General features: G+C 39.0%; 3 protein-coding genes across 5 annotated transcripts in view; 1 reads left to right on the top strand and 2 right to left on the bottom strand.

Annotated features, from left to right (window-relative positions):
• The window catches only part of PGR (progesterone receptor), a 93,568-nt gene extending 88,942 nt beyond the window's left edge, over nt 1–4,626 (top strand). For both annotated transcript variants that reach the window (XM_026675603.2, XM_087966178.1), the window contains exons 7-8: nt 219–376; nt 3,596–4,626. In XM_026675603.2, the coding sequence (XP_026531388.2) occupies nt 219–376; nt 3,596–3,751 (314 nt within the window). In that variant the 3' untranslated portion in view covers nt 3,752–4,626. The remainder of the gene's footprint in view (nt 1–218; nt 377–3,595) is intronic.
• A 25,536-nt stretch (nt 4,627–30,162) lies between these two features.
• Nucleotides 30,163–189,913, bottom strand: ARHGAP42 (Rho GTPase activating protein 42). Of its 2 annotated transcripts, XM_026675601.2 has the most exons (24): nt 189,386–189,913; nt 162,527–162,622; nt 138,465–138,526; nt 117,592–117,663; nt 98,434–98,535; nt 95,647–95,757; nt 83,055–83,159; nt 77,893–78,022; nt 72,492–72,592; nt 69,586–69,695; nt 67,345–67,423; nt 63,718–63,757; nt 59,731–59,793; nt 57,939–58,013; nt 54,242–54,326; nt 52,800–52,858; nt 50,985–51,090; nt 44,458–44,617; nt 42,221–42,365; nt 39,491–39,874; nt 37,382–37,538; nt 37,235–37,288; nt 32,025–32,104; nt 30,163–31,492 (listed from the first exon to the last, which is right to left on the bottom strand). In XM_026675601.2, exons 1-24 carry the CDS (start codon nt 189,537–189,539, stop codon nt 31,404–31,406), a joined length of 2,619 nt encoding a protein of 872 aa, XP_026531386.1. In that variant the 5' UTR covers nt 189,540–189,913; the 3' UTR covers nt 30,163–31,403. The 2 variants fall into 2 exon arrangements, with proteins under 2 accessions (XP_026531386.1, XP_087822303.1); XM_087966177.1 differs by lacking the exon at nt 162,527–162,622 and having other exon boundaries at nt 189,386–189,677.
• Nucleotides 189,914–253,737: 63,824 nt separating this feature from the next.
• CNTN5 (contactin 5) lies at nt 253,738–1,016,772 on the bottom strand. Its single transcript, XM_087966176.1, has 26 exons — nt 1,016,643–1,016,772; nt 1,016,189–1,016,375; nt 773,671–773,805; nt 641,516–641,647; nt 541,862–542,086; nt 533,572–533,695; nt 529,168–529,343; nt 467,582–467,677; nt 443,122–443,325; nt 432,057–432,159; nt 417,570–417,751; nt 398,064–398,200; nt 395,218–395,347; nt 394,361–394,511; nt 345,207–345,334; nt 343,500–343,675; nt 328,447–328,567; nt 316,866–317,024; nt 314,960–315,109; nt 297,561–297,631; nt 290,681–290,915; nt 275,302–275,411; nt 270,801–270,987; nt 269,780–269,889; nt 258,165–258,333; nt 253,738–255,137 (listed from the first exon to the last, which is right to left on the bottom strand). The coding sequence occupies exons 4-26, from the start codon at nt 641,568–641,570 to the stop codon at nt 255,034–255,036; spliced, it is 3,303 nt and encodes a 1,100-aa protein (XP_087822302.1). The 5' UTR covers nt 641,571–641,647; nt 773,671–773,805; nt 1,016,189–1,016,375; nt 1,016,643–1,016,772; the 3' UTR covers nt 253,738–255,033.
• Between the last annotated feature and the right edge of the window lie 136,661 nt (nt 1,016,773–1,153,433).

The following is a 1,153,433-nucleotide window of genomic DNA, read 5'->3' as shown; positions in this document are numbered from 1 at the left end:
GAGCATTAAAGTCTGAAAACCTGGCTAATGAAGAATACATGTTTCAAAATGGTTGAATCAAAATGGTTGAATGCATGTTTCAAAATGGTTGAATCAAAATGGTTGAATGCATGTTTCAAAATTGTTGAATCTGAATATACTGAATATAAGACAGTATATTTCTGTTGCTTGAAATTTGATCCTGAGGTAAAATATCCTTTTTTCCTCCCAAAACACAGTTCCTTTGGAAGGACTCAGAAGTCAAAATCAGTTTGATGATATGAGATCCAGTTATATCAGAGAGCTGGTCAAAGCAATTGGGCTGCGACAGAAAGGGGTTGTAGCCAGTTCTCAACGTTTCTACCAGCTCACAAAGCTTATGGACTCTATGCATGATGTAAGTTTTGTTTTATCATTATATTATAATGATGTAATATAATTTTGTACTATCTTGGGAGCTGTTGATATTACTCTTGTTTTGTGCCAGATTATCTGATACTCTAGAAAGTGGAGAAGCATATTTTCCTTCTATTTAATTTTTGTTTTGCTTTTATCAATTGGAAAAAAAACCAACAAAAAGGAACAAAAGGTAAACAATGCTTGGAGTTACAAATAAAAAATAAAAATGCAAAAAATACTAGAAAAAGAAACAAAAACATGCAGAGCATAAAAGTGTACACATATAAGAAAATTCCACATCAGCATAATAATAATATTTCATTATAATCATCCACAGTTAAATTTCAGAATCGCCTTTCTAAATTATTCTTTTGACCTGTCAATTGTAAATCTATTTTCAATCCTATTTCCATCTTGTTAGATAAAATTTGTTCTTCATCTGCCATTTCTTTAAGAGCATATTTTGAACATAGTCTATCCATAGAAGCAGACTTTATTACCGACATTGCTATTATTGTGACTACTATTTTCTGATTCCATTTTTAAAAAATTTCCCTTCAGTATTTTTACTCTTATAATATTTTGCAACATTTTGTAGGCTTGTAAATGTTTTTTTTTACTGTAAACTTTAGTCTCCTCTCCTGTCCAATTTTTGAAAGTCATGAAATTGCTTATTTCTGTTATCTTTTGTAAAAATCAAAACAGGATCTATGTCCCACAAGAAAGGGTTTTTATTCTAACAACTAATTCCAAAATCTCATTGTAAAAGTTTCGATGTTCCAATTTTAACCAGACCCCTTTGTTCATTTATAACTGTCTAAAATCAAAATCTTATTTAGCTTTTTGCTATTTCTTTCAAACCTTTTAAATTCTTAAGTTTATTATTAAAAATTTCTTTTGTTCAGGATTGAAAGCAGACTCACCCAGCATTTTCAAATTTTCAAACCAAAGGTCTTTAGTAGCTTAGAATTAGCTCATAAGCAATTTCCAACAGCTATTAGAAAATGAGATTTGGGAACTTAATTTCCTTTAAAAGTCTCTGTCACAGTTGCAAGCAAGATTGTTGCTTCTGTAATCTTCTAGAGCTCAAACCCACAGAAAACCAATGTCCTGCAGTCTCTTGCAAGGAGCAGATGTCTGGAGCACATGTGGGCAATATCACATCCTCTTTTTATCCAGAGAGATTTCAGGGAATCTCTTTACTCATTGGTTCCTTGATCTAAGCAGTCATCAGCTCTCCTTTCACAGAGTCATATCTTTAGTTCACCATATCTCTCCTGGAAGCGTCAATCAATTGAAACTTTTGGATACTCTTCATGGGCAGGCCAATGTAGAACACATTGCAATAATGCTATCTAGAGGTAGGTAAGGTGTGAGCAACTATGAACAGGACACCCTGGTCCCGGGACAGATGCAACCGGTGTGTACAAGATGAATTTTTGCAAAGGACCTCCCAACCACAGCTATTCTTCTAAGAGAAGCTGCAAGACTGTATACTTTTGCTATAGTGCAACACTTCTCAACATTCTACACTCAACACTTCTCAACACTGTCTGGACTTCAACTTCCAGAAGTTCCCAGCCAGCATGTTTCAATTCTGGAAGTTGCTGAGGTTGAAAACACTGTTATGGAGAAGGCCATACAATCTGAGACCAGACTAGAGAGCTACACAAAACTACAAATGCCTTAGATGCGGCTCATTTCCACAATTACCTTCAGATTGCAATGTTTAATGTGACCGAATTCGGGAATTCCCTAATCAGTGATTTCATGAGGGAGTTCTTCAGTATAAGCAAAGTAAACTGTAGTTACTTTTTTTTAACTGAATGTTTTTAAAAGGTAAAGAATCCCTTGAGTTAAAACTCAACACCTGGTAATCACCTGGAGACCTCATGCAATTTTCTTAACAGCAATGCAAAAGTAATTCACAGTGGCATTCTTTTGAGAGTGTATATTCAACTTCTCAATTTAGCCCGCAGCTCTGAGAATTCCTTCTTGTCTGTCATTTAAGGATTAATTAGACTATTTTTTTTTCCTGAGCTAGGCAGATTGTAATCATTTCAGCTGGATTTAATTGCATGGCATTAATTAATGTTAAATGGAATAATTAACAGAGTAGAGTATTTAGCATTTATTCTGGCCTTATTCCATTTCTGGAGCATGGCCCTTGACTTCCCCTGATCTTCCCTTTGCCAAAAACAAGTGTTAGGATGAATAATATTGTACCCATACGTTGTTCTTGCTCCAAGTGGAGTTGTATTCAATGATTTCAGTAAGCCAAAGTGGCTAGTTCTGCTTGCATTCCTATATAATTCAACTATAATTTGTGGGAGGTTTTCTGGATTCATATGGCACACTGAATTGGAAATCGACCATATGGGTTTAGTTCACACAAATCCCTAAACCAGTGTTTCTCAACCTTGGCAACTTTAAAATATATGGGTTTCAAATCCCTGAATTCTCCAGCCATCTGGGAATTGAAGTCCACACATCTTAAAGCTACCAAGTTTAAGAAACGCTTCCCTAAACTATGCTGTGGTTGGTTAAATTGTGATTCAGTATTATAAGCTTCAATTTTCATCAGCGTTTAGTCAGGTTGTATCAGATAACTGAGATTTAGTAACAAATAATCAGAGTTGGAAGGGACCTTGTAGGTCATTTAGTCCAACCCCCCTCCTAAGCAGGAGATCCTACACCATTTCTGACAAATGGCAGTCCAATCTCTTCTTGAAAGTCTCAAGTGATTTAAAGCAAAATAGCAAGAATAAAGGACACTAAGTTTTGTAACAAGCCATTACAACTTCAGACTGATAACATAATATTGAACAAATGATTTTATTAAGTAATTACCCAGTTGTCAGTTTGGACTGAGTCAGCTCTAACACATTTTTGTTAAGAAACTGCCACTTGTCAATCAATGATTAACAATATCGAAAAGTCCTTCAGGTCACACCAGCTATCTTCACACAACCTCTCTAAGTCATCCTTTGCTAAATAAAAATAAAAATAAAAATAAACCATGGTTTACAGATTACAAACATGGCATTAATCGACAGCAAGCAATCATATATTTGGCTCCGCATCATGTTTGCCCAGTATATATGCCAAAACAATAATGTAGGTTACGGGGCCATTTGAGTCAGGGACCATTTGACCCGATGTGATGTAATTTCCATCTCATTCCCTCTGCCCTCCTCTCCCTCTTATTTTAATATAGCTTGTGAAGCAACTTCACTTATACTGTCTCAACACATTTCTTCAGTCCCGGACTCTGAGTGTTGAATTCCCGGAGATGATGTCAGAAGTGATAGCTGCCCAGCTTCCGAAGATACTGGCCGGAATGGTGAAACCGCTTCTTTTTCACAAAAAGTGACCTGCCTCTCCATCTGTCTATCCCAGGGGGTCTTCAAATTTGACAGCTTTAAGACTTGTGGACTTCAACTCCCAGAATTCCTCCTCCAGTCATGTTAGCTCAGGAATTCTGGGAGTTGAAGTCCACAAATCTTAAACTTGCCAACATTGAAGACCCTTGGTCTATCCACAAGCCTTCTCACCCCCTTAATATCTGGTCTCTCTCTCTCTCTCTCTCTCTCTCTCTCTCTCTCTCCCCTCCCCTCCTCCCTCCCCCTCTCTCTTACTCCTTTTCATCATTTGTAGAGATAACATACAGAAATTGTGTATTTTTAAAAATCGTTGGATAATATTTTGGGCGGGTAAGATTTAGCAATGTTGGGATATCCCCAGTTCTGTGTCATTTTTGTATGCCTACATTTTATGGATTAGACCTGGATTAGGTCATACTTAGAAGAGACACATTGAATCAGAGAGATGTCAAACATGGATCAATAATTGACATTGATTTCATGAACCTCTTTGGTGTCTGGCCAAATATCTAGGGCCAGTGTACTTAGTTTGCAAACCTTTACTTGCTGAGCCTGTTTCACACATCATGAACTTTTTAAATTCCTTTGCAAGTATTTTTGGCCCAAGGAATGACCAATACTTTTCATGAGAAGTGTTTTATAATAAGCCTGATTAAATTTCTGCCCAGATTTGAGATAAGGATTTTTTTTAAGAACAGGAAGTCACCTTGTACATTTTCCCTTCATATTATTCATTTTAAAATTGCTATAATGGAGTAAAACTTCAGCTTTTATTACGTTTCTGTCTCTCTGTATGTGGTTATATGTGTATATGTATATAAATATGCCAGAACATGGTAAAATTAAAATAGAAATAATCTTCTAAGCTTGGAATATATTCCCTTTACTTTTCAATTTGTCTTACTTTTCAACACCTGAGAAAATTGGATTCAAAATTGGATTCTCATTTCTATTGCATTTGTAATGTCACAAATTACATTTATTGCCTGGAATCAATGATCACAACACAGGTTGGCATGGGCAAAGTGAATTTCTGACTTTGTTCTTTATTTCAGATCTCCAAAACAAAGATCACAATATAGGAATTATCCTGCCTTAAAAGCACTTTCTCTGAAAGTGCATTGATTTTGATGGAGCTAATTGACTGACTTCACACATTGTACTGAGCCATATTGTGAGTTGTTCAGTTTTATTTTAACCATTTAGTACATTGTTCAACTTAGCCATGGTTCCTAGCTTAACATGTTTTGTGAAGCCAGCCAATACTAGCTAATTCAATAAGCAATCCATAGATAACTGGAACATATGAATTCAGTGATTGATCTTCCTTCTTGATTTGTTTTATAGTCTGCCTTTCCTCAAGGAGCTGAAGATGGCTTACACAGGGATCATTAACATTTTATCTCTACAACAACACCCAATGTAGAATATAGGCTGAGACAGTCACCCAGTGAATTGTCATGATTCAGCTGGACCTGAATTTGGGTCTCTTCATCTTAACCCAACACACAAGCATTGGGTCACCAACCAGTGATGGCAATTTCAATCACATGATTTTAATGGCCATCTTGACTTTGTTGATACCTTCATGAATGCAGCTGCCTATGAAACAATTTCAGCACTAAAATCTCCTATAGAGGCAGTATGTTATGCATGTTTAAGATAGCAGCCTTTAATTTCTAGCATGAAGTGAAAAGTGAGCATTATCTCAATAATCATCACCCGCAAAATGTGAGAATATGTCTTCATTGGAGAGTAGGATTCTTTTTCCTCCACCATTCCCTCTAGTAGGGCACAAAGGCCAACTCATACTAATCTTAATCTTTTTTAAGTGTAAAGTCTCTTTACAGTGCGATATTGACAGAGTTATTTTTTTTTATTTTTGCATTATGCATGGATTTCATCTTTCCTTCAAGTAATGTCAATGTATTACATTTATATCTCACTTTGCTACTTGGAGCCGAAGGCAAGATGCTCAGGTATCTGTATAATAAAGCAAAGGCTGTCATAATTTCCATAATCTCCAAATAGCATGGTTGACCATGCTTCCTAAGGAGGAAAAGATTTTTTGTTTTTGGTTCTTCTAGACCACATTGGATTGAGAAAGTGGCAATTGAGTAAAAGGGGCTTAATAACTTTTAATTGGAAGGAGTATTTCACAAAATGGGTGCCATTAGCACAAAGGCACTGCTGCAGAGAGTGTATTGCAGTCAGTGGTGGGATTCAAATATTTTACTATGGTTCTGTGGGCGTGGCTTGGTGGGTGTGGCTTGGTGGGCGTGGCAGGGGAAGTATAGGGCAAAACCTTCATTCCCACCCCACCCCAGGGGAAGAATACTGTAAAATCTCCATTCCCTCCCCATTCCTGGGGGAAGGTTACTGCAAAATCCCATTCCCTCCCCACCCTACTAACCTGCTTTCCAGCTCCGTTCTCCTGTGCAGGACAACAAAAGAAGACCCAGCCGATCAGCTGGGACTTGGGAGGCAGAGAATAGATGGGGGTGTGGCCAGTCAGAGGTGGTATTTTGCCGGTTCTATGAACTACTCAAAATTTCCACTAGCGGTTCTCCGGAACTGGTCAGAACCTGCTGAATACCCCCTCTGATTGCAGTGCTTCGCAATGTTGAAATAAAGCAATTTTAATGTAGTTAAAAGTTCTCGGTTTGAAGGGCTGATCCTGCCACCATCTGTTAGGGTGTTAGGGGTTTCTCCCTTGTTTTGTATGCTGAAAGAGCCTCCCAAGATAGATGAAGGAGAAGGACTGAATAATTCTAGGCAACCTGTTGAAGCCCAGCATGATTCAGGATGTCACCTCTACTACATCTCACCCAGTAAACTTCTGGTTTTGTTATCGAGTGGTGCTTTCTTCTCTGGCAAAGAGCTAATTTCTTGCTCTGGCTCAAAGGAGACTTTGCAGCTGACCTCGGGGCCAAAAACCATTCCCAGCTTTGCTCACAACTCTGTGGAAACACTGTCCAAATAAGCCTGATCTGTCAGCCTTATTATATGTGTATTGAGCTTTTTTGTTTCGTGTCAAGATGACCTTGTATCCAGCACAGTGTTTGTTTCTAATTTAATTCCTCTTTTCCTCTCCTACTCAGGAAGGGAGAGGGATGGACATTCTTTTAAGAGAACTTAAAACTTGAGTCATTTATCTGCAGCCTTTAAAAATATGACTATTATTATATTTTTATCCTGCCTTTTCAAATATAATTTTGGACCAGATTGGGTGGGGAAGCCTTTATAATACTTCTTCTATTTTCCCTACAATAACCCTATGAAATGCATTGGAGTAAGAGAGAGTGACTAGCTCAAAGTCACCCAACCAGGTTTCATGCTTAAGAGAAGACTAGAATTCACACGGCCCTGGTTCTAAATTAGTACTTTTACCACTACAACAAACTGGTTCTGTTTACTTGAAGCACTTCCTTGGGGTATGTTGTGGTTTGAGTAGTAATAGCAATAGCACTTGGACTTATATACTGCTTCACTGTGCTTTACAGCCCTCTCTAAGCAGTTTACAGAGTCAGCATATTCAGGGGTGGGCTGGTGGGGGCTGGCAGGGGTTCAGGACAGCCCCTAAGATTCTGTGCAGGTCAGAGAACCCCCAAATCCCATTCCAGGCTGGCCCCACCTACCTCTTCCCTCCCCTCCCAGGAGTCCCTATGTGGCCTGTTTTGGATGCAGGTAAGTGCAGGGCATGTGAGGAGGGTGAAAAACAGGCCTTCAGGAAGGCCAGAAATGGGCCCATTTCTGGCTTCCAGAGAGTCTTTGGAGTCCGGGAGGCTGTTTTCGCTCTCCCTGGAGGCTCGAGAAAAGCCTCCGGAGCCCGGGAGGGCAAAATCCCCCTGCCATAGTGCAGGAGGCCGACTAGGGGATGTCCATCATTGCCACGCCCCCCAGCAACCAGGCAGAGAACCTTTGCTATAATTTTTGAAGCCCACCCCTGAGCATATTGCCCCAACAATCTGGGTCCTCATTTTACCCACCTCGGAAAGATGGAAGGCTGAGAACCATGTGCCTGGTGAGATTCGAACTGTCAAATTTCAGGCAGCCAGCAGAAGTAACCTGTAATACTGCATTCTAACACTGCACCACCGCGGCTCTGGAAATAGCTTGAAAAAAGAACTGGAAACCACCGAGTTATTAACAAGAAGCATTTCAGAGGACTGAAATTCTTCAAGATTGAAACCAGAATCCTATAGGATTGTTCAAAAAGAGATACGGGAAGCACTGCAATTGTGTAAAATTGAATGAAGATGGGGATTGAAACAGATTCTTATAATTCAACATCGAAATTTCATTAGTTGGTTAAAAAGAGATGAAAAAGAGACAACAGACTCTTTTAAGAAGAGGTAGTGTAAATTACAACAATCACAATAATTCTTTTAACAGGCTGTCTTTCTCTTTTTTTAATATCTCTTGCTTGACCCAAATAATCTTGCAAGGGTTTTCAACTGCATGAGGAAATTGGACTCTGAAGTTGCCAGCTAATATATACCTTTTCACTGACATCAGACCATGCCATGCTGGCTGGCATTGTACTCCTATCTCTTCAACAGAGGTGAGGAATATGGAATTTAATCTGCTGTCTGAGACCCTGCAAAATACAGAATTCAGAATTTCCTAGGCAAATATGCCAGCCAGAAACATGGTTTAGTTAATGACGGACCTTCCAAACAGGAGAAATAATGCAAGAAATATTTCAGTATTTTTACATTTATTTTTATTTAGACTTTGTTGTTGATGGTCATTGCCTAGTATTTTCTCTGCAAGTTACCAGTGAGCCATGACTGTGGAATCGGCTACATACAAAGAGTTAAGCTTAAAAATATTCTTTAGTTTAGGAAAAGTTCATAACATAAGTTATTTTATTATCCTGCAATCAGACAAGTATTACAGAGGCCATTTCCAGGATTTATTGTAGGCTAAACAATACTTATGATGAACAAATAAGACCTCATATAATATTCCAGTAGTGCTTTAAGTTTGTTTATTTGGATTGCATAATAATCACCATTTCAGCCTTTGCAGTTCTTGGCATTCTGTGGGCTCTACAATACAATGATCTTTGGCTAATTGCATTATAATTTAGTGTTACATACTCAGGCTGGTATGGATTCCCAAGCAATCATTCTTAAATTGCTTGAACCCAATCACTGTAAGTGTGGTACACTTCATGAAATATCCTCTGATAATTTGCATAGTACTCAACATTTGTTTTGGATACACAAACAAGAGATACTGTCTTTAAGACACAGATCTAAATTCGTTTTGTGGCTTACAGAGATGGAAGGGACTTTGTAGGTTATCCAGTCCAAATCCCCACCCAAGCAGACCTTACACCATTTTTGACAGATGGCAGTCTAGTCTCTTCTTGAAAGCTTCCAGCGATGAAGCTCCCACAACTTCTGAAGACAAGCTGTTCCATTGGTTGATTGTTCTCACTGTCAGAACATTTCTTCTTATTTCCAGGTTGAATCTCTTCTTGTTCAGTTTCCATCCATTATTCCTTGTCTAGCCTATGGGTGCTTTGGAAAATAACATGACCCCCTCCTCTCTGTGGCAGCCCCTCAAATATTGAAACACTGCTATCATGTCTCCCCTGGTCGTTCTCTTCACTAGATTAGCCAGGCCCAGTTCCTGTAACTGTTCATGTTTTTGTTTCCAGTCCCATAATCATCTCTGTTGCTCTTCTCTGCACTTTCTAGAGTCTCAACATCTTTTTTATAGCATGGTGACCAAAATTGGATGCAGTACTCTAGTGTGGTCTTACTAAGGCTTTATAGAGTGGTATTAGTACTTCCCATGATCTTGCTTATATCCCTCTGTTAATGCAATTTAGGACTGAATTGGCTTTTTTGGCTGCCACCGCATACTGTTGGCTCCTATTTAACTGGTAGTCCACTAAGACTGCAAGATCCCTCTCACAATTACTGCTATTATGTTTGGTTTCACCCAGTCTATATGTGTACTTTTGGTTTTTCTTGCCTAAGTGTAAGACTTTGCTTTTCTCTACATTGAATTTCAGTGTAGGGACAGGAGAAATTGAACTGGCATTTGCACAGGGAGAAGCTGACAGGCTAACTGAGTTAAAGATTTTGAGGTGACTGATGTGAGATAGCTGCTCCATCAAGGTGCAATTATCCATACAGCTGCAACCTTTGAAATGAATGGCATGGCCGTCAGTCACCTGTAACCGTTCTTCATATGTCTCCAGTCCCCTAATCATCCTGGTTGCTCTTCTCTGTACTTTTTCTAGAGTCTCAACATCTTTTTTATAATGTGGTGACCAAAACTGGATGCAGTACTCTAGGTGTGGTCTTACTAAGGCTTTATAGGGTGGTATTAGTACTTCCCTTGATCTTGATTGTATCCCTCTGTTAATACAATTTAGGATTGCATTAGCTTTTTTGACTGCTGCTGCACACTGCTGGCTCATATTTAGCTGGTTGTCCACTAAGACTCCAAGATCCTTCTCACAACTAATAGTTACAACTATTAAGCCAGGTTTCACCCAGTCTATATGTGTACTTTTGGTTTTTCTTGTCTAAGTGTAGGTTGCAATGTCCCAGGGTCACATGATCACCTTTTGCAACCTTCTGACAACCTAAGTCAATGGGGGAAATCCAGATTCACTTAACAACCATCTTATTAGTTTAACAACTGCAGTGATTCACTTAACAAATGTGGCAAGAAAACTCACTTAACAATTTTCTCACAGCAACCTAAATTCTAGGGTCAATTGTGGTCTTAAGTCGAGGACTACCTGTAGTAAACTAATTTCATTAGTCCAACTATTAAACGTATTGGACAGCAAGAAAACTAGCATCAGTCTAATGTTTCTGCCATGCACTTTGGAGAAACGCAATCATAATTCTTGGGATTGAGAAGGAAAGTCCTTTATTGTAGAATTATTCTGTACTGAAGATTATAATTTTATGATTCGATTTTTTGTTTTCATTTACTGTAAACCACAGTGCATGCCAAAAGGGTTTTTCTTCAGTTAAATTACAAAAATATTAATATTAATAGGATGGCCATCCTGATTTTCACACTGTGAATATAATGCTGAAATATTTATAAGATAGCATTGGCTATTTAAATGTCTATGGAGATTCAGTCATCCAGATCATGGTTTTCCTGAAAATTGTTTTTTCAAGAGGCAACTGGACTTTCTGGTTTTTCTTTGAAGATGTTTCACTTCTCATCCAAGAAGCTTCTTCAGCTCTGAATGGATGAGAATGAAATGTCTTCAAACAAAAACCAGAAAGTCCAGTTACCTCTTGAAAAAGCACCTTTGGAACATTGTACTTCTGTTGATGCAGCCTATAATTTTGTTTGTCTTTCTGTAGCCATATTACAGATTTATAGATATAAATCTATATCTAGGAATCTAGGGCAACACCATTATTAAGTGATGTGGCTGTTAAGTGAAATTGCACATAATTCTGTTGATCTATGCTGTTAGTTCTGGCTGCAATTAAGTGCATCTCTGCAGGTTGTTAAGCGTGATGTCAGATTTCCTGCTGGCTACCCCATTGACTTTGCTTGCAGGAAGCTTATTGTGGGGATCTCAAATTGTAATCACTTGGCTGCAGGAAGTTGTGTTGGCAACAGTTTTGAGGGTCAGGCAAAAGTCTTGTTTTTCAGAGCCAGTATAGCTTTGAAGGGCTGCTGAAAGAGTCATCAGTAAGCGAGGACTACATGTGTGCTATCCAAGTCAAGGTATGACATCGTTCAAGGCTACATTGGTCAGATTCCATCACAGCTATTATTCCCAGTTCTGGGCTCTACATTTTAAGAAAGAACAAGTTTATAGAAAGGCAATCAGACTGATTAAGGGAACTACAATCTAAACCTCATTTAAGGATCTTGAAGGAACTGGTAAAATTCGGACTTGAGGGGGGGGAGATAAGGATATGATAGCACTAGGTATTTGAGAGGATGTCATAAAACCATGTCATATTCTTTCTCAAACAAATAAATGATAAAGGTAAAGGTTCCCCTCACACATAAGTGCTAGTCATTTCCGGCTCCAGAGTGTGGTGCTCATCTCCATTACAAAGCCGAAGAGCCTGTGTTGTCTGAAGATGTCTCCCTGGTCATGTGGCCGACATGACTAAAAGCTGAAGGTGCATGGAATGCTGTTATCTTCCCACCAATGTGGTCCCTATTTTTCTACTTGCATCTTTACATGCTTTCGAACTGCTAGGTTGGCAGAAGCTAGGACAAATAACAGGAGCTCACTCTGTTACATGGCACCAGGGATTCGAACCGCCGAACTGCCAACCCTTCTGATTGACAAACTCAGCGTCTTAGCCACTGCGTCCCTTCTTACACAAATACATGCACACAAATACACATGCTTGTTGTGCTAGATTCTGTTTGAATATTAAAAGAAACTTCATAATAGGGCACTCTGATGGTGGAATCAAATACCCATAGAAAGGAGAGATTCAAGTCACCTCATTTATTAGTAGGGGATAAGATCTGATTGCCTAAGTGGCAATTTCTAATTCTGTCATTTTAGGAACAGATGATCTTGGGCCTGGAAATCTTGTTCATGGTCAATCATGCCTTGGTCACTTCCTGTTTGGATTACTGCAGTGCATTCTACATGGGGCTCCCCTCAGTGCTGGGATTCAAAAAAATTTACTACCGGTTTTGTGGCCATGGTGTGGCTTGGTGGGCATGGCAGGGGAAGGATACTGCAAAATGCTATTCCCTCCCCATCCCACCAACCTGCTTTCCAGCTCCGTTCTCCTGTGCAGGGCAACAAAAGAAGACCCAGCCGATCATCTAGGACTCAGGAGGCAGAGAATAGATGGGGGCGGGGCCAGTCAGAGGTGGTATTTGCCGGTTCTCCAAACTACTCAAAATTTCTACTACCGGTTCTCCAAAACTGGTCAGAACCTGCTGAATACCACCTCTGGCTCCCCAGAAGACTACATACAACTGGTCCAGAATGTAGAGGCTAGGTTTGCCCATATTACACCCCTGCTGGGCAAACTACATAGGCTCTTAGTTTCCTTCCTGTTGCAATTCAAGATGGTGGTTATTCTCTTTAAAGCCCTATAGGGCACAGGATTAGATTATTTGTAGGGGCGCCTCTTTCTTAGAACACCAATACCATCAGATTGGACAGAGTAGGCACAGTCCAGATCCTTCTCTTAATGATGTCCTCTGGTGCAACCTAGGAAGTTGTCCATTTCCATAGCAGCCTCTGCCCAATGGAACACCTTTCCCCTTGAGATATGGGAGCTCCCTTGTAATCTTCCAAAAAGCACTTACAACCTGTATTTCTCCCCAAGCACTGGGATAGTGTGAGGTTGGTATGGGGCAAATTGTTTTTATCCTTGGGTTGTGAATTTGATTTAAGATGAATGAATGAATGAATGAATGAATGAATGAATGAATGAATGAATGAATGAATGATCAGAGGTTCATAAATACAGGTAGATGTATACTAGAGTACTGAGTATGTGTATCCTTTGGAAGAGCCTAGGAAAAGATATGATGGCATGCTTCAGATATCTGGAGCAGCACTACACAGAAAAAAGGGCCTTGACCTTTTTGTTTTGTCTTTTTAAATTATCACAAAGACCAAACAACTGCTAAGCTACTGAAAGGCAGATTCTGGCTGAAGGAATAGGAAAGTGTATCCTTATTGTAAAGGCAGTTCAACACTTGAATCACCAAAAAAAAAAAAAAAAAAAGAGGTAGGCTCCCATTCCTAGGTCTTTTCCACATTTGTCATTGATGCTTTGGATTTGGACATTCATCAGAAGATGATCTAAGGTTTCCTCATGGATTTTACAAACCTTGTAAGGCAGTTTACTGTGACTGATTATGTCTGCAAAGATCTTCCTGAACAAGCTAAATCTGAACTATTATACCAATAGAATAGAATAACAGAGTTGGAAGGGACTGGAGGTCTTCTAGTCCATCCCCCTGCTTAGGCAGGAAACTTTACACCACATCAGACAAATGGTTATCCAATCTCTTCTTAAAAACTTTCAGTGTTGGAGCATTTTCAACTTCTGGAGGCAAGTTGTTCCACTGATTGTTTTAAGTGTCAGGAAATTTCTCCTTAGTTCTAAGTTGCTTCTCTCCTTGATTAGTTTCCACCCATCATCGCTTCTTGTTCTACCCTCAGGTGCTTTGGAGAATAGTTTGACTCCCTCTTCTTTGTGGCAGCCCCTGGGATATCAGAGCACTGCTATCAAGTCTCCCCTAGTCCTTCTTTTCATCAAACTAGAGATACCCAGTTCCAGCAACTGTTCTTTATATGTTTTAGCCTCCAGTCCCCTAATCATCTTTGTTGCTCTTCTCTGCACTCTTTCTAGAGTCTCAACATCTTTTTTACCTCATGGCGACCAAAATTGGATGCAATATTCCACATGTATACCATGCTGTCTCACTGTATACAGGCATCCATCCATCCACCCACACCAGTGTAAAAAAAAAACTTTAGCAAGTTTTCTTTGCAACTTTTATGGGAAAGAGTACAGTGTGGTATCAGCTTTGTATTATACCAGTTAGTTCCTCATTATATTCTCTATCAGGTAGCCTCTTTCAAAAGCCTAGTTCTTTAATGAAAGTTTTTATATCAAAAAGAAGAATTCACTTGGAAATTACTCCATCTTCTTATCATAGCTTTGCTTCCACTTATGAGGTAGCACAAACGCCTGGAAAAATACAGAAATGTAGTTCTCCAACCACTGTTCACAATTAAGTACGTCATATATAACAAAAGGTGAAACTCTGAATATCTTTCCTGTCTTCTATACTAGAATGGGAAAAAAATCAACCCCATCTGTGCTATGTAGGGATTCTCAACATTTGCATTATGGTAACCCTCCCCCCTAAAGGATACTGAAAATGAATTTGTACAGGAAATACATATGCTGTTTTTAATCATGAAATGTTAATCTAGCTATGGAATAAAGTAATATGGACCCTTAACAATTCTGTAAAATAAAATAGCTTTATTGGAAATGATCCACACTCCAATTTAAAATCATTTCATTTGACATAATCAACACAACTGCTTCCCTCAACTTTAAAATCATTATCTTAATAAAAAGCTTGCTTGCTTACAGCTATATTAACTCCTAGAACCTAGGTTTCAAATTGAAAATGAATTATCTTGTTCACGAAAGTCAGGGAGGAAAATGCTACTGAATTTTCAAATGGCGGCCAGACTCCTTGAGAATCATCCCAAAGGTGCTTCTTCAAAGAGACAAATGGACTTTCTGGTTTTTCTTTGAAGACATTTTGCTTCTCATCCAAGAAGCTTCTTCAGCAGGGGTGGGATGCAAATATTTTTACTACCGGTTCTGTGGGTGTGGCTAGTGGAGTGGCTAGGTGGGTATGGCCAGGGGTGGGATTCCACAGGTTCGTATCTATTCGCTAGAACCGGTTGTTAACATTCTAAGCAGTTCGGAGAACCAGTTGTTAGAAGAAATGACTGGCCTAATCCTGTAAGGAAGGCAGGAAGGAAACATTCTGGTGTTGCTTACAGAAACTGCCTCTCCGTTAACCCTTATTACATTCTTGGCAGGACTAGACTTCTTGACTCAGGAACATCTCTGGAGTTTTTTTTCCTCCTTTGCTGATACTTTGCTTGTGTGGAGTGACCTTTCAAAGTTACAATGGAACTGAAAAAAGTGACGTATGACCATTTTTCACACTTACAACTGTTGCAGCATTCCCCACAGTCATAAGGCCAGGCGTGGAGATGCGTACCTCGATGTGAGTGATATTGAGCTGGCCACACCCAGCCAATAACATGACCACCAAGCCACGCCCACCAACTAAGCCACGCCCACAGAACCGGTTGTTAAAAAAATTGAATCCTACCCCTGGGTATGGCCATGTGACTGAGTGGACGTGGCTTTTTTTGGTGCAGCACACACCCCTGCGCTCCATTTTTTGGCCTCCTGTGCCTCAGGGAAGCCTCCTGGGGGAGGGTGTCTTAGGGGCACGCGTGCGCATGATCAATCACACACCAAACCTGTAGTGGCACAGGTAGGATCCCACTACTGAATAGGCCACATCTGAAGCAACAGAATCTGAAAAACAATTGACTTTGGCTTTCAGGTGTCATGTGAACTCATCATACCCTGTCAGAATTGCAAACTGAATGTTTTATCGATTATACACGTTCTGGTACTCCAAATTCAGTGGGGATTTGCCAGTATATGTTCTCACTGGTGCCACTTGCAATTTGCAGATGACACCAGAACAAAGGCTCCTGGAAAATTGGGGTAGGGAGGGGGAAAAAAAAGCCAATCTAGTTTTTAAAAAAGGAAATAGTTGTATATGTAGTATTGAAATATTTATTGCCATTTTTAAACAAATATTAATGCCTTTTGGTTCTCTTTGCTTCTTAACGCTCAACTGTTCTTGGAGTTCAGCTCTGCCACATTAATCTGTCTGTCCTCTCAAATTAATTTGTATATCTGCAATCTAGACATACTTTTAAACTGCCTCTACTTTGGAGTAGTGCCGCTCATCCATTCCACTTACCTTAATCATGTGCATTTTTTTTGCCAAAGGAAATATTTCCCCTGCCTAAACTAATTTATCATTCACATCCACAAGATAGATGCCTTTTATTGCGCAAGACGTAAGCTTGGATTATACTTACTATGATGTCTCTTTCTCATGAAAAAAGAATTCCCTGCAGAGGTTTTCCATCCTATGTAATAACTGAGTAACTGCTGACCAAATGTAGCCATGTAAAATACTCTGTAACTAGAATTATATTTTCAGTAGTTCAAAAGTATGGCTTTATGAACCAGTCAAACTCTTTCAACATATCTTCCATTTTGGCTCTGCTCCCTACTTGACATACTTGAGTTGCTGACAATCTCTAAGGGGTGGCAGGGAGGAATAATATCTAAACTTTGTACTTATTTGGAATTTTCTTCTTGAAAAACATTCCAATTCAAAATCTTCAATTTAGGAGGGTTTTTTTCTTTGAGAAAATAAAAAGATGCCATGAGAAGAGCCAGATGAGGAGTGGGGAAAATATGATTTGCAGGGACAGAAAGACAGGGAAGATAGCCAACTTCTTAGTGGACAGCATCTTGCCAAATTTGAACAGAGGGAAGCCACCAGAAGGATAATTTTAATGAAAAAATGCAAAGTCCTACATGTGGGTAAAAAATAAATAAAAGACAAGAATATAGGATGGAGGGACAATACGGGACAGTTAGTATCTGCAAAAGGCGCTGGGTATCTTGGTGTGAACTCAAGCTCAACATGAGCCAATCGTGTGATCCAGCTTCAGGAAATCCAAATACAATCTTAGACCGCACTGAGCAAAAAATAGTATCAAGATCAAGAATTTTTTTTTTCTCTCCCTCTCTGTTCCTCACTTAGAATATTACAACTAATTCTAGGCCCTGCATTTTACGAAGGACACTGAAAAACTGCAATAGGAGCACATCTAAGATGATACAGGCTGGAAAAAGAAATGTAGGAGTAAAGTTAGAATTATTGCTTATGAACATTTAAGTTCTCCTGGTCAGTCTGTACGCTTAATCCTTAAGTTGAATCTTTAAGTGAACAAAAGCTGACACAGCCTCGAAATGCAGCATAGTTAAATATGCACCATTCTGCAAGCCTGAATGAATACTGACTAGATATACGTAGCTGTTTGATTCAAAATAATAAAATAGCAAATATGGCAGGTTCAGAAGTTTGGTTACATTTCCAGTTGATTCTTTGCTTTTTCTCCCTCTTCTTTGTTATTGCATCATTCCTAATAAGATGCCAAAATGTTGGGCCTACCATTAAATAAATTCACAAGATAACAAATACTCTAATGTTCCTAACAATTTCAGGTTATGATTGTCTACTTTCAACTTGCCATGAGGAGCTCTAAATGGCAAGATGAGCATTTGAAAAGTGTAAATCCCTTTTACAAAACAGAGGGATGTCAATTTGATATCAAACCACTTTTCAATCTAAAGGTTTCCAGCCAGCATTTTCAACTGAGAGAAACATAAAAAAAAAGGAAGTGGCATGCAACTGTGGAAGTCAAGGCAAGACCTGAAGATCAAGAAAAATCTTTGCTCAAACTGCTCCAAAAACTGCAAAACAGTTGACAGCAAAGAAAAATTCAGCTGATCCTAAAGTCCAATGTTGCTTACACAGACCCACATGGGAGGCTATCACAAAAAAACCCTTTTCTCCAACTTCATCACTAAAGGCCCTGTTTAAAATATGTGAAAGAAAACCCTGATAACCCTATTCAGCTTTGGAACAAAGTGCTTTGAACTGGAAACAACCATGCAAGATAAATTTGGAGGAAAAAAATGCATGAAGCATCAAGAGAACATTTGCCAATGGTTAAGGAAGGGATGGGTAGGCTTGTATATCAACCAGTAACTGCAAATACAAGAAAGAACGAATTCAATTGATATCACCGTATCCAAGAAGCTGATATCAATGAAGAAAATGAAATTGAAGAGAGCTTGTCTATTTTATCAATGGAACAAAATATGCTTCCAAACCAACCCTGGAAAACTTATAAAGAAATACGTTTTTGGAATGAATTTTACAGTTCCCAGATTTTAGAATAACTGAAGATCTGTGAGGAACTCTCAAACATGGAGTGCATGTAAGAAGAGCTAAAGGATAGTTATTAGCTAGAATTGTGCAAGGAGGTATAAAAATCAAGAACAGAAAAAGCTGTTAGCTGGGGATAAAAAAATATTTAGAAGTTTCATTTCTTCCAAAGAAGGTGTAACAAAGTATTGATTAAAAACCTGTCCTAACTTGCATCCATCACATTCACTGTGTATATTATGAATCGGGGAAAAATTCTACATCAAGAGTAAATATGTATTCAAATGTACAAAAAAAGAGAGATCTTTAATTTTGCACTGTTGCAAAAGACTGAGTTGGTCTTTGTTCACTTAAAGAGTTTCATGGGAATATACAGTCTGACCAATTAAACTGGTGTTTGTAATTGTTTGTTTAGCCTAGAAAAGAGAAGACTGCAGACAGATGAGATGTTGTGATGACCTGGGGCATGGCACAAAGGCAACACAGTCAAATAAGCAAGAATAGTCCCTTTATTATCTCCAACTTTGCCCCTAATATCCCAGGTACCTTTGGCTGGAGAAAAACTCTCCCAGGAACAGTTTTTACGTGAAGGAAATTCAGTCCGAAAACAAAATATATACAAACTGTAACAAACAAACCACGCTGTAGTAATTAACTTGACAGGGCAGGAGAAGGAATTGCAGACTTGAAAGCACAGCAAAACACACACAGTTGGGAAGACACCAGGAAAATAGATAAGCCTTGACGATACCAGATAATTCACGATTTGCTCCCAACAGTTTGCTGTGTGCAGCTTCCCTTTTTAAACATTGTGTTCCCAACTGCAGCTAATGAAGGGAATCAGGGCCCTTTCCTCCCCTGTAAGCCATGCAACTCATGTTGCTCCCTTCTCTGTTCCTCCCTGTGCGCCCTAGGATGAAGAGGGGGTGGGCCTGGGTCTTCCTCTGAATTCCCTTTCCCTTGCTCTACCTCTCCCCTACTCTGCCCAGCCGGACTTTTCCCTTCCCCAGTTTCTTCCACAGCCAATGGAGCCACACACTCACTCCCTGTCAGCTGTTCGGCCTCCCCCTTGGAATCAGATTCTGACAGGGGCATGACAGATGTCATCAGAAATCAAAATGTCTGTCATGCAGAAGAGGTAGCAGAATTGTTCAAAGTTGTTCCAGAAGAAAGGACGAGAAAGAACTTACTTAAAGAATATTTTCCCTGGTCATCAGGAAAAACGTTCCCAATTGTAACAACTATTTCGCAAGGAAAATACACTGTTTTGGGAGGTAGAATCTTCTTCATTGAGGGTGCTTATATGGTCATCTGTGAATTATGATGTGGTGCACCCATGTTGGCAGGGAATTGAAATTCATCTATCTTAAAGTTGCCAAGATTGAGAAACATTGGTATAGTGAATCCCTGTATGAAGCAGGAAGTTAGATTGCAAGGTCTCTTCATACATTATGTATTTCTATGAGATGGTGTACCACAAATCTTTCTATATTCCCTCTCCCCCATTCCTTTATAAGGAGAAGTCAAATAGATTTACAATGACAGCGTAGGAAATATACCACAACGGAGTAAAACTAACCAATATTCCTCTTAGTTACGTTGGTGGATTTTTCTCAAATTGCTTTCAAAGAGAAGTAAAAAGTCTTTCTGTATAGACAGTGAATCAGTAAAGACTCTTATGAATTTCTTTGCATGGTGTACTAAAAGGTACACCATGAACTTTGGCAAGCAGACTCCTGCTAAGTTAGTTATGCATCCTTACAAACTATAAAGACAATGGAAAGGCAGCACTCTTGACACTGCATTAAAGAATATAAAGCAATATTTCAGTTAAAAGACAATCGAACTGCCAGTTAAGTATCTGGATGCAAATTTTGAAGCCCCCCAAGAAGATGGTAACTTTTACATGACTCAAGAAACTTCCTGCAAAGTCCCAAGGACTATTCGTTAATTCAACCTTAAAGACAGTTGGATTCCCTTTCGTCCAGGGCTCTCCAAAGTTAGCAAACTTAATACTTGTGAACTTCAACTCCCAGAATTCCCCAGCCAGCCATGGTGGCTCTGTTACACCTTTACTGAAATAGTATTTAGCAGCACAAGGGCTTCTGCTTATATATGCTTCATTCTCAAGTAGGCAGGTATTGCAATTTGGTGTGAGAACAATGCTCAAGCAGCCAAACTCAGTTGTGAAGAATATCTCCAGTTTTTTGCATATCATAGACTAGACTCATCAACCCTGTCCATGTAGCAAAAATGGGAAGGACACAAGATGGGGAAGATAACTTTAGGTCCCGGTAGCAGATGACAAAGATGCTAATTTAAATAATGGAGGGTTAGGCCCAATAAAAGCAGGACAAAGTTCTTTGACAAGTTGACTTTTTCTAGGCCAACATTTTATACTTCTCAACACCTCACAGAAGAAAAATACTTCTTCTCAATTAATGCTTGGGTAGCACAGAAGGAATATTTGGATGAATAATGAGTGGAATTCTATATAAATCTGTAGAAACTATCATAATGAAATCTCTAAAAGTAAACAGAAGTTCAGGAGTTCACTTCCACTTTTTTTCCAAGGAGAGAATCTCATCACTAACATGCAGCAAACAAGTTATTATCTGATTTACTATTCGAGAGCAGGCATACAATCCTAATGTTGAGCCGAAGCACCCAACGCCAATGGTGCCCAATACTCTGCTGAATGTCTTTAAAAAAAATAAATCAACATTTTTGCAAATAATGTAGTGCAAGTGGACATTTTTCTTGGATTGGTATTTCCCAATCTTATAAAACACTGAATTGCAGCCAAAATGTACAGCCAAATTGCAGTACCTGTCTCAAACATCTTTGCTAACCATAAATTCAGCACCAATATTTCCTAACAAGGCTCGGTTCCAACCTTGTTGGGTGTTTCCTTTAGTAAAAACTTCAGGGCCAAGCATTTTTCAGTGATGCTTTTCAACAATTCTCAAGAAGGAGCAATGGATCATCAACTCAATCATAAGAAACCAAGAGTGTGGGGTTTTCTGCAGTTAAATAATACATGATTACAAGGAAGAGAACAATAAGTCATTTTAATTCCTTTGCGTACTTCATTACTGCAGACTGTAGAGGCAGAATTCACCAGGAATTTATTATATGCTGGTTGATAGTGAGTTAGTTGGTTAGTTATGTATAATTTATGTATAATTTTTCCCTCCCCTTTCAAGCACACTATGAAATAAAACAAAAATGTTTATTTACTTGCAATTTAACTTATTACTGGATACAGAATCCAGTGATCAATATAAATATAAAATATTAAAAATATGGAGGAGAAAAATCTGTTAATTTAGGTGGAAATAATATTTGTTAAGCCTTACTATATTTTGAAAATTTTAAAAATCTGGGAGTAATTTGAAATCTTGGTCAGAAGGGTTTCTTAACTCCTCCACAGATTAAAATGGTTATAATAAAGAACATAAAAAGTGCCATAGTTCAGAGTTACAGCATATAAGCTATTAAATGCTGCAATTTTCAGCACATTATTTATGGTTTGTTTATGGCTACCGACAACAATATTACACTGGAGTTCAGATAATGGAATTGAAGTCTTGGGTAAAGAAAAGCTAAATCTTGTCATTATTTTAAATCAAAAGCATACTTATTCCATGGTTACACTATTGCAGGGAAAAAAACCCAACCTGGGAATCAATTAATTTTGTTCAGGCCTGCAAGAAACATATTCACAAAAGGTTTGTATGTGTATACTTTTGCAACCACAAATACAACACATTCAAAAACATGCTATTCTAAACAACTATGTCTAGCTGAATAAATGTAGTTCATTACCTCTGCAAAGCTTTGGCTTATGCTTTGAAAGCCAACTGTTCTATTAATCAGCTTAAGGCTGCTGTTTACCTAGTCTATTGCCCCCACCCCCTTAGTAAAAATGCATAGTTGATTTGTTTAGTTTATCCAGAACGGCACTGCCTTGATCCAGCATTAATAGAATAAGGCTGATTTATGTGGCTTTTGTGTCACTGCCAGTAAGAATGCTCAATGTATCTTAATAAAGAAACAGAAAGCACACAGAATTTAATGTCCTTCTACATACAATATTTCATTTTCTCTGTATGCATTCACTATTTTTTTATACTGCTACACTCCTAAGACTCCTGGCAGTTTACAACAGAAATACACATACTCACATGGCACAACATATAACCACAGTGAATATGACATCATCATAAGCAAGATGACTCTACAGAGAACAGTGGATGGTACCCCACTGACAAAAGCCACATGAAATTTAGGCACTTTTCTCAATATTGGAAAGGAGGGCACCATATGGAATTTGGGGGAGGGAAGCTGTCCCCAAAGGATATTATGGCCTGTCGGTCACCAGCCCCTCCAACAGCTGAATCAGAGGAGGAATTCAGGCGAGGGTGGGATGCTATTGGTTCTGTCTGTAGCTCTGAAAAGCAGGAGACACTGAACAGTTCTGTGTTTGCTGCTGTTTGGCCCACCTACCCACCCGGGCTCTTACCTGTCCTTTATTTCCTGCTTTTTTCAACCTCAGCTGCTTTGCATGGCACAGCTGAGGTTGAAAAAGCAGGAAAAAAGAGGCTTTTCAAACACGGTGCACCTGCACGCAGCACTTTTCAGCTGTCCGGGCGGCACAGTTGATGTTTTTTTTTTTTACACGTGTGCACAAAACATAGTCACCGAAATGGTAGTACCACCAGTTGAATCCCACCCCTGAATTCAGGGTCAGCATCAAGGCAACCTGAGAGCTCTGAGGGGGAAGAGGGAATGGAGTTGGCAGAGACAGAGGCGGAGCCTGGGCAGTCCATCAGCACTCAGATGGAGAGTCAACAGCCCCCAGGTCTGGAGATGGCTGATGAGGAAGAGGAGGAACAGCTGGGTTCAGTGCCTGATGCAGTGGGGAGGAGAGCAGTGGAAATCTATGGGCTGATCCTTGGGAAGGAAGAGCCACTGCTGCTAGCGAAGCCCCACCTTAGCTCTGGGGATAAAAGGCAGGGGGGCGGAGATGAATAGGTGTGGCAGGCAACTATTCATCTCCCCTGCTGGACAGACTTGTTAGCCCACGATGAGAGAGTAACTTTTTGCTGGGGCTGTTGACCCTCCTAATAAAGGAATCATTGATTTAATTTCAGAGGGTTTGTCTTGTTTGGGGAGCTGAATCAGAACAGATAACCAAAGTGTTCTCCTCAAATATCATCACGTAGCTTTAGCTTCCTAAGAATATACGTTATCACTCCAAATTTGTCTTTTCACGTAACAAGCGATCCAAAACAGCGGCCATCGGTTGGGATGAGTGTAATCCAGGGATGGGAAACTTAGGACATGCGTGTCAAAAGTGACTCACCGTGTTGTAGGTGACACACCAGTATTCCCCAACACCTAACAACTGTTCTTGAAAGCACGATCCATGTGATTTTTTTGGGAAGCTGCAGAGGTCACGTAAGAATGTGGTGTGCTGTTGCGTGGCCTGTGGATCCTTTAGAGATGGAAACAGGGCTCTCATACAGCCTTCAGGGCGTCCAGAAATGGTTCAAGAATGGGGTAAACTTTCACATGGTTTTACAAGGCTGCGAGGCCACATAGGAGCATTTTCTGAAGCTGCTTCAAGAACGAAGGCCTCGGGTGATCCAGAGCTGCCTCAGGTAGACCATAATAGCTTGTCAACAGAAAGTGAACATCGCTTTAAGGTAAGTGACAGGTGGCAGATTGTGGAGAATCACACATAATTGGACTAAATATGTAAAGAATGGTTTCTCTTTTGTTCAGGGCGGAGATGCGATATGCCAGCAGATTTCCCCAATTTTTGACATGCCAAACTCACAAGGTTCCCCCGTCTCTTGATCTAATCGTTCCAATTTTATATTTAATAAACTGAATCAGATGGTGCTTCAAAGCCCTGAAAAGGCTCTTTGACCAAAACAAATTGCAAATATGTGCGCGTCATAAAAGGAGGGCTTTCTTGAAGCACATTCATTTCTTTACAGCTAGTCCTTGACTTACAATGGTTCATTTAGTAGACTGTTCAGATACAACAGCACTGAAATGTGTGGCTTATTCATAGTCACGACCTTTGAAGCATCCCCATGATCATGTGATCAAAATTCAGATGCTTGTATTGATGACCTTTGCTGTGTCCCAGGGTCATGGGATTCCCTTTTGCAACTTTCTGACAAGCAAAGTCAATGAGGAAAACCAGATTCATTTAACAATATAAACTTAATGTAAAACACTCCAAACTTGATTGCAGGAAGAACGATTTCAGCAACATAGTGGTCAATGTCTGGAACTCACTACCTGATTCTGTTGTCACCTGCTCAAACCCCCACTCCTTTAACCTCAAACTAACCTCTACTGACCTCACCCCATTCCTAAGAGGTCTGTAAGGGGCGTGCATAAACGTACAATCATGCCTACCGTCCCTGTCCTATTGTCCCCAATTATTAGTTCCTGTTTCTTATATTTAAACTTGTTTATTCTTATTTCTATTGTATTGTAAGCTTTTGACAAATAAATAAAATAAATAATTAAAATAAACAACCTGGGTTACCAGCTTATCAACTGCAATGATTCATTCAACAACTGCGGCAAAAAAAGTCGTAAAACGGGGCAAAACTCAACAAATGTCTCAGTTAACAACAGAAATTTTGAGCCCAGTTGTGGTCACAAGTCGATGGCTACTTTTATTGCCTTCTTTATCTTTAAACGTTGCGTTGTATTGCGTGAAGTACCAACGAATGAAACTAAGACACTGATTGGATCCAAAGCAATTCATGATTAGAGATCAACTGATTCAATTAAATCTTAATTGATTTCAGTGAATCTGTTCTGAGCATGACTAAACCTAAAAATCTCAATCCTAGTTTTGTTTTGTTTTTTGCTTATTTTTTAAAGAAAAAAACAAAACTCTCCAGCTTGTGGAAGAGGTAATTGAGATTGGAGAACTCATTTCTTATTCCATGGTTCTCTTTCTTTTCTCTTATTCTCCCTCTTTCTCTTCCAGACACAGAAATATAGGTTTGGTACAGTGATTTGGCAATTTTCTTTTCATCTAAAAATAAATTAGCAGTGCATCATTATATTAGAAAGGTAGAGATGTCCCTCAGCTGAGCTTGAGCTATAATTACATGAACATAATCAAATTTTCTTGGCATCAATAAAAAAGTCACATCGCATTTTTTTAAAAAAATGTTTCTTCAATTTCCTAACAGTACAGTAATTCTCCATGGTTTTCCATCCAAGGATCAATCAAGCCTGATCTCATTTAGCCAAAGCTGCTGAGAGGTTCCTCATAGTAGATGTACAAAAACAATTATAGAGGGTGGGACATGTTAAGGGCTTGCATTGTTTGACCCTTTTCAAAGTGTTTCAATTAAGTTATGGCAAGAACATTTGGTGTTACACGTGCTGAAAAGTGTTGTTGGAATTAGTTATATGTCACACAATAAAGTAATTCTTTAAATAATTTAGAAAGTCAGGATAACTGGCTCAGATTTGGTCATAAAACATCATAAAAAAAATTAAGAAACAGAGATGATTGAACAGAAAAAAAGGACTAAAATAAAAGGCAGAGGACATCATATATACCATAAAGCACCAGCACTGTTAATTTGTTGGGCCTCTTAATCTGTAAACGTCTGCCATATTAAATGAGAGCTGGTTTCTATATGGGAGATGTATTAAATAGAATTAAGTATGAGTACCTGAAATGATTCATTACGATATACCAAACATATACAAAGCATGTACATATATACCAAGGATGTACTAAAAGTGTGTCCATATAGACAATAAATGAGAACACGAGCTATCGATTTGTAGTACCAACACACCTGGGCATAATCTGTCCATGGAATTTTCTTGAATTTCCCTTCCATGATTGATGTAAGAAGGATATTAATCTGGGCTAATGTTCATGCCATTCTGAATTTAGGATTTATGGTATTGGGCTAGTTTGATTTTTCCAAAAAGACCATTTGCAAACATGTATCTTAGAAGGGTGGCTGGGTGGCTCAGCGGTTGAGATGTTGGGCTTGTTGGCTGGAAGGTTGACAGGTTCGAGACCCGAGCACCATGCGATGGGGTGAGCACCTGTTATTTACCCCAACTCCTGCCAACCTGGCAGTTCGAAAGCATGCAAATGTGAGTAGATAAATAGGCACCACTATGGTGGGAAGGTAATAGCACTGTTGTTGATGTCATGATAGCTACGACCACGGAAATGTCTTTAGACAGCATTGGCTCAATGGCCTTGAAATAGAGATGAGCATGTGTAACAGACTTGCCCTATAGTCAGCAAGGACTAGCAGAGTAAAATTTACATGGACTCCTTAACTTGAACATCTCAAAAGGAGAAACTTGCTTGTTTTTGCCTTCTATGAACTTTAGAATACATTGATGGCGGTTTCACTAAGCACTGAGTGGATTTCATTTTCTGCAGCTTGGGGGGAAAACACACACATTGATTTGAAGGTATGGATTCACATAAACATGGGTCATCTGAATCGTCCTGACAAAATAATTTAATCAGTTGTTTTTGTTATCTTACTATTAAGACTGGAGACAGAGATACTTGTGCGGTTTTTTTCCCCCTCCTTGTATGCACCTTGAATTACTCTGCTTTAGACAGCATGATTCCCAAGTCTACGGTTGTAGTAGTCTTTTATCACTTGAAATTCCTTGTTCTGTATGCCCCTTTTTCTAAATCAGGGGTCTCCAAACTTGGCAACTTTAAGACTTGTGGACTTCAACTCCCAGAATTCTCCAGCCAGCTATGCTGGCTGGAGAATTCTAGGAGTTGAAGTCCACAAGTCTTAAAGTTGCCAAGTTTGGAGACCTCTGTTCTAAATGATGCACACAACACCCCCAGTGGTGGTGTCATAAAATGATTCTGAATTTCTTGTTAGCTTCAACCCAAGTAAGTAATATGTGTATAAATGTCAGCCTGGTATATTATAAAAGGAGCACCAGCTCAGTTTTACTGTCTCCGAAACATTTCAGTAACAACATACTGTGTAATCAGAGAAGTTTAACTTTAGTCTGATATAACAAGTAATGAATTTTCACTACTGCTTGCTTATTCAAGATTATTCAAATTCCCTCCCCCCGCAAAGAATTCAGAGCCCGAAGTACAACAGTGCCTATTACATTTGAGGTACCATATCTAAAAAAAAAAATCTTACAAGTGGAGAGAATATATACACATACACACGTTGTTGTTCAGTTGCCAAATTGTGTCCAACTCTTCGCAACCCCAGGGAGCACACCAAACTCTCTTGTCCTCCATTGTCTCCTGGAGTTTGATCAAATTCATGTTCATTGGGTAGATAACACTAGAAACCAACCATCTCATTTTCACTCATTCCCTTTTCTGAAGGATAGAATCAAGATCACGTGAAGTGTTAATGCCACTTTATAATGCCTTGATAGGGCCACACTTGGAATACTGCATCCACTTATGATATATCGCCTTCATTGCCTTAATAAATCTGTCTCCAAAGCCCATCTCCTCCAATTGCAACAGCATAAATTGCCAATTCACATTGTCAAAAGCTTTCTGTGCATCTAAGAAAAGCAATGCCATTTGTTTCTCTGGATGTACTTCGTAGTATTCCAGTGTATTCAATACTATCCTCACATTATTTTTTATCTGTCTCTTAGGCAAAAATCCATTTTGATCTGGATGCATAAAATGATTTAAATATCTTTTAAGTCTTTCTGCCATTGTTGAGGTGAATATTTTATAGTCAGCGTTTAGCAGGGATATTGGTCTATAATTGGTCACCATGATGTAAAAAAGACGTTGAGACTCTAGAAAGAGTGCAGAGAAGAGCAACAAAGATGATTTGGGGACTGGAGGCTAAAACATACGAAGAACGGTTGCAGGAACTGGACATGTCTAGTCTTACAAAAAGAAGGACTAGGGGAGACATGATAGCAGTGTTCCAATATATCAGGGGCTGCCACAAAGAAGAGGGAGTCAAGCTATTCTCCGAAGCACCTGAAGGCAGGACAAGCAGCAATGGGTGGAAACTAATCAAGGAGAGAAGCAACCTAGAACTAAGAAGAAATTTCCTGACAGTGAGAACAATTAACCATTGAAACAACTTGCCTTCAGAAGTTGTGAATTTTCCAACACTGAAAGTTTTTAAGAAGAGATTAGTCAACCAATTGTCTGAAATGGTATAGGGTTTCCTGCCTGAGCAGGGGGTTGGACTAGAAGACCTCCAAGGTCCGTTCCAACACCTCTCGTCTCCTCTATTCGTCTTCCATCTTTCTCAACATCAGGGTCCTTTCCTATGAGGCCTCTCTTCTCATTTGGTGACCAAAGTATTTGAGCTTCAGCTTTACTATCTGTCCCCAAAGAATAGTCAGGGTTGATTTCCTTTAGGATCGACTGATTTGATCTCCTTGCAGTCCAAGGGACTCTTATTAAGAGTCTTCTCCAGCACCACAATTTGAAAGCAATAATATAGAAACGTTATACTAAGCATCCAATATTATCTAAATTACACTTTGCAAAGCATTGTCAAGCTTACAAGATAAAATTCAAGAGCTTAATTAGTTTCATGTATCAAGCCAGTGTCATGAACTTTATTTGACATTCAAAATGACTGATTTTCACTTCTTGCTTTATTTCTTTTTGAAATTTGAAAATGAACGCCAGGTTCTTTTACTTGTATCCATCCATTTCTCAGTTAATTTTGGTCCTTAATTTTAAGCTATCTCAAGTAAAATAATGGTAAATAATAACACCTAACAACATTAGATCAGCATAACACTGTGCTCATACGTTACATCATTCCTCGTTTTGACCAAAAACTCGAGGTGTATAAAGGTAGATCATCAGCTAAGTACTGGAAGCTGTGATTTCACTTTGTTTTGTATGCAAGAACAATGCTCAAGACCGAGCCTTAAGAGCAAATGCATACAGAATTGAAAAAAACAGCAACAGATGGCAAGTGCCACATCTGCAAGGTCGAAGAAACAGTGGATCACCTGGTTAGCTGCTGCAAAATAATTGCACAGACTGATTACAAGCAACAGTGTAAAAAAGTAGCAACAATGGTGGATTGGAAGATCTGCAAGACATATCATTTGCCTGCAATCAAGAACCATAAAAATAAGTAATAGAAAATGGTGGAAACATAAAAGTAAGTAATATAAAATGAAGAAGCTAAAGTGCTCTAGGACTTTAGAATTCAAACCAACCAACGCCTCCCATGTAACATCCAGACTTAAGAATTGTTGATAAGAAAGACAAAAAACTCTGGATAGTGGATGTGGCAGTACCTGGAGACAGGAAAATAGACGAGAAAGAAATGGAGGAAAAATCAATACAAAGCAAATAGAAATAGAACGAGAGAGGCAGAAGAAGGCAAATGTAGTACCAATAGTAATAGACTCTTTAGGGGCATTCCCAAAGCAACAGGAACACCATTTGAATATTGACAAAATCACCATTGGTCAATTGCAATTACATCCTGCAACAATACCTTTAAACATATCAAACATCTACATCTTCCTATCCAATGTTCTTGAGAAGGACTCAATAGGTGGATAAAAATGTCAAATCCAGTCTGAACATCTGGCTGATTATGTGAATAATAATAATAGCAACAACAACAAAACAATAACAATTATAATAATGATGATGATGATGTTCTACCTTAACAGTTCCTAGGTCTTTGGTTAGGACTCGAGCTGTTGAGCTATCAACCAGCCCCAAAGGGTGTGAATCTTACTGAAGATTAACTAATAATAATAACAATAATAATAAACAACACACCAGATATTATAGTTGTTGAGAGCTGAAGCAAACAATTTATTGATATCGCTGTACCAGGAGATGAAGAAAAAGGACTGGAAAAAAATCATGAAATATTGCGACCTGGTCATCGAAACTACACGGTTATGGATGAAACATGTAACAGTGATACCCATTGTCATCGGGGCACTTGGTACCATGTCCAAAAATTTTACAAAACACAACAAGAAATTGCAGCTTCCTGCAATAACATCAGCGGAACGGAAAAAAAGTGCGCTACTCGGAACATCGTACATCTTAAGGTACTTGACTGATACTTAGGACGATGACAGCAACCTGTATCAACCATTAGCACCAGTCAATGGTATTTGTGATGCATTTTTAAATGTTCGGTTGACTGAGTTTCATGTTTAATGAATAAAAGAGATGATAATAATAATAATAATACAGCTTCCATCCTGTGACAATATCTGTAACACCATCAAACATCCAGATTTGCCTATCCCAGGTCCTTGATAAGGACTTGATAGGTAGACAAAAATGCCAAACCTAGTCTGAACATCTGACTGACTGTGCAATGATCAATAATAATAACAATAATAATAATTTATGTAATTGTCATTCCAATGTATCTTTACAACAGCAGTGAGATTTTATAAATATAATTTATTAATAATTATAGGATAAAACAGAAGTGAAGGAAGAAAAAACAAAAACACACATATACTGCTTTAAAATGCCGTTGAAACAAAAATATCACTTTCATGAAGTGTTGCTCCAATTATCGATTTATATCCCTATCAAACATCCATGTTGCTTTTACAAACAGTGACATCTGTGAACTTTTATTAACAATTTAAATACAAATCTTTTCTTGAAATGATAGGGACCAACTGAGAATCAGTCGCTCAGATTTTTTTTTTTTTAAAAAAAAGTCTCTTCATTTTCAGGTGATTTGATTTTGTGCATTAAGGATATAAAAATAAAGTGATTTTTCTCAGTGGAAGACAGAGAAAGTACCATGTTCAGTTTTAAAACACAGACTGAAACAAAACAACAAAACAAAACCCATCCTCTCAACTGTTTTCGTTAAATTCTGTTCTACTTATACAAAGCTAATAATCTGCAGATGCAGAAACGGAAGGTAGTCAACCATACATGGGGATAGCTGGCAGACCCTCCATATCTGTGTCAGATTTAAAAAAAAAAATCACAGTGCTTATTGCTTGTTACCATGGATACCATGAAGAAACTGCTGTCCATTACTATCTCTAGAGAAAGACAACATAGTTTTCTGGAACAAGTCCTGTTTTGCCTTCATATGTCGCGGTTAGCCATCCGGGTTCCACAGATGGATATACTGTTAAGAAAGAAGGACAATGTATGACTTATATTGATTATGATCTTCTCTCTTAGACACAGTTTAATGTTTAACATAAATAATAATAATATTCGCATGCCTACACACACACACACGTTTGTGGTGCAGTGGCCTAGTGGTGGAGCTCTTGCCTCACAATCAGGAGGCTGTGAGTTCACTCCTAGGTAAAGGCAGATATTTCTCTCTCTGGGCACACTGAAAATATATCTGGTGGAAAAAAACTCCACATTGGTGACAGGGAGGGCATCCGGCCAGTAAACACTCAGCTCCATTCAGTTGCCCAGACTCCACCCTGCAAGGGATTATGAGGTCGTTAAAAGAGGATGATGATACACATATACACGTTCCTATTCACATGATCACTCACCCTTGAAAAAATAATATGATGAAGAATAACTGTATTGCAATAATGAACATAAAAGCAACCTTACAGCTCTTTAAAGACGAACAGAGGTGCTAGAGTTAATAATGTTATAGCTATAAAGACAATAAAAGGTAATTTGCATCTTACCATTGGAAAATACTGCCCCCTGCGGGAAGCTCAGTTCATGACTATGTTCAGCCTTACAGGAATACATGGCCTTAGCTTGCCTTGAAAAAAAGTAACAACAAACAAAAATTGTACAGTAAAAAGAAACAGGTGATCTATGAATGGGAGAGCACTCCAGTAGAACAAAATATTGGAACTGCAATATGGGAAAGACACCTGTAAATGAAATGTTTCAAACCCTCAGGCCCTTTTGCAGTTAACTAAAGTAAGACACTCTCTAAAATGTGACGGGACTGATCTACCAAATGTTGTGGCAAGACTATTGGCGGGATCCAGCTGCCCAGAGTTGCCCTGGGATAAGGTGGGCGGCCAATACATTTTATAAATAAATAAATAAGTCCACTTACAAGTGGTCCTTGACATACGAATCTGCCTGTTATGGTCCTACACTGTGACCGTTGTAAAGAGCCATGCGATCGACCTAATTTTGAGATCTTTTTTGCCATGGCCGTTAAGTGGCTGCCATGGACGTTAAGTGAATGTCATGGCTGTTAAGCAAACTCATTGTTCACTATGGTATGTTTTTGCACCAAATCTGTAGTAAATGCTGTTTTTAAGCAAAAATGTCGTTCAACTTGGTCACATCACCCTGGGACCCTGCAAACAGGTGTAAATGTGGGGTAGTTGCTGAGCACCCAAAATGTGATTGTGTGACCATGGGGGACAGCAGCTGGAAATTTAGAACCAGGTTGTAAGTACTTTTGGGTGGATCCATCGTAACTTTGAACTGTCACTAAGTGACCAGTTGTAAGTCAAATACTCCCTGTATATAGTATTTTGGTTAAAACCATTCTGTCGGATACTAGTCTGCTTCAAAGCACAAATTATAATGTTGGTGTAATCTATTAAACTTTACTTGAGGTGGGACTAAACTTTTTCAAATACTGCATTCTTTTTCATAAATAGGTCCTGTTTTAATAATTCTGAAGAAACCCCTGTTTTATTCCCAATGTACCCAAAAATATTTGCTGGGGATTGGGTCTTCTTAGTGACTTCTCTGACACTCTAGATCTCTAAAAATTAGGCTCGCTTTTTAATAACCTTTCCACTAACATGCAAAAACATTTTATTTAGTTAGGTCTTTGTTATTTACTGAGAGCAGCATCCTTTCTTGGAAATGTGATATTCACTTTCTAATAAACAAACCTCCTGTTACATATTGATGTATGCATGATAAATGCATGCCTGATATATATAAAGTCATACAGTATATACAGATAAATATATATAATCTCCTTATCAAGTTTCAATGTACTTTTAAATATAAATTAATCATATTTAACCGACAAGAATTCATAAACGTTATTTAATTAGGTTAGAATTAGTCTAGTCTCAAATTTATTGGAATTATCTGTGTCCCATTTTTTGGATTCTGAGGGGAACATGAACCCCTCAGAAACACTGAAGTCAATTTCTTTTAGAGAGGAATATGCTGACATCAAGTTGAAAGCAGCAGTTAATTCCGCTCTAATTTTTACAACTTTTCCAAATTTTTAAATTTAATTTACATAGTGAACGTCTGTTTCACAGTCCCTGTTAAAGATTCCTCTTTTATACATGTCTTAGGGAAACCATTCCTTCTTAATTTCTTAGATGATTACCAAAAAGTGGGAGGAGAAAGGGGTATCCTCTGCTAATAAAACTCTTGGCTCCAAAACTGTGCCTTTTTTGCTCTGCTTTTCTGGTTACAAGAAGGAGTTTGGCTCATACAGCCACACACTGTCAGCAATTTAGCAAAAGTGAACAATTTGGGGTAGCATGTATTACACAAATTACAATTCACCTGGACATCTGGAATATATACTATGGTTCGGAGTCTCGTATTTTGTTATATTTTGCTAGAGCGATCAGTGTGTGTCCCATATCCAATACAGGTAGTCCTCAATTTACAATCATTTGCTTAGTGACAATTCAAAAGTTAAAATGACACTGAAAAATATGCAAGTAGTACCTATATACAGGTAGTCTGACTTACAACTAACTGGTTCCCGCAGTTATGACTGTTGCAGCACATGATCCAAATTTGGGTCCTTGGTAATATTAGCATGCATTTATGATGCTTGTAATGTCAGGTCATCATCATTGGTGACCTTCTCAGATGGTTTCCGACAAGCAAAGTCAACTGGAGAACTTGGGTTTGCTTAACGATTGTGTGATTCACTTAGCTGCAGTGATTTGCTTAACAACTGGGGCAAAGAAGATCATAAAATCAGGCATGACTCACTGAACAACCACTTTGATTAGCAATGGAAATTCTGGTCCCATTTGTGGTCATTGGTTGAAGACTATCTGCACTGTGACCTGATATCCCTCCATATGTATTGCAACTGGATCTCCTAGTTTTTCTAGTCACAATGGCCAAAGATGCCATCTGAGGATTTTGGGGATTGCACTTCTGGAGATTCCCAATCCAGGGAAGGCATGTTGACAAATGATACTTACATTTTTTGCAGATAAATATTTCTCAAGTTCTTTCCTACCTACTGTCAGTGTTCCAAGTAATGTACCCATAGAAAACAATACTCTGAGGCAGGCAAGTTCCTCAAAGAACAGTTTATTGGATACATCATATTGGCACAACTGGTGAAAGCTGACTCTGAAATTTCCTATGGCTTTTATCTAATTAAAAGTTTCCCCTTTTCCCCCCAAGTCACTGGTCACGCTGTCCAATCCAAGGGCTGGCTGGTTGCTTGGTTACTTGCTCCTCCTCTGGCTAGCCACTTGTGAGAATGTCCTTGGTTCCCACAGGAAAACTTTATTGTTTTGGCTACAGAACCCCATCTAACTATTTCCCCCCTCCCACCATTTTGTGGCAAGCCTGAAACCTCCAAGGTGGCTTTAGCCAGGTTCACTTCAGGGTTGACGCCTACCATGCAGGTTGGTCAAGATGCTCTTCACTCTCATTGCTAATCATCTATCCTCACTATTATTCACACCCTAAAGGTTCTGATGTTCCATGCAAAGAACTCATTGTTGTCAATGAGCCCTGTTGTCAGGGCTCCGGTAGTGAGCCCCATTTAAATCATGAGTCTCTAGCCTGATTTTCAAAGCTCAAAGAAAATGTATTAGGAGAAGACATGCTGGTGCTGCCTGAGTATAGCCAAGTCTGAGATACACCATTCATTGTCTCCCCTGACCCTGGTTTCCCCCCACCCTCTGGGTGCATCGTAATTCATATTCTCCAATGGGACACATCCATAGCCAAGAGTCATCAATCATACTCTCCAGTTAGAATTTTGCATGGCAGAAACTTCGGTCGCCTGGAAACTATCTATGAAACATCCATGGAATGCAGTTTCATTTCTTCAGCTGCAACGCTACTCCCCCCTCCCTTTCTGTTGGCAACTCTAAAAGACCAGAGAAATATTTTATGACTTGACAATTGTATGTCTCTGTGAAGATGGGTTGCTTTCTTTTTTCTTTTTGCTATAAAGCTGCCAGAAAACAAGGATGTGAAAATAACATTGCCAACTGCTGCATGTTCCTGAAGAAGAATCTCACTTCTTTTGTGCAAGAGCTCAAACTCTCTAGGACACACAAAGGGAGTTGCATTTCTATGAAGTTGATGATCACTTTGAACCTGGATGACAAATCTTTCTGTCTGCCTCCATAACCCTCTGTTTGACTGGACTGGAATTTAGTTTTCCACATTTTAGGAAAATTACCCAACTTTTCATGCCAGAAACTAAGTGTCAAGCCCGAAATTGACATATGTGTAGCCATTTTATTTAGCCTTTTTATATATTCTTTTTCTTTCTTTCTCTGCTGGTATTGGGCGGGGGGAGGGAGGGTTTCGGGCTTGCCACATTCCTAAGGTGGGAGGAATGGAGATAGAGAAGGTTGTTTAGGCTAGGTGGTGTTTCTTCCCGTGGGAACGAAAGCTGATCTTACTGAGACCTGGAGGTGGAGTTTGATGACACCAGGCAACGTTGATTTACTTCTATTGGAGAATGTGACGGAGGTTGCTTCTAACTTCCAATATTATGTGGTGTAATTCCGGGTTGTGTCAGATCCAGAATTACAACAGACTTTGCCAATTTGATGCTATTCTAAATAAAAGAAATTATTATGGAAGATGGACATTGCTGTTTTCTTTTTGAATGGATTTCATCACTTGGAAACCTGACACTAAGCAACTAAGTTATATGATACTGTTGTGGGCTTTTCTGGCCAGTATCTGTTGGGCACTGTTGGGTTCCAAGGTTTAGTGACCGCTGTCTAGGCAACATATGTATTGATGTTTCCCCAGCAACTGTGGTTGGCATCTTCAGAGGCATGTTACATAGACCACTGGCAAAAAAGTACAGGTAGGCCTCAACTTACAATCATTCACTTAGCGACTGTTTGGAATGACGACCACCTCAGAAAGGGCATTTTATGGCCTATAAAGCACTCCTGGCCATTGTAAAATGCAACACTGCCCTTGACATGGTCGCATGACCATATTTTGGATGCCTGGCAACCAGCTCATATTCATGGTTGTAGCATCCTGAGGTAATGTGACTGTGATTTATGATTATTATTTTTTTTGCCAGTTTTCTGCAAAAGATGCCTGTTTGGCAGGATGGATTCAGAGTTGTGACTCAGTGTGATTTGCTTAACGACCACTTAAAAGTGGTAATAAAACCAGGTTAGGTCAGAGGAATGCTTCAACTTATGACTGTCACAACAAAATACTGATCCTAATTGAGGTTATAAGTTGAGGACTATTCTGTATATTTGTAAGACTGAACCCCAGTCGGTTCCTGTTCAGTTGCTGTGAATTCCTAGGTAAGTTTCCTTGATGGATTATTACACTTCCAAGAAGCTATGTTGTATTTTCAGTCTGTAAGTTCATTATTCTATGCGTTCCATATTTTCTAGAAGGCTCAGAAGCATTAGTTCTAATCACAGTTACTTCTTGTCTCTAGCAATCCCAGCACCACTGCATGGTTTCCCCACATTTCTTCCTCAAGAAGGAGAGGAAACATCTAAATTGGGTGTTCAACTTGAAATAAGCTTAGATTTTTTTTCAACTCTTAATATTCTGTTACTGCTAGTTAATAATGTAATGACTGATTTTATTTCAGCATTAGTAGCATCTGCATTTCAAAAGAAGTTGTAACACTCAACATAGAAGTAAAATATGACTTAATATTCAAAGGGGCGCCTATTATTATAGTAAGACCTACCTAGCCTGCTTCGCTGAGCAACCACTTTCAAACAGCTGGGCTCTTGCTGCTACCCTGAAATATAAAAAATAATTCCATGATTATCATAATTTCCAATCTCTTTCCAATGTAAGAATTCAAGCACAGTCAAAATATGGACAAACTTACACAGACCCTGGTCTCTGGTAGCCATTACTCGATGCTGTATCCAATCGTAATCTTCTGCACATTTTTGGAGGCAGATCTGGATTTTCTAGCATCTTTGGTACTTCCTTGGCGTCCAAGGAAGCTAAACTTTGCAAGGAACTTCTGCAGCTCTTGTTACCTAAATAACAAAGTATTACATGAAATTAACTTGAACCTCTCTAGTTTGGTGTTCAACACAGGTAATCCTTGGCTTAGTTTCTGTTGCTAAATAAGGCAGTTGTTAAATGCATTTTACCCCATTTTATGAGCTTCCTTGCCACCGTTAAGTGAATCACTGATTGTTAAGTTAGTAACCTGGTTGTTAAATGATTCTTGCTTCCCCATTGACTTTGCTTGTCCAAAGATTGCAAAAGGTGATCACATGACCTCTGGACACTGCAACCATCATCAATACATGCCAGTTGCCAAGCATCCAAATTTTGATCACATGACAATGGGGATGCTGCAATGGTTGTAAATGTGAAAAATGATAATAAAATAATAAAGGTTAGAGATAGATAGATAGATAGATAGATAGATAGACAGACAGACAGACAGACAGACAGATAGATAGATAGATAGATACTTGTTGACTCTTTGGATGATTCTTCTATTCTCATTATTTCCCTGAAAGACAACGATGTGTGAACAATAACTAATTTAAGGGGAAGATAAGGTTATGGGACGTGGTGGCTCATTGGCTAAGATGCTGAACTTGTCGATCAGAAAGGTCGGCAGTTCAGCGGTTCCAATCCCTAGTGCCGCATAACAGAGTGATCTCCCATTACTAGTTCCAGCTTCTGCCAACCTAGTAGTTCGAAAACATGTAAAAATGCAACTAGAAAAATAGGGACATTTTGGTGGGAAGATAACAGTGTTCCATGCGCCTTTGGGCTTTAGTCATGCCAGCCACGACCACGGAGACGTCTTCGGAGAGTGCTGGCTCTTTGGCTTTGTAACGGAGATGAGCATCACCTCCTAGAGCTGGAAACAACTAGCACATATGTGCGAGGGGGATTTTTATCTTTACCTTTTCAAATATGGTGGTGTGTTAAACACTTATGTAGCCTTAGTTCCAAAAATCTGCTTAGCTATACCATATTATATACATTTATGGCTTTCCACAATCCTTATTCTAAGTGCAAAAAAAAAAATGCATTTCCCCCCCAATCATATATTTGAAGTTAGCAGTAAGAGCACATTTATTGATAAAACAACCAACTTTATTGGAGTTCACTATCCTTAAAATGTTGTGTAACAATTAAACAAATTGATATTTGTCAAGGAAAGGAAGAGATTTACTATCATATGGTAATAAAAAAAATGAGATAAAAATGTTTGCACAAGACAAGGGTATGTCAGTATTTCTGGTCTGTTTCTTTAATTTGGAAAGGACTCAACTTGAAAAGGAATTAAAAGGACTCTAGGTTTTGACTTCCCGTTTTCTCTTATTTAATTAAAACATTATTATTATCTCATCTATTTTCTCTCTAAAATGTATAGACATTGCAGTGTCCCATGACATGTGAGACGTCATCTTAACATCATCTCAACAACATCTTGTGGATGCTTATGTTGGTTTATTTAAGCTTTTATATGGCTGTCCCATTCATACCATATAACTCTGGGGACAGGGGATACACAAAAATAAATGAAAGAAAAGCTACAACCTCCAGTATGAACAACATTAAAACTTAATAATAAAATGGCAATCAGAATCGACATCTTATATACCTTGTCATTAACTTCTATAATGATTTTTGAAATATCGCCCATATACTATAGTTGCAAACAGTGTTTATTTAGTTTTTAATAAAAATCCTTTGTTTCATATAAGATTTGTCATCCCAGTTAGCAAAAACTCAATATTACATGTCTTATTGCCTTTAAGCATAGCCAGCAACTATTCCCAATTTTATGCTCATTGATTGATTGATTGATTCATTCATTCACTCATTTTATACGCCATCCATGTTACCGATATTATATAAATATTCTTGGTTTGCAATGTTTAAATATACGTGAAAATAGATATGCACAAACTATTAATTAACTTATTGACAGTAAAGCAATGGATTATTCAATGATTACCTTCTGCAGAAGGGATAGATCTTAAAGACAAAGCTGATGATCTTTTCATTCCAGACAGACTGTACGATCCTCTTTTGGTTGGGTCTCCTGGGGAAGTCACATTGTCTGGGCCAGTAACAGATGTGACACTTTGACAGTCAGATTCCACATCCGTTTTCGCTGTATCCTCCTTTGAGGAGGATTCAGGACTGGTGGTCCAAAGGCCTGAATTTTTAGGTCCATTGGAAGATGGTGACGATGATGCAATCCATGGAACAACCCCTGTTTTTTCCCTGGATTGAGAAGACACAGGTTTCCGAGTGCTGTTCTGTTCTGAAGAGTGAGAGGACAGTGATTCTATGCTGCCCATAGGAGTGCTGTCTGGACTGCTACTATATGAATCACCTGGAAGATGGACAAGTTTAGAGAAGGGGTTGAAAACAATAAATGGCATCTCTCAAATTTAGCCAGCACTGATGATGTTCCTTAGATTGGTAATGAAACATCTGCAAGAAAATCACCAAGCTCAAAGAGCATCAAGGACCCCACATTTCTCAAATTTCTTTGCTTTCTTCTGTGAGGAAAACAACACTATCTATTATTAAGTAATATGCACAGACATACAAGATGATCTAAATTGACTTTAGTCTTTACCAGAACCATATTTACTTCATGATTCGGCACAAGGGTAGGAAAACCCATACAGATAACAGATAATCAGAGTTGGAAGGGACCTTGTAGGTCATCTAGTCCAACCCCCTGCCCAAGCAGAAGACCCTACACCATGTCTGACAGGTGGAAGTCCAATCTCTTCTTGAAAGTCTTAAGTGATGACGCTCCCACAACTTCTGAAGGCAACTGCTGTTCCATTGGTTGATTGTTCTCACTGTCAGAAAGTTTCTCCTTATTTCCAGGTTAAATCTCTCCTTGTTCAGTTTCCATCCATTATTCCTTGTCTGGCCTTCAGGTGCCTTGGAAAATAGCTTGAGCCCTTCCTCTCTGTGGTAGGCCCTCAAATATTGGAGGACTTCTATCATGTCTCCCCTGTTCCTTCTCTTCACTAGACTAGCCATGCCCTGTGAAGCGGTATATAAGTCTAAATGCTAATACTAGTACTCTATGCCAGATGAAGGTCCCAAAGTCAAAAAATGTCTCCGTGGAACTTTCAATAGTCAATTAAATGAATCTAGACAAGCATTAGAATTTTTGAAATACTATTTTCAAGTATTTGTAAAGGAAACCACTGGAATTTGATGTTAAAAATTCCTCAAATAAATATTTGCCCTTCATATACCAGTGTGCTTGAATTGCTCTTGAAACACACATTTTAGATTTATATATACAAGTAGTCCTTGACTTACGACCACAGTGGAGCCCCAAAGTTCTGTTGCTGAGTGAGACATTTGTTAAGTGAGTCTGGCCCCATTTTATGTCCTTTCTTGGCTCAGTTGTTAAGTGAATCACCACAGTTTATAAATTAGTAACCTGGTTGTTAAGTGAATCTGTCTTCCCCATTGACTTGGCTTGTCAGAAGGTGGCAAAAGGGGAATCACATGACCCTGGGATACTGTGACTGTCACAAATATGAATAAGTTGCCCAGAGTCTGAATTTCGATCATGTGTCCAAGGGGATGCTGCAATGGTCTTAAATGTGAAATTAAGTCCCTTTTCTCAGTGCCGTTGTAACTTTGAACAGTCACTAAATGAACTGTTGTAAGTCGAGGGCTACCTGTATTGGGGTTTTTCCATCATGAAGCGCAGAGCAATATAAACAAAACTTCCAGGAAGTATTTCAGTCAGATAATCACTAAACCTAAAATTGCATCATATGCCTTTGCACCATACCCTATGATCAGTGGTGGGTTTCCAAATTGTTTCCTACCAAGTTCTATGTGCGGTTGTTGCGTGCGCACAGAGGGCTCAAAGACCGACCTCGGTCAATGCTGGTGAGCTGAGCTGTTTTTTTTAGCTCAGCTGAGGTGCAGCAATCCACTCTGCCACGCGAATGCTTCAGATTATTGCTAGGCAGCTGAAGCTGTTGGTGCGCAAGATTATTACTGGAGAGCATGATTGATGACTCTTGGCTATGGATGTGTCCCATTGGAGAATATACATCCAGGGGGTGGGGGGGAAGACCAGGGTCAAGGGTGAAATGAACGATGTGTCTCAAAGTCGGCGTTACGGTAACGCCGACATGGTCACTCCTAATAAATCAAGTTTTTTTTTCCTCTGAGAGCTGAGGATAGAGACTTATGGTTTGAATGGGGGTGTATTGTCGGAGCCTTGACACTGAGCTAAAAAACAAGGGAATATAGGAGAGGTAACGGCGGGGGCAAGTGGGCAGGGCCAACCAGAGGTGGTATTTGCCAGTTCTCTGAACTAGTCAAAATTTCCACTTCCGGTACGTTAGAACCGGTCTGAACTGGCTGAATACCACCTCTGCCTATGATCCCTCCTATATCTTTGGTTGAGTCAGGAGAGGGAGAGAGAAAGATTTTCTTTGTGTACGATTAAGACAGGTAATTCTGCCTCAGCATATCTAGATTTTGTGTTCCGATGTAAATGCTATATAAATATTTTAAATAAACAAGAAAAGCCCAAATGAAAAAAAGGGCAGACAGGTGCCAGGTGAACGGCACAAAATGCTCAGCAGAGATGCATCCCTTGTGCTCAGAGCAACACAATTATTACCACCCATTTATAACCAGCTGTGAGGAATCAGACAGTGCTAACAGAATTGAATGCACTTACTATCTGGATCCGCTAGACATGGAGTATATCGTCCTTTAGGCTTGCGAGTACCTGTGGAGAGACAGATTGCTCTTGTCCTTCTTGAGCTGGATCTGGATTGAGGCTGTCGAAGAGGAATGTTGGGGTCTGGGGCTGTGTGGAATATCTATCAATAAAAGCAAACGTCCATATGAGTTGAGAATCTTGGGCAAGATCTGCACTTGCTCAAGCTGAGAGATTGTGAGTCATCTGCTTCCGGAAGAATTTTTTTTCTGTACAATTTGAGTATTACATTTCATTCTTCAAAATAATTTAACAATTGCACAATAATAGAATGACAGAGTTGGAAGGGACCTTGGAGATCTTCTAGTCCTGCTCAGGCAGGACATTTCAGACCATTTCAAACAAATGGTTGTCCAGTCTTAGGGTTTCCTGCCTAAGCAGGGGGTTGGACTAGAAGAATTCGAAGGTCCCTTCCAACTATTCTATTCTATTCTATTCTATTCTGTTCTGTTCTGTTCTGTTCTGTTCTGTTCTGCTCTGCTCTGCTCTGCTCTACTCTTCCACTCTACTCTATTCTACTCTACTCTACTCTATTCTATTTTCTATTCTATACAATCTCTTTTTAAAAGCCTCTGGTGTGGAAACACAACTTCTGGAGGCAAGCCGTTCCACTGATTAATTGTTCTAACTGTCAGGAAATTTTTCCTTACTTTTAGGTTGCTTCCCTCCTTTATTAGTTTCCATCCATTTCTTCTTGTCCTGCCATCAGGTGCTTTGCAGATTAAGCTGACTCCCTTCTTAGTCCCTTAGATATTGGAACACTGCTACCATGTTACCCCTAGTCTTTCTTTTCATTAAACTTGACTTACCCAATTTCTCCAATCATTCTTCATATGTTTTAACCTCCAGGCCACTAATAATCTTTGTTGCTTTTCTCTGTATTCTTTCTAGAGTCTCAACATCTTTTTTATATCATGGTGACCAAAACTGGATGCAATATTCCAATATTGCATAAGACAATACACAGCATCCTACTGTCTTCATAGGTTGAGGCTTCCCTTTCCCAAACTCACAGAAATTTGGGGAATGTCTGGATGTAAGAACATGGAGAAAGCTACTCTACATTATTAAATGATGGAATCCCTGAACACTGCAGACATTAAAAATTCTGAACCATTAGAAAAGCGATTCTAACTTTTGGTACACATAGTGATTCTGACGTAACCCCGTTTATTCCAGATTAATTCAGATTAATTATTCTTTTTCAGAACATTCTGGCTGTAAAGACTGTTCCTTAGCAAATTTAATACACATCTTACGATGAGCATCTTTTATTTACTGTGTAAATGGAGGTGGCATCACCTAGCTTATCTTAGCTGATTTTTAAAACCTGTGGCACAGGTCCTCAAACTGTGTCCTACAGAACTCTAAGAGACTTTAATGGTTCCATCAGAAATGAAGGAGTTGAAAAAGGTTCATTTGAATACAGTCAATTTTCTTTTATGAAAGCTTTGCCTAGATATTTTTCCCCTGTTTCCATAAACTCAGGGTTGTGTTTGATCTTGGGGGGGGGGGAGCAGGGGGGATGGCCAACTTAATGTCACTCATTGAGGCTCCGTTTTCAGCCACAACGGCCTGCCCGAGCTCCATTTCCGGCCACAATGGCCTCCTGCAGCAAAAAAAGGCTCGGGGAGGCTGCGTAAAGGCTTCGCAGGCTTCATTTTTGCTGGCAAGAGGCACCGTGGGCCGGTCCTTCGCTGTTTCCAGGATGGACCCTTGGGCCAGATCTAACGGGCCTTGAGTTTGACACCCTGGTCTAGAAGTTCCTTCTGGTAACTATGCTGGTATTCTTTGTTATAGTTTTAACCTAACATACCACTTCTTGTCCTGCTGTCTGGGACCACAGAGAATACATCTGCTGCCTCTTCTACGTGACAACCCTTCAGATATTTGAAGACTATCATTATAGCATTTTTTGTTATCTCTTCAATAGACTAGATATGCACAGGGCTTTTTTTCTTTCTTCCTTTCACTTGACATTCAGGCAGGAGCTATGAGTTTAGGAAGCTGCAGCCTAGCTTCAAATCACAAAATGCTATGGTGCTGTTGACTGAATAAACTATTCAGTTTACTCACTATTCATTAAAAAAAAAACCACAAGGCATTTATATTCCTACAGTTATCTAAATAATATAATGAGTGGATTTCATATTTTTTCACCATAGATTTCAGTAAAAAAACTCATGACCTTCTACCTTCTCATAATGCTCAATGAGAATCTCAACCACAATATTCTGAAACTTGATGTTCATCATAGCCGCCACTGTTTCCTCCTGGGCTCTCATCAACGTGGGACCAAAAATAACTCCAAGGTTGGAGACCGTCATGAGATTCTGCTGGCTATGTAATGATACCCTGAATGCAAGCAATTTAAAAAAAAAAGGTAGACTTTAGATATCAATTAGCTTTTCATTTCCACTCAATATAACTGGATACTCCATTTATGTATATGTTAAGTAAAGTTTGTAATTTGTTTTGATAACATACTTTGGAAAGATAGAAACTACTTGCCCTTTGATGGAGAATATATTGGTGTAGAAATTTTGGAAACAGGCTTTCCTGTTTAATAATTCAAATATTTAAATGATTTAAACATTCTACATATTTTAAGCAGAGCTTCAAATATTTAACATACCTTGCTAATTCCAGTTTTCCTCCCAAACTGTCACAGAATAAAATTTCCATGGAGTAACACAAATACCAAGCAATATATATTTCATGTACAATGCCTCTAAAGAACAGGTTTCTCCCCAATAACTATAAATCCAATATAACACTTTCTTTTATGTGTGAAGCGGAAATTGTTTTAACTTTTCCCCCCCTAGCAAGAAGAATCACAAACTAATGTAGCTGACAGGGCTTAGCTGAAATCAGAATATATCAATATCATTTTTTTCCAAAATGATAATGGACTTCTATTCAATCTATTGCTACCGATGGTTTAACTAATTCAAATCGATTCACATAATCCACTTCCAAACAGCAACACTTTGTAGCATGATCACATGAAAAGTCAGCCTGGAAGAAATTGTCATTTTATATGATCTGTAAGAGCCCAGAAATTTATAAAACCTTTGTTTTAGACTACAGGTAGACCTTGACATATGACTGATTGCTCTGCAACTGTTTAAAGTTACGATGGATCCAGTGATGGGATTCAAAAATTTTTTTACTACCGGTTTTGTAGGCAAGGCTTGGTGGGCATGGCAGGGGAAAAATATTCTCCATTCCCTCCCCACTCCTGGGGGAAGGTTACTGCAAAATCCCATTCTTTCCCCACCTCACTAACCTGCTTTTCAGCTCTGTTCTCCTGTGCAGGGCAACAAAAGAAGACCCAGCCGATCAGCTGGGACTCGGGAGGCAGAGACTAGATGGGGGCGGGGCCAGTCAGAGGTGGTATTTGCCAATTCTCTGAACAACTCATAATTTCTGCTACTGGTTCTCCAGAATTTGTCAGAACCTGCTGAATACCACCTCTGGATGGATCCTGAAAAAGCTACTTATGACCTAGATTTGAAGTTCCAACATCTGCTCCCCCTGGATATATGACAGCATTGAGGGTGCTGGAGCACATTTATGGTTACTGGCAGTTTCCTGCAGTCAGATGATTGGGATTTATGATGTTTTTGCTGGAAACTAGTACTTACTTCCAGTTTCTGGGAGGGAAAATCCCCATAGCAAAAAATAGGTTCATTTAGCTAGTGTGGTATTTGCATAAAAAAGGCAATAAAATTGGATCTGGTCAAGTGATAACCTGCTTTTTGACTGTCATGATTTACAACCAAAATTGGGAGTTCAATTACAATGGTAAGTTGAGGCTTACCGGTATGGTTCAACATGAAGCTTCTAATTGTACTGGACTATTCATTCATAGTTCTACTTACTGTTAAAGGACAATACCTGGCCCACTTTCTCAAAATTACTCATTTTTTGATATGGTGCTCTCTTGAAAACATACAGATGGTCAATTTGGAACATGTCCTCAATGAATGGTAGTTATGGGTTTAGCAAACAGAAAGGCAAGATAGGAAATCCTTTACATTAATCCCCCAGATATCCAGATATCTTGCTCATATAAAAATTGCAGGTTAAATTTTAGAGGTGTAAAAGGTAAAGGTAAAGGCTAAAAGGTAAAGGTAAAAGGTAAAGTGTGCGATGGTAGGGCTTAGTGCACATCTCTGTTTCTTGGCCATGAAAGCCAGCATTGTCCAAAGACATTTCTGTGGCCATGTAGCCAGCATGGCTGGATGCCATAGGTGTACAGAATGCTATTATCTTCCCACCGAAGTGTTGCCTATTAATCTACTCGCATTTGCATGCTTTCAAACTGTTAGGTTGGCAGGAACTAAGGCAAGGGAATGAGAGCTCACCCCGTCATGTAGCACTTGGGACTCGAACCCGAGTTGTCAGCTTTCTAGCTAATCAGTTCAATGTCTTCAACCACTGAGCCATTGGGGGGGGGGGCTTTTAGAGGTGTAATCTAGCATATATTAAGGCCAACCCCTGGTCTGCAACCCAGTACCGGGCCACAGCCCGTTCAGAACCGGGCCGTGGAAGTGACAGCCGAGTGTCAGCCATTTGTGACAGCAGGCGAGTGTGTGTCTGCCATTCATGTAAATGTTTAGTTTAGTTTAGTTTAGTTTACTTTATTATCATTGCACCTCGTACAACGAAATCAAACACCATCTTCAGCGCACATCATGACCATGACCATGAAAATAAACACAAACACACATCCTTCACCCTTCACCCATTGAACCGGAAACCCCCGACACCACACCAACACTGCACTATACAGCAGAATTCAAAAGAGCTACTGCCCTGGGATAGAAGCTGTTTTTCAGCCTATTTGTCCTTGTTTTTATTATTCTGTACCGTCTGCCAGAGGGTAATAGTTCAAAAAAAGGATTCCCAGGATAAGATGGATCTTTGAGAATGTTTTGAACTTTCTTAAGGCAGTGGGAGCTATAAAGCTCTTCCAAAGAGGGGAGAGGGCTACCAATGACCTTTTGTGCAATGACGTTAACCCTCTGGAGTGCTGTCCTATCTGCCACTGTGCAATTGGCAAACCATACAGAGTGCAGTATGTTAAAATGCTCTCTATGGTGCAGCAGTAGAAGGTCACCAGCAGTTTCTCATTCAGTTGTTGTTTTCTGAGAAACCTCAGGTAGTATAATCTCTGCTGGGCCCTTTTGACCATGGCTGCAGTGTGGGCACCCCAGGTCAGGTCCTCTTTTAGGGTAACACCCAGAAACTTAAAACTGGCCACTTGTTCCACTCGGTCTTCATTGATAAGCAAGGGCTGGATATCTGATCCGTTCTTTCTATAATCCACTATAAGCTCCTTGGTATTATTGGTGTTGAGGACCAAGTTGTTGTCTCCACACCACGAAAGCAACCGGTCCACCTCATCTCGGTAGGCAGACTCATCCCCCCCGGAGATGAGTCCCACCACTGTTGTATCATCTGCAAATTTAGCAATACTATTACTAACGTGAGTGGGAATGCAGTCATGCACATAAAGAGTATAGAGTAAGGGACTCAACATGCAACCCTGTGGTGTACCAGTGTTAAGAACAAGGGATGAAGAGGTATGATTACCTAATCTGACCCTCTGTGAGCGGCCAGACAGGAAATCCATAATCCAAAGGCAGATTGAATTAGAAAGCCCAAGGTCCAGAAGTTTATGGAGCTGCGCATGTGCTCACACGAAACCATCCCCTCCTCCCTACTGGTCTGCAAAGCCAGAAAGGTTGAGGAACTCTGTATTAAGGCATCAGGATTTAATTAAGGATCCCCTAAAGCGGTGATGGTGAACCTATGGCACACGTACCAGAAGTGGCACGCAGAGCCCTCTCTCTGGGCACGAGAGTCGTTACCCCAGTTCAGCTCTGCCCCGCGTGCACACACACCTCCCGCCAGCCAGCTGTTCTTTGAGTCTCTGCCGTGTGTGCGCGGGGGGTGGTGGTGCATGCAGGGGACGGGGCACATGCATGGGGGTCGGAGCACATGTGCTAGGGATGTACATGTATTGAATTTTGGGGATGTGCCTGCACACGTGCGCTTTGTGCACTCGGTTAGCCATCACTGCCCTAAAGTAACCCTAAATCCCTATATTAAGGAGGCTCTTTTCATTATTGAGAGATGAATGTGTGGATACATCCTACATTTATATATTTATTTTTTTCTGTGTAACTGTCACTGGCTTGGCGCCTGGCTGGTGTCTTGCCATTGCGGCAGAAGTGGGGAGGGAAGATGGGGGTTTATTGGGTGCTATTATTGTAACCTCAACCATGGAACTAGGGAGGGAGGAGTGACAATGGAAGAAGACCAGATCACCAAACCGGCTTGTACCAGGTTCCTCAAGGCCATTTGCCCTGAGAATGGAACATTACCAATTTGACACATCAGAATTTCTCAAAACATCTGTCACCACATTGGCTGGCCAGGTGGACTAGTCATGGGGGCAGTGGGAAACAAAACAATAGCTTTTAATTTTGCATGGGAACACCGGGTTCCTCCTGACTTTTCGGCAACCAGTTTCTTTCAGAAAAAAGTTTCTTTGCTTCAACTAAGTGGAGTCTCATGAGTCTTTCCTGAGAGAATAGACTAACACGTCTGACAGTAACATTTGTCACTGGGACTCATTGTGGACTTCATATCTCAGAGTAAGTTGTCCTACACATAACATTGGATGCAACTGACACAGGGTGCTGTCCTTTGTGATTTACTTCTTCATATTAAAGCAGTTCCAAATTGCATAACTAACCTTGTTACATATTACTCATTACAGTATTTAAAATTGGAATAATTTATTGCTTCATATTGTCTGAAGCAGTCACATGTACACAGCTAGAACGCCCTATAAAGATTTACAATTCTTTATTAATAAAAGAATATTGAGTAAGTAAAGTTAAAACAGAGGTAATACTGATGTCAGTTTCCATATTACTGAAATTTATTATTTTAACAAGGAAAGCTTAGGTTACCTTGGTAACAAATTGAATCTTTTAGATAACAAAAGTGAGGCAGATCTTGCCCTGATAAGTAATAACTGGACATAAATTTTTGAAATGGGAACTAAGGCTCAGTTTCTTGAAGAAATGTTTAGAAAATAGCTTTTTCATAATACTAATGAGATAGAAATGTTATTGTAATGGTTTTATTTTGAGATAATGAATATAAATAGGGTGAAATAATAAGAGAATGAAATGTATGTTACTACATTAAAGAAAATATCCATTTCCTGAATGTCTACTTTTATTGTGCTATATTTCTGGGTAAAATTTTAAATATTATCAATCTTTAGTTTTTCATTATTATAAAGGTGGAATGGTCAAATTCTGAAAAGATAAAATACTAGATCTGATTAATAATCCTTTTATCAACAAATGACACCACAAATTTTAACTCTTATTTGTGAAATGTTAATCTAATATTTTATCAAAGTAACATGACAAGAATTCATGTGTGTGTGTGTGTGTGTGTTTGTTGTGTATGTGTGTATACCATTAATATACATATACATACATACATACATACATACATACATACATATGTCTATCTATCTATCTATCTATCTATCTATCTATCTATCTATCTATCTATCTATCTATCTATCTATCTATCTCACATTTATTTAGATTATATTACAGTACACCTGAATTAGATGAAATCAGGATGATGGTGATCATTACTCCATCCATTAAACTAAAGTCTAAAGGGGATTTATATAATTGCCTCTTCCTAGGGTTTTTTTTCTCACACCAGTAAGTGCGATGTAGAGCAGGGCTGTCAAACTCCCGGCCCACGGGCTGGATGTGTCATGTACTGGACATGCCCAAGCCCGGTTTAGCAAAGGGGAAAAAAGTCCCAATACGTCACGTCACACTGCCATGATGAGTTTGACCCCATTGAGGTAGAATGAGAGCAACTGGCTCAAAATCATCCCGTGAGCTTTCCTAAGTCCTAGTTTAGCATCTTAACTACCACACCAAAGTGACCCTGACAATTTCAGTTGCACCTTTTATTGTATTTGACTGCCCGAGATCAAGCAGGCATAGTCATGGGAAGAGAAATGGAATGTGTGAATCCAATGATTGAATATCATTGTTTATTGCTGAAAATTTCCAAAGAACACACATGTTAACCACACACACATTTATATAGAGTTAAATGTAGGGACTGTAAATTGAAATCCATTTGAGAGTTAACTTAAGACAGAACTGATTCCTTTACGTTCCATGATTTCATTCTACCAAGAAACGGTTATAAACATCAAGGGCAGATCCATAACAGATTTCCAGGTGTTCTTTAAGGAATGTTTTTGAAAAACTAATAAAATGAGTTTTTAAATACGCACAAAATAATTTTCAAACATATAGCAAGGTGACTACTTGAATAGCATCAGGAGCAAGAGACATAAATGACATTTTAGTGTTTTTTCAGAAATAAATGAAAAGGTGAATGGTCAGTCAGCCTGAAGCAACCTTCTACAGAACTTTTTGCCAGAAAAAAATTATGTTAACCAATCATGAAATGAATGCAACTTCACGATGGGAACCTCCAGGGGGCACTAGTTAATAAATGCATTTCCAGTTGTGACTACTTATAATTTCATAGGTTTTACTGTTGTTTTGGGATGTGATTTAAGGCAGCGGCACTAAAACTCCTTACTTTCCTCCCAAGATTATAAATAACCCCCATAAAAAGAAATTATTACTTGACCAAATGCTTTATCAGGATGTCCAACATCTCCCGGTTTTTCTCTGGCAATTTGTAGACAAGGGCATGGACTGCATCCACTCTGTAATTCTGGTCATCAGACTCTATTTAAATAAAATAGTAACAAGAATAATACAATTAGTTCTCCTGTACTAAATGCTTTCAAACAAGCTGGAGGTCGTCCTGGCTGAGATATTCTAGATCAGGGGTGTCAAACTCGCGGGTTGCAGGCTGGATGTGTCACGCGCTGGCCACGCCCACCCCCGTTTATCAAAAGGGGGGAAAGTTGCAATATGTCACATGATGTGTCATCACAAGTTTGACACCCCTGTTCTAGCTACTGAAATGATATTTAAGATTCCTTCTAATTCTAAGAATCTATATAAATCTCTGCTACTTCAATCATCATCATTATATCACATGCTACTTATTGTCAGGAAAAAAAATATGGAATGTATCTTTAAAGATTTCTTTAAACAAACAAAAACTGACAAAGTATACGCCAGACCTCTAAACACTACTGATTATTCACCTCACAGAAATCCATGGGGCCCTCCACAAATAGAAAGTTTTAAAATGCACATTGAATCCTTAAAATAGAAATTGATAAAATAGACAATATCAAAAGCTACCGGCAGGAACGGGACAAAAGAAGAAGTGATTAGCAAATGGACACATAGATGAAAATGCTGAACTCACCTCCCACTTCCCACCTACCTTCAAGCCCAGTTTTAACTTTATTAAAGTTGGATTCCTGCTCTGTTCAATCACTTTCATCTAAGTGGCTTCCCATGTAAAATCTGTGTTAGGCCAGTGATAGGGACAGTATCCTAATGGCAATCTGGGAATACCTACAAGTATCCCCCGAGAGTTCTCACTTAAAAAGTCACCTCACAAACACACAAAGGAGTGTTTCTTTAGAGAATTGAGCCTTTAATGGCCCTTTCCCCTTTAAATTAAAACAAAAATACAAGGGCATATAAGAGAACTACTGGAAGGTCTACTGAATTGTTGTTCATTGCCTGGATAAATAGGAAAATTGAAATATAACAAAATGCCAGCATCAATCTGTTTATATAACACAGTAAATAAACACAGTAAATAAGAAACCAGGTTTCCTTATAGACTTAGGTTGCTGTGATATAATCTAGTATGCACACACACTACATTCAGAAAAATATTCAGACCCCCTTCACTTGTGTCAATTTTGTTATGCTCTAGCTTGATACTATAGTTGTTGAAATTCATTTTTTTCTCAATGTACACTCAATACCCCAAATCACAAAGTGAAAACAGCATAACAAAATCGAAGAGTATCTGATTACTTTTTGAATGCATTGTGTGTGTATATGTGTGTATACACACATACACACAGTATGTGTGTGTGTGTGTGTGTGTGTGTGTGTGTGTACACACACACACACACACACACACACACACACACACACACACCATAAGTTTTGCGGGTACTTACATGTATGGCATTCAGCTTTGTTCGGTATTTTCCCACGTCATTGTAGTTGTGCTTTTAAAGTTGTAGCAACGTTTCGGCAGAATCTCATCTGCCATCATCAGGCTTCCCAGACGGACACAATCAGAAGCCTGATGATGGCAGATGAGATCCTGCCAAAACGTTGCTACAACTTTAAAAGCACAACTACAATGACGTGGGAAAATACCCGAACAAAGCTGAATGCCATACACACACACACACACACACACACGTCACAGCAACCTAAGTCTGTAAAGAAGCCTGATTTCTTATTATATTTGTCCCAATCCCAGGTTTATCATCCTTTTTTTTCTCACTTACTAACAGCAATGATGAAATCCTTGTGTAACTTGAAAGTCATCAGTGGCTCTGCAAGACACCTGAGCAAAAGAATTAGTGAAAGAAAGAGGCTGAATGTAGTATTTTGAAGATATTCACATTTAATTCCAAAGCAGACACTTGCTTTAGTGCCATTCTAACCTTGCATGGCTGTGAGTTATGTATAGTACTACTGAAGTCTTAAAATGTCACACAGCTGGATGGAGAGATGATAAATAAAGTTTCCTGACCTGCCCTATTGCAGCCTTCTTCAAGCTGCTGACCTCCAGATGAGTTGGACTACAAAAGTTTTGCCCTTTCCCAGCTATATGATCTTTAGAGGATGTTACATGGAGGAAGGATATGCTCACAGAAGCATAGGAGACAAGATTTTGTGACTAAATCATTCATCATTCTCAAGGGTAAAGACCTTCTCATATCAAGTTTGGTTCCTTGATTCCATGTAATTTTCTTGGCCATAGCACAGTAGTGATTTATTACTGCCTTTTTCTGGGTTGTTTTGTTTAGCCTACAGATTTGGGATTTGTAGTGATTTTTCATCAAGTCCTAAATGGGTTTGATTGCTTTGCTTGTTTAGACATTAACTAATGTTGAGTTGGTGCTGCAACAGGCTATCTTCTATGATTTCATTAAATTATGGGAAGACGAAAAAGGTTTACTTATATTCCAAAGAAGTTGCAGCATCCCTAACTAAATTCAATCTGCCTCTTTATTTTGGATAAACCTTTGTAATTTTTCTCTTGATTAGTGTTAAACTTCTAAGAATATTTAAAGAGAAAGACTTAAGTCAAATCCTTGGCTTATCCTATCAAAAATACTATTCCACCAGTTATTAAAAAAATAATAATGGAGAAATAATTGTGATAGCTTTGCAACTTGAAATCCTATCAGCTTGCTCTAATATCCCTCTGAATGTCTGTGCTCTTAACAACAGTACATTCACAGTCAAAATACTCCAATTATCTGGAGGGCTCAAATGAAGTCAACATTAGGTTGTTTGGAATGCAAGACAATGGATTTCAAACTAATCTGCTTTCTGAATAAACACGTCCCTTCATTTTTTTTTTCATTCCTTGCCAATGCAACTGCCTAAATTACTGGATTATTTAAACAAAGGAAATAAATTGTATTTGTTTTACTAATAACCAATTAGCTAACCATGCTGTGCAGTTCTGATCAAATGAATTAACTAGTTAAAGAAATTTATTGCCCGGTGTTGTAAGCATTAGATATCAACTAAGAAAAGCTCCACTTAAAATGGAAAGGTTCTCAATGTACCAAAAATAAGACAAATAACTGAATCAGGGACTACCAACACTCTATGCTCTCTATGTTATAGGAAAGTTTGAAGAATACAAGTCAGAGATACTGACAAGCACCTGCCATAAGATACTGGAATTCCACATGGGCTTATGCTTGCTTACCTGAGGTAGTTCTTTAGTCCACTTGTTATAGTTTTATTGTCCCAAATTTCCAAATCAATGTCCATATCAGGAGGAGATTTAGGAGCTATTAAAAGAGAGAGAAACTGAATGAATTCATTCTTCAGTGGAATGTTAGGTACCCCTATTAGTAATGTCATCATTTGTAGCCATGAAAATCTGTACATATTTAAATATTCAATAATTGAGTTGGTAACACGATATTAACAATTTATATAATTGGGAACAACCAGTAGTATATGACAAAACTATATGACTGTTGTGGCTAGCCGGCAGCAGGTGCAGGCGGCCGAGGAGAGCGAGGGCTCAGATGAGGGGCCAGGACCATTACGGAGTGGACTGCTGCCTTCAGAGATTGTGGGGGCCAGCAGCAGTCATGAGGAGGCTCCCGAGGAGCCTGTGCTAAGTGCATGTGCATGGATTGCTTGGAGGAAAGAGCAGTTACAATAGCATGGGTGACTCAGGAGTAAGGCTGCAAGCTAATGGCCCCTCCTTCAAGAAAATAAAAGCCAGCTATGAAACAAACGTACTTTGCAGAAGGCAAAGACGTTTTGAAACTCCAGCCTCGTGGACATTCCAGTATCTTAAGTTTGTATTTGAAGATTCTTGTATTGCAAATTATTTCTTGTCTGTTATCTTTTGTCAAGTCTTGCACAGTTTATCAAGACTTGTGCTTTATCACAGCTAATTATTTTGTAAAAGCATTACAAGGTTTCTGTTCCTTTTGGATTGTGTTTGATTTGTTGGAAAAGGGTCTGGGTCAGAACAATGACATAGCTGTTTCAACACAGCTCAACTACTGGCATGCATTGCTTGTTGAAAATATTTCTACACTCTTTCTTTCAAAAGAAGGGAACCAAAGTCATAATAGTACATATCTGGGATACAATACAATGGGACAGGATCTCGCACACAGATGGCTGTTAAGAGTGGTCTTCAGAAACTTTCATGGGACCCTGAAATTCTCAGCATTAGCTGCACTTGACCAGGGAAGTTAGCTGACCATGATAAAGAATAGCTGATATTGTCCTCCATGTCTAAATCACATTCCATCTCCTCTGAAGGAGGAGGATGAGGATGGCCTAGATAATTTGGGACATGCCATGAACTGTTTCTGACCTTGGGTCTGGAGCACAGAAATTGAACCCTAGCATAAGAAGCCCAATGACAATGACAATGTCTGGAATACTCTACCTGACTCTGTGGTTTCTTCCCCAAACCCCAAAAACTTTAACCTTAGACTTTCTACTATTGACCTCACCCCTTTCCTAAGAGGTCTGTAGGGGGGTGCATAAGCACACCAATGTGCCTACCGTCCCTGTCCTATTGATTCTTTTATTTTTCTTATATGTATTCATTTCATGTATTCATAACTATGTTTATCCTTATGCCTATTATCTTGTAAGTGATTATCAAATCAAATCAAATCAATCAATCAATCAATAAAATGACAAAGTCAAGGAACACTGTAAGGGCTGGTGCCAGACATCAAAGCAGACTGTACATCAGAAACAGCCCCAGTCCGATGCACCCACCTCCAGGACAGGGATACGAGCTACTGCTAATGGATCAATAATACACAGTGGCTATTATTCCTCCCTGACCTTGGTATGGTAGCTGATGGAAGACCCAAAACTAGGGCAGTTCAATTTTGAATGGGAACATCTGCTTGGATATTTGGTTGCAGACTTGCATATCTGATCTATGTGCCCACATGATGAGATGAGTGTGGGAAGAGTAGGCTTGCTGCATCTTGTGGGAGTCAATGAGGAAGTGCCCATTCACTACGAGAGCATTGCTGGTTCTATAGTTCAAATAAAGGAGGCTAACGGGATGTTCCTTTGTGACACAGACAACATGGATAGAATTCCCTCCACCCTTCACGTTAGATCTCAAGGTCAGTGACTGAAACCAAATCAAGTGAACTAACTCATGAGACAAACTGTGGAATTTACTGTCAGCAGTTTCAATGAATGGTTATCAACTTCAACCTTTAGAAGAGTTCATGAAAGATCAGGCTATCAATGACTATTAATAGTGTTGGTGATTGATTTGATTATTTTCCAAATAGTAAGCAGAATGCCTTAAATATCAGTTCCTGGGAAGCAAGAGTGAACGAGGCTTTTGCTCTCCAGTTTCATCCAGTTGGCCACTGCATGATGTAAAATGATGGACCAGATGAACTACAGTCTAACCTGGCAGAGTTTTTATGGTCCTTCTCTATTGCCAAGCTACAGTTGTTGGCAGTGTCACTGGCAATTCATTCATGGTCTGCCACTGTTTGATTATGTTACATAAATATAAAAATGTTCCAGCATTTCAAAAGACTAAAATTTGTGCTTGGTTTTAAATCTGATTACAGAATAACTCTCATTTTTATTGGAAGGAAGCATTTTAGAAGTATCAATAATTTGAAATACATAGTTCCCCCATAATTTGCTGTAATATATCTGGCAGCTAACAACAGGAATTTAATTGCTCATAATCGCTTAAGCTGTGTTACTTTATCATATCTTGGAGAATATGATCATGAATGAATGAATGAATGAATGAACGAACGAACGAACGAACGAATGAATGAAGATTGTCATATAGTTTCCAAAAATTATCTCCAAATGTTTCTCAAAAACTATGAACAGAAATGATAATCAGAATAGGAATTTTGCCACCAGAAATGGTAACATGTATTAATTAGAGTACAAACGTCACAACGTAATCTAGAAAGACTGATTAATATAATGCAATTTTAAGGTAGAATGCCATCTATGAATTATTTTACAAGCTATTTAGATGATTTTTCCAAAAATGAAAAGGAATTTCATAACATAAAGGATTCCAAAACTGACTCATGTAGTTAAAAGGGCTATTTTATATGTTTTATTTTGCACAATAACAATGCAGTTCCTTTAATAATAAATGTCATAGATATAGAACTCGGTTTTTGGTTATTAGGATGTCATAATGTTCTGCAGATGATGGGTTTGTAACCTGGTTGTTTAAGCGAATCTGGCTTCTGCGTTGACTTTGCTTGTCAGAAGGTCACAAAAAGTGATCATATGACCATGGGACATTGCAACGGTCATAAATATGAACCACTTGCCAAGCATCCAAATTTTGATCACGTGTTCATGGAGATGCTACAAAGGTCGTAACTTTAAAAATGGTCATAAGCCAGATTTTTCAGTGCTGTTGTGACTTTGGAAAGGTCACTAAATGAACTGTTGTAAGCCGAGGATTACCCGTATTTACAAATAATGCAATTATCCTAGCAAATGGATAAAACTCAATTTCAAATTTAATGCTAATCATTTAGTAATTGGGACATTTAATTTGTCAACCATCTGATTCCAAGATGGTCCTAATTTATTTGAGCCAGTTTTCTTGGAGGCAAATTATTTTTCTGCATGTTTCATGCAACTGAAACTACATTACCAATGTTTTCAAATGTAAATGGGAAAATGGTAGTCAGAAACCAGGATGCATATTTGGAAAAAGTAATATTTAACCATTAAAAAACATTAGATGGGTGGTCACCCCTGAACTCCTCCTTTCCTAAAAACATATCTAATAAGCAGGACAGTTGGATAAGTACAATCTTATTCTGCTTGTACATTGAAGTAGATTCTGGTGGAACACACAATAAAATGCTGAAGCACAATGAACATCTCAATATTCTTACAGAAGACAGTATTCATCAGCTTCTGCACTTTGGAGTTCACACCTCCTATCCGGTACAATCCCAAGATTGTGATACCTTCAAAGATAAATGAGAATACAGCATAGTTAGACTTTATGAATGCTTATATACCCACATTTACAATTTATTGAAAACATCTGCCTTGTCACCTTGCCACTGTTGTGATGCATAGTTAAAGATCCATGTTTCGAGTGCATTTGTGAGGTACATTTCCCTCCCATATCCACAGGTAAGCCCCATTACTCATTGCAACCTAGTCACATGATGGGAGAGTCCTAGATTAGAACAGGAATGAGAAGGCCATTGAATTTGATGGTCTCAAGTTCTGAGCAATCTGGAGTCAATCAGTTTTGAGTCCAATCTACCTCTCGGGCCATCATTGGGATAGGTTTAGCACAGAAGGAAGAGGAATAGAAAGAAATAGGAGAAAGAAAAAGACCTGACAAATTCTCTGAAACTGTACATCCCTATGTCTGGTTTTCAAAAAAAAATCTCCATCATGTAGATTATTTTTTTTATCATCATGCAGATTATAACTTAACCACAGCAAACTGCTGAAGTTCAGTGTTGCCTTATTTTCCTGGTACGGAGCCAAACTACTTCAATAGTGCAGAAGGACTTCCACAGGTGAGAACAATAGAATAATTTGGCCTTCTCACTAGCCTGGTCATTCACCAAGACAAAGGGCAAATTTGAGGAATAATGCAAGAACAATTTCATAGGTATTGCTGCCAACCACACAAAAGAAAAACTCTGCAAAGTCTGTCACAGCTATTTGAAATAATTCATTTGCCTTTTCTGCCATGGCGCCCACTGTATCATTCCCACCAGAGATAAGACTGGCCCCATCCTTGTTAACCTTTTGAAAGTCCTCAAAATGTAGCTATCTCAGCAGGCTTGGAGATCTCAGGGAAATTTATTTAGGCTGCCTATCTCCTCTATAAGGCAGCTTACACATTATAAATGGAGAAATGGTGAGATGGGTACATTGTATGTAACATCAAAGATGCTCTATTCCTGGTCTTTATTAATAATAGTAATAACGATCTCTTTTATTGTGTATTATGTTTCTTAAAGATGTTGGTTTGACCTTTATTTACATGAGATGGGTGGCTACATAAAAGTGATGACTGAATAATACAATGAACCAGAAATGTTTAATGGTTTGAAAAGCCAGTCTTGTATATAGCATTGCACAGTTTAATATCTTTCTTCTTGGAATCATGTTTAAATCAGTCAACTAACATATGTTGAGTGATGAGACTTCAAGAAACCCAAAGAGGGTGGTTAAGTAATGACATAACACCACTGAAGACCAAAGGCCCTAATTTTTAGATTAATTTAGGGTTTTACTGAGTGAGCCCCCTAATAAAAAGCAGCGTAATATTTTTGAGAGAAAACATTGCAAAGGTGAAATGCAAGTTATGCATTGCTTTCATTAAATAGGAATAACAATTATAGAGAACTACAACAGAACATTTTGTTTAAAAATTTCCTACTTGCCAAGAAAAAAAAGAGGCAGGATGATGGTTGGTAGTTGATATCATAGGTACAATTAGTATTTTGCAATAAACTACAGTTCAGACACTTTGAGAATAGTCAAATCTGCAATCCCCTCAAGGCAACCATTTTGTTCAAACTGAGACGTTTTAAATACGCTCAGCACTCCCCAAAGGGTAATGTTTGATTAATTTAATTGCAGTGTTAATTACAGTTATTTAAACTGTTTGGTTTAATTGCAATGGTTTTATTACATTAACACTTTAATACATACCTCTTGTTTCCACTGCATGAATGCATTTTCTTACAAAATTAAAACCAGCCTCATTTAGGAATGCTATCAAAAGAAAAGACCCAAAATTACATGTCATTATTCTTCAGGCAAACCAGAAAGCCAAATTCATTGCTATCAAAATCACTGAATTATTGATGAGGCTTATATAATAATATGATGATTCAAAAAATCAAATGACTTTTGTTTTATGGTAGACAATCAGCATTAAAGAAAAAGCTTTCCTTATTATCATTATATCCTATCAGCAGAGAGAACCATAGACGTAGACCAGGGGTGTCAAACTGGTGGCCCGCGGGCCAGATGCGTCACGCACAGGCCACGCTCACTCCAGTTCCACAAATGGGAAAATTATCATGAAACATCCCATGACAGCAATGTGACGTGGCGAGTTTGAAACTCGTGATGTAGACTAAAAAAGAAATTCCTTTTATTTATTATCAAGAAAACAATGGCACATGCTTGTGATGTCACCACTAGTTGAGTTCAACTGGAAGGGAACCAGTTGACATTTAGACCACCATTCATACAATTTAGAACAAGTTGTCTTATGCTTCTGAAGTGTGAAAGACAAAGAGTTAAATAGAAAATAGATTTTTAAAAAAGCTAAAAAGTAAGCCATTTCATACGATGCAATGAATTCAACTAGCAACGGACACCTCTAATTCTGTCCTTAATGATTTGGCATACTTTTTTCCCAATCGGAACAAAAGAAGAAAATAGAAGGGTAATGTTTAACACAATGTTGATTGACCTCAGCTACCTTTAAGACTTGTGGCCTTCAATTCCCAGAATTCCCCGGCCAAAATGCTGGAGAATTCTGGGAGCTGAAATATATATTTTAAAATTACAGAGACTAAGAAATACTGATCTAACTGAACAGAGACTTTTTATTAATGGCATCCCAGTTTCTGGATGTATAATTGAGGCCACCTTAGAAATCAGACCAACTCAAAACATTTTCCTTCAGTCCATTATTTATTCCTTGTTGCCTTTAAATAATCCCTCCTCTGGCTTGAATCTCTAGACTTCAATGGGGTCTGGGAGGCAATGTGCTTTTGATATTAACCAGGGTAGAATATTTTATTCTATTATGTTGTATAATTTTTCTTCTGCATTTGAATGGAACTTTACCACCTTGGAAAGAATAACTGATGTTTCACGTATCAATTAGACATCAATTAATTGAGAATAAGATGCAATAATCAGGAGAAAGAAAGCTACAAGGCAAGAGGGAAGGGGCACACTTTGAAATAAGATCAAATATATGGCATGTATGGGATTCTCATCTCCAATTCTAGCTTCCCTTCAAAACCTCTCATGCAGAGAGAGATGCACAGAAAGTGCACAAAAACGGATGACTAATGTAGGGAAATCAAAAGCTCGGCATTAGACTTGAAACATTTAATGTTCTTAAAACCAGGCCCACTAGTTTTACTTTTTAAAAACTTATCCATCTATGCTGAGGAAGTGTAAGGGGAGAAGGAAGACAGTAATGCTTGATGATGTAAGTGTTCTGTTTTAGAATCCAAGAAATGAACCCAGACCATTCAAGAGAAAATGTTGGGAGCAGAGAGTTATGTCATGATTAAACTAATTAGAAAATATGAAATGTCAGGCTGAACTGTACTTGACATCCATTCACAGAGGGAAAGAAAACAGGCTATTACCAACTCTTCAAAGGCAAACAGCATTTGCAGACATTTCTTGGCCTTTTCAATGGGTAGATTTATTTCTGTAAAGTAGACTTTACAGATATTTTAAAAGCCCTCTGTGGCTTATTTTGCTAATTAGCTGAATTATGGCAAACCAAAGTAATGTTTCTAGCATAAAAAGGACCATCACAAGCAATAAAACAACACAGTTTCCTTTCCATAATACATAGACACAATATTTCAACCATTTCCCCCATTAATCATTTTTAAAAAGTGCTATTTAACAATTCTTATTGTTAAAAAAAGTGATCAAAATATTCACCTTGGCATTTATATGAACATTATCAGAAGGTTTAAATTCTGAAACATTTCCAGATAATCAGTGACTTGCACTTTTCACAAATGTGTAATTATTATCTAACTTATGAGTTGTGGTGGCGCAGTGGTTAGAATGCAGTACTGCAGGCTATTTCTGCTGACTGCCAGCTGACTGCAATTTGGCAGTTTGAATCTCACCAGGCTCAAGGTTGACTTAGCCTTTCATCCTTCCAAGCTTGGTAAAATGAGGACTCAGGTTGTTGGGGGCAATATGCTGACTCTATACAGCTTAGAGAGGGCTGTAAAAACACTGTGAAGCAGTATGTAAGTCTAAATGCTATTGCTATTGCTAACTTGGGGATGGAGCTCATCTCTGTTCCAAGGGCCATTGAGCCAGCGCTGTCTGAAGATGTTTCCACGGTCATGTAGCTAGAATGGCATCACGGAGCTCTGTTAGCTTCCCATTGAAGTGGCACCTATTTATCTACTCACATTTTCATGCTTTCAAACTGCTAGGTTGGCAGGAGCTGGAGCAAGGAACTCACCCTGTCACACCACATTTGGGTCTCAAACCTGCCAACAAGTCCAGCATCTTAATCACTGAGCCATCAAGCCTGCCTGAAGTGGGGATGAGTTTGTATAAATTACTTCTAGTGTGACTTGGTAACACATCACAGATCAGGCCCTAAACAATAAATGTAGCATGCCATCACAATCAACCATAAGAGAGACTATTGCTCTCAGTTGTCAACCATATTTTAACATGCTGCCAAGGAGAATTTCATGAGAGGTTTTGTAGAAGACTTTGGTGAGATCCAAATAGAGTAGTCAGCATCTAATCTTTATATAATGTCTCAAGATGGATGTTATTCAGAGATGGTGTGTGTGTGTGTGTGTGTGTAGGCAATCCAGTGGGAAGATAACAGCATTCCATGTTTTGCACTGCAGCATGATATCATGCTGGCCACATGATTGCAGAAATGTCCTAGGCTCCCTCAGCTAAAAAACGGAGAAGAGCACCACCCACAAGAGACAGACATGACTGGACAGGGAAACCTTTACACACACACACACACACGTAAATAAGATGCACTATTTTTATGAAAGCCTTTCCCATATTTGCATAGGGGCACAACTGGAATTTTTTTTTAAAGCTTCAAGGATTATGCTGAAGGGAGCAAAAATATGTGAATGACTGAGAAACTGGGTTTATCTTACAATGGGGGGAAAAGTCATGCCTTATTTTATTATCTTCTGAACATTTCTTTTAGTAGACAGCTAATATCAAATGCTTACAAACTGAAGTATTGTTGAGAAAATGTTGGTTTTTCCACCCATGGGAAGATAAATGGGGTGGAATATTATTTAAGGAAAAACATTTAAGATGAAAAGAAATACTTCTGCTTTTCTAGCCCTGTCCCAAACTGTTTTCAAGGTAAAAAAAAAAACTATTTTGCTGGGGGTGGTGGGGGTGGTGGTGGTGAGGAGACTGGAAAAACCTTGCATGATACACATGACACATTTCATTTCATAGGTTTAATTGTTCCCAGAAATACAAATAAAATATTTTTCCTGCACTGTGAGAAAGCTCCAATAACATTTTGTTCATGAATTCATTTCCTGAAGTCTAAGAATATTATTACAGTTTTGTCAACATTTTAGTCATAAAATAAGTTACTCTGCAGGTTCTAAATTCAGTTTATTTTTGACTCATCATTAATACAGCTGACGGTAACAGCAAACCATGTTTAGAAACACTTAGCTTAATGAGATTGTAGCCTAAAGGTATTTCACTAATAAGCAAGCTATATTCTTAAATATATGTAAAGTAGCAATCAAATGCCTACACTGGAACATTTTACTTTGGTTGGGCAATTTGAGGACTTGAATGGCAGACGAAGATAATAGTAGAAGAAAATGGGGGGAGAGGAAATGTGTATAACTTAAAAAAACCTAAACATACATAATAATTTCATATAATTAAAATTCAACTTACTTTCTTCTTTCTTGCTAATAATAGCTGGCAGAGTATAAATCTAAAAAAAAACAACCAAATTTGTATTATTGTAATGTAATTTTTGGAAAATCAGATGAGGCTATTTCACTTTTTTAAAAATCAGAGTTATTGTTATTTGCCTATAGACAGGAGTCTTACCAGACTAAAGTACTATCTGTATAACTATTAGATATAGTTGTGAACTGCTAGGGAGGACTCACCTACACTCTCTTTCTGCTTACTAAAGATTCCAAGCTATGTTGGGTCTTTGCTCTCTGGGACAGAACCCCTGCCTCCTGCAACTTTGGATTACATTCCACCACACTACCTGATTCTCATCAGTTCTAGCCAACATTGGAGGGACCCATGAAGTATGACTTTTGTGTAGCTATATCTACCCTTTGGAACACCAAACCACTCAAAGTTCAGCTGGCCTAACTGTGCTCATCTTTTAGAAAGTTTTAAGACCTGGCTGTTTTCCTAGGCATGGGGGCTAGAAGAGTAATTGAGCCTATGTTGTTAGTTAATGGTGTTTTTTAGGAGTCCATTTATGCTAGTTGGCTGGGAACTACATTTATATAAATATTTTAATTCTTGTTGGCTGCCCAGAGGTGCATTGGTAAGATAAGTGGCCATATAAATCAAATCAAATCAAATCAAAATGAATCAATTATTGATGGGATGTGGAGGCTTCGGGTTTGGGCTTCTTCGGCGACAGACCGAAATCTGCGATTGTGCGCAGTTTCGATCTGTGCTCGCCACTGGAGTGCCCCGAGCCGGCTGGTTTCGGGGCTAAGCCACCCCGTAGAGGTGGTGAAGGGTGGGGAGACTGCCAGCAGGGTCGAGGAGAGTCGCATCTCTCCTCCCTAGCTGGCCATTACTCCCTTTCCCGAAGGCAGTTGTAGCGGTGGTCAGAAATGGCCACCTCAAAAAAGAACTCGACCGGAAAAGAATGTGCAGGACGAAGATAAGAAGAGAAAGTTTTGGCTGACCGGGTCGAACTGAAAAAGCAACAATATAAGGTAGCCTGGAATTTGAATTATAAAGAACAACATTGTTCCCAAATAAGACTTTGAAGCGGCGAATGAGAGAGGGAAGGGAAAGGATTTTGTTTTTTTTCTTTTCTTCCCTATATTGAAAAGTAATAGATTTAAGCAAGAAACTGGCAAAAATCCACTTTGACATTAACAGGTATTTAAGCTGAAAATAAAATGTCAAGGGGATAATAAAGATTTCTGGACTCTCAGAAACTTTTAAAAGAAGGAAAAAAAACAAAAGGGTGGGATCTGGAAAAATGGAGGAGACCACCTGGAAGTGAAAGGAATTAACAGTGAGACTTTAACAAGATTCCTAAAAGATACATTTTAACTGAAACTTTGTAACAAGATAAGAGAACCTCAGGAAGAGAAAGTGGAAAAAAAGAAGCAAGAAGAAACAGCTTTGGATTATTTGGATTACTTGGTGATTTTTGGCTATTGGATCTAAAGGACTAAAATTAATCGGGTGGTTGTTTAAAAGTTTTTAAAATAATATCACTCTTGGAAGAATTGAGAATGGAACTTAAAAAACAGAAAGAAGATACACAAGAAGGAAGAGGTTCTTTTGGCTTCATATTTCAATTTTTAGAAATGGAGATCCTGAACTATGAGAAACAACAAGAAATGCCTGTAGAACAAGAAGGGCGGGACAAAGAAGAAGCCATCTTCAATGACCAAGTATTTATATGTGGGGAAAAGAAAGGAAAGGGGGGAAAGAGAGTGGAAAATTTAAGATCTGAAAAAACAACCCCAAAAAAGAATAGTTTGAAAAGTAATTACAACATTAGGAAGAAACAGAAGAGAGGATTACAGAAGAGAGAATCAAAATTAGAGACAGAAGGGGTCAAAAAGGGAAGGGAGAAGAAGAGGGGGAAGAGGGAAAGGAAAAGAAATTATAAAGGACAGAAACAGGATATAGAGAAACAGGGAAAACAAGGCTTAAGGATATAAGCCTATTTAGAAGACACAGAGATAATGGGTGAAAACTTAATTGAAAGGGGAATTCTGCAAGGGTACATAAGATAGTATTGTTATATTAGAAATAGAAATGAACTTTGAAAATATGAAGCAAGTGTGATTAAAATGATAGATAAAATACTCACTGTAATGGAATGGAATGTTTAATAAATAAATGAAATAAAGAGAATGGGAGAAATGAAATTAGGAAAGGAGGGGAACATTTTAATTATTATAAATGTGTTATAAAAATTTAAGTGAAGAGGAATATGAAAGAAACATGAAAAAATTATGGAAATATTATAAATGTTCATAGAAGTATGATACCCTATTGAAAAGAAATGTTAAAGATGTCAAAGATTATAACTAACATTAATGATGGAGCTGAATTGGAATAGAATAAGTATTTTATTTATTATTGTTATATATATATTTTCTCTTTAAGAACTTAGTGCGTATTTTAAGAATGTACCAAGCAGCATTCGACTGGAAGTTACGTGTTATATTGAATGTTATAATTGTAAAGGCATAAATTGAAGTTTAAATAAGAGTTGAATGGATAAAAATTAAAAGATACAAAGGTGTCATGCTCTAATTAGTAACTATAGGGAAAAATATGAAATTGAAACAGGACAGACAAAAGTATAAATATAATGACTAGAAAGGTATTGAAACTTAGAAAAAGATATATGTAATTGAATTTAGGAAGGAATGAGATAATTAAAAGAAAGATTGAGAAAACTAAGGGAAGGGAAAAATATTGAGAAAATGTTAGAATAGTAATAAGATATGGAATAGAACACAAAGATGAATATGAAATTGAATTTGTGTCTGTATGGAGAAGTGATAACCCGGGACCATGCTATTCTCAAAAAAAGAAATTTTACTTGTATTATGTTTTGTGAAAACCCAAATAAAATTTTTAATAAAAAAAAATTATTGATGGGATGTAACTCTCACCAACCTACAGATGCCTCCTTTCATGTACCTCTACAACAACCTAGATAATAATCTATATCTACCTACCTACCCACCTACCATCTATCAAATTTCTATGCCACCCATCTCACCTAAGGTGACTCTAATTGGTTTACAAATAAAAAATACATAGCAATATAAAAACATAATTAAAACAGAGTTAAAAACAGAATTAAAAACAAAGTAAAATTAGAGGTTACAAATTTAAAGGTTAAAAAGTTAAAGAGGTGGTAGGACCACTCTCAAGCCATTAACCATCCTCAGGGTTGAATATTACTCTTAGATTACTCTTAGTATGCCAATTGTTCCAGAGGTGTTTTTTCCGAAAGGCAACTGGACTTTCTTGGTTTTATTCTTTGAAAATGTTTCACTTCTCATCCAAGAAGCTTCTTCAGTTCTAATTTCAGTTATTTGCTATTTTAATTCCTTTTATTGTCCTGATATTAACTTTATTTTTACAATAAATCACTGAGAGATTTTGATAGTTTGCAGTAAATCAAGTCAGAACAAATAAATAAATTAATTAAAGTATATTTGTATTTTAAAAAAGCATTGATATTTTTAAATGACATGCAAAACTATTTTATGTCTGTTACTTTCAAAAATCAGAGAGAGAGAGGGAGGGAGGGAAGAGAATAACTAATGTTTTTCTTACAGGTTCCTTCCCATCCATAGCTTCTAGCCAGAGTTTTCTGTTGGATTCAGAAAAAGCTTGCAGGGTAATGATCCCATGTCTATTAAAAAAAAAAGAACACCACATACAAATTAGAAACTTGGTTATTCACTTTTGTTTCCATGAATCTGAAAGCTACACTAAATAAAAGTGCAAAACATCGAAGATGAAAAGATGTTAGGTATTACAATTCATCTGAGCATATTGGAAATAAGTTCTTATAAGGTTAACTGTTTCTGTTCTTAATACAAAATCTTCTTACTTATTTTAAGTTTCCCAAGTGGAAATTTTCTAGGCTATAAGCTGAACAAAGTTAATAAGACAGCAATACAGCAGAAAATAACACAAAGATTAAAATTTCTTAAATAGTAAACAGCAAGGTCAATGAACATTTTTCAAGAAGAGCAAATTCAAATTGTATTTTTTGTTAAAAACAGCGTTAAAGAAAATGCATTGATAAGATTTTATTCATTTCAGAATACTTTATTTTTGCTATTAATTTTAAATCAGTGAGATAGGTTTGCTTTTGATGTATTAAGTGAGAATCCTATTATGAAGGATGTATAGATGCTTAATATTCCAGACTTGTGTCGGAATACACACACGTATATACACAGACACCAACTGATATACATACATACACAATAAAATACATTCACATCAGTAATTCTGTAATCTTCCAAAATGATAACAGGTGGTGCATTCAGAAAAAATAACAGCAATTTATATTTTTAGTATTTTCTATACTTTATAAACCCAAAGGAGAAATTCATTAGGAAAATTTGCGGGGGGGGGACGGGGGGGACGGGACGGGACGACTGCAAAATGAAAATGAAAGTAAGAAAACAAAGAAAGAAGAGATACTGGAACTGAATAGCTGGCTACATAGATTAACCAGAAAGATTTGATTTTCTGAAATAGGATCTCTGTGATGCAAATCTCAAGAATTGTTTACAGAGACCACCAAGAAAAAAGTATTCTCAATCCTGATTAAAGAACTCAGAACTCTGAACTCAGTCCCTACCTTAAGAGGAGGCCACAGACTGCAGTTAACTATTAAGCTAAATATTAGATAAAGCACAGAGATAGCAATGCCAGCCAATGTAGGGGCAACCAATATTAATGGAGGCTATCAATATGGTAGGGACCATCTCGGTTATGGATATCCAACAGCACAGAAAATTGAAATGACAACTTTGAAATGGGAATACATGTATAACGTTACAGAAGGTATGTTCCATAATGGAAAAGAATAGGGCCTTCTACAGCAGAGTGTTTGCAGCGTGGCTACTATTATGAGACCCCAGGAGCAAAACACAGCACACAGAGATCTAGGCATTTAACAGTGGTTTATATACAAGACATATACAGAAATATACATGGTAGGCAAATACTTGACAAGCAATCAATCTTCTTAATTCTACATGGACAACTCTGCAATGGATACTGGACACAAGGAGAGAGAAACACGCCCTCTAATGGCTGCCTTATAATAAACACCTCTGAAAGAGGTAAAGATTTCTGTGGACCCATTCTTAGTCTTAAAAAGGCAATACCAATACCAATCTTCATTGCACCAGCCTTACATTGCACCAGCCTTACATAGCATCAGCCTTACATTTCATCAGCTCTTAAATCCCAATACCTTAACAGGAGTCCCAACCCCTGGGCTTTGGCCTGCTACTGAACCAAGGCCTGTTTGGAACCGGGCCGCGAAAGTACAAATGGAGCTTCACACACACACAAGTGTCCCGTCACTTGCGCAAATGGAGTTGTGCACAAAAGTGTGTGTGCCTGTCACTCATACACAACCATTTCCTCTCCCCACCCCCACACCGCTGGTCCACCAATCCAGGAAGTTTGGGGACCCCTGTTCTAGGATATCAAATCTGCTGAGAGAAACAGAACTTGAACAAAAACCCTCATGAAAAGATCTGAAAGTCACTGAGGAGATTTAAGGGCCGATGCTTTACAGGTAAAATGATTCTGGAGGACTTAACACACCTGTTTTATTTCTAAAAAAGTAGAAAACTGTTACCATTACGAATAGGTTTCCGTCACATTTTGTATAATCAAGAGAGGTTTTGGGAACAGGGGGGAAAAAAAACCACATTGTGGAGTGAAGTGGTATGTAGATTGCTCACAAAATGTCCTGGTAGGGCACCAGGGCATTTTTTTTCCTTTAAGAGAATTTAAAAAATCACCCTTTCTAAAATTTCAAACCTTTCGGCAACTTCGATATCAAAGCAGAAGCGCTTGTCAATTGAATCTGTTTTTCTCCGGATGCAGGACTTCAGCTTGAACAAGTCTGGTGAATTTGGAACAAGGCCATTCTATAAAAAAATCAAAACATTTAAAGTTAGAATGAACAATCATTCATTACTTGTTACACAACCAAATCAATTTCCAACTAAGATGAAGAAATTAATTATCAATCACAGGAGCTTTGATTAATTAACGGTGGTATAATCAAGATGCTGAGAAAAAGGCAGCAGGAGAAAGATTTATCCAGCACCTGCTTAATATTAATATTTGTTGGCCATGAGACCAACAAAATACAGACTTAAAATATGTAAGACCTACCAGATCTATATTTCTCTTCTACATTTATTACATTTGCATAGACATGCATATTTACCTTTGCTTTTATGTAGTGCTCACATGTTATTTCAGGAAGTATTTTGAATGAGGCAAAAGAGTATCTCTTTTGCAACAGGTTCTGCAGACATTTGCCTAATTTAGCAATAAGCAACTTTTTCTCAGTTTAACTAATAAATCTGGAGTTACAAAGGATATTGCAAATGGCAAGATTTTGGAAGTGGTTTGCCATTGCAAACCATTGTTGGAGAGAGAGGGACTGGCCCAAGCTAACTTAGCTAAGTTTGTGCCACTTTCTAGTCTGGAACATTAGACCAGTGGTCGTCAACCTGCGGTCTGTGGACCCCTGGAGGGCTATGATGTCATCATAGAGGGTCTACAAAGGCTTGAAGAAATGTTATCATTTAAACCTTGAGTTAAGCCTTGGGGGGTCCATGGCCACAAAAGATATTTAAAGGGGGTCTGTGGTGAAGGTTGAGAATGACTCCATTAGAAGATAATGAATTTGTTGCTCTCTGTATATAGGAAATAATTAAAACTGAGCACCATCACTCTACACTTTACTTTTTTTTCATTATCACATTTCCAAATCTTAACTTAACAGACATAAAACCACACTTATAATGTGACCAAAACTGCATCCAGTTTTGGTCACATTATAAAAAAGATGTTGAGACTCTAGAACAGTAGCTAACCTTTTTGGGCTCTTGTGCCAAAAATTGTGTGCGTGCTTGCACACTCGCTCTTGCGTGCCAGCACCCAGAAGGCAATGCGCACCCCACCTCACATCCCCTACACATGTGCGCGCAATCCCCACCACCACCCCCTTATCTGCACTGCGCCTCACAGCTGATTTTTGGCCAGTTTGAGGCCTTTTTCAGCCTCCCAAAAGCTTGAGGAAGGCTTCTGCAGGCTTCTATAAGCTTTGTAGGCCGAAATCTAGCCCCGTTTCATCACTTCCTGTTTTTCCGAAAATACCGGAAGTGATGAAACGGGGCTAGATTTCAGCCTACAAAGCTTGTAGAAGCCTTTGGGAGGCCGAAAAAGGCCTCAAACTGGCCAAAAACCAGTTGTGAGTTTCGCACATGCACAGTGAGATATGTTTGCCTGCAGCTCATGTGCCAGCACAAATGGCTCTGCTTACCACCTGTGGCACATGTGCCATAGGTTCAACATCACGGCTCTAGAAAGAGTGCAGAGAAGAGCAACCAAGATGATTAGGGGACTGGAGGCTAAAACATACGATGAATGGTTGCAGGAACTGGGCATGGCTAGTCTAGTGAAGAGAAGGACCAGGGGAGACATGATAGCAGTCTTCCAATATTTGAGGGGCTGCCACAGAGAGGAAGGGGTCAAGCTATTTTCCAAGGTACCTGAAAGGAATAATGGATAGAAACTGATGAAGGAGAGATTCGATCTAGAAATGAGGAAAAATTTTCTGACAGTGAGAACAATTGACCAATGGAACAGTTGTTCCTTGGAAGTTGTGGGAGCTTTATCACTGGAGGCTTTCAAGAAGAGTTTGGACTGCCATTTGTCAGAAATAGTGTAGGGTCTCCTGCTTGGGTGGGGGGTTGGACCAGATGACCTACAAGGTCCCTTCCAACTCAGTTAATCTGTTAATTTCTCCTAAGGATGTTACATTTTAAGACTTAAGATAGAATAGAGAGAGTGCCAGTTTGATCTAGTGGTTAAGGCACTGGGCTACAAAAGCAGTAGACCAGAATTCTAGTCCCACCTTAGGCATGAAAGCCAGTGGGTGACTTTGGGCCAATCATTCTCTCTCAGCAAAATTCATCTCACAGGGTTGTTGTTGTGGGGAAAATAGGAGAAAGAAGGTGTGTTGGATATGTTCGCCGCCTTGAGTTACTTGTAAAAATAATGAAGGCAGGATCTTTGAAATACAATACAATATAATTTTGCCATATAATTTTGTTTAATAAATAAATGTTCTGGGGGATACAGACATCATTCTAGCCCAGTTTTCTTTTGCCATATAATTTTGTTTAATAAATAATAAATTAATATTCTGGGAGATCATTCTGAGACATCATTCTAGCCCCATTTTCTTTCAGATCCATAATAGCACTTATAGCAATAGCACTTAGACTTATATATCACTTCACAGTGCTTTTACAGCCCTCTCTAAGCGGTTTACAGAGTCAGCCTATTGCCCCCAACAATCTGGGTCCTCATTTTACCCACCTCAGAAGGATGGAAGGCTGAGTCAACCTTGAGCCTGGTAAGATTCGAACTGCCAAATTGCAGGCAGTTCTGCGTTCTAACCACTGCACCACCGCAGCTCATAACATGTCAATATATATAAATGAATGTGAAGGTTAATTCAAACACAAAATAATAATAATAATTTTTTTTTCCCACTGGAAGACCTACTCCAAAAGAATACTGAACTCCTTGCCCCCAACTTCTTAATACTACATTAAATACAATTTGCTTAAAGAAACACTATCCTTGGTAAACTTCGTAAGCAGATGACTAAAAAGTTGTTTGGCCTTCGGGATGATACTTACAACTTTCCCTCCAGATTTAGCTTCAGAAATACTCATTGTAAATGCTTTGGTCCCTTTGTCATATGTACAGTAATGTTTTATCCAAGCAAATCCCAGTGGTCCTAAAAAGAAGGGGGAAAAACAAGGGTTGGTGGGTTTTTTTGGGAGGATCACTAGAACAAAAAAATCATAACAAAGAAACCTTTTATGGTAAAATTTATACTACAGCGATACAGTATAAACAAATTGTTATTAAAATATCAAATTTACTAATTTATTGATGATTCCTATTTCTAAGGCCACCTCACTTGTAGATGACTCTGTAGATGACATACTGATGATGTTACTTAGTTGGGTAATGAAACATCTGCAAGAAAACCACCAAGCTCAGAGAGGCACCAAGGATCCCACATGATACTGGGAAGTGTACAAAATTAATTAAAAACAAAGGTATAAAAGCAATAAGCACCAAAAAGAAAAGGAAAATGCCCACCCATGAAACAAGTTTTTCATGAGAGAAGTCCTAAATTACAAGGTGCTTTAGGTGTTTTCCCAAAATTAGCGCTGAGTATTTTGAGATACGTGGGGGAAACCTGATCTATTCTTATCATCCATCTCAAAATTACCACACAATAATAATAAATAAATAAGTAAACTGGCCTGCCATATAGGAGGAGAAATGCACGTTCCCTTTGCATAGCCCGAACCAAGATGATCAGAGAACAATTGATGCTTTTACTGTATATCTAAGATCAAAATTACATTTGTGTCATCTTTCTCCCTTAGCCTAAACAAATGAGCAAATAATTTCCTCCACTACAACATCATGTCATCTTGGCCTTTCACTGTTTAATGAAGCACCGTGTGTGCCTGGCATTTTCCTATGTCCTTGCTCTTCTCTTAATAATGTCCAAGGTAATTTCCGCTTAACAGAGACCTTTGAGGTGGAGGGGTTGCCTTGTATTATTACCAGTTAATTAAAAGATAGAAGGGGAAAAAACGGCTCAGAGCAAACAGTGGCTGTTCTGAAGCAGGTAAGGCAGCCTCAGAAAATCACTGTGAAGGAAAGAGCAATTTTTTTTTGTCACTTAGAAGCTGTTTAATAAGAGGAAACGGCAAAACATTTCAGTGAGACAATCCTAATCTCAAAGCTACTTGTTCCTCGGAGATCCACTTTGAGGCGATTGAACATCTCCATTCCAGAGCCAGCAATTTAACAATCATTTTTAAGTGGTCACGCAATATTGAGAAAAAAAAATCAAATGGATGTATCTGATATATGTCCCAGGAACAACCATGCTGTTGCTCTTATCATATGTATGATACAATGATGGAAACCCCTTGGGAAGCTAATAAAAACTTCTGCCATTTGATGACATCTTGAAATATGCAAAGGGCTTATTTATAAACTGCTATTGCAAAATCTCTGTGCTTATTGGTTACTTCTTTCTTTTTTTAAAAAAAACAAGTTTTATTAATTTTTAAAACACACAAATTATCATTATTCATTACATGTTTAAACCTTTTTTCATTGTAAATTTAACAAGTCAGATAAATTATGATTCTGTTTTAAACCATTTCCATATAACATACAAAACCTCTTATTCAATTTCTCTTTACTTCTCTTTACTCTTATTCAATATCATTATTATTATTTCGTCTATTTCTTTCTGACTTAGTTACCATTATTCTCATTCTATATTTCTGCAAGCTTTTACTAATTCTCCCCCCCAAAAAACATATACACACAACACACAAAACATAAAAAAATCTTTTTGGAAAGTAACTTGGACCCAGGTATCTTTCTCTTCATGGACTTCAATTATATTCATACTCATCTTACATATCATTACTTATTTTATTTACCATTCTAAGCCTTCTATATTAACTTCTCCACATATTTCACTCTTCTTAATTCTATCTTAATTAATCATCTTAGTTTGAATCATTATATTTGTATCTTTTGTCCATTTTTTATCATCCCTTTGTCTCATTCCTTATAAAAAGAAGAAAATAAGTTTCTCCTGAAATCATTAATAGGAGTATGATGCCTTTCTATCTCCCCCTAAGTTAATCAAATTAACCTTTAAGATAACATCCAGTACCCAATCCGATTTTGCTTGGTACATTCTATCTAACTAGTACATCCAAAATAATTAAATACATAATTAGACAATAAATCCAAATATTAAAAACAAATACTATAATAAAAATTTTATAATAACATCAATACCATAATCTTATTAAACTCTTTAATTAAAACAGTATTCTAAACCTCCCTATTATTAAATTTTAAAGCCAATCATTTTTAAACATTTTAACATTTTAATCTCTTATCAACTCTTAAACCATTACAATACTACCATCTCATCTTATGTACCTCGCAAAATCTTTTTTTAAAAAAATTATACTTTATCCATTATCCATAAAAATTCCTTTTTCCATTTAATTTCAAAACATTGTAGCTTTTCTCCACCTTTTCCCTTTCTTTCTTCTCCCAACAAACCTTTCTACCCCCACTTCTTCTAGCCTCTGCCTTACCGGCTTCCCTTCTCTGTCGTATTCCTTTTCCCTTTGTTTACTATCATCATATTGGTTTTGCACCTTATTTTTCCCTTTCTTAAATGTTTTTTTAGATCTTAAGTCCTTAAGTCCTTTAGTTTTCTTCTTTTCTCTTCTTTTCTTTTCTTTCTCTCTTCCTTCTTTCTTGATCAAATTCTGAGATTCATTAAAAATGGCTCCTTCCTTTCTTTCTTGTTCCTCTGCTGTCTTCATCTGTTGTAATGTTTGTTGATAATTAGTAAGCGCCATTTCTAAAAAAAAAGGAAAGCTTCTTCCACACCATCTTTACCATTTTTTTTTTGCTTGTTCATATTCTTTTCTTAGTTCCTCAACAGAAAAAGCCATTATAAATCTTTTCTTTTCTTTTCCCTTCTTTCTTCTTACAACAACCAGAATATTCAAAAGAAAATAAAAAAAAATAAAGCAGTCCCAAAGTTATCAGTCAGTCCAAACCAAGGCAGAGTTCTCACTTTCTCCTTCTGGGGTAATATCAATCAAAGAGAAAGAAAGTCCAAATCTATTTAAAATCTTATTGTAATATATTCTAGTCTTCAAATCCTTAAGGCATCTCCTCCAACAAAGTCTTAGCATACAAATATTTTCTTTTTAATCCTCTCTCTTCCCACTCATCGCTTAAAACCAATTTTCACCTAAAAAAATAGATTTCTTAATATCCAGTTATTTATTCCGTAGGAAAAGAGGGAAAGCTATCCTTTCAGCACCATCAAACTGCCGCTTTTTCCTCTTCTGGCAGGTATTATTCAGAAAGTCATACTTTTCAGGAATTTTATTAAATATGTCTTAGAGTCCTAGGAGCCAAGAAAAACTTTCTCCTTTCAAGCACTTTCTCCACTTCCTCCTGCGCATTCTTACCCGGCTGCCAGCTTCTTTGTGGCGGCCATTACGGACCGCCGCTGCACCGTGTCCTGGGAAAAGGGGGTTCTACCGGCCGGGAGGGGTCTGCAACACCCCAAACCCCTCTCCGGATCCCCCAACCTTCAGCTGCCCCTGCAGGGCAGCCTAGCTCTGCACCCGTCTGGGTCGGAGCCCCAAAAGCGGCTAGCGCGGCAGGGATCGCGCAGCTTCGCAAATCCCTGCCGCTCGCATGGCCGACAAACCGGAAGTTCGGTTACTTCTTTCTAATGATTTATCATAAAGATCAGTTCTAGCATTTGGTCTTTCTACCTCAATGTGCAGGTGCCTTATCTTTCTAGTAAAATCTGAATTTTACTAAAATATGGACATCCCATAGTGAAATAGTAAATCTGGCAACAAAAGGCTTTCTACAGGTGCATTGATGTAGTCTGATAATAAGAGAAATAGTAACAACAACAACAACAATAATATCATTGGAGAAAGCAAAAGTAGTACCAATAACAACAAGCACATTGGGTATAATCACAAAAGAATTTGAACATCAAAGGCATTGACAAATTTACCATTAGTCAATTACCAAAGGCAGCTTTACTCAGAACAGCTTATGTCCTGCTATGATATCTCTAACATAAGGGTGTCAAACTGTAGGCCCAAGGGTTGGATCCAGCCCATGTGGTGCTATGTGGCTGCCCTGGAAACAATGAAGGACTGATCTTCGGTGCCTCTGCCAGCAAAAAAGGAATTCAGGAGGGTTGTGCGCGGCCCGCCCAAGTCCCGTTTTCGTAAGAAAGAGGGCTGGAGGAGGCCGTTGCAGCCGAAAACAGAGCCCAGGAGGGATGCACGTGTGTCCCCCCAACTCCATTTTGCTGGCACAGTGCCAGCAAAATAAATTACTAGTAAAAGTGGTATTTGATCACACGAGTGACATCGAGCTGGCCACACCCACCCCGGCCCTCCAAGGTCAAACACAACCCTGATGCGGCCTTCAATGAAATTGAGTTTGACACCCCTGCTCTAACACCACAAAAACATCAGCATCTGCCTATCCCAGATCCTTGGGGAAGACTTGATAGGTGGGTAAAAATGCCAAATCCACTGTCAACATCTGGCTGACTGCGCAACAAACCAATGTAACAGAAAAGAGTAGTCCTCAACTTACAGTCATTGATTAGCACCTGTTAGAAGTTATAATGGCACTGGAAAAAAATGACCCACGACAAGTCCTTATACCTACACATAGTCATGTGATCAAAATTTGGGAGCTTGGCAACTGGCTTGCATTTAGGATAGTTGCAGCATTCTGGAATAATGTGATTACCATTTCTGATCTTCTCAGCTGGTTTCTGACAAGGGGAAGTCAGGTTTATGGAACAACTGTGTGATTCATTTAACAACTGCAGTGATTCAATTAACAACTGGAGCAAAAAATAGGTCATAAAACTGAGCACATCTCACTTAACAACCTCCTTGCTTAGCAACAGAAATTCTGGTTCCAATTGTGTTTGTAAATTGGGGATTGCCATTATATATAATGTGTATTTAACTCTATGACGTATCAACCTGTGGTTAATGTCAGAATATTCATAAATTGGCAGAGGCATGGTAACAAGGTCAGCCAATGAATAGGCATAGCAACTAAGTCAGCCAATGAGGACTGTTTGGAAACTGAAACTGGAAGGAGCCTGGGTGTGGCTTTGTATTAAGCTCTGAGCTCTGAAGCTGCAAATTTATCTGCAACTCTGAATCAAAACTGAAACTGTTCTCTGCTGTTCTCTCCTCTGCTTGTGTTTTTGCCTGTAACTGCTACCACGTTGGAAGAATCTGCAGTTTGTATTGTAAATTTACTTCATGTGTTATTATGTATATAAAGAAGTTAATGAATCTTGCTGAATCAGTTATCTGTGTGTGCTTTCTGGATGTGATTTTTGCGACAAACTCTGACAGTTAACTTACAAATATATTGTGTGGCCTATTGACTACTCACGTTTCTCTTGGATGTAGAGGTAGCCCTCCATAGTCCACTGGCTCGGTGGCCTATAATCCTGGCTGGCAGACTTCATTCTCTGCATCAGTCGTTCCACTTCCTGACGCGTGCTTTCAAAATTATTCCTGGTCTAAGCAAACAGACAGAGAAAAAGAAAGAGGAGTATATCACATTTCTGAATAGAATGAGTTATACGCATTCTATTCGGAATGTGATCTAGTACAATTAGTAGTTTACTTCTGCATAAGCCACTGCTCTGTTTCTATCTAAAATTTCTAAGGAAGAACTAACTATAAGCTTGCTCCAATGGTTCTGAATGTATAAAGCATCCAGATTTATATATTTTTTCCTATCTCCTTCTGCATCCAACATAAGCTAATCATGGTCTTCTTATATTATCTTTTAGTTGTCCCTCTTCCTCTGGCAAATATTCAAACATGTAACCTACTGTTTGCTACTATAAGCATTTACAGCCCAAGCAAAGTCTACAGCTTGTCAACATTTTTCAATTACTTTATGACTTCTCACTTAAGACCTTTAACTATGAAGGCACACATTAAAACAAGAGTGTCAAACCCACATCATCATGTGACGTATTGTGACTCCCTATCTTCGCTAAACCGGGCGTGGCCAGCGCATGATGCATCCGGCCTGCGGGCCGCGAGTTGAACCCCCCCCCCGCATTAAAAACTACAAACGCAAATGAGATAGGATAAGTGTCCCTGAAGCCCAGTAATGAAACATATACAGGTAGTCCTTGACTTATGACCATAATTGAGCCAAAAATGTATGCAGTTAAGAGAGACATTTGTTAAGTTGAGTTTTGCCCCATTTTACAATCTTTTTTTGCCGATGGTTAAGGAAATCACTGTAGCTACAGTAAATTTGTAATACAACTGTTAATTGAATCTGTTTTCCCCTTTGACTTGGCTAGTCAGAACGTCGTAAAAGGGGATCACATGATGCCAGGACACTGCAGCTGTTATAGATATGAGCCAGTCTCCAGCATCTGAATTTTGATCATGTGACATGGGGAAGTAGCAATGGTTGTAAGTGTGAAAAACAGTCATAAATCACTTTTTTCACTGCCACTGTAACTTCAAAAGGTCACTAAATGAATGGTTGTTAAGTCTAGGATTCCCTGCACCAGTATAAGCTGTGGTGGCACAGAGGTGAGAATGCAGCATTGCAGGCTAATTCTGCCAACTGCCAGGAGTTCAATCCTGACCGGCTCAAGGTTGACCCAGCCTTCCATCCTTCCGAGTTTGGTAAAATGAGGACTCTGATTGTTGGGGGAACAGACTGACTCTGTAAACCGCTTAGAGAGGGCTGTTAAGCACTGTGAGGCGGCATATAAGTTTAAGTGCTATTGCACATAGACTTACATGTTAAGTGTAAAGTCCTACACTTAGGCAAGAAAAACCAAAAGTACACATATAGACTGAGTGAAACCTGGCTTAATAGCAGTAACTGTGAGAGGGATCTTGGAGTCTTAGTGGACAATCAGCTAAATAGGAGCAGCAGCAGCCAAAAATGCTAATGCAATCCTAAATTGCATTAATACAATCAAGATCAAGAGAGGTACTAATACTACTCTATAAACACTTAGTAAGGCCACACCTAGAATACTGCATCCAGTTTTGGTCACCACACTATTAAAAAGATGTTGAGACTCTAGAAAAAGTGCAGAGAAGAGCAATCAGGATGATTTGGGGACTGGGGACTAAAACATATGAAGAATGGTTGCAGGAACTGGGCCTGGCTAGTCTAGTGAAGAGAAGGACCAGGAGAGACATGATAGCAGTCTTCCAATATTTGAGGGGCTGCCACAGAGAGGAGGAGGGGATCAAGCTGTTTTCCAAAGCACCTTCAGGCCAGACAGAGAATAATGGATGGAAACTGAACAAGGAGAGATTCAACCTGGAAATAAGAAGAAATGTTCTGACAATGAGAAAAATCAACCAAAGGAACAGCTTGCCTTCAGAAGTTGTGGGAGCTCCATCACTGGAGGCTTTCAAGAAGAGACTGGACTGCCATCTGTCAGAAATGGTGTAGGGTCTCCTGCTTGGGCAGGGGGTTGGACTAGATGACCTTTAAGGTCCCTTCCAACTCTGATTATGTTATCTGCTATTGCATTTAATAGAACTATTCTGCCTAACATCTACAGAACTTAATATATTAATATACTTGCCTTTATAACTCCTCCGAATACAAATGGCTATTAATAAGCAAACTATACAGTATATCTGAAGAGAATGCTAATATTATATATTAGTGTACAATTTCCTAGTATCGTAACATTGCAGGTCTCCATTAGTGCTTGTCATGAAAACCTAACTGCAACTATATTTTTTTCAAGTACAGATATAGAATCTCTCCTCTGCTAATAAAGTAAAAAGACTTCAAGGCAACAACATTATCACATTCATGTAAAGTGGCCTTGGAGGATATTTATTATTTTTAGCCAAGCACCAAATAAGCCAAAAAGAAACTCAGGAATTAAAAGAGTTTTTCCGTCTCTCTTTCAACTTACTGTTGAAGATGACATCTAACACTAAGTACAGCAGCTTTTCACAAGGTCAACAATTGGCAGAAATCATTGTGAAATGTAACCAGAGTTGTGGGATCTAACTAATCTAACAATGACCTGTAAATTTCCTCAGCGGTGTGGCTAAAATGCATCCCCTTTGCTCTTGCAAAATAGAAAGTTAGAGCAACAGTGACCCCTGGTGCTTTTAAAACCAACACTTCAGATATGATCTTAACAAGTACGCACTTTCCTTTTGCTCCCTGTGTTCAGGTTTTACAATTCTGTTGAGGGAACATAAAATATGAAACAGTAAATATGAAATTTTTGCTTCCTCAGTTTTGAATTGTTGACATTTGGAAGTTTGTATGAGGATCACCGTTTTCTCATCCTCTTCTTAATTCAGAGATTAAGAAACTTCTATTTATCTGTTCTCTCCTTCTAGGCAGCAATTTGGATTTGCCCCAAAGGTAAAACAGATGACAACACAAGAATTAAAAGTATTTTGAGGACTGACATCCACAATACTTCATTGTCTTCAATCATTGCACTCTACATTAATAAGCTGTTCAGCACAAAGCATATTTTCAGACTAACTCACCCTAATATTTCTTTTAGTTCCTTTTACATTCCAGTTATCTGTCCATGGAAATTCTCAGTCCTCCAGATCAGGGTTGTCCCAAAGTTGCTTTTTTCCAAGAGGCAACTGGACTTTCTGGTTTTTCTTTGAAGATGTTTTGCTTCTCATCCAAGAAGCTTCTTCAGCTTCTTGAAGTGAAACGTCTTCAAAGAAAAACCAGAAAGTCCAGTTGCCTCTTGGAAAAGCACTTTTGGGACATTCCAGTTATCTGGGATTAAGATGGAAAGGGGCGAGGGGGAAACTACATTAAACCATAATAAATATAAAATGCATTTTGTGACATATAATAAATATAAAATGCATCTTGTGACATATCCACAGAGGAGCCTCTGTGGCGCAGTGGTTAGAGTGCAGTATTGCAAGCTACCTCTGCAGTCAGCTGCCTACAATTTGGCAGTTCAAATCCCACCAAGGCTCAAGGTTGACTCAGCCTTCCATCCTTCCAAGGTGGGTAAAATGAGGACCCAAATTGTTGGGGGCAATAGGCTGACTCTCTAAACCGTGTAGAGAGGGCTGTAAAGCACTATAAAGCGGTATATAAGTCTAAGTGCTATTACTATATTCACTCCCATTTATTGAAATTATGTTTCCACATGTCCTGATGTCAATTAAAATTGCTCAAAGACCCTAGACTTGCAATTCTTAAGGATCCTTATCCCACGTGACTTTTTATAGACATCTCATAAAAATGGGAAGTTGGCGTGCTGCAGAACAAAATTCTACTCTCAGCGTTTTTATTTTCAGAATGCATCTGGACTTCTAACAGGCCAGTAAGAAAAAGGAAAACAAAAAAAATAACAGATGATCAAAGCACTTGCTCTGCTTTGAAGTGTGTCCTTTTGTGGAGCTGAACAATAAAAGGTAACAGGAAGATGGGTGGCAGATAACATTCCATTTAAGCAGTGCTTTTTAGCTGCATATAACCATATTACATGTAGTCCTTGACTTACAACCGTTTATTTCAAGGGACTTCTTTGGCAAGTTCAAGACTTGTGGCCTTCAACTCCCAGAATTCCTGAGCTAACATGACTGGAGGTAGAATTCTGGAAGTTGAAGTCCACAAGTCTTAAAACTGTCAAGTTTGAAGACCCCTGGGTTTATTTAGTGACCGCCTGAACTTACAACGGCACTGAAAAATATACTTATGACCATTTTTCACACTTACGATTGTTGCAGCATTCCTGTGGTCAAATGATCAAAATTTGGGCAGTTGTCAACTGGCTCATATTTATGACGGCCACAGGGTCCCAGGGTCATGTGATCCCCTTTTGCAACTTTGAGCCCAAACTTTAAGTTGCTAAGTGAGAAATTTGTTAAAAGTTGAGTTTTGCCCCACTTTACAACTTTTCCTTGTTCTTTTTTACAACTTCACCTTTGTTAAGTGAATCACTGCAGTTGTTAAATTAGTAACTTGGTTGTTAAGTGAAACAGGCTTCCCCATTGACTTTGCTTGTCAGAAGGTCACAAAAGGTGATTATTTGACTCCGGGACAACAGCAACCGTCATAAATGTGAGTGGTCAAGCATCTAAATGTAAATCACACTGAACCATGGGAATGCTGCAATGGTCATAAGTCTGAAAAATGGTGATAAGTCACTTTTTTTCAGTGATGTTGTAACTTTGAATGGCCCCTAAGTGAACTGTTGTAAACCGAGGACTACCTGTACTTGCTTATAACTTAGGGATGCTAAACTTGATTTTCCAAGGTAGAGACCTGAAATGTCTGTTCCTTGGAATTATAATTTATAATTGGTGGTTTTAATGTTTTTGTTTTTGTATTCTAAGCTGCCTAGAATCATGAGATGGGAGGCAAATAAATTTCAAAATATATAAAAAATAAATAAACATGATAAGCAATGCAGGAAAGTTTGTGCATGTGTGCCTGAAATTATTCATTTTATATTCTAGAGGTTTCAACGTTGTAACTGAATTGGGCATTCATCACAAAGGTATTCAATTATTCAAAAAATAGTAGTAAATGAAATTTAGCCTTACATTCTGCAAATTGAACTGCAGCTGTTGCTTGTATGGTGCAAATTCCTGGGCCAGCTCGTATCCCTCATGGTAAAATGTAAATAATCCCTGAAGAAATGCCAAAAGCTGGAAGAAAAAAGAGAAAAACAATACAAACGAGAACAAAACAAAATCGAATCAAAACCCAAATGAAGTGTGTGAAATTCATTTTATCCATCGTTGTAATGGAAGAAGCATGAATCAATGTCTGTGAAGAAATTAAGAGGACAAAATATTAAAACAAAACATGGTTTCTTTCTTTGGCTTTTTCAAAGAAGAATTGAGACTTTGATGCATCATTCTAAGCACAGTTCTTTAGCCCATCATAGAAGCTGACTGCTAGCACAAAGATGCTGTTTGTAGCTATGCCATGAGGGAACTTAGCCCAAGATGCAAATGTTGTCTCTTTTAAAGTCATTGACAGAAATCAGGAGGTAGGACAGCAGAAGAAAATAGAAAACAAGGCCAAGCTACAAGGCAGGGATGTCCAACCTTGGCAACTTTAAGACTTGTGGACTTCAACTCCCAGAATTCCCCAGCTAGTAAGTTGTCAAGGTTGGATACCCCAAAACTACAGGGCAAGGATAGGAATGGAAGACTGACTGGTCCAAGGAATTAGGAGGTAAGCCAGAAAAGAGCATGAAAGGTAAACAGGGAAAGAAAAAAGAAGAGAAAGAGATCCAAAGTTAAAAGCTGGAGTTGTATCTCGTTGAGAATAATTATTGTGATAACAAATTGAATCTGAATATTCACCGTAACTGCAGAGACCATGCAACATTGGTTAATATTTTAGGTCTTCTATTATCAGCAGATACTTCAAAGCAGTGGTGGGATTCATTTTTTTTTTTTACTACCGGTTCTGTGGGCGTGGCTTGGTGGGCGTGGCAGGGGAAGGATACTGTAAAATCTCGTCAGAGGTGGTACTTGCCAGTTCTCTGAACTACCCAAAATTTCCGCTTCCGGTTCTCCAGAACTTGTCAGAACCTGCTGAATACCACCTCTGCTTCACAGTTTCAAAGTGACAACTTGATAGCTAAAACTAGTACACAGGCTTACACACGTGGTGGGAGATAAAGGAACAATGAATTGCATTGTCTCCATTCCAGATTGTAGCAAAAGGATGAGATTCAGGAAGAACATTCAAAGTAAGACCAAAGTTAAGTCCATCTTCTAATTAACCAGAGTATCATTTTTTTACAGCAGTAAGCAAAACTTTTATTAAGCCTTTTATCAATTTTAGCATTATTAATGCTTGTTAATACTGCTAATTTCAGCATCAAGGTTGAAGATTATTTTTGCAAATGAATGTAAGCTTCCATTAATTTTCCCTAATTTTTCAATGCAGTATCAAGGTGTAACTTCCATGTCAGCAGGTTCAGATTATGTATGTTTGTTTTTAAATAATTAATCTTAGACAACTCCTGACACTAGATGGCAGTCATGGCAAATTTATTGCAAACTGCTACATCTCATATAAAGAATTTATTTTTCAGAAATCCCTACTTTAAACACTTTTGTTAATAAGCTACAGAAAAGTTAAATACTAGAATGTTTACTCTCTCACTGACCTGATACATGCAGAGTCACTTCTAAATAAGGGGGGGGGGAAAGAGATAAATAAATGAATGAATGAATGAATGAATGAATGAATGAATGAATGAATGAATGTAAGTCTGGTTTAGCACTGTGTAAGAAATAAAGCTGTATGAATCATCCAGCAAACTTTGGTGTAAAAAGTCCTGCATGAAGTAATATAAATGGTTCTAAGGTGTCTCCACAGATCTTCCATCAGTTTGAGACTCGGAATTGTGAAGATTTCAGACATGGATCCTGAATCATCTCAGACACTTGTACCTGAATTCATATATAGTCTTAAGATGGGTTGGAAAGTAGGTGAGCGGGCAGGGAAATAATTATCATTGTCACCAGTCAGCAGGAAGAGAAATTAAGTTTCTAGCTAGGTCTTATACAGCAGGGGTCGCCAACCAGTGGGCCGGGGACCACTGGTGGTCCGTGAGAAAATTTTGGTGGTCCGCAGAGAAATGTCACCCCCAAAGCAATTAATGTGGAGTGTGAAGGATGTATGTTTGTGTTTATATTCATGGTCAAGATGTGCACTGAAGATGGTGTTTAATTTCATTGTACGAGGTGCAATAACAATAAAGTAAACTAACTAATCCAGGCTATACGGGAACACAAGGCTGTGCCGCCCACATGGCCGGCGGGAACACAAAGCTTGCGTCGCTTGCATTGTGAACAACACAAGGTAGTGAGGGGAGGAGGAAAAGGGCGGAGGGAGGGAACTTGCCCCCAAGTGCCCCACGCACCTCGCATGGCCACCTGACTGCTTCTTTCTGCTTCTTTCTTCTTCTGCTTTTGGCTGCACGCAAGGAAAGCAGCAAAAGTCTTTCTTTCTCTCCCCCAAACTCCACCAGAAATGAGTCTTTGGGACCCTGCAAGGCATCCTGCTCCAAGAGGCTGCGCCAATGAGACAAGTCTCGCAAAGACTCATTTCTGGCAGAGTTTGGGGGAGAGAAAGAAAGACTTCTGCTGCTTCTGCTGCTTTCCTTGTATGAAGCCAAAAGTCTCTCTCTCTCTCTCCCCCACCCCCCGAGAACGGAGCTGGAAAGAGTATCCTGCAATCCCAAATAAAGAATGATCGATTACTAGGAAAACAGGGTGGGGAATTTTCCTGCAGACTTTTTTGGGGATTTTCCCAGGGTCTCTGGTCTGCGAGATTTAAAATTTTGAGTTTGGTGGTCCCTGAGGTCCAAAAGGTTGGCGACTCCTGCTATACAGTGTCCTTTGGTGATGGAATATTGTTTGAATTCCCAGGAGAGAGGGTGCATTCCAAAGAAGCAAAAGTTAGCACAGTTTAGAGAATGAGAATTGAGACAGCTCCTTCCTATTGGTTCCCAGAATATATGCTTTATGGTGCAAGGAACTGCTTCCGTTTGGCAAGACTTCTGCCTATAGGCGAGGAACAATAAAGAAAAACCGGTTAGAAGAGTCTCAATCTTTCTTGCTTTTTTGGAAGCCTGATACTCTTTAGGTGAAGAGTTTCTCTGTATCTTGAGTAATGTGTACAAGGTTGAACAATCTCCCTACTGTGGCAGCAAGACATTTTTCATTACATTACTGCCAACCACAGATGTCTTCAGGATCCAACATTTTTGAGAGTGTGATGCCAACGTGATGCAAGCTCCAACCCTTTCATGCATCAATACAAAGCTGCTGTCTATCATCTTCTCCTTCCTTTGCCACTTTCCAGAACTGGTTTCTTTTTTGGTAACCTGGTTTCTGTTTCTGTTTCTGTTTCTGTTTCTTTCTCTTTCTCTTTCTCTTTCTCTTCCTTCCTTCCTTCCTTCCTTCCTTCCTTCCTTCCTTCGGAAACAAATGCAAAAATTGTGGGAAGAAAGCAGGAGTGGGCTTCAGCTGGTTTGTGCCAGTTCGGCCGAACCAGATGTTAATTTTACATCTGGTTCAGCAAACCAGTAGTTCCAATGACTGGCTGACCCTGCCCATCCCTGCCCTTTCCCTCCCAGGAGTCCCCACGTGGCCCAATTTGGATCGCAGGAAAGCTCAGGGAGGGCGAAAAATGGGCCTCCCAGAGCCTCCGGAAGGCGGGAAACAGGCCCATTTCCAGCCTCCAGAGAGCCTCCGGAGCCCAGGAAGGGCAAAATGGACCTGTTTTCACTCCCAGGGTGGTGCAGGAGGCAGACTAGGCCACACCCACTGTGGCCACGCCCACCCAGCAACCGGGCAGAGAACCAGTTGTTAAATTATTTGAAGCCCACCCCTGGGAGAAAGACCAAGCAAGAAAGCAGGCAAAAGGGCATGAAATCAAGCACAGTTAGGATAAAGAAGACAGGGCATCCAGGAAAAGTCTTTCTCTGCCCCACTCTAGAAATGCAACTAGAAGATGGCATTTCTGGATGGGTAGGTGAGGCTGAGGAACATCTCCAGGATGATCATTCAAATTACAAAAAAAGGCCAAGTCCTTTTCTCCACTTGTGCCACCTGCTTCTTGGAAGGTAATTGTGCTTGTTCAAGAGTTACCCTGCAGTCAAGATAATTTAATAAGCATCCGGGTGTAAAATATGACTGGAAGAAGGGATTAACTGTTTTTAATCTGATCTCAGTAATTAAAATATAACTTTCAACCAGCAGGATTTTAATCACACCATTCAGATCTTAAAACTGAATAGCGGTAAGTTTACAAGCTTCTCCCTTTTCCTTCCAGACCTATGAAGAAATCAAAAACCTCTCCCCCCCCCCCTATTTTTGACCCAACAAACAGTGACTAATATAAATTTCCAGTTCATATGCAATATGTATCAATCTGGTTTATTCATTGCAATAACCCATAATTAAGGCAGCCAAGTTTAGAAATAACATTGAAGTTAAATGAAATTAAGAATCAAAAACTTTGGATCTCCTTGGGCTATCATTAAAATGGACAAAGGGTGGTAAGTAGCTAAATTATTCGAATTTGAATTCAGCCACTAGGTTGGTTATCATGGGATGTATCTGAATGTCAGATTGCAATCTCTTTCGTGGTTTTCATGAATACACAGTAGCCAGGTTAAATGAGTGAATCTATTTGTTGCTTGTATTTTGGTGTTACTTAATATAGATAATTTTAATTTTCACTTTAATTTATCATAATTATATATCACTGAACTGTCCCTGTTTCTAGATTGCTTAAGGGTCTTCAAACTTGGCAAGTTTAAGACTTGTGGACTTCAATTCCCAGAATTCCTGAGGTAACATAACTGGAAGAGGAATTCTGGGAGTTGAAGTCCACAAGTCTTAAAGCTGTCAAATTTGAAGACCCCTGGCTTAAGTGAATAAAAGCAATGAAAACAGATTTTAAAAAGCTAAAACAGTTAAGTCAAGTGAAAATCTATGCATTTTAAAACTTCTATAAAATCCACACAGTATGCTACTACTTCCAGTAAAGAAATAAAGTCTTTTAAGTTGAATTTATAGATAACAACTTAGTTTTCTTGGCAACAACATAGAAATGGCTTGTTATTTGCCTCTTCTGGAATATTCTTTCAAATTCCCAGATTATTTATAACCTATGTATTTTTTGAAGATCTCCCATCCAAGCCTTATCTTAGATTTCAAGTCTAAACAAGATCAACTAGATGGTGTCACCTCAGAGATATTATAGGGCTGTGATGGTGAACCTATGGCACGTATGCTTGAAGTGGCATGCAGAGCCATCTTTCTGGGCATGTCAGCTGTCACCCATTGCTCTTCTGGGTTCTGGCATGTGCATGCGCACCGGCCAGCTGGTCTTTGCACATGTGGGAGCACTGGAAACTGGAAGCAACCGGAAGAGCAGCTCTTAAGTGCATGGTTGTATGAACCTAGCTACAGATGTGAACCAATCAGTTTTGATTTTTTCAAGTAGTCTCCACCAATATCCTCCACATTACTGAATCTTCCCAGTTAGATTCAATGCTCCTTTTTGGGCTAAACTCAAGGAAAACCTCTATGGAGATTCTCAGGTCATGGTTGTCCCAAAGGTGCTTTTTTCAAGAGGCAACTGGACTTTCTGTTTTTTCTTAGAAGATATTTCACTACTCATCCAAGAAGCTTCATCTTCACAAAAAAAAAAAAAACAACAACCCAGAAAGTCCAGTTGGCTCTTGAAAAAAGCACCTTTGTGTCAAGGAACCAAGTAACCCAGTTTTTCTCCCTTAAAATCTAGTCTCATATCTTGATGTGGAGAACTGGACATTTCCATGTCTGGAAATTTCTATCTATCCATCCTAGAGATGTTAGTCTTCAAGATGTTAATCCTGAAGGCAGCAATAGTCTTCAGAATAGACAAATTTGGCACAGGTCAGAGACAATCTCTACATAAATAATTTAGAACTTGCAATTCTAAAAAAATTCACGAATTCTAGTACTGTTCTGACCAAGGCTTCCCGAGACTGTAATTAAGCACACGCTTAGCCCAAACAACTCTTGTTTTATTTCAACGCTGGGAATTATGTTCATTCCCAGCCCATAATGAGTCCCAAACAGTCTCACGAAATAAGCACCCACCTTTATCTCCTTTGAATTGCTGCCAACTAAAGTGCCAAATTAACTGTAAAAAGCAAAATGAAATACAATGGCCACACAGAGCTTCAAGGTTTAATCTGAACAGAGCAAACGACTTTGCTTTCTGCAAAGGTTTCTCCACCTTTGCATTTCCTTTATACCTTATGGAAGGGGCAATCATCTCCAAGCCTTACTTCCGAGTTGCCCCTTTTGTCTTAGCTGCTCTTGCCTTCTGGCAGCTCTGCGCACAGGGAACAGGCTCCCCTTGTTCCACCGCCTCACTGCTGCCAGATTCTGGAGGCTCCGGAGTCAGCACATAATTCCCAGATGGTACTGGCCCCATCTCCGTATCGGATACAGGACCCTTGTCTGAGTCCTCTCTAGACTCCCGGACTGGTCGCTGTTCTTCCCACTGTCCTATTCTGCTGCCGTCTGCACAGGCTGCCAGCTAACCACAACAAGTACACTTAGTGCTTGATATCCAGGACTGGAGCATTCACAGATTTATCTTGTTACTCATCTTGTGGGCTATTCATCTACAAAGGATTTCCATGGCCAGATGTTACAGAGTGAACCTCCTGCAGTACAGCAGGATGATGTTGGAACTAAGGGTGAACAGGTCCTTTTTCCCCTCCTTATTCCTGCTCCTTAAGAAGGCGGTTGGAAAAGATGTCAGAGAGGGAATGATGATCGCATTAATTATTTCTTAGTAGCCCTAGTAATTTTCTTTCATCTGTTGCAGAGCTAATTACAAAATTCCTCAGAATCTGACCTTCTTCGGAATTAATCTTGTGGTAAATCACTTAGGTATCTAGGACAACTGCCTCAGAGTGTGGAGGGTCTCTTCATCTTCAGCATAACACCAGATGTTCAACTGTACTGGTGATGGTCAGGAAGCCACCCACATGGTGATGATCTACAGTACATCCAAGTAAAAATGTTTTCCTTGTTTATCCTACCAACATTTGCTGGATCCACATGCATCTGGTTCCTGCTGTCTCTCTATCCTAAGGAACTGACTTCATCTTTTTCAAAAATTTCTCGCTATCATTTTCCATGAACAGGTGGATTCATTTTTCTAATGTCTCTGAACCAGAAACGTTTACGGCCTTTGTCTACTGTGATTTCGGATATTTTTTTTTCCCCTAAGAAGCTGATAGTCATGTCTGCTTGCAGAGTTAGCAAGCTGGCTGCCCTCACGGTGAACCAGCCAGACCTTATTTTTCACAAGGATAAAGCTGCTTTTTATATTATTTCTCACAAAGGTTGTGACTGTAAACTATTGTAGCCAGGAATTCATTCTAACTCTTTTCTCCCCATACCCATTGACTGTTTCAAATTTCAGGCATACGTCATTCTATAGAACATAGAATAACATAGAATAAAGGGTTGGAAGGGACCTTGGAAGTCTTCCAGTCAACTCCCTTCTTGAGCAGGAAACCCTTATATCGGGGTCTTCAAATTTGACAGCTTTAAGACTTGTGGACATCAACTCCCAGAATTCCTCCTCAGGAATGTTAGCTCAGGAATTCTGGGAGTTGAAGTCCACAAGTCTTAAACTTGCCAAGTTTGAAGACCCTTGCCTTATACTATTCCAGACAAATGGCTGTCCAATCTCTTCTTGAAAAACCTCCAGTGATAATCTGTTATTCTCCATCAAATGTAGAATACCTCTGTATTAGGTCAACATACCACTAACTAGTTTAATTGTCACCCTACAATTGACTTATGACATTTTATGGCTTCCATAACCTAAAAGGATCTACATTCACTTCACCTACATTGTTAGAACAGCTGTCATTTCCTCAAAGAGATGCCACTGCTAGTTATCTGAAGATCAGCTCTATGACCTCCAACCTTCAGCTTTCACAAAGCACCATAAGTTGGTATTTAGGCCAGAGTATAAACTGATTTCCACAGTCCAGTTCATTCTTCACTTATTCTGATACTATCTGCCCTTGCATTTGTAAATAACTCACCCATTTATGAGGTGCACAGAGATCAGCAATGAAAAAGAACATATTATCTACCTGTAATCATGTTTCTTCAAAGACACATTATGCTATACCCTACCTTCTATTCCAACGCAGAGAATCAAAAATTGGCACTTTGTAACCTGTCTTATTGCTAGCTGTTATTAGTTCAAAAAACTCTGGAGAAAGTGCCTATGTTCAGTGAAAACAATGTTTGAACACTTTTTTTATGGCAACGTCAACTCAAAAACACGGTTTCAGGTCAGCATCCTATTCCTTACATGGTTTGAAGTCTTGTTGATGGCATTCTTGGACAGATGGTCCTAGTTGCTATAGAGGCCAGGGTGGCTCCCACATCTACAAACAACTTGTAGAGCATTTAAACAACTGCCAACTTCATATTTTAAAAGAATAAGTTTAGGTCCTAGGAATAGTAGGAATTGTTCCTTGAGATCTATGAACAGAGCAGGGCAGCTTTCCGGGGGGAAAAAGATATCAGCTTCCCATACCAGAGCACCTATTATAGGAGTGGGCAACTATGGTTCCTTACAGTCTGTAGACTTCAACTCCCAGAATTCCTGAACCAGCTGTGGAATTCTGGGAGTTGAAGTCCATAACTCATAAAGTAGCCATAGCTGCTTGTTTCTGACCTATTACATACCAGTAGTTCTGTTCCCTTTTTTAGCTTTCAAATTTATGGACCTTTAACTCCTCAAATGCTTCAATTCCACAATAATAGCCATGCTGGCTAAGGAACTGAGAGTTAAAGTCCAAACATCTGGAGAATGTCCAGACTGGAAAAAGCTGCTGGAGAAAACAACCACCCTTTAAGAGCCACCCAAGCTTCAGCAAAACCATCTTAAATAAATTTCTTCTTGGCAGACAAAGTGAATTGTTAAGACTACCCCTTCTAAAAAATATATGCATGGACCAATACCAAGGAACTCTTGATAACTATTCCACTTTTTATTGAGAGTGGTAGTTATCTGAAGTCACTTGCCTCTCTTTCCTCACCAGATTACTAACCACATTGGTTTAAAACTTGATTGTTCAAATATATTTTGTGGTAGCTATTACTTTTTCTTTCTCTCTCTTCCCTGTTTTTTTTTTTTAAAGGAACTAGAAAGATAATAACTGCTTGGCTGATGAACTGAGGGGTAGAGGTCAAATTCCTACCAAAATCGTCTTCCTGTGAGAATGAGATGACCAAACAATCTCAGGGTCAACAACACTACATAAAAATAAATACAAGACTATTTGAGGTTTTCAGATACTATGTTTTGTTGGCTGGAGCCTTAAAGCTGCTAGCATAATCATGGCTCGAGCTATGTTAAACTTTGATTTATTGAATGGGTTAATTTAGGGATTCAGAGAAAGGTTAATGTTTGTGGATCTACATACAATTATGTCCAACAAAACATTAAGCATGTTCATCACTGCACAGTTGCAGTACCAAGTTCTAAACGAGCCACTATAGATTAATTACCACATGAATTACTTATTAGCTCAAATCCAAGGTTTTTCAAAAGTGTAATTTTATACGATTGCAACAATCAGGGGATGCATAGTTATAGGCGAGATGGCTCGTAATCTTTTGTGGCTCTACTTAATAAAACAACTGTTTATAAAGAGACTTATCGTCAGACATCAGCTAAAGTGGTTAAGTACACATCCTCATCTACAGTTAGAGATCTCTTGAAAGTGGTTATAGGGAGAAATTGTGTCCCTAGCTGTTGTGCAATTAATGTTTGCAGATAGTTTCTTGTGTTTGTTTCTTGTAAGGAAGACTGCTGCCATTATTACACTCATCAAATCCATACCCTCTGAGGCAGGGCCATCAATGCAGCCATTGAAGCCATAAATTTTATGGTTTCAGTCTATGTATTTTGTTACATCAGGGGTGTCAAACTCAAGACTGGTGTCATAGGCCAGATCCAGCCCGCAGGATGCTTAGATCTGGCCCACAGGGCCACCCTGGAAACAGCGAAGGACCAGTGCCTCTACCAACGAAAATGGAGCTCAGGTGTGTGCGTGTGCGTGCACAAGCTCCATTTTTGCTGCCAGAGGGTTGCAGGCTGTCGCAGCTGGAAACGGAGCTCGGGATGTCCTATTTTACAACCTTTCTTGTCACAGTTGTTAAGTTAGTAACACGGCTGCCCCATGACTTTGCTTGTTAGAAGGTTGCAAAAGGTGTTCACATGACCCTGGGACACTGTGACCATCATAAATATGAGTCAGTTGCCAAGAATCTGAATTTTGATCACATAACTATGGGGATGCTATAATGGTTGTAAGTGTGAAAAACAGTCATAAGTCACTTTTTTCAATGCTGTTGTAACTTCGTCACAAAACGAACTGTTGGTAAGTTGAGGACTACCTGTATTCACTAGCACTGATTATGTTACCTAGCTGGGTAATGAAACATCAACTAGCAAACAAACAAGCTCGAAAACTACCAAGGACTCCACAGTTCATCCCTGAGAGACATATATTCTCTTCTTTCAGAGTTCAATTTTTATCTACATTATGCATCCCACAATCTGACTTTGGTCAAATCTATTTAGAAATTATTTGACTGTGCTAAAAGAACAGGGTTGGAGCATAATAGTTCCACTTTTATAAACATTTTCTGTACTCTTTTTTATTATTCTAAAGGTCAAATAGATTTATTTTAAACCTGAAGAATAGTGTCTCTGGCAAGCATTTCAGCCAATTTTTACATTATGAAATTCTAGTTGCACATACAGCACTGCCATGAAAATGTCACACAGATAGATGGCAAGCTATCTGCAATTTTATTCCACAGTGGATGAGAAAACCTTTCTGTGAACATTTAAAACATGACTTAGTTTAAACTTTCAGTTGTTTACAGGAAAAAAATCACTTCCTTAATTAACTAATATATTTTACTTGATTTGCATTCCTTGCATGGGTACAATTCTGATGATTAAGAACTGCATCCACTAGGAATCATAACACTCTTTAGAATTTCACTAGGAAGTCCTTATTAAGGTAATCAATACCGCTGGTCAGCTTTGGCTCAATGAAAATATTACAATCCACATTTAGGAATATTTGAATAACAGAGTTGGAAGTTGAATATTATGGAAAAGGAGCATAGTCAATCAATCCTATGAATTATTTCTATTTTGGTCTGTATGTAGAAGTATATTGGTTATAGCAAATAGCATTATTAAAACTTACAGACTCAACAAATTCAAATCTTGGAGGTCTTCTAATCCAACTAGAGGAGACCCTATACCAGGGTTCTTCAAACTTGACAGCTTTAAGACTTGTGGACTTCAACTCCCAGAATTCCTCTTCCAGTCATGTTAGCTCAGGAATTCTGGGAGTTGAGGTCTACAAGTCTTAAACTTGCCGAGTTTGAAGACCCTTGCCCTATACTATTCTGGTTCAAGGGGAGACACCATACCATTCTGAACAAGTGGCTGTCCAACTTTTCATAAAATTCTCCAGTGATGAAGCACCCAAAACTTCTGGAGGCAAGCCATCCCACTGACTTATTATTCCCACTGATGAGAATATCTCCTTAGTTCTAGGTTGGAGCTCTCTTGATAAGCTTCCACCTGTAACTTCCTGTCCTGCCCTCAGATGCTTTGGAGAACAGGTTGACCTCTCTTCTCCGTGACAGCTCTTCAAATATTGGAAGACTGCTATCATATCACCTGTAGGCCTTATCGTTAGACTAGACATATACAGTTCCCATCAATGTTCATTATGTGGTTGAAACATAGTTTGCTGAGCTACAGCAGGGGTGTCAAACTCGATTTCATTGATGGCCGCATTGGGGTTGTGTTTGGCTTCGGGGGGGGCGTGGCCAGAGAGGGTGTAGCAAGTTCGACATCACTCATGTCAGGAGTCGCCTATGGTAGCCCAAGTGCTCTGCCACTGAAAATGGAGCTCGGAAGGGCCATGTGCATGTCTGATGGAGGGAAATCACTCCTCTTCCTTTTTCTAAATTATTTTTTATTTTATAATTTTATAAAATTAAATTATAAAATAAAATACAAAAATACAAATACAGTGGGAAGGAAAAGGGGAAAGAAAAGTGAGAAAGGGAGGAAGAAAAGAAAAGTATTGACTTCTGACTTTCCTGGTTGCAATAGAATAAAGCATTAACATCGAACCTCAACTTTTTACCTTTCCATAATAATATAAACTAGCCGTTTCTATAACAACAAATCAATCAAATCAGTAAAACCCAAAACCAAAGTTTCATTTTTTCCCACCTCAAGTACAAAGTCCAGAAGCTGTTTCCATGTAGGAAGTGGGAGTGACTTTCTACATGGAGACCACCACTTCTATGTAGAAAATCATTCCCCTTCCTATGAAATCAAATCTCATCTGTACTGTTCACAGAGATCCCAGAATTAATAAACAAGAGCTTTACTGTGAGATAAATAAATATGAAAATATTTTGAAGTTGGGATGTTTGAATGGATGTTATGGAAAAGTAGCAATATTTCAATTTTGGTCTCTATTTTATGTTGGTTATAGTAAATAGCATTATTAAAACTTACAGGCTCAACAAATTCAAACTTCTTTCTCTCTTGCACTTCTTGGATTTTGAAGACATATTCTAATGATGCTTCATAAAAATTTTGATGTTCTCTGTCAATCTGGGTATCTGCCTAAAATTGAAACATAGAATGACTGTAAAATATACAATTCAGATTATTAGTATTGTTATAATTACACCAGGGAAGTCTTCTGTAACAGAAGCTCCATATTAACTCAATATATCCTATAAAAAGTAAACACACGATAAATTCTCATGGTTAGGCATTCTACTGGATTAGAAGCAAATTGTTTCTTGCTCAAATAAAAAAAAATCTACCAGAATAGATAGAGCAGCATGAAAATCTACACACTGCAAAGTATACAATCATCTGAGATTAATATTTCCATGGAAGAAAGTCCAATGACCCAATCACAAAGGTGGCACAGAAAACTCACTCTTGGTTTCAGACATGATGAATTATTTGATCTGAGAACTATTCTTTAAAAAAATGAGAGCAATAAATAGTTCTCAGTTTTGGGACGGGAAGGGCTGTTTCTGATGTTTTATTTAGCATTTTCTCCGATCCAGAACATAAATTATGTTAGAGAGTAGAGTCAGTTAGCTCAAATTCAAATTAATTGTTAGACAAAATATATTCCTCTTATGGAAAAGAAAAAGTATTATAGAAATCTAAATTGAGTTAAAATTGAGTAGAGGTTCATTTTGTAATCATGTTCGTTCTATCTATCTATCTATCTATCTATCTATCTATCTATCTATCTATCTATCTATCTATCTATCTATCTACCTACTTACCTACCTACCTATTAAATGTAAATAATGATTGATTAGCAATCATCAGATTCAGATGTATAACGGAAAGGATTATAAAGAAAGAAATTAAAAAGAAATACATGAACACTCATGAATTCTACAATCCATGACTTAAATTTAGCCAGTGAAATATGGAGAATTGATAAAATATGGATGAAATGACAGCCTAGAAACCATTTATTGCACAATCAAGATTTATAAAGCAAAAATTTCAAAGAAGTAAGCAATACATAGGGCATTTTTACTGGTCCCAAGCCAAAAAGACAGATACTTCTACAAATCCCATTGAATCAATCACTTTAGTAAGATCATTCAATAGACATCCAGAGGACTTATAAGCAATTAACTTCCTTTGACTTTGGGTAACTGCCTATTGAGATAAAGTTCCTTTAATCACAAAAAAAACCTTTAGCAACCATAGAGAACTTCTGGGAAATACAGAAGACAATTTTGGGGTTTGATGCACCAAAAAGCATGGTATAAACCAGACTTTTCTATTATGATATTTACTAGGTAGAGGTAATCCTTGACTTATGACCACAATTGAGCCCAAAATTTCTGTTGTTAAGCAAGATGAGTATTTCCTATACACTGTATATTAACTGAGTATTTTCTCATTTTTATGATCTTTCTTGACACATTTGTTAAGTGAATCACTGCAGGTGTTAACTTAGTTACACTTAGTTATTAAGTGAATCTGACTTCCCCATTGCTTTTGCTTGTCAGAAAGTCACAAACGGTGATCACATGACCCCAGGACACTGCAACCATCATAAATATGAGTCAGTTGCCAAGTGTCTGAATTTTGATCACCTGGCCATTGGGGATGCTGCAATGGTTGTAAGTGTGAAAAATCATCGTAAGTCACTTTTTTCAGTGCCTTTGTAACTTTGAACAGTCACTAAACGAACTGTTGTAAGTCAAGGACTACCTTTATACTGGATTTCCAGTCTCAGAATAGCCAGCACAGCCAGTGATCAGGGAGGGTAAAGCATATTTGCAAAACAACTGGATGACATCATGCTAGAATAGATCATACTAGAATAAATGTTGGGCTTCACCCTATGGATGATGGAAATGTATTCCCGATGAACCAGACTAAAGGGTGTTTATAGGGAGTGGAGGATGATAATGTTCTTGAGGAATAAATCCTTAAAAATTTGCAAAGCCCAACAAAAATAATAAAGAAGTTAAAGACTTCTGACGGTCATACCCTACCCAACACTTTCCCCCCCTTTTCTTGGAATGAGTGGGTGCGTCTGTGGGCAACATTCTAGAATCCTCAGTGGGCTATGAAATGTTTAGCTTGAGAGTCTGACAGTGAATAACAGGAAATAGGAGTAATCTGGTGATTTTTTAACTTGCTGTTCTACTCTCCTGTTGTAACAGCTGGAAAAAAAATGAGACAGATACTAGACCAAGCACCACTACTAATCTAAATAATTACTAAAATGACATCAATATTCCACAATGAACCATTAGTAGTTTTGTTTCAAATAATTAAAACTGATGTTTTAATTGAAACAAAAATTGTTTGAGAAGGGGGTCCTGTTCTGTTATGTTTCAAAATATTGACAAATCTAAACATGTCTTTGTGCATCCCTATCTTTCAACCCTAAATTAAATGACATGAGATGGCCTAACTTTCATCTGACAAATAATCATTGTATATTACTTCTTTTAAAGTCATTAATCTTTCTTCAATAGCTTCTTGTCAAAGACAACATGAAGGAAAAACATATTAAATCCAGAGCTTAAATATCTTGGTCATAAAAGAAACACAGCTAGTTTCATATTTAAAATATTAAAACAGACAAATACTCCTTTGAATATAACATTACTTTGACCTCACGTACTTATTTACATAATAAAATACTTTCATTTCTGCCCTGCATAAAACAAATATGCTTTATATCTTTTGCTTTCCTCCTTTTAAATTTGAAAATACAAAATCCCAGTTGTAAAAACTTACATCTTGCAGGTGTGACTCCTTTTTCTTAGCTGATAAATTTAAGTGCTTCTCCAGGGTGGAATAATACTTTTCACTTTCTTTGTCAAACTTCTTCTTTCCTTCCTGGAAAATAAAGACACTTATAAAGTAAAAGAATTGGAAAGTCAAAGAAATGCTTATGATATAAAGTTTTTAAAAAAGTCATTTCGCCCCTCAGAACTTAGAAATGGTGGCTTAAACATGAGAGATCAAAACTGATCTCTCAATTGCTGTGAAGACTCAGAGTTTAAATGTAAAATGGGTCCTTCACACCACTTCAATCATTGTTTCTATAATGAAAAGACTTTAGATTCAAAGACAAAAGATTACATCAGAACATATAATTGTTGATAAGTTTGTAACTCCTTAAACCAGGGGTGTCAATTTCAATTTCATTGAGGCCACATCAGGGTTGTGTTTGACCTCCAGGGGCCGGGGTGGGCATGCCCAGCTCAACGTCACTCATGTTGGGGATGCTTGTGATGGCCCGAGTGCTCTGACAGCAAAAATGGGCTCTTGAGCTCTGTTTTTGGCTGCAAGGGCCTCCTGTAACCCGCTGCCAGTGCAAACAGAACTCGGGAGGGCCGCGTGTGGCCCTCCTGAGCTCCATTTTTGCTGGCAGAAGCATTGTGGGCTGGTCCTTTGCTGCTTCCAGAGCGGCCCCGCAAGCCAGATCTAAGTACCCCATGGGTCGGATCTGGACTCCGGCCCTTGAGTTTGACACCCCTGCCTTAAACCAAATGTTTTTTTCCCCAGGATTGCACTTTAGTTGTGTATGACAGTCGCATGATATTGAGAAAGGATGCAGCTGCTTTAAAGAGTTGCCACTAGGTGCCACTTGTGGACCTGGCATGCTCTGAAATGTCTTCTTCTCCTTCATAGCTAAAGTCCTCCACAGCCAATCATATGATGAGGTTGTTACAGGACTTTCATAATTGGTTTCCCCCTTTATGTCAGCAGAGAATGGTAGCCCTCTTTGGATGTGGTGGATCCAAAGATCTGATAGTCCCAAATGAGGAGCATTTACATGCATGCTGGATAAATTAAAACTGCATGGGATGATGGCAATGAATGCTAAGCCAATCTGCATATCTGCACAATCTGTAATTATCAGCAGCAAAAAAGGGCAAGACATTATTCTGAATACCTCTCCTAGCCTGAAATTATTCAACGTGGCATACTAGGTGTTCTGACCCAGGCTTTGTCAAACGTATGGAAACACAAGCTTGTTTGAAAAGCAAAACCTATTTTAATGCAACGCTGGGAATTACTTTCATTTCCAGCCAGACTAATTATACACAGTTCCCCAAGATAAGCCCATGCCTGTCAGTGCTGGGGAATGCTGCCAAAAACAGAAGTCTCCAAAGTAATTATATAAAAAACCACCTGAAGTATCAGAAAAAAACCGCCAGAGTACAGAGCTTCCAGAAGGACTCGGAATCTAATTGAACTGCTTTGCTTCCTGCAAATCATTTGTCATTGAGGTCTGACTTTTATCCCTTATCCCTCTCCCAGGCCTTATTCCTGAGTCGCCCCTTCTGCTTCAGCTGCTCTTGCCTTCTAGCAACTCTGTACATACACACACACTGGGAACAGGCTCCCCTGGATCCTCTGCCTCGCTGCTGCCAGACTCCAGAGGCTCCGGAGGCAGCACCCCACTCCCAGATGGCCCTGGCCCCATCCCTGCAGCGGATGCAGGGCCCTTGTCCAAGTCCTCTCCAGACTCCCTGACTGGTTCCCTTTCGTCCTCACTGTCCAATACCTCTGCAGTCTGCACCGGCTGCTGGCGAACCACAACACTAGGTATGTGAGAATGCATAATGATAAAACACCTCTTTTCATGTCCAAGTCTTGCTGGATGCTTTACTAATGTTTGGATATATTAGGCCCATGGAATCATACTAAATGTGCCTTATAAAGACCATATCTAACATCGTAACTGCCTATGAGTTCTAAACCAGGGGTGTCAAAATTCTCACCCTCAGGTTGTTGTCATGTGACTTATCGTGACTTTCCCCCCTTCACTAAAACGGGGTGGGCGTGGCCAGCACGTGATGCATCCGGCCCAAGGGCCGCAAGTTTAACAACCCTGTTCTAAACAAACTGATTTTCCTCATCCAGCTGAAGCAACTATACAAATGACCAGTAGTGCGGACCTAGCCATCATGCATAGCTGTGTTCGTGCACTGGAATTAAGGGCCATGTGATTTATTTGATTCTGGTTTGTAAACCATGATTTCTGGTTCAATGCCAGGTTCCCAAATGGTGGTCTGAAGATCAATGATGTGGTTAAGGAGGTCATGGGCTATAGTCTCCAGTGTACCCCTCTATGGTTTGATGATTTGGGGAAATCATCAGATCACAGAAGATGCTTTGATCCCATACAACATCTTATGTCAATTTCAAATGTTTTTTTTTTTTACATTTGCATTAAAAAAAGAATAACTGAAATTCTGAGATGCCACGAATGCCTTTTGTAACATAATGCCTACAGGCATCATATTGATCTGTGGCCTTTATGGTGGTCTTCACAAGCAGCAAAAACACCCAGAAGTTCTGAAAGTATTTAAGAAAAGAAAAACACTGCGATTTTAAGTTTGTTTTTTAAAGATAGGAACAGTCATTTTTTAATTAAATGTATTACTTGTCACCTGCATATATGTCTCCTTTATACCACCCAAGCAAAATTCTCATTTGGCATTATTTTAAATGGATAATTAGATAAACAGAGTTTAAATTTTAAAAAAGAACATACAGCAGTTAAGCAGGTTAGTTTTACAAACAGGAAAAAAAAAACCATTAGGTCAGATTTGGAAAACTTTGATGACTCAGTTGGCACCACATCTGACATCCAGAAAGACAGGTCTGGCTCAGAGCAATGTTGATCATTAAATTGTTCCCGAGAACCCAGAACAACTTTTTGGGAAGAAAGTAGGGACAAACAGCTAGTGAAAAATCCCTACTGTTCCATTTTTAACTGTCTGAGAGTATTCTTTGACAGAAATATCCAGGGACAACTGGAAATAAATTCCAGTATGAGAAGGCAGGAAGAATAAGATGAGCACTTTTAGGCTTCCACATGTCACTCACACGCTCTGCAAGATAGAACAAGTTGGTTCAAGAGCTGATAGCTCACGTTGTTTAATGTTTATCTCTTTCAGGAAGTTATTTTTTTTCATTTTACCTCCCAGTTGTTTTCAGGTGGAGTCAACAATTTCATATGTATTCCAGCTGTATGATAAACTATACAGAAGCCAAGCAACATACACAGCTGCTGACTTTTAAACTAAGTTTACAAACATAACTTTGGAAGAGGGGAATTAAGGCAAAGGAGACCGCAATACCACAGCACATCTGCATAAATACAGAATGCACAATTGTTGATACTGTTATCAAAATTTCAGAAATTTCAGTTTAATGTAAGAAATCTAGAGGAACAATCGAACCTTTGTTTGCAAACAATTCCACATGTTTATTACATAATCAGCACTGTGGAGAATTTAACAGAAGTTTTACTTGAAAAGTTGGGGAGTACTGACTCTGATTATATTAATTGGAAGGATTCTTGATAAGTACTCTCACTGAATTGCTCAAATCACATCACTCCCTTACAGACCTCTCCATGTGTTCACTCTCTCCTACTTTATTAAGAGCTGCTGTTATGGGATCTCAACCTGGGTTCAATAAAGGAAGGTTATTTTTTTCCATAGATAACTGTGATTACCTGGCTATTTGCAGGAATTTGGTGCCATCTTTGCTATCATTGCTGTGGGTCAAGATCAAGATTTGGGGTCTACTGCCAAATCTATAAATCTAAAATAGCACTTATATGATCTGAGCATCTTTTGCCCAAATTTTTATAGGCCATTCAAAGATCAATGCAAAGAAAGATAAGGAGCAAATCAACAAGACATTTTGTGTACAGACCAACCCAGGCTGTATGTCTCATAATAGAGGTAGGAAAGATTCATGTTTCAAAACCCAAACTATCCCTCCTAATCAGTCAATAGTGTAGACAACTTAGATGGACTGTTAATATTAGCATTTCAACCAGTAGAATCTGGCAGTGAATAATAAGTTCTTTGACTATTGTGAGAAAAGAACGTGTCTGAATTGTTCAACATGTTAAAATGAATGTTGTCATCTACTAAAAACCAAAATTAACTTGTAAGGAAGAAACATCTACATGGTAAGAGAATATAAGTAGGGGAGTCTAAATAGGGGAACAGAAAAAATGGATCTCCCTCTTTAATTGTCCAGTTTGCCAACATATTTGCAACAAAACCCAAGAAATTGGATCAGGTCATAATTAAGTCAGTGCAGTGAAACAGATCATACTATTGTTCAATGATTGATATGATGCAACCGTTGATACCCTGAACTATGCATGGGGGATTTCCCAGTGAAAGCAGAACTTCAGCAACTAATTCTTTACATTAATCATATTGTTTCACTTAATCAACTGTTTGTAATATAAAATGCTAGCATGTTGTATAAACTCTGTAGCTCTGTTCATAAAAGGGCCTTATTCGGTGTGGCAAGCCATTTGCTTGCTTGCAACTGCCATGAGTTTCACAGTTCTTATTTAAGGCATATCAACAATAACCAACCGGCTGACCGCATATGTGCCAACTCTGCAAGTATGAATGAAAATGGTATAGACCAGGGCTGTCAAATTCGCGGCCTGCAGGCCGGATGCGTCGCACGCTGGCCATGCCCAGACCCAGATTAGCGAAGGGGAAAAAAGTCATGATACGTCACGGGACACCGCCGTGGCGATGCAAGTTTGACACCCCTGGTTTAGATGCATTTCTCTGAAATTTAGCAAGAACATTGCATTAACTGAAAGCCACATATTTGGTGCTTTTGAGTCAGTCTTGACTTTTGGCAACTACCTGGACCAATCCCTATAGGGCAGTGATCCCCAACCTTTTTTATGCTGCGGCCCGGTATCCCCAACCTTTTTTATGGCGCGGCCCGGTACGGCATCAGCTGGGCCCGCCATCTTGTTTTGATGAAAAGTGCTTCCGGTGAGCTCACCGGAAGCACTTTTTCATCAAAACAAGATGGCGGCACCTGCGCTCTGGTGAGCTTTTCCGGGTAGAAATGGGTTTCTGCCCGAAAAGCTCACCGAGCTGGCGCCGCATCTTGTTTTGATGAAAAAGTGCTCCGGTGAGCTTTCCGAAAAGCTCACCGGAAGCACTTTTTCATCAAAACAAGATGGCGGCGCCCAGCAAACCAGCAGCCCGGTAGGACTTGTTCCACGGACCGGTACCGGTCCGCGGACCGGTGGTTGGGGACCCCTGCTATAGGGGATTGCCAATATTTTTGGCAGTGGTTTATGATTGCTTTTTTCTTCCTTGACCTAAGAGATTCATAAGGCAAAGTCAATCAACTGTGTCCCAGTTTCTAACCTGTGGCTTTTAACACCTATATCAAACTGGCCCTCAACAGAAAGTTCTATCATTATTATATTATTTAGTGAACCAGTACAAGTTTGGTTCACTGAAGAAAAAGAAAACCAACACTTAGAATACAATATCTAGAACACGGGTGTCAAACTCACAGCGTCACGTTGTCATCATGTGATGTATCATGTTTTCCCTTCGCGGAGCTGGGGTGGGCGTGGCCTGACTTAACCATTTGGTACAGGAATATCCGGCCTGCAGGCCACCAGTGTAACACCCCGATCTAGAAGCACTATTACCATCTTGTAACCTATGAACTCAATGATTAACATCCATCATGTTCTATACTGAATTATACTGAATTATGATAAGGACGTAGTTACATATGCTGCACATAAGTAAATAACAGGTATGTAAAACATCAAACTGGAAAGAAATAATGACAACTTCATCACTAACTTGTTCACAGCTCTATGAATTGCTGATTGTTGGGTTTCTTACAAATACATTCTCTGCATTAAGTCCCGAAAGCCACAGGACTGCAGTCTTGAAATCTCAGTAATGATTTGCATGCAAAAATATATAACCACTAACAAGTTATGAAGTAGAGATGAGCAGATGCTCTCGATGGATCAGCAGAGAAACTGCAAGAAGGAAATTCTTCTTAAACTTTCTTTCCAATTATAAGTTAATAACATATATTTAGCCTGATGAGATTTACCGAGTAACACCCAAAAAGTATTTTCTGGATTTGCTTACTAGTTTTTTGTATTTTGTTCTTGCCAGGACCAGGAGCTTGTGAGGGGTTTTTTTGGTGATGAGAAACAGATTGGGAACTAATGGCTTTTGTTTTGGAAGCAGAGGGGTCTTTTGTTTCTGAACCTAGGTGAAATCTGACACCAATTATACTTGCTACTAATAAAGGCATTCAGTCTACAAGACTGGTGGGAGATTAAATTATAAAATAAAGATCATGAATGACTTAACCATTTGGTACAGGAATTTATTTTGTAGATTCCACAAAGAGCAAAAGATAATGATGAAAACGATCTATTGGGGAAAAAAACCAAAACCCACAGTAGAGGTTGAATACTTTGGATCCAACAAACTGTTCCACTCTTTGGAGTTCTCCAGAATTCTTTATCCACTGTGGGGTTCTACAAAGAACAAGAAGTGTCGGGAATGAGCTGCCTCTGCTCTAATTTTGGGGGTGCATTCTATTTTTCTCGGCACCTCTTCTTTGTAGTATCCCATAGTGGATGAAGAATTCTGGAGAACCCCAAAGAGTAGGACAGTTGTTGGATCCAAAGTATTCAACTTCTACTGTGGGTTTTGATTTTTCCCAATAGATCATTTTCACCATTATCTTTTGCTCTTTGTGGAAACTACAAAATTAATTCCTGTTCCAAATGGTTGTCATTAATGTGCTTTGATAAACTGTAAACATTTTCCAAATCTACCTACACACAGAACCAACCATTAAAATTCCACCCTTCCTCCTAGAAGGGGAAACAAAAGATAGTCTGTTACAATAAGGGCAATAGTTCACCTACCTTAAGATTCAATGTTTTGAAACCAGCTATTTTGAGAGGGGGGGAAAACTTAACTATGATTTCCTGTTACCAGATCATCCAGTGACCTATGAGGTTCATTTACTGGAAAGCAAGTAATACAGCTTCTTTAATTGTCTCTATTCTTACCACATGCTGGCATTTTTTTTATTCCGACGGCAGAAGAAAAGCAATTAGAGGAGCTTTAGTAGATGTCACAGCCATTCATCACAAGTTTCAGCTGAATTTATATCTTCATTTTTATTGAGACTATGATCTCGCTGTTGAGAATTTCTCAATAAAAAATTAGCAAGCCAGTCTTTTCAGCTTCAAAAATAAAACTGCCTGACAAATATTCCCAGAACACTTCTAAAACAAAAACACAAACTTTCAAATTTATGGGTCAGCAAGAACAAAATGCCCATCTTTAACTGCCAATAAAAATACATGTTTATTTTTTTCATGGAAGCCCCCATTTCAACCTCTTAAGATTCAAAGAAAATCACAATAAAGGTGGGAGAGAAGCAAAAGGCCATATTTTCTAGCAGCAAAGGGATTTCTTTTGTGAGTATTTTCAACTATGCCAAGAAATCTCTTCTTACTTGCCCCCCCAAAAAGCAATTACTTGTAGTTTATGGTCAATAAACTAGTAATATTGAATGTCACTCTGGAATACCAGCATTCCTTCCATAATCTTTTAAACCCCCCTTTTTTCCAAAACAGCACAAAAAGAAAAGAAAACTCTACTCCCAATAAAATTGGGAAACAAAAAACAATTTTTCATTCATTATAAGCATTTGTTCTTAACAGCTAATTCTCTCTCATTTGGGACTCGTTTGTACCTTGGTGTACTGTATCCATTGTTGTGCAATTCCTTTTAGTCTTTTAAAATAATACAAATGTAAACCTATATCAAATTAAGAGAAGCTGCTCCTCTTGTTTGGGTTTCGTTTTCGATGAGCATAGATGAGCATTCAGCATAGTTTGTAAATTGGATCCTCTGTCTTGAGATGGGTTTGCTGAGCCACCTGCGTTAGCAGTTTGCAGGAATCAAAACATGGACCTTTCACATAATGGATATTCTCTCATGGAATCAAGCAATACTGTAGCTCAGGAAAAAATGGCTTTCACGAAGTATACTGTACCTGCTTGTATATCTTGAATAACATATGGTGGACATGAATGTTGAGTGTAAGGTAGGGGGAAAAACAGCAAATTCAAATGATTAATCAATGTTCATTAATCTTGTGAAACACCTATAATCATTTCTTTGGGAATGTTGGAATGTTACAAAATCTGGAAGACTGCATTGGCAAGGGTACAGAGAACTGCTTTTACAAAATTTTACTCAATTACCTAGATGTCTCCCGCGTAAGATTGGAAGTATCTAGGCAACGTTTCGATGAAGTCTCATTCATCATCTTCAGGCTTGTGTCTTCCGCTCTGTGCTTCTCAGAGTGATGTGAGCTTGCAGCTGCTTCTTCCTTTTAACTGCTAGTGGGGGTGTGACTTGATTGGGTGGGGCTTGGCTGTGTTCTGATTGGGTGGGGGTGTGTTCTCATTGGGTGGGGGTTTGGCTGTGTTCTGATTGGTTGGGGGTGGGCCGTGTTCTGATTGGCTGGAGCGTGTTCTGTTCAGGTGGGGGCTTGGTTGTGCTCAGGTTAGTCTTGGTTGCTGGGGGATTTGAGCTGGTGAGCTGTGATCCTGCTGTTTGGCTTCGAGTTCGTGGTCGTGCTGCATCTTCATGGTGGGTGTCAGTTCGCTTCATGTATGGCTTGGAGGGGTTTGAAGTGGGTAGTGATGCAGCTGCAGTGCGGCTTCTGGTCCGTGGTCGTGTCTCATCTTCTGTGTGGGTGTGAGTCTGCTTTCTACATGGAAGTGTGGTGGTGGCATCTTGTGTGGCCTTCATGGGTGTGGGTCTGGTGTCATTCTTCATGTTAGGTACTCGTCTGTTCATGAGGGCGGGTTTCCAAAAGGCTGGTAGGCGGGAGGTGTCATCTCGTTTATTCATGTTGTGTGGGCGTTTTTCTATCTCTATGGCTTCTCTGATTATTCTGCTATTGAAATGTTCGGTTTTGGCGATAGTTCTGGTATTTTTAAAGTCAATCTCATGTCCTGTGGCTTTGAGGTGTTGGACCAGGGAAGAGGTCGGTTCTTCTTTTTTGATTGAGTTCTTATGTTCTTCAACGCGTGCACTTATTCTTCTGTTAGTTTGTCCAATGTATGTGGGTGGGGCAGGCAGTGTAAGGGATTTCGTATACTCCTTGGTTTTCTAACTCGATTTTGTCTTTAGGATTTCTTAGGATGGTGGATATTTTTCTGTTTGTGCAGAATGCTGTTTTAATGTTGTGTTTTTGGAGGATCTTGCTGATTTTGTCTGTATTGCCTTTTATATATGGGAGGAGGGCTTTGCCGTTCTCTTGTTCTCTGTCTTGGATTTTGGTTGGGGCTTCTTTCAGACACAAGCCTGAAGATGATGAATGAGACTTCATCGAAACGTTGCCTAGATACTTCCAATCTTACGCGGGAGAAAACCCGAATAACCAAAGATCCATATATATGTGTGTGTGTGTGTGTGTGTGTGTGTGTGTGTGTGTGTGTGTATTTGTTTTCTTAAGTTTTCGCGGGTACTTACATGTATGGCATTCAGCTTTGTTGGGTATTTTCCCGTCATAGTAGTGGTGCTTTTAAAGTTGTAGCAGCGTTTCAGCAGAATCTCATCTGCCATCATCAGGCTTCTGTATAGTGTTAGTCTGACTAACACTAGACTAACAGACTAACACTATACAGAAGCCTGATGATGGCAGATGAGATTCTGCTGAAACGCTGCTACAACTTTAAAAGCACCACTACTATGACGTGGGAAAATACCCGAACAAAGCTGAATGCCATACATACATACATACATACATACACATACATACATACATACATACATTCTGAGGTTCTCGCGAGTATTTGTATGTGGATCTTTGGTTATTCGGGTTTTCTCCGCGTAAGATTGGAAGTATCTAGGCAACGTTTCGATGAAGTCTCATTCATCATCTTCAGAGAAGCACAGAGCAGAAGACACAAGCCTGAAGATGATGAATGAGACTTCATCGAAACGTTGCCTAGAAACATTGCCTAGATACTTCCAATCTTACGCGGGAGAAAACCCGAATAACCAAAGATATATATATATATATATATATATATATATATATATATATATATATATATATATATATATATGTTTATGTGTGTATGTATGTATGTATGTATACACACACACCAAATATACATATACACATACACACCATATTTTACATTAAGGGAATAACTCTTCAAATAGCAATAGCACTTATATACTATTTTACAGTGCTTTATAGCCCCTTCTAAGCGGGTCCTCAATTTACCTTCAGAAGGATGGAAAGCTGAGTCAACCTTAAGCCTGGTTGAGATTTGAACTGCCAAACTGCAAGCAGCAATCCATGGAAAAGTAGAAAAAATACCATACATATCTCAAAAATCAGGTTTGTTTTTAGGAAGATTGCCAGCTCTTTAAATTTTTCATTGATCAGTGATATTCTTCTCAAAGGAATATGGAAGATAATTGGTGCAATATATCTCCTTACTAATGATGTAACGAAGAAGACAGGCATTCCAAAATGGAAATAACTGCATAGGAAGCTTACAAAAATGCAGACTGTTTAGTAATTAGATCTATTTAACCATCTATTCTGATTAGCAGCAGCCTTCCCCACCCCCCTTTATCTTCTTGTCAATTGGAGTCATCAGGGATTGAAACAGTGATCTTTATTCTAAACACGTGTTCAACTACCGAGTCATCACACAATAGGAAGTTGTGTGTGTAATACGTGCACTGTTGCTTGCCTGGACAAAAAAGAGGCAGGCCACCAATTGTAAAAAGGTCTCATTAATGGGAAACATTTTTTTTTTTTTTGCTTATAGGGATGTAACTTGCAAAACATGTTACTGATGAAAGATTGCTTGCTTATCTCAGGAGAAGAAGGAAGTATGACAGACTCCCAAGTTCCCATAGTGATCTTAAATAGCAATAGCAGACTTTACAGCCCTCTCTAAGTGATTTACAGAGTCAGCATCTTGCCCCCAACAATCTGGGTCCTCATTTTACTGACATTGGAAGGATGGAAGGCTAAGTCAACTTTGAGCCGGTGAGAATCGAACAGTTGGCAGCCAGCAGAAGTAGCCTGCAGTATTGCATTCTAACCACTACATTATCACAAATCCAGATCAAATTAAATGGTTGGAGAGTATTGGTAGTAGAAGATGACTTGTTTTGGTTCCCTGGGGATAGCAAAAGAGCTTAATGTTGGAGTAGGGTTAACCAAGGAATCTTGTTTGCTTTCTTATTCATTTATTTGGAAATTTATTGGCCACCCATCTTACCACAGGCTAAGTCTGAGCGGCTCATAATATTAAAAAGATAAAACTGTACAAAACCTAGATGATACAAATAAAATACTACAAAGATCCCAATTACTGAGCCCTAACTAAAAAGATGGGGGGAAGGGAATAGGATGAGAAGGAGGGGGGGGTGGGACCTGTTCTTAATATATCAACCATCCCTAATGTGGAACTCCTCCATTGGAATTTCAAGCCAAATGGCAGAACCAGGTCTTTAAACTCTTGCTTAGTCTTTCTTTCCCACAGCCCCGTGTGATTAGTTCAAAATAATATAACATGATTTTTTTAAAAAAGAGAAAAAATACCCATTGTTTTCAGTAGCTAGTTTTTTTTAAAAAAAATCAAGCTATAAAAAGGACTGGCAAACTATTTAAAAGCAAAATGTGCATCAAAGCAACTGAGGGTTCTTTAAAGCAACTACAACTTTCCCTTGGATAAGAATTGGTCTCCTTTACAATTCCATCACAATTCCAGACAAAGATACCTTTCATTTAAAGGAATTGTTAACTGGTGTTACTTAGGAGCCCACATAAATTCCAAAAGCTTTTTCTGACTCAATGCAGTATAAAGTATTTTTTTTAAAAAATTTCATTTTATCCAATTTGTATTCTCAAATATCTTGAGAAATTCTGGGATTTATAGTCCCAACACATTTCTGGATTGGAAAAGAGTAATTTAAACTAGATTAGATCCACCAACATTTCCTAAAAAGAGCTAATTTCATCTTAATTATTTACTGTATAAAATACTTATTTTTAAGGCTTAAATCTCATTCAAAACAATTTCACAGCATGTCAAACCATCTAGTTATTATAAGAGAAGGAAGTGAATTCTCTATCACTGTTCTACCCATTTCCCCTACAAACAATTATGTCATCTCCCTTTATATAACCCCCCAAAAGCAAATGTTTAGCTTTTCAAAGTGAAGTATCCCATCCCTTGATCATTTTGTTTGCTTTTTTACATGACCTTAAATTAAAGAGGCTGAAGGCACAAACAGTGGAAAATATTACTCTTCTTATAAAGAGTTTTCAGATTTATACTCCTCTTTGCTAACATTCTCTGTGATAGAGAGAATTGAAAACCAAAGACATCTATTTAATGCAGTATCTTCTAAATATAAATTTTTCCTTGGAGCAATCAAGTAATATCACAGCATAAGTCTCCCTGTAGGTTTTGAGCCAGAACCTTTCTATAGGAAAGCAATATCATGCTCATCATCAAAGATTGTATACAAATGTTTTCCTGTTTACAGAAATGGGGAAAACAAGGCACACAAATAAATGAATTAATCTGAACGTTAATCAAGGCTGCCCAGCCTTAAGTAGACTGAGCAATTACTGTCAGATTCTGATATAACATTATTGTTTTATGCTTAGCTACTGCTATTACATCCATATTTGGGACACAACAATAGAAGGCCTCGCTAGTATAGATGATCAAGATACGGTGGACAATTAAAAAAAAACCAAGATCAGAATCAAGCAACAAGCAAAAGGCGACTCTTCTCACATTCTCCAGCGACTGGTATCTGAATTCAAACTGTTTTTTTAGAAGATATGTCAGATGTAGATAAGACATAATATACATCTATCATATATCTGTATACAATCTGTAACTAATGGTTTTATTATTTATGAGATTTATACCAGCTAACACCCAAGAAGATAGGTTCAAAATCCAGATGGATCTTGACAGACTAGACCACTGGGCTGTATCTAACAAAATGAAATGTAGAGAAAAGTAAAGTCCTTCGGCAAGAAAAACCAAAGGTACACATATAGACTGAGTGAAACCAGGCTCAATAGCAGTAACTGTGAGAGGGATCTTGGAGTCTTAGTGGACAATCAGCTAAATAGGAGCCAGCAGTGTGTAGCAGCAGCAGCCAAAAAAGCTAATGCAATCCTAAATTGCATTAACAGAGGGATACAATTAAGATCAAGTGATGCACTAACACTACAGTATAAAGCCTTAGTAAGACCATACCTAGATTACTGCATCCAGTTTTGGTCACCACATTATAAAAAAGATGCTGAGAAAAAGTACAGAGAAGAGCAACCAGGATGATTAGGGGACTGGAGGCTAAAACATATGAAGAACGGTTACAGAAACTGGGCTTGGTTAGTCTGATGAAGAGAAGGAACAGGAGAGACATGATACAAGTGCTCCAATATTTGAGGGGCTGCCACAGAGAGGAAGGGGTCAAGCTATTTTCCAAAGCACCGGAAGGCCAGACAAGGAATAATGGATGGAAACTGAACAAGGAGAGATTCAACCTGGAAATAAGGAGAAACTTTCTGACAGTGAGAACAATCAACCAATGGAACAGCTTGCCCTTGGAAGTTGTGGGAGCGCCATCACTTGAGACCTTCAAGAAGAGATTGGACTGCCATTTGTCAGAAATGGTGAAGGGTCTCCTGATTGGGCGGGGGGGTTGGACTAGTTGGACTACAAGGTCCCTTCCAACTCTGGTTATGTTAATTTATTGCTTCAGTGTGAACCTGCTTGCATTTATTGTTTTAATGCCTACCATTACCACCAGTGGTGGGATTCAAAAATTTTTACTACCAGTTCTGTAGACATGACTTGGTGGGCATGGCATGGCTTGGTAGGTGTGGCTTGGTGGGCATGGCAGGGGAAGGATACTGTAAAATCTCCATTCCTACCCCACTCCAGCAAAGGTTATTGCAGAATCCCTATTCCATCCCCATCCCATTCCCGCTCCATTCTCCTGTGCAGGGCAACAAAAGAAGACCCAGCTGATCAGCTGGGACTTGGGAGGCAGAGAATAGATGGGGGCGGGGCAGGTCAGAGGTGGTATTTGCTGGCTTTCTGAACGACTCAAAATTTCCGCTACCGGTTCTCCAGAACCTGCTGAATATCACTTCTGATTACCACCCCTTGTTGAGAGTCTCTCAAAACTCTTCAGAATCCCTTTTGGTTTAACTGCTCTGACAAACTTAAGCCAACGATGAGCATGAAAAAAGAAATTAAAGGCCTGTTTATCCAATATTGGCCACGTGGAATCCTGAACACCCAACTTTTAGAAGTGTGCACTTCAATTCCCTGGATTCTCCCAGAGAATTCTGGGAGTTTTAAGTTCACACATCTAAAATTTGCCAAGACTGAGAAACCCTGCAAAGTGCAACGTTATATGATCTACAACAAAGATGACACCTTTGGTCAAGGGCTACATAGAACAATGAACCTAAGGCTGTAGTATTAAACAATTATGTACGCTAAGCTTTATAGAAAGCACTACATTGTGAGGGTTTTTTTTATTAAAAAAAATTAAATTAAATTGAACTGCAAAGTGAGAACATAGAAATCAATTTTCTTCACTGCATTCTTTCATCAGAACATTTTTTTATTTTTTAAAAAAATCATATTATTTTAACAGCCAAACTATTTGTATTTTAAAGCACTTAGATCTTGCTCTTCAGTCTGGAAAGCTCTTAGAGTGACTTACAGTATAAAATAATAATTAAAAAAAAACAACCCAGACTATCGCTTCCCCTCGGCCTCCTGATTTAGAAAGACACCATGTTGAAGGAACTGGAAACAGAACGAGAAAAGAAAGTTTCAGTTATTTGCCTTGAGAATAAAGTCTCTGCTACTCAAAATAATTTGGCAAAATCGCTTTATTCTTTACAGGCAGACACATGTGAGCATGTTGTAGAAGTTCTCTGCTAGCTACGTAAGAAGAACAATCCTCTCTTCCGTGGTTGTCCCAGAACCATTGCAAACCATTCTTTTCCTATCTCTGAATTCCTATATCAAATAGGAGGGTGAATTATAGACCAAAAGAGTTCTCCCAGCTGCACAAATTGCTTTGCCCCTGTTCTAGCAATTTTTTAAATTGTTGCTCTTCAAAGATTCTAATAGCATAATTGATTCTCAAAAATGTCTCATAGGAGAAGGGTGAACAGGAAATAATAATAATCACAGGATTCAGTTAAGTGGACAAAAATGCCAAATGCAGTCTAAACATCTGGCTGACTTTGCAACAAACCATAATAATATTAATTCTTGAACACTATCGGCAGTGACAAATTCACCATCAGTCAATTGCAAAAGACAGCTTTAATGGGAACAGCTTACATCCTGTAACGATACCTCTAACACACGGGTGTCAAACTCGCGGTGTCACATGACACTGCATGACATTTTTCCCCTTTATGGAGCTGGGGTGGACATGGCCTGCATGTGACGCATCCGGCCCATGGGCCACCAGTTTGACACCCCTGTTCTTACACCATCAAACGTCAACATCTGCCTATCACAAGTCCTTGGGAAGGGCTTGATTGGAGGACAAAAATACCAAATGCAGTCCAAACATTTGGCTGACTTGCGACCAACCATGATAACCACAACCATTGTTGATAAGAAAGGCAAAACAGTCTGGATTGTGGCCATGGAAGTAGCAGTAGCACTTAGCAATAGCACTTAAGACTTATATACCGCTTTATAGTGCTTTACAGCCCTCTCTAAGGCGGTTTACAGAGTTAACATATTGCCCCCAACAATTTGGGTCCTCATTTTACCCACCTTGGTAGGATGGAAGGCTGAGTCAACCTGGAGCCTGGTGGGATTCGATCTGCCAAATTGCAGTAGGAGTAGCTTGCAGTACTGCACTCTAACCACTGCACCACCGAGGCTCTTATACCTGGAGACAGCAGAATAGAAGAGGAAGAACTGGAGAAAATAACAAAATATAAAGATCCACAAATAGAAATAGAATGACTGTGGCAAGAGAGAGTTAAGGTACTACCGATAGTAATAGGTGCCTTTGGTGCAATCCCAAAACAACCGAAGCACCACTTGAACGCCATAGGCATTGACAAATCCACCATCAGTCAATTGCAAATGGCGGCTTTACTTGGAACAGCTTCCATCCTGCCACGATATCTGTAACACTGTCAAACATCCACATCTGCCATTCCAGGTCCTTGAGAAAGCTATAAAAATGCCAAATCCAGTTAGAACCTCTGACTGACTGTGTGATGAACCATAATAATGCAATAGCAAGCTAGTAACCTGATAGGCAGGTACTATATGGTAGGATGTTTATAGGGATGTTTCAGGAATTGCAACAAGATCCTATCGCTTGAAGGTCTGGGAGATTCTGAGATGCCGTGGAAATGTGAGGTATTGTTAATGCAAGATATTAGATATGGAGCCAAATCAACAGAACAACAAACAGATCCGTTTCTTTCCGTGCCAAAAGGAATAGCAAAGCGGAAGGAATGCAGTGCTGGGAGGAAGAGGGGAGGTGAAGAGCAGAGAAGTCTTCATTAATGTCTTTAAAACATCAGAGTTTGCTCCTCCGTCTTCTTTGATGTGATGCAGATTGTTGCAAAGAGGCCAGGGAGCACTTGAACAAATATTGCTAAATACTATTCAGAATGGATAAGACTGAACCACGAGGGAGCTGGGCCCTGAAAGCAGACAACACAGTAATCCATGATTTCAACAACATTACCAGCTGGGTTCCAGCTAACCACATTGACCAAATAAGGAAAGGGCCTTCATGCTTGGAATCCTTTCCCAGTTAGCTCACACTACTCCCCCCACCCCTACAGTTGGGGAATATAAAAGATAGAGGTCATTCTTCTCCACACCCCCACCCCATTTTCTGGCTCAGATAAATTTGATTGCCAGGCTATCCAATGCATATTGGGACTTGCTAACAGTAGGGGAAGGCAAGCGATTCAGTGACGTTAAGTTATCATATACTGCTATTCTTCATATATTTTGAATTACAGTTTCCATTAACTTCCAGCCAGCATGAGAAAAAGAGGAAGAGTCTGAAAATTGGAATACAGGTAGTCCTCAAGCATTTATTAAATGACCAAAGTTACAAAAGCACTGGGAAAAAAAATTGACTTATGACTTTGACTTTTTCCACACTTACGACCCTTGCAGCATCCTCTTAGTCATGTGATCAATATCCAGACACTTGGCAACTGGTATGTATTTTATGACATGGGATCATGGGATCACCTTTTACGACCTACTGACAAGCAAAGTCAATGGGGGAGTCTGATTCACTTTACAATTGTGTTACTAACTGAACAACTGCAGTGATTCGCTTAGCAATCATGGAAAGAAAGGTCGTAAAATAGGTGAAAACTCACTTAACAACTGTCCTGCTTGGCAACAGAAATTGGAGGCTCAATTGTGGTTATAAGTGGAAGATTACCCGCATAAAAGCAGGAGGTTTTTAAGAAGAGACTGGACAGTCTGAAATGTCGTAGAGCTGTGATGGCGAACCTATGACACGCGTGCCACAGGTGGCATGCAGAGCCATTTGTGTGGGCACGCGAGCCCCAGCCAAACGTACCTGCACTGCGCATGTGCGTGCCTCCCAGCTGATTTTTGGCCCGTTTGAGGCCGTTTTCGCCCTCTCAGAGGCTCGAGGGAAGCCTCTGCAGCCTCAGGAGGTTGAAAAATGGGCCTTCTGGAAATACCGGAAGTGCTGAAATGGGCCCGTTTTCAGCCTCCCAAGGCTTCCCTCGAGCCTCCGGGAGGGCGAAAACGGCTTCAAATGGGCCAAAAATCACCTGGGAGATGCGCGCATGTGCAGTGCAGGTAAGGGGGTGGGGCAGGGGTGTTGCATGCACATGTGCAGAGGGAGGGGGCGCATTGCATAGTGGGTGCTGGCACACACGCACCACAACAAAAAGGTTCACTATCACTGTTATAGAGTTTCCTGCTTGAATAGGGGTTGGACTAGAAGACCTCCAAGGTCCCTTCCAGCTCTATTCTGAATTTCAGTCTTTGACAATTTCAAGACAGGAAATCATTAGCTAGCTTTGAGTTAATACATACGATCGGAAGCCTGGTTAATCATAAACACAACTAATATTTACTCTTTTTATCTTCCCCATATTTTTCAATTTAATAACTCTCACAAATCATTTTCGAGTTACGTAAGACCCCCAATATTACAGAATCTCCCTACCCTGTTTGTTCTCTCTATCCTAGCTCTACACACAGACCAGATCATCTTAGCTATAGGAAAAAGATGCCAGCATACACTACATATGACTAGCTCAATGGAGAGTAAGCTATGTTAAAAATAGAAGCCTAATCTATTCTACGTCTTCCTGCAGTTTATAATAATTTTTGAAGATATGAGTACTGTGAAACCCTTTGTTCTGAGAGCCATAATTTTTTTAGGACATGAAATACCCATCAGACATAGGATAACAGTTAACAATGCATACTGTTTTTTAATTCTCATTACAACCCAAACCCTCCAAAAGCATGCTATTGTCACTTTGTGAGTAATGACTTGTCAATCACTTGTAACTGAATAATTAGGCAACAAAAATGTATTAATGTTGGCTGATTATTTGTACTGCTATTATGGGGTTTTTTTGCATTTTTTTATTTTGTAGGTATTGTAATTTTTATGACATTAGCCACCAAAAGTCTGTACTGATTACAAGATCACACAAAAACAAACCAATCAATGAAGAGCTTCTTAGAACAAGAATGCGCTAAGTCTCCAACCTTGGCAACTTTACTACTTGTGGACTTCAATTCCCAGAATTCCTCCATGCTAGCTGAAGAATTCTGGGAGTTGAAGTCCACAAGTTGTAAAGTTGCCAAGATGGAGACCCTTGCCCCTCCCCTCAAAAACCATTGTTCGAGGATAATACTTTGTATACTTTGATTCTGAATTTAAAAGATGCAGCAGTGATGCAACAATAAAGTAAAAACATCAGTTTTCCTTAACAACTCACCTTTGCTGCGCCAATTTGCTCTTTACGAAATTTTTCAAGTGGTGCTATTAAAACATCATCCGCATTCTGGATCTGAAATACCAAACCCCAAAAAATCATTATTTCAATGTTTGGTATATTTTGAATTAGCTCAGTACTTTTTACATTTAAAATACTAATTACAGAAATGGCCAAATAGTCAAGTTAACCCCAGTGAACCTATTGAATGAAACATTTTCAAGGTGCCTGCCAAGTACAGAAATCACAATCTAGCTAAGAAGCATTTTATATAAATCCCAATCAATCCCCACTTACCAGGGGCACACAAAAGTTCCAATTTATTATAACCTTAGTAGGATGAAGTATGCTTCTCTACAAACTCTTCAAGACACTTGTCAGTAATATTAATAGTAATATTCAACATTTCAACTTGTTTCTTGCTACATTAAAACAAATCGCAGCCAGCACAATTATTTCAACTGCATCTACATAGATACCTATTATAGCAATGCTTCCCAAACCTTACTAAACTACCCCAACCTCAAGCATCTTGGGAGTTTGGACAGCAACTGGAACTACCCAGATTTACAATCGGATTGCTTAGCAACAACAATCTCAGCTCCAATTGTTGTCATAACCTGAGGACTACTTGTAGGTGCACCCAAGAATTCATTATACAAATGACAAGAATTGCATACTGTATAATATATGCATCATGATGACACTGACATGAATTTTATTTGCATATACAGGTCACAGAAGCTGCCATTGGAGATCTAAGCACCATATCTATAATGACACTATGTCAATAAGGACTTATTCTCATTCATTCATTCATTCATTCATTCATTCCATTTCTACTTTGTCACAATCCCACAAGAACACATTTAACTTTCAAAGTTGATTTCTTGAATAGAAAACATGCACCATCAATTTCTTAAAATACATTCAGTGGCACGACTAAACAAGTATTTGCTTTTAAAATATTATGACTGCTTCTACTATATTTATTACCAGTAATCCTTTTGAATGGAGACTTAATCATCCCATCTGTCCCCCAACTTCTATATTTATACAGCTGAGACTTTTTTTTCTTAAAAAAACCCAAAACAAATGCTTATGAATATTTAAAGAGAAAAATACTGTAAAACGAAGCTCCCTAGGCTGCAGTTATTTCACAGTAATTAGATTTTAGTGTTTTAACATTGATGCATTTCATGTATTTCAGTGTTAGATGTAGGATATTAGAGCAAGAAAATTGCCTAAAGTAGTTTTATATAATCATCTAGACATCATAAATATCACTCATATTTGGAAGATAAGCACTTGGCAAGCCAAATGAGCAAAGACCATAAACATTGAGGATATTTTATAAGGGTGTTTAAGATGTCCTAATGATCTGAAGGGAACAATTCCTAAGATTAAAGTACTGCTCTTAAGTGCAATATATAAAATTTATATGTATGGAAATAAAAATCAGTTTGGATTATGGGACATAATTGAGTCTTCTTTGCAATGGGTGTTCAGGATTTGTTTAGGAATTATCTGCTAGACTTAATATAGAGGCATTATTTTTCCAGCTGGAGAGACCAAATCCTCACAGGGCTTAAGGAACTTATTTCAAAATATTTGCAATCCTCCTATTATCTGTTCCCAAGGAAAATGTAAACATTTTACAAGTCTCTGTTACTTCAACAAAAAGTGTGTATTTAGAGCCCTGAGCCACAAACAGATATTCCAGTTAAATTTGTTTTTGAGTGCAAATGAACATTGTAGAGGACTACCTAGCTTGCAATTTCACAAAATGTCAAAGAGATGCTAAGATAAATTGTTAAGTATCTATACTTACAGTGGTGGGATTCAAAATCTTTTACTACCAGTTTTGTGGGCATGGCTTGGTGGGCAGGGCATGGCATGGCTTGGTGGGCATGGCTTGGTGGGCATGACGGTGGAAGGATACTGTAAAATCTCCATTCCCTCCCCACCCCACTAACCTGCTTTCCAGCTCCGTTCTCCTGTGCAGGGCAACCAAAGAAGACCCAGCCGTCAGCTGGGACTCGGGAGGCAGAGAATAGATGGGGGCAGGGCCAGTCAGAGATGGTATTTGCCAGTTCTCCGAACTACTCAAAATTTCTGCTACCGGTTCTCCAGAACTGGTCAGAACCTGCTGAATACCATCTCTATATACTTAATATGAAAACAACTTCATTTTTTTTAAAAAAAAAAATCTTCCATGCTAATTGTCTCTGGAATTGTTTAGAATAGAAATCTTCAACCTTGGCAACTTAACAACCTGTGGACTTCAACTCCAAGAATTCCCCAGCCAGCCATGGGAATTGAAATCCACAAGTATTAAAGTTGCCAAGGCTGGAAACTCTTAGTTTAGAAGACTGGTAGCTGTGATAGCGACCATGCACTGCTATATTTCTCTGCCAGCCAGAGAAAACCGGAGGTATGTCTATGAATTACTGTCTTCACATATGTAATTCTTCCTTCACTGATTCACTCACCTCTGTACAATTTTTGATCATCCAATGATATCTTTAAAGAGGTATCTCTTTAAAGGCAACACAACTATTTTATAAGCACAAATTATTTTGTGTTCTTGGTGTTCTCGGAGCTTGGTTCTTTTCCTGAAGATGTTTTATTACCAGGCCAGTCAATCATATCACTGCACTGGTAGCTTGGTAACGAAACATCTGCAAAAAAGCAACCAAGTATCAGAGAACCAAAGACCAAGAACCCAACTGTTGAATCCTGAGCTACCTATGTTACTGGTTCTCATTTATCTAAGGTCCTCCGTTTCAGAATCATTGTAATGCAGACTAACTAACTGTTGGATTAAAAGTATTTATGTCAGTAATAACATCTGACCATACTTTTGCTGTTATAGCTGAACACTTCTACCTCTTTGTAACAATAGTCAATTTGTTTTTAATGTACAGGAAGTCCTGACTGTTCAAAGTTACAATGGCATTGAAAAAAGTGACTTATGATCATTTTTCACACTTATGACCATTGCAACATCCCCATAATTTACAGTTGGATGCTTGACAACTGACTCATATTTATGACAGTTGCAGTGTCCTGGGATCATGTGAACCCCTTCTGCAACCTTCTGACTTCAAAAGGGCAGTGATTCACTTAACAACTGTGGCAAGAAAGGTCATAAAATGGGGCACAACTCACGTAACAAATTTCTCACTTAGCAACATAAATTTTGGGCTCAATTGTGGTCGTAACTTGAGGATTACTATCTGGTGATATCCACTCACAGTATTGGTTATATGAAGATTGTGTTACCAATGAATTGCAAGAATAATGAAACCCTAAAGATGCAGCATTGGTCTACAAAGCAGAATGTGGAGTTTCTTGCAGAATAAAGACTAAAAGGGATAGGGGAGGTTATTAAAAAATAAATTAAAATATTGTGATGAATTCAAGTATCAATGAACCCAGACGCATCCAAATCCTTTAAATTTAAATAAGTAAATAAAAGTCAGTTCCTTTATTAAGTCATCTTAAAAAGGGAAACATATACACAAACAACAGGGAGAGAAAGAAACACACATAACTTTTGCGGTCACCCAAAACCATGCTCTCAGGAATTGTAAAGAAATGCCTGTAATAAGTTCCTTATGTTGTCATTCCTTGCTTTTTTTTATAGGTTCAAGCATTGCCACAAGCTACACAAGCCAAATCTCTTCACCATGTATATACCAAACTATTAAAACAAAAGAAAAATGTAACCACAGTTGTTGTCCTTGTGAGGTTTCCATCCCAGTGAAAACTCTAATTGAATTTCAAAAACAGATTTAAAAAAAAATACAAGCACTCTTGAGAGAAACAAAAGCATGGTATAGATTTATTTTTTCTTTCATCATCGATATAGAAGTTCATAAAAGCAGAACCGTGCTATGAAATTGAACAGGAAGTTTTCAAAGTGCAAAAACTGCCTTATGGTTGTACCCTTCTTGAAGAGCTGAGCCAACTGGTTTCTCGCTTGCTAATGGCACAACTTCATGTGGTTTGGCGTTTTTCCCCATTTGTAGAAACTGTTGTCTCTCTGTGGCTCCCAGAGAACTTGGGATTTCCTAATAGATTATGAGCCGCGGTGGCGCAATGAATGCAGTACTGCAGGCTACTTCTGCTAACTGCCGGCTGCCTGCAATTTGGTAGTTCAAAACTCACCCAGGCTCAAGGTTGACTCAACCTTCCAAGGTTGGCAAAATGAGGATTGCCCCAGATTGTTTGGGGCAATATGCTGACTCTGTAAACCACTTAAAGAGGGTTGTAAAGCGCTGTGAAGCGGTATATAAGTCTAAGTGCTATTGCTGTAGGTGTCAATTTGTAAGACACCCAGTCCAAGAATGTGTTTCATTGGAGAAGCTGAATACACCCAGGGGGTGGGGGAAGACAGAGTCATAGTTGATTGTAAATTACATGTCTCAGAGTCGGTTTCATATAGGTCATGCTGGCATGTTGCTCCTAATAAATCTTTTGAAGTTGTTTGAAGCTTGGCTTGAGGCTTATGATTTAATTAGGGCGATCGCTGGAATCCTGACAATAGGTAATGCTTGACTAACAACCACAATTCAACCCAGGCAGTTGTTAAGTGAGTTCTGCTCCATATTATAATCTTCTTTGCCAAGTGTGCTAAGCGAATCACTACAGTTAAGTTAAACATGCACTTGTTAAGCAAATCTGCATTCCCTCATTGACTTTGCTTGTCAGAAACTCCCTAGCAAGGAGAAATGCAGATGACAATTCCAGGATGCTGCAACCATTGTTGGCTTCCAAGCACCTGAAGTTTGATCACGTGAGCATGACAATTAAAATTAGAATTATTTTTTATTGGCCAAGTATGATTGGACACATAAGGAATTTGTATCTTTATGTCTTGGTGCAAATGCTCTCAGTATACATAAAAGAAAAGATACATTCATCAAGAATCAAGAATCATAAGGTACAACACTTAATAATAGTCATAGGGTACAATAAGCAATCAAATCATACTAGGAAACAGTCCATATAGATCGTAAAGATACAAGCGACAAAGTTACAGTCATACAGTCACAAGTCGGAGGGGATGGGTAATAAGAAGTGATGAGAAGATTAATAGTAATAGTAGTGCACACTTTGTAAATAGTTGGACAGTATTGAGAGAATTATTTGTTTAGCAGAGTGATGGGGTTCGGGGAAAAACTGTCCTTGTGTCTAGTTGTTCTGGTGTGCTCTATAGCGTTGTTTTGAGGGAAGGAGTTGAAACTGTTTATGTCCGGGATCTGAGGGGTCTGTAAATATTTTCACAGCCCTCTTTTTGACATGTGCAGTATACAGGTCCTCGATTGAAGGCAGGTTGGTAGTAATCATTTTTTCTGTAGTCCTAATTACTCTCTGAAGTCTGTGTCTGTCCTGTTGGGTTGCAGAACCAAACCAGACAGTTATAGAGGTGCAGATGATAGACTCAATTATTCCTCTGTAGAACTGTATCAGCAGCTCCTTGGGCAGTTTGAGTTTTCTGAGTTGGCACAGAAAGAACATTCTTTGTTGTGCTTTTTCGATGACTTTTTGATGTTAGGCGTCCATTTTAGGTCATGTGATATAATAGAACCTAGAAATATGAAGGTCTCTACTGTTGATACTGTGCTGTCTAGTATTGTAAGAGGTGGTAGTATCGGAGGAAATGCCGCAATGGAGCAGAATACCTCTGTGAGGTAGTTAGGTGGTTTATAAATATGAAATATATATAAATAAATGGTCATAACTGTGAGAACTGGTCATACACCTTGGCCATAATCAATTTCAATTTCTCCCCTCAGGATGCCGCTATAAAGCACTGTATGCCAAACCAAGCAGACATATTTCCACAGCATTGTCTCATTTCTCATCTTTCCTACTGTCTTCTCTTGTTGGTTTCTTATGATTTATCCTTTGTTGTCTGTATATTTGATCAATGATTGTAACTATGATAATGACCTATGACTTATTACTTGATGTTTATATGTACACTGTGGAGTTTATGCACCAGACACAAATTCCTTGTGTGTCCAATCACACATGGCCAATAAAGAATTCTATTCTATAAATCACTTTTTTCAGTGGTGTTGTAACCACACGTTTTTCAGTGGTGTTGTAACCACACGGGACTTGTGCTTAACTTCCTAACCTCTAACTAAGTGGTTTCCAACTTGCCAAGTTCATGACTTGTGGACTTCAACTTCTAGAATTTCTCAGCGAGTCATGCTGGCTTAGGAATTCTGGGAATTGAAGTCCACAAATTTGGCTGAGCAATTCTGGGAATTGAAGTCCACAAGTCTTAAAGTTGCCAAGTTTGCCCAAGGCAGCAGAAACTCCCACTCCCCACTTCCTCACACCTTCACACAGGCTGTACAATACAACCTATGACCCAAGTTGGATCCTGCAACAATAATAATAGCCCAATACAGATGGGAAAGCAGCAGATTGGACAAAGGGTGAAATTTCACAGACAGCAGTATTTTTAAAAAATGAGTAAGAAATTATTTTTGATGCATTTTATCTACCAGTTTATTATTTGTTTATTGTTTTAAGATGGTAGTGTTACGATCATCAGATCTGAATGCCTTACAATTGTGAAGATGCCGCCTTTAATCGTGTTTAGTTCTTTTTCCTCTTAAAATCAGTTGCTGATCATTTTCTTGACAGATGCATAATGGAAAAAAGTTGCAAGCACTGTTCCCACCCAGATGATCCCCACAGTCAGGAAAGAGAGAGAGAGAAAAAAAAACTAAGGCCAGGGTCACTTTGAAATTTTGTTTTGAACAAAGTCTGATCCAGCAGAATAGTGCTTTTATCTTCTTTAAACCTGGATCATTTTGTTCCCAAACTGTTTTGAGGCTGTCTTTCTTCTTCTCAATCTCAATATGGGAAGTGGGGGGAGGAAAGAGTTGAATTGAATAGAGATGTCCACTATCCTGTTCTATTTACAATCAAGAAGAATAAGTCAAGCTAATGGATAAATGCATTAACTTTACTTGGAAGCAATTATCCAAAGTGATTATGGGATCCCCTATCTTTTGAAAGTATCCAAATAGCAATAGCACTTAGACTTATATACTGCTTCATACTGCTTTACAGCCCTCTCTAAGCGCCTTACAGAGCCAGCCTATTGCCCCTAACAATCTGGGTCCTCTATTTCACCAACCTAGGAAGGATGGAAGGTTGAATCAACCTTGAGCCTGGTGGGAATTGAACTCCTGGAGTGACCAGTGAGTTAGCCTGTGGTCTGAGCAATGTTTCTCAACCTTGGCAACTTTTAAGACGCGTGAACTTCAGTTCATCAATTCAGCGCTGGCTGGGGCTTTCTGGGAGTTAAATGCATCTTAAAGTTGCTAAGGTTGAGAAAGACTGACATAGAGGATACTACCGGTGCTTTCATGTGGCTTCTTGTTCCAATTAGGAATTTGGACTGATTGGCTCCTTCTTATGCTACAACTCTATTTTCTACATTCCACAAGCAAAGCAAAATAGATTCCAATGATCTCATTGTGCGGAAATCTTGTGTATTACAAATTTCCCCCTTTAAAAATATGTCAGTAGAAAAGTGATTTCATATTTATGGTCCCGACACAGAGCGCCACTGACCCATGAAATAACTGTTTGGTGGCTTATGAAACAAGAGCAGAAAGCATGCAAGCGTATCTGTTGCACCGAAAGAATATAATTGGAAGCGATGGTTTCAACAGGATTTCATGAATGAACATGTTCAGGCACCCAGCCATATCAGCACTGCTGTTTGTAATGGTACCATGCCCAGCAGCCTTGAACTTGAAACTACTACTGTGCAATTCTGGATTCAGTAAAACCAGTACAAAGGTTTACCCACACAAGTCATAAAGATAAACCCTAGATATAGAGAACGTGATGGCAACTGAGATATATATTTTAGCTTGGAGCTCTCTTCTCTCCTCAAAGCAGATGAGAGAGTGTAAGCCATAATGAAGAAGCCTATAAAGTCCAGAGTTGAGTGAACAAGAATTTACTAGGACTAACAAAAACAGCCCTAAGGAACAATGAAGCTTTAGACTCCTTCTAAAATCTTCATCAAGCAAGTTTTTAGAACAAATCAAATAGAAAAGGAATAACAAAGTCTAATAATGAAACCAGATGTTTCAGCCTTGAAGTTTACAATTTTAGGTCAGTCCCAAGATAGGAAATATACACTGATAGACTAGTAGGTATTATCTGAGGCAGATTACAGCCTTAGGCAAATCTTCATCTCATCTTCTGTTAAGATCAAGCACCCAGGGTTATTACACAGGATTGTATTAAGATAAATTACACGAAGAACTTTGCTATGTTTCAAAGTACGGCTTGAAGTCCCGAAGATCATCAATCGCTTTTCAGGGCAACCAGGATTTGTGGTTTAAAAAAAAAACAACCCAAGAAAAAGAGGAATGAATTATCTTTTTGAACAAGAAAGAGCAAGTAGCTCTATGATTTTGGAATCCTACCGTACAATCAGGTTGCACTTTGGCTGAACTCGGCTGAGCAGTATTCTCTCTCCCACTCCCACAAAGTGTGTTCATCAAGACAAGGAAGACAAAGCTGTTTGGTATACCATGAAAAAAGGAGGCAGTTTTTAATGTCCAAAGGAAGCTCCGTTCAGCTGCTTTAGTGACATATCTGGGGTTTTGTTTTATATTAGGTTGTTCTGCTTATCAAGCAAAGTATAGATTTTCTAAAGCATATCATGCCCCGAAATATAATTTCTGGTAGTAATTATACAAGGGTTTCTGAGTTAAGAATAAGTAATTTGAAACACATTCATCCACTCACAGTATCAGGTAAATTCTCTTGTGCTTTGTTTTTGTGTGTGTGAATAATCATCGTCAGAAGTAGTCAGAAAGAATGCCGCTTTCTCCTCCTGTTTTTCCCACAACAACCCTGTGAGGTAGGTTGGGTTAAGAGTGAGTGACTGGCCCAAAGTCATCCAGCTGTCTTTCATGGCTAAGAGGAGACTTGAACTCACCATCTCCCATTTGCTAGCCCAGTGCCTTGACCAAGTGGGCCTAGACCACTAGACCAAACTGGCCCCCCTTTATTTTATTTGTAGCTAGTCCTCCTAATTTCTCACAATCTTCTTAAGCCTTCAGAAATGTAATATGTTTACAATAACTTCTAGCATCCCCAGCAAATTTAACAAATAGCTATATTAACTACAAATTTGAGGAGTTGGGAGACTCAAAATATATGGAGAACAAAGGATTGATCAGTTCAGTATTGGGTCTATTAGTATTCCACATGAATCATGAAATGGAATATTTCGTGTCATTGTCAAAGCAAGAAGTCCTTAGACAGAAACTGTTTTATAGTAATTTATTCGGGGGGGGGGGGGAGAACAGCTTAAGAGTATGATGCAAGCATACCTGGCAGACTCTCCATCGTGAGTCCGAAATAAATTAGTAAATTCTTGTGCAACCAACTGAAGAGAGGAAAATCCCAATGATTCCCAAATGGAATTTTACACAAAGCTCAGTCTTGTTCTTAGAAGGTCAATGAAATCTCTGTTCTGGATTTCAATTTCTTGGGTTAAAAACAAGTGCAGTTTTTATTAGGTATTGTTAAAAAGCAGGCCATCGTAACTCTGAAATTATCTCAAAAAACATCTGCCTTGTGCTTCTGTCCAATGTGCTTTTTCTATTTAAGATGTATTTGTCTAGCTTTTTCTAATGACCTTGGACTGTTAGATGCAAGGTCTCTGGAAAAATATCACACATAATGGCAGACAACACAACCGTCTAAGATCTAAGACCCTATCAGCAAGTCTACCATATCTATGGTAAATGAATGCATTCAATATGCTATTTTTCTCTCAACACTTAGGCAGTTGTGCTTTGTTTCACTGAGCTGATTGCTTTTTAAGGTCCTTGTTTATTCTAGCTAAAGCTTCCATGAAACCTGGCACTGTGCTCCATGAAGTTTCTGGAAGATTCTGCTGACTGGTGATTGGTGGTCATTATTTTGCCAGGTTAGACACATTCTTAACTGGTCAAATCCTTATCTACAAAGCCTTCATTCTTTGAACAAGTTGCTTATTTCTGAATCAAAGCCACATTTTCTTAACTGTTTCACTGTTTTTATTACCAGCATAAACCCTCAAGAGCAACAGCACTTAAGACTTATATATCACTACACAGTACTTTACAGCCCTGTCTAAGCAGTTTACAGAGTCAGCATATTGCCTCCAACTATCTGGGTCCTCATTTCACCAACCTCGGAAGGATAGGTTGAGTCAACCTTGAGCTGCTCGGAATTGAACTCCAGGAGTGAGCAGCGAGTTAGCCCTGCAGTACTGCATTCTCACCACTGTGTTACCACGCTCTTAAGAATAGTTTATATCCTTGGCATAGCCGATATTTTATTCTAATGAGCAGTAGGTTTCAAGAAATCCATGATGCTGTAGATTGAAATGGTAGCCTTCTGAACTACAGATGTTACATTTATGACCTGCCTTCAAACCACCCTCAAACTGTGGGGTTGAGACTCACAGATCTGTGGGAAGAAAAGACTACTCTCTGCCTTCAGATGTACTTTCCCCCTACAGACTATGACACAATAAAGGCTAGGACATTATAGTAAATCAAATGAAATTTCATTATGGCCTGAGGCCATTTCAAGGGCACTATGGATGCAGTCACTCACTTTCTATACCATCCTGTAACTTCCCTCCCCCATCATTTGTGTTTTATTTATTTATTTACTTATTTCTAGACTGCTCCATTCCAAACAGACCTTGCAGAATTAATAGCAGTATTACAGGGGGGGTGGGGGGGAAGCAGTCACAGTTCAATGACAAAATAGCAACGGCAAAAGCAATAGAAGCTTCTTGGATTAGAAGCAAATAAGAAAGTCCAGTTGCCTCTTGAAAAAGCACCTTTGGGACAACCATGATCTGCATGACTGAGAATCTCCACGGAGATTTGGCAATAGCAATAGCACTTAGACTTATATACCGCTTCACAGAGCTTTACAGGGGTCTCTAAGTGGTTTATCAATGTCATAATATTGCCCCCAACAATCTGGGTCCTCATGTTACTGATCTTGAAAGGATGGAAGGCTAAGACAACCAGAGGTGGTATTCAGCAAGTTCTGACCAGTTCTGGAGAACTGGTAGCAGAAATTTTGAGCAGTTTGGAGAACCAGCAAATAACATCTCTCACTGGCTCCAGCCCCATCTATTCTCTGCCTCCCGAGTCCAAGCTGATTGGCTGGGTCTTCTTTTGTTGCCCTGCACAGGAGAACGGAGCTAGAAAGCAGGTTAGTGGGGTGGGAAGGGAATGGAGATTTTACAGTATCCTTCCCCTGCCATGCCCACCACGCCACACCACACCCACCACGCCACACCACACCCACCACGCCACACCACACCCACCAAGCCACGCCCAAAGAACCGGTAGTAAAAAAAATTTGAATCCCACCACTGGAGTAAACTTTGAGCCAGTCAGGATCGAACTCTTGGTAGGGGGCAGAGTTAGTCTGCAATACTGCATTCTAACCACTGCATCACCAGGGATCATACGTCCATATTGCTAGAAATTCACAGAGTGTGCCCATCCATCCATCTATCCATCCATCCATGACTTGCGTGAAAAGTCAAGTGTTTAAAAAATGCTTAAAGGGGATCAGGGTAAAAACCCAGAATACTATACATATATACATATGCAGCTGTTTCCATACACAGAGTGTGCTTGCTTGAGTGCAATGGGTATGGCACTATTAAAGATAGTGTGTCAAATCTTAAAAGTCATGAGCCAACTCAGAAGACCATTAGAATTTTTTTTTACCAAACTGTGACAGCTCATAATAGAATATACATTCTAAAAGCAAAAGTCATCTGCTTTCCTTCTAGTGGTACAACTATTATTTTAAAGAAAGAAAAAAAAGGGGGGAATCCTCCAACTGCTTTTGGGCTGCAACTATTCTTTACTGGGTATTTTAATGCCTTTCATTCTCCTTTTCATCCTCCCTTTATTGTTATTGTGGGCAGTGTTGTTTTAAGTCAGCTACCCAGATTGCTTCAGATATTTTAACAGAATAACAGAGTTGGAAGGGGCCCTAGAGGCCTTCTAGTCCAACCCCTGCTCAAGCAGGAAACCCTATACCATTTCAGACAAATGGTTTCCCAATCCCTTCTTTAAAACTTCCAGTGTTGGAGCATTCACAACTTCTGGAGGCAAGTTGTTCCACTGATTAATTGTTCTAACTGTCAGGAAATTTCTCCTTAGTTCTAGGTTGCTTCACTCCTTGATTAGTTTCCATCCATTACTTCTTGCCCTGCATTCTGGTGCTTTGGAGAATAGCTTGATTCCCTCTTCTTTGTGGCAGCCCTTGAGATATTGGAACCCTGCTATCATGTCATCCCTAGTTCTTCTTTTCACTCAGCTAGACATGCCCAATTCCAGCAACTGTTCCTCATATGCAGGGGTGGGATCCAACAGGGTTAACTATCAGTTCGGTGCGAGTGCCTGTAAATCGTCATCAGCCTGGAGCCTGGACAGCTGAGCAGCGCTGTGTGGAGAAGCAGCCTTTGAAAAAGTACTTTTTTCCTGCTTTTTTAACTGCAGCTGTGCCTAGCTGGGCAGCTGAAGTTGAAAAATCAGGAAATAAAGATCAGGTGACAGCCCAGGTGGGCGGGTGGGCAAAAACATCAGTAGACATAGAACCGGTTCTATGTCTGCTGCTCTTCAGAGCTACCAGTTCTACAGAGGTGGACAGAATCGGTAGAAACCCACCCCTGCTCATATGCTTTAACAACTTCAATCTCCTAATATCATTGGAGTCTATGAATTCCAACCAGCATGGCCAATGGTCAAGAATGATGGGTACCTCTGTCTAAAAGAAGACCAATACCAAGTCACTCTGCAGTGATTCCCCATTTCTTCACACTTCTTCTTTCCCCCATCCAATTAATTATCCTTTTGCTTAAAAAAAACATGAAAGGCTGATAACGAAATGGAAAATGCTAAGATACAGAAAATAAATTTCTCTTAAATAATTTTTAAAGCCTATTAAAACCTCTGCTTCTAAAAAAAAAGTCATTAAGAGAAAACAGCATCCTCAAATAGGAATGCATCGGGATGGAGGAAATAATATGAATAATTGTAAGCATTTTGCTATTAAAAAAGAAAGCAAAAGGAAATGCTACAGATAGCAAAGATAAGTGAGGTTGGTCTTTAACAGCAATATTAATATTTTACAAGTTAGAAGGGGGTTTCATGTGACGTTCAATTTCCCTTCTTTTACCAGACATATGTGTGTTTTCCCCCCCCTTATTCTACCCTGCAGTGCTCTAGACAAAAGCTCTTGGCAAGAAGGCTTGTACTTAAAGCCATTTTTCATTAGCTAGTAAAAAGGGAGTATCAAGAGATTGTGCGCTGTTAAGTTATTTCTGATTGGGAATGATTATGACAGAACATTACTTAGGTATTTCCATATATCATGGTGTTCTCTTGGACACATACAAAAGCAATTCCAACTAAATCTTATCCTACAAGACTCTTTTATTGTTGCTGGAGAATTTTCTTTTAAACTCTCAAGAAAGTAGTCATGATGTTCCTTGAATAAAGGCAGAGTTGTGTTTGACTTCGAGGGGCCAGGGTGGGTGGGCCAGGGTGGGCGTGGCCAGCTCAACATTACTTGTGACGGGGGAGCCTATGATGACCCGAGCACTCTGCCAGTGAAAACAGGCTCCCAAGCTCCATTTTCGACTGCAACAACTTCCTGCAACCATCTGCCAGCAAAAACGGAGCTCGGGAGGGCCGCCTGCCACCCTCTGCCTATGAGAAAAGAGCTATGGAGAGCCACCTGTGGCCCTTGTGAGCTCCATTTTCAGCTGCACTTGCCTCCTGCAATCCTCTGCCAGTGAAAATTGCTGGCAGAGGCACCGTGGGCTGTTTCTAGGGCAGGACCTTGGGCCAGATCTAAGCACCCCAAGGGTTGCATCTGGCCCCTGGGCCTTGAGTTTGAATACAGGCATGCAACAGGCAAAATTTTATAACGGCTTTTTGCATGTTTCAAAACACACACACAACATTTTAAGGAGAATAATCTATCTCTATATGTCCACCTCTAACCCAGAGGTGGAATTCAATTTTTTTTACTACCGGTTCTTTTTTTTTCGAAAATTTTATTTGGGTTTTCACAAAAACAAAATACAAATAAAACATCTTTTTTTTTTTTTTGGAAATAGCATGGTCCCAGGTTATCACTTCTTCATATAGACACAAACTCAATTTCATGCTCATTTTTATGTTCTATTCCATATCTTATTACTGTTTTATATTTTCTACATAGTTTTTCCCCTCTTTTAATTTTCCCAACTTTATTTTAATTATCTCATCTCAATTCAAATCATTATATTTATACTTTTGTCTGTCCTGTTGCAATTTCATATTATCTTTTCTCATTAAACAATTTTTCCCCTGTAGTTACTAATTGGAGTATGACACCTTTATATCTTTTAATTTTATCCATTCAAACACTTATTTAAGCTTCAATGTATACCTTTAAGATTATAGCATTCAATATAATACATAACTTCCAATCGAATTCTGCTTGGTACATTCTTAAAATACACACTATATTCTTTAAAAAAAAAAGATCATATATATATGTAAATAAATCACACATTCCATTCCAATTCAATTCTATCATTAATATTCAATAAAATTTTAACATCTTTAACATTTCTTTTCAATTGAATATCATACTTCCTTGGGAACACTTATAAACTTTCCATAATTAATTCTTTTTTTCCCATATTTCTCACTTATATTTTTATAAATCATTAATAATAATTAAAATGTTCCCATCCTTTCCTAATTTAATTATCTCATTCACTTTAATTCATTTATTTATTAATAAACATTCCACTACATTACAGTGAATATTTTACCCATCATTTTAGTCATATTTTCTAAAATTATTTCTATTTGTAATATAACAATACAATTTTATGTACCTTTGCAGAATCCCTTTTACAATTGAATTTTCACCCATTATCTCTAAACAGGCTTATGGTTTCAATCCTTATAACTTTTCCCTGGTTCTCTATATCTTGTTTCTATCTTTTACAACTTCTTTTCCTTTCCTTCTTCCCTCTCTTCTTCTCTCTCCCCTTTTTACCCCCTCGTCTCTCTACTTCTAATTCTCTCATCTGTAATCCCCTCTTCTGTTGCTTTCTAATATTATACTTATCTTTCAAACTCTTCTTTTTGGCTGTTTTTTCTAGTCTTAAATCTTTCACTCCCTTTCCATTTTTTCCCCCACTTAAAATTATTTGATCATTGAAGATGGCTTCTTCTTTGTCCCGATCTTCTTGTTCTTCAAGCGTTTCTTGTTGTTTCTCATAGTTCCAGATCTTCATTTCTAAGAATTGAAACATGAAGCCAAAAGAACCTCTCGCTTCTTGTGCATCTTCTTTCCATTTTTTAAGTTCCATTTTCAGTTCTTCGAAGAGTGATGCCATTTTAAACACTTTTAAACAACCACCCGATTAGTTTTAGTCATTTAGATCAGGGGTTGCTTCCTGTGCCGCAGCTTCCCGGCGCCCGTTTCACCCCACCCCCGCCCGCTTCGCTCGCTCGCGTTCAATCCACAGTGCTCCGTCTGCCTGCCTGCCTGTCTGGTTGTTTGGGAGCAGCTTCGGCTGAGAATAATAACTATTCGCCTCTTTATCAGCCGAAGCTGCTCCGAAACGAAGAAGGCAGGCAGGCAGGCAGAACGGAGCACTGGGATTGAACTGCGAGCGGGCGGGCGGGTGGGGTGAAACGGGCGCCGGGAAGCTGCGGCGACAGGAAAAGCCACCCCACCCCCACCCCTGGCTTCTTTGAAGCAGTTTCTTCCTGGGCTGCTGGAGGAGCGATAGAGTGACTGAGAGAGAACGAGGCAGACACCTGAGGGAGGGAGACACCTGAGGGATGGGGCTGAGGGAGGCAGGGCCGAGGTGCTCCCTGAACTTGGTGGTTTGCTGGCAGACGCGTTTATTACCCGACTAGGTAACATCAGATGTTACCTAGTCAGGTAATGAAACGCCTGCAAGCAAACTACCAAACTCGGATTCTCTCTCCTCTCCCCCCGGTCCTTGAAAAATGTTTCTGCTTGAAACCGGTCCCTGGTACAAAAAGGTTGGGGACCACTGATTTAGATGCAAAAACCAAATATCACCAAGTAATCCAAATAATCCAAGGCTGTTTCTTCCTGCTTCTTTTTTCCACTTTCTCTTCCTGGGGTTCTATTATTTTGTTGCCAAGTTTCAGTTAGGATGTATCTTTGGGGAATCTTGTTAAAGTTTCACTGTAAGTTTCTTTTAGTTACAATTCCATTCCTTAGTTCCAGGCAGTCTCCTCCATTTTTCCAGATCCTACCCTTTTATTCTTTTTTTTTTTCTCCTTTCCTGCTTTTAAAAACTTTTAAATATCCAGAAATCTTTATTGTCCCTTTGACTTTTATTTTCAGCTTAAATCCCTATTAATGTCAAAGTGGATTTTTTTTTTTCAATTTCTTGCTTAAGTCTCTTAGATGTCAGTATATGAAAGGGAAGGAAAAAAAAAACCTAATCCTTTCCCTTTTTTCTCTACTTCGCTCTTCAAAATCTTCTTTGGGAACAATGGTATTTAGTTTAAATTCCAGGGTACCTTACATTATTGCTTTTCAGTTTAACCCGGTCGACCAAAACTTTCTCTTCTTTTCTTCCTCCTGCACATTCTTTTCCGGTTCAGTTCTTCTTTGAGGTGGTCATTTCTGACTACTGCTGTAACCACCTTCGGGAAAGGGAGCAATGGCCAGCCGGGGAAGAGAGATGCGGCTCTCCTCGACCCTGCTGGCAGTCTCCCCCCTCTTCACCACTTCTACGGGGTGGCTTAGCCCCGAAACCAGCTGGCTCGGGGCGCTCCGCCGGCGAGCACAGATCGAAACTGCACACGATAGCGGATTTCGGTCTGTCACCGAAGACTCAAACCGGAAGCCTTTACTACCGGTTCTGTGGGAGTGGCTTGGTGGATGTGGTGTGGCTTGGTGGGCATGGCAGGAGAAGGATACTGTAAAATCTCCATTCCCTCCCCAGTCCTGGGAGAAGGTTATTGCAAATCCTCATTCCCTCCCCATTCTACTAAATTACTTTCCAGCTTCATTCTCCTGTGCTGGGCAACAAAAGAACCCCAGCTGATCAGCTGGGACTCGGGAGGCAAAGAAGAGATGTGGGCAGGGGCAGTCAGAGGTGGTATTTGCAGGTTCTCCAAACTACTCAAAATTTCCGCTATCGGTTCTCCAGAACTGGTCAGAATCTGCTGAATACCACCTCTGCCCTAACCCTAACCCTAATCTAACTCTAAGCTTTCCCCACCAGTTCAAAATGGTCTAAATAGCACCTCCTCCTCCTCCAAACCACCCACAGAATGACTTCGTTGAACTCAGGAACTCAAATTTTAATGTCATTTTTGACAGAAAGATCTCTGATCAAAGCAGCTGATTCTCCACTCGCTAAAAGATGATGAAGTCCTAACTTATACTATAACCAAGCTGGAGCGGAAAAACATTTCATACAATTCTGATATTTGGGATTTTAGACTCACAACACCCTGAAAATAAATTAAAAAAATAAATACAGAGGCTTCTTGGTCTTTCCAACCATCAGATGAAAACAGGCCACTCTTAGCTATTTCAAGAAATGTTTCCTATCCTAAATGTCAAGAAAAAAATTTTTTTTAAATGGAAACTCCAGGCCTCTAGGCACTGTCCTTATCTTGCTCAGCTGGAAACTCATCTAACTTGGTAAAGTAGCTTAAGTGTGAAGTATTAAATATTGACACTGAAATCCAGTTATAAAAACTCTGTTTTGAAGAATAGAGGCAGACAGAAAAATGGGAAAAGTTAGCCTTTAGGCTGTAGATTAAATGGAGACCATTTGCATGACGCCTTTCCATGTGAAAACATTTCAGTTTTAAATCAAATCAGTCCTGCAATATGTTTCCAGATAGCTTCTCTTGTTACTAAAGTCTAATAAACTCATTGCATCCACCTTAACGTGTGCTTCTTTAGTACAGTATTTTAATTCTCCTTCCCCCCACCCTTTCCTAACCAGTTTTCCCTTATTTAATTATCATTTTTCCCCTTTCCTAACAGTTTTCCCTCATTTCCCATTTGGGATCAACCAAGTACTCATCTTTTGGTGGTGACAGGAACTGACCACCTAACTTAGGGGCGTCCAACACAAGGACTGGGGCCAGATCTGGCCTGTAGGGGGCTTAGATCTGGCCCGCGGGGCCACCCTGGAAACAATGAAGGATTGGCCCGCGGGGCTTCTGCCATGAAAATGGAGGTCCATTTTGCAGGTTGCAGGAGGCCGTCGCAGCCGAAAACAGAGCTCAGGAGCCCATTTTCACTGCCAGAGTGTGTGGGTCACTGCAGGTGCCCCCCGACACAAGTGACATCAAGCTGGCCACACCCACCCTGGCCACGCCTATCCCGGGCCCTCCAAAGTCAAACATAACCCTGATGTGGCCCTCAATGAAATCGAGTTTGACATCCCTGATCTAGCTTGTCATCTGAGCTTAGGGGACCCTTTTGGGCCGAGTGTGACCAGCCCAGTCACCCAGCCTGTTCACAGTTTCTTGGTTTTTACCCTGGTGCCTTAACCATTACACCAAACCATTTCTTATATTGTTTTAATTTATAAACCATCCACCCTGGAGCAAACAATTTGGCACAGGTCAATCCTTGTCCGGTTAAGATTTAACTGGTTTGTATCATTTTGGCAACACTTCTGGGGCACCAACATAAATGTGTTTAAAGACTAACTGTGATAGTTATTCATTAGACTGTGGTAGAGTGCATGATTTTCCCTCCATACAGCCAAAAAGAGTAGATATATTCGTCATCTCCATCTACCAACTGAAACTTGACCAGGAAAAAAAAATTGTCTTCTGCATTCTGTGGGATAACAGAGAGGAAAAGGAGTGGAATGCTTAGTCTCAGTTCAGCTAATATTCCTCAATTTGACATATGCCAGATACATCGGGCTATGTTTCCAGATATCTTCTCTTGCTACTAAAGTGTAATCAATCTGTGATCCAGCAGGCTTGAGAAGCCTATTCTCCAATCAATTGGAAAACGCTAGTTGGGGAAGATTAATCTATGGCAGGGGTGAAAACTTTTTTTTTTAAACTACAATGTAATGAATGCAAGGAATTATTTTGTGGAACAGGAGGGAGATCTGCTACCAAGCCAACAATCTGATAAGTAAACCCTGAGTCTTGGACAGAAATGTAAGCAGAGAAAACAACTCAGACAAAACCCTCCCTAACACTCGGGAAGATAAAGGGATGAAGGGGAGAAACACATTCAAATTTGGATAACCTTAAAATAAAACATTATTGGCCACTATGATTTTGTTTCCTAGTCTGGTCTATCTTGAAGAGCTGATATACAATTCTTACAGAATGCCCTAACTAAAATGGAAGTTGTACAGCTAGTACAATTATTTGTTCAATTTCTATTTATTTAGAATTAAATAACATCATCTATTAGTCTAACTGTCAGGCCTGCCCCAGTCAGGTCACCTAGGAAAGAAAGACCCTCGATTCCAATTGGGTAAATTGATAGGTTCTTTTACTAAAGGCTGCTGGCTGCAATAAAGTCTAAGAACTAAGTTTTCTGCACAAAAATTTACAAATTTTCCCCCTCATCCCAGCCCTCTCTCCACAACCAGTTCATCTTCAGCCAATGAAGAGCTGCATGAGTCTTTTGAGAATGCTGAGATGTTTGGGGTAGCCTACATTCCAATCTCAGGGTACGTGGCCTTGAATGCTGCCACAAACTGATTCCGTGGTTCCCTGGTCTTTGTCAAGCTGTCATCCCCCTTTCCTATTTCCCATCACATCCCCATACATGTTTATTGTCCATTTGTCCTCTTCCCCACCCCACCTGGCTCCCTCCTGGCCTTTGATGGCAGGATGCCAGAGAGGCACCAAGGTGAAGATGGCAGACCTGACACTAACATAATATCTGGTTATGTATGTAATAAGTTGCTCCTTCTGATCACATAAAAATACAGCTAATCCTCAATTTGGGACCACAATTGGGATTAAAATTTCTGTTGTTCAGCAAGGTGGCTGTTAAGAGAGTCATGCCCAATTTGATGACCTTTTTGCCATGGATGTTATGCAAATCATCACAATTGTATGTGAGTCATGCAGTCGTTAAGCGAATCCAACTTCTCCCATTGCCTCAGAAGCCAGTTGATAAAGGTTACAACTGGCAATCACAGAATCCCAGGATGTTGCAACCATCATCAACACGTGCCAGTTGCCAAGTGCTCATATTTTGTTCATGTGACCAGGGCATTTTGCAATAGTCATAAGCGCAAGGACTGGTCATAAGTCACTTCTTCAGTCCCACAGTAACTTCAAACAGCTACTAAATAAATAGTTGTAAGTTAAGGACTACGAATAGTATAATTTGGTAACAAGTTGTGCAGATATTTGGGATGGCAGCAAAAGGGGCTAAGCTGTACTTTCAGTTTCAGTATCACTCTGATCTAGGGTCTTTGAGCTAAATATTCTTCATGTTTTTTTTTTAAAAAAGAACTAGAACCATAGTTGCAACTAAGCGTAACAGCTAGAGTACAGTGAAAGCAATAATTCTGAATGGAAATAAGGCTGGTTTTTTAAATGTGAGAAGAAAAAAGCAGAATATGCAGACTGCGAAGGACAAGTTGATGTATTTAATTTGCACCTGCCAAGTAATTTTTAAAAATATGGTTAGTTCTTGCTGGGATTTTACAAAACTTGAAAATAGGGATTTTCTGGGATGTAGAAGTGGAATTTTACAAGTATATTCTCAGGTAGACTTACCAGGCGTTTCCTTTCCTCTTCTACAGCAATCAGTAATCGGGCAAACTCCTTTAATGACTGAGCTATAAAAAGACACACAAAAAAACCCACATTATTTTTGCATTATACTACCATGCTATTTGTCACACCCCTTATGAATTCCTCCACGAAGAATCATAATTGCAAACTAATATCCCTGGCTGTAACTTGGTAATGGTGTATAGTTCCCTGCGTGAGCAGGAGGTTGGACTAGAACAGGGGTCACCAACCTTTTGGACCTCAGGGACCACCAAACTCATAATTTTAAATCCTGGGGACCATCAATATGAATTTTGACTGACGGTACCTTGCTGACGTTGGTGGGAGAGGGTGAGAGAGAGATATGATCTGACCTCTCTTCCTCCCTCCCTCCATCTCTCTCTTTCTCTCTCTCTCTCTCACACACACACACAACACACAGAGGCAGGGTGGGCTTCAAATTTCTAGCAAGCAAACTCACAAAATTAACTCACAACACACCATATACGTAAATATTGTATTAAAAAAAGAGCAACTTTTACCCAAAATCAGGCAAAGCAGGCAAGCCGATTGAGTTGCTCACAGAATTACAGATTTACTTAGAGATCTGTGTTTCTGCCATTGGCTATCTGAGTCTGCACTGCTTAAGGATCTAAAGATTAGCTAGAAAGCAAAAAAATTCAACGATTTCCTCCTTTCTAGCTAATCTAAATCTCTCTGCACAGCAGAACAGCTGATGGTCGGGGGGAAAAAAGGAAAAATAGCAACTTAGCTGGCAAGTTTGCCAGGTAAGGAGTGAGTGGGCGGGGAGAGTTCCCGTGGGCCATTTGGGCGGCACAGCATTGTGTTCGTGTGCAGCCTGGATTAATTGCTTTGGGGGGGTGCTCTGGGGGTGACATTTCTCTGCAGACCATCAAAATTTTCTTGCGGCCCCCAGTTGGTGACCACTGGACTAGAAGACCTGCAAAGTCCCTTCCAATTCTGTTACTCTGTTAACTTCAAGACAATGCTCTTTACACGTTTTTCATTTCTATTAAGATACAGAAAGAAAGAGGGGGGAAAGGTTCATAAATACACAAAAGGAATAGAGTTAAAACACACATGGACATACAAATGAAATGTTACATCCATCGAAGACTATGTAACTCTCTAAAAGATAAACAATCCAAAAGGTTTCTTCCTCTCACTTTTCACTTAATTAATTTTTATATTTACCGGTATAATTATTAAACCTATGATATCATTTTAAATGAGTATGACCAAGTGCATAAATATAAACAGATCAAGACTTAAAACCTATTAGGGTGCAAAGGGAAAAAAAATATTTTTGAATTCCTACACACATATTTTGCTGATACTACCCATTTTTCCTTGTAATACAGACACCTGTGAATATGGCTATGTACATATGCACGTTTGATGTTGCATGTTCTCATTCTTCTGTTTCTGTGTCATTTCCACTTAACCTTTATGCCACGGCCCGGACCCAACCCCCCCCCCCCCCCCCCCCCCCCCCCCATCCTTGTTTTGATGAAGGCTCCGGGTGATCACGGAGCCTTTATCAAACGATCGGCCCCCCCCCCCGCGCCCCCCGGTAGGACTGTTCCCGGACCGGCCGCCGCCGGGGCCCCTGATTTAAATCATCACCTACTTCCCTTTCATCGAATTTATATATAGTCTTTTGAAGGGCACAAAACCCCAAGTTGTTAAAATGGCCAAATTCTGAATCAAGTGCTCACATGTTAAATTTGGGAACCATTATTTCTGGCAATAGTTTAGAAGTATGAGTAGAAAATAGACATAGAGTAGAGCAGGCTAGTAAAGAAACATCCTATTAGACAGGATGGCACCTGACTCAACAGTAGTAATTGGGACATATTTACAATGGATAACCACTTAAGTATGAGCCAGCAGTATGCTGCGGCTGCCAGAAAAGCCAATGCAGTCCTAGGCTGCATTCACAGAGGGATAGTATCAGGATCCTGTGAAGTGTTAGTTCCACTTTATACTCCACTTATAAGATTACACTTGGAATACTGCATCCTGTTTTGGTTGCCACAATACAAAAAGAGTGCAGAGGAGAGCAATGAAGAAGATTAGGGGACTGGAGGCTAAAACATATAGGAATGGTTGTGATAACTGGGTATGTCTAGTCCAAAGAACAGACTGACCAGGGGGTGAGATGATTGAAGTCTTCAAATATTTGAGAGGCTTTATAAAGAAGAGAAGGTTGACTTATTCTCCAAAGAAGGACAGGACAAGAAGTAATGGATGGGAACTTATCAAAGAGAGATCTAACCTAGAACTAAGGAGAAATTTCCTGTCCATGAAAACAATTAATCAGTAGAATGGCTTGTCTCCAGAAGTTGCTCCATCATTGACATTTTTAGGGAGAAACTGGAATGATATGGAGACTCCTGCTGAAACAAGGGATTAGAGTAGAAGACCTCCAAGTCTTATTTTGTATTCTACTAATTAACAGGAATACAGCATAATAGTAAAGAGAACCCTAACTTGATATTATTTTCCGTTCTTGAAGTTTTCTTTATACAGATTATATTACGTGAGCAACAAGCTCTTAGCCAAAGTATATATTATATGCATCAAATAAGAATGGTTTAATAAACACGCCCACTACAGACAAATTATAGATATCTCAAGAGGACTCTTATGTTCACTGTCAACACAAACAGATACAAAATTATGGCCATGAAATTATCCCAGATAATTCATGCGGGAACTTATAGATACTTCAAAACGGCAATCACAAAAATCGCATTAATTTGTCATGAAGATGATAAAAACACAATTTGAATTTGTGTTTGTATCAGACAACTGCTCTGATAAAACAGTTGAATTCTTGTAAACACCAGTAAAAAAAAAATCACATTGAAATGACTTCAATAATAGTAGCTACTTCATATTTTAAGTGTAGCGTGATCAGCAGCTGTCACAGAATTGCTACGCCTATTTTTCCCCGATGTTGCTATACACTTTTGATGGCACAGAATACCCATGTATGTGTCCACTGTGAAAACAAACATGTGGCTCTCTTCATGATAACTTTAAGTGGAAACTTTAAAAGACCAACACGTTCATTAGTCACAAAAGAAACAGGTGATAAAGTGAAGATCTTCAGCTAAGTGCTCCCGATTATGGATTCAGTATACATCCATCACGTGTGAGAGACTGGAATAGCTGAGAAAAGAGTGGAAGGGAGAGGAGACATAAACAATCAAGGCAAAGAGTTTGAATTTATTGATAGCAAACCAGCCAGGGTGATAAGAAAGCTGGAAGAAGCCCTTCAAGTCTCTGTCATAACAACTCATGAATGAGTTACAGTTTTCAGGATTCTGTATATAACTCCAAATCAGCATTAACACCATCTTAAAACTCTGTAGTTTTTGCATCCTTGAATTTTCCTAGATTCACTATGTAGACCCTATTGGGGAAGTTTTCTTTGGATATGTAACTCCTATCTTCTATCAGAAACTGACCATTACAAATTTTAGGTACCTCTAGCTTCTATTTGGAACACACCAAGAAGTCCATTGTTTCTAGTGATACCTGTTCTGACCTGGCCTTCGCAGAAGCAAGAAACAGACTTCCCCACAAAGAAAAACTCCTCTTTATTTACAAGTTAACCGAAACAATAATCCTTATCAGCTCGTTATGATAAATGCAAGGTCATGAGCTCCCAGCCAGGAGACCGCAAAGTAAGTCAGATCAAACAGAAATAGACAAACCTCGGTTCTGGCAAGGCAGTCTTTGTCACACAAAACACACAAGGAGCAAACTTTCCAGAAGTACAAACGGTTGTCTGTGACAACCAAACCAGTCCCTTTCCCTCCTATTTATTCCCCAGCCAGGGAAGGCCCAGTCAGCATCCACATTTGTTTTGCTCATTGTCCTCCATTGTTCCCCTCTCCTATCTGCTCTGTGCATACACGCATCTGGAACAGGCCCCAGCTGTTCCTCCTCCTCACTTATCTCTGACTCCAAAGGCAACTGCCTCTCTGGCTGGGAACTGCCGGACAGCCCTGACTCTATCTCTGTGTTCGATGCTGAGCATCCATCAGAGCCTTCCCCAGGCTCCAGAATTGGCCCAAGTTCTTCCCCACCTCCTCATCTTCTGAGTCTGCCGCCAGCTCCGCTGGCAGCTGGCGGGCCACAACAATAGCTATAATATAGAAATAATTCAGACTCACCAGATCAGCATACATAGGTAATTGATTTAAAGCTGGCATTTCTCAAGATACAAATATATAGCGCAATGAAGTTAAACAGATCAAAAGGACCAGATTGCTGCTTAGGATTAATGCACAACAGTACGAAACAGATTGATAGCACAATTCAATAGCATAACTGCTTATATCTACAGTTCCCAATAAAAAGATGCAGGCATATAATGTAACAATTTACAACTCAGACAGTTCTAAACTTTAATTTCATATATCTGAATAGCAAGCAAGCTGTTTATAGAATTACCACACTTAAAATAGCTGCTAATCAACACTGGACCAACTACAATGTTTAAGAAGCGGGGATAAAACTCAGGAGCCCTTTCTGATGCCAATTCTTCCAGCATTAAAATAGCAAAATAAAACAAAAACCAATATGACACATGTTAACTCTCCAGGCTACTCTATAACTGACCTAAAGTTGGCCTTGAACTGTACAAAGCTTTACCATGAAACAAGGCAGATTTTATTAGAGGTCTTAATATAATTTGTTATGCGTTAAAATGTTATAAACAGATCCTGCGCCTCTAGGAATGAGGAGGAGAAGGGGAAGGAGAAGAAGGAGGAGAAGTAGTAGTAGCAGCAGTAGTGGCGACGGCAGTGGGATTCAAATTTTTTTACTACCGGTTCTGTGGACGTGGCTTGGCTTGGTGGGTGTGGCTTGGTGGGTGTGGCAGGGGAAGGATACTGTAAAATCTCCATTACCTCCCCATTCCTGTAGGAAGGTTACTGCAAAATCTCATTCCTTCCCCACCCCACTAACCTGCTTTCCAGCGCCGTTCTCTTGTGCAGGGCAACAAAAGAAGACTCAGATGATCAGCTGGGACTTGGGAGGCAGAGAATAGATGGGGTTGGCGGGGCCAGTCAGAGGTGGTATTTCCCAGTTCTCTGAACTACTCAAAATTTCCGCTACCGGTTCTCCAGAACTGGTCAGAACCTGTTGAATACGCACCTTTGAGCAGTAGTACAAGATCGGATATCTAACAAAGAAACATAACTTCTGCGTATATTCCTACCATTCCTTGCAGGGGCTGGAAATCTAGTAAGTCTTAGTTGGATTCTACTGCAGTCTTGCAAGTGCCCAGATGTGAAGCCCTGCAGGATTTTGCCCATTATTACCAGCACCTGAATCTGCACCCAGAAAAACCCAGGCAACTAATATAACTTCAGGAGTACCGCTAGAATTGTGGCATTCCTTAAAGACCCAGGCAATTGTGTTTATATGACCTGAAGCTTTCCAGGTGGAAGAGGTTAACATAGTCCAGATGAGTGGCTGTGAAGCTACCAGTGATTGTGAATGACTATTTCGAGTTCCTCCCATCTCAGGAATGGCTGTACCTAGTACACTAGCTAAACCTGTGCAAAAGCTTGCCTGAACCATAACTTCCTCCTATAAATTCAACAACAGCTGAAATCCAGGAGAAGTGCCAGATTATAAACCAGCTTCTTCTGAGACATCTCCATTTGTCATTGTCTTTGAAAACCTGGAAAAATCAGACTCTTCCAGCAGAGTGCATTGAGCAATAATTACCTTCTATCCAGGTATATAAACCTGCCAAAGAATTATGGTCCTTCTTCGAAAGAGGAAATAACTTATTCTCAGGCTAAGATGTATTGCAAGATTGTTACAGGAATTTTTAAACATGTGAGAACACACACATGAAAGCACTACCAAACAGTGGAAAATGGTATTGGTGTTACTATATTCTAACTACAGTTTCTATCATCTATTTTAAAAATATATATAATTAATTATAATTTGATATATCAGTTTCTTAAACTAGATGGGACAATATGAAACTGTTGTTTCTTTTAATTCTCAATGCTTCAAATCCTTTCCTTTGGGTCTTATATTAAGAGGAGGGAGGCAACAAAGATAGCAAATGATCTAAGGCAGGGATGTCCAACCTTGGCAACTTTAAGCCTGGAGGACTTCAACTCCCAGAATTCCCCAGCCAGCTGGCTGGGGAATTCTGGGAGTTGAAGTCCTCCAGGCTTAAAGTTGCCAAGGTTGGACATCCCTGATCTAAGGTAACATTTGTACAAATTGAAGATACCATATCTTGGCTGAAAAATTCTAGGCTAAGACCAGTTGGCAGCAGAGTTAGATTTTTACCACTATGTCTGCTGCCTTCTGGTGGCCACCCACTCTTGCAGGAACAGGGATGGGAATCTTAAATTGGAATATTTTCTATAGTCATCTTTGTAATTAAAATTATTAAAAAATATACAAATGTAGAACATATTTATGCAAATAATATTTTTAAATTTTACATTGCATTATGTCAAATTGATCTATAGTCTGTTTTCCATACAAAAGATGTTTTGTAAATTAACTGTAATGGAATAGTTACCATTATAGCCAGAATAATGTCTGAAACCAAGATAACACATAGAAAACAATTGCATTTTTCTTTCTGTTATGTATTTGGCAGTTTCTTTTGTAAAAGTTAAAACAGGTTTGCAGCTGTTTTTCCTGGAGGTTTTCCAAATTCAGGGAGGAACGAAAGATGGCAAAATACTAACTGTCTGAAAAAATAAAATAGTTATGTCCTTTTAATTTTTATTATAACTTATAATAAACTTTTTATTATAACAGCTTTGCCTTCTGTAGAAGAAAATAATGTGATTCTAATTTGCTAGTTTTTATGTTTGCTTAATGTTTTTGTCCAAAATAAGGATTCTATTAACTATTCTGTGCTCTACTCCAGCACTTGGATGATACATAAAATATAACTCAAGAATTGTTCACTTAAAATATTTTAAGGGAAATTCATATATATAGAATTTTGTTTATAGAAAAGCAGGTGTTCTTTCTATTTGAAGCACTTTTCAAATGTGCTTCCTAAATAGTTCTTTAAATAAATCCAAAATGATGGCATTTTAGGACTAATCCATTTCATCAGGAATTTATCAGTGTAATTATTCTTCCAGAACTTCATATCTTGGGGGGGACGGACCATCATACATTAAAATCACTCTACTTAACTGAAAAAATTAGAACTTATGGGTGTTATTTTCTACCCATTGGATTTTGTTTAAACTCATAACTTCAGTGTGTTTGAAACAATTTGCAGTATTACGGATAAAATACCACAAACAACTATATAAGTGCAGGATATGGAAATACTTCATCTCATTAATTCTTACCAATATTTAAATTGTATTTGCTTATTAGGGATTTATTATAGAAACTCTAAGATACATTTTATTTTTATGCTTATATTTATCACTTGTTTTGGAGATTTGATTGGCTGGGGAGAGATATGTGTGTGTGTGTGTTTGTGTAAACTACCTTTTTAGTAAAAAAAACCTTTTTCTTCAAAAAAAGAGAAAAAAACAAAGACCGGAAACTACAGAAAAATCAGCCCGACATCAATACCCGGGAGGATATTGAAAAAAAAAAAAGATAATTGAAAAAGATAATCAAGGAATAGGTCTGCAAACACCTAGAAACCAGCAAAGTTAAAACCAGAAGCCAACATGAATTTGTCAAAACAGATGATGCCAAACAAATCTTATTTCATTCTTTGACAAAGTGACTAAATTAGTGGATCAGTAAAGTGCTGTGGATTTCAGTAAGGCATTTGACACAGTAGACCACAATTTACTTCTTGGTAAACTAGAAAAATGTGAGATAGACAGAATGAGCACGAAATGGATTCATAACTGGCTGACAAACCACACTCAACATGTAGTCCTTTATGGAATTCCCTCAATAGAGGGGGAGGAATAAGACAGTACCTATCTACAAAACAGCCCTTTTAACTGTTCCAAAAAGATTCCACAACCAATGAGGGCACAGATAAACCCCCAAGTGGCCTCAACAGTTCTCAGAGAGAGTGCTAATGACCAGATGACTGCAAAGAAATACAATCTTTCCATCTCCTACCCACCATCCTATCAGAACTATCATTCCATCCCTCCACCAACACAACTGATGAAGCTTCTTGGATGAAAAGGAAAATGTTATCTTTTTCTTCCTCAAGGAAAAAAAGCCCAGTTGCCTTTTGAAAAAACACCTTTGAGACAACTATGACCTGGATGACTGCAAATTTCCACAGACAGAGTTGTAACTATTCATGACATTTTCGATGTGAAAGCCATTTTCAGTGTGAAAGCCAGATCTGCACAATCACAGCCACTGAGAAGTTATATTTGAAGAAAATTCTTTTTGGTCAATTTCATGAATAGCGACTCTCTCTCTCTCTCTCTCTCTCTCTCTCTCTCTCTGTGTGTGTGTGTGTGTGTGTGTGTGTGTGTGTGTGTGTGTGTGTGTGTGTGTGTATGGTATTCAGCTTTGTTTGGGTATTTTCCCACGTCATTGTAGTTGTGCTTTTAAAGTTGTAGCAACGTTTCGGCAGAATCTCATCTGCCATCATCAGGCTTCTGTATTGTGTTCGTCTATGAGTCAGACTTTTACAGTGGTGACTCACAGACGAACACTATACAGCAGCCTGATGATGGCAGATATATATATATATATATATGCAATCAGATCCATCCTCAGCTACAGCTCCTTAGTAAGTAACCCATCACTGTCAGCCCAATCTAGCTCCAAGTTATTATTATTAGGAAAAATGAACCTGGACAAAAGATGGGATATAAGTATATCACACAAAATATCAATAAGTAAAATTTCAGGGTAAATGGGTTTGTAGAGACCTAAAAATAACATGAAAAAAAAATTCAATATTTCCTGATTTAGAACCAAGACTATCTTGGGTTTCATGTAAAAAAAGTGGCAGATCAACTTTTGAGGCACAGTTCAGAATATTTTATTACAACTGTTTGCTTTAATACAACTCCTTATCTCAGTTATTTAAAAAACAGGGCAATTAAATGTGAATATTTTCATAGAATCTTAAATATGGGATTCAATAAGTCATAACAGTTCAGCACTTTTTTCGCAGTGTTGTAATTACTTCAGTGTTACTGTGTGGCAATATGCACAACCAATAAATTTAATAAATAAAAATAAACACATAATGGCCTTGACATTTTTATCTTTGCAGCAGTTAGACAGTTGATTGCACATAGCAATGTTTCTATAGTCATTTAAAGCCACAAAAAGGGGGGGTTTTAAAGGCACCTATAACCTGAATAACATTTCCTATTCTATTCTAGGAGAGACAGAAGCAAAGTGGTTGTGTTAAATCAATGTCAAGAAATAAAGGTTTAGTTAACAGTAGCAACTGTTCTTTATTCAGCAGGGAATGTGCTAAAACATGTGGCTTTTACTGCCAATGGTAACACAATGAACAACATATGTGAAAACAAACTGCTTAAGTTCTCATTAGAGAAAAGAAGTCATTCCAAGTATTAATTATCACAGCTGAAAGACATTGGTCAGGGTTTCTTAAATAACTTTCACCAGCTGTATATTTTATCATTAGTTCTATAGACAGAGGTGGTATTCAGCAGGTTCTGACCAGTTCTGGAGAACCGGTAGTGGAAATTTTGAGTAGTTTGGAGAACCGGCAAGTACCACCTCTGACTGGCCCCGCCCCCATTGATTCTCCGCCTCCCAAGTCCCAGCTGATTGGCTGGGTCTTCTTTTGTTGTCCTGCACAGGAGAACAGAGCTGGAAAGCAGATTAGTGGGGTAGGGACGGAATGGGATTTTGCAGTAAACTTCCCCCAGGAGTAAGGTGAGAATGGTGATTTTACAGTATCCTTCCCCTGCCACGCCCACCAAGCCACACCCAAATCATACCACACCCACCAAGCCACGCCCAGAACTGGTTGTCAAATTTTTTTAAATCCCACCACTGTCTATAGATGACCATTGTGCGGTATTGTACTACTATTGTATGCAAGGTTCTCCCTTGCATAACACTCATAAGCAGAGGTAGCAACTAATATGCAAACATTGTAGAAAACAATGCAAAAGTAACTATCAAAAACATTAGGTGCAAAGGACAAAAAATAATAATCAAGATTGCTGTTTTTTAAACAGCACAAATGTCAGAAAAAGACATTCAAACAAAAATTTCTAATATTATGAAAAGTACTAGCAGTTTACCACTACTAAGCAATACTATACTAATATGCTGCTTATGAAACCTATTACTATTGAGATACAAGTTAAAATGTAAGTAAAGGTAAAAGATAAAGGTTTCCCTTGTCCAGTCATGTCTCACTCTAGATCAGCGGTTGCCAACCGGTGGGCCGTGAGAAAATTTTGGTGGGCCACAGAGAAATCTCACCTTAAGGGCACCCTCCCCAAAGCAATTAATCCAGGCTGCGCAGAAACACAAGTGCTGCACCGCCCACATGGCCCGCTGGAGCCCTCTCTGCCCACTCACTCCTTACCTGGTAAACTTGCCTGCTAAATTTCTATTTTTCCTTTTTCTGACCATCATCTGTTCTCTGTGCCGGGAGATTTAGATTAGCCAGGAAGCAGAAAATGGTTGGATTTCTTGCTTTCTAGCTAGTCTTTAGATCTTCAGCTCTGCTTTTAAGTACAGCCGAACCTCCCTTAGGACTGAAGGTTTGCTTGCAAGCAAATTCAGTGCAGACTCACGGCAAGCAAATTTGAGAGACTGAGCTAGCCGATGGCAGATAGATAGATCATTGAATGATTCTGTGAGCAACTCAATCTGCCTGCTTTGCCTGATTTGGGGTAAAAGTTGCTCTTTTTTATAAAAAAAATTCAATATTTACATACAGGGTGTGTTGTGAGTTAATGTTGTGTTTGCTTGCTAGCAAATTTTGTGAGTTTGCTTGCAAGCAAATTTTATGTGACAGACTAAGCTAGCCGATGGCATAGATAGATCTCTGAATGAATCTGTGAGCAACTCAATCTGCCTGCCTGCTTTGCCTGATTTTGGGTAAAAGTTGCTCTTTTTTTAAAATAAAAAATTCAATATTTATATAAATATTTATAATATTTACATACAAGCCATGCCCAGCCAGTCACATGACCACCAAGCCACACCCACAAATTAGGCCACACCCACAGAACCAGTTAGTGGTCCCTGGGATCTAAAATTATGAGTTTGGTGGTCCCTGAGGTCCAAAAGGTTGGCGACCCCTGCTCTAGTTCATGGTGCCCATCTCTGTTTCTTGGCCGAGGGAGCCAGCGTTGTCCGAAGACAATTTGAGATAATAAATAATCAGAGTTGGGAAGGACCTTGTAGATCATCTAGTCCAACCCCCTGCCCAAGCACCATTTCTGACAGATGGGAGTCCAATCTCTTCTTGAAAGTCTCAAGAAAGTGTCTGAAATTTCCACGGTCATGTGGCCAGTATGGCTATATATCAAAGGTGCACGGAATGCTGCTACTTTCCCACCCAAGTAGTACCTATTTATCTACTCGCGTTTGCATGCTTTTGAACTGCTAGGTGGGTAGGGCAAGGAACGGGAGCTCATCCCGTTGGGTGGAGCTTGGGTCTCGTACCCTGGCTGTCAGCTGACAACTTCAGCGTCTTTAACCGCTAAGCCATCGTGCCCATAGTGTAAGTACATAATGTAAAATGCCCTATAACAGGGGTGTCAAACTCGAGGCCCGCGGGCCAGATCCAGCCCATAGGGTGCTTAGATCGCGGGGCTACAATGGAAACAGTGAAGGATTGGCCTGCAATGCCTCTGCCAGTAAAAATGGAGTTTGGGCCACACGCAGCCCTCCCAGACTCCATTTTCACTGGCAGAGGGCTGCAGGAGACCGCCATGGCCAAAAACAGAGCTCAGATCCCCCCAGCCCCAGCCAGGCCACCACAGGTGCCCTCAACACACAAGTGATGTCGAGTTGGCCATGCCCCCCCATGGCCACACACACCAAGCCCCCCTGAAGTCAATCACAACCTTGATGCAGCCCTCAATGAAATTAAGTTTGACACCCCTGCCCTATAATGTACATGTATTTAAGACTCCTTTTTGACCTAAATTTAAATGATGTTTAAGGGTTTTCTATTATTTTTAATTCCAGTTTTAACCATTCTGTCCAGCACTTATACTGGCTCTTTGCACAAATACTGAATTTAATTTTAACACTTCCAATTTTCACTTTTGCCATAGTTTTACCTAACACCCACTCTAGGTCACCACTGATTTATACAGTTAGAAATAAGTGTTATTAACCAGGATGAAATTAATTCCCACCGGAGAGTACTTCAACCAATCTTTATATCAGCTTGAATGCTTTTTCTTAACGATGCAAACACTTGACACTTTTGCTACTTTTCATACCAACTGATACCTAACTCAGATATAAACATAAACATTTAACTTGGAGAATACGAGCCAAGGAATCAACCTTCTGCTCTTGAAAGATGGATTATTATTTTTGTATGTACCTCTCTGCCAAAAAAATGTAATAATGGGTTAGTGAGTCATTATATCAACAGTTCACATTTTAAAATGGAATCATTAAGTTTTTATCTGACACAAGTTTGTCACTATTTGTTTTGCATAGTTTATTTTTTATTAATCCATCTGAATAGAGCTGGAAGGGACCTTGGAGGTCTTCTAGTCCAGCCCCCTGCTCAAGCAGGAGATCTTATACAGTTTCAGACAAGTGACTGTCCAGTTTCTTCTTAAAAACCTCCAGTGATGGAGCACCCACAACTTCTGAAGGCAAGCTGCTCCACTGGGATTCAATTTTTTTTACTACCGGTTCTGTGGGCGTGGCTTGTGGGTGGCATGGCTTGGTAGCGTAGCAGGGAAAGGATACTGTAAAATCTCCATTCCCTTCCCACTCCTGGGAGAAGGTTATCACTGGTCTTCCGAACTACTCAAAATTTCCGCTACCAATTCTCCAGAACTGGTCAGAACCTGCTGAATACCACCTCTGGTCCTCACTGTTAGGAAGTTTCTTAACTCCAGGTTGAATCTCTCCTTGATCAGTTTCCATCCTTTGTTTCTTGCCTTCTGGTGCTTTGGAAAATAAATTGACCCCCTTCCTCTTTGTAGAAGCCTCTCATATACTGGAATACTTCTACTATGTCGTTTTCCCCCTCCTCCAAATCCTTCTTTTCTCTAGACTAGCCAAACCCAAATTCTGCAACCTTTCTTCACATGTTTTAGTTTCCAGGCCTTTAATCATCTTAGTTGCTCTTCTCTGCATTTTTTTCCAAAGTCTCAACATCTTTTGTGTATTGTGGTGACCAAAACTGGCTGCAGTATTCCAGGTGTGGCCTTACTAAGGATATATAAGGCATTAGTAGATCAGAAGATGGACTTACCAAAAGAAGATATAATTAAGAAAGAAAGAATACAATGGACATAAAGCAAGGATTGCCTAGCCTTTGCCAACTACCTTTCCCTTACTCTCTACCGTATAGTGCAGTGTTGGTGCACTGTTGCGGGTTTTTGGTTCAATGTGTGGAGTATGAAGGATGTTGTTTTTGTTTATTTTCATGGTCATGAGGTGCACTGAAGATGGTGTTTGATTTCGTTGTACAAGGTGCAATGACAATAAACTAAACTAAACTAAACTAAACTAAAATAATATCTGAGATTTTCTTTACCACCTTATCAGAGCAATATTTGTTATGATACCTGCTGATGTGCCTCTTTTGAACTGCTTGGCTAAACACAAAGCAGGTGGGTATAGATGTTATTTCACTAATTCACTGTGATGCAAGAGATAACTTTCCTGCTTCTAGAAATACATCATTTCATAAAGTAAGGCAGAATGTAAATTAGTCTAGACAATGAATATGGATGCAATTTAAAATTAAAATGTTATTAACTTTTTCCAGCTGACTGCTTCTAAGAAGATACAAATTCCCAGATGCAAAGTCTTGAGCTATATTAAGCAGTTTCAGTATATTCATTCTTAACAATGATTCAAGTGAAACAAATGTTACTGAGTATTTTTTAAAAGTGTGTATAAGTATTTCAATAAAAATGAATTTCCAGTAAATGTTGCCATTTGCTACTCCCTTTAAATAATTTTTTTTTTTGAAGAAAATAAAAACAAGCTAGTTTGCTTTAATACAGAAAAGGCTCAGATTTTTAGATAGCAGGAGTTTGCTAAGTTTACCGTAATTATTTTGGAGAAGTCAGCAAGAACTTTAGAAAAGGCCAGATGTTGTTCAAATCAGGCTAACCCAAGTTTACATCCAAAGTAAGAATTGGATAAACAACTTCATTCTCTGATTATCTAAAGTGGGATGAACAAAAAAAAAAATAACTGTTTTTACAGTTTGAGGTTTTATTTTAAAGTAGAATGGGTTATAATTTGCAAGAAAGCTAATTAGAGAGAATGAAGCTTCCTAAACATTGGAGAACACGGTGCAGAAGATTTTGTTATGCGCCTCTCTAAAAATCTGAAGTATGACAGCAATCTCTACTTGCAACAATTTGGAATGAAATTTGCAACCTTATTAAAAGTCTCTATGTGAAAGTACTGTTGCCAAATCTTAGGCAAACATAGTGAGTCATTTTTCTATAGGAAGATAATGGTCGCTTCTGAATGCAGTAGAGTTAATTGACAAGGATGGGACCAGAGATAATCTCACTAAAGAGAGATGAAAGAAATCATTAAAGAAATCTTACTGAAATCGTTGTAGTTCTTGGTGACTTGATTTTGTCCAAGTGCAAGGGTGTCGATTTCATGGAGGGCTACATCAGGCTTGTGTTTGACCTCTGGGGTCGGGGTGGGCGTGGCTGGGGTGGGCATGGCCAGCTCAACGTAACTCATGTTGGGGGCGCCTGTGGCGGCCTGAGCATTCTGCCAGCTCCGTTTTCGTTGGCAGAGGCACTGCAGGCCGGTCCTTTGCTGTTTCTAGGGCAGCCCCACGGGCCATATTTAAGCACCCTATGGGCCAGATCTGGCCCACAGGCCTTGAGTTTGACACCCCTGTCCAAGTGTATTCAGATCTGACAATAGGTTTGGATATAATCTGAATCAGCTTTTAATTTGTACAGAGGTTTGACTACATTTCCCCCCAAATTACTCCATTCCCATATATCATACAGGTAGTCTTCGACTTACAACTGTTCATTTAGTGACCATATGAAGTTACAACGGCACTGAAAAAAATGAGCATTTTTCACACTTACGACCATTGCAGCATCCCCATAGTCAAGTGATCCAAATTTAGATGCTTGGCAACTGGCATGTATTTATGACAGCTGTATTATCCTTGGATCATGTGATCACCACTTGTAACCTTCCCATCCAGCTTCCAACATGCGAAGTCAATGAGGGAAGCCAGATTCACTTAACGATCGCATGATTCATAGAACTGCAGTGATTTACTTAATAAGTGCGGCAAGAAAGGTCATTAAATAGGGCAAAATTCACTTAACAAGTATCAGAATTTAGTATTAGCAACATAAATTTTGGGCTCAATTACCAGATAACAGATAATCAGAGTTGGAAGGGACCTTGTAGGTCATCTAGTCCAACCCCCCCTGCCCAAGCAGGAGACCCTACACCATTTCTGACAGATGGGAGTCCAATCTCTTCTTGAAAGTCTCAAGTGATGGCGCTCCCACAACTTCCGAGAGCAAGGTGTTCCATTGGTTGATTGCTCTCATTGTCAAAAAAAAAATTCTCCTTATTTCTAGGTTGAATCTCTCCTTGATCAGTTTCCATCCATTATTCCTTGACTGGCCTTCAGGTGCCTTGGAAAATAGGTTGACCCCTTCCTCTCTGTGGCAGCGCCTCAAATATTGGAATACTGCTCTCATGTCTCCCCTGGTCCTTCTCTTCACTAGACTAGCCAAGCCCAGTTCCTGCAACCGTTCTTCATATGTTTTAGTCTCCATATGTTCTAATCATCCTGGTTGCTCTTCTTTGTACTTTTTCTAGAGTTTCAACATCAACAAGAAGGTATGGTCATAATTCATAATCCAATTAAACTTTTTCAGACAACCCTCCTATCTGCCATCTACCTCTCTGCTTTGATTATCAGGAGGCACTTGTAATCAAAATGAATCACAGCAATCCAGGTTTATCTCCTGCAGATGGATTATCAGCTTGCATTGAACATCTTTGTTCCCTCCCACAAATAAGAGTCACATCTTTCCAAATACTGCACATAACGTGAAAGGAACACATATAGGATGGAGGAGACCTGGCTCTGAATGTAGAATGTGTGAAAAGGATTTGAATATTCTTTTTAACCACAAGTTAATCATCAGCCAACAACGAGAAGCTGCTATTAAAAAGGTAAGTGCTAAATTAGGGTATATTAATAGGAGGGTAGAGTACAAAGGAAGTAATTTTTCCACTCTTCTTTGCACTATTTAAAAGTCCCACCTCAGAAACCAAAACAAAAAACACTACATCAAATTCCAGGGCAGTTCAAAAACGACAGTAATAAAGTAGACAAATTAAATGCCAAGATACTACAATTCCAAAAGCCACAAGGAGCAAAACTAAAAGAACAAAGTCCACTGCTAAACTCCAAATGTATCTCAGATGAGACCTGCACTGAATAGTTTCAAGCCAAATGAACTTCTTGAGAGCACCACCAAGAAGGATTGCCCAACAAACTCTTTCCCTCATGTCTCCTGCAGGATGTCCTCTTCATCAGAAGCCTTCAAGGGCAGACTGAACCTGAGAGTCCTACAAGAAGTGGGACTGCGTCATGTAGATCTTTACCAGTAAATACTAGCACTTTGCATACATCCCATAACCCTATTAATACTTCTTGCAGTATCAGTATCAAATCCAGAGATGAGACAGCGAGATCCAATTAAATTCAACCCTTTATTTGCTTATGCACAAAGGACAGAATCTTGCCAAACTAAAGCTGTAACTTTCTAATCTACTAGATCTGTTCTAGAGATTGTAGAGTGGGGCTACCCTGAACCTCTTCCCACCTGCCCATCCATTTTGGGACTATGTAGTCTCTTCACCTGGGCTCTTTCTGGGAAAGCTCTATGACAGTGATGGTGAACCTTTTTGTTGTTGTGTGCCTAAAGCATGCATGTGCGTGATAGTGCCCATGCATGCGTGCCGGCATCCACAATGTAACACCCCCCCATGCATGCGTGTGCAACACCCCCCCCGCCCCCTTACCTGCACTGAGCATGCGCACACCTCCCAGCTGATTTTCGGATTATTTGAGGCCTCTTTTGGCCTCCCAGAGGCTCGAGGGAAGCCTCTGCAGCCTCGGGAGGCCAAAAAACGGGTCTTCTGGAAATACCGGAAATGCCCATTTTCAGTCTCCGGAGGGCCTCTGGAGCCCGGGGAGGCAGTTTTCGCCCTCTTAGGGGCTTGGGGGAAGCCTCTGCAGCCTCGGGAGACTGAAAATGGGCCCGTTTCAGCACTTCTGGTATTTCCGGAAGGCCCATTTTTCAGCCTCCCGAGGCTGCAGAGGCTTCCCTCGAGCCTCTGGGAGGTCGAAAACTGCCTCAAACAGGCCGAACATCAGCTGGGTGGCGCGCACATATGCAGTGCAGGTAAGTTTGGTTGGGGTTCGCGTGCCAGCACAAATGGCTCTGCATGCCACCTGTGGCACACGTGCCATAGGTCTGCCATCACGGCTCTATGATGCCTAAGGTTTTTCCTTTTTCTCCTGCTGATTGTACACTCCTTCACATTTTGTATTTTTTTTCGCCCGTCATTATTTTTATAAATATCTCAAGATAGTGAACATATCCAACACACCTTTCTCCTCCTATTTTCTCCCCAACAACTCTGTGAGGTGGGTGGGACTGAAAGTCACCCAGCTGGCTTTCGTTGCTAAGGTTGGACTTGAACTCACAGTCTCCTCCTTCCTAGCCTGGTACCTTACCAAATTGGCTGTAAAATCACAGGTAGTGATTACGGCATAGGCACTATCCTATTGATTGGCTAGCTCCCATGCCGACCTGGATTTCCACCTTCTAGAGTAGACCAAGTGTAAGGTGGCCTTCAACTAACAACCACAATTGAGCCCAACATTTCTATTGCTAAGTGAGACATTTGTTAAGTGAGTTTTGCCCAATTTTACAATCTTTCTTGCCACAATTGTTAAGTGAATCAGCGCAGTTGATAAATTAGTAATCCGCTTCTTAAGTGAATCTGGCTTCCTCATCAACTTTGCTGGTCAGAAGGTTGCATCGGGGGAATCACGTAACCCTGGGACACTGCAACCGACATAAGTACACGCCAGTTGCCAAGCATCTCAATTTTGAACTTATGATCATGGGAATACTGCAAAGGTCATAACTGTGAAAAACAATCATAAGTCACTTTTTTTCAGTACCGTTGTAACTTTGAATGGTCACTAAATGAACTGTTGTAAGTCGAGAACTACCTGTATTTTCAAATCATCTTGGTAAGTAGCCCTACATGCAGCACATTCAGTAAGTTAAATACGTGGCAATGAATCTATAAATCACTGCTGTTAAAGTGCTTTCAGTTCAAAAGAAGGACTAAAATAGGATCATTTAAATGGCAACAGATTAAAGAAACTTTATCCAGCATCAAAACAACACCCGTACCCTTGATCAATGGTCTGAATTGAAACAAAGCAACTCCCTGCATAAACCAAGTAAATCAGTGAATTCGCTTCCTTGTGTTTTTGTGAAGGTTTTCTTAAGTACTATTTAAAGACAGCAAGATAATGGTTTTGTTAAACTTGGTGGGAAACTCTCACCCTCTAATTTAAACATTGGATAAGGAGTCTCTTTGTAATACTTTGCTCAGTTTAGGGTGTGTGTGTAGGGGGGAAAGAGTCTTAAGAACAGTAAGTATACTTCAGCAGCTAGGAAGCTGCCTTTAGACAAAACCAAAATTATACTTAAAAAAAAAAAGACTTCTAATGTGTCTACGCATGATTGGTAAGGCTTCTGTCATTCTCTATCATCATTGTTCTCCCCGCCTTTCTCCTATTTTTTCAAACAAGTTCAGAGTAATAACATCCAAGTTTTTCAAGTTGAATTTTCAACCCAAGTTTGTTGTAGATTAGACAATGATTTGCCTATGACCAACAGTGACACTGGTCAAGCTAGAAGACCAACTTCCTTAAATTTTAACCCTCTCTAGATGCCAGAACAACTACTTCCAGCTAGATGCAGTGAGCCACATCTGAAAGGGCCAGTTAGTAACACAGGGAGAAAAAGATGGTTTAGACTTTAAGTTATTCCCAGATACAGTTTGTTTTGTACACTTTGTATACATATTTGTATAAGCAATTAATGTAAGAGCCATGGTGGCACAGTGGTTAGAATGCAGTACTGCAGGCTACTTCTGCCGACTGCTGGCTGCCTGCAATTTGGCAGTTCAAATCTCCCCTAGCTCAGCCTTCCATTCTTCCGAGGTCAGTAAAATGAGGACCCATTTTACTGGGGGCAATATTCTGACTCTTTAAACTGCCTAAAGAGGGCTGTAAAACAGGGAAACAATTCTGCTATCCAGTTCTTAACTAAAGAGAAAACCAGATATTACCATGACTATATCATCTGTAAATGTGGATGGCCCGATGTAGGTGAACAAGAAATGAGAACTTGGGACTTAATCTGTGCTTTATGCAAGTTTAAACAGCTTTGAAAAACTCAATTAATACATGTGAGAAACAAAGATTTTAAATAATTTTTGAAGGTTAGTAGCTAACCAGATTAATTATGCAGTTTTAAAGTCCCTTCTCATCAGGTTCATTGGATGTCCTCATAATATAGCAGCCTTTCTCTGGATCATGCATGAGTCATACACCACAGGCATGTCACTTAAGTCCCTTTTATTCCACATTTAAGCCTAGTTTTTTCCCCTCATATTTCTACACGCTACATTTTCCACATTAAAACATAGGTTTTCCTCGCAGGAAGATGTTTGAGCACCCTAATGATTTTGAATGCCCTTGCTTGCACTTTTAATGGCTCTTATATCCTTTTTGAACTGCAGTAAGCAGAACAACATACAGAATTGCAAATATTTTCTAGATCCTTTCTCCTTTTTCCCCTTCCAAAATATCTGCCTGAGTTCAAAGACTCAGGAATAGACTGAATTCAAACATTACATCAACCTTAATGGGCAAGCCATTCTGTTTTGTAAATCATGGATTGTGACTCTGCATATTTAACAAGCTCGGCCAATTATGGTTTGTTCAATACCATGATGTATTAGCCAACATTGTTAAATTTTTTGTTTGAATTCATGTACTAGAACTCACATTTTCTATGAGTTTTAGAGAGGAGGAAAAAGATGTCTCAACTTATAAAAGGAACCTCCTTTATCAACTTAGCATTTAAGAAAAGGTATTCAGCATTAAAGGTTAACCCAGAGAAATAGCCTGAGGATCATTACCATAGGTAATTATGAGCCAGCAATGTATATTTTAGTTGATGACAGTTGATCAAAAAGATCTAATTCCATAATCACAACAACCATTACTGTTTGGTGATCCCTACCACAAATCTCTCCACAACATCACAGGGAATGACGAATTCTATTATTGTGTAACTCAAACAGCCCACATTCTCCCAGGTTTATGATCCGTAGGTGAGTACAGGTTTACTAGGTAACTTATTCAACTCCTTGTAATTTACAGCTTCAGACTCTGGAATGGCTTAACTGCAGTAAGAATATTTATAAACCTGATGCAATCGTTGTCTGTCTTACTGTTATCAGCAGAACCTGCCTTAAGTAGTAGAAAGGTGTTCAAATCCTTTTAGTGTGACCTTTACTGACAATTATCCAGAATGTTTACTAGATGATTTACTTTTGTTATTCTTCAAATAAGCTGTTGTCTGGATGTATGTGATGAATTCTAATCCTTTGACCCTTTTTGCCATCCAGTTAATCCTTTCCACTTCTCCCAACTATCAACTCTCAGCCATATTTCATGGTTCCCATCAAACCCTCCTTCCACTAACTTTAACATCTCATATACAAACAATTAACTTTTCTCACCACATCTGACCTTAAGCCTAATCAGTGGCCATGTTATTTTTTCATTAATGGAATAAACTGATTGACAATATCACACAGTACAAGAAAACAACTTAAGACTTGTTAACCAATTGAATCTATTTAATGCAGTATTGCAGCCATATATTTAAAAAATCCAGAAATGCTTTCAGATCATACACCAAATGTTTCTCTTCATTCTCACACTTGCAAAAAAATACCTTGCAATGGTAATTCTAATTAATATTTACACAAAAATCAGGAAATACAGGGATATAATTAATAGTGGCTTGAACAGCACTATATATAATCCAATAAATATTTGGAGACACAATCACTCAACTTTCTTGCTTGTTTAAAGAAGATCTTTCTATTCCAAGATTCTATCAAGATCAGAAAAACAATTGAAATTAATCAATCATGTGGTGTCCTTAGCATATGTTCCTCTCATACTGTCCAAAAATCTAAACATATTCAAGCTGGACCTTTTTCACAACTGATAATAGCAAGTAAATGAGTCCTTTGTCAACTTCATCTACATGTAATGATGTCATACTGTTGTACTCTCAGTTTTAATGGGAGATTTTTTTAAAAACAGATATTTTTTATTTTTGCCTGAAAATGGATCTAAATGCTCCAATTCCTATCAATTTATATTTCACATCCAGTTTCCACTATAGAACATTATTTTATAATAATTTACCTTCAATAGCTAACATTTTTACTATACAGATAGTCCTCCATTTACAACTACAATTTTAATTTGACCATCTTTCAATAGTTCATCGATTGACTATCAAGATAAGACCTGAATCCAATGCCTTCTCACCTCTGATAACTATGCTTGAATTCACACAAGTCCACAAATATCCATAGCATTAACATTCTGATAATCCAGAGTTTGAACGCAGAGCCAACTTATTCATTTGAAATAATGAATTTCACAGCTTCTGCATGTTGCTCAGGAGATTCAGAGCAGTGAGGCAGAATGGTAGCTATAAAGAAGGATTAGGTTCCTAATATTCACAGCCATGGCAATCTAAATCCAAAGCCTAATGCTGCAAGTTACAAAAACAGCATCCTGAAACAGAAGGATTAAAAAGCTTTATGCTGGGTCCTTCCTTTGAAAGGAATCTTAGCACAATGTTAACAAGAACTAATTTTTCCTGTGATAATATCCACTGATTTAATTATGGAATTTGCATTAGTAATTACTCTATTTTGGGTTCAATTGTGGTTATGGGTTGAGGACTACCTGTATATGCAACTTGGATTTAGGTAATCTAGATGAAGAGCCCCTTATGGAGGAGGAGGAGGAGGAGGAGGAGGAGGAGGAGGAGGAGGAGGAGGAGAAGGAGAAGAAGAAGAAGAAGAAGAAGAAGAAGAAGAAGAAGAAGAAGAAGAAGAAGAAGAAGAAGAAGAAGAAGAAGAAGAAGAAGAAGAAGAAGAAGAAGAAGAAGAAGAAGAAGAAGAAGAAGTTGTGTATTGTCATTGTACAAGTACAACAAAACTGTGGATGCATCCTAGCAACTGTTCGCAATACAATAAAACCAGAGCACTTAAAAATGAAGAAAAATAGAGTACCCACGTCTCCATTATAGCAGAGGTGTCAAACTGACATCATCATGGAGGCATCACATGACATATCCGGACTTTTTTCCCCTTCACTAAACCAGCACAGAAGGATCCATTTTTGTTAAAACCTCTCTTGTTCTTCTCAATTTTTCTACGCATGCAAGAACCAATGTAGCTTGTAAAATGGCAATCCTTTGTTTGCTGTTTCCCCATTAAACTATATTGATAACAATGATTACTTTTTTGTGCATGCAGATGTCATTGTTTGGTAGTATGAAATAAAATGTATGATGTCAATTCTTTATATCAGGAGAACTTTTGTAAAAGAAAAGAAAAGAAAAGAAACTGCAGAGGAATTTGAAGCAAGACAAACAAGGAAGCCATGGAAATCAATGTTCCTTAATCTAACCACATCATATCGAAGAACTACAATTACACTGAGTAGAAAACAGTCCTGAGTAAAGCAACAGGGAAAACAATAGGTCAAACAGTATTTTGAGTGCGAAGCATAAATTCATGCTTGGAAGGAATACAATACACAAATCAACTATTTGAAGCTTGCATCCATGAAAATGACATATAGCCTTCTACCAACAGTAAGTGTCCACACTTTTGAGGTAAGATGGATCAATTAAATAAAAATATTTTCTACTTCTCCTGCTTTATATTGATGTTGATAATTTAGCTTGTGATAATTATTCAGGCTGCTAACCAGTAACATAAATAAGCATTTTAAATAATGATGAGTGTTCAGTAAGAAGTCATGAAACTCTGCTTCAAGGAGCAAATGGTATAAGAAGATTGTTAAGAAACAGAGAGGTCTTATCTCCTAAAATTAAAGATTAAATATCTATAGAATCCAGAGAATGCTCCTTTCTTACACACACACACACACACACACACACACAGAGAGAGAGAGAGAGAGAGAGAGAGAGAGAGAGAGAGAATAGTGCAGTGTTGGGGGTTTTCAATTCAATGTGTGGAGTGTGAAGGATGTATGTTTGTGTTTATTTTCATGGTCATGATGTGCACTGAAGATTGTGTTTGATTTCATTGTATGAGGTGCAATGACAAGTAAACTAAACTAAAACTAAAAACACCCATTTAAAAAAAGCTGTTTATTTGACATCAATATTCAAAACTCTAAACTTCCAAACTGAACACATCATAATTAAAATCCCAAGAAGTATTTATTTACCAAACAGAACGCAAGTAGTTCTCACTTATCAATGGTAAGTGGACAGGCTTCCGACAAGCAAAGACAATGGAAAAAGCCAGAACTGCCAACTGTCCGCAGGATTCACTTAACAACTGTGCAAAAAAAAAGTTTGTAAAATGGGGCAAAGCTCACTTAAAAAGTGCCTTGCTTAGCAATGATGATTTGGGGGCCACTTGTGGTTGTAAATCGAGGACTACCTATCGACAGTTAAATTCAAGCTGCAACAAAGTTCACTCACCAATGTTAATTTCATCGTCTGTTTCAGCATCCCCAATGCATTCAAACTGAAAATCTTGAAGTGATTGGGAAAATTTTTGTACTGCCATTGAGAGATCTGCAGAATAAATGAACAAAAGTCAGTCTCGAGTTTCTACTCAAAATGCAGCATTTCACTGATACAAGAAAAATTAAAAGTTTCAAAATTTAAAACCGGCCAATACTTGCAAAGGCAATAGATAGCCTGTCTATCTATTGGAATTCCATAGCATTCTGAGTAGGGATAGACATAGGTAGGGATAGACATATTTTTTTCACAAATAATTTTCCAAGTTCCATGTTTAAAATTTAATTTACATTTCTGGAGCTATAATAAATACTATATATATATATACATATATACATATACATATACATATACATATACATATACATATACATATACATATATATATATATATATTCTTAAGTTTTCGCGGGTACTTACATGCATGGTATTCAGCTTTGTTCGGGTATTTTCCCATGTCATTGTAGTTGTGCTTTTAAAGTTGTAGCAACATTTCGGCAGAATCTCATCTGCCATCATCAGGCTTCTGTACAAACACAATACCGACGGACACAATCAGAAGCCTGATGATGGCAGATGAGATTCTGCCGAAACGTTGCTACAACTTTAAAAGCACAACTACAATGACATGGGAAAATACCCGAACAAAGCTGAATACCATACATATACATATACATATACATACACACACACACACACACACACACACACACACACACACACATATATATATACACACACGGGACACGATGGCTCACCAGCTAAGATGCTGAGCTTGTCGATCAGAAAGATCAGCAGTTTGGCGGTTTGAATCCCTAGCACCGCATAACTGAGTGAGCTCCCATTACTTCTCCCAGCTTCTGCCAATCTAGCAGTTCGAAAGCATGTAAAAATGTAAGTAGAAAAATAAGGACCACTTTGGTAGGAAGGCAACAGCATTCCATGCACCTTCGGCGATTAGACATGCCGGCCACATGACCATGGAGACATCTTCGGACAGTGCTGGCCCTTCGGCTTTGTAACGGACATGAGCACCGCGCCCTAGAGCGGAAATGACTAACACATATGTGCGAGGGGAAACTTTACCGTGAGGGTGAAAATGGCCTCAAATGGGCCGAAAATCAGCTGGAAGGTGTGTGCATACGCAGTGCAGGTAAGTTTGGCTGGGGCTCGCGTGCCCGCACAAATGGCTCTGCATGTGTGCCATAGGTTTGCCATCATGGCCCTAGCATTTTCTCACAATGCAGGGTCTACTTTGGGGGGGGGGAGGATCAACGTGTGTTAATTGATTGGATGTGACAGGCACTGACTGACCAGCTTGTCATCCTACCCTGATGTTGCAGCTGAGAGTGCATGATTGGACCAAAGTCACCTAGCTGGATTCAACAACTAAAGTGGAACTAGAACTTACAGTCTCCAGTTTTCTAACCCAGGGATTCCTAACCCCTAGTCTGCGGATGCAGGTCATTTGGAACCGATCCATGGAAGTGATGGGCGAGCGCATGCATAGCTGCATTTGTGAAACTGGCACATGCGTTCAAAACCATCCCACTGCTGCCATTCTGTCAAGCCAGAAAGGTTGGAAACTGCTGCCTTAACCATTAGACCAAACTGTCTCTTTCCATATTAAATTATCTTTTGCTAATGATAGCAATAGCACTTAAGACTTGTATACTGCTTCATAGTGCTTTACAGCCCCCTCTAAGCAGTTTACAGAGTCAGCCTATTGCCCCCAACAATCTGGGTCCTCATTTTACCCATCTTGGAAGGATGGAAAGCTGAGTCAACCTTATATAAATAATGACGGCAGGAAGCAGAAATATCACTTTTATCCACTGGCACTTTTACAGAGTTTTACACTTTTATAGCAGATTCTTGTACTGCATACTTTTATGATCTGTAACTCTACATTGGAAAACAAGTATGGACAGATATTTTTTTAATGGGTCCATCGTTTTCAGTGTGTACTCTTACACTCCCACACACACACACACACATACCATGAGACCTTCACGTTCACCTTTAGAGAAAAGCAGAAACACCTATAAATTCATTCCAAACTTTTGCTCTCTGTGGCTCTGCCTTTAGAAATCCTGAGAACCTAGCTGTGAACTGAATTATGATGATTAAAAACAGAAGTTCATCTGGTAGGCTTCTTGATGTATCGAGCTACTGTACTATCTTGTTCTTTTTTTTTTTTTTTTTTGTAAAGGTATGTTTTTCATTAAAAGAAAGGCATTGAGTGAATGTTGGACAAAATTAGTGGATACCTTTTCTTGTTTTAAATGGTCAAAAACATGCACTGAAGAAATAGATCATTTTTATTTTGCACCCAAACATCTGAAAATTGACAACCAAGTGTTCAGTTTGTTTTGGCCGCAAAAGCTGAACATCATTCTTTCCAACTGCGATCCAGAAAGAAGTGTGTTTTCTCTTAGAGGCCTGTGAAGGATTCTTCAAATTAAAAATCAAGTCAGCTAAACAGTAGGTTTTCCTGAAGGACTCGCACTTGTTCCTCCTCTGCCACCACTAATAAGTCCTGCTTCTCAAGGCCACCCAGAGTTAATTTGGGATGAAAAGAAAAACAACAACAATCCTGTTTGGTCCCATAATTCAACTAACAAGGTCACAGGCAGATGAGAAAATGGCTTAACAGGATCCCACTCCACTTCATGTAAGGTGGAATCCTGAGTTTATTTTATTTTATTTATTTATTAGTCAAGCAAGTATTAGATAACAGATATAAGTATAAACATGGTTACGAATACATGAAATGGATACGAATATAAAGAAACGATAGGACAGGGACGGTAGGCACATTGGTGCGCTTATGCACGCCCCCTACAGACCTCTTAGGAAAGGGGTGAGGTCAACAGTAGGCAGTCTAAGGTTAAAGTTTTGGGGGTTTGGAGAAGAAACCACAGAGTTAGGTAATGTATTCCAGACATTGAATTTATCCTCCCTCAGGAATACACTACAGGTAGGCCTTGACTTACAATCACAATTGAGCCCCAAAATTTCCATTGCTAAGTGAGACATTTGCTAAGTGAGTTTTGTCCCATTTTATGACCTTTCTTGCCACAGTGCTTAAGTGAATCGCTGCAGCTGTTAAGTTAGTAGCACGGTTGTTAAAGTGAATCTGGCTTCCTCATTGATTTTGCTTCTCAGAAGGTCGCAAAACGGAAATCACAAGACTTCAGGACGCTCCAATAAATATGAGTCCGTTGCCAAGCGTCTGAATTTTGATCATGGGGATGCTGCAACGGTGATGGAGTGTGAAAAACGGTCATCAGTCACTTTTTTTTCAGTGCCGTTGTAACTTTGAACTGTCACTAAACGAACTGTTGTAAGTTGAGGATACATCAAGAATGCGTATCAATTGGTAGGGCTAGGCAAAACTTTCAGAAGAGTTTGCAGTATGTGGAACAACTCTTTGTGAATCATTAAAGCATCCTTGTTTTTCTGTAGACTGTTCTATTCCAACTGATTTTTTAAAGAAATTATGAGAGGGAGGGAGGGAGGGAGAAAGAGTGAGAGTGAGAGTGAGAGTGAGAGTGAGAGTGAGAGTGAGAGTGAGAGAGAGAGAGAGAGAGAGAGAGAGAGAGAGAGAGAGAGAGAGAAAAGGAAAGGAAAGGAAAGGAAAGGAAAGGAAAAGGAAAAAAGAAAAAAGAAAAGGAAAAGGAAAAAAGAAAAAAGAAAAGGAAAAGGAAAAGGAAAAGAACAGCTGGGGATAGCTTTTAAACCAGGGGTCTCCAACCTTGGCAACTTTAAGACTTGTGGACTTCAACTTCCAGAATTGAAGTCTGAGGAATTCTGGAAGTTGAAGTCCACAAGTCTTAAAGTTGCCAAGGTTAGAGACCCCTGGTTTAAACCATATGAGCGCTGGAAAAAAAAACAGCATGGTTTTAAAGAACCAGACAGAGGTGCTTTATTTGTGCTCCTGCCTGTTGCAAAGCAGTCCTTTCAAAAGCTTTGCACGGTCCTAATATCTGAGGTGCCTTTCCCTATTTTATCACTTTTGCTAATGATGACTGCTTTACTTTAATGAGAGGTGTGATGTGATGCATCAGCAGTTAAATATGCTGAGCTTGTCAGCTGGCAGTACAGGTTCAAGACCTGAGCACTGTGCGATTGGATGAGTTCCCATTATTTGCTCCAGCTCCTGTCCACCTTCCAGTCTGAAACAGTCTCACCTTCCAGTCTCAAACAGAGCAGGAGGAATACGACATCATCTATCTCCCATCTACAACACAGTCCTTTCAATCGTTCCAAGAAAGCTCCACACCCATTTGCACTACTCAGGTGACCCTTATAAACCTCCAGATGACTTTAACGACACGCTAAAAGAACGCAAATGTCCAACTGTATGCACGGAGCATAAATCCTTCTATTCCCCACCATCCAGTCAGAGCTGAAGCAGCTTCTTGGATGAGAAGCGAAATGTTTTCAAAAAAGAAACCAGAAAGTCCAGTTGCCTCGTGGGGGAAAAAAAACAAAAACCGTTTGGGACTTCCAGTTTGAAAGCATGCAAATGCGAGTAGATAAATAGGTACCACTTTGGTGGGAAGGCAACAGTGTCCCGTGCACCTCAGCACATAGTCATGCTGGGCACATGACCATGGAAGCCTCCTCAATGTTGACAATGTTGGCTCCCTCGACTAACCTCTAGGAGATGAGCACCATCTCCTAGAGTTGGATACAATTGGACAGAGGAAACCATTACCAACATTATGCTTTAAGTTCATCGCCAAATCGAGCTTTTTAAAATGCTGATTACTGCTTGATTTTTAAATATATGCTCGTTCAGCCATTGCTGAATCTATTCTGCTGTGTACAACTCTTCCCCCAAACCCAAACCTTGAAACCAGCAATTGGATGGAAGCAAGATTGCATCAGAGATTATACCTCTTCTTACAAAACCTCAACCCACAGACACCAAGTTAGTTACACCAACTTGGAATCATAGGGTGTATGGAAGGTTTATAAACAGAAATGATACCCTGGCTGTCAAAATCCTAGTTCCCATTTGCTAATCAACATAGCAACCGATGAAAATACTGAAAAATAGGCATTCCAAAATAACTTTGCCCTTCCTTTAAAGTGGTTGTGGTTTTCGAAAGCTTAATGCCTTCAGGAAATCCTTTTTACATCAACCCCTGCATGTCTGCTCCGCAATCTATAAATATTGCAAAATGCAAGGCATGTTTTATGGTTCCCTATCCATTCATCATTGGCCCTAGTCAAGCTTGTTGGGCTCTGCTCCAATCCACATGTGAACCCAAAATTAAGCATATAGTAGCTTCATGTTACTGCACGGGGATCAGGATTAGGGGAGTTAAGGGAGCTTCACGACAAATTCTCCAACTGAGAAAAAGTCCTGATCAGCCTTCTGAATAAAGTTTGCAAAATTAAAACAACGAAAAGAATCTTAAAAATAGACAGTGAATCTGGAAAAGAAAGAAAAAAGACATTAAAATCCTCCCTTGCAAGTTAAAAGGTTGAGAATTATTTTTCTCGACTTAACTTGTGACGCGAATGGCAGAGATGGTTAATAGTTAGGCTCAGTTACACCGATGGAACATGAGAGGCTGATCTTGAAGAATGTAAAGTAATGTTATTTATTATATTTTTATCCGACTTTTATTACTTTGGAGTTCCTGAGACTCTCTCAACTAGGGTTGTTTTCTTACAGACGTTTCATTATCAAACCAAGTAACATGCTAGACCGGAAGTGGGGTTTGGTCTTTGTTTGTATAATGTGGCTTGGCCCTGTCAGTATTGCTGGGAATGCTTTTGGTGGTTCCTTGATTAGACTGTTGTTTAATGTTTGACTATTTGTCTGAGTTGGTAGTTCCTTGATTGGGGTATTGTTTATTGCTTGATTGTTGGTCTAGTATTAATCTTGGTGTTAATCTCTGTCTGGATTTGGATTGCTCACAAAGGGGTGGTGTTTTAACTTTTGGATTGTTTGTTTTGAATGGTATGTACATGTTGTTTATCTCTGTGCCTGTTAATGACTGATTTGTCTGAGTGCCAGAAATTTTTCAGTGTTTTTGCACACAGTTTGTCCATCTGATCACTGACAGAGTATTGGTGTCTTTAGGAACTCACATTCGATAGTACCCACCTCTACCAACTTACTAGAGTTTTAATGCCCTGTCTTCATTCTGGATTTCATTGGGTTTGCAAACTTTCTTCAAATAAGTTCACTGGAAAGCAGAATATTAAGATCTAACTCCTCCAAGCCTCATAAGTTTCAGCAAAAAATTAAGCAAGATAAGAATGGAATACAAGAATATTAATGTACCTGCTATAAAACCAGGGAAAGAGAGAGAGAAAATGGGCCCAAAACACTTTCCTCTCAATGAATGGCACTGGATGACTACATCTTCTACAGGCAAAATACTGATTATGGTTATGATATGACACCCTGGCTTAAAAAACCCCGATAGGCTTTTGTTCTAAATCATTTGGCCTACAGTAATGCAAGATGAAGTTTAAGATGTTAGATTGGAACCAGTGCAGTCCAAATGCAACTCATTAGAAAAGTTTATTGAATGACTTTAGGCCAGCCATTTTGTTTCAACCTCAGCCTACCTCACAGGGGTGTTGTTGTGGGGGGGGAGGGAAGAAGCCATCTTGACTCTTGACAAAGTGGCACAACACAGAACTAATAAGCTAAGGAACATTGGCTGCCTCAAGATTAAGACTTTAGAGGCCTCACTAAATGAAGTAAGGCTGGGAATCATTACAAAGTGGGATTTTATAATTCTGGCACATGGCACCTATGAAATACCATTTTCAGACAGGTTAAAGTATCCCTGAATTTTTTTGTATGCCGCCAAAAAGCCTCACTCTTGAGCTTTTTCAATATCTTCAATATTTTCCTATCATCTAGGCATCCCAGTTTTAAAACACTGCAAGTAATTTTATTTGGGAGTGATTATCATCTTTCTTTCTTTCTTTCTTTCTTTCTTTCTTTCTTTCTTTCTTTCTTTCTTTCTTTCTTTCTTTCTTTCTTTCTTTTTCTTCTTTCTTTCTTTCTTTCTTTCTTTCTTTCTTTCTTTCTTTCTTTCTTTCTTTTTTCTTTCTTTCTTTCTTTCTCTTCCTTCCTTCCTCTCTCTCTATCTCTTTCTTTCTCTCTCGTTCCCTCATTTATTTATTTATTTATTTAGTGTTGCACCTGATTTTCTGGTTCTAGTCATTATTTTCTGAAAGCCACGCATTAAAATAGTGAATCAGGAGTTCCTAAGTGATGCTATTTAGCAAAAAAATCACAGTTGACTATTACAGTTAGTCCTCGGCTTGTAACCATTCCTTTAGTGACCATTCAAAGTTATAACTACACTGAAAAAAAGGGATCGACAGCCAGTCCTCACACTTACAACCATCATAGCATTCCCATAGTCACATGATCAAAACTCAGGTGCTTGGCAACTTGCATGTGTTTGGGATGTCTGCAGGATCTTGTGATCACCATTTGCGGCCTTCTCAGCCAGCTTTCAACGAACAAAGTCAAAGAAAGATGCTGGATTACAACTGCACAGTGATTTGCTTAACAACTGTGGCAGAAAGGTGGTAACATTGGCCATGATTCACTTAACAACAACATTGCTTAGTACCAGAAATTCTTGTCCCAAGTGTGGCTGTAACTCAAGGATTACTAGTACTCTATGAAATACTAGGATTTCTTATAAAAATAGCAATAGCACTTCACTTTTACAGCCTTCTCTAAGCAGTTTACAGAGTCAGCATTTTGCCCCCAACAATTTGGCTCCTCATTTTACCTCAGAAGGATGGAAGGCTGAGTCAACCTTGAGCCAGTAAGAATCGAATTGCTAGCAGTCAGCAGAATTAGACTACAATACTGCATTCTAACCACTGCACCATCACGGCTCTTGGATTGACTTCCTTTCTTGGATGCTATATCCCCATGATGGCGAACCTATGGCATGTGTGCCAGAGATGGCACGTAAAACCCTCTCTCTAGGCATGCACGCCATCGCCAGCTGCTGTTCTGGTTTCTGGCGCCAGCAAGCTGGTTTTCATGGGTGCCAGGGCGCTGGAAAACAACCTGAAAAACAGCCAAAAAACAGGCCATTTTTCTGGCTATTTTCAGGCTGTTTCTGGGCCATTTCCAAGCCATTTTTGGGCTGTTTTCAGGCCGTTTTTCAAAAAACAGCCTGAAAACAGCCCGAAAAACATCCTGAAAATAGTTTGAAAAATGGCCTGAAAACAGCCCCCAAAACAGGCATGCATGCACCGGCCAGCTGGTGTTCGGGTTTCCGGCGCTCCGGAACGCATACATTCACGCGCATGCATGCACGTTCCAGTTTGGCCACTCAGTGCCGAAAAGGTTCACCATCACTGCTATATCCTAGCTGTATCTATTGCTCATGACAGCTAAATACAGATTCTGATGTTATATGTCAAGATGCCAGAAGCGAAGAATGAATTCTAGAAACTGCCAAGACAAGGATAGATTTGCTAGATCCTGCCAAAAGCTGAACACTGCAATCCACCAACTACTTACAACCGATCTTATGTTCTGCTTGCTTATTTAGAAAAATAATTTCACAGAACATGGTTTTCTTTGCGCTCCATCCATATCTTTTTCTTAGGAGAAGCTTAAGCGAAGCTCATCTTGAACTCAACGTTTTCTTTTCCAGCAAGAGATGTCTGTCTGCACTTGTTTCTCTTTTTGGCCAATTTTCTAAAGAACTTATTAAGCAGATGCTTTGCATAATAAAACCAGGGCCTGGCAGTGGAAGAAGGAAAAAAAACCTCAGATACAAGCAAATGCAGAAAAGAAGATGAACCTGACCAGCAGAAAAAGAAAAGCTACATGATCTAATCTTCTGTCCAACAAATTTACAGGCTGATTAGCCTCCATGAACAGTAGATCTACTGTCTACTATAATGAGTGGTCTTTCACATATTCTGTATTTCTGCTATGTGCCAACTTGCAAGCAGTGGAACGAGCCAAAATATGTAACCGGGTTAGAGGGGAGGGAGAGAGAAGTTCTGATGGTTCTTCTCATAATAAAATAGCAGTGACAAAAAAGAAGCATGGATTGACCCTAATTAAACTCACATCTCCCCTTTATAACTAGGACACTCAGTGCTAGGAACTGGATAATGACCCTACATGCAGTATTTCATACTTCTTCCCTACCAACATCCAACCACTTTAAAAAAAAGTAATTGCATATGAAAAATAATTACTTCTAAATTTAACAGCAATTGATTTGAACAATGCATAGATTTGAAGGCATGGCTTTGCCCCTTACTTGTTCCTTTTGAGAAACACGCCAAAATTCAAAAGGAAGTAGAAAAAAAAAAAGAGCCAAATTATTTGGCTTTACCCTTTCTACGGAAGAGAAAAAGTAGAAGTGTTTTTGTCCCTCTGACCAAGAACACACAAAGTAGGAAAAGATTTTAATCATCTAGTACAGGGATGTCTAACTCAATTTCACTGAGGGCCACACCAGGGTTGTGTTTGACCTTGGGGGGCTGGGGGGGGAGGCGTGGCCAGCTCAATGTCACTCAGGCCAGGGGTACCTGTGGTGTCCCAAGTGCTCTACAGTGAAAACGGGCCCCCAAACTCCGTTTCGGCTGCAAGGGCCTCTTGCAACCCTCTGCCAGCAAAAACGGAGCTTGGGGGGGCCACACGCAGCCCTCCCAAACTCCGTTTTTGCTGGCAGAGGCACTGCGGACCAGTCCTTCGCTGTTTTCAGGGCAGCCCCTCAGGCCAGATCTAAGGACCCCATGGACCAGATCTGGGCCGAATCAGAGGAGGAAGGAGGAGGAGGAGGAGGCGACAGACTTGTTAGCCTGCAGTGAGAGAGAAACATTTGCTGGGGCTGCTGGCGCTCCTAATAAAGGAATCCTTGAGTTAACTTCAGAGGTTTTGTCGTGTTTGGGGAGCTGGGTCAGAACACTTAGCAACATAAATTTTGGGCTCTATTGTGGTCGTAAGTCGAGGACTCCTTGTATACAAATATGCATACACACACACACACACACACACACACACACACACACCTGTATTTACAAAGGAGAATGACAAACTGAGGCATGGTGCATGGCAGATCTGGTGGTCTAGAGGTGGAGCTCTTGCCTCACAATCAGGAGGCTGTGAGTTTGATCCTAAATAGAGGCTAATATTTGGAGTACTCTCCTGCTCAAGCAGGGGGTTGGACTAGATGACCTCCAAGGTCTCTTCCAACTAACTCTATGTGTTAGTTTGTAAAACATACCACAAACTTTTTTGTTATACTTTGTATTCATGATTGCTCCCCAATGGGCTAAGCTCAGGTGTAACAGGAAAATCATGGGAGTTTTCTGAGTTTAAAAAGTTATTCTTTAGCTTATAGGCTGGGATCCAAACAAATTTTGGCACGCCCAGGAATTTGCACACACCTAATGACTTTTTTTAAAAAAAAGTTTCTTACTTTTGGACAGCAGATAACCCCATGAACTACCTTTTCTATATCCTGAAGTTTCTTATTCTCTTTTCTGCAGTTTCCGAAATTATTCATCAGTCAGAAGAATATTCATAACTATCATTGAATGAATAGAAGCAGTTCTAGTACTGCTCTTTAGCTGCTGGCTACAAAACAAAAGGATCCAACTTTTCACCTCTTCACCCAGTTCTTGAAACATACTATGTCATTATACCCACTTTTCTAAACAAAATGTCTATGAAATTATATATATACCTAAAATAAATGTGGATACAGCAAATTCTTAAAAATATAAAGTGCAAGCAACCAATGAACATTAGGAATGGGGGAGGGAATAGGCAATTGTGTGATCACAAAACGCATTTATCCAGCATGAGATCTTTTTTTTTTTTTTTATCTGAAATGAGGAATCTGCTTACATTTTATTGCTTATTGATTTCAAGCAAGATTAAACAAGTTTCTTAGTTTACATGACTTGCAGGACTGTGGTGTAAAGAAACCTGGAAATACAGAATCAAAATGCAAACATGAATTGAAGAGGAATGTGCTATAGGAATAATATTCATTCTTGGTTTAATAATCACAGTTTTGTCATGTCAATCTGTAACAACAAAACCCTATGCAGATTACAATGCCAATATTTATTATTTGATGGAGATTTTTGTGGCTGCTTAACAAAAGTCCATAAAAACAGGCCAGAACAACAAACACAGAGAATCTAATCAAAACAATGTACACGATAAACCAGGATAAACCACAAAAACTAAGTATTAAACACAGGCGAGACAACGCAATAAGATCATCACCATGTTCTCCTGCTGCTTCCTTACTTGAATGAACATTGGACTGTTCCTACATAAATGTGAAAACACCTAATATACAAACAGAATTTAAACGGCTACCCCAACACTTTTAAAAGTTACCTAATAAGAAACAGCACCCAGAAATAAAAGATGAAATTTTAGAAATTCATTTTCCATTTCAGCTAGGTAAAAGAAAAAAAAGAAAAACAACTTGGTTAAGATCAAATGGGTATTTTTTTACTGCCTTCTCTAGGCGGAATGGGAAAATGGAACATGGCTACCTTAACACAGCCACTTCAACCTGGGTATGCTGGGGGCGCTAACTTTTCGAGTCTGGCTCATCTACATTTCCTGGGGGAAAACATGGGAAAATTCCATTGGGTGAAAATCCACTTAAGTTAGGGCACCATGAATTTGGAGAACAAATTCAATTTGGACATTACCAATGGCTTCGAAATATGCTTAGTACGGTGCTGAAATTTTGAGCGTCCTTTATCTATGTTTTTAGGTAAAGGGCACCATGAATTTGGAAAGCAAAACAAACATTGCCAATAGATTTGGAGTGGATGGATATGTTTAGGACAGTTCTGACTTTTTGAGCCTGGCTTATCTATGTTTCATGGAAAAATACATGGGAGAATCCCATTGGGTGAAAATCCACTTAAGGGTTAGAATTTGGTCACCATGAATTCGGAGATCAAAACAGACATTGCCAATGGATTCAGAGCACAAGGGTATGCTTAGGAGGGCCCTGACTTTTCGAAATGCTGAGTCTATGTTTTGTGGTAAATGACATGGGAAAATCCCATTTGGTGAAAATCCACAAAAGGGTTAGGGTTAGGTTACCAACGGATTGGGAGCACATATGTATACTTAGGAGGGCCCTGACTTATTCTACATTTCATGGTAAAATATATTGGAAAACCCCATTGGGGGAAATCCATATAGGGTTAGCGTTATTCAGACCCTGCCTTCGGAGAGCAAAACAGGTATCACCAACCTCGATTTTTCTGGTCCTTAAAGCAACACACTTTCCATGCAACAAACAAATCCCATTGCAATTTATATCCATGAGTCATTACACAAAAATGTACGTCTCTTGCATCAATTGCTGTCATTTGCATAATATATCATCCCCCAAATATAAATGATGTAGATGATATTGCCGCGATGATGTGTTCAGGTTGGCTAGACTCTGTAAAATTACAGCCTTCTTCTCTAATTAGTTCACGAAGAGCTTTTATTACAGACTTGGAACAACTAATTGGGCTGGATTATTCAAATGAGAGGATGTGGGCATTTTAACACATGCAGAGTGTTTGTTCTGCATGTTTTCCTGCAGCGACATTTTAGTGGGTACATGCTTAGGGAAGCTGTGCAAATCCATCAAACTGTGTGCTGCATTAAATTAGGTATGCATCATATGCTTAACAATTAGCCCTTCCTACAGACAGAGCAAGCATCTGCATATAAAACTTGGCCTTGGAGAAAGCCACTCTATAATCAGAAAACAAAATTGCTTGCTCCAAGATTGTGATTTATTTATTAGATTATTAGATTATGCTCATATGTATAAAACTATCTCTGCATTGCGTAGCGTAGCTGTTTTTTAAACACTACTTCAACTAGAGTACTACCAGGGCATTATTTTGGAAAGGGAGTGAAGGAAAAAAGTGACGTGTAATATTACCTCTCAGAAACAGACACCTACTAAAATTTTAAATTGACAAAACAGACCTGCCATGCCTCATATTAATCACCATAAAGGTTCCAAGAAATATAAACAGGAAGTGACAGACAGTAACCTCATGTTGAAAGTGAAACACTTTCAGCCGTCATTCAGACCTCCAGATGTAGAATAAAAAGCAGATACATTAGATCGGACAGTGACTTATGAAACACACAGACAGACAAGCTAAACAAATGGAAACTTCTAAAGATACTTTTGAGCGGAGTTTTTTAAAAAAATGTTAAAAAGGTAGAAGTTCTGAGCTGAACTAGAAGGCAAGAATGCATTTAAGAGTAATAAAAATAATTTAAATAAAATCGCTCCTTGTTATTGAGGATCCTATAAAATCAGGGTAAGCATGAGGAAATGCATACATTCCACAAAAGAAGAACATTTCAACTTTATACTCAGATTTCCTCAAAAAGCCCCAAAGGAGTTTTTAAAAAAACCTTCAACACGGAAGAACTACAGAATATTGAAAACTTATTTTTTAATCGCTCTGAAATTTTAAGAGAATAGATGCATAATAATAAACAGCCTGTGAAACTTCATTGGCACACAACCTAGTGATCTCTGAATTTGCAAAAGAAGAAAGTAGACAATTTCATAACCCTGTTCATGTCTACTCACCCATTCCACTGAGGTCATTTAGCTTCTCCTAGAACAGGCAACTTGATGCCCTCCAGATGTTTTAGTTCTCAGCTTCTATCAGCCTCAGCCTGTGTAACCAATGACAAGGCACTGTGGGAATTGTCATCTAAAACATCTGGAGGCCACCATGATGTTTTCCAGAGTTTAAGTTTATCAAAGATCAGTAGCTATATATATTAAATAGAATCCTACTCTTCCTGAATAAAGGAAATATTAAAGCATTGTTTACAATGGGTCAGAGAGGAATATAGACATAACCTTCGTTATTTTGCTAAGAAAAGTCTCCTTTTTCATATCCTGGTACATATAGTCCTTCTAGGAATTCATCAGAGAGAAAAATAGAACTTAAACTTCTGGCATGTTGCTTCCTTAATAAGCCAGAATTTGAAGATGCCAGAATGACAAAATATGAGTCAGATACAATATTAAGTTCTTTTTTTCTGATTTGTAAATTTCTGGACCCTGAAGCTGGTTCCACTGGCAGTAGAGACTGAAAAACAGTTGGACATCTGTTCATTAATTTTTTCATCTCCTCCTCCCATGAAAGAATCTGGTATATATATATATATCATTTTGTGCAGACAGTGAAACAATTGTGAATACATGTAAATAATGGTGACACTTCTCCAAGGCCTAGTCATTCTCAAAATTTTACTCAAATAAATACATTCATTAATTTAAGAGTGGATCTCATAGAATGTAATGTGGATTTTTTTTCCTCTGTTTCTTCCTAAGACAACACAAAGTATTTTTACATTGATATATTGTACATTGATATATGACTTGTATAGCAATAATTTTGCTATACAAGTCATATATCAATTAGAAATATAGCCAATACCATTGTTAGTACAGTTAATTGGTAGTACTATATATAGTCCTCAATGTATGACCACGATTGAGCTCAAAATTTCGGTTACTAAGTGAAATATTTGTTAAGTGAGTTTTGCCCCTTAACAATGATATGCCATTGTTGTTAAGTGAATGACTGCAGTTATGAAGTCAGTAACACGGTTTTTAAGTGAATCTGGCTTCCCCATTGACTTTCCTTATCAGAAGGTCGCAAAAGGTGATCACATGACCCCAAGACACTGCAATGGTCATAAATATGAATCAGTTGCCAAGCATTTTAATTTTGATCAAGTGACCCTGGGGATGCTGCAATGGTCATAAGTGTGAAAAACAGTGATAAGTAACATTTTTCAGTGCCAATGTAACTTTGAACGATCATTAAACTGTTGTAAGTCGAAGGCTGCCCTTTTTTTTTTTTAAGGAGAGAAATAAAAACTTTTTAAATTGAACTTGACTTCTGGTGACTTCAAGAATACCCAGGGGTGGGCTTCAAAAATTTTAGTAATGGGTTCTCAGTCTGGTTGCTGGGTGGGCGTGGCCTAGTCGGCCTCCTGCACCAGAGCGGGGGTGGGGAGTTTTTGCCCTCCCCGGGCTCCAGAGGCTTTCCTCGAGCCTCCGAGAGGGTGAAAACGGCCTCTCCGGGCTCCGGAGGTTCTCTGGAAGCCGGAAACAGGCCCATTTCCGGCCTTCCCAAACTTCCAGGAGGCCCATTTTTTGCCCTCCCTGAGCCTCCACTGCACTTACCTGGGAGGGGTGGGGTGGGAAAGGGATTTGGAGGTTCTCCGAACTGCACAGAATCTTAACTAGGGGCTCTCCTGAACCCCTGCGAACCCTCAGCAGCCCACCCGAGAATACCTCTATATTTACTGTTCTTGGTAACAATACAGATTACCGCTGGTATTTTATGAGAGGTTTTCTCAACATCTCTATGGTTTATATATTTTAAATTACAGAATATCCTTGATTTAAATGTATATGGTTTTAGACCATTTTTTTTAGTAACAATAGTTTACAAAAGTTGAACGTTATATCCAGTGGTGGGATTAAATTTTTTTTTACTACCGGTTCTGTGGGAGTGGCTTGGTGGGCATGGCAGGTCTTGGTGATTGTGGCTTGGTGGACATGGCAGGGAAAGGACACTGTAAAATCTCCATTCTCACCCCATTCCAGAGGAAGGATACTATAAAATCTCCATTTCCTCCCTACTCCTGGGGGAAGGTTACCACTGGTTTCTCTGAACTACTCAAAATTTCTACTACCGGTTCTTCAGAACTGGTCAGAACCTGCTGAATATCACCTCTGGTTATGTCCAAATAAAAACATTGACTTTTCTTTGTAGACTTAAATATGGCTGTGCTGTAAATCTGATCATTTGCTTGTTTGACTCTTAGACAGAAATAGGCAGCTTCTCATTCTTTTAATGTTTACAATATAATTCCCATAATTTTCAGACATTTCCTATCCAGTCATAAGTGATAGAAAATGTGAGATAAACAAATCAAAATAACTAAACCAATTCTTGACCTCCAACTGGTAAGAACTTTCACAAGATTATTGGGAAACAGCTTTTACAAAACTACACAACCATTTTGTAAGCTTGAAAGTCTTTATTCTACTAGCAGCCTCAGCATGCTGTCCTTCGACAAAGAAAGAAAACAGAATATCTTCCCAAAATAATAATAATAAGTTTTTGTCCTTGGTTTAAGCAATCAAAAATAAGCTCAAGGAACAAAGAACAGATGCAGCAAGAAATCATTTTGAACAGCGAAAAGAAACTGTCAGTTGGAGACAACAATTTCCAGCCTATAAAACCCAAGAAGGTAACACAGACTCATTTTTTCCACTTTAATAAAAAAAACAAAATTCATGAAACTATTTTCTTCTGAACTGAAGCAATACGTCTTACTCATCCTGAGTGAGCATCCAGTAAAATAAGGCAATGTGGTAGGCTGTAATCAAGAATCCTCAATGGGACTTCTTTCTATCTCAGACACTGCTTTGCTTGCAATTCCTATTATTCATCACCGCTGACCAAACTATTCTAGAGGTTGATAAGAAATACGACTTGGAAGATCTGCATGTCATTATTTTTGTACATCAAGCATAAGTTCAACAGTTCCATTCTAAGAGCACACTATACAGCAGGGGTCCTCAACCACCGGGCCGCGGACCGGTACCGGGCCGTGGAGCACTCTCTACCGGGCCGCAAAGAATTTTTTTTTAAAAAAATGGCGGCTTTCTTCACCTTCGGTGAATGCTGCTGGGATCGGGGATCAAGGACACAAATGAAAGAAGGGGAGGGAGGAAGCAACCGAAGCCTGTCCTTCTCTCTGGGTCAGCTCTCTCAGTCGCTCTCTCGCTCCTCCACCAGCACAGGAAGAAACTGCTTCAAAGAAGCCGGGGGTGTGCTTTTCCTGTCGCCGCAGCTTCCCGAAGCGCCCGTTTCTCCCCACCCCACCCGCCGCCCGCCCGCCCCGCGGTTCAACCCAGTGCTCTGTTCTGCCTGCCTGCCTGCCTTCGTTAATGGTTGAATCGGAACAGCTTCGGCTGAGTAAAAGAGGCGAATAGTTATTATTCTCAGCCGAAGCTGCTCCCAAACAACCAGAAACTAAGGCAGGCAGGCAGAACGGGACACTGTGGATTGAAGCGCGCGCGCGCGGGCGGGGTGGGGGTGAAACGGGCGCTTCGGAATAGCTGCGGCGACAGGAAAAGCCCCCCCCCCCGCTTCTTTGAAGCAGTTTCTTCCTTGGATGGTGGAGCAGCGAGAGAGCGAAGCCTCCTTCTCTTCTCTCCCCCCCCCCCCCGGTCCTTGCAAAAATTTTCTGCTTGAAACCGGTCCCTGGTACAAAAAAGGTTGGGGACCACTGCTATACAGGATGAAAACTAAGAGGCAGATTATGAATGTAGGCATTCTTTCACTTTCCATTTATTCCATGCAACTTGTCCTATCCCTTCCCCACACTGATTATGCTTTGTACTATAGAAATACAGAATAACAGAGTTGGGAGGGACCTTCTAGTCCAATCCCCTACCTCTGTAGAACCGGTAGCTCTGAAGAGCAGCAGACATAGAACCGGTTCTATGTCTGCTGCTGTTTTGGCCCACCAGGGCTCTTACCTGACCTTTATTTCCTGCTTTTTCAACTGCAGCTGCTTTGTGCGGCACAGCTGCGGTTGAAAAAGCAGGAAAAAGGGGCTTTTTCAAACACTGTGCACCTGCGCGCAGCGCTGCTCAGCTGTCCAGGCAGCAAGCTGACGACATTAGACACACGCGCGCGCAAAATGTAAAATCACCAAACTGGTAGTTACACCGGTCGGATCCCACCCCTGAGGATACTCTATGTTATTTCAGACAAATGGCTGCTGCCCAATCTCTTCTTTAAAACCTCCATCCAGTGATAGAGCACACACAACTTCTGAAGGCAAGCCGTTCTATTGATTGATTGTTCTAACTGTCAGGAAATTTCTCCTTAGTTCTAGGTTGTTTCTCTCCTTCATCAGTTTCCATCCATTGCTTCTTGTCCTGCCCTCAGGTGCTTTGGAGAATAGCTGGACTCCATCTTCTCTGTAGCAGCCCATTAGATATTAGAACACTGCTATCATGTCACCCCTAGTCCTTCTTTTCATTAGACTAAACATACCCAGCTTCTGCAACTGTTCTTCGTATGTTTTAGCCTCCAATCCAAATCGTGGTTAAAACCAGGCTTTGCAATTAGTATCTCTTGGCCTTTCCAGAGACCAAGCATTTCAACAAAGGCCAATAGTGTCAATCTATCTTAATTGGCTCTGATTTTCTGAAGAGCAGAAAATGGACCTAGAAGCTAGCCCATATGAACCAACTTTGCACAGGATTGCTTAACAAACCTGACAGCTTTCTAAGTTACTCTTGCAAAGTAAACCTGTAAGTTGAGAAGGTCCTTCATCAAAAAAAGAATCACAAGCAACTATGGTACTGTTCAAATGTAGACAAAACCTATGAGTGGGTTTCCAAGCACAGGTTTGGCCTAACTATGTTCAAAGTCCCAAAAGGCACATGATTACTATTTTTCATAGCTGCAGTGCTATCAGGCAATTTGTGAATGTATAATGTTAGTGAAATCACAATAGGACTTTTCTTGCTGTTATCTTTAAGGAAAGGAGGTAACTCTGGCATACTTCAGTCCTCCAAATAGATGAACAAATTAAGAAAAAATTGCTGCAGTGAAAGAAAAGAGCATTTTGTTAACTTTGAGGGTACTAACTTCAAACATCCAAATATGTTCAAGTTCTAGAATGCTAGACTTTATTAAAAGAAAGTACTCTATTTACAATACATTTGATCAAATATTTGCTGAAGGGGAAAGCTACCTACTGGAAAGAGTTTACTACTCTGAAATCCTGAAAGAGCTATGAAGCTTGGAAAAATACAAGACTCTATCATTTTCCAAAATGGCACTTGAATTCTGAGTAACTTTCTGCACAGTTTAAATTATTTACTTTCAAGTGCCTTATTCTTGATGGAGGTGCAATATTTTAAGAAAACCTTTCCCCATAAAAAACCCAAAAAAAAAAAAAAAATAAAAACACAAAACCATATACAGGGGGGAAACCTTTTTGGGCCCTTGATTTAAAATTTGACAGACGGGCCCTAAGGTCAAAGCCATGGGAAGTAAAATAAACACACATTCACACAAACCTATTAACCCCGCCCCATATACCCTTGCAATGTTTCTGCATAGAATAAAGATTACTTGAGGTTACTTAGGGTAGAGGCAAATAGAGGAGAAAAGTATGCAAATTAAAAACTCAGTGCACATAACATTCTTCCAGAGAAGGTGATACAGTGGTAGCAAGCATTCACTCATAATTACAATGGTGCTGAAAAACATGATTGAAATATGACCTCACATATATGACTATTGCAGTATCTCTGAAGTCACTTGATTACAATTCAAGAACTTTGCAATCATTTTTACAAGAATTGCAGAATCCCAGGATCCCATGATTGCTCTTTGCAAGGTTCCCAGGCATTTCCAACAAGCAAAATCAATAGAGGAAGCCAGATTTGCTTAATGACAGCATGATTCACTTAATGACCACGGCATCAACTCTGCAAGTTTTTTTAACCGGAGCTCAGCTGGCACATTGACTTTGAAAAACTTCAAAATTACGGGTGCAAAGCTGATCAGCAAAAGAAAACAATGCATTAAAAATACAAGAAGAGAGTGTGGTTCACGCAATGTGAACTTGAAAGGATTTTGTCTACCACACAGAAACCAGAGATACAGCCAAAAACCCTCCAGAAGGTAGTTTCCACTGAAATTCAGTGGAATTTCTCAGGCCTGGAGAAGAAACCATTTCCACCCCCTCTTCCTTTCAAGCAAAGGCCCATCAAAGTAAACAAATGCTGCAGAACCGTGAGAAATATGTGCTTTTTCTAAGCTTAGATTTCAGAGTATTTTTAACTGTAGCAAGTGTTAGTGTTCAGATGTGAACTAAAGTTTAAACACAGTGGAATCCATCACTATATTTGGTGCAAGCAAACTACACCACAATCAACACTGAGAAGGAGAGCCTAAATTTTAGCCTGGGAAAGGAAGGAGCAGGGAGCTGGGTAAATCCACAGGGCATTCTAAATCTCTTAAGCATATTTAAGAGATTGGAAAACATATATAGGCAAGGAAACACAGATTGCAACCTCTTGTTTTGTCACAAATCTCACTTTATGACCAGTTTTTGAACTAACCTTCTTCTACAGATTGCAAAGATAAAGTAGAGAAATCATGTGTAATTTTACATCGCTTAAAGCTGCTTAGATTAGAAGTGAGATTAAGATAATAGTTTTTAGCAGAAGTCTTGCTCAGGGGATAAATGGTTTATAATATTCAACATTAGCTTAGTACAAGGTAGAATGTTCCCTTGTTTTATATATATACTGCACATTATCAAGTCTACTTCAAACATAAGTGGCTATGTTTTCCAGATTTTCCAGAGTATCAAATTTATGACACCCTAAAATAAAAATTCATTCTCATATGTTTATAGAATAATAGGCCACTCCATCGGTTGTATAGTGGAATAGACTAAGTCATGAAAGTTTATATCCATAATAAAAATAATATTTCTCAAACTGTCTTAAGGTTCTTTGACAAGGCTTTGCTTTAGCAGACAAAAGTAACCCTCCAGAAACATTCTGAAATATTTTTAGGTCTGATAAAGCCATACTATTTTGTTTTATGTCATTATATCAGAAGCTGTAAAGAAATCAAAGCCAGTAAACCATTTTACTGTTTTCTTGAAGAAAACCCTCCAAATTAAGAAAAGATTGTAAGGATTATTTCTTAAAATGCCTCTCATGATATTCTTCAAAATATGATATTAATACTAATGATGGAATTATGGACCATTCATTGCAATCATAAATTTTGATATTAACAAGTAACAATAAACAACTACAAGGAATCCTGTTTTTTTATTGTAACCAGAATTTTTTAAAAAACCAGGACATTGGTATACAGTATTTCTCTAAGGTCCTACAATTTCAGGGGACGTATCAGCAATTTCACAACCAAACTAATCAATTAAAATATAACCTCAGTAGTTATCCCAAATATTACCTTTTTTGAAGCACTGTTTTGATGACAGATACCTATAAACAGAGATATCAAATTGACAGATGTTGCAATTAGAAGAAAGCCCAAAAGTGATGAAAAAACTTATTATAGCACATGGTTTTATAGTTTCAATGCAAAGATTTAAATAGATGAAAGCTGTGTGTCTGGGACACCCAAGCAAGGCTTCCTGATCCTATGAACTAACAGAGTTTAAATTTCCTAGAAATGTGCAGTGCTTGTATATGAATCCAGGAAAAAGAAAAACTGCAAACACATAGCTGCATTAAAGAATTGGAGACAGATTCCATATTTGCAATCCTCCATGTATCAAAGCACTTTCTTAAAATTGAGTCCAAAGAGCTTAACAAACCTAAAATGTAAATGAATGAAGACTCATTTTACCCAGGTTTTAATTAATTCCAACTATTTAGAAATTCCAATTCCTATCATAAGAACACATAAATCAACCATCTAAAAAAAACTCCAGAAGATGGTGGAGGACAGGAAGGCCTGGAGGAACATTATCCATGGGGATGCGATGGGTCAGACATGACTTTGCAACTAACAACAACCAAAAAAACAACAACCCTAGTCTCTCAACACACAATCAGATCTAAGTTTAGCAGCATAGCATAGCAACCTTTTAAATGTTGGCTACAGTGAAGAAGAAATGGCATCACAAATACCGTATAGGGCCAAGGAGAGTTGGATCCTAGAGAAAATGGGTATGGACTTTACTTCCATAAGGGTGATTTTGATTGTTAATGTGATTATTTTATTCTAGACTCACCAGTGAGGGCACTTCATTGGGCAAAGCATACTCTGTCAATATGGACACTATGCATGAGAATTAAACTAACTCAATGGTCCAAGTTTTAACATTATCTTAACATATCCCACACAACATGCCAATCTATGAAGTTTCACTAAACTGAATTAAAACATGACACAGCCTTAATACTTTTGGCAACCAATTTCTGTTCTTCTAGACAGCACCAGATGACAAATGAGGACCAGATAATTCAACCAGCATACCAGATTTAGACTACAAAATTTGGGTAAGCATTAGATGGCAGCAAAAATTTAGTTTTATGGATTTCTTTACTGACAGCTAGTGGTCATTCTAGGTTTTACAACACAAACATTTGCTCATAGATTATTTGTGAGCTCCACACAAATTTAAATATGTGAATCATTATTAACTGTGTATATGGGGGAGACAGAGTTACTTATTTTAGCCTGCTGACAGAACATTTGTTGACCATAAGATCTATACAACAAAATGAAGCTCTTGTCCCCCTACCCTTCACAACAGACTACAAGAAAAACAAGGTTTTTTTCTTTTCCTACTAAGTGTTTCTGTCTCCTGGGCGTATTTTAGATAAGGGTCAAACAAGCCATACAAGAAGTTAAAAACCTCACTACGTTTATTGCACAGCTAAAAGAAAATGTAAATAGTATTGTGGAAGGGAGATACCAACCAGAGAGGGGAGTTTAACTAGTCTACTGTTGTCTAAAAAAGAAGAATTAATCCTAAAATAGCTGATAGCTGTTTTAAAGAAAACTCTCCCAGGTTTATTCCAAAATGCTTTTTCAAGAAGCAATTGGACTTTCTGGGTTTTCTTTGAAGACATTTCACTTCTCATCCAAGAAGCTTCTTCAGCTCTGAGCTGAAAAAGCTTCTTGGATGAGAAGTGAAAAGTTTAGAAAAGTAAGAAAGTCCAGTTGTCTCTAGAAGAAGCACCTTTGGGACAACCATGACCTGGATGAATGAGAATCTCCCTAGACATTTTCCCAGTTTTACTGGGAAATATCTTCTCTATGAAAACATTAGTCTGGAAGAAAAGATTTTCAACAGCATTACAAGGTGAAAAAAAAACCCCTGAGCTAGATAATTATCAACTGAACATATCAACTCAAAAGTTCTAACTTGAGGCACATATAATCAAGCTCTAATTATCTTTCTAACTTGCAGGTTCACACACTCTTTCTCAGAATATAATGCTGGAAAAGATGGAAGGAAACAGAAGAGGACAACCAACACCAACATAGATGTTCAGAATTACAACAAGGTCGCATCACTGAGAGATCTGAAGGATCACATTGCGAACAGATTCTTTCAGAAAAAAACTCTTAAGAGTTGACACCAACTTGATGGCACATAATCTATTATGTGAATTACCGGACAGTTTATTGTGGTGCCTATACCCATCACAACAACACACAGTATTCAATGGCCATTTTCTAATACATGTGCATATAGGTAATCCTTTGAGCCCAGAATTTCCATTGCTAAGTAAGGCAGTCTTTAAATGAGTCATGTCCCATTTTATGACCTTTTGCCACAGTTGCTAAGCAAATCACTGCAGTTAAGTGAACCATGCAGTTGTTCAGTGAATCTCTCCCCTCCCCCACTAACTTTGCTTGTGAAAAGCTCCCTAGGAAGATTGTAAATGACTATCTCAGAATGCTGGGATGCTGCAATCATCATAAATATATTACTGGTTCCAAGCCACCTGAAGTTTCATCGTATGACTGTGGGGAAGCTGCCAGCGGTTGTAAGTGTGAGAACTGGCCATAAGTCACTTTTTTCAGTGCCATTTTAACTTTGAATGGTCATTAAACAAAAGGTTATAAGTCGAGAAGTACCTGCACACACAAAAATCATTTGTAAAATACACAGTTTAGGCCTAATCATAATTTTGCAAAAATCCACAGCCTCACCTTTTTGTGAGTTTTGGGGAATCAATTTTTCAGGCCTTGTCATAGATGTGTCTGATATTAAAATGTTAACTCTCCTGGTGCCATCTTACCGAACGAAACAGGCCAACTTCTATATAACTTAGGAAGAGACCAAATCTTTAATTAGTAACTGTGGGGGAAACTTTTGTGAAATGTTTGAATTGAGATGAAATTGTTGAAATGATGAATTAAGAATTTGCGATGAAATCGCAAACCTGACAGATAAAAGTACAAAGTACAATGAATATGAAGATATGAGAATTATTTAAAGTTAAAAGAAATAGGTTAAGAAATGAATTGAACATTTATAAAATAAGCTTGAAGAAAGTATTTGAGAAAAATCATAGAAAAGTAATGTAAAGAAATGGTAAGATATGACATTAAATATGAAAGATGTAATCAAAGTCATGTTTGTATGGAAATGTGAAAACCTGGAATCATGTTGTTCACCAAAAAAAGATGTTTTTAAATTGTGGAAAACTGAAATAAAACTTATTTTAAAAAAAAGGAAGAGACCAAATCTATATGTATTTCCCTCGAAACATGCTTACTGTTTTCATTTTAAATGTTTTATCATTGGTTTGGGCTTTGCTTTAGCTTTTATGATCATTGTTACTGCATTTATGTAAGCCACCCAAAGCTGTTTAAAGGAGTGGGTAGCATTAAAAAAAAAAGTCCCTAAATGAGATAAATAAATATCCTGGGAAGACAGCCAGGTCTGCTTCCCTAGCATAATTATGCATTTCTAAACATATATTTCTTGCATATAGAGAGCCCAGGTCCACACAGCATCTACACGCTCTGTTGGCAGCTGAAGTTGCTGCCAACGCTTACTTCCAGGTAAAATGGAGAACTGAAGCATCATTTAGCAGTCTTAATTTCTGGGGAAGGGAACCTGGAGCCTTACAAAAATGTTACTGTACTCAGTTAACCTCAGAAAGTATTTGGTGGCCATACCATTCAGGATAGCAGGAGTTGCAACGCACCAACATTGAAAGTGCCAGCATATTTCTCGTACAGTTAGTCCTTGACTTACAAACTTTCATTTAGTGATTGTTTGAATTTACAACGTCACTCAAAAAAGGGACTTATGACTGCTTTTCGCACTTACAGCCTCCACAGCACCTCACAGTCACATGATCAAAATTCGGACGCTTGGAAGCTGACTCCTATTTATGACCATTGCAGCATTACTTTTTGTGGCCTTCCGACAAGCAGAGTCTATATAGTAACCGTGTTACTAATCTAACAACTGCAGTGGTTCACTCATCAATTGTGGCAAGAAAACTCGTACAATGAGGCAAAATTCACTTTACAACTGTGTCTTACTAAGCAATGCAAATTTTGAGTTCCATTGTTTGCAAACCTTGTGAAAAAGGTATTCTCTTTGTACTTTACTACGTATCTTGGAAACTTTTCTTTAGTTGTCTCTCCTCTGCCATTTAGTGATACGCCCACAAATGTTCAGGCATCAAAGCTACTAATCCACAGATTGTATCTCTTTGAACCTACCCCATAGGTGGAAAAAAATAAAATAAACCGAACACCACCTACCACGTGTTTCAGTTTCCAAGTAAAGCCACAGACAGTTTCTTAAAAGATTGTAAACACCTACGAGGGAAAGCAGCTGTACAGGTAGTCCTCGACTTATGACCACCATTCAGCCTAAAATTTCTGTTGCTAAGAGAGACGGATGTTAAGTGAGTTTTGCTCCATTTTATGAGCAAAATTTCTTGCCACTGTTTGCAAAGGGAATCACTGCAGTTGTTCACTTAGCAACACGGTTCTTAAATGAATCTGGCTCCCCCATTGATGTCGCTTGTCAGAAAGTCGCAAAAGGGGATCACATGACCCCAGGGACTCTGTCACCGTTATAAATACAAGCCAGTCGCCAGCATCTGAATTTTGATCATGTGACGGGGGGGGGGGTACTGCAATGGTGGTTAAGTGCAAAAAGCAACCATAAGTCACTTTTTCCAGTGCAGCTGTAACTTTGTATGATCACTAAATGAACTGTTATAAGTCAAGGACTACCTGCATTTTTGGTAGACTGGTAGGCACATCCAAATAAACACACACACACGTTCCATAGGTTTTATCTTGCTGTTTTCTGACCTGATGGTTATAATGACTTGATTTTGACACAGGATTTTTTTCTCCCTCCTATTCATATCATATTTCAATACGTGTTTAGTTTAGTTTATTGTCATTGCACCTCGTACAATGAAATTAAATACCATCTTCAGTGTACATTATTATGACTGAAAATAAACACAAACACACATCCTTCACATTCTATACATTGAATTGAAATTGAAAACCCCTGATATTGCGTTAATATTGCACTATACAGTAGAATTCAATTCAACTTGTGAAAAATAACCAGAAAAGACCATTCAAAACAAAAAAACACGATGTTCCTCATCTGAGATCACCCGGCAGTGTTCTAAGCCTGGAAAAACACGGTCCCAGGTCACTTTTTTTCCCCCAGTGCCCTTTTAACTTCGGTCACTAAACGAACCGTTGTAAGTCGAGGACTACCTGCATCTGAGGGGCGCTGGTCTTCCCACATGTCTACAAAAGGGGAAACCGCGCAGGGCAATAGGATCTCACAAGTCGGGGCGGGGGAAGAAGTAATTTGGACGGAAAGCAGTGAACGTTCATGGTCAACCTTTTCGGGGGCGGGAGACGCTCCAATCTCCCCACGGAGGGTCGGCATGTTGCGCACCCCGCAAAATGCGCGCGCGGACAACACCCACCCACCCCCAGCCCCCAGCCCCGCGCGCGCGTGGAATGGAATGCGAAGCCCACTCCACGCCCCCGGTGGGGTTTTATTTTTTAATTTAATTTTATTTTTTTGCTATCCATTGAAACAAAAGAGCGGCCTTTTTTCCCCTCCGCCCCGCCGCAAACTCCAGCGATCTCCACCACCCACCCACCCCGGCTCTCCAGCCTCGCCCTGCCCTGCCCTCGACTCACTCTGGAGCGCCCCGATGAGGAGGCTGCCGTCCTTGATCAGCTCCTTAATGAACTTGTTGGTCCTCTCCAGCTCCACTTCGTGACATTTCAGCCTCTCCCTGAAATCCGGACTGTCCAAGTAGGAATCGCTGAACTCCAGCGTGGGCAGCCCCATGGCTCTGCAAAGCTCCCCGGGCAGAGGAAGGAGCGAAACGGGGGGGCGGGAGAGAGGCAGGGGCGAGGAAAGCAGGCAGCCAAGCAAGGCAGAAAAAGGGCCGGATCTTCCGCCCGTCTCGTGGGGGTCTTCTCCTGACTCCGTAAGACGCTGTCAGCTGCTTACATGCTCCGGCCGGCAGGACATCGCTGGCTCCGAGACGCCTTCCGGCCGATGGCAGCGAACTCTTCCCCGCTCCCGCGGAGCTCGCTCTTTTTTTTTTTTTTTTTTTCCTTTCCTGGGCCGGCCCGGGCGGCTCTTTTGCCCGCAAACGCGAGCAGCTGCGCTGGGAAAAGGCAAATCCCGCCTCCGGCCCAATCAGTAGAGTCAGCCGTAAGCCCCCCCACCCGGTTTTCTTTCTTTTCTTTTCTTTTTTTCCACGCCCTCCGCCCCTTCTTTTAAGAGAGGTTGGGGAGGGACCACCCACCTCCTCTCTCACAAAGTTCGCCCGGAGAAGCGTGAACTTTTTTTTTTGCCCGTTTCGCCTGCCCACCTTCCTCGTTAAAAGTCTCCTTACCACGTCAGAAGCAGGTTGGTTTTAAAGTGAGGTCATCCTCCAGCAATAAAGAGAGAATACAATAAAAACATTTCTAGCAATTAGAGTAATTGAGTTGGTTCCTTTTATTTTTCTCCTCAGCTCAGGATCGATGTGGAACGTGGTAAACTTGCTTTGAGTAGGAATTTTCCCTTCTTCTACCGTGGAGATTTAATAATGATAATAATCCAGCATTTTTTTTTTTAAAGCAGACATGGGCATTTTCTGGCCCTTTGGGCCACATGAGATCTGAGAGTAGAAATCAAATGTAAATGAGGCACATGTGCATTCTTTACCAGTAAGGAGCTGACCAAAACCATGTAATTTACTGCTTTGTATAAAGCAATAAAATTAATATTGGGCAGAATTAAGTATAACCTCTACTTCCATCCTCTGCAACAGTCCCGGGGTTTCTCCTGGGACCCCTTGGTCAAATTAATTGCCCACCCCTGTCTTAAATCAATTGATTGATTGTCTTAAAATTTTGATTCCTTCCCTAAAAGCAAACAAGGCAAAAAGCTCTTTTGAAGTCCTCCCATCATTTTTAAAAATGGGGAGGAGTTCTGCGAGAAAATAAGTTTAATAATTTAGAAGCCACTTTATTTAAATCTATATATTTACATATTTAAATGTATTAACCAACCAACTTGAATAGATCCTGAGCAGCATGTAAAGCTGAAAAATATAAGGAAAAGTTTACAGAATTCATCAACTATTTGAGACAGGGTTTTTCAGAATTCTAGTAAAATACAGAATAAGAAATACTCTTGATTTTTAAGGGCTAAAAGCAAAGCAGTTTATCTTCACTATCTTTGTGCAACAACTACAGTAGGTAGGGCAGTGTGATTATAATTATGGATAGACTGAGTTGAACCAAATCTTGCTAATTCATAGCTTGGGCTCAAAGGTATCCAGGAGGTATAAATAACCTTGGAAAATTTTGCTTACACACATATCTAATAATTTATGAAAAGCTTTATCGGTTGAATTTCTGCTTGACCTATTGAACTGTTATATATAAGTGAATATTCTCGTGAATATTCTACCATATAATTTTGCTTAGATAAGGGTTAGATCACAGAGCTGTAAGGCACCCAGAATCACTGACTGATATGAAATTTAAGTAGAAATTATATAAATGAATAAATCAAATGGAATGAATAAATCAATAAAACTTTCCTTGAATAGTGATTCTCTGTCTCATAATCTTACATTCTCAAATCAATTTATTAAAGAATCTGAGTCTTGCCAAGATTAAATTATCACATCTGGTTTACATAAATTCACACAGCTGTTAAATGGTAGCAAAGCCTTACCAAAGCAAAACCCTTAACTCTTTTCTGACATCTAGTGGTCATCCAGATTTGTACTTTAGGTATGGTTAATCTACCTAAGAATACCATTTTTTTCTGAGAAAACAATCTGTATGTTTACTGGAATTACTATTGCTTTTCAAATACAGTACTTTTAAGTTTTAAAGACCAACAATGCAATAATGCTGCTGATAATTTTTACTGTAACAATAAACAATGAATGATAATTGCTGGAATTAGGTAATTCAATTGGGTAATTTAATGAAAAGAAGGACTAGGGGTGACATGATAGCAGTGTTCTAATATCTCAGAGGCTGCCACAAAGAAGAAAGGGAGTCAAGCTATTCTCCAAAGCACTTGAGGGTAGGACAAGAAGCAATGGATGGAAACTAATCAGGGAAAGAAGCAACATTGTTGGAGAAACACGGTAGAAAGGAAAAGAAAGGAAAGAAAGAAAAGAAAGAAAGAAAGAAAGAAAGAAAGAAAGAAAGAAAGAAAGAAAGAAAGAAAGAGAGAGAAGGAAAAAATTATTTATTGGCCAAGTGTGATTGGACACATAAGGAATTTGTATTGGTCCAAATGCTCTCAGTATACATAAAAGAAAAGATACATTCATCAAGAGTCAAGAATCATAAGGTGCAACACTTAATAATAGTCATAGGGTACAATAAGCAATCAAATCATACTAGGAAACAGTCCATATAGATCGTGAATACAAGCGACAAAAGTTACAGTCATACAGTCACAGGTGGGAGGGATGGGTGAGAAGGAGTGATGAGAAGATTAATAGTAATAGTAGTGCAGACTTTGTGAATAGTTGAACAGTGTTGAGGGACTTATTTGTTTAGCAGAGTGATGGCTTTCGGGGAAAAACTGTTCTTGTGTCTAATTGTTCTGGTGTGCAGGGCTCTGTAGCGTCACTTTGAGGGAAGGAGTTGAAACAATTTATGTCTGGGATGTGAGGGGTCTGTAAATATTTTCACAGCCCTCTTTTTGATTTGTGCAGTATACAGGTCCTCGATGGAAGGCAGGTTGGTAGTAATTGTTTTTTCTGCAGTCCTAACTATCATCTGAAGTCTGTGTCTGTCCTGTTGGGTTGCAGAACCAAACCAGACAGTTATAGAGGTGCAGATGACACACTCAATAATTCCTCTGTAGAACTGGATCAGCAGCTCCTTGGGCAGTTTGAGCTTTCTGAGTTGGCGCAGAAAGATGGAGCGAAACAGAAGAAGACCTGTCAATTTCCCGAGTGAGCAACTTGACTATATGAGCACTCGGCAGAAAGTGCTGGGACATCTGCAGTAACATTCACTGGCTCCAAAGTGTTGGATGCAATGGGCAGTTCGGATCCTCTTTTTAACACCTATCAATCACCTACGCCTAAAACAGGACATGACTTTGAACACCCTACTGCACCTGCCATGCTGAAGGCAGTGACCATCACCGAAAAGTAGAGTTTAATATTGTAAGGATAAAACAACACGAGAAAAATAAAAATCAGGTCATCTCAAACATTTAGCGATGTTGTTCGTATTTATTTATTTATTCGTATCCCACCTTTATCATTTTTACAAACAGCCAAGGTGGTAAACCTATTCAGCACATCTTCATCCTCCTATTTTTTGCCAACAACAACCCTGTGAGGAAGGTTGGGCTGAGAGAGAGAGAGAGAGGGAGAGGGGAGAGAGAGAGAGAGAGAGATTGGCTCAGTCATCCATTCGGCATTCATGCCTAAGGTAAGACTAGAAGTCAGTCCCCTTAACCTTAACCATGAAACCAAATTGTATCTCAAAAGAGATTTAAATATATTTTTTTAAAATGCAAAAAGACGCATCAGGGAAAGTAATTCAATCATACAGCAGAAAAATACAAGGCCTGCATTTAACAGTCACACAAACCCAGTTTTTATATGCATGTTGAGCAAAAGAGCTGAGAAATGGAAGCTTGCCATACCAGCTCTTACTGAACAACTCCCAACAGGTCTGGCCTGCAGTGCTAGGAAAGAGGGATGCTGGGAGTTGTAGTTCAATTACAGCTGGAGGGCCCCAGTGATTTTTAGACTGTGGAGGAACTCTAATGCTTCCAAACAAAGCCTTTCTTAATGAATTTTCTCTTGAAAGGAATAAAAAAATAGAGAAAAATTCAAAAGCTTTTCAAATAGAGATTAAAGGCATCTGGAGCTCTTGTAACATTATTGGTGCTTATGTGATAACAATCTCATCTGGAATCAAGCTTAGTAAAATTAATTAAGGACTTCTTAGTAATATCTGGACTGGTGGTGCTTTCTCTGAAGAAAATTTAGCCATCTTGATTTCTTCTCATAGTTCTTAGATGTTCAGCAATGGTGGAATTTTTTTTTAATTTGTTATATTTTATTTTAATTATAAGAATACAACACAGTGCAGCCGACCTGGCATTATAATTGTTACACATATATACATTTTACTCCATCATTTACAATCTCCCTGTTTGATATATTATTTACTAATTATTTTAATCATAATAGCTACTTATGTTCCGACCTTGCCTTCTTCTGTGCAACCATTGATAGGAATTTATTCCATGTTTCATAGTACTTAGATTCTCCCTTGTTTTTTAATTCTAGAGTTAACCTATCACATGCCATAATTTTTTCTTATTAGCTCGGTATGTTTTCATTCTTCCAGTATTGTGCATATAGTATTCTAGCCGCCGTCAACACATGTACTATTAGATAAATTAAATCCTTCCTATATCTTTCTGATATTATTCCTAGAAGAAAACATTCTGATTTAAATGGAATACACTCTCCCAAAGGTGGAAATATTTTAAGGACAGTCCTTGTCCACAAGATCCCAAGGTGTAGAGCAGAAGTGGTATTCAGCAGGTTCTGACCAGTTCTGGAGAACTGGTAGCAGAAATTTTGAGTAGTTCGGAGAACCAGCAAATACCACCTCTGACTGGAGACTTTACAGTATCCTTCCCCTGCCACACCCACCAAGCCATGCCTACAGAACCGGTAGTAAAATTTTTGAATCCCACCACTTGTGTAGAGGTGAACCGTAATTTCTCCAATAGCAATCTTTGTTCTATAAGAATTCAGTTAGTCCTCATAACCATGTTTAACAACTGTTCAAAGTTGCAATGACATTAAAAAAGAGTGGTTTAAGACCGGTCCTCTCCCAACTGTCACAGTATCCTCATAGTCATGTGATCACAATTTGGGCGCTTGGCAATTGGTATGTGTTTATGATGGTTGCAGTACCATGGGATCATGGGATCACCATTTATGATCTTCTAGCTGGCTTCCAACAAGCAAAATCAATGGGGGACACTGAATTCACTTAACAACCATAATATTCACTTAATGGTTGCAGTGATTCACTTAACAACTATAGCAAAAAAAAGGCATAAATTCAGGTGTAATTCATTTAACAACTGCTTTGCTTAACAATGGAAATTCTGATCCCAATTTTGATCTGCCTTTACAGGTATCCCGTTTTCCTGAAAATAAGACCTTACCTGAAAATAAGCCCTAGCATGTTTTTACCCGTGCACCTAATAAAAGCCCTATCCCTCCAAAATAAGGCCTACTTAAGAGCCGTCTGGATGCTCATAGTGCCGTGGCCATGAGGCGAGGCCGGGAGATAGAGCTGCCCCACGTGCCATGCACCGACTTACCTCAGAGCCCCCACAGTTAGGTCATCCACACCCCGATACCTGCCTCGCAGCGGCAGCTCTAGCAACCATGTGCAGTAGTAGCTCCCGTGGCTGCCGGCCCACTTCTGCGTTCTTGCGGCCTCAACGGAACAGGAGGTCAAGCGGCATAGTGCCGTAGCAGCAAGGCGAGGTAGGTGTGGGGGCATGGATGGCTTATCTGGGGGGGTTCTGAGGTAAACCAGTACAGCACATATGTGGCAGCTCCATCCCCCTCACAATGGTGGCACTACCACACCGTGGGGCCTCCTGCCCCACCATGAGCAAGCAGAAGAAGTGGGCCTCTTGTACATGGGAAAAAATAAAATACCCCCCAAAATAAGCCCTAGTGCTTATTTTGGGGCCCATGGGTATTTTGGGGAAACACAGGTTGTCTTTAACTTACAATCACAATTGAGACTGGAATTCTGGTTGTAACTTGTTAAATCATAATCCAAGGCACCTTGTGATGGGATCAGATTTTTTTTGAGGTTTTTTTTTATGGTGGTTGTCAAGCAAATCTCACAGTCATAAGACAAATCCACTTCCTGGATGGTCATTTTTTGTTGTTAAATGACTGGTTTTAAATTGAGGTCTACCCAGAGGTGGTATTTAGCAGATTCTGACCAGTTCTGGAGAACCGGTAGCAGAAATTTTGAGTAGTTCAGAGAACCAGCAAATGCTACCTCTGACTGGAGATTTTACAGTATCCTTCCCCTGCCACGCCCACAGAACCGGTAGTAAAAAAAAATTGAATCCCACCACTGGGTCTATCTGTATTTCATAGAATGATATAACATTGTTCAGATGGTAAGTTTTTCTTGGCAACTGAACATATAAGGAATTCAGGAATACAAGAACTGAAATTTATTGTAGGAAAGCTAACAAAAGCATGATGAAAGAATTCCAGTGATTGCTGGGTATAAAATTCAAAGCGTGTTTTTTTTTTAAAAAAAAAAATGAAATCAGGCTTCCCATTTGTGCTTTATTTCCCTGTCCTTGCAATTAATGGATGGATGGATGGATGGATGGATGGAGAAATGCGGAAGAAAGATGTTAAGTTGGAGCAGGAGCAGGCATTCTTCTAGTTTGTTTTGTTTTGCCTACGGCAACAACATCTGCATGAGTGGTTGTGCCGTGGAAACAATCCCAGAAACTTTTTCAACACACCAGGATTGTTTTCAGCAAACAACGGCATGGTCAGGGCCCAGTTAGCAATCTCGTCATGTTTTGAGAATATAAAGACCTGATATTTGTTTTCCGACCCATCAAATTATGCCCAAAGAGCAGCGGTGTTCAAATTAAAATCTCTGCTAGTTAGTTCCCACAATGCCTAAGCAGACGTGGCAAGAACCATAAGGAAGAAACGTCAAATGAGCTATTCAGAGTGTGTATATGTTGGGGGATGTTGAGATGGACAGGGAGGGGACTGGTAGGGGGAGCCCTCCCTACTTTCATATGTGAGGTTAGTATTAATTGGGAAAATGTCCTTTGCTTGACTTCTTTCTATCCTTGTTATTTTTCTCAGTTCCTGTGTTTTTATTGTATTATGAGAGCAACAGTTCTCAGTCTGCATGCCAGTGCATTCAGTTCACAGAATGCTGGTTTTCTGCTGAAACATGTGTTGTTTTTTTTTATACGTACTCCCTGTATTGTTTTAAATTGCAGATGTTTTCTTAGGACCCTAATGGTTGTATCTCTGAGCATATTCACATTCAAAGTCCATTACTTTATTCTAAAACATATTGTGCAAAGCATCCAATCCAGGCTTCTTCTTCTTCTTTTAAAAAGAAGATGATTAAATTTTAGGTCAATTCTTTTTTTTTAAGACTCATAATCTGAGAAGCAAGAGCCTTCAAGGCTTTGGAACAATAAACAGGAGTATAATGTAGCCTTAAGGTGGAATAACTTTGGGCGCCTGCTGTTTGAGTGGATGGGGTGCATGACGGTGCTAAAAATGAAAAGATTCAACAGGCCTAAAAAAAAAATAAAGTGGTAAAGTAGGGCATAGTTTTGCATAACGTCTGTACCTATTAAAGTCTATGTATGGGCTATAGAAAAATATTTTAAATAGAAATATATAACATCTTATCCAAACCACTGCCAAGGTCATTAAGTGGTTTGACTGAGCCCACAGGGATTCAGCCAGACCTAATCAAGGAAAAAAGCATCCTAGAAATAAGGAGAAATTTCCTGAGAGTGAAAACAAGCCCTCTTAAGGAATGCTGCAATGAAAAATGGTCATAACTTAAGTCACTTTTTTCAGTCCGGTATAACTTTGAATGATCACTAAACGAATGATTGGAAGGACGACCTATAGGCATGCCTTCCGTGGAGCCATTTTCTTCCTCAGTGTCATGTCTCAAAATGGTAATGTGTGCCTGCTGGCTTTTAAAAAAAACAACAACTGGGAATCGTTACAATAAAGAGTAGACAATGAAAATAATCCAACATTATTATCAGGCAGTGCAGCCAATAGTCAAGTTATGGGAAGAGACCTAAGAATACCAATTTTTCAGCCAATATATTCTGGGTTAGCTTTCCTCAATACAGTGCCCTCCAGATACACTTGACTTGTTGACCCCCAGGTTGTAATAACGTTCCAGCCAGAGGTGGGATTCAGCAGGTTCTAACCAGTTCTGGAGAACCGGTAGTGGAAATTTTGAGTAGTTCAGAGATCTGGTAGTGGAAATTTTGAGAAGTTCGGAATACCACCTTTGACTGCCCCCACCCACATCTATTCTCTGCCTCCCGAGTCCCAGCTGATCGTCTGGTTTGTCAGGTTTCCAAGTGATGAAATCCATTTAAAAAGAAAAGAACAAAGTCCATCTTGAAAAAAGATTTCTTTTATTTAGGAAAGCATCAAATTGGCAAAGTCTATGGTAATTCCGGATCTGACACAACCTGGAATTACTCCACAATATTACAAGTTAGAAACAACCCCCAAAAGTCACATTCTCCAATAAAAGTAGTTCAACGTTGCTTGATGTCATAAATCTCCACCTCAATCACGGACAGCTCGTTTCCCACGGGAAGAAAGATCACCTAGCCAAAACAACTCTCTTTATCTCCACTCCTCCCACCTTAGGAATGTGGCAAGCCCAAAACCCTTCCCCCCATGACTACCGGAGAGAAAGTAAGAAAAAGAATATAACTAAAATGGCTACACTTATGTCAATTTCAGACATGACAGGGGTCTTCTTCTGTTACCCTGCACAGGAGAATGGAGCTGGAAAGCAGGTTAATGGTGTGGGGAGAGAATGGGATTTTGCAGTATCCTTCCCCTGCCACACCCACCAAGCCACACCCACCTAGCTACACCCACCAAGCCACACCACGCCTACAAGCCACGCCCGCAGAACCGGTAGTGAAAATGTTTGAATCCCACCACTGGTTCCAGCACATCTAAAGCCATCAAGTTTAAGAAGGCTGGTCGAGACAGGAAGTAAAGCAGAGGTAATAAAACCACTCTAAAAGTCCTGCACAAATTAGAATGTTTTTACCCAGTACAAAAAAGATTATGAATTTACACCATCTATACTTCCTTAAGGATAGTGTTCCAAAGGCCTTCTGAGAAATAGGCTGGGTGTATGCTGATATTCTATCTCGGAGTAATATTTTGCATTTTAACAGAGACCAAATGTAACTTTATTTTATTATTCCGCCTAAGCCACTTGGGGGATACTTCTGGCGGGTTATCCAGTAATTGAGCCAAGATTCTCACATAACAAGTTTTGACTTGAATTTGGGAATGAAATCCTTTTCACATAGAATAGAATAAATTCTGCTGGGAGGAGGAGGAGGAGGAGGAGGAGGGGAAGGGATATAGTAGACCAATAAAGGAGAATATTTGTAGCTCAGGGTTATAGGATCCTTAGTGATCTCTAAGCTTAGTTATTTCCTTGCAGACGTTTCATTATTCAAACTAGGTAACAGCATCAGTACACTGATGATACACACTCAGATACCACAATACTATACACAATGCAATACATAATACAGTACAGTCTCAGAGAACACCAAGGACCCCTCATAGTTGTAGATTGCCTTGTCAATTGACAGTATAGTTGGCTTATAACAACAGAATACAATTAATAATACAGTGGTCACTTACAAACAGACCAAGGTTCAATATACCTAGGAATAGAATGGTCTTAAGGAGCATGTAAAATGCAACAGTGCCAAAGCCCATTTATGTGGTGGCGCAGTGGTTATAATACAGTATTGCAGGCTAATTCTGCCAACTGCCAGCAGTTTGATCCTGACCTGCTCAAGGTTGACTCACCCTTCCATCCTTCTGAAGTTGGTAAAATGAGGACCCAGATTGTTGGGGGCAATAGGCTGACTCTGTAAACCACTTAGAGAGGGCTGTAAACCACTGTGAAGTAGTATATAAATTTAAGTGCTATTGCTATTTTTGAAAATGAGCAAAATTAGAAAAGGGTAGGATATGTACCGTCTGTGCATGCACATCTGCGTGAATATATAAATAGAGGCACCCAAGTTTGCTCTTGCTAACTGAGGAAGGGGAGGGAAAGAGAGCTACCCTGACCCAAAAGCCCTGAAAGGGAGGGGTATCATGAGATGAATATTTTTCCCCACTTCTGCTTAGTTTCTGAAATGATTCTGAAATCTACAGATTCTCTCTTTTGACGTATCTCCCCAGAAGTACTTACAACCTGGAACAATAATTTTACAATAACGGTAAGAGCATTTTTCAAATTACAGCAGCCATATCCCTGTACAGTCATACGATTTGTATCTTGGGTGCTTGGCTTAGTTTTATGATCATTTGCAGCATTCCTTGGTCACGTGACTGCAATTTGCAACATTTTTTTTTTTTTTGCTGGTTTTTGTCATTTACTTCTGGTTTACCCAAATGTTCGTGAGAACTCTATGATATTCAGAAAACTGGAAGGAAAAAGAAGAAGAGGATGACCAAAGTACGGTCAAATAAAATTTGGGAACAGAGCTTCCTGAACACAGAATGTTTAGGATAGTCTTTAAGCAATGACACTGATTTGATGGCACAATGTCTGTCTGTCTATTTCCATCCACCCAAAATCCAGATTCATTTATTAGATTTCTATCTTGCCTTTATTACTTTTTAAGTAACTCAAGGTGGTAAGCATTTCTAATGCTCCTTCCATCTCCTATTTTCCGCACAACAGCAATCATGTGAGCTGGATTAGGTGGAAAGAGAGTGTCTGGCCCCAAATCCCACAGGTGTCTTTCATTCCCAAGGCAGGATTCACATTCACCTGGTTTCTAGCCTGATGCCTTAACTACTGGACCAAAATGGTAGATAACCACTATGTGCTCGTAAAGGGATACAGAACACTTCACTTCTCAGCTGCCATGTAATGAGCAGCTAGATATTTGCAGATATTTTCTCCAACCGGAAGGAAGGAAGGAAGGAAGGAAGGAAGGAAGGAAGGAAGGATAGCTATTGGTCACCTTTTGATCAAGGTCAGGGGTGTCAAACTCATGGCCTGCAGGCCGGATGTGGCCCATGGGGTGCTGAGATCTGGCCTGCAGGGCTGGCCTGGAAATATCAAAAGACTGGTCCACTGTGCCTCTGGCAGCCAAAATGGGACAGGGGGCTTGCGCGGCCCCCTCGCGGCCTGTTTTCAGCCTCCTACAGCACTCTGCCAGCCCAAAATGAGCCTGTTTTTGGCTGGCAGAGTGCTGCAGGAGCTCATGGAGGCTGAACATGGGCCACAGGGGGCTGTGTGAGTCCCTCACCCCATTTTGGCCAGCAGGGTACTGCAGGAGGCATTCAGTGGTGGGATTCAAATTTTTTTACTACCGGTTTTGTGGGTGTGGCTTGGTGGGCGTGGTGTGGCTTGGTGGGCGTGGTTTGGCTTGGTGGCAGGGGAAGGATACTGCAAAATCCCCATTCCCTCCCCACCCCACTAACCTGCTTTCCAGCTCCGTTCTCCTGTGCTGGGCAACAAAAGAAGAGCCATAACAGATAACAGATAATCAGAGTTGGAAGGGACCTTGTAGGTCCTCTAGTCCAGGGGTCCCCAACCACCGGTCCGCGGACCGCTACCGGTCCGCGGAACAAGTCTTACCGGGCCGCTGGTTGCTGGGCGCCGCCATCTTTTTTTGATAAAAAAGTGCTTCCGGTGAGCTTTTCCAGGTAGAAAGCTCACCGGAAGCTTTTTTCATCAAAAAGATGGCGCAGTGCTTCGGTGAGCTTTTCCAGGTAGAAAGCCATTTCTACCGGAAAAGCTCACCGGAAGCGCTAGCGCCGCCATCTTTTTGATGAAAAAGGGCTTCCGGTGAGGTCACCGGAAGCACTTTTTCATCAAAAGATGGCGGCGCCCAGATGATGCCAGTGCCGGCATGGCGCCCAGCTAATGCCGGTACCGGGCCGCGGCATAAAAAAGGTTGGGGATCACTGCTCTAGTCCAACCCCCCGCCCAAGCGGGAGACCCTACACCATTTCTGACAAATGGCAGTCCAATCTCTTCTTGAAAGTCTCAAATGATGGCACTCCCATAACTTCTGAGGGCAAGCTGTTCCATTGGTTGATTGTTCTCACTGTCAAAAGTTTCTCCTTATTTCCAGGTTAAATCTCTCCTTGTTCAGTTTCCATCCATTGTTCCTTGTCTGGCCTACAGGCACTTTAGAAAATAGCTTGACTCCTTCCTCCCTGTGACAGCCCCTCAAATATTGGAAGACCGCTATCATGTCTCCCCTGGTCCTTCTCTTTACTAGACTAGCCCAGCCGATCAGCTGGGACTCAGGAGGCAGAGAATAGATGGGGGTGGGGCCAGTCAGAGGTGGTATTTGCCGGTTCTCCGAACTACTCAAAATTTCTGCTACCAGTTCTCCAGAACTGGTCAGAACCTGCTGAATATCACCTCTGGTCCTGTCTTCCCCCTTCCCGCCCCCGCTTGCTGGCCTGCAGAGGAGAACTACAATGCTGATCCAGCCTTCAAAGAAACCCAGTTTGACCCCCCTGATCAAGGTGATAAATATTATTTACAGTTACTTGTTCTGTATGACTTACCTCTTTTTAGTCTCGTTCCTGCTAGAACTTTATGCCAATTGGTAAAAATACTGTATTTTCAGATCAAGGTTACCATCAAGTCCTTCTCAGCTCACTGCAGTTTATAACTTAGTAAGCTCTCATGCATTGTCCAGAAGAATAATTATTCCCAATTGAGCAACATCGTGCCAGATCTAATATTATGGAAAAGAAGATTTGTGCTAGATCGTGCTATTCAGGTGATAAAACTCTATTAATTTTGGAAGCTATCCTGGAATTGGAGCCTGGAAATCTGTGCATTGTGCTGAGGATCAAATGTATATATGTCATAAAATCACTTCTCTCCCTTTCTCTGTTTACACGTGCTCTGATCAGTTCAAATCAACATAAGAATGTGTGATTTTATAAGGCAGTAAAAGCAGCTAGTCTTGCTTCCCTCATTTTTATTATGTCTAAATTTGATTTCATTAGAATTTGGCAAGGTATTTTTAACTGTTTCCTGACAGGGATCTGTAAGTTCCGTTCTTATAAGTGAGACCTGCTAAAATGCTGCAGGACAGAATTATCTATTTAGCATCCCAGTTTTAGAGGATGATAGAATCAAACTTGGTCAACACTTCCTGGTTACTGGGTGGGCATGAACATAGTGGGTGTGGCCACAGAAAGTGGGGGCATTTTTGGCCTCCCCAGGCTCCAGAAGCTCTCTGGAAGCTGGAAATAGGCCCATTTCCAGCCATCCCAAACTTCTGGGAGACCCATTTTTCACCCTCCCCAAGCCTCCACATGCACATTTACCTGCATCCAAAACGAGCTACGTGGGCACTCCTGGGATGGGTGGGTGGGGTGGGTGGGACCCACCAGGAGTGGGATTTGGGGGTTCTCCAATGCACAGAATCTTAGCTAGGGGCTCTCCCGAACACCTGCAAACCCCAGCAGCCCACCCCTAGTTACGGTCCATTTCAAGTTTGCGCATATATCAAGTTCATTTTTCTCAGTTTCTTCTTTTCCAGATACCAAATATGACGTCTCCCAAGGAGCGGTAGAGGATGAAGCAGTTGCAATCTGGTTCAGGAGCAGATTTGGCATCCTGGGCCCTGTTCTTTTAATCAATAACATTATAGCAATAGCACTTAGACTTAGATACCGCTTCACGGGGCTTTTCAGCCCTCTCTAAATGGTTTATAGAGTCAGCCTATTGCCCCCAACAATCTGAGTCCTCATTTTACTGACCTCAGAAGGATGGAAGGCTGAGTCAACCTTGAGCCGGTGAAAATCAAACTGTTGGCAGTTGGCAGAATTAGCTTGCAATATTGCATTCTAACCACTGCATTGCCATAACTCTTATGGACTGTATGTATGCACCATAACACTTGCCCATTTTATTATTTTTAATTTTATTAACTCAAGTTGCTCATACCTTTGTCATATCTTTCTGTTAGAGGAGAACGGTAACTATTTCTGTTTCACAAGAACATAAATGATTATCTCTCTTTGTACGACACCATGTTGGCAAGGCAAAATTATTCCATGATGTCAGACTGTTGAATCCAAATCAGTCTGTACTTAATTGACACTTTATCTTAAAAGAAATAAGGACGGTAAGATAGTTACCACCAAATCCTTTACAATGCCTTTGAAAGCATAACATTTATGAATTTTGGTGCAATCTTGTGTACCACCATCAAATTTACATTATATCTTTCTACATGATACATGATAAAATCAAATATTTTGGCTGCAGGGCATTAAATAACATAAAATTTTGTGTTTTGTGAATTAGCTTTCTGCAATATTGCGATGAAAGTGGAAGTATAAAAATCTGAAATAACTGACAAAAACTATTACGTAAGAGATATAAGAAGTACATTTGTAATCAGAATAATGATTTTTTTTCACAATTACTTGATATCTGATGTAGCAAGACTACAGGTTGTCCTTGACTTGCAAAAGTTCATTTAGGATCATTCAAAGTTACAACAGCACTGAAAAAAGTGACTTATGACCATTTTTCATACTTATGACCATTGCAGCATTCCCATGGTCATATGATGAGATGGTTGGCAAATGACTCCTATTTATGACAGTTTGTAGTGTTTCAGGGTCATGTGATCACCTTTTGCAACCTTCTGACAAGCAAAGTCAATGGGGAAGCTGGATTCATTTAACAACTGTGTTACTAACTTAACAACTGTTTCATTTAACAACTGTGGCAAGAAAGGTTGTAAAATGGGGCAAAATTCACTTAACAACCATCTCGCAACAGCAATTTTGAGCTTAATTGTAAGTCAACGACTACCTATATTAGTCTCAGTGGTGGTATTCTATCGGTGCAGCCCGGTTCTGCAGAACTGGTAGCGGCGACGAGCAGTGGAGCCCAAACCGGTTTTCTCTGCCTCTCTGCAGTTGGGCCCACCCTCCCACCTGGGCTCCCTTACTCACCTTTTTCCTCTGCTTTTGAAGCGCAGCTGCTTTTCACAGCACGAAAGAGTGCCGTGCGGCAGCTGCTGAAGTGACTGGGAGAGTGCAGGCTTGCAAGAAGTGAGTTGGAACGCCTCTGCACCTATGCAAAATGCGTGTTTGGCACACGCACACATGCAAAGTGTGTGCATGCGTACAAAGCGCGCCCACCAAGCCACACCCACCGAACTGATGGTAAAACTTTTTGAATCCCAACACTGATTAGTCTGTAGAAATTCTGTCCTGTCAGAGCTGAAGAAGCTTCTTGGATGAGAAGTGAAACGTCTTCAAAAGAAAATAAAAAAGAAAGTCCAGTTGCCTCCTGGAAAAAGCATCTTTGGGACTACCTATATTAGTGTTTGTGTTTGCTTTTCATATCAACTTTTTATACTGGAGCGTTAAACATCTACATTGAAGATATAGTAGACTCAAAAGAATAAAATTCCACGATCAATTAAACATTTAAAATGTTGGAATTTAAACTAGGAGAAAAAACAACAACCTGAAAGTACTTTAGGTATGCATCAGTTGAAAAACAAATGTAACAGGCAAATCAAAAGTACAATGAAAAATCATTATATTATTGCAAGTTAGGCTTTTTTTTAATCCATGTTTTCCATTGGAAATCATTTTAAATAGCTAAAATTTATACATGGATTTATGCATGGAATGCATAAAGAATGCCAGGGTATATTATATGTCTAGTTTAAGACATACCTTAAGAAAGAAATGGTGATGTTTTCAGCTGAAAATATTGCTCCTGCAGGTGACAGATTTAAAAATAATTGGCTCAAATATTCATTCATTGGCAAGTGAAAATGCGAGACACTATGGGGAAAACTTTCTTTTGTCGCAAATCTTTAAATGTTAGCTTCTTGGATGAAATTGGAATCTTTTATTTGCATACCTTGGTCTTGAAATGCCCTCTAGTGGTTGTATATTGGATAAACTTCATCTACATTTAGTGAGCCTCTTCAAAGCATGGAAGGGATGTGTTGAAAACTGGAATTATAGCAGCAGATGGCTGACTGGTTGGTACTGATTCGTAGCAAGACAGTCGTTCCTAAAGGAGTTCCCATCTCTAAGAATTGATTGAAACAAAGCAGGTGAAGATCAGTGCAAAGAGAAATCAGTAATATTTCACTGCAAGGAGGAAGATATGCCAATTTGTCAAATTGTCAAAGTTTGATATTAAAAGGTAGTGATGCTGGAATGTTAGCATCTGTTTTATATTGAGAGCAGATGTGGAGAGATGCTGTGGCATTCCAGATGTTGATAAAATAGAAGGACAGCTAGTCTTCATTAGAGGAAATAAGAATTAGAGTTCAACATCTGGAGAGATACAAATTCTCCATTCTTGACCTGAATCCAGTGCAATTTAATAAAGGAAAAGTATGCATCTGGAAAGTAGTTTTTCTGTCAATTAATAATCCCATGCCTTTTAGTAGTAAAAAAAATTGAATACCACCGCTGTGTCAAATGTTCAGATTACCTCATATATATTCTTGACTTATATCAGAAAATACCTGGGAAGGCAGCCATTCTTAGGAGTAGCTGGAGAGCACATGGTCATTTTGGGAAGTGTGGCAAAGGGGGATCAATTTCTATAGGGAATAGGCAGTGGACACAGAATTTTTGCTATGAAAGGAAACACCGCCCTATTGTACGTTCAAAAGTAAGTTTAGAAGGAAAGTAGCCCATAAAATGTTTGTCCAGATCAGTGTTTCTCAACCTTATCAATGTAAAGACAGCATGGACTTCAGCTCCCAGAATTCCTCGGCCAGCTTAGGATAATGTAATAAAAATGCAGACATAAAATGAGCAAAAATCTACCCAGCAAAGCAGAATATGAAGTAGATAAATTTAGACTTACATATACCTCCTTTCTAGTATGCTCTGATAAAAAGTGATATATTTACCTCAGAGGTAAACAGAAACAGAGGTTAGAAAATAAACAAAATTTTAAAAGATAATAAAAACTTGTAGTGAAAATTTTACAAGATGGATAAACTAATTATATTATTATGTTATGATTCATATTGATATGTTTATTAAGGTTACTAGTATGACTTTGGTTATTGTTGTATCTTTACTTAAAATTAATTGTGCCCAGACAACATACTGTTCAGATAGACATGGAATTTTAAAAAAACATTTTTTTAAAAAAGTGATATATTTACCCCCCAGTATCAAAGCAATGGACTACTCTTGTCACTGTCAAAAAGGGAAACTTTTATTCATCAATCAGGACATTTATTTCTATAGTTTGAGAAGTAGGAGCCTTGTTCTTTAAAAAAATGATTTTTTCCAGTACAATCAAATTATGTTCTCTTCTAAGCAATGAATTTGATTATTCTCCTTAATATCTTTGCCTTACACCCAGTAACCCCTACTATGAAAAAAAGATTATTTTCAGCAAGATAATAAAAGAATCTGATGCTAATAAGCTGTTAATGCTTTCTCTTAACTAGGCTAATCTCTGATTATTATTAAAAGTCATGCCTGTTCCAGCTTTACTGGAAGAGTTAACCCCAAGAAGTCTTTAGATAGGGATGGAGTATTGATTAGAGTATTGATTAGATGGAGTATTGATCAAGAAGTTGATCAATTGTCTACTATCTTTAAGATGTGATGGGATCTGGCAAAAAAAAAAAGCTGAATAGTCAAGACCTTGTTGATGATCCAAACTCTGCAAAGGACCTTGGAATACTCATCTCTAATGACCTAAGTGCTAGAGCCCACTGTAACTACATAGCCAAATAGGCATTAAGAGTTGTTAACCCAATCCTACATAGCTTTTTCTCTGGTAATATCACACTACTAACTAGAGCATACAAAACATTTGCCAGACCAATGCTTGAATACAGCTCATCAGTCTGGAACCCACATTACATATCTGATATTAACACAGTTGAGAAAGTCCAGAAATATTTCACAAGTAGAATTCTACACTCTTCTACTCGTTGCAGAATACCTTATGCACCAGACTTAAAATTCTAGACCTAGAAAACCTAGAACTATGCCGTCTTCAGTCTGATCTAAGTATAGTATATAAAATCATACATTGCAATGTCCTACCGGTCAACGAATACTTCAGCTTCAACCATAACAATACAAGAGCAAACAATAGATACAAACTCAAGATTAACCGCACCAAACTTGATTGCAGGAAATACGACTTCAGCAACAGAGTGGTCAATGTCTGGAATACTCTATCTGACTCTGTGGTTTCTTCCCCAAACCCGCAAAACTTTAACCTTAGACTGTCTACTATTGACCTCACCCCTTTCCTAAGAGGTCTATAGGGGATGTGCATAAGCACACCAACGTGCCTACCATCCCTGTCCTATTGTTTATTTTATTTTTCTTATATGTACTCATTTCTTGTATTCATAACTATGCTTATCCTTATACCTATTATCTTGTAAGTGATTGACAAATCAAATCAAATCAAATCAAATCAAATCAAATCAAATAAATAAATAAATAAATAAACTAGTGAAAGAAACATCATTGTCTTGTCACTGTACATACAACCATGTGATAAGCTGTTCTACCTGCAAGAGGTAGAAGCAAGAACATTCATTGGGTACAGATTTATATTTTCTGAGAGCCTTAACAAAATGAACGCTCTTTTCTGAAATTTTTAATCTTCTGGAGCAGGGGTCACCAAACTTGGCAACTTTAAGACTTGTGCACTTCAACTCCCAGAATTCCTCAGCTAGCAGATTTCTGGGAAGCCCACAGATTGTAAAGTTGCCAAGTTTGGAGACTCATGTAAAGTTGCCAAGTTTGGAGACTCTTGTTAGAGGCATCACCAAGCAGTAGGGACAAATATTTGACTTTATTTAGCTTACTCACCCTGCAAATATTGGAATAACATGGGAGGGGTGGGGTTGTAGTATGAAGAATATGCAGAGAATGGATGTGAAATCTAGATATAATTTCTGCCAATTTAAGTATAGGATTTTCTTCTTTGCAGAAATGTCTTCAATCTGGAACACACCTTGAAAGTTTGTTCTCTCTTTTACCCATCTGCTTCATCTCCTTTCATGAAGAACAGCTTCGGAAGATAGTTGAGGCCTTGGCTTTAGGTTAACCTGGAATTAAACCTTTTAATGTTGATATCATAGTAATGGGAAACCTCTTTCCAAAGATGGTTTATATTATTTACCCTGAAATTAAATAGTGATGAGTACATATGTAACGCCAACATCTTCAGTTGAGTTTTGGCATATAAACAATACTCTAATATATTTGACTTGTTTCATCTGGTTATCTTAGTGTTCTATCAATCTATCTATCCATCCATCTCCTACCTACCTACCTACTCACCCATCTACCATCTATCTATCTATCCATCATCTATCGATCATCTATCAATCATCTACTGCTGTCTGTCTGTCTGTCTGTCTTGACTATCTATCTATCTATCTATCTATCTATCTATCTATCTATCTACCTACCTACCTATCTATCTATCTACCTACCTATCTATCTATCATCTATCTATCTATCTATCTATCTATCTATCTATCTATCTATCTATCTATCTATCTATCCCTATCTCCTACCTAACTACCCATCCACCCATCTACCCTCTATCAATCCATCATCTATCGATCATCTATCTAATAATCATCTACTGGTGTCTGACTGTCTGTCTGTCTTATCTATCTCCTACCTACCTTCGCATCTACCCATCTACCATCTATCTATCAATCCATTATCAATCTATCATCTATCGACCATCTATTGATGTCTGTCTGTCTGTCTGTCTCTCCCTCCTTCCACCCACCCACCCATTTATCTATCTATCTATCTATCTATCTATCTATCTATCTATCTATCTATCTATCTATCTAATGAAAATTCCATCTCCCTCCCTTCTCTTTTGAATTTCCTATCCAGCTCTACACAACCTGTAGCCTGTAACCTGATAAAATGCTCCTGCATAAAAACAGTGCTCCTTTCCATTGATATTCCAATGCTGGAGCCTTAAGTTCCCCATTCTGCTTACTCAAGTATAAAGCTGATGTTTTATTGCCTTCCAGATATGGTCTCATTTGCACTACCACTGTGTCTCATAACTCCTGCAGTTATCCAGCTGTCAAGAGGGATTATGCTACGGAATGACTGAGAGACAAAGTTCTTGCAGTCTAGCATCTGCTTAGTTTTTAATCTTCTGAGATAGGTTTTTTTTTTTTTTAATTCTTCTCCTTCTCCCTTAAAAAAAATATCAATGCAGGTCTGTAATTTAGGGCTGCTCCTAACTTTATTCTTTGAATACCAACTTACAATAATAACTTATGTCAAAGGGGAAGAATCTCTAATAGCAATAGCACTTATATACCGCTTCAAAATGCTTTGCAGCCCCCTCTAAGCGGTTTACAGAGTCAGCATAATATTGCCCCCAACAATTTGGGTCCTCATTTTACCCACCTCGGAAGGATGGAGGGCTGATTCCACCTTGAGCCTGGTGAGATTCGAACTACCAAATTGCAGGCAGCCAGCAGTCAGCAGAAATAGCCTGCAGTACTGCACTCTAACCACTGCGCCACTGCAGTGAAGAAGCAAACTTTCAATGGTATTTTAGGCTGTTTGTAACCTGTTTCATGATAATCTTGGTTCTGTTTTATTAGATATCCCTTAACAATTCTCAGTGGCTAAGACGCTGAGCTTGTTGATCAGAAAGATCGGCAGTTTGAACCCCTAGCACTGCGTAATGGAGTGAGCTTCTGTTATTTGTCCCAGCTTCTGCCAACCTAGCAGTTTGAAAGCATGTAAAAATGCAAGTAGAAAATTGGGGACCACTTTGGTGGGAAGGTAACAGCCTTCGGCATTTAATCATGCCGGCCACATGACCACGGAGACGTTTTCAGACAGCACTGGCTCTTTGGCTTTGTAACAAAGATGAACACCGACACTTAGAGCCGGAAACGACTAGCACATATGTGTGAGGGGAACCTTTACCTTTACTAATTCCCTGTAGCCTTCAGTATTAGTCCTGTTGGTCAACTACAAAATATAGTAAGATGTTAATTAACTCTGTCTCTCTTTCAAAATGCCTCAACTAAGAATTATATTTGGTGCAACCTTATCACATCAAAAAGATACAAAACTTAAAGAGAGGGTCAACCTATTCTCCAAAGTATGTGAACTCAGGACAAGAAGGATAGAAACTAATCAGGGAGAACAACGAACTAGAACTAAGGAGAGATTTCCCGATAGTTAGAAGCATTAATCAGTGGAGTGGCTTACCTCCAGAAGTTGTAGGTACTCCAACACTAGAAGAGATTGGACAACCATTTGCCTGAAGTAGTATAGGATTTCCTGCCTGAGCAGTGGGTTGGACTAGAAGACCTCCCAGGTCCCTTCCAGCTCTGTTATTTTATTATCCTGAGATTCTTGAATCCATTTCAAAGACTGGAAAAGAGAAGACCTAGTCATGGAGATCCCAGAGAGGAGATAATAGATTAGAAGCCCTTATGGCTAAGGAGCAGCTATTCAAATATGATTCCTTGGGAAGCAGTAAAGATATTGAATAAAAACAATAAACAAATTGTTTTTTGCAGTGCAGAATAAAGTCCCTTCCTTATGGTTTCAAGAGAAGACAAAATCAATAAGGGAACCTTAAAGAAAGCTCATAAATACAGCTAAAGTCATAAAATGGTGAACAGTTGTGTTTAACGTGTTATTTATTCTGCAATAAACTTTTAACGGGTATCTATTTGCTTGAGAAAAGAAACAAATGCTTTTAAAAAACAGAGCAGCAAAGAATAAAGTTGTGCAGTCTAAAGACCTATTAGACCTTCAGTAAGAATAAATGTAGATTTACTCTTTGAGGTAGTGGTATGGAGCAAAATCAGGGGTGGGATTCAAATTTTTTAACAACCGGATCTGTGGGCGTGGCTTAGGTGGTAGGCATGGCTTGGTGGTCATGTTATTGGCTAGGTGTGGCCAACTCAATATCACTCACATCGAGGCATGCATCTCCTCGCCTGGCCTCTCATGACTGTGGGGATGCTGCAACAGTCGTAAGTGTGAAAAACGGTCATATCACTTTTTTCAGTGCCATTGTAACTTTGAATGGTCACTCCACACAAGCAAAGTACCAGCAAAGGAGGGGGAAAAAACTCCAGAGGCGTTCCTGAGACAGGAAATCTAGTCCTGCCAATAATGTAATAAGGGTTAACAGAGAGGCAGTTTCTGTAAGCAACACCAGAATATTTCCTTCCTGCCTTCCTTACAGGATTAGGCCAGTAATTTCTTCTAACAACCGGTTCTCCGAACTGCTTAGAATGTTAACAACCAGTTCTAGCGAATAGGTGCGAATTGGTAGAATCCCACCCCTGAGCAAAAAGTATGAGGCGTTTTAACTGAGCTGCACATATCTGCAGCTCTCTGTCTCAATAAGGTGCTTTGGATCAATGAGGCATATCTCTTTTACAGGTAGGCTGATCCAACTCAATCGGACATATTGCTTGCACAAAAGGCATTTCTGTGCACGTGCAGAGTGGCTATATTGTTACTTCATGATCCAGCTCTCCTGCAACTAATCATTGATATGACCACTAGCACATCTAACTATATTTACCCACATAGTATGGCTGTATTACTATTATCTTTCTCATCTTTTCTACTACCTTCCTTTATTGGTATCATTATTATGGTTATTATTACTATGTTGTTTGCATGTACACTGAGAGCTTCTGAACCAAAGACAATTCCAGCCACCATTGGACAGTAGAATAGAGTAGAGTAGACTATTTTAATCACACATGACCTAATAAACTACTCTACTCTACTCTACTGCAAAAGTTCCTGGAATTGGATATGTATAGTTTAATGAAAAGGAGGACTAGGGGAGACATGATAGCAGTGTTCCAATATCTCAGATGCTGCCACAAAGAAGAGGGAGTCAAGCTATTCTCCAAAGCACCTGAGGGCAGGACAAGAAGCAATGGGTGGAAACTAATCAAGGAGAGGAGCAACCTAGAACTAAGGAGAAATTTCCTGACAGAACGATTAATCAGTGGAACGACTTGCCTCCAGAAATTGTAAATGCTGCAACACTGGAAATTTTTAAGAAGAGATTGGACAACCATTTGTCTAAAATGCCTGAGTAGGGGATTGGACGAGATAGAAGATCTCCAAGGTCCCATCATTCCATTCCATTCTCTATTCCAGTCCACTCTTTTCCATTCCATTCCAGCTCATCCCAAAGGTGATTTTTCAAGAGGCAACTGGACTGCATCTTAAGAAAAAACACCTTTGGGACAAGCATGACCTGGATGACTGAGAATCTCCATAGACACTCTATTCTGGCTGTCTCTTCTCCTTCTTTGCTGTCTCGTATCAGTTCATAGACCATAAGCAAGAGAGAGGTCAAATTGGTTCTCCAGGCTGTATAAAGTGCCTTCCAATGACAGAACCATATTTTGCAATCCTATACATATTATATTTAAGAATACAGGTAGTCCTCAACTTACAGCCATTCGTTCAGTGACTAATTGAAGTTACAACAGCACTGACAAAAGTGACTAATGACCAGTTTTTGCACTTAGAACCATCACAGTGTCCCCATGGTCATGTGATCAAAACTTGGGCACTTGGCAACTGGCCTGCATTTATGACAGCTGCAGTGTCCTGGGGTCATGTGATCAGCCTTTGTAACCTTCCCAGCCCAGCAAAGTCAGTGGGGGAAGCCAGATGCACTTAACGACTGTGTGATTAACATAACATCCACAGTGATTCACTTAACATTTGCGGCAAGAAAGGTGTTCTGACCCAGCTCCCCAAACACAGCAAACCCTCTGACGTGAACTCAAAAGATTCCTTTATTAGGAATGCCGGCAACCCCAGCAAAAAGTTTCTCTCACAGGCTAACAAGTCCATCAGGCTGGAAGATGAATAATTCTCTGCCCCACCTATTCACTTCCACCCCCTGCCTTTTATCCCCACAGCTAGGGTGGGGCCTTGCTAGCAGCAGTGGCTCTTCCTTCCCTAGGATCGGCCCATAGATTTCCACTGCTCTCCTCTCCTCTGCCTTCTGTGCATCCGGCTGTCAGGAACTGGACCCAGCTGTTCCTATTCTTCCTCATCAGCCACCTCCAGACCTGGGGGCTGTTGATTCTCCATCTGAGGGCTGACGGATGGCCCAGGCTCCGCCTCCCCCCTCTCTCTCCCTCCCTCCCTCCCTCCCTTCCTCTCTCTCTCTGACAGCTCCACTCCTTCTTCCCCCTCAGAGCTCTGAGGTTGCCTTGATGCTGACCCTGACTCCCACGCCTCTTCCTCCTTCTCTGATTTGCCTGCTGGAGGGGCCGGCGGCTGACAGGCCACAACAAAAGGTTGTCAAATGGGGCAAAACCCACTTAATGACTGCCTCTCTTAGCCACAGAAATTTTGGGATCAATTGTGATAGTAAGTCACGATTGCGTAGTTCTTATCGAATGCAGTTAGGCTAGCTACTGTGTTAACTTTGGGATCCATTGTAATTATTAATAAATAATAGTGGATGCTTAAAGCTATTTATTTATAATTAAAATTATAAATAATAAATAACCCATAGGAGTCAGCTACAAATGGATGTCAAGCTGCCTCCAATTTTAGTGAAAGGTGATTTGAGCATAAATCATTCTTGTGACTCTGACCCACGATAATTCACAGAAATGCACACATTTATTTGACATAATAAGTGGGCCTATATGTTTCCTGGAAAGTTTTGAAGTCAGTCAAACAATTAGTCAGGCTAATTATGTTTGGCTTAAAAACCTCTTCTGGGCTGATCTAACTAATTATAGAACAATGCATTAAAATCGGATTCATACGCACCACCAGTCCAGTGTATAATGTTAGCTTTGGTTGTTTACCGTTGTAGTCCACCAGGAGTTTGTTCTCCTAATTACCCTCTGCATAATAGGAGACCTCATAATTACTAGCTGGCTGTTCCTTCGTAATGTTTAATGCATGCAATCTCTTAATATATGCAACTGTGATGATGATTTAGCCACTTCTTATGGAGCAATTGAGAGCCATTTCAGGATTAAAGATGTGAAATCTCAACGTGATCGTTCTGTCCAGCCAGAAGGGTTCTTGGTCAATAACTATAGTGTTCTTGAAATAGTATGCAAGTAATTGAATGTGTTCTTGAAATAGTAGGTAAGTAATGAGTTGAGAGTTTTCAGTAGCATTTGGTGGTGCTTCATTTCAACCTATTTAAGGTTGTAGTTATTCAATGTCAATTCTTATTATGTGGTTAGCATTGTTCATGATCAATGTGGATGATAGGTAGATTGATTGTATGCCATGAAATCAGTGTCAACCCTTAGCATATATATATATATATATATGTATGTATGTATGTATGTATGTATGTATGTATGTATGTATGTATGTATGACATTCAGCTTTGTTCGGGTATTTTCCCACGTCATTGTAGTTGTGCTTTTAAAGTTGTAGCAACATTTTGGCAGAATCTCATCTGCTGAAACGTTGCTACAACTTTAAAAGCACAACTATAATGACGTGGGAAAATACCCGAACAAAGCTGAATACCATACATATAAATACCATGAAAACTTAAGAATATATATATATATATATATATATATATATATATATATATATATATATATACACACACACATACATACACACACACACACATACATACACACACACACACACATATATATTACACACACGCACACATACATACATTCACACATACACTATCAGGGCAACTGGATGGAGCAGAGCATTTACTGGCTGGATGCCCTTCCTGACACCTATTTGGAGTTCACAGTATCTATCTATCTATCTATCTATCTATCTATCTATCTATCTATCTATCTATCTATCTATCTATCTATCTATCTATCAATCATCTATCTATCTACCCATGTAGTTCTCAATTTATGACCACAATGGAGACCAGAATTTATGTTGCTAATTTGTTAATTGTTGAGAAATTTGTGAGTTTTGCCCCATTTTATGACCTTTTCTCTCCACATTTAAGTGAAACACTGCGACTGTTAAATTAGTAACATGCTTGTTTAGTGAATCTGGCTTCCCCATTGACTTTGCTTGTCAGAGGGTTGCAAAAAATGATCACATGACCCAGGATCCTGCAACTGTCATAAATATGAGTCAGTTGTTAGGCATCCGAATGTAAATGATGTGACCATGAGGATGCTACAATAGATGTAAGTGTGAAAAATGGTCATAAGTCACTTTTTTTTCAGTGCCATTGTAACTTTGAACTAAATAACTTGTAAGTCAGGGACTACCTATATTTATTTCCAAGATACTCTGTCCCCAACCTTGTCCTTCAAATTATTCAATGGTTCATCTTTTTTGCTATTATAAACAAGTCCTTATTCCTTGTTGCCTTCCTTTTCTCTTTCTTTCTACAATTGCAAGCATTATAGACTTCTCCGGAGAACTAGGTCTTTTCATAATATATCCAAAATATAATAATTTGAACTTGGGTATTTGTACCTTGAGAGAGAACTCTGGATTGATTTATTCTAACAATTGCTTTTTATTTGTTCTAGCACTTATTTGATTTGTTCTACTATTTGTTTTGCTTGCTTGGTTTGTTTTTTTGTTTGTTTTTGGGCTGTCCATGGTGTTCCCCAGAGTTCCCTCCAGTTTTAAAAACGTTAATACTTTTTCTGCTTCTTCAAACTTTCACTTCCATAACATGTCTCCAGAAATTCGATTGCCTGCATGATTGTAATTGTTTTTATTGGTATAGTAACATTACAATAGTAATATTATAGCTTTCCTTCAGAAGTTGTGGGAGCTTCGTCACTGGGAGCTTCCAAGAAGAGACTGGACTGCCATCTGTCAGAAATAGTGTAGGCCCGGCAGGGGTCTTCAAACTTGACAGCTTTAAGACTTGTGGACTTCAACTCCCAGAATTCCTCCTCCAGTCATGTTAGCTCAGGAATTCTGGGAGTTGAAGTCCACAAGTCTTAAACTTTCTAAGTTTGAAGAACTTGGTGTAGGGTCTCCTGCTTGGGCTGGGGGCGGGTTGCATTAGATGACCTACAAGGTCCCTTCCAACTCTGATAATCTGTTACTCTGTTATCTGTTATTCCCTCCAAATAATTTTCCAAGGACTTCATGGCTACTCTACCAAGCGCTAATCTACAATTTCTTGAATTTGGGTTCTTACTTACAATAGTTGATCCTAAAAAGCAGAAGTTAGTCACCACTTCAATATGTTCACTGTCAGTTTTTAAGAATGATTTATGTATTGTCATTTGTTTGTTTGTTTTTCTTAATTTTATTTCAGTTTGAATCAACCCAGCTCCAGGAAGACTCTTATTTGATCTTTGTCACAATTCCTTTTTTCCCCCATTTTGCTTTCCATATTTATTACTGGAACTTTCAGATCATTGCATGTCAGAGTAATGTCACCAACAAAGCATAGGTTATTGGTTTTGTTTCTCTTGCTCATCTTCTTCTAATTCAGCTTCCCTCAACAGATACTAAGCCTACATGTTGAATAAATAGCATTTATTTATTTATTTATTTATTTATTTAATTTTTTTTAAAACAAGTTTTATTAATTTTTAAAACACACAAATTATCATTATTCATTACATGTTTAAACCTTTTTCCATTGTAAATTTAACAAGTCAGATAAATTATGATTCTGTTTTAAACCATTTCCATATAATATACCAAAACCTCTTATTCAATTTCTCTTTACTTCTCTTTACTCTTATTCAATATCATTATTATTATTTCATCTGATTCTTTCTGACTTAGTTACCATTATTCTCATTCTATATTTCTACAAGTTTTACCAATTCTCCCCCAAAAAGACATATACACACAACACACAAAACATAAAAAAAAATCTTTTGGAAAGTAACTTGGGCCCAGGTATCTCTCTCTTCATGGACTTCAATTATATTCATGCTCATCTTACATATCATTACTTATTTTATTTACCATTCTAAACCTTCTATATTAACTTCTCCACATATTTCACACTTCTTAATTCTACCTTAATTAATCATCTTAGTTTAAATCATTATACTTGTATCTTTTGTCCATTTTTATCATCCCTTTGTCTCATCCCTTATGAAAAAAAAGAAAATCAGTTTCTCCTGAAATCATTAATCAGAGTATGATGCCTTTCTATCTCCCCCCTAAGTTAATCAAATTAATCTTTAAAATAATATCTAATACCCAATCAGATTTTGCTTGGTACATTCTATCTAACTAATACATCCAACACAATTAAGTGCATAATTAGACAATAAATCCAAATATTAAAAGAAATACTATAATAAAAATTTTATAATAACATCAATACCATAATTTTATTAAACTCTTTAATTAAAACAATATTCTAAACCTCTCCTATTATTAAGTTTTAAAGCCAATCATTTTTAAACATTTTAACATTTTAATCTCTTATCAACTCTTAAACCATTGCAATACTACCATCTCATCTTATGTACCTTGCAAAATCTTTTTTTTTTTTAAAAAAATTATACTTTATCCATTATCCATAAAAAATTCCTTTTTCCATTTAATTTCAAAACATTGTAGCTTTTCTCCACCTTTTCCCTTTCTTTCTTTTCCCAACAAACCTTTCTACCCCCCCTTCTTCTAGCCTCTGCCTTACCGGCTTCCCTTCTCTGTCGTATTTCTTTTCCCCTTTGTTTACAATCATCATATTGGTTTTGCACTTTATTTTTCCCTTTCTTAAATGTTTTTTGGATCTTAAGTCCTTAAATCCTTTAGTTTTCTTCTTTTCTCTTCTCTTCTTTTGTTTCTTTCTTCCTTTTTCTGGATCAAATTCTGAGATTCATTAAAGATGGCTCCTTCCTTTCTTTCTTGTTCCTCTGCTGTCTTCATCTGTTGTAATTTTTGTTGATAATTAGTAGCGCCATTTCTAAGAAAAGGAAAGCTTCTTCCACACCATCTTTACCATTTTTTTGCTTGTTCATATTCTTTTCTTAGTTCCTCAACAGAAAGAGCCATTATAAATCTTTTCTTTTCTTTTCTCCTTCTTTCTTCTTACAACAACCAGAATATTCAAAAGAAAATAAAAAGATAAAACAGTCCCAAAGTTATCAATCAGTCCAAACCAAGGCAGAGTTCTCACTTTCTCCTTCTGGGGTAATATCAATCAAAGAGAAAGAAAGTCCAAATCTGTTTAAAATCTTATTACAATATATTCTAGTCTTCAAATCCTTAAGGCATCTGCTCCAACAAATCTTAACATACAAATATTTTCTTCTTAATCCTCTCTCTTCCCACTCATCGCTTAAAACCAATTTCCACCTAAAAAAATAGGTTTCTTAATATCCAGTTATTTATTCCGTAGGAAAAGAGGGAAAGCTATCCTTTCAGCACCTTCAAGCAGCCGCTTTTTCCTCTTCTGGCAGGTATTATTCAGAGAATCATACTTTTCAGGAATTTTATTAAATATGTCTTAGAGTCCTAGGAGCCAAGAAAAACTTTCTCCTCTCAATCACTTTCTCCACTTCCTCCTGCGCATTCTTACCCGGCTGCCAGCTTCTTTGTGGCGGCCATTACGGACCGCCGCTGCACGTCCTGGGAAAAGGGAGTTCTGCCGGCCAGGGAGGAGTCTGCAGCACCCCCAAACCCTTCTCCGGATCCCTCCTACTTCAGCTGCCCCTGCAGGGGCTAGCTCCGACCCGGCTGGGTCGGAGCCCCAAAACGACTAGCGCGGCAGGGATCGCGCAGCTTCGCAAATCCCTGCCGCTCGCGAAGCCGACAAACCGGAAGTCCTTTTCAATAAATAGCATTTATTGTAGCTTATGGTGGGATCATTATTCTTATTATTTAATTGTGGTTTTTTTTAAAAAATAAATATGAAATTGTCTTTCCAGTCAGGAAGACATACTCTGAAAGGGTTCATTTTCTCTCATTTTACTGCTTAACATGTAATGTTTCCCTCACTCAGAATTAGGTTTGTCAGCCTGTTAAGATACCAGCTTGTAGCCAGAAAGTGTGCAGAGAAGAGCCTCAAAGATGCTTAAGGGACTGGAGGCTGAAACATATGAAGAATGGTTGCAGGAATTGAGTATGTCTAGTTTAATGAAAAGGAGGACTAGGGGTGACATAATAGCATAGTTCCAATATCTAAGGGGCTGCTACAGAGAAGAGGGAGAAACAATGGATGGAAAACTAATCAAGTAGAGAAGCAGGGTTAGACTAGAAGACCTCAAAGTTCCCATTTTTCTCTTATTATGTATAGATCAAACAAGCAGTGTTGCATAATGATGCCAACATTCTTACTGAAAAATGCAGTCCCTCTGGGAGGTACAATTTATTGAAATGAAATGGGAACATCCTCATTCCAAGTTCAGTCTTTGACAAGTGAGTGGAGCTAGCAGGTAGGAATTGTGGGATCCTGAAATAAATAACAAATAGCTCAATAAATATCTGGGGCTTTAAAGAGTTCCCATCTACTTAAGCATCCCTGTACACTCTGAAGATCTTTTTGTCTCGGAATCTGTAGTGTTGCAACTTCTGTTAATGATGCTTTCTGCTACGCATGAAGTTTCCATAACCATCACTGTGTTGTTGATCGATTTCACACTTGGCCAATAAAGAGTTCTATTCATTCTATCTATTCTATAATTGTTTTCAAAATGGTCTTACATACCATGATATTAAACACTTGCTTTTGCAATAGTGGAAGAGGTGAGTCAAATAATGCCCATTAATCAAAGAGGGAACCAATTTTCTGATAACCTCAAAACTGTGTGGGTGCATAGATGTTTGTTGGTATATTGTATGCAAATATTTAATGTTTTTGTAATCAAGGTCAGAGAAAGGAAGGAGGGAGGGAGGAAGAGAAGGAAAGAAGGAAGGAAGGAAGGAGAGAGAGAGAGAGAGAGAGAGAGAGAGAAACCAGACTTGGTATTTTCTAATTATTAGGACCAGATTCTGTTTTACCTGCAACCCTTTGTTCCTGGATTTCTTGTCTAGATAATGAAAAAAGTGTTAATGGCACCAATTAAAAGGGTCTAAACATAATTTATTGCTCTTTGTAACTTTCCAGATCACTCAAGATGCAACAGGAAGATGTGCCTCCTGCAATCTAAAGTCAATTTAAACTAAAGCAGTTATTTCCAATTTAGGTATTTAATTAAAGATTTTTAAAGTTTAATTAAAAAGTTAAATCATTAGACTAATTCTAGAGAGGGTTTTTTTTTTTGTTTCATAGCACAAAGCATGGAAAGGGTTACTGTTACATATTTATGATAACCAGATTTTACAGTTTCCTGTTCCATCCATTACTGGCTGGGGAATTCTGGGAGTTGAAGTCCACATATTTTAAAGTTGCTAAGGTTAAGAAACATTAGCCTAGACTAGCAGGAGTGTCAAACTTGATTTAACTGAGGGCCACATCAGAGTTGTGTTTGACCTCAAGCTGGGCATGGCCAGCTCAGTGTCACTTGTGTTGGGGGCACCTGTGGCGGCCTGAGAACTCTGCCAATGAAAAGGGGCTCTCGAGCTCCATTTCTGGATGCGACAGCCTTCTGTAACCCTCTGTGTTGTGGCATGTCGGCTGCTGGCTGCCGGCCCCTCCAGAAGCCGAATCAGATGAGGAGGAGGCATGGGAGTCATGGTCAACATTTGTGGTGGAGCACTTGGCCAGTGTGCATGGTTTTCAATATACCTGTGTTTCTAATTTGCCATAATTTCCTCTGCTGGTAAGGCTATCCAGGAAATGTAATGTGTGATTGTTTTCTCCTTCCCTTGTGACTTTTATTTCTTTGAAGATGATGTTGATTGTTTCATGTGCCTCTTCTAGTTGATCCTTTTTATTATGAGAAAGATTTCTACACAATGGTTCCATACTGTTGGTTGTATATGTAGGAACACAACCATTTCTAGATACTGCATTATAGTCTCTGCTATGAGTCCTGAGAATTTTATTTGACCCAGAGTTGCTTTGAATTGTATGACTTCAAAAATCCAATAAATTAAATTAATTAAATTAGCTTATACCCTTGGATTTATTTGGTAATCCAGGTACTAATCTAAGCAATGTCAGCTAGGCTACCATTTACTGGGAATGGTACATGGGAGCAGGATAAAATGTTGATATTAATTCATATTATTTTATGGGAAGCCATATGGCTCTTGTACATTTCATATGCATAAAGTAGATAACTTGGACTTTAAAGTAGAAGACTGCTTGTAGAAACACCTCAAAATAGTCTAACAGTATAAAAATGTACATAACTTAGAGCAGAAATTCCGAGAGACAGGGAAGGAAGAAAGAGAGGGAGTTGAATTATCACCCAACTTCCAGGGTGAAGATAGCACAAGTTTCTAAGCTAATTTTAAAGCTGTGGAATTAAGTACATTTTCAAAGCAGACTACTTTCAAGCAAAATGAACTTCTTCCCTCAAATTTATACATGCTAATAATTAGATAATCAGTATTTAATTTTTCTTCAAGCTCATTTCTAATTGCTTTTTGCATTATTTTAAATTACAAAGAATTAAATTACATTTTAAAATTAAAAATAGCAAAATTACATCAAATCCACATTACATTTTTATTTCTATTATTATTATCAACCCTGTTTTATTGCCACCCCCCACCGAGTTTAAAATAAACTTTTCTATCTTGTCCTCCATCTTTTCTACTCCAGTCCACCCCGTTGTTTATTTAGTTATTAAATGTATATCTTACCATTCAACCCCAAACAGTCAAGATAACTATAAAATGCAGATTAAAGGAACACATTTATGATGAAAGCATTAGTATGTATCAGTAAAAATAGTTCATGAAATAAAAATATGTTAATAAGAAATTGTTGCTTTCCACGATCAGTTGGGTGTTAATAGTTAAAGTTTGTGTAGCTTTCTTTGGCAGTGACCTTTGGAGTCTACTTTTCTGCTTATCATTGTCATTCTGCTATATTTGTCCACCTAGAACAGGGGTTTCAAACTCGCGACCCTCAGCCTGGATGCGTCATGCACTTGTCACGCCCACCTCAGTTTAGCGAAGGTAAAAAAAAGTTGTGATACGTCACGTGATGACATGTCACAGTGAGTTTGACACCGCTGATCTAGAATAATGGATTTCATCATCCTCTGGCTCACAACTTACTTTAAGTTTTGTGGACAAATATATCAACAAATGAGAGGAACAACCATGAGATTACCATTCTCAGCACTCACAGCAGAGATTATAACATTCCCACACATACAACCAAAAATCTGGATCCAGTATGTAGATGACATCTTTGGCAGAATAAAAAAATGAACAACTAGGGGAGACACAAGAAACAACAACATCTTTGAAGAATTAAAAGTCACAAGGGAAGGAGAAAACAACACCACATTGCCCTTCCTGGATATCTTTACCAGCAGAGAAAATGACAGCAAATTAGAAACACAAGTGTAAAACTACCCACACTGGCCAAATCTTTTACTACTAAAGTTATAATACAACCTGCCACAAGAGGAACGGTGTAAGAGTATTATTCAGACAAATACAAATGCACTGCCATAACCCTGAACAACATAAAAAGGAACCAGAACTTCTATATACCATCTTCCAACAAAATGGATACCCAGGTAAGTTTATCAAAAGGTATCTAACCACTCAATTCACTGCAGTGTAACCAATTTAAGCTGTGAAAATGATAACACTACTATACATCAAAAACATACCAGAAACAACCAACAGACTATTATAAACATACAGCATCACCATAGCAAATAAACCAACTTGAAACATCTTAGGTAAACCAAAAGACCCAATAGCCCAAGAATCAGAGGTAATATTCAGCAAGTTTTGACCAGTTCTGGAGAACCGGCAGTGGAAATTTTGAGTAGGTCGGAGAACCGGCAAATACCACCTCTGACTGGCCCTGCCCCCATCTATTCTCTGACTCCCAAGTCCCTGCTGCTTGGCTGGGTCTTCTTTTGTTGGCCTGCACAGGAGAACAGAGCTGGAAAGCAGGTCAGTGGGGTAGGGAGGGAATGGGATTTTGCAGTAACCTTCCTCCTGGAGTAGGGAGGTAATGGAGATTTTACAGTATCCTTCCCCTACCACACCCTACCAAGCCATGCCCACCAAGCCAACCCACACAACCGGTAGTAAATTTTTTTGAATCCCTCCACTGCCAAGAATTAAAAATAGGAGTAAACTATGACCTACCATGTAAGAGCTGTAACAGCCCTTACGTGTATGACAGATAGAAAACCAACAGAGAAGATCCAGGAACACCAATTAGTAATCAAAAGATATGAAAACTTGTTAATCTCCCAACACAATTGACAGGTTGACTACTGTTTAAAATGAGAAACTGTGAGCATCCTATCTAAATTAAAAATGCTGGTGAATTCCTGGAACTTTGGCATTCAGACAAATCATTCATCAGTAGACACATAGAGATAAATCAAAGAGACAATTTAAAAAGCTAAAAAGGAAATAAAAGGACCAGGACACATCCTGTCCACCACCAACACCCAGATAAAATGGGATTAACACCAGACAAATAATCTAGCAGGAAACAATTCCTAATCAAGGAACTACCAAGGAGAAAACCACATCCCAGCCAACACTGGCAGGGCAAGCTACAGCTTTAACACCGATGACATTATCTAGTCTGGTTATGACACATCTGCAAGCAAATAACCAAGTTCAGAGAACACCAAGGACTCCGCTTATCCTTCTAGAAACATCTGTATTACACACTTTTTAGCAGCACCTAAATTTGTTAGCAATCAGAACAGAGTTCTTAATAAGAAATATGAAACAAATAATGGGACATCAGATTAGAATCCACTTTAGGAGGCTTTAGAGTATGAGAAGAGACTGGGTATGTTTGCCACATGTTTAATTTTTTTAATGGCATTTTAGGACTTCTTGTTCATCTGACAAATTTAAATGTAGTATTAAACTATTTTGTTTAACTAGATCTTATTTTTTCCCCCCAGAATTTCCCTAATCTTCCCAAGCCTTCTTTGAGAGAAATGGTTTTAGGACATATGATACAGCAGTGGCATCTTACCTGACCCACTACCGGTTTGGCATGCGCAGCTTTCCACACACCAGCTGAGGCCTGCAGTACCTATCAGCTAAGAGGATAAAGAAGAGAAAAGTGCAGGGGCAAGTGGGAGGGCCAATCCTGCCCTTTTCTCTTCTTTCTCCTCTCAGTTGATCGTTGGAGGCTTTTTTTTGCTACCGGTTTGGTGAAACCAGGCTGAACCGGTAGCATACCACCACTGATTTGATAAGAACATCAGCAACAACTGGCATTTTTTGTTCATGAACTTGAAGTAAACTTTATTTATTTAGAAGCTTGCCATATGCAAGTGTGTCTGGTTATACTAGAGCTGTGCCTATGTTGGTGAATTACTTCTCCGATAACAGTCATGGAGCAGTTGCCAGAACTCAACTCAGAATGCAAAACAGCATCTTTTAAAGCCATACCATAAAGTTATGCATATTCAAATCACACGTGAATAATCTCCTTTACACATGTGATACACAACTGAACTAACGGCAGACAACCATCTGGATTGGCCATCTGTTCTTCCACATCAAAATACTGGCTCCCAATTTGGCCTCCATGCAAAGACTGTAAATTTATAAATGCATTCATCCCCAAGTATCTCAAGAGCAGTGTTGGAATTAGCCTTTTGACATGATGGTTGGGCAGACTCCAATGCACTAGCAGAGGTCTCTTGAGATAGACAATCTTGCCACTCGGATGGCTACATCAGAGAAATAGTCCATAAGGGTGCCTCAATAAAGTCTCTGAGCCATATGCTGTTTTGTTCTCTCTACAAAGGCTCTTGGTTGACCCTCATCTACACCATTCTGAAAAAACCTTCAGGAGGAGAGCAGACTGTAAATTTTATTTCTTCCTTCTTGTGTCTGGTAAGAAATCAAGTGGATTTTGCGAGGTTTCCCAGTTTTGTACCCTTTTTGTTCATTTTATAACTGAAGATTTTATCTTTGATCTAGTTCAAGGGTCTTCAAACTTGGCAAGTTTAAGACTTGTGGACTTCCATCTCCCAGAATTCCTGAGCTAACATGACCGGAGGAAGAATTCTTGGAGTTGAAGTCCACAAGTCTTAAAGCTGTTATGTTTGAAGACCCCTAATCTAGTTACTTGTATTTTATATTGCCTTATTTTATTTTTATTTATTATCAAATTTATATGCCGCCCATCTCATCATCGAACAACTCTTTTTACCATTATTGTCCACATGTTCTTGCATTTATATTTTATTATCATTCTTATATAATTTGTATTTACTTCTGGTAGAATGATACGCACACAAATACATGCACACATATACACGTGTGCATATATAGTTGGTTTTATCTTGCTGTTTTGTGATCTTATGGTTGTAATAAATGACTTGATTAGTTTTGATTCGATACAGGATGTTTACCTCTGATTCTTTCATCAGTGATTGTACTTCCTTTGAAATCATATTTCAGTATTCATAAAGTAACCAGAAAAGAGTCCCAAAAATATGGACCTCTGTTTCTCAATTGAGATACCTCTTCAATGTTCTTCTACCCCTCATCTTTCAGTTACTTCAACAAAGTTTACATTCTTAAAAATAAAACTTCTAAGATTAAGCCCTAGAGCCATCTTCCTCCATCTCTTCAACTTCCAAAAATAACACTGTGCCATCTTATCACCAGAATATGCTGGACCAGAGCTCCCATCATCTAAAGATCATTGGAGTTGAAATCACACTGGTTGATAGAACGTTATTCCGCATTTTCTATGAGCTTTTCATGCACACCCCCTGAGTTGTGGTGGCGCAGTGATTACAATGTAGTATTGCAGGCTAACTCTGCCCACTGCCAGGAGTTCAATCCTGACCAGCTTAAGGTTGACTCAGCCTTCCATCCTTCCAAGGTTGGTAAAATGAGGACCCAGATTGTTGGGGCAATATGCTGACATTTTTAAACCACTCAGAGCACTATAAAGCATTATGGAGTGATATCTAGAACAACTAGTAACCAACAACACTAGACTAAACAACTGCCTCGATCTCATCTTCTGCAACAGTTTGAATTTAATTTACGGAATACAAACTAAAGAACCCTTTTCAGTAGTGACCACAATATGATTGACTTTTGTCTCAACATACGTCCACACAAAAATCACCACAATGATGTAATTCCCAATTGTAACTTCAAAAAAGGCAACTATGATCTTATACACAACGATCTCTCATCCCTTGATTGGCAATCTCTATTCACTGGATGCAATACTGTTGAAGACCATTACAACATATTTTTACTTGAAGTCAAAAGAGTCATCAAACTATATGTACCAACAACAACTCCCAAAACAAAACAAAAAGCAGATTACCCATATCAATAAGGAAACTTCAATCCAAAAGAGATCACTCTGGCGGAAAAACAAATCTGGTCACGTTGCCAATTTCAAAAACCGATACAAAAATTTATGCCACCAGATAAAGACCAATGCACCAATTATCACATTAAACAAGAGGAAAACCTTCTAAGCACCAATTCCACCCGTGCTTTTTACAATTTTGTAAACAACAAACTAAAAGACTCAAGGTCCATCCCTCCTTGATAGGACCTGATGGTAAAGACTGCAGCAACGACGACACCATTAAAGCCAACATCTTTAACACATTCTTCGGCTCAGTATTTGTAAACAGCAATGGATCATGCCCAGTATTTCCTAGCCGTACCACAGATAACAACAATGATCTAATACATATCGATTTCACAGAAGACAATGTTGAAAAAGCAATCGCAACCTCAAACCATCTCTATCTATTGGACCGGATGGAATATGTGCCTACTTCTTAAGAAAGCTATCCACTGCCATAGCCAAACCTCTAAGCATAATCTTTGAAAAATCTTTCAGAACCAGCTCCTTGCCTAACCTATGGTCACAAGCCACAGTCATCCCCATCTTCAAAAAGGGAGACCCAAGCCTAGTTGAAAATTACAGGCCAATCTCCTTATGCTGCGTCACCTGTAAAGTCATGGAATCAATTATTAACCAATCCATCATCCTTCACTTAGAGACAAATAACCTACTCTCCAATAAACAATTTGGTTTCAGAAAAAAACTATCCTGTAATCTGCAACTCTTACACTGCAAAAACATATGGACGACACAACTCGACCAGGGCAAAGCAATAGACGCAATCTACATAGACTTCTGTAAAGCCTTTGATTCAGTGGTACACAACAAACTACTCCTAAAAATAAAATCCTATGGTATCTCTGGACAACTGAATAACTGGATAGAAGCATTCCTGTCAAACAGACAACAAATGGTCAAAATCGGGAGCGTACTATCAAATCCAGTACCTGTCAATAGTGGTGTTCCCCAAGGCAGTGTTCTAGGACCAACTCTCTTCATACTCTACATAAACTACCTCTGTGATCATATTAAGAGCAATTGCGTTCTCTTCGCTGATGATGTAAAGCTGTTCAATACCACAGACAATACTGCTACCCTACAAAAAGATCTTGACTATGTATCAGAGTGGTCAAACAAATGGCAACTTCAAATCTCAACAAATAAATGCTCTGTCTTACATATTGGCAAAAAAATCAGAAAATAAAATACAAGCTGAATAGTCAAGATCTTGTTGATGACTCAAGCTCTGTAAAGGACCTTGGAATACTCACCTCTAATGATCTAAGTGCTAGAGCCCACTGCAACTACATAGCCAAAAAGGCATTAAGAGTTGTTAACCTAATCCTACGTAGCTTTTCTCTGGTAATATCACACTACTAACCAGAGCATACAAAACATTTGCTAGACCAATACTCGAATACAGTTCATCAGTCTGGAACCCACATTACGTATCTGATATTAGCACAATTGAGAAAGTCCAGAAATATTTCACAAGAAGAGTTCTCCACTCCTCTACTCGTTGTAGAATACCTTATGCCACCAGACTTGAAATTCTAGAACTAGAAAACCTTGAATTACGCCTGTCTTCGGTCTGACTTAAGCATGGTATATAAAATCATACATTGCAATGTCCTACCTGTCAGTGAATACTTCAGCTTCAACCATAACAACACAAGAGCACACAATAGATACAAACTCAAAGTAAACCGCACCAAACTTGATTGCAGGAAATACGACTTCAGCAATAGAGTGGTCAATGTCTGGAATACTCTACCCGACTCTGTAGTTTCTTCCCCAAACCCCAAAAACTTTAACCTTAGACTGTCTACTATTGACCTCACCCCTTTCCTAAGAGGCCTGTAGGGGCGTGCATAGCGCACCAACGTGCCTACCGTCCCTGTCCTATTGTTTCTCTTATTCTTTTATTTTTCTTATATGTACCCATTTCATGTATTCACAACTATGTATATATTTATACTTATTATCTTGTAAACAATTGGCAAATCAAATAAATAAATAAATAAATAAATAAAAATAAGTGCTACAGCTACTGCTAATTCCAACATGAACTGTATACATTTTCATGGCTTAACTTTCCTTTCCAAACTTTATAGCACTTCGTACTTTCCCATAATGCATCCTGTCAGTCCCTGTAGACCCCACTGTGATGCTTTGGTGTCACTATATGACATGTACCTCTTCAATTATACAGATTCATCTAATCCTCCCAATGAGCTGAGACATGATATCCAAAAGACATGGGATTGTTCCTGCTTTGTATATTAATAGCAATGTTTGGCAATTCTGACAGCATTTGCCTCCTTTTCAAGCAATGTTGCTGTCAGGACACACACTTCCTAATAAAGCATATAAGGCAACAATATGGTGTAAAAGTGCATCACAGAAGCAGAAGACATAACGTGGCGGAGCGGCCCGGTTTGTGCTTGTCTCTCTTGTTTATGCAAGAAAAGAAGACTGACAATTTTCACCCTTATTGCTAAGGTTATCAGAGTCAAATTTTAATTGTCTTGCCAGGGTCTCTGAAGATGCACAAGATTGAAGGAGTGAAAAGTCAACTGTTTTGCGCAAATCAGCATTTACATAAAAAAAACAAAACCTGTACAATTTGATGCAGATGGGATGATCCAGCAACATGCAGTGAAATTGAGTTGTTTGCAAAACTGCAATTTCAATTTTTCAAAATGAAAATAATGAGCATTCTCACTGGATTGTTTTAAAATATGAAGAAAACATAAATGGGCATCATGGAATCTATAGTGTTACGATGTGCATTTCTGTCTCCTGTTGTACCTGCATTTTCTCCCAATTCAACTGCATTAACAGAGAGATAGCACCAGGATCACGAGAATGGAGATAGTACTGCTCTATTTATTTTTATTAATTTTTTAGGTCAGCCATCTCCTCTACAAGGTGACTCTCTACTGCACTAGTGTGGTCACACTTAGAATACTGTATCCAATTCTGGTCGCCATGATACAAAACCAATGCTGAGACTCTAGAAGGAGTGCAGAAAAGAGCATCAAAGATGATAAGAGATCTGGAGACTCAACTGTATAATGAACGGTTACTGGAACTAGGTATCTCTAAGCTTAGTTGTTTTCTTGCAGACTTTTCATTACCCAAACTAGGTAACGTCATCAGTGCTACTAAGGAGTGGCGTTTGTTCTTAGTTTATATTCTAATGGCGTGCACTATCTCTTGGTGGAAGTGGTCCTTTGGTTGGGCTTTTTACTGTGAGCTTGTCTGGCCATTCCCTCCCTAATTGGGCGATTGTTTTACTTGATTGTTGGTCTGATATTAATCTTGGAGTTAGAGTAGAAGAATAAAATAGAATGAGCTGGAAGGGACCTTGGAGGTCTTCTAGTCCAGCCCTCTGCTGAAGCAGGAGAACCAATGCCATTTCAGATAAGTGACTGTCTAGAGTCCCTGAAATGGTATCGGTTCTCCTGCTTGAGCAGAGGGCTGGACTAGAAGACCTCCAAGGTTCCTTCCAGCTTATTCTATGCTCACCTGGTTTCTGATTTCTGGTGCTTTGATATTTTTGCTGTATTGGGTTGAGTAGTCAGGCACTTTTTGTTGTGGTTTGCTGGAAGCCTGTGCAGATGGCAGCGGAATCGGACAGTGAGGGAGAACAGGGATCAGTCCAGAAGTCTGGAGAGGACTCGGGCGAGGGTCTTGCATCCGATGCAGAGATGAGGCCAGGACCATCTGGGAGTGGGATGTTGCCTCTGGAGCCTTCAGAGTCTGGCAGTAGCGAGGCAGAGGACCCAGGGGAGCCTGTTCCCAGTGCGTGTATCCGCAGAGCTGCTAGAAGGCAAGAGCAGCTGAAACAAAAGGGGTGACTCGGGAGTAAGGCTGGGAGGTGATTGCCGCTCCCATAAGGTATAAAGGACAGCCAAAGATGACTAAACCTTTGCAGGAAGCAAAGTAGTTTGTTCGGTTCAGATTTATTCTTGAAGCTCTTTGTACTTCGGTTGGTTTTTTTTCTAGTTCATTTGATACTTGTGTTATTGGCAGCACTTCACAGGAAAGAAAGGTGGGTGCTTATGAAAACAATTCCCAGCGTTGCAATGAAATAAAACCTGTTTTTAAAATAAGCATGTGCGTAATTATGGTCTAGGAAGCCTTGGTCAGAACATGTTTTGATAAAAGTGGGATATCCATTTTATTGGAATATATCCTAAAGACGCTCTATGTTCCTTTTTTCTGCTGTTCGGGGTTACTGCAGTGAGTTTGGGCTCATGTAAATAAAGTTCTTATGCAGCTTCTCTTGTGGGAAGCTACACTACCAAAGCAACAACCCAACCTCCCTGGCTTAACCATAGCTTCATTTGGAAAACTGTGACCATCCTAGAACAAGCCAAGTCCCAAAATGCTAGGCAATTTCTAAAAGCCTGGCACTCTGACACATTAGCCATCAAAAGACATATGGGCGTAAACAATAGCTATGTGCTATGCAAAAGAGACAAGAAGCCAAAAAGGAACAAAAGGACCAAAACACCTCCCCCCACCAACAATTATTGTACCCAGTGTTTAACTACTTGCATGTTAAAAACTTGATTTGTTGCACTAGGCAAAAACATGTGTTTGCATAGCTCCTGAAAAAAAAAAAAAATTGGATGCAACATTCCAGTTTTGAGAACATACTTTGGAGGATTCTACTGGGCCCAAGAAAGAAAGCTTTAATTTTCTCATCTTCTTTTTGCTTCCTATTTTACAAATCACGTGATCACAGAACTGTACATGCAACCCCCATTTATATTTTTCTCCCTTGCTTAAAGCAGAAATAAATTTGAACATTTGAAACTCTTCCCTTGTTTCCCCACCACTTCATATTAGATTCTCTTAGCTATATTACCAGAGGTGGGATTCAGCCAGTTTGGCCTAGTTTGGCTGAACCAGTTGTTAACTTTGTCCACTGGCTGATGCTCCCCTCTTCCCATCCCCAGGCACTCATCGCCTCGGCTGGCCTCTCCTGAGGCCATTTTGGCATCTCAGCGCTTTTCTAACTGCCCCCCTGGCTGGCTTCCTCCTCAGGCCGCCGTCCATTTGCCTGATGACAGCTGGATAAACCTAGGCAAAATGCCAGCCCGCACCAGCATCCAGCTTCACCGACAGTGGGCTTGGAAAAGGCCATTGTGAGCAGCTGCCTGCATCAAGCTAGACTCGGGAGGGAGAGCGCAAATGAGTGAGCGACCACCAAGGAGTCAGCGGGAGAAGGGAAGCCAGGCAAAGGGGTGAGTAAGGGGCATCTGCAGCATGCCCTAGCACAGGGGTGTCCAACCTTGGCAACTTTAAGACTTGTGGACTTCAACTCCCAGAATTCCTCAGCCAGCTTTGCTGGCTGAGGAATTCTGGGAGTTGAAGTCCACAAGTCTTAAAGTTGCCAAGGTTGGACACCCCTGCCCTAGCACATGCACTTTTCCTCAGCCTGACAGACTTTCTAAGCCTGCCTAAAGCAGGAAGGGAGAGAGAAAGAAAGAGAGAGAGACACAGAGAGAGACAGAGACAGAGAGAAAGAGAAAGAGAGTGTGAGTGAGAGGCAGAGAGAGATCTGATCCAATCTCAGAGAGTTATATCAGGGCTGCTGTCTCTCTCTCTCTCTCTCTCTCTCTCTCTCTCTCTCTCTCTCTCTCTCTCTCTCACACACACACACACACAGAGGTTGGATCTTTCTTCCTCCCGTACCTCTCCCGCCCCACCCACCTGTAGACTCAGGATTCCCTTCCCAGCCCCACCTGGCTCATGCAGGCATCACCCACATGAGTGACATAGAGTTGGCCACGCTCACTCACATGACCCCCTCCCAGCCATGTCCACCCAGCTGGTCATTAGGAAGAACCAATTGTTAAATTATTTGAATCCCACCACTGCATATTACCCATATGCTGTACCCATATTACACCAAAGTAGATAGGGCTGCTTAATTTAAAGAGGTTCCCCTGGCAAATGCTAAGCAGATATCTACCATTGCCAAGGCTATGTGGAATAATTGAGGTTTACTTGATGTCTGCCTTTCTGAAAAATAGTTTAGTTGTTATAGTGTGAATATGTATTATAATCTGTTTAGAGCTGAGTAGACAAAACTTAAGCATTAAATGCAAGAAGTGAAGCTAATTTCTCCTTCCTATTAAGTTTTTGATTTATGCTTTGTTGGCAAACAGCTGCTGATGTTGCCTGAAAATTTGCAGTACAGCCATCATACAGATAATTTTGCTAACATATTCTTGAACAGTGCAAATTCACTTTTTTTTTATTAATCTGCATAAAAGCAGGAACTTTGAAACATATCCAGCAGAAAAATATAGCCACTGCATTTCTGAAAAATGCTAAGCCAATAGTTAAAAGCATTGGCTTTTGGGAGATCTTATACTGAAATGAGAATCAATATACATTTTCTAAGACTTGGCTTCTGAAGGAAGGACCTGGATCATAGTCTCTAGTATTTGAGTAGACTTAGATGTTAGAAATGGTAACCTTCTGAGTACTGAGAATCAAGCTTAACATTTGAACAGGACAGACCTACCAGCTCTGAGCTGCAAAAATCAAGGTAATTACTAGATGGCAGCAAAGGGCATGATTCATCTATTTTCCTTTGCTGCCATCTAGTGGTCATCCAAAATCTGGTCAATAGTCCACAATGACAGCTTTAAAAGAGGCGAGTGTTTCTGGGGACGAAACAATGTTCCAGTATCATGGGAGAGTTCTCTGAACTGGTTAATTTATTTGAGTCATTTCTTAAGTTGCTCTGTACTGTACTGAAAAAGAGTCCCCAAATGGCTTATATAGGATCAGTGAAAACAAGAATAATTTCTCACCATTGATTTACAATGTTAAAAGTCACAATAGAAGAGAAACATGGGATGAAAGAGTTAAAATAAGCAAATTCAGGCACCAAACTATAAAGTTATCTTGGCTGTGTCCTTATGGCATATTGAGCCTGTAATCAACAATTGGATTTTTGGCTTAGGGTTTTGTCCAAATCCAATCCAGATAGTGGATAATGGTTTACATTGTATGGACTTATAAAATTAGTTCATTGGGTAGCCAGAATGCATTTTATGCAAACATAGCCATAGTATCCTTCGGTAATCAAAGCAATTCAAGGAGAGGAAGCCAAAATGTAGCTGGTCATTAAGCAGAATGGCCTTGTTGTTCATTTTAACACAACTGTAGCTTAATTAAATCCTCTTTTCATGCTTCACTAGGAAAGCTCTCTGCAATTAAAAAATTAGCAACAGGTGGATTGGATTAGACCTTGTTTGGGGCTTGTAAGAATTATTCACTAGTTGTTGTACTGCAACATGAGTCATATACATGAAACTGCTTTCAAAATGGCATCCAGCGTAGAATGTCTCTTCTGGATTCTACCAATTCATTAAGGCATATATCTAAACCCACATTTAAAAATCAGCATTCTTATACATACCTACTTGGGAGTGAACTCCACTTGGTGCCCGTATAGTATTTAATATGTATATACCATGATATAAGATCAGACACTAGAATAATATATATGTTGCAAAGAATATGATGAACATATGACTAGTTTCCCCCCCCCCCCAACTACTTGTATAAGTGTTATTCTTTATATTATTCATGTTGTCTTGTATTCTTGTATGGTCTGCACCAGTAGAGGCTAAACCAATTTTGTTGTATATATGATGTACAATGACAATAAAGGCTTTGAACTGAACTCAGTCTTTGAAGTTAAAAAAATGTGGATTGTAACAGAGGGATTGCAATTCTAAAACTTCTGACTAAGTTTTAGAGAGCTGGCTTGGCTTCAGAGTTAAAGATAAGGGTGCACTTAATACAATAACAGAGTTGGAAGGGACCTTAGAGGTCTTCTACTCCAAGCAGGAGACCATATACCATTCCAGACAAGTGGCTGTCCTGGTATCCAATCTCTTCTTAAAATCCTCCAGTAATGGAGCACCCCACAACTTCTGAAGATAAGCCCTTCCTTCTCACAGTTAGGATATTTTGCCTTAGTTCTAGGTTGCTTCTCTCCTGGACAATCCTGGTATATAAAAGAGCCTCAGTGGTGCAATGGTTAGAGTGCAGTACTGCAAGCTACTTCTGCTGACTGCCGTCTGACTGCAATTTGGCAGCTCGAATCTCACCAGGCTCAAGGTTGACTCAGCCTTCCATCCTTCCGAGGTGGATAAAATGAGGACCCAAATTGTTGGGGGCAATAGGCTGACTCTGTAAACTGCTTAGAGAGGGCTGTAAAACCTTTATAGTGATAAAGTGGTAGATAAGTCTACATGCTATTGCTATTCTACCAGTTCGGCTGAACCAGTAGCTCCAAGGATCATCTGTGAGCGAACCAGTTTGCTCCGACAGTCACTTGCTGGGCCTGCTGACCTGCCCCAGCTCTATACTGACTTTTATTTCCTGGTTTTGAAGCTCACCTGCTTCGCACAGCACAGCAGATTGCCACGCATCAGCTGTTGAAGACACAGGGAAAGTGCAGGATTGCAGGAGAAAGTGAGTAGCAAACCCTCTGCGCCAGTGGTGGTATTCTACCGGTTCGGCCCGGTTCTGGCGAGCCGGTAGCAATGATGAGCAGTGGAGACCGAACCAGTTCTCTCTGCCGCTCTGCTGTTGGGCCCACCTGCCCACCTGGGCTCCCATACTCACCTTTATCGGCTGAATTTGAAGCGCAGCTGTTTTGCGCGGCACAGAATAGTGCTGCGCGGCAGCTGCTGAAGCGACCGGGATCATGCAGGCTTGCAGGCAGCAAGTTAGAACACTTCTGCGCCTGTGCAAATGCCTCTGTGCCTGCGCAAAGTGCGTGTTTGGCACACACATGTACGCAAAGTGTGTGCACACATACAAAGCGTGCCCATCAAGCCACACCCACCGAACTGGTGGCAAAAATATTTGAATCCCACCACTGTCCTGCGTGCAGACAAAGCGTGCCTATTAAGCCATGCCCACAGAACTGGTGCAGAGGTGGTATTCAGCAGGTTCTGACCAGTTCTGGAGAACCAGTAGCAGAAATTTTGAGTAGTTCGGAGAACCAGCAAATACCACCTCTGACTGGAGATTTTACATTATCCTTCCCCTGCCACACCCACCAAGCCACGCCCACAGAACCAGTAGTAAAAAAGTGTGAATCCCACCACTGCTCCTGGATTAGTTTCCATCCATTGGTTCTTGTTCTGTCTTCTGGTGTTTTTTTTACCAGTGCTACTCTGACAGAGGTGGTATTCAGCAGGTTCTGACCAGTTCTGGAGAACCGGTAGCAGAAATTTTGAGTAGTTCGGAGAACCAGCAAATACCACCTCTGACTGGAGATTTTACAGTATCCTTCCCCTGCCACGCCCACCAAGCCACGCCCACAAAACCGGTAGTAAAAAAATTTGAATCCCACACTGTACTCTGATATTGTTTACTTCTAAGTAGAAAAAAGTAGTGTTGAACTGTTAAAAGAATCCTGCTGGATGAGACCAGAGACTGAGTATCCTGCTTCCCAAATGTCTTATCAAAAACTATAAGGAAGATACAGGCAGGCCAAGCAAAGCTGGTCCTTTCCATCTCCTTCAACCATATTTAAGACTTATGGTGCCTCTATTGTAGTTTAGCATTTGCTTCCTCTGGAATCTTCAAAATTAAATTTAAGCAAATTAAAAATATCTGCAGGTATTCAAATGAGATAGTGTGGATTAGTTCCTAATAAGAAACAACTTTTGAGTTGGCATTTGAAGAGCTAATCAAATATTTACTTCACTGAATTTCTGCTTATATACCTTTCTGTTTTCCAAGCAAGCAGCTGTAGAGTGGAAAAGGAAGGGGCAAAAAAACCTTCTCAGTTTAATAAAATAAGTAATACTCATTAATTTTGGTAGATAAAACATTACTTGTGTTTATCCTTGTTTGTTTTCCTTGCAGCAGGACTCCCAAAGTAACCCTAAACCTACCATACTATGATTTGCATTGAAAGCTTCTCAAAATAAGTCTACTTGATATGCAGATGACTTCATTGTTTGATTATGTATATGTAGTTCAGCTAGGAAACAAAAGTCTGTCACCCTAAGCTTAATGCATTTGAGTCGGCCCTCTTTGTCCCAACCTTATTTGCATGAGAAAAAAACAAACAATACCGAAGCTTCAGTAAAAGCTTACTTTTGAAAGATGACAAAAGGGCCTATGGTTTACCCCAAATGGTTTGAAAAGCATCTGTTACATTCCTGGTTTGATCCAAATGAATTACCAGCCTCTGAAACATCGGCAGCTTTGTATGAATTGGATTACATTTTATAGAGGGTAACCTTCCAATCCAATAATATCGGCAATAAATTTGTTTTTTTTACAAAAATAATTTGCCAAAATGTAGAGAACTGAAAGTATTACGTGTTCCATGGTTACACGGCTTGTCAGAGGGATCTTTGTAGAACCCCGACTTTCAACTGACCCGTTTTACCTTTGAAATTTGGCATAAGCTACTTATTGTTCCCGTTTCTGTTATGTTTGATGTGGTGGAAGCTCAGAAAAATTTCTTCTTAGTGGCAGCACCTATTCTATGAAACAGCCTCCCCGTTAAAAAGATCCTGATTTTCTGGAAATTCTGGACAGTCTAGTCTTGATTCCTCCTCCTCCTCCTCCTCCTCCTCCTCCTCCTCCTCCTCCTCCTCCATTCCTGTCAGAAGCATCTTTTTCCAAGGCACTTCCCGGTTGAAAGGATTAACCAATGACATCACTGTTGCCCAGGAGATGCCTGAGGGGGCTCCTTTCATGTCCTTGGTATTTTCCCACTGAAGTGGTAGCAGCAGTGGGATCCCACTGGTTCCACTACTGGTTTGGTGATCGTGCTTTCCACACACCAGCTGAGGCCTCAGCCAATCAGAGAGAATAAAGAAGGGAAAAGTGCATGCAGGGATGGGTGGGTGGGCCGATCCTGCGCCTTTCCCTTCTTTCTCCGCTCAGTTGATAGTTGGCTTTTTTCTCTCCTCTCAGCTGACCAGTAGCATACCACCACTGAGTGGTACCTTGCATTTGCATGCTTTAGAACAGCTAGGTGGGCAGGAGCTGGGACAAATTGACAGGAGCTCATTTTCGTATTTTTAAACTGGGCTCACGGTTCACTCTCATATTTTAAAATGGGGTAGCTGTTGACCTCTCAATGGTCTTCTAACTCAGTCTTCAGACCTCATGAGCCACTGCTGCCCCTTTGATTCCTACTGTGGACATTTTATTTAAATACTTTTGTTGTTTCTAGTAAATTCTCAAAAGCTTCACAATTATTGTGGAAATGGATGGATGGTAATAGTTTCTGGCTTTAAAAAAAGCTTAAGGCTCAGTATTTGATAATGTTTGCTCCTTGTTTATATACAATAGCTTGCCCTGCCAAAGTTTGTAGGGTTGTGGCTTTCTCCTTGGTAATTCCTTGATTAGAGTATTGTTTTCTACTTAATTGTTTGTTTGATGTTGAAAACTAAACTATTAGGATTTCATTGCTTGTCTGAAACTAAACATTATTAGGGTGACCAGTAGATGGCACCAGTGTTTACATTTTTTCTATGTCCCTTTGCTGCAATCTAGTGGTTCTCTAGAGCTTTGCAGGCCAGATCTAACTGCTTTCTTTAAACCTTAAAGGTAAAGGTAAAGATTCCCCTCGCACATACGTGCTGGTCATTTCTGACTCTAGGGGCCAGTGCTCATCTCCATTACAAAGCCGAAGAGCCAGCACTGTCCGAAGACGTCTCCATGGTCATGTGGCCGGCATGCCAAGGCACATGGAATGCTGTTACCTTCCCACCAAAGTTGTCCCTATTTTTCTACTTGCATTTTTTACATGCTTTCGAACTGCTAGGTTTGCAATAGCTGGGAAAAATAACGGGAGCTCACTCAGTTACGCAGCGCTAGGGATTCAAACCGCCAAACTGCCAACCTTTCTCATGGACAAGCTCAGCGTCTTAGCCACTGAGCCACCGCGTCTGTTAAACCTTAAGTCTCTTAAAAAGAATGATTCAAGGCTGTTCCATGCAAACACCATGTTTTTTTTTCTCTCTTTGGGCCTCTATCCTTTGCTCCAATCCTCTCAATACCTTCCTAGGAATAAACCTAATTCATCTTAATGGCTCCCCCCTCCCCCAGTTTTAAATAAATGGGTGCTGTTTCTGAATTCCACACATAGCAAAACCAGCAACTTTTAACTCATTTTAGGCTCCTCTGCAGATGAAGCTGAAAGGTCAGAATAAATTCCAAATTCATAACCAAAGGCATTCCGTCAGCATTGACTGGCAAGAAATTAATTTGATTTTTTTTTTGTTATTCCAGAAAAAAGCTTTAGCTTAATTAGAATACACAACTGAGTAACTCTTAGCATAATTTCCAGTTATTAAAAAGAAGATCAAATACTCAATCATATTCCATATATGCCCTTCAAAAAAAAAAAAAAACAACCTCTCACCTCCAAAGCACAAATTACACCATTGGTTAAAATGCCAATGCTTCTCCAGTTTAATACTGTCCTTTAAAAGAACCTTTAGAAAATAATAATAATAATGTGATATGAAACAGGGAGTCTAAGCATTGTACTCTTTCCTTATTGCTTCCCAGGTTAACACCTTTGGGATGGTACATTTGAAATTCATTAAGACCCCTGGGTATTATAGTTAGTTAAAACCTGACAGCAATAGAACTGAAACTACCTATTTTTGGAGATGAGCAGGCAGTGAACAACAATTAAAAAGAGCTTACAGGTGACTTAGGTGGGCTGTCCATGGTTTACAGAAACTACCTTTTTTAAAGTGCCATTTGATTAGTTCCTTTGATTAAGCATCCCTTGAGTCTACTCATTTGACCCTTTGCAAGTTGATTGTTTAATTGGGCTATCAGCTTTGAGGGGTCCCCTTGTAACCATTAAAAGAAACTGCCAGGCTCACCTCCCCCTGGTTGTCCCAGCCCATCTCATTTAGCCAATGATTTCTTTTAAAAGGCGGTAGTTTATATCTCCATTTCATTACTCCAAGTCTCTAGGAGATAATTTAATCCCAAAATGGAAGCCATTAGCAAAACCTGCTTTAGCGATTGTTAAGTGATTCACTTGGGAAGGGAATTATTTGAACTGGGAGAGAAGAATGGTAAATGGCTTTACAACACTGCAGAAAGGGGCATTCTCTGAAGGATGACAGAAGTCCCCGCCTTGCCAAATTGTTGTAAAAAAATTTCTGGGTTCTATCCCATTGATTCCTCTGTGTCAGAGGCTCTTGAGTGCTTCTATCTTCATAATTTTTTATTGAAGTTTAAAAATAGAAAGATAAAAAAAACTCCAGTAAAAAAAAAATTATGAAGATGAAAGCACTCAATTCTCTCTGACATACAGGAATCAGTGAGGTGAGATGCAGGGAAAAAAAATTACAATTTGGCAAGATAGGACTTCACACATTTTTTCAGAAAATGCCTCGTTCTATTTCCATTTAAAATATGGATGGATGGATGGATGAATGGATAGATGGATGGATAGATAGATGAATAGATGAATGGATAAATAGATGGATAAATAGATGGATAAATAGATGGATAGATAGATAGATAGATATTTAAGATAGATGATAGATAGATAGATAGATAGATAGATAGATAGATAGATAGATAGATAGATAGATAGATAGATAGATAGATAGATACTGTGAACTCCAAATAGGTGTCAGGAAGGGCATCCAGCCAGTAAATGCTCCACTCCATCCAGTTGCCCTGACTCTACCCTGAATTAAGGGACTACAGGATTGCAAAAAGAAAAGGAAAAATATTAGAAAGATAAGAAATGCAGATTAAGAAAAATACAGAACAGAAGAAAAAAGGCAGAGTGAAAAAAAAGAAAGGGGGAAGAAAGAAAAAAATATGTAAAAGAAAAAGAAAGCTATATAAAGAAATACTTTCTCTATCAAGAAAAGTACAATTTTGGAAATTTGTCACCATCTCTAACATTTCACATAGCTCCTCTTTTATCTATTAGCAAGTAAGAAAGTCTCATGACTCAGTCTTAATCAGCAGAAGTTCATTAAGAGATACCAAAAATAACAGCATGTATTTTCATCAAGTACATCAATTTCATATTCCTTTCATTCACTTTAAATTATAATTTTCTCTAAAAATACAAAAAAACCACCCTCTTCTTCATATGTCTTGCATCGTATCTATAAACAAATCTTTAAAGCCTCATCATTCAAAATTAATCAGAAAAGATACCATTTTGAGCTACCAGCAACAAAATCTTGTGGTAAGATGGACAGCCAATATATTGAATAAATAAATAAAATGAATTGAAATTTAATTCTATCAAATAAACTGGGTATATTATGGCCAAGTATCCTGCAGAGTTAAAATACTTTTTTCCCCCATTCTGTATTTGTGGATCTTCTTCTTTAATTACAATTTTTATAATAATTATAACCCCAACTTTCTGGTTGGGTTTAGTGATCAGTCCTCAAGGTGTCCTTCTCATGAGCTTAACTTAACAACCATACTACTAATTTAACAACCACAATTGATTCCCTCAACCACTGCACCAGGAAAGGTCATAAAATGGGGCAAAGCTCACTTAACAAATGTCTCACTTAGCAACATAAGTTTCAGGCTCAGTTGTGCTTGTAAACTTGTATACTACCTGTATTGCCAAGCCTCTTATTTCAGTTGTTCTGATGCAGCTCCCCAAACACGACAAACCCTCTGAAGTGAACTCAAAAGATTCCTTTATTAGGAATGCCGGCAGCCCCGTTAAAAAGTTTTTCTCACAGGCTAACAAGTCAGTCCAGCCAGAAGATGCCACACCTATTTATCTCCGCCCCCTGCCTTTTATCCCCAGAGCTAGGGTGGGGCCTCGCTAGCAGTGGTGGCCCTTCCTTCCCCAGGATCAGCCCATAGATTTCCACTGCTCTCCTCTCCTCTGCCTTCTGCACATCCGCGTGTCAAGCGCTGGACCCAACTGTTCCTCCTCTTCTTCACCAGCCACCTCCAGACCTGGGGGCTGTTGTCTCTCCATCTGAGGTCTAACAGACGGCCCAGACTCTGCCTCTGTATCTCTCTCTCTGCCAGCTCCATTTCCTCTTCCCCCCTCAGAGCTGTCAGGTTGCCTTGATGCTGACCCTAACTCCCACACCTCTTCCTCCTCCTCTGATTCGGCTGCTGGAGGGGCCGGCAGCCGACAGGCCACAACACCAGTAGAATACCAACCACACCTCACGACTGCTTTCTGATACATGGGCTGGCTTAAAAGAATGTTTCCCAAAGATAATAGGTTGGTTGGCACTCCAGGATTGTGGCCTTGAAAAAGAAAACGAGGGACACCAGAAGGGACTATTGATTTTCTCCAACACAAAATGTTTACTGTGTGTTATAGATAAGATGCCATATCGTTAGAAAGAGCTTGCTCAGCCAGCCATGAGGTTAACAAAATAACATGCCGCTTGCCAGAGCTTTGACACAGACATGCCTCGCAAAGCTTTCAGTGTCATTTTTAAAAAGCCAGATTGTTTCTGTTTGGGAGGGGGGGAAAGATGCAACTTTTTAAAAACACAAACAACATAAGGAACTCAAAATATACCAAGTATCATCACTGCCTAAATGACAAGTGACTACCTGCTGCCTTTGAATAAGCGTCAATCATGCATTTGGCTTTTGCCTTATTATTCTGTGTGTGTCTGTGTTCAACTCTAAAATAATTGGGAAGTGTTTTTTGACTGCCTGTAAACACAGGACCTTCTGGTAAATATTAAAACAGCTCCCTCTTATTTCAGGCTTCCACATAATGCTCTTTTAATTGCTTTCATGAATAGCAGATTCATTATGTTTGTGTGAGGTCCAAAGTTGTTTTCGGAAGCATTTTAAAAACCTGCACATATATCCATTATATTAGCATATATCCATTATATTCCTGCCATTGGTCATTGGCAATACCATTACTGCCTCACATAAGTTTTGTTACATATTCTTCATAGGGTTGCCTTTCAGAAGACCTTTCAGAAACTAAAATTGGTCCAAATTTGGCCTGCCTGTTAACTGGCACTGCTATATTATATCTGTGCTTCCAGACATTAGCTGCCAGTATATTTATGGGTGCAATTCAAAGTGCTGATTTTAACTCATAATGCCAATATAGCTTGGCTTCTAGATATCTTCAGGACAGCCTCCTTGAATTCTACTCAAAATGGATCCATCTGGTATATATTCTCTAGCAAATTATATTAGTGGTTTCCAACTCCAGAAGTGGTCCGGGATTGAAATCAATACACTTACTGTGATGCTGAATTCCTTGGGCATGTGACAAACTTAAGAAGATGTTAGAGTTTGCAGCAATCCAACCAGCACACAAATAAATAATTCATCAGGATTCATTTATAGAAGAAACTTCTTTATATGTAGTAATATAAAACATGATGCATGTATACAATACCCATGCAACTCTTGCAACGTGGTAGCAAGGACAAGGAAAGAAGCAGAAGCCAGAACCACCAAAACTCAGAAGCTCTATATTTATACAACCCAGTTATCCTAAGCCACTCCCAGTCTCCAAGCAGTCTGACATGGCTCACAACAGGTGCTGTTTCTTATTCATCAAACAGTTCCCATTGGCTGACTTGTTGTTATGGCTATCCCAGCTCATAATTTCTTATATAGTGACAGAAGATACGGTAGACCTTTCTTGACACAGTTGTTAAGTCAATCATTGCAGTTGATAAGTTAGTAACCCAGTTGTTAAGTGAATCTGGCCTCACCATTGACTGTGCTTGTCAGAAGGTTGCAAAAGGGGATTATGACCCTGGGACACAAGAAAGGTCATAAATGAGAACCAGTTGCCAAGCTTCTGAATTTTGATCACACAATCATGGGGATGTGTTCTGACCAAGGCTTCCTGAGACAGTAACAATCACATGCTGTTCCCAAAAACCTTGTTTTTATTTCAACGGCTGCGACTTATATGCATTCACAGCCTGTAATGAGTCCCAAATCGTTTATGAATAGTCCAACAGTAGTCTGGCACAGTCTTTCTAGATAAGGCTGATAAGCACTCACCTTGTATCTCCCCTGAAATCCCGTCAACAACTAAATTGCCAATTAGTTGTACAAGGCCAAACGGATCACGAAGTCAACACGGAGCTTCAGATTTTAAACTGACCAGAATGAACAGAGTTGCTTCCTGCAAAGTCTCATGTCCCTTTGTTTCTTCTTTATGTCTTATGGGAGGGGCCAATCATCTCCAAGCCTTACTCCTGAGTCGCCCCTTTTGTCTTAACTGTTCTTGCCTTCTGGCAGCTCTGCGCAAGCGCACACTGGGAACAGGCTCCCCCTGTTCCTCTGCCTCGCTGATGTCAGATTCTGGAGGCTCCAGAGTCAGCACATAACTCTCAGATGGCCCTGGCCCCATCTCTGTGTCGGATGCAGATCCCTCATCTGAGCCCTCCCCAGACTCCAGGACTGGCCCATGTTCCTCCTCACTGTCCAACTCAGCTGCCGCGGGCCACCGGCAGATCACAACAGGATGCTGCAAAGTTTGCAACTTTGAAAAAAGATCATAAATCACATTTTTCAGTGCCGTGATGACTTTGAACAGTCACTGACCGAACTGTTGTAAGTTGAAAAACTAGCCACAGAGGATGCCTTTCCACAGTGGAACAAGCCCGTTCTTGGGTTTTCACAGCAGATCAAGTGGAAGATATTCAAGTGCAGAATCTGCAACCCCTGGGATGATTTGTGACACTCTTATCGAAGCAAAAATGGGACTTTAAAGAAGCAGGATAAGAGGTGTATGGAACTTTGGTGTTAGAGACCATTTGAGAACATTGTGGAAACACAGCCAAGGAAACAAATTGATGGATCATCAAACAAATCAATCCAGATTCTCGCTTGGGCACAAAGGACCAGCACAAATTATCCTACTTTTGAGCACATTATGTGATGACCTAGCTCTCTAATGCTGGGAAAGGGGAAAGAAAAGAGAAGTGGATAACTAGCAGCAAGGTGATGGACTTAGTTACAGTGGCAATGAGTACACCTTTGGGAAAGACCAGATTAAGGAAAGATTTTCATGGGGCAAATCTGCTTTGTTCTATGTGATCATTAGGAGTCTCAAATGAAGGCAATCAATCAATCAATCAATCAATCAATCAATGAAAGCAGAAGCCCTTTCATTCTTGTTTCAAAAGGTGAGGACAGCAATATTTGTATCTGATAATGTCTGACCTTCTATTTCTGATCAGATGCTTGTCATCTACTATCATACAGGCCAAATGCTTCAGTTTGAAGAGGAATGGTTCTCTTTAGAAGAACATGTTATTTTGGGGGGATATGTAGCTGTACTCGTCTTTGCATCTTTTATTCAATTGACTACTAGTGGCGTTAGTAGTGATTCACCAAAGGGTGCATCTTTCCTTTTCCCTTTTCCCTTTTCCCTTTTCCCTTTTCCCTTTCCCTTTCCTTTCCTTTCCTTTCCTTTTCCCTTTCCCTTTCCTTTTCCCTTTCTCTTTCCTTTTCCCTTTCCTTTCCCTTTCCTTTTCCTTTCCTTTCCTTTTCCTTTCCTTTTCCTTTTCCCTTTCCTTTTCCTTTCCTTTCCTTTCCTTTCCTTTCCTTTCCTTTCCTTTCCTTTTCCTTTCCTTTCCTTTTCCTTTCCTTTTCCTTTTCCCTTTCCCTTTCCTTTCCTTTTCCCTTTCCCTTTCCTTTTCCTTTCTTTCCCTTTTCCTTTTCCTTTCCTTTCCTTTTCCTTTCCTTTTCCTTTCCCTTTCCTTCCTTTTCCTTTTCCCTTTCCTTTCCTTTTCCTTTCCCTTCCTTTTCCTTTTCCCTTTCCTTTCCTTTTCCTTCCCTTTTCCTTTTCCCTTTCCCTTCCCTTTTCCTTTTCCTTTCCCTTTCCTTTTCCTTTTCCTTTCCTTTCCTTTTCCCTTTCCCTTTCCTTTTCCTTTCCATTTCCTTTTCCTTTTCCCTTTCCTTTCCTTTTCCTTTCCTTTTCCTTTCCTTTTCCTTTCCTTTTCCTTTCCTTTTCCCTTTTCCCTTTCCTTTTCCCTTTCCTTTCCTTTCCTTTTCCCTTTCCTTTCCTTTTCCCTTTCCTTTCCTTTTCCCTTTCCCTTTCCTTTTCCTTTCCATTTCCCTTTTCCTTTTCCCTTTCCTTTCCTTTTCCCTTTCCCCTTTCCTTTTCCTTTCCTTTCCTTTTCCTTTCCATTTCCCTTTTCCTTTTCCCTTTCCTTTCCTTTTCCTTTCCTTTTCCTTTCCTTTTCCCTTTCCTTTTCCTTTCCCTTTTCCTTTTCCCTTTCCCTTCCCTTCCCTTTCCTTTCCTTTCCTTTTCCCTTTCCCTTTCCTTTTCCTTTTCCTTTCCTTTTCCCTTTCCTTTTCCTTTCCTTTTCCTTTCCTTTCCCTTTCCCTTTCCTTTCCTTTCCTTTCCTTTCCTTTCCTTTTCCTTTCCTTTTCCCTTCCTTCCTTTTCCTTTTCCCTTTTCCTTTCCTTTCCCTTTCCTTTCCTTTTCCTTTCCTTTTCCTTCTTTCCCTTTCCTTTTCCTTTCCTTTCCCTTTTCCTTTCCTTTCCTTTTCCTTTCCCTTTCCTTTTCCTTTCCTTTTCCTTTCCTTTTCCTTTCTTTCCTTTTCCTTTCCTTTCCTTTTCTTTCCTTTCCTTTCCTTTTCCTTTCCTTTTCCTTTCCTTTTCCTTTCCCTTTTCCTTTCCCTTTTCCCTTTTCCCTTTCCCCCTTCCTTTCCTTTCCTTTCCTTTTCCTTTCCTTTCCTTTCTCTTTTCCTTTCCTTTTCCCTTTCCTTTTCCTTTCCCTTTTCCTTTCCTTTCCTTTCCCTTTCCTTTCCTTTCCTTTCCTTTCCTTTCCTTTCCTTTTCCTTTTCCTTTTCCTTTTCCCTTTTCCTTTCCTTTTCCCTTTCCTTTCCTTTTCCTTTCCTTTTCCTTTTCCTTTCCTTTCCTTTTCCTTTCCATTTCCCTTTTCCCTTTCCTTTCCCTTTTCCTTTCCCTTTCCTTTTCCCTTTCCTTTCCTTTCCTTTTCCCTTTCCTTTTCCCTTTCCCTTTCTCTTTCCTTTTCCTTTTCCCTTTCCTTTTCCCTTTCCTTTCCTTTTCCTTTTCCTTTTCCTTTCCCTTTTCCTTTTCCTTTCCCTTCCCCTTTCCTTTTCCCTTTTCCCTTTTCTTTTCCTTTTCCTTTTCCTTTTCCCTTTCCTTTTCCTTTTCCTTTTCCTTTTCCTTTCCCTATTCCTTTTCTCTTTCCTTTTCCCTTTCCCTTTCCTTTTCCTTTTCCTTTTCCTTTTCCTTTTCCTTTTCCTTTTCCTTTTGCCTATTCCTTTTCCTTTTCCCTATTCACTTTTCCCTTTTCCCTTTCCCTTCCCCTTTCCTTTTCCCTTTTCCCTTTCCTTTCCTTTTCCCTTTCCTTTACTTTTCCCTTCCTTTTCCTTTTCCTTTTCCTTTTCCTTTTCCCTTTCCTTTTCCTTTTCCCTTTCCTTTTCCTTTTCCCTTTCCTTTCATTTTCCCTTTCCTTTCATTTTCCTTTCCTTTCCTTTCCTTTCCTTTTCCTTTTCCCTTTCCCTTTCCCTTTCCTTTCCTTTTCCCTTTCCTTTCTTTTTCATTTTCCTTTCCCCCTTTCTTTCCTTTTCCTTTTCCTTGCCCTTTCCTTTCTTTCCTTTTCTTTCCTGTCCTGTCCTTCCTTTCTCTTCCCTTCCCTTTCATTTTCATTTTCATTTTCATTTTCATTATTTTCATTGTCATTGTCATTGTCATTTTCATTTTCATTCCCTTTCCCTTTCCCTTTCCCTTTCCTTTTCCTTTCCTTTCCTTTCCATTTTCCCTTTCCCTTCCCTTCCCTTCCCTTCCCTTTCCCTTTCCCTTTCTTTTCCTTTTCCTTTTCCCTTTCCTTTTCCTTTCCTTTTCCCTTTCCTTTCCTTTCCCTTTTCCTTTTTTCTTTTCCCTTTCCCTTTCCCTTCCCTTTCCTTTCCTTTTCATTTTCCCTTTCCTTTCCCTTTCCTTTTCCTTTTCCCTTTCCCCTTTCTTTCCTTTTCCTTTTCCCTTGCCCTTTCCTTTCCTTTCTTTCCTTTTCTTTCCTGTCCTGTCCTTCCTTTCTCTTCCCTTCCTTTGTGCAATAGGGGCAGGAGATGTAATATTTATATCGGAGCACAAGACTTCACCCATTTATTTGTTGTTTTGGACCTTAAATATTTGGACCTACTTTAAATATCCTTCAGAGACTCAATTTTATTCAGAAACCCGTGTTCTTCTAAATCTAGACCCTCAGTAAATTACCTGGAAGATCTTGACCAGTTGAGGAGACCATTTTTGTTAGATTATTCAGGCATCTGGGAGAGCAACATCACTTGTTTTCTGCTGTAGAAATGCTGTAGCCAAGAGCAGATGTTCTTGATATTATTTGACTCTCAGAAACTACAACTCCACTGCCAGTTGGCTGCTATGCCCAAATGCTACCAATTGTAATTTTTAATGTAACAAGAGAGGGAAATGATTAAATATATGATGGGAGAATAATCAGATCCACCAGCTTTAATGAAATCTCAATGAAATGAATAGAATTTACTGTCCATCGCTGCCTCTGGCACACCATTCAAAGTCAAACATTGCCATGGATAACATTGCATGCCACTGCAGGAGCTTCAGAGCTGAGTGGACTGGATTTCTTGCTCTATTGAGCAAAGCACTGGATAGGCACTCCAGAGAGCTTCTCTAGCTGCATTCCTAATATGACAATGTACACCAGAGTATTTGTAAAGCCCAATATCTTGCTTTTTGTTGTTGAGGTTGCTTCGTGTAACCTTTGCATGTTCCCGGCCACTGAAAATTGGCAGAAGTTCAGTTCAAATATTTGATTGCTCGGTGATTCCTCTCTCTTCTTTTCTCTGTCTCTGTTTCTGTCTCTCTCTCTGTGTGTGTCTCTTTCTCTCTCTCTTTCTCTCTCTCTGTCTCTCTCCCTCTCCCTCTCTCTCTTCTTTTCTCTGTCTCTGTTTCTGTCTCTCTCTGTGTGTCTCTTTCTCTTTCTCTCTCTCTCTCTCTCTCTCCCCCTCTCTCTCTTCTTTTCTCTGTCTGTTTCTGTCTCTCTCTGTGTGTGTCTCTTTCTCTTTTTCTCTCTCTCCCTCTCTCTTCTTTTCTGTCTCTGTTTTGTCTCTCTCTCTCTGTGTCTCTTTCTCTCTTTCTCTCTCTCTGTCTCTCTCTCCCCCCCTCTCTCTGTCTCTGTCTCTGTCTCTCTGTCTCTTTTTCTGTGTGTATGTGTGTTTGTGAGTGTGTGTACCTTTGATTCAATTTCTGACCCCTAGCAACTGCCAGGACTAGTTTTTAGTTTTTTGCAGTTTTCTTGCCAACATTTTTCAGAAGTGATTTGCCCTTGCCTTTTTCCTAGGAAAAAAAAATCCTCTTTCTGAGAGAGTGACATTCTCTAGTAGCTAAGGCAGAACTAGATCTTACGGTCACCCAATTTCTAGTCTGATTATTTAACCACTACATCAAACTAGTTCTGCAATGCTTCCTCTTCAGTGGCAAAATGTACTTTGAATGGTTTGGGGGCAATTTATGTAGTGTTAATCTGCAGCTGAATCTTCCTGGGATTACAGGGTATACATCTTGCAAGTGCTTGGAGGAAAAAGAGGACCATAGTTTTCTTAGACATTTCTGATATGAACATTGAGTTTCATTCTGTTGTCAAACTTGCATCTGTCTGAACTTTCTTCCCTACATCCCTTGTTGTTTAAAAAATATACAATTATTTGCCTTTTTGGGGGGTGGGGGAGAAGGTGAGGGAAGAGTTGGGAATTATATGCATCTTTAATGCCACTCCCCATTTCTAAAAAAATTAACATTTGATGATGTGGTTATTTTAATTTAAAATGGGAATGGTGCCTTCTTTAAAAACTTGATGCAATTTAGAAACTATCCTTTTGGAAAACAATGGTTCAAATATCTTTGGTGCCAATTGGATCCCACTGGTGTGAAATTATTTGTTGAAGTTTTCAGAAAATGTTGCTAAATATCTTATGATTGGATCAGTTGCAACCTTAAACAGATATAGAATTCCCATGTAGCAGATGTTTATGCTCTCATTTTCCATCAAATAATCTCCATTTACCTTTGTTCTAAACATGGACAAACGAACCCACATGATTTAGCACCTGACAGGACATAAGATAAAAGTCAATAAAAAGAGAATAATTTATTAAAAAGATCTAATGTTACAAGAACAGTACACAGGAACCAGTATTTTACTGTGTCTTTCACATAGTATATACCATTATATATAGTAAATATATACAAGTTGTATACAAGTTTTCTAACATTTTTGAGTTGGACCTTGTTTTTGGTTTCTAAGCCAAGATTGTTTTATTTCTCCCTTTCCAATCACATTCAGTTATTAGGACATTATACAAAAATACAGTCTTTCTAGTTATGTTGGACTGTTTTGTTACACAGTAATCCAAAGAAACTGTAATATATGAATGAATTCACATGTTTGCAGTCAACAAACCTACCGTGACAATATTAACAACAAATTAGGATCATGACATGGAGATGTTGTCTTTGATGAAATAATAAATATGGTAATATGGCAATAACTAAAAATAACATTGCTTATTAATAGGCTATAGATGCAAAATCTAGCTTCTGTCCAGGCATACCATACACCCGTCTATCTTTGTGGTGACCCTACATGAGGCTGACTTCAGGGCAGTTAAATAAATCATGGCCATTCAGATGTACCATGTTAACCAAGGCAACTTGTACTCCTCTGCTTATGGTAGTCTGCTACAGTAGATCTTACTGATGACAGAAATCCAAAATATTATTGGTCATGAACAGAGATGTTGCAAGTGTGTGAGTTCACATTGCAGGTGATGAAGTGCCAAACATGCTTTATCAAGGATTCTAGTTCTCTTCAAAGATCTTTTTTTTAAACATGCCACTCACCATTATCCTGAAAAATAAAAACAGAAAACGTGCTGATCCTGATGGGGAAACTCTAGCATGGTGTCATTAAGAAGTGATTTACGGACAGAGGTCGTAAGAGTATAAGAAGCAGAAAAGGTGATATTTGCTGAAATGTAACATGGCTGGATGATCACATTTGAAGGAAGCCAGATAGCACAACTTGATTGTACTGAGACCTATTAAGATCTAGAGTCAAACAGTAGAGGTCAATGGGACTTACTCATGTTTAACTTAAATACCACTGATTTCAACAGCTCCAGTTTTCATCTGGATTTGATGACATGTTTCCATCTAAGGAACCCTCTTTCTGAATTCAAGTTCATTGTCTAAAATGAATTAACTTACTGGCAAGTTCAGGGTTTTTTTACAATATTATTTTTTTGGGGGGAACCCTCCACAAACTCATACATGATAAAGTTCTTATGCTGATAGTAATGAAATATTTTGACTTAAAGAGGAATAATGTTTTATGTCTTGATATTGATAGCTCTTCCATTTGCTGCTTTATACTGCTAGCAATGATTGTTCACCCTACTTTCAGAACACTCTTCTAAGAGCAACTTATAATTGAAAAGCTATCTAATGCAGGTGAGCTTCACTGCTAAACACTAAGAAAAACGGAAAGCTGTAGCTGTAAAGCCCATCAATAATTAGCAGCAAAGTTGAGGAGGTATATAGATACAGTGGTCACACTATATTTCCCCACTATATTTTGTAATTTTCAATCAAATCATAGAATTGGTCACTCTATGTGCATCTCCATGTAAATATTACAATATGTAGATTTTAGTCATGTGTAAGTTACCAACATAGCTCTGGTTTCATGGTTATGTTTAAGTAAGGCACTGGTTATGATACCTAGTTGGGTAATGAAAGCAAACAACCAACCAACTCGGAGAGTACCAAGTACTCTGAAGTCTAACCCTGAGTACAAATATTCTCTTATTGGTAATGGTTAAGTGACCACAACGTGTTGAGAAGGATGCAATAAAATCTAGGATTTTCTAATAATCTCATCAGAGGTCTAGTATAACCCAATCACTTCTGGATTTGTCACTCACCAATCCCATCTGACCATTCTGAGAGGGTCTAAATGAAAATCTAATTTTCATTGTAGGAGTGGTAAGCTTCTGATATACTTTGATGATGTTTATCCTTTTGTATTTTACTTAAGTATGAGCCAGCAGTGTGCTGCAGCTACCCCCCCCCAAAAAAAAAGCCAGTGCAGTCCTAGGCTGCATCTAAAGAGGGATAGTATCAAGGTTACATCACTGGTAAGACCACACTTGGAATATCGTGTCCAATTTTGATCACCACGATACAAAAAAAGATGTTGAGACTCTAGAAAGAAGGCAGAGAGGAGCAACAAAGAAGATTAAGGGACTGGAGAAGGTTAAACAGTTGTGAGAACTGTCTCTTATCTATCAAAAAGAATGATTAGGGATGATATGATAACAGTCTTCCAATATTTGAGAGGTTGTCTCAGAGAAGAGGCAGTCTATCTCTTATCTTAAGCACTTGAGGGCAGGATAAAAAGTAACAGATGGAAAGTTATCTCAGGAGAGAATCAAGCTAGAACTAAGGAGAAATTTTCTGGCAGTGAGAACAATTAATCAGTGGAATGGCTTGTCTCCAGAAGTTGTGGATGCTCCAACACTAGAAGTTTTTATGACCGAACAACCATGGCACAGGTCTCTTGCTTGAGCAGGGTTTAGACTAAATGTCACCCAAGGTCCCTTCCAACTCTGTATTCTGTATTCAAAAGCAAATTGCAGTAAGAGTGGGATGTGCTGTCAATACAAATTATTGGTTATGCAAAGCCAAGTCTCTATGTACCTGTGAGCATTTCCACAACCTGCACTGGAAAAATATTTCTCTTCTAAAGTAAATTTATTTTACTAATATAACACCATAGGTTACCCCCCTCATCTTGTCTCCCCCCCCATTCTTGAAATAGGATGGTTGAAGAGAATAGGAAGCAAGGGATGGGAAGACCACTATAAAAAAAGAACCCAGGGTGCAAATATTTGGGTTGTGGTTGAGAAAAAGACAGTTTATCTTGAATATAATGTAAACTTTCATTATATGTTGTGGGAAAAAAGAAAGCATAATGAAGCTACTTCTAGATCTCTTAAGTATGTGAAGGGAAGCTTTATATTAGTGTTCATTTATTCAAATTCTCTGGCACTATCCATTTTCTCATGAGCTCTTTTCAGCCCCACTGTGATAGAATGCCTTGGTACAGAAGTAGTTGCATATGAGAAAATAACATATACAGGCACACGGGGAGAAGGCAGGGGCAGAGGAGGAGGAGGAGGAGGAGGAGGAAGAAGAGAAGAAAGAGGAGGACGAGGAGGAAGAGAAGAAAGAGGAGGAGGAAGAGAAAGAAGAGGAGTAGAAGGAAAAGAGAAAGAGGAGGAGGAAGAGAAGGAGAAGAAGGATTAAGAGGAGGAGGAGAAGGAAGAGGAGAATGAGAAGAGAAAGAGGAGGAGAAAGAGAAGAGAAGAGAAAGAGAAGAGAAAGAGGAGGAGGAGGAGGAGGAGGAGGAGGAAGAGGAAGAGAAGAGAAAGAGGAGGAGGAGGAGGAGGAGGAGTAGAGAAGAGGAGGAAGAGGAGAAGGAGGAGGAGGAAGAGGAGGAGAAGGAAGAGGAGGAAGAAGAAGAGAAGGAGGAGGAGAAGAGAAACAGGAGGAGGAGGAGATGATAAGAACTAAAAGTTGATCCAACACTACTTGCTGTTTTGAAGCTAGACCTTGGATATGGAAAGGTTAAAGGCTTTGATTCTTAAGCCTGAGAACATTAAAAGCATTTGCCCAACTGTATCCTTTTCATTTTGGACATTAAAAAAAATGTCCTTGCTTCATATTAAGTACAATCTAGGCAACACCAATTGTTCCAATCTTGAAATGCTTATTGATACCATTTTGCTAAATCACCAAATATAGACAGTACAGTACCATACAAAAATGAACTACAAAAATAAAGGTCTAAAGACAGAAAGCTGTTTGGGGAAGACAGCTTTGTCTCTCTTCATTGATTTCATATTTGCAGTTAGCAATTGCTGAAGACTCAGATTAAGTGTCCAACAATAATTTCAGTATCATCTGCGCTCCCTATCATGGACAGTTATGCTATTAAAAATAAGCAATTTTTTTCTCCCTTATTGTAGTGGACAATAACTAGTACAAAATGATAGGCCTCAATTTTAGACTCAGTTCAATATGCTTCAGATGTACTTGGATCTGGAAAAGTGGTTTATGATGTGCATGGAGAATACAAACAGAGAAGAAAACAGAAGAAAAATTACCATACTATACCAAAGATAATAATTATATGATTTTTTCCCCCTTAAAGGCAACATTAGCTACGGTCATTTTTGAAACCGGATCATATCATGGCATTTTTCTCTTGATAAGTAAAAAAGTAAAACAAAACTCAGCCTTCTGAGAAGGGGAGGGATAATTTACTAGAATCCAAATATTTATATATATTTTTCCTTAAAATTGTTAAAAGTCCTTAGCAGTGCAAACAAAATGGATGCACTGTCTCAGTCATTTAATTTACTAAGGGTGTAAGATTGATGCTAGCTAATATACAAACAATTACAAAGGTAAATAAAATTTGACATAATTTCCATTTGTTTACAAAAGTTTATATCAAAGAATCTGCATATTTTCTATCGGGCAAAAACATCCCTTTCCCCCAAAAGATGACAATTATGGAAACCAAAGAGAAGACACCTGGTGGATTATTTTTGTGTTATTTCCTTCAATATTCTTCCTGATGGACTAGATCCATTTCTGAAACATTCCTTTGATATATCTGTGGAGATTTTAAGTCATCCAGGTCATAGTTGTCTCAAAGGTGTTTTTCCAAAAGGCAAGTGGACTATCTTTTTTCCCCAAGGAAGAAAAAGAAGATGTTTTGCTTCTCATCCAAGAACCGATGAAGCTTCTCGGATGAGAAGCGAAACGTCTTTTTTTTCTTCCTGAGGGGAAAAAAACCCAGTCCGGTTACCTTTTGAAAAAGCACCGTTGAGATTCCTTTGATAATTAACCTTCTGCTTTCTCCTTGGTCGTCCATCCGTTGGTGTTATCACGCTAAAGCAACCAGAGAAATGAGAAAAGTCTTCTATCTTCTTCCTTCACCATGACGTTGAAGGGACCATCAATACCAGTAGAAATGTTACAGTTGATGAAGAAGTGGTAAAAGCATTTAGCCTGGATTGAGAATTTGTGACTTTTCCACCTGATGGGATTAAAACAATGGAAGAAGAAAAAGAACTAAATTACTATAACGTTTTGGAAATGGTACTCTGAATTATTTATTATATTCCTCTGGCTCTGAATCAGAGGAGATCAAAAAATACAGTAACATTACAAAGATGAAACAATCAAGTAAAATGATAATCCACAAAACATAAATACAAGAAGACAATAACCTACAATAATTACACCATCACTCCTATGCAAAAGGCCTCTTCTAATGGCCTTCAACCGTAACTGTCTATGGAGATTCTCAGTCATCCAGATCATAGTTGTCTCAAAGGTGCTTTTTTTTCTTTTCTTTTCTTGAGGAAAATAGCTTCTTGGCTGAGAAGCTTTCAGTTCTCAGCCAGAACTGATGAAGCTTCAGTCCGGTTGCCTTTTGAAGAAGAAAAAAAAAAAAGCACCTTTGAGACTTCAACCCTAACATGCCAATATCGAGGTGCGATTCAATGGCAGCCAGCAATGAATAGCCAGCAATATAGAACTTGAAATGGAAATACAGGCAGGGATGGGATTCAAATTTTTTAACAACCGGTTCTGTGGGTGTGGCTTAGTTGGTGGGCATAGCTTGGTGGTCATGTGACTGGGTGGACACAGCTTGGTGGTCATGTTACTGGCTGGGCATGGCCAACTCAATATCACTCACATTGAGGCACGCATCTCCTTGCTTGGCCTCTCATGACTGTGGGGATGCTGCAACAGTCGTAAGTGTGAAAAATAGTCATAAGACACTTTTTTCAGTGCCATTGTAACTTTGAGTGGTCACTCCACACAAGCAAAGTACCAGCAAAGGAGGGGAAAAAAACTCCAGAGAAGTTCCTGAGACAGGAAGTCTAGTCCTGCCAAGAATGTAATAAGGGTTAACGGAGAGGCAGTTTCTGTAAGCAACACCAGAATGTTTCCTTCCTGCCTTCCTTACAGGATTAGGCCAGTCATTTCTTCTAACAACCGGTTCTCCGAACTGCTTAGAATGTTAACAACCAATTCTAGTGAATAGGTGCAAACTGGTAGAATTCCACCCCTGGATACAGGTAGTCTTTGATTTACGACCACAATGGAGCCCAACATTTCTGTTATTAAGTGAGACATTTGTTAGGTGAGTTTTGCCCCATTTTACCACCTTTTTTGCCACAGTTGGTTTTTTTCCCAATTTTTTTTAACAACAAACATAAACAAACACAAACATAAAACAACAAATAAAACCATCATTCCATTGTACATTGCATGGGTTGGTGCATATCTTTTGTGCACAATATCAGCAGTCTTTCCCTTCTAGATTTAAATTATAATTCATATTATATATATTGACTATGCCTATTATATTATTATTAACACCTTATCAGACTTTAATTATAAATTCACATCTTCTTTTCGAGCAGATCTCAACTATTACATGACCTAATACAAAATATCATTTATTTCATTATGATCAGTTGTAACATATCATTACCTTATCTTATCATTACTATCATGTTATATTTATTATTATAATATATTTTATTTCCCTATTTTCTTATCTAGCCATTGATAAAATAAACCCCAGATTTTATAATATTCTTTATCTTCTTGCTCTCTAGTTGCTCATGTCAATTTACTCATTTCTGCACATCTCATTATTTTTTTGAATCACCTCCTCTTCTATCGGGATTTTTTTCACTTTTCCAATTTTTGGCAAATACAATTCTAGCTGCTGTTAATCTTGCCGCAGTTGTTAAGTGAATCACTGCAGTTGTTAAGTTAGTAACCCCGTTGTTAAGTGAATCTGGCTTCCCCATTGACTTCGCTTGTCAGAAGGTCACAAAAGGGGATCATGTGATATTGGACCAGTTGCCAAGCATCTGAATTTTGTTCACCTGATCATGGGGGGGATGCTGCAAAAATGGTCATTAACTGTGAAAAATGGTCATAAGTCACATTTTTCAGTGCTGTTGTAACTTTGAACAGTCACTAAATGAATTGTATGTTGAACTGTGCTTAGAACATCTAAACCAGGGGTGTCCAACCTTGGCAACTTGAAGACTTGTGGACTTCAACTCCCAGAATTCCTCAGCCAGCAAAGCTGGCTGAGGAATTCTGGGAGTTGAAGTCCACAAGTCTTCAAGTTGCCAAGGTTGGACACCCCTGATCTAAACACTTCTCTATCCCCTACCTGCTCTTCTCTAGCCTCTTTCTAGGGTCTCAATATTGTTTTTGTATCCTGGTGACCAGAATTGGATGCCATATTTCAAGTGTGGTCTCAGCAGGGCAGTATAAAGTGGCATTTTCACTTCACGTGAAATGAATTCAGAACACTGCCACCTGAAAAGGGATTCTCTACAATGGTTTCGCTCCTACAACCTTGCACAGCTCACACAAAATCAGCGTACTAATTTAAAAAGGGTAAAGTAGCTGCTGGAATTGACTTTTCTGAAATTTCAGGGGGAAAAATGTCACAAGCTGAAGAGAACCAGATTGAATATCAAAGAACTGTCTGCATATAAACCAGGAGTGTCAATCTCGCGGCCTGTGAGCCGGATATGTCATGCGCTGGCCACTCCCACCTCCGGTTTAGCGAAGGGGAAAAAAGTCGCGATACATCACGTGACGACAACGTGACGCCACGAGCTTGACACCCCGGATCTAAACATACTGTATTAACAGTATATCAAGTCTGATTGATCATTAGTAGAAATACACAAGGCATTCAGTTTTATAGCCCAGCACTCTGTAGAATAGAATAGAATAGAATAGAACAGAACAGAACAGAACAGAACAGAACAGAACAGAATAGAATAGAATAGAATAGAATAGAATAGAATAGAATAGAATAGAATAGAATACTTTATTGGCCAAGTGTGATTGGACACACAAGGAATTTGTCTTGGGGCAAATGCTCTCAGCGTACATAAAAGAAAAGATACATTTGTCAAGAGTCAAGAAGGTAAGGTCTAAGCATGGTGTAAGGTCTAAGCATGGTGGCAGATTAAGAATGCAATTACTGAGAGCCTAATTTTGATCATTGCCTTACCTGAAAAGGATGGTATCCTGATTTGGCTGCTTGGTGTGCCATCTCCTCCTTCGCTCACTGCGCAGACTTCTATGATGTAGACACCTACATCAGGGAGAAGCACCACTGCAGATGTTTTCTGTGTTTCAATTACTTGGCTGTTGCTGTGTCCTTCTTGCCTAAACAGGACCTGTCAGAGAACAGGGAGAATTATAGAACTCTAGTATTCAATCATCATCATTTAACGACCCCATAATCCCTTACGGGGTGGAGTCTGGGCAACTGAATGGAGCTAGCAGAGTGTTTCATGGCTGGAGGCCCTTCCTATCGCCAATGCAGAGCTTTGTTCAGCAGATATATTATCCTTGTGCCCGGAGAGAGAAATATCTGCCTCTACCTAGGATCGAACTTACAGCCTCCTGATTGTGAGGTGAGAGCTCCATTTCTAGGCCACCGCACCAGAGGTGGTATTCAGCAGATTCTGACCAATTCTGGAGAACCGGTAGCAGAAATTTTGAGTAGTTTGTAGAACCGGCAAATTCCATCTCTGACTGGCCCCGCCCCCATCTCTTCTCTGCCTCCTGAGTCCCAGCTGATTGGCTGGGTCTTCTTTTGTTGCCCTACACAGGAGAACAGAGCTGGAAAGAAGGTTAGTGGGGTGGGGAGGGAATGGAGATTTTGCAGTAATTTTCCCCCAGGAGTGGGGAAGAAATTGAGATTTTACAGTATCCTTCCCCTGCCACACCCATCGAACCACGCCCACCAAGCCATGCCCACAGAATCGGTAGTAAAAAAAAATTAATCCCACCACTGCACCACTCTAACTTTAGTATTCAGTAAGTATCTAGTTCAAATTAAGGAAAACAGCAACAGAATAAATATTAAGTAATTTAGGATTTATTTGACTAATGAAGGTTCTCTTTTAGTGAGTCATACAAGTTCTATAACAGAATAGCAGAGTTGGAAGGGACTTTGGAGGTCTTCTAGTCCAACCCGCTGCTCAGGCAGGAAAACCCTATAGTATTTCAGACAAATGGTTGTCCAATTGCTTCTTAAAAACTTCCAGTGTTGGGACACCCACAACTTCTGGAAGTAAGCCATTCCACTGATTAATTGTTCTGTCAGGAAATTTCTCCTTAATTCTAGGTTGGTTCTCTCATTGATTAGTTTCCATCTATAAAAAAAGCAGCAAAGCATTTGTTGCACCATTTGTTGGCTTATCTTATCACCATTTGTCATACTATACTTGTCTATTTATTGTCTATTGTCTATTTATCCTGTCATAAAATTAATAGGCAGGTTGCACATATTGGCCTATTGAGAACCATAGTTTGGTAAATAAGCCACAACAGGATGAATTGTACTAGGTTTGTAAGCTAGAAACCATATTTAAAGTTGCAATAGCTAGTTTATCATACCACAAGCCAAAACCAACAAACCCATTATGTTTTAGTGTGTTATTCGAGCCAGGCCATCATGTTTAAATTAAGGTTGGTAAGGTAGAGAGTGTTGTAGATTTATATATTCCTTTCTTTTCAGGTACAAGCATGAATATTATCATATTTCTGCCAATGCTAAAACTAATTTATGAAAGATGAAACCCAGCTGGTAGCATTTAGTACTGAACAGGATGCTTTGCCTAATTAATTATAATTAATGGTAAACAGGGAACTAAAGGGAGGGAGAATGCAGGAAAAAGAAACTGGGGCAGGGATGAAGAAAGGAATTGTATAAGTCTGAGCTCTGGAAATTATCAGATTTCAGTCAAAAATTACAAATGAAACACCAATATGGACATAGTGCTTGATCATTGATCATCATTCTTATCTAACTCAATGTAAACATTCTAATACAGTGCAGTTTTCACTCCACCTTCCACCACCACCACCCAAATCCCACCCAAATTAGTTTAAAGCCCATCTTTGATTGCCTTTATTTCTACTGGACTCAAAATGTTGAAAATGGGCAGAGAACACCATGAATCCATCAGTTTCCTCAGCTCAAAAAGAGAGGTCAAAGAGCATCCAGCCAATAAACTCCTGAACTCATGAAAGGTATCATGTTTCGAAACCAGACATTTTCCATTTGCCTACTTTTAGGCAAGGAAACCAAATGCACAAGTATAGTATAAGCGGTACCTAGCTCAATAGTAGTAACTGTGACAGGGATCTTGGAGTCCTAATAGACAATAACTTATAATAATAACCTCAGCAATTATTATATTATTATAATAATATAATAATTATTATATTATTATAATAATAACCTCAGCAATATAATAATTATAATAATAACCTCAGCAATAGAGTGGTCAATGTCTGGAATACTCTACCCGACTCTGTAGTTTCTTCCCCAAACCCCAAAAACTTTAACCTTAGACTGTCTACTATTGACCTCACCCCTTTCCTAAGAGGTCTGTAGGGGGCGTGCATAAGCGCACCAACGTGCCTACCGTCCCTGTCCTATTGTTTCTCTTATTCTTCTTTTATTTTTCTTATATGTACCCATTTCATGTATTCACAACTATGTATACACTTATACTTATCTTGTAAACAATTGGCAAATCAAATAAATAAATAAATAAAAATAAATAAAATATGAGCCAGCAGTGTACTACAGCTCCTACCATCCCTGTCCTACTGTTCCCATTTATTTGTACTCATTTATTATGTATATACTTATACCTGTTTATACTTATATGTTTATATGTTATGTTCATACTTATACTTGTTTTCTCATACATGCTTGACAAACTAACTAACTAAATAAATAAGCCACACAGTTCTAGGCTGCATAAACAGAGGGATAGAAGATCACATGAAATGTTAATACTGTTACGGACTAAGCAAACGCGCTGTTTAAAATCCTGCACTTCTGATTGGCCCGCGAGCAGCGGATCCTGATTGGTCAATTCTGGCCGATCTGATTGGCTGTTAACGGGCGCCGGTGATTGGCCGTTCCCAGCGGCAAACTCAAAAGCATTGGCTGTTGTGACAGCAGCCAGCCATATAAAAGGGCTGCTGCTGTCCTAGTATTTTGCTCTGTTCTGAAGTCACTATTAAAGAGTTGAGTCACTACCCGATGCCTCGTCTCCGTTCCTTGCGCCCACGCTCCAGACATAACACTGGCGACGAGGATGGGATGCGGAGACATTAGAGCTGACTGAACACCCAACGAACCTACAGAGCACGTGGCTGAGGGCGCACCGAAAGAAGCAGCAGAATGACCAGCGGCGCCATACCACCCGCTCCATTTGACCCGGCTAACGAAGACTGGGACTCATATACGGACAGGTTTCAGATGTTCCTGGAAACCAACAATCTGAAGGATGCTTCGCCTGGCAAGAAACGAGGTGTATTCCTGACCCATTGCGGGCCTGCCGTTTTCAAAATGGCAAAGGCGCTTGCAAAACCAGCGGAAGTCAAGACAATGGATTGGGACAACCTCGCCCCAATCCTCCGGGCCCATTATGCCCCAGTGGTACCAACACTCATCCGAAGACACGAGTTTTACCAGAGGGACCAACAGGAAGGCGAAAGTGTTGGAGACTTCATCGCCGACCTTAGGAACCTAGGTGGACTCTGTGGCTTCACCAACCTCGAAGAAGCCATGAGAGACCGGATTGCCTTGGGTCTCAAAGACCCCACAACCCAGAGCAAGATAATGGCAAAGGGAGACATCGCCCTCGCAGATGTCATCGCCGACCTACTGCAGCAGAAGCAACCAGGAAGTCAGCCGCTCGAATGCGCCGAGCAAACGCACCGCACCGCCAACTCGCCAGCGACGCCACATCGTTTTCCGAGAGGCACGCAGCAACCACTCACCATGAGGACCTCGAATCCTCATCAGAAAGCGAGGAAGAAGAGGTCAACAGACTCAGGTCAGAACGCGACCAGCGGGACCAGTGGAATTGGAAATCCCCATACCAATGCTCGGGTGCGGGGGTAGCCATCCGCGATCTGACTGCAAATTCCTAGACGCACTCTGCCGTTCCTGTGGGAAGAGGGGCCACATCGCGAAGGTCTGCAGAAGCAAGCGAGGACCCAGCCCAACCAGGAGAGAAAACAATTTCCGACAGACTGCCAGCACCCCACCAGCAAATCGGGACCGCCAAGGCACTCAATGGAACCTACACTACAGAAACCGAGCACCTGTCACTTCAGCCAGACGTGAAGAAGTGCATCAGACTATCACCATCGGCCACGCATCATCCCTCGATGCAAGAAAAATCCGAGTGAGAGTCAGTATCGAGAATCGTCCATGCATTATGGAAGTCGACTCTGGATCATCCCTATCCATGGTCTCATGGAAAACCTTCAAGCAGCTGATCCCTGACATCCGCCACCAGGACCTCAGCACTCAAAAAATCATATTGAAAGACTACCAGGGAAACCAAATCCCAGTTGCCGGATCCAGCAACGTCCGAGTAACATTCAAAGACCACACCACAACCCTACCGCTGACCATCGTCGATCGAGATCGACCCAGTCTTCTGGGTTTGCAGTGGTTTGTACCGCTAGGAATTGAGCTAGCTGGCATCAACCAGACTGGGAGCAATGACTGGGAAGCAGCCCTCGTCCCGGAATTCCAGGACGTGTTCAGCGAGAAGCTAGGCAAGTACAAGGGATCCCCCATATCATTTAACCTCAGCCCCGCAGTTGTGCCCATTCGCCTTAAGCCTTCGAGTGCCCTTTGCACTCAAGCCAAAGATTGATGAACAATTGGACAAATTAATAGCCCAAGGCGTGTTGGAACCGATTGACCACGCTCGATGGGAGACCCCAATTGTAACCCCCATAAAACCAGACGGATCATTGAGAATTTGTGGGAATTACCGGGCCACCCTCAATCACGCGCTCCAGCAGAGCGCTTACCCTGTACCTGTGGTCCAACACCTTCTTCATTCCCTGGGTGGTGGAAAAATATTTGCAAAATTGGATCTGGCTCAGGCGTACCAGCAGTTGCCTGTAGACGCCCAGACTGCCGAAGCCCAGACTATAGTTACGCATAGAGGGGCCTTCAAATGTAATAGACTTCAGTTCGGAGTAAGTGTAGCACCTGGCATCTTCCAGAGTTTAATGGAGAGATTACTGCAAGGCATAAAAGGGGTCGTGCCATACTTCGATGATGTTTTAATAGCTGCCCCTACTAGAGACCTGTTAGAAAAACGACTCAGACTGGTTCTACAGAAATTCAAAGACGCTGGCCTGAAGGTCAAGAAGGACAAGTGCCAACTCTGTACCGAGAAGGTTGAATTCCTGGGCTACCTTCTTGACAGACAGGGAATTCACCCAATTGAAAAAAAACTATCAGCAATAAAAAATGCCCCAAAACCTAGGAATAAAACAGATCTCCAAGGCTTCCTAGGACTCATTAACTTTTATAACATCTTCTTGCCCCAGAAGGCGACTGTTGCTGAACCCTTGCATAGGCTCCTCGACAAAAAGGCTTCCTGGGTCTGGGGGCAACGGGAGGAGCGTGCCTTTCAGCAAGTCAAGGACCTGTTAACTTCAGATGCTGTATTGATACAATACAACGAAACCTTACCTCTAACCGTCACCTGCGATGCCTCACCGTTTGGGGTAGGAGCAATCCTGAGCCATATCCTGCCAAATGGTACTGAGGCACCCATTGCATTTTTTTCAAAGACCTTATCAAAAACTGAGAGAAACTATAGCCAACTTGATAAAGAGGCCCTCGCTATTGTAGCAGCGATCAAACGATTCCACGAGTATGTATATGGAAGACCCTTTTCCATTATCACCGATCACAAACCGTTACTTGGCATCTTAGCGGGAGACAAACCAACGCCCCACATCTTATCGCCCAGAATGACGCGTTGGTCGGAGTTTCTAGCCACATACGATTACCAATTGCTACACCGCCCGGGAAAAGCCATTCCCCACGCTGACGCCTTAAGCCACTCACCGCTACCTAAAGCCATCGACGATCCAGCTCCAACTCTAATTACGCTTCAAATCGAAACCCTTCCTTCTCCACCACTGACTGCACGAGATATCGCCTCAGAGACAAGGAAGGATCCTTGTTTGGCGCGAGTCCTCAGCTGGGTAGAAAGAGGTTGGCCTGACAACGAACCCAACGACACCTTCAAACCCTTCAAAAATCGCCAGACAGAACTCTTCTCACAAAAAGGATGCATATTGTGGGGAGACAGAGTCATCATTCCAGAGCGGCTACAGCACAAAGTCCTGAAACTATTACACGATGGACATCCAGGCATCGTGCGAATGAAGGTAGCGAGGAGCTACGCTTGGTGGCCAGGTATAGATAAGCAAATAGAAACTTGGGTGGCCACTTGCAACAAGTGTCAGGAAACTCGCTCAGCTCCACCAAGAGCCCCACCAACTGAATGGGAAACACCCCGGGGTCCCTGGTCCCGCATCCACATCGATTTTGCGGGACCTACCAAGGGGCATACATTTCTCATAACTATGGATGCCTATTCCAATTGGCTAGAGGTCCATAAAATGAAGAGCACCACCACAGAAGCAGTCGTCAAAAAACTAAATAAACTATTTGCTACGCATGGGTTGCCAGACGTCCTGGTCTCAGATAATGGACCCCAATTCACTGCTCTTGCATTTGAACGGTACCTCGCAGACCGGGGAATACGCCACGCTTTAACTTCGCCTGCTCACCCTGCAGCAAATGGGAAAGCTGAGAAAATGGTCCAATTCGTAAAGAAAACTTTACACAAGATGGAAAGAGGAAACATTGACGAGAAAGTGACCAGGATGCTCCTCCTCCAACACATTACCCCACACAGCATCACAAACAAAACCCCAGCTGAACTCCTGATGGGACGGAAACTTCGCTCACATCTTGACCGCCTACATCCCGCCTACACGCCGGAACAACCCCTGGGGTCCAGCAGCAGGTACTGCACATTCAGGGTAGGCGACTCAGTTTTTGCAAAAAACTTCTCAGGAGACCCATTGTGGGTCCCGCTACTATAACTCAACTTACGGGGCCCCGTTCCTACCGTTTACAAACTACTGATGGGAAAATGTGGAAGCGCCACATTGACCAACTTCGCTCAGACTAGCTCCTACCCCCATCACAAGTCCCGAACCTCAAACCTGGGGGGGAAGGGAAAGCGAGGGGGGCGAAAAAGACCTAGCATACGACACGGGACTTGAAAACCGAGAGTCAACGCAACCAACCCCGGGATATTCACCTTCCAGAGGAGGACTGGACCAGATGACTGCATCACCACAGAGCAGCCCCACAATGGCAACTAATCCAGGAAATTCAGGAGCCAGTCTTGACGGGAGCAGGGATGACAGCCCCGAGGCGCCCAGCGTGACAGTTGACCCAGCCGGGCCATTGAGCTCAGTAAACAGCCCAGCGGAACCAGAGCCTGGGCAAGGACTGTTGGAGCAACGCAGATCGGGCAGACAGGTGAAACGACCTGCATATTTAAAAGAGTACATCACCCCACCCCTCAGACGGAACCTAGGGGGGAGGGGTGTTACGGACTAAGCAAACGCACTGTTTAAAATCCTGCACTTCTGATTGGCCCGCGAGCAGCGGATCCTGATTGGTCAATTCTGGCCGATCTGATTGGCTGTTAACAGGCGCCGCTGATTGGCCGTTCCCAGCGCGGCAAACTCAAAAGCATTGGCTGTTGTGACAGCAGCCAGCCATATAAAAGGGCTGCTGCTGTCCTAGTATTTTGCTCTGTTCTGAAGTCACTATTAAAGAGTTGAGTCACTACCCGATGCCTCGTCTCCGTTCCTTGCGCCCACGCTCCAGACATAACAAATACTATTTTACAATGCTTTGGTAAGGCCACACTTGGAATACGGCAATCCAGGGGTGGGATTCTACCAGTTCGCACCTATTCGCTAGAACCGGTTGTTAACATTCTAAGCAGTTCGGAGAACCGGATGTTAGAAGAAATGACTGGCCTAATCCTGTAAGGAAGGCAGGAAGGAAACATTCTGGTGTTGCTTACGGAAACTGACTCTCCGTTAACCCTTATTACATTTTTGGCAGGACTAGACTTCCTGTCTCAGGAACCTCTCCGGAGTTTTTCCCCCCTCCTTTGCTGGTACTTTGCTTGTGTGGAGTGACCATTCAAAGTTACAATGGCACTGAAAAAAGTGACTTATGACCATTTTTCACACTTCCACACATCTTAAAACTGCCAGGTTTAAAGAACACTGCTCTAAAGACAACAATTTGGGATGGGTGCAAGGAATAAGTGAGAACATCCTATATATCTTCCATTTAATTTGGAAAATAGATGTGTGGGTGAATATAATATCTGCCCTCTATTGAACATTACTGAAATAACAGATGTTAAATAAGAAAGGGCAAGAGGCAAAATGAAATAAAAAAGGGAAACTCAGGAGAAGATACATAACCAATTATATAACTTATAATAAATTCTAATAATAATGCACTGTAATTCTTCAATAGAAGGATTGGCACCTTTTCCCTTTTTAATTGTTTTATATACTCCACTGACTTGCACCACTAACATTCAGTGGCACAATTTTCCAGGTTTTTTTTAAAAAAGCAAATTAAAAAGCCAAACAGGTATCTGTGGTTTCTAAAGGGCTTTTCCCCACAATATTGCTTAACCCTTCTCAGACTCTGAAGCAAAGCAAATAAACAAAATGGGTTTTAGCTTAATCACCCTATCACCACCCTATGCCTCTTGCTGCCTTGGAGATTAAAGAAAAGCAATGGTTCCAGAGGGGAAAAATGCATCCCCCCCCCGAATATTTTAATGGAAGTGTCCGAAAATAAAGGGATAAATCAACCAATAAAACTGAATAGATATAATCTTTTTAATGTGGCCCAATAATCATTTCCAGCAATTCAAGGAAATTGAAATCTTGCAAAAGACCCATTTTTTAAAAAAAAATATGAACAGATGTTTTGAGCACAGATTGCTGGATATCCCCAACACAATCATAACAAATCTCTATCTTTGCACTTCTGCTCTATAAAGAAAATATTAATTTTAATGGCATTTATGACATCCCGTGCTTCTGCATTTCCTTAAATCCTACTGCAAATATTGTCAAATTGAAGTGTTGGTATGGCTTTTGCTGCAGTCTGCTCCAATTAATAGCCAGATGGGGTAGTGTTAACAGCATCAAGCAACACATATTGCCCTGTTTATAGTCCCTGGTTGAGGATCAGTCTATGTAAAATATAGTCACAAATTTTGTTCAAGTAAAAGTTGCTGCTTCATTTGAAGTCTGTGTTTCAGTGAAAATTGTCTGCACTGGGAAGATAGGATTAGTTAGAAGCTGAGACAGAAGCTGTGTTACCCTGGAACTCGTGTCTCATCTAATGAAATTCAGTATAGAGAAAAGTAAAGTCCTACACTTAGGCAAGATAAAACAAAGGTACACACATATAGACTGGGTGAAACCAGGCCTCAATAGCAGTAACTGTGAGAAGGATCTTGGAGTCTTAGTGGACAACCAGCTAAATATGAGCCAGCAGTGTGGAGCAGCAGCCAAAAAAGCTAATGCAATCCTAAATTGCATTAACAGAGGGATACAATCAAGATCAAGTGAGGTACTAATACCACTCTATAAAGCCTTAGAGTACTGCATCCAGTTTTGGTCACCACACTATAAAAAAGATGTTGAGACTCTAGAAGAAGTACAGAGAAGAGCAACCAGGATGATTAGGAAACTGGAGACTAAAACATATGAAGAAAGGTTGCAGGAACTGGGCATGGCTAGTCCAGTGAAGAGAAAGACCAGGAGAGACATGATAGCAATGTTCCAATATTTGAGGGGCTGCCACAGAGAGGAAGGGCTCAAGCTATTTTCTAAAGCTCCTGTAGGCCAGACAAGGTATAATGGATGGAAACTGAACAAGGAGAGATTTAATCTGGAAACAAGGAGAAACTTTCACAGTGAGACAGTGAGAACAATCAACCAATGGAACATCTTGCCCTTGGAAGTTGTGGGAGAGCCATCACTTGAGACTTTCAAGAAGAGATTGCACTGCCATTTGTCAGAAATGGTGTAGGGTCTCCCGCTTGGGCGGGGGGTTGGACTAGATGACCTATAAGGTCCCTTCCAACTCTGATTATTATCTGTTATTATTATTATCTGTTATTAATTTAGATTTTTTTAGCTAGGGTCTCATGTTTATTTCCAAGAATGCTTCCCACCAAAGTCCCACTAAACCTGGTGAAATATTCAGTGAAAATAAAAATGGAAGATTACTCCAGGACTTGCCCAGAAATAAAACAGCAGTAATTTGAGGAGATAGATAATGTTTTGTGTCATCAAAGGGGCTGGTGGGAAACATGCAGGGGTGGGATTCTACCAGTTCGCACCTATTCTCTAGAACTGGTTGTTAACATTCTAAGCAGTTCAGAAACCTGCTGTTAGAAGAAATTACTGGCCTAATCCTGTAAGGAAGGCAGGAAGGAAACATTCTGGTGTTGTTTACAGAAACTGCCTCTCCGTTAACCCTTATTACATTCTTGGCAGGACTAGACTTCCTGTCTCAGGAACGTCTCTGGAGTTTTTTTCCTCTCCTTTGCTGGTACTTTGCTTGTGTGGAGTGACCTTTCAAAGTTACAATGGCACTGAAAAAAGTGACTTATGACCATTTTTCACACTTACAACTGTTGCAGCATCCCCATAGTCATGAGGGGCCAGGCGAGGAGATGCCTGCCTCGATGTGATATTGAGTTGACCACACCCAACCAATAACATGACCACCAAGCCACGCCCACCAACTAAGCCATGCCCACAGAACCAGTTGTTAAAAAATTTGAATCCCACCCCTGGAAACATGTTTTAATAAAGTGGAAGTTCTTTGACTAGCCACCTCTGCTGTTTGGAACAATTTTATGGGAGTTCTTGTGAGATGCTTTCAAAATTCTAAAGCTACTCACTAGCTCTCAAAAGTTTGGAGACCCTTGCTTTAGCTGTTCATAAAAACATATATTTCCTGGCCACAAAGTGTTAATACTAGACTTTTCTCACAACATTTACATTTGTTTCCCATTCAGAATCAATTCAGAAGTATTCCTTTAGAGTTTTTCCAGGGCTGCCTTCGCATTTACATTAAAAAACAACAACACAGTAAAGGTCTCCTTTGTCCCAATGTCTAGTCACAACTGATTCTAGGGGGCAGCACTCACCTCTGTTTCCTAACTGAGGGAGCCAGTGTTGTCCAAAGAATTTTCATGGTCATGTGACTGGCACGACTATATGTCGAGGTGTACAGAATGCTGTTACCTTCCCATGGAAGTGGCACCTAGTTATCTACTTGCATGTACATAGTTTCGAACTGCTAGGTTGGCAGGAGCTGGGGCAAGTAGCTCATCCCATACTTGAGTCTTGAACTGTCAACCTTCAGCCAACAAGCCCAGAATCTTAATCCCTCGGCCACCATGCCCCATGTTCACTTAGCTTGCCTCTATCCCCATAGCACCATGATAATCTATTACAATGCCAGTAGTTTTCTGGGCATTCATTCTTCCAAAACTCCTTGAATGTGAAATAATGTTGGTGCTGCAGTGAGAGCTAAGCATTATTGCACATTCCGCATTATTGCAGAAACAATAGAAAAGGATGAAGGAAAACCAGAGAGGGAGATAGTTAGTTAATCTGGGATAAACTGACCTTGTATCCCATGACATCTGACTCATTAGCTAAAGGCTTTACAGGCTCCCATCCGAGGGAAACATGGGAACCATCTTGAACCCACATAATGTTCGGTGCTTGACTAGGTGCTGGAAAAAAAATTGGAAAAAAAAACATGTTAAAGGATTTTGAAGTTTTTTTTTTTCAAAAGCTGCAGGGAGGGGGAAGGCAAGGAGAAAATGTAATTACCGTATTTATCGGCGTATAACACGCACTGGCGTATAACACGCATCTTCATTTTAAGGGGGAAATTTCAGGAAAAAAAATTTAAAAAATTCTGCCTGCCTGCCTTAGTTTCTGGTTGTTTGGGAGCAGCTTCGGCTGAGAATAATAACTATTCGCCTCTTTTACTCAGCCGAAGCTGTTCCGATTCAACCATTAACGAAGGCAGGCAGGCAGGCAGAACGGAGCACTGCGGGCGGGCGGGCGGGCGGACGGGGTGGGGGTGGGGGAGAGCGACAGGAAAAGCCCCCGCTTCTTTGAAGCAGTTTCTTCCTGTGCTGGTGGAGGAGCGAGAGAGCAACTGAGAGAGCTGACCCAGAGAGAAGGACAGGCTTCGGTTGCTTCCTCCCTCCCCTTCTTTCATTTGTGTCCTTGATCCCCGATCCCAGCAGCATTCACCGAAGGCTTCTTAACATTATATCGGCGTATAACACGCATACATCATTTGCCCCTATTTTCAGGGGAAAAAAGTGCGTGTTATACGCCGATAAATACGTACTTGCTCCAAACTTAATAGCTACCGATGACTCGTTACATTTCCTTGTGCTGTTCCATGTAAAAAATACTTAGCTTTGTTTTCCAGAAAGATAATTACTTGTCACTCACAAATAACATTAATAACTACTTTTTTTTTTTAAATTCTTGGCCCTTGAAATGGGGTTATGGATTATGCTAACAACAAGTCAAGAGTCCTTTTCTTGGTCTCGTTATTTAATATGTAGCTTAAAAAAAAAGAGAGAGAAAAAGGAGAATTGAAAGGCAAAAATTGGTAGCCTACGAGATTTCTTAGTGGCCACATGGACGGTGTTGCTTGGTGGTCCATAGCCTGCTGAGTTGTATGCCTTCACTCTCAGGTGGTACAGGGTGTTGCCTTCTAGCCCTGTGAGGATGACGGAGGACTCATTGCCTTCTGACCTGGCCTTCTCTGATGCTTCTTCTTGTTCCATATCTTTCCAGTAGCCAACCTGCCAATGAAAGACAATGGGTAGAGTAAGGATCATTTGTAGAAGGCCCCTACGCACTTAGGGTTACGCTTACTATTTATAGCCTATCTTTCTTTTAATATTCTTTAAAATAGATCTTCAGTCTTAGGAGGAACTTTTTTTGGGGGGGAGGGAACCTGACAATTGATCATGAGATAAATGTTGTCAGTGGTGAATTTGTATGAACAGTTCACTGTTGACTTCTGTCTATCCAAATTGACAATGAAAGGGAATCAGATGGTATTTCTCAAATAATTGATTTTTATTCAGGGGCTATCAGTTGTTGATCTTCACTGTAATCAGTTTTTTCCCCCATCTTTCCATATCTCCTGTCCAGAAATGTGAGTACTCTAGTTCTCAGAAGCAGAAAGTTGTACTCCAAACATACCTAGAAGATAAATAATTGAGTAAATAAATAAATAAGTAATAAGTAAATAAATAAATTCAAATGTATAAGATATAGGAAAAGGTAAAAATTGAATGTTCATCATTTTTCATACTTCAGCTGACTTAACATCCATGGGGAATTCAAAATGGCGACTGCCACCATCTATTAGCTTGCAGGAAGTATGTATAGTAAGTGTGACCAAGGTCCACTGAAAGCTAATGGCACTTTTGCTTCCTTACATTATATGTTATGATTCCCTGGCAGTGGCTTTCCAAATTATTCTCGTATCTAATTGGAAGAAATCATGAATCAGATGCTATGAGTTGGGGTATTTCTCTAGATTAGATTGAGAAAAAATAGCTAGTTGAGTCTTTGGAACTCTCTGAGCTTGGTTATTTGCTTGCAGACATTCCATTACCTGATGTGGTGGAATGTAATCTGAAGTCCCAGGGGGAAAAGACTGATTTCCAGAGGTCAAAGAGGCAACCAAACTTGGAAAGTTTGGTAGGCAGGAAGTGGATCAAGACAGCCCCTCCCTAGCAGTTCACAGAGAATATTTATAATTATGCAGATAGTTGCTTCAGTCTGGCAAGACTGGTGTGAGGCCTCAAGAATGACACATGGAGTTACTTTTGTTTCCTTTAATGCTGTTCACCTATAGACAGAATCTTGCCACACTAAAGCAACTATCTGCATCTCTCTCTCACTCTCTCGTCCATCCATCCATCATCCATCCGTCCGTCTATCTATCTATCTATCTATCTATCTATCTATCTATCTATCTATCTATCTATCTATCTATCTATCTATCTATCATCTATCTAACTTCCTGCCTATATAATCTATATAAATTGCTAGTGAGCGGCCATCTTGACTTTCCTCTGTCTACCAAACTTTCTAAGCTCTGCTGCCCCTTTACCTCTGGGAAGCAACCCCTCCCTTTGGGACCCCAAACTACATTCCACCCTAGCCAACTATGTAACATTGTCAATGCTAGTGAATGTGGAGCTTGCTCCCCATTTAGCTAGAAAATAGATGGTTGTAGACTGCTGAGTAAACCCCAAAAACTTTAACCTTAGACTGTCTACTATTGACCTCACCCCCTTCCTAAGAGGTCTGTAGGGGGCGTGCATAAGCGCACCAACGTGCCTACCGTCCCTGTCCTATTGTTTCTCTTATTCTTTTATTTTTCTTATATGTACCCATTTCATGTATTCGCAACTATGTATATGCTTATACTTATTATCTTGTAAACAATTGGCAAATCAAATAAATAAATAAATAAATAAATAAAACTGCATTTTTTAAAAAACTCACCATTCTAAGCACTACCTCACCCCTACTCTTCTGCTCCAGATTGCCTTCTACAGTATGTTCTGATATTTCTGTCATTTATCATGCTTTTGCTGCTGCCTCCTGCATACATGAGGTAGCCAGTAAATAGGGATAAACCAGAATGAATGCAGCCAGGAATTCCAGAGTAAATTCAAAGTCTCAAGGATAGCCCACATGGGTGGGTGTTCAAAGAAATCAGTTATTCGTCCTTAGCCCTCTTTGACTGAATTCAGTGAGGAAATGTGAGAAACAATATTTCCTTCCCTGTCAACCATAGTGCACAGAAGAAGAAACTCCTCATCCATATAATGAATTGGAGATGACAAAACACCTGAGGAAACATTGCAGTGGTCTAATCATACCGAACCAGCATCGCTGAGGGATAGAGAGAAGGGGAGAGGATTTGATTTGTGTTACTCTGAGAGGAACGGGTTTCTGTTGAGTGTAATTCAGGGGGAAAAAAACCCCCTCTCTCTGGAATACCTTCTCTTCCTTTCCACATGAGGCCGAAATAGTTTTTAATGTTTACAAGCCTGGCTGTCAGTATGCCTTTTCTGAGCTTCTCCTACTCTTGGGATTATAGGCTTGGAACGTATGAATACAGAACAGCTCCTTTGTAATTCATTCAGTGCAGCTACGCTCTTTGTACTAGATGTTATGCAGGGTTCGCCTCTGCGTCTGTGTAGAGCAACAATTTGCTCTCAAAATGTTAGTGTGAGTCTAAAATTGCTGCTATCGTGTGCATTCGATACCACTGTCATAAAATTATCTATGACTCTATCTACACCACTCCTGTTAACAAGACTAGTCTTTGTTGGATACTTAAATTGTCGAGAAGGGCGAATGGAAACCATTTCAGATAATACAGATAAGATGTTCCAGAGGGCAGGAGCAACACCAGAGAAGCCCCCCTCACTGTCCTGGACCCTACCCGTTGGAAGAATCCAGTTGCCAGGACCCATAGCATATTTCCTCTGCTGACACAAGTGGGACGGGCCAATTCCAGTGGAGTGAGATGGTCCCTCAAGCCATGCTCCTTGTAGTGTGGGATGCATAAAAAGAAAACCACTGCCACGCTAAGGAATGCTTTTATACAGGTAGCCTTCGACTTGCAACAGTTCATTCAGTGGCTGTTCAAAGTTACAACGACACTGAAAAAAAGTGACTAATGACCCGTTTTCCACAGTAATGACCGTTTCAACCTCCCCATGATCATGTGATCAAAATTCAGGTGCTTGGCAACCAATTCATGCTTATGACGGTTGCAGTGTCCAAGGTCCTGTGATCCCCTTTTGCGACCTTCTGACAAGCTCAGTTATGGTCATACATTGAGGACTTAACAGCTGTGTTTATTGACTGCAGTGATTCACTTAACAACTGTGGCAAGAAAGCTCATAAAATGGGGCAAAACTCACTTCACAACAGAAATTTTCAGTTCAATTGTGGTCGTAAGTCAAGGACCACTTGTAACCAGTCAAAGTGCAACAAATATTTTTTCAGATGAAGGGGAGCAAACTTGGAGATAAAAAAAAAGTTTGGAAAAAACCCTCAGGAAACCACCTTGCTTATAATTTGTTTGCATCAGATGGACTAGGAGCTATGAAAGCTATGCCTAACAGTCTAGGGCAGTGATGGCTAACCTTTTTGGGCTCCCATGCCGAGAATTGTGTGCGCGCTTGCCTGCTCGTGCTCGCCTGCCATCACCCAGAAGGCAATGCGCAAGCCCCCTCCATGCCTCCTGTGCATGTGCGGCAACCTGCGTGACTCGTGTGACCCCCCCCGTTTCTGTGCATGCATGTGCAATGCACATGACCCACGCTGCGCACTTCTGCGCATGTGGGCATGACACCCTCCATGCACTTCTACGCATGTGCGAGTGTTTCCTGTGTGCTGCCGCGCCCCCACAAATGCGCGCCAGATACCCGACAATCAGCTGGCAGGTGGGCGGGCGGCGTGTGCGCATGCACAGTAGACTTTTTCTGGGCGAGTGCTTTGCATGCTGGCAGTAATGGCTCTGCGTGCCACTTCCGGCATGCATGCCATAGGTTCGCCACCACGGGTCTAGGGATTTAACGCCTTGCTTAATATAATGGGTAGTTCAATCCTGAGTGAGTTACGGTCTTCTTTGCTACCAACATATTCTAAAGCAAGGGTGTCAAACTCAAGGCCCACGGGCCGGATCTGGTCCACAGGATGCTTAGTTCTGGCCTGCGGGGCTGTCCTGGGAACAACGAAGGACCGGCTCACAGTGCCTCTTCCAGCAAAAATGGAGTTCTGTTTTCACTGGCAGAGGGTTGCAGGGGGCCATTGCATCCGAAAATGGAGATTGGGAGCCCATTTTCTCTGGCAGAGTGCTCATCACAGGCACCCCGAACCCAAGTGAGTCGACCTGGCTATGCCCACCCTGGCCCCCGAGGTCAAACACAACCCTGATGTGGCCCTCAATGAAATCGAGTTTGACACCCCTGTTCTAAATACTTAAATCTTGATTTCAAACAATGCTTTTAGCTGGTCAGGGAGAAAAGGACCCTCATGGGGATTCAGAAAACTTAGAATATATTTTATATTAATACCTCAAATCCCTGGGGCCTTCCCAGGCTATCTTTGTTGTGACTCCACGCAACAAGAATCTCTGATACTGACAGTCCTGTAGCCTTGACATCAGTAGGGGCTGCACTCGGTTCTGCGGTAAAGAAGGATCAAAATAATGTTTGGTTAAAGCAGTTTGCATCTAGTCAACTAGATTTACTCTTCCCAATCATCTCTATTATTGGTAAGGATAAAACCCCTTAGCTGTCCTAAGCAGTAGACAAGCAATGATCTAAAACCCAATTATTATTTTTTTACATTATATCTTATCTTTTTCATGCCATTCACCTATATGGAATTCTAATGCTAGCAATCTCTTCTTATGCGTGTGCATATTTCTTGGAAGCTAGCAACATTATGGTGGGCACAATGTGATTGCAATGACTTCATATTGTGTTGTAATAGCAATAGCACTTAGACATATATGCCACTTCAGAGTGTTTTACATCCCTCTCTAAGGCAGTTTACAGAGTCAGCCTATTGCCCCCAACAATCTGGGTCCTCATTTTACCCACCTCGGAAGGATGGAAGGCTGAGCTAATCTTGAGCCAGTCAGAATCAAATTTCTGGAGTGAATTGTGAATTAGCCTGCAATACTGCATTCTAACCATTGTGCCACCATGGCTTTTGGGATAGAAGCAATGCAATGTTTATATCCCACATTTCAGCAAAAATGTATCTGCAGCAGCTTGCAATAAAATACATTAATGTAATCACAAAAAGAAAGACATACAACCAAAGGCTTTTGTTAACATTCTATTGTTATATTGAGAAGAATGTAAGCAGAAAATACTGCTTGTCTTTCCATTCATTCTGCAGACTTCAATATTTTGCTCTGTTTACAGTTTTTATTGTGAGAACCATCCAACACAAAGAAAGCTACAGAAAAATCTAAATTTTGTGGAAGAGAGCCTAGAACCCAGCATTCTGGCTGGTGGAGAAATGATATAAATTTGAAATGGAATGTCCGGGTGGAGCACAAATTAAGATATTCTCCTTGATCTCAAGACGAAGTACCAGAGGTGGTGTTCAACAGGTTCTGACCAGTTCTGGAGAACCAGTAGCAGAAATTTTGAGTAGTTTAGAGAACCAGCAAATACCATCTCTGATTGGCCCCTCCCCCACCTATTCTTTATTTAATTTATTTATTTATTTGATCTGTCAATCGCTTACAAGATAATAGGTACAAGTATATACATAGTTATGAATACATGAAATGGGTACATATAAGAAAAATAAAAAGAAACAATAGGACAGGGACGGTAGGCACATTGGTGCGCTTATGCACACCCCCCTACAGACCTCTTAGGAAAGGGGTGAGGTCAATAGTAGACAGTCTAAGGTTAAAGATTTTGGGGTTTGGGGAAGAAACCACAGAGTCAGGTAGAGTATTCCAGACATTGACCACTCTGTTGTTGAAGTCATATTTTCTGCAGTCAAGTTAGGTACGGTTAATCTTGAGTTTGTATCTATTGTGTGCTCTTGTATTGTTATGATTAAAGCTGAAGTATTCATTTGCAGGTAGGACATTGCAATGTATGATTTTATAGACTATATTTAGATCGGACCAGAGGCGGCGTAGTTCTAGGTTTTCTAGGTCTAGAGTTTCAAGTCTGGTGGCATAAGGTATTCTACAACGAGTAGAGGAGTGGAGAACTCTTCTTGTGAAATATTTCTGGACTTTCTCAACTATGTTAATATCAGATACGTAATGTGGGTTCCAGACTAATGATCTGTATTCGAGTATTGGTCTAGCAAATGTTTTGTATGCTCTAGTTAGTAGTGTGATGTTACCAGAGAAAAAGCTACATAGGATTAGGTTAACAACTCTTAATGCCTTTTTGGCTATGTAGTTACAGTAGGCTCTAGCACTTAGATCATTAGAGATGAGTATTCCAAGGCCCTTTACAGAGCTTGGATCATCAACAAGATCTTGACTTGTATTTTATTTTCTGATTTTATTTTATTTTCTGATTTTATTTTATTTTCTGATTTTATTTTATTTTCTGATTTTATTTCATTTTCTGATTTTATTTTATTTTCTGATTTTATTTTATTTTCTGATTTTTTTTGCCAATATGTAGGACAGAGCATTTATTTGTTGAGATTTGAAGTTGCCATTTGTTTGACCATTCTGATACATAGTCAAGGTCTTTTTGAAAGGTAGAAGTATTGTCTGTGGTATTGAACAGCTTTACATCATCAGCGAAAAGAACGCAGTTGCTCTTAATATGATCACAGAGGTCATTTATGTAGAGTATGAAGAGAGTTGGTCCTAGAACACTGCCTTGGGGGACACCACTATTGAGAGGTACAGAATTTGATAGGACACTCCCAATTTTGACAATTTGTTGTCTGTTTGACAGGAATGCTTCTATCCAATTATGCAGTTGTCCAGAGATACCATAAGATTTTAGTTTTAGGAGTAGTTTGTCGTGTACCACTGAATCAAAGGCTTTACAGAAGTCTATGTAGATTGCATCTATTGTTTTGCCCTGATCGAGTTGTGTAGTCCATATGTTTTTGCAGTGTAAGAGTTGCAGATTACAGGATAGTATTTTTTCTGAAACCAAATTGTTTATTGGAGAGTAGGTTGTTTGTCTCTAATTGGAGGATAATGGATTGGTTAATAATTGATTCCATGACTTTACAGGTGATGCAGCATAAAGAGATTGGTCTGTAATTTTGAACTAGGCTGGGGTCTCCCTTTTTGAAGATGGGGATGACCATGGCTTGTGACCATAGGTTAGGCAAGGAGCTGGTCCTGAAAGATTTTTCAAAGATTATGCTTAGAGGTTCGGCTATGGCAGTGGATAGCTTTTTTAAGAAGTAGGCACATATTCCATCCGGTCCAATAGATAGAGATGGTTTTAGATTGCGTAGTGCTTTTTCAACATTGTCTTCTGTAAAATCGATACGTATTAGATCATTGTAGTTGTCTGTAGGTCGGCTAGGAAATACTGGACATGATCCATTGCTGTTTACAAATACTGAGCCAAAGAATGTGTTAAAGAGGTTGGCTTTAATGGTATCGTCATTGCAGTCTTTACCATTAGTTCCTATCAGGGGTGGGATGGACCTTGAGTCTTTTAGTTTGTTGTTTACAAAATTGTAAAAAGCGTGGGTGGAATTGGTGCATAGAAGGTTTTCCTCTTGTTTAATGTGATAATTGGTGCATTCAGTCTTTATCTAGTGGCATAAATTTTTGTATCGGCTTTTGAAAGTGGCAACGTGACCAGATTTGTTTTTCCACCAGAGTGATCTCTTTTTGGATTGAAGTTTCCTTATTGTTATGGGTAATCTGTTTTTTGTTTTTGTTTTGGGAGTTGTTGTTGGTACATATAGTTTGATGACTCTTTTGACTTCAAGTAAAACTATGTTGTAATGGTCTTCAACAGTATTGCAGTATTCTCTGCCTCCCGAGTCCCAGCTGATCGGCTGGGTCTTCTTTTGGTGCCCTGTACAGAAGAACGGAGCTGGAAAGCAGGTTAGTGGAGTGGGGAGGGAATGGGATTTTGCAGTATTCTTCCCCTGCCACACCCACAAAACCATGCCCACCGAGCCATGCCACGCTCATCAAGCCACGCCCACAGAACCAGTAGTAAATTTTTTTGAATCCCACCACTGCGAGGTTCATAGTGTTTTACTGTATACTCTAATGAAAGTAATAAAACAAAATAGAAATGCTGAATTAAAACAAACGTAAAGAGAAAAGCCTTCAATAAAAATTTAAATATAAATTCTGAGACTGCAAAGAACAATCCAACTATACACAAGGATAACGCTAATTCAGAGTGAACAATTATTAGCAGACATTTTGCAGTGTGTCAATGTCCTGGAACAATCCCTTCCAATGGCATTTGCTTCATCCACATCAACTAATAGCTAGAATGAACTGATCCTAGCTAGGATGAACTGATCCTGACGCATCAGGAAACTCTCCTCGGCACAACCGTGCCATAGTCAAGCATCAGATGCCCAGTTTGCAATGTATTTTAAGCACCAACTTCCATTGGCACTATCAAATTCTTGCTTGTTCTAAGCTTTGAGCAAGCTACTTTAATGGACTGAATTCACTGGATCCCTTTTTTTTTCTATACAGTTATGAATTTATTTAAAACAATATGACCCCAGCAAGATTCTTTCTCTGCCCTGTTTAAATAATGTGCAAAGTTTTGACCATTAAAAAATAAACCATGTTATAATATAGTTATATTATAATATATTATAATATTATAATTATGTTGTAATATAGTTATATTATAAAATATTATAATATAGTTATTAGGAGCTGAATGTTATAACTGTTTAAGGGGACAATTTAAAAGTTGAATGTTTAATGGGATTTGAAAGGGAACTAATTATAAGATATGAAGGGGACACACTCTAATTGGCAACCATAGGGGAAACCTTGTTTTGTAATGTTTGAATGTGGAGGAATTTTTTGGGAAATGGTGAAATAAGAATATACAATGAAATTGAAAACAGGACAGATAAAAGTACAAGTATAATTATTATGAAGATATGGAAATTTTGAAAAGGAAATGAAATAGAAATGAATGAGAAAGCTATAAAATAAGCCTGAGGGAAGTATTTGAGAAAAAAATTAATAGAGAATATATAAAGTAGTGATAAGATATGGAATTGAATATGAAAGATGAATATGTAACTGAGATTATATCTGTATGGAGATGTGAAAACCTGGAACTATGCTGTTCGCTAAAAAAAGATGTTTTATTTTTCTTTTGTTTTGTGAAAACCCTAATAAAATTTTATTAAAAAAATAAAAATAAACCATGATACAATTAAATATACTAACTCACCAAAATTCCTTTTTGAACAGGAAGGACTTTTCACCCTTAATCTGTGTACAAGTATTTGCACACATTTGAGAGAAAAAAGGGAAATAGCCTTTCAATAACACTTTGGGAACAATTGAAATTGGGATTATTATTATTTTCCCATCAAGCACTCAACTGTCTATATTGACTGAATGGGACTGAATGGGCAATTATCCGGGCACACTTTCCATGGTTCAGACCTATTTTCTATAGTCCATGAGAGCTTGTCCATTGAAATTTGATGGCAAATTGCTAAATTTTAGAAGTGTGTGTGTGTGTGTGTGTTGTTCTGTTTTAAAACAGAAATAGCAGAAATAGCCCAAACACAAAAAGTCAATCTACTGTAAGGGTAAAGAAAGAGCAGCATGGTGGCCTAGTGGTGAAGACACTTGCCTCCCGCTTGGAAGGTTGGGAGTTCAATTCTAGGTAGGAGCAGATGTTACTCTCCTAGGGTGCAAAGAAAAGATATCTGCTGCAAACACCACATGACATTGGGAAGGGCATCTGGCCAGTAAATGCTCCATTCCATCCAATTGCCCTGACTTTTCCCTGAATTTACAGGGGGCATAAAAAAGGACTTTACTGTAAAGATAACGAAGATGGTCTTGGACCAACCAAGAAGGCCCCAAACTGAGATTCTCATTCAATATGCAGCTTATTGAATGATTTTGGGCTACTTGCCCTCTCTTAAACCGATTCACCCCAGATAAAAGAAATAAACAAGGAATAAATAGGGCTCCCTGATGAATTTTAATTTTCAAAAAAAACCCTGTTGTTCAATAGATTGGTGGTCTTTATTTTTTTTTAATCTAAGCTTTCTCACTGAGATGTTCATCTTGCTTGGGAGCTGATATCTCTCCTCACCTCTGCCATGTAAAACATGTTTTTCCACGATACAGTAAACGAATTCCCCTGTTTTCAAAGCAGAAAACAAGTAAATGTTATACAGTAAAAGAAATAGCGTGCTTCAATATTTTCCACCAAAGTACGATTTTTCTGAACATCCCATTTTCTATTTATACCTTTAAATTTTGTGCACTGTGAAAGGCCTGCAATATTACTGAAACAGTTACTTTGCTGTGAGGGAGGGTTGCAGTGGGATAAATAATTTGTGACCTAGACAAAATAATGGGTGGCAGTTATCTAAAAATGTAGAAATAATTTCCCTTCCATACAACCGTATTTTGTTCAGAATCTCTCTTTCTCTCCCTCTCCCCCTCCCTCCTTCCTCTCTCCCTTCCTCCCTCCCTCTCTCCCTCTCCACCGCTCTCTCTCTTCTTAATTGAAGCAGTATATTTCTTGTCTATGGAGATTTTCAGTCTTCCAGGGCATGGATGTGCCAAAGGTACTTTTTCAAGAGGCAACTGGACTTTTTCCATTTTTTCCTTGAAGATGTTTCATTTCTCATTCAAGAAGCTTGTTCAGTTCTGAAGAAGCTACTTGGATGAGAAGTGAAGCATCCTCAAGGAAAAACAAACATCTTCAAGGAAAAGTAAACAAACTCCAGTTGTCTCTTTAAAAAGCATATTTCAGTATATTTCTCCAATGAATGCAACTTTTTCTCAAGTTGAAAGTATTTATTCATTCATTGATATTAGATACTAAATTGTACTTTTTATGGAAATGCATTAATCTATGAATAAGATAAAATATAAGCTTCTGAAAATTTATATTGATTTGGAATATATAATGAAATAGCCGGCAATTCCATATACTGCTGAAAGTTGCCTGACGCTAAAAATGAAACAGATTGATTAGGTTTTCCTATAATTGTTGCTAGTATAATAACCATATTTTTATTAATATTATATTAACAATTTTTGGTAATAAATATCTGTGCAGGACCCTATGAGTGAAGAAGCGTAATAATTTATAACTAATATTTATAGTGTGTTATAGCCTCTATATTTCAAGCTATACTCCAGTTGCCAACATCTGGAGTTCTATATTTAGTGTGCAGTATTGAGTGTATAAAACCAAAGGAAAAACTGAATATTTAGTTACCATTTAATTCTAAATGCTAAAAGGGAAATTGGTGGTAGAATGTAATTTAGTTTTTATGGTTTCTTTGAAATAATCATGAATATTTCACCAAACAATTGTTTCTTGATAGTTGGCAGATTTTTATGCAAAAGAAATGGCCATTAGATTTGTTGAATTCCATACTATGTATTCAATCAATCCATCAGAATAGAGCTGGAAGGGACCTTAGAGATCATCTAGTCCAGCTCTCTGCTCAAGCAAGAGACTCTATACAATTTGAGACAAGTGACTGTCCAGTCTCTTCTTAAAAACCTCCAGTGATGAAGCACCCACAGCTTCTGACGGCAAGCTCTTCTACTGATTAATTGTCCTCACTGGTAGGAAGTTTCCCCTGAATTCCAGATTGCTTCTCTCCTTGATTAGTTTCCATCCATTGTTTCTTGTCTTGTCCTCTGGCGCTTTAGGAAATAAGTTGGCCCCCTCCTCTTTGTGGCAGCCTCTCAAATCCTGGAATACTGCTATCATATCCCGTCCCTCCCCAGTCCTTATTTTCTCTAGACTAGCCAAACCCAAATCCTGCAACCGTTCTTCATATGTTTTAGTCTTCGGGCCCTATCTTAGTTGCTCTTCTTTGCATTTTTTTTTGTTGGCACTCTTTTTAGGAGACAATTAGTTTGACTTGCAGTTTAACTCAGAAAGAAATGTTGGTGAAAATATGTGTTCCCAGTCACTGTTGGCTGTAAGATCCAAAAAGGAGAGATGCGGTCAAAACTAATCCATAGTGGGGGTGAGGGCAGAAGGATCAAAAGATCTAAGGAAACCAGGCCACCTAAATAAACCTGATAGAAGGAAATGGCAAACTATTTCTCTATTGTTATAAGATGAATTCGAGTGCACGATTATGAAACCCTCTAATTATAGATAGTCCTTGATTTTAACCATTCATTTAATAACCATTCGAAGTTTTATTTATTTATTTTATTTATATATTTATTTTTATTTGTCAATTGATGGATGAAAGCTCTGGGCAACAAGAATGATATGTAGCAACAGTACATATCAAGTACTAACATCAAAGAACTTTCCATGCAAGAATTGGGATGACTTGCTATGAGTGCTCCAACGCTGGATATTTTGAAGAAGAGATGGGACAACCATTTATCTGAAATGGTATAGGGTTTCCTACTCAAGCAAAGGATTGGACTAGGTAAATTAGCAGAACAAAATAAGAAGAAAAAGAAAAGGAGAGGTGCTTTTAAGATAAGGGAAATTATAGAAGAATGTACATTTGAAGGTTACATGGAAAAGTTCTAATGGAAGCAAAGGAAGTTAAATCAGATGGAAAGCTTACACTGAAATAATTCACAAATGGTATATCACTATTATATCATATGATAAAAAATTTGCAAAGGAAGAATATTTATTCAGAACTGATTCCACTGCAAAGTGATATATGATAGGCAATAAACCTGCTGTCAAACAGGAAAGCACTTGAAATATTCACTGATCTGCTTACTGCTGAGGAAGAAGAGGCAATTAAAGTGCTGACAACTCAATGTTAACAAAAAATAAAACAAGATTGTATAAGCCTATAAATTGGAATACACACACACATACACACAGAGGCATGCAGATGCATACCTATGCAAGAGATATATATCTCTCTATATAAAAGTGAAATACCACTCATGCATCATCACAAAATCTCCAGAACCATAAAGCCTACAAACTTGAAATTTGGCACATATGTTCCTCTTGGCTTCTAGGTGCTCACTAAGAAAGGATTTTTTGAAATGACCATCAGAGCATTAGTATTTCGTATATTATTATTAAAATGCTCTGATGCTAAGGAGTTCTACTCCCCTTTCCCACCTGAAAAGAAATCTGTTCCAAATGCAAAACACAAACAGAGGAGAGGAGTTTCAGTTTTAGTTTCAGTTTCACAGCACCAAGCAGCTTTAGTACAGACCAGTTGAGCTAAACCATGCCCAGGCTCCCTGCTGTCTCCTTCTTGCTCACACAGCAAATACTGTTTCAGCTTCCATGATTCAGTTTCCAAACAGCCCTCAATCAACCACAGAGCCAATCAGAGACAGCATTGACCTTCAACCAACCTACCCAATACTCCTCACCAGCAGTTCACTCCCAATAACCCTCACCTGAGGTAATCACCTTATCACATGACCCGTCACAAGTCTCACAGATGACTCACAGGTGACCCAACACAAGATCTTCACTTGACCTCCTACACCTGAAGCCCTTATAAACAGAAGAATGCTGACATCCCCTAAATGCCACTGAAGTTGTTACCTAGCCTGGTAATGAAATATTTGGAAACTAACCCACAAACAGAGGTGGTATTCAGACGGATCAGTGGAAATTTTGAATAGCTTGAGAACCGGCGTAGTGGTAGTGGAAATTTTGAGTAGTTTGGAGAACCGGTAAATACCACCTCTGGCTGGCCCCACCCATCCCCACCCTTTCCTATCCTATATTCCTTTGTTTTTACCTCAGCTGATTCACGCGGCAGAGTGGATTGCCGCGCCTCAGTTGAGTTATAGCTCACCCCACTAGCGCTGACACAGAGGGCAGTTTTTGAGTGTTGTCCTCACGCACAAAGTGCTCTCTCATAGAACCAGTAGAAAAATATATGGAATCCCACCACTGCCCACAAGCTCAGAGAATGAGCCTTCACCCTCAAGTTGCATATTGTCCCATCTGTGTGAAGATCTCAAGGCCCCAAGAATAAAATGTAACAATATCTTTCATTTGTTAAAAATTTTAGGTGTCTCTCTCACTGTGGGGCTACCGTAGGCGCTTATAACAATAAAAACAGAGATGAAAAGAAGTGTAAACCTAACAGTAGCAAAGTAATGGAACAATAGAAGAAAACAGTGAAGGAAAAAACAATGAAAATACAATGAAGTGAGATATAAGAAATGGATGGATGGGTGGGTGGTGAAACAGGGAGCCAGGGGGAAGGTGGGATTGTTATCAATCTAGTAGCCTCCTCCAGTGTGGTACTCCCCAATAGAAACATAATTTATAGGGAAAAGTAATGAGGGTCTCAAGCTGCTATAGTAATGAAGATTTGGCTATAAGGAAATGCAGGTGTATGTGGCAAAATGCATGCCCAGGAAGTTGTAGATGACACACTGACAGGTGAACTTGTTGAACTAAATGTTAATGGGATAATGCTTGCTGTACATTTTACTGAAGACCATGCTGTGTTGGCTGGCAAAGACATTAATTATCTCCCCAACAGCTCTCTTACAGGGGAGATAGGAAATAGACAGGCTGATTGATCGAATATGGGCTTGATTAGATTAAAAGCTTGAAAAGACATTTTCAGGTTCATGAATATAAATGGCGTATTTGTAATGAACTGGCAGAGCAGCTGGAGTTTTGTGAATAAACAGGGAGTGGTTGAAGATGATGGAATGGGATGGGGAATATGCCAGAGCTGTATAGATTATACATGTGCTGTTTTCCAAGGGCCTGTGGGTACTAATCAAAGAAAATATTCTCCATTCTATTTTAGTTTTTTTTAAAGAGTCATTGAAGAAAGTACAACTTTTTACCAAACTGGCAACTTAAATTTAAACGTTGTTCTATGGATGGCAGGGAAGGAGAATGGTAATGTACTAGTAAATCAGCTATTATTGTTGTGCTGAAAGACAGATTGAAAAGAAGTGACTAGTACCAGGCAGATAATTCTGTGGCAGGTTTTTTTTTTTTTTTTTTGTAGCTTTCAGATTAAGGAAAGGAAATTTGCTTTTGCTAAATTTCATCCAGAGAAGACATATATTCTTCTTGCAGTAACTTTGCAAACGGGCTTGTGTGAACAATCTGCTTTTCAGTATATAATTCTTACTCCAGAATTCTGCATTCTCTCATTAAATTCAAGAACATTGTGAAGGAATTCTTCCCCTGAAGTGTTTTTTTTTTCAGGAGATGCAACTGAAGGGATGGAGACAGGTAGAAATTCATATCTCCAACCCCATCTCAGCTCAAATTCTGAGAGAGATTATGATGTAGATTGCCTGAGAGTTTCATAAAAGGTAAAAATACAAGGAAGTAAATAGATAACACAGTCTATATTTACTGTCTATATTTAAAGTTGGAATTAAGATTGCTGGGAGAAATATCAACAACCTCAGATTTGCAGATGATACCACTCTAATGGAAGAAAGTGAAGAGGAACTAAACAGCCTCTTGATGAGGGTGAAGAAGGAGAGTGCAAAAGTTGGCTTGAAACTCAACATTAAGAAAACTAAGATCATGGCATCCGGCCCTCTCAATTCCTGGAAAATAGATGGGGAAGAAATGGAGGTAGTGACAGATTTCATTTCCCTGGGCTCCAAGATCACCGCAGATGGGGACCACAACCAAGAAAAGATGCTTGCTCCTGGGGAGGAAAGCTATGGCAAATCTAGACAGCATATTAAAAAGCAGAGACATCACCCTGCCAACAAAAGTGTGCATAGTCAAGGCTATGGTTTTCCTAGTGGCAATGTATGGCTGTGAAAGTTGGACCATAAGAAAGGCTGAGTACCAAAGAATGGAGGCCTTTGAGCTATGGTGCTGGAGAAGACTCCCTTGGCGAGTCCCTTGGACTGCAAGGCGATCAAACCGGTCAGTCCTAGAGGAGATCAACTCTGACTGCTCTTTAGAAGGCCAGATCCTGAAGGTGAAACTCAAAGACTTTGGCCACCTAATGAGAAGGAAAAGCCTCATGCTGGGAACGATTGAGGGCAAAAGAAGAAGAAGGGAACGGCAGAGAATGAGGTGGCTGGATGGAGTCACTGAAGCAGCTGGAGTGAGCTTAAATGGACTACAGGGGATGGTAGAGGACAGGAAGGCCTGGAGGAACATTGTCCATAGGGTTGCGATGGGTCAGACACAACTTCACAACTAACAACAACAAATATTTACTGGTACTGCTCTTTCTTTCTCTGTTACTTAATATTTTGAAATAAGTTTAAAAATAAAGGCAAATACATAGATAACATAGCCATAAAACAAATTACAGTGTAAAGGTAGTTCTTGACTTTTCATAGACCATTGAATTATTGGGCTGGAAGGGACCTTAGAGGTCTTCTAATCCAACCCCCTGCTCAAGACAGGAGCCTCATAACATCGCAGTCAAATAGTTGTCCACTCTACTTTTGAAAACTTCCAGGGATGAAGCACCCATAATTCCAGGAAGGCAAGCTATTCCACTGATTAATAGTTAACATTTACAGAAAGTTTCTCCTTACTTCTTGGTTATATTACCCTTTAATGAGCTTCCACCCTTTATTTCTTATCCTGCCCCCTGGTGCTTTGGAATTCTTAACCCAGGTATTACCTGTAGTAAACTCCATGAGTTTCTGTTCAACTCCATGAGATGTTTCTTTTTTTAACTGAATTAAAATATAGGGGGATCTACATTCCATTTAACGGGATGTGGTGGCTCAGTGGCTAAGACGCTGAGCTTGTTGATCAGAAAGGTCGGCAGTTCGGCAGTTCAAATCCCTAGCACTGCATAATGGAGTGAGCTCCCATTACTTCTCCTTTAGCTTCTGCCAAACTAACAGTTCGAAAGCATGTAAAAATGCAAGTAGAAAAATAGGGACCCCTTTGGTGGGAAGGTAATAGCATTCCCCGCACCTTCAACGTTTAGTCATGCCGGCCACATGACCACGGAGATGTCTTCGGACAGCACTGGCTCTTCGGCTTTGTAATGGAGATGACCACCGCCCCCTAGAGCTGGAAATGACTAGCACGTATGTGTAAGGGGAACCTTTACTTTTTACATTCCATTTACATTTCAAATCTGTGAATCTTGGACAGAGACATCCATGGTGCTGCTTTTGTTTTCAGTGTCCCACTGAAATAAGCCTGAATCTAGGAAGACTGCAAATCAACAAGAGGCTGCATCATAAATTAGGGGACCATCCAATTTGCAGCGATTCCAACTATCACTTGATAACAATAAACATTGAATTCATGCATACGTTTTTCCTGTTCGCTTGCCTTTGAAACATTTCATTCTTCTAGAAAATTATTTGGCAGTATGGATGTCAAAAAAGGGATGAGATAATCTTAAGTGATCGGATCGCTTTTAATCCAACACTAAGAACATTTTTAAAAGATCCACTTTCCATGGGAAAAGTTTTTTTTTTAGTTATCATTGGGATATTATTTTCAAAGTTGGTACAAAGTGCACGGAAGGCAGACAGTTAGACTCCAGTAAATGCAAAATCGTCAGGAGGGGAAAATTATATTTGAAATAGCAACAGCCTGATTGCTAGCAATAGGTAATTTGAGATCCTGTAAAATAGTCGGAATATAAGCACCGAGAAGAGAAAATTGTTGACTAAAAATGGCTTCTACCTTGACCAATAATGAAAGTTGCTAACATTTATGGAGCCTCACTACGTGCAGCACTGCAGCTAGTGAATTTAACTGTGTGTTGTTGAAAGCCCTAATTGCAAGGTCACACATACTTTAATTTTCTCTCCGTCCTGAAATATCATTAATGTTATAAAGCTGTGAAAATGTACTGATGACAAATTAAATGGATGTTCTTATAAGTGGGAGGAGGCATGATGGCTCAGCAGTTAAAGACGCTGAGCTTGTTAGTCCCAAGCAGTGGTGGGATTCATTTTTTTTTTACTACCGTTTCTGTGGGAGTGACTTGGTGGGCGTGACAGGGGAAGGATACTGTAACATCTCCAGCCAGAGGCAGGATTGGCTGGTTCTCTGAACTACTCAAAATTTCCACTACCGGTTCTCCAGAACTGGTCAGAACCTGCTGAATACCACCTCTGGTCCCAAGGTACTTTTTCAGGAGACAACTGGACTTTCTTGTTTTTTTGTTTTGGAGGCGTTTCATTTCACATCCAAGAAGCTTCTTCAGCTCTGACAGGATAGTGGGGAATGGAAGGATTTCTATTCCTTGCAGCCAGCTGGTCATTTGCATCCTTTTAGAGCAGTGGTCGGGGAACAGGGGTAAATTACCCCAAATGGGGTAAAACTGAAAATCCTGGGGGTAATGAGGACGGTCGCTGGCGCGACCGTTCTCATTACCCCCAGGCATTTATTTCCGACATTCTGTTTGTATAGTTTACATACACAAGGACCTTCCTTTCAAATCAAGGGGTAACGTGGCGTTTATAAATTTTTGGGGGTAAAAGGTAAAAAAGTTCCCTGACCCCTGTTTTAGAGGGTCGTTGAGGCCACCTGGAGGTTTATCGGTGTCCTCAGGGTCACCTGAGTGGTGCTCCTGGTTCCTATAGTCTTCAATTTTTCCTCTGGAAACCCATTCCTGGTGTGAATGGTATGGGAGTAGGGATGGATTTCCAGAGAAAAAAAAATTGCAGACTACAGGAACCAGAGCACCCTGAGGACACAGATAAACCTCCAAGTGCTTCAACAACTCTCTAAAAGGATGCAAATGACCAGCTGGCTGCTAGGAATAGAAATCCTTCCATTCCCCACTATCCTGTCAGAACTGAAGAAGCTTCTTGGATGAGAACTGAAACATCTTCAAAACAAAAAAAACTCTTAAGAAAGTCCAGTTGCCTCCTGAAAAAGCACCTTTGGGACAACCATGACCTGGATGACAGACTCTAAGCTGAAAAAGGCAGAATATTATATTTCCCTAAAGGAAGAGACAGCCCCCATCTTTCCTCATAGCCCTTAGCAGATGTCAGCATTTAAGAGATAAGGAGATAGATAGCTCTATTCATAGGCAAAGCAAGTACTGCAGGCAGAAATCCATTTGAGACAGGATATTTTGAAATGCAGCAAAGTCTTGAACAAAGTCAGAATGATAGGATTAAGCCTCACTCAAGATCCAAACCAGGACAAAGCCATTAAGCCATAATAGGACTTGCCCAACACCCTTTCAGAACACAATCCTCTTCATTGCATCACCTCAGCAGTCCAAACTTCAACCGAACCTGGGAGCTCAGGCAACCTATAGAGCCAGCTATGACCCTACAACAGTCAATAGAATACATGTTCTTGCACAGGAACAGGAAGCTCAAATCTAAAGCCCAAGAGAAGGTATAAACCCCCTCTCAACTCCATGTGTTCAGCTGCCCAGAACCACCCATGTGCTTCTGCTTCATCATTAAACCATCTTTCTAATCAGCCTCCAGCCTCCATTTTGTCTCCAGTGCCTTTCTCCTGGCTTGGAACTGAACCAAACGGATATTTCTTCCAACAGTGTAAACACTTCAAAACAACCAAGATTGCCCAATGTTGAAAATTTACTGGAGATTCTATTTGCTTTCACACATGCTTTGACTGCATCATCAGACACCCCTGTAGTATTCAGGAAGCAACTTTGAGCTCCACCTGTGTCACTTCCCCTTTGCAATAGGCAAGGCCTATGGCTATGACTTAGAACAGAGGTCTCCAAACTTGGCAACTTAAGACTTCTGGACTTCAATTCCCAGAATTCTCCAGCCAGGATAGCTTAAAGTTGCTATGTTTGGGGACCCCTGACTTAGAAGATGCAGCTGATCTTTGGGCTTGATCTACTCACCTCCCTCAGCAGAACTGATCACAACAATTGGGCTGAAGGGTCCATCGCCTTTGTTGTTATATGCTCCAACTTTCACCTCAAATGGAGTCAAGGGAGGCACGCTTTCATCTCTGTAGATGAACTTGGAGGCATCAGAAGACGTGACCATTTTTTCTTTCCAGCCTCTTGTCCCATTTGGTCGAAAAGCCACAATATATCCAAAGCTTTCCCCATTCTGAAATTCTTCGGAGACTGGCTAAAGAAAAAACAAACTCATTATTATTATTATTATTATTATTATTATTATTATTATTATTATTATTATTATTATTATTATTATTATTATTTTTTCTTCCCTGGCAATGCTCCTGAGTCCAAGGCACTACATGTGCCAAAGGCCCTCCCTCCTGGCTACATTGTTAAAAGGCCACATATTTTACTTTTGTATGTACTTCAAATTAGACATTTTAATATGTTTTTTTACTTTTAATGCTTTTTTACTGTTTTATTTTATTGTTTTATGTAAAAAAAAACACTTGTAACATATGCTTTGAATTGTGAACCACCCAGTGGTTTGCTGAGATGGGCGGCTGTAGAAATCAAATCAAATCAATCAAAACAAATAATCAAATCAAAAAAATCCTTAGGATTTGTTCAATTCACTCAAAAGAGGCGGAATTTGGACAAGTTGCTTAGCTTTAATGGAGGCTGCTTCTTGTCTCCCTTCCCCCTATGGAAGAAAATGTAAGTTTGGGAAACCATGAAAGTTCAGTTCTTAAAAATCAGTGTTACCCTGTACCTATTCAGATAACAGATCACAGATAATCAGAGTTGGAAGGGACCTTGTAGGTCATCTAGTCCAACCCCCTGCCCAAGCAGGAGACCCTACACCATTTCTGACAGATGGCAGTCCAATCTCTTCTTGAAAGTCTCAAGTGATGACGCTCCCACAACTTCCGAGGGCAAGCTGTTCCATTGGTTGATTGTTCTCACTGTCAGAAAGTTTCTCCTTATTTCCAGGTTAAATCTCTCCTTGCTATCCTGTCTCCCCTGGTCCTTCTCTTCACTAGACTAGCCAAGCCCAGTTCCTGTAATTGTTCTTCATATGTTTTAGTCTCTAGTCCCCTAATCATCCTGGTTGCTCTTCTCTGTACTATTCTGTGCATAACTTTTTGAGTCCTTACATATCCTATGTTGCAGAAGATGATGATCTATTTAACTACACCCTATATTTCAGACATCATCAGTTGGAATAACTTCAAATTATGGGGCTCACAGAATTCTGAGAGAGCCTTTGCTAAGAATTCTGGGAATTGAAGTTCACACGTTTGGAGAGTATCCAACTTTGGAAAGCGTGCTTAAGCCTGCCCAGTTCATCTTTGTTTTAAATATGAAGATTCCTAAGAAAAGAAATCACCATTCAATAGTTAATTAAATCACCTAAGCTCTAATTTGTAAAATTTGATTCAATGCTGTTGCATTAAACAGATTTGATTCTGTCAATTTGATTTAATAAACAATATTTTGAGTATATGGGCAAAAGCCCACTGAATTAAAAAAAACACCGACTGTAAGGGTCTTAATTTGATCACTGATTCGATTCAGCAACCAGATTGGCCTTTTAATAGTGGGACACAATCAAATCACCTTCTAATTGAATTTTGACTCAAAGCTTTACATAGCCTTAACATTTAATAATTAACCACCTGGCAAGCTGAGCAAACATCCTGTTCAAGGAGTCACAGTTCTTTCAAACTATGCAAAGGTATATTTCTTCTTCTTCTTCTTCTTCTTCTTCTTCTTCTTCTTCTTCTTCTTCTTCTTCTTCTTCTTCTTCTTCTTCTTCTTCTTCTTCTTCTTCTTCTTCTTCTTCTTCTTCTTCTTCTTCTTCTTCTTCTTCTTCTTCTTCTTCTTCTTCTTCTTCTTCTTCTTCTTCTTCTTCTTCTCCTCCTCCTCACTCCTCCTTACTCCTCCTCCTCTTTTTTTACTGTTACTCTTCTTCTTCCTCTTCCTCCTCCTCCTCCTCTTCATCAAAGAGATGAGCAACTTAATTTGGCTTCTGGGTGCCATCCTGCACATTTACCCAATGGTTTAAACATTTTCTCACTGCTACATTCTGTTTCTGCATTAAGCCTTTTTGAATAACCTTAAAATGTCACTTTAAGCAGGAAAATAACAGGATTATATAGAATTTTATATGAACCTTGCAGTGAAAATGTCACTACAATAGGGCAATTTTTTTTATTAGAAGATCCTTCCTTTTCTCCCTTATTTAGTTCCTATTAAAATGTTCAATGTTTACCTAGTAATTCGAATTTTGCCTTTTTTATTTTTTGAGCAACAACAGGACTTCTTGGAAGGCCCATTAAAAAAATTAAATAATTCCTGGCATATGTATAATTATTGCCTGACATTTCAAAATGTGATTCCAGGATATATATCACACAAGTTACAAGGTTCCTGCCAGTAGGCAGCATAATTCCAAGGTAACTCTCAAGGGCTTCCTTGATAAACATTATATTCCTACTACCATTTGCAAGACCCACATGAGATCAATGTAGATGTAACATTTTTCATGTCAATGGAAACTTCCCTCCTACAGCAAACTGTAGATTGGGGCAGAGTGGAGACAAATTCCAGTCTAAACATCTGACTGACTGTGCAACCAACCAATAATGTCTAGGGAACAGTGGATAATTGAATGTTTGAGGCCACCTACTTGGGCTCCAACTTTGTTATGGTGATAATGATATGACATCACTGGAAGGATTTTATCTGTTCTTTGAGAGTTTGTGAGAGAGGGATAAAATGGGAGGCCTCCAAGAATTAATTCATTTCCATCTACACTCTTACAACTCTCCCAAAGCAGCCAAAATAACAATTTTGATTGCATGATCTGGAAGTGTTGAAATATCAACATGTGGCTCATAGGCTGTGGATGGTAGTTTAGGCACAAACCCCTCTTATTTCTTTTGCATTGTTATCCCATTGAGAAGAAACCTTCTTTTCCACCCTGGGGTTTTCCAATAATTTACTGGTGAAACACAGTGTCTGTTGTGCCTAGTTAGTTTCTTTAAAGCACAAGGTTGGAAAAAAGTTGGCCAATATTTCATTGAGATATGACTTAATGATACAGCATTTGCTTAGTATGTGTGTATATGGGGTGTGTATTGTATGAGACAATAGATAATACTGTAGATAATAGATAGATAGATAGATAGATAGATAGATAGATAGATAGATAGATAGATATAGATTAGACATAGATATAGTCTCATGACATTACCTGATTTCAGCCATGAGATTATTAAAGGTTTTCTGAGTGTTTTTTTTTAAAAAAGCTAACTATTAAACAGTAATTCAAAAGCCACTCTGTGAAAGTAGCCAGGCTTTTAGCAGAAAATAAGAAAAAAGAGAGAGAAAGAAAGAGATAGATAGAGAGGAAAGAAAGAAAGAGAGTGAAAATTAAGAGAAAGAAAAAGGAAGGAAGGAAGGAAGGAAGGAAGGAAGGAAGGAAGGAAGGAAGGAAGGAAGGAAGGAAGGAAGGAAGGAAGGAAGGAAGAAACAAAATCATGTGACTCCTTAGCTGTCAAATCTCTTTTACATTTGCCAGCTGGAAACCTCAAAAATATAGAAGATGTTGCAAGATTTTAATAAAATGACATTATATGTGTCAGAATACAAACTAGAATGTATTTGAATGCACTATGTGAATGCATTTATTTAATATAATTTTATACTGTCTTCTTTGTAAACTGGTTATAGAATTCATAGAAAGCATTCCTACTGAATCAGTTATGTAAATAAATTCCATTAAAATTAATGAGCTGAATGTTAGCTTAAATAAATGTCTATTTGACATCACTTGAACTTCTAATAAGTGATTTTTACCATATAAGTAACAATAAACAACAATTTTAAAAAACAGCATTAAACCAAACAGAGCCAATCTCAAGTAATCTAAATAATTGGCAGGTTAAATTAATGGCTCTTTTTACATTCACAGTGTAACTGTCTTAAAGGGAAAAAAACAAAGGAAAGGAAAAGAAAAGAAAGCAAGAATGTTCTTATTAACTTAAAAGGAAATGTCATCGGTATTTTAATCCTAGATAAAAAAAACGAAACTTAAAAGGTGGAATAGATCCAGAGTAACCTTGAAAATGCCATTGGTCCTTCTTTTAAGATTATAAAAAGAGTTAATTATCTCCTTACTTTGGGTCTTTAAATTAGTCCTTAAATGAACCCTCTGCATTGCTTTTCTGACATGTTTTTTCCCCCCTTTTTTCTTGTTCTCTTTTATCTCTAAGTCTAGGAGCCACTCTTTTAATTTCTCATAGTGTCTGTAATGCATGATGTACTATTACTGGAAATTAAAGTGGCAGTTTCTTCTATAAACTTTGGAGAGTCTCTAATGGCTACCAACCTTTATCCAAATCCATCAAATGATGAAAAATAATAAACTAACTCCCACCATGTTGTGTGTGTTGCTGCATACATAAGAGGTGGAGTTTGTGTTGTGTATTATGACATATCACCCTCTGGTCCTTCTCATTGACTTCTGAACCATTGTTGTGGCCCTGTTGGATCCCAGTTTGAAGGAGGATACAGATACAGATAATCAGAGTTGGAAGGGACCTTGTAGGTCCATCTAGTCCAACCCCCCGCCCAAGCGGAGGAACAATTGGATCTGGGACCATCCAATGGACTATGTTGCATTGACTATGGGTGGCTGCCTACCGCAGGGGTCGCCAACCTTTTGTACTTCAGGGACCACCATACTCATAATTTTAAATCCTGTGGACCAGAGACCCTGGGAAAATCTCCAAAAAAGTCTGCAGGAAAATTTCCCTCCCCATTTTCCTACCGATCGATCATTCTTTATTTGGGATCGCAGGATGCTGTCTCCAGCTCCATTCTCAGGGAGAGAAGGAGAGAGAGAGACTTTTGGCTTCATGCAAGGAAAGCAGCAGAAGCAGCAGAAGTCTTTCTTTCTCTCCCCCAAATTCTGCCAGAAATGAATCTTTGTGAAACTTGTCGCACTGGCGCAGCCTCTTGGAGCAGGGTGCCTTGCAGGGTCCCAAAGACTCATTTCTGGCGGAGTTTAGGGGAGAGAAAGAAAGATATTTGCTGCTTTCCTTGCGTGCAGCCAAAAGCAGAAGAAGAAAGAAGCGGAAAGAAGCAGCCCGGTGGCCAGGTGAGATGCATGGGGCGAGTGGGGCAAGTTCCCCCCTCTGTCCTTTTCCCCCTCCCCTCACTACCTTGTGTTGTTTGCAATGCAAGTGACGCAAGCCATGTGTTCCCATGGGCCATGTGGGCGGTGCAGCCTTGTGATCCCACACAGCCTGGATTAATTGCTTTGGGGGGTGTTTTGGGGGTGACATTTCTCCGCGGACCACCAAATTTTTCTCGCGGACCACCAGTGGTCCCCGGCCCACTGGTTGGTGACCTCTGGCCTACAGGAATGTTTGGGGTGTTTTAGCGGGCCACTGTAGGTCCATTTGTTATGGGATAGCAAATCAATAAAAAGACTTTATTGAAGCCTGCATCTGCCTAGGCAACGTGTCATAACAGCTATTGCTTAACTCCATCTGGAGCTAGTGTTAATAAAATCAATTGCTATGTTCTTCTTATGCAGCATTACTTAGTAAATTGAGTTACTAAGACACAATAATTTTTATTACTCACAGATAGTGGCCAAGAATAAGACACTACAGGTACTCCTTGACTTATAGCCATTTGTTTAGTGGCCATTCAGCACTGAAAATAGTGACTTATCACCATTTTCACACATGTGACTATTGCAGCATCCCCATGGGCATGCCATCACAATTCAGATACTTGGCAACTGGCATGTAATGTCCTGGGGTCATGTGAGGCGTGGGATTCTACCAGTTCGCACCTATTCGCTAGAGCCAGTTAACATTCTAAGCAGTTTGGAGAACCTGTTGTTAGAAGAAATTACTGGACGAATCCTGTAAGGAAGGCAGGAGGGAAACATTCTGGTGTTGCTTACAGAAACTGCCTCTCCATTAACCCTTATTACATTCTTGGCAGGACTAGACTTCCTGTCTCAGGAACGTCTCTGGAGTTTTCCCCCTCCTTTGCTGGTACTTTGCTTGTGTGGAGTGACCATTCAAAGTTACAATGGCACTGAAAAAGTTACTTATGACCATTTTTCACACTTACGACTGTTGCAGCATCCCCACAGTCATGAGAGGCCAGGGGAGGAGATACATGCCTCGATGTGAGTGATATTGAGTTAGCCACACCCAACCAATAACATGACCACCAAGTCATGTCCACCCAGTCACATGACCACCAAGCCATGCCTACCACTTAAGCCACGCCCACAGAACCGGTTGTTAAATTTTTTGAATCCCACCCCGGGTCATGTGATCATCTTTTGCAACCATTGGACAAGTCAATGGAGAGCCAGATTCATTTAACAACTGTGGCCAAAAAGGTCATAAAATGGGGGCAGATCTCATTTAACAACTGCCTTAGCATCAGAAATTTTGGGTTCAATTGTGTTTGTAACTTGAGAACTACCTCAAGTTGTCTGAACATATTATTGGACAGCTGAATATTTTAAATATCCCAGATCCATTATTAAATATGTGGAACTGAGTTCAAGTACAGATTAAGTTCTCAACAGAATGGAAATAATAATAGATTTAAAATGGGAACATTGCAAACATCAGATACACTCGACTACTATGGGATTTTTTTAATACATTAAATTAAGACCTGAAGGGAGATTTTAACTGACATTTAATACATGCTCTTCTGTGTACTTACATTGACAAGCTTTACTATGTGCAAACTTCAGTGTTGACCTATGATGTCTAACTTGCCCTCAAAGAAGTCAACATGAAACAAAGAATTTAAAAGAGTTTGTTACCTCCCAGGCTATTACTAATTCATGCCGCCTTCCACTTCTGCCACTTACATTACCGGGAGCTGTCTTTGGCACTGTGGACAGAAAGAATAATTAGAAAAAAGAAAACCAATCAGAACATCCAAGTTAGAATATAGAATAATAGGGCTAGTCCAACCTCCTGCTCAAGAAGACCAAAGGAGACCAAAACAATTGGTTTTTTTTTACAATTTTTAATTTTTTCCTCTATTGCAAAAAAGTACCACACACACACACACACACAAACACACACACACACACACACCTCTTCCCCATAACAATTCACTCTATTCCTGGAGTGATTCAAATATCAGGACATTTCACAAAACTTCTCCCTTTGCTTAAGAAAGAGAAAGAAAAGTCACTATTCTGTGATTATTTTTTTTAGAGCAGTAATGTTAGGTTGCATTCTCCAGTGCTATGACTGAAGGGGTGTCAAACTCGCATTGTCATGGCAGCGTCACGTGACGTATTGCAACTTTCCCCCCCTTCGCTAAACCAGGCGTGGGCGTGGCCAGTGTGTGATGCATCCGGCCCGTGGGCCACAAGTTTGACAGCCCTGACTTAATGGGATGGGTTGATTCATCCAATGAGGGCTGTATTTCCATTACGCCTTGGACTTCCAAATGTTTATTTTGATATCCTCAGACAATGGTAAGTAAGGTATCCAGGAGAATGGAAAACGGAGATACTAAAAGCACAACAATTGCAACCATTCTGATAGAGGAAAGAAATGGAGGTCAGAGGAAGAAAACTTTTGCACAGTTTTTAAAAACCTTTTTATACATGCTGTATTTCTATGACCTATTTTATACTTTTGTCACTTGCTCAGTGTTGAATGTTATATGTTTATAAGTTGAAGGTTCTTCTGACATGAATAAAGAAAGCAAAATAAACCAACATGGCTACCCTCCTGTCTCCCCCTCCCAAAAAAAGCTTAGTAAAGATTTGAAACAAACTAACTAACAACAACAGAAAAAACCACATACAGGACACGGGGAAGATAGATCAGAAAAGGAGATTTCAAATAAAAAAGTTAGCTTCACATAATTTGCTTTAAGCAAATGAAATCTCATAATGAACTGCCCAGCTACCAAAGAATTATAAGAAAAGATTTTGGGTATGTACAAAATTAAAAATGAAGAAAATGATTTAAATAACAGCTACTTAATGCTAATACATGCTACCTGATGGACTTATATAACCTTTTTGAAAAATCTTGTGAAATTTATGAAATAACACAATTGGAGAAGAATAAATATCTCTTTTATCAAAAAGCAGAAAAACATGGATACCTGAGAAGATTCTAAAGGAAGATTGATCTGCAAACACCTTAAAAACAATGCTGTAAGTACCAGAAGGCAACATATTATTTGTCATGAATGAATCTCTAGATGACTTAAAACCGGACGATTTGCTAATATCCAAAATGAAAGAAAGAACATTTGAAATGATCTTGATAGATGGGAGAAATGGTCTGAAAATAACAGAATGTAATGCAAGACGGACAAGTGTAAAATTGTTCACATAGGAAACGCAAGCAAATGCTCTGGCTTTTGTAAGAATTGGGGTAATCAGCCTGCAAATATTATTTGTGTGAAATTTCCTGGTAAAGTAGTGATTGCAAACTGAATAGGAGCCAGTAATGTGATTAGGCTGGGAAAATGCATTTAGACCACCTACTAAAATACATCTGGTATCTATTGTTAAGGTAGTCTACATTTAGTCATTCAACATAAAGACAGCTTTTTGGTCTTGTGATATCTAAGGATCTCTGTGGGGTGCAGAATGGCATCAACTTCTGAGAAAGCTACTGACTCGTTAAGGAGAGAACTGGGTATATAAACAAGCTTGCCTGATACTTTGGAAAGATTATAAGCTAGATATTATGAGGAAAAAAATTGGAGCGCTTGGAGGTTTATCTGTATCCTCTGGGTCACCTGAGTAGTGCTCCTGGTTCTTGTAGTACTCAGGTGGCCCTAAGGACACAGGAAAACCTCCAAGTGCTTCAACAGTCCTCTAAAAGTATGTAAATAACCAGCTGTCTGCAAGGGATATAAATCCTTCCATTCCCCACCATTCTGTCAGAGCTGAAGAAGCTTTTGGATGAGAAGCAAAATGTCTTCAAAGAAAAAACCAGAAAGTCCAGTTGTCTCCTGAAAAAGCACCTTTGGGACAACCATGGACCTGGATGACTGAGAATCTCTATAGAATAGAATAGAATAGAGTTCTTTATTGGCCAAGTGTGATTGGACACCCAAGGAATTTGTCTTGGTGCAAATGCTCTCAGCATACATAAAAGAAAAGATACATATGTCAAGAGTCAAGAATCATAAGGTACAACACTTAATAATCTCTATAGACTATTGCTCTTGATGCATCCATGATATCTTCAGGGTTTTGTTTTGTGTGCCTTCAAATCCATCTTGACTTCTGGAAGCTGCATTTTTCAGAAGTGGTTTGCCATTGCCCTTCTTCTTCCTAGGGCTGAGAGGGAGTTGGAAGCTCAAGGTCACCCAGCTGGCTCTGATACTTAAACCAGGACCAGAACTTTTGGCTTCCTGGGCAACTTCTAACTCAGCTCCTTTAATCACTTCATCAAACTGGCTCCAGTAGACATATTAAATATAACAGGCCTTTCCGATGCATTAGAATTTGAAATATTGCTTTCTTTCCCTCTCTCCGCCTGCATCTCCAGCTACATGCAGCTTTAATAACTTGGCAGCATTAATCATATCTCATATTGGGACATGCAAAACATCGTCTCAGAAGACACATATCCTTGATGCTATTTTGCTAGGGGCACCCTTGTAACCTTGGTCAAGTCACTTTGGCCTCCATTTACCTTCCGTTTATCCTTTAGTCTGCCTGCCTTGGCAATTGGATATCTTATTTTTGTCTTTAATTGTTGATGTGGCTTTCATTGTGTCTGAGATTAGACAAGCTCCTGAAGCAAGAGGCAAGGTTAATTGAGAAAGGACAGCTCAATGAAACACCTTTGCCACCGAAAAAGAGAATGAAAGTAGCAAAGGCAATGAAATGATAGTGAAGGAGGAAGCAAAAGGAAACTGTATTAGTACTATGAAGAAAGCAGTCAAGTACAAGCATAGGTCAGGGATACCAGTAGCCTGTGAGGGGCACTCTTGGCAGCTCAGCTCCCTGTATGCGCTGCCACTTTGCAATACTAAGGGTGAGAGGCTTGATTCTTTCAGATCCTATTTACTGATACCAGTCAATCACCAATGAATCATATGGTCCAATGGGATGTCTGAAGCAAAAAGATTGCTGAAGTAGTGAAAGATGCAGCACCAAATGTGAATGTTCCAGCAGGCCTCCAAGAGTGGAAGTGTCTATAGCAGGGATCTTTAAACTTAACAGCTTTAAGATTTGTGGACTTCAACTCCCAGAATTCTTTCTCCAGTCATGTTAGCTCAGGAATTCTGGGAATTGAAGTCCACAAGTCTTAAGCTTGCCAAATTTGAAGACCCTTGGTCTATAGATATATTGGATGCAAAGTGTCTGTGGGATTTACATGCTTTTTATTTTCAGTAGCATCTGGGAATTTGAGGGGGGAAAACATTGAAGACATACAATTCAATGTCAATTGAATTGAATTGAATGAATTGAATGGTCAATGTCTGGAATGCACTACCTGACCCTGTTGTTACATCCTCAAACCCCCACTCCTTTAACCTCAAACTATCCACTATTGACCTCACCCCATTCCTAAGAGGACTGTAAGGGGCGTGCATAAGTGCACAATTGTGCTTACCGTCCCTCTCCTTTTGTCCCCATTTATTTGTACCTATTTCCTGTATTCTTACTTATGTTTATACTTATACCTATTATCTTGTAAGCAATTGACAAATCAAATAAATAAATAAAAATAAAATAAAAACATAAAATTCTTTTTGCGTCTAATTTAAGCGCTATTTCCAGTAGTATTAAGGATAATCCACCCTTGGTGTTCATAGAAGAAAATCTTAGGGACATAAATGACTGCATTTAATAGGATAACAGAGTTGGAAGGAATCTTGGAGCTCTTCTGGCCAAACCTTTGTTCAAGCAGGAAACCCTATACCATTGCAGACAAATGGCTGCCCAATCTCTTTCTTAAAATCCTCCACTGATGGAACACCACAATTTCCGAGGAAAGCTGTTCCACTGATTCATTGTTCTCACTGTCAAGAAATTTCTCCTTAGTTCTAGGTTGCTTCTCTCCTTCATCAGTTTCCACCCATTGCTTCTTGTCCTGCCTTCAGGTGCTTTGGATAATAGTTTGACCCCCTCTTCTTTGTGGCAACTCCTTAAATATTGCTATCATGTCGATGCAATGTATTTGAATTGGTCTGTCTTGACTGTGATTGGCAGCAGGTATTCAAGGTTTGGGGTGGGCATCTTTCTCAACTTTCTCTGGTAATGCCAAGGTTTGCATGAAAAGCATGTGTCCAACCTTTAACTCATTAATTCTCAGTGTGCAAGCCAAGCCAAGCCACAATGTGTTTATTTCACTTTGAACTCTGCCATTTGGTTTATAAACTAAGTCTTATGGCTTAATGTGTTTTGAGACCTTAGTCACTTCATTTCATAAGCCAGAGTTAAAGTGATCTGTGGCTTAGAAATAATGTATGAACAAAATAATTGTTTAAATAGAACATTAAGTACTATGTATTGTTAAAGCTTCATTCCTTTAAAATGTAAGATTACAAATTTAAAATAAAGTCTGTTGGGTATTTGAAAAAGCTTTCTATTGTATGGCTGTAAATAGAATAGATAAGCATCCTAACACTTCATTATAATTGATTCTTGCATCTGTTTCTTTTCTTAAGGCTCTTTTTATTTTCTTGTTTCATTCTTTTTATCAGTATTTATTGAAGAAACCAACAAGCATTAAGTGAAAATCCATTTACCATAAGCAAAAGACATCCCTTAAGTTCAAACCCTCCTAGGAACGTATTTCATACCTTTACTGGAAATAACTCTAAAAATGTGTGTCAGCTCTTTTAAAACAAAGTTGTTGCAGTATATTTCACACATCCAGGAAACAAAGGAAAAATTACAGACTGTAATTTCATACATCAGATGCCCATTTAGGAATTTTATCTCCATGGGAGGAGAAATTTTTAGCACAGGTTATTTAAAATGCATCCACTGAACAGGCTGTTTCCTACCCACTTGTATGACTGATGCAAACAGAGCCCGTGTTTCAAAGAGCTCAGATACCAACTGAGAACATCACTGATATTTGCCAGGCTTCCTGGCAATGTGACCTGAGTTCATTTAATTTTATATTAAATGAAATTGGATTGAATTAGTCATATTGAAAGTTGGCATTAAATGGGATTGCTGCCATGCAGCAAAGTAGAGTGATAGCTTTTATCTCCCGTTATTTACAATATGTCTTTATAGACTCGCTTAGAAAATGATAAGGAGAGAAGCTACAGGTCTGAGATTTATCAGGTGGCTGGCAAGTAAAATGACCTCTGCAAAATGTAAAAATTTCTTTATTGCTTTGCTGCCCTTAAGCAGTTGTCTTGATTCTGTTAGGTATAACATTGATACCAAATATGGTTTGGGTGAATAAATATATAAAACTTAGATATCATGGTTTAAGTGCTTATCACTTTAAGCACAATGCAGCAGGCAATTAGCCGATTAAGTGCGGTTAGAAGTTACAATATAAGGAAGCATTAGAAGCTGGCTGTAACTGTCTGACTGTAACTGTGTGCTGCTGCGAGTAACTGTGTGCTGCTGCGACTTACTGTGACTAACTGTGATTACTGACTGTGAGTGCCTGTGACTGAACTGTTATTGTTTGCTACTGTTTGCTGATTTACTGCGTAATTCTACTGAATATCCAGCGTTTGTTTCTCTGGAGAGTGAAACCGGAGGAGGAGAAGATATCTTTATCGGCTGATAAAGATATTGCAAGAGACTCTTAACTTGAACTATACTAGTGAGTCTTACTGGATGGAAATACTGTGAATGAATTAATGGACTGAATGACAATGTTTAAACTCTAACTGGATTAAAAACTATTTAAACTACAAACAGTGTTTGTGTTCAGTGTGTGTATACTCTTGGGCCCTTCCGCTCTCCTTTGGTTGCCTGGCTTGACTACTGCTGCAATACTCTTCTAGGGGTTAATTCCCAAACCCTAACATTGGATATGGGCCCAGCAGCATAGTCTAACTAACCAGGATATAGCAGAGAGAGTTGGTGTGAGTTGCACATTACTGTAAAAACAAACTGTTTTAATAAGTTTAAAATAGTCAAAATATCTGAAGAGTAATGGCACAAGTAAATTTGTCACAACTGTCCATGATATCCAGGCTGGATGGAACAAACTATGTTTCATGGTCAGTGAAATGTAGTTTACTTCTACGCAGAGAAGGTTTGTGGGACATTATAGCAAACCCACCAGATGTGAGTAGCTGGGATCCTGCTAATGATGATGATAACGAAAAGTTACAAGACTTTAAACTGAAGAATGAGCAGGCTTTATGCATCATAGGACTGACTCTCTGTGATCAGCAGCTTGTCCATATTCGTGGAGAAGAAAATGCTGCAAACTGCTGGGAGAACCTCAGGAAGATTTATGTTCGGGACAGTGTAGGAGCACATATAAATCTTACGGAAGCTTTTGAAGCATCTTCAGAGGAATGGAGATATGTTGGTTCATTTAAACTGTATGAAGAGCATTTTTCAAGATTTGCAAGAAAAAGAGCTTATATTTAATGAACTGCAACAAGTCTACATCATATTATCTTCATTAGATCAAAGCTATGATGACTATGTGACTTCGTTGGAAGTATTGCCAAAGAAAGCCTCTCATTAACCGAGATAACAGGCAGGCTACTAGAAGAAGCCAGAAGAAGGCGTGAGCGTGACGAGCTGAGAGAAGATAAGAAAGAGAGAAATTATCTTCAAAGCCTGAAAGAAACCAGCAAAGCAAAGTACAGCACCTGGAAGAAGAGAATTTATCTTCGACGGCATACACAATTAAAAAGTGTTTTAATTGTGGAGGCAGAGACATTTGGCAAGATTCTGCAAAAAGAGAAAAGCCAGAATGTAAAAAAGCCAAAGAAAGCATTTGAACTAGCCACGTTTAGCAACTCTGATGTGAAGAATAATTTATGGGTGGTTGACAGTGGCGCATCCCACTGCATCACAAGAGATAAGACAAAATTTATAAAAATGTCTACAAGTTCTCAACATATATCACTTGCCAATGGCTGGAACCTGAAAGCGAAAGGTCAAGGTTTTGCCGTTGTCCGTACATAAACCAGGATATAAAAATGTTGTATGTACCGCAACTAAAGTTTAATTTGCTTTCAGTAAGGGTATTAGATAAATTAGGTTATGTAATTACTTTTAAGGATAATAATTGCATAATTGAAAAAGATAACAAAAGGGTAACTGCAGCTTTAAATGGAACATTATATGTCTTAGATAATAGTAAGAAAGGGAGGCTCAAACTGTATTTAATAATATAAAGCCTCATGATGAATGTATCCATTTATTGCATAGGCGTTTGGGGCATGTAAATTTTAAAATGCTAAAACGTACAGTTGAGTTATCTGAAGGAATAAGGTTAAAACCTTGTGATAAATATTTGCGTTGTAATGTTTGCTGTGAAGATAAGAGCAAAGTATTGCCTGCAAATAGGCTAAATGGTTTCAAAACAAAAGAACCTTTAGAAGTAGTATTTGCAGACATAATAGGTCCAAAGAAACCCAGTATGGGGGGTGCTAGATATATACTGAGCATTATGGATCATTATTCTAGATATGGGTTTTGCTATTTAATGAAAAGCAAAACTGAAACATATCAACATTTTTCAATTGGCTTAGGTTTGCTGAAAGAAAGTCTAAACGAAAACTGATAACCCTGGTGACAGATAATGGTGCGGAATTTATTAATAACAAATTCCAGAACAGACTTAAGGTAGCTGGAATAGAGCATAAGAAGTCTGCTCCATACAGGCCAGAACATAACGCTTTTATTGAAAGAAGAGGCCAAACACTACAGGCAATGGTTAGAACAATGTTAAATGATTCTGGGTTACCTGATTCTTTGTGGGGGAGGCTACAATGTGTGCTAATAACATATTGAACAACGTTGTTAATACAACAACAGGTGAAATACCATTTACCAGGTGGCATGGCAGGAAACCTGATCTAAATTACCTGCACACATTTGGTGCACCAGCATGGGTGCATATTCCTGCACAACTCAGAAAAAAGGGCAACATAGAGCTAAAAGATTTTCTTCGTTGGTTATCAGGCAAACCATAGGGCATATAGATTTTGGGAGAAAGGCACATCTAAAGTGTTATGTAGTGCTAGTGCCCAATTTCTAGAACATGAAGGATGGGAGAAATTAGAACAGGATGCCAATAAAGATGTAATTATTGAATCCTATAGAAATCCCATTAGTTATCCCTGTAACTTTAAAAATAAAGTAAAGAGACAAATACAGGATGAAATAGTGCCCATAAAGGAAGAAACAGATTCAATAGCTGAACAGGATGAGGAAGATGAACAGGTAGTAGTTCAGCAAAGTCCTCCTGTAAGCCCTGTAATTCCCAGAAGAACTACACGTGTATCTAGACCGCCTGATAGGTACCAGGCTAACACAGTGTGCCAGATTAATCAAGTTCCTAATTCTGTAGAAGAAATTAAAAGTATCCTAATAAGGAAAAAGAAAAATGGTATGCAGCAATGAATAAGGAACTGAATTCATTAAGTGATATGAAGGTGTATGAAAATGCCAAATTACCTGTAGGAAAGAAATCCATTGGCTGCAAATGGATATTTAAGGTAAAAACAGATAAAGATGGTAATTTAATCCATAAGGCAAGGTTAGTAGCCCAAGGTTTTAGGCAGAATGCTAATGACTATGATGAGGTGTTTGCACCTAGTCTTAAGGCAGCAACCTTGAGAGCAGCTTTAGTGTGGGCAGCTAGTAAAAACTATATAGTTAACCATTTAGATGTGGAAACTGCTTACTTGCACGCCCCATTAAAACATATTATTTATATGAAAAAACCTGTTGGTATTAAAAGTGAAAATAAGGATAATAATGATTGTTGGTTGTTAAAGAAAAGTCTCTATGGTCTTAAACAATCAGGCTATGAATGGAACCAGTATATTGTAAAGAAACTAGACAATATAGGATTTAAAGCTGGTTTAGCCGATCCATGTCTGTTTAAGAGGAGACAAATGGGAAAGTATCATTATTATTACTATTCACAGATGATATTGCATTGATAACTGAAACTAATGATGAAGCAAATAAAATAATAGCATCATTAGGAAGAGAATAAAGATCAAGCAATTAGGGGAGATAAAGAAATATCTCGGTTTGAATATAAAGAAAACAAGGAAAGGTTTTAAGATATCTCAGGAAGATAAGATAAGCAAATTGCTAAAAGATTACAAAATGGAGCTTTGTAAGCCAGCTAAGACTCAATGAGTCAGGAGTTTAGCAACACTGATGTACAAAGCCCTGAGTTTGATAAGGTGATTTATCAATCTTTAATTGGTAGTTTGAGTTATATTAGTAATTGGTCTAGACCAGATATATCGTACTACGTGAATCAGTTGGCTAGATTCAATTCTGCACCATGTGAAAGACACTGGAATGCAGCTAAGAGGATATTAAGATATCTTAAAAAGACAATGAATTATTCATTGTATTTGGAACCAAAGGGTGATTTAATTTTGAGTGCTTATGCAGATGCTAGCTTTGCATCAGAAAGAGACACTAAAAAGTCGACTTCAGGAACAGCCATAATGCTGGGTAAGACATTAATAGGCTGGAAGTCAATTAGACAACAGCATATAAGTTTGTCTACTATGGGCAGAATTCTCCTGTTTATCATTGTTATGTACAGAGTTAATAATGTATAAACAAATGTTAATTGATATAGGTATAACAGTAGATTATCCTATAATTATACATGAAGATAATCAGGCAGCAATTCAAATGGCCACAAATATTGGAGTAAAAACAAGGAGCAAGCATACAGAACTAAGATACCTAAACGTGAGACAATCTGTAAGAAGTAAGATGATTCAGCTAGAGTACTGTATGTCGGAGGACAATTTAGCTGATAATTTTACTAAAGCCCAAGGTGCCAGTAAGCACCAGGAGAGTTATGAAAAATATGGGATAAGATTGTAAGGTATTATATATTTATTTCACCCAAAAGGGAGTATGTTAGGTATAACATTGATACCAAATATGGTTTGGGTGAATAAATATATAAAACTTAGATATCATGGTTTAAGTGCTTATCACTTTAAGCACAATGCAGCAGGCAATTAGCCGATTAAGGGTGCGGTTAGAAGTTACAATATAAGGAAGCATTAGAAGCTGGCTGTAACTGTCTGACTGTAACTGTGTGCTGCTGCGTAACTGTGTGCTGCTGCGACTTACTGTGACTAACTGTGATTACTGACTGTGAGTGCCTGTGACTGAACTGTTATTGTTTGCTACTGTTTGCTGATTTACTGCGTAATTCTACTGAATATCCAGCGTTTGTTTCTCTGGAGAGTGAAACCGGAGGAGGAGAAGATATCTTTATCGGCTGATAAAAGATATTGCAAGGAACTCTTAACTTGAACTATACTAGTGAGTCTTACTGGATGGAAATACTGTGAATGAATTAATGGACTGAATGACAATGTTTAAACTCTAACTGGATTAAAAACTATTTAAACTACAAACAGTGTTTGTGTTCAGTGTGTGTATACTCTTGGGCCCTTCCGCTCTCCTTTGGTTGCCTGGCTTGACTACTGCTGCAATACTCTTCTAGGGGTTAATTCCCAAACCCTAACAGATTCCCCCCCCCCCAGCCTACATATAATAATTGTACTGACCAAAAAAGAACAAATGGTGGGATTCAAATAATTTAACAACCAGTTCGCTCAGGGTTCAGGTTGGTTGTCATGGGAGGCATGGCCTATCCCCACCCTCCAGTTTTGCTGCACATGTGGGATGAGCCTCCTGCGGTGGCTAACCTGTCCCTGGCAAACCAGTTGTTAAATTGCCCACCCCGTACTATCAAAGTGGATCCTGAGCTCTGTGCTGCACTGCAATGGAGAAACTGGCAATGGAGCAGCCAGCACAAGGAGGAGCATGGAGAAGAAAGGGGGGAAACAACCTTCTCCTTTCCTTGCACCAGCTGTTCCATTGCCCATTTCTTCATAGCAGTTCATCACAGTGCCCAGGATTTACATTGATAGCGAGGTGTGGGGTGTGTGGGTAATTTTACAACCAGTTCGTGTGAACCGGTGCGAACCTGCTGAATCCCACCACTGCCTGGAACAGGCAAAAGGGTTATCAAGGAAGAACCTTACCATTTGGTTTTCTAGTAAATGGATTATCTAGGCAACCATTTTGTGAGAGCACCCACAAAATAAGTTGTCCTATCTACATAAATAATTTCATATAATACAATCCAATAATACATTGGGACTCTAGGGTCTCAACTTCCAGATACTTTAACCTGACACCCAATATACTTCTCCCCTTCATCTGGTGGCTGTCACCTACTATCCAAACTAGAAAAGAAATGGTAGAAGACTTTGCACTTTTAAACTCGCAAGACTGGTGACAACCTTCCCGGGTAAACTAGAAAACACCAGATGAACTAATTCTACTTTATTGTAAGGCCACATTAACAGAATCTTGCAAGTCTGAAAGTATAAATCTCCTGCCATCTCTTTTTATGGTCTAGTCAATCAACCCTAACCCTCCCTAAATCTTGTTCTGTCTGTTAAGCAACTACAGGCTTCTCCCTCTCTTCTCTGATTATTCCCACATACCATTAAATTACCAGGTTGACAAAGTGTGGTGTTTGGTATACAAAGATTTTCTAGAAATTTATATTCTGAATGCCAGAGATTGGTTTTTGACACAAAGATATGTGCTATCATGGAGCTATAGTGTATCTATAGATCCTAAAATAAATGGTAATTAACTTTTATATAAATGTGCTAATCTGAAAAAAAAAGGGGAGGTAAGGAAGAATTTTGTCCCAGTTCAACTAGCTTACGCCAATATGACTTTACAGCCCTGTTTATTAATTAAAATCTGTGGAAAAATGGAAACTTTCTGATCAGATTAAAAAAATGTTAATTTGAAGCAGTGTATTATTCACTGTTTTATTCTTTAGAGGATCCAATTTTGAATCCGCCCTTCTCTTTGCCCTCTTTAATTCTTGGACACACGCTGGTATTGATAAATGTCACCATCTTATTAGCTCAAGGAATCTGGTATGCATGCATGATTAGCAGGGCAAACTGTGATCCTACTCAATTCTGAATGTTACTTCTCCATGAATAGATAATGTAATTGATGCCATGCCCCAAGGCCACAAATGGCCAGCTGCTTCAATGGAAAGCCTTCTGTGTTAAAATTCATGTACTGTATTGCCTGTTTTGTACATGGTACACCTGTGAATATGAATCACTAGGAGAATAACAAGTATAGTAGAATAACAGAATAACAGTTGGAAGGGACCTTGGAGATCTTCTAGTCCAACCTCCTATTCTGGCAGGAAACCCTATACCATTTTGGACAAATGGTTGTCCAATCTCTTCTTAAAAGCTTCCAGTATTGGAGGATTCACAACTTCTGGAGGCAAGTTGTTCCACTAGTTAATTGTTCTGTCAGGAAATTTCTCCTTAGTTCTAGGTTGGTCCTCTCCTTGATTAGTTTCCATTCATTTCTTCTTGTCCTGCCTCCAGGTGCTTTGGAGAATAGGTTGACATCTCCCTCCCTTCTTCTTTATGGCAGCCCACACCACCACTTTTGTATTAGTGTCATCTATGAACCGAAATTGTGAACATGTACATCTGTGTTGCCTTAACTTAACCCTACCCAAACTGGTTTCTAAAGACTTTTTTTTACTTTTACTTTTTTACATCTTCTAAAATTACCTCCCACTTAGTTAATAATTGAGAGCCAGTTTGGGGTAGTGGTTGAGATGGTCTAATAATTAGACTAGTATTATGTTTGTTATGTATGCTACCTATAATAAAGGCAGGATTTAAAAAAATCAAATAAAAACAAACAAATAAAAAATACAAGGCTGTCAATTTTCTGTTCTCCATCTATGAAGAGAATTGTTTGTTTGCCAGTAAATGAAAAGATATTGATTGAAAAGTGGATTTTATATGTCCAAAAATGCTGATGTCCAATCATTGCTTAATTCTTTAGTCATCTACATTACTTTCTGGAATATCCTAGATGTAATTTTATTTATTTCTTTATTCAGTGTGTATAGCCACTTATCTTAAACCAGTGACTTTGCCAATTGTATGCTATTCTTTCATCTTATAATTGTCCTCACTGTTAGCAAGTTTCTCCTTAATTCCAGGTTGCTTCTCTCCTTGATTAGTTTCCATCCATTGTGTCTTGTCTTGTCCTCTGGCGCTTTAGGAAATTAGTTGACCCTCTCTTCTTTGTGGTGGCAGCTCCTCAAATACTGAAACACTGCTATCATGTCCCCCCTAGTCCTTCTTTTCTCTAGACTAGCTGGACCCAATTCTTGCAACCGTTCTTCATATGGTTTTGTCTTCAGGCCCTTAATCATCTTTGTTGCTCTTCTTTTTTTACTTTTTTCCAAAGTCTCAACATCTTTTTTGGAACATGGTGACCAAAACTGAATGCGGTATTCCAAATGTGGTCTTACTAGGGCTTTATAAAGTGGTACTAATACTTCACATGATTTTGATTCTATGCCTCTGTTTAACCAAGGATTTAAACCATTTAAAGATGCTAGGTCACATCAACCTGGTGAATTCAGCAAGTGTTCCATGTAAGTGTGAAGTTTTTCCAAAAATACCATGAGAATGATAGAATTTTATTACAAAATAGAAAAAGCAAGTTTTGAAATGGCTTACAGTTATGAATTCTCAGAACAACAATAAGCAGGGAAAGTTAAAAAGGCATTCATCTACTGTCTTCCTTTTTAAGAAAAGAAAGACACCTCAAAAGATTGAGAATCCATCAGTCTGGATACTTAAAAGCTAGCATTAAAATGAATCTGACCCTGTACCTAAACAATGGTTAACCAGGCTGTCAGAAAGAAATTCATTCAAAGACAAACTTCACAAATCTGCCACTTACTTCAATGGATTTCAACAAATCTAGTGACTCAATTTATTGTCATTTATATAGACTATAAGCTACCATGCTCCAAAACACACAATAAAGTCTAAAGCAATTATGTATTTAGAGCATTTATAGCATATATGCCTGCCAACTGAGAGGTGAAAATAAATACTAGCTGGTTGGGGGGGTTTTTGTGGACAAATTGCCAAAAAAATTAGGGTCAATGCCATTCTCCCGTTATGAAACTGTAGATTCATTAAAATTCATTCTATTTTATTGCCTGCCTTACTCAGACAGTTTTCCACTGCAGTTCTCTCTCTTTTAAATTAAAGAATACATGAACAGTCCCACTTAAGAGCTTATCATACTTATTTTGTGTTGTTTGCAAGATAAATAGAAGTCTTCAGTTGTCAATTCAAGCATGTAAATTATGTAGACTGATTTTTTAAATGTCCTTTTATCAGCTTTCTGGCTTGTCCAGCTGATCATACAATACCACAACTACTGTGATAGTTCTAGTTCAGTAGTTCCAGAAAGTAATGCTGTTATCTTCTACCTGCACTAGCTGGCATGGGCAATGACTATAGATTGGGAATGGATGAAATGCCCTGATCCTACCTATTCACCAGGTTTCCCTTTCTTTTCCCTTCCTTTTTTTTTTTTTTTTTTTTAGTTTTAGCATTTCATCTTTTACCAGATTCCTTTTTGTTCTTTCCCTTCAAAATGTTGGAAATAAATTATGCAAGATGGTGAGAACTCTGTCTTTTTGTAGGATAACTTTCTGAAAACTCAGCTGCAACAGAGAAGATTTGAGGGGTGGGAGAAGCTGGGAAAAAGGAAGATTAGGCTAAATCTCAAATTTGGATTTTCTAAGTGGCTGGGGGAAAAAATGAATCTTGGTGAGACAATGCAGTTGGTCACTGATTTAGAATTCTGAATACTCCCCCATTCCAAACCCCATTCTTTCTTCTAGTTACTTGACCCAGAAAAGAATAATGCAGCCTTTCCTATGCTTTCTATTCAGAAAAAAACAACCCAGACACATCATAGTGGGAAAATAGAATCATTCTAAGCTTTTATATCATCCACACATTGTGTCAAATATGTGGATGACACCAAAATTGCAGTCTACCCAATACCCAAAATAACAGAATGAGATTACAATAGTTTGGACAGGTTGGACAGAAGACATGAAATATTTTTCTTCTCTGTCCTGGTGAACACTTGGAGCAGATTCTACAGGCATAAAAATATTGAGAGGTTAGAATATATTTAGTACTTGTCACGTTAACCTACCACACAGAGGTACTGAGAACATAGAATAGTTTATATATTGTAAATATGTATGTTTTTAAACCTCTATAAAGATTCTGAATTCAAATTACAAAAGCAACCTAGCAATAGCACTTAGACTTGTATACTGCTTTACAGTGCTTCACAGATTTCTCTAAGCAGTCTACTGAGTCAGCATATTGCCCCCAACAATTTGGGTCCTCATTTTACCCACCTTGGAAAGATGGAAGGCTGAGTCAACCTTGAGCCTTGGTGGGATTTGAACTGCCAAATTGCAGGCAACTGCCCTGGCAGTCAGCAGAAGTAGCCTGCAATACTGCACTCTAACCACTATGCCACGGCGGCTCATGATAAACAATGAAAAGAGTAAAACTATGAATTGAATGGACTAGTAAGTAAAATAATGTGCTATTTTTAAACAGTGTAACTGTGAAGAATACAACAGGTTGGAGTGTTTTCTAGACCAGGAAACCTCTACACACAATAAGACATTTTGTGTTGTTTTCATGTGGCACGCATATCAAGAAAACCAGCCGTTGGTGATTAAAATCTTGTTAATAAGTCACAGCAATAAACAAGAGAGCTAGGATAATATTTCATTTTAATTTGCCAGGTGGCAAACCTAATTAGGAGCAAAACAAGGCATAAAAACAACTAAAGTAACATGATATTACTGAGGGGTCACTAATGTCAGCATCAAGTTTTGGAAGAGTTCCATAATGCTTTTCAAGTCCATCTGGAGAATGATCCATTCCACCTAGATTAATGTGCTTATTTCAAAGCAAAGCATTTGAAGAAATAGATTCCAACAAATAGATTCAGACAAGGACCATAAGGGTGAACAGGGGAATAGTCAATAAATGCCATGATGAGAGATTAAAGGAACCAGAAGAGATGATTAGGTATGATACTACTTGAAAGGACATCAGGGTATGGTTAAGTTTGGTTCTCTATCGTTCCAAGACATGAAATAATGGACTTAAGAAACAGGAAGACAGGTTCAAATTGGATGTTAGGAAAAAATATATCTAACAGAAAAAGCATTTTGCCTGGAGAACCAAAAACTCATGGTTTCATTCTGCTGAACATGATTTAATTTGGATCTTTGGATTGAACAAAGCTTAGACGATGACCTAAATAGAAACATAGAAATATATGATTCTATAGGAATAGTACTAGCACTTAGACTTATATACCACTTTACAGTGCTTTACAGTCCTCTCTAAACCGTTTTACAGAGTCAGCCTATTGCCCCCAACAATCTGGGTCCTCATTTTACCTACCTCGGAAGGATGGAAGGCTGAGTCAACCTTGAACCTGGTGAGATCTGAACTGCCAAATTGCAGGCAGCCAGCAGGCAGCAGAAGTAGCCAGTACTGCACTCTAACCACTGCCCCACCATGGCTCATAGTGAAGATTAGTGAAACAAAGAATGAAGATAAATGAAAGCCATAGAGTGTCAACTCATAAAGCATTCCTATGCCTGTTTTAGGTTTGCTATAAAGAAGGAGGGGGAGAGGAGGAAGGAAATCTGGAAGAGCAGTGTGGCAGTTTGAAACTGAAAGTACATTCCAACACTTATCTTTAAAAGATTGTAACTAAGCTACCGGAGCTTTTGCCCATGAAAATATTTAATTGGAGACCGTGATTAAGTGGTAATCCAAGTGGAAAAGATGTTTCCTGCTTGCCTCAGACAGAAAGGTGTTTTAAGTGGAGGCTGTTTAAAATCACAGAAAAGCAAGAAACCAGAGATTCAGTGAATAAAAAAAGAGGGTTACGGTACATCCAAATGCCGGTGTAAGGATGGTCATTGTTCTTTAAGATTCTACAAACATCCACAGCCAATATTTGATCATGTATCTGAGGTTTTGATAAAAACTTGCATCACGGTGGTGTGTTATGCTTTAAGAGACTTCCAAATTCTCAATCATTTTAAAATTGTCGTATCCAGAAGATGGTCTTACCTGCTTCTTTGGTTCGGATCACTTTCGACGGTGTGCTTGGATCTCCTGTTCCAATTTTGTTAGTTGCTACAACTCTAAATTCATACTCTACCCATGGGTTCAGTTCAATTGCTGTTGCAGATTCCAGGTCACCCCCTATGTGTTCAGGAACTGTGAAGAACAAAGAGGTAATCCATTAAAGCACGCTCTCTAAATTTCTCTCTAATCACTAAACTAAAGCTAGAGGAAACAACCTAGAATTTGTAGCATAATTAAGAATTTGACCTTTGCCAATTTCTATACAAATCTGCTTTTTCAGATTCATGATAAAATATCCAACAGATTCAAAATTTCTTCAAATGCTGCAATGCAGGTTTTTTAATTTAACTATACTCAAATAAATATGTAAATACTATTTGGAGATGAAATGTTATTTCATACAGATTTAATTTAAATGAAGGGCAGAGTTCTCTTTTAGCTTCTCTCCATTTTTTTCTTTTATGATTTAAAGATATGTGGGTATATTTGGTGGCATAGTAGCAGACAAAAATCTCTGAATAATACCCCCACCTTGTTTTATTCTGAAATATATTCTCGATATACTCTTACCAACCTTATAAGGAAACCTTAGACTTAACTTTTGAATATCCCTTCTGAAAAGAAAAGAGGAGATAAAAGAGAGACTCAACCGTGGAAGACTCAGTGGTCTTCCAGCATTGAAACTTCAACTCAAATGATACAGAAAAAAAGAACTATATATTGATGTAGGTTATCATGGCTAGTAGCTATTAGGTAGTGTTGGGTTTCAGGATTTAGCAACTATGGTCTAGAAAACAGATTTCCTGATGTTTTGATTGCAACTTGGGGCTGGCACCTTCAGAAGCAAGGTGGTGTGCTTTTTAGACCACAGGGACCCACTGGATTCTGTCTTTATAATTAGTTCCTAATTGGCCTTTAGCCAAGTTGGTTTCTGATTGGTGCAGGTTAGTGAGGGCTGGTCTCTGATCGGTTCTTTCCACTCTGTATACATTATATGTTTTGCAAGAAAAAAATATATGGAAGCCCAGACAACAAACATGTCCAGGTGATGTTGTTCATAGAATCTGAATAAAAGAACTATGCCAGCTTTGGACTGCTGTAGTTCATTTCAATGTAGATTCTCACAAAAGAAAGAAAATTGCCAGAAACAACAACAACAACAATAAAATAGGGGAGAAAAGCCACGTCTTGCTAAATTCCCTAACACCAGTGTGAACTTGGGTGCAGTCCCAAAACAACTGGAGCACCATTTGGAACCATAGGCCAATGATGGCGAACCTTTTCAGCAATGAGTGCCCAAACCGGAACGTGTGTCCATGTGCGCCTGCCAGAGCGCTGGGAATCCAAAGCCCAGATGACTGGTGCGTGCATGCCTGTTTTTTTGGCTGTTTTCAGGCCATTTTTGGGATATTTTTGGCCTGAAAATGGCCCGAAAAATGGCTTGTTCTTGACCATTTTTGGGGCCATTTTCAGGCCATTTTGGGAGCCATTTTCCAAGCTGTTTTTTGGCCTGTTTTCAGGGCCATTTTCCAGTGTTCTGGCACCTGCATAGACCAGCTGGCTGATGCACATGTGTGCACCAGAAACCAGAAGAGCAGAGGCTCATCATCACATCACAGCCATAGGCATTGACAAATTTGCCATCAGTCAATTACAGAAGGCAGCTTTACTTAGAACAGCTTCCATCCTGCGGTGATATCTGTAACACCATCAAACATCCAGATTTGCCTATCCCAGGTCCTTGGTAAGGACTTGATAGGTAGACAAAAATGCCAAACCCAGTCTGAACATCTGGCTGACTGTGCGAATAATAATAATAATAATAATAATAATAATAATAATAATAATAATAATAATAATAATAATAATAATAATAATAATCTCTTGCCTGTTTTCACAGTCTGCCAGCCAAGTGAAAATGGACTTCGTGCTTGTAAGTTGTAAGAAGTGATAGGACTGTGGTTGTCTGCTCCGGGTGTCCATGAAAGAGTGGCAGTGACCTCTGTGATTTCTTCAACAATGACAACCCCAGGAGGCCCAGGTGGACCTGGAAGGAAAGAAGGAAGGAAGAAAAGAAGGAGAAAAGGGAAAGAAGGAAGGTACGCAGATTGAATGCACTGATTTTAATTCACCATTACTGCACTGCCCATATACTTGTAAGTATACAGTCATCTAGTTTGCTAATTCCCTCAACACTGTCAAACTATTCACTAAGTCTGCATTACCATTACTATTAACCTTCTCATCACTCCTTATCACCCATCCCCTCCCACTTGTGACTGTATGACTATAACCTTATCGCTTGTATCCTTACCATTTATATTGACTGTTTCCTAGTATGATTTGATTGTTTATTGTACCCTATGACTATTATTAAGTGTTGTACCTTATGATTCTTGACTCTTGACGAATGTATCTTTTCTTTTATGTAAACTGAGAGCATTTGCACCAAGACAAATTCCTTATGTGTCCAATCACACTTGACCAATAACAAATTCTATCCTATCCTATCCTATCCTATCCTATCCTATCCTATCCTATCCTATCCTATCCTATCCTACCCTACCCTACCCTACCCTACCCTATCCTATCCTATCCTATCCTATTCTAAGTTATCCAGATTGATTAGCATAATTTGGTGACTAGAAAACTTACAGATATTTTAAGGCGCTCTCATGATTACGGTGCCAGATGTGAACCAGAAAATATTCAAATCCTTTCTTGATTAGGAAAGGCATTGGATATTTTTGAGCCAACATCTTTCAACATGATTCAACCTAGCAGGTTGTGAAAATAAAATGGAGAGATAGCAAAAAAGAATAAACACACATTTATACCTTGGAACCAAAGTTGAATGTAAGTGAAATAAATAAGACAGGCTAACATATTCTGCAGGACATTATTAGTCCAGAATTACCACTGTTAGTCTAGAAATTACTGCTAACCATTATTGTACAATTATTAAGAAGCAAGCCCTACTAATTTCCATAAAGTAAAGATGCAAACATATGGCTAATGTTTTTTTCACTACTATAGTGAGTATGTTTTTAAGATAAAGAACTGACTTGAAATATTCGCGAAATATAATAGTAATATTAACTCCTATTTAATGGTACTTTTTATATATTTTTTGAGAACAAGACCTAGAGATCTGTGGTAGATGCAAATGTGATAAAATTAAAACACATGTTGATGCCACAGTATCATTCTCCTTTTCTGTACTTTTGTTCTGATGTCAGACACAAGTATGAAGGTCACATAATTCCAGTAAATGCCTTTGAAGATGACTAGAACTGGACACAAATACTCCATCATATTGTGTTGATGATATTTGGATAGGACAAAGTAGCTGATATAAAACCTCCCAGTAAACTCCATAGTTCATTTTACTTATTAATTAAATTTATGAAATTGATATACAATCTGAGATTATGCCAAAGAACTGACTGTCTTAAAGTCTTCCTTCCATCTGTGAAGCTAACATTGTGAAGAATCTCTTGGCTACTGAATCCGGGGTGAGCATTAAAATAAAAAATGATAAGAATATTACAGAGGTATGATCATCTATCAGAGAAGGTTAGCACTTAGTGCCCATTTCATTGGAACCCATTGTGGTCACTGAACGAGTACTACCTGTATAGTTGAGCATGGAGATGGCCTTGAAGAAGGAATGCAAATGTTACATGAACATAAGCTTTGCCCAGATATACAGGTGGAGTAAGGAAAAACCCCTCAAGATTTATTTCTTCTTGATTCTTTAGACTAACAGGGGAGGTAGTTTCCTGTCAGTTTTTAAGATTCTTGTCATGCCCCTGATGGAACCTGATTCTGAGGGGGAGGTCGAGCAGCTGACAGGGAGTGGGAGTGTGGCTTCAGTGGCTGTGGAAGAAATTCGGGAAGGGCACAGTCCAGCTGGACATTCAGAGGAAGACCCAGAGCCACTCCCTCTTCATCCTAGGGCATTCAGGGAGGAACAGAGAAGGGAGCAATGTGAGTTACATGGGTTACGGGGGAGAAAAGGGCCCTGATTCCCTTCATTGGCTGCAGCTGGGAAAACAGGATTTAAAAAGGGCGTTTGCGCACAGCACCTTGCTGGAAGCAAAGCGCGAATTATCTTTGTTTGTCAAGTCTTATCTGGGTTCTGGCATTCTCCCAACTGTGTGTGTTTCGTTATCTTTTGAAGTTTTCAATTGCTTATCCTGCCCTGTCTCATTAATTGCTGCAAAGTGGTTTGAGTTGTTTTTTTTTTTTTTATAATTTATATGTACTTTGGGTTCAGACTGAATTTCTTCCCTTTAAAAACTGTTCTTGGGAGAGTTTTTTCTCCAGCCAATGATAACTGGACATTGGGGAGCAAGTTGGAGGTATTAAAGAGACTTTACCTATTTTTGTGACTTTGTTGCTTTCGTGACACACCCCGGGTCATTACAATTCTGTTATTACACCCTACAATAAGATAGACTTGGTGTAATATCTGTTTTGTGACCTGCTTTGTCTCAAAAGGCTCTGACAATAGGAGAACATGCAAATCATAGTTTTTAAATTCTTTTTAGTCTTTTAAAAGTAGTTCCACTCTAGGTCATGTGATTGGAGAAAAGGGGATGTACTGAGAATGCAGAAGGTGACCATATCTGCCCCTTCTCACTCCCTTCTGGGGATGGATGTGGGATTTTCTTCTGGGATGGATTTTTTGGAGAATTATCAGGCTGAACAACATATGGGCAAGAGTCGTGATGCTCTTCACATTAAACATTTCAGATTATGAGCATATGGGATTCTAAAACTCCAAAACGTAATTGACTAATATATACATATTTTTAATTGGCTAAGGCCCAGCTGGTCTGCATTATATTTTCTTCATTTCTTTAGGATACATATTTGTGAATTTATTTATTACATTTGTAATCTGTAGACAGTGGGGCTGGTTGGCTGTTCTTATTCATTTCAAAAGGGTTTGTGCAGAAAGTGGTGTTTGGGGCTTCATTATTTCTCTCAACAGGAGAGAATTTTAACCCTTTTTTTTAAAAAAAAAAACACCTCAGTTTCCAGGTAGATTTTCGATCTTTAAATTCAACAAATGTACAGGTTAAGAATTGAAAGAGGCTCTGGCTAGCTTTTGGTATAGCCTTGCATTAATCTTTGTGCTGAAAGCAGGATTTTCTTTTTAATAAATATGTCCTGCATCTTGAGAAGGAAGATGGTGCATCTCTCTCTCTCTCTCTCTCTCCCCCCCATGTGTGTGTGTCTGTGTGTGTGTGTGTGTGTGTGCGTGCTCACAGTCACTATCATGAATATGTTACCAGGAACTGTCTGATTGAAAATATTTTTTTAATGAACTTTGGTTGTTTGTCCAATTCTTCAAACTTGCTGAAAGAGCACCGATTCTCCATCAACAGGATTTCATGTTAAATAGGAATGATGATAGAATACGGATATAAAGCCATCTATTCTTGAGTCACATTCTATGAATTTTGATTTTCATCCTGCTGTTTGTTTCATGAATCGCAGCAAATCATAATGTAGCTGGCTAGGGTATGGTTTACTGTCTCGCCTGAATCCAGCCATTGTGGTTTGCAAAGGATGGTTTGTTTGTCACTTGCTCCCTTAATTACACTTACTTACAAAATACTGCACAAATGTCCATTAAAAACAACAACAGCAAAGCAACAGAATTTTGAAAGTGTGGCTGAAGGAGTGGTGTGTGTGGCTAAAGGAATGGTGTAAAAGGGAAGGTTTTGGTTTTATTAGTCATGATTCCTGCAGCTCGTCCAATGAAAAACTGTATAAAAGAGATGGTTTGCATCCATCAAAGAAGGGGACTGAGTTACTTGGCATTAAATTCACAGATTTCCTGGATAAACATTTAAACTGAACAGCGGGGACAGAGAATTAATGGATGCAGAACATCTCTGTCCCCAGCAACCTAAAACTAATAAGGATACAGTGCATGCAAAATAGATGTTTGTGCAGGTAAGATTATCAACCTTGATGTCAACCCAAACCAAACATTTAATAGTGAGTGCCATATCATGTGCACTAATCAAACAGGTGGCAAGAAAGTAGGGACAGCCAGGCACAACACAGGTTATGTAGACAGTAAACACAGTGTCAGACATAAAGATCTCAAGTGCCTATATACAAATGCACAAAGTCTGGGGAACAAACAGGGTGAACTCGAACTACGAATACATGAAGGTAAATATGATATAGTTGGAATAACAGAAACTTGGTGGGATGAAACCCATGACTGGAACATACTGTTAGAAGGCTACAAACTATTCAAAAAAAACCAAACCCAGACCCCATAAAAGAGGAGGTGGAGTTGCACTGTATGTAAAGGACCACTATATTGCTACAGAAATGCATGAAACCAAAGATGAAAACCTCCTAGAATGCATATGGGTCAATATAAAAGAAAAAAAGAATGACATGGCCATAGGTGTATATTATAGGCCACCCAATCAAGCAGAAAATATAGATGTCCTTTTTGCCAGCCAACTAACAAACATATGCAGGAAACATACAACAATAGTAATGGGAGACTTCAATTATGCTGATATCAATTTGAAAACTAATTCTGCACCAAGTGAGAAATCAAATAAGTTCCTAACCAACCTAGCTGACAACTTTGTTGTCCAAAAGTTAGAGGGTGAAACTAGAGGGACAGCCATACTGGACTTAATTCTTACAAACGGAGAAGAAGTGATAGAAGGAGTTGAAACTGCAGGAACCTTGGGTGAGAGTGATCATGTCATACTAGAATTCAATATAACACAAACACAAGCAACAGAACATAATGACACCAGAGTCTTGGATTTTGAAAGAGCTGATTTCAATAAACTCAGAGAGAACTTGGGAAAGATTCCATGGATGAAAATCCTAAAGGGGAAAACAACTCAAGAATCTTGGGAAACTCTAAAAAGTATGATCATAGAAGCCCAGACCATTGAGAAAGAAAAACTGAGAATACCACTGAGAAAGAAAAACAAGAAATCCAAGAAGAAACCAGCATGGCTGCACAAAGATCTCTTTGGCAAATTGAAAGAAAAAGTACAAAAAATGGAAAGAAGGACATACAACTAAGGCAGAATATCAGCCAGAATCTGCAAAGACGAAGTTAGGAAAGCAAAGGCTCAGAATGAACAAAGACTTGCAACAAAAGTCAAAGATAATAAAAAAAGTTTCTTCCAACATATAAATAACAAGAAAAAAAATCAAGGAAACAGTCAGTCCACTAAAGAGAGAAGATGGCAAGGAAGTAACAGGCAACAGAGAGAAAGCAGAACTGCTTAACTCATTCTTTGCCTCTGTCTTCACGCAAAAAGAAACTATAGCTCAACCCACCAAAAGCATAACTGTAAAAGACAGTCCAGAAATAAAAGTTAAAATAAGCAAAAAAAATAGTAAGAGAACACCTGTCTGATCTTGATGAAAACAAATCACCGGGGCTTGATGGATTACATCCAGAGTTTTAAAGGAGCTGGCAGAGGTCATCTCAGAACCACTGCACCATATCTTTCAAAAATCCTGGAGCACCGGGGAACTACCAAAGGACTGGAAAAGAGATGATGTGGTTCCCATCTTCAAAAAAGGAAAAAAACAGACCCAGGGAACTATAGACCAATCAGCCTAACATCAATACACGGGAAGATACTGGAAAAGATAATAAAAAAACAGATCTGCCAACATCTAGAAACAAGTAAAGTAATAACTAGCAGTCAGCACGGGTTTGTTAAGAACAGATCATGCCAAACCAATCTTATTTCATTCTTCAACACAGTGACTAAATTAGTAGACCAGAAAAATACTGTGGACATAATATATTTAGATTTCAGCAAGGCATTTGACAAAGTAGACCACAACCTACTTCTTAGTAAGCTAGAAAAAAGTGGAATAGATAGCACCACCACTGGATGGACTTGCAACTGGCTGGCAAACCGTACTCAAAGAGTAGTCCTTAATGGGTCTAAGTCTACATGGAGGGAAGTAAGCAGTGGGGTGCTACAAGGTTCCGTCTTAGGCCCAGTACTCTTCAATATCTTCATTAATGACTTAGATGAGGGAATAGAAGGGGAACTTACCAAATTTGCAGATGATACTAAGCTGGCAGGAATAGCTAACACCCAAGAAGATAGGCTCAAGATCCAGATGGATCTTGACAGACTAGAACATTGGGCTGTATCTAACAAATGAAATTCAATGTAGAGAAAAGTAAAGTCCTACACTTAGGCAAGAAAAACCAAAAGTACACATATATACTGGGTGAAACCAGGCTCAATAGCAGTAACTGTGAGAGGGATCTTGGAGTCTTAGTGGACAACCAGCTAAATATGAGACAGCAGTGTGCAGCAGCAGCCAAAAAAGCTAATGCAATCCTAAATTGCATTAACAGAGGGATACAATCAAGATCAAGGGAAGTACTAATACCACTCTATAAAGCCTTAGTAAGACCACACCTAGAGTACTGCATCCAGTTTTGTTCACCACATTATAAAAAAGTTGTTGAGGCTCTAGAAAAAGTACAGAGAAGAGCAACCAGGATGATTAGGGGACTGGAGACTAAAACATATGAAGAACGGTTTCAGGAACTGGGCATGGCTAATCTAGTGAAGAGAAGGACCGGGGAGACATGATAGCAGTCTTCCAATATTTGAGGGGCTGCCACAGGGAGGAAGGGGTCAAGCTATTTTCTAAAGCGCCTGTAGGCCAGACAAGGAATAATGGATGGAAACTGAACAAGGAGAGATTTAACCTGGCAATAAGGAGAAGCTTTCTGACAGTGGGAACAATAAACCAATGGAACAGCTTGCCCTCGGAAGTTGTGGGAGCGGCATCAGTTGAGACTTTCAAGAAGAGATTGGACTGCCATTTGTCAGAAATGGTGTAGGGTCTCCCGCAATTTGGTGAAGGCAAGTTGTTCCATTGGTTGATTGCTCTCACTGTCAGAAAGTTTCTCCTTATTTCCAGGTTAAATCTCCCCTTGTTAAGTTTCCATTCATTATTCCTTGTCTGGCCTTCAGGTGCCTTGGAAAATAGCTTGACTCCTTCCTCTCTGTGGAAGCCCCTCAAATATTGGAAGACTGCTATCATGTCTCCCCTGGTCCTTTTCTTCCCTAGACTAGCCAAGCCCAGTTCCTGTAACCGTTCTTCATATGTTTTAGTCTCCAGTTCCCTAATCATCCTGGTTGCTCTTTTCTGCACTTTTTCTAGAGTCTCAACATACTTTTATAGTGTGGATGCAGTATTCTAGGTATGGTCCTCCTAACTACAGGGCATTTCCTAAGTTAGATACATATATATGTCTAAATGCTATTGCAGATATTTCTATTCGCCATTGAGGCTACTTTATCATGCTGTTGTTTATAGTCAATAGCAATAGCACTTAGACTTATATATTGCTTTGTAGTGTTTTACAGCCCTCTCTAGGTGTCAGCATGTTGCCCCCAGCAATCTGAGTCCTCATTTTACTGACTTCGGAAGGATGGAAAGCTGAGTCAAGTCAGGATTGAACTAGCAGTGGGCAGAGTCAGCCTGCAATGCTGCATTCCTATCACTGCACTACCACAGCTCTACATCTTTGTGCTCTTGTAGCAGCTTACTAAATGGCCCGCTGTTTCTTCAGCTTCTTTGTATAGGTGGCATTTGCTATTTCTTTAATTTAGTTTAATTTAGTTTATTGTCATTGCACAACAAAATTAAATGCTATCTTCGGTGTACATTATAACTATAAAAAATAAAACACAAACATCCTTCACATTCTATACAATTGAATTGAAAACCTGACATTGCATTAATATTGCACTATACAGTAAAATTCAATATAGGTACTGCCCTGGGATAAAAACTGTTTTTCAGCCTATTTGTCCTCGTTTTTATTATCCTTTACCGTCTGCCGGATGGCAATAGTTAAAAAAAAAATGGTTGCCCTGGATGAGAGGGATCTTTGAGAATGTTTTGAACTTTGTTGTGGTCTTCTCAATTCTGGCTTTGTTCAGTATGCATTTATCCTTAAGGCTTGGTCTTATAGATACAGAATTTGCCCCTCTGTCTCTTCATCTCTCTTCTTCATAGCCATTGCCAGATCTTTTTGCTATTTGTTTTGCCATATAGTATTGTCCCTTGCCATGCATCTTAATTTGATCTTTCTGGTAATCCAGTATGATCTCTCAATAAGCCTTCACGGTGTACTAGCTTCAAGTGCATCTTCTTCATAATCCTTCAAGTACTTTTCCAAAGCTGTTTTTTTCTTCTTCCTCAATTCCCTGGAGGATTATGATTATTACTATTTAAAAAGAGTACGGAGTCCTCTGACAAACACTTTTTTGTAATATACCAGTGGGGTTTCTTGGAAAACAGCTGATTCTTTGTGGTTTGCACCTTGGTGTGCTTTGTAATCTCAAACATCATAGATGGCCTCAAGCAGAGTTATGGAGAGTGCAATATAAACCCCATATAGAGACCAAAAGAGTTACACCTGTCAAGCTTTTGAGAGTAAACTTGCTTGAATAAGAAAGAAGTTCTCATGTAAATGGACTTGGAGAGAAGCGGGGGGAGGGGAGGGGAGGAGAAGAGAAGAGATAGAAGTAACTTTATCTAGAAATGGAGAATTTAAGCAGAACAAATTGAGAGGAATTGTCTGATCATTTGTTACAAAAGCATTAGGCTATGAATAGATTTGCAGAATAAAGCTCTATAATTCTTAACCGTCTCATACATTTTCAATTTACAGCTGTAAAGGAGTGTCATTCATTTAAATAAAATACTTTTTGTTTGCAAATTATAGGTGTGGGGATTTAATCCAGCTATGCATTTATCTTTTAGCAAAAAAGAAAAAAACCTTGTAGGGCTGCCCAGCACATATTAGAGATTATAAAGTGTTGCAGTATAAAACGGAGTCATCAAAGTTTCTGTTGAAATACAGAATAAAAAGGCAAGACAATTGCCAAATTTAAACATTCTGGAGAAGTTAATACAGCTGACTTTGAAATGGGTATTGATTTAGTGTATCAAGTTTTTACTGGAGTAATAAGGTGGCCCTACGTTCATATAATGAACTGATAAGAATGTTATGGTTCTGAATTATCCTGGATTATGGATTTTTGCTCTATTTATTCCACAGGGAAGGAAATCAAGAAACCCTAGGCAGCAAACATTACTGCATGTGTATGTCATACCAAATGAAAAACACAGGAAGATGATAAGATGTGCAAATGAATAAAAGTTGGCAGGGCTGAATCCCAATAGGAACAGCAAACTTGTTCTGGATCAGTGTCAAAAATGTCTGATACTCCAATAATATGGAAAGGGATCAACTATGCATCATCTTTATGCAAGCTATGAAGATACACCTAAACTTTGCTAGTCTATACAACTACAACTGATGTTTTAAGGGCATATTTTAGCAGTACAAATAGTCCTCAATTTACAACAGTTCATTTAGTGATCGTTCAAAGTTACAGCAGCACTGAAAAAAAGGACTCATGACCATTTTTCACACTTAAGACCATTGCAACTTCCCCACGGTTATGTGATCAAAATTCAGACACTCGACAACTGATTCATATTTATGATGATGTCACTAACTTAACACCTGCAGTGATTCCCATAACAACTGTGGCAAGAGAAGTCATAGAATGGGGCAAAATTCACTTAACAACAGAAATTTAGGGGCTCCATTGTGGCCATAATTCGAGGACTGCCTATAATGCTTGAAATTGCCTTGCTGGAGGCTGTTTTGCAAACAGAGCTTAGGTCTTTGGGATTTGAAGTCTGTTTCTTCACACTGCCAAAGGAGTTCAGTTGCCTTCTAGGTGCAGAAGGGAACTGCCCCAACAGGCTGCAGGAATGGAGTTTGTGTCTTTGAGATTTGAGGTCAGTTTCTGCACCTCATTAGAGGAATTTGATGCCCGGAAAAGAACTATTCCAGCTGGTTGCAGGACTGGAACTCAGATCTTTTGGGATCTGAACTCTGTTTCTTCAACCCCGTGGAAAAAAATCAGCAGCCCACCTGTGCAGAAGGGAATTTCATGGAAGACAGACCTCTTGGAAGATGGCAGCATTTTTCAACTTTTCTTGCCAGCTATCCCATTGACTTTCTGGGGAAGCCAGAAGAGAAGACTGTGAATGGTGATTAGAGAGTCAGTTTGGTCTAGTGATTAAGGCACCAGGCTAGAAAGCAAGAAACCACGAGTTCAAGTCCTGCCTTAGCCATGAAAGCCCACTGGGTATTGTTGGGCCAGCCATTCTCTTTCACCTGACCTTACTGGGTTGTTGTGGGGAAAATAAGAGGAGGAAATGTGTTGGATGTTTTCTGCCTTGAGTTATTTGTAAGAATAATAAAGGTGGGATACAAATAAACAATAAAAAATAAAATCATGCTTAGCAATCAAAGTCCGAACAGATTGCCAAGCACCCAGGTAACAATCATATGGTCACAGAGGGGCAGTACAATGTTTTACAATGGCCAGAATACTCTTTCTCAAGCCATTGTAATGTTGAACGGTCATTAAACAATTGGTTGTAAGTTGAGGTCCACTGATGATTGCTTTTTGATCTGTTTAAATGGAAAGGAAGGATTCAAATTGGGTCCAACAGATATAATTGGTAATATTTATGTAGAGATTCTCAGTCCTGGTTATCCCAAAGGTGCTCTTTCAAGAGACAACTGGATGTTCTTGTTTTTTCTTTGAAGACATTTCGCTTTTCATCCAAGATGCTTCTTCAGCACTGACTGGATGGCTATTTAGCTATGCAATTTGGGATGAACACCCTTCGAATGGTGTGGGAGTATGAATGGATTTCCAGAGATAAAATTGCAGACTACAGGAACCATTAGCACTACTCAGGTGATGCTGAGGACACAGATAAACCTTCAGGTGGCCTCAATGACTCTCTAAAAGAATGCAAATGATCAGCTGTCTTCAAGGAATATAAATCCTTCCCTTCCGCACCATCCGGTCAGAGCTGAAGAAGCTTCTTGGATGGGAAGTCAAATGTCTTCAAAGAAAAAACAAGAAAGTCCAGTCGCCTCCTGAAAAAGAACCTTTGGGATAATATTTATGTTGTTATTTCTGATAACTCTTATTGAACTCTAATTGATTAATATAGAAAGATGAGGTTTTAGAGTTGGGCTTATAGAGAATGAGGTGAGAGATGAAATGAAAAAGGGGATATGGTTGTATTTTAAGAGACAAGTTAGTGCTGATTATAACTGCTGGGAAGGGAGCTTCTTCTATTTTTCTTTCTTTCTTTTCTTCTTTCCTTTTTCTGTGCTTTTTAATTTTTTTAAAATAAATGTATTTTTGTATTATCTAGTTAGTACTATCAAGTTTTATTTGTATAACACAATTTTTAATAAAGTTATTTTTTAAAAAAAAACCACAGCCACGAGATCAGCATCAATGTTTATATTTCAACTGGGTTGCGCAATTATTTATGCTGATCTTGTCTTCTGTGATTAGTATACTCACCCCTAACAAGAAGTTCTGCCTCATCTGATATGCTGTCTGCTGTAGATTGCACCCTGCAGCCATATCTTCCAGCATGCATCAGAAGGATGTTCCTGATCATTAAATCTGCAGAAGATGCTTGCTGTGGGGAAAAAAAAATAAGCAATACAATAGCATCTGCTCAAACACATTACGGATATATATGTGCAAAAATGGAAGACCTGCTTCCTTTGAGTATTTGGGAGGGGCAACATAATCCTCATAGTAATCTATCCCCTCCAGCATTCTCAGTTACAGGTTTGTAACTGGTCGCTTAGCCCCCATTCAAAGTTATCTCTTTCCATTTTTAATTTTTTTTATTGTATTAAAAAGAAAAAAATAAATTGAGGAAAGGGAAAGGGATGTGGAAAAGGGGATGTGAAATACAAGGGGGAAGAGAAAAAGAAAGAAAATAAGGCATTGACTTCCAACTCTTCCTAGCACAGTACAAGATAAATACATTTCAACCTCAACTTTTTGCTTGTACACATTAGTATATAACTAGCCATTTCTAGAACATCAAATCTTTCTAATCAACAAAACCAAAATTTCATTTTTTTCCCTTCACAAGCACAAATTCCAGAAGTGATAGCCAAATAAGAACATATTTTCCTCTTTAAATAAAGTATTCCATTTAACCTTTCTGGCTTTATCTTCCTTGCTATGGAAATAGTACGTGTTTCTATTTACACCTAGTTATCTTTGTGAACTGTCATCATTTTTATTTACAAAATTTATTGTATTCTTTCAAATTCTTTGGCCTTACTGAAGAGTGTGGGGGGTAGCACCCATTCAAAGTTACGATGAAGATATCCAGGGGTACTGAAACAGAGGTGGTATTCAGCTGGTTCTGACCGGTTCTGGAGAACCGGTAGTGGAAATTTTGAGTAGTTCAGAGAACCGGCAAATACCACCTCTGATTGGCCCCGCCCCCATCTATTCTCTGCCTCACGAGTCCCAGCTAATCAGCTGGGTTTTCTTTTGCTGCCTTGCACAGGAGAACGGAGCTGGAAAGCAGGTTAGTGGGGTGGGGAGGGAATGGGGATTTTGCAGTATCCTTCCCCTGCCATGCCCACCAAGCCACACCCAGCATGCCATGCCACATCCACCAAGCCATGCCCACAGAACTGGTAGTATAATTTTTTGAATTCCACCACTGTAACAAAGGATTCCAAATTTCTGATGGATGCTCCCCTCTTATACTCACATGAACACATTTTGGGTGCTTGAAACTGACCTGCAGTTATGGCTGCTTGCAGTGTCCCAGGGTCACATGACTGTTTTACATTATTTTTCATGAATGAAGGGAAATATATGTGTCCCAGGATAATGTTGCCATTATAAGATCCCATGTTGGATCCTGCTACAATGTTTTTGCCCCAAACCAGCATTTATTTAAGTTTTTTTTGGTCAAATAACAATTAATTTGCTTAATGTCCATAACCTTGACTTAAAAATTGCCCTAAAAAAGGGTCAGGTTGGCCCTGTTTTGCAATCATCAGGACTTATGACCGTAATGAGCAGGCTCTGTTATGGTTGTAAGTTGAGAACAATCTGCAATATATCTGCTGTACATGGCAATAAGGATTTATATTGAGATGTGCAGATTCCTTAGGTCTAGGCTGGAACCATTGTGTGATGCAGCTTTTGTTAAAAATAAATAAATACTGGAGCACCTCCCAGATATATTTGACTGTGGCTTGCTTCTTTGTTGGTTTTATTGTATTTTTGTAGAATTTTATTGATATAATTTTATCCTTTTAATATTTAATATTGTAAGCCTCCCTGTGGTAAGATGGGAGACCAAAAAGTTTAATAAACTGTGATATTTTTTTTTAGACAATGACTTTGACTCTTCCTCAGAGGCCGGCATGAGGGACGATGAACTCATTCCTGGCATGTCAGTAACTGGGTTAATTAATCACTCTGAACTGCTGGCTGAAACTGCTTTGGCTGGAGACAGTTTGCAGGTCAGTGAAGAAGAGGAAGAGGAGCTGCATTCTATAGTGGATCTGAGAGCACTCAGGGGAGAGAAAAAGCAAAAGCAAAGGAGATCTGCCTTGATGGGCTGCACTGGAAAGGTATTTATCATGGCAGGCAGAGGGAGGCATTGCTGGGAACTAGGTGTTTTGTTTATGGCTGTGTGGGTTTTCGTGCCTCCTGCTTGACTTTGTGCCTTGGAAACTCTGAACTTCTCTTGCCAAGTGAGCTCTCATGGATGTAGTTTCAGTTTTGCCTGGTGGATTTATGTTTGTTTGGTGAACTTACTTGTTGGAGTGACTTTCTATTGTTTTATGGACTATTGGCCTGTTGCCTTGTGGACTAATCTTGGCCTGCTTATGGCTGGCTTTATTTGGGTCAGTTATGAGGCTGGGTGAAGGGAACTGCTAGGGAATATTAATAAACTCTCTAAAAAACACACGTGTGTGTGAGTGAGTGTTTGCACATAAACAAACAAAAATTGAGTCCTGATATTTGGACTAAAAATACCAAGTGCAGATCTGGGACCATTGCATGTACAACACATGTATGGAAGTACTGCTGTAGGGATAAACCCAGAAACATTTGTGACGGCATTTCAAAGTATTCTGTAGCCTACTATCCAACAGTCATTAACATCTCCATTCCACTGTTGTTAACAAATACTTCCCAATCTTTATGCATCCATTACACCATGTCTCTGTCTCATACAGAGGTTTTACAGGGCAGTGATATCACAGCCATTTGCAGCTGCTTCTAATATTTTGTTAGACCCTTAGGAGAGATTTGAACTTAGGTCTTTAAAATCCGCTCAGATGTACATTTTATAGGTCAGCAGTCTGATGTAAGTACTGAAGATAAATAGATGAGTTGTATTCCAGAATAATTCTTGTGTTGGGCACTGTATGTAGCTTTACGCTGTGTAGCTACTCATGGTTCAATGATTGTGTTAATATCCAGGCTCCCAGCTCCCCTGCAACCATAGATTCTTTTACACATGTCTCATTTTACAAGAAGAAATAATAACGAGGAGAGGAGGATGAGAAGTATTAGATAAAGGTTGGAGAATCACTTTTGTATTTCCAAAACGACAGTATTTTTCCTAGGACAAATCTTCCAGATAAAGTCCTAAGGAAAAAGTAGGTGGAATCAAATAACTTTATCTTTTTTTCTACCTCACCCAAGATCTGTCTCACAATAAAGAACTAAGCTAGAATTCATCAACACTATGCCCAAGAATTAAACAACAATAAAATGTGATGTGTTAACTGATTCTACTGTCTGCATCAGACTTAATTCTGTTTTCTGAAAACCACTGTCTTTACCTTCTGCTGTTCATTTTTCCTGACTACAATACTGGTAGTCCTCGAATTCTGTCTATAATGGAGTCTGCCCATCAAGTTCCTAAGTCATGAAGGTCATAAAATGGGTTGGTCATGTGACCAAGACAATTTTATGACCTTTTTTGTAATACTCATTAAGTGAATCACTGTGTTCATTAGGCAAATCCACAGTTTTTAAATGAATTCCACTGTTGTTAAATTAACTAATGGTATGCTGTGAATGCGGTTTGGCTGAAGGCCTAGAGGTGGAGCTCTCGCCTCACAATCAGGAGGCTGTGAGTTCGATCCTAGGTAGAGGCTAATCTTTGGAATAGACTCTCCTGCTTGAGCAGGGGGTTGGACTAGATGACCTCCAAGGTCCCTTCCAACGCTGTTATTCTATGACATCCAGAAGTGCTGGTGTTCAGCAAAACTGAGATAAAATGTGGTCACATGACCACAGGATGCTACAAATGACTGTAAATGTGATTGTGTTGCCAAGTGCCTGAAGTTCAGTCACATGACCAAAGCAGAATGGGATGTCTGCCGGAACCTCGAATCTGGGCTATAATAAGAAGTCCCATGGTAGATCTGTTGTACCTTTGAACAGTTGCTAAGCAACTGGTTGTTGTAAGTCAAAGACTACCTACCGGTAACATTGTTCAATCAATTGATCAGAATAAAGCTGGAAGGGACCTTGGAGGTCTTCTAGTCCAACCCCCTGCTAAAGCAGGAGACCCTGTACCATTTCAGATAGATGTCTGTCCTGTCTTTTCTTAAAAACCTCCAGTGATGAAGCTCTCACAATTTCTGAAGGCAAGCTATTCCACTGGTTAATTGTCCTCACTGTTCGGCAGTTTCTCCTTAATTCCAGGTTGCTTCTCTCTGTGATTAGTTTCCATCCATTGTTTCTTACCTTGCCTTCTGGTGCTTTAGAAAATAAGTTGATCCCCTCTTCTTTATGGTGGCAACTCCTCAAATACTGAAATACTACTATCATGTCCTCCCTAGTCCTTCTTTTCTCTAGACTAGCCATACCCAATTCCTGCAACCATTCTTCATAGAATGGTTGAGAATCTTCCCTCCCTTCTCTAGACTTGCCAAGAATAATATTCCATGCATTGGATGATGCAGTTAACAATACCAATTATACAAAAGTTTTTAGTATAAAAGTGGTTAGCAAAGTTTTGCATTGTTTTTAAACTGTCTGTATTTGACAGCTATAAACATTGTCGAATTGAACCAATGATCATTAACTGCAAATTCATGTAGATAATGTAATTTCAAACAAGAATTCAGATGTAAATATATACAGAAATTAGCAATAAGTGTCACACTAGATACAGAAATGGGAGAATGCAATGAAATTATTTTCAGATAGCATCTTCAGAGTGACCAATTTGAACACAGCACAACTTGCTCAGTTTTGCATTAAAATTCTGTTGCACTGCTAGATTATTATTTTTTTAATATTCACGGCTGAATTTGTTTCTCGGTTTATCATAAAAGAATGCTGCTTTAAAAATATGTAAAAACTGAGTCAGGATAACACTGTGCTTGCTTGCTTACTTTTTAAAAATGTATAGTGGCAGGTGATAAATTAATCCTAAATTGCTATTGCAGTTCTTAAGACTGCTGTGCTGTACTGAATGACAATTGCCTATTGTTCCTTTTTAGCATTTAAGAAAAAATTGTTGAGAATTCTGCTGGCCTTTTTGCTGAATTTCATCTTGATTTATATAATAGTCACACAATATCATTATGGCATTGGAAGAGTCTTAATGTTTTCAGCTTTATCTATTTTTATTAGTCACATTCTATGATATGCTGTCTAGAATCCCTAAAACTTTGCTTTTTCTCTAGCAATAGAAAATGCACTCGGTGGCTTAAGTGGCCCTTTTGAATTCTAAAATTTCTAAAAAGTGATTTAAAGGCCATATTGTAGCTTGACCCAGCACTCAGTTTGTTAGATAATTGTCTACATTTCTACAATCTCCTCCCCCCTGTCATTTTCATTCATCTCAAGATCATGTGAAGTACTAGTACCCCTTTATAAAGCCTTAGTAATACCACACTTGGGCAGCTTAACTGGAACTTAACACATGATCCTAATTCTTTGTGCCTGACATAAGATGTCTGATCAAGGTGGATAGAACCATGCATGGCATGGAGAAAATAGTGTGGGAAAAATGTTCCCCTTGTCTCAAAACATCCAAATCTTATTGAAGTTCACAGGAATCAGATTTAGAACAGAAAAAAAGAAATCATGTCTTTGCCTAGAGCATCATTAACCCATGGAATTAATTACCATGTGTGGCTTTGAATGCCTATGAAAGAAAATGGATTCATGTAAAAGAAGTCTATTAAGAGCTAGCAATCTTCAACACTTAACGGAGTACCTTCCTCCTCCAACTTTCCCAATCCAGATATAGGGGAACAATGGCCAGCTGGTGGTCATTCTCCAACTCTGATCTATCAGCTCCCATGGTCATTGAGAAGTGTAGAGTTGGATTAAGATGGATCTTCATCTAATTCAGTAGGACTATTGTCATGTTCTTATGGTCATGCTCACCAGCTTATACTTGTCCCCTCCATAATCTTCCTCTATAATTCTACTTTTATTTGTACAAGGAGGGACTTTTGCTTGGAATGCAAACCTGGAAACCGTGTTCCTTTTCCGAAGTGACACAGACTAGAGTGGGTTTTCCCCCACCCCCATACTTTGAATTCAAAAAGCAAAATCTACTTAGAGACCATGGGAAAAAATTCGAAGTATTCCTTTAAAAAAAATCAAAAGCCTTCTAATAACATGAGTCTTTCTTGTGCACATCAAGACTGACAGATCTGTTGACACTTGCCTAAGCCAAATGTGCACCAAAAAAAAAAAAAAAAGAAGAAGAAAAGAAAAGGCACAATTCCTATGTTTTCACCTGTGAGGTTTTAAGATGTGGGGTACTCAACCAATTCATTGTGCCCCTGAAGTTGGACTATATGTGATGAATTGTATTTCTTTTCAATAAGGTGCCAATCTGCTGCTACAATACTTATTAGTTGTGAAATATGGTGCATTCAGAAAGATTTGTCCTTTTGATATAAAACCATGGATACAGAAAAGGTAAGACCAAATCAGTTGACATTTCTCTTCCCCTCTGAGAATAATTTACATTTAATGTGAGCCTTGTTATTAACGCAAATAAAAATATTATATAGACAGTAACTGCTTGGTCTAATTCCCTCAGTATCTGATGTATCGTGATGCTCTAAGAAAGGATTCACAATTATTGTATCACAATAAGGAAAGGAAATATATGTATAGTCTAAAAATCCAAATAGCAGGACCAACTGGATGAATTTCATTTTTGGAAAGCAGAAGCAAGACCCATTGAAACAGATTACAACACCTTGCCCAAAACATGGTTATAATAATTAGTAGCCATGATTGGGGACTTAAGGCTTAGTCCCATACTTGGAATTACAAAAATATAAATCAAACTAAAGCAGCTGGAACTGTTCTTTGTTCAAACTTGCTTAAGTCCTGGCTTGAGCAGGTCTTTGTTTATCACATAAACGAATGACTGGTTGGGTTTTTACCTTGCACAGGAAAATAAACTATGATATTCCAACCACAAGGACTGGATCACTAAGTCACAAATAATCAAGCCATATTTGGGCATAATTTACTATGTTAGGACCGTGTCCATAGAAAGAAAATGTAGATACTATAATTTAGAAATGGTTGGATATAGATAACACCATAAGCTAAGTTAAGCTGGGCTTGGATAATTAGTACTCCAGATAATTGAATTGCCCAATTATTTTTCTCAGAAGATAAACATGAACCAGATGTTAAGACACACAAAATTTATTTCCTGGCATGTAGCATGCTGTGTGAACACAGAAGTTGGATTTTGATTTGTTGGTTAACTGTATGTTGTCTATCTGTCACTGACCTATAAGATGGAAGGGATTTATTTGGCTCATTGCAGCTTGTGACAGTTGTGGTGCTTGTTTTTAATTATTTTGAGTTGTTGCTGTTTTTGGTTTTATTTCTTGGGTGCTGGTCAGAGTTGCTGCAGTGAGATGGACAGGCATATGAATTGATGCCATATGAATTGAAATTGGACAACCCTTTGTCTGAAATAGTGTAGGGTTTCTTGCTTGTGCAGGGGGTTGGACTAGAAGACCTCCAAAGTCCCTTCCAAGTTGCTCTGTTATTCTGAAGTAAGTGTAGAAAGCCAGCACCCACCCTCCTAGAAGAATGAAATATTTTAGGAAATATTAAAAAGGCAGAATATTATATTTTCCTAAAGGAGAAATGGAGAAACACGCTCTTGGAGACAGAAAGCAACCCCCCACTTTTCTTGCTAGCCCCCAGATAGTGCAGGTAGCTTTTAGAAATGCAGATTTGGTAATCCATTCAAGACAGGATATTTTGAAACAAAGGCAGAATGGTAGGATTAGATTCCACTCAAGATACAAACCAGGACAAAGCCATTAAACCACAACAGGAATTGCCTAACACCCTTTCAGAACACAAGCACCTTCATTGCATCAGCAGTCCATACTTCAACCAAACTTAGCTCAGACAAACACCTAGGATTTGTACTTTGCCTATAGAACCTGCTATGACCCCTACATAACCCCTACATGGCCCCATGGGAGTCTGACAACAGCCAGTAGAATACATGTTCTTGCACAGGAACAGGAAGTTCAAGTGCAAAGCCCAAGAGTAGGTATAACCCCCCCCCACTCTCAACTCCATTTTGTCAGCTGCCCAGAACCCATGTGGTTCTGCTTCATCATTAAACCATCTTTCCAATCAGCCTCATGTTTCCAGGGTCTTTCTCCCAGTTTGGAACTGAACCAGAAGGGTATTTCTTCCCACATAAGGCAGGTAAGCTTAGGGATAACTCTATTATCTGAATCAAGCCTATGAAAGCTGAACCCTGGCAAGTGATGGAGCAACTGTGTTTTCCAGCTCTGGTTATTGCTTTTTGTAAAATCATCAGCAAGAGTAGATATTTGTTTTGTTTTACAAAGGAAAGTGCTTTATTGGAAGGATTCTCAGAGGGCACTTCTCTCTTTGAGGGCATTTTGGATTTCAGTGGTCCTCCAGCATCATTGTGCTTTAAAGCACTATATTTCTCAACCTTGGCAACTGGAAGATGGATGGACTCCAACTCCCAGAATTCTCCAGCCAGCTTGCTTCTGAATTTCTCTATTTTAAAGGCAAAGGACTCTAAGGACAGCAGACACTTTTCCCTCATGCAGAGTAAAAGTTCTGCATTTTTTGTACTGTTTTGTTCAGTCTGATGAAGGAAAATTTTCTCAGATTTTGTTCGAAAGAAGAAGACACATTAATTGAAATTCTTGTGGAAGGAGCAGAGGTTTCACGGGCTGGGGTGGGGGAATGAAGAAAATCAAGGGGGAAGTCATGTTTGTATGATCAAAACATTAATGCATTTGTGAATGATTTGAATGCAACACATGTTTAAAAGGGGAGGTTCTTGGATCACATGGTTGCTGGTACCATCTTGATTTCTGACTCCCAACCCAAAGATTGATGCCACTGGGATGCATCTCACACTTATTAGATTATTTTGCGCTAAAGAGTCTGTGGGTGAACATTACGGTCCTCTTTCTAGCAGTTTGCACATTCTTTGGCTTCCTAGATCTATGACAGCATGGAGAAACTCTTCTTGCATTTCTCTCAGAGGGAAAAAAAAGTAAACAGCCAGGGATGACTTTGAATTGGTGGGAAATTATGTGACAGGGGAAAAAAAACCCAATGTCAGCATAACCATTTCCAACAAAAGCCAAAACAACAACAACAAATACAGAATAATAGAGTTGGAAGGGACCTTGAGGGTCTTCTCCACCAACTCTCTGCTCAAAGAGGAGACCTTGTACCTTTCTGGACAAACGGCTGTCCAAGCTCTTCTTAAAAGCCCTCCAGTGATGGAGCAACCACAACTTCTGAAGGCAAGCTGTTCCACTGATTAATGGTTCTCACTGTCAAGATATTTCTATTTAGTTCCAGGTGGGGTCTCTCCTTGATAAGTTTCCATCTGTTACTTTTTGTCCTGCCTTCAGGTGCTTTAGCGAATTGGTTGTCCTCTTCTTCTCTGTGACAACCCCCCCCCCCCCATATTGGAAAGCTACTATCATGGTCAGGAGAAACTGGAAAGAAATTCTCAAGCTTCCTGAGAATAAATGTGTCAACTCATAAAATATTTTGATGGTCTTTTTAGAGTTGCCAACAGAAAGGGAGGGGGTAAAGGGGTTTGAAAGAGCAATGCGGCAGCTTGGAAATCAAAAGTGCATTCCATAAAGTTTTTCAAAGATAGTAACTAGGTGACTGAAGTTTCCGCCGGGCAAAGATCTAACTGGAGAGCATGATTGATGACTCTTGGCTATGGATATGTCTCATTGGAGAATATGAATTATGATACACTCAGAGGGGTGGGGGAAAACCAGGGTCAAGGGTGACAATGAATTATGTGTCTCAGAGTTGGCTACACCCAGGCAGTGCCGCACATATTAGCTCCCAATAAATCCTTTTGAAGTTTTGGAAGTTTGGCTTGAGACTCATGATTTAATTGGGGTAACTGTCGGAATCCTGACAGCTAGCAAAATGCAGAAAATATAACTTCAGCAACAGAGTGATCAATGCCTGGAATGACCTACCCGACTCTGTGGTTACAGCCTCAACCCCTCACAGCTTCAATCTCAAACTGTCTACCCTGGGCCTCACCCCATTCTTAAGAGGTCCATAAAGGGGGTGTGCATAAGCGCACCAGCGTGTCTACCGTCCCTGTCTTACTGTTCCCATTTCTCTGTATTTACTTCCTTTGTTCATGTTTATGTTCATACCTGCACTTGTTATCTTGTACATGTTTGACAAACAAATAAAAATAAGTAAATAAATAAGCAAGTAAATAAATAAGCAAGTAAATAAATAAGCAAGCAGGCAAGCAAGCAAATAAATAAATAAATAAACAAACAAACAAACAAATAAATAAACAAACAAATAAATAAGAAACTCTCCTTTGTTGCTGAATACTTTGCTTGGCAGATTTTAGTTTGAACAACCACATGGATGATATCTAGTGCTGGTTTCCTCCTGCCCTCACACTATGGTACAATGCTCTGCTTTAAAACATGGCTGGGATTTATACCCAGCACCTATAAATTAGCATAAGAAGTTTTTATTCAAATCAGCACCTTATTAGTCTTTTGTTTGTTTCCTTAGGGAGTTTCTTTTCCTTTATATATCTTACATGGCTCTGTGTTAATATTTAACTCAAATTTACATTTAGAATGGAATCAATTTTAGGCTAGTAAAAACCAATCATATCCCTAGCTCCTTTAGGAATTCGTGCTACATTGTCTCTGGTGATTAGATTTTGCAAGTGCCATTATCTGTGCAACAAAAGGCAGTTTAAGTTAATTTTGGGATGCTGTAGGTTTTTAAACACTGCTATTCTCTTGTCATTTTCATTATCCAAGATTCTGAGTTTTGAATAGAGATTCAACACATTTCAGTCTGTATTTAAAGTCTTGTCCTGTATGCCTTCTCCTTCATCAAGCAACATCCTTACAGAGGAATACAAATTGGAAACTTTAAGGACCCCAAAGACCCAAGAAATTAACTATATATATTTAATCTGCCCATTAAGCTCTCCAACATTAAAGCTGTTGAATTCTCGGTAAGAAATAAAAACCTTAATTTAAAGGACCATATGGGTGGCTTGAATATCTGGCACAGACCAATGTTTGTTAAATCTGAATTTGCATTGTTGGTGTCAATTATTGCCATTTATATTATGGATGTTAATTTATGTGAAATGGCCAGAATAACTGAAATAACATGGGTTTTCCCTGCTATTCTGAGGCAATCTCCAGACACAGATTGTGCCTGTTGTATCATCATAAGTTCACTAACTAGGATTTTTAAATGGTAGTTTTACTGTTACTGGCATATTTGTCACTTTCTTCAGAACTTTAGAGATTTCAAATGTAGGCTTCTCAAAGCCATAAGGAATATTCATAGGAATCTTTATTGTGGCATGTATTATATGTGAAAAGCATACTATTTTCTTCAACAAAATTACAGCAATAGTAATAATTAAAAAATCACATAGTATCTTTCTCCGATTCCAGTGGTGATCAGAATATTTTTGGAACCTCTGAAGAACCAGGTTACAAGACCAGGAGACTGGGCCTGTCACTCTATCTCAGTCCAAACCACCTCACAGGATAGTTATTATGGGGAAAATAGAAGGATTGGGTATGTTCATTGCTTTGAGTTATTTATAAAAATAATAAAGGTGGGATATAAATAAAATAAATAATAAATGAGAGATGGGACAAGTGTGTTCACCAATGAGAAACAGCTCAGAAGGAACAACCTCAATCAATAATCATCCTGGAATAGATCTATCTATGTGGTCCTAAGAGTCAACAGTGGCCTGCTACCACATAATTAGCAAACCAAACAACCACTGATGGGATTCAACTTTTTTACTACTGGTTCTGTGGGCATGGCTTTGTGGGCATGGCTTTGTGGGTGTGGCTTTGTGGGTATGGCTTTGTGGGCGTGGCAGGGGAAGGATACTGTAAAATCTCCATTCCCTCCCCACCCCACTAACCTGCTTTCCAGCTTTGTTCTCCTGTGCAGGGCAACAAAAGAAGACCCAGTCAATCAGCTGGGACTCAGGAGGCAGAGAATAGATGGGGGCGGGGCCAGTCAGAGGTGGTATTTGCCGGTTCTCTGAACTACTCAAAATTTCTGCTACCGGTTCTCCAGAACTGGTCAGAACCTGTTGAATACCATCTCTGCAACCAACCAGCTTACATTCCTTCTATGTTTATGAAAAAAGAAGCCCTCGATGTAAAATACTATCCATTTTATAAGGAGCTTATTTTCCTAATTTTGTTCAGCTTAAGAAACTGAATTGATTCTTAATCCTGGCTTAAAAGAAATGCTGTGAAGATTGACGTATTTCCTTCTGAGCTGTTTCTCATTGGCGAACGCACTTGTCCCATCTCTCATTTATTATTTATTTACTTTATTTATATCCCTCCTTTATTATTTTTATATATAACTCAAGGCAATGAACATACCCAATCCTCCTGGTTTCCTCAAAATAACTGCCCTGTGAGGTGGCTGAGATAGAGTGGTCGACCCAAAGTCATCTGGTCCTATAAGTTGGTTCTTTTGTTTTTAGATAAAGTTTTTTATTTTTAAACACAAACATACACATACAAAAACATAAAAACATAAAATTCTCTTCCATTTTATATACATACAGTGTGTCAGTTGGTTACGTATCTTTTATGCTATAATTTTATAGTCATTTACTCACAATTTATATCAATCTTCACATTGTCAAATTAACATATGTTTATATATTTATCAGTTATTAATCATCCATGACTAAACTATTTATTCCATCATTTTATGTTATACTTTCAACCAGTGGTTATATATATCTGTATTATGTTTTATATCAATCTATTAGATTTCTATCACAAAATTATCTAGTCTATTATATTACCATGCCTTTTTATCCAACCATTGATAAAACAAATCCTATATCATATAAAATTGCTTATCTTCTTGTTCTCTAATTTCAAATGTCAGTTTACTCATTTCAGCACAGTCCATAATTTTTTGATAACCTCCTGCATATGTATTTTGTCATTTTTCCAGTTCTTCGCAAATACAATTCTAGCTGCTGTTAAGACATTTACAATCAAATATTTCAGTTCTTTATTATATATGTCTGGTATGACTCCCAATAAAAAGATCTCTGGTTTAAAGTCTGTTTTATCATTGTTTTCCAACCATGTGTGGATTTTAGTCCAATATTTCTTTGCATCTGAACATGTCCACCACATATGGTAATATGAACCAGGTATCTGATACTGTAAGTTGGTTCTTCAGATGTTCTAAGGGACAAACATTTCACTGGCTTCACACCAGAGCCAATTAGATTCCTCTCCCCTTTCTCCCTTGCCAAGGAAAGTATACTGAGTAAAAGAATAACAAGAGTTTCAAGTTCCCGACGTCGCCGACGTGGTTGGACCCTGTTCTAGGCCATTCCTGCTATCTCCTGGGATGTTTTGGTTTTGCACCAAACCTATTGACCAACCAGAGGTAGTACTGTCATCTCTGTGGGAGGACCAGTGAGAAACTGCCTTGCAAACATAAGCAGAATGTGGGACTGTCAACTCAGTGCTTCATTTGAAATTCTGCTGACTTTGGTAATAGCAATAGCTCTTAGACTTATATACTGCTTCACAATGTTTTACAGCTCTCTTTGGGCTGTTTACAAATGTCAGCATATTGCTCCCTCATTTTATAGACTTTGGAAGGATGGAAGGCTGAATCAACCTTAAGCCTCCTCAGGATTGAACTCCAGACTGTGTGCAGAGTTTGCCTGCAATACTACATTTTAACCACTGCTCCACTGGAGTTCCTAAGCTAAATGTCTCTTTTATAGCTGGGAATACTCACAATCATAATCATTCCATGAAATGTCCACAACAAAAGCCCAAAATATTTTTATTTGCCAATCAACTTCCAGAGTTGGAGTCTTTCTCCAGGGCAATGAATTTTTATGGGACGTTTAGTTAGTTGTTTAGTTAGATGTGGAGTTGTGGACTCTCAACAAATTACTGGCTGTTGTATGAGTTTGTGCATAACTAGAGTTGCATTTGCTGATATTATTAATATTTAGTTAATATCTTCAGTACCATTCAAATAACACCAACCAATTATAATAATCTTAATGGGATTTTAAAAATTAGTAGACAGGATATATTTATATATGGAGCATTAGGTTACATTGTTTGCCATTGTTTTACAGTGACTGTAAAATAAATTGTAGTTAATTAAAGGAGTACTTAACATCTATCGAAATTGTCTTTATGAATGTTTATTCCAGGTAAACATGCTAGTTATTAAAATATTTCTGTATTCTTTATTATTATTTTCTGAAAATGATTAACATGGCTACTCTTTTCGAAATTAATTTTAAAAAGCCTAACTTTCTATTGACAGCTGTTTAACTAAGAGTTTGCTGCCACTATAGGTCTGAAGCATTATCATCTTTGAAGGGAAGAAAAAATAGGAAAGTAAAAGAAAGGAGATGATTCTCGTTCACATGAAATAAGCTTTTGTCACTCCTATTCTGAAATGAATTGAGAAAGAAATTCCAGGATTTCCAGTAAATAATCAGGAATTATAGTATTAAAGATCCAATGTACCTAAGGCCTAAACTCATGAATATTTTAACAATAGGCAAGTGATTGGATTCACTGCAATTAATTTTTGTTTAAAGCAAATATCCTATACTTTAATTAATTTAATTAAATGAGATACTAAATTCAGTAAATAAATCCTCCCTCCCTTTTCCTTTCTTCATTCCTTCCTCCTTCCTTCCTCCTTCCTTCTTTCCCTTTTCCTTCCTTCCTTCTTTCCTTCCTCCTTCCTCCATTCCTTCCTTCCCTTTTTCTTTCTTTCCTTCCTCCTTCCTTCCTTCTTTCCCTCCCTCCTTCCTTCCTTCTTTCCCTTTTTCCTTCTTTCCTTCCTTCTTTCCCTCCCTCCCTCCTTCCTTCCTCTTACTATAATTCTATCATAACTGCAAATTTACAGTGAAGAGATTTGTCCAGCATGTTTCATTCCATTAAACTTGTCAAAAAAAATGGATTTTAACTGATGCTCACCGCCCTGATGCTTTCAAAATGTCCGCCTTCTTTTTCAAAATCGATAGGTTGCCCATTCAGACTCCAGTGAAAGATGACATCTAAGGTTGGGTCATGGAAAGCTTTGCAGCTGAGGACAATGCTTTCTCCCACAGTGAGCTCAGTTCTCTTGGGGGACAGGTCTATCCTGGTAGGCTCTAGGAGACAAAACAAACCATAAAATATCCCTGTATTTGTTGTTTTTACTGATTGGGCTTGCATTGATTGACACTCTTGCAAAATAGACAGAAAAATCAGAAAAAATGTAGACCATAATACTTTGAGTTGTACAGGAATTTCTCATTTTGTTTGCCCTTTTCACAGTCATTATAAAAGTGTAAAGGGGACAAAGATCACTCAAACAAACTCAGTGCCTTCAGCAGTAATTGCCATTTGGGGGCAATTTTTTTTCAAACACATATCCTATTCCTTCTCTCCTCCTTTTATCAGTTTTCTCCACCCAATGCTTTGTGTCTGTGGTTGAGAAGAAGAAAAATTGTTCAGGTACAGTTTTGGTTTTTAGGATATTTAGAATACAGACTCGGGTTTTTAATTCTGGAGTTTTGTCTGTTCCTCTGATACCTTTTAAATGTTTTATGGGTTCCTTTGTGTTTAATTTTTAAGATGCAATTATTTTATTCTTATTAGTAGTTCCTTTGTGACCATTCGTTGGAAGATGGTTGGGAGAGAGAGAGAGTGTGTGTTATGTGTTGGACTGCAACTTCCACTTGCTTCCAATGAGCAGAAATAATAGATATATTAGGGTCCAACATATCTGCACATGTCTGGATTGTGAAAGGTTGCATAATATAATTATCACAGAACTATACTATAAGCCCAAAATGGTTTTCATACCTAATGCCCACTAAATATGTTGGATCACCAAACTCATAGCAGAGTATGGCTGCTATTTTGTTTGCTATGACCATGGTCTACTCCATTTCCAAGGGGATTGTAGTTACTCAAGGTTAGAAGAGAAACCTTGAATCCAAGTGGCCCAAAGGCTTCACTATTCACTCCCCACTATCCCTAAAAATACAGGAGGAGGAGGAGGAGGAGGAGGAGGAGGAGGAGGAGGAGGAGGAGGAGGAGGAGGAGGAGGAGGAGGAGGAGGAGAAAGAGGAGAAGGAGAAAGAGAAAGAGAAGGAGAAGGAGAAGGAGGAGGAGGAGGAGAAGAAGAAGAAGAAGAAGAAGAAGAAGAAGAAGAAGAAGAAGAAGAAGAAGAAGAAGAAGAAGAAGAAGAAGAAGAAGAAGAAGAAGAAGAAGAAGAAGAAGAAGAAGAAGAAGAAGAAGAAGAAAGGGAAAAGGAAAAAGAGAAAAAGAAGAATCTCAGTGTTATTTCTGTCCTACTAGAGCTGTAGATAGCAGAATACAGTATTGGAATACCAGCATGTTGCTTGTATTTATCTGTTTGTATACCTCCTGATTATTTTTTACAAATAATTCAAGGTGGCAAAGATACCCAACATACCTTCCTCCTCTTATTTTCCCCACAACAATAATTCCATGAGGTTGTTGAGAAAGTGACAGGCTCAAGTTCACCTGGCTAACATGAAACTAGAACGCAGAGTTTCTAGCCTGATGCCTTAAACCACTACTAGACCAAACTGACTTTTGTTGGAGTTTTGTTGGAGTACTCAACTTTACCTGGTGCAAACCTATGCAGATGAATCCGGTGATATATCTCACCTTTCACAAATACTGAAGCTGTAATTTCTGCTGAACCAAATATATTTTCTCCTCGGCATATGTATTCCCCCTCATCAGATTTGGAGGCATTCAGAATTTGCAGGCTTCCATCTGAAAGAACAGTTACCCTGAAAATTATAAAAAAAAAGTTTTGATCCTGAAATTGCATATTATAGTATCTCAAATGAAGGTAATTCCTACAGTGTCATTTCTTTTCAGGTTTTGTAAATAGAATTGTGAAGTCTGGCCATGTTTCTTAAGTACGAAGAAAGGGAATTGAATTTTCCAGTCTTTCAAATAAGATTAAAATAAATTTTTCTGATTGAAGGAGCTTAATTCTTCAACCATCAGACAAATAATTTATTAAAAATGTACTCATAATGTGCTTGTTTTAGCAAACAGTAGAACATAATGAGTTTTTAAAATGACATCTGTCTTTCACTGACTGTGTAACTTTACCATGCAATGATCTTTCGATATTAAGCACCAGCTGTTCAAATGAAATGTGATAGTGACCTTAAAAACAAGTGTAACAAAAACATGGTAAAAAAGGAGAAGCAGATGGGCAAAGAAGAGAAAATTAATTGTATATAGTCCAAAGATGATGTATAGTATACTCTATGGCAGGACAGCATGAAGATGGAAATACATTTTTGGCTGCAAGTGGATATTATTTCCCTGTATTATAGTTGCATAGCATATTGTCAAAATGGAGTTGAAGGGTGGAGTTAAACTTCATGAGAAATGTGATGCTACTTCTGAAAATGGAAGCCACATAGGGTATCATCTCCTATACCATATTAATGTATATATTAGTTTCCCCCTGACATAGTAATGTATGTGATGATATCAGCAGCAGCAAATGAAGTAAAATTTTACATGGGGATGGGAAATATTGGATAGAAGTGAAAAGAGTAAAAGAAGCTGAAAACTAGAATATAGGTTTCTAGAAACAATAATAACTAGAATACCCTCAGGAATGACGCTCCCACCAAAATTTCAGTGGGTCCCACCCTACTTATTTTTTTGAACGGCTTTAAATATTTGTCTCTTCACCTGGACCTTAGGCAAGGATACCTGAAGTCTCTTTCTTTCTTTCAGATCCCTTCTGGGTTTATTTATTGATTTATTGGCCATTGACTCATCACAGGAAGAGCTGTGGTTGCGCAGTGGTTAGAAGGCAGTATTGCAGACTACATCTGCTGACTGCAGGTTGCCAGAAGTTCGTCACTTTGAGTCTCATCAGCTAAAGGTTGACTCAACTTTCCATCCTTCCAAGGTTGGTAAAAATGAAGACCCAGATTGTTGGGGGCAATATGTTGACTCTGTAAACCGCTTAAAGAGGGCTGTAAAGTATTGCGAAGCGGTATATAAGTCTTAAGTGTTACTGCTATTACTATTTGTTATGTATTGTTTTGGAGGTTTTTTTTTTTAAAAAAATGCTTCTAAATGCTTTAACTATTGTAAACTGTGCAGAGTCACTGGGAGTTGGGCAGCAAATAAGTATTATAAAGTCTTGCTAATGGACATTGCAATATTTGGAGACAGAAGAAAATAGAAGAACAAGAACTGGAGACAATCATTAAAGTCTGGATATCCAGATCCCTTTCAGTTGGGATTCAGGCCTGAGCATAGGATGGAAACAGCATTGGTCACACTTTTGGATTATCTCTAGAAGGGTGAGATGGTGTGTGTGTGTGTGTGTGTGTGTGTGTGCATCCACCCTTACCCTACTTGACCTCTTGGCAGCTTTTGATGCCATCAATGGTGATATCCTTCTGGATTGCCTCAGAGGATTGGGTGAGTGGGTGGTTGTGATGGTTCACCACCTTCTTTTGAAGCCAGGTTGATCACTCTCTCAACCCCTGCTATGTGGGAGGCAGAGGTGGCATTCAGCAGGTTCTGACCAGTTCTGGAGAACCGATAGAAGAAATTTTGAGTAGTTCGGAGAACCTGCAAATGCCACCTCTGACTGGAGATTTTACAGTATCCTTCCCCTGCCACACCCACCAGGCCATGCTCACAGAACTGGTAGTAAAAAAAAATTCAATTCCACCAATGGTGGGATGCCATAAGGTTTGTACACTCTCCTTCCTTTTTAACATCTACCTGAGGCTGCTAGGTGAGCTTATCCATCGCCTTTGGCTCAGCTGTCATCAGTAAGCTGAATTATTTATTTGTTTGTTTGTTTGTTTTATGTCCAGATCAAACCTTACCCTGCCAATTATTTTTTATTTTCTTGCACTTTTAGCTTTCTCTTTCATTTTATTCTTTCTTCTTCTTCCTAATTTCATGCTAGTTTATATTTGTTTTTATCTTCCTTTTAAAAAAAACATTTAATGTTTGGGGGTGGGATGGGGGTGAGTGTAAAATAGCATTTTCTTTTAGGAAGAAAAAAAAGCATACTTATACAAATAGCTTTCCCAGTCTTTGATACTGACAGATAAGTACCAACAGACAAGCTGGCACCTGTCATGCATAAAGGTGAAGCCCCAAGTTTTTGCTAAATACAATGAAAAATGACTATGGAATGAAGTAAAGGGAAAACAAGTGGAAGGGGGCTGGGGATGGAAGAGGGCTCAGCAGACTATGGAAACACGACAAAGGAATAATGCTGTTACATTTTGTTGGTGGCCCTGAGGGATAGGTATTTTACTTGGTAGTAAATCTGTGTGACAAGCCTGCCTCAGAGGAACAGTATTTCATATATACTGCACTATAACTGGGAAAGTCACATGCCATTCAGATAAGTTCATGTGAGTGAAGATGTTTCTTTAGAAGCTAATCTGTCCCTCTGCTTCTCTGTCTGTCTGTCTGTCTGTCTGTGTGTCTGTCTCTTTCTCTCTCTGCCTCTCTCTCTCTCTGGCTGTCTCTCTCTCTCTCCTCAACCTGACACATTCTCATATGCTCATATGCCTTAGGTGAAATTGTATGTGTAGACTTAGAAGCTTTTTCAAACAGAACCAAACCAAGCCTAGACCAATTGAGAGGAAACAAATGACCCTTTCTGTGATTGGATGCAGTTGAACAAAATTATCAGGCAAAAGGTTCCCAATTGCCATGAAAAACATGCTCCATTTTCTTTGTGAACTCAGTCTGTGCTGTAAACACTTCAATCAATTAGGGGAAGAAAGAAAATCTCAGGCGTGGAAAGGTAAGGCAAGCTGCTTGCTAAATGCCAGATGGGGAGAGTGAAAAATTATAACAGGAGAGTTAAGTGTTCACAACTGAATTCATTCCATCTGCACGTTTCTTGCTGAACTCCATTCTGTGGAATACAATTGTAACCTCAGATTTGTGAAAGTGTGATTGATCATCACCAAGTGTAGAAGTGAAGTAAGAGCAAAAAACAGAGAGGGAAGTTAATAGCTTAATGGGATAATACATGCTGTGACTCGGTCTCTGTCTCACAGGAAAGTTGTCTGAATAATAATAGTCTTGATAATGAGCATTGCAATACCTGGAGACAGCACCATAGAAGAGAAAAAAAACTGGAGAAAATCACAAAATGTAATGACTTGCAAACAGAAGCCAAATGGCTGTGGCAAAAAAATGCAAAGTTAGTAATAGGTGCCTTGGGTGTAATTTCAAAACATTTGGAGCGCTACTCGGCATTGACAAGATCACCACCAGTCAATTGCAAGGGTCAGCTTTATAGTCACATCTTTACAGCCTGTGACAATTTCTTTAATCCCATCGAACAACATCATCTGTCTAGCCCAGGTACATGGAAAATACTTGATAGATTTGGCAAAAATGCCAAATACACTTGAAACATCTGGCTGACTCTGTGACCATCTATAATAGTCTAGGAAATGATCTGGTATACACATTTCTCTAATCTGTGACTTATATCAATATGGTTTGTTGAGTAAGCTCTATACCTGGCTGGATACCTATCCAATTAATTCATAAACTTTTATTTATAAATGGCTATGTTCACATGACCTATAAAGCCACAGTTAGAAAACTTTAAACATTAGTTTGCCCTTTGAGGTGCAGAGGGTGTCTGAGATGGATGATGATGTTGACAGATGGGCAAATTTCCAGGCTTTGTGGGCATTTAAAAAAGATGGATATGCTAAAATCTGGTAGCTGATGGCCACATTCTACCCATGAGCTACCCATTCCTGTGCAAAGATATTCAATCACTCAAGCCAACCTGCGGCACAGAGCTGTTATAGGAAAATTGAAGGAGAGAAAAGTAAGTACATTGCTTGAACTCCTGGAAGGAATAGCAGAATATAAATCTAACAAAAAATCTAAATAACAGCTTGTTTTTCCAGCGGTAGGTACACTCCATTCAATTTCTACAACCAATTCTGGTTTTTTTAAAGTCTGCTCAAAGATTTGCACATATTCTCATATACAATTTCCTTGCTATGTACTTTTGTTCTCACTTTACATTATATTTACTTTAATTTAAAGCTTTTTGGCATGCTATTTTACCAATGTATGAACTTTTATATGCATTTCCCCTCAATATGCACATTTTTTCATTTGAAAGACTGGTTTGAAAAATTGGAAAAAGAAAAATAGAAGAGTGATTAGCTGGCTTCCAGTTCATGAGTAACTTTAAGAGGTGGGTGTGTTCACAATAACATGTAAGTCAGATAAATTTATCCCAATTCCTGTGTCTAAACATATAAACAATACAACCCATATAACAAATCAGTTAGGAGTCAGTCAACTTATCTTTCAACCTATCACAGGAATAAGGTTCAGTATTGGGTTACATTTTGACAAGTGGAGATGCCTTGATAGTGATTCCTTTCCAACAATAGCAGCAGAAAATGCTTATTCACTTCCTTTTTGTTCACTGTACTGTTATATTTCTGGCAAGCCCACTTACTGCTTTGTTGCACTGTTTCATCCCATGATTAAGACCTGAACCCTTCAACCTCACTTTTTAAGAATAGGATTAATATGGTGTGGCTACCAAGGCGAATGTAGGCTAATAGAGATAAAGAAGAACCAGTGTCATCTGATCAATACATTTGTTTAAATCAATCTCTCTCTCTCTCCCTCCCTCCCTCTCTCTTACACATACCATACATTTCCATGACACAGAATTATTGTTCCCACCAAACAGATTCCATCACATCCCAAAAAGAATGAAGAGAGGATAGTAATGTCGATCAATATTCAGGGATCCAAAATAAAGAAGTGAATAGTTTACAAAAATTACATTTATGAATATACTGTGCTTTGCAAGCAATACATAAAATTACTTTTATGTAGTTGTGCACAAAATTCTGAATAGAAAACCATGTATATTAGAAAGGTTGCACATGCACAAAATTATGAAAATTAGATTTCCTAAATATTACTATTGTTGCATGCAACTTTTTTTTGATAGAACCTAGTAATAAAATATAAAAATCTAGTAAATAGATATGGCCCTGATTTAGTTAGAAATATCCGATAAAAATAGTAACATTGGCTGCCATATTTAGTAGACTTTCTTTCTTTTTCTTTCTTTCTCTCTTTTCCTTCTGTTTTTCTTTCTTTTCCTTTGTTTTCCTTCCTTCCTTCCTTCCTCTCTCTCTCTCTTTCTTTCTCTTCTCTTCTCTTCTCTTCTCTCTCTCTCTCTCTCTCTCTCTCTCTCTTTCTTTCTTTCTTTCTTTCTTTCTTTCTTTCTTTCTTTCTTTCTTTCTTTCTTTCTTTCTTTCTTTCTTTCTTTCCTTTATCTTTCATTATTATCTATATCATCTATATCTTTATGATATATATCTGTTTCATCTATATTTCTATTATCTATGTCTGTATCATCTAAATCTCAGACTTGCCCTAGATGATATAAACTGCTTTATACATTTTACAATTCTTTTGCACCCTAAAACAAGGAACCGAAATCAGGAAGAGGAAATTAAGATAAAACATTTTTAAATCACGGTGTGTGTGGGGGGCAAAAGAAGAGATGATAAAAGCCCCAAATCAGCAAGTAGGTTAAAGAGAAAAACATGTGGCTTAAATGTTTTCCTCAGCTGACATGGCCATGGCCACCGGGGGTATTAAATTAGTTTGTGCTGAATGTTCAGGAGGGGGGCTTTTTAGATGCAAAGCAGGTTGGAAGGCTGCACTGACTGACTCTTATTACCCGAAAGCCCTGATCAGAGCAAACTGTCTCTTCATATTAACTCAGCTATAGAAGCTGTCAATATTCTTTAATGTGGATTGTGTGGAATGAGGACAAGTATTTGTAAATACAAACCTTTATTTCTCCTTGAACATCTTCTGAGTTCTCCATCTCTTTCATCATAGACTCATAAAGAAAGGTTGCACATTAGAGCAGCTAGGAAGTTGCTACTGCTTTGCTAATGGTAATCGGGAGGATGGATTTTATTTTTATTTTGGAGGAATAGAAGTGACCACACTTCTGCTATTTATTGAGTGTTGCTATTTTCAGGATCGGCAAACTAATTAGAAGGAAATTGATTATGGTTAATACCAGAGGTCAAAAGGAATTTGTGAGGACTTTTGTAGAGCTGATCCTTGTCTCATCCTTCCCCTATTTAAACAGATTATAATGCTTGAGGCTACTGATAGTTTTCAACTTAGGATCTTAATGGAACCTGCTCATACAGTCATAACTCATGATGATTATAGAATGGGTCGTAATGTGACTGACCCATTTTATGATCTTTTTTGGGGGTGGTTGTTAAACAAACCCATATTTTGCTGTGTGGTATTTTTGCCAGAAACTGGAAATAAATGCTGTTTTCTGGCAAAAATATATATTAAAAATTGAGTTTCCATGACTGTGCAGTCAAAAATGGCCATAAGTGGCTGCATTCACTACCAAGGATGCTTCCCCTCTCTAAATATAAACTGCTTAAATTTCCCTTGCATCAGGCCACAGAATCAGGGAAGAGGGGTCCTTGGTGACTAGCATTGATGAGGTTACCTAGTTGGGTAATGAAATGTCTATGTGATGACCTGGGTACGGCACAGAGGTAACACAAACAGTTGGCAGTTCAAACCTCCCCTATATTGCTCCAAATTTTCCAAGATGCTCCCATGTTTCTGGCAAATCCTAGAGCAGAGTGATAACAACCCCCACCCCGCAAACCTCAAGCAGCCTCTGACTACAGTTAGTCCCAGTGCTGTGTACACCGGGGTTGCACAGCAATAAATCCAGCAGGACAAATCAAGGAGTTCAGGAAGCAAAAGATCCAGGTAATTAGTCCAGAATGCCAGAAAGAATGGAAGGACTCTTGGAAAGTTCAAACATCGGCACTCAACACTTCAGGAACTTGTTCCCGACTAATGTCCCTCCCCACAACATCTCCTTAAGTCTCATTCCCCAGGTGTGCCTTGTGAAGATGAGCAGGTGCTGTCCTCCTGAGTCGTCAGGTCATTCTGCGCTGTTCACACCTTCGCTCCACTCTCTGAGCTCTTGGATGAGAAGGCGAGTGGTCCTTGCTCCTTGCCTGAGCTCTGTCTCTCATGTTCATCTTGCCCCTGTTTCTCTCTGTCTACAAGCTGTCCTAATCCTGAAAGGCCCTGACCTTCCCCATTTTCTTCTGAAGACAACAAAGTCATCCCCTCAATCTCTCTTGGCTCAGATTCCAGCTCATCTTCCCCCACAAATTCTGGCTCTGATGGGGCAATGACAGTCTACAGTCTACAAGAAAACAAACGAGCTCAGAGAGCACCAAGGACCCGTCATTTCAACCCTGAGCTACAAATATCCTCCTTTATTGGAATCAAGAAAGACACATAGAATTACTTCTGAGTAGTTTCTTTTACTCAATGATGTTTTTTCAAAAGGCAACTGGACTGTTTTTTTTTCCTTGAGGAAGAAGAAGAAGACGTTTTGATTCTCATCCAAGAAGCTTCATCAGTTTCTTTTACTGTTCCTCGCCTATGGACAGAAATTTTGCCAAAGTAAAGCAACTATTTGCATCACTACAGATATACCCTGGGAATCAGTAAGGAGGAGCTGTTTTAACTCTCTTTCTGCAGACCAAACTTTCCAAGTTTTGCTGCCTTTTTGCTCTCTGGAGTACAGCCCCTCTTTCCTGGGAATCCAGACTACATTTCACTACACATCGTAAGTAAACATTCAAAGCAAGCTAAAGTAAGTGCAAGTGGCAGCAGAGAAAAGACTCAGCCAAGAACCTGTGTCCCAGTAAACCATATTGTTTCTATTCACCAGCCATATTTCAAAGATAGTACGGCTAGCATGCTGACTTAGAAGGAAGGATTAAATAACAATAATAAGGCCATATAAATGGATTTATCTAAAATATTCCAACGTGATTCTGTAATTTTCACTATGTTTGCCTTTTTCTTTTTCTCTTTTTTGTAATGTAGTGGGCCAAAGGTATGTAAGCTCTATTTCTGCTTTTGCTCATGGCCACTCAGCAACGTATCAAAATTTTGCTAGGGCTCCAGTATATACTTTATTATTGCTTGTGTGCACACAAATAAACTTCAGAGTGATTTGGCTGATTTAGACGAGGCAAGTTTTGGCCACAACTGTTTTAATGTAACAGTTCATAGATACGATATAGTCGTTGCAGTGACTGAAGTAGTCAAACTCTGTATTAGATAGATAGACAGATTAACAGAGTTGGAAGGAACCTTATAAGTCATCTAGTCCAACCAAGCAGGGGACCCTACACCATTTCTGATAAATGGCAGTCCAGTCTCTTCTTAAAAGCTTCCAGTGATGAAGTTCCCACAATTTCTGAAGGTAGCTGTTCCATTGGTTCCATTGCTGTCATTGTCAGAAAATGTCTCCTTATTTCCAGGTTGAATCTCTCCTTGTTCAGTTTCCATCCATTATTCCTTGTCTGGCCTACAGGCACTTTAGAAAATAGCTTGACCCCTTCCTCTCTGTGGCAGTCCCTCAAATATTGGAACACTGCTATCATGTTTCCCCTGGTCCTTCTCTTCAGTAGACTAGCCATGCCCAGTTCCTGCAGCCGTTCGTCGTCTGTTTTAACTTCCAGTCCCCTAATCATCTTGGTTGCTCTTCTGTCTTACCATAACCTCAAAATTAAATCTTAGTAATGTGTCACAATTAGGAACAATGCTCTTTCCTTTAGCATCCTGAGTAAACTGGATAAACTCCTGGTTGATGGGAAGTTTGGACAACTGTATATATTGGCTTGCAAGGAAGTCACTAGCTTGTGGCCTCTGGCTTGCATAGGAACTTTTAATAGAAGAGAATATCTATAGTTCAGGATTGAACTGTGGTGTCCTTGGTGCTCTCTGAGCTTGGTTGTTTTCTTGCAGATGTTTCATTGCACTGATGATGTTACCTAGTTGGATAATGAAATATTTGCAAGAAAGTAACCAAACTCAGAGAGAGCACCAAGCACCCCACAACTGGGCTTTTGTTGATCTCATGGCAATGTGTTAGCTGGAAATGGTACATGTAGTACAGGGACAATTAAGGCTGGAGACCTAGTCTACACCTTCTTTATCCTACAATAAAAGCATTTTACCACATTTTCCTGCAAGGTATTGGAATGCTTGTTTTGATCCTTAAAGATCCATTGACTTAGGAAACATATCAAACGAAAGACTTCACAGCAGGATGAATGAGGGAAGATAGTAGGCCTAGCTAGGACTATTGGCTCAAATTAAGAACTTGTATCATAATTGATGGGTCTTAGTGGCAGTCATGGTATGTATACTCAGCAAAGATTTATGAACCATTAAAGTACAATTTCCCCAAATGAAAGAAACATCTCATTTAGTCTTACAAAGGGAAGAATATATACAGAGCTAAATCTTTTCCCTGATGCTTTCTGATTTTTTTAAAACCTCTTTTGAAGTCTTAGCTCTGATGCAAAAGAAGAGCTTCAGCAGTATCATTGGGGAATGGATATTTGAAATTGGATGTGTTCCTTCAGGGATTTTTCTTCTCTATCCTTGGAGGGCTTATCTGATTTATCCTCTGAGCTCCTATGATGCTCAGAGTAACCCATGGATTGCAAGTTAATACCTCATTTAATTGGTTCCCCAATTGCTAATTTTGGTTCTTTACAGTCTTGCGGCCGCTTTCAGCTTGTCATAGTTTTGTTTTTTTAATGCTGGGTATTTAAAAAAATCTCTAGAGACTTTTCTTTCCTGGACACAACTGGAGATTAATTTATAACAGCAGCAACAACAGGGACTGTTGGTAATATAATAACCTGAGCAATTGCTATCCAAAATAGAACTAGGCCAAACTAACATAAAACACACACACACACACACACACACACACACACTGCAAACACAAAAACAAATACAAACAAAATTAGTTTTTGGAACTTATATATAAATTCAGTTTAGAATCAATTTCTATAAATTTTATAACAAGGTCTATAAAATGTTCTGAAGCTGATGGAATATTTAATATTTATTTCCCTTGGCATCAATTCCTAGATTAGATTCTGAGAACAATAGATTTAGGACAAAATGTGAATTATCCCTTTCACCATTGTAAATCTCTCTTTGGGTTCATGACTGACAAACAGAGGAAATTAGCTCATTCAAAAACAAGTCAATTTAAATCATGCATACGTGCATACATATTCTATGAAAAACTTGGGACGGTTGTCTTTGTTAAGACTTTAGAAGAAACCAGCCACCTATTCTCCACATTATTCAGCTCTCAAAGGCTTTACAAGAACATGGAAACTTGCCATCAAAACCTGATGATAAATAAAGGCATTCAGGCGGGAGCTGTAATAAAAATGTTGCAAGATGTAATGTTGTGCTCAGAATTAAGATACAGTCACTCTGTAAATTCAAGGAGACATCAAAAAAGATAAACAAAACTTAAAGTCAAAATTTAAGTTGGATAATTGCCTAATTGTTGCCCAAACTATTCTATTATAGTCATTCAACTCTCTATCACCACCTCCACAATAGTCAGTTAAAGTTCTTTTGCCAATGATTTTTGGAATCTCGGTTTTAAAAACATTTTATTGGGTGAGGATACTTCTACAAACTTCCTATTTTACCAAATTATTGGGTTTTTTTTTACACACACACACACACACACACAGAGAGAGAGAGAGAGAGAGAGAGAGAGAGAGAAAGAGAGAGAGAGAGAGATACATCCATGAATCCAGATGGCTTAATAATCAACATACAGTTGGTACCAAACTTCAAACTGCTTTTGACTTGTCTCCATCTAGAACAAGGGCTGTCAAACTCCTGGTTCATGGGCCGGATGTATCACGTGCTGGCTATGCCCAAGCCCAGTTTAGCAAAGGGGAAAAAAGTCCCGATACGTAACGTGAGTTTGACACTCCTGATGTAGAAGCTACATAGCAAAACACAGAGAACAGATCTTTGTGGTACTCCACAACTGACAACATATTTCTCTTCCCATACTGCCACCAGAAACATCTCTGAGGAAAGAACAGAACCATTGCAGAATTATATATTTCACATACACGACTATGTATAATGAATATCAATCTTTTATTTTTATTTTTTTATGAAATGCAACCAATGTTATAACCATCAGTGGCTATGATGAGAGTTTTCAGCTGGAAGCTGAATATTTACATGGACATTTTCTCTCTTCTTGGAATAATGATTGTCGACTGGAATCATATTTGTTATTAAAATAAGCTTTGTAATGTAGTCCATTCAGTCGGAACCTATTTCTTTGCAAGGTTGTTCTATTCAGAGTAATTCTGCTGGAATATTAACCTGCAGATAACACAATCTATTTATTTTCGATTGGCTGACCATTTGTTTGAAAACCTGCACCATCATTCATGATAATTAAGGCACACCGATGAGATAAAAGTGCTTCTAAAATGGCCAAAGTAACATTTAAAGTGAAATTGTGAATTCCTTGTTGGATGAGAACAGTGTATTTAAAGCTTAGCCCAACCAAATACTAAAGCTTTCTTCAAGCTCCATGGAAATATATTAATATTCCCCAAATTTATCTGATTTATATAGTCAGTGGCATAGCTAATGGCAAATCTGACTTTCTGATGAAGTTTTAGTTTGCAAATTCCAAATTGTTTAGACACATGTTCCATTTCAACTAGCACTGATTGATTGTTTCAATGAGAAATGTCATACATAACAAAGACAAAGTAGGTGAAGCCATAGGGCTTCAATCTGAAGTTGTTTTGAATTAAAAATAGAAATGTCAATGATTTTTTTTTCCAGATTTTGGAAGGAAAACTGCAGGAGGCTCATAATTATCACTTCATGGGCCCCAAATTCCTTTCTGGCTAAGATAAAAGATTTCAATCCTGCTTTTCTAGTTTTCCTACCTCAAAACTGTTTAATCCCCTTTTAATTTGAGAGTGATGGTAGAAGCTTAACAGATGGAAAGAGGCATTTGTTTGTTTGTTTGTTTGTTTTCATTATTGAAAAACTAAACTGACAACAGACAAACTAACAGCCTGTCTATCTCCAGGAAGGCTTTTAACTTGGATTCCTATATATAGCTCCATTTTTAGTCTTCTCTCTTTGGAAACAGCTGATCAACAATCCAAAAAGTATTCTCTGTGACCAAAGAAAGAATTGCAGAGAATTCTGCCCACCTTCCAGAGAATCCACTTGGGTTAATAAAAATCCAAGATGGCAGCTACAATTGTGCAGTTGAATCAGAGAACAGGAGTTAATTGCGTGGTTGTGGCTGCCATTTTTTTTTGTTTATAACGTTGTTGTTTTGGTGCCTTTGTCTTCTTGACAGGATTTCAGCAATGGTTTGCCATTGCCACCTTTCTAGGGCTGAGAGAAAGTGATTGGTCACCCAGCTGGCTTTATTTATTTTTAATTTTTATTTATTTATTTATTTGTCAAACATGTATTAGATAACAGATTATGATTACATGAAATAGGTACAAATAAAAGGACAGGGACGGTAAGCACATTGGTGTGCTTATGCATGCCCCTTACAGACCTCTTAGAAATGGGGTGAGTGCAGAGAAGAGCAACAAAGATGATTAGGGGACTTAAGGCTAAAGCATATAGAGAACGATTGCTGGAATTGGCTATGTCTAGTTTGATGAAAAGAAGGACTAGGGGTGACATGATAGCAGTGTTTCATTATCTCAGGGGCTGCCACAAAGAAGAGAGGGTCAAGCTATTCTCCAAAGCACCTGAGGACAGGACAAGAAATAATGGTTGGAAACTAATCAAGGAGAGAAGCAACCTAGAACTAAAGAGAAATTTCCTCACAGTTAGAACAATTAATCAGTGGAACAACTTGCCTCCAGAAGTTGTGAATGCTCCAACACTGGAAACTTTTAAGAAGAGATTGGTTTAGGGTTTCCTGCCTAAGCAGGTGGTTGGACTAGAAGACCTCCAAGGTTCCTTCCAACTCTGTTATTCCATTCTATTCTCCTTATTTTGCTATTCTTCATTTCATGGACATTTCATAAGGTTTTCTTATGTCTGTGTTTCCTTGGTTTGGGGCAAATAAATCAAAATATATTTTCCCTCTTATGACTCAGATTCTTGATAAAGCACACAGAGGCCCATTTACAAATATATTGCTTTATAAGGTAAAGATAAAGATTCCCCTCACATATACGTGCTCACCTCCATTACAAAGCCAAAGAGCCAGCGCTATCCAAAGATGTCTCTGTGGTCATGTGGCCGGCATGAGTAAATGCCAAAGGTGCACGGAACACTGTTACCTTCTGACCAAAGTGGTCCCTATTTTTCTACTTGTATTTTTAAAATACTTTTGAACTGCTAGGTTGGCAGAAGCTGGGACAAGTAATAGGAGCTCACTCCATTGTGTGGTGCTAGGTATTCGAACTGCCGAACTGCCGACATTTCTGATCCACAAGCTCAGCATCTTAGCCACTGAGCCACCGTGTCCCTTATATTATATATTATATTATTGTATTATATTATATATTATTGTAGTTATATTATATATTATTATAGTTATATTATATATTATTATAGTTATATTATATATTATTATATAATATATTATATTATTGCTTTATAGAGTTAAGCAAAATGCATGGCATAACAAATGACCATCCAATTAAACAACCTGTTTTGCAAATGTTCATTCTTCATTGTATCTTTTATGCATATTATTAAAAAGCACATCAGAGGATCCATAGGATTGAAATCTTTACAGATAGTCCTTGGTTTACGACTATAATGGACCCAGGAATTTTCATTGTAAATCATGACCTTCATAAGCCGAGGTGCCCATGTGATATTGTATATTGTAAAATATCCTATTTAAAATTTTTTTGCAGCTTTTAAGCAAACACAGGGGTCATTAAGCGAATCAGTGTACTCCTCTGTATGGTTTTTACTGGAAACCAGCCCAAAAGGCCAGAAATTAGGGGGGGAAAACCATGCAAACCATGGTCACATGACTGTAGACTATTGCAACCAGCCAGAAAAGTGATCCCATTGTCAAGCACTTGAAATGTAGTCATGTGACCACAGAGACATATGCAGTTGTAGTAACTCCAGACCTGAATCGTTAAGTAGCTTTTTTGGGGATCTGCTGTAACTTTGAACAATTTGAACAAAGCAATCATTAAGTAAGCTCTATTTCATGTTTCTATCTGTTAACCATTCTTTCATCACTCTCAAAGTAACAGGGGACTAAACGATTTTGAGGGAACTAGGTGAAAAAAAACCTAGAAAAGTGGAATCGAAATCTTTTCTCTTACCCAGAGAGGGGGTGCATGAAGTGATATTTATGAGGCTCCAGCAGTTTTTCCTTCAAAAATCTGAAAGAAATCGTGGACAAAAGCAGATCCATGTAACCATAATGTAAGTTTTTTATATAAAAATGGAACTAAATATTGATCGCTGCATTTGATAAGAGAAGACAGAATGTAAAGGATAAAATGTGTAGCTCAATATTTAATGGTAAATAAGACAAGAATATATGATGATTCTTTCATTATTTAATATATTTATATTAACATAATATATGAACAAGTGTATCAGGAATGCTTGTGATTGGAAGAGTGTGGAGTGGGGATATAAATATGTGTGCATTTTTATATAGAGATGATCGAGTGTTGTTGGCTAATTCTAACAAAAGTTAACATAAATCCAAGAAGGCTCCACACCCATTTACACTACTCAGGTGACCCTGAGGACAAAGATAAACCTCCAAGTGGCCTCAGCGACTCTCTAAAACACGGATGTCAAACTCCATCACGTCACATGACATATCATAACATATCTTTACTTTTTTGCCTTTACGGAGCTGGGGTGGGCATAGCCTGTGTGTGATGCATCTGGCCCATGGGCTACCAGTTTGACAGGCCTGCAAAAGAATGCAAATGACCAGCTGTCTGCAAGCAGTATAAATCCTTCCATTCTCCATCATCCAGTCAGAGCTGAGGAAGCTTCTTGGATGAGAAGCAAAACGTCTTCAAAGAAAAACCAGAAAGTCAGGTTGCCTCTTGAAAAAGCATCTTTGGGGATTGAATAATTTTGTTTGTTTAACGGATTATTTTGCAATGATTGCAAGCTTACCTTCCATAAACTTAGAGCAGGGAGACATGTCCTTATAGCTTCACTGAATGTTTACTAAAGATGGAGAAGTGGATGAAGAAATTTTAAGAAGTGCAAAGGAAAGAAAATGAGCATATCCTTGTTGAGAGGAATGTTGGTAAGAAAATTAGTTGTATATAACAGGATGTTTTTACTTAACTTTGTTATGTGGGAGTGAGAGTTGAATATATCAGAAGTAATATAAAGGCGAGGTGAATGTAGCTGGAACGTGTGTGAACACAAGAGAAAATTAATGGGTGCTGAATGAATGTGGGCTGAATAAAAATTGAATTACCAGTATGAAAGAAGGCTGAGATAGAATGCGTTAAAATTGATTCTTAAAGCAACTTTATGAAGATAGAGTGAGGGGGTAGATAGAGGGAAAGGGCAGGACCAATTGCTGAATCCTCACAGAAAGAAATGGAATATTTAAAGAACAAAAGGCAGTGACAGATGAAGCAGTACAGATAATCCTCGTTTTACAACCACAATGATACAGTTCTACAGAGGAATTATTGAGTCTGTCATCTGCACCATAGCTGTCTGGTTTGGTTCTGCAACCCAACCAGACAGGCACAGACTTCAAAGAGTAATTAGGACTGCAGAAAAAACAATTACTATCAACCTGCCTTCAATCAAGGACCTGTATACTGCATTAGTCAAAAAGAGGGCTGTGAACATATTTACAGACCCCTCACATCCCGGACATAAACTATTTCAACTCCTTCCCTCAAAACGATGCTACAGAGCACTGCACACCAGAACAACTGGACACAAGGATAGTTTTTTCCCAAATGCCATCACTCTGCTAAACAAATAATTCTCTCAACACTGCCCAGCTACTAAGTCTGCATTACTATAACTATTACTATGAATTTTCTCATCATTCCTATCACCCATCTCCTCCCACTTAAGACTGTATGACTGTAACCTTGTCGTTTGTATTCTTACAATCTATACTGACTGTTTCCTAGTATGATTTGATTGCTTATTGTACCCTATGACTATTATTAAGTATTGTACCTTATGATTCTTGACGAATGTATCTTTTCTTTTATGTACACACTGAGACCATTTGCCCCAAGACAAATTCCTTGTGTGTCCAATCACACTTGGCCAATAACAAAGTCTAGTCTAGTCTAGTCTAATTGAGCCCAAAATTTCTGTTGCTAAGCGAGACAATTAAGTGGGACCATTTTGGACTATTTTATGACCTTTCTTGCCACAGTTGTTAAGTGAATCTCTTCAGTTGTTAAGTTGGTCACAGATTTTGCTTGTCAGAAAGTCGCAATAGGGAAATCAAATGGCCTCAGGATGCTGCAACCATCATAAATATGAGTCCGTTGCCAAATTTTGATTACGTGACTCTGCTGCAATGGTTGTCAGCGTGCAAAAGGGTCATAAGTCACATTTTTCGGTGATGTTGTAACATTGAACGGTCCCTATATGAACTGCTGTAAGTTGAGGATTACGTATATATGGACAGAGAGGAAGGAAGAATGACTGTACTATAAAAAAAATATGCAAAGATATTATGCTCGGTCTTGGTTTTAATTAGATTTAGCTATGATTTTCTTATTTTATGCTTTTCTTTTGGTTTCTTATTTCTCACAGTTCTGTATTCTGTTTATCATAAAAGGAAATACATGCACATGCACATAAATCAGGGGTGTCAAACTTGATTTCTATGAGGGCTACATCAGGGTTGTATTTGACCTTGGGGGTGGGGAGGAGGCATGACCAGGGGGGCATGACCAGCTCGATATCACTCGTGTCAGGGGCACCTGTGGTGGCCAAGTGCTAAGGCAGGACCCTCCCTCACTCTCATTATAATCTCCTTCCTTCCTTCCTTCCTTCCTTCCTTCCTTCCTTCCTTCCTTCCTTCCTTCCTTCCTTCCTTTTTCCTTCCCTCTTCATTCTCCTTTTTTCCTTCCCCTCTTTCCTTATTTTTCCTTCCTTGCTCTCTTCCCATCTTCCCTTCTTTTTCTTTGTTTTTCCTCTTTCCCTTTCTCCTTTCCTGTCCCTTCTTGAATTCTCAAATACAAAAAGGGAAACGTTTCTCCTTTTTTGTTTTGTTTTTAGTTTGTTGCGATCTACCCAGGCCCTGATTTCGGCCTTAATGGTCTCCTGCAGCCCTCTGCCAGTGAAAATGGAGCCCAGGAGGGCCGCGTGGGGCCCTCCCGAACTCCATTTTTGCTAGCAGAGGAACCACAGGCTGATCCTTTGCTGTTTCCAGGGCAACCCCGCTGGCCAGATCTAAGGAACCTATGGGCCTTCAGTTTGAGATTCCTGATATATATCAACGAGCCCAATGACTCCTGAATACTACTTTTTTTTTTGCTTCTGATTGTCCTACTGCTTTCTAACTAATAATGTCTTATTCCTGTTGCCAACACATTCCAGTACATTGATATTCAGCCCACAGGTTTACAAGTGAGTTATAAACGAAGACTTCAAAGTATGTAGGAAGAATTATTGATTTTTCGGAGTTTTCTATAATATCCAGCTTAACCTTGGTGATGTAGACAACCCGAAATAAAGGGGGGTATTGCAAAATATAGCCATCATACCACTTTGTAGATCCTAAAGATCCTAATGGGTGATGCTTTATAGCTAATGACACTGGATTTTTACACTAACAATTTAGAAAAAGAACTGAGCTATGGTACATTTAGCAAAAAGGGGGAAAATGTGAATTTTCCTGGTGTGTTTATTGCCAGAAATATTAGGGTTGAAAAAGCATGCATTGCTACTTGCAAACAATCTATTGATTATAAGTCTCCAGGTCTTATAAGCTATGATTGATCCTTCTGGGGCTTTTAAACCTTAGCAATCAGTTCAGAAGTCCTGATGGTGAACAGAATTGACAGTTTCCATAGGACACATTCCTTCTTCTTGTCAAAAGAGGAAATGTCCCTGAATACAGGAGAACAGAGATGAAATTGGATGCCATCGCTTTTTTAAAAAGTACAGGTCGAAGCAAATTAAAGTGATATCTTTTTAGGACAGACATAGAAAGTATCCAACATTCAATGTATTATTTTTAATCAAGTGTTTATGTTAAAAAGTAAATATTCCCTTGAGTCCAGCTCATTTGTGATGAGTATATTGACATATCCATGTCATTTCTTAGCAACAATACATAAATGTCACTGCTTTCTTCTGGGACACTTTATAAACTTTCAAACGTATTTATTTTTATTTATTAATTTGTCACATTTATATAGCTGCCCATGTCACAAACAAGTGACTCTGAGTGGTATATAGCAAAGCTAAACAACAATCAGTCCACACAATTATTGTTATTAAAAGCATTAAAACTATAAAATTAAATTAAAAGAGAAGAAATATTGGATGAAGGACAGGTATTGATGGAGCCACCCAGAGGTGGTATTCAGCAGGTTCTGACCAGTTCTGGAGAACTGGTAGTGGAAATTTTGAGTAGTTCGGAGAACTGGAAAATACCACCTCTGACTGCCCTCCCCCCACATCTATCCTCTGCCTCCCGAGTCCCAGCTAGCTCTTCTTTTGTTGCCCTGCACAGGAGAATGGAGCTGGAAAGCAGGTTAGTTGGGTGAGGAGGGAATGGGGATTTTGCAGTCATCTTCCCCCAGGAGTGGGGAGGGAATGGAGATTTTACAGTATCCTTTCCCTGCCATGCCCACCAAGCCACACTATGCTCACCAAGCCACGCCCACAGAACTGGTAGTAAAAAAAAAAAATTGAATCCCACCACTGGAGCCACCTCAACATTTCACCAGTCCCCTGGGGTCTCGAGGCCTAATCACACAACCAAGTCTTGAGGGGCTTCTGGACAATCAAAAACGATGAACCCCACCTCACTCAGTGAGAGAGGGGAGGATATTCTATAAATAGGGTGCTACAACAGAAAAGGCCCACCACCTAGTACCTGTAAAATGTAGTTCCCTAGCTGGCAGGACCTGCATTACACTATCTCTGCTGGATCTGGTAGGATGGGCAGATATAATCAGGGAGAGGCAACCCCTCTCAAGTAGCCTGGTCCCAGACCACATCAGGCTTTAAAGGTCAAAAGCAGCACCTTGAATTGAAGCCAAAAACAAGCTGGTAATCAATGCAGCTCATTGAGCATAGGTTGAATGTGTGTTCTTCTAGAAACACATCTCTGCATTTTGCACCAGCTGAAATTTTTGGATACTCTTCAAGGGCAGACCCATGTAGAGTGCATTACAGTAGTACAACAGGGAGATGGCTCAGGCATGAGTAAGTAGAGCCCCCTGTAAGTAGAGCTCTACTGTAAGTAGAGCCCCCAACTGGCATACAATACAAAGCTGAGTGAAAGCTCCATGTAGCAATGCAGCTTTAGGAGTTCCTGGTGATTTCTCATCCAGATATTAACCATGTCATTTCAGCTAGTAGCTCATTTGCTACCTTCAAATGTTTATTTATTTGAAAGAATTATTTAGAATCATTTTGGATTTTTTTTACTCACTTTGGCAAGTCTCTAAATATTGAAATCAACAAAATGAATCACAATAATGGGATTAGACGTCCAAAGCTGAAGCGATGAATTTTCCTCAGACATCAATACTTTATTTTTGAGCCATTTGCAATTCACTCTTGCCTCCAGTCAACTTTACCTCAAAATCAAAGTTAATCCAATTCTGTTCTACTATCCTGCTGACTTGTAGAGACAGGTGCCATTTCATATTTCCCCCCCCCCAAAAAAATTACATTGCATTCCAAAAATAAAACCCCCCAAAACAGGGAAAACTATTCTTGGTAAACTCTACGTAGCCTATTATACTTTCAGAAAATTTGATTTTTCAGAAAAGATGGAGCAGAATGGTTTGTGATCCATCTCCTGTCATCACAGTGTGTATTGTTAATTGTGTGTATCTGTTGTTTTTAATCCCAATGTTTGTATTTTGTAAAATCCCTAGAGCAACTGAAAACCTCTAGATGTTTGATGAATTCAACATAAATAAATAAAACTATTTGTCCCCCCTTCTGTGTGAAGCAATTCTGCACACTTTCATCAACAACTTGCCTTTAGCTGCCTATATAGTTTTCCAAAACGTGAAGGTTGACATTTTGTCACCAAAAAAGTTGCTTTACTCCTGGGTTATTTTGTATTTTGTGTATTTTGTGAACCAACCTGAAATCTAGTTTTCTTTTAACAGAAAGCCATTGCGAGGAGAACCTTGAAATTCTTTCAAGAAATTTCAGACTTGAAATTCTAGAACTAGAAAACCTTGAATTACGCCGTCTTCAGTCTGATTTAAGCATGGTATATAAAATCATACATTGCAATGTCCTACCTGTCAGCTTCAACCATAACAACACAAGAGCACACAATAGATACAAACTCAATGTTAACCGCACCAAACTTGATTGCAGGAAATATGACTTCAGCAATAGAGTGGTCAATGTCTGGAATACTCTACCCGACTCTGTAGTTTCTTCCCCAAACCCCAAAAACTTTAACCTTAGACTGTCTACTATTGACCTCACCCCTTTCCTAAGAGGTCTGTAGGGGGCGTGCATAAGCGCACCAACGTGCCTACCGTCCCTGTCCTATTGTTTCTCTTATTCTTCTTTTATTTTTCTTATATGTACCCATTTCATGTATTCACAACTATGTATACACTTATACTTATTATCTTGTAAACAATTGGCAAATCAAATAAATAAATAAATAAAATAAAATAAAATCTATCCAACAAGTAAGGGGCATGCATAAGTGCACATTCGTGCCTACCGTCCCTGTCCTATTGTCCCCAATTATTAGTTCCTATTTCTTATATTTAAACATGTTCATTTTTATTTATATTATATTGTAAGCATTTGACAAAATAAATAAATATTTTTTTAAAAAAAAAGTCTCTGGAAGACCTTGATATGGTAACCAATGCTTAAAAGTTTTTTGTGTTGCTGGAAGTTAGTTGAAATTTTGTACCCCAGATTATCAGCCATAAGTTTATCTCTGTGAAATGTTCCTTTTCAGAGAACACAGAATAATAGAGTTAAAAAGGGACCTTGGAGGTCATCTAGTCCAACCCCCTGCTTGAGTAGGAGACCCTATACCAGAGTTCCCCAACCTTTTTGGCTTTGTGGACCAGTGTGGTGGTGGGGAGAGGTGAGGTTTCCATCCAAGTGGGCAGCAATCATGCACGTATGCCTGCAACTCCATTTGCGCACCTACCACTCTCGCAAATGGAGCATACATGCAGAGATGGGATTCTACAGGTTCGCACCTATTCGCTAGAACCAGTTGTTCACATTCCAAGCAGTTTGGAGAACCCGTTGTTAGAAGAAATTACTGGCCTAATCCTGTAAGGAAGGCAGGAAGAAAACATTCTGGTGTTGCTTACAGAAACTGCCTCTCTGTTAATCCTTATTACATTCTTGGCAGGACTAGACTTCCTGTCTCAGGAACTTCTCTGGAGTTTTTTCCCCTCCTTTGCTGGTACTTTGCTTGTGTGGAGTGATCATTCAAAGTTACAATGGCACTGTAAAAATTGACTCATGACCATTTTTCACACTTATGACTGTTGCAGCATCCCCAGTCATGAGAGGCCAGGCGAGGAGATGGTGCCTTGATGTGAGTGATGTTGAGTTGACCACACCCAGCCAGTCACATGACCACCAAGCCATGCCCACCACCTAAGCCATGCCCACAGAACCTGTTGTTATAAAAATTGAATCCCACCCCTGCATACGTGCACTTGCTCATATTCATCATCTGTTTCTGTGGCCCAGTTGAAAATAGCTCATGGCCTGCAAGTGGGTTATGGCCCAGAGGTTGGGAACCCCTGCCCTATACTATTTCGTACATTTCATGTATGTACCCTATGACTATTATTAAGTGTTGTACCCAGGGGTGGCATACAAAATTTTTAACAACTGGTTCTGTGGTTGTGGCTTAGGTGGTAGGCATGACTTGGTGGTCATGTGACCAGGTGGGTGTGGCTTGGTGGTCATGTTATTGGCTGGGCATGGCCAACTCAACATCACTCACATCGAGACACACCTCTCCTTGCCTGGCCTCTCATGACTGTGGGGATGCTGCAGCAGTTTCCACCCATTGTTTCTTGTCCTGCTTTCTGGTGCTTTGGAAAATAGGTTAACCCCTTTATCAGCCCATCAAATATTGGAACACTGCTATCATGTCACCCCTAATCCTTCTTTTCACTAGTCTAGACATACCCAATTCCTGGGTATGTCTAGCTTTCAAAGTAGTTTGGGAAATAACAAGGTCAGTTGCTGAAAGACAAGAAAACGTAAAATAAAAGTGCAGTGGACTAGCACATATTCTTTGCAGAGCTAAAACAGTCCTATGGGATCTCAGCCATAATCAACAAGTTAAAACAGACTTAATAAATGGAAAAGAAATATGGTGTCGGAAATAGATCACTGTCCCACTCAAACAATGATAAAGTTAACTGGCCACTGATTAAAGACACTGGGAAAAAGAAAACATTACTGCTCTCTCTATTCACTACATAAACAAGGAAAGATGTGCCAGCAGAAGATAAAATGCCCCTAGCTTAAATTCTTATCTCTGCTATACAAATTAGTTGTTCATGATACATTGTGTAGCAAAGGACAATGCACTTCTGCAATTAAAACAAATGTGTGGGCATTTATTGGTTCACATGAAAGAATCAATTACTGTGCTTCAGTGGCAAAAATAGAATAGCATACTTGCACCTACTAAATCACAAACAGTAATGAACTGAAAACTGAAGTTTACAGAAGAGTCAGCCAAAGTATCTGACAAAATGAAGGAAGCATCATTATCTGGAAACAATTAGTTGAGACATAACAGAGACAAGTCATAAATCTAGAAGGCCCAAGGTGATATAATACAATCTAATTGGCATCAAAGACTGTGAAAACAAAAGGAATGAGACATAGCAGAGCCAGGGAAAATTATTTTCAACAACAGATGGTGATATATTCTGGTATAAAAATGGTATGATGGCTGCTTGTTTTGACTTCAGCAGAAGGTGATTCAGTATATGCAACCGAGAACGTAAAAGGAACCATCTGGATCATATCAAGGTTTTAAATATTCCAGCATTTAGATTACTAGATACATCTTGAAAAATCACAAACACACAACTAAGTGTAGCAGGGCAATACTTTTTTTCCACTGTTATTCCTTCACTTTTGGAGAATGTCATTTAAACCTACAACTAGGCTTCATTTAGTGACTACCTCATTTAGCAACCATTTGCAGTTATGATGATGGGAAAAAAAGTAATTTTGCAATCAGCCCCAGTAAAGCAAAGGAAAGCTGAAGTAAGATCGTAAGCAAAATCATGGTTTCTCTTAATGACCACTTTACTTAACAACCAAATTGCTGGTCCCAACTACTGTCACTAAACAAGCACTATCTGTAAGTGAACACAGATGATTTATATAAAAATTTCCATTTGTTTAATGGTTGTTTTGATACCCAAGCTATAAAAATAGTTGCTGATATGGACTTTTAATTAAATAGACCAGGGGTCCCCAAACTTGGCAACTTTAAGACTTGTGGACTTCAACTCCCAGAATTCTGCCAAGTTTGGAGACCTCTGAAATATACAAAGGCTAAGAAGGCAAACTCCATATTTGGAACATAGAATAATCAAGTAGGGACCTTGGAGTTCCTTTAGTCCAACACACACTGGTCAAGTGGGAGACCCTATACCATTCTGCACAAATAGCTGTCCAGTCTCTTCTTAAAAACTTCCAGTGACTTATAACTTCCAGAGATAAGCCATTCCACTGATTAATTGTTCTCACTGGCAGGAAATTTCTCCTTAGTTCTCAGGTTCTTTGGAGAATAGGCTGATCCTTTCTTCCCTTTAGGGCCCCTCAGGTACTGGAAGACTGCTATCATATCTCCCCTAGTTCTTCTCTTTGTTAGACTAGATATACCCAGTTCCCTCAATCATTCATCTTATGATTTAGCCACCAGGTTCTTTATCATCTTTGCTGCTCTTCTCTACCCTCTTTCTAGGGTCTCAATATTGTTTTTGTATCATGGTGACAGAATTGGATGCAGTATTTCAAGTGTGGTCTCAGCAGAGCAGTATAAAGTGATATTTTTACTTCACATAAAGTGAAACTATACCTCTGTTGATGCACCTAGGACCACATTAGCATTTTTGGTAGCTAGCCTGTACTTTAGTGGTCTACTAGGACACATAGATCCTTCTCACAGATAGTTCTCTTTGGTGAAAGATGCTAGCTGATGAATCCTCAGGAAAGATTCTGGCTTGTGTGAGTATTCGGAAGAGCAGATTTAAACAAGATTGCAGCTTCTGTTCTGTGAATTCGGAATACTAAAACCTGAAAAGGGATTCTCTGCAGTGATTTTGCTCCTACAACCTTGCACAGCTCACACACAATCAGCATGCTAATTCAAAGAGTGTAAAGTAGCTGCTGGAATTAACTTTTCTGAAATTTCAGGAGGAAAATGTTACAAGCTGAAGAGAACCAGATTAGAATATCAAATAACTTTCTCTCTGCATCTACACCATTCATAAGCCCAGTTTACCATGAATAAGGTGCGTATTCAGCTTTTCCACTGGTTGATTCCTCAGTGTGCTTCTACTTAGACTGTTTTTAGTAAGAGTTAAGAATCCATGAACTGGAGTAAATTCATTTTGTTCAATTGTCCATTTTTGTTCTGATATTTTTAAGCCTATGATTCAGAGCATGCGGGATAGGTATTTACTTTTTAACATATACCATACCATCAAGGAGCCTCTTTCCAAATAAAGCAGGAATGTCAATCTCAAGGCCCAGGGGCCAGATCCAGCCTCCGGGGGTGCTTAGAACTGGCCCCCGGGGTTGCCCTGGAAACAACAAAGGAGTGGACCACAGTGCCTCGGCCAGAGAAAACAGAGCTCCATTTTAGCTGGAGGAGAGGTGCAGGAGACAGTTGCAGTTGAAAATGGAGCTTGCGAGGGCAGCGTGTGGTTCTTCCAAGCTTCGTTTTCACTGGCAGAGGGTTACAGGAGGCGAACACAGACAAAAACAGAGCTTGGGAGCCCGTTTCACTAGCCACCACAGGCACCCCCAACACAAGTGATGTTGAGCTGGCCACACCCACCCTGACCACACCCAACCCGACCCCCAGAAGTCAAACACAACCCTGATGTGGCCCTCAATGAAATCTAGTTTGACACCCCTGGAATAGAGCATAATACTGAAATTTGCTCACTGCAGATTCTGTACAATTAACCAAACACAATCAAAGAGCACAAAGAAGTGATTCCTGCTTGACTCTGGGGAGACTGACTGCAGTCTGATTTAACTGCTGCAGATTTGCAAGCAATGTTTTGATTTAGGGGGAATAACTGAGGAAAAGGTGGCAAATGAACCCACGTGGTTTCAGATTAGGTCTAGTTCTTTTTCTTCTCATTACTATCATCATTATTAACATTATCATTATTAATCATTATCAAGGCTGATAGATCATTATCAACGCTCACAGGGAGAGAGAAAGAGAGAGAGGGGGGGGGGAGGGAGGGAGGGAGGGAGGGAGAGAACACTTACATAGCATATTGACATCACACGTGGGGGAGGACCAGAGCAGATACACAGAAATGCTCTCTTATTTTTGTGTTTGAGAGCCTCAGTCTTCTCACATTTTGGGTGATAGTGATATCTTTTTAAAAAATTAAAAATGGATGATCTCTTATACAATCGCAAATGTTTGCAGCATTCTTGCTCTAAAAACACCTATGGTTATTCCAATGAGAAATTTTTTAAGAGTTCAAATGAGAATACTTGCATTTTATTTTATTCTCTGGGCCTTTCCAATCCCTTCCGATGTTGGATATCAATCTCATCGAAATGTTATGAATCATTGAGGGAAGTAAAATCTAGTAATGGTATATCGTTTATTCCTATAAATAATAGGAAGCATTTCCTGATCTCTCTCCACTGTCCCCATTTCTCCAATTTGGAGAAATTTCATCGTCATCTCCAATTTGGGGATGACGATGAAACAGAAGAGATGTTTAAAAGGGAAATCAGTTTCTGGACCACTTTGTATTCCTACTTTATAGATTGGTCAGCCATTATATTTGCCTCCTGAAAATGATGTATGTTACTATATGGTACACACAAAACAGCACAGTATAGTACTTAAATATGAAAAAGGAACTGCAGCTCTGTATCTTCAAATATCAAATACGAAATCAAAAAGAGAGGAGCCTATTAGCCATCTGAACACAGGTAAGAGTTTTTCCATCCATCCAAGTTGACATGTCCCTGCATATTCATTGCTGGCAACAATTCCATACAGCGGAAAGCTAAATAGAAATGTTGAACCTTCAACAGCAGCTGATGATTGATGGGAGTGAAGTCTACCTTTTATTATATCTGCAGGTATCTAATTGCTTAGCTCAGTCAAATAGCACTTTGTGGGCCAGATCACCATGCCAGGCATTTCTTCATGACTGGTGAAAGTGATTCATTTTTAAGTGATACGTGGCCCTGCTGCACCGAAGGTAAAATTAGGATAGTGATGAAGTGACTTATGGGTTAATGTAATTGCTTCTTTTCTCCATCACTCTTAATATATGTATATTTACTATGAACATTAAAACAAACTGTGCCTGTTGAACTTGTTTTATGTTATGTTGCTGATATTCAGACGAAACCATCTTGGGTTCACCTAGTACTTGGAAATTAGATATTCTGGGAACAAGGGAGGTCTGCGTTTGAGCCCAGCTTTCTGTTTCAGTAAAGGAGACATATCCAGAATTGAATTTTTAACCAACTAGTGGGGAAGGTAGAAAAGGTTCTGTTTCATTTTCTCTGCTTCCCAGATGGAACTAATCTTCTGTGCCAAATTAGTCATTAAATTTGGCAGGTGAGAATAATGTCCCTCAAGATGTCCTTTAGAAGAAGGTATTCCTGGATGCCAGTACTGTGTGGATTCCAAAAGTCTTACTGAGAATGAGAAGGAGATGTGAATTTGCCTTTTGAAGTACTACCTGTATTTTCACCCGTAATATTGGATGATACGATCTCTGGCTCATTCTCCACATCTGCCATCAATCTGGGGCCAAAATCAGCTTCAAGCAATGCTTGGATTCTAATTATTCCATTGAGACAACAGCCTTGCATTATGTGCAGATAAAAGAACCTCAGAATATTTGGCTTCCCCATAAGTCTAGTGGAATTATTGTCCATATACACTGGACTTATTATGCACCTCTGCTGAACCACATAGCCTTGTTTTGCTTTAAGAGGCCTGTAATTTGAAGGAAAAGGGGATGTGGCGGCTCAGTGGCTAAGACGCTGAGCTTGTCAATCAGAAAAGTCGGCAGTTTGGTAGTTCGAATCCCTAGTGCCACGGCGTAACGGAGTGAGCTCCCATTACTTGTCCCAGCTTCTACCAACCTAGCAATTTGAAAGCATGTAAAAATGCAAGTAGAAAAATAGGAACCACTTTGGTGGGAAGGTAACAGCGTTCTGTGAGCCTTCGGCATTTAACCATGCTGGCCACATGCTCAAGCAGGAGACCCTATACCATTTCAGAGAACTGGCTGTCCAGTCTCTTCTTAAAAACCTCCAGGGATGAAGCACCCACAACTTCTGAAGGCAAGCTGTTCCACTGGTTAATTGTCCTCACGGTCAGCAAGTTTCTCCTCAATTCCAGGTTGGAATTCTCTCCTTGATTACTTTGTTTCTTGTCATGCCTTCTGGGGCTTTGATACATCTATGATCTTTGGGGAGGACTAGGCCTATATTGGGCACAGTAAAGATGCAAACTGGAAATGACCATGACTTTCACTTCAGAGGGGATATCTGGAAATTGAAGTCAGTTCTGAATTTTTTAAAAAAACAGACTTGTAGTATAATTGACATTTATTCTGAACTAAGAGGAAACTATGGCACTATTTTTAATCATTGTGGTTCGAAGTATCTTCTGGAACTACAAAAACGGATTTGAACTTACCCAGAGATTAAACTGCAGCATAAATCGATTAAAGTGAGATAAAATATTACACTACCTTATTTATGTTTGCTTGCTCATTTGTCAATAACCCTTGTGTTATTGGTATAACGTTCTATTGGTTAATCCCTCTCTTTTTTTCAAATAAACTCTCAGGTTATATTCTATCTAGGTGGTCTAGATTTATTATTTATGAATTCAGTTCCTCCTACCACATAAAATATTAAGAGCAACTATATATAGTGCTAAGAAAACGTGCTGATTTTCATTCTAGGTGCATAGTATACTATAGCTGAGTGAATTGTAAAAAGCTGCCTGTAGCTTAAGGCTCAAAATTATGCTGCTCTGCTGTATTGCACATGTTGAGAAAAACACTTTTTATTCAAGGAGAAGCAGTGTGTTTGTGTGTGAGAGAGATAGAGGGGTAAGGAGGGAGGGAGGGAGGGAGGGAGGGAGAGGCAGAGAGACCAGAGACACACACAGAGAAACAGAGAGAGAGAGAAATAGAAGGAGAGAGAGAAAAACAGAGAGATGGGGTGGGGGAGGCAGAGAGACACAGAGACATACAGAGAGAGAGAGACAGAGAGAAAGAGAGACAGACAGACAGAGACAGACAGACAGACAGGCTGAGAGAGGCAGAGAGAAAGAGAGAGGGGGAAGGAAGGACACACAGAGAGAGAGGGACAGAGAGAGACACAGAGAGAGTGTACTTGTGTAGAGAGAGAGAAAGAGAGAAAGATAGGGGAACATGAGGGAGTTGGGAGAGAAACAAGTCTTTTTCTGGCTGGTAAATTATTGAATTGCTAAAATGGATTGATAGCAGAAAGCAACACAACCTGAATCCTATTTCCAAGGTTGCCCTGCAGCTCTCTGTCAAGTTCTGCAAGCACAAAGATTGATCAACGGATAAAGGGATGCAAATAATGCAAACTTGAGGATAGATGTTTGCAAGGCGATCCAACCTAGATTCACCAAGCAGCTAAAAGCAAAATATGACGATTGTCAAGCACCATCTTGAAATGAGTTCCAAAAGGGAGAAGTGTCATTTTTATATTACTATACATATTCTAATTCAAGAGCCATAGTGATGTAGTGGTTAGAATGCAGTATTGCAGGCTAATTCTGCCAACTGCCAGCAATTTGATTCTGGCTCAAGGTTGATCCAGCCTTGAATCCTTCTGAGGTCGGTAAAATGAGGATCCAGATTGTTGGGGATAATATGAACTGCTTAGAGAGGGCTGGAAAGCACTGTGAAGCAGTATATAAGTCTAAGTGCTATTGCTATTTATAACCTCTTTTATCTTAAAGGTGCAACAAAAAAATAACAAAACAAGAATGATATATAGCTGGTTTGGGAATGGAAAATACAATGTGTGTGTCACCAACTCCAGCTCTGGATAGATAATCTTGTTCATTTTCTTATCATCCTCTGCTTTTGGCTACATTCACCTGAAATGTCTGCCTCAAAAGTTCTTCTTCCATGGACCCCACCCCATTCATATCCATACTAGAGCATTAACAGCTTTATGGTTTGATCAACCTGTCATGGCCAACTTGAGTTCCGCAAGTCTGCATCTTCTCTATGCTAACCAAAGTCCAATGTTTTCTCCTACTTCAAATTATTCTTTCTGTTGCTGGCTGCAAGATGAATGTAAAATTCTTCTGAGCATTTGAGGGAGATCAAACTGGCTGAAGGTCAAGGAAAATAGCAAAACATCTACTGAAGATAAAGTGAACCTCGGGAAAACAAGAAGACAAAGATTAGAGAAGCTATGGAAGAGTACAGAGTTTATTGACATTGCTGACTTTGAGCACTAAATCGATTTCCAAAACCACTAAGCAAGCATGTCCTTAGATAGTCAAGAAAAGTAATGACAGTTAAGAAGTGAAGATTTCTGGCCTGGAAAAGGGTGGTTCCTTTGGGAAGATTCTAGAAAGAAACAAGCCACCACTGCCTTAGAAATAAAGAGATGACCATTTAGTACGACCTGAGCAACCCTGAAAAAAGACTTTTTGAATGTGCTTCATATTATAAATTTGCATATCCCTATAATAAGAAAATATTTTCTTTTCTTCAAGGCATGGGCACCATTTTCACTGAATATAAGCTGTAAATGATGTTGAAGAAATGCTACACTACAGAGATGAAATTATATACTAGTATTAACAATGAGGCTCATTTTCTGTGTCTTCTTTATGTAGCACTTTATGCAGTACACACCACAAAAAGACTCCATCCACAAACCACACAAGAGGAAATCTTCAAAAACCTTCTCTAAACCTTTAACCACTAATGAGGTTTAAATGTGCTTAGTGCTCTGAATTGGTGACTATTCAAGAGAGAGTAGCCCATCTCCACCCTAGCTAAATTTTTACCCATCCACTCTGGAGTGGGTGGGATCTTAATTTGGGCTTATTTTGGGGGTAGGGCTTATATTGGGTGCATGTGTAAAAATCAAGCTAGGACTTACTTTCAGGGTAGGTTATATTTTCAAGGAAACAGGGTATTTGCCATCTTGGGCTCATGTGTAATGTTGCAGCTTTTTAAAGCAGTAGCCTATACTATTGTACCGTAAGAAATAATTATGCCCTAAAAAATTCTGATTACATGATGATGATGACGACAACTTTATTCAAACACTCCTCTCAAATACGTCTCCCTGTATGCGCTCATTCTCCTAACGGGGAATTACCTCAACAGTCTCCTTTGATTTGAGCTCAAGACTAGCATTTCATTGATGTAGCCATGTGGTAATTTGGCAACAGTACAGATCTGATTCCTGTGCTGCTGTGTTTCTGTATTCTACATTTATGCTTTCTTCCAGTTTTTTGTTACGTTCATAAAGTCTGCAAAGGAGGGACGGACAAACAAGACCATAGACAATAGATGCATCATTGTGATGGAAGCCTAATTCTGCTTAGTTTCTAAGCTCTCAGATAAGGTCAACTGATGATGCCACTTGTTGAGGCTCTGATAGACTAGAGAAAGCTATAATTTTGTAACATTATTGGAGTAGCTGGGTGGACTCCATCTGTGGGAGAAAAACACGATTGTGGGACTATTGATTGTGCAAACCTGCTGTACATTGGTAGAGATCTTGAAACTCAGAGGTGGTGTTCAGCAGGTTCGGAACAGTTCTGGAGAAACGGTAGTGGAAATTTTGAGTAGTTTGGAGGTGGCAAATACCATCTCTGATTGCCATCTATTCTTAGCCTCCCAAGTCTCAGCTGATTGGCTGGGTCTTCTTTTGTTGCCCTGCACAGGAGAACAGAGCTGGAAATCAGGTTAGTGGGGTGGGGAGGGAATGGACATTTTACAATATCCTTCCCCTGCCACGCTCACCAAGCCATGCCATGCCCACCATGCCACACCCACAGAACCGGTAGTAAAAAAAAAATGAATCCCACCACTGTTGAAACTGCTTACATTAAACAGGTGGTCAGAGCAGTATGCAATCCAACAACCCACTTAATGTTTGCACACCCATAGTAGAAAAGATGGTTATAAGGTATAAAATGTAGGTGAAAATATTTAAAGACAAAAACACAGGGCAGCAGCCAAAGGTACAGTAAACTGCAGTTTTAACACCTATACATAGAGGAGTGTAAATCATAAATAAATAAATAACTCTCAATTGCATTGGCATTTGAAATTAGGCAATTACTAATACAACCAGTGCAATAATAGAGGGCTGCATGAAAAATGGCTAATTCAAAATACAGTAACAATTTCTTTTCTTTTGTTCTTTTTTGAAAAGCTGAAAACTGAACTCAAGAGAAATATATTAAGCATATTGTTTGTAGTTTTTCTCCTTTCCTCTCTTTTTGTTCAAACTTGCTGAAAGGGTTGGGCTCAAAAACGTATTATTAATTTACCAGCCTGGTGACATAAATTCTGCTAATGGATTGAGTTAACACTGTGGATTGTAATAGTTTTAGGAAAATAGCAGGAGGTTGGGAGCATAGAACAGACTCCAATCATGACAAACACCTTAATTGGGCTATGCTGGAAAGAAAGGAAGCTAAAATATACAGTATTTTATAAACAGTATTCAGATTCTATTGTCATGTTTCACTGCTGCTCTGAGATGCTGCTATTGACAGTGGACTAATGAAAGAAAGTTGCTTAACCTTAGCTTTAACATGTCCTTGCAGTCTAGAATTAATTTCCCCTCCTTTCAGTGTGCACCAAAAATAGTTTTCTTAGCTCTTTTGTTTGGGAACTGCTTTCTTTATTTAATATCTCCATTTGAACAGTGGGCCTGGGAAATGGGGTGGAACGAAGCTATACAAATAAGCCAAAATCATTAATTAATTTGTTCAGATTCTGCTACCTATGACCTCTCCTTCAGAATCTGTTGAAATATCTCGCTTCTTGAAGCTAGAATGCATATGTCTATTATTGCTGAACTTAATATGTGATTTGTACTACAGTTTTTATAAACCCTAGTGTGATGACCCAGAGTGTAACCCAAACGTAACAAAATCCAAAGCGTAAATAAATGTCCTTTAATGCCTTCAATTTGGCCTCACTGTTCAATAATTCTCCGTTGGAGATAAAACATTTTCAAAAACAGTCTTCAAAAGAAAGCAATACAGTCCGAACTTAATGAACAGGTAGAGGTGAAATAAAAAACCAAACAAACTACAATGACAAATTTTCCACAACAGACCAGGATAAGTAATTACCAAATTCAAGGAGATAACAAGGCACAGTCTGTTGGAAGGATACCAATCAAGATAACTTCAGACCAAAATTAAACATGCTTTACTTCTGGCAACACTGTTGTAACCGTCTCTCTTGCACACTAGTCTCCCCAGCTGCAACCAATGAGGGGGGGATCATGGCCGCTTCCTCTCTCGTAAGCCAAGTTGTTTCCTTCTCCGTTCCTCCCTGCATGTCCTAGGATGGAGAGGGGATGGGCCTGGTTCTTCCTCTGACTGCTCAGCTGGCCTCTGCCCTTCCCCAGCCTCCTCCACAACCTCCGGAGCCACACCTCCACTCCCTGTCGGCTGTTCCTCCTCTCCCTCAGAGTCCGACTTTACCATGGGCATGACACCTAGGAGCTGAACTGTGGTCTTGAACAGGAAGTCCTCAACTTATAACAGTTTGCTTAGTGACTGTTCAAAGTCACAATGACACTGAAAAAAGTGACTTAATGACCATTTTTCACACTTATGGCCATTGCAGTATCCCCATGATCCTGTGATTTACATTCGGATGCTTGGCACTTGGTTCATATTTACAACGGTTGCAGTGTCCCGGGGTTATGTGATCCCTTTTGTGACCTTCTGATGAGCAAAGTCAATGGGGAAGCCAGATTGATTGATTGATTTGATTTGCCAATCACTTACAAGATAACAGGTATAAGTATAAACATGAGTAAAAATACAGGAAATAGGTACGAATAAATGAGGACAATAGGACAGGGACAGTAGGTACGATGGTGCACTTATGCACGCCCCTTACAGACCTCTTAGGAATGGGGTGAGGTCAATAGTAGATAATTTAAGGTTAAAGGAGTGGGGGTTAGAGGATGTAACAACAGAGTCAGGTAGTGCATTCCAGGCATTGACCACTCTGTTGCTGAAATCGTACTTTCTGCAGTCAAGTTTGGAGCGGTTAACATTGAGTTTGTATCTGTTGTGTGCTCTTGTATCATTGCGGTTGAAGCTGAAGTAGTAATTGACTGGTAGGACATTGTAGTAGACAATTTTGTGTACGATGCTTAAGTCCAACCGTATGCGGCGTAGTTCAAGGTTGTTTCACAGATTCACTTAACAACCGTGTTACTAATTTAACAACCGAAATGATCAACAAATGTAGCAAGAAAAGTTGTAAAAGGGGACAAACCTCAACAAACTTCTCACTTAGCAACATAAATTTTGGGCTCAATTGTGGTCATATGTTACACATGTAGTTGCTACTTGCTTTCAACAAATAGGCATAGGTAGTTTTCTTTTTCTTTTTTGGTTTTCAAAGGAAAAGAGGCATTTTGTCTTTTTTTACATTTATTTAACTATTAATCTGAGCAGTTTATTTATTTAACAGGTAAAGAGTCGAGGCATTACTTTTGTTGCATTGCATCTTAAAAGCAATGTCACTTTGTAGAGTCTCATGGGGAAGAAGAAGAAATGAATTAGTATATTTAAAGGTCAATCCACCATTTTTATGTTTCGATCAGTTATATGCAGACAAGATTTTTTTTTTTTTGTCTTCATATAATTAAGACAAGAAGGTATCTGGTTATAATAAACTGATCCCAATGAAAGCAAAATTACAATCTCTTATATCTGATAGTGAATATCCAGTTCAATAGTAAATATCTGTTTCTGATATATTACAAATTAAACTGCCACTAGATTTGATAGAGTTTTTGAATCATAGCACCAGGATAGATCTGGATTGAACTGATTGGGATCTCTGTTTTTTGTTGTTCTTTCTGAGTTAACAGAATATCAGAAGGAAATTATATGAACAAACTCAGATGTCTGTCTGTCAGTCAGCAGAAAAACCATCTGAAAATGAAGTAGAACGGTACCCAATTGAATATGTGGGAGAAGCTGGAGGGGGGAAAAAACCATATTTGAAAACAGATTGGACTGTTTTCTGTTTTCAGACTGCAGGGAAAATAACATAAGAAAAATCCATCCATTGGAAGTAGCAATTGAAAAGTAGCCCTGGGTTTTGTGGACTAGACAGATAGACAGATAATCGGAGCTGGAAGTGACCTTGTAGGTCATCTAGTCTAACCCCCCACCCAAGCAGGAGACCCTACACCATTTCTGACAAATGGCAGTCCAATCTGTTCTTGAAAGTCTCAAGTGATGGCGCTTCCACAATTTCTGAGGGCAAGGTGTTCCATTGGTTGATTGTTCTCACTGTCAGAAAGTTTCTCCTTATTTCCAGGTTAAATCTCTCCTTGTTCAGTTTCCATCCATTATTCCTTGTCTGGCCTTCAGGTACCTTGGAAAATAGCTTGACCCCTTCCTCTCTGTGGCAGCCCCTCAAATATTGGAATAGTTCTATCATGTCTCCCCTGTTCCTTCTCTTCACTAGACTAGCCAAGCCCAGTTCCTGTAACCGTTCATTGTATGTTTTAGTCTCCAGTCCCCTAATCTGATCCATTGTAAACAGAAACACGTAGCGGAAATCTTTGATTTATGACCACAGTTGGGATGTAAATTTCCATTACTAAGCAAGGCAATTATTAAATGAGTCACACCTGATTTTATGATGCCCCCCCCCCCAGTTGTTAAGCGAATCACTGAAATCACATGATAATTAAGGCAACTCCAGTTTCCCCCCACTGATTTTGCTTGTTAGAGGTCTCCTGGGAACTTCACATAGGGCATTCACATGACCCCAAGATGCAGCAACCATTGTAAATACATGCCAATTTGCCAGGCATCTGAATTTTGATCCTGTGACCATGGGGGGGGGGGGATGCTTTAATGGACATAAGTGCAAGGACAGTGCAGTAAATCTTTTTTTTTCCAGTTCTACTGTGACTTCGATTAGTCCATAAATAAATGATTGTAAGTCGAGGTCACAGGAGGTTACTTAATTAACAGAATCTATCTATCTATCTATCTATCTATCTATCTATCTATCTATCTATCTATCTATCTATCTATCTATCTATCTATCTATCTTGTATAAATAATTACTTTATATTGTGTTTTTATATTAGAAGAAAGGGAAGGACACACACACACACACACACACACACACACACACACACACACACACACACACTCACTCACACATATATGTATGGTATTCAGCTTTGTTCGGGTATTTTCCCCACGTCATTATAGCTGTGCTTTTAAAGTTGTAGCAACGTTTCAGCAGAATCTCATCTGCCATCATCTGGCTTCTGTATTGTGTTCGTCTGTCTTTAAGAAAACATGTTCGGAAAGGCAAAAATGGGATGATGGGAAGAAATGACAATACATTCAGATGCTTCGGTGTCAGGTTTCACACAGCAAATGAACTAGGGCCCAGCAGAGATTATACTACCTGAAACTTCTTAGGAAACAACAACTGAATGAAAAACTGCTGGTGACCTTCTACCGCTGCACCATAGAGAGTATTTTAACTTACTGCACCTCTGTATGGTTTGCCAATTGCACAGTGCCAGATAGGAAAGCACTCCAGAGCAGCGGTCGCCAACCGGTGGGCCGTGAGAAAATTTTGGTGGGCCGCAGAGAAATCTCACCCACAGAGCATCCCCCCAAAGCAATTAATCTAGACTGCGCAGAAACACAAGGCTGCTCAGCCCACATGGCCCACGGGAACCCTCCCCGCCCACTCACTCCTTACCCGGCAAACTTGTCCACTAAGTTGATATTTTTCCTTTTTCCAATCATCATCTGTTCTGCTGTGCTGAGAGATTTAGATTAGCTAGGAAGAAGGAAATGGTTGGATTTCTTGCTTTCTAGCTAAGCACAGCCGAACCTCCCTTAGGACTGAAGGTTTGCTTGCAAGCAAATTCAGTGCAGACTCACGGCAAGCAAATTTGAGAGACTGAGCTAGCCGATGGCAGATAGATAGATCAATGAATGATTCTGTGAGCAACTCAATCTGCCTACTTTGCCTGATTTTGGATAAAAGTTTTTTTGGATAAAAGCTTTTTTTGTAAAAAATTGAATATTTACATATATGGTGTGTTGTGAGTTAATTTTGTGAGTTTGCTTGCAAGCAAATTTTATGAGTTTGCTTGCAAGCAAATTTTGTGTGACAAACTGAGCTAGCCAATGGCAGATAGATAGATTTCTGAATAAATCTGTGATTCTGTGAGCAACTCAATCTGCCTGCCTGCTTTGCCTGATTTTGCTCTTTTTTTTATAAAAAATTCAATATTTATATAAATATTTATAATATTTGCATACAAGCCATGCCCAGCCAGTCACATGACCACCAAGCCACATCCACAAATTAGGCCACGCCCACAGAACCAGTTAGTGGTCCCTGGGATCTAAAATTATGAGTTTGGTGGTCCCTGAGGTCCAAAAAGTTGGCGACCCCTGCTCCAGAGGGTTAATGTCATTGCCCTCTCCCCTCTCCCCTCTTTGGAAGAGCTTTATAGCTCCCGCTGCCTTAAGAAAGTTCAAAACATTCTCAAAGATCCATCTTATTCTCGGTACCCTTTTTTTGAACTATTACCATCTGGCAGATGGTACAGAATAATAAAAAACAAGGACAAATAGGCTGAAAAACAGCTTCTATCCCAGGACAATAGCTCTTTTGAATTCTGCTGTATAGTGCAGTGTTGGTGTGGTGTCGGTTCAACGTGTGGAGGGTGAAGGATGTATGTTTGTGTTTATTTTCATGGTCATGGTCATGATGTGCACTGAAGATGGTGTTTGATTTTGTTGTACGAGGTGCAATGACAATAAAGTAAAGTAAAGTAAAGTAAAGTAAATTAAGCTGCCACGAATATTTTTTTTTTGCTGAAATATTTTAAAATATATAAAGAATGTTTTCTCATAAAACTAGGACTAATGGAAGTGGGCAAGATTTTCCTCCCCGTCCCCAAAGCTATTTTAAGTGTCTATGGAGATTCTCAGTCATCCAGATCATTGGTTGTCTCAAACATGGCTGGCTAATCCAGTGGCTAGGGACTTTCAGGGTCTGGAATGGGAGGAATAGACTTCAAATTGAATTCCTTCAAGATGGTGTGCAGTGGTGGGATTCAATTTTTTTTTACTACCAGTTCCGTGGGCATGACTTGGTGGCAGAGGTGGTATTCAGCAGGTTCTGACCAGTTTTGGAGAACCGGTAGTGGAAATTTTGAGTAGTTCAGAGAACCAGAAAATATCATCTCTGACTGGCCCCTCCCCCAACTATTCTCTGCCTCCCGAGTCCCAGCTGATCGGCTGGGTCTTCTTTGGTTGCCCTGAACAGGAGAATGGAGCAGGAAAGCAGGTTAGTGGGATGGGGAGGGAATAGGGATTTTGCAGTAACCTTCCCCCAGGAGTGGGGAGGGAATGGAGATTTTACGATATCCTTCCTCTGTCATAGCCATCAAGCTACACCCACCAAGCCTTGCCATGCCTACCAAGCCATGCTCACAGAACTGGTAGTAAAATTGTTTGAATCCCACCACTGCTTGGTGGGCGTGGTGTGGCTGGGTGGGTGTGGCAGGGGAAGGATGCTGCAAACTCCCATTCCCTTCCCGTCCCACTAACCTGCGTTCCAGCTCCGTTCTCCTATGCAGGGCAATAAAAGAAGACCCAGCTGATCAGCTGGGACTTAGAGGCAAAGAATAGATGGGGCGGGGCCAGTCTGAGGTAGGATTGGCCGGTTCTTTGAACTACTCCAAATTTCTGCTACCGGTTCTCCAGAACTGGTCAGAACCTGCTGAAAACCACCTCTGATGGTGTAGCTTTACAGCCCTCGTTATTCCATGGATACTCGCTTTTGACTCTAAAGGAAGTTATACTTCCACATTGAGAGATAGTCTGCAAATTGTTAATTCTCTTCAATTCACAGCTTCTGCTGAGGAGCAGTAGCAGAAGTGTCTGGGAGGGCTTTTGCATAATAGTAATAATAGCACATCAACATATACCACTTCATAGTGCTTTACAGCACTATCTGAGTAATTTACAGAGTTTGCATACTGCCCCCAACAATCTCATTTTACTGGCTTTGGAAGGAAGGAAGGCTGTGTCAACCTTGAACCTTGATCAAACTCATAGCAGTATTCCAGTATTTGAGGGACTGCCACAAAGAAGAGGGGGTCAAATTATTCTCCAAAGCACCAGAGGGCAGGACAAAAAACAATGGTTGAAAACTAATCAAGGATGAGAAGCAAGCTGGAATTAAGGAGAAAATTCCTAACAGTGAGGACAATTCACCAGTGGAACAGCTTGCCTTCGGAAGCTGTGGGTGCTCCACCATTGGATGTTTTTAAGAAGAATCTAGACAGTCACGTATCTGAAATGGTACAGGTTCTCCTGCTTGAGCAGGTGGCTGGACTAGAAGATCGCTCAGCTCATTCCAGCTCATTCTATTCTAATTCAGAAACAAACAAAAATAGTCCCAATAATAATAGGTGCCTTAGGTGCAATCCCCAAAACAACTGGAGCACCACTTGAATACCATTGGCATTGACAAAATCACCACCAGTCAATTGCAAAAGGCAGCCTTACTCAAAACAGCTTACATCCTGAGACGATACTTTTAACACCATCAAACACCCACATCTGCCTATCCCAGACCTTTGGAAAGGCCTTGATAGGTAGACAAAAATGCCAAATCTAGTCTGAACATCTGGGTGAATCTGTGATGAATCATAATAATTAATAATAACATGTACTCAATGAAATAATTTATCCAAAATGGAAAGAAGAGTTTTTCAATATTGTATTCATAACCTCTAAGGCTCCTTCCAGCTCATTCTGTTCTATTCTATTCTATTCTATTCTATTCTATTCTATTCTATTCTATTCTATTCTATTCTATTCTATTCTATTCTGTTCTGTTCTGTTCTGTTCTGTTCTGTTCTGTTCTGTTCTGTTCTGTTCTATTCCTAGCACTTGGCAATTAGCTTGTGCATTCTAACCAGTATGCTACCCTGGCTCAAAATATCTACTGACCCCATCGCTTTGGGAATTACATCAGTTATCAGTTGACTTCCAGATGTGATTCAAGATGCTAATCATCTTTAAAGCCCTATCTGGTTAAGTGAGGGATCAACATCTCCAATATTGTCATGCTGCCCAACTAGATCAAATAAAGTAAACTTACTCCAGATCCTGCACCTACAGGATTGTCACCCGATGGGAGAGTATTCTTGATGATGATTCCCATCCTTTATGCCAGTGGAAATACAATCATCTCATACCTCTTAAGCTTCAGGAACCTCAAAGACCTACCCATTATGCCTTAATTAGGAGGAGGCTGTTTGGATGGAAAGCAGCAATGTAGCTATACAGTATTTACATTGGTTGGCATTTATTTAGTAATACTTTTATGTGTTTGGTTTTTTAAAATATGTTTATACTGCTAGCTGCGTAGAACCTGTGGGAGTGAACAGCATATATGCAACAGAAACAACGATTCTGAGAACTATCACACTACCAATAAATTGACATATTTATTTTAAGGTAGATGTCCTGGTAGAACTGCATCTATTCACCTTGTACCTTATGCTAAAAGACACCAAGCCTTTATAATGAAATCCAATTCATTGTTATAAGAAGTCTAAGAAGTTTTCTTATTTTTTTTATGAGTATTGCCAGTTAAAATGGCATGTACAAAATCCATCAAAATTAGTAAGCAGTTCTCTTGAGTCCTTCCCTGTTCATAAATCACAATCTATGAAGATGTCCCCAGGCAATCAAATTCACTGAAAGATATACAATTATATTAGGAGCCATTTCAATTGCCATTTAAAATAAACCCACGTCATTTTCTTGTGAACTGTGGGGAATTAAAAATCTAGATTGGGATATATGAATTATGTCAACAGATGCTGTTTTAAAATGACACGGTTAACACAATGAATTGTCTTGTTTTTGTTCTCTTTTGGAAAAAAAAGAATGCATGTGTAGAATTGGGTTTTAAAAATGCTCCTTTGAATCAAGTGATGATAAGTTAATCTTTTTTTCCCCTAATCCTGCACAGAAAGAAACTGTTGATTGGTCTTTTTTCGACTTAGTGCTCATTAGATGAGTTGTAACTACAACTACCATAAGTCACAGCTGTCTATCTACGGTATTGGAATATGCATCAATAAATATAGATAATGTCAGAGTTACCCTTGGCCCTTAGTTAAATGTGAAACACCAGCTCCACATCCAACTTCCAGACAATGTCCCTATTTTCAGTATTATTACTGCCGTTTTATCAGCTTATGGAATAGAATAACAGAGCTAGAAGCAGAGGGGGTATTCAGCAGGTTCTGACCCGTTCTGGAGAACCAGTAGCGGAAATTTTGAGTAGTTCGGAGAATCGGCAAATGCCACCTCTGACTGGCCCCGCCCCCATCTATTCTCCGCCCCCCAAGTCCCAGCTGATCAGCTTGGTCTTCTTTTGTTGCCCTGTACAGGAAAACTCACCTGGAAAGCAGGTTAGTGGGGTGGGGAAAGAATGGAGATTTTACAATATCCTTTCCCTGCCACGCCCACCAAGCCAAGCCACGCCCACCAAGCCATACCAACAGAACTGGTAGTAAAAAAATTTGAATCCCACCACTGGTTAGAAGGAACCTTGTAGGTCATCTAGTTTGATCCCCTGCCCAAGAAGAAGACCCTATACCATTTCTGACAGATGGCAGTCCAGTCTCTTCTTGAAAGCTTCCCACAATTTCTGAAAGCAAGCTGTTTCCAGTAGTTGATTGTTTCACTGTCAGAAAATTTCTCCTTATTTCTAGATTGAATCTCTCCTTGATCAGTTTTCATCCATTATTCTTTGTCTGGCCTTCAGGTGCTTTGGAAAATAGTTTGACCCCCTCCTCTCTGTGGCAGCGGATATTGGAATATTGGAACAAATTTCCCTAAGAACTAATTTCATTGCTTTCATCATTTTTAGTGCACTATCATACACTGTCACACTTTGGTAGGAAGGTGACATTGTTCCCTGCCTGTTGGCATATAGTCATGTTGGCCACGTGGCCACAGAAATATTTTTGCACAATATTGGCTCTCTTGGCTAGGAAACAGAGATGAGGACTGCTGCCTCGAGTCAGACATAAAGGAGAACCATTAGCTTTCTTTACTATACAAAGAGAATCAAATCCTATCTGGTTTTGATCAAAATACTATATGCAATCTTAGTGTTATATAAATACGACATTCCAAGAGATTTCTGTCTCCACATTTTATTAGAAAGTCTGAACTTCAGTCATACCTGCTATCACTGATATAACTTTCCTTCCCATATCAAGTCTTAGTTTTGCATGATGCCTGGATAAATGTATATTGCTGAAGGCACAGACAGAACAGAACCTCTACCCTGCAATAAGTTATCTTGGACACAGAGAGAAAATTAGCAAACCCCTAGCAGCCGCTGCTGAAGATGAATTCCTATTTATTAAAAATCCTTTCTTTCTTAGCATGGGACCATTTGTTCTGTCAGAAATAATTTTCTAAATACAGTTAATGAAAGAATTTTCATTGCGTAAACATAATATTATAAAGAAGCAATTCTCACTCTTCTGACTAAATCCCAGAGCGCTAAGAATTGTACAAGTGTAATTGGTTATGCATAGAGGAGACAATACAAGCTTTTGCTGCTGAATAATTGGTATGTAGTATGAAAAGGCTCTTTGATTTCTATGCTGTGGAAACCATCATTAAATTGTTGATGGTTTCCATGCTGAGGAATGTTTAGTCTACGAGCTCCTGAAAGTTTCAGAAGGTCTTCTCTGAGTGACGTCATGTAATAGAAGAGACTATCGGAAGCTCAGATTGAATTGATGTTGATATTATCTAATTAAGTAATAAAACATCTGTAGGCAAACAACCTAGTTTAGAACACCAAGAATTCCACAATTGTGATGTAATATAATATAGTGCAACTATATGTAATATTTAGGTTTTTTTGTAGCACCTCATTATAAGATAGTCTTATAATCCTTTCCTCCCCTCTCCACCCCTCCCCTCCTCCCTTCCCCTCCTTTCCTCTCATCTCCCACTCCCCGCCCCTCCTCTACAATACTCTCCCCTAGATTTTTCATGATGGTCAGTCAGTCATTTAAGTGTGAACCCATTCTTCTGAATTTGATATTTTTTTTCCTGGAAACTGGAAAAATCATTGCATACCGCAGTCACATAATCATGCAATTGGTCAAGAAAGTGAGCCAGTTTCCAAGTTGACACATGACTGCAAGGAGAGATGGCATGGGATTTTATATGATGGCCAGAAGTGCTTTACAGGCCCATTGGAATTTCGACTGGTTGTTTAGCAACCGATAGTAAGTGGAGGACTGTCTGTAAAACTAATAACATTATTTGCTGTACAGCCATAACTAATCTTTAGCATTGCTAGTAAAAAAAAAGCTGCCATTTTTGTCTACCAGAGTGGGTGACCCTGACAAATATAAATCAATATGTAAAATCAATCAGTCAATTAATCATCACTGTCAATTTTTTCTCTGTTGTCTGTACCACCCCACCAAAACCGATGCTGATCTGAATTGCAGCAAATTATCAGAACTGGAGGCAGCAAAGCATTAATAGAATCATAAAACTGTATGGCTTGAAGTCTTTTTAGGGTATTACGGTAACACTGAAAGAACAGCTTTTTATTCATCCTTGTCACTCAGGAAATCTTCATATAAAAGTCAAAAGAAGGAGATCAGTTTTTTATGGGTATTAAAAAGCTATCATAATATGCAGACCGCTGCTTGCACCCTCAACTGATATTAGTTTGCTTTTATGGCAACCACCACACCTCTCCAGCTGAGGTGGTATTCAGCAGGTTCTGACCAGTTCTAGAGAACTGCTAGCGGAAATTTTGAGTAGTTTGGAGAACCGGTAGCGGAAATTTTGAGTAGTTCAGAAAACCAGAAAATACCACCCCTGACTGGCCCTGCCCCCATCTATTCTCTGCCTCCTGAGTCCCAGCTGATTGGCTGGGTCTTCTTCTGTTGCCCTACACAGGAGAATGGAGCTGGAAAGCAGGTTAGTAGGGTGGGGAGGGAATGGGATTTTGCAATATCCTTTCCCTGCCACGCCCACCAAGCCACGTCCACTAAGCCACACCATGCCCACCAAGCTACGCCCATAGAACCGGTAGTAAATTTTTTTGAATCCCACCACTGTTCTCCAGAAACTTCCAACTTTTGGCCTCATGTCTCTTTCTCATAACCGACTAGGCTTGTTCATTTGTATTGCACACACAAGCTTCTTACGTTAGCATGTAGATCTAAAACACAAGAGGGGATGCTCAAATTAAAGCTGTAACATTTTGATTAAAATAGTTTCAGCTCCCCAAGCTGATTCAGAATCAATGCTGCAGCTAGAGTATTAGGGCTAATTAATAACTCGCATCTAACTGAAAGAAATAAATTATTGTGGAATTTATTTTTATGGCAATGTCAAAGTTGCCACGGTTTTCTGTCTCTCATTGATACCCAGATCTCTAATTTCCATTATAAACTAAAAGAGCTCAATTAAACTGTGATTGATGTGAGAAGGAAAAAAAAATTAAACGGTAGCAACTACACAATTCTCAATACATCTTATTATTGAATACTCTCTTCTTTATTTTCCATCAAGTGTCCTCTGAAATTGCCTTCTCTCTTACATTAGGATCTATAAACCATCTCTTGGGCATCAGCAGAATCAGATGGTAATGTGTTCCCAGAAGTTTAAATAACATATTTCAGATAGTTAGTAGCTTCTACTGTGGAGAAATAAAGCCAATAGTGATTGTCCAGGGGACCTAAATTAAAACAAAACTATTGAGCAAAGATTTTTCTATCCACACCAATTCTGAGAAAAAATTAGGCAGACCCTTTTCAATGGAGATTGAGTCATGGGTAATAATCAGAGTGGCGAAGAGGCAATAAAAAGACACAAAACCAGAAGAACACATTTCTACTTTCTTTCTCTGTTATTTCTCTGTTATTTTCCTTTCTTCAAAATCATGAGTGGGAATGGATATGAGGGACTTCTGTTGCTTTTAAAAACCTGCTCCCAATAGGCTGAAAGTGTGAAAATTGGGGATATGATTTGTGTTGCTTTTCTACTTTACTCTAAAACAAGAGAGCTAGGAACCAAAATGTTCATATCATTCCAATTTCCCTTCAGAAGGCAAACTTCTAGTCTTAAATCCAATGGTCATCCTTGCTACAGAGCATTACTTGGATTAGTTTTTAACATTTTTTGTGAATTTATTGGATTGGAAATCATTAAAAGGGGGAATTTGTTGGGTGCTGATATAGTTTAGTTAAATGTTTGAGGATTAGCAATCAGCTTGTAATCATCCACCATAAAATTGAAGCACACATCCTGAAATGCAAAGAGTTTTGGTTTGATATTGCCATTTATTTTCAGAAAAGACTAATAAACCAAAGCAAACCCATTACATTTTTCCAAAAGACACTGACTTTCTAATATTAGGTTTTTGTTAGCTAAAAGCAGATAATTAACCCCATTGTTTATTTTCTTCCTCTGCAGAGCAAAGTAAGTAATAATAGAATCTTAATAAGATTTTCCTTTGCTAAACTCATTTGAGATCATTTTATTTTAAATATAATTAATGGTCATGTAATGATAGTAATGAGCTGGTGTGAAAGCTCAGTAATGAGAAGACATTTGGGCATGCATGAAAGTTGTAGGTTAGCGGAGAGAGAGAAAATAATCTCTTCATTGGTTTAAACTCTATATTCAATTTACAGAGCAAGTAGACCTATTACCTAAATCTAGATCTTTAAAAAATAGTTCTATCAAGTTTAGATAAGTTAGTGTAGAGTTTCTGCTAATCCACAGCAAGATATCAAAATCAACATTGGTCTGTTTTTCATTTCAAATTATTTAATTTCAGGTAGAGCTCTCTTATTTTTTATTTACACACTTATAGATCATATGTATTTATTTATTTATTTATTTATTTATTTATTTATTTGATTTGCCAATTGTTTACAAGATAATAAGTATAAGTGTATACATAGTTGTGAATACATGAAATGGGTACATATAAGAAAAATAAAAGAAGAATAAGAGAAACAATAGGACAGGGACGGTAGGCACGTTGGTGCGCTTATGCACGCCCCCTACAGACCTCTTAGGAAAGGGGTGAGGTCAATAGTAGACAGTCTAAGGTTAAAGTTTTTGGGGTTTGGGGAAGAAACTACAGAGTCGGGTAGAGTATTCCAGACATTGACCACTCTATTGCTGAAGTCGTATTTCCTGCAATCAAGTTTGGTGCGGTTAACTTTGAGTTTGTATCTATTGTGTGCTCTTGTGTTGTTATGGTTGAAGCTGAAGTATTCATTGACAGGTAGGACATTGCAATGTATGATTTTATATACCATGCTTAAATCAGACCGAAGACGGCGTAATTCAAGGTTTTCTAGTTCTAGAATTTCAAGTCTGGTGGCATAAGGTATTCTACAACGAGTAGAGGAGTGGAGAACTCTTCTTGTGAAATATTTCTGGACTTTCTCAATTGTGCTAATATCAGATACATAATGTGGGTTCCAGACTGATGAACTGTATTCGAGTATTGGTCTAGCAAATGTTTTGTATGCTCTGGTTAATAGTGTGATATTACCAGAGTTAAGCTTCAGGTGCAGCAGAAGGTAGGTAGCATAGATAATATGACCACTTCAAACTGAAATGGCTCGTAAAAGAAATAGGACTTGTGTACAGGTATGATTTTCCATATCTGTATATGCACATGCTGCAATTATTTTCTATATGTATAACAAATAAGCAACCTTTCTCATGGCAAAATTGAATTCACAGGCCCACAGTAGCAAAAATACATTTTCTTGGAACAAAAATTTAAGCTCTAATAGTAATTAACATTAAATCAATACAATTACTCCAAGCATATCTTAAAATATCTTCCCTTTTAGCACACCACAATTTGGTAGCAACATTCAGAGGGAATTTCAACTTTCTTATTAACATATCTTCTTAAATTTGGGCGCTACCTACTTGTATGGATTTCATCTCTCAGAATTCCCAATCTAGCACAGACATTATTCAAATTAAGAGTTAAAGTCTAGAAATCTGGAATATATCCATAACATACCATAATCTGTAAATTGCTCATTGCCATATAAGGGAGATGAGTGGCACAAAAAAATTAAGACAGAGAGAGAGAGAGACAGAGGGAGAGAGAGAGAGACAGATGACAGATGACAGATAGATAGATAGATAGATAGATAGATAGATAGATAGATAGATAGATAGATAGATAGACAGATGATGGATAGATAGATAAATACATTTAAGGTGTCAGTTCTTACAGGTAAACTGGACAGGAAACAAGGTGAACTAATTCTAATTTATTGCAAGGCTATATTAATGAAATAGAATATAGAACACAATAGAATATTCCTTATTGGCCAAGTGTGATTGGACACTTAAGGCATTTTACCCTGGTGCGTAAGTTCTCAATGTATATACAAACCATCAAGTAATATAGTCATAAAGCATAAAACACAATCATAAAAATCATAAGATATGAACAACTAAGTGATAAATCATAAGATACCAACAGGAGGTAATAGAAGAGAAGAGAACAAGAATAGCAATACAGCTCTACTACATGGGTCAATATACTAAGGCATAAGACAGTACTGTGGGAATTAGGTGTTTAGCAGAGTGATGGAAACTTGCAAGTCTAAAAGTACAAACTCTCCATTACCACCTTTAACCGCTAGACCCATTACTGTGGGTCCCTCCTAAATTTCTTTCTCTGACCATTAAGCTACTGGGGGCTCCTCTTTCTCTTGTCTGATGGTTTCCTAGGCAGCATCTTTTCCCCTTATCCTTCAAGGTCATCCAGAAATACATTACAGAAGGGTAGTGTAGAAGGGATAAAGAGGTGTAGATCAACAAGCTAGACAAGGAGGAGAGAGAGTATCATATGCACGGAGATAGAAAAATACTGAACTACCCACAGTGGAAGAGTAGATAGTAAGATAGTGGAATTTGCAGAAATGGCAAAATTGGTGTGTTTGATGAAGGATAATACATCAAGTATTTTTTTTTACAAAAGACTGCACACCTTTTATGGATTTTTTTTGCTGAAAATGGGAAAAGAATGAAGTAGTGATTAATGGATTTGCTGATTAAAAAGAATTAATTATGAGTATCACTTTTTGCATTTTTTCTTTTCTTTTTTTAATTTCTTTTTCTTGGTCTTAACAGACAATTTGAAAATGCTAGGGAGCTATTCTGGGTAAAAAAAAGAGATTGATTAAAAACCATGGAGACAAGTAGCAACATAATATGATGTGGGAAAATTAAAAAATGTAGGAGAAAGGGGAAGGGAGTGAATGAATAGATCCAAAAACCTGCTTAGGACCTAATGCACAAGCCCAGAAATAATGACTGCTGTCAATATTGCAATGAACAAAGACATATTTTCAAGTTCACAGCTACTAAGATTGTTGGTCAAGCAGGTACAAAGATAGCCAAGGAAATGATTGAAGCCTGGGAAACAGGCTTCTTGTCAGTCAATAGGAGTGCTGAATTACCACCAGATTATCAGGTACTTAGGAGCCGAGGACTTGGCAGCACAAGGAAATAACATCCAATAGCTGGCCATTAACACACCAATCAACCAATAGGAAGCCACATCCAACCAGGCACCACATAAATATGACTCATAGAAAAGTACACATTCCAGTAGAGAAAAGTTCCCTGAGAATGGGCTCCTGCACGAGTCCAAAAACTTAAAAGACTAAACCTCTGGTCCCAATGACCAGTCCAAATTGGACCTTGCTGTCAATATTTGCTGGAATGAAATGTCAGTGTTGATTGTTTAGAATTGATCATTTGAAATTTTGAAACAATTCCAAAGAATCTTCTTCCCTTGAGAAGGTCCCTTGAGAAAATTCATGCCTTTCTTCTAAATAAAAAATGTTGCCAGTCATGAACAATATAGATGAAATTTCATTATCAAAATGATGAGACCATTTTCATATATAATGTAAAAATATCTAATAGCCAAAACTAGCTGATTGAATATTCTTGTGCTTTATCTTTGTTTTGCAAACACTGATGGAAGTCAAAGGTAAACATGGATGAATGGACATCTGACCTTTTATTTTCTCGCACATTTTTTTCTCCTTTCTTCCACCCAATGGTTGGTTTGGGAGAAGCTTGTGGTTTGCAGTCCACAGTGACTTCTTGGCCTTTGGTAATAATAATGGTCTTCTTCAGTTGACTCAGGGGAAAAGTTGGAGCAGAAGCTATTGAGAAAAGAAATCAATGTCAATGGAACCATCCAAACCCATCAAGAAATATTTTCAAAGTTGGCACATCACCTTTATTGGTTGGTTGGTTGGCTCTCCCTTATGAAATGTCTTTATAATGCAAAATCATATAGCTGTTACAAAGTACTGTATGTAATATATGAGGATGGGGTGAGACCCATTAATCTTACCAACCTTATCTTACCCATTAAATATTCTGTCATGCTATAACTATATTATTTATGAGTCAAAGAAAGAAATGAAAGATTGGTCAAGAATGACAGGATGAAAGGATCTAATAACATCTATTCTAATGGACATATTTCATAGCTCGCACACTTCTGAAAACCTAAACACGCTTGCAGTTTAATACATAATTTTTATATATTGGTGAGAATGGTTTGTTTAATTCCATATATTGTATATCTCAACCTTTATAAATCTTAGCTCTATTGAACAGTTTTGATTGATGAAAGTCTGCAATATTTATTGGATTTGTTGAGATAAGGACAACAAGATAGCTCTTATTTTTTCATTACAGCTAGCTACTTTGTACTTTCATTTCATTAAAATGTATTTATCTTTAAATCAAATTTATTGGCTGCTCTACTCAGAGCAACCCTTGAATTTATATTTATTTCTGTTCCACACTGTATTCTTAGCAAATGAATGGAAAAAAAGAATAACAGCCTTGAATACAGACCTAAAATCTTCAGTTCAGCACCGGCATAGATGGCTCCATGCTTGTTTTCTGCTACGCACTGATACATTCCAGCATCTGACTGATTAACACTGTGGATCATCAGTACACCATTAACCATCTCAATCCTGCTCTGTAATGGAATAGAAACATAATTCTACAAAAGCAAAGAAAATCAGGAAAATTTACTGGTTTCTCAGCTTTAGCTCAAGTAATGATGGCAGTAGAGCGAATGACATATTTCTGTGCTTAACATGCATTAAAGGAGCTTACTGACTGCCATGTTGACAGTTCCTCCATTGTTTTATCTTTTTTTTTCTTTGTGACAATTTTAAAATGTTTTGGATGCTTAAAACTGCATATGATTAACGTTGGCTCAGATTATCCTTTAAAAATGAGACTTTGGTGAAATCTCACTGCTCTGATCCTTTATTGCTATCAGCAATTATTCAGAGCTACCAATGCGCTAATTTTGAAAAAAAAAATGAATAGGACTCTCTTATGTAGTTGTAGATGTAGCCAAATCAAGCATTGGCTATTATGGTAGTTTACTGAGGATTTGATTTTTATTTAGTGTCTATTTTTCATTGCTGTCCAGAATTGCAAAGACAGCAACGTTGTCAAGCAGCCTGTAATATATAGCTAACCTGATGCATAATATTTTGGAATCGCAAGTATCATAAAACCAGAACAGATTTAACTTGCTGCTTTGGAATAAGCAAAGAATCCCTATTGAGTGACAATAAAAATATGAAATTTTATTTTATTTCTTTTGCAGCAGAGCATTCATCTGAACTAAGAAAATAAGCTTTTGACTTCTTGGTAGTGTTCTGTATTGCCAGAAAATAAATGATTTACAGTAGGATTTTAAGGTATGATGGTTTTTCTTGTTGTGGTTCGCTGGCAGCCTATGCAGATGGCAGTGGAATTGGACAGTGGGGAAGAACAGGGACCAGTCAGGGAGTCTGAAGAGGACTCGGAGGGTCCTGCGTCTGATGCAGAGATGGGGCCAGGACCATCTGGGAGTGGGGTGCTCCCTCCGGAGCCTTTGGAGTCTGGCAGCAGCGAGGCAGAGGATCCAGGGGAGCCTGTTCTCAGTGCACGTTTGTGCAGAGCTGCTAGAAGGCAAGAGCAGTTGAAACAAAAGGGGTCTGGAGTAAGGCTGGGAGGTTATTGCCCCTCCCATAAGGTACAAAGGACAGGCAAAGATGACAAAACCTTTGCAGGAAGCAAAGTCATTTTTGTTTGGTTCAGATGCATTCTTGAAGCTCTTTGTTACTTCGGTTGGTTTTTGTTCTAGTTTATTTGATACTTCTGTTATTGGCAGCACTTCACAGGAAAGAAAGGTGGGTGCTTATCTTGAGGGACTGTTTGAAATTCATTATTGGCTGGGAATGAAAAAAAAGCCCAGTGTTGCAATAAACCAAGACTTATTTTTAAAATAAGCGTGTGCATAATTATGGTCTTGGAAGCCTTGGTCAGAAAATTTCTTCAATAAAGCTGGTGCTACATATATGCCTTTTCATTCAAGATGGCACACAGTTTTGAGGGAAGAGAGAACCATCTTTGAGATGCCATTATTATGAAAAGGGGTTGCAGAAAACATTTTGCTACCTCTAAAAAGCCGAGAAAATGATACTTCAGAATGCGTGAAGTGAGTTCATTTAAACACCTTGCTTTGAACACCTTGCAATAAAATGCAAAGGAATACAAGAGATTAATTTCTAACAATATTTATACCTGTGAGTTATACTAAATATTTCTGTAAAACAGGATTATAATCCATTTATAGATATGGATATCTATATATGGATTGCAATCATTTACTACAGAAGTATATCGATATAGATAAGTTTAACCAACTATCTTGTGGCCAGGAACTGATTTTATTAGGAGTTGTGAAGAGCACAGAAGATGACACTGTTGATGCCACAATATAATGGAAATATTAACATTAAATAATTAGTTCAAGATAAAGAAAAGTTGATTTTTTTTTTTAAAAAAGTATTTGCTTGTAATAAGAAGGCTCCTGAATGCAACTAGTATTTTTCTGTTTTATTGGTGATAAGGAAGAAGGAGGAGTAAATAGTTGTTGAATGGCTATTTTCTTGATTGCTTCTCATCATGAGATTTATGACACAGGGCACCTAAAATAATAAAATATATAAAAAGAAATGCACAAATGAAAAAAGTGTCTCTTCAGATTCTTGTGGGTTTTCACGTACACTTTAAGAAAGAAAGAAAAAAGATACAGATTTAGGATGTCACATATCTAAGGCTGAAAAAGAAGTATGGATTCATAACAGGTGATACAAACTTAAACCATAACAAAAATATCTGTTAGTCTCTTTTAAAAAAGGAAACTTAATTAAGGCCTCTAAACTACTTGAAACATCAGAGCTCTTCCAACAGTTGCCAACAAATTAGAATGCTAATATGAAAAATGAGAAGAATTCTTAAATACACAGGAAGTAATCATATTTCCTATAATTAATTTATGTTAATGTTATTTAAATCAAAGCTTTTATGTGTGATCATCTCAGATATTTTTTTCCTGACTCAACCTACGTCTGGAATTGACTCCACTTGGAAAATGTTCTTCTCCCTGCTTTAGAATGACTATAAATATATCATTGTTTTACTTCCTAATTCAATTGGCATCTGAGCTTAATACCATATTTTAAGACTTGTCAACCTTAAGACTTCTGGATTTAGCTCCCAGTACTTTTCAGTCATCCATTGTGGATGGGGAATTGTGGGAGTTGAAGTCCAGAAGTCTTAAAGTTGACAACTATGGAGACCCCCATTCTAAGATAACCTGAAATCAAATAAAACTACAGCATACTTACCTCTGACCGTAGAGTATTCCCATTTTTGAGCCAGCGATAAGTTGGCCTTGGCTTTCCAGAAGCTCTACACTCCCAGTGAAGTTGATCCCCACTGTCTAACTGGGTATCGTTCAGCCTCTCTGTCCAGTGTGGATATGCTGCCAACAATAACAATAATGACAGAAGATCCCGGTGATTAATATTGTGGAACTTTTAACTGATCCTTTAAAACAGTGTTTCTCAACCTTGGTGTTTTGTTGTGTGGACTTCAATTATCCAAGGACCAGAGGTGGTATTCAGCAGGTTCTGACCAGTTCTGGAGAACCGGTAGTGGAAATTTTGAATAGTTCGGAGAACCAGCAAATATCACCTCTAACTGGAGATTTTGCAGTATCCTTCCCCTGCCATGCTCACCAAGCCACACCCACAGAACCAGTAGTAAAAATATTTTGAATCCCATCACTGCCAAGGACGGCTAGGGAATTCTGGGAGTTGAAGTCCATGCATCTTCAAGCTTATAAGGTTGAGAAATACTGCTTTAAACTGATTAGAGATCAAATATGACTAATTTAGGTGATCAAATATTACTAGTGATAAGGATAGGTGGTATTTTGCACATTTTTCCAGCAATGGGTCAGACACAAACTGATCAATCAGAAGTTACTGAATTAAATGAGGTAACAAAGTGAAACTCAAAATGTCCTGGCATGATGGGGATGGTGTTGATTAAATGTCTTTGGGTGGTAACATCATTATTGCAAGCAAGGGCCAGGAGAGCAAAGATATCATCACTACGTGAGTTATATGGATGCCATTAACTGTGATATGGATTTCAAGCCAAAAATAGCATATTCCATGCTGTTTCAACTGTGTAAAGCAAAACAGTCCCCATTTTGTCATGCTGCCTTTGCACACTGGGAGCCCTGCTGGATTTTGAAGCAATGGGAAGCTTCAAAATAAGGCACGAAAACTATAGCCCCTATTTGCAAATATTATGATGGACTAAATATAGTCCAGTTAGTGACTGCAGGTAAATTTGTTATCTCAAGCAGAAATGGGGATAAGGTGGAACTTTAAAAGAAAACCTGCCAGTGCTTAGCTACAAAGACCATTGACTGCCAACGCCATCCAAGCCAAATTGTTGCATTATTTGGTACCTAAAATCTGATGTCCCCTTTAGGATGTTCTTATTTAATCATAATATGAACATTACACTCCTGGGTAAGATAAGCCTAACTGCTCTATGAAGTTTGGTTGGCGTGAAGGTGTAAATATAGCAGTTCGCTTTGTTTTTAAACATAGTTGTTTAATAAAGGTATCTTTTGCACTAATCTTGGTCAAAGGAAACCATTCATTCAAACGTCTGCAAATGCTTTTTCCCCTTTGATTTGCAATCTACCCCTTTCTTATCCATTGTCATTTTTTTGTGGTTAAGATTCAGTTCTACAGTAAAATAAAGAAAAGGATGCTGATTATTTTAATTACTTGCCTTCCTTTTGCTCTGGGGAATGGGAAAATTAATAGATGAACAGAGTTGGAAGGGACCTTATAGATCATCTAGTCCAGTGGTCGCCAACCGGCGGGCTGCGGCCCACTGGTGGGCCGTGAGAAAATTTTGGTGGGCCGCAGAGAAATCTCATTCCCAGAGCACCTCCACAAAGCAATTAATCCAGGCTGTGCAGAAACACAGGGCTGCACCGCTCACATGGCCCGTGGGAACCTTCCCCACCCACTCACTCCTTACGCAGTAAACTTGCCTGCTAAATTGCTATTTTTCCTTTTTCCGACCATCATCTGTTCTGCTGTGATGGGAGATTTAGATTAGCTAGGAAGCAGGAAATGGTTGGATTTCTTGCTTTCTAGCTAGTCTTTAGATCTTCGCTCAGCACAGCCTTACCTCCCTTAGTAGTGAAGGTTTGCTTGCAAGCAAATTCAGTGCAGACTCACGGCAAGCAAATTTGAGAGACTGAGCTAGCCGATGGCAGATAGATAGATCACTGAATGATTCTGTGAGCAAGTCAATCTGCCTGCTTTGCCTGATTTTGGGTAAGAAGTTTCTCTTTTTTTAAATAAAAAATTCAATATTTACATGCATGGTGTGTTGTGAGATAATTTTGTGAGTTTGCTTGCAAGCAAATTTTATGTGACAGACTGAGCTAGCCAATGGCAGATAGATAGATGTCTGAATGTCTCTGTGATTCTGTGAGCAACACAATATGCCTGCCTGCTTTGCCTGATTTTGGATAAAAGTTGCTCTTTTTTATAAAAAATTCAATATTTATATAAATATTTATATTTACATACAAGCCATGCCCAGCCAGTCACATGACCACCAAGCCACACCCACAAATTAGGCCCCACCCACAGAACTGGTTAGTGGTCCCTGGGATCTAAAATTATGACTTTGGTGGCCCCTGAGGTCCAAAAGATTGGCGACCCTGATCTAGTCCACTCCCCCACCCAAGCAGGAGACCCTACACCATTTCTGACAAATGACAGTCCAATCTTTTCTTGAAAGCCTCCAGTGATGAAGCTCCCAAGGCAAGCTGTTCCATTGGTTGATTGTTCTCACTGTCAGAAAATTTCTCCTTATTTCTAGGTTGAATCTCTCCTTGATCAGCTTCCATCCATTATTCCTTGTCTGGCCTTCAAGTGCCTTGGAAAATAGCTTGAACCCCTTCTTTCTGTGGCAGCCCCTCAAATATTGGAAGACTGCTATCATGTCTCCCCTGGTCCTTATCTTCACTAGACTAGCCATGCCCAGTTCCTGTAACTGTTCTTCATATGTTTTAGTCTCCAGTCCCCGAATCATCTTGGTTGCTCTTCTCTGCATTCTTTCTTTTTTTATAGCTTGGTGACCAAAACTGCATGCAGTATTCTACTGTGGTGTTACTAAAGCTTTATAAAGTGGAATTAGTATCTGGTTACTCTTCTCTTCACTTCAAAGTGATCTGTGTAAGATCACCACTCTGAAATAGAACTTGGCATCTTCATTGGCAGCTGACATTACACTTCTATCTTATATAGTTTGGCCTCATTTGTAACAGACAGACAGAAACTCCATTAATCAAAGGGAAGAATGAATGAGAATACCTCGATAGCTTCTCTCATTCTGAATCCATAGTCTAGGTCAACCAGCTTTATGGTTTGACAAAAGCTTTAATTCAAAAGGATGAATCAATTTGTAATCATGTTTTCAAGCCTATTTTTACATTACAGACTGCAACAGCATTGGATGTGTTCAGCTGTAAAATTAAACTATGTTTTAACATTGTGAGAGCTACTATGAAAAGAAATTTTGGTTCCTCCTAGATTTCTCCATACTCATTCCTCCTTTGTCCTCAGACATACAGTAGGAACAAGATTATCAAACATTTCCACTTACATTTTAGATAAAATGAAATTTATTGTGTAGCATAATCAGGAATCTATGTCTTATCAGTAAATACATTTAGAAAAAAGAAGAAGCCAGCTTTGGTATAATTTAGTCTGAAGAGGTTTTACAGCAATCATAGTTAAAAACAGAGTTCTCCAAACTTGGCAACTTTAAAACTTGTGGACTTCAACTCCCAGAATTCTCCAGCCAGCATAGGAGTTGAAGTCAACAAGTCTTAAAGTTGCCAAGTTTGGGGACTTCTGGTTAAAAATAACCATAGTTTGTCCATTTAGAGAAAAAGCAAAGAACTAGGATCACACATTATATTAATAGAATTTGGAGTTAGCCTCAGCTATGAGGCTAACTCCAAACTCTATTCACCTCATAAAACTTTAGCAATGACAGCTGATGGTGCAAGCTACAGAACAACTGTATGTTATTGATACTAACTGCCAAGAAAAAAAAAGCTTTTTCAAATTAATAAGGGTTAACTCATTAATCCAAATTGCTGAAGAATGTTCAAATCTCTTAGATATGACACTGAAGTCTAACAGGTTCAGAAGCCTGAATATCATGGAGTGCCAAATAAGATATTTGGCAGTGTAAGTTGGTAATTGAGAACCAACACAGAATCTATTTTGGATAGAATGAAATCACTGGAGCACTTTAATAACTGTTATTACACTGGACTGAATTTAAAAATGAATCATATATGCTATTTGGTATTTGGCCAGTCTTCAATTTGAATTTAAATGGCTTCAAGAAAAGCTTTCCTATTCTGAGCATCTGTCATGGTTATAACAAATAGAACAGCCTTACCTAGATGGGAATGAGGTCTGTTGAACTATGGAATGTTTATATGCACTGGTTTGACCAGAAAAATTGGAAAAGTTTTGGCTCATCAATGCATGACTGTATGTGATTTAGAATGATCAAACCAATCTAGTTTCACAGTTGAATATCTGAATTCCACCTCATTTACAAAACATTTACTTAAGCAAAAATTCTCAGTCTTAATTTTATGTTTTGTATAAATCTCCAGCTATGAGGTTAGGATCAGTTTCAAAATCTTGCTTCAAAAATCCATCATAAATTGGGTTTGTCTAGTTTAATGAAAAGAAGGACTAGGGGAGACAGGATAGCAGTGTTCCAATATCTAAGGAGCTGCCACAAAGAAGAGGTAGTCAAGCTATTTTCCAAAGCAGGACAAGAAGCAAAGGATGGAAACTAATCAAAGAGAGAAGCAATCTAGAACTAAGGAGAAATTTTCTAACAGTGAGAAAAATTAGTCAGTGGAATGGCTTGCCTTCAGAAGTTGTGGGTGCTCCAACACTGGAGGTTTATAAGAAGAGATTGGAGAGCCATTTGTCTGAAATGATATAGGGTTTCCTGCTTGAGAAGGGGGTTGGACTAGAAGACCTCCAAGGTCCAGCGGTGGGATTCAATTTTTTTTACTACTGGTTCTGTGAGCATGGCTTGGTGGGCATGGCAGGGGAAGGATTTCCCCTCTTACTAAATATAATATATAATAAATTACTGAATTTCTCCTCTTACTAAATATGGCTAAATTCGACATCATATTTGTCTGTGAAACATGGCTCAATGCATCTCTCCCTGACTCCATTACCACAGTAAGAGACTATCATGTTTACCGATCAGATTGTGAAATTCGTAGAGGAATTCTATAAAAAGTCTTTACATCTAAAAAACATCCAAGTTACCCAAGAGCTTGCTCTTCCTGAGACCATCGTCTGTGAACTGTCCTTAAATATCACATTTCGATTCTTACTATGTTACAGAGCCCCTGATTATGACATCATACATATAAACAAGCTAAATACACTACTAACATAGGCAACATCCTGCCCACACACTTTTATCTTTCTTGGTGACTTCAATCTACCTCACATTAACTGGACCCTAAATGAATGTAAAACTGAACCCATACATGCAACCTTCTACAATGCTGTAACAAACCTGGGACTGGAACAACTAGTAACCATCAACACTAGACTTAACAACTGCCTCGATCTCATCTTCTGCAATAGTTTGAATTCAATTTATGGAATACAAATTAAAGAACCCTTTTTCAACAGTGACCACAGCATGATTGACTTTTGTCTCAACATACGTCCACACAAAAATCAACACAACAATGTGATCCCAATTATAACTTCAAAAAAGGTAACTATGATCTTATAGACAACAATCTCTCATCCCTTGATTGGCAATTTGTATTCACTGGATGCAATACTTGAAGTCAAAAGAGTCATCAAACTATACGTACCAATAATAACTCCAAAACCCAGAAAAACAGATTACCCATAACAATAATGACGCTTCAATCTAAAAAGAGATCACTTTGGCGGAAAAACAAATCTGGTCACGTTGCCAACTTCAAAAGCCAATACAAAAATTTATGCCACCAGATAAAGACTGAATGCACCAATTATCACATTAAACAAGAGGAAAACCTTCTACGCACCAATTCCACTCACGCTTTCTACAATTTTGTAAACAACAAACTAAAAGACTCAAGGTCCATCCCACCCCTGAAAGGACCTAATGGTAAAGACTGCAATGATGACACCATTAAAGCCAACCTCTTTAACACATTCTTTGGCTCAGTATTTGTAAACAGCAATGGATCATGCCCAGTATTTCCTAGTCGAACTACAGACAACTACAATGATCTAATACATATCGATTTTACAGAAAACAATGTTGAAAAAGCACTACACAATCTAAAACCATCTCTATCTATTGGACCAGATGGAATATGTACTTACTTCTTTAAAAAGCTATCCACTGCCATAGCCGAATCCTAAGCATAATCTTTGAAAAATCTTTCAGTACAAGCTCCTTGCCAAAACTATGGTCACAAGCCATGGTCATCCCCATCTTCAAAAAGGGAGATCCCAGCCTAGTTGAAAATTACAGACCAATCTCTTTATGCTGCATCACCTGTAAAGTCATGGAATCAATTATTAACCAATACATTATCCTCCACTTAGAGACAAACAACCTACTCTTTAATAAACAATTTGGTTTCAGAAAAAAACTATCCTGCAATCTGCAACTCTTACAAAAACATATGGACTACACAACTCGATCAGGGCAAAGCAATAAACGCAATCTACATAGACTTCTGTAAAGCCTTTGATTCAGTGGTACAAGACAAACTACTCCTAAAACTAAAATCTTATGGTATCTCTGGACACCTGCATAACTGGATAGAAGCATTCCTGTCAAAAAGACAACAAATGGTCAAAATTGGGAGCGTCCTTTCAAATTCTGTACCTGTCAATAGTGGTGTCCCCAAGGCAGTGTTCTAGGACCAACTCTCTTCATACTCTACATAAATGACCTCTGTGATCATATTAAGAGCAACGGCGTCCTCTTTGCTGACAATGTAAAGCTATTCAATATCACAGACAATACTACTACCCTTCAAAAAGATCTTGACTATGTATCAGAATGGTCAAACAAATGGCAACCTCAAATCTCAACAAACAAATGCTCTGTCTTACATATTGGCAAAAAAATCAGAAAATAAAATACAAGCTGAATAGTCAAGATCTTGTTGATGATCCAAACTCTGTCAAGGACCTTGGAGTACTCATCTCTAATGACCTAAGTGCTAGAGCCCACTGTAACTACATAGCCAAAAAGGCATTAAGAGTTGTTAACCTAATCTTACATAGCTTTTTCTCTGGTAATATTACACTATTAACTAGAGCATACAGAACATTTGCTTGACCAATACTCGAATACAGCTCATCAGTCTGGAACCCACATTATGTATCTGATATTAATACAGTTGAGAAAGTCCAGAAATATTTCACAAGAAGAGTTCTCCGCTCCTCTACTCGTTGCAGAATACCTTATGCCACCAGACTTGAAATTCTAGACCTAGAAAACCTAGAACTACGCCGCCTTCAGTCTGATCTAAGTATAGTATATAAAATCATACATTGCAATGTCCTACCTGTCAATGAATACTTCAGCTTCAAACCATAACAATACAAGAGCACACAATAGATACAAACTCAAGGTTAACCGCACTAAACTTGATTGCAGGAAGTATGACTTCAGTAACAGAGCGGTCAATGTCTGGAATACTCTACTTGACTCTGTGGTTTTTTTCCCCAAACCCCAAAAACTTTAACCTTAGACTGTCTACTATTGACCTCACCCCTTTCCTAAGAGGTCTGTAGGGGGCATGCATAAATGCACCAACCGTCCCTGTCTTATTGTTTCTTTTATTTTTCTTATATGTATCCATGTATTCATAACTATGTTTTTACTTATACCTATTATCTTGTAAGCAATTGACAAACCAAATAAAATAAAATAAAAAAATAAAATAAGGATACTGTAAAATCTCCAGTCAGAGATGGTATTTACCAGTTCTGTGAACTACTCAAAATTTCCACTACCGGTTCTCCAGAACTGGTCAGAACCTGCTGAATACCACCTCTGCCAAGGTCCCTTCCAACTCTATTATTCTGTTGTGAATCTATTATAGTAGCAGATCTGTCATAAGACAGACCCCTTTTTTTTCTGCTACCAAAGATCAACATCTGATTATATTAATTAAAATACATGAAAGTAGAAAGAAAAATCTCATCTTTAAGTAACCAAAGAACTCAGGTACATTATAATAGGCACCATTAAACTGTTTTGTGAGTCACGAAGAAAAAGAAAGAGAGAAAGAATAGGCGCGGTGTGCTAAGAAAGCAGGATTGGCTGCAGGATACCTTAGTTCTAGGCATTCAGAAGTCTTAAAACTTAGAAGAGAAAAGTGAATATAATCATTTACCTTCCTAATTATTGTTGCCTTTGACATAAGTACATGAAACCTGGAATTGGTTAATTAAATCTGATGAAAAATGTAACAGTAATGAAAAGTACAAAAATGGGTTGGATTCTATGTAAATCATTCTTAGACTAAATTGGTCAGTTGAAAAGAGACTGAAAAGGGAAAAGGGGAAGAGATTTTTTGATAAGCAATGGAGGGGGGAAAAAAGTAGATCTAAGGAATATTGGAAAAATTCAGTTTTTCCTATACAGCTCAAAGTACAAAGAGCTCTTAAGAGCTACAAAGTAGTGTCTTTCAAGGGCACTAATGAACTTTCTAATACCTCCTTAATGGTTGTTACGATTCATGTTCCAACTGATTTTTCAAAAAAAAATCCTTTTAATAAATAAATACATAGAACAAAACATTAGGACATTCACTCGTAAGCATAATGTGTAGTTTCATAAATATTTCTGGGTGTTCTGTAGAGCCCAGATACATTTGTAATAAATAAAATAATATATGGATGCAGTCTGATGCTTTGTTTGGTAGTACACCAACATACTCAAACTATTTACTAAACCGCATTACTATTAATCCTCCCACCCTTCCCTTCACCATCTCCTCCTGTATGACTGTAACCTTGTTGCTTGTATCCTAATGATTTATATTGACTGTTTCCTAGTATGATTTGGTTGCTTATTGTACCCTATGACTATTATTAAGTGTTGTACCTTATGATTCTTGACTCTTGACAAATGTATCTTTTCTTTTTATGTACACTGAGAGCATATGCACCAAGACAAATTCCTTGTGTGTCCAATCACACTGGGCCAATAAAGAATTCTATTCTATGCTCCCCCACAAAAGAAAATGCAGATTATGGATCCACATTTTGGAAGGCTGCCATGATAGTAGATAGCAATTTCACCAGGTTGCTTTTTAAAATATTTTTGGATTGTTAATGCCCATTATGGAAGGTATGAATTACCCATAGTATGGTCTGAAGATCAGAAATATGCCTTCTAATCCAAAAACATCGGTAGGCCTTGAATTAAGATTATCAGGTGGAACACAGAGAAATGGGGAATTTTGAGGAACATTGATACATTCAAAGGGTTTCTAGAAATAAAGGCAGGGGGGGGGGGAATCAAAGAAAAGAGAAATCAGAATGTTGACTTCAGAATACTGTCTTCTTTTCAAAATCTGAGCAGAGGGTTTGACTAGACGACCTGCAAAGTCTCTTCCAACTCTGTTATTCTATGAAAAAAGAAAAGAGAAGGAGGGAGACAGAGGGCATAAGGGAGGAAGGAAGGGAAGGGAAGGGAAGGGAAGGAAGGAAGGAAGGAAGGAAGGAAGGAAGGAAGGAAGGAAAGAAGGAAGGAAGGAAGAAAGAAAGGAAGGAAGGAAGGACTATGTGTTGAAGGAGAATAAATGGGACCATCTGCAAGAGTATCACAGTTAAGATAGTGAGAGGATTAGTGGAAAGCATTAGATGTTCCACATTCTGCTTGACCTGAAGACATTCAGGTTAATGAAAAGGAGACACAGTGTGTTATATATAAATCCTACTGAAAAGTATGTAATTCAAATAATTGGGGTAAAAAAAATCAAATTGATATAAATAATTTGTTATGCTCAACAATAGTCAAATATTGTAAAAACAAAAAATCATGCAATAGAGAAATTGTTAACATAATTATGGTAAATTGCTAGCATTAATCAATTTTCTTGTTATATGAAAGACTGCTCAAGCAAACACTTCTGTCTTTAAACCCCCTCCTCACATTATTCATAATTTAAGACCAAGCAAAAATTAACGAGACTAAGCATATCAGTCAATTGTTCACTTTAATTAAATCTATTTGAGAACATTAAGCTAGTCCTGACAAAATATTCAGCCTGGACTGTTTTCTTGGCACAGGTTTACCAAAATACTGTTTGAAATAATTCAAGGGTACCAACCTTGAAATGAGTTTTGTAGTGGCAATTTTGATTGCTGTTTTTTTTAAAGGACCATTATTGGTCTTGGAGTATGGATTTAGAACAAGGGACTTCAAACTTGACAAGTTTAAGACTTGTGGACTTCAACTCTCAGAATTCCTGAGCTACCATGACTGGAGGAGAAATTATGGGAGTTGAAGACCTCAAGTCTTAAAGCTGTCAACTTTGAAGACCCCTGATTTAGAGGATGCCTATGGGTGGCTAAGATGCTGAGCTTGTTAGTCAGAAAGGTCAGCAGTTCAGCGGTTCGAATCCCTAGCACCACAAACGGTGTGGGCTCCCATTACTTGTCCCAGCTTCTGTCAACATAGCAGTTCGAAAGCATGTAAAAATGCAAGTAAAAAAGTAGGGATGACTTTGGTGGGAAGGTAACAGCGTTCTGTATACCTTCGGCATTTAGTCATTCTGGCCACATGACCATGGAGATGTCTTCGGAAGTGCTGGCTCTTCGGCTTTGTAATGGATATGAACACCTTCCCCTAGAGCCGGAAACATATGTGCGAGGGAATCTTTACCTCTACTATGGGAGATTGGATCAGCCCTTGAAGATTAGTAGAGTTTAGGAACCTGAGTCATGTTCTGCTCAAGTATTTTATCAAGGTGTTCATGTCACCCATATGTCTCTGTTTTTGATTCATAGTTCAGATAATTCCAATATGTTTTCTCTTTGCTTTTTATTGCCAGTACAGTAGCCATCTCTTATCCAGATATGGACAAGTTAGAACTTAAACTGATAAACATCCAGAAGTCTGGCATGAACTTAAGGCTTATGCCTGGCCCAGGTAAAGGATTTCTCAGTCATTGTTAAATCAATAGAAAACTATACCAGCACTGAAATTTGTGCTCCCCAATTCTGATCCATATTCTGCCACTATTGTCTCAATTTACAATTTCCTTAACTTCCCTTAAAAGTCATGGGTGACAAAATTTAATCAATGTTATACAGTTTGAGCATGCCCAAGGTTAATGTTGGAATCAATGAGAAGATCTACTTTAACATCAGAACAGCTAAGGATGGCTTGAGTCTGTCTGACCCATAGGCTGGAGGCAAGAATAAGCAAAGTTATGGCAGTAAGGCAGAAAAAAGAAGCATATTTTTTCCTGGTTTTAGCCGTCACGTAGGGTAGGCCTCTAAAATATTTTCTAGAAACATTCATCTGAAATATAGGCATAGAATAACATAGAATAATAGAGTTGGAAGGGACCTTGGAGGTCTTCTAATCCAATCCTTTGCTCAAGCAGGAGGCCCTATACGATTTCAGACAGGTGACTGTCTTGTCTCTTCTTAAAAGCCTCCAATGATGGGGCACCCACAATTTCTGAAAGCAAGCCATTCCACTGGTTAATTGTTCTCACTGTCAGGAAATTTCTCCTTAGTTCCAGGTTGCTTCTTTCCTTGTATTATTTTTCATCTATTTTTTTTTTGTCTTGCATTCTGGTGCTTTAGAAAATAGATTGACCCCTCATCTTTGTGGTATCTCCTCAAATACTGGAAGACTGCTATCATGTCACCCCAATCTTTTCACAAGACTAGACATACTCAATTCCTGCAACTGTTCTTCATAAGTTGTAGCCTCCAGCCCCCTAATCATCCGAATTGCTCTTCTCTGCATTCTTTCCAGTGTCTCAACTTCTTTTTACTATTGTGACCAAAACAGGCATTCAGACATTCAGTAAGATTATTACAAGTCACTCATTGGGCCACAATTGAGCAGAGTCTGAATAATGGGGGAAGGGGAGACAAATTCAGGGGCTGCCACAAAGAAGAGGGAGTCAAGCTATTCTGAGCACCAGAGGGCAGGATAAGAAGCAACGGGTGGAAACTAATCAAGGAGAGAAGCAACTTGGAACTAAGGAGAAATTTTCTGACAGTTAGAACAATTAATCAGTGGAACAACTTGCCTCCAGGTTGTGAATGCTCCAACACAGGAAGTTTTTAAGAAGAGTTTGGACAACCATTTGTCTGAAATGGTATAAGGTTTCCTGCCTAAGCAGGGGGTTGGACTAGAAGACCTCTAAGGTCCCTTTCAACTCTGTTATTCTATTCTATTCTATTCTATTCTATTCTATTCTATTCTATTCTATTCTATTCTATTCTATTCTATTCTATTCTATTCTACTCTACCCTACCCTACCCTACCCTACCCTATTCTATTATCACTGTTGTTAACAGAAAAAAAATAATATGCAGGTGGGGAATGCAGATTGGAATGGACAAAACAGAGCAGGCCTAGCAACATCCAACAGGAAGTCATTTTTATCATTAATAGGGAAGCATGTCATGCCAAGTGGGTGAGACAGATGCAATGATAATTCCAAATTGTCAGCTGCATCAAGCAACCTGAATACATCTGTTTTTTTGCATTAGATATGATGGGGAATCAAATTAACCTGTGATTACAGAAAAGCAGACAGGGCTGCCTCGGTGCATTCCAGGCATTGCCGAGAGCATCTCCAGTGAGCTGGATCCAATCCAGCTGACAAACTGAGCATGGCTGAGGAAGATGGAAGAGCTAGTACTGAAGGATGAATGTAAATCAGAGTGTTTCTTCTAATGCCAGCTGTAATCCACAAACCCAGTTTGAAGCTACCCAAAGGGTAAAGGGGTGGTTGATTATTTACAAGCCAGTGGCACTAAGGAAGATATGATATAATGCCCATGGGAGACTGTTAACATAAGTTTTATTTGAAAACCACAAAGGAGATACAGCTGCATGGAAAGGAAGGAGAAATTGGAAAGGATGAGAGAGGGGGAAGCAAGGAAAAGGAGATGGTTGAAGCAAGCAGGGAGGGAGGGAGGGAGGCAGGAAGGGTGGAAGGAAGGAAGGAAGCTCAAAGCATTGGTTAATTGTATTGCTACCAAGCGCCATACAAAATACTTTGGCCACCTAACGAGAAGGACTCACTGGAGAAGAACCTAATGCTAGGAACAATTGAGGGCAAAAGAAGAACGGGACGACAGAGAGTGAGGTGGCTGGATGGAGTCACTGAAGCAGTTGGCGTGAGCTTAAATGGGGTCCAGGAGATAGTAGAGAATAGGAAGGCCTGGAGGAACGTTGTCCATGGGGTCGCGATAGGTCAGACACAACTTCTCAACTAACAACAGCCAAGCGCCATAGAAGATTCACAATATATATATTTTTCATATGAATAAAAGCTCAATTTGTCTGAGGCAAACTTATTAATACCTCATGAAGTGTCTTACTTCTCTTTTTCTCAAGCTGAAAATCTGTTTCCAAAAATTTATTTATGAGGAACGTGTCTGAAAAAGACACTGTGTTTCTCCAAATTGTATGCAGAAAGTACGGTAGTAAGAAAAGTATTCAAGATCATGATTTCTCAGGAATTTGATATTAATAAACCCATACATTAGGGAAAGATGCTTGCTGAAGGGCTGCTGTAAAGAATATTCTGGGTATGTGATAGACAAAACTACTTGCATCCATTCAGAGTTGGATTCTGCCTGCACAGTGAACTCTTGACCAATTATCTGGGAAGAGTTTTCCAATGAGTCTCCAGGAAGCAGATAGGGGTCTTCTGTAAGTATTTCTGTATCCTTGTGCCTCTAGTTCCCTCATAGTGGCTTGCTCTTGGCTTCATTCATGAATGAGACAGCAGCCCTCCTTGCTTTGAAGGAGACAGCAGTAGTCCCTCCCGGTGGTGGGATTCACATATTTTTACTACCTGTTCTATGGATATGGCTTGGTGAGTGTGGCAGGGGAAGGATACTGTAAAATCTCCATTCCCTCCCCCCCCCCCCCCCCCCCCCCCCCCCCCCCCCCCCCCCCCCCCCCCCCCCCCCCCCCCCCCCCCCCCCCCCCCCCCCCCCCCCCCCCCCCCCCCCCCCCCCCCCCCCCCCCCCCCCCCCCCCCCCCCCCCCCCCCCCCCCCCCCCCCCCCCCCCCCCCCCCCCCCCCCCCCCCCCCCCCCCCCCCCCCCCCCCCCCCCCCCCCCCCCCCCCCCCCCCCCCCCCCCCCCCCCCCCCCCCCCCCCCCCCCCCCCCCCCCCCCCCCCCCCCCCCCCCCCCCCCCCCCCCCCCCCCCCCCCCCCCCCCCCCCCCCCCCCCCCCCCCCCCCCCCCCCCCCCCCCCCCCCCCCCCCCCCCCCCCCCCCCCCCCCCCCCCCCCCCCCCCCCCCCCCCCCCCCCCCCCCCCCCCCCCCCCCCCCCCCCCCCCCCCCCCCCCCCCCCCCCCCCCCCCCCCCCCCCCCCCCCCCCCCCCCCCCCCCCCCCCCCCCCCCCCCCCCCCCCCCCCCCCCCCCCCCCCCCCCCCCCCCCCCCCCCCCCCCCCCCCCCCCCCCCCCCCCCCCCCCCCCCCCCCCCCCCCCCCCCCCCCCCCCCCCCCCCCCCCCCCCCCCCCCCCCCCCCCCCCCCCCCCCCCCCCCCCCCCCCCCCCCCCCCCCCCCCCCCCCCCCCCCCCCCCCCCCCCCCCCCCCCCCCCCCCCCCCCCCCCCCCCCCCCCCCACCAACTAGCCTGCTTTCCAGTTCTGTTCTCCTGTGCAGGGCAACAAAGAAGATCCAGCCAATCAGCTGGGACTCAGGAGGCAGATAATAGATGGGGGCGGGGCCAGTCAGAGGTGGTATTTGCCGGTTCTCCAAACTACTCAAAATTTCCACTACCGGTTCTCCAAAACTGGTCAGAACCTGCTGAATACCACCTCTGGTCCCTCCTCAAAAAGCCATTTCTGAATCCAGCAATGTTAAATAATATTTCACCTGAAACTCCAGAAGGAGTTGGTTTATCTGGATTTTTTTTTCATTTCACTAATTTGATAATATCATTGATTGATTGATTGTGTGTGTGTATGTGTGTGAGAGAGAGAGAGAGAGAGAGTCCTTGATGAAGAACCAAGCTTAGAGAGCACCAAGGACATCTCATTTTAATTCTGAACTATAAATATATATATATATATATATTTTACTACCAGTTCTGTGGGTGTGTCTTGGTGGGCGTGGCTTAGTGGGCGAGACAGGGGAAGGATACCGTAAAATCTCCATTCCCTCCTCATTCCTGGGGGAAGGTTACTGCAAAATCCCCATTCCCTCCCTACCTCACTAACCTGCTTTCCAGCTCCATTCTCCTGTGCAGGACAACAAAAGAAGACCCAGCTGATCAGCTGGGACTTGGGAGGCAGAGAATAGATGGAGGCGGGGCCAGTCAGAGTTGGTATTTGCTGGTTCTCTGAACTGCTCAAAATTTCCGCTACTGGTTCTCCAGAACTGGTCAGAACCTGCTGAATGCCATCTCTGAATGGAACCAACTGAGGTTGGGGCTGTGACTGGATTGGACCATGTGATGGACATGTGGACTGGGAAACAAACTTTGACTTTTAATTTGGGTGGTAAAACCACAGGATCTTTAGAGTTGGGTTTTCACCAGATGTACCAATATGAGGTGCCTAATAAATCTGTACTTTGAGGAACACCTAGGCCTCAGGGGTTTGATTGCATTGGGTCTGTTACTTGGAAACCTGACAAATTCTTTTTACAGATCTTTTAAAAAATTAGGATAAAAATGATCTGACAGAGTAAAATGCAGCCCTTCTAATGAAAAGAGTAAAACTGACCAGATTTATAGTAATCCATATGTCCTTAATATTAAGTCTTCTTTTATCAGACTGATAAAGGGGAATGTAAATGAGGGATGACATGGGTGCATAAAGCTGGAACATTTCCATTAAACCACTGAGGGGATTCATCTGGAGCTTTGGAAGAGGAACTATTATATGAAATACAGCTCTATCACTTTTCATCATCCAACACCAAGGAAACAACCTGTACCTTTGAATGCTGTCTAAATTTGAGGAGGGTGAACTAACTAAAATTAAATTGTGACAAGATGGAGGTGCTGTTGGAACTGGATCTGGGGATTGAGGTTCAGCCTGTTTTGGAAGAGCAGGCAAGATTATATATTGAGAATGTTGATAGCAGGAAACCCTCAACTATCACTGAATAGACAGGGTGAGGCTGTGATACAGAATATATTTGCACAGTTACGCTTAGTGCCTCACTTTCAACCCTTTCTAAATTGAGATTAGTTGATAATAATCTATACCGGGGGTATCAAGCTTGATTTCATTGAGGGCCGCATCAGGGTTGTGTTTGACCTCAGGGGGACAGCGTGGGTGTGGTCAGGATGGACATCACTCGTGTCAAGGGGGCACCTGTGGTGGCCCAAGAGCTCTGCCAGCAAAAGCAGGCTCCTGAGCTCCGTTTTTGACTGTGACAGTCTGCTGCAACTCTCTGGCAGCAGAAAGGGAGCTTGGGACCTATTTTTTTCTCATAAAGGCACCATGGGCCCATCCTTTGCTTTTTCCACAGCAGCCCCATGGGACAGATCTAAGCACCCCATGGGCGGGATCTGGCCCTCAGGCTTTGAGTTTGACACCCCGATCTATACTGTGATTATATCCCATCCTGACTACATATTCTATGTGATCTATTCTTGGAAAGCGTAACGAAGACAAAAATGCAGAAGGTAAGCTGCTAAATAAAAGCTAGTTTGATGTGGTTGGTAAGGCACCAGCCAGAAACCAAGACAAGATGGGGTCTAGTTCTGCCTTAGGCACAAAAACAGCTGGGTGACCTTGGACCAGTGACTTCCAACCCTAGGAAGAAGCAAGACACTTTGTTCAAAGAAAACTTCAGGGACTCCTCTGCACAGTTACAGGAGCCAGCCCAGTAGTTTTACTGACTATTGACTTGAAGGCCTCTGCTTTCCTGAGCTTGCTAATTGGTATACATAGGATACAAAGATCATATGCTGACTAAAAGAATCTGCACTGGTTGCCAGGCTGAGTTCAAAGTGGGGAAACTAATTATTACAGCAGGGAATGGAGCTATAGAAGATTTCAGTTCTAATCACCATTTTATTATTTTAATAAGCTTTAATGTAATATATTGTATTGCTTGATTCTGGGTTTTTTTCCCTTTTCCTTTGTATATTGCCCAGAATCACATGTCCTGAGTAAGCTATTCATATAAATTCTTTCTTTCTTTCTTTCTTTCTTTCTTTCTTTCTTTCTTTCTTTCTTTCTTTCTTTCTTTCTTTCTTTCTTTCTTTCTTTCTTTCTTTCTTTCTTTCTTTCTTTCTTTCTTTCTTTCTTTCTTTCCTTCCTTCCTTCCTTCCTTCCTTCCTTCTTCCTTCCTTCCTTCCTTCCTTCCTTCCTCCCTCCTATCCCTCTCTCCCCCTATCTCTCTTCATCTATCTATCTATCACCTATCTATTTACCTACCTACCTCTATGTATCTATCTATCTATCTATCTATCTATCTATCTATCTATCTATCTATCTATCTATCTATTCATCTATCTATCTATCTATCTATCTATCTATCTATCTATCTATCTATCTATCTATCTATCTCTTTTTAATTGTGATTCTTTTGGTCATACAGATGTATAGGAAGGCTCATTTTGATCCTGCACTCTTTTTCAGCATTTAACATTTCACAGTATACTTTATATTTTTAATCTTGTCTAAGGGGGTGTAAATAGAGCAATAACAAATGTCTGCCTCTGCTGAAAAAGTAGAAATGATCATTGACTCATTAAAGTGAGTAGCCAGACTTGGCTCCTTAATGTCCTAGTTCAGCCCTCTATCACCTGCTTCACCTTCTCTCCGGGTTAAAAGAAAATTTCATTTCGGAAAAGAGACAGCAGTAGAAGACAGTGCTTAGGAAACATCTTTTGGGCCTTAGGATGAGACTATTATTCTCATCGAAAATGATATATGCCCGTGATGGTGAACCTATGGCACATGTGCCAGAAGTGGCATACACAGCCATTTCTCTGGGCATGCCAGCCATTGCGCACGCCAGGTAGCTGGTTTTCGCGCATGTGGCAGTGCGGGAAATTGGAAGAGCAGCTTCCAGTGCACACATGGGCGCCAGCCACCTGGTCTTCCAGTTTCTAACACGAATCATGTGCGAAGACCAGCTGGCTGGCACGTACATGCGTGTTAGAATCTAGCCAGCCAGCTGGTCTACATGCACACATGCGTGTTAAAAGCCAGAAGACCCAGGTGGCCAGCATGCATGCACACACCAGGAGCTGTTCTTTTGGTTTCTGGCAAGCGCACGCGACTGTTTCAGTACTCAGTGCCGAAAAGGTTAATCACCACTGATATCCAGCAAAGCTATTTCTGCAGGGTCCGATCTATGTTCATCACTGGGATCAGAGGTTTACTCTTCCGAGCTTTCAGACTTGTGCTGGAGCCCATTCCTGGGGAACTTCTTGCTACTGCAATAAGTGCTTTCAGCTATTCTTCGAGTCGCTTTTTATGTGGTGCCTTCCTATTGGTTAATTGGTGTTGATGGCTGTCAGTTGGCTGTTGTTTCCTTTTCTGCCAAGCCCTCAGATCCTAAGTACCTTCATTTAACATTTTTTATTGAGGTATAAAATAAAATAAGGTACAAAATGCGAAAGTAAATAGGAAAGCAATGGGTGGAGGGAGAAAGGGAAGGACCAAAAGTGAGGAAGGACCAAAAGAAAAAGAAATGTTGACTTCCGACTCTCTCTATTGCAGTAAAATAAGGCATTAACATCAAACCACAACTTTTTGTTTTCCCATAAGAATAACAACCAGCCATTTTTGTAGGGATCTATCAATCTGGTCGGTAAAACCCAAAATCAAAGTTTCATTCTTTTCCACTTCAAGCACAAAGTTCGGAAGTTCACAAAGTTCGTGCGGAAACAAAAGTACTTATAATACTTTGCTTTAATCAAAATAGTCAATTTTGCCATTTCAGCCAACTCCATCAGCTTCTGCAGCCCTTCATCCATGGTAGGAATCGAAGTGTCCTTCCATATTTGTGCGTATAGTAATCTTGCTGCCGTCAACATATACAGTGTTAAAGTTCCAATTTTTTACTCCAAGTCTTTAGGCCCAAAATGAAAGTTTTTGGTTTTATTTTTTATCTTCATTTTCAAAATTTTCTGTATTGGAATATGAATCATGCTTCAATTTTTTTTTTTGGTTTATCACATGTCCACCATAAATGATAGAAAGTCCCTTCTTTACTTTTACACTTCTAAATAAACTGGTGGTAAATCAGCATTCCTGTTGACTGACAAGGGCAGCACAAGGAAACAGCAGCCAATTGCCAGCCATCAACATCAGTCAACCAATAGGAAGGCACCAGATTGGATCTTGCAACATTATCCTTGGACACGTGTATTTGCCTTCATTCATAAAATTATTTCCGGCTGAAATGCACCCAAAATTAAAACCGATTCCATCAAATGTCAGAGATGCATGTCTGAATGTACACATTCAAGCATTGAGGCAAATTAACACTCGGTAAGAGAACAACCCTGCTATGTACAAGAGATTAATTATAAAACTTACTGTATATTTGCAACTGTCCTCGGAAGACATTCCTTCCCCGAGAGTTCTCAGCTTTGCATTCATATGTCCCTGCATCTTCAAGCTGCACGTTTGGGATTTCGAGCACTGCTTGGGACTTCCGCAGGCGAGCTTTGCTCGGATTGGGGCCATTAACTTTCCTCCATGAGATTATTGGAACTGGGCTGAAATATTTAGCGAAGGCATGATTAGCTCTTCCTTGCCGTTAAGAATATATATCCCGTTACCTGCTAATTTAAGCACTTAATCGTCTAAGCAGCAATAAAGTGTAATCACAATTAAGGCTCGTGAGCTGCTTGATCTATTTCACTTTCAGCTGAGAACATTTAACTAGTGCTACCGCTGTCCTGGACACTTCCTGCTTTCCGAAAATTAAGTCTTTCCCAGGGATGAACTCATATAACAGGAAGGAAGATATTGTGTCAAAGAGAAAGCACGACTGGACAGAAGTCAAAACTGATGCAAACTTTTCCACTGGATAGCTAGATTGATTTCTCATTAGGGATTAAGGATGAATGGTTCTGGAAGATGCCAGACAGACTGAAATGTTGAGTTGGGTGAGTCAGCTGCAGAACAGGAGCTACCTTTCCATAGAAGAGAATCGCTACAACAGATGTTTTGTGAGCATTTGTTTGCTCTGTGAAAATTACTAAGAGGGGTCTGAGCTTGCTTGCTTTCTTGCAGATGTTTCATTACCCTAACTAGGTAACATCCTCAGTGCTAGTAAGAAATGCTGTTTGCTGTCTATGTTCTGGTGACATGTCTCTCCACCAGTAATCAGCACCCAGATCAGCATAGATTAACTCCAAGGTTAACTTCAGACCAACAATCAAGTAGACGATACCCAAGTAAACAATACTGATGCAAAAGAGCCATCTGTAAACAGCCCAACCAAAGAATCTCTAGGTCTTCCTCCACCCATATGGAGAGGGAAGTCACCAGAATATAAACTGACAGTAAACATCACTCCTTACTATCACTGATGATGTTACTTCGTTTGTTAAGGAAATGTCTGCAAGGAAACAAGCAAGCTCAGAGAGCACCAAGGACTCCCCATTTCAACCCTGAGCTACAAATATTCTCCTTTAACTTACTAAGAAATTGGAAGAGAAAAGCTCCTTCCAGCCACAGTGCTTTCATCTTCCTTCATTCCACCTTTTTGCAACTCCTGCTATTTAGTAACAAAATTCTCCCTCCCTCATGCTTTCAACCTTAGCAATGGGATTGAAATAGATGCACCCATTCAGACCTCCACTCTTTCCTCCCTTCTCTGCACAAACTACTGTAGAAACATGGACCTAACTTGTACCCCAGTCAGTTTCAAACTGCTGAGAGCCCTTCTATGAGTGAAAAAGGGGATGGTTTTCAAATCACTAGCATTAAAAAAGGGGGGAACACAGCCATGTGGAGGTGGAAACATTGCCTTAAACTGAACTAATGCCTGCAAAATGATTTCACAAATTTTATCCACTCTGTCACTTTCTCACTAGAGCAGGGGTGTCAAACTTAATAGCATTGAGGGCCACATCAGGGTTGTGTTTGACCTTGTTGGACCTGGGTGGGCATGGCCAGCTCAACGTCACTCTAGTTTGGGGTGCCTGTGGTGGCCCGGGCACCTCTGCCAGTGAAAACAGGCTCTCAAGCTCTGTTTTTGACTGTGACAGACTCCTGCAGCCCGAGGGCCACCCGTGACCCTCCCTAGCTCCATTTTCGCTGGTGGAGGCTCCACGGGCCGGTCCTTCACTGTTTCCAGGTCGGCCCCACAGGCTAGATCTAAGTACCCCGCCTGGATGGATTTGGCCCGTGGGCCTTGAGTTTGACACCCCTGCACTAGAGTGTAAAGGAGATGGAAGATTTATTGCTAGGCTTGACAAGGGGTAGCTTCCGTCCCATCTGTTGTGTTAGTTGCATTTTGTCACTTTGTGAGTTGGTTATTTGTACATCCATTTGTTGTTGATGTCGTAACAACACTGCAGTAAGGTGTGGCCTGAGGATCCAAGGCCATTTCCTGTAACAAACATGAGAGCTTCAGCCTATCTTAAAACATAATACAAGATTGAAAAAGAAGATTGCTAGATTGACGATAGTGCCATTAGATAGACCAGACCAAGGAATCAACTCCACGGAAAAGCTAAAATTAATTTTATTTGAGATTGTCTATGATGAAAGAATTTTGCAAGTCTGATCGTACTGTAGCATCTCTGCTTTCCTGTACTTCAGTAAATTAGGGAGACATTTCTCTGAGCTGCTTATGAATACTAGCTGTCTATTGCACACTTAGAATATATTTTATCCCTCATTGCCCTAATAATGGATCTTCCATATCTCAAGGCTTATCTTCCTTACTGTCTATACACTGTCTCTTTAATTGTTCATTTCATTTGGAACAAAAGAGGCGTAAACCCCTTTTCCACACCGTGTCAAGAAGAGGGTCTATTTCTAAGGGGACGCCCAACACAAGTACTTATTGATTTTAAATTGAGCAAGTTATTTATTGGTTGACTTTTTGTACTTATATTTTTGTTCAGACTATTCTTATATCAGAAAAAGTTTGGCTTAACTGGCTAGGTGCTTCTCAGTAATTGGCATGCATATAAGGTAATTTAACAAATAATAATAACTTTTTTAAAAAAACAAACAAACAACTATGGTAACAGATGGGACATCAAACCTGGTGGAAGAAATATAAGCCTGGCAGTGTGGTGGAATATAGTGTGGACTTGCAGAGGGGAGGGTTTCCCAGAAGGGAAAGAGGCTGTGGAGCTTGGAATATCTGGAAGGCAGGAAGAGGGCAAGGACAGACTTTTCCTAGCAATTCACAGAGTATATAGTTATACAGATAATTGCCTTACTCTGGCAAGATTCTGTAGATCAGGGATGTCAAACTAAAGGCCTGGGGGCCAGATCTGGCCCACGGGGTGCTTAGATTTGGCCTGTGGGGCCTCCATGGAAATAGCGAAGGACCAGCCCACAGTGCCTCTGCCAGGGAAAATGGAGCTCGGGAGGGCAGAAGATGCTCGGGCCACCGTGACATGAGTTATGTTGAGCTGGCCAGACCCCGCCCCTGGCCATGCCCACTCCAAGGTTAAACACAACCCTGATGCGGACCTCAATGAAATCGAGTTTGACATCCCTGCTGTAGATGAATAATAATAATAATAATAAACTACCAGAGGTAGCTCCATGTCTTCTTTTTGGTTGTTTGAGTCTGACATTAGGCAATGCTGGAGAAAGGAAGAGCAGGCCACAAAGCTTAGGGAAGGAGAATGGCTGGGCAAAATGGAGGTTATATACACAATTGGATCTAAGATGAGATTAGCTTCAGAAACTGAAGGGATAGAGACATCCCAGGGCCTCAAATGGGCCTCTGCATTCTGAAATGAGTCCCCCCAAAACCTTGGACAGGACCTTGAAAATCTGTACATTTACAAAATTTCCATCTGTCAATTGCAAAGGGCCACAATGCTTGGCTCCATATATATACTATATTGATAATTTACAGTGTCCTAAATTCTTGGGAGGAACTCAAGTACATGAAGGCCAACACCAGCTAAAGAACTAGTAAATGTGATTTCATGCTGTTGTAAAAATTATAAAAGGGGTTGAGGATGAACCCATTGTCTCCCAAACAGTGAAGACATTTATAGACATTTACTGAAGAGAAGGTGCTTTTTTGCTCATTTCTGTTCCTTGTCCTAATTTCCTTTTCCTTCTTCCTAAACTACTGTTTAGAAAGTAGGATAGAATATTGTCATTCTTTCTTTCTAGAACAATTTTAATAAGTAGACAAAGGATTGTAGAAACCTTAGTTACAGATGTCATGCCACCTACATTTGCTGAGTTGGAGGCTTTAAAAATATTTTTAAAAAGTTTTTTTTTTTCAAAGTTAAGATTATACTCCATGTGGAGTAAAAGTGCAGATTAGAAAAGGCAGTGATGAAAGGTCCACTTCTTTTGTATGTCTATCCTGTGATCCAAAGCACATATGGAAACACATATAGTATGTTGGTTGTATTGTGACAGTACAACACCACTTTTTCTCCAAAGACTCTGATTATACAGGTATCTCTGCCTGATATATAAGTTTTATCTGCCTGTATTCCATCATTAAAGACTGTCAGCCTTGTGTCCAGGGAAGAACATCCAAAAGTAGTAACTTTATCTTTATTGGTTATATCCACAGAATCTTTCAAGTCTGGAAGTACAAGTAGTCCTTGACTTAAAAAAAATACAATTGAGCCCAAAATTTCAGTTGCTAAGTGAAACAAGTGAGTGTTGCCCCATTTTATGACCTTTCTTGCCACAGTTGTTAAGTCAATCACTGCAATTGTTAAATTAATAATATGGTTGTTAAGTGAATTTGGCTTTCCCACTTTGTTCTCAGAAGATCACAAAAGGTGATCACATGCAACCGTCATAAATATGAGTATTTTGCCAAGCAACTGAATTTTGATCACATGACCATCGGGATGTTGTAGTGGTTGTAAGTGGGAAAAATGGTTATGTCACTTTTTTTCAGTGATGTTGTAACTCTGAACTGTTGTAAGGTAACATCTCTCCCCTTTCACCATTACAATTTTTGAGTTCTTTGCCACAGTCACATTCCTACTATGGGCTCTATTTTATCTGACCATTTCCAACCTGTGGTTTTTTTCCTCTTGTCTCCCAAGGCCATTCCCACACTTCGTTACAAAGACCACAGAGGAAGAATCTTGATAAATGGCTACCTGTACATCTCTCCCCTTTCACCATTACAATTTTTGAGTTCTTTGCCACAGTCACATTCCTACTATGGGCTCTATTTTATCTGACCATTTCCAACCTGTGGTTTTTTTCCTCTTGTCTCCCAAGGCCATTCCCACACTTCGTTACAAAGACCACAGAGGAAGAATCTTGATAAATGGCTACCTGTACATCTCTCCCCTTTCACCATTACAATTTTTGAGTTCTTTGCCACAGTCACATTCCTACTATGGGCTCTATTTTATCTGACCATTTCCAACCTGTGGTTTTTTTCCTCTTGTCTCCCAAGGCCATTCCCACACTTCGTTACAAAGACCACAGAGGAAGAATCTTGATAAATCACACAGATGATTATTAGAATATAGGCAGGTAGATGCATGCATTATTTTACTCATGTACAGGATATAATAGTGGGCTAATCTTGAGTATACACTACAGGGGAAAGTGGGATATACACTGTTTCCCTCAAAATATGACCTACCCTGAAAGTAAGTCCTAGCTTGATTTTTACACATGAGCCCAATATAAACCCTACCCACCCCAAAATAAGCCCTAATTAAGATCCTGCCCACCCCAGAGTGCACGGGTAAAATTTAAACTAGGGTGGGGATGGGTGTGTGTGTGTGGAGCTGCCCTACTACTTACCTTGGGACAGTTGTAGCCAGGCCTCACACACCTGGACATCTGACTTGCTGGTCCTTTCTTCTGCAGCCTTTAGGACTGGCAAGGCTTTCCTGAAGGCCTCTGTAGCTGATAACAAAGCTCCAGATTGATCCAGAGCTCTGTTATCAGCTGCAGAGGCTTCAGGAAAGCCTTGCTGGCCGCAGAAGAAGAAGTTCCTGAAGGCTTCTGACAGTAAAAGGAGGCCAGGGGGTGATGCGCGCAAGTGAGGTTTGTCAGTGGATGACATCCCCTGAAAATAAGACCTCGTGCCTTTTTTGGTGGCAAAAAAATATATAAGACAGGGTCTTATTTTTGAGGAAACATGGCATAATAAATTATTAAATTAACAAATTCTCAGCCCAAAACTACAAGCTGGATGATATTAGAAAAGTTAATATTTCTTAGGATATTCTGCATGAACAGGGTTTTTTTTCTGAATAGGAAAGGTTATTTTTTTCCTTGTAATTTTCTTTCAAAAGCCATCTCTATTAGACTTCCTAGGTGGATGGCTGTCTGATTGTAATATAAATCACATTATCAAATAATTCAGTGGTGTTGGTATGGGTTTTTCCTTCAAATAAATCTACACGACTGTTTTATATATTGCAAGAACACGTTACTTGATGCTTAAAAAGGCTTCTTGTGGAAGTTTCTGGCAATTGCTGCAGAAATTCTTTATAGAATGAAAAAAAAAAGATCAGATTCCTTTGAACCAGGAGGAAAACATTCTGCATTACTCTGGGACTCTACCCACAGATTCCAATATTTTCAGAAAACAATAGATACGGAAATTCAGTTCCTGGCATACTAAATTATGAAAGGGTAAGGTAGAAAACTTTTGCTCGAATCACTAAAAAGACACTGCCAGTGACAGAAGACAAGGCTATACAGACCCAAGGAATATGATTATATGTCAGATCTGCCATCTTCAGTTCTGCTCGCACCCTGCCATAAATAGTTAGAGGAAGCGGGGAGGAAAGGAACTAGACAATTGTCATGCACAGGAAAGAGATGAGCAAGTGGGTGAGGGCAGGGTGTACAAACTTCCCATTGCCACTTTTAACTGCTTGATCCATTAGGGTCCTTCCTAAATTTCTTTTTCTGATTAGAAAGCTACCAGGGGACCCTCCTTCTCTTGTTGGATTGCGTCCTAGGCACCATCTCTTCTTCTCATCCCTCAAGGTCTTCCACACTTATTTGTAGGTTCTTATTTGTTGGTGTTATTCCTGTTGCTGACTGTGAATTCTAATTTTGGTGTTTTTATTTCCATCCCAGCTGTTTTTCTCTCTCTGATGCTTGAATATACATGGATGTATTTTGGTTTGCTGCGAACTCTCCTTGGTGTCAGGAAGGGCATCCAGCCAGTAAATGCTCAGCTGCATCCAATTGCCCAACTCTACTCCAATTTAAGGGATTACAGGGCATAAAAGGGAAATTGTTTTGGTTTCAAAAGCCGGAATAACTTAACATATTTAATTAATGTTACATATTTTGTATTTTAAATTGTTGTTTTTTTCTATAACATTTTAAGGATCTCCCTTGAAATGGGAAGTAAAGTTAAATAATTTATTGATGAATATATATGTATGTATGTATGTATGTATGATGGCTCAGTTTGTTTCACACACACATCTGATGATGGCAGATGAGATTCTGGCTACACACACACACCAAACTACCATACAACCAACAGAATATATATATATATATATATATATATATATATATATATATATATATATATATATATATAACACACACACACACACACACACACACACACACACACCATAGCTTAATGTTGCTGCTTGTTAATTCAGAGGGTTGTTTTTTTTGCTTTTTTTTAAAAAAAAATAAAAACAGTTGATTAGATGGGTTGTTTTTGAATTTCTTTTCTTATTAAGAACAATTGAACAAAGAATGCATCTGAAATGTCTGCAAGAGCTGGGCTTTTCATAGGTTTGACAGACACATATGGCCTTTTTTCTACTTCATTTTTTAATTCCAGGAGCCCGGGGTGATTGGCAGTTCCAAATAAACACCATTAATAAACCATTAATGTGCAACTAAAAGCCCAGGTTTTTCTAAGGAATACTTGCCAACTGCTTACCACAAAAAATCTCTCAGGAATATTTGTCACTCTCACAGTTACAATGGAGCAGAAGCTGTTTGAGATTGCTTGAGCTGAAATCATAAGGAAAACAAAACTGTGGAGCCCTACAGCAAGTAATATTTGGCAATTAGTGAAAGCTGGCATTTGTTTATCTTCACTAAAATGCTGAAAAATAAAAGAGTTCCTGTTCCCTAATGATTGCCTGGTGAAAGGTAGCAATAGAAACATTTGTAAATGCTAACAAGGCATGGAAGAGGGAAAAGAAGTAGGATGAAAAGAAAGAAGAGGAATTTCATGCATATTTACCTCTTGACACAGCCTCAAGGTGTCAGATTAAACCTGAAATATCATTCATCTAATTACTTCAGAGAAGTCAAACAGAATTTGGATAGAACTGACCCCAGTTGTGCAATGAAGGCTGGAAAAGAGAGATAAGGACTCTCAGAGCTAAAATATCTGTCTGGTTCCCAATTTATAGATGACATAACTTGGTAGATAGACCTTTCTTCTGCTCGGCAATAAGACTGAGAATTTGAATCTGATTCAAAGACCACCTTTTTGTGCCAACCATGACTTCCTATTGCTTGACAAGCCACAAAAAGATATTCTTTTCCAGTGAGACAGCCCTAAGCAGTCATTTCCTTTGCTCAAAGGTCAATCTTCACTGATTTAAGAGTCCTGGTGGTGCAGTGGTTAGAAAGCGGGATTGCAGGTTAACTCTGCCCACAGCTAATTCTGATGGGCTCAAGGTTGACTCAGCCTTCCATCTTTCAAAGGGTAGAAAAATGAGGACCCAGATTGTTGAGCACAATATGCAAATAATGCTTCTACAGTGTAATCTCCCCAGAGAGCACCCCTACCCCCCCCCCCCACCCCCCCCCCCCGCACAAACCCTCACTCCCCCCCCCTTTTATTAATAAAATTACCCCCCCCCACCCCACAAAAAAAAAAAAATACACAAAAAACTCCCCCCACCCCACCCCCCCCAACACCCCCCCCCCCACCCCCCCCCCCCCCCCCCCCCCCCCCCCCTTCCTTCCCCCCCCCCCCCCAACCCCCCCCCCCCCTGCTATAAAAGCACTACAGGGCAGTATATAAATCTAACTGCTATTCTTCTTCTTCTTATGCCATATCCATCATCGGACATTGGCGATCATGCTGGCGATCCTATTTTTATTAATAGCCGCATGAAAAAGTGCTGCTGAATTTTGTCCAAACCAGTCCCTTAGATTTTGAAGTCATGATGCTCTTCTTCTGCCTGGACATTTATGACTTCTTCAGATACTGAACCAACAAAATCATTAAGGACAGATCAGGAGTATGGGCTTTTTTCTCTATTTCCATCACGGAACACTTTTGTTAAATGGGAAGCAAAAAACAAACAAACCATGCATTCATGTTTGGGTGAAGGTGCTCAAATGTTTGATGTTTGGCCTAATACAGACATTGGCCAAGGAATTCTGAAATTTGCAATCCCAGCACATCTGGAAAGTACAAGAAGGGAAGGTTTGTTCTGTGTGATTGTTGCAAAATGGGATAACACACCATAGCCAATTTGCCACGAGACAACTCACCATGGGATAATTTAACACTTCAATTTAATTGTTTAAAATAAGTAAAATATTATTTTAGTTTTTGACATTCACATTTCATTCTGTCCCTCCTTTTGCACCCTTTCTTCAATAGCAATAGCACTTAGAATTATATACTGCTTTACAGCCCTTTCTAAGCAGTTTACAGAGTCAGCACATTGCTCCCAACAATCTGGGCCTTCATTTAACCAACCTCAGAAGGATGGAAGGCTGCGTCAACCTTGAGCTAGTGAGATTCAAACTGCCAAACTTCTGGCAACCGACTGTCAGCAGAAGTGATTTGCAGTACTGCATTCTAACTACTGCACCACTACAGCTCTTGATACTATTCCACCATTTCTTTGATATTAGTATAAACCTTATTCCACAGCAAGTTGTTCCATGACAAGCTGGCCATGGTGAGTTGCCCCATGGTGCGTTGGCCATGGCGAGTTGGTTGTGGCGAATTGTCATAGACCTGATTGCTTGTGCAGGGGTATTTTGAGCCTGAGTTCATGTTCAGTTGTCCCTTATCCCTGATTGCAGATATTTACAGGTAAAAATTGCTAAATCCTATGCCATTGACTGATTTAGGAAAAAAAGAACCAGTTGCCATTATTGACAAAATAATACTGATGGTATTCTTGTCTTCCAGTTAGGCAGGTAGGCAGTTAAATAGACCTATCCTAATGTTTCACTTTCAAGCCAATACAAAATTCAAAACTTTAACTTATCTGTTACAGTTTTCACTTTTCTAAATTGATGCTGCCATCCTCAAATTCAAGGCATATTTTTTTTTATAGGACTGTTCAAAGCACAAGAAAAGTTACAGTTGCTTTAAGGGAGCTGACAAGAGGTATGGCATGACCACTCTTAAACTGCTTCAAGTCCATATCTCAGCACAACCACAGAAAATTATTTGCAAGAAAGATGTAGTTGGAGGCAAAATTGTATAAAATAAGTCCATTAGAAGAAATGAGAAAAAGATGCAAATAACTTGTCTGAAGAAAATTCAAATTGAGCCAGAAACATGTTAAATGGTAAACAGGCTTTGACATCAGAAAAAAATAGAAACTTAGTAATGTATAACCAATGCATTTTTATTTCTTAGCTAACATCGAATGCAAACAGTGGAACAGATTTTAAATTAAATGTTTATTCCTTATTATACAGATATACTCATATTTTTGGAAAGGTATATTATAAATCACAGTGGAATAGTTTATATTATGTTTTCTTACTGATATATCTGATTGGGCAGATATCTGCATTTATATTTATGTGTATTCAAATCATCCCATCCCTTGCAATGAAGGGAATTTATTCCCAGAACATCTGAGGGGAAAACAAATCTTTTCTTCCTTTTCTTTGAAATCTGAATCTTTCAAAGAGTTTAGATATGGTTCACAATTCAAAGGGAAAACAAACCCTAAGAAGCAAATTAAGATACATATATCGAGAAAATTGTGCAGGACAATGCATGTAAAAATTTGTACAGATTGTCTTTCTCTTATTTTTAACTCATAAATTGATGTAAAAAGGAAACTGAACTGAACTCAAGACAATTAAAATTGGCTCCATTCGTGACGTTATGGAAGATGGAAGCCACGAAGACATTTAATTTCAGAAATCAGCTGTTTTATGAAATCTTCTCTCATCCCCTCCATTAATCAAGGACTGTTGGCAGAATTTGCTTATTATGATTTATAATATACAGGTCCATTTTTATTCCTTCGGTCCATTTCTCAGTTATTCAATAACACTAGTTATATTTGGGTAACCTTCAAAATAGCAACAGAATGAAGAAGACACTGATCAAGCTTTCTGGGTTTCATCACTGCCCTGCTGGGGACACTACTCATCACACAGTATGCTGAGCCTGCAGCAGTAATATGGTAGGAAAGGACAACTTGTCTTTCAATAAACCTTATAGCTATTATTGACCTTTCCATTAAGAATTTCTGAAAAGTTTCAAAATAAATTCTCTGGATTTTATTGGGAAGACTGAACTAGGACTAGGAGATAACTCCTACTACCAATCAACAGTATTCGAGATATGTAGAAATTAATGTAATGTATTTATTTATTTAAATAAAAATTATTTAAATAAATTTATGTACACTGCTCAAAAAAATAAAGGGAACACAAAAATAAGACATCCTAGATCTAAATGAATGAAATATTCTTATTAAATACTTTGTTTATTACATAGTTGAATGTGCTGATAACAAAATCACACAAAAATTATCAATGGAAATCAAATTTAGCAACCCATGGAGGTCTGGATTTGGAGTTACACTCAAAATTAAAGTGGAAAAAAACACTACAGGCTGATCCAACTTTGATGTAATGTCCTTAAAAGAAGTCAAAATGAGGCTCAGTAATGTGTGTGGCCTCCACGTGCCTGTATGACCTCCCTACAACCCCTGGGCATGCTCCTGATGAGGTGGTGGATGGTCTCCTAAGGGATCTCCTCCCACAACTGGACTAAAGCATCCCCAAACTCCTGGACAGTCTGTGGTGCAATGTGGCGTTGGTGGATGGAGCGAGACATGATGTCCCAGATGTGCTCAACTGGATTTAGGTCTGGGGAATGGGCGGGCCAGTCCATAGCATCAATGCCTTCGTCTTTCAGGAACTGCTGACACACTCCAGCCACATGAGGTCTAGCATTGTCATGCATTAGGAGGAACCCAGTGCCAACTGCACCAGCATATGGTCTCACAAGGGGTCTGAGGATCTCATCTCGGTACCTAATGGCAGTCAGGCTACCTCTGGCGAGCACATGGAGGGCTGTGCGGTCCCCTAAAGAAATGCCACCCCACACCATTACTGACCCACTGCCAAACCGGTCATGCTGGAGGATGTTGCAGGCAGCAGAACATTCTCCACGGCATCTCCAGACCCTGTCACGTCTGTCATGTGCTCAGTGTGAACCTGCTTTCATCTGTGAAGAGCACAGGGCACCAGTGGCGAATTTGCCAATCTTGGTGTTCTCTGGCAAATGCCAAAAATCCTGCACGATGTTGGGCTGTAAGCACAACCCCCACCTGTGGACGTCAGGCCCTCATACCACCCTCACAGAGTCTGTTTCTGACTGTTTGAGCAGCTACATGCACATTTGTGGCCCGCTGGAGGTCATTTTGCAGGGCTCTGGCAGTGCTCCTCCTGTCCCTCCTTGCACAAAGGCAGCGGTCCTGATGCTGGGTTGTTGCTATCCTACGGCCTCCTCCACGTCTCCTGATGTACTGGCCTGTCTCCTGGTAGCACCTCCATGCTCTGGGCACTATGCTGACAGACACAGCAAACCTTCTTGCCACAGCTCACATTGATGTGCCATCCTGGATAAGCTGCACTACCTGAGCCACTTGTGTGGGTTGTAGACTCCATCTCATGCTACCACTAGAGTGAAAGCACCGCCAGCATTCAAAAGTGACCAAACCATCAGCCAGAAAGCATAGGAACTGAGAGGTGGTCTGTGGTCACCACCTGCAGAACCACTCCTTTATTGGGATGTCTTGCTAATTGCCTCTGCTTTCCACCTGTTGTCTATTCCATTTACACAACAGCATGTGAAATTGATTGTCAATCAGTGTTGCTACCTAAGTGGGCAGTTTGATTTCACAGAAGTGTGATTGACTTGGAGTTACATTGTGTTGTTTAGTTGTTCCCTTTATTTTTTTGAGCAGTGTATTTATTAATGCAGAACACTTTGTAGTTAAAAAAACCCTCTCAGAATGACTCATAAGTATTAAAAAAAATCCAGTGGCCCTAAGTGAAATTAGTAGTCACAAAATTAAAATAAAACACCAAAAAGTAGAACAGAATTTTGGATTGGTCTATAATATATCCTATAAACCAGTCTTCAATCTTTGAAAAGAGTATGTGTTTTCTCACTGATTGAGAAGGCAAGGTTTAAAGAGTTTTTAAATAATGATCTCCAGATAGCTTGTTTTATATTGAGAAAAATAATTTAATCTATAGAGCTTGTTCTTATTTTAGGTTTGTATATTGTTTTCCTACTTACAATTGTGGCATATTATTTCTCTTCACATACATAAACTGTTTCTAGTGTCAGTGTTCCAATTAAATTCTCCATGCAATTCAAAACTTCGAGGCAAAGTCCATCAAAATAAGAATTTATTAGAGAAGTCATGTTGGGATATCTGGGGAAAACCCAAATCTGAATTCCTGCATCTTCCCCTGCCCCATTTAATGACTCCCCAGTCACATTAGCCAATTCACCTCATGTCTCAACTACAAACTCCAGTCATTCACTCCAGCTGCCAGCAACTTGTCCTTGATCTCAGAGGACCTCTCATGGACTATGAATGCTAACATGCTTGTGAAGAAGGCAGAGAAGAGGCTGTACTTCTTGAGAATGCTCAGGAAGATAAATCTATCTCATCATCTACTTCTGTCCTACTACCGCAGCATCATTGAGAGTGTCCTGACATACGGCATTCTTGCATGGTATGGGAGCAGCTGTGTAGCGGACAAAAATTACTCTACAGAGAATCATTAAAACTGCCCAGAATATCATCAGGCTCCAGTTACCAGCCCTGGATGACATCTTTGCATCTCGCTGTTTGAGAAAGTCAGATAACATTCTCAGAGACTCTTCCCATCCTGCTTACAATCTTTATGAACTGTTGCCTTCTGGCAGAAGATACAGAACAATTAAAACTTGGACCACATGTTTTCTGAACAGGTTTTATCCCAGAGCTATAATTGCACTTAACAATGAACTTAAGGATCACCACCAGTGAGCTGTTGGACAGTATTACTTGGTCTGTTGTGTGGATGCTTGTGTGTTTTAGGGGGCGGGGAATTTGGTGGGTAGGGGTGAGTTTGGGGATTATCATGTGTGTGTGTGCATGTTGGGTCTGGTCTCTGGGTGTCATGTGAATTTCGTTGTATGTGTATACTGTGTATATACGTACAATGACAATAAAGAATCTATCTATCTATCTATCTATCTATCTATCTATCTATCTATCTATCTATCTATCTATCTATCTATCTATCCATCCATCCATCCATCCATCCATCCATCCATCCATCCATCCATCCATCCCTATTGCTACCTCTCTCTCATTATCATCTATCATTTATCATCTATATGACATCTATATGTCATGTACATACAGTATAGTGATTGATTGACTATGTATCATCACGTTAATATCAACTCTTAGTGGCCATGTAGAATATCTATCTATCTATCTATCTATCTATCTATCTATCTATCTATCTATCTATCTATCTATCTATCTATCTATCTATACATACATACATACATACATACATACATACATGTTATCAGCTAAATGAATGATTTCAGATTTTAAAATAAATTATGAAAGAATGTATACTTACTTGCCCAGTGCAAAGCATTCCATCCTAACAGTAGATCCCTTAGCAGCTGTAACTGTGAATGGAAAATGGATCTCAATTTTTGGTTCATATTCTCCCATCACTCCTGGAAAATAAAGAAAGATCTTTACAAGTAAAATAGCCAGCAATGAAGTGAGATCATCCAATAGCTAGAGAAGAATGATATGATTATTAAGGAAAATGATTACAATTAGGGATACATTCACCAATGCAATCTAAACAGTTAGGATTTTCCAATACCACCAAAGCAACATTTTATTTTTAAAGGAGCAAAATTTTCTTTCTTATGCTAAGTATTCCAAACTAATGGTCAGAATGATGGATATATTATATGACTGTACAGTACTTGGAAGATTTGGGAATTTTTTTCACTTTAATAAAAATGAGTTAAATTTATAATAAGTAACTCCTCCTTTGACACAGTAAATTTTTTATTGTTCCTCAAAATAATATATCCACTTAAAATATATTAAGATTGCAGTTTCATGAACATTTAGCAGGTTGTACCATTACTATATCACTCTTCTTTTATCTTCCCAATAACAAAAATAGTATGGTTAGATGATGACAACCATTAACATGTTAAAATGGTGAAATTGTATAACCAATAGTATCTTTAATAAATATTATAGGAAAATGTATGAAAACAATATGATTGATTGATTGAGTGCCTTCAAGTTGGTGTTAAGTCTTAGTGATTGCCTACATAGATTCTTTCCAGACTGATTGGTCTTCAGTTTTACTTTGGCATGCTAAAAATTGTAAGGGTTTTATATAATGTAAGTAAATAAATAAAATATAAATGTTATTTTAAAAATCTAAAACTGTATACAATTTGGCTTTGTAAATCTAATATATATCAAATGTAAAATTGTAATTGGCTTCTTATATATCAAAGATCAATTTTAGTACCTAAGCTTTAACTATGCACTGCTTATAATATAAAAATATTTGTGTATGTGTGTTTTTATAAGCATCTGTTTGTTTGTTTGCTTCTGTCAGTTCTGAATCTCTTTCTTTGAATTTGAGGGTATCACTTTTAATATTGCAAGAGAGAGAGAAAAAAGTGTCTCTACAACAAGTATGAATTTGGCAATCTCTATAGTGCCTCTCCTTTCCTTGTGAAATAGCTCCCTTAGCTGCAAATTTCCTTAATACATGTTTTATAAAAACAGCTACTACCACAGAGAAAATTAAAATAAACCGATGTTCTTTTGTAAAGAAGAGAACTCTTTAAAAAGAGCTTCATTGGAAACATGTTAGCCTTTACATTAGTTTATTATTGTCACATGGCACTTTTTATTCTTACCAACAAACAAGACACACTTTTAACTCACTGTTTTCATTGGCTCCATTAGACTGATCATTCACATATAAAAAGAAGATATGGTTTAAATATTCTTTGTAGCCCCTATCTAAGGTGCTCCTACAAAGATGAGAGGGTCAACCAACTAATCAAGGAGAGAAACAACCTAGAACTAAGGAGAAATTTCCTAACAGTGAGAACAATTAATCAGTGGAACAGCTTGCCTTCAGAAGTTGTGGGTGCTCCATTACTGGAGGCTTTTAAGAAGAGACTGGACAGCCAATTCTCTGTCCAGTCATTGGTATAGGGCAGGGGTGGGCAAACTTTTTGGCTCGGGGGCCTCATTGACTTTTAAAATTTGACAGACGGGCCACCACCTGGTGTTGAAATGCCTGTCATTATAAGTCAAAATCAAATGAATGCAATCATTCAATCATTCACATCAAACCTTAATTCTGTACCAATCTTCGGCGGGCCAGATTAAAAAGACCAACGGGCCGGGTGTGGCCCACGGGCCGTAGTTTGCCCACCCCTAGTATAGGATCTTCTATTCAAGTAGGGAGTTGGATGAGAAGATCTCTACAGTCCCTATTCTGTTCTGTCTGATAAACACCTCTTCCATACTTTCATCTCCACAGCCCCTTCCCATATTCCAAAAACATGTTTGCCACACCTCATGCTTTCACCCAGACTCCTGTGTTTAACCCTTTTCATCAAACAAACAAACAAAAAACAATGGACCTTTTCCATTGCTGTTTCCTTCAAATTTCTGGTGGCTATTTTGGTGAAGCACAAAAACATTTTCCTCCTAAATTATTTGGATGATCCCAATGTCTATGTCTACTTTAGACTGCATGTAGAGTTCACTGCCCTTCAGCTGTAAGTTGTTCTGATGATGTCTTACATCTAGTTAGCCCAGAATGAGTTATGAAAATGAGAAAAAGGTACATGCCCAGAGGTGGCTTATGCTTTGTGCAAAATCGAGTGTCAAGTATAAACATCTCAGCCTTTTCTCCACAATAAAGACCAGTTGGGGCCAAACCTTTTTCTTCACCAGTAGAAAGTTGAATGTCCATGACTTCACAGCTTATAATGAGAAACTTATTTGGGTGCATTAGAGATGGCCTGTCCACATGTAATGCACACTGTTCATAAAAGAGATCACTTGGGTGGGCTCATGAATGACAGGGTATGATATGTTAGCCCCAACTCCACTGTGTATCTCATGCCAGGTTCTCAGGGAAAGCTGTCAGACAGTAAGAAACACAATAGGAGCAAAGTGGAGAGGTAAACAAATATTTAATTTTCTGCCTGCCATCATGCCTGGAAATCTGCTGCATATTGGTATTTGGGAGGATGTAATTGAGCATCCTGTCAATGTAAAGAGCTGAAGGAAGAATTGGAAAGAGCATTTCATGGCTATTATGTTTCCCCTAAGCTGGTCATAGAGGGAAGCACAGGTAGGTATCTTCTCTGGCAACTGAGGTTAATGAGCTATCATACATTGCATGTCCAACATCTTGTTGTGCAACCATATAAACCTTTTGACATATCATTAACAAAGAGGTTAACAAAGCCTTTTCTTATTCATCAATGGCAGCAGTCAGTTGTAATCAAAGAAACTCAATAGATGAGTCTAACTGCACTTTGAGTAAGCTATATGTAGTTATTTCTTTAACAAAGACCAAGTGCCATTTTGCATTATCAAAGACAGTATCTGGGTCCAACTGGGGCATTTTTCATGTCTGCATTTATTGTTTCTTGCCATCTTTGCTTCAGCCTTCCCTGCAGGCACTTTACATCTACATTGAAGTGGAAGGCAAAATCTGTCTTCCTAAAACTATTATTTTAGAATTTACCTGTTGGAAGGATAGAGAACAAGCCTTGATGTTCTGGTTGTCACCCTTCCAGGTATTTCAAGAGCACTAAGATACCCTTCCTGGCACCATCCTTTTCTTTTCAAGACTTAACATTTCTACTCTCTAGAATTTATCTTCCTAGGACTGGGTTTCAAGTACCCTGATCATCCTCATTCCCTTCCTTTGAACCTATTTCAGTTCTTTGAATCATTCCTATAATATTGGTGCTTAGAGCTTCTCTGTAGTAGTCCCAGACCTAGAGGTACACACCATAAGCATTATTAGTTAGGTAGATGTAACTCACAGAATTGTTTACAATCTGTTCACTATTACTTTGACTTTTGCACCACCTGCAATGTGCTTTCACAGTGTTTCATCCCTGTAGGGAGAATTATTGCTCCATGCTACCAGGTAGTCTTAATCTCTAACAAGCGTACTCTAAAAATAATGGGGAAACACAGAATTAAACTTTGCAACCCAAGAGGTCTATCAGTTGGAATTTATTATTGTGGGAGGGGAGGCCTTTAAACCTCTGCTGGGAAGCAAAACAATGCAGCCCATGAAATTGATTGCATTACGATATCATAATATCTTGCATGCGGCGCAAACTAATGAGCACTGTCATGTGGCTGCTGGGACTATAGAGACAATATGGCAAGAGTCTAAAAATGTCTTTCAGGGAAGGACATTTGGTAGGAAAACTTAAACTTGACATATATTCTAGCATGAAAACTTCCTAATGGTTTAGGTTCCTAAAAGGAGGAGGAACCATTAAAGCAGCAAATAGGTTATAATTCTGATGGACACCAAAACAACATGGATTAGAAACTTGGTTATAGGGTCTAAACTCCCTGAAAAACAATCCTTTTGAATAGATCTCAAATCTTTGAACAGATACTAAAGCAGAATCACTATTCGCTACATGGGATTTTTCCCTCTTGGAAAAATACTTTTATTATTATTTGACATTCAACAAAAGTGGGTTGAACAAGAAGACAAGCTACTTAACCACTTAACCAACCAACCCAAAGCCTTTTGGCTAATACACAAACTTGTAATCAACATCCATAGCTTCTGAAACGTTCCAATATGGAGAATCAAAAGCTAGCGGCATAAGAATATTTGCTGATGATCTCTTTCTTACCGGGGAAGGATATCCTGAAGCTGAAGCAATAAGTGACTTGTTATTAGCAATAGCTAACACTGTCAAATAAAGTTAAGCTAGTTAATAAAATTAATTTGGCTTTAAAGTAGACTTAAAGTACTTTCTACTTGAGACAAAGAGAACTGGCGGAAAACCAAGCAGAGCTAAAGAGAAGAACAAACAAGGAAACTTTGCTTGCTGTCTCGTCTCCAAATGGTTAACAGGATAAAAGATGTAAAGAACTCATGGTTCTGGAGCTCCATATTGAACAGTACTAATAACTGCATTTTGCACTTTAACTGAATTTCATCCCCCTCTCTCTCTCTTTCCCTCTTTCCCCCTCTCCCTCTCCCCCTCCTCTCTCTCTCACACACACATACACACACACACAAACCATAGAAAACAACCTTTCTGTGCCTTTATTGCTTAGTTTGAAAGAAATAGGTTATTGGATACATTCCAGAATGGGGAAACAATCCCATAAAAATATATGAACTTGAAAAGTGCACTTAATGATCAAACAGCAAATGTTGTAAGCTCAACCACATTTGTATTTCCTTATCCTTTGCAAATTTTCTGATTGTTTTTTGTTTGTTTGTTTGTTTTAGTAAAGGCACTTTAACTGCTTCCAGTTTGGTAACAGGGACTTCCAAAAATCTTCCAAAAATGCTCTTGGAACTACTTGTAAACACTTATTGAATAATTCCTCTGAGTGTCTAACTCATTGTAAAAGGCTGTTAATGAAATGATGCATGATCCATTTTTTTTCTGATGAAACTTTTTATCTCTTCAGATAGAATTTTAAATTGTTTTTTTTACGTCTGCACAAAAAGAAATTGAATAGTGAGGAAGAACTGATTGTCAAGGACATCTGCACAAATGAGGTATTCATTTTATTCAGAATCCATTCAAGGAATTCTTGATATTTTTATTTAATTTGGTTCATATCAAGAAGATAAGTTTCCCTTTGCGGCACAGCTCTAAGGAAATAAAAGATTAATATAAAGGCAAGCGAATGTCTATATTTGTAGGATTTGACATAAAACTATAATGTAATTTAGTCATCTCAATGAAGATAAATATACAGATATGTTGTCTCATCAGCATTCTTGTCATAGAATACCACGGCCTAACTGCATTGACTAAAACAAAAAAGAAATTCCAGAAAGAATGTTGTCATCCGTGAAAATTCAAACTCACAGAAAGGATTATGATAATTGGATGTTTCTAAATTTAGGTCTCTTCTTTTTTGCGAAAAAAACTGATAAATATACTGTTTGCAAGCATTGACACAATTGCCTTAAAATACTTTTACTTTATTTTTGTTTGACATATAACCCTGTCTAATGTCTGTATTCCAGCTTATTATTCCTCTTGTTCTATGGAAGCCTTTACCAACATTTAATTCTTAGATGTTATTAGATGCCACAATCTGTTATTATTGGATAGGCTAGCTGGAATGACAGAAACTACATGCCAATGAAAACTGGGATAAAACATTGGGAATTGCTGCTATATCTTTTATTTGGATCTGCAAACTCATCTTATTTTCATCTTTTGAAAGAAAAGGAAAAAAAATAACGCAGCACTATTCCTCTTTATACAGTATATTTCAAACTTTGCAGTAGTCTTCACCTCTGGAACACAAAAATCCAAAGTTAACGGACAGATCGACAGACTGATAAACAAAGTTAACAAGGAAAAAAAAATACTAAAGTTGCAATTTTGAAGTTACAGTTTTCTATGTTTTTATAAAGGATGTAATTTAGACCTCCAAAGAGGGGTTTTCTATACAGTACAAAGCATGTACTGTATAGCCAAAAAGAAACTAGACCAGAATTTGAGAGGGTTCCACCTGTATCGAAAAGAAGATTAGTTGGCAGACATGTCTTCTGCTAGAGCAATGGGTTGAATTAGAAGAACTCCAGGGTCCCTTCCAACTCTGTTATTCTGTAAAGTTTTGTGCATTACTTTCTTATCTTGCCAACTAGGTTGACAGTTCTTAGTGAAATCAGTTATTGATGGGCATTGTATCAGTGGTGGTATTCAGCCGGTTTGCAACGGATTGGGCGAACCAGTAGCAAGAATTTGACATGGGTCGCCGAACCGGTAGTAAGTTCTGGCTGGCCACGCCCCCCATCCGGTTGCCCTCCCGCCCGATGCTTGCTCACCCCACCCACCTGCCTGACATTCGCCTAAGATATTTCTTTGTTTTTTTCCCCCTCCCAATAATCAGCTGTAGATAAGATCAGCTCACCCCTTGCTGAGGCCTAGGAAGGCAAAAAATGGAGGGAGGAGCTCAGCTCCTCTCTCCATTTTTTGCCTTCCAGAGCCCCAGAGGAACCTTGGGGCAGCAAAAATGCCCTCCCCAGAGGCTCCTCTGTGGCTAAGAAGCTCCCCAAAATGGGTGGGGGCTGCAAAAAAAAAAAAAAGAGCCATGCCCACCCAGTCACATGGCCATGCCCATCAAGCCACGCCCACAGAACCGGTAGTAAAAGTTTTTGAATTGAATTCTGCATTGTATATATGTGTACCTATAAACCAATTATTGATGGGCATTGTATATATGTGTATGAGTGGCGTTGGTGGCCACTCTCTCGCCTCATGATCAGGAGGCTGTGAGTTGAATCCTAGGTAGCAGCAGATATTTCTCTCTTTGGATGAAAAGAGATAATATCTGCTGTGAGCTCTGCATAGGTGTCAGGAAGGGCATCTGTCCAGTAAATGCTCAGCTCCATTCAATCACCCCGACTCCACCCTGATGCAAGGGATTACATAGTCATTAAAAGAAAAAATGTATATATGTTTACAGTATAAAGGTTGACAAACATACACACATACGCATAGACTTTGTTTATTTGCTTTCCATTCAGGAATATACTGTACTTTCTTTCCACTGTTCTGAGCATTATAGGCTTATAGACCACTTCAGAGAACTAGTTTTGGCATAATGTATCTAGATACGATCACTTGAACTTAGTCATCTGTGCCTCATAGAAATAAGTGGATATCATACATTTTGTTTGAGCTTGTTGGTGTTGTGTAATAAAATCTCTCTTGTAACAAAAGGAATAAAGACTTTAGATTTCTGATCTGTGGCCTGTACTATTCCTGTAAAAGGATCTGTCAAAATAGCATTTACCCCGGGGAATGAAACTAAAAAACACTATTAACAAATCCAGATGAATTATCATGCTATTTTAGCTGCCTGAGCCAGAAAATAAGTTTTGTTTCCCAGCAGAATTTTGGACATGTTTAATAATAGGGTCTCTTCAAGTTACAGATTGATGAACTTTCTTCTTTCTTTGATATCAGTTGAAGAAATGGAACTGAGGCAATCTTGGAAGGTGGGAAAAGCTTTTCTCTAGACAAATTGAAGATTCGTTTGTATTTAAATATAGTATAATAAGATTTCTGTCCCAGTGTTAGGTGAATAAAAAATTGGAAAAGTTATATACAGTAATCAGAACAGCAGACTATTAATATTAGGAATAAACTTCCTAATGCCTTCTAGTCTTACAATATTAAGTACGATTTTATTATGAAATGTAACTGTTATTACATGCTGTTTTTCTTTTGTGAACCAAAATAGGTAAGGCAGGGGAATGTTGCTGTGTAAAATTCAGGAATCAAGGAAGGCACTTTGTACTGGGACCCTGGAACTGAGAAGAGGGTTCTATTTAACTCTTGAAAATTCCCCTCCAAATTATTTTCCTCATCAAAAAAAAAAAAAAAAAAAGGTGTGTGTGTGTGGGGGGGAGAAGCAGAAGAGTTTGTGCAAATTTTTTCTCTAAGAAGGCAGATAATTATTTTCTTTTCTTTCTTTTTTTGTAAATTTTATTTGAGTTTTCACAAAGAGAAAAAAAAATACAAATAAAACATCTTTTTTGAAAGTAGCGTAATCCCGGGTTACATTTCTTCGTACAGACACAAATTCAGGTTCATGCTCATTTTTATATTCTATTCCATATCAAATTTTACATTTTCTGCATAGTTTCTTCCCTCTTTTAATTTTCTCAATTTTATTTTAATTATCTCATCTCAATTCAAATCATTGTATTTATATTTTTTGTCTGTCCTGTTTCAATTATCTATTATCTTTTCTCATTAAACAAAAATTCTCCTGTAGTTACTGATTGGAGTATGATGCCTTTATATCTTTTCCCTAAAGTTGTAACCTTCAATATAATACATAACTTCCATTCGGATTCTGCTTGGTACATTCTTAAAATACACACTGTATTCTTAAAAAAAGAAAAAAATTATAAATGTATATAATTAAAACAACATTCCATTCCAATTCAATTCTATCATTAATATTAATATTCATTAAAGTCTTAACATCTTTAACATTACTTTTCAATTAAATATCATACTTCTATGGGAACAATTATAAGCTTTCCATAGTTAATTCCCCCCCCTTCACTTATATTTTATAAAACATTAACATTAACATTAAATGTTCCCGTTCCTTCCTAATTCAATTTTCTCATTTATTTTATTTCACTTATTTTATTCACAAACATTTCATTAAATTACACTAACTATTTTATCCCTCATTTTAATCATACATTGTTTCCAATTTTCTAAAGTTATTTCTATTACTAATATAACAATACAATCTTATGTACCTTTACAGAATCCCTTTTTCAGTTAGATTTTCACCCATTATCTCTAAATAGGTCCTGTTTCTCTATATCTTGCTCCGGTCCTTTGTAACTTCTTTTCCTTTCCTTCTTCCCTCTCTTCTTCTCTCTCCCCTTTTTACCCCCTTTCTGTTGCTTTCCAGTATTATACTTATTTTTCGAATTATTTTTCTTTTCTTTGGTTGTTTTTTTAAGTCTTAAATTCTCCATTCTCTTTCCCCACTTTCCTTTTTCTTCCCCACATAAAATTGCTTGTTCATTAAAGATGGCTTCTTCTTTGTCCCAGTCTTCTTGTTTTGCCGTCATTTCTTGTTGTTTCTCATAGTTCCAAATCTCCATTTCTAAGAATTGAAAAACAAAGCCAAAAGAACCCTTCCCTTCTTGTGCATCTTCCTTGTACTTTTTAAGTTCCATTTTCAATTCATCCAGAAGTGGTGCCATTGTATAAATTTTTAAACAACCACCCGATTGATTTTAGTCATTCAAATATAATAACCAAGAATCCAAAGATCACCAAATAATCCAAATACATGCAAGCTGTTTCTTTTTTGCTCTTTTTTTTCACTTTTTCTTCCTGGAGTTACTATTTAGTTGCAAAGTTTCAGTTAAAATGTATCTTTTAGAAGTCTTGTTGAAGTTTTACTGTAGATTCTTTTTAATTCCAGGCAGTTTCCTCCCTCTTCCAGATCCTGCCCTTATTCTTTTTCTCTCCCTTCCTGCTTATGAAAATGAAAATTTTTAATGTCCAGAAATCTTTATTATCCCTTTGGCATTTTGTTTTTTTTCCAGCTTAATTGCCTATTGATGTCAAAGTGGATTTTTCCAATTTCTTATTTAAGTCTCTTAGTTGTCAGTATAGGGAAGGAGAGAGAAGGAAAAAAAAGCCAAACCTTTCCCTTTTCACTTTCCTTCGCTGCTTCCGACTCTTCTTTGGGAGCGATGTTATTTTTTGTAAGTTTAAATTCCAGGGTACCTTAGTTGTTGCTTTTACAACTTAACCCGGTCAGCCAAAACTTTCACTTCTTATCTTCCTCCTGCACATTCTTTTCCGGTTGAGTTCTTCTTTGTGGTGCCCATTTCTGACCACCACTGCAACCGCCTTCGGGAAAGGGAGTAATGGCCAGCTGAGGAGGAGAGATGTGGCTCTCCTCAACCCTGCTGGCAGTCTCCCCCCTCTTCACCACCTCTATGGGGTGGCTTAGCCCCGAAACCAGCCAGCTTGGGGTGCTCCCGCGGCGAGCCCAGACAGAAACCGCACACGATTGCGGATTTCTGTCTGTCGCCAGAGCCCTTCAAACTGGAAGTCGGCAGATAAATATTTTCAATGATTGATTTCATTAGGAAAAAAAAACAATGCAAGGTAAGAGTATACTTAAATTTCACAATCCTACCAACCAACTGATAAATGGTTAGCACAGTCCTTCTGTGGTTCTTCTTAAGATGGATTGGATTTAAATTTCTTACAATTACTTGAAATAACCAAGCTGAAGTCCGATATACAAAAAGAAAAAAGCTGTAGGAAGGCTTGATAAACCTTCTTCTCAAAAAATCTTGATAGATCTTGGGTTTTATTTTTCATAATGCTGATTCAAAGTTCATTTATTTATTTATTTCCAGATGCTGAGACTAAATTTAAGAAGGGGAAAAAAAAGAGTTGTCATATCAGGGATTCCCTTGTCACCTTGTGTCAAAGTTAAGTGACTGGTAGGGAATGAAAGAATTTACATTCTTTGCAGTTATCTGGTCATAGCACTCTGAGAGTCATGGAGGCCATGTAGAGCTTTACCTGCATCCTTAGAATCACCTAAGTGCAAATGGATGTGGAACCTTTTTGTAAACAGGAAATAGATGGTGCTGTATCTCTCCCCATGTGTTGAGGGAAGACTATTCAATTTTAACATAGGTGGCCTCTTTGTCTCCTCTTTCAAAGGAAAAAAAACCAAGGCAGTCCAGTTGTCTTTTAGTCTGGTTCTCCTTTGGGATAACCATGACCTGGATGATTGAGAATCTCCATAGATAACAATCCTTACACTTCCACATAGCTCCTCCTGCTCCCCCAATGCATTTCAATTTTGAGAAACGGATAACTTACCATCAGTTCGAAGTGTTAATGGAGTTGGAGGACTAAGGACCCTGGCATTTGTCACTGTGTTCTTCACGAGGCAGATATAGCTTCCAACATCCGATGGTTGCACTTTGGATATATAGAGGTTGCCTGTCTCCTGGGAGATGAAACGCCTGCTGTCTTCTGCCACAAAGGAGGGGAATGCATTAAATACCCAGCTGTAGATGATCTCTGTAAAATAAAGAGGGAGATACTTTGAATCTCTTTGTGGCAAGACCACTGCAATCAAGAGAGAGCAAATTGGACATGTTCAAAAAAGGGAACATATCTAACTTCAGTATTTTTCTCCATGGAGCATGCCAACTCATAAAATATTTCTATGGTCTTTTTAGTTTAGTTTAGTTTACTTTATTATTTACTTTACTGTCAATGCACCTCGTACAATGAAATCAAACACCATCTTCAGTGCACATCATGACCATGACCATGACAATAAACACAAACACACACCCTTCACACATTGAATGGGAAACCCCCAATGCCGCACCAACACTGCACTATACAGCAGAATTCAAAAGAGCTACTGCCCTGGGATAGAAGCTGTTTTTCAGCCATTTTTTTTCCAGTTATTTTTAGAGTTGCCAACCAAAAGGGAGGCGGAAAAGGGTTTTTTGGAAGAGAAGTGCAGCAGCTTGGAAACTGAAAGTGCATTTCATAAATAGTTTTCAAAGATGACTGAAGTTTCTGCATGCAAAATTCTAACCAGAGAACATGATTGATGATTCTTGGCTATGGATATGTCTCATTGGAGAATATGAATTATGATACACCCAGGGGTGGGGAGAAGCCAGGGTCAAGGATGACAATGAATTATGTGTCTCAGAGTTGGCTAAACCCAGGCAGTGCCAGACATGTTAACTCCCAATAAATCCTTTTGAAGTTTTGGAAGTTTGGCTCGAGACTCATGATTTAATTGGGGTAACTGCCAGAATCCTGACAGCGCAAGGCAGATGTTCAATTATTATGGGAAAGCTTTTTGTTTTTACAAAGACATTTGTTTATTTATCATTATTATTTTTAATGAATTTGGAAAATATGCATGCTTAGCTATGAGTAAATATTTTCAGCACATGTAGATATAAAGGATTTTTACGCCGAATAAGATCTCCAGCTGATTCCAGTGTTCTACAATCTGACTTACTCCTGGTGTGAGGAATCAAAAGTTGATGATTAAAGATTAGTTATGGAGAAATTTATTACTAATCACTGAGCTATGCTGAACAGGAAGCAATAAAATATGCCAAATGCTTAAGAGGGAATTAGTATTAACATTGCATGGACTTTTGCTGAACAGCACTCGGAAATACAATATATTATACCATATGTTAAATGCCATATGAAACCACCATATTTAATTTTACCTCCCGGAGATGACAGAAAAGCAAAACACATCTCATATTTCCAGAATTTAAAGAAGGACTGAGCAATTTGCAGTCCTCCGCCTCCCTGAGATTATGTTATCAAGATTGAGAGGTGCAATTTCTCTCCCTCATCCTTATTTATTCGCAACAATTAAGGTAGGAATAAAAATGTGAGACTTCTAAGAGGCAATTCCTTTATTCTTACTACCACCACTCCCCACCCCACCTAATATTGTTCTAAAATATTGTTTTGGAAATTCAGTTATTTTTTTCATCAGAAACTGGCAGTGGAAACTTGGACAGTCATGGTAAAAGGTATGGGATAAGTTTACCTCCCATTTATAACTTTTAAAACCTCTCCCAAAAACTAGGGACAAGTGGCCTCAAAAATTTCTCCTCCTATCATTGTGACTACCTGCAGCCCATCAAAAGTCAAGAGGCTGAACTAATAATATACCTTTTACTTCCAATACTCAAAAAATGGGAATAAAGCAGGTTGTCATGCACATTTACTCTTCATCTTGATGATAATGGTTCATTCAGTTAATTCAGCTTTATGACTGTGCCCAATAACTAACTGGGCTCAGCTAAGTTTGCCCAATATATTGGGCCAAAATAGGTTGGCTAGCGATCAGAGACTTGTGTAAAGAAAGATATAACTCATAAAAGCAGAGGAAAGTAGTGCTGTTGTTTGAAATAAGTAGCCTAAGCAGTATTTCCCAACCTCAGCAAGTTTAAGATGGGTGACTTCAACTCCCAGAATTCCCCAGCCAGCTGTCCTCCCATTTTATACTTGCTGTAGTTGAGAAATATTGGAAAGGATGTCTAAAAAAACCTCTCTGTCCATAGGCAACCATAACAAATCTCAGTGATAGCAAGATGAGGACAAATACCTCATACAATCATACAAATATTATAACTATGTATTGTAGTAAGATGATCACAAGCTTTTAAAAATATTTTTATTTATACATTTTTCTTTAACATGTACAATTATTTAATAGACAGTGTATTGTCTGGGTCATTTTACATATACATAATTGTAGTAACAATAATATTCTGACTTGTATATAATAGTATTCTTCCAACTTCTAATTTCTACTTTTATTATCTAATCATTGGTAAAACAAATCGCAAGTTAAAAAATATTCTGTGTCTTCTTTATCCTTCATCTTTAATGTTAACTTATCCATTTCCGCACAATCTAATATTTTTTTATTATATTTTCATCTGAAGGAGTTTCCTCATTTTTCCAATGTTGTGCAAATACAATTCTCGCTGCCATCAAAAGATGTAGTATTAAATATACATTCCCTTTTTTATATATTTCTGGCAAAATACCTAGCAAAAATATTTCTGGGTTTAAATCTATATGTTGCTTTATCATTTTCTCTAACCATGTATGTATTTTCATCCTTTTTTTTGTCTTTGGGCAAGTCAACCACATATGGTAGAATGAACTCGGTATCCGGTTACATTTCCAACATTTGGCAGACATGTTTTAAAACATCTTTGCTAGTCTTGCTGGTGGCAAATGCCACCTGTAGAACATTTTATACAGGTTTTCCTTGTTCGTAGTTACCATTATCAAATTATAGTTTCTACCCCAAAGTTTTTGCCATTTATCTAATTTTATAGCATGTCCCAAGGGACGCAGTGGCTCAGTGGTTAAGACGATCGATTGAAAGGTTGGCAGTTCAGTGGTTCGAATCCCTAGTGCCACGTAATTGGGTGAGCCAGTGGTGGGATTCAATTTTTTTACTACTGGTTCTGTGGGTGTGGCTTGGTGGGTGTGGCAGGGGAAGGATACTGTAAAATCTCCAGTCAGAGGTGTTATTTGCCGGTTCTCCAAAGTATTCAAAATTTCCACTACCAGTTCTCCAGAACCTGGAGAACCTGCTGAATATCACCTCTGGGGCGAGCTCCCATTATTTGTCCCAGCTTCTGCCAACCCAGCAGTTCGAAAGCACATAAAAAATGCAAGTAGAAAAATAGGGACCAGCTTTGGTGAGAAGGTAACAACATTCCATGCGCCTTTGGCATTTAGTCATGCCAGCCACATGAACACAGAGACGTCTTCGGACAGCACTGGCTCTTTGGCTTTGAAACAGAGATGAGCACTGCCCCCTAGAGTCGGGAATGAGTAGCACATATGTGTGAAGGGAAACTTCACCTTTATAGTATATCCCAAAAATTTTGCCCATCAGTGTTTCTTTCACTTGTTCATCTTCCATTTTGAGGCTTAATAAATAGCTATATATTTTTGTGGATCCATGGGGTGTGATTCCTCTCTCTCTTTCTCTTTGTGTGTGTGTGTGTGTGTGTGTGTGTGTGAGTGTGTTTATCAGCACAGTATAACAATTTTTAATTCTAACTTTATTTTCTGACAAATACCAAGCTGAGGTTTATTTACAACTAGATAAAATAAATTCCTCCCAAACAAGTTCCCGTCTCTTTCAATTCTACCTTTAACTAGAAGTTTCAATCTGGCTAAGCATTTTGTATAATTACCTATTGGAACTTGGAGTGTCGAGTAAATATAAAAGAGAGCTATTGATTGATTAATTATGTGCCATCAAATCCTTTTTGTCTCTCAGTGATCGCACAGATAGATCATTGTACTGGCTAGGTGACCTTCTGTCTCTGGCATTTTCTTTCCACATCTGATTTTTTTCTCTTTTTTTTTAGCATTCCCCTCAAAGTCATCTGGGAGAGCTAGAATTGTTCTTTTTTTTTTTCCTGTCCAATTTCTTTTTTTTTTTTCATTTTTCTTTGTAAATATTACTTATGGTCTTCCCCAGCTTTTTCCTCATACCCATACATTCAGCATCTAACACTGCCTAGCATCATTTTCACTTGACAGTCATTAATCCATTTCTCCTGTTCTATCTCCCAGAAGACTTTAAAAGAATAACAGAGATGGAAGGGACATTGGAGGTCTTCTAGTCCAACCCCTGCTTAGGCAGGAGATCTATACCATTTCAGACAAATGGCTGTCTAGTATCTTCTTAAAAACCTCCAATGTTGGAGTATCCTCAACTTCTGGAGGCAAGCTGTTCCAATGAATTCTAATTGTCAGGAAATTTATCCTTAGTTCTAGGTTGCATCTCTCCTTGATTGGTTTCCACCCATTGTTTCTTGTCCTGCCTTCAGGTGCTTTGGAGAATTGCTTGACTCCGTCTTCTTTGTGGCAGCCCTTAGATATTAGAACACTGCTATCATGTCACCCCTAGTCTCTTCTCTTAATTAAACTCGATATCCCCAATTCCTGCACTTTCTCCTCTACCTTCTCACAGGGAAAGAAATGAACCCCATGCACTCTCTCTCCTACATTCAAGGTGATATGAGCTAAACAGCCTAAATGTATCCATGCCAGGATGCTAGAGATCTGTAGGTGATTGCAGGCTGTCGCAAAGGAAATGATTGAATGATATCATTGTAAATGTAAATACGGAACTTCTTATCTTTTGTAGTGGATATATGATAAAGCAAAGAAATGTTGGAGTAGGATCCATATAAAGTGAACATAAAGATAAAACCACAGATTTTTCTTTTAGGTCTAATGGATAAAGAAAAAAAAAATGGAACTTTAATGTTATTCATGCTGACGACAGCAAGATTACTTTATGCACAAAAATGAAAGGAGACTGTGATTCCCACAATGGATGAAGGGCTGCAAAAGTTGATAGAATTAGCAGAAATGACTAAACTGACTTCTTTGATTAAAGAAAAAATTATTAAATTAATAATTATTAAATTATTAAAAATGATTACAGTTTCTACTTGGAAACTGCTTTTGGACTTTGTGCTTGAGGTGGAAAACAATGAAACTTCGATTTTGGCTTTCACTGATTAGATTGGTTTGTGTTACAGAAATGGCTAGTATATACTATTCTCTAAAAGTAAAAACTTGAGATTTCATGTTATGATCTTATATTACTGCACCAAAAGAGTTGGAAGTCAATGCTTTTTTTCTTTCCCCCACTCTATCCTATAGTTTTCTCTCTTTCTCTTTTCCTCCCCTATTTTACCTTCATCTTTCTTTATATTTTTTTATTTTATGCTTTGCTAAAATTAATGTATTTTTGAATCACAAATGATGTCATTGATAACTGACAACCATAAATTAAGTACTTTCACAATGGATGTCATATGTCTTCACTAGGATTGTGCCCCCATCCCCCACAAGCCCCCCCCTTCAGGTAAATTAATATTCTCAGTACTGTTAGCACCTCTTCAGGATTTGAAGCAGAAATCTTGTTTGGGATGACTATATATTTCACCTAGGCATGTACCCCCATGCTGAACTAGAAGCCTTCTTCTCTCCATATTCTGGTTGCAATTCCTCACCGCTACACTGGAAAAACAATTTTAAAAAGAGAGAACTGATAGAGGCTATTAAAGACTGTCTTTTGCTAGAGCTACCATAAAGGTTTCCAACCCATGTTTATATTCATATTTTCCATTTCTATTATCTCATCTCCTCCTCCTGATGTTTCCAAGTTGCTGAACTTTTAACACCCAATATTAGCTCTCAGGCAGCCTCACTCCAGTTCCCTGACAGACTTGTCACTTCTGACTCTAAGTATAGAAATGTCAAGGTTAGTTCTATAATAGAAAATCCACTGCTACTGTTCAAAAACACAAAACATTTCACTTGTCCAGCCTTGGATAGAGACTTTAATTATATGTAATGGCCAGAAAGAATAACCTTGAGGAACAGGGGGTAGAGCTGCAACCAAGACAATGATCGGGCAAGAGAAATCTGAATTGGGGTAGAAATGTAATTTGAAGAAATGTCTCAGATTTAACCCTCTCTAGTTTTCTTAAACATAAAGACAGGGAACACTTTTAAGATTCTGTTACAACAGCTTCATGGAGCATAAGCTTCTTTTCTTTTTGTTTCAAGAAATACCCAGCTACTGTACATACAAATATATATTATATTTTGACAGCTATCTGCTAGATTTCTAATCTCAAAGAGGTGTCAACAAATTAGCACAGATCACACAACAGTCTTCACCGAAAACCACAAATATAGATGTCAGAAAGGAATCTTTAATGTGCAACTTATCTAGCATTTACCACAGTGTAATAAAAAACACAGGAGGGGAAAAATCATGAATGGTAGAATTAATTGTAAATTGGCCTCCTCGTGGAATGCTATGATGGAGCTGTTGCCTCCCAGTTAACCCTACTATTTACAACTTTTGGGTGTTGAAATGATTAAGGCACCATGGTGATGGCAGAGAAGGCAATTAATTTTATGAATAGCCTATCTCATTTATAAAGGTCTCTCTAGGAGTTCAGTATCCAGTATCATTTGGAAAATAATACCATATCTCTTTGCATCTATGCTTAGGTCTGTTCATTTCTTCATGTCTAGAAGGACCCCTGACTTCTTTAGGAATAAATTCCAATTTTCTACTGTGAAATATCTTTGATGTGACTCCCCCCACCCCCATGATGAATTCTCATTTTTTCCCCTCCTTTTGACAACAAACAAAAATAAATAAATTGGGAGGTCCATTTTTATTCCTTGAAAACTGTTACATGATCTCTCTCTCTCTCTCCCTCTTTCAGAGAAATCTTATAAGAATCCATCAGATCATTTTCCAAGCTGTACTATAATATCTGATATAAGGTGCCACATTCTGTTTGTGTTAGCAAAATCTGTGGGGTCCTAAAATTAAGATAAAACTGTATGACTTTTTATTCTGAATTTATACTTGTTGCATGGCAATGACATGGAAATGCACACAAAATACAAAAGTGGAGCTTATTGACAACTTAAAGATTCAAACTTTGTAATTATTATACCACATACAAGCAATCCTTGAAATTGATTTTGTCTAATATTGACATTATTTATTATTAACCATTGAGGAGAACTCAATGGATCGAGTAGTAGACCTGAAATAGCCAAACAAAATATAAACACATGAAACAATTGTTATCTCCAGTCCCTGTGGGCATATCTTTGAAAATTCTGCATAATGTATTTGAAGTTACTTATTTCTTTGGAGATGGCATTCTCTTCCAACGTTCTTTGGATGATTATGGGTTTATTTACACATGTATGCACATCACCACTTGATGTCATCCTTGGATCATCCAGCACTGAAAGACTATAGGATGTGAGAACTGAAACAAAGCTTTGGGTGATATAAAAACTCTATATGGTTTATGATCTATGATGACTGTTCCATTGTATATGCAAACTATATTTTAGTTGATCTTATGTGAACAAGGGAATATTGACCAAGTTAGTCTTCTATCACATATCGTGAACGAGGTGTAGTATTCATCAACATTCACTTCAGCCCAAAATCTACACATCCTAGTCAGCTTTCCTTATTTATGTTAAATAGCTATATAAAAAAAATCCTCTACAATCAAATCATCCTCAAATATTGACAGGGCAATTTGGATTTTTCTCTCTGATATCCATATTTAGTGAAAACCTCCTTTCTTCTCAGGCATTGTAAATAATCTTGCTCTTCTACTTTAATAAGGTATTCCTTAACAGAAAAGAAGGTATTTAGGGAGGTATTTTAAGAAGTAAAATATTCTGTAATTTAAGAAGTAAAAATCTGTAATTTAAAGTTATTTTTAAAAGTTCAGATTGATGAATGCTATTATTTAATTCTTCCATTCAACATTATTCCTAAAATAAATGATAATGTCTGAATTTGTCTTTCATTTAAAATAAAGCTGGCTTAATTCTATCTGTAGATTAGATAGATAGATAGATAGATAGATAGATAGATAGATAGATAGATAGATAGATAGACAGCAAATATGATCATTTTAAGCACCTTCATATTCCTATAGGAAACGGAAGTAGTTCTGGTAGAAGAACTGAAGAGCACATCAGGAAATCAAAATCCAACCTGTGCCAGACAGGTGATGCATTTATCTTAGATTTGCAGTTTAGATTTACTACTGAATTCATCCTGAACTTGAACATCCAAGTTTTGGCCAAAGCAACTTTCTGAAGTTCTACAGTGATGAAATTCTGAAGTTCTGTAAGGAAAATTCAGTCAGAGATCCCTATCAAAGATGCTTGAGGAAATAAGGGGTCCTTTATTCTGTAGAGCAAGGAGAATTAGCAAATTACTCCAGTTTGCTCTGTTTTCAGACACTCCTCAGCATCCTCACAATATGTGACAATTAAGAGTTGAAGTGGAGACTTTGAAGTGAGGGGAAATCACAAATCTGGAGCAGATCACAATGCTTGTTTGCCTCAACAACAACAAATCATGCAGACTTTCTGCATTCCCACTGCCAAGGTTGACTCAGTCTTCCAAGGTTGATAAAATGTGGCAATATGCTGATTCTGTAAACCACTTAGAGAAGGCTGTAAAGCACTGTGAAGAGCTGTATAAGTCTAAGCGCTATTGCTAATAACAGCTGCTTTGCTTACCAATGGAAATTTTGAGCTTGGTTGTGGTTGTACCTGTACATTTGCACAACAAGATCAGTTTCTTCCTGCTGGTATCAGAAAAGGTTACTATGTCAAAGGCCTTTATCTTTCTTTTGGAAGCATTCGAGTATAAAGATCTGCTGAAATTTAGAAAGTGATTGGTTCCTAATGGAAGGGAGAAGTGTGCATGAACCCTTGTCCATCACCATGCCTCGAACTACAGTACAATAAATTACATTGACTACCATGCTGACTGTATCAAAAGTAAGTCACACAACCCGCAACTCGGCTTTAACCCTCAACCACAACCCTACCTCAACCGATCCACCATCACCCAAGACTAGGCATGCACGCCCCTAACTACCTCAATTCCAACTACTACAGGCCTTAAATGCAAACTACTCAATGCAAGAAGCCTCGTGAATAAAATACCTGAATTTTTCCTCCTACTAAATATGGCTAAATTCGACATTATATTTGTCTGTGAAACATGGCTCAATGCATCTCTCCCTGACTCCATTACCACAGTAAGGGACTATCATGTTTACCGATCAGATCGTGAAATTCGTAGAGGAGGTGGTGTTGCTATCTTCTATAAAAAAGTCCTTACATCTAAAAAATATCCAAGTTACCCAGGAGCTTGCTCTTCCTGAGACCATCATCTGTGAACTATCCTTAAATATCACAATTCGATTCTTACTATGTTACAGAGCACCTGATTATGACATCGAACATGTAAACAAGCTAAATACATTACTAACATGGGCTGCATCCTGCCCATACCCTTTTATCTTTCTTGGTGATTTCAATCTACCTCATATTGACTGGACCCTAAATGAATGTACAACTGAAATCATACACACAACCTTCTACAATGCTATTACAAATCTGGGACTGGAACAACTAGTAACCAACAACACTAGACTAAACAACTGCCTCGATCTCATCTTCTGCAATAGTTTGAATTTAATTTACGGAATACAAACTAAAGAACCCTTTTCCAGCAGTGACCACAATATGATTGACTTTTGTCTCAACATACACCCACACAAAAATCACCACAATGATGTAATCCCCAATTGTAACTTCAAAAAGGCAACTATGATCTTATAGACAACGATCTCTCATCCCTTGATTGGCAATCTCTATTCACTGGATGCAATACTGTTGAAGACCATTACAACATATTTTTACTTGAAGTCAAAAGAGTCATCAAACTATATGTACCAACAACAACTCCCAAAACAAAACAAAAAAGCAGATTACCCATAACAATAAGGAAACTTCAATCCAAAAAGAGATCACTCTGGCGGAAAAACAAATCTGGTCACGTTGCCAATTTCAAAAGCCGATACAAAAATTTATGCCACCAGATAAAGACCGAATGCACCAATTATCACATTAAACAAGAGGAAAACCTTCTAAGCACCAATTCCACCGTGCTTTTTACAAAATTGTAAACAACAAACTAAAAGACTCAAGGTCCATCCCACCCTTGATAGGACCTGATGGTAAAGACTGCAACGACGACACCATTAAAGCCAACCTCTTTAACACATTCTTCGGCTCAGTATTTGTAAACAGCAATGGATCATGCCCAGTATTTCCTAGCCGTACCACAGATAACAACAATGATCTAATACATATCGATTTTACAGAAGACAATGTTGAAAAAGCACTACACAATCTAAAACCATCTCTATCTATTGGACCGGATGGAATATGTGCCTACTTCTTAAAAAAGCTATCCACTGCCATAGCCAAATCTCTAAGCATAATCTTTGAAAAATCTTTCAGGACCAGCTCCTTGCCTAACCTATGGTCACAAGCCACAGTCATCCCCATCTTCAAAAAGGGAGACCCAAGCCTAGTTGAAAATTACAGACCAATCTCCTTATGCTGCGTCACCTGTAAAGTCATGGAATCAATTATTAACCAATCCATCATACTCCACTTAGAGACAAACAACCTACTCTCCAATAAACAATTTGGTTTCAGAAAAAAACTATCCTGTAATCTGCAACTCTTACACTGCAAAAACATATGGACGACACAACTCGACCAGGGCAAAGCAATAGACGCAATCTACATAGACTTCTGTAAAGCCTTCGATTCAGTGGTACACGACAAACTACTCCTAAAAATAAAATCCTATGGTATCTCTGGACAACTGAATAACTGGATAGAAGCATTCCTGGCAAACAGACAACAAATGGTCAAAATTGGGAGCGTCCTATCAAACTCTGTACCTGTCAATAGTGGTGTCCCCCAAGGCAGTGTTCTAGGACCAACTCTCTTCATACTCTACATAAATGACCTCTGCGATCATATTAAGAGCAATTGCGTTCTTTTCGCTGACGATGTAAAGCTGTTCAATACCACAGACAATACTGCTACCCTACAAAAAGATCTCGACTATGTATCAGAATGGTCAAACAAATGGCAACTTCAAATCTCAACAAATAAATGCTCTGTTTTACATATTGGCAAAAAAATCAGAAAATAAAATACAAGCTGAATAGTCAAGATCTTGTTGATGACCCAAGCTCTGTAAAGGACCTTGGAATACTCACCTCTAATTATCTAAGTGCTAGAGCACACTGCAACTACATAGCCAAAAAGGCATTAAGAGTTGTTAACCTAATCCTACGTAGCTTTTTCTCTGGTAATATCACACTACTAACCAGAGCATACAAAACATTTGCTAGACCAATACTCGAATACAGTTCATCAGTCTGGAACCCACATTACATATCTGATATTAGCACAATTGAGAAAGTCCAGAAATATTTCACAAGAAGAGCTCTCCACTCCTCCACTCGCTGTAGAATACCTTATGCCACCAGACTTGAAATTCTAGAACTAGAAAACCTTGAATTACACCGTCTTCGGTCTGATTTAAGCATGGTATATAAAATCATACATTGCAATGTCCTACCTGTCAATGAATACTTCAGCTTCAACCATAACAACACAAGAGCACACAATAGATACAAACTCAATGTTAACCGCACCAAACTTGATTGCAGGAAATATGACTTCAGCAATAGAGTGGTCAATGTCTGGAATACTCTACCCGACTCTGTAGTTTCTTCCCAAACCCCAAAAACTTTAACCTTAGACTGTCTACTATTGACCTCACCCTTTCCTAAGAGGTCTGTAGGGGCGTGCATAAGCGCACCAACGTGCCTACCGTCCCTGTCCTATTGTTTCTCTTATTCTTCTTTTATTTTTCTTATATGTACCCATTTCATGTATTCACAACTATGTATACACTTATACTTATTATCTTGTAAACAATTGGCAAATCAAATAAATAAATAAATAAATAAATAAATAAAATTAGAAGCCCAGCCCATTTGTTTTTCTGAGTCCGAAAAAACTGCACATCACATTCAAAAACCAGGGAGACACCTACAGTAGAAGTTAAAGGATAGCATTTTTTCTTATGCCCCATATATCCATATTGTCTCCTCTTCTGTTCACAGTAAATGGTATGTTTTCACATACAGCTTATTATCAATATTCATAAATCCTCCATGCAAGTCTTTAATGAAAGCAATTTATTTGTTGCACTGGAATATTCCACGTAGGAGGAGGTGATACCATCTATTTATTACCCAGAAATGAAATTGCTTCCTTTTGAGTTCTTTGTTGTTCTTGATCTATCACATACATACCTGCCCAAATAAAACCACAAACTGTGTCTTTGCCTTTATTCAAGTTTAATTACTGTGATAAATCTTTGGAATTTCTTTCTCTCTTGCTGTTTTGCACAGAGCTACCAAAGATGAGTTAATGTGGTAGACTTGTCACAAAAGCTGATCCTACACTTATAAAATGAATGGCTTTGTGACTATCACAGAATGCCCCCTCTCCCCATTTGCTATCCTAGTTCAAAGGATAGTAAACACATACAATCCATAAATCTGAAGGGAGGGGGGCACATTTCTTTCAGCTGGAAAGAGATTGAAAACAGGGGAAAAAAACAAAGTACTATCAACCACATGAGTTTTGGTAAACTAAATATTTTAAGAAAAATGAATGCAACCCTAGATGTCACATTTTTAAAAGTTTGGTTTCCATAGATAGGTAACGGGGAACACATGGGTTCCACTATCAACATTTTTATGTAATGTGGTTGAAAGAGTTGGATATGTTTAGCCTGCAGAGATAAGGTATAAATGGACACCATATAACATTAAGAAGATTTTGACAGTGGAAAAAGCTGCTTTGAAAGCCAGGGAGCATTCATGTACTAGAGGTATTTAGGTCATATTTCCCAAGTCTGGTTTCCCTGCCTCTCTACAGTAAAGTTTCACCACTTCTCATACAGATATCTCATGAAACATCAAAAATTAAGCCTTCTGGAAACTGCTAAATGAAAAGCCCATAGCCTTTCGTTTGTGGAATAAGATTTTCCTCCTAGTCTCCTCTCCCTCCCAATACGTTCTAGGTGTCCCTTCCTGAATCATTAGGGCAGAGGTTGAGGGGAAAGGAATTGCAGAAGCAAGAGAAATTTCCAGTTGCCCCAGTTCTCTGATAGAAGTTATTCTGTTGGATAGAACAGAACAAAAGACTAGGTTAAGCTAGACTAGGCTAGGCTAGGTTGGCTAGACTGGGTTGGCTAGAATGGAATGGAATAGAATAGAATAGAATAGAATAGAATAGAATGGAATAGAATAGAATAGAATAGAATAGAATAGAATAGAATAGAATAGAATAGAATAGAATTTTTTATTGGACAAGTGTGATTGGACAAACAAGGAATTTGTCTCTGGTGCCTAAGCTCTTAGTGTACATACAAACAACAGAGTGATAGGTCATAAATCATAAGATATAATCATAAATCATAAGAGACAAACAACAATTGATAAATCATAATATACCAATGGGAGAAAGTAGTAGGAAAGATGAGAGGTGAGAAAGATGAGAAGATGAGAAAGATGACAAAAGTAATAGCAATGCAACCTACTACATGGGTAAATATCTTTAGGCATAAGACAGCGCTGTGGAGGTTAGGTGTTTAGCAGAGTGATGGCATAGGGGAAGAGATTATCTTTATGTCTAGTTGTTTTGGCATGCAATGCCCTATAATGGAATCCTAAGGAGAGAAATTGAAATATATTATGTCCAGAATGTGAAGGGGGGTGGGTCTGTAGATATTTTCTCAGCCCTTTTTCTGGCTCAATATACAGATCCTCAATGGAAGGCAGCCCTAACTATCCAATGAAGTCTGAACCTGTACCTGTTTGGTTGCTGTGCGAAACCAGACACTTATAGAGGTACAAATGACTCAATAATTCAGTAATGTACTATGCAGAAAGTTGCAGACTGGAATTTAGGGCAAAAAATCTGAAGGAAAAGAATCCTGTTGCCAGCAGTGTTCAAAATGGTGTAGCCACATGAGTTTATCACAACCAAGCATAAGAACTGGAATTAAGTGTGGGAAAGGATACTTATAGTTATTTGCATCAGTGAGGCAGTTCGACTCATTCTGTTGGCTTTGTCCACTCTCTAGGGAACAAGCGCAAAAACCATTTGGTGGATGCCAACAATGTGTGACAAAGGAAAACTGTTTTTGGGGTGTGAACACTTTGCTCACAAATTGAACTGAAAGAATGCTTCCTCAAAACATCATCGAGGTGAAGTATTCCTTTGAAGGTTTGCATTGGCCTAATCTTTGATTTAAAAAAAACCCAAACAATTCTTTCAGGTGCCACCTGCATTTGAGCAATTCAGAACTTCAGTTTAAGATTAGCTTGCCACCAGTAATATTGATAAATGGACAATAATATGAGTCTTCTTTCATGGGCATCCCATTCATTGAAGATTCCATGGTTTCATCAAAATGACAAAAGATGGACACCCTCTTTATCCTCTTCTGAGGATGGAACTACAAAGAATATGGAGAAAATGTACACTTGACTATTGTAAACTCTCCAGGGGGAAAACAATACTGTTTATGTTTTTAATATTATTTTTCCAGTGGCATATAAATAGTTGTTTGTTGCCACTGATAATAGCAAAGGATCTCACATTTGTATAGTAAGCTGGACTTGAGCTGAGTGGCTTTCTGTCACATCGTTCTATCCTTCAACAAATGGCTGAATATGAAAATAAAGCTGCCCTTACTGAAGAATATTTTGCAGAGCACACAGAGTAGTTAACCAGATCAGCAAAAGACCAAATGACAGGACTCAGATAAATATACTGTGCCTGGTTAATACTAACCTTGACACCTTGTGGTGTGTGTGTGTGTGTGTGTTAGTGTGGTGTATGCTGTCAGCCGGCCAGCCAGCTGGGTTAGTTTAATATATAATAATTCAGTAAGCAAATTAAATATGCTGTGAGCATGTAAGATACGAGAAAGCTGGACATTCAATGTCTCAGGTGTCCTTCAACTACAGAACACTTCCAATTATGAAAAGCTGGGCCCTAAAACTTGATAATTTTTTTGGAACTTTTTCTGAGTGGAGAGGTGTGTGGGACAATTAAAATAATTGGGAACACAGGTAGGAAAGTCAGACAACCCAATTTATCAAAAGTTAATCAGCTACCTAATGATGCCAATATTTCTGTTTAGCCATGTGTTAGACTAATAAATCATTATCAGCCTCACTCTTATCCAGTTATTATTCATACAGTTCCTCACCGAGCAAAATCTGACTTTCTCACCTGATCTTACATATACATAAAATGCAACTGAGTCTCTGTTATCCTATATATCATGTGGAGCTACTGGAAAACCAGCAACCTGCTCCCATTTATCTTCCTCTTGTCAAATAGTTGTTATTTAGTGATCATGCATAGCCATCTGTTGTCTTATTTTGAGTCCAGGGCTGTCTCCCCAGATTACAGTTCCTCTTCAAACTCTCAGCTGTAGCAGCTAATGTTTGATGTTCACTTTCTAAGAATACACTTCAGCGAAAGAGACAATACATCACCACTGTTTCCTTTTAATTTACTTATTTGTTTCCACATAGCATCCTGAGATATCTTAAACAATCTGCAATGTAATGTGCAATTTGTCTCTTCACGGCCTGATAAATTTTCACAACTCTATTCAGTTTAATGATACCGCATTCTAATCAAACAGTCTAGAACCAGCTGTACACTCACAAATATGGGGTGTCAGTTTGCTAGTTATGTCAGGCAAAGGTGGAGTCCCAAGGGTTGATAGCCAGGAATCCTGAACAGGAAACAGTGTTATTAATACTTGCAAAGTATTGAGGGAAGAAGGAATGGCCTTGAGGGACAGGAGGAAGTACTGCTGCCAAGAAGATGATTAGATAAAAGGGCCCAAAATCCAGAATAAGAATATAATGTGAGTGTTTTAGACAATCCCAATCCCTAGTTCACATGTAGATAAAAGGACACAGAGAGAAAGCACATTCAGGCTTAACAAGATTCTGTTACTATAGTTTTACAATAACAGTAGCACTGACTTACACAGCATTGGTTTCCTGGTCTGAAACATTTTGAAGGGCTGACGCAAGGTGAAGGAATTCAAAAGATTTTCAAGGCTGAAATTCTCCATTAAGTTCTGCTAGAACGGGGTGTCCAAACTCGTGTCATCATGGCGGCATTATGTAACGTATTGGGACTTTTTTTCTCCTTAGCTAAACTGGGCGGGGGAGGGGCCAGCACATGACACATCTGGCCTACAGGCTGTGAGTTTGACACACCTGTGCTAGAGGGTGAACACCAGCAAGACAGTGGACGGAGCATCATGTATCAGTATGACATGGATAAGGGATGGGGCTTATATTGCAATCATCATCTTGCTCGTTTTGCCTCTTCATAATGGGCTTTCTGCTGAAACTCCCCAATTACAAAAAATTTGCATTTAATCATCTGTGGTCTTTACTGAGGTATTATCTTCAATTGCAATTACAAATGATAATCAACAGCCAGGTAAGATAGATTCATCAGAATAATCGGCATGCTTATTTGCAAGAAAATTCTAAATATGGTGGGATATCTGCCAAAATCCTCATCATGCAGTAGTGCAAGAACTTTGCTAACCTCGAAACTGATTAGTTTGCTAATGAGCAGCTCAGAAATTAATATTCACAATGCTTGGAGATCTGAGGATAGAAATAGACAAACTATCAGCACTGGAAGACCCATAATTTATCATATTGATGAGAATAACCCAGGTTGTCCAAAGGGAAAAATGGGGACATCTGAAATAAGACTCATATGGAAGAATGGTGAAGCAGCTGTGGGATGATGGAAGTATGCAAAGTCCTTCCATTTTTAACTGGAACATTCATATAAATTCATAGCAATGCGACTTGCACACCTTTTCAGTTATACTGTCATCACAGATTTCATTTTCTCCAAAGTTGAACTTTTTTTCCAATTTTTTCCTAGATAGAGCTTAATAATCTCCATTTCACTAGACTGGAGCCAGTTATAAAGATATTGTCAGGAATGAGGAATGGGTTGGAATTAATAAGATGGTATCTATTATGTTGGAATGTACATATGTTTTAGTGAAGGAAAAGTTCCCTCATATAAATCTCCCTCTAGAGGATTAGCCTATATATGTGTGTGTATGTGGAGAGAGAGAGAGAGAGAGAGATTATCTATTTACTCCATATTGACAGTACTTACTGATTAAACTTGAATGTTTTTCATCCAATTTTTTTTTTGATAAATCTGGTTTCTTTTACATCATTTCTGCTATAAATTCATTACTTCTCAAATTAAAACACAAAATTTCACATGCAAGTTTCAACAACATATTTATATTGTACACAATTTTCTGAAATGTATGCATTTTATCTGCATTTCCCCCCTTTCATTAGGTAACTCGGAGCTCTTTTCTGGGCCATAGAGTCCAAAGGTCCAAATGTTGGTGTCTTTTTAAATTTTTTGGTATCATTATACATAAATGCCTTTGAGTGCTATACAGATCCCTGTGGAACTTTAAACTTTTATGTCAATTCTTAGCACAGTACGACAAGTCAGTAGACAAGGGAAATGGAAACATTTTCAAAAATATGGGGAATGCAAACTACTCAAAATGTATATAGCTCATAAGGCTGGAATGAGGAATCTATTATGGCACCAGTATCCTTATTTTATTTAATCCAAAGAAGAATATTCTATCCATATCCATATGACACCTTATGACTGCTTAGAATAATTCTATCATTTATCATTATTATGACAGATGAGCATCGCCCTCAAACTGAGCTCAATGTCTGGTGACCATCTGAGTACATCCATGTAGTTCATCATGCATCGTTTGCCATTGCCTCCTAGGATATTTTTAACTCTCTAATTTAGTCAACAATCTTGAAATTCACTGGAAGAATCCCATCTATGCAGTAACCAAACTTAATCCTTCTTACTGTTTAACCTAGACAAGGTCAACTCAGGGATGAGATGTATTTCTTAATGGTCCACTGAGTTACCATATTTTTCGATGTATAAGATGCACTTTCCACCCCCACCCCCCAAAAGTGGGTGGAAATGTCTGTGCGTCTTATACAGTGAATGTAGCCAAAGCCCCCGACCAGCCCCCACCCTTCGGCCTCTGCCTCCCAGTAATTTGCCTCCTTGCAGCAAACAGTCTGGTCAGCTTCAGCACAGCCTGATTAGCACAAGCAGCTGATCAGCCTCCCGACAATCAGCTGTTTCAGGCTGCAGGGATCGCCATCACCTACTGCTGCCTCCGCGCAACCCATTTTCAGCCCATTCTGATCCCTGCCGCCTGGAACAGGCCAAAAATGGGGTGCACAGAGGCTGAAAATGGGACACGCGGAGACCAAAAATAGGAGGCAGAGGCTGAAAATGGGGTGCGTGGACATGGCAATAGGCGATGGCAATCCCTGCAGCCTGAAACAGCTGATCATCAGGAGGCCGATCCAACCGACAATCAGCTGCTTGTGCTGAATCAGGCTATGCTGAAGCTGACCGGGCTGTTTGCTGTTTGCTGCAAGGAGGCAAATTGCTGGGAGGCAGAGGCAATTTTTTTTCTTATTTTCCTCCCCAAGCTAGGTGCTTCTTATACTTCAGAGCATCTTATAGTCCAGAAAATATGGTATATTGTCTACAGTGGAAGTGTAGAAGAACCCAGAGATGTTCTTTGAGAACATAAACATTAACTGCTGATAAAAACACTGTGAAACTTTCAAGATTCTGCTACTAATCCTATACTGATAGAGTTCTAGCATTACTTCTGGTCTTTGTCTCCAGACCGGACATACCAAAAAAGGATTGGCATTCATGAAAATCTCACAGTATTTCCCTTTCCCTTTAGTATTTAGTATTTATTTGATTTGTCAATCGCTTACAAGATATAGGTATAAGAATAAATGTAGTTATGAATACATGAAATGGGTACATATAAGAAAAATAAAAGAAACAATAGGACAGGGACGGTAGGCACGATTGGTGCGCTTATGCATGCCCCCTACAGGCCTCTTAGGAAGGGGTCAATAGTAGGCATATATCTTATGCCTTTTTCTCTTATGCCTCTTTGGCATATCTCTTATGCCAAAGAGAGCCAAGTAGGACAATCTTTAGTTTCTTTCTCATGTTTTCTTGTTTTTCCTCACTTGAAGCTTTACCAATTAAACCAACAGAAAGATAAAATACAAAGTAACAAAAAAAAAAAAAAAGATTTAAAAAGGGCAAATGGAATCAAAGTGGGAAGAACTTAGACAGTGACAAAAATAAAAAAGAAATTTGACTCCCAACTTTCTTCAGTACAAATACAAATATATAATAAAATATTGTTTACTCTAAATTCAAATGAAAACATCATATAAACAATATGCAAATTTAACAATCCAAAACAGTCTCTAAATCTATATAGCAAAATGATAACTTATTCTAAGCATAAACCTTAACAATGTACAATATATATTCACATACACGCGTACACATCAAATATTTCCCATAATCCTAACAAATCTGATTATCAAATATTTTACTAATTCAAGATCATCTCTATGCTCTTCTATAGAAAACCTGAAGTAAAATTTCACATTGATGCATTATTCCCATTATTAAAATATATTTTAATACAACTTTTCAACATTTTCCATCTGAGTCTTTAAGAGTTAGAAGAATCTCTTTTCTTTGAGTCCTAAACAGATTTCTGTGGAACTTTCAATTTTACGTCAATTCCTAACATTGTAGCTCAGTATGACAAGTCAGTAGACAAAGGAAACGGAAACATTTTCTAAAAGAAGTTACCTCATACCGGATTATTCTGAATGATTCTACATGCTAAAAATAAATATATACTATACATCAAAAAGTTGAGAATTTTCTTGACTCACTTATGATATAGGGAAAGGGAGAGAAAGAAGCTATGCTACAGAATACTAACTTCTCTAGAATCATCTTTATTAGAAGAGCTTTATACCGTAAGAACTAACAAAGACCATTTGCTTCTGGCTAAAATTTCTCTTCTCTTGTGGCATTTTGAGAACGTTCCCATAATATCCTCAGTGCAAATGTGCTCAATGGCCCAGAGAGATTGTCAACTCCTGACATAAATAATATATAATAGAGAAGAACTACACCATCTCCCAGGTTTTGTATGTACTCAGCATTTTTAATCATTCAATGCTGAACTTGCAATCAGAAGTGGTAGACATCAGATAGATGTTTATCATTTCAGAGAAAACCAGGGCAATAACAAGTAAGGACTTCATAAAAATTATCAAGGCTTTTGGCCACTTTTCTCAGGACTCCTACAGTAGATAAGAAATATGTTGGTAAATGACTGTGGGTAATTTCTAGTTTTATTTGTTTGTTTCCATCAGTCATAATTGCTTGTGGGAATGTAGATGTTTCTGGGAATGTAATGACTCCAGACTCATTTATCTTTTGACTCCAACGCCAAGCTCTGTCTGCCCTTTTCCTATAGAAACAATGCTGTGGCTTTTGTATAGATAATCCCAAAGGGAGTGGGTATTGGCTATTCCAATATTAGCCAATACATCCAGATCAGAGCAAGCTTGCACCATTCAGTTCAAATAAAATAAAATAATAAATAATAAAAATAATAAATAATAAATAAAACTTGATGCTTATTTATCAAAAACCAGCAAACAGAAGCTACAGCTAGCACATAAAGTAGCTGCACAAACAGTCCTTAGGATGGCTCATGTAACAAGCCTATTGCATAAACTGCACTGTTTGTCAGTGTGCTTCTGGGTCCAATTCAAGGTGTTGGTTATGACATTTAATGCCCTTTTATGGCATGGGTCTACTTTTACCTGATAAACCATCTCAGACCAGTGGGTTTGACCCACTCCACTCAAACTGGCAGAAGAGGTATGCCGTGGCCCCTGTTGGTCAAGGATTTCTGGCTGGTGGAATCCAGGAGAAGAGCCTTTAGCCATGATTCCTGCCCTCTGGAATATCATGCCCCCTAAGTTGAGATCTGTCTCACCCTCTTGGCCTTCCAAAAAGGCCTTAAAATCTGGCTCTACCAATTGGTTCCAAGGGGGTGTTTCATACTGAAGGTAGTTAATGGATTAAGAGAAGATTCTCCCTGTATATTGGTTCCTTCCTTAGCTATTTTAATGTTAATATTTATTGTTTACATGTTTTATATTGTAGTTCTTATCTTGTTGTCTGCACAGAGTTGCCAGATGGCAAGATGGGTGGCATATAAAAATAAATAAAGAAACAAATAAAGAAATATAAAAAGTTAACTGGCGAAGTGGGATAAAAAAGCAGAAAAACAACAGAGAAAATAAAGGATAGTGGGCAATCTATTTTATATAGTATGTAACAAAACATATAGAACTTTCTAGTTACCATAAACTGTCAGATGAGAAGAACCAGGATCATATTGAATTGTAGAATTCCAGTTAAACTGATTTTATTGCTCATGCCTATACACAATAATGTAGTCAACTAACAGTCAGCACTAAATTGGTGCTAGGTAAGAGTTAATGGAATTCAAGAGGGGTTAGACTTAGAGGTTCATGGGAATGTAATGACTCCAGGTTGATACCTCTCTTGACTCCAACACCAAGCTCTATCTACCCTTCTCCTATAGAGACGGTGCTATGGGTTTTGTGCATGTGATCCCAAAGGGAATGGCCTTTGCTTATTCCAATATTAGCCTTTTTTGTATATAACAGGAGCAGACTGGAGATGGAAAGGTGATCTCTTCTCTATTTTGCATCTTGAAGGAAACAAATTGATGAAGGGGTTGGAATTTTAACATTTGCCACTTATTGCCAAGTGTACCTTGGTTACAAACTTGTTTACACTATTTTAATCTGGTTTCATGGTATGCTTGAATGGCAAGGTATACCACTTCAAGAGTCTTTTACACCTTTTTACATAAAGTGACACACACAAGAGATGCTATAATCCCAGTCACCCAAGGAATTATAATGTGATGGCAATTCCCTTCAGTAGTTCAACTGCAATAATACAATGTGCCTATCATATTTCAGATGAATCAGTGAAATGTTCATTATAAGAAGCAGAGAAACAAACAGTAAGTGCAGTCACTGCTTTATCTGGAAAAAAGGAAGAGGTTTGCAAAGCACTGTATTATTAAGTCTCTTTCAGCTGCTGAATAGCCAAAGGAAGCTTCAGAGGTGACATAAAATAAACCAACATGGGTGCTTCATTTTTCAGAAGCAAAGTGTATTCCTGTTTTTAAAGCAGTTCTTTGCAAAACAAAAAGTCAATGAATTTTTCATTCTTTTGCTCTTTTACATATTAAACTGTAGACCTTAATGTTTCTGACATTTATAAGGAAATATTCCGTTTGGGAATAAATGTTCATACTGGCCCAATCAAGGATCCTTTAAAATAAGGGTGTCAAAATTTCTTTGAGGACCACATCAGGGTTGTGTTTGACCTTGGGTGGTTAGGGTGGGTGTCGGCTAGATGTCACTTGTGTCAGGGGAGCCTGTGGTGGCCTGAGCACTCTGCCAGTGAAAATGGGCTTCCGAGCTCCATTTTCAGCTGCAAAGGCTTCCTGCAACTCTCTGTCAGCAAAAACAGAGCTCAGGAGGGCCATGTGTGGCCTTCGCGAGGTTTGTTTTTGGCTGCAATGGCTTTCTCCAACTCTCTGCCAGCAAAAATGGAGCTCAGGAGGTCTTCCCAAGCCCCTTTTGCACCTGCCGGGCCACAGCGGGCTGATTCACTGTCTCCAGGTTGGCCCCATGGGCCAGATCTAAGCACCCCGTGAGCCTGATCTGGCCCACTGGCCTTGAGTTTGACACTCCTGCTTTAAAACTATAAACTTCTGTCACAACATTGTATTCAGTATATTTACACAGGGTAGGGTCCCAAAGAGAGCCAATTTGGTTTAATGGTTAAGGTATGAGACTATAAAGCATGAGACTGTGAGTTGTAGTCCAGGCTTAGGCTGTTCTGACCAAGGCTTATTGAGACACTAACAAACATACGTCAGGCCCAAAACCCTTTTTTCTTTATTTCAATGGCTATGAATTTTAGTCATTCACAGCCTGTAATGAGTCTCAAACAGTTTGTAAATAGTCCCATGGAAGTCTGCCAAAGTCCTTCAGGATAAGTCTGATAAGCACGCACCTTTATCTTCCTTGAAATGCTGCCAACGACTACATTTCCAGTTAGTTATATGAGGCCAAATTCAACACAGAGCTTCAGGTTTCAAACTGACCAGTATGAACAAAGATGCTTCCTGCAAAGGTTCATGTCCCTTTGGTCTTCCTTTATGTCTTATGGGAGGGCCAATCACCTCCAATCCTTACTCCCAAATTGCCCATTTTGTCTTAACTGTTCTTGCCTTCTGGCAGCTTTGCGCATGTGCGCACTGGGAACAGGATCCCCTTGTTCCTCTGCCTCGCTGCTGTCAGATTCTGGAGGGTCCAGAGTCAGCACATAACTCCCAGATGGTCCTGGCCCCATCTCTATATTGGACACAGGACCCTTATCCGAGCCCTCCCCAGACTCACAGACTGACCCATGTTCCTCACAGACGACCCATTGTCCGACTCTACTGCCATCTCCACAAGCTGCCAGCGAATCACAACATAGGCATGAAAGCCAGCTGGATGACTTTGGGCCAGTTTGGGGGGGGGGGGAACAGGAAGAAGAAGATATATTAGGTATGTAAGATGGCAGCCTTGATGGAGTGAATGCTCCATGTCTGATTCATAGGAAGTTGAGGCCTGAGCACTGTCCTCTGCAACAAAATCTATATAGGACATAGTAGAAGGTTATCTGAACAAATTTCAAATGAGCTACTTCCAACAACAACAAAATAACCACTATCATAGTTTGATCATGAAAGAAGACCATGATCCAACTCATATCTGAATGAGAGAAAGTGAATCATTTCACATGGGCTTTAACAACATCTCTCTCACTAGTGACATTTAGAAGAGTTTTGAGACTGGGGAAGGGTGGGAGAAAGTCCTTGGACGAGTCCTATCTACTCTCTGCTATTGCTGTTTCTATTCACCGAGCAAAATGGATTAGTTTAACCTTATTTCCAGAATGCTAACTCCGGTTCAGAAGCTTTTACGAGACACAGACTTTAATTATTCTTTTGATAGCTTAGGTATCAAAGCACTTACTGATCCACCATCAAGATCACAGCTGAAAATTATGAGCCCACAGAGTTGCTATCAATATAACATTCAGCCAACCTTACCTGGTGAGTGAAGTGGAGGAGAGCATATTAGTACCACACCTTGACCTTCTCTCACTGACACAGCACTTCTTGTCCGTCCGCTGAAATTCCCCAGATCTGTTAACATAAGATTGCAATTTGTATTCACAAGGAGAACATTTTCAATATTAGTGTCCATACAAAGTTATTTTCCCTTCTTTTTTTTTTCTCATGCTAAAAAAACCATCAGTTTTTCTATGCCTCAAAAACATGAAAGAGAACAAAACATTCATTCCTTTTCAAATCAATGCATTCTGGCAAATTACAACTAGTAAATAGAGATATTCCATGTGACATTTTTATTATTTCTTAGAGGATGCAGAAATGTGTCAGCCAAAAGCCATTAGGTGATATACTGGTTTATCACAGTTATCTAATAGCTCTTTTACAATTTCTCACTTATTGATTTCTCCCCCAGTAAAAAGTCATTCTGTGTACAGTTGAAAGAGATACAAAGGAAGGTGAGGAAGCTTTGCACCTTACCTATATCCCAGATAAAGCTCTTGAGTGTTATAAAAAGGATACTGCAACTTAACAAATAAGCTATCCAAATGTTTGCAATATTGGTTCTATTGGTCTTTAGAGATTCTCAGTCATCCAGGTCATGATTGTCCCAAAGATTCTTTTTCAGGAGGCAACTGGACTTCCTTGTTGTTTTTTCTTTTGAAGACATTCGCTTCTCATCTAAGAAGCTTCTTCAGCTCTGACAGGATAGTGGGGAATGGAAGGATTTATATTCCTTGCAGACAGCTGGTCATTTGCATCCTTTTAGAGCAGGGCTGTCAAACTCACGGTGTCGCAGCAGTGTCACCTGATGTATCATGACTTTTTCCTCCTTCACTAAACTGGTCATGGGCGTGGCCAGTGCATGAAGCATCTGTCGCGTGGTCTGCAAGCTTGATACTCCTATTTTGGAGGGTCATTTTTGGATGAGAAGTGAAACATCTTCAAAGAAAAACGTCCAGTTGCCTCCTGAAAAAGCACCTTTGGGATTGGCTCTACTGGGCCATGGGTCCCTATTGAGAAGATATTATGATTCATGGCATTCAAATTAGACTATAAAGCTCTGAACATTATTAAAAATATGTATTTTAAAAGCCTGAATTCTCTAATTCTGTCAAATTCCTGTTGTAGGGAGATCTTGCTTATGATCCCAGCTATTGGTATGTCTTACATTATCCTAAATTAGATTAGGACCTTTTTTTTTTTTTTTTAGAATAGAATAGAATTCTTTATTGGCCAAGTGTGATTGGACACACAAGGAATTTGTCTTGGTGAAATTACTCTCAGTATACATAAAAGAAAAGATACATCAAGAGTCAAGTATCATAAGGTACGACACTTAATGATAGTCATAGGGTACAATAAGCAATCAAATCATACTAGGAAACAGTCAATATAAATTGTAAGGATACAAGCGACAAAGTTATAGTCATACAGTCACAAGTGGGTGATAAGGAATGATGAGAAGATAAACAGTAATAGTAGTGCAGACTTTGTAATAGTTGAACAGTGATGAGGGAATTCTTGGTTGTGATGAACTGGAGGTAGTAAACTAGTAGCCATAAAATCTACTTTTAAAAGACAGTTGAAACCATGGCCTGTTTTCTGATCATTTGAAGAGTATAAAATAGTTCAGGTTCAACATATTTTTTTAAATTTATGTTTTAATTCTCGCATTTTATGGCACATTTTTATTATTTTGTATTGTCTTGTTTTTCTTCTTTAGAAGAAAGTTTTCAATGTTACTGCTTTTACAGATTTCTCTTACTTTCCTTTTTATGCTAAACAACAGCACTTTTTTTTAATGAAATATGAAAACAAAAAATTCACTCCTTACAAAATAAATGTTTTCTGACTAATTTCAATTGGAAAACAAATGGCAAAGTAAAAAAATACAGTACATTCATGTAATTATATGTTTACATAGGATATGAAATATGCAAATTGTTTCTTATGTTTGTCTTCCATATAGTCTTTTGAGGCATTTTTTAAAAATTGGACCTTTTTCTGTTTCTAAAATGAAGTATAATACATTCTTGATGTGGTATACACACACACAAATATAGAGACATATAATACACAGCTTACTGTAAGTAAACATGTATTTTCTGAGTCACCAGGAATACTACTACATTGAAATAATATTGGCAACTAATATTGACTGATTATTTCATTTCATAGTACAAATGAATATTCCACATTATGTCATACAAAACTGTCTTATATCATTTTAGACAATTGATCCATCTAAACTAAATGGCAGCATTTCAGGTAGATGTCATTTCCAGTCATGCTGGTAGAGACTAATAGTTGATACGTTAACAGAATAACAGAGTTGGAAGGGACCTTGGAGATCTTCTAGTCCAACCCCCTGCTCAGGCAGGAAAGCCTAAACCATTTCAGACAAATGGTTATCCCAATCCTTCTTAAAAACTTCCAGGGTTGGAACAGCCCAACTTCTGGAGGCAAGTTATTCCATTGACTGTTTCCATTCACTGCTTCTTGTCCTGCCTTCAGAAGCTTTGGAGATTAGCTTGATCTACTTTTCTTTGTGGCAGCACCTTAGATATTGAAACAGTGCTATTATATCACCCCTAGTCCTTCTTTTTATTAAACTAACACTATGCAATTCCAGCAAATATTCAGTATACAAATAATTTCTCTACCGCACTTCTTTCACAGAATTAAGGGTTGTGCTGTTCTGAGTGCTAGAGCTGAAAATTTGAAAGCACCACCGTTGCTACTAGTTATCTGTGTTAGTAAGAGAATTACATAATCAATAACTTTCCCCATAATTTCTTTTAACCCAACTTTTCCATTGTAGTTCAGTCCAACCATTATCCTTGCTCCTCCATATCTCCTTCCATTAATGATCTAAATATTCTAACTAACTTTTCTACTTTTTTGCTGTTTTAATCATTCAGTTGTTTCTGATTCTTGGCACCTTTATAAGCAAGTGCTCTCCATGCTATGCTATTAAAGCACAATTTCTTTCAGTTGTTGGTGTCAAGATTCTGGCAGTTACCTCCATTTCAATCATGAGTCTTGAGCCAAACTTCCAAAATTTCAAAAGGATTTATTGGGAGATAACATGTCTGGCACTGTCTGAGTGTAGCTGACTCTGAGACACATAATTCATTGTCTCCCCTGACCCTGGTTTTCCCCCACCCCCTGGGTGTATTGTAATTCATATTCTCCAATGGGACACATCCATAGCCAAAAGTCATCAATCATGCTCTCCAGTTAGAATTTTGCATGGCAGAAAATTCAATCACCTAGTTACTATCTTTGAAAACATTTATGGAATGCAGTTTTGGTTTGCAAGCTGCACTGCTCCCCCCTCCCTTTCTGTTGGCAACTCTAAAAAGACTGTAGAAATATTTTATGAGTTGACAGTTGGATGTTCATCTTTGTATCAATTTTGATGTTAACAAACCAGCGTGATCTTTGCTTGCCCCTTCTTGTTCCACTAACCTAGCACTAACCTAGCACCACTGACTTCTCCAAAGAAGTGCACACATAACATGGTCGAAGTATATTAGACGTAGTCTGAAAACCATGAAATTGTCTGATTTGAATTAACCACTGCTTGTCCAGTGTAACTCACTAACTTTTCTATCTTAGTGTTCTTATCAACTAGGACACACCCAGATGGATTCTCTTCTTTTATGAAAGTAAGGGATGGTTCACAACTCAGTGAGAAACAACAGTTTTGCTTCCAGAATAACCTAACATCACTAGTTTAAAAAACAGATGAAGGAAAATGATGTCATGGAGGCCAGGCACACAATCACTAAAGCAGTACAATTTAATCTATTGCTCATTGAAATATCTGTTTTGTATGAGTTACAGGTCATCGAGAGAGCAACTGGAAATTTGTTCTCCAGGCAGTATTAGAGAGACCTTACCTTTCTTTTGCACAAATAATTTGATTCTTGTTACTGCTGTCACTACCACTATTACCACTACTACTTGAGATGGTTCAATTTTGTTTCAATATTTGCTTTTGGTATCCATTCAGTACTGAAAAGAGAATTTAAGCTTAAGCATAGGAATGGAATGTTAAATTATGTCCCTGAAATGTAGGAATTTGTTGATATCACAAGAATTTTGAAAATATCAGACTTGGAACGTGGCAAAGAAGATGTATCCACTTTGCAATTGTATTTGAAGCACACATTATGATGCATTTTAAAAATATTCTTTTTCTTTGGATTTTGTCAAATAAACTAATAAAATATATGTTAAAATTACAGGAAGGAGAGAGGCTAGCATCAGCGCTGGTATATTTGTAACTAATTTTAGCTATGATTATCTACTGTGTACTCAGCTTGGATGAAAAGAAAGGTGTAAATGCACATTGTTTAGCAAAACACAATACAATATAAACAATAATTTTCCCTCTCTTTCTATCATGTTAGTTCCACAAAGGCTTTCCCTCACCTGCATCTGAAGTATGAAGTACATACCCCCACTTTTTTGCAATGTTGCCTAATCACTTCATTTGTATCCTACAATAAAGTTTGCTGTTTGTGGGTTCAGTCTAAATGATTTAAAAAACAAATATATTGAAAAGCTGAATTAAATAAAATAAACATAGCAAGGTACAAGACACTGGGAACTTTCTGTAGCAACAGAATCGCCTGAGTTTGAAAATTCACCACGTGAGGGAGGCTGAAATTCTGGCTCAGAATTCAGGAATGGAAGACAAAATGGTGGTTTCAACAGGCCTGATTGGTTCAGAAATAAGGGCCAAAAATGGAGCTATAACCAAGCTTTTTGCTAATTTGTTAATTTATCAAAATGGGACTTGAACCTCTTGTTTTACCATAAGTAAAATTAATTTACACTTTTTAAAAAAGCAGGAGGAATGGTCACTGACTTCAAAATACTGGCACAAGCAATTAAGGTGGGTAAATTGTAGTGAGGAAAATGTCCTTATTTTGTAATCTTATCATCAAAGATTAATTTATTATCTACAAATAATCCACCTATATCTGTTTCTTTAGCAGCATTTTGAAGAGGAATCTTCTTGGCTTTGAAGGTTTTCAATCAGGCGAGTCATGGTTGTCCCAAATGTATTTTTTTTAAAAAGATAACGGCAACTGGACTTTCTTTGTTTTTTTTCCTTTGAAAATGTTTCTCACCCAAGAAGCCTGGAGAAACTTGTTGGATGACAAGCAAAATGTTTTCAGAGGAAAAAAACAAACCAAGAAAGTTCATTTGCCTTTAGGGGGGAGTGAGGAAGCACCATTGGGACTTCTCTTTGGAGATTAGCTCTCAGGCTCAGAGTATGGTCCTTGAGTGGTAAAAATTCAAAATGGGGAGCACGTCTGACTTATTCATTTAGTTGTTAGATTTATATCTTCTCTCATACATTCTGTTTTGCAGCCTCCACGCTGCGGAAAAGAAATCCCCAGAGATAAGGACTGGACCATCTCTCCTAGGGTTTCAGAAAACTCTTAAAAATCTGATTTTGGCCCTAGGCTTGAGATTAATGTATTGTTGTATTCAGTGGTGGGATTCAAATTTTTTTACTACCGGTTCTTTGGGCGTGGCTTGGTGGGCGTGACATGGCTTGGCTGGTGTGGCTTGGTGGGCGTGGCAGGGGAAGGATACTGTAAAATCTCCATTCCCTCTCCACTCCTGGGAAAAGTTACTGAAAAATCCCATTCCCACCCCACAAACCTGCTTTTCAGCTCCTTTCTCCTGTGCAGGGCAATAAAAGACCCAGCCGATCAAATGGGAATCAGGAGGCAAAGAATAGATGCGGGTGGGGCCAGTCAGAGTTGGTGTTTGCCGGTTCTCTGAACTACTCAAAATTTCCACTACCGGTTCTCCAGAACTGGTCAGAACCTGCTGAAACCCACCTCTGGTTGTATTGAAGGGCCCTGTTGTGTTTGATTTGATTGTGTGATTTTTAGCTCATTTTAGCCTGAGCTGTCTATATAGCTTTAGGTTTTATCTATTTTTATGGATTTTTGTTTTGTTTTCTATGCTGCCCTATAATAAGGGAGTCCTATTATAAGGGAGGCTATTATATATTTAGACAAGCAATCATCATCATCATCACCACCACCATCATTATGCCTTTTGTTCAGAAGCTCAAGATAGAATGTGTAGTGTTACCTCATCCAATTTCCCCCCACAATGATCTTCTGAGGTAAATTAATCTGAATGGTGCAAAGTCATCCAGGGAGTTTCAGTGGTTGAGGAAAACTTGGATTTTGAACTTGTCAAGTACACCACAATAACAGTGATTAGGTTCCATTGGTCAAAATTCAAGAGTTACTCCTAATTACTTGTTACCTTTTAATCTCCTTACTTCTTTGCTACTTATTCTCCCTTTGCCCTTGAACCTGCAATTTAGATAGTTATTATCTTACATAAGGAATAATGGCTTCTTATAAACACCCAGTGCAGGCAAGGATTAATAACACCATTCACAGAGGAATGGAGTGATAGAATAGAGTTTTACAGAAATATTTTTTTCATGATTTGATATTATTAGCCTGGTAGTTTCAGATGCTTATTTTTAGAAGGTGAAATAGGTTAGTAACATAAGAAGATGGAAGGAAAGAGCTGGAAAATATATTTCTGCAAGAAGAAAGAGGTCAGTAGCAGTAGGACTCTAAAATGAACTTTTGTGAAGAAAAAAAACTAATCAGGCTGTGTGTTTTCCTGCTGAAATCATTAGAGAATTTAAGAACAGAGAAATTTAAATTAACTCCTGACTGGGTTTTACAGTTTATGAAATATATGAAACAGAGACAGAGACAGACACAAACAAGTACACACACACACACACACACACACACACACACACACAGAGAGAGAGAGAGAGAGAGAGAGATAGATTCAGGTCTTAACTTTATATGTAACATTCAAATACTATGAGATTTGGCTTTTCATCTGTTTAGTAAAGAGATAAATTGTTATTTATAAGCCTTATAAACTTCCAATCTAACCCAAAGTGTGTTCAAAATAGTAAAATGATTTTTTAAAATATTCAAATCTCCAAATGGCTTGATCTTTGAATTCATCAGAAGTCAGTGGATGTGCACATGAATATAAGTGCAGTTCTGAAAGAATACTGAATATATTTCATTAAAATGCTCACATTACAAAAAAAAAAATGGTTAAAGAATGTAGGCTTTTTTCAGCTCTCAGTGAATGCTAATATGCATCCATTATTTTTGAAGCACAAGTTTCATTAAGAAATACTTGAGAATAGAGAAATTCATTTCTACCTAAACTATATCTCAAAGAGAGGGAAACATAAGGAGAGATAGAGAAAAGGAACCAGCCTTCATTTTGTTTCTTAAACATAGATACTTATCTAACTAACACTAGGCTATATGGGGAAACAGACATAGCGATAACATGTGAGAATTCCCTCCCTCCTCTTATTTTTCTCTTGCCATTTGTCTTATTAATCAAACCACTCGACTGGAAAGAGATGGGATTTATTTAATTCAGGCAATGAACATATCCAACATTCCTTCCTCTTCCTATTGTTCCCACAACAACACAGTGAAGTAAGTTGGGCTGAAAGAGAGCGACTGCCTCCTAAGCCGCCCAATCGGCTGCCATACCTGATGTGGGACTAGAACTCACAGTCTCCTAGATTTTAGCTTGGTACCTTAACCATCAGACCAAACTGGGTCTGGACAGAGGCAGTTTGAATGGATATCTAGCAGAAGTAGAACTCAGTCTCTTAGTTACACTGAAGGACAAAATTCCTGATGACCCAATTTATGAATGGAGACCATATCATCCCTTTCAGCCAAGTTTATCTGAACAGTGCTGAGGACAGAATACAAAGTTCTGCCTACTTAAGGAGGGTTCAAACAACTTTTATATAGATGCATAATAAATACTGTCCAGTAAAGATGTCAAATGCCAATCTTTGACAACATGGGTTAGCTTTTCTGCTTATAATGAGAATTCACAGTTAATTAACCAGGGGCTGGTACAAGTCACTTTTTGTGGTTGGTTATTTCCTACTTCCTATTTAAATATAGAAGTGCTGATTGAAGATAACTCTTGAGCCAGCATCTGCAAATGCCTAAGCAAGCTATTAAGAAGGCTGCCTTAACTTCAGATGCCTTGGTGATTTTAAGATCGTGGTTCAGGTATTTACAGATTTACAGAATTGGAAGGGACCTTGTAGGTCATCTAGTCCAACCCCCCACCCAAGCAGGAGACCCTACACCATTTCTGACAAATGGCAGCTCAATCTCTTCTTGAAAGTCTCAAGTGATGAAGCTCCCATAACTTCTGAAGGCAAGCTGTTCCATTTGTTGATTGTTGTTTTCCTTCAACATCTCTTCATTTCACCTTGGATATCAATTCACATCTTCCATCTTTTCTTAAACCACCAGGAACCAATCTTTGGTTAATGGCTGTCCATTCCATAGCAATAGGATCTCTTCCACAGTATAGTTTTCTATACTGCTAAGTCCTTGCTTCTAGGTATTCCACGTAAAGTCCCATTTGGTATCAGTGAGTCTTACTCTTGAATTAATATTTTCTTTTGATGAGGATTAAATACAACTTGTTGTTTCCTCTAAACATTATCGAAAAGCTAGTTTCAAAGTCCTCCAGTAATTTGTAAGCAATATTGTTCCATTACTAGCTTCATTGAGTGAAATGAACTCAGCCTTATTAGAAGTATACTGAGGCTGTTTACATTTTGCTCTCACTGTAGAGCAGGGCTGTCAAACTCCCAGCCTACGCTTAGGCCCAGTTTAGCAAGGGGGGAAAACGTCCCAATACATCATGTGACACCGCCATGACACCATGATTTTGATATCTCTGCTATAGAGGATCTATAGAGGATTCGGTTAGTTCTGAATTTTGCCTGGTTTCTGGTCCATGTATCTAATCAGCTTAGAGTTGCAACTTGCTGGAGGCCTTCACTTTAAGTCAAGTGCCGCCAAAATACTTGCTGGTTGGTTGAGAAAGTTACATCCTCACCTTTTCCAACTGAATATGTCTAGATACTAAGAGATCTGGCCAAGAACTTTCACATGAACTTCCCGTTCAGGTGCTGTAGATGTTTTTATGATCTTGCTTGTCTTTTTATCATCAAGATAAAGTCAAGATAAAGGCTCATTTCTTATTTTAAAGTTGTGACTATCAGTTTAAAGGACAAGGATTAGCCTTGTCTTGATTAGACACCCTTTAAGAAACAGAATTGGGGCCAATCTAACTTTGGGTAATATGGTTCCAAAGAGCAGATACAGCTCTGTGAAAGGAACAGTTTCTAGATCATGATTGAAGGGATCCAGAGTATATCCTTTCTGTCCGTCATAATGGCATGGGTAGAAACAATGATCACTTAAATATCCTAGCCCCAAGTTCTATAGAGTTTTGTAGATAATAACTGTTATGTATTTAGCACTTGACAGCAGTTCTCCTTCTGGTCCGCTGCCTGAGCGGGCGCGCCGACCGCTCCCATTGGCTGATGCCGTTTGACAGCCGGCTATAAAGGGAGCTGTCAAACGGCATCAGCTGTCGCCGCCAGCTGGCTGTCAGATTGCATCTGAAGCCGCGCGACCCTTTATTCACTGAATAAAGCTGTTAGCGTTATCCTGGCTCCGTCTCCTTCTGTAACCGCCGCTCTACAACACTGGCGACGAGGGCGGGATGCAGTAAAGACGCCCAGGCGAAACAATTGAGCCGAAGTCACACAGAGAAAGAGCTGAAGCCGCTACTACCGAGTGAAGTCACCGCCGCGCTCTCCAAAGAGCGCGAACTTCAAAGCTCCGGCTGAGGAGCCGAACGCCGCTGACAGGCGCTGCTGAAACGCTTTTTAAAAGCGACCGCTGAATTTTTCTCACCTAGCACACCCACGGTTATCGCTCAAATGGCATCTACGCCCGACCTTCCCACATTTCCAGCCCGGAACAGAGACTTGGGAATCCTACATTAATAGATTTGAATGTTTTTTAAACGCTATAGACTTGTCTAGGGCTACAGACCTGAGGAAAAGGTCTTATTTTTAAGTTTTTGTGGGGCTACAGTTTTTGACACTGCCTCAGCATTAGTGTCACCACGACCCATTAAGTCTATCCTGGGAAGAGCTGAAGGATATTCTAGCCAACCATTATTCCCCCAAACCCTCTCAGATAGCTAGGAGGCTAGCTTTTAGGAGAAGGGTTCAAGCTGAGGGAGAAACCATAAGCCAATATATGGCAGCTTTAAGATCTGCTGCCATCCACTGTGGGTTCAGGGACTACCTTGATGATATGCTACTTGACCAAGTTGTGGGGGGTTAGAGATCTAAAGCTGCAACGTAGGTTATTAGCCAAGAAAGATCTCAACCTAGCCCTAGCCCTAGAAGAAGCTCAAGCTGCTGAGCTATCAGAAGTGTCTGCAGCTGAGATTCAAGGTACTTCCATTAGACAAGGGATGGCTACAGTCCACTACGATGAAGCCTCCCAGGAGGAAATAGAGGAGCCATTAGAAATAAATCACCTCACACGCCCTAGAGCACCTTTAGCTCCACCAAGGAGAAACAACAGCCAGTTCACCAAACAACAATCCCCTTGTTTGAGTTGTGGGGAAACCATCCTAGAGCCAAGTGCAGATTCAGAAATGCTATTTGTCTGAACTGCCAGATGCAAGGGCATATAGCCAGAGTTTGTCAAGCTGAACAAGCCCCTGTCCCAAGATCCCGAACCTCTGCCTCTTTCCAAAGGCAAGTAAAAAGCTGCTACACTTGTTATCACGCAGGCAGCGTCTCCACTAACCCTAACAAAATAAGCGTTTCTCTTCTTTTAGAAGGTAAACCCTGCCATATGGAGGTGGACACCGGGTCAACCCTCTCCATCATTGCATGGTCCACGTTAAAGAAGATGCTGCCTTCGCTCCCAAGGAGGAAGCTGACCACCTGCCACCTGAATCTTCGGGACTACCAGGGAAGGAACATCCCGTCCTGGGTAAGGGAAGATTCCTTATTCAATTCCAAAACTTTAGAGGTTACTTGCCACTGGTAGTTGTTGATGGTGCCCTGCCTAGTCTGCTAGGACTGGATTGGTTCCCTGCCCTGGGGCTTAGCATAACAGGGATTCACACTGTCAGAAACTCTGAAGTTGATGCCCTTTTAACGACTACGCTGATGTTTTCAGCAGTGACCTGGGCTGTTATACAGGCACCCCCATATCTTTCAATGTGGGTCCACAAGCCACCCCAGTCCGTTTGAAACCTCAAGAGTTCCCTTTGCCGTTAGGCCCAAATTAGACGCAGAGCTGGACAAACTCATAAATCAAGGAGTTTTTAGAACAGGTAGACTTTGCAAGGTGGGAGACACCCATAGTTACACCTTTAAAAAGGATGGCAGTGTAAGAATTTGCGCGGACTATAAGACGTCCATCAACCGCTTCCTTCAAGTTAGCACATACCCAGTACCGGTTATTCAACACCTGCTTCACACATTTGAGCCAGGCCTAATCTTTGCTAAATTGGACATGTCCCAGGCATACCAACAATTCCTGTGGACCAACAAACAGCTGACCTTCAAACCATAGTGACACACAGGGGTGCGTTTAGATGTAAGCGTTTACAGTTTGGGGTCAGCGTAGCCCCTGGCATATTCCAATCACTCATGGAAAGAATCCTCCAGGGCCTACCCGGGTGGTCCCATACTTTGATGACATATTAGTATCAGCCTCCAGCAAGTCACAGTTGTTACTCAGGGTTAGGTCTGTTCTTGACAGGTTTAGACTAAATGGGCTCAAATTGAAAAAGAAAAATGCACCATAGCTACCAGTCAAGTAGACTTCCTGGGTTATCGAATTGATTCCTCGGGAATTCACCCTATTGAAAGCAAAGTCAAAGCCATTCACGATGCACCCACACCTTCTAACAAGGTAGAACTACAGGCCTTTTTAGGGCTTTTAAACTTCTATGCTTCCTTCTTACCCCACAAAGCCTCTGTAGCTGAGCCCCTGCATAGGCTCCTAGACAAGAATGTTCCCTGGCACTGGGGGCAGGTAGAAGCCAACGCTTTCCGAGCAGTGAAGTCCTCTTGACTTCAAACGCAGTTCTGGTGCAATTTAACAAGGACTTGCCCTAGTACTCGCAGCTGATGCCTCACCTTTTGGGATAGGAGCAGTTCTAAGCCACAGACTTTCAAATGGATCAGAGGCACCCATTGCCTACTTTTCTAGGACATTCTCTCCTGCTGAGAGAAACTACAGCCAGATAGATAAGGAGGCTTTGGCTGCTGTAGCTGCTGTAAAAAAGTTCCATGAGTTTCTCTATGGCCATTATTTTGAACTGGTCACAGACCACAAACCGCTTTTAGGACTGTTAGCTGGAGACAAGCAAACCCCACAGGTACTTTCCCCAAGAATGACCAGATGGACTCTTTTTTGGCCGCTTATTCATATACCTTGATCCATCGCCCGGAATAAACCTGAGCCACGCAGATGCCCTCAGCAGATGCCCCTGCCTACGCCAGTCGAGGACCCAGCTCCCATCCACGCAATCTTCGAGTGCACGGGACTGGACCTCCCAGTTTCAGCTGGGGATGTTGCTGCACACTCAAAAAGATCCGTTGATTTCGCAAGTCCTGGACTGGGTAGGAAGGGGTGGCCGGATATACAATTTGCCCCTGAGCTAATTCCCTTTAGAACCCGCAAGCAGGAGTTGTCAGAAATTCAGGGCTGCCTGTTGTGGGGGACAAGGGTAGTCATTCCTGCCTCGTTGCAAGAACCAGTTCTAAGGGCACTGCACATGGGACATCCGGGCATGGTGAGGATGAAGGCCTTGGCCCGGCTACGTTTGGTGGCCTGGACTAGATGCCCAAATTACCAGTTGGGTCAACGCATGCCAGGCCTGCCAGGCGACAAGGGCAGCTCCACCCACAGCCACACCCACCAGGTGGGAGGACGCGGGGCACCCTGGGCCAGGGTTCACATTGACCTAGCAGGTCCCATGATGGGAAAGACTTTCTTGGTGGTTGTGGACTCATTTTCTAAATGGACCGAAGTGGCCATGCTGACTTCCACCACAACACAAGCCATCACAAGGGTTCTGACCCAGCTGTTTGCTACGCATGGACTGCCAGACACCCTGGTGTCAGACAACGGCCTCAGTTCAGCTCAAACGAGTTTGCCATCTTCGCAGCCAACCTTGGCATCAGACACGCACTCACAGCACCCTTTCACCCTGCTAGTAATGGGTTGGCCGAGAGGGCCGTTAGATCAGCCAAGGAGGTTTTAGCCAAGCTGAGCATGGCAGACTGGCACTCAAGTTATCCACCTACCTTCTCACACAGCATGCCACACCATGCCCGACCACCAACAAGTCACCTGCTGAACTTTTAATGGGCAGGCGACTCAGGACAACCCTGGACAGGTTGCACCCCTACTACGCTCCAGCACACCCCTGGCATCTGACAGCCATGCCAGGGTTTTGCCCTGCAGGACCTGGTGTATGCCAGGAACTATGCAGGGCAACCGTTATGGCTGCCAGGGCGGGTAGTTTCTGTTACAGGGCCCAGGTCTTACAAAGTCCTCCTGGAAGATGGGAGAACCTGGAGAAGGCACATCGACCAACTCCGGAGATGCTGGACCTCGCCCGCCGAGAGCCTAGGCAACCCGCCGCCAAACTACCGGTCTACTCACCGCCTGCCGCAGCCGCCCGCAGCACTACCCGGTCTACCAGAGGCCCGACCTTCCAGCCAACCATCCACCGCGCGTAGACTTACCAGAGCAGCCGCCAGATGACAGGTCCGGAACAGCCATCGACCCTCCACAGACGCCTGGCACCGCAGAAGGCAAGAAGGACTGTGCTGCAGCCGCCCAGCCTCCAGAGCCGCGAAGGTCCGGTCGCGACGAAGACCGCCATTACGATTTACGGACTGCGCATGCCGCGACCAGGGGAAGGAGTGTTATGTATTTAGCACTTGACAGCAGTTCTCCTTCTGGTCCGCTGCCTGAGCGGGAGCGCCGAACGCTCCCATTGGCTGATGCCGTTGACAGCCGGCTATAAAAGGGAGCTGTCAAACGGCATCAGCTGTCGCCGCCAGCTGGCTGTCAGATTGCATCTGAAGCCGCGGCGACCCTTTATTCACTGAATAAAGCTGTTAGCGTTATCCTGGCTCCGTCTCCCTTCTGTAACCGCCGCTCTACAACAATAACCAACATATTGAATTGTGCTCTGAAGCATATTGGGAGTATCCTAGAGCAGTGATCCCCAACCTTTTGACGCCGTGGCCCGGTACCGGCATCAGCTGGGCGCCGCGGCCCGGTACCAGCATCAGCTGGGCGCCGCCATCTTTTTGATGAAAAAGTGCTTCCGGTGACCTCACTGGAAGCACGTTTTCATCAAAGATAAGCAGATAACCTTCCGTGAGCTTTTCTGGGTAGAAATGGCTTTCTGCCGGAAAAGCTCACCGAAGCGCTGGCGCCGCCATCTTTTGATGAAAACGTGCTTCCGGTGAGCTTTCTACCCGGAAAAGCTCACCGAGCGCTGGCGCCGCCATATTTTTGATGAAAACGTGCTTCTGGTGAGCTTTCTACCGGAAAAGCTCACCGGAAGCACTTTTTCATGAAAAAGATGGCGGCGCCCAGCAAGCCGCGCCCGGTAGGAGTTGTTCCGCGGACCGGTACCAGTCCACGGACCGGTGGTTGGGGACCCCTGTCCTAGAGTAATGGTGTAATGAGACAGACCAGAATTTGAGGTCCTTGGTATTCTCTGAGCTTGTTTTTTTTTTTTCTTGAAGATTTTTCATTACTCAAACTAGGTAACATCATCAGTGTTAGTAAGAAGTGGAGTTTGCTCTCAGTTTATAGACCCAAACTCAGAATTTCTCCTGCTACTGCATTTTAGAACAATTTGAAGCTTTGAGATGTTCTGCAAGGGTAGTCCCATCTACCTGAAACAGGCAGAGACTATAAAACTTATTTATGACCCTGTAATCCCTTAATTTGGGGTAGAGTCAGGGTGATTGGATGGTGCTGAGCATTTATTGGCTGGATGTCCTTCCTGATGCAACATGGAGTCTGACAGCAGATATCTTTTCTTTGCACCCTAAGAAGAAACTTCTGCTGCTACCAAGGATTGAACTCTCAACCTTCTGTAGGAAGTCAGCAGCAACACCCCCACCCCCAAGAGAGTGGAATATTTTTGGGAACACTGAAAGAGGCAGGATAGAATATTTTCCCTAAAGGAGAAATGGGGGAAAATTTTTTAACAAAGGTAGAAAGCAGCCCCAGCCTCAAGGAAAAAACATTAAGAGGCCATTCTTTAAGAGATTTTGTATCTATTCGGAAAGATTGGGCCACTCTATTCAGCAAAGAGCAAACAGAGACTCCAGATAAGCAACACAATTAGGCAAGCCCAAAGCTGACAAGATTAGCTCAGACAAACACTTACAGGATTTGCATTTCCTCTTTTGCCTATAGAGCCAGATATGACCTCTACATAACCCCTACATGACCCCATAGAAATCTGACAACAGCCATTGTTCTTGCACAGAAACAGGAATCTCAAACACAAAGCCCAAAGAAGGTATAAAAATCCACCTACTCTCAACTCCATTTAGTCAGCTGCCCCAGAACCACATACTGTTGCTCTTCAATGAACAGAATATTTCTTTCCAATCAGTCTACATTTTATTTCCAGTGCCTCTCTCCCAGCTTGGAACTTGGACGTGGATTTTTCTTCCAACACTTCTGAGTGGGAGGTGAGCATTTTCACTACTAGGCCACCCCCGTACTCAAACAGGCAGATGCAATGAGGGTGGGAAAATAGTGATACTTTGCCAATAGATCTTAATAGGAGCTCTAGATCCTGTTTGGCTTTCAATACTTTTTATACCCTGTGGCCCTCAGGAATATTTCCTATTTTAAGCACACCAAATACCATTGATTGGCACATTTTCAGTTTGCACTTTTGAAGTTTATGGCTCGTTCTTTCTTTTGTCTTTTTCTGACTTCTTTTTCTGTCTCCCACTGACCTAATTTTCTGAGCCAAGCTTCCGTGCGGATTTCTCCCTTAACATTATTTTGCTAGCTTTAAAAGGTCAGCTCGTTTTCTCTTATCAGTGGATTCACCATTGTGAATTCACTCTGTAAAGGCCAGATTATAATGCTGTTCTTTTCAACCGCAGATCTCCATCCTTATTTGTCACCAAGCGAGCCTGCATCAAACAAATTCAACTCCGTGCCTCTTTCTGACTGTGTGACTAAAACTTCATAAATTGGAATCTAAATCTAAAATTGTACAGTGCATTTTTAACATGTTAAAAATGGTCTCTTTACTATTCAGTCTGCACTTTATTACTGTAAAGTCTCATAATCCATTGCAAACTTTACCAGTATGATCTGTACTTTGAAACTTATGTCAAGATCAACAAAGATTTTTTTAGTAACTTTTAAATGTTGGAACCGGTACTTACTTCACTGTTCATGCATTACAGTCCCAAAGGGGTGGAACTGGATTTTTCAGGAGGCAACTGGATTTTTTTGTTTTTTCTTTGAAGATGTTTTGCTTCTCATCCAAGAAGCTTCTTCAGCTCTGACAGGATAATGGAGAATGGAAGACTTTATATTCCTTGCAGAAAGCTGGTAATTTGCATCCTTTTAGGGGGTCGTTGAAGCACTTGGAGGTTTATCTGTGTCCTCAGGGTCACCCAAGTAGCGCTCCTGGTTCCTGTAGTCTGCAATTTTTCCTCTGGAAATCCATTCCTACTCCCACACCATTCAAAGGGAGTTCATCCCAAATTGTATAGTCTGTACTATAGACTTTTAACTATACAATTTGGGATGAACTCTACAGACTTTTCATCCCCCCACTATCCTGTCAGAACTGAAGAAGTTTCTTGAATGAGAAGTGAAATGTCTTCAAAGAAAAAAGGAAGTCCAGTTGTCTCCTGAAAAAGCACCTTTGGCACAGCCAAAGACTTGGATGACTGAGAATCTACAGACTTCTGTCCATGCATGAGTTCAGATTGTCCCTATTTTTAGTGGATCTGAGAAGCTTCTTTGAGGCATCTCCATTTCTTTCCCAGAATGCATTTTTTTTTTTTTGCCTTTTCCCACTTTTGCCTTTGGGGAAAAAAAATAAATCTCCACCTTGATTATTTTCCTTTCATTTGCAAGTCCAAAAGGCTTCCTAGGGTTTTGACTCACCCTCAAGGGTGATTTGCTTTTACTGGTAAAATAGGATTTTTCACTAGTTTTAAAGACAGGGTTCTCTTTTGTTATTCCCATTAGGGGTTTCTGCTCATATATTTTGCATATTATCTGATCTAAAGCCAGGCTTTTGGAATGCATCACTGTTTCTTTAGTTATATCAAAATGGGGGCAGAAATGGTGTTCTCCAAGGCAGTGTTCTAGGACCAACTCTCTTCATACTCTACATAAATGACCTCTGTGATCATATTAAGAGCAACTGCGTTCTCTTCGCTGATGATGTAAAGCTATTCAACACCACAGACAATACTGCTACCCTTCAAAAAGATCTTGACTATGTATCAGAATGGTCAAACAAATGGCAACTTCAAATCTCAACAAATAAATGCTCTGCCCTACATATTGGCAAAAAATATATATCAGAAAATAAAATACAAGCTGAATAGTCAAGACCTTGTTGATGATCCAAGCTCTGTAAAGGACCTTGGAATACTCATCTCTAATGATCTAAGTGCTAGAGCCCACTGTAACTACATAGCCAAAAAGGCATTAAGAGTTGTTAACCTAATCCCACGTAGCTTTTTCTCTGGTAATATCACACTACTAACTAGAGCATACAAAACATTTGCTAGACCTACTCGAATACAGCTCATCAGTCTGGAACCCACATTACGTATCTGATATTAGCACAGTTGAGAAAGTCCAGAAATATTTCACAAGAAGAGTTCTCCACTCCTCTACTCATTGTAGAATACCTTATGCCACCAGACTTGAAATTCTAGACCTAGAAAACCTTGAATTACGCCATCTTCAGTCTGATCTAAGTATGGTATATAAAATCATACATTGCAATGTCCTACTGTTCAACAAATACTTTAGCTTCAACCATAACAACACAAGAGCACACAATAGATACAAACTCAAAGTTAACCGCACCAAACTTGATTGCAGGAAATACGACTTCAACAATAGAGTGGTCAATGTCTGGAATACTCTACCTGACTCTGTGGTTTCTTCCCCAAACCCCAAAAACTTTAACCTTAGACTGTCTACTATTGACCTCACTCCTTTCCTAAGAGGTCTGTAGGGGGAGTGCATAAGCGCACCAACGTGCCTACCGTCCCTGTCCTATTGTTTCTTTTATTTTTCTTATATGTACCCATTTCATGTATTCATAACTCTATGTATATACTTATACCTATTATCTTGTAAGCGATTGACAAATCAAAATAAATAAATAAATAAATGTATCAGGGAAGCAACAAGACCTCATTTTGCAATTTTATTCCATTACTTTCAAGCAGCCTTCTTAGATTGAGTAATGGCTCATGTAATCTGAGGTACTTGTCTATCTTTTGTTGTTAAAACACACATTCTATCAGACACATAGTAAACCTTACAATCTTCTTATAGTAAGTTTCCTTTAATTTCAATTTATTTTTATTTATTTTAATTATTTGTTGTCAAACATGTACAAGATAACAGTATAAGTATGAACATAAACAAGAACAAAGCAAGTAAATACAGATAAATGGGGACAGTAAGACAGGGACGGTAAGCACGCTGGTGCGCTTATACACGCCCCTTTTAAGGACCTCTTAAGAATGGAGTGAGGTCCACGTAAACAGTTTGAGGTTGAAGCTGTGAGGGGTTGAGGCTATTAAACACATCTTAGTGTTCCACTATTTTCCCATTACTTAAAAATAAATGAAGCTACAAACAAACCCTGGATGCTAATTCAGGATTCCTCCCTCTCCCTCCCTCTCTTTCTCTTTCTGCCTGTTGATAGAGAAACATTTTCCCAGGACTTGAAGCTGCAAACAAACCCTGGATCCAGTGATGGGATTCAAATTTTTTTACTGCCAGTTCTGTGGGTGTGGCTTGGTGAGCGTGGCGTGGCTTGGTGGATGTGGCTTGGTGGGCGTGGCAGAGAAGGATACTGCAAAATCCCATTCCTTCCTCACCCTATTAACCTGCTTTCCAGCTCCGTTCTCCTGTGCAGGGCAACAAAAGAAGATCCAGCCAATCAGCTTGGACTTGGGAGGCAGAGAATAGATGGGGGCAGGGCCAGTCAGAGGCGGTATTTGCCAGTTCTCCGAACTACTCAAAATTTCCACTACTGGTTCTCCAGAAGGGGTCAGAACCTGCTGAATACCACCTCTGCCTGGATCCTAATTCAGGTTTTCTCCCTCTCCCTCTTTCTCTTTCTTTCTGTTGCTAGAAAAACACAGTGTATTCATCTGTAGGATTTCCAGATAAAGCAGAATAACCCTAAGTGCACTTATGTGTTTTTAGTTACATGTTGATCTTTTCACAAATTTGTTTCTATCTTCAGTTTCTTTCTGCCTCCAAAATATTTGTTTCCCATTCTTCCGAAGAGCCATTAAGGCATCTTTACACATTCCAAAATGTAGCTGTAAAATATGGAAATTTATAGCGTTTCCAATCTCTGCTCCATCTATCATCCTCTTAGATGGTATTTCCCAGCAATATCCTAAGGAAACTAATGAAACCTCTGTGGCTGGATAATTGCATTCTTGGAAAATACAAGTGTTTGGAAGCGATGCCATAAGCAGCAACAATCCACAAAATTGCTCTCAAAATTGTCCTCACTGAGTGTAAATAAATTATAGATCATTAAGAGCAATAAGATGGAAATCTATTTTACTATCGTTAAAACCAATTTGCAAATTTTTGAAAGTCTCAAGACAGTACAGTTGTTAATTAAAAAATATATTTAAAAAGAATCCAGCAAGGGGAAACATGTCATAACAAAAATTTATGCACTCAGAGGCATCTTGCAGCAATTATCACTCTTCTTCTTTTTTTAAAAAAAAGATAATATGCTTCTCTAATAGCTGCTAGAGTAGAACCAGATTTGAAGAAAGAGACAAAATAGAAGTGGTGTAAATTGCATAAATAAATTAATATTTATGGGTTTGTAATGTAAATAATTAACTGCTGTATGTGTGGCAAGACAAACAGTACATCTAGGAAACAGGGAATTTATATTTCATTCTGCTAGAGTAATAAAATCATCTCTTAATCTTCTGTTTTCACTGACCTGGACAAGACCTTCCCCTCCCCTCCCCTCAATGATTCTCAAAATAATTTTATTTCAATGACAACAACAACAACAAAAAAAAAGGTGGGGGTGAGGGAATGAATTAATTTCTCCCTAGTGCACTCCTCCTATAAACAGAAAATTAAGTATTGCCTTGTATGAGAGCAGGCATGTGGAACAGAAAACATGAATTCCAAACTAAGCACTCTTAAAGGATGTAATCTCATTTCCTTTTAAATTCTTAAAAAGACATTATGTTTCATTTCAGACATCACAAATTAAAGGGATGAAATGATATGATACTGTAGACTGGTACTGTGGCCCAATAAACATACAATGAAAAATAATTGTTTACAAGCCAGGTATACTAAGAAGAATGGAGTATAAAACCGGCATAAGCTGAAACATGCACATGCATGTGAACACACACACACACACACACACACACGACAGGACAAAAATCCTCAGTGTTTTGTCTTGGCAAGGAGGTTAAGTGAGAGTGAGTGCAAGGATTCAAAACTTTAGGATCCTATTTCAGAATAGAAGTGACAAAGCTATCTCCTGAACTGAGGGGCTTGCTATCTCCTGAACTGATGGATTGTTCTTTCTCTGAGGAGTGAAATAGCAGTCTATGCGTTTGTGTGTGTATGTGTGTCAAAATCAGTAGGATGGTGGATGGACTGAAATTATGCAAGCCCCGCCCCCTTTGAGTGTGCATCCCCTGCAGATTCAAAAGGGATGTAGCTTGGATTGTGACTTTTTGTTCATCATCTTCCCAATGTTGACCCTGGAATTTTGACCTTGCTACTGGAATCAGATAAAAATAAGCTTTTCTGTTATTTCCATGGGTGTTTATAATAAAATCAACCTGATGAACATACATCATGATGTCACCATACAAAATTTGTGTCATCTCCATGATTATAATTTGTTTCCTCTTCATGCTTGCCATGAATGCTTATGGCTGTGATATAATAGCAAAGAGAATGCCAGAAAATAGAGAAAGTAATTTACTAGAGTACAGAGATACTTTGGCACTCATTTTTAATTGGTTCTAGGAGGGACAATGAGTACCAAAATGATGAGTTGAATACTAAAGAAAATTTTTTCCATAAGGAATAATGTAGTGAGTCATAAGGTGGCCAACACCAACTAGTTCTAGCTTGTGTGTTGAGAACCAAGCAAACAATGAGTACTGAGACAAAATTTTCATGTCAAAATGCATTGAGTACCAAATTTCATGAGTTTCAAAGTGGTTGATTAGCAAGGTAACACTGTTCTTGCTAATTTGATCTGGTGCTCCAATATTTGAGGGGCTACCATAAAGAAGAGGGGGTCAACCCAGAGTTTCCTGCTTGAGTAGACAGAGGGTTGGATTAGAAGTGGAGGTGGTATTCAGCAGGTTCTGACCAGTTCTGGAGAACTGGTAGTGGAAATTTTGAGTAGTTCAGAGAACCAGCAAATACCACTTCTGACTGGAGATTTTACAGTATCCTTCCCCTGCCATGCCCACCAAGTCATGCCCACAGAACCAGTAGTAAAAAAAATTGAATCCCACCACTGATCTGGTGATTACAGCACATGCTAGAATCCTGGACACTGTGAGTTCTAGTCCCATTTCAGCATGAAAACTAACTGGGTAACGTAGGATAAGACACTCTCTCTCAGCCTCAGTCACCCCACAGGGCTGTTGTTGTGGGAAAATAGGAGGAGGAAGGAATATAGGTAAAACTCAAAAAATTAGAATATTGTGCAAAAGTTCATTTATTTCAGTAATGCAACTTAAAAGGTGAACCTAATATATGAGATAGACTCATTACATGCAAAGCAAGATAGTTCAAGCTGTGATTTGTCATAATTGAGATGATTATGGCTTACAGCTCATGAAAACCCCAAATCCACCATCTCAGAAAATTAGAATATTACATGCAATCAATAAAACAAGGATTGTACATAGAACAATATCGGACCTCTGAAAAGTATAAGTATGCATATGTACTCAGTACTTGGTTTGGGCCCCTTTTGCAGCAATTACTGCCTCAATGCGGCGTGGCATGAAAGCTATCAACCTGTTGAACTGTTGAGGTGTTATGGAAGACCAGGATGCTTCAATAGTGGCCTTCAGCTCTTCTGCATTGTTCGGTCTCATGTCTCTCATCTTTCTCTTGGTAATGCCCCATAGATTCTCTATGGGGTTCAGGTCAGGCGAGTTTGCTGGCCAATCAAGCACAATAATCATTGAAGTCATTGAACCAGGTTTTGGTGCTTTTGGCAGTGTGGGCAGGTGCCAAGTCCTGCTGGAAAATGAAGTCAGCAACCCCATAAAGCTCGTCTGAGGAAAGAAGCATGAAGTGCTCGAAAATCTCCTGGTAGACGGCTGCGTTGACCCTGGACTTAATGAAGCACAATGGACCAACACCAGCAGATGACATGGCTCCCCAAATCAACACAGACTGTGGAAACTTCACACTGGACTTCAAGCATCTTCCAGACTCTTCCTCCAGACTCTGGGTCCTTGGTTTCCAAATGAGATGCAAAAGTTGCTCTCATCAGAAAAGAAGACTTTGGACCACTGAGCAACAGACCAGTTCTGTTTTTCTTTAGCCCAGGTAAGACACTTCTGATGTTGTTTGTTGTTCAGGAGCAGCTTGACAAAGAGGAATATGACATTTGAAGCCCATGTCCAGGATCCGTCTGTGTGTGGTGGCTCTTGATGCACTGACTCCAGCCTCAGTCCACTCCTTGTGAAAGTCCCCAACACTTTTGAATGGCCTTTTCCTGACAATCATCTCCAGGCTGCGGTCATCCCTGCTGCTTGTGCACCTTTTTCTTCTACACTTTTCCCTTCCACATAACTTTCTAGTAAAGTGCTTTGATACAGCACTTTAGGAACATCCAACTTCTTTTGCAATTACCTTTTGAGGCTTTCCCTCCTTATGGAGGGTGTCAATGATGGTTTTCTGCACAACTGTCAGGTCAGCAGTCTTTCCCATGATTGTGATTCCTACTGAACCAGACTGAGAGACCATTTAAAGGCTCAGGAACCCTTTGCAGGTGTTATGGCTTAATTAACTGATTAGAATGGGACACTTTGAGCCTAGAATATTGAACTTTTTCACAATATTCTAATTTTCTGAGATTGTGGATTTGGGGTTTTCATGAGCTGTAAGCCATAATCATCTCAATTATGACACATCACAGCTTGAACTATTTTGCTTTGCATGTAATGAGTCTATCTCATATATTAGGTTCACTTTTAAGTTGCATTACTGAAATAAATGAACTTTTGCATGATATTCTAATTTTTCAAGTTTCACCTGTATTAGTTATGTGGAGTCTTTGTCCCTCAGCTTAGTTGCTTTCTTGTAGACATTTCATTGCTCAACTAGATAACAACTTCAGTGTTGAATGGGGGAATGAAGGGAATGGGGTTTGCTCTCTGTTTATATGGATACCTAACATAAAAAACACCATCAAAAAAGCACAAGGAATGTTCTTTCTGCACCAACTCAGAAAGCTCAAACTGCTCAAGGAGCTGCTGATTCAATTCTAGAGGAATTATTGAGTCTATCATCTGCACCTCTATAACTGTCTGGTTTGATTCTGCAACCCAACAGGACAGACACAGACTTCAGAGGATAATTAGGACTCCAGAAAAAACAATTACTACCAACCTCCCTTCCATCAAGGACCTGTATACTGCAAGAGTCAAAAAGAGGGCTGTGAAAATATTTATAGACCCCTCACATCCTGGATATAAATTGTTTCAACTCCTTCCCTCAAAATGACGCTATAGAACACTGCACACCAGAACAAGTAGACACAAGAACAGTTTTTTCCTGAATGCCATCACTCTCCTAAACAAATAATTCCCTCAACACTGTTTAACTATTACAAAGTCTGCACTACTATTACTGTTAATCTTCTCATCACTCCTTATCACCCATCCCCTCCCACTTGTGACTGTATGACTGTAACTTTGTCGCTTGTATCCTAACAATTTATATTGACTGTTTCCTAGTATGATTTGATTGCTTATTGTACCCTATGACTATCATTAAGTGTTGTACCTGATGATTCTCGACTCTTGATGAATGTATCTTTTCTTTTTTGTATACTGAGAGTATTTACACCAAGACAAATTCCTTGTGTGTCCAATCACACTTGGCCGATAAAGTATTCTATTCTATTCTATATTGTGGTTTGCCCTGTCACTGTTGATGGGAGTGTTGTTTGCTTCTTGGCAATTGCTTGATTAGGCTGTTTGATTGCTTGTCTCAGTTGGTGGTTCCTTGATTGGGGCATTGTTTACTGCTTGATTGTTGGTCTGGAATTAATCCTGGTGTTAATTCCTGCTTATCTGGGTGTTGATTGTTGTCAAGGAGGTATTTTTGGTCTTTTTTGTTTTCTGTTTAGCTTTTTGTCTTTTGAAAGGTATGTAAATGTTGTTTACCTCTGTGCACCTGCTGATGCCTGATTTATCAAAGTGCCGGGCTCCAGGAATTCTCTAGCATTTTTGGGCCAATTCTAAGAGAATGGGGGATATGCAAAACCATAATATAACATTGAAAACAATTTTTAAAAATGCAATGGCTCTATTTAGATTGAGTGAATTACAAATTCAGTGCAAGGGGAAAAAAGTAAAGTACAGTGAGGACAAGGCTGTTCTTGCAAGTAAGTCAAAGTATTCCACTCTAAATATTTCAGAGAATGAATGTTTTGAATGTACCAGTGGAGAACCAAAGTTTATGGACCAGATCACAGATGGCTATCCACTATGAGGTTTAAAAAAATCTTTTAGGTAGCACAAAATAACAGCTGTTGAGGGTCAGCCAGCTAAGAGATAGACAGTTCCTGGGTAAAGACAGGAATGTGAAACAGGCAAGGGAAAAAAAAATGAAAACCTCAAAACAGAACCTGGGATATTGAGGTTAAAGAACGAAATTCTATTTTGCTGTAAGTGTGACATTCAATGTAATGAGGAATTTTGGAAGGCACTTGTGAAGCAAGGGACCAGAGAAGAATAAACTGTGATTTTTTTTGTCCTTTCACTTTTATCTTTTCACATTTGGCCAATTCAAAATGGAAAATGGAAAAACAAAACACCAACACAAGCCATCCTCCCCAGCTGATAGGTGCCACCCTTGAAGGTTATTGATCACTTATCATTTACTGAAAATTATTCTTAAAGTTATCTTGTTAACTTCTTACAGATGTTCAGCATGTAAGTGAAGAACACTTGCAATATTTACTTAAATTTGATAAATGATGCAAGAAGAGGCTGAAATCAGCAGCAACAAAGTCTTACTCCAAAAGTGAAATTCTTAGAATGAAATTTCAAATACCAGTTATTCTAATTTTTTACTTTGAACACTTTGAACCATTTAGAAACAGTTATCATGGAGAATTTGGTTTCCTGCTACTGTTGCCAACATTGTAAGGTAAGCTTTTTTAAAATCTCTCTGCCAACAGGTAGAGGCATTTATGTCACAGTTCAAATTAAGGATCTTCTCCTGTTTTCATCTAATCATGGCAGAAACATGAACTGGTGACATTTTTTTCTTCTGCCATGTCCTTGTGACCTTGCTTTCTTCTTGACAGAGTAATGTTTTGTCACAGCTCTAACTTAACTTTATTTTAAGTTCTACCGAGCTACAGAAACAAGCTGAAGTAGTGTTTGTGAATGAGTGTTTATATATGCATTTTTATGAAGCTTCATTCATGAGCTTTGGCATTGTTGTCACTAAACTCAGAATTCTACACAAAGACATGGATTAGATTTTTTTTAATGCTTAAGAAACATTCCAATGAACTCAAGGAATTCTATTTAAATATGTCAAAATATCAATTAGCCAATTGTTAGAGATGTCAACTTCTCCATAAACAAATCAATGAAACTTTCTGGAATCCAGCTTAATTTCTGTAAAAGTTGATGTGCAACTGCCACTTGAAGCATTCATAATAACTGATTTGTAAAGCAAAGATACTTTATATTCTTTATACTGAGAGTATTTTGGTCTCCTTTACTTTACAAGTCAATTTTACACTCTCCTGGATATCAGGCATCCATTCAGGCTAATTATTAATCCTGTTTTCTGGATTAATCTGAGTCTGGGCATCTCAGATATAGCCTTTGTTTTAAATACATCAGATTTATTAGAGTCTCAAGTTTGGGGGAGAAAAACCCTCCTACCAAGGATAGAGAATCAAAAGGGTTTTTGTTTTTTTTAGTATGTGCTTAGAAATTTGAATTTTGTAATGTACAAAGTGAATTAAACACAATCTAAAAAATTCAACAAAGATAGCATTCAAAAACAATATGTAAAAGTAATCATTTTGCCACAACAAAAGAGAAGAGTTCTGGATGAAAATAATTATGTATCCCTATTTTTAAACCAATCAGCTATGTTTCAAAATATGATTTTCATAATTTTAAGATCATATAGATAAAAAGTTAAAATTCTATTCGGAAAGTACAGCAGAAATTATTTCAAAAGTATTTCTGGTAGCTATTATTAGAGAGCAAATTTGTGAAGTTCCCAGTGCCAAAACAGAAATAAAACAGAAACTATTTCAAACGGAAATGTATTGAATTTAGCTTTTATATCAAGCAATCAAGATGACATTAATTTTTCCACACCAAAATATCATCGCTAAATTTAACAGAATCAAAGCTGAAATATTTTGTGTGAAAGTGACTGAAGCCATTTTAACATTTAAAAAAAACCTATTTCATTTTTTGCTTGGGAAATTTAATGTACTGCTGCCTTCGTTATGCCACCATTTATATGCCCTGAATGCCAAATAGCTTAAGTGAAGGACTTTATCTGAGCTCTTGCAAAATTATTTATAAAAAACATCTGCTTGTAGAAATGGGCATTTATTTTATTAATTCAATTACCCACTGTAAAGGGCTTGTTTTCAGTAAACAACACAAGTCTTATTTGCAAGTGAGAATTAATTGGCATTCAGGTGTTTTCAGGCTGGCAAGGAAAATACTACACACAAAGGTACTGAGAGGCTCAGCTTCCATTCGTAGCAGAAAGGGTTGCAACATTAATCCTAATTTAATCAAAACACTTAATCATGTGTTAAACAAAGAGCGAAGATTTAACTCTTTTGATATGATACAGGGCTTAGTATCAAGTTGTTTGTTTTCAAATCTTTTGTTCTGGAGACAAGTATGGGACTTTGATCTTGCAATTGTGACTGCCATATTAATTCTTTTGACACTCCTGAGACCACTAGATCACGATGGAAACAGAACACCACAGCAACAAATGAAGGAAAATAATTTTATTTTTATTTAATTTTATTTGATGCATTTGTGACTCCAACAGAAGAGAATATATAAAGGTCTGATCGTGTTTGCTTACATTACGCAGCTAAGTAACATCAACAACACTGATTATGTTATGTAGCTGGGTAGTGAAATGTCTGCAAGCAATCAGCCAAGCTCAGAGAGCACCAAGAATGCCCCTTTTTGCTGCATTTAACAATTTTTAGGCAGGGGTATGCTTGTATATGTGTGCCTTTGAGTCAGTGTTGACTCCAGATCACTGCCTAGACAAACCCCTAGAATTTACCCGGCAAAGTATTTCAGAAGTGATTTGTCATTGCCACCTTCCTAGGGCTCAGAAAAAGAGACTGGCCCAAAATCACCTCAGCTGGCTTCATGCTTAAGGTGGGAATAGAACTCACATTCTCATGGTTTCTAGTTTTATGCCATAATTAGTACACCAAATTGATTTCCCTTCAGACTGAGGGGTATTGAGATATATGGGTAGATTTTACAAAGTGCATGGTATAAGGCTGAATGCTACTGTTTTGTGTATAATCCCCACTCAAAGCAGTGAGAAGCCATACCGCCAATGTTTGAATCCCGTTGACAAAATTCAACCATTATCCATGAGGAATCTGAGGGTCTCATGAAAGGGATCTGGAAATCCCTGCCAGCCAGAGGTAGTATTCAGCAGGTTCTGACCAGTTCTGGAGAACGGGTAGTGGAAATTTTGAGTAGTTTGGAGAACCGGCAAATACCACTGGCCCCACCCCCATCTATTATCTGCCTCCCGAGTCCCAGCTGATCAGGAAAACGTAGCTGGAAAGCAGGTTAGTGGGGTGGGGAGGGGAGGGAATGGGATTTTGCAGTAATCTTCCCCCAGGAGTGGGGAGGGAATGGGGATTTTGTAGTATCCTTCCCCAGCCACACCCACCAAGCCACGCCCACCAAGTCATGCCACGTCCACCAAGCCACACCCACAGAACCAGTAGTAAAATTGTTTGAATCCCACTAGTGCTGCCAGCTTCTGATCTCTGAATGTAAAGTCACCAAGAGTCAAGCTTGACTCACAGGAGCCATCATATTACCTCTAATTTTGGCCCAAAAACCTAGTGCTTTTCAGATGGGTCAGGACTGCAGCATTATAACATTGAGCAGAAAAAAGCTGCTTCTGTATGAAGAGAAGGGGAATGGAGTCGAATTGTGAATATATTTGGGAGACTTCCTCTCCCTGCATGCATATACATATCTCACCAAGTCTGGTAGAAGAAGTATGTTACAAGTTCCATTGGCTGGAGGTTGGTTCATTGGGTGGGGAAGATAGCCTTGTATGCTATGGCTCCTGCCCTGGGATGAAGCATGGTTCAGTCAACTGGCCTGGGAATTCCATCATAGAGTGGAAGCTGCTAGATGGTTACATAGTGGTTAACTGGAAGCTAGTTTGGTATAGTGATAGAATAGAATAACAGAGTTGGAAGGGACCTTGGAGGTCCAAACCCTGCTTAGGCAGGAAATCCTACACCACTTCAAACAAATGGTTATTCAATCTCTTCTTTAAAAACTTCCAGTGTTTCACAACTTCTGGAGGCAACTTCACAACTTCTGGAGGCAAGTTATTCCACTGATTAATTGTTCTAACTGTCAGGAAATTCCTCCTTAGTTCTAAATTGCTTTTCTCCTTGGTTAGTTTCCATCCATTGCTTCTTGTTCTAACCTCAGGTGCTTTGGAGAATAGCTTGACTCCCTCTTCTTTGTGGCAGCCCCTGAGATATTGGAATACCTCTATCATGTCTCCCCTAGTCCTTCTTTTCATTAAACTAGACATACCCAGTTCCTGCAACTGTTCTTCATATGTTTTAGCCTCCAGTCCCCAAATCATCTTTGTTGCTCTTCTCTGCACTCTTTCTAGAATCTCAACATATCTCTTACATCATGGTGACCAAAACTGGATGCAGTATTCCAAGTGTGGCCTTACCAAGGCATTATAAAGTGGTATTAACACTTCACGTGATCTTGATTCTATCCCTCTGTTTATGTATCCTAGAACTGTGTTGCCTTTTTTGGCAGCTGCTGCCTGGACACCAGAAGAGTGTTAATACTAGTTCCCCCTTAGGCATGAAAGGTGGCTGGGTGATCAATTATACTCTCTCAGCTCAAACCACCTCACCTGTTGTGGGGTAAATAGGAGGAGGGAGGAGTATTAGGTATGTTCACCACCTTGAGTTCCTTATAAAATAATAAAGGTGAGATAAAAATCTAACAAAAAATAAGTAACAGGATTGCATCTTTGCTTTTTTTAAAATGTATTTTGGTCATATTTTTAATTGGTCTTTATCTATTTGGATTGTTGATTGTCTGTGCCATCCAGAGTCACTACATGTGATGGGCATCTTTATAAATGTAATGAATGAATAAATACATAATTGCAACCTAGTAGTTTTCAGTGAGGTTGTGAACGATTGAATGTGTAAGCCAAGAAGCTTGATTGCTTGAGGCAGGACACAGGTCCTAGGTAAGTGTGTAGGTGAACCACAATATAGTTTCTAGATTGGTCTGAAGAAAATGGGAGAAGGGAGAACTTTCCAAAGAGTGGCGCAGTGGTTAGAATTCAGTACTGCAGGCTACTTCTACTGACTACCAACTGACTGCAATTTGGCAGTTCAAATCACCAGGTTCAAGGTTGATTCAGCCTTCCATCCTTCCGAGGTGGGTAAAATGAGGACCCAGATTGTTAGGGGCAATAGGCTGAGTATGTAAATCTCTTAGAGAGGGCTGTAAAAGCACTTGTATCTATTCATTTAGATCTACTTGTTATAAATAGGAGGGGAGGTTACCAATTCAGACTCGACAAGGAATACGTCTCTCTAGTTCTAAAATTACTATACATAGAAAATCAAGGAAAGGACTAGTCTAAAATGCTTCTGTCAGGCATTTTGATTGTAAGGGAAACTTGCAACAAAATCCATGAGCACTGAATACATATGGTAAAGTTTCAAAAAAAAAAAAAAAGCCGTCAGTATGTTTTTTTAGATATTCCATATCATTCTTCCACACCATTTTTCGATTTTCCTCTCAAGACTCAGTCAACATTTCACAACCTCTAAGCATATTATTTTTAGAGACTGAACCCACAACAATTAATTTAGTGTTCTTTTTTGCACACCTGGAAACTATGGGTTTTCTCCAAGCCAAAGGTCAAGTGTCATTTTCTATGAAATTCTAACATTTGATTAATTGGTTAGTTTCTAGTTTCCACAGCAAAAGAAGATTGTTGTTATTTATGGGGAAGACTTTCTGAAGGAAAATACACCTCCTGTCTCCCAAGGCCATTCCCACATATCATTCCAGGGCAACAGAGAAATTAAAGATTTCTCTTGTATTTTCAGTGACTTGCTTGTCAATCACACATGCGTATTTTCTTTCTTTGTGTTTTCTTAAACCAAATAATGAACTATCACGTGAGCTGCATTTTGCTTTCAAGAAAGGATACCACAGAATCTTCTGTCAAATGCATCTAAGTAGAAAGGCAATGAAGTCAAAATATGAGGCAGAAAGAAAGAAGGAGAAGGATGGATGATAGATGGATGACGTATACTATTGTACATATTTTTCCAAACTACAAATATTGCCATATTATTAGTGTTAAGCTGAGTGCATCATTCTCCAACACTGCATATTTGTTTGTAGCCATTACTAAAAGAAGAAAATGCTGTTGTAATAATAAGGAGGAGAATCTTCAAGTCTTGTCAAGTTTTCTTCTAAATACCTCCAACAATAAAATGCATTCAAAAGATTTCCCCTAGAAACAGTTTGGGATTTTGCCAGGAAAGGAGAAAAGGGAATAACCAAAACAACAGCTACTCTAGTAATGCCAACACGTAGCTATCTTTCCAACTGGATCGTGAGATAATAGAAAGTGAGGCCTCTATTATAAATTGCAAAGATTATTCCCAATTCAGGCACATCCTGGCACAGCAAATGTCACAGCTGCAAAAATACCCAACTCCTGTGTTTTCTCTATTTGTCCTTCCATGAGCTTATGGGAAATATATTGCTGCTATGGTTAAAAAATGAAGTTCGTAACACATCTTTTCATTGGCTTTAACTGAAGGATACCATAAAGCACCCACAATGTGGGATACGTGAATGCAATAGCAGAGCTGCGGCTGACTTATTATCTCAGAACTCAGTTTGCCTATTAGTTTTCCAGAAATCCAATGCACACTTCAAATGCTCAGTCGATACAAATGAAAATTACCTTTCAAAACCTATTTACTAAGAGATGCCAAATGCTGCCTCTGCTCCACAGAGAGGGGGATAGTAATTCCCATAGTAAGAGAAGAAGTGTGTCATATTTAAGGAGGAACGTATACTTGGTTCATAGATTTTGAAACAAACCTTATAAGACGCATAATTCAAATCACTGATTAATGGGGTGATATTAAAACAGTATGCATAATGCGTCAAATGTTGCACCTGATTTTCCTTGCCCTTTCTTCAAAATGTTCTGGTTCTCTCCCTCCCACCCTCCCTTCCAGTTACATTTGTGTGTGACTTTAAGCCAGTTTTGGACTCCTGGCAACTGTTTGGACTAGTTCCTGCAGTTTTCTTGATGAGGCTTTTCAAAACTTTGCCATTGCTTCCTTTTTAGGGTTGCGAGAATGACTCAATCACCCAGCTGGCTTTGTGTCTAAGAAGGTCCTCCAGCTTTTAGCCTGTTGCCTTAAACACTACAACTATGAGGGGAGGGGAGTAGGTAGGAGGGTCTGGGAGTCATGGCAAAGTATTGGATTACATGTAGCCAAAGTTTGTGACTGACTTGAATTAGACACTCAGCAACTTTTTCACAATTCTGTGTGGGAAGCCACCAGTGGTGGTATTGTACCGGTTCATCCCGGTTCTGCTGATCCGGTAGTGCTGATGAGAAGCAGAGACTGAACCGGTTCTCTCCTCTGCTTTGCTGTTGGGTCCACCTGCCCACCTGGGTTACCATACTCACCTTTATTCCTTGCTTTTGAAGTGCAGCTGCTTTGCCTGGCGCAGCAGAGCGCTGCGCAGCAGCTGCTGAAGCAACAGGGAGAGTGCAGGCTTGCAGGAGGTGAGTTGGAATGCCTCTGTGCCTGCACAAATGCCTCTGGGCCTCTGTGCAAAGTGTGTGCACATGCAAAGTGTGTGCATGCGCACAAAGCGCGCCCACTGAGCCACACCCACAAAACCGGTGGTAAAAATCTTTGAATCCCACCACTGAAGCCACCCCCTCCCAGAAGAATGAATTATTTTGAGAAATATTTTTAAAAAGACAGGATAAAATATTTCCCCTAAAAGAGAAACAAAAAATCTTAAGGGAGATAGAAACTCAGAGCCCCAGCTCCCTTCCCCCAGCAGATATTTTGTGCCTATTGAGAAAGCCTATCTACAAAACAAAAGACCTTCAGCTCCAGGGTGAAGGGATTAAGTTATGATCTTCCAGGATATAATAGGATTAACCCACTACCATTTAGCAGCAGAACCACATTGCACAATCTCCTAAGGACATTGCATCTCCCTTCAAACGACAACTGAATTTAGCTAAGACCACCTAGGGAGACAGCTATGACCCCTACTACAGCCAATACAATACATGTTCTTGCACAGGAACAGGAAGCTCAAACACAGAGCCCAGAGAGGGTATAAAAGCCACCCACTCTCAACTCCATGTGATCAGATGCCCAGAACCCATGTGGTTCTGCTTCATTATTAAACCATCTTTCTAATCAGCCTCCAAGTTTTTCTTTCTTTGTCTTTCTCCCAGCTTGGAACTGAACCAGATGGATATTTCTTCCAACACCTGAGTATTATCTTCCTTGCCTTTATTACTGTCCACCATGGTCTACAGTTTCCAGAAAAGATGGAAGTTTTCTTTCTTCCAGTTGTTTTTACAAAAGTAGCCAGTGTCTCCTACTTGAGAACAACATTAGCAGACATGACCAGCTAAACTTGTTTTCAGAGAATTTATTTTGAAAGCTCGTCTGTCAATCTATCTCACTGTCTGTCAGTTGGTCAGTCTGGTATATTCATGATGCAGCTTTGTAGCTGAGTATTTCTTTCAAATATTAAAAATCTCACTACAGTTCTTCTGGAAAAAGAGAAGCGTGCTTGTTAAATGTGTGTGCGTGGGTGTGTTAATGTGTTATGTCTTGGCTTCCATGATACAATAATATCTCCAAAATTCCACTTGGCTTCCTATGAATCAATTTAATTGTTTGAAAATGTCATCAGTTCATATTTAGATTTCACTTCCTATGATGGCTAAAATAATAAGTTATATCATAACCTCAATTCATAACCTCTGCAATTTATCTAATTCTCTTGCTTCAAATTGCCAAAGTTTAGGGCCATCATTACATTTTAGCTAGCAACAAACATAATCATTAAGGAGGAGTCTAAGCCCAGGTAAACTATTGGGTAAGTTTTATTTCTCATAAAGAAATTCAGATAAGTTGTCAAACAGAACTTATTGCTAACAAAAAATTCGTTGTGACCAACCCTAATGAAAAATCCTGTATTTTTTGGTATTTTTCAATTATGGAAACTTTTTCCATATACTTTCCTATAAATTGATTCAGCTATCTATATCTAGGCCAGGTTGAAAAAAATCTCAGGGTCTTCCTGGACTCATGGCTCCTGCAGAGATTCAACTTGTGTATCACTTGTGCCCATTCCTGGATTCAAAAAGGTTGATTGGTGTACTGCAATATGTTTTACATAGGATTGACCTTGAAAACCATCCAGAAGTTACAACTGGTCAAGAATGTGACAGTGTTTGTAGCCTTGGATGCCTCTTGGTTTGTCCATAGGACCAGAGGTGATATTCAGCAGGTTCTGACCAGTTCTAGAGAACCGGTAGAGGAAATTTTGAGTAGTTCGGATAACCAGCAAATGCCACCTCTGATTTGCACCGTCCCCATCTATTTTCTGCCTCCCGAGTCCCAGCTGATTGTCTGGGTCTTTTTTTGTTGCCCTGCACAGGAGAACAGAGCTGGAAAGCAGGTGAGAGGGATGGGGAAGGAATGGGATTTTTGCAGTATCCTTCCCCAAGGAGCGGGGTGGAAATGGAGATTTTGCAGACTACCTCTCCTTTAGAAGAAAACATTAATTCCACAATGGAGGGATGAATTAAAAAGATAATGCAACTGATAGCGATAATGAAGCCGACTGCATTAAGAACAAGAATGTGATTGTTTGGAAGCCATTTCTGGACCTTTTGTGTGAAAGTCAATATATATATGTTTTCATAGATTTTCATGGGTACAGGTATGGAGGTCTAGGTGTGTTCGGATCTTTTCCTATGTAAGAGTATCATCAAGATACTCTTAATCTTACACGGGAAAATATCTGAACACACCTAGACCTACATATGTATGTATGTATGTATGTATGTATGTATGTATGTATGGTATTCAGCTTTGTTCGGTATTTTCCCACATCATTATAGTTGTGCTTTTAAAGTTGTAGCAACGTTTCGACAACTTTAAAAGCACAACTATAATGACGAAAATACCCAACAAAGCTGAATACCATATATATAAATACATATAAAATACATATACATATACATATACATATACATATACATATACATATACATATACATATACATATACATATACATATTTTCTTAAGTTTTCGCGGATATTTATATGTATGGTATTTAGGTTTCTTCTGGTATTTTCCCACGTCTTAATATTTGTGCCTTTACTATAGCGACGTTTTGGCAGAATCTCATCTGCCATCCTCAGCTTGTCACTTTATTCCCTTTCATTCCCTGTTTTTTTTCCATTGTCTTTTTTCTATTTGCATTTTATATTAAGAAAAGAAACCCTTTTAATTTAAAAAAAATGTATGTAAAGGGTCTACCTCTCCCTGGGGGTACCTGATGCTCCACCAGGTCAGATAATATGGCTCTGGTCCAGGTCCTTTTCCTTAAATATTGCCATCTAGAGAGACCTAGAGTGTGTGTCTTTTCTTTAGCTACCTGTGTCCTGTCATGGGTTCCTTTCCCCATAAGCAATGGATGATGTTGGAGCCTCAGAATAGTATTTGGCAAGGGAATTGAGGGGTCCTCTGAATACCTTCTGAATTTGTTTTCTTGCAGACATTTCATTATCCAAACTAGAGAACATCATGTGTGTTAGTAAAGAATGCTACTAGTTCCTGATTAGCACTTATAAGTGCTGATTCAGTCCTACAGAGGAATAATTGAGTCTGTCATCTGCACCTCTATAACTGTCTGGTTTGGCTCTGCAACCCAACAAGACAGACAAAGACTTCAACAGATAATTAGAACTGCAGAAAAAAAACAATTGCTACAAACCTGCCTTCCACTGAGGACCTGTATACAGCATGAGTCAAAAAGAGGGCTGTGAAAATATTCACAGACCCCTCACATACTGGACATGAACTGTTTCAGCTTCTACCCTCAAAATGACCGCTATAGGGCACTGCACACCAGAATAACTGCTAGACACAAGGACAGTTTTTCCCGAATGCAATCACTCTGCTAAACAATTAATTCCCATAACACTGTCGAACCATTTAGTAAGACTGTATTACTATTCTTCTCATCCTTCCTATTACCTATCTCTTCCAACTTATGACTATAACCATGTTGCTTGTATTTTTACAATTTATATTGTTTTATTTGTTTATTTGTTTCCTAGTATGATTTGTGATTGCTTATTAGTAATCTATGACTATCACTAAGTGTTGTATCTTATGATTCTTGATGAAAGTATTTTATTTTTTCTTTATGTACATTGAGACCTTATGCACCAAAGACAAATTTGTGTGTCCAATCACATTTGGCCAATAAAAAATTCTATTCTATTCTATTCTATTCTATTCTATTCTATTCTATTCTATTCTATTCTATTCTATTCTATCCTATCCTATCCTATCCTATCCTATTCTATTCTATTCTAGGAAGTTGGTTGTTTTCTTGAAGAAGTAATGAATTTTTTTTCCAGAAAATAACCAAGATCAGAGAGCACCAAAGATCCCTCTTTTCAACCCTGAACTCAAATATTCTCTTTGATTGGGAATTATTGGTTTTCATTTATTATTGCGAACTGTACTGCAACATCCCAGGCCATGAATCGAGGTTAGGCACGGAAGATCCTAGGCCAAATAAGGAGTCGCTATAATCCTTCTTGTCCTGAATGTCTTCTTAGCCCAGATAGTATATGAGGCAGGCTAATCCTGAACATATTTCACTGTTTAAGAGAATCTTTATTATATACCTCAAGACAAGGAAGTGAATTTTCTGTGATTTTAGTTCTAGTGGTTCATAACATCTATTCTTAGTTTGTAAAATACACACATACCCCTGAGGTAGGAGAAATATGATCAAACTCTACCTATAAGACTTATGATTTTCAAAAGTTAGTCAACCTTGCTTTGATGTTGGATTGTCATTTTGGCCTGGGCTGAGATGACAAAATGGCTGCATGTCAGTGCAAAGAAATGAATTGTGACATGAAGGGTGAGCTATAACATTCATATTAATATTTCCTAGAATAAAGAGGAACATGTGCTGCTACCCTCGCGTAGAAAGGTCAGTTTTTTGACAGCTTTGACACCTCTAGCTGTATAGCATAAACTGAAAGCTCAGAGAACTCCAACAGCCTGAAGAAACACATATAAGCCAAGCTGTCATTGAACTTTTAGCACATGTGATCAAATATAACAGAGCTTTATATTATTGATGGGTGGCTAAACCTGCCTCAGAAAGGACAGCTCAGATATTTTGGATGCAAAAGAATGTCCATTACAATAGCATACCGTTTTAATGCTTTTATGTGATCAATGGAAATGGAAGAAGGTGGAAGCATGCAAATGGAAAGAAGGTGGAAGCATGCAAATTCAGCATTGCTATTATAACAACCAGTTGAACCAGTTGTGCTAGCTTAGAGAGAAAGAGTCAAACAGCTGTTGACTCTTTCTCAAGTGCAAACCACTGGAAATAAGGCTGGATCAGTCAATGTATATTTAATCCAGCATTATGCTTTTCTTTCCCACATAGGGACTTCTTTAGGTTATTGTTAAATGATTTATATAAAAAAGTGATTATTGTTATATTGGTAAGAAAAATACTAATTGCAATTGTTAGCACAAGATGTATGTACCCAGTCAACACACTGTATGAATGAAATATGGGATTACTGTAAATATTAAAAAATAAAATTTTTATATATTAAAAAAGGTTATTTTTAAAAGACACTCTTTAAAGCAAAGAAATGCCAAACTTGCATACCATTTCTTTAAATGTACCATATTAATTACCATTTAAATGTTCCAAAGGAGCCTCGGTGGCACAGTGGTTAAAGTGCAGTGCTGCAAGCTACTTCTGCTGACTGCCAGCTGACTACAATTTGGCAGTTCGAATCTCACCAGGCTCAAGGTTGACTCAGCTTTCCATCCTTCTGAGGTGGGTAAAATGAGGACCCAAATTGTTGGGGGCAATAGGCTGACTCTGTAAACCGCTTAGACAGGGCTGTAAAGCACTATAAAGCAGTATATAAGTGTAAGTACTTTTGCTATATCTTCTTCAGATTTGGTTCCACTTTGCCTTTAGCTGTCCTTAAGGATAAAAATGTTAAGGGCAACCTTCACAAACATCCCTATAATATTAATTTTAGTCCAAAATCTATATACATTATGATTTCACCAAATAAACTCTGCACAAAATCTGCATAAGCGGTAAAGAAGAATCTTGTAAGATTCTTGTATGTAAATTTTTCAGTGCTTAATCACATTTCCATTATCAGCTATATTTTGAAGGGTGGAAGGCTACTTTTCTCAGACATTATAACATAAATCCCAAAACTTGTACATCTTCTAATATAATCCCTTTTCATAAAATCTAGATTTGATATATCTTTCTCACAGCTTGAAGTATCCACAAGTATTTAAGAGTTGTAAATTTAATTTTACGAAGCTTCTTCTCTGGTAACACTGATTTGCAAACTAGGGCATTCAAAATCTTTGCTAGACCAATACTTGAATTCAGCTCTGCTGTCTGGAATCCACACTATATATCAGACATAAATACAATTGAGCGAGTCCAGAAGTATTTTACCAAAAGAGTACTACATTCCTTTGTTCACAACAGAATACCCTACACCACCAGACTTGAGATTCTAGGCTTAGACAACCTTGAACTATGCCGGCTAAGATTCTTAAGCATAGTACGTAAAATCATATGTTACAATGTCTTACCAGTTAATGAATATTTCAGTTTAACCACAACAACACATGAGCACACAACAGACATAAACTTAATGTAAACTACTCCAAACTTGATTGCAGGAAGTACGATTTCAGCAACAGTGGTCAATGTCTGGAACTCACTACCGGATTCTGTTGTCACCTGCTCAAACCCCCACTCCTTTACCCTCAAACTAACCTCCATTGACCTCACCCCATTCCTAAGAGGTCTGTAAAGGGCGTGCATAAGCCCACAATTGTGCCTATCATCCCTGTCCTATTGTCCCCAATTATTAGTTCCTATTTCTTATACACTGCTCAAAAAAATAAAGGGAACACAAAAATAAGACATCCTAGATCTGAATGAATGAAATATTCTTATTAAATACTTGGTTCATTACATAGTTGAATGTACTGACAACAAAATCACACAAAAATTATCAATGGAAATCAAATTTACCAACCCATGGAGGTCTGGATTTGGAGTTACATTCAAAATTAAAGTGGAAAAAAACAACAGGCTGATCCAACTTTGATGTAATGTCCTTAAAACAAGTCAAAATGAGGCTCAGTAGTGTGTGTAGCCTCCATGTGCCTGTATGACCTCCCTACAACCCCTGGGCATTCTCCTGATGAGGTGGTGGATGGTCTCCTGAGGGATCTCCTCCCACACCTGGACTAAAGCATCCCCCAACTCCTGGACAGTCTGTGGTGCAACGTGGCGTTGGTGGATGGAGCGAGACATGATGTCCCAGATGTGCTCAATTGGATTCAGGTCTGGGAAATGGGCGTAGCATCAATACCTTCATCTTGCAGGAACTGCTGACACACTCCAGCCACATGAGGTCTAGCATTGTCTTGCATTAGGAGGAACCCAGGGCCAACTGCACCAGCATATGATCTCACAAGGGGTCTGAGGATCTCATCTCGGTACCTAATGGTAGTCAGGCTACCTCTGGTGAGCACATGGAGGGCTGTGTGGCCCCCTAAAGAAATGCCACCCCACACCATTACTGACCCACTGCCAAACAGGTCATGCTGGAGGATGTTGCAGGCAGCAGAACGTTCTCCACGGCATCTCCAGACCCTCTCACGTCTGTCACATGTGCTCAGTGTGAACCTGCTTTCATCTGTGACGAGCACAGGGCACCAGTGGCGAATTTGCCAATCTTGGTGTTCTCCGGCAAATGCCAAAAGTCCTGCACGATGTTGGGCTGTAAGCACAACCCCACCTGTGGACGTCGGGCCCTCATACCACCCTCATGGAGTCTGTTTCTGACTGAACAGCCACATGCACATTTGTGGCTCGCTGGAGGTCATTTTGCAGGGCTCTGGCAGTGCTCCTCCTGTCCCTCCTTGCACAAAGGCGGAGGTAGAGGTCCTGATGCTGGATTGTTGCCCTCCTACGGCCTCCTCCATGTCTCCTGATGTACTGGCCTGTCTCCTGGTAGTGCCTCCATGCTCTGGACAGTATGCTGACAGACACAGCAAACCTTCTTGCCACAGCTCGCATTGATGTGCCATCCTGGATGAGCTGCACTACCTGAGCCACTTGTGTGAGTTGTAGACTCCGTCTCATGCTACCACTAGAGTGAAAGCACCGCCAGCATTCAAAAGTGACCAAACCATCAGCCAGAAAGCATAGGAACTGAGAAGTGGTCTGTGGTCACCACCTGCAGAACCACTCCTTTATTGGGGATGTCTTGCTAACTGCCTCTGCTTTCCACCTGTTGTCTATTCCATTTACACAACAGCATGTGAAATTGATTGTCAATCAGTGTTGCTACCTAAGTGGACAGTTTGATTTCACAGAAGTGTGATTGACTTGGAGTTACATTGTGTTGTTTAAGTGTTCCCTTTATTTTTTTGAGCAGTGTATTTAAACTTATGTTTATTTTTATTTCTGTATTGTAAGCTTTTGACAAAATAAATAAATAAATCCACAAACCAAAGCAATACTGTAAAAAGATAAGCATACAACTCCTTCAATTAACTCAAATAAAACTCTTCGTCAAACTTGAAGGGAACAGGGTAATGTAAAGTTCCAAAATGCTACTTGGGGTTTGTCTAACTGATGAAAATTTGGGTTTGCAAAAAAAAAAAAAAAAAAAGCGAAGTAAACTATTTCATACGTTAGAACCCGGAACAGAAATTCTTGATTTTTTTTCACTTTTGCAAGTAACAGGAAACAAAACTGTAATGACAACTGATGGCTTTATGTATTTATTGATAGGTATTTGCAAAACTTGGAGATGGAAATGGTTATCATTTATGCTTTCCCAGCTTCAAGTAGCAGATCTCCCTGGGAAATTTAACTGCCTATTTAAATTCTAAGCAGACCTCTTTTTACTTCCACTTCTTTGAAATTATCTGCTGCTTGTTTGATCCAAATCCCCTGAAGAATTTTTCACACACGTGAGTATGAGCACTGCATAATTGATGCAGAATAACCACATAAACAGTTACATTAGATTAGGTTAATTTTTATTTATATTTATTTATAATATAATGCATGCACCACTAAAAATATGAACCTTAATGTTACACATTAAGCAATAACAACTATAATATTACTGCAGAATGAGGGCAATTGAATAGAATCTGAAGGCTATCTGCAAACAGCTATTGGCCTGTCAGTTAAAAGGAAAAGAATAATTTTCTCTTCTGAACTTCCATGGAAGTTGACTAATAAGGGCTTATTAAAAACTTCATATCATGTCATAAATAAGGACAGTGAAGAAGGACATATACAATAGATTCAATTTCCCCACTGGGCAGAGAGAAAGGCACTCGTCCAAAGGAGTATTACTAAATCTTCCAATAGTGATGACAGCACAAGATCAAATTTAGTTAAAGTAAAGCTTTCCTATGAGTCATGCATAAAATGTTAGCAAAGAAAGTATCAGTTGAAAGTCTACAGAGCAAACGTGACCTAAACATGATAGGAACAGAGCTTAAATCTTTCTGCAGATCTATCTATGCATAAAGAAATCTGCTGTTTCAGCTGAGACGAAGCTCGTTCTCAAAGCCAACAGAAGTCAGATATTGGGCGCCTAGGTTGCAAAAACGTTAGGTTTGAATTAATGCCAGTCATCCATGATGATGTGAAATTGCTTTAGAAGGTTAAGGAGGCCAAGGAGCTCTGAAAGAAAATTAAATCAAAGCCACATTTTCAAGTAGCACAGTAAGATATAATCTTCTATGGGTATTAATCCGCATTCCAGCCTTCCCAAGGAGCTGGGAACACACGGGGTAATTTGTATGGAAGAATTTAGACTGGACAACTTCAGCAACAACCAAATTAATGGTCATTACAGATCTGGGTGCTGAAAGGCCAAATGCTGTCGTTCATACCTTTAATCTATCTTTTTTTTTATTGCAGCCCATGATAAGTACCATAGGATTTGCATAACTTAGAATAGTATTTGCAGTACTATCCACCCAGCTTGAGACATATCTTAATTGTTTCTTTTTCCAAACAGTTGAAGCATGTATCTAAATGCCTTAGATTAATTGATGCAGTCGCCATCAATTTTCCAGGAAAGGTGGCAAGTGTCAAGGTTTATTTATTGTTGTTGCTATCATTATTGATTAGTGTTTCTCTCTATAGTACATAGAGGATTCTATTTTAAACCTACTTTAGTTTTATTATCTACATACAAAAGGACTTAAGAAGATCTAGAGGGCAGGCTATGGGAATAAAATCCCAGTTTGGGGAAATCTAACGCTGGGTAAACAAGTAAGAATAAACAGGTCTAGATATTTCTGGAGATGATAATGTAAGCACAAAAAACAGACTAACACATAGCAAAAGAATTATTAATGTTCATTGCCCTCATTTTAAAAGATGCTAGAGTTTTACCTGGCTGAACAAACAATTTACAAAATTGTATTTTCCAGTCATCAGAAACCTGCATATATATGGTATTCAGCTTTGTTTGGGTATTTTCCCATGTCATTATAGTTGATATGTTTTCGTAGATTTTCACGGGTACAGGTATGTAGGTCTAGGTGTGTTCGGGTCTTTTCCCATGTAAGATTAAGAGTATCTTGGTGACGTTTCAGCAAGGTCCAACTCGCCATCCTCAGGCTGGTGCCGTCTCTCTATAAATACTGGTGCTGGGGGGTGGTGTGCTGGGCTGGTTGGCTGCGCTGCTGCCTCTTGATTGGTTGATGGAGTTGATGTTGGTATAATGGGATGTGTGATGGGCTTGTGAGTTTTATTGTGGAGATATCCTGGATCTTGTGCTGTAATCTCCTGGGTCGTTTGTTTTGTAGTGATCTTTTTTCCATTAGCACAGATCAACTCCATAGCCAAGAACCTCATCTCCAGAGCCAAATGCCTAGCTGACAAAGACCACCTGAGAACAGAATTACACACCCTCACTAATGTATTAATTTCCAACAGATTCCAAAGAAACACAATTACCAACCTAATCCGAAGAGAGATACCCAAAAAAAACCAAGACACAGAACAAGACAACAGTATCGCACTCCTCCCCTACATCAAAGGCACCACAGACAAAATCAGCAAAATTTTCCACAAACACAATGTCAGGACAGCCTTCGGCACTGACCAAAAAATAGCCAACATCCTAAGAAACCCCAAAGACAAGATCCAGCTAGAAAACCAAGGAGTTTATGAAATACCATGCAACAATTGCCCAGCCACATACATTGGACAAACCAACAGGAGAATAAATGCACCTATTGCAGAACACAAAAACGCAGTCAGAAGAGAAGAAAATACTTCCTCCCTCTTCCAGCACCTTAAAGCCACAGGACATGAAATTAATTTCGAAGGAACCAAATTAATATCCAACACTGAACACTCCAGCAAGAGAATAATCAGGGAAGCCATCGAAATAGAGAAATACCCCCATAACATGAATAAATGGGATGATACCTCCCGCCTACCAGACATCTGGAAACTAGCCCTCACCAACAAACGAGTCCCAGCCACGAAAACCAACACTAGACTCAAAACAACACGGGACACCATCGCCAATCCCCCTCATCAGACCCAGGCCCAAACCCATCCTATAAACGAAGGACAACTACCGTCCAGAAACCAGACTGCTGCTTCACCAGCTGTCGCTGGAAGGGAAGTTGGTTGTTGGTTTCTGTTTCCATGGTGAATTGTATTTTTGGGGTGTAGGTTGTTAAGATGTATGAGGAAGTTGTCCAGTTTTTCTTTCCCGTGTGGCCAAATTACGAAAGTGTCATCTACACTTGGGTATGTGTTCGGATTTGTCTAGAGCGTTGGTTTCAAAGTGTTCCATGTATAGGTTAATGATGACGGGTGGGAGGGGTGATCCCATGGGTGCTCCTTCTATTGTTTGTATCTTTGTCCATTGTGGATGAAGTATGTGTTGGTTAGGCAGTGGTTGGTCAGATCTAGGATGTGTTTTTTGGGGGGTGTATTTGTTTTGGATGGCTGTCAAGGCTTCTTTGATGGGTACTTGGGTGAAGAGGGATATGACATCGAATCTCACAAGTAGGTCGCTGGGTTGTAGATTTTGTTTCTTTATTGTTTCTATGAAGTGGAAAGAGTTTTGTACATGTGAGGTGATGGATTCTGTGTAGGGCTGGAGTTGTTTCGTGAGAAATTTGGCAAGATTCTGTAGAAGTGAGCCTATGGAGCTGACTATGGGTCTGAGTGGTGTTCCTTCTCTGTGTATCTTGGGGAGGCCATAGAGCTTAGGGCATCTGGATGATTTTTCTCTGGGGATGATTCTCTGCTGGATCTCTTCACTGAATCAAGAGGAAGCAGCGCAGCCAACCAGCCCAGCACACCAGCCCCCCCCACCAGTATTTATAGAGAGACAGCAGCTCTGATCACACACTGCTTGCACTGTCACGAAGCTGAAAGCACCAGCCTGAGGATGGCGAGTGGGACCTCGAAACGTCGCCAAGATACTCTTAATCTTGCACAGGAAAAGACACGAACACACCTAGACCTACATACTTGTACCCGTGAAAATCTCTCTCTCTCTCTCCACACACACACACACACACACACACACACACACACACACACAAAAGCCTGATGATGGCAGATGAGATTCTGCTGAAACGTTGCTACAACTTTAAAAGCACCACTACTATGACGTGGGAAAATACCCGAACAAAGCTGAATGCCATACATGTAAGTACCCGAAAACTTAAGAATATATATATATATATATATATATATATATATATATATATATATATATATATATATATATATATATATATTCTACAACTTTAAAAGCACAACTATAATGACGTGGGAAAATACCCGAACAAAGCTGAATACCATACATACATACATACATACATACATACATACATATTACATATGCATTTCTTCTTTTGGAAGAAATGGAAATTATAGGGAGGAGTTCCATACATGCAACATTGAGTTTTTGGAATAAATGAGGGACATTAAACTGTAGAAAATGCATGCATGCATGAATGATCAAATCACATGCCATACTTCAGTTATACATTTTCATAAAGCCCCAGAAATAATTTCAAGAACAATTGGACGTTTCTTGAACAATGGGTATTAATTTGTTCACAACAAATGGTAAATATCTGATCATTGATATAATAAGTAGCTGAATACTCCTGAATGGCAATGTGGAATATATGCTTGGATGTCATCTTAGCAGACTGCTCTTTTCATTTTGTTTATTAGGATTTCCCAAATAGCTATGTCTTTTCTATTATTTTTTTGCGTAAGAGCTATCTGTCATAATTAGAATTTGTAAACACATCTGCTAAGTGGGTAAGACATCTTGAGCTGAGTGTTAATGGGCTTAAACCAAAGCCATCATTTCAATATTTCTTCCATCTTTTGTATTTGCATTTGCTAACTCCCAGACTATCTTTTTCATTTTAAATTATGTTTAATTTATGATTGTACTCATTTGCCATAGTGGTTGTACGTTTTCATTATCAAAGCAACTAAAAGTGTAATATATTAATGGCAATTCTATTTAAATGTATGCAGCTTTTTAAAAAGCACGTATATAATATATAAAAGTCACTAATTAAGTGGAAGAGACTATTAAGCACTTGATAATTCTGTGTTGTCACAGACCACTGATCTCAAAATCAGTTACCATCATAATTAAATGTAAGAAATCTTGCAAGATCTCAAAAGCTGAAATGACTAACACAAAAATTATTTGTACATCTCTCCCTACTTAGTGATCTGTAAATATAACATTTCCTCAATTACAACAACAAGATGCTTTGCTTGTAGATTAATGAAAATTGTTTCATTTATTTAGCCATACAAAGATATCCAATATGATGTTGTCTCATGAAACTAAGTAACAAAAACAAACAATAAAATAGTTACATGCTAAAGTAAAATACATATTGAAATGCAATGAGTTACATTCTTATTTTCAGATTGATCTTACACGATTCCAGTCTGGTTTGCATAGGGACTTGATGGCTGAGATATAATGTCAGAAATTTTTCAAACAAATGTACTTGGCATGTGAAAAAGAAATAAATAAAAATGATGATCTGTAAAATATAGATATAATAAAGATGGAGGAGGAGGAGGAGGAAGAGGAGGAGGAGGAGGCATGGTAAGACAGTGGTTAGAATGCAGTATTGCAGGCTAACTCTGCCCACTACCAGGAGTTCAATCCTGACCGGCTCAAGGTTGACTCATCCTTCCATCTTTCCAAGGTCAGTAAAATGAGGAACCAGATTGTTTGGAGCAATAAGCTGACTCTGTAAACTGCTTAGATAAGTCTGTAAATAATATGAAGCAGTATATAAGTCTAAGTGTTATTGCTATTGGTATTGCTAAAGATTTAAGTTAGAATCTAATGACCATGTGCTATAGGAGTATCCAACCATCCTTTTCAGATGTTAGATATCTAAGCCTAGAAAAGAAGAGAATACATTCTTGTCCTACATCCTTATCAGCCTCTGAGCTTGTTCAATCCATTACAAAGAAAACCCCACATTTTCTCTAATTTCTTCTGTGACAGACTTAAATGGGATAGGATGTTGAAGCTGAGAATCCCCAAGGCCCTAAATCATCTCAAGCTTCTATCATGCTGTGCCAACACAAACAAATTGTGCCACCATATTTCTTTGGTTGTTATGACATTCTGAGGGAAAGAATGGCATGGAGGCAGGGAGGCTTAGAGGCAGGGAAACAGGGAGGCAGGAAGGCAAGGAGGAAGGGAGGGAGAGAGGAAGGAAGGAAGGAAAGAAAAGGGAGGGAGGGAAGGAAGGAAGGCTAATATGCAACATCTGAAGGACCACAGTATGCCTCCATACTCCATACTTTTGTGACTGAGTAGTTTTCAAATTATAAAACAAATAACCCTTGTTAGTGCATGTACTGTATATATGCATATACGAGTATCTACTGTATATATATTTGCAAGCAGATATCTTCAAAAGATATAATCTATATTTGTTATCTGTTTCAGAGTTGGTGAGTTTTTTTTCCAAGTTAGAAGAGGGAGAAATTGTACTGAAGCAAGACCCAATATTCATACATTCTCTTTGTCTTCATCATGAATTTAATTTTATAAGGATTACATATACTTAGTTTGATTTAAAATGTGGATCCTTGTTGATGTCTTGCTACAAGAAGTAGTCTGAGAAAGCTGCAATTTCCCTTTGGGGTTCACTTCTCTTATAGCTGTACTGAGAATGAGACTTTACTGCAGTTTTCATAATCTAGTGGTTCACATCTGTTAGCTCATTTTATTAAAGCTGTTTGGAAAACAAAAGAATTGACCAATGTCTGAGGTTAGGTTTCAGTTCTTCCACCCCTCATTTTTTTTCGGTTCAAGGAAAGACATTATTTATTATGTTTACTCAGACGTAAGCCATGAATTGAGAAACCTGTCTGAAAAAAAAATTGCTCCAAAATATTAATGGTCTGGTCCACAGTATGGAGCTATTCCCAAATAGTTTTAAATGGAATTTCCATAGTTCAATGTGTTCAATCACCTTCCACTCCACGACCAAGAATTACTGTTTATTACATGGTACATTATGTTAGTGGTCCCCATAATCTAATATGCTAGTTTGCACTGGATTCATATGACGTATACATTTTTGGTTAAACTGAGAGACTGTGTAGCAGAGGTGGTATTCAGCAAGTTCTGACCAGTTCTGGAGAACCAGTAGCGGAAATTTTGAGTAGTTTGGAGAACCGGCAAATACCACCTCTGACTGGCCCCGCCCCCATCTATTCTTTGCCTCCCAAGTCCCAGCTGATTGGCTGGGTCTTCTTTCGTTGCCCTGCACAGGAGAACGGAGCTGGAAAGCAGGTTCCCAACAGGCCATGGACCGATACTGGTTCATAGCCAAGGGGTTGGGGATCCCTGTTTTAAAGAACCTTATAGTGCAGTCCAATACTTTTCTTTTTCTAAGAGGAAGGATCTCTATAAAGAAGAATTGTCTCTTCCTACTGATAAATTTAATTGGAGGGTCATGCTCTTTTCCCGCCTTATTATTTTTACTCACTAATTTAATGTCATCCAAACAATGCCTGGAACATCTGAAGTTGTGATGCAACCATATTTGATGAAGGGTAACATATTACAGCAGATAATTAATATGCATGACTTTAATTATGAGCTACAGTTAGCTTTTACGGTTATATTACCCAATTCAAAATATAATATATGCAATGATAGAAAAAAAATCTATACAGTATATCTCCACACTATAATTTACCATTGCATTCTGGTTCTACCTTTCTTTTCCTTTTTTTTTTTTCTAGATTAATCTATGTATCTCCTATGTCGATGCTGTTTTAAGAACAATGAACACTGTTCAAAAATTTTTAGTTACACATTTTTCTTATAAATTTGTAGTTAAACACAAAAGCTGGGAAAGGCAGTCATAAGTTCTGTTAGTTTAGGCTATCAAATAAATTAAGCTTTAATCGTTTACAGTTTTCCATTGCATTCTGGCAAACTTTGCCAAAACCATAGTTAAAAATGGTTAAAAATGCTGTCATCATTTCTCTAAAGTACATAGCTCTCAAGTGATCTGAAGTTCTATAGAAAAACACCATCTGAAATAGAATTGTTGCTAATGTTTCTGCTGTTTGATAGCCATGCTGTATACTGTTGACAGAGAAAACTGCAATGACAAACAATAGTGGTTAAAGGTTTCTCTCTCAGTGGTAACATCTCAGTCTATCCCCATTGATCAGCAACTGTGACTTCCATCGGGCCATTGATCTTTGCACAAAACTTCTGATGTTTTTACTGCCTCTTGTTATTTCTAGGCATTTAATCCAATCACGTGGCAGTGTTCCAAGGACATTCTTACACCAAAGGTTGTAGATTGCAATTATTATTATTTTTTTGCTTACTTTTCTTCCCTTGGATCAGATATCTATATCTCCTGGTAGTATTTATTTATTTAATTTATTTAAATATTATGCATTTACAATTTTTATGCATACCTAGCAGCAAAAGATAATTAACAAGACCATAAATCCTGGTATCCTAGATACTTAAAGGAAAATGTATGAAGATGACAACCAACATTATTATCTCTTTTATTCATTAAACATGAAACTCAGTCAACTGAACATTCAAAAATGTATCACAAATATTATTGATGATTATCATCATCATCATTCATTATTCATTATTATTATTTCTTTTCTACCTGACAGAAAGGAAACTGCCCAAAGAGCAGCTGTTAATTGACAAGATGATTTTGGAAAGCTGCAAGAGAAGGAACTGAATGTAGCTTGGATTGATTACAAGAAGCCATTTTTACTTCCTGCCACACAACTGGATAATTTATGGAAGCTGATGTGCTCGAAGAAACAGTTATGGCCAGCTGCTATTGATACATTGTCCCTTCCATTCCCTTCACATCCTAATTCTTCTTTAAAAAAATATTTAGCAGGCACAAAATAGAAACCTGAATGAATTATTTGAATACACAAGTGTATCTGGGGGCAAGATACTCTGTTTTCTGGGCTACAAAAACCTTGGCATAACCAGGGATGGGTGACAATTCTGTGTTGTTGTTTTTAAGAAAGGACTTAAACTATATTTGAAAATTTCTTGAGATGTGAGACTGAGAGAAATTGAGATATCGATTCATCCTTCCAAGCGAATGGCTTTGAGTGTGTGATTCTTAAAGGTCTATGGATGAATCCCTGAATATCCAGCTATTTTTTCCATAAGACTTAGTTAAGGCTGCCAAGGCTTTGTCTATGATAGACATCATACATATTAATAGGAAAAGGCAAGCAAGCAAGCAGGGACAAGTGATTGCTGTCTAACATTGAAAAAACTCAAACAACTGAATTTAGCTGAAATGGATGAGAATTGAGAATTCTCTTTGGTTTATTTCTGATTGCACCTTACTAAAATTTAGCATTTTTTAAACAGAAATCATTGGCAAGATGACAACTCCTCAAAAAGTACCTACACTCTGTAAATCAAACCAAATTGGTAAATGAGAATTAATCCTCCCAATTTTGTAACAAATATCAAATTGGGATTGTGAAGACTGTACAATGGCTTCCAGAAATTTATTCAATCAATCAATAAAATAAATACATAAGCAAGCCAGGAAAAGGTAATGTCCTCTAATATGTAGGATAGAAATAATTTGAGATCTAGAGAAAAAAGATCAATTAGCAGAAAAAACCTCTACCAAATAATTAATACCAAGGTTACAATTAATGATCAAAACTGTGTAATAAAACAACGTAAACATGACATGATTTGCCAGTGATTTTCATAATTTAATGGTGCTTAGTGAAGTTAATCCCCTTATCTCTACACCCAAATATTTGGTAGCTATAACTATGTGCAGAAATATGTTTCTATTTTAAACCTCTGCCCCCTTATCAAATCTATCTGGGCAATCAGTTCTACTGTTGGAATTATTTAACATATATTGTTGATTTTTTTACAGCTTTTTAAAAAAGAAGCTTTCTTTAATGAATGACTTTGTTTTTGGTCTTTTAATGACTCCGTAATCTCTTGCTAGGGTGGAATCTGGGCTGAATGAAGCTAAGTGTTTATTGGCCGGATGCCCTTCCTGTCACCCATGCAGAGTTCGCAGCAGATAATTACTCATTGTGCCCAGAGAGACAAATATCTGTCACTATGTAAGATCGAACTCACAGCCTCCTGATTGTGAGGCGAGAGCTCCACCGCTAGGCCACTGCACCATTCTCTTTAATGAATGACATTATTAGCAGAAAAATACCTAAGAAAAATGCATTCAGTCAACACCAACCTGTGTCCTGCTTCTGCAAGGTACAGGAGAAGGTAACAAAAAGCAAAAAAGGCAACTAACTCTATAAGTGTTGTGGTTAGCTGGCAGCAGGTGCGGAGGGCTGAGGAGAGCGAGGACTCAGATGAGGGGCCAGGACCATAAGGGAGTGGACTGCTCCTTCAGAGATTGTGGGGGCTGGCAGCAATGATGAGGAGGTTCCCGAGGAGCCTGTGCCAATTGTGCATGTGTGCAAGATTGCTTGTAGGAAAGAGCAGTTACAACAGCACGGGCAACTCGGGAGTAAGGCTGCAAGGTAATGGCCCCTGTTTCAAGAAGATAAAAGCCAGCTGTGAAACAAACATACTTTGCAGAAGGCAAAGACATTTTGAAACTCCAGCCTCATGGACATTCCAGTATCCCGAGTTTGTATTTGAAGATTCTTGTATTGCAAATTATTTTCTTGTCTGTTATCTTTTGGCAAGTCTTGCACAGTTTGGCAAGGCTTGTGCTTATCACAGCTAATTATTTTGTAAAAGAATTACAAGGTTTCTGTTCCTTTTGGATTGTGTTTGATTTGTTAGAAAAGGGCATGGGTCAGAACAATAAGTGTATTTATCTAATAGATCTAATTATTGCAACTCCATTAATTTTCCACCAGCATAGGTTTTTTTTTAGCTGACTATCTATATTGTTCTGCACATACCGTATATTATTTTGTTGGAAAAAAAAAGATTTAGCGTTTTGATTCTGTGTGGGTGTTTTAATTGTTATAATTGTGCCATGTAGAATCAACAGTGGGAAACAGCTGTTTCTTCTTATCCATAACACATCATAGTGGGTATGAAGAGAGAGAAAAAAGTTAAAGAGAGACCAATTTTTTTTTTTAAAAAAAGTGTGTTGTGTCCCCTATCATGAAGGTTCAGAAAGGAAGGAAATTGTGTGTGACTGAAAACACAATGTAATCAGCAGCAGGAGAAAAGGTGGGGGAACATGATACTATGGTATGGTTTATTTATTTATATCCCACCATTATTATTTTTACAAATAGGCCAACATATCAAACACATCTTCCTCCTCTTATTTTCTCCACAACAATAATCCTAAGAAGTGAATTGGGACGACAGAAAGTGACTGACCCAAATCACCCAGCAGGCTTTCATGGCTAAGGTGGGATTAGAACTCACAGTCTCCTGCTTTCTAACCTGAACCACTAGACCGAACTGATGTTGTGATTCGCTGGCAGCAGGTGCAGATGGCTGAGGTCTCAGAGAGTGAGGACTCAGATGAGGGGCCTGTGTGTGATGTAGAGATGGGGCCAGGACTATCAGGAGTGGAGTATTGTCTTCGGAGATTGTGGAGGTTGGCAGCAGTGATGCAGAGGACCCCGAGGAGTGCCTAGTGCGCGTATGCGCAGGGCTGCTCAAAGGAAAGAGCAGCTGCAGCAGCATGGGTGACTCGGGAGTAAGGCTGCAAGGTAATGGCCCCTCCCTTAAGAGACAAAAGCCAGCTTGAGAGACCGAGATTCTTTGCAGGAAGCAAAGAACTTCTTGCACTTCAAGCCTTGTGGAAGTTCAGACTATCATGGTTTGTGTTTGAAGACATTTTGTTTGGAATATTTCTTGGCAACTTAATCTAGTGCTTTTGGGAGCCTTGCACAACCTTGGCCAGGTTTGTTCTTATCAGAGACAATTAGTTTAATAGCCTTTTAACTGCGAATAAATGGAATTTGCAGAGAAGCATTAAAAGGTTTTACTTTTACTTCTGTTTGGTGTTTGTTTCCTTGAAAAAAGGTTTGGGTCAGAACAACTGAGTACTAATACTGAAAATCCAAAAGGAATATAAAAGGTAAAGGTTCCCCTCACACATATGTGCTAGTCGTTTCCAGCTCTAGGGGGCAGTGCTCACCTCTGTTACAAAGCCGAAGAGCCAGCGCTGTCCGAAGATGTCTCCGTGGTCATGTGGCGGCATGACTAAATGCCAAAGGCGCAAGGAACACTGTTACTTTCCCACCAAAGTGGTCCCTATTTTTCTACTTGCATTTTTATATGCTTCTGAACTGCTAGGTTGGCAGAAGCTGGGACATGTAATGGGAGCTCACTCTGTTACCCGGTGCTAGGGATTTGAACTGCCAAACTGCTGACCTTTCTGATCGACAAGCTCAGCATCTTAGCCACTGAGCCACCATGTCCCTAAAAAAAGGAGTAATTAAATTAAAAAGCATGAATTCATGTAGAGTATGAGGCAGAAAACAGAAGTGTCTGCAGACCAATCCTCTCCAAATTCCATCCTAAAATTTCTAGACAAGGGAAGATTCATGGAGTCGGTGTTCCAATATTGTCATGACACTTCCTGCTCCTACAAAGAAGACTCACCTATGGTACCTCTTATCATCAGAGGTGATATTCAGCTGGTTCACACCTACTCGGGAGAACTGGGAGCGATAATTTGGCGTGGGTCACCGAACAGGTAGCGACTTCTGGCTGGCCATGCCCCCGAACTGGTTCCTGGTCGCAGCTTGCTCACTTGCCCTGCCTGATGCTCGCCACACCCAGTCACTCCTCACTGGGTCCTCGTGGCTTAATCTGCCTTCCCACATGGTGCTTGGACCTATGCCCCAACTGAGCAGCTCTGATCTTCCTGCTGAAAGGTAAGACTGTGAGTCATGGTAGCTGCCCCCAGCATCCCCGGAGCTTGCCTTCCCTCCCCACCATCCCCGAGCTTGCCCCCCCCACCATTCCCGGGCTCACTTGGCTCGCTTCATTGCTGGCGCAGCCTAGCTAGCTGTTCCCCCCCACCCCCGGGCTCATCTGGCAGGACCTGGAGGGTGGATGTCCCAGGCTGCACATGTTGTGCGCAATTTGCTACGGCCGCACCTTTCTTCATCCCCCCTCCAGAAGGAAGACGTGGGCAACGGAGGCCAGAACAGCAGCGCCACTTGTTTTTTCCTCCTCCCAGGAGACGCGCCACTTCCAGCCTAGCCTGGCCTGGCCAGTGGGTGGGTGGGAGGGCAGCCCTTGAGGGGCTTCTCTACTGTGCTGGGGCTGAGAGGGGTGGCGGAGGTGCCCACGTGCAGCAGCCCAGGTACTTTGCCCGTCCTGACCTCCCGGAATACCACCACTGTGGACGTTCATTTATTTCCTTTTGTCCACCCACGTCCTCCTTCTCCCCATGCTCAACCCTCTGCTGCCCTCTTCCTCCTTCTCCCAGAAGAGGGACAAAGAAAAATATGGGCACAGCATGCTCAAGCCTCCATTGCCCTTTTCCTCCTTCTCCCTGGTGGGGGGGAAGGAAGAAAGACACGGGCGCAGCTGCCAGGATCTGGACAAAATGCAGATTATTTTGTTGTTCAAACGTTTTGTGCTCCGGGTCCTCCCCAATGAGTGGCAAAGGTGTGGGGCAGCACGGGGCAAGGACTTCAAGGGAAGTGGAAGAGGTGGAGGTCTGTTGCTGGTCCTGGCTGGTGCAGCTGCCCTGTTGGGGCAAGGCGAGGGGTGAACAGGGAGGCGCAGCTGCAGGATGAGCATTGGGAGCTGCCTGGGGAGCTGCAAGGGATGCACGAGGAGGTGCGGTGTTTGTTGCTAAGGGCAGTGTTTTGGATATGAGTGTGGGCTGCGAAGTGAATGGCAGCAGCGCCCCAAAAGGGAGGGCGGGAACTCCCAGGGTAGCCCTGCCGCCCGCTACCCGCCGGAGAACCTCCACAAGCTTTCTTCGTTCTCCCACTGATCTGGAGCTTGCTGAATCAGTTTGTTCCAGACCAGTATCACAAGAGAGAGTGGGGTGTGTGTGTTTGTTTCAGGTGGGCACTTGGAAGTGTGTGTGTGTGTGTGTGTGTGTGTGTGTGTGTGTGTGTTTATTTGTTTCAGGTGGGTCACCTCTCCTAACTTTAGAAGGAGAGAGGGAAGGGAAGGGATAGAAAGAGAGGGAAAGAGAGAGAGCGAAACAAAAAGAGAGAGTAGGAAAGAGAAGGAGAAAGAGAGAGGGAAAGAAAGAGAGAGAGAGAGGGGGGGAAGAGAGAGGGAAATATTCTAATCAAAGGGTCTTCAAATTTGGCAAGTTTAAGACTTGTGGACTTCAACTCCCAGAATTCCTCAGCTAACATGACTGGAGGAGGAATTCTGGGAGTTGAAGTCCACAAGTCTTAAAGTTGTCAAGTTTGAAGACCCCTGTTCTAGTCCAACGCCCTGCTCCAGCAGGAGATCCTTACAGAATCATAGAATAGCAGAGTTAGAAGGAACCTTGGAGGCCATCTAGTCCAACCCCCTGCTCCAGCAGGAGACTTTATATCACTTGGAATCTGAAGTATTTTGGTGCCTCTAACAGAGAGGAAAATTGGCAGAGGAGTTTACTTCCTTTGCAGAGGAAGGCAAAGATAGTCCTTCACTTATGACCACAAATGAGCCCAAAATTTTGGTTGCTATGCAAGAGCATTGTTAAGTGAGTTTCACCACATTTTACTCAATCCATGATATCTCTTGGGTCTAACAGTCATGTGCAGGCTAGGGAAGTAAATCTGAAGATATGTGCAATGTTCTAATGTACAGATGTTATAGTTAAATGTATGGCAGAAAGTGGACTATGGGTGTGTTTTTCCAAACACAGTGAGGTTGAATGTATACAGTTTTAGAAGAGCTATGTCTGTGTGTACATACACATACAGTGTATATAGTAGATAATGTATCTTTTTGTGTGCCTTTATACTATACTATGTAATATGTATGTACACATATGGCATATATACATAGGATTAAATAGTGTATTTTGATTGTTCAATAATAGTAAATAAATAGAGAGGGAAATTGTATCTCCTTGAGGTCAGGCAAGGCACCCCTTGATGTGAATGATGTCAAGTTGACCACTTCCACCCAGTCACATGACCACCAAGCCACACCACTCAGTCACATGACCAAGCCACGCCCACCCAGTCACATGACCACCAAGCCACGTCCACCAAATAAGCCATGCCCACAGAACCGGTAATAAAAAAATTTGAATCCCACCACTGATTATCATGTGCTTGTCTGTATGTGTTTTCTTGAATACCTTGCACAATAGACCTATTTTGACTGTGCTTCCAAGATTCATGGTCCCACTTTCAGCAGACATAAATTTAAATCTAACCAACCGTCTATGTGCTCACTAAGGTTTGATAAGAATGGGACTGGGTCTAATGTATGTAGTAATTATCATGACCCATCAAAGACAGTAAAGCTCATTCAAAGCAGTTTGCAGGTGATGCCAAGGACTCCAGCAAACTGTCAGTAGTCTTCAGGATGAAACATGCAGCATAAAGGCTGTCTCCCAGTACCTATTGATTTATTTGTCTGTGTCACTGAGGACTTCTTATCCTGCCTGTCAGTGAATAGTTATTATACTGCAACCATTGACAAAGGGAAATATGAGTTATAGCTAATCGGTACTTGTCTTTCTGTATCCTAAATGGAAAATAGATTTAAGGAGCCAGAAACAATCAACAGAATAAACTTGGGGGGAAGAAAGTGAAATTGAGAAATCTGCTGAAGAGATTTGGAGGGCAGCATCTAAATCATACCGTCCTACCAAGACCTCAAACAACAAAATAATCTATGAACAGAGGGCATTTTACTTCATTATAATAGGAGAGTCATCAATTAGGATGTAAATTAACAAACCAACCCAGCCAGTTATCAATCCTGTTCATTGTCAGACATGTGCATTAGATATTTATCTAATGAATTGCAAATAAAGCCACTCTCCTTTATTGCATTAGGAAGAATAAGACTAATCGCTTATTTCCATAGAGATATTTTCCTGTTTTACATTGATCTTCCCTAAAGTAGAGATTGCACATTGTCTTATCAGCACAATTTTTACAATTCCTGACTGAATTCCATGCATTGCTATGCCATAATTCCCCCCGCACCCCCAAGCATCACTTTAATTGCACTTCATTCTTCTTTCAAAAGGCCTAGTGTCAGTATTGACTTCAGGCTTAAGTGAAGTATGCTCATGCCCTCGTCAAAAAGCGTTGACCTAAGCAGTTGTAGATCTGAATCATTCTGGTGTAATTGACTTGATTGCTCAAGAGGTATCTCATCAAGGTGCCTCTTGCGTCTCATGGGCATGTAATTATGGATATTCATGAGAGCCTGAGAATAGAAGCTGATAAGTCTTGACAAATATGTGCTGCTGGTAGAGTTATCGCTATGTATTGATAACTTGTCATTGATCCATGTTTAGTTGCCTAAAACTGTTGTCATCATATTCTCCCTAAAAGTGGACCAAGACTTAACCATTTCAGACATACTTCCTTTATCAGTCTGTTCATTTTAATTACTTGCTGAATAATCCTGTTCAGTTGAGTGACAACTAAAAAGATACTCCTTTGGTCTTTTTATCTGTCAGAAAAAGGGAGTGGGGGAAAACAAGGCATTCCTTAAATGCCTAGATAATCACCCCAGCAGCCCAAAGTTGTCTGAGTGTAAGAAGGTTATTGGACAGCATGACGGATGACTCTTGGAGATGGAAGTGTCCCATTGGACAAGTAATATCCAGGGGGTGGGGGGAAGACCAGGGTCAAGGGGGAATTGTATGATGTAATTTAGTATCAGCTGCACCCAGCTAACACCAACATGGCCACTTCTAATTAATCAATTTTCCTTTCTCTGAGATGCGCCTAAAAAACTTTTGATTTGAATGGGGGTGGATTTGTTGGAGCCCTGACATTGAGTTCCCACTGAAAATGAATGGAAACACACTTTGGAGCCAAGGAAAGACAGATGAAATATAATTCTGCAATGTTGCAGCAGCAATCATATTTGCATCGAACATTGTTAATATTTTAAAACCATAGCATCCGTATCCTGAGCATTTTGGATATTTTCTTACTTTCTGCTATTAGTGTCACTTAAATGCTGTTAGGTTCTTGGAGAGGGCTTCATGCTTGGTCTAGCTGTCTCTAAGCAAAAATAATATTCTCTACTTGCACATCTAAAACAGACGGGCTTTGGAATACAGAAAGTAGACTGCACTCTACGATCTGTGCTCCTGTGGTAGCTGTTGTCGCTGACACATACCAGGTGCCACAAGGCTGTGAGCAGTAAAACTCCCTCTCTGAAAAGCATTTGGTTGATGTATTTGATAACAGACATACTTAAAAGGGAGAAATCATGCTATAGACCGGTGATATGCAGCTTCTTAGTTTCTTACTTGTTACATTTTTTTTTAAATACCAAATATGCCAATAGAAGGCAAACATCATAAAACTGCATCTCACTTATTTTGGTCATGTCATGCAGGTGAATTCACTGGAGAAACCAATTGTGCTTGGAAGATATTAGTGGTAAAAGGAAATCAGGCCATTGAAGAACACAGTGAAGATGAAGATGAAGAACACACCATCAAAGCTGATACCATCCAGAGCATAGAACAACTCAAAGAAGTAGTGCAAGATTGGAAGATGTGGAGAGACCAGGCCCATAGAATCATCAGGAGTCGGATAACAATGAATTTATAACATCACCATCACCATCATTACTGTTTCATAAGAAGAGGACCTGATTTTTTTTAAAAAAGTACTATGGCAGGCATATTGCCTATTCCCTTCCTCCTTCAAATTTGGGGATTGGGCTGAGGGTGTAGAAAGTTTGAACTATTCAAAGCCTCTATCCTTCCAGCAGGGTTGTTGCCCAATTCCTCCATGCATTTTCCACTGTGGAAAATTGGCCTTTATTGGTGAGGATGAAGGCTTTTCTAGCCTCTAATATGAATTCTTGCTGCTACCATCATAGGTCTTTGGGATTCCTCTATGTCAGAAAAAATATGTGTCAGATTACCAAATCATCCAAATCCACTAGAAAGCATCACACTGTGTATTTAAATGTACCCTATCAATTCAATTGTGTGGCAATATTGAGATAAAGCTGAGAACAGCATGGGATTCTTGCTCTAAATTCGTTTTGCATCTGATACAAATTTGCAAGAATTAAACTTTTGATCGATGGCTTGCAGTTTCCAGGTTTTACACTCAGCGGGCTGTGAGGGAAGTCAGAGATGTCACATTATCAATTCAAATGCCTTGTCAGCACGGAAATAAACTCAAATTACTACATTTTGAGAGGATATTTTTCATTCTGGGGAACTTTAGAGATGTGACGAAGTTGTTCCACATCTTTTCGTTCAAGAGAAGAAAGGCAAATTGAATAAAATAATTGTGAAGTATTTGCTGCTCTAGAGAAGATTCTGAGAAAAGTGGAAGGAAAGAGAAGGGACAACTAATAGCAAGGTGGATTGATTCAATTCATTCTATTTTTTATTATAGTGAACTCTGGGCGGTGTTGAATGCCAGGTTAAGAAAAGACCAGGTTAAGAAAAGACCATCATGAAAAAATCTACTTATCTGGTTACTAAGAATCAATAATGCCATTATAATGTAAAATGAATCAATGAATGAATTAACATATTAACTAAAACAGAAGAGTACAACAAAACCCATTGTTTTATAACAGGGGTGTCAAACTTGATTTCATTGAGAGCCCCATCAGGGTTGTGTTTGACCTCGGGGGTGCTGGGGGGGCATGGCCAGGGTGGATGCGGCCAGCTTGATGACACTCATGCCAGGGGCACCTGAAATGCTAAGGCAGGACTTCTCTCAGTCCCTTCCTCACTGTCATTACAATAATCGTCCTTCCTTCCTTCCTTCCTTCCTTCCTTCCTTCCTTCCTTCCTTCCTTCCTTCCTTCCCTCCTTCCTTCCCTCCCTCCTTCCTTCCTTCCTTCCCTCCTTCCTTCCCTCCCTCCTTCCCTCCCACCCTCCTACCTTCCCTCCTTCCTTCCCTCCCTCCCTCCCTCCTTCCTTCCCTCCCTCCCTCTTCCCTTCTTCCTTCCTTCCTTCCCTCCCTCTCTCCTTCCTTCCTTCTTTCCTTCTCTCCCTCTCTCTTCCTTCCTTCCCTCCCTCCCTCCTTCCCTCCCACCCTCCTACCTTCCTTCCTTCCTTCCTCCTTCCTTCCCTCCCTCCTTCCTTCCTTCCTTCCTTCCTTCCTTCCTTCCTTCCTTCCTTCCTTCCTTCCTTCCTTCCTTCCTTCCTTCCTTCCCCCTCCTTCCTTCCTTCCTTCCCTCCCTCCTTCCTCCCTCCCTCCCTCCCTCCTTCCCTCCTTCCTTCCTCCCTCCTTCCTTCCTTCCTTCCTCCCTCCCTCCCTCCTTCCTTCCTTCCTTCCTTCCTTCCTTCCTTCCTTCCTTCCTTTTCTTCTTTGAAAAGGATGGCCTCCTGCAGCCCACTGCCAGCAAAAATGGAGTTCGTGTGTGTGTGTGCATGCAGTCACCCTGAGTTCCATTTTCACTGGCAATGGGTTGCAGGAGGCCATCACAGCCGAAAATAGGGCCTGGGGGCATGTGCAGCCCCAAGCTCCATTTTCACTGGCAGAGGCATCATGAGGCAGTCCTTTGCTGTTCCCAGGGCAGCCCTGTGGGCCAGATCTGGCCCACAGGCCTTGAGTTTGGCATACCTGTTCTATAACAATACATACATGCAATACTCCACCAGAATTATTGGATTTATCCAAATTATGAAAGGATCAGTTGTAATTGAATGTGCTTGCTAAATTGTTAGCAAGAAGGTTCATGCCAAAGAAACAATTGCTTCAACTCCCACCCTCAAACCGACACTATAGAGCACTGCACACCAGAACAACTAGACACAAGGATATTTTTTCCTGAATGCCATCACTCTGCTAAAGAAATAATTCCCTCAGTACTGTGCAACTATTTACTAAGTCTGCATTACTATTACTATTAATCCTCCCATCCTTCCTTTCACCCATCTCCTCCCACTTATGACTGTATGACTGTAACCTTGTCACTTGTATCCTAACAATTTTTATTGACTGTTTCCTAGTATGATTTGATTGCTTATTGTACCCTATGACTCACTCTCATTAAGTGTTGTACCCGATGATTCTTGACTCATGTATCTTTTCTTTTATGTACACTGAGAGTATTTGCACTAAGACAAATTCCTTGTGTGTCCAATCACACTTGGCCAATAAAGCTCTTCTATTCTCTTCTATTCTCTTCTCTTCTCTTCTCTTCTCTTCTCTTCTCTTCTATTCTATTCTATTCTATCACAATTCAGATTAAAGTTTCAATTGCTAAGCAAGACAGTTGTTAAGTGAGTTGTTAACCTTTCTTGCCACCGTTATTAAGTGAATCACTGTAGCTAAGTTAATCTTATGGCTTTTAAGTGAATTTCTTTTCCCCATTGACTTTGCTTGTCAGAAGGTCACAAAAGCTGAACATATGATACCAGGACATTGCAACCATCAAAAATACAAGCCAGCTGCCAAACGTCTGGATTTTGATCACATGACTACGGGGATGCAGCAATGGTCGTAAGTATGAAATATAGTCATTTTTTTTCCAGTGCTGTAAGGTTGCTAAAGGAATGGTTATAAGTTGAGGACCACCTGTATAGAGCAAATTCCTACATTCGTAGATATGAATATAATTGTCTGGTTCTTCATGATGCAATTAGACTTTTTTTCCCCATATTGTTTCAATGTGACGTCATTATCTCTATCCAAATGGTAAAAAAGTGGGATAACAAAATTCTTACTTACATGCAAATTGAAGTGTTGCTTCCCTGCTCAAAATGCTACCATAGACATTGGTGGTAAAACACTGGTATTGCCCAGCATCTTTTAATTCATTGGGATTGTTGATAATAAGGCTTCCTTCTATTACACTGTAGCGGTAATCACTTTCTATGTCTAACTCGGTTCCATTCTGGAGCCACCTTGGAAGGGAAGAAAAGTAAATAGTTTAATAAATTTCAAGAAGAAATAGACAGCTGAAAGGAAAATTTGATGCAATTAATGGGGTCACTTTTATTTGACTTTCAGTTTAGAAATTTGCATAACATTCCTATGCAAAATATTCAGATGCATGGGTATTTTCTAGAGTACATTTTTTTAGAAAACATTTTGTATTTATATTTCCAATACACATTTTCTAATGTATTTTCTCCTGGTGTACCCAACTCTGTCCATATTTCTGAGATGCAAACTGTGTGAAAAGTATGAAAGTTTAGCATGATTACACATTCAACCAGGGGTGGGTTTCTACCGGTTCTGTCCACCTCTGTAGAACCAGTAGCTCTGAAGAGCAGCAGACATAGAACCAGTTCTATGTCTGCTGATGTTTTTGCCTACATGCCCACCCCGGGCTCTTACCTGATCTTTATTTCCTGATTTTTTCAACTTCCGCTGCCATGCGAGGCACAGCTGCAGTTAAAAAAGCAGGAAAAAGCAGGTTTTTTTTGAAAGGCTGCTTCTCTGCACGCAGCATGCTGATGACGATTGGCAGCATGCAGGGAAGCACATCGTAAATCACCGAACCTCGTAAATGACCGAACTGGTAGTTAACCCTGTCGGATCCCACACCTGCATTCAACCATTCTCTTGTACATTCAGTCAGCCTATGTAATTTTATCTTAATTCTGATATTCTTTCTTTGTTTCTTATCCATCTTATATTCAGAAACCACATATAGGTGTTTGTTTCTCTGTTTGGCTATCAGAACTTTGTTGATTAATTAAACTGGGAAAACATCAAAAGAAATTTAATCACTTGTCTCTAGTGCCTTAATTATGTACCATAATTACAATTATTCCTGCCTCTTGAAGCTCCATTTGTTTATTATTTATTTGGCAATCCTATTGACCGATTTCAATCTTCTTTGGGATTCCTTAGCATTCTTTCATTATTGGTAATGCAGATCTTGAAGCAGTGGTGCCTGTTTTTCTATTTATTTATTACATTTATATGCCAACTTGTACTCTTTGTGTACAATGCCTGAAAAGTGTCAGGCTACTTAGGTGAATAATAGGAAGGTGTTGTGGTTGCAATCATGTAAATTCGGAAAGACATCTTCTAAATCAGTGATGGCAAACCTTGAGTGTCCAAAGTGTGCACATACCTAAAATGCAAGGCATGCCTCCACACATGTGTGTCCTTGCATGCATGCCCCCACACGTGTGTGCACCCCCACATGCAATGCACCTCACACATGTGTGCACCCCCTGAATGCATGCAATGCATGTACACCCCCTACATGCACAGTAGAGACCTAAAGGCCAGCTGGCCGGCAGAAGGTGCACACGCATACACGGTGGAGCTGAGCTGGGGTGATGGCATGCATGCCCACAAAGAGGGCTCTGTGTGCTACCTGTGGCACATGTGCCATAGGTTCACCACCACTTCCATTTCTGAAGTGTATTGTCAGGAGTGAAAGACCAGCTCCATGTGTGATTTATTAAAAATGCTGATTTATTGCTAAAAATCTATGCCTCGGAATCTTCTCAACTAATGGTTGGCACATGCTTGGAGTTAGATGAGGATCAATGGCACTCAAGGGGGAAGGTGTTGAACAGACTTCTCTTGTGGCTACGTAGGGATTCTAAGCTAATTCCCCCTTTTCACACCACTCCCAGATTCTTTCTTCTATATTTGCACATCCCTAGAATTTGACATTTTAAGTCTTCCACAAGTTTACAGCACTAATTTTATTCCTTGGATCCTGGCATTGCCTGTTTTTGAAGGCCAGCTCTCACCATACCATGCCAAACTTGATATAGCTCTTGCAATTACAGAAATTGTAATTGCCAAATGCAGAATGTTAATAGGTAAAATTATTGAGAATGTTCAAGGGGTGCTCAAGGGTTACTCTAGGAATAAACTAGGAAGGTAAATGACAGCTGCTGAATCTTTTTTTAAACATCCACATATTGATCACACTTTGCATACAATGCTTTTAGCATAAGGTAGATGTTCAATAATCTATAATGTAAATTATATCCTGAAAAGTAATATTCATAAAAGTCTACATAGAAGACCAACTCAACATAAGCCAAGCCAGGTACATAGTGGAAATCTTGACCAGATATGCAAAAATTGTAGGAATTGATAGAAATGAAAACAAGCCGAAATTGAATCCTAGCAAGCCCTCGTTGTTGGAAAGTCCAGAAAGGACTTGATTTTTCTGCTCCAGTGGTGAGTTTGGGTGGGACAGCAATCTCCTTAAAGGAGCAGGACTGCAACCTCAGGTTAGCCTCGTGCCTAATTTGAGTCTATGGGTAATGTCTATTAGCCTCTTGTCTACTTTGAGTCTACAGGTAATAGAGGTTTTTCCTCAGCTTTACCTGGTACACCAATCATAGCCTTACTCTAGCACCAGTAACCTGCAACCCTATCAACTCTTGTGCAAATGGTTGCAATGTTCTTTACACAGAATCACTGTTGTTATTATTTTGTACAAAATACAACAGCCCACTTAATGGTGGATGAGAACTGCTTTTTGCACCTAAAACTTGTGCAAAAAAAAAACCCTGCACGTAAAAGGTGTAGCTTTTAACTATATGCTTGAAAATTGAAAATGTGGTATATTTGACTAAAAAACTCTATATGGTTGGAGACCCAGATACCTGGAATTCCATCTATGTTAGGGAGAACTGCCAGTCCAGTATGTACATCATTTGATTAGGTACTGTACAGGATAGGCTAAAAGAGGGTTGGCAACATAAATGTTTAAATGAATAAATAAAAATAATAATAATCATATGTAGGTTTACTGACAGTTCCCCTGCTATGTTAGCTTCAGGGAAGAATTGGAAATAAGTTCCTTTTTAGTTATAGCACTACACTCTGGAATACTTTTCTGTAAGAAACTTGTATCACTTCTTCTCTCTACATGAGATTTAAGAAATTCTGAAAAACAGACTTGTGTGGAAGAATTTTTAAAGGTTAAAATAATAATTCAGGAATTTTTAATAATATAATTTAAATTTGCTAATTAAAATTTCGTTTTATTGAATGCTTTCATTGTGTCACTGTCTCTTGTAAACTGTCAGGAGTCCTAAAGGAGTAAGGCAATATAGAAACAAAACAAATGTCAAAATTTGAACAGCAGATCTATGAATTGATTACCCTGCAAATTATTTATCTGAGATATAATGCTCCAGATTTTTTTTAAAAAAAGATTCCATCTTCCCCAACAAATGATGAAGGTGAATTATTAACCTGCACTTAAAAAATATATAAAATGCACTTGACTTTACATAGACGGTTCTTAATTCAAGTCTTTCTAGCAGACAAATAAATGAAATGAAAAAAAAATCTATAGCAAATTTGGAATTTTCATTATCAAACTGGACATAATAAATAGTGGAAGCAGGATGAAAGGACCCATTAAGCATGTTAGGTTTGGAGCAAAAAAACCTAACAAGAATAAGAACTGATCCAATTTTCAAAGTCTGAACCAACACTCAAACTGGAGTAACATTCTTAAAAATGCAGACAAAAATTAGCACCATTGGGGAAAGTCTGCACAAAAATGTACATTAGGGAAGACAATGCTTTGTGTAAGGATACATATATCGACAATTGCTCCAGTTTGCCAAATGCATACGTTTAGAAAAAAGACAGGTACATAAATGAATAGATTAAGATATTTATAACTGAATCTTTTAAAATAACAATGGAATAGATTTTAGCTAAAAAACAGAATACAGGTAATCCTCGACTTGTGACCACAACTGAGCCCAAAATTTCCATGGTTAAGCTAGACAGTTGTTAAGTGAGCTTTGCCCCATTTTATGACCTTTCTTGCCACAACTGTTGAGTGAATCACTGCAGTGGTTATGTTAGCAACGCAGTTGTAAAGTGAATTTGGCTTCCCCCATGAACGTCGCTGGTCAGAAAGTCGCAAAAGGTGATCACATCACCCTGGGATACCGCAACATCATAAACACAAGACAGTTGCCACACGTCTGAATTTTGATTGCATGATGCTTCAGTGGGATGCTTCAATGGCCGTAAGTGTGAAAAACGGTCATAGGTTAATTTTTTTTCAGGGCCATTGTAACTTTGAATGGCCACTAAACGAAAGGTTGTAAGTCGAGGACTACTGTACATTGACTTGGAATCAAAATAGGCAGCTCAGCTCCATTGCTAAAACATGTTTGCTACCTGTACGTTGGGGCAGGATTTCCTCTGGCTTGACAATTGAGAGACACTTTCTTCTCCTCTGAGTCCATGGGAAAGATCACATGGTCAGGTTCTTGAATAAACATCGGCCCATAATCGACACCCTCTATGAAGACAAAAAGGAACATTTCCTTCAGAGGTTACTAGTGAAAGCTCCTCCTCAGAGCTGTGAGTTGTGAATCTTGTTCAGTATAAATTTTTGAAGTTTTAGTGATCCACTTTAGAAAAAAGTCATTCTCTTCTCAATCTTCAAAATGATATAAATGTACATGTATCTAGAGTTCTCAAATACTCAGAAGGTCCTTTAGGTCAGGTTTTATCAGTATGCTACGTATACCTGCCAAGATGTAGTATGGCTCTAGTAGCACCACACACATACCCAGAGATACACTTTGTAGCCTTACCATTTGAGTCATTGCTCAAAGGTGGTATTCAGCAGGTTCTGACCAGTTCTGGAGAACCGGTAGCAGAAATTTTGAGTAGTTCGGAGAACCGGCAAATACCACCTCAGACTGGCCCCGCCCCTATCTATTCTCTGCCTCTCGAGTCCCAGCTGATTGGCTGGATCTTCTTGTGTTGCCCTGCACAGGAGAACGGAGCTGGAAAGCAGGTTAGTGGGGTGGGGAGAGAATGGGATTTTGCCGTAACCTTCCCCCAGGAGTGGGGTGGGAATGGAGATTTTACAGTATCCTTCCCCTGACATGCCCACCAAGCCATGCCCACAAGAAATGGTAGTAAAATTTTTTGAATCCCACCACTGTCGTTGTTGTAATATGCCACCCAGAGTAACCTATATTTGAACTGAATGGCTACATACTTAGACTTTGACTAAGAATAACTTTATTGTCACTTTGAATGTACACTAAATTGAAATTTCATTGCATACAGCTCTCAAAGGGTCACCACCTCCAATATACACTACATAAACATGGCTAAATAAATAAATACAAAATTATGCATATACCCACATATATTATATGTCACAGAGAAAGAACACAGTCTAATTTGGATGTATACATGTACATGGCAAGAAAAATGAAGCTTGTGAGTTTACCAGATGGATGGCATAGGGAACAAAGCTGTTACGGAGTCTGGAAGTCCTGCTAGAAATATTTGAAAACCTCCTCCCAGAGGGGAGTCACAGAAACAGAGCATAAAGTGAGATTGTGGGGTCTCTAACAATGCTTTGAACTCTAAGCACATAGCACTTATAAGCTTATATAAATTTAATTATAAACGGGGAACCTATTTCCATATGTGGTGGACATGCCCTCAAGCTAAAAATTATTGGTTTAAAATTAGGAAATGGCTGGAGGAAATTACAAAACAGAAAATTGAATTGAGACCAGAGACATTCCTATTGGGTAATACTTTTATTAAGAGATAAAATTAGTAAGAAACTCCAATATATTATTTTATATATAATAACTGAAGCAAGAATAGCCTTTACCTAGAATTGGAAAAGTGACAGCATTCCCTCTGATATTATGATAAAAAAGTTTTTAAAGTGTTCAGAAGGGGATAGACTTTCAATAGAAATGAAAGAGAGAGAAAAGACAGAGTACTATGAAATTTGGAATTTATGGTATAATTGGCCGCAAGGTAGACACAAAATAGGGAGTTGAAATGAAAGGTTATGGTGTGATGAAATAATTTGGTATGAATAGGCATAACTATGTATAAATATGTAAATAACCATGTAAATATATGAAAATATGACATAAATCAAATGTAAAATAATTGTAATACTATTTAGTAATATTCTATATACTTAAGAATATGTCAAAGTGAGTGAACACTACTACATATGCTGCAATGAATGGAAATATGTTTTTAAATTGTTTTTTAATTTTTTAATTTGTTTAATAAAGTTTGTTAAATATTAAAACATAAGCTTATATAAATTTATTCAATAAATAAAATAAATAAATGGAAGCTTCTGGCAATCTAAATTTAAGATGGTGCCTCAACTCAGAACGCCAAGTCATTCAATCTTGATGCCTCAAACTGAAGTGGAAAAGCAGGCACTTCAACATGATCGAAAGGCACATGAACAGAAGTTATTTTGAGCATTGAAACTGATCTTGAGTAGCCAATCCCATCCAAAATTTGAAATAAAAGTACCTGTTTGATTGCCTTCAAAAAGCTACTTCCAACAAAACGTCATGGAACGGATTTTATTAATTTCAAAGGTCAGTGTGGGAAAATTTACAGGATTCATTTCAGAGGTTATCAATCCTTTTTCCACCCATCCCTTGGCCTTCAGATTTAATGTTCTATCAATGTTCGTATTTTCAGAGGCCAGCTATTAAGGGGATTTTGTCTGTTGTGGGTCAGCCATTTACTCAGGGTTTTCAAAATCAACCACAAGCCAATTTTCAAAGAAGAAATAAGTACTTGAATTACTTATTAAGCTAAACTGCCTGGTTAATCCACATGTGTGCCTGGCCATGTTATTCATCATTTAACTCTTTAACCAAGCCTACCATCCATTCTAAGTGAAATATGGTTTTCCCATAAACCAAGGAAAGGTACCCTGTAAAATATGGGACGGGATGCTGAAGTGGAAAAAATTGTTGTTTAAGTAAGAGAGAATTATATGTATAAACAGGTAGACTTCTATCGTACATATCTAACAACTATCTAGTTTAAAGTAGCACTTTACAGAAAAAAAGATTGTCTTCTATTTTTCCCTCTCTTTGGTTTGAAAAATATGCTTTCATGATACATTCAAAGATATTTGAAAGAAAGGTGAATATCTTGTGCTTATTTAGTTAAGAAATGGGTAAAAGTTGAATATCTGCATCATGTTTTTTATTATATATGCATTTCTTTAGAGATCTTAGGAACATTCATATAGGGGTTGCAAAAAAGAAAGAAGCTTAAGATGCTGTTTTTCAGCCTACTTGTCCTTGTTTTCTGGTTTTTCTTTGAAGACATTTCGCTTCTCATCTAAGAAGCTAATTCAGCTATTCAGAGCTCTGGAAAAAGCACCTTTGGGACATAATTGAATGGAACTTTGATAACGAAAGAAGTATCTGCAGGAAGAGTCAAGAAAAACAATATGGCATCTAAAACAATACAATCAAAGACCTTTCTCCTTTTTTACTTGTATTGAATATGCAATAGCAACCATGTTGACTTTCGACACTCCTGTCTGTGAGGAAGTTTGAACTATAAGAACAACTAACTCAAAGTAACCAGCCAATTTCCAATTAACCAATATATGTGCAATACAGGGCAGCAGGTTTTTGTTTGCTGGTGAAAATGTGACCCATTGATTTTCTGCTTGTCATGATCCAGCCAGAAGAAAAGAAACTGAAAATGTTAACTTCTTGGAAATTAGTTAAAGGACTTGTAGCATTTTGCATAAACACTGCTCTACATAAATAAATGACAGAATAATTTGCTTTGTGTCTTTCAGTTCCTAATCCCCATGATTGAATGCTCTTAAACAAACTAATGATTTTCATCTGCTAATTTGAAAGCTTTTTGCACACACAAAAAACACTTTGGTGCCTAAACATTGGCATGATTTGGTCCTTCTTAACAGACATAATGATCTAGATCAATCCTTGTCAATTTGGTTTCTCAGAGGGATTCCTAGCAAATCACATATGTGACTACTGGCAATCTATCTCTGGGAGATTTATCTGAACACATCTGTGGATATTTATTTTTCATTACATTTCTACACCACCCAACTTCAAAAGATCAGAGTGGTTTGCAATAGATAAAAACAGCACTACCAGTAGAATATATAACTATGCCAAAACAACAACAACCAAGGAGAAAGCATTGGTTTGGTTGCCAAACTCTGGTCCATGGATGGCACTGGTCCCCAGCATGTCAGCAACCAGGAAAGAAGAAAAGTCCCATCTGTGGGATACAGGCAGCAGGGAACTTTTTTCCATGGAACCAGTCCCTGGTGCTCAAAAGGATGGGGCCCTGCTCTAAAATCCATAATTGCAGTAGAAGTGATGTAATTAATGAAATAATGGATAATGTACAATGCATAATACAATATCATCAATTGATTTTGTGTATGTGTGTGTGTGTGTGTGTGTGTGTATACATACATACATATACATATATACATACATACATACATACATACATACATACATACATACATATCCCTTGTGGGGTGGAGTCAGGGCAACTGAATGGAACTGAGTGTTTTCTGGCCGGATGCCTTTCCTGTCGCAAATGCAGAGTTCGTAACTGATATTTACTTATTGTGCCCAGAAAGAGATATACCTGCCGCTTCCTAGGATCGAACTCACAGCCTCCTGATTGTGAGGTGAGAGCTTCACCTCTAGGCCACTGCACCACTCATAACTGATAATATATGTGTACAATTTAATTAATTAATTAATTACATAATAATTATTAATTAGGATGATTATCCAAATTTATTCCTAAAGAAAGAATCAGAGTAGATTATTATTCACACTGGTAGTAGCTATATTACTATTTCATCTATTAATTGTTGATCTAGAGGTCCTTAAAGTTGTTGCTGGCATTTTAAAATACAAAAACAAAACAAAACAGGTAAAGCAGGATTGATAACCAATCAGGAAGAATAGCTCAGCAAAAGACAAAAACAAAAAAACAAAGCATGGTTGGATGGTTCAGTGCTGAGAGCTGCAGGCTCCATAGTTCCAAATTCCCAAAGGTCAAAATTCTCTAATCTGGCTGCAAACCAAGTTTTCTAACTTTAGTTATAATTTGTAAGCAAGAACATAAAATGGGAGGAGAAATTAATAGGTTATAACGAATCATGACAAGGATGTTGATATATAATAAATCAATGACTTTCCTTAACAAAGACAGATCTATTGAGAAATAAATGCAGACAAGCATATGTTATCACTTAATACCATTAATTTCCCAAGGGCAATATTACTTTTTGCCTGCTTTTCATCAAGATTTTAGTAACACCTGTCAATTGTCAGCCTCTTCCAGTTCTGAACTTTAGCAACTTTCCTACAAATTCTAAATTGCAATATATGTTATCAAGCTGTAGCAGTATTTCTCAACCTTGACAGCTTAAGGATATGTGAATTTCAATTCCCAGAATTTCCTTTTTTCCTTTCCTTTCCTTTTATGCTTTTTAAAGTATAGGTTTCTTTACTGTATAAATATATATTTAATTTACTGTTTTGTTCTGTATTCGAAACACCATGAACTGCTTCGTTGCTACTGAACAGAAAGCTGGATGTAAATATTCAAAAAATAATAAATAAAACATTCACATTAAAAAGCCAATATGTTGCAATACAATCTTCCTTCCTTCCTTCCTTCCTTCCTTCCTTCCTTCCTTCCTTCCTTCCTTCCTGCCTAAACAGGACATCTGTTTTAATACAACTGTTCAATTTACCACATTTTCTTGGCCTTGCAGAGAATATACACAGGGTGGTGTTTTTTTTCCAAAGGGGGCAATTCTACTGTATACTGAAAGGGCCTTGTTGTTGTTAACAGACAATTGGATTGACAGCTCAGCACCATTGATTTAAATGGTCTATTTTAAGTATGCTGAAACCTGAACTAAGTGTAATTCAGTTTAAGACCCTGCTGGGGAAAAAATCGAGGTAATCAGTTCTGATACCTCCCTTGGCAACTGGTTGTTCAAACTGCTTTTACTGTTTGGTTTTTCTTGAAGCTCTGATGGATTTTTCCCCCTCATATAACATAAAAATACGATTCTGTGTTCTGCATTCTGGAACAGGAGAGAGCGCTGTGGGCTTTCTTGTTCTAGGTGACATCTTTCAGGTAAATCATAAGTGCTATCTCATCCTTACTCAATCCCCTTTGCTCACATATCCAGTTCCCTTCATCTCTGTTCATAGGACTTGTTTCTGGTCCCTGAATCATTCTTGTTGCCATTCTCTGAATCTCTGCCCATTTGCTTCTGGCTCTTTTAAAGCACGATTCCCACAACTGAACAGTCCTTGAGATTGGCTGATTTAATAAAAAGGTGAAATGTTATGATAATCCCCCAAGGCAGTTATTATTCATTAATCCGGACATCACTTTTCACTTTTGTATTCATTCTTTGGCTATTTGCTTTCAATTTACAATTGCTACTGTATATACCAACTTCAGATTATGAGTGTTCATGGTCTTTCAATTAACCTTCATTACTGTGGAAACAGACCTTCTGAATTTATTTCTGAATCTATTTTTGCAAATGTCAGACTAATGTACATAGATAGCAAATCCAATTAAATTAACAATCGGATTTCTTCTTCTTCTTCTTCTTCTTCTTCTTCTTCTTCTTCTTCTTCTTCTTCTTCTTCTTCTTCTTCTTCTTCTTCTTCTTCTTCTTCTTCTTCTTCTTCTTCTTCTTCTTCTTCTTCTTCTTCTTCTTCTTCTTCTTCTTCAAGTAATTTTTTCTGGGGTGTTGGCTGCTGAGTTCCCCTTCCATTCCCTCATCTAAGTCATTTATTCCAGATCTATTCTGATTGACTGATTAACTTAGGAATCCTCCTCCTCTTCCTCCTCGTCCTCTTTCCTTCCTTTTTTCTTTCCTTTTCTTCCTCCTCCTCCTCCTCCTCCTCCTCCTCCTCCTCCTCCTCCTCCTCCCTTCTTCCTTCCTCTCTAGGAAGCTAACACATATTTTCTTTCCACTGGCATTGGATGAGAGTAATAGTGCCTTTTGATTTAAGACTGGAGAACATGAAGCTTGCATCAGTTTTGCAAAAGCTCACTAAAGAGGACACAATATTTCAATGTTATACTGTGGTTGCAAATGCTTGTGCTTTGTGTGAAATTCAGAAGTCAGTTTTCAGACTTCTATCATTCTTGTGGGTGAAAATAGCTGCAACTGAAAGCTGAAAGATACCCTAGAAGCTAGGGCCTGGGGAAATCTGTTTCTATATTTCATAGAAAAAGATAACAAAATATTTGATTGCACATAGCAGAACAGACGATAAACACTCTTTTGATGCAGTGTTATGGGCTTTTCTGATATCAGTGGTTTTTACTTGATGAAAAGGACTTAAGCAAGAGCCAAGGGTCATGTACTCCAAGTCCAACAAGGGAGAAAAGATAGACAAGGAGATGTTGCTCCCGAAACTACAAGACTGGAACTGATAGTGTTTAAACCTGATAGTTGTAAGCTTGTTAGAAGCCTTGGAACTAATACCCTTAAAACTCCTGGCTTTACACTCATGAGGGGTTAGGCTTCCTAGAAAGTTGTCTCTTTGCTTGTCTTAGAACTCAGCACTGCAAATTGCCAGATCTGGGATGCAAAAATCAGGCAACCACAACTGAGCAGTGAAGAGATAATTACTTAAAAAATAAATAAAGCCATAAACTGTAGGAGTGTTTATGGGTTTTGATATAAAATAATACTAATACTAAATACTAAACATCTAAATAATTTATTCTACTGTACAGGCTTCTCTCTCTCTCTCTCTCTCTCTCTCTCTCTCTCTCTCTCTCTCTCACACACACACACACACACACACACACAATACTGTACATACATACATACATACATACATACATACATATCATTTCCTCCTGGGAAAACATGTACAAAATATAATTGATGGTAAAATATATTTGGTAAATAAAGCTTCACAGCTATAACTTTTAATACATGACTAATATTATGCAATCAGCTGTAAAAATATTGGGGCAATCGGGGGAGAACTAGTTTAGTTTCTAGGCACCACTATATTGATTTTCAAAGGTGGAGATATCGCCACCTTTGTATGGCTGTAGTATTATCATTATCCTTCTCATCTTCTCAACTACCCCCTTATTATATTTTATATATATCATATATATAAATAATAATAAATAATATAATACTGGTATGTAAATATAAGCAATATAAATAAATAATAACAAATTATACATACATAAGATATATCTTATTATGATTATTATTCTGTTGCTTTGCATGTACGTTGAAAGCTTCTGCACCGAAGCAAATTCCGTATGTGTCTAATCACACTTGACCAATCAAGAATTCTGTTCTGTTCTACTCTACTCTGTAATATGGACAGTAATGCAGTTTTACTTCAAGTCTAGCTTAACATGGTTACCTTCATATGGTTTTGATGAAAGGACCATAGGAAACACATTGCAAGGGCTTATTTTAAGAATTATGAAAACCTGGGAGAGGGTGGAAATTGTTTGCTGAAGTTGGGTGAGAAGGTTCGAAAACCACTGAAATAACATAAATCCTTTCTGAATCTCAGATCTCTTCCATGTGATGGACGGAGAAAAGGGGGGTGAGGTGGGGAATCAAACATACCCTCCTGTTTGAAGGCCTCTGAGAATGGCTCGGGGTTTGTTGGTGGGTAATGGGGCTGCAATGATCCATGCCAATCTGGAGAGGAGATGCTTCCCATGGCAGGATAACTTGGTCGTTGCCTGTTCTTTGTGTTAATGGCAGAGGAGGAGTAAGATGAACTGGCAGATCTGAGTCTTAAAAGAGCAGCATATGTGGCATGGATTCCTGGAATAGCTGCAGAACATTCTGGTAGGTTGGAAACAAAAACAAAAAAAAGAAACAAAAATATAGTTCGAATTGGACATAAGAACACTAAACCTTTAATGGATCCAGCTTCTTAGGCAGTACAAATGGGTCTTTCCCATCAGAATATGCATACCTTTCATAACGAGAACTTCTAGGAAGGTTCTTGGGTAGAAATGGGATTCTGATATTTGCTGGAAAGAGGGACCCAGGTAAACATTTCAGTGTGTATCCTCCATCTGCTCTGGGGAGGACAGAGGAAGAAACTGGGGTCTTATGTGAGATAGCAACCTTCCCTTGTGTCAGTACTGATCTGAAATGTATACAGGTAGTCCTCAACTTACGATTGTAGTAGAGCTCACCCATCATGGTTATAAAGTCATGATGGTAAGTTTTGACAGATCAGTTAAAACTACTAGACCTGTCAAAACTACTAGATCCAGGGGTGGGATGCAAATATTTTTACTACTGGTTCTGAAGGTGTGGCTAGGTGGGCGTGGCTAGGTGCACCATGTGTGGCCCCCCTGTGTCCCGTCTTGGCTGCTAGAGGCACCACGGGCTGGTCCTTTGCTATTTCCACAGGCCAGATTTAAGCACTCCACAGGCCGAATCCAGCCTGCAGGCCTTGAGTTTGATACCCCTGTACTACATACAAAGATAATTTTTCCCTCGTGCCAAACACAGTCTCATTTCTCATCTTTTCTCATCCTCTCAACTTTCCTACTATCTTCTCCTATTGGTTTCTTATGATTTATCAATTGTTGTTTACAATGATCTGTGACTTATTACTTGCTGTTTCTATATACACTTTGAGTTTATGCACCCAAGACAAATTTCTTGTGTGTCCAATCACACTTGGCCAATAAAGAATTCTATGATTCTATATTTACAAAAGAGATGCAAAATGTTTTGCCCTCAGATTGTCACATCTTCAAATCATTGTTTGGACAGCCTGTTCATAAAGGTAGTGTTTAGAAATTCTTGTTCCATGGATGGAACAAAACACAACTTGATTATTTTTGAGTTGTGTTTTCAGATAATTTAGTTGTTTCTACTCTCTGACTGGGCTGTTTTATGCCAAGCTCTCTCTAACCAAACCAGTTCAGATTGGATAAAGTTATACAAAATGAAATTTTAAGAAACATTTGAGAAATATTTAAGCAGATGGCTTAAAATATACATAAGATGAGTACAGACTGCTGTGTCTGCTACGCTGATTAGTAAGTCACTGCCTTAAAAAAAAAAAGATGGGGAACTTACATATGAAAGGATGGTTGAGTTACACCTACAGCAGGGCTCCCAAACTTGTGGTTCCCCAGGCTGGATGCATCACACTCTGGCCATGCCCAGTTTGGCAAAGGGGAAAAAAGTCACAATACATCACATGACAACACTGTGAAAACACAAGTTTGATACTCAAGTTGGACCTACAGTAACCTAATCAAGCCATACTTGATTATGCAACTGTATAATACAAAAGTGTATGTGTTGGATGCATGGAACTATTTTGTAGTTGTAGCTAACGTGGCTCAGGTTGTCTAAAATCAAACACTGTGGCAAATATCTGTAGCTTGAGTCTTGGATGAGGGTGAAGATTCACTCACTGAGCTTGTGGGTTGGTTTCCAAACGTTTGATTACCAGGCTAGGTAACATCTTCAGCAGAGTTTAGGGAATGTCCATGTTCTTCTGTTTATAAGGGCTTCAGGTGTAGGTGTGTCAAGTGAGCGTCTTGTGATAGGTCAACTGTGAGTCATCAGCAATTCTAGGGATGGGTCTTGTGATAAAGAGGTCAGTGGTGGGATTAATTTTTTTTTACTACCGGTTCTGTGGGTGTGGCTTGGTGGGTGTGGCAGGGGAAGGATACTGTAAAATCTCTAGTCAGAGGTGGTATTTGCTGGTACTCCGAACTACTCAAAATTTCTGCTATCGGTTATCTAGAACTGGTCAGAACCTGCTGAATACCACCTCTGCATCAGGTCAGAGACATTGGGAGGTGAACTGTTTTTGTTAAGCTTTAGAGTGCTTGGTTTGTGTTGAGCTTCAGATGCCTTTAAAACCGCAAAGATGCTTCCTTCGTTTGAGTTGATTTATTGAGCATTTTGTGTGCACTATGGGAATGTTCTTGTTTAGTGTTAACATTATGAATACAGTCAAGAAGCATCAGTCATTCTTGTTTGCTTGTTAATTTGATTTTGCAGCTGGCAGCTACTTCTATGTGGAAGTAACAAAGGAAGGCTAGAATGATTAGTTGCTACCTTTGTCCTGTATTTTCTTGGCTGAACCACAGATAGTTTATTTATCAAAATTATAAAGAGTTCTATTGATTCTTTCAACTGGGAAATGGGAAGGCTTTTTGATAATAGATTTTGATTTAAAAGATTTTGTAGTGGATAACTGCAGGATTGGGGTCCCAATGTTTTATGCAGGCATTTATTTTAATGTTTTAAAATTATTTTACAAGCCACCCACTAAACTGAACCATCTACTTTTTGCTTTAAAATAACTCAATATTTTTATTTTTGTGTTATCACCATCATCTAAGCAATCCTCTTAACTGCCAATTTCTTGACTCTTATCCTTTTCTCACATCTTTGAAAACCAGTTTTGTTGGATAAACAGGAGACAAAATAACAGCAGAGGAGGCTGCTTAAAGCCAAAAAAAATTCTTAGGAATGAGCATTCCCAGAACTTCCATCACAAATAAAACTTTTCACTTATTAACTAGGAAAAAAAGTGACAGTTGCTGCTACTAGAGTTCATCTTAAGTTTTAAGGTACGCTAAAAATTTCAAAAATATATCATCAACAACAAAATTATTTTCATTATGATTAAGTACAGACCAAAATTTAGCAATTAAAGAGAAATATAGTCATGTATAAAACTTACAACGTATAAGGAAAAATTACATGTATGAAAAACTGCACTGAAGAGAGAAAACTTGATGACTTGTTCTAAAAGCAGAGCAAATGATGATCAACTGTTCCTCCCTACCTTCGTTTCCATACATTAGAGACTTGACAAAAGAGCTAGTTGGGCTGCATTTAAAACCTTTCTGAAGTTTATAGCACCAAGCATCAATTGACTCTCAAATAAGCATTTTACAAATTCCAAATTTAAAACCTAGACTGCATCCACTATTAAAAAGGATGTTGAGACTCTAGAAAAAGTGCAGGGAAAAGCAACCAGGATGATTAGGGGACTGGAGACTAAAACATACAATGGATGTTTGCTGGAACTGGGCACGGCTAGACAAGTGAAGAGAAGGACTGGGGAGACATGATAGCAGTGTTCTAATATTCTAATATTTGAGGTTCTGTCACAGAGAGGAAGTGGTCAAGCTATTTTCCAAGGCATCTGAAGGCCACATAAGGGATGGATGGAAACTGACCAAGGAGAGATTCAACCTAGAAATAAGGAGAAATTTTCTGATAATGAGAACAATCAACCAATGGAACTTGCCTTCAGAAGTTGTGGGAGCTTCATAACTGGAGGCTTTCAAAAAGAGATTGGACTGCCATTTATCAGAAATGGTGTAGGGTCTCCTGCTTGGGCAGGGGGTTGGACTAGATGACCTACAAGATCCGTTCCAATTCTGTTAATCTGTTAAACTAACACCTTAAATTGACCAATGTAATTGGTCAACAAGGGCAAATATTTAGCATACATATATGTTATCATATAGCAACCCTATTACTGTGTATCCATCATCTGAAGTTGCTGAATCCTCTTCAGAGGTAGTTTCCATATATACAGCACTGCAAAACTCTCACTCATGTTGCTACTAATGTATTTGAAGTATATATCTGTACAATTGTCATATTGGTAAACTGCATATTCCTGACAAACTAGTCTGTTGTTGCCTTTGATCAGTTCAAGAATTGTCCAAGAACATTAATCATACTTAATTAAACTTGCTCCTTGCTAATTCAACCATCATTTTTATTTTGCTTGTTCTTCTACCAAAAACATATTTTCTGGCTGGAAAGAGGCAAAGCATAACAGAATCCTACACAGGGATTGTATGTCCCATTGAGTTAACTACTTTCTTAGATGCAAAAAATCAGAGGAAGAATGTTCCAATTTCTCAAGGCTGACCAATTATTCTACAGTGTTTCCTACCAGCTTCCACTGAACTTGATGAAAGACAAATTGCTTTAGGATTGTCTCAAAAGAAAAAGAAATCCACATTGGTGAAGTGTGGTTGTCTTGCACTTGTTTATCTACAAAGTGATATAGTCTTGCAGTTGTTTATTTACAAAGTGATATAGTGAGAATTACCGTCATGCACTATCATCCATTATACAAACATTTTCTAGATGTTCCATGGCTTCCCAAGGGCCAATAATAGTTAAAGAGAAGCCATTTGCACAGAGTTCTTCTTGGAAAGGAATAATCCAAATTAAAGGATAGACAAGCTTTGGTGTCTAAACAGACAGCCTGTGCTGCTTTGAATCATTGTTTCAATGGTGTTTCCTTACCTAAACAGATAAGTGGAGGGGGGGAAGCAGTGGGAACAGGAACAATTTTCAACTTCCTGTTGGCTTCCCTATTGAGTTTCCTTGTGGGAAGCAGGCAAGGAAGCATTAAAAACCAACCTTCCTTTCTTCCTTCCTTCCTTTTTTCCTTCCTTCCTCCCTCCCTTCCTCTGAAGCAGCTACATTTTCCCCAAATTTCATTCACTTGAGAGTTTTTGAGTCCCAAATTCTTTAACTTAGTCCATTTGAGGTACCCCATTTTTGGTTCCAAAAATGTTGCCTTTTGTTGTACCGTTTCATTCAGTTAAAGGTCAAGACAAAGAGAGTTTTAGTAGTATATATAGAGATGACCATATTTTATATTCTGAAGGAGCAAAAATTATATTTGATTTTTTTGCTGGGAGGAAGAATTTAGGAACCTCAGGTTTTGTGTCCCCCCACTTTTCAATATCATGAGTTGTGAGGGGTGGTGGTGGACACACAATCCAGAGACTTCTTGAGGCCCACACATGCATTAGAACTGGTTCTGCAATATTGGGACAAACAAAGACTCCTTCCCTCTCCCCATCAAGATGATATAAAAGGAGCTTTGATCTGCTATCTTTGTGAGTTTACCATTAAAAATAGAAATGCAGTCTCTTCTGCAGATCAAAAATAGCTTCTCCCTTAGCATTGGACTGATATGGGAATATCAAAGTGAATCAAGAGTAACTACTTTTTCAAAAAACCAAATTTGGAATCTTATCCTTTTACGAGCTCCTGTGTGATGACCACTCAGCCTTGAAATTACATCCTATTTTTCTATATAGCTTTTATTTTCAGCTTTGTTTGCTTCCCAGCAAAATGAATTATTTAGTTTTGTAATGTAATAGTGTTGGACCAAGAAAAAGAACAAAAAAGAAAGACAGAAAATAAAAATAGTCCACTATATTAAGCTAAAAATTAAAACAAAGCATAAAACATCTAGTAGACCTAACGAAATTCTCTACCCAGCAATATAATGTGATTTTCTTTATAACATTATCTTTCACTGTCTCTTGATAGCTCTCTTGTCATATTTTGACAAGATATACAGAGTTCTAGAATGTAGTGACAGTAGATTAGTAATCATTTTGACAAGGTATATACTGTTCTAGAATGTAGTGACAATAGATTTATAGTAATTTCTATTTGGGATTGGAAACTAAGCAAACATTTATTCCCAAATGACCCTGTTTCATTTTCTGTTTGCACGTTAACACTTTCAGGGCAAAAACAGCTCATCCTCTGATTGTGCAACAAAGACTATACTGTGGATTTTATGCTGAGTTCAAAGACACTTATATTATTCCAAGTTCTATTCCTCCAGAAAGTCAGAACTAGAATAAGAAGATAAATTCCCTGGATAACAGGGAAACTGGATTGCAGTGCAATTAATTTAATTCTATTTATTTATTTATATTTCATGTTTCTAGATTGCCCTTCTCACTCAAGGAGGGACTTTGGGTGGTCAAATATCTCCCCAATTTACTGGGTTATAAGAAAGGGGGTGTGGAGTTCCTGTCAAGCAGACAACAAATGGTCAAAATCAGGAGCGTCCTATCAAATCCAGTACCTGTCAATAGTGGTGTCCCCCAGGGCAGTGTTCTAGGACCAACTCTCTTCATACTCTACATAAACGACCTCTGTGATCATATTAAGAGCAATTGCGTTCTCTTCGCTGATGATGTAAAGCTGTTCAATACCACAGACAATACTGCTACCCTACAAAAAGATCTTGACTATGTATCTGAATGGTCAAACAAATGGCAACTTCAAATCTCAACAAATAAATGCTCTGTCTTACATATTGGCAAAAAAATCAGAAAATAAAATACAAGCTGAATAGTCAAGATCTTGTTGATGACCCAAGCTCTGTAAAGGACCTTGGAATACTCACCTCTAATGATCTAAGTGCTAGAGCCCACTGCAACTACATAGCCAAAAAGGCATTAAGAGTTGTTAACCTAATCCTACGTAGTTTTTTCTCTGGTAATATCACACTACTAACCAGAGCATACAAAACATTTGCTAGACCAATACTCGAATACAGTTCATCAGTCTGGAACCCTCATTACGTATCTGATATTAGCACAATTGAGAAAGTCCAGAAATATTTCACAAGAAGAGTTCTCCACTCTTCTACTCATTGTAGAATACCTTATGCCACCAGACTTGAAATTCTAAAACTAGAAAACCTTGAATTACGCCGCTTCGGTCTGACTTAAGCATGGTATATAAAATCATACATTGCAATGTCCTACCTGTCAATGAATACTTCAGCTTCAACCATAACAACACAAGAGCACACAATAGATACAAACTCAAAGTAAACCGCACCAAACTTGATTGCAGGAAATACGACTTCAGCAATAGAGTGGTCAATGTCTGAATACTCTACCCGACTCTGTAGTCTCTTCCCCAAACCCCAAAACTTTAACCTTAGACTGTCTACTATTGACCTCACCCCTTTCCTAAGAGGTCTGTAGGGGCGTGCATAAGCGTACCATCGTGCCTACCGTCCCTGTCCTATTGTTTCTCTTATTCTTTTATTTTTCTTATATGTACCCATTTCATGTATTCACAACTATGTATACACTTATACTTATTATCTTGTAAACAATTGGCAAATCAAATAAATAAATAAATAAATAAAGGCTGTCATTAGAGCTCATCTCAGTGGCCATCAAATTGGACAGGTCTGATCTGTCTAACGGGATTGACATATCTCTATCTTCTTCATGAATTTAACCCAGTTTTATTCTTTCTTTCTTTTTTTTAGCAAAGAAGAATGAAAAGAAAGTTTTAGTGATACATTTCTGTACAGTTCAAAAATAAGAAGTTTGCAACAATGAAATATATAATGTTGTTCACATTATTCAATTTGCACAGCTACTCATCTTATCTAAACAACCCTTAGTGACATATAACAGGTGAAAACAATCCAATAAAAAACAAGTTCAAAACTATCTAAAACTACCGACAACCAATTTAAAACAGAAAATCATGATCAGCAGCAGAATTCATCTTACACCAGCTCAATGCAGCCATTGTAAGAGCTTCCCATTTTTAATCTTCATTTAAAGTCTGGTGAAATTTCTCACTATACTGACTTTTCCAGCTGCTGAAGTGCTCTTCTATTTGAAAGAAATTAATGTTAAAATGCCATTTAATCGAACAGGGTCTGTTTTATTTATTTTATTTTCATTTATTTATTATATTTGTTTGCCACCCATTCCTGGGCAGCTAACAACATTAAAGTAAAACCATAAATATATATATACAAATGTATAAAATCACAATAAAACCATAATCTTAATTGTAATTATTTTACAATTCACTCATGAGGATACTGTGTTCCTAGTGATATTGATTCTCTTCAAAAATGGCTTTAGAAATGTTCAGGAAATGAGGTAGAATAAATTTTTAGGTTTTAATAGTTTTAGAGTCTGTATTGAACAACAACAAATAATACAACCTGGATTTTCCCCTAAGCAAACTAACTTCCTTTTCTTTTTCCCTAAACGATTCTAGAATTCATAACTTGATTTTCTTTCCCTAAAAACCAATGCCACATTTATAAAATACTTCTTAGTGGTCTAGTTTCATTTAATTATATACGTTCTTTAAATTTGCATGTGGGAGTCTCACTCAGGGCTAATAATCAAGTTATTTTTGAGTTCCAAAAGACCTGATTTAATTTTGTTTTTACAAGTCATCTAAGTAATATTAAATCAGGTCTTTTGGAACAAACAAGCTTATCATTTATTCTTCCTTCTTAGAATTTGACAGCTTCCCCTCCCCTCCAACATTTGTGTGTTTATGAATAAGCTGGGTTAAGATAGCTAAAGGATTCCTTATCACAAATCCTACACAGGAGAGTGACTTCCTCCACAGAGATACAAATCCTAAGGCCTCTGTGTTATTTCCCCAAGCCCAGGCAGACACCCACTCCTTCTCCCACTCCTTCTTCCAGAGTGACTCTTTTTCTCCCCAGCTGAATGAAAATCCTTGAGCTGGCAGGAAACTATGCAAGCATGATGATCTCTATCCTACTATGGGCAAATTGTTAGCAAATAGAGTTGCCTGATAATTTATTTAAGGCAGTATCAAATATACTAAGAACAGGGATTAGTGAATTCCCCTGAGGTTTTCCTCCCTGCTTCACTGAATATCACCAGGCAATGGAAAATATTCAGCAATAGTGCTAGGGTTGGGGAAAAAATGGAATTTTGACAACTGACAGGTTTAGGTTTCTGCCAAAACTCAGTCTGGTTTTGCCTAAAGGGTGTTCAAAGGTATTGTTATTACTGTATTGGTTCACAGGTATTTTGGGAGAGAGTTTTAGTAATATCATTAGTATTATCATTAGTTCTATAGAAGAGGTGGTATTCAGCAGGTTCTGACCAGTTCTGGAGAACCAGTAGTGGAAATTTTGAGTAGTTCAGAGAACCAGCAAACGCTACCTCTGATTGGCCCCACCCCCATCTATTCTCTGCCTCCCAAGTCCCAGCTGATTGGCTGGGTCTTCTTTTGTTGCCCTGCACAGGAGAACGGAGCTGGGATGGAGAGGGAATGGGATTTTTGCAGTAACCTTCCCCCAGGAGTGGGGTGGGAATGGGGATATTGCAGTATCCTTCCCCTGCCACGCCCACCAAGCCCCACCCTGCCCACAGAACCAGTAGTGAAGAATTTTGAATCCCACCACTGATCCCAGAATAGTGCTATATCCATATTCAAAAGCAACTCAAATAAACACGAGCTGGTGCAAAAGCCTCACCAAAGTTGACAATACCGTACACTTGAGTAAAGAACTTCTGATTTTCTAACTGCAAAATAGGACTTTTAAGGAATAGTTGGTCAGTGGCTAGGATTCTGTGACATTTACTGGATCTCTTATTAGAAAGGACTTTTGCTTATAATACTTGCAAATGTGACCTTCACTTGATATGAGCATTTTCTCCATATTTCTTTCTCATACACACACACACACTTTACTCCTAGTGTGTTGAGCTAAATGTCACTAAAAGTTTTTCTCCATGTTGCAACTTTTAATTGTATTGTTTTCCAAGGAAGTGTCTATAATATCCTTGCTGTTTCAGAACAATCAACTTGACGTGAGAAAGCGTAGAGCTGAATACTGCAAATCCTCAGCAGTGCCGAAATATATATTGTATGCAAAAGTTCAACAGGGTACTTGGCTTGGACCATGATTTATGCAAAGCCTTTCTTTTCTCAGTTCAAAATTTTTATTAATTTATTGAAGTATAAAGTACAAAGAAAAAAACATGGAAGAGCAGAAGGGAAAAAGAGGGGGTATAGTATAACGGAAGAAAAAAAAGAAAAAGACACCAACTTCTGACTCTCTTTGGCACAGTCGAAGGTAACAACATTACAACTACAACTTTTTGCTTTTACACAACAGTATGTACAAGCCATTTGTATAACAATAAGCAATAATATCTATATCTATATCTATATCTATATCTATATCTATATCTATATCTATATCTATATCTATATCTATATCTATATCTATATCTATATCTATATCTATATCTATATCTATATCTCTATCTATCTATCTATCTATCTATCTATCTATCTATCTATCTATCTATATATATATATATTGTATAACAATAAACAATAATTTACAAAAACAGAATCAAAGTTTCATATTTTTTTTTTCTCACTGCAAACACAAAATCTGGAAGCAAAGTAGAGACAAAATTAAATATAACCTCTTATTTGGATAAAAGAATAATTTTAACCATATCAGTGTCACCTTGCTGTGGGGAATAATGTATCATTCATTCCCATATATTCAAATCTAGTCCATAATATTTTACCAACTTTAGAATATTGTTCAGCATTAATCAAAGAAGGCAAAGCATTTCTTCAAATTTCATTAGTAAAGCAGAATGTGCTCCCTACCCTAGTTTCTAAAAGCACAATTGTCACATTGCTTTGAGAAGAACTAGGGGAGACATGATTGTGGTCTTCTAATATTTGAGGGGCTGTCACAATGAAGAGGGGGTTGACCTATTCTGTGAAGCACCTGCGGGCAAGGCAAGAAATAACAAATCAGAAACTTATCAAGGAGAGATCCCATCTAGAATTAAGGAAAAATTTCCTGATAGTAAGAACAATTAATCAATGGAATGGCTTGCCTTCAGAAGTTTTGGGCATGATCCTTTGGGATCATACATACTATTTTCACAATATTCTTTCCATTGGACCTGGAGACAAATTCTTGCCTCTTGTTCACGTCCCTCACTCTTCCTGTTTTTGCCTGCTCTTTCTCCCACCTGGGTAGTTACCTCTGATATTTGTTGTAAGCTGAACAGAGTGGTGTGGATTTTGTCCAGATCTGGATATTGTCTTGATTATGAGCATCCTGGATGAAAATTTGACTGGATATCCCTCACCACAATTTTCCAATATTTCTAGCATCCAATACTGAACTTTAAGAAATATTTTAGATTACTCAAATAATATTGTGTCATTGTATTTTTGCTCCTAGGCAAATGTCTTTGGGCACTCTTTTTCCCTCAGTTTTAAAAAGGGTTTTGAATAGCTTGGATTCTTTTGGCAACTTGCACAGAGAGTACGGATACAACCACAGTATATTATACAAATAAGCAACAACTATTAGACTTTTATGCAAAGACATCTCATTTAGTTCTAAAAATGAAAAAGCAATAAATGCACTTTATGAACCAGTTAGGTAATTTGCTAGTGATACAGCAAAAATTAAAATGGAAGAGATGATTTCATATACATTTAGCTACATATTTGTGTATGCCTTTGTCAGGTATGTATCTTCTTTTATTGTTACCAGGAGATTTGCATGATAAAAATGAAATACAAATCCTCCTGTTTGTACATATGATGAGGCTATAATTTTGTTCTGCTTTTTTAATAGCAAAGAAAATTACCCACATGCATTTCTTAAGGTTTATATTGAAGCTTTTAGATGTGTTGTTGATTTTTAAAAAATGTTTGAGCAGACATAAAAATTGTTGGACCTTTTTTAGACTCTCTCTCTCTCATCTATCTATCTATCTATCTATCTATCTATCTATCTATCTATCTATCTATCTATCTATCTAATCTATATCCTTTAAAAGTTTGGAGCATTTGAGGCTCATAAGTGATAAGGAATGAGAGAACCAAAACAATTTGACAGCCATTGGGCATAGAAGAGGCAACACCAGAGATGTTAAATTGGTTGTTGGAATTAATTATGAAAGCAATAACTCCAGTTCACAAAGAATTAATCACTGGGCATGTCCTAAGTTAATGAACGAGAAAAGAATGGTTAGGCTACCATGCCATGACTGAGGAAATCGAGGTTTAAATCTTTCCCCAGCTATGAAGCTTTGATGACCTTGGACCTGTGGGAAGGCTATTTATCTACTAATGACTTACAGCATCTTTTAATGTCACTAGGCCATCCTTGAAGTGATATAATGCTTATTATTATTTTGGCAAAGCAATAACTGAACAACTGCAGCAGACACCATAAGTCACTGGTGGGAATCCTGCCTTAGTGGACTGTACCTTATAGGTTGATGGAAAAGTAAATTGTGGATTGTTCTGATTTAATGGCCCACATCTGAAGCTGCTTCTCTTGAAGAAACTCCTGGATACAGACTGCCTAGTCATTGACTCAACAAGAACATAGAATAATAGAGCTGGAAGGGACCTCAGAGATATTCTAGTCCAACCCCCTGCTCAAAGCAGGAGAACTTATACTATCCAAGTCAAATGGTTGTCCAGTCTTTTCTTGAGAATCTCCAGAGATGGAGAATCCATAACTTGGGGCGGCAGGATGTTCCACTTTCATTAATTGTTCTCAGTATATTTCTCCTTACTTCTAGGGCTAGGCTGATCTCTCTTTTACAAGCTTCCACCCATTACTTCTTATCCTGCCCTCTAGTGCTTTACAGAATAAATCAATTCCACTGTGAAAACTCCTCAAATATTGGAAGACATGTTCCTTATCATGTTCTTCCTGATCCTTCTCTTCCATAGGCTAGACGTGCCTAGCTCCTTCAACCATTCCTCATACAATTTAGTCTCCAGATCCCTTATTTTTTTACCCTTTTTATGCCCAGATAACTCTGCAGTTTATAAAATTCATTATAAGTATTAGAAAACACATTTTCCCCCTAAATTAGTTTCCATTCTGTTCTAATATCCAGATGTGATTTCAACTGCACACATGGGATTTTTGGGGCCATCTTAAAACAGGTTTATTTTTCTAGGCATCCACAATTGCCCTCCATATAATACTAAAGAAAATATGTAATCTCTATAATGTGTTCCTGACTGGAGCTATAAGCACATCCATGGAAGACTAGTCCTTCCCCCTAGTCCTTCTGTTCAATAGGCTAGGCATACCTAACTTTCTCAACTGTTCATCATATAATTTAGCCTCCAAATCCTTTACCATCTTTGTGGCTCTTCTCTGCACATTTTCTAGGTTCTCTGCATCTTTTTTTTTTGGTAACTTGGTGACCAGAACTGCATGCAATATTCCAAGTGTGGCCTCTCTAGTGCAGTATAAAGTGGCATGATCACTTCCTGTGATCTTGATGTTATCTCTCTGTTGATGCAGTCCAGGACTGCATGGTTTTTTTTTTTTGGCTGATGCAGCACATGGGCACAAGTAACCCTGGGCTAATCGCTTTCTCTCCATCCCTAAGAAAGAGGTGATAGCAAACCACTTTTGAAAGCCATTGTCAAGAGAAGTGCAGAGACTAACCGAGACAATTGCCAGAAGCCAAAAACTGACTTGAAGACACATACACACATACCCACAAAGTTGATTCCTTAATATCAAAGGCAATAAATTAACCGTGTGTAAATTATTGGTGACTGAGATAATGCAAGCATTATGAGTGAAATGAAATATTCAGAGGTGATGAAACAATTCACCTTCTCTGACTTAGTCTCTTTCTCTCCCTTTAAGATTGTGTTCTTTTACTCTAAACACATTCCCTTGTACAGCTTGGACTTTAAGTAACTTTCCATGCTGTGGTTTCATGTGTGCTAAATATTTCACCATGTTCCATTCACCTTGGTGTGTATTATTAAGACCTTTCTGTGGCTTAGTCTTTCCCCCAGGAATCCTATAAATTAATCATTGGATGTGTTGTCAGCACTGTGGGAGATGCTTGTAAACAGCTTTTGCTAACACTTAATTAAACTAACCTTTTACTTGTGAAGGTTGAAATCCATTCCAGTTCATGGGACCAACATATCAACCCAGTCTGTTCATTTCAGGTATTTATATAGATCTTATTTCTTTAGGGCCTGGACAACTTCCAAATCATGCAGCTTTGTGGCTTTAAGAACATTGTCTGAGAGTGTTCTACTAAAATTATAGCAAAGGTCATATGATTGTTTTTCTTTTTCTAGTAGGGCTGCATGAGGAATTTAATATATAAGAATGAAAGTGATACCAAATGGACAGAAGACAGAAAATGATTGAGAGAGTCACATGCAAGCACAAGAGCCAGGAAGCTGATATCAGTTGAAGCCAGACAAGGCCAAATGACAGTTGATAAGGAATGAAAGAATGACCATGCAGCAAGTTTTACTTAACTCAGTCATGGCAACAGCCAGTGAACATGATAACTGAAGTGTTGGATGATGGAGAGCTTCTGGCACAAGTGAAATGAAGGTCTGTAGAAGAACCTGTCAGAAGATATCATCTATGCACACAACCATTTTAACAAGTGTTCTATCTTTTCCAAGATTCCTTACATTACCCGGTCAGCACCCTAGTGGAACTTGGTGACTAAGAATACAAGAGTATGTTTAGTAATTGCTATCAGTAAAGATAAGAAGTTAACAAAGACTCTCTTTCTGTTCTTTGTTTTTTTTATAAAGTTTTTATTTTTTACAACAAACATACAAACAAGATATAAAAACATAACATTTCAATTATATACATACAGGGTGTCAGTTGTTTTTGTGCTATCCTTTTTTTTTGCCATTACTCACAAGTTGTATAAATTCTCACCTTATCAATCTAACATGTGCTTATGTATTATCAATCATTAATCATTAATTTGACTAAACTATTTTTTCATCATTTTATGCCCTTGGAAAAAGTAAATGGTCCATATTCACAAATATTGCCTAGAAAACTTCAAGAATTTGCTTTTGCTGTTCCTGGGAGTCATGACTGACTCTAAATCTCTACTTTGACATGATGACATATCTGCTGGTTCCTTTTTTTAAAAAAAAAAACCCCAATATTCCCATATTCACACATCTTTTCTTTCTGAATATTTAAATAGCAATAGCATTCAGATTTATAGACTGCTTCCCGGTGCTTTATAGCACTCCATATAAAAAATCTCCACAGATCGTTCTCATCCTGGTCATTCATATTTTGAACTGTTACCATCTGGGAGACATTATAGGTGTCTTAAAATAAGGACTAATAGATTGAAAAACAGTTTCTTTTCCACGGGAGTAATTGTCTTGAATCAAACAGTGCATTTGTGATTTAGTCCTATGTATATAGTGGCATTTTAAAACTATTTAACTTACTAAATGTTTTAGATAGGTTTTAGACTAGGTTTATTATTATTATTATTATTATTATTATTATTATTATTATTATTATTATTATTGTTGTTGTTGTTGTTGTTGTTGTTGTTGTTGTTGTTTTTAAATACTCTGTAGTGTGATTGTGATGTGTTGTTTGGGGCACTGTGCTGGAGTAGCTTTCAAATTTCATTGTATTTGTGGAATGCAATGACAATAAAGGTATTCTTCTTCTATTCTTCTAAGCCATGGCTGTCAAACTCGCCACATCACATTTCTCTCACATGAGGTTTTGTGATGCTTTTCTTATTAGTGGAGCTGGGGTGGGCGTGGCTCGCTTGTGATGCATCCGGCCCGTGGGCTGCCAGTTTGACACCCCTGCTCTAAACAGTTTGCAAATGTCAGTATATTACCTCCAACAATTTGGGTCCTCATTTTATCAACCTCAGGAAGATGGAAGGCTGAGTTAACCTTGAGCTGATCAGGATCGAACTCCTGGGAGTGGGCACAGTTAGCCTTCAATACTACATTCTAACCACTGCGGCACCAGGCCTCTATAAAATTACATGGTCTTGCTGTGAAAAAGTTAATATGCCAGTTCCCTACAATGAGATTTTTAAAAGATAGAAAGGGGACAGAGGAAGCTTGAAGTTATTGGTGAAAGACCTGAAATTTACTTATGCTGCTCGGTAAATGTTCAAGCAGCCTTGCAACAGAAAGGACATTGAATAAATAGCTTTTTCTGTGTTTGTTTTAGGAGACAACTCAAGTCCACAAACAATCTCAAGAGGTAAGAAAAAGGCCTTATTAAATACTTATTTTTGTTGCAGTAGGGACCATGAATTTCTATTCATTAAAAAAAGAGAAATCAGTGGGTACACGAAGGAGGCTGAGTTCATGCTTAAACCAAGATATGCTTTGTTAAATCAATAAATGATGACTGCCAGAACCAGATACAAGCTTCAAGCAATCAATAGCCCCATTTTAAAATGGCTGCCATGGGGAGGGTGATCTGTTCAAAATGGTTGCCTTGGAGGGTGCAGCCAGTCATACAAGGAAAATCAATGGGGTTGCTCACTGTAATTTACATTTTTCTCCCAGGGTATTGTTAACCACCCTAGTTTAACATTTTCTTTCCCTAAAAATTGGAATAATTCCAAGCAAAACACTGGGCTATACCAACATTTCTGCACTTTCCTTTTTTTAATCTATAGTATATAGTACCAAAACTCTCAGGTATGTTCCATACTTTGTAACTTTCAATTAGATAAAACAATGCATCCTAGAGCAGCCTCTTTTGAATCAATGTACTTCAAATGAGATGACTTACAGGATGCTTACAAAATCTGGGACCTATAGCAGTGATCCCCAACCTTTTGACGCCACGGCCCGGTACCGGCATCAGCTGGGCGCCGCGCCCGGTACCGGCATCAGCTGGGCGCCGCCATCTTTTTGATGAAAAAGTGCTTCCGGTGACCTCACGGGCTGCGTTTTCATCAAAATGGTGGCGCTCAACGCGCTCTGGTGAGCTTTTCCGGGTAGAAATGGCTTTCTGCCGGAAAAGCTCACAGCGCTATGGCGCCCCATCTTTTGATGAAAACGTGCTTCCGGTGAGCTTTCTACCGGAAAACTCACGAGCGCTGGCGCCGCCTATCTTTTTGATGAAAACGTGCTTCCGGTGAGCTTTCTACCGGAAAAGGTCACTGGAAGCACTTTTTCATGAAAAAAGATGGCGGCGCCAACAAGCGCGCCCGGTAGGAGTTGTTCCGCGGACCGGTACCCGGTCCGTGGACGGTGTTGGGACCCTGACCTATAGGACTGAAATTTGGAAAACTTGTAGCCACTTTGGTGCCACCATACCTTCCACCAACTACACTTTCTAGAAACCCATAGGTTGCATGGTGCAAGAGAAGATGGGAAGGATATATCCCAGTGGTGGGATTCAAATTTTTTTACTACCGGTTCTGTGGGCATGGCTTGGTGGGTGTAGCAGGGGAATGATACTGTAAAATCTCCAATCAGAGGTGGTATTTGCCAGTTCTTTTTGAGCTCTTTGAGCTACTCAAAAATTTTGAACTACTCAAAATTTCCGCTACCGGTTCTCCAGAACTGGTCAGAACCTGCTGAATACCACCTCTGACATATCCCCATCATCTTTCCCACCTTCCTCTGTCTCCTGTGCCCAATGGGCTGGCATCAAGGTCCAAGAGGCAAGCAGCCATCGGATGCTTTGGAACTGAGGCCAAAATTTGAACTTTCTTAATGGCGGTGGCCAGTGAGAGAAGAAGGAGGGAGCGACTCAGATGCCTGATGGCAAGGTAGGACTAGTTGGGGGATTCTGGTAGTCAAAGGGTGGGCCCTCTTCCTCCCTGGAGGAAAGGAGCCCCTGGGGAAATGCTGGAATGGGGCGAAGGGTGCATGTCTCCCACTGTTCCAGTCCCTATTCCATTGGTTAAGAGGGGAAGGAGGGGGTGGTGTTGGAGGCTTCAACAGGATTCTCCTTAGGGTTGTGAGGCAACCTCTATTATATGCAAGCCTATATTATATGCAGAAAGAAGAATGACTCAATGGGTCCAGAGTTGTCTAGGATATTTTGTGAACAATTTTAATTTGAGAGCAACATGGTGGCATATATATTTAATTAATTAATTAAATTCTAAAACTGAAAAAACTAGTGAACCACCAAGGCAAAGCATCACAGCCATCCAAGGGCTTCTCTTTCCACTCATCACCCATTGATTCATTCCCAAGTAGAATGGAAGAGAAAGGGATATCTAAGGAGACATCATACAAGTTGTATTCATTCTGCTACTCCTTAAGTCATATGAGCAAATCTTATCACTTAGTCTGCTGGCAAAGAAAGAATCAGAATGTCAAGAATAATTTTCATTGACTTAATGAGGCAGCTGGGTTGACTCTGAATGTGACCAACTAATTTGGTAAATTCTTTGGAAGGTCAGATTAGTAGAATAATGTTTCTGGTGACAGGGGTTATATTGAGTAGCAATGTCTCTCTTGGGACACTGGTTTTTAACCATTTTTCAGTGACTTTCAGAGGTTTTGAAGATAACTCATTGGGCACTTGGAGGAACATGTAAGCTGTCAACTCATGGTCTTTTAGAGTTGCCAACAGAATGTGGGGAGGAAGCAGTGGGCAGCTTGCATTCCATAAATATTTTCAAAGATAGTTTCTAGGTGACAAAATTCTTACTGGAGAGTATGATTGATGACTCTTGGCTATGGATGTGTCCCATTGGAGAATATGAATTATGATACACCCAGGGGGTGGGGGAAAACCAGGGTCAAGGATGACAATGAATTATGTGTCTCAGTCGGAGTTTGGCTAGAGACTCATGATTGAAATGGGGTTAAGTGTCAGAATCCTGACATAAGCTTCAAGTTGCTCACCCCCAAAACACAAACAAGCAATCAGACTTTAAATGTTTAGGTCCTCTTATTTGGCATAAATATTCTGACTTTCTATCAGTTACCCGATGAGGACAAAATAAAGGTCTATTAGGAAGACAGAGAAAGAAAAATGGGTTGGGAGATGAAAAGAGCAAGAGAAAAATGAGAAAATAAGAATAAGCTATTTAATAGGACTATGAGAAGACAGAAAAGGGAAGTCAGTTGTCTATCCCAGAGTGCCTAGCTGGAATATAAATATGATAGGAAGGGAGAAAGAGAAGAACAGGAAGAAGTAACAGTTAATAAAATAATATACAATTTACTAATTTAATCCAAACTATTCTTCATGGGATAAATAGTGTATACATTATTCATTCTTGTGAGAAAGAAAAATTCCAGAGAAAAGACTTTAAGGATTAGAAAAGTTCAACATAACAGTACTGAAGCAGTTTTGGTTCAAACTCTCTCTTAAAGAAGCTGTACAGCACAACTGGATTTAAATGACTGCAAGGATGTAAAATATAAAAAGCTCATTAATCTCATCCAAGAAACTGGTAGTGATTATTCATAATTCCAATGTCTTAACTTTCATAAAGTATATATTTATGGAATAATGCCAGTCAGAAAAATGTGCAATAGCTAGGATAAGAGCATCAAACTCTTTCATTGCTACCCATTGACTTTAGCTCTGCAGGAAGTAAAGAAATTCTCCAATTATGATTTTCAACACCCTTTCTTGTTCTTCCCAACTAAGCAGAAGGACTCTGTGAATGATGCTACACCCACCAGGCCTCTTCCTTTTAAAAGGGAATGATTATTGTAGGGGCCATGGGTTATTTCTCACATTAAAGCTTGTAACAATGTTTTGGCCAACTTGTATGTTGCACTAGTCTTCATGCTGTATGTGCAATTTTAAAATTTTCATGGACAAATTTGAAAAGAAATGAAAAAGGAAAGTAATATTTAAGATTGTCAAATCAGAATAGTATACATAGTCTTAGTTTTGGCTGTTGTGTTTAAAATTGATCTGTAAGATCACTAATGCCATTCCAATTAAAATTTTGGAGAAGGCCAAGCTGCATTTTGGAGGACAGACAGAAAGGTTAACATAGTTAAAAGTATGTGAAATAACACACATCTGAAAAAATGACATGATGAACACATGTGTTCAATAAAGCTAGAATCTAAAATTACCTGACTGCAACATATTTAGCAATGTTTTATCTTTTTAGCTGTTTTCTCTCAATTCTTGGACTTCCCTTTCAATTCAAAATAGAACTAGTTAAAAAACATATTAAGCTTGCTTTCTCACCCTTCTTAATTGATCAAACACCTAATTTTATCCTGGTTCTTCATCCATGGACTATGTCTTTACTGCAATCAAAACTCAATCCCTTGCTTGTATATGTCGATGCACATAAAAATTGATGAGATTGCAATCACATGGTCATGATCATTAACTTCATTTAGAACTATATTTTCATAGCCATGCAAAAACTGACTTGACAGTCTACATATTTGAGGGCAAGCTGCTTCAAACAAGGAGGGCCATGACTGAGAAGGTCTCTGTCAGCCTTGGAAGCCATTTTTCTCTTGGTAGCTTCGGGGCTGCCATATTCAGTGCCTGGGAATTTGGGAGGGGGTATTTCATAGTAAGGTAGAAGATTAGACATAACAACATTCTTTCTCAGAGAGTCAAGGACATGTTGCTCTGCACCTGGAGGGGAGTGACTGAAGGGATGTCTCCAATTGGGATGAAGATTTGATTGGGCCATGTAATGGACTAATGGATGCAGGAAGGTGGATCTTTGATTCTCTTTTGGGAAGGGAAAACCCAGAACTTTCAGATTTGGGTTTTCCCAGGAATTCCAAAATGATAACTCTAATAAAATGGAACTTTGAGGAAATGTTTGTCTCAGAGCTTATTGGTTTAGAGTTGGTTAGTTGGAACACTGACAGTCTTATTATGTGGTTCTTGCAGCTTGAATTATTTTTGGGAAGGTAACCTTCAGGAGGTCTTCTCTCTAAGGTCTCAACAAATGAACAGATTCAAGTTTATTTATTTATCATATATAGGGACCTCTCATCTCTCTCATAGAGTGACTCTGGGCAATGTACTAATAGCCAGAAAAAACATAAAAGCTATATATAAATATTGTAAGAAAAGCAATTAAAAGCAATAATTAAATAATTTTAAAAATCAGATTTAAAATATGCTGTCCATCCTCCTAAAGTGAATTTGTTGTGAGTTGGTGATTCCATCCATCATATTCTGGACATTCTGAAGCATTTCTGGGTTTACTTGAACGATTTAATGTTAGGGACAACCAATATATCCCCCACATTTCTCCTGTAGTTTGACAATGAATTTTTCTTGGTATATGCAAGAAGTTTATTCTGAACAAATGTGGCTCAACCTGACGCTTCTTTAGGCTAAAAGGAAGGATTTTAAGTGGGGTGTTTTCGAGTGATATTAAAGCAAAACGCCTACTGGTTCGTTTAAACCCAGAAAATAAATCCTAGCTTAGAATGGGAGATTTTTAGATATGTAGGCCTATAGGATATGTTCATGTTTCATTCTTATTTTCTTATTCATTTTCCCTTCTTTTTCCCCTGGGACTTGATAAAAAAATATATTATTGGGCTCATATACTGGATCCTGAAATTTGTCAGAAGTCTAAAAGTTTGATCTCCATATCTGTTAAGAGGGTTCTTTTTTTTTTTTACTATCTTCTTTTTCTTTCTATCATTGCAGGAGTCTAACTTATTAATGCCGCAAAGCATGAAAAATTCAGTGATCAAAGCAGCACCTCACTTGGGGCCTTTTCTCCTTTACCTATTCTGCAGAGACACATTTTGTTCTCTGTGTGTCCTGAGGAGACACCTTCTTTTGAAAACCTGCACTTGAGAGAACAGGAAAAGCCTTAAAAAAAACCTAGCTATTTGATGTCTTGGATGCAGGTTATGATTCTGTCAGTCTTTGCAGCCTTCCCACTGAGTATGTTAAAATCAAATAAGGCATTATACCGATTGGTCTTAGAAGGCCACCTTAAAAAAAGTTAATAAAAAAGTTAATAGAGTGGCAATTTTGAAGGGAATCAGATAAGTCAATGGGCTTCAGTGATAGTTATGGCATAGAGATGTAAAGAAGGATAAAAACTTAAAAGGACACATTATTAGACAAAGTTTCTACAAAGGGAATAATAAGCCCAACGGTTTCATCTATAGCTTCTTCCCCAAAGGTTTTTCATGTACAACAAGAAAAATATAATTACATATGCAGATATGATTCATTCAAGATACTATGAACAGATTGAAAATACAGCAAAAACCATTCAGTGAAGCCTGGACCATAACATGGTTGATATATTTACAAATAGCCAGAAAGGAAAAAGAAATAGATCTCAAGAAGGAAGGAAGGACATTAAGAAAATAAAACAAAATAGATTTTGAAATGCTCATACAAAGCAACACCATCTATTATGCTGCACATATAAACTTTATTTAGATAGGATATAGAGAGAGAACAAATAAAGCACTCAATGATAAAATGGATGCAAAACTTTTAAGGAAAAGTCCCAACACAGCAGTGAGAAGAATTATGGATTAAATCTATAAAATTTATCCCAATTAATAATCTAAAGAAAAACGTTTTACAAAATGTTTTACAGATGGTATACCACTCCATCAATAATATCTAAGAAAGACAAATTATACAGGAATAAATCTTGGAAGTGTCATGAAACAGAAGGAATATTTTACCTCATGTGGTGAACATCTAACAAAGAAAATGCTTAAAAGTATTGGAAAGACATTCATACGTAGTATAATGCAGGAAATCTTGGAATTTAAATTTGAAATAAATATACAACTTTTCCTACTAGGTGTAATCTCAGAAGCAAAATCATGATATATGCTTATGGCAAGAGAATAATATTTGCTCAACACTGAAAGAAAGACACAATTCCAGCAACGTGATTGCAAACTTAAACTTGAAGACTATGCAACAATGACAAAACTAATCGAGTACATACACTATTGAAATATAACTACATTTAAGCAGGAATATATCCCATCCACACAAAACATCACACAGAATGGCAAAATGTGACCACTTATATTCTGGTTTCTAAGGGGACCTTAAATGGGTAGAAATATTGTGAATCAGCAGATACTTAATAAAGGGAAGTAAAAAACTCAGTAATCCTTTTTATTTATTTATTTATTTTTCCTCCTCCTCCTCCTCCTCCTCCTCCTCCTCCTCCTCTTCCTCCTCCTCCTCCTCCTCCTTCTTCTTCTTCTTCTTCTTCATGAATTTATACACACTACATGTTTCAAGATATGCCCCATGCAGAGAGTAGGGATCTACAGGGTAGGTATTCCCCTTGAAAAAAATATGTCCAGATTTTTAATAAATTATCTTGACGTACATTTGCTGAAATGCACAGAACAGGAATTTTACTTACAGCTGTAAATGTGTAAATTATTCGGGGCTGTTGATTTTTCTTTTCATAGCAAAACGATCCCACATGCTCACTGCGATTCAGAATTCTCCTTTGTAGACATTTCTGGAATTATCATGTCACAATGCAATGTTGTATAATAATATGGTTGTCTCAAAGAAATTCTGCAAAGACCCATTAGCAGGGGTGGGATTCTACAGGTTCGCACCTATTCGCTAGAACTGGTTGTTAACATTCTAAGCAGTTTGGAGAACCGATCTTCTGGAAATGAAAACTATAAAGTGTTTTCAGGAGCACCCGTGAAAAATCATTTTACATTCCTACAATAGGAAGGGAATAGGCATTCGTACCAAGAATGAAGAGCGTCAGCAGTTTCATAATTGTATGCTTAAGTTAGTGAAGGTGTGGATTTCCTCCCTAAGTAATATACTCTATAGTCATCATTCAGTTAAATTGATCTTCCCAATTGATTGCACCATATACTTTTATTGTGTATCTGTGACTTTAAAACAGAGCTGGGCAAAAAGGAGACTGCATTCCATAAATTTGAAGATCATTCTGAAACTTGTAAAGCAATCCGTGCAATGTCCTCTATTCCTCCAAAAAAGCTTTGAATGTGGTGTCAGAGCTATTACGAGTAAGAAAAGAAACAAAATGCAAGAAACATGTCAAAACATTCGCCGGCCATGAATAAAAGAAATAGCTTCATTATTACTCCTGGGCTCATACTGATTGTCATGTGGTGCTATTGAAAGCATTATCTTGACTGCCAGTAATTGCACAACAAAAACTTGACTTTAAAACCCACAACAGTAATCCAATACATCACATGTTTATATTTCCCAAGTGAAATTCAACTGTGGTGGGGAACAAAATATGTATTTAAACTGTGTCCTTGCTTCACAATCAAAAATTATATGATTTTTTTAAGCTCCGTGCCTGCATTTCACAGTCCTACTGTCAAGATTATAGAGAAACTATAATCAATGCATGGAAGAGGTTACTGAGATTATACATATTTCACATTTGAATCCTTTGGATATAATGGGTCAGCAACTATGGCCCCTTTATGACCTGTTGACTTCCAGATTTCCTGAGCCAGCATGGATTCCTATTTTCCCTTCAGACGATCTCCCCCTTGGTTTGCAAGCCTGATGTTGTATAAAACTTCTTTTAATAAACCTTAATAAACTTTTAATTAAACTTAATAAAAACTTAAAAATTAAACTTAATAAACCTTAATAAACTTTTAATAAACTTTTAATTAAACTTAATAAAAGTTTAATAAACTTTTAATAAACTTTAGAATTTTTGGATGTTTGTATTCACAATTTTCAGATAAATTGTCTTTGAATCTGAAAAGTACTTGGTTGTGGGTGGCTGCACATTGTCCAGTCTTGGCATAAGAGGAAGAAGTAAGAAACCCAGCATCAACATTTCAGATGTTGATACAACAAAACACAAATATGGGGAGTGGTGGTAGGGAAGAAACCCCTTCCATGCAACTCTGCCACATAATAGGATAGTTATGGGGAAAAAACAAAACTTTCTAATTCTTTGGGATCAGATCAGAAATAATCTCCATACAGTAACTGAAATGAAATATAATGAATATATTTACTTTCAACTATGTATGTAATTTATCTCCCATTCTGGTACATTGAACATTTATAGCAACTTTTGGAAGCCTTTGTTGATTGCACTATGGTTTAAAGCAAGGGTCTTCAAACTTAAGACTTGTGGACTTCAACTCTCAGAATCCCTCCTCCAGTCATGTTAGCTCAGGAATTCTGGGAGTTGAAGTCCACAAGTCTTAAACTTGCCAAGCTTGAAGACCCTTGGTTTAAAGGCTATCCTCTAATAAAGCTCAGTAGCTTCAGATACTAAAATAATTATTAAATGATTATATAAACCTTCATCAAGGGCATATGAATGAGTCTTTCTCTCTATTGCTTGTAAGATTAACTCCTGTAGAGTTAATTCTATAATTCAATATTTTGCCAGTAGTTTAACCAGGAACTTGAACTTAATGAGCCTGGAATTCTACTATAAAACTTACATAGATCTAAGAAAGATTCTCCCCATATTCAGCATATTCACAGAGGCAGTTATCAACTTTCAACTTTATTGACTGCTCTAAGTTACAGTGATACTGAAAAATTTGATTTATGAATGGTCCTCGCACAGATTTATGAATGGTCCTCATGTCACAGAGTTCCTGCTATCACATGAACATGATTTGGGCACTGTGTATGTATTTATAATTGTTGCAGTATCCTAAGCTGACATGATCACCATTTGAGACCTTCCCAGGTAGTGTCCCTCAAGCAACTTCAATAGGGAAGCTGGATTCATTCAATAGTGGTGTGATTTGATTGCCAACCATGGCAAAAAAAGGTCAAGTGTGACTCCCTTAATGACACCATCTCTTAATGACAGAAATTCTAGTCCTAATTATAGTCAGATGTCGAGAAATACCTTTATTTATACAAGGCATAAGACAATGCTAGTACATTTTGATCTAGCCATCAATGGTTTGGCAGAGATAGATGGGAAACTTGAGATTCTCCTATGAGATACTCATTGATAAGTAAGCCTTCTTATTAGTGGTTCAGAATTGCTGAAAAACACAATAAATATCCACCTTCCCAATGCTAGTGTCTTTTCTATGTGTTGGGCCTCCAAGAATTCCTTACCAGTGTGTGAAACACTAATTCTAGAAATCTGTTAAATCATGCGTTAGGGGTAGCTAATATACAGAGTACTTCTCCCTCTCAAAATCATTAGAAATATATTTTCTTGAAAAGTACAGTCTCAAGGTATTAAATTTTAGGAATCAGTCAAGGGAAGCTTTAGTTGATGAAGACTGACATCCTTATAACAAAGCAAGCCTTTATTATTTGGTTATTTTTCCCCATCGAAAACTCATGTTTAAAGCTCATTTTAGTTAAAACTTAAAACAAGATTATTCATCTTTCTTCCCCATGCTACATTTTCCAATACAGGAAACACTTTAGTTCTGTCTGTCAGAACAAGACATATTAAAGAAAATTATGTTTTGCTTTTTTAATATGTCCCAAGGATTTTGTGCTAAGCTATTAATATCAGTTTCGGAAAGGACTGTACTAACAATAGCTACAATTAAATAACTAAAAATAGATATTCTCAGTAAATACTGTATGTTTATGATGGATGATGATGGTTCTGTAAAAATAAAAAAACTTGTCTTTATTAGCATTGATTGAAGAGCATTAAAAGGGAAAAAAGTGATAGCTTGTGAAGACAGTAAAAGAAAAACATTGTAAAATAATTGCCATTTCTTTTTTTGAAGGTTTTATAAACAGCTACAAAGTGAAATTATTTTTTCAAGTCCTACAGTTTTATGAGAGCATGAAGTAACCATATTCGTTTCAGTATTGAAATACATTTCTCCTTTACTGCTAACAAGTCATAATAATTAAACATGTGTTTTAGAGTTAGGCTACATACTATAGTTGATTCAGATTATCTTTTTACAGCACTGAAAAAAGTGCCTTTTAGCTGTTTTTCACACTTACAATCATTGCAGCATCCCCATAGTCAGGAAGCAGAACAGATTACCCATAAGGAAACTTCAATCCAAAAAGAGATCACTCTGATGGAAAAACAAATCTGGTCACGTTGCCAATTTCAAAAGCCGATACAAAAATTTATGTCACCAGATAAAGACTAAATGCACCAATTATCACATTAAACAAGAGGAAAACCTTCTACGCACTAATTCCACCTGTGCTTTTTACAATTTTGTAAACAACAAACTAAAAGACTCAAGGTCCATCCCACCCCTGATAGGACCTAATGGTAAAGACTGCAACGACGACACCAACATCTTTAACACATTCTTTGGCTCAGTATTTGTAAACAGCAATGGATCATGCCCAGTATTTCCTAGCCGAACCACAGAAAACTACAATGATCTAATACATATTGATTTTACAGAAGACTATGTTGAAAAAGCACTACGCAATCTAAAACCATCTCTATCTATTGGACCGGACGGAATATGTGCCTACTTCTTAAAAAAGCTATCCACTGCCATAGCAGAACCTCTAAGCTTAATCTTTGAAAAATCTTTCAGGACCAGCTCCTTGCCTAACCTATGGTCACAAGCCACGGTCATCCCCATCTTCAAAAAGGGAGACCTCAGCCTGGTTGAAAATTACAGACCAATCTCCTTATGCTGCGTCACCTGTAAAGTCATGGAATCAATTATTAACCAATCCATTATCCTCCACTTAGAGACAAACAACCTACTCTCCAATAAACAATTTGATTTCAGAAAAAAAAACTATCCTGTAATCTGCAACTCTTACGCCGCAAAAACATATGGACTAAACAACTCGATCAGGGCAAAGCAATAGACGCAATCTACATAGACTTCTGTAAAGCCTTTGATTCATTGGTACATGACAAAGTACTCCTAAAACTAAAATGTTATGGTATCTCTGGACAACTGCATAACTGGATAGAAGCATTCCTGTCAAACAGACAACAAATGGTAAACATTGGGACTGTCCTATCAAATTCTGTACCTGTCAATAGTGGTGTCCCCCAAGGCAGTGTTCTAGGACCAACTCTCTTCATACTCTACATAAATGACCTCTGTGATCATACTAAGAGCAACTGCGTTCTCTTCGCTGATGAAACTTTAACCTTAGACTGTCTACTATTGACCTCAACCCTTTCCTAAGAGGTCTGTAGGGGGCATGCATAAGCGCACCAACATGTCTACCATCCCTGTCCTATTGTTTTTTTTATTTTTCTTATATGTACCCATTTCATGTATTCATAACTATGTATATACTTATACCTATTATATTGTAAGCGATTGACAAATCAAAATAAATAAATAAAATAAATAAAATATAAAGAACGGTTGCTGGAATTGGGTATGTCTAGTTTAATGAAAAGAAAGACTAGGGGTGACATAATAGCAGGGTTCTGATATCTATGGGGCTGCCACAAAGAAGAGGGGATCAAGCTATTCTCCAAAGCACCAGAAGGCAGGACAAGAAGCAATGGATGCAAACTAATCAAGGAGAAAAGCAACCTAGAACTAAGGAGAAATTTTCTGACAGTTAGAACAATTAATCAGTGGAACAACTTACTTCCAAAAATTGTAAATTCTCCAACACTGGAGAAGAGATTGGATAACCATTTGTCTGAAATGATATAGGGTTTCCTGCCTAAGCAGGGGGTTGGACTAGAAGACCTCCAAGATCCCTTTCAACTATTCTATTCTATTCTATTCTATTCTATTCTATTCTATTCTATTCTATTCTATTCTACTCTACTCTACTCTACTCTACTCTACTCTACTCATTCATAGGTACATGTGCAGGTCTTTTCTTTACAAATATGCACATACACAAACACACACCTGGTGAGGTAAATGTTCCAAGAAGGGCAAAGAAAAAAGGCTACCTATTACCTCTGCAGATCAGGCATGATCACAGGTGTCTGACTAACAGCATCAGCTTTTTAAAATGAAGGACAGCAGTGCTGAGTCCCACAATGAGGTAGAAAAAATATCTGTGAAAACCAATCAAGAACCAGGAGCCCAGCTGCAAGTTTTGCAGTCTCAGCTTTCAGTAGAGGTGACTAAGCTGGCAGAAGGATAGGGAAAGAAAAGACTTGTCCAACAGCATATTCACATTAGAGAAAAAAGAAGTTCTTGGCTCGTCAGCATACTTTTTTTTTTTTGCATGAATGAACAAGCCATTTATTATGGTCTAAGTCCAGATCAAAGAAGTTGGAACAATCTATGACAATTTAAAAGCGCAATCTGAAAATGCAACACAAATCATATTAATTTAGTGAATAGCCTACTTCCTTAATCTGAATGCAACACAGCCTGATAGCTTGTACAAGTAATTTTTCTTTCGCAAGTATTTTAAATATTCTATATTGGTCAGAACGGCTAAGTATTTTCCACTGGTAATTCTATTACTTTTAGGCTTTTTCATCTTTGAGAGCAAGAAGGGCTGAATAATGCAAACTGAGTTTCTCTTCTTTCCTTATTTTTCACCCTCAACTTTTTGTATCATATTTTGAATTACACCTGATAACGCATGGAAAAAATCTGAACATGTGCTTAGATGCATTCATGTATGTGCACACATCTTCAGTTGTGTGTGATTTCCCCAAATACAATGCTTTTCTGTGAATTGTTTCCCCTAATGCAAACACACACATATTTCTGCGTACCATTCTCCTTATACATACATTGGCATATGTTCATGTACTTTCTTTCCCTTCCCTTCCTTGTTTTGTTGCTTGTTGGACTAATTTTGAACAACAAGTTTATTGATGGGGAATACTGAGAACTTGGGAAATGCAACTCTAATTGGAGAAACACGTTTCCCAAGTAATTCTGTATGTCACAATGATTTCCACAAAATGATTTTTATTTATATATTGACACAAGGAAATATTCCTGCAGTGACCTCTCTCAAAACCAAACAATAGTCTTAACAGTCAGAACAATATGCCGATTGGACCCCTCCAAAGTTGTGGGTCCAGTAAAGTTGCCTGATCCCTTATTCTGTGTAACCTTGAGTCCCTTGTGGGGGAGGAAGGGCCTGAAGAGAGATCTTCCCTAACACTTAGTAGTTATGTAATGTGTGTTTGAGCCCCGCTAGATTCCTGTCAGTAGGCAAGCAACAATAAACATACCATTCTAATCAGCTCATAACATTGGTTCCTTGCATCTGACAGAGATGCATAGTTTCCATAATTCCTTCACCAAAATCTCCTCAAAGAAGTCTAAACTCATATTGCTGCAATATAATTCCTAAAATGATGCTTCAAAGTTTTGAATATAGGAGCTTGAGAGCCAAGGTATTTCTTGACTGCAGCCTACTTACACCATGGAGATGAGAAAGGCCTTTTGAGACTATCAGTAGTTGGAATCCTAATTAAAGCAATTTTAACAGATGACTGTCTATAAAGAGAAACAGAACTGGTTAAATGAATGTAAAATTGCTTTCACTACTATGAAGGGTTTTTTCTCTCCCTCACATTCACCTATAACCCAAGAGCATTTTTCTACATCCTTCATTCAGGGATAATACAGAACAGATTATGATGTTCCTAAGATTAGTCACCCCTGCAACGCTTCCCCCATTTTAGCTAAATATATAAAGTTCTCTCAGCCTTTCAGGATCATCAGATAAGTCCTGTGAACATCCTCACTAGTGTTCTTTGAACTAGTTGTGCTTTGTCTGAATCTTTGTTGTTGTTTTTTAAATGTGCACTCAATGTACTTCAGTTGGCTTATTCAGGATTTTTAAAAAAATGGGGAAGGGGTATAGATGAGGAGCCAATAGTGAACAGTTTTGTTGATGTCTCTTCAAAAGAGACCCTCTTTTTTATCACAGCTGTTTTCCATTTCCCTCATAATAATATTATAGGGTAGGTTGTGGAATGGAACGGAATGGAAAAAGTGGAGGGGAGGGGAGAGGAGAGGAGAGGAGGGGAGGGGAGGAGAGGGGAGGGGAGAGGAAGAGAGGGGAGAGGAAAGGAAAGGAAAGGAAAGGAAAGGAAAGGAGATCCAGAGTTGTTAAGTGAACTTCTGGAGCTGAAGATGAACTTAAACCTGTGACTCTTCAGTTCTAGTCTAATATTTTATGCACTTCACCACACTGGCTTTCCGTCAGGTTTTACCTTTGCTCGATCTAGTTTCTGCAGGAGTTCCTGATATGGATCTTTGAGCAGCTATAACAAACCAATGATCTGTGCAATTGCACTGTACTGCCTACCTATCTTAAATGTAGGCTGTCATTTAAGATAGAGTAAGGACACACTCACCTTTGAAATTCCACTAATGATATGTTTCAGCTCTTATTTACAGTGTATCTTTGGGAATTATTGTACCCTAGAAGTGGGGAGGTTATATTTTTGCCCAGTTCCTGATATCTGTGCTGAAACATCAGAATAAAAAAGTAGAAGAAATAAGGTATAATATGTTTAAGGAAGAGGAGAGACTTGTAAACTGCTTTTGAATGGGCCTCCCTCTTTATCATCTCTGACTGCAGTGGTATTTCAGAAGAGGGTATTTATGGCAGGTGCAACACTACTTAGCAACTAATCTCACATGCCTGACTGTTAACATGAAATATGGATTTTAATAATCCCAGCTTGGTGAGAAATGTGAGCCTGCCTGGTGGGGATGTGATTAGCCACAGTCTTGAAGATTAATTGAGACGTACAGTGCAAGCTTCCATCCTGAGAGCTCCAAGCTGGTCTGATTATGCAAGAGACCACATCGTAACAGCTGTATCTTTCACAGTATATGATAGAGATAAATCACATCCTCTATCTTGACTAACAACAACCTTCTCTTGGTTATGAGTCAACGACAATGACAATAACAACAATATCCTGCTCCAACCTACAGCCTTCAGAGGTGCATGACTACTAAGTCCCATCCTCCTCAACCAACAGCACCAAATAGCATTCTGGGTATGGAGGATGGGAAAGGTTTCCAGTTGGAGATGGCTGCTACAATTGATCAACCAACCAATAGAATTGGTCTGTTCTATTCAGAAAGAGAATCTGGTCCTTTAAATTCCACTGATCTGGTTATACAACAAATGGACACTTTTAGTACTGAACTGTGTTGTTGTTTCTTCAACAAATCTGGACAATCACCTGGTAGGAATGCTTTAATTTAATTTGTCAGACTCAAAGACTATCTATCTCCAATATAATATTTTTGATAATCATAATTCATGGATATTCTAATTCTAGGTCTCATAAGTACAGTCTATGCATCATAAAAGACTTCTTGGAGATTGCTAAGTGAAGCTGTTGCTTCACTTAGTGACTGCAACCAGGATAGCTATCTAGTAAGCAGGGCAGTCATGTGATACTTTGCTTAGTGATTGCTTCACTTGGTGATAGAATTGCCTGTTCCAATTAGGGTAATTAAATGAGGACTACGGTACCTGTACTAGCATTTATACGCGTGAGACAATGTGTATATGAGAAATGCATAAAATTTGACAACTCACGGAAAAGCAGAATGATAAGACTTTAAACATATAAACTCATTTTCCACATTTTCTAGTCTACAGCTAATAAATACCATGACTACATTATAGATTTAAACAGGTTTGATTGACATCATGTGTAATCCACATAACTTTGGCTGAAGAATAACAGTAATTCCACACAGTAAATATTTATCTTGTCTACAGATTGATTTAGTCCATTTTAAACCACCCGACATACTTACGCATTTATTACAAACAGAAGTATGCTGCTTTGATTCTAAGCTCATCAAAGGCAAATACAAAAGACTAAATTAGCAGTATTGTGAAATGGAAGCAAAATCATCAAAATATATCATAATATTTCAAATGCTATAGTAGAAATTTGTAACCTTATAAACACAAACATCATCAGATCCTTTCATTGCACTTCTCAGGTATCTCTTAACTACTCACAGTCCCTGAATGTACATGGGCAAAGCCACATTTTCAAACATTTTCTAAATAGCAGGAGTGAGACTGCAAATCTTATATGTGATGGGAAGAATGTCTCATCGGAAAAGACACTTTGCAAAAATGCTTGTCTCCAATACCAGACTTAGCAAGAATTGTAGATTTTCAACAAGTAATCTTTGCAGGTCACATTTCTGGGGTAACCTGCCAACCTTATAGGGGGCCATATCCCATGTAAGTTGCTAAAATAATTATACCTTCATTAACTTATTTTCTCAGGACGCACCTGCTTTGAATATTAAACAAAACGGGCTGAATCCGTACAGCATGAATTCATACAGAGGAATTATTGAGACTGTCATCTGCACCTCTATAACTGTCTGGTTTGGTTCTGCAACCCAACAAGACAGACACAGATTTCAGAGGATAATTAGGACTGCAATTACTACCAACCTGCCTTCCATTGAGGACCTGTATACTGCATGATTCGAAAAGAGGGCTGTGAAAATATTTACAGACCCATCACATCCTGGACATAAACTGTTTCAACTCCTTCCCTCAAAATGATGCTGTAGAGCACTGCACACCAGAACAACTAGACACAAGAATAGTTTTTCCCCAAACGCCATTACTCTGCTAAACAAATAATTCCCTCAAAACTGTCCAACTATTTACTAAAACTGCATTACTGTTACTATTAATCTTCTCATCACTCCTTATCACCCCTCCCTTCCCACTTGTGACTGTATGATTATAACTTTGTTGCTTGTATCCTTATGATTTATACTGATTGTTTCCTGGTATGATTTGATTACTTATTTGTATCCTATGACTACATTACCAGAGATGGTATTCAGCAAGTTCTGACCAGTTCTGGAGAACCGGTAGCAGAAATTTTGAGTAGTTCGGCAAATACCCCCTCTGACTGGAGATTTTACAGTATCCTTCCCCTGCCACGCCCACCAAGCCACGCACACAGAACCTTGGTGCCCACCACTTTGTTGTACTTTGATTATTGACGAATTTATCTTTTCTTTTTTTTGTACACTGAGAGCATATGTACCAAGACAAATTACTTGTGTGTCTAATCACACTTGGCAAATAAAGCATTCATTCATTTATTCATTCATTCATGCGAAGTCATACACAAAAAAGCATCAAATTTATACATATCGGGCTTAGCACATGGACAAAATTTTTCTTCTACCTATTTCACTGAAATGGTTAAGTAGCCTAATTGGGTAATGGAACACCTGCAAGCAAACAACCAAGCTCAAAGAACAACTAAGGACTCTACAGTACCAATCCTGAGGATACTGAGTCTGGATACTTAGTCTCTTTTATTGTATATAAACAGACACCAAATTTAAAAAGATGCTTTTAAATTAAAAGGAGTAGATTGCAGTTGGACATTCTTAACAGAAAGAGATCTTCAACAATGGAGCAGGCTGACTTGGAAGTGGTGAATTATTTTTTATTGAATCCAGAGGCTGGGTGGCTTTACTGTGTATCGAGGATAATATACTGCAGTTAGCACATTCTGCAGGGAACAAAAATTTAAACTGCATAATTTCCAAGTCCTTTTCAACACTTACATTCTATGAATCTATAATAGTCCAAATTGGCTTTCCTGTGTACACTTTCATTATGTACATATAAATATGCTTTAAATGCCTGTTTCTGGTAAGGGGATAGTGTGCAATATCCAAGCAAGCCACACCACATCACCTACCTTGGGAAAAGAGTATCTTGGTTAAATTTAAATTCTCTTGGGTAAGATCACATTCTTTGTTTTATTGAAAATAATAATTTGGATCTCAACTGGTCTTTCTGGATAATTCATTTGGTGATTTATGAGCATGATAACCTGTACCTTAATTTTTTTTAAAAAAAGTCTTCTTTTTTTTTAGGGATGTCGGAAGAGGTCTATACAATGGAGAAGAAATAAAATTTACCCTGAATTAGAATTAGCAGGGTGTGAGAAATTCTTCAGAAGAAAGACTGACTAATCAGGGATGTTTAGGATGAAAGAGAATAATTGCAACGATATAATACTGTTCTTTAAATCCCTGAATGGATATTGTACTGGGAAAGATCATGACCCATTCTGTCACAGTTCAGAGGCTATGTGATATGCAAGGGCACAGAGTAAGATGTAATTATGCATTGAAAGGTGCCTTGAACAGCAATAACTACGATGTATAATAAAGCTAATTAGGTATAATAATCAGCAGACCATTCATGCATGTACACTTGTCACTTTCCAAGTGAATATGGAGCTACAGATTCCTGTTTTATCATTCTGAAGATCTCGTTACAAAACCTTTGCCCCATTTTCATTCTTTTTATGATAAATCTTGCCATTCTAGCTTTTTAAAGGCAAACGTTGCATAATCTAAATCTTAACCTAACCTAATACTGTGTTTGCAGGTTATAGAAATATTTCTCCTTCCTATATTTTTCACAGTTCACTTTCTTTTTATAATTTTTTTTAAAAAATAAGACAGATTCTAGCCTGCTGCATTCCGAACTACCTTGGTTCTATCTGGGATTGGAAAGCAATGCATTTCTCTTAAGCATTGGGGTAAGAGATTATTTATTTATTGTCCTTTTAAATCATTATTTAACAGGCACTGATTGTCTTGTCACATAATTAAGTGGTTAAATCTGTTTGGTAGCTTCAATGTTTCCATAGCATAACAGGAGAGATTTGCCTTATAGGGCTGTTAACAATATATTCAATTAAGTGGGGTTATTTAATTAGCTCCATGGTGCACTTTACACTGCTCTTCAGGCAAAGATGCAAACATTACATGGTTCCATTACTTAGTCTGCTGAAACTTTTGAGTCGTAATATACAAGCTTGTTTATAGAAAATTAAACAAACAAAGAACAAACTGCATACACTCATCATTAAGTAATTATGCTGGGTAAATAAGAATCAAGCCTGTCTCCAGTAATCCTGCACCATTGTCATAAGTCTGCTTATCAAACAAAGCCAGCCATGTATATTTCATAAACAGTGTAGGAGCAGGACAGGGAAGGGGAAAAAATGCTAGGAAAAAAATATTCTCCAATTATGTTCTTTGGTGGCTTAGACAACTGCTGTAAACCTTCAACAGTAGAGTTAGAAAGTAAGTAAAGGTAGTTCTTGACATACAACCACAACTGAGCCTAAGTGAGACATTTGCTAAGGGAATTTTTCTCCATTTCATGAGCTTTCTTGCCACCATTGTTAAGTGAATCATTGCAGTTGTTAAATTAGTAACACGGTTGTTAAGTGAATGTGGTTTTCCCATTGTCAGAAGGTTGTGAAAGGTGATCACTGTCAGAGCTCCAACAAATCCACCCTCATTCAAATCAAAAGTCTCTAACCGCATCTCAGAGAAAAGTAAATTGATTTATTAGGAGTGGCCATGTTGGCATAAGCTGGATGCAGCCGATACTAAATCACATCATACATTGCCCCCTTGACCCTGGTCTTTCCCCCACCCCCCTGGAATGGGACACATCCATCTCCAAGAGTCATCCATCATGCTCTCCAATAACCTTCTTACATTCAGACAACTTTGGGCTGCTGGGGTGATTATCTAGGCATTTAAGGAATGCCTTGCTTTCCCCCACTCCCTTTTTCTGGCAGCTAAAAAGACTAAAGGGGTATCTTTTTAGTTGACAATCACATGACCCTGGGACATTGCGACTGTCATAAATATGAGTCAGTTGCCATGACCATGGGGATGCTGCAATGGTCATGAGTGTGAAAAATGGTCATAAGTCACTTTTTTCAGTGCCATTGTAACTTCTAACGGTTACCAAGGTAAGGCACCTGAAAGCCAGAAAAGGAATAATGGATGGAAACTGATCAAGGAGAGATTCAACCTAGAAATAAGGATAATTTTTCTGACAGAACATGGTTGCCTTCAGAAGTTGTGGGAGCTTCATCACTGGAGGCTTTCAAGAAGAGATTGGACTGCCATTTGTCAGAAATGGTGTAGGGTTTCCTGTTTGGGCAGGGGGTTGAACTAGATGACCTACAAGGTCCCTTCCAACTCTGTTAATCTGTAACTTTGCTATAAGTCAAGGACTATCTGTATGATGGAAGTTAAGATTCAACATTATGCATCCTGTCAAGATAATTCTTTCTTCTACTAAAATTGGTAAGGTATTTTTATTGCTGAAATATTAAACTGGACGGTGGATGGATGGAACAGGGCATTTTTTTTAAAGTAGAGCTTTGTATTGTAATAGAGAAAAATCAAGATCTTACTCAAAATAAAATATTTAACAATCCCGTCAACGCATACTTAGCTTTTGTCTCGGTTGAAAGATCTGTGACCTGTGGTGGTCTTTTAATGCAGTTCAAAAGCTACAGGACTTGAACTTGGTGGGAAGGCATACACATTTTATGCCTTAATTTAATTCAGACTGGTTATTTATATATGAAGTGGAGTAGTTGTGGGACAGAAGATTGCTAAGAGCCGTTATGTGTTAGAGCTTAATGTGGAAGCTTTAGGCTAGTGTTTTTTTTAAAAGCTTCCTATAATTGTGGACCTTTAAATAAATATTCAGAAACTGCATGGCCGCCTTAACTGTTCATCTTTAAGAATTTGGCAAATAAAATAATAATTATAAATGATTTATCTGCATTTTAAAGGTCATTTTAGATTAAATGTAAAAATAATCTAACATTAAATAATTATTTAACACTTCAGGCAGGAACTGAAGTAATGAGTGAGGTTTATTCCATGAAGCACATTTTGAGAATCACTGGAGTAGAATGTTAAGGAAGGGTTTCACCCAATAAAGAAGGGGAAAGGAATAATTTATTTTTTTCAGGTTTATGTCCTAGTCCGCGGGCTGAATGCGTCACGTGCTGGCCATGCTCACGCCTGGTTTATCAAAGGGGAAAAAAGTCCAGATACATCATGTGATGTCGCCGAGATGACGCCACGAGTTTGACATCCCTGTCCTAATAGTTGCAACCTGCCTCAGATTATTGTTTAATTTTTGAAGGAGAATTAGGGTAGATGTTTGCTATTTCTTTATTATTTTCACATATTATTTGCAAAGGTCGGAGGCAACTTTTTTATATACAACCTGTTCTATATTATTTATATTATTTTGTTAGCATGGACTCTTTTCTACCTTATGCAGGTGGATTAGTTGTCATCTTCAATCAGCTGATTTTTATGTTATCTCTAAAGCAAGGGAGTGATGGAACTCGGAGAAGGAGGCCTAGATCTTGAGAAAGAATGGACAGAAGGACAACTCTAAAGAGATTGTAAACCAAATCTTTCTGGGATTGGATTGGGTGCAGAATCTTCTAACGATATTGTGGATATTGCCATTGTGTTTACATCAGTACTGGGCTCAAAGCTCAGTAAATCAGCTCAAAGGATACACCAGGCTCCAAGAATGAGTAAAACCATGATCCATTTTGAAGAAACATTCACCTATACAAGGCTTAAAGCAGGGTTGTCAAACTTGATTTCATTGAGGGCCGCATCAGGGTTGTGTTTGACCTCAGAGGGCTGGGGTGGGTGTGACCAGGGTGGGCGTGGCCAACATGACGTCAATCATGTAGGGGGCGCCTGTGCTGGCCCGAATGCTTTGCCAGTGAAAACAGGCTCCTGAGCTCTGTTTTAGGCTTCCACAACAGAAGTGGTATTCAGCCAGTTCTGACCAGTTCTGGAGAACCGGTAGTGGAAATTTTGAGTAGTTTGGAGAACCAGCAAATACCACCTCTGACTGCCCCCACCCCCATCTATTATCTACCTCCAATTGAGTCCCAGCTGATTGGCTGGGTCTTCTTTTGTTGCCCTGCACAGGAGAACAGAGCTGGAAAGCCAGTTAGTGGGGTGGGGAGGGAATGGGGATTTTGCAGTCTCCTTCCCCTGCCACGCCCATTAAGCCATGCCCACCAAGCCACGCCATGTCTACCAAGCCATGCTCACAGAACCGGTGGGCCCTTTGCTGTTTCCAAGCTGGCCTCTTGGGCCAGATCTAAGTACCCTGTGGGCCAGATCCAGTCCCCAGGCCTTGAGTTTGACACCCCTGCTTAAAGCATCCATTACTTCGTCAATCCTCCCTATTTTTTAAGGCTGAAATTTTGGACGCTATCCATTTCAAGTACCAACCACTTAGAGATTTATGAAACTAACTGAAGTAAGGAGGTAGAACATTTTCCATGTATGCACAGACTAACTTGGCATAAGTTATATTTTGAATAAAGTCCAAAAGACCAAGGATCGTATTTGTGGGTAATAATAGCATGCAATGTTTCATATTCCATTCCAAAGAGGTGCTTTGGAACAAGGCTCTTCTCAAGCAACTGACTCCCCCCCCACACACAATTCTTTGGCTACCCCCTGAAAGACACACATGATCCTCCTAAAAAGACATAGGTGCTTTAAGAAATTATGGACGTGCAATGTCTACATTCTGGAATTCTCCAGAACATCATTTTTAATCAAAGTCAAAGCAATGCACAACTCCAATGATTGATAATTATGACATCAAAGCTATCATACAAGTTACATGCAAATATATACATACCCACAGAGAGAGAGAGAGAGAAAAAGAAAGATAATCCCCTCTTAGCAACCACAATTGGCACTGGCAATGCCATTGCTAAGTGGCACTGTGGTTAAGCATGAAGTCAGATGACTCCGCTGACTTACAATGTCAGTTCCAGCTGTAGTTGCTAAGTGAATTACCTCAGGTCATTAAGTGTGATCGGTGAAAGGAATGGTGCAGTGGCCTAGAGGTGGAGCTTTCGCCTCACAATCAGGAGGCTGCGAGTTTGATCCTAGGTAGAGGCAGATATTTCTCTTTATGAGCACAGTGAGAATATATCTATTGAACAAAACTCGGCATTGGCAACAGGAAGGGCATCCGGCCATGAAACACTCTGCTAGCTCCATTCAGTTGCTCAGTCTCCACCCTGCAAGGGATTATGGGGGAGTTAAGCCAACGATGATGATGGTTAAGTGTGATAGGTGAAATTGCAATTTACAATTTCTTGTCAGTTTCTCCATTGACTTTGGTTGACAGACGCCAGCTGTGAAGTTTGAAAACAGTGATCACATGACCACAGTACCCTGTGATTGTCGTAAATGCACGCCCATTGCCAGACACCTGAATCTTAATCATGTGACCGCAGGAAACTTGGGATAGACACAACTACAAGCACCAGTCATAAGTTTCACTTTTCAAGTTGTAACTTCAAAGGGTAGCTAAACCAGTTGTCAGTAAGTGAGGACTACCATACGTATACTGTATGTGTGTCGGTGTGTATCACATTTCTGAAATAGATCTTGAGAGGGGGGGCCAAATAAGAGATACGCTAAGAAGGAGGAGCACCATTTAATATAAGTGAAATGAAAAATAATCTCAAAGAGAATGTAAAAGTTGCTCTATTGATGCAAAGTAATATATAGTATTAGATTGGTGTGATGAGATCACAATTACAAAAGCATAGAATAACCTGCCAGCCAACATCCCCTGTGCACTTGCAAAAATTGTCACAAATATAAACGCCTTCCTTTTTGCTGCCACACCAGAATTTATTTTTAAGTCTTTAAATTTGTGTGTGTGTGTGTGGGGGGGGGGGGGACGACCATTTTTGCCTCTAGCATTCTATCCTAACCATAGTGACATTTCTATGCCCTTTATTTATCCTTCATATCTATCACTGCAGGAACCTCTCAACTACTTCTTTGACATCATCAAGAGAAAAAGGCACAATTGTTCTAACCAAGGCCTTTTCCTTAAATTAAGGATGTTTGGGTTTTGGCATGTTGTTTTAGACTGTTGAAAGCATCACCCTTGGAAACAAGATAAGAGATGTCATAATATTTAGCAAAGTGATCACTCTGAGAAAAAACACCCGTTCAAACTTTATGATGGCAACATGGAAGTCAACGATAAATTTCTTTATAGAAATCAAAATGCTAGAAAGATTGGTGGTGGTGACTTGTGTTTCCCCTTAAAAATAACTTCTGTCAGGATTGCATGACTTTACTATTCTGGCTAAGTTGATAAAAGTCAAGATAATTGATTGCTTTTGTGACAATATAAAAGTCATGTTATATGTTGCAGTTCTATTGACTTGGTTACCATGACATCAAAAATGAAAATATAGAGGTTCACATTACCTCAAGCTAGAAAATAAATAGAGAAATGAAATGCTTGTGATGATATTCCAGAAGACATTAAAGGAAAAATGGCAAACAGAGGTATTTGTCTTAGCTATCTGAAGTTATCAAAGTATCTAAATAAATAAATAAAGCTAGCTATCCGAGTATCTAAATACTCTGTTTATAGATATGTGCTGTTTTTTTTTACAAATAAATAGTGATAGTGAAGTCAGTCCCATGCAGATAGAATGTAACCAAATTGTGGACTAAAGAAACATCTGGGGTCCTGGATGCTCTCTGAGCTTGGTTGTTTTTTTGCAGACATTTCACTACCTATCTAGGTAACATCATCACTACTAGAAAGGAGTGGGATTTGGTGTCTGTTTACATACAAGCGGTTTGCCTTTTCAGTGTTGGCAGGAGTGTTCTTGGGAGTTTCTTGATTAGGTTGTTTACTGTTTGATTGTTTGTCTGATTTGATAGTTCCTTGATTCAGGTATTGTTCACAATCTAACCACATATTGGAACAATCTATGAAGCATGTGGTCTAACTAAGGAATCGGTCAAAAGCCTTAGGGTACATGATTTTTTTAATCAAAATACAATTGAATTTGAAGTATAGATTGATGGAATTAGTTTCCCCACATATGTATTATTTACCTAATTGCAATCACTTGGCATAGACCTCCAATTAACTTTTGTCAGGGGTTTCATGTAGATGTTTCTTTGAGAAATCTTTCAATTGCCACAGGATAGAAATAATAACAGTAGTTTCCAACTTTCTGGTCCTGTTACTTCATCTAATCTACCCAACAGTGAGAGATCCTGGAAATGTAATTCAGCAACAGATGGATTATTGCAGATTGTCCATTCTTAGTCTGTAGAATTAAATGAATCCAGTCAACCTATCAATCTCTACAAACTTTATCGCTTCCTCTGGGAATATTATTAACCAGTCCAACCAAACCCACAGTCAGGTCACTGAGATACAACCAGCTGAAGTTATCCAAAGTTTTCTGAAGTTTAAAGATACTTTTTTTTCAGTATCTTAGTTAAAAATAACAAATTCAAGTCTGGATGAATCGTTTTTATATTTTTGGTCTCTGGATTCATTTTCTTTATTAGGATTCAACTTGCCATATTGTTTAGTTTAGTTCTTTCAAGAAGACATTAGTAAACTCCAAATCCTGAGAACCCACAATTTCAAACTTGCAATAGTCCAGCAATAGTCTCTAGCCATGTTGAACAAAGCAAAATATACCCATACTAATTTGATAAGCAGTCATTCTAACCACTTCCATGTGTAAGTCTAAAAGTTATGAATTGCATGGCCCTTTTCTACTTTCCACTTAAAATAGTAGAAAGAATTTGCATATAGTTCATTTCCCATGCAGCTGAAATGGCAATATCTTCCAAAAATATTTCTAGGTTTTGTTAATGTTATTCCTATTGCTTTTAAATATTAGACCAAGAGATGTAATATGGAAGAAAACAAACCTGAATCCAGAATCTGGTGATTTAAGAACTTGAAGAAAAAGTTGTTTAGAGAGAGAATGGTACATAACATAAAAATGGTATAGTTTTAATGCAACTACATTGCTACAAACTATTGGCATGGAATCTATATATATAAAAGCGAAATACCACTCATGCATCATCACAAAATCTCCAGAACCGTAAAGCCTACAAACTTGAAATTTGGCACCTATTTCCTCTTGGCTTCTAGGTGCTCACTAAGAAAGGATTTTTCAAAATGACCATCAGAACATTAGTATTTTGTATATTATTATTAACATGATCTGATGCTAAGGAGTTCTACTCCCCTTCCCCACCTGAAAAGAAATCTCTTCCAAATGCAAAACACAACCAGAGGAGAGGAATTTCAGTTTCAGTTTCAGTTTCACAGCACCAAGCAGCTTTAGTACAGAACAGTTGAGTTAAGCCATGCCCAGGCTCCTTGCTGTCTCCTTCTTGCTCACACAGCAAATACTGTTTCAGTTTCCAAACAGCCCTCAACTCTCTCCCACACTGACAGGATGCTAGCCAGATGAATACTGATGGATCCTGGTAGGCAGAGGCAGAATTTTTTTACCTTATTTTCCTTCCCAAAATCTAAGCACGACCACATAGTTTCATAGCAAAGCACGGGTATTGAGCTAGTTATCTCATAGAATGCTTCCACATGTCAACAATTCTCCTTTAAAAGAAACTAATGTATGTGTAGTTGAGGACAATCCTAATCTGCAGCAATTTTTTTTTACTCTGAGAGCAATTTTAAAAAGTGGAAGAATACTTTAAATGTGATCCATTCCTTTATTTTGAAGTAGCATAATCCCTCGAGGACTACAGGTAGTTCTCAATTTACATTCAAAGTTGAGCCCAAAATTTCCATTGCAAAGAAAGACAGTTGTTGTCATGCCCCTGTTGGAATCTGATTCCGAGGGAGAAGTAGAACAGCTGACACGGAGTGGGAGTGTGGCTCTGGTGGCTGTGAGAAAACTGGGGAAGGACACAGGCTGGCTGGGCATTCAGAGGAAGACACAGGCCTACCCCTTCTTCATCCTAGGGCATGCAGGGAGGAATGGAGAAGGGAGCAATGTAGGTTCCGGGGGAGAAAAAGGCCCTGATTCCCCTAATTAGCTGCAGTTGGGAAAACAGGATAAAGCTGTTTGCACACAGCTCCTTGCTGGAAGCAAAGCGTGAATTATTTTGGTTTGTCAAGTCTTATCTGAGTTCTGGCGTCCTCCCAACTGTGTGTGTTTTGTTATCTTTTGAAGTCTGCAATTCCTTATCCTGCCCTGTCTCGTTAATTGCTGCAAAGTGGTTTGTGTTGGTTTTTATTTATAATTTATATGTACTTTGGGTTCGGATTGAATTTCTTCCCTGGAGAGTTTTTTTTCTCCAGTCGATGATAATTGGACATTGGGGGCCAAGTTGGAGGTATTAAAGGGACTTTACCTATTTTTGTGACTTTGTTGCTTTTGTGCCAAGCCCCGAGTGATCACAGTTGTTGAGTTTTACCTCATTTTATGACCTTTCTTGCCACAGTTATTAAGTGAATCACTACAGTTGTCAAATGAGTATCACAGTTACTGGCTTCCCCATTGACTTTGCTTATCAGAATATCGCAAAAGGTGATTATGTGACCTTGGACACCATAGTGTCATAAATACATGCTTGTTGCCAAGCATTCAGATTTGGATCATGTGACCAAGGGGTTGCACGGCAACAGTCATAAGTATGAAAAATGGTAAAAAGTTATTTTTTCAGTGCCCTTGTAACTTTGAATGGTCACTAAAGAAATTGTTATAAGTCAAGAACTAGCTGCATTTTATATCTTTGCAGAACAGCTCCAAGAGTGTCTCTCCATATGTTTCTGATCTGAGCCTTCCAGAAATTCAAGCAGGTATGACTCAGAATAAGGAATGATAGGTATCATGGTTTAGTAATAGCTGGAGAATTACAAGTCGACATCCCTGGATAGGCTAATTATCAAGAAGAAGGATACAGTTTGATAACTGTATCATCTGGGAATTTCATGCAGATACCGTTACATTCAATATCCAACATTGCACAGCAAAAAGTCCAAATGGATATTTAACTCATATGTCATTAACGTAGGCTTGGTTTTCAAACATTTGCAACTCAATGAAACTTAATCCAGGGAAACAGCCAGAGAAACAGTCAACAGAAATTCAATATGTTTGCGAAGAAAGAAATCCAGTAATCCTTATTCAGGCAAAAAAGGTTTGATTGGATTTAAAGGGATTATTTATTTAAGAGGGGTTAAGTGTTAAGCAGTGCTACTATAATGAGATAGGGCGGAAAGGATAAATAAGTGATGTAACAACTAATTAGAGATTGGAATTTGGGGTTTAGATAAGCCATGAAGTTTTCAGGGCTGAATTTTCAGATTGTATTTAAAGTAAGTTTTGTTTTCAGTACTCAGCTTTTCAAAAAAAAATGCATTTTCCAAGTGAACCAATGCGTACTTACTCAACAGCAAATTCCACTGAGTTTAATTTTGCATGGGCTTTATAAATTCAATACTACTGCAAAACTCACCCACTGGCAATATTTTAGAAGCTCCCTGGAGATACATTTTCAGAGTTTTTTGCAATCTTGCAGAGGATATGTGATGCAGAACCGTTCCCTATCCTTGTCCATATCATTTGACAATTAGGAGTCATCTGATTTTGAGCAAAGCTGTTGCTTTTTTAAAGCAGCAGACAATCCTGGGCAAGTTTCTTGGAAACTATGTATGGTCAACCTATGCCAATTTACTTAGAACTAAATTGTCCCCCCCCCAAACCTTTTTTATTACGTTATTAAGTATTATAAAATACAAAAGTACATAAAAGAGCAACGAGGAAGGGGAAAGAAGTGAAGAAAAGTAGGGAAAAGAAAAGAAAAAGAAGTATTGATTTCTGACTCTCTCTGTTGCAGTAAAATAAGGCATTAGCATTAAAACTAAATTATCTTGAATATCTTGACATTTATTCCTATATGAGTGCATAACATGAATCTCCTATGCTTAATAAGGGAAAATTCTGGTTTGGAATCTTAATCTAGCCCACAAACTTTGGAAGGTTCTGAGCTGAGTGAAATATTAGAAAGTATGGCAAAGAAGGCAATTTAACCAATTGTAGAGCTGACTTTGGATGGAACACAGATGTCATCATTTTCTTCTCCAACTATCAAAATAAATATCTGGCTATTTTTAAGTAAAGGAGAAAGCAAAGGTTTACTTTTATTTCTTTTACTTTCTCCCTTCCCTCCTTCCTTGTCAGATAGTGGTAGAAATGTACCAACAGCATATTGATGGAATCTTAGCCCAAACCAAAGCTGGATGTTGGCTGAAAGGGTATTAATGAGGATTTAATTTAACTGCAATTGAGTGCTGAGCTGATCTCCGTCACCCTTCTGATTACACTGCTTGATGCATTTCAGTGTTTTGCTTTCTTCAGCCTTGACTTAATATTTTCATCATTAAACCATGTTGACTGCTAATCATGGAACAACACCAGCATAAAAATGTTTTCATAAACACCTAAGTAAACAAATAAATAGGTCACCTCTGTCTCCCAATCGTATTTCAAGGCACTGCAGATTAATTTTATGCTGAGATTTAAGTGAGAGCAATAGGAAAGGGAAATAATTTATCATTGGAGCAAGCGATGGGTGTTTGATGGTTTAAACAAGGAGTGTCAAACTCAGAGCATCATGACAGCATCACGTTACATATTGTGACTCCCCCTTTGCTAAACTGGGAGTATGTGTGGCCAGCATGTGATGCTTCTGGCCTGTGGGCCGCAAGTTTCACAGCCCTGGTTTAAACTGAGTTAGATACTGTAAGCTAGGGATTTTTGTTTTGAACTACATCTCCCATAATTTCTAAGCACTATATAGACTATGAAGGCCTATGAAAGTCCTAAACTTTTTGAGGCAGTGGTGAATATACAGCAGGTCTAGGTTTCTGGCTTGTGGTTGGTTTTTTTTTTTTTTTGTTTTGTTACTGTGAGTCTCCAAATGGTATGTGTGAAGATTACAGCATTAAAAGTGTTACTGCTATCAATGTTACACTAAGGATTTAATTTATGTAATTTCCCTCACAAAGTAGAATATGTTCTGCCTTTTCCTTTACAAAATGGCTGTTTAATTTGGTCAAGATTCATTTAAAATCCACCTATTTTGTTGAATAATTAATGTGTAGACATATGGCATTGTTAGAAATAGAAGAATTTGGTTTGGACAGCACTAAAATGCTTCTTCGTTCAGATACTTCTCACATTAAAGATTTGCAAATAAATTATTTTTTAATGTTGGAAGTAAAAATATTTCCAGAGAGAGGAACAATTCAACAATGAAACCAATTATCCAAAAAAAGGTGATTAATTAGTGAGATATTCTTCATTGGGTGGGTTCAAGTGGTAGCTAGATAGCCGTCAGAGATGCTTAAGTTAGGATTTCTGCACTGAACAAGAGATTGGATTTTTGATTCAGTGAAATCATAAATCAATATTTATTAAATTTGCCACCCATCTCATAGCAATTGTCTCTTATCTATTTATTGAATACATTTGATAGTGCAGATAGTGATCAGATTTTGTTTCTCTTGGTCACAATATTGTTGTGCAATCTTGGTATGATTATTCCTATCTTTGCTTTCAGCAAAGGAATACCAGTGAAATCCTATATCTCTCTCATCAGTGGTAAGCTCCATGAAGTGCAATAGAATTATCCGAGTTCAATATCATTTAACCTTGCATTTAATCATACAGTTATTTCAATCACTAAAGAAGCTGCTGAATTCAGAAGGCAATTATAAGGTAGTGTACAATTTAAGAAGATATTTCCTCATAATTATATACAATTATTTAGAAAAAAAAACCTGAGTGACAGTTGTTAATAATGTGCAACGCAGAGAGCAGCATCTCTCATGCACTTTCTTTTATAAATAAAATAGTAAGATTAGACTTCTCTGATGAATTTGTTTTAAAGGTTCAGCCTTCAGTCATGGAGGGCATTAGGTGCATCATTTTATTACAGAGCTCAAATCTATTTGAGGAGACACCTTTGGCCAATTTTAATTACAGATTCAGGGTGCAAGCTTTCAAGTTTCAGAAAAATCTTTGCCTGGGCACGTAGGTACACTTCAAAAGAAGAATGTAATGACTCTCCCAGATGCTTCTCCAGATACCTCTCCAGATGTCAGTTAAAAAGAGGATGAACCAGACATCAGGAGGGGAGTTGGTCAATGGCTCCAAGTCAGGGGCTGTGAGTCCAAGTGACGGGGGAGTGATTGATGGGAAATAAACTGATGAGCAGCCTGCTGAGAGTGATTTGGCTGAAGTACAACCAGAGTAGGACAGTCCTGAGGCTTCAGGTGGGGAAAGCAGACAGCTGCAGCTGATCAGCAATGAGGAACTGCCTTCTGCACCTGATCAAGTTCAAGTAAAACAGATAACAGATAATCAGAGTTGGAAGGGACCTTGTAGGTCATCTAGTCCAGCCCTCTGCCCAAGCAGGAGACCCTACACCATTTCTGACAAATGGCAGTCCAATCTCTTCTTGAAAGTCTCAAGTGATGGCGCTCCCACAACTTCCGAGGGCAACTTCTGTTCCATTGGTTGATTGTTCTCACTGTCAGAAAGTTTCTCCTTATTTCCAGGTTAAATCTCTCCTTGTTCAGTTTCCATCCATTGTTCCTTGTCTGGCTTTTGGGTGCTTTAGAAAATAGCTTGACCCCTTCCTCTGTGGCCCCTCATATATTGGAACACTGCTATCACGTCTTCCCTGGTCTTTCTCTTCACTAGACTAGCCATTTCCTAACCAGTTCCTGTAACCGTTCATCTTATGTTTTAGCCTCCAGTCCCCTCATCATCCTGGTTGCTCTTCTCTGTACTTTTTCTAGAATCTCAACATCTTTTTTTAGTGTGGTGAACAAAACTGGATGCAGTACTCTAGGTATGGTCTTACTAAAGCTTTAGAGAGTGGTATTAGTACCTCCCTTGATCTTGATTGTATCCCTCTGTTAATGCAATTTAGGATTGCATTAGCTTTTTTGGCTGCTGCTGCACAATGCTGGCTCATATTTAGCTGGTTGTCCACTAAGACTCCAAGGTCCCTCTCATAGTTACTGCTATTGAGCCTAATTTCACCCAGTCTATATGTGTACTTTTGGTTTTTCTTGCCTAAGTGCAGGACTTTACATTTCTCTACATTGAATTTCATTTTGTTAAATCTGACAATAAAGTTTTGAAAAAAGTTCAAACCTTTATTGTCAGAGGACATGTGTACAATAAGATTGGCTGAGCCTCCCTTCTTGTATCCCCCCCAACACAATACAACTCGCAATGAAGACCAAAAATAAAATAAAATCCCTAACCCAGTGAATCCTACTAACAAACACACAATCGTATTGCACCTTGTGAAGTTATTGCACGTTGCACCAGCCCCACAAGTCACTCGTTCTATGTTGTCGTCAGGTTCTTTTCCATTCAGAAGTCTGACAGCCCAAGGATAAAAACTACTCTTCAGCCTGTTTGCGCAGCTACCTATGCTTCCATATCTCCTTCCCGATGGTAGGAGAATAAAGAAGTACTGACCAGGGTGTGAGTCGTCCCTGAGGATTTTCCTCCCTCTTCTAAGGCAACGAGCCCTAGTGATGTCATCTAGTGGTGTCAGGGAACAGCCCACGATGTTTTGTGCTGTGCTCATACAGAATACACAGGGCAGAGAAAGGGCAAGGGCAGTGAAGATCAGACTGACTTCTTGCAAAGAGGCAGCCTTGGTCCTGCCATCTGCCCCTGCTCTTTTCTGTGTTTTATTTCCTGTTTTTTTTAGCATAGCTGATTCGTGTGGCAGAGCGGTTTGCTGTGCCTCAGCTGTTTTACTCACCGGGGACGCAGCAAAAGGTAAGTAATTCAGTTGAAAATGGGCTTTTTAAAATGTAGAGCATGTGTGTGAAGCATGTGTTTGGCACACGTTCACCGAACCGGTTGTTACACCGGTTGAATTGCACCACTGCCATAGCCCACAGAGGCCCTGTGGTTATGTACTCTTGAAGCTCCTGCTTGAGTCACCTCACTTCTTAAGGGAAGACTTCCACCTTCATGCTGTGTAAAGCCAAGCTAAGCAGAATAGTCTTCCTACGGCATCTCATGGAGGTGGATGGATTTCAGCACAAATCTTGGAAGATGTTCTACTGAATATCTTCTTAATTGCTGATGAGTGACAATTCTAGCTTGAACTCCTCCAGAGGGGCTAGGATCACAACTGAAAATATTGCCGAAGAGTTAAGCAGTCTCATCCTAATCTAATTTCTCCAAACCATCCTTAGGTGTTTCATTTCAAAAGGTCATACATCTGCCACAATTAAATAAACATCTGTTATTCAGAGAAACAGAAAGAAAATGTTTTTAAAAATGCAAACTTGGTAAACCTCTAAAGTTATACAAGCCTTGAACCTGCCCCACAAGAAAACTAAAAGCAATGATAATATGAACACAGGAAATCTATGCAAATCCTTTACTTGCAATGAGTACCAGCCTGAATAATCAGTTTGCTTTAATCTACTTAGTGGGTAAACATTGATAAACTAGCTATGACATTCTATGAACTTTGTGTTGCATACTCAACAATGCTACCCTTTATAACACCTATCTTGCTATTATATGCACACACACATAAAAGATGAGAAATTGATCTTCTCTAAAGTTTCTTTTTTTTTTTTTTTGCCCTGGTGTGTGTTGTTCTTTGTTTAATGATGTAGATGAACGTGGCTCTGTCTTTCGTTTTCTAAATTGAAACATGTGTTTTAACTGAGATTTTAGGAATCACTTTAAAATGCTTTCAAAAAAAATCTGTGCTGATCTAATTATGTAGGTGAAAAATCTAGAAATTATGGCAGGGACTCTGAGCTAGTTAAGCAATGCATAGAGATTAACCATATTTACACACCATTCAAAAGAATCAATAAAAAAAGAAGGAAACAAAAAGATCAGAACACATTCTGTCCATCAGCCAACACCTAGGTAAGCAGGGCACCTGACAATTAAGCAGAAAACAATACCCTAATCAAGAAACTACCAAGGAGAAAACTACACCCTGGCAGATAACAGATAATCAGAGTTGGAAAGGGACCTTATAGGTCATCTAGTCCAACCCCCTGCCCAAGCAGGAGACCCTACACCATTTCTGACAAATGGCAGTCCAATCTCTTCTTGAAAGTCTCAAGTGATGGCGCTCCCACAACTTCCGAGGGCAACTTCTGTTCCATGGGTTGATTGTTCTCACTGTCAGAAAGTTTCTCCTTATTTCCAGGTTGAATCTCTCCTTGTTCAGTTTCCATCCATTGTTCCTTGTCTGGCCTTCGGGTGCTTTAGAAAATAGCTTGACCCCTTCCTCTCTGTGGCAGCCCCTCAAATATTGGAACACAGCTATCATGTCTTCCCTGGCCAAGCTACTGTATATAAACAGGGAGCAAATCTCACACTTACTTGCACCTAGTTAGATAATGAAATGTCTGCAAGCAAACTACTAAGCTCAGAGAGCATCAAGGTCTCCACTAGTTACACAGAATAGTCCCATTGGAAAAAAGAGGACAATTACTACAAAGTTAACCATTGTTGGTCAACTTAAACTGCAGTGTTCTCTAAAAAGTATGAACATAGAATTTTCTTATTCAGAAGTATAACAAAGTTTACACTTTGCTTTTCCAAAGAATTATGATCAGGGAAGATATAGGAAAAGTGATTGTTCAGGTGTACTGTTTCCACCCTCATCAGCTTCTATTTCTCATTTCAGAGACAAATAACACTCCTAACACTTTCATTTCATTAATCAGATGTGCACGAAACTGGCTGAAGAACTGCCAAGAATGTTTCATTTCTCTCTTGTGACTTGTGGAGTGGAAGGCAAACTTTTCCATCTGCTTTTTTTTAAATAAAAAAAATAGCTGAACTCTATTTTTCTTGGATTTGAGAACAAACTGCAGGAGAATGTCTTGTAGCAATGGTCTGTAAAATATACGTCCTGATTTAAAAAACAAAACAAAACAGGTGGTTTAGTCTTATCTGTCTACTTTCAGCCCAGGATAATTTTATATTATGACAAGACAATAAATAAAATGTTGCAACTCTTCTTAGATATGGCTTTCAGTCTTTTGTTTTATATTGCATTTTTGTTGGAACTAAATATTGAGCTTACATTCATCTTTTCTTCTTTTATATGAACATATTTCAGAATATTCAAGCATAAGTATAGTGCTAATGCACAATAACATTGTTTTAGTCTAGTTTATAGTCATGGAAGGAAAAGCAATAGAAAAATTGATGGAGTTTTCATCTCTTTCCTCACTTTCAACGTGAAAAAAATATTATCGGCAAAATGCTCATAGAGATACAATAAATAATAACACCCATATTTGCTCTGTTCCCAGGACAATGTTCACCAGCTCAAATAGAGATATAACTTGTGCATTCACACAATACGTTAACCTTAGGTTGGTAACCTTGATGGTCCTTTTAGGAGGTCGAGTGCATGGGGTGCCCCAGAAATGGGATAATCAACAGCCAAATTAAACATAATATACTATAAAGTTGCACAATGCAAGCCTACATATAATGTGGCGGCATTAACAAGACTTTTGATCTAATTTAATATAACCCTTGGCTGTAATAATTGGTGCTGGCTACAACAGCAAATGCTAACACGACTCTGTAAGCTGCACTGATGGCTGGTATGTTTCCAGGTACAATTCAAGGTGCTGGCTGGGACCTGACCTGACTGTCTTTTTCCATAATTCTACCCATCCAACTTGATCTCACAGATTGGGCATGTTGCAGATCCCGTCAGCCAGAGTGTGATGAGTGATGGGAACTAGAAGACTGGTTTTTTTTTGTCTGCTTTAGCCTCTGCCTTACAGACTATTCTCCCCTTGGAGATTAGAATGGCCCCCAGCCAGAGGTGGTATTCAGCAGGTTCTGGCCAGTTCTGGAGAACTGGTAGCAGAAATTTTGAGTAGTTTGGAGAACCGGTAAATACCACCTCTGACTGGCCCCGCCCCCATCTATTCTCTGCCTCCTGAGTCCCAGCTGATCAGCTGGGTCTTCTTTTATTGCCCTGGAAAGGAGAATGGAGCTGGAAAGCAGGTTAGTGGGGTGGGAGGGAATGAGATCTTGCAGTAACCTTCCCCCAGGTGTGAGGAGGGAATGGAGATTTTGCAGTATTCTTCCCTTGCCACATCCACCAAGCCATGCTCACAGAACTGGTAATAAATTTTTTTGAATCCCACCATTGCCCTCAACCCTATTGGACTTTCTCAAGTTTTAAAAACTCATAAACTAATAATTTCAAAAAATGCTTCCAACTTTCAGGCTAAGTTTGTATTCCCCAATACATAGACATGGAAACAGGCAGTTGTACCACATTTCTGGGGAAAAAATCAGATACCCAGGCATGAGAGACTGCAATAAATAAAAAACTCAATGAGACATTTTGCCATTTAAATTTCCATAGGATTGGCCTAAGGGTTCATTCCATTTAATAAGCTTTTAGCACTGAAGGAGTCCAGCATTACCAAGAGAACATGGGGGAAAACATGCAGAGTCCTGACTACAGTATGCTTTACTTTGATTGATATTCTATGTAAAAATGCCTGTAAATTTTTTCTGTGCCAGAGGGAGCAACGTTTGAACTGCTCTGCATTTACTTCTGTTCCAAACAGCTGTCACTTCTGCATCTGGTCAATGTCCCTATTACTGCGATCATTCAATACTTTGCACAATATTTAAAGAGGCCTGAGAGCCAGGAGCGTTTTATTATCTTGGTTTTCCAGAGCTTGTCTTGATAAGCAAGCTAGATTTTTCTAGATTACTTTGGGGGAAGACGTAAGCAACAGATCATCCTGTCTTCATCCATCTTTGGACACACATATTGAGTAGTGAAATACCAGGGTGGGATTCTGCCTGTTTGGACCGGTTTGGGTGAACCCCTACCTCCAAAGATCAGCTGGGAGAGAACCAGTTTGCCCCGATGATCATGTGAGCCCATCTGCCCGCCCCTGCACTGTACTAACCATTATCATCCTAGTTTGCCGCTCCTCAGCTGTGTTACTCCCCCAAAGTAACATAGCAGGCAAGGATTTTTGCATTGCTAGTCACACGCGTGCGATCATTGAACCGGTTGTTATATGTCAGCATCTCACCTCCAGTGAAATTGTTTTCCCATGCAAAGGCTTGCTTAGTTAAACAATAGCTTTCCTTTCTCTCCACCCCTGGGTGTTCACATTGTATCTGTCAATAGTAGTGCTCCCCCAAGGCAGTGTTCTAGGACCAACTCTCTTCATACTCTACATAAATGACCTCTGTGATCATATTAAGAGCAACTGTGTTCTCTTTGCTGATGATGTAAAGCTGTTCAATACCACAGACAATACTGCTACCCTTCAAAAAGACCTTGACTATGTATCAGAATGGTCAAACAAATGGCAACTTCAAATCTCAGCAAATAAATGTCTTACATATGGGCAAAAACAAATCAGAAAATAAAATACAAGCTGAATAGTCAAGACTTTGTTGATGATCCAAGCTCTGTAAAGGACCTTGGAATACTCATCTCTAATGATCTAAGTGCTAGAGCCCACTGTAACTGCATAGCCAAAAAGGCATTAAGAGTTGTTAACCTAATCCTATGTAGCTTTTTCTCTGGTAATATCACACTACTAACTATAGTATACAAAACATTTGCTAGACCAATACTCGAATACAGCTCATCAGTCTGGAACCCACATTATGTATCTGATATTAACACAGTTGAGAAAGTCCAGAAATATTTCACAAGAAGAGTTCTCCACTCCTCTACTTGTTGTAGAATACCTTATACCACCAGACTTGAAATTCTAGATTTAGAAAACCTTGAATTACGCCGTCTTCGGTCTGATCTAAGTATGGTATATAAAATCATACATTGCAATGACTTACCTGTCAATGAATACTTCAGCTTCAACCATAACAACACAAGAGCACACAATAGATACAAACTCAAGGTTAACCGCACCAAACTTGATTGCAGGAAATACGACTTCAGCAACAGAGTGGTCAATGTCTGGAATACTCTACCTGACTCTGTGGTTTCTTCCCCAAACCCCAAAAACTTTAACTTTAGACTGTCTACTATTGACCTCACCCCTTTCCTAAGAGGTCTGTAGAGGATGTGCATAAGCGCACCAACGTGCCTACCGTCCCTGTCCTATTGTTTCTTTTATTTTTCTTATATGTACCCATTTCATGTATTCATAACTATGTATATACTTATACCTATTATCTTGTAAGTGATTGACAAATCAAAAAAAAATTGTCCAACTGTGATACATACTTTTGTTATGGGAATAGTCCACTCAGTCCATTCAGGCACCTGCAGCGGTGACCTTGATGGTTTCCAGGCTCTCACGATCAAAACCCTCCCTCCCCCCAGTTCAACGGCAAGTTGAATCGCAATAAAGGGAGCAAAGCCGTTCAATCCTGGCAACATTCTGACTTGAGCACAGATCTGAGAAGAATGAGAGATAATGTTGATGAAGGAATGTGGGAACATTAAGAGATACTAAAAGAGAACAGTAAAACTCAGTCCTGGAAGAAGAGGAAGGATGAGAAAAAGATTAAAAAATAACTATGCCTTGAAACCCTGGCAGGTTTTCCGGATTGTTTTTATATCCAAATAAATGGTGCTCTAGTAGTTCATTAGGAACACGGTGGCTCAGTGGCTAAGACGATGAGCTTGTCAATCAGAAAGGTCGGCAGTTCGGCGGTTTGAATTCCTAACACTGTGTAATGGAATGAGCTCCCGTTCCTTGTCCTAGCTTCTGCCAACCTAGCAGTTCGAAAGCATGTAAAAATGCAAGTAGAAAAATAGGGACCACTTTGGTGGGAAGGTAACACTATTCCATGCGCCTTCGGCATTTAGTCATGCCGGCCACATGACCATGGAGACCTCTTCGGACAGTGCTGGCTCTTTGGCTTTGTAATGGAGATGAGTTACCGCCCCCTAGAACTGAAAATGTCTAGCATGTGTGTGCAAGGAGAACCTTTACTTTAGTAGTTCACTCTAGTAGGTAGCCTTAAGAAGACCTGTCAGTCACAGAATTCAGTATTCTCCCTCCCCTCTTGGAAATTTACCTGAGTAATTAAAAAAAAACTCTTTGCTTCCCCCCCACACTTTTCTTTATTACTGAAATTTCTAGCATTTGAAAAGCTTGTCCTTAATTTCCATATAACATGGCTGACTGAGATGGGAGAAAATTAAGAAAAGATGCTGTAGTATTCCCTATTTTCCTTCTCTCCCTCTCTCTCTCTCTCCACTATCTCCAGTGCCCTTATATGCTCTTCTCTCCTCCCTTTATATGAGCTATAAATATACAGAAATGGAATCTATCTACACTAAAATAAACAAATAAAACAAATGCTTTCAGCTGCAAATAATTCTGGCTCCCAGCAATGTATTTCCCAGATAGAAAAATCAATATTGAAAAATGGACTCAGCAAAACCAAATTAACTGTGGTAGTGGCTTAGACTTGTTCTGCAAACTTTTATTCTGATCTTTAAAATCCCCTAAGGTATTCCACTTACAGCAAGCACAAAGAAAGGAAAACAGGGAAAATAATAGGCAGAAAGGATAAGTTTAACACAGGCTTGCTATTAATTCTCCATAAAATGATTTTTTTAAAGCTATTGCTGATGCCTGTACAGGAAATCTTATATTGTCACTGCATCAGAAAGCTATTTTGTCACTGGAGACATGACTTTTCATTTATTGCTAATATTACACAACAGGAGACTATTAATAGTAGCCCTTACATTTTTGTTTACTCCTTTTCTCTGTCTTTACTGTAATGAATTGTGGTTGGCATCAAAACTTTTTTTGTTATCCTTGTAATAGGAGGAAGCTTGAATGTTATGCTTAAAAAGGAAAACACAATTTTCTTGAGGAAATTTGCTTTCACCTTCTAAAATATTACTGTCAGATTGTAAGGAAAGACCCTGTGGTAGGTAGTATGGAGGATTATTATGTTTGGGAGTATGAAGAAGTGGTGAGAAAGCCATTTGCCACTTGTTAAAGTATGTACTGAAAGTTGGACCATAAGGAAGGCTGTGCACCAAAGAATTGAGGCCTTTGAACTCTGGTACTGGAGAGGACTTGGACTGAAAGGTGATCAAATCGGTCAGTCCTAGAGGAGATCAACCCTGACTGCTCTTTAGAAGGCCAGATCTTGAAGATGAAACTCAAATACTTTGCCCACCTAATGAGAAGGAAGGACTCACTGGAGAAGAGCCTAATGCTGGGAACGTTTGAGGGCAAAAGAAGAAGGGGACGGCAGAGAATGAGGTGGCTGGATGGTCACTGAAGCAGTAGGCATGAGCTTAAATGGTCTCTGGGGGATGGTAGAGGACAGGAAGGCCTGGACGAACATTGTCCATGGGATTGCGATGGTTTGGACATGACTTCGCAACTGACAACAACAATAAAATATGTACTAGAGAGGACAAATGATGACACCACACAAGGAATTTTATGGGATCCTTGGTGCCCTCTGAGCTTGGTGATTTTCTTGCAGACCTTTCATTCCCAAACTGGGTAACATCATCACTGCTAGAAAGGAATAGGGTTTGCTCTTTTTTATATGTTAATGACTTCCCTTATTAGTGTTGGTGGGAGTATTCTTGATGGTTCCTTGATTAGACTTTTGTTTACTGTTAGATTGTTTGTCTGCATTGCTAGTTTCTTGGTTCAACCTTGAGCTACAAATATTCTTTTCTAGCAGTACAAGGAAATCTGAACATCAATCTTCTCCAATCTGGTACCCTCAATATGTATCATATCAAACAGTGGTGGGATTCAATTTTTTTTACTACCGGTTCTGTGGGTGGGCGTGGCTTGGTGGGCGTGGCAAGGGAAGGATACTGTAAAATACCCATTCCCTCCCCACTCCTTGGGGAAGGTTACTGCAAAATCCCATTCCCTCCCCACCCCACGAACCTGCTTTCCAGCTCCGTTCTCCTGTGCAGGGCAACCAAAGAAGACACAGCCAATCAGCAGGGACTTGGGAGGCAGAAAATAGATGGGGGCGGGGCCAGTCAGAGGTGGTGTTTGCCAGTTCTCCGAACTACTCAAAATTTTCCCTACCAGTTCTCCAGAACTGGTCAGAACCTGCTGAATTCCACCTCTGATATCAAGTTATCTGGGAGGTATCAGTTGTGGAAAGCTTCTGTACTTGAATTTAAGAATACCCATGACAAGTCAATTTTAGGTCTCATTTGTCTTCCTTTGCAGTATTAATAGCCCTGGTCCATAATGACTGTGCAACTTCAAAAATGTCAAGTTGTAGCAGTATTTAACAATAGAAAAGGAATTTGAACTGTACAGCAGTCTTAATGAGTTTATCATCAACAACTTTGTCATTCCACTGGGACTTGATCACCTGTAGTTCTTACTCTGTTTTTCAAAGCTGTGCTGTACATACTTAAACATGTGAAACAATCCAAATTAAAAAGCCACCATTTGGCAAAGTCTCTGGGTTTCTGCATGCATGCCATCAACATCACTTCTGTAATTCCATCCATAGCAAAATGAATGCAAATGTTATTTCAGCTACTGCTAATTTGTACAATTATTGTGGTCAGTTGCCTGCATCATGTCTGAACAAATTGGACTGGACAAAATTATACAAAAATCATTCCCTAATTATTACCTCCCTGTAAACAACTCGTCCATCAGGAATAATCAGGCATTTAACACGGACAAGTGGAAAATTCCACAAGGACAAACATTCAAGCTCTCAGTCATACCTTTTGCACTTTTGTGAAGAATAACATCCAAAATATTTGTCTATATTCAAAACGAAGAGGAAGGAATAGAGGGAAGTTTTCACCTATTCAGATATTTGAAGGACATTTTTTTTTTTTTTTTTTGGAACTGCAAAAAATTAGGAGTGGGCATGATACATCTCTAAAAAGCAATAGCACTAGCATTTCAACTTATTTACTGCTTTGCAGTGCTTTACAGCCCTTTCTAAGTGGTTTTACAGAGTCAGCATCTTGCCCCCAACAATCTGGGTCCTCATTTTACCCACCTTGGAAGGATGGAAGGCTGAGTCAACCTTGAGACTGGTGAGATTTGAACTGCCAAATTGCAGTCAGCCAGCAGTCAGCAGAAGTAGCTTGCAGTACTTCACTCTAACCATTGCACCACCACAGCTCTAAATGATTGATTAATTATGTGGCACCATCTCAGTATTGACTCTTAGCAACCACACTGATAGATTTTCTCCATAACAATCTGTCCCTAATATGGTTGTTCAGATCTTCCAATATTGTACCTATTGAAATTGAATTCTCTATATGGGTGATACTTTATTCTCCATAATCCCTATTTGGCTTCTCCATTGACTATGCAAACAAAGGTTTATGCAGAGGGAATATACTTACCCCAATTGTATTATTTCAATAAGGAATACAACATTACCCAAAATGGCGTTCTGATAATACAGCAGATAGATTTTCAGTAAGATAAAGGTAAATATTCCCCTCGTACATACATGCTAGTCATTTCTGGCTCTAGGGGGAGTTGCTCATCTCTGTTACAAAGCTGAAGAGCCAGCACTGTCCAAAGACATCTCCATGGTCATGTGGCTGGCATGACTAAACACCGAAGGCACAGGGAATGCTGTTACCTTCTCACCAAAATGGTCCCTATTTTTCTACTTGCATTTGTACATGATTTCAAACTGTTAGGTTGGCAGAAGCTGGGACAAGTAACGGGAGTTCACTCTGTTACATGGTGCTAGGATTCAAACCACCGAACTGCTGACCTTTCTGATCAACAAGCTCAGCGTCTTAGCCACTGAGCCACCGTGTCCCTTTTCTGTAATTTCTGTAATATTCTGTAATAATATTTTCTGTAATTTCATTTTTAATGTATTATTTATTAATTTTGATGTTTTGCTTGTTTTGGGGGGGGTTTGGTAAGGTGACTATAATTCAAATAGGATAGAAAATAAGTGTGCACAAAGTATGACTATGTTCAAATGGTGTAACTATCACACACTGAGCTCTCTTAACAACAGCAACAACAGCAGTAGCAATATATAAAGGTTAATTTTGATTCTCAAGTTTCTTGCCTCTGATCATGTTTTAACTTAAAGTGACCAGGGTAGTTCACAGCAAAAATACATAACAATAGCATTTAGTATTATATACTGCCCCCATAGTACTTTACAGTACACTCTGGGTGCTTTTCAATGTAGAAGCATTATTTGCATATTGCTCCAACAACCTCTGTCCCCATTCTTCCAGAAGGATGGAAGGCTGAGTCAACCTTGAATCCTGTCAGGATCAAACTCCAGGCTGTGGGCAGAGTTTGCTTACAATACTGCATTCTAACCTTTGTGCCACCAGGGGCTCTCCCAAACCCTTGCAAACCCCCAGCAGCCCACCTCTGAGGTTAGGGATAAACTGGGGTGGGATTCTAACAGTTCGCACCTATTCGCTAGAACCAGTTGTTAACATTCTAAGCAGTTGGGAGAACCGGTTGTTAGAAAAAAATTACTGGCCTAATCCTGTAAGGAAGGAAACATTCTGGTGTTGCTCACAGAAATTGCCTCTCCGTTAACCCTTATTACATTCTTGGCAGGACTAGACTTCCTGTCTCTGGAACTTCTCTGGAATTTTGATTCCTCCTTTGCTGGTACTTTGCTTGTGTGGAGGGACCATTCAAAGTTACAATGGCGCTGAAAAAAGTGACTTATGACCCTTTTTCAAACTTAGGACTGCTGCAGCATCCCCAGAGTCATGAGAGGCCAGGTGAGGAGATGCGTGCCTCGATGTGAGTGGTATTGAGTTGGCCACACCCAGCCAATAACATGACCACCAAGCCATGTCACATGACCACCAAGCCATGCCCACCACCTAAGCCACGCCCACAGAACCAGTTGTTAAAAAATTTGAATCCCACCCCTGGGGATAAACATGAGCTCCATGTACACCTGTACAATAAATTTGCCATTCTTTCTTAGTAAAGACTCCTTTTGTTATTTTGGTTTCCCTCTCTTTTTTTCTGAGAACAAGAACGCTGAATACAAAAAAAGAAAAAAAAATAGCCAGAGCTTTCTTCCCTGCCCAATAAAGTTACCCTGAATACTGATTACAATTAGCCCTGATTTAATCAAGTCCAGATGTAATTGATCAATGTATCACTGAAATCTCTTAAAGGCTTTCATTTCTTGAGACTACTTGCATAGCTAGTATAGCCAGAAGATGGTTGAGTATAATAGATTTTTGGAAGCCGTAAGATACCAACAACAAAAAAGACCAGAAACGTTCATTTAGAGCGCTATAGGAACACAAAGCAATAAAGCTAATTTATCTCCAAAACATCAACTTCCTTCTCTCTCAATTGGTCATGTGGGCATGATAAAAGATAATAGTGTTTAACATTAAATATTAAGTAAAGACAGATATGAAATGAAAGGAAGTTTTCCCTATGATCTAATTTATGCCCTTTATCACATCTGTGGTTTGTACAACATGCAGGGAAAGGAAGTCCAGCTACCAAACAAAGGGAGAATATACTAAAACAAAAGTATATGAAGTATTATCAGCAATGGAGAAATTGCATAGATTAGTATCATAAATAATATCAAATTAAGGCACTGTGAAATGATTTATAATTCTATTGTTAACAACCCCCCCTTCTGTTTTCTTTTCATGAAATTCAAGCTGCAAAGTCATTAGAAATATCATAGTTAGGAAGTTTCCTAATTCATGTTTTAGCCAGCCCTTTTTAATGTTTAGTTTAATGTTTACAGCCGGCATTATACAATCACATGAGTTCATAACTTGGTTTTTCCAATCATAATATATTCAATTCTTCTCTATTTGTTTACTTGTGATTATTTTTTTCAATCTTGCCTTTCCCTGGACATACAAATCTGTCCTTTCCAGCATTGATGATAGCATCTCTCTTCAGAAACAACAATAAAGAACAGATGAATGAAAAGTTGAAGAATTAAGAAGAGCACAGAATACCTATTTAAAAACTATCATCTAGAAATAAGGAAGATCAAAGAAGCGCTGGAAATAACACAGCAGTAAATAGCAATAGCACTTAGACTTATATAACATTTTACAGTGCTTTACAGCCCTCTCTAAGCAGTTTACAGAGTCATCATATTGGCCCCAACAATCTGGGTCCTCATTTTACCAATCTTGGAAGGATGGAAAGCCAAGTCAACCTTTACCTAGTAAGACTTGAACTGCCAAACTCCTGGCAATTGACAGTCAGCCGAATTAGCCTGCAATGCTGCATTCTAACCACTGCGCCATCATGGCTCATATGCCAGTCATAACCAAGATGATCAGCAGATGTGAAGCTTGAATTGCACACTGTAAACAGAACCTAGAATTTCAGTGGAATTGGAAGCATTTCTATCGTTCTATCAATGGAGAGACTACAGTGAATCAGTCAACATCTGACAAAAAGAAACAGTGCTGTTCTGGATGCAGATGGCACAACCCAAAGATATACAACAAGAATGCAGCTTGGCTAAAAGAGGTGGATAAGAATAAAGAAACAGCTGAAATGAAAGAATTTGTAATGACAGCAAAAACAGTGGAGAAAAGAGAGAAGCTGCACAAGATCAAGCCTTGACAACAAATTGGGAAGACAGCAACAGACAGCAAATATTATCTTTGCAAAGCTGAAGAAACAGTGGAGCACCTAGTAAGTTGCTGCAAAAAGATTACACCTACTGATTGCAAACAACAGGATGATAAAGTAGCAAAAACAGTGTATTGGAATACCTGCAAGAAATACCGTTTGCCTGCCAGGAAGATCAGATGAAGTAATACAAAACGAAGAAGCTGAAGTGCTCTAGTACAGGGGTCCCCAACCACCGGTCCAAGGACCGGTACCGGTCCGCGGAACAAGTCTTACCGGGCCGCTGGTTGCTGGGCGCCGCCATCTTTTTTTGATAAAAGCTTCCGGTGAGCTTTTCCGGTAGAAAGCTCACCGGAAGCACTTTTTCATCAAAAAGATGGTGCCGCCAGCTTCGTGAGCTTTTCCGGGTAGAAAGCCATTTCTACCCGAAAAGCTCACCGGAGCGCTAGCGCGCCATCTTTTTGATGAAAAAGTGCTTCCGGTGAGGTCACCGGAAGCACTTTTCGTCAAAAAAGATGGCGGCGCCCAGTTGATGCCGGTACCGGGCCGCGGCACCCAGCTGATGCCGGTACCGGGCCGCGGCATAAAAAAGGTTGGGGACCCCTGCTCTAGTATTTTAGAATTCCAAGCTTCTGCCACAGAACACCCCAGACTTAACAATTGTTGGTAAGAAAGATTTAAAAAAGGCTAAATTGTGGACATTGCAAAACCAGGAGACAGCAAAAGAGAAGAGAAAGAACTGGAAAAAAATATCACAAGATACACAGAGCTGCGAATAGAAGTAAAATTATTGTGGCAAAAGAAAACAAAAGAAACATCTGTACAACTATCAGCATTGACAAAACCATCATCTGTCAGTTACAAAAGGCAGCTTTACTTGGCACAGCTTACATCCTGCAATGATACCTTTGATATTATTAAACAATAACACCTGTCTCTCTCAGGTCCTTGGGAAATACTGGACAGATGGATTAAAATGCTATTATAATTATAAATCCTGTGCAGAAAGTTAGCACACACACCCTCCTAGAAGGATGAAATAGTTTGAGGAATATTAAAAAAGACAGAATATTATATTTCCCTAAATGAGAAGTGGGGAAAGATGTTTTTCTTAAAAGACAGAAAGCAGACTCAATCTCCCTCCACCCAGCAGAGTTCTGTGCCATTGAGAAAGATTGGGCCAGCCTATCTAAAAAGCAAAGCACCTTCAGCTCCAGGGTGTAAGGATAAGACATGACCTTCCAGGATGTAATAGGATTAACCCAATAGCAGCAGAGCTCGCTACATTGCACAATCTCCTAAGGACATTGCAACAGAGTCCAGACTTCAACCAAACTTCTCAGACAAGCTACAGAGCTAGCTATGATCCTTACAACAGCCAACAGAATACATGTTCTTGCACAGAAACAGGAAGTTCAAGTGCAAAGCCCAAGAGAAGGTATAAATACCTCTCACTCTTAACTCCATGTGTTCAGCTGCACCAGAGAATCATGTGCTTGGTGGTTCTGCTTCATCATTAAACTATCTTTCTAATCAGCCTCCATGTTTCCAGCCTCTTTCTCTACTGCTTGGAACTGAACCAGATGGATATTTCTCCCAACACTTGTTTCAACATCTGCCTGGTTGCGCGACCCACTATAATAATAATAATATTTTATTTATTTATATATTTATATTTTGTGTTGCTTAACTGCCTATCTCCCTTAAAGAAGGGCTATATGCAGGCATAAAATTACTGGTCTCTAGGAGAAAAGGGGAAAATGTAGTCCTTTTTAAAAAATACACAAAGATTTTTTTTTTTTTTAATAGAGAAAAAATGCATGCTCAATGCAGTATGGAATCCTTGGGAAAGACTTGGATAAGATTCTTTATTTTTTTTTCTTCAGCACTGCCTGAACTGACTATGTAACCATAAGTAAAAGCAAAAGGATCTTACATAATTCTCAAAAAATGAACCAGATTTTGCTTTTGTTTGACAAGATGAAAGATAAACATTAGCCGGATATTTATCTTTTCATGGTCTATTGGACTGAAAATCCAAATCCATTCCCAGCAAGGGGAAATAATTTTTGCATCCTTATTCACATCATTCCAGCCTTCTTTGGGTCACAGGTACAGTAGCCTCAGGTACAAAACCATTGATTTGCAAAGCGTTTGTATGATTCATTATGGAAAAGCCCCAAACCAAAAAAACTTTTAAAAAGTAAATAAAGAAAGAAAAGGAACAGAAGCCAACCACGTCAGAGAGCCCTGTGAGATGTTTTGAAGAACGTTTCTTATCAACTCAAAATTCTTTTTTAAGTTCCTGGGAGAATTCCCACCTGAGCAGAAACTCATCAAATTCCTTTCAAATTTCTCCGCAGACAAAAATAACGGTGGCAGCTCTACAGATGCTCTGTTGGCGATTGCCATGCCTTTCCTAAAGACTGCAGGCCTCATTTGTTAATATTCCAGTTAGTTTGCAGGATAAGATTCTTTACAAAGATTGGAGCCGACAAGTCAGATAGGGAATCGAATGCAGTAGCTAAAAGCAACGTAGCTGGAAACACACACTGAGTTGGTAATGAGAGAGTAAATGTAAATATTCAGCCAACCAGGAGAAGAAAGAACATTTTGTGCTGTTTTTCCTCATATTGGTGAGGCAGAATTGACTTCAGTTATCAGGACTGATGTATGTCTGATGTCAATAGGGCACTTCCTATTCACTCCAAGGTAGAACCTTAAGTACAGTATCTGCAAATCTGCCCATAATAAAGGAGGATGTTTATTATTCATATGTGGATTTGACTGAATTGGCACCCACTCCTCCCCTGTGCCAAACCCCAAACTTTGCTAACAAAATTTAGCTTTAGAAAAGGTGTCATTATTAAGTTTTAGGATATTATTGAAGCCTTGGCCAGAAGCTTCCAGGACCTCAGCTATCAGGTTAGTCCCTGGGCAGTGTGTTATGGCTTAGAAAGCAATTCAACAGAAATAGTCCAGTGGATTTGAAATGAAAACATGCAATTCTTTAATAAGAAGCATCAGTTGTTCTGACCCAAACCCTTTTCCAATAAGACAAACAATAATCAAAGGGAACAGAAACCTTTTAAGGAGTCTTAAAAATCACCGGTTAAAAGGCTGCTGCAAAGTAATTAACTTTGATAAGCACAAACCTTGCCAAAACTGTACGAGACTGCCAAGAATCACAGATAAGAAATATTTCACAACACAAGAGTCCAACTTAAGATACTGTAATGTCCACAAGGCTGAGTTTCAAAACGCCTTTGCTTCCTGCAAAGAATCTTCACTTCACAGCTGGCTTTTATCTTCTTGAAGGAGGGGCCATTACCTTGCAGCCTTACTCCTGAGTCGCCCATGCTGTTGTAGCTGCTCTTTTCTCCGAGCAATCCTGTGCGCACATGCACTTGGCACAGGCTCCTCGGGAACCTCCTCATCGCTGCTGCCAGCTCCCACAATCTCTGAAGGCAGCAATCCACTCCCTAATGGTCCTAGCCCCTCATCTGAGTCCTCGCTCTCCTCAGGCATCCGCACCTGCTGCTGGCTAACCACAACACCAGTTCATCCTCCTTCAAGCAAGGATAAGAACCCTGAATTGAAAGAAAGATAACTGGATAGGGATTGATTAGTGAAGTTAAGTTCTTAGTTTGGATACAGACAAATTACAGGTAGTCCTCAATTTACAACAGTTTGTTTAGTGACCATTCAAAGTTCCAACAGCACCGAAAAAAGTGACTTAGGATTGTTTTTCACGTTTGCGACTGTCACAGCGTCCCTATGGTCACAGGGTCAAACTTTAGATGCCTTGCAACTGACTCAGGTTTATGACAACTATAAACTCATGTTTATGATAATGTCCCAGGGTCATGTGATCACCTTTTGCAGCCTTCTGACAAGAAAAATCAATGTGGAAGCCTGATTCATTTTTGTTGTGGTTAGCTGGCACCAGATGTGGATGTCTTGTGATAAGGAGGTTACATTCAGTGGTGGGATTCAAAAAATTTTACTACCAGTTCTGTGGGCATGGCCTGGTGGGCGTGGCAGTGGAAGAATACTGTAAAATCTCCAGTCAGAGGTGGTATTTGCCGGTTCTCCGAACTATTCAAAATTTCCGCTACCGGTTCTCCAGAACTGGTCAGAACCTGCTGAATACCATCTCTGGGAGAGACCCATCTAGAATCAGACTCAACTGAATGGATAACATCAATTTTATATGAGAAACTCAGTAATAATGACTCCATAAGAATGTTTTAGCTGGGACCCACAAACCACAAAAATAGTTGAAGAGCTGTTGTTCTGAAACTAACAAAAGATATGAATACTTGTTGACAACATTTTTTTTTAAACAAATGTTAGTTCTTGGGTAGAGATTTTGCTTATGAAATCCAAGTACAATCAAGCCAAGGTAAAGCATTTTGATATACACAGCTCTTCTATTCTGAAACCTGCCCAAATGTTGTAATTGTTGCTTGTTGTATATTCCACTTAATTAGCATGCAAAATATAAAACCTGGGATACATAGGCAACTGGGGTCAACCTTATTTTGGGGTAGAAATTCTTTGTTTGATAGAATGATTGAGTCTGTCTGATAGTTCAATTAAATATCCAGGAAGCATAATTTTACAAGTTGTTTATGAAGTCCCTTTTTTTAAAAAAAAATGAAATCTCTGAATCTCTCCTGTAAGATAATTAAAATTTTGGTATCCAACTGATGTATTAAAGCTATGCAACCTTAAATCTTTCTTTAGTGGGAAAGTTCTGTGTTGACATGTGATATGTTTAGTCTGTAATACTTGCATCCCATTACACATGCACAAAAGCATCAAAGAACTCTCCATCTCTGCTTCTACAGCTGAGCATTAATTTTATTAAAGCAAATTGATTGCAAGCTAGTTTACATTTAAGGCAGCAGGGGTCATAAATTTCATCGTGATTGGAATATATGTTCTAACAAAACCAAGCAAAATCCACCTGCTGTGTTGAGCATATGAGTTATTAAGTCTGCTTGCTGTATCTCAATTGCTGTCCATAAAATAATATATGTTAAGTATGGCTGTATTTTAAAAATTGCAATTAAAAGGAAATCCTATATTGCAATTTGCAGAAGTCTGCAGATGGCATATAAATGGACATCTGGAACAATGTTACTTAAATCTTCAATACATTTTGGCATATGTTTACTATATAGGGGAGTATATTGATCTCCAAGTGCAATCTTGAACTGCCATTATTTCTTTCCTAACTATTCAGGGTTGCTAGCTCTATATTTCTTATACAATTTAGGGAAATATTTAGCAGCTCCTAAAATGGTAAACAGTGACATTATTGTCTGTAATCCTGTAATTTTAGTGTTTTCTAATCATCATTTAAATTCATTTTCTTCTTATTTTCTATCTGGTTGTAGGTTATTAAACACATTTTATAGAGTAGCAGAGCATAACATAGCATAACAACACAAACACCCACAATCTATGGAAGGAAATAAACCAGCTATTCTAGCTGAGAATAGAAGACCAGAAGAAGACACATATTAAAAATCTCTGTCTCCATTTTCATTTTGCTGGCTGAAGGCAACAAGACATTTAGAACTTTAGAACATTCTAACTAATTAAGTTTGATGACTTAGCTGATCTTAGCAACAATAACAGCCAAAGGAAAAATATATCAAATCTTCCTGGAATGTAAGAACATAAACAGTGCTTTGCTGGATTGGGTCCTTGGGCCATCTAGTCCAACCATTTTTTCTCAACTGCACAAAGAAATCCACCAGATTCCCAGCAGGTCATCTTCAAAGACAAATTGCTGTCATGAATAATTCATCCTCATGACTTCCAACTCCAACCCTTTTTTGAAATCAACCTAGCTGCTGGACACCATCAAATTTCTGGCAACCTTCTTCACTGACCACGTGCAATGAATGAATAATCACATCAAATTTCTCAGGTTTAGCTACCACTGTACCATATTGATGATTGCCAGGTTGGATTCCTAGACTATTTGTAGTATCATTTTCAGTTTTAAGAGTATGTTTGGCCTCATTTGGAAGTGATAAGCATTCTTAAAAAATAGAAATGGAAGGAATAGTGGTAAACCTTTTGGGGCCAAGTTAGAATGGCTAATGAAGACAATATGAGTGTCTATTTTTAATTGACATTGTTCACCATAACTAACCATGACCTTCTATATCTTCACTATAAAATACTAAGTCCTGTTATGTATTATTAATTTTCTGATTTTTTTAATAGTGCTGATAATCTTAGCAGTCATTTTGTGAATGTTATAAAAGCACCAATGCGTGCTCTCAATTTCCACACTCCCTTCAAATATTTTCTAATCCTTGCCTGGGCCTATGCCAGCCTTGGACTTTACTGGTATTTGATTTTTAAAAAAGAATGTTTTGATTATATTCTTAGACCAAGTTTTTAAATTGAATTATGCAATACAGTGCAATTTATGCACACATGCATATGCACACACACACAAACACACATTCAGAATAGAATAGCAATAGTACTTAGACTTCATAGTGCTTTACAGCCCTCTCTAAGCGGTTTACAGGGTCAGCATATGGTTCCCAACAATCTGGGTCCTCATTTTATCAACCTGGATGGAAGGATGAGTCATCCTTGAGCCTGATGAGATTCGATCTGCCAACTTACAGGCAGCTGGCTGTCAGCAGAAATAGCCTGCAGTACTGCACTCTAACCACTGCACCACAGAGGCTCAGAATAGAACAGAACAGAACAGAACAGAACAGAACAGAACAGAACAGAATAGAATAGAATAGAATAGAATAGAATAGAATAGAATAGAATAGAATAGAATAGAATAGAATTCTTTATTGGCCAAGTGTGATTGGACACACAAGGAATTTGTCTTTGGTGCATATGCTTTCAGTGTACATAAAAGAAAAAAAATACATTCATAAGATATGTATCATAAGAATCATAAGATACAACACTTAGTGATAGTCATAGGTTACTAATAACCAATCAAATCATACTAAAAACAAAATAATATAAATTGTAAAGATACAAACAACATGGTTATAGTCATAAGTGGGAAGAGATAGGTACTAGGAAGGATGAGAGGAATAATAGTAATACAAGTCTTAGTAAATAAGTTGACAGTTTTGTGGGAATTAGTTGCTTAGCAGAGTGATGGCACAAACTATGGAGCACGACATTAACAATAGCAGTAGTACTTAGACTTATATACCATTCCATAGTGCTTTATAGCACTCTCAGAGTCTGCCTATGGCCCCAATAATTGGGGGTCCTCATTTTACCAACTTTGGAAGGATGGAAGGCTGAGTCCATGAGCCGGTCAGGACTGAACTCCTGGCAGCGGGCACAGTTAGCATGCAGTACTGCATTCTAACCACTGCGCCCCACAGCGCCACTTTCAATGTAGATCATAAATTCATTGTTATGTATCTTTTTTTTTTTTCTCTTGATACTGTGAAATTTCCATTAACAGCATGCTGAGAGAACAAGGGATGGGCTTTCTGTAATTTTACAGTTTCTCATTTCTTAAACCATCAGGCAAACACCACTGGTTCCATGATTAATTTGGTGTCTTTAGCAAAGCTTATCTCCCTAAAGACAGACCAATAAATTATTTACAGTATGATGCATTTTGCACAGATGAGAAATATTTCTTTTTGATGGCTCTAAATACAAGCAGGACTTAACAGTTTCTGGAAATGAGGGGCTGAAGCGAAGTCTTATTTTAAAAGTGTTAGCCTGTTTCTAAACGTGTATTTTGGTTAAGAAAAAAAATATTCTTTCTATTTAAGATTTTGGATGCCTTTTCCCTAGCCCTTCTAAATTACAAAACAATTTTGATTTACTAAGAGGTACAATGAGATATGAGTTCAAATTTCTCAGAACACTTAAATTCCGAGAAGGAATGTTTTTTTGGGGAAAAGGCTGATATGCTTCTTTTAACTCATTCATTTTACATATTATAGAAAAATAAATACTATTGATAAAAAAAAATCTCATCATATGATTTTATTTTAAGATTTCTTCCCCAGGATGTATGCCAAGAATTTTCAGTTTTATTTTCCTGCAGAACCAGTTTGTTAGAAAAGCAAGCAAACAGAATAATACTAGAACCTTCTGAATACGAGAGCCTGTTTGGTCTGGTGATTAAGGCACCAGGTTAGAAAGAGGGAGGCCCTGAGTTCAAGTCTTGCCTTAGCCATGAAAGCCAGCTGAGTGACCAGTCATACTTTCTCACCTCACACAGTTGTTATTGTGGGAAAATAGGAGGAAGGTGTGTTGGATAAGTTTGCCACTGTGAATTATTTGTAAAAATAATAAAAGCAGGATACAACTGAATAAATAAAAATAAGAGTGGTGTGGCTTCTGAATGTCAGTGGACAAGTATTATCTTTTCTGTGGTACTTTAGTGCTTAAGAGAAAAAGAAAATCTTTCAGCACAATACTGAGAATGCAGGTGGGTGGGGAAAATTCTTCTCAGGGATTAAACCTTAATTAATTTATTAACAAAAAGTAATAGATTAATGTAGAGATTAGGTAAAACTGCAAACAAGACAAAATTGTTTACAGAAATATGCAAAACGCCTACATGAATTTTTATGTGAACTCTAAAATGAAAACTATTATGGAAAAGGAACAAACCAAATTTATACAAGGAAAAATGAGATACTGAAGCAGAAATGAGCAGACTCACCAAGAGGGCATGAGAAACTGAGGGAAATAAGCAGTGAACGGAAAGTATTAGCCTCAGAAAACTATTAGACAGTTTCTCTACCACTGGGAGAAACGGAGTGAAATGTTTCCTCAAATCTTTTATTGCTAAATACAGCAGAAAGTTTCATTTGCTTCATTTCTTTTTTCAACTACACATTAGACAGTATCAAAAAACCACAAAGGTTTTCTTAGAATATTTTGCTCTGTAGTAATCAATATGGTGTGATCTTTAAAGTAGGTTAAGTTATCCATTTTAAATCTACCAAATTTGTTCAATACTTGTGAATCAAGCATCTGTTTAATACTTGTGAATACTTGTGAATGGAACCTAATGCTTCTGCCTTTCAGTTCAATCCAGATTCTTAACTAGAAACATACTATCTTCAACAGTATGCTCATTTACATCAACATTTCAAGAATTCCTCATATTGTCCATCAATACTGATACCCAAACAAGGGGCATCAGACAATTGTTCAAACTATTCAAAATAATTATTTGGCTGGATATTTTGTTTGAACTAGTGACCTTGGTTGATATGATTTTCTGAATGAATTAAAAAGAAATCCTCAAATTATCTACCCAATTTGGAAGATAGGTTCAATTTGGAGATTTAGCTGAAACATATAAAGCTGGATTTCCATTTAAAACACTGCTTAGCATGATAACATATAGACCATTATTTCTTCCTTCTTAAAAATATATGTGCTTATATCAACACACTGACTTCAGAATGATCAAGGTGACAATGAATCAATTTGAGCACAAATCAATAAAAGGGATGACCTGGGCAAAGGAATATGAATTCCTGAAGGATTAATGAACTAAGATTACACTGTATTTTCATGCAGATAAATTAGGTACTTTTCTAATTATTGTTCCTTATTCACCTGCTAACATATTTTTCTTTAATAGTCTTTATTCAGAATTTATTTTAAATTTCTATTTTTAAAAACAAATGACTTCAATTGTCTCAAAAGTGCTTTTTCAAAGGGGGATTGGACTGTTTGCCCTTGAGGAAGATGAAGATGTTTTGCTTCTCATCCAAGAAGCTGTATAAGTTTTGAGAAGCAAAGAGTCTTCTTTTTCTCCTTCTTTCTTGAGGAAAAATAGCCCAGTTCCTTTTGAAAAAAGCATCTTTGATATGATATGACCTGGATGACCGAGAATCTCCATAGACAAATGACTTCATTGCTTAATTCATTGGTGGCATTGGTGGTATTTCCAAAGGTTTAAACTCAATATACTATTCTGACTATGATGAAAATTTAAATCCATTCAAATATTTAAATCCTGTTCGATTAGGAAATTCCCTGGGTGATTGGAGCCAGTTACAGTATTCTCTCTTAGTACAGGTAGTCTTCAATTTATGATCAGAACGAAGACTGCAACTTCCATCGCTAAGGGATACAATCATTAGGTGAGTCATCACATAACCATCCCTGATTTCATGACTTTTTTTTTTTTTGCTGTGGTCATTAAGAGAATCACATGGCTATTAAGCACATTCGGCTTCTCCCATTGATTTTGCCTGTCAGAAGTTGGCTGGGAAAGTCACAAATGGTGACCATGTGACCCCAATCATAGTAAACATATACTAATTGTCATGTGCCAAAATTGAGATCATGCAACTGTGATGGTCATTGTTCTAAATATGCAAATTCATAAGATAAAAAGGGATTTGTGATACATGCTTAAAAGGATATATGGGAAAAAAAGAAAGGCCAACAAGACAGCATGAGGCTTTCTTCTTTTGATCTGCAAAATTACACAATTTCAATAAAGTCCAGATCTTATATTTGAAATCCCAAGCTTATCTTTAAAATGATTAAATCATGGCAACTGGACCAAAGTTTATTAAAACTTGAGATATTTCATTACTCATCTGTGGGAAGCCGCCCCTCTCTCACAGAAGAATGAAATATTTTGAGCAATATTTAAAAAAGGCAGAATATTATATTTCCCCAAAGGGAGAAATGGAGAAACATGTCTTTTTTAAAGGCAGAAAACAGATCCAATCTTTCTTAATGCCTACCCAGCAGATATTTTGTGCCCATTAAGAAAGACTGGGCTAGCTTATCTACAAAAGAAGAAGAAGAAGATGACCTTCAGCTCCAGGGTGATGGGATTAAGAGCAGGACATGATCCTTCAGGAGATAATAGAATTAACCCACTACCATTTAGCAGAAGATACAGAGCTCAGTATATTACACATTATCCTAAGGGCATTTCAGACATTGCACACACACACATCCCAGCAGCATCTCTGAAACTTATAAAAATCCATGTACTCATCAAACCAATTGTTCAGCTGCACCAGAGAGAACCTGTGCTTGGTGGTTCTGTTCATTATTAAACCAGTGGTGGGATTCAAAAATTTTTTACTACCCATTCTGTGGGCATGGCTTGGTGGGCATGACAGGGGAAGGACACTGCAAAATACCCATTCCTTCCCCACTCCTGGGGGAAGGTTAATGTAAAATCTCATTCCTCCCCACCCCACTAACTTGCTTTCCAGCTCCGTTCTCCTGTGCAGGGCAACAAAAGAAGACCCAGCCGATCAGCTGGGACTCGGGAGACAAAGAATAATCGGAGGTGGTTTTTGCCGGTTCTTCGAACTACTCAAAATTTCTGCTACCAGTTCACCAGAACTGGTCAGAACCTGCTGAATACCACCTCTGCATTAAACCACCTTTCCAATCATCCTCCATGTTTCCAGTGTCTTTCTCCCAGCTTGGAACTGAATGGAACAGATGGTTATTTCTTCCAACACATCCAAGTAACCTCTTCAGTGAAAATGAAAATTTTCCGTTGGCAGAGAGTCACAGAGTCGTTGGAATGAACCAACTCTTGCCATTCAAGAGTTGAAGAAGAATATTTTTTGCCATTCAAGAGTTGAAGAAGAATTTTACTTGGAAACATCTCAGTTTTAATAAATTTTGATCCGGTTGCCATGATTTAACCTCTTTAGATACCTTTGGCTTGGATGATTGGGTCTTCATTTAAAAATCCCATGTTTGAAATTTCACAATTCTGTGAAGATGTTGCTGCTGAATGCTAATTTTATTCACACAAACATGACCTTCACTGGGTGGAAATAATGGATTTGAGACAGTAAGTCTTTTATTTGGATTTTGAACTGTCTTTTTTATTACTGGCTAATGCAACTGAGATTTATTACTCTGATCGAAGAAATCAGATTTATGAAAGTAACTAATTCTTGTATTTCCTCTATCCTATACTTTCTTGATGGGGATATAAATTAATCATATTGTGCTTACTCTTTCAGAATCTCGCCATTATGTTGAGGGTTTAAAGACACAGCCGGGTAAGCTCAAGAGCCAAGATCCAGTTTTATGTTGCCTTTTCTCTGATCCAACTTTTACATTATACTGAATTACCTAAAAACTTTATTTGTTCTGAAGGTGAGATCTTCCATGGATTTGACATTTTATTTGTAAGAGGCATTTGGGAGAGGAAACATTAAAAGGCTTCTTATGGGCATTGAGCCTGTCAAGAGCTGGATTATATGTTTAATTATTTATTTCTATATATGGACTGAAGACCTAATTTTTTCATACTTGTGCTATCGGCTTTCACTGAATTTCTCAGCTTGGACATAGCATAGTCTGCATAATTTACAGATCTTTTAGACCAGGGGTGCCAAACTCAAGGCCCACAGGCTGCATCCAGCCCATGGGGTGCTTAGATCTGGCCAGTGGGGCCACCTTGGAAACAGAAAAGGACCAGCCTGCAGTGCCTCTGCCAGTGAAAACGGAGCTTGGGAGTGCTGTGCATCACCTCCCGAGCCTCAACTGCAATGGCCCCTGCAACCCTCTGCCAGTGAAAATGGAGCTTGGGAGTGCTGTGCATCACCTCCCGAGCTCCGTTTTCAACTGCAATGGCCTCCTGCAACCCTCTCTGCCAGTGAAAACGGAGCTTGGGAGTGCTGTGCATCACCTCCCAGCTCCGTTTTCCAACTCCGTGGCCTCCTGCAACCCTCTGCCAGGAAAATAGAGCTTGGGAGTGCTGTGCATCACCTCCCGAGCTCCGTTTTCAACTGCAATGGCCTCCTGCAACCCTCTGCCAGGGAAAATGGAGCTCCACATGCACCCCTCCCAAGCTCCGTTTTCGTGGCAGAGCGTTCAGGTCACCACAGTTGCCCCAAACATGAGTGGGGTTGAGCTGGCCACGCCCACCCTGGCCACGCTCACCCAGCTCCCCACAGTCAAACACAGCCCTGATACAGCCTTCAATGAAATTGAGTTTGACACCCCTGTTTTAGACAGCTTCACACATGAATAAAGCAATACAATTTTCCTTGTTGAAACAATGTGATCACACAGTCTGGCTTGAAAAGGACTTTACATCTCCTTGAAGCTTTGAGTAATGCTTCCAGCAGTTGAAGGGAAGTGTGAGAAGCAGCTTCTATTTACACACAGCTCCTCGAGGGAGGTACTAATACCACTCTATAAAGCCTTAGTAAGACCACACCTAGAGTATTGCATCCAGTTTTGTTCACCATATTATAAAAAAGATTTTGAGACTCTAGAAAGAGTACAGAGAAGAGTAACCAGGATGATTAGAGGACTGGAGACTAAAACATATGAAGAAAGGGTGTAGGAACTGGGCATGGCTAGTCTAGTGAAGAGAAGGACCAAGGGAGACATGATAGCAGTCTTCCAGTATTTGAGGGGCTGTCACAGAGAGGAGAGTGGTCAACTTATTTTCCAAGGCACCCAAAGGCCAGACAGGAATAATGGATGGAAACTGAACAAGGAGAGATTTAATCTGGAAATAAGGAGAAACTTTCTGACATTGAGAACAATCAACCAAAGGAACAGCTTGCCCTTGGAAATTGTGGAAGCGCCATCACTTGAGACTTTCAAGAAGAGATTGGACTGCCATCTGTCAGAAATGGTGTAGGGTCTATGCTTGGGTGGCGGGGTTGGACTAGATGACCTACAAGGTCCCTTCCAACTCTGCTTATCTGTTATCTGTTATCTATTTATCTGTTATTCTGTTTAAAACCTCTTCCAGTTACTGAAACAGATGGAGAAGACAACTGGAGAGCCAATTCACTTCCTTTTTAGGAGTAAGGGGTCACACTGCTCCATGAAGCAGCTTTTAGGAAGTACTTCACTCATCCCTTGTAAGGATTCTATTGTGTCATGTCCAGTGAATAAAATGCTTCCTATGAAGCAAAATTCTTCATAAAGCTATAGGTTGAGTACCTACCAACAGTAGGTAGACCAATATGTCAAGTTACCAGCAATCTCCTTTCCCACATTTCCTTATTCTGGGAAGAAGAGTATGTTAATGATGATAATAATGGTGATGGTTATGAGATTTCTTCCCAGTAATTTTAGAATTTGAGGTAGATTATAAAGTATTATAAAATGTTCAAAACTGAAGAACAACTATCAGCAAAATGTATAAGTTACAATGAAGCTAAATATATAATAGGTCTTATTATATGGATATGTATGTATGTATGTATGTATGTATGTATGTATGTGTATGTGTATGTATATGTATATGTATATGTATATGTTTTCTGAGGTTCTCGCGGTATTTGTATGTGGATCTTTGGTTATTTGGGTTTACTCCGCGTAAAATTGGAAATATCTAGGCAACGGTTTGATGAAGTCTCATTCATCATCTTCAGGCTTGTGTCTTGGCTTTGTGCTTCTCAGAGTAAGTACTCTGAGAAGCACAGAGCGAAGACACAAGCCTGAAGATGATGAATGAGACTTCATTGAAACGTCGCCTAGACACTTCCAATTTTATGCGGAGAAAACCTGAATAACCAAAGATCTATCTATCTATCTATCTATCTATCTATCTATCTATCTATCTATCTATCTATCTATCTATCTATTGAAAATATCAAAACTGGGAAAAGGTCTGAGAGAAGAAGAGTCCTTTGCTTTGACAACAACATGACATCAACATGTTTAGAACATTAGGAAAAATCTGACTATTTAAGCAGGTATTGCCAGACTGAGGTGTAAAGGAAGGGGTGTATGTCTTTAAGATGCATCTGGGCACAGTTAACCATGTTATCATTACTTCCTGAGGTTTTTCTTTTTTTAAATGAAGTGAATTTATTGATACTTTGTGTACGGAGAACCATAGAGATGATCTTGGAACAGATATCCAAATGACTGTTAGGAAAACATGAAGAACAAAATAGTGTAAGGAAAAAGCTTTTTATATAAAATAGAAGAAAATGGAAATACAGACTTTCAAAATTCTGTTATTATAGCCTACATAAAAAAAAAAAAAGGATTTCTTGTAGACTGTTTCCTAACCTGGTCTACCTATAAGGATTGGCAATATGACTTGCATATTATTTTTAAAAGCTGCTTAAAATCACTTTTTAAAAAAAATTGAGGTGACATAAAAGTACCTGCAATAATTAAAATATATATTCCTTGCATTACTCAGGCTACAAGGCTTTAAAGCTTAACTTTAATACCTTGAATTGGCCAGGAATGGATTGGTACTTGGTGCAGCTGACAAAGCACTAGCATTACATGATTAAATCAGCCAATTCCACTTAGTAACACTGCCACTCTGTGTTGAAGCAAGTAAAGTTGTAAAATTATCTGCAGGGCAAGAAGTAATTCAACAGTGAGGCTTGTAATGACAGCTTCCTCTGTCCCACATTTATTTGGGGATTCAGTGGAATATAATTGATAATCTATATATAAAAATCTTTCCAGGAAGGAAACAATCCATTGGTATATTTATCTTGGTATTGAACTAACTGGATAATCTCCACATTTGCTTTCCACCTGAGAGTATCCAAGTAGAGATACACCCTGGGGCAGTGGTGGGATTCAAATTTTTTTACTATTGGTTCTGTGGGCATGGCCTGGTGGGTGTGGGGTGGCTTGGTGGGCATGGCAGGGGAAGGATACTGTAAAATCTCCATTCCCTCCCCACCCTACTAACCTGCTTTCCAGCTCCATTCTCCTGTGCAGGGCAACAAAGAAGACCCAGCTAATCAGCTGGGACTTGGGAGGCAGAGAATAGATGTGGGCAGGGGCCAATTAGAGGTGGTATTTGCCAGTTCTCCGAACTACTCAAAATGTCCACTACCAGTTCTCCAGAACTGGTCAGAACCTGCTGAATACCATCTCTGCCCTGGGGTCTTTTGTCATGCATTTGCAGAGTATGGAACAAGGAGGCTGATTCCTAGGTGCTGTGCCAAGCACTTCGCAACAAACTAACATCCTGGGAAACCTATAATATTTTTAGCAGTAACTGAGAGGGATCTTGGAGTCCTAGAGGACAATCATTTAAATATGAGCCAGCTGTGTGCTGCAGCTACCAAAAAGCCATCACAGTTTTAGGCTGCATTAACAGATGCATAGAATCAAGATAATGTGAAGTGTTAATACTACTTTATAATGCCTTGGTAAGGCCACACTTGGAATACTGCATCCAGTTTTGGTCACCACAATGTAAAAAGATGTTGAGACTCTAGGAAGAGTGCAGAGAAGAACAACAAAGATGATTGGAGACTGAGGCTAAAACATAAAGAATGGTTGCTAGAATTGGGTATGTCTATAATGAAAAGAAGGAACCACATGAAAGCAGTCTGGAAAAATTAACCAAGAAGAAAATTATAACCAGCCACACATAAGCAAAGAGATCCAACACGCGATCATACCCAGAGAGAAATCTTCCAGATGCCCCAAACTATACGGCCTCCCAAAAATACACAAAGAAGGCATACCTCTCAGACCCATAGTCAGCTCCAGAGGAGCACCACTACAAAACCTAGCTAAACACCTAGCAAAAGAGCTACAGCCCCATGCTGAAACAGCAGCTTCTCATGTAAAAAACTCATACCACTTCTTGGAAATGATCAAAGATCTACACGTGAGCAAGAAGATCTGCTTGTAAGTTTTGACCGTGGTTTCACTATTCACTCAAGTCCCGATAAAAGAGACCCTTGAAATCATCAAAAATAAATACCAACCAGCTAAACACCTCATGGAACTAACAGAACACTGCTTAACCAACACATATTTCATATACAAAGGACAAAGATACAAACAAATAGAAGGAGCTCCCATGGGATCACCACTGTCACCTGTCATTGCAAACCTGTTCATGGAAGAATTCGAATCCAGAGCCCTGGCCAATGCCATCCTCAAACCCAAACTATGGTTAAGATACATCGATGACACATTCGTGATTTGGCCCCATGGACAAGAAAACCTAAACAATTTCCTAACACACCTAAACAGCGCACACCCCAAAATCAAGTTCACCATGGAAACAGAAACAAACAAACAACTACCATTCCTAGATGTACTAATCTACAAAAAAACAGATGGCACACTAGGACACACCATATACCAGAAGAAAACCCACACCAACCGCTACCTCAACGCCCAATCCCACCACCACCCAGCACAGATAAACTCCGTGGCTAAAACACTAATTACCAGAACCAAACGCCTGGCAGACAAGACACACATTAAGACTGAACTATGCACCTGACTAAAGTACTGACAGCCAACGGCTTCCACAAAAGCAAAATCACCAGCTTGATCCACAAAAACACACTGAGACATAATAGAGACCCAGAAGATGAACAGACCTATGGAACAGCTGTCCTGCCCTACATAAGAGGTACTACAGACAAAATTAGTAAGGTACTACACAGACATCACATCAGGACTGCCTTCAAAACAGACAGAAAAATAGCAGCCATCCTTAGCAACCCCAAAGATAAAATTGACCTGGAAAACCAAGGCATATACGAAGTCCCCTGTGCATCATGCCCGGCCACATACATTGGACAGACCAATAGAAGAATAAGCACCCGCCTGGATGAACACAAAAATGCAGTCAAAAAGCTGGAACACACTTCCTCACTAGTCCAACACATGGAAGCCACAGGTCATAGCATCAACTTCAATGGCACCAAAACCCTGGCCACTATAGAAAACCCTAATCACAGAATCATCAGAGAAGCCATAGAGATTGAAAAAAGACCAGAAAGCATGAATAGAAGAGATGATTCCACCAGGCTGTCAATCATTTGGAAGCCTGCACTCACAAACAAAAAAATCTCCACACCACAAGCCAGGCAAACACCTGGGCACAAACAGATCCCCCTGATACCTCCAGCTCAAACACACCCCAACCAGGCACCCAGATGAAACCTAGCTTCCTAACTAATGATAGCCGTCCATTTACCCAGAAGCCAAGCTGCACTAAAGGCCTCCAATAAAGCAACACAATGCTGCCAGCCAATCAAGATACAAAAAGAGCCAAAAACAGACAGAAGATATTAGAGACACCAATCAAGCAGAACACAGCAAACTCCGAGACCAATAAACACAGACCAAGACTCCCAACCAATCAGGATGAAGAAAAAACCATTCTGGCACAGCAATAGGCTGCCCCAAATTCAAATCTGAAACCACTGTAAAAGTCTGACTCACAGACGGACACAATACAGAAGCCTGATGATGGCAGATGAGATTCTGCTGAAACGTTGCTACAACTTTAAAAGAACAACTACAATGACGTGGGAAAATACCCGAACCAAGCCGAACACCATACATGTAAGTACCCGCGAAAACTTAAGAAAACATATATATATATATATATTGAAAATATCAAAACTGGGAAAAGGTCTGAGAGAAGAAGAGTCCTTTGCTTTGACAACAACATGACATCAACATGTTTAGAACATTAGGAAAAATCTGACTATTTAAGCAGGTATTGCCAGACTGAGGTGTAAAGGAAGGGGTGTATGTCTTTAAGATGCATCTGGGCACAGTTAACCATGTTATAATTACTTCCTGAGGTTTTTCTTTTTTTAAATGAAGTGAATTTATTGATACTTTGTGTACTGAGAACCATAGAGATGATCTTGGAACAGATATCCAAATGACTGTTAGGAAAACATGAAGAACAAAATAGTGTAAGGAAAAAGCTTTTTATATAAAATAGAAGAAAATGGAAATACAGACTTTCAAAATTCTGTTATTATAGCCTACATTAAAAAAAAAAGGATTTCTTGTAGACTCTGTTTCCTAACCTGGTCTACCTATAAGGATTGGCAATATGACTTGCATATTATTTTTAAAAGCTGCTTAAAATCACTTTTTAAAAAAAAATTGAGGTGACATAAAAGTACCTGCAATAATTAAAATATATATTCCTTGAATTACTCAGGCTACAAGGCTTTAAAGCTTAACTTTAATACCTTGAATTGGCCAGGAATGGATTGGTACTTGGTGCAGCTGACAAAGCACTAGCATTACATGATTAAATCAGCCAATTCCACTTAGTAACACTGCCACTCTGTGTTGAAGCAAGTAAAGTTGTAAAATTATCTGCAGGGCAAGAAGTAATTCAACAGTGAGGCTTGTAATGACAGCTTCCTCTGTCCCACATTTATTTGGGGATTCAGTGGAATATAATTGATAATCTATATACAAAAATCTTTCCAGGAAGGAAACAATCCATTGGTATATTTATCTTGGTATTGAACTAAGTGGATAATCTCCACATTTGCTTTCCACTTGAGAGTATCCAAGTAGAGATACACCCTGGGGCAGTGGTGGGATTCAAATTTTTTTACTATTGGTTCTGTGGGCATGGCCTGGTGGGTGTGGGGTGGCTTGGTGGGCATGGCAGGGGAAGGATACTGTAAAATCTCCATTCCCTCCCCACCCTACTAACCTGCTTTCCAGCTCCATTCTCCTGTGCAGGGCAACAAAAGAAGACCCAGCTAATCAGCTGGGACTTGGGAGGCAGAGAATAGATGTGGGCAGGGCCAATCAGAGGTGGTATTTGCCAGTTCTCCGAACTACTCAAAATGTCCACTACCAGTTCTCCAGAACTGGTCAGAACCTGCTGAATACCATCTCTGCCCTCTTTTGTCATGCATTTGCAGAGTATGGAACAAGGACGCTGATTCCTAGGTGCTGTGCCAAGCACTTCGCAACAAACTAACATCCTGGGAAACCTATAATATTTTTAGCAGTAACTGAGAGGGATCTTGGAGTCCTAGAGGACAATCATTTAAATATGAGCCAGCTGTGTGCTGCAGCTACCAAAAAAGCCATCACAGTTTTAGGCTGCATTAACAGATGCATAGAATCAAGATAATGTGAAGTGTTAATACTACTTTATAATGCCTTGGTAAGGCCACACTTGGAATACTGCATCCAGTTTTGGTCACCACAATGTAAAAAAGATGTTGAGACTCTAGGAAGAGTGCAGAGAAGAACAACAAAGATGATTGGAGACTGGAGGCTAAAACATAAAGAATGGTTGCTAGAATTGGGTATGTCTAGTTTAATGAAAAGAAGGATTGGGGTGACATGAAAGCAGTGTTTCAATATCTCAGGGACTGCCCCAAAGAAGAGGGAGTCAAGCTATTCTCCAAAGCACCAGAAGGCAGGACAAGAAACAATGGATGGAAACTAATCAAGGAGAGAAGCAACCTAGAACTAAGAAGAAATTTCCTGACAGAACAATTAATCAGTGGAACAACTTGCCTCCAGAAGTTGTAAATGCTCCAACACTGGAAGTTTTTAAGAAGAGGTTGGACAACCATTTGTCTGAAATGGTGTAGGGTTTCCTGCCTAAGCAGGGGGTTGAACTAGAAGACCTCCAATGTCCCTTCCAACTCTTGTTATTCTATCTATCTAACACTATAATTTGCATCACAAGACTGTTGACCTACATTTAGATGCTACTACTTGCTACTACTTGCAGGGGTTATATAATTCTACAATATTACCTTACAAGGTGTGCAATCAGCCATAGTCCATCATCTGCTAATGCTGAGCAGGCACAAATAGTAGCATTCTCGTGGGTTGTATTTAAGGTATTGCTTTCACGGTGGTCCATCATGCTTAAAGCATCTTCAATAAGAAGATGGAGTCATTGGACTGGACACCAGTGAAAGGCATGTGATGCATCGAACTTCCCAGACAGACCTTTTCCTTCTTCCTTTATTTCATTGTATGTTTTTCTCAGTTCAAAGCATATCGACTGTGGGGAGAAAGAGATACTTGATATCCTCTTGAGTGTATATTATGTACTCCTGCCAGGACGCATCAGGATAATCAATCAATTAAAAAAAAATCAGCTATTTGCAATGGAGGATGATCAGTCATGCTACAGGGCAAAGTTGCAAAGCTTTGGCTGAAAACTCTTCAGGCTTTTCACATTATTTATTTATGTGTCAGATTTAGTTACTGCCTATCTTACTTGAGGCTACTCCAGGCAGCTTACAGTAGTAACAAGGAATAATATGAAAGGAGTGTAAACAGAAGGGAAGTAAAATAATAGAAATGATGAAATCAGCGATGAAAAAGTAACACAATGAAAATACAGATAGTCCTAGACTTACGACCACAACTGAGCCCAAAATTACTGTTATTAAGAAAGACATTTGTTAAGCGAGCTTTGCCCTATTCTATGATCTTTCTTGTCATGGTTGTTCAGTGAATCCCTGAAGTTGTTAAAGTTAGTAACACGGTTACCAGCTTTGAGTGAATTTGGGATTCCTCATTGATTTTGCTTGTCCGAAGGTTCAAAAGGTGATCACAGGATCCCAGGACTCTGGAACCCTCATAAGTATGAATCAATTGCTAAGCACCTGAATTTTGATCATGGGACCATGAGGATGCAGCAAGTCATAAGTGTGAAAAAAAGGTCATATGGAGATTCTCAGTCATCCAGGTCATAGTTGTCCCTAAGGTGCTTTTTCAAGAGGCAACTGGACTTTCTCATTTTTTCTTTGAAGATGTTTTGCTTCTCATCCAAGAAGCTTCTTCAGCTCAAGGCTGAAAAAACATCTTCAAAGAAAAAATGAGAAAGTCCAATTGGGTGGAAACTAATCAAGGATAGAAGCAGCTTAGAACTAAGGAGAATTTTCCTGTCAGTTAGAACAATTAATCAGTGGAACAGTTTGCCTCCAGAAGTTGTGAATGCTCCAGCACTGGATGTTTTTAAAAAAATGTTGGATAAACATTTGTCTGAAATAGTATAGGGTTTCCTGCCTAGGCAGGGGGTTGGACTAGAACAGGGATCCCCAACCTTTTTGGCCTTGCGGCCCGGTGCCGGCATCAGCTGGGCGCCGCGACCCAGTACCGGCATCAACTGGGCGCCGCCATCTTTTTGATGAAAAAGTGCTTCGGTGACCTCACGGAAGCACTTTTTCGTCAAAAAGATGGCGGCATAGCACTCGGTGAACTTTTTCGGGTAGAAATGGCTTTCTACCGGAAAAGCTCACGAAGCGCTAAGCGCCATCTTTTTGATGAAAAAGTGCTTCCGGTGAGCTTTCTGCCGGAAAAGCTCACCGGAAGCACTTTTTACCAAAAGATGGCGGCGCCAGCAACCACGCTGCCCGGTAAGAGTTGTTCCACGGACCGGTATCGGTCCGCGGACCGGCGGTTGGGGACCCCTGGACTAGAAGACCTCCAAGGTCCCTTCCAACTCTGTTATTCTATTCTATTCTATTCTGTTCTGTTCTGTTCTGTTCTGTTCTGTTCTGTTCTGTTCATAAGTCACTTTTTTAATGCTGATGTAACTTTGATCAGTCATTGAATGAATTATTGTAAGTCAAGAACTACCTGTACATCAATATAATAACTGGAAAGATGGATGGTGGAGGGCAGAAAGCAACAGATCGAGGGGTAGAGTTTGTCCTCAATCCAGCAGCCACATCCAGTGAGGAAACCCCCCATTTGGTCCCCTAGTGCACCTGGAAAGAGCAGAGGTGTCAAACTCAATTTAACTGAGGGCCGCATCAAGGTTGTGTTTAACCTCGGTGGGCTAGAGTGGGTGTGGCCAGGGTGGGCGTGGCCAGCTTGACATCACTCATGTCAGGGGCGCCTGTGGCAGCTCAAGTGTTCTGCCAGCAAAAACAGGCTCCTGAGCTCCGTTTTCATCTGCGACAGCCTCCTGCAACCCTCTGCCAGTGAAAATGGAGCTTGTAAGGACTGCTTGTGAGCCCTTCTGAGCTCTGTTTTTGCTGGCAGAGGCACCGCAGGCTGGTCCTTCACTGTTTCCAAGGCAGTCCTGCGGGCCAGATCTAAGCACCCTACAGGCTAACTCTGGCCCACGGGCCTTGAGTTTGACACCCCTGTGATAGAGAAAAGCTACTTATCCAACCACTCTGCTTGACAGAAACAGTGCTTTGCAGGAGAACTGTTTCCTGTTAACTCTGGCTTTGAATGGTATAAGGGTTCTTCATTCTGTGCTGGACTGAACAGTGGATTACATTTTCCCACTTCATTTATTTCTAAAGATATGACAATTATGTCTCACTGATAAATTAACTGAAGACCAGAAATACTGACACATAAATTGGCTGAAGGCCAGAAATATTACCACGAAGGAAAAATCTCCAATTAGAAGCTACTCAAAAGATCAGATACTTCAGTACCTTTCCTAAAAATGATTATGTGCAGAGCATCTTAGCCAGAACATCTTACCTACTTTTTGCTTTTGTTAAAATTAGCTTTTCTCATTCTGGTACCTTCAGGGATATTGGAATAGAGCTTTCATCATTTATGGCAGCATAAGCAAAGCTGGAAAGTATAGTACTTTTAAAAAAAATCTTACATTTAAATCCTTTTTTTTTTTCATCTCTACTTTCATCACTCAAAGGGATGAATGTAGTACCCCTTCATCAGTTTTCCCCCAAAATAAACACATTAAGTCATCAGTCTGAGAGGTATTGATTGATATTGTATGGAACTGTGATGGCACAGTGATTAGAATGCTGTATTGCAGGCTAAATCTGCCTACAAGCCGGTGTTTGATCCTGACTGGCTCAAGGTTGACCCAGCTTTCCATCCTTCTGAGATCGGTAAAATGAGGACCCAGATTGTTGGGGGCAATATGCTGACTCTATAAACCACTTAGAGAGAGCTGTAAAGCAATGTGAAGCTATATATAAATCTAAATGCTATTGCTATTAGAATCTGTCATCCTGTAATTTCATTATCTCTTATATTCTGGAACAACAGAGCACAAAATTTGGCTTTCTACCATGTAACAACGTCACTTATGTAATGAGCGTAATATATGTAATATTGTTTCTTAATGTTTTCTTCCCATGGGTAACAACTAAAACCAAACAAATAAAGAAGCTTTCAATCTTTCTTCATGAATCCCAAGCAGCGTATTTGTTAGCCATTTCAAACAGTTTTCCTATCAGTGAAACAGAAATACCAGCCATTTCTGAGCTGACAATCTTTGGTTGCCTTAGAAGATTTCAAGCGAATATTTATCATTTGGGATATTTCTTCATCTATTTTTTATTTCTCAAGTTTGCAAAGAAATTTGGATGTGTTATGTGAAGACTTAGTTCTGTAGAGAAGGCTCTAATGCTGGGAGAGCCGGAAGGAAAGAAGAGAAGAGGCTAGCCAGAACAAGGTGGATGGACTCAGTGACAACAGTGATGGAGCCACCTTTAGAAGACCTGAAAGAATAGATGAGGGACAAACCATCATGGAGAATATCTATGTGGTTACTAAGAGCCAACAACAACTGGATGACATGGAATCAATCAATCAATTCCACAAAGTCAGGGTCACACCATCTCCCATCCCTTCCCTGAAATCCTTAGGAAATGTGTCTGTTAGCATATTATAAGCATCAAGTTCAAATAATAGAAATAAGGATAGACATTCTATGATTTCAGTGACAGGAAATTGAATACAGAATAAAAAAAAGTTGTAAGGGACTTTATAGGTTATCTACTCCAATCCCTTGCTCAAGCAGGAGACGCTATTACCATTTCTGACAAATGGCGGTCCAATCTCTTCTTGAAAGCTTCCAGTGATGATGCTCCCACAACTTCTGAAGGCAAGATATTCCATTGGTTGATTGCTCTCACTGTCAGAAAATTTCTCTTTATTTCTAGGTTGAATCTCTCCTTGATCAGTTTCCATCCATTGTTCCTTGTCTGGCCTTGGAAAATAGGTTGACCCACTCCTCTCCCTCAAATATTGGAACACTGCTATCGTGTTACTCCTGGTCCTTCTCTTCACTAATAAGGAAGCAGCCCAAATGCTTACCTTAACCCTAAACCTTATCCTAACCCCCTGATTATCTTACTTCCCTTTCTCTGAATAGGCAATACAGTATTCAAAATGTATGTTTAATTTGAGATTTGTGTAACACGGAGCAAACTGGGACGGTTACTCCTCATGATTTTGAAGCTGTATTTCAATAAATGCATCTTAAAATTATTTTACATTTTCTCCATTTCTTTGCATACCTGCTTCACTTTCAGTATATAATCAACTGCTATTCAAGTATATTTTTACAAGTATCGTTACTTAGCCCGGACCCTCCATCTCATATCTATGCATATGATTATTTCCAAAGCTCCTAATTATGCATTTTTCTCTTTTAAATGCCAGTTTAAGTTGTTTTCTGAATATTTCTCTATCCTAAACAGAGAGCTAACATGCTGCTTTTGCTTTTGTCGTTGTTCCTTGTCATTTAGGTCTTTTTGTTGTATTTAACATCCTATACCAACCTCACTTTGCATAGAACCCTTAGAACAGGGATATCAAACTCAAGGCCCATGGCTTGGATTTGGCATGCAGGGTGCTTAGATCTGGTCTGTGGGACTGGCCTGGAATCAGCAAAGGACCAGCCTGTGGTGCCTCTGCTAGCGAAAACGGAGCTTGGGGTGGGCACGTGTACCCCCACCCCCCATTTTTGCCTATGACAGCCTCCTGCAGCCCTCTACCAGTAAAAGTGGGGTGCTGGGTGCCTCCTGAGCTCTGGTTTCATGGGCAGAGGGCTAGCAAAAACAAACTAAAATCAAAACGAAAGGAGAAATGTTTCCCCTTTTGCATTTGAGCATGCAAGAAAGGAGAAAGGGGAAAAAGAAAAAGAAGGAAAGATGAGAAGAGAACAAGGAAGAAAAAATAAGGAAAGAGGGGAAGTAAGAAGAAAAGGAAGGAAGGAAGGAAGGAAGGAAGGAAGGAAGGAAGGAAGGAAGGAAGGAAGGAAAGAAGGAGGGTCTCAAGGAAATCCTGCCTTAGCACTTGGACACCACAGGTGCCCCCAACATGAGTGATGTCCGGCTGGCCACACCCACCATGGCTACACCCACCCCCAGCCACACCCATCCCAGGCCCTCCGAGGTCAAACACAATCCTGATGCGACCCTCAATGAAATCGAGTTTAACACCCATGCCGTTAGACTATCTGAAATCATCGCCATAATTCCATGGCTATATTTATTATATACTATTCCTTGGTGATTGATTCCTCTTTCTACCCAATTATTAATGCCTCTTTTCAGATTTTCATTAAGCCTTCATTAAGGAGATTCACCTGTACCTTTCTGGAGAAATCTTAACGGTGTGCCTTGTGTATGTAGCCTCCAGAGTGGACTTCAGCTTTTTCTGCAAGTTCTCCTACCATTTCAACAGAAAGAAGCATTAGGAAGCCTTTCAATAAAGCCAAGCTGCCATTTAAACAGATTGTTCTTTTATGGAGTTCACAACTGGCTTACTTTATATCCCTGCATTAAGTTTATATATTTTTATCAATACTACTTCCTTGATGCTCTCACTCCATCTTCTCATTGATTTCTTTATAGTCACCTCCTCGTAGTCCTTTTAGTCATAATACCGACTTACTTGCAAAGAACGGCCCCTTACTCCTCCAGAAAATAAATCCAGTATGTATAACTGAGAGAAAATATGCTCCCCCCACCCTAATACTGAATATCTCCCCCTCTCTTTCATGTATTTGCTTTCACTGTGGCAAGGCACAGTTTATACAGGCTGCCATACCAGGCAAGAGCCTTTATTTGAGTTATTTTGTAAAACATCTTGAATTTTGATGGTACTGTATTTACTTTAAGTAATAGCCTCCCATATCCATCCATTTACTCTGTTATTTATCCGTTTCACTCACGCCTTGCATGGATTCCTTTTCATAGCTCCTTTTTGCTTCCTCTTAAAGAAAATCTCCAGACCCTTTTATTTTCTCTCTTGCTTTATTCAGCTTCTAATTTTTACTGCAGTAACCCACAATGTGTGAAATACGTTGCATGCTGCAGCTTTCTCTCTACTACAAACTCCTCACAAGGTGACCTGAGTTGGAATTTCATCTCCATTGCCTTTTGCCACCCCCTTGTTCTATAAACTCTCTCACCCTTTCTACCGGCATTCAGGTAGTCCTGACGATGGTTATAACCGTTTCTTTAATGACCATTCAAAGTTACAATGGAACTGGAAAAAGTAACTTACAACCAGAGGTGGTATTCAGCAGGTTCTGAGCAGTTCTGGAGAACCGGTAGTGGAAATTTTGAGTAGTTCGGAGAACCGGCAAATACCACCTCTGACTGGCCCCACCCCCATCTATTCTCTGCCTCCCGAGTCCCAGCTGATCAGCTGGGTCTTCTTTTGTTGCCCTGCACAGGAGAACGGAGCTGGAAAGCAGGTTAGTGGGTGGGGAGGGAATGGGATTTTGCAGTAACCTTTGCCCAGGAGTGGAGAGGGAATGGAGATTTTACAGTATCCTTCTCCTGCCACGCCCAGTAAGCCACGCCCACCAAGACACACCATGCCCACCAAGACACGTCCACCACTTTTGAATCCCACCACTGCTTATGACCGTTTTTCACACTTATGGCCATTGCAGCACCCCTAGGGTCATGTGATGAAAAAAATTCAGATTCTTAGCAACTGGTTGATATTTATGGCGGTTGCAGCATCCTGGGGTCACCCGATCCCCTTTTGCGACCTTCTGACAAGCAAGGTCAATGGGGAAGCCAGATTCATGTTACAACTGCTTTACTAAGGTAACAACTGCAGTGATTCACTTAGCAAATGTGGCAAAAAAAGGTTAACAACCATGTCACTTAACAATCATGTTACTAACTTAACAACAGCTCCGATTTGCTTACAACCGTGGTAAGAAAGGTTATAAAATGGGGCAAAACTCCCTTAACAACTGTCTCACTTTTTGGACTCAATTGGTTGTAAGTTGAGGACTACCTGTATTAAACAAATACATTAGCCCTTTGAGGTAGTCAGGAGAAGAAGCACAACCAAAAGTATCTTTTTATTGTAAGGTTACATGAACAGAATCTTAGAAGACTGAAAATATTTCTTCTTTCATTTCCTTTCTCCAGAAAACTGGGGTCAAACATCTGAGACATTTCCCATGCCATTCCCCCGTCTGTTGGCTGAAATTTATTTTATATATCAAATGTATAGACCATACATCTCGCTCACAGAGAGACTCTGAGAAGGGTAGAATTTAATATAATACTTCCTGTACACTGGCTGTCCAGTCTGCAGGCCCCTCTTCTGTCTCCCAAGGCCATTTGTTGTTTTGAGCTTGTTATCTGATCCTGTTCATATAGACAGCATTCATTTTTAATGTTTGAAATAGTTCAAATTGACTTTTGCTGTTGCTGTTCAATAAATGATGGTGCAAATTATATGTTTTGTAAGGAATAAAATCAGTAAATAAGCAAATTATATGTTTGTAAGGAATAAAATAAGTAAATAAGCAAGTAGGTAAAAAGTAAAGAAAGAAACAAGAATTAAAGCTGCCAGACTTCCTTGGCACCTTAATATCCGTTCTGGTTTTTTTTGTTTTTTTTTAATCCCACAATTGTGGGGTTGTAATTTTATGAAACAAGAAGAATGATGAATAATTCCTGCTATCACTAAGTCAGAAGCACTTGGTGTGAAGTTACACATGAGTAGTGATAGAAAAGGAAAAGAAAGAAAAAAGAAGAAAAGAAAAATGCTCATAATTGCTTTTCTTTGTCATTCTAAGGCTGATTTCCCAGTTTGGTGTCCTCTACATGGGACGGAAATAATATTTTGCCAATCTGGGGGTTACCAGCTGCAGCAAAGTATACTGTTTTTCTCTCCTTTCTTTCCCCATCTCTCTTTTATTGTGAAGAAAAATAAATGTTTCACTCCTATTCAGTATGAAGCAGACAATTTTACAAACCACATGTCCTTTCTATATAACACAAAGCCAAGTTTTAGGTAGGTGTCAGAGGGCAAATGAGATTTTGTTTATTGTGGGATAGGCGTTCTCTGTACATTTTCTGTATGACACCCACTGGCCATTTTGTGAACTAACACCACATGAGAAATGGGAAAAGAGCAACAGATGAAAATCTGTTAAAACAGAGACAAAAGAAGCACATACCCCTTCTGCATTTTCACCATTCAGTTCCCAAACTGTATGTCTCCTGCTTTATAAATGAATACTTGAGAAAACTGATATTTGTAGATTCTGGTACAAACCAATCAATCAACCAAATCTGTCCTTTCCTAAAATAATATGTGAATTAGAACAAATGTCATCCATCCGATATGACAATTTTCCAAATACCAAATGGAAGAGAATGCATGTATCTCAGGATAGAACTGTCTGCTTGCAATGTTTTATTGCCCAACTAGATAATATCATCAATGCTTGTGATTGTGGGGTTTGCTCCTTGTTGGTATATACTAGCTTGCAGTGATTAACATTTAGAAGGCAAACAATCAAGTAGTAAACTGTTACCTTAATCAAAGGACTACAAGGAGGCACCCAATAAAGCAGACAAACAATCAATCAGAAAGCAATATTGTAATGAAGGGACTACCAAGAAGAAAACGGCACCCTCACCAACAATGGCAGGGATTCTTGTACATAAAGAAACCCCAATCTCAGTAGCAATGATGATGTTACCTACTTGGGTAATGAAATGTCTGCAAGCAAGCATCGAAGCTCAGATAGCATCAAGGACTCCACAATCTTCTAAATGTTGCACATACACAGAACAAAACTGCTAAAGGTAAAGAGATTTTGGGTAGGACACTCTACACAGGTCTCACATATGCTTAGATATATAGATATATGTCCAATTTATTATTTATAAGTCTATAATATCCATCCATCTCCCTTCCAGGATATAATACTAGCATACTTTCAATGGTTTTTTTTAATTTTTTTTTTTAAAGATATGTGGTTTCTGGAAGACTTAATAGTAGAGATCTCTTCAATTTCCTAGACATTCCAAGTTCAGTTTCCAACTTCTCCAGGGGGAGGTTGGGAAAACTCTTGCATGAACATCATGGAGCAGTTATCAGTCGCTGTGTGAGAAGGATTGATAGCTATGTTTAAGGAAGCTTCTTTAATTTTGATGGGATGGGATGTAATGTACTTGTCATGCCTGTGGTGGAGACTGATTCTGAGGGAGAGGAGGAACAGCCAACAGGGAGTGGAAGTGTTGCTCCAGAGGTGGTGGAGGAGGCTGGGGAAGGGCAGAGGCTGGCTGTGCAATCAGAGGAGGACCCCGGCCCATCCCCTATCCATCCTAGGGCATGCAGGGAGGAGAGGATCAGGGAAAAATGTGGTTTACTCAGGAGAAGAGGGCCATGATCCTCTTCATGGGTTGCAGGTGTGACAACTGAATAAGAGTTTGGACTTGCGTGCTAGCAAATGCTGGAGACAAATTAGTGTTTTATTCCTAGATGAGGTTTATCTTGGTTGACGTTCTTCTAATGGACTGTACCTGGTTATCTTCCTGGAGTTTGTAATTATTTATCCTGGTCTGTTGTGGAACCTTATTCAGTGCAGTTTGTTTTGGGTTTTTGCTTTGTTATCTGCTCTTTGAATTTGAACTGTGTTTCTTTCATTTGGAATGTTATTTTGAAAATAGCTTAATCTTCAACTGTGAACAATTAAACAGTGAAGCCAAGTTGAAGGCATTAAAGGACCTTTATTTACATTTTGGTTTTTGTTATATTTTTTGATTCACTCCGGGTCATCACAGTACCCTTGCTTAGATATTAGATGGCCATGGTTAATGAATTTTGAGTGTTGGGGTTTTATTGCTATTTTCGTGTATTTATATATCAAATGTTTACTGTACTTTGGCTAGTGTCATTATGAAAAATGAATGCTGTGTATTGATCAGCTTTTGGGAAGGACTCTGAGATCTTCTCATCAGTCCATCTCCAAGCCACCAACTTGCCAGATGGAGAGGAAAGGATCAAATAAGGGGGTCAAAGTTCTTTCTCCCATCCACAGCTGCAGGTCAGGGTGGCAGAAGGGTGCTGAAATTTCCATTAATCCCACATATGCTCATTTCTTAAGGGGAACTTTGGTTCTGGTCTATAAAATAGTTTGACCAACTGTCCATGAAGCCCTGCTGTTTCCAATTTAAAGTAACCAATGGGAGGTGTATAACAGATGTCTGTAGATGCAGCTTCTTGGACTGAAGGAAATGTTTCTTTGTGTTAAAAGCCATGAAAAGGGGTCAAGAGGAAGAAACACACATTAATATTCTCTTATTAGTGCTCTTGACTTGTATTTCACCTGTCACTTTAACTAAAACCCGACCGTGTACAACAGTGGTAAAAACACGCTACTTTCACGGATACTCCAATTTTTTTTTTTGAAGGGTGGATTGCATTTTAAGAATATAAATTCACTCATTAATTTTCACAGCATCACATTTTAAAAAGGAGCTTAGCTTAGTCACCCCATTGAGAATGAGATATGAAATACTGTACAGTATTTTTTTTTTAAAAATGAGGAAATGTTAAAACGTGATACATTGGTGGGGGAAAATGAAAATGAACAGTATCCCAAATAAAGGCACTTTTTCAGATATCCAAATTTATTCACTTGCTTTCTAAACCAGGTATGAAAAATCTCGAGCACTAATAATGTGTTTTACTCCATTCCAGTTTTATAGTGCTTAGAGCCCTTTTCAAAATTCATTCTGGGTTGCTGAACAATCTGTAGTATGACTTCTCAACATTTTGAGATACACGTTTAGGACAATTATAAACAGGGGTGGGATTCAAATTTCTTAACAACCGGTTCTATGGGCATGGCCTAATTTGTGGGTGTGGCATGGTGATCATGTGACTGGGTGGGCATGGCTTGCTGACTGGGTGTGGCTTGGGTGTGACTGGCTGGGTTTGGCTTGTATGTAAAGATTTATGTAAATATTTAACTTTTTATTAAAAAAAGAGCAACTTTTGCTCAAAATCAGGCAAAGCAGGCAGGCAGATTGAGTTGCTCACAGAATCACAGATTCACTTAGAGATCTATCTATCTGCAATCTGCTACCTGAGTCTGCACTGAAAAACAGAAGCTTCGGACCTAAGGAAGGTTCAGCTCTGTTTTTAGATTAGCTAAAAATCAAGAAATCCAAAGATTTTCTGCTTTCTAGCTAATCTAAATCTCCCGGCACAGCAGAATAGCTGATGGTCGGGAGAAAAAAAAGGAAAAATAACAATTTAGCAGGCAAGTTTGATGGCACGCATGCCAGGTAAGGAGTGAGTGGGTTGGGAGGGGAGAGGCAGGGCCAGCCAGTGGCGCAATTTGCCGGTTCTCCGAACTGGGCAGAATCATAACAGCCGGTTCTATAGAACTGGTCCAACCGGGTAGAATCCTACCCATGATTATAGACTATTAAATTAACTTTTCACAGCTTAAAAAAACAAGGAAAATTGCAACCTCAACACCCTCTTTCAAAACAGGAAAAGAAAAAACACTGGATGTCTCTCCATGTCTGTGGGACCAGATTTTTCACTGATCAATGACATATAATTAAAATATAATTTCTCAAAAATATTTTGCTTCTTGAGGTTTTCCCCTTTTTTCCAATTTAACTAGATACTTGAGAAACATGATTTTGCATCTGTGTTGTGTTTATGGGCATGCTACATTGAGAAGGAAATGGGATTAGCCTTAAATTTACATTTTCCCACCCTTTAAATGTTGAATTGTTTTAAAAAAATTCTTAAATAATCATGCATGCTATCATGATCTTGCAATGCCAAGATCATGACTGTAGCTCGGCATTACAAGACAAGATAGGAAGACCTGCACATGGATTAGAGAACAAACAAAAGTATATGATCCCATCAAAAGAGTTAAAGAGTGGAAATGGAAATGGGTTGGTCACATAGCAAGAAGAATTGATGATGGCAGGTGGACATTTTCATAAAATGGATCCCGCTTGATAAAAAGCCTCCACCAAAGTGACGTAAAATAAAATGGACCAACGACATCAGCAAGTATTGCGGGTCCAATTGACAGAACAAAGCTCAGGACCATAACGGTTGCAAACATTCAGAAGAGGCCTTTATCCTGCAGTGCATAGATGAGGAGTGTCAAACTCACGTTGTCATGGCGGCATCACATGATGTATTAGAACTTGCCCCCATTTGTTCTTGACAGCCGATGGTTCCTTGTTTGTTATCAATATTGGTGACATATTATTTTAATCGTGTTTTTTTTCTTTTTGTGTGTTGTGTATGTGTTTGTTTGACATTTTAGTTGTATAATTAATAAAGTTTGTTTTTTTAAAAAAAAGACCTTCCCCCCATTTGTTAAACTGGGAGTGGGTGTGGCCAGTGCGTGATGCATCCGGCCTATGAGCTGGGAGTTTGACAGCTCTGCTATAGACAATTACTAAAAAGGAAGAGAAGGAGGAGAGGGAGAGGGAGAGGGAGAGGGAGAGGGAGAGGGAGAAGGAGAAGAAGAAGAAGAAGAAGAAGAAGAAGAAGAAGAAGAAGAAGAAGAAGAAGAAGAAGAAGAAGAAGAAGAAGAAGAAGAAGAAGAAGAAGAAGAAGAAGAAGAAGAAGAAGAAGAAGAAGAAGAAGAAGAAGAAGAGGAGGAGGAGGAGGAGGAGGAGGAGGAGGAGGAGGAGGAGGAGGAGGAGGAGGAGGAGGAGGAGGAGGAGGAGGAGGAGAAAAAAAACTATCATGATCATCTAGCAGGAATAGAATTAAGAATGAAGAAGTAAAAGCAATCCCTTGGGTGAATTGAACACATTTTTTCTCCATCTTCCCATATTCTTATATCCTTAGCATTCAAGTGCTGTCTCTAAGCATTATCAGGAGCTAATGCCTCCATTCATTGCGCTCCTGCCTAAAAGGATTGTGATGAAAAATACCTGAAGTTAAAATGCTGAAGTGCCTGATTTAACAGACCTGGGGAACATCAGGCTATAGACCAAGCCTTTCCCAACTCTTCAGTGAGAGAGTTGTCTAGCTCAGGCAGAATTATAGAATAATGAGATCAAATGTCATGGTTACAATTACAGCTTATCTTGACATCCTTTGGGAACTGAACAGCTTTGAATTTGAGTGATCTATATATTAATATTGCAGCCTACTCTGACTTTACTTTGAATGTTTCAGTGTATCAAATAAAAAGAATGCTGTAAATAATGAAATTATGCAAATGCAAGCTGGCTTGACTCTTTATGGTTTGGTCTGGCAGAAGGAGAATGTAGATTTAAGACTCTTCCTTTTGTCCTTAATAATATGTTCTTCTAGTTCTTGAGTTAGCAAAAAAAAAGTGTTTTGGTATAAATTCTGCCTCTACAGCCAAGCCTTATTGTAAGTAATGAAGTTGCCAACTGTTTTGAGACAAGTTTTAATGTAGGATCATTTAAAGTCAGGTGAAACAACACCCACAAATATCCAAGTCTTGCCCTAATCCTGTATATTTAAAGCAAATCAGAACTAATCAAAATGATTTATTTCATAGAGTACATTTCATCTGGACTGTTTCTGAATTAAACCCAATGTGCTGATCTGGCATCTGGCTTTGAAAGGGGAAATAATAAGTTTGTGTTTGTTTTTAATCTATGGAGCAGTCTAATGAAAGATCTGGTGATCTGTCAAATAAAAAATCAATACCAGTAAAAACCTCTTGGATGGCAGGAGTTCCTTTAAGGTCAGATTACATGATTACATTCAAGCGCAAGATTATTTTTTGATAATGCTAGCCACACAAAGTCAACCCAATTTGCAAGACAATATATTCCTTTGCAAAATTATTACTAGTAGGTAATAGACACATGCAAGACAATATATTCCTTAGGAATATTATTACTAGTAGATAATGTACATATTTTTAAAAAAGGAAGGAGTTGAAACCAAAAATCCCATAGAACAGGAGTGTCAAACTCAAGACCTGTGGGCTGGATCCAGCCCGTGGGGAGCTTAGATCTGGCCCACAGAGCTGCCCTGGAAACAGTGAAGGATCGGCCCACAGTGCCTCTGCCAGCAAAAATGGGTTCCCAAATATTTTCAGCTGTGATGGCCTCCTGCTCTGTTCCCGAGGTCCAATTTTTCTGGCAGAGGGTTGCAGGAGGCTGTTGCAGCTGAAAACAGAGCTTGGGAGCCTGTTTTTGCTGGCAGAGGTCTTGGGCCACCACAGGCGCTGACATGCTCACCTTGGTCATGCACCCCTGGCCCCCCAAGATCAAACACAACCCTGATGCGGCCCTCAATGGAATTGGGTTTGACACCTCTGCCATAGAACATATGTAACCCAAACTTCATAAAAGTGTCAAAGAACTTTGGATCCCAATTAGTACTATTTCAAAGGTAGAAAGAGTTTAAATTTTTTGATTCTGAAGATGCTTTGTAAGATGGCCAGCAGCTCTGCCATTTATATATATAAAGCCAAATATCCCATTGACACCTCTGAGATCTTGGAATAGCACCTTTAGATCCTGCCAATTGCATTCAAGCTTTTAATCTCATCCTGCATCAAAATCTCAAGAAAGAGATTGAAATATCAGTAGGGAACCAAATCAGCAAATATCTCATAAAACCAGTAAGCAAATGTAACAGCAGTAAACAAACTGTAAGTCTCAGTAAAAAAAAAAAAAGTGAACAAAATGTAAACAAATGTGACGGCAAAATCAAATTGAAAAGTCCTCAGCAAGCAACACAGATATGAAAAATTACTTTGGTCCAAATACATAAGGTACAGTCCATGTGTTATTCCATAGAAGAGGCATCTATCATGAAACCAGCACTTTCCAAAGTTAGTTTGAACCTTCATATGGGTCAGAAACCACACTGTGTACTTGGACACACCACTACTAATAATACTAACAATATAGTCTATCACCAAATATTTCCAAATAAATTTTGTAATAATGAGATAAGAGAATAGATTAACTAAAATGCATCACATTAAGCACAGAAAATAGAGATTAGGATTGTAATAGATTAATCTAAATAGATTCATTCTAAATAGATTAGAGCTAATTCATGCTAAGTAGATTGGAATTCTATTTAATTGTATTAAATAGAATTATTAAATAATTGGGCACCTGTACAATCTGAGGAAAAGGCATAGCTCTTTTATGAAGTTCCTTATCTAAAATACCTTTTTTATCTTTGAATCCAAAGCAATGTGCATTACTCTTAATAATTTTATTTAATTATTAAATAGCAATCGCACTTATACTTATATACCACTTTACAGTGCTTTACAGCCCTCTCTAAGTGGTTTACAGTTAGCATATTGTCCCCAACAATATGGGTCCTCATTTTACCCACCTCGGAAGGATGGAAGGTTGAGTCAAACTTGAGTCTGGTGAGATTTGAACTGCCAAATTGTAGGAATATAGAAATAGAATTATTAAATAGTGCCCAATCCTGGGGAAATTTCAGAGGTGGGATTCTACTGGTTTAGACCGGTTCACCCAAGCCACGTGTTAAATTTGCATCTGGTTCACTAAACCAGTATTTGAACCAATTGGCTGGCCCGGTCCACCCCTCCCCTCCCAGGAGTCTCCACATGGCCCATTTTCGATGCAGGTAAGTGCAGGGTCCATGTGGAGGCTCTGGGAGGGGGGGAAATGGGCCTTCTGGAAATACCGGAAGTCAGGAAATGGGCCTGTTTCCAGCTTCTGGAGGGCCTCCAGAGCCCAGGGGAGGCTGTTTTCGCCTTCCCAGAGGCCTGAGGGGAGCCTCTGGACCCTTGCGAAGGTGAAAAATGGCCCAGCCGCTGAGCAGCAAACTGGTCATGTGGATTTTTGAACCCCACCCCTGGAAAATTTGCATTTGTTTTCAAAAGCCACTCACAGGTGCTAAGCATACATCTCCATGTGCTCGACAACACATTTTCTGTCTGAAATGTTGAACAGGTCTAACAAAAATATATTTATTTGGCTTATGGCAGTGTACAAAATTGGTCTGAGGATAGTTGTAGGATTTTGAAATAAATAAATTTATTTGGCTTATGGCAGTTACATAAATATTTTTTTCTTATAGTATATAAACTTAAATATTGGAAACCTGGAGGGTCTATTATTTTGGCTGGTATTCTTTGCGCCTGAAATGTTGCAAACTACCATAACAGATTTTGCTTCAGTACAGATGGTAATGCAGAATGGATCCCTCAGCTAATCTCTGTTGTTCTCTGTGAGACAAGTTCATTAAAAAGAAATCTCCAAACATAAAAGAAATGGCATCATATTATATTATTACTAGGCCATGTTTGAGCAAATTGAAAATAGGAACATTGCATCAATAGCTGCATGTGTTAAGGAAATATAAAAGTGCTCTCAAGTGAAAGTTGACTTTTGGGGACTTGGACGTCATGTTTATGCCGTTTTCTTGGTAGAAAGGGAGAAGCAGATGTATATAAAAAAATATGAACTTCGTGGATTTTTTAAAAGGCAAAATGTGTACAAAATCTTTCTGAGAACAATTGTAGGATTTTGAAATGGGATGTTGTACTTTCAATGTAAAAATTGAGGAATGGAGAACCTGATAACCGCTATGTGGACTATACCCTTGAATTAGACTTCTCATTTCAGAATAAGATAGGCTGGTTTGCCCCCACTTTTATTGACTGTTTGGTAACCCCCACCTCACTAGGCCACCAAACAGGAAATATCTTCACAAACAAGTTGTGGTTTTATTCTACCTAGCACCTGTGCCATTCCACACTAGCACCTGAGAAGAAGGGGAAAGTTGGATTGAGCTCTTCTAGAGCTCATTTCAAATTCTGTGTTCCACTCATACATTAGCTGAATCTCTATTTATCTCAACACAGCTTTTTCAGGGTTTCTATTATCTCTTAACCATGTACTTAAAACAGCAGTTTAAGAGTGTCGCCTTACCTGACAGGTAGGTAGTGAGTGACAGAAGCACTATGAATTTCCATGATGATGGCATGACGTGGCTTCAAAGATCCTCAGCCCCTGTTTGGGTAGTGGTTAACAGCCGTAGGGTTCCTTCATTAAAAACACAACCTGTTGAAATAATGCACAAACGATAAATCTTCTCTCTCTTTCTTTCTCCCTCCAAGTTCCTCTCTGCTCAGTTTTTCTCTCTCTCTAATTCTCACTTGCGCTGCCCCTCCAAGTTTCTCTGTATCCCATCTTAGAAACAACACGAAGATAGAGTTATTCTAAGTTTCTTCCTCATTCTCCCTTCTGCAATTTCCTGTCCAAGTTCCCTCTGAATAGCTCATTCCTTTTTAGCCCTCTTAATGATTCTTTCATATTTTCCCAGAGGATAGCTGTCTACTCGTTGCAGAATACCTTATGCCACCAGACTTGAAATTCTAGACCTAGAAAACCTAGAACTACGCCGCCTTCGGTCCGATTTAAGTATAGTATATAAAATCATACATTGCAATGTCCTACCTGTCAATGAATACTTCAGCTTCAACCATAACAACACACAAGAGCACACAATAGATACAAACAAATCGCACCAAACTTGATTGCAAAAAATACGACTTCAGCAACAGAGTGGTCAATGTCTGGAATACTCTACCTGACTCTGTGGTTTCTTCCCCAAACCCCAAAAACTTTAACCTTAGACTGTCTACTATTGACCTCACCCCTTTCCTAAGAGGTCTGTAGGGGGCGTGCATAAGCGCACCAACATTCCTATCGTCCCTATCCTATTGTTTCTTTTATTTTTCTTATATGTACCCATTTCATGTATTCATAACTATGTTTTACTTATACCTATTATCTTGTAAGCAATTGACAAACCAAATTAAATAAAATAAATTTACCACACATTTGCACCAACTTAAATACCCACCCCTTTGATAAGGCTTACTAAGTTGGCTAAGATTCAGGAAGAGCTTTGAACTGAAGCAGTGCAGTCATTCAGTTGAGTATAGAAATAAAGCAGTATGCCTTCTGCAGAGGTACATCAAAAGCCGTGGTGGCGCAGTGGTTAGAATGCAGTGTTGCAGGCTAACTCTGCCCACAGCCATGAGTCTGATCCTGGCTGTCTCAAGGTTTACTCGGTCTTTCATCCTTTCAAGATCCATAAAATGAGGACCCAGACTGTTGAGGGAAACACCGTGACTCTGTAAATTTCTTAGAAAGGGGTGTAAAACACTGTAAAATGATATGTAAGTCTAAGTGCTATTGTTCCTTGCCTTGTTAAGGAACTGCCCAGCCCTATTACAAGAACAAAGTATACTTTGCTGTTTGTAAAAACCTATTCTGAATTGTATGAAAATAATTCCAATCTCCTCAGAAATTCAGACAGGTATATTGCCTCTGGTCAATCCCTGCAAATTCACTTTGAGTGTAGCTTGATGTCAAATTCAGTGGTTTTGTTGTTGTTGTTGTTGTTGTTTCCAAACATGGCTGTCTATCAAACTCTCAGCTCAGGTCCACCCATCATATAGTATCTGGTACTGACAAAAGGAGGACAGTATTTCATCCAGGCATCCTTAACTGGAACTATGTACAGAGTATTTATGGGGAATGTCAGCTACTGTGAAGCAGAAATCTGGAATGCAAGTAACTTCACACACAATCCCCTTGTAGCTCATCTATCTCTTTCGAGAGTTATCTTCTCAGTGAAATATGCCTGTCAGCCGCCTTTGTTTCTCCAGTTCTGTGATAATCAGTGCTTTAGTCTGTTTCTAGGACTGGTGAATTATGTCTTACATGAATATGGTGATGACCAAGCTGTTGGAAAGTGTACGTTCTAAGAATATTTTAACTTTGTGTGATTATTTCCTCCCCCATTTCATTTCTTCAGCAAGAGGATAATAGCAAATAATTACATATTAAGAATCTGAAAACTACTTATTAGTATTCTGAGGTTATCCTCAAGAAGAAGAAGAGAAATGTTGTTTTCAGATTTTCAGAAGCTGAAGGAAATGTGACAATTGTAGCTAAATGGCTTAGCCTGCCTAGGAAAATCCTCTATTTGAAAAAGATTCAAAAGTCCAATTTAAGAGGAAGGCGGAGAGGAATCTAGTCTGGGAAAACAAAGCCTCAAAGGCAACCAAAAACATTCAGCATCTGAACAGCAGACTGAGTAGGAACCTAGCAAATATGGTGAGATATTTTTTAAAAAAAGATTATGCTGAAATATATTGCTGTATTGATTGTTTGTTTTGACAAATACATTAAAAATTGTATAAATGAACATGTAAAGAAACAAATACATGTAATGAAACAGATTTACATTAAGCTTTATATTTTTACATCTATACCTAACAAAGATAATATTTGATTTACAATAGAATAAAATAGAATTCTTTATTGTGTGATTGGACACACAAGGAATTTGTCTTGGTGCATATGCTTTCAGTGTACATAAAAGAAAAGATACATTCATCAAGAGTCAAGAATCATAAGGTACAACACTTAATAATAGTCATAGAGTACTAATAAGCAATCAAATTACACTAGGAAACAATCAATATAAATAGTGATACAAGCGACAAAGTTACAGTCATACAGTCACATTTTGACATTTTATAAGATTGTTCCATTCTAAAACATTTTACAGCAAAAAGAACGGTCAATAAATCCAATGTTCTGATGTGCTCTATAGCAGGGATCCCCAACCTTTTTGACGCCGCAGCCCGGTACCGCATCAGCTGGGTGCCGCGCCCGGCACCGGATCAATGGGCGCGCCATCTTTTTGATGAAAAGTGCTTCCGGTGACCTCACCGAAGCACTTTTTCGTCAAAAGATGGCGGCGCTAGCGCTTCGGTGAGCTTTTTCGGTAGAAATGGCTTTCTACCCGGAAAAGCTCACCGAAGCGCGGCGCCATCTTTTTGATGAAAGTGCTTCCGTGAGCTTTCTACCGGAAAAGCTCACCGAAGCACTTTTTACCAAAAAGATGGCGGCGCCCAGCAACCAGCGGCCCGGTAAGAGTTGTTCCGCTGACGGTATCGGTCCGCGGACCGGCGGTTGGGGACCCCTGCTCTATAGCATCGTTTTGAGGGAAGGAGTTGAAACAGTTTCTGTCCAGGATGTGAGTGGTCTGTAAATATTTTCACAGCCCTCTTTTTGACTCGTGTAGTATACAGGTCCTCAATTGAAGGCAGGTGGGTAGTAATTGTTTTTTCTTCAGTCCTAATTACTCTCTGAAATCTGTGTCTGTCTTGTTGGGTTGCAGAACCAAACCAGACTGTTATAGAGGTACTGATGACAGACTCAATAATTCCTCTGTAGAACTGCATCAGCAGCTCTTTGGGCAGTTTGAGCTTTCTGAGTTGGCGCAGAAAGAACATTCTTTGTTGTGCTTTTCTGATGAAGTTTTTGATGTTAGGTGTCCATTTTAGGTCATGTGATATAATAGAACCTAGAAAATTGAAGGTCTCTACTGTTGATACTGTGTTGTCTAGTATTGTAAGAGGTGGTGGTATTGGAGAGTTTCTTTTAAAGTCTACCACCATTTCTACAGTTTTGAGTGTATTCAGTTCCAGATTGTTCCGGTTGCACCACGAGGCAAGTTGTACAACCTCCCGTCTGTATGCAGATTTGTCATTGTCTTGAATGAGACCAATCACTGTTGTATCATCTGCAAACTTCAGTATTTTAACAAACAGATCATTTGTGATGACCCATAGTCTCTCAAAATAACCCAAAACATACATTAAAGTCTGGTAATCTCTTCAAATTATCTTCACTGTTTTATTAGGCACAGTTTAAAGTCACAAAAATAAATAATGAGGCAAAAAGAAAACCAAAACAAACTGCATTGACAAGAGCTCCTAAGCAAGCCAAGACAATTAATCATACATTCCAGGAGATAACCAAGGAGAGTCCATGGGAAGAACCCCAGCAAAGATAAACCTCTTTCGAATTAAACACTAAACTTTGACTCCAACAATTCTGACTATGCAGTTACAAACTTATATACATAGCTCCCAGCTGCAAGCCACGAGGAGGATCATGGTCATCTCCTTCTGAGTAGACCTCGCTTTTCCCTGATCCTTTCCTCCCTGTGTGACCTAAGATGGATAGGGGATGGGCCTGGATCCTCCTCTGATTCCTCAGCCGGCCTCTGCCCTTCCCCAGCCTCCTCCACCACCTCTGGAGCCACACTCCCACTCCCTGTTGGCTGTTCCTCCTCTTCCTCAGAGTCAGTCTCCACCAGGGGCATGACATCATTGCATTCATTTAGTGTCTGTTTGAAATTACAATGGCAGTGAAAACATTGACTTTTGATTGTTATGATTGTGGTAGCATCCATGGTTATGTGATCAAAATTCAGACACTTAACAATCGTGTCTGATTTGTATTTATGACAGAAATTTAACAGATTAACAGAGTTGGAAGGGATCTTGTAGGTCTTCTATTCCAATCCCACATCCAAGCAGGAGACCACACACCATTTCTGACAAATGATGTTTGCGGTATCCAAGGGTCATGTGATCACATTTTGTGATCTTCTGACAAGCAAAGTTTCACTTAACATCCATATAACTAACTTAACCACTGCAATGATTGTCCCAACATCTGTGGTGAGAGAGGTCATAAAGTTGTGGAGGAGGCTGAGGAAGGGCAGAGGCTGGTTGGGCAGTCAGAGGAAAAACCAGGGCCATCCCCTCTTCATCCTAGGATATGCAGGGAGGAACGGAGAAGGAAATAACTTGGCTTACAAGAGAGGAAGTGGCCATGATCCCCCTCATTAGTTGCAGCTAGGGAGAATAGTATATAAGAGAGATGGTTACAACAAAGCATTGCCAAAAGCAAAGTATGTTTTATTTTGAGTTGAAGTTATCTTAGTTGGCGTCCTTCCAACTGACTGTGCCTTTTATCTCCTTGAAGTTGGTAATTACTTATCCTGGTCCATTGTGGAATTTCCCTCACTGTAGTTTGTTTGGTTTTTTTTAATTTAACCTCTATCTGCTCATTAAGTTCGGACTGTATTGCTTTCTTTTAAAGACTATTTTTGAGTAAGTTTTATCTCCAACTGAGAATTATTGAATAGTGGGGCCAAGTTGGAGGCATTAAAGGACATTTATTTACATTTTGGATTTTGTTACGTTTGTGTTACACTCCGGGTCATCACAAATGGTCATAAGTCACTTTTTTTCAGGCCCATTGTAACTTCGAATGGCCACTAAATGAACTGTTGTAAGTCAAGGACTACCTGTAACAATTTACATTTTCCAGAGGAGAGAAGTAGAAAGCGCTATTTTTTTTCTCTTCCAAATCTCAGTCCTGACTAAGCCTCAGCTAGAATTCAATCCTTTCAGACTGCAGTGGGCCTGTTTCAGTATTCCGAACTGCGACCCAACAAAATGAGAGGGTTGGAAGATTAAGCATTATGGAACCTGCCAACAATTGTGATAAAATGGAAATGCATTCAGGAGAGCAAGCAAATCACCCAAGATCTAATTCATTTTGCAATTCGAGACCGGAGGATGGCAAGATTCATTGCAAATATGTGAAATTTGAAGGCAATACAATTTTATTCAAATCAATTCAAGAGTCAATTTGATAACAGTTCCCACTGTAGTTGGAGTGGGGAAATATTAAAGGGCCTTCAGCTGTTTCCATTTTGGAAGAATGGGATAAATTTAGGATGATAGTAGGCTGTATAAACACAGTAGCAGTACATTTTTGAAATATACTCTCTGTAAATCTTCTGCAAAATGAGAAAAGAGGAGCACAGTATCCTTCCCCTAATTTTGCCCTACTGGACTTTCACTCATCACCACTGCAACCAAGTCTACCCTACTGCTGGTTATTCTCAGGCCTGAGGAGAGGGGCGTTCAGCCAGTACATTGTTCCAGGGCCCATGGAGCTCAAATGGGGCCCATGAAGGGGGAATTTTTTTTAAAAAATAAAAAAAAATGTTTTTACAAAACCAATTTTTTAAAAAGAAAAACAGTAGGATGATGTGTCAAGCTGGATGCGCCCGGGTGACGGTGGTAGTGGGGATCGGTGGGGGTGGCTTGCAGCAAAACGCTCCAAAGCTGGATCAATTCAACTCATCGGAGGGCAAGCAGAAGGCGAGTCCTTCCCGCGCAGCAGCGGTAGCAATGATCACCCCACCCACTTCTCACCCTGTCAAAATCCTTCATGCCAAAAGGAAGGAGGCGCCACTGTTAGCTTAGTCGGAGGATCTGTGCGTGCCAGCCGTGCCAAAGGGTAACTGGCAAGAGGTGGCTTTAAAACGCAGGAGGATATACCGGAGGAGGACAGGAGGGGTGGGCAAGGGAAGCGTCACTAGAGTGAATCATTATTCTCCCAGTTGGGGAAAAAAAAAACCATCTACTTGTGGGCTACGCGGACTCCAATGCCACTTCTTCATACTTTGTCCTCACCCCACTGCTTCCTGATCTGCTTTGTTGACCTGGCAGCCTCCCTTTTCTTATGAGCCTCTCGGTTGGTTAGGACAGTGATCCCCAACCTTTTTACGCCGCGGCCCGGTATCCCCAACCTTTTTTATGGCGCGTCTGGTATCGACATCAAGTGCCGCCGCATTTGTTTGATGAAAAGTGCTTCCAGTGAGCTTTTCCGGCAGAAAGCTCACCGGAAGCACTTTTTCATCAAAACAAGATGGCGGCATCTAGCGCTCGTGAGCTTCCCGGTAGAAATGGCTTTCACCCGGAAAACTCACCGAAAGCGCATGCCGCTATCATTTTGATGAAAGCTTCCGTGAGCTTTCTACCCGAAAAGCTCACCGGAAGCACTTTTTCATCAAAACAAGATGGCAGCGCCAGCAAGCCAGCGGCCCGGTGGGGACTTGTTCCACGGACCGATACCGGTCTGCGGACCGGTGGTTGGGGACCCCTGGGTTAGGAGATACTTCAATGTAGGGAGTCACGTGAAATCCACAGGGTGGTGGGGAAGAGTGGATGTTAGCTTAATGTGTAGGTGAGTGGGGCCATAGTAGTCTTGTTCCAGCACTTAATAATCCTCTCGGCAGCCCTCGTTATTCTCTTTTCTTTCCTTTCACCGTTCTCAGCTTTAGAGAAGATAGAAGCATATGTTTATAATGTGTTTCAAGTAAGATGATTTGAATCTCCTCTCTCGTGCCTTGAGTGAAGAGCTCAGTTTGATTTGTTAGATGATCCATTTTTTTCCTTTGTTGTCCAAAGAAGGAAGAATAAAATGTTCTTTGTTGTATTCTCAGAAGTCTCAAAATCTAAGAGGCTGCCACAAAGAAGAGGAATGAATCAACATATTCTCCAAAGCGTCTGAAGGCAGATCAAGAAGCAATGGATGGAAACTAATCAAGGAGAGAGACCATGTAGAACCAAAGAGAAATTTCCTGACTTTGAGAACTATTAATACAGTATTATTCAGTATTGTGAGAAAAATAAACTTTACTTCTACAAAACTACGATACTTTTTTTTAACTGAGAAGACCAATCATGGTAAAACAAAGCTATCAACTAATATTCATATTTTTCCTTCTTAGTTAAAGAAACACTTAATTTGTGTTTCTCAGCTTTTTCAAGGGAAAAGAAAGAAAGAAACAGCACAGGTGCTGAAATTTTCCAACTCTCTTCTTGGGAAATGTCCAACTTCTTAGTACCAAAATTATATTTCTCATTTAGAAATCAATATGTTCTGTTAAGAGTATACCTGTAAACACATTCACTTTGCATTGTACAAACATTGAAAATTATGCATATTACTCTGCCACCTCTCCCATTATTTCTTCTCTTGGAATCTTTCCAGGATTCCAGACTTCTTGCCAATTCTACAAAAGAGGTTCTATCTCACCAGCTGTTCTTAAAATTTCTTTTCTTTTTACATCTTTCAAAGCCTTTCCAGATGTTTTCTAAGCAGGATTCATTCATAGAATACATACATTGGACAGTGCACAAAGAAATTACCATAAGTAGCTCATTGGCCACATTGTCAATCTACTGAAGTTGACAAGTAAATTAAGTTTGTTTGCTGGTGTCCTTACATCCTATGGCTGATTTATCTTACAACCCATGTAAAAAAGGGAACAGGGCTTTGACTGTATGGTTGTGTCTGCCATCTTGACTTGTTTGACCCCCTGTGAAAGTACGGGCTATTTAGAAAAAAATGCAAACACCTGTGCTGCCATCTGTCCCTTCTATTTGTGCCTTCTGCCCAGTGTCAGCATGGCAGAGTTTCCAATAAACCCTGAAACAGGTGTTGGAGCAGCCAAGAGGAGCAGATTTGTGTTTTGAAAATTCTACAAATATCAGCAAGGTGAGTAGAGCAGTTGAATAAAAGAAGGATTTTTTTTCCCCTTCAGAAAGGGGCAAATGGAAAAGAGGAAAAGATGCACAGCAAAAACAAAAGAAGAAGAAGAAGAAGCATGGCAAGGAAAAATGTTAAGTATATAAAAAAAATGTGGAAAATTGTAAGCATGCCGCTTGCTGGACAGTAAAAAGAAGGGGGAAAAAAAAGCAGAAGACCTTCTCCTCCTCCTCCTCCTCCTCCTTCTCCGACCTTCTTCTTCTTCTTCTTCTTCTTCTTCTTCTTCTTCTTCTTCTTCTTCTTCTTCTTCTTCTTCTTCTTCTTCTTCTTCTTCTTCTTCTTCTCCTCCTCCCTCCTCCTCCTCCTCCTCCTCCTCCTCCCTCCTCCTCCTCCTCCTCCTCCACCACCACCACCACCACCACCACCACCACCACCATTGCCTATCTACTGCAGGATGAAGGCCTCTTCCGCATGTTTCCAACCAATGTGGTCCTGAGCTTTGTTGTCAATCCATCTTTTTTTAGGTCTCTTTCATGGACACTTTTTTATCAAGTGGGATCCATTCCATAACTGCCTTGGTCCACCTACCATCAGTTCTTCTTGCTATGTGACCAGCCCATTTCCATTTCCATTCTTTTACTCTCTTGATGGCATTGTATACTTTTCTTTGTTTCTAATCCACATGCAAGTCCTTCTATCTTGTCTTGTAATGCTGAGCATATATCTTTCTATGGCTCTTTGCGTCACACTTAGCTTTTTCACTGATTGTGAGGCTAGTGTCCATGTTTCACTGGGATATGTTAGACCAGGTAACACACACCGATTGAAATCTTTTCTCTTCAGGCATAGGGGGAGGTTGTTCTTGAAATTATGCTTAGCTTGCCAAATGCCTACCAACCACATTTATCATGCTGTTCAATGTTATATCAACTTCCATTGAGATCCACTGGCCAAAGTAAATATAAATGTCTACTTTTTAGGTTTTATTTTTTTAGCTAAATGCTTCTCCCACTTTGTGCAGCTCTTGTACGTACGTGTCTTTGTAGCTCTTCTGGACCTCTGCAAATCTTAGGTTATTTATATAGGTGCCACTGATTTTTATTCCATCTTTTGCCCAGTCTAGTTTGTGGAATATTTATTCAATAAGCATTATACTTTATGAAGAAGTATAATAGTATCATTATACAGTTTAATATGGTAATAATAATTGAATAGTAATATATAGCAATTTTAATTGTTATAGTTATAGCAATAGGATAGAATAGAGGCAATAGAAAGCAATCATATACAAACTTGTAACTCCCAAAGGTGCTTTTCTCAAGAGGCAACTGGACTATCTGTTTTTTCTTTGAAGATGTTTCACTTCTCATCCAAGAAGCTCCTTCAGCTCTGACTGGATGGTGGGGAATGGAAGGATTTATACTCCTTGCAGATCCTTCCATTCCCCACCATTCAGTCAGAGTTGAAGAAGCTTCTTGGATGAGAAGTGGAACGTCTTCAAACAAAAACCAGAAAGTCCAGTTGCCTCTTGAAAAAAGCAGCTTTGGGACAACCATGACCTGGGTGACTGAGAATCTCCATAAACATAGACTTGTAAGTTTCATAATTCATTTTTATATCTTTTTAAAAAAGAAAATTAAATATCTCCCCAATAAGGATTGAGGTGATATGAAAAACTACCTGTTCATGGTTCAGTGTGTCATGCCCCTGGTTGAGGCTGACTTTGAGGGAGAGGAGGAACAGCCAACAGAGAGTGTAAGTGTGGCTCCAGAGGTGGTGAAGGAGGCTGGGGAAGGGCAGAGGCCAGCTGAGCAGTCAAAGGAGGACCCAGGCCCATCCCCTATCCATCCTAAGGCACGCTGGGAGGAGAGGATCAGGGTAAAATGTGGTCTACTCGGGAGGAGAGGGCCATGATCCTCTTCATGGGTTGCAGGTGTGAGATCTGCATAAGAATCTGGACCTGCATGCTAACAAACGCTGGAAACAAATTAGTGTTTTTATTCTTACAGGAGGTTTATCTTGGTTGGCATTCTTCCAATGGACTGTCCCTGGTTATCTTCCTGAAGTTGGCAATTATTTATCCTGGTCTGTCATGGAACTTCATTCAGTGCAGTTTGTTTTTGTTTTTTGCTTCATTATCTACTCTTTGAATTTGAACTGTGTTTCTTTCATTTTGAATGTTATTTTGAAAATAGTTTAATCTTCAACTGTGAACAATTAAACAGTGAAGCCAAGTTGAAGGCATTAAAGGACCTTTATTTATGTTTTGGTTTTTGTTATATTTCTGATACACTCCAGGTCATCACACAGTGTTTTTGTGAGTCTTTTGAGTATGACTCAGTCTGATTGGAAAGGACCTGCAAGGTTTCCCACATGCATTTGTATGCTTTTGAACTGCTAGGTGTCAACCCTGAAGTTGGCCAAACTGTGGCTATTTTCTTTTGTAGCTTTTCTCTAGGTCGGTTTCTCTTCTCACAGCTTCAGGGCTGACACAGCCTGAATGAAGGGGCCAGGAACATGGGTGAAAAGATAGCTGGGATGTGGTAGCCAAAATAAAATTCGTTCCCCTGTGAATCAAGAATATTGGTGCAGGTGTGTGAAAGGTGTGAGACTGGGATCATCTAACAGCTGGACTACATGATGATAGCAATAGCACTTAGACTTATATACTACTTTATAGTGCTTTACAGCCCTCTCTAAGCAGTTTTATAGAGTCAGCATCTTGCCCCCAACAATCTGGGTCCTCATTTTACCCACCTCGAAAGGTTGGAAGGCTGAGTCAACCTTGAGCCTGGTGGGATTTGGACAGCCAATAGTCAGCAGAAGTGGCCTGCAATACAGCACTCTAACCACTGCACCACCAAGGATGGTTGGACCACATGATGGATGACTCTGGGGGGAAGTGACAAAGTTTAACTTTTAATTGGGTGTAAAACTGGTGGGAACCTAGAGTCAGTTTTCCACCAAGAAATTGCCAATTTGATATGTTCCAATAAAATATCCTTTGAGAAATATGCCTGCCTCAGAGTTCTTATTTAATAGTTGCATTACTTGGAACCTTAACACTAGGTAGATAGGACCTGGGACAAGTAATAGGAGTGTCACCCCTTCATGTGGCACTTGGGTCTCGAATCGGGACATCAACTTTGCAGCTGACAAGCTCAGTCTCTAAGCCATTGCACCCCTGTGGAACCCATAAGAGGCTTCTAAATTCAAAGATGAATCATGGATTCATCAATAGATGGGCTATTATGAACCTTCAGCAAAAACACAAACATTTTATTGAGGTAGACATAAACCTCACACTAGCATAGATTTCGCGTGAACTTCCAAAACTTAAAAATTTCCTGCAAGAACTTAAAATTGCACCAATTATTTTAGATCACACTCCAGTGATTAATACATTTAAATTAGAAGAGATTGTTCCATTTGCTTATAATCGGCAGCTTAATTCTGTACTACTCTACAATGTAGCAGCAAATCAATGATCAATCCAAAGTTTGAGATTTTTTTTCCCAAGAAAAATGAAACATCATTAAGAACAAGATGTGACTTTTAAATCTATTTGCGGATTATATGATTTTGACTCTCTCAAATGTGTCCTATTTAGCCAGCTATATTAAGAAGGAGTGAGAGGAATTATGACATGACTATCTGTTCATTTTCACAAATCACATCTGATCTTTTTTTTTCATACTTCCCCAAAAACTCAAGAGAAAATATCCATAATTTATAAATCTTTAAAATATTTAGATATTGCTATTACTAGAAACATCAATAAACCTTTACAAATAACTATATACCAACATGGAAGAAACTGAGTAAAAAAATGAAATAGTGATTTTTTCAACATTTTAGGGCAAATTGCAGCAGTATATATAAAACTTCTTGTGCAGTTAAACTTTTTTATTTCAATGCTTCCCAGTGGCAATTTCACAACAGACTGCAAGACATTGAGGGGGAAATAGAAAGCTTCTGCTATCAAGCAAAAAAAAATAAATAAATAAAAGATTGTATATAGACCTCAGAAACAAGGAAGCTGTTTGTCAGTTTGTCCAATTGTCCAATATTATAAAGTAGCATAGTTAGGCACATGATTTCATTTATTATGGAATATCCTTCTAAACAAATAAACAAAGGACCTGTACATTGACTACCATGCTGACTGTATCAAAAGTAAGCCACGCAACCCAATACTCAGCTTTTACCCTCAACCACAACCCTACCTCAACCAATCCACCATCACCCAAGACTAGGCACGCACGCCCCGAACTACCTCAATTCCAACTACTGCCGACCTTAAATGCAAACTACTCAATGCAAGAAGCCTCGTGAATAAAATACCTGAATTTCTCATCCTCCTAAATATGGCTAACTTTGACATTATATTTGTCTGTGAAACATGGCTCAATGCATCTCTCCCCGACTCCATTACCACAGTAAGAGACTATCATGTTTACCGATCAGATCGTGAAAATCGTCGAGGAGGTGGTGTTGCTATCTTCTATAAAAATCCTTACATCTAAAAAATATCCAAGTTACCCAGGAGCTTGCTCTTCCTGAGACCATCATCTGTGAACTATCCTTAAATATCACAATTCAATTCTTACTATGTTACAGAGCACCTGATTATGACATCGAACATGTAAACAAGCTAAATACATTACTAACATGGGCTGCATCCTGCCCATACCCTTTATCTTTCTTGGTGATTTCAATCTACCTCATATTGACTGGACCCTAAATGATTGTACAACTGAAATCATACACACAACCTTCTACAATGCTATTACAAATCTGGGACTGGAACAACTAGTAACCAACAACACTAGACTAAACAACTGCCTCGATCTCATCTTCTGCAATAGTTTGAATTTAATTTACGGAATACAAACTAAAGAACCCTTTTCCAGTAGTGACCACAATATGATTGACTTTTTGTCTCAACATACGTCCACACAAAAATCACCACAATGATGTAATTCCCAATTGTAACTTCAAAAAGGCAACTATGATCTTATACACAACGATCTCTCATCCCTTGATTGGCAATCTCTATTCACTGGATGCAATACTGTTGAAGACCATTACAACATATTTTTACTTGAAGTCAAAAGAGTCATCAAACTATATGTACCAACAACAACTCCCAAAACAAAACAAAAAGCAGATTACCCATATCAATAAGGAAACTTCAATCCAAAAAGAGATCACTCATGGCGGAAAACAAATCTGGTCACGCTTGCCAATTTCAAAACCGATACAAAAATTTATGCCACCAGATAAAGACCGAATGCACCAATTATCACATTAAACAAGAGGAAAACCTTCTAAGCACCAATTCCACCCGTGCTTTTTACAATTTTGTAAACAACAAACTAAAAGACTCAAGGTCCATCCCTCCCTTGATAGGACCTGATGGTAAAGACTGCAACGACGACACCATTAAAGCCAACATCTTTAACACATTCTTCGGCTCAGTATTTGTAAACAGCAATGGATCATGCCCAGTATTTCCTAGCCGTACCACAGATAACAACAACAATGATCTAATACATATCGATTTCACAGAAGACAATGTTGAAAAAGCACTACGCAACCTAAAACCATCTCTATCTATTGGACTGGATGGAATATGTGCCTACTTCTTAAGAAAGCTATCCACTGCCATAGCCAAACCTCTAAGCATAATCTTTGAAAAATCTTTCAGAACCAGCTCCTTGCCTAACCTATGGTCACAAGCCACAGTCATCCCCATCTTCAAAAAGGGAGACCCAAGCCTAGTTGAAAATTACAGGCCAATCTCCTTATGCTGCGTCACCTGTAAAGTCATGGAATCAATTATTAACCAATCCATCATCCTTCACTTAGAGACAAATAACCTACTCTCCAATAAACAATTTGGTTTCAGAAAAAACTATCCTGTAATCTGCAACTCTTACACTGCAAAAACATATGGACGACACAACTCGACCAGGGCAAAGCAATAGACGCAATCTACATAGACTTCTGTAAAGCCTTTGATTCAGTGGTACACGACAAACTACTCCTAAAAATAAAATCCTATGGTATCTCTGGACAACTGAATAACTGGATAGAAGCATTCCTGTCAAACAGACAACAAATGGTCAAAATCGGAGCGTACTATCAAATCCAGTACCTGTCAATAGTGGTGTTCCCCAAGGCAGTGTTCTAGGACCAACTCTCTTCATACTCTACATAAACGACCTCTGTGATCATATTAAGAGCAATTATGCCTCTCTTCGCTGATGATGTAAAGCTGTTCAATACCACAGACAATACTGCTACCCTACAAAAAGATCTTGACTATGTATCAGAGTGGTCAAACAAATGGCAACTTCAAATCTCAACAAATAAATGCTCTGTCTTACATATTGGCAAAAAAATCAGAAAATAAAAATACAAGCTGAATAGTCAAGATCTTGTTGATGACTCAAGCTCTGTAAAGGACCTTGGAATACTCACCTCTAATGATCTAAGTGCTAGAGCCCACTGCAACTACATAGCCAAAAAGGCATTAAGAGTTGTTAACCTAATCCTACGCAGCTTTTTCTCTGGTAATATCACACTACTAACCAGAGCATACAAAACATTTGCTAGACCAATACTCGAATACAGTTCATCAGTCTGGAACCCACACTACGTATCTGATATTAGCACAATTGAGAAAGTCCAGAAATATTTCACAAGAAGAGTTCTCCACTCCTCTACTCGTTGTAGAATACCTTATGCCACCAGACTTGAAATTCTAGAACTTGAAAACCTTGAATTACGCCGCCTTCGGTCTGACTTAAGCATGGTATATAAAATCATACATTGCAATGTCCTACCTGTCAATGAATACTTCAGCTTCAACCATAACAACACAAGAGCACACAATAGATACAAACTCAAAGTAAACCGCACCAAACTTGACTGCAGGAAATACGACTTCAGCAATAGAGTGGTCAATCTCTGGAATACTCTACCCGACTCTGTAGTTTCTTCCCCAAACCCCAAAAACTTTAACCTTAGACTGTCTACTATTGACCTCACCCCTTTCCTAAGAGGCCTGTAGGGGCGTGCATAAGCGCACCAACGTGCCTACCGTCCCTGTCCTATTGTTTCTCTTATTCTTTTATTTTTCTTATATGTACCCATTTCATGTATTCACAACTATGTATACATTTATACTTATTATCTTGTAAACAATTGGCAAATCAAATAAATAAAAAAAAATAAAAAAAAATAAATTGATTCATACTGAAACTATGTCAGAGGCAAATAAGTTATACATCAATGGTTTTTTTCAGTTAAAACATTTCCCCAATAAAACAGATTGATTTTGTTTTATTAAAACAAGTTGTATCATGTTAGCCCTGAAAACAATTTAACATGGCCCAACCAAAGTTCAATTCTTTATTTGCTCATACTATATAGACAGAATCTTGCCAGAGTAAACCTATACTACCTTAACCTAACATAGATATAACCAGGGAGATTCTAGGGAATGGCTATCCTACATATTTTCTTCTTCCCATTATTCAGACTGTGCTATCTCTTGTCTAGCCTTACCTTTGGAATGTGTTCTTTCCTTACTGGGGACCTGTTATATTATTATAGTCCATCACATCATTCAAATTTGGAAGAATAAATACACATTTTTAATATGGGACATTTTTCCTTAAAATCCTTTGATAGCATATTTTTATTAGGATAATTATTACGGTTTGGCTAAAATGAAATCTTTCAGAGTATAACATATAATCCTTAGAGCCAAAATATTTTTATAGCAACAATGAACCATTTAATAAAGATCAGAAAAGAAATAGGTGATAAGCTACCCTGGATTTTTAAAATCTCTTCTGGCCAATAGAAATATTAGAGTTTCAGCAACAACATGGCTTTATAGTAATATTGAGAATTTAATTCTCTATTATTTAGGATAACCAAAAGGAACAATTTAAAAAAATTGTAGGTTATTACTGCAATTAGAAATAGGAGATCCATCATATGGATTAAAGGAACCTTGGAATACTGATCTTGGTAATTTCATACAGGAGACAAATTGGCAGCAATTATGGAAACCAGGTGGCTTCACTTCAGCTCAGTGTAAGAAATTCAATGAAGATTATACATTGTTGATATTAGACTTCTATTAGGCTGGCACTCATATATCTAATTTTTTCTTCCAAATGCTGGAGGACCTATCCAGGAAAAAGGCTCATTCTTTCATGTGTGCTGATCATGTCATAGAGTTATACCCTTTTGGCAAAAAATATTTTGGAGAAATAAGTATCAACACCAATCAAAGAATTCAGTGTGCTCTAAAAGGTACAGTTATTACATTCATTTACAGGACTTTTAAGAAAGCTTAAAAGTGAAGAATTGATCATCTATTTTTATAGCAGCCAAAAACAATAATTGTGCAACACTGGAAAACTTTATGATTTTTTTTAATAACGTGGCAATTGAAGAGTCTTTACTAATCCACAACTCAAATGTTATATTATCTAAAGTTATATTTTAGAAGCAGGAACCACAATTTTAACAAATGTGGTTGGATATTAATTTACCTTAATAACAATAGATTATACTTTGTTGTATTTATATGATAAATTTCCGTGTGTGTAGTACCTGACTTTTTATTTACATGATAGTTTTTTTTTTGGAAGGGTGAGCTAGCTTCCTCCCTCCCTCCCTTGCTCCCTCTCTCCCTCCTTCTCTTTCTTTCTTTCTTTCTTTCTTTCTTTCTCTTCTTTCTTTCTCTTTCTTTCTTTCTCTTTCTTTCTCTCTCTCTCTCTCTCTCTCTCTCTCTCTCTCTCTCTCTCTCTCTCTCTCTATCTCTCTCTATCTCTATCTCTATCTCTATCTCTTCTGTCAACAGGGCTATCTGATATTGTAAAAGGAAATATAAATAAACTACTCCTTTTAAAATACTGACAACCTCTCCCCTTAGACACTCCAGGTAAAGGCCATGAATTCAGATTTCAGGGGGCTGAAAGGGGGCTTGGAATGAACAAAGAATGAATTGAGGTGCATGAACCCTAATAATGATACGAAGCAAGTGAGATGATTAACAGGAAAGTAATGAGAGAAGGAAGAACTATCCACAGGGTTATGATGAAGTAATCTGTTTACAATGATGAAAATAATAATATTAAAAAAATCTACTGAGGCAGGTCAAATGAAATAGGAGAAGCAACAAATAACAATAGCAAAAGACAAAAAAAGAAAAGAGACTCGAAGTAAGATCTGGATGAAACAGAGAAGAAAAATATTATACTGCTTACACTAGTGACACTATGAATATAGAAAAATTGAGCAAGCTAAAGAAATTTTGAAAATCGGGGCCTTTAGCTGAAGGAATAGAAAGAAATGTGCAGAAAAGTATTCTACAAATATAGTATGTCAATCACAAAAGAAACCTCTTAGAATTCTAAACAGTCCACAGATAATGCTACTAACTTCTGTTTCGTTTGGATAGATTGAAAAATGTGTAAGCACTAGGAAGTTATGAATAGATGTCAGAAAACATGACACTCAACAGTAAAATATTCTCATCAGCGAATTATGCAGCAAATGATTTTCTTTCTCTACTCCACAGAGCTTTTACTGCATGTTCTCACAGAGGCAGCACAATTAATTATATTTCCATCTATGACAAAAATATTAATTCACAATATACTTCCAATTTACCACTTAAACTTATTTGGGAGCTACACTTATCATTAACAGATGCGAAGGTTATGTAATATTTTTAGCTGAACGGCATCTCTGCTTCAGAAGTATTAAAAGTTGGAATGAAGTTTTACATATACAAACAAAGCATTGCCCAAATGGTGCTTTTTCAAGAGGCAGCTGGACTTTTTTGCTTCTCATCCAAGAAGCTTTTGCAGCTCTGAGCTGAAGAAGCTTCTTGGGTGAGAGGCAAAATACTGTAAAGAAAAGATAAAAAGGTGGGAAATGAAAGAAAACAAAATAAAAGGGCAAAAATAAAGAATAGAGAAGGAAAAGGAGGAGGAGGAGGAGGAGGAGGAGGAGGAGGAGGAAGAGGAGGAAGGAAAAGGATGCAAAGAAATGGCTTCATATCTTCTTTACAGCAGTTTTAAGTTTAAACAGACAATTTATGATTCATAATTTCAGTGGTATTTCCTTATTTAAACAGAGAAACAGAGCAAAAGAGAGAGAGGTAATGGCTTCCAACTTACTGCTGGATTGTCTCTACCGTGTTTCTCACATAATAAGGCCGGGCCTTATTTTTTTTGAGCCCCAAAAAAACGGCTAGGCCGTCTTTTCGGGGGTAACTTAATTTCCCCCCTTTCATCCTCATCTAGAGCGCCCCGCAGGCAGCCTCGCCACCAGCCGCTCCTAACGGGCGATCATGGCGAAGCGCAGAGAGCTCCCTACTCCCACCAAACACCTTTGCTGCAGACCCAAGACCTTTGGCACCTGCCGCTGTTGCTTTCCCTTCTGCCCAGCTTCCGCTGCCGCCGCTGTTTGGAGTGCCGTTGGAGCTGCCCACCGTTTGGAGCTGCCTCTGCCGTTTGGAGCTGCCTCTGCTGTTTGGAGCCGCCGCTTCCGTGTTTGGAGCTGCCGCCGTGTTTGGAGTGGCGGTGGTGCTCCAAACAGCGGCAGTGCTCCAAACGTGGAAGCGGCAGCTTCAAACGGCGGCGGCGGCTCCAAACGGAAGAGGCAGCTCCAACGGCACTCCAAACGGCGGCGGCTCCAAACGGCAGAGGCAGCTGCAAATGGCGGCAGCAGCTCCAACGGCACTCCAAACGGCGGCGGCTCCAAACGGCAGAGGCAGCTCCAAACGGCGGCAGCAGCTCCAACGGCACTCCAAACGGCGGTGGCAGCTCCAACGGCACTCCAAATGGCAAGTCCCCCCACCCTTCCCCCTATTTTGCATGTTTTAAACTAGGCCTAAATTTGGGGGGAGGGGCTTAATTTGATTTTATGCCTAGAAAACATGCTGGGTCTTCCTATTGGTGGAGGCCGTATTGTTGGAGAAACACAGTAGTTGACCACTCCTCTGACAGAAGTGACTCAAAATTTGCAAAATTTCAATCCTATGTGATTCATAGGTCCTGGATTTTGGACTCATTTTGCAAATTAGTTTATCTGAGGTACCTTGATTCAAAAATTGTTGCCTTCATATGCCTTACTTCACCCAACTAAAGGTTACAGACACAGAAGTTTTAATAGTATATATCATAAATTAACTTCTCTTCAAAGTTACAGTATGACACTCTTTTATCTATAATTTATCCTCTCTAATCATCCAATCAACCATAAATTCATTTTTAATGCAAAAACATTCATAAGGGGTTTTCAGTCGCCAATCTATGTAGATAATGTTTTTTCTGTAATCAAACAAGTCAATTTGGCTATTTCAGTGAGTTCTGTCATCTTCAGCAACCATTCCTTTGTCACAGGTATTCCCAATTCTTTCCTCTTTTTTTGCATTTAATAAACTCACTGTAAGTTTTTACGTATATAAACAAAGTTCAGGATGTTTTTTTTTTTTTCAATTGTTTATCTATCAGTATCAAAAGGAAAAGTTCTGGCTTTTTGAAAATCTAGTGTATTGTTTGAATTCAAAATAAATTTTGCATCCTATATCAATGTGATTCTCCAGTTTTGTATCTAGTAAAATCAAAGGTTTAGCAAACATGTGAAACCAATGCTATGAAAATAATCTTTGAGTAAAGTTTATGGCTGTGAATATTATACGTATATTGATCCATCTGATCTGGGATTACCAAATGTACCAAAATGTTTCACTCTGCAAAACTCCAGAGAACTATTAGATACATTAGAATTTTCTTGAGCAAATCATAGACACAAAGACATAGATTCTTTCCTCCTCATATTCTTTTATTACACAAAAGCAACATTTTAATTATCTTATTCTTTACATTTAATCATAGCATTTCCAAGTATGTCTACGTCTTACTGCCTATCTTCATCTAGGGCAGGGGTCTTCAAACTTGGCAAGTTTAAGACTTGTGGACTATAACTCCCAGAATTCCTCCTCAGTCATGTTAGCTCAGGAATTCTGGGAGTTATAGTCCACAAGTCTTAAACTTGCCAAGTTTGAAGACCCTTGATTTAGGGTTTTCTATTGCTATAAGGTTTACCCATTACATACAATTACTTTTTATCTTTTGAGAGTTATAGTTTCCTATCTTTATGTACTATCTTACATTTTCCTATCTCGACATTTCTTAGCTTTGTATTTTCTTCACTTAACTATTTCCTAGTTCCTTGATTCTTTTTTATTTTCCCATGTCTTCAGTTCTTGAAATCAAACAATGATCATTTATACTGAAATCTCCCTTTTTATTTCTTCTCTAAACACAGGTAGTATGAGAATTTTTCTCTTCTCAGCCCTCACCATCCTTTTCTTCCTTGATCTTGTTTCTATACCTGGAGTATTACACCTGCTGCATTTAGACTTCCTTCCGCTGCTTCTTTGTTGATGTTGGTTAGGTTCTTCTTTATCTTTTAATTGCAGATAATGAACCACATTTTGGATAAAATCTAAGATGGTCACCCATTTGCTCATTTTCCTTAAAAGGCTCTGTTGGCAGTTAATGTAAACAACACAAAATTACTCTGTTGGTGGTAAGTACTGAACCCCAAATTAGCAGCCTGCATTTTAGCCTAATGTGTTGTGAGAACTCAATCTATGTAGGTTATTTCTGGTTCATTGCATCTTGCATATAAATAAAATTTGGTTAATTGTCTAAACCATAGTCAACCTACATACTGACTATATTAAGGGAAGCTGGATTGGAAGAATATGAGTGCTATTTTAAAATTGGATGAAATAGCCTCAATTATCCATGCTATACTGATGATACTATTTTAATAACTGAAAATACAAGGTATCTGTAAGCTCAAGTAATAAATATTAAGGAGCACAGAGAAAGAATGGGACTAACATTAAATATAAAGAAGACCAAATTAATAACAGTAGGTACAACAACCAGCCTTAGAACTGATAATGAAGACGAGCACGGGAATTAAATTAACTTCTGAGCTATAATTTGGAAGAGAATTTCTACAAGATGATTGGTATTTAATACCTGATAAATTGTCAAAGATGTATAATGGTGTGTCAAACATATGTTGGAAATGTAATAATTCTGAAGGTACCTATTACCAGTGGAGCTGTAAGAAGGTTAAGAGATATTGGGATCAAATATCTATTTTAATTCAGAGAGTTCTTAAAACAAAAGTACAATTGAAACCAGATATTTTTCTTTTAGGTTTGATGGAGAGAAAAAAATAAGAATTTTGTTTCTGTATATGATAACTGCAGTAAGACTTTTGTATGCAAAGATATGGAAAAACACACAGATTCCCACAATGGGAGAATGGATAGTGAAGATAATGGAACAGGTTGCAATGGCAAAATTAACTACCTACTATTAATTTAACTATTAAAGTTAAAATTAACTTTAAGGCAAAGACTTTGTCTTTGCTTCCACAAAAGCAAAATCACCAGCTTGATCCACAAAAACACACTGAGACATAATAGAGACCCAGAAGATGAACAGACCTATGGAACAGCTGTCCTGCCCTACATAAGACAAAAATTAGTAAGATACTACACAGACATCACATCAAGACTGCCTTCAAAACAGACAGAAAAATAGCAGCCATCCTTAGAAACCCCAAAGATAAAATTGACCTGGAAAATCAAGGTATATACGAAGTCCCCTGTGCATCATACCCGGCCACATACATTGGACAGACCAATAGAAGAATAAGTACCTGGATGAACACAAAAATGCAGTCAAAAAGCTGGAACACAATTCCTCACTAGTCCAACACATGGAAGCCACAGGTCATAGCATCAACTTCAATGGCACCAAAACCCTAGCCACTATAGAAAACCCCAGCCACAGAATCATCAGAGAAGCCATAGAGATTGAAAAAAGACCAGAAAGCATGAATAGAAGAGATGATTCCACCAGACTGTCAATCATTTGGAAGCCTGCACTCACAAACAAAAAAATCTCCACACCACAAGCCAGGCAAACACCTGGGCACAAACAGATCCCCCTGATACCTCCAGCTCAAACACACCCCAACCAGGCACCCAGATGAAACCTAGCTTCCTAACTAATGATAGCCGTCCATTTACCCGGAGCCAAGCTGCACTAAAGGCCTCCAATAAAGTAACACAATGTTGCCAGCCAATCAAGATACAAAAAGAGCCAAAAACCAGACAGAAGATATTAGAAACACCAATCAAGTGGAACACAGCAAACTCCAAGACCAATAAACACAGACCAAGACTCCCAACCAATCAGGATGAAGAAAAAACCATTCTGGCACAGCAATAGGCTGCCCCAAATTTAAATCTGAAACCACTGTAAAAGTCTGACTCACAGATGAACACTATACAGAAGCCTGATGATGGCAGATGAGATTCTGCCGAAACGTTGCTACAACTTTAAAAGCACAACTATAATGACGTGGGAAAATACCCCAACAAAGCTGAATACCACACACACACACACACACACACACACACACACATATAATAGAATTTTAATAATTTTAATAAATTTTAATAAAAAAAGAATTAACAATGAAATTCTGAAGTGGTGGTAGATTTGCCTTTGTTTTTCTCTTTCTCTCTTTTCTATATGTCTATAGAAATACTTAGTCATCCAGGTCATGACTGTTTCCTTTTTCAAGAGGCAACTGGACTTTCCGTATTGTATTGTATTGCGTTGCGTTGCGTTGCGTTGTGTTGCATTGCGTTGTGTTGCATTGCATTGCATTGTACACTACCTGTATTATTTTATCCCCAATCAAAGATTTCATGTATTGTACTGTAAGTCGACCTTTACTGTATTTCTGGAAGATGTTTTGCTTGTCATCCAAGAACCTTCTTCAGCTTTCTTTTCTATAATTTCTCATAGTTCAAAATATATGATCTGATACAAGTCAAATGGCAACAGGTACATTATAATTACAATCACCACCACCTCCCACTCCACATATCCATTATTCGCCATAGTTTTTTTTTTTTTTCCTGAGTATAGAAGGGAAAATGGTAAGAGAAACTCTGAGTACGCTGGGATCAGTTATTTTACAGTATCAGCTAGAATCAGAACAGAAAAGAATATGCCAATCCCAACGGCAGTGAGACATCCTTCTTCTTCTTTTTTTAATCTTAAACTGCATTTCCACACTGCACAATCCTATTCATGCTCACTCAGCCATGTTAAATTCAATAAATATTACTCTTGAGTAGGGGTTTTATCCAATTGGAACTCAAGAGTTCAGAGTTTGACTGAAAGTTCTCCTGTATTTAGCCATGACAGCAACACATTTCCATTACAAGATTTATGACTGTTGCTCAACAGGGAAGCCAACTTCTATTATGAACAAAATATATAAAATGTTTGCTGTTTCCTTCCCACTGTGGTTCTATGAAAGACATTGCCAAAAATGGAATACTCGCAATTAAGTTTTCTCTATGAAATGGGTTAATGGGCAAGCCTCCTATCGAGCTTTTCAAATTAGAGCATGGATATAGCATTGAGGACTCGGGTTTTACTTCTTTTTTTTTCAAATCTTCTCCATTCATTCTATGAATGTATCTCCAAATGGGTGCATCAAATGTTGCTACAACTGCGCTTTTGTTTTAGTCTCCAGCATATACTACTTCTTCACTTATTAGTTTTTAGTATACAAGATTGAGCATTTCAGGAAGCATTAAAATGTGATTTATTGAGACTCCAAACATGGATGTGCATATTGGGGCTTGCAGATTCTTCCAAATAGGGACTATAGAACACGTGGGAAATATAGAAACAGCCAGAAGCTGTTCTAGAGAAATTGTGCGAGCCTGGGGAAAAAAAAGAAGAAGACATGATAGCTTTTGAAAAAGAGGGTATAACTGAGAACAATAGAATCACAGAGATGGAAGGGACCTTGGAGGTCTTCTAGTCCAACCCACTGCTCAAGGAGGGACCCAATACCATCTCAGACAAATGGCTGTTCAATCTCTTCTTAAAAACTTCGACCGTTGGAGCATTTACAACTTCTGGAAGCAAATTGTTCCACTGGGATCTTGGAGTCTTAGTGGACAACCAGCTAAATATGAGCCAGCAGTGTGCAGCAGCAGTCAAAAAAGCTAATGCAATCCTAAATTGCATTAACAGAGGGATACAATCAAGATCAAGGGAAGTACTAATACCACTCTATAAATCCTTAGTAAGACCACACCTAGAGTAATGCATTCAGTTTTGGTCACCAAACTATAACAAAGATGTTGAAACTCTAGAAAAAGTACAGAGAAGAGGAACCAGGATGATTAGGGGACTGGAGACTAAAACATATGAAGAATGGTTACAGGAACTGGGCATGGCTAGTCTAGTGAAGAGAAGTTCTATGGGAGATATGATAGCAGTCTTCCAATATTTGAGGGGCTGCCACAGAGAGGAGGGGGTCATGCTATTTTCTAAAGCTCCTGTAGGCCAGACAAGGAATAATGGATGGAAGCTGAACAAGGAGAGATTTAGCCTGGAAATAAGGAGAAACTTTCTGACCATGAGAACAATCAACCAATGGAACAGCTTGCCTTCGGAAGTTGTGGAAGCGTCATCACTTGAGACTTTCAAGAAGAGATTGGACTGCCATTTGTCAGAAATGGTGTAGGTTCTCCCACTTGGGCAGGGGGTTGGACTAGATGACCTACAAGGTCCCTTTCAACTCTGATTATCTGTTATCTGTTATCACTGGTTGATTATTCTAACTGCTAGGAAATTTCCCCTTAGTTCTAGGTTGCATCTCTCCTTGATTAGTTTCCACCCATTGCTTCTTGTCCTGCCTTCAGGTGCTTTGGAAAATAGCTTGACTTCCTCTTCTTTGTGGCAGCCCCTGAGATATTGGAACACTGCTATCCTGTCTCCCCTAGTGCTTCTTTTCATTAGTCTAGACATACCCAATTCCTGCAACCGTTCTTTATATTTTTTTAATCCCCCAAAACTACATTTTTGTTGCTCTTCTCTGCACTCTTTCTGAGTTCTTCTCCAGCATCCCACAAAGTGGCACTGCTTTATTGATAGGATCTGCCAACACATGGAAATGTATAAAATGTATAAAATGTATAAAATGTATAAAATGTATAAAATGTATAAAATGTATAAAATGTATAAAATGTATAAAATGTATAAAATGTATAAAATGTATAAAATGTTAGGAGATGTATAAAAACAATCAGAAAACAGGAGGCAACTATAATGTGTGGCTCCCAGTGAGGAAAGGTTAATTACTTGGCACACCAAATGAATTTGTGCAAAGGCTCCCCTAACAATAGTCCCCAACTGTTAATTGAGTCAAAGGGGGACCTCCATTTACATACAAGTTCCACTATAGAAGTAAAAGCCCATCAAGATCTAAAATTTGATAATGTTGCAGCTCTCCCAAATTTTGTTGAGCTGAAAATCCAGGATCTTGGTCCTATCAATCATCTCAAGAATCAAATTACAGTCAATCAAACAAATAGAGCGACTGGTGTGAATTGTGCCTCTGTCACTCAGGGGCATCATTTCTGTGTGACTCAATTTGTTGATACTAAAAACGCTCAGAAAAGAGCAAGTTTATGTATCTGGAATAGAAATCCCAAGGAGAAGCTCTGGAGGATTGCACATCTGTTTTGGGAGCCCTGTTAACATATTATTTAGTGATCCACGGAATATGCCAGATTCAATACAGTGCAAGGAATGACACATTCCATCTGTGGGGAAGTTAAAGACCAACAAACAGGCTGTCATTTCCAACTTCTAGTTTAGAATAAGAATGTTCACCTGACATCCTACAGGGCACATCTTAAGATGTCAAATACACATGACCCCAATTGGAAATATCTTGCAATGTTTTTTCTTAAATATGAAGGAAACTTGATTTCTAATTTCCTCCCAACTTGCCTACTGATCTGAATTATTTCTTATCTTCCTCTGAGTCTCACCATCCCTTCTCCATCCAATTTAATTTAGATGTTGCTGTAAAAACTATGAAAATAACAAAAAGAGTCTTTTTATTTCCTTTCCACTGCTTGCATGTCCACAGATGAATATCTTAGACAAACAAAATTCAATGCTTTACAGCCCTCTATAAGCAGTTTACAGATTCAGCCTATTGCCCCCAACAATCTGGGTCCTCAATTTACCCACCTCGGAAGGATGGGAGGCTGAGTCAACCTTGAGCCTGGTCAGATTTGAACTGCCAAATTGCAGGCAGACAGCAGGCAGCAGTACTGCATTCTAACCACTGCACCACTGTGCCTCATAATATGGGGAAAGTGGGAAGATGTGAATGAACAGGAGCAATACAAAATAATGATTAAAAAAGATCTGTGCATGGTCTAATTCTATAATTAAAGCAGCCAAACAAGAATTATAGGATGAAGGTGTTATTACAGGTAGTCCTCAACTTACAATCATTTATTTAGTGACTGTTTCAAGTCACACTCAAAAAAGTGACTTATGACATTTTTTTCAGACTTATGACCATTGCAGCATTCCCATGGTCACGTGATCAAAATTCAGACGCTTGGCAATTGACTCGTATTTATGACGGTTGCAGTGTGTCCCAGGAATCATGTGAGCACCTTTTGCGGCCTTCTGACAAGCAAAGTCAATGGGGAAACCAGATTCACTTAACAACCGTGTTACTAACTCAACAATTGCAGTGATTCACTTAGTAACAGTGGTGAGAAAGGTCATAAAATGGGGCAAAGTTCATTTAACAAATGTTTTCGCTTAGCACCAGAACTTTTGGGCTCAATTGTGGTCCTAAGTCGAGTTCTACCTGCAGTAGTGATAATGGTAGTGGTAGTAGTGGTACCACCATTAGTGGTAGTGGCAGAGATGGTTGTTGTTGGTGATGGTGGTGGAGGAGGAGAAGAAGGAGAAGGAGAAGGAGAAGGAAAGAGACTCTTTTTCAGGGGTGGGTTTCAAAACATTTAGCAAAGGGTTCTTTGCCCAGTTGCTGGGTGGGTGTGGCCATGATGGGCATGGCCTAGTCGCTAGTCGGCCTCCTGCACCATGGGTGGGCCCGCGTTTTTGCCCTCCCCAGACTCCAGAGGCTTTCCTTGAGCCTCCGGGAAGGTGAAAACTCTTTGGAGACTTTCTGGAAGTCGGATATGGGCCTATTTCTAGGAGGCCCATTTTTCGCCCTCCCTGAACCTCCGTGTGCACCCTGCACTTGCCTGCATCCAAAACGGACCATGTGGGGGCTCCTGGGAGGGTTGGTGCAGGATGGGCAGGGCCAGCCAGGGGTGGGATTTGGGGATTCTCCGAACTACACAGAATCTTGGGGCTCTCCTGAACCCCTGCAAACTCCCAGCAGCCCACCCCTGTTCTTATTCCTAAGCATATTAACACAACGAACCTACATAATGCAGTAGGATAGCATTCATTGGCTTGAAACCACACTAAACTTAACAAATCTCAATGACCACAATAGGTCCATTCTATTATTTTTAATTGAATTATCAAAGTGATGGAGGAGAAAGAAGAATAGGTGATGATTAAGATGAAAATAATTAGAAAGAAAGAAAAGATGATGACAATGATGCTACCCACTGCTATAGGGATGATAAACTGTTCCGGCTTTTACACCATCTCCCTAGATTATTGAACAGATAGAACGCAGAGGACAAAATGAATGTACCATAGTCTCAAAGTATAATACATCCATCATATCGGAAATGAGAAAAAGTGAGAAAGAGAAGAAAAGAACTAAAGAATATTTGCTCGGTTGGCACATCATCAATAAGACACCATTATTTTTTAAAAGGAGATAGTTAACTGATTTGCTTGTTCGAACATGGTTCCAGTGGCTTAAGTGCTAGCAGTTTTGTCTTTAGCAGTTTCCCACTTGAATTACAGGAGTAAATTTTTTATAAAAGTGCCACACCGAAGGATATTAATGATGCAACAAACTGGTATTCTGAAGATGTATCTATTTATTTTTATAAGTGTGTTTAATTGCACATTTTTCTTATATTTCTAATTACACCCCTGCTCCAAAACTGATGTCTAGTTGTTTAAAGATGCATTTTCATACTAAATATGTTACATTATTTTTAGTTATGCTGAAGACAGTGCGCGAAGAAATAATGTCAAAATATGAGGGTGGATTAGAAACTACATTATTAATAGGGGAGGCTGTCTGCATATGAAAAAAGGAAAATAAATAAAACTCTCCACAAGAAATAAGAGCCACTTCCATTTCTTTCACAAATCTTATTTTATTAGAGTCTAAATGCCAGTTTCATAAAATATAAATTTAGTAGAATGATTGGAATTGCATTATCCATTTATTTCACATTTAACATCTGCATATTAACTCATCATTCAAGGTAAAATAAAGTAACCCCAAACTGTAAACATATTAGTATAATCTTGATTTGGTCTTCAACCTGCACTGATAGAACAAATTATGTTCAGGTTTTTTTTAAAGTAATAGCAATAGCACTTAGACTTATATACCACTTTACAGTGCTTTACAGTCCTCTCTTAGCAGTCTTACAGAGTCAGCATTTTGCCCCCAACAATTTGGGTTTTCATTTCATCCACCTCGGAAGGATGGAAGGCTGAGTCAACCTTGAGCCTCGTGAGATTTGAACTGCCAACTTACAGGCAGCTGGATGTCAGCAGAAATAGCTTGCAGTACTGCACTCTAACCACTGCACCACCTTGGCTCTAAGTAATGCTTAGATCCTAAACAAATTTTTAATCAATCACTAATTATGCTAGAGATTAGGACTACACAAGGGAAGCAAATTCATCTTGATGTGATGTACTCCACTTCAGTGAAACTCACAAATCTCTACAGACATGTTCTCCTTACTATATTTTTTTTCCTGATTTTGGGAGTCTTTTGTTTCTGAAATCAGGAAATCTCAATCCTAGGGGTGTCCAAAAAGGGATTGGATAAAATAGATGGACAAAGCTAAGAATCTGTGTTCATATGTATTTTTTCCTGTTTGTATATATAGAGAGAGACCTACAAATCCATACAGTCCAATAGTATGAATTCCAAAGCAGTTTACAATAAAACCAGGGGTGGGATTCTACCAGTTTGCACCTATTCGCTAGAACCGGTTGTTAACATTCTAAGCAGTTCGGCGAACCGGTTGTTAGAAGAAATTACTGGCCTAATCCTATAAGGAAGGTAGGAAGGAAACATTCTGGTGTTGCTTACAAAAACTGCCTCTCCGTTAACCCTTATTACATTCTTGGGAGAACTAGATTTCCTGTCTCAGGAACTTCTCTGGAGTTTTTTTCCCCTCCTTTGCTGGTGCTTTGCTTGTGTGGAATGACCATTCAAAGTTACAATGGCACTGAAAAACATGACTTATGACCATTTTTCACACTTACGACTGTTGCAGCATCCCCACAGTCATGAGAGGCCAGGCGAGGAGATGTGTGCCTCGATGTGAGTGATATTGAGTTGGCCACACCCAGCCAATAACATGACCACCAAGCCATGTCCACCCAGTCACATGACTACCAAGCCATGCCTACCACTTAAGCCACGCCCACAGAACCAATTGTTAAAATTTTGGAATCCACCCCTGAATAAAACCAAATACCAAAATTATTTTTAAAGGTTATAGGAAATGCCATACAATGACATCCAAGTCAAAGTCAAAGTCAGTAACATTAAAATCAATTCACCATTACGGGCTTGGCAAACGGGATGAATCTTATTTTCTTAAAGACTGGGGAAATGAGGACTGAAAATAAGATATGTGGAAGGGCTCCCGACAATGGACTATTCCACCTCCACTCTGTCTACTATGAACTGTATTTTATAAGGACTCTTAAAAATGGAATGAATCTGTGAGAAATGTGGAGAACATCTGTGGCCCCAAAATAAACAGATCCTCAACAGTTACTTATTTTCATAAAATTTGCATTAGCCTTCTCAGATACAGAAGTTATTTTTAAATAGGATCATGTTTCCTAAACACTGACATAAACATAAGTTGAATTCTCCCTTCTCATTTTCAGATTTTGGGAAAAAATCAGCTTAGTATTGCTTATTAAAGAGGTGAGGTCCATCCCCCACACACCTGGCCTTTGAGAAGAGCCTAAAATCTTGGCTCTGCCTCCGCCTGGGGCCTGCTACTTTGAAGTTGACTGACATGTCTATCATCTTTTTTTTTTAACTTTTTTGTTATTTTGTTTCCAACTTTAATTGTTTTCAGTACTGTATCAATGAGATAAGTGACTTAGGAATTTAATAAATTAAGTAAATAAGAAAATAAACATACATGCACAGAGCTAAAAAACAATGACAAATATTTTCTATTTGGAAACATTGCTGGCAAGAATGTGTACATTAGGAAAATAACTTTGTATTAGGAGAAATGTGTACAAACATTCACAAATGTCTTTGTAGAAAGTCATTTCTAAAGTTTATAAATCAAAATGAAGGCTAGGATGAAATGAAAGTTTAAACGACAACTTGAATGTGGGTGGATTCATCTATCTTTCCATCAAAACTGTTGTAGAACTTCCCAAGAGATAAAAGAAATTAATTATTCTGTTTCATTCTGCTTGCCACACTTCATGAAGCATTCAGACAAACAGGAAAAAGGTTTCAGAGAAGAGCAATGGTATAAAGATTGATTTAAGGACTTAAACAGAACATGTGGCAGTATTCTTCAAGTCACAAAGAAGAAAAGCACAGCCTCATGATAGATTGTAGGTTATGAAAACGTGATCTTAAACACCAATAAAGCAGAACACAGCAAATTCCAAGACCAATAAACACAGACCAAGACTCCCAACCAATCAGGATGAAGAAAAAACCATTCTGGCACAGCAGATGGCTAGCACCAAATTTAAAACAGAAACGGCTGTGAAAGTCTGACTCACAGACAAACACAATACAGAAGCCAGATGATGGCAGATGAGATTCTGCCGAAACGTTGCTACAACTTTAAAAGCACAACTACAATGATGTGGGAAAATACCCGAACAAAGCTGAATACCACTGGCAGCAGTGAAGCAGAGGACCCAGGGGAGCCTGTTCCCAGTGTGAGTGTGCACAGAGCTGCTAGAAGGCAAGAGCAGCTGAAAAAAAGGGGCAACTCAGGAATAAGTCTAGGAGGTGATTGCCCCTCCCATAAAGGATAAAAGTCAGACCTAAATGATGAAACCTTTTTGTAGGAAGCAAAGTAGTTTGATCGGTTCCGAGTCATCCTGGAAGCTCTGTGTCCTTTGGTTGTTTTTTCTTGTACTTTGGTTGGTTTCTTTTAGAGTTAATTGGATACTTCTGTTTTTGGCAGCATTCCAGAGAATTGAAAAGTGTGTGCTTATCTTGGGGGACTCTTTAAGATTAGTTCTGGCTGGGAATGGAAACCATTCCCAGCGTTGCAATAAAATAGGTTTTGCTTTTAAAACAAGTTTCTGACTAATTACAGTTTACGAAGCCTGAGTCAGAACACATGTGACCACGGAGACGCTGCAATGGTTACAACTGTGAAATGGTTGCAGCTGTGAAAAATGGTCACAAGTCTCTTTTTTCAGTGCCGTTGTAACTTTGAATGGTGACTAAATGAACTGTTGTAAGTCAAGGACTACCTATATATTAAAGACAGACTAATATCAAACATGAGGACATCAGGGCAAAATAGTATCATCATTCAAGCAAATATATAAATATATGGCATTGAACCTTTCAGAGTCGAGGTCAGTGGAAAGCAGCTTGATTGTTGTATAAGCATACTTTTTGGAACAAAGGAATTCTACCAATATGGTTTTAATTGATTCCCCCCCTCTCCACACAGATCAAACTGAAGCAAAATTAAGGACTACACTTATTGTCCCTTTCTTTTAAGAGGTAGTTTTGATTTTTTTTTTTCAGACAGCTTTTGATTGCTAGCTCATAGCCTTTGTGTTCCCTTAATAGAAACTGCAAATATTTTTGAACCAGGAGCACAAGGTGCACATTCCCCTCTCTTAAAATGTATTGATGATGAAAAAGCAACATTGTGAATTAAATTGATATTGGTTTTCTCCCTCTACCTATGACACCTTCAATTTCTCCCTGATGGAGGGCTCTTCATGTGTACGTTTTTCTTTCTCTCTGTATGGATTCTTAAAATGTGTGTATCTATTTGCTAGTTTTAGACAGCACTTTTAGGATAAAAATTTTGAATAAACGAAAAGGGCAATGCTTTTAGAAATATAAGTGGAAGTGTCATGATTTTTCCCACATTTGCTCATTTCCTCTATGAAATTCAGTAACTAAAAATCCCATTCTGAAAAAAAAAAATCATCAATACTGGATGGCTTCAAGTCACAGAAATGTAATCTTGGTAGCTATAAATATGTGGTGGAAGATGATAGATAGATAGATAGATAGATAGATAGATAGATAGATAGATAGATAGATAGATAGATAGATAGATAGATAGATAGATAGATAGATAGATGATAGAAAAAATATACAAAGCTTTGAAAGGTACCAGAACATCAAAGCTGAGATAATTTATTAAATTATAAAAATGATGTTACGCCTACAAGGAAGTTCTAAAACATAGTAATGTAAGGTATGTCAGCTCTTGAATTCAGAAGGCAGTGAGTACATTCTTCTTGGAAAAATTATTCTATTTCAAATAAATTGAAATTTATCAGATTGCAAAACTTCCAGCAGAAACCATCTCAGCTTTATTCAACGTGATTTTCTTTAGCTGTGTTGAGGCTGGAACTCCTAATGTATTTGAAACATGGTTGGCAATTTTGAATGTGCGATCCCAAGCTGATACATGTTTCAAACACAAAGGCACACAATCGTGCATATGTAATTTACTGGGATGGCAATCCTTAAGACCATACACTCCCCGCACCATCACCTTTGAAATGTCATAATCCTCTTTATTCCATTTCTAAACATTTTAGCATCTGAAAAAAAAAAGCAGCTCATCTGCTTTTCAGAAGATGTTTTTTAGGATAACAAACTAAAGTGACTTGATGGGTAAAATATTCCTCTGTTTGATTTTGTTTTTACTGTATTCTACAGAATTGCATTCTCCCTTTATTTTGAAAAAGAAAACCCTAGTCATATAACAGTATATACTACATAATAGCAGTATTCCAATATTTGATGGACTGCCACAAAGACGAGGGGATCAACTTATTTTCCAAAGCACCAGAAGGGAAAACAAGAAAAAATGGATGGAAACTACTTCAAGGACAGAAGCAACCTGGAATTAAGGAGAAACTTCCTAACAGTGAGAACAATTAACCAGTGGAACAGCTTGCATTCAGAAGTCATAGGTGCTTCTTATTATCATATGTGGTGGGAGTGCAAGAAAATACAAGAATTTTGGCACAATGGTTAGAGGAAATGTTAAACCCAAAAGTAAATTATATATCAGAAATGTTCCTATTAGGAATAATAAATGAGAATCTCAAAAAAGCAGATATATATCTAATTATTCATGTTATCACAGCCGCAAGATAATCAATTGCCCAAACATGGGAATTAAAAGAAATACCAAATGACGAAGTAATAATTGAAATTTTTTTACATTGTGCTGCGTTAGATAGCTTAACGTTAGAACTGAAGGAGCAAGATACTTCAGAATTCTATGAAATATGGAAAAAAAATATAATTGGAAGGATATGAAAGGAAGTCAAAAAATGTGAAATAGAATTTAAGAAAGAGTTTATACCGCAACAAAATGTCTAAGATAGACATGGATACAAAGATTTATAATGTAAATATTTATATAGATGTATATAGATGTGTGTGTGTGTATACATACATACATACATACATACATACATACATACATACATACATGTGTGTGTGTGTGTGTATGTGTGTGTGTATCAAGAAATTACACCACAAGAACTCAAGAAGTTGCAACACAGCAAATGACCCAGGATATCACAGCACAAGACCAAGGATACCACAGCAATAAATCTCACAAGGTCATCACACAACCCATTACCCAAGCCGTTACTACACAGGAGGCTAATGGAAAATAGATCAAAACACAAATGACCCAGGAGATTACAACACAGGACCCAGGATACCACAACAAAAGAACTCGCAAGCCCATCACACAACCCATTACCCAAGCCGTTAAAACACGAGAGGCTAATGGAAAAAAAGATCAGTATAAAACAAATGACCCAGGAGATTACAGCACAAGATCCAGGATATCTCCACAACAAAACTCACAAGGCCATCACACAGCCCATTATATCAACATCAACTCCATCAACCAATCAAGAGGCAGTAGCGCAGCCAACCAGCCTAGCACACCAGCCTTCCCCACCCCAGTATTTATAGAGAGACGGCAATTCCGATCACACACTGCTTGCACTGGTATGAAGCCGAAAGCACCAGCCTGAGGATGGCGAGTGGGACCTCACCGAAACGTCGCTAAGATACCCTTAATCTTACATGGGAAAAGACCTGAACACACCTAGACCTACATATATATGTATATGTATATGTATAAATGTTAATATTTTGATGACATTCTGCTATTATAACAATGTAAAGACTGTTGATATATGATATAAGATCACCACGTTCAAATGTTTTTAAAATCTAATTTTCAATAAAAAAATTTTTTAAAAAAAGAAGTCATAGGTGCTTAATCACTGGAGGTTTTTAAGAAAAAAACTGGACAACCACTTGTCTGAACTGGTATGGTATAGGGTCTCCTGTTTGAGCAGGGGGCTGGACTAGAAGACCTCCAAGGTCCCTTCCAGCTCTATTTTAATGGATAGATACATTTTGTATAATCTGATGGGAGAAGATGCTGAACTGTGACTTAACACAGCCTTTTTGAGGAAACCAAATCTGTATTAAAAGAATCTGTTGTTATGATGATGAGTTCTGTTTGTCATGCTTACTAATATAAATGAGCCACATGAAATTATTGTAGGCTCTAACTTGAATAACCTGAAATATTTGTGATCAATAATCTGACAGCTGAAATCCTATTTTCTGTTTTCTTCTAAGCTTAATAACTCATTTTTAGACTCTCTTACTATAAAGTTGCATTTTGCAATTTTGGTGAGCACCACACAGCTTTACCAATGTTTTACTCAGAATAGATAGCTGAGTTAAGAATAGCTTTGTTAATTTTGCATTATTTCTTTGGGATGGGAAGCAAGTTTTTCACTCAGGTGGATTATTATTTAAGTTAGATATCTTTCAAAAGAGCCAAATCACAATAAAATTTATTTTAATAATATGCAGAAGAAAGCACAAGCTCAGGAATCCAAACACAGCAAATTCCACTGCTCTCATATTTTATTATGTATGTATTCATTAATATAAATATTTAGATCTCAGCCACCCAAACATCTGGTTTGCCCTTTTTTATGGTGATACTATAATAGACAAGCCCTCTTCTTTAGGAGTCTTGACAGAATGATCTATTGTTCTGAAAAGTGAAGCCAACACTGGGATTCATCAATCTACTTTCTTTTTTCTTTTTTTTTACTTTATCCATTAAATTTCTACTGCTGACTAGGAAAGACCCTGGGTAGTTATAGTCACAGATAAAACCAGAATGAATAGTAACTAGATTTATTAAAAAATGATGAAAAACAACAATAAAAAAAACCCGTAAGCAATTAATAAAAAGTCTGTTTTAAAGATGATCTTTAAAAACCTGTTTAAAAAACAAGACATTAGGCACCTAAATTTAATTCAGACTGTATTCTAAATAATTTTAGACACAAAATTTCATTTCAATTCAATGCATAATGAAACCAGAGCAACTGTAGGAATTTTATGGGGCAAGACCTTAGTGAGATGGTGAGAAATCAAGAGTGTTTATTGGCATGGCGCAGAGGAGAAGGAGACAAATGAGTTGTGTTATAAAGTAATTACCTAAAGTATATAAGTACAGGATACACATCTAATTCATATCAGCTATACAATGAACTCACAACATATGTGATACCATCATGTCTTGTAACGGGAGGAAGACAGACGTTCATTGAAAGTTGCATTCTTGAAAGTGTCCTGGATCTGAGCTATACAATATATAAGTGGTAAAACAACAAATTGGTGGTGAATGCAATGCTGTTCATGCAGTATTGTATAATGGGGGTCTCTAAGGTTGTTCTGTCCTAGGCCTCCCCAAAAAACACTAAGTCAATTCTGAGTCCGGCAAAACCTTCTTTTATTACATTAATGTGAATTTATTTCATTCACAGTCAGCCAACGGCTTGGCAAACAGTCTTGCAAAGGTATACTAATTAGCTCAGACCTTTATCAATCCTGGAATGCTGCCCGGTAAAATTCCACACTCAGTGCTGACAAGGAAGGGCTAGGTTATACAGACAAATCTTCATGAAGCTGGAATGAACGAGCAAACGAATGAGCGAGTTGTTTCCTGCAAAAGCCCCCTTCCCTTTTGCTTCTCTTTTAATCCTGATGAGAGGGGCCATTCATTGTCCACCTGTGACTTTACTCCCACATCAACCCTGAGTTCTTAATTGTGCCTTCCTTTTGGCAGCTCTGTGCATGTGCAGGCTGGAAACCGGTTCCAGAAGCTCCCCCGCCTCACTGTTGTCTGAGCCCAAAGGCAGCTGATGACTACCAGCCTGCCCTGGCCCCATCTCTGCCTCTGATGCAGAGACCTCATCTGAGCCTTCCTCAGCCTCCAGGAATGGCCCAGGTTCCTCCCCAACCTCCTCACTACTGACCGACTCAGCTGCCAGCTCCGTCAGCTGCTTGTGGGCCACAACAGAGGTTTTCTAGAGACCAACCATGTTCTTGTGTTAGATGGAACAATGATGCCTGACATGAACTGCATTATAGAACTCAAGTCTTCTTGTTGACAGATTTTAAGTTAATTTGCTTCCAAGATAGGCCATCAACTAAAAAAATTCTCTCACTAAGAAACCAGAGAAAGATTCCCCCAAATTGCATAGTTAATCCACTGATGAAATGGAATTCCATTCAGTCTGTGAAGCTTTACCAGATTTCTTTATTTTCCCTTATACTGTGCACTTCAACATCTTATTAATCCATTTGCTTATGTACCTGTGAGACAGCTGACATCAATTAAAATAAGTGCACAGTAGACTTATTTAGAAATCACACAGATGAACCCATGCAGTAGAGTGGCTAAGATGTCAAACAGGGACCAAGGTAAGTCACGTGCTTCAAAGTCCAATTTGCTTCAAAGTTATTGCTGTGGGGATAAAAGGAACATTTCTTCTAAGCCATCTTGATATCCCAGAAGAAAGATGAGATATAAAGTAATTATAGAATGGCAATACAGTAAAACAGGCAGGATGCAGTGGGGAGATTATTACCAAGTAGATTTTATACTCTCTGAAAAAAAAAGAAAGGCTTAAATTTGTTACCAAACTCTATCAAAGGGAATGCCACTCTAATTTCCCAAAGCAAGGAATGTTGTAATTGAGATGTAGACCTGAAGAAAACCCATTATCTTGTCTGATTCATCTATGGTTCCACAGCATTTGAGCATTGAGAATGATCTTCCTATCAGATCTTAAGGAATGGACAAGACAAGTTAGATGGAAGATTGATCTAGATTACCTTAGGAAAGTAAGTTCTTTAAAACTTACTGTCCAATATTTTGTCTTAGAAGCATCAGACAATTCTGGGACAATTCTATAGTCCATATTAAATTTTTGGTGTATCTGCCCACATTCAGACATTATGCTAAACCAGACTGCAGTTTTTGGCTTAGCAGGATCTGTGACCCAGCAAAACCTCGTGGAAAAGGAGGCAGTTAGTAAATCAGTAATATTGATGGCATGCAAAAGGAACTATTAAAAAATGGCTCTGAAAAGCTAATCAAAAACCACTCAATTAAATAACCAAGCTTCCCATAAGTCTTTTAGTATGCTCATATTTCCCCTTTCTCTGATGAAGTGTGAACAAAGTATAGAAGGCCATTTAAAGGAAGGAAACAAAATGTCAACTCATAAAATATTTCTATGGTCTTTTTAGAGTTGCCACAGAAAGGGAGGGGGGAAAGGGGTTTGAAAGAGCAGTTCAGCAGCTTGGAAGTCGAAAGTGCATTCCATAAATAGTTTTCCAAAGATAGTAACTAGGTGACTGAAGTTTCTGCCGTGCAAAGATCTAACTGGAGAACATGATTGATGACATGATGGTATGGATGTGTCTCATTGGAGAATATGAATTATGATACACTCAGGGGGTGGGGCAAAACCAGGGTCAAGGGTGACAATGAATGATGTGTCTCAAAGTCAGCTACACCCAGGCAGTGCCGGACATGTTAATTCCTAATAAATCCTTTTAAAGTTTTGGAAGTTTGGCTTGAGACTCATGATTTAATCGGGGTAACGGCCAGAATCCTGACACAAACATCCTTTCTAGGAATTCTGTTTAAACAAAAGAGAAAATGGGTACCTATATTGTGTGTGTTCTATCACCAGAACAAAGTAGGCTCGAGACCGGAGTTGAGTTCAGCTCTTTATTCAACTGTCAGTAACTTCAACTAAACTCGAGCCGCGGCAGCCTCTTTTATAGCGGCTGCTCGTGGCTCACAACCAATGGCATCATTTCAAACCTCCCACCGTTTAGGCAGCCAATCATAATCCGTTGTTAACCACCAATCACTAGGAGGTAGTGATTGTCCAATCGGAACGTAATATTACGAGTATGCAAATGTCTATATACAACAGTGTGCATGTTCCTTGGCATCGGGGTGGGATGCTACTGGTTCTGCCTGGCTCTATAGAACTGGTAGCTCTGAAGAGCAGCAGACACCAAACAGGTTCTGTGTTTGCTGCTGTTTGGCCCACCCGCCTGCCCGGGTTCTTACCTGTCCTTTATTCCCTGCTTTTTCAAACTCAGCTGCTTTGCGCAGCACAGCTGAGGTTGAAACAGCAGGAAAAAAGAGGCTTTTCAAACACTGTGCACCTGCGTGCTGCGCTTTTCAGCTCTCTGGGCAGCACAGCTTATGGTATTTTTACACGGGTGTGCAAAACATAGTTACCGAACCGGTAGTAACACCGGTTGAATCCCACCCCTGCTTGGCATCTAATTCTCTCTCTCTCTCTTTCACTCTCTTCTTCCTTCCTTTAACTTCCTAAATTTAAAATGAATGAGAAGTTAGCTTCCTGTAAAGCAGAGTTTTTCAACCTCAGCAGGTTTAAGGCTATATGGACTTCAACTCCTAGAATTCCCCAGCCAGCATGGAAATTCTGGGAGTTGAAGTCCACACCACATAAAATTATTGAAATTGAGAAACAATGTTGTAAAGCACTAATTTCAGGCTTATATTGTAGTTCCAGCAATATTTCTGAGTCCCATACAAACCATGAAATCTATTTTACAAGCTAAAACAATTTGTGGCTCCAGTCCAACCTTCTGTTTATTTTCTGCTTAATTACTTTGGCTTACCACTTCTTATTTCTTTTCAGAATTTCACATCATGCTAGTTATGACAAAGGTAGTAAAACTATCTCAAAGGTCAGTGGGTCCCATTACTTTAGAGGAGTTCTGAAAATAACTGTGCCTATGGAATTGTGTTCAATACATTGCAGACTGAGCCTGCCAGCAGAGAATTGCAATTCCTCCACCAACAAGCTTCTTTTAAAATTGGAGAGAGTTAATCAGCAATATGACAAGCCATATAATGAGCAGGTTGCCAGTCCCAAAAAGAAAATGTCAGACTTTCCATGGTCTTTCCTTGACAAGGCCTAGCTATTCTAGTCAGTATAATTTGTTTTTCATCAGGCTGCAGATTGCTGTAATGGATGTTTTCATTGTCTCCTGCCTGATACACACCCCAGATTTTCAGGTTTTCTTGCATGTGAACAATAGAATAGAATAGAATAGAATAGAATAGAATAGAATAGAATAGAATAGAATAGAATAGAATAGAATAGAATAGAATAGAATTAGAATTCTTTTATTGGCCAAGTGTGATTGGACACACAAGGAATTTGTCTTGGTGCAAATGCTCTCAGTGTACATAAAAGAAAAGATACATTCGTCATAGGGTACAATAAGCAATCAAATCATACAAAAAACAATTAATATAATTCATAAGGATACAAGCAACAAAGTTACAGTCATACAGTCACAAGTGGGAGGGGATGGGTGATAAAGAGTGATGAGAAGATTAATAGTAATAGTAGTGCAGACTTTGTAAATCGTTGGACAGTGTTGAGGAAATTATTTGTTTAGCAGAGTGATGACATTCAGGAAAAAAACTGTTCTTGTGTCTAGTTGTTCTGGTGTGCAGGGCTCTATAGCGTCGTTTTGAGGGAAGGACTTGAAACAGTTTTTGTCCGGGATGTGAGTCTGTTAATATTTTCACAGCCCTCTTTTTGACTCGTGCAGTATGCAGGTCCTCAATTGAAGGCAGGTTGGTAGTAATTGCTTTTTCTGCAGTCCCAATTACTCTCTGAAATCTGTGTCTGTCTTGTTGGGTTGCAGAACCAAACCAGACAGTAATAGAGGTGCAGATGACAGACTCAATAATTCCTCTGTAGAACTGTATCAGCAGCTCCTTAGGCAGTTTGAGCTTTCTGAGTTGGCGCAGAAAGAACATTCTTTGTTGTGCTTTTTTGATGACGTTTTTGATGTTAGGTGTCAATTTTAGATCTTGTGTTATGATAGAACCTAGAAATTTGAAGGTCTCTACTGTTGATACTTTGTTGTCTAGTATTGTAAGAGGTGGTAGAATGGGAGGGTTTCTTCTAAAGTCTACCACCATTAACAAGACCGTAATTTTAAATTTTGGTTCTGTCTGAACTAGGTTTCATCATAAATCTTCCCATGTTAGTTAGGCAGTGCAACAGTATTACAAAAAAACATGTTTCAAGTATTACAAAAGACCATCCTCTGTGGCCCTCATGGGATTACAGATTGCCAATTGCTAACAACATTTTTCTTCATAATCCTTATGCCGTTTTAAACAAATTTACTCTTTAGAGCCTTCAAATCCAGAAGAATTTTGACATTCAAGATTTTCTTGTCTCTGAAATATAAGATCTGGGATCCTGCCATCTGTCACTAAGTTAATCAGGACAGGTAAAACTTTGAAAACTCCACTGGGATGGGAGAAACAAGTATATTTTGCTCAAGAATTCAAATTGTGCAAGGTCTTCCTGTCTAAATGTCATGAATGATATTCAGTAACCAGATATTTAATTGGGAGAAACCTTTGTAAAGCTTTCAAAAGATAAAGTTTTGTAGAAATTTGACATTTTCTCGTTCTAAAATCCCATATGAGTCACTGTGGCACAGTGGACTTTGGAAAAGCATGCAGTAAACTGCAGGCTAGCTTCTGCTGACTTGCCGGTGGCCGAAAAGCAATTTAGCCATTCAAATCTCACCAGGCTCAAGGTTGACTCAGCCTTCCATCCTTCCGAGGTGGGTAAAATGAGGACCCCAATAGTTGGGGGCAATACGTTGACTCTGTAAACTGCTTAGAGAGGGCTGTAAAGCACTGTGAAGCTGTATATAAGTCTACGTGCTATTGCTATATCTGTAAGCATTTCCTTTCTTATAAATACAGATCTGCTGTATTTATAAGATCTTTGTTAACTTCTAATAAATAACTACTAGAATGTAAAAAAGCAGAAAAGAGATTTTCCAACAGCAGTAATATTCTCCATTTGAAGTGGACATTAATATTCCCCCCTCTTTTTTATGCTAAAATCTCCTGGGAAGTGAGAATGAGTTTGAATTCCTTTCAACAAGTACACTTTAAAGTAAGTTGGTTAACTTGAGTGTTACACCACTGGTAGAAAATGTGGGTGTCGGTAGTTTTAAAATAACAATTGTAATGTGCAAATCTTGAAGGGTGTTATGGTACATTAGTTTAGTGTGCTAACAAATATAGCTTGTTTTGTGTATGTGTCATTTGGGAAATCTGATTCAGTTCCTAGGCTGAATTTCTAATTCCGAATGGTGAATTTTGTGATTCCATTATAGCACATTTATTCTGGGTGGGGCTTGAGTTAATTAAACTTCTGTAAGTAAAATTAACACTCTGTAGGCTTGTGAGACTGCACTGGAAAAGTAATTGGCCCATTGGTGTGCTTCATATGAAATTCTTGTTCTGAACTTAATCCTGTCGTTTCCAATAGCAACAGTTATTTTATATATGCACGTTTTCTACAAACTATTTTATGAGAAATAGCTATAAATCCGTGAATTGTTCTGTATTAACAAACCCCATTTCCAAGAATGAGCTTAATCTTAATATAAGACTTGATCCTTATTGTTGACTTGGAACTTAGCCACCCAGATATGGTGCACAGAATTATAATTTAAAAGTTCTGCTATATCACTCCCCATCCTATCCCCAATCCTTTAGCACTTGTTCTTATATAATATCTTGATATGAAGGAGCTGCCATAAAAAAGAGAGGGTCAATCTATTTTTGAAAACACCAGAAGGCAAGAGAAAAAAAAAAACAATGGCTGGAAACTAATCAAGGAGAGAAGCAAGCTAGAACTATGGAGAAATTTCCAAACAGAGAGAACAATTAACCAGTGGAACAGCTTGCCTTCAGAAGTTGTAGGTGCTTTATCACTGGAGGCTTTTAAGAAGAGACTGGACAGACACTTGTCTGAAATGGGATAGGGCCTCCCATTTGAGTAGAGGGTTGGACCAGAAGACCTCAAATGTCCCTTTCAACTCTATTATTCTGTATTTTGAGCTGAGGTTTGGTAGAATTTCTGGTTATGGTCCAATCAGAAAAATGCTAGTAATTAGATTATATGAACTATTCCAAATCTATTCCCCTTTCCAGGGGGAAAATTAAAACAGTGTCTCTTGTTTATGTTTCCCTCCCTCCATACTTACACTCTCTTGCTGATTTTGGAGCATTTAGGAACAAGCATTTTTATTCCTTATCACTTGTCCTTTTTTTTTTTTTTTCACTTGAACTGTGCCACTGGTTACAATATCTCCTCCCAGTCATATATTCCTTTCTTTGTTGTTGTTGTTGCAAAGTCCATAATATTCTATTTCAAATCAAACAAAAGAAATATAGGCTCTTTTTAAGAATAATAAATCAGATTCAGAGTGGAAAGGAATCAAGTTTGAAAATCCTTCCACTGATTTTTATGAAATGCAATATATTTCACTGCTTAGTACCAGGGGTGTGATTCAATTTTTTTAACAACTGGTTCTGTGGGTGTGGCTTAGTTGGTGAGTGTGACTGGGTGGTCATGTGACTGGGTGGACATGGCTTGGTGGTCATGTTATTGACTGGGCATGGCCAACTCAATATCACTCACATCGAGGCACGCATCTCCTCACCTGGCCTCACATGACTGTGGGGATGCTGCAACAGTCTTAAGTGTGAAAAATAGTCATAAGTCGCTTTTTTCAGTGCCATTGTAACTTTGAATGGTCACTCTACACAAGCAAAGTACCAGCAAAGGAGGGGGGAAAATCTCCAGAGAAGTTCCAGAGACAGGAAGTCTAGTCCTGCCAAGAATGTAATAAGGGTTAACAGAGAGGCAGTTTCTGTAAGCAACACCAGAATGTTTCCTTCCCACCTTCCTTACAGGATTAGGCCAATAATTTCTTCTAACAACTGGTTCTCCGAACTGCTTGGAATATTAACAACCGGTTCTAGTGAATAGGTGTGAACTGGTAGAATCCCACCCCTGCTTAGTACTCTAGATGTTCTGTAAATTTCATCCAGTTCTGATGAATTACAAAAGGGATAGTTACTTTAAGAAAACCCAGATTTTTAAAGGCATGCAGCTTAAAGCTTCTGCATGGATGTTTATGAAACCAGGGTATCTTCCTCTATCCATAATGGTCTAATATTTTTTTAAAAAATGAGAACAGTTTGCTCATGTGTTTATTTATTATGGTAAAGGAATGTGTTTTTATATGAATTGCATATCAGAATGATATGCAAACCAAGGGGCAGTAGGGGTATAATACATGGTATAGAAATCTAGGCTGATTCTAGATTGTGTGAGTCAGAAAAAAAAACAGTTGTTGAGTTTGTTTTAAACTTAACAACTGTTCTCCCCCGATTCACACAATCTAGAATCAGCCTCAGGGGTGGGATTCTACCAGTTTGGACCAGTTCTATAGAACCGGTTGTTACGATTCTGCACAGTTTGGAGAACCGGCAAATCACACCACTGGCTGACCCCTCCCCTCCCCACCCACCCCACCCAGGAGGCTTCCCTGAGGCCCAGTCAAGGGTGGTATTCAGGGGGTTGGGGGAGGGAGAAGTGGCCTGAGGGCAGAGCTGAACCTTCCTTAGGATTGAAGCTTCTATTTTTCAGTGCAGACTCAGGCAGCAGATTGCAGAAAGGTAGATCTGTGAGTGAAGCTGTGATTCTGCAAGCAGCTCAATCTGCCTGCCTGCTTTGCCTGATTTTGGGTAAAAGTTGCTCTTTTTTTTAAATAAAAAATTCAATATTTACATATATATTTACAATATTTACATACAAGCCACGCCCAGCCAGTCACATGACCACCAAGTCACACCCACAAATTAGGCCACGCCCACACGACCGGTTGTTAAGAAATTTGAATCCCACCCTTGATCAGCCTAGATTTCTACACCATGTATTATACTCCCTGTCCACTGCCCCTTGGTTTGCAAATCAGTCTGATCCTTTATGGTGTGTTATATAGATCACACTGACCGATCCATATGACAGCCAGTTAAGTCCCAAAAAATCTCAGTTGCTTAGCAAGTCTTCGTGTCATCTCATCCAAAGAGATTTCCATATGCATCAGACAACTGCAGACCCTTTGTTATCAAGATGAAACATCTTTTTTACTTTATCATTCTTGATTTATTGCAATCTACTGATCATTTCATTATTGTATCCTTTCCACAACCAGCACATGCTGTGAACTGGAACCTGATATCTTCATCAGTATTTCCACTCTATATACTCAGAATGCTTTCAGCTTGAACTTGCCATAAGAATAAACTGACTTTGGACTGTAAGAAAACACTGGAATGATATTGAGCTGATGCTCTCTGCATAGAGTGATTCCAGAGTTCAGGTGTATATGCTCACGAGGTTGACATATTGTCAGGCTTCTCAAAACAGACATAATCTTGGCAGTAGCTCTCTAGACATTAGAACTAATCTTTATTGCACTTCAGAAATGGTTGTCATTTCGAACAGTTGATTGTCTCTGAGTGGGCCTAAGACTCATATGGAATCAATATCAGTTCCTACTTCAAGTACATCATTCTCTTTTCCAACATTTCCCCAGGGCAATGAAGCTTTCCAATTCCTTGCTTCTTGAATGCTATTTACATTCTCTACATTTCTGCTCTGATATCTTGCCATTACTACCATCCTGATATTCTCTCTTTGATATAAAGTGGATTGGATTACATCCAGAGTCACACACGAAATCCTTTCATAAATAAAGAGAGATCCTAGCAATCTAACCAAGACAGGCTAAATTGCCAAAGAGGAACAGTAGTGGTTGGGAAGCAATGGACCCATCCTCCCATACTTCTATGGATGCCTGAAACAAACCCGACATAGAGCTCCATCCAACTGTATCGTTACCAGAGATCCTACCCAATGGTGGGATTCAAATTTTTTTTACTACTGATTCTGTGGATGTGGCTTGGTGGGCGTGGCAGGGAAGGATATTGTAAAATCTCCATTCCCACCCCACTCCTGGGGATCATTTTTCTCATTGTTTATTACAAAATTGATTGCCTTTGTTCTGTTTAGATTTCAACAATTATCATATAGGGGAAAAAAAACATATATTGAACTGGCAGGAAATCAAAGTACGATAGCCCAGATTGGTCACATGAAGATGACAGATTGCCTTGTTTTGAAGAGACACATATATCCCTTTTCACTCTCTTAATATATCTGAAAGGCTTAGATTGGATTCTGTTAAAAAAAATAAGCAACACATTTTCATATTTTTGCTTCACTTTTCATAAGCACAGATTAAGGTGATGAAACACAGTTATATGACTGCTGCCTATGAAAATATCTCAGATGTATATATACTGAAATGGAATTGTGAGCATGCTGTCTTCTTTAATGAAGTTTTAAAATCGTGTTTTTATGTATTCATTCACAAGAGCTTTAAACCACCCCACTTCATTCTGGATACTCTACAGCAGGGTCCGTGGGCTGGATGTGTCATGTTCTGGCCCTTCCCCCTCCTGGTTTAGCAAAGGGGAAAAAAGTTCCGATATATCATGTGATGCCACCATGATGACACGAGTTTGACACCCCTGCACTACAGTATAAGCATACCAAAAAATCCCCAGCAGTAGTTTATGTATGCACCTCATACAATGAAATTAGATGCTATCTTCAGTGTATATTATGACTATGAAAATAAACACAAACACACATCCTTCACATTCTATACATTGAATTGAAAACTTGATATTGCATTAATATTGCACTATACAGTAGAATTCAATAGAGTTGGGATAGAAGCTGTTTTTCAGCCTATTTGTGCTTGTTTTTATTATTCTGTACTGTCTGCCAGATGGTAATAGTTCAAAAAAAGGGTGCCCGGGATGAGATGGATCTTTGAGAATGTTTTGAACTGTCTTAAGGCAGCTTTCTTTGTAGAGTCTACAAACAAAGTGCACAGTCACCATGTGCTTTACTGCTTAACTATGACAGGAAACAGGAAACTACACTCAGAACAAAAAGACATAGAGTATATCCCATTGATGCAAACTTATAAACACTGTCATCTACTGATTGGCTCTAGTTGTTGCATAAAATACAGAACACTGTATTCAAATACAAATCTTGGTATAAATCTCTGCAGCTGTCACCCCAATATGCTGAACATTTTTTCTTTTGTATCAATCATTGAAGTCAGACAACTGTCAGACTTTTTGCTTATGTGAAAGGCATTCAGGCTTTCATATCAAAAGGAAGCATCAAAGTAAAATGCATTGACAGGAGAAATCTTCCCTCATTAATTTCCTAGTGAGTGTAAAAATTAGAGATTGCACCTTTGCCCAGTTATCAAATTGCTGGAAAACATTATTCAATAGTCAACATGTATTTTGTCTTTAACAGAGTAGGGGAATTGGCCAAGAATGACAAAGAAAAAGAATTATCAAGTTAAGAGGAGCAGTGGAAGAAAACCTTACCAATTTGACTCATACAAGCCAATTTGTTTAAGAAAATATTTGATAAACTGGTGTAGCTGACAAAATTATATGGATTTTGATCTTGACTTCCATGCACAGCAAAGGAGAAATTACTTGGACCCAGACTGGGACATCATTGAAAAAGTAGTTAAAATGGAGTTCATGCTTATGAGTAAATATGTGTATGTATGTATGTGTGTGTGTGAATACATTAATGTAGATACACATACATATATATGCATCACTTATCAGGTTAAGCAATGTTATGCGTAATATGTAAAGGGGTAAGAAATAGACACCCAAATAAATTACAGCATAATTTTTAAATAGAATAGAGTAGAGTAGAGTAGAGTAGAGTAGAGTAGAATAGAATTGGAACAGAATAGAATAGAATAGAATAGAATAGAATAGAATAGAATAGAATAGAATAGAATAGAATAGAATAACAGAGTTGGGAGGCATCTTGGAGGTCTTCTAATCCAACCATGGCTTCCCCTATGTTAATTAATAATCTATTAACTTAATGTTAATTAATAATCCATTAATAATCCATTAACTAAGATCCCATTAACTAAGAATTTTTTGATTGTTTTTATGGAATATTTATTTATATCAAATATCAAATATTTATGTATTTGAAAATTCTAAATTACTTAATAAAATCTAAATTCACTAAATATTACAAAGTTTTTGAAAAACAGATGTCATATTGCTTTATGGTTTTTCAGTGATCAAACAAATTTATAAGTAATTCTACATTTATATAGAATATATAATACCAATCAATATAGGTAACTTGGTTATTTATTTGGTATATCTTTCACATTATTTATTATTTTTTTCTATATTATTTGCATTTTTTATTTGATGCCCCCCTCCCCTAGTACTTAATGTAATACATTAAAAGTCCACCTGCTTTACTTCTTTTGGTTTAACTTCAAGGCTCTTGATAAAATAAAAGACTAATTTCGTATAGTTTTCTGCAGGAAATTAGAACTGGAGTCAATTTTATTGCTATAGTCATCAGCACAAGTTAAAATCAATATCAGTGGATTATTATTGATTTTTTTTAAATAAATAGAGGCAGTAAATGAGGATGCTCAATTTTCCTTTTTTATTTTAAAGAAAAAGGTGCTATAAAGCTCTTGTTATAGAATACTGGGAGGAATTCGTACAATTCAAATGATTATATTTTTCTATTCTTTATTCCTGGTTTAGTGATTTTGTAGGTGGCATGCTCTCTCCCACTCTTTATATGTAATCTTTATTTCTTAATAAGTACTTTAAAAAAAATCCTGCAAATTTATGTCCTAAAGCAGTCTTTAGGACATATAAAAATAGCTCTTAAGACTTAGCACTTAAACTTATATACTGTTTCACAGTGCTTTACAACCCTCTCTAAGCAGTTTACAGAATCAGCCTATTGTCCTCCAACAATCTGAGACCTCATTTTACTGGCCTGAGAAGGATGAAAGGCTGAGTCAACCTTGAGCCAGTGAGAATTGAACTGCCCAAACTGCTGGCAGTGGGCAGTCAGTAGAATTAGCCTGCAATGCTGCATTCGAACCACTACGCCACCAGATATGTTAAAGTAGAACTGTAATTCTACTAAGTTAAATAAATAAAGTTAATTTTGATCCTTTCAATTAAAACAGTTAACTGATATTGTTCAGAAGTGAAATGATATGAAATCAATAATAGCATTAGACACTCAATTCATTCGACATTCCTTCCTGATATTAACAGATTAATATCTTCTATCACAAATATAAAATCCCTCAGAAATATAGAAAGCATGAAGAGAAGTTCTGGGTCATGACCTGTTCTCTCTTCTTGCATTCCTTGATCACCCAAATTGTAAATGTTAACTAAAAAATACAAAAAGGGAGTGGGGGGAAAGCAGTGCATTCCTTAAAGGCCTCAGATAACCATCTTGGAAGCCCAAAGCTGTTGGCGCACAAGAATATTACTGGAGAGCATGATTGATGACTCTTGGCTATGAATGTGTCCCATTGGAGAATATATATCCAGGGGGTGAGGGGAAGACCAGGGTCAAGGGGGAAATGAGTGATATATTTTAGTGTCAGCTGCACCCAAGTACCCCCAACGTGGTCTCTCCTAATAAATCTGTTTATTTTTACTTTGAGTGATGTGGCTAGAGACTTATGATTTGAATGGGGGTGGATTTGTTGGAGTCCTGACAGTAAAATGTAAAGATAAATAAAATCAACTCAAGGAAAGACTTGGTAAGGAGCCTATTTTTACTTAAGACATTTTGCAAAAAATAGATATATATATAAAATTCTACCTTCCTTTTGCATGTGATATTTATTGTTGAATTCAATAGAACTCTAACTAAAAGCATTAACAATTTTTAAAGAACACATCTTTTTGAAATCAAAGTAGCCCTTTTCAATATCATACAAAACTATTGTATCTGGCTGTTTTCAGAGTCTTAAGAAACATATGGAAAATGGAGTTGGATTTGAATTTGAGGAGTTATTATATAACTCTTTGTAAGATTTCTTCAAAGCCTATTTTTGAAAGCAATCAAGAACTGACTTGTCAAGAGTTATTTATAAAAGGCACTGTAACTCTTAAAATTACATTTTATTGTTAAAGGCTTCTACATATCATCAAGGTTTTTAAAATCAGAGTAGTGCCTGTAACCATTTATGGTGGCTGCGCCCATTTAGGTTCTTTTCTTTAAAAAAAACTTTCTTTTTTATACATTAGAGGCAACTGGAAACATTGTGCAACTGTCTTCAGCACTTAATGCCAATGTAACTTTACTGTTCGTTTTCCTCAAGGCATATAAAATGATATAGCACAGAACATTAATTTGATTTTGTTGAAAGCTGCCTGCTTTATCATAGCAAAACAATAGAAAACAGCTTTCTTGCTTTCTTTCTCTTCCTTCCTTCCTTCCTTCCTTCCTTCCTTCCTTCCTTCCTTCCTTCCTTCCTTCCCTCCCTCCCTCCCTCCCTCCCTCCCTCCCTCCCTCCCTCCCTCCCTCTCCTTTCTTTCTTTCTTTCTTTCTTTCTTTCTTTCTTTCTTTCTTTCTTTCTTTCTTTCTTTCTTTCTTTCTTTCATAATATTCACAAATCTGAGTATTATCATTGGCTAAAAAACCCTAATGCTGGTGCCATAGAAAAGAGACTTGTAAAATTCCTTAATTAAAGTTTTTTCTACTTAAATTTTTAAAGTTTTATCAGCAATATAATTGGTGATCATTTAATTCCTTCTATCCAAAGGCCTTTAGATGGAAGCATTCAATATGGATGTTTAAAATGTGGTATATCTCCATAAAATTATATATACTGTATTTCCAAATTGATATTTCTAAAATTTTGACCCTAGGTTTTTTTTTCCTTTTATTGATTATGCTAAGTATATCATATTTTCATACTGTCACATTCCAAAGCAGTTCACATCATAACATAAAACATTTTTAAAAAAATGAATTGGCATAAAATGATTAATAATAAATGGGTTTCAAATAACATAGTCAGAATAAAATAACCAAATACCAAATATACTGTACAATGTTGGTCAAGGAATTTCAGCTGGCATGGTCTATAACTGGGGTGTCAAACCCGATTTCATTGAGGGCTTCATCAGGTTGTGTTTGACCTCAGGGTGGGGTGGGGGTATGGCCAGGGTGGGCATGGCCAGCTCAGTGCCAGTAGTTGGGGAGGCTGTGATGGCTGGGACAGGACGGGTGGGATCCATTGTCTCCATGGGAAGAAGGCAAGACCAGGGAGATGGCCAAATCCTTGTCCTCCAGAGTAGTCTCACCATCCATTTCACACCACATGGAGCATCCCCAGATGGTGGCACAAGATGTTTGGCAAAGGGCTGTAAGAGGCCGTGGCAGCCAAAAATGGAGCTCCATTTTCAGCTGCCACAGCCTCCTACACCACTCTACCAGCTGCCACCAGACTGTAGATCAGCGCCCAGTTGGCCTAGACTGGGCCGAGGCACTGCAGGCTGGTCCACTGTTTCCAGAATGACCAGATCGAACCAGATCTAAGTACCCTGTAGGCCAGATCTCGCCTGTAGGTCTTGCATTTGACGCCCCTGGTCTATAAGGACTTTCTGCTGTTTCTGTTTCTATCGAGTATCTCCCCCATCTGAGGTGAGGTCTGTCCCACACTTTTGCTCTTCTGGAAGGGCATCAAAACCTGGTTCTGCCAGTTAAGCTAAGATGTGGACAAGGTTGCTCAGCACTGGACGTGGTTCGCGGGTTAACAGAGTAGACACCAAGGTGATGAACGCATTGAAGGCATTTCAGAACAAGCCAACACATTACTTTCCCACCAATTTAATATGGATATTAAAGGGCCAGGAAGGAGAAATGGAGAATCAAGGCTTGTAGGATTGCACAAATGAAGAGCCTGGCAGTATAGACCTGCTGAGGAAGGAGTCTCTGAATCCCAGTGACCCCAAATCCTAGTTCTCACGAGCAATCTAAGGGTACTCCATGACTGTTATTGAACACCCATGGGAGGTCCAAAAAAACAATAGTTGTGTGTTGCCTTCATCATGGTCCTACAACGGTAATAACCCATGCTGTTTCTTTCCTTTGATAATTGCTAGATAGTATTTTATTCAAATGTGCTCTGTAGGTGACAGCCCAATTTTTTTCAACAATCTTACTATAAAAGAATTTTAGAGCCTGGGACATGGGTGTCTAAAATTGTTGGGTTGAGGAAAGGCTTCCTGAGCAGTTGAATAACCATCTTCTTCAATACTGTGGAAATACCTCCTTTTCCAATGAAGCATTTACTACTTACTGAACCAAAGTCACCACCTTCCCTCCAAAGAAACCAGGAGGGTCATGCATATAGTGTAGAGATGACAAAAGTCCAGGGGTTGGCTGCTGGAGGTTTACAGGGGTTGGGGAGAGCCCCTAGCTAAGATTCTGTGCAATTTGGAGAACCCCAAATCCCACTCCTGTCTGGCCCCGCCCCGCCCTGCCCCTCCCAGGAGGGGCAGGGCGTCCCCACCCAGTCTGTTTTGAATGCAGGTAAGTGCAGGGTGCACACGGAGGCTCAAAGAGGGTGAAAAACAGGACTCCCAGAAGTTCGGGAAGAATGGAAATGGGCCTGTTTTCAGCTTCCAGAGAGCCTCCGGAGCCTGGGGAGGCCGTTTTCACCCTCCTGGAGGCTCAAGGAAAGCCTCCAGAGCCCAGGAAGGGCAAAAACATATCCCCCATCATGGTGCAGGAGGCCGATTAGGCCACGCCCACCATGCCCACGCCCACCTAGCAACCAGGCAGAGAACCCTTTGCTAAAAAAAATTAAGTCCACCCCTGCAAAAGTTATACTAGAGAGAGCACACACTTGAATTTATCAGAGTCCTAAGAGGAGCCCTTAGTAACATTGCAAGACTTTGGACCACACTAAATTGAGCAATGAAAAATCAAGAATAATAAGGTGCATCATAATGTTTTTATCAATAAAATTTTGCACTATCACAGCACACTGAACAGACTGTAGCAATTCCTGTTCTTCCCTCTGAAATCTTAAATAAGGTCCATGGCTGGCAACAGATGCAACGAAGCTGCTCTTATCACTTTTATTGTTGCACTTGTTTATACATTCCTTTATCTAAATACAGTCTTTTTAAAATGGTTACCAGGAGCTAGTTCAAATAAAAGGCTTACAAAGACACTCTAAAGAGTAAAAAGAAAGCCTTTAGGAAAGAAAGTCTAACTAGGATGGTAGTTTATATTGCACAGATTTTGCCAAAAATTGGGAATGATCAAAGAAACTTTATCTCAGTCATTTCAAGAAATGTAAGAAATATATTTAAACGATGCACAAATTTAAAACAGTTTTTAGAAAAAAAATAACTTGGGACCTTCCAAAACTAGACACAAAATCACAAAAGAAGTAGTTTCTTCCAGATGTAATTCTGGAAGTTAGTGTGTGTTGTTCAGTACAGATCTTGTGATTTCATCAAGCCAAATAGAACTCCACCTGCAAAAATCTTGTACATTTAATATAGGATATCGGCCATTGTGTCATCCTATTTCTTATGAGTTCCAGTAATGAATATAAATTAGAGGAATTATTGAATCTTGTCATCTGCACCTCTACAACTGTCTGGTTTGGTTCTGCAACCCAACAAGACAGACATAGACTTCAGAGAGTAATTAGGACTGCAGAAAAAACAATTACTACCAACCTGCCTTCCATTGAGGACCTGTATACTGCACAAGTCAAAAAGAGGGCTGTGAAAATATTTATAGACCCCTCATATCCTAGACATAAAGTGTTTCAACTCCTACCCTCAAAATGACACTATAGAGCACATCAGAACAACCAGACACAAGGACAGTTTTTTCCCAAACGACATCACACTGCTAAACAAATAATTCCCTCAACAAAGTCAAACTATTTACTAAGTCTGCATTACTATTACCATTAATCCTCCCATCCTTCCTTTCATTCATCTCCTCCCACTTATGACTGTATAACTGTAACCTTGCTGTTTGTATCCTAACGGTTTATATTGACTGTTTCCTAGTATGATTTGATTGCTTATTGTACCCTATGACTATTATTAAATGTTGTGCCTTATGATTCTTGACTCTTGACAAATGTATTTTTTCTTGTATGTACACTGAGAGCATGTGCACCAAGACAAATTCCTTGTGTGTCCAATCACACTTGGCCAACAAAGAATTCTGTTCTATTCTATTCTATTCTATTCTATTCTATTCTATTCTATTCTATTCTATTCTATTCTATTCTAATATAGTAGAAGACAAGGTTGAAATATTAGTAGTTATTATTAGTTTAATTAGTAATTAATATATTAAATAAGGAGATTATAAAGTATGAAGTAAAATGTATATATGGATAGCAAGGATAAATTCAATGTATTGTGTTGTATTCTCATAATTAAAATTAAAAATAAATTTTTAAAAAAGAATTCTATTCTATTCTAAATGCAAACAGAACTGGATCATTTGTCTCAGCTTCAGCCAAACTCAGGGATCCAGTAGGTCACTCTGACATCAAAATGAAGTCTCAGACTCTATATCATGACTTCACATAAAGGGCACAAATTATGTAACTGCCCAAACATAGACATATATAATATCACTCACTTCTCCTTGCACTTTCTTGCTGATGGGTCCAAGACATATTGCTATTTGAGAGGATGAAGAAAATTGCTCTCTCTGACCTATTTCTCATCACTAAGTGACAGCTGGTGACAATCCAGATGACATAAATATGTCAGGTATCACAGAAGTTAAAGAAAACTAGTTTTAGTTATAGATATGGCAACAGCAAATGGCAACAGAGTAGCTCAGATTGCAATATTAACGGAAGTTAATATTGGAACAATTTAAATACAAAGATGATGGAATAAGACAGCAGCTATTTCCCCATAATTATTAGAATTATAAAAATGCAGTTGTCATAACATGGGGATGGAGGTGGATTATTGATCTCAAAAAAACAAGTTCTGAAAAAAATAGCTTTGTTCAGAGCCACATACATAGTATATATGGCATTGCAGTAATATTTGGACAATTCTTAGGGTTTCAACTGATATTTTCTCAGCATTTTTCAGAAGACAAGATGAAGATGAGGATAATAACGGCCCTTGATTAAAAACAAAACTAGAGTTTGCATTCACTCCTAAATATTTCAAAATCTGCTTCTCGAGGAAACTAAATTGATCCCCACAACATGCTTGGCTGTATTATAGGAACTGGCTCATTGTTTTATCATGAATTATGACATCAAGACATAACAGGATTTCTTAAGTTAGACAAAACATCACAGATGGTATTCAACAGGTTCTGACCAGTTCTGGAGAATCGGTAGTGGAAATTTTGAGTAGTTCGAAGAAACGGAAAATACCGCCTCTGACTGGCCCCGCCCCCATCTATTCTCTGCCTCCCATTGAGTCTCAGCTGATCGGCTGGGTCTTCTTTTGCTGCCCTGCACAGGAGAACGGAGCTGGAAAGAGGTTAGTGGGGTGGGGGAGGGAATGGGATTTTACAATAACCTTCCCCCAGGAGTGGGGAGCTAATGGGGATTTTACAGTATTTTTCCCCTGGAGTGGGGTGGGAATGGAGATTTTACAGTATCCTTCCCCTGCCACGCCCACTGAGCCACACCCTCCAAGCCACATTACACCCACCAAGCCACGCCCACAGAACTGGTAATAACATTTTTTGAATCACACCACTACATAACATGTCATGCAAATGTAGTGATCACAGGGTTGAGACTTTTATGTGTTCTATGAAACTACTGTAGAAACACCTATAAAATACCCTTCTCCTGTAGAAGTCTCTCCTATTCAGCTTAAACATATTTGGCCCAGAAAATGGCAACCATGTTTTCACTGGAAGGAATAGATTGAGTTCTACAGTAAACTATAGAGGACTTCATGCTTCTATCAAAACAGTTATACTTGTAGGCCAGCAATTTGATAATGGAACATAATTTACAAAATCCTTGTGCAGCGCAGCTGGAATGTTCTCACATCGTCACAGAATAATACTAAAGAGCAATGAGTAAAACCAAAACAGTTGTTAAATATGGGCATCTGCAATTACTTTTCATACCAGTCTGAAAAATTGACAATGTAAATGGTGAGCTTAATAGGACCCTTACACTATTGACATAATTTGGGGTTTACCTTGGTCCTGATGTTGAAGAAGTTTGAATATGAAGTTTCTGTGGTTAGATGGTCCTATTCAACTATTCAGACTAATCAAAAAGAATTTTTCTTTATATATTTGTCACTACAAAGCATTACAGGGTTGTTGTTTTTTACTCCACAGCACTGGTCAATAACATAATTACTGTAATTAGTGACGGGCAATTTAAGTTACACTGTCTGGGTGTATTCAGCAGGTTCTCCCCAGAGATGAACAATTTATAGGTACCACAGAAATCTATTCTTTTGCAAAAGATGATACCTTTCATAATATTATATTAAAACTGTCATTTTAAGTGTCATTATTCACAAGGCTAGGGAAAGAAAGGTTTCAAGTAAGAACCAGAGACTAATTCATATAATGCGATGCACAAGGGACCATTCCCTTTTTGTAATGCTTCTCTTTATGATGGGTATAAAAAAAGTGCATACATTTATTTAAAAATGCATCTCTTTTGGAAATAAGAGTGGATAAATTAGTAACGTGTATGATTTTGAGGAGAGAGGGCTTCAGGTTATTTATTAATTTTGTTTATTTAGATATTAAGTTTAGAGACCATACATCTCACTCGCAAAGTGACTTAGGGTCAGATAGAATTACAAAGAACTCTGCTGTGAATTTCAGTGTTTCACGCCTGTCAAAATTATGGAATGAACATCAGCACAAAGAAAATATATTCTTTCCATTAAAAATACCAGATTGATGTGTGGTTATAGTTAGCTCCCCCCCCCCCAATAATCTACAGTGATTCTTAACTTTTAAATATCCTCAAATCCTTCTGCGATTCCTTGAAGGTCAGATGACCAAATTGCTTCCAGTGGCAATTGCATATTTTGAGAAATGTTACAGGAGAAAGAACAATCTTTTCAAAGAAATATATCACTACTGGAAGCAAGATTTCAAGAAGCGCCTTAAAATTGGAACGTAGAAAATGAAGTTTGTAATGATGAAGTCTTTAATTTGTCAGACATGTATTAACTGAAGCTGGCAAGGTGGGAATCTATGATTTTCATGCACATATATATCCATAGCCTTCTGTTTATTACCAGAATTGCTATCTTTCAGGTCAGTGGTGGAATTCAGCCAGTTCGCACCACTTCAGGAGAATCGGTTATTAAGTTTCTGAGCAGTTTGGTGAAGTGGTTGTTGGAAGAAATCATTAGGGCAGAGAATCGATCGTTAAATTATTTGAATCCCTCCACTGTTTCAGGTCTTTCCTCCCCAGTTTAACTTACATTCTGGGATATTTTGGAAATTCCCACCCTTGACTTACCGTAGGAGATGAGGGAGGAGTCAAACACACCATAAGTCCCAAGTCCTTATGCACCCACAAGAGATCTAAGTCCAGCCCACCTTGAATCCCATTAGCTCTTATCTGCATCAGTGTGCTTTGACAGTTAATAGTTCAGATTCTTGTAGAGAACATAAGCTTGCAATAAACCTTTATATTAATTTGAACTGCCTGGACTTCTGATTTTCCCATGCTTGATACTTACAACCATTTGTTTAGTGACAGTTACAATGGCACTGAAAAAAAGTGACTTTAGACCGTTTTCACACTTACAACTGTTGCAGCATCCATATGGTCATGAGATCAAAACTGAATACTTGGCAACTGGCTTGTATTTATGATGGCTGCAGAGCTTCAGGGTGATATGATGACCCTCTGACAAGCAAAGTCAATAGGAAACCCAAATTCACTTAATAACTGTTACTAACTGAACAACTACAGTGGTTCACATAACAATTGTGGAAAGAATGATCATAAAAGGGATGACCATAAAACTCACTTAACAGCTGACTTGCTTAGCAATGGCAATTTTGGGGTCAATTTTGTTTGTACATCAAAGGTTAAGTGTACTTATTTGTTATTCAAGATCAACTAAATTTGGTGCTTTTTTTCAATATTGCCATCCATTTTTTATTGTGGAATTCACGTTGACACGTTTTGTAGAACTTTGCCTATAGAAATCCACGGTAGGTCTTTTCTAACACCTCTATAATTTAACTGATAAGTCAGAATTAGGCTCTGGGTATTTTTTTCTCTGAGCAGCAACCTCATGAGAACAATCATGCCTGCAACCATCACCAAATTTTTCTATTAATATTAACTAAATTTCATAAACCTTGCTGCAGCATCATCTTTATGATTTAGTAATAGTGAATCCTCTCATTGGGGAGTCAAGACCAAATCTATTGTGTATTCATCAAGCTGCTTTCAGATAAACAAAATAAAACTAATTATTCTACATACCAGCTTCTTATCAAAGCAATATTTTTTTTTCCAACAGAAGCAAATATATATTAAGTCAGAGATAAATAGGTACATGGTTTGTCTCTGGCTATAGTTTATTTATAGTTATGAACATGCCCATTTACCACATTATATCACTGCAAAATAAACTGCTATCTATCTATTACATTCTCATGTAAGTATGAATCATGATTGCACAGTGGCTTATTTGAATGCCATTTTGAATATCATGGTAATGTTGCCACAGCACAAAACATAGTTTATCTTCACTCTCTTTTGGACATATTCCTGCAACCATATTCGCAAATCAATTCCTCATTTGGGATATATATTCACTGCAATTTCCAAGACTTTTACACCCCAAGAAGAGAAAAGCACATATTAATCATACATAGAAAACAATGCACTACAGACTATCTATTATTCAGCATCCTCAGGATAGCTGCAACCTGCCTTCTTTCATTTAGTTAATTTACATATTAAAACCATCCCCTCCAAAAGATCTCAAGGGGACAAAAATATGAAAAGAATGGAATATGAAAATTATCCGCTTCACAAAAAGAGTGCTGAATTCTGCTGAATTTAGCTCCCAATCAAAAATTAGACAAGGAAGTCAACTTTTTAAACTTGCTAAGGAGGATATTTCTAAATGAGGTTCAACGGAGAGGGTCTCCGTGTCCATCAGTTTAATCTTTCTCTGCGAAATTGCTGCAAGAGAAAAGTAATCAAGTCGTCAAACTGCACACCACAGCAATCCAATGACTGTGTATTGTGTAGCTTTCTGACATACTTCACAAGCAGCCCCTCAAAATGTTTCAGCAGAAGATGACGAAAGGATGTGAATAGCATTTTGTGCAGAAACAAACATACTACCATAGACTTATTTTTGCTCGGCAGCTTATAAAAATGGATTTTTAAAAAACCAATGGAGTAGGTATATTTGAAAACATTTAGGGATGTAGAACAATCCAATAGAAAGTTAATGCCACAGAAAAGATCATCATTTTTATTTGCTAACCAACTACATTTTAGCGGGGACTCCATAGCCAACCTACATTTGAGAAGTGCATGTTCTAGAAGTTAAATGAAAATAATCTCTCTCTATTTCCTTCTATCTCCCTCTTCCCACTTCATTCTAATATTAGCACATTGCTCTAATTACAGAGTGGGAAAATATATTTATTCCCTTTAATGTTTTTGATACCCCAGTTGACTGTAATACAACGTCACCTTTGGATTCAACTCCTGATGGGTGGGTTTTGAAAATTTTAGCAAGGGGTTCTCTGCCTGGTTGCTGGGTGGGCGTGGCCTAGTCAGCCTCCTGCACCACAATGGGGGGGTGGGGTTTGCCCTCCCCGGGCTCCGGAGGCTTTCCTCAAGCCTCCAGTAGGGCGAATATGCGCTCCTCAGGCTCTAGAGGCTCTCTGGAAGCTGGAAATTGGCCCATTTCAGCCTTTCCAAACATCTGGGAGGCCCGTTTTTCACTCTCCCCAAACCTCTGTGCATGCCCTGCACTTACCTGCATCCAAAACATGCCGTGTGGGGTCTCCTGGGAGTGGCGGGGTGGATAGGGCCAGCCAGGAGTGGGATTTGAGGGTTCTTCGAACTGCACATAATCTTAGTTAAAGGCTCTCCCGAACCCCTGCAAACCCCACAGCAGCCCACCCCTGACTTAAACCCATTCATGTTTCTTTCTTGGCCTGCCATGGTCTTTTTTTCAACTTTCCAATATTTTTCTATAGGTCTTGACTTCTTGAATTGTGTCTTCTCCAAGTATTAACCAGAGCTGGTCCTGATAAACGTATGTTTTAGACCTATGATACAAGGTCATCTGAAGAGCCAACTTTTCCAAGTCATGTCTACCTAACCCACTGGAGCAGGGAGGCAGGGTATGTAACAAGTCCTCTCCATTAAAGAGGTCCATCTAGTGAGACCGAAAAGAAAGAACTTCTCCATGGTGGCTCCCTCCCTGTGGAATATCATCCTTGCAGAGATAAGATTGTCCCCCACACCACTTTGGCACTTTGCAAGACTGAGGAGACATGGATAAGCCAGTGGTATGGAGCCCATCAAGTGGCCGGTCTGATTGTTGTCACTGGGGGGGGGGGGTAGGCGGGAGTTTTGTACTGAAATTTTATCTTTGTAAGCCATTCGGAGTCACTATGAGTGAATTGGACAGCCTTTTAATTTTTCTAAATAAATAAATGGCTAGATGCTCCCAGTTAGAGAGTGAAGAGACTGAGGGATTTGATTATGGATGTCCTCCAAAACTTGAATGCAGAAGTGACCTCTCTAAAGAACTGACAGCCAATAACCTGGATCAGGTGTAGGTACAACAGGTTCCTACAACAGAATTATCACATGTCACTCGTTATAAATTCAACATATATAGCAGAAGGATGTGGCATACTCATTGCAAAGGTGCTATTCTTATTCAAGTCCCCCTCCGTACCATTTTGTGTTTTTTTTTTGGCATGCCACACTTCGATAAATAGCATCTTCCATTTTACATTGGCTTTTCCCCTCCACCCTGCTTTAATTCTGACATGCAAATTTATACTTCAATCATCCTATTCAACACCTGAACAAGCTAATATTAATACGCTGAGCAGGAACACGGAATGCAATATCATTACCCAAGTTCATTATCCATTAAAACCATACGAAGCATGTTCTCTAGCGAGCAGTTTGTCATTTGACAGCAAATTTTTTCTAGTTTGTCATTTGGCAGTGAATTTACAAATGCCCGGTAAATCAGGGGGGAGAACCAGCCATCATTAGCGTTTGACTAAGATTTCCTCAACTCATTATCAGCATGAACACAGACCTTCCAATGTTAGAAACGTTCTGCTTTATCATCAAGGAATGCATTGATTAAGAATGTTACTCTTACTGCAGGGGTATTCTGAGTCATTTCTAGCTTGCCTTTTGTGAGTGCAGGGGAGGAAAGAGAAAACTATGCGTTGTCCCTCTCCCCACCACTCTTAGAGTAAAATCTGTCAATGTACCTAAGCTCTCTGGAGATAATCAAATCTGCTCTCCCCCCACCCACCCCGCTCTTTTCCCATCATTTTTCCCTGTCACGTTCTTTCATGAATAAATGCTGACAGGACTAATTAGCTAGGCCCATTTTCATATATTTATGTGTATGCGGACAAAGCATTTCTATGAGGACAGAACTGAAAGCTATGTGCTGACACAGGAAAAACCATGTCATAATAGAAGAACAGAGTTGGAAGGGACCTTGGAGGTCTTCTAGCTCAAGCAGAAAACCTTATCCAGGGCTGTCCAACCTTGGCCCCTTGAAGCCTGGGGGACTTCAACTCCCAGAATTCCCCAGCCAGCTGGCTGGGGAATTCTGGGAGTTGAAGTCCGCCAAGCTTCAAGGGGCCAAGGTTGGACAGCCCTGACTTATACCATTTCAGGCAAATGGTTGTCCAATCTCCTCTTAAAAACCTGCAGTGTTGGAGGCTTCGCAACTTCTGGAGGAAAGTTCAATGGAGTGATGCAGTGGTGGGATTCAAAAATGTTTACTACCAGTTCTGTGGGCGTGGCTTGGTGGCATGGTGTGGCTTGGTGAGCATGGCTTGGTGGGCGTGGAAGGGGAAGGATACTGCAAAATCTCCATTCCTATCCCACTCTTGGGGGAAGGTTACTGCAAAATTCCCATTCCCTCCCCACCCCACTAACCTGCTTTCCACCTCCATTCTCCTGTGCAGGGCAACAAAAGAAGACCCAGCCAATCAGCTGGGACTCGGGAAGCGGAGAATAGATGGGGGCGGGGCCAGTCCGAGGTGGGATTTGCAGGTTCTCCAAACTACTCAAAATTTCTGCTACCGGTTCTTCCGAACTGGTCAGAATCTGCTGAATATCACCTCTGAAATTTGCCCTCCTACCTCCCCCATTTCTCCCATCATTTTTCCCTGTCACATTTTCATGAATAAATGCTGACAGAACTAATTGGCTGGACCCGTTTTCGTATATTTATATGTATGTGGACAAAGCATTTCTATGAGGACAGAACTGAAAGCGATGTGCTGACACAGGAAAAACCATGTCATAATAGAATAACAGAGTTGGAAGGGACCTTGGAGGTCTTCTAGTCCAACTTCCTCTTCAATCAGGAAACCTTATACTATTTCAGTCAATCTCTTCTTAAAAACCTGCAGTGTTGGAGTCTTCACAACTTCTGGAGGAAAGTTCAAGGGAATGATGGATTGTATTAAGGCCAGAATAGGATAATATTGAGAAATAGCTTACAGAATAGCAGTTAGAAGGGACCTTGGAGGTCTTCTAGTCCAACCCCTGCTCAAGCAGGAAACCCTATACCATTTCAGACAAATGGCTGTCTAATATTTTCTTTAAAACACCCAGTGTTGGAGTACTTAAGAGCTTCTGGAGGCCAGTCATTCCACTGATTAATTGTTCTGACTGGTAGGAAATATCTCCTTAGTTCTAGGTTGCTTCTCTCCTTGATGAGTTTCCATCCATTGCTTTTTGTCCTGCCTTCAGGTGCTTTGGAGAATAGCTTGGCTCCCTCTTCTTTGTGGTATCCCCTCAAATACTAGAGCACTGCTGTCATGTCAGGTAGCATCCCTAGCTGGCATTCTCTAAAAGGTAACACCTGATGATATGAGATTTCATGAAGCACAGGATATATTGATGCAGAATCTTGCAGAGGAAGGGAAGAAGCCAAAATAGAATATGTAGCAATAGAAGTAGGTTTCTCTCTAAAGGAAAGAGCTTTTTCTGTGATTTATGGAATGTTGCCCCCCAGAGAGTCTTCACTGGCACCACGTTACCATCATTTTAGCTTCAGATGAAGACCTTTCTATTTTCCCAAGCTTTTGAATTACCTTTGAATTAGCTCTGAATTGCATTTTAATTTGCATTGCTTTTGATTTGGAGTGTCCACATTGCTATTGCCTAGCAGGGAGAACGCAGTAGCTTAGTAGATAAGATGCTGAGCTTGTTGATCAGAAAGATCGGCAGTTCAGCGGTTCAAATCCCTAGGTTCGAATCCCTAGCACCGCATAATGGAGTGAGCACCCATTACTTGTCCCAGCTTCTGCCAACCTAGCAGTTCGAAAGCATGTAAAAATGCAAGTAGAAAAATAGGGACCACCTTGGTGGGAAAGTAACAGCGTCCTGTGTACCTTTGGTGTTTAGTCATGCCGGCCACATGACCACGGAGATGTCTTTGGACAGCGCTGGCTCTTCGGCTTTGTAATGGAGATGAGCACCACCCCCTAGACCCAGAAACGAGTAGCACATATGTGCAAGGAGAACTTTTACCTTTAGTTTGAATGGTGCTTTCATTTTGCATTTGATTTGATTGTGCACTTTATTCAAATTGTATCTTTTAGGGTGTTTTGTTGTAAAATGCTCAAAGAGCTTAGGCAGTTGAAAATTTTTAATAAATCAATTAAAGAGAAGAGAAAAGAGGTCCTATGGCAGATATGAGTTTCTGGTTTTATGTTTTATGATTTGGCTTCAGGTAGTCCTTAACTTATGACCACAACTGAGCCCAAAATTTCAATGGCTAAGCAAAACAGTTATTGAGTTTGCTGAATTTTATGACCCCTTCTTATTGCTATTGCTAATCACAGTTGTTAAGTGATTCATTGGAGTTCTTAAGATCATGTCATGGTTAAGTGAATCTGGCTTCTCCATTGACTTTGCTTGTCAGAAGGTTGAAAAAGGTGATCACACAACTTTGGGACACTCCAACCATCATAAATACAGGCCAACTGCCAAGCGTCTGCATTTTGATCATGTGACCATGGGGATGTTGCAACAGTTGTAAGTGTAAAAACTGTCATAAGTCTTTTTTTATAGTGATAGTTAAACTTTGAACAGTCTCTAAATTAATTGTTGTAAGTTGAGGACTACCTGTACTTTTCATTCTACTGTCCACATCACTACACCACCCACTGTGTCTGTTAGTTGCATAAAAAATATCTAAACAACATTTATCTGGATAGAGCCGTGGTGGTGCAGTGGCTAGAATGTAGTACTGCAGGGTACTTCTGCTGACTGCCAGTTGCCTGCAATTTGGTAGTTCAAATCTCACCAGCTTAAGGTTGACTCAGCCTTTCATTCTTCTGAGGTCGGTAAAATGAGGACCCAGATTGTTGGAGACAATATGCTGACTCTGTAAAAGCACTTAGAGAGGGCTGTAAGGCACTGTGAAGTGGTATATAAGTCTAAGTGCTATTGCTATTTGCTATTCAGCTGCTCAAATTCTACCACGTAACTTTCTCTGGGTTTATTCCTGAAACCACCCTAGTTTCAGGATAAGTGACTTTCTTCTGCAGTTCGACATCTGACAGAATTTTGGGTGTTGTTCTCAGCATCCTGGGCGTGATAATATGTTTTTCCTCTAAAAGATGAAAATAAAAGTGGAAAGTTCCATGGTTTTAAGAATGGGAATGGGAATGGTTTATTTCCTAGGCACATCCTATTCCCTTTTCTCCAAAACACTTTAAATAGACAGAAAATTAGTCTTCCTGTTCCTGTAACGACACCATCTTCCCAGGAATTTCATCTGTGGCTCCCCTGCTGAATTGGAGCAGAAGTTTAAAACCTTAGATGCTGTGAAAACATACCCATCTTTGAGATAAGTATTTACAGCCTTATCTTTCCTCAGAACAAAACTTTCAGTGTTTTCATACAAACATATACATACAGATTTTAGATGTTTAGCATTCTTTCTGGCTTAAAACCAGCATTAACATTGGTGTATTCAAGATAACAGTAAATTAGTTTAGTTGTTGACCAAACTAGAGTAACATGGTCGAATAAAATGAATAAAAATTAATGAAATAAAATAGGGTAAAACGTTATAACAGGCAAATAAAAGTACATAAAATATAATCAAATCAAATTATTCCTGATAGGTATTGCCAGCTATTAAATAGAAGCTGATGATCTTATAAGATAATATTATTACTCTGATCAGTTTGAAGGTAACATGATAAAAAAAAACAGTGTAACCTGAAAATTTAGGGCATAAAAGTGTAATAACTTTGTTTAACACTGGTAGGGCTTATTTCCATTCACTCTTTGGTATCTTCAACCAAGTATATTAAAAGAAGGGAAGGAAAGGAGTATCAAATGACATCCTTAGTATGGCATTAAAAGTTGGCAATCGTTCACTGTGCAAAGAAACACAGCAGGGAGCTGGGAAGATGCATTTAGAAATACACTTCTGGGATTTTGGAAGAAACAAATAATATTGCTAGATATGTTGTTGAAGTCTAAAACTTCAAAAGAAGTCATTTTTAAAACATTGAATCATGAAGTTGAAAAGCACTATTTAGACACAGTCTTTTGAGCAATAGTCCAAACAAATGAGTCCCATCCAAGAAAACCAACACCGGACCCAAAACAACACATGATACCACCACCATTCTCTCTCACCAGACTCAAAACCAAACCTATCCCATAGACGAAAGACAACCACCATCCAGAAACCAGATGGCTGCATCACCAGCTGCCACACCCCCTGACCCCCAAACCAAGCAAATGGACACACGCCATGAACACATATCCAGGCCTCAAACGCAGAGCCAAACCAAAACCCAGAACGTCACATCACAGCCACCCACTCAGGATATCATATCACGGAACTCAGGAGGTTACACCACAAAACCTCAGGATGTTGCAACACAGCCAATGACCCAGGAGATTACAGCACAAGACCCAGGATGCCACAACAATAGAACTCAGAAGGTCATCACACAGCCCATTAGCCAGGTCATTACAACCCAGGAGATTACAGCACAAGACCCAGGATGTCAAAACAATAGAACTCAGAAGATCATCACACAGCCCATTACCCAGGTCATTTTACAACACAGGAGGCTGATAGACACACAGCCAATACCTCAGCCTTCTATAATAGTAGCTTATCCATGGTAGAGTTCTCCATGGGAATAATGAAGCTACATCTTAAATATTCTGAATACATAATGTGTCCAATCTCTAGAAGCAGTTAGATTTTGGAAAAAAGGATAATTAAAAAAGGAAGCCTACAAGATAGATGGAATGGAAATTAATCAAGGAGAGAAGCAACCTAGAACTAAGGAGTAATTTCCTGACAGTTGGAACAATTAACCAGTGGAACACCTGCCTCTAGAAATAGTGAATTCTCCAAGACTGGGAGTTTTTAAGAAGAGATTGGACAACCATTTGTCTGAAATGGTTTAGGGTTTCCTGCCTGAGCAAGGGGTTGGACTAGAAGACCTCCAAGGTCCCTTTCCAACTGTTATTCTAGATAGGTAGATATCATTAAATGAAGCAGGGCTTTACAAGAACTCAAAAATAAGCAATGATTGATAATCCTGGTAAAGTATGTCTATCAGGTCACAAAAACTTGAAACAATTATACAACTACCCAATAACAAATGAGGGCATACATTTTTTTTAAAATAGATTTTGTTTTGCTTCATCCCATGACATCTCAAGACACAATGGAGACACAATAATGGCTGTATTTCCATGATGGGTCATTGTGCACGTGCCACCATTTTGCTGTCATCATCACTTTTTATTGAGGACACTGCTGGGAGGGCAGTGAGAGAAATGAGGTCAGGAATATATATATATTTTTATTTGGTCAAGTAAATCCTTGTATCATCTTTTGCTAAACAGCTAATGAAAATTCAGCATGTGGTCTCAGGCTGAGAGCCTGAAAAACAGTGTGAGAGGGACTTTCCAATCTTCCAATTGCCTCACAAATGACTCTGATTTCATTGGAGACGTAAAGTGGAAACTGGTACCTATTTGATGAAATATAAAACCCTCTAAAATTATGCAGATGAGGCAAAACATCAGGTTTAATATGCCCGCTTGTTTTGCCCAACCAAAATATTGAGGCAGGGAGAATCATGGATTTTAAGGCAAATGGTATGCAAATAAGATAAGAGATAAAAGGATTTTAGATGCAAAGCCTTGCAAACTAAACACTTTAACTGCCCAACATAATCTACGCTGAGAATATCCATTGACAAGGCAATAAAGCAAAGCATGGCCACATTCAATAAGGAAACTTAATACTGGATAGACTTTCATATCTCTTTAGTAGCATAATCATACCTGATGTAGAGCATCTACTTTGGTCAGCTCTATGTGACTCAAAATACTTTGGATGCCTCTGATTTCTGTACGTTTACAAAATGTGAGGGGTATGAATAAAGTAAACATTTCAGTAATTACCAGGGACATTGCAACTAAATTATCTTCCTTGGCATATTTATGTTTATTCTGCCTTCCTTCTTCAGGGGTTGGATTAAAGAGTATGTATTAGGATAAACGGGATCAAGCTGTCAGCTTCTGAAGCTTATATCATATCCTAATTCTGCACACTTATTGCTTATATTTTTTTAATCTAATAATTATGAATAGTTTATGTGATACCAGCTCATCCATTCTGCCTTTTTGCCAGGCGCCCAATTTTGGGAAAGCAATTCTAAAGGAAAGAGAGATAACACTCTTGAAGTAAAACTTCATAAGAAAATGACCAATTCACCATTTGTATCTATGTGTGGGTTGAGGGGAGAGGAGAATTATAAAATACCTGTGTACCAGTAGTGGGATTCAATTTTTTTTTACTACAGGTTCTGTGGGCGTGGCTTGGTGGGCGTGGCAGGGGAAGGATACTGTAAAATTTCCAGTCAGAGGTGGAATTTGCTGGTTCTCTGAACTACTCAAAATGTCTGCTCCCGGTTCTCCAGAACTGGTCAGAACCTGCTGAATACCACCTCTGCTGTGTACTTTAGAGAAAGCTAAAGCTATATTATGCACAAGTACCAGAAGAGATTTTATACAAAAAAAGAAAAAAAAACCACAGGAATACAGAGGCATACCACTTAAACCTCTTCATATTATGGTTTTCTTCTGCAATAGCATTATTCTACTTGAATGCATATTCTCAGAAGTGTTTTTGTGAAAGGCTCAGAAAATTCTTCAATGTATAAGCCACTCATTTCTATTTTAGAGATATGCATTATTCTTTTCTTGTTTCTAGGTTTCAGTCAGAAAGCTCAAAATGGCCTCTTGGATTCACAGAGAGAATAGACTTCAGCAAAGTGACATCCAATTCTTCACTTGGAAGAATACTCAATTGAACCCAACACAATTTACATCTCAATAGTTCTGATATACATGTGCATTGCAAGCCATTAATTCAAGGTGAAATTAGAAGAGCATTTGGGAAAAAAATATTTGTAGAAATGGATGAAATGAAAATAATTCAAAGGAAGAAAAAGTTAAACAGAAATTTTAGTGAGCTATAATAGAAATTATCAGTAAATATAAATACAGTCTAAGTCAAATCCAACTATGGCTATTGAGGGGAGGAAGGTAGGTGAAAATTGTTGGGGGCTAAACCACTTAGAGAGGGCTGTAAAGCGCTATAATGCAGTATATAAGCCTAAGTGCTATTGATACTAAGGGCCTGGAGATTAAAAAAAATGGTTGCAGAAATTGAGTATGGCCAGTCTAGAGAAAAAAAGGACTAGGGGTGACATGGTAGCAGTATTCCAATATTTGAGGGACTGCCACAAAGAAGAGGGAGTCAATCTATTTTCCAAGGCACCAGAAGGCAAGACAAGAAGCAATAATCAAGGAGAAAAGCAACCTGGAATTAAGGAGAAACTATTAACCAGTGGAACAGCTTGCCTTCAGATGTTGTAGGTCAGTGGTCGGGGAACAGGGGTAAATTACCCCAAATGGGGTAAAACTGAAAATCCTGGGGGTAATGAGGACGGTCGCGCTGGCGCGACCGTTCTCATTACCCCCAGGCATTTTATTTCCGACATTCTGTTCGCCTTCGGTGAATGCTGCTGGGATCGGGAATCAAGGACACAAATGAGAGAAGGGGAGGGAGGAAGCAACGGAAGCCTGTCCTGATCTCTGGCTCAGCAGCTTCGGTTTCCTCCCGCCTCATTCCTCTCTCAGTCGCTCTCTCGCTCCTCCACCAGCCCAGGAAGAAACTGCTTCAAAGAAGCCGGGGGTGTGTGTGTGAACGGGCGCTTCGGAGAAGCTGCGCTCCGAAACCACCAGAAACGAAGGCAGGCAGGCAGAACGGAGGATTGAACCGTGGGCGGCGGGGTGGGGGTGAACGGGCGCTTTGGGGAAGCTACGCCGACAGGAAAAGCCACCCTGCCGGCTTCTTTGAAGCAGTTTCTTCCTGGGCTGGTGAGGAGTGAGAGAGCGACTGAGAGAGGACGAGGCAGACACCTGAGGGATGGGGCTGAGGGAGGGAGGGAGACACCTGAGGGATGGGGCTGAGGGAGGGAGGGAGACACCTGAGGGATGGGGCTGAGGGAGGGAGGGAGACACCTGAGGGATGGGGCTGAGGGAGGGAGGGAGACACCTGAGGGATGGGGCTGAGGGAGGGAGGGAGACACCTGAGGGATGGGGCTGAGGGAGGGAGGGAGACACCTGAGGGATGGGGCTGATGAAGGCAGGGCCGAGAGGCGAGGCTTCTCAGCCGTCCTGCAGGGACTATCTGTCGCTCAGGGTTGCAATGAGGAGGCATTGGCGTTCCCTGAACTTGGTGGTTTGCTGGCAGACGTTTTATTACCCGACTAGGTCTAGTCAGATAATGAAACATCTGCAAGCAAACCACCAAACTCGGACTCTTTCTCCCCGTCCTTGAAAAAGTGTTTCTGAGTGAAACTGGTCCCTGGCACAAAAAAGGTTGGGGACCACTGGTTTACATACAAATAGTGTATGATTTCCTTCCTTTCAAATCAAGGGGGTAACGTCGGCGTTTATAAATTTTTTGGGGGGTAAAAGGTAAAAAAGTTCCCTGACCCCTGTTGTAGGTGCTTCATCACTGGAGGTTTTTAAGAAAAAACTGGAAGCCACCTATCTGAAATGGTATAGGGTTTCCTGCTTGAACAAAGGATTTGACTAGAAGACCTCCAAAGTCCCTTCTATCTCTATTCCGGTTGATTGATTGACTTTGCATAAAAACTAAATTATAGCAAGGCACAAGCTACACTAAGAAACCAAGCACCAATGAATGAAACACGAGTGTTAATAAAAGTACTGGAAATATAAATAGAAAATAACTATTTGAAGCAAAGGACTAGAATAAAGATTGAGTGGAAGAAAGATAAGGATCAGGAAGTGATATGTAGAAAGCCACAAACTTCTATTTCTTTCCAATATTTCAAAACATAACTGTCCTATTCAGTCATTGCTAAATAGAAGCAAACTTAGTTATTAATTTTTAATCACTCTCATGGCCAGAGAGTAGATCATGCAGTCTTTTGAGAACCTTTTCCAAGTCTTCCTTTTTTTTTTTATCATTCAAACTTTTTCTAAATGGAAATCTTTATTCTAGTCCTAAGTTACATAGCTTCTTGTTTTTTGGCAAAACATTGCCTATATTTGCACAAAGGTAGAAGTATATTTCAAATACCATTCAACAGAGAGAAGCAGGGCACCTGAGGTTCTGGATTGGCATATCTAGAGGTATGAACAATATGGCTACAACTCATGACTTTTATATAGCAACAACAATAACACTTAGACTCATATTGTGCTTTACAGCACTCTCTAAGCAGTTTACAGAGTCAGCCTCTTGCCCCCAACAATTTGGGTCCTCGTTTTACCCACCTCAGAAAGATGGAAGGCTGAGTCAACCTTGAGCCTGGTGAGATTTGAACTGCCAGGCAGCTGGCAGTCAGCAGAACTAGCCTGCAGTACTGCACTCTAACCACTGCACTACCCTCCTACATTTGGCAAATTCCTTCATGAAACACAAGTTAATTTTGATTAAAATTTCTCTTTATAAATAGGGCTGCAAGCAACAGCCTCTTTTTTCTATTCACCTGGATAATGTATCTTTGTATATTTCTTCATGCAACCTACACATTCTTTCCTAAACTTTTATGGATTTTGTCTTTTTAAAAAAAATCATACCAGTAAGTTGTGCCACTTGGGGACTTGATTGTCCTGATGACCTCAATCAACTGGCAATTACTTAGTGAGGGCAGAAGATAATTATTTTCATCAAGGAAAGACTGAATGCACCTGAATAGACAGCTGCAATTCTTCAAGGGATTATATTAAGAGGCTCAAAATTGTCTTTGCTAATTTGTAATGTGTGTCAGATTTGTGATAAAAAGCTGATTTGTTTGCAGGACAGCACGTTGCACAGCAATATGGTGCTTGTCCTTCTCATCTATCTTCTTCAACAGAGAGTGGTAAAGATGATACCTTATTGCTTTGATCTAGTACTTGACACATTTTATCATGCTGTTGCCTTAGGTAGCAGAAGTGATATCGGGAAAAATTTGAAAAGAGATGCATGAAAAGCTTTCTGGGTATATACATTCCGATTTTAAGACATAAAATAAGTAGGATTCAGACATGAACGGTAGGAATATAAAGCTATAGGGTTAATTTATCAGAAGATCCCAAATTGTCTGACCTTTCATACCATAAGTCGAATGGATAGCTAATTAGAAGTGGAGGCCCGCTTCAGAAAAGAGGTTGCATGCCACAAACCTGGCCGCTGTATTGTATGGACTGCTATTTCTAAATTAAATGCCTACCGTACAAATAAAATTAATATGTGTGGATTACCTTTGAACCTGATCCAGAAACACTAGAATAACTGAACTCACTCAAAACCATAGAAATGGTGGTAGACTTAGGAGAAACCTTCCCATACTACCACCTCTTACAATACTAGACAACACAGTATCAACAGTAGAGACCTATAAATTTCTAGGTTCTATCATAACACAAGATCTAAAATTGACACCTAACATCAAAAACGTCATCAAAAAAGCACAACAAAGAATGTTCTTTCTGCGCCAACTCAGAAACCTCAAACTGCCCAAGGAGCTGCTGATACAGTTCTACAGAGGAATTATTGAGTCTGTCATCTGCACCTCTATTACTGTCTGGTTTGGTTCTGCAACCCAACAGGACAGACACAGACTTCAGAGGATAATTAGGACTGCAGAAAAAAAATTACTACCAACCTGCCTTCAATCGAGGACCTGTATACTGCACAAGTCAAAAAGAGGCCTGTGAAAATATCTACAGACCCCTCACATCCCGGACATAAACTGTTTCAACTCCTTCCTTCAAAATGATGCTATAGAGCACTGCACACCAGAACAACTGAACAGTTGTTCAGAACACAAGAACAGTTTTTTTCCTGAATGCGATCACTCTGCTAAACAAATAATTTCTTCAACACTGTCCAACTATTTACAAAGTCTGCACTACTATTACTATTAATCTTCTCATCACTCCTTATCACCCATCCCCTCCCACTTGTGACTGTATGACTGTAACTTTGTTGCTTGTATCCTGACGATCTATATGGACTGTTTCCTAGTATGATTTGATTGCTTATTGTACACTATGACTATTATTAAGTGTTGTACCTTATGATTCTTGACTCTTGACGAATATATCTTTTCTTTTATGTATACCGAAAGCATTTGCACCAAGACAAATCCCTTGTGTGTCCAATCACACTTGGCCAATAAAAGAATTCTAATAACAGTACTGTATTGTCCTGTCTAACTCCTCTAGAAGTTCATCTAACAGAATAACCATATAACTGGGGAGAGTTGATCCCTCAAATAACCCAGCCTAATACAATAAAGGGCTTAAAATGTCAAAATCAGCACCTGGAATTGAACCAGAAATAGATTAGCAAGTAATTGTCATACCCCTTTCAGAGTCTGAATCCGAGGAGGAAGCCAGACAGCTGACAGGGAATGGGAGTGTAGCTCCATTGGTTGTGGAAGAGGCTGGGAAAGGACAAAGTCCGGCTGGGCAGAGCAGGGAAGAAATAGAACAAGGGAGAGGGAGTTCAGAGGAAGAACCAGGCCCACCCTCTCTTCATCCTAGGGCATGCAGGGAGGAACAGAGAAAAGAGCAACATGGGTTGCATAACTTATGGGGGAGGAAAGGGCCCTGATTACCTTCCTTAGGCACAGCTGGGAAGACAGTTGATAAGAAAGGCGGGTTGCATGTGGCAGGTAGGCTACTGGGAGCAACATGACTTTATCCAGTGTTGTCGTGGCTTATCTGTGTTCCTGGCATCTTCCCAACTGTGTGAATTTTGCTGTGGCTTCAAGTCTGAAATTCTTGTTCCTGCCCTGCCAAACTAATTACTTCAGTTTGGCTTGTTTGGACTTTAAGTTACAGTTTGTGTTGTTCATGTTTTGGACTTAATTTTCTGCAGTCAAAGGTTCTTCCTGGGAGAGTTTTTCTCCAGCCAGAAGGTAACCTGGACATTGGGGGCAAAGTTGGAAATAATAAAGGGACTCTTATTGCTTATCTGACTGTGTTGCCTCTGTGCCATGCCTTGGATCATCACACTAATGCAGCTTGTGGAGACATAACAGATGATGCTTTAGAAACAGATATAACTACTTATACTGCTGCATCCAGATGCTCTTCTGGTGCAGCCCCATGTAGAGTGCATTACAACAATCCAGTCAGGAAGTGACTAGGGCACAAGTATCTATGAACAGTTATGGGTCCTTTCCCTTCCCTTTCTGTATTCTTAATGTTCTCCTTTCCGTTTCTTCAAGGAAGCTGGACATAATTAGACTAATTTTTTTCTTTAGTGAGGTTGACAATAGTGTTTTGAATCACTTATATCTGTTATTTATGACTTAACACTGAAATTTCATTATGTCTATAGCCAGAATCCCCATAAAACAACCCCTCCAATAATATTAATAAAACATCAGCTTAACTAAGGATTATTACGAGATAAAGGTGACATTTATCAATTTATAAGAAGGTAACTAAACTTTTCTATTGCCAAAGTTTTATGTGCAAACATTTAATATCATTATTACAGCTTTAACATATAAACTTTATTATATTATGATTCTGATGTAGGCACCTGTTTCTAGAAATGTTACTGTGCTTTGAACTTCATATTAAGCATGAATAAAAGATTATATATATATATACATACACATACACATACAGATACACATATACATACATACATACATACATACATACATACATACATACATACATACATGTTATGTCTCACCTGTATCTACAGGTGAGCAATCAAAATACTAAAGTTCCAAAAATATAAGCAACCAAAAACAAACCCCAACAAAGATAATGGCTGGGGTTTTTCCAGTCCTCAGCAGTAGTTCTGAAATCTGTTTGGCAATCCTGAAGTGCCTATAAATCACAATGCCTCAGATAATCTTCACAGTACTTTCGCTCTAACAAGACACTTTGCTTCTGGCAAATTTCTCAAGCCAATCCGTTTCCTTTTATCCCCTAAGGGGGCGTGTTAGTCTCATTAATTAATCATTGGCTTGACGCCTCTTTCCCAATTGAGATTGACGTCTCAATCTCCGTCTATTTCTCACATCAAGCCAGGATCCCTCAAAGTCCTCCTCGCCTGAAACCTCTCGCACGTTTTCCTGATTATCTGCCACTGGCTGCTGCGTAATCAGAGAGGGAGACTCGGGGGAGGTAGAAGACTCCGACACCTCCAATAAATTAGGTTCGTCTCTCATAGCTAAGTCCACTTCCTCATCCTGGCTACCCTCAAAATCACTCAACAATGCAGGCTCAAATCTCACTGCCAGATCCTCTTCACTCGAGCTCACATCTGCCAACGGACCAGATTCAAATCCCGGAGTCACAACACACACACACACACACACACACACACACACACACACACACACACACACACACACACACACACATATATATATATATACATATATACATATATATATATATATATATATATATATACATATATATATACATATATATATACACACACACACACACACACACACACACACACACACACACACACACACACACACACACATATATATATATATATATATATATATATATATATATATATATATATATATCTTAAGTTTTCGCGGTACTTACATGTATGGCCTTCAGCTTTGTCCGGGTATTTTCCCATGTCATAGTAGTGGTGCTTTTAAAGTTGTAGCAACGTTTCAGCAGAATCTCATCTGCCATCATCAGGCTTCTGTATAGTGTTCATCTGAGAGTCAGACTTTTACAGCGGTTTCAGATTTAAATTTGGGGCAGCCTATTGCTGTGCCAGAATGGTTTTTTCTTCATCCTGATTGGTTGGGAGTCTTGGTCTGTGTTTATTGGTCTTGGAGTTTGCTGTGTTCTGCTTGATTGGTGTTTCTAATATCTTCTGTCTGTTTTTTGGCTCTTTTTGTATCTTGATTGGCTGTCAACATTGTGTTACTTTATTGGAGGCCTTTAGTGCAGCTTGGCTCCAGGTAAATGGACGGCTATCATTAGTTAGGAAGCTAGGTTTCATCTGGGTGCCTGGTTGGGGTGTGTTTGAGCTGGAGGTATCAGGGGGGATCTTTTTGTGCCCAGGTGTTTGCCTGGCTTGTGGTGTGGAGATTTTTTTTTTTTTTTTTTGTGAGTGCAGGCTTCCAAATGATTGACAGTCTGGTGGAATCATCTCTTCTATTCATGCTTTCTGGTCTTTTTTCAATCTCTGTGGCTTCTCTGATGATTCTGTGGCTGGGGTTTTCTATAGTGGATAGGGTTTTGGTGCCATTGAAGTTGATGCTATGACCTGTGGCTTCCATGTGTTGGACTAGTGAGGAAGTGTGTTCCAGCTTTTTGACTGCATTTTTGTGTTCATCCAGGCAGGTACTTATTCTTCTATTGGTCTGTCCAATGTATGTGGCCGGGCATGATGCACAGGGGACTTCGTATATGCCTTGGTTTTCCAGGTCAATTTTATCTTTGGGGTTTCTAAGGATGGCTGCTATTTTTCTGTCTGTTTTGAAGGCAGTCTTGATGTGATGTCTCTGTAGTATCTTACTAATTTTGTCTGTAGTACCTCTCATGTAGGGCAGGACAGCTGTTCCATAGGTCTGTTCATCTTCTGGGTCTCTATTATGTCTCAGTGTGTTTTTGTGGATCAAGCCGGTGATTTTGCTTTTGTGGAAGCTGTTGGCTGTCAGTACTTTAGTCAGGGTGCATAGTTCAGTCTTAATGTGTGACTTGTCTGCCAGGCGTTTGGTTCTAGTAATTAGTGTTTTAGCTACGAAGTTTATCTGTGCTGGGTGGTGGTGGGATTGGGTGTTGAGGTAGTGGTTAGTGTGTGTTTTCTTCTGGTATACGGTGTGTCCTAGTGTGCCATCTGTTTTTTTGTAGATTAGTACATCTAGGAATGGTAGTTGTTTGTTTCCGTTTCCATGGTGAACTTGATTTTGGGGTGTGTGCTGTTTAGGTGTGTTAGGAAATTGTTTAGGTTTTCTTTTCCATGGGGCCAAATCACGAATGTGTCATCGATGTATCTTAACCATAGTTTGGGTTTGTGGATGGCATTGGCCAGGGCTCTGGATTCGAATTCTTCCATGAACAGGTTTGCAATGACGGGTGACAGTGGTGATCCCATAGGGGCTCCTTCAATTTGTTTGTATCTTTGTCCTTTGTATATGAAATATGTGTTGGTTAAGCAGTGTTCTGTGACTGCATTTTTGTGTTCATCCAGGCGGGTACTTATTCTTCTATTGGTCTGTCCAATGTATGTGGCCAGGCATGATGCACAGGGGACTTCGTATATGCCTTGGTTTTCCAGGTCAATTTTATCTTTGGGGTTTCTAAGGATGGCTGCTATTTTTCTGTCTGTTTTGAAGGCAGTCTTGATGTGATATCTGTGTAGTATCTTACTAATTTTGTCTGTAGTACCTCTTATGTAGGGCAGGACAGCTGTTCCATTAACTTCAATGGCACCAAAACCCTAGCTATTATAGAAAACCCCAGCCACAGAATCATCAGAGAAGCCATAGAGATTGAAAAAAGACCAGAAAGCATGAATAGAAGAGATGATTCCACCAGACTGTCAATCATTTGGAAGCCTGCACTCACAAACAAAAAAATCTCCACACCACAAGCCAGGCAAACACCTGGGCACAAACAGATCCCCCCTGATACCTCCAGCTCAAACACACCCCAACCAGGCACCCAGATGAAACCTAGCTTCCTAACTAATGATAGCCGTCCATTTACCCGGAGCCAAGCTGTACTAAAGGCCTCCAATAAAGTAACACAATGTTGCCAGCCAATCAAGATACAAAAAGAGCCAAAAAACAGACAGAAGATATTAGAAACACCAATCAAGCAGAACACAGCAAACTCCAAGACCAATAAACACAGACCAAGACTCCCAACCAATCAGGATGAAGAAAAAACCATTCCGGCAAAGCAGTAGCCTAGCCCCAAATTTAAAACAGAAACGGCTGTGAAAGTCTGACTCACAGACGGACACAATCAGAAGCCTTATGATGGCAGATGAGATTCTGGCGAAACGTTGCTACAACTTTAAAAGCACAACTACAATGACGTGGGAAAATACCCGAACAAAGCTGAATACCATACATGTAAGTACCCACGAAAACTTAAGAAATATATATATATTAATCTGGTGTAAAAGAACCCAATACACAAGCCTGAGGATGGCAGATGAGATTCTGCCGAAATGTCGCTATAATAAAAACACAAATATTAAGATGTGGGAAAATACCCAAAGAAACCTAAATACCATATATATAAATACCCATGAAAACATAAGAACACACACACACACACACACACACACACACACACATACACACATACATTATTCAGCGATGAAATTTAATCTGTAAAAACACAGTATTAAAGTTCTATATTTTGTCATTTAGAGTTTCCCAAGCTGATTTACATATTAACAAGATGGAAGTGATAAATTAATATGGTAGAGGGCCAGGCAGTTTCATTTTAGGACTCAGTATGTTATATTTTAGCATTTTCTCATTGTTTTTTAAAAGTGCTATTAGAAACATTAACTATATTGATAATTATTTTTCTTGCCTTTTGAAAGGAAGTGGAATATCTGAAATGTTGAAATCCCACATTGGAACTTGAAACACTTGAATTTCATCTTATTTTTGTGTATTTTAATGCCTGCAATTAAATCATCACTTGGGATTATATTAATATATGAACAATTACATCCCTTTTATGAAGCACTCTGGTAGTACTTGTCTAACTAACGAATCTTATTAAAAGGCAAACATTTTCCTTTGCTACTGTCAGGTGCAAGGAACCAGAACTATTTGTGAATAATCTCAAGCAGAAGCTTTATGGTTAGTTATCTATGTTACAAGAATCCATCCAAATTGACTGCATTCGCTTGGGAACTGCAGGCATGAAAAACTAGTGCCACACATTAAGTTCCAATTAAACTGACTTATTGCTCATGCCTATGTGCAGAAATCTAGTCAACTAATGGTTAGTCCTATTCTGGCAATAGATAAGAGTTAAAAGAATTCATGAAGGGTTGGACTTATTTCACATATACAACTAGAGATTGTAGACTGATTCCTCTTTTGCCTCCACACCCAGACTCTGCTATTCCTTCTCCTACACAAACTATCAAATAAGGCTTATGGATTCTGGGTAAGGTTAGGCCTGTGCTGCTTTCTGCAGTGCAAGAACCCTAAACTAGTTCCCCACTTAACACATCCCTCCAGTCTAGCTGGAGATTCCATCACAGCTACATCTTAGGAAACTTTTTGTCTTTCAATAAAATATGTTAGATGGTATTAAAATGCTACTTGACACCTGATTATTTTGCCATCAGATACTAATATGGCTCTCCTTTGTGGAAAGTTAGCACCCAACCCTCTCCTAGTGCCCATTAAGAAAGACCAGGCTAGCTTATCTACAAAACAAAAGACCTTCAGCTCCAGGGGGAAGGGATTAAGACATGACCCTTCAGGACATAATAGGATTAACCCACTTAGCAGAAGACACACAGCTTACTACATTGCACAATCTCCTCAGGGTATTTCAGTCATTGCAACAGCAGTCCAAACATTCAATCCGTTTTTATTCCATGTCATGAAATAACATTTTTGGAGACATTTACATTGGTAGAGTATGATGTTTTGCCATAGCTGCATAGTGACCAAAGGATATTTGCAAATGCCCTATATTTCTGTAGCCTCCTTGGCTTCCCACCCTTCTGTAAAAATCCTGAAGGAAGATCTTGTTGTCATAAAGACCACCTGAAAGTAATAATGGACATACCTTGGGGTGTCCATGTAATACCTGTTTTTGTAACCTGCGCTGATAGTCGGTTTGCTTCCAGGTGCAATTCAAAATGCTGGTTGTTACCTATAATGCTTAACAATGAGGGTACCTGTCTCCCACATTATCTGCCAACCCAATGATCTGGAAGGATTGAGAAGTTTTGTGTTCCTTCAATTAAATGTCATTTATTGGGACTCCAAAGTACACCTTCTCTTTACTGGCATTTGCCATCTAGAACTAGGTACCGCCCAAGATCTGGATGGCTTTTGTTTAGAAGACCTCAAAACATCGGGCTCTTCACCCAGGTCTTTGATGGGAGAGCGTGAGATCCCTCATGTCACTGAGTTTGTCATCTTTTCTCTTAATCTTTTACTTGTAAGTAATTTAATTGTAATTTTTTTTCTATTGTTGTGAGCTACCCAGGGTCATTGAGAATTGAGTGGCATATACAATTTGTAAATTATTACTATTATTAAGTCCTTCTCTAGGGTCGTGTCAGGGGTAATAATGTTACCCTGACAAAGATTGACAGATTGTTGGACAGACAGTTTTTAGAGTCATCTGGAGGAATTGTCCGTTCATTGATGCTTTGCTCCAATACAAAAGAGCCAAGTCTCATATCACCTGGGGACTCTACATTATGGAGGTCAACCATGAAGCTGACCTGACCAAAGCTATCGTAGAGTTTCAGTGTTGCCACACTGGAGCTGAGGGATAGGGATGGGGATTTATTGATAGCTGGGGTTTTGTAGCCAAAACAAAATAGTTTGTCTTGAGAACCAAGGATGTTCGGGGAAGGAAGAGTGATCTCACCAGGCAACCAGATGGCACCTTGTTTGGACCATGTGACTGATTGTTTTGGGAGGAGGGAAAACTTTTACTTTTAATTAGGTGAATACTATGGGACCCCTCAGAATCAGTTTTCACCAGAACTGTGCCAATATGATATATTCAATAAAACAGATAACAGATAATCAGAGTTGGAAGGGACCTTATATGTCATGTAGTCCAACCCCCCGCCCAAGTGGGAGACCCTACACCATTTCTGACAAATGGGAGTCCAATCTCTTCTTGAAGATCTCAAGTGATGGCACTCCCACAACTTCCGAAGGCAACTTCTGTTCCATTGGTTGATTGTTCTCACTGTCAGAAAGTTTCTCATTTCCAGGTTGAATCTCTCCTTGTTCAGTTTCCATCCATTATTCCTTGCCTGGCCTACAGGTGCTTTAGAAAATAGCTTGACCCCTTTCTCTCTGTGGCAGCTCCTCAAATATTGGAAGACTGCTATCATGTCTCACCTGGTCCTTCTCTTCACTAGATTAGCCAAGCCCAGTTCCTGTAACCGTTCTTCATATGTTTTAGCCTCCAGTCCCCTAATCATCCTGATTGCTCTTCTCTGTACTTTTTCTAGAGTCTCAACATCTTTTTATAACATGGTGACCAAAACTGGATGCAGTACTCTAGGTGTGGTCTTACTGGGGCTTTATAAAGTGGCATTAGTACCTCACTTGATCTTGATTGTATCCTTCTGTTAATGCAACTTAGGATTGCATTAGCTTTTTTGGCTGCTGCTGCAAAACTATTCTTTGAGGAACTCTGACAATGGAATTGAGAATATTTGTGCCAGAAAGTAAATCTTCCTTTGTCTGGAATAGCTGTTTTGAATGCAAAGGAAAATAAATGCATCTTGAGCCTGTGTCAAACTTGTAACCCCTTAATCATGGAACAATTTGGTAACTTCTTTTTCTCTTTCTCCTAACTAACTCATGCCTTTCTAATATCAGGCTGTTAAGACACAAAGCATGGCACTGCATATTCATTGCTTTTTCAACAACAACAACAACAAAAAGCAATGAACAACTATTAATGTCTTTTACAGAGTGGATGAGAGATGGATATAATGAACACACGGAGGGGGATATTTTAAAGCCAGTGTGTGGCCCTCTTAGGCACCAAACCAATTATGCAAATAATGTCCACATCAGTCATGTGCTGTTTCGCAGATCAGCAACTGCTGTAAAGTTCCTTCTAATGAGAACTTCTGCTGATTGTTACCAAGGGAAGAGAGTCCCACGGTGTGCCTCGAAAAATAGGATTTCTTTCTTTCTTTTCCTTTTTTAATGCAACATTCTGGTGGCACTGCTTTTCAAAGTGTATTCCTCTTTTTCTTATTAAAAATTAAACTCTGCAGAATAATAACACAAAGCTAGAGAGGAGCAATCACAGTCCTGATAGGAAAACATTTTGAACAGGAAAGGCTTAGAATAAAATGCTGCAGAGGAAATATGCGGGTTATGACACACCTTTACTAAATCTATTTTCCCCCACACTATTATCAGGGTTCAGCTCACAAACCAACTACTTTTTGGGTAATCCATATTTATCTTTATTTGCAGCATCCCATGGTCATGTGACCATAATATTTGACACTTTTGCTGGAAACTATAATTGATTTCTGATTTCTGGCAAAATAATGCCCATTGCAGGCAATGGATTTGCTTCATGACTATAGTGTTCACTTTATGACCCCTAGGTTTGGTTAACGACTATCACAAGAAGGTCATAAAAACTGGCACAATAATATGGTGACCCCTTAATGACTGACATCTTATAACCATAATTGCAGGCTTAATTACATCCATAAGTTGAGGGCTATCTATACAGCTAACTTTGAAAGTCTCTCCTTTTGTTAATGTGTGTTACATTTTGCATCCACTTTTATATAACAAAGAGGGAATTTTACAAGATCGGGAATTTAGATTAGCACACACACACACACACACAAAAGCCTACATATTTTTGTTAGAATAAAAGTAATCTGACAAATGATCAGATTTGGTCATTCTTTAAACAACATCATGATTCATTTTATTGACAGATTCACTGATTCACTGACACTTGAAATAATATACAGTAACTCATAACAGTGTTTAAATTAAATTAATCATTAAATATTGATTAAATTATAATCAATTATATATTGATTAAAATTGTGACTGCAAAAATTCTGACTGCAAAATAGAACAAGTTAGCATTACGCAAAGAAATTCCTTTATATTTTCTTTAAATTAGTTGTCACTGAGTTTGAAATATCTTCCAAAGTGGAAAAAACATTTAGTATATCTCAGATGAATGAACAGTGGCACACTTGGAAATACAGAATTATAGACTTAGGAACCACAGAGACCAACCATCAACTCAGTGCAGGAAGGGTTAGTTAAGGGCCACTGGTTATATGTAAAATTACTGTCTTTCACAGTACCATTATCTGTCCAGCAATCTGCAAATTTACTGATTTCTCATACTTCAATTAAATCCCCAAGGAAAGAAATCACTGGAATTGGCTTTGGATAAGGAAGAAGGAAGGGCAGAGTGATGGACAGAAAACAAATGAATGAAAGAGAGGCAGAGAAAAAAAAAAAAGAAAGAAGGAAGGAAGGAAGAAAGAGGGAGAGAGGGAGAGAAAGAAAGAGACAGAGGGAGAGAGAAAGGAAGGAAGAGAGGGGGAGGGGAAGAAAGAAAGAGAAAGAAAGAAAGAAAGAAAGAAAGAAAGAAAGAAAGAAAGAAAGAAAGAAAGAAAGAAAGAAAGAAAGAAAGAAAGAGAAAGAAAGAAAGAAAGAAAGAAAGAAAGAAAGAAAGAAAGAAAGAAAGAAAGAAAGAAAGAAAGAAAGAAAGAAAGGAAAGGAAGGAGGGAAGGAAGGAAGAGAGGGGGAAGGGGGAAAGAAAGAAAGAAAGAGAAAGGAAGGAGGGAAGGAAGGAAGAGAGGAGGAAGAGGGAAAGAAAGAAAGAAAGAAAGAAAGAAAGAAAGAAAGAAGGAAGGAAGGAAGGAAGGAAGGAAGGAAGGAAGGAAGGAAGGAAGGAAGGAAGGAAGGAAGGAAGAGACAGGGGGAGAGGGAAAGAAAGAAAGAGAAAGAAAGAAAAAAGAAAGAAAGAGAGAGAGAAAGGAAGAAAGAGGGGGGAGAGGAAAAGAAAGAAAGAAAGAAAGAAAGAAAGAAAGAAAGAAAGAAAGAAAGAAAGAAAGAAAGAAAGAAAGAAAGAAAGAGAAAGGAAGGAGGGACGCAAGCAAGCAAGGAAGTCTTCAGAGAAAGGGATGAAAAGAAGGAAAAGAAAACTTTATAGCACAACCCTCCTTAAAAATTAATCTCAAAAATAACTGGTGAAATTCAAAAGAAAATTGTCCAGCACTCTGGCAATAGGAGCAAAACAGAAGCCCTTCTTTTGCAATTTGAGGAAATGTAAGGCAGGTTTTTAACATGGACTAGAGAAACAAAGGGAATCAGAAGCCACACTTATCCCATTATTCTTTATCTGACAGGTGCAGTCAGGACCCTCCCTGTAGTATGAATATAACTATTACTTTAAAGTATCTTCTAGCTAGATAGCTTCTGAAGAAGGACTCCCATTCACAAATCTTGTTGGCCTCAGTAGGACAGTCATGCCTGCTGCCTTACTGCTGAAAGTCTTTGAAGAAATTTCAAGGACAATTTGAGGGAGGGAAATAGCATTTATTCTAGCCTTGGGGCACGAAAGATATAAGCAGATTGGCATCCATAAAAGAAAAGGTCAGGCAGAATGTCTGAATATTTTCAAATGAAAATAGTCCTATCAAAGTGACGTCTCGATACTTTCATTATGAATCATCACTAATATCCTTGATCTTACCAGAAAGCAGGAATAAAGAGGCATTATTAATTCAGAGAAAGTGCTCTTTATTGCACCTCATAACGCAGGTTGTGGAAGGTAATTTTAACCCATCATGAAAGACCGTGCAGAAAAATGTTGACTTTTGAATGAAGAAGAAACCACTCTTTATATTCAAGGACCATCGTCAGTTGCCTAAAAAACATTTGTTGTTGAACATGCACTTTAAAAAAAAATCATTCTCTCTGTAAACATTTTATTCTTTTTTATTTATCAGGCCAAACCTACAAGCTACATATGGCCTTTAATTTTTAAATGAGACTTCAGGGGCCTTTTCAGCAGATTCCACTGCAATGGAGTTTTTAATGTAATGGAAAACATTATTAACCATGAGGGGAATAAATGCAGCACATATATTAGATGGTTTTAATTTTAAGCTCATTTATATTTACATTAATCCAAAGTGAAACAATGTATTAATCCTCCAGATCTCTTTGTATATATTCTATTTCTTGGAATATGGCTTTTGAACTTCAGGGAAACGCAAAGGTTCAATCTTAGTCCAAGAGTCCTACTACACACCAGATTAGTGTAGAGAACATGGAATTTTCTCAGCATGGAAACATACTGGAATTTTCTCAATAGGGAGACATCGAATTTTTGTGATGATTCAGGGTGGGATACAAAATAAACACAGTCACAAAAAACAGGTGAAGCCCCTTTTATTCCTTCACTTTGCTTCCAAGCTCCAAATATCCTTGACTGGAGACAAAATAAACTCCCACACAAGCAGTCATAAGAAGGAAGAAATGCCATTTAAATTATAAAGAGTAAAAAACAACACAAACCAGGCAAGATAAGGACTTGAAGACATCCACAGATATCAGAACATACACTTGTAAGGACGCCAAAATCAGAGAAGAACAATAAACTAGAGATATTTCCACACTTTGTTTCCAGCACTCGCCTGTACATATGTCTGTCCTCTTATCCAGTTGTCACAGCTGCAGCTCATGAAGAGGATCAAGGCCATCTCCTCCCCAGTAGACCACATCTGTCCCTTATCCTCTCCTCCCTGCATGCCCTAGGATGGAGAGGGGATGGGCCTGGGTCCTCCACTGACTGCCCAGCTGGCCTCTGCCCTTCCCCAGCCTCCTCCACAACCTCTGGAGCCACACTTCCACTCCCTGTTGGCTGTTCCTCCTCTCCCTCAGAGTCAGTCTCCACCAGGGGCATGACAATTTTCTCAGTATGGAGAACAAACACGACCGTTGCCAAGAAGTAGGGCTGACCATTTTTAAATAGACTTATAATTATTGGGGTACCACTAATGTAAGGCAATGTCGTATCTTAACTTAAAAAAAAACCTGTTACAAATTGCTATATATCTAATCTACCCAATTTTATAGTTGTTTTGCATTAATTTAAATATTTATTCCATGTGTATGATGTATGCAAGAATTTAAAAAATGTTTGTAATACTTGATTTTTGCTTGATATATTGTGAGTGTACTGTATGCCTGTTGACTTTTAGCAACCGCATAATTTTTCTCTCTCCATGAGCTGTAGTATAAGGAGAGCTAAATGATAAATATGCAAGTTCTTAATGGAGATTTGGAATGGAATGGAATAGAATAGAATAGAATAGACTTCTTTATTGGCCAAGTGTGATTGGACACACAAGGAATTTATTTCCGGTGCATACTCTCTCAATGTACATACAGCAATTGTGTTGTCCTTAATATAGTCATTGTAAAATGGCTCGGTTCCATATTTTGTCCCCATTATATCATTTTTTTCAGCATCTTTATTTTTTGCTCCAGAATGCTCAGTTTGTTTCATATACAAGACTTGGACTTTTCTTGAGACTAGGACAGATATTTCTTCACTAATGGACCCACAGCATGCCTAGTCCATATCTCTATCTCTACCATGCCCTCAGTTGCTGCTTTCAGGAAGAAGTTGGTTGCAAAGAAAGCTACAGTTGTTGCAAACAATTCAGAATGGTGCATATAAAGTTGATGATGATGGTAATGATAATGATGACGTGAATATCAGTGCCTAATCACCAGTCCAGCATTGGGACTCCAAGACATTTTATTATTATATAGAGCCATGGCGGTGCAGTAGTTAGAAGGTAGTAGTGCTGTCAGGGTTCCAAGTAATAAAATGAAATTCAATGGTGAAAAATGTAAGGTTCTACATTTAGGCAAGAAAAACCAAATGCACAGGTATAGTATAGATTGCACCTTGCTCAATAGTAGCAACTGTAAGAGGGATCTTGGAGTCCTAGTGGACAATCACTTAAATATGAGCCAGCAGTGTGCAGCAGCTGCCAAAAAAGCCAACACAGTTCTAGGCTGCGTAAACAGACGGATAGAATCAAAATCACATGAAGCGTTAATACCACTTTATAATACCTTGGTAAGGCCAACTTGGAATACTGCATCCAATTTTGGCTGCCACGATGTAAAAAAGATGTTGAGGCTCTAGAAAAAGTGCAGAGAAGAGCAACAAAGATGATTAGGGGACTGGAGGCTAAAACATATGAAGAACGGTTGCAGGAACTGGGTATGTCTAGTTTAATGAAAAGAAGGACTAGGGGTGACATGATAGCAGGGTTCCAATATCTCAGGGGCTGCCACAAAGAAGAGGGAATCAAGCTATTCTCCAAACCACCTGAGGACAGGACAAGAAGCAATGGGTGGAAACTAATCCAGGAAAAAAATCCTGACAGTTAGAACAATTAATCAGTGGAACAAATTGCCTCCAGAAGTTTCCTGCCTAGGCAGGGGGTTGGACTAGAAGACCTCCAAGGTCCCTTCCAACTCTGTTATTCTATTTTAATAGATCCATAGCAAGCAAAACTCTGAGACAGATAGATTCCTCAAAGAATAGCTTTATTGGATATATCATATTGGCACAGATCTGGTGAAAACCGACTCTGAAAGTTCCCATGGTTTTCATCTAATTAAAAGTAAAAGCTCTTCGCTTTCTCAAAATAATCAGTCACATAGTCCAATCGTGGTTCAGTCTGGTTGGGAGACATCACTCCTCCTTGCTCTAGCCAGGTGTGAGAATGTCCTTGGTTCCCAAGAGAAAGTATTTTGTTTTGGCTATCTACCCCCTCCCTATCCCTCAGCTCCAGTGTGGGAACACTGAAGCTCCAAGATGGCTTTGGTCAAGTTAGCTTCAACTGCAGGCTAACTCATTATTCACTCCAGGAGTTTGAATCTAAGCAGCTCAAGGTTAACTCAGCTCAAGGTTAACTCAGCCTTCCATCCTTCCGAGGTCAGTAAAATGAGGACCCAGATTGTTGGGGGTAATAGTCTAACTCTGTAAACTGCCCAAGGAGTGCTGATGCAGTTCAACAGAGGAATTATTGAATCTGTCATCTGCACCTCTATAACTGTCTAGTTTGGTTCTGCAACCCAGCAAGACAAACACAGACTCCAGAAAGTAATTAGGTCTGCAGAAAAAAAAATTACCACCAACCTGCCTTCACTTGAGGACCTGTATACTGCATGGGTCAAAAAGAGGGCTGTGAAAATATTTACAGAACCCTCATATCCCGGACATAAACTGTTTCAACTCCTTCCCTCAAAATGACACTATAGAGCACTGCACATCAGAACAACTAGACACAAGGACAGTTTTTCCCCAAACACCACTCTGCTAGACAAATAATTCCCTCAATACTGTGCAACTATTTACTAAGTCTGCACTACTATTACTATTAATCCTCCCATCCTTCCTTTCAACCATCTCCTCTCACTTATGACTATATGACTGTAACCTTGTTGCTTGTATCCTAATGATTTTTATTGACTGTTTCCTAGTATGATTTGATTGCTTATTGTACCCTATGACTATTATTAAGTGTTGTACCTTATGATTCTTGACTCTTAACGAACATATCTTTTCTTTTTATCTACACTGAGAGCATATGCACCAAGCCAAATTCCTTGTGTGTCCAATCACACTTGGCCAATAATGAATTCTATTCTATTCTATTCTATTCTATTCTATTCTATTCTATTCTATTCTATTCTATTCTATTCTATTCTATTCTATTCTATTCTATTCTATTCTATTCTATTCTACTCTACTCTACTCTACTCTACTCTACTCTACTCTACTCTATTCTATTCTGCTTAGAGAGGGATATAAAGCAATGTGAAGCAGTATATAAGTCTAAGTGCTATTGCTATTTTTACTTCAAGATTCCCATTTTCATCAATCTGTCCTCTAAGCCACCGTTCCGCTTATTTGACAGGCCAGACTGAACCAATGCCACATTCAAAGTGGTATATCTCCCTTCTCCCAAGAACAATTCCATGTCAGAAGGTTATACTTCAGGGACAAAGAAGTTTAAGAAAAAAAATCATTTAGCTTTGAAAGACTAAGAGAGAGGAATGCTTTTAGAACTCTGCCTTTTTATCTTTATATAAGAGAGGCCTAGGGTTTTGTAAAAAGTTTCAGCCCTATTCACCCAGACACCATCAAGTTCAAGTCTATCTTAGATGAAAGGTTATTAAAAAAAAACCTATTGCTGGGTAGAACAGTGGTGACCTAAGTGACACAAAACCACTTTGGAGACAGGAAAAAAAATGCGTAAGATTACAATTTTGACAGGCTTGGTTTTTTTCATTTCTTTTTCAATAAACCATTCCACAGTTTCCTCACAATCAAATTCACACTTAACATAACTTGGTTTTTTTTTTCCCCAGTGCAAAATTTAGCCCTTGGTGAATGAGTAAAACATCTCAAAATTATTTTTCCTTCGGATTCCCCTCAAGTATTAAAAAAAGATTTTTTCCCCCTTCGTTTGCCTTTACTTACCAAATAGGGTAATTTCAGACTGAGCAAAGAGGATAATTATTTTTACTTCCATGGATATTATGTCTTTTGGTCTCTCTGTGTGCAGAAGAGAGGAGAATACAGGAAGTCTTTGGCTTACAACAGTTCAAGTTACAATGGCGCTGAAAAAGGTGACTTGAGACCATTTTTCACACTTACGACAATTGCATCATCTCCAGGGTCACCTGGTCAAAAATCATACAGTTGGCAACTGACTCATATTTATGACGGTTGCAGTGTCCCAAGGTCATGGGATCACCTTTGCGACCTTCTGACAAGCAAAGTCAATGGGGAAGCCAGAGTCACTTAACAATTGTGTTACTAACTTAACAACTGCAATGATTCACTTAATCACTGTGGCAAAAATGGTCATAAAATGGGGCAAAACTTGCTTAACAAATGTCTCACTTAGCAATGGAAATTTTGGTCTCAATTGTGATCATAAGTCGAGCACTACCTGTACAGATTCTTCCTCATAAGAGACTGGTCTAAATGATGACTTGCTTCACCACAGATTATTAATAAATCACTGTTGTCCATCCACGCACAAGATGTTAAGCCAAACAATAAAATCTCACTCTTCTGTTTACAAAGAACAAAGTTTCTGAGTTCCTTCAGATCCAGGTCTGAAAGAGAACTGTCTCCAATTCTGTATGAGGTCCTACATTTCTTGGTTAGGGAAATGATTGTTCAGATTTTCTTCTGATCCTGTCTAATTGTTTCCTGACTGCATCTATCTTTTGGGGAACATGGCCCACTGTAGTGGCCTGTCAGCCGCTAGCCCCTCCAGCAGCCAAATCAGATGAGGAGGCGGTATGGGAGTCAGGGCCAGCATCAAGGCCATCTGAGAGCTCTGAGGGGGGAAGAGAGCTGTCCATCAGCCTTCAGATGGAGAGTCAACAATCCCCAGGTCTGGAGGTGGCTGATGAGGAAGAGGAGGAACAGCTGGGTGCAGTGCCTGACATGTGGATGTGCAGAAGACAGAGAAGAGGAGAGCAGTGGAAATCCATGGGCTGGTCCTTGGGACAGAAGAACCACCACTAGTAGTGAAGCCCCACCCTAGCTCTGGGGATAAAAGGCAGGGGGTAGGTATAACAGACAACTATTCATCTCCCTGCTGGACATATTTGTTAGCCTGCTGTGAGTGTGAAAGAGAGACATTTTGCTGGGGCTGCTGGGGCTCCTAATAAAGGAAACATTTATTTAACTACAGAGGGTTTGTTGTGTTTGAGAGCTGGCGCAAAACACCCACAACTTCAAAGCCAAGTACAGAAAAATGAAGAAATAATAACCAAAAACAACAACTTGAGAAAGTTGTCTCCTTCTGTTTTAGTGTTAACATTAAGGCTGCCTCAGATTGTAAATTATGAAGGACTGTGAGGCAACCATCTAGGAAACCGAACCTCTGAGGACTTAGAAAAAAACAATAGAACTCAGAAGATGAGGAAAGTGGACTTCACATTTTTAGAAACACATATTAGTTTGGCAGCTTCTGTTTGAGGTCCATAATAAAATGACATTCCACTTGCAGGAATTTTAGACAAGGCTAGGAAAGCAAAGTGTTGAAACTCCATTTTCATTAACATAGTTCTTTACTGCCACATAAAGAAGCCTTCTTTGTGAAACAGAAACACTTAATAAATTGACCAACTTATACTCCTGCTGGTGTAAAAAGCTTTTAGAGAGAAGGAAGAACAATTTCTCCTGGATGGAACCAATTCTATCACCATTCCGACTCTGCAAATGAAAGAAAGACTACAGCAACTCATCAGCAACATTTTGGAACAATGAATTTTATTCCCTGTGCAATATTGAACAAGTCTTCCAGTTCACTAACACTATTTCTATATTTCCATTTGTACCTAAAATTAAGACAGTACAGAAAGGCTGGCTCTATCATGTCTATCTGTCTATCATGTCTATTTTCAGTGATGGTAAGTTCTCTTGGTGCCTTACTTAAGGTTCATCATAGAAGCATTTCTGATTTCTGCCATTCAGATGCAAGTTATACTATACAGATAGTCCTCAACTTAAGACCACAACTGAACCCAAAATTTACATTGCTAAGTGAGAAATTTGTGGTCAGTGGCCACAAAAGGTATTTAAACAGGGTCCATGGTGAAGAAAAGATTATGAACCACTGACTTAGAATCTCTCTCTCTCTCTCTCTCTCTCTCTCCCTCCCTCCCTCCCTCCCCCCCCCTCTCTCTCTCATCTATCTATCTAAGTGAAAATACCACTCATGCATCATCACAAAATCTCCAGAACCATAAAGCCTACAAACTTGAAATTTGGCACGTATGTTCCTCTTGGCTTCTAGGTGCTCACTAAGAAAGGATTTTTCGAAATGACCATCAGAGCATTGGTATTTCCTATATTATTATTAACACGCTCTGATGCTAAGGTGTTCTACTCTCCCTCCCGACCTGAAAAGAAATATCTTCCAAATGCAAAACACAAGCAGAGGAGAGGAGTTTCAGTTTCAGTTTCACAGTAGCAGCCAGCTTTAGTACAGAACAGTTGAGCTAAGCCACGCCCAGGCTCCTTGCTGTCTCCTTCTTGCTCACACTGCAAATACTGATTGAATTTCCAAACAGCCCTCAACTCTCTCACATACTGACAGGATGCTAGCCAGATGAATGCCAATGGATGCTGGTAGGCAGAGGCAGAATTTCCCCCCCTTATTTTCCTCCCCAAAAACTAAGCCCGATCACATAGTTTCATAGTGAAGCACGGGTATAGAGCTAGTATCGAATAACAGAGTTGGAAGAGACCATGGGGGTCTTCTAGTCAAACCTTCTCCTCCAGCAGGAGACCCTATATCATGGCTGTCTAGTCTCTTTTTGCTTCAACTGGCTATGTTTGACAGTGCTATTTTTTCTCCCATTGTATGATGCAATTTTATATGTTTATATGTTTACTCTGAAGTAAAGCCCACTGTAGATAATCCTTGACTTCCGACCACAATTGAGTCCAATATTTTTGTTGTAAATTGGTATCGTCATAAAGTAAATAATCATGTGGCCAGACTCTTTTTACTACCATTTTACCATGGTCTTTAAGTGAATCATGCTGTTATTAAATGAATCCAACTTCCCAATTGATGTTGGAAACCAGCTGGGTAGTATAATTGCAATCATATGACCACAGGACAATGCAGTTGTAAATGCTAACTGATTGCCAAGGGCTCAAATTGTGATTACATCACCATGGGGGGGGGGCAGTTACAATATTTGTAATTGTGAGGGCAGGCTGTAAATCACTTCTATTCTAAGGCTTTTGTAACTTCAAACCATTATTAAACAAACATCCATATGTCAAATCTATATATTTAATGGACGTGTAACAGGACTACAGCCCTAACCATGTTCAAATATTTCCAGGATATCCATCCAGTACTTTGTTATATTTTTTCTACCTTTTCCTCTTTAAAGAAACTCTCTCTCTCTCTCTCTCTCTCTCTCTCTCTCTCTCTCTCTCTCTCTCTCTCTGTGTGTGTGTGTGTGTGTGTGTGTATCTCTATCTATCTATCATCTATCTATCTATCTATCTATCTATCTATCTATCTATCTATCTATCTATCTATCTATCTATCTATCTATCTATCTATCTATCTATCTATCTATCCATCCATCGATCCATCGATCCATCCATCCATCCATCCATCCATCCATCCATCCATCCATCATATGTCTGTCTGTCTGTCTGTCTATCTATCTATCTATCTATCTATCTATCTATCTATCTATCTATCTATCTATCTATCTATCTATCTATCCATCCATCCTGTATGTATGTATGTATGTATGTATGTATGTATGTATGTATGTATGTCTCTATGTCTGTCTGTCTGTCTGTCTGTCTGTCTGTCTGTCTGTCTGTCTGTCTGTCTGTCTATCTATCTATCTATCTATCTATCTATCTATCTATCTATCTATCTATCTAGAAGAAGCAAGAAGGAAGAGTTCTGACACTTTTAAATTTTGTTTTGGAGAAGACTTCTAGGAGCACATGGGTAGCCAAGAAAAAAAACTAAAGCCTAAAGTAGGGCTGTCATACCTGCGGCCTGTGGGCCGGATGCATCACGTGCTGGCCACACCCACACCTTGTTTAGCAAAGGGGGCGAAAGTCCCAATATGTTGCATGATGCCACCATGACGATGGGAGTTTAATACCTCTGGCCTAAAGGGTCATCATGGTTTCCACTGGTGGTACAAATGACCCTGGCTTAAATAATTGTACTTAAGACCCATTATACAGAGATTCAGTTCTCTGGAGAAGGCTCTCGTTCTGGGAAAAATGGAAGGAAAGAGAAAAAGAGGACAAATCATGATGGAGAAAATCTATGGTGGTCACTAGGAGTTGAAAATGATGCAATGGTAAATAATCAATTTTGTGTGTGTGTGTGTGTGTGTGTGTGTGTGTGTGTTGTTTGGATGTGCATATATGCATCTATGGAGGCAAATTTCATTATTATCAAGATTCAAACTAGACTTTTTGATGAATGGCAAATTTATATTAACTGAATTAATAACTTCCAATTAAAACTAATTGCCTACAAAATAAAACACCCCACTTTCAAAATTAATTAATCCCCTTATGCAAATACCAACGATTCTCTCTTTTTCATGCACATACGTAGCATGTCATGCAGAAAGATACAAGTGCACAAACATGCACTCTACTCCTTCACGACACAAACAGCAAAATGACAACAAATGGGAAGGGAAGGCAACATTTTTTTGATTGATTAAAGAAAGGATTATGTTCTGCAGCTATACAATCCCTCCCTAAGAACAATTAATTTTCAAAGGCTTCGAAACATTGCACTTAACAGCCTGCAATGTTTAGATGAGTCTTGCTTACTTCTTTGTTTTCAAAGCAACATTTTCTATTCTTATCAGTGCATTTAATGTACCTTCCAAATGTCTATGGGGATTCTCAGTCATCCAGGTCATGGTTGTCCCAAAGGGGCTTTTTTCAAGAGGCAGCTGGACTTTTTGTTTTTTCTTTGAAGATGTTTTGCTTCTTATCCAAGAAGCTTCCTCAGCTCTCATCCAAGAAGCTTCTTCATCTCATTCTGAAGAAGTTTCTTGGATGAGAAGCAAAAATGTCTTCAAAGAAAAACAAGTCCAGTTGCCTCTTGAAAATGCACCTTTGGGTCCTCACCTAATTAATGCAAATCTTTTTATGTTATAAAAAATGTGTGTGTTATTTTTATTTTGAGTGTGCTGAACCTAGGCAAGAAAACAAGGCTGCTGTTTCTCTAGCTCACAATTTTGTCCTACATTCCTTGTCAGGAGGATAGGGAGTCCTTATGATTTTTCCTCTAGAAGTGGTATATAAATCTAAGTGCTATTGCTAGTGCTAACAGTTATAGATATGGAATGTACCTACAGGTGTGGAAAGGGGTGAGGTGGCCAAGCAATTAAGATGCTGGGCTTGTCAACTCATAGGCCAGCAGTTTGAGACCCAAGCGTCGTGCAGCGGGGTGAGCTCCCATTACTTGCCCCAGGTCCTGTTCACTTAGCAGTTCAAAAGCATACAAATGTAAGTAGGTAAATAGGTACCAATTCACTGGTAAGGTAACAGTGATCTGTGAGCCTCTGCATATAGTCATGCTGGCCACATGACAATGGAAAGTCTTTGGACAACACTGGCTCTTCAGCTGTGAATCAGAGTTGAGCACATTGCCCCTAGAGTCGGATATGACTGAACAGGGAACATTTTTACCTTACCGATGTGGAACTCTTGTTTTAATTTTTGTACCCTGCCCAGAGTCACTGCTGTACAATGGGTTGCCATATAAATCACTGTTGTGGTTAACCGGCAACAGTGAGGAGGAGGTTCCCGGGGAGCCTGTGCTAAGTGCGAGTGAGTGCAGGATGATTCATAGAAGAGCAGCACAGGCCACTCGGGAGTAAGATTGCTAATTAATGGCCCCTCCCTCCAGGGAATATAAGCCTGGTTTCAAAGGGTTTTTGCTCTGTAGAAGGCAAAAATGTTCTAAGAAGCTCTAAGGACCCAGCATTGTGTGTAGAGATACTGGCTTATCTGAAGAATTCTGTCAAGACTTTTCTGGTTGGACTAATTGGCCGCAAGCCATCTTTTATCTACAAAGAAGTTTATTTGTAGATTAAAACTGTGAAGATTTGGGTTGCTGAGTTTGTCTGTGTTTGCTCTCTGGGAACCCAGCTGGGTCACAACAATCACATACATGTATGTGTACATACATACATACCAGTAGCATCTACTCCAATATTGCAACATTTATATATAAATCTTTTGCTAGTCAGAATTTAAAATGCCATTTTCTGAATCCCAAAATATATGCAAAAATGAACGTGCTAAGGAAAGGTCATATTAAAGAAGCTTATCTTTGAGACAACAAATGCAAAAGCTTTCTGTAAGAGAAAACCTCTTAGCAAAACAGGAATATATGAGAAGACAAAAATATGTACATTAGAGTCAACGTGCATGATAACGTACACAATTTTTATGCACACATTTTATTGTGAAGTGGAGGAGAGATAGAATGGACTACAGATAAGAAAAATGAGAAACAGAGAAACAAAACTGCATTTCCTGTTGTTGTTGTTTTACTTTTTTAATCTAGTTGTGATGTTCCAAGCCTCAGGCAGAAATCTTTTCTAGCTTTGCAGCTTTTCTTACATATTTGTTCATTGTACAAATACACAAACACAGAGAGATCCATTTTTAAAAAGTTTCAAAACTAGCTAGATGGAGGGGATGCTGGGTTCTTCACATAGACAAAAATAATCTAATACCCTCTGGGGAAGTTACACACAAAAAAGAAGAAGATAATACTCGTCTACTTTAGAATTCATCTGTAAATCACTGATCCTGTATTTCTTCTTGAGATAGCTGTTATAGACCCTTTGTGGCACATAGGAATCCAAATGTGATTGAGAACTGCAGAACACAGAGAATAACCAAGGAAGGAAAGTATGCACTCTTCATTCCTCTTGACCATAAAACCAAAGGCATTTCAGAAAGCAACCTCTACTTTTGAGGAAAAAATTAGCCCTGGTGGCACAGAGGTGAAAGTGTGGTATTGCAGGAAGACTCTGCAGACAGTCTGAAGTTCGATCCTGATGGGGCTCGAACTGGACTTAGCCTTCCATCCTTCTGAGGTTGGTAAAACGAGGACCCAGATTGTCTGGGGCAATATGCAAATAAGGCTCCTATATTGTAATCTGTCCAGAGAGTGGCGTAAAACAGTATAGGGTGGTATAGAGGTCTACATGCTATTGCTATTGCTTAAGGAGGTACTCTTTGTGACCAAGTCTTGATCTTGTTTTTCAAATAATATAGTGGCTTCTCTGTGCCCACAAAGGGCAAAGTTGGGAGGGTAAGGTTATTCCTCTTTGAATTTCTTCCCTTTCCCTCTCCTTCTCCACCCCTCTCTGTGTATGTATACAAATACACACACACACACACACACACACACACACACAAAGAGAGAGAGAGAGAGAGCAGAAGTTTAACTTAATTTAAGCATGTATGGTTCCCATTGAACACATCACATAGTATGACAAATATAATCAATTAAAATTTGGCTTCTCCAGTGGCTTAATTTTTTTTCTATTTTTCTTTTCCATTTTTCCTGCTTTTTGGTATCTTAATCTTTGTTTAATGTGCTTTGTCCCTCTATTTTTTCTTTCATTAACATGCATTACAATATTAGCATAGCATGGCATGGCATGGCATAGCATAGCATGGCATGGCATGGCATGGCACGGCACGGCATGGCATGGCATAATCTATAGACAAACACATAGTAACAATACAATGGAGATTTCAATTTTAAGATTAAACTACAAACTGGGAGACTGTGAGTTCAAGTCCCCCTTTAGGCACAAAGCCAGTTGGGTGACCTTGTACCAATTTATTTCTCTCAGCCCTAGGAAGGAGGCAATGGCAAACCACTTCTGAAAAACCTTGCCAAGAATAATGCAGGGACTAATTGCATCCGTTTCTGAAAATCAGACACGATACAAAGGAAAAGAAAAGGTTTAAGACCTAAACCTTTATTTTATAACAAATACATTGATGCAACTCACAGTGTATTCTTTTTTCACTCTCCATTTCAATATTATGCTTATCTTTTAGAAAAAGGCAAATAATGTTCATGCTCACATCATTGATATCCTAAACTGTAGCTAATATTGATAGAATATCTACTTTTTCTTTTCTTTATTTACAATATTCTGTTATCTAAACAATCAAGAGTCAAGAATTTGTATGCATATCATGTAAATATCATTGTATTAAAATAACCTAATATACCACGATTTATCAAAACAGAAGAGAAAGAAAAAAAAATGCTGATTTTCTTGTTCCTGAATAACGATTCTATCAAGTAAGCTGAGAATGTGATTGATCCTACTTAATCCTGTCAGCCTCCATTTCTAAGGGTAGATTTGAGTTGGGGTTGTTTTAATCCTAACCCAATATTTTAACTCTAACTATATTTGCTTTTTGATAATTCTCCTCATTCTCTTTCTTTTATGTATAATTGTCTGAATGTGACTCAATGAAATGTTTAAAGAAACTACTTGTTTGTTGCTCCATTTAGAAAACACAGGAGTTTGTCTCTGTTTCTACATGTTAAAACAATGTTTGTACAAATATTCCTGCCTTTGGATGATGTCAAACACTTGCTGCAGCTGCGTTGATTCGTTGATTCGTCTCTTTAGGCCTGGACTTCTACAACATTGGCATAATAAAGGATGAAAGGCAAGGAAGAAGTGATGGTGTGTGACTGTCACATTTGTTAACATTAGCTAACTTGTCTGTTGACTTGTACAATGGCTTGTGTCATGCGGTTAATGGCAAACTTAATAAGATATTGCATGCTGTCTCTGAAAGTCCATTAAAATATCAAAGAATCAAGACTGCAATCTCTCACCTATCACATTGCAGGCATTTGCAAAGTTTGTGCAAATTTCAAACAATTTGCAGTCTTCCAACTGACAGAATAAATGCCACTTTGCCACATTACTGGACAAAGGATGCCTGGCCACTGTTATGATTTGCATCGCCCTCTAAAGTGGATAGAAATTGACTTCAGAAACAAACATTGATTACTTTGGATGGGAAGAAATTGCTTTATCTACAAGCAGCCACAGTAATCTTTTCCGTTGTTATTCCCGATAACATGACAGGTAGTTAGATCAAAGCTCTCAAGATGTTCTCCTTGAACTTATTTATTACATATCACTTTTCTCCTAGGTTGGCATACTCTCTACAAACAGTGATAGCCCTAAAGTCATTCATTGAACATTACGACTTAATCGGAAATTGAAATGCCTAAAGCTTTCATCCAACTCCCAACACCCCCGCCCCCCAATCTATCATATTTTCTTCTAATATATAAACTTATAATGCTGTTAATTAGGTGGACTGACCAAAAAAGAGTTTGCTATAGTTGCATTTTTATGAATTCCAGATCCCCGCCCTCAAACCACCCTATTAAGATTTCTGGCAAAATGGCTGTTTGTAACAGCATGATTTTCTTTTCATTTTTCACAAAATGAACTGAGATCTCAGATAGGTTTATCGCATATGTTTTGAGCCAAGTGCTTCAAGTCCCTTTTAAAAAGCAAGCAAACAAAGAGAATAAAAAATTTATTTATCTCCAATTTTGTTCTCAATTTTAGCATATAGTTGTCAACACTCAAACATCAGAAAAGCTGAATGAATGAAGAGAGACGTAAAGGCAGACATGGGGTGGGGGGAGATATGTTTTGAAAAGCTCCATCATTTATTAATGAGTGTTGTGCAGTTGTTCTAGCTGTTCATCCACATATTTGTACGTGCAATAGATATCTATTATTATCTGGAGTCAAAATAATAATTAACATCTTGTTCTTTCCCAGTAGCAATAGTGCTTAGACTTCTATACCACTTCACATATAAATACACATATAATACTCAACATATTTTCCCCAACAATGTGGGTCCTCATTTTTATCGACTTTGAAAGGATCAACGTCTGATTCAACCTTCAGCCAGTCAGGATCGAACTGCTGGCAGTTGGGCAGGAGTTCCCCTGTAATACTGCATTCTAAACATTGCACCATTGCTCCACCATGGCTCAAATTGGAAAGGAAAAGGAAATAGAAAGGATGGCCCACCCCATCCCTGCCAGCAGAAGAAACATGCCATGGACCCCATCAGTCAAGGAATTACAGCTGGTGGATCCTGCCATAGGTCCTGTCCTTTGGAATATCTTGCTCCTTGACGTGAGATTGGCTCCCACCCTTCCACAAGAGGCCGAGGAGCTGGATCTGCCAGATGCCCTGGTGTTCTGACCCAGGCTTCGTCAAACGTAATGAAACACAAACTTGTTTCAAAAGCAAAACCTATTTTTAATGCAATGCTGGGAATTACTTTTATTTCCAGCCAGAACTCCTTATACACAGTTCCCCAAGATAAGCTCATGCTTGTCAGGGCTGGGGAATGCTGCCAAAAAGAGAAGTCTTCAAAGTAATTATATCAAAAACCACTCGAAGTATCAGAAAAAACCAACCAGAGTATGCAGAGTTTTAAGAAGGACTCAGAATCTATCGAACTACTTTGCTTCCTGCAAAGCTTTCGTTATTGAGATCTGACTTTTATCCCTTATGGGAGGGGCAATCACGTCCCAGCCTTACTCCCAAGTCACCCCTTCTGCTTCAGCTGCTCTCGCCTTCTAGCAGCTCTGCACACACACGCACTGGGAACAGGCTCCCCTGGGTCCTCTGCCTCACTGCTGCCAGGCTCTGAAGGCAGCACCCCACTCCCAGATGGTCCTGGCCCCATCCCTGCATTGGATGGAGGACCCTTGTCCAAGTCCTCTCCAGACTCCCTGACTGGTCCCCTTTCATCTTCACTGTCCGACTCTGCTGCCATTTGCACCAGCTGCCAGCGAACCACAACACCTGGGGCCCTCCTCCTCCTGCACATCCTGTTCCCTCCCTTCCCGTCTTTTAGCTATAATTTTATTTTGATTTATTTTTATTGTTTTGGAAGTATTTATCTTTTAGCATTTTATTGTTTTCATGCTGAAAACCACCTGGAGTTGTTTCAATAAGAGATGAGTGGCAAATAAATTTAAAAACAAACAAACAAACTCTCTAACTCTAGAAACAAAGTTGTGTCTTGCCAAAACTGATGAAGGATTCTCCACCCTAGGATAAGCTGGGCAAATCTACTATACATATGTAGCAATTCTAATAAAAGTCACAGTTGCTATGATGTATTCTGCCTCTTTGCCTGAGATAAGCACCACATTAAAAATTCAGTTGAGCTGTTTTATCAGCTCTTAATGACCATTTGAAGTTACAACAGATTTGAAAAAAGTTTACTTATAACTCATCCTCAAAGTTGGCAGCACCAGCTGTAAAGCCATATCATCACATTGCAGGCACTAGGCAACTGGTTCACAATTATGTCTAATTGCAACATCCCACAGTCACTTATCATGGATTGCAATTTTTTTTGCAATTTTCCAACAAAAAGAAATACCCATTGGATAAGTTGGATTCAGACTTATGACCAGATCATTTCATTAATGACCATGGTGACTCGCTTAACAACTGCCTTAAAAGTGATTGTAAAATTGAGCCTGGTCATGTGGTGATTCGACTTAATATTCCAGGGTCGATTGTGGTGAGAATTCAAACATTGCCTGTACTTGCTTATTAAAGCCAGACTCAAGTTTATTTTTTCCTTTTTTCAGGGAGGAAACAAAGAACATTGAATCCAGTGAAACAACCAGTGTGTGTGTGTGTCAGTGGTGGCTGTCAAAATCCACCCTTTTTGTACGTATTTTGACATGATGCTGCACCTGCCATTTTGCAGATTTTGCCATTCTTCGTCTCCTATGAAAGCCCATGAATGAGTTAGATGACTAAATATCACGTTCCTTTCCCCAAAAGATTTCTCTTTGGAGATAATCCAAAACAAAAAGCCTATTAAAAGCAGTTTGTTTCCCTAAATTCAAAAAAACAAAAGCAAAAACAATGCCTTCCCATATAGTCTCTAAGAGTGATCAAAGTAAACTTAATCTCCTGAATATGTCTGCATCTTAAGCTTTGGGATATGGAACTATCTATAGAGTAGAGTAGAGTAGAGTAGAGTAGAGTAGAGTAGAGTAGAGTAGAGTAGAGTAGAGTAGAGTAGAGTAGAGTAAAAGGAATAGAATAGAATAGAATAGAATAGAATAGAATAGAATAGAATAGAATAGAATAGAATAGAATAGAATAGAATAGAATAGAATAGAATAGTTGGAAGGGACCTTGGAGGTCTTCCAGTCTCTAATTATCCCAAAGGTCCTATCAAAAGACAACTGGACTTTCTTGGTTTTTTTCCTTGAAAACATTTCACTTCTCATCCAAGAAGCCTCTTCATACAGAATGCCAGTTGCCAGTCAGAACTGAAGAAGCTTCTTGGATGAGAAGCAAAATGTTTTCAAGGGGAAAAAAACCAAGGAAGTTGTCTTTTGAAAAGGACCTTTGAGACAAGCATGACCTACATGAGTTAAAATCTCCATAGATGTATCTAATTGTGAAACCTCAGTGATCTGCCAGATACAGATGTCCATAGGTAAGAGGTTTAAAGCAAACCTTCCAACAAATAAACAAAAAAATCACAAATAAGTCCTGTTTTGCAAACAGGGTCTCTGTAAGGGCCCTTCAGATGTCCTATCCACATTCTTCAGCCTTGCTCAAGAATGAGAGCTTATGCTTAAATGCATTTGGCCCTGTGGAGTTTGCACAAACCGTAGCTTTCAGCCTTGAAACAGCCCTGTCAGAGAACAACTTTGATGTTAGAAGAAGAAGCTTTTAATTCTTCTGTCTTTGATTCATCTAATGGCCCAAAGCAGCTATTGGCACCAGGACTGGACAGAATAGATTAAAGAGGCACCCTGGCAATCAATGTAAAGACTTAAGATCTACCATTCAATGTATTAAGATTCGTGGCCAAGATAAACGTCTGTTTGGGATGACATAATATTCTGAGAGCAAGAGTACAAGCAATTTTATAAACATCTCCTGCTTTACCTGAAGAGATATGGCTTAAAGGAAAAGTTAAGCTTTTGGCCCTGAAATGGGAGCTTCCATAAAAGGGGTGGTTTTTTTTTTTTTGCTGTAGTGCCTTGCCAGTTTAAATCTGATTGCCATTTAGGTCAATCCTACCAATTTCCATTTCTGCTCTGTTTGTTTCAAGATGCAATTTCAATGGCTTTGTAGCATCCTTCCATCCCCGTGTAATCATTTAAAAAATTAAATGCAAAGTCTTGTGATAATGCCATTGATGGTCACCCAGCCATTATTATTAAATTTGAGCACTGCGCTTGCTACTAATAAGATTACTTAATGTAGTGATTACAGGACTTTGAAACTGGAAAACTCCCCCTCCTCCCCAACCGCCTTCAGTACATCCTTTGAATATTACAGCCATCTGACCTTTGCAAAAGTAAAAGAGCATGGTAATGTACTCAATTTAAATACCAAGCTAATATCATTAAACTTCTTATGAAACCTAGATGTTTGGTTGGTTAAATAACAATGAAAAAAGATTGAATTTCCAGTCACTGCACTATCTATAAATCAGAGAACAATTATAAAATGGCCGTCAAATCATACAATACAAAATGCTGGTATTCTAGTAAGACACTTGTTAAATCTATCAAACAGGAAGTATATTTCATGGAAAGGATGGCTAATGCCAGTAATAATGCCTTCATAAAAAAGGATCATATTTCTTTCATTGTATAAATAAATCATCTAAGTTATTTTCCTGGTGACTTCATGTGTCCATCCATCAATACATTTTCCTTACCACTGGCTTCTTCTAAGATATTTCTTCATCTTTCATGCTAACCGAGTATTATGATATTTCTTAATATCTTACTACTAGCAAGCACAGTGCTCAAATAATGGCATCAATTGCATTCTCACAAGACTTTGCATTTAATTTCTTTTAAAATTACTACATGGGGATGGAAGGATGCTATGAGAACAAATCACCACAGGACAATTCAATGCTATATTAATCATTTCATTCAGTTACTTTTATTATTGGTGATCACTTTTTTCATTGAAATTATTGTAGCTCTTGTGTAACTGGGCTGGCTTTATTTTATTATTATTGGTCATGGTTATGTTGAAATTAATTTAACTTTTTTGTGTGTGAAATTGTCCTGTGGCGAGTTGTCCCACAGCAAGTTGGCCACAGCAAGTTGTCCCATTTTGTATCCAAGTACTAATGATAGTAATTGTAAGCTTCCTAGAATCACTTGGTCAAGTTGGCCTATAGAAATTAAATGGAATGAATGAATGAATGAATGAATAAATGAATGAATGAAACCTGATCCTACTTACCTTCTGAACCTAGACAAGATATCAGCACCCCCTAACAACTTTAATATATTCATTTCTGTATATTTCCCCACTCCAAGCCATTACTCTGCTAAACAACTAAGACTGTATTACTATTATTCTTCTCATTTTTCCTATTACCTATCTTCTTTTCTACTTATGACTACAACTTTGTTTCCTGTATCTTTACAATTTATACTGTTTTATTTAGTTTCCTTGTATGATTTATGTTTGCTTATTTAGTATCCTATGACCATCACTAAGTGTTGTATCTTATGATTTATGATGAATATATTTTTATGATGATCATGATCACTATTTATCATTTATAGCTTTATGTACACTGAGAGCGTCTACACCGAAGACAAATTCCTTGCATATCCAATCACACTTGGCCAATAAAGAATTATATTTTATTCTATATGAAAGCCTTTCAGAAGATAGTGTTTTGGTGGTGGGGTTAATGATATACCTAGCTGAAGCAGACTAAATCCAGTTAAAATCCAAAGATCAAGAAAATAAGACAGATTTCTTAATAGTGCCAAAGCATAATTAGAACATGATCCAACTTCAGAAAGGATGCTAAATTCCTGTCTTCAAATCCTCTGATGAATGTAATGGGAAGGCGATGTTTAAGGTCAGTGATACTATGTTTCCCCCCAAATAAGACCCTGTCTTATATTCTTTTGCCACCAAAAAGGCACCAGGTCTTATTTTGGGGGGATGTCACCCACTAACTAATCTCACTTGCATATGTCGCCCCCAGCCTCCTTTTCGGTCTCAGAGGCCTTCAGGAACTTCTTCTTCTGTAGCCAGCAAGGCTTTCTTGAAGGCCTCTGCAGCCAATAACAGAGCTCCGGATCAATCCAGAGTGTCTTTGTTATCAGCTACAGAGGCCTTCAAGAAAGCCTTACCAGCCTTGCCAGCCGCAGAAGAAATGGGCCAGAAAGGCAGGTATCAGGGTATGTGAGGCCTGGCTACAACTGTCCAAAGATAAGTAGCTCTACCCCACATTCCCATCCTAGCTTAATTTTTACCTGTGCACTCTGGGGTAGGCAAGATCTTCATTAGGGCTTATTTTGGAGGGGTGTAGGGCTTATATTGAGTCCACGTGTAAAAATCAAGCTAGGGTTTACTTTCAGGGTAAGTCATATTTTGGGGAAACAGGATACCTTCTTGAAGGAGAACCATCTTTTTTTTCCCATTAAATAATGAAAGCTTGTGAACCTTGTGCATTCCTAAGCGATAAGAATCAAAACTTAAGCAAAGTTCTGCTGGATCAGATAAGATAAACTATATCTCATTCAGAAAGACTGAGTAGCTAATCAGAAGAAGGCTAGTAATTATACTGCTTCCTGGATACTGATATCAAGAATCAGTATCCAAGAAGCCTCTGACTGGGGAAGCAATATATACCCATAACAATGAAAATCAGTGATAATCTTATTCTGCATCAATGTATAGAAGCCCTTTCTAAAACCTTCTACCTTAGCCTTAGATGAGGTATTACACTTGATGTTAAGTAAGAAATCCATTTCCCAGGTGAAGGAGGCAGAATTAAAATAATTGAAAATCCAGGAAAGCTGAAAAACAGAAATTGAAGCATACAGCAAATTGACAGAAGAAGTTTTGAATGGAGCCAAAATAAAAGCTACCCAACATATTGTTGAAAATGACGGGAGCCTGGAAGATCCATACTTATGGGAACAGCATCAGCACTGGCAAATTCTGAGTTGGCAATAGATATATACCCATAGCTGTTTCCCTTAACACCTGTGCAAAAATATGTGGATATATGCTGATTGAAATTACCAGTAAATTTGGCAATAGTTGACCTCACTGGGATTTTTTTTAATCAATTAATCCTAAACAAACTAGACAAAGGAAATAAATCAAATTTCATCCTCAGTTGGTAATCATATGGATGTATATAAAATGTAATTCTATACCTGGAATGATTAAATATTATACAGCCTACCTTGTTTGTTTTCAGGTTGGGTATGTCCCATTAGTCTTAGTGATGTTTGTTTATCTAGTTTATATAGTTGGAATAAGAGAAACTTGGTGGGATGAAACCCATGACTGGAATATACTGGTAGAAGAATACAAACTATTCAAAAAAAACAGACCCCTCTAAAAGAGGAGGTGGACTTGCACTGTATGTAAAGGACCACTATATTGCTACAGAAATGCATGAAACCAAAGATGAAAACCACCTAGAATGCTTATGGGTCAATATAAAAGAAAAAAAGAATGACATGGCCATAGGCGTTTATTATAGGCCACCCAATCAAGCAGAAAATATAGATGTCCTTTTTGCTAGCCAACAAACAAACATATGCAGGAAACACACAACAATAGTAATGGGAGACTTCAATTATGCTGGTATCAATTGGAAAACTAATTCTGCACCAAGTGAGAAATCAAATAAGTTCCTAACCAACCCAGCTGACAACTTTGTTGTCCAAAAGGTAGAGGGTGAAACTAGAGGGATAGCCATATTGGACTTAATTCTTACAAACAGAGAAGAAGTGATAGAGGGAGTTGAAACTGCAGGAACCTTAGGTGAGAGTGACCATGTCATACTAGAATTCAACATAACACAAACACAAGCAACAGAACATAATGACACCAGAGTTTTGGATTTTAAAAGAACTGATTTCAATAAACTCAGAGAGAACTTTGGAAAGATTCCATGGATGAAAATCCTAAAGGGGAAAACAACTCAAGAATCTTGTGAAACTCTAAAAAGTATGACCATAGAAGCCCAGACCAGCACAATACCACTGAGAAAGAAAAACAAGAAATCCAAGAAGAAACCAGCATGGCTACACAAAGATCTCTTTGGCAAATTGAAAGAAAAAAAAGGACAAGTACAAAAAATGGAAAGAAGGACATACAACTAAGGCAGAATATCAGCAGATAGCCAGAATCTGCAAAGACGAAGTCCAGGATAGCAAAGGCTCAGAACGAACAAAGACTTGCAACAAAAGTCAAAGATAATTAAAAAAAGTTTCTTCCAATATATAAATAACAAGAAAAAAAAATATCAAGGAAACAGTCAGTCCACTAAAGAGAGAAGATGGCAAGGAAGTAACAGGCAACAAAGAGAAAGCAGAACAGCTTAACTCATTCTTTGCCTCTGTCTTCACGCAAAAAGAAACTATAGCTCAACCCACCAAAAACATAAGTGTAAAAGACAGACCAGAAATAAAAGTTAAAATAAGCAAGAAAATAGTAAGAGAACACCTGTCTGATCTTGATGAAAACAAATCACCGGGGCCTGATGGATTACATCCAGAGTTTTAAAGCAGCTGGCAGAGGTCATCTCAGAACCTCTGCACCATATCTTTCAAAAATCCTGGAGCACCGGGGAACTACCAGAGGACTGGAAAAGAGCTGATGTGGTTCCCATCTTCAAAAAAAGGAAAAAAACAGACCCAGGAAACTATAGACCAATCAGCCTAACATCAATACCCGGAAAGATACTGGAAAAGATAATAAAAAACACATCTGCCAACATCTAGAAACAAGTAAATTAATAACTAGCAGTCAGCATGGGTTTGTTAAAAACAGATCATGCCAAAGCAATCTTATTTCACTCTTCAAGACAGTGACTAAATTAGTAGACTAGCAAAATACTGTGGACATAATACACTGCTCAAAAAAATAAAGGGAACACTTAAACAGCACAATGTAACTCCAAGTCAATCACACTTCTGTGAAATCAAACTGTCCACTTCGGTAGCAACACTGACTGACAATCAATTTCACATGCTGTTGTGCAAATGGAATAGACAACAGGTGGAAAGCAGAGGCAGTTAGCAAGACATCCCCAATAAAGGAGTGGTTCTGCAGGTGGTGACCACAGACCACTTCTCAGTTCCTATGCTTTCTGGCTGATGGTTTGGTCACTTTTGAATGCTGGTGGGGCTTTCACTCTAGTGGTAGCATGAGACGGACCCATACAAGTGGCTCAGGTAGTGCAGCTCATCCAGGATGGCACATCAATGCGAGCTGTGGCAAGAAGGTTTGTTGTGTCTGTCAGCATAGTGTCCAGAGCATGGAGGCACGACCAGGAGACAGGCCAGTACCTCAGAAAACGTGGAGGAGGCCGTAGGAGGGCAACAACCCAGCATCAGGACCGCTACCTCTGCCTTTGTGCAAGGAGGGACAGGAGGAGCACTGCCAGAGCCCTGCAAAATGACCTCCAGAGGGCCACAAATGTGCATGTGGCTGCTCAAACAGTCAGAAACAGATTCCATGAGGGTGGTATGAGGGCCCGACGTCCACAGGTGGGGGTTGTGCTTACAGTCCAACACCATGCAGGACATTTGGCATTTGCCAGAGAACACCAAGATTGGCAAATTCGCCACTGGCGCCCTGTGCTCTTCACAGATGAAAGCAGGTTCACACTGAGCACATGGGACAGATGTGGCAGGGTCTGGAGATGCCGTGGAGAATGTTCTGCTGCCTGCAACATCCTCCAGCATGACCAGTTTGGCAGTGGGACAGTAATAGTGTGGGGTGGCATTTCTTTAGCGGGCTGCATAGCCCTCCATGTGCTCGCCAGAGGTAGCCTGACTGCCATTAGGTACTGAGATGAGATCCTCAGACCCCTTGTGAGACCATATGCTGGTGCGGTTGGCCCTGGGTTCCTCCTAATGCACAACAATGCTAGACCTCATGTGGCTGGAGTGTGTCAGCAGTTCCTGCAAGATGAAGGCATTGGTGTTATGGACTGGCCCGCCCGTTCCCCAGACCTGAATCCAATTGAGCACATCTGGGACATCATGTCTCGCTCCATCCATCCACCAATGCTACGTTGCACCACAGACTGTCCAGGAGTTGGGGGATACTTTAGTCCAGGTGTGGGAGGAGATCCCTCAGGAGACCATCCACCACCTCATCAGGAGCATGTCCAGGCATTGTAGGGAGGTCATACAGGCACATGGAGGCCACACACACTTCTGAGCCTCATTTTGACTTGTTTTAATCAAAGTTGGATCAGCCTGTAGTGTTTTTTCCCACTTTAATTTTGAGTGTAACTCTAAATCCAGACCTCCATGGGTTGATAAATTGGATTTCCATTGATAATGAACAAAGTATTTAATAAGAATATTTCATTCATTCAGATCTAGTATGTTGTATTTTTGTGTTCCCTTTATTTTTTTGAGCAGTGTATATTTAAAGGCATTTGATAAAGTAGACCACAACCTACTTCTTAGTAAACTAGAAAAAAGTGGAATAGATAGCACCACCACTAGATGGATTCGCAACTGGCTGGCAAACCGTACTCAAAGAGTAGTCCTTAATGGGTCTAAGTCTACATGGAGGGAAGTGAGCAGTGGGGTGCCACAAGGTTCCGTCTTAGGCCCAGTACTCTTCAATATCTTCATTAACGACTTAGATGAGGGAATAGAAGGGGAACTTACCAAATTTGCAGATGATATTAAGCTGGCAGGAATAGCTAACACCCAAGAAGATAGGCTCAAGATCCAGATGGATCTTGGCAGACTAGAACACTGGGCCATATCTAATAAAATGAAATTCAATATAGAGAAAAATAAAGTCCTACACTTAGGCAAGAAAAACCAAAAGTACACATATAGACTGGGTGAAATCAGGCTCAATAGCAGTAACTGTGAGAGGGATCTTGGAGTCTTAGTGGACAACCAGCTAAATATCAGCCAGCAGTGTGCAGCAGCAACCAAAAAAGCTAATGCAATCCTAAATTGTATTAACAGAGGGACACAGTCAAGATCAAGGGAAGTACTAATACCACTCTATAAAGCCTTAGTAAGACTACACCTACAGTACTGCATCCAGTTTTGGTCACCACATTATTAAAAAGTTGTTGAGACTCTAGAAAAAGTACAGAGAAGAGCAACCAGGATGATTAGGGGACTGGAGGCTAAAACATACAACGAATGGTTGCAGGAACTGGGCTTGGCTAGTCTAGTGAAGAGAAGGACCAGGGGAGACATGATAGCGGTCTTCCAATATTTGAGGGGCTGCCACAGAGAGGAAGGGGTCAAGCTATTTTCTAAAGCTCCTGTAGGCCAGACAAGGAATAATGGATGGAAACTGAACAAGGAGAGATTTAACCTGGAAATAAAGAGAAACTTTCTGACAGTGAGAACAATCAACCAATGGAACATCTTGCCCTCGGAAGTTGTGGGAGCGCCATCACTTGAGACTTTCAAGAAGAGATTGGACTGCCATTTGTCAGAAATGGTGTAGGGTCTCCTGCTTGGGCGGGGGTTGGACTAGATGACCTACAACGTCCCTTCCAACTCTGATTATCTATATCTGTATCTATCTTTCTTGAAAACTCTTTGCCTTTTAGCTAAGCAGCAGTTTCCAGATCTCTCTCAAATGTTCCTTCAGTGAAAATTTAAGAATAATTTAGTAACCATTTATGGATACACAGAACAGCTACTGTATTTCCCCTGCTGGAGAGAAATGTTCCTAGCTTTCAGCCTTTGTTATATCAAAAACCCTTTGTTATGTGTGTTATAACAATAATCCTTCAAAATAATATTTGTTTCAACTCCTCAGGAATTTTCAGAGCTTCAATGCTTGAGGCAGAATTCAGAAATCACTTAAATCTTTGAATCTTAGACTTAACTGCTCAAATCTAAGCATAGAGAATTAATTCTGAGATAACCTTTAAATTTACTATATCCAGGTGTTCTAAGTTGAGAAGAAACAAGTTTTATGTACATTGAAACAAAATATTTTGAATTCTATCCTTGCCAGTGTAAGGTAAGGTTTGGTTGCCAACATTAATTCCAAATGTGTAAAGGCAGTTCTCAACTTATGACCACAAATGAGGCCAAAATGTGTGTTGCTAAGTGATACATGTGTTAAATGAGTTTTGCGGCAGTTTATGACTTTTCTTGCCATATTTGTTAAGTGAACCACTGCAGCTGTTAAGTTAGTAACATGGTTGTTAAGTGAATCTGGCTTCCCCATAGATTTTGCTTGGCAGAAGGTCCAAAAAGTGGATTGCGTGAACCTGAGATACTGTCATGAATATGAACCAGCTGTCAAGCATCCAAATGTAAATCACGTGACCATGGGGATGCTGCAACGCTCATAAGAGTGAAAAATGGTCATAAGTCACTTTTTTCAGTGCTATTGTAACTTCGAATGGTCATTAAATGAACTGTTGTAAGTCGAGGACTCCCTGTACTTAAAAAGAAACTAAGCATGTACATCCAAAGATGCTTTTTTCAGGAGGCAACAGGACTTTCTAGTTTTTTCTTTGAAGACGTCTCGCTTCTCATCCAAAAATTTTCTACAGCTATAACTGGATGGTGGGCAATGGAAGGATTTATATTCCTTGCAGACAGCTGGTCATTTGCATCCTTTTGGAGGGTCCTTGAAGCCCTTGGAAGTTTATCTGTATCTTCAGGGACACCTGAGTAGTGCTAAGGTAGTCTGCATTTTTTTCTTCTGAAAATTTGTTCATACCCCCAAACCATTCAAAGGGTGTTCATGCCAAATTGGATAGCTAAAAGTCTATAGAGATTCTCAGTCATCCAGGTCATGGTTGTCTCAAAGATGCTTTTTCAGGAGGCAACTGGACTTTCTTTGTTTTTTCTTTGAAGATGTTTTGCTTCTCATCCAAGAAGCTTCTTCTCTGACTGGATGGTGGGGATCCTCAGGTGACCCCGAGGACACAGATAAACCTCCAAGTGCTTCAACAACCCTGTAAAAAGATGCAAATGACCAATTGTCTGCAAGGAATATAAATCCTTCCATTCCCCATCATTCTCAGAGCTAAAGAAGCTTCTTGGATGAGAAGCGAAATGTCTTCAAAAGAAAAAAAAACAGAAAGTCCAGTTGCCTCCTGAAAAAGCACCTTTGGGACAACCATGATCTGGATGACTGAGAATCTCTATAGACTTTAAGCATATACACATTCACAGCAGACAGGATTAATCCTAGTCCTTATTTCTTGCACAAATAATATAAAATGCAGTAGCTAAAGCAATACAACAGCTAAGGGCCAGGCTTTTCATGCCTAGAGTTAGGCATGATGCAACCCCAATTAACACTGATGAGATCATAGATAATAATTGTTCTTGCATGGTTGTTAAAATGTTCCTCTAAGGAGCACTTCCACGATGAGATCAGTCTATGAAAAATTGTGTGCCAAATAAAGATACAGTGATGAGCCCAACTTAACAAACACTGGTTTATTAGAACCTATCATACACTATACTAACTTTTCAAGCAGTGCTCTCTCTTTTCTTAGATATTGGTCTATATTTGCACTCTTCATAAAGTGAGCTAATGTAAATATTCAGGAGAAGTAGGATTCGTGGCTCATTCATAGTCCCATCATTCATTTGCATACCTTGTTTCCTTGGTTGTTTGCCTTCTTGGTAATAACTATCAGGGATGGGGAAAATGAGCATTTTTCTTCTTTATTTAACCATTGAGTTTTTGCTTAACTGTTTCAGGGTGTAGCAGTTGCTATGGTTCCCTTTGTGACCATGGGCCTTTTGAAGGAACCTGACAACGCCACCAGAAAAATGACACACTAGCACATGAAAGAAATAGCCCAAGGAAAAACATCTGAAGTAAGAAGATAGAATTGATTGAAAGAGGAAGATTAAGAAAGGGCAGTTCTAAAATAAACTTAATACATCTTCATTAAATGATGCTGAAAGGGTGATCTGATAAAACAACAACAATGAAGGACAAAATTATCTAGGAGCATCAACAAATACGGCTTGCATTGATGTTAGGCTGCTGGTTTTAAGATGTATTAAACAATACACATAAGTTTTAGACATTGATAGATGATGTCTATACAAGTACTATCACTGGAAGCAAAGAATGAGATGTGGAGGAGGGAAAAATGGGTAGGTAGGAAAACTGATATATGTGTCTATGCACATACAGATATATTGCATAGGAATTTATAATATTTAGGGCAGATTGTATTCATGACACTCATTATTACTTTAGGGGAAGATCTGTTTCAAGTTTTAAGCATTTAAAATTCTAACTTCTTTCATCAACATTTATATATTTTATTATCTACACTTTTATTTCCTTTTGTTTAAAATACAGATCTCCTTAACACCTTCCTCCCCATTATATGCCTAGCCCCTGAATATCTCTGTGTGGAGATATTTAATACGTGGTTGGAATTGAAGGCCATCTTGGAATATTGCCTAATCATGATCAGCACCTGACAGTTTCTAAAATCTAGCATTCAGTAGCCATCAAAATCAACATGTAGTGATGTCAATGACAGACAGTGGCAGCCATACCATAATAATCTTTTGTTGTGGTCTGATAGCCAACGTGCAGGAGGATGCAATAGATTTTAGCGTAATGGTTTTTCATTCCTTTGCAGACTAATCTTCATGGCTTGCACTAAAAGTGGAAATTTGTAGCTCCCTAAGACGTTGTTGTACAAATTACAACAGCTGGTTAATGGCGAGGATGGTTTGTAGTTGGAAATGAACAACATCTTGGAGGGGCAGCCCCTACTGAATCAGACCTGTGAACATTAAGCACAATGGTACTGATTCTGATTAAAAAGATGTTCTCTGGAATTTCAGAAAGACATCTCCTCCAGTCCTATTTCAGTGCAAAGCAGATGTTCTCATAACATCTGAATAAAAATCCTATTATTATACTAGCAGCTTGGGGGTCTCTTCAGAATTCAATATATTTTCCTTATACACTGGCACACAGAACAGAACCAGACAGCTGGACCAAGAGATGCTTTTAATTACACTCGAATTCCCTGACTGGATACTACCACTTTACACAGGCAAGGAGCTTCAGATGGAATCAAGTTGGAGGCACAAAATTATAGAAGTCAATTTTATTTTCACCACAGAAAGAGTTATGCCAAGAACCCTGAAGCAGATGGATCCTCTGAGCCACTGACGTGCAACCAGCGATTGTGTGAAGTTCAAATCTGTGTATCATAGGCTGTTCCACATACTACAACAAGGGTGGGATTCTACTGGTTTGGACCAGTTCAGGTGAACCCCTTGCTCCAAAGTTCAGCTGTCTCCAAACCGGTTTGCTGTGATGAGCAATATGGGCCCGCCTGCCTGCCCTTGCTCTTTCCTGTCCTTTACTTTCTTGTTTAGAGCACAGCTGATTCGCGTGGCAGAGTGGTTTGCCATGCCTCAGCTGTTTTCTTCACAGGGACTGCAGTAGAAGGTAAGTATTATAGCTGTTTGTAATGCGGAGCATGCGTGTGGAATGCACGTTTGGTGTGAACACGTGCAAAGTGCACAATCACCGAACCGGTTGTTATACCGGTGGAATCCCACCCTATACTACAAGCATGCATTTCTAGCTACTAGTGAAAATAAAATTAGCTAAGTCAATATGTTCTCTTGCTAAGGCTGCAAAATAAGCAGAAAAACGCGTGTCTCTTTGTCCCTCGGTCACAGAGAGCTCGGGGAAATACCCATTCTTCTTCTCTGGGACTATATTAAACCTTGGGAATTGGAAAACAGCAAACTAATTCTATACTTTTCTTGGGATACAAAAAGTCTTTGTTTGCCCTGTTCCCATACCTAACTTTGTGAGAAGAGGGGAGGGAAAGGAGGGTAAGTTAGAGTAGGTTAAGAGTAGATTAAGAGTAAGTAGGTATAGGGAGGGTGGGGTGGGGTAGGGTAGGAGAGGAGAGGTATGAGATGAGAGGAAATGATGAGAGGGGAAGAGGGGAGGGGGAGAGGAGAGGAGAGGTAGGAGATGAGAGGAAATGATGGGAGGGGAGAGGAGAGGAGAGGGGAGAGAGGAGAGGAGAGGAGAGAAGAGAAGAGAAGAGAAGAGAAGAGAAGAGAAGAGAAGAGAAGAGAAGAGAAGAGAAGAGAAGAGAAGAGAAGAGAAGAGAAGAGAAGAGAGAAGTCATGCTATGTACTCCAGCATTCTATTGTTGCCATGGTCAGGCAGATACCTCTGAGAAATAGAACAGATGCTGGACTCCTATTAGAATCAATACGTAAACATCTTGACGGATACCTGTTGATCTCTTTACTCTAGTGCAGCCGGCATCTCTATACAATTTTGCACAATGTGGACAAGTGCCAGGATAGAAAAATATTTAAAAACATGGCCAAGATATTATGAGTCTGTCAAAGGAATGACCTGTAATATATCAAAGTGACAATATGTGGGAAGCAATGTATGACATGTAGATGATTGCTGCTTCCAAAATCTGGCTGCTCAAAACAGCTCTTTATTCTTAGGAAGGACATTTCTCAGCACACCGACAAGCCTTTGCAACTCTGGAAAATGCTCAGAGATGCTACATGCTTGAGAGATAATAAACAGCTCAGGATTCAAACTAGGCACAAAGCTGAACGACATGATTTTCAGTGTGCTTTCCAGTCCAGTAATTCTGTAGTGAGGTGATGGCTATCTTGCAAAACCAATGCATATAGCCCTCCTACTTACTGCAAGAGCATGGAATTGCTCCTCATAATACAGAGATTAGTTCAGTCCTTTTTGGCAAATAACTCTCATCTCTCTGCATTGGATTAATGGAACAGGTGAAATGAAAGAGGACCAGTTCTGAACTCGAGCAAAAAATGAATTATGGTCCCAGACTATTCTGTAATATATTGTAGGTTAGGAATCTAAGTGAAGTGATGAGCTGTAAGACAACCTCATGCTACTCAGCTTGGCCTTTTTGTCACTGGCAATCCAAGTGGAATATAGAAACAGAAGAACCCAGACCTCTTTGTATTTTGTTTCTTGCTATATCATTCCTTCTATTCTTATACACCAGTGTGCAAAGGAGGTATATGCTTTGCCTTTTGATACACAATCAAAGAAGACAACGTGGGTTTTTTTAGGGTTTTAGGGTTAGCAAGATTGTATTGATAACAGAGGAATGGATCGTAGACAGTGGTGGGATTCAATTTTTTTTACTACCGGTTCTGTGGGCATGGTTTGGTGGGCATGGTGTGACTTGGTGGGCAAGGCTTGGTGGGAGTGATAGGGAAAGGGTACTGTAAATCTCCATTCCCACCCCACTCCAGAGGAAGGTGACTGCAAAATTTCCATTCCCTCTCTACTCCTGGGGGAAGGTTACTGCAAAATCCCCATTCCCTCCCTACCCCACTAACCTGCTTTCCAGCTCCGTTCTCCTGTGCAGGGCAACAAAAGAAGACCCAGCCAATCAGCTGGGACTCGGGAGGCAGAGAATAGATGGGGGCAGGGCCATTCAGAGCTGGTATTTTGAACTACTTAAAATTTCTACTACCAGTTCTCTGCACGACTCAAAATTTCTGCTACCGGTTCTCTAGAATTGGTCAGAATCTGCTGAATACCACCTCTGATCATACGGTCTTGGGTCTGCAATATGCTTAACTATATAATGACAAGGTTGCAAACTCAAATTCTTCAAGGCCTTTGAAAGAACCCTTGCCAGGCATGTGTGTGTGTGTGTGTGTGTATGCGCGCTTCTTTGTTTCTAGCCTTAATCACTGCATCATATTAGCTCTTATCCCATTGAGCTGGGAAAAATTCTTTCTAAAGTCGTTTTGATCAACACAGAACTAGATAGTTCAATGGATGAACTGAGAAGAAGCCATTTGCTTAGCAAAACTTTCTGGGAAGTTTTTTTTTAATCCTTCCAAAGTGTTTGAGAATATCCTTCTACTTTTCTCTGATACATGTGAGATAGATTAGAGACAAGGGCTAATGGGGATTGGGAGAATTGGGCACATGGGTGCATTATTGGAATGTCACTTTAATTCTAAATGAAACTTGGTGACTCCTTCCAGATCTATCTGCATCTTGCACACAAAGGAATCTTCCAGAACCTCTGTTCATGAGGACAATGGAGACTAAGTATTCGACACAATTCCTTTTAGCCCTATCTAGATTTGATCATGAATTCGCCATTTGATATCTCAAAGCTACAATACATGCAGGGGGGGTGGGGTTCTACCAGTTTGGACCAGTTTAGGCGAACCCTTGTTTTCAAAAATCAGCTGACAGTGAACTGGATCCCGCTGAGACGAGCATGTGGGCCAGCCCGCCTGCCCTTGCTCTTTCTTATGCTTTATTTCCTTTTTGTTAGAACATAGCTGATTCGCATGGCAGAGGTGTTTGCCGTGCCTCAGCTGTTTTATTCACAGGGACTGCAGTAGAAGGTAAGCATTAGAGCTGTTTTTAAGCGTGGAGAGCATGCGCAAAGCGCGCAATCACTGAACCGGTTGTTAGACGGGTGGAATCCCACCCCTGAGTACATGTGACTCCCAGAAACACTGGGTGTAGGTTCTGGAGACCTCTAAAAGCTAGTTGGACATTATACTTTTAGAATTGAGGCAGATATTATATATAAGGAATCCTGTGGGTTTTACTCCAGTAGTCATTGCTGACTATGGGACTGTTTCCAGGCCATTGAACCAGTGCTGTCTGAAGACATTTCTGCAAGATGATGTCATGGAGCACTGTTACCTTCTCACCACAGTGGTACTTATTTATCTACTTACATTTTGCATACTTTCAAACTGCCAGGTTGGCAGAACTGAGGCGAGGATGGCAACGCACCCCATCACATGGTGCTCATGTATCAAAGCTGGACTGTCAGATTTCCAGCCCAACAAGGCCAGTGTCTTAACTGCTGAGATACAGTGCCACCCTAGATATTAAATATAGAACTAGAGAATTGTTAGGTTGATTATATTAGTTTTTGTTCTGGTTTCATCTTCCCTCCCATTGCCTTTTTTATAGTGCAGTTCCTTGAATGCCCTTAAAATAAACAGGTGTGGTCCTTGAATTTAAGACAATTGTAAAACCATTAATTACTCTGTTAAGTCAAAGGCCAGACAGTGATCTTAATGAAGTGGGCTTTTAAAATGGGATTTATGTCATTAAATCCAAGCATTTCATTTTCCTGCATTGCAAAATACCTTCATTTTCCCAGGGCTCTCACATTCATTAAGAGAAATGTTGAATTGCTTCTCCAAAAGAAGTTATCTGAAAGGCAAAATTACTATCCATGTCATGTAATTTTTTTTTTTTACTGAAAACATTAATTCTGAGGAAGCTCCAAGTTGGAAATAATAGATGAATGTATCTATGACTCTAAAGTCATGAATTTTTCTACTTAATTGGTAGTTGATTTGGGTCTTAGCAAAACACATGAGTCTAGCAACGAGAAAGTAACCTAACAAAAAACAGAAGGCTTCCGTTGCATGAGTCTTGGTGTTACTTGGGATACACATTTTCTGGAACAACGTTTGATTACTCATTTTTCTCAGGAAATAACCCATGTTTGATCCAGATAGGCTTGCTGTTATTTTCTAAATTTTTATAAAATTAAAAAGGTGGCTGAGATGGCATGAAGGAATATGTAGACAATCCAGGAAGTCCAAGAGAAGAAGCTTTTCCTCTCCAAACTGGCACTGTTTCACATCTGGCTTTTTAACACAAGAAGAAAACAAGATCTTTAGCTACTTCATCCTTTTTAGATGGGAGTTCAACTCCCAACTTGTAGAGAGGAAGATGAGCTTGACAGAGATACGTAGGAGCTGTGGCCTGGACACAAGGGAGTGATAGCTTGTTTTAAGGCCGGAACAAGATAATATTGAGAAATAACTAACAGAATAACAGAGTTTGAAGGGACCTTGGAGGTCTTCTAATCCGATCGCTCTTCTCAAGTAGGAAACCTTATACCATTTCAGACAAATGGCTGTCCAATCTCTTCTTTAAAACATCCAGTGTTGCAGCACCCACAACTTCTGGAGGCATATCATTCCATTGAGTAATTGTTCTCAGTGGCAGGAAATTTCTCCTTAATTCTAGGTTGCCTCTCTCCTTGATTTGTTTCCACCCATTGCTTCTTGTCTTCCCTTCAGAGGCTTTGGAAAATAGCTTGACCCCCCTCTTCTTTGTGGCAGCCCCTGAGATATTGGAACACTATCATGTCACCCCTAGACCTTTTCATCAGACTAGACATAACCAATTCCTGCAACTCCAACTCATGCAGCCACCCCCCCTATTTCACTGAACCTGGGGAGGAGGAGGAGGAGGAGGAGGAGGAGGAGGAGGAGGAAAAGGAGGAGGAAAAGGAGGAGGAAGGGGAGGGGATTCAGTACAATTAGACTTGCAAGTTTTTATTTTTACAGACAGTCTCAGTAAAAGTAGTTTTTGCTTTCCTGTGGAGTTAATTTTCTGGTTGGTTCTATCTAGTGGGGCTGGCAATTTTGCCCTAATCCGATTTGCAAATATTTCTTTAAATTTAAAAAGAAAAAAGGAAATAAAAATGCCTGACTGAAAATCAGTTCCCAAGGGAGTCTAGCCACTTCATTTCATTTCCTTATTTTATATTTGCCCCAGGTATGAATTATCTTTACTGATGATGAAATTCTAAAAAAATGGAAAGGTTACAAAGTGCTTAGCAAATCTTCAGTCTTTGTTATGCAGGTTATTGCCTTATTACTGATCTGGGAATTTATTCTCTAGATCAAGTGACTGATTCCTGAGATAACATTGTCTAGAGTTCTGTCTGCATATTAAACATTATTATGATAACTGTCTGCTTCAGTAAACCTTCTCATAGGCTTCACTCTTGGGTAGTCAATAAAGATGAGATAAAAACGTATTTTGTAAAATTAAAAGTTCTTGCTTTGAAAGAATGTTTGTTTCTATGGAACCTGCACTCCTAATCTGGGTTCTTTTTGAGTCATCTGTAGTAATTAGGTTCACATAGATTCAGAAAAGAATAATTATAGTTCAGTCTCGGATTCTCAGAATGATTTCTCAGAACTAAGGAGAAATTTCCTAAACAATTAACCAGTGGAACGGCTTGTTTCTATTAGTTGTATGTGCTCCAACACTGGAGTTTTTTAAGAAGAGATTGGACAACCACTTGTCTGAAATGGTATAGTATCTCCTGCCTGAGCAAGGGTTTGGACTAGAAGATCTCCAAGAACCCAATCTACTCATTTCAGCACATTCCAATATTTTCTTAATAATTTCTTCCTGTGATGACATTTGAAATTAGAGAACAAGAAGATAAACAATTCTATGAAATTTGGGACCTTTTCTATCAATGGCTAGATAATAAAATATAATAATAGAATATTTAGAATTTTAGGAAACAATGAATACATATTTCTTTTTTTCTTTGATACTATCTTTATAAAATTTTATTAAGATAGACTTGGTATGACTTTATGATTTGCTATAAAATAAATTAAGTAAACTATAGTTATCTTGTTAAAGTATGAATTAATAAAATTATAGTCAAATGATTGTTTAATAATGATATCAGGCTATATAATTGTTGATTGATAATATATTATGTAATATAACTACAATGGAGACTATGAAATGGATGCACACAAAAAAAGTGGTAAACCAACCGACACACTGTCTGTAAACTCATGAAGGAAAGGATGATGTTTTTATGTTTTATGTGTTTTTGTTTGTTGTTAAAATTAATAAAACTGTTAAAAAAAAAAGATCTCCAAGAACCCGACCAACTCTGTTATTCTGTATTCTGATCAACCAGATGTCTCTATGATGCTTGAAAACAGGAAATAGAAATATATTCCTGTTCTGTCATTTTTCATCTACGATTGCCACAGTCAGGAAGCTGCACTGAATCTTCTTAGTATCTTCTTAATTTATAGTTCTTGAAGATTCTTCCCTGTATTTATCCCATCCCTTTTTTAAAGTCATCCAAGATAGTGGCCATCCGATAAATGGATTAGTTATTTGCTTTTCCTTGCTCTACAACTTTTAACATAAGCTCACTGCTGTCAGTTTTTATTAGCAAGGAAAAAAAACCAAAGCTGTATGAAATTCATGGAGCTATATCTCTGTTCACAGATGCTAACTTTAAATGTACTTGATTGCAGTTGTGTGCTCAAAGCTATAACATCTAAAGTGGGGTTAAGTCTATAGGATTTTTAGAAACACTACTGGAAATGTAAAAAGTCAACTGTATGTTACCTCAATGTAAAATAGCAATAGCACTTAGACTTATATACCGCTTCACAGCCCTCTCTAAGAGGTTTACAGAATCAGCATATTGCCCCCAACAATCTGGGTCCTCATTTTACCCACCTCGGAAGGATGGAAGGCCGAGTCAACCTTGAGCCTGGTGAGATTTGAACTGCCAAATTGCAGTCAGCTGGCAGTCAGCAGAAGTAGCCTGCAGTACACTGCACTCTAACCACTGCGCCACCGTGGCTGTCATCACATCAGATACTCATGAATGTAAATAAATGCACAAATTGAAGAGGTGATTTGATGAGGTGTCAAAGGATGTGTCTGTATCGTGATACTATATTGAGGAAGGTCCCTTTCAAATGTCTCTATAAGAGGATTGCGTTTGTAGACAAATTAATGCTATCTGTAGTATTCTCCATTGCTACTTATGACACCACCTTTCCATTTAGAGGTAGTGTCAGGTTCTAAATCCACTCCATTCAGGAAAATATAGTCCAGAATCAGAATAGATACAGATAGTCCACTTATGATTACAATTGGAACCAGAATTTCTGTTGCTAAGCATGATAGTTGTTAATTGAATTGTGCCTGATTTTACAACCTCTTTTTTTTTTTTTTTTTGCAATGGTTGTTCAGCAAATTGCTGCAGGTGTTAAGTGAATCATGTGGTTGTTAAGCAAACGTGGTGAATCATGTGGTTGTTAAGCAGTGTGCAGCAGCTGCCAAAAAAGCCAACATACTTCTAGACTACATAAACAGAAAGATAGAATCAAGATCACGTGAAGTGTTAATACCACTTTATAATGCCTTGGTAAGGCCTCACTTGGAATACTGCATCCAGTTTTGGTCGCCACGATGTAAAAAAGACATTGAGACTCTAGAAAGAGTGCAGAGAAGAGCAACAAAGATGATTAGGGGACTGGAGGCTAAAACATATGAAGAATGGTTGCAGGAACTGGGTATGTCTAGTTTAATGAAAAGAAGGACTAGGGGTGACATGATAGCAGTATTCCTACATCTCAGGGGCTGCCACAAAAAAGAGGGAGTCAAGCTATTCTCCAAAGCACCTGAGGGTAGGACAGGAAGCAACTGGTGGAAGCTAATCAAGGAGAGAAGCAACTTAGAACTAAGGAGAAATTTCCTGAGAGTTAGAACAATTAAACAGTGGAACAACTTGCCTCCAGAAGTTCTGAATGCTCCAACACTGAAAGTTTTTAAGAAGAAATTGAATAACCATTTGTCTGAAGTGGTGTAGGATTCCTGCCTAAGCAGGGGGTTGGACTAGAAGTCCTCCAAGGTCCCTCCCAACTCTGTTTATTCTATTCTATTCTATTTTAATCTAATCTAATCTAATCTGGCTTGCCCCATTGACTTTGCTTATTGGAAACCAGCTGGGAAGGTTGTAAGTGGTATCCTATGGTCCTGGGACACTGAAACCATTGTAAATATATGACAGTCACCAAGTACCCAAATTTTGATCACATAACCATGAGGAGGCTGTGACAAGTATGTGAGGACTGGCAGTAGGTTATTTTTTTCAATGTCATTGTAACTTTGAGAAGGGGTTCAGTGAATGGTTGTAAGTCAACAACTACCTGAACATAGGATAAACTTCATGCCTAATTTTTTTGGTACCACTTTGAAACTCATATGTCAGATGAGGAACTTCCAAATATTTTGAAACTGAAAAAAAAATAAGAAATATACTAACAAGGCATTCTGAGAATCCTTCTCAAACAAAATCCATGGTGCAGAAAGGTCAAGAAATGTTGATAAGGACAGACTCATTTTCTAGTCAGAATCTGGTTTTGAACAAAGAAACATGTCCAAATCACGGATTGTATTGGCACACATTCCATGTGACTTAGCCTTACAGGAAGTATCCAAAAATGCATCCATAAGTCATGCAAGTTAACTCATGGTCTTTAAGGAAAGGTAGTTCTTTTATAAAAAAAATTTTTTTGCCTTTGACCAGTTGGTAAAATATCGTAACTTTGCCATGTGTCCAAGCCCAAGGGATCTTTCACTGAAATATATATTTTGGTAAGATGTTTTCCTAACGATTCAGATGCTTGATAGGTGGTCTCTACTCAATAGAATATTTCATTATAAAAGTAAATTATTATTCCTCAACCTAACACTGCTTGGTTCTTTAATAATGAACATTCTCAGTTGGAAATTGGTGTTGATTTAGTTCTTCTGCCTAGACAGATGTTTATGTGTCAGACTGCTGGGTATATAGGTTACTACAATTTTTAGGAGAGTAAAGTTTTCTTTGAAGAAAAAAAAAATCTTTATGTACAGTAGGAACCGTAAATTTGGGTGGTCATGAATTTAGAGTAACAGCAAGGATGTAAATGAATTTCATCTCATTTCTTCTGGGACCATATTCGTAAATAGTAGAATGAAGTCTATTCTATTAGATCTGAACAGACTGTACAGTTCAATATCTACTTAATATAGGATCTACTAGAACAGGGGTGTCAAACTCATGTCATCATGGCAGCATCAGTGGTGGGATTCAAATTCTTTTACTACCGGTTCTGTGGGCGTGGCTTGGTGGGCGTGGCAGAGGAAGGATACTGTAAAATCTCCAGTCAGAGGTGGGTATTTCCCGGTTCTCTGAACTACTCAAAATTTCCACTACCAGTTCTCCAGAACTGGTCAGAACCTGCTGAATACCACCTCTGGTTGGTGTCATATGACATATCACAACTTTTTCCCCTTTCCTAAACCGGGCATGGGTGTGGCCAAACATTATGCATCCAGCCCACAGGCTGGGAGTTTGACACCCCTGTACTAGAACATCTTTGACAGATGACCATTCATCCTGTGTTTGAAGTCCTCTAGTGAAGAAATAATTCCATGTGGTGTTGTGGGTGACCTTTCTACTGGCTGACAGATAATCAGTGTGGAGTATTCTCTCAGATGATTAGCCTGAAATTGCTTTCTTGTAATTTTAACCCATTGGTTAAAATTAGGTTAGTAGCAACTAAGTTCTGTCTTTCATTCAACGTTCTATATTGACTATTTACAATTTGTTTTAAAGATTAAACCCAAATGTAATTTCCAGGTGACCATATATATTGGAAGAGAAATAACCACCTTACAACCACATCCCTTCCCCATCTAGTTTGAACTTTTAGAAACATCCCAAATAAGTCTTATTAGAAAGCACTACATCTAAAAATTGCCCACCTAAAGTCGAACAGACAGGAAACAAATTGGAGTTAATCCATATTTCTCCAGGGAAAAGTTATTAAACAGGTGGTAGCAATCCTACCTCATAACAAGCAATCCTACCCTTTGCATAACAACGGGTAGTTTTATCTTGTTCACTTCACAGGGTTGGAGGAGTTCATACCTATTTATTACAGCTGAGCATCCCTAGTATTAGTTATCAGACATTCAGCATTTTATTTGGAACAGTAAGATATATTTTTTTTTTTAATTCTCAGCGGGTGGACGCATTTTAGCAAGCAGTGAAAGAATTTTGCTAACCCTCACTCATAACTTCTTGTGAATAGGACAGGACAATGTGACAATCTGTTATCATTAACTGTGTTGGGAAAGGCTCTCAAGACACAAGAGAGAATTAAATGACCTGGAAAACTCAGTCTGTGGGAAAGTCTATTGTACTCACTTTGTTATTTCCAGTTCTACGCATCGCTGAGCCAGTGGAACAACATGATTTGCTGAGATGACAAATGCAAAGGTCATTTCCCCCCATTTCAGCTTTCAACTTTTTCCCAAGCTATCTAAGCATCTAGAGTATCCAATTCATTGAAATTTTTTCCATGTGCAAAATATGTTAATTCATCACACTTAAAGCTAAAGAGTTATCTTCTACCTAGCTGAGAAAGAATGTTTTAATTTACTTCCTCTTCTGCTCCCACAACAGGTAACCTGTCAGACTGCCCACAACTTGAACCTCTACTTAGAAATGATCCTTGATTCCATTTGTTGAGAAAGGTATAGTTTTATTAGATATCAAGTATATTGCAGCATTGCATAGCCAGAACTGAGAATCACACTCCCAAATCCGTAAGTTCTATACCCGCCCTTACTGTCTCTCATTGTTCACCCCAATGTAACTAATCAAGACCATGCAAGGTGTTTTCATAACTCAGACCAAGCACAGTTTGATGTGCAGCTCCCTCCTTCTTCCAGCTGAGTAACCTTGAGGCAGCGTCTTAAGAAAGTACAGCATTTATTTTCTGTTTCCCAAGCATTCTATTTCCCCTTCATTCCTCTTCCCCACAGTTCATGGCAGTCTGTCACTGCATAGCAGTGAAGCACAGCAAGCATAATGCAGCAGCTGACATAGTCAGTATTTCATGGCCACCAATCCAGTTTTTACATCTCATTTTAGAGCCAGTTCTAGCATCAGAGAACTTGGCCACCACATAGAGGACCTAGGCTCACATCTCATGTTCGATTTCCTTCCAATTTCCTTCACTACCCTGCACCCTGTTCTTCTCATCATCTTCCTGTTTAATTTGGCTGTGATCTCCCATCCCCCCCAAAAAAAAAATCATAGCCCTTTCTGAATGAAATAAGAGGAACTTTATCATATTCTTTGCCTGGGGAGCATGATGTCTTCAACAGCCCTGGGTCACTGGAGTATTTTGCAACCAATATGCAGAAGGGAAAATTATGGCTGCTTTGATAGCAAAACCACTAGGATAGCAAATGCACTCTCTGAATGGTTTACAAAGTCAGCATGTTGGATTCAACCATCTGGGTCCTCATTTTATCGACCTCAGAAGGATGGAAGGCTGAGACAACCTTGAGCTCTGTCAGGATCGAACTCCAGGTGGTGGGCAGAGTTAGCCTTCAGTTTTAACCACTGTACCACCACAGCTCTTGATGAGTGCAGCATAGAATTTCTGAATTAGTTTCAAAATGCACATGATCCTGGTATTTGTATACTAAAAAAAGAGTGAGATAAAAAAAAATACTTCCATTGCAAAGTTTAGAAAACCCAAAAGAATAACTGTATTTCATGATATGGGAAATTAGCTAATGTAAAAATATGGACCAGGTGATATATTCAAACTAAATTAGAAGAGTCCCCCAACTTTCACGTATGTGTTTGGAGAGGAAGGTCAATATCAGAAATTACACTCCTTTGAAATGCCTTTATTTATATCAGAATTTAGTTCACATTCTTACTTGATCTTTATTCACTTTTTAAAGCGTAAACATCTCATTAGCTTCAATGCATGTTATGCATATTAAACAGCAAGCAAGAGGCTAATATTTTGGGATTTGCAGGTCACGTGATTCCTTTCATTTGTAAGATCTATATGCATTGAAAGGTGCTTTCTCAGCTATATATTCTTAACCATTGGTTTTAAAGTGTTAGCACCAATTAAAAGTCACCCAGAACCCTTAGAATGGCATGGATTACCCTTCAATCCACTCTTCCCATGCTCTATGAAGCATATCAAAATCCATCATCAAGTTAAACTGCTTGAATGCTTTTTAAGTGGACATGAGATGACAGGGTAGGCAAAATGAGATGAACGAGACTAAGGTATATTTAAAGTGACACACCAAATCCACTCTAATTAAGCTCATCAGTTCTAATTCACTTACGTCAGTTTTGGAGCAGTTCACCGATCTCATTTATTTAAACAGCTCTCTACCCCTACAATATATTTCTCAATTAGGTAGGCAGGCAGGTAAGGGGTCTGACACAACTCCGAGTGAACTCCTAACTCTGTTTGTGCAGAGGCAAATAAGACTTCTTTTTCCTTGTTGAACAGGTCAACCACAAGAGGAAGAAGAGAGAGAGAGAGAGAGAAATACCTCTACAAATTAATTGGAGGTGTTTTGAACTACAGGAATATCATTCACACTTTAGGTAAATGATGAAACATTTGGACTTTGTTATTCTTCCCCAGTAAAATTTAACTGGATAGCCATCATTTATCTGGATAACGAGATTGAGACTCAGAATTGTTCACAACATTTTAACAGATAACAGATAATCAGAGTTGGAAGGGACTTTGTAGGTCTTCTAGTCCAACCCCCTGCCCAAGCAGGAAACCCTACACCATTTCTGACAAATGGGAGTCCAATCTCTTCTTGAAAGTCTCAACTTCCGAGGGCAACTTCTGTTCCATTGGCTGATTGATTTTGGTTTGCAATAGGTTGCCAGATCACATTTTCATCAAATGAGCTCTTTAAAAACAACAACAGCCCAAAAGTCTTATACTTATCTGGAGGAGAATACAATTCAAATGAATGGAATCCCACTTGATTCAACCCCTAAGTACATATGTATCATGTACACAAGGTACATAATGTTAAGCTCAAATACTTTGGCCACCAAAGGAGAAGAGAGGATTCATTGGAAAAAAGCATTAATGTTGTGAAAGATTAAAGGTAAAAGGAGAAGGGGGACAACAGAAGATGAGATGGTTCAATAATATCATTGATGCAATGAACATGAGTTTGGGCAAACTCTGGGAGAGAGTGGAGGACAGAGGAGCTTAGTGTGCTGTGGGTAATGAAGAGTCAAAAACAACAGTGATTGACCAACAACAACAATTTAGCCACACCAGCATTCCTACATACTTGTAGGAGCTTCTATACATGTGCATTTTTCTGTACATTTTCCAAGTGCATACATTTTTTTCTGTATATTTTCCACTGTCATTTGTAGCTGATACTTTTTATTCTTCTGTCTCTTTGGTTTTAGTTTTTATGAAAAGTCTGTAAACCCAACTTTCATTTATGAATTCTGTATATTTTTCTGTGAAACACACATATTGTAAGAGTTTTGAATACATTTTTTAAAGTTGCCTATTGGATTATAAGATTCGAAAAAGTACGAAGTGTGGCATGCTACTCCATTTTGATTTTTGTAGTCCAAAGTGGAGAAACTCCATAATAATAATCACTCAAGCATCCGAATGCATCAAACCATTCGTCATTCTGGGGAATGTTCAGTGATAAGTATTACTGAATGTAACACAGAGCGACTCAATGATATGGTCTTTAAAAATGGGCAGATTTTATAGGAGGGTTTTTGTCCAGGAGGTGCTCTATCAGTTACACATTCCAAAAACCAGAGCATCCTTCCATCAAAATTTCCCCACAGAAGACATTACAGTAGTTTCATTTGCAACCGTCTGTGTTTAACCAACTTTGCAAAATTGTCAGCTAAGTTATAGAAAACTTGCCCCAAGAGCTGAAAGGAACAACTTTGAAATGAAATTAATATGATCGTTTTTAGAGTGTAATGATTCTAGTAGTTTTATAGTAATGAATTCTGCATCCAAGCAATTCAATCCAACCCTGATTATGGAGAAAAAGAAGAGAGGAAAATGTATCTGTTAAAGCTCAGCTAATTGGTGTGTGGAGAGGGAGGAAGAGCGCACAGTTTATGGCTTTAAAAGCAAAAAAAGAGGGTGTGCAATTAATTGAGCAGCCTGCCGAGAAGGAATTAAAGGCAGAAGAGAGAACAATTAGAGCATCTTCCAATTTATCACACATACACATTTCCAATAAATTAAGATTACATGAAATAAGATGAGGAGGGAGCATCGGAAGTTGCATCTGAATTGAGACACTTAGTGAGATTTTTGGTTGGGAATTCATCTGAAGGAAAGCTACCTATTTGACTTTTAGCTTGGATATTAAAGGTAAACGTAAAGGTTCCCCTCACACATACATGCTAGCCATTTCTGGCTCTAGGGGGTGGTGCTCATCTCCATTACAAAGCCGAAGAGCCAGAGCTGTCTGAAGACGTCTCCGTGGTCATGTGGCTGGCATGACTAAACGCCGAAGACACACGGAACACCGTTACCTTCCCACCAAAGTGGTCCCTATTTTTCTAGTTGCATTTTTTTTACATGCTTTCAAATGGCTAGGTTGGCAGAAGCTGGATATTACCGTTCTGCTAATGCAGAACAGAATCCTATTATATATCAATCTCGATCACATTTTGTGTTCTGGGGAGGAGAACATGGGAGCTGGATGTATGTATTGATTTGATTTGCGTTTTATACTTGGCTGCCATTAAGTTGGACAGATGGCAATATAAATATATGTACCCATGGTGTAAATGCTTGCAGAGGTAGAAAAGTATCACAGGCCAAATGCTCAGTAAGATTCATATCTGAATCTTTATCTACATCAGAAATTATCCAATATTGCTTTCATTGACAACTAGGTCAACTTCATGGACTGATCTATCCATAGCAATTTGCAGATTTGCATCTAGCACAATAACTAAATAATTAAGAAGATACTTAAATCAAGGGGCACAAACTTTGTTGGCGAAATCAAGGGTATACCAGTTCACCTCTGATAGTATAAAGCAGAGGTGTGTTCTGACCTGGGCTACCCCAAAAGGCACTAAGCAGACTTTTTGTCCCAGCCAAACCCCTTTTATTAAATGAAGGCAAATTTCGTGCATTCACATTCAGCCAAAGGCCTGGCAAACAGTCTTTCAAGGGTCTAACTAGGAGCACAGACCTTATCTAGCTTGGAAAGCTGCCAAGTAAATATTTTCAAACACAGTGCTGACAAGGAAGGACTCGTCACAGAATCTCTGAGATGCACAGACAGATCTTCACACTGCTGCCACGAACAAATTGTTTCCTGCAAAAGGCCCATCCCCTTTTGCTCCTCTTTTAATCCCTATGGGAGGGGCCATTCACCATTCACCTGTGGCCTTGCTCCCATGTTGACCCTTAGTTCGTAATTGTTCTTTTCTTTTGGCAGCTTTGTGCATCTGCAGGCTGGGAACTGGCTCCAGCTGCTCCCCCACCTCACTGCTGTCCGACTCTGAAGGCAGCTGATAACTGTCAGCCTTCCCTGGCCCCATCTCTGCCTCTGATGCAGATCCCTCATCCGAGCCTTCCTCAGCTTCCAGAACTGGCCCATGTTCCTTTCCAGCCTCCTCACTGTCCGACTCTTCTGCCAGCTCCACTAGCCGTCAGCAGGCCACAACAGGATGGGTAAAGAATTTATTCTCTGAGGGTGAAAGTTCATTCTCCAAGCTTGTGGGTTGGATTCTGAACATTTTGTTAGCAAGCCATGTAACAAAAGTTCCTCTAAACTCGAAGGTGTTACCTAGCCTGATAATGAAACATTTGGAAACCAAGCCAAAGCTTAGAGAAAGAACCTTCACCATCATCCTACACCCAAGCTACAGATATTTGCTACTATTGCTAACTTATTCTCTTCCAGATATCTTGTCAGCATGGTCTAATAGTAAGGAGCTGTAGAAGTTGAGAGAGGTCCTCCAGCTTACATCTTGTAGGAAATTAAAACTTGAAAACAAAGAGATGGGATTTGTCCATGCATCTTTCTATTAGAACTTATCATCAGACAATATGATCTATGTTGAAACATTCAGAGAGAAAATATTTGGGATGCAAGAAACACATTTCTAACCTTACTTGAACACAGACAAGTGTTCAAGTGGTCTTTCATATTTTGCTGCTTCAGAAAACAGTTCTTGTTTCCAGTCAGTCTTAAGAATATAGATCAGGGCTGTCAAACTCCTGTCCTGAGGGCTAGATGCATCACGCACTGGCCACACCCACACCTGGTTTAGCAAAGGGGAAAAAAGACTTGATACAGGGTATGATGCCACCGTGATGACGTGAGTTTGACACCTCTGATATAGGTCATTTTAAAAGATAGGGAAAAAAAATCTAAGGTAAGTAGATGGAACTACTTATACCATTTTAAATAACCGCTGTGACTTGGCTGTAGAAAAGACAAAGGGAAATGCAGTTTCAGAGTTCATCAAGGGAAAATCAGTTTCCAAATCACTGGAAGTATTATAATAATTCTCTGTATGTCTGTGGCATACTTTAGGAAAGAGTTGAACAAACTGGAACAGAGTGCCAGAAAAACAAGGACCGGCGAGGATTTTGCCCACCTCAAAGATAGTTTGAAAAAAATGATTTTCCCACAAAAAAAGTTGTTCAATTTCCAAAAATATAAAATGAAAAAAAAAAAAAAAAAAAAAAAAGGAAAAAGGGAGAAGTAGGAAAAAAGCAAAGTTTGGAAGTGCAAACAAAAAGGCGGGGAAAGGCTACAGAAAAACTTTGGACTTCTTTTGATGCAGATAGAAACCTAACAATCAATGACACTTTGAACTAGAATAAACCATTACTAACAGTACTTCTAACGTTATGAAGAAGTCTGATTGTCAAAAGCCAAGGTTAAAATGATGATGTTTCATGCTGAGAAAAGATGGCAGAGGTTTTTTTTTTTTCAAATAATGGAAAACATGTCACAGTGAAGGCCATAACTTTATTCCTTACATGTCATTACATAGAATACCATATAATGGTTTAGTGTAACAGGAAAATAGATTTTAACTGAATGCTAAAAACAACTTCCTAAACCTTAAAAATAAAAAAAATAATGATCTAGAACGGGAGTGTCAAACTCGATTTCATTGAAAGCCGCATCAAGGTTGTGTTTGACATCAGAAGGCTGGGGCTTGGGCATGGCCAAGGTGGGCGTGACCAGGCATGGGCGTAGCCATAGTGGGCATGACACAAAACTCATGTTGGGGGCACCTATGGTGGCCAAGTGCTAATGTGGGACTTCCTTGATACCCTCCCTCACTCTCATTATAATCTCCTTCCTTCCTTTTCTTTTTCCTTCCTTCTTCCTCCTCCTTTCTTCTTCCTTCCCCTCTTTCCTTATTTTTCCTTCCTTGCTCTCTTCCCATCTTTCCTTCTTTGTCTTTCTTCATTCCCTTTCTCCTTTCTTGACCCTCCTGGCATGTTCAAATGCAAAAGGAGAAACATTATTCCTTTTGTTTTGTTTTTAGTCTGTTTTGATAGCCCCCTAGCAGAGGGCTGCAGGAGGCCGTTGAAACCCAAACTGGGGTGTGGGGGCCCTGGGCACAGCCCTCCCAAACTCCATTTTCTCTGGCAGAGGCACCACAGGCTGGTCCTTTGATGTTTCCAGGCAGGCCCCAGGCCTTGAGTTTAACACCCCAGATCGAGAAACGGTTATTTGCAGATGTTTCATATTAGATTTATACATTAAACATCCACCAAATAGCCATTTCCAACTGGATAAATCTATATGTTTATGATTCTGTGTCTTTGGATAATAAACAAATGTAAGACAGGATTTTTTTTTTCACTTATTAGGTAGCAGATGCACATGATCTTATTCTTCATTTATCATAGCTCTAACTTTCCTTTCTCCGATTAATTAAATGCAACCCATCTACAGCAATAAAGCAGCTTCTGACACCATCTCCATATAAAATTAAATAGCAAACACTTAAAGTCCAAGTAGCTGTCTCAGGGGGGTAAAGGTGACAATTTTAAAACGTGCATTATATCACACTGTGAAAATAAATGCCAGAATAGAATTGTTTAGTTGAACTGGCATGAGGCAAGTATGCGTTGGTCATTCACAAATCATGACTACTCAACATATTTAATCAATTCATTTGTTTATAAAATGTATATGCTGTCCAACTATCAGAGTCAAGTGTTCATTGTTATTCATTTAATAATGAATAAATGAAGAAGGTAAAAAGGATGTGTGTGTGTGTGTGTGTGTGTGTGTAGTATTTGTGTGTTAACCATACCTATGAATAGAAATATGCCCTATCTTCCTGCTCATCTAAGACCTCACACAACTTTTTAAGACTCATAAGAAGAATCACATCTTGGAAACATTTTCTTGCAAGCAACTTTCTTTATCTCAGATGAAATGCTTTACAAACAAGTAATTTTTCCTCCACCCCACCCCACCCCAAAAAGCCTACAGAGTAAACCTTACCTATTTGTTGGTTTCAACTCTGTGGACAAGTACCTTTGGATGAATCCAGTTACAGCAAAATAGTCCTTAAAGGGTGCAATTTGTTGAAGGAAGAATGATGTGTTAACTCAAAACCAAATCCTTTGAGATAATCACCTAAAGAAGAGAGAGAGAGGATGAAAGAATGTAATCATAATTATTCTATTCTTTTAAAAGATCCAGGGAAAGGGTTAGGATTTTCATAAACTAATATGAGAACCAGAATATAATTATCTTTTTTTCCTCTTCTGCAATTCCTCAAACTTTGTGATTCAGTTCTCTGATTCTATTTTTTAAAAAAGCAAGAGTATAACTGTGGATGCATTAGGGGAATACAAAATTCTGTACGTCAGGGCAAATTTATGCATGCATTTTTATTTATAAAATTTGTTATTTGCTTTTCATTAAACCCTAATCCCAAAGTGAGGCACCAAAATAGGATCTAAATCCATGAAATCACAATAGTTTAGTCATGTAATTACAACTCATCATTAAAACATGAAAACCAGGACAATTAGAACATAAGTGACACAGCAGTGTAGATTCAATTAAAATGCTGGGTGAATAAATAAATTCTCAGCTGGCACTGGAAGCATGTTAGCCATAACTTGATCAGAGGGAATTTCATCGTCCAGAGGCCTGTATCAAAAACATTCTTATGGGTTATTAAATGGTGAATATTGAAAGTTGGCTACTTTGAAGAAGACATCCCACCAGCCTTGAAGACAGAGAAGATATACCAGTAATACAGCATCTGATATTCAAGTTGTGGCTTTACAGGATTTTATATGTCAATATAAACAGCTTGAAATGCTTAAAAATACAAAGACATTTCTCCTATTGTCTATAGAGCTCTTCTGTAATTCCTGCAGACACCAAGGTTTCCAGCAATATCTCTTTCATACTCTTTCATCATCGTCGTCATCATCATCACCACTAACACTGCAATCTAGCATATTAAGCTCAGGGCTTAAACTAAATCCAAAAATGTTTCTAGTCTCGATACAGAATCCCACAGCATAAAAGGGAGAAGGAGGAGGAGGAAGAGGAGGAGGAGAAGGAAGGAAGGAAATAAGAAGGAAGTGGGGAGGGAGGGAAGGAAGGAGAGAAAATTACAGATAGAAAGTAGATACATAGGAATGACTTTAATGATTGAGTGATGGAATGGCTATTCACTCAGAAAAAAAAAGGCGGGTGAAATAAACAGATACCATAAAGGACATTTGGAAGGGCACAATTTTGAAAGGGTTGATAAGTAACCATCTCACCAGTTTGCCTGTTGGGACATGTTTATAACTAGCAGCCTGTGTGTTAAAGTGTCCATTTTCTAAAATTCCCATTCTATCTCTTGGCCCAGGAGACTGAATGAAGATTCAAGAGGAATGGAGATCCTGAGAAAATACTGACTTTAAATAAAGAGCAAATCCAGACGATACTGACATTGTCCAGTTCGTAGAAATAACACAAGTTAAACTTTTTTTTCTTCCATCTCTTTTTTTTTTTTTTGTAGTGGAAAAAGTACTTTCACAGCTGTAGATGTAATTGTCTGTCTGCTGTGCAAAGGCATATAAGCCAACTCAGTAATGTACAGAGTGAGTTTTGATAAGTGAAAACTGCATTTTGTTGCTCCACTGTGGAGCCAAAACTAATTATGGAAACTTGGAAGGAACAGCTCCCGAAATCTATTTATTTGGCTCATGTGGAGTTGGCCATGTGGGATGTGGGGGGGGGGGGGGTAGAGAAAAGAATGAACATTCAGAGAGCAACTAACTCTGGTGCCCTGATGGTAGATGCTCCAGAAAAAAGGATTTAACACAGTTGACTCTCATCTGTAACTGAATGAGCAGTCAAATGGATTGTGAAAATGAGATCGTTGAGATGTTCAGTCTCTAGAAAAAGTGCAGAGAAGAGCAACAAGGATGATTGGGAAACTGGAGGCTAAAACATATTAAGAATGGTTGCAGTAAATGGGTATGTTTAGTTTAATAAAAGGAAAGAGTAGGGGAGACATGATAGCAGTCTTCCAATATTTGAAGGGCTGCCACAAAGAAGAGGAGGTCAACCTATTATCCAAAACAGGGAAGTAAAATCCAAAGTAGTTGAAACCTCATCCTTCAAAAAGAACTGAATGGTAGAGGAGTTGCTTATAAGTAGGAAAAACCCATAGAAACCAATACTTTTCTGGGGCAGATGAGACCCTGAGTTGATCTAGAATGAATCTGCAGTCTTGTCTGATCCTGATTCTTATCTTTATCCTGGTGATAAGTCTTAACTTATCCTGACTTTTGTCTTGATTCTTTATAACATGAGTAGTGAATAGAATAGAATAGAATAGAATAGAATAGAATAGAATAGAATAGAATAGAATAGAATAGAATAACAGAGTTAGAAGGGACCTTGGAGGTCTTCTGGTCCAACCCCCTGCTTAGGCAGTAAACCCTATACTATTTCAGACAAATGGTTGTCCAATCTCTTCTTTGAAACTTCCAGTGTTGGAGCATTTACAACTTCGGGAGGCAAGTTGTTCCACTGATTAATTGTTCTCACTGTCAGAAAATTTCTCCTTAGTTCTAGGTTGCTTCTCTCCTTGATTAATTTCCATCCATTACTTCTTGCCCTGCATTCTGGTGCTTTGGAGAATTGCTTGATTCTGTCTTCTTTGTGGCAGCCCCTAAGATATTGGAAGACTGCTATCATGCTACCCCTAGTCAGTGGTGGGATTCAAATTTTTTTACTACCGGTTCTGTCGGTGTGGCTTGGTGGGCGTGGCATGGGAAGGATACTGTAAAATCTCCAATCAGAGATGGTACTTTCTGGTTCTCTGAACTACTCAAAATTTCCGCTATCGGTTCTCCAGAAGTGGTCAGAACCTGCTGAATACCACCTCTAGCACTAGTCCTTTTTTTCATTAGACTAGACATACCCAATTCCAGCAACCGTTTTTTATATGTTTTAGCCTCCAGTCCCCTAATCATCTTTGGGTGAAAATCTTCAAATGGTTCCAGCTAAAATGATGGCCAGAAACTCTCTGTGATTCATTGTATTACAGCTTCCATTTCAGCATGCTATTATTCAGCACTACCCAAACACCATCCTATTATGTCCTCCAACAAAGAAGTCCATGATTTCTTCTTGTCAATCATAATGTAAAGTGAGCCACACAATACAGATCTTTCTTCAAATCCTCCAACTGTCTGAAGGAGCTTATGGACAATGAGAAGGCTGCAGGACAGAAGATAGAAGATGGGAATTGTTCTTTGTAAAGTCTATTCATGCAGAACTGTATGCAATTACATATGATATGTACAAACACAGACATATCCCATAAGATAAGGAAACACATGCAAATATTATGGAAAAGACATACACTAAAAGGCTATTTGATTTTTTAATATTACATCAGCTCCTCAAAGTGCATATTCACAATATCTTGAGTAAAATGGCAATTAAATAAGGAGCCACACAATATGGAGATAGATGCAACCAGGGGTGGGATTCAGATGCCTCAGTTTGGGCAAACCGGAAGTTCCAGCGATCCATTGGACCCACCCACCCACCCCTGCGCTACTCTGTCCTATATTTCCTTTGTTTGAAGCCCAGCTGATAGGCGCACCTCAACTGTTAATTCACCGGTTCTGCAGTAGAAGCAGAGGTGGTATTCAGCAGGTTCTGACCAGTTCTGGAGAACCGGTAGCGGAAACTTTGAGTAGTTCAGAGAACCGGCAAATATCATCTCTGACTGGACCCGCCCCCATCTATTCTCTGCCACCCAAGTCCCAGCTGATTGGCTGGGTTTTCTTTGGTTGCCCTGCACAGGAAAACGGATCTGGAAAGCAGGCTAGTGGGGTAGGGAGGGAATGGGATTTTGCAGTAAACTTCCCCTGACACACCCACCAAGCCACACCATGCCCGCCAAGCCATGCCCAGAGAACTGATAGTAATTTTTTTTTGAATCCCACCACTGAGTAGAAGGTAAATTTTAGAGTTGTTTTCAAATGTACCGTGCACACGCAAAGCGCACGCTCAGCAAACCAGTTGTTACAACAGTTGAATCCCACCACTGGATGCAACTCAGTATCTTTTACTGACATGTGGCATAACCACACTGATGGCACAACCACACTGATCGCTGGACTCCTCACCAAAGAAATACAGGACCCCAAGGCCCACTAAATTTATATATTATATACCTTCTGGAAATGATACAGAGGGCTTACAAATCCAGTGTAAACATGACCTTTCCTGTAGTAATGCCAATCTGATGGGGACCTTATTAAATTGTGCTCTCTAAATAAACTCCAAGCCCACCCATTTTACTGAGTCTAATATTTCTAATATAAACAATGTCCTTTGTTGTACTCATATAGCGACTCTCTTCAAGCTACAGAAGACAATTACTCTTTTTGTGTGTGTTATGTATCTCTTTTCCTTCTAGGAACATCAAGGTTTCTTCAGTTTGCCTGTTTGGCTTCAGATGCACTTCAGCCTCATGTATGTAGGAGATTTGTCTTCCAGGACAACTTTGGGTATTTTTTAACTTTGTGAATAATGAAGATTATAATACCAGTGATATTTTTATTGTCTTGAATTACATGTGTATTAACTTTCTTTACGAGGCCAATTCTCTCTTCCTGCCAATTTCTCAAAGAATGAACAGGTGAGATAAAATCTGAAATAGCAATTTTATTAGTCCAATAAATTTTCAAATTGAAATTCCTGTTCAGAAGCTTCTAAAAAGCAAGCCACTGTGTTCTTTACAATATTTCTGTTCCTGATAGAGGTGATAATGGGTTTATTAAACGTACCTGAAGAATATTATTTTCAAATGTTGTGGCCCTGTAAATTTTTATATTTAAAATGCTTTTGAGAATTTTGATCCCTTTTTTTCATTTCCCTTGTTTTATAACATTACTCCTTATAAAAGGTTGCACTCATAATGCTTGAAACACATTCAGCGTGTGTACGCAAATTTCACCCAAACTGTTGAATGCCTGCCTGCCTGCCTGCCTGCCTGCCTGCCTGCCTGCCTGCCTGCCTACCTACCTACCTACCTACCTACCTACCTATCTATCTATCTATCTATCTATCTATCTATCTATCTATCTATCTATCTATCTAATATAGCCCCCTCTCTCTCATCTCTCATCTCTCCTCTATCCTCATCTATTATGTATCTATCATAGAAGGCTGTCCATCTCAACCTAGTGACATTATATAAAATTCAGCAATTACACACAAAAAGACACAATACAATATACTGAGGCTCTAAGAAAACTTTGTTTATAATGCACTGTAAAACATGCATAGTGTGCTCTTGGCATCAATGTTTGGAATCTGTTTGGGTTGGGGCTATTCAAATTTTGAGGGGAGGCTATTCCGTAGGGCAAATATTGTGTTAGAGAAGTCATGCGCTTCTGGATCTAACCAAACAGTATTTACAGGAAGAACCTGGAGAAAGCCTACGTTGCCAAATTTGATGGGCAGGCCAAAACCATTAGTATTAGCACTTTATTAGAATTAGCAAATAACCTGTGATGGAATGTAGTCTGAAGTCCCAGGAGGGAGACTCTGCTTCCCAGAGGGCAAAGAAGCAGAGTTTGGAAAGTCTGGTAATCAGGAAGAATTCTAAGATGTCCCCTCCTTAGCAGTTCACAGAGTATATCGGTCGTTATACAGATAGTGACTTTAGTCTGGCAAAATTCTGTCTCCAGGTAAACAATTAAGAAACATTACTCATAAGTCAATTCATGTGTGGTTCTTGGTTCTTGGGCATGGTATAACTTGACCCTCTGCTATGAAAAGCTTTTAGGTAATGAGAGCCTACAACTTCACTAAGAAACCTACTGGAAAATAGTGCCACTTATAAAGCAGTGGTGTTACATGAGAGCATCTAGAACTAAGATGCATCTAGAACTATCTGTGTGTGCATTTGTGTGTGTGTGTGTGTGTACAATATCTTCATTCTGACTTATTACAACTTCTAGTTGCATTGCAGCTGTCTAACAGTGAGGTGACAAAGGCACGGGCAAATCCTCCTGATCTAGAAACATGAACAAGTGAAGCACCAGATGGGTTTATGCAATTGCTTTCTTGACCATGATTGCAACCTTAACCTTGAGAAGAAATTGGGAGTCTATGAGATGCTACTCCATCTAGATCCTACTCCATCTGGAAGCCCTTAAAACTCACAGCTACCCAGCCTTGCTTCACTGAGTCAAAATATCAACCATTCCTCATCCAGACCCCAATAGTGTCCAGTGGGGGAAAAAAGCCTTTATAGCAGGGGTGTCCAACCTTGGCAACTTTAAGACTTGTGGACTTCAACTCCCAGAATTCCTCAGCCAGCTTTGCTGGCTGAGGAATTCTGGGAGTTGAAGTCCACAAGTCTTAAAGTTGCCAAGGTTGGACACCCCTGCTTTATAGCATCCCTTAAAAAGAGAGGGGCCAAAATGGACAACCAAGTATCACCAAAATGCCCAATGGTATCTAACCCTGTGCCAACAAATGATCATACCCAACAGCTTCAGATAAATTTTAAACAGAAGGAAGTGAAATCTGAGCCTCCCCACAATGCAGGGGTCTAAGACAAGGATGGGCAATTCATTTTCCCAAGGGACCACATGAGAAATTGGGACTGTTACGGAAGGCTACCACTGCCATCACCCCCTGCTGCCTCTTCCCACCATTGCTCTCTCTCACACACACAGAGAGTAAAGTTGGACAACGATAGGCAATAGGCTGGACATGGCCCATGGGTTGTAAAACGCTCAGGTCTGATCTAAGGTTTATTCTCGCCCTACCACCAGAGAATGGAATTGGCCTTGGAGGAATGAAAGCAGGGGTGGGCTGCTGGGGGTTCATAGGGGTTTGGGAGAGCCCCTAGCTAAAAATCTGGGCAGTTCGGAGAACCCTCAAATCCCACTCCTGGCTGGCCATGTCCACCCCTCCCCTCCCAGGACTCTCCATTTTGGATGAAGATAAGTGCAGGGCACACACGGAGGCTTGGGAAGGGTGAAAAATGGGCCTCCAAGAAGTTCAGGAAGGTTTGAAGTGGGCCTGTTTCTGGCTTCCAGAGAGCCTCCGGAGCCCGAGGAGGCAATTTTCACCCTCCCGGAGGCTCAAGGAAAGCTTCCGGAGCCCGGGGAGGGTGAAAATGCCCCCCCCACCTTGGTGCAGGAGGCTGACAAGGCGACGCCCACCATGGCCACACCCACCCAGCAACCGAGCAGAGAGCCTTTTGCTAAAAAATTTTAAGCCAACCCCTGAATGAGAGGCATGTTTATACTACACCAGTTTATTGGAACCATTTGGGTCTACTAAAAACTCTGTGATTATAGGACTGCAAAAACCTCCCTTGGCATTTGAATGTGTTTTTTGCCGGCTCCTATTGCAGTCTGTCTTCTCATTGAGTCTGCTTGTGTGAGTTAGATTTATGACTTTCTTAACCTTTATAAGCACTAGCATGTTGATGCAATGACAGCATGTTTCTTTCCTCTTTGGATCTGTCATTCAAGGCAGCTATTTCACTCTGTCTCATAATAAGAGAAACCCACATAAAAAAAACTAAGCCTGGTAGAAGAGGGGCATCAAGACCACATCTGTCAATGAATATGTTCGTGGAATATATTCATTCTGGGACTTGACTGATAACAATTGCCATGATTGTCACCAGTTTACTGACTTAACAGCTGAGTTAAAGGCATATCTCAGCAAAGGCATCTTGGTGAGATATGCGTCTTGAGCATTTGCACCAAGACAAATTCCTTGTGCGTCCAATCACACTTGGCCAATAAAGAATTCTATTCTATTCTATTCTATTCTATTCTATTCTATTCTATTCTATTCTATTCTATTCTATTCTATTCTATTCTATTCCATTCCATTCCATTTTATTCTATTCTATTCTATGGATGAAGAAGCTAAGCTAAGTCCTGCTTAGTTGTGCTTGGAAGTAATCCACCCAAAATTCAACAGGTGTAGAAAAAAAATGGATAGGTGGGAAAACACTCCTCTGGGGGATCCTTGGTGCTCTCTGACCTTAATTGTTTTGTTGCAGATGTTTCATTACCCAAACATCATAAATGCTAGTAGAGAGTGGGTTTGTTCTCACTTTATATTGTATGGGCTTGCCGTGTCAGTGTCGGTGGTAGTGGTCTTGGTGGTTCTTTGTCTGGGATATTGACTGTTAGCTTGTTTGGCAATTCCTTGATTGGGGTACTGTTTATGGCTTCTTGATGGCTGGTCTGATGCTAACACCCCTCTGATACTCCCAGGTAACAGCAAACAATTTCTGCATTCCAGTAGAAGAAGATATTTCTATCTCAGGGTTGAACTGTGGAGTCCTTGGTTCTCTCTGTGATTGTTTCTGCATTGTTACCAGGAACACAACATGGATACGTCAATCTAGTCACTGGCAGCTGAATTTAACGTGAAGGGGACTTTGCTCTTAGAAAGAAAAAAAGCTGGTAGACTTGTTTTCTGCTAATCAATTATGAGTATTACATACTCAACTCTCCAAAGCAGTTCACCGCTAAACATTATTGAGCCATGGTGGCGCAGTGGTTAGAGTGCAGTACTGTAGGCTACTTCTGCTGACTGCCGGCTGACTGCAGTTTGGCAGTTCAAATCTCACCAGGCTCAAGGTTGACTCAGCCTTCCGATGTGGGTAAAACGAGGACCCAAATTGTTGGGGGCAATTGCTGACTCTGTAAACTGCTTAGAGAGGGCTGTAAAACACTGTAAAGTCTAAGTGCTAAGTGTCTAAGAGGTGAAGAAAACCATTACCTTCCTTCCCTTCCCTCTTTGGGGGTTCTCAACAAATAACTGAATGAGATGATATATAATAAGATAATCCCCGTGACTTTTGTATTCCTACATTTATTTTGTATCCATACTTCTTCATTTCTTTTAAATCACACCGTAAAGAGAAGCAGTGCTTCCATGAAATAAATTTGATAACAGCGAAAAAGTGATAATACCAGTGATTAGACGTATACCTTCAGGATGGAATGGGTTTTTCCCCCTCTTTCCTTTCCATCCTCCAATTTTACAAATGTAATCTAGATAGCTAGATGGGCACCTAACTCAGCTAGGATTGTTAAAGGAGAATCATTGCAGTTTTATTGGAAGAAAAAGATAGCTCGTTATTTTTACTGCAACCTGGAACTAAAAGAGAATCAACATCTAGTAGCTGCATATTCAAGAAACATTGTTTTTCACCTGAGAGCCGGCTAACACAACAGGATCACCTTTCTAATGAGATCTGTTCCCAGCCAGGTTCCAGCAATAAACCAGATAATTATTAGAAATTCATAATGAGGCCGAATCTAGATATTACTTAAAAGGGAAACATACATCTTTCCTGGGGTGATGATTTGGCCTTACAACCTTTTGCTACAATGTTTCCATCTGAGGAATTTATCATCAGCATATTTTATTTATAAAAGGCCTGGAAATAACTAGGGAACTGTAGCATAATATTTTTAAAGACCAATGTTTTTCTCTGCAAGAGTTCAATATAAGCATTGGACTAAATAGGTAAAAATGTGGAAGGCAGAGAAACAAAGAGAAATAAAGCAAAAACTGAACAGGCCAACAAAAATACAAAAACCTGAATTCTGAAACCAAATTTTGACCTGTTTTAGAATTTACAGAAAAGGGCATAGTACAGAGGATTTCTGTGTTGAAAACCAGAAAGAAAGAAAGAAAAGAAAGAATTTTGGTCTAGTTGTTAAAGCACTAGGCTAAGGAAGTGAGTTCTAGTCCCACCTTAGATACGAAAGTCAGCTAGGTAACTTTTGGCAAGTCATTCTTTCTCAGACCAGACCACCTCACAGGGTGGTGGTTGTAGGGAAAGTAGAAAGAGGAAGACGTATTTGGTATGTATGCTACCATGCATTATTTACAGAAATAATAAAGGCAAGATCTAAATAAATAAGTATTGCTGTGCTAGCCAGGATATTAAATTAAAAAGAAGAAAGCATATGAGGGTGAATCAAGAAAAATGTCTTGAAAAAATTAAAAGTTTCTAAATCAAATGATCTGGAAATCAAATTTAGACAAATACATTCTTTTTTTTTTTAAGATTTAAGCAAGAGTCCAATATTCAGTTTATACAGGTGGTCCTTGAGTTGCGATCACAACTGAGCCCAGAATTTATGTTGCTAAGTGAGAAATTTGTTAAGTGAGTTTTGCCCCATTTTACCACTTTTCTTGCCACATTTGATAATCACTGCAGTTGTTAAGTTAGTAACACGATTGTTAAGTCTACTTTTAAAGTGACAATAAAGTTATTCTAAATCAAAGTTCTAAGTCTTTCATTTAGAATATCTGACATTCATTCTTACTTGATCCCCACATGTTGACCCTAACAATGTTTCCAAATGATTTTAGTCATATCGTCCATCAACATAAATATTTGAATGAATATTAAATGGTTACAGTTAGTAAGCATGTTAATGAATATACTGATTTCCTTTACGATGAGAACTATTGAGAAATGCAGTGATAAGCAAAAAGGATGTCTCTGGCACTTGCACATCATTTTGTCTTTATAGCCACCAGATGATGGATTTACTGTAGGTTATAGTTGGATAAGTGTGGGAGAAGTAGTGTATGCATCAGCATTTCCGCCAATCCATATCAATACCTAGAAGAGACATTCCTTGACTCTATTCGACTGTCCTCAAGCATTTACCTTGTCTTCCCAAGAATCCTTATCGGGCTATCTGCTGACATGAGCATCTTTGATTAAACTCATCTGGCATCGTTGTCCCTATTTAGTAAGCTAAGGAAATCAGAATAAGGTGAAGTTTCAAAGTCTATGTTCAACACAAAGGAGATAGCAGCACCATACTGGATCCTGTGATTGAATGGGGTGGTGGCCTAGAGGTAGAGCTCTCGGCTCACAATCAGGAGGCCATGAGTTCGTTCCTAAGTAGAGGCAGATATTTCTCTCTCTGGGAACTCTGCATTGGCAAACAGGAAGGACATCCAGCCCTTAAATACTCAGCTCCATTCATTTGTCCCAACTCCACCCCAAAAAGGATTACGGGGTCATTAAAAAACAAAAAAAAATTGGATCCTATGATTGACCAATAGACTCTGCCCTCGAACAATTCTGTAAACCAGGAATTCGATTTTGGCTCTTTATCTGGCTACTAAAGAAAAATACGTTATGTTCTATCCTGCAAGCTCCAGCTTCTATTTTGATCTGATTTAATTTCAAGAAGCTTGTTTCAAATCCAGGTCCTCTTTCATTATTCCGAACACTGCCTTTGTCAGGTTTTGAAACTGAAAGCCCAAACAAATCACAATTTGCATTTAAGAATCTTAAATTAAGACCATTAAGATCCTGTCAAAGCAGATGAGCAACCATATAACTCCCGAGTCTCCTTTTTGGATATTCATAGTCCCTTCTACTGTAATTCAAAACTGCCAATTCTTTCCCAATGTTTCAGTTAGGGAATTTGTGGTAACTGTAATTCAAGCCCTAATATACTGTAGATATATTTCAAATACACATAAACACACATAAAAAATCCTCTTTTCGTCTGAAGTAGGGGTGTCAAACTCGATTTCATTGAGGGCCACATCAGGGTTGTGTTTGACCTCAGGGGTCTGGGTGGGCATGGCCAGCTTGACATCACTCGTGTTGGAGGCGCCTGTGGTGGCCTGAGCACTCTGCCAGTGAAAATGGAACTTGGGAGAGCCATGTGTGGTCCTCCCAAGCTGTCTTCACTGGCCGAGGCATCATGGGCCAGTCCTTCGCTGTTTCCAGGGTGGCCCCATGGGCCAGATCTAAGCACCCAATGGGCGAATTGGACCCACAGGCATTGAATTTGACATCCATGATCTAAAGCAGTGATCCCCAACCTTTTTATGGCGCGGCCCGGTACCGACATCAGCTGGGCGCCGCCATCTTGTTTTGATGAAAAAGTGCTTCCGGTGAGCTTTCTACCCGGAAAAGCTCACCGGAAGCACTTTTTCATCAAAACAAGATGGCAGCGCCCAGCAAGCCAGCGGCCCGGTAGGACTTGTTCCACGGACCGGTACCGGTCCGCGGACCGGTGGTTGGGGACCCCTGATCTAAAGAAAGCCCATCCCTCAAATATGTTGAAACATCAGCTTTTGGCTAACAAAACACTATTCATCCCTGTTTGATAAGACTGGTGTCAGGACTCCAACATGCACCCTAGTGGTGGGATTCAATTTTTTTTACTACCAGTTCTGTGGGCGTGGCTTGGTGGGTGTGGCAGGGGAAGGATACTGAAAAATCCCCATTTCCTCCCCACCTGACTAACCTGCTTTCAGCTCCATTCTCCTGTGCAGGGCAACAAAAGAAGACTCGAAAATCAGCTGGGACTCGATGGGAGGCAGAGAATAGATGGGGGTGAGGCCAGTCAGAGGTGGTATTTGCTGGTTCTCCGAACTACTCAAAATTTCCGCTACCGGTTCTCCAGAACTGGTCAGAACCTGTTGAATACCACCTCTGATGCATCCCCATCGTTTTAGTTGCCAACCGGTTGCATTTAGTATATCTTCTTAGATCAAAAGGCTGAGTCCGTTGTAAAAATGAGAGGTGAGGGCCATGCCACCTGTACTGAAATCTCCCTTTGGTTTAAGGAACAAAGAGCCTGTGATGGGCCCAGGAAAATCTGATGAAAACATTCTGCTTGGCATTTTTCTTCTTTGTCTACAGACCTCCCCCTTGAGGCTGAAAATGTTGCATTTTCATTCACCTCCAACTAATGGCAATTCAAGTAAACAGGCAAGAATGACATCAATTAAGTTGTAGGATGTTTCAGCGGACCAGGCAGAAATTTATTAGGGGCCTGTGAAATTATTCCTACTTTTAGTCTTTCTTAATAAAGAAGACAGCAGGGTATTTCCTTTAATTATAAGATTCAATATTTTTAATAGGTGTGTTAGTTTGACAGCTTTCCCTCTTTTTAGGGGAGGAAAAAAAATCAGTGTTTAGACTCCTGAGCTCCAGCTTGGTCATTGAGATCAATATTAGAAACAAAATCAGTCTGGCAAGGCTTTTTGACCTCCTATTCATTCAAATAAGAATCTGATAGTGAATAGAATAAGAATCATCCAAGTGTACTCTAACCATTGGGGAATATCTGTGTCCCTTGCTAATAAATTTCCCAACATTGCAAATGAAGAGGTTTTTTTTTCCCCCTTCCTAGACAGCAGTATATGGTGTATATCAAAATAATCAAACCCCACATTCAATTCTGAGTAACAGCCACTTGTTCTTTGATGATATTTTGCAGCTTTAATAAAAGAATGAGGGAAGGATATTGAAAATGTTGAATATTTGTGCCTTTTGTAAAATACTTAAGCAGGTTAATGATCGACATTGAACTTTCGATTTGAGTTTAACACAAACACTGCAGATGGGTTGATGGTCCTACTTTTCCTAATGTTCTATATGTTTGCTGGGTAACATGTTCTGCTCCAGTTCAGAATGAAAACTGACAATTGTAGCAAATTGCTTGTTCTTCTCTTGCTTGCAAAACACTAATGAAAAGGCTGTCAGGGGAAAAAGAGAGAGTTTGGAGCTGATGTCCAAGATGCCACTTAACAAGAGATATCCAAATGCAGCAGATTTGTCTTATAAAAAATTAACCAGATTATTCATTAATTAAATCAGTCTACAAGGGGAATACATAACTCAAACAACCTAGCCAGAACATATGTACATTGCTTAATCTACAAGATGAGATTGATTTCTACAGTGTTGTTAATTGCGCAATGTTACCATGTAGTAATATATTGGAATACTATTAGCAGAATATTACCTAGATCAGCCATGGCTGGCTGGGGAATTCTGGGAGTTGAAATCCATTCATCTTCAAATGGGCAAGATTGAGAAACCTTGATCTAAACCAGGGATATCAAATTCAATTTCATTGAGGGACACATCAGGGCTGTGGTTTACCTCAGAGGGGCAGTCTGGGGAGGGGTGCGACTGGCTGGGTGTGGCCAACTGGCTCAGTGGGGCCAGATAGACACCACTCACTGGGCGTGCTGGCTGGGCATGGCTGACTGGATGGGCATGGCCAGCTAGACACTCCTCAATGGGCGTGGCCAACTGGGTGGGCGTGGCTGATTGGGTGGGCGTGGCCAGCTTAACATCACTTCCCAAACTGCTGTCATGTTTCCTCTTTGCACTAGGTAGACTGGGCCAAAGCAACACGGGCTGGCTCCTTACAATTTCCAGGATGGCCCCATGGGCCAGATCTGACCACATCACAGGTCAGATCTGGCCCATGGGCCTTGTGCTTTGACACCCTGATCTAGACCATTTCCAGAGTGTTCAGTCCTTTCCTCAGGCTGTAATTAACTCTTTGTTCGAACTGACACTGTGAGTAAAATGTGATTGTGCATAAAAAATAGGTGTCCACCTCTAAGACAACTTATTCTTAATTGTTATCTGCATTTGAAACCATGCCACTTTCTTCTTAAAAAGTTCTAAAGAAAATGGTGCATTGTTGTGGGGAGAGGGGCACCTCACCATCACAACCATGGCAGGCTAAAATTTCCAGAGATGTTCCAGCGATGGTCAAAAGCACTTTTTACAAGTTCAGGCAAGCACAGGTAGTCCTTGAGTTACAACGATTCATTCATTTGAAGTTGCAAGGAGACTGGAAAAAGTGACTTATGACCGCTTTTCACACTTATGATCGTTGCAGTATCCCCATGGTCACATGATCAGAATTGAGACACTTGGCAACTGACTCATATTTATGATGGTTGATCATGTGATCAACTTTGGTGACCTTCTGGCATGTAATGTCCATGGGGAAACCAGATTCACTTAAAACCGTATTACTAACGTAACAACTGCAGTGTGTTCACTTAACAGCTGAGGCAAGAAAGGTCATAAAATGGTGCAAAACTCATTTAACATTTGTCTCACTTAGCAACATATGTGGCCTTAGACCAGGGGTGTCAAACTCAAGGCCCGGGGACAGGATTCGGCCCATGGTGTGCTTAGATCTGACCCATGGGCCCACCCTGGAAACAGCGAAGAACTGGCCTGTGGTGCCTCTACCAGCAAAAACAGAGCTCAGGAGGGCCACACGTGGCTTTCCCGGGCTCTATTTTCGACTGTGAGGGCCTCCTGCAGCTCTCTGCAAGAAAAAACAGAGCCCGAGTGGGCCACACATGGCTTTCCCTGAGCTCTGTTTTCACTGTTGCAGCCCAAAAAAATGGAGCCTTGATGAGTAACGTTGAGCTGGCCATGCCCCTCCCCCGGCCATGACCTTGGCGACATCCCCTGGCCCTACGAGATCAAACACAACCCTGATGCGGCCCTCAATGAAATCGAGTTTGACACCCCTGCCTTAGACCTTAGACCAAAACAAACAAACAAACCTTTCTGAAAAAAAAAAAACTATAGAAAAAAGGAAGATGTACCTGCATAGCTTCTATAAAGTCTAGCGGTTTCAGCGGTGCAATTCTACCGGTTTGGCCTGGTTCTGGCGTACCAGTAATGCCGAAGATCAGCCGAGATTGAACCGGTTCTCTCTGAAGAGCTGCTGTTGGGCCCACACACCCACCCACCTGGGCTCCCATACTTTATTCCCTGCTTTTGAAGCGCGGCTGCTTTGCGCAGCACAGCATCAGCTGTTGAAGCTACAGGGATTGCAGGAGGTGAGTAGAAAAGCCTCTGCGCATGTACAAAGTGCGCATTTGGCGCACACGAAGTATACGTGCGTGCATAAAATTCACCCACCAAACCATGCCCACCGAACCAGAATCACTGAGCAGTTTGTCATTTAGGCCTATGCTAATAAATTCTCTTTAAAGAGGATTGGGAAATGTAAGGTAATGCAGGCGAAGTTATTGATGGAAGATAATGTGTATGACCCAAATTATCCCTGTTATAACTAATATATTGGTAAAACTCCTATTAAGCAAAGCTCATTGACCTGTAACCCTGAGACTGCAATGCCTTTCCAATTGTAATACTGTGGAAGTGGGATATTCATGCTATGAATACTATTACCAGCTTGTATGAACTCTACTATCCATCATGAATAGGGATTTTTTTCCCCCGTAATCAGTTATCTTGAGAGGTTGTTTCCACCCCTTATGATAGCTTTGAAAATTGTTTGCTAGATAAATAAAATAAATATACTTTACTTGCAGCCTCCAGGTGATGGGCAAGTAAAGGATAAAAAGATCAAACACCATCAATGGATTAGGATCAAGGCAAAAAGAGTCTATGTTGAAGGTTGACAACTCAAGGATACAATCAAGACATAAGAACATAGAAAGATGATCTGTCAGGAATTCCAGCCTGATGTCGGATATATATATATATATATATATATATATATATATATATATATATATATATATATATATATATATATATATATATATATATATATATATATATATATATATATATGTTTTCTTAAGTTTTCATGGTACTTACATGTATATATATATATATATATATATATATATATATATATATATATATTTTTCTTAAGTTTTCAACTTACATGTATGGTGTTCGGCTTGGTTCGGTATTTTCCCACGTCATTGTAGTTCTTTTAAAGTTGTAGCAACGTTTCAGCAGAATCTCATCTGCCATCATCAGGCTTCTGTATTGTGTCTGTCTGTGGGTCAGACTTTTACAGTGGTTTCAGATTTAAATTTGGGGCAGCCTATTGCTGTGCCAGAATGGTTTTTCTTCATCCTGATTGGTTGGGAGTCTTGGTCTGTGTTTATTGGTCTCGGAGTTTGCTGTGTTCTGCTTGATGGGTGTTTCTGATATCTTCTGTCTGTTTTTGGCTCTTTTTGTATCTTGATTGGCTGGCAGCATTGTGTTACTTTAATGGAGGTCTTTAGTGCAGCTTGGCTTCGGGTAAATGGAGGCTATCATTAGTTAGGAAGCTGGGTTTCATCTGGGTGCCTGGTTGGGGTGTGTTTGAGCTGGAGGTATCAGGGGGATCTGTTTGTGCCCAGGTGTTTGCCTGGCTTGTGGTGTGGAGATTTTTTTGTTTGTGAGTGCAGGCTTCCAAATGATTGACAGCCTGGTGGAATCATCTCTTCTGTTCATGCTTTCTGGTCTTTTTCAATCTCTATGGCTTCTCTGATGACTCTGTGGCTAGGGTTTTCCATAGTGGCCAGGGTTTTGGTGCCATTGAAGTTGATGCTATGACCTGTAGCTTCCATGTGTTGGACTAGTGAGGAAGTGTGTTCCAGCTTTTTGACTGCATTTTTGTGTTCATCCAGGCGGGTACTTATTCTTCTATTGGTCTGTCCAATGTATGTGGCCGGGCATGATGCACAGGGGACTTCGTATACGCCTTGGTTTTCCAGGTCAATTTTATCTTTGGGGTTGCTAAGGATGGCTGCTATTTTTCTGTCTGTTTTGAAGGCAGTCCTGATGTGATGTCTGTGTAGTACCTTACTAATTTTGTCTGTAGTACCTCTTATGTAGGGCAGGACAGCTGTTCCATAGGTCTGTTCATAATACTAATATTATATAATAGAAACATAATAGAGACCCAGAAGATGAACAGACCTATGGAACAGCTGTCCTGCCCTACATAAGAGGTACTACAGACAAAATTAGTAAGGTACTACACAGACATCACATCAGGACTGCCTTCAAAACAGACAGAAAATAGCAGCCATCCTTAGCAACCCCAAAGATACCGAACAAGCCGAACACCATATATATATATATATATATATATATATATATATATATATATATATATATATATATATATATATATATATATATATATATATACTTATGCAACCCATCAGTGGTGGTATTCTACTGGTTTAGCCCAGTTCTGGCATACCAGTAGCGCCCAAGATCAGCTGGCAGAAAACCAGTTCACTCTTAGTCTCTCCGAGGCTCTTCAGTTGAGTCCACCTGCCTACCTCTGCTCCTAGGTCTGTTTTAACCTTTCAGCTGTTTGGCGCAGCAGAACGGATTGTTGTGCTAAACAGATGAGAGGTGCCGTAGCTTAGTTTTTACTGTTTTAATGCATACACAAAGCATGTGTTTGGCACGTGCATGTGCGCGTGAGTCACATGAATCACACAACCCCCCTGCAGCCACGCCCACCAAGCCACGCCTACAGAACCGCTGGTGGGAACTTTTGAATCCCACCACTGCAACCCCTGAAGCTCTGACAAGCAATCTTCTCCATCAGTTTCAATAGAAGGATAGAAACTATGCAGAAATCTCTTTCGAAGAGCTCAAAATGCATGCTTGGACATGCTTGGAACAAGTTGGTGAGGAAGATGGCATCTGGATGTAAATTCCCCCCTCCCAAAGTTTTTGTTGGTTGTAAATGAAGTGCAGCTGCTATTTATGAAAGAGTGAAATCTCAAAACTTGACATTTTACTGTTTGAGCGTTGGCTTCCTGTCTCATTTCTGAAATGTCATGAAAGATAAAGCATAAGTCATATATGTTCAACATCCCTCGGTTCAGTGCAATATTGCCATCTTTCTTCCAGTTTTTTTTTTTTTTTAAAAAGGCAACAATATACTCCCAAAGGTGTTTTTCCAAAAGGTAGTTGGACTTTCTTAATTTTTTTTCCCTTTTTGGTTTGTTTTTTTTAACAACCATGATCTGATTGATTGATTGAGAATCTCCATAAACATGTAACAATATATTGTATATATAGAACTTGTTTCGGGCAAACTCCAGGAAACCTTGGAGGACAGGGGTGACTGGCATACTATGGCCTATAGGGTTGCAAAGAGTCAAACACAACTTGATGACTGAATAACAGCAACAACATAGACTTTGTTAATCTGTGTGTTCTGACCCAGGCTGAAGAGAATCATGAACCAGACTCCTTGTCCAAAAAAAACCCCACCCTTTTTATTTGGTTAATTTCTGGCATTCACACCCAGAAATGTCCCAGCAATAATCCTTCCCAGGTTTAAGTGCAACAACAGACCTTCTCAGTCCTTGGATCGTTGCCAGGTTTCCAATCACAACTGTAAAAGGAAATACTTCGCAAGGAGTCTCTATGAGGCACAAACTCAGATAAGCAAATCTTCACAATAGTAAGCGAATTAATTGTTTCCTGCAAACAACCCTCCCCTTTTGCTCCTGTTTATTCCCTATGGGAGGGGCCACTCAGCATCCACACTTGCCTTCTCTTCTGAGTCGACCTCTGTTCCTTAGTTGTTCCCTTCTCATGACAGTTCTGTGCATGTGCACATCGGGAACAGGCTCCAGCTGTTCTTCTTCCCTGCTTATCTCCAACTCTGAAGGCATCTGATAAATGTTGGATGACCATGGCCCCATCTCTGCCTCTGATGAAGAGCACCCATCAGAGCCTTCCCCAGACTCCAGGACTGGCTCAAGTTCCTCCCCAACCTCCTCACTGTCTGAGTCTCTGACAGCTCTGCCGGCAGATGGCAGGCCACAACACTGCACAACTAGAATTGAGCAATTAACTTTGTAGAATGCTGGTCCTGATCTTCTGATCTGATCTTCTGAAGGAATGACCATGCAATGTTACCCTTAATTATATCTCAGATGCAAAAAGTAAGAGAAGTGGCTATATGAAAAGGCAGATTCAGAATTGTACAACTTCAGTGTATTTCTACAGTTCCCTCTCTCAAAGTTTCATCAGATGGCTTAGAAATTAATTCACTTTTCTCATCTAATATTGTTCTTTTCAATAAATATGAATCCCACTTCTTCACTGAAATCTCTATTTTTTTAAAAAAAAAATCTATGATACTCTTCTCCAGTAAACCATTGCACACAGAAAAAGGAAGGAAGGAAGGAAGGAAGGAAGGAAGGAAGGAAGGAAGGAAGGAAGGAAGGAAGGAAGGAAGGAAGGAAGGAAGGAAGGAAGGAAGGAAGAATGTGAATAAAACTTATTTGCCAAAATGGTTTGCAAAATTATATGGATATGGAGAGAAGTTCAAAGAAATTTATATTTGTGCCAATGCCAAATGAATGTATTTTCTTCATTTGTGCTGCTTGAGTCCTTCTAACTCTAAATGGCTTACAGCAAAACCAGCAAAAATACCTTAATAGCTAAAAATAGTCAAAAACTCATAATTTAAAACAACTCTAATTAATACAAATTACTTTTCCTCCATCCTCCCCAAGGCTCTTTGAAAAGGCTTATTTAAACAATGTCTAAGAATCAAGAAAGAAAAGGGAGAATTTTACACCACAGGTTACCACTAGCACCTTGAACTGCCTCCTGAAGCCGTCAGCAGCCAATGTATTCTCACAATATCAGTTTTTATTGTTAGATCTGAAAATCCCAGTTAGCATATGCACCACTGCATTCTGCTTTAATTGAAGCTTCCAAATAGTCACCCTAGCCAATTCTATGTAGATTATGTTAGAGGAGTTCAGTAAGTTGATGAAGTATGAAGAATTATCACCAATGCCTCCTGATCCAGAAATGGTCACAACTGATGTGTCATATCAATGATACATAGATAGAACATCAAAGAATAAGAAGGGACCTGGGATATCTTCTAATCCAAACCTCTGGTCAAGCAGGAAATCTTACACCATTTCAGACAAATGGCTGTAAAATCTCTTCTTAAAAACCTCCGTTATTGGAGCATTCACAACTTCTAGAAGCAATTTCCATCTTGTTTACAGCCATTCCACCTCAAACTGTTTCTCCCCATTCAGACAACCTCCAAACATCAGGGTTTGACATGGGTAAAGATTTATATTTGGGAACTATGAAAACACCAATGATATATTTCAAAAATTAGGTTGCCAGCAGTGATGGTATGAAGACTGAAAATTAGAATTTTGGCATCAGATTTCTGAGATTCTAACTCCTTCCAGCCAGGGGTGGGATTCTACCAGTTCGCACCTATTCGCTAGAACTGGTTGTTAACATTCTAAGCAGTTCGGAGAACCAGTTGTTAGAAGAAATTACTGGCCTAATCCTGTAAGGAAGGCAGGCAGGAAACATTCTGGTGTTGCTTACAGAAACTGCCTCTCTGTTAACCCTTATTACATTCTTGGCAGGACTAGACTTCCTGTCTCTGGAACTTCTCTGGAATTTTTTCCCCCTCCTTTGCTAGTACTTTGCTTGTGTGGAGTGACCATTCAAAGTTACAATGGCACTGAAAAAAGTGACATGACCGTTTTTCACACTTACGACTTTTGCAGCATCCCCACAGTCATGAGAGGCCAGGCGAGGAGATGCATGCCTTGATGTGAGTGATATTGAGTTGGCCACACCCAGCCAATAACATGACCACCAAGCCATGTCCACCCAGTCACATGACTACCAAGCCACACCCACCACCTAAGCCATGCCCACATAACTGGTTGTTAAAAACTTTGAATCCCACCCCTGCTTCCAGGTATCCACTTATAGTGCAGTCTGTGGTTTTTAGGTCTGATCAAACATTCACTGATATCTACTTGGAACCCTTCAAACTTTTCTAAAACATTTCAAGGAATAGTGAGCCGTAGCAAAGGAGGACTTTCACGAAGGATTCTACAAAACATTGGCTCCCATTGTTCAATACTGGGATGCTGGCAAATGCTATGCCTTTGTTCCCCATCATTTCTAGACACTGCAGTAAACATATTTCAGAACTATCCAGGGACACCAGGAGCCATGAAGAATCTATTCCTGTTTTATAGATTCCCTTTTGAATGAGACACTAAGGACCTACTCATCAGTGGATGCGCTCCTTCACTGTGCAGTAGTGCCTCGTTGAAGAAATATTTGTCATTCCAAAATATTAACTATAATCTTTGAAGTATGGCAATTGTTTAGCATTAAGTATATCATTGATCTTGCAGACATAAACAGTATCTAGTTTATAATATATGCATTGAATTTATTTGCAGCGTCTTTTTTTTAACCTCCCCCCCCCTTTTTTTAGTATGAATAAATCATTGCAAGAGATTGTGGGAAATTATCAATAAAAGGCATTGTTGGCCTCAGTATAAAAACACTCCACTCCATCAACATGCTGTGTTTAGCCCCCTCATTTATTACTCTCAAGAAAATGCTTGCTTTGGGGAGGGATTTCCTTTTGGGATGTGTGTGTGTGGATGTGTGTGCAAACTACAATGTAAATTAACTTTAAAAGTTAGGTAAAGAAATAGTTTGAAAGCTGTAAAGTTTTCAGAAAGCCAGTGACTTTTTCTGTGAAGGTATTCCCTAACTTTTTCAGCTCTGGAGAAGCTTCTTGGATGAGAAGCAAAACATCTTCAAAGAAAAACCAGAAGGTCCAGTTGCCTCTTGAAAAAGCACCTTTGGGACAACCATGATCTGGATGACTGAGAATCTCCATAGGCATTTAGCTACTCCTAGTTGTTGTTAGTTGCAAAGTTGTGTCCAACCCATCGCGACCCCATGGACAACGTTCCTCCAGGCCTTCCTGTCCTCTACCTTCCCCAGAGTCTATTTAAGCTCATGTCTACTGCTTCTGTGACTCCATCCAGCCACCTCCTTCTCTGCCATCCCCTTCTTCTTTTGCCCTCAACCATTCCCAGCATTCGGCTCTTCTCCAGTGAGTCCTTCCTTCTCATAAGTTGGCCAAAGTCTTTGAGTTTCATCTTCAGGATCTGGCCTTCTAAAGAGCAGTCAGGATTGATAGTTAATGTTATTTAATTGAGAGAATATAGTGAAATCGTTTAAAAATATGGACTAAGAAAATACAGGCTTAAATCCCTACTCAGTTTCAGAACTTGTAAGTCGCAGTCACATAATTTCTCATTTAATGACCGCAGGTGATTTCCTTATTGACTGTGGCAGAAGTGAGGTCATAAGCCTGTCATGGTCACATAATATTTCACTTATCCACTGTGGGTGATTGCTTAATGACCTCAGCGGGATTAATGTTGTAATTTTGGCACAGTCACATGATGTTTCCCTTAATGACTGCATTGCTTAGAGATGAAACTGGTCCCAATTTTGGTCACCGAGGACTACCTGTAATGCATTCTACAAATTTCCCAGTTTGGGATAATGACATGATTAAAACATGCAAGGCAATCTCTTTATAAGGATACATTGTCCAATATTTTTTTACAGAGGAGAGAAAAATTCTCCAACAGGTACTCAAACCCATAGTTCTGAGGTGGTATTCAGCAGGTTCTGACCAGTTCTGGAAAACCGGTAGTGGAAATTTTGAGTAGTTCAGAGAACCGGAAAATACCACCTCCAACTGGAGATATTACAGTATCCTTCTCCTGCCACACCATGGTTGATTCTGCACCCAATAGTATCTCTTGAGAAGTTCTAATGAAGAAAGAACAATGATGATAGAAATGCAAAAATGGAAAAAGCCTATTTGTTGGTTCTAAAAATGAGACAGTTATTTGAAATATGTCAGGGCACAAGGGAGCTTGGGTAATCCATTTTCCAAAGCTGTTTCTTTCTTTCTTTTCTTTTGTTTTTAAATGTAGGAGACTGGGAATTCAGCTATAGCAATTAGCAAATATTGCACGTACATATAAATCCCGATTAATTATTCTGATTGCAAATGGAGCCAGGTAGTTTTCTGGCAGCAGGGAAAAGAAAGCCTTGCTTTGTGTATAGCATACCATTCACTCATGTAGCAATAGCACTTAGACTTGTATACTACTTCACAGTATTTTACAGCCTTCTCTAAGTGGTTTACAGAGTCAACATATTGCTCCCAACAATGTCATTTTACCGACCTTGGAAGAATGGAAAGCTGAGTCAACTTTGAATTGGTGGCAATCGAACTGCTGGCAATGGGCAGAATTAGCTAACATTCTAATCATTTTTCCACTATGGCTCCTGGCTGATTCAACAAGCTGTCCATATAGATATGGAAAAACATTCCATATCTGTACGTCTAATTTAAGAAATTTATTATTTCTTTATTACATTCTTTTAATTTATGTCCATTCATCTCAACGAACCTTATTCCGGGTAGCGTACAACTAACAATTAAAACAATGTCATTAATTAAACAAAAGCAAGACCAAGAGAGAAGAATATCCCTCTAAACAACCTCAAGCTCCCCACCATTTTCCCAAGTCTGCTGGAAAAGCTAAATTTTCAGAGACTTCTAAAAAGCTAATGGGTCAGTTTAAGATTTTTGTTTTAAAGTGTCCATGAAAATGCATCTTTCTCTCAATAAATGCATATTTCATGCACCTTTCTGTAATATACACTTTTTTTTTTAGAAATATGATTAAGGATTTTCCTTTAAAGCTTCTATTTTCACTCAATTAAATTCCAATAGATGCATATTATATACAACTATGTGTAAAACAGATTTGTTTTGTACTTCCTTAAATTCATGCACTTTGGTGTACTTCTTGCACTAACAAAGGCAATTTATGTCCATTAATCTCTAATATATTCATTTCGACTGCATGGATGATGGGACAAAAATGAGATAAAACTTTCAAATAGGAGAGAAGCTCACATAGTTGCAAGAAATAACTTCTCCTAGCTGTGGAAAAATAGTGAGGGAAATGGATAGTCACCATGTGACACATGTACTATTACATGCATTCCTTTTTTCCAACAAGTTTCTATTCACATTGATGAAATGGATTTAGTTTAAAACTAAATCTTACTTCAAAGGAGAGTACTTTAAATAAAATCTCATAGATAGAGTGTTTTCTGCACGTATTTATTTATATAGCATGTGCAGATGTTCCATTGCACAATTGTTTCCTCAAAAGTGTATAGAAAGCAGGAAGATGTGGAAATGTTGATCCACATTTCATAAAGAAACTTACGAATGAACAGATGTGAAAATGACGATTCTTTAATAAAACAGGACAATTTGCAATTAACTATGCTACCATTATAACTCATGATTTCTTTAAATGTTTGGCTGTCATGACATGGAGCTCAGTAAATTTTCACTAAGCATATTCAAACATAGCATAAATGTGCTTTAATGCTGATACGCACAAAATTTTGATGAATATCCAACAATTACTCTCATCATGAGGTCTAATTATCAATAGTCACTGGATTCTGTTTTTTTCCCTTCCTTTCCATATTAATTATAATTTTCCTAACAACCTAGAGGGATATGGACAGGGGTGGTCTTCAAAACTTTTAGCAAAGGGTTCTCTGCCCGATTGTTGGGTGGGCGTGGCCATGGTGGGTGGGGCCTAGTCGGACTCCTGCACCATGGCAAGGGGAGTGTTTTTGCCCTCCCTGAGCTGCAGAGGCTTTCCTTGAGCCTCCGGGAGGGCGAAAATGGCCTTCCCGGGCTCCGGAGGCTCTCTGGAAGCCAGAAACGGGCCTGTTTCCAGCCTTCCTAAACTCCTGGGAGACCTGTTTTTCATCTTCTCTGAGCCTCTCTGTGCATGCCCTGCATTTACCTGCATCCAAAACGGGCTGCATAGGAACTCCTGGGAGGACTAGGCGGGGCCAGCCAGGAATGGGATTTGGGGGTTCTCCAAATTGTGCAGAATCTTAGCCAGGGGTTATCCTGAAACCCCGCAAATCCCCAGCAGCCCACCCCTGGATATGGATCACAATCTATTTGACTCCACTATTCAAGTAAGTCCTTTAAAACAAGATTCCACAAGGAAGCATTAACAACAGAAGCTATGGTAATATCCATTCTGTTCCATATTTCGTTAGTTGTAATATTGAATTGGCCTGAATACTTTATTCGGCCAAGTATGATTAGAGGTGCAAAAATGTGTCTCTGGTACAGAAACTCTCACTGTACATGCAAAGCAATTGAACAGTACTAATACCAATAAATGGGGGCAGTAAAGGAGATAATAAGAAGGATACAACAGCTACACTACATCAGTAAGTATACATTGGCATTAGGCATGCATTTATTATTAATCATGCACACATTCTCTTTGAATTTGAAAGGAATGACTAAATTTCAGTGCCAAAGATTTGCAGAGTATCCCTGGATGTATTGTTCCATCTATTATTATAGGAAAATAAACATGAAACAAAACCCAGCAGAGAAAGAATGAGAACTTTATCCTGTGGATAACGCAAAATTTGAGCTCGCTATGTCATGAAAGGAATTCTGGAATTCTATGTCTGGAATTGGTGCCAGGTAGCTGTTAGGAACTGCAATGGGTGAAAGAAGCTCAGATTAAACCTTGGAATAAGGCAGCTGTTCTTTGCAATAGACAAGAAGCTCTTCTTTTACATTGTCCTTGTCCTTGGGAGTCAACATGCTATAATTCAATGCCTTCACAGAGACAAAAAGGGCATTTCTTGTTCTCTTAGTGATAGAAGATAAAATAGTGATGCTCTCGAAAGTGAATGTTCTTTGTTTCTTATACATCTGATAATTATATTGCAGTGAATGAAAGAGTGAGGGTGTCTCTAAAGTGTCATCTCACTCTAAGGAGTGCAGGCCTTGAAGAGGTGATTAAAAACTAATCTCATACAAGTGGAGCTATCACTCTCAGGCCTTTTAAAGCTATTGTGCATATCTATGTTGTATGAGGGGAAGTGGTGGCTCAGTGGCTAAGACATTGAGCTTGCTGATCTGAAAGGTCCGCAGATCGGCGGTTCGAATCCCTAGCACCGTGTAACAGAGTGAGCTCCCTTTACTTGTCCCAGCTTCTGCCAACCTAGCAGTTTGAAAGCATGTAAAAATGCAAGTAGAAAAATAGGGACCACTTTGCTGGCAAGGCACCAGCATTCTGTGTGCCTTCAGTGTTTAGTCATGCCGGCCACATGACCACGGAGACGTCTTCAGACAGCGCTGGCTCTTCAGCTTTGTAACATGGATGAGCTGGAAACAACTATCACATATGTGTGAGGGGAACCTTTACCTTTATGGATGTATGTGTACACACACACACACACACACACACACACACACACACACACAGACAGTGGGTGAGAGAGAGAAAAAGAGAGGAGAGAGAGAGAGGGACGAAGAGAGAGAAAGAGATGAATAGTCCCTTTTAATTGGGTTATTCTACTTAAGAAATTATTTTCTGATCAGACACTGACAAGACTGAATTTGTCTTGATTGGATGAGCAGCCTACAGAGTTGGCAGAATTTTATTCACACCCAGCTTATGAAGACATTTATGTGTTATCCCTTATATCATGCAATTAAATACCACAGTTAACCATGAAGTTGTAGAAAAGTACAGTGGGGTCATCATTCCATTTAATGTGACATGGCGTATACGAGATTTCACACAGCCAGAACAGGGATAATTTTTAAAGGCAGATAATTGAGTTAGAACCATCCATCACAATTCGTTCCAGTGCTGATTTGAAAATCTTTAGGCTTGGAAGGACTGTTTGATCACTTGACACTTGGATTATTTTCTTATAAAAGCCTTATCCCAGATTCAACTGGAAAGGTTCAAAACGTCCTTCTATTTTCTCCTTTTGCAGAAGATACTTACAAGGGGGTATGATGCGCAGCAGTTAAAGATGCTGAGCTTGTCAGCAGGAGAGCTGACAGCCTGGGTTTGAGAACCGAGGGCCATGTAACAGAGTGAGCTCCTGTTACTTGCCCCAGCTCTTGCCCATCTAGCAGTTCAAAAGCATGCATATGCAAGCAGAAATAGGTAACACTTAGGGTGGGAAGGTAACAGTATTCCATGTGCCTTTGGCATGTAGCCATACTGACTACATGACCATGGAAATTGTCTTCAGACAATGCTGGCTGAGATGAGCATTGTGCCCTAAAGTCATACATGATTGGACAGAGGAAACCTTTACCTTTTGGAATGGAATGGAATGGAATGGAATAGAATAGAATGGAATAGAATAGAATAGAATAGAATAGAATAGAATAGAATAGAATAGAATAGAATAGAATAGAATAGAATTCTTTATTGGCCAAGTGTGATTGGACACACAAGGAATTTGTAATGGTGCAAATGCTCTCAGTGTACATAAAAGAAAAGATACATTTGTCAAGAGTCAAGAATCATAAAGTACAACACTTAATAATAACCATAGGGCACAAAAAGCAATCAAATCATACTAGGAAACAGTCAATATAAATCGTAAGGATACAAGCAACGAAGTAACAGCAGGGGTGGGATTCAAATTTCTTAACAACCGGTTCTGTGGGCGTGGCCTAATTTGTGGGTGTGGCTTGGTGGTCATGTGACTGGGGTGGGAGTGGCTTGCTAACTGGGCATGGCTACATGGTCATGTGACTGGGATGGGCGTGGCTAAAAAGTCATGTGACTGGGGTGGGCATGGCCATGTGGCTGGCAACCCAAATTTAAGTGGTTCTCACTTGATGACCAGGTGCTCGCTTAGTGGCTCATTGCTTAGCATGATATAAGGATTAATGCAAATTGGAAAGGAAAGACTGCAGAGATGGTGCACAAATGATTTGTACCAACCCACACACTATGTCACTGAAGATGGTTTATGTTTTATGTTTTTGTTTATGTTTAAAAAAATAAAACACTTTTATTTAAAAAATTTCATTTATGTATGCATGCAACTTCTTGTTACATTGATGTTGCTATATATTGATTTAAGCAGAAACAGATAGTGTATAACATCAATGTAACAAGAAGTTGCCTGTCTCCCTTTTGGTAAGTTGCTTTTTTTATTTATGTAAATTTTTGTAATTAGCGCACATGCACTGTAAGTAGGGGTAGGGAGGGTGGGGGAGAATGAGAAAGGGATTTTTGCATGTGTGCAGTAAAAAAACACCGTTTTTAAAAAATAAAACAGTTTTTTTTTTAACTTTGGAGCGGCGGATAGGGGAAAGGGAGATAATCTCTCTGATTCCCTTCAATCATCATCATCATCATCCATCATCTTCATCATCATAGATCTAACATACTACAATGTAAATCACAAGCATTGAGACTATTTTTTGACATCTAAAAATGTATTTAGTCTCTGCATAGAATATCAAAGCATAGATCTGTGAGTTGGTGAGAGAGAGAGAGAGAGAGAGAGAGAAAGAGGAAAAGAAAGAGAAAGAAAAAGAAATGTATTTTTCCTTTGTTTTTGTTTTTAAATTCTCTGAGTGCTGTAGAAAATGGGCGAGCTAAACTTCAGACTGAAAAGCTGAGCAACTAACATCTTACTTATTGATCCACTCTATTTTATGGCTGCCAATCTCACCAAAACACTCTAGCAGGCTACAAGGATATAAAAGCACACTACAAATAAACCAAACAACAACATACTGCATGCACCATTAAAGTCACCAGGCTTTCAATGCCCCACTCTTTAATAACAGATCATCATTCTATATTTTGGTGAGGAGATGGAATAACATTAACAAATAAAACATAATAATCTTTGCTATGAGGATTCCATTCAGAAGATGGGATTCATGGTAAACACTGATGCATTGATCTGACTGGTCAGGAAAGAAAATTTTAAACAAGACATGGTTAAGCACATGATTCCCTTTTGATTAGTTTTGGTTATTATGACATTAACAACCCTCAACCAACCATCTAGTTCTCTTAATCACTGGCTCTTGATTGTATAAACCAGACATTAAAAATGCAAACTATCTCACAAAGGGATATCATTAATTAGGAAGAATCACACTTCTTCCAGGGATAAAAAGACTCCTGCTGGAATATGTAATACTGCCTACTGTTACTAAAATTAAAAAAAGAAAACTTATTTATCAGTTGTGATTCTCCATCTGTACCTTTGATTGTAACGTCAGAAGCATGGAAAGAGCAGAATAGGTCCTGCTTGGTACAGGACTCCCTGGGGAAAATAGTTTGCTCATTATTTAATCAATTTATTCTTGACCACGTCTGTTTAACATGTATTTAATTATAAATTGCTTCTCTCCAATTTTTATACCAGTATTTATTACTTTTTAAAAAAATACAAGGCAAACATTTCTATTTAAATTTATATTTTAAAATGTATTTTTGAATTAATTTTCTCACCAAATGCGCAACGGCCAAACACATTCCTTCTCAACGTGCACAAATGTAAAAGAAAAAGTTATTTTTATTTGCATTCTGGAATGGAGCAGCATCTAAACAATGTTGGTTTAAATGGAAAAATTAAGTAAAGTTGAACTTGGCTAAGCATTTGATGGAATTGTCAAATCAGGAGATTCAGGCATTCAAATGAGTATAAGATTTATTGCAAGCTTAAGCTCTCTGCAAGAATCTGAACTACTGACGGTCAAGGGAAATTAGCGAGAGTTAAGAAAGGAATTCAAGATGGGCGGGACTTCGATATCTTGTGGGCGTGAAGGGACATATGTCTGACAATGTGTTTGATCCTTCCCTTGGGCTCAGCCTATAGGAATCACCGACAAGAAAGCTGAAAAAGACAGTCTGGGTGAAAACAATGCTAAACCATCTCATAAAGAAAAGAAAACTATTATGGATATCACAATTTTTTGAGAGTTTTGTCAGGTTTAAATTTATACCAACATTTTCTCTTGAGGAAAAGTTCATGACTAACCTTATGCCTAATACATCTATTCACTCCTCCACACACTTAAGGAATTTTTTCATCAGCTTCTGACCGAAATTCAGACATATTTTTTTAAAGTAGAGGTATGCTAAATTCAGCATTCATATCTTTTCTGATTCTCTACAGATTAAATCATATCTGGTCCTTGAGGACAGCATGTTGTTAAGGAAAATTCTTACATTCACCCTAGCTTCTTTGGCTACTTGACAAAATACTCCATAAGCACTTAGCTATTGGTCTTACAAAAATGTCACAGTATTCTTATAAGATAAAAGCTGCTGGCTATAGCACATTCCTTTTTTAAAAAAAGATATCCAATATCTGTTCAGAAATGTGCTACCTACTTTAGTGCATCCTGAGGTGTAAGAAGCCTTATAGACCCATTTCTCTATAATCAGGTAAACCTCACCTTTACCATGTATCTGCTACTGAAGAGCATCTCCAACATGTCAGCAGCCTTCCAAGAATGTGGGATTTATAATAGACTGAGTGTAGTGCCAGGTGAGAAGAATCAGGCTCATATATTAAGTTCCAGTTAACCTGATTTATTTCTCGTTCCTCTGCACAGGAATCTGGCCATCCAATAGATAGCACTAAATTGTCACTAGATAAGAAGAATAGAATTCAAGAGAGTCTGGGCTTGGACCACTTGTGGGAACGTAATGACTCCAGGATGATTTTTCTCTTGACTCCACATTCTGCCTCTCCTTCTCCCTCCTGTAGGCATGTTTCCAACAGCAAGGAGGTAACGGTAGAATTGCACTGCTCTTGGGTAGCACTAGGTCACAAAAGCATATCATTTTGCGTCCCAAAGGTGCTTTTTCAAGAGGCAACTGGACTTCCTTGTTTTTCTTTGAAGATGTTTGACTTCTCAACTAAGAAGCTTCTTCAGTTCTGACTGGATGGTGGGGAATGGAAGGATTTATTCCATTCCCTACCATCCAATCAGAGCTAAAGAAGCTTTAACAGATTAACAGAGTTGGAAGGGATCTTGTAGGTCATCTAGTCCAAACCCCCACCCAAGGAGGAGACCCTACACCATTTCTGACAGATGGCAGTCCAGTCTCTTCTTGAAAGCTTCCAGTGATGAAGTTCCCACAACCTCTGAAGGCAAGCTTTGGTTGATTGCTCTCACTGTCAGAAAATTTCTCCTTATTTCCAGGTTGAATCTCTCCTTGTTCATTTTCCATCCATTATTCCTTGTCTGGCCTTCAGGTGCTTTGGAAAATAGCTTGACCTCCTCCACTCTGTGGCAGCCCCTCAAATACTGGAACCCTGCTATCATATCTCCCTGGGTCCTTCTCTTCACTAGACTAGCCATGCCCAGTTCCTGCAACTGTTCATTGTATTTTTTAGCCTCCAATCCCCTAATCATCTTGGTTGCTCTTCCCTGCACTCCTTCTAGAATTTCAACATCCTTTTTATAATGTGGTAACCAAAACTGAATGAGTATTCTAGGTGTGGTCTTACTAAGTCTTTATAGAGTAGTATTAGTACATCACTTGATCTTGATTGAGCTTCTTAGATTAGAAGCGAAATGTCTTCAAAGAAAAACAAGAAAGTCCAGTTACCTCTTGAAAAAGCATCTTTGGGACTACCCTGACTTGAATGACCAATAATCTCCTTAGACATATCATTTTGTGTGTATTGTCTTAGTAACTGCCTTACTAATCCATCCCAATTATTCCAGGAAAGGGCCTTCTTCAGATCTCATTGGCCAAAGAATTTCAATTGGTGGGGTCTGGGAGAAGAGCTTTGACTGTTGGGGCTCTGTCCTCTGGAATATTCTCCTACCAGAGGTAGAAATGCTCCCACATTCCTGGCCTTTCAGAAGAGCCTAAAAACTTTGGAAAAGCCTAAAAACTTTCAGAAGAGTCCTTTTGTTTGGCCTGGGGCCCTGGCAGGAGTTTCTACATTGGAGGTGACTGACAGGGTGGAGATCTTCAGCTTAGGTCTGCCCATCATCTTGGTTCTTAACTTTTAATCTTTTAATTCTAATATTAAAAGTTTTTAAGCACTTTAAAACTTCTTATTATATTGCAAGCTGCCCAACACCACTGTATTAGTGAGATTGGTGACATATAAAATTAATAAGTAAGATAAAATAAAATAAAATTCTTCCCAGACATAGTGTTGCTATGCTGAATTATCTTTCTTTCAACAGGTAACTTTCCTGGTGGGATTCTTCAAGCTTAGAATCAAGGTCAATAAAACATGAACTGAAAAATACATTATGAATTTATGATCTTAGCTGCCCAGCCCATTCATTCAAAATCTTAAAGTTCAAAGTACAGAAGATGACTGTGGGGGAGAGAAATGCTTTTACTGAATGAGATAAGGCAGTTCTACAGTCAATAATTTCCCATGGAAATTATTCCCAGGGTTTTTTGAATATGCAATGCACTGGATTGTGTTTTTTTTTTTTTTAGGTTAGAAAACTTAAAATTTAATGTGAGAAATAAGTTATGTTAACTTTGGTAGGATATATATTCGGGGAAGCTTGAAAGGCATTGGGGCACAGCTTCCAAATCAGGCAGATACAGAGAATATGAAGCAGGTACAATATTTCTACCATGAAAACAACATAAATAATTCCAACATTTTCTGGGCAATCATTTGAAAATACAACTATACACATTAAAATGCACAGACTTAACAGCTGCATAATAGAAGAGCCCAAGAAATAGTATGAAATACACCCAAAAAGCATCATATTTTCCAAGACTGCACAGAGTTTTCCAGTTGACCAAGAATGGAAAGTGATTGTGTCCATACTCTTATGTAAAAAAATGTAGAATCATAGACCTTTAGAGTTCTTGAAAATGAGAAAGTCTGATGCATGATCAAATCAATTTCTATATATTCCAGAACCTAAAAATGTCCCTTGAAATGTTCCTGGAAAGTTTATAAAATAATCAAGTTGATTCTTTTTAAAATCATGAGGGTATTTCCAATACATTTTAGCTTAATCTTAGCAACAGAATTGTAAGAGATGACCAGGCTGAGCCCAAAGAAGGGATCAAATGTGTCATCAGTCATGAGTATCTTCGTGCCCACAAAAGATCTAAGTCCAGCCCACCTTGAATTCCATTGACTCTTATCCACTGCCAATTTGCTTTGACTGTTAGTAGTTGAGATTCTTGTAGAGAGCTTAAGCTTGCAATAAATCCTTATAAGAGTAGAGTAGAGTAGAGTAGAGTAGAGTAGAGTAGAGTAGAGTAGAGTAGAATAGAATAGAATAGAATAGAATAGAATAGAATAGAATAGAATAGAATAGAATAGAATAGAATAGAATAGAATAGAATAGAATAACAGAGTTGGAAGAGACCTTGGGTGTCTTCTAATCCAACCTCCTGTTCAGGTAGGAAACCCTATATAATTTCAGACAAATATTGCCCAATCTATTGCATTTATAAATCAGGTAGGAACTTACTTTGCATTTCTTTTTAAGCCTTTGGATCTCTTCAGGGAGATATTAATAATGGTCAAATACCTATTGCTTAACCAATTAATACATGCAAAATATAAGGACCTGAGGCTATGTCCTCACCCTCCTTAAAGCGTCCAAATTCTACTAAATTTTGCCATAAAAAAAAAACACACAAGGTAGTGTAACAGAAAGGAAAAGTCTTAAAAAACTGAGAATATTAGCAATACTATTTTCAATTTAAAATGAACTGTAGAATCCATTAAATCAAATGTACTTTTTTGCCTGTCCATTTTATCTTGGATCTGTATCTCATTTTTATTATGCACTCCTGGGCGCATTGCATGGCCAAAAAGAATACACATTCCTGATCTTAGCATTAAGGAATCTCCTACTTTTGAAAAATGAAGTCTAATTAATCATCACTTCTCTAAGGCTGAACCGAGTATGAAATGGTAGGCATCAAAAATGTTCAGAAACACCCAGAGATTTGAATAACTTAGTTATACTTCTGATTCCTCTGTTCTCAATTTAATAGTGCAATCAGAGAATAGACTAGACTAGAATGGAATGGAATGGAATAGAATAGAATAGAATGGAATGGAATGGAATGGAATAGAATAGAATAGAATAGAATAGAATAGAATAGAATAGAATAGAATAGAATAGAATAGAATAGAATAGAATTGTGATTGGACACGCAAGGAATTTGTCTTGGTGCAAATGCTCTCAGTGTACATAAAAGAAAAGATACATTCATCAAGAGTCAAGAATCATCAGGTATAACTCTTAATAACAGTCATAGGATATAATAAGCAATCAAATCATACTAGGAAACAGTCAAGTGACAAAGTTACAGTCATACAGTCTCAAGTGGGAGGGGATGGGTGATAAGGAGTGATGAGAAGAGTAATAGTAGTGATAGTGCAGACTTAGTAAAAAGTTGGACAGTGTTGAGGGAATTATTTGTTGAGCAAGGTGATGGCGTTCGGAGAAAAACTGTTCTTGTGTCTAGTTGTTCTGATGTGCAGTGCTCTATAGTGTCGTTTTGAGGGTAAGAGTTGAAACAGTTTATGCCCAGGATGTGAGGGGTCTATAAATATTTTCACAGCCCTCTTTCATTTTGGCCTTGCATCACAATGGTCACCTCAGATCTTAATACTTTCCCCCATTTAGGTCCAAGTTTTAAAAATTGATTCTTCTCTAAACCACATTTGGGGGTATAGGCCAAATTGCCATGTCAGACTTGCTGTGGCCAACTCACCACGGCCAAATCTCCATGGGACAATGTGCTGCAGGACAATTCAATTCAATTCAATTAATCATTTCATTCAGTAACTTTTTTTTATTGGTGATCATGTTTTTCTCAAAATTAACTCTTGTATTTCTGGGTTGACTTTCTTATTTTATTATTATTGGCCACAGTTCCATTGCAATTAATTTAACTTTTGTATCAGTTGAATTGTCTTGCAGAAAGTTGTCCCATGGTGAGTTGGTCACAGAGAGTTGGCCATGGTGAATTGGCTGCAGTTCATACATTTGGAGCCTGAGTGCTTGAATTTTCAAACAGCCTTTACAATATTTCTTTTCTCGGGATCTTTGGAAACCTGGAAAAGTACCTTTTGATATTGTCAGTATTTGATACAGATTTTGGTAGTGCTGGAATTGTACTGACAAGGCCTGAATGGTACTTAGGAAAATGGGAATTCAAAAACATTTCACTCTCCTTGGGTGAAGACTGTATGAAGATCAGGAAGCCGTAGTCTAGATCAGGGGTATATGTCATGCACTGGCCACGCCCACCCCCATTTTAGGTGAAATGCACAGGAGCACAGAGCTGGAAAGCAGGTTAGTGGGGTGGGGAGGGAATGGGATTTTGCAATAACCTTCCCCCAGGAGTGAGGTGGGAATGGAGATTTTACAGTATCGTTCCCCTGCCATGCCCACCAAGCCACGCCCACAGAACCAGTAGTAAAAAAATTTGAATCCCACCACTGCTCTGCTTCCTAAGGTCCCAATCTTTTAGCTTAGCTTTTCTTGAATTGTACGTGTATACTTTATATAATAATTATGTTTGTATATAATTTTAAGTCTTTTATCTTCCTCAAAGCATAATCAATAGCAAATTATGTCAATCTCTTTCCAATGATTTTATTTCCATTATGGCAGCTCTCCCCTGCAATTTTCTGCCATGTTCTTTAGTTTTTATGAGGTTTTTATTTAACCTGAATTATGAAGAAATCCCGAGATGAAATCCTTTTGATCTGTTAAAAATAATGATTAAGAATGGCATTCAGCATTTTTATACAAATCCAAAATTTAAATTAAAACATGAATATGATAAAACTATGGGGAATTATTCCTTTCCTTTTGAAATGTAACTAAGAATATAGTTGCTAAAAATCTAGATTTACTCACTATTCACACTTTTAAAAATGGTCTTTATATAATCTTTTATATAATCTGTCAGTATTTGTATTAATCAAATAAGCTTAAGAAATACAGTATTTTAAAAGCAAGGCGCAAAAACCCCACTGCACTTCATAAGATTCTTTTTCTTTTCATTTAAAAAAAACCTCCCCTTATCTGGCCTCATGCTAATTAAAATGGATATGTAGATAGGTAAAGCCAGGTGTGGAGGGTCGCGGTGGCTCAGTGGCTAAGACGCTCAGCTTGTCTAACAAAAAGGTCAGCAGTTCGACAGTTCGAATCCCTAGCACCACATAATGGAGTGAGCTCCCGTTACCTGTCCCAGCTTCTGCCAACCTAGCAGTTCAAAAGCATGTAAAAACGTAAGTAGAAAAATAGGGACTACTTTGTTGGGAAGGTAACAGCGCCTTCAGCGTTTAGTCATGCTGGCCACATCTTCAGACAGCACTGGCTCTTTGGCTTTGTAACAGAGATGAGCATCACCCCCTAGAGCCAGAAACGACTAGCACATATGTGCGAGGGGAACATTTACTTTTATCTTAAAGCCAGGTGTAACTTGCAAAATATAGAGGACTTCTGCTGATTGAAATACTGTAGATACAAACAATCAATCTAAAAACTGCAGATACAGGTAATCCTTGACTTACAACCACAATTGGGACTGGAATTTTTTTTATTCTAAGCCATTATGGTTGCAAATTGAGGTATCCACGTGACTGGACACAATTTTACAACTTTTTTTTTTTTTTAGTGACCATTAAGCAAATCACCATGCTCATTAAGTGAATGCTACACTCATGTGAACCCATTTTTACTGGAAACTGGTAAAAAATAATTGCAAATAACAGTCACATGATTTCAGAGTGTTTCACCTGGTCATGAAGATGGACCTTTGCCAAGCACTTGAAATATAGTCACATGACTATTGGAGTAGTGGCATATTTTATGCTGGCCAGAAGTTCAGCTGTTTCTAACTCATTATAATTTCAAACCATCCCATTGTAAAGCAACAGGTCATAAAGACTGCCATTATTGGGTTTTTATTTCAAAGCTTCTTTAGCGGAATGTCTACCTTGTAATACCTGCTACCTCTAAAATACTTACTATATTATACATACTATTTCCTGAGTCAAATCCTGCCTCAAGAAATTATTCTTAAAACGATTAAAGGCCTGAAGACTAAAACATATGAAGAACAATTGCAGGAATTGTGTTTGGCTAGTCTAGAGAAAATAAGGATTAGGAGCAGGGGTGGGATTCAACCAATGTTACTACTGGATCAGTGACTACGTTTTGCTAAAAACCTTAGGCTGTGCCGCCCAGACACTGTGCCACCCAGACACTGTGCCGCCCGGACACTGTGCCACTGGAAAGCTCTACGCATGGCTGCACAACATTTCAAAAGCCACTTTTTTCCTGCTTTTTCAACCTCAGCTGTTGAAAAAGCAGGAAATAAAGGACAGATAAGAGCCTAGGCAGATGGGTGGGCCAAACAGCAGCAAACACACAACTGGTTCGGTGTCTGCTGCTCTTCAGAGCTACCGGTTCTATAGAGCCAGGCAGAACCGGTAGCATCCCACCCCTGACTAGGAGGGGACATGATAGCAGGTATTTGAGAGGCTTCTACAAAGAATAAGTGGTCAGCTTATTCTCCAAAGTACCTACAGGCAGGACAAGAAACAATGGATGGAAACTAATCAAGGACAGAAGCAATCTGGAAATAGGGAGAAACTTCCTAACAGTGAGGATAATTAACCAGTGGCACAGCTTCCCATCAGAAGTTGTAGGTGCTTCATCACTTTTGGTTTTTAGGAAGAGAGACTAGATAGTCACTTGTTGTGAGGAGGGACTTATATGAATTGGACCAGAAGACCTCCAATGTCCCTTCCAGCTTTATTCTGTTTGAAATTATCCATTGTCTTTCCTGTATATGTTGGAGCATTGAATGTTTTGAGGTTTCCTGACAAAACAATTAATCAGTGGAACAATTGGCCTCCAGAGGTTTTGGGAACTCTAACACTGGAGGTTTTAAGAAGAGATTGGACACCTGGTATCTAATGAGACTCAAGTGTTCTGAAAACAAGTGGCATATAGAATGAATGAATGAATGAATGAATGAATGAATGAATGAATCCCTTTTTAGGGATAAAATCACTAACAGAGTGATTCCTGGGATTTGGTGCTATTAGAAACTTTTCTTTACTTATGCAAACTCATCCAATTCATAGAGATGCAGAAGAGAGAACCACTAATGAAAAGTGAGTCATTATCTGTTCGTAAGAGGGCAAACATTTGATCTATGAAATGATTTATTTGCAAAAAGCTGTCACATTAATTCTCCACAGTCCACACTTAAAATGATCAAATAGCAGGAAATTGAGAATTTCTACAGCAGCCTTCTCCAACAAGATGTCCATCAAAACTAATGACACCAAAAACTCCCTGAGTGCCCAGCTAACCCACTGACTTCAAAATGCTGAAACTCCAAATATTTGGAGATGGTTAATGCCAGTTTTGGGGAATGCTGTTTTGAAAAAGCTTGTGATGACCAAGGGTGGGATACAAAACAAACACAGTCACAGAAACAGGTGAAGCCCCTTTTATTCCTTTACTTTGCTTCCAAGCTCTGAATATCTTTGATGGAAGACAAAAAACTCCCACACAAACAGTTACATGAAGAAGGAAAAAAGCAACACAAACCAGGCAAACCAGGCTGGAGGATGTCCACAGATAACACACATTGGGAAGGATGCCAAACTTAGAGAGGAACTATAAACTAGAGATATTTCCACGCTTTGTTTCCAGCGTTTGCTGGTACACAAGTCCATACTCTTATTCAGTTGTCACAGCTGCAGCCCATGAAGAGGATCAAGGCCCTCTCTTCCTGATTAGACCACGTCTCTCCCTTATACTCTCCTCCCTGCGTGCCCTAGGATGGAGAGGGGATGGGCCTGGGTCCTCCTCTGACTGCTCAGCCGGCCTCTGCTCTTCCCCAGACTCCTCCACAACCTCTGGAGCCACACTTCCACTTCCTATCCACTGTTCCTCCTCTCCCTCAGAGTCAGTCTCCACCAGGGGCATGACAAAGCCATTGAAAGTTTGTACATGTTATTTAAAATATAGTACAATATAATACAAATGTGACCAACCCTTCATCCAAACTTGATTCAATATTAACAGAATAACGGAGTTGGAAAGGGACCTTGGAGGTCTTCTAATCCAATATCCTGCTCAAACAGAAAATCCTATACCATTTCAATCAAATGTTTGTCCAATCTCTTAAAAACCTCCAGTGATGAAGTACCCATAACTTCTGAAGGAAAGCCGTTCCACTGATTAAATTGTTCTAACTGCCAGGAAATTTCTTCTTAGTTCTAGGTTGCTTCTTTCCTTGATCAGTTTCCATCCATTGCTTCTTGTCCTGCCTTCAGGCGCTCTGGATAATAAGTTGACCTCCTCTTCTTTGTGGCAGCTCCTGAGATATTGAAAGACTGCCATAATGTCACCCCTAGTCCTTCGTTTTATTAAGCTCAATAGACCCAATTCCTGCAAAGGTTCCTTGTATGTTTTAGCCTCCAGTCCCCTTCATCACCAATGAAAAGCTTTTTAAAAATGTAGTTTACAAAAACCATAAAAAATACTAGCATGCAAATAATAAAACTTAATCAGAAGAACAAGAAGTATTAAAAAGGTTACCAAATCATGTATCAGTGTGGTTTCTTAAAATGTTTAAGCCAATGCATCTTTCACCACAACTGTGAAAACAAATTAGCCAATGTAATTATTTCAAAATTTATGGAATGTAGCTCCAACTAGCGAAAGTAGTTAGAGTTTTACATGGCAAATTCAAAACTAATTAAAATTTCTGAATGGCCTTTCGTAGACCAGACTAAGCTGTGCTGACAAATTGGTCTGGTGTGCAGCAACAACCAAGGCATTTTTCAGTCAAATGTGTGCATCTCTGCAGCTTGATTTGTTGGATTGTGGGTTTTTTTCCTAGATAGCATAGGAGAGCTGCTCCAAAAACCTGATTAGAATGTCTGTGGAGGATAATTTTGGAGTTTGAAAAAAAAAAAAAAGCAATGTCAAAAGAAAAAATAAAGTCTCACATTTTGTCCCCATTTTCCTTTGCTGGTGCACAAGGGTGCTGATAAAAGCAGAAACAAATGGGCAGTAATCAATACATTTCAGAGTACAAGAAAAATGGCTGTATACAGATTTAAAAGGGAGCAAAACCCCTCCCAATGGTCCCACAAGGACGCCGTACAAGACAAACACAAGCTCCTAACAACTGTTCAATGACAACCAATAACTGGTGACTCAAGCAATAGTTTAGTTGTGTTCCGTTGTTTATCACTGCTTAGGATCTAAGGATTCCCCACTGCAGTCACCATTAAAGAGTATGAAGACCTGAGAATTCATTGCAAGTAATAAAAAATTTTCTAAACGCGTTTGATCAGTTCTTGTGTTTTCGTTGTATAATATTTAGTTTATTCAACTAGAGTTAAAATGCAAAACACCAAAATACTTAAAAGAAAAAAAGAATAAACAACACAACAAACAAAATGTTAAAAAGAAAAAGTGTCTTTTTTTGCTAGTTGAATGTTGATGAATGTAATACAACAGTGTTAGTTTCCCAGCCCCTGAGAAACAGGCCAAAAGAATTTTAAACTACTAAACTACTAAATCTATTTACAAATTGTTAGCCTGTGATCTATATACTTTATTAATAACAAAATAGTTAACAGGAAAAAACAACGAAAATAAACATTACATAAAAGTATAAAAGTAATAAGAATTATTATTAACAATAAAAGAAAGACAAAATTGAAATTTCAAAAACCTCTGTTTACAAACTGTTATGGTAATCAACTTGTAGAAAATTTACCACGGTTTCTATCCCAAATCATCCAAATAGTCCCAGGTCAAATATCCACATTCTTGTGTTTTCGAAGTACCAATTGGGATAGAGGAGAATCTCTGGGGTGGCTGAATAAGTTGCAGAATCCAGCATAGTTAGTAATTCTATTTGCATTTATACACAGTATTTCTCTGTTACCATGTAAACACTCTAAGCTTGAAAGAACAGTGAGTTTTAGAAGAAACTTCTTCTACCACTTGTCAACATCTTATGAAGTTGCTAATCTACCACCAGAGAGATGACATGAAACTACTTTTGTTAAGTACCAAGGAAAGGATTTATTAAAATCCAGGCAGAGAAGAAAGGCCAAGAAAAAAACTTGAAGGCACCCCCAAAAAAGAAACAACAACCACACACACACACACACACACACACACACCAAAAAAAAAAAACAAGAAAAAAAAATCCAAGGAAGAGGTATCCAAAGTGAGTCAGCTGGGATTGAAAAGCATCTGGAAATGAAACTGCTTTATCTTGTTTGTGGAATTGCAACATGGTCAGAGCTATTCATACTTTTGAAGGAAGAATAGTCAATAGAGTGCTGACTATATTACAAAGAGGCTTAATATTTCCTCTAACCCCCATGGACCTGAGATGGAGATGGAATTTTCAATATACCCTTATCTGAGGAACAGAGTAGACAGGCAGATAGAATTATGTTAAGGTGTTGCCTGATACATGAGAAAGTGTGAGAGAGCTTCTAACCAACCTTCAAAGTATAAGGAGAATTATAAGTAAGAATGCTGCAGATTAAGATGATCAGCTCAAGGAGCAAAGAAACAATTCATACCAATTTCAAATACGGGAACTTACAGGTAGACCTTAATTAAGGACTGATTACTTAACAACATTGACAGATTTGCCCAAAGCTATTTACAAGCTGTTTTCAGACCTATAACACACACACAGAGAGACACAGACACACAGTGTCATGTGATTGCATTTTGGACATTTGGCAACCAGCTCACCTTTACCATACTTTGCAGCATCTCAAAATCACATGGCTCAAATTTATGATGGGTTTTTTTTTCAACCCTTCTGATATTTACTTCCAATGACTATCAAAAATAAAAACAAAAAACCCATCCATTGGAAAAAATGGATTTGCTTAACAATCATGTCATTCACTTAACAATCACCACAAAAGATATTGTAAAATTGGGTCCAGTCACATGATACTTTGACTTATGATTGCAGAAACTTATGGCTATAATTCTGGATTCAATTTTGGTCCTATGTCGAAGACTATATTAAGAACAGTAAGAAAAGACTAAGCCATTCAGATTTAGGAGGAGGGCAGTTGGCATTTCTTTTGAACAATAACACATTTTCCAGCACAGTGTCATCAAATCTTTCTGACATTTCTATAAATTGAACCCCTAACAAGACAAAAGAGTTTGAAATGCAATCGGTATTAAAGATGGATTGAGTGGTAGTTGTGCTTCAATCACATTATTATTGGAAAAACATCAATTTCATTTGCTGGGTTTGTAATGTTGGCCATAACAGTTTCTTATTTGGGGTAGGTTTTAAGAACAAATACAATTCAAAACAATAAGACATTTCTGGGGACTGTGATAAAGCTGCTGAATATTTTATCTGTTAATTTATTTCCCAGACAAGTAAAAGCCAACAAATCATAAAATGCCTCAAGGTGGATATGTTAAAATAGTAAGTAAATAGTGAAAGTGGAACCAAAATAGCAGGCAATTGCCCAGAGCCTGCAAAGAATTAAAACAGAAATAGCATATTAGTAGGTTCACAAAAACCCATGCTCCAGAATTCTCTGGAAAAACTACATTTCTATGATTCTCCTAAAGATGGCAGTCTGAGCCATGCAGACCTCAAGAGGAATGATAATTGCAAGGTCAGTTGTGATGCTAAAGAAGAAAAACCATGAATGATAGTGAGGAGAACTGAACATGCCAATTATTACATGGGGCAGGCAGAGATATTTGTAAAGAAGCAGTTTCCCAATAATCAGGCCCTAAACCATGAAATGGTAGTCACATCGAAGAGAAATGGGTGGAAAATAAAGCCAATCAATAAATTTTATTTACAAGATCCTATCTGGATTGGTCAAAATAAATAAAACTTCCTTTATTTGTTTATGTGTACCCCATGTACAAATAACTCAAGGTGGCAAGTGTATCCAATAATCTTCTTCTTCCTATTTTATCCACAAAAACAAACCTGTGAGGGGGGTTGGGCTAACAGAGAGAGAGAGATTGGCTCAAGGTCACCCAGCTACCTTTCATGGCTAAGGTGGGATTTGAACTCAAGGTCAGCTAGCTTTCATGGCTAAGGTGGGATTTGAACTCAAAGTTTCCCACTCTCTAGCCTAGTGCCTTAACTACTATATCTAACTGGCTTTAAACCTTGAAACACTTTAAAAATGACAATCAACACCTTGAATTGTATCTGGAAACCAATTAGCAACCAGTGCCATCCACAAATTAGCACAAATGCACTATTTACATGCTACATTATGACTACAAATATAGGTAATCCTTGATTTATGGCTGTGATGGAGCCTGCCCATCACAGTCTAAGTTGTGATGGTCCTAAAATGTTTCAGTCATATGACTGGCCTGATTTCATGATCTTTTTTGTGACGGTCATAAACCAAACACTGTGGGCACGGTTTTGCCGAAAAGCAGAAGTAAATCCAAATTAAAAGATATTCATTTCCCATTTCATCATGTTAATAACATAAATCTCATCCCATCCTCTTCCTGTGAAGTGTATTGTTGTTATTTTATAGTCAGAGTTCCAGACTTCCAGTGCTGATACACCATGCAATTTTCACCTATTTTGAAGAAAAGATGCACGGGGGGGAAACCTGTGGTTTTCACAGGGAGGAAATAATTTTATGAAAGCAAGAAGGAGGGAATGGTACAGTTTACCCTTAAAGGCTTAGCCCACAGGTGGTTCTTAACCTTTCAACACACACCTTGTGCAAAGTTTAGCATGTTTCCAATTTAATGTCAACCTGTTATGATGCACCATTAAGAAGAGTAAGTAATAACCAACTTGAGGTCCAGAAGGCCAGATCATAGATTTTTTCCATCTAAGCTATTCTCAGATGCATTCCAGTCTAAACTGTTCTTCTTATTATTATTATAATTTGCAGTAACCAGACTTGTACACTTCAGGTTTTTTAAAGCATCTTCTTGTTCATTGCCAAAGAAAATAGGCTTCTTCACTGAACTCTACCTTTTCAAAGACATTAAACCAGTCAATCAAGAAACATCTCTATTTTTTTTTCATGAAAAAGAGAGTGGCATTAATATATTTTAAATAAAAATACATCCAATTCAAAGTATTCTCTTTTCAACCCAGAGTTTTAAAACATTTTCCTTTTAATTACCGCGTATAAAAATAGCTATAGGAATTCAACATTAAACAAAGGAAGGACATGATCATGAAGTGGCTATTCTAGAGGTGAAGAACATCATCCATACAGTGTCAGGATTCATTAGGAGAGGAAAAGGGGTGTTGAATTAAGAGTCTCATTTCAATTTTCACTGAAATGCTGTTGTGCTTTTTCCTATGTCAATGGGTTGGGATAGGTAGGTAGGTACTGTAGATAGGTAGATGGTGAAAGTCTCCCACCAATAATCCTAATGGAGAGGTTCTTCTTATGAATAGCATTGCCTACTTTGACTGCTTCAACTGAGGTAGGTCACTCTATAAAGAGACATTCTACATTCTAAGGTAGTCTTCCCCAAGCTGGCCCTCTCTAAATGTGTTGGGACTTCAACTCCAAGTATTCCTAAGCAAGCTAGCTAGGCATTCTGGGAACTGAAGTCCTGACACACCTGGAGGTCACCAGGTTAGGAAAGGTCACGAGGTTATTCAAGGGGAAAAACTTTGATTTTGTAGAAAAAAAAATCATCAGAGGTCAAGTAAATGGAACAAGCCATTCAGGAGTGGCAAAAGGGTAGTATTTGTCCTTGACCTTTGTGTGTTTTCCAAGTTGTGTGAGATAAATTGAGCACAAGGAGCACATTGAAGAGCTCCCACATGAAACTATGCTTCTGGGCATAACAACAGAATGTGATCACTGTAATCATTCCATATCATGTTTAAAAAACAGTTCCCATGGGAGAATTTGTAGAATGGGAAAGAGAGGACAAGAACAAAGAATGACATAGTTTTACCTCATAGAAAAATGACTCAAGGAGAATGTATATAAGCATTAGGGCTTATTTTTTTGTTAGGGCTTATTTTCAGGGAAATATAGCATTATATGTGTCTGTCTGGCTGACTATCTTAACTGGGGCTTATTTTGGGGTAGGGCTTATATTACAAGCATCCTGTAAAATCATGCTAGGGCTTATTTTCCAGCTGGGGTTTATTTTTGGGGAAACACAGTATGTATATATATTTTCTTATATTTGCAGATATTACAAGTAGTCTTCAATACATGATTTGCTTAGTAACCCTTCAAAATTAATATGGCACTGATATTACGTTTTCACACTTACAATTGTTGCAGAATCCCCATTGGTCACATGGTCAAATTTGGGCATTTGGCAACTAGCATATATTTGTGACAATTGCACTGCCTGGGACCATGGGGTGATCATTTGTAATTTTTTCAGCTGGCTACCAATAAGCAAAGTCAATGAAGGAAGCCAGATTCACTTAATGTCTACATGATTACTTAATAATTGCAAGTATTCACTTAACAATGGTGGCAAAAGGATTGCATAATAGGGCATAATTTACTTAATGACTGTCCTACTTAGCAATGGAAATTTTGGGCTCAATTGTAGTCATAAGTCGAGAGCTATCTATATAAGGTCTATCAAAAATATAAAAATTAAAAAAAATTAAGCATTATGGTATTGGTTCCCAAAGCAGATCAATGGTACCAAGGCACCCATGACAAAATTCATCATATCCATGAAACCCCAGATTAAAATGAAAATAAATTTAAAGAGAAAATGGCTGAACACTAAAAATACTTCCAATATTTTGTGAAATTTCTATGCGATTGCATGCAGTCCCTGAAATCCTGGTAGTTTGGGTGATATCGTGAGAATCTGGCCAAACTTATTTAATTATGTCATTATTTTCCTTTAAATTTATTTTCAGTTTTTGGCACCAAATTTAGAACGCTGCTTTTTACATTTTTAATAAAGATAGCAATAGCATTTAGACTTATATATTGCTTCACAGTGCTTTACAGCCGTCTCTAAGCAGTTTACAGAGTCAGCATCTTGCCCCCAACAATTTGGGTCCTTATTTTACCTACCTCGGAAAGATGGAAGGCTGAGTCAACTCTGAGACTGGTGAGATTCGAACTGCCAAATTGCAGGCAGCCAACAATCAACAGTAGTAGCTTGCAGTACTGCATTCTAACCACTGTGCCACCACACCTCAAAAGATATTTTATTTCTTTCTGCAAACCTTTCTCTAGCATGGAAGTGGTGCTTTTTGATATTTTGATTGCCCATTCAGGAGCATTTTGTTTGGAAGGACTGACTGCCACTGGAATCCAACCTTTGTGGGATTTCAAAAAAGTAAAGATTCCCTTGCATCATGATCCATGTGGATTTATAAGTGGCTTGTCATTGCTTTATTCCACAGTGCTTTTTAAATTTACAACCACCCTGAAATTCTGGGTGGTTTCCTACTCAAATACTAGCAAGATATGATCCTGTTTTTGAGTTCAACCAAGGTTGGCTATATGTTACCATTTGCAATCAAAAAGAGCACTTGCCTTCGAAAGTTTAAGTGTATAAGGCAACACTGGGAAAGAAGAAGGCAAAGATAAAAGCTTAAATATAAGCAAATATGATCACATAGGCTTTGATTGTGTTGTAATACCTAAGAGCTAAGAGATTAATTGAAATCTTTAATGAGGTCTACAGTGCATGTTAAAGGGTTTGGTAGGCGTTCCAGAGAGAGAGAGACCACATAAATTGTTAATCTACTCTTAAACCTTCCATATTATGAAACCATTGTTGGCAAAGTGGTATGTTCCATATGTGGTGCCCTCCAACTATGTGGACTTTAATTTCCAAAATTCCCTAGTCAGTCAAATCATTACTAAGAATCCTGGGAATTAAACTGCACACAGTTAGAGGTTGATCAATTTGTAGAAAGCTGCTGTAGACTAGAGGATAAGACTTTCTGAACAAATCAGGAATGACTCTTGTGCTTAGGCCATTATAATTATCAGACTTTCAACGAGTGATAATAATAGAACTTGATGAAAAAGCACTTTAAAAAAAATCACCTACCATCTCTGTGTTTTACAAACAGCCTAGTAAAAGAGTGGCCCTTATTTAGGGTAAGGAAGGATCTCCTCTCTTTCTGAAGTGGCTTCCTGATGTTGCCACACAGCTGATCACATCTGTGTGGCCATTGGTGCTCAGGGGGAAAAAAATGGTTGTATAACCACAGTGCATTAAGGAATTTCTGAAACAGGAACAAGCAAGTGCTCAAAAATATTTTTTTTTAAAAAAACAACAACAGCTTTCTCAGAATATTGTCAAAAACTGTTACAAATCAAAAATATTTGGTTATGAGCAGTTGTAAGATTTCAGTGGAGTCTAGCTCTATATTTCTTACGGTTTTCATGAAATGATAGGAAAGGCTAGAAAAGGATTAGAACTCTGGAATGTGAAAATGATTGCAAGAATATATAGGCAAATGGGACTCTGTCCAAGGTCCTGAAACCTCACACACTGGAAACTTCTTTGGAGCTCCAAGCCATGCAAAACGCATTTGTTAAAAGTTAGGACAATCATGATTGTACACAACAGCAGAGAGCAATACCTTGATGATCCTGGCATTTTATATTCAAATGTTCATGACTCCCCTAATAGAAAAGAATGCGTATGTCAGGATTGAACTGTGGAGTTTTTAGTTCTCTGAGCTTGGTTGTTTCTTTGCAAACAATTTCTTATCCAACCAGTAGACATCAGTGCAAGTCATCATGTTAACAGGTTGTAGCTAACTGCATATTCACTTGCCCTGATGATGTTACCCAGTTGAGTGATGAAATGTCTTCAAACAAACAACCAAGCTCAGAGACCACCAAGAACTCCACCATTCATAGATTGGTTGCTCTTAATATAGCTAAATTTTGCTGCATCATATAGAACACAGGTGTCAAACTCGCCATGTCACGTTGCCGCCATGTGATGTTTCATGACATTTTTTCCCTTTGTGGAACTGGGGTGGGCATGGCCTGCATGTGATGCATTTGGCCTGCAGCTGCCAGTTTGACACCCCTGATATAGAAAATGCACAGCTGACTGATATGTCCTGTTAATTTTACAATTTATTATCTACTTATCTATGCATCCAATTGGGTTTTTACTATGTCTTGGTCTTTAACCACAATTTTATTTGATTTTAAACAATAAAACTTCAACTTTCTAAGAAGTGGTAACCTTAATTCCCCTAAAGGACATCAGGTTGGGCAAGGCTTAGCTAAATTAATTTCACTTTCTATTTGAGCATAAAGTGACATTTTTAGAGTAGAAATAAAGCAATATATGGATACAGTAAAGTTTTGCATGGTTTCCCATTGACAGACTGATTCCGTTCTCTCAACTACCATGTATTTCTGTTTGAATGGAAATGTATCTATCTGGGACAGGCAGACATTGTAACTGTGAGCATGTATGCATACACACACAATATACAAATACATAAAAAAGAACCTTTCTTGCAGAAGCTCTTCAGATTCAATCATCCAATTTAAACCTGCTTTTTGACAACTGGGTGCAGGGTTTAATATCAAGAAGACGCTGATGCAAATGGACACTAATTCATTTGCTAATGATCAACTTCTCTCAAAAAGGGAAGACATCGGTGGTTTCATGTCCATTTTTCAAAGAATAGAAAATGGCTTTTGAAATGTTTTAATTGTTGTGAGAGGAATGGATTTGCTTTTATCAGATCAATAATACTTTGGCCAAGAATCAATTACACTGATAAGGCTGCTGCTATTGAAACAAGAAGGGAGCATAATTAAATTTCATTCTAGAATCTCAATGTTTAAAATAGGAGAATGGCTGTGCATAGACATAAGCTTTTTAGCTTGTGGACGTTTCACTCATTCATCGATGCATTAATTCATTCATAGATAGTTAGACAATATAAACATGCAAACATAAAGTGGTTATCAGGATGCCAAGAACAAAATAATGTGGACAATATTTTGTCTTCACTGCTTTTAAATCTAAATACAATGAAACCATAATGAATGTCATGGATCTCAATCATAAACTGTGTTAGAGCTTAAGCCTCCAAATTATTACATTTTATTTATTCACTGATTCATCTTCTCAATAAAAGATACACTACATTTCTAAAGTTTCAGTACAAACAGCAATACTTATACTTTCAAAAGGCACTTACATCAAGTGAACTTTCATTCAAAACTTCTGTTTTGGATTATTTGTAGACAAAATGAGGAAAGCGGGGTGATTTGCATTAAAAGCATTTGGGAATAATTTTCATAAAACATGGAATGCTAAGTTTCCACATGTTGCTAGATTTCACAAACATAAACATTGACATTTGCTGTATGTAATTTAAAAAGAAAAACCCTGGAAGAAAATTCTGACCTAATAAAAAGCACGATAAATTAGGCTAAAATTTTCACATCTCTAATGAGAACCTGTTTTGCAAATTATTTCACCTTGAAACAATTCCAGCTACATATATCTGGTTGGACAGAGACAAGATTGCTCAATTGACCACTAAAGAAAACTGCTGCATCAAATCAAAGCAACGATTCGCCGGTTGTTGGAACAAAGAAGATCTCTTGAAAGAAGAAGAAAAGAGACACAAGATCTTTCCATGCAGCATATAGCAATACTTCCAATTCCTTTGCTGGCAGCTGCTCTCACCCAACTCTCCCACACAGTGTCTATTCTAATTCTTTTGTCCTCCGGCTCCACTGTTCATTGAGGCAAGTAATTAGAGTACCAAATAATAGAGCCAAGCTTCCCAATTAACTTTCAATATGGTTGTCTCATTGCCAGTGGCGAAAACAATGATAATAATGTGAAAGAATCTATATTCTTCCTTGCTAAACATAAATTGGAAGCAATGATTCACTGAGAACCAGATGCAGCTCCTTTATTCCGAAACCTTTATTTTTGTGCAATGGATACACTGCAGTCAGCTCACCTTAGTACAACACTCTCCATGACAAGAAACATGTAGATGTTATCAACAATAAAGCTAGTTATGAAATTATAGCATTCCTGAAATGGAAGGACCTATTTCAGCCACGGAACCTAAATGCTTGTTTAGGGCAGTTTCCAATCTTCATTGTATGGTGCCATTCTCTGAACCTGCCTCGGTTTGTCAGACTTTCTTAATGTATCCAGAACTAGTCAATATTCATTATAAGTGTAGAATGGAGAGATTTATTTTTAATTTATTAGACCCTATCAATTCTTCAATTGATAGCGTTTGATCAATCAATTCTATCAATTTGTCACTATCAATTCTTTATGACCCCACAGCTAAACCTTTTCTAGAATTAATTTTCTCTTTCCTGGACTTTCAGATCTCCCAATATGAACCCATCACCACTGAAATGGAGTTGACCAAGTACTGCTGGTTGCCCTGTTTTCTTCACTTTCCCCAACATTATAGGCCTCTCAAGAGAGTTAGGTCTTTGCACAATGCATCCAAAATGTCAGCCCTGAAGCCATTTTGGGAGCATCTTCAGCGCTGCCACAATAAGGCCAGTTGGAGCTGTGGGAACACAAGTGGGGAGCTAAAGATAGCTGGGGAGGTGTAGCCAAAATAACAGTTTTGCCTTAAAGTTTTGCCTTAAAGTAGAAACCAGAAGCTAGTTTGTTTCTTTATTTTGTTTCTGTCAGCCCTGAAGCCATTTTAGACAGTATCTTCAGGGTTGTTACAGCGAGGGCCCGATAGAGCTGTGGGAATGTAAGTGGGGAGGCAGAGATAGCTTGGGTATTTGTAGCCAAAGTAACACTCTTTCCTGTGGGAGCCAAGGACATTCTACCAGGTGTTGGAAAGGCATGGACAAAAGCCAGTCGGTGTTGTGACTGCGATCTGATTGAACCATGTGATGGACGTGGAGGGCAAGAACTTTAGGTTTTGATTTGGGCGGGAAAACCTCAAGTCCTTCAGAGTCAGATTTTTCACCAGCTGTGCCAATATGGCATTCCTAATAAATTCTTATTTTGAGGAAATTCTAGGCCTCAGAGTGTTGATTGCTTTGGGTCTGTTACTTGGAACCTTGACACAAAGTATGATAAATTACCCTGATAATTTGTGCCATGAATTCTGAATTGATTTGTTCTATGATAATTTTTTCCCTATCAGTATCTTCTGGAATGTTTTCCAAAGTTCAAAAACTTTTCCAAAGTTTTTCTTTCCTGCTTCTTTCAAGTCCAACTTTCATATCCACAGAGTATCATAGGTTCAGAATTGCCTGAACTAATTCTAATATTTGTAAATATATCACCAACTCTGAATATAATTTCCAAAGCTTTCATTCCTACTCTACAATTCATTAGTCAGTAGGGTATTTCTTGCAGAGTGAATTTTCTAAAATTTCAAAATAAGAATTATATCAATTCAGCCTAAAGTGACATTTCCCTTTTTCACAGCTGCATCAGGCTACATTAATTGTCATTGCCTGTGATTCCAATTTTTTAAATTTACATAATTATTAAAGTACAATTTCAACAAACGTTTCACACATAAGTGTTGCAATTTCATGCTTCCTTTCATGCACACTAGGCCAAGCAAACTATCTTTTATCCTACAAATATGCATTTCATTTATTTGTTTTAAATGAATAATTTTGTATTTCTCCCTTTTAATTTCCATGCTATAATTTTAGGTTCATTTCTCTATTCCCTCAAGTTCACTTGCATTTTTTTTTGGTTCAGAATATCAACTTCTCCAATCAATCTTGAACATCTGCAAATGCTGCAGATTTTTGCCTTATCAGCCACCTATTAATAGAAAAATTTGAAGAGCACCAGATTGAAGGGGAAAACTTGTGGAACCTACTTGATACTTCTGTTCTGTCCTGTTCATTCAGAAACCATGAATGCACTATTTCCTGCCAATCTCATGGAGACAAGCGTGTCTGATCACATAAGTAGTCCTTCACTTCATATTATAACCATCAAGTGGTCAAAACACAAGTGGGTATGAATCAACTATTCTTTCACACAAGTATTTTTCTTCCTTTGAAATCCTGTCTACTCCACTCTCTTGCTTATGATGATAAAAGAGAGCAATGAGATAGCATGAATATTTCTGCTGACATTCATGTTAATGATTAATAAGAACTTTTACAAGGGAACACATTTTCAGCTCTTTTACTATTCCTGTTTATGAACGAGGATTCTTCAGCAACATAGTAGAGGAATAACTCTGTTCATCTGCAGAAAAATTGAGAATTTTCAATAAAGGTCTTATTTCCTTTAATTGGCAATGTCATGTCAATAAATATATTAAAAGGCAAATTAAAAAATTGTAATGCTAAAGGTGATAAATTTTTATCATTTATTTCTCACCTTTAACATTATATTAATTGTAGAATTAATTCTATTACTGTAGCTAATTTTTAAATTTTGCCTTTATTTCTTTATAAGTAACTCGAGGCAGTGAACATACATAATGCTAGTTTCTCCTCCTATTTTTCCCCGTGACAAATGACCCTGTGCAGTGGGTTGGGCTGAGAGACAGGGACTGGCCCAAAGTCACCCAGCTGACTTTTTTGTCCATAAATAAATACTGTTCAGTTCCAATTGAGTAATCTCCATAACTTTAAGAGGAGTAGAGAGTTAAATCCTCTTGAATGTCTGAAAATAACAATAAAGAAGAAAATGTATGGGATAAGATAAATTATTTATGTAAATATGCAGAGTTTAACACTTTCATCCCCAATAATTTGTAGACATTTTATAATATTATTTATTATTTGTTTTTTTTGTTTGTTTTTTACAATTAACTCTAGGTGGTGAACATGTCCAACACACCTTCCTCCTCAACCAACCCACGCAAGCCCCTCCCCAACCAGCACTTCACCTTCCAATGACTCCTACCTGATGAAACCTCCCCATCACAAGACCCACCACAAGAGTCTCACTGATGACTCACACCTGACCCACCACAAGACCCTTACTTGACACACCCACACCTGACCCATCACCTGCAGGGGTGGGATTCTACTGGTTCGGACAGGCTTGGGCAAACCTCTTGCTCCAAAGATCAGCTGGTAGCAAACTGATTTGCTGCGACAAGCATGTGGGCTTGCCCGCCCACCCCTACTCTTTCGTGTGCTTTATTTCCTTTTTTTAGAACACAGCTGATTCACACGGCAGAGTTCTTTGGCACGCCTCAGCTGTTTTATTCACAGGGATTGCAGTAGAAGGGGTCTTGCCCCTGTCAGAGTCTGAATCTGAGGAGGAAGATGAACAGCTGACAGGGAGTGGGAGGGTGCCTCCATTGCCTGTGGAAGAAACTGGGGAAGGGCAAAATCCAGCTGGGCAGAGCAGGGAAGAGGTAGAACAAGGGAGAGGAAGTTCAGAGGAAGACCCAGGCCTACCCTCTCTTCATCCTAGGGCACACAGGGAGGAATGGAGAAGAGAGCAATGTGTTGCGTGGCTTACGGGGGAAGAAAGGGCCCTGATTCCCTTCATTAGCCACACCTGGGAAGAGAGTTTAAAAGAAATGCATGCTGAGTGCAGCAGCTGCTGGGAGCAAACATGAGTTTATCTTGTGTTGACTTTGGTTATCTGTGTTTCTGGCATCTTCCCAACTGTGTTGAGTTATTGCCGTGCCTTCATGTCTGGAATTCTTGCTCCTGCTCTGCTGGACTAATTACCTCATTTTGCCTTGATTGGACTTATAGTTACAGTTTTTGTTGATCACATTTTGGACTTGATTCTCTGCAGCCAAAGGCTGTTCCTGGGAGAGTTTTTCTCCAGCCAGAAGGCAACCAGGACATTGGGGGCAAAGTTGGAGCTAATAAAGGGACTCCTACTGATTATCTGACTGTGTTGCCTTTGTGCCACACCCCGGGTCATCACAGAAGGTAAGTATTAGAGCTTTTTAAAAAATAGACTGAGTGAGGAGAGCACATTTGGCACACATGTGTGTTTGTTGCGCACATGCACAAAGCATGCAATCACAGAACCGGTTGTTGGAATCCCACCCTTGATCACATGACCTACTGACCACACAAAGCACTTATAAATAGGAGAACTCTGACACTTCCTAAACTCTGCTGAAGATGTTAAGATGAAGCCAACCCACAAGCTCGGAGAATGAATATTCACCCTCTTCCTCCTCCTATTTTCCCCACAACAATCCGGTGAGGTGAGGTGAGCTCAGAGTGAATGACTGGCTCAAAGCTACACAGCTGGCTTTCATGGCTAAGGCAGACCTAGAAGTCATGTTTTCTTGTTTTCTAGCCTGGTGCCTTAACCACTAGACCAAACTGTCTGTCTCTAATGCATATGGATATGACCCTATGTTTCTAAAAGAAATGGAGTAGCAGAGACTGCTAATGCCACAGACAAAAGTTCTGGGTATTTTCTTTATCTTATTAGATGAAATTTATACTATCCACATGGGGATAAGCAGGCCAAAACTCTGGAAGTGCATTCAACTCATAGGCCTGTGTCAGTTTCTCACTATTTAGAATGGGAAGTACCATTAAGAAGTCTTAAAAAGAGGCCTTTTTAAGAAACAGTTTTAAAATCAAAGAAGAATTGAATATCCTCATCCACATTTCTTGCATGCTTTCCCTTCATTCCATTTAGTGTCCTAAAAGCTACCACCCCACCTGTTTAACATGCCCTTAAAATACATCCTAACTAGGCCCATTGTTTTGAAAATGCTGCAGCTTCTTTGACAGAATTGTGCTCCCCAAACATCACATGGATGCATATAGATTGTTCATGACATGAATAGGTCTTCCAATATTAATAATCAAGAATAAACTAATAGGATTAACACAGTATCATACTGTTAATCAAAAGCATAAAAGGTAAAGCTTAAAGAAGACAGACCTCTCTTTATTTCTCAGGCCCAGGGGAATCAAAAAAGCTATATTTATCACATTTGAGTGAGCTCGATTTAACAATATAATTATTTTACCTCAGCACGGAGCTGGTTTTACATCCTTCCTATGGAGCTGGCTTTACACGATAAACTTCTCTGTGTCTGATTATATTTGTTTCACAGGCAATCTGTTCCATGAAGTTAACACACACGGCTGAATGCTGCAGCACACGGTGATGGGAGAATCATGCCTCAAGGCAGCTGCAGTGCTCTACTGTTGCACCTATATGCCATGGTCTCTTTCTTTCCCTCTCTCGAAGGAATTCCCAACGAAAATGTGGATAACATTGTTCAGAAGCTATCAAGTGGAGAAAAGAGCTTGGTGCATTACCTTTAAAACAACGGCACAAGGGCTTGTAGAGATTTCCTTATTAAGCTTCCTTCTTGGATAAGAATATATTTTCAGACAACAGAGTACATATTTGTTCCTTCCACTCTACTGCCTTCATTCTGCTTCTCCCTCTGGACCAGAAGTACACAAATATAACTGGGACACAGTGCACTGTTCCGTTAACGTGAGTTTGCTTTGAAATGACTCCATGACTTTTTAAAAGTTGTATATAACTGACACCATGAGGCTTCCTTCTCCCTTATGAAATAGAGCTAAGGAAATAAATATATACACAAATGAGCTCAGTTTAGCACAGTTTTTCAGCTCAGAACACAAGCAAATTATGAAGCGCCTCTTCATCTGCACTTGTTCAGAAAGAAGTCCACACAAAAGTTTTTAACAGAGCCCACATTGAGGAAGAATGCATAAAATTGTGACCTTAGATGTTGTTTAGATGTTAACCAGTGGTGTGTGGCTTAAAAGAAAACCCCATGTGGTTGTGATTTGGAGAAACAATTCATTCTTGGATGTGTTAATTGAAGTATATCTGAAGAATTTTGCTTAGGTTAAAGTGCTACTTTTAAAAGGATATTGACACTGTTGAATATCTTTAATAAAAAAAAAAACAACTCTTGACTAGGTTAATGAGAGGACTGGAATTCAAGTCATTAAGAACTGATTGAAAGAGCTAAATATGTTTAGCGATAGAGAAGGGAAGATTAGGTGGAGACATTAGGCATATTTACCATATTTTTGGAGTATAAGATGCTCCGGAGTACAAGACATACCTTAGTTTTTGGGGAGGAAAATAGGGGGGAAAATCTACCTCTGCCTACCAGCATCCATCGGTATTCATCTGGCTAGCGTCCTGTCAGTGCGTGAGAGAGTTGAGGGCTGTTTGGAAACTGAAACAGTATTTGCTGTGTGAGCAAGGAGACAGCAAGGAGCCTGGGTGTGGCTTAGCTCAACTGTTCTGCAGTAAAGCTGCATGCTGCTCTGAAACTAAAAGTGAAACTGAAACTCCTCTCCTCTGTTTGTGTTTTGCTTGTATTTACTACCACGCTAGAAAACCTGATTTTGGTATTGTATATTTACTTCATGTGTTATATTATATATAAAGAGAAGTTATTAAATCCTGCTGAATCAGTTACTGAATTTTCTGGATGTGATTGCTGCTGCAAACTCTGACACGTCTTTGCAGCAAATAGAGAACAGCCAGATCAGCTTCAGCACATTATTGCAGCCTGATTCAGCACGAACAGCTGATTGGCAGGTGAATCGGCCTCCCGATATACCCCCAATCAGCTGTTCCAGGCTGCAGGGACTTCCACAGACCATTGCCGCCTCCGTGCCTTGCGATTTTGGCCCTGTGGGCAGGGCTACATTCAGTGTAATAAGACGCACCCAAATTTTCACCCTCTTTTAGAGAGGAAAAAAGTGTGTCTTATACTCTGAAAAATATGGTAAATACTTGAAGAAGAGTCACAGAGCAAAAGGAACACACTTGTTTTCTACTAATCCAGGGAATAGAACTACAACTATTTATTGAAGGTGCAGATTTTACTAAGTACTGAGGAGGTTGTCTTAACAACAACAACTGTTTGCCAGTGAAACAGTTTGCCTTGAAATTAGTGGGTTTTTCCTCATAAAATAAAATAAAATAAATGTAAACTGAATGATCAACCTCTAGGAATGCCTACCTTGTATGCTGCGTTGCAAAAATTTCAACAGCTCCTACCTTACTAGTTTTCAGAAATACCATGTCAGGAGTATGACCATTTCAATAGGTTATGTGTGTTGCATTGTTGACAACTACTGGATTTTGGTGTGGGTATGTGTATGTGTTTAGTTAAACAATGTATCAAAATGTTGATATAAACGTCTTTCTTCAAGATATTTTGCTCAAATAATTTGAACATTATTTGATATTTTGTATATTTGTAACTGGTTTGTGGATGTTGCTTGTGGATTAGGGCATGTCAAAGTTTTCAACTTTCTATTCCCAAACATTGGGGGTGCTCAAAAGTTGTGACATGCCTTGGGTATTGTAAAGATATTTTGGTTGTTTTATTATAATTTAGATGTGCTTGGTAAGTAACTATATAAATATCATAACTTTTTAACATTTTGTTTCTTTCATTTGCTGCCAACAGCTATTAGCCAGTAGAATGTCCTATAAACTCAGCAAATAAATCTGAGCATTGAACAATTTAGTGGTCTGTAAGCCTAATTCTTAAATATGACCAATATAAATTACACCAGGCTCTGTTTCATAACCCTTGAACACCCAAAGGAGAAATTATGAAACTCTTCCTTGAAATCTCTTTCTGCCAACCCAGTTTTTCTTCCTTTCTTTGGTTTTGCTGTGAAATACTCCATTTCTAAGAATGCTTACAGAGCCTGTGTAGAATATTTAAAATGGGAATAAAGGCAATGCTAGATATTAGGATGGCCTTGAGTTCTCCCACTTTTTAAAGAACAATATGGTTCAATAAAATGAAATAATTAATCAAGAACATGGCAACAAGGCCGTTGGGTGATTGGTGCCCACAGAGGCACTCCCCACAAACATAAGCAATTTGTTACAATAACATTGCACACAGAAATCCTAATGTTAGCTTGTTTCACTGAAGTTGCACAATTCCACAGTCTTTTTTTAAAAAAGCCATTTCTGATCAATGGCCATACATAATCAAGGGCAAGTAAGCCTTGATTATTTGATTGAATCATGAATCATTGTTTTCTGTTGTTGGAAGAAATATCCATCTGGTTCAGTTCCAAGTGGGGAGAAAGATACTGGAAACATGGAGGCTGATTGGAAAGGTGGTTTATTGATGAACAGAACCACATGAATTTGAGGTCCTGGGCAGGAGTTGAGAGAGAGGGTTATTGATAGCCTCTCTTGGGATTTGAACTTGAGCTTCCTGTTCCTATGCAAGCTATTGGCTGCTGTAAGGGTCATAGCTAACCTTGTAGGTTTTCTGAGTCAAGCTTGGTTGAAGCTTGCTGGGTGATGCAATGTCCCCAAGTGATTTTGTAATGCGGTGAGCCCTGCTGCTAGATAATCCTATTATGTCCTGGAGGGTCATGTCTCAATCCCATTCACCCCGGAGCTGAAGGTCTTTTGTTCTGTAGATAGGCTGGCCTAGACCTTCTCAGTGGGCACCAAATAGCTGTTGGGGGCAGGAAGCTGAAGCTTTGAGTTTCTGTCTCCCTTAAGATTTCTATTTGTTTTTTAGGGGAAATATAACATTCTGCTTTTTTTTAATATTTCCCAAAATATTTCATTCTTCTAGGAGAGGGGTGGGTGATAACTTTCTACAGTATAAAAAATAAATTTAAAAAGGTGAAATTTTTCAATCTAGAACATCCTAAATTTCACCACAAGATCCAGTTTTCCTCATAAGTACCAGAGTTTGATAGACGTATATTTATCTGTGCTGGATATTTCTTCATGTCTCTTACATTGTATCAATACCCATCTATCAGAGACAAGAGTCAAAGATGACCTTGAGCTTGTGGACTTCAACTCCCAGAATTCCTCCTACAGCCATGTTAGCTCAGGAATTCTGGGAGTTGAAGTCCACAAGTCTTAAAGTTGGCAAGTTTGAAGACCCTTGCTCTATGATATTCCTGGTGACTTCCTGTTTCCTGCTCCATTCTGCAGCCTTTGCATTCCCCAGTGGACTTTTAGCTACCAGTTCAAATGCTGTTTAGCTTTCTAAAGATTGGGTCAAGGTCAGTGCTGCCACCTGCTGGGACCATCTGTCATGCAGCACATGCTAATGTAAATAATAAAACAAGAAAAAGAAAAGGTTGAATAAAATAAGACTCCAGACATCTATTTTGTAACCCATCTCCTTCCAGTATGAGAATTTTAAGTGGTGGGGAAGGAGGACTAATTGAAGCCTTGATTAACGTCCCCTACTTATACATTCATACTCAATATAGGGTCTAGGATAGCCTTTTTTTTTTTTTTTACAGATGAGTCAGGATGCCAGGGAATCTCTGCATTTACAGGTTTATGTATACATGCACCTAACAGCTGGGAATGAAAGCTGCAGCTGCTCTATCAGATGTGCAGATCATGCCATGTATTACTTTTCATTCAATATTCACATTCTGTTAAATGTTGTAAAAAATATACGAAGTTTGCCATTCAAATTTTTCTTTAATGGTTCAAATTAGAAACCAAGAATTTAGGTAACTCTAAAATAATGTTTGTTCTGAAATATTCCATTAGAATGGATTAGAAAAATGGACCAGGAATGACATGTGGTTTCCCTTTCTTTTCCTGCAATGTCCTATCCAGTGACTTAATTGTATCTCCTTTTGGCTATAATAATTCAATTCTTTCTGATTATCCCATAAATCAATCTTCCATAGTCATCCTCACATGCCCCTGGCAGATATATCCTATGTCAATATCCACTGCCTTTGGCCAGGATGCTTCTGTAGACCTAGTCCATCACAAGAGAGGAACAGTTTAAAAGCATTCTATCTAACCATTTAACAAAATTCCCTTAGCCCAGGAGTCAGCAACCCATGGTCTGGAGCTGCATGTGGCTCTTTCATCCCTCTGCTGAGGCTCCATCATTCAAAATATGTGTCATAACTGCCAATGTGAGACACCCACTGGCACACAATTTATTCAGCTTTTCAATCCCCAGTAGGCCAGCTATAGATAAATCCAAGAAAAGAAAAGTTTCAGAAGAAAACAGAATGTTTAATTCAACTACATATGCTAGTTTTGTGGCTGCTCAGGCAATAGTCAGCCATGGGAAGGGTTTTGTGGCTCCTGGTATTTTCTTTTCTGTGGGAAACTGGTCCAAATAGCTCCTTGAGTGTTTAAGGTTGCCGACCTCTGCTTTAGCCTGTTATCATCCACAGTGGAGATGACCAATGTCATCTCTAAATTTTCTGGAAATATTCACCAGCTCTCTATGTTTCACACACAAGGTGGCAGGTTTTTATATACCCTTCATTGTTTCAGTATGAGAAGGAATCCTATTCATTCCTTTCTATCTCTCACTCTGTTCTCACATTGTAATATTAATCCCCTTATTATTAATTTCACTTTGTTTTTGATTGTTCTAAATGAGAGTTTGAGCAACAATAGTCAACAAATAGTTGGTGATTACAAGATGTTAACTGTTTATATTTGTTTATTATTTATTGGAAAAAAAATCTGATCTATAGTAGAAACTATGTGAAATTTCACAGTAGATAGTAAAGGAAATCAGAGCTGGTTAATGATACTGTGCAAATTTCTCCAAGTTTACATTTGTTGACATGGCAACATTTTGAAGGCAACTTTCTTCAAAACTTGAAAGTCATTTTACAACACCCACTTTATATTTAGCTATTTTAACACGGCATTCAAAATCCCTTTGTTCCTGACCAGAGCATCAACTTGAGGTAAAGAGAAGCATCCATCTGACATTTTATTTTGTTATATTTTTCCAAACAAACAAATAAAAGGAAGAGGTTGATATTTAACATTTATATTGTAATATTACCTATTTATTTGTTTATTCTTAAATGTCCTATTTTGAAATGCAGCATTTTTGTTGCCTCATTGTGATTAGAAATTTCAGTGGCTCACCACATTTAAGGATTTTATGTATCTATGACAAAAAAAAATATGTTTCTCTCTAGCATCCAATTTGAGATGGAAGAGGAGGAGAAGCTTATTAAATTTGATAAACTTTCTGCATTTGGAATTAAAATGACCCACTGAAGAAGTTAGTTGACACTAAGTGCACCATCGTGCCTCCCATCCCTGTCCTATTGTCCTCATTTGTACCTATTTCCTGTATTCTTACTCATGTTTATACTTATACCTATTATCTTGTAAGCTATTGACAAACCAGATAAATAAAAATAAACAATAGCTGACTAACATTTTATTGTCAAAATGGGGAAATTAAGGATTCACTTTAAATAAAATTGAGTTTGGGTTGCTATTCTAAATTGTGATGAAAAAAATCAAAATGAAACATAACTTGCATATTGCATGTTCGTAATGCAACCACACTTTCTCAGTTACAAAAACATACAAATTAACATCAGGGCATACATTCTCCAAACCTAAAGAAGTACTGAGGAGATCTTAATGCCACTAATTCTACCTAGTTATAAATCACACACACACACACACAATCACATACACAACATCCAAGAGGTTTCTGCATATTTCTGTGGAACACAACTCTCACCCTGGAAAATACCAATAATTTCTGCAATATTACTCTTATTTAACACCATCTTGATAAATCCATAACATCATACTATTCAACTCTGTTTATATAACCAATGAAATGGAATAAAGATTGAATAAAAGATTGATTGCTACTATTACTAAAAATAATATATTATTATTTAATATATATTAAAAATAAGATAGAAATTTGTCAATTCATCTTATGTACAGATACAGGATTCTAGGCTCTTAAAAAGAGAAGTAATGCAATGACATTTCTCCCAAAAATAGGAAATTGACACTGCAAAAATATATGAATTTTACAATACAATAAAAAATGGAATAAAATAAGAAAACAGAAATTTTACTTCTGCCCTTCTTCCTATTGAGATATTGTCACCTTATTTTTCCCCTTTTTCTTTAAATATTTCTAATTGTCCCATCCATAAATCATTGGTTCTGTCTTTTCTTCTTTCAGCAAGAAGATCATATAAAGCTTCCAGTCTTTTTCTTTTTAAAGCCTTTATTGTTGTTCCTGACCAAATTGGTCAGCTCTGACATTTTGGCAAGCTCTGTCAGTTTTATAAACCAATCCTCTACTGTGGGTATTTCCATCATTGTGCATACAATAATCTTGCTGCAGTTACCATATAAAATGTATGTTTCCCATATTTCTTTTCTAGCACCTAGTTTAGCACCTATTAAGCCCAACAAAATATTACAGCAGTGTTTCAAACTACATGCAGTACTAATATTCAGTTTTCAGTAATGGCCTATAATCAAATACGTTCTAATAAATGAAGCCTATCTCCCTTTGTTTGCACCCTAATGAACCATACACTTCGCAAGCAGGTGTTGTGTAGATTAATTAAATATCATTCAAAGGCTTTTCTCCACTGAGTGTTTAGAAACGTTCAGTTTCCAATAATGAATCTTACATTGGGAAAGAGAGAGAGAGAGAGAGAGAGAGAGAAGAAAGAAAGAAAGAAAGAAAGAAAGAAAGAAAGAAAGAAAGAAAGAAAGAAAGAAAGAAAGAAAGAAAGAAAGAAAGAAAGAGAAAGAAAGAAAGAAAACAGTGTACTGGGTTACCAAACATGATATAAATCACAGCCTACATTTTCTCAAAGGGATTTCTTGGGAATATATGATAGATAGAATTCTACCTGTAAGCATCCCTATTAGTTCGGCAAGCAGCTTAATTGTTTAACTTGAAGTTTACCCTGCATGAAAGCCACATGAGGTTAAAAGCTTGTTTTGCAAATTGTCCTATGGGATAGAACCTGGAACATATTCTGGAGTAACAGTTGCATAAGATAACATATTTACACCGTTTTTCTGTGCAAGGTACAGTATATAACGCAAGCTATCTGTTCAAAGAAAGATCAAGAGGTTTTTCTGTCATATGATGTATTAGCAGTTTCCCAAGTCTGACTACCATCCAGAATGTTGAACATCTTTGCTGAAAATTTATAAAGCTCTGGATTTGGAGGAACATTAAACACTGGAGGAAGATTGCCCTAAGGTAGATGTAGACAACCTGGAAAGCCAGGGGTTGCATCTTGATCCCCAAATCCTTTTATTTTCAGGCCCTTTATAAAGCCCATTTTTATCAGAGCTGCCCAAAAATTATGACACAATCCTGTCCTCTTTGCATCATTGTAATGGGCTATGGTGCCTCCTGCATCTTAAGAGAAGAAGAAGAAAAGCTAAATGCAAACTTCAGCCACCAAAGTTTTATTTGTTTGATTGATTGGTTCTTATGGTTGTTGTAAAGTTGCTAAGATGGATGGGCATATAAATCTTCTAAATAAATAAAGTAATACATACATACATACATACATACATACATACATGCACACATACATCTATATATATATAAAAGCAAAATACCACTCACATGTCATCACAAAATCTCCAGAACCGTAAAACCTACAATCTTGAAATTTGACATGTATGTTCTGGCTACTAGGTGCTCACTAGGAAAGGATTTTTCAAAATGACCACCAGAACATTAGTATTTTGTATATTATTATTAACACGCTCTGATGCTAAGGAATTCTACTCCCCTTCCTCACCTGAAAAGAAATCTGTTCCAAATACAAAACACAAGCAGAGGAGAGGAGTTTCAGTTTCAGTTTCGGTTTCACAGCACCAAGCAGCTTTAGTACAGAACAACTGAGCTAAGCCATGCCCAGGCTCCTTGCTGTCTCCTTCTTGCTCACACAGCAAATACTGTTTCAGTTTCCAAACAGCCCTTGACTGTCTTACATACTGACAGGACACTAGCCAGATGAATACCAATGGATGCTGGTAGGAAGAGGCAGAATTTTTTCCCCTTATTTTCCTCCCCAAAACTAAGCCCGACCACATAGTTTCGTAGCGAAGCACGGGTATCAAGCTAGAACACATACACAGCAATAGCACTTAGAGTTATATATTCACAGTGCTTCACAGCCCTCTCTAAATGATTTACAGAGTCAGCCTATTGCCCCCAACAATCTGAGTCCTCATTTTACCCACCTCGGAAGGATGGAAGGCTGAGTCAACCTTGAGCTGGTGAGAATTGAACTGCTGGCAGTCAGCAGAATAAACCTGCAATACTGCATTCTAACCACTGTGCCATCACGGCTCATTGAATGAATGAATGAATGAATGAATGAATGAATGAATGAATGAATGAATGAATGAATGAAAAAATCATTCTTCGATATGGAGCTTCATCTAATTGAAAGTTCATTGGATGTCACTAGCCTCCAACCCACATTTCTCCATCTTGGTCGCAAATATATCTTGAATTTGTTTTGCTTGCACACAGCATGCCTTCCTTCACCATCAAAAATCGAATGTGAAAGGCCCATTGTTAATGAGCAAATAAGCTGAAATTTGACTTGACTATAATGGTTCCCGAGAAGAACAATATGTTTATTATTTATTTAGCATCTGACATATAATGTCAGGGAAACCTACAAGTGTTAGACACAAGGCAGCCCTGACAACCTAAATGGCTAGTTCATTCTGTTCAGCCCTCCTGTGCCTATCCTTGGTGCACCACAGAAGGTGAACAAGCATACAACAGCTGACTAGTGGCGCTCAGATTTGCTGGCTTTTCTGGGCTCCTCTGCTGGTCTTGTCTCACCTCACCTCATGTTGTGTTGCCTCATGTCCAGCCTGGTTGTCATGCCCCTGTCGGAATCTGACTCGGAGGAGGAAGCTGAACAGCTGACAGGGTGTGGCTCCGTTGGCTGTGGAAGAAGCTAGGGAAGGGCAAAGTCCGGCTGGGCAGAGCAGGGAAGAGGTAGAGCAAGGGAGAGGGAATTCAGAGGAAGACCAAGGCCCACCCCTTCTTCATTCTAGGGCACACATGGAGGGATGGAGAAGGGAGCAACGTGAGTTGCATGGCTTACAGGGGAGGAAAGGGCCCTGATTCCCTTCATTAGCTGCAGCTGGGAACACAGTGTATAAAAGAGGAAGCTGCGCATAGCAAGTTGTTGGGAGCAAGCGTGAATTTATCTTGTATCATCGCGGCTTATCTGTGTTCCTGGCGTCTTCCCAACTGTGTGAGTTTTGCCATGCTTTCCAGTCTGAAATTCCTTCTCCAACCCTGTTAATTACTTCAGCTTGGTTTGTTTGGATTTTTAGTTACAATTTGTATGTACCTTGTTTTGGACTGAATTTTATACAGTTAAAGGCTGTTCCTGGGAGAGTTTTTCTCCAGACGAAGGTAACCTGGACATTGGGGGCAAAGTTGGAGATAATAAAGGGGCTCTTATTGTTTATTTGATTGTGTTGCCTTTGTGCCGTGCCTTTGTACTACACGAAGTACTACCCATTTAATTACTTGCAATATTGCATGCTTTCGAACTGCCGGATGGGCAGGAGCTGGGGAACAAGCAGCAGGAGCTCACCCATCATGTGGAGCGCAACTTGAGCTTCTGGAGCACAGCCATTAAGCTGCTGTACCATCACCATTTCTGCAAAGGAGCCTGTCTCAGAATGTTTTGTAGTGATGGCCTCATTTGCCTTAGTGAAGCTGATATACACCTTCGACTCTATCAGATGAACTATTAATAAAAAAAAATGCCTAGTTTTTACATTTTATCAAGGTGCCTCGGGAATTGAGCCTTCAAAGTTTTCAGCCTGCCTGTAAATGTTTAGATGTGCATTTGTGTGTTCTGAGTAGCAATTATTTAACTTATCTCCAATTTTTGTCTATCATCCTATCAACATGCACTAACATTTCAGTCACTTGTTGTATTAGTTTTTATCTTCCAGAGGATGAATTATTGATTTGCATATTCTATTTTGCCTAAATGTCTAATAAAGTCAGGGAAATATAAAGTTTCTTTATGTGGCTTTAAAAGTGACAACAAAGGGCTTTACCATTTGCAGTGGTGTAAACCTGTGTTGTTAGAGCATAATAAATCCAAATATGTGACTTGAAAGCTTTTTAGACCAGAAATCATCTTCCAAACGACCTTAGAGATTAACAACCAAACATTGTAAAGAAAGAAAGGAAGGAAGGAAGAAGGAAGGAAGGAAGGAAGGAAGGAAGGAAGGAAGGAAGGAAGGAAGAAAGAAAGAAAGAAAGAAAGAAAGAAAGAAAGAAAGAAAGAAAGAAAGAAAGAAAGAAAGAAAGAAAGAAGCCAATATCTTTCAATATCTCATCTCAGAAAATGTGTCTTAGGAAGGAAAATGCCTTGGTTTTCACTTATTCTTCTTAGTATACAGCTTGCCAGATTCTGCAATATTTGAGAATTTTGTTTGGTTCCCAGGTTTTCAAGATTTAGAAAATACATCAGGTGCATCATTTTGAGAGTACGGGTGGGGAATAGCTTTTAGGAAAGTTGGCATGATCCAGGCCCCCTCTATTAAACAGTACCGTCTGCTTCTTGTCTATTCTTTGCCACAAAGAAGAGGGGAGGTCAATCAAGAAGACATGCCTTCTCTATACTGTACCTACCCTCTAGATCGATCTCTCCCCTGAGATTCATGGCTATGACCCTCCAGAAGTCTATTAGGGACTATTTTTCTTCCCAGTGATGAGAGCTAGCAATAGCAATAGTACTTACACTTATATACCACTTTATAGTGCTTTACACCCTCCCTAAGCAGTTTATAGAGTCAGCCTACTGCCACCAACAATTTGGGTCTTCATTTTATCCACCTTTTATCCACCTTTTCTACAGAAATGTAGAAAACTGATGGCCAGTGGTCCATGGAGTTTGCCCTGTGAGTTTTGGTTTGTTTGGTTGGTTTTGTTTTCTTTTTAATTTATTATTTTAAATATGATTTATTTATTTAAAGTAAACATATCGCTTGTTTCGCTGCAGAGTTTTTTTTAAAGACATTCCCATTTCTGTAAAGCAAAGGAAAAATGTGTTTTCACTTAGTTATCACTTCATTTGGCAACCAAGATGCTAATCCCAATTGCACCGTATGCTAAATGAGGGCTTCTGGTGAGTATAAGATGGCCAGAGTTGTATATTTAAAATAGGAGGCCATCAACATTTTCTACAGTACAGTAAATACATGATTCTGGCCAGAATGTAAGTCAAGGGTCTAAGCAGGCTGCCAGCTGGTCAATCTGTGGATGATCCAAAGCTAGAAGATCTGGAATGCTTCCAAATCCATGCAAAATAAGAGACATATAAATAGCCAGTTTTGGTTGAAAAACCGAAAAAGAATCACATTTCTTGAGATAAGTCAAATTAGAAAATGCTAAAATGAAAGGTGGGCAAGAGAAGTGTTTGGTATTTGTTTGGATTGTCAATGACAATCTGTTTCTTAGCAATAATATATTAGTGTTTATTCTTTGCCACACAGAAGAGGGGGCCAACCTATTCTCCAAAGCACCAGAAGGCAGGATAAGAAGCAATGGATGGAAACTAATCAAGGAGAGAAGCAACCTAGAACTAAGGAGAAATTTTCTGACACTGAGACCAATTAATGACTGGAATGATTTGCCTCTAGAACAGCGGTGTTAAACTTGATTTCATGGAGGGCTGCATCCAGGTTGTTTTTGACCTGGCGGGGCGGGCAGAGTGGGCATGGCCAGCTCAACATCACTCGCGTTGGGGGCACCCATGGTGGCCTGAGCACCCTGCCAGCGAAAATGGTCTCCTGAGCTCTGTTTTCATCTGCAACGGCCTCCTGCAACCCTCTGCCAGCAAAAATGGAGCTCAAGAGGGCTTCCTGTGGCCCTCACAAGCTCCATTTTTGCTGGCAAAGGCACCATGGTCCAATTCTTTGCTGTTTCCAGGGCAGCCTCTTGGGCCAGATCTAAGCACCTTGCAGGCTGGATCCAGCCTCCAGGCCTTGAGTTTGATACCTCTTCCCTAGAAGTTGTGAATGCTCCAACACTGGAAGTTTTAAAGAAGAGATTAAACAACGGGGATCTTTTGGTATTTTCCTTCAGTAACAACCATTTTTTTTTGGGGGGGGGATGTACTGAATCTGGCTAAGGATAAAGCCCTTCTGAATTTTTGGATCGTTATGTGGCTAAGATATCTTAACTGGTGGAAGAGGATGTGCAAAATTGCTTTAGAACTGGGTGGAATGCAGCTCTGATTATAGCTCTAAATCAATGTCCCACTATTTGAAATCAATTATTGCACCTTCATTGCTCCTCATAGTGATGGCTGGCTATGAAAAGCTGTAAGGATGAAGTTTGTCATGCGTTGCTTGGCACCCTGCAGACAATCTTAAATGTTAAGTTTGAGATATGAATGTTCAGGATGCTGAAGTTGTGAAGAATAATGCCAGGTATATATTTTCTTGGGAGCTATCAAGAAAAGAAATATTAATTTTAATTTCAATGTATATTCCATATAACTGTCAAAAGTGACTTGCTAAAACATTTTAAAGAGGGTAAAGTGGAAGACTTTTTTTAAAAAAAAGGAGAATTAATTTCAGTGCAGCTCTTAATGTTACACATCTATCATATATCGAGTGAAATAAGAGATTCAGAAAATAATATTTTTTTCAAATATTTATGGCACAACTATAAACATAGCAACATAGATAATTTGTGTCAAAATAAAAATCTAAATATTAAAATTATGTCTGTAACGGTTCCAGTTTAAAGTCTGGCATCTTAACCACTATACCAAATTAGCTCTTTGGTTGTTCCATATACACCATATATTATTGTTGAGTCATTCCTAGGTTCTGTGTTGGTATGTTTCTGTTTGTGTGTCTATGCATGTATATATAACTGGTCCAACATAGAACAAAGTTGTCATTTTATTTAACAAAACTAAGTAGGTTAAACAGATTATTCTCATGTTATTTTTAATTTGTCTCTTAGGTAAAAAATCATTTTGATCTCAGTGTATAAATTGATTTAAAAATCTTTTTAGTCTTTCTGCAATTATTGAAGCAAATATTTTGTAGTCCACATTCAATAAAGATACTGGTCTATAATTTTTTCTCTGTTGCAAATCTGAGTCTTCTTTTGGTATGGGAGTAATGTATGCTCTCACCCAAGAATTCAGTACTTTCACCTCTAAGAGTAACTCATTAAATACTCCCAACATTGAGTTGCTTAAAGAGTTTTGTAAGGTTTTGTATAGCTCTGCTGGTAGCCCGTCCAGACCTGGTATTTTGCCATTCTTTTTAACAGATAATCAGAGTTGGAAGGGACCTTGTAGGTCATCTAGTCCAACCCCCTGCTCAAGCAGGAGAGGCTGAGGGATGTTAAATGAATGGTGTCCTCCCAGCTAAGAGAAAGTTTGTACTTTGATATTTTTGTACCTCCATCTTTATGCTTTTATTATTTATTTGTCTGCTTTTTTAATTTACAACTTGCCTTTTCTCTACTTGCTCAAGGAATCTATACAGGTAGTCCTCAACTTATTTTCTGTTGCTAAGCAAGTTAAGTATGCTTGGCCACATCTTATAACCTGTCTTGTCAATATTGTTAAGTGAAGTGCAGCAGTTGTTAAGTTAGCAACATAGTTAAGTGAATCTGGCTTCCCCGTTTCCTTTGCTTGGCTGAAGGTCACAAAAAAGGATCACGTGACTCTAGGATTCTGCAACCATGTAAATATGAGCCAGTTGCCAAGATGCAACAGTCTTAAGTATGAAAAACAGCAATAAGTCACTTTTTTTCAGTGCCATTGTAGCTTTGAACGGTCACTAAACAATGGTTGTAAGTTAAGGATTACCTGTATGGGCATCTCTCTTCATTTCATGCTCACTAGAAGTCTGCTGGAGTCCAACTGGATTGAAACTGTTTATTTCACTCAGGGAGTCTCTCTCTCTGTCTCTCTCTCTCTCTCTCTCTCTCTCTCCCTCCCTCCTTCCTTCTCTCCCTCTCTCTCTCCCTCCCTCCCTCTTTCCCCCTCTCTTCCCCTCCCTCCTTCACTCCTTCCCTCCCTCTCTCCCTCTCCCTCTCTCTCCCTCCCTCCTTCCCCCTCTCTCCCTCCCTCCCTCTCTCTCCTCCCCCCTCTCTCCCTCCCTCTCCCTCCCTCCCTCCCCTTCCCTCTCCTCTCCTCCTCCCTCTCTCCCTCTCCTCCCTCTCCCTCCCTCCCTCTTCCTCCCTCTTTCCCTCTCTCCCTCTCTCCCTCCTTCTCCCTCCCTCCCCTCTCCCTCTCCCTCTCTCCCCTCTCTCTCTCCCTCCCCTCCCCTCTCCCCTCTCTCTCCTCCTCCCCTCTCCCTCCCTCCCTCTCTCTCTCTCCCTCCCTCTCCCTCTCTCTCCTCTCCCCCTCTCTGTCCCTTCCTCCCCTCTCCCTCTCCCTTTCTCTCCCTCTCCTCTCTCTCCCTTCCTCCCCTTCCCTCTCTCCCCCTCTCCCCTCTCTCCCTCCCCTCCCTCCCTCTCCCTCTCTCCCTCCCCTCTCTCCCTCCCTCTCTCTCTCTCCCTCTCTCTCCCCCCTCTCTCTCCCTCCCTCTCTCCCTCCCTCTCTCTCTATCTCCCCCTCTATCTGTATGTGTATGTGTGTATGAGGGGCATGTATGAGGGGTGGGGGGAATAGAACTTTGGTATTTTAGGGTGACTGTCCAGTATCTTAACCACTATACCATAATGCCTTTTTAACCTTGATAGAGCATGTAAATACTCTGAAACTAAAAACAGACCACCAAGCTTTAACTAACCAAGTAGCAGTCATTATGTTTCAGATTAAATTCACAGGGAATATTCAGATCTTTGAGATACTTAGAAGGCAGATTGTTGTTGTTGTTTTATTTGCTTTTTAAGGTAACAATGAAAGTTAAAAGGGTGAAAAGAACCGCTCCATATACGAAAACCTCTACTCATTTTTAATTATATATTTTAAAGTCAGAAGGAAGATTATTGTAACAGAATGCAATAAAGTTTAATAGGTTTCCAGAAATTAAGTGTAAGTTCATGTTTATTGTTCTTCCCCAAAGTAGCAAAGGCTTTATTCTTCTTTTATTTGACAGAGTCTCTGTTGTGGTCCGTCAGCGGCCAGCAGAGCTGGCGGCAGACTCGGACAGTGAGGAGGTTGGGGAGGAAAGTGGGCCAGTCCTGGAGTCTGTGGAAGGCTCTGACAAGTGCTCTGCATAGGAGGTAGAGATGGGGTCAGGGCCGTCCGACATTTATCAGCTGCCTTTAGAGTCGGAGTTTAGGGGGGCAGAAGAACAGCTGGAGCCTGTTCCCAGTATGAGCATGTGCAGACCTGCCAGGAGAAGGGAACAGTTAAGGAACAAGGGTCGACTCAGAAGTAAAGGCTCAGGTGGATGGTGAATGGCCCCTCCCATTGGGAATAAAGAGGAGAGAAAGGGGAGTGGTATTTGCAGGATAGAATTAGTTCTATTCATTAGAGTGAATGTTCCTGACTTCTTGCCAAGTAATTGCTGCTACAGCGTGGCATTTGGAAGCTATCGGCCTGGCAGCTCTCCAAGCCTGATAAAGGTCTGTAGTTGTGAAATCCCATGAAAGGGACTTTGCTGGAGAGAAATTCACTTTAACCTAAATAAAAGGAGTTTTATCAGGATGAGTTGTTTCATGAACTTGGGAAGCCTAGGTCAGAACACTGTGTCTCCACTTAATGTAGATTATTAAAAAACCATAACCTGTTTGCAGTGGTGGGATTCAATTTTTTTTACTACCGGTTCTGTGGGCATGGCTTGGTGGGCGTGGCAGGGGAAGGATACTATAAATCTCCAGTCAGAGGTGGTATTTGCTGGTTCACCGAACTACTCAAAATTTCTGCTACCGGTTCTCCAGAACTGGTCAGAACCTGGTGAATACCACCTCTGCCTGTTTGTTAATGTCCCTTCGATAATGTTGCTGTTCCTTTTGTTATTTCCTGAACTTCTTTTCCTTTCTCTCTCTCTCTTCCCCTCGGTTTCAGCCAGCTGGACTGTTGTAGGCAAATATTTGAGGCCTCAGATCATCTCTGAAAATGAAATAATCAGATTTGCTCTCTCAGAAAACATGTACTCAGACTGGACTACGGTTATTTGAATTCTGTGAGATGCTGTTCAGCTGCAAACATAAATGAAAAATAAAAAAAATGCATTTTGCATAAATGCATATAAATGTGCATTCGACCGTAAACTGCAATTGAATATTTGTGCCAATAAATGTTCCATTTACTTAGGCTTTTTAAAAGACATATCAGTGTTGAAACAGGGAGAAATCCACATTTTTATTTTTATGCGGATAGAATCAATAAATGGGAAGAAATCCATTTTAGATGGAATACATGCAAATCCAAGACACTCTGACCTTTCTATAATCTTATCCAGGTCTGATAAATGAGTGCATCAATGCACTGCTTGACTTTTTAGGTGGGGAAGAGGAATGCATGAACCACAGCTAATAAAATAATAATAATAACATTGGAAGGAATATTAGAACATGCTGGTTTCATTGAATAAAGATTAAGTATTTGGTGTTAGTTTGCAGAATGTGACATGTTTAACCCAGTTCATATTTTCACAAGCAAAGCGATATTTGAATATCCTTGACCTCTGACCTCCTCAGATGAGATCTGGTTTCAGGGAAGGTTTGAATTGCCTGATGTCTGTTTTCTCAGGGCATTTGAGACTGGCCTTCCTTTGGTACCTTTGAGTAAACTGAATCATGCAAAAATTGAAGCTTCTCTTCATCAATGTGCAGTTTCTATGGAGATTCTCAGTCACCCAGGTCATGGTTGTCCCAAAGGTGCTTTTTCAAGAGGCAACTGGACTTTCTGGTTTTTGTTTGAAGATGTTTCATTTCTCATCTAAGAAGTTTCTTCTGAAGAAGACAATAACTTGGTTCTCAACACCAGTAAGATCAAGGAGCTTATAGGGGACTATAGAAGGAACAGATCAGACACCCAGCCCTTGCTTATCAATGGAGACCGAGTGGAGCAAGTGGCCAGTTTTAGGTTTCTGGGTGTTACCCTAAAAGAGGACCTGACCCGGGGTCCTCACATTGCAGCTCTGATCAAAAGGGCCCAGTAGAGATTATACTACCTGAGGCTTCTCAGAAAACAACAACTGAATGAAAAACTGCTGGTGACCTTCTACCGCTGCACCATAGAGAGTATTTTAACTTACTGCACCTCTGTATGGTTTGCCAATTGCACAGGGGCAGATAGGAAAGCACTCCAGAGGGTTAACGTCATTGCCCACAAGATCATTGGTTGCCCTCTCCCCTCTTTGGAAGAGCTTTATAGCTCCCACTGCCTTAAGAAAGTTCAAAATATTCTCAAAGATCCATCTCATCCTGGCAATCCCTTTTTTTTGAATTACTACCATCTGGCAGACGGTACAGAATAATAAAAACAAGGACAAATAGGCTGAAAAACAGCTTCTATCCCAGGGCAGTAGCTCTTTTGAATTCTATTGTATGGTGCAGTGTTGGTGTGGTGTCGGAGGTTTTCAATTCAATGTATGGAGTGTGAAGGATGTGTGTTTGTGTTTATTTTCTTGGTCATGATGTGCACTGAAGATGGTGTTTGATTTCATTGTACAAGACGCAATGACAATAAAGTAAACTAAAACAAAAACAAAAACAAAAAAACCAGAAAACCCAGTTGCCTCTTGGAAAAGCACCTTTGGGACATCATTGTGCAGTGTTTCATAGACATAAATGGATACTCAACGCTCGACACTGAAGGCCCAAATATGCATCAACTTACATGTAGCAGAATGGTGAATTTGTACTTTTACTAGTTCTCATTTTCTCCATTGCACTTCCACACTGGGTTGGAAATGTAGATTTTCAACCCAGAATTTTAAAAAGTCTACATTTTTTTTCTTGCAGATTTCTCTTGATACAGATAGTCCTCGACTTACAAACATTCAGAGTTACAACTGGAAGTACTTACAACCCAGTCCCAAAGTTCCAACAGCTGCCCCTCCTATAGTCACATGGCCGTATTGTGGATACTTGGCAATCAGCCCATAGCCATTTGCAGTGTTCTGCAGTGACATAACAGTGTTTTATGCCATTTTGGTTAAAAAAAAACTTCTGGTTTTTGGCAAAACTGGCCCATTGGAAACAACTAGTTCATTTAATGAGTATAACAAGTAGAACTATAAAATCTGATTAGTCACATGAACGACTTGCTTTATGATAATCACAACTTACAGTTCGCTCCATTACAGTTGCAAGTTAAGGACTACTTACAACTCCTAAAAGCATTTTGAATAACTTTTTAATTTTTTATATTTTTACAGATGCATTTATATCAGCATTCACCCTCCTACTATATGCATTACTGTGCCTTTTAACTGAATACTCATAGTGCAAATTAAGAAACGGCAAAGAACTAAACAATAAATTTGTGGTTAACGTAAATCAAAATTCATTTCTGTAAAGTGAACACATAGTCTTCCTTCCTATATCCAACCTTTTTATTTGCAACTTCTGAAGATCTGAAATGATTCCCCCATTTATCCACCCAACATACCACTTCATTTCTTAGATCTCTGAATGTGTTACAATTAATAACGTAATATTGAAACATAGAAAATTAACAGCGGAACCATAACATCAAAGAAACCCTTGATACATCACCATTCAGTCAGCAAAATTAGTAAATCTTTATGCATTGAGATGCCACTCAACTTGAAGCTCCAACTTTTCTATCCAGATACAAATGCATTATTTTAAAGGTTTAGAGTGAAGTAAAACTTAAGAGCTACCAAGATTATTCCTTGGTGCCCTGGTGGCTATTATGTTATCAATTATTATTTTATATAAAACCAATGCTTTTTTAAAATCTCCACTCATTGTGTTGTGTTTTATGAAACAGAACAGTTTTACATACATAAATTGCTTTAGCATAGTGGCACACATGAAGTAGGATATCTGAAGATGAGCATCTAGGAGAAATTGTATGGATTCACATAAGAAAGATTACATAAGAAAGATTAAACTATGCAACAAGAATAAATTCACATATAGCAAAGCAATTCACATAACCTGTGACATTAATGCCTTCTCACAATTTACTTACATTCAACATGTTTGCAAGGTTGTAAAAGTAGTAAAAGGTGTTTCACAAATGTTTCAGCATTTATCCCATTCTTGGGAGCCACAACTGAATTCTGACTGTCCTTTCTCAGCTTTTAATTATTGTTGGCAGGAAAGGATAAGATGTAAAGCAGTATTTTACTCAAATTGCAAACTCCCCCAGTGAGTGGATATTGATGACCAGAATTCACTAGCCATCGGGGTTATTGCTGAGAACTCTGGGAGCTGAAGTATAGATAGACAGAGAATACCCAGCTTGGAAGTGGGATGTAAAACATGGTATGCTCTTTGTAGATTTAGCTATAGATACAAGGTCAGCATTGACATCAAGGATTGTCATTTCGAGTCATTTGTCAAAGTATATTGATAAATGTTAGATTGTGATGTCTCCTTTGGATGACTCCTCCAACATTTCCTCAGAGGCTGGCTCGAGGGAGAATGAAATCATTCCTGGCACATGGGGAATTACTGACCCTGAACTGTTGGCAGAACGGGCTTTAGCTGTGGACAGACTGCAGGCCAGGGAAGAGGAGGGGGAGGGGTTGCCTGCCATGGTGGATCTCAAAGCACGTAGGGCAGAGAAACAGAGGCCTGCCAGATTGCTCTGGAAAAGGCACCACCCTTCTTGATGGGAGGCACAGGGAGCTATTTAGCATGGCAGGCAGAGGGAGGCGTTGTTCTGACCTAGCCTTAGCAAGTAATGATAAGCTGCTTACTGTGATAAAAACAAACCCCTTTTCGAACAGGGTAGGAACAGTCTTTTTATTCACGAGGACAAATGAAAAGCAAACATAATTAGTCCCAACAGATCTGGCCAAGAAATCCAAATTGCTTGCTGCATCCTCAAAGTGAACGGTTGTCTGCGGCAACTGGCCACTCCCAAACCCCTACTATTTATTTCACAGTCAGGGAGAGGCTGGCTAGCATCCACAACTGTTTTTCCTTGAGAGCCGGCTTATTGTTTTCCTTTGCTCTCCTCTCCTTTCTTCTCTTCACATATATGTATCTGGGATGGGCCTCCCCTTCACTCAGCTCAGGCCCCCATGACAACTGCCTCTCCACTTGGAGAAGGATGGAAGGCCCCAGTTCTGCCTCTAGCTCTAAGTTTCCTTATCAGAGGCTTCCAAAGGCTCCGAAGCTAGCCAAGGCCCCCCTCTCCTCCTCCTCATCTGATTCTGCTGCTAGCTCTGCTGGCAGTCAGTGGGCCACAACAGGCATTGCTGGAAGCAACTTGTCTGGGTTGTGGCTGCGTGCTCATTCGTGTTTCCTGGGACTCTGAATTTCTATGACCCATGAACTAATGTACTATAAGTTTTGCCTGGGGGCTTTATGTTTGTTTATTGTATTCACTGTTTGAGCAGCTTGCTGTTTGTGTTATAGACTAATTGCCCATTGCTTGGGGGATTAATCTGGGTTTGCTGGTGGCTGGCTTCAGTTGGGACAGTTCTAATGCCAGGTGAAGAGCACTGCTGGGGGAAGACAAAGAAAACCCCCCATAAACCACACTGATGTGTGAATGTGAGTGAGTGGATAGATCAAGTACTGTACCTGATACAAGATGAGATCAGGTAGGAGGAGCATGATCTCATCAATTAAAGAATAAAATCACATGAGACCCAGGAAGTGTATTGTTTGCTTTTGGTGCCTGCCCTGCTGACGTTTTGCTATTGCTTGATGCCTGGCTGTTACTCTGATTTAGGAGTTGGGAGCTTAGTGAAGCCAGTTTAATTTCATTTTTTTTTATTCTTAGCCATCAGTTTTATTTCTTTCATTACTTGTTTGTTTGTTTGCAATTATTAATATTGTTCTAATTTTAAATTCTGAGTCATCTTGGTCAAAGGGGCATCTACTTAAATTGAAATATATACATACAGTACATAAATCTATGATCCAATGGAACTAGATCAAACAATGTTTTAATTTCCCCCCCTTTGTTACTTTGGATCTTTCTTCTGACAGAATTTTCATGCAAGAAAGTAGGATCGGATCAAGAAGAATTATAAATGTATATTCATTTTTTGAACTCCTTTTCGGTGACTGACTCTACACTTTGAGAAGGAGGCAATTAGGGCAGTTTGGCAAAATTTAGAGCAAGTTACTATCTCACACTCTCCGAATATGTGAAAAACATTTTAGAAATGAAACCTGATGAATATGGAAGATAGTACAATATATCTGAATTAGGAATATCACCACAATCATGCTAAACTAAAAAGGCATGTGAAATCTCTACAGTTTGTCCCGCTCAACAACATCACAAATTGTGACCTCAACAAACTTCTGAACATGTATCATAGCTAAGAAACCACAGAATGTTTGATTAATAAAAAAAAAAAACATTTACAACATTCAATATAAACTATGGTCAACTTTAAAATAAGAATGTATGTCAAAGAATCTCCTGCCTTGCATCCTGCTGTGCACATTTTTAACAACATTTAAGGTAAACAACTTGGATATGCCATTTCAGAAGATCTGATATCTCTACATAAAGATTCTCTCAAGTCAAATCACCTCCTAAAAGCTTGAGATATATTCATATCGTTATCTTGGCAGAAATAGATTAATGAATGGACAACAATCTCTTCTGGATATTTCTCTGACTTTCTAATATAATTTTCAACTTTGGGGTTATCAAAAAACAAACAAACAAACAAATAATTCTAACCATGCATAGATTAGCCAAGGTTAGTGTAGGAGAGGACTAGACTGACCCCAAGGGCAGAGTCAAATGCATCATAAGTTTGGAGTCTCTATGCCCCTATAAGAAACCTAAGTCCAGACTACCTTTGAAATCTACTGTTTCCACTTATCTGGTGGCTATTTGCCTTGACCATTAGTAGTCCAGGTTCTTGTGTATAGGTAGCATGAAATAAACTTGTAGTACTTGTGAACTCTATCCCAGTTCCTGACTTCTTACACCTGACAGTTAGTAAGATTCTGCCATCTGTAGGCAACCACTGTTTTGAATTACCCATAACTTGCATTATCATCATGCATTTAATCCCCCATAGCATCCTTAACAATCCGTATGCCTCCCCATGAGGGTTGTGATGACCCGGAGTGTAACACAAACGTAACAAAATCCAAAACATAAATAAATGTCCTTTAATGCCTCCAACTTGGCCCCACGGTTCAATAATTCTCAGTTGGAGATAAAACGTACTCAAAAATAGTCTTCAAAAGAAAGCAATACAGTCTGAACTTAATGAGCAGATAGAGATGAAATAAAAACCAAACAAACTACAATGATGAAATTTCCACAACGGAACAGGATAAGTAATTACCAAATTCAAGGAGATAACAAGGCACAGTCTGTTGGAAGGACGCCAACCAAGATAACTTCAGCCCAAGATAAAACACACTTTGCTTCTGGCAATGCTGGGTTTAACCGTCTCTCTTATATACTATTCTCCCCAACTGCAATCAATGAGAGGGATCATGGCCGCTTCCTCTCTCGTAAGCCAAGTTGTTGCCTTCTCCATTCCTCCCTGTGTGTCTTAGGATGAAGAGGGGATGGGTCTGGTTCTTCCTCTGACTGCCCAGCCGGCCTCTGCCCAGCCTCCTCCACAACCTCCGGAGCCACACCTCCACTCCCTGTCGGCTGTTCCTCCTCTCCCTCAGAGTCCGACTCTACCAAGGGCATGACAAGGGGTGGGGTTCAACCGGTGTAATAACTGGTTCGGTGAGTGCGCGCTTTGCGCAACATTTGAAAATCATCTTCTCCCACAAGCCTCTCATCTTCTCCTGCTGTGCAAAGCAGCTGTGGTTGAAAAAGCAGGAAATAAAGGAGAGTCTAGAGCCCGGGCGGGCAGGTGGGCCAAACAGAAGAACAGAAGATAATTGGAGCGAACTGGTTCCCTCTCAGCTGATCTTCGGAGCTACTGGTTCAGCAGAACCGGACCGAACCAGTAGAATCCCATCTCTGCTCTCCATGATTTTCACTATTTTTGTTCACCATAAGGTCATCACCAATTCCTCTCTAGATCTTGCTTTCCCTGACTTTCTTTATAATTCACTTCTGAGCGCTACATAAAGTGATTCTGTGAACTTACAATATTCACATTTCTTATGGACTAGTTGACACTTGGACATGCCACTCTCCCTGAGTACAACCTCTTCCTATCTTTGTCCAAAATTGGAGCATCCCGTTAATATAGAGGCAAGCCCAATAGTAAACATTGCCATAGAAATTGTTTTTCCTATAACAATTACTACAATCTAAATCATTGCATACAGCTGAAAGTTAGTCCTTCTGGTATTAATTTAGTTGCAGCACAAGCAGACACATTGCTGGGTATTTTTACACCATTTAGCATATTATAAAAGTTTAACATTTATTGTGATATTTCAAACCAGGGTGGTGGGTTTGCTATAAATTCAGCTTAGCTACACTTACTTTAAAGTATTAGACAGCAGCAAATTTCCTTTTACAGTATCTCACTAAGAAAGTAAAACAATTTAAAAACAAAACAAAACAAGTTACTCTTCAGTGTGAAATCCTTTTTTTTTTTTTCATTTCCCCCTGTCTCTTTAGGCACAAAGATCCCAATGGGTCTGTTATCATTCAGTGATGTAATACTATCATATAAAAAAAGTCTATGTATGTCTAAACTCATGTGTACATAGGCAGAAATTTTGGGGCATCTTACTTTTCTTAAAAAAAATTAATAATAATAAAACACAAATTTAGGCAATGAACAATATAGAGTTTATCCATTTCAATTAAGATAATTTGGAAGCAGAATTTGTTTCTGTTATTAGGACTTTATAGCAAAACAAAGCCCAAACATATTGCCTCTACCATTTGAGCATCAGAAAACAGGGTAAGGTTTGCTGATTGATTGGCTTCTGTTTTAAAAATAAGCAATTCCAATTTGAGTATGTACTGAAATAGCAAAAAAAATTCAGCAGATTTACATTAAAAAGATGAGAAAACGAATTCCTATCTCCAGGAGAATCCTTTCTGTGTGTGTGTTTGGGAAGGAAGTGAAAATAATGCCCATGACTACAAGATTACTTTTAGTTTAAATTTGTGTGTGTGTGTGTGTGTGTGTGTGTGTGTGTGTCTGTGTGTCTGTGTCTCTGTGTGTGTGTGTGTGTGTGACAAAATATGCCTCTCTCCCCATGCCTCCCTAGATATACCTTGGTCCTGGACGAGACAGAAAAAGAAGAAATGCTACACAAAATCAAAAATAATATTAAGCAACACAAACAGTCTATGCACAAGAGGGAACAGCGTTCAAACTTTTCAAAGACTTAGAAAAAATATTGGGGTGGGGGGGATTCTCATGGGAGGCTGGGATCTTTGGGGAAGTGGGGGGAGTCGGGGGGGAGAGTGATTTGGTGGAGGTTCATTCGCTGGAATATCAGAGTATACCCCGGATTCATATTTTTGTTATAAATTGTTCTCTGGTGTACAAGCTGAACTGTATTCAGATTTACAGAGCTAAAAATGGTATCAGGGTATGTTTATAAAAGGAGCACCGAACAACAGAATAACAGAGTTGGAAAGGAACTTGGAGGTCTTTTAGTCCAACCTCCTACTCAAGCAGGAAACCCAATACAGAACTATCAAATATTAATGGGCAGGTCTGATTGTAGGTAGTGATGACCCTGGGCATCTCCAAATACACCAGAGAGCACAAATTTCCCTTATCCTTTTTTTTTTTTTCTATTCAGCTCAGAGTACTCCAGAGATGGCTTAAAGTATCCTCTTTTTTTTTTTGTTCTGCCCTTTTCCCCACTCTTCCCTCCCCTCTACACATTTTGACATGAAGTATTGGAAAAGTGAGAATTTGTTTTCTATATCCCCCTGCCTGCTTTTCCAATAACCTTAACCAACCCTCTTCTCTTTCTCCTGGAAATTCTCTCTGTTGGAGAAGTGAAGGAAATCACCCCCAAGCTGCCCGTAATCAGATTTCAGCCATCCTCCTTTACCTGCAGAGTAGAAGCTTGGCATCCAGAGAAGTAAAAGGCAAACATTAATGTTCCCTCTCAGAAGATAATGCTGTGGGCAATGGGGCATGTTGCCATCGTGGTCTATTTGCTGCCGTACTGTGCATCCGACAACACAGTGATTACATTGCCAGTGATTATTTCATTCTTTTGGCAAGTAAATTCTCCTGAGGGTTAATTTACTAACCGAGTGTTCAGAGCAGTTTCTGACATTTTACCCTTGAGGATGGTCCCTGTAATTATCCCACGACATTATAGCATGCAAGTTCTTTCTCCACCCAGATGTTCAGCATCTCCTGCAGCACAACTCTTTAAGAGGAACAAAGATACATAGATAGATAGATAGATAGATAGATAGATAGATAGATAGATAGATAGATAGATAGATAGATAGAGATAGAGATAGAGATAGAGATAGAGATAGAGATAGATATAGAGATATAGAGATAGATAGATAGATAGATAGATAGATAGATAGATAGATAGATAGATAGATAGATAGATAGATAGATAGATAATAGATAGATAGAGATAGAGATAGAGATAGAGATAGATAGATAGATAGAGATAGAGATAGAGAGAGAGAGATAGAGATAGAGAGAGAGAGAGAGAGAGAGAGAGAGAGAGAGAAATATAGAAGATAGATAGATAGAGATAGAGAGAGATAGAGATAGATAGAGATAGAGATAGAGGTATAGATAGATAGAGATAGAGATAGAGATAGAGATAGAGATAGATAGAGATAGATAGAGATAGAGAGAGATAGATAGGTAGGTAGATACACACACACACACACACACAGGGTACTCAGATAGTCAAGGTTATAATGCCATTGTTATAAATGTAGGAACCAGGGAATAAATGACACTTCATAGAATGGTTTTTATTTCCAGCAGGTAGCAAAACCTAACTAGCACTTGCTAATCCTTATATTTGTATTATTTGTATTTAGTGTTGTGGCCTGTCGGCCACCGGCCCCTCCAGCAGCCGAATCAGAGGAGGAGGAGGTGTGGGAGTCAGGATCACATCAAGGCAACCTGGGAGCTCCGAGGAGGAAGAGGGAATGGAGCTGGCAGAGAGAGAGAGAGAGAGACAGAGACAGAGGTGGAGCCTGGGCTGTCCGTCAGCCCTCAGATGGAGAGTCAACAGCCCCCAGGTCTGAAGGTGGCTGATGAGGAAGAAGAGGAACAGCTGGGTCCAGCATCTGACACACGGATAGGCAGAGGAGAGGAGAGCAGTGGAAATCTATGGGCTGGTCCTTGGGACGGAAGAGCCACTTCTGCTAGCAACGCCCCACCCTAGATCTGGGGATAAAAGGCAGGGGGTGGAGATGAATAGGTGGGGCGGACAACTATTCATCTTCCAGCCAGATGGACTTGTTAGCTTGTGGTGAGAGCGAAACTTTTTGCCAGGGCTGTCAGCATTCCTAATAAAGGAATCTTTGAGTTAACTTCCGAGGTTTTGTCGTGTTTGGGAGCTGGATCAGAACATTTGTATTATTCGTATTTGTATTATTTGTGTTTTTCTTTGCTTTTGTGTTTGTGTTTTATTATTTTGACTGGGAATGGCTAGTGCTACCAGGAAATAATAAAACTGGTGGGTAGACTAGAATCTCAAAAAAATCTTACTGGAAGGTATTCTGTTTACATTTTAACTAAAGACTGTGATGAATCTCTTCCATGCATAAAAAGCGCAGGGAGTAATCAAATGAATTGTATTTAAATAATGTTATATTCATTAACTTGAGGTGAATTCAAATGCAAGCCTATTTTTAGACCTACCTACTTCTAAAGAAGGAAGGCTGAGAATTTTGTTCAGTTCCAGGGCAGGATAAGAAGGTACGGATATTTGTAATTTCTCCCTCCTCCCTCACGAACATGATAGAAAATCAAAGAACTTGGATTGAACTGTAAAACTGCCAATTCCTGTCAGCATGAGCAGTAGTCACATTTAAGAACTAGGCTAGGAAAAAAAATGTATAGACTTTGACACCCTTGGAGTAAGCAAATTGTAGGACCAAGGATGCACTTTGAAGAAGACAAGTGATAAGTATAATAGGGTAAAAAAATAAGACCTACCTAGATAGGACCAGGATATTTTCTTTTTTTTAAGGGATCTGGAAAGAAGTATTGAAGATTTTCATCATTTTATAGAAGTAAGCTAGAAACTACTGTTTAGATGTGTTTGCTTCCTTAGAAATCCTACTAATGATTTGTGACAGTTACAGCTGGAAAACACTTTCAGGCACCAACTGTAGATCAATAATATAGTATAAGGTTGTCTATCTCTGTCCAAATAATCTAGAAACTTAATAATGCTTCTCAGAAGAGCCTCAGAATTGGCTGTTTCAATTGTAATTAATACAAATTCCTGTGAAATGTGGGGATGGAAGAGGGATTCTGGTACCTTTTGGCCCCTTAGCTTCATTTTACTCTGTTTTCTATTTGTGGATGAATATGAATTTTTTTCTCTTCTTTGCTCTTGTTATTGCCAGGAAATCAAGAAAGATGACTTCTTCTCTTAGCCCAGAAACTTGCAGTAGGTTGTTTGCCACTCGTATAAACTTTATGCTGGAGGAATTGTTGAAAAGAAGGATGAGCATGTGCATAGCAAAGCTTGATTAAATAATGCTTGCAGTGTTTTTCTGAATTCTGCAACATGTGATACTGCTCAGGACTGAATTTTGATGTTTTGCCTGGCAAAACACTGTTGGCCAAGGAAGATATGCAAGGAAACACGTCATGTGTAGCAGTTCAGCTTGTTTGCTTTGCTCCCTTTTTAACTATCAGAGAAAAGAAAATGCAATTATGTTGATTGGGTGCATTTTACATGGAGAAAAGCCCTTAGTTAGAATAGCAATTATAGGAAATCTATACAATTAAGAACCCAGAGCCATTTATATGGCACGTGGAACATGAGGGCAACTGCAGAAGGAGAAAGTGAATTTTGTTGGAAATAACGTTCTTAGAATATGGCATCGGGTAGATAAGAGGCCATGGTAAATTTCCTGTGAGTTGATATAGTTTGTTAAAAGAAGGTCTTGATATTTTACTCATTTTTGCTTTTTTGTTCTTCTATCTGTTAACTATGTGGCCATTAATATAGAAGATAGATGACAGGTTAAAAAATTTGTAAACAGAATTAGAAGTTTTAAAATTTTGGGGACCTGTTTCACAAGGAGGAGAAAGCTAATATTGTTATAATATTTTCATCAGTATTCAAGTAGGGGGGAAATATGTGTATGTGTATTTGTGTTATTGTTGTTTTTTTCTCAATACACCTTTTAATTGTCTTTTTTGTTTGTTTGTTCCTGTGATTTTTTTTTTTGGGGGGGGTGTTGTATTTTAACTTGTTTTTCTAAATAAAAATAAAGATTGTTATAAAAATAAAACTTGCATATTTAGTCCTGTATTACCTACAATGGAATATCTCCCTGGCCTTCTTAACAATTAAAGTTGCTATCTGAATCCTGCAATTTATCTTGGATCTATATCCAAGGGAAAGAGAAATTCAAGATCTAACAGTATTTATTTTATGTATTGATTAGATTTCAGTGTTGCCGTATTCATAAAACTCTCAGTAGTACACAAAAATGATAGAAAATATTCACAGCACAAATGATGACAATCAAAGCAATCGAACAGCACAACCCATTGCAATCAAATCCCAACAGTTAAGCCCATGCATCGTGATTTATAGTCTACTCCAACCTTTCTTAATGTTTTTATTTTGATGAAACCCTTGAAATAATTTTCAAGAGTCATGGAACTCCTGTATAAAAATCACAATAAAATTTGAAAACTACGCAATATAATTTACTTTTAACCTGCAGGAGATGACCAGGCTGAACCCAAGGGAGGGGTCAAACATGTCATAAGACAAGAGTCCCTTTGGTCCACAAGATATCTAAGCCCAGCCCACCACAAATGCCTCTCTTATCTTTCCTGTCACATTTCCCTTCATGGTCATTTGGCCAGATTCTTGTAGAGAGCTTAAACTTGCAATAAATCTTTATACTCATTTAATTGCCTGAATCTCTTGATTTCCTAGGCACTTGACATAACCTATACAGTTAGGTATGGTCGGTGGGTCCCATAGAAAGACGAGGCTCGAGTAGTGAACAACAGCTCTTTATTTAGCCAATAGATTCTGAGACAACCACCCTAGCCGCGGCAGCTCTTTTTATAGAGCTGGCCGCGGCTAGGCAGCCAATGATAGGTTTTTGAGCTTGCCGCGCTTGGTTTTGCCCAATCGCAGCAAACCCCATATGAGCCAATCAAGAGTGCTTTACAACATCCAATCACGGCCCGGCTCTTCCGGACCAATAGGAATGCAGGTATACAAGCCTGCTAATACGGAACATATATAATCCACATTTTATAATGTTATCAACAACATCAAAGAGGCAGACCAGCAGCTAACTAGCAGCCTAGAAAAATTCCCACAATACTTATCAATTCCTTAAATCACCTTCAGACATGTTAAGTACATTGCAACTACCTTCCTTGTTCCAACCCATCTAGTCACTTAACAGATTTTTCCCCAGAGTGCATTAACCCAGAATATTATACGATTTTTCCTTCCATTGTCACCATTAAATGCAATTCAACATTTGTTGAACCAAATTATAGATTTTTATTTTAATTTGCTGTACAGCCACAGTATCATAGACTTCATACCTTCTAACAAAGTCCTTTCATTCATAATTAGGCCTACACCTTCACTTTCCTAAATATATTAACCAACTCCACTCCGGCAGACTGCAGATGTATTATACTCTTTCTTTTAGTTTCACAGACGTGTAACAACTCTGTTTAAAATCTTGTGTACATTAATTCATATTTTAACATTTATTTGTTGATCAGATATATATTGGTCTCTTTCAGGTAAGAGACCAAGGTGTTCCCTTTTCTTATTTTCCCCACAGGAGAGCTGAAGAAGCTTCTTCGATAAGAAGTGAAATGTCTTCAAAGAAAAACAAGAAAGTCCAGTTGCCTTCTGAAAAAGCACCTTTGGTATACCAAACTGCCGTTTTGCCTTAATTTACTCTTCTTGTATTCCAAGTCACAATTTTCCATATGCTACAGTTATCACCAAAGAAGCCCGTGAACTCTGCTTTCCATCATTAACATGCTTAATCAAGACTTTTATACAACATTTTGGTAAGAGAATAGTTTACCAACTTCATTTATACTTGTGTCTCAATCAGCATTGCTTGTTAATGCTAGGGTCAATAACAATTTGTCTTAGTACATTTTGGCCAGTACACCACCATCAGATAGAAATCCAAGTTTTATCTCAGTCACATTTGTGCTATTCTATCCACTTCTAATCTTGGAAGGCAACATATTGCCTGCTTCTCAAAAACACACTTTATTGTATTGACATACTGTATATTTAGAATGCTGGTCCTTTGACATGGAAACAAACCATGACTTCAAGAGAAGCTACGTTATCAATTCTTAAAGTTAAATATTAGCTCTCATATAGCGACTAGTAGATAACATTTCATGAAAAAAGTCAAACTGTTACATGAACTTTGAGGATAAATGGCTCAGTTCAAACCTGTGCTTACTGTCACTCAAAAAGCAAGCAATCTCTCTCTCTCTCTTTTTAAGGCAAGGCAAACCTTTGTTCATTCTAATATTTAGAATGACAAGTTCAGATTGACTTGAGTGAAATCAAGCAAACTCAGTGCACAGAACTAGATGTTTTCACTGACGGCAACTGGTCTATCAATTAAATATGCCACAGGCTATTATCTTCCCTGAAAAGTCACTCACTTTCAACTCACTACTCTGAACCATGCTGCTTTCATGATTTTTGATACATATTCCCAGCGACTTTCACTTTCGAAAGCGGCGCAATTAAACCAAGCGATTTCACAGTAATTTCCCCAAATTAGCAAAGGAATAATGTTTATTGAGAATTATTCTGAAATAAACCTCAAGTCCAGCAGATTTCTTTCCAGGCATATCGCAATCCAGCATATATGTACTTCAGTAATAATCTTACAATACTAAAAAAAAAAAAAAAAAAACCACTAAAATAACAACACATTTTGCCAATTTAAAATTGAGAAAATTCATAACACAAATATACTTTCCCAAAGCCTTCCCAAGAAATTCTCTCAAATCTGGACAAAGAGTATTGCTACCCAGAATCATCTCGTTATGAGGCGGGTAGCAAAAAGCAGCCCAGAGATGATTCAGCAAATAAATTTAATAAACAAACAAATAAATAAGGCCTGATCTTCAGCAGTATAGTAATCATATTTTATATTACTACTACTTTATAATTACTGGGTTTCTAACACTCATAGTCTGGTAGCATCCCAATATATCTGTTCTTCATCCCCACATTCAGTCCAGCTTGTGAGCTTCCCAATAATTTGGCCGCTATGTTTCAAAGAATCCTGAGCTACATTTATCTGAAAATTGTATGTGGCTTGGAGTCTAATCCAGACTTACTTTTCTTACATTCTTATTTCTTATGTTTCACTGTGAAAGTGGCACTCTAGAATTTTGTACGGTTGTCTTAAAAGTTACCAAAATATCTTTTGATTTACAGGAATAAAACAAAATGTTGGACTGATTATTTCATATTTCTGAATAAAACGCATCATGACAAGGAGCTAACTCCTCCGCCCTGCCAGTTTCTGCCTTCCCCAAAAATGCTTCATCACAAGGGAAGGTAATTTTAACCTGAGATCTGGAGGTGATTCATTAGCTTCTATTGTACAATCAAAGCACACCTTTGAAGGAGCTGAGCTGTATTTATACCCTTAACAAAGACACCTGATAGGGGAATGTGGAAGAACTTTTTAGCAGTGGAGGCTACATAATAGTATTACTATTAAAAGCATGCATAATAAATTCTCAAGGCATAGGCCAGGGGTCAGCCACCCATGGCTCTGGAGCCGCATGTGGCTCTTTCATCCCTCTGCTGCAGCTCTCTGTCACTCAAAATATGTGTCACAATTGCCAATGTGTGACACCCACCAGCACACGATTTATTGAGCTTGTCAACCCTTGGTAGGCCAACCATAGGTAAATCCAAGAAAAGAAAAGTTTCAGAGGAAAACAGAACATTTAATTCAACTGCGTATGCTAGTTTTGTGGCCTCTCGGGAAATAGTTAGGCATGGGAAGGGTTTTGTGGCTCCCGGTGTTTTCTTTTCTGTGGGAAATGAGTTCAAATGGCTCTTTGAGTATTTAAGGTTGCAAACCCCTGGCCTAGACTCTAAAATTTCACTAGTAAAATGGAACAATTCACCAGTTCATAATGCTACATTTTAGTGAACCTTTAGACAAACCATTTATAACCTTTTTAATTACAATTGCACTTCTTTGTTCACCCTATCTGTAGGCAGCCCTTCTTGAATTAAATTCAAATTTCAAAATATTACATTAGAAATCACAACTTTTCAAATGCCTGCCTCACAAATTCTAGAGAGGGATCAATGTATGCTATTTATTTGTGGAGCTTTTGTGCTGCTTCAACAAATCTAAACAGTGTAAGATCAGCCCCTTGAAAAAAGAATAGGAATAAGAATGTTATCAATATCAATAATAAAAAACCCCTATCCTTAGAATATGCATTAGGTTCAAACTTGTCTCTCACATCCAGCAACTGAAACCACCCATTTGTGAAAAATGATCACAAAATTATGATATCTCTAACTCCAATCCAAATCCTAAATTTTGCAAGTGGTCCAGAAGTATACAATGTCTAATGGTATTCAAGGTCACTGAGATATTTTTTCCCTTATCTAAGCTCTGCCTTTATGAAAATAACCAGTGTTGGTCTGATACAATCCATTTAATGTCCTTTGCAGCTCTTGATTCATCATTTTCTCAAAATCCTCCTAAAAGAATTGCCAAATATGCCACCCAATGCCAAAGTTGGACATTAGGTGGCAAATTATCCAAAGAAACTGGTTGCAAGGTACCTCCCCACTGTCATAATAAGGAGCTCACAATTACTCACAATTACAATTGGCCATTGTTCCATCCACACATGCTCTCAATAATTAGAAACATCAGGAATCTAGTTCACAGTGGAATTTCTCCAAGGATTTTGTCTATTTCCTCAGGATCAACAAACTCCAACACTTCCAGGTTTCCAACAAAATTCACTATGTGGGTTTTGAACCCATCCAGGTCCTGCACCTGTCTGCAATGGGCCATATTAGCTATGCCTCCTCATTAAAGCATTAATTTCTCATTTTATTAGGAAAGAAAGTTGAATGGTGTGGTGGCCCAGAGGGGGAGCTCTTATCTCACAATCTGGAGGCTGTGAGTTTGATCCTAGGTAGCGACAGATATTTCTCTGGGCATAAAGAGATATCTGCTGCAAAGTCCACATTGGTAACAGGAAAGGCATCCAGCCAGTAAACACTCAGCTCCATGCAGTTGCTCCAACTCCACCCTGATGCAAGGGATTATAGGGTCATAAAAAGACAAAAAAAAAAAATAGGGAAGAAAGTTCTAATAAATAGCATGTTGTTTTTTTAAACCAAATTTTATTAATTTTTAAAGACATACAAAACATAGATACACAAAAACACAAAACATAAAAAATCTCTTTTCTGAAAGTTGCTTAGTCCCGGGTTATAACTCTTGGCACAGACACAAATTCAAATTCATATTCATTTTACATACCATTTCATATCTTGTTAACATTTTCAATTTTCTATATAACTTCTCCTCACTTTTAAAATTTTCTAAATTTTATTTTATTTATCTTCTCTCAATTCGAATCATAATATTTATTATTCTTTGTCTGTTCTATTTCCAACCATCCATTTATTTTTCTTCTTTAAAAAAGAAGAAAAACTTCTCCTGTACACTAAATGGAGTATGATGCCTTTATCTCCTTCCCCTATATTTATAATACTTAAAATAAAACACATAACTTACATTGGGATTCTGTCTGGTACATTCTAAAATTATACTATATTATCAAAAATAATACAAATCTATTCATTAATATTGATATTCATTTATATCTTAAACATCTAACACATTACTTTTCAGTTAAACCACATACTTTTATGGGAGCACCTATTTTCCATAATTATCCCCCCCCCACCTCACATATTATAGCTCATTATTTCATTACGGTGTTCCTCCTTCTTCTACTTCAAATCTCTCAAATAGCATGTTGAAAGCACCATAGTTCCTATGAGATAGTATTACCTGGCCTTAACAGAATGATTAAAAAGTACTCACATGGTGACCAAACTGAATATTGCAATCCACATGGTCAAAAACTATAGAGGCAGCAATTTGATTACAACTATATTTGTATTATCACTGATGACATGACCTCTGTAGATGCCCTACGCTAAATAAATAAATAACCAAGGTTCTTTCTACTGAAAGAAATTTCAAGAGCAATTTTTCTTTCATGAAATTAAAAGGGAACTTCTTAAAAATACAAAATTTACCCAAATCTCTCTTCTACCTTTCTGCCAATGAATGGCATCCAAGGAGCTTAGCAAAAATAATTTAGCTAAAAATCACCAGGAAGAGCATAATTAAAAACTCATTTTAAAAAAGGTACAACCAAAGAGGGAAAAAAATCTCTCAGCATCTCTACACAATTTTAACAGCTAAAACCAGCTTAGACATCAAAGGTCTGCTTAGATAAAAAGAAACTTTGTCTGCCAATGGAACAACAATGGATGACGCTCAGCAGAAGCTCCAGAAATTAAACGCAAGTTCTTTTTTTTCATTTGGATTCCCATTAAACTTCTCTTAGAAGGTGGAGAGACTTAGAGAAAAGCCTCTCCTTGTGTTGTTAGGAGCTGAAGGATCAGTAGAGCCTTTTGAAGGAAAGAATTAGGACAATTGATCTCAATCCCTCACTAAAAGAGGTTTGATCAGGGTGTCTTCAGGGAATTTTAAAAAAGCAAGATGACTGTGACCATTAAATTGAGGTTGCCATATTGATTTTTCTGACTGAAGATATCTTTGGATGTCCTTCATGGGTTAATAGTTGATCAGCTGAATGAGTACTTTTATTCAAGCAATAAATTATTTAACATATTAACCATAGAGATACTTCAGTATTTTTATCTCCTTACACTCCCATTAACTTAAATGGACAACAAAAATGGGAAGAAGGGGTTTCAATAGTATTCTTCTTGTGCCATATCCATCATCGGACATTGGCAATACTCATGGTGATTCTATTTATATCAACAGCCGCACAAAAAAGTGCTGCTGAGTTTTGTCCAAACCAGTCCCTTAGATTTTGAAGCCATGATATTCTTCTACTGCCTGGACCTCATTTGCCTTCAATCTTTCCTTGGAGAATTAAGTGAAGGATGTTGTATTTTTCTGGGTGTCACATCACATGTCCAAATGTTCAATAGCATATGATTTTATATTATTTATTTATAAAAATTATTTGCCACCCACTTAGACTTACATACCACCTCATAGTGCTTTAACAGCAGTCTCTGTGCGGTTTACAATGTCAGTTTATTCCCACCCACCCCCAAACAATCTGGGTTCTCATTTTACTGATCTTGGAAGGATGGAAGACTGAGTCAACCTTCAACTCATTCAGGATCAAACCCCAGGCTGTGGCCAGAGTTTTGCCAACAATACTGTACCTTAACCACCATGCCACATGTGCTCCATATATATATAGTCATTTTGAAAAATCCTTTCTTAGTGAGCCCCTAGAAGCCAAGAGGAACATATGTGCCAAATTTCAAGTTTGTAGGCTTTACGATTCTGGAGTTTTTGTGATGATGCGTGATTTTGCTGGTGGCTGCAAAGTAGTTTTTTTCTGTTCTCTGGACTGGGCAGACTCATTGAAATGAGCAAAATAATCTCTGTGTTTGAATTTGTAGAGACTAAGGAAGTGGATAAGGTTCTCGGTTGTTTTTAATTTTATCCTCTTTCAATTCTATTCCAAAAAACAAGGCAAGAAGGCAAGACAAGAATTAATGGATGGAACCTCATCAAGAACAGAAGCAACCTAGAACTAAGGAGAAACTTCCTAACAGTGTGGACAATTCTCATTGGCCTAGTTGACTATGGGTGTCCATCCCATGAATGTTTAATAATGTTAGGATTTACACTAGTCGCTTCCTGTTTTTGTTTCTATGCTTTGTAGTTCACTGGCCAGAGCTCTTCAAGATATTGTTAAATACATGAATAAATACATTCATGCAACATCTATGTAGAAGTTAAAACTCATCTATCTCACTAAAAACTTACTTCATAAAATCATAATTATGCAAAATAAAATTTAAACACGGCCTTTAAAAATAAAAATGCAAAGTATCAGTTACAGCAGCATTTCTCAAATTAGTCTCAATCACCCCTGGAATTTAGAAGTTCAGGTGGATCTGTGAATTTGATTATTTCTTCCAACACCCACTTAAATGATATGAGTGAATGCAAAATAGCTTCAAGAAATTCTAAGAAGAATTTATTTTTTGTAAAATAGGCCTATCAGATCTTGGCTGCAAAAAAATTGGCTGAAATGGCAGCAAGGTTAGTTTTCTTGTGGTCTTCTGAATATTTTCAGCCTAGGTCATGTATTCTTAGTTAAAAGTTATCTTAATAAAATAAGAATATATTTATGTTGGTGATTATTGTGGTCCATTATGTTGACCTCAATGACATTGATCCCTGCTAATTTTGGAATTAGAAAATTCAAGAAGGACTCAACAGTTCAAAACAAAGTAGAATTTACAATGAAATCAAGAATATAAGGAATATAAAGAGCTGTGGTTGATTCCAGTGGTTAAAATGCAGTTTTACAGGCTAATTCTGCTGACTGCCAGGAGTTCGATTCTCACCAGCTCAAGGTTGACTCAGACTTCCATTCTTCTGAGGTGGGTAAAATAAGGACCCAGATTGTTGGGGGCAACATGGTGACTCTGTAAAACACTTAGAGAGGGCTGTAAAGCACTCTGAAGTGGCACATAATTCTAGTGCTAAAGAAGCTCACTTTACTAAAACATATTCAGATGCAGCAATAGGTTGTCTCCTATTCAAATAGTAATTATGACTATCCCTGTTATGCTTCTAAACATCCTCCTCCACCTCTTCCTCTTCCTCCTCCTCCTCTCACTAAACATCAAAATTTCACCATGCAGTTTTCCTCATAGTTATGCCTAAAAAGCCTCTCTTTTTCCTCAGCTTTTTTGTAGGCAGATAAAACAGGAAGTGGATGTATTGATAACAGTCATTCAAAAGATGAAGGACTTCTTCAATACTTTTGCAAAGAATAGAAGTGACTAACAGCAGCACCAAAACTTAATTCTTCCTTCTGTTCTATTCCTTCTTGGTTTCTACCTTGCAGTTGTATTGATTGAGAATTATGGATTGGTCATCCAACATATCTGCAGGATATAACCAACATTATAGCTTGGAAAAGACTTACAATGTAAATTTAAATAAATACTTGACTTCTCATACATGTGATTAATGCCCCCATGGCTACACTGTATGATCTCCCATTTTCTTTTTCTCCTTTCTCGCTTTTCAGTTCTTAATGAATCATAGCCTCTAGGAAAAGAAAGCCAAATAGAATCAGGTGATTAACTTCATTTCTTATTCTTGCTGTTTTTAAACTACCAAGTTAATTTACCACGTACGATCACATTAGTGATTGATTTATTGTATAAATCACCATTTAATTGTACATGATATTCTGTGACTCCATATGTCTATGAGAAGATGTGCCAAGTCTTTGCTGCCAAGCGCTGGCAAACATGCTGTTTCAAGGCAACAAAATTATGATCTCTCTCATTCTTCCCCCACCCCCACCCTGCTCTCTCTCTCTACCAGTCTACCAGTTTTGTCTCATTAAATGTATGTCAATTTGGGATACCCAAATGGGACTAGGCAGAGATAGGCTGGAATAGTTGAGGGTTTCTGATGATGATCAGAAACTCCTTAGCTGAAAACAGAGCATGTTTAATTAGGTGGCAAAGTAGACCAGTAGCTTCAGAACACAGGAAATGCCCAAATCACAGAGTCCAAGCAAGAGTTTAATGAAATGAAAAGGTATCTGGAGAAAACAAAGATGTTTTGGTTTGGGAAGAAGGCGGAGCCTCCTCGCCGACGGACGGTAGATCGCAACTCTCTGCGGCTATCGTTCGTGCTCTTTCGTCGGAGAGCCCCAATCATCCTGATTAGGGGCTGAAACTGCCTTGGAGGGGCAGCGGAGTAAGAGGAAGCAGCAAGCCTGATTGTGGGGAGCTGCATCTCCCCCCCCTGGGCTTGGTTTTTTTCCCTCCTGAAGACGACTGCAGCGATGGTCTAAAATGGCCATCCCGAAGAGGATGACTCAGCTCGACTAAGATTTGTGCAGGAGGGAAGAAAGAGGTGGATAACATCTGAACCGGGACAACTGGGCAATATAACCAAATAAAAGTACCCCGGGATTAAGATAGAATTTTTAAGAAAAGAAAAGTGAGCGGTGAATTTACAAAGGGACAGAGAAAAAAAAGAAAAATATTTTTGACAGCTAAATGGGGCTTCGAACCGGGAAAGGAAGAAAGATGTTTTGGTTTGCTGGTCATCATGACTATGTGATGGATGTTTATCTGGTCAAATCCAGGTTGAATATTCACTTAAGAAGCATTTTTGTGCCTGAGGGTGGTCTTTGATCAAAATTTGTCACTGATAGCCTGGATGACTTCAGTGTATGGAATATCTCTGATTAGACTTGGATATTTCACCAGCTGTAATGATTCTGAACATGCTAATCCCGTGATGGTGAACCTATGGCATGCGTGCCACAGGTGGCATGCAGAGCCATTTGTGCGGGCACACGAGCCACAGCCAAACTTACCTGCACTGTACATGTGTGTGCCTCCCAGCTGATTTTCGGCCTGTTTGAGGCCTTTTTTGCCCTTCCTGGAGGCCCGAGGGAAGCCTCTGCAGCCTCGGGAGGCCCAAAAACAGGCGTTCCAGAAATACCAGAAGTGCCAGTTTTCAGCCTCCGGAGGGACTCTGCAGCCTTTGGAGGCCAACAAACAGCACACCACAACAAAAAGGTTCGCCATCGCTGTGCTAATCCATATCCTGGTAACTTCTTCAATGCAATACTGTAAAATGCAAGCCTCTGAGAATATTGGGAAGTTTTTAATTGTACACCTTCGTGACTACTTGGAAGCTGATTTAAAGATTATTGGGCACTTCCAGTTTGCAACATTTCTGCTAATGCGAGTATAACTTTAAAATAAGTATGCCTGCGATTCATTGCTTCTGGGATCTGTCCAAGGTTCAAAAATAGACTAACTTTATTTGGGTCTCCAAATATCTGATACAAGCTTCTTTATCTACAGATTGTTATAGACACTTCAGAAAACTTTTTTGAGAGAGTACGTCACAGGTATAAATTCTTTTCTATGAGGGCACCACATACTTGAAGATTTTTGTGAGGGCAAGACACATAACCATGTTGTCATTGTCTGTTTATGACATTAAAACTATTTGACTCTTTTGTTTAATTTAATGGCTATTGTTTCACTCTAATCCAAATTTGTGCAACTATTGCTGGGCCAAAGGCCACATCAGGAGAAATTCAACACAGCAAATAAGTATGGGACTACCTAAGCATAGATGGGCATGAAAATTAAAATTAAATATTAATATGACTATTAATAATTGCTTAACTGCTACATTTCAACACATACATAATCTAAGAATGTTTCCCATCTCCTCATATCTTAACTGATTTCCAAATCTCTCAAACACATTGAGCAAAATCTCCCTTGAGATGAGATCAACTCTAGTTGGCTTTATGGCTATATCCAAGAAGAAGAAGAAGAAGAAGAAGAAGAAGAAGAAGAAGAAGAAGAAGAAGAAGAAGAAGAAGAAGAAGAAGAAGAAGAAGAAGAAGAAGAAGAAGAAGAAGAAGAAGAAGAAGAAGAAGAAGAAGAAGAAGAAGAAGAGGAAGAGGAAGAAGAAGAAGAAGAAGAAGAAGAAGAAGAAGAAGAAGAAGAAGAAGAAGAAGAAGAAGAAGAAGAAGAAGAAGAAGAAGAAGAAGAAGAAGAAGAAGAAGAAGAAGAAGAAGAAGAAGAAGAAGAAGAAGAAGAATAGAATATATGTAGTTCAGGACTGAACTGCAGAATCCTTGGTGTTCTCTGAGTTTGGTTGTTTGCTTGCACTGATTTTTCAATTACAATGAATTTTGCAATAGTATAGAAGTAGTTTGCCATTGCCATTTTCTGGGATTGTTTTTAACTACTCCACCCCAGAGTTTTTTTATTTTATTTTATTTTTTTATTTTAGAAAATGTATATTGCCTCCTACTCACCCATGGTGATTCTAAGGATGCTTACACAAATATAAAAACATCATATAAAATAAAAATAATAACAAATAATAAAACCATAAAAATAAATAAAATAATAGCCCCCATACCCACACCAGTGATGGATTCAATTTACTACCGGTTCTGTGGGCGTGGCTTGGTGGGCATGGCAGGGGAAGGATACTGTAAAATCTCCAGTCAGAGGTAGCATTTGCCAGTTCTCCGAACTACTCAAAATTTCTGCTACCGGTTCTCCAGAACTGGTCAGAACCTGCTGAATACCACCTCTGACCCACACCCATCCCAGCAACAACACATGTTCATACAACCCATTTAATGGTCTCCATCCCGCTCTGAGTTCTTCGGGCCCACTGGCAGAACCAGGTCTTCAGCACCTTCTGGAAGCGTGTTAGAGTGGGGGCCAATCTAAACTCTGGTAGAATGATGTTCCAGAGAGAGGAAACCACCATGGAGAAAGCCCTTTTTCTGGGTCCCACCAGATGTATCTCCCTAGGGGATGGGACCCACAACATTCCTTGCCTTCCCATTCTAGTGGTTTGGGTAGATGTGACTAGCAAGAAATGATCCCTCCAATAATCTGATCCCAAGCCATGAAGGGTTTTAAAGGTGACAACCAGGACCTTCAGTTGCACCCAGAAGCAAATTGGCAACCAATGCAGTTCCCGCAGGAGAGGTGAAACATGCGCACATAGAGGACTGCACAAAATCATGCAGGCTGCTGCATTTTGCAGCAGTTGAATCTTCCAGATGCTCTTCAGGGATAGCCCCATGTAGAGTGCATTTCAATAGTCAAGACAGGAGGAAACTGGGGCATGAGTGACCATGAAAAGGGCTTGTTGGTCCAGGAAAGGGCATAACTGGTATACAACCTGCAATTGTGCAAAGACCCTCCTGGACAGGACTGCCATCTGATCTTTGAACAGGAGTTGTGAGTCTTGGAGAATCTCTGGATTATGCACAAGGTCTCTTTGGGGCAGTGTCACTCCACCACAAGACCAAAGATATCAATTCTCCATGGGCCAAAGAACCCCAAACCCCAAACCTCTCAGTCTTGCCAGGGTTCAGTTTCAACATGATGCTCTGCATCTATGATCTTTCTCATATGTGCAAATAAGTTCTCATCCTACTAAATCCATCAGATACTATCATCTGCTAAGATACAAATCCTGAAATATATTCTACATACACATACACATACAAACTAATATCAGACATTAACATGATTGAGCGGGACTAGAGGTATTTCACAAGAAGAGTACTCTACTCTACATAATAGAATCCCTTATGCCACCAGGCTTGAAATTCTGGGCTTGGATAATCTGGAACTGTGTTGTCTGCGGTCCGATCTAAGCATGGTGCATAAAATGGTCTGCTACAATGTTTTACCTGCCAACAACTTCTTCAGCTTCAACCACAATAATACACAGGCAAACAACTGATACAAACTCAAGGTAAACCGCTCCAAACTCGATTGCAGAAAATACGACTTCAGCAACAGAGTGGTCAATGCCTGGAATGCCCTACCTGACTCTGTTGTTACAGCCTCAAACCCCCACAGTTTCAATCTCAAATTGTCTACCATGAACCTCACTCCATTCCTAAGAGGTCCTTAAAGGGAGTGTGCATAAGTGCACCAGCGTGCCTACCATCCCTGTCTTACTGTCCTACTGTTATTTATTTATATTTACTTCCTTTGTTTCATACTTCAGAGGTGGTATTCAGCAGGTTCTGACCAGTTCTGGAGAGCCAGTAGTGGAAATTTTGAGTAGTTCGGAGAACCCGTAGCGGAAATTTTGAGTAGTTTGGAATGCCACCTTTGACTTGCCCTGCCCCCATCTATTCTCAGCCTCCCAAGTCCCAGATGATCAGCTGAGTCTTGTTTTGTTGCCCTGCACAGGAGAACGGAGCTGGAAAGCAGGTTAGTGGGGTGAGGAGGGAATGGGGATTTTACAGTATCCTTCCCCTGGAGTGGGGTGGGAATGGAGATTTTATAGTATCCTTCCCCTGCCACGCCTACCAAGCCACACCACGTCCACCAAGCCACTCCCCAGAACTGGTAGTAAAAAAATTTGAATCCCACCACTGTCATACCTATATTGTTATCTTGTACATGTTTGACAAACAGACAAACAATTTCTTAGCAGGCAATATGCAATCACAGGTTGTCTGATCCACTAGCTACAACACAGATTCCTACAGTCCCAAAGTTGAAAGGAGTCATTTAAGCCATCAAATTAATGCCATCAATCCAAATTACAGTCTCTTCTGTTTGAGGATATTCAATTATGTGGAGTTGACCTCTTAGCTCCATGATTGGTTCCCTATCAAATCACTCTGACCAATAAGATTTTCCCCCTAATATTCAGCTAGAAACTTCTTCTTGCCTAGTTCAAACCATTATTCTGTTTACTGCTGTCTGGAATATTAGAGAACAGTCTTGACCTTGTTCAATAGGGCATCTTTTCAAGTACTGAAAAGTTGTGTCAGATATAACTTCAACATAACTTCTCATACCCTTAATGTGTCCCAGAAACTTACTTTTAACACTTGATAATCTTTCTCTTCCTTGTATTATTTCACCACTCCATCCACTAGCAACCTTTTGTTACAGATGCAAATCAAGTATGAATGTTATTTATTTCAACTGAGTTCCTTAATAATGTAAATTTCAATATTTAAACTAGAACACTGAATACTACCTGGGGGAGCAGAGCAGAAGCGGGGAGAGGAGAATAGAAAGGCAATGAGAAAATGTCATTTTTCATTCTGCAGTGAGATCATCAGGAATTTATTTGGCTTAAAGAATTTTATTCCTTTTTATATGCTGTGTGTCTCTCTCTCTCTGTGTATGTGTGTAAATTTTCATATAACTCTTTTTGCTCAAAGCTACAGGTTTTTCTTCTTTTCAAGTAAGGACCCATGACCTGAGGCCTTAACATTATATTTCTCTCTGATGGATCAAATTATGTAACTGGATTGTGGGCATTCATTTAACTTCAAAGTCTTGGGAAATTAATAACTTTTGCTTTTCCTGATCAAATTAACAAAGTTCCTGAAGATCTGCATTATTTTGGATGCTTTGGGCATAAGCCTAATTATTCCCGTATGAATGACTTAATCCCTTTGCCATGTATTCAATTTACACTTACAATTAGTGCATGGGTTGGTTGCGCTGAAAGTGTATTTAACCTTTTCTGAATTACAGACAACATAGTAATAGCTGGAATGGAAAGCAAGGAAGAGCAATAGATATTCAGAAACTGTAGTTAGTATGCACTGATCATACACAATATACAGTATATCCTTGCAGGAAAAATATTGTTGCTGATGTTCCCAGTTTTTTTTTTTTTTCCAGGGATGGATAGAAAAAGTAGTGATGTTCTCCATCAAGACTCATCCACTTTCTTTTTAAATATACTTTAAATGGAGAATATAAATTCTCGTGAGTCTTCTTCTTTACTTCCTCTTTTACCACTTTGGATGTTGAAGGAGGTACAAAGTTCTGGTTCTTGCACTTTTGGTGTCTTCAACCATTGTTATTTGATGATGTTGAGGAATGTCTTGCATATTCTCTCTCCATCTTCTTCTGGGTCTGCCTCGTGTTCTTTGGCCTTATCCTCTTTTTGTACATGTCTTCAGAGTGAGCTGCTATGGGTTTGCCACCCCTAACTAATGTTATGGCTGGTTTGGAGAACTGCCAAATCCCCCCCCCCCGGCTGGCTCCTGCCTCCCCCGCCCCTCCCACCCTGCCCCACCCCTCCCAAGAGTCTCCACACAGCCCATTTTGGATGTGAGGTAAGCGCAGGGCCTGCATGGAGGCTTAGTGAGGGTGAAAAACAGTCCTCCCAGAGGGCCTCCAGAGCCTGGGAGAGGCCGTTTTCGCCTCACAGAGGCTCAAGGAAAGCCTCTGAAGCCCGAGAAAGGTGAAAATGCTGCCCCCACCACCATGGTGCAGGAGGCTGACCAGGCCACGCCCACCCAGCAACCAGGCAGAAAACCGGTTGCTGAAATTGTTGAAGCCCCCCCACCATCTAATGCTCTAGAATCCCAACACATTCTCTCCAATTGAGAAAGCCACTTAACTTGCTGTTTTTGTATGTATTTTAAGATTGGTTCTATTCCAATTCTTTCTCTTATGATCTCATTTTTTAAAAATTTATCTCATGAGTACAGGATAATATTCTTGAACTTACTTGTTTACAAGCTATCTATGATTTTTTTCCCAGCAGTCTGATTGATTCCAATACTCTAGACACACTTAAATAAGAAGGATTTTTTTTCCTCCTTTTTGTCTAGCAAAAAGACCCATTTATGTGCCAAGAGTGCTGCTTGAGCATGGCACTCAACTCATAGATGTGTCTCAGTGTCCCATATATTTGAATAAGACATGAACCAGTGTTGGTATGCTACTGGTTCGGACCGCTTCAGCCAAACCAGTATTGAAAAAAAGGCTCAGATCAGCTGAGAGGAAGAAAACAGCCTCCCGCCATCAGTTGAGAGAATAAAAGACCGAAAAGCACATGGAACGGTGGGAAGGTTGCTCCTAGCTTTTCGTTTCTTTATCCTCTCAGCTCATTGGCTTGTTAGTGGGGTGCATTAGGGGCGCGCACGCATGCAGGACCACCCATTAGCAGCTAAGGTAGGATCCCATTACTGACATGAACAATGAAATTTACTATCTAAACCAAATATCATGCTCATCCTACAACAGCTGTTCTTTACATGTTCACCCATTTTACACACATAGTCCCTATTGCCACATACTCTTCACACCAGCAGTACGTGAATAACTCATTTCCAATCAGTCCATAATTTAACAGCCATTTCCTCTTCCTAAAGATAAGATTTCGAATGACTGCCACATGAATGTTTAATCCTAAGCATGAGCACCGACTGACCTAGCATACTACACGATGTACGAGATATGCGTGAAAGCCTTGCATTTCAGCATGCAGTCATTTTGAAAGTCTTCCTAACTTCTTACTCTTCCTTCCAACTCAAAAGAAGGCATTAGGAGAGAACCCCACTCATTGGGTTTATTCAGTAGACATGCAGTTTGCATCACTAAAGGGCAGTTTCTTTCTAAAAAGTAATGGCCAAACAATATTTCCCTGAGGAAGCAAAATGTCACTCTTACATGGAAGTAGGGGACTTTGAGATAAGACCAGAGGTGGTATTCAACAGGTTCTGACCAGTTCTGGAGAACCAGTAGTGAAATTTTGAGTAGTTCAGAGAACCGGCAAATGCCACCTCTGACTGACCCCATCTATTCTCTGCCTCCTGAATCCCAGCTGATTGGCTGGGTCTTCTTTTGTTGCCCTGCACAGGAGAACGGAGCTGGAAAGCAGGTTAGTGGGGTGGGGAGGGACTTGGGATTTTGCAGTAACCTTCCCCTGCCACACCCACCAAGCTACACCATTCCCACCAAGCCACGCCCACAGAACTGGTGGTAAAAAAACCTGAATCCCACCACTGGATAAGACCCAGTGTGGTATAGTCATGAAGGTGCTGGATTGGTTGTGCAAAATCCTAGGTTCTATTCCATCCTCAGTCACAGAAGCTCATGAATAGACTTCGGACCAATTATTCTGTCAACTCAACCTATCACACAGGGATATTCTAGGTAAATAGGAGAATAGGATTCTGTAAGAAAAGTAGGATATAAATATAATTAATTAATGAGGCCTTTGCCAACAGTATATCTTTCCTGGTAGAAATTGGTCACTGGGGAACCCAAGTTATTTCTAGACAACTTCTTCTTTTGGGGATGTCCGTGTCTAAGTTAGTCTTGAGTCCTAGTAACATATCCTTGGCAAGGTTGTTTGTCATTGCCTTCTTCTTCCTAGGAGTGTGAGAGAATGAATGGCCCAAAACTGACTTTGTGCCAAGGCAGAATTAGAAGTCCCCATCTTCAGGTTTCCTGATCATTTATCTTTAATTATTATACCAAATTGATTTGCAACTTAAATCTTCTTAATATTAAATTCAGTCAAGATGAAGTCAAGATGCTATGACAGAAACCTTGCTTTGAGTGGAACTACGTTCTTTCTGAAATATCAGTTGTGACAAAAAACATATTTTTATTTATAGAATTAATTTGCATTGTTCGCCAGTTCAGGCTTTCTTGAATATTGTATAATTTGATAAGAAATACCCATGTCTGGTTGTCTATATAAATAGCAATCCTCTATAGGATCATTAACTTTGAAAGTAATCCATAAATTTGATGAAAAATACAACAGCAAGGCTGCTAACTAATCTTACAACATAAAGAAGAATAAGCTGTTGTTGAATGATTACTCTGTCTTTTAAGTTTTAAGGATTGAATGTAAAGCTGTAAATTACAGCAGATGAACCATTTTTTTTGCAAACCTCAGACCCCTCAGGAATTGCAGCTTGTATTTTTTTCCAGCAAACACCGAACTTCTGAATATTTTTCCCCCGCCAACTTTGAAAGACAAATAAAAACAACACTTGGTGTGTGAAAATGAATACCAAATATGCATATGAAAACATGTACAGTATTTCTAAACACTAGTTAGAAATGGGACATTATTGCTCTGACCTTGATGGTGAAAGTATTAGTAAAGAAAACATATGGGATCACAATGGGTCAGACATGACTTTGCAACTAACAACAACAACAGTTATGTTCTATGTTCTAAAAATAAATACATATGCCCTCATAAAGTTATCAACCCTTGCAATGGTAGACCGCAAATGTAACTGAACTTTCTTGGCCCTTAAAACTTGCAAAAGAAAGCCCTTTGAAAATTGCATTGTTCACAAGTACCCAAAAAAGAGTCCTTCTTCTAAAATCAAGTGCTTTAAGACATTGTCCCCCAACCTTTTGGGCACCAGGGACCAGTTCTGTGGAAAGAGGTTTTTCCGTGGACTAGAGGTGGCATGGTTTCATGTGCTGCCTGCTTCTTGCAGATGGGGCTTCCCTTGTTTGTGTGGACCAGTTGCTGGCATGCCACGGACTAGTGCTGGTCCACAGACCAGGGGTTGGAGACCCCTCCCTTAAGATTCCTCTTAATCCCAGAATTCCCTGGGGAATGCTGGGTGGGAAATTTTGGAAGTTGAAGTCCACACATCTTAACATTGTCAAAGTTAAAAATACTGCCTTAAAGTTATTCCTAAAGTGTGCAATCATTGTACTTTGCCTTGATTTGTTGTACTTGCATTTATTGCACTTGCATTTGTTAAAAAGTAGCATGCATTAAATATGTTATTGATAATTAAAGGCCCATGAAACTTCTCTGGTCTATAAACTCAGTGGGTCAATGATATTGTACTAGGATATTCCCACTCTGCCTTGAGTATTGCAATATTCAATTTTTTATATATTTTTTAAAAAGTATGAAGATCTTGGGGTAGGGGGAATTAACCAGGCAACTGGAGAAGATTAGAAGAAAGGATTATCTAAATAAGCACTCACTGCAAGAGGATTGAATAAAATTTGTTTCTCTTTTGAAATAATAATTGTTTGGCTTTGTAAGGAGACACCAAGAGATATAGTTTTTCACAATCTCCTGCTTTGGATTTCAGGGACACATTGGTAATACCTACTTAGCTTTGGCTTTTAATCTCTAAATAACATATAACTCAGTGAACATTATCACGTTTCTCTGGATCTTCTTTGCTGTGCAACAGAGAAAACTATTTTGTGTTTCCAAGAGCATAACCAGTTCACTCCTTCATCAAGCACTCCCCAAAAATAGCCATCAACCCATAACTTTTCCATAATCCAGATTTATGCAACATGCCAAATTCTAAGCCTGGGTTAACAAGTGATAATTAATTTTCCATTTTATATCCAAATAACTTGACTATATTAACATAGCATGCAGGAAAATAGCTGGGTACCTTCAAACTATTTGAATAATAAAGAATCCAGATGTATTGCAAATTAAGCAAGCCTAGTATTTCTGTATCAGAAAATTAAAATTGGAGACTAAATATATTAATTGTATTTAATGAATTTATTCTAAAAGTAAAAATCACTTTTAAGGTTGGTGGAAGAGCCTTGCTATGCTTGACTTCATCCACTTTTAAAATCTAATCAGGGTATCTGCAGGGAGGCCATGAAAATGAAGTATAAACCCATTTATCTTTTATATATTCCAAAGGACATAGATAAAAAACGGACAGGACTTTGATTGCACAATGACGGCCAAAATTGTGACCTTTTTGAACCCTCCCCATCCTAGACAATTGCTTGGTGTAAAAGCTACCCATCACTGCTTTACAAACGGGACCCAAAAACCACACTTGGAATCCTGCATCCAGTTTTAGTTGCCACAATATAAAACAAAAAAGATGTTGAGACTCTAGAAAGAGTAACAAGAAGAGCAACAAAGATCATTAGGGGGCTGGAGCAGGGGTGGGATTCAAAATTTTTAACAACCGGTTCTGTGGGCGTGGCTTAGGCGGTGGGCGTGGCTTGGTGGTCATGTTATTGACTGGGCGTGGCCAACTCAATATCACTCACATTGAGGCACGCATCTCCTTGCCTGGTCTCTCATGACTGTGGGGATGCTGCAACAGTCGTAAGTGTGAAAAATGGTCATAAGTCACTTTTTTCAGTGCCATTGTCATTTTGAATGGTCACTCCACACAAGCAAAGTACCAGCAAAGTACTAGCAAAGGAGGGGGGGAAAAATTCCAGAGAAGTTCCTGAGACAGGAAGTCTAATCCTGCCAAGAATGTAATAAGGGTCAAAGGAGAGGCAGTTTCTGTAAGCAACACCAGAATGTTTCCTTCCTGCCTTCCTTACAGGATTAGGCCAGGAATTTCTTCTAACAACCGGTTCTCCAAACTTCTTAGAATGTTAACAACCAGTTCTAGCGAATAGATGCGAACTGGTAGAATCCCACCCCTGGACTGGAGGCTAAAACACAGAAAGAATGGTTGCTGGAATTGGGTATGTCAAGTTTAATGAAAAGAAGGACTAGGAATGCTGATTGCAGGTGTTCCAATATTTGAAGGGCTGCCACAAAGAAAAGGGAGCAAACTTATTCTCCAAAGTACCAGAAGGCAGGACAAGAAGTAATGGATGGAAACTAATCAAGGAGAGAAGCAACCTAGAACTAAGGAGAAATTTCCAGACAGTGAGAACAATTAGTAGAATGACATGCCTTCAGAAGTTATGGGTGCTCCATCTCTGGAGGTTTTTAAGAAGATATTGGACAACCATTTGTCTGAAATGGTATAGGATTTCCTACCTGAGCAAAGGGTTGGACTAGAAGACCTCCAAAATCCCTTCCAACTCTATTATTTTCTTTATTTCAAAAAAATGCAAAAACGATATAACCTCTTCATTTGTACCTAGGCCATGCCTCCATATGAGATTTTATTCTTGCCCTGTTTTCTGTTTTTTCATAAATGATGCTTGGCTGTTGAGCCTTTGGATATATTTTCCTGGGTTTTAAGCCACGATTTAAAAAGAAAGACGATAAGAGCTTTGAAATCTATTTGATGTTTTATATTTATTCAGTGAAGTGGTTGCCTGTTGCCTTTAATCATATTTGCCTTGTCTAATGTATTTATGCGTTGATGGGTAGGAAAACAGAAAGAAGAGGGGAAAAACTTTTACTGCCCCAAACTCTCTCATGCCTTACATCTCTTCAGGAAGGTTTTTGTTCTTTTTGTTCTGAGATTTTATGTGTCTTCTATCATTATAGCATTTATTTTAAAGAATATTTAGGCCGCTAAACCAGTCAAATGATAAACCTGTTATAGCTCGTATTATCAGAACTTATCTGAAATGAGCATAACAACAGTATTGGAATACTTGATCTTAGTTATATTAAAATAAATGAACTTCAGCTTAAATATGAATAAGAACGCTGAAAACTATTTCTTGAATTCTATGTTGTTTACAGTGAGTAGCAATGGTCCTTGGTCGATTTGGAAATATGCAAATATTTAGGCATGTTATATCTCAGACTATACGTTACATAGAATTCCTATGTTAACAGAAGCTGAGACAACCTCTGCATGGTAGAAAATTAAACAGAATCCTTTGTCAAAAGTAAATGAATATTCATTTTTAATGTTCAGCTATTTACACAGTTCTACAGAGGAATTATTGAGTCTGTCATCTGCACCTCTATAACTGCCTGGTTTGGCTCTGCAACCAAACAGGACAGACACAGACTTCAGAGAGTAATTAGGACTGCAGAAAAAACAATTGCTACCAACCTGCCTTCCATTGAGGACCTGTATACAGCATGAGTTAAAAAGAGGGCTGTGAAAATGTCTACACATCCTGGACATAAACTATTTCAATTCCTACCCTCAAAATGACACTATAGAGCACTGCACATTAGAACAACTTGACACAAGAACAGTTTTTCCCCTAATGCCATCACTCTGCTAAACAAATAATTCCCACAACACTGGCAAATTAATTACTAAGATTGTATTACTATTATTCTTATTTGACTAGAGAGATTACTGCAATTGATTGATTGGTGTGATATTGGCTATATTGATTACCCAAAATTGTTTCATTAATTAATTTAATCAACATACCATCTTAACAAACCTACCATGCCAAGAAAAAAATTCAATGCCAAACCACAACCTAAAGAGAAAGTAATCCCCACCAATGAACCACAAGACTCCTGCACATGCCTTAAATGCTACAAAACTCTAAAGGATAATGAAAACTCCATCAAATGTTCTCTATGTAACAAATACGCTCATCATGACTGCTTGGGATTACCCGAGCAAATGATTCAATACCTAGAATCATCCAATGAGTTTCCATATCTCTGCAAATCATGCAGACCCAAACTGGATCTGTTGGAAAGAGTTGATACCATTGAAACACGATTAACATCCCTTGACACCATAGTAGCATCCCTGGACGCCTTAAAATAAAGATTATCCAACCTTGAAAAAAAAGACACAACGCAAAAACCTGAACATCCAATAGCTACAAACCACATCTCTACTCAACAACCACAACCCAATCCACAACCCAATCCACAAAAAAACATAAGTCAGACAAATAATGATATCCCAATCCTCATCAGAGAAGCTGTTGAGCTTAAACAGAAATGTCCAAACGCCATCTTATTTGGTCTAGAGGACATCAATGATAATGATGACATCACAACTGTCCGAAACATCATCAGTGATTATCAAGCATCAACCATCTCCCCTGATGAAATACTTGACATTTCCCACATTGGCCGAGAGCTCAAAAACAGAGATGGCTCTGTGGCTCCATGCTTCTGCAGGGTCATTTGCAAAAATGAATCAAGCAAACGTAAATTCATTTACACTATAAATTCACTCGCCAAAACCAACACCAACCGTAAGAACCTCCGTTGTCGCCCTGACCTAACCATACAGCAACGTGCCCGCTCCCGTGTACTCCGCACTGAACTCAAAAAACGTCTAGACAATGGAGAGAAGGACCTGTACATTGACTACCATGCTGACTTTATCAAAAGAAAGTCACACAACCCACAACTCAGCTTTAACCTTCAACCACAACCCTACCTCAACCAATCCACCATCACCCAAGACTAGGCATGCATGCCCCTAACTACCTCAATTCCAACTACTGCTGGCCTTAAATGCAAGCTACTCAATGCAAGAGGCCTTGCGAATAAAATACCTGAATTTCTACTCTTACTAAATATGGCTAAATTCGACATCATATTTGTCTGTGAAACATGGCTCAACGCATCTCTCCCTGACTCCATTACCACAGTAAGAGACTATCATGTTTAACGATCAGATCGTGAAATTCATAGAGCTTTTATCTTTCTTGGTGACTTCAATCTACCTCATATTGACTGGACCCTAAATGAATGTACAACTGAACCCATACACGCAACCTTCTACAATGCTGTTACAAATCTGGAACTGGAACAACTAGTAACCAACAACACTAGGCTAAACAACTGCCTCGATCTCATCTTCTGTAATAGTTTGAATTTAATTTATGGAATACAAACTAAAGAACCCTTTTCCAGCAGTGACCACAATATGATTGACTTTTGTCTCAACATACGCCCACACAAAAATCATCACAATGACGCAATCCCCAATTTATAACGTAATCCCCAGAATATAACTTCAAAAAAGGCAACTATGATCTTATAGACAATGATCTCTCATCCCTTGATTGGCAATCTCTATTCACTGGATGCAATACTTTGAAGACCATCACAATATATTTTTACTTGAAGTCAAAAGAGTCATCAAACTATATGTATCAACAACAACTCCCCCAAAAAAAAAAAAACAGATTACCCATAACAAAAAGGACGCTTCAGTCCAAAAAGAGATCACCCTGGTGGAAAAAAAAATCTGGTCACGTTGCCAATTTCAAAAGCCGATACAAAAATTTATGCCACCAGATAAAGACTGAATGCACCAATTATCACATTAAACAAGAGGAAAACCTTCTATGCACCAATTCCACCTGCCCTTTTTACAATTTTGTAAACAACAAACTAAAAGACTCAAGGTCCATCCCACCCCTGATAGGACCTAATGGTAAAGACTGCAACGACGACACCATTAAAGCCAACATCTTTAACACATTCTTCGGCTCAGTATTTGTAAACAGCAATGGATCTTGCCCAGTATTACCTAGCTGAACCACAGACAACTACAATGATCTAATACATATCGATTTTACAGAAGACAATATTGAAAAAGCACTACGCAATCTAAAACCATCTCTATCTATTGGACCGGAGGGAATATGTGCCTACTCCTACAACTAAAATCTTATGGTATTTCTGGACAACTGCATAACTGGATAGAAGCATTCCTGTCAAACAGACAACAAATGGTAAAAATTGGGAGTGTCCTATCAAATTCTGTACCTGTCAATAGTGGTGTCCCCCAAGGCAGTGTTCTAGGACCAACTCTCTTCATACTCTACATAAATGACCTCTGTGATCATAGTAAGAGCAACTGTGTTCTTTTCGCTGATGATATAAAGCTATTCAATACCACAGACAATACTGCTACCCTTCAAAAAGATCTTGACTATGTATCAGAATGGTCAAACAAATGGCAACTTCAAATCTCAACAAATAAATGCTCTGTCTTACATATTGGCAAAAAAAATCAGAAAATAAAATACAAGCTGAATAGTCAAGACCTTGTTGATGATCCAAGCTCTGTAAAGGACCTTGGAATACTCATCTCTAATGATCTAAGTGCTAGAGCCCACTGTAACTACATAGCCAAAAAGGCATGAAGAGTTGTTAACCTAATCCTACGTAGCTTTTTCTCTGGTAACATCACACTACTAACTAGAGCATAGAAAACATTTGCTAGACCAATACTCGAATACAGCTCATCAGTCTGGAACCCACATTACGTATCTGATATTAGCACAATTGAGAAAGTCCAGAAATATTTCACAAGAAGAGTTCTCCACTCCTCTACTCGTTGTAGAATACCTTATGCCACCAGACTTGAAATTCTCGATCTAGAAAACCTTGAATTACGCCGTCTTCGGTCCGATCTAAGTATGGTATATAAAATCATACATTGCAATGTCCTACCTTTCAATGAATACTTCAGCTTCAACCATAACAACACAAGAGCACACAATAGATACAAACTCAAGGTTAACCGCACCAAACTCGATTGCAGGAAATACGACTTCAGCAACAGAGTGGTCAATGTCTGGAATACTCTACCAGACTCTGTAGTTTCTTCCCCAAACCTCAAAAACTTTAACCTTAGACTGTCTACTATTGACCTCACCCCTTTCCTAAGAGGTCTGTAGGGGGCGTGTATAAGCACACTAACGTGCCTACCGTCCCTGTCCTATTGTTTCTTTTATTTTTCTTATATGTACACATTTCATGTATTCATAACTATGTATATACTTATACCTATTATCTTGTAAGCAATTGACAAACCAAATAAATAAAAAAATAAAAAATAACTAGAAAATTCCACTGCTGCTATATCTTCTTATCTTTCTATTCTAAGTCTGCAATTGTGAATCAATTTTATAGGCAATCCTCACTAGACTGAAAGGTAAAAGTAAAGGTTTCTCCTCTCCAGTTATGTCTGACTGTAGGGGGCAGTTGATTATCTCCATTTTTTGACCACAAGAGCCAACGTTGTCCTAAAACAGCATCCATGACTCAACTTCCAGACAACTCTACCTGGATGAGTGAGAATCTTCATCAACATGCATGTCCATATATGTTCTTCTGAACTGTAATATTTTGAACTCTCCTTTTGTGATCTATAATATTCTGGGCATAGAGTTCTTCATACCCAGGGCCATCCTGTGGTCTTTGCAGAGTATTTAAAAAATATCTAAGTAGCTGAATTACAATCATCATAAAAGCCATGTATTTAGTTCCTATCATAATCAATTTCTGCATTACAAAACCTAAATTAAGAAGTGTTATATTTTCTTCTGCTTCTTTTTATATAGATGTTGTTATTTCCTGTAAGAATGATTTATCTTCCAGGGATGGGGAGGAAAGTCTGAATCATCTAATCACCATGTCTCTGCACTAGATGGACAGGAGTTGTTAAAATTATTGCAGCGCTAACAATTTGACTTTTTAATTGTCAGAAAAGTAGCAGAATATGTGACATTTGTATCTCATTCAAATATCAGGTGTAGAATAGAGGCCAGGTGACACATCCCTGGAAGATAGGTGATAGGAAAAGTGGTAAAACGCTGCTGGTTCAGCCCAGTTCACCTGACCCTGTAGCAAAAATTGCTACTGATTCGGCCAAACAGTAAAAAAAAAAAAAAAAAAAAGCTCCAACAATCAGCTGAGAGGAGAAAAAAAGAGGAAAGTGCAGGATCGGCCCTCTCACCAGCCCCTGGGCTTCTCTGTTCTTTATCCTCTCAGCTGATCCAAGACCAATAAACACAGACCAAGACTCCCAACCAATCAGGATGAAGAAAAAACCATTCTGGCAGAGCAGTAGGCTAGCCCCAAATTTAAAACAGAAACGGCCGTGAAAGTCTGACTCACAGACGAACACTATACAGAAGCCTGATGATGGCAGATGAGATCATCTACCATTTTAAAGTTGCTACAACTTTAAAAGCACAACTATAATGATGTGGGAAAATACCAAAACAAAGCTGAATACCATACATATAAATCCCCCGGCACATATGTGCAAGTCGTTTCCATCTCTAGGGGGCAGTGCTCATCTCCGTTACAAAGCCGAAGAGCCAGCGCTGTCCAAAGGTGTCTCCGTGGTCATGTGGCTGGCATGACTAAACACCAAAGGTGCACAGAACGCTGTTACCTTCCCACCAAAGTGGTCCCTATTTTTCTACTTGCATTTTTTACATGCTTTCGAACTGCTAAGTTGGCAGAAGCTATGACAAGTAATGGGAGCGCACTCCATTATGCGGCACTAGGGATTCGAACTGCTGACCTTCTGACCAGCAACCTCAGCATCTTAGCCGCTGAAATACAACAGCACAAATAATTCCCCTCCTAGGATCTATACTGGGTCTGGAATTTTTTCTTAGCTTCTTGTTGAATTACCCGTATTGAAGTAAACAATAAAATAGCCAAGTTTTCCACTGGCAGCAAATTATGATGGCAAGTTATGGTAGTGAAAAATACAGGTAGTCCTTAACTTACAACCACAACTGATCCCAAACTATCCATTGCTAAGTTTCCAGTTGTGAAATGAGTTTTGCTCCATTTTATGACCTTTTTGACCCTAGTTCTTAAGCAAATCATTGCAGTTGTTAAATGAATGATGTGTTCATTAAGCAAATCTGGCTTTCCTTATTGATTTTGCTTGTTGAAAGCCAACTGGAAAGGTTTCAAATGGTGATCACACAACCCGGGGACAGTGCAACATGATACATTCCTGTTGCCAAGCTCCTGAATTTTGATCACATGACCATAAGGATGCTGCAATGGTTGTAAGTGTGAAAAATGGTCACAGGCCATGGGACAACTCGTCACCAATGCCTCCTACAAGTAGAATTGCAGTTCACCCCAGAGCCTTGAGGACTTCTAACTTGAGAAGTTTCAAATCTAAATCAAGACAAAGTCTGATGCAATTCATTTGTCCCTCACTTGAGTTATTGTCCTGCATTGGGTTGTTCCTTTGTGGGTTGGCCATGGTGTGAATTGTCCTGGGGAAAGTAGGCTGTGGTGAGACATATGGGACAAGTTGGCTATGAGTTGTGCTTGACTCTTTTTAGAGAATGTGTGTGATGACCCGGGGCGTGGCACAAAGGCAACACAGTCAGATAAGCAATAAGAGTCCCTTTATTATCTTCAACTTTGTCCCCAATTTCCAGGTTACCTTCAGGCTGGAGAAAAACTCTCACAGAAACAGCCTTTGACTGTAGAAAATTCAGTCCAAACCAAGATACACACAAACTGTAACTTAAAATCCAAACAAAGGAGCAGGAATTTCAAACTTGAAAGCATGGCAAAACTCACAGTTGGTAAGATGCCAGAAACACAGATAAGCCATGACTATACAAGATAAAGTCACATTTGCTCCCAACAGCTTGCTGCACACAGCTTGCCTTTTTTTATACACTTGTTCCCAACTGCAGCTAATGAAAGGAATCAGGGCCCTTTCCTCCCCTGTAAGCCACACAGCCCACACTGCTCTCTTCTCCATTTTCCCTGCATGCCCTAGGATGAAGAGGGGATGGGCCTGGGTCTTCCTCTGAATTCCCTCTCCCTTTTTCTTCCTCTTCCCTGCTCTGCCCAGCTAGACTTTGCCCTTCCCCAGTTTCTTCCCCAGCCAATGAAGCCACACTCCCACTCCCTGACAGCTGTTCAGATTCTTCCTCCGAGTCAGATTCAGACAGGGGCATGACACTGTGGCTCCATTTTTTTAAGAGTGGGCCTTAAGCGTCAAATACCAATAAACTGTTGTGGCAAAATGTCTTCTTGAAATTGCCCACATTATTTATGAAATTTAAAGTGGTGCATTAACCATTAAGCAGATTAAGCACGTGCTTAGGGCACCAGGCCCAAAGGGGGCACCACAAAGTTGAAAATATGGCTTCATTTGTACTGTATGTACAAAGGAGGGGGCACCAAGATTTGTCAGTGCTTAGGGCACCAGTGAGCCTTAATCCGCCACTGGAAATTTATATGGGCCCTCCATCTTACAAATGTGTCTCTGGGTGTCATACAATAATACAGAACAATTAAAACACCCAGCCCCCTTCTGGAATTTTTGCAGTTGTTATTGAGGTGGCATTGGTGACAATCATAGATTAATACTAGAGATTGGTTGAAGAAAGTTCACTTCTTTTTCTTTAATGTCAGAGAGAAGATCTTGCAATTACAGTAAATAACAATGAACACTTTGAACCATTATAAGGTTGCTGTGGAAAGGTCACACTTCATGTGAAAAATCATTACAAAAGCAATAGTAATAATGAAGAGAAGAACCGACTAATATTATAATGGCATAAAAATTTATGAGACTAACTACACATGGCACATTATGTTTACTTCTGGCCACTGTGAAAAAAGGTACTGCTAGGAATTAAGTGATTTAACCCAGTCAAATACTAGCCCAGTAAAATCTTGTAATACAATCAAACTAACCATTTGAGGGGGGAGTCACCATTTAGCAGTACAAAACACCTATTTTCTCCTCAATGTTCCTGACATATATGGTCTGCAAAAAAATCTAGATCCCCATTATATGATAGCATAAGGATACAAAATAGTATTGGTATTTTTTATTTATTTTTGCTCGTTTGGGGTTTTATTTCCAGGATCTGGTAGTTGTGGCTGACATCCCACAATGTCTTGCACAAGTGGAATGATGCTACTAAACCTTCTTCTACTGATAGTTTTATCTTCCCCATTAGCTAAGTAGGCAACAATTGACATAGCTTGACCATTCAAGTCTTTAAGTACGGTGATGTCTGTTCTCTACTATTGGACCTTAATTTTGTTACAGAGAAAATTGCTAGTTTTTGGCACTTTCTTCCCAGATCAATTTCTTGGAGGTCTGGGTCAGCAAAATGAGTCAGCTATCTGGATTTATATCTTCCTGTTCATATGACTAGATTCTGGGGAAATCAGCTTAAGCTCCTGCATGACAAGGATTATTTCAATTCCCTAGAAGTTAACTAGGTCAGTTAAGCCGTACTTAATTTCTCTGTGGAGACTATCAGTCATCCAGGTCATGGTTGTCCCAAAAGCGCTTTTTCAAAAAGGCAACTGGACTTCTGAAAAAATCTTCTTGGATGAGAAGCAAAACATCTTCCAGGAAAACAAAGAAAGTCAAGTTGTCTTTTGAAAAAACTACACCCCCCACTGACCCAGTAACATGTGTTGTGGGAATAGTTAGGATTATTCAGTCTAGAGTACCAGTAGATTGTGAGTTCAATTTTTGTATCTTTTTCATTCCATTTAGTAATCATCTGGCAAATACGGTAACCCTACTATGGAGAAAGTCGATAAAGAATTTTTCATCCTCAATCATTATATTAAATCCCAGTATTATTTAATGAAGCTATGGAATAGAGATTCAAGATTAAGAAAATGTAGTGATGCTTTACAGGAAAAGATTCTTCTTACACAAAATCACTTATTTACATAATGGAAAGATAAAATGTGATGGTCTTAGCATGTAATTTGGATGAATTTCAGAGGATAATGGACACATTCTTGAAGGATTCAATTACTAAAGGCATACTACTATGCCATGTTAATATATTGCTTTGGTATCAGAGATGTATTATTTTAATCTCCTCCTCATCGTCTTTTCATCTCAGGATCCATTGAGCTCTGAATTAAAGCAGCACCTTTTTTGAGATCCAGTACAACTGTTTTCATCTATTTACTCTAATTTTAAGTCACTTCCAATTATATATAAGCTTTTCTAAACAGTTTAATGTCAGTTTACAATAAAATAAAAAAATGAAACATATTGACAACTTCTTCACATTTCAAAACAGGGAACATCATATAGAGTCGACGGCACAAAATTCATTCATTTGTCCATTCTCTTCAACCGCAATGAAACCACAAACGACCCATAAAATCAGCTACAATTTCACTTCCAATAGAGCTAACCAGGTCAGAAGGAGCATTTCAGGATCAAAAAGTCTCTGAGAGCTAACTCTGTTTGCTTTATAAAAAACCCTCTGCCACTAAAACAATGTTTGCAATATGAAATCAAACAGACTACATTTAAATCATCATCTAAATTATGATTTTCCAACAAGATATATTTCTCCAAGCTGATGTAATTAACAAGATGGCATTCTGAAACCACACTATTCATGGATCATGTCTCTTAGCAATGTTTCTATGCTTGCTATATCTTCTCTGTTATATACCAATCAAGGAGAGCAGATGTGATGCTTCTAGCCTAGAGAGAGAGCAACAACAACAACAACAAAAACCCCATTGTTCTCTGATTGCCATATGCAGTGCAACTTCCTCTTATTACCTCCTACTATTCTTTGCCACAGCTGTTATCTCAGACCCAGATATTCAGGGTTATTGTTTCCTTCCTAGTCCAGTGGAGCAGGACTAGCAACAGAAATGGAACCCACCCAAGAGAATCCAGATATATGATAGCCCTAAATTAGTAGCTTTTGTCCTCTGTAATCAAACTGATAGGGTCACAGAGTAGGTGCAAAAATATTTCCAATTGTGTTATTACAGAATCACAATATAAGACATCTGAACATTGAAGAGCAGCTGGTTGCTAGAGCAGAATTGACCGCAAAGTGATGGGCTTTGCAAGAAACAATGAAAGTTGCAGAACTTATAATGGCTTCTAAGTTCCTAAAATAAGGTACAAGGAAATGGAAACATTGATATTTTTCTAAAAATTCTATTCTTTCCATCTCTCTTCTCCTTTTAACTAAGAGGGTTATAAAAGAAGGAGTCAGGGGATTTTTATCTCAGTATCTCAGGGCTGGCAAAGCACATATTGAGTAGCTGGGATATGAGAGGATTCTTGTAACACCCAATGCTTTGTTGAGTAAATGTTCCAGTGGAGGTTGTAGAATACAATTCAATGGTGAAAGTATCTCTTGAAATTCTGTAGAGATTCTCAGCCATCCGAGTCATGATTGTCCCAAAGGTGCTTTTTCAGGAGGCAACTGGACTTTCTTATTTTTTTCTTGGAAGACTTTTTGCTTCTCATCCAAGACGCTTCTTCAGCTCTGACAGGATGGTGGGGAATGGAAGGATTTATACTCCTTGCAGACAGCTAGTCATTTGCATCATTTTAAAGGGTCATTGAAGAACTTGGTGGTTTATTTATTTATTTGAGGACACAGATAAACCTCCAAGTGCTTCAACAACCCGCTAAAAGAATACAGATTACCAGCTATCTGCAAGGAGTATAAATCCTTCCATTCCACACTATCCTGTCAGAACTGAAGAACCTTCTTGGATGAGAAGTGAAATCTCTTCCAAAGGAAAAAAAAAAAAAACAAGAAAGTCCAGTTGCCTCCTGAACAAGCACCTTTGGGATATCTCTTGAAATTGTCCAGAAGCCTTTCATCTTGGAATTTTAAATATTGTTCTTAGCATCTTGCCTTCCAGAGTGTTAGCTTGCTGCCGTCTTTCAAACACCTTATTTTGGCGCCATTTGATCTACATTGTGAAAACTTGAATTAAAGAACAATAATAGTAATAAATGAAAAAAAAACAACCAACAACCAGAATCAGGAATAGCAGAACAATGGATGGTAGATGTTAGGGTTTGAGGATTAACCCCTAGAAGAGTATTGCAGCAGTAGTCAAACCAGGAAGCCAAAGGAGAGTGGAAGGGCCCCAGAGTATACACACACTGAACACAAACACTGTTTGTAGTTTAAATAGTTTTTAATCCAGTTAGAGTTTAAACATTGTCATTCAGTCCATTAAGTCATTCACAGTATTTCCATCCAGTAAGACTCACTAGTATAGTCCAAGTTAAGAGTCCTTGCAATATCTTTATCAGCCGATAAAGATATCTTCCTCCTCCTCCGGTTTCACTGTCCAGAGAAACAAACGCTGGATATTCAGTAGAATTACGCAGTAACTCAGCAAACAGTAGCAAACAATAACAGTTCAGTCACAGGCACTCACAGTCAGTAATCACAGTTAGTAACAGCAGCACACAGTTACAGTAACAGACAGTAAGCTTTCCAGCTTCTAATGCTTCCTTATATTGTAACTTCTAACCGCACCCTTAATCGGCTAATTGCCTGCTGCATTGTGCTTAAAGTGATAAGCACTTAAACCATGATATCTAAGTTTTATATATTTATTCACCCAAACCATATTTGTATCAATGTTATACCTAACAGTAGATGTATACTGATTTATAATACAAAATAAAGTATTCACAGAAACAAAATTGGAAGAAGTGCAAAAATCTATTAAGGCAAAGAAATCTAAATCTTTACAGAGGTAGCTCATACAGTAGAGGCAAACCAGGGAGTCAGCAATAGAGGAAGCAAGCATCACTACTGAATTGTTCTCATTCCCAAACCCGACATCCTCTGTTCTCTCCCCAGAAAGAATAAAATCCTGCAACTGAAAAAACAAGAGAAATTGAAACAAACAAACAAAAAATTAACCGAGCATGTAGAACAATACAAAAACAACAGAATAAATGTTGCTTGCATTGAAGCGTGTTGTAAAAAAGCAGTATTAAAAGATTCAGATATTATAATATTGAAGATGTTCACCAGATCACTGCAAGAACCAACCGATGTACAGCACAGCTGCAGTTATAACTGAAGATCTTGGAAGCAAAATCAACCAACAAGGGAAAATAAAATCCACACAGTGTAGCACCAAAATAGAAGATCAGCTTGGAAAATAAGATCAGCCTGCTAAGATATCAGATGCAGGCAAGCTGCAAGAGATGAAAGAAAAGAAGCTAAAGAACAAAATAGGCCTCAATTCTACTGATTTTCCAGATATTCCTTAAAATTACTTTGGTCAGGGAATCCTGTGAAGATAAGAGTACCATGAAACAGCAATATTGCAGTTAAGATCTTGAAGGCTGTCTCCCATGCTTTTAGTTCTATTTATGTTTTAATGGTTTAATGGATTTTCACGTTTTAATTCTGTTTTTATTGTGTGCCACCTTTTCAGTTGAGCAGCCTAGCAAAGAAAATGCAGAGAGGTATTAATTGGTGTGACTGACATGAAAAACATGTTTATGGTCAAACATTATGCATTGTTGGGGTAGAAAATGATGTGTATGTGAGGCCGACAATTCAAAATAAACCATTTGTTTTCTGGTTTCTATAATTGTCTCTTAATGGTTGATATTCTGCCTATAGATACACAAATGTAGGATATTTTGCTGTCTATGATGCCAAGGATTGCCTGAATAGTCATTAGATAATGCTGTCAGAGTTTGTAGACAGACTAAGACGGTGATGGCAAACTTATGGCATGCGTGCCACAGGTGGCACACAGAGCCATTTGTGCCAGCACGCGAGCCGCAGGCAAACTTACCTCATTGGGCATGCGCGTACCTCACAGCTGATTTTTGGCTGGTTTGAGGCCTTTTTTTTGGCTTCCCAAAGGCTTGAGGAAGGCTTCTGCAGGCTTTGCAGGCTGAAAACAGCCCTGTTTTGTCACTTCTGGTATTTTCTGAAAAACAGGAAGTGACAAAACAGGGCTAGTTTTCAGCCTGCAAAGCCTGCAGAAGCTTTCCTCAAGTCTTTGGGAGGCCGAAAAAGGCCTCAAACCGGCCAAAAATCAGCTGTGGGGCACAGTGCAGGTAAGGGGGGGGGGGGGGGCGTGAAGGGGCACATTGCCTTCTGGGTGCTGACACGTGAGTGCGAGCATGCAAGCGCACACACAATTTTTGGCACAGGAGCCCAAGAGGGTTAACCACCACTGGGCTAAGATAATAAGTGAACCAAAAACCCCATCAGTAGAGGGCATGTAAGTTACATTGTGATATATATATCTGCTGAATCCAACCTGGATCAGTGTTAATTTTTTTCAAAATATATTAGTGGTGTGAAGAATCATAATTATTCTGGTATGGCAAGAAAAGGAGTTGTAGTTGTCTGAGGTGAGATATGGAAATATGTTACATTCTAGCTTTAGTAGTGATTAAATGGTGATTCATTTTCCACCTCCATAAAGTGTGATATATTTTTATACAGGACTAAATATAGTTTTAAATATAACCTTTGATGGGTTGAATGCAATTTATGAATACAAATCACCATGCTCATAGCAAAAATCCATGACTGATTCTCTCTAAACTGAGGCTACCTCTGCATGCACACTCCTAACCATTTTTAAATTTGGGGGTGATTATTGTAATTCCCAAATCTGTTCTATTGAAATTTAGTGGCAAATTATAACATAATACTTCCTCCTCCTCCTCCTCCATTTGAAAGCCAATAAAATCTGCATCTCATGCTTTTGGTAGATTTAATCAAATTATAAAACTTCCCAAATACCCAACACAAGAAATTTCCCTTTTTGCCCCTATATAACAATCAGATCAGCGTTATATCTCCTAAACTTTTTAATTTTTCAAAATAAAAATGTGATTTGCCCTAACCATAAATTGGGGAATTGAGTCCCCAATAAGTGAATTGTTACTTTCAATTCCATTTCCCATTCCTATGTTATTTTTGCTGTAAAGCACTATAGAGCGGTATAGAAGTCTAAGTGTTATTGCCATTGCTATTTATTTGAAAATAAAATACTAACCCTGACACTGTTTCAGCCAATCAATGTTATGTCCTCAATGCTTGGAATGAAAAGGCAAAACAGAGGTCATCATTTGAGGTACAGAGGAGCACTGGTTCCCCAAAACGTTATTTGGGAACTACAGAAATGTGTGATAATGGTGTTTTGGAGAATAATAAGGAAGACTAGGGTTCCTTTGCATATAGTAGCATTCATTTTTATATTCATGAAGTTATAAAAAGACATTCTCTTTTTTGCAATTCTGAAATTCTTTGGCCAATTAATAGTGACAATTTCCCAGGGTAGAAGAGTTCATAGCCTTTGTCATAATGGTAGTTTTAATTCTGTATGCCACACTTTCTGTGCCACAATCCATACTTGTGATTTTTCTCCTTCCTCTGCTGACTTTCAAATATTCTTAGAGACATGCAAGCACGCCACTTTATTTTTATCTTTTACTATACTTATTTTTAGCTTCTGTCCATCTATGCACATAATTCCCTCTTCCCTTCATTCTTTTCTTCCACCATCCTCAATATTTATTTGCAACCTTTTTGCCCCAAAAAGATATGCTAATGAGAGCTGAAATCCAATTCATCTCAAGGGCATCAGGCTGGGTATAGCTAATGTATTATGTCTCCAGGTCAGCCAGTGACATGAAAGTAATCCAGTTATCTTCTTGGGATATTCTATATTCTAACCAATCTTTTGCAGACCAAAATGCAAAATTGTGTTGTTGATCCAGGAAGGCATGAAATTATCAACTATATTCCAGTACTTTGACCTTGAAAATTTATTTGCATGTAAATCATGGGGTGGAGTTGGGAAAATAATGCACTCCTGAAGATATAATGGACAATCTATACCGTAGAACCTTAGAATAAATTTATTGTCACTTTGAATGTACACTAATTGGCATATATTAAAATGAAATTTTGTTGCATTCAGCTCTCAAAGGGTCTCCATCTCCAATATACACTACATAAACATGAATGAATGAACGAACGAACGAACGAACGAACGAACGAACGAACGAACGAATAAATAAATAAATAAATACAAAAGTATGCATATACCCACATATATTATATGGCACAGAGAAACAACACAGTCTTGTTCAGATGTATACATGTACATGGAAAGAAAAAGTAATATTGCGAGTTTACCAGACAGATGGACTAGGAAACAAAGCTGGTAGTCCTGCTAGAAATACTTTGAAACCTCCTCCCAGAGGGGAGCCACAGAATCAGACCGTAAAGTGGGTGTGTGGGGTCTCTAACAATGCTTCGAGCTCTAAGCACATAGTGCTTATAAGCAGTATCCTGAATATAGCGAAGCGAGCTTCCTATAATCTTCTCCACTGTCCCCACCACTCTCTGTATAGACTTTCTATTTGAGGCACTGCAGCCACCAAACCAAACAGTGATACAGTTTGTTAAAACACTCTCAATCGTTCCTCTGCAAAAAGTGGTCAGGACAGAAGGAGAAAGAAGTGCTCTCCTCAACCGATGCAGGAAATGCAGATGCTGGCTTGCATGCTTTACTAAGGATAATGTTTGAGAGACCAGTTCAGATTGTTAGTTATCTCTACGTAATTTTATTGGTGACAGGAGAAGCTTGACATGATCTTTATCTACATTTTTTCCAGCTTCCCAGTCTAGGATGCTGCCTGAAATCCCTTGGAAGGGATTTTCCAATCCAAGTTTGAATTAACTCTTCTTATTTTATGAGAGTCACATTTTATGTTATTCTGATCCTGGGAACTACAGTTTGTTTAGATAGGCATGTGAAATGTTGAGAGCACTTCATTAATAGGTGGGATCTTTGGTTTAACATACCATCCATGGAGGTATTAACTAATAATGGACAATATTTGTAGCTCAGGGTTGAAATGAAGGGTCCTTGCCACTCTCTGAGCTTTGGAGTTTTCTTGCAGATGTTTCATTACCCAAATGAGGTAACGTCATCAGTATCAGTATGCAATTAATTGGAGGTTTGTATTTGACACTGATAGGTGTAAGTGTGGAAATGTGCCTACAGGCAAATTTTTCCCATTTGCACCCCTTCTGAAGCATTTGACATGCATGTATGGTACCAATAAAAAAGAATATTTGTAACTCATGGTCAGAATGAAGAGTCTTGGTGCTCTCTGAACTTAGTTGCTTTCCTGCAGCCATTTCATTACCCAAAATTAGGTAATGTCATCAGTGCTAGCCATAAGCATTGATGATGTCACCTAGTTTGAGTAATGAAACATATGGAAGAAAACCATCAAGCTCAGAAAGCACCAAAGATATTAACTGTTTTGTTAAAGAGATTTCAATATGGATGTGAAGTATCATAAAAGCCCTTGGGTCTGGGCATGGGTCTGAGGAACTGTCTCACCCCAGGGGTGGTATTCAGCCAGTTCTGACAGGTTCTGGAGAACCGGTAGCGAAAATTTTGAGAAGTTTGTAGAACTGGTAAATACCACCTCTGGTTGGCCCCACCCCCACCTATTCTCCGCCTCCTGAGTCCCAGCTGATTGGCTGGGTCTTCTTTTGTTGCCCTGCACAGGAGAATGGAGCTGGAAAGCAGGTTAGTGGGGTGGGGAGGGAATGGGGATTTTACAGTATCCTTCCCCAGCCACACCCACCAAGCCACGCCCACCAAGCCACTCCCACAGAACTGGCAGTTTAAAAAAAAATTGAATACCACCATTGTCTCACCCCAATGGGATTGGCCTGCCCCACTCATTACGATTGCTTTGGATCCCATTGGCCAGGAATTGCAGCTTACTTGGTGGAATAGAGAACTGATCCGAGAACTCAGAGACCCTTGATTTCAACCAAGCAGTCTTTGCTTAAACATCACATTTGGCCAGGTACATATGTAAAGGGAACTAAAATGACATGTACTATTGTATTATTAAATATGCAATCCCTTCAGAAAACAATAGCCATTGCAGCCTCCTTCTTCAGTCTGGGTTCTTCCAGATAAGCTAGAACTATAAATCCTATCAGCTCAGCTATCTAATTCTAAGATAGTTGCTCATAAGTGTACATCTTACATTATAGTTCACTGTAACACTCTGCAAGACCTGTTCTGTTACTGAATCTGAATTTAATGCGTAGCTAGTAAAATATCGTAGCCAGAAGGCTACATCTGTATAAGCAATTTGGGAGCAACACTCCAGCTGTTGCTTCATTATAACACATGGGGGGGGGGAATGCTTCTGGGTTTTTCCAGCTGTAGTTCCATGCTACTTATGGATGTCCTTAGAGCTGAATTGTTTTGAACTTTGTTTGAATTTTGCTACAGTAAAATATTATATAAAATAGACAAGGGGTTTTTTTTCCCTTAAAAAAGTGGAAATTTGTCTGAACACAATATTAAGTGAAACATTTCATTCAGTACACTACAACACTACAACAAAACTTTCCAGTTAAGAACTTTCCACTTGTCACTCAAAGCACTGGTTCCTCAAATTATCAAGATAACATAAATCTGAAATCAAAAACAGGAATACATTGAAGTTGAAATTGCACACACACACACACACACACACACACACACACACAGAGAGAGAGAGAGAGAGAGAGAGAGAGAGAGAGGTTCCAACTTTTTCCCCAAAAATTTTTTTATACCATGCTGGCCAGATATATGTGAAGAGGACCACTGGACAAATCCCCCACATGACCAAGTAAACAATATTGGAAATATTTTGTTATAATTCTTTCTTTCTTAGTTATTTTCTCCATTTTAATGAGATCCTGTTCTGGGCAAAACACAAGCTACAGATTCCCCGTGTCCATAAAATATATTGAGGGTTTAGATAGTAGGCAAAAATAGCATTAACAAATAAATCAAGTTTAAAGGTTGATGGCCTAAATTTCTTCTCAGCAAAAAGATGGGCTAGAACAAAATCAGACCAGCTGATACAATTACTGGCCAAAGGAATACTACTGGCACTTTGAATTATCTGATTCCCAATAGGGTGAGCAATACCATTTTCTAATTGCTGATAGTGTGATATCTCTGAGGTGTTGTGAGCTTACATATCTAGTGCGCTGATAAGTTACTTATCACAGTATTCCTAAGCAGAAAAAGAGGAACCAATTTTTGAAGAATCTTGAAGCATCTGTTCCAGACCATAAGAAACAGAGCTGGCAAAATCTTTGAATGAGCAAGAGAGCTGCAAGAACAGAAGAGAAAGGGGGCACCTAGAAGTTGGGGTACATTACAGAAGTTCATATGCATTTTAAAAGATAGGATGTTTGTTTTGACTAGGGGTTTAAAATTCTGTAATTGAACATTCTGCTACTCTTCCAAATCATGTTTGGGATTATATCATTCTCCAGATGGACCACCAGAGTGCCGGGGTGAGTTCCTTATCACTCACCCCAGCTCCTGCCCATCCAGCAGTTGGAAAATGGGCGATTGTGAGTAGAGAGATGGTGGGCAACTTAATGTGGACACAAAATGAGACCCCAATCTGGTGTTCCCTGGGCAATGGTGATGTCACCATCTAATCCAGAGGTCTCCAAATTTGGCAACTTTAAGACTTGTGGACTCCAACTCCTAGAATTCCTCAGCCAGCAAAGCTTGCCTAATTTGGGAACCCCTGATCTAATCCTTTCAACCCAGAAGCATCTCAGTGCTTCTGAGAGGAACAGGTTGGGACTAGACCACCAAACCACCATAAGGTATAGTCTGAAGGAAGAATGGAACATATAGATTTCTCAACAACTCTGTTGATGTAGAAGATGACCAGGCTGAGCCCGAGAGAGGAGTCAAATGTGTCATAAGCCATGAGACCCTGCACACCCGCAAGAGATCTAAGTCTAACCCATCTTGAATGCCTTCTTAATTTCCACTCATTTCCCTTAACCATTAGTAGCTCAGATTTTTTGTAGAGCGCTTAAGCTTGCAATAAATCTTTATACTCATGTGAACTGCCTGAATCTCCTGATTTCTCCGACACTTGACAATTGTTGATCATAAGAATAATATCAAACAATACACATATCATACATGATGATGCATATATTACTAAGTGGCATCGTGAAATAGAATCTTAAGCTAGCAGGAATTTGTTTGTTTTGAAGAATGTATGGAACTTCTCTATTATCCTACAGTTATGTTCCAGCAAGTGTATTTTGTGAAATTAAAACATCTTCCCTTGATGTTGCCATCTGTTGAAGATCCACTTTTATATAGAGGACAATTGGACACTGTTGTCCAAAGCCATTATCTAATTGGTTGTGGTTGATGTCTATTCTAGATAGATGTAAACCAGAGTCAAGCAGTCTTGGAGTGGTATTTTGTGGAAGGGGGTCAAGATGTTGGCAATCCAGAGCACAAATTAAACCAGTAATATTTTGTTCGGTTTAAATGAATGCAATTCATTGGCATGGTTTTCTTCTATTTGGTTATGTGCTAAAGTACAACTTTTGAAAGACTCTGGGGACTCCCCTCTGAAGATTTCCTAAAGGGGTTAATAATCCTACTGTCTTAAGTTTGGCCCTCTAGAGCAAAATTCCCCCCCCCCCCCCCCCCCCCAGCCAGCTCTGGCTGGTTTGACTCCCCTCAAGGTGGAGCCCTGCTCTAAAATATCCTCTGGTTTGACTTCAAAGTAAAAAAAAAATCATTCAGAGAATAACTAGTAGAGGATGGCAGAAACAGGAAAGAAGGCATTTGAGTAATATTCACATGGCTGGGAAGCAATATTTCAAAGAAAGAAACTTTTTAAACTTTGATTAGGTACTAGGCAAAATGTGTATGCATCTGTCCAGTGTGATATTTAATCTGCCTCTTTGTACTATCTTGAAAATACTCTCTGATTTAGCATGGTGGCCACATGTGCAAATACAATCCAGGTATGAGAAAGATGCAAAAATCTATGGTTTTTGTAAAGAACCAACAGAACTATTAGGGACAGATGAAAAACTACTGTATTTTTTGGACTACAAGATGCTCCGAAGTATAAGATGCACCTGGCTTTTGGGGAGGAAAACAAGAGAAAAAAATCTGCCTCTGCCTCCCAGCTATCTGCCTCCTTGCAGCAACAGCCTGGTCAGCAGCTGTTTGTCGGTTGGATCCCCCTCCTGACAATCAGCTGTTTCAGGCTGCAGGGATCACCATCGCCTATTGCCATCTCCGCACACCCCATTTTCAGCCTCCGGATCCCATTTTCGGCCTCCACACGCCCCATTTTTTGGCCCGTTCCAGGCAGCGGGGATCGGAATGGGCCAAAAATAGGCATAGAGGCTGAAAATGGGGTGCGCGGAGTCTGAAAACAGGATGCAGAGGCTGAAAATGGGGTGTGCAGGGGTGGCAATAGGCAATGGCGATTCCTGCAGCCTGAAGCAGCTGATTGTCGGGAGCAGAGGTGGTATTCAGCAGATTCTGACCAGTTCTGGAGAACCGGTAGTGGAAATTTTGAGTAGTTCGGAGAATCAGCAAATGCCACCTCTGACTGGAGATTTTTCAGTATCTTTCCCCTGCCACACCCACAGAACCAGTAGTAAAAAAAAATTTGAATCCCACCACTGGTCGGGAGGTGGATCCAACTGACAATCAGCTGTTTGTGCTAATCAGGCTTGCTGAAACTGACCAGGCTGTTTGCTATTTGCTGCAAGGAGGCAAATTGCTGAGAGGCAGAGGGTGAAGGGTGGGGGCCAGCGGGCGGGGTGAGGTTTTGGCAACATTTGCTGTATAAGATGCACAGACATTTCCACCCACTTTTTTGGGGGGGGGGGGGAAATGCGCCTTATGCACTGAAAAATACGGTAACTAAGAAAACGTATAACTATTTATCGAGTGTCAAAATGAAAGAAGAAGAATTGAAAGAAACAATGATAGCATGAACCGAAAACTTTGGATATACTATAGAGTTAGATAAATGGCAGAAACTGTGGGATAGAAATTATAAATTAATAATGTCAACTGCATATAAAGAAAAAAAGAAAAAGGAAATACTCTCTGCAATGCCTATTCATAACCAGTGTGTAAATAATGGTAGTGTGTTTGGCTTGTATATCATAAAGCTAAGAGGTAGTGCTAAGCATGTGTCTTGAGGGAAAATGTTTTCATCCATTACTTACTTTTTTTCCCTGAACTGTTAATGCCCACTATCCCCTACAGGTTCTCTCCTTCTCTGCCCACTGCTCCGTTCCTTTTTATACTTATCTTGGCATTGTGCTTGCTTAGCTGGAGAAGCAGTTGTGCATAAGCTAAGTGCCTGTAGCAGATTCCCCTTGACAACTGCATCAGAACTAAATGGCCTGAGATTAGGAAGCCTAATGGAACTGACAAAGCCATCACCGCCAGTCTCCATGGCAAAGAGGTCAATGCTTGCCTTGAAACACCCAAGAACAAGCAAAGGAAAAAGGTACCTGCTGTTATTTATTTTACAGCAGGAAGCTCTAAACTTCCTGAAGTGTCCTTTTAAAACTCAGTTTGGTAGGTACAAATTCTATGGCTGAGGAAAATAAATACAGGGTGACTTGAGAGGTGGCTTTAGCAAAACTAGACTCTCAGCTTGGCTGCACGATATGGAATCAGAACTATTTATATTTCAAATTGAAACCCAACAATCTCTCTCTCTCTCTCTCTCTCTCTCTCTCTCTCTCTCTCTCTCTCTCTCTCTCTCTCACACACACACACACACACACACACACACCTACATGGGGGAGTAGAAGTAGAGAGACCCAAGATCTAGTCTTCTTTTAGTCACTAGCCAGCAATCACACTTGCTCAACCCAACTTTTTTATTGCATTAGAACTAAATTTTTATTGTGGAGAAATAGGAGCTGAGAATATTAGGCATATTGCTTTGAGTTGAATAAGCTAAGGAATAGCTAAATTAACTCTTGTGTCATATAATATATGTGGGTGTATACATAATTTTGTATTTATTTATTTATTTTGTCATGTTCATGTAGTGTATTTTGGAGGTGGTGACCCTTTGAGACCTGTATGTAATGAAATTTCACTTTAATGCATGTCAATTAGTGTATATTCAAAGTCACAATAAAATTATTGTATTGTATTGTATTGTATTGTATTGTATTGTATTGTATTGTATTGTACTGTACTGTACTGTACTGTACTGTACTGTACTGTACTGTACTGTATTGTATTGTATTGTATTGTATTGTATTGTATTGTATTGTATTGTATTGTATTCCATTCCATTCCACTTCACTCCACTCCACTCCACTCCACTTTACTCTACTCTGTTCCTTCCTTTCTGATGCAGCTGTCTTTATTTCAGAGATTCCTGTGAAGCCTTCAGACTTCAGAGGTCTTTTGTCCGTGTTATTACCAACTCACTGTAAGACTTTAATAGAGGTCTATTCCAAAGGTCTCTAATGACCATAATGCATGGCCATAATATTTTTATTCATGCTACAATGCCATTTAAAATATGTTTTGAACTATTTAAAGTTCAAAACCAATTTATGTGACATTTCACTGCTTGTCCTCCTTAATGCAGTCATAGTAAATTTATTACACAGCTACAAGAAGACATCATTGCCTGCCTGCCTCTACTAAATGTTTTCTGTCATTGAAATGTTCGTAGGTTTCCTGTAACAGAAAGGAGGAGGATAGAAATAATTCAGTTACCTGAGGGGAAGGAGAAGGAAAGATAGAGAATGAGAAGAATGAACCTTACAATATATATAAAAAATGGTTAATATTAGAATTTAGACTCCACCCATTGCATTATGCCCAAATCAGTTACTTCGATCAGGAAGGAATGCTTTCTCCAACTTCAGGATACAGTAGATCTGCTCTTTCAATTGACAGGATGATTGATGAGAGGGAAAGTTGGAGGAATCAATGCTAGATAGAATACAGGCAATCCTCCACTTACAACAGTTCATTTAGTGACCATTCAAAGTTACAACATCACCGAAAAAAGTGACTTATAACTGTTTTTCACACTTACGACCTCTGCAGCATTCCCCTGGTCAGGTGATCAAAACTCAGAGGCTTAGCGGGGAGTTTCCGGTTTGTCGGCTTCGCGGCGGTAGGGATTCGCGAAGCTGCGCGATCCCTGCCGCTAGCCGTTTTGGGGCTCCGACCGGACGGGTGCGGAGCAAGGCTGCCCTGCAGGGGTAGCTGAAGGTAAGGGGATCCGGAGGAAGGGTTTGGGGGTGTTGCAGACCCCTCCCTGGCGCAGAACCCCTGTTACCAGGACGTGCAGCGGCGGTCCGTAATGGCCGCCACAAAGAAGTTGACAGCCGGGCAAGTATGCGCAGGAGGAAGAAGAGAAAGTTATTGAAAGTAAAAGTTCTTCTTGGTCGACCCAGGGCTTTGAGATTTATCTAATTTAATTCCTGGAAAAGATGGTTTTCTGATGATTTCTTTCACAAGAGAAAAAAAAAGCGGCTATTTTGAGGTGTTGAAGGGAAAGTTTACTCTCCCTCCCGACGGAATTAAGCCGGAAGGGAGAGGATAAAGAAAATATATTAATTTGGATCTTGTTGGAGGAGATGCCTTGAAGACTTGAGGACAGAAATACAATCTTAATAAGGCTTTTAAAATATAGACTTGGATTCTTTTTTTTTTATTTGTTTGATACCACCCTGGAAGAGGAAGGGGAATTTTGGCTTGCTTGGATTTATTGAGGATTGTGGATTTTGGGATTGTTTTGCCTTTCTCTCGGAATATTTGGTTGGTGTAAGAAGAAAGAGGAATAAAGAAAAGAAAAGATTTATTTATAATGGCTTTCCTTTTTGAAGACCTGAGGGATGAATATGAGCAAACAAAAGCAGCCTGCAAAGATGGCATGGAAAAAGCTTTTCTATTTCTAGAAATGGCGCTGGTCAATTACCAACAGACAATGGAACAGATGGAAACGGAAGAAGAACAACAAGGAAGAGATGAAGACGCCATCTTCATTGAATCCCAAAACTTATCTAAGGAAGAAGGAAGGAAGAGAGCAAGGAAAATGAAGGACTTAAGATCTAAAAAAACATTTGAGAAAAAGAAAAATATGATGCAAAGTAAATATAATGATAACAAACAAGAGAAAAAGGGAACACAACAGAGAAGGGATCCCAGCAAGGTAGAGGTTAGAAGAAGAAGGGGGGGTAGGAAGATTTGGTGGGGGAAGAAAGAAAGGGGAAAGGCGGAGAAAAGCCTCAAAGCTTTAAAATTGGATGGGAGAAGAGGGATTTTTTTAGAGACAAAGGATGAAATATAATTTTCTGTAAGAAAGATTCTGCTAAGGTACAGAAGATGGTATTGTAACATTTATATTTGAAATAGTAAATTAGAATGGTTTAAGATTTAATAAGAAATTAAAATGTTGAAGTTTTTAATAATGATTGATTTTTAAAATGTAATAAAATATCGAAGGAAAGGAGGATACAATGTATTTAAACATTTTTGGTGGATAGAATGTACCAAGCAGAACCAAATTGGGTATTTGTTATGCTGAATGTTAATTTACTAACTTAGGGGAGGATAGAAAGGCATCATACTCTGATTAGTGATTTCAGGAGAAATTTTTTTTATTATAAGAAGAGATAGAGGGATAATTGAATGGGCAAAAGATACAAATTTAATGATTTAATTAAGATGGATTAAATAAGATAGAAATGTGAAGAGTGATATGTGCTATTATTTTAGCCCATGCAAAGAGAGGTAACTGGGGCCAAGGTACTTTACTAAAAGATTTTTTTTATGTTTGTTTGTGTTTGTTTTGTGTTTTTATGAGAATATTGGGGAAATTATTGTAGAAAGACAGGGAAAGATTCAATATGTAATGATTTGTTTGTTGTTGAAACTTTTAATAAAACTTGTTTTAAAAAAAAAAAAAAAACTCAGAGGCTTAGCAACTGACTCATATTTATGATGGTTGCAATGTCCCTGGATCACGTGATCCCCTTTTGTGACCTTCTGACAAGCAAAGTCCACAGGGAAATCAGATTCAACTTACAATTGTGTTACTAAGTTAACAACTGCAGTGATTCACTTAACAATGGGGGCAAGAAAGCTTGTAAAATGCCCAAAACTATCTGATCAAATGTCTTGCTTAACAACATAAATGTTGGGCTCAATTGTGGTTATAAGTTGAGGACTACCTCTAATTGACTTAAGTAAACAAGCAAACTAGACTTAATCCAAGTTGAACTCAACTTTTTTTCCTGGCAGTTATTTCATTTGAGTACCTCGTGGTCACTTTTAATCTGCCAGATGTTTAACCTACCTAAAAGGCTATTTGTTGATCATCATCTCCTTTTAATGACCTCATAATCCCTTGCAGGGTGGAGTCTGGGCAATTGAATGGAGCTGAGTGTTTACTGGTCAGATGCCATCCCTGTTGCCCATTAGGAGTTTTGTTCAGCAGATATATTCTCATTGTTCCCAGAGAGAGAAATATACGCCTCTACCTAGGATTGAACTCACAGCTTCCTGATTGTGAGGTAAGAGCTCCACCACACCACTCTTTTTGTTGTTAATAGCAGAGCTAGTTTAAATAAAACACAGGCATTTCCCGACTTACAACAGTTCATTCAGGGACGGTTCAAGGTTTCAACAGCACCTAAAAAAGTTATTTATGATTGTTGTTCACACTTATGACCATTGCAGCATCCCTGTGATCATGTGATTAAAATTCAGTTTCTGTTTCCAGTAAGTCAGAGAAATAGTAAAAAAAAAAAAAAATTCCAAATAATGCCCAGGATATTTAAATGCTAGAAGCATTAACACTATGTGTAGTATAGAGTAACAAAAGGCTTACAAACAGAGGTGGTGTTCAGCAGGTTCTGACCAGTTCTGGAGAATTGGTCGTGGAAATTTTGAGTAGTTCGGAGAACCAGCAAATCCCACCTCTGACTGGCCCCGCCCCCATCTATTCTCTGCCTCCAGAGTCCCAGCTGATTGGCTGGGTCTTCTTTTGTTGCCCTGCACAGGAGAACAGAGCTGGAAAGCAGGTTAGTGGGGTCGGAAGGGAATGGGATTTTGCAGTAACCTTCCCCCAGGAATGGGGAGGGAATGGAGATTTTACAGTATCCTTCCCCTGCCAATGCCCACCAAGCCATGTCTACCAAGCCACGCCCACAGAACCAGTAGTAAAAAAAATTGAATCCCACCACTGCTTAAAACTCAATAGAAAATCATTTCTCAAAAACACACAATTTATTTCCAAATAGGTTCATCTGGTAGTCCAGTTCCTCTGCATTGCAAATAGGAATATACTGTATATTAGAGGAATATCGCATTGTTCATTAATTCTGACGAAGCTTCAGCAAAGGGATGATTCAGATGACTTTCTTTTGGCAACCCAAAACCATTTGGCTATCAGAAACAATGCATCTGGAACATTTTATTGATGCAGCTTCAAATTGATTATTACCCAAATGGGCAAGGAAATACTTGGCAACATAAAGCTAATTAAATAGGCATCACAAGTATGGATTGCATCCTTGAACAATGTCACCCTGGTATAATTATGAATTACTGTCAGCTGATCCATAGTAGGTCGTAATAGCAAAGCTATTGTTAGCTCTGTATTATTATTAGCCTCACCAGTACGGGTAGTCCTTGACTTCAGACCACAATGGAGGCCCAAATTTCTGTGGCTAAGTAAACATTTGTTATGGGAGTCTTGCCCCCTTTTACGACCTTTCTTGCCATTGTTGTTAAGTGAATCTCTGCCATTGCAAGATTAGTAACTCGGTTGTTAAGTGAATCTGGCTTCCTCGTTGACTTTGCTTGTCAGGTCATAAAAGTGGAGCGCATGATGGATACTGCAACTGTCATAAATATGAGTCGGTTGCCAAGCGTCTGATCACATGACCAAGGGGATGCTGCAATGGTTGTAAGTGTGAAAAATGGTCCTAAGTCTTTTTTTCAGTGATGTTGTAACTTTGAATGGTCACTAAATGAACTGTTGTAAGTCAAGTATTACCTGTATTCTATCTAGCATTGATTCCTCCAACTTTCCCTCTCATCAATCATCCTGTTAGTTGAAAGAGCAGATCTATATTAATTATATATTATATATTGTAATAATAAATATAAAATAATATAATAGATCTGCTATATATATAAAACCTCAGGATAGATCTGCTCTTTCAACTAACAGGATGATTGATGAGAGGGAATACATACATATATTACATATATGAGAGGGAATTGATTGATGAGAGGGAATACATACATGTATGTATGTATGTATGTATGTGTGTATGTATGTATGTATGTATGTATATTTTTGTAGATTTCACGAGTACAGGAATGCAGGTCTTGGTGTGTTTGGGTCTTTTCCCGTGTAAGATTGAGAGCATTTTGGCAACGTTTCGATGAGGTCCCACTCGCCATCTTCAGGCTGGTGCTTTCGGCTTCATGCTTGTGCGAGCAAAGCGTGTTCGGAGCTGCCGTCTCCCTATATATACTGGTGGGGAGGTTGGCTGTGTTGTTATTTCTTGATTGGTTGATGGAGTTGATGTTTGCAGATTGGCTGGCTTTTTCATAAGAACATGTGTGGCTGAGGTATTGGCTGAAAGCACCAGCCTGAAGATGGTGAGTGGGACCTCGTCGAAACGTTGCCAACTCTCATATATACATGGTATTCAGCTTTGTTCGGGTATTTTCCCACTTCATTATAGTTGTGCTTTTAAAGTTGTAGCAACGTTTCAGCAGAATCTCATCTGCCATCATCAGGCTTCTGTATAGTGTTTGTCTGTGAGTCAGACTTTCACAGCTGTTTCTGTTTTAAATTTGGTGCTAGCCTACTGCTGTGCCAGAATAGTTTTTTCTTCATCCTGATTGGTTGGGAGTCTTGGTCTGTGTTTATTGGTCTTGGAGTTTGCTGTGTTCTGCTTGATTGGTGTTTCTAATATCTTCTGTCTGTTTTGTAGCTTTTTGTATTTTTGTCTTGATTGGCTGGCAACATTGTGTTTCCTGTATTGGAGGCTTTTAGTGCGGCTTGGCTCTGAGTAAATGGACGGCTATCATTTATTAGGAAGCTAGGTTTCATCCGGGTGCCTGGTTGGGGTGTGTTTGAGATGGAGGTATTGGTGGGGTCTGTTTGTGCCCAGGTGTTTGCCTGGCTTGTGGTGTGGAGATTTTTTTGTTTGTGAAAGCCTGCACTCACATACAAAAAAATGTCCCCCCAAAAAAATCTTTCTGGACTTTCTCAACTGTGTTAATATCAGATACATAATGTGGGTTACAGACTGATGAGCTGTATTCGAGTATTGGTCTAGCAAATGTTTTCTATGCTCTAGTTAGTAGTGTGATGTTACCAGAGAAAAAGCTACGTAGGATTGGGTTAACAACTCTTCATGCCTTTTTGGCTATGTACTTACAGTGGGCTCTAGCACTTAGATCATTAGAGATGAGTATTCCAAGGTCCTTTACAGATCTTGGATCAACAACAAGGTCTTGACTATTCAGCTTGTATTTTATTTTCTGATTTTTTTTGCCAATATATAAGACAGCATTTGTTTGTTGAGATTTGAAGTTTCCATTTGTTCGACCATTCTGATACATAGTCGAGGTCTTTTTGAAGGATAGCAGTATTGTCTGTGGTGTTGAATAGCTTTACATCGTCAGTGAAGAGGACGTAGTTGCTCTTAATATGATCACAGAGGTCATTTATGTAGAATATGAAGAGACTTGATCCTAGAACACTGCCTTGAGGGACACCACTGTTGCCAGGTACAGAATTTGATAGGACGCTCCCAATTTTGAACATTTGTTGTCTGTTTGACAGGGATGCTTCTATCCAGTTATGCAGGTGTCCAGAAATACCATAAGAGTTTAGTTTTAGGAGTAGTTTGTCATGTACCACTGAATCAAAGACTTTACAGAAGTCTATGTAGATTGCGTCTACTGCTTTGCCCTGATCGAGTTGTATAGTCCATATGTTTTTGCAGTATGAGTTGCAGATTGCAGGATAGTTTTTTCTGAAACCAAATTGTTTATTAGAGAGTAGGTTGTTTGTCTCTAAGTGGAGGATAATGGATTGGTTAATAATTGATTCCATGACTTTACAGGTGACGCAGCATAAAGAGATTGGTCTGTAATTTTCAACTAAGCTGGGGTCTCCTTTTTTCTTCTTCTAACCACTGTGCCACCATGACTCCTTATATAAATAAAGAAATAAGAAACATTTGTTCTAAGCACATTTACAAACTAAGTGGTAGGCAACAGTAGATAAAATGTATGGACCTGTATAAAATCTAACAGTAATTTGGAAAGGAAATATGTTAGAAAATTAATTTCCTTTAAAGCATGCCAACTTCATTAGAAAAAATCCCCTAATGTAATAGGTTTAAAATAATTTTAAAAAATACAGTAGGTTATAATGTTTAATAAGTGATAAGGATGGGCAGCTTGATGTTCACAGACCCCAAATTGAGAGTCCCAAAATTTAAATGAATCCCTCTAAATCTGCTTCTTCCCCGCTGGGCATAATAGCTAGAAAGTGAATAAAAAGGAACGCGCAAGGTATCAACAGAAAAAAAAATATTTACATGAATTTATCTTCACACAAGGAGCTGCAAGATGCTGAAATGTAAACCTTGAAGCTTGTAAGAGTATAATAGAATATTGTCTGAAATATAATTAGGGGTATCTGAATTAAGGAACTGTATGAAACTCAACAGTTTGATTCTTGTAGAATTAGAATTATAAGTAGAATTTCTTACTGCTCCCTTATTGCTGCACCTCATTGGCTCCCAGCCCAAGAACCTATTATACCAAGCAGCTGTTTAGTTGACCTCTTCATTTTTCTTAGAAAATGAGCCTGTTTTACCCTTCAAAACAATTACAGTGCATAATGTAATATATTTTCTAAATGTGAGATTTTTCACATTGGAAGAGCCACTTATATACCTAACAAATGGATCTGCAACACTTAGTACAGGTAGTCCTCAACTTACGACCGCAACTGAGCCCAGAATTTATGTTGCTAAGTGAGAAATTTGTAAGTAAGAAATTTTGTTCCATTTTCCAACTTTTCTTGCCTCATTCGTCCAAGTGAATCACTGTAGCTAAATTAGTAACACAGTTGTTAAGCAAATCTGGCTTTCCCCATTGACTTGGCTTGTCAGAAGGTCTCAAAAGGGAATCATGTGACCCCCACCCCAGTGCATTGCAACTGTCATAAATATAAGCCAGTTGTCAAGCATTTGTAGGTAAATCACCTGATCATTACGGCTGCAAGTAGATAAATAGGTACCACTTGTTCTGACCAAGGCTTCCTGAGACAGTAACAATCACACGGTCTTTCCAAAAACCTTGTTTTTATTTCAATAGCTGTGAATTATATGCTTTCACAGCCCATAATGAGTCCCAAAGAGTTTATGAATAGTCCAACAGAAGTCTGCCACAGTCTTTCAGGATAAGGCTAATAAGCACCCACCTTTATCTCCCTTGAAATGCTGCCAACACCTAAATTGCCAGTTAGCTGTACAAGGCCAAATGGAGCACAAAGTCAACAGAGAGCTTCAGATTTTATACCGACCAGAATGAATAAAGTTGCTTCCTGCAAAGGCTCATGTCCCTTTGCTCCTCCTTTATGTCTTATGGGAATTCATTCTTTAATAAGGCGAAAACCACGGGAACTAGTTAGAGTTGGTTTTGCTTCCTGTTTGTCAAACTGATGTATTCAATAAAGTAAGGCTTAATAAGACCTCATTGTCTCGACTTGCTGGCTTGGTTGGGTTTGTCAGTCGGAACCTTGACAATTGTGTTCAATGTGATCTGTGAATATAGTCATACACAGAAGAGAATATTTATAGCCTAGGGGTGAACTGTGAGGTCCTTTGTGGTCTTTTACATTTCAATTTTGCTCTTGGAAATTGATAAATGTTATAGCTATCTATTATATATCAGATTTTGGTTATACAATTGAATTAGATAAATGGCAAAAATTGTGGAATAGGAACTATAAATTAACAATATCAACTGCATACAAAGAAAATTTGTATAGATGGCATCTTGCACCAACACGGTTGGCAAGATAGATTAAAGATAGATTGGTTAAATGCTGGAAGTGTCATCAGATATTTGGGTCATATTATCATATGTGGTGAACTTGCACAAAAAACAAAAAAAATACTGGACAAAAATACATATGTGGTTGGAAAAATTGATAAACCAGCATATTTTAAAACCAGAAATATTTCTATTGGGGATTCTATCCAAAAAATATAGTAAGGAAAATTCATATTTAGTTATTCATATATTAACTGCTGCTAGAATTGTATTTGCACAAAGTTGGAAGAGTGAAGAGATACCTACAGTTGAGAATGTGATTAGGAAAATACTAGAATGTGCAGAAATGAACAGATTAACGTTGGTAATTAAGGAGAAAGTGCAAACTGAATACTATATGATATGGCATCTATTTTATCAATGGTTAAATAATAAAATTGGAAGTTAGAAACAGGGAAACAAAATAAAGAAGATAGATTTTAAAAGATAAGTAAATATTATGATTAGTATGTTGAATATTACTATTTTAATATTGTAGAATTAATATGTGGAATATTACTATTTTAATATTGTAGAATTAATATCAATGTAATGAATGATGTTGCAAACTTTTATTATTGTTCAACAAAGATATTTGAACCCAGACAACACACTGTTCAACTGAAGATGCAATTATTATATTAAAAAAATTATATAAAAAAGGAAATTGACAAAGACAGGCAAACAGTCTGAACAGGAGGTTTATAAACTACTCTGTGAATTGTTCTCTCTCTCTCTCTCTTGCATGCTCTTTTTTTGACAAAATAGTGTCTTGTTAGCTCTTCAACATTAATATTATTATATATTACACAATTAGACCGTAGAATCACTATAGGAAGTCCAGTCATTAAGCCTTGTTTTCCCCCACCCCCCAAAGGCTTTGCAGGAAAAAAAATACTACAAAAGCATGCTGGATATTTATAATATCAACAGAGATTATTATATTGTTTGGACTCTGAAATAAAGTCTCACCATGAATTTCCACTGAGAGCAGTGGCAGAATAAATGATAGTTGTTTTTGGCAAATGGGGCAAAATGTATTTAATTTCTGTTCTGTACTTCACATGAAATGGACCGATTACAGTTTGTAGCATTACAGAAGCATCTATCTGTCTTGAAATAATAATAGCCTGACTTGGTTCCAAAATGCATTTGAAGGTTCCTTGGCAAGGGAAAGGAAGGAAGAGGGAGGAAAAAAAAAACATGAGCAATTGTTAAAATGTTGCTCAACAGTTAGAGAATATAGTGCTTAGGGCATCCATCCGTGCTGCTTTTTTACCTAAATGAAACTGTTAAAATATAATGTCTGTGATGGAATGGGTGGTCTGAAACAAAGAAGTTATGCCTGAAATATTTGTGCAGGCAATAGGCTTATGTCAGTGGTGGGATTCAATTTTTTTACTGTGGGCGTGGCTTGGCGGGCGTGGCAGGGGAAGGATACTGTAAAATTTCCAGTCAGAGGTGGTATTTGCCGGTTCTCCGAGCTACTCAAAATTTCAGCTACCGGTTCTCCAGAACTGGTCAGAACCTGCTGAATATCATCTCTGACTTATGTTCTCAAATTCCCATTTTGTGCATAATAATGGGGTGGGATTACAATCCCCAACATTCCCAAATGGTATCAGTTGGATGGTGATTTGGAGAAGTCTGATTTAAATTAAAGGGGGGAAAAGCATGATCTTTTATTTAGTAACTTTGCAGCCTTGTTTAAAGTGTCCTGATAGTTTTCCACTTGATCTATTTTCATCAGGAGTTATCTATCTATCTATCTATCTATCTATCTATCTATCTATCTATCTATCTATTATTTATTTATTAGATTTATGTGCCACCCATCTCATCTAGTTGTCTTCTTACAGATTTTGCCAAGTCCAACCTCTGAAAAGTTGGGTGATGAGGTTAGAATCAAGACCTCAGTTTTTATTCTACTTACCAGGTAAACCAGACAGGAAACATGACCAGATAAACTAATTCTATTTCATTGTGAAGCTACATTAAACTTATCTTGCAAGTCTGAAAGTGACCATTTAGAAAACAACTTCAAAACTCTTGAGAGTATTTCCCAGGACCAGACCCATCAGAGGAAGTAGGAATAAAACCTAGCACTTTCTTTATTTCAACACATGTATTCCAACTTTCCTTTCTCCCTTCCCTCTGCTCCTCAGAAAATAGACTTCTGTAAAGCCTTTGATTCAGTGGTACACGACAAACTACTTAAATGATATTAAGAGCAACTGTGTTCTCTTTGCTGATGATGTAAAGCTGTTCAATACCACAGACAATACTGCTACCCTTCAAAAAGACCTTGACTATGTATCAGAATGGTCAAACAAATGGCAACTTCAAATCTCAACAAATAAATGCCTTACATATTGGCAAAAAAAATCAGAAAATAAAATACAAGCTGAATAGTCAAGACCTTGTTGATGATCCAAGCTCTGTAAAGGACCTTGGAATACTCATCTCTAATGATCTAAGTGCTAGAGCCCACTGTAACTACATAGCCAAAAAGGCATGAAGAGTTGTTAACCTAATCTTATGTAGCTTTTTCTCTGGTAATATTACACTACTAACTAGAGCATAGAAAACATTTGCTAGACCAATACTCGAATACAGCTCATCAGTCTGGAACCCACATTACGTATCTGATATTAGCACAGTTGACAAAGTCCAGAAATATTTCCCAAGAAGAGTTCTCCACTCCTCTGCTCGTTGTAGAATACCTTATGCCACCAGACTTGAAATTCTAGACCTAGAAAACCTTGAATTACACCGTCTTTGGTCTGATCTAAGTATGGTATATAAAATCATACATTGCAATGACTTACCTGTCAATGAATACTTCAGCTTCAACCATAACAACACAAGAGCACACAATAGATACAAACTCAAGGTAAACTGCACCAAACTTGATTGCAGGAAATATGACTTCAGCAACAGAGTGGTCAATGTCTGGAATACTCTACCTGACTCTGTGGTTTCTTCCTCAAACCCCACAAACTTTAACCTTAGACTGTCTACTATTGACCTGATGGGATCTGCAGCATGCTCAGTCTGTTGAATTGGGTTGCAGGTAGAAACTTTTGGAAAAGGAGGGTCCCTCAGGTAACCTAGTGTCAAGCCATATAGGGCTTTAAAAGTGACAATCAGTATCTTTAATTGTACCTGGAAACGCACAGGGAGCCAAAGCAGCTCATGGAATAGTGGTGTCATATAAGGTAGCTGGCACCACTTATTACTCATACATTTTGCACCAGTTGAAGTTTCTGAATCCTCTTTGAGGTCAGCCCCATGTAGGGGTGTTTTACAGTAATCTAAGCAGGAGGTTACAAGGGCAAGGATGATGATAGCAGGACCTCCCAGTCCAGTGTGGGTGTGAAAAAGCTCTCCTATCCACAGCTGCCACCTACTCTTCAAACAGGAGTTGTGAGTCTAGGAGGAATCCCAGATTATCCATTGCATCTGTCTGGGTTAGCACCACCCCATCCAGAACTAAAGGTGGAAGAACTTTATCTCCAGAAGATCCAAATATCCACAGCCAGTCCATCATGCTAGGGTTTAGTCTGCACCTATTTTGCCCTATCAAAACCTGAACTGCCTTCAGACCCTAAGACATCTATGCTGGTGAGGGTGTCAAAAAATGTTAAGATGGTGAGCAACTCTTGCTCTTCTTCACATATAATATACAACATACACTAAAAAGAGGTTACAATGAAGCAGTTGCACTCACTATCTTGATTAAAACAAAAAACAAAAACTCCTTCCCATAAATGCTGCTCTCCAGAGTGACATACCTATAACACTGCCTTGAGTATTTCTCTTGGTCTTGTCTGTTCTGGTTCAGGAAAACAACTTTCTGTTGTAGAAGACAGATCTCTCTCCCTGCAGCTGTTCCCTAATCCTTTCATTCATGATTGAATTCATATCTTTTGCATGCAGAACAGATCCTCTGCCCTTGAATGGTGCTATCTTGCCCCCTTCTTATCCTTTTAACATTTACAGCAGTTACTTCTGTCACAGGAATTCATTTATCTCAATCTTGGGTATGCCATTTTGAAAGTGGTAAAAGGTCTTTCTCTTTGTCTTAAGACCAAAACATCGAGCATTTTCCCCTCCAACTGCAAGATAGATTCATCTGACAGTCAGCAGTGAACTTCAATGAGATTTGAACCCCCTTATCTCCATGCACTAAATTCATAATTTCTCTCATACTATAATGGACCTCGGGATTCTCTTCTCCTATTTTTTTGTCTTTTCCTGTTCTCACAAAATTCTTCAAAGTTTTAACAAGCCTTGTTAAAATCCAGTGTAAGAAAATTATCCAGGTTATTCTCTTGGTTTTGTTATTTGTATATTCCTTTTAATTATTAAGACATCAAACAATTTCCTTTGTATGTCCAGTGTAACTTTTTTCCCATATCTTATCATTTATAAATCCCCTTCCAGATAAGTCTCCATTTTGTCAGATGTAACTTGTTCCTATTTCATTACATCGTTTAAACACAGTGTATTTATGGAGGCATACAATCTTAAAATTAACTTCTGAATCCATTGTCCAAAAATATATTTCAATATGTCCAATGTTAAAATGTTCTACTTCATTCTGTATCTGTAAGTCACATTTAAGTGGTTTTTTTTTCTTCCTTTAATTGTAATTTTTAGTTTTTCAGGTCTGTTCTAACCTTCAGTGTCACATCTTATCTTCCCATTCATGGCTGGCCAAAGGTGCTTTTTCAAGAGGCAACTGGACTTCCTTTGTTTCTTCTTGAAGATGTTTCATTTCTTATCCAAGAAGCTTCTTCAGTTCTGACTGAACGGTGCAAATGGAAGAATTTATATTCCTTGAAGACTGGGAGGTAATGTTTCATAAGATGGGTGCCACAGCAGAGAAGGCTCAGTGCCTAGGACCTGCCAAGGCTGAGCACAGTGGTTAAATTCCAAGGTCTCTTGGAAGTCCTCCATCTTATTTATTTATTATTTATTAAACAAATTTATATAGCATCCAATCTTCAATATCACATTCTGTCTGCCTATGGAGATTCTCACTCATTCAAGTTATGGTTATCCAAAGGTGCTTTTCAAAGGACAACTCAACTTTCTTGACTTTTCTTTTCCCCTTTGAAGACATTTCGCTTCTCATCCGAGAAGTTTCTTCAGTTCTGATTAAATGTTGGGGAATGGAAAGATTTACATTCTTTGCAGTCATCTAGTCATTAGTACTCTGAGAGTCATTGAGACCACTTGGAGGTTTATCTGTACCCTCAAGGTCACTGAATCAGAGTACAAATGGGTGTGGAACTTTCCTGAGACTGCTGAAAGGACTCTGTTGTAGAGAGGAGATAGATAGTATCTTGTTGTGGCTCCGATGCCTGAGCCTGCATTGTTAGAGGAAGAGGACTCGGAAGATGAGGAGGAGGAATTGGGAATGCCTTCCTCCCCAGGACCTTCCTCTTCGGCAATGCCTTCCTCCCTGATAATACCTCAGGTTTCAGCAGATAGCCGAGAGGGACAGCCTGAGACTAATCAGGAGGAGGGGGGCATATCGGAGCAGCCTCTGACAGGGAATCAAGTAGACGAATGCTGGCTTGATCCGAGGCAGCGTCGCAGGAAAAAGTGTGAGCTGCAACGCAGGAGGGGTGGGTGAATCAGAGAGTGAGTTGAGTTATTGACACACCCCACAGGGGATAAAAGTGGGTGTGTTTTCTCTGGGAACTCTGTACGGGACAAAGTGTTACTTTTTGGTCAGGCTTCGGTGTGTTTTGTTTCTTGAAAGCTTTAGTGATTAATTCTTTTGGTTATCTTGTCGGACAGCGTCTGTTATACTGCCAAGAACATTGTCTGTATAAAGGAATTAACTCTGTAAATACTGAATCTTCTTGCCTGCCTGTATTTATCGGAGTTTGGACTTTTCATCTTCCTTGGAAAGGTGAGACATAACAGTATCTTATCTCTTCCTCTCTGTTGATGATCTCTATGTTACATCCTATCTTTTTTTAATGTCGAGTTTTTTTATTTTATATTACTTATACATATCAATGCATGAACAGTGTGATACCTGGGTACCATACGTTTAGTACAGATAAACATTATGTTGCTACTCATAGTTATTACATTTTATTTTCATTGTTTCATGTTATTTAAACATATCTAATACTATTGCCATTCAGTTTCTAGACCTCCCTCGTTTTTATTGCATAGATCTTGTTATATTAAAATATGTATATTGTTGTTCCCCTCTTATTTCTATTTCTATTCTTTCTTATTTTTCCCATTGGTACATTTAAGCATACATAACATTTTTTCCACCATTATTTATTATCCTTTATCTTATATTTGATATTTTAAAAATTACTCATTTTCCCACCATGCTTTCAATATCCCAAATATCCAACACTACTAATCAATCCAAATATTAACAGTATTCAATTGATCCCGGGATTACATCTCCAACTCCCCACAATTTCTAATCTTTAAAAGTTTGAAATTCACAATATATTTTGACACACTGTTAATATTAATAATACACTTAAATTCCCTAATCCTAAACTTCCACCTTCTACCCTAAACTTTTAAATAAAATAAATTATATTTTTCTATTAGTATATATGCTACCGTTTTACATCCTATCATTTTTAAAGGACAATTCAAAACAAAAGCATTTTACCACAGGAAGGATTCCAAAATTTAATTTAAAATCCATCTGAACCCTTAATCAATTTGTAACTTTCAAAATCCAGGTCCGAATATTCCAACAGTTTTTTAAGTCCTTAAACTTGTACTTAAAACTTCCTTTGCTGAGGATTGAAAGAAACCCAGGATTTGCCATTATCCATGGGTCTGTCATTTCAATACTTTGGGAATGCACTCATTTGGGAAAGACTTATGCAGATGAAACTGTATTGGATGGAATGGGTGTTAAGATGATTTTCAGTGCTTTGGAATAACATAGGTTCAAGTACAACTTTTTGGCTTTGAAAAAGCTGTTTACACATAACTGGTTTTGAAATAAGAAAGTAGAATAAATCTGTATAGTCACAGGGACATTCCAGAAAATCCTAGAAAAAATATTTCCAGTATGCAGAGTCTGAGGCTATTGTAAATACACTAGATTTTCACAAAGTTAAGGATACTTAGAGGAATCCTCTAAATTATCTCATACCCTTTAGAATTGTGATGGGATGTGGTTCAGATCCCCAGGAGAAAGGGATTGCATTCCAGAACAGCAACAGACAATTCAGTTCAGAGAGTTTGTGTGAGAGAAAGAGAATGAAGACAATACCTCCATAACAGTTCCCAGAGTATATGCTTTATGAGTGTGGCAGTCTGCTTTAGTTTGGCAAGATAATGTCTATAGGTCAAAAAACAATAAAGAAATCTGCTTGGAAGAATAGCAGTGTATCTTTCTTGATTTTTGTAGCTTGAGAAGAATGTTCTTAACCCCTGAAGGTACTTTAGAGAGGTAGAAGAGAAGCATCAACTGGACTTTGTTCCAGTTACTGTAGAGTTTATCCTACCATCCACTGGGAATGAAATACCAATATTTGTTTCCATTAGGATTTGTATCAAACAATATTTAATGCAAGTCTGAATCTGTTTTCTCTCGCAAGAATTTTATAGACATCTACAAGGGGCAGAGGAGAAAAGGAATACAAGTGACAAAATATTTGTCATGGCTTTGTGACATGAAAACTCTGTCAGATATTAAGATACAAGTACAAAAAGGAAGAGTTTGCATCATAATATTATTGAGCATGTCATTGATGCCATCCTGATTTGCCCTGAATACCTATGTTGAATCTATGACCGCAAGCCATATTTTTAGTAATTCAATTTAAGCGAATTCACTGAATTACAATGTAATAATAAGTATGCTCTTGTACCAAAGATTTTAATTTCTTCCAAAGACATTATTTTTCTCTACTTACTTTCAGATATTGCTTTCCCTTTTATGGAAGGAAGGATCCTTAGGGAGAAAAAAAAGTTTTAAAACTAATTTATAATGGATATTAAAAGTACTGCTGCTGTCTCATCATTTGGATAAGATAAAGGTATCATTCAGTTATTAGAAATTTAATAACTTGATCCTAATGATTCATTGTATAATGGATTTTTCATTATGGATAATGCAGTTTGTTGTGACCAAATGATATAATTTGCGGATAGCTCAAAGCATGTCCAAATCTTTTCAGCATCAACATCCCTGCAGTAAGACCTTCGTTTGTGCTCAAATGTCTCCAATGGAACAGAGGCTACCATCTCTTTATTTAACATTATTATAATGGTTTATAGTGGGTGTGTGGGCTGGGACTCTTTGAAGGTTTTTGTACTCTTAGAAGAGTCAGACACCTTTTTTTTTTTAATCCAATCAACTTTGCACAAGCAGAATCGGATGTTTTCAGAAATTGCCCAATACTTTCTCATCACTTTTCCTGCACAGATGGACAGCTGCAACACCACAATATTTGAGAACCTCAGCAATACAGACATTAAAGTGTAATTATGCAAAGTAAGTGGTTTATTTATTCTTTGATAAGCCGTAGTCCTAATGAAATCATTAGTCTGATTCATGGTAGACAGCCACCAACAGTCATTTACCATTTGAACAGGTTATGGGTTAAAGTTAATTTGATAATCTTTGGTTTTATGCTATTAGCAAATCCCACTATAATGCATTTGAGACCACTAATATAAGTAACAGAGGAGCAACACAAGCCAGGCACATATTGTGTTCTTGTGTTCTCGTGTTCTCTCTCTCTCTCCCTCCCTCCCTCCCTCTCTCTCTCTCTCTCTCTCTCTCTCTCACACACACACACACACACACACACACACACACACACACGAAGAAACTACAGAAATCTTAACTATCTCTCTGGAAGTATGTATTCCCTATTCCAGATAGTCCCTGTCCAGATTTCTCTCTCTCTCTCTCTTCTTTCTTTCACACATTTATTTCTTAATTTAAAAAACAGTAACTTTTCTTTCAGGTACCTGAAGTTCAAGTTTTAAATTATCATTGCAACTTTGCACTTTAAAAAGTCAACTTGAAAATGCAACTAGGTTAACATACACCTGTCAACTTGTTAGCTGTTGATCCAAAGCTCACTGGAGACATAATGAGACATTTTAAGGCAAGGGTCAATATCCATAGTAACTTCCTTTTTTGTCTGCTGCTTCTGCTGCCTTCACACCTTGCCTATTTTCCTACAGGATGAGCCTCATTACTAAAGCTGAGCTATCATAGAGCCTTAATTTCATCTATAGAAAATAGCAGAGGCTAAGAACATTACTCTGACTTTGTACTCTTCTAGCGATCCTCTGAATTTCTTTCCATTTGGATAAGAAAGCAAAATCTTTCTTATATAATTATCTTCTTTAATTGTTATACTTCTTGCTGTTAGATACATTCCCAAGTATCTTACTTTCTTAACTATATGAAGATCTATCCATTTTGTCAATTCACCTTTCTGTTTATCTGTAAGATTTTTAACTATTATTTTAGTTTTATGTTTATTTATTTTCAGTCTGGCAACTTCTCCATATTCTTCTATTTTTTCATTAACTTAGGGCCAGTTTCCAGTTGTTCTTCTGGAATGAATACCAGATCATCTGCAAATGCTTGTAGTTTACATTTCTCCTTTTTATTTCCATACCTTTTATCTCTGAGTCTTGTTAATATTTCTATTTAACACTTCCAATGTTAATATAAATAGTAATGGGACGGTGGACATCCTTGCCTTGTGCCTTTTTTAATATCTAAATTCTCCGTAAAGTAAAATATTTCTAATGATTTATTTAGAGCTGAAGAAGCTTCTTGGGTGAGAAGCGAAACATCTTCAAAGAAAAACAAGAAAGTCCAGTTGCCAGGTATAAAGATGAATTGGTTTTCATATGTGCAAATACATTCAAGGTATGATAAATATGTTAAAACAGAAGGTTTCTATGATAAATTGACTGATTTAGATAAGATTTTGACAGATACTGATGAAAAGGTGATTAAAAAATTGTATGGAAATCTATTAGAAATTAAACTAGAAGAAGAACAAGTTAAAGAAACAATGATTGCTTGGGGGAAGAATTTTGGATATGGGATTGATCTAGAGAAATGGCAAAAATTGTGATCTCAAAATTATAAAATGACATTGTCAACAGCATATAAAGAAAATTTATATAAGATGTTTTACAGGTGGCATTTTCCCCCAACAAGAATAGCAAGAATGTTCAAGAATAAATCTGAAAAATGTTGGAAATGTCATCAAGTACCTGGCTCATATTACCATATGTGGTGGACTTGTGCAGATGCCAAAAAATATTGGACTAAAATCCACACAGGGTTGGAAAAAATGACAAAAAAGCATATAGACTTGAAACCAGAGATATTTTTACTGGGAATTTTACCTGAAATATATAGTAAAGAATTGAAATAGCTGATTGTAAATGTATTAACAGCGGCCAGGATTGTATTTGCCAAAAACTGGAAAAATGAGAAAGTACCATCACAGGAGGAAATTATTAAGAAAATATTGGAATGTGCTGAAATGAGTAGATTGACATTTGAAATCAGAGAACAAGATGATAAACAATTTTATAAAATTTGGGATCTATTCTATCAATGGTTAGACAATAAAACATGGTAATGAAATATGTAGATTTTTAGAACATAATGAATATATAAAAATGTATTTTTTTTAATTATATCTACAAAATGATTGTAGGATAGATCTGAGATGATAATATGAACTGTCACAAAACAAATAAAATAAAATATGGATTATCTTGTAAAACATGAATGAATAATAGTATAGTCAAATGATTGATTAATAATGATATTAATGTTTTTAGGAATATTTGATTGACAATATGAGAATATATACAATGTAATTGTAATTGAAAACTACGAAGTGGAAGCACAAAACAATTTGTAAACCAACCGACACACTGTATGTATATATATGGGAGATGGCTTGATGTTTTTATGTTTTGTTTGTCTATGTTTGTCTTAAAAAACAATAAAACTTGATTAAAAAAAGAAAAGAAAGTCCAGTTGCCTCTTGAAAAAAACACCTTTGGGATTAATTTAGGGTTTTCTAAAGAAGATAATGGGAAGACTGAACTGATTTCATTTATGGTATCTAAACTTCAAATTTCATGGATCTTCCCAGGTTTCCACATTTGTTCAGAAAAATAGATACATATTGCTTCTTCAAGGATATTTCCTTTTTTTCTCAGGATTTTCATTTAACACAGAAAATATAGTTCTTCTCATTCAGTTTATGTCATCACCAATGCAGTAATTCACCCTTAATTGAGAATGCTGGGCAGATTGGATTGTTGTGACAAAACAAATTAGCCCAGCAGAGTCTTGAGAAAATTCATTAAGTAATTATACTCTATCTCCCTTCTAAGCTATTTGTTTTTCAAAAGTAGAAGCCAAAAATAATGGGGGAAAACGTTGAAACTTCAACCAGCTATTTTGATAAAACTATTGCAGGATTAAGGAATAGCAAATGCCACTATTAAGGGCAAATACATGTTCATATATTTTGCACCAGCTTGTTCAACCATACTGCTCTAGTCTCTTTAAATCAGTTTCAATGGTACTTTAATTAGAAAATCCACATTACTGAACCATCAGCTCACAGCCTCCAAGCTAACTATCACAATTTCTTCTCAACTCTTCAGATTCTTGGCATGAAGTCCAAAATGTGATTTATATATGAGATTAATGAAAGGTCAGCTTCATAATACACAACCATGAAACATATGGGTAATGATACTGTATTTACCAAAGTTATCAGAGTGAATCATACTATTTGGATAGCAGTTTGTTTTTGATCAGATGGAGGTTGATGTACCATAATGATGTAGCATGCATGTCCAGAGCTGTTTTTCAAAATGTTCTTTTAAACAAAGGAACAACAAAGGACATTTATTTTAACAACTTGGAAAATTAATCTCCCCAACTTTCTAGATCAGAAAGTAGCTTGGATGGCAAAGCAACAAAAAAACAGTGTAAAATCTTAAACTGAGACCTGATTGAGGGGGTTAGGATACCAGCTATTTGATTGCACACATGTTACCAATTGGTCCATCATTAATCATTTATTGCTTGACTATAATACAAAATGAGAAGCATGTCATAATGCTGCCATTTCCGGTTTGATGCCATTTAGATATTTTGGGGCTAGAATTCCCAGTTCATATGAAGATGTCCCAAAATACCTGGATAAGAGAAGATTCAAATAGGTTAACATAAAGATAGGAATGGTAAGTCTACTTCTTAACTGCATGATGCTACTCATAATAATTACAGGGCCGATGGCTTTTGTGATCCAACCTTGTAGGAATTAATCACACAGGCACATGGATAAATGTGTACGTTTAACAGAAAATCAAAATTGTTAGGGACCAACCACCTACTCAAACAATACAATTTCAGACAAATGGCTGTCCAATCTCTTCATAAAAACCTCCAGTGTTAGAGCACCCACAACTTTTGGAGGTAAGCCACTCCACTGATTAATAATTCAGGAAATTTCTCCTTAGTTCAGGATTGCTTCCCTCCTTGATTAATTTCCATCTATTGCTCCTTGTCCTGCCTTCAGGTGCTTTGAAGAAAAGGTCCCCTTTCTTTGGGGCAGCTCTTCAGATATTGGAACACTGCTATTTGTCACCCACAGTCCTTGCACATGGATAAAATGTATATGTATTTAAATACATGTGGACATGTGAAGGGGCAAACTGCCTGCCTGCCTCCCAATCTATCTAATCTGATCTGATTTATCTACCGTATTTGCCGGCGTATAAGACGACTTTTTGCCCTAAAAACATGCCTCCAAGTGGGGGTCGTCTTATACGCCGGTAAATACATTGTCACTCGGTGCAAGAGCGACGGGGCGGAGCTCCGCAACTTGCGAAGCCCCTTCAAGCCCAGCCGAAGTCTCTCTTCCTCCTCCTCCTCCCACCCACCCACCCACCCTCCGCCCGGCTCGGGCGCTGCGGAGGCCAATCTGGAGGTCGGGTGGGGGTGGAGCGGGAGGGTCTCTGGCGGGGCCGCTCGCCCAGCCAGCCCCGAGCCGCGTAATGGCCCGGGGAGTGGGGGGAGAAGGTGGTGGGGTGGACTGTGGCGCCCCTCCTTCTGGGCAGCGGGCGGGGCGGCAATTTGCTCCTCCCGCTTCTCCCTCCCTCTTTGAAAGACCGGGAGGGCTGTGCTTGGGGCGGGGGGTGTCCTCAGGAAGTTCCTGATGGGACCCCGCTGGGCAGGGCCACCCAGCTCCCGAGCTGCTTTCCAGGGTCCCCTTGGGAAGAAAAGGGTCCAGTGGGCGGTGGAAGAAGGCGAGCGCCTCCTCCCGCCCCCTGTCCCATCCCGTCCCTCCTCTTGTCCCCTCCTCCTCCCCGCTTAAGAGAGAAAGATCTGCCTCCCCTGCACCGAGCTTCCACCCGGCGCCGCGTCTCCCGGCCAGCGCGCGCTGCGACTTGGAACCGGCCAAGCGACTTTAAAACCGAGCGGAGGCCAGAGATAGCCGGAATTACCCTCCACACCACACACACACACACAGAGAGAGAGAGAGAGAGAGAGAGAGTTGGCAGCTGTCCATCCCCACCCTTGGAGTCCCGATGGCACGCACGCGGGGCTGTCACAAAGAAAGGGAGAGGAATTGAGTGCCAGCCTGAGAAAGGCGAAGCTGCCTCTCTAAAGCATTTTGGTGGCTTTGTAAGTTTGGGGGAAAGGGGTTGGGGGTGTCAATCAAGAATTATATCCAGAATACCCCAAGTGTTACAACTTACCGTATTTGCCGGCGTATGAGACGACTTTTTGCCTTGAAAAGCATGCCTCCAAGTGGGGGTCGTCTTATACTGCGAGTATATAACAAAAACTATATTTTGAGTGGAAATGTTGGGGGCTCGTCTTATACGCCCAGTCGTCTTATACGCCGGCAAATACGGTAATCTGTTTTCCCTTTCTGTCTCTCTCTCTCTCTTCTATCTATCATCTGCCAATCTCGACCATTATGACTCTGGATGGCATACAACAGTGAACTAGAAGAAAACCCAATAAATATATAAAATAAATCAACATTAAAACCTATAAAAACTATAAAAATCATGATAGCAATTTACTGAAAGTTCTCACAGTATGAACTCAAATAGACTTTGAAACTAACCAACCAATAAAATATCAGGGAAACTCTCCATATGGAGTTTTAACTCCCTCTTTCTTGGTTAAATAATATAATCCATCTTGAAAATGGTCAATAACCTATCCACTAAATATATATATATATATATTTAATCAATCATTGGAAGCCTGCACTCACAAACAAAAAAATCTCCACACCACAAGCCAGGCAAACACCTAGGCACAAACAGATCCCCCTGATACCTCCAGCTCAAACACACCCCAACCAGGCACCCAGATGAAACCCAGCTTCCTAACTAATGATAGCCGTCCATTTACCTGAAGCCAAGCTGCACTAAAGGCCTCCATTAAAGTAACACAATGCTGCCAGCCAATCAAGATACAAAAGAGCCAAAAACAGACAGAAGATATCAGAGACACCCATCAAGCAGAACACAGCAAACTCCGAGACCAATAAACACAGACCAAGACTCCCAACCAATCAGGATGAAGAAAAAACCATTCTGGCACAGCAATAGGCTGCCCCAAATTTAAATCTGAAACCACTGTAAAAGTCTGACCCACAGACGGACACAATACAGAAGCCTGATGATGGCAGATGAGATTCTGCTGAAACGTTGCTACAACTTTAAAAGAACTACAATGACGTGGGAAAATACCCGAACCAAGCCGCTACTTCTGCTGATCTCTGGCTGTCAGCAGTTTGGCAGTTTGGGTCTCACCGGCTCAAGGTTGACTCAGCCTTCCATCCTTCCAAGGTGGGTAAAATGAGGACATAGATTGTTGGGGGAAATAGGCTGACTCTGTAGACTGCTTAGAGAAGGCTGTGAAACAGTATACAAGTCTAAGTGCTGTTGCTATTGCTATATGTATTGAGGAATAGCTTCTGGTCACAACCCTACTGCTCACAACTAGGTGTGTGATCAAATAACCTACAACAATGGTCTTTTCCAAACCCTGAATCCCATAATGCAGAAAAGGGAAGATCTATTGAGTGTCCTGTCATTACAGATGTATTTTGAGAACATTTATTCATTTGTGGAAATATTTTCTGCCAGGCCATCTTGTCAAACACAGCCAATCTTTCTCCTACGCACCCATTCCCAGCCGCACTGTGGCCATTAACTCTCAGGAACAGTGATGGGATTCAAATATTTTTACTACCGGTTCTGTGAGGGTGGCTTGGTGGGCATGCCATGAGAAGGATACAGTAAAATCTCCAGTGAGAAGTGGTATTTGGCAGTTTTCTGAACTACTCAAAATTTCTGCTACCAGTTCTCCAGAACTGGTCAGAACCTGCTGAATACCACCTCTGCTCAGGAACCCTCCCTCAACTTGACAAATATAGGATGGCTGATAATGATGGTCAGCAGCTCACAAGATTGAGAACCATAGGAAGTCATGGAGGATGAAGCAGATGTTCATCTGGAAGAGAAGTAGGGAAAGAACTTCCCACCCATTCTGGTCCGCTACCCAAAACAGCTGCTTTGTTCCACCTAATGGTAGAGTTGGTCCTGCATGCCACTTTGACAAATCAAGCCACATATCTCCACCCCACCCCCCCAAAAAACCAGCAGAACTATCTGCACCCAACAATGGGGAAGTAATATCTAATTAGATTCTCCCTCCCATTTGTGAACCTAAGCACATTCCAGCTGTCCGTTTTGAGGAAGTGTTGTCTGTTTAAGCTCCGCCGACTCTGACTTTCAATTATTGGTAGCACCCACAGCTGGGCTGATGCAAAAATATTTAGCATGTGGCAAGCCCATCTGTTCAGGAGGAGTGATCTGTAAGAACTCAATTTGGACAAAAGCTGCTTTATCACTCACAACTCCTAAATAGAACTCAGAAATAATGATGCTCAGTTTCCACATTTAGATCCCAGGGAGATTGCATTTGTCTAGACAGATTGAGGAAGCAAGGACAGCTGAGAGGAAAGTGAAAGGGGTTAGCATGGCACATGCTTTCATTACCGCCTCCTGTCTGAGGAGAGAGGTGATTACTGACTGTTTTCTGCCCTCTTGGGACAAAGGAAGCAAAGTCGCAGGAATAAAATACAAAACGGGAGCAAATCATGTCCTGGATGGAAAGGCAGCTAAAACATGCAGGAAGACTATTCTATGATGATGCATTTTTCCCCATAGAAATGACAGAAAGGGAATAGATTTTTGGATTTTTTGTTTCCTGAATTACCTCAGTATTATTTATTTTTCATTTAGGAGAACTTGTATCTCCAATCTGGAAAAAAGCCTTTTTACAATACTGATTTAGTCCAAACGAAGCTGATCTTGTTCCCCATGCATTCAGGCTGCAACACTAAATTGAAGTGATTAACATTTCCCCATTTTATAGGCCAGATGTTCTCATGAGCTTTGATGTTGCATTCTGTCCTAACTGCACTTCTGTGCATGTTAAAGAATTGAAAAAAAAAACCACATAAGATCCTTTTTTTTTTTCTGTGTGGTCTGCAAATGTAATATAGAATCCAAGAATTGGAAGGATTCAGGCCAGCCATCGAGTCCAACTCTGTGCATCTAAACGCAAGCATCCCTGAGAAAATGGCTCTCTAGACTTTGCTTGAACACATCCAGTGAAAGGGGAATTCATCAACTCCCTTGTACAGGTAAACCTCAACTTACAACTGTTCATTTAGTGACCGTTTGAAATTACAACGGCACTGAAAAAAGTCACTTTATAACCATTTTTGACACAACCATTGCAGCATCTCCATGTGGCCTAAAGGTGGCGCTCTTGCCTCACAATCAGGAGGCTGTGAGGTCAATCCTAGCTAGAGGCTAATACAGTGATGGCTAACCTATGACACGCGTGTCACTCGTGACACGCCGAGGCACTTTGACTGACACGCCTGTTGGTGTGGGGAAAACCTGCACATTTAGAGGCTGCCTGTGCTCTGCTCCAATCCCTGCTCCCTGCTTGTTGCGTGGAGGCGTGGTATCACCGCTGCCGCAAGATCTTTGCAGCAGAGAACCAGTTTTAACCGCCATAAACTGAGGTTTGTCAGTTTCATTACCTCAGGAACGCTACAGGAGGAAAGGAGATCCATGAGGTTCACAGCCCTGTAAGGTGGCCTTCCGATCCCCACATCCTGCACCTGCAGCCCTGAGACCAGGGAGACGAGTTTCACAGCCCTGTGTGATCACCCCAGCCCAGTCCGTCATAAACCAAATTATTGATATTTCTTGAAGTGACACACAACCCGAGGAAGGCTACACTTTTTCCCGATTTTCGACACACCAAGCTGAAAAGGTTAGCCATCACTGGGCTAATATTTCGAATAGACTCTCCTGCCCCAGCAGTGGGTTGGACTAGATCAGCAGTCACCAACCGGTTGTCTGTGCAGCCCACCGGTTGTCTGTGAGAAAATTTTGGTAGTCCGCAGAGAAATGTCACCCCCAGAGCACCCCCCAAAATAATTAATACCAGGATGAGCGGGAACACAAAAGCTGCGCTGCCCACATAACCCATGGGAATCCTCCCTGCCCACTCACTCCTTACTTGGCAAACTTGCCTGCTAAGTTGCTATTTTTCCTTTTTTTTTTCCCCGACCATCAGCTGTTCTGCTGTGCAGGGAGATTTAGATTTCTTGCTTTCTAGCTAGTCTTTAGATCTTCGGCTCTGCTTTAAAGCAGAGCCAAGCTTTCCTTAGGACTGAAGCAGTGCAGACTCAGATAGCCGATGGCAGAAACACAGATCTCTAAGTGAATCTGATTCTGTGAGCAACTCAATTTGCCTGCCTGCTTTGCCTGATTTTGGGTAAAAGTTGCTCTTTTTTATATATATATAAAAAATCATTATTTACATACAGTGAGTTAATTTTATGAGTTTGCTTACTAGGAAATTGTATGAGTTTGCTTGCAAGCAAATTTTATGTGACAGACTCAGGTAGCCGATGGCAGATACATAGATCTATGAATGATTCTGTGAGCAACTCAATCTGCCTGCCTGCTTTGCCTGATTTTGGGTAAAAGTTGCTCTTTTTTATGAAAAATTCAATATTTACATAAATATTTATAATATTTATATACAAGCCATGCCTAGCCAGTCACATGACCACCAAGCCACACCCACAAATTAGGCCATGCCCACAGAACCAGTTGTTAAGAAATCTGAATCCCACCCCTGCCTCTGTGTGTTTGTGTGTGTGTGTGTGAAAGAGAGAGAGAGGGGGAGGGAAGGAGGGAGAGAGAGGGGTTAGATCAGATCTCTCTCTCTCTCTCTCCCACCAACATCAGCAAGCCACCGTCAGTCAAAATTCATATTAGCAGTCCCCGGGATTTAAAATTATGAGTTTGGTGGTCCCTGAGTTCCAAAAGGTTGGCGACCCTTGGACTAGATGACCTCCAAGGTCCCTTCCAACTCTGTTATTCTATGTTCTATGTTCATATGATCAAAATTCAGGTGCTTGGCAACTGACTCATATTTATGACAGTTGCAGTGTCCCATGGTTGTATGATCATCTTTTGTGTCCGTCTGACAAGCAAAGTCAGTGGGGAAGTCAGTTACATTTAACAACTGAGTTACTCACTTAACAACTAAAGCGATGCACTTAACTGTGGCAGATTCTAAATATTGTAAAATGGGGAAAAATTCTCTTAACTATCTCACTTAGCAACAGAAATTTTGGGCTCAATTGTGGTCGTAAGTTGAGGACTACCAGTAATTGGTCCAACTTTTAAATTAATTGTTGATTAAGACGGTCTTCCTAATTTTCAACTGAAATCTTCTTTATTAATTTATTATTTTATATCTGCACACTGAAATTCTGGCTATGGCTTTCTTTCAAATAAGCTCAAGTCTTCTACGTAAGTTTTCTCTAATCTTATCCTCTTTCCTTCTAAGAAAGTTCAATTCTCTGATCACCTCTGTTCAGGGGTGGGATTCTACCGGTTCTATCTGGATCTGTAGATCCGGTAGCTCCGAAGAGCAGCAGACATAGAACCGGTTCTATTTCTGCTGCTGTTTTGGCCCACCCACCCACTCGGGCTCTTACCTGACCTTTATTTCCTACTTTTTCAACCTCAGCTGCTTTGCGTGGCACAGCTGAGGTTGAAAAAGCAGGAAAGAAGAGGATTTCAAACGCTGCACACCTGTGCGCAGCGCTGCTCAGCTGTCCAGGCAGCAAGCTGATGACGTTTCACACGCGCGCGCAGCAAAATGTAAATTACCGAATCGGTAGTTACACTGGTTGGATCCCACCCCTGCCCCTGTTGCTTTCTTTTGCACTCGCTCCGTTTTCACTGAAATTGTCCTCAAGTATGGTGCCCAGAACCAGTTATTATGGTATCCCCAAAGTGCTTTTTCAAAAGGCAACTTTCCACTAAATGTTGGAAATGTAATCAAACTTCGGGTACATATTATCATATGTGGTGAACATGTACAAAAGCACCTTGTTGGAAGCCAATGAGGAGGTCAACATGGAGATCAGGTAATCCTGGGATGTTGTAATTGTCCTAAATAAATGCTGGTTGCCAAGCACTCAAATTTTGATCACATGACTCTAGGGATGTGATAAGTGTGAGAACTGGTTGTAAGTCACTTTTTTCAGTGCCATCGTAACTTCAAATGGTTGTAAGACAAGAACTATCTGTAATTCATGGTCATTGGTAGGGATCGCACAATGCAGTTGCATGATCGAAATATTTGATGACCAGCATGCAACAACAGCATTCAGCAACAGTGAATATAAATACATAGGTTATTCATTAACATGCTGGTGGCATTTTTTAAACTGCAAACAGACATCAAAAGAGGAATTGGGGGAGGTGGGATCTTGGACTGACAAATGGGGAACAGTTGGCTGCTTCTCTGCTCCCAAATTCTTAAGCCTATGGAAGATTACAAACTTATCTTTCCACCATAATGGAGTTAAGTTCTGTGTTCATCAGATGACATGCAACAACAGTGAGTGTTTCAGAGCTTTTTGCAATACTGCAACCGATACAAGTTCATATCTGATGCCTGTCAAATACCATCAAGAAATCTAAGTGTGCTTGAAATTGTGCTTGATGGCTTTGTGCATACAAACCAATTCCTGTTTTCGGTATAACCAATCACATACAAGATTGCATCTGAAACATTCATTGCACAGGAAGAACGAAGCCGTGAAGGCATCTCTTTGCCTCTAAAATAAGTCTATGACAACATTCTACAAAGAAGACACATTCCCATAGGACTGTTCTCAGTGTGTGAGACCTACAGAGCAATCAGAATTCAGAATTCAGATATTGGACAGAAACTAGAATGGCATCACTGAGCTTCTTTCTGATGAATATAGCAATGGCATTGACATTGCCATATTTTCAATTCATATCCAGCCTCTTTGCCCAGAGGGTGTTCTTCCAATTCAGCAATGTGTTCTCTCCAGGTCTGCCTTATCCATCAATATGGATGCTTCTTACACTGTGACTTCTAAGTCTAAAACCAAGGATAAATGTCTCAGTTTAAATTGGCACTTTATATTAGTTAAGTTCTAAATTAGTATTTTATAAATACGCTCAGCTAAATTAGTATATTCCTTGTCCTTGCAAATAGTGAGAGAAAGACAGAGACAGAGAGAGACAGAGAAAGACAGAGAGATGGAGGGGAGGCAGTGATTGGTATAATGATTAATGTGGTGGCCTAGAAACCAGGAAATGGTGAGTTGTAGTCCTACCTCAGACATGAAAGCCAACTGGGTAACTTCGGGCCAGTGACTATCCCTCTGCCCATCCTACCTCACAGCAATATCATTAGCACTTAGACTTATATACTACTTCCCAGCCCCCTCTAAGCGGTTTACAGAGTCAGCATATATTGCACCCAGCAATCTGGGTCCTCATTTTACTGGCCTCGCAAGGAAGGAAGGCTGGGTCAACCTTAAGCCAGTGAGACTTGAAGTGCTGGCAGCTGGCAGTCAGCCGAAGTAGCTTGCAGTACTGCATTATAACCACTGCGCCACCATGGCTTTTAAAACAGAGTTGTTCTAGTGGAGAAAATAGCAAGAAGAAAGAATATGATGCATGTCTGCTGCTTTGAGTTACTTACAAAGTAATAAAAGCAGGATAAAAATCAAATAAATAAATAAAATGATGCAATCCTGTATCCTCTTCAGGTAGCTTCCACTCATATAGTCAAATATATTTTCCTGTGGTAGGACCAAATTTCTGACATCCAGCTTAATAGATTTTGTTTCTCATACAGTAACTGGACAATACTTCAGTTTGGGGTTCCCGTATCTGGATTGCACAAATTCAGATGATTTCAAGATAGCACCCAAGAGTTTGAGTTTTCTATATCTCTTAAAAAACTCACTGCTACAAAATGGCCACCTGGATTTTTAGAGCTCCCATATGTGGTCACTCTAATTTTATTTTATTGGCATTTCCTTCCTTCTGCACTATACTTATCTCCTCTTTCAATCTTTACTCCTGCCTGGGAATTTCCTTTCCCCTCCATCAGCTACCTATGCCATCATTTTTTGATTGTGTGGCCAGTATCTCTAGAAGTGTATGCCTCACAATCATTTACTCCATTCAGCAGGTGAGTTTATCAACATGGAAATTGCTGTGGGCTTTTTTTTTTAAATCAACATGGCAATATAGCCACTGATGTGGACTTCATTTCAGAGAAGTCTTTAATACAGAAGCTGCAAACTTTCAATGGAAAAGCCTCGCTTTCTAGCAGAAAGAAGGGAAAAAAGCATTCTTTTTATTTTTATCACAAGGAAGTTGCTATGCTGTGTACATATCTGCTTCTAGTGCTGCAAGAAATTTATTTTATTTTTGGCCCCCTGGTCAGATCAGTTGCTGGAAAATCATAGCTTAATATAATTTGTATATTGCACAGTGGCATCTGTTCATTTTCAGGATTTTCTCTCTCTCAAGTTCTGCTTCTTACTGATTTTTTTAAAAAATTATATTTTAATATTTTATATAATGCCTTGAGACCATCTGAAGAAAAGTTGAATATAAATGATTTACATTATAATTAAACCTAAAAGTAAATCTGTACATGTGGAGGATAAGGGGTTGAAGGTTGAAACATTTCTACTCTCCTTCCCCCAAAAGAAATGAAGGAGACCACTGAATTTCAAACACCATCCGAAACACAAAATGCATCCTCAGAAAGGAAATAAAACACAAAACAGCTTATACAAGAGCTACAAGATTTGCATTGCATTAAGGTCAACTGGGTTGATCTAAAATTGGTAAGCAGGCTGAACCTTGTTAGTATGATAGTTAGATGAGGGGAACACTAGTAGATCCCAGGGCTTTAGGACAGACAAGAAGGTGGAATAAAATAGTAAAATAAAGAGATGGAAAACCGCTTATGTATTTTTGCTATGCAAACTATATGGCTGCAACCATGATGTCACCTGGAACTAACTTTGATGGGAAGGCCTTTACTTTTTAACACAGCCTGCTTCCTTTCAGATTGGAAGGAAAGGGAGGAAATAGATAGGCCGTGATAAAGTCTTGTAATGAAGACTTGATTTTAAGTGGAAAAGCATTCAAATAAATTATTTCCTACCTGCAGCTTTAAGTAATTCCTTCTAAGAGAGACTGAGGGTTTACTTCTGCTGAACAGATAAACTCAGGTCTCTGCCAGATTAGCTAAGTTCAGAATGTCTGAAAAACCACATAAATAATTCTGGTCTCCTGGATATTTCTTTTTATACACATTATGCCAGTCAAACCCAGTCTGGTCTCTTTCCATTGGGTGACTCACAGTTCTGATATTCCCAGAATCATATGGAACTGCATACCAATGTATTTGGAGGGCATCATTATAGGAAAGGCAATTTTAACATGCAATATAAATGCATTCAATTTCACTGCTATAACCACATTCATTAAATAGGCACATATAGGACTACAGTTTCAGACCGTCTAATACAGATATAGTGGTAGTTCTCAATTCATAGTCATTTGTTAGTTACTGTTCAAAGTTAAAATGGCCCTAGAAAAAGTGGCTTATGACTATTTTTCATGCTTACAACTTGTAGAATCCCCATAGCCATGTAATCAAAATTCAGATACTCGGCATCTGGTTCATATTTATGACGGTTGCAGTGTCCCAGGATTATGTGACCCCTTTTTTGTGACCTTCTGATGAGCAAAGTCAATGGGGAAGCAAGATTCACTTAGCACCCATGGCAAGAAAGGTCATAAAATGGGGCAAAACTCACTTAACAAAGGTCTTGCTTTTGTTTTGGACTCAATTGTAGTCATACATTGAGGACTACCTGGAGATAAATTGAGGCCTGGAACCAATATCAGGCCACAATTTTTTTTCTGATTTGAAAACCATACTGGTCTAAAAAATAAATACAAATGCTTTTTACAGTTGTTGGAACTGATAGAAGTTGTGGGTTCTCCATCACTGGAGATTTTAAAGAACAGATTGGAGAGCCATTTGTCTAAATGCTATAAGGTCATTTGCTTGAGCAGAGGGTTGGATTAGAAGACTTCCAAGGTCCCTTCCAACTGTGTTATTTGGTTAAAAATGGATAGTATTATTTCCTATCTTTTTGAGGAAGGGTATCATAACAGATAACAGATAATCAGAGTTGGAAGGGACCTTGTAGGTCATCTAGTCCAACCCCCCACCTAAGCAGGAGATCCTACACCATTTCTGACAAATGGCAGTCCAATCTCTTCTTGAAGGTCTGAACTGATGGCGCTCCCACAACTTCCGAGGGCAAGCTGTTCCATTGGTTGATTGTTCTCACTGTCAGAAAGTTTTTCCTTGTTTCCAGGTTAAATCTCTCCTTGATCAGTTTCCATCCATTATTCCTTCTCTGGCCTTCGGGTGCTTTAGAAAATAGCTTGATCCCTTCCTCTCTGTGGCAGTCCCTCACATATTGGAACACTGCTATCATGTCTCCCCTGGTTCTTCTCTTCACTAGACTAGTCAGTTCCTGCAACCGTTCATCATATGTTTTAGCCTCCAGTCCCCTAATCATCCTGGTCGCTCTTCTCTGTACTTTTTCTAGAGTCTCAACATCTTTTTATAGTGTGGTGACCAAAACTGGATGCAGTATTCTAGGTGTGGTCTTACTAAGGCTTTATAGCGTGGTATTAGTACCTCACTTGATCTTGTTTGTATCCCTCTGTTAATGCAATTTAGGATTGCATTAGCTTTTTTGACTGCTGTTGCACACTGCTGGCTCATATTTAACTGGTTGTCCACTAAGATTCCAAGATCCTTGTACTCTATAAAGGCTTAATATACTGTATTTTGAACCAGTGTTTTTCAATCTCTGCAACTTTACGATGTATGAACTTTAACCACCATGCACCAGCAAGCTGTGAAGGCTGCCAAAAAACCCACCCTTGATCATGTTTTATGTTTGAGATAACGCTTGTATTATGGCCATCTCTGTGCATCTTCTACAAGGCATTGAAAGTCTCATTCTCTGCTTTTAGCCCAGCAGGGTTACATCTCCATTTATAAATATTTAATTGTGGAAAAGTTATTTTCTTTTCTTTTACTATTTCTCATAACCATTGGAATGGATTTTTATCCAAGAGTTAAAGTGATCTAGTCACATTCATCTTTCCTTAGGAAAAAAAAAAAAGTGAACTTCTGGTCTTCATTTTCTTCAGTTGGCTAGAGGACAAAGGCTGCTGTGTTATCATCAAAAATACAGAACTCCGTATCTGGCTGTGAACCAGCAGAATAGCCAAAAGGAACCAAGCATTTCATTCTCAAAACTTAAAGGGAAACTTAGAAGTAGAGGAAAACCAATAACAGGGCATAATTTATTATAGACAAAAGATTAGATGGTTGGGGGGAAAACAGTTGACCATTTTTAATACTATAAAAAGGAGAAAATGCCACACAGCTGATTTTCATTTGTTCTGTCTCCAGAATGTTAAAGTGTGTCTCCTAGGGCTAAGCAAATCTTCAAAGCTGTGCCTTGCTTTAGTGAAGATTTAAGAAAACCATCCGTTGAAATTGTCTCACAAAGCAACCTGGCCTCTACTCTTTTGCTTCACTGGCCTTCTCCAATATCTTTCAGTCCTCACCAAAGATGTAAGAAGCTATTGCTGGAAAATGCTAAGGAGAGAAGAGAGAGAGAGAGAGAGGCTTCACTGAATCTTCTGTAGTGCTGATAATAGAAACTCTGAAGAGATCTTTCAATGATAGAAGTAAGAGTCAGAGATGGAAAGCCTGAAAGGAAACAAAAAAAAAGTTATATCAAGCCAACTTGTGGGGCCTAGCTTGACTGATAAAAAGAGCCAGAGTTGCTTGCATAGTAAGATAGGCATCAGATGAATAAATAAATGAATGAATGACTGTTATATCATGACACAGAACTCTTCATTGAGATAATTTTTCAATTCACACCAGTCTGACATCTTCCTTAGAGTTCCTTACATTGATTTATTTTTCCATAGGAACCATCATTCTTCCCAAGATTTTTTAAAAAAATCACATTATCAAGATTAGGGCCTTGTCGACATTTCACAACTGTAACATTTGTCTGTTTTGGAACAGACAGATGTGTTTGATGGTCTATTGCAGTGGTGGGATTCAATTTTTTTTACTACCGGTTCTGTGGGCGTGGCTTAGTGGGCGTGGCAGGGGAAGGTTACTGCAAGATCTCCATTCCCTCCCCAGCCCACTAACCTGCTTTCCAGCTCCGTTCTCCTGTGCAGGGCAACAAAAGAAGACACAGCCAATCGGCTGGGACTCGGGAGGCAGAGAATAGATGGGGGCGGGGCCAGACAGAAATGGTATTTGCTGGTTCTCTGAACTACTAAAAATTTCCGCTACCGGTTCTTCAAAACTGGTCAGAACCTGCTGAATACCACTATATTAGATAATGTAAGCTGTTTCAAGCAAAGCTGCTTTTTGAGGTTGACTGATGATGATGATGATGATTGATGATGATGATGGTGATGATGAGTAGTAGTAGTAGTAGTAGTAGTAGTAGTAGTAGTAGTAGTATACAATTTTCTCTCATTATGAAACTTCAGATGAGTTTCACCAATACACTTTATTTAATGTGCATTCCCCTTCTCTTTCTCTCTCAGTCTCTCAGTACATTTGTGTGAACTTCCTTGATGCATGCTTTTAAAATCTTGTTTTCCTTAAGGTCTGCCTTTTTATATATCTATCACAATGAATGTTCCTATTTAATATGAACAACCCTAATGCATGCTTTTAATGCACACAATGACTTCCATTTCTGCCCCGCCCCCCGAAAGATTCATCTTTTGTTAATAAACCTTTTTTTTTAGGAAAAGTCCATTTTGGTGAATCGCACTTATTTCCTTTGGCAGAAATCTGTGGTAGATTTATTGTCCAATTTTTGAGCAAGTCTTTCACCCTCAAGCTTTCCCCCTGTAAATGGGATACCAGGTCAAACTTGGGGAAATCAAGAATATTTTCTTTATACAGGAATGACTATTTAGGGAGTGGTGCGGTGGCCTAGAGGTGGAGCTCTTGCCTCACAATCAGGAGGCTGTGAGTTCAATCCTAGGTAGAGGCAGATATTTCTCTCTCTGAGAATTTATCTGCTGAACAAAACTCTGCATTGGTGTCAGGAAGGGCATCCAGCCAGTAAACACTCTGCTTACTCCATTCAGTTGCCCAGACTCCACCCCACAAGTGATTATGGGATTGTTAAATGATGATGATGATGATGATAGGAATGACTATTTAGCAATTCATTCAAAACCCAGTTGTTTAAATACAATGATTCTTTTTAAAGGGCAGCATATTCTTCAAAGGATTTCTCCTCTGTTCTGAAGATGTTTTAAAAACTCAGGAGAGATATTTGAAATTAACAGTTTACAAAACTCACACAACATAATGCATGAGGCCTGTTTTTTTGTTTTATGTTTTTTTTAAAGGCACTTGGGGAATTAAAGCGCTTCAAAAAAGGTTAGTGGTTGAGTGATAGCATAGCCAAGAGAACAGAGATCTGACATCTGAAAAAAGGTTATTTTAAGCATTTTGACTTTCAAAGAACAGGGATAGTTTTTATGAAGTATGTCTGTAAAGGTTTTCGTCTCTTGATAAGGATGCAGTTTCAGCTCTGAGGTTAATTAACAATTATTATAACTTTGCCATTAATATATATGTTGTCTGCCTCTGTACAATGGAAAGCAGCGGTGATCAAAGTTATAAACCCTAGCCACTTACCAAACATTTCCTGTTGGGGAGAAAGTTGGTTTGTCGTTTCCCGTAAATGCAGCAAGGCATATGTTCTTCACAAGCAAATAAACCACCTTCATCATCTCTTGTCAGGATTTGTTGAGGATAAATGGTGAAAATGGACAAGTATATACATAGAAATGTATCTTTGTATTTGAAAGTGTAGGAACAAATATATTGAACAGACGACATGTGCACACATTACAAATGGGTACATTTGTACATTGTTATACATTGTACCCTAACTAGATATTTTTGTTGTTCTTCAAAGTTGAAGTCTCTCTCATTAATTAATTAATTCTATAGTTCTATAGCCTGCCCCAATATCAATGAATATAGGATAAGTTTTAAAGGATTTAATGATTTATTTTCATATACAGTATGTGACTAAGTGAAACATGGGGATTGGTATAGACAGAACAACACAACAACTACTTAAACAAATATCAGACAAAGAATCAAATTAAATTGTATTATATAACTTCTAAAAGCTGCTAAGTTGTTTCTTAGGGTGACAACTTTGATTAAGTTGTTTAGAATATGCTCTTAGATCTCATCAGAAGATGGCTCTTGATAATTTGGATTCCATAAAGTATGAGTAGTCTGATGATCTTTATCAGCCATAACTTTGTTACTCTGAAAGCTGGTAGGTTCCTTAGGGCTAAGACTCAGTGCTTCTCTAAGACCTGTTCAACTACCCATGCTTTCTACAACCCACCCTCTATTCTGTCTTCCCTTCCTCCACAATTCAGTCTGGGTGATGTGCCCTATGCAATTAGTTCTAGCAGTTATCACAGTCAACATGATTCCTCTTTGTAAATGCATGCTACATATTACCTTACAAAGACTGGGCAATTTCTAAAATTAATAATAATAATAATAAAGCCATGTTGGGTGTCTATATGTCTTATAAATCTCTCTTCTAATCTTTTGACCTAATGCATAAGTTCAGTTTTAATTTTGGGGAGAATGGAATTTCATATTAACTATTCAGAACTTAAATAAACTATAAATGGATCTCTCTCTCCATCCCTCCATCTGCTTCAGTTCTTTTTTCCAGTGCAAGTATGTGTGCATATGTGTGCATATGCATATATGTATATATATGTGTGCATATATGCCTATATGTATGTACTGTATACAGTGGTGGGATTAAAAAATGTTTACTACTGGTTCTGTGGGCATGGCTTGGTGGGCGTGGCAGGGGAAGAATACTGTAAAATCTGCAGAGATGGTTTTTGCCAGTTCTCTGAACTACCCAAAATTTCCGCTACCAGTTCTCCAGAACTGGTCAGAAACTGCTGAATACCACCTCTGGTACACACACAAACACACACACACACACACACACACACACAAACACAGAGCTATAGCTCTATATCTTATAAGAGAGCATATTGGTGCAAAGTTAAAAATAATGGGAAAAAATATTTCACACTAAATAAAGTAGTTTCAAGGAATTTAAACATAGTTTGACAATCTATTGCCATGAATTAAATTGGCCAGTTAACAGGAAAAATATTTTTTTTTTTAAAAAAAAAAGGCTACAAAGGTACTTTTCTAAAGTGTTTAGCAAAATAAGGCTATCTAAAAGCCTCTAATGCATACTGTAACCATCACCATTATAATAATTACAGCTTTTCCTCAATGACACTGAAAAGCTGACACATTTATTTGCTGTAAGGACCTTGATACTATAAAAGTGCCGAAGTTTTGCCACAGGGCTTTCAAATGGCAGCTAAAATAACACACTTTCTATTTCATTCACATTAATGAACATTAACGTTTTGTCTCCGTTTCATGCTATTCTTTAGCAGGAACAGCAAATAGGTTTCCATTTATTTGGGAATAGCAAATGTGCCTTTAAAACAGGGGTGTCAAACTGGATTTCTTGGAGGGCCGGATCAGCATTGCAGTTGTCCTCTGTGGGCCACTGGGGGTGGGGGAGGGGAGACGGGATGGATGGCAGACAGGACAATGCCTCTTGTAGCACCCTGCTGGCAAAAACGGGGCATGGGGGATTAGGGTTAGGGTATTGGCCTGGACAGCACCCTGCCGGCCAAAACCAGTCACGGGTGGGCTGTGGGTGGGCCCCGTACCCCATTTTCAGCCTGGACGCCTCCTGCAGTGCTCTGCAGGCCGAAATAGGGTGTGGGGGGTATGGGAAACCTCCCCCATTCCCTTTTTCAGCCTGGACGGCCTCCATCAGCACCCTGCTGGCCAAAAAGGAGCCCTGTTTTGGCCGGCAGGATACTGCAGGAGGCCATTTAGGCTGATAACAGAGCGCAGGGGGGCTTCCCACAACCCCCCTTTCTGCTAGCAGAGGCACCACGGGCCGGTCCTTTGCTATTTCCAGGCCGTCCCCATGGGCCAGATCTAAGCACCCCACAGGCCAGATACAAGCCACAGGCCTTGAGTTTGACACCTCTGCTTTAAAATAACCTAAGTGTGATGACCCAGGGTATGGCACAAAGGCAACACAGTCAGATAAGCAAGAAGAGTCCCTTTATTATCTCCAACTTTGTCCCCAATCTCCAGGTTACCTTCAGCTGGAGAAAAACTCTCCCGGGAACAGCCTTTAACTGTAGAAAATTCAGTCCAAAACAAGGTACACGCAAACTGTAACTTAAAATCCAAACAAACCAAACTGAAGCTCTTAAATTGACAGGGCAGAAGAAGGAATTTCAGACTTGAAAGCATGGCAAAACTCACACAGTTGGGAAGACACCAGGAACACAGATAAGCCACGACGATACAAAATAAAGTAATGTTTGCACCCAACAGCTTACTGCACGCAGTTCGCCTTTTTTATACACTGTGTTCCCAGCTGCAGCTAATGAAGGAAATCAGGCCCTTTCCTCCCCCATAAGCCACGCAACCCACATTGCTCTCTACTTTGTTCCTCCCTGCATGCCCTAGGATGAAGAGGGGGTGGGCCTGAGTCTTCCTCTGAATTCCCTCTCTCTTGCTATACCTCTACCCTGCTCTGCCCAGCCAGACTTTGCCCTTCCCCAGTTCCTTCCACACAGCTTCTCTCTAAGAGAGGCAGACACTTGCATGCCAAAATAAGAGAGGATAGTGATGAGGAGTAATTTTTCCAGCTAAATATTCTTCAAATATCTAACTAAACTTGCCCAAATAGTCCGCCATTATAGTATTCATCAAAAGGTCAGAAAGGTTGCAATCACAAAAAAACTTTTTTTTTTCAATATGTGGCAGATTTGTGAAAAAGTAGCACTTTATTGGAAGATAATGTTTTTTTAAAAACAAAAAATAAAATAAGTAAAAAGCAGAATACGTTCCAAAATTGGGATTATTGAATCTTTTGGAAGAAGCTAACTGAAAACAAAAAGGAGTTTTCTGAATCCTTACTCTGGGCTGCAAAATTGAGAATTGCTCAAAACTGGAAATTTCTAGATAACCTATTCTTGAATAATTGGCATGCAAATGTATGATCCCTTGCTCTTATGCAAAAAAAAATGACTGATAAAATTTAATATAGACTTCTCAAAGGGATGAATCAATTTTTTGTCAGATCTGGAAAGACTGTGTAAGTTATATTAATAGTAAGAACACTCATTTCACCTGGTTAACTTTCTTTATCCCTCTTGAGTGGTAACCAAACATGCATTAGAACAGGGGTCCTCAACCACCGGGCCACCACTGCATTAGAAGGTCAAGATGGACGGTAGGGAACAATTGAAAAGTTTGGACTGTTTGGAATAATTTCAGATGATCTGGAGTTATATTTTTCTTGGTTTCAGTCACCACAAAACTTTCATTCCAGTTTGCCTTATCAGAACTCCAGTTTTCTGGAAATGATAGCACAGCAGCTGCTGTTATCCTTGTTAGGTGGGCTCTAGTTGAAGTAGGACAACAAAACCCTAATCATTAAGTCCATGCCATCTTATTTTAATCCCAAGCATGCTTTTTTGGCTACATGAGCTAGCTGACTTCAGCCATTGTAATTACTTTATTTGATGGGAAAGACTCTTGCATTGAGAAATTGGTAGTTTCATTGGTTATGAATACCTTTTCTATATAGAAGAGATTGTTCTCGCTGCTAATTTCATTTGATGCTGCTCCAAAGTGGAAAGCTTAAAAGGCAGGTTTTGACCATTCTGTTTTTGAAGTATAACTTGGAAATACCTGTACCACTTTCAATGCCACCTGATCCATTTTTGCCTTCAAATTTCATTTGATTGTGTTTGGAAAAACAACTCCCACACAATATTTTCTTTTTAAAAAAAACCACAATTCAAGACTAGATTTTTATTTAAAAAAACATGCATTTTTAAAATAAATATGCAAAAATATGTTTATATCCCCCCCATCTCCAGACAAAATTTTGATGATTCTTGAGAGGGAAGGAGAGAAGGAAGGAAGGAAGGAAGGGAGGGAGGGAGGGAGGAGGGAGGGAGGAAGGAGGGAGGAAGGAGGAATTATATCACCATGGATTCTACATCACCTCCTTCTTTACTCCCATTCACAAGTAAACCATCACAAGAAGGGAAGGGACCATGATTTTAATGTATTCTATTATACAGGAGAATATATTGCAAGCAGAATGAGCCAGGAAACAGGTTGGTTGCATATTTTGTTAGTCCACAAAACATACAAAATTTCTTTGGCTACAAAATCCACTTCTTTGCCTTGAGCTGCTAGTGTACATTTGTATCCAATTTGTAGACAACCAAATATACACTTGGAGACAACTAAACAAGCCCAATCATTTCATACCAGCATCCTTTAGCCTGAAAAAGAAATTATTTTTTCCCCTCAGGCATGTGACAGATGACTAGGTGAATTTGATATAATAAAGCTTGGCGATTTCATTTGATGTAAAAAGAAGAAAAACAAAACATTAGTACTGACACTGACTCAGCTTTTCTGTGTGTGAAAGGCTATAGAAATAGCTATAACTCTGTAGGCAGGTGTTTGTTTTTTGTTTTGTTTTTTGTAATAACAATGCTGCTTTGTTTTAAATGAGCACTATCAGATAAGTGTTAATTTGGGAACAAGAAATAAAATGAGCAATATCATGGGAACATTAAAACTAAACCTTTCCAAGATAAAAACTGTCACCTCCTCTCATTATCTTGTCCACCATCATCATTTAAATTAGTTCTATAAGCTAATCAACTTCTATAATTCATATTCAGGCCAAGGACTTGAGGCTCATGGATTTATTGCAGTAACATTCCTGCTGTTTCAAGAAAGTTAGTTTTTGCAAAATTAGTGGTCTTTGGAGTCCTTGGTGCTCTTTGAGCTTGCTTGTTTGCTTTGCAGATGTTTCATTACCCAACTATTATGTTTATACCCAACATAAACTGGCACTGATGTTCCCTAGTTGTGTTATGAAATGTCTGTGTGTAAACAACCAAGCTTAGAGAGCACAAAGGAGTCCACAATTCAACCCAGATATTCTCTTCTATTAGTGGTCTTGATATTTGGTGAATACATGTGGTATGATCTGATTATCATTATGTTTTTATTCAAGGAATAACACATTGCCCAGAACTGTGTGTACAGAAAAGTATCACATCTTTGACTTTGGGGGGCTCTATGTGTGGATTGGAGGTCCAGTCAAAAAGAAGAGAGCTGGAAAGGACCTTGGAGTTCTTCTAATCCATGGTTGTCAAACTTACCACGTCACCTTAGCGTCATGTGACATTTCACAATGTTTTTCCTCTTTGTGAGCTGGGGTGGGCTTGGTCTGCGTACAATACATCCAGCCTGTGGGCTGCCAGTTTGCACCCCTGTAATCTAGTCCAACTCCTATGACATTTCAGATAGCGGGCTGTCCAGTCTCTTCTTAAAAACCTCCAGAGATGAATCACCTACAATGTCTGAAGGCAAGGTGTTCTACTGGTTAATTGTCCTCATTGTTAGGCAGTTTCTCCTTAATTCCACATTGTTTCTCTCCTTGATTAGTTTCCATCCATTGTTTCTTGGCTGGCCTTCTGGTGCTTTGAAAAATAAGTTGACCCCTCTCTTCTTTGTGGCAGCCCCTCAAATACTGGAATACTGCTACCATGTCACCCCAGTCCTTCTTTTCTCTAGACTGGCCATACCCAATTCCTACAACTTGTTCTTCATGTGGTTTTGTCTCCAGGGCCTTCATCATCTTAGTTGCTCTTCTTTGCACTTTTTCCAAAGTCTCAACGTCTTTTTTGTAATATGGTGAAAAGCTGGGTCCAGAAAGGAGGCAGCAAAGGCAGTGTGGAGCTTCTGCTTCAGCTGTGGGCAGCTGGGTCCAAACAGTGAAAAGTCAGTGCAAAAAATGGAAGAAAAGGCAGCTAGTTGAATGAAGGTTTTCTCTGCTGGAGCTTGCTAGAGCAGACTGGGCAACTGAGGTTCCCTGGAGCATGGCAAACAGCCACATGGTTCTGGCAGCTTGCTTCCTCACAAGGGAGAGATTATGGTAACCAAAAGTGCATAGATTGGGACAGATAGGTGGATGGGAGGGATTTGAAGCATAAGTGTATATGGGCTGACAACTACCTGCATTTTGATCATGTAACTGCAATATCGTTGCAATGGCTATAACTTCAGACACAGGTCACAAGTCCATTTTTAGCACCATTGTAACTTCAAATGGTTCCTGAATGAATGGTCATAAGTCAAGGACTACTCGTATAGACATGGTTTCAACTGTTTGTATTTTTCCCATATCTTTTTAAATTTCTGCTATTCCTGAATGTCGCCAAATCTATTGATGTATTTACAGGATATAGTTAAAAAAATAGCCATCAAGATAGCAGCTACATTATGTAATATTAATACACATTAAAAAATAGGGGGACTTTCAATCACATTTTCATGGCTGCCTCGATATATTTTTTTAACCACACCTTGTAGACACCTTTCCACATCTACCAAATGTATGGTTCATCACATAGTCAGCCAGATGTTCAAACTGGATTTGGCATTTCTATCTACCTATGGAGTCATTCCTAAGGACCTGGGAAAGGCAGAAGTTGATGTTCGATGGTGTTAAAGGTAGCATCACAGGATGTAAGCTGTTCCAATCAAAGCTGCCTTTTGCAATTGACCAATGATTAATTTCAGTGCTGACAGTGTTCATGTGTCATTCCAATTATTTTGGGATTTCACTCAAAGGACCTATTATTACTGGCATTACCTGTGCTTTCTTTTGCCACAGTCATTCTATTTATATTTGCAGGTCTTTGTATTTTGTGATGTTCTCCAGTTCTTTCTCTTCTACTGTCTCCAGGTACTGCTATATCCACTAGCCAGAACTTTTTTGGTCTTTTTTATTTATACTTGTTAAGTGGGGTGTTATGTGGCAGGTGCCTCTGTTTCAACTCTAAAGAGCCAAAGCAATTTAGCTTCTTCATTTTCCATGACTTTCTTTTTTTATGGTCCCACCAGTCCTTGCCTGCAGGCAAATAGTATTTCTTGTGGTTCTTCCAATGCATATTGTTGCAACATTGTCAGGCTGTTATTTGCAATCAGTCTATATAATCTTCTAATTATTATTATTGTTGTTACATCTGATATAGCATAGATGGCAATCAGTTTGTATGCAAAAACCTTTTGAGTTTATCCATTTTTGAAATCTTTATACTTTAAAAATGAGAAGATGACAGGATATGTTTCTAGCTGTCCATTTAATGAATATTTTATTGATTGAATTAATTTCATAGAACTATTTATATTTATTGTATGCATTTTTAGTTCTGTTTAGTTCATTTAATCACCACAATATATTTATTTTTTCTCTTAACTGAATATTATTCAGTTTAGACCTTTTGTACTTCACTATTTTAGCAATAATAGCAATTATAAGTTGATAGGAAACAATTCAAAAACATATTAATATCATTTTCAGTGTTAATGATCATTCAACGTTGATCAATGAATATTTACTGGCCAAAACTTTATTTTCAATTATACAATCCTGTTAAAAAGTCTATGGTTGCTGCTTTTTATAAGTGTTGACCCTTTGATTTCCCCATGATTTTTTGTAGTGCTTGTTTCTGAACAGTATTATTACCACTTTATTATAACCAATTAATAGGGAGTGTCAAATTTTTCAACTTTCAATGTCCAAACATTAGGGGTGCTCAAAAGTTGTGACATGCCTTGGGGATTGTAAAGATATTTTGGTTACTTTAATATAATTTAGATGTGCTTTGTACGTAAATATCATAACTTTTTAACATTTTGTTTGTTTCATTAACCAAATAAAGCCAACGATGGTGGATATAACTAAAATTCCCAGCTTTGTTCAGTGTTCATATTTATATCTGTTGTTCTTGCTTTCTGTTGTGGCATAATTAGGAGACTGAATCTGGAATTAATTCACCAATGGGTACAATCGAGATTTTTAGTACTCTCAGATGCTGCACCATTATATCTTGTTATTAGGCATTAATCCACAGAACCACTGACAAAGCAAGATCTTAAGGGTGCTCTTACTAAGGGATTCATTTGAAGTGCTCAGAGAAAATGACTTGATAATTGTTCAGAAATGCTTGAATGGATATGGAAAACCAGATCCTAGCTAAACCGAGATCAGCAGTTTGCATTTTTTAATGTAATGGGTTTTTTTCCCTTTCAAAATGCTAAACTGGCATTTTCATGGAAAGATCCTACTCTGTGACCTGAACTACAGTGTCATCTGTTCTCCCGGAAAGCATCATCATCCCCTGGTAACTGGTTTAGTTTTGAAATAGCCATTTGTACCCAATTCCCATTTTGTTCTCCCTTCTCATGTTGGAGCACATAGAAAATCTATGATGGCATGATCTGCGATGCCTGTCTTTTAACATTTTCACATGGTATATCTTGTGGAATCAAGGAAAAGGGCCTGCTCTGTGGTGGCTCCCTCCTTTTGGAATATTATTCCTCCCCCTTCATTCATTAAGTTTATTGAATGAATGGATGAATGAATGAATGAAAACTTAACTTCAATATTCCACCTTTTGTGATGAAAACTAAAACTTTCTTAGAATGAGATTGCCAAGAGAGAGATCTACCTACCTTTCTTTCTTTCTTTCTTTCTTTCTTTCTTTCTTTCTTTCTTTCTTTCTTTCTTTCTTTCTTTCTTTCTTTCTTTCTTTCTTTCTTTCTTCTCTTCTCTCTTTCTCTTTTCTTTTCTTTTTCTTTCTTTCTTTCTTTTCTTTTCTTTCTTTTCTTTCTTCTTTCTCTTTCTTTTACTTTCTTTCTTTATCTCTCTCTCTCTCTTCCTTCCCTTTCTTTCCCTTTCCTTCCCTCCCCTTCCTATCCTTTCTTTTCCCTTCCTTTCCAGATAAACAGATAAAACCCCAACAGAATTAGCCATGGCTTGACACAGGAGTTTGTCAACAAAGTTATTAATATATCTCTTGATGTACTTGGAGTCAACATGAATGATTCCAACTGCCTAAGATGGCAGAAAGATCAGTGCATGGAAACAGAGAAAAAAAAGTTTTGCAATTCCATTCTTCTTCTGTTCTCTCACATTCTGTCTCTCTTCCACCATCAGCATGATACACGGGCCAGCATATTGGAAACTGAGAATGGAAACCTACCTTACAGGACTGTCAGAGGAGAATGGGATAGAAATGTGCATGAATATTCATGCTATGTGGCTAGAGCTGTGAGCATGCAATTTAAAGTCCATGATTGGTGCCCAGTAGGACCTGGAGAAAAATGATTTCTCAAATTTTTAAAGTGAAACAAATCTTTATTGATGTGATGGTAGAGAAACTGCTCAAGAGATGAATAATTTATGGAGATAAAGTATCAATGAACCAAATTCTAAATGTTTTCCTGTACCTAAGTGGATAGCTATTTGAAACAAATAATCCTTTCTTCTGTGTCTTTTTGAGTTTGGAATATGCTGCGGTGTGACACAAGTACCACTTCTTGTAACTTCTGTGAATTTGAGCAGAATACCAATGCCCATTTTGGCATGGCATGCTGAACACAGAAGCCAGACAACAAGATTTATGCCTTTTACCATTTTAGGAAGTTGTATCTTTCCCCAAAGGGCTGCTCTCTTGTTCCTTGAATTAGATTAGAATATGTCACGGTATATTACGAGGGAGGTACCATCTTTGATAGTTCTGCTAGCCTTTTATTTTATTCAATCCATTGCAATTTAGAAATAATAATAAAATAGAACTGCAGTTAGGTTGGCAAATTTCTTAGCCTGACTATTGCATCCAAATTATTTTAGCATGTGAAATTTGGTGCCAATTTTCACTAGCATATGCTAGTGAAAGAAAGAGGATAGTTAGAAAAGTTAGACTACTGTATCTTGAGTTGAATTCAATTTGTTGTGATGAGCTGTATAGGTCCATAAAGTTTTCTTAGCAATAATATGCTCAGTCTGCCACTATCTTCTCCGGGATATTTAATTTCCCAGTCTTGTCTACAGCACAGTCTAGTGCAGGACTATCAAACTGGCAGCCCGCAGGCTGGATGCATCATGTGCAGGCCATGCTCACCCCAGGTCCACGAAGGGGAAAAACATCATGAGTTTGACACCCGTGGTCTAGTCTATAGTATTCTCCCATCAAAACATAACATCGCCCAGCCCTACATAGGTGTTTTGAAACCATCAAGATTGGCTAGGTGCAGCAGTATGTTGGAGCTGGCTCATATCAGCTCACAAAAGTTGATTGTTAAATTTTCCTGATTTTTTGCAAACTGGTTGAGCTGCGCCACTAATGCCTAGTGTGCTAGTCAGCTTTTCTGCAGTCAGTGGTGCAACACAGTAATGGCAAAGGAGTTGGCAGAACCAGTTTGTTAACATTTATCAACACACCATTAGTTAGGCACTAGCATCAGGCTGGAATATTTAAATATTTAATAATATTTAATATGTAAAAATGTAGCTTTTAAAATATGTTTTATGGTCCCAATTTCCCTAAATACATTTTCTGTGAGTTTTTGAGCAAGGAATGACACACAATAATGGTCTATGTCTATTCTACTCTTCGTGCTATGGCAAAACTAAGCATAATATTTGGATTTGTCTTCCACAGAAAACCATAGTGTAATTTTTAAAAATAATTAGGTGGTGTACAGGACAGACTTTATTCTAAAAAATAGTGAGATAGCTGCTAATTCTGAATGCCTTGCATGAACAACACAAGTATAATTATTGCCAGAGTTCTCACAATTATTGTGGTAGTCTCAAAGGTGCTTTTTCAAGAGGCAACTGCACTTTCCTGTTTTTCTTTGAAGACATTTCACTTCTCATCCAAGAAGCCTCTTCAGCTCTGAAGAAATGAAACTGCGTCAAAGAAAAACAAGAAAGTCCAGTTGCCTCTTGAAAAAGCATCTTTGGGACAACCATGGCCTGGATCTCCATAGACAATTATTGAGGTAATTAACTTCTTTCTCCCATCTGTCTGACTCACTTCCAGTGGTTTGTATGGATCTCATTTAAAACTGTTTGGAGATATTCGAACCCCTCACAACAGTTTTCATGGAATGATTTTATGTCAGTTAGAGGCATCTACCAGGTATGGTCAAAAAAAGTCAAAATGATGGCCACAATGGTATAGTCACATTTCGAATTGGAAGAGGAATTCCAGTTGCAGTATTGTGGCTGCCAAGAGTGGTGCGGTGGCCTAGAGATGGAGCTCACGCCTCACAATGAGGAGACTGTGAGGTCGATCATAGGTAGTGTTATATTCTGGGCATGGGTGCAAGTAATTGAGATGAGTCAGTGACTTAGTGAACTTCAACTCTTTATTAAGAATCAGAAACAGAGAGCCAAACCTTTGGGCAGCAGTAGCCCTTTTATAGGACTAGCTACTGACCTGTTAACCAATGACCTGTGTCCACATGCTTAACTTTTGGCCAATGAAAGATGTTAAAGTAATAGCCAATCAGGTTGTTCCCTGAGGACCAATCCCAGTTTGCTATCCTAGGCCAATCCAAAGTGCAGGATTTCAAGCCTGCTTAACATAATGTTAATAAGTTTATTCAAATGGTTTTTGTTAGTTCATAACAGGTAGAGGCAGATATTTCTCTCTGGGCACAATGAGAATTTATCTGCTGAATAAAATTCCACATTGGTAAGGGCATCCGGCCAGTAAATACTCTGCTAACTCCTTTCAGTTGCTAAGTCTCCACCCTACAAGGGATTATGGGGTCATAAAAAGGAGATGATGATTCTGGCTGCCATCTTCTTTGGGACAACCAGCAGACCTCCCCAGTGTTCATCATAATTTGGTAATTCTCTGAATATGATCTGTTGGAATATCTTCCCAAGTAGGATAAGCCAATTTTTTTGAAGTACATATTGTGGTCATCCTGGGGAGTTTTACCTGCAGTTTGTAAAGATGTGCCATATTGCTTTGGTACAAAATTCCATTTTGCTCTGAAGCACTGAAAAAGTCTTCTTTGCTTGTTGCCCTTGACTCAAAAAATGAGGCTATTGAGCATATACTCATATTTGTGCAAGGATAAATATCACAGTCTCTCTGTGATGACTTTCAGAAGTGAGGAAGCTCTTTAGTTTGTTAAAGCTCTTTGAGCAAGTGCTTTGATTGAAACTTCACTGAAATGCAGCGTCCCTTTACTGCTCTCTGTGCCTTTATCTTCTGCATTTAGAAAATGACTGTCCTAGTGGATTAAGTCACACAAAAGACTGATTGATTGGATGGCAAAGTGATGAAGTTGCTCACTATCATTCCTGTCAGAGGTGGGATTCAAATTTTTTTACTACCGGTTCTGTGGGCATGGCTTGGTGAGCGTGGCAGGGGAAGGATAATGCAAAATCTCCATTCCCACCTCACTCCAGGGGTAAGGTTACTGCAAAATCCCATTCCCTATCCACCCCACCCCACTAACCTGCTTTCCAGCTCCGTTCTCCTGTGCAGGGCAACAAAAGAAAACCCAGCTGATCAGCTGGGATTCGGGAGGCGGAGAATAGATGGGGACGGGGCCAGTCAGAGGTGGTATTTGCCGGGTCTCCGAACTACTCAAAATTTCCACTACCGGTTCTCCAGAACTGGTTGGAACCTGAATACCACCTCTGATTCCTGTGGTTCTCAAGGATGTGGTTTGTCATCCTAGCTTGCCTTTGTCTTGCTCCAGATATATGGACATGCTGTCAAATAAAACATTGGATCACACCCATCAAGCGTATTTATTTTATGAGGTTACCTTTGAGAAGCATTTTCCATAGGAGGAATGTCTGTGGAGATCAGAATCACATGTATGAATAAAGGCACTTTGCACTTTCCCAGTTTCTGTTTTAAGAACTATATAAAACAAGTTACATGACAATAGATTGGGAGGATGGAGCCTAATTAATATTGGGACGGTGGTACTATATCCAAAGGTCATGGCTTGTTCTCTACTTCCCTAGAATACACAACATGGAATAATTATAGGGAGACCAAGTTCCAGTTAAATGTAAAATATTAAATTTTCCAAGGACAAGGAGAGTTCAACAGTGGAACCAGTTTTTGAGGAAAATGGGCAGCTTTCCTTCCCAGGATCTGTTCAAGTAAGGAGAGGAGAACCATTTGTCCATGACGTTCATTGTGAGTTTGTTTGTTTATTTTTATTTATTTATTTTTGTCAATTGCTTACAAGATAATAGGTATAAATAAAAAACATATGAATACATGGATACATATAAGAAAAATAACAAAAATAAAAGAAACAATAGGACAGGGATGGTAGGCACGTTGGTGCGCTTATGCATGCCCCCTACAGACCTCTTAGGAAAGGGGTGAGGTCAATAGTAGACAGTCTAAGGTTAAAGTTTTTGGGGTTTGGGGAAGAAACCACAAAGTCAGGTAGAGTATTCCAGACATTGACCACTCTGTTGCTGAAGTCGTATTTCCTGCAATCAAGTTTGGTGCGATTAACCTTGAGTTTGTATCTATTGTTTGCTCTTGTGTTGTTATGGTTGAAGCTGAAGTATTCATTGACAGGAAGGACATTGCAATGTATGATTTTATATACTATACTTAGATCGGACCGAAGAATTAGATCGGACTCAGAAGAAAATTGAGCAGAATAATATAAACCTAAAGATAAACAACGAGCAATAATCTTTAATTTACAGGAATTCATTTGATGACCTTTAAAGTTGTAACAGCTCTGAAAAAAGGGATTTACAACCAGTTCTCACACATGTGACTATTGCAGCATCCCACAGTCACATGATCAAAATTCAGATGCTAGGCATGTATTGGCATGTATTTATGACAAGTGTCCCAGGGACACGCCATCACCATTTGCAACCTTCCCAGTGGGCTTCTGACAATCAAAGTCAATGGGGAAAGCTAGACTTGCTTAATGACCACACAATTCACTTAACAACTGCAGTGATTTGCTTAACAGCCATGGCATTGTGACACATGTGGTGTAACTAATCTTGCTTAGCAATAGAAATTCTGGTTCCAATTGTTATAATTTGAGAACTATCTGTATAGGCAGTTATACATGATAAGGATCTCTTCCCCCATTAACTTTTTAATAATATTCTTTTAATAAAAAATAAGTAAATAGGAAACTGCAGTGTCCAAAGGAAAGAATCAGCTTCTACCATTATATCTGTTTGAAGGAGTGCATTTGATTCCATAAAGGCCCCCCCATGATTGATTGATTGTATTTAGTCTCCCTTCCAGTACATGAGTGCTTTGAGTCATGATTATGACAGCCATTTTTTTCTTGGGGGGGGGGGGAAATCCCCATTGCAGCCATTTTGTGAAAAAAAAAATCCCCATGGCAGCCATTTTGTGAATGGAATTACCACTCATATCCAAAGTTCCAAATACGATTATGCCTCAGAAATGTGCCCTATCTCTGGACAGAATAGGTTATCCCGATGTTAAATATTTACTATTTAAAAATAAAATAAAATTGAGTGAAATAGCCACAGTGGACACAATAAGAGTATCTGTAGATAAAAAATTTCCCAATCTCTATCTCTGCTATAAAGGCTTCTGTCAGACAGAGTCTTTGCCTGGGCAATATTATTCTAAATATCATTGAGTTGGAAGAGGCCACTCAGATCATCACATCTACCCTCCTCCTTGGTGCCTTTACTTGAACATATCCAGTGAAAAAGAGCTTCTTCCCTGACTAATTGGTTTTGCTGTCAAGCTGCTCTCATAGTTAAGTTTTAACCCCAGCAGTCAATTAGAATCTGCCTTCATCCACCTTTAAAGGATTTGAGGATTGTTATCTCCCTTCAGTCACCTTACTCAGTTCCTTCAAACTTTTTTTTTTGTCAAGCTCAACTTCTATTTCATTCACCACCCTTTGCTACTTTCTATAAACCTGATTGAATTTTTTTTTACTCTTTTTAGATATGGTGCCCAGAAACTGGACCTGATACTCAAGGTGAAAAATGACCAATGCAGAATACAATGAAATACAGGTAGCGATTACCTTACAACCATTTGTTAAGGGACCATGGAAAGTTACAATGATGGCGCAGTGGTTAGACAGCAGTATTGCTACTTCTGCCGGCTGCCTGCAATTTTGGCAGTTCAATTCTCACGATGCTCCAGGTTGACTCAGCCTGCCATCATTCCGAGCTGGGTAAAATGAGGACCCAAATTGTTGAGAGCAATATGCTGACTCTGTAAACCACTTAGAGAGGGCTGTAAAGCCATATGAAGCAGTATGTAAGTCTAAGTGCTATTGCGATTACTACAACAGCACTGAAAAAAGTGACATGGTTGTTTTTCACATTTACGGTTGCTCCATCATCTCCACGGTCATGTGATCAACATTTGGACAACTGGCAGATGGCGTGTGTTTATGATACTTGTGGTGTTCCAAGATCATGTGATCATGTTTTGCAACTTTCTGATCCACAAAGTCAATGCGGAAGCCAGATTCACTTAACAATCATGTTACTAACAACAACTGCAGTGATTTACTTCACAACAGTGGCAAGAAAGATTGCAAAATGGACCTCACTTAACTGTCCTGCTTAGCAATACAAATTTTGGGCTCAGTTGTGATCGTAAGTCAAGGACTATCTGTAACTATTCCAGTGATTTGTTTCTTGCAGGCTAAAGCTGCACTTGACTATGTTACTGCTTGCTCATACTTGCTTGCTCATACTTGCTTTTTTCTTTTTACAAAGTCAGGTATCCCACATCCTAGCAAACTCTTCATGTGTTTCCTAGAGTTTTGTGCTCCTCTCTGTTCAATTTCATTTTGTCTCTTTCAGCCTATTTCTCCAGCATATCAAGATCTTAAATTTCATTTCTGTCTTTGAAAGTATTAATTATCCCAATTTGGTATCAAATGGAAATTTGATAGAAGCACTCAAACTATGTATGGCTGAATCTTATTTTTAATCCATGCCGTATTTATGCATTATTCTATTGTATCTTGCCCCTGATTCTGCATATGATTTCTTTTTTTAGAACATTTCCTGAAAATACAGGCTTCAAGCCAGAACATTATACTTTTTAAGCAACGGATGATTATATTCCAGGATTTAAGGAAATCAAGTTAATATTCATGAATGCCTGGTAGCACAATGGCATGTCACATGTCATAACATCATTATGCTAATGATCTGGAAGATGCAATTTGTGTTACTTTCATCGTGACATCATCATATGCCCAATGTATAGTTCATAATTTGTATGATAATGCATAATTTGCATTATGAACAAATGCAAATATACGTGTCCCAGGATAATGTTGCAGGATCCAATCACTGGGATCAAAGGTTTAGTCTCTGAGCTTGGTTGTTTTCTTGCAGATGTTTCATTACCCACCCAGTGCACTGATGATGTTACCTAGTTGGATAATGAAAAGTCTGCAAGAAAACAACCATACTCAGAGAGTATCAAGGACCCCAAAATTCAACTCTATGCTATAAATATTCTCTTCTATAAGTACTTGTGGCAGTTTTGAAAAATATATTGTGCAATGATTAGAATATTGGTCTAACATTACAGATGAAATGGAAATTACTGTTACAGATTTGGAATAAGACAGGGATCCCCAACCATCAGTCAACAGATTGGTGGGCCATCCAAAGAGCTGGCAAGTGTGTGAAGCTCCATTTGTGCAAGTGATGTGTGTGCATAAGAAACCATTCCTTCCCCCTGTTGCCACCACCACTGCCAGTCTGCAGAGTTGGAAAGATTGGGGACCACTGGAATGGCAGTTTCATTTTTCCTTACTTTAGATAAAAGGAAAGAGGAGGAAATGTGTGGTTCCAGCAGACCATGGTCCATGTAGCAATGAACTATTCTCATGCCTGGATGTAGGGGTGGGCTTCAAATAATTTAGCAACCAGTTCTCTCTGCCTGGTTGCTGGGTGGGCATGGCCATGGTGGGCGTGGCCTAGTTGGCCTCCTGCATCACCCTGGGAGCAAGAACAAGCCACAGGGGTGCTTTTGTTGAGCCTCCGGGAGGGCGAAAATGGCTTTCCCGGGCTCAGGAGGCTCTCTGGAGGCCGGAAATGGGCCCATTTCCAAAACGGAAATGGAAACATTTCCGGCCTTCTGGAACTTCAGGGAATCCCACTTTTCACCCTCCCCAAGCCTCCGCACAGACCCTGCACTTACCTATGATCCAAAACAGGCCACATGGGGACTTCTGGCACGGGAGGGCTGAGTTGGGCAGGGCCAGCCAGTTGCCGGAACTACCGGTTCACCAAACCAGATGTAAAATTAACATCCGGTTCTCCAGAACTGATGTGAACTAGTAGCAGCCCACCCCTTTCTGAATGCCATCTGTGCCATTTGCGTGTTGCATGAAAGCATAGGTGAATTAAGGATTAGTCTCAAGTTAAACTCGGTTGGGTGAAATTCCCATCTAAATTATCTCTTCTTCCTAACCCTTCATCTTCATTTCTATATTACAAGATGAAAGCGTTGTATTCAATGGAGAAAAATAAATCTAAATACAATCTGAAAATAGCCTGGAAATCTATCAAGAAAGATACAATTTAAAGAAAACTTGTTTTCATCCAGATGAGGTGTTTATTGGTGAAAACATTACAAACCAACCTCAAATGAGAAAACCATGAAAAATACAAACAGCTTCCTTTTCTTTTAAAGTAGATCACTAGGATAATGCTTACCAAATGCCACAAATGTGTGCAGCCGAGCATAGAAATACACAAAATCATTTTAGAATAGCTTCTGCATCTCTTCATCACAAAAGGATTTAAAAAAACAAAAGAGTCCAGTTCACTAAAAAAAAAAAAACCTTTGCTTAATACTCCACAGTAAAAATATAAGCATTATATTATGCTAATGAAATCCCCATCCGAATGATTAAAGACACACAGTCTGATTTGCAACAAGAAAGTGAACTCCTAAAGGAGAAAAGGCATATAAGAAAATGTATTTCAAAGTCACTGCTCTCACATATACACATATGGGCACATTCATTCATACATTCACCTATTCTTTTTTCAGATGAGTACCTTACAAAGTGGCCCTTTCCCTCAATCAACTATTCTCAATGAGGTATTTCAGTGGGAAAAAAAGATTAGCAATAACAATAGCATTTAGATGGATATACCATTTCATTCTCTGAGCAATCTACAAATGTCAACATGTTACCCTCAACAATCTGGGTCCTCATTTTACTGAACCTGGAAAGATGGAAGGCTGAGTCAACCTTGAGCCCATCAGGATTGAACTCCTGGCTGTGGGTAGAGCTAGCCTGCAATAGTGCACTCTAACCACTGTGCCACCACATCTCTTATATAACTCTCAGTAAGGATAGAAGTATAATGAGACTGCTTGAAAAATTCTGAATTCCGCAATGAACAGAGGCATCACAGGAGTTCATGGAGGTTTGTGTTTGATTGTCTCCATGCCCCCTGCTTGTTTAGAGCAGGGGTCCCCAAACTTGGCAACTTTAAGACTTGTGGACTTCAACTCACAGAGTTCTCTAGCCAGCTGAGAAATTCTGGGAGTTGAGGTCCACAAGTCTTAAAGTTGCCAAGTTTGGGGGGCTCTGGTTTAGAGGGAAAGAAAGAGGACAATTATAATCATCTAATCAACTAGAGCAGTAGCAAAAATGTGGACATCTACTACATGGCAGGAAAGAAATACAGAACATTTGAATGTTTTCCTGGATAATACATCATTGTAGGCGTTCATGGCTGGTATCTGTTGAACACTGTTGGCTTTAGGGTTTAGTGACTGTGGACTACACAACAGATTTCCTGGCAGCTGATTGGCATTTTCAGAGGCATAATGATCTATTATGCATCTTTGGATCCATCTGGTAGCTTGATGCCCAGACTTGTACTCTTAACCCTAACAAGGAGCTCTGTGTTACACCTAATTATACTTTTATTAAAGACTGTCTCCATTAAACAATCCTGCTTCTGGCTTCAATTTTTCCCATTAACATCCTATTTTTCTTCCCCTATCCAAACAATTGTCTTTACAGGTGGTCCTCATTTAATGACCATTGTTCAGCAAGCATTCAGATTAATAGTGGTGCTGAATGAGTGGTACCTATGTTTGGACCTCACATGTGGGCTGTTGCAGCACCCCATGGTCATGTGATTGCAATTTTCAACCTCCCCTGTTAGTTCCCCACAAGCAAAGACAATGGGGGAGCCATCAGGAAATCATAAACTTCAGTCATGAAAGGCCCTTCTTAACAAACAAGGGGTCAGCAATTAGGATTGGTGGAATTGTTGTTGCTAAGTGGCATAGCCATGTGCTGTTGTTGTTGTTGTTTAGTTAAGACCATGTTGTTAATGATGGAGAGCTTGGTCCCAATTAGCAGTTAAGCAAGGATTGGCTGTATTTATAACACATGTTGATTTCTCAGGATTGTGCACTAAAGACAGTGGGCTATGAGCCACATAAATTAAACAATAATCAGAATAGCAGAATAACAGAACTGGAAGGACCTTTGGAGGTCTTCTAGTGCAACACAAGAGCGCACAACAGATATAAACTTAATGTAAACCACTCCAAACTTGATTGCAGGAAAAATGATTTCAGCAACAGAGTGGTCAATGTCTGGAACTCACTACCTGATTCTGTTGTCACCTGCTCAAACCCCACTCCGTTTCCCTCAAACTAACCTCTATTGACCTCACCCCATTCCTAAGAGGTCTGTAAGGAGTGTGCATAAGCGCACAATCGTGCTTACCGCCCAGGGGTGGGATTCAAATTTTTTAACATCCGGTACTGTGGGCATGGCTAGGTGGGCATGGCTTTTTTTGCAGCAAACCCCGCCCCCCGGCGCTCTGTTTTTGGGTCTCCTGGGCCTCAGGGAAGCCTCCTGGGAGGGCGTTTTTGCACCCAGGAAGCTTCCCTGAGGCCCAAAAAGGCAAAAAAAATGGAGCGTGGGGGGCATGCAGTACACCCCCTCCACGTGCCCCTTTTTGCCTCCTGGGCCTCAGGGAAGCCTCCTGGGTGAAGCAGTAAGACAGGGAGGGGGATCATGGCACAGCCGATCATCGGAACAGCTGATCATTGGGAGGAAAAGAAAAAAAGAAATACCTTAACAAGTGACTGGGCGGGGGAGAATACAGTCAGCAATGTCGGGCATACGTGCGATGTGGCGCATGTGTGATAAGGACTGACTAGGCAAGGAGAGGAGGGGCAGACAGAGAGGGGCGGGGCCAGCCAGGGGCACGATTTGCCGGTTCTCCAAACTGCACAGAATCGTAACAGCCGGTTCTATAGAACTGGTCCAAACTGGTAGAATCCCACCCCTGCTACCGTCCCTGTCCTATTGTCCCCAATTATTAGTTCCTATTTCTTACATTTAAACTATGTTTATTCTTATTTCTATGGTATTGTAAGCTTTTGACAAAATAAATAAATAAATAAATAAACTTCCTGATCAAGCAGGAGACTCTACACCCTTCCAGACAAATGGTTACCCAGTGTCTTCTAAAAAGCCTCCAGTGAGGGAACATCTACAACTTCTGAAGGCAAGCCACAGCTTACTGAAGTAGCCAATGTTTCAAGTCCATAAGATTTTCTCTCTCTCTCTCTTTTTTTTTTCAATTTAACAAGAAGGTGAATATTATTAAAGTCAAAACTTTCTTGGCCTTGATTTCATAAATAGAAATGGATAAGCACTATCACAGGAAATGTCATATAAAAAACCCTGATGGTGTTTTAATCACCAGGACTGAATCTCAAAGCAGTAACCCGAAGAGGAGCAGAGATTGGATCTTGGAATTGGAACCAAAAAGAGAACAACCCAGAGGCAACATCTATTGAAGCTCTGAGGATCGGTTTGAAGAAGTATAACCTGGAGGCGAAGGATATTCTAACCCAGTGGGTGAATTTTGAAAAGGGGAGTGCTGCGGGGCAGAAGCTGCTCTGGCCCTACCACTGAGCTGGAAGGAGCAGAGCTTAAAAAGACCAGAAAATCAGCCAGGGAAGAGAGAAAACATTGTGCTGAGTTGTGGCCAATTAACTGTCTTGGTAATGAATGCACAGCTGGCAAGAGAGGGGATGCACATTTGCACTCCGAGTTTAAACAAAACCAGGCGCATTTATTGCCTGAGTGCCCAGGAGTGAAAAAAGGCAAAGCAGAAGCCAAAAAAACAGCAAAGCTTTGTGCTTAGTTAGCACAGCGGCTAACAGTGTGACATTGTGAGCAGGGGAGTTTAAGAACATCAACCAAGAATAGGAATGTCTTGTTTGGGGGCTGAAAGTTTGGGGCTCGTTTAGGGAATCCAGACTAAGTAAAATGTCTGCCAGACACATCCTGGAGAGCTGTTGCCAGTCAATCACTTTGGAAGGCTGATGCCTTGACAATCACTGTCCTAGAATGAAGCACCTTTAAGAAAGACAGTGTGTGAGATTTAAGGCAAACTTTCAACCTGTCAGGTCTAACTTCTTTATTATGAGGTATGTCAGATGTGTATTTAAGACTTATACTGTATTTTTCCCTGTTGATTCTTGGTTTCATCAACCATACAAAGTTGACAAATTTTTAAAAAGGGGTGCTTTATTTAGAGTTCTGGATTGGCTGCCTCTAAAGTTTTTTTTTCCAGAAAACATCTTTCTGTTCCTGTTCCCATTTGGTTTGCCCCATTTAGATATTATTAGAGGAAGCATTCGTGCTATTCATCTGTGAGAAGATGCTTGGTTTGAAGTGTTGCGGTAAAAAGCTGACACAACTTCAGTGAGCTATTTATCACTGACTTGATAGTGTTGGTGGTGTGAATTCAATGTCACTGATTCTTCAGCACCTTTGGATTTTGAAGGAATGCGGTAGATCTAAAAAGTTAAGATTTTTTCTGTGGCTTCTCTTTGACTATCGTTCAATTTACTCTAAAGGTGTTGTTAATCTGATGTCATGTCTGGGCCAATATGCATAGAGCACATATTATTTGACTCTTTTTGTAGGATGCAGTGCTTTTTTAAAGGCAACTGGACTTCCTTTGTTTTTCCTTGAAGATATTTCACTTCTCATCCACGGAATCAGAACTGAAGAAGGTTCTTGGATGATAAGCAAAAAGGAAGGAAAAACAAAGGAAAGTCTTCAAGGAAAAAGAAAGTAAGTCCAGTTGCCTTTTGAAAAAGTAGCTTTGGGATAACTGTAATAGAAAGAAAATGTATCTACAGGAAATAGGGATAGGCAAAACCTAACAATTAGCTAGCAACATCCTACAAGGAGAATGAGAGGTGGCACTGTGGTTAGAATGCTATTATACTGCAAGCTACTTATGGTGACTGCCAGCTGATTGCAATTTGGCAGTTGGAAGCTCACCAGGCTCAAAGTTGACTTACCTTCCATCCTCCCAAGGTCAGTAAAATGAGGACCCAGATTGTTGGGGGAAATAGGCTGACTCTGTAAACCACTTACAGAGGACTGGAAAGCACCGGAAAGTGGTATATAAGTCTAAGTGCTATTTATCCGCATTCCAAATAAACCCTCAATAAACAATTCAGAACTCCGAGACAAACTCCATCAAAGTAAGAATTTATTAGAGAAGTCATGTTGGTACATCTGGAGAAAACCCGAATTTGAATTCCCACATTTTCCCCCCTCTACACTAAAAATCACACCCTGCCCCATTTAGTGACCTTCACCTCACATGGCCCAATCAATATTCTGTCTCAGCTGCTGCAAAACTTTGGTCACTTCCCTCCAGGTGCCAGCAGCTTGTCCTCAATCTCTTGTGAAAGAATGTTGTGATGGCTATATTTCCTTCGCTACTCTCCCGTTCCCACAGCTTGCCTATTCCCTGCTGTGGCTGCCTTGAAAATCCATCCCAAGATGGATCCAGAGCTGACACTATTGTTATTGCTACAAGAAGAATCAAATGATATGTGCAAAATCACCTTTGGGACAACTATGACTTGGATGACTGAGAATCTCCATAGACATCCTTCTATAGTAGTTATGAAATCCATTCCACTACTCCTTGCCCAGCTCAGATCCCCATTCTCACACATGCATTTACACAAACACACTCATACATACACATGTAGCATACTAGTGCTTCCAACAGACAGAAGAAGCTTTGGTATGTCCGCCTAACCCTTTCCCAATGCTTGGAAGTGTAAGTTTGAGGCTGTGATGCAAAGCAATGTCACCAGTTCACTTTCAGAAGTAGGGAGCAGGGCAGCATTGCCTTGTGGATCTGCCTCAACAGATGGAGATGTTTCCTGTTGATTGTCTCACCTTCAAGCTGAATCTTCCAGCAAAGCTTTGCATAGCTTTGTCATTTCACTAGATTTGCATTCCACTTTTAAATGCTTTTTAGGCATTTAAGACAGAGTGGGAAGCCACCACCCCCTTCCCAGAAGAATGAAATATTTTGAGGAATATTTTTAAATGGCAGGAAAAAAAATTCCCCTAGAAGAGAAAGAAACTCAGCCCCAGCTCCCTGCCCTCAGCAGATATTTTGTGCCCATTAAGAAAAACTGGGCCAGCCTATATACAAAACAAAAGACCTTCAGCTATAGGGTAAAGGGGTCAAAACATGACCTTTCAGGACATACTAGGATTAACCTACTAAGACACAGAGCCCACTATATTGCACAATCTCCTAAGGACATTACATCACCCTCAAAACTTCAACCAAACTTAGCTCAGACAACCTACAGAGCCAGCTATGACCCCTAATTGGCCCCATGGGAGTCTGGCAACAGCCAATAGAATACATGTTCTTGCACAGAAACAGGAAGCTTAAGGGCAAAGCACAAGAGAACATATAACCCTCCCACGCTCTCAACTCCATGTGGTCAGCTGCATCAAAACCACCCATGTGGTTCTGCCTCATCATTAAAACCATCTTCCCAATCAGCCTCCAGCCTCCATTTTGTCTCCAGTGCCTTTCTCCCAGCTTGGAACTGAACCAAATGGATATTTCTTCCAACAACAGCATGCACACCATGGCCTTCCTCTGGGTTTTGTCCACTAGGGTGCTGCAAGCTGGATGTAACAGGTTATGGGAATGACCTTGGGAAACTGGGAAAAGAGATGCTGCCTAGGGAACAGTCAATTAAAAGGCAGCATAGCCCACAGCTATATAATGGGTGAGTAAGAGGCTCAGAAAGATTATTCCCCATGTTATTTGCTTTAAAGGAGATGGAGGAAAAATATACTTGTAGTCTTGTAAGGTAAATGTATCCTTGCAATAAAATAGAACTAGCTTACCTAGCCAGGGTTCTTGTTTGGTTAAAAAAAACAAGAAACTTAGTAAACTTGGCAAGAGACTAACTTGAAAGACAGTGAGTGGCCTGGTGAGCTACTATAACTGAGGAGGTTCTGTGTCTCACACATTTTAATTTAATATCATAATTATTAAAGCATAAAAAGTGTCAAGCACCAGGGAAATCAGGAGCTCCAGGCAATTCAAATGGGTATAAAGAGTTATCATAAGTTTAAGCTTTCTACAAGAATCTGAACTACTAACTGTCAAAGCAACTTGGCGGTAGATAAGGAATTCATGGTGAGCTGGTCTTAGATCTCTTGTGGGTGTGAAGGGATTTGTGACTGATGATGCATTTGACTCCTCCCTTGGGCTCAGCCTGGTCATCTCCTACAATAAGATTGTGGGTTCCTTTGACCAGTTGCCTTCGCCATCCTATTTCCAGCACTTGGAGAACAAGTATATCCATAAAATACTTCTCTCTAATACTTGGTGGGTTAATTTTGACATCCAGAAGATATTGCTTAAATAAGTACAATGGAAAACCCTGTTAAGACTACTGGCTAAATTATTAATTTAGCACCAATTTAAGAAATTGATCTCTTAGGCAAGACCACAATGTGAATTCTTCCTGACTTGCAACCATCTGGAAGTCAGGTGGAAGCAGTACATATAGTTCAGTGATTTTAGTGGCTTTGAGTGACCTTCAATTGAATCTATAAACTAATAGCAATTCTTTGACTCCTATGAAAGGTCTTATGATCAGAGCCAGGCAATAACTGCTAAGACCTTTGGGCAAAATGAAAAGCCATAGCAGGATTTATTTAAAAAGAATAAGGAGGAGAAAATCAAAGGAAAAAATGCCTCTAGTAAGAATGCTTGCTTTTATTGCATTTCTAAATTATGGATACATCCATTTATTCTGTGTCAGTCATGACACTGCCATGGTAAGCAGGAAAGATTGTGTGTTATTCAAATGGAATTGGTGAGAGCATAAAAATGCCTCCTTACATATACATAAGCAGGTTGGACATGCTTATAAGTAAATTAGAAATTGTGAGATACTGTTGCGAAAATAAATCTGAATGGACTTCCTCCCTCCCTCCCTCCCTCTTCCTTCCTTCCTCCCCCTCCCTCCCTCCCTTCCTTCCTTCCTTCCTCTCCCTCCCTCCCTCCCTCCCTCACTTTCACTTCTTTCCCCTTCTTCCCTCCCTCCTTCTTTTCTTTCTTTCTTTCCTTCTTTTCTTTCTTCCTTCCTTCCTTCCGAAATCATAAACTCAAAGGCTGCTACTAGTGAAAAAGTGACTTACAACCAGTCCTCACAATGACAACAGTTGTGGCATCCACAAAATCATGTGACCAAAAATTAGGCCCTTGGCAATAGCGCATATTAACAATAGCACTTAGACTTATACGCCTCTTTCTAGTGCTTTACAACCCTCTCTAAGCGATCTACAGAGTCAGCATATTGCCCCCAACGATTTGGGTCCTCATTTTACCCACCTCAGAAGGATGGAAGGCTGAGTCAACCTTGAGCCTGGTGAGATTCAATCTGCCAAATTGCAGGCAGGCAGCTGTCAGCAGAAGTAGCCTGCAGTACTGCACTCTAACCACTGCGCCACCGAAGCTCGGTGATGGTTGCAGCACCCCAAGGTTATGTGATTATCATTTGAGAATTTCCGAGACAGCTACTAAAAAAGTCAATGGTGGAAGCCAGATTCACTTAATGACCACACGATTCACTTAACAACTGCAGTTATTTGCTTAACAACTGTGGCAAAAAAGGTCATAAAATTGGATGCACCTCACTCAACAACTGCCTTTCAAGGGAAATTGAGTTCCCAATTCTGGTCATAAGTTGAGGACTATTCAAATACTTCACATGTCCACACACGGTGGACAAGACTGAAATCTGAAATAGTTTCCTAAAAATTAAAAAAGGAATAAACAAGATAATGGGATTTAATGTGGAGCACAAATGCATCAGATTACAATGTAATCATTGATGTCCTATTTAATATTTATCAGTTTTAACACAGAGCTGGCAGAGGAAAGATTTGTATGGTTATCATCTTTTTTTTTGAAGTTGATTAAACTGTGGATGTCCCTTTATAAACTCAAAATGCATTAGCTGCCAAGAGGCCAGATTAATTTAAATTAAATACTCTGAGGATCATTGTGTTGTTTTTTTTTTCCAACACAAAAATACTAAATGACTTAATTCCCAAAGGTATTTAGTATTTACAGTTCCGTATTTATTTATTTAGGAGAGTGGTTTTAAAATAAGATCTCTCCAAATGTGATAAAATGACGTGAATTTCTTCCCTCCAATCTGACAACAAGATAACATTTGTTGTGATTTAATTTGAATAGGAAAATTCAGATTTGAAGAAGGAACCATTCATTTCCCATTTGCACTTTAAGAACAGATTGATTCAAAACGGACAGCTTCAAGCTTCAATCTGAGGGGGCAGGACCCACATTTGCTCCTAGACTATAATGGGTATATACCCACATCTACACACACCACACACATTCAGTAGCTCTGTTTTAGGGCAGAATGAATGAAAATTAGCAAAATGGCATAAGGCTCTTAATAGGACATTAATCTTCAAGCGTTTCACCACAATATTTCTCTGGAAATGTTTTCCGGTACTTCTCTTAAACAACTTTCCAACTTGCCCAGAAACAACATTTATTAAATCAGTATAGAAAATGCCCTTCTTCAATTTAAAAACAACATTTTTTTTTCCAAAGGATTTGTGACAAATGAGCTCTTAGTTTTCGACTTGCTTTTAAGGGCTATCAGGCCTAGAATTGCCTGAAATGACATTGAAGAATTGCCCATTGAATTAGATTAGGAGGAGATATGTTTTGCTGTCTGCCTTCAATCAGGGGTTTTGTGGAGTGCCAGAAGAGTTGGCATAGTCCAGCTAAAGTAAGTCACATTAGCAAATGTTGGTTTCTTCTATGTACGTAGTGCTCTAAATTCAGTGTTGGCTGAGGAATTCTGGGAGTTGAAGTCTGTTAGCGTTTGCAGCAATCCAACCAGCACACAAGTAAATAATTCAGCAGGATTCATTTATAGAAGAAAGTTCTTTATATACAATAATATAAAGTATGATGCATGTATACAATACCCATGCAGCAGAAGTCAGAATCAGGACTCAGAATCCAGAGGTCATAATCACGGAAGCAAAGATTGCAAGGACAAACCAACACACACACACACACACACACACAAAAAACACACACAGAGTGAATGTGTGTGTGTGTGTGTGAGAGAGAGAGAGAGAGAGAGAGATCAGTCAAGCTAAGCCACGCCCAGGCTCCGAGCTGTCTGACATGGTTCACAACAGAACCCGTTCCTTAGTCACCAAACAGTTCCCATTGGCTGACTTATTGTTATGACTATCCCAGCTCATAATTTCTTACACAGAGACAAAGTCCACACATCTTAAATTTGCTGAGGTTGAGAAATATTGCTCTAAGTTGTTCTCAGGGGCAATCAGAAGCTGGTTGTCACAATGAAAAACAAGGCCACAGAAAAAGAGCCAGGGACATACCCTGGCCTCACACTGGGCGGACCACACTCTTTAAAAATTGCCATTTGGAAGTAAAGTCAATTCAATATGAGTTACTCCAAGATTCAAGTAGAAAAACAAATTTGGTTCATAAGCAGAAATGGGGAAACTTCTAAATGCCTACAGCTCTTTTATTTTCTGGTAGAAAAGAGAGGACATGGTCAGTATGGTGGAGTCTTTAAAGAACATTAGCAATAAAAGTTTCTGTGAGAAGTTTATCCAAGTTTTCACAATGCCATTATTCATTTATTTATTTATTTTTAAAAAACTTTCCCCCTGTTCTTCTAAGAAAGAGATATCAGGAATGAGAAACGAACTGTTCATCAGCCTTTAAAATGTTCAACGAAAAACCCAAGTTGTGATCTTTGCAGAAACTCCCATGTTTAAAATAAACATTTTAAAAAGCTTTTTTGCAAAAAGAAAAAGAGTTCCTTTTTCATCTACTTCCAGCTTGAATTCAGACCCATCAGCAAAACAACAAAACAGTAGAAGGCTTTTGTCAAGACTTAAGACAGTGGGAATTCTTGCTCTTTTAGGCCTGTCAACAATTTTAAAGTCCATTGTCCAAGGTATGTTATGAAACTACATATGGGGTTGGTAGTGAGAAGTTTTATATAGTAATGTTTCTGCTCCTACTTTAGTGAATCAGCCCAGTAAGCAATAATAGAAATCCACAGAAGAATGCAATGTATTTGGCTGCCCTTGGAGAGTATCTGGAAGCTATACAGCTGCACATAATATAAATGCTGCAATCATGTAACACCTTGACTACAAGAGCTGCATTGAGTGCCAGTTTACTTCTGGATCCAAATCAAGGTGTTGGTTATCACTTTTAAACTCATTCATGGCATGGAACCAGATTGTTTGAGGATAGATCTCTCTGTTTCTTCAACCCATCCCATCTGGTCAGGCAGGGACAGTATGTTACAGAAGAATTTTGACTGGTGTGGTGTAGAAAGAAAGCTTTCTCTGCCATTGCATTCACTTTATGGAATATTTTGGCCCCTGAAGTGACCTTACTCTCTTGGCCTTCCAAAAGAATTTGAAGACCTGGATCTTCCAGCTGGTATGGGGATCAAAGAGCAGCATCCAATCCCGGAGGTAGTTCCATCCTCATGTTAACTTACCTTTTAACTTGCTTTTAATTCTGATTTTAATTGTTATTAAGGAATAGAATAGAATAGAATAGAATAGAATAGAATAGAATAGAATAGAATAGAATAGAATAGAATAGAATAGAATAGAAATTCTTTACTGGCCAAGTGTGATTGGATATACAAGGAATTTGCCTTTGGTGCATGAGCTCTCAGTGTCTATAAAAGATATAAGTGATAAATCATGATCATAGTCATCATAAATACATTCATCATGAATGTTGTTTTTATTTGTATATGTATAGTGTCAGCATTCCAAACAAACCCTCATTGAAATTCAGAACTCAGAGACAAAGTCCATCAAAGTAAGAGTTTATTAGAGAAGTCATGCCGGGGAAAACCCGAATCTGAAATCCCACGTTTCCCCCCATCCACACTAAAACTCACAGCCTGCCCCATTTAGTGACTCCCAAGTCACATTAACCAATCAACCTCCCTTCTCATCTGCCACCAAATTTCAGTCACTCCCTTCCAGGTGCCAGCAACTTGTCCTTGACCTCTGGCAAAGAATGTTGTTCTGGCTATGTTCCCTTCCCTTACTCTTCCATTCCCACAGCTTGCCCATCCCCCACTGTGGCAGCCCAGAATCTGAATCAAGATAGATACAGGGCTGACATATAGCCTTTTTTTATAACAATGGCAGACTTATGCACTGCTTTAACCTCTAACCACTATACTAATTGGTTTACAGAGTCAGCATATTGACCCCAACAATCTAGGTCCTCATTTTAGCAACCTCAGAGGGATGGAAACCTGAATCAACCTTGAACCGGTCAGAATAAATGCTGGCAGTGAGCAGTTAGCCTGCAATACTGCATTCTAACCATTGCACCACCATGGCTCATCCAGAGTCACTTGAGTGAGATGCATGGTATCTAAATTTGATAAATAAATGAATAAATATTTGTGGACTGATGTTACGAGGCGGAATGGTAATCAGGTGGCTGTGCATAGCTTATGCATTGGAATGTGTTGTTGCCATTCAGGTGTTGATCTGTTTTGATTTTATTCTTTGTAAATTCATTTTGAGCTAGTCAGTGTGAAAATACATGCAGAGAATGAATCAATGCTGTTTCTCCGTTTCCCCATGCATTTGTTTGGCCTCAAATAACCACATTAAGTGACCTTTGCTTGGTTCCAACAGGGCACCTTTTTACCATTCTTGTATCTGTATGATATCAGGCAAGAGAAAGGTAGAATCCACAGTGTTTCCCCCTGGCTGAACTAAAAATGGTGTTATGTTTTCCACTCTCCCTCTCACAGTTTTAGAGAAGGTAGAAATGACTTTGCAAGAAATGCCATAATAACACCAGCTCTGAACAGTTCTTTGAACCCTCCTCACCCCCTAGGGTTTGACATTATTTCTGTGCAAAGGCTTTGCAGAAAATGCACACTGTTTAATTAACACTGGAACACCTGCTTCCTAATATTCCACTTCAGTGCTATGGAACTTAATTAAAACTTATTAGATTCACAATGCATTTGTCCGTGTGTTGGTGTGCACGTGCACATTTATGTATAAAGAAGCATTGATTGCGAAGGCAAAGCGATTCGATAATGCTTTGGGGGTGAGTGGAGTCAGAATGTCTGGCTGTTAGATGATAGCAGCAGCATTTCAGATAGTAAACAGATGCTGGAATAATTCATCAATAGCCATAAAAAAAACCTACTTGCTGGGATCTGAAACCAATCTTTTAAAGCAGGAACAATTCAGTTAAGACTCCCCAGAAAAGAGAGAGAAATGAAAATAATAAATGATGACATTTAGTCCGAAGTAAAATAAAGTAAAATATCAGACAAATGAAGATCTGCATGCTTATAAATTTGCAGGTGGTTCCAAGAGAAGAGGAGGAAAAAATATAGCTTTCAAAATTTCTCAATCCTACATAGTTAAATGAAATGATTTATTTATTGTATTTATAATATGCTTAGGCCACCTGTGTTTTAACAATCTTTCCTAATTGATGTCTTCCAGATATGTTCATACACACCAGAACAACTAGACACAAGAACAGTTTTTCCCCGAACGCCATCACTCTGCTAAACAAATAATTCCCTCAACACTGTTCAACTATTACAAAGTCTCCACTACTATTACTGTTAATCTTCTCATCACTCCTTATCACCCATCCCCTCCCACTTGTGACTGTATGACTGTAACTTTGTCGCTTGTATCCTTACGATTTATATTGACTGTTTCCTAGTATGATTTGATTGCTTATTGTACCCTATGACTATTATTAAGTGTTGTACCTGATGATTCTTGACTCTTGACTCTTGACTCTTTTCTTTTATGTATACTGAGAGTATTTGCACCAAGACAAATTCCTTGTGTGTCCAATCACACCTGGCCAATAAAAGAATTCTAATTCTAATTCTAATTCAGCAACAGTCCACACTTCCCATCCCACAAATATCCAGCCAGTGACAGGAAAGGTACAATTATGACTCCAGCATTTGCTAACTACACATGGAGGCCTAGGACATAAATTGCAACTTCTAACAACTTAGCGCTCATCAGTGGGATAATAGACATAATAACAGTTGGGACTATAGATAGTTAGCACCCACCCCTCTCCTAAAAGAATGAAATATTTCGAGAAATTAAAAAGGCAGGATAAAATATTTCCTCTAGAAGAGAAATAAAAATCCTAAGAGAGACAGAAACTCAAGAGCTCCAGCACCCTGTCCCCAGCACATATTTGGTGCCCATTAAGAAAAACTGGGCCAGCCTATCTACAAGACAAAAGACTTCCAACTCCAGGGTGATGGGATTAAGACTTGACCTGCCAGGACATACTAGGATTAACAGATCTAGCAGCAGAGTTTACCACATGGCATAATCTCCTAAGGACATTGCATCAGACAAGCTTCAACCAAACCTGGGAGCTCAAACAACCTCAGCTATGACCTCTGCATAGTCCCATAGGAGTCTGATAGCAGCCAGTAGAATAAATGTTCTTGCACAGGAACAGGTAGCTCCAGTTCAAAGCCCAAAAGAAGGTATTTTAAAAAAAAAACCACTCTCAGCTCCATGTGGTCAGCTGCCCAGGACCATCCATGTGATTCTGCTTCATCATTAAACCATCTTTCCAATCAGCCTCCATGTCTCCAGTGTATTCCTGCCAGTTTGGAACTGAACCAGATGGATATTTCTTCCAGTAGGACCTTGGAGGTCTTCAAGTTCGCCCCACCCCCTTCTCAGGCAGGAAACCCTATACCACTTCAGACAAATGATTGTCGAATCTCTTCTGAAAAGCTTCCATTGTTGGAGCATCCACAACTTCTGGAGGCAAGTCGCTATATTAATTAATTGTTCTAACCATTAAGAAAGTTCTCCTTAGTTCTAGGTTGCCAGTGTTGTTCATTGTTTTCTTTGTGCATTTTTCTGCACGTCTGACTGCTTTTGCACACGGCTGGAATAGATGAAAGATTGTTTCAAGCAAAAGCTTTAGCAGGCCTCATTTTTAACATATACAAATTAGAACCTTTTTCAGTGTAGATTAGAGTCCTTCTCCTTCATGTTTCCCCCATTAATTCTCATTTGGAGCGAGAAGTGCTGACTCAGTATAAGACTGCAACCAATGGAAGCAGCTGATGATGGTGTTTTCTTTTTCTTTTTCTTTCCATTATGAACTGGAGAGAATGCCGTTCTCATCCATTTCTATTGAATGTTGAGACTGAATATGTATCGTACAGGCCTTGCCTTTGGGGAAGCTGTTTTAGCATGTTGTGTGTTCCTGTTGTAGCTGAATCCCTTCGTCTCCGACATAAATGGGATGTGCAAAATGAACAAGGCTTAGGTTGCCCTTCACAGTTTTTCACTGGCAAAATGGGAGGCCGCAGTGGCTCACATGGTAAGACACTGAGTCTGCACATTGCTGAGGTCAGCGGCTCGATTCCCATGATTGAATAAACTGCGTAGGCACAAAAAGGGAGCTTCCCCAAATTGCCTACCAGCATTCAGGCATCCCATGGGTAAAGATAACACCACCCCCAAAAAAATCCTTTCACAGAGGCAGCCAGCCACCTCAGTGATCTCTGACTAACACGTGCCATAAGCTTAAAAAAAAAAAAACTGGCAAAATATGATAGAGATTCAGCTGCTACCCATTGCCTGTTCCCCCTATTTCTTCTTCCTAGGCCTCCCCAAAAAGCACAAAGTCAATTCGGAGTCCCAGCAAAACCTTTTTATTACATTAATGTGAATTTATTTCATTCACAGTTGACCCACGGTTTGGCAAACAGTCTTGCAAAGGTATGCTATTTAGTTCAGATCTTATCAATCCTGGAGTGCTGCCGAGTAAATAGTTCCACGCTCAGTGCTGGCAGGGAAGGGATGGGTTATACAGACAAATCTCCACAAGGCTGGAATGAACGAACAAACAAGTGAGTTGTTTCCTGCAAAAGCCCCCTCCCCTTTTGCTTCTCTTTTAATCCTGGTGGGAGGTGGCATTCATCGTCCACCTGTGACCTTACTCCCACATCGACCCTGAGTTCTTAATTGTGCCTTCCTTTTGGCAGCTCTATGCATGCGTAGGCTGGGAACCGGTTCTAGAAGCTCCCTACCTCACTGCTGTCCCAGCCCGAAGACAGCTAATGACTGCCATCTCTGCCTCTTGATGCAGAGCCCTTGTCCTAGCCTTCCTCGGCCTCCAGGAATGGCCCGAGTTCCTCCCCAACCTCCTCACTACAGTCCAACTCTGCTGCCAGCTCCGCCAGCCGCCAGAGGGCCACAACACTATTATTTCAAGAGAAGTGGCTGAGACATCCTTATATTGATGAAAACAAATGTTTTTCAAACCTGGTAACTTTAAAGTGTGTGAATTTCATCTCCTAAAATTTTATAACCCTATAGTGTTCTGCTTTTGGGGCAGCTTTTGTGATAGTAGGTTAGGGGAGCAACAGGTTGGAAGGGGAACAAAGGGATGAAACCAAATTCTGGCAAGATGGAATGGTTCTGGATTTGGCATTCCTTGATCCATGGAGAATTGCTACCTATGATCTTGGATGGAGTTGCACTGCCCCAGACAGAACTGGTGCATAACCTGGGGGTTCTCATGGACTCACAATTCCTTCTCAAGAAGCAGATTGCAGTCAAGGCCAGGAGGCCTTTTGCCTAACTGTGTGTCAGTTACATTCTTTCTTGGACCAACAATCCTTGCTCAGAGTTACCCCATGCCTCAATCACCTCCAGTCTTGACTATTGCAATGCTTACTACATAAGATTGCCCTTGAGACATATGCAGGAACTTCAGTTGGTTCAAAAAGCAGTTGCCCTCAAGATTTGCACATGTGCCACCTCGCTTGCGGGAGCTTCATTGGCTGCCAATTTGCTTCCAGGTCTTATTCAAGACACTGATTGTCACATTCAAAGCTCTACATGGCTTGGAACCAGGTTATTTGAAAGACTATCTTTTCCCTGTCATATCTACCTGACCCGCCAGAGGTCCAACTAGGGAGCAATCGGTTCTTATAGCTACCCATCTCACAAAACTGACCCTGGGCAGCTGGACAACTGACATAAAACTAAAGCTCAGTTTAATAAATTTAATAATAATAATAATAATAATAATAATAATAATAATAATAATAATAATAATAATAATATAAATACACATTTCATTGGGAACTAGATAGAAATAAACACCTATAGGGAGTTATTCTCCCCTTTGGAGAAAAATGAAAAGATGTGGAAGCAGGTGCTCAGGATTACAACATAGTTAAGTGGGAGATCACCTTTATAAGAGATTTCTGAATATGCAACCAACCACTCCAGTCATATTAGGGGGATCTGAGAGATATACAGTATTATTTTCCATCTTTGTCGTACCATTTGACTTCTAAAGGCTGGTTTTGATTGGACCCAAAGATCCAAAATCCTGTCTTTCATTCTAACAACAGATTCCCTGCAATCCGTAGCCTTCCTGGTTTCTCTTCTTACTTTCTCTTAAACTCCTCTAACAATGTTATTCTCATCATTGAGACGGAATTGTGCCTTTCAGAAACTGGCAAAGAAACTGTTCTTCCTGTGAAGAAATCAATATCCATGTTCTCTCTCCAGAAACTTGGATAATGTTGGGAGGCCTTGGTTTTAAGCTAACAGTGCTGGAATGAACTCAAATAGCTAAGGAATTTTTGCTTTGTCTTGAAGGCATCACATCAAGACTGCCTTCAAAACAGACAGAAAAATAGCAGCCATTCTAAGAAACCCCAAAGATAAAATTGACCTGGAAAACCAAGGCATATATGAAGTCCCCTGCGCATCATGCCCTGCCACATACATTGGATAGACCAATAGAAGAATAAGTACCCGCCTGGATGAACACAAAAATGCAGTAAAAAAGCTGGAACACACTTCCTCACTAGTCCAATACATGAAAGCAACAGGTCATAGCATCGACTTCAATGGCACCAAAACCCTAGCCACTATAGAAAACCCCAGCTACAGAATTATCAGAGAAGCCATAGAGATTGAAAAAAGACCTGAAAGCATGAATAGAAGAGGTGACTCCATCAGACTGTCAATTATTTGGAAGCCTGCACTCACAAACAAAAAAATCTCCACACCACAAGCCAGGCAAACACCTGGGCACAAACAGATCCCCCTGATACCTCCAGCTCAAACACACCCCAACCAGGCACCCAGAGGAAACCTAGCTTCCTAATAAATGATAGCTGTCCAGGAGTGGGGAGGGAATTGGGATTTTGCAGTATCCTTCCCTGCCATGTTCCCCCAGGCCATGCCCACAGAACCGGTAGTTAAAAAAATTGAATCCCACCACTGGTACAGATGTACATTTATGTATCTATATAGCATATGTATATGTGTGTTATGTATGTGTTTGTGTAATTATATATTTTCTCTTGAGAGCAGGCAACAGAATTTATTTTTTAATATGGGAAAGTGTGCTCACAGTAAAAAAAAAAAAACTGACAATAAGTTATCTTACCTTAAATTCCTAAATGTTCCTGTTTTTTAGCTATCTTTTTCCCTTTGTTCAATTAAACCTTAAATGTTTCAGCTCTTCCCATACTGAACATAATCCAATCCCTTAATTTTTGTGGCTTCCTCCACCCACCCACCCACCCTTTTTTTTTACATCTTTGAACTTGGAGCTTGGCAAGAAATCTGAAATGTAGGTAATCCTTCATTCATTTGTACAGTTATTCCATCAAAGCATTTTTTATGACTTATGTAAATGACACGTGCTCCATTCAAATTTCGCTTAGCTATAAGCAGGCTGCTCCTCCTACTACTTCTTTTAATGAAAATGGGCAGATACAGCTACTGATGGTTCTTTTCTTATGCCAGTTCCAAAGTCTGAAATAACTTCATGAAACATGAAGAAACTTATGCAGACCTCTCTGAATCTTAGGTTTTTCCTACTGCTGAAATGAATGAATCTTGTACTTTCAATCCTCTCATTCAGGTTTCTCGAATCTCATACTTGGTTTCACAATTTGAAAAAAAAATAATGGATCCTTACTGTATTCGTATTAAAACACACCACTGACTTTTAATTTTTCCTGTCTATATTGACTGATTTTGGTAGATTCTATTAGCATATTTAGAGAGTGCTATATTGAATCTGCTTCTTATGAAGCTGTTAAAACAGATTAAGTCACTTTTTTCAATGTCGTTGTAACTTTGAACAGCTTTATCTGTCGGAAGAAAAGGAAAAACAAGTTAAATAGTCGTTGCGCTAATTCGCTACCACAATCCAGTTCAAACTCAGATATCATAATCTAAGCCTTCAGCCTGGCTTGTTGGATTCATTTCATTTTCTTCCGCATTCAGTAAATGGTAGCTTCTCTTCTAGTAAATAATTGTGGGAGTTAAATAAATTTACAACCAGTAGAGATTCTCAGTCATTCCAGGTCATGGTTTTCCCAAAAGTGCTTTTTTTCAGGAGGCAACTGGACTTTCTTGCTTTTTCTTTGAAGACATTTTGTTTCTTATCCAAGAAGCTTCTTCAGCTATGACAGGATAGTGAGGAATGGAAGGATCTATACACCTTGCAGACTTTTAGCTGTACAATTTGGGATGAACACTCTTTGAATGGTATGGGAGTAGGGATGGATTTCCAGAGGGGAAAAAATTGCAGACTACAGGAACCAGGAGCGCTACTCAGGTGACCCTGAGGACACAGATAAACCTCCAAGTGCCTCAACGACCCTCTAAAAGGATGCAAATGACCAGCTGTCTGCAAGGAATATAAACTTTTACAGACTTATAGCTATACAATGGATTTCCCCCAAAAAAATTCTTTCTAGCAAAAAGGGTGCCCAATTTTCAAAGTGATGAAAAAGAGAAAGAATTATTATTCACAGCTTGATAAATAGTCATAAAGTTTCTTATTAATTCCTGAGAAAGCCATTTTCTTTTCAATGTCTTTATTAAGGATTTCTATCAAAAAATTTGCCCTTTAAACAGCTTTCTTGCACTGAATTTATATTTTCAATGAGCTATATACAGTACTATAACACCAACTTCTATTCTTACTATGATCCAGAAGATATAAAATTTATTCATTTTTCTCTCGTGCCCAGCAATTCATATGTATTTCTTCTGAATGTTCAACTTGCATTTTTATGTCTTATTCATACAACTAATAGATAGATTCTTTGCCTTTCAAGATATATTCCTTTCCCCACACATAAATTTACACTCTTGGTTGGAAAACTGATAGGTTTATATCTTCATGTCTGCTTCTTTTTGAATGGCCACTCTTACATATTGACAAAATAAGGAGGACGTATGCCATAGAAAGAGGTTCTAAGAGGGGGGAAAATTACATAAAGAATACATTTATAAATAAATATTAAAAATAATATATAGAACTATCTTATTCTGTGTACACATTTGGTAATATCTAGCAAGGTGAGTTTGTTCCAGAACTTATTCCTAAATATTTTGGGACTCTAGAGATGGACCTTATCTGGACCAGCATCTCCCAAAAATCCATATGACTCAAAGTCTGTAGAGATTCTCAGTCATCCAGGTCATGGTTGTCCCAAAGGTGCTTTTTCAGGAGGCAACTGGACTTTCTTGTTTTTTTCTTTTGAAAGAAAAAAAAATGCAGACCACAGGAACCAGGTGACCCTGAGGACACAGATAAACCTCCAAGTGCTTCAACAACCCTCTAAAAGGATGCAAATGACCAGCTGTTTGCAAGGAATATAAATCCTTCCAATCCCCACTAACCTGTCAGAGCTGAAGAAGCTTCTTGGATGAGAAGCGAAACATCTTCAAAAGAAAAAAACAAAAAAGTCCAGTTGCCTCCTGAAAAAGCACTTTGGGGACAACCATATGATTTATATCCCCTATTGTATTTGCAGTCCTGGCTGTTTCAGCATGCCATACAGAAACCCTTGGGGACCAGGTCCCTGATGTGCGTTCAATAATCTTTTTAAAGCTGGTGTTGAGTGTCTAGTAATGTTACCTATTTGTTTGTTTCCAGTTAAATCACTATTTCATTTAATTGCAATTCAGGTAGCTTGTATCTTCAAGATAATAACAGATTAGCAGAGTTGGAAGGAACCTTGGAGGTCTTCTAGTCCAACTCTCTGCTGAGGCAGGAAACCCTGTATTTGTATTCCAGACAAATGGTTGTCCAATCTCTTCTTAAAAACTTCCATTGTTGGAGAATTCACAATTTCTGGAGGGAAGCCATTTCACTGATTAATTGTTCTCATTGTCAGGAAATTTCTCCTTAGATCTAGGTTGCTTCCTTGATTAGTTTCCATCCTTTGCTTCTTGTCCTGCCCTCAGGTGTTTTGGAGAATACCTTGACTCCCTCTCTTCTTTGTGGCAGCCCCTGAGATATTAGAACACTGCTATCATGTCTCCCCTAGTCCTTCTTTTCATTAAACTAGACATACCCAATTCCAGAAACTATTCTTTATATGTTTTAGCCTCCAGACCCCTGAATAATATAAAATAACATCATATCTTATCCAAATAATATATGCACATTCATAAATAAAATGAAAGTTAAATTCTCCTTCAAGCTTCTGTTATTTTCACTGATATTTCCAAGCATTTTCCTGGTGGTAGTATGGAGGTGCTTTGTCACTGCTTTCTTCTGGGATGGGCTTCTCTGGTTGACTCTTATCCAAGGACACCTTGCCTGATCTTCTTATCTTCAAAATCCAGGCAAAAAAGAGAACTGTGGATTATATGCTTCACTTTCTTTTATTTACCATTTAAAACCAATAGATTAAAGTTAAAACTGTGTTCTTTAAACTATGTCAACTTTTTAAAGTATTATTGTGTTAGCTTACACAATTACCACTAAATAAAAATCGATACTCAACAAGCTTTATATTGTTTTGATAAAAGAGCTACATTTTGACTTTAAAAAGCAAAGATAGTGTTCTCCAATCTCTTTCCTAAGAATCCTTCTTTGTTTATCATGGATAAAATTCATAGTAAATGTGGGGGAAATACCTTGCCTGGATTCTCATAATTTATCAAATGGGTTTCCCCACCCCACCAACCAACTTAAGCTGCTATTACTAAAAAGTCATTCACAAATCTTTTAGTCCAGGAAAGAGTAATCTGTGAGGTATCTTATTATAACAACCTATTACAGGGGTATCAAACTCGGTTTCATTGAGGGCCTCATCAGGGTTGTGTTTGACCTCGAGGGGCTGGAGTGGGTGTGGCCAGGGTGGGCCAGCTCAACGTCACTTGTGTTGGAGGCGCCTGTGGCAGCCCAAGCACTCTGCCAGCGAAAACGGGCTCCCAAGATCCATTTTTGGCTGTGACTGCTTCCTGCAACCCTCTGCCAGTGAAAACAGAGCTCATAAGGGTCGCACGTAGCCCTCCCAAGCTCAGTTTTTTCTGGCAGAGGCACCATGGGCCGGTCCTTCACTGTTTTCAGAGTGGCCACATAGGCCAGATCTAAGACCCCGCAGGCCGAATCTGGCTGGTAGGCCTTGATTTGACACCCCTGACCTATTGTATACAGGGCTATCACATCTGCTCTGCAAAAATCCAGATAGTATTAATGGCAACAAGGAGTTACAAGTTTTCTGTATCACTTTCCTAATCCAGACCTGGAGCCACAACCAACAAAATACTGTAGAAATGAATGCCATTAAAATAATGTATATTAGATATACTTACTAATTTTATAATGATGCAATCTAAATCAAACTGCTTCTACAAATGGAATATGGATGTACGCACTTCTAAAGATATAACTAAAAAGGCAACTATCAAGGTTGAACCTACATATGATATTATGTTTCTTTGGAAAAGCATGAAAAATTGAAGCAGGCCTTTTCACTAAATAATGTAGAACTGTATGTTATATAAGGATCCTTAAAAAGTTAGAAAATATCACAAAAACACATTGTGAATGATGCTGAAAACAAAGATATTGAAAAAGTAAGGAAGAATGATATATTCAATTTAAGATTGAATAAATGTATTAGAAGTACTACATACCTACAGTCTATCTAATCTGCCTGCCTGCCTGCCTGCCTGCCTGCCTGCTTGCCTGTCTGTCTATCTATCTATCTATCTATCTATCTATCTATCTATCTATCTATCTATCTATCTATCTATCTATCATCACTTATACATTCATTAAATCTCAAGTTACGGAGAACATAAGCAAACGTGAAAACATCATACCGTAAATTGAATTCAATAGTTGTTATTAGTTACTTATGAAAATAATTCATGCATGGCTGAATATGTCTTTGTCTTACTAATAAGTCTTGAATAATACAACATATAATAAATTATATAAAATAGCAGTACTGACTAATGCTGCTGAACTAACTAATTCAGTAATATGTACTGAATTCTTATAAAAGATTAATGTCGATATAACCATGTCTTTTAAAAGACCAAGCCGGGCCCTTCTATGGATGTTTCTTATACCCACCATTCAAGAAATACATATCATGTGCAGCAAGCTGACTTAAGAGTTTAATGCGGGGGGGGGAAAAACAGGTTAAATTGGCAGTGAAGTTGTAGTCTAAAATACATGGAGATCAACAGGGTGAAAGTGGATGGAATTTTGATGGGCAGCTTGATGGGAAGAAATGCAGAGAAAGGAATGGAAAGATGTAAGATAATCGGGCATTTTGCCAGCTGTATTTTCATGCCTTCAGATATTCTGTATTAAGTATATATTTTCCTGCATGAGCATCACAGAGGAAACTTCTTTGTATTGGGTCCCTCTCCTGATGGTTCATTACAAAACTGTTTGATATGCATCCCTTCCCTTTGCATTCACCATAAAGATTCCACTTCAGAAAGAATCAAAATAGTTGTACCTTTTGCTAATCAGCTTGGTTTCATTATACAGACTGTAGCTGTTAGCCAGCCCTGCATAGAATTGATTGGTCACTTCAATCAAAACTTATTAATATTTAAAGTGGCACCATTCCATTCATAAAACCAAGGCATAAAGTGTTTGTTTACTCTGTACTAATTATTGCAGTCAACCCAAGCAGACTCAGGAATCTACATTATTTATTAAATATCCAAAAATGAACTCGCTACTGGAAATGTTCTTTGTTTGCTGGGAAGAGATTCACAGAATGGAATTATTTTTACCCTTCTTAAGGTTTATGAAGAGATCAAGAGAGAAATGGAGTGAGACCAGATCACACAAGCAATCAGATCCCTAAACATGGTTTGGCAACTTATTGGGAACTTCCTCTGAAATTTCTTAAAATAATCAAAGAAACAAAACTTCGGTTTCCATTCAAATTACACTACTCTGGATGGAAACATCAGAAAGTCTCTAGCAACATACCTTTCACAATTAATAGGCAATAACATAATTGATTGAATGACTGCATATCTGAGATATAAATACAAATCAGACAATATAAACCATGATATATGTTAGATATATTGGATTCAACATTCCCATCTATCCCAATCAATTTATTGGAAAGATTCTAGTTTGAGGAAGGCTGGTTTTTTCTAATGGGTCAGTGTAAACCCCTAACCTATCACATTCCCCATCCTTCTATCACAACACAACCTCCTCCATTCAATCACAGTGGTTTCCATTTAATTTCAACTATGTTGTCACTTACTGTAATATACAAATCTGGCATAGATGTTGCGGGAAAATAGCAATAAACTGGTAAATATGATAAGATCAAAACATATGTTTATTTGTTCATATATTTTCTTTTTTCCTCCAGGAGTTTAAGTGGTGTAAATTACTGTACTTTCAGCTTTTTCCCACAACAATTTTGTTATGAGAGATAGTGGTGTCTGATCCAATTTTGTTTTGTAAGCTTCCCTTGGGAAAACACAATTTCAGCTTGCATTTTCTCAGTTCTAGTTCAATACTTTATTCATGGCATTACCCAACGGGTCTTGAGGTTACATTTGAACTCTTGATTATAGCAAAGTAGTAATTTTTTGTGCCATAGGTATTTCCCCCTTCTCATTTAATTTTTATTTATTACTAGACTTTTCAACTGTGTTTCATTATTAAATCCCCAAATGCAGAACAATTAAAAACAATTTACAACTTAAAAACAATTAGAGCAATAGTGCATTTAAAGAAAAGTCTAAATATCCTGGGCCTAAAACTGTAAACAATGCAATATAATACAATAATTACAAACCAAATCAAAAGGCACAGAAATAGAAATGTAGCAATCTGGAAAAGAAACAATCGATTAAACTCTAAAAAGTTTTGTTTCACTTCTTGTGGTCCATACTGAACCCCCTTGTAGGTCAAATTGTTTCAGGAAACTGCTGACATTTTCTAAAAACAAGATATCCCTGCGATTCCAGATTGACAAATTTTGTATATCCCTATAGAACACCAGTTGAGTTGAATTTGATCTTAATATATCTTATTCCCTAAACAGGGAGGAATAAATCACACCTCAAGCACAAAAAATAGTCTTACTCAAATGATTGTGGAATGTATTAGGCATGGTTGATAGAAATAAATACAGAAGAAATATAAGTACAGCCACTTGTCCTCCATTCCCACACTCTGAGTGCTCACCAACTATGAAAGCTACCTTAAGCAATTTTTTATTAAGCCAAAATCAAGAATACAGGGCATAGTCTCAAACGGACAGGAGGAAAGTTCAAAAGTAATGTTACTTCACAGAAAGAATAGTGGAAGGTTGGGATCAACTTCTAGCAGACGTAATGAGTCAATCATCAGTAACTGAATTTAAACATGCTTGGGATAAACACATGGACATCATCTGACAGAAATGTAAAAAATAAAATAAAAATTATTAACAATAATAAATACATGCATTAAAAAGAAAACAAGAATAAAAATCTCAAAGGTTAGATTCAATGGACTACTAAGGTTTTTTTTTCCTGTCATCAGTTTTCTATAGCAATAGTAATAGTGCTTAGACTTATATACCGCTTCCTAGTGCTTTGCAGCCCTCTCTAAGATTAGAGCCAGCTTATTGCATTTATTTTCCCAACAGCATGTTAGGGATAGGCTCAGCAGAAATCACAGACCACAGAAACAATCTGTGACAGATATCATTTTTTCTGGGACTTAAAGAGTTATAGCAATAGCCCTTAAATCATATACCATTCCATAGTGCTTTACAGAACTCTTTGAGTGGTTTACAGTGTGAGCATATTGTCCCCAGCAATCTGGCTCCTCATTTTACCAATCTTGGAATGATGGAAAGTTGAGTCACCTTGAGCCAATCAGGATCGAACTTCTAGCTATGGGAAAAATTAGCCTGCAATACATCATTCTAACCACCGTATCACCATGACTCTTTCTATGTTTTCCCAGTTCTGCACATTATAACTACATAATTGCCAGCATATGACTTTCATGAGGAATACATTGCTATCTGTACCATCACCTTGTACTTCAATGAAGAAATCTGCCAACTTGGTATGTTCACAAATCAAGTGAGAATATGTTCTACAATTGATGAAAATGAGAACATGGAACGTCAAGATTTTCTTCCTTCTGTCCATTTTTCTAGTCAATTTTGACCAATTCAATTTCAATACTTAAACATCAGCTGTAATACAAACAAAACAAAAAAAGGTGGTAGGATAAAAATATTTATGTCTCACATTTCAACTCTCTTTTAACAATGCTGGCTGTGAATTTTACATCTGTATTCCCACTTGCAGAAGTCAGCTCCCCCACAATTTGACTATAAATGGGATTACTCAGGAAACAAGTGCCATCAGGTTTAAAGGGATTTATTTATTTTTCCACATGCTTCAAAAGTATGCAAGAAAAGATATATATTTCAAAATTTAGAGAATTGTTAATATAACTGCCCCATACTAATGCTTACCATCTGAACAGGGCTTTCAAATGCTTCCCAGGTAATTAGGTTGCTATAAATTCACCAATCATCCTGAAATACAAGTCATTCTTATTATATCTCCATACTGGAATTGAAGGTAAAAATATTGAAGCTAAAACTATGTATTTCTTCTCAGTTCACCAAGGTGGACAGAAATTGCCAGTAGATCATTAAACAATTTCCAGTATTCTAGCAAATGTTACTGGCTATAGTTCTCTAACAGTAATAAAAATTAGATAAATCCCTACTTTACAGAAAATTCAGATGCAGTCATGGACTCTTTCCAATATGTAAGTGGCTCTCTATCTTAGAACCATTTGCAATCATTTTTCCCCCTTATTTCCCTTATTTGCATTCACCATTTGTAAGCTGAACAAACTGAGGGATATCAAAGTATAAGGGAAGGGAAGGCAAGAATTGCACAACCTTGAGGACTTGTCAGTTTCTCACACATGAGAAATCTGAGGCTTCCTGATTCATATTCGCAAAATTATTTGCAAAATTGCATGCAAAATCTATAAAGGAAGTCCTTGACTTATGAGCACAGTTGAGCCCCAAATTTCTGTTGCTAAGTAAGATAGTTGTTAAGTGAATTTAGTCCCATTTTATGACCTTTTTACCACCACTGTGAAGTGACTCACTTCGGTTGTTAAGTTAGTGACACGGTTGTTAAATGAATCTGGCTTCCCTTTTGATTGTGCTTGTCAGAAGATGGTACAAGGTGATCACATGACCCTAGGATACTGCAACTTTCATAAATATGAATCAGTTGTCAAGCATCTGAATTTTGATCATGTGACCATGGAGACACTACAATGGTTATGAAAAAATGGGAAAAAACAATCATAAGACATTTTTTTCATTGCTGTTGTAACTTTGAACAGTCACTAAAAGAATAGCATAGCATAACATAGCGTGAAGTACGGTAGAGTAGAGTAGTGTAGAGTAGTATAGAGTAGAGTAGGGTAGGGTAGGGTAGGGTAGAATAGAATAGAATAGAATAGAATAGAATAGAATATAATAGAATAGAATAAAGCTGGAAGGGTCCTTAGAGGTCTTCTAGTCCAGCCCCCTGCTCAAGCAGGAGAACCTATACCATTTAAGATAAGTAACTGTAGACTCTTCTTAAAAACATGTAGTGATGGTGTGCCCATGATTTCTGAAGGCAAGCTGTTCCACTGATTGTCTTCATTGTTTGTTTATTAAGTTTTTCCTTAATTTCAGGTTGCTTCTCTCTTTGATTAGTTTCCAATTATTGTCCCTGCCCTCTTGTTATCTGTAGAATAATTTGACCCCCTCTTCTTTGTGGCAGCCCCCCAAATACTGAAATACTGCTATCATGTCACCCTAATTCTTCTTTTCTCTAGACTAGCCATACCCAGTTTCTGCAGCCATTCTTCATATGTTTTAGTCTCCAGACCTTTGATCATTTTAGTTGCTTTTCTCTGATTTTTTTCCAAACAACATCTTCTTTATAGTATAGTGACCAAAATTGGTTGCAGTATTCCAGATGTGGTCTTACTAGGGTTTTGTAAAGCAGTACTAATACTTCATGTGATCTTGATTCTATGTCTCCGTTTATACAATCCAAGATTGTGTTAGCTTTTTTGGCGGCGGCTGCACACTGCTGGCTCATATGGTTGCAAGTCAAGGACCACCTATACTTTTTTGTTGAGTCAGATCAAAAAGAAATGCTTTAGAAATTTCTTTCAGAAAGGAAGAAAAATGCAATCATTCTCACAGCTGGTGTAGGATGCTTGCGCACTAATCCACTTAGGAGATAGCCAATAATCTTGTTTGGTCTTGGTTTTTTTTCCCAGTGTGCACTCGTTTTTTTCATGTCTCCCAAGTAACAATTAAATCCCAACACTGAGTTATTAAAAGTGACTTTTTCCATTATTTTCCCCCTAGATATTGGGCAGCCAGGGAGATTTCAGAGTGATGGAAAGATAGGGAGTTGGAAATAACAACGGCAATTATACCTTTTGCAATTTTCCAAAAAAAAAAAAAAAAAATGCTGAATCATTCCCTTCTTTGGAGCTGTAGAAGTTTGTCTACAGCCAAATCCAGTTTGAACTTCTTAAATTACTGACTGTCTTCAAGTGTAGTAGAGGATCTTATCCCATTTAGTGAAAATCAAGTTCAGTAGTGTATAAAATTGCCATCCACCCTTCTCCTAGAAGAATGAAATGTTTTAAGAAATATTAAAAAGGCAGAATATTATATTTCCCTAAAGAAGGAACAGAGAAACATGCTCTTGGAGACAGAAAGCAGCCCCCCCTCCTTTCTTAATACCCCTCAGCAGATGTCACCACTTAAGAAATAAAGAGCTTATTGAAAGAATTCCCTGGTAGGATTAGCTCTCAGCCACAGTAGCAATTGCCTAATGCCCCTTCATTGCATCAGCAGTCCAAACTTCAACCAAACTTCGCTCAGACAAACATAAACCCTACATGGCTCCATGGGAGTCTGACAACAGCCAATATAATACATGTTCTTGCATAGGAACAGGAAGCTCAAGTGCAAAGCTCAAGAGAAGGTATAAAAACCCCTCACTCTCAACTCTATGTGATCAGCTGCACCAGAACCATGTGCTTGGTGATTCTGCTTCATCATTAAACCATCTTTCCAATCAGCCTCCATGTTTCCAGTATCTTTCTCCTGCTTGGAACTGAACCAGATGGATATTTCTCCCAACAATAGCTTTTTGTGTGTGTCTGTCTGAGAATGCATGCGTCCATGTGTGCACAGGAATGGAAGAAGGTGTCTTATGAGAAGAAACTATTCCTTCATTTTATTCATCCAGTTCATTTTGCTTAGTAGTGGAATATGCTATTTAACCATGCTTTTTTAGTGTGATGTGCAATCTGGATTTTATTATTTATTTACTTCAATTTATATGCTGCTCTAATTATAGCAAACCTGATGAAGTTTTGCATGAAAACATTCATAAGCAGGATGCTGCATTTAAGACTCTACTCGTTGCTTTCCATCTGTTCTGCTTTTAAATTTGCTCAATTCATTGCATTTCTACAGATGCTGAGACTGTTTTTATTCCCTTTGGGATCTTCATTCTTTCTTTCTTTTTCTCCCTCCCACCCAAAATAATATTGCATTTATACTTAATATTATTGTACGAACTGCAACCTCAAACATGCTGACCTTTCCATGTGCTTCTATTTTGCTATGTAATAGTGCTGTTTTACACCCTGCCGCCCAAAAAGTAAAGGGAATGAAGTTTCTAAAATGAACAAATTCTTTAAATACTGCAGTATAAATGGCATCACAGCAGAAATTCTAAATATTAGAAGATATTTCCAAGAAATACTCTGAGTCATACCACCCATACTGAGTGCTCCAAGCCCAGAACCAAAAATCTTCATTCCTCAAGAATGTTCTGAGCACAGGATAAAATACAAAGTGCTTCACTTTTAAAATCACTGTAGCCATCAGTGAAACAAACATATGCAGATACAAGCACATTGTTTTCCTTTTTCTGGCTAAGCTGTGGATTTTTCTACAAGAATTAAAAACAAACCTTTGTGTCATTTTTTAAAAGTGCATATAGCAATCACCACGGACTGAATCAGCAAAATGTTATAGTCCTGGAGTAAAAATAATAGGAGTAAGAACTTGTTTCAAATCCACAAATCTCCCGACACCACTGGACTTCTCTGTTTGACTTGTCTACAAGTTCATACCTTGGCTAAATAATGTTTGTACTGCAGACAAGTAGACCAGACACTCAAAATAATGCTCCATGCTTGGGGTTTTGTATGTGAGGCACAACATGTTGACAAGACTTTTTCTATAGTGAAATTGTGTAATCCATTATATATATTAAACTGAGCACTTCTGATATCGCTGCATGACTAAGTTTCTGGACATAGCAAAGACCACTATTTTTCTTCTTAAATCACCAATTTTATCCTGCAGAAGGAGAGTGATAGCTAAAATGTTCCAGAAAACATAACACCAATATTCTTACTGGCTATACACAATTAAGTATAATTCAAGTATATGTTGCTCAGCAAAGTGTAACTCAGCTAAGTTGAATGAACCTGCAGGGAATTTGCTCATTGTATTTAGTTTTCAGCTACATAAAACAGCAGAAATTGGTTCATTTCTTTGCTTTGATTCCTATGGATTGCTGATTGGGAGAAATATATGTTAATGATCTGTTTGGCTTTGTTTATTTACTTTGCTCTGTTGTATTGGTACCCAAGCTGTGGGTAGAGCTGTCAGGGGGAATTAACAAAAGTAAAATAAAAACACATGAAATGCATAACTTAAAGCAGATTTAAAATATTGCACAAAGTGAAAAATATATAAAAGGCAATACCCACCCACTAAATTATACAGCGAAGGCCTTCATGAATGAACACAAGTTTGCCAGTTAGAAAACAGAAACAAGTAGCTGGGCTGAGCTGTTTCAGATTTGAATTCCAAAAGTCTGGAACAGACAACTAAGAAAGTTTGATCACAGAGACACATCACAGCTGCTGGATACAAGTTGGTAAGCTTACATCCTGAAAAAAAAAAATGTTTCCAAACTCAAGAAGATATTATAGCTAAAGGTTTTGAAGCTTCTACATTGGTGCAACGCCACAGTTGCAAGAAATTTTGGACTGGCAGGACATCCTGATAAACAAACGTCTCCAATTTGGGAGTGAAATGTCATTCATGGAACAAGAAGAGCCAGAGGACTTGGTCTAAAGAACTGGCTTACAATGATAGCACTTTACCTTAAAAGATTTGTGAACTGAAGCCCTGGAAGTGCTGTCTAAATAAGAAGTTCCTTGTCATAAGCCAGATTCACTGCCCAACTAAGGAGAAATCACACCATTTATTTCAATAAAATTGATCTTGGGTGATATGAGCACCAAATTTTTGCTATCTGGAATAAGGTTTCTACTGTTTGCTATCAATGCCCTAATACAGGTAGGCCTTGATTTATGACCATTTGTTTAATAATGATTCAAAACTATGACAGTTTTGGAAAAACATCTGTTATGACTCATTCTCAAAGTTACATGGTAGCTTGATCACAGTTTGAGAACTTGGCAGCAGCTCGCATTTATGACCTTACAGTCATGTGATCTTGTTTTGTGACATCCCAGTTGTCTTTCAACAAGAAAAGCCAACTGGGAAAGCCAGAGTTGCTTAATAACCATGTGTTTTGCTTAGTGACTATGTGATTTGCGTCACAATCACAGTAAAAATGGTCAAAAAATTGAGTTTGGTTGTGTGATGACTCACTTAATAACCACATCACTTAGTGACCAAAATTCTTGTTTCAGTTGTGGTTGTAAATTGAGGAATGCCTGTAATTACTAATCAATCTCACTTGTACATCACACTGCTGTACAGGAAAGGTGGTTCATTCCTTTGTAAGAAAAGAGGGAGGAAGATGGACAGTTAAGAAGTTTGAAATATAAATATATAAGAAATGGGACCTTTGGAAAAAAAATACACTTGTTGGGAAAAGATACAAAGATTGTACCAATAGCACTTAGACTTATATACCACTTTACAGTGCTTTACAGTGCTTTACAGCCCTCTCTAAACAGAGTCAGTCTATTGCCCCCAACAATTGGGGTCTTCATTTTACTGACATCAGAAGGATGGAAGGCTGAGTCAACCTTGAGCCTGGTGAGAATCGAACTGCCAAATAGCAGGCAGCCAGCAGTCAACATAAGTAACCTGCAGTACTGCATTTAACCACTGTGTGACCTGACTAAATCAATTTAGTAACTGATTACTAAATCATTTACAAAAGGACTGAAGTATAATCAGGTTCAAATTTCTTTTAATACAAGGAAGGAAAGTGGGCACTGACATATAACAAGGTTATATGCAGAAATAATCCAGGCTTGTTAGTAAAACCCAGGCATATCAGTGAAGACTTGCTCATATTCATAAACAAAGCAATCATCATCCAGGCATGTAAGTAAAAACTTGCTCATATTATTTATATATCAATAAATAAAGATTTTCATTTGTAAACAAAGCAGTCTCACAATTGTACTGGAGATCTTCCAATATCATATCATATCATACACACACACACACACACACACACACACTGCAGGCTACTTCTGCTGCAGCCAGCTGCCTTTAATTTGGCAGATCGAATCTCACCAGGCTCAATTTGAGGTTGACTCAGCCTTCCAGCCTTCCGAGGTGGGTAAAATGAGGACCCAAACTGTTGCGGGCAATATGCTGACTCTGTAATCCACTTCGAGTGGGCTATAAAGCATTAGAAAACAGTATATAAGTCTAAGTGCTATTGCTGTAAGTAGAAGCCTTAAAACTGCATTCATTTTGGTGCATATATTTGTGAGGTCCCTGTAGATCTAAAATTCACCCATGTAACTAGATCACAGAGGCAGAGAGGCATGCAAGGATCATTCTGAATTTCTTATGACTGTTGTCTGAGTCAAAGATCAAGAAGGTGAAACCTTCCATTCTCAGTCAAATGGCAAAAGGACTGTAATGGGATGGAACCACATGTGCTTTGCCTGAAGCAGATATAAGGTTCAGGTTCTGAAAAATCAATGAAAAAAATAAAAATAGAAGACAATAAAGGGAACATCGCTTCCTGAGATTCTGGAAAGTTTTTCCCAGTCGGAGTTTCTAGGTTCTCAGTCTAAAATGTCCATAATCTTATTTATTAAAGCAATTCCCATTCCTCTCTCCGAAATCTTTCCCATCTTGGATTTTAAATTAAGGGCTCGTGCACTTCTTCTTTACTTCTCTGAAGGTCAGAACAAGAATATGGCTGATTGGTTGGTTATTGTTATGTTTAAGTAAAATGTGAACGTTGTTTATAATTGTAAGTATGCTAATATACCATAATCAATAGGATTACAAATAACTAATATGATTATAAATATGGTTAGAATAATTATGTTGTACTATTACAATTGCTATCAGTATATATGTTACTATTTCTTTTGTTTCTTTTCTTTTGTAAAATGATATACCCAGACAATACACCATATTCAAAATACTTATATATAAATTAAAAAAAACTTGACTTATAAAAAAAAAGAGTATGGCTGACTACCAAACATCAGAGACATTGGAAGGTGATTCTTCGGGATCTTAGTGTCACATAACACATATTAAATATATTGGAAACTTTACATCCCAGCCAGGTCGCCTGTCTCTGAATTAATTGATGATTAGCAATCAGGATGTGTAAATCATGTACAAGTAATCCTCAACTTACAACGACACTTGGGGTCAGGATTTCTGTCGCTAAGCAAAGTGGTTCTTAAGTTGGTTTGCAATCTTTTTGAACTCTTAAGTAAATCACATCAGCTGTTAAGCAAATCAGACAGTTGTTAAGTGAACCCAGCTTCCTCCCACTGATTTTCCTTGCCAGAAACTGGCTAGGGGCATTGCAACCATCATAAAGATATGTCAGTTGTTCCAATTTTGACCTAGATGCATCTCTTTTGCTGTAACAGCCATAAGTATGAGGACCATTGTAAGTTTGAAAAGGGACTTACAAATTGGCATTGTAAGTGGTGCAGTGGCACAGCAGCTTAATGATACTGGGTTTGTTGGCAAGAAATAGTTAAAACTTGGGCACCATGTGGCAGACTGAGCTCCTGTCATTTACCTTAATCTCCTGCCACTGAGCAGTTTGAAAGCATGTGAAAATGCAAGTAGATAAATAGGTACCAGCCCTGTGGGAAAAGCTAGCACCATTCCATATGGAAGGAGGAGCCGGCGCTGGACTTGCCTGGATGTAAAGTGAGGCCAACACAAGAAAGCCACAGATAGTCTGACATGCCCTGAAAACTATTAGCCAACCGATACAAAGTTAGTTTGCTCCCTGTGTTGTGCCGTGGATAACATGCATGCCCAAACAAAATGAACTAGCAATCTTAGGCTTCCAAAACTACGCTGGTAAAAAGCATTGTAGGTATGGATATGTATACCAGGTGCTAAACAAAAGTGGCATTGTAACCACAAATAGTCATTAAGCAAATGGCTGGAAGGCGAGGTCTATTTGTTTGTCCCTGTCAAATTCATTGTTGTCAGATATAAGAGGTAAATAATAATCAGTTTGGGGCTGAGTTTACCATCATGACATTCAGATGAAAAAGTTCCAAACCTTTAACTCAAACTGTATTCAGCAGGAAACCAATTTTTGTTCCCAATGACTGTTAGAGTGGCACAAATGAAGGACTTAAGCAAACAAGTAATTAGGGAATTGTTCTATTGCTAGACAAATGTGCCCATCTAACCCCCCCCCCCTCAAAATCTACATATCAAAGCTATCATAAGAAAACAGGCATTCATTGTCGGAAAATAAATATAAAATAAATAATCTGTGTCCCTACGCAGGCATATATTACTGATTATTTCATCTATTCCCTGTATGGTACATAATTTTCCCATTTTCTGTGCTGCACTTCTGCAACAATGAAATCAATATTGGAGTGGGAAGAAGATAACTGAAGATTATTATAAAAACCAGAATCAATTCAGTTGATATATCTGTAATCTTAGTTGTGGGGCTAGAAAATGAAAATAAAGGCCAAGCTAAATGCTGAACAGGGAGGAAATTCAAGAATAGAAAGGGGGAAAAGTGCAATAACGTCAAAATCTCATTAAAAACCAATAAACAGAGAAACAAATTTCCTTTTGTTTTGTTTAGCCTTATAGTAAATTCTTCTTTTCATCCTGTTTCCTCTCACATCCAACAACTGAAATACTGTTGTTTTGCATGCTATGGATATTGGGTTATTTGTCTATCTTAGCAAATTGTCTAGAGAACACCGGGAAGTTTGTAAAGGCAATATATAAATATTTTAAATAAATAAATGTAAGGTCATGATCAAGAGTAAATTATTCCTATTGTCTATGTGGAGGTGATTCTTTTCTTCCTGCTTTTGTAACTGCCTTGATAACTTTGCTTATTCTAATTTCCAACTTCTTTCCATTCAGTTCAGTGGAGATTTACACCGCTGTTAAGATTTCATACACAGTCTTGTGCTCAGTTCAGCAGATTACAGTCAAGGGCAACGAACAGCTGCAAGAGATTCAGAACGAAATTGCAAAAGATGTTTCAAAGGTGCTTTTTTCAAAAGGCAACTCTGGGCTGTTGTTTTTTTCCTGAGGAAGAAAAAGACATTTCACTTCTCATGAAAGAAGCTTCATCAGTTCTGACAGGATGGGGGACGGTTTGGAAGTAGAGTTCTTCTGACCAGTTCTGGAGAACCGGTAGCGGAAATTTTGAGTAGTTCGGAGAACCGGTAGCCAAAATTTTGAGTAGTTCAGAGAACCGGCAAATACCACCTCTGACTGGCCCCACCCCCATCTATTCTCTGCCTCCCATTGAGTCCCATTCTTTTGTTGCCCTGCACAGGAGAATGGAGCTGGAAAGCAGGTTAGTGGGGTGGGGAGGGAATGGGGATTTTGCAGTAACCTTCCCTGCCATGCCCACCAAGCCATGCCCACCAAGCCACACCACGCCCACAGAGCTGTTAGTAAAAAAAATTCGAATCCCACTACTGGTTGGAAGGATCACATTTCTTTGCAGTCGTCTGGTTGTTAGCACTCTCCCTGAGCGCTCTTAAGACCACTTGGGGGTTTAATCAGTGCCCTCAGTATCACCTGTATCAGAGTGCAAATGGTGGGAGGGAATCTTCTTTGAACTGCTGGAAGGGAAAAATAAACAATCTAGTTGTCTTTTGAATTAAGACAACCATGACCTGGATGACTGAGAATCTCCACATATATTGCAAAATATGGTCAAAAAAAGATTTCAAGGAGGCCTCAGGTAGAAACTGGGGGGTGCTTAGATTTGAGGAAAAGTGATAATATCCAATATTTGCACATTCTTCTGTAGGTTGTGTATGCCAACAACGATTTGTTGTTGTCTGAGATTTATGGCTATATTTCACAACAATGCTGAAGAAGATGAGGATGAAAGCTGGTGGATGCCATGGCATTGTGTTTGATTTTTTTCATCCTAAATGAAGAATAATTGGACAGCGCTAAATATTTAGAAAGTTAGCATAATATTTTTAAAAATGCACTGGGCATCCTATTGATCTAGAAACTAGGTTGCTCAATGATGTCTCTTAAGTAAACTAAACCAGGTGCGTCTCTTTTGCCAAGCCTTTCATTGTCAAACAAAGTTTACACTGGTTCAACTTTATGTCTCTGAATATATATATATTTTTTTGCATTCTACACATTATGGATCTTCACCTCACTTGAGCTTGTGCAGGAGAAAAGTGAGATATAAATCAAGCAAATAAAGAAATAAACCAAAGCTCATCAGTGCAATGAATACTGAGATTCATTGGCACACGGCTGAATCTTCCTTCTCTGGTGATTAAATTTTCCTTTTCAAAGCAGAAAATCAGAAGAGATGCTCTTATTGGTCAATGGGCACCCTGCTTTGGGAGATATACATTTCACAAAGATTTATTGGCCACATAGGGATCATGGAAATCGAGTGACGCAGTGGCCAAGAGTTGGAGCTCTTGCCTCACAATCAGGAAGCTCTTGAGTTCGATCCTATGTAAAGGCAGATATTTCTCTCTCTGGGCACACTGAGAATATATCTGCTGAACAAAACTCTGCATTGGTGACAGGAAGGGCATCTGGCCATTAAAACACTCTACTAGCTCTATTCACTAGCCCAGACTCCACCCTGCAAGGGATTAAGGGGTCGTTAAAAGAAGATGATGATAGTGATCGTGGAAATAGTTGTAGGCTACCAAGAGTTTCCATTTATTCTCCCCTTCATTAAGCCTTTCAAAAAAACCAAAAAGATTGGGTTAAGGGGTCCTTGGTGCCCTCTGCGCTTGGATGCTTTCTTGCAGGCATTTCATGTATTTCGTTGTATGAATACTGTGTATTTACGTACAATGACAATAAAGAATTCAATTCAATTCAGTTACCAAACTAGGTAACATCATCACTGCTAGTAAAGGAATGCGGTATACTCTCAATTTTGCCCTGTCCATTTTGTTGGGGGTGGTCTTAGAGGGTTTTTGTTGGATTGTTTACTCTTAGCTTGTTTGGCAGTTCCTTGTTTGAGCTATTGTTTACTTCTTCATAGTTGGTTAGGCTGACTTCTTTCATCCATGTTAAACGGGTGGGATATGACAGGGTTAACTACTGGTTCGGGATTTACGAGCTTCCCTGCAAGATCGGAGCCACGCACCTGTAAATCATCATCAGCAAGCTGGGTGCAGAGAAGCATCCTTTGAAACAGCCCTCTTTTCCTGCTTTTTTTTTTAACTGCAGCTATGCCTTGGCAGCTGAAGTTGAAAAATCAGGAAATAAAGATCAGGTAAGAGCCTGGGTTGGAGGGGTGGGTGGGCAAAAACATCAGCAGACATAGAACCGGTTCTATATCTGCTGCTCTTCAGAGCTACTGGTTCTGCAGAGGTGGACAGAACCGGTAGAAACCCACCCCTGATGTTAAATAATTTCTCCTGGTTTCAAGAGGAAAAAAAAAACATCCCCTTGGGTTAGATTTTGCTTGCAGGAGTATTATTGCATGCTTGTATTTATTTTCCCAACAGCCTATAATCCACATATAGTTTGTGACAGATATCATTTCTCTGTGACTTAAGAGTTATAGCAATAGCACTTAGACTTATAAACCTCTTCACAGTGCTTTACAGCCCTCTCTAAATGGTTCACAGAATCAGCATTTTGCTCCCAACAATCTGGGTCCTCATTTTACCCACCTCGGAAGGATGGAAGGTGGAGTTAACCTTGAGCCAGTGAGAGTCAAACTGCTGAACTGCTGAACTGCCGACAGTCAGTAGTCAGCAGAAGTAGCCTGCAGGACTGCATTATAACCACTGTGCCACCACAGTTCATAATAAAAGTAACAGCACTTAGACTTATCTACCACACCATAGTATTTTACAGTGAGTGGTTTACAGTGTCAACATATTGCCCCCAACAATCTGGATCCTGATTTTACTGATCTCAGAAGCCTGAGTCAAACACCTGGCTGTGGGCAGAGTTATCTTGCCATGTCCAACCACAGTGCCACTAGGGCTCATATGCTACTATTATCAAGAACCAGCTATAGCCAAGTTCCTCTTGGAACACTAGGTCTGTGTTCTCCAATGCACTACAAAATAATCACTTCTCCAACACAGTCCATCTGGGATTACCAAGCTATAGAACTGCTTTCAAACTGCCTAAGGTCCTCCAGTGGAAATCCTTGTGATTTGCTTTTCCACTGCACATTAAATCATCGATTACACTTTCCAAACAGGATTTGGTCTCTTTTCAGAAGTTCTCTAAAATGTAAAAGGCTACTAATAGAATGCATATCAGTAGACAAGTATATCAATGCATGCATGGGTGAATATGGCAGCCTCAACTGATTTAACCTTCTGTTACCTGAATTTTCACTGCAAAAAGAAAGAAAGAAAGAAAGAAAGAAAGAAAGAAAGAAAGAAAGAAAGAAAGAAAGAAAGAAAGAAAGAAAGAAAGAAAGAAAGAAAGAAAGAAAGAAAGAAAGAAAGAAAGAAAGAAAAAGTGTTCCCTTAATAAATAATGTGGGTTCCAATGGCTATCAGCTGTTTTTAAGACATCAAATACTTTCCAAACAGGATTTGGTCTCTTTACAGAAATTCAGCCTTGTTGAAACCAGATCTTTGGCGCGAGGCATGTTGCATCTGTTCAGAGTTTGGGTTTGAGATAAATTCAGTGCCCAGCTGTAGTTTGAGAACAGAAAATAACACAAAAGAAATGCTCACTACAGTTGTTCAACAGTATATTTAGTCCAAGAGCTCAAAGAACAATTTTTACCAAATCTGTTTAAATATCTGTATATGATAAGAGCTGAATTGGACTATTCCATTCTTTCCCCTTTAGGGAACCAGCCATTTCTTACTAACAGTTTCTACACTGTTCGTGCACATGTTTTTTCTCTCCCCCTCTCAGATGCTACCAAGTGGGAGGACTCTTGGGCTAGAGTAGTTTATTACAACTCCTGATATAGATTGTGGGCTTCTGAACAAGCTTTTTTGCTTTCCAGTGAATACAATTAGGTTGAACATGCTATTAGAAAGCGTGTTTAATGTAATCTGAGGACAGCTTGACTTTATATCATTGTTCTAGTTCATCACTGATCTAGCGTGGGAAGAAATGACCCTTCGACTCAGGAGACTAAAATGATGTGGAAAGAAACTGTAAGACAAATTTATTCTTTCGGCCCCAGTTAAAGAAAAAGAATGAAGCAGCCTTCTTTTGTTGGGCTGGTTTTTCAAACTGCAGGTGGATTCTGTGAAACATTCATAAATTGTCCATCTGCTCATTTTCTCATGATCTCCAACATATTAGAGTGTATATCAGTAACGGAGTAAGCATTTTTGAGAAATTTATGATGCATAAGATGATGACATATTGAGACCGACATATTCTGACGACCTATTTAGATTACTTTCTAATCCTTTGGGGATGACTGTCTTCTGAGAGGACCAGATCTTAATAGAAGCCCACTGGATTTATGTTTCCTTAATCTCCCCCAATTTTCAAGCCTAATTATTTCAGATGAGCTGACTGTGCTAAATAAAATAAAAGCTTTGGAGAAATGTCATCCCGGGTCACACACTTTGTTTCTGGGAACCTTTCAATTCTACAGAAACTTATTATGGATCCCTTCACCAGAAGCTCAAGGTTGGTGGGCAAGCTTCCCTGAAGATTCGCTTGTTCAACTTGAGCAAGGTTTTGGAATCTAGCAGAGGATTAGTTCTTAAACTTTAAGGAGCATTCGGGGAGTGAAGTCAAACTGTTGGACTAATATTGCACAGGAATTGAAAACATTCCATATAAAATGTCCCACAATTCTTTATACTAGTGGTTCTCCACCTGTGGTCCATGGACCCAAGGGGGGCCATGAAGTTGTCACAGGGGGTCTGCTAAGTCTTGAAGAAATGTTATGATTTAAATCTTGAGTTAAGTCTGGGGAGGGGCCTGTGGCCATAATCTGTGGCCACAAAGGGTATTTAGCACAGTGGCACAGTGGTTAGAGTGCAGTACTGCAGTCTACTTCTGCTGCCTGCCTGCAATTTGGCAGTTCAATTCTCACCAGGCTCAAGGTTGACTCAGCCTTCCATCCTTCCAAGGTTGGTAAAACGAGGACCCAGATTGTTGGTTGGCTTTGAAAACTGCTTAAAGAGGGCTGTAGAGCACTGTAAAGTATTATATAACTCTAAGTGCTATTGCTATTAAAGGGCGTCCATAGTGAAGAAAAAAATTAGAACCAGTGCTCTATACTATCAAGAAATCTAATACAGCTGCTCATAGATTTTTCAGGATACAAATTAGAACATTATTGTTAGAAGTCAGGAACAAGGGCGACATTTGGCATATGAATGGAGACTGAAGATATGCTTCAAGAATGGATTAGGAAGAAAAACTAACGTTGACTTCAATGGCATTTTATCTAATTGTGTTTCAATTTAATTAGTGGATCTTATGATTCAGTTACATATTGTAGTATTTTCCCACCAAGATTTTTTTAAATTCCATTCAGAGTTGACCCATTCAAGGAGAAACTGGAAAAAGAAGTTGCTGTTGGTGCCCCAACAGGACTAAAGCTACAAAATTATGTTCTCCGATATGGTGCCTGTACTTTAGAACAGTCTCTTCTTTGAAACTACTCTGCACCTTGTTAATGGCCTTCACAAAATTGTGAAAACCAACTGTTTTCTAAAAGAGAAACTTTTAAGAATTGTCATGTGCCATTGTCTGATGATTCTTGTCATTTTGTTATTATTGTAAGTTATTAAGTTTTTGTTTATTTCATTTTCTTGATATTGTTATTGTGATTTTGGATGTATGTATTGTGGATATTTTATTTTATTTTATGATTCCTCTAAGGTAGTGTTGGCGAAACTTTTCAGCACCAAGTTCCAAAACAGGAGCCCATGCGCACCCTGGAAACTGGAAGATCAGCTCTGTGAGATGCATGCGCGTGCCGGGAAATTGAGCTTCTGGTTTCTGGCGCTCGCATGCGCATCGGCCACCTGGTCTTCCAGTTTCTGGCATGCATGCACGTGCAAAGACCAGCTGGCCTCCATGCATGTCCAAACCAGAAGCTCAGCTACCCGGCGCATGCATGCATGCCAGTGAGCTGATCTTCCAGTTTCCGGCGCTCCTGCATGCACACAGACCATCTGGCCGGCATACATGCATGTGCCAGAACCAGGAAGAGCAACGGGGGACAGTTGGTGTCCACGGAGAGATGGCTCTGCGTGTCACTTCCTGCACGCACGCCATAGGTTCGCCATCACAGCTCCAAGGTATCATAAGGCCAGTGGGAATCATGGCATACAAATTAATGCATTCAAATTCAGTAATAATTTTGCTCATGTGTTAACTATTTCCATTGAATAAGAATGTTTTGTATGTTTTGCTGAATAGCCTATATGTTGTCTTCCACTTTCAAGTAAATATATATATAGAGAGAGACAAGTTGGTGAACTATTCTCATTCATACTTTTATGGGAAAGCTTTATAAATTAAAGAAAAAGAAAGCAGTTCAGATCTATGGAATCTCTTTTATTTGCCCTTGCCTTCATTCAGTCTGTTGACATCTACCTGGGCAATTGTGACCCCCACACTACTGAACTCATTACAGTTGCTAAGTAGTTGAGGATGCATGGACAGGAGAAGGAAAACAAAAGAGAGTCAGAATGATGGGGTCTCATTAAGTGCTTCTTTCTGCAAATTATAGGCTGTCCAATTTACAATGGCTTCTCTCTTCTCTCTGATGTCCTCTTATTATGTATGTTATGGCTCTGGACAGTGGTGGGATTCAAAAAAATTTATTACCAGTTCTGTGGGCATGGCTTGGTGGGTGTGGTGTAGCTTGGTGGGCGTGGCTTGATGGGCATGGCAGGGGAAGGATACTGCAAAATCCCATTCCCTCCCCACCCCACTAACCTGCTTTCCAGCTCCGTTCTCCTGTGCAGGGCAACAGAAGAAGACCCAGCCGATCAGCTGGGACTCAGGAGGCAGAGAATAGATGGGGGCAGGGCCAGTCAGAGGTGGTTTTTGCCGGTTCTCCAAACTACTCAAAATTTCCACTGCTGGTTCTCTAGAACTGGTCAGAACCTGCTGAATACCACCTCTGGCTTTGGATAGTTTAGAAAAAATGTTCCATTCTTTCCATGTCTAATGTTGCTAAATACATTTTGCATATGCTTCATAAATCAAGAAAGATACACTTCATCACAGTCCAGGTACTTTTAATAATTTCTGTATGTGCTATTGACTTACATCTGCTCAGAATACCAAGCAGCTCACGTAAATAACATCTGTCTCTGCATACCGAACTCATTGGACAACGTTTTTAACCCATGGTGACAATTTAATTTTGTGTATGATGAGTTACAAAGTCACAAACAGTAGACTATGGCATCCAATAATCCAGAAGAAGAGATAAAGTGGTATTAGACTTGGATTGGGTATCAGTTATCAGTGGTGAAGGAAAGGAAGGGAAGGGAAGAGGAGAGGAGAGGAGGAGAGGGGAGTGGGAGGGAGGAAAAGCAAGGCAAATCCCTACTCATCAATTGTAGCAGAAATTCAAATTAAGATTCAGACAAATAAGCCGAGAAGCATGGTTATCTCCAGCTCAAACTCCCAATGTTCCATCAAGAAATAAGAATCAAAATGCAGTTTTTGAAAATATCATTGAAAGCTAACCAAAAACTAACTTTTAATGATTAAAAAAATGCTATCTGAATTTTTACTGCAAGAAAGATCGTGTTCCTGTTTGCCCTGAATTAATAAATAATAATAACAAGGGTTCCAACAGCCATCAGTTTTTGGATCAGATAATCTCTTGAAATATATTTATACAACATCACAATATATATGCCATTTCTATGTACATATTTACATACACCAATTTACATACCATCTGATCCATTTGAGAAGATGGTGAGATTTCCTAAGTCATCATTCAGTTAGCTGGCTTGGGAAACTTGGAAGCCACTTGCATTCCTTTCAAGGCCCACAAACCAAAATAATTTTCTATATTAGCAGGGATTGGACTTGATCCAACATCTAGCATCTGCATTTCCTGCATCAGATGAGGATAGCACATCTTTCTCCTTCTGTCCTGGCCACTTTTTACAGAGGCATGATTGACAGCATTTTAACAAGCTGCATCACTGTTTGGTTTGGTGGCAGCAGTGCCTCAGATAGAAAGTCCATACAGAGCATGGTAAGGACAGCTGAGAAGATTCTAGGAAACTCACTTCCTGGTATTCAGGATACTGCTTCTAAGTGCTATGTGCTTAGAGCTTGAACCATTGTTAGAGACCTCACACATCCACTTCACCAGGGGTGGGATTCTACCAGTTTGCACCTATTCGCTCGAACCAGTTGTTAACATTCTAAGCAGTTTGAAGAACTGGTTGTTAGAAGAAATTACTGGGCTAATCCTGTAAGGAAGGCAGGAAGGAAACATTCTGGTGTTGCTTACAGAAACTGCCTCTCCGTTAACCCTTATTACATTCTTGGCAGGACTAGACTTCCTGTCTCAGGAACGTCTCTGGAGTTTTTTCCCCCTCTTTGTTGGTACTTTGCATGTGTGGAGTGACCATTCAAAGTTACAATGGCACTGAAAAAAGTGACTTATGACCATTTTTCACACTTACAACTGTTGCAGCATCCCCAGAGTCATGAGAGGCCAGGCGAGGAGATGCATGCCTCGATGTGAGTGATATTGAGTTGGCCACACTCAGCCAATAACATGACCACCAAGCCATGTCCACCCAGTTACATGACCACCAAGCCACACCCACCACCTAAGCCATGCCCACAGAACCGGTTGTTAAAAAATTTGAATCCCACCCCTGCATTTCACGGTCTGTTTCTGTTGCTCCCCTCTGGGAAGAGGTTTCGAAGTATTTCTAACAGGACTACCAGATTCTGTAACAGCTTGTTCCCTATGCCATCCATATATATATATATATATGATGGCAGATGAGATTCTGCCAACGTTGCTACAACTTTAAAAGCACAACTACAATGACGTGGGAAAATACCAACAAAGCTGAATGCCATACATGTAAGTACCCTGAAAACTATATGGCATTCGGCTTTGTCCAGGTATTTTCCCACGTCATGTAGTTGTTCTTTAAAGTTGTAGCAACGTTTCAGCAGAATCATCTGCCATCATCAGGCTTCCTGATGTGTGTGTGTGTGTGTGTGTGTGTGTGTGTATGTGTGTGTGTGTGTGTGTGTGTGTGTGTGTGTGTATATATATATATATATATATATATATATATATATATATATATATATATATATATATATATATATATATATATATTTGTTTTCTTAAGTTTTCGGGTACTTACATGTATGGTGTTCTCTAATATCTTCTGTCTGTTTTTTGGCTCTTTTTGTATCTTGATTGGCTGGCAGCATTGTGTTGCTTTAATGGAGGCCTTTAGTGCAGCTTGGCTTCGGGTAAATGGACGGCTATCATTAGTTAGGAAGCTGGGTTTCATCTGGGTGCCTGGTTGGGATGTGTTTGAGCTGGAGGTATCAGGGGGATCTGTTTGTGCCCAAGTGTTTGCCTGGCTTGTGGTGTGGAGATTTTTTTGTTTGTGAGTGCAGGCTTCCAAATGATTGACAGCCTGGTGGAATCATCTCTTCTATTCATGCTTTCTGGTCTTTTTTCAATCTCTATGGCTTCTCTGATGATTCTGTGATTAGGGTTTTCTATAGTGGCCAGGGTTTTGGTGCCATTGAAGTTGATGCTATGACCTGTGGCTTCCATGTGTTGGACTAGTGAGGAAGTGTGTTCCAGCTTTTTGACTGCATTTTTGTGTTCATCCAGGCGGGTGCTTATTCTTCTATTGGTCTGTCCAATGTATGTGGCCGGGCATGATGCACAGGGGACTTCGTATATGCCTTGGTTTTCCAGGTCAATTTTATCTTTGGGGTTGCTAAGGATGGCTGCTATTTTTCTGTCTGTTTTGAAGGCAGTCCTGATGTGATGTCTGTGTAGTACCTTACTAATTTTGTCTGTAGTACCTCTTATGTAGGGCAGGACAGCTGTTCCATAGGTCTGTTCATCTTCTGGGTCTCTATTATGTTTCAGTGTGTTTTTGTGGATCAAGCTGGTGATTTTGCTTTTGTGGAAGCCGTTGGCTGTCAGTACTTTAGTCAGGGTGCATAGTTCAGTCTTAATGTGTGTCTTGTCTGCCAGGCGTTTGGTTCTGGTAATTAGTGTTTTAGCCACGGAGTTTATCTGTGCTGGGTGGTGGTGGGATTGGGCGTTGAGGTAGCGGTTGGTGTGGGTTTTCTTCTGGTATATGGTGTGTCCTAGTGTGCCATCTGTTTTTTTGTAGATTAGTACATCTAGGAATGGTAGTTGTTTGTTTGTTTCTGTTTCCATGGTGAACTTGATTTTGGGGTGTGCGCTGTTTAGGTGTGTTAGGAAATTGTTTAGGTTTTCTTGTCCATGGGGCCAAATCACGAATGTGTCATCGATGTATCTTAACCATAGTTTGGGTTTGAGGATGGCATTGGCCAGGGCTCTGGATTCGAATTCTTCCATGAACAGGTTTGCAATGACAGGTGACAGTGGTGATCCCATGGGAGTGTTCCTAACAGAACACTGCTTAACCAACACATATTTCATATACAAAGGACAAAGATACAAACAAATAGAAGGAGCTCCCATGGGATCACCACTGTCACCTGTCATTGCAAACCTGTTCATGGAAGAATTCGAATCCAGAGCCCTGACTAAAGTACTGACAGCCAACGGCTTCCACAAAAGCAAAATCACCAGCTTGATCCACAAAAACACACTGAAACATAATAGAGACCCAGAAGATGAACAGACCTATGGAACAGCTGTCCTGCCCTACATAAGAGGTACTACAGACAAAATTAGTAAGGTACTACACAGACATCACATCAGGACTGCCTTCAAAACAGACAGAAAAATAGCAGCCATCCTTAGCAACCCCAAAGATAAAATTGACCTGGAAAACCAAGGCATATCTGACGAAGTCCCCTGTGCATCATGCCCGCCACATACATTGGACAGACCAATAGAAGAATAAGCACCCGCCTGGATGAACACAAAAATGCAGTCAAAAAGCTGGAACACACTTCCTCACTAGTCCAACACATGGAAGCCACAGGTCATAGCATCAACTTCAATGGCACCAAAACCCTGGCCACTATAGAAAACCCTAATCACAGAATCATCAGAGAAGCCATAGAGATTGAAAAAAGACCAGAAAGCATGAATAGAAGAGATGATTCCACCAGGCTGTCAATCATTTGGAAGCCTGCACTCACAAACAAAAAAATCTCCACACCACAAGCCAGGCAAACACTTGGGCACAAACAGATCCCCCTGATACCTCCAGCTCAAACATCCCAACCAGGCACCCAGATGAAACCCAGCTTCCTAACTAATGATAGCCGTCCATTTACCCGGAAGCCAAGCTGCACTAAAGGCCTCCATTAAAGCAACACAATGCTGCCAGCCAATCAAGATACAAAAAGAGCCAAAAACAGACAGAAGATATTAGAGACACCAATCAAGCAGAACACAGCAAACTCCGAGACCAATAAACACAGACCAAGACTCCCAACCAATCAGGATGAAGAAAAACCATTCTGGCACAGCAATAGGCTGCCCCAAATTCAAATCTGAAACTACTGTAAAAGTCTGACTCACAGACGGACACAATACAGAAGCCTGATGATGGCAGATGAGATTCTGCTGAAACGTTGCTACAACTTTAAAAGAACAACTACAATGACGTGGAAAATACCCGAACCAAGCCGAACACCATATATATATATATATATATATATATATATTTTCTTAAGTTTTCGCAGTACTTACATGTATGGCATTCAGTTTGTTCGGTATTTTCCCACGTCATAGTAGTTGTGCTTTTAAAGTTGTAGCGATTGCTGCAGAATCTCATCTGCCATCATCAGGCTTCTGTATAGTGTTCATCTGTGAGTCAGGCTTTACAGTGGTTTCAGAACTCAAAAGCCTGACTCACAGATGAACACTATACAGAAGCCTGATGATGGCAGATGAGATTCTGCCGAAACGCCGCTACAACTTTAAAAGCACAACTACAATGACGTGGGAAAATACCCGAGCAAAGCTGAATGCCATACATGTAAGTACCCGCAAAAACTTAAGAATATATATATATATATATATATATATATATATATATATATATATATATATATATATATATATATATATATATGGATCTTTGGTTATTCGGGTTTTCTCCCCGCGTAGATTGGAAGTATCAAGGCAACGTTTCGATGAAGTCTCATTCATCATCTTCAGGCTTCTTGTCTTCAGCTCTGTGCTTCTCAGAGTGATGTGAGCTTGCAGCTGCTTCTTCCTTTTAACTGCTAGTGGGGTGTGACTTGATTGGTTGGGGGCTTGGCTGTGTTCTGATTGGGTGGGGTGTGTTCTCATTGGTTGGGGTTTGGCTGTGTTCTGATTGGTTGGGGGTTGGCCATGTTCTGATTGGCTGGAGGTGTGTTCTGTTCAGGTGGGGCTTGGTTGTGCTCAGGTTGGTCTTAGTTACTGGGGATTTGAGCTGGTGAGCTGTGATCTTGCTGTTTGGCTTCGAGTTTTTGGTCGTGCTGCATCTTCATGGTGGGGGGTCAGTTCGCTTCATGTATGGCTCAGGGTGGGTTGAAGTGGGAGTGATGCAGCTGCAGTGCGGCTTCTGGTCTGTGGTCGTGTCTCATCTTCTGTATGGGTGTGAGTCTGCTTTTTACGTGGAAGTGTGGTGGTGGCATCTTGTGTGGCCCTCGTGGGTGTGGAGTCTGGTGTCATTCATCATGTTAGGTACTGCTGTTCATGAGGGCGGTTTCAAATGGCTGGTAAGCGGGAGGTGTCATCTCTTTTATTCATGCTGTGTGGGCGTTTCTATCTCTATGGCTTCTCTGATTATTCTGTTGTTGAAGTGTTCGGTTTTATTATTATTTTATTTATTTTTATTTATTTTTATTATTTTATTTATTATTATTTTATTTATTATTATATTATTTTATTTTATTATTCTGTTGTTGAAGTGTTCGGTCCGAATAACCAAAGATCCACATACAAATACCCGCAAGAACCTCAGAAAACATATATATATATATATATATATATATATATATATATATATATATATATATATATATATATATATATATATATATATACACACACACACACACACACACACACACACACATTCAAACTAGATTGATGTTTCTCTGTGTCGTGTGTGTGTGTGTGTGTGTGTGTGCATAATGGTTATCTTTTGAGAGCTGAATGCAATGAAATTTCAATTTGATGTACGCTGATTAGTGTCCATTTAAAGTGACAATAAAGTTTCTATTCTATTCTGTTCTGTTCTATTTTCTATTCTATTCATAGGAAACAAGCATGTCTGATGGCACTCTATAATTCATAAACAGTTTTATTGCTGCTTACAAGGTCTGCCCTATCTGTGTTTATTTTTTCCCAAGATTCATTTAATTAAAAGTAACACAGGCCACTTAAGCAGCCTTAGAACAGTGGTCGCCAACTATTGGGGGGCGGCCCACTGGTGGGCCGTGAGAAAATGTTGGTGGACAGCAGAGAAATCCCACCTCAGAGCACCCCCCCAAAGCAATTAATCCAGGCTGTGCAGAAACACAAGGCTGCACTGCCCACATGGCCCACAGGAACCCTCCCCACCCACTCACTGCTTACCTGGCAAACTTGCCTGCTAAATTTCTATTTTTCCTTTTTCCGACCATCAGGTGTTCTGCTGTGCCAGGAGATTTAGATTAGCTAGGAAGCAGGAAATGGTTGGATTTCTTGCTTTCTAGCTAGTCTTTAGATCTTCGGCTCTGCTTTTAAGCACAGCCGAACCTCCCTTAGGACTGAAGGTTCTATTATTCAGTGCAGACTCATGGCAAGCAAATTTGAGAGACTGAGCTAGCCAATGGCAGATAGATAGATCACTGAATGATTCTGTGAGCAACTCAACTTGCCTGCCTGCTTTGCCTGATTTTGGGTAAAAGTTGCTCTTTTTTTATAAAAAATTCAATATTTACAGACATGGTGTGTTGTGAGATAATTTTGTGAGTTCACTTGCTAGCAAATTTTATGTGACAGATTGAGCTAGCTGATGGCAGATAGATAGTTCTCTGAATAAATCTGCGATTCTGTGAGCAACTCAATCTGCCTGCCTGCTTTGCCTGATTTTGGGTAAAAGTTGCTATTTTTTTATAAAAAATCAATATTTATATAGATATTTATAATATTTACATACAAGCCATGCCCAGCCAGTCACATGACCACCAAGCCACACCCACAAATTTGGCCACACCCACAGAACCGGTTAGTGGTCCCTGGGATTTAAAATTATGAGTTTGGTGGACCCTGACGTCCAAAAGGTTGGCGACCCCAGCCTTAGAAAATAGCTATTTTTTTTAAAAAAAAGATTAGTAACCATTGTCCAGTGCTTCAGTTTGGAAATTCTACCAGTCCCAAATGTGTGAGGATAAAGGATGGGATTGGGACACAGGAAAGCTGGTTGATACTTGCAGAGTGGATTAACAAGGAACTCATTTCAAGATTTCAATAAAACGATACATTTTATGTCTCAAGATATGAATGTTATTTTATGAGAAAGCTGTGCAAAAGAGAGCTTTGGAGTTCTCCGAATTCTCCAGGGGAGCAAGAAATTTCTTACAGGCAGGTTTTCCCATTTCCAGTAACATTAGGACCACTACTATAAAAAAAAAAAAGCCAATAGAAGGAATTTATCCATGTTATGTTTACTTGGTACTTAACTGGAGAGCACGGAACCAGGAAGGCAGCAGATCATTTGAGAAACAATCGAACAGTGTGAGATGGGCCATTCAGACAACCCCTCGGTTACCTTATATAGTAAATAAATCCATAGAATAATACTATATTCACCCCATAAGCATTTCTGAAATTGTCCTTTGAAAGACTAATAGTATTCTCTTTCATCAAACTGAATAAAAACTGATAGGAAAGCACGCAGACAGATTTCCCTGTCCAGTACTAGAATTTACTTAAATTTATGTATTTAATATGTTTGTATACTGTCTTTCTAAATAATTTTTTTCCAGAATTCATGGGTAGCATTAAGGCTAGTTCATGACTAAATCCCTTTGAAATTAATGGAATTTAATTTATCTACTTCGATGCTGCCATTGATTCCAACAACTTCACCATAGTCTGTATTCTATCACATAGGAAAAAAAACAACCATAATGTCTTGAAGTAAGGAATTAAAGTATTGTTGGGCAGCAATAACCCTTGAAACTATTTGAACAGATGTACGGAATAAATTAAACCTTTTGTTTTGTGTTTAAAAAAAGGAGAAAGAGAGGAAAAGAGGAGGAGGAATTTCTAATTAATAATTAAAATTCGTATTTATTTTGAAAAGATGCACTGTACTATCTTTTAATCATAAATAAGAAATAACTCCTTGGAATACATAGCAAACAACTAACTAACTAAATAACTAACCACCAAAGTTGTCTTCTGCTTGTTTTGTGTTTAGACCTACTCCATGATCACAGCATGATCTCAAAATTGACCCTCAAATGTTGTCTATCCATGTGCTAAATACCTTTAGAGTCTCCCTTCAAACTTTGTGATTCTATGACATCGAAGTTCTGGTATATCCCTTTTTCAAGAATATCACTTCAAGCCTTACATTGGCTCTGTTCACAGACTTGCAAGCAGCTTGCAAAGAAAAAAAGCTAGATAAATCAATGGTTTGTAGCACCTCAGATATGCAAAATCTGCAAATGTCATAAACTCCCACCTGGCTGGATAACAGCAATAGCAGGAGAAAAGCAAGCCTGCTTATACCATTTTTCAAGCTCAGGGTTTTTGTTTTTTTTTGATGGATGACAAGGTTTTACACAGCTGAAAAAGAAGCCTGTCTTTTATGAGAATTCAACACGTATGCTAAATCTGTCTCAGGAAGCTAGAGAGTTCTGTGTTTTCTTTTAAAGTACAAATTATTGAATGCTAGTTAAATAGAGACATGGCAAACTTCCCTTGAGATTTCTTAAATTACCTTTCTCGTTACTATCAAAGCCACATGAAAAAACTGATTTGACTAGAGCTAAGAACAAGGATGTGTGGAAGGGTGCTATGCTGGACGAAATGTTTGGGAAATTAGTATGTTTCTCCAAAAAGACGACCCACTTTGAAAAGAATCCCTATCAGAGTTTTGAGCGCATGTGATCAAATTAAGCCCCACTCACAAAATTAGCCCTAATTAAGACCCCGCTCACCTGGGATGTAGGGGGTGGGGTGAGGCACATAGGTTAAAAAATAAGCTAGGGTGGGGATGGGTGTTATGAACTAATAAAAACTATTTAATAAAAACTTGTCAACCTTACGAGAAAAGCAGGCTCGTAATCCTGCACCTTTGATTGGCCCATGAATAGCGAGCAGGGATTGGTCCTTACGGAGCAGCCTGATTGGCTATTAGTTGAACATCTCTCATTGGGTACAATTTAAACGTGGGAATGCAAATCATTGGTTAACGGGTCAGCAGCCAGCTCTATAAAAGAGCTGCTGCTGCTTCCCATGGTTTTTGCTCTGTTCTTAATCGTTAATAAAGAGTTGAAGTTCACAAGTTCTCTGCCTCGTCTCCGTTCCTTGCGTCCATGCTCAGAACATAACAATGGGGGTGGTGGAGCTGCCCTATTTACCAGCCTTGCACATACCGACACCTATCTCGCCTTCCTCTGCAGCTGCTTCTTCTGTGGCTGCTTGCCACCACTCACATGCATCGCCCCAGCTTCCATTTTGCCTTCAGATGCCTTCCAGAAAGCCCTCTGTAGCCAATAACAGAGCTCTGGATCGATATGGAGCTCTATTATCGGCAGCAGAGGGCTTTCTGGAAGGCATCTGAAGGCAAAACGGAGGCCTCGGTGATACTTGCGAGTGGCGGCAAACAGCCGCAGAAGAAGTGGGCCCAGCAGCGGGTGCCTGCTGGCAGGGCTGTCGGTGCCACCGCTGCAAGGTGAGTCGATAATTAGAACCCTCCAAAAAGAAGGCCTAGCCATATTTTCGGGGGTCAAAAGAAAATAAGTTCCAGCCTCCTTTTTGGAGAAACACAGTAGGCCAGGAAAATGCATGTGTAGAATCATTTTTAGAAAGAGTTCCACCTTAATCTGTTTAGAAAGATTAAGTTTTCGAATATGTGAAATAAGTATAAGTCTAGTCATATAGACTTCTGCATTTAGGCAAGAAAACCCAAATACACAGCTATGGTATGTACTATAGGTGCTATCTGGCTTGATAGTAGTAACTGGGAATGGTGATTTTACAGTATCCTTCCACTGCCACACCCACCAAGCCACACCACAACCACCAAGCCACGCCCACATAACCAGTAATAAAAAAATTTGAAACCCACCACTGGAGAGATAGATGATAGATCGTGATAGTGAGAGAGAGAGAGAGATGATAGAGATAGATAGATGAGAGATTAGAGAGAGAGAGAGAGAGATGATAGAGATAAAGAGATAGATCATGATAGTGAGAGAGAGAGAGATGATATAGATAGATGAGAGATTAGAGAGAGAGAGAGATGATAGAGAGAGATAAAGAGATAGATCATGATAGTGAGAGAGAGATGATATAGGTAGGTAGGTAGGTTAAGTTAGGTAGTTTCCACAATTGGCTAATTCACCCTGGCTATTTGCCATAAAGATGGACTTCCCTGCCTTACAGAGTACATGCCTTTGCTAAAATTGGCTCTGCAGACTTTGATTTCTGCAATGTATTCAAATATAAAAGCTGAACAAAGTTCAGATAGAATTAAATACGAAACTATTAATATGCAATGCCTAGTGCAGTGGTGCATTAGACTCCCTGCCTAACTTTTTTTTTTAAAAAAAGCATTTTCAAATAATTACATAGGGTGAAGGAATGACTTATAGCATCATATATATTTAAAAGAAGATCTTTGGACTCCATAAAGGTCCCACAGGCATTGTTAGAAAATAAAAAAAGTTTGGCTGACTCTGGAGTACTGCTCTGTTTGGAAGCGTGCCCAAAGGTATTCGTGGCATTGAAGGCTTTCGTCAAAATAATGAAACCAGCATTGCGGTATCACAATGTAAGCTTCATCCCTTGTGTGTTTTGTGTCTACGTTCAATGGCATGAAAGAGGTGGAGCTTGTATCACATCTGCTCCCCTTTGTACCCCTTCTTATGGGCTCTCTCATGAACAGGCAGCTCTATCATGGTAGGCTTTTTGTGAAATTCTCTACGTCATGTTCTCAAATTTCTCAATTAAATCAGTGATAATAATAACAAAAGTGGCACTGGACGTTTTGGTGATCATGATACAGGAAAAGATGTCATTTTAGTCCGTGATTTTATAGATTCATGCCATTTTCTTGATAGCAATATAGAAATGAATTGCCACTACCACATTTTCCAAAATCTTACTTTAGCTTCTTAGCCTGGTTTAAAAATTTAGGGTTTTATGATGTTTTCCCATCTAAGTGCTAACCAGATTCATCATTTTTTAAGCTTTTTAAAAAAATCAATCATAATTTCTTAGGTACTGTCACCTAGGTGTTAAATCATCTTTATTCTGAATTTGTATTCTGTCTTTCAGTGCAGGTCAGAAGAAGAAGGAAAAAAACCCATAAAATGTTGCAATCTAATTTTAAAAAATATTGAAATCACTGCTGAATTGGAAGGTATCTTCTTTCCTAGAGGCAGATAACTCATCACTCGTAAGGTAGGGGCAACAGAGGAGGAGACAAAAGTACACATTGACCCCTCCCTAAAAAAGTCAATCTGTCCATTTAAAATAGAATATCATAAACTGGAGCCTTGAAAAAAAGAACATCTCTTGACTGCCACAGATATTAAAACTATACTTCAGTTTGAAAATGTTTGTATTGTCACCTCATGGAAGAGTTTATATCTAGGCTACTTAACATTGGAAATCTAATTCAAGTGCAAACCTTATTATCCTTCAAAGAGATTTTAGACTCACTAAGCATTGGTGTTCTTGTGGAAGTAATCATACGTTCCTTAAGCAAGGAAGCTTAGACGTATATATTTCTCTGTCATTTCAGCTGAATGCTTGAGAGGAGTCTACAGAGCATTTGTATTTAAATGATTATATTAAACACGCTGAGAAATATTATTTACTTGTAAAAATGGGTTTATTATAGAGGTGCAGCACTGAAGTGAGCAATAAAAAGGCTGCCTGAAATCTTGCAGGGGGATGCCAGATTAAAACAACAACAACAGAAATAAACACAGCCAAGAACAGGACAAAGAACTGAGAACGGTCAGAATGCTTACTTCGATTTAACTGATACATAATTAAAATTAATCACCGTAATTATGCATAATAGTATTTAAAGTATGGGTTCCCGTGGCATAAACTCCGTTACTGAATTTAGAGTGAAATTTTGATATAATGGACTAAATGGAATGGAGGTATCTTTCATTTCCAACTCAGTTGGAAAGTATGCTGTTGGTGAAAGCTTCCATAATTTGTACAAAGGCATCATTATGCAAATTTGGTAATTTGAGGCAAATAATGTAGGTTGCACTATTTGCATGTTGATGTCATTATACAAAAGTCCAAGCACAAATTTGGCCCATTGCCTGCAGAGCCCACATGTAGGGAAATCTGATAAATTAAGGTTTCACCATTACCTATCCCAAATCATAATCTAACTACAAAATAATAATAACAATTGTTGATCTGATTTGAAAGCCTTCCATTCATGAATCACGCTTACAGGGGTTAAAACAATAAAAAAATAAGAGCAATATAGGTTTTGCAGTATAAGCATGCGGACTGAGTTTGTTTAATGCAGCAACCATAAAATTGTTGGCTCCCTGCTTTTTTATCTTGTCTCCTAGATTTTTATCTCTTAATGTTTTTATTTGCTGTGCTTTTATAATGGAATATTTTCATGGTTTTCAATGTTTTCATGTTATAAACTACCCAGAGTTGATGGATAGAAGATGAGCGGCAAATAAATTTTATGAATGAATGAATATATAAATTGCTGAAAATTAATATCTAGTGAACATAATTAATGAAAAAATGTTCTCATTCTGTCAGATTAACATTAAAATACAGGGAGACCTTCCAAAGTGTATATGTTTGTGTGTATGAGTGATGTGGCTTTATGTTGCCTCTACCCAAAAAATGCCTATCCCCCAAACCTGAATAAATCCAACTAAGCTCACTCCCAATAAACGTGCAAAAGGATACAGACATCCCTTTGGATGTAGTTAAGAATACAGTATTCCTGGCTACCTCCATGTGCTTATCTTAAAATCCCTACCCTTCTAGGGGAGGGTTCGTTATGCCAGCTTGTGGAATTTTATGAAAGGAAAAGCTGTGGATTTTTCCCCAGCTCCTTCCATTTCACACACACACCCTCTTTTCCTAAACAAATGCCACCAAAGAGAGGAAAAATGAAAGATTACTTATTTTGGCTGAAAACTGCGGGGACGTACCATGGGAAAAAGTTAGCCTTTTGCGCGATGCATTGCAATGCATCGCAAATTATTTTTTTAAAAAAAATATAGCATCTTAGATAGACATACATAGAAAAGTGTTTTCATTTTTGACTCCACAAAGAGGACATTTTACCCTTTGTTGACATGCACTGGTCCCTAAACCGTTTTTGGAATACCTTCCAGTACTATCAACTTTTCTTTAATAGAATCAATAGTTTTTCCGGAACACCAAACAAGTTAATTTTTTTCTTTTTTTCTTTTTGGTAAACCACATCAATCAAAATCACATCAGCAACTTATTCAGTGGATTCTCGAAAACCTAGACTTTTCTTTCAGGATGCAAACAGAATCTCATACACTTTGCCCTCTGTTCTGTTACAGTATCTAGGGGCGCCTATTCCTGTAGCAGCTGCATCATGTTTATCTAAAATACCCTCAGTTGAATCCCTTGATCTTTACTGAAAGGTTAAGCTGTCCTAGCCAGGAAAAAAAAAATCTGTTCATCTCAATTTCAACTCCTAGGGTAAAAAAAAAAAACCTTATTGAATTTAATAACAAAAAAGTTACATAATTCCCTATGCCGTGCATTTGAAGAGCCACTCAGATATAGAACTTCATACAACGGGGCTGTAATTGTTATTCCTGTTTTAGAGAACTGTAGCAAATCAGAAAATATGCTAAGCCAAGATACTGTATACAGTACTGAAAAAAAAAATTAGAGGAAATTTCTAAATATCCTTCTACTTTTTTCCTTAGGGAAAAAAATAGAAATTACATACCAGATAATTTCATAGCCATCTGTTTAATTGTGCATGTTGCATGTCTCTGTGTCTTTGCTGAAGAGGCTTAGTGATTTTCTTATATTTTCTACATCCCGTTCTAAATTCAGAGACCAATTGATCCAAAAGGAGATTTGATTGAATCTCAAAATCAAACTGACTTTCGGAATTGTCTATCTGTTTGAAATTGAATCATCCACTGCCTCCAAATCTATCCAAAGATTTGGAAGATACATAAGAGTTATTTCCCTCACTTGTAATTTAATTGACTTTCTGAAGTGGGTTGACCCAAGCTGTTTAGAGCATTGAATTGACGTCCTTTTCTTAATCAATTCCACGATTTGAATCATCTGAGTCAAATCAACAATCTGGATTAAAACAGAATTGCCCACGCAGTGACAGAGTCACATGTAACTAACATACAAAGAATATGGACATTTATCAAAAAAGAAAAAAAAGAATCTTACTCCATTAGAATTAAGGTCCAAAAACTTAAAAATGAAAAGACAGCCTTTATCTGGTGTGCATTCTTATAAAAAACCTACTCAGGATCCTACAAAGTTATTGAATGATTAGCATCTTTCAACAATCTTTGCCTCCATGAATTTGTCTATCCCCATTACAATCTCTAAACTTATGGTCAACGCCCCATCAGATACCACTAAATTTGATAACTTTACTGAGTTACATGAACAAACACTTCCTTGCTGATGCTGTGACTTTACAAATTGTGAAATTAAGACTTGAGAAAGAATGCACACTAAAAGACAATAAAGAAGATGAAATATGAAAGACAAGACAATCCCTACATTGATATGGTAACAAAACCACACTTCTCAGAAAAACTGCAACTATCTTTTAAAATCCCTGGTACCAAAACAAGGAGAGACTGAGTAACTAGCAAACCAATGCAAACACAGAGATATATTTAATTACGGATTCCTCCATTGTTCGAAAGACTGCATAAACTAAACAATATGTAATAATACAATTCCTGGCTTCTATATGATACACACTTCAATTAAAATAGTTCAAGCATATCTGGCAATATTTGCTATTATACATCTTTTTTACCATCCCTTCTTCTTTCAGTCTTCTTTCTCTATTGGAAAAATATAGATGACAGTTTCTTTTGTTGCATTTTCTGACTTATTTTCCTATACATATATATATATTTATGTTCCAGAAGCAAACAAAATGAGTTATTACCAAAATGGTTCATTATATGTAAATACGGAATAAGAGTAATAATAATGAAAAAAATGACAATTGTAATTTTATCACTCTCCTTATCAAGCTCCATAAGTATTAATGGTTTATTATATTCAGTGTATTTAAATGTTTCGCAGATACTTTTTAATGCTTTTCTATTTCACTTGTTATTACTTTTCAAGTATTGGAAGATCTTCTATCCACAGTGCTTTTAAGTATCATAACTTTTAGTCATGCTTATTTACTCATATAGTCAAATTAAAATTGGCAGTGTTAAGAACTTGATTACACACCCCTTCCATTCATTTATAGTTTATCCACCATTCCCTTGTAAAATTCTTCTACTTTTGGATTTGCACTTTCTAGTTTGACACATTCTCAAAAGTGTTTTCATTAATTCATGGGTGAATATTTACACTAATGAAAAAAAATGAACTGTGAAACTTCTTTAAAAACTTTCCAAAATTTCCACACTTAGTTTTCTCATAAACTGCACATAACATGAAACTACTTGTAATAAAACTTCATAAAGTTAGTTATAATTAACCACCAACCATTCATTACTCTAGTCACCTCACAAGTTCAAAATGCACTTTATCTTGAAAAACCCCATGCAAACATACATATTGTCTAATTCCAGAGATCTGTCCAAATTAGAATTTTGTCTGCTGATGAAGATCAATAAATGATCTCTCGACATTCCAGATCTTAAAGAACAGAGTAAAAAAAAGTGGAAAAGAGCCAAATGATCCTAAAAATTTCTACGTGTGTGTGTGTGTGTGGTGATGACAAGGAGAGGAAGAAAAATTGATCTAACTATAAATATATAACATTATGTTATCCTGTGAGATGTGGGGAAAAGAAAGGAAGGAAGAAAAAAGGAAGAAGGAAGAAAGGAAAGAAAGGGGGAAAGGAAAGAAAGAAGGAAGGAAGGAAGGGAGGGAGGAAGGGAGGGAGGGAGGAAGGAAGGAAGGAAGGAAGGAAGGAAGGAAGGAAGGAAGGAAGGAAAGATTTCTACAAATGCTGGAAAAACTTTCAAAACAGGACCAACAAACTATGTGCCAAATTAAACTAATGAAAGGAACTAAGCAAACATAAGATTGTGTGAAAAGAAGAAACAATTGAATTAGTTCCAAAAAACCCAAATCAAACACATGCCAGGTTGGTCCACATATATAAAAAAGATTTATTAGTTACTTTAGTTTCATCCCCTAATAAAAATCCTTTTAAAAACATCTTTTCAGCAACTGAGAATTTTCCCAAAGGGCTCTTCAACTGCACCACTGAAAACGTTTTCTGTTGACTCACATTTTCACTCTGTTCTTGGCTGATCCTACAACTTAACACAGCCAAACTTCCAGGAACTACACCGAAAGCAACAACCAACAGTCGCCATAAACAGATACTTGCTTGAGTTTGGTCTCTTTTGCTTCCGAGGTGCAAAGAACTATTTAACAATAAATACCACGGAGCAAAAACTACAGCCCAGAAAGAAGACGGTTTTATTTTTCTCCTGCGCTCACCTGTCTGTCTGCTGCCTTTTTCCAAAACTCCAGCCAAGAGGATATTTACCTCTCAACGTCAGCCTACCTACCGGTTTTAACTTTCAGCCAGAGGTGACGGTGATAATTTCTTCCCCGGGCAAACTCAAAAAGACGAAAAGTCGAACCGGCTAGCTACACAAATCCATCCAAAGCTCTGAAGTCTGATTTGGGTCCAAAAGGAGGCCACTAAAACGACACCCTAAGACCAGGCAGGGAAAGACACGGAGTCTATATACACCCGCGCGCGGAGACGCACGTACACACATACACGTATTCCACCCGTTCCTTCTACAGGCAAAGAGAAGGTGGTACCCACTTACCTCTCTTGCTTTTCTCGTTCCTGTTAGCTCTTCGTCGGTTTGGTGGGATTCTGTCCAAGTGCCTTTCGGTTTTGGGCAGCGCTGGAGAGTGGGGTTTGGGGAGGGCAACGAAGCTAGAGTTTTCTTCCCACGATGCGACGGTCCTCCTTTAATCCCAAGCAGGGCATCGAGCTGCGCGATTTCTGGGCTGCGCGAAACGAGAAAACCTTCAGGTGCAAAACAGCATCTTCCTTTCGTTTTGAAGATTGGCAGGTGGGTTAAGGTGGGAGGTCTGAGCTTACCCGTCTCTAAGCTCTCTCAACCTTTTTTTTTTCTTTCTCTGGCTGCGCTTTCTTTCTTTTCTCCCCCCTCCTCTCTCTCTTTCCCTCTTTTCTTCTTCTTCTTTTTAAATGCTCTCTTTCCCCCCCTCTTTTCAGACTGGGATGGTTTGGGAGAAATAGGTATAAGAGGCTACCTGTGGTTGGTGATGCTCTCGCGATCCCGGTCTCTCCGCCAATGCCTACTTGCTTCCCCCTCGCTCGCCGCCTCCGAATGGCTGGGAGCTCCTCGCAAGCTCTGTGTGGTAGTTCCTCCGCGTGTGTGTGTGTGTGTGTGTGTGTGTGTGTGTGTGTATGTGTGTGTGTATGAGCGCGCGTACTCCTCTCCTCTCCTCTCCCCACCCCCACACACTCCACAACTCACACACCCAAAGCGCCTCGCTAGATCGCGGTGAAAAGGTTCGTTGTTTTTTGTAGTCGGTCGCTGAGCTTAAAGCGAACGCCCTTTGCAGCCAGTAGCGGATTTAAAACCGGCTGCACCAATGCGTGTAAACCGGGTGGAAAGGAGCGATTGCCGAGTTGGGTTTCACCCTAGGCAGAGTTATTCAGCAGTAGATCCCGTTGAACCCAACGGAGATGTCGCCTACGGAAGTCCAGCGCTAGCTTGGTAGGAACGCCCGTCCCACCGCGTTCGTCTTACCTAAGAGTCCTTAAAATCGTTACAACCACAAAAGGTCCGTTTGGAATCGGACAGCTGAGAATCAGAGTTCTTCTACTCGGAGTTACCCGGAAGAAGGACCCATTGAGCAAAAATGGTGCGCATTCCCAAGAAAACACAGGTTGCAGTTTTATTGCACGCTTGCTTGTTATAGCAGAACTCCATTAAATGCCAAGGAACTGCTCCTAAATCATTTTACATTGGCAACTGCTGTGCCTGAATTTGGATCCGGATTGAATGCACGCGATGTTCTTGACTGTGCCTTATGGACCAAATAGTCATGGGTTTAGTGTTGCCTACTCACAAGTAAGTAAGTTGTATAGGCTTCCATGGTGGTATTGAATTCAACAGGGTTCATTCTTAACTTTGTAGAATATAGCAACTAATTGTGCTTTAGTTTTTAATTGCATTGGCCATATGTGTATTTATTACACAAAACCATATTTGTGTGTGTGTGTGTGTGTGTTTGTGTGCATGAGCATAGGATGGCATTTGTTTCCCTCTCTTTGTTACATCCTCTATCTATGATTTCTCTACTACTACTACTACTACTACTATTATTATTATTATTATTATTATTATTATTATTATTATTATCATTATCATTATTATTATTATTTATATTTCTATCTGATTTGTTCAATTTGCATTTTTGAACTTTTGCTTATACATCTTGTCATTCATTCTCAACTGACTACAGTTATCTTTTTCTAAAAATTCACTATTATTTGTTATTTTGGGTTTCCTTTACTCTTGTTTTCACTTGTCTTCATTTTCATGTTCTTGTTTGAAAAGTAGTTCAAAGATCTGAATCCTAGAAATACATAATAAAATACCTAGTTTCCTAACTTTAAAGGTGTTTTTACTAGGTTAAAAAAAAACCCATTGATTTTATATTTCAGTAAATATTTTTCAGCTCCAGCCGCAAAGAGTTACCCTAAATGTATTTATTCCTGCCACGTGCAATCTAGAATGCTGTCAGGTGCAATCTAGAATCTATTGTAATAAATATTCAGAGATTATGATGCAGCCTAGCTATAAACAAAAAATGTTTTGATTAGATGCAGAATATTCTTGATCATCACAGAAAGTGTCAGTGTTATTTAAGGTTTGCCCACATAAATGTATTATGTGGGCAAACCTAAACCTTAAATAACACTGAGTTTCTCTTGCAGAAGATTCAAGTTTTCAGTAAGTTTTTATTATATGAAAAAAGTTGTTCCTGATTTCAATGCATTGAATGCATTGATTGAAATTCCCATTAACTCTTTACTCTAAGGAGGTTCCACTGTTCTGAATAGAAATCAGTTATTGCCCTTAAGGATGGACTCTGGAGTAGAAATCTAGAACGTAAGATAGAAGATGCTGACATGTTGGAAAGAACTCAAGCATTGCCACTGCCATCTAAAGTCTAAGATGCTCTGTAACTTGTTAACTTTGTATTAATATACAACCATTGTTGTAAACAATGTAACCATTGTAAACCAATGGTTGCTTGTAAGCAATAGCTTGTTGACTTACCTTGGAGGGTCAACAATAATTTTGGTCTATATTGTGAATAATTGTTTTGGGTGCTTTTTCCCTTCCAGTCTATGCTTTGTACTTGGAAGTCCCTCTTACTTTGGCCATCTCATCTTAAAGTTCATGGACTTCACTGAAAATTATGAAGCCCTAGACAATGAAGACTTGTGGCCAGTCTAAAGTAGAACTGATTTATATAATGATTGGTGGCACTGTAAGGAATTTTAAAAATGCATAAGGCATTGTAACACCTAACAGTGTATAAAAATGTAATATGCACATTATGCAGCAAATTAAGATGGAACACACACGATGGCAAGCACACAATGTGGTCATAACAAAAGTTTCACCTTCATATATTAGGATAACAATGCCTAAGGCAAGTACTTAAATTATGGGCTTTGCATCACAATGTCACCTTGCTGGTTTCATTCATACTCCCTATTCCTAACCACCCCCTATCCCAATGCTTATGAAGTGTTGGAAGCATCTATAATAATAATAAAATGATTGGGAAAAACTGAAAAAATATTGAGTAATATTGGAAAATACAGCAGTTGCATTTTCTAATTCCAGGTTTTGGAGCTTAGATGACATGATGATTGCTTACAATTGTCCAAAGTCAACCTATTAAAAAAGATGGGTGGAATAGGAATATATACATGGACCATCTTGAACTCTACTTTCATATTGTATATGACTCTAGATACCAGATTTCCAGAAGTTAATGATCATTTACAAGAGGTTCCAAGGAGGTTAGCAAAAATGGCATAAGATCTTGAGTTCAGTTCTGAGGTCAGACTGCAAAACTTGAGATATCATGTTTTTCTTCAGTCTGAAGAAAAAGAAGATTAAGCAGAGACATTGCAACAATGTTCTGGTATATAGAAGATGGTCAGGAATTAATTTCTATTGCCACACAAAACAAGACAGTTTTGTCCATTATTTTATGTTTTATATGTTGCAGTGATCTAATTTTTTATTAAATGTAAGAACAACCTTCCTGATGGTAAAATTGGTGCAACGATCTACTTATGGGGATTGTGGGTTCTTCTTCTACAAAGGTTTCTCAGAGTGTGATGGGATAGTTTAATTAGTTTTCCTGCATACTGCATTGCAGAGGGATGGGCTAGACTGGAGGTTCCTTCCATCTCCATAAATACATTATTCTATGAAGACTTAGTATTAGTGGGAGGTCTTTACAGGAGTAGCAATAGCTCACATCCTACAGAAGGCATGGAATATCTGCCCCACTCCAAAGTCTGTAAGTAGGGCCACTGTTTTCCTTCAGTGTTTTACTTCAAAGGGGAGCTTTGATTACCTCTCCAACCAAATAACTTACTCCTTTGAAGTTCTGCGCTGTCCTAGCATTATGCCAGCAGGGTATTACTTCCAAATAGTAAGGGCTGAATAAAACCCATGAAGGTTCATTGCTCCTAAAGTCATGACTCCTTGAATGGTAATGTCCAAAGATAAAAACATTTTTCTTTCTTTTTTGAAGACTCGTTTATAATGCAGTGTAAAAATAGAGGAAGAACTACCTACTAGATGAGATCAGTCTGGTTTTTCTTATCATCAGAGGGGGTATTCAGCAGGTTCTGACCAGTTCTGGAGAACCGGTAGTGGAAATTTTGAGTAGTTCGGAGAACCAGCAAATACCACCTCTGACTGGCCCCGCCTCCATCTATTCTGTGCCTCCCGAGTCCCAGCTGATCGGCTGGGTCTTCTTTTGTTGCCCTACACAGGAGAATGGAGCTGGAAAGAGGTTAGTGGGGTGGGGAGGGAATGGGTATTTTGCAGTAACCTTCCCCCAGGAATGTGGAGGGAATGGGATTTTGCAGTAACCTTCCCCCAGGAGTGGGGAGGGAATGGGATTTTACAGTATCCTTCCCCTGCCATGCCCACCAAGCCACACCATGCCCATAGAACCAGTAGTAAAAAAAATTTGAATCCCACCACTGCTTATCATGCTTCTTCTTCCCAAGCCCTGAACACAATTTTAAAGGCATTTTTTTTTAATCAAGTTTGTTCGTTTTCCCTCTCCTTCTTTCCTTACTGACATGTATGCACACAGAAATATATTTCTGTTCTTCATTTTCCCATTTCTCCTGCTTCAGTTCATAGCCAGCATGAAAGATCCATTTGAGAACAGAAGACGTTCCTCAAAACAGATCATCTCTGATCTCTTTAACTGACCTCGTAAACGCCGAGAACAACGGAAGACCAGAAGCTACCCTTTTCCCTTGCTGAGTGGCTCATGATCCAGGAGATAGAGTGGGACAATTGGTTCTTCATTTGGAGATATGGACCACCCAGAAGCTCCAATGGGCTGCAGCATTTTCAAAGAAAATGTACTTTCATTGCAAATCCAGCGGCGCTACCGCTAAGCCGAAAATAAATCATCTCTTGAAGTATGGAATCACAGAGGACCAGGGATGGTTTCAACGTGGCACCCTGCAATATACTGTGAATTTCTTCTTAAATGTTTATAGTGCAACAGCAGCAATTGAGGGTGGAGAAGGGAAGGGAAGTGGGGGGGGGGAAACAAGCTATAAATCTGTCTGGATTGCAATTTGAGTAACATTATTCCATCACCCTCTCTGCCTTTTCTGATCCTTCCCTAGTCTCAGGATTCATCTGATTCTAACTGAATTAGAGTTAAAATAAATTCAACAACCTTCCTAGCAAATGAAATCTCTCTCTCTCCCTTTTCTATAGTAAACTGAAACTTAATCCTCTGCAAGTTTGGCATTTGGTCTATTAGAAGGGGCAGAATTGTTCACCTGAGCCTCAACAGTCCTTTGTAGTGTCTCCGGACTATGACTGGTGCTACAAATGGCATGGGATTTTAATTTCAGCTAACTTCTTCTCCCCTTGATGTTTGAGTTTAATTTGCACTAGATAAATCACATGCAATAGCCCCAGCCTATAGCTCTTTGCTTTATCTTGCTGCCTTTTTAATTAAAAGTAGGTTTTTGCCTACACGCACATTCCCACACACTCCACAGCCATAGCCCATTCATTTTCAATATATAGGCCTTAATAGCTACTCTAAGAAGGACAGTGATTGTAAGTTCCTTTCTTCTTGCCCCATCTCCAAATATAGTAAGGGGGTGGTGTGTGTGTGTGTGTGTGTGTGATTTTGGCACTGATGAGGGCAAAACCAGATCTAGCTAATTCCTGTGCAAATCCACATGATTAAAGTATAGGATTCTCCCTTCCCCTATTAGTGCAGGTCACATTGTCCAATTGAATGTCATTTTATTGTTATGAGAAAAATTATTTGGTTTTGGCAAACACCTGCCAAAGCGTCCTTGGCTCTCATGCCTTGCCTTCTTGATGTCTGGAGCCTACATTCCATCTCACCCTCCCTGCCCCCCTGGGTTCATTGGCAAGCTGAGAAGCGATAATAGTTGCAACAGCAAAAGTTCAAACTTGACACCTGTATTATTACTAAACAGAAGTAAATGGGTCACTCCTTTCTTTTTTTTTAGCAGTAGGAGTTATCAAAGTGAATTGTTGGCCTGAAGTTGTCCATCATCTTAAGAATGGGTTCATGCTGGTTTCAAATGTATTCAGAAGTTTAAAGGTGGCAAGAAGAGGCTGGAGGTGGTGATTTCACTTTGAAGCATCTGAAATAACCACAACACACATCAGCCAGACATACTGTAATAATTTTGTAGCACACAAAATTATCTGCTACAATGTCCTACCAGTCAATGACTACTTCATCTTCAACCACAACAACAGATACAAACACAACAGATACAAACTCAATGTAAACCACTTCAAACTGGATTGTAGAAAGTATGACTTCAGCAACAGAGTGGTCAATGCCTGCCCCGCCCCCCCCCCCCACACCACCCAAACCCCCACCCGCCCCCCGGCCCGACCCCCCCCCCCACCAAAAACCCCAAAAACCCCCAAAAAAACCCCCCCAAAAAACCCCCCCCCCCCACCAAAAAAAACAAAAAAAAAAAAAAAAAACAAAAAAAAAAAAAAAAAAAAAAAAAAAAAAAAAAAAAAAAAAAAAAAAAGAAAAAAAGGGGGCCCGCCCCCCGCCCCCCCCCCCCCCCCCCCCCCCCCCCCCCCCCCCCCCCCCCCCCCCCCAATGCACTACCTGACCCTGTTGTTACATCCTCTAACCCCCACTCCTTTAACCTCAAACTAACCACTATTGACCTCACCCCATTCCAAAGAGGTCTGTAAGGGGCGTGCATAAGTGCACAATTGTGCCTACCGTCCCTGTCCTTTTGTCCCCATTTATTCATACCTATTTCCTGTATTCTTATGTTTATACTTATACCTATTATCTTGTAAGCAATTGACAAATCAAATAAATAAATAAATACTATGGATGAGGATGAATTGCTCACTGCTGCAGTGATTATTTATGTTTGTTATCCACAAGTTGGTGCCCTCCAGATGTTTTGGATTACAAACTCTCCTATTAGCATGTTTTATAGAAGGATTTTTATATGGAGTCCAGAGCTTTTGAAAGGTTTTAGAGCCACTCCTGGATTTATATGACAACAGTGAGCGTGGTGCAAATGTTTTATTCTGATATGACACCATCATAACTTCCATATCCACAACTGAAGCCTCGGTAATCATTTGATGAACTCTAAGCAAACATATTTGCAATGTATTTTAGACAAGTTCATACAATTTAAAATGCCACTAATTGCAGTTGGGCTATTTGAAATACATATATTTAAGACTGAGATACGTTGTGGTAGAAACCACACCGTGATGAAAAATAAGAAAACTTGCATTGCAACATAGTCACAGGATACATGTCATGATATTATGACACATATTTCTTCATTAGTTCCCTTATTTATGTACTCCGATACCCAATGGCTTCTTAAGCTTTTGGTATCCCTCATCAAAACCACATACCTGAGATGGGGAGGGCTATGTAAATTTAATAAATACATAAATAAAATCATTTTCATATCCCTAAGATGCTGTAAGTCGTAGTTTGAAGTTTTGCAGTAGCTAAAGTGCCACCTGTTGCTTTTCCTCTTATTGTACTCATTACATAAAATGTCTTAGAGAAACAGGACCACAATAGAAACACAATCCTGCAGTATTGGACACACCTCAGCATGCCAACTAGCCATTCAATATGGCATGTTCTCTTGTAAGATGTCCCGTTCCTCTTTCTCAATCCACGTTTCTTTATTTTCCCCCAATGTCCAATTAACCTTTAATTATTTTCATTGGTTAAATGCCTCTTATTGTTTGCCTAGGCATTATACAGTTCAGTTTATAATAATTTCAGCAACCCTACATCATAATGAAAGGAAAATATCATTCATCACAGCATAAAACGTAACACGACACAGAATAAAATAAGAAACTGAGCCAAACTCACAGTTATGAGATGCAATAGTTAAATGATTCCACACTCAAATGTAAATGCTCAAACTTTGCTGAACTACCTGAATAATGGAATTGGAAGGAACCTTAGAGGTCTTCTAGTCCAGCCTCCAGCTCAAGCGGGAAATCCTATACTATTTCAGACAAATGGTTGTCCAATCTCTTCTTAAAAACCTCCACTGTTGGAGCACCCACAACTTTTGGAAGCAGGTGATTAATTGTTCTCACTGTCAGGAAATTTCTGCTTAGTTCTAGGCTGCTTCTCTCCTTGATTAATTGTCACCCTTTGCCTCTTGTCCTGCCTCAGGTGCTTTCGTATTTTCATACATTCATACTTTCATAATATACTAGCTCGATACCCGTGCTTCGCTACAAAACTACGTGGTCGGGCTTAATTTTGGGGGAGGAAAATAAGTGGGAAAAAATCCTGCCTCTGCCTGGCAGCATCCATCGGTATTCATCTGGCTAGTGTCCTGTCAGTGTGTGAGGCTGTTTGGAAACTGAAACAGTATTTGTTGTATAAACAAAAAGGAGACAGCAAGGTGCCTGGGCGTGGCATAGCTCAACTGTTTTGTACTAAAGCTGCTTGGTGCTCTGAAACTGAAACTGAAACTCCTCTGTGTTTTGCATTTGGAATAGATTTCTTTTCAGGTGGGGAGGGGAAGTAGAACTCCTTAGCATCAGAGCATGTTAATAATAATATATGAAATATTAATGCTCTGATGGTCATTCTGAAAAATCCTTTCTTAGTGAGCACCTAGAAGCCAAGAGGAACATACGTGCCAAATTTCAAGTTTGTAGGCTTTACAGTTCTGGATATTTTGTGAGATGCATGAGTGGTATTTCACTTTTTTATAAATATAGATTCCTTTTGCTATATTCAGAAACCAACTAGCCAACACAAACTATTCCATAATTCAATCTCTTCTCATCTTCATCATCTGCTCTGTCAGGTACACGGAGCTCCTGTTTTAACACGGAAGTTCTTTCTGAAGTCAAAGGAGCTTCTTCCCTCAGGGATCTCTCAGGAGGGTTGCTTCTGCTCCTATCGAATTTCTTCTTTATAAACCTGCTGCCAAAACTACAACAGTGAAGTCTGGGAATTGTCCCCTTTCTTTCATGAAATCAATAAAACAACAACAACACCTAACTGTCCTGGTTAGCTATGATCAGGCAACTTTAACAGTAGAGGTCATCAGACAGATCCAAGCCTAGTAATATTTTTAAACATTTAAGATTTTGAACCTTGTAAGCAGGGGTGGGATTCAAATTTTTAACAACCGGTTCTGTGGGCGTGGCTTAGGTGGTGGGCATGGCTTGGTGGTCCTGTGACTGGGTGGACGTGGCTTGGTGGTCATGTATATTGGCTGGGCATGGCCAACTCTACATCACTCACATCGAGGCACGCATCTCCTCACCTGGCCTCTCATGACTGTGGGGATGCTGCAACAGTTGTAAGTGTGAAAAATGGTCATAAGTCACTTTTTTCAGTGCCATTGTAACTTTAAATGGTCACTCCACACAAGCAAAGGAGGGGGAAAAAACTCCAGAGAAGTTCTTGAGACAGGAAGTCTAGTCCTGCCAAGAATGTAATAAGGGTTAACGAAGAGGCAGTTTCTGTAAGCAGCACCAGAATGTTTCCTTCCTGCCTTCCTTACAGGATTAGGCCAGTAATTTCTTCTAACAGCAGGTTCTCTGAACTGCTTAGAATGTTAACAACCGGTTCTAGAGAATAGGTGCGAACTGGTAGAATCCCATCCCTGCTTGTAAGTCAGAAGAACTTCTCTTCAACTAACACATATTGTTAAAAGGCAAAAAGGCAAAGTGTGTGGGTTGGAAAAGGGATTCCCAAAATTTTTCACTTCCTTACACTGAGAGCATATGCACCAAAGACAAATTCCTTTTGCGTCCAATCACACTTGGCCAATAAAGAATTCTATTCCATTCTGTTCTATTCTATTCTATTCTATTCTATTCTATTCTATTCTATTCTATTCTATTCTATTCTATTCTATTCCATTCCATTCCATTCCATTCCATTCTATTTCATTCTATTCCATTTTCTATTCTATTCTATTCTATTCTATTCTATTCTATTCTATTCTATTCTATTCCATTCCATTCCATTCCATTCCATTCCATTCCATTTTCTATTCTATTCTATTCTATTCTATTCTATTCTATTCTATTCTATTCTATTCTATTCTATTCTAAGCATGTATCTTTTCTACAGTGGACCCAAATAATACGATAGCTCCTTGCTTACAGCTAGCAGCTCATTTCCATTCTCTGTCTGTTCTCTGTGTAGAACTGAACAATCTCCTTAAAGGTGCAGTACATTCGTAAAACTCTACACATATTTAGACAAACCAGCTCTCCACCTCTACCTCTGCAATGTGGATCCCTGCAACAAGTATCTCTGCAAAGTCTCAAGTAGCCAGTTTCCTGGATCTTTAATCTGCCTTTTCTCTTCTCAGCCTCGATCCTCTGCACAGCCTATCCATGGTGCAATTTCCTGGCTGATAAAATTTGCCAGCCTACTTTTCTCCACATGATGGCCACAGGTGCCAACTAATCTTCTGAATCTTTTGATCCCATCCAAATTTCCCCCTCTCCATTTCCCCCACCAACTTTTAGCTACAAGGAGTTGAATTGGACAAAACACTGCTGAAAGAAAAACCTTTTGCTTTTTTATTTTTACCTCCCACAAATAAATCAACTTTCTCCTTTAATTGCAACTCTGTTTCTTATTCCTTTTACTTCCTTAGGGTGCCTTTTACTAACACCAAGCTTGGGGATTTCTCTTTGCCTCTTCCTTATTTCTCAACTCTACTGAAATCAGCGAAGGTACATTTTTTTTCAGAAAAACAAACAAACAAAACACCTGTGGAGCAAGAATCAAGTATGCAGCTTGAAGCTCAGGCAAAATTTCCAGACGTTGCTCATAGCCACTTTTTGTAGCATCCAAAGATCTTTCCAGTAACATGAGACTAAGTCATCTCTATGTAGGTCGAAACATTAGCAGCATTCTTGAAATTTTCAGGCATTGATGCAGTCTTTATAAAAACAAGTAGTCCTCATTTACTGACTACCTCATATAGCAGGGGTGTTAAACACGTGGCCCGTGAGCTGGATATGGCCTGCAACAGCCAGCCTGGCTCCTCAAGGACAAAAACAATCCCAATACATCACAATATGGCCTGTGATGCGATCGGGTTTGACACCCTGTTGTACAGCATCCTATCCTCTAGTGGAGTGCAGTGGGTCATGTGGTTAGGATGCTGGGTTGACAATCAGCAGTCCCAAGTTCAAGACCTGAGTGCTGCAATGTGATGGAGTGAGCTCCCATCATTTGCTCCAGTTTCTGCAGACTTAGCAGTTCGAAAGCGAGCAATCGCAAGTAGATAGATAGGCAGGGGTGGGTTTCTATCGGTTCTGTCCACCTCTGTAGAACTGGTAGCTCTGATGTTTTTTGCCCACCCACTCACCCAGGCTCTTACCTGATCTTTATTTCCTGATTTTTCAACTTCAGCTGCCGAACGAGGCACAGCTGCAGTTAAAAAAGCAGCAAAAGAGGGCTGTTTCAAAGGCTGCTTCTCTGCACATAGCTGCTGATGACGATTTACAGGCACGCGGCTCACAGCGTGCAGGGAAGCTCGTAAATCCTGAACCAGTAGTTAACCCTGTCGTATCCCACCCCTGTAGATAAGTACCACTTTGGTGAGTTCATTAAGGGACATGAAAAGAGTCCCAATCGGGCATCCCCCAAGACAGCAGTAATATCACCAGTTGATCCTGTCAGACTGAAAGTTCCCTGATGCTTCCAACATGAACATGAATGCGAGCCAATCAGTGGTGGGATTCAAATTTTTTTACTACCGGTTCTGTGGGTGTGGCTTGGTGGGCGTGGCAGGGGAAGGAGACTGTAAAATCTCCGGTCAGAGCTGGTATTTGCTGGTTCTCCAAACTACTCAAAATTTCCACTACCGGTTCTCCAGAACTGGTCAGAACCTGCTGAATACCACTTCTGGAGCTTTGACTAATTAATCTTTACATGAGCTGTGTGGGGTTTTTTTTAGTAAGAGATGAACAAATCATACCAGGAGTAGTTACCAATTATAATTTGGCATGCAATATGCCAAATTCATGTTAATGGTCAGACCAGTAACTTCGATGCAAATAGGACAGAATTCCATAAGCACAATCACAATCCAGTTTCTACCCTATGCAAACTTGGTTCTTTAAGTTGTAGATGATCACTCCTCTGCAGGATAGAAACCTCAAGTCTATGACAATTCACCATGGCCAACTCTCCACAGCCAAATTGCCATGGCCAATTTGCTGTGGGACAACTTGCCCCAACCAACTTGCCATGGCCAACTTGTGGGACAAGTCGCCATGGCCAACTTATCATGGGATAACTCACCAAGGGAGAAATGTTGCACTAATATCAAAGAAACAATGGAATAGAATCAAGAAAGGAGGGACAGAATGTAATGTGAATGATAAAAATTAAACTACATTTTTATTTATTTTAAATAATTGAATTGAATTGATAGGCTCAAGATCCAGATGGCTCCTGATAAACTTGAACGCTATCTAACAAAATGAAATTTAATGTAGAAAAAAGTAAAGTCCTACACCTCGGCAAGAAAAACCAAAAATACACGTATAGACTGGGTAAAACCAGGCTTAATAGCAGTAACTCTGAGAGGGATCTTGGATTCTTAGTGAACAACCAATTAAATAGGGTAGGGAGTTGGACTAGATGATCTACAAGGTCCCTTCCAACTCTGTTAATCTGTTTTTAATCTGTTCTGAATTGTTAAATTGTGCCATGGCGAGTTGGCTGTGGCAAGTTGGCCATGGCAAATTGGTTGTAGTAAGTTGTCCCATTCCAAGAAACCTCTTGATTGAAGGTAATAGGCTGTGATCTCCCATGCTTATCCAGTGTGGGTTATTAGATAGATTTTATTATTTTTCATTTCGCAGTCTAGGGCTGAGGGAGAGAGAATGAGTGCCCAAAATCACTCATCTGATTTCTATGCTGAAGGGAGGACTACAGTATAGGTCCTAGTCCTCACCTTAATCACTGCACCATAGTAACTCTTTCATACAGTACAATGCCAGAAAAAGCAGGATAGAGATATAAATTTCAGCAATACCTATGAGGCAGAAAAATTCCTTTGAAATACTCCAGGGAAGATAAAATTCTCTATCAATTTTTCAAAGGCAGGATTTTCTCTTAGCAATGATGCTGAAAAAGTAATGTGTCGTGTCTTTCATTGGGATTTACTGGAAGAATGGAAGCCAGGAAAGCTGTGGATGACTAGAGAAATTATTTTATAATAAAGATAAAACTCACACAGACCGTTTGGAACCTTGGCTATTGAATAACTTCAAGAAACACGCCTTCTGTCCACAATGATTCTTCCAAAATGCTTTGAAAACATTTCTAAAGCATATTTTCTGTTTTCAAGTTGAAAGACAACTAAGGGGGAGAAATACAAAACTACCCAGCACTCCATCTGACTATCAGTTGAGTCAATTGGACTTGGTTGAGAGGATATCAGGTTAAAATCCATATTTATCGACAAAACTCAGCAAGTGACCAAGGACACATCTCTGGCTGGAATTCATACGAAGAACTAAGCAATAAAGTTCTTTTGGTTTTGGCTTAGCTCAGCTAAAAATCCAGCCAACATTGTTTGTAAAATATGATTTATTCCTTTGCATGTTGTGTTAAATTCTTTATCTTATTCAACAAACTACAATTAAAATAATAATGCACTCTGGGAATTCAAATTCTTCTCTCTCAGTCTAACTTACTTTACAAGTTTTCTGATGATGGATTTGTTTATTTATTTATTTAAGTTATTGGCCACCCATTGTACCACACAATAACTCTGGAAAGCTTACACTATTACTCCCTGTAATCCAGGGGTGGGCAACTATGGCCCTTTTATGAATTATGGACTTCAACTCCCAGCTTGCTCAGGAATTCTGGGAGTTGAAGTCCATAATTCATAAAAGGGCCTTAGTTGCCCACCTCTGCTGTAATCCCTGAATTTGGTGTGGAGTCAGAGCTACTGGATGGAGCTGTGCATTTACTGACTGGATGCCCTTCCTAATGCCATTTGGAGTTAGCAGGAGATATTTTTTCTTTACATCCTATGAGAGAAACAACTGCAACTATGTAGGATTGAATTCTCAACTTTCTGAATGGGAGGCAAGCATCTTTACCACTAAGCCACCATGCCACTCATGGCAGCTTACAATGTTAAATGGATAAAACTGTATAAAACCAATACACAATACAAATAAAATAATTTAAAATATTTATTTTATTTATTTGTTTGTCAGAGATGTACAAGATAACAAGTATAAGTATGAACATAAACAAGAACAAAGGGAGAGCACACAGATAAATGGGGACAGTAAGACAGGGACAGTAGGCACACTGGTGTGTTTATGCACGCCCCCTTTAAGGACCTCTTAGGAATGGGGTGAAGTCCACGGTAGACAGTTTGAGGTTGAAGGGGTTGAGGCTGTAACAACAGAGTTGGGGACGGCATTCCAGGCATTGACCACTCTGTTACTAAAGTCATATTTTCTGTAATTGAGTACTCAACACTAACTGAAAGGGAGTAGAATGAGCAGGAGGAGAGATAGAACCTGTTATTAATCTATCAGCTACCCTCAATATGAAGCCTCCCTCATTGGAGTTGCAAGCCAACTGGTAAAGCCAAATCTTTAAGCCCTTGTGAAAGGTCAGGAATGTTGGAGCCAACTTTACCCCAGGAGGCAATTTGCTCAAGTTCTTAGAAGTCATGTAGGAAACAAAATAAGGCAAGTGTTTCCTAACATTGTTCCAGTTCAAAACAGAGTGAAGCACAGCTTCTATCTATGCATACCTATACATAGATGGTTGCTTTATATGCATGGGAAATGTCTTGATTATTGAAAAACCTGCTTAACCTCCTACTGTAGACCAAAAACCATTTTTGTCAGATTGAAGTGCCATTCCATTTATCCAAATGTTAATTGGATTCCCAGGCTTCATTGTTTCCTGAAAGTACAGGTCAAAGGTACTTTATATATTAGAGCAAATGGGGTTGAGCAGGACATATCAAAGACTTTCATCACTGACTCAGTTTACCCAATGTTATCATCTGGTCATTATTTCCTGTGTTACTTGGTTAGACACCAGCATTTATTCAGGAGCCCAAAGTAGTGGCTGAATAAATTCTAATCTTATGAATAGCTCATGAGCCTTCATTTCATAATGTTTCTCTTGTCAATTTAAAGCCAGAAAGACTTTTGGTAATAAATGGGATTAAAATATACATGCACTCACTCACTCGCACACACACACACACACACACACACACACAAAACCCCCTGAGTGCTATTATTTTTGACAACAGTGGAAAATTAATGGTGAGGATATGACTTTGGAGTTAGCAGTGTTTTCTTTTTAACAATAAATGGACGCATTGTTAACATGCAAATGGAGATATTGGGTAGGAATTTCCCTCTGCTGTCCCTTTAATGCAAATGGCCAAATTCCCACTTAGATAAATGAATGCGTATTGTATGGTTTGCCCAAGGTATACTTCTAACATTTTTCCTATTGGTACTTACCTTAAAAGAAACCATACAGATAGTCTAGCCACAAATGTTGTGCCAGTGATATTTGGTTCTGAAAGTTCCAATGTTAATCACAGCCAATATGCATATTTCAGATGCTAATGGATCACTCCTAACTGGCACACACTCACCATGTGTGAGTGCTTTAAAGTAGAATACACAAATACACTGAATCATATTGTTCTACAACCAAATCAAATCAAATGTCTATTGTCAATGCACAACATGTGTTCAATGAAATTGGAAAAAAATTGAAAAAAAAACAAAAGCAGGGAAATGCATATATACCATGATCTAAATCTGATGATGGTATAATATCCTAGGGAATGGTTTATCTCTTTTTTTTTTTTTACTGGTGATCAACCTTATTTTTCCTTTCAAGCCCCACCAAGGTCTCACTCTCCCAGATGACTTGACAAAAAAAAAGAGAAAGATTTCCCCCCCGCATGGGGATATTTACATTTTAGCAAGCATTCTGTAAATAAGGAATAGCAATAGCATGTAGACTTATATATTTGTTCCTTAGATTAGATTAACAGAGTTGGAAAGGACCTTGTAGGTCATCTAGACCAATGCCTCACCCAAGCAGGAGATCCTACACCATTTCTGATAAAATGGCAGTCCAATCTCTTCTTGAAGGTCTCAAGTGATGGCGCTCCCACAACTTCCGAGGGTAAGCTGTTCCATTGGTTGATTGTTCTCACTGTCAGAAAATTTCTCCTTATTTCTAGGTAGAATCTCTCCTTGATCAGTTTCCATCCATTATTCCCTGTCTGGCTTTCAGCAGCCTTGAAAAATAGCTTGATTCTTTCCTCCCTGTGGCAGCCCCTCAAATATTGGAATACTGCTATCATGTCTCCCCTGATCTTCTTCACTAGACTAGCCATGCCCAGTTCCTGCAACCGTTCATCATATGTTTTAGTCTCCAGTCCCCTAATCATCCTGGTTGCTCTTCTCTGCACACTTTCTAGAGTCTCAACATCTTTTTTATAGTGTGGTGACCAAAATTGGATGCAGTTACTTACTAAGACTTACTAAGGCTTTATAGAGTGGTATTAGTACCTCCCTTGATTTTGATTGTATCCCTCTGTTAATGCAATTTAGGATTGCATTGGCTTTTTTGGCTGCCACCACACACTGTTGGCTCATATTCTTCCTAGTACAAGGTAGGTTTTTTGAAGCTAGCATCAAGCATATGTAAAGACCTATATATCTCCAAGTTATTTGAGGAGCAGAAGATTTTTCAATCCTTTCAAATAATAGCAAAAGGGATTAACTCAGCATCCCATTTCTCAAAAAAGTCTTCCAAAGTTCATTTTAAATTAAAGTTTAGATGTTATAAGTTACAAAATCAGAATGAATTTGTATAATTCTTTAGGTAGATAAAGCTAACGTTGGTCCCAACTCAACTCTGTGAGGAAGAAAACTCATAATCAGATGTTAGCAGTGAGACAGTGCTATGCTACATATTGATAGTATCTATAGCTACCAATGGTGAAACACAATGAAAATATCATCCCTGACAGATCTAAAGAAAGAATTCCTAAAATCTTGTACTGAATGAACAGCAAGTGATAGTGTTATGGTGATGAGTTATTTTTGTCAATGTTGTGATTTGTTGGCAAGGAAACCCATTATCTGCTTCTTGGGATCTACAAATAAAACAAAGAAATAGATGGAAATTGACCAAGACTAGGCTAATCCACAGAGAAGTGTTACTTGCTGTGTTGTCCATAATATATTCAACTGAAATGCAATGTGTTAGCAATGATGACAAGTTTTAAATAAAAAATCTCTCTTTATGCTTGGTTTCCAAAAGCTACTTTGTGAATGTAGATTACTTTATACATTATGTACTGGTGTAGTCATCCCTAAGTTCTAAAGATATTTCTATAGAGGCTAACCTAATTCAAACAGAAAAAAATATCATTATCTTTCAATATAGTCGCTTCTCTCCTTGGTTGGTTTCCATCTATTGTTTCTTGTCTAGTCTTCAGGTGCTTTGGAAAATAGTTTGAGTCCCTCATCTTTGTGGGAGCCCATGAAATTTTGGAACACTGCTATCATGTCTCTTCCTACTTTTCACAGTGCAGACACACCCAATTTTTGCAACAATTCACTCACATAGCAGGCAGAATTTATATACTTGCCTCAAAGTGACACACACAACATACAAACACAAAAAAATAATATAGTGTACATGTGTGTGTGTGTGATATACATATACATACATATATATATATATATATATATATATATATATATATATATATATATATATATATATATATATATATATATATATGTATATGTATATATATATATATATATATATATATATATATATATATATATATATATATAGTTTCTTAAGTTTTGGTGTCATCACATGCCATGAAGTAGCACCGCCTGATGACATGGTTAAAGTGGTATTTCCCACGTCAACATAGTTCTTTTACAGTTGTAGCATCAACTTCAGCACAGAACTGCTCATCTGCCATCATCAGGCTTCTGAGATGAAAAGCCAGAAAGCATGATGAGAGATGATTCACCAGCTGTCAATCATTTGAAGCCTGCACTACAAAAAAAATCTACACCACAAGCCAGGCAAACACCTGGGCACAAACAGATCCCCTGATACTTCCAGCTCAACCATCCCAACCAGGCACCCAGATGATATACCCAGCTATAACTATATACATACACATACTAAAGGCCTCAATAAACATACACAATATACATATACATATACATATACATATACATATACATATACATATTACATATACATATACATATACATAAATATACACAGACAAGACTTCTGTCATGTGTTTTCTGGCTGTGAGTCAGAGTTTCAAACTGAAACCAGCTGTGAAAGTCTGACTCACAGACGGACACAATACAGAAGCCTGATGATGGCAGATGAGATTCTGCAAAAACGTTGCTACAACTTTAAAAGCACAACTACTATGACGTGGGAAAATACCCGAACAAAGCTGAATGCTATACATATATAATAATGAAATATATCTAATCACAAAATAAGAACAGAAAGGCTCCTGCAACTCATGTATATATCAATTTAGGCCAATAATTATAAAAGGTAAAATCAAGGAGTCTGCTATAATAAAGTTGTAATGTGTTAGGAATAATTTTATCTTGTTTCCTATTGTATATTTAACACTTCTCATAATTGAAGTTTTCTTGTTTTATTCAAAGAGAAGGAAATTGCTTTCCTGTCTGATTTTGTAATTTCCCTGCTTCTATTGCTTCGTCTCCTTCTGTCTACTAGTCTAGCATATATTTCACAAAGTTCTTAAGTACAGAGTCCTTGGTGCTCTCTGAGCTTAGTTGTTTGCTTGCAGACATTTTATTACCCAGCTAAATAACACTTCCACCATCATCTCTTACACTGATGGTGTTGCTGAGTTGGGTAATGAAACATCTGCAAGCAAACAACCAAACTGAGATATCATCAAGGGCTTTCCAGTTCGACCTGAGCTACAAATATTTTTCTTTTATTGAAAGTTCTTACATTGGATTTTAGGAATGCAAAGAACTAAGATGAACTCTTATTTTTTATGAAAGAAACAATTTCCTATCAATTTGCCTATTTAATTTAGTTAGTTAATCATTATTGTGAAGAAGGAACAATCTTTTTGTCAGAGTATCTAATGTGTAAGGAGACACATACAGAGTTTTGGGTGTGTCAAATGTTTTTTATTATAGCTTTCATAATAAATGCTTTTTTAGCTTTCATAATAATAAATGCTTGTGTATAAGTGATACAACTATAACATTGTCATTATCATTATTAATATAATCACTGTCTTCCTGGAGACATACAATGTGAGCTATACAAGATTTGTTTAATAAATTGGAATATTTACACATACACTTTTAATCTGGAGATTGGATAAGAGTAAGGATATGGTACAGTTGAGAAAAAATGTAAAATATGACAATTTAGAAATGAAGTTGACGGGCAACATTTAAAAAAAAAATTAAAAAGATTGGACAAAACCATCAATGTTGTCTTCTTCCAGGCTTTCTTTTTCCAAATTTTATTTTCATATAATTCATGAGATTTCTGTAAATGATGGTAAGTTCATGTTAACAAAGAAAAATCCAATAAATACACCAACTTTCTAACCATTTACCTCAGCACATATATTCAAAGCCCAAGATACAATAATTCCTTGCAAAAGATTATTCAGCATGAGATTAATTCCGCACCATAAATGTGTCTGGATAAAGAAAGTTTTGAAACCTGATTTTTAATAATGCATATTTTTTTTTGCCTAGTTCTGTCAATTTCATTCCCCCCCCCCGCCCACTATCTTATTTTATCTAAAAGTCTTTCTTTCCAGTTTCTGAAGATTTTTATAAGCTCATCATAAAGAAATGAAGCAAATAAAGTAGGAATGGATCACCCATCATTACTTTTTCATTAAACATTGAGTGAATATAAAGATAATATTGAGTGGTGAGAAAATTGGTTGAGATTCAAAATACCAGAAACCAGTTTCATCTAATGTTGGGAAACAGTGGAAGACTCAGACAAAATAAAGTCATCTCTCTCAAAGCAGATAGATTTGAATTATGAAACTACACAGATTTTTGCAACCCTATGCAACATAGATGACTTCAAAGAGATTCAACATGTTTTTGAAATATATGACTCATAACCAGTGGTGGGATTCCAAATTTTTTCCTACTGGTTCTATGGGAGCGTGCAGCACTCAAAAACCGCCCTCTGTGTCAGCGCTGGTGAGCTGAGCTGTTTTTTAGTTCAGCTGAGGCACGGCAATCTGCTCTCTGCGTGAATCAGCTGAGGTAAAAAACAAGGGAATATAGGACAGGAAACGGTGGGATTGGTGATTGGGGACAGCCAGAGGTAGTTATTTGCAGGTTCTCTGAACTACTCCGAATTGCTACTGGTATGCCAGAACTGGTCAGAACCGGCTGAATACTACCTCTGCTCACAACAAATCTTAATGGTGATCAGATTCTTCCAGGGACAGAACAGGGATATCTTTGAGGGTAAAGGTTCATTCTCTGAGCTTGTGGGTTAGTTTCCAAATGTTTCGTTACCAGGCTAGCTAACATCTTCAGTGGAATTTAGGGAATGCCAATCTTCTTCTGTTTATAAGGGCTTCATGTATTGGTGTGTCAAGTGAGGGTCTTGTAGTGGGTCTTGTAGTGGGTCTTGCAATGGGTCAGGTGTGAGTAAGAGTCTTTTGATGGGTCTTCTGAGAGGGAGGTTACATCAGGTGAACTGCTGGTGGGGCAGGGGCTTGCATGGGTTGGTTGTGGGATATCATTCTACTAAAATTCACTGTTGTACTAAAACAGATGAAAAATCACCACTTGGGTCTTAAACGAAGGTCACTGTTGAAAAAAAATAATATTAAACTACCAAGAAATTATGTAACTTATACAGTAAGTTTCTTTTTACATTCTCACGTTCAGAAAAGACCCTTGGGGAAGAATGCAGTAAAAGAAGCCCAAATGGTTGCCATGACTACAAAACTAAAGCTCTGCTCCTTTTTCAAAATGTAATCAACATGGCAGTCATAGCCACCATTTTGATTTATTGTATTTCTATATGTTGGGAAGCAAATATATTCATATTCAGTGAGCCATTCGGCTATTAAACTGCTCTGTTTGCTTACTGAGGTTTTAATCAATATTATGCTTCACTTCAGAATATTTATAAAAGTGTGCCTTAATTCTGGTGATAGTTTTCTTTCTCCCTTAATTATTGTCCATTATTTAATATGCATTTTCATTGTTAGTCACTTTGAATAATATAAATGAATCATTAAGTAAAAAAGTAGATTAATTAAACAATAAGTACAAGAATACCACACTCTGTCCCTAACAATTCATCAAAATACTCTTCTTCTTTGAAAGAAATTTCAAAAGAAACTTGTTTTTCATCAAACCATATAAGAACTGGCTTTTAAAAAATGCAAGAGATTTTCTCTCCCTGCATGGCACTAACACAGAGACATGTGCAACAATGAATATAGTTTATGGCTTGTAGACATTGATAAATGGCTTAAATTTGGGTCATGCTGTGACATCTGGCAAGCTTAATTGCAGAATTGCTATTTTAGGATGTCACATAGGCTCCTAGTTCAGTGAGCTCCTAGTAAGTGATAATTCTTGATTTTGGAAAGCATCCTGAATGTTAGTTCCCACATTTCCTTAATTTAAAATAAAAAATAAAGATAAAATGCTAGGGAAGGGAAAGTTTGAGCTACCCACTTATTTCTGCAAAGAAGTATGAATAACAAGATTACTTGCAACAACCTGCGTGAAAGCAATCACTTCAGCTATGGGAACTAAAGCTTAATTATAGTCCTGTGAGAATTGTATTCATTGATGATCTCATTGCATCTCTGTTGATTTGCATATCATTGGAGACTAAAGTAATTTTAATGCAAAAAATGTGATAAGCAATGTCATGCACAGAAAAAAAAATATTCTTTCTCCTATTTCATTTATCACTGAAATGGGGAATATGGGGGGGAAATGCAATGTGGTAGCCCTTTCTCCCAATAACATATAAGGACCGAATAATAACTGATTAATATAATTAGAAGAGAGTAAGGTTTCTCATCAAGGAAGAAATGCAGAGCAGTTCACATTTAGTGAGAGCAATAATTTTCCCTAATTTTGTAATTTCCGGAGGCATTGGGTGTCAACCAGGAGTGGTATTCAGCAGGTTCTGACTAGTTCTGGAGAACCGGTAGCGGAAATTTTGAGTAGTTTGGAAAACCAGCAAATGCCACCTCTGACTGGCTCCGCCCCCACCTATTCTCTGCCTCCCGAGTCCCAGCTGATCAGCTGGGTCTTCTTTTGTTGCCCTGCACAGGAGAACAGAGCTGGAAAGCAGGTTAGTGGGGTAGGGAAGGAATGGAGATTTTACAGTATCGTTCCACTGCCATGCCCACCAAGCCTTGCCCACCAAGCCACACTTCGCCCACCAAGCCATGCCCACAGAACCGGTAGTAAACTTTTTGGAATCCCACCACTGGTGTCAACTCCAAATTCATAGCTATCCTGGCCTTTAACCAAATAGTGCCAGGAAATTATGGTAGCTGAGCCCATCACATCTGCGAGGCGTCACGGTGAAAGTAGTGGTTGGTTCTTCAAAGTAACCAAAAACACTTGGATCACATTAGCATACTATAAATAGTGATATCAGCATGATATATATTTCTATCATTAAACTAAACAGCCCAATGTTCTAACTACTGTTAGTCTTCAGTTGAGCCCAACATTTAGGTTACTAAGCAAGACAGTTGTTAAGTGAATTTTGCCCCTATTTACAACCTTTTTTACCACAGTTTTAAGTGAATCACTGCAGTTGATAAGTTTTGTAACATGGTTGTTAACAGAATTGACTTCCCTTGTCGGAAGGTCACAAAAGGTGATCACAGGACTTCAGAACACTGAAGCTATCATAAACATGAATCAGTTGCCAAGTATCTGAATTTTGATCATGACACCATGCTGCAACAGTCATAAGTATGAAAAACATTCATGTCACTTTTCTCAGTGTTGTACCTTCAAATGGTCACTAAATCAACCATTGTGAATCTAGGACTATCTGTACTGCATTAGCCAAAATGAGCCAAAGTAAAACTGATTAAATCTCTTTGGAATTTCAGTCCTAAAATTGAAATTCTGAAGGACATAAAATAAAGGGACCTACTGCATGGCAAGACAATCCAGACTCCAGGGTTGTTTTGGGTGCCCAAAGAGAAAGATCAGAAAGGAAACATTTAATGGGAATGGTACAGAACATAATAACAAATCAGGTATCTAAAGGTTTCTTGACCATCTCTTCATGGGCCAACAGTTTTTCCTTATGAAATTCAGTTTACATTAGTTATTGTTTGAGGCTTGCTCTTGGACATGCCTTTGAAAAATTCTAAGAGCCAAATAATGAAAGGAGCACTTTAACAGCAGCTAAACTTTGCATGAGTTTGGGTATGATCTGACCCATCAAAACAATTCTCCAGCTACGAACTTAATGTTCTTCACTATTTGTCACCAATAACTAGAGAGGAAAAGAGAAGGTGCAGCAAAGCATCAAAATTAAATTCTTGCAAACACTTTTCTAAGATGATTGGTCAATTAGCAAAACAAGCTGAGATACTGTACCTCAGCTGAAGATGCTACTCTAGTGTACAAAAATGGTTTTAATTACCTGCAAACTAAAGCATTGGTTTGTTGAAGTATGAAATCTGCACCTGAAAAATAGCAATAGCACTTAAACTTATAAGCACTTTACAATGCTTTAGACCCTTTCTAAGCGGTTTACAGAGTCAGCATATAGTCCCAAACAATTTGGGCCCTCATTTTACCCACCTCGGAAGGATGGAAGGCTGAGTCAACCTTGAGCCTGGTGGGATTTGAACTACCAAATTGCAGGCAGGCAGCACTCTGCAGAAGTAGCCTGCAATACTGCACTCTAACCACTGCATATTGCACTCTAACCACTGTGCCACTGAGGCTCTAAAAAGATGGATCATCTTAACGATTAGCTTAAAACAGGGCATTAAGAGGTACCACAAATGTGAAGGAAACTGAAGATATGTTGAGGAGTCACATACCACTTATTCCTCTCCATAATATCACACACGCCATTCCAGAGGAATGGAAAAAAAGAACTCTGGTTGTGCAGTGGTTAATGTGCAGCATTACAGGCAAAGTCTGCCCACAGCCTGGAGTTTGATCCTGATGGGGCTCAAGGTTGACTCAGCCTTCCATCCAGTGGTGGGATTCAAAAAAAATTAGTACCTGTTCTGTGGGCCTAGCTTGGTGGGCGTGGCAGGGGAAGGATACTGCAAAATCCCCATTCCCTTCCCACCCCACTAACCTGCTTTCCTGCTCCGTTCTCCTGTGCAGGGCAACAAAAGAAGACCCAGTCGATCAGCTGGGACTCATGGAGGCTGAGAATAGAATGTGGGGGGGCAGTCAGAGGTGGTATTTGTCTGAACTACTCAAAATTTCCGCTACCGGTTCTCCAGAACTAGTCAGAACCTGATGAATACTACCTCTGCTTCCATCCTTCCTGTGTGAATAACACAGGGACCCAGATTATTGAAGGGCAATGTGCAAATAACACTTCTACATTGCAAACTGTTTATTTTATTTTATTTTATTTATTTATTTGATTTGCCAATTGTTTACAAGATAATAAGTATAAATGTATACATAGTTGTGAATACATGAAATGGTTACATATAAGAAAAATAAAAGAATAAGAGAAACAATAGGACAGGGACGGTAGGCACGTTGGTGCGCTTATGCCGCCCCCTACAGACCTCTTAGGAAAGGGGTGAGGTCAATAGTAGACAGTCTAAGGTTAAAGTTTTTGGGGTTTGGGGAAGAAACTACAGAGTCGGGTAGATTTGCAGATTACTACAGATTACTACAGATTACTACAGATTACTACAGATTACTACAGAGTGGGTAGATTTGCAGTGTAAGAGTTGCAGATTACTATCCTGTAATCTGCAACTCTTACTACAAGCATATGGACTACTCAACTCGACCAGGGCAAAGCAATAGACGCAATCTACATAGACTTCTGCAAAGCCTTTGATTCAGTGGTACACGACAAACTACTCCTAAAAATAAAATCTTATGGTATCTCTGGACAACTGAATAACTGGATAGAAGCATTCCTGTCAAACAGACAACAAATGGTCAAAATTGGGAACGCCCTATCAAATCCAGTACCTGTCAATAGTGGTGTTCCCCAAGGCAGTGTTCTAGGACCAACTCTCTTCATAATCTACATAAACGACCTTTGTGATCATATCAAGAGCAATTGCGTTCTCTTCGCTGATGATGTAAAGCTGTTCAATACCACAGACAATACTACTACCCTTCAAAAAGATCTAGACTATGTATCTGAATGGTCTAACATATGGCAACTCCAAATCTCAACAAATAAATGCTCTGTCTTACATATTGGTAAAAAAATCAGAAAATAAAATACAAGCTGAATAGTCAAGATCTTGTTGATGACCCAAGCTCTGTAAAGGACCTGGGAATACTCACCTCTAATGATCTAAGTGCTAGAGCTCACTGCAACTACATAGCCAAAAAGGCATTAAGAGTTGTTAACCTAATCTACGTTGCTTTTCTCTGGTAATATCTCACTACTAACCAGAGCATACAAAACATTTGCTAGACCAATACTCGAATACAGTTCATCAGTCTGGAATCCTTATCACGTATGTGATATTAACACAATTGAGAAAGTCCAGAAGTATTTCACAAGAAGAGTTCTCCACTCTTCTACCCGTTATAGAATACCTTCGCCACCAGACTCAGAAATTCTAAAACTAGAAAACCTCGAATTACGCCGTCTTGGTCCGACTTAAGCATGATATATAAAATCATACATTGCAATGTCCTACCTGTCAATGAATACTTCAGCTTTAACCATAACAACACAAGAGCACACAACAGATACAAACTCAAAGTAAACCGCACCAAACTTGATTGCAGGAAATACGACTTCAGCAATAGAGTGGTCAATGTCTGGAATACTCTACCCGACTCTGTAGTCTCTTCCCCAAACCCCAAAAACTTTAACCTTAGACTGTCTACTATTGACCTCACCCCTTTCCTAAGAGGTCTGTAGGGGCGTGCATAAAGCGCACCAACGTGCCTACCGTCCCTGTCCTATTGTTTCTCTTATTCTTTTATTTTTCTTATATGTACCCATTTCATATATTCACAACTATGTATACACTTGTACTTATTATCTTGTAAACAATTGACAAATAAATAAATAAATAAATAAAAATAAATAAATAAATAAATATTCCAGTTCAGAGAGTGGTTTAAAGCAGTACGGGGGGTCCATATAAGCCCAAATACTATTCGTATGGCTATGATTATGGAGATGTGTGCTCATAGATTTTGTATAAGATGGTTTAGAAAACTACTTTTGAACTAATCCAAAGGCCCCCCACTTCTATCATAAAATATCCCATCTATGGAATTCTGTACAAGCAGCAGGAGTAACACTAGTAATAAAGGTAGAAGTAATAGCCAAGGATGTAATTCCATAAGAGCTTTTTGGCAGAGATTCAGAACCTTTTTATCAATGATGGCAAAATGGGTTCTCCAGTGCTGGCTTTGCATTTAGAAATAAAGGAAGTCATTCCCTCTATATTTCAAGAGTATAGCTCCTATAAAATATTAAACACTTTAAACACCAAGTCCAAAATTATTTAACTCTGCTACCACATCACTAATGGGGTATGCAACAAAATCTAATTGTGAAAAGCTGTGTAATCACTTTTGGTTGAATGAAGTTAGTTCCAGTTTTATTAAAGCCTGGGGGCATACAGGGACATTCCAATTCAGAGTTCAAAATTCCGTGCATATAGGCTCAATTTTCTCTTCCTACACAATTTAGAGGGGTTCAAAAATGTCCCTCTTTATCGGGACCATTTTGGGGGGATTTAAGACTCACAAAGTGATTTAGTCTATATTTTCTATGACAGGGGTGTCAAACTCAAGGCCTGTGGGCCAGATCTGGCCCATGGGTACTTAGATCTGGCCTGCTGGGTTGCCCTGGAAACAGCAAAGCACTGGCCTGTGGTGCCCCTGCAAACAAAAATGCCGTATGCAGCCCTCCTGGCTTCCATTTTCACTGGCAGAGGGTTGCAGGAGGCCATTGCGGCCAAAAATGGGGCCCAGGGGGTCATGCATGGCCCTCACCTTGACCTCCATTTTTGCTGGCAGAGGCCTAGCAAACTAAAAACAAAACAAAAGGAGAAATATTTCTCCTTTTGCATTTGAACATGCAAGAAAGAACATAAAAGGGAAAGAGGAAAGACAAAGAAAAAGAAGGAAAGAGAGCAAGGAAGGAAAAATAAGGGAAGAGGGGAAGGAAGAAGAAAGGAGAATGAAGAGGGAAGGAAAAAAGAGAATGAATGAATGAATGAATGAATGAATGAATGAATGAAGGAAGGAAGGAAGGAAGGAAGGAAGGAAGGAAGGAAGTTATAATGTGAGGGAGGGTCTGAGGGAAATCCTGCCTTAGCACTTGGACACTACAGGTGCCCCCAACAGGAGTGATGGTGAACTGGCCATGCCCACCCTGGCCACACTCACCCCAACCACTCCCACAACCCTGATGTGGCCCTCAATTAAATCAAATTTGACACCCCTGTTCTATGACCTAACTTAACAAGTTATATGTTTTCCCCCCAGAGCCTTGATTCTGTTTCTATTTTTTTAAAAAATCGAAATTATGAATTTTTACTTATCTCCCTTCCTTGATTGGGGATTCCCAATTATTAAAATGCATTGCCCACAAGAATATATGCAGAATTAATACTCTAGCATTAAAGTACTCAAAACTGTGATGAGTGAGGCTTTGTGTTTTATCCTCTGCTATTTTTAATGGGAAATGTACCCAAAGTCCTCATATGTATGAGACCTTGTCCATGAAGCACAAACACTATAGATGTCATGCCCCAGCACACAACTTTTATATACTGTTGTTGCTCTCTAGTCCCATCTAGTGGCCGGATGGACAAATATGCCCCATCATACGCTCTTTATATACTGTTGTTGCTCTCTAGCGGCCAGAGAGACAAAATAGCAAGTGCATTGTTTGAAGCTGAGCCAACCCACTTACCCATCAGCCCGCACTCTCAAAACAAGTGCACCCTGGGAAGCCAGATTCCATTTCCTTTAGCATTTGGAGAAGGCAGAAGCACAAAGAAGAATCCATCTTAATCTGTGGCACATAGTCATCCAAGGGCAAACCCACATCCCACACACAGAACATTGCTGGTGAGATTTAAACTGCTTGTATTTATTAATTGTTATGTTCAACAGTAACTCAATACTGTCTATCTTGTATTTGATTCTCATTGTATGTATCCCTATTTCCCCCAGTTTCACCATATCCTGTTCTTTCAATAAAGCGTTCAGATCTACACACACCGTCTGTTTTATTGGAGGATAGATGGGTTTAGCTGCACATCGAGCTGCACACAGACTAAGGTGTAGTGAGGACAGAACAATAGATGCTATCAATCATGTGATTAAGATAGCAGTCTTCGAATAGTTCAGGGGTTGTCACAAAGAAGAGAGGGTCAACCTATTCTCCAAAGCACCAGAAGACAGGACAAGAAGTAACAGATGAAAACTTACCAACCTAGAACTAAGGAAAGATTTCCCTACATTGAGAACAATTAATCAGTAGTACAGGTTATCTCCAGAAGTTGTGAAGGCTCCATCACTGGACATTTTAAAGAGATTGCACAGTCATTTATCTGGAAGGGTATAGGGTCTCCTGCTTTGGCAGGGAGTTGAATTAGAAGAACTCCAAGATTCCTTCCAACTCTGTTATTTTGTTATTTTACATTGCTCCTATTACCAATGTAGTCAAGAAACTTTCATTCTTCTTTCACTGATCCATGCTTTAGCATAGGTCATAATCAGGGGTGGGATTCAAATTTTTAACAACCGGTTCTGTGGGTGTGGCTTAGGTGGCGGGGGTGGCTTGGTGGTCATGTGACTGGGTGGACGTGGCTTGGTGGTCATGTTATTGGCTGGCCATGGCCAACTCAATATCACTCACATCAAGGCATGCATCTCTGAGCCTGGCCTCTGATGACTGTGGGGATGCTGCAATAGTCGTAAGTGTGAAAAATGGTCATACGTCACTTTTTTCAGTGCCATTGTAACTTTGATTGGTCACTCCACACAAGCAAAGTACCAGCAAAGGAGAGGAAAAAAACTCCAGAGACGTTCCTGAGACAGGAAGTCTAGTCCTGCCATGAATGTAATAAGGGTTAACGGAGAGGCAGTTTCTGTAAGCAACACCAGAATGTTTCCTTCCTGCCTTCCTTACAGGATTAGGTCAGTAATTTCTTCTAACAACCGGTTCTCCGAACTGCTTAGAATGTTAACAACCAGTTCTAGCGAATAGGTGCAAACTGGTAGAATCCCACCCCTGGTCATAATGAAAGTTATATTTTTGACTTTCCCTCTTTAGATAAGGACCCATTTATTATATACAAAGTTGCTGGATTTTCCCTAGCAGCAATTAAAACCTGCAAACAGATAATTTAGTGTACAGGGCATGATAAAATAAATCATTTCTTATTTTATTTTATTTTTAAATCTTTATGTGCTTTACATCCTTTTGTGGCCTTCAGAGGCCCCTCTTTAGTCTTAGTATTAAGAATTTTATAGAGATATTTTAGTACTTTAATTTTTTAGTATCATGATAGCAATGTAGCTTTTAGTTATGTTTTATCTCCTATATGTGTAAGACGTATTACTGCAGTGGGTGTAATTTTTCTTGCTTATATTTTTTTAATGCTGGTTTATGATTTGATTTGATTTGATAGATAGATTGATTGATTGATGTAGGGATATGTAAATTCAAATGCTGCATTTTTATAGCATCCACCTATTGGGGGATCTAAAAATAAAATAAAACACACTAACATTTTGTGCATAGTACACTAGAATAAATATGTCTTTTGACAGTTAACCATGCTTCCACTTGTTGTATATCATAAGGGCAGGGTAAAAAATTAGTGCAATGGAAGAAAAATTTAGATCTATAAATGTGTTACAAGTCCAGTGAAATTGAAGTGATGAGCAGTAATGCCAAGACGGAGTAAACTTACATTTCTCTGGCTCAAAGAAAGATACACATATTGTAATCGAAGACACTATTTGTGTGCACAGGATGAAGGAAGCTTAAGCGAGTGCTTCAGGAATACTTAGATACAAACATGTCTGTTAAAAACTGGTTTTATGTTTTCTGCATTTCCAAGAACTTTATTTATAGGTAAAAATAATTATCACCATAACGCTTGCACATGCATACAGAACTAAAGTATCTAGCATCCTAAGTAAATCCTTTCTATGTGTGGTACCTAAACCACATAATATTTTCTCTCTACTTTGTGCTATTTTTTTTATTTTTATTCTTTAAAAACAAAAAATACAAAAATCTCATTTACATTAACTGTTATTGTGTCATTGTATATACGTTTCTTATTTTGTGACTATACATTATTTTTATCCTTATCCTTCACCCATTCGTACCACCTCTCCCATGTTGCATAGTATTCTCGATCCTCTTTGCCTTTCAGTTCCATAGTGAATTTATCTAGTTCAGCACAGTCCATTATTTTTTTGAATCAAAACTTCATCTGGTGGTACTTTATCACTCTTCCAATTTTGTGCTGATTCTTGCTGCAGTTAAGATATGTACAATAAGGTATCTTTTATCTTTACTCAAATTCCCTTTGATCATACCTAATAAAAATGTTTCGGGTTCCAAATTCAATTTGTATTTTGTAATCTCAAAAAGCCATCTCTGTATTTTCTTCCAGTATTTTTTGACCTCTATACATTGCCACCACATATGGAAAAATGTTCCTTTCTTTTGTTTGCACTTCCAGCATTCTGATTTCAAGGTTGAATACATTTTTGCCAGTCATGCCAGCGCTAAGTGCCATTTACAAAACATTTTATATTGATTTTCTTTGAATGCCGTTGACAAAGCCAGCTTCCAGTTCTCAGTCCAAGTCTTTTCCCACTCATAATTTATATTATGACCCACATTGGTCATAATATTTATATTATGGCCCAGGCAATCATTGGTCCCTTAACAATTTCCTCCTCTAGTTCTACCTTCAGTAAATAATTATATGTTCGTGTTATAAATTTTATATCCTTGCCTGTCAAGATTTGGTCCAATTTTTGTAAATCTTTATCTATCTCTAGCTCCTTTACATCTTTCTTAAATTTAGTTTGAATTTGCAAATATACCCACTGGTCTAATATTATCCCTTGTTCTTTTAGTTTATCCAGTGTTTTTAATTCCCCCTGTTCATCTACCAATTCTTTATATCTAATCATTTTTTTAGTGTCCCTTGTATTTGGATATAATATATCTTCTATAGGTGAGATCCAGTTTGGTCTTTTCAAATAATGCTTTTTTTATTTTCTCCCATGTTTGTAAAAGTGAGTCCCTTATCAAATATCTATGCAAATAGGAGTGGATCTTATTCTTTTTATCCCATAGAAAGGCATGCCACCCAACTTGGAGGTCATGACCTTCTGTTGCCAAAATTCTTTTATTTTTTAAGTTTATCCACTCCTTAACCCATGGTAAAATTGCTGCTTGATAATATGTTTCCCATTTTGGGAATCCAAGGCTGCCTCTGGTTCCACTATCTTGTAACATTTTCAATTTTATTCGTGCTTTTTCCCCCATCCATATAAATTTCATTACTGTCCTATCTAATTCTTGAAAAAAATTCTTATCCAATTTTATAGGTATTGTTTGAAAATAGTATAATAGTTTCGGTAGTATGTTCATTTTTATGGCCGCTATTCGGCCTAATAGTGATAGTTGTAGTTTTCTCCAATTGGCCAGATCTTTCTTTATCTGTGAAAGTAATTTCATATAATTATCCTCTTTTATGGAAGAGTATCTTCCTGTTAACCAAATTCCTAGATACTTAAGTTTACTTTGTGCTATTTTAAATGTTATGTTCTTATCACTAAAACAAGCACACCCTGATTCAAGCCATTATCGCTATTACAAGCTACAGAGCATGTGGGTTCAACTTCTCCTTTTCAACCTGTCGCATTTTGGTGCTCTTTCCTCATCACCAATTACTCCTGTGATCAGAACAAGGAATATTTGAATGATTTGCAGACTGTCTGAGAATTTGTGATACTTTTATTTACACTTCTTTTGCTTCATTCGAATTTCATGAGGGTGTTTCCCAAACTCACCTTTAAAATCCCCAAGGGGTTTTAGTTGAGGAGAAATCTAGCAAGAACTTAATAGATCTGTCTGCCATGCTTACTTGCCCATATGAGGACTTAACTTCATAACTGATGCCCAAGTTCAATGGGTTTGCTTTCATATATACAGATTAACAGAGTTGGAAGTGACCTTGTAGGTCATCTAGTCCAAGCCCCTGCCCAAACGGACCCTACACCATTTCTGACAGATGGCAGTTCAGTCTCTCATCGAAAGCTTCCAGTGATGAAGCTCCCACACCTTCTGAATGCAAGCTGTTGGAAGACTGCTATCATGTCTCCCCTGGTCCTTCTCTTCACTAGACTAACCATGCCCAGTTCCTGCAACCGTTCATCATATATTTTAGCCTCCAGTCCCCTAATCATTTTTTTAAACAAATTTTATTAATTTTTAAAAACAATACATAAACAAACTAAACGTAGAATGTAATAACATAAAGCATCTGAAAAACCAATAAAACATCTTATTTAAAGACAGAATAATTCCAAATTATCACATTTCCATACAAACACAATTTAATTTAATTTAATCCCCTAATCATTTTGATTGCTCTTCTCTGCAGTCTTTCTAGAGTCTATATATATTATGCAATATTCTAGGTGTGATCTTACTAAGGCTTTATAGAATGGTATTAGTATCTCATTTGATCTTGAGTGTATCCCTCTGTTAATACAATTTAGGATTGCATTGGCTTTTTTGGCCGCTGCAGCTTAGAACAGTGTTGGCTTTTTTGGCAGCTGTAATACACTGTTGGCTCATATTTAATTGGTTGTCCACTAAGACTCCAAGATCCTTCTCACACTGCTATATTACAAAACATAATAAATAATGTATTTATTAAACCTGCATCTTGTTGTTGTGGTTGATATTCCTTTTTTTGAAGATGGGAAGCATATCAGCTCTTCTCCAGTCCTCTGGTAGTTACCCAGGATCTTTGAAAGATATAGTTAAGTTATACCAAGATCACATCTGACAGCTCCTTCAGAATTCTGGGATGTAATTCATCTGGTGATTTGAACTTGCCCAGAATGGATAGGTAGTTTCTTACCATTTTCTTTCTTATTTTGACTTGCATTTCTAATCTGTCTTTTAGGTACTGCTTTTGATAGATTGGACTGGTGTTTTTATTTTATTTTATGTAAGACAGATGCAAACAATTAATTAAAGCATTCAGTTTTCTTCCTGTTTCTCATCATCTCCTTGCCATCTTCTCCCGTTAATAAACCAATTATTTCCTTGACTTTTTCCTTGGTTTTTTTTACATGTTGAAAGAAACTTTTTCTATTATTTTTAACATCTATTGCAAGTCTTAGTTCATTCCGAATCTTAGTTTTCCTGACTTCATTTTTGCAGATTTGGGCTATATGCTGGTATTTTACCTTAGTTATGTGTCTCTCTTTCCCTTGTGTATACTTCCCTTATTGTCTTTCAGTTTATCAAAGAGTTCTTTAAGCGATCATGCTGGTTTGTTATTATTATTTTTCTAGACTGGGCTTTTATAATATCATTTTTCAGAGTTCCCCAAACTTTTTGAATTATTTTCTCCTTTAAGATTTTCATCCATGGAATCCTTCCCAAGCTCTAAGTTGTTGAAATCAGATTTCTTAAAGTCAGAAAACCACATCCCAACCAACACTATGGCAGACCAAGTTACTGTAGATAACAGAGAGCAAACCCCACTCTCATTAGCACTGATGATCTTACCTAGTTGGATAATGAAACATCTGCAAGCATCAGAGAGCACTAAGGACTCTCCCACCATCTGCTTAACTCCAAGTGCCTGGAGATAAATATCATGAGTGAAAACCCTGTGAGAATTTTCCCAGTTAGAAAACACAGACAGCCAGGGTGAGTTCAAAGTATAGAAAAACGTACAATAGAAACAATACAACCAATAATCCTTGGTCATTTTCAAACATCAAGTAAGTTAAAAATGTTTCCAAAGGAATTAGAACTTCTCAAGAAACCTGATAATTGACTAAGGCAAAAATTCTGAAATTACTTTTGCAGAAAATCTGCAAAAGTAGGGAACACTTTGGGGAAATTGGAGATCAGATTTTGACAGAACCCAATTATACTGGCAAGTATCTATAATGTTTCCTAATGATAAGTTCCTTTTTTTCTGAACAAATATTGATGGGACCAATGCAGAGGAAACTCAGTGTTGATAGCATTCCAATCAATATCTTTTACTCTGTACTTTTCCATACATGTTTACTAATTTCATTGGCTTTTGGAACAAACAAAACAGTTGTGAAATCACATAGATTCAGAGCACATCTCTTTTAACTTTCTCCATTTAAACTTTCTATTACCAAAATCTTTTTAGACTCAATTTTGAATCTTAACCTTAAAAAGCAGAAATTCACAGCTACCTTGCTAAAAATTCACAAACTGTTAAAGTTTTACATCCATAAAGGTAAAGGTAAAGGTTCCCCTCACATATATGTGCTAGTCGTTCCTGACTGTAGGGGGCGGTGCTCATCTCCATTTCAAAGCCGAAGAGCCAGTGCTGTCCAAAGTCATCTGTGGTCATGTGGCCGGCATGACTAAATGCCAAAGGTGCATGGAATGCTGTTACCTTCCCATCAAAGGTGGCCCCTATTTTTCTACTTGCATTTTTATGCGCTTTCAAACTGCTTGGTTGGCAGAAGCCGGGACCAGTAATGGGAGCTCATCCTATTACGTGTCACGAGGGATTCGAACTGCTGACTTTTCAATCGACGAGCTCAGTGTCTTAGCCACTGAGCTACCACGTCCCCTTTACATCCATACATAATAGTTATTCACACAAATGAAGAGTTATTCATTTGGTGATTACCAAAACACAGAATAAATGCATACAGTAACTAGGTGTCATTTTACTAATTGAATCCTCAACAGTTTGAGTCCCCTTCTTAAAGTACCTAATAACATGAACAAATCATGACAAGTGACATGTTAATTGCCTTAAGGTCTGTGGCTTATGCAACGTATCAACATCTCTCCCTGAATTGGCCAGAGCAAAATGCCACACACAACAGATAATTACCTCACACATCCCTAAGGGTAAAATAGGATTGACCTATCCTGTTGTGTAGCTCTCATTTAGGCTTAAGCTTCTGATGAAACATAAGTAATTAGTGGGATAAAAAGTATTTTGTTTCTAGGAACTGTGCCTAATTGAAGTGTTCTGGTGACATCTTTAGATAAGCTCTCTTGTCTAGCACGTATATACAGGAATTTCCTAATCTCAGAATGCAAAACTTAATCTTCACTTAATTTGAGGGGATCAGAGCATTTCAGGTAATCTAGCAGGATGTTCTAGTTTCTGATATTCTTCCCAGGGTCATGGTCCTTCCTGAACTGAATGATACTTGGAATACTGCATCCAGTTTTGGTCACCACGATGTAAAAAAGATGTTGAGACTCAAAAAAGAATACAGAGAAGAGCAACAAGGTTGGTTAGGGGACTGGAGGCTTAAACATATAAAGAACAGTTGCTGGAATTGGGTATGTCTAGTTTAATCAAAAGAAGGAGTAGAGGTGACATGATAGCAGGGTTCCGATATCTCAGGGGCTGCCACAAAGAAGAGAGGGCCAATCTATTATTCAGAGCACCTGAAGATAGGACAAGAAGCAATGAGTGGAAACTAAACAAGGAGAGAAGCAACTCAGAACTAAGGAGAAATTTCCTGACAGTGAAAAAAACTAATCAGTGGAACAACTTGCTCCAACACTGGAAGTTTTAAAGAAGTGATTAGACAACCATTTGTCTGAAATGGTATAGGGTTTCCTGCTTGAACAGGGGGTTAGACTAGAAGGTTAGACAAGGTCCCTTCCAACTCTATTATTCTGTTATTCTGAGAATGAAATTGGAGGAGAAAAAGGAGTTAGAATTCTTCAAAAGCTAGGATAGGCGTTAAACAGGAAGGGATGTATCTGTCTTCTTTAGTCTTGCTAATATCTTTTTGCACTTTTTTTTCAATCTTGAAGTATTTTAATTTATCCCATTAATTTGACTCTTTTAAAAAAAGCTCAGTATGGACATTTGTATACATTGCATGCACATTTATTCTAATTTCTACTTTCCCAGCATATTCCTTATTCAAATATATGCAGTAGTGAAAGAAATATTCTTGAATGCAAAGCGTTTCACCTTGCTTCATTAATATCCATATTTTTGTGCATATAATTTAGAAAAGTGAGAGTACTGAAAGAATTTACATATTTGACCAGGAAAGACAAATAAGGTAAGTTAGCATAAAAATATGACATGAATAAATTCTCCCCATTTCTCTCTACCTCTGTCCTTCAAAAGACCTATTGTTACCACATAGTCTCCTCAGGTAATTAATTTAGCTCTCTGACAAGAACCAATAGTCTAGATCAGGGCTGTCAAACTCCCAGTCTGCAGGCCGGAAGTGTCACATGCTGGCCACACTCACGCCTGGTTTAGCGAAGGGGGAAAAAAGTCCCAATATGTCACGTGACGCCACTGTGATGATTTATTTATTTATTTATTTATTTATTTATTTGATTTGATTTGATTTGCCAATTGTTTACAAGATAATAAGTATAAGTGTATACATAGTTGTGAATACATGAAATGGGTACATATAAGAAAAATAAAAAGAAGAATAAGAGAAACAATAGGACAGGGATGGTAGGCACGTTGGTGCGCTTATGCACGCCCCCACAGACCTCTTAGGAAAGGGTGAGGTCAATAGTAGACAGTCTAAGGTTAAAGTTTTTGGGGTTTGGGGAAGAAACTACAGAGTCGGGTAGAGTATTCCAGACATTGACCACTCTATTGCTGAAGTCGTATTTCCTGCAATCAAGTTTGGTGCGGTTAACTTTGAGTTTGTATCTATTGTGTGCTCTTGTGTTGTTATGGTTGAAGCTGAAGTATTCATTGACAGGTAGGACATTGCAATGTATGATTTTATATACCATGCTTAAATCAGACCGAAGACGGCGTAATTCAAGGTTTTCTAGTTCTAGAATTTCAAGTCTGGTGGCATAAGGTATTCTACAATGAGTAGAGGTGGAGAACTCTTCTTGTGAAATATTTCTGGACTTTCTCAATTGTGCTAATATCAGATATGTAATGTGGGTTCCAGACTGATGAACTGTATTCGAGTATTGGTCTAGCAAATGTTTTGTATGCTCTGGTTAGTAGTGTGATATTACCAGAGAAAAAGCTACGTAGGATTAGGTTAACAACTCTTAATGCCTTTTTGGCTATGTAGTTGCAGTGGGCTCTAGCACTTAGATCATTAGAGGTGAGTATTCCAAGGTCCTTTACAGAGCTTGGGTCATCAACAAGATCTTGACTATTCAGCTTGTATTTTATTTTCTGATTTTTTTTGCCAATATGTAAGACAGAGCATTTATTTGTTGAGATTTGAAGTTGCCATTTGTTTGACCATTCTGATACATAGTCGAGATCTTTTTGTAGGGTAGCAGTATTGTCTGTGGTATTGAACAGCTTTACATCATCAGCGAAAAGAACGCATAATTGCTCTTAATATGATCACAGAGATCATTTATGTAGAATATGAAGAGAGTTGGTCCTAGAACACTGCCTTGGGGACACCACTATTGACAGGTACAGAATTTGATAGGACGCTCCCAATTTTGACCATTTGTTGTCTGTTTGCCAGGAATGCTTCTATCCAGTTATTCAATTGTCCAGAGATACCATAGGATTTTATTTTTAGGAGTAGTTTGTCGTGTACCACTGAATCAAAGGCTTTACAGAAGTCTATGTAGATTGCGTCTATTGCTTTGCCCTGGTCGAGTTGTGTCGTCCATATGTTTTTGCAGTGTAAGAGTTGCAGATTACAGGATAGTTTTTTCTGAAACCAAATTGTTTATTGGAGAGTAGGTTGTTTGTCTCTAAGTGGAGGATGATGGATTGGTTAATAATTGATTCCATGACTTTACAGGTGACGCAGCATAAGGAGATTGGCTGTAATTTTCAACTAGGCTTGGGTCTCCCTTTTTGAAGATGGGGATGACTGTGGCTTGTGACCATAGGTTAGGCAAGGAGCTGGTCCTGAAAGATTTTTCAAAGATTATGCGTAGAGGTTTGGCTATGGCAGTGGATAGCTTTTTAAGAAGTAGGCACATATTCCATCCGGTCCAATAGATAGAGATGGTTTTAGATTGCATAGTGCTTTTTCAACATTGTCTTCTGTGAAATCGATATGTATTAGATCGTTGTTGTTATCTGTGGTACGGCTAGGAAATACTGGGCATGATCCATTGCTGTTTACAAATACTGAGCGAAGAATGTGTTAAAGATGTTGGCTTTAATGGTGTCGTCGTTGCAGTCTTTACCATCAGGTCCTATCAAGGGTGGGATGGACCTTGAGTCTTTTAGTTTGTTGTTTACAAAATTGTAAAAAGCACGGTGGAATTGGTGCTTAGAAGGTTTTCCTCTTGTTTAATGTGATAATTGGTGCATTCGGTCTTTATCTGGTGGCATAAATTTTTGTATTGGCTTTTGAAATTGGCAACATGACCAGATTTGTTTTTCCGCCAGAGTGATCTCTTTTTGGATTGAAGTTTCCTTATTGTTATGGGTAATCTGCTTTTTTGTTTTGTTTTGGGAGTTGTTGTTGGTACATATAGTTTGATGACTCTTTTGACTTCAAGTAAAAATATGTTGTAATGGTCTTCAACAGTATTGCATCCAGTGAATAGAGATTGCCAATCAAGGGATGAGAGATCGTTGTCTATAAGATCATAGTTGCCTTTTTGAAGTTACAATTGGGGATTACATCATTGTGGTGATTTTTGTGTGGGCGTATGTTGAGACAAAAGTCAATCATATTGTGGTCACTGCTGGAAAAGGGTTCTTTAGTTTGTATTCCGTAAATTAAATTCAAACTATTGCAGAAGATGAGATCGAGGCAGTTGTTTAGTCTAGTGTTGTTGGTTACTAGTTGTTCCAGTCCCAGATTTGTAATAGCATTGTAGAAGGTTGTGTGTATGATTTCAGTTGTACAATCATTTAGGGTCCAGTCAATATGAGGTAGATTGAAATCACCAAGAAAGATAAAGGGTATGGGCAGGATGCAGCCCATGTTAGTAATGTATTTAGCTTGTTTACATGTTCGATGTCATAATCAGGTGCTCTGTAACATAGTAAGAATCGAATTGTGATATTTAAGGATAGTTCACAGATGATGGTCTCAGGAAGAGCAAGCTCCTGGGTAACTTGGATATTTTTAGATGTAAGGATTTTTATAGAAGATAGCAACACCACCTCCTCTCACAGATTTCACGATCTGATCGGTAAACATGATAGTCTCTTACTGTGGTAATGGAGTCAGGGAGAGATGCATTGAGCCATGTTTCACAGACAAATATAATGTCGAATTTAGCCATATTTAGTAGGAGGAAAAATTCAGGTATTTTATTCACGAGGCTTCTTGCATTGAGTAGTTTGCATTTAAGGCCAGCAGTAGTTGGAATTGAGGTAGTTAGGGCGTGCATGCCTAGTCTTGGGTGATGGTGGATCGGTTGAGGTAGGATTGTGGTTGAGGGTTAAAGCTGAGTTGCGGGTTGTGTGGCTTACTTTTGATACAGTCAGCATGGTAGTCAATGTACAGGTCCTTCTCTCCATTGTCTAGACGTTTTTGAGTTCAGTGCGGAGTACACGGAGCGGCACGTTGCTGTATGGTTAGGTCAGGGCGACAACGGAGGTTCTTATGGTTGGTGTTGGTTTTGGCGAGTGAATTTATAGTGTAAATGAATTTACGTTTGCTTGCTTCATTTTTGCAAATGACCCTGCACAAGCGTGGGGCCACAGAGCCGTCTCTGTTTTTCAGCTCTCGGCCAATGCGGGAAATGTCAAGTATTTCATCAGCGGAGATGGTTGATGCTGATAATCACTGATGATGTTTCGGACAGTTGTGATGTCATCATTGTCATTGATGTCCTCTAGACCAAATAAGATGGCGTTTGGACGTTTCCGTTCACGCTCAACAGCTTCTCTGATGAGGATTGGGATATCAATATTTGTCTGGGTTGTGTTTTTGGGTTTTGGATTGGGTTGTGGTTGTTGGGTAGAGATGTGGTTTGTAGCTATTGGATGTTCAGGTTTTTGCATTGTGTCTTTTTTTTTCAAGGTTGGATATTCTTTCTTTTACGGCGTCCAGGGATGCTACTATGGTGTTAAGGGATGTTTCAATGGTTTCAATGGTATCAACTCTTTCCAACAGATCCAGTTTGGATTTGCATGATTTGCAGAGATATGAAAACTCATTGGATGATTCCAGGTATTGAATAAATTGCTTGGTTAATCCCAAGCAGTCATGATGAGTGTATTTTTACACAGAGAACATTTGATGGAGTTTTCATTATCCTTTAGATTTTTGTAGCATTTAAGGCATGTGCAGCATTTAAGGCATTGTGGTTCATTGGTGGGGATTATCTTCTCTTTAGGTTGTGGTTTGGCATTGGATTTTCTCTTTTTGGCATGGTAGGTTTGTTAAGATAGTTCGTTGATTGAATTAATTAAAGGAACAATTTTGGGTAATCTATATAGCCAATATCACACCAATCAATCAATTGCAGTAATCTCTCTAGTCAGATAATATTCTGAGCAACAATCAGCCTAATCAATTAATTACTCTAATCACTAATCAATTAATTACACTAATCATTAATCACACTGTTCATTTAAATTCACTAAATCATTGATTTTACTATTCAATTAAATTACATGAATCGTGATCTTTTAAACTAGTCAGTAATCACACTATTTGCACTAAACACTCTAATCACACTAATCAATTAAAACAATAAATCAATTAAACCATTAATAAAATATTTTATAGAAATTGATTATCTAATTGTTGATATAGGTGATGAGGTAGAAAAGTTGTAAGTTTTGAGGTAATGAATTAATCAGTGTTTGATTAAAGTAATGAGGTAGTATTAAAAGTCTGCAAGGAAAGGGTTAATTGTTTTACTAGCAGCTGTAGTTGACTGAATGAGAGGAATTTATTGCTCTTTGTAATAGCAGATTGCTATTACTCTGTAAACAAAAGGTTGTAACACGGTGTTCAAAGGGTTTTTGAAATAGTGTAAAACTTGCTGAATTAAACACTTTGACTACAATCAATATGTCTCTGAATAAGATTGTTTTGCAATAGTTTCTTAAAGCTCTTCAAGCTGAGTAGTAGTAAAAATACAGTCCAGAAGTTTGGGTTAACCAATCCAATCTGTCCTTTACTTTTAACTAAATCTGACAGTAACTCCAAATCGTTAATCGCAGCTATTTTCCTCCTTAGAGTCCCACTTTCCAAGGAAAATTCCACTGCAGAAATTGGAGTGATTTTTTACCAAGATTAAGCACGCTGTTACAAGATCTTTCCTTTCTTTTTTACTTCTGTCACAGCTTTGATTTAGCCATGCTAAGCCTCTTTTTAGTTCGGATGGAGAGGTTTTCTTCGAGTCAGTCTCAAAAGCATTCCTCTGCCGTCCAGGGTGACTTTTGGCTACTAAGAGCCTCAGGGCTTTTTCCTCCCTCGTTTTTTTTTCTGCCAGCTGATGATGTGAGTTTGACATCTCTGAAATCTCAATTCTGGGTAGTTGGGTTTATTTACCTCACAGAAAGTTGAGAAAATATCACCCTACTGCTATTATAAAATAAACATCTATAGAAGGTCACTACTTGTCAAGGACTGACGTCATTAACCCATCAAACGGATATCAACATCAGTTGAGTGATCTGAAATATAGACTAAAGATCACTGAAAGTAGAAAGTCTTTTGGACAGGCAAACATAGAAAAGCATATTGTAACACTGAGATTGGGAGACTGTCACAGAAAGTCTTGTTACAAAATACTTTTCTGTCTGTCAAAGGAACATTGAGTTCTGAATAGCAATGGCACTTAGACTTATATACCGCTTCACAGTGCCTTACAGCCCTCTCTAAATCAGCATATTACCCCCAACAATCTGGGTCCTCATTTTACTGACCTCGGAAGGATGGAAGGCTGAGTCAACCTTGAGTCGGTCAGGATTGAACTACTGGCAGTGAGTAGAGTAAGCCTGCAATACTACTTTCTAACCACGGTGCCAGCTCTGAATGCATGTGTAATTCACCAAGCACCACCATTTTTTTAAAAAAAAATCAGCATTGTCATGAACTAAGGCTGTGATGGGAACCAATACTGTAACACTCTAGATGTTTTCTGATTGACAGCTCCTAAAATCCTTTCCCAACAGGCTATTTTAAACGAAGCAGCTGAAAACTGCATTTCTGCAATATTTGAGGTTCCCCGTGCTTACAGCATTACAGTTGGCTTCTATTTTTCTGGAATACTATTTTAGTGAAGAAGTAATACTTTTTAAATAAGAATAATTCCAGAACTATCTCTGTAAGCTAAGTTAAGTTTCTTAAGGCAGTGTTCTGCATTTTCTGCATTTGATATAAAGGTTTACTTTATGACACACTAATATACATATTTTAGAGAGACTGTGTGTTTTACTTACTCTAAATATAGAATGAAACACTCATCCTTGTATCTTTTTAAAATTTGATAACATAATTATGCATACAGAGGAGAAAATTAACCCAAATGAAAAACAGTTCCTCAAGAATGTTGCCTATAAAGTTTCCATTAAATTAAATTAAATTAAATAAAGAAATTTGCAGAAGTTTGACTTGATGGTTATATTTATTTTTCAAATTCCCACAATTACCTTTTGATATCAGAACAGGTGACAAAGTAACCCACATCAGAAAAAAGCAATATCCTTTAGACCTTTTTTCCAGGTGAAGCTATAATTATTACCAGCAGATAATTAATTACTAATTACTGAATTATATAATTATGTAGCACTAGAAATTTAAAAAAATCTGTCCTTATGGCAGTTTCTGTGAAGTGATAATTGTAAATAAATGTTACATTTTATTAATTTAAGTAATTCTTCACCAGATATATTTTAGACCTCCAATGATCTTGTTATCCTTTTCTTAGACTCTTTCATCCCACAGAAGTAAGACACAGATGCATAAATTAATATAAGTGTTTTAAAATTATATTATTTTCTGCAACATTAAAAAAATTGTTTGGCCAATAATAATAAGCTATAGTATTTTCTAATATTTTTGCATTCTTTATGTTTTGATAGAGTGATGAACAGGCATGGACATGTTTATTAATCAGACATGTAACCTTTGGTCAATCCTGATGCTCATCATCTTGATCTTTCTTGAATGTTTTTATCTCATCCATTCACCTTTCTCTGTCCCTCTTTAGTTCTACCTCTACCAGCTGAGGAACATTTTTGAATAGATCCCCAAAAGATGTTTCAGGCATCCTGTGCACATCATCGACAACTTTTGTAGAGTTGCGCTTTATCACAGAATTATATCCAATTGCCTTTTTTGATCAACTGGACACCCTGGGAACACATGAGAGCTTTCAAGGAGTTCTGTTTAAAAAAGACTGTGTCAAGAGTGAAACTTTGGCAGCAATGTGCCTCTTCTTTTCAACTTGTCATTAGAGTAAGATGGGAGGAGGTGTTGATTACAAATGGGTTAGTTGGAGAAACAAAATTTCTACATTTCCACTGAAGCTTGTGAGAGTCCGGAAACTTGTTAAGAACATTTTAACAGGTGTGAAGAAGAAGGCAGATGGTTCCCATAACAAAGAGAACTTGTTTACATTGTCTACATAGAAGCCTGGGAGTTGGGCTGGGAAATTCATTGTTTAATACGGTGAACTGATGCCTCAGAGTTAGCTTTGCCTCAACGTTGCCTAACCTCAGAGTTAGCTTCGCCTCAACGTTACCATGCACTGTATTCAATAAACAGTAAGCTTTTCAGAAATGAAATGATCCTGGATTTTTATTTGGATACCCAAGCTGGATGCTGACAGACTGCACATTTGTGTCATCCAGGTCATGGTTGCCCCAAAGGTGCTTTTTCAAGAGGCAACTGGACTTCCTTTGTTTTTCCTTGAAGATAGTTTGTTTCTTATTCAAGAAGCAAAACATCTTCAAGGAAAAACAAAGAAAGTCCAGTTGCCTCTTGAAAAGCATCTTTGGGACACTGTGATTTGTGGAGTACCAGCCACTGAAGACATTGGACACCTTCATTTTGGCAGCAAACTGTATTCTTCAAAAAGGGCTGCTTACTTAAAGTATTATTTAAAAAGTACAAAATATTGCAAAACTCAGGGAACTTTTTGCAGGGAATGAATCTTCATATCACCAGTAAGATTGCATCCTTTATATTAAAGGCCATTTCAAAGAGGACAGAATATTTAGATCAGATTGGGGTAAGCAGTAGGGATGACAACTTGCTATGATCATGTCTTATTGTTTTCTTTGTATATATATATATATATATATATATATATATATATATATATATATATATATATATATATATATATATATGTGTGTGTGTGTGTGTGTGTGTGTGTGTGTGTGTGTGTGTGTGTGTTTCTTAAGTTTTCATGGTACTTACATGTATGGTGTTCGGCTTGGTTCAGGTATTCTCCCATATCATTGTAGTTCTTTTAAAGTTGTAGCAACGTTTTTATATATATATATATATATAACGTATATATATAATTTGTATTACTTTTATATTTTTGATATGGTCAAATGACTAAATCAATAAAGATTCTATTCCACACTCTACTTTACTGTTCTCTACTCTACTCTATTCCATTCTAATTTTTAGAACTGAAAAGCATATAGCATAACCCAGATGTTAGTCTTGTAAGAGATAATGTTCCTAGCTCAGTATATAGAAATGCAGCAATCAACTCTATATTAGTATCTAATGGTCTCTTCCATAACTAATCATTTTGTAAAAGGATGTTGCCTTATTCAGATAAGCCATTGTCTATTTCTATTTCTGAAAATCATCAACAATAACTAGTATTGTGAACAATACATATATTTAAGTGGATTATTACCCTGTCAATGAAGCAGAGACAGGATATACACAGGTAAAGTGGTCCTTGAGTATTATTTTGGAATTGCTTAGAACTAAAGATCTTCAGTTGTGTTCGATAGTAATTACCTCTATGTCATTCATCCAAGCTCTTGATCAATATCTTGGCTTTAATGCAATTTAATTAACCATAATAACTGGATATTTTTGCCAATTATTTATATGTTCCATATACTATATACTACTTAATGGGCACTGATTCCAGACACTCATTTATTATATAGCAAATATTTCTAAAGATTGGGGTATAGATATGGTATAGATGTAATGATTTTAGAGAACGAGGATCCAGAAATTTATGGTGATACCAGACTCTTCCTGATTTTATATCCATCAGTCAAACTGCTAACTGTAAATAGTGAACTTTGCACTTGATATACCTTCTGGAAGCTATTTAGCTATTAAAACCATTTTAGCAGACGATTGAAGGGAAGGGAAAGTCATTGGGTCATTGACAAACCATCTGGCTGGAAAACATTCTTCACCTCTATATGACTCTTTTAAATAACCTTTGATATGATCCCACGTGGTCAGAAGAAAAATTTTAAATACAAACTGTGCTCAATCACTAGCTCTTTGAATATGCTCTCAAGGCCAAATGTCAGAGGCTGAAACCAGGATGGATTTTAGCAAATTTGCTTTTAATACTTTTTATTAATCATTTCAGGGATAAAAATCATAATTTAGCTCACTCCCAAACATATATTACTAGGTTCATTAAATACAACCATGTTGTTGATGACATTTCTCAATGGCTATAAGAAGAGGCCTACTTCTGCTTGTTGTTGAGGATATGACATCAATGCTAAGATTATGTTTTCCTGCAAAACAAAATTAAACAAGACTAATGAAAACATGTTAGTTCACAAGCTAGATCATAAGCTCCTTTAGGTACATCGGGGAAATTTTTCAATTATAAACACAAGGACAAAACACTCCAAAAACATTTCTGGTTGTGTCCCCCAAACTGTGTCTTTCATTCCATTTGTTATTTCTTCCACCAGAGAAGGTTTCTAGGATTCTTCTACTTTAAGGGCTGAGGAGGCAACATTGATGCCTCTGTACATGGTCCAAACTTGCTCTTAGAAAGAACGCTGGCAACAGGAGACGATTTAAGGCAGTGGTGGGATTCAAATTTTTTTACTACCGGTTCTGTGGGCGTGGCCTGCTGGGCCTGGCAAGGAAAGGATACTGTGAAATCTCCAGTCAGAGGTGGTATTTGCCGGTTCTCCGAACTACTCAAAATTTCCACTACCGGTTCTCCAGGACTGATCAGAACTTGCTGAATACCACCTCTGATTTAAGGTATTTATTCATTAATACTTAGTAAATAATATTTAGTAATACTTGGTAAGGCCACACTTGGAATACTGCATCCAGTTTTGATTACAACAATGTAAAAAAGATGTTGAGACTCTAGAAAAAGTGCAGAGTGCAGAGAAGAGCAACAAAGATGATTAGGGGACTGGAGGCTAAAACATATAAGGAAGCGTTGCTGGAATTGGTTATGTCTAGTTTGATGAAAAGAAGGACTAGGGGTGACATGATAGCAGTGTTCCAATATCTTAGGGGCTGCCACAAAGAAGATGGAGTCAAGCTATTCTCCAAAGCACCTGAGGGCAGGACAAGAAGCAATGGGTGGAAACCAATCAAGGAGGGAAGCAACCTAGAACTAAGGAGAAATTTTCTGACAGAACAAATAATCGGTGGAACGACTTGCCTCCAGAAATTGTAAATGCTGCAACACTGGAAGTCTTTTAGAAGAGATTGGACAACCATTTGTCTGAAATGGTATACTATAGGGTTTCATGCCTAAGCAGGAGGTTGGACTAGAAGACCTCCAAGGTCCCTTCCAACTCTGTTATTCTAAATACATTTATATAGCTGTTCAACTCCCTCCTTGTTACTCCTTGTTAAACATCTGCACTGCCCAAATGTGTGCAAATATGGTATTATGTTTGGAAGCAGAACTCATTGTGGTAGAAAACAGACCTGCTTGGATATGGGCTAAATTTTGTCTCTTTGCCAGTAGCTTCCTTTTTAAAAATTCTGTAAGATTTGTTCAGATCAATATGGAAGAAAAATCCTAAAAGAAAAACCAAAGCTCTACGATTTCTCATTTGGATTTGTTGCAGCATTGGACTTTCAGAAAAGCTAAAGAACAATCAGACGAGGTATCTGCGAATCAGATTTACAAAGGGATAGAAATTCAATTTCCACTCATTGGTATGCAAGGTTAGATCATCATAGCTGTGCCTCTGCCACCTAGTTTTCTAATATTCCACTGCTGAGACATCAAAGAGATTTTATGTGAGCTTGATTTAATGCCCTTCCCCCGACATTTATGATGGGCAGAAATCAGAGTATCATAAATGACCTTGGTGGGATTAGTGAGAGGAAAACCGTAAATAATTCTGCCCATTTTGTAAATATATTAGCAGAATATTGATTATGTCCCCTTGAAGGTATGCGCCAGGCAGTGAGGTTGAATGTTATGCTTGCTGCCTCTTAGGAAATGAAAGGGTGGGTGTGTTTTACACCACCACAAACTTTTCTGCAAATGCTTGTCTCATTAAGGTGCCAAATTTTGTTTAAAGGTTGTGCCCTCAGCTCAGTTTTTATTGTAAGTTATGTATAAACTGGTTTATTTTGTCTGTCTACCACTTCCTTCCTCCAATATTATGTGTAAAATCATTTGGTCATTATAATAAACTAGCTTCTTCAGATCTGATTGACTGGTGGGGAATTATATATTAAAATTGAACAGCCCTCTCTCAACAGAGTGGGAGGGAAATACGATACCATCTATCCCCTCACAGTCCCCTCGGCAGTCCCAAGGAGGTTTCACACCCATTGCACTCTGATTCAGATGACTCTGAGGGTACAGATTAAACACCCAAGTGGCCTCAATGTCTCTCAGAGAGCTAATGACCGATGATCAGATGACTGCAAGGAACATAAATCTTTCTATTCCTCACCATTCAGTCAGAACTGGAAAAGCTTCTTGGATGAGAAGTAAAATGTCTTTGAGGGAAAAAAAGAAAGTCCAATTGCCTTTTGAAAAACATTTTTGAGACAAGATACTTGAGAGTAAATTTGGGGAAACAGGCAAATATAAACATTGCAAATTCAATGTGTCCACATCTTAATAATTGTTGTTTTCTTTCTTTGAGACAAGGAACTGGCAGCAGTGTTCAATATTCCATGGTTTAATCAGTAAGTCACAGTAAGTGGCTGATCAGTAAGTCATCAGTAAGTGGCTGAAGGCTAACATTGCACTGAGACATAAAATGCAATGATTCACATAAGCATCTAAGCCAGAGCTAAACAAGCCAGTTTATGGCTTACTGTGATCTGTTAATGCAGCCATTCTGGTTTGTAACCATGGTTTAGTAAATCCCAGACATGGATTAGATTAATCCTACACATTAAAGCATGTTTGACATAGCAGGTTTAATGTATTGCACAGATAGAGTCCTGGATGGGTTTTTCAGCTTAGTGTCATGCCCCTGTCAGAATCTGAATCCGAGGAGGAAGCCAGACAGCTGACAGGGAATGGGAATCCATTTGCTATGGAGGAGGCTGGGGAAGGGCAAAGTCTGGCTGGGCAGAGCAGGGAAGAGGTAGAACAAGGGAGAGGGAGTTCAGAGGAAGAACCAAGCCCACCCCCTCTTCATCCTAGGGCACGCAGGGAGGAACAGAGAAGAGAGCAACGTGGGTTGTGTGGCTCATGGGGGAGGAAAGGGCCCTGATTCCCTTCATTAGCCACAGCTGGGAAGAAAATTTATTAAAAAGGCAGGCTGCGTGCAGCAGGCTGTTGGAGCAAACGTGACTTTATCTTGTGTTGTCGTGGCTTATCTGTGTTCCTGGCGTCTTCCCAACCGTGTGAGTTTTGCCGTGCCTTCACGTCTGAAATTCTTGCTCTTGCCCTGCCAAACTAGTTACTTCAGTTTGGTTTGTTTGGACTTTAAGTTACAGTTTGTGTTGGACTTAATTTTCTGCAGTCAAAGGCTGTTCCTGGAAGTTTTTCTCCAGCCAGAAGGTACCCTGGACATTGGGGGCAAAGTTGGAGATAATAAAAGGACTCTTATTGATTATCTGACTGTGTTGCCTTTGTGCCACACCCTGAGTCATCACATATAGTATGTTGTGTAAACCTGGGAAAGGAAAGTGGAATGATAAAGCAGCAATAGCAACAGCATTTAGACTGATATACTGCTTTACAGAGCTTGACAGCCCTCTCTAAGCCCCCAACATTCTGGGTCCTCATTTTACCCACCTCAGAAGGATGGAAGACTGAGTCAACCTTGAACCTGGAGAGATTCAGACTGCCAAATTGCGGCAGCTGGCTGGCAGCAGAAGTAGCCTGCAGTACTGCACTCTAACCACTGCGCTACCGAGGCTCTCGGTAGCATGACAGTGAGTCCTGACTTGGAATGATGATGATGATATCCATTCAGCCATATCGGAGTCTTGGTGATTCTATTTTGCCTTCCAGTGACATACCTATTGCTGTGTGCCCAATTCTTGCTTGTTAGTCCCCTTTGCTGTCCAAGGAATATGAAGGAGCTATCTCCAACATCACAGCTCAAATGAGACAATTTTCTTCTTGCCTTGCTTTTTTAAAGTCCAACTTTCACAACCATAGGTCACTACGGGAAACAAAATAGAGCAGACTAACCTACTTTTGGTTGATGTACTTGCTTTTCCATATTTGGCTCATGTTCATCATTGCTGTGTGACCCAGTGCATTCCGATGCTTTATTTCTGTGCTGCACTTTGAAAGATCCCACGAAAGAGAATTTTTCCACGCATTCACAAATTTCTAATTGCATTATAGAGATGTGAATTCAAAATCCAGGTTCTGAGAACATTGGAAAGTACAGGTAGTCTTCTACTTGCAACAGTTCATTTAGTGACCATTCAAAGTTAAAACGGCATTGAAAAATGGGACTTATGATCATCTTTCACAGTTACAATCTTTGTGGCATCTCCATGATCATGTGATCAAAATTCAGATGCTTGGCAACTGGTTCTTTGCCATGTCTCTTTAGAGCCTAAATCTGTGGGGGAAGATGAACTGGAACCTAAGCCAACAGAGATTGAGTGGGCGGCTTCATTGGCTTAGGAGGAAAATGGGGAAGGGCAGGGCCAGTCAGGCCAAGGCATTTCAGGATTAGTACAGCTTGTAGACAAGGAAGAACAGGGGCAGGATGAACATGAGAGACAGAGCTCAGGTGATGAGCAAGGACCACCCCCTCCTGATCCAAGAGCATGGAGAGTGGAGAGAAGACGAGAGCAGCACAGACTGAGCAGGCTACTTGGGAGAACAGTGCCCTGCTCATCTTCACAAGGCACACTTGGGGAATGAGGCTTAAGGAGATGCTGTGGAGAGGGGCATTTATAACAAATGATGAATTCCTGAAGTGTGAAGTGCCGATATTTGAACTTTCCAAGAGTCCTTGCATTCTTCCTGGCTCTCTGGATTAATTAACTGGATCCTTTGCTTCCTGAACTCCTTGCTTTGCCCTGCTGGATTTATTGCTGTGCAGCCTTGGTATACACAGCGCTGGGCTGGACAATTTGCAGCCAGAAGCTACTTGAGGTGTGTGACAGTTTGTCATCACTTTGCTCTGTGACTTGCCAGAAATGTGGGAGCATTTGGGGAAATTTGGAGCAATAAAGGGGCGGTTTGAACTGCCAGCTGCCTGTGTTATCTCTGTGCTATGCCCCAGGTCATCACATTCATATTTATGACCATTGCTGTGTCCCAAAGTCATCCTATCCTCTATTGCAGGCCTATCAAACTGGCGGCCCATGGGCCGGATGCGTCATGCACAGGCCACGCCCACCCCAGCTCCACAAAGCCAAAAAACATCACAATACGTCACCTGATGTGACAGAGTTTGACACCCGTTCTCTATTGTGACCCTCAGACAAGCAAAGTCGATGGAGAAATTAGATTCACTTAACAACCGGGTTATTAATGTATCAACTGCAGTGATTAACAACTTAACAACTGTGGCAAGAAAGCTCCTAAAATGGGGCAAAACTCACTTAAGAAATGTCTCACATAATAACAGCTTGAATTTTGGGCTCAATTATGGTTGTAAGTCAAGGACTACTTGTATCTTAAAATTACACATCAAGACTCAGTTAGGGTTCTTCAAAGCTTCATTCATTTATAATTGTTTAGCTTTTCTTGGTTTTCCCTGGTTGTTGTTGTTCTTTTAAGTTATGCATTCCAATTTTGATCTTGGAATATCTGGTGAGTGCAGACACGGAAATTATTTCTTCCTCCCAGGGACGATGTTTCGGCCTTTAATTTTTCAAAACCGCAGATGGAAAAAACAACAACTTTTTCCTGACTTTCCCATTAAGTACAAACTGTCTCCGAAAGGGAGGAAAGAATGGTGACAATAGCAAAAACTGCTGTTGAGGTTTGCATTCTAATTTTGATCTACCTGCAGTAAAAGGAGCTCTATTAATTTTAGTAGTAGAGATTTTAATAAACCTTCCCTTCCCCCCAACTGTTTTATAGTCATTGGGATTGATAGGGTTAGTTATTTTGTTGATTAGGAAGGAAATGTTTTAAACTTCTGGGGTTCAAACTGGCCAACTCTTTTGCTCCAGATAAGCAGAACATTGTAGCTCAGCTGTTTCTAAACTTAAATGTAATTCAGCTGTCTGCCCTGTGCTATCAAAATAACCACCTCCTATTACTGTTCTTCTTTTCTCTCTCTCTTCAGAAGCCCCTGTGAACTCCACAGGGCTTACTCCCAGGTAAGTAAATATAGGAGGTGTGGGAAACCTGCAAGCCTCTAGATGATGCTGACCTACAACTTTTGGCAACTCTCACAGCCAGGAATGCTTTATGTGGCTGCTGGAAGCCGTACTACAGCAATGTCTTCCTATTCCTGGGGTATAGGCTTGCAGCCTAATGAGTATGTACTGATATTGGGATCATATACAGGCACTCCCCGACTTAAACCATTTGTTTAGTAGCCCTTTGAAGTTAAAGCAACACTGGAAAAAAAACATTATTGTTTTTCACACTTTTGACTCTTGCAGCTGTAGTCATGTGGCCCAAAATGGAACCCTTGGCAATTGGCATGTATTTATGATGGTTGCAATATCCTGGGGTCATATGATCATCTGAACATGGGGGGTTGGACTAGAAGACCTACAAGGCCCCTTCCAACTCTGTTATTCAGGCTATGTGAGGGACCGTCTCTTGCCGTCACATCTACCCAACTCGCTAGAATAGGGAGTCAAGGAATGTTGTGGATCCCATCAGGGGTGGGATTCAACCGGTGTTACTACAGGTTCGGTGACTACATTTTGCGTGTGCGTGTAAAAAAACTTTAAGCTGTGCCACCCGGACAGCTGAAAAGCGCTGCACGTGGGTGTGCAGTGTTTGAAAAGCCACTTTTTTCCTGCTTTTTCAACCTCAGCTGTGCCGCCAGAAGCAGTTGAGGTTGAAAAAGCAGGAAATAAAGGACAGGCAAGAGGCCAGGTGGGCGGGTGGGCCAAAAAGCGGTAAACACAGAACTGGTTCAGTGTCTGCTGCTCTTCAGAGCTACTGGTTCTATACAGCCAGGCAGAACCGGTAGCATCCCACCCCTGGATCCCATCTCCGAGGGAGATATACCTGGTGAGACCCAGAAGATGCCTTCTCTGTGGTGGCTCCCTCTCTTTGGAACATCATTCCCCAGAGATTAGAATGGCCCCCACTCTAGCTCTCTTCCGAAAGGCGCTGAAGACCTGGTTCTGACAGCAGGCCTGGGGACCCCAGAGCGGGATGGAGCCCATTAAATGGCTCATGTGATCGGTTGTTGCTGGGGTGAGGGGTGAGGGGGTAATATTTTTTAATTTTTGTGTGGTGATCAGCAGCTATCGGCAGCAATAGGCTGGAACGGGCCAAAAATGGGATGCGTGGAGGCAAAAAATGGGGTGTGCAGAGGCTGAAAATGGAGTGCGTGGAGGCAGCAATCAGTAGTGGCGGCAATCGGCAGCAATGCTGGCAGTGGGCAGTGGCAATCCCCGCAGCCTGGAATAGCTGATCGGCGGTATTCCAGGAGGCCGATTCAACCACCAATCAGCTGCTCATGCTAAATTAGGCTGTGCTGAAGCTGACCAGGCTGTTTGCTATTTGCTGCAAGGAGGCAAATTGCTGGGAGGTAGAGACCGAAGGGTGGGGGCTGGCAGCTGGGGTGGGGCTTCAGCAACATTTGCTCTATAAGACACACCTTTCCACCCACGTTTTTGGGGGAGGGAAGTGCATCTTATAGTGCAAACATATGCTAAATAAAATTCTGTATTCTCAGCCCATTGCTGGTCCAAGCGACTCAGCTGAGACTGCTCCATCAGGATAGCATTCTCTGAGCCCCGATCCTGACCAATACTCAGTTCTTATTCTTCCCCAAACCCTTTTTCAATAAGGCAAACATGAACCCAAGGGAACAGAAACCTTTTAATGATTCTTACGAATCCCCGGTTAAAAGGCTACTGCAAACTAATTAACTTTGATAAGCATGAGCCTCACCAAAACTGTTTGAGGCTACTAAGAATAACAGATACGGTTACCTAGAAATATTTTACAACACATGAGCCTTCAAATGCCAACTAAGATACTGCAATGTCCACGAGGCTTGAGTTTCAAAACATCTTTGCTTCCTGCAAAGAACGTCCAATTCACCGCTGGCTTTTATCTTCTTAAAGAGGGGCCATTAACTTGCAGCCTTACTCCTGAGTCGCCCGTGCTGCTGCAGCTGCTCTTTCCTGTGAGCAGCCCTGTGCTCTTGCGCACTTGGCACAGACTCCTCGGGAACCTCCTCATTGCTGCTACCAGACCCTACAATCTCTGAAGGCAGCAGTCCATTCCCTCATGGTCGTGGCCTCTCATCTGAGTCCTCACTCTCCTCAGCCGTCTGCACCTGCTGCCAGCTAACCACAACAGTTCTGTGCTTACCATTTGTGACCTTCTGACAAGCAAAGTCAACAGGGAAGCAAGATTCACTTAACAACCGTATTTCTGTCTTAATCATCATCAGCATTCTAGTCATTGTCTATCCACTGTTCAATCATCAATAGTATGTCCAATAAATCATAACTGAACATATTATATACACAGAAATTACATTCTGTGATTATAGAGACCTTGCTAGCAGTAAACAGAAGTTGTATAACATTTTTGAGCTAAGAAACTGTTTAAAAACCTTGTGAATATTACCTTGAATTCTGTGATGGAAGTCTAAAAATATTCTAGAGAGATAAGATAAATACATAACTTAAAGTAAGCCAGCATAAGCTCAGTTGGCATACTCGAGTATGTAACATTTAACAGGTGCTTAGTAAGGAAGAAACACATGCTATATTTTGTACTTAGTATATTTATATAGCCTCCCAGTAATCCAACTCCTTGTAGACAATCCTATCTCCTCACAGTAGACAAAATGAACATCTTACTAAAACGCAATATAATCAGCACATTCATTGTGTTAATGTCCTTTGACAAGGTATAGAAAAAAAATCATAGCAAGATAAACTATTTAAATGTAAAAATGCATTGAATTTACACGTATTTATATTTGTAACTAAGACACTGAACTCATTTTCACAGACTAAATGTAATCAGTGTTTTTCATACTTGACAACTTTTAAATGTGTGGTCTTCTGTTCAGTTCTCTGTGCCGGCTAGGGAATTCTGGGCATTGAAGTCCACACATTTCAATGCTGGCAGGTTGGGAAATCACTGAGTAATGGATGCAATTATTTTCAGCATGCAGAAAGTCAATATCTGAATGCTATGCTTAAACCAGTCCAATATCTCTTTTTTGCTGTCATCCCTTTCTCTTCTGGCTTCTTGCAAACCAGCTATAAAAAGCCTGGTCTTTGCAAAGTTGGCAAATCTGGTTAAATAATCCAGAACAACTAACCAGCACCAAATGGATCTAGATTCATTTGTGGCTAATTAAACTCTCCTTGTGGCATCTAATAATTTACCTACAGTTTTACTTTTGCTTCCAGCTACCCTGCTGAAGATCAAAACTAACACCTTCAAAAATAAGGAACCTATAAGGTGGGGTCCCAAACCCCTAGTCCATGGATCCGCACTAGTCCCCGGCATGCCAGCAATTGGGACACACAAACAAAAAAAAGCCCCATTTGTGGGATACAAGCAGCATGCAAAACCATACCCCTCCTGCAGTCTGCAGAAAAACTTTTTTTCCAAGGAACTGGTCCCTGGTGCCCAAAAGGTTGGGGGCCACTACTTCCAAGTTCACCTAAGACAGAGGTATCAAACTGGATTTCTTGGAGGACCAGATCAGCATTATAGTTGTCCTCTGTGGGCCGGCCAGGAGAATGGAGGAAGAGACAGGGCAGATGCTGTCCTGCAGCAACCTGGTGGCCAAAACAGGCCATGGGAGACCGTCTGCGGCCTCCCTGCACCCTGTTTTGGCTGGCAGGGTACTGCAGGAGGCTCTCCAGGACAAAAACGGGCTTCAGGGAAGCTGCCCATGGCCCCTGCATGGCCCATTTTTGCTAGCAAAGGCACCATGGGCCAGTCATTTGCTATTTCCAGGCCAGCCCCCTGGGCCAGATCTAAGCACCCCATGGTCCTTGAGACACCCCTGACCTAAGAAATAAAAGGCAGACATGGACAGGGGAAAAGATTTAATTGCATTTCCTCTTTTGCCTATAGACCCCCCCTACATAACCCCTCCATGACCCCATAGGAATCTGACAACAGCCAATAGAATATTAAAGGACATGTTCTTGCACAGGAACAGAAAGCTCAAATACAAAGCCCAAAGAAGGTATAAAAAACCCACACTCTCAACTCCATTTTGTCAGCTGCACCAGAATCACGTGTGGTTGGTTCATCAATAAAGGGAACCTGCTTATCAATAAAGGAATCTCTCTTTCCAATCAACCTGCAGCCTCCATTTTATTTCCAGTGCCTTTCTTCCAGACTGGAACAGAATCAGATGGATCTTTCTTCCAATATTAGCATCCAAGTTTGATTTCAAATTATCCTTACTATTCCCTGATCCTTTTTCCGCAAGTCCAACCACACAATGTTGAGTCATCTGCTTTTCTTTGAAATAAATTCTATTGCATGCCAGGATCCCCTTTTACTTCAGCAAATCTCCTCCTTAACAAAAGATCCCTTTCCATCGAATTCTATAAACTGTTTTCAACAGTTTTCTGACTGAAATGTGTTGAAAGGAAATGAATGGTATTTTTACTGCTTTAGCCTAAAGCAGGTATGAGACTACCAGGCCCTTGTACTGCCTGATTTCTGTACTCTGGCTGTCATTTTTCTAAACCATTGTTTCCTTGCAGTGTGTGTCTTCTTGTGTGTATTTTAATGCTATTTATCATCCAGCAGGCAAAAACAATTTGAAAGTTGCCTTATGTTTTATTTTTAGCAAGACGGTTTTTCCAAAATAAAAAGAGAGATAAGAATAATAAGCATACACTGTAAATGCTTTTCATTATTTTTGCACTATTTTGCATTAAGACATAAATGACACAAACATGCATCTTGCGCATCAGATGAAAGATACTGGTATATAAGTAACAATTGGAATACACAGTTAACCAGGTCACCTGGAAAACCAGCAGCAGAATTTGCAAATAGTTATTACACTTAACCTTGGACACTTTTATTCTAAATTAGCAGACTTTGTCAATTAGTTGATAGTTCAGTGTATTGTTATTGGAAAAATTAACTTTATAACCATCTTAAGAATGTTGCATGAATTCAGTGGGCCATCTGAACCCAATAATCTATACTTTTCTGGACTGAAATCATGGCTCAATGTTTTATTTTACTTTTATTATGTATTTTATTAAAAGGTGTAAACTTTGATAGACATTTGAGCCTGCCTGAAATAATTTGATGGATTATTAGATTATATTACCAGCATTCCCACACCCATCAGTTTAGTTCAGTGTTTCTCAATCTTGGCCATTCAAATATTTGTGAACCTCAAGTCCCAGAATTCCCCAGTCCACATGCTGAATTCTGGTAGTTGAAGTCCTCTTCAAACTCTCAAGGTAGAGAAACACAAGTCTGTTTATTCTATGCATCTGATAAAGTGAGTTGCTACTCAGAAACTCCTATCTGGATTAAACCGGACCAACTTTGTACAAAAGAATTAATTGATAAAAGTTTGGCATCCAGTCTCAAAACAGAAATAAAGTAGTATCAGAATAATTCAATTTTCCAGGACAGTTCATATTTTGGATAAGCAGGATTTTAGCAGCACCACAAGTGAGAAACAGTGAGAAATGGTTGAATGCACATATATCAAAGTGTCAGGCAATCTTAAGTCTTAACTAACACAATGGGGTTTAAATACATTACAACTTTCAGTAGATAAAGTAGTTGAAATCTGTCTCACATGTAACCTATCTGTGTATAACCAACTTATCTTTCCCTCCCTTCCACCCAACTCACCCCAATTTAATCCCTACATCCATCCATCCCCAGCTTAAATCAATTGAGCAACTCCGTGCTGATGATGTGAACTTCAGTTCCCGAAAGCTTTTGCCTTTTAATAAAATTTGTTAATTTGAAAAGATGTTACCAGACTCTTGATTCTTTCTCCTTTATTTGTACCAGAAGAACTTCCAAATTACAGAGAAATAACATTCAACCCTGAGCAAGCAAATTAGGTCATATAAATATAGCTTGTTTTTAAAAGTACGTAAAATAAATACTTATTTAATATAAACACTTATTAATAACCCTCCAAGTGGCCTCAATAACTCTCAGAGTGCTAACAATCAGATGACTGCAAAAAAATACAATATTCCCCCCTTACACACACACACAAACACACATCATCCTATCAGATCCTATCCTTCCATCCTACCACCATCCAGTCTCAACCAGCCTCCAGAAGTTGTAAATGCTCCAACACTGGAAGTTTTAAAGAAGAAATTTGATAACCATTTGTCTGAAGTGGTGTAGGATTTCCTGCCTAAGCAGGGAATTGGACTAGAAGACCTCCAAGGTCCCTTTCAATTCTGTTATTCTTCTATTCTATTCTATTCTATTCTATTCTATTCTGTTCTGTTCTATTCTGTTCTGTTCTGTTCTGTTCTGTACTGTTCTGTTCTAGGACAAATAGGCTGAAAAACAGCTTCTATCCCAGAGCCCTAGCTATATTTAATTATACTGTACAGTGCAATATTAATGCAATATCAGAGGGTTTCAATTCAATTGCACAGAATATGAAGGATGTGTGTTTTTGGTTTATTTTTATATTTTTCTTATGTCTAATGTACACTGGCTTTAATTTCGTTGTATGAGGTGCAATGACAATAAAGTAAAACAAACTAAGTAAGTAAGTAAGCGTTCCATTCTGCTCTATCTATCCTTTCATTCCACCCACCCATCAGAACTGATGAAGTTTCTTGGATGAGAAGTGAAACGTTTTCTTCTTCCTCAAAGAAAAAACAGTCCGGTTTCTTTTTCAAGGGAAAAAAAAAAAGCACCTTTGAGACAGAGGTGGTATTCAGCCAGTTCTGACAGGTTCTGAGAACCAGTAGTGGAAATTTTGAGTAGTTCAGAGAATTGGTAAATACCACCTCTTGTTGGCCCTGCTTCCATGTGTTTGCTGCCTCCTGAGTCCCAGTTAATTGGAGTCCCAGCTGATCGGCTGTGTTTTCTTTTGTTGCCCTGCACAGGAGAAAGGAGCTGGAAAGCAGGTTAGTGGGGTGGGGAGGGAATGGTGATTTTACAGTATCCTTCCCCTGCCACACCCACCAAGCCACACCCACAAGCCACACCACACCCACCAAACCATGCCCACAGAACCGGTAATAAAAAAAATTCAATACCACCACAACTTTGAGACTACTATGACTGGATGACTGAGAATCTCCACAGATATTTAGCTACGCGAAGATTCTGTCCCTTTTTCGTTTATTCAGCCAGCAAGAGTGAAAAACAAGCAGGTTAGTTCAGAATGAGTTCTAAACTTTTATATTTTTGAAGTCAAACTCAAAATATGGAACTCCTTGGAACTCCTTGAAATACAGTGGTCTTTCAATTATCACCCCACCATCATGGATTATCCTTCATTATGGCATCTGCTATAATACATTTTTAACAGTCTCATTTTTTTTAGCCTACATTGAATTTGCCTTGTTTTATACCTGTCACCTATAGAGTTCACATCTTTAATGAGTGATTTGCTATGACCCCCGAGCCCTTTCTTACTTAGAAACAGTTTAATCCTCTTTAACTATACATATAAAATACAATTGTTTTTCCTACAATGTACATCAATTTATTTTCCACTTTTCATAATAACCTTTGCTTTTTGGATTCTCTTCCATTAAACATGGAAAGCAGAGTATGTGTTATTCTCTAGTTATGGTTAGATGCCAGAAGTTAATTCCATTTATGCAATACGAAAGAAAAATGATTTTTTTTTTTTAAAAAATGAGTTTTTAAATAGAAACAAGAAAAAAATGTTAACACACCTTAAAAACCTAAGCATAGTTTATATGTGTGATAACAGAAAAAGTACAAAAGTACACCTGCAAAAAAAAATCTCCGTTGAACAAAAGTTGGCAACTCTTCAGAGATGACAACAGATATACTGTATCTGCCACAGTGATGATGGCATTAGCAGAATTTATTAAAAGGTATACTTTCACTCTCTTGATTAGATACAATGGAAATGCTAGACTGATGGAGGATTTATTTTATTTTAGGATGAGGAAAAGGCAAAAGACATGGTGGTTATACAGACTCAAGTTGTATGTGAGTCACATTACAAATCCTTTCTGAAAAATATAGTATGCTAAAATCCACCAAACTTGTTGAAACCTTCAGAAATAGCCTGCAACCTTTTGATGTATGTGAATTCTGCAATCTCTTGCTCAACTGCACTGGCAAAGTTTCTTTTTTTTCCCCCAAGACAGTGCTTGTAATATCTATAATGGAACATCAGGGAAAGTTGAAATGTTCTGATATTATTTTGTCCTTGTTGTTTTGAGCCCTGATGTCCAACTTGTGCCTGTTCATCTTTCCCTTCATTATTTAGCCTGTCCTGTGTTTCATCCAAAAGGGACATTCCTGTCACCTGCCATGAAGCTTATGCTGTACATTTTATTTTTAATTGAAAAAAGGTTTTGTTTTGAAGGAGAGGTTTTCCTTGCAGTTGTAATTTACTACAGTTAGGCAGTTGTTGCACCTTCAGTACAGAGCATGCTCTATCAGAAGATACAGACTCTGCATCCTTTGGTTATAGCAGGACAACAAATGTTAATGAATAATGCAGATAAGCAGGTGACTCTTAAGAACCCCACATAAACAAGCAAGACAGACAAGAAAAGAAAAAACCAAGAAAGAAATCTTTGCACAAGAACCCAAAACTTAATACACTGAATACAAAGAGAAATGCCTCTAGACAGTCACGACAGCAGCAATATTTCATTTTAATTTATTTGAGAGAATGAAACTGGAGCCTAGGAAAAAAAATGGGACAATCACATTTCATTGTCATACAGCTCAATTTGAAATTTTAGCTTGTTGGTGGACAACCAATTGGAACTCTTCCCTAGCCTGATCTGTCATTTTATACTTACAAGGAAGGTTGAAGGAAGAGGTGGGAGGAGGAACTGAATCAAGATGAGAGATTAGCATGAGCAAAGACTTTGTATAAGCTTTTGGATTTAAAAAAAAAATTCTTCTCTTGCCATAATGGAATTGAAATGGAGGAGGAGGGCTTAGAAAAACAAATAGCACCACACACCTCAACATTTATTCTGCTGAATTGTTCTCCTAAATTCTCTTTCTTTCAGGTTGTGGGGTTTGCTATGAAAATATGTACTGATGGATAAACCTTAAATCTAGTCTCTTTCAATATAATCAAGTTTTGATAATTAAAAAAGGAAAAAGATAAAGAGCGAGAGATTCAGTGTAATTTGTAACTTTCCCTAAAATATTTCCTATGCAGTTGGTGACATTTTAAGCATATGCACCACAGATGCATTTTTAAAGAATTTTTTTTATGTGCATACAATGTGTTCTCACTATATCTTTTGGCTTGGTGCTCATCTGCTCAAAGTATAGGTAATTTGTGTAGTCTTTGGGTGGAGAGTAGGGTGCCCCAAGATGCTGCCTTAGACCCAATATCTTCTGTCAGAATATTCATGAACTGGCAGAGACATAGTAACAAGGTCAGCCAATGAATAGGTATGGTCAGCCAATGAGGGGCTGTTTTTGGAAACAGAAATTTCAGGAAGGAGTCTTGGCGTGGCTTCGCTCTGTGCTCAGCTCTAAAACGAAATTAGTCTGTACTTGTCTGTCTGCTGAACTGAAACTAAGAACTTACTTACAATCTCTCATCTCTACCACGTTGGAAGAATCTGCTGTTGGTATTGTAAATTCACCTCATGTATTATTATGTATATAAAGAAATTAATAAATTCAGCCTTCCGGTTTGCTAGCTTTCGGCGGCGGCAGGGATTTGCCACTGTGCGATCCCTGCTGCGTTCACTGTTAAGGTTCCCCCGATCCATTTGGATCTGGGGGATACAGCTGCCCTGTAGAGGCAGCAGAAGATAGGAGGGATCCGGCAAGGGGTTTGGGGGTACCGCAAACCCCCTCCCCAGCCGGCTAAACTCCCTTTTCCCGAGGCGGAGGAACAGCGGTCAGCAATGGCCGCCACGAAGAAAGCTGCAGCCGGGTAAGCAAGAGCAGGAGGGAGAGAGCTGAAAGAGAAGTGAAAGTTGCTTCTGGCTGGGACAAGACGGGAGAAAGTTATTTGGAACCTTGAAAGCTGTTAAGTATCTATTGTTCCTTGCGAGAGTTACAAGCTGTGAATACCCTAAAGGGAAAAGTTTTTTTTCTTTGTTCGACTCTCCTTCCTAAGGTGACACCGGAAAAAAAAATCTTTTGGCTGTGAGTGGGAAGGGAGAGTGAAAAAATCTGAGCAAAATTTGAAAATAAGGAGAAGATTGCCTAGAATTGCAAAGAGTTAAAAACTTCCAAAAATATATATTTGAAAAGGATTTGTGATTACTTTAACCCCAGAAAGAAAAAGTCAAGAAGAAGAAGGTATCTAAAAGAAACAGTTTGTTTGGATTGTTTGGTGATTTTGGAACCTTTGGAAATTATTTCTGATTAAATCATCTGGGTGATTGTTTGGAAAACTTTTTCTCTACACAATGGCATCATCTATGGATGAATTGGAACTTATATATCAAAAATTTGAAAGAGAAAAACAAGGAGGTGAAGATGGACTTGGCACTATTTTCCAATACTTAGAAATGGCGATTTATATTTATGTGAAGCAGAATGAGGATGATGGGGATAAAGAAGAAGGAGAAGCCATCTTTGATGAGAAAAGGACTTTGATTGGAGAAGGGAAAAAGCGGAGGTCTTTAAGATCTGGAAAAACAGCCCAAAAGAGAAGAATAAGGTGGAAAAGGGACATTATGTTAAGAAACAACAGAAAGGGGGAAAGCAGAATAAAAGGGAGGTGGGGAGACAAGGGGTTAAAGAGGACAAGGAGAAGAAGAAGGGAGAAAGAAGAAGGGAGAAAGGATGGTGGGGAGCAAGATATTAAGAATCAAAAGTTTTTCAGAGATAATGGATAAGTCTTATTGTTAATGGGATTCTAGAAGGTACATAAGATTGCATTTTTATATCTGTATTTAGAAGTAATGATAGAAAATTAGAAATAATATGTAGTTTAAAAGGTGATAAAATATTTAACATAAACAAGTGAAATTTTTGTTAAGAAAAAGGGAGTATTGTAATGAAATATGATCCAAGATTATGATGTGGGGGGTAATAATCATGGAAAGCATAAGTGTTCCCACAAAGGCATGACATTCAATTGAAATGGATAAAATGTTTAAGATATAAATGATTGTCAATATTAATAATTAGAAGATGGTATATTAGCAAACCTTTTGTGAAATGAGATTTGAAGTAGAAGAAGGAGGAACATTTCAATGAAATATTGAGCTATAATATGTGATGTGGGGGGGAATAATTTTGAAAAATAGGGCTCTCATAAAAGCATGTGATTTAATTGAAAAGTAATGAGTTAAATATCTAAGATATGAATGAATATCAATATTAATGAATAGATTTGTATTATTTTTGATAATATAGTATAATTTTAGAATGTACCAGACAGAATACCAATGTAGGTTATGTATTTTATATTAAGTACTATAAATATAGAGGAAAAAACAAAGGCATCATACTCCATATAGTGTATAGGAGAAGTACTTCTTCTTTTTTTTTTTTAAAGAAGAAAATAAATGATTGGCTGGAATAGAACAGACAAAGAATAATAAATATTACGATATGAATTGAGAGGAGATAAAAAAATAAAAATGAAATAAAATTGAGAAAATTTAAAGGAGAGGAGAAGTTATAGAAAATTGAAAATGTTAAGAAGATATGAAATGGTATGTAAAATGAATATGAAATTGAACTTGTGTCTGTACCAAGAGTTTTAACCCGGGACTAAGCAACTTTCAGAAAAGAGATTTTTTTATACTTTTATGTTTTGTGTTTATGTGTATTTATGTATTGTTTGTCTTGAAAAATAAAACTTGTTTAAAAAAAAAAAGAAATTAATAAATTCTACTGAATCAGTTGTCTGTGTGTGCTTTCTGGATTTGATTTTCCGCAACAAACTCTGATATCTTCATCAATGATTTAGATGAGGAGACAGAAGGGGAATTCATCAGATTTGCAGACAATACCAAACAGGAAGGAATAGCCAACTTTCCAGAAGATAGGGACAAGATACAGAAGGAACTTGACATACTTGAACACTGTCCCATGCTATGTGCATGGATAAAGTCATGAAAACAGTAAAATCTCCCCTTTTGTGCTCTTCTCTTCCCTGAACTCTCCCTTCCCCTCCCTCCCCTCCCCTTACTTCTCCTTCCTGGCCATTCTACATTCCCTTTCCCTTCCCTCCACCCTACCACCCTTCCACTCCCGCTTCTCTCCTTCGCTCATCCTCTCTCACCCTCTCCCTTATCTCTGATAATAACCAGCATGGATGAAGTCATAAAGACGTAAGAATCATCTCCTCCCTATTTGTCCCTCCCATCCACTCTCCTTTCTGTCCTGTACCTCTGCCCTCCCCACTCCTGTCAGACCCATTCCACCTTTTCATTTCATGCCACCCCTTTCCCTTCCTCATCCCCCATCTTCCCTTCCTTCTCCGTCCTGTGCCCTCCTCTCTCCTGCATTCTCCCCTCCCATCTTGTCATATCCCCCCTCTACCAATCTTATTCTAATTTTTTGTCTCCTTCCCTCTCCTGTCCCTTCCCTTCATGTCCCACTCCCTTCATCTCCCTTCTTCTCTCTCCCATCCATCCCACTTCTCCTTTTGTCCCCATACCTTTCCCCATCTTCATTTCCCCTCACCTTTCCCTCTCTCTACCCTTTTTATTTTTCTTCTTTTCCTCCCATCCCCTCTCTATTCCCCTCCCTTCCCCTGATTCTGACTTTTGACTCTCAACAGTCTTTATCCCTCACTTAACCCTCACACTTTTGACTCTCAACATAGCCTTTATCCCACACTTAACCCTCACACTCTCATTCTCATCCACACCCTAAACCTGACCCAAACCCTCACTCTCCCTTACCTCTCTAAGAGTTGTCTACAAAAAGAGGGAAGGTTCCCCAGAGTCCAGGAGCCATCCTGAAGAGCAACTAACTTCTAGGAAGGCATCTTCACTCTGATCACTGATAACTGACAGTAGCTGACACTTTAGCCTGCAGGAACGAAGTCACAAAGCCATTAGAATTCCCAAGGAGATGACCAGCCTCCCTCATCCTCCTATCAAAGGTCCCTTGCTCCTCCACCTTTATGACCTACATCCATGCCAGGCAACTGTCTCTAGGAAGCTACCAAACCAATCAATAAATCTGCTTGCTTCTCATGTTTTGCACAAGAGACCTATAGCTCTTTGGATGTAGATGTGAGATTAACTGAGGTTACAGGGAATAAGGGAGAGAAATAAAGAATGGATGAACACTGATTTTCTAGAATTTATCTATTGGCATTTGTATATTTTATTAGTTTTATCTCCATGCAACCAGGCTGCGAGGACATAAACTAGGGGTTGGCTGCATGTTATGGCTGCATTCATAAAATAATGGGAGAAGTTGAGGGAGGAGAAGGTCCCACTCACTTACATCTCCATCCTGGAAGAACTGTGAGTGAGTTGTCAGGTTTCAATAAAATGCCATGCTATATTCAGAGAAAAAGCTAAAATAGTTGGACCTCCCCTTCCAATCACAGATTGCAGGAATATAATTATGAAGGGGCTTCACATTCAGGGGCCGTTGACAAACTAATAACAGATCCAGCCTCCTCCACTGATGATGTTACTGCCTCCCTGTCCATCTTTAAGTTATGATTAAGTATTTTCCTTTTGATGCTATTTAGATCATATTGTGTATAGGTTTTGTAAAGTGTTATCTTTTTAATATTGTAAAATGCCTAGAATTACCTTTGGTGAGATGGGTAGTCAATAAATTCCACAAATAAATAAAATAAATTATAACTGTTAGAATACTTGAAAGATAAGGTTAGGGATAGAGAAAATCTACTTACTAAGAGTTGACACCAATATGATGGCACGTAAATAATAATTTACATAGCACACAAATTCTCGCAAAGTTTATTGAAATATATCGTGCCAGTAGGGATACTGCATTATTCTGCCATTCTTAAGAAAACTCCCTAGTACCAACTTATAAAAACACAAGCTATAACTATAAGCAGAACTTATTATAATGGTCCTTTTTTTCTAATTTTTGCTTGGCCCTGGCATTCACAGTAGTATAGAGCATGCCCACTCTGTTCCTTTTTTCTTGAAATGGAAGAATTGCAAAGCACATATTCTAATATATTGCTAAACCCCAGGTTAAAAAAATATTTCCTTTTATCATCATTCATCGAGAGAGCTAAAATGCACCTGCATTGAAGTTCTATTGCTGAGGTGGGCTGAAATTATTTCTCAGTTAAATTTTTTTTACTGCAGATAAAAACTTTATGGCTACCAAAAATATATTGGAATTGGAACCCTTCTGATAATTGTGTTCAAGATATTTTATATACTAGTAAATCATCAAACCCATTATTTCAAAGAAAGTAAAACATTCTTCTCTTTGCTTAACCACAGAAAGAGGCATAAAAGGGGTACTTGTGTTTCTATCATACCAAAAAGAAAATAGCAAATGCATAGTCTTCAACTTACAAGCATTCATTTAACAGTCTTTTGTAAGTTATGACAACATTGGAAAAAAACATGACTAATTATTAGTCCTCATGCTATCCAGTGTCCCCCACTCATGTGATCGAAATTCAGGAACTTGGCAATCAATATGCATTTCCAATAGATATAATTTCCCAACGTTATGTGGACACTATTTGCAACTCTCCCAGAGGGCTTTTGATAAGCAGAGACAATAAGGAAATCCAGATTTCCGTCACAAAAAAGGACATAAAAGTTGGATGCTACTCATTTAATGACCATGTTGATTATTGATGGAAGTTCTAGTTCCAACTATGGTTGTAAATTGAGCACTACAGGTACGTGTTTGTAAAATTGGCAAATGAGTTTGTGTATCTATAGAAAAAGAATTTTTTATTGTTTCAATGTATGAGAAGGGAGCACAAGATTATAGCACAAGATTTCTAAATCAGACAAATCAGACAAATGTATATATTCAATTTTACTTCCTTTCCTTCTTTTTAGATGCAAAGGGCTGGATGCTTTTCTCTTTTGTAAAGCAGAGTTGTTTGTCATCTGTTCATTCTTTTGGTAACTGCTAGTCTTATCAGTATGAGAAATAACTCACCCACACCTCTTCAAATAGAAATGATTAAAGATGAAGTAGGGCAACAAACAACCTGCAAAAGGTGTGATGTGAACAGAATTTTGGGTCTTTCTTCTTCTTCTTAGTATTGGAAAAAAACAGATTAAAAATGATAAATAAGTAACATAGAAAGAAGAGGCAAAGTTGTAGGTGCTCCAACATTGGGGTTTTTAAAGAAGAGATCAGACAACCATCTGTTTGAAATGGTATAGAATTTCCTGCTTTAGCAGAGGGTTGAGCTAGAAGACCTCCAAGGTCCCTTCCAACTCTATTATTCTGTTATTATTCACTAATGGAATTGATGGCACAGATGTAGCATGTAAACTAATCACTGAAAAAAGATCTAGGTGAGGTGGGTGACATACAAATATAAATAAATAAATAACTTCAAGAAATATTTCAGTAGTTTTACGCTTTTCCTCATTGTTTAATTTAGATGCTCATTAAGTTCACTGGATTAAAGGTGTGAGAGAAAATAAAATTACACTGAGAGAGAAAGTTCTTTTGATTGAAACAATAATACGTGTTCCAAGATATTTGCTTGATCTAACTCTCTGTCCAGCCACTATCTCTTGAAATTACTTTCAGTTGCAGAAAAGAACCTGTATCTGGATTTCTTCCTCTTGCTTTGAGGCTAACCACATCTGAATAAATGAAAATCTACTCATTCTGCTATTTTGGAAAAAAAAAGTTAAACTGGTTTAAAAATATAGGTTTTTGATCACCATGTATGGGATCACCTATGTTTTTATCATGGATTCTCTTTAGAGAAGATTCATAAATAAAACACATGTTCTGCATACTGAAAGTTGCTGGTTTTATCGTTGGATAGTTATCAGTTAGTGGTGGTATTCAGCTGGTTCATACCAGTTCAAGCGAACCGTTTGTTAAATTACTCCCCCGCACACACACTATCAAAGTGGATCTTGGATGCTGCGCTGTAATGGAGAAACGGGCAATGCAGTGGCCGGCACAAGGGAAGGAGAAGGCCACTTTCCATCTTTCTTCTCCCTGCTCCTCCTCTTCCCCTCGTGCTGGCCACTCCATTGCCCGTTTCTCCATTGCAACACAGCACAGCACCCCTTTGTTAATGGTGTGGGGGGGGGGAGTAATTTAACAACTGGTTCACCCAGGATCAGGTTGGCCATCGCAGGAGGCTCATCCACATGTGCAACTGGAGCTGGAGGATGGGGATGGACCACGCCTCCCATGACAGCCAACCTGCCCCTGGGTGAACCGGTTGTTAAATTATTTCAATCCCACTGCTGTTATCAGTTATGGATTTCACTTCACTCTTCTTCTCTATTTTCAAGGAGAAACGAGCTAAATATTTGTCGAAGATGATTTAGCATAGCTTCTTGTACTGAACCAAGGGTTGAACTCAAAAACCTAATGCTTCATTCAAGGATACAAATTTATGATTTCTAAGGGAGGGGAGCATAAAAGACTTGGATTTGAAATTTTGGAGCATTTCTGATGCCCAGATATAAGCAACACAAAGTTCCTGTAACTGTCACAAAAGAATTGACAAGTTGATAACTGCTCTGTGACTTCAAGCTTCGTTTCTTTCACAAGCAAAACTAACTCAACTGGATCAGAGATCTGACTCGGTGACTCAGTTCATACATCACATTAAACTTTATGATGGTTCCTTGATTGAGTTAAGAAAGTTTTTGTTTTCACACAGGCTGATTGACAAATCACATGGATTGTGTTCACACAACAAATCCTGTATATCCAAACACATTATGTTTAGGCATAATAACTTCATATCTATCATCTTAGGATTTGTCTCTATAGGAAGAAACTCACAATGATTATTCAGAAGGAGCAATTATTTTTAAAAAGATGAAAATAAATATTTTCTTGAATCTAGTTTGATTCCTGAGGACACCACAGATGTAGCCATAACATTTTCTTAGCAACAGGACTGTATGGAAATTTGTTACCATTTTCCTTCCTTTGTGATGTATTTATTATGTCTAAATATAGTACACAGCCCTTGAATTTCTTAGTGATCTCTCTTCTGGGTCAGTTCTTTTCACTTAGTCAACTTGGCTGGTCTTAAAAAACAATAACTAAGTGCTTCCATTTTCTGGGGCTTGTTTCTTACACATTCAAATGAATGAACATAGGATTAAAACTCATATTACTGAAGTAAGATGAAATGGCTTAAAATCAAACCTGTAGGGCTTCTATTTATGGATAAATCTATACATCTGTGAAATATGTATGACACTTGTTGCTATAAAACACCCACAGGAAATATGTCCACTAGCTTAAGTAATTGAAAACAGTTCAACTGCAGTCAGCTTCCCCTCACAATATACAACATGCATGGAGGTAAGACACGAAACAAACACAGTTTGAGTTGGGCAGCCTATGCCACCACCTATAACCACATAGATGGTTACAGGACAGGACATGAAATGATGAATTGATTTCATGTTGGTTCATATGTTTCCTATTCTGTAAAAATTGCAGTGTTGAAATATGTCTGAAGCCATCAGAAAGAAGCATATAACATTAATTACCACATAGAAATAGTTAATATACAACCTTGGATTGGCAGTTAAGAATATACTGTACATACAGTGGTGGGATTCAAATTTTTTTACTACCTGTTCTGTGGGTGTGGCTTGGTGGGTGTGGCGTGGCTTGGTGGGCATGGCAGGGGAAGGATACTGCAAAATCTCCATTCCCTCCCCACCCCACTTACCTGCTTTCCAGCTCTGTTCTCCTGTGCAGGGCAACAAAAGAAGACCCAGCCCATCAGCTGGGACTCAATGGGAGGCAGAGAATAGATGGGGGCAGGGCCACTCAGAGGTGCTATTTGCTGGTTCTCTGAACTACTCAAAATTTCTGCTACTGGTTCTCCAGAACTGGTCAGAACCTGCTGAATACCACCCCTGTCATACGTGTGTGTGTGTGAGAGAGAGAGAGGGGGGGGGGAGGGGAGGGAGGGAGAAGGAGAGGGAGAGATGGAGTTCAATCAGCATGTTTAAGTTTTGTTTACAAATACTGAACCAAAGAATGTGTTAAAGAGGTTGGCTTGTCGTTGCAGTCTTTACCATTAGGTCCTTTCAGGGGTGGGATGGACCTTGAGTCTTTTAGTTTGTTGTTTACAAAATTGTAGAAAGCATGGGTGGAATTGGTGCGTAGAAGGTTTTCCTCTGGTTTAATGTGATAATTGGTGCATTCAGTTTTTATCTGGTGGCATAAATTTTTGTATCAGCTTTTGAATTTTGAAATTTTTGGTTTGATAGCTCCATAGAGACAGTTGCCTGGCATGGGTGAATGTGAAGCCCCCTCATAATTATATTCCTGCAATCTGTGATTGGAAGGGAAGGTCCAACTATTTTAGTTTGTTCTCTGAATATAGCATGGCATTTTATTGAAACCTGACAACTCACTCACAGTTCTTCCAGGATGGAGATGTAAGTGAGTGGGACCTTCCTCAACTTCTCCCATTATTTTATGAATGCAGCCATAACATGCAGCCAACCCCTAGTTTATGTCCTCGCAGCCTGGTTGCATGGAGATAAAACTAATAAAATATACAAATGCCAATAGATAAATTGTAGAAAATCAGTGTTCATCCATTCTTTATTTCTCTCCCTTATTCCCTGTAACCTCAGTTAATCTCACATCTACATCCAAAGAGCTATAGGTCTCTTGTGCAAAACATGAGAAGCAAGCAGATTTATTGATTGGTTTGGTAGCTTCCTAGAGACAGTTGCCTGGCATGGATGTAGGTCATAAAGGTGGAGGAGCAAGGGACCTTTGATAGGAGGATGAGGGAGGCTGGTCATCTCCTTGGGAATTCTAATGGCTTTGTGACTTCGTCCCTGCAGGCTAAAGTGTCAGCTACTGTCAGTTATCAGTGATCAGAGTGAAGATGCCTTCCTAGAAGTTAGTTGCTCTTCAGGATGGCTCCTGGACTCTGGGGAACCTTCCCTCTTTTTGTAGACAACTCTTAGAGAGGTAAGGGAGGGTGTGAGTGTTAGGGTGAGGCTGAGGGTGACCTTGAGAGTCAGGGAGAGGAACAGAGAGGGGGAAGGGGAGGAAGAGAAGTAAAGGTAAAAAGGGGAGGGGAGAGAAATGAAGATGGGGAAGGGGGACAAAGAGGTGGAGTGGGATGAGGAGGAAATGGGAGGAAGGAAGAGGAAGGGGGAATGGAGTAGGACACGAAGGGAAGTGAGGAGGAGGGGAGGGGACAAAGAGTTGGAGCTGTATGAGTAGAGAGTGGAAGAGGAGAGGACAGGAGGGGGAGAGAGGAGGAGATAGGACAGAGAGGCAAAGTAGGTGGAAAGAGGAAGGGGAGGCAGATGAAAAGCTGAAGTGGATCTGATAGGAGAGGGGAGGGCAAAAGTACAAGACAAGGAGAGTGGATAGGAGGGACAAATAGGGAGGGGAGAACTCTAATGTCTTCATGATTTCATCCATCCTGGTTATTATGAGAGGAATGTGGGAGGGAGAGGATGAGGGAAGGGGATAAGAAGGTGAAAGTCAGGAGCGGGAGGATGATACTATGTTTTCCCGAAAATAAGACCTGTCTTATATATATTTTTTGCCACCAAAAAAGGCACAGGTCTTATTTTCAGGGGGTGTCATCAACTGATTAACCTCACTTGTGCACATCATCCCCTGCCTCCTTTTCACTGTCAGAGGCCTTCAGGAACTACTACTGTGACTGGCACAGCTTTCCTGAAGGCCTCTGCAGCCGATAACAGAGCTCCAGATTGATTTGGAGCTTTGTTATCAGCTATGGAGACCTTCAGGAAAGCCTTGCCAGCTTTGCCGGCTGCAGAAGAAATGGGTCGGCAAGGCCTGGCTACAACTGTCCAAAGGTAAGTAGTAGGGCAGCTCTACCACTCTCATCCCCATCCTAGCTTAATTTTTACCCGTGCACTCTGGAGTGGGCGGAACCTTAATTAGGGCTTATTTTGGGAGGTAGGGCTTATATTGGATGCACGTGTAAAAATCAAGCTAGGATTTACTTTCAGGGTAGGTTGTATTTTGGGGGAAATAGGATAGAGGGAGGGGGAGGGGAGGGGGGATGCCGAGTGACTGGGAAGGAGAAGTAAGAGGCAGGGAGGGGACAGAAGGCATGTAGGAATAAATAGGGGAAGGAATTCTACTGTTTTCATGACATTGTCCATGCAGGTTAATCAGACAGAAGGGAGAGGGAAGGTGTGGGAGGAATGGGGAAGAGGAAGAGAAATGCAGGAAGGAGTGAAAGCTCAGTCAGAAAGAAAGTCAGCCTGGAAATAAAGAAGAATTTCCTGACAGCGAGAACAATTAATTGGTAGAGCAACTTTCTTTGGAAATTGTGGTAATATATTTTATTGATCATTTTCTGTAAGTCCTTTGTACAACTATTAGCATAGATCTAGGGATATGCAGGCATTCTTGGTGGGGGTAGGAGTACCTTTGCAATGAATGTCTCATCCTGTTTTGATCTGCAAGTTTAGAAGGAACAGGAAAATAGGTAAAAGTTCAAGGTACACAGTTGTGCTTTCTCATGGGACTTTCCAGACTTTCCCATGGGACTTTCCGTGGCTGTATGATCTCATCCTAGTAAGGTAACATCTGGGACTTTCCAAGATTGTATGTTCTCATGCTGGTGAGGTAATTCTGTAGAGGTCATTGTTTTCTGAATGCATACTGTACTTTTGTTTTACTTTTTTCTCAATAAATACTGCTACCTGAGTTCACTCAGGGCTGGCATTTTCTCAGACATTTTCCCTGTGTCTCATTTTGAATGTCAGACCACCACAAATGGTGACCCCGACGTGATAGCTTGGAAGGCTATACGTTTCCCGCATCCTATACTCATCGTCGCGGACGTCGCTGAAGACGTATATTCTTTTCGTGAGTATGGGGGGAGATCTCTCGAAGGCTCAGAAAGAGCACATCAGGGAATTGAGAGGGATCATTGGGAATAGTTTTGGGTTTGGAGTTGGCAGTAGGGGTTGTGCTGTAGGAAAGAAAGAAATTGAGGACTTATTACAGTATGTTTGGAAAAATATTAAGTCATATCCGGAGGGAGGTAGTATTAAAGTAGAGTCCTGGAAAAAGATAGGGAAATTTTTCACGAGGAACCTCGTGCCCCTTCTTCAATTTTGTTAACCTGGAGGGTGATTATGGATGCGTTAGCTACTTATGAACAACCGCTCCTAGCACCCCCGAAGAAGGTTTGCTGCCTTACCATGCGGTGCGTTTGTTGCCGCCGACGGCACCTCCAGATAAATCTGAGGGACTGTCCGGCGCTAAAAATACTTTGTCAGAGGATAAGAGTTTACCTTTAAGGGTTCAGGTGGATGCAGTTACTGCAGCTATTCAAGAAGCAAAGAATAGAGGGAATTATCAGGAGATGATTTGGTGGAGTTTGGAGTAGAAGTTCAACTTAATCCAGTAGAAATTGTCATGGACGCTGCGTTGAATCCGCAGCGGGAGTGGAAGCCTTTACCTCTCAGGGTTTTGAAGGAAGTTAAGCAAGCAGCAAAAGAATATGGTGTTACATCGCCATATACTCAAGCATTGTTAGAAGCAGTCGGTTATGGAAATAAAATGATTCCGGCTGACTGGAAAGCTCTGTTGAATATGATTTTAACTCCAGCTCAATATTTGGTGTTAGATCAGAAATGGAGACAGCTGGCAGTACAGAGGGGAACAGCAAATGTTACCCCAGATCAGCTTTACGGAGCTGGTAATTTTACAACAGTGGAACAACAGAGAGATGGTATGCCTGAGGAAGGGTTCGTTCTTCTCCCACAATTAATTTTTCAAGCCGTAGGGGCTCTCCCTGACGGCGAAGGTGGTGAGAAGACCTTTACTAACATCAAACAAGGGAACAATGAACCCTATGAAAATTTCATTAGCAGACTGAAATTGGCTATTGAAAGACAAATTAATAATCAATTCGCCCAGAAAGAGTTGCTTTTGAAGTTAGCAGTAGAACAAGCTAACACAGATTGCAGAAAGATCTTAAATCCACTTGTAGCAAGTGGAGAGCGAGAAATCGCGGATTTGATTAATGCATGTAGGAAGGTTGGGAGTCAGTCTTTTAACATGGAAACTTTAGCTCTGGCTTTACAAGCAGGAAATGCTCAAAAGGGAAATTGTTTCAATTGTGGGAAGCCTGGACATTTTAAAGCGCAATGTCGGGCTCCTGGAGGAGGTCAAAGTCAGCAAAATAAGAGATCAATGGGACAGGGTGTTCGTCCTAAATCAGTGTGCCCAAAATGTAAGAAAGGCTATCATTGGGCAAATCAGTGCAGACTTCATTCTGAGGGAAAAAACTAGGAAGCAGGGATCAGGGCATTCTCCCTAGTCTAAAGAGTGAAGTAATGTCCGAAGGGTTGGAGCCACCAGAGAGAGGTAGGGATAAGATATGGTTGCCAGCTACTAAAGGTTCAGCAGGACTTGATCTTCCATTAGCCGAGGATTTGGAATTGGGGTATCCGCATGTGGTTTGTTTAGGGTCAACGGATTTCTATGGACCGTTGCCTCCGGCTTCTGTGGGTCTTCTTCTTCCTAGATCATCGGCTCATAGGCATCAATTGTTTGTGGTTCCTGGGGTTATTGATTCAGATTATGAGGGTCAGATCAAAATTCAGGTTCATTCACCTGTTCCTCAATCTTTGAAAAAAGGGAATTGTTTTGCACAGCTTATAGTTTTGCCATCTATGTCTTTGGGAGAGTCAGATAGAATTTGTCAGGGTGGATTTGGATCTACAGATATGTTTAATGAGTCTAGTGTGTTTTCCATCATGCAAAATGTCAAGGCTGATCAGAAACCAAAATTAACTCTTTTGGTTGAAGGTAGAAAAGTTCATTGGGATGCTGGACACTGGAGCAGATGTCTCGGTGATTAGCGAAAGTGAGTGGCCTAGGGAGTGGCCGACGGATCCTACACCGTCCGTTCGAGGAGTCGGAGGACTTCAGGACGCACGGGTTAGTAGGAGGATTCTTTCTGTTAAAACAGAGCAGGGAGGTGCTATTGCACATTTCCAACCAATTGTTCTGCGCCTTCACGTTAACTTGTGGGGCAGAGATTTGATGCAACAATTTGATACAAAGGTTGTCATTCATGATGACTGAACACCCACCTGTGGAGTTATTAAAATTACAACTACTCCAACAGGAGCCAGTGTGGATAGACCAATGGCCTTTGACTAGTGAGAAATTAGTTTATTTACATGAATTGGTTCAACAACAATTAGAAAAAGGACATATAGTGCCTACCACTAGTCCTTATAATTCTCCAGTTTTTGTTATCAAAAAGAAATCTGGAAAATACAGATTTTTACATGATTTGAGAGGCATAAATTCTATATTAAAGCCAATGGGTCCACTACAGTGTGGAACGCCTAATCCTAATTTAATACCTGATGGATGGAATATAAGAGTGTTAGATTTGCAAGATGCTTTCTTTTCCATTCCTTTGCACCCTGAAGATGTAGATTTGTTTGCTTTTACTATTTTGAGTATAAATCAGGGGCAGCCCGCTAAGCGATACGCATGGACTGTCCTTCCGCAGGGAATGTTAAATAGTCCTACCATGTGTCAAATGTTTGTGGATTGGGCTTTACAACCTTTCCGGAGTAAATTCCCGGATTGGAAGGTTTATCATTATATGGATGATATTTTGATAGCTGCTAATATTTCTGATGCTGCCATGAATTCTGCTGTTATTCTTTTAACTACTATACTAAAGGAGAAAGGCCTAATAGTTAGTCCTGAAAAATTACAAAAAGAATATCCTTTTGCCTATTTAGGTCATAAATTATTTTTGAGTCACATTACACCCCTGAAATTGGAATTTGTTCTTCCTAATCCTTTAACCTTAGTGGGTTTACAACAATTTTTGGGTCATATAAATTGGATCAGGCCGTATTTGGGTTTAACTACCCTTCAATTAAGTCCTTTGTTTCAAGCTTTGGCTAGTGTCAAGCAAGCATCTGACATAATAACTCTGAATGAAGAACAAAAGGGGATTTTGTCATTGATTGAACAAGTTTTAAGCCATAGATGGACAGATAGATGCTTGCTAGATTGTCCATTATCAGTGATTTTAATCTCAGAACGAAGGGCTACTGCATTGATAGTTCAGGTAAAAGAAAAAACTGCTTTAAGGATTCTGGAATGGATTCATTTGTCTCATACACCATCGAAATCCATAAATTGTATCACAGAACAGCTTGCTGATATTTTTAATCGTGCTCGTCAGCGCTGCAAGGCTATTGCTGGTATGGAACCAGTAACATGTTATGTTCCTTTTGCTTTAGCTACCTGGGAACAGATGATTTGCAATAGTGAGTTTTTGCAGGTTTTGGTACATTCCTGGCCAGGGAAGTTTTCTTGTCATCCTCCAGCCGATCCTAGGCTATCTTTGTATAAATCAGTTAGAATAAATTTAGCAAATCTTTTTGTAACTCAGCCTGTATCAGATGCTCCTACAGTTTTTACCGATGGAGGGAAAGTTTTTGGTGCTTGTGTTTGGAAAGATAAATCTGGAATTTGGCATACAAAAGTGACATCAGAGCAGAAGTCTGCCCAGCAGGCAGAACTTGCTGCTGTAGTTTTGGCTTTTCAAAATTTTCACAATCAGGATTTTAATTTAATAGTGGATTCATTGTATGTGTATAATTTGTTACCCTTTGTAGCAGGTTCTTATTTGTCTCCTGGAATATCACCTGATATTTTAAGATTGCTTTTGCTGTTACAAGGATGTTTGGAGCAGCGTGTGAATGTGTGTTTTGTTGCTCACATTCGTAGTCATAGTAATTTGCCTGGAATTTTATCACAAGGTAATGCCAAAGCTGACAGTGCTGTAAATTCAGTCCTCACTGTCCAGCCATGGGACAGTCATAGTTATTTTCATCAAAACGCTAAAGCATTGGCACAGCAATTTAAACTTACTACTGCAGAAGCTGCTGCCATAATTCAACAATGTCCAACTTGTTCAAAGCAGGGTACGACTATCCCTATGGGAGTTAGAGGGTTGAAACCCTCAATGATTTGGAAAATGGATGTTACTCAATATCCGTCATTTGCACCCTGGAAGTATATACATGTAACTGTGGATACTTACTCAGGATTTCTAATGGCTACCCCTCAAAGAGGTGAGGCAGTTAAACATGTCATCAATCATTGCATTAAGACTTTTTCAGTTGCTGGTACGCCTAAAACTTTAAAACTGATAATGAATGCGGCTTATCGGAGCACCGTTTTTGATCAGTTTTGCAAACAATGGTCCGTGGAACATAAATTTGGAATTCCATACAATTCTACAGGGCAAGCTATTGTAGAACGTCATAATGCCACGCTCAAGACCATGTTAACTAAATTAAATAAAAAAGGAGGGAAGCTCTTGGGGCTTCCGGCGATTCAAGATCAATTAAATCTAGCTTTATATACTTTAAATTTTTTAAATTTGTCTGGTAACCCCCCTGCGAGTGCGGCCAGCAGGCATTTTTCTTCTCCTTCTACAGATGCGGTGAGACCTCGGGTGTTGGTGCGGTTCCTTCCGGATCCAGCATGGGTTCCTGCTGAGCTGATAACGTGGGGACGTGGTTATGCAGCAGTTGAACATCTTGGTCAAATTCGTTGGGTTCCTGGTCGGTGTGTTCGACCTGATCATTCGCAGGCACCTGTGAAGGAAGTTTCGGAGGAGCAAGATGGTGTACCTGTGGTTCCTGATTCTCTTGATGCCGATAGCTCGGACGCGGCACTGTGAAGACTGGGAAAAGATGACTGCTTATCTGAGATTACCAACTTGTATGCAGCAGGTTTCTTTGGGGAACCGGACTAAATTAATCTGCAAACAGCGGTATCCTTTGGTTTTTCCAGCATATTGGTCCTGGCATAAGGATCAAGTCATTCTTTACTCGGGACCTGATAAGGATATTATATCTTCAGCCTGTGCAACAACTCTGATCCTGTTTAATGTTTCTGTTTCAGACTATGGACACAAATTTCCCGAGGTCTTATCCCGCCTTTGGGAGTTGCTATGAACTATAGGATATTCATACCGTTTTTGCCCCGTATAAGACGACCCGGCACCCCCCCCCCCCTTAAGACGCCCCCCCAGAAATCCCGGGGCTGCAGCGCAGGGCAGAGGCCAGGGGCCGAAGAAGGGGCAGCCTCCCCGGGGGGCGGGCGGATGAAGCGGAAGCGCCGGGGGATCCAGGACAGCCAGAGGCCGCCCAACAAGCCTCCGGCGCCGGTAGGATATAAGACCCCCCCCCCCCCGGAGGCACGTTTTTCGGGCAAAAGGCCTTATCCGCAAATACGGTATTTTAAATAATTTTACTGTTGCTATGTTTAATGATACTATAAAGAATATTAAGATGATAAATGTAGAAATGTCTGAAATTCGTAAAGTTACTTTGCAAAATCGATATGCTTTAGATATTATGTTAGCTGCCAAAGGAGGAGTTTGTGCTTTAATTCATTCGCATTGCTGTGTTTTTATACATAATTATGAGCCAAACATTACAAAGACTGTTCAGGACATGGAAGCTCGTATTGCTCAGCATCAATCTGGAGCCGATGGGTTTAATGTATCATTCTGGGACAGTCTGTGGTCCTGGCTTCCTGATGGGTCATGGTTTCGCTCCTTATTGCAAGGGGTTGTTATTATTATTGCTATATGTATCTTATTATGTTGTTTTATTCAATGTATTCCTAATCTATTACAAATGTGTACCTCAGTCTTCCGGCGTGTGGGACCAGGTCGTGAGGGAACTGTGTACTATGCCACTAAAACACCCCCTATCTTTGAATAAATAAAAAAGGAGGGAATGTGGTAATATATTTTATTGATCATTTTCTGTAAGTCCTTTGTACAACTATTAGCATAGATCTAGGGATATGCAGGCATTCTTGGTGGGGGTAGGAGTACCTTTGCAATGAATGTCTCATCCTGTTTTGATCTGCAAGTTTAGAAGGAACAGGAAAATAGGTAAAAGTTCAAGGTACACAGTTGTGCTTTCTCATGGGACTTTCCAGACTTTCCCATGGGACTTTCCGTGGCTATATGATCTCATCCTAGTAAGGTAACATCTGGGACTTTCCAAGATTGTATGTTCTCATGCTGGTGAGGTAATTCTGTAGAGGTCATTGTTTTCTGAATGCATACTGTACTGTTGTTTTACTTTTTTCTCAATAAATACTGCTACCTGAGTTCACTCAGGGCTGGCATTTTCTCAGACATTTTCCCTGTGTCTCATTTCGAATGTCAGACCACCACAGGAAATTATGAATGCCCCAGTCTCTTTTGAAGAGACTGGACAGCCGTTTGGCTGGAATGAAATAAGGTCTCCTGTCTTGAGAAGGGCGTTTGACCAGAAGCTCTCCGAGATCCCTTCCAGCCCCATGATTGATTCTATGTTCTAATATTCCACTCCCCACATATTGTATGAGAGTGTTATGTAAGAGTCAATAGTTTATTACTTGATCCTGACTGTAACTTTCAGGTCCTTGCCTTCTGAACCCTGAAGTAGGAATATAGTTGTATAGGTCTGATTTTTAGATTTATGTATTGACTAGTCCCCATTGACTATAAGTGTTTAAATTTTCCTTTTTGGAATGAGACTCAAATCTATTTTGAATCGGAATCCAACTCTACAATGACACTTTTGCTGCTCCCAGACTTTTAATTGGGTGGAACATTTGAAATTTCAAATCATCTCAAATTCCTGTAATGTTAAAAAAGAGGAGTAAGATAGATAATTTGAATCCATATTTCTGTATTTTAACTGTGAATAGAATAAAAGTAAAATTAACTTCTCTTTGGTCTGAAGAACCCAAAGCAAATCTTGTTTTCTACAAATATAACATTGCCTTCACATTTAGAAAAAAAATGTGGTAAATCTTTGCTAAATCTTTTCAAGGGACTCTCAAAGTGGGGAATCAGTCTTCATAATTTTTTTTAAAACATACTTTTTTTTTCCTGAAGGTGTCTCTATCCTTTGAAAACCCATTTCAAAGAAGGTACCTGGAAAGCTCTCATAATTTTGAAAAAGATAATTATCATTTTGTTTACCAAATCCTTCGGATCACAGGAAGAAGATTGTAACTCGTTCTCTGAATGTAGAAGTCATGGCATTACAATTGTGTTGCCTTAATTATATTCCATATTTTCCTGTTTTTATGGTTACATGATTCCACAGGTCATTAACTACTTTGAAAGCATATTAGGCTGAGCACACAGAACCTATGTTTTAAAGAAAATGAAATAAACTTTGAACTAATTGGATTTTGACTCAAGTGCCTATTCTGGTTTTCAACAGCCCAGTTTCTTATAGATTACATTACAACTGGTTCAGCAACTCTACATCTATCCATTTGATTGTCATTTCCTAATATCTGGTTTTTTTCTTTATTTTCTTTATTTAGAGGAAGAGGGGAAACATGCTCAGGCCCATTGTTAACAACAGGGCTTAAATTCAAGAGCAAAAACAAACTAGCTGTGAGTCAAATATACTCAGAACATTATTCTAAATAAATCACAAACAGAAGCCCCAAATATATTCTTGGCATGATAATGAGTCATCTCATTTCCCTTCAAACACATTCATTTAAAGATGAGAAAAATGAACTTTAAAACCTATACATTTTATTCCCTGGTGGTTCATTAATATCCAAACCTTTGAAGTCAGTTTCTCAATATCTATCCCAAGACCTACTTGTTCCTAAAATAACCCATTACTCACTGTTTTTCACTCATAAAATGCCAGAATAGGTGCACAGCTATCCCATTTTAATTTAGTTCTATTACATAGTATGAATGTGTATACATCTATATTACATTCAATGAAAGTGAATGAAGGGGCATTTCTTTCTCTTTGGTGTGCAATTGTTTATGTCATGTCCCCATCGGAGTCTGAATCTGAGGAGGAAGATGAACAGCCATCAGAGTGGGAGAGTGGCTCTATTGGCTATGGAGAAAACTGGGGAAGAGCAAAGTCAGGCTGGGCAGAGCAGAGAAGAGGTAGAACAAGGGAGAAGGGGTTCAGAGGAAGATCAAGGCCCAGCCCCTCTTCATCCTAGAGCATGCAGGGAAGTTTCTCTTATTCTTCTTTTATTTTTCTTATATGTACCCATTTCATGTATTCACAACTATGTATACACTTATACTTATTATCTTGTAAACAATTGGCAAATCAAATAAATAAATAAATAAATAAATAAATAAGAACAGAGAAGAGAGCAACGTGGGTTGCGTGGCTTACGAGGGAGGAAAGGGCCCTGATTCTCTTCACAAGGCACACCTGGGAAGGGAGTTTTAAGGAAAACCAATTGGGGAGGGGCATTTGTTGGGAACAAACATTGAGTTTATCTTGTGTTTGGCTGCGGTTATCTCAGTTCCTGGCATCCTCCCAACTGATTTGATTTGCTGCCTTGTTATTTCATTTCTGAAACTCCGTATCTTGCTCTGCTGGATTTAATTACCTTATTTTGCCTTGTTGGATTTATAGTTTAAAGTTTTCAGTTTACAACATTTGGTTAAGAATATTTGCAACCAATGGTTGATGCAGTTTCGTGGGAGAGTTTTTCTCCAGACATTGGGGGCAAAGTTGGAGCTAAGAAAGGAACTCATTCTTATTCACTGACTGTGTTGTCTTTGTGCCATGCCCCTTGTCATCACAATTTATTTCCATCTATAGTTACATATACATAAAAGGGCTGTGTACTAGTACTTCAGTTACAAAAGCAAATGGAAAACAGAATGCTGTGAGTTGTAGTTCTGCTTAGCCATGAAAGCCCAACTCACTTCACAGGGTTGTTGCAGGGAAAATAGGAGGAGAAAGGTGTGTTGGATATGTTCACTGCCTTATTTGTGAAAATAATAAAAATAGGATACCTGCATACATACACAAGCTTTTGACCTTAAAATCCTCTCAAAGCACTAGAGGAAGCCAATGGAGAAAAAATTCTCATAATAACTCACAAGCATATGCTGCAGCCAGTTGAATAGAATATTTGAAATATTTGATGATGATGATGATGATGATGATGTAGGAGTAAGAGGAGGAGGAGGAGGAGGAGGAGGAGGAGGAGGAGGAGGAAAGAGAGAGAGAGAGAGAGAGAGAGAGACAGTACATAGATTCAGATATACAGTATATGAGACCATCAAAGCTGATACCAGCCAGTGGATAGAACAAAATGAAAATCCAGCTCTAGGATCAAATATGAAGGGGGATTACAGCATGGGAATCCTTTATAAAAAATACAAGAGAGTGACTGGAAGGCTTATCATTTTTATTTACAAAGGATTCCCAACAAATAGGATATTTAAGCTGTAGCTGGTCAGCCATCTGCCAGAGTTTAATTTCCATGCCTGCCTGTGAGCAGGTGTTTTGGCTGAATTGCCTTAATATCTCCCTCCAACACTATGGATCCACAGTAAACCATTTTCAAATAAATTGCAGTCTTAAGTTGGCCAGTTTAGAACTGCACCTGGGAAGATTGGAAGATGCTGTGGTTCATACTGAGGATGTGCGGTGATCCAACCTCACTTTGGTCCAAAGCAATCTGAATGGAAACATCATTTGATTCAAAGAAATTAAGCACATTGAAATATCGGAATGGGTTGGTTCAGTCTGATTGTCCATTTTGAGATTGGAGAAAAGGGGCACATGGAACAGTGCAATGGATCATTTTGCCACCTGGCTTAGAAATTGTGTGGCAACTCCATTCCAGTGCTTCAGCCAAAAACTCTGGTTTTGTTTGTATATATTTCTATATATCTATAGATCTATATATCTATATATCTATATATCTATATCTATATCTATATCTATATCTATATCTATATCATCTATATCTATATCTATCTATATCTATATACCTATATCTATATCTATCTATATCTATCTATATTATATATCTATATATCTCTATCTCTATCTCTATCTATCTATCTATCTATCTATCTATCTATCTATCTATCTATCTATCTATCTATCTATCTATCTATCTATCTATCTATCTATCTATCTATCTAGTGAAATACCACTCATACATCACAAAATAGAAATATAGAAATATATTATATATAGAAATATATAATATACTGTACATAGAAACTCTTCATACTGTATCTCATCCTTTTGTCTATTAGCATACAATGAAGCCTCTTCATTGACTCTACATCAGCACAAATCCATTAAGAGTCGTCCTATTTTCATTATTTTTCTTCATAAAACAGTCTAAGAAATCAGGCCACAAGTATTTGGATGATTGCTGTTGAATTTGTCCTTAGGAGACAATCTGGTACATGTCTGGTTTAAACAGGTTCAAGTTTAGAAGTCCTAGCAAGCTGCCGTTAATTTAAAACCATTGAACGGTATTTTTGATTTCCTCATATGGAGAAGAGAAGGATGAACTGAAGTTCTCAAACCTCACTCTAGCTCAGTGATGGCTAACCTATGACACGCGTGTCACTCGTGACACGCCGAGGCACTTTGACTGACACGCCTGTTGGTGTGGGGAAAACCTGCACATTTAGAGGCTGCCTGTGCTCTGCTCCAATCCCTGCTCCCTGTTTGTTGCGTGGAGGCATGGTGTCACCGCTGCCGCAAGATCTTTGCAGCAGAGAACCAGTTTTAACCGCCATAAACTGAGGTTTGTCAGTTTCATTACCTCAGGAACGCTACAGGAGGAAAGGAGATCCATGAGGTTCACAGCCCTGTAAGGTGGCCTTCCGATCCCCACATCCTGCACCTGCAGCCCTGAGACCAGGGAGACGAGTTTCACAGCCCTGTGTGATCATCCCAGCCCAGTCCGTCATAAACCAAATTATTGATATTTCTTGAAGTGACACACGACCCAAGGAAGGCTACACTTTTTCCCGATTTTCGACACACCAAGCTGAAAAGGTTAGCCATCATTACTCTAGCTCATATATGTAGTATAGCCATAGACCATTGCTACATATTGCTATTCCATTCATCCTATTCAATGCACTCACTTCATTCTTTAAGTATCAAAGTTACGCTGCTATAGGGCTGTGGAAAATCAGCAGATTTTCATTGCTGTGATTTGGGGATACCCAGGGATGCTTTTCCAAAAGGCACCTGGATTTTCTTGTTTTTTCTTTTTCTTTAAAAACATTTCACCTCTCAACCAAAAAGTTCCTTCAGTCCTATTGACTGGTGTGGAATGGAAGTATTTATATTCTTCTTTCAGGTCGTTAGCTGAATCAGAGGGCAAATGAGTATGTAACCTTCTTGGGACTGCTGAAAGGACTGTGTTGTAGACAGGAGATATGTGGTGTTATATCCCCCCCCCACTCTGCTGAAAGAGGGCTGTTCAATTTTAACATAGATGACCTCTTTGACCCCTCTTTCAAACTAATGATCCTCTCTGTCCAGAATGAGGACTTTGCTGTTTTCAAAAGAGTGACCCTTGGCCTTTCAGATGCAAATGGCCTGCTGAATCCTGTCCTGGTGCCTTTGTTTTTCTGTGTTGTGCCATGCACTTGGGAAGTGGTTGTTTTGTTTCCCCTCTGGAGATAGTTTGGGGATTGATAGTTTAAGAGTGAGAATATTAGAAGTTTGTTTCTGAGTGACCTAATGTTCCCATTCCTATTTAGAAGATAGCAAGGAAGATGCTAGTAAATAGACAATAATAAATGGGCCAAATATGTTGGTACCATTTCTGCCAGGGAGTTATTTTATCATCAGACGGCCTTCTAGAAAGTCAAGATCCTCAGTGGCTAAATCAGAAGCTTTGATTGAAACAGTCTTTCAAAGTAAAATGCCAAATCAAGAGAACCTCATTTTTGAGAAGCTGCCCACCCTTAGTGATGTATGAAACCATGATTTATTGTTCTGTCTGAATTAGGCTTAGGGACAGGAATCTGAGTTTTCTCTTCTCCCAGAAGTTTTCACTGAATTGATTGTCTCTCTCCAAGTAACTTGCTTGTAGGTAGCAAGCTGGTTTTTATTGGTTATAAAAAAATGTTTTTGTTGTGAACAGTTAAAATGTTTAATTATATGTTTAATATTTCAGTAGGTTGAATTGTTGTCAGTGGATGAAGTTAGCCAAACATTTTTTTCCCCCTGCATAGTAGCAAAACAGGAAAAAAAAATGTATTGAGCTAAACAAGGAGAAGAAAGAGACAGCAAATTCTGCAATGCATGCTAATTGTCAGCTTTGGAAGCCATATTGACACTGGACACGTCCACACTGACACATTCTTGAGCCTGAGAAAATGGGAGGGGGGGATTTCTTGGAGTGTATGTGGTTAGACATAATGGCATTCTTCTTCTAAGTCAAGGTCATGTTATTTCTGCACCTGGGTGAGGGGAAGCCTCAAGCTGGGATGGATTGCGATCGAGGCATGTAATGCGATGAAGGGTGCAGGGGGTAAATTTGTAGTTTTTACTTATTGCAAAGAAGCCCAGAACTTTCATATTCGGGATTTCCCAGATGTGCTGGTTTGCTATCCAAATAAAACAACTTTTGAGAAGATGCCTGTTTTGGAGTTATTTGTTGGAGTGGAGATTTTCTGGAATGCTGACACTAATGTTTCAAGAAGAGAAATTTCTGTGTACATTCCACATTCATGCAAAAATCCTAAATCATAGGTAAAAGAAACTTATACCAATTGCAACGGGCTTTGCAACCAGGTATATATAACCCTAACCCTAACCCTAGAATGCTCAATCAACACAAGATCTCTATACCCACAAAACTGAAAATCTACAGAGCTGTGTTTATCCCTTCTCTCTTATATGAATGTGAGTGCTGGATTTTATACCAAAGGCACATCAAGCAACTGCAGAAATTACATGCAAGTGCTCTCCTCTCTAGCCTCATCTCCAGCCTGTAGCTCCTGGATCACCAGCATTGAGTCCCTTATTGTAAGAACCCAAATGAAGTGGGTGGGACTGAGACAAGTCATCAGAATGAATGAGCATGGTACACCTTGCCAGCTGCTCTGGTGTTTGAGAAGAAACCTTGAGGTGGACCAGAGGTGGTATTCAGCAGGTTCTGGCCAGTTCTGGAGAACCGGCAGCAGAATTTTTGAGTAGTTTGGAATACCACCTCTGACTGGCCCTGCCCCCATCTATTCTCTGCCTCCCGAGTCCCAGCTGATCAGCTGGGTCTTCTTTGGTTGCCGTGCACAGGAGAATGGAGCTGGAAAGCAGGTTAGTGGGGTGGGGAGGGAATGGGGATTTTGCAGTGACCTTCCCCTGCCATACCCACCAAGCCACACCACACCCACCAAGCCATGCCCACAGTAGTAAAAAAAAAAAAAATTGAATCCCAGGTGGACCACACAAATCCTGTAAAGAAGCTGCGAAGGAAACCATGCATAACTGTAACATCCAACTAAGAGTCCCAAAGGTGCTTTTTCAAGAGGCAACTGGACTTTCTTGGTTTTTTTTCTTTTGAAGATGTTTTGCTTCTCATCCTGTCTCAGCTCTGACAGGATAGTGAGGAATGGGAAGATTTATATTCTTTGCAGGCAGCAAAGAATTAGAGGGTCACTGAAGCACTTGGAGGTTTATCTGCATTCTCAGGGTCACCTGAATAGCGTTCCTGGTTCCTGGTCCTGAAGAAGCTTCTTGGATGAGAAGCAAAACATCTTCAAAGAAAAAAACAAGGAAGTCCACTTGCCTCCGGAAAAAGCACCTTGGGGACAACCATGACTTGGATGACTGAGAATCTCTACAGACATCAAACCAAGAGAACTAGAAGCTGCAGCTGTCAGCAGAACAGGGTGGTGAGCCCTGCGCTTTGAAGCTTCCACCAGCCTTGAAGAAAGGCACTGCCAAAAAGTGATAGAAAAATGTGAATGCTGTCATATTAAAACATCCACAGTCACTACAACAATGTCCTCCAATTGCTCCCATTTGGCCAGATTGGGACTGCAGGGCCACCTCCATGTCCACGGATGAACGGCACAACAGCAGTCTCTTCTTTGAACTCAAAGGGCTATCTTATATGATTAGGCTTTCAGCTCTTCATTAAATTTCTTATTTAAGATTTTAGATGCTAGGGTTGTTTTTCATATCTTTTCTGAATGGGCAACTAGAGTGGCAAACCTTTCTGAGATATCTTGCTGGAGAACTTGAACAGGTGGAACAGCTGTCTTAGAGAAATCTAACAAGACATTCTGCCCTGTATAGAGATGCAGAAATGGAAACATTTTCTTGATGAATATTTGACTGTAATGCACCTGTTCAGGAAAAAAGGGCAATCTTAGATGTGCTACTGCAGATAAAGTTGTTTTTATTCATGTTTTATCTCCATCTATGCAAATGCCTTTTTAGACAAAAATTTGAATATGAATGTTTAAAAATATGCCCTTCTCAAGATAACAAATGTTGTTAACTACATACCCAAGCTCTTTTTATTGAATATTTTGTCTTACATAAGGTTTTTTTTTTCAGTTTTGATTTTTATTATGTTGTTTTGATTTTCAATTAGGAAAGAAGCAGAGGAGATGACATGCCTGGAGCTGATAATTCAGAAAATCAGTGCTGACATCTTAAATAAGTAGGCCAATCAAAATACTACAAAACTTCAGGAAAAAGATGATTATTTTACCAATTGCTAAAACTCGTGTGTATATTCACATACTTTGTGCTTTGTATCCAAGTTGAAGTAACAAATTATTTCTTACTCAGCAACACTTATTGCTAAAATTGCTCAGGCATTTCTGAGCAAACCAGAACTAAACTAAACTGAACTCAAATGCAGTTTTCTCTTTTGAATTTTGCGATTGTATAAAAGTAGGAAAGATAAGTCTTAAAATGCATTAAGTGGCTAAAAATATAGCATTGCTAATATAAAAATGCATGCTATATTTTGGATTAATACTAATGTGGAGGGAAATGGTTCCAATGTGAATTTTCAATTTTAATCCAATTTGCAGATTAACACAGAAATGGAATGGAACAGACACACAGAGAAAGTCTGGAATAGATGGTGCTCATCTTTTTCAACTCAGATCTTGTACCCAAAATGAATGGAAGATTGATCTCAATAAAATATTGGACAGCATTTACAAAACCACTAGAGACAGCATGATTTGTTAACAGAATGGTCACAAAAGTGTAATTTTATTATATATTTTATTCCATTATTCAAAACCCCTTCCCTGATTTAGAAAGTTTCATTCTAAGTATGTCTTTTGTGGGAAATTTTAATAGTGGTCTTCAAGGTTCTAATTTTTTAAAAATTAGACCTATGAAGTGTTTTTCTTGCCCATCCTGGCTTGTTGCAACTGAAAATATTGGTTTATTTAGCCAGGGGAATTGTTTGGCGTCTTGCGGATTCTCAGTTACCCAGCTGGGTAACTTTGAGTTAATCACTTTCTCTCAGTTCACCTCAGGTTTTCAAACTGCTGGCTGCTGTTGGTTTGATTATGTTATATCTGATATGTTTTTTTATTTATTTATTTATTTAGTCAATTGCTTACAAGATAATAGGTACAAGTATAAACATAGTTATGAATACATGAAATGGATACATATAAGAAAAATAAAAAGAAACAATAGAACAGGGATGGTAGGCACATTGGTGCGCTTATGCACGCCCCCTACAGACCTCTTAGGAAAGGGGTGAGGTCAATAGTAGACAGTCTAAGGTTAAAGTTTTTGGGGTTTGGGGAAGAAACCACAGAGTCGGGTAGAGTATTCCAGACATTGACCACTCTGTTGCTGAAGTCGTATTTCCTGCAATCAAGTTTGGTGTGGTTAACTTTGAGTTTGTATCTATTGTTTGCTCTTGTGTTGTTATGGTTGAAGCTGAAGTATTCATTGACAGGTAGGACATTGCAATGTATGATTTTATACACCAAACTTAGATCAGACCGAAGACGGCGTAATTCAAGGTTTTCTAGGTCTAGAATTTCAAGTCTGGTGGCGTAAGGTATTCTACAACGAGTAGAGGAGTGGAGAACTCTTCTTGTGAAATGTTCTTAATTGTAAATTAACCATGCTTGTTTCAAACCTAGGATGGTAGAGTAAAAAATGCTCAGTTGTTATTTTAGATGAACCAGAAGATGGACTTCAGTAACTAACTTAGCAAGCATAGATGCTAAATTTATTAGAAAATGTCCCTACAAAACTCCCAATGGGATCCCTTGCTCTCCACTAGCAAAGACACTATCAACATGGCTGTTTAAATGTTTAGCCATGTTTTTAGTGTGATGTGCAGTTGGGATGTGGGTGTCCTTTCCAAGAAGGGAAATTCCAACAGCCATTTTAAAATGGACAGCAGGTATCTCTACTAGATTCAGAAGGTGACTGGAACTAGTAAATAAAAACATTAGCAAACTTGTCTAGAAATAAAGCAATCCCAACCAAACTAAAGTAAAAGAAAAATAAATCTTGATACAGAATTCTTAACAGATCAGGACCAAACTAAAGTAAAAGAGAAATAAATTTTGATACAGAATTCTTAACAGATCAGACTTCTTAGCAGAAAAGAGATAAATATTTTTCTGCTCAGATATCAAAAGCAACCTTAGGGAAATATAAACCATGTTCCCCCATGCACTTGATCAAAACTCAAGCATGCATTTGTCTGCTGTGATCCCATGATGTTGCCTTCATCTTAAGGACGTGCAATCCTTTGGATTTGGTGAAGCTGCTCTGAATGCACCTAACAAATGGAACTTTAAAGAAGCCACTTTTTATTAGTCCTCTACAATACAGGTAGTCCTCGGCTTACAATAGTTTGTTTAGTGGCCGTTCAAAGTTACAATGGCACTGAAAAATGTGATTTATGACCGTTTTCACAATTAAGACTTTTGCAATATCCCCATGAACATGTGATCCAAATTCAGACGCTAGGCAACTGGTTCGTATTGATGATGGTTGCAGTGTTCCAGGGTCATGTGATTACATTTTGTGTAGGTATAGGAGTATAGGAGTATAAATCCTTCCATTCCCTACCATCCAGTCAGAGCTGTAGACGAATGAGCCTTGGTGGTGCAGTGGTTAGAGTGCAGTACTGCAGGCTACTTCTGCTGCCTGCAATTTGGCAGTTCAAATCTCACCAGGTTCAAGCCTTCCAAGTCCTTACAAGGTGGGTAAAATGAGGACCCAGATTGTTGGGGGCAAGATGATGACTCTGCAAAACTGATTAGAGAGGGCTGTAAAGCTCTGTGAAGTGGTATATAAGTCTAAGTGCTATTGCTATTCTTGGATGAAAAGTGAAACATCTTCAAAGAAAATCCAGTTGCCTCTTGAAAAAGCACCTGTTGTGATTCTCTGACAGAGATATTGGACAGTGAGTACCAAAGGGAACCAATCAGGGAGTCTGGAGAGGACTTGGATGAGGGTCCTACATCTGATGCAGGGATGGGGCCAGGACCATCTGGGAGTGGGGTGCTGCCTCCGGAGCCTCTGGAGTCTGACAGCAGCGAGGCAGAGGACCAGGGGAGCCTGTTCCCAGTGCACATGTGTACAGAGTTGCTAGAAGGCGAGAGCAGCTGAAGCAGAAGGGGTGACTCGGAAGTAAGGCTTGGAGGTGATTGCCCCTCCCATAAGGGATAAAAGTCAGACCTAAATGATGAAACCTTTGCAGGAAGCAAAGTAGTTTGATAGATTCCGAGTCCTCTTTGAAGCTCTGGTTGGTTTTTTTTCTGGTATTTCGGTTCGTTTCTGTTATAATTGGAGACTTCTGTTTTTGGCAGCATTCCACAGCACTGAAAGGCATGTGCTTATCTGATTAAGTTAGTTTTGTCTGTGAATGAAAACAATTCCCAGCGTTGCATTAAAATAGGTTTTGCTTTTCAAACAAGTTTGTGTTTAATTACGTTTGACGAAGCCTGGGTCAGAAGCAGAGGTGGTCTTCAGCAGGTTCTGACCAGTTCTGGAGAAACGGTAGCGGAAATTTGGAGTAGTTCGGAGAACCAGAAAACACCACTTCTGATTGGAGGTTTTACAGCATCCTTCCCCTGCCACGCCCACAGAACCGGTAGTAAAAAAAAACTGAATCCCACCACTGGTCAGAACAGCACTTTTGGATCATGTAAAAATGATGATTCAATTGGGTCTGGTCATGAGATGACTCATTTAACAACCACATTGTTTAGCAACTAAAATTCTGATCCCAATCATGGCCACAAATTGAGGATGACTTGTACATAGATAGTAATCCGCTAGTTCTTCATTCAAGAGCAGACAATGTCACTTGGATGCGTCAGGGCATAAACTGGCTTTTCTAATGTACTTGTTTTTGTCTACCACAATTTTGCGGGCACATCGCTACCACGGAGAGTGATAAATCTTACTTGTGGCTGGCTTCTTTGCTGCATGCCAAAATAAAGCTCTCCAAGCAGACATTCGCACACCTATACATGTATATGTGCTTGAAATGCCGTGCATTTAAAATGGGTTGTAACATTTAAAACACACCCACACAGCAGCACAAGTTAAGGCAGGATTTGGCGTCCACTTGTCATTTTCATAAAGCGTTACAATAAATCAGTGCCTTTTGAGTTTGAAGGATAAGCAGAAGCTTGATCTTCAGTCTTTTTTTTTTTTTTTTTTAATGCACCAAGCAATTCCAGGCTTTTATTGCTCTTTTAAAAATTATTCATTCCAGCTCTGCTTTGCTCCTGAGCTTCTGGAATATAAAATAGTCTGGAAAAAGTTGAATGGAGCTTCTGCTTGACAGCTGATTAGGCCCCCAAAACACAGTCATGATATGACTTACAGTGTACAAGCTGCACGGCTGCAGAATTCATAAATGGATACTTGATCCAGAAGGGATGGCTTCATGTACATCACTACAGCACTGAAATTACTTTGTGGAGTGCAGAATATAGCCAGAGCTGCTGCTACTACTATGCTAAAGACCTAAGCCACATAGCACTGTGTTATGCCTAGGGATATTTACCCACGTAGTAGGGCTATATTACTATTATCCTTCTCATCTTTCCTACATTACTTTCTCCAACTGGTACCTTATGATTTATCACTTTGTTGTTTGTATCTTATGATTTATGATTGTATCATGATTATGATTTATGATTTATCACTTTGTTGTTTGTATGTACACTGATAACTTATGCATTGGAGAAAAATTCCTGGTGTGTCCAATCACACTTGGCCAATAAAGATTTTATTCATTCTGTTCCTAAATCAGAGGTGATATTCAGCAGATTCTGACCAGTTCTGGAGAACCGGTAGCGGAAATTTTGAGTAGTTCAGAGAACCAGCAAATATCACCTCTGACTGGCCCACCCCATCTATTCTCTGCCTCCTGAGTCCCAGCTGATGGGCTGGGGCTTCTTTAGTTGCCCTGCACAGGAGAAAGGAGCTGGAAAGCAGGTTAGTGGGGTGGGGAGGGAATGGGATTTTGCAGTAACCTTCCCCCAGGAGTGGGAAAGGAATCGAGATTTTACAGTATCCTTCCCCTGCCATGCCCACCAAGCCAAGCCATGCCCATCAAGCCATGCCCACAGAACCAGTAGTAAAAAAAAAAAATTGAATCCCACCACTGTCCTAAATCTGCTCATAGTCATCTGTAGAGTATCATAAGCACATAGACTTCTATACTGCTTCACAGTGCTTTACAGAGTCAGAGTCAGTTTACAGAACCTATTGCCCCCAACAATCTGGCTCCTCATTTTACTGACCTCAGAAGGATGGAAGGCCAAGTCAACCTTGAGCCTGGTGAGATTCAAACTGTCAAATTGCAGGCAGCCAGCAGTAAACAGAAGTAGCCTGCAGTACTGCACTCTAACCACTGCGCCGCCATGGCACTTAAGCTATTAACTTGGTCCAAGTGTGTATTTGCAAACACACACATACACATGCACACAAACCCTGAAGGCATGAACAAACATTGCTGGTGTCTACATGCATTTTTCAGAAGCACCGTTTTGTAGGTCCTTGAATCTCTTTCCAGACTGTATTGCTAGCATTTGACAGCAAAATGCCCACTTTTGGCAGATTTTAATGTACTTATTTATTTTAAGATCAGGAACAAACAAAATAAGTTATGAAATCTCTGTTAGACTTAAGTCACATAATTTAGTTAACTCTCTTTAATTACAAATACCCTTTTAAAAGGATCCCAGAATATCTATATTTCTGCGATGTTTCCTGTGATCCTTGAATGTTTATTAAAAATGCATATCTGGTCCACATAATGGTCTGTCTGTTTGTCTCTGTAAAGCACCACGTCATTCAAATGAGTAGAAAGGTTTATTGCAAATTTAAGCTCTCTACAAGAATCTGACCAACTAACCGTCAAGTGGGAGATAAGAAAGACTTTCAAAGTGGGTTGGACTTAGATCTTTTTTGGGGAGAAGTTACTCATGACTTATGATGTATTTGACCCCTCCTTTGGGCTCAGCCTGGTCATCTTCTATAGTCTTCCTCTCTCTTATTTCTTACACTGTAAGATCTCCTTCAGGTCATTCAAATGTGTAGAAAGGTTTATTGCAAGTTTAAGCTCTCTACAAGAATCTAACCAACTAACAGTCAAGGGAAATGAGTGGGAGATAAGAAAGACATTCAAAGTGGGCTGGACTTAGATGTTTTGTGGGGAGGTGCAGTTACTTGTGACCTATGATACATTTGACCCCTCCTTTGGGCTCAGCCTGGTCATCTTCTATATTCTTCCACTCTCTTGATTTCTGACACTGTAAGATCTCCTAAACAAAAAAAAACAGCAACTAATTTCTAGCTAGAAAAACCTGACAGTTGCTGACAAGCTTTTATTGTGGCTTAGTTTTTAAAGAGTTTGATCAGTGAGAAGAATCAAGACTGGTGATTAAATACAACCCATCCTCTCTGGAATAGTCTGGAATGCATAATTTCTTCCAAAGATACAGAGGAAGATTTGTTTCAAAGATGGTGAACAATTGGGAAATAGCTTCCAAAACTGATTAAGCATCTGATGAAGGAAACCACCAGGAATTTCTCTTTCTTATAATACTTCCTTTCTTCTGGAGGTTTGCCAAGAGCAAATAGATGTAAATCATTTTTAATTTAGCATATTACTCTCCTCTCTATTTTATCTGAGAGGGTTTAAATGTCCCACCCTCAAATATTTATATACATTATTGGAGGGGTGGGTGGTGGTTTTTTTTTTTTTTTTTTTGCAGGATAGATGAAGTAATAGATGAAGTATAGTTATTTTTATTATACTTTTTTCCCCTTAAGGAACTGTTGCCATTCTTCTAGCCTTTTTTTTCTGTTCTAACTGCTGTTTATGCATACAATGTACTGTAAATAATATGGTATTATGGAAGAGCATAATTCCTTTGGGACAACATGTTGGCAAGGCAGAATGGATTCTGTCTGCCATTGCTTGACACGATAATAAAGTTTCTGCTGCTTTAAGGTCTCCACTTTCAAACAGTTTATGAGACTGACAGCAGATACTCATAATCAAACTGCAATGACAGGAAACAGTTCCACTGAAGCACTGAATTTCTATTCCCAGTGGATGGTTCTTACTTAAACACATGAAAGCAGGAATCTCTGCAGTTGAGGGAAATGGAAGTAACAAGAATAACAGAGTTGGAAGGGACCTTGGAGGTCTTCTAGTCCAACCCACTTCTCAAGCAGGAAACCCTATCCTATTCTAGACAAATGTCTGCCCAATCTCTTCTTAGAAACCTCTGATGTTGGAGCATCCACAACTTCTGAATGCAAGTTCGTCCAATTAATTATTCTGTCAGGAAATTTCTCCTTATTTTTAGACCACTCCTTGATTAGTTTCCATTCTTGTCCTGCCTTCAGATGCTTTGGAGAATAGGTTGCCCCCCGCCTTTTCTTTGTTGTAGCCCCTAAAATATTGAAAGGTTGCTACTATGTCACCTCAGTCCTTCTTTTCATGAATAGAATAGAAGAGAAGAGGATAGGATAGGATAGTATAGGATAGGATAGGATAGGATAGGATAGGATAGGATAGGATAGGATAGAATTTCCTATTGGCCAAGTGTGATTAGACACACAAGAAATTTGTCTTTGTTGCATAAGCTCTCAGTGTACATAAAGGAAAAATAATACATTAATCAAAAATCATAATATACAACACTTAGTGATAGTCATAGGTTACTAATAAGCAATCAAATTATACTAGGAAACAAATAAAACAATATAAATTGTAAAGATACAAGCAGCATGGTTATAGTCATAGAAGAGATAGGTACTAGGAAGGATGAGAATAATAGTAATACAGTCTAAGTAGACTAGACATAGCCAATTCCTGCAACCTTTCTTCATATATTTTATCATCCAGTCCCCTAATCATCTTGGTTAACTAATGGATCACATATTTATAAAAGCAATGAGGGTGTATTAACATTTAGTTTTCTATAGTCATGCTTATATTCTGATTTCTCACACGTCTGCCATTCATGAGCTACTTGCCTTCCCTCTTTGGATTTTATTAGAACTTTGCAAAAATTGTTTCATTAACAGGATGTTTTATAATATTTAAATTTGGCATCATAGAGATTGTAAAATAAAAAACAAGCTAACATTTCTTCCTAAACTCATTCATTGAGAACTTTTTGCCATTGTGGCAATGTTTGCTTTGTACATGGTTTTGAAGACCAAAAATTATGAGCTTTGGACAATGTTGATCCTGTTCTCATCTCCTCCTGAAGTAAATGAAAACAGCATCCTGCCTTACCATTCCAAACACACTTATGTGTCAAGTTCCTTTGCAAAACACAATAGGATCACAAACATTTACTGCAGCTTCAGTCATTACCGTGAAAGGATCGTTTCCATTGGTTCTGACAAGCTTTATATTGGAGTTAAGTGCTGTTCTAGTGCTTTTTCTGGCTCTCATCCTGTACTTTTCATAGAATATATTACCATGTTTCTACCTCCCATCTCAAGGGAGAGTCCAAGGACTATGAAAAGAAGGGCTAGGGGAGACATGATAGCAGGGTTCCAATATCTTAGGGGCTGCCACAAAGAAGAGGGAATCAAGCTATTCTCCAAAGCACCTGAGGGCAGGACAAGCAGCAATGGGTGGAAACCAATCAAGGAGAGAAGCAACCTAGAACTAAGGAGAAATTTCCTGAGAGTTAGAACACAATTTGCCTCCAGAAGTTGTGGGTGCTCCAACACTGGAAGTTTTTTTTAAAAAAAATGTTGGATAACCACTTGTCTGAAATGTTATAGGGTTTCCTGCCTAAGCAGGGGATGTTATTAACTGTTATGTTAATAACTGTTATTTTGTTAATGTCTTGAAGAAATTTGGATTTGACCATTCTTTAGGGTCATTGGTAACAGAACAGGAATGGCCCTGCTCCCTCTATTCCTCATTAGAGGAAATGCAATCTTACATTTGAGTAGAATTGACCCTTGATGCCATAGAACTGTTGAGTAATTCTATGCCTGAATAGCTCTGCATGGGAAACCTTGAGATGCCTTCTAAACCAATTCAAATATCCACAAACCAGACCATAAGATCAATCACTCCAACCCCAGAACAAGTAATGAAAGATATGAAAACACTTTTTAAGTAGTGCTCCAGAAAGAGTGTAGAGAGAGCAACAGTTGATGCAACCAAGAAATAGTAACTGATGATGGCTCTGGAAACAAGGCCCAATCCCTCTGATTTATAAAGCACTCACCTGCCTACTCAGAGAACTTTGATTCAAAAACAAAAGCAAAAAAATAGCATCATCCTTCATCATCTGTTCCTCACCCAGGCAGAATAACATTTCCTTTTAAAAAAAAAAAAAAAAAGATATCTGCCTGCTATTTTCTTTTTTTCTTGGGCTTCTCTCAGGCTGACAAGATAAAGAAAGTCCTAGCTTCGCTCCTTAGATCTCTTTGGCTCCTAACTCTCTGGCTTGTGGGATGTGAGAACAGGCCCTTCTGTTTCGTCTCTTTGGCTCCAGAGAGGCTTTCTGAGAGTTTACATGAAGACCCAGATCACCATGTACAAACTCTGATGTGTGTTTAAAAATAAACGATACAGCTGTGTTTGACATTTTGGAGTCTCCTACTTCTTACTGAGAGGTGTTTTTTTTTTTTTTTTTTTTCAGTGTTGTAGAACAGGCAAGTCAATGCCAAAGACCAAGGATCTCCAAAGAATTGCCTTTGTGGCTGTTTCAATTACTTCTTCAATTACGCTTTTCTATGGGACGTAGGGAAAACCAGTCAAAAATATTTCCATAGACATTTAATTAGAGACGCACTATTAACAATTTGGAGGAAAATAAGGAAAAAACATTATACAAAAGTACCAGTATGGATTTTAACAATGGAGGCAATGATTCACCCAAACAATTTGGAGCTTACCAAAATGATTAAATACAAAGACTTATTAGACCCACAAGGAAATTTGAAACCGAGGCTGGATCTTCAGGAGCAAGGACATAAAATTGATCAATGGGTTTACCTTCAGATTCAAAGCAGATATAAACAAGTCAATTACTTCTAAAGCAAAGCAGGAGCATTAAGCATTCAGACAACTTATAATCACAAAAGAAGAATAAAGCACGAAGTGGTTTGTAGATGCCACCTCAACTATCCCCATGAGCAATCATTTTTTCTTAGAATCTCACTTTAGCAGACAATGGACTTTTTTTAAAAAAAAAAAGGAACCATGCTATTACTGACACATGTGTCACCTTGACATGCCTTACTGAGGAAATTCTAGAAGAGCTCTCCAAAAAAGTGCTTCATTTAAAAAACAAAATACACACCCTAAACATGTATTTGCTTAAACACTACTAAAAGTGCCAAAAAGAGCAACTAAGATGATTAAATGCCTGGAGATAAAAACATGTGAACAACGGTTGTAGGAATTGGATTTGGCTAGTATAGAGAAAAGAAAGACTAGGGGGGACATGGAAGCAGTATTCCAGTATTTGAGGGACTGCCACAAAAAGAGAGGGGTCAACTTATTTTCCAAAGCACCAGAGGGCAGGACAAGAAACAGTGGATAGAAAGTAATCAAGGAGAGAAGCAACCTGGAATTAAGGAGAAACTTCCTAAGAGTGAGGACAATTAACCAGTGGAAGAGGTTGCCATCAGAAATTGTAGGTGCTTCATCACTGGAGGTTTTTAAGAAGAGATTGGACAGTCATTTGTCTGAAATGGTACAGGGTCTGCAGATGCTATTTCTGCCCAGAAAAACATGTTTATTAAAAAGAAAGAAAAATATTGGAAGCATCCCATTTAAAATAACGCAGAAACTTCTTCAATTCTGAGGACAAGCTCGAAATACTTACTCCAACCATGCACCTTTCTGAAAGTTTCCAGACTTCATTCTGTTTTTGAGGGGTTTCTACACTGGCAAATTCCATCTGCTTTCGCCAAAATGCAAAATAATAAGGAAAAAGTAGAGCCTATACAGTACAATAAAAATCTGAATTTTATGAAGCAAGAGCCTACTCTGAGTATGAAGTTAAAAGTGAGCTCTGTTCAAAAAGGAAGATTGCGGCAAACTCACTCATTCGCCAAAACTTTCACACAGGGGATCCCAAACAGAATATCAGCTGGTAGCCACAAAGATCAAAGAAAGGGAGGGAGGATATTTTTGAAATCTAAATGGATGGATCCCTCTCCCAGTGCAACTGTTCATATTATAACGATGCAGTCTTGAGAAGGGTCCTGCTGAAAATAGATCTGGAGGACAGTCATCTGATCTGAATAACCAGCTTTGAAGTATCTACAAATTCACTGAAGAAATCACGGTAATGAAATCTAACACTGCTGCTTCATCTGCATCTTAATTCTATTGATTTTATTCAGCAGCCCCAGCCTGTGTAGGGTGATATCCAAGCTCTGGGTAATGAGAAAGGACAATATTTTCCACATGTGAATGTGCCATCGTTCTACAAAACTAAGGCTTCCATAGCTGGAACAGATAGAAAGTGACGTTAATAGATTTAGAATACATAAATTAATATATAATAGGGCCTTTTCCTCAGAGTCATATCGATGTGCATTCCACTAGTTCTTGAGCTGGCAGAGAAATATGTAGACATATACATTCCATGTGCCAAGCCCTGTTTCTGTCTTGGAGAGGACTTGAAAAGGAAATTGTTGTTTTTAGATAGTTTATGGTGGGCAGCAAGTGATAGATTTAACAGAATAACAGAACAACAGAATTGGAAGGGATTTCTTCTAGTACAACCTGCTGCTCAAGCAGGAAACTCTATACCAGGGGTGTCAAACTCACAACGTCATGGCAGCGTCACATGATGTATCGGGACTTTTTTCCCCTTTGCTAAACCGGGCGTGGGCATGGCCAGCATAGGACGCATCCGGCTCGCAGACCGGGAGTTTGAAAGCCCTACCCTATACCATTTCAGACAAATGGTTATCCAATCTCTTTTTAAAAACCTCCAGTGATGGAGCACCCAGATTCAATAGAATTTTATTACAGCCATAGACCAGAGACCAGAACAAATAAAAACTCTCAATAAATGTACAATTGAAAATTCTAGAATAAAATAATAAATAACAGATAAAACCTATGATAAAATCCAATTTGTCAATGTATACACGGTCTAACTATCCTACAATCACAATCTAAAAACTGTGTGGCTCACAGTCAAAAAGAGAAAGGAATAAGCAGTGCAAAGGGTTTGCCATATTTGTTGTATAAAATAGCTATGGTGGTTTGACGTGTGTTTCTGATGAATCCCATGTTGCTGCGCAGAATCTATCCACCTGCGCTGTAAGTTCGGACTGTTCGTCCTTAAGTAGCCACTGGAGATAAGCAGTCTTGGAACGGCTAGGACATCTAGCAATTATCGGAAAGATACGTTTTTTTACCGAATCTCTCTGTAAAAGGAACATCGAAGAAGTATGTGACCCACAGTCTCCACCTCCACCCAGCTTTCCCTAGAGGCATTTTCTTCTCAACGAGTATCATCTGTCATCAGGGAAAAAAATACCAAATGCTTTCCTTAAAGTGGAATGGGGACAAGGATTTGGGAAGAAGTGAGTTTAGGCACATGCTAATGTTTTTTTTCTAGATGGGTCAATGGGTGGGCTGCTGCGTGTTTGCCCAGGTACGGGTGGACCCGTTGCTAACGTTATGGCTGGTTCGGTGAACTGCCAAATCCCACCCCTGGCTGGCCCCTCCCACCCCGCCCCACCCCTCCCAGGAGTTTCCACTACATTTTGGATGCAGGTCCCTGCAGAGGCCTCAGGCAGGGTGAAAAATAGGCCTCCCGGAAGTTCCAGAAGTCTGGAAATGGGCCCATTTCCGGCCTCTAGAGGCCCTCTGGAGCCCAGGGGAGGCAGTTTTTGCTCTCCCAGGGAGTCAAGGAAAGCCTCTGGAGCCTGGGAAAGACAAAAAAACAGGCCTCCCAAAAGATCCAGAAGTCCAAAAACAGGCCCATTTCTGGCCTTCGAAGGGCCTTTGGAACCCGGGGGGGGGGACAGTTTTTGCCCTCCCAGAGGCTCAAGGAAAGCCTCTGGAGCCTGGGGAAGGCAAAAAATGGACCTTCCAGAAGTTCTGATAGGCCACGCCCACCATGGCCATGCCCACGCAGCAACTGGGCAGAGAACCCATTGCTGGGATTTTTGACTCTCACCCCTGGATGGCTCTAAAATTCACTCACTATCAGCTGATAGTCGTGCTTTTTCTAGACGCTGGTTTGATGTTCTTCTAGAAAAGTGTTATTCCAAAGCTGGTTTTTAGAAGGCACTCAAAGAATAGAACAATGTTTCTCAATCTTTGCAACTTGGTTCAGTATTACTGTACCCCTGAATCACAAATACATTTTCAATAGTGGTAATAAATACCTTGCCTAATCAGTTCAGGAATTATTTTCTTCAAGAAATCATGCAGGACAGAGGGGGAAAAATCCCCTGATGGCTAAGATCAGCCACACAATATATGATGACCTGGACCACTGATATCTTAATCATCTTTAAATATGTACATTTATAATTCCCTTTCCAAAATCCAATAATTACCACCATATGTGGTAGATATTGAATTCTCTAACTTAATAAGGTGTTGAATGGTGCAGAATTTATTTAACTTGACCTGAATATCCAACTTTCAGGTGGAAAGTGGTGGAACCTATATACCCAGGTTTTGTTTTAGAGACTGCATGACATAGTCTTTCTTTCTCTTTCTCCACATTATGGATATTATTTCTTCTTTTCTTTTTTAATTAAAAAAATTCCTTTGTACTAATATTTCCTTAAAGTCTGTATTCGCACAACATGTCAAGCTTGTTTAGAGTTGTTTAACTATGTGTGTATCAAATATCAGAAGGAGTCTGGTAACATCTTTTCAGACGAAGAAAACCTGATTGTATTTGCCTCAGTTATTGTGTAACCTGGAAAATGAATAAGATCAATAACCTGGTTAAGCACAGAATGGAAACTTAACCAGCACTGAGTCACTCATATGTCAATTTTATCTCCTTTCCTTTTACCAACTCTCAGACATCCTTGTGTTTATTTAAATTTCAAGTGTGTTTGTAAAGCAGATTTAACACAAATATTACTTTATTAACATGATTCACAATATTTCCAGACAGTTTTTTTTTACCACACTATTCCCACTTATCCTATCAGTATATGCACTAAATCAGGATTTTTTTATGTCCCCTTTCCTTTCTTGAACCGTAATTGCATGCCAATATCCATTCATTCAGTTGAAAAACATGATAATTATTATAATCAATCTTCCTGATCAATTCAACAGACTTAGCCAAATCTCTGTTTTTCTACAACTCCCTTAGCCATGCATGCTTAAAAGTATTTCAAGTAATTGGTACAAAGCAAAACATGAAAAATAAAACTGCAAAAAATATTTAAATGTTCTGATAGCATGGAATCACTATCAGTATCCTTTTTAAAATATTGAATTTAAGGTATGATCAATCAATTGAAAAGCAACTACCAGGCAGAAAAAGAATGTAGGGAGAAAAACATCTTTGAAGAAATATAAAGAAATAAATGTGTGGGTTTGGCAAGATATTAAATGAATGGTTACCAAAAGTCTTGAATTAAGTTCATTCTCTAACACACGTACACACTCAAAGAGAGATGATAGTTCTACATAACTACTGTATATTGAAGCAGATATGTCTAATTTCAGTTTATATCTGGTTTAAATAGGCAAGATACAGTAAGATTTTGACTTAATGGATTCATAGGGAGGTCTGCTAAATCTGAATTTATATCATTTGTATCACTTATGAAATTATGTCATTGAGGACAGTGGTGTCATTTGCAGTAAAATCTCAACAACTCTTAATTTAATGCACATGGCTTTGTTAATTGGAGTTTAGGAGCCAATCCCTGCAAAATATCAGTTGTACACAACTAAGATCATTTAAATGGTTAAATCCACATTTATTTTAAGACATAAAGTTTCTTTTAAGTCAAGCCGAATTCTTGGTAAGTTCATGGATAAATCCTTGCAATTTTCTTGACATTTTTGGAGATAAGTCTTATTCTGAGATAGGTTTTTGATTTCCCAGTGTAGCCTGAAACTCTGGTACATTCTGGAGAAGTCCCTTCCAATTAGTTCCCTCATCTTCTTTAGCTTCTCAGTCCAGACAAGGTTGGCCATCTCAAGTGACATGTTTCTTTTAGCTCACCATAAGTGTAATCCATCAAGAGGAACGACTGTACAGATGACAGCATCTGCTGTCCTTCCTTATCCTTGGATGGCCTATTATCATCTCTCTCTGAGATCACCTAAGGGGACAAGTGAAAAAGTCCAATAGTTAATTGTCAAAACCAATAAAAAATACAGCATAATATATTATCATGATAGTTTAAGAGCAGCCAATATAGTGGCCCATATTCAATCACAGGACTCACTGCACTCAGTTTGGGCTACTCTCACCCAGCACAATGTTCGCCACAGACCTGTTGTTGTAGAATACAATAAAAGACTAAGACCCCATCTATTCTGCTTTCCACTCTTGAAGGAGCTCCATTATTAACACTTGAATTTTTCCAGGTTTGAGAAACTAGTACCCCCAAAGAGCTATTAAACTCCACTTTAATTCATTTTAAATAGGCCTGCTATTAAACCACCAATCATCATGGGGAATACTAAGGAGCCATTTCCCCCACCTCTTTTCTGAGGTATCTAACCACTTTTTCTTTTTCCCATTATTTATTTATTGATTTTATTTTATTTTAGGATATTTATATTGTCGCCTATTCGCACATGGCGACTCAAGAAGGCTTTCAAGAATATAAAAACCTCATATATAAAATAAAATAAAATAATAATATAATAAAATAATATAATAAAATATTCCCCTGCCCCCGCCCCGGTGACAACACATCACACGAGCCATTTAATGGTCTCCATCCTACTCTGGCTTCCCCAGGCCCATTGGCAGAACCAGGTCTTCAGTGCCTTTTGGAAGAGTGTTAGAGTGGGGACCATTCTAATCTCTGTGGGAATGATATTCCAGAGAGAGGGAGCCACCACAGAGAAGGCCCTTCTTCTGGGTCCCACCAGGTGTATCTCCCTTGGGGATGGGGCCCATAACATTCCTTGCCTCCTTGCTCTAGTAGGTTGGGTAGATGTGACCAGCAAGAGATGGTCCCTTAGATAACTTAGTCCCACGCCAGGGCTTTAAAGGTGATAACCAGCACCTGGAATTGCATTTTGTCCCTTCATTCCTTCTTGTGTCTTCTACTTCTATTTACCTTAGCACTTCTAAGAACTTTGCTTCCTCTGACTTCTGCTAGTTATAGACATACACAATACAGTCCTAAATTAACCTCCTATTTGAGGCAAACTCAGGCCAGTCTGCACCAAATTTAATTATTTCTCAATGTTACTGCAACCAATTAGGTTGCTGTAAATGTAATCCATTAACCAATAACCATGAACCAATATATCAGGAATTTAAGTTGACAAGTTTCAATATCGAAGCAGTGTTAAGGTTTCCTAAGAAATGAAGTTAGATTATCACGGAAATTATGTCTCTTTTTGGTTGCTCTCAAGCTCGCTATTCTTTTTTGTGGTTTTGTGCTTTTCTCTTGGAATAAGGGCTTTTATGTCATTCATTCAGAAAAGAGCCTAGGGCTGCCTAGTGATTAGGGTGTTATATTACTACCAGGGAGACCAAAATATAAATCCAATTGGAATATAATAGTTTATAGGATGAAGTTGGCACCTGCATTCTCTTACAGCTCAGCCTTAGGTCATAGGGTGGATCTAGTAAGGACCAAAACAGAGGTGAGATTTCCTTTTAAAAAAAGTAAAATACAAATGTAACATATTAAAGTATCGTTCAAAGTTGCATGAAATCGTACGATTGGTATATATGGTATGTATCACACTGCATTTCAATTTGAAAAAGATTGAAACGTATCTTACACCGAGACTAATTCATTAGTTATCCTTGCAGGTGGCTGTGTGTGCACATCTATTAGAGTTGTGCAATACTTCAGATTGAATTTCTAAAAGATGCTTTTAGAGTTTGCTGGTGTGCAAGACTAACACCTGCTTGCAAAACTCTGAACAAGTTGCGTCTTTTCCCAGGTCTACATGTCAGTATTATGGTGTTGCAAGAAAATATAGATAGTCCTCGATTTATGAGTCCAAATTTCTGTTGTTAAGTGAGACATTTTCTAAGTGAGTTTTACCCCATTTTATGACCTTTCTTGCCACAGTTGTTAAGTAAATCACTATAGTTAAGTTAGTGACACAGTTGTTAGGTGAATCTGGCTTTCCCATTGAAGTGCAATTGTAACTTTGAGCCGGTCACTAAACGAACTTTGTAAGTCAAGGACTATGCATATGATGCTCACAATTCAAATTATGTATCAAATCTGATACATATGTTTCTGACCCTTTTGTCTATTTATTGTCTGCCTGCCTCTCTATCTGCCTAATTTGGGAGTTCTGGAAGTGCATCACATCCCACATCACTATTTTTAATTAAATGAAAATAGACAAACATAATATAACTTCCTTTTTATTAACTGATACTTTGGATATAGTTTAAAATATATTGGATTCTGGAGGATTAATAACTGCAGATACTGAAAAAGCTTTTGGTACAGTTGAGATTAATTTTCTAAATTCTATATAAATACCGATTCTCACTTTTTTTAATTAAAAGAATTGCAATTTACTGTCTGCAATCAATAGCAAGATTAATAACAATTCGGTCAGTTTCTGGACCAGTCAAGTTACAATGTAGCATCATTAGGATATTTTTTTTACTTTGTCTGTAGCTTTTAGAATTAATTATCGAACCATTAACAATTAGGGATAGGCAGTCTTGAGGTATTGCTAATGAAGGATTGGTGGATCTTTGAGTGTAAATTATTTTTATATGCCGATAACATTTTAACAATGTTGACTAATTGCTCTAATGTGGGGGAATTCAGCAATTTGCTAAGTACTAAAAATGTAGGGTTAACTGGGGGAAAATAAATAAATTTAGTAATTTAGTAATAAATTTTATTTATTTTGTAATTTATTATTATTAATTTGATGCCATCCATCTCCCCTACAAGGTCACTCTTTTATAAATAAATAGTGTTGTTTATTTATAACATTTATATAGCTGCCCATCTTATAACCAACTCTAGGCACTCCCAATCAAAAGTTAAAACAGCATAAAAGCCATACTAAAGTTTTTAACACATTAAAAACAACTAAAATCTGGCACCAAATAATACTTTTCATGTTCAATCACCTAATGTTATCCCAGCACTTGGGGGAAAACTGTGTCTTTATACAGTTATATGGAAGGCTAGGAGGGTGGAGGCCTGCTGAATTTCAGGGGCAGAATATTTTAGAGGGCAAGAGTGCCACGGAAAAGGAATGCTTCCTAGCTCCAGGGATGAAATTCAACCACCTCGCATCACCTCAGAAGACACGGTAGGGACGATTTGAATCGGTTGGTCCCTCCCACGCCTCCCCACCTTCTTCCTTTTAGAGGCTGAGTCCCACCAAGCCACGCCCACCAAGCCATGCTCACAGAGCCGGTAGGGGGGGAAAAATTGAATTTCACCCCTGCCTAGCTCCCATCAGATGACAATATTTAGGAGAATAGAAGCATGGCCTTCCTATCTTATTTTAATTACTTAAAATGTTTATAAAACTACCTATCACATAGCCAACTCTTACTTTTCTAAATGTGATATATTAAAGATAAATGTAAGATGTTTTTGTAATGTTTTGTAATGGGGATACTAAGATAGATAGATAGATAGATAGATAGATAGATAGATAGATAGATAGATAGATAGATAGATAGATAGATAGATAGATAGATAGATAGATAGAGATAGATAGATAGATAGATAGATAGATAGATAGATAGATAGATAGATAGATAGATAGATAGATAGATAGATAGATAGATAGATAGATAGATAGATAGACAGACAGATAGACAGACATTCTACAAGGTAATAATATCTTAAAAGCTATATCTAAGATTGCTATGGGTGTTAATAGATGGATTAAAATTCCATTAAGTTGATAGGGGAAGATTAATGTTATTAAAATGAATATTAATTAATTCATCCCACTCCTCCAATTGATTTATATTTTAGGAAACATTTCAATGTTAATTCTAAATAGATATTCTGGAAGACTATTCAGAAATGTTTATGGGAAGGTAGGCCACAAATAATTTCATTAATTAAAGTGAGAGTATTTTCTGAGGAAGAAAGTTTTAATTTACCAGATTTTTAAAAATATCACTGGATGTCATGTCTATTTTGTGGAATAATAATTCCAGTGGACCTCAAACTTTATGGGGTTTATTGTAACATTATTTCTTGTTTCTGTTAAAATGTTGGCAATTCCATGAATCAACATATAGTAGAAGGTCTTTATTTTCCTGCAGAGATAGCAACTAGACATATTTGGGCTCTACTGGGATGTAAATTGGAATTTGATACAGAATCTCATTCATATTTAACTTTATGGAAGAATTCTACTTTAGGAAGCAGGTAATAAAGCATTCTTTTAGGAACTACAAACAGAGTTTGGAACAGTAACATTAAATTAATTACTGTGTAATATTTCACTGATTCAATTTTGGTTTGGTTAATAGCACATAGAACATAGAATAATAGAGTTGGAAGGAACCTTGGAGGTCTTCTAGTCCAACCCCCCGCTCGAGCAGGAGCCCTATACCATTTCAGATAAGTGGCTGACCATTCTTTTCTTAAAACCCTCTAATAATGGAACATCAACAACTTCTGAAGGGAAAGCTATTCCATTAGTTGATTGCTCTCACTGTTAGGAAATTTTTCCTTAGTTCTAATGTACTTCTCTCCTTGGTTAGTTTCCAACTATTTTTTCTTGTCTTGTCATAGGTTGACACTCTTGTCTTTGTAGGAACCCCTGAAATATTGGAATGGTGCTATAATGTAGGTAATGTGTGTATAGGGGGAGTTAGTTTTGTTTCCTTTTTTGTTTAATGCACAATGTTGGCACTATAATCAACTGAGAAATGTTTCAGTACATCAGTACAGGCCAGATACAACCATTTCCTCAAAGAAACCTGACATGCTCACATTTTAGACGGAAGCTGCTTTTCAGATCAAATAGATTATATAGCTATATCAGAAACTTTCAAATACCTTTACGTTTGGAATTACTGACATTTACTATATGACCAATGGACCAAAGAGTTGGAATATCCAATAACAGAACATCAATGGATGTAATACTTAAAAGTATCCCTTTGCATGAAAGGACTGGAAGAATGTTATTCTTCCAAAGTCTAATTGGTAATGAAGTGAATTTGAATAGAGTTATAAGAGATAGCGTTTGAAAACACTCACAGAATGCAGGAATAAAATTATCACTATGTGTTGATGCAACTAAGGTCCTATTAGATGGCAACACTTTGCCAGAAAAACCAAGCAAGGAACAGCATGAGTTAGTATTTGGAAGTAGGCAACATAGGTTAGGCTCAAGGCTACAAAATATATTTGATAGTATGTGGCAATGTCAATCCTTCTACATTGTGACAATAATGTCACTTGGATGTGTCCATGTGTGATCCCAGGATAAAGCTGTATTTGATCAGTGAAGTTGCATCTTAATTCAACAAACAACATTTATCAAATGGAGTCCCAGGGCTCCATAAAGGCCTTTAGCTAGTATTATTGTGCTGGTAGGGTTTTTCTACCATCTTGAAACAGAAAAACTATCATTTATGATCTAAAACAGTCAACAAAAATCTTTTTCCAAAATCAGTGGGGAGAATTCTGGGTTTCATCCCTATCTTGGGCATGAACCAATTTGCTTGGGCATCACTGCTCTACCCACTTCACCTCTTGGTCGGTAGCCACCAAAACTTTTCTTGTCCTTGCAATAAATAATAATGTCAATAATCAGCTTGTTTTACATCTTGGAGGTCAGCTAAATGTTAATTGGAAAAGTTTGCTTTAGGAGACAATAGATGTTCCAACACGAAATGTAATATTTACTTCATTTTTATTTTTTATTTATTTATTTGTCGAGCATGTATTAGATAACAGATATAAGTATAAACATGTTTATTAATATATGAGATGGATAAGAATAAAAGGGAACATTAGGACAGGGATGGTAGGCACATTGGTGCGCTTATGCACTCCCCTTAAAGACTTCTTAGGAATGGGGTGAGGTCAACAGTAGACTATCTAAAGTTAGTTTTGAGGGTTTGGAGAAGAAACCACAGAGTCAGATGGTGTATTCCAGACATTGACCACTCTGTTGCTGAAGTTGTATTTCCCGCAATCGAGTTTGGTGTGGTTTACCTTGAGTTTGTATCTATTATGTGCTTGTGTATTGTTGTGGTTAAAGTTGAAGTACTCATTGATGGGTAGGACATTGCAATGGATAATTTTGTGCTTAGGTCAGACCGAAGTTCTAAGTTGTCTAAGCCTAAAATTTCAAGTCTGGTGGCATAAGGTATTCTGTTACAAGTAGAGGAATGGAGGACTTTCTCGTGAAATATCTCTGGACTCTCTCAATTGTATTAATGTCTGATATGCAATGTGGGTTCCAGACAGATGAGCTGTACTGAAGAATTGGTCTAGCAAATGTTTTGTATACTTTAGTTAGTAGTACAATATTACTGGAGAAAAAGCTACACAGGATTAGGTTTACAACTCTTAATGCCTTGGCTATGCTTGCAGTAGGCAGAATGTTGTAGATAACCCCCCAAAGTCTACGATTTTCCTAGATATCACTTTGCTATTATAGATGTAGCAAAAAAGAAAGAAAGAAAAAGAAAAGAAAAAAAATCCATTCTGTGGCTTTCCTCCACGGATAACTACTACTTATAACTATACGCTATACTTACAAGCATTTTAAGTACAATGAATTCCAGTTCCAGCCTACCTGCTAATTTGTACTCAAGAAGAATAGGAATGATATTATTAAAAAGAAACCAGGGAGAGGGATATTTCCTTTAATATTAGCAGCTCAAAAACACTAATTGTGAAAGAGTGGAAGAAATGAGAAACTACTGTGATAATACCATGGGAAATTAAAAGTTGGTATATGCTGAAAAGTCTGATTTTTTTTTAAAAAAAAAAAAAAGCACAAGGGAAGTATCTGTATGATAGAGAGATATTTGCCAAGAAAACTTCAGAGACATGCCCTGGAAATCTCCAAGAATTGGACATGATTGTACAGAACAGTGTGTGTGAGAGAGGGGGAGGGTGTGAAGGGAGAGAAAAAGAGAGAGAGATTTAATATGAGGACTGGTGGAATGATAAATGAAAACACATGCTAGAATCTAAATAATGATGACATATTCAATTTAATTGGGTCTTTCAGTCAATTAAAAGGCTATGGAGTGAAAATTTTATAAAAGAACAACAAATGATTAAAAAAAAGAATCAGGCAAAAATTTCAAAGCATGGAGATGAATGACACATACGCATTCTTCCTATTCTCCAATTCATTGTACCCAGAGAACATTCAAAGTATTTAAATAGAGCCCTGTAGCACTTCAAATTCCATCAAGTTTCAAAACATGGGAGGCATGAATGTAGCACCTCTCTACAATATCTTAAAGCAGCTATGCTTTCCCAGAACTGTGTGGGTTTAGTTTCAAAAGATTAAATCAAAGCAGTGCACTTTCAAAAATGCAATGTAGAAAGGAATTGGGGCAAGTATAGCACTGTATTTATATTGAAGAAAAAAAATGGTTATGGCCCTATTTCATTAACCTATATTGGAGGAGGAGGAGGAGGAGGAGGAGGAGGAGGAGGAGGAGGAGGAGGAGGAGGAGGAGGAGGAGGAGGAGGAGGAGGAGGAGGAGAAGAAGAAGATGATGAAGGAGGAGGAGGAGGAGGAGGAGGAGGAGGAGGAGGAGGAGGAGGAGGAGGAGGAGGAGGAGGAGGAGAAGGAGAAGGAGAAGGAGAAGGAGAAAAAGAAGAAGAAGAAGAAGAAGAAGAAGAAGAAGAAGAAGAAGAAGAAGAAGAAGAAGAAGAAGAAGAAGAAGAAGAAGAAGAAGAAGAAGAAGAAGAAGAAGAAGAAGAAGAAGAAGAAGAAGAAGATGATGATGATTTCTCATTGGTAGCATTTTTACAAATCAATTAGAAGGATAAATGTGATGTATGAACATAAAGACAATTGACCTATTCAATGTAAATTTGAGGGAGTTAACTTTGGCTGCAAATTTACCCAATCTTACACAGGATCTCCCCCCAGTTCCTCCTTATAGATTGGCGGTGCATTTTTCAGTGGGAGGAAGGAGCGGGTAAACGGCTTGAAGATTTACTGTGGACCCAGTAGTCAGAAACAACTTAAAAAGTAATCAGAAACAACTTAAAAAGGACCCAGTAGTCAGAAACAACTTAAAAAGCGAAGACTCCAGAGCGGAAGGGGTGAGTGTGGAGATTAAGCGGCAGCGGTTTAATTTATGTTTTTACCCTCTAACTCTGGAAGTTAAATGGCAGCTTGAGAAAAGTGTGATTAAAGGAGGAAAAAAAGAGGGGGGACGAGACGAGAAGAAAAGGTGTGAAGAAGGTTTTTATTCAGGAAAACTGTCTTTTGAAACTGTGATTGATTGTGAATTCCGATGATGGAAGAACTGAAGAAGGAAAAAACCAAGAAAGTCCAGTTGCCTTTTGAAAAAAGCACCAGTCTCCATTCAAATTAAATCAAATCCATTCTACAGTCTCCATTCAAATTAAATCAAATTAAATCTACAGTCTCCATTCAAATTAAATCACCAAAAATAATTCTAAACGGCCACTAGTTGGGGAGAACAAAGGAGACTCATTATTAGTCAGCCTGAATTTAAATTCCCACTTAGCTGATTGGACAACCTCCACTAAACCCCCACCCAAATCTCATCCTTTCCAAACTCCAAAGTAGATGACTGGTGAGCTCATTCAAATCTTCTCCATTCAAATCTATCAAACAGCAACGCTTCCTCTTTAAAACAAAAACAAAGCAAAACAAAAACCAACAAACATGGCTTTAAGGAAAAACAAAGGAACTTTACACAACAAACCTCCAATACTTTACTACCTCCACTATTTCAGTACCTCAAGACCAAATATTTATAGAGCTAAACAAACCAAATACCCTGCCCGACAGAGTTGATATCATAGAATCACTCATGCACTCAATAGAAAAACGCTTAGCAACACGTTTTGAAACAATTATACAAGAACGCCTAATTTCTCTTGAATGATAAGCAACTACCTATCAGCTCAAAATCAAATCCCAACCCAACAACCACTACCACAACTACTACCTCAACTACAATCACAACTACAACCAAAAATAACCACCAAACCACAACCACAAATAATTACTATCCCATCAAATAATTCCACAAATGATATCTCCTTACTCATCAGAGACACCATAGAACGTCATCAGAAACGTCCAAATGCCATCTTATTTGGTCTTGAAGACACCAACGAATCAGATGACATTACCAAAGTTCGTAATATCATAAGCAACTCAAATACAACAAACATCTCTCCTGAAAATATCATTGAAATAACCAGAGATGGCCCTGGGTACAAATAAAATGATGGCTCTGTGGCCGCATAATTTTGTAGAGTTGTTTGAAAAAATGAGTCCAGCAAATGCATATTCATTCATACAATAAATGCCATTGCAAAAATCAATCCCAACCACAAAAACTTTGCTCAAGACCAGACTTATCCATACTGCAAAGAATCTGCTCCCATGAACTCCACAAGGAACTCAAAAGACGTCTAGACAATGGAGAGAAGGATCTCTACATTGACTACCATGCAGATTATATCAAAAGTAAGTCACACAACCCACAACTCCACATCCAACCCACCATCGCTCAAAACTAGGCACACATGCCCCTAACTACCTCAATTCCAACTACAACTGGCCTTAAATGAAAGCTACTCAATGCAAGAAGCCTTGTGAATAAAATACCTGAATTTCTCCTCTTACTAAATATGGCTAAATTCAACATCATATTTGTCTGTGAAACATGGCTCAATGCATCTCTCCCTGACTCCATTACCACAATAAGAGACTATCATGTTTACCGATCAGATCATGAAATCCGTAGAGGAGGTGGTGTTGCTGTCTTCTATAAAAAGTCCTTACATCTAAAAAACATCCAAGTTACGCAAGAGCTTGCTCTTCCTGAGACCATCGTCTGTGAATTGTCCTTAAATATCACATTTCGATTCTATGTTACAGAGCCCCTGATTATGACATCGAACATGTAAACCATCTAAATTTACTACTAACATGGGCAACATCCTGCCCACACACTTTTATCTTTCTTGGTGACTTCAATCTACCTCACATTAACTGAACCCTAAATGAATGTAAAACTGAACCCATACATGCAACCTTCTACAATGCTGTAACAAACCTAGGACTGAAACAACTAGTAATCAACAATATTAGACTTAACAACTGCCTCAATCTCATCTTCTGAAATAGTTTGAATTCAATTTACGGAATACAAATTAAAGAACCCTTTTCCAACAGTGACCACAGCTTGATTGACTTTTGTCTCAACATACGTCCACACAAAAATCAACACAATGATGTGATTCCCAATTTTAACTTCAAAAAAGGCAACTATGATCTTATAGACAACAATCTCTCATCCCTTGATTGGAAATTTCTATTCACTGGATGCAATACTGTAGAAGACCATTACAACAATATTTTTTCTTGAAGTCAAAAGAGTCATCAAACTATATATACCAATAACAACTCCCAAAACCAGAAAAAACAGATTACCCATAACAATAAGGACGCTTCAGTCCAAAAAGAGATCACTTTGGCGGAAAAACAAATCTGGTCACGTTGCCAACTTCAAAAGCTCATACAAAAATTTATGCTACCAGATAAAGACTGAATGCACCAATTATCACATTAAACAAGAGGAAAACCTTCTACACACCAATTCCACCCATGCTTTCTACAATTTTGTAAACAACAAACTAAAAGACTCAAGGTCCATCCCACCCCTGAAAGGACCTAATGGTAAAGACTGCAATGATGACACCATTAAAGCCAACCTCTTTAACACATTCTTTGGCTCAGTATTTGTAAACAGCAATGGATCATGCCCAGTATTTCCTAGTCGAACCACAGACAACTACAATGATCTGATACATATCGATTTTACAGAAGACAATGTTGAAAAAGCACTACACAATCTAAAACCACCTCTATCTATTGGACCAGACAGAATATGTGCTTACTTCTTTAAAAAGCTATCCACTGCCATAGCCGAACCCTAAGCATAATCTTTGAAAAATCTTTCAGGACCAGCTCCTTGCCAAAACTATGGTCCCAAGCCACGGTCATCCCCATCTTCAAAAAGGGAGAACCCAGCCTAGTTGAAAATTACAGACCAATCTCTTTATGCTGCATCACCTGTAAAGTCATGGAATCAATTATTAACCAATCCATTATCCTCCACTTAGAGACAAACAACCTACTCTCTAATAAACAATTTGGTTTCAGAAAAAAACTATCCTGCAATCTGCAACTCTTACAAAAACATATGGACTACACAACTCGAACAGGGCAAAGCAATAGACGCAATCTACATAGACTTCTGTAAAGCCTTTGATTCAGTGGTACATGACAAACTACTCCTAAAATTAAAATCTTATGGTATCTCTGGACACCTGCATAACTGGATAGAAGCATTCCTGTCAAACAGACAAGAAAATGGTCAAAATTGGGAGCGTCCTATCAAATTCTGTACCTGTCAATAGTGGTGTCCCCCAAGGCAGTGTTCTAGGACCAACTCTCTTCATACTCTACACAAATGACCTCTGTGATAATATTAAGAGCAACTGTGTCCTCTTCACTGACGATGTAAAGCCATTCAACACCACAGACAATACTACTTCCCTTCAAACAGACCTCGACTATGTATCAGAATGGTCAAACAAATGGCAACTTCAAATCTCAACAAACAAATGCTCTGTCTTACATATTGGCAAAAAATATATATCAGAAAATAAAATACAGGCTGAATAGTCAAGATCTTGTTGATGACCCAAGCTCTGTCATCTCTAATGATCTGTCATCTCTAATGATCTAAGAGCCCACTGTAACTACATAGCCAAAAAAGCATTAAGAGTTGTTAACCTAATCTTACGTAGCTTTTTCTCTGGTAATATTACACTACTAACTAGAGCATAAAAAACATTTACTAGACCAATACTCGAATATAGCTCATCAGTCTGGAACCCACATTACGTATCTGATATTAACACAGTTGAGAAAGTCCAGAAATATTTCACAAGAAGAGTTCTCCACTCCTCTACTCGTTGCAAAATACCTTATGCCACCAGACTTGAAATTCTAGATCTAGAAAAGCTAGAACTACGCCGCCTTTGGTCCGATCTAAGTATAGTATATAAAATCATACATTGCAATGTCCTACCTGTCAATGAATACTTCAGCTTCAACCATAACAATACAAGAGCAAACAATAGAATCAAACTCAAGGTTAATCGCACCAAACTTGATTGCAGGAAATACGACTTCAGCAACAGAGTGGTCAATGTCTGGAATACTCTACCTGACTCTGTGGTTTCTTCCCCAAACCCCAAAAACTTTAACCTTAGACTGTCTACTATTGACCTCACCCCTTTCCTAAGAGGTCTGTAAGGGGGCGTGTATAAGCGCACCAACATGCCTACAGTCCCTGTCCTATTGTTTCTTTTATTTTTCTTATATGTATCCATGTATTCATAACTATGTTTTTACTTATACTTATTATCTTGTAAACAATTGACAAACCAAATAAATAAATAAAAATAAAGGATTAAATTTGGGTAGAGTTAATTTAACAATTGACTTGCTTTGGCTATTTAGTTTTGTAAGAAAACAACTAGAGAAAAGAACGAAAAAGAAAACAAGTAGGAAGGAAAATTTTGCAAGTCTTCCTACATAGAACTAATACCATTTAGTAGTAGTGGCCTAAGCATGCACATTGGTATCTGTTTGACCAAAGGACAAAATGTCCAAGATGTGTTTGCTAACATATTTCTGATCAGTAAGAAAATGGGAGAAGATATTTTAAAAATGGCATTATTGATCCAAAGACTGTCAATATGTTTTGCAAGAATAAATAGACTGGGATGAGCTGGTGGCTGACTTGAACATCTTGGGAAATAGTGACATTATGAGAATTATCTTCCTTAATTAAAGTCTAAAATTTAACAAGGCTATAGATGGGTATAAAGATAATTTCTAATAGAACAAAGCTTTCAGATCTGGACTTCATGATTCTGGGTGACCACTAGGTGGCAGCAAAGGTTACCATATTTAGTTTCTCCTTCCTGCCATCTAGCATCCATCCAGATTTTGCATCACAACCAGAGCAATTTTTTTAAAAAAATACAACCAGGAGTTGTATTCACACATTAAACTTGTCAAGTTTTGTTTGGCTAGTTCTTTTAAAGCTTTGCATATTGGCAAACTCTGCTCATTTGTTTAGTACTGTACAAGCTCTAAAAATGGGTTAATTCACAATTAACCATGTTAAAACAGTTATCATAAAGCCAATAACAAATCCTCAAACTACTTGTGAGGTTTTATAGAAATTTGAAAGCAAGGGAGAAAATTGCAGATTTCGCCCCCCCTGAAAGACACATCTTTTCTTCATCTATTAAGGAACGGCTTAACATTGTAAAGGATGAGTTAATTTATTTTCCTGCTTGGGTTGTCAGGGATGAACATATAATGTCATCTGAATTTTTTTTCAGATGGGAATTTGGGTGCAATTCTTACCATTTTCCCTCCCAAAAGGTTCTGAATGGAAGAATGGAACTTCATTTATTTAAAACATTTCTATGCTATCAGCTGTGTTATTTACATTAAATGTTTACAGATGACTCACTAGCCAGATAATCTTGTGATAATTACCATCCATACAAACAAAATGCCTTTTCAGATAATTTCCAATTTTAAATACATGTTACACAAATTAAAATACAATGAGACATAAAATAACAGAGAGAATTGTGTTACAATGTGCAAAACGCAGTGGCTAGGAAGAATGGAGCAGCACTCATTTGTAGATAACCTGTGATGGTATGATGGAATAAAGTAAGGATGTAGATTCCCATGATGGTTGGGATGCAGTTCAGAGAATAAAAGGCAACTCATTCCAGACGTAACATGTGAGAGAACAAGAGTGTAATCCCTCAGATGATGTTGCTGCTTGTTTTATCTCCAGGATTCTTGGTACTCTCTGAGCTAGGTGGTTTTCTTGCAGACATTTCATTGCCCAATTAGATAACATCATCAGTCCTAGAAGGGAGTGGAGTTTGCTCTTTGTTTATATACAAGCATCTTGCCCTGTCAGTGTTGGTGGGAGTTTTCTTAGTAGCTCCTTGATTAGGCTGTTGTACTTTTTGACTGTGTGTTTGAAGTGATAGTCCCTTGATTGGGGTATTGTTTACAGTTTGGTTGTTGGTTTAGTGTTAATCTTGGTGTTAAACTCTTGGTTGCTGGTGACATTTTATCTCCTACAGGGGATTCTTGCTGTAGTCTGAAGACAAGTTTTTAATATTCCAAACACACAACTAAGATGTGCGGTAATGAGTTAAAGTCAAAGGTGTTTGTACAGCCATGAAAGAAAAGGCAAATTGTTCCCTGAAGGCTGCTTGTTCCTCAGCATCTTTCTGCCTGCCAGGGTAGACTTCTAATACTTTCTGTGAGCAATCCCACATATCTTATTTTACAAGGAATTGGCTTGTAGATAAAACAATTCATTTAAAATAAACAACATTGAAGAAGAGGGGCTTGATTAAGCCTACATCTTGTATTTAAGAGTAAGTGGGGGGGTGGTGAAGGAATCTCACAAGAACCATGCTCTCTGTGCACATTTTTGTACCTTTGAAACTCATTTTGTTGCTGATATTCATTCACACTCCACAGCTTGCTTGTGATTACACTCGATTCTTTGCCACCTTGTGGTTGTTGAAGATAATTGCTACTGATGGTTTTGTAAGGCAGCACTTACCTTGATGTTATGGACAGTGGTAGGATTCATATTTTTTTTTACTACCGGTTCTGTGGGTATGGCTTGGTGGGCGTGCAGGGGAAGATACTGTAAAATCTCCAGTCAGAGGTGGTATTTGCTGGTTCTCCAAACTACTCAAAATTTCTGCTACCGGTTCTCCAGAACTGGTCAGAACCTGCTGAATATCACCTCTGGTTATGGGGTGACAGATGCTGTATATCAGGGCTGTCAAACTCTTGGCCCATGGGCCAGATGCATCACATGCTGGCCATGCCCACACCCAGTTTAGTGAAGGGGGAAAAAGTCCCGATACGTCACATGACGACGCTGTGATGACGTGAGTTTGACACCCCTGCTATATATGAATTGTTTCTTGTCTCTTTTGGGGCTGAGTAGATGTCAGCTAATAATAAAAGAGAACATCTGTAGCTCAATGTTGAACTGGGGGGTCTTTGGTGGTGTCAGAGTTTGGCTGTTGGGGTTTTTTGTTTTGTTTTTTGTAGATGTTTCATTACTGATGATGTTACCTAGTTTGGTAATGAAATACAGATGGTCTTTGACTTATGTTGACAATTGAGCCCAAAATTTCTGTTGCTAAATGAAACATTTGTTAAGTGAATTTTGCCCCATTTTATGACCTTTCCTGCCACAGTTGTTAAGTGAATTACTGCAGTTATTGAGTTAGTAACAAGGGTGTTAAGTGAATTGGGCTTCCTCATCAACTTTGCTTGTCAGAAGGTCGCAAAAGGTGATCATGTGATCCCAGGACCCTGCAACCGTTATAAATATGAATCAGTTGCCAAGTGTCTGAATTTGGATCACATGACCATGGGATTGCTGCAGTGAAAAATAGTCATAAGTCACTTTTTTCTGTAACTTTGCACAGTCACTAAATGAACTGTTGTAAGAAAGGACTATGTTTGTCTTCAAGAAAATAGCCATGCTCAGAAACCAAGGAGTCTACAGATGTCAGCTAATTATTCATACGATGACTCAGCTAAGGAATCTGAATTATATAACGCAAAGGAGTTTAACTTTAAAAACTCCAGACCTGGCTGAACTATTGGTTTCAGTTATCCAAAGTAAGTGAGACGTAGTTTCGTTATTTTGCCTTCTAGTGACATGTCTGATGTTTGCATTCCACTGCAAAAGGAGAGTCCTGCCTGACCAGAGACAGAAGGCCATAAGTTCCAGCATTCTAAAGCTGTGGTGGCGCAGTGGTTACTTCTGCTGACTGCCGGCTGCCCGCAGTTTGGCAGTTCAAGTCTCCCGGGCTCAAGATTGATTCAGTCTTTAATCCTTCCGAGGTCGGTAAAATGAGGATCCTTATTGTTGGGAGCAATATGCTGACCCTGTAAAACTGCTTAGAGAGGGCTGTAAAGCACTGTGAAGTGGTATATGTCTAAATGCTATCCCTATTCTTGGATGAGAAGTGAAACATCTTCAAAGAAAAACAAGAAAATCCAGTTGCCTCTTGGAAAAGCACCTTTGGATAGCAATAGCACTTCACCCTGCATCACATTCCCTAAACCTACAGGTGTCCACAGGTTATAATACCCTCCCATAAAATCGATATAGCATCAAAAATCATGAAGTGAGGTACATAGAAAAAAAACAGGCAGACTTTTTGATCATACCACTGTGACTGCTATTACTTTTTGGCCATACAAAATGGACATCCTGTCTAAATACCCAAAGACTACTGCTGCTACAAGCCTCCAATTAACAGAATTCAGAATTTTTGAAGGTCAAGAAAAACCTAAGAAATGTTCCTCAAAGAACATACCCCAAGGGGGAAAAATGTAACTTCACTTGTGCCTTAGTGTCCTCGCTCCCAAGAATAATTCCTCTGCAATTATACTTTCATAAGCCAATCATGAAATTAATGGTAAGTAATGAAGACTAGCATCATTTAATTAAACATTTCAATAAAAACGATATCCTAAATTATTGGGGAAAATTTGATGCACATGAAGGCCAACACCAGCTAAAGAACTGTCAGCTGTGAGTTCCCATTCTTGTGAACTGTTAATAGTAAGAATGATGCTGGAAACAGAATAGAAGAGAAAGAATTGGAACAAATCACAAACTAAAAAGACCTGGAAATACAGCAACTGTGGCAAGAGCATTTTTGCCCACCTATAAGGTCCTTCTCAAAGACCTGAGATATACAGATGTTGTTGTTTAATAACCCAGTTTTTGTTTGTGTGTGTGTGTGTATGTGTGTGTGTGTTGAGTTTATTTGAGCCTTTTACTTGGATCATAAAATCCAGCTTTGTAAAGTTAGTTTATTAAAAGCATAAAGAAACAACTGTAGAACCACAAAACTATTTTGTAAATTGGGCAGTAAAATTGATTGCATTCCCAGTTAGATCCGTGCTCTAACTTTGCTATATATATTTTTATTGTCATTTTTAAGGTCATCATCTGTTTTCTTTTTTACTATAAATGCACAGATCTGTAAAATCACACTGCCTGAATAAAAAAAAAAAAAAAAGCTGAAGTGTAAACTGGCTGGGGAATTCTGGGATTTGAAGTCCACATATCTTAAAGCTGTAGAGTAAAAAACACTGATCCAAGGAAGCACCGATTCTCACTATCAAAAAAGGCTTTCATAACAAATGTATAAGTAGACTCAACTCACATGGATGGACTATGTGCATGTGAAAGAATAAGATTTTGTAGATGTATCTCCTGTTGTACCAGACCAATGTGGCTGTCTGATTTTACATTCTTTTCTGCAAGGAGCTTCTTGGATGACAAGCAAAACATCTTCAAAGAAAAACCAGAAAGTCCAATTGCCTCTTGAAAAATACATTTTGGGGACAATCATGATCTGGATGACTGAGAATCTCCATAGACAAACCCTTTAGTAGTCCCACCAGACAGTGCCATTGCAGCAACATTTCATTTTCTTCTGAATACTGTGATTAGCTTTACTGCAATAAACTATGAAGTGTGATAGAAAGAATTAAGATTGTTTCACCTTGATAAGTGAAAACTGAGAAAGGATTATGGTAGTACTGTTCTAAACTAGGTCAAAACGTATTATCTGCTCTTCCAGAGTGTGCATTCTGAAATATTGAGTTTAACTAATGGAACACAAAATTCCAATTAAATGTTGGAGAAAGTTCCTGATAGTTAGAACAGCTCGGCAGTGTAACCAGTTACAATCTTTGTTAGATGTCTTCAAGCAGACTAGTGGTTATTTGTCAAGGATGTTTAATTTGGATTTCCATACCAAGCAGGTCTGCTGGCCTAAACGACCTGATTTTTATAATTATATGTGCACATCTTAAAAGGTTACTTTAGAGCTGAGAAATAATTAAAGGTATTAAGATTTAATGGAAACTGGTAAGAATTTACCAAGAGAAGAGATGAGACGAGTTTACAAAGGTCTGTAGCTAGTTGCTCTTTAAAGAATCAGAGGATATGGGATCCTTAGAGATACTGAGTTAAATAGAAGAAGTTAAGGAAAGTGATAATACATCTGTGACAAAACTGATGGAGTCAATGGAATTGAGACCTCAAACGTAGAAGGAAGAAATGAAAGGTAAAAAGATAGGAGACCCACTCACATATTTAAAGGAAAGTAGGAAAATGTGGAGGCTAAGAAAAAAGATGACATATAGCGTCAGGGAAGCGGCATAAAGTGAAAAGAAATAAGAAATACAACTAATGAACCCTTTCTCTTTGTAAAACAAGAAAGAAAGAGTGCATATGAGCAAGACAAGGAAAACCAGTGCAAGGCCTTTCTCCTAATAGCTTGCTGAGCAGCTGGGGTTCCACCTCCTGCAGCTAACAGGGAAGAGAGGCAGCTTGGGGTCCAATAGAATAAGGACTTTTGGTTAGCAATGCTTGATCAGAAGAAGAAAAACTGGTGAGTTTTCACCTGTGGTGAAAGCACCCAGTGCATTAACTGAGGAAGGATCAAGGTTTGCAGAAGCCAAGAAGAGCCAAAGAAAAGAGAAAGACAGACAGCCTGAGTCTGAAAGAGAAATGAAATTGCTACTTCTCTGCCACCTTGGGGCATTTTTAGAAAGAAGAGAAAGAGTTGGTTTGTTTAGGTATCATATCCTTAAAATTGCTAAATCTGCTCTGAATGAGAGAGAGGGACAACCTCTGATGCCTCACATTAAATCTCCTTGCAGGACAAAGGGGAATTATTCAGAACGAATCATTTAAGGTGATTGTAGCAATATGACATTTCGCAAACAGCAAAACTAGTTTTGGGTTTTTTACAAGTAAATGTATTTCTGCAAGAAGGGGAAGAGGGAGAAGATTCCAGGAAAGGGAAAAACAGAACTACATGTGTCTTCCGATCTGTTGAATGTCTGTGGAGATTCTCAGTCATCCAGATCATGGTTGTCCCAAAGATGCTCTTCAAAAGGCAACAGACCCAGGAGACTATAGTCCAATCAGCCTAACATCAATACCCGGGAAGATACTGGAAAAGATAATAAAAATCCAAGAAGCGAAACATCTCCAAGGAAAAAACAAAGTAAGTCCAGTTGCCTTTTGAAAAGCGGTCTGTTGACCTGTTGCTTAGAGGCTTACATCATGCTTTGCCTCAAGTAAATTACATAGGAAATGAATGGTTCTCAAGCAGGCATTTTCAAGAAGCCAACTTTTCAGATCCAGGACAATGCTCTCTCTCTCTCTCTCTCTCTCTCTCTCTCTCCTCTTTCTTGCCATATGTATAGAAAGAGAGATAGAGACAGAGGTAGATATTTACTATCTACTTATAATAAAAACTCAATAGTTGTGGCCATATGCCATGGCCATTCTTTCAATGTATCACAGTATTGTAAGCAAGACTTATTTTGAGCAGACATTTTTTTAAATTTTATTTAGTACATTTATATGACTGCCCAATTCATTCACATGAGGACTCTGGGCAGCTTACAGAAATAAAACCCCAATACAAAACTCATCAAAATCCCGTTCCCCTGGCAACAACAATGAAGTTAATCATTTGATGGGCTCCATATCACCCTCTGGTCCACAGGTCCACTGACAGAACTATGTCTTTAGAGCCTTATTTCTGCAGGGATGATGTTCACAAGGAGGGAGCTACCATGAAGGAGCCCATTCTTCTTCGTCTCACTAAATGCACCTCTTAAGAGAGGGGACCCGTAATGTCTCCTACCTGTCTACTCTGGTAAATCAGGTAGATGTAAGTGGGAAAAGAAGGTCCTTTAAATAAACTGGCCCCAATCCATGTAGGGCTTTAAAGGTGACAACCAGTACCTTGAATTGGACCTGGAAGTAAATTGGCAACCAATGCAGCTCCCACAAGAGAGGTGACATAGGTACAAATCTTGACCAGCATAAGATTATGCGGACACCCACATTTTGGACTAAGTGAAGCTTTCATCAAATAGGAAAAAGGGGGCAGCAGGCCAAGCCATATAAGATTGCAAGCAGCCATAAATGCATGCATATCTTCTTTTACTTTTACTATTATCAAAACATGCTTTTGTAATAGAATCTGAGCAAGACAGCATGTAACATAGCAAACAGTTGAAAGCTTATAAAGTCTACCTCATACCCACTAAGCACATCTATTCATTTAAAGGATGATGAAGTCTATATCTTGATTAAGAGTCAGCTCCTAGTGTGTTTGGCTTCCATGGGTGGGAAGGCAATGGGAAATGCTAACTTCTCTTTGCTTCAAGTAGCAATAATCACGCAAACCTGGTTAAATTGCCAGGAGGCTGGAGGGTAGAGTATTTATCTAACCAACATCTTCCACTTCCATCATATGCCAATGCATTTTTCCCATCTATTGCTTTTGGCTTTTTGAAGTTAATGATCCAGTAAATGAGAATGAGTGTGAAAATCTAAAATAACTGAAATAACCCTAAAGGTTGCATGTTAATTGTTTAGGACTCCTAATCCATGTATTGAAATGATTATGCCTTACAATTAATTTATGTCTTAAGTAAATAGAAGTCGATCAAGCTGTGAAAATTGATCTGAATTGATTTAAACTGAATCCTACTCAAAATGAATTGGATCAATATAGTCTGGATTTTTGAAGCTATTTAAAAACAAAGTGATTTTGTAATATATGAATTGATTCAGAGGCACCCTGTTTGATTCAAAACTTTGAATCAATTTTATAATTAAAATGTGAAAATAATCACTACTGAATCTCCAAATGGAATACTTGGAGTCCTTTCAAGTACAGATGTGGTATGGAGATTTTTGAGTTTAGGACAGATGTGCCTATTCCATCTCTAAATGTGCACATTAACTTCATCCAATGTCCATCCTCCCTTCCTTGGTTGAAACAAAACACGGCTTTTTCAGAAGAACATATGAGATGGCATAGTACCAGGGACTACAACTGTTTTGCCTGCTTCATAGCATGTATTTACTTCCTTGTTTGGCTGACTACTGTCTCATTGTGTTTCATGTTTTTGTTAATTGCTCCTTTTAGCAATAGTTACTTTGATGTGTCCATCATGCTTATTGTGGTTAATAGCATCCTGAATTGGCAATCTAGTTTACATATTTTTTTCCTATATGACAGTTTTGAGGAGAACATGAGCATCTGCTCCTAAGGCAAACAAAAGGATTATCTGCTTTTTCACTCACTTAACTCCACTAGCCATCAATTCTGCTTTCTGATATGATTGGAATTGATCTGGATGTATCTCAAAAGTCAATGTGAGTAAGTTATATTCACATGGAGCTCTTCCCAGAAAAGGCAAAAAATTCTATTCTGAAAAAAATGTAAAGCAAGTACCTGATATTTTTAAGGGTTGAATTACCACCTGAATTTCAAGACCGGAACAGGGTATTCAGCTGCCAAATGCTGAGTGGCAGATTTGCATTCTTGTATTTAACATTGTTCCTGGTTACATTTATTTTCCATCTTTCCTCTAAAAACTCCAAGTGATATTAATAGTACTCCCATCTCTGGTCTTCTCTTCCAATACAAACCTTCTTGTGTTAAGACAAAACGACAGGCACAAAGTTACCTAGTGAATTTCTATGGACAGACTTGAGCTTGGGACCTATCCAATTCTTTAACTAGGCAGCACCACAGTTATAATCATAACTGAGTTTGTGGTTTGTGAAATTCAGAGAATGGTGGTACTCAGAACTTTGTGGATGAGTTGAACTACAGTCTAATCCTTTGTTACTATAAGTAGTGATTATATTGGTTTTGGATGGTAAAGTGGTGTTATCTACAAGTTACCATTTAGAGATGTGTTTTTAATTGTATTGTTACATGCATTATACAGTATTTTGAGTTTGTACAGTGCCTAGCCCTAGAGCCTCAGAAGTAAGGTGGTATATTCATCTGATATATAAATAAATGAGTCTTGAAAGTTCATGTAACTCAGTACATCTATTTATGATTGATTCATTACATTCTGTCAAGTCACTGCTGACACTAAGAGGCGATACAGATATTTTCCATGATGATCTGTTCCTAACCTTGTTTTTTAGCTCTTCCAATGGCAACATCCATCATCACTGTAACTGAGTCTATCACCTTGCTGCTGGTCATCTCTTCCTATTTTCCCTTCCATCATTTCCAGCATTAACATCTTCTCCAGAGAGCTGGGTCTTCCTATAATGTCTCCAATGTAGGATAATTTGAGCCCCATCATTTGTGACTCAAGTGAGAACTCTTTTTGGATTTGCTCAGTGAACCATTTGTTTGTTTTCTTGACTTCTGTGGTTCTCTCAGGGTCTTTTCCAACAGCAAAATTCAAAAGCATCAATACTCTTGCTTCTTCAAAGTTCAGCTTTCACTTCCATGTGTTACAGGGAATAAATACCATTACTTGCATAGTCCTGATCTTTGTAGGAATAGACTCATCGTAGCATTTGAATATCTTTTCCAGCTCCTTTATGACTGGTCCCCAAAGTCCTAGTCTGTGCCATATTTCTTTGTTCAGTTGTTCCTTTACAGTTGGTGGTTGATCTTAAGAGGCAGAAGCTGTCCACCATTTTGATATTTTCATTGTCAATCCTATATTTGATCTGATATCATTAATTTGGAGTTCTTTATCCTTAATTTTAGTCCATTTTTTCTTCTTTATCCTTGTCTTTTATTACTAGGGCTTGCAGATCCTTTGTATTTTCATCTATCAAAGTAGTGCCATCAGCATAACACAATTTACTGATGTTTCTCCCTTTAAAACCACATTCATCTTTTTCTAATCCAGCTTCCCCTAATATATAGTTGACATATAAATTGGATGAGTATACAGCTTTGCCTCCTTCATCAACATCGGAGCCAGGTTGTTTCATCATATTCTGTCTGTACTGCAACTTCCTGAACTGTATATAGGTTTATTTTGAGGACAATGAAGTCTTCTTTTCTGATCACTTTTCACTTGATGTGACTGACATATTCAAAAGCCTTTCTATGATTAATGAAGCACATAGTAACTTCTTTTTAATATTATTTAGCTTTTTAAATTATCCAGCATGCATCAGCAATGATATATCATGTTCCTCAGCTGTATGTATGTATGTACGTATGTACGTACATACATACGTATGTATGTATGTGATTTATTAGATTTTTTTTGCCAACCATCTAATTTCAAAGTGACTCTGGGGATTTACAGCATTAAACGTCATAAAAGATAAAATATTTCTGAAGCAATAAAAATGGAATTACAATCAAAGATTAAAGTATAGTTAAAAGATGGGGAAGGAGGGAGCAGGATGCAAGCAGAAGGGAGGAGGGATTGTCACTTAATTAATTAATTAACTGCCTCCAGTGTGATACCTCCCATTGGGGCTCCAAGCCATCTAGCAGAGACAGGTCTTCAGGCCCTTATGGATGGTCAGAAAAGTGGGAGCCAATCTCACCTCATGGGATAAGATATTCCAAAGAGCAGGACCCACAACAGAGAACTCCCTTCTCCTGGACCCCGCCAGAAAAAATTCCTGAAGAGTACTGCAACATGCCTTCTATATTGTGTCACGTTTGGAGCTGATGAACCCTAGTGAGATGAGATGATTCTTCATGTAACCTGGATACTGCCATGTATGGCTTTAAAGGTAATAATCAGCACCTCGAATTGCACACAGAAGTAAACCAGCAGCTAGTGCAGCTTGCAGAGCAGTAGTATAACATGGTCAGTGGTGGTGTAACATTTTTAAAGCCAACCTGAATATCTGGTGTATCTTTTTCCATGTAGGGTTCTAATTTTCATTGGTTGATCCTAAGCAATATTTTACTATCATATGAAATTAAGGTTATCGTACAATAGTTTGTACATTCTGTTAAGTCTAATATATTTATCTGCAAGGGGAATAATCATCTTTTAAAGCCTCATTCCATAAAGCATGAGTAAAAATAGTCCATAAAATGCATGCTGCTCTATTTGGTGGTTTTATTATCTGACTGGAAATGTCAGTCTATGTTGCAAGAATCATTCCCACTTGTCTGTCAATTTCTTATTAATGGACTTGTGCTTTATAAACTTAATCTGCCAAAATCCCTCTGTGATCCAAAAGTTTACTTTTCCGGTGGAAGGAAATTATTTCTATTTTGCTTCCTTTGTCTTAGGGAGACAGCAACCTCTTAAAATTTTGTGGTCACATTTGGAATGTAGGAGGAAGATGGCATGATAATTTTCATTAAATGGATGCTGTAGCATACAATATTTGTTCACAAAATGGCTGCAATGACGATTATAATCTGTCTAAAAAACCTCATTCTACATTCTTCATTTTTCCCAGAAGCTTACTATCATCCTAGGTTTATCATTTTTCTGGGCTACAGTTCTAAACAAAACCCTGGTTTGCAATCTTTTTTTTTAATTGTTTCTGAAAATGTCAAGTTTTATTTTCTTTTAAAAATAATAAAAAATTGCCACTCTTGACTTTAGTAGTCCTCTATAAATTGGAAATAAAATGGAGCACGGTTGCAATCCCTGTTGGCATTGATTAGAGAAGATAACTTACATATAAATGTACTTTATGAATTATAAAATATTTAAGCAAAAATATGTCCTTCCTTGCCAATGTTCTTCCTTTACAGATACTTAGTAAAAAAGAGACATAGTAAATATATATGGCCAATTATATCCGTAACTTATTTAATCTGAATCTGAATATTTAAAATTTAGAAGACCATTAAGAAGATAACTCTCATTTCATTGACTTTTCTCTTTAACATCTAGAAGAGATTTCAGTCTTGCTTTCAGCTAGTCTAGTTTAAAAATAAACCATATAATGTTGCCTCTTTATTTATTCTAGCTGGAAAATTAAAAGTCCCAGTCTGTCAGGGAATTGCGCAGCCGCTATCTAAATGGAGTGAGAGACGCTGACATGAACTTGTAATTTTATATAAATAAATATATTTTACTTCTCTCTCTCTCTCTCTCTCTCTCTCACACACACACACACACACACACACACACAAACAAAATAGTCAGGCAAACAGGAGCATCATGAGGTAACTTACAGATCACCCAAGGCACACAGAAGAAAAAGGCGGGAAAAAAGGAAACTCCCACAACTACAGCAACCAATCATAGAACAGGTTGCCTCATGCAGGAGCTAGCACTCTCCAACCAATCAACCATAACTGTGTGTTCTGACGCACTGCACAACCCCATTGCTCTAGCTACTAAATTTAAATCTTAATACGGTTCATCCCCTTTATGAAACTTCATCTCCCAACACATTAAGTCCAGCCCATTGCTTATAACGTGTTTTCATTCTATCTCTCCCTTTAAAAAAAACAACCAGAGAGAATACACCATCTATCATTTGATCAATAAAGTAAAATGACTTATATTTCAATATTTAAAATTTATTTCTGCTTGGGACCATAAAAATATTTTACAGCTTTATATTTTAAAGTCACAATCATTCTAACACAACCGCTAGGTGCACATTGTTTTATATGTAAATGAACAGTGTAATCTTTTTCAAGGACTTGAAGAAAAGATATTTTCATCTGCCTATTCATACATACTTATGAAACGTACTTTCCTAGCACTCTTTTAATTCAAAATTTAGATTGCTATAATACTTGTGAAAAATACAATACTGGGTTAGGTATTCTTGTTCACAGCTATTGAGCATGGACAATCTGTTCCTTATTTATTTATTTATGTCTTGCTTCCTCATTTTTCAGTGTTTATATTATTCACATTTAAACACTTATTAAAAGATCTACATAAGCATAAAATAAAAGGTCTACAGTTATCTCTTTGCACTTTGTTTTTCTTTTTGTGTGTGTGTCCTATTTACAACACAATCCTTTCAGCGGTTCCAAGAAGGTTCTACACCCATTTACACTCTGATTTAAGTGACTCTGAAGATACAGATAAACATTCAAGTGGCCTCAATGATGCTGAGAGAGCTAATAACTGATGTTCAGAATGCTAACAACCAGATGTCTGAAAAGAATAGAAATCCTTCAATTCCCCACCAGTCAACTAGAACTAAAGCATCTTCTTGGATGAGAAGCGAAAATTTTTCAATGAAAAAAAACCAAGAAAGTCCATTACCCTTTTGGAAAAACTAACTTTGAGACCATGACCTGGATGATTGGGAAACTCCATAGACAAATCATACTTGAGGCACAAATGACCAGACTGAAATTATCCTACTTCAGACACATTCAGTAAGGATGGAAGATGTCTCTGGTGAAGACTCTAATGTTGGAAAGAAGAAAAGGAAAGAAGAGGGCCATCACAAAGACAGAGAGACTCTGTTACTGTGATTATTTTTGCACCATTGAAAAAGCTAAAATACCAAGAGAGACAGATTATCAAGGGGTAAATCTATCTATGTGGTTGCTAAGGCTCAATAACTTTATGGCATGTTTTATTTATGTAAAACATCCATGCCTACAGGACAATATTTCCTACCTCGATTCCATCCATCACTGTGATCATTTAGAGAAAGAATGTTTAAAGTCTACATCACATGGGGATCTATCAAAATGGTACAGAATATCTATCTTCCTTTCAGTTCTTAAAATATAGAAATATGGATGCTACGATGTACAAGGGTTTATGTGACTGCCACCATCACTCATGGAGGGTTGGGGATTTCTGTATTTTACATAGTGTATATGCTCTATAGCAGTGGTAGCTAACCTCTTTGGGCTCCTGTGCCAAAAATTGTGTGCGCGCTTATGTGCGTGCTTGCGTGCCAGCACCCAGAAGGCAATGCATGCGCACACACACACACACACACACACACACACACACACACACTGTGCATGCATGTGAAATTCCCCCCTCCCCCCACCGCCCCTTACCTGCACTGCACCTTCCAGCTGATTTTCAGCCCATTTGAGGCCTTTTTCTGCCTCCCAGAGGCTTGATGAAAAATAGGCCCATTTGGTCACTTCCGGTATTTCCGGAAATACAGGAAGTGATGAAACGGGCCTATTTTGGGGGCTGCAGAGGCTTTCCTCAAGCCTCTGTGAGGCCAAAAATCAGCTGTGAGGCCCGCGCATGCGCAGTGAGGTAAGTTTGCCCTGCAGCTCATGTGCCGGCACAAATGGCTCTGCGTGCCACCTTTGGCATGCATACCATAGGTTCGCCATCACGGCTCTATAGTGCTGTTATTTATTTTGACCACCTAAGGAAATGTGATAGGTTTAATTTTTCTCTTTAAAGTGCATGGGACTACAGAAATGAAAGTTTAGTGATGTGTCTTCTCAGTGGCTGATCCATCTTTGAAACATTTTGTCTCCAAAGTTAAGGACCTTTACCTATTGTTTTTCAAAAGGGTCTATTTCCACCAAACATAAATGTGCTGATTGTCCTGGTATGCCTTAGTATGTTAGGATAGATTTTATTTGTTGACTATTGTTTGCATTGACTCCTAGTACCTTGGCTTGAATCCCTTTGGGCAGTCCATAAATAACCACATAAATAAGCCAAAGAGAGAAACTTCCCCAGAATGTAATCTGGCTTCTTTGCATGCAAAAATATGCAAACTAAGTTCTATTCCTGTATTGTTCCCCTTCTCTTCTATGTATACATCATAATTCCTCCATTAGTATACATCTGCTCCTCAGTATTGCAATTAATAATCAATGTAAATTTAGTATATGGCAAAAAAAGCACATCATTATTCTTTTAGACTGAAGTGCTAAATAAAACAAATGCATAAGGACTACAAGAAAAAGAATGGGATTGGGTAAGTATCAACGAGCACACATTCAATTTTTCACAAAGATATGCTTAACTTTGTACATATCAAGGTTATGTCAGGTTCAGTTTATTTAAGGATTCATCAAAAGATGCAATTTGTCCAAGGGTGTCAAATTTTTTGCATGTACCGGTATGCCTTTCATGTTCAACAGAACCTTTAAAAGTTAGATGGAAGTGTAAACCAAAGATTGCCAAATAGGATAGCTATAGAGTAGGAGCAAGTAAATATATCATTAAAAAAAAATCTGTACATATTTTACATACCTTCATCCGCCACATCATTTCTCTCAATGTTCTGAACTGTCTCAGAAACATGTGGATCAGTTTGTCTATGGAGATTCTCAGTCATCCACGTGATAGTTGTCTCAAAGGTGCTTTTTTTTGTTCTTCAAAAGGCAATTGGATTGTTTTTTTTCTTTGAAGAAGAAGAAGAAAAATGTTTCGTGTCTCATCCATGATGCTTCATCAGTTCTGATGGTGGGAGGATGAAAGGATAGCTACTGATACGATGTGTGTGTGTGTGTGTAAGAATTGTATTTCTTTGCAATCATCTGGTTATAAGCACTTTCTGAGAGCTGTTGAGGCTAATTCGGGGTTTATCTGTGGCCTCAGGGTCACTTAAATCAGGGTGCAATTGCTTGTGAAATCTTCCTGGGACTGCTGAAAGGACTGTGTTGTAGAGAGGGGATAGGTGCTGCCTTATTCTCCCCACCCCCCACTTGAGGAAGGAGTGTTCAGTGTTAACATAGATGGATTCTTTTACCCTTCTTACACGGATTAGTTCAATTCATCTCCAAGTCACAAAAAATACCTTCCTCAAGTACCCCTTGGGTAGAGTTTTCTCAGCAACAGTGTCTAAGGTGTGAGATGTGAGAAAGCTCTCCTAAGCGAGGATAAGAAGAATTAAAGGATTAATCCTTAAAAAGGTATAATTAATAATCCTTCAAGGATTCATCTTTCCTTCTATGCAGGAGTTAAGGTCTTTTGACTTGTATGCAGTTTCTACATAACTTCCTACTATTAATATTGCCGTTAACACAATCCTCATCAAGGCTGTCTTCAAGGGAGTAAAATTGACAGATCCATTACATCTTTTTCTACCTTTATTGATTTGGCACTCTTGCACAGAAGGGTGGGGTTTAAATGTTGCTGCTGTAGGTACCATCTTGCTATTTTTGACCTGCAGATGGCATCAACTTCGTCTTCATTACTTTCTCACTTAAAATAGTGGTCCAGAGTTTATTTGCTTGCTCTTTGTTGTTTCATCTTGAACATTTTCTCCCTTTTTCTTATGTTGTCAGATGCAGTAGCACTCCTTTTATGAAAGACTCTGTGTCTTTTATGGCTCTTTTCACAGACAGTGCAATATTATGGACAATGGTATTTGCTGGTGACAGCCATTCCATCACCTGGCTAACCTTATCTATTTCATAAATAGAATCACTTAAATCTCTGTAGTTAATAGTACCTTCAGCAATTCCTCAAAGGTATATATAGCAATAGCAGTAGAAGTTAGACTTTTATCTACCATTTTACAGTGCTTTACATCCCTCTCTAAAGGGTTTTACATAGTCAGCATTTTGCCCCTAACAATTTTGAGTCCTCATTTTATCCACCTCAGAAGGATGGAAGGTTGAGTCAACCTTGAGCCTGGTGAGATTTGAACTGCCAAATTGCAGTCAGCTGGCAGTCAGCAGAAGTAGCCTGCAGTACTGTACCACGGTGGCTCCTATCAAAGTGTTTTATTTTTAAATTAAGGTAGACTTAATTTCATGCCCCAGTTTTCCCAGGAATTATTATTTTGTAATTCACCAGAATGTCTTTATTCTAAAACTCCCCCAAAAAGCCTACTTCTAGCTATGAAATAATTTATGCTAAATATTCTATTTATTTTTTCCCTTACATATGATGCTTTCTGAAGTTCACTCACATTTGTGGGTAAAGTGAAATATTCTGCTGTGAAATCATATTCTCATTTTCAAATTTTGCAATGCAACTTGCCATTTTTTAAGAGCAAGTATTGAGAACACTGAGTATAGAATTTGTGATAAAAATCAACCATTCATACAACTGAACAATAAATAAGAGCTTTATCATGGAGCTTTTGGAAAAGAGAATTCTGAACTCATAGGTGAAGCCGCAAAAGACATGTTTTCTGGGAAGGCTGGGGTTTATATACAGTTTCAAATATACAGTCTCTGCCCCTTTCCGGGTTCACAATCTATCCAGCTATGTATCTCCTTATGCAACACCCCTATTATTGTAGCATACCACCTGTTTCCTTAACCTGTTTACCCATTTCCATTTCCAGTAATCTCCATCATTAACATGACACTGGACAGCTGACTTGCCAAATATATAACCTTTATATAAGACAATAGAGAATTATTACATACTATTCCAGTAAATTATCTTAGGTTAACATAGAGGTTAAAATGGCGTTACCATTGCTTTATATTTTCACAGGTATAATTTCACATATCACAGAATCCAAGCTAATCAAGTGAAGGTAGAGGATTTTATCCCTAGCATTGCTACTTAAAACCCAGTCTCACCAGCAACATCCACTGGGAGGAAGGCCAAAAGCAAAATAGCAGTAGCAGCAATATGATGCAACCTTCATCCCTCATGTGTTGATGTCACACATCCAACAAAGAGGTGGGGTTTGGATTGTGCTGTGCAACTATATCCTGCCTATTTTGATGCCTCCAAGAATGTTGGTCATCTTGATTTATTTCTCCATGATGAACAAGTTCATTCTGAAGTTGTAGTTATCTACTTTATCCATTCCTGCGAGTTATCTACTAAACAGTCTCTGCCAAAGTAATTGTAGGTAGCTTTGGAAAGTGCGGACTGAGTAAATTTATATTAAGATGAAAACCATACAAAATATTTCTTTCTCTTTATGGAAATTGTTCCTGTTTACTTCAGTTTGGATATCAGATATTATTTAACTGAACTTCAGCCAATGTTGGAGGAGCCATATAGTGGATAAAGCAGATCTTAGATTGTCTGCAGAAGTGAAACTACCAGGGTGTGACAGAAAGGGCTAATTTATCTTAGTGCCAAAGAGGGTAAACTGAATCAGGGACCAAATGGAATTTATGTTTACATAATGGTATATTTTATAACCCGATGCTATTTCTCCTTTGCCCTTTCATTCCTTTCGCTTAATTTCCCTTTCCTTAAATAAATATTATATTGCTTCAAAATGCCTCTGTAAAATGCAGAATATTGTGATTACTGATATTAACATATCTGTTTGGCTGTTGGTTTGCTCAAAGTATACAGCTTTTATTAGGTTCCTGTATTTTTCTTTAATTTGGATAGAATAGTTACCACAGGGTTGTAATAATACTGTTTAGCACTTTAGAGTTACATACCACTTCATAGTGCTTTACATCTCTCTCTAAGTGGTTTACAGAGTCAGCATATTGCCTCCAACAATCTGAGTTTATCAATCTCAGACTGAGTCAACCTTGAGCCAGTTAGGATTAAACTCCTGGCTGTGGGCAGAGTTAGTCTACAATACTGAATTCTAACCACTGCACCTCCACAGCTCTATTTACATAGTTATATAACTAGCATTATCATTTAAAAGGATTGTAGATTTTATATCAGAAGATAAAGACATCTTAGTTAGTTTACACACAACATAGTTGGTTTTTGCTTACTTGTTTTTATTGTTTTGTTTTGGGTTGGAAGCAGCCTTGGAATGCTTTTCCCTAGGAAAAAAAACTACATCAAATATGATGATTCTGAGTTCCATAATAGTTTTGATTGGAATCATTAATTATGAAAATGTAAGGTCAACAGAGATCTTAAGAAGCTATGTGCAAGAAATGAAATATTTGCTTATCTTCCTTTTTTCCCCTTTGCTTATCATACAATAAGCTTATGAGGAATCTTTTGTCCAGAATCAAAAGATATATATATATAAGACCCCACAAAATAAGACTCTGTCTTAATTTGTTTTGGCAAAAGGTACCAAGCCTTAATTTTGGGGGATGTCATCCACTAACTAACCTCAGTTGAATGTGTCGCCCCCAGCCTCCTTTTCACTGTCAGAGGTCTTCAGGAACTTTATTTATTTATTTATTTATTTATTTGTTTGTTTATTTATGTTGATTGCTTACAAGGTAATAGGTATAAGTAAAAACATAGTTATGAATACATGGATACATATAAGAACAATAAAAGAAACAATTGGACAGGGACGGTTGGTGCGTTTATGCATGCCCCCTACAGACCTCTTAGGAAAGGGGTGGGGTCAATAGTAGACAGTCTAAGGTTAAAGTTTTTGGGGTTTGGGGAAGAAACCACAGAGTCAGGTAGAGTGTTCCAGACATTGACCATTCTGTTGCTGAAGTCGTATTTCCTGCAATCAAGTTTGGTGCAGTTTACCTTGAGTTTGATTCTATTGTTTGCTCTTGTATTGTTATGGTTGAAGCTGAAGTATTCATTGACAGGAAGGACATTGCAATGTATGAATTTATATACTATATACTTAGATCGGACCGAAGGTGGCATAGTTCTAGCTTTTCTAGGTCTAGAATTTCAAGTCTGTTGGCATAAGGTATTCTGCAACAAGTAGAGGAGTGTAGAACTCTTCTTGTGAAATATTTCTGGACTTTCTCAACTGTGTTAATATCAGCTATGTAATGTGGGTTCCAGACTGATGAACTGTTTTCGAGTATTGGTCTAGCAAATGTTTTGTATGCTCTAGTTATTAGTGTAATATTACCAGATAAAAAGCTACGTAAGATTAGGTTAACAACTCTTAATGCCTTTTTGGCTATGTAGTTACAGTGGGCTCTAGCACTTAGATCATTTGCGATGATTACTCCAAGATCCTTGACAGAGTTTGGATCATTAACAAGGTCTTGACTATTTAGCCTGTATTTTATTTTCTGATTTTTTTTGCCAATACGTAAGACAGAGCATTTATTTGTTGAGATTTGAAGTTGCCATTTGTTTGACCATTCTGATACATAGTTGAGGTCTTTTTGAAGGGTAGCAGTATTATCTGTGGTGTTGAATAACTTTACATCGTCAGTGAAGAGAACACAGAAGAAGAAAACTTCTTCTTCTGTGGATAGCAAGGCTTTTCTGAAGGCTGCTGCAGCAATAACAGAGCTCTGGATTGATCCAGAGCTTTGTTATCCGCTACAGAGGCCTTCAGGAAAGCCTTGCCAGCTTTGCCAGCTGCAGAAGAAATGGGCCAGTAAGGCAGGTGTCGGGGTGTGCCTGGCTACAATTGTCCAAAGATAAGTAGTAGGGCAGCTCCACTCCTCCATCCACAGCCTAGCTTAATTTTTACCCGTGCACTCTGGAGTAGGTGTGAACTTAATTAGGGCTTATTTTGGAGGTAGGGCTTATATTGGATGAACATGTAAAAATCAACCTAGGACTTGCTTTCAAGGTAAGTCATATTTTCAGGAAAACAGTGGTGTGTGTGTGTGGGTGTGTGTGTGTGTGTGTACATACGTACGTACATACGTATGTTTATTCTTCAGACCTAATTAGCAGAAATGAAATAGTATCAAGTTAAGTAATAATATATAAAATGGTTGTGCCACCTGTTTCTCAATGATTCTGGGCTACTTACAATGACCATTCAAAGAAATTATGATAAAATCAATGAAGCATAAAAATAAATATAAAAGATGCAAATGTGGTGAAATCAGAGCCCTGACTGTCCCTTTTGTGAAGAGCCAGATCTTCATGGCTCACCTCTGGTACAACAGAATGGTGTTTTTCTGGATCTTGAGGGTGGGGGTAGGGAAGACCTCATTCCAGAAAGAAGATCTTGCTATAGAGAAGCCATTCTTCCAAGATCCTGAGAAATGACACTTGTTTAATTGAAGGAACCCAGTCTTCCAACCCTGCAGAATCGAATTAGCCATGCACATATTATGGAAGGTAAGATGTTCTCAAATGACCATGTAGGGCTTTGTATGTATATAGTGTAACATCCAGAACTTGAATGCACCCAACAACCAGTGCAGCTCATGAAGTAGAAGTATTACATGGGCATACTGAGGCATGTTCATTGCTGCTTGTGTTATCACATTCTGAATAGTTAATGCTTCTAGGTGGTCTTCAAGATAAGCCCCATGTAAATAATATTGCAATGACCAGGTTGCAAGGTGACTAGATGTGATACACTGCTTGAAAAACTCCCTGATCTAGGAAAGGGCACAAGTGATGTACTAGGTGGAGCTGTGAAAACACCTTCCTAGCTACAGTTGACACCTGCTCTTCAAATAGGACCTGTGAACCCAAGGAGACACCCAGGTTGTATACCAATCTTGAAAGGGAAAGTGCTACCTCATCCAAGATCAAAGTTGGAATATCCTCAGATATAGGCAGAATAAACACCCACAGCCACTCAACTTTGTTCTTCCTCATACAAAG

The sequence above is a fragment of the Notechis scutatus genome, chromosome 5, assembly GCF_049901735.1.
Source record: "Notechis scutatus isolate UNSWTSFEM ecotype Mainland chromosome 5, rNotScu1.2, whole genome shotgun sequence".
Taxonomy (NCBI): Eukaryota; Metazoa; Chordata; class Lepidosauria; order Squamata; family Elapidae; genus Notechis; species Notechis scutatus.
The sequence above is the reverse complement of the archived record's forward strand: the minus strand, read 5'-3'. Positions and strand labels throughout refer to the sequence as shown.

Coding starts and splice junctions, on each gene's coding strand:
- ARHGAP42 (XM_026675601.2), bottom strand. CDS start 189,539: ATGGGGCTGCCCACGCTGGAGTTCAGCGATTCCTACTTGGACAGTCCG. Junction 52,859..54,241: donor GGACTAAAGAACTACCTCAG/GTAAGCAAGCAT, acceptor TCTTTTGCTCAG/GTGTCTTGCAGAGCCACTGA. Junction 37,539..39,490: donor ATCTATCCCTTCTGCAGAAG/GTAATCATTGAA, acceptor TTTGTTATTTAG/GTAACAAGAGCTGCAGAAGT.
- CNTN5 (XM_087966176.1), bottom strand. CDS start 641,570: ATGCCATCATCATGGAAATTCATAGTGCTTCTGTCACTCACTACCTAC. Junction 443,326..467,581: donor TCCTCCACTTCACTCACCAG/GTAAGGTTGGCT, acceptor TTTATTTTACAG/AGATCATCTACAGCTGGGTA. Junction 398,201..417,569: donor AGGACAGTTGCAAATATACA/GTAAGTTTTATA, acceptor TATTGTTGGCAG/CATATCCACACTGGACAGAG.